Genomic DNA, 924,843 nt, shown 5'->3' with positions numbered 1-924,843 from the left:
GTCAGGGCTTTATCTTTTAGTATTGTGACCTTTTTCTTGAAAGCTAATTTTGACGGGAGGACAAAATATGGCATCTGAAGATCTGCGTGGAGGAAGGCGCTAGAATAATGGGTCAAGGACAGATGAGGTAGAAAATGATATTCTTTTGTAAACAGCAGCAACTGTTTCCCTATTCTTACATAAGTTAGGCATCCAATTAATTGATTGTCCTTAGACTAAGAAAAGTATATTTTTATAAGATAACTATATTTTTTAAAAATGTAGTTATAAAATATAGTTATATTTTTATAGCTATGAACGGTATAGTTTATACTGTATTTTATAGTTATAAACTGTTATATAGTTAACTATATAGTTATCTTATAAAAGATAACTATATTTTTAAAGTACTACTTAAATGACTAGTTTTAAGGATATTGATGAGATAACTATATATTTTTAAAAGTACTCTTCAGATAATTTGAGAAACTTCCCACATTCAAAAACTAAGGGAAATCTTATTTCCCAAATTCTCCTAACATTTCTTATCTTCTCACTTGTAACTTTGGCATTGTGGCCTTTTAAAATTTTGTCCTTGACATTTACATGAATAAGCTTTTCCACCATCTTCATTGCTGCTTTTTGTACGAATTAAGGCTGTTCACGTTACAAATGAGATTTGCTCCCAGTTTCTTAATTCTTAAATAATGGCATCGGCCCTAACCATTTCCAAGGGGACTGAATGTGTTCATCTATAATCATAGAATATTAACAGTTCTGTTCAAAATTTATGTGTACCCACCAAATTTCACCTTGTGAAATGACTCCTTTTCTGTATACTTTACCGCTGCGATTGTGTAATTAAGGAAATGCTGACTCATCCCAATTAAAGGCTGGAACTTTAGGATAAAGGAGACAGGCTTGCGCAAGACCCTTTCATATTCTAATTCCGAAACACACAGATATATCTCTTCCCTGACTGAAGTCAAAAATTTATGGCTCCTGAAGACATTTGAGTGACAAGGGAAAAGAACATTTAACTAGGAGTGCCACAAGTCCAGTTCTGCCTCTAACTAGTGCTGTGGAACCCCAAGAAATTCCCTTGGCCTCTCCAGGCTCCATTATCTCATATGTAAATGGTAGGCTGTCATCATGAAGCCTGTCCACCTTCCTCATCTGATGAAAGCTATGGAATTTCATCCGAAACATTCTCATAGCCATAAAGTTTTCTAGTCAATTTTAGGGATTGATGTACCTAAGGTTAAGAATAACTGCACGGACAGATAAAGATCCTTTTACCTCTTGCTTTCTATGATGTTAAGCCTTGGGAGCTGCTAGTGGAACTGGTTTCTTACATTTTCTTAGTCTATTCACAGGGTTGATGGCTGAGGATGCGAAATGGCATCTTGTATCCATGGCAACTGTGAACACTCTCAACTAGTCTGTGAAGATAATGCTTAAGACATCTACATAAGATAAACATGTGGTTGACAGTGGAAGGATCCAATTACTGGTTCAGTGGATTTACTTAGTTCGACTGCCTTTTGCACTAGATGAAACTTTTCTGGAGCCTGCAATGAGATACTTAATGAGAAAGTCCCTTGGAAACTAGAAAGTGCTTTACAAATGTAAGCAATTGTTTCCTTTTCATTTTTTACGACAGATTTATACGATGAAGAGCATAAAATTTTGCAATAGCAATATCCCTGTATGCCCAACTTTGGCCAAGCTCATTAACTAACCTGCTGGATCTAGGGGAAAATCATCCGCTCTAGCTAAATGTTACCAGGCACTTTTGAAGAAATATAAAATCGGTAACAGTATGACTTCTGTGCTTTTGTCTCACTGTGGACTTTCTTTCCTTGTTTAAACGTTTCTTGACCTCTTGAAATGCCAGATACCACCCTGGGAGCTACAGTACAAAGCAGGGGTCATTTAATTCCCTAGTGCCTGAGTTAGCCTATATTTTGACGTCAAAAAGGTCTAACGTTGGCGATTTCATGTACTTCCACCTGTACGTACACTGTGCCGCCCATTCTACAGAGTCAACCGAGTGCCCAGTTCCTGCCAGTTACTATACCAAATGCACATGGACTTGGTCTTAAAGGAGCTTGTGTGGTTTTGGAGAGAGAGTGGCACACACATTGACAATCACAACAGAGTGTGCTGCCTTCTTCTTCTGCCTGAAAAGATGGGTAGACAAGCAGGCAGGGAGGGCAGGATGGGTCAGCTACCGGGGGTCCATGCGAACCACAGAGAAGTCAGACTCCAGGGCTGCAGGTGTCTTCAAGAGCATATTGTTCAACCTCTTCATTTTACAAATGAGAAAATTGAGTCTCAAAAAGTGAGAGTGATTTGCAAAGGTTGAATAATCAGTTAACACAGGACTAGAACTCAGGGCGCATTACAGCATCCCTTCTCAGCAAGGGCAGTGTTGCCTCAAATGGGGGGGAAATTGGTTCCTGGGGGCAAAAAATTTTTAGATATTACAGTGGTCATCTCCAAAGGGCCATACTACATAAACACATATCTGTGGCATTAAATTTTCATGGGGTGGAGGGATGGTTACAGAAAAATATCTAAAAAGGTTTCTCACAGGGTAGGGGACAATCGTTATTTTTAAAAGTTGACTTCACTGTGGTGGTTTCATGGATATTAAGTCAAAACTCATGAAATTATATATATTAAATAAATGCAGGTTTTAACATATTTACACTTCAGTAAAGCTGTTAGAAAATGTTGAGAAACACTGCCTTACATCCTTTCTACTGTTCTTTCTGCTACGTTGCATCACAAACTGAGAAATAAAGATCCCGCTACATTGAAACCTCATCTTTACTCCTTGGTCCTGGATATTATTTTATTGTCTAGCTTTCTTTCTTTCCATTTATTCTCCATTTTCTCTTTAATTCTTTTTTCCTACCATCCAACCATTACAAGCTATGAAGGCTAACTTGTTGTTAGTGAACTACCTATGTTCAGGCACTATGCACTGTGATAGGGCTTCACTAATACTGCAAAACTGATGTAAATGAACAGATGTAGGAAACACAATCCCTTAACTTTATTCTCTGAAACAAAATCCATATTTAGAAACCAAATTCATAACATCCTAGTTTATTGGAAAAACATTTTATGGTTATACCTATAATAGCAGACATTAATGAGGAATGAACATTCGCTATGTGATTGTTACCTGATTTTTACAAAACAAAGGAATTGAGGTACCAATTACTCAAAGTCACACTCTCATAGTCAGGACCACATATCTAATAAGTGGCAGGTTCAAGATCTGCACCCTGGCAGTCTGGCTCTAGAGTACAATCTTTGCCCTCCATGCTACACTAATGATTATGACCCAAACTTGGAGACAGTCTGGGTAGTTGCACAGTTGAGTTCTTGTTTCCTTGGTAATGTTAATATAGGGGGATTATGAGCCAGTTCCTGAGGTTATCTGTATATGTATTTCCAAGAGCTTGGAAATTTTAAGGAGCTGGAATAGCGATGGGACGGGGTCGGGTGGGGTGATAATGGACCTGACACAAAGGTGGAGTTAAGAGTTCTGAAGAGAACAGACAAAACCATGCTGGGAAGTTGATATATGTGCTTTGGAGGTCATAAGTTAAGAGCAGTAAAGCAACAGAAATTTTCAAGCATGGCTAATGTTGAACTAGCTGTTCACAAGTAACCTTTCAGAGAAGCAGCCATGTGGTCTATGTCCTGGTGAGAAGAAATGCGGGACCACTCAGGACCCCTGTCCAAGGTCCTACTTGTCTCCATTAAAGGTTGCATGTCAGTTAGGGTCCCACGAGAGACAGACACTAAGACACAATCAGACATGCAAGAGGTATATTGAGGGAAACACGTGTGAAGGATGAAGGGCTAGAGAGCAGGTGGAGACAGGGAGCTCCTTCAGCCTGTGATGCAGTCTGCCTCTTGTGCGTGGAGACAGAAAAGGAAAGATGACTGGGTAGAAATAGTCATAGGTTGTTCAGAGCAGCTCTCAGAAAAATCTCAGCCAGGCCAATGGGAATCCGCAGCAGAGTTTGACCTTTAGACGTAAAATGGCACAGCGCTAATGCCCCTGCCGTGTCTTGGCTTGGGAGGAATGGCCTCTATGTAAATGCCACAGCAAACCCAAAGGTGTGGCAGCCAGAGCCCTGGCACACCGACCTCCTCATGGCTCATCTCTTTTTTTTTTTTTTTTTTTTTTTTTTTTGCGGTACGCAGGCCTCTCACTGTTGTGGCCTCTCCCGTTGTGGAGAACAGGCTCCAGAAATGCGCAGGCTCAGCGGCCATGGCTCACGGGCCCAGCCGCTCCGCAGCATGTGGGATCTTCCAGGACCGGGGCACGAACCCGTGTCCCCTGCATCGGCAGGCGGACTCTCAACCACTGCACCACCAGGGAAGCCCACGGCTGCATCTCTTGAAGGGCAGTCTGCATGGTGCATCTCCATGACCACCACAGGCACTTATTCTAGACCATTTTCAAGAACCTCACACAGTAGGTGTCATTATCCCCACTGAAAGATGGAGAAACATGCTCAGAGAGGCTAAGCAAATTTCCAGAAGTCACACAGCTTGTAAATGGTTGAGATAGAACTTGAACCAAAGTCTTTCTGTTTCCGTTCAAACGTATTTTCTTTAGGATATCTAAAGCTTTATTGAGGTCTTAACAAATTCTTAAAAGTAGGCAGGGGGGGCTTCCCTGGTGGCGCAGTGGTTGAGAGTCCGCCTGCCGATGCAGGGGACGCAGGTTCGTGCCCCGATCTGGGAAGATCCCACATGCCGCCGAGCGGCTGGGCCCGTGAGCCATGGCCGCTGAGTCTGCGCGTCCGGAGCCTGTGCTCTGCAATGGGAGAGGCCACAACAGTGAGAGGCCTGTGTACCGCAAAAAAAAACAAAAACAAAACCAAAAAAAAGTAGGCAGGGGAAGCTTTGCATTACCACAGGGCATAAGGGGAGAAGTCTCAGAGCATACAATTTCATGGATAGCATACAGGATGTAAAACAAATTAGCAGAAACTGGATGTGATCAACTTAAACATTCTTGGATTTAAAATTCATGGTTTTAATCATCTGTGAGGTTTAAACAGAAACCTCGTTTGTAACTTGAAAGACTTTCAAATTTGACTGATTCATACAGTTGAATATATTAGGTGTAGGCAAGCTGATGTTACTGAATGATCTACTTAGCTTCTGAGAGATGCTCCTAGCTCACTTAGCAATCTTGTTGTGACTTGGCTTTCTTATGCTGAGTCATCGTCTCATATTCAGAAACCAATTTTCACCTAGTGAGGTGAAACCAATTCTATTTCATTTTGAAAAGTGGCCAGAAGAGAAACTACTGTTAATGCTGATAATGGAAGTGAAATGCCTTAAAAAATCCTTAGCTAAAAATTAAAATTTCTGGATAAACTAGAGTGCAATGTCAAATTTTAGTGTGGTAGGGAGGATGGGAGGGAGGGAGACACAAGAGGGAAGACATATGGGAACATATGTTTATGTATGACTGATTCACTTTGTTATAAAGCAGAAACTAACACACCATTGTAAAGCAATTATACCCCAATAAAGATGTTAAAAAAAAAAAATTTTAGTGTAGAACAGTCACACCCTGAATGGGTACACTTTATGGTCTTACGGAGCAATGAGAAAAGGGCATTTATGACATTTCAAGAGAGTTCTCTGGCCTCGGCCATGTCTGTTCTCAAGCAAGAGAGAGATCTTTAAGGGACCAAAAGGAAGAGGCCACACTACTGTATTTTATGGGAAAAATCATAGGTTATGGTGGTATTTATGAATTTGGAGGATTCCTGGAAGTCCTCTACTTACCTCAGAAAAATGTTACGGTCAAGCATCTGCTACATCAGGGCTTCTTGATTTCTCACTAGAGACCTGCTCCTCCCTCAGTGCTGTCATTTCAGAAAATGGCACCGTGGTCATCCAATTGCCCAGGCTCTAAACTCAGCACCTACCTGCGTGCTCCTGATTTTCTCACATTGCTCATTTCATTCATCGGCAAATTCTTCCGGCTCTAAATTGGACATGGATTCCGTATCACAGTCCTTCTCAACCAAGTCTACCACAGCTAGTCCTTCCCAAACTACCAGCATCTCCTGGAAGATGGTGTTCCAGTTTCTGCAGCCACCCTCCACAGAAAGTACCCCCTGCAGCCTCCTGGGTGACTGTCAGAAAGTATAAGCCAGATCGAGGCAAACAACAAAAAGCCTTCAGGAGCTTTCTACCTGGTTTAGAATAAATCAGTATCCTGTTCACGACCTCTAGAGCCACACGTGATCCAGTTCCGGGCCTCCCCTTTGACTTTCTCTCCTCCCCTGCTCACTCACTCTGGTTGGCTTTTCTAAAAATGACAAACATGATCCTACCCCAGGGCCTTTGCACTTGCCTGCAGGTCTATAAGGCCCCTCTCCTCTCTTTCTTAGGTCTCTATTCAGAGGTCGCCACCACAAAGAGCCCTTCCCCAACACATCTGTGGCCTTTCACCCTGGCAATCTCTACTTTCTTGTCCAGCTTTACTTTTCTCCATGGTATTCATTGCCATAACATTACACTATATATGTGTGTATCTTTCTTCTTGTGTATTTATTCATTATCTATCTCCCAACATGGGAATATAAGCTCCAGGAGAGCAGAGAACTTGCTTTACTTCTGCTGTCCCTCCAACACCTACAACATGTGGCACATAGTAGGTGCTCAATAAATATTTATGGAATAAATGAATGAGTATCTGGATAATGTGTGTCCTGCCTTTCATAGTTATTTAGAATAAGCAGACACTGGAAAGGAGATAGCACAACGTGTGGCACATAGTAGGTGCTCAATAAATATTTATGGAATAAATGAATGGGTACTGGATAATGTGTGTTGTTGCCTTTCATAGTCATTTAGAATAAGCAGACACTAAAAAGGAGGTAGCATCTGTGGAAGAGCCTGGTGGGCTTGGTTAGAGATTCCAGTCCCATTTCTTGTCCTGGGTCAGCCTGAGGCTTCCTTGCCCCTTGGAAGTACAGGACATGGCATGCAGGGCATTAGTCCCAGGACACTGGGATAATCCTGCTGGGGTGATTCATGTGAACGGCTTCAACATGTGAATGAATAAACAAAGTGTGATATAGTCATATAATGGAATACTATTCAATGTTTAAAAAATGAGCCACTAAAACTGTAAAAAGACATGGAGGAATCTTAAATGCATATTGCTAAGTAGAGGAAGCCAATCTGAAAAGGCTACATACTGTATGATTCCAAATATATGACATCCTGGAAAAGGCAAAATGATAGAGACGGTAAAATGATCAGGGCTTGTTGAGGATTTGGGGTGGGGGGGAGGAATGAGTAGGTGGAGCACAGGAGATTTTTCAGGCAGTGAAACTATTCGCGTGACACTGGAATGGGGGGGACATGACATCGTGTATTTGTCAAAACCATAGAATGTACAACACAGAAGTGACCCCTAAGGTAAATGATGAACTTTTGTTAATAATAATGTATCAATATTGGTTTATCAATTGTAACAAATGTTCCAATTTGGAACATTTAAGGCAGGATGTTAATAACAGGGGAATTGCAAGGATGTTAATAACAGGATGTTAATAACAGGGGAATTGTAAGATTTTCCCATCAAACTAAAACCTCTAAAAAGATAAAGTCTATTAATTTTTCTTTGTGTTAAAAAAATGACACAATTATATGCTGTCTCTAATACATTCAGTTCAACCATAACAATATAGATAGGCTAAAGATAAAAGAGTGGAAAAAGATATATCAAGAAAACATGAGTCAGAAGAAAGCAGATAAAGCCGACTTGAGAGCAAAGAGAATGACCAGGTACGGAGAGGGCCATAAGGATAGAAAGATCAACCCACTGGGAAGACCTAGCAGCCACACTCCTGGGCATTTATCCCGGAGAAATGAAGATGGTGGGATATTTCTATATCTCAATTGTAGTGATGGTACATGAAAGTGTACACATGATAAAAATGGCAAAGAACTGTACACACACCTGGTACCAATGCCAGTTTCCTGGGTTTGATATTGGACTGTAGTTACACAAGATGCAGCCATCCAAGGCAACTGAGTGAAAGGTACATGGGACCTCTCTGTATTATCTTTGCAATTTCCTATAAGTCCATAATTATTTCAAAAGCAAAACTTGAAAAAAAAAAAAAAGATGATGGCGGTTGAGAAAGTGATTTTTTATGTAAAGTTCATGTCATCTGAGTTGGTTTCACCTGTAGCCCTGCCAGCTGCTGCTTCATAATCCCTGATGAACTTCCTTATAGCGACCCTCTGTGACCTCTGCCAGATGTGGCTACCGGGCTTCTGTTCAATCTCATTATGGCACTTGCCAGCTGTGTCCCTGTGCGCACCATTAAACATTTTCAAGCAGCCCTTGACAAGTTCTTACAGGTGTAACTTTTCCATCAAAGGCATTTCTTTCATTTTGCCTTTTTGAAGTACCTAAGAGATGTGATTTGCCCTTTACTCAATCATTTTTCAAAGGACCGTAGGCATCTATTTTCTTCATTTTTACTTGGTTAGTACACTTAAATTCTTCAAGGAGAGACAAAAAGGCAGACACTGAAAATTTGTGTATCAGGAAATTGAACAAGCAGGTATTCAGGGTGGCTGGGACCAAAAGTGACAGGAGTGTTAACAGCCCAGAAAACGTCTTGGTAGTCGTGGAACAAGGAAGTAAGCCTCCCAAAATTCCATTTCGATTTAACTGAGTTGATGATGTGGAATCCTGGCTACAGGGAAGGATCACCTTAGGACCCTCAAAACATAGCAACACTCACATCCTACCACAGACCAGGTAAATCAGAATTTCTGAATTAATCTATACCAAAGACACACGAATACTTGTGTGTATGTTGTATATCAGACTTCACGCACTCCTGTGGCACAGATAAGTGCTAGGGAGTAAAGTGAGGTTGAAAGGGGAACAGGAAATGTGTGTGTGTTTGTTGAAGGGGTTGCAGGTTAAAACTGGGTAGTCAGAGAAGCTCTTCTTTGCTCCTTTTATTCTTGCTGTCCTTCCTGAAGTTCTTTCAGTGGAATTACCTAACCTACAAAAGAGGAAGTCTTGTTATATATCAACGTCAACTTGCATTTACTAAGTCAACATTATCAACATAAGGAACTTGTCTTGAGAGTAAATATTTATAAATCCAGATAAATAGGCCTGATGGCTATCTCACAAGTTAAAACACGCAGGAAAGAAAGTGACTCATTGCAGTTACTCTTTGCATTAGGTTCTCTGTACCAATACATGGCACTATGTTCCGTAGTTCAGAATATTACTTCCTTTCCAGACTAATACATCTTGAAGGACCAAAGTTCATTTAGGGTAAACCATTTCCTTTTAAAATATAAAATGGGGCTTCCCTGGTGGCGCAGTGGTTGAGAGTCCGCCTGCCGACGCAGGGGACACGGGTTCGTGCCCTGGTCCGGGAGGATCCCACATGCTGCGGAGCGGCTGGGCCCGTGAGCCATGGCCGCTGAGCCTGTGTGTCCGGGGTCTGTTCTCCGCAACGGGAGAGGCCACAACAGTGAGAGGCCCGCGTACTGCAATAAATAAATAAATAAATAAAATATAAAATGTATTGTCTTTTCTAATTATAGAAATATTTGACTTTTGGACAAAAGAAAAGAAAAAAAATTAACCATGATCTCACTGTTAACATTTTGGTTTATGATCATCTAGTCCTTTTTATCTGTATATACATTTTTTCCTTTTTTCCCTCCCTATTATGTTTTCAAAAATATACTGGGCAAACTATAGTTATAATATATAACTATATTTATATATTATATATAGTGTATATTTATTTATAGTATAATTATAAACCATAGATATAAATTATAAGTAAGACAATTGAAATATTTGGGAAAGTGGGTGTTCTGGAAAATGGAAAGTTCTGGTGCTTTTTCTCCTATATTGCCTCAGCCATACACACGCTTGGTGGTACCCAGACCTGGTCATCATCCAGCTCTGTGCATGTCTGAAGACTCAAATTCCAACATCTACTCTGATGACAACATTGCTATCTTCCCCTTTCATGACTCAGCTTCTCTTGCTATTTTCCTTTTCAATCTCATTGATCTTTCCAGTCTATTGAACTTTTTACTTTCTTCCCACCTGCCCTCTTCTCTCTTCAATTCCTTTTCTATCTTCCCCAGATTCTGGGGAAGATCCACACCTATAACTCCCTTTATCTGCACTTTTTCCTTTGTGTCCCTTGGCCTCTCAATCATGAACCATGTAACTATAAATGTCCACTTTGCCAGTCTAAGAAAACCTGGAGTCTTAACACTGCCAGAGAAAGTCCCCTAAGAGCATAGACTGCTTCCCCCACAGCCTCCTACGGGTCCTCAGCAAGGTCAGAAATTCTGTTTCAGGCTCCTGCTGTAGCGACCTTTCCAACCCTTCTCTTCTGTCCTCAATCTCCTCTCCAACTACTCCCCAGACCCCTCAGCAGATGGCTTGTCTTCCTACTTCACAAAGAAAATGCAGCCTGACACATAGGAACTCCTGGGCTCCCTTCCCGATCTCAGCCGTGCCCTTGCCAACTTCTGAGCCCATCTTTCCTCCCTTTCTCTTTCCCCAACAGAAGAAATGTCCCTCCTGTTGAAGACCAACTCCTCTGCCCTGCCTGAGCGCCGTTCACTCCAGTGGTTATCATTTTTCCTTCGCTCTTTTTTTTTTGGCCACGCCTCTTGGCTTGTGGGATCTTCGTTCCCCGGGCCCCGGCACTGAAAGCACCAAGTCCTAACCACTGGACCACCAGGGAATTCCCATCTTTTTTCTCACTTATATTTTCGCTCTTTCCTTCTCACTTGGGTCCTTCCCTTAGACCAGTGGCTCCAAATATGGCTGCATTGAACTCACCTGCGTTGCTTTCAAGAAAACGGATGCCTCAGCCTCACTTCAGACTAATTAAATCAGAACATCCGTGGGCAGGGTCTAGCCACAGGTATGCATCAAAGCTTCCCAGGTGGCGTTACTTGCTGGCCATGGTTGAGATCTGTTGTCTTAGTCATTTGAACATGCTCAGTTCTTTAATATAGAGAACGTCTCTCATTTCCTCCCATACCCTCCACTTTACAACCAAACTTCTTGGAACAGTTGCTCATACCGGCTCTCTCCTTCACTATCAGTTCATCCCTAATTCAATTTTGCTTTCTGCTTCTAGCATTTTGAATTCCATAAACTCCTTGTTCCTAAAATCAAGGACACACTTCATCCCTGGTTGTACTTGACCTGACCAGGGTATTAGACACTGCGGTTGTTTTTTGTGAAACACTTGATTTCCCTGGCTTCTCAAACCCCCCTGCTCATGGTTTTGCTTTTTCTTCTCGCTGCTCCCCAATTCTTTCAGGGGTTCTTCCTCCCCATCTGCTTTTCGTGGTGGCTTCCTCTACTGTTCCAGCCTCCATCTTCTCTTCCCTCATTCTCATGAATGTCATCTGTTGCCATGGCTCCCACTGTCCTTGGTAAACTGAAGCGTGACCCAAGCATCCCAGAAGCTGCAGACCTGTGGAACCAAATGCCTTCTGAAGATCTGCATTGCCTAATAAGAAAAAAAAAAAAATTGCTTTGCTCTTCCTTTCTATGTGCTCCTAAAATAAGGAAGTATACCCAGTAAGTATTTACATAGAGAAAGTTAAATGTCTCAATACAATGGTAGGCCCTTAAAATTCTACTGGGCCAACACTGATTCTTTTCAAATACCTGTTCTCAGCACCCCCATTCAAAAGGCTCCTTGAAGTTTCCAATCTTATAACAAAAACTCCTGCTGAGTATCCTGGGCTAAGGATCACTGGGGGTTCTCTCCCCTACTTTCCCTGCCCCCTTCTGCTGGCCAGACAACTCCGGGGGGGTTGTTACACTGTGCTTGTGCACAAAAGAATGTGTACACTTTCATTTGGCTGTGTTAAGGAACTAGAGTGGTCAGTCTCTGGTTTCTACAAAGTGCTGATTTCCCTGTATCCCCCAAAAGAGGTCAACCCTGGAGGAATGATGGAAGAAAAACACCACAAAAAAACCTAAGAGACCACAGGTTGGGGCAAAACTGGGGTGGTGTGTGGTGGGGAGAGGCTGGGTGAGCGGTAGCAGACAGTGATGATGCTGATGTGGTATGAGGATAAGATAGGAAGGACGCCGTAGAATTCTGCTTTTGTTCTTCTTGCTATGCCTTGGGCCAGACAGTGCCAGCCCGGCCACCTGCAGAAACCTAGAGCTCTGGTTCAAGGGTCTTTTGGAGGAAAATCAGGGCAGCTTGAATGTCTCATGCTTAAGAATTGAGAAAAACAAGTGGGGACTGACTATGGGCAGTGCTCTCCCCGCTCTCCTCTGTCCCTCCAAAGCCACCAGGTGGGGAATGATCATCTAGAGAGGGTCCCAGGCACCAACTACTGGCAGTGGCTGGAATGCGTGGGGCTAGTAAGGGTGAAGAAGCTGAGCTGAGTTGTTTTGAGGCAGGAGGGCTGATTGGGTGATGTGGGTTCCTGGTTGCGGCCCTCCATGCAGGGCCCAAACCCTCCTCCTCCAAGCTCACGAAGTTCACGTTGTCTGGGATCTTGTCTGATGCACTGCCCTATAGGTTCAGGGCAAACAAGAGCTCATTCAACAACATAACAAGACTATGGAGGATCATTTCAAAGAAAAACATACTGTTACAGTTTCTGTAAGAGGTAGAACTCTCAGAACAGACGGACCAAGAATTTAAATGCAGCCTAATAAGCACGAAAAATGAGATCAGGAAAATTATTAGCAATAAGGAAAAGAAAATGAGAACCAAGCAGAAATATTTGCTGTTTCCACAATTTTACTTTCAATAAAGCACACATCAGTGTGAAGAGTAACAGAATGGATACAGCCAAGGAATGAATTAGTGAATTGGAGCACCAGACTTGGAAAATCTCCCAGAAGAGATGAAAGAGCAAAGAAATAAATATTATAAAATAAAAGTTATGGGATATGGAAGATAGAAGTAGAATATCTAACTAATAGGAGTCCCAGAAAGAGACAAAAATTAAAAATGGAGAGGAAGAAATATTTGAAGAAATAATAAATGAACAAATTCCTTTAAAATTTTTATTTTATTCATGTATTTATAAATAATAAATAAATTTTGCAGAATTAATTTTAAAAAAACAAATAGGCATTAGGTTGTAAAGACACATAGAATACTAAAGAGAAGAGATAAGGAAAAACATCTACAGCTTATAGTAAAATTTAATCACACCAAAGACAAAGGAAATTCTAAAACCCACATATATAATGAGAAGACTGTAGAAGAACAAAAATCAGATGTCTATAGAGAGTGGAGTAGTGTTTTAAAAGCATTGAAGAATTGAGGGAAAAAACTTAGAACATATGAATGTTACATTGACGCAACTGTCATTTAAATCTGAGGGCATGAAATAAACATTCTCAGGCATGTAAAGTAAAGGCTTTGAACACCTCGCCGTGCAAAACTCCTCACTGAGAAGAGTTTTGTGTGAAGTATTTAAAGACAAATCGAGAAGATACTGTTGCAAGAAATAGTGTAAAGAAAAGATGAACAAATATTTTGATGCTGCTTGTCATCTTTACAGATAGCTGTGACCACCCACCAAAGTTGTGCATGGTATGAACCTGATGAGTGCTTGGGGGCAGAATAGGTAGACGGATGTGAGAACACTAAAATTCTTGTCTTTGGGGGCTGATTAAAATGAAGCACAGAAAAAGTGAGGGACAAACTGCAGTAATAGATAAAGGCGGTAGATAGAAATATATGTCAGTTATTACATAAAAGCAAATGAACTAAACATGCCAGTTAAAAAACAAATATTGACAGATGCTGTTTGCAAAAGACACACCTAGGCATATTGGATACAAAGGTTGAAGGTAAAGGATGTTAAAAACCTGTCCGGAAGATACTAACTAAAAGAGAGTGGGTGCTTCGTATTAACAGAGATTAGGATAAAGAGATGAAGACTGTAGTTGCATAATGAGAACATGTTCAAGCCATTAAACACCTAGTAAGACCTTCAAAATATGTGAGGCAAAAACTGACATAACAGTAGGAAGACACTGAGAAATTCACCACCATAATGGGAGATTTCAACTCACCTCTCCTAATGGTTGAAGGCCAAGCAGACGAAAATAAGCAAGTAAACAGAAGAACTAAACAACAGAAATAATAAGTTGGACCTAGTAGCCTTTTCGGAGTTCTGCTTCTAACAAGAATACATGCTATATAAGGAATGGATAAACAGCAAGGTCCTACTGTGTAGCACAGAGAACTAAATTCAGTATCCTATGGTAAACCATAATGGAAAAGAATATGAAATATATATATATGTATATATATAAAACTGAATCACTTTGCTGTACAGCAGAAATTAACACAACATTGTAAATCAACTATATTAAAAAAAAAGAGTATGTGTATTTCCTCTGTAAACATAAAACATAAAAATTGATCATATACTCAGCCATAAAGAAAACCTCAGATTTATGTATATGAAGTAATGTTCCCATGGACCAAGCAGTTGTGAAAGGGATTCAGTTGATGCAGGAAATATGGAAATGTATTTCACAGTAGCACCATAATTCAATAGGAACCCTTTCTTGGAAGACTTCCAGGCTGCAATTTTCTTATTCTGATGGTTGAATGGCCACATTTCCATGGAGCAGGGTAAATTTACAACTTTCAGCTAGGTGACTGGATAGTTTAAAAAAAAAAAAATTAACATAGATAGTGTAGTAAGTGTTTGCTTTAAACAAGAGAAATAAGTGCAATTCATCATCCCATGGGCTGAGTTATTTTCAAATAGCTTGTATGCTAAATAAAATGTTTATTGAAGTCCTAAAAGTAACTGATAAACTAAAAATAGAGCATGGGTAAAATGATGCTGCAACTCACCTGACACCTTAAAAATATCTGGAAATGTTATCTGTCCATCTGGGGCACTGGTCTTAAATATTTTTGACCTTAAACCACAGTAAAAATCCATTTTATGTCTCTATAAATGTACATGTATGTGCATGTCTGTGTATATATGTCTAATGGACTAGATCTATATTTAGCTGTATATCTATATCTATCTAAAGCAAAATTTCAGAAAATAACAGTTCTCCTTACTATATATGATATACTTTAATACAGGGGTCGCCAACTCCCAGGCCGCAGACCCCTACAGGGCCGTGGCCTGTTGGGAACCCGGTTGCACAGCAGGAAGTGAGCGGAGGGCGAGCGAAGCCCCATCGCTCGCATTAACGGCCGAAACATCCTCCTGCACTGCCCGCCCTTCCAAGGAAAAATTGTCTTCCAGGAAACCAGTCTCTGATACTAAAAATGTTGGGGACCACAGTTTTTTTATGTATATTTATTTTTGGCTGTGTTGGGCCTTTGTTTCTGTGCGAGGGCTTTCTCTAGTTGCGAAGAGCGGGGCCCACTCTTCATCGCGGTGTGTGGGATTCTCACTATCACGGCCTCCTTTGTTGCGGAGCACAGGCTCCAGATGCGCAACGGGCCCAGTTGCTCCGCGGCATGTGGGATCTTCCCGGACCAGGGCTCGAACCCGTGTGCCCTGCATTGGCAGGCAGATTCTCAACCACTGCGCCACCAGGGAAGCCCCGGGACCGCTGTTTTAATATTTTCTATCCTATCCTATCCTATCTTATTCTATATTCTATTGAAAGTAATCCTGGTTCCCAGTAGAGTAAATCATTTTTTCTACTCATGAATGGGTCCTCAATTTTGAAAAACAATTATCTAGAGTACTTTACCTTTTCAAACACTTATTCTGATTGCTCACCCTTTATTGTATAATAAAGAATTTATCCAGTCTTTGTCCAACTTCCCAGCATGTAACTTGTAAAACCTTTGGAATTTCTCAAGTAGTAGAAGGGTCTTTGTTATTCACGAGGCCCTTGGATCATGCCTGAGTTTATGCTAATGAGGTAATTCACGGTCGGCCCCTAGATATCTTCAGGATGGGGGCTGGTCACCAAAAAGACCAAGTACAGATGAGAGGGCTGGGACTTCCAGCTGCCTGACCCCTGGGGAAGGGAAGGTGGCTGGAGATTGAGTTCAGTCGTGTGGCCAATGATTTAATCAATCAATGAAATCCCGGTAACTCTGAACCCTGAAGCTCAGTGAAGCTTCCTAGTCGGTGAACACGTGGATGTGCTGGGAAACTGATACACCATGATTTCATAAGAAGGCACAAAGTTTCCTATTTGGGACCTTCCCAGACCTTTGTGATTCATTATTTGGCTGTTTGTGAGTTGTGTCCTTTATAATAAAAGTGTGACGAGAAGTATAACTCTTTCTTGAATTCTGCGAGTCAATCTAGTGAATAATTGAAACTGATGGAGGTTGTAGGAACCTCCGAATTTGTAGCCAGTGGGCCCATTAATTAAAAAAATTAACATCCTAAAAATATCAATGGTTTTTGGATATCTATTTACAGTACTATTTACAGGTGGCTTGGGGACCCCTTGACATTCTGGCTGGTGTCTGAGGTGGGACAGTCACGTGGAGGACCGAGATTTTACCTGGTGGAGTGTGCACTAATTCCAGGCGCTAAGTGCTAGAATTGAACTGCATTATATCAGCTGGGGTGGAAACAGGATACCTTCTTGGTTCTTCTCAGATAATCTTGACACAAACAGTCTCAGGCTGCACATGGACCCTCATAATCCACCGAAAGCCATTTAAAATGGAGTAAAATGCTGTCACTTTTCTAGTTGGGCCCTTGCAGTGTCATCGCGAGGGTTATAACAATATATCAATTACTTCTCTGCATTTTCCCATTTATTTCACTCAAGCCATTTGGACTTGGGGAACTTTATTTCATAACACTTTTCAATTTTTCTAATATATCATTGGTATGTCCTTGTAAATTTTTAAGCATTTTGTTAATTATAGGTATTAAATCTTTATTGTTTATAAAGGTTTATTGTCTATATTAAAATGAGTTTCTTGGTTCTATTTGCGTATCTCTGATCTGCAGAATCAGGGTCCAGTATCTCTGTGCCTGCCTCATGTACTGATCTCTTGATGTCAATGAATCTGACACCAGTCCCTGCCCAGCCTCCGTCTATGTGATCATTACCATTTTTATTTTTAATTTATTTTTTATTTTTAAAAATTTTCTCTAACTCAGGGTCACTGTGTAAAATACAGGACCCTTGATTAAATTTGAATTTCAGAATACAAGAGTTCTGTATTTTTATTTGCTAAGTCTGGCAACCCTACTCTAATTATTCTTCTAATAATAAAAAAGAATAACTGGATTTTAGAAATTTTCAGGTAGGGCATATGGCTTCTGCACACACAAAACATCAGTTATGCTTAATTCCATACGGAATTCAGAGTTACACTGGAAATGCTAGATACAATTTAACACCAAAGAGCAAATTTTAGAGCAGATTTGGAGACATTCAACATTCATCTTTTTATCTAATTGTCTTTAATATTCTGAATTTTGGAAAAAATAAGAAATCTTTTTGTTAAGTTCCCAGAGGATATTTACAAACATTATCAGAAGCAGGTCCTATCTTCACTACTGCCTATCATGTAAAATTTGCCCAAGTTGACACAATTTCCAAGAAGTTTATCTAAGACTGAACTGAAAGTTTCTCTTCCACATGATCAGCTCAGTAGCCACATGCAATGGAAAAATTAGATGCATCTTAGGAATCCACTCACCCCAACCAAATTTGGAGTCATCCTCAGCTGCCCCTTTCCAGGAGATATGTACCTCATGCTGCACCCTGTGGTGGTCTTAACAGCTACTTCTCAGAGGCAGGAAGCGTGTGTAGCCTCCTTTCTTTCTTTCTTTCTTTCTTTCTTTCTTTCTTTCTTTCTTTCTTTCTTTCTTCCTTCCTTCCTTCCTTCCTTCCTTCCTTATTTCCTTCCTCCCTTTCTTTCTTTCTTTCTTTTTTTAACAATCAAGTACTATACAATGTTTTGAGAGGGACCTGGAAGTTTGCCACTTTTTATTTAGCAGATCTAGGAGGGAAAGCAAAGAGGCTGAAGGGTTGTGAACCGGGGAGTGAATTTCCATTTGTGCCCAGAGGGATGGCAAAGAACTCGGGTCAGGGGGAGGTCAGGAAGTGTGGTGTGCTCCTCGGAGCTGACACAGAGGCAGAAACGGCTGCTTATGGTCTGTCAGTTTGTATTAAGTTTCAGAAAGAAAAATAAAGGCTACTTTCATCCCTGACTGGTCATGCATGATAATAGGGCTCAAAATCCTTGCTCTAGTTCAGGGAGACACCAGCTCCCAGATCAAATGGGTCATATGCACAAACAAGAGAGACTATTTCACATGAAATAGTTTAGAACAAAACTACCTATGTTGTACAAATAGCTGAGGAATTACATAAAGATTTTTAGAAAAGCTTTGGTACATTCCAAAGTTCAGATGTATTTAGAAGTGACAATTGAAAGTTAAAATCATTTGACTTAAAATTAGTTGTTAGTATTTCATAAGACCAGCCTGTGTAGTAAGCATTTCAAGGCAATTACTGCATTTAATCTTCACGACAGCACTAAAGGTACCCATTATTATCCTCACTTTATAGCTAGGGTAACTGAAGCTCAGAGATGTCAAGTGATTTGCTCAATGTCACAGAGCTAATAGTAGCAGGTCAGGGTTCAGACCTGCACTTTTAACAATTCTATATTGTCTGTGATGTCTGTTTTTTTTGTTTGTTTTTTTGGGTTTTTTTATTTGTTTGTTTTTTTAGTTAAAGACTATAAGCTACTACAGAATTGGTAATATTGTTTGTTTGTTTGTTTGTTTTCATGACTGGAAATGCCAAATTGATGTTGGTTTTGAGAACTAATCAAATTTGGCTGTTTTGAATATCTCTGCAAGTAAATTTAATCTTAAAATGAGATTGTTTTCTTAACAATGCAATGAGTATAGGAACAAAAGCAAAGTGAACTTTCAAGGAGGTAGGAAACGCTTCTGTTCCGTTGAAAGCTATTGATCCAGCACAGATAATTCACAATAAAAAGCCATTTCAGCTAAGTTTGGTTTGACTTTGGCAGCGGTGGGGAAGTAAGGATGAGGAAAGGCAAGTGAACGTGAGTGAGTAGAGAGAAACAGAAAGGAATTATAACTCATTGCAGAAACAGAAGCAAGAAATTGTGCAAGAAATTGTTATTTATGCATAAATAAAGTACAAATCAAAATACACCCACACTCACATTTGAGCCTCATATTATGTCTAGTTGAGGCAAAGACACAGATTCAGAAAGGCTGACAGAAAGTGAACAGCAAGAGAGGTCAACCAGAAGCTTCTAGTACTTACAGCTCAGCCAGGCCTGCAGTTGGCAAACAAAAACAACAAGAGCAACAATAATTTTTACTAACCTTCCATGACCCCTTGCTATGTGCCAGGACCTCTTCTGTGTTAATTCATTTTTTACTCACAATTCCAGGTGCTAGAAACTACCGCTTACCCCATACAGACAAGGAAACTGAGGCATGAGAGATTACTCTACTTTCCCAAGGCCTCACAGCTGTTAAGGACGGGGTCCCTGTTTTCAAGTCCCAAGTTAGCTTCGGCTAGCATTTTCTCATGCCACACAGAAAACAGGGTGAAGTGGAAATGAGTTTGGTATTAAGTCTCTTTAGGGTTGGTTCCTGCATGGTTACATAATGATATTCTTGGTGCCTTTAAAACCCTTAAATATTAAAGTACTTACTTTTCAATGTACCAGACTCCTCATGTTCATCACCTCATTTAGTCTCACATGCATATAAATAATATTCCCCATTTTAAAATGAAGAGTTTCAGTGAAGTTGCGTGATTCATTTTTGGTCACTGGGTACATTGGAAAGCAGGTCCACAAAATTAAACCCTGCAGGGGAGGAAAAAAAATCTTTTCTTCTATCCATCTAAGCTTCTCTAGCTGAGTTCCTGTAAAGGAGAAAGACCAGAGACAGATTAATAAAAGAAAAAAACAGAAGTTTATTTGCATGAGTTTACACATAGGAATATCCAGATATGAGAAGCTCAAAGGGATGGTTAGAGCTTGGATTTATATATCAGTTAGACCAAAACAAAAGAAAAGGCATTTTGGGCATCTGGGCAGGATAGGTTCTGGGAAGGTGACCAGGAAAAGTATGGGAAACAAGGGTTGTTTAAGCAAAGTTTGTTATGCAGATTTAAGTAGGCGCCATTTTTCCGTTGATAAGAATTGTTTCCCCCTTAGAGCAGTTCCTGTAGCATTTGTTGTAGAGCTGGTTTGGTGGTGCTGAATTCTCTTAGCTTTTGCTTGTCTGTGAAGCTTTTGACTTCTCCATGGAATCTGAATGAATCCCTTGCCGGGTACAGTAATCTTGGTTGTAGGTTCTTCCCTTTCATCACTCTGAGTATATCGTGCCCCTCCCTTCTGGCTTGTAGAGTTTCTGCTGAGAAATCAGCTGTTAACTTTATGGGAGTTCCCTTGTATGTGATTTTTCGTTTTTCCCTTGCTGCTTTCAATAATTTTTCTTTGTCTTTAATTTTTGCCAATTTGATTACTATGTGTCTCGGCGTGTTTCTTCTTGGGTTTATCCTGTATGGGACTCGCTGCGTTTCCTGGACTTGGGTGGCTATTTCCCTTCCCATGTTAGGGAAGTTTTCGACTATAATCTCTCCAAATATTTTCTCTGGTCCTTTCTCTCTCTCTTCTCCTTCTGGGACCCTTACAAAGAGAATGTTGTTGCGTTTAATGTTGTCCCAGAGGTCTCTTAGGCTGTCTTCATTTCTTTTCATTCTTTTTTCTTTATTCTGTTCTGCAGCAGTGAATTCCACCATTCTGCCTTCCAGGTCACTTATCCGTTCTTCTGCCTCAGTTATTCTGCTCTTGATTCCTTGTAGTGAAGAGCGTGGGCAAAGGTACGTTAACCTTACCTTCATTTAACATGAAGTTCCAAGATAGATGTTCTATTTACTTAACAATTAATAAGCTATTTAAATATCACATATGATTTTCTGTGACTTTTTACTCTACTTTTCAGGGAATGATATCTCTTGTTCCACTAAGCAATCTGGTTACATATTTTGAGTCACGTATTTTTGCTGATGTACAGTAGTGCTTTTTAAAGGTGGAATTGACAGCACCCGGAAACAGATTTGATGAAAGTTCAAGGCCACATAAAATTGCTGCTGTGTACTTAGCACATAAAGGAGCATTATAACTCTGCGTCCATGTTTGCTTGGCCTGGTGTGGTTGTCTTAGTCTTGGAATGGACACAGACAATACCATTAAAAGGCACAAAGAAATAAATGGATTTTTCTCTTTTCGTGTCTTCATCAAAAAAAAAAAAAAAAAAAGAATTGTTGAGTTCTCCTCCTCCTAGTAAGGGAGAGGAAGACTTCTCAAATGGAAATTTTCTTTATAAATGTAAATTTACTTTACAAAAGGAAAACTTGCACCCAATTTTTAGAACTTTTCTTGCATCTAATAGTTTTCAGTGGCCTTTAGCTCAAAATAATCCATATACTAAAGAAGCATGCTTTGGGGTGGCGTATCCTGCTATCCCTCAGCTCTATGGAAAAAAATCTAGATGACCTTGAGTATAGTGATGACTTTCTAGATAAAACATCAAAGGCACAATCTATGACAGAAATCATTGATAAGCTGGACTTCATTAAAATTAAAAACTTCTGCTCTTCAAAAGACACTGCTGAAAGATTGAAGATTAGGACAGAAAAAATATTTGCAAATACATATCTGATAAAAGATGGTTTTCTGAAACATGCAGAGAACTCTTAAACCTCAACAATAAGAACACAAACAACCTCATTAAAAAATGGGCCAAAGCAGACACTTCACCAAAGAAAATATACAGATGACAAATAAGCATAAGAAAAGAGGCACAACATTATATGTCATCAGGGAAATGCAAATTGAAACAACAATGAGATATTACTACGCATCTATTAGAATGGCCAAATCCCTAACACTACACAAAGACCAAGTTATTCTTTGAAAGAATAACTAAGAAAGATTCCTTTTCCTCAAGATATTCAAACACTCTGCACTTGTTGCCTTACTCCTGGTCATTTTGAAAAAAAGTTCCTCATGTTTGAAACGAGTTGACTTTCTAAGAATCATCAACTGCTACTTTTTGTTGTGTGTTTTCAAATGATGGCTTTTGGCCATTTCCCGCCTTTGAATACTACGACTTTCATTTATATTTTGCCTCTTCTGAAGGCAACTTCAGTCTAGAAGGTCACGGGGAGGCATCAGCAATGGAAAGATACACAAATACTAATTTCAAGACGAATAAAATGGATGGAGTAGTTTGACAGCTGTGCATTCTGAAACACACAGAAAAGATTTTTAGATGCTTAGGTAATTGAAGCACAAGTATTGATGGTTCGTGTAGTTTTTAAACACATTGAGGAATCTCTCCTGTGAGAACTTAATCCATTCCTACAGAGCTAGTGTTTTCTATATTAACCTAGTGAGAGATTAGAAAATGAGAGCTAGTGGCAAGATGCTTGCCTTGGTTTACGAATTAAATACGAATAATAGAAAAAAATTCTTTTTTCTCTGAGCCAGCTAGCTGATTGGAAGAAGCAGATAGATCACAGTTCATATACCTGTTCCTCCTCTTCCAAGCTCTGTAACTTTAAGTATGTTATTAAATACTTCTCAGCCTCAATTTTCTAATTTGTAGAATGGGATTTCCTATTTTCTCCCATGATTGTTCGGAAGATATATTTAAAAGTGCTTTGTAAATGGCCATATATTTTTCAAAATAACATTTATAGGAAAGTGGCTCAGATTATTGAGGAAAGTTTTCACCAAGGTAGTTTCAATAATATCTAGATGGGAACATTCTTATCTTCTTAAAATAAGTATGGTAGATATGAAATTTAACCCAACTTTTGCTCTGCTAAGGGAAATTTTAGTATTTTAAATATCTTCATAACTGAGATAGTCTGTTCATCGTAGAGTGGAAAAATAAATGAGATCCTTGGTCAGATGCTTAAAAAATATGAAGTGGCTGACTTTATAATTCTGAAAATAATTTTTGGGAAGGTACCCTACAAAGAGCAGACCAAGCATAACTCCCTGGTGATGCCAGGCCAGGAAGGAATGCTTCCAGGGAGTTAGAAGTTTCTTTCTTCCTCATCTTTAAAAGAAAATATGAAGAGGGTGAGTAACCACCAACAAGGACCTACTGTATAGCACCAGGAACTCTACTCAATATTCTGGGATAACCTACATGAGAAAAGAATCTGAAAAGAATGAATATATGTATATGTATAACTGAATCACATTGCTGTACACCTGAAACTAACACAACATTGTAAATCAACTGTAATTCAATAAAATTAAAACACACACACACAAGAAATGTACCTTATGTACCTGAATGTAGTCTGACATGGTCTGGTTTTCATAGTTGGTCCCAATGGGGAGGCTTCCTCCCTCCATCTCTCTTTCCCTTTTTCCCTCCCTCCCCCGCTCCCTTTCTACCTCTTTCCATCCCTGTTTCCTTCCACTGCTATTGATCATCTACTCTGTATAATGCTACTAAAGTCTAGGGACACAATAGGAAAAAAGACAACATAAAAGCATCCTCATGGAACTTACATTCTAACAGAAGGACAGACATTAGCCACTCATCTTACTTGCAGAATCAATAAATACTCTTTTCTTTTGAAGTTTACTATTCCCATGGATGCTATGTTGTGACTACAAAGATTTAGAGATGATCAGAATGAGTCAAAAATGTTCTTTATGGTTCTTCTCTGTCTATATGGTTCAAAAAGCTGATTTATTAGTCAGTTCTCCTGATTGTTGGAGTGGGGTCTACGCCAATGATCAAAGTGTCCTCACTGGATACTGATAACTCTATACCTGCACTGGACAGGCTAAATTCATAAAAGCTTTTATAGACTTCTAGGGTAATTATTTTTTATTTTGAATATTTATAGGAAAGTAAAGTAACCCAAACTGCATATCAAATCAACCACCTGAAGTATTTAAATGCATAATTAATGTAATGCTTATAATTACTTTCCTCCATTAAAAACTGGCATTTGAATATTTGAGTGCATGATTTTAAAAAGCTACATTTTTTTTTTTTTTTTTTTTTTTTGCGGTACGCGGGCCTCTCACTGTTGTGGCCTCTCCTGTTGCGGAGCACAGGTTCTGGACGTGCAGGCTCCGCAGCATGTGGGATCTTCCTGGACCGGGACACGAACCTGCGTCCCCTGCATCGGCAGGCGGACTCTCAACCACTGCACCACCAGGGAAGTCCTAAAAAACTACATTTTAACAAGGTACTTCAGTCCTAATAAATTCAGTGCATATATGTTTCCCTCTATGCAATCATAACTACGGGTTTGTATGCTTCTGAGCTCAGAAATCCATTTTCCCTCTAGTATTTGTTAAATGTTGCTGGAGAATGAATTGAAAGGGTATGGATTTTTGAGATGGGAGTGTACCCCAAGGGGAGCCTTAGGCTCCGTATGAATAAGCAAAGGAAAAGGCTGGAGAAGATACCCAGTAGGCATGTCGGTGTTATTTACCCAGGGGAGTGGAACTGAGGTAGGAAATACTACCTACTCCAAAGAATTTTTTAATTGGTGGGTTTACAATTTTAATTTTTTTTTACTTTTATGTGTGTTGATAATGATTCTTATGAAGTCTGCCCCCCTTCCCATCCCGCAAATAACAGGTCTTTCCTTCACCTTCCCTACATCACTAGCCATCACCAGCGCCAGGCTCTCTGTGGCTTCCACCCTGAGCTCTCTACAGCTGTCTCCCAAGGCTGCTTCTGTAGGCTTCTCTTCCCCCTGAGGCCATCACCTCCACATTTACACCCAACCTTTCTATCCGGATAACCCACAGTTACCAGTTACCTTGAATGTGACCCACCCCGAAGGTCATCATTCTTTCAGTCAGAATTTAGTTTACTTCCACACTTATTATTTGTTTGCTAATAGTGTCACCACCTTTTTATTCATTTGGGCTTGAATCATCAGCATTTTCCAGGTTGTGTCACCTCTGGGTTGCTCTGGTCAGATAACCCAAAGCCAGGTAACACTGGTCCAGTTCTGTTCCTTTTCCCGTAAAACCCATTCAGGCTCTCACTGTCTTCCTCTGGAGGACTTCTCTGTTCTCCTGCTTCCCTTACTCTGCCCAATCCGTCCTCTGCACCATGAGTCATCCTCTGCTTGTGGTTTGAGCATTTCAACCATTCCCCCCTCCTAGCCTCCGGCTCAGAAACTTTGAATGACTCCGCATTATCTATTGAACTTCTAACTTTGTAACCTGACATTCAGGATTTCTAGAACATGACCTTAGCTGTCATTTCATCCACTCTTTTTTTTTCTCCCTCCCCTCCCTCCCCTTCACAAGTGATCAAGTGCTGGGGATGTGTGATGAGGAAGGCAAACAAACTCCCTCCCTGCCTTTCTAGAGTGTGCAGCTAAGAGAGAGACAGACAGATGAGCAATTCTAATCAAGCATGATAAGTGCTCTGATAGGGAAGTATGGGGGTCAAGGGAGGATGCACAGGGAGCCCCCCAACACACACACACACACACACACACACACACACAGTGTTCTTCTCAATAATTCTTAACACTCAGTTCTGTTTTGATTTCCCATCTCAGTAGCATTTCAACATGTTCTACATGTGAAATAAGGTCTTGTTAAAAAAGCTTGTTTCTACCATCTTTGCTTCATTTCTACCAACTAATATGTTCCAGAATGTTTTTTATTACAAAACAAGCTGGAATAAATTCAGAGCATTTACCAAGAAATATTCCTTGATCATGTTTTTCCCTGAGGAGAGTATAAGTGGATTACAGCACTAAAAACAGGAAATACTTTGAAAATTGCGAAAAATCAGTGTGGGGCAATAATAACAGAAAATATTACTCTTTTAAAAATTTTTCTGAAGCTCCTGCTTTAGGGAAGAAAATGATAAAAATATTATTCTTCCTTTAGAGTGGTAAACTTACTCTAATGAATGCAAACTCTTTTCTTCCTTGTGGTAAAAGGAGCAACCAGGCATAATGATACAATTTATGATTAAAGAAAGGTTTTTTTCCCTATTAGACCTGTGCCACATTAGGTATTCGTAATATACAGAATATTACTACTACACACACCTATGGACTCTTCTTTCCTCTTACATCTGGGGAGCTCTAACCTGTGCATGCCTGGGCATGAAATGTTTACCTTGTTCTCTTCACATTTTTCAAAGCAACTGCTCTCCTATCTAGATGCACCAGCAAACAAGTTCTTTTCCCCCAAAGTTAGGCTTTGCAACATTACAAGAATTTGTATAACAAGGTCCTGCAAAATTTGAGAAAGGCCAGAGCCAGTTTCTTGGGGAACCATCGTAAACAGTGTTTCTCCAACATTTACCTAATGTCTTCACCAGCTCATGCACTTAGTAGCTCTGGGGCATGCCTGCGGTCCCTGCGGTGTGTGTCTGGTGGGTAACAAGGTAGCTTCCTCTGTCCTCCTTCTTGTCAGCAATAATGTTGTGATATTAAGTGTTTGATGCTAGGTATATGTTTAGAACACAAGGAAATGCATAAAAATATGTGTATAGCCATTACAACGAAAGAGACATCCCTCCCCTACTAGCTAAACCCCCTCCAGTGCCTACTGTGGTCTTTTTTTTAGCACATTTGGGGAACAACGATATGGTGACAGCATGGCCGGATTCTTCTGCCCTCCCATCCTGAATGGGGCTGTGTTCAGTTCTTTCACCTTCTGAACCACGGCAAGTCTCAGCCCAGGTGCTGTTTTCCTCTCGGTCAGCCCTTCCTTCCCAGACCATCCCTGGTGTGGCTACTGAAGCCACACACACACAGCTTTACTTTTTAACGATGTCCCTTCCCCTCCTATCCTTCCCCTTTCACAGTGGGGTCTCTGTGACTCTCATTCTTTACTCATTTCCTGTCTCTCACACCACCTCTCTTTTTTCCTGGGACACAGGACATTTGGAACATGTGAACATTTAGTGACTCCTTTATCCTATTCTTTGTTTTTTTGTTTTGTTTTGTTTTTGGCTGCATTGGGTCTTCATTGCTGTGTGCAGGCTTTCTCTAGTTACGGCGAGCAGGGGCTACTCTTTATTGCAGTGCACAGGCTTCTCATTGCGGTGGCTTCTCTTGTTGCAGAGCATGGGCTCTAGGCACGCAGGCTCAGTAGTTGTGGCGCACGGGCTTAGTTGCTCCTCGGCATGTGGGATCTTCCGGGACCAGGGATCGAACCAGTGTCCCCCGCATTGGCAGGCGGATTCCTAACCACTGTACCACCAGAGAAGTCCCCATCCTATTCTTAACGTTGATTCAGTGATGCCTTTCCTCCTTCACTTATGAAACTATTTTGCACACATTATTCTAGCTGTTTGAGGAACCCTGGGGCCTAAAGGGCATCTCTGATGGGTCAGAAAAGATAACATGGATTTTCTTGCTTCATCCCATAGGAACAAAATGGGTTTTACCACAGATTCCTTAGCGCAGGCTCTGCTTTCCAAAAACACATTCACCACTGTTGTATACACAATGTAATAAGTACTTTGCTCTGTAGTGATGTGCTGCTTTCTGTTGTATTTATCCAACAGTAACATGTCACAAACAGTTAGGGAGGACCTGCCTCATGCAAGGCATTGCATTCGTGCTGGACGTTGTGCAAAGATGGATAAGAAGCGGTTCCTCTTCTCGCTGGCGACTGCACAGTCAGAAGCGTTCACAACTAGCTGGGAATCGGCTCGCACACCTCCACCCTCATTTTCTGTTCCACGTTGATTTTTGTTGAGGCACTTGCCTTTTGTCATAGTTACTGCAGAAAACATAGCTTTGCAAAGATATGATAGGGTCTACAGAAAGGTGGCACGATCGAATACCGAAAATATGAACGAACTCTAGCTAATAGTTTGCAGGGTGACCGGCAGATTTGAGTAGCGCTGTTTTCCTTGAACATTTAAAATATCCTGCAAAATCTCTGTGAGTTCACTGTGGTACCGTGGGATATCTTAAAGCAACTTTTGGGAGCTATAGGTATTTTATTTCACTTTATTGCATGCATTAGTATTTTTCTTTTCCATATTTTTGGGGATACTTTAAATACAATCAAATTATCATCAATACATGATTTCAAAAGTCTTAAAAAATAATTCATTTTGGTTGGTGCTGCTGTTCAGTAGTCCATAGCAGTTTGCCATGCAATTTAAATGTGATTCCAACTGTGTCCACATGCTTGTGTTTACTTGGACGATACTCATCTCTACCTGCGTGAACCTTGGAGGAAGCCAATTGCTACTGTTGAGTGTTAGGTCAGAAAGATGCACGCTTCCTTTTGTGCAGACAACTGTGAAACAGTAAAGTGGATTTGTTGGTGATCCTTGGTAAAGATGGTCTAGTGCGTTGTTTTTTTGTTTGTTTTTTACCATGACCGATTACTTTTAGATTTCAATTAGACAAATTAAGAGGCATAGGGAGTGAGCATCCGGTAGTGTGAGAGGTGTGCTCTATGTCACACACTCCCTCGCATGCACTGCCCTCCAGACCTCTCCCTTTGCTGTCAGCCTCTGCCAGCGTGACAGAGATGCTGCTCTATCCAGGGTAGGGTCTTGATCTCACAGACATGGGAAAATTTGAGCCATCGCTGCAGAAGAGGATTAAGACACCTGCTCTTCTCCCTTGATACCCTGAGCCATCCATTTCCCTTGAGTGTCTGCAGGTCAGTCTCAGAGTAGGAGTTGCCCTTGCCCCCATGCCCCAGCAGAACTCCTGGTCAGTGAACACGACTCCCAGCACGTGCTTTCTGGCAGTAGCTCTTCAAATCATTATCATATGACCCACGAGGATCCTGTGAAGAATGGGCATTTGTTCCTTTTCTTGCTTTTATGGACACCTGCTCTCTCCAATAAATGTATAAGTAGTGGTAGAATTTAATGATGGCAATATGATTCTTATACTCAATATTAAGTAATTCACCTGTTTATAATCATAATTGGCAGAAGATAGCACATTATTTGGGGGCTGTGTAAAGATGAGCTTCAGGGTTCTACAATACCCTAGACCATATTACTGCCTATGGGCTAATTATCAAGGGTAAGATAAAAATAAGTACCAGTGTGTACATGACATTCTAATGAGTCCTTTAGAGTACCTTATATTAAGAGTTTTCTGTAGGATACAAACAGCATTACATGGAATAATGAAATCTAGAAGCAAACATGTGCTAAGCTAAACAACATCTAACAAGTTTCTCCACGGCAGGAATTCTCAGGGTCTTTAATATGTTCATATGAGTGCCCAAGCTTCAAAAGCAGGTTAAACTGTTCAGTATTTTCTAAGTTTAATTTATTCTGGAAACTTTTACTTACAAAAACAAACCGGATGAGGCTGATGTTCACAGAATACATGTTGGAAGCAGTGTTCTTTTGAATTCAAGCCCTGGTGTTGGAAGCTGGACATTTGGACTTTCTCTGCTTCCCCTGGGCTGTACTGTCTCCTTGGTGAAACGGAGATAATCACACTATTTGTTAAATACTTCAGAGGTCTATTGGGCCAACTGGGTTTACGCAGGTTGTGTTATAATAAACATAAGATCGAACATTATTTTTCAGCAGTACATCTTACACAGAATCCCTTTTTATCCAATCTTAATAAAAGCAAAATGGTAATTTTATAATCTATAAACTTTGCTAGCAGATAAAAGACCAGATTTTCAAGGTGCTGCTTTACGCCTGAAGGAAGTGCAGTGGCAAACATTACATATGCAAATTGTTGGACTGGCAATTCTCTCCCAAGGTCAGCTCAGAACGGCTGCTTGTGTCTAAGTAAAGGAAGACTCTTTAAAAATGATCTCCAGGGGCTTCCCTGGTGGCGCAGTGGTTGAGAGTCTGCCTGCCAATGCAGGGGACACGGGGTCGTGCCCCGGTCCGGGAAGATCCCACGTGCCGCGGAGCGGCTGGGCCCGTGAGCCATGGCCGCTGAGCCTGCGCGTCCGGAGCCTGTGCTCCGCAACGGGAGAGGCCACAACAGTGAGAGGCCCGCGTACCGCTAAAAAAAAAAAAAAAAAGAAAAAGAAAAAAAAAAAATGATCTCCAAATACACAGTCTCTCTTAATCTTTAAAAAAATTGCCGATTAGTCAGATATTAACATTTGGGATGATTTGGGATGTTTCGTTAGAATATCATTTAAACATTTAATGACTCACGGTAGAAGAAAATGATGTGGGTGTTATTACAGAAATCAGACTTAAAACCTTCTTCATGTGAATTTCTAGAAGCTGAAAACAGCCCATTTTACACTTGAATATCCCATCTACAGGCTGCTGAGTAAACTCTGCTTAGGTGTGGAGAAGAGATTGACTTAGGGTTTGAAGATGTCTAAGTGTATAAGAACAATGAGATACAAGTGTGTCATACGTATAAAAAGAAACTTTGAAAGACATGAATCAGGAATCATTTCTACTTAGGTTTTCAAATTGTGGTAAAATACACAAAACATACAATTTACCATTTTTACGATTTTAACATGTATAGTTCAGTGGCATAAAGTACATTCACAATGTTGTGAGACTATCACCACTGTCCAGTTTCAGAATTTCTTGTCACCCCAAATGGAAATCGTTTACCCATTAAGCAGTCAATCTCCATCCCCAGTCCCTCAAGCCCCTGGCAACCACTAAGCTTCTTTCTGTCTTCTTGGATTTGCTTATTCTGAATATTTCAAATACATGTACATGCAACATGTGGTCTTTTGCGTCTAGCTTCTTTCACTTAGCATAATGTTTTCAAGGTTCAGCCATCCATCTCGTAGCACGTATCAATACTTCATTCCTTTTGATGCCTGAATAATATTCTATTGTATGGATACACATTTTGTTTATCTATTCATCCATTGATAGACATTTTGTTTGCTTCCAACTTTTGGCTATTGTAAGTAGTGCCGCTATGAACAATATATAAGTTTTTGTTTGAACACCTATTCTCCATCATTTTGGATACATATGTAGGGGTCTTAGTTCCCTGACCAGGGATCGAACCCAGGCCCCCAGCAGTGAAAGTGCAGAGTCCTAACCACGGGACCACCAGGGAATTCCCTGGAGTGATGCCCTTTGAAAATGCGAGAAGGGGCCACAAGCTAGGGGGCCTCTAGAAGCCAGAGAAGGCAAAAATCCAGATTCTCCCCTAGAGCTACCACAAAAAATTATGGCTTTGCCAACATGCGGATTTTAACCCCGTAAAATTCATTCCTGACCTCTGACCTCCAGAACTATAAGATTATAAATTTGTCTTGTTTTCAGCCACTAACTTTGTGGTAACTTGTTAAAACAGAAATAGGAAACTAATACAGATCCAGTATTTTTGAAGACAGGAGATGTATTTTAAAAGTATAAAAAAAAAGTGAAAGCTTGAGATGAGAATGGCTTCAGTAGACTGCACCCCAAGACAAATAAGTCTGAAGTCCACCGAGCACCTCTAATGGACATATGGTTATCCTGACCCTGCAGACTGCTCTACTAGGGATTTTAATAGAAATGTACTACTTATATGCAATAGTTTGAATAAGCATATATATTTGTGAAGAAATAGTAGCTAGTAGAAAGGAAACCTATTAAGATGAGACTTCTAAGTTTTCTTGTAAAATCGACTTAATGCTCAGTAGAGGTCGGTAATGGAGCATGGCAGAAAAAGATATAAAAACAATAAATATGGATAATTTGGGGACATATTAAAGTTTTTACATCTCAAAATTAAGTTAGAGATATATCTTCGTTTAAAATATATAGATATATGGAATATTGTGCATACCTTTGTTTTGTTTTATTTTTGTCTTTTTGGAGTAGAGATCATCTTTATGGAAGCATAATTTACATTCAATAAAATGTACCCCTTTTAAGTGAATGATTCAGTGAATTTTGACAAATGTTTGCACTCAGGAAGCTACCACTGCAATCAAGATATAGAACACGTTTATCACCCCCGAAATTTCACTTGGGCCCCTCCTCAGTTATTCCCTATACCCATTCCCCAGCCCAGACAACCACTGACCTGCTTGCCAGCAATATAGATCAGATTTAATCTTTCTCGAATTCACGTACATGCAATTGCATTTTACCTTCAATTTTATATCTTAAATAATATTTTAAATGTGATAGGAGCCCCAACTATTAAATTATGGCAAAAATCCTCAGTGAAATGTATAGCAATTTTTTTTTAAAGTATTTATTTATTTATTTTCGGCCGCATTGAGTCTTAGTTGCAGCCCACGGGCTCCACAGCGCATGGGCTGTCTAGTGGCAGCACCTGGGCTTAGTTGCTCTGCAGCACGTGGGATCTTAGTTCCCTGACCAGGGATTGAACCCATGTTCCCTGCTTTGGAAGGTGGATTCTTAACCACTGGACCACCAGGGAAGTCCCTATAGTGATTTTTTGATAGGAATAATTACATCTGAATTCCTACGTTAGGATTCTGTTAAATTGATTTTTTTAAAACTAAATATATTTGTCACTAAAACAGTTCTCTTACTCTAAAGCAGTGTTTTTCTTTTCCATAAGTAAAATGATCTTATAAAAGTTCTATTAATATTTTAATAGGCTTGATGTTTTCCTTCTCATTTTCTCTTTCTGATGAAGAAATCACTTGGGGTTACTTTAGAATCCAAGTTGGTGCTTATTTTCCAGGCGAACAGTCACGGTTGTTTACAGAACAGGTGTGGATTAGAGATGAGCAGAGCATTTTGGAAGGATTCCCAGCCAGGGTACATGAAAAAGATTTTTAAACAAGCTCTGACATTTCCCAAGAGATGTTGCTTCAAAGTCAAATAAAATACTCTAGTACTGGGTCAGATATATGTTATATGGCCTATCTTAGAAGTGTACTACATTGATGAAGAGGTAGAATTTAAAAATTTGTGCACTTCATGTATGCACATATTTCCTCTCTACATCTTCCAGCTTTAATAAATCCAAAATATTGGCTGTTACTGGTTTCAGGAGTGTCTGAACAACTGAATCTCGACAAGGAAGTTGCAATGTGTGTCTCACATTGAGAGTAATTGCAAACTCCTTCTAAATTTCTTTCTCAGCAAAGTTGTTTATCTTTTACCTCTAATTTGTTTGGCTCACCTTAATAAGTGATTACAGAAAAAATATAAAAAGTGTGCATATGGACTATTAGATCTTACCTTATTTGTCACTATTTGCCAAAGTCTGTCATTCAGGGTACAGGATGGAGGGTTTGCAGCTTCCCTAATCTGAGAACTATCAGTGCCAACACAGTTCTAGAAAGTAATCACCAAAACACGTCTAATTGGGCTTCCCTGGTGGCGCAGTGGCTGAGAGTCCGCCTGCCGCTGCAGGGGACAAGGGTTCGTGCCCCGGTCCAGGAAGATCCCAGATGCCGCGGAGCGGCTGGGCCCGTGAGCCACGGCCTCTGAGTCTGCGCGTCCGGAGCCTGTGCTCCGCAACGGGAGAGGCCACAGCAGTGAGAGGCCCGCGTACCGCAAAACAAAACAAAACAACAACAACAAAAAACACGTCTAATTACCAGGCCATAGAGAAGAGTGTTTTTATACGCTCATCAAAGAAACGCAGCTAAATCCTCTGAGCCCTCATTGAGCATCAAAGCCTCTTTCAGTAAGATGACAGTTCTCAAAGGTAATCTGAAAATTCCAGCTTCCAAGAAAACGACCATTTCCAACATTAAATATCAGAACTGCTGAAGCTGAGAAAAGCAATGAAAATGGAAACAGAGTTTGAAACAGACCCCTCAGACACAAAGATGACAGAAATATCGAGTAAAACGTTGGCAACGCCCAAGTAGCTTGAATAAAGGCAGCATAAGGTCAGTGCTCCACCTGCAAACGTGCAGTCATCCAGGTGAGGGGCTGTGGCTAAAGGGCCTCGTTCCCTGAATGGTGGTGCTGTCAGATCAGACCTCCGGGGGGATCATGAGTGTGTGTGTGTGTGTGTGTGTGTATGTCAAAACGTCTCTTTGGGAGTATTTCTTTCCCCTGATGCTCTTTCTAAGCCTCTTCTCTGTTAGCCACCCCGGCTGGAGAGTGGATGACCCACACTTTCTTTTCTCTTTGGAAGCAGGTGAAGTGCCCTTCTGCTCTCAAGTGTAAGTGGCTGAATCCAAGAGGGAGGAGCTTGCTCTGGCTAAACAGTGAAAAACCTTCCAGGCTGCAGAGTCTCCTAACACTGCAACACTTCCATTTCTGTTACTTTAAACTTTTCCTAAGAACTCCATGGCCCTTGATGCTGCTAAGCTTTCCACGAAAGACTTCTCCCTGTGGGGGTCTCTTCGTGAGTGAATTGTCTTCACTATGTCTCCAGATCCCAGGGCTCCGTGAGGGTTTCCTAGCATCCACACACCAGTCAAATCACACCAGCTGGGTTTGTCCATTTTATTTATTAGGCATCTGGGTAATGTTTGGGTAAAAGGTATTTGCAGCTGAAAAAAAAATTGAAAAACATGAATAAAATGGGTTACATGACTGAATTTGAATCCTGACTCTCCCACTGTCTATAGCCACGTGGCCTTGGGTGGTGTAACTCATTTAAGCTTCACAATATCTGTAGAAAAGGGGTAGCAATACCTCATAGGGTCGTTATGAGGATAAGAATTGACAACGAATATAAAACTTTTGCTGCAATAGCTGACATGCAGTCAGCACTCAATATGCAATGGTTGTTGTTAATACCATCGTTATTATTTGAGCTCTAGAAATTTCGGAAGGCTCTGGAATGGCCTTCAGCCTTCTGGGATCACAGTGGTCCTCTAGTGAAGCTTTAGCACAGAGCAGAGTCTGGTCTTTAATGCATGCCTAGCACTAACTGTGGACCCTGTGTATAGAGGCCTGAGGTCCTTGTGACAGCACTGTTGTGAAGAAAGTGGGCTCATGCACAGGTTAGGAGGCAAGAAATGCTTTTCCAAAAAATAGTGGGCTTTGGGGTAACATAATGGTGTAGTTTGCTTTAGATACTTCTCTTTTAATATGCTAAGTTGGGTGAGCAAATATTATAGAAAAATATCCCAGCAGCCTGAAAGAACTAAAAGAAGCTACAGAGAAATCATTAAAGAATGTATTTGAGTTTTGTGAATTATATTTAATGCAAAGTGATTTAGTTCATAAAATCATTTACAGATGCAATAACAGCTACCATATTTCATACTTTACTAACATTTTTATCCTCATTCTCATGACACACTGTAAAGCAACATTGAAATATGAAGAATCCGCCAAAATTCTGAGGGAAGAAAGTAGCAAACCCTAGATTAGGGCCCAGGTCTGTCGGAACCTAAAACTCATCCAATTTTTTCTCTACCACACCCTTGGTTTCCCAGAAAATGTCAAAATCCCAGAGGATGGGAGCCTTTGCACTGGGGACAGATGCTGTGTGTCTACCTGTGTAGGTGGGACTTTTTGCTGCACTTTCTCTGGTGTCTTTTACTTAGCACCTCCTCCTTAGAGGAGGTTGGATCAAATATGGGCATCAGATAGGATACCGGTCGCAGCATCTTCCTTTGGTTCAGTCCTGGGACAGTGAGAGAGAGAGAAACTGTTCCTCTCATTTCTCCCACCGATTCCTCTTGGATGTGGCCCTTATTTAAAACCATCAGAAATACCCTTTATATAAGACGTCAAAATTCTAGAGCCGAGGAATCAGGAAGTTCATACTTGAACCATCCCTATGGTACATCCCTGCTAGCATCTTCCCAAGAACTGCTTTACATTAATATTCCGCTATAAAATGTAAAACTTTACACTGAAAGGGGAGAACTCCCGCCTCAGTCTCTTCCCTCCGCCATTGTTGAGTGGCCAGGGAACCTGAGGGGAAGGTGGCAGGGGCCCTCGACCCCAGCCCCCCAACCCTGCTCAAGGCTGCACCACCTCTGGGGCTAGGGATGCACCCACCTCCAAAGCCAGGTCCGCCCCTGGGGCCGTGCACCAGGAGAGAAGAAAAGGTGGAGTTTTAGAAGACCTTGAGCTCACCTCCTCCCACGAGAACACCAAGTCACAGGTAACTGCTGAACAACCATCAGCAAAAAAGACTGGAACCCACCAGAAAAGATATTCTACGTCCAAAGACAAAGAAGAAATCACAAGGAGTTGGTAGGAGGGGCACAGTCGTGATATAATCAAATCTCATACCCCCTGAGTGGAGGTATTATAATTATATAATTATTCTCCACAAACTGGAGAATAATTATATCGCAGAAGTTCTCCCACAGGAGTGAGAGTTCTGAGTCCCATGTCAGGCTCCCCAGTCTGGAGGTCTGGCCTTGGGTGGAGAAGGCCCCAGAGCATTTGGCTTTGAAGGCCAGTGGGTCTTGATCACAGGGGCTTCACGGGACTTGGGGAAACAGAGACTCAATTCTTGGAGGACACACACAAGGTCTCGTGTGCAGCAGAATCCAGGGTAGAAGCGGTGACGCTGTGGCTGTGGCTCTCTCTGGAGACCTACCAGCTGGTGGCAAACATATCTGGGAGTACTCATCTGAAGAAGGACACCTTATATGGGACATTAGCACCAAGACCTGGTCCCACCCAACAGCCTCTAGGCTCCAGCGCCGGGATACCTCAGGGCAAACAACCAGCGGGGCGTGAACACAGTCCCACCCAACAACAGGCAGCCTGCCTAAAGACTCCCTGAGCTCACAGCCACCTCCAGACACCCCCTGACACAGCCCTGTCCACCATTGTGCCAAGACCCAAATCCACGGCCCTCCCACCAGGAAGCCTCCACAAGTCTCTAGACCAGCCTCACCCACCAGGGGGCAGACGCCAGAAGAAAGAAATACACAGTCCCACAGGATATGGAATTGAGTTCTTAAACACAGGTCAGAATCTACCCTGGGACCAGCTAGTCCCTGGCCTTTGGGTGGCGAAAGGAGAGTGTACTTCTAGGACACACAGGATATCCCCTACAGAGGGCCACTTCTCCAAGGCCGAGAACATAACTAAGCTTCCACATACATAAAAATGCAAATAGAATTTTGGACAAAATGAAACAGCAGAAAAAAATGTTCCAGACCAAGGAATAAGATAAAGCCCCAGAAGAACAACTGAGTCACGTGGTGATGGGGAATCTACCTGAGAAAGAGTACACGGGAGGGGGCATATGCCCTCTGCCAGGTGCATTTAGATTGCGTGGGCACTGAGCCAGGCTCTTTCTCTTGTTGTTGACACAGAGGCATGATGTCTCTATATGAAGATAATTGCCACTGAGTGACTCAATTTTCCTAGGCAAGCTTTCAGCCTCTGTAACTCTTCTGGAGGGTGGCAGTCAATGGGTAAGACTAAATAGAAAGACTACTGCCCAGTTCAGAGCCTATTTCCTTCTTTTTATTTTACTTTTCTTTTATTTATTTTTAAAATTTTTTAAATTAAAAAAAAATTTTTTTTTAATTTTATTTTTTATTTATTTATTTATTTACAAACCCTTGTGTCGAGGGCTGACTTTCAATAGATCGCAGTGAGGGAGCTGCTCTGCTACGTACAACAGAGCCTATTTCCTGATCTCAGTTTGTAAGTGAACATTCAGGAGGGAGCCCATGGCCTGGAGAGAAAGCTGGTGACCAGGGAAGAGCGGAAGAGTGGTTTCCACTGCCACCCGCCATGATGAGCTTCCACCTGCCATGATGAGTTACCACCTGCCATGATGAGCTGTCACTGGCACAGCAGCTGAATGCAGGTGCAGTGATTGCAACCGTGAAAGACTGGAGCAGAAAGACAGCCCTATGTGGGAGCAGCAGCCATGGGGCAGGTTAGTGGTCACACTAATTCTGGAATTTTGGAAGGGTTTTGTTGTCCTTTTCAGCTGGGACCCCAACCAGATAATGAATGTTCCCACTAAAAGCAACTTGAAATTACTATTATTGTCAAAGTATCTAGAGAATTCATGAGACGAATGTCACTATAGAAGAAGACTCTAGACCCAGGTCAAAGGGCATTCACTACAGACCAAGTAAACAGACAAGGTTACTCCCGGGATAATAAATGATAACAAAACCAGTTGGTAAAGAGCTTCCTGAAGTTTACCGGTGAGCATCTGCTGATATAATGGCAAAAACTTAATACAAATAGTAATAAAGGCCTTAATGGAACATAGAGAGAGGGTTTTGTGTTTTTGTTCAAGATAATGTTTTGTGTTCAAGATAATGTTTCATAATTAGTATTTCATTATGTGAGTTACATTTATCCATAGTCTTTTTTTCTTTAAAATATTAACTATTTAATATGAAATATTTTATATTAAAATATAAAAAACTTAAAGCATTGATCTGAAGAACCCCCTCCCTGAAGAAGCTGAGTCCTGGGCATTGTGTGTCCCAGGAATCCGGTCAGGTTCAATGAGCTCTGGGGTCTTCCACGGAACTCAGGTGGGGTGACCCAAGTCGTAGGTTCACAAGGAAAAATTTCAAATGAAAACCAAGCAGACCATTCAACAGATTTATTTGTTGGAGAGAGCGAGATAAGGAGAGAAGCTCCTGGTATGAGGCAAAGGTACAGGATCCTAGGAAAATGGATGAGAGCAAGCGGATTCTGAGCAGGGGCTGGTTGGGGGACCCTGAGGAGTACCCTGAACTCAAGAAAGTAGCTGCAGCCTTGTTACCGAGGACCGTAGGCTCCAGACCCTTGCGGTGGGAGGAGAGGTACTGATGACCCGGACAGCACGGAGGGTTTCAGGGATCTCTTGCTGGGCAGCTGACCCCCAACAAGGCAACAATGACTGATTATTTCTCACGGTCCTACTAGTTTGCAGTCTGGGTGGTTCTTCTGCTGATTGTGGATGGCTCGACAGGGGCCTCACTCAAGCTGGCCTCACTCACGCGTCTGGCAGTTGGCTGTTGACTAGAGCAACTTGGCTCTCCTCCACGTGGCCTCTCACCCCCCAGGAGGCTATACCCAGCCCTTTCAGAATGCACTGGCTTCAGGCTTCCGAGAGAACAAGAGCAGAATCTGCAAAATCTTTTAAGGACTAGGTTTTGTAATGGATAGGATGTACCTTACCTTATGTTCTATGGGTCAATGACACTTACAAAGTCAGTCCAGATTCAAGGAGGGTGGAGAAACAGGCTCTATCTTTTAGTGGGAAGAACAAACACTGAAGAGGAGGGTGGACATTTAATACATGGAGCTTTTGTTTTAATATGGCTTATTTCTTTGGGGGACATACATTATGTTACATAGACAGTCCTGATTCTTTCTCCTTATTTTCTTGATATCATATAGCACTTTCTAAACTTATCCAATAAGCATTTATTACATATCTATTACATTCTGGCATTGTGCTAGTTGCTGGGAACCGATCAGCCACTGTCTTCAAGGAATTTTTTCTTTCTTACCCATAAAATCAGAGAAACAGGATCTGGGTGGGGTAGGATGGGGGAGAACAACAGCAGGACAGAGCTTGAGAGGAAGGATGGCAGTAGAAAGCCAGTGACATGGGAAGGTACAGTAGGTTGGAAGGGAAACAAGATTACATCATCGGATTTTTCCCAAAACTGCCTGTAAGGGAGAATTTTATTCTTCCCTTAAACTTAAATTTTTCTTTATTCTTTTCTTAAACTTAATTTTTCTTTTTCCAGGAATAATCTGACTTCAGAGAAAGGAAAAGTCCGTGCTGGGAGTTCTTGGCACTAGTGGGAAGTAGTTTTATTGTTCTGGAATACCTCCGAGAGAAAGGAAATGTCCAGTGATGACCCAGAACTATGGTAAGTCAAATCGGGGTCCTTCAGGCCATTTCCAGACTCAGGGTCAGTGCCAAGCTTGTCCATTCAAGCAAGCTTTCCTGGAGCAATCTTACTTGTATGTGGAGCCATGGCAGCTCCTGAGCATGGTGGGAAGGAAGAGCCTCCTGCACTGGCAAGTCTCATTGGGGCACACATGCCATCTGTCACTTGTCTGGCCCACAGTTTACCATCCCCCCGCCCAAGTACACCAGTATGGGAGGAAAAACAGAAAACAGAGCCAGCTCTGTTCACTCCTTTGTTCGGCAGAGATGGCTGGCAGGGTGCCACCCACTCAGCTACAAAACACCAGGGCTTAAAACAAGCACCATCTCATTGTCTCTCAAATCTCATGCCTTATGTTGCATAAAGAAGTCTTGGAAAATGTACTGTCAGCTGGCACTATGGAAATTCAAGTGGGTTTATTACTTTCTAAAAATAAGATGAAAACTCTGATTGTAAAAATTTACGTCAACTTCTTCCTCCATAACACTCAATTGTGGAAATATCCAAGTTTAGTGGGCTTCCACGGTAACCCTTGCAATATTTTCCTGAGGCAGATGGAGAACAAATAGCTTCCTTACAGGTGTTCAGATGATGCACTTTACTGAATCATATTGAAAAAAACCTGGTACATTTTTTTCATCTACATGTGCACTCATGTACCCTGCTATTGTATCAGGATGCTCTTAAGTGGGTGCCCATTTCCTATGAAACAGCAACTGCGTCTTCCACAGCCTTTCAGAACATCTGCCACTGCTACCCAAACAAATCCTGGCATAATTAGGCAGTTCTAATGTAAATGTTTAACAGAGGCATGGGATTCTCCTCTGATTACTTTGCTGCTGCAGAGAAATAGGACCTAATTTAACATTAAGCCTGTAATTAGAGAACAGTGCTCTTCTGCTAGGGCAAACTCAATCCCTTGCATTTTGATAATGACATATTCAGAACTGAAATTAAATTAAGCTAGAAAATCATAACTCTACCTTAGGGTAACACACTAAGTCCATCTCATGTGGACTGTTTACAAAAAGTAAATCTAAATCACCAGGTGCCAGAGGTGACTTTATTGGGGGAACTGCAATTTTTTGGTTTGTTTACACTGGGATCTCCCACTCCTTCCGGCTTATTTATTTATTTAGATTCGTTGGTTGGTTTATTTAAATGACACTGTGGGGAATGTGAGTGGATGCTCTACAGTTGATGTATTTCATTTACTTAAGAGCGCAATGATGATACAAATACAAACAGGCACCGATGTTCATCTTCATGTGGGCCTCTCCGTATAGAACAAAAAGACCCTTCATCTTTTATTTTTCAAGTAGGAGAAGCAGGTTTGGCCAGATAAGTGTCTCCAAGTCCCTGGTCATTTATTCCGAGGCATTGCTGTCGGGGCTTTTGTTGATGACCAGGGAAGCTCTCTTCTCATATATGTGGGGCTGCAGGCTGAGCCTGAGCGGGAGCTGCCGTCCTGTTCTACAGCTACTGGTAATGACAGACCTGGGACAGCACCACAGGAGGGAGAGGCTGAGGTTCAGGGAGTGGGCGAGATCATTGTAGAGAAGAGATCAAGACACCGAGAGTGACGTGTACGCACGGTTATATCTAAAATGGATATCCAGGGCTTCCCTGGTGGCGCAGTGGTTGAGAGTCCGCCTGCCGATGCAGGGGACACGGGTTCGCGCCCCGGTCTGGGAAGATCCCACATGCCGCGGAGCGGCTGGGCCCGTGAGCCATGGCCGCTGAGCATGCGCGTCTGGAGCCTGTACTCCGCAACGGGAGGGGCCACAACAGTGAGAGGCCCGCGTACCAAAAAAAAAAAAAATAATAATAATAATAATAAAATGAATAACCAACAAGGACCTACTGTAGAGCACAGGGAACTCTGCTCAGTATTATGTAACAACCTAAATGGGAAAAGAATTTGAAAAAGAATAGATACATGTATATGTATAAGTGAATCACTTTGTTGTACCCCTGTAACTAACACAACATTGCTAATCAACTCTACTCCAAGATAAAATTAAAAGTTAAGAAAAAAAAAGACACTGAGAGATCAGGCTGCTATAAATCGCAATTTCCAAGAATTTTCAGAAGGGAATTTCAATCTTGCAGGAGAATGATAGTGAGCTAAAGTGAGCTAAAGTCATCAAGAAATGTAGGATAATGATCTGGGGATCCATGAGGACTTACAAGCAGTATTCTTTTTATCACATGATCTTCAAAGCCGGAAAGTTTTGGAGTAAAGGGAAGGAGAATAAGAGTGGGAAGGAGGAAGAAGAAGGATATCTACTCTGCCTTTCAGTGGAACCATACAAGGACGGTGGGAGAAAAAGAGCCATTTCTTGAGAGGATTACAGGGAAGGTGGTGTCTTTGGGGGAGAGCCAGGCTTTTGTTCGATAAAGAAGGTGAAAGGAACATTTAGGGACAAGGTTGAAAATACGGAGCATCTTGCTGATGGTGGGTGGTGAGTTCTGAAGGGCACAGTGGAAGGGTTTCTGGAATTAGAGATGGAGAGAGGTGAGAGAAGGAGAAAGAAAAGGAACCGTGCAGAGTCTCTCAGGGATTGGGGACCACTGGGGGATGGATGAGGGATGGCTGGAGTCTCAGGCTTCTAGTTGTAACTGTCAAGGAGGAAAAAAAGGCATAATGAGTTTAGTTCCTTGGCTAATCAAGGCATAGTGTGGTGCTGGGGAGTAGAAAAGTACGTATTTTAGGATTTCAGGAGCTTCCTCTTTATCCCTGAAGCATTAGGATAGTTTATTGCTGAAATTCACTGGACATTGTATATTCCGGAAATTAGACTCCAGCCTTACCATCACTTTTTGTCATTGCTCTTTGTTTAGTGACTTTTCCGAGCTAATTATGTAAAATCCATAACCTTTGTCATATGGAACCACTGAAATCTCTGCTTGGTTAACTTACTGGTCAGCTAAGGACTGGCCAGAAATTTCCTTAAATGCTTTGAATCACTGTTGCCTATCTTTGCCAAGGGAATCTGCATGTGTGTTAAGGCACGCCTTAAATGGCAGTTTACAACTGTGCCTTAGCTTTTGCTCCTGCTTTCAAATAACCTCAAGGTCAGCCAGAGGGGAAATATTAGGGTTTCCTCGTGTCTTTCCTCGACATGTCCACAGACTTACACATGCATGTGGCTTTCTAGATTTCCATGAATATGTCAGAGCTTTTCAAAGACTGTAGACATTTCATTCTCAAGACTTCTTTTATAGTTTTTGGAGCACTTCTTTTTAATCTTACTTTTTAAAGCTATGATTTAAAAATAATTTTTCTATAATAAAAAATAATATTTTTTGATTTTTTCCCAGACAGAAGCTATTCAAATAATGTGCTGTTGTTTTTATAGACACATTTAATCAAACTTTGTATGTATAGATGATTAAATCATATAAATATTAGCCTTTTACTTGTTTGTCTTAAGAGGCAGGCACCATATCTTGTTTACCATTCTGTCTACAGTAAGCTAGTACAGTGGCTGACACATAGTAATCACTCAGTAAATACACAGAGGCAAATTTGAGGACAGAATATTTCTTTAAGGATGTCTGATGAATGATTGCCTCTTTAAGAAAGGTCTAAACATTTTAATGCTTTCACCGTTGGTGGTAACTGCAATGAGAGAATCACAGTTTTTGTCATTCCTATATTTAAAAAATCAAAGCTAAAATATACAGGAGTGTATGTGATACTCCAAACCACTACTGACATGTCCCACGTCAGTTCTTATATTTTAGCATCCATTGTTTTCACGCGATATTTCTGCTCCTTTTGGAAGAAATTGCTTTCTGGCCAGCTTTGACTATCTCAGCTGATAAATTGGGACTCTTCAACTGTCAGAGAATTAAAATGTTAATGGAGCTAATCTGTTGTACAAAAATTCTCTTGTTGCTTTTACCAAGGACATGTATCGTGCTTTCAGATGTAAATGTTTTGAAATTTACATTTTATGCTTTGCCGTTATTCAAATAGAAAAATCCTTGTGTGGAAAATAACAATATACTTTTATTACAGTACATAGTGCATGTTTAATGATGCTCTTCAAGTGAAATGAATGGATTTTTCAGATAATCTTCCTTTTTAATCCCCAAATTTACTTTCTTTCTAATTCAAAATTGGCATCTGTATTACATTCATGTTGGATAGAAAAGAACTTACACATTAGCCTGTGAATCAACCTCAGAAAAGTGTGAGGTGAGGTTTTATACTTTTCTTTTTATCAAGCGACTGCTTTAACGTTAAGGGGAATCTAACCTGGAATTTTCATAAGAGGCCTTTGTCACTGTGGAAGACTCTGGGAAGACATAGTTTCTTTGGTGCTGATATATTTGAATGCTGTTTTTGAGTCTAGTTGTTGAATTGATGGGAAATGAACACACCAATATATACAATATCAAAAGCTAAACATCTCATTTAGATCAGTGGCAAATCAATCCTATTTCAGTGGAAATATCGTGAAAAAATCTGAATTCTGGAAATGTTCTCCCTCAAAGTCTTCCAGACTTAAAAATTCCATAGGATTTCTGTAGTATGACCACAATGCAGCATCATTTATATTAAATGTATAAGAGGGTGTGTAGTGCTTGGATCCAGAGAGACATAAAATAAGAGAAGAAATTCAGCCACGACTGGCACCTTGCTTCATCAGAAAGAAAGCATGATATCAGCAGCCTCATATTAGCATTTCTTTTTGGATCAGGCTTTAGGCCACAGCTTGCTAGCACTCAAAATAGGTGGTTACTTAAGCAAGAAAAATAAATAGTTGTCTGACCTCATTAAAAATGCCAATTGGTTTGTGATTTATTTTTTCTTTAGTTTTTCAGTTGATTATTTTTCAGTTGATTATTATGACATTAGATAAACCTGGCATGATTAGCAAATGCCGCCAGGAAAATTTTCTAGGAAAGAAAAAGAAGTTAATGCTCAATGCCTTAAGTTATTGAATGATATGACAAATTTGTGGGAAAAAGGCTTAGTTAGAACACGGATGTACTTCTCTTTTTCTAGCTGCCTCATTCAATGGCTTCTGGGAGCCACCCTACCTGGGTTGAAAACCCAGCTTGGCTATGAAGTAGCTGTGTAACGCTGGCAAGTCACTCATCTGCTTCATTAGTTTCTTCATCTGCAAAATGGCGATAATAGTGATGACCTCATAGGGTTGGTATGAAGGTTAATTGAAATAATATATGTCAAACACTTTGAACAGTACCTGACATAAAATGCGCTATATGTGTCTGCCAATACTAGTACTAGTAACTCATTTTATAGGACACAAGATATTAGCAATTTTAAGAATAAGTTATTAGTTATTATCACTAAAGAATATCCTTATATATTGCTTTTACTCAATGATCTCTTCACCATTAATTTAGAAAATAAATACCTTTTTTTTTTTTTAACTCTGAGCCTTTTGCAGAATCGGAGCATTGGGGATATGTTCACTAAATTGCTCATCGGAAGATTCATTACCATTAGTTGAAGTAATGGCTACTTGCATCATTAGCTTAAATCAACCAATGGGCAGCAGTGATTTCCTCAGCTTTTCCTTATGAATGACTTTTCCCTTGCTTGGACGCTTGTTTCGGTTTAATTCTAGGTGAGTCACTGAGGATTTCTTTCTCAACTTACATATTTTTAAAATCTTGACAAATACTCATATATTTCCATCGTTAGATTCAGTGCGTATCTTTTTTTTTTTTTTTGCGGTACGCGGGCCTCTCACTGTTGTGGCCTCTCCCGTTGCGGAGCACAGGCTCCGGACGCGCATGCTCAGCGGCCATGGCTCACGGGCCCAGCTGCAGCGCGGCGTGTGGAATCTTCCCGGACCGGGGCACGAACCCGTGTCCCCTGCATCGGCAGGGGGACTCTCAACCACCGCGCCACCAGGGAGGCCCCCCTCAGTGCATATCTTTTTTTTTTTTTTGCGGTACGCGGGCCTCTTACCGCTGTGGCCCCTCCCATTGGGAAGCACAGGCTCCGGACGCGCAGGCCCAGCGGCCATGGCTCACGGGCCCAGCCGCTCCGCGGCATGTGGGATTCTCCTGGACCGGGCCACCAACCCGTGTCCCCTGCATCGGCAGGCGGACTCCCAACCACTGCGCCACCAGGGAAGCCCCAGTGCATATCTTTTAAAAGCCTAAAAGCCACTCCTCAAAGAACAGAAGGAGGAAAACCAAACCACTGGAAGCCTGAGGAGTACTTCTCTGATTGTGGTAAAGTACTAGCTTTTGTTTTGTTTTTAAATTTGCTGCTGACCAATACTTCTATAAAATACAGTAAAATGGAACTTCTATGAAAAGTGATCATGTAGCTGGATGACATGGCAGTCTCAAACTGCTCTAAAAGTTCCTAAGCCCCTGCTTGTAAATCCTGTATGTCTTTTGAAATGGAGCGGTAGCAAACACTGTGGGCTGGCACCTTGAGTAGCAACACTAATACAGTGCATACTCACTCAGATGGGCGTGTTTATGAAGGTTATTTTAGGATATCAGTCTTGGTTCCTTAAATGAGTGGTAACAAATGTCCACTGTCCTTCACAGAGCTGGCCTTATGCAATTACTTATTTCTCATTCAGTATTTAAATTCTAATTTTAAATACAATGTGTTAGTAACAGAAAACAGATCTGTGTTTTCCTGAGGCCTGGGATAGGAGGGTAGTGACTGCAAAGTGTCACAAGAAACTTTCTGGGGTGCTGGAAATGTTTTATATCTTGTTTATACTGGTTGATAAATAGACATAGGCATTTTTCTAAACTGTCTGAATTGTACATGTATTATGAGTGCATTTTATTGAATGTGAATTATATCTCAATAAAGTTGGTTATAAATTTTAGAAAATATGTTTAGATTTTAGAAAGTACATTTTTGATCTGTGAAGAAATTGTAGAATAGACCTAATGCTCCCCTGACCTTTTCAAGATCAGGTATTGTGGACACACATCTTTTTTACTGTGTTCCACACCATAATCTGGTAACCCACCCTACACCGTGTTGCACTGCTCGTTGACAGAACCTTGTGGTGTTGGAAGCTGCTTCACATGATAAAGGTGGACTTTGTACTCATTGCCTCATTGGCTTGGAAAGTCCTTTTTCATTTTCACAGAAGCCATTTCTTTAAAATAAGAAGACCCCAAATTCTTTCACAAGAACCTTTGGATTCCTTTTAGAATTTGTGTTATTGTTCAAAGGTGAAATAAGCTTGGGTTTCTCAGAGTAATTTTAAATTAAAAATTTAAAACATTCAAAGAAGATTTTAGCAAGTTATACAATACGTAAATATTTTGGGTGAAGGAGTAACCATGCATGGACATATGTACACGTGAAACTGATCTAAACTACAAAGTCACAGAATAAATATGAAAGTCCCTTCCCAGTCTTCATAGTACAGATGCACTCATGATTTAATTACTAGCAATAAAACTCTTCTGTATTCAAGATGAGAATAATGATTGGTTACTCAGGGAAGGCTAGGAATAAGTTTTTCCTCTGCCATAATTACAAAGCAGGTAATTTCTTAGTAAATGGGCAGAAAGAGTCTTTAAACTAACAAACCAATATATTATGGTCCTACAGACGAAGTAGGACCCTTCTGGGCTGCTTATGTGTATGTTGGGTCCAGGAAATCCTCAGCTGACCATCATCAGTATTGCTGTGCTCAGCCCAGGTGGTTACCATATGGCTCCCTGCTCTTTACTAGAATGGCCACGCCCACTTCACTTCTTTTACTTCAATGGCTGCTACTTGACTTTTGACAGTCTGAAGTTCTAACATTTTTCATGCTCTCTTCAGGTCGGCAGCACCCAAAGCCTTTCTCTCAAAAGAACTTGATTTGGGGAAACTGTAGTTTTTGCAGCCACTTCAGGAAGTTCTACATTCCCCTGTGGGTTTATTGGGAATTTCACTGCCTTCTGCCTTATATTTAGACAGATGACTAGTTCCAGATTTCCCCCTATTTCTTTGAGAACCTGTTTTCTACAACTCACTCTTTAAAAATAATTTCTGTATCAGGTAGGGTTTTTGGATGTAATCAATAGAATTCTCTCTGAACAAAAAGAGGGATGTATCAGAATTCCATTGGAGGAGCTCATACAAATGATGCGGGACTGGACCACAGGCTGAGATCAGGAAACCCAGAAAGGCTGGGCAAGAGAGGTGACAGTGGTGCTGAGACAGGGACGGAGATGTCAGGGTCCAGTATGGTGTATGGTTAAGAAGTAGGTCTCCTCTTAGACATGATTACTCCTAGCATCTATTTACTGCTTTTGATCCTGACAGACTTCCAAACACAGGAAACAAACTTAAATGTACATATATCCTGCAAAGTATTTGAAGGGTTTTAGTAAAAGTAGTTTCCATTATTTCTAAAAAGACTTTTTCTATTCCAAATATTCAGGCTAGTACAGACGTAAGAGAGCAGAGATTAATAATTATCCTATCTTCAAGCGTGACCTTCTTTGAGCCACTTAGCAATATTCCCAATGAAAGAACTGAGTGTAATTGGGCCACTAGCTATGTACACTTCTACTAAACTACCAATCTGAAAGGTCATGTCTTGTTGAAAGTATCTTAAAACACCTGAGAGACAATTTCCTGGTTTAGAATTAGAGAAATTAATTAGGACAAATATTCTTATTAATTTGGAAACAAAGTTGAGTTATTTGAAGATCTAAAACTAGACACACACCTTTGGGAAAACATCTATGAACAGGCTGAGTTCAGCATCCCGTGAAGAGGAGGAATATTTGGATAAAGTATGTTTTAAGAAAGCAGATGTGCGGAATTAAATTGAGGATGGTATGAAGGGGCAAAGAGACCAAAACTTATGGATGCTGCATGTCATTTGGGAAAAAAATCCAAGAAAGAACCACAAACAAACAAGCAAAAGCAACGGAACATGTGCTCCCTTTCTGTTTTTGAAGCCATGGAGGAAAATATAAGCCACTGGTTGGTAATTTCACGTAGTGTGACATTCCATGCAAATCATTAGAAGGCTTCCAACTACAGGAAGAGATTATCCACAAGCAGAGAAAATGGCAAAGAAAACAATTGGTTGAATTGTAAGAAGCTCTACCTCAAAAAGGAGGGCCATATAAATCGCGGTTGGAGTGGACCATTACTAGGCAATTACTTCAGTTCGACATAAGGAAAGCAGAAAATTGTGCACTAGGGTTGGGCTAAGATAGATGGAATTCTGTGCCCATCTCTGTCTTTCACTTTGCTTGAGTACCATCTGTTTGTCCTCACGGCCTCAGGCAGGAGCCAGCACTGGTTTCTCGGGAAGGGGAGTGGTCCTTGTGTATGTCATCGCTTGTCCTGGGGATGATGGTGATGCTGTTCAAGGTGCAGATTAGGTGGTGATGGGAAGCTTTGAAAACCCACAGATTATCTTTCTGCTCTTGTAGAACAGATTAGAGACAAGTGGAGTGAGGGAGAAAGAAGTGGGGCCCTGAAAACCAATTCAAACTGTGCTCATGACCCTGAAAAGTGTCTTTCTCAGATTTCCTGTCTATCAGATGCAAAGGCTGAATTTGAAAATATCTAAGGTTCCTTGTATGTTTATGTTTCTGTGCTTAGTATATAGTTTTGTGAAGGTGAATTATTATTCTGGAACCCTTTTCAAATTCTTGTTCTGAATGAAACAAAACACCATTTTTTAAAAGTAACTGTCAAATTTTCCCTTTGGTATTTTCTGACGCTACACTTACTTGTGGCAAACAGTAGGGGTCAGACAAAGAATAGCTGTATTTTTTCCAGTCGAGTCCAAACTTCTGTTGCCATTGCCTTACCTTGTGTAAAGATTCTAAAATCAGCCAAATTATATGTACTGTGGATATTTAGATATGAGTTTTTTTAGTGAAGTCTTTTGACTTCGTTTAACTTAAATCAATGAGAATATCACACAATTTTGAAAAATAAAGTGACCTGTTTACTGTGAAAAAACTCCACTAGACCAGAGCAAAAGTTATTCTTGTTCAGTTGTAAATTTCTAGCATCAAGTGGGAAATTTAACAGCAGAAATATTGGATTAGGGAGCTGGGAACAGCTGATGGTTGGACATTAGGTCCTACAGGCAGGGTCCTTTTTTTTTGTCATTTAGCACAAACACACTGTATTGTTTCAACAGTGTGGTGAGAAGTGTTCTAAACGGCACAGTCTGGGAGCAGAGTGTGGGAACCATCACTCTCACAGGCCAGGAAAACCAGTGTGGGCCTCCAAGTGAATTACTGCCACCAACTCGAAGACTGGGAGAATTTTTAAAAAATAATTATCTTGTTGTCAATAGCAACACAATGAAGATATTTACCTTTTAAGCTTTTCTAATAGGCTTTCAGACACAGGATAAAACTTAACTCAATGAGCATTTTATTAAAAAGAAGATGCAGTTTCATCATAATGTTTTCAAAATGGGCGGAGTTGCATCATCAATAGAAATTCTTTAAAATATTTAAAAGATGATGCGTGAATATAAGGAGAAGTCTTTATAATGGAAGGAAGGGAAGGAAGATTAATTGTGCATTCGGGGGAATTGGTGGCTGTGTTTGGAAAGCCGACCAGCACGGAAGAACTCTGCCAGCTCAGCTGTGTCACCGTCAGCTTGACCCTCCACGCCCAGCCGGGGACCATTTCTGGGCATTGATGATGGGAGCAGCAAGAACGCATTCTGATGAGTCTCTGCCCCTCAGAGCATGTCAGGAGGTTTGACACAGGGAAGATCATTCCAAGTACACATTTAGCATGTCACAGGTGTGCTCCCCTTTTGCAATCAACGTGTAAAATTCACTTCATTTCCTCAGAGAATATACATAGTCTGTAACTGCAATTTTCAAATAAAACTGAGCTGTGGAGTTTGGACCAAGCCCTATAGACCAGGGTGCTACCTCTTACAGTGCAGAGGTCAAAGTGGATAATGTACACACTGTCATCAAAGAAAAATAGAGTGTTTTCTGTAACAAGAGGAAACGTTTCCTCTTGATTATGGACTACCAGAGCCTCATAAACCCGTGAAGCATTTGGATAAAAACACAGTACATGATGGTCTCTAAGCGGAAGATGGGACAACCATTTTTTTCAATTTTATAACACATGTTTCTTTTCATTAAAAAGGTTTTTATTGTTAAAAATCTCAAGCAAATACTAAAGCAGAAAGAATAGGAAAATGAAGTCCCATGTACCTATCACCCAGTTCCAACAGCTACCAGCTCATGGCCAATCTTGTGTCATTTATAACACCACCTGGATTATTTTGAAATAATCACCAGACATTATTTCATTTCATCAGTGAATGTGAAACATGTTTAAGAAATTCCTTTCCAGATGTTAAGTCTCCCAGGTGAACCACTAATATCACTGAACTTTCAAAGTGAGCCAAGAATCCCAGAATGCAGGATCTGGGTCATATTGTACGGTGTAGTCCTCCTATATTGTAAATGCTTATATAAATGAAATTGTATTAAACATAAATGAAATTGTATTAAATACAAATGAAGGGGCGTCTAAAAGTGGAAAAGAAGCCAGAAACATGTAAATACAGACTGGAAGATCTTTGCAAGGTGTTTGTGGTTGATTGTGTGTGTCTCTGTGAGTGGGTGTGTATGTCTGCATGTATTTATGTATTTGTCTTATCTATCCGTCCATCCATCCATTATCTAGCTAGCTAGCTAGCTACCTACCTAGCTACCTATCATCAATCTATCCAAAATTAGAATTTTCTTTCTGTGCTAATGAAGAATACATCTCCTTTTCCTGAACTTACCATATTCCTCGGCACTCTTTCTAACTCAACAGGGCATGTGCATCCGAGCAAACCTCTGGGTCAAGGTTGAAATGTGGCTGATGTACAAGAGATGTGGCGTTGACCTAAAGTCCAAGAGGAACACATGATCAGTTCTGTTGCCTCAATCTTCCTAGAGCTCTTGGTTATTTGCTGGTGTTTGTGGGCTTACTAATACCTCGTGCAAAGTCATGTGGCTTCGTGTCTGCACGCTTCGTTCTCTCCATCCCCTCTCCCAGGAAGCTCTGTCCTTGATTCTTCCCACAGGCAACTGCTATAACTCAGATCAGTTGGAATTTATTATTGTGTATAGTGTGAGTTAAGAATCCGATTTTATCTTCTTTCAAATGGCTTTTAAAACTTTTTTGCCCTTGTGATTTGAGATAGTCTTTATCATGTATTAATTTTCCATTTGTTCTGGGTCAGTTTTCAGATTGTGTTCTATTCCACTGGTCCATCTGTTTATTCAGGGGCCAAGACCACACTGTTTTAACTATAGGGGCTTCTAAGTATGTCTTCATGTGGGATATACTTCATCATAGTTTTTCTTTTTCAGTGCCATCATAGCTATCCTTGCATTTTATTTTTCATTATGAACTTTGGTATTGGCTTGTGTAGCTCCAAAAAATGCCTGTTATGTATTTATTTTTTGATCACCTTAATTTTATAAATCAATTGAGGAAGAAATAACATTTTAACCATGTATTAAGTTATCCTATCTCAAGAGCAAATGATGCTTTTCTGTTTGCTCAGGTCTCCTTTTGTCTACTTTAGGGATGTTTTAAAGTTTGCCTTACATAGGTTTTGCAAGTTTCTTGTTCAGTTTATTCCTAAGTATGTTATACTTTATTTTGCTATTGGAAATGGGACTTTTTCCAATATTACATCTTCTAACGGGTTATGATTTCTGTATCAGAGGCTGTTGATTCCTTTATATTAGTTTGACATTCTGCCCTATCACTGAATTATTTTGAGTATAATTTAATTATGTTCAAAACCCGTATGCCATGATATTTGCCAGTCTATTTATATATTCATGCTCTTTTATAGTATTTTAACTCTACGCCCTTGAATGATTTTTTAACTATAGTTTTTCTGTTAACCAAGGATGTAATTAGGATTACACTTGGAATTTACTATGATTTCCTTTAAGGAAAAACTTTTCCCATCTTTGCCACATTTAATGTTATACTAAATGCTCCGTGTATTAAACTTTTTTCCAAGTGTGCTGCATTTCTGCAATCTTTGCAATCAAAGAACCTGGGTACATTTCTTTCTTTGCGAAGGAAGCAACACTTGCTTAGTGCATGATAAATGCTAATCTAGAATACTGCAGATTTTTCTTCACAACTGGTAAGATGTAATTTTTCCTCAACTTAGCATATTGATTTTATGGTCCCTATCATAAAATCGCAGGCCTGGGAAGTGCCTTGAGAAGCAGTTCCCCTGGCTCCACAGAGAACCAAAGAACTTGGCATGGAGATATCCTACAATTTTCTTCAGAAGCCCATTTTAGTGTTTAATAATCCATAAGATTCTCAGAAAATTTTTCTTATATCCATATTAAATTACCAATGGTGCATAGATTTTTAGTTGCAATCCTGAATAACTGGAATAAATGACCTTTTCAAGCAAAACAGATATCCACGTAGGATCTGAAGAAGGGCAGTCTATGTGAAATAAACTGAAAATATAGCCTTCCTGGGCAGGAGCAAGAGATTTTCAATCAAGTGTGCCCAACTCCACAAAGTGTTTGTGCTGCAGTAAGCTGGACAGTTGTCATCAAATGATCGGAGATGTAACCCTCTTGGACTCTCATGAGTAATACCAGCACCAGGACCGAAACTGACAGCACAAGATGAACTATGACCCAGAGTCAGACAAATTGTAGTTGTGCTGTCACGGTGATGGGTCAGGCACACAGACAGGCATTCCAAGGCGATCTTAGCAGGCACTCTGTCTGAGAAGACAAGCCCGGCCTGAGCCTGGCTCCCCGAACTACTGTGAGTCATTGCAGGGCAAGACCTCCTTTCGTTTTTCTTGTTCTCTAGATGCTGGTTTGCCTGATGTTTGACCTTGACATATCTGATGATTTCTGATTGTAGAATCAGAAACAGTAGAATAGTCCTGCGTTTACAGAATAGTCAGAAACTCTAATGACTGGGTAGCCTGGTGGTTCAGGGAAGGATGTCATTCATCCCCACTCCATCAAAGATGGAGAATAAGATGGGATCAAGAATGATGGACAATACATGGGACAGTGGCCAAGAGAACCTCCCAAACACGCAGCAGACTACTTGTGAACAGTAAACAAACTTTTATTGTCTCAAACCATTGAGATGTTTAGGTTGTTTTTTACTGCTGTGCGATTAGCCTCTCCTGACCAACACAATTTTGAATCACAATTTGAAAGTGTGGCATTCTGCTTTTCTAACTTAACATTATGTCATTAGTATTTTCTCCATTTTGCAATATTTAAAAATAATCGTCCTTTTAAAAATGAAGTAATATGAGATAATAATCCCTCAAGGAGATGTATCATCATTTATTTAACTAATTCCTTATGGTCAATCATTTACACCTTTACACGTCTCCCCTGCTTTTATATAGATAATATTAAAAATGGGTTGATCCATAGAATTTCTTCAGATTGATTTCCAGGAGTGGTTTACTGATTTCTTTACTAAATTATAAATTAATGTATTTCTTCATGGTCTCAATAATAATACACTGAGCCTTACAGATGAACTTGACAATGGCTGTAAGCGTGTGCTTGAAGATAACTGGGAGATAAGTCTATACTATGCTCGAATCCGTAGGTGCGCCACCCTGAACTAAGGCATGAGCTTTGCTTTCTGGGCGGAGAGGTCCCTGCAGTGGCCAGTCCTGCTGTCAGGGGCGTGGCCTCCTTGTCACTGGGGCAGCCATCGCCCTGCAGACCCAGGTGTGTTCTGGGGCAGCTTCTCCTAACCCAGCGGCACTCACGCTCTAAAGGGCCCTGACGGTGCTTTATCTCTCGGCTCTTCCACTGGAGCATCCCTGACGCTGCGGAGGCTGGAGGCTCTGAAGGATCTGATTGGACAGGAGGTGCAGAGAAGTTACCGCTCCCCAGGAGAGCTCGACCAATAGGAGATGGAAGAAGCGGATAATTCCTCTAACATCCTCTTGAATACAATTTGAAAACGGCGTAGTTTCGTACAGTCTCTCTGAGGACAAGAGTAAACAATCCCCTTGTCACCAAGCCTCGTCATTCAGTACTGTGCCCTCTGTGTTCACCCTCCTTCCTCCGTGGGCTTACTCCAGTGAACTCTGCTTCCCTGAGATTGAGGTCCTCTCAAAACATGTTCGCGTATGAAGTTGTGTTTCAGGCTTTGTTTTCTAGGGAACCTAGGCCACGAAGATTACTGTTGCTTGAAAAGCACTGGAAACAACGACGGAAAAACGTTAACTCACTCTTCTTCATGTTAGCATTCTGATACTACTCTTACTATCTTAACATGGTTAAACATGCTGCAAAGGAGACGAAGTTCCTAATTCAAACTCATGTTAACTGATATCACCATAAAGCTTTGGGTTTGTACGGCTAGGCTAACAAAGTCTTTGTAACTTTCCATAGCACTAGGGATCTGTTTTGTGCGTGTGACCAGGACACCTTGAACCATAGCAACAAGGAGAGAACTATAACCTTCCAGGAGACAAGCAAGCAAGCAAGCAAGCAAGCAAGAAAGAAAGGAAGGAAGGAAGGAAGGAAGGGAGGGAGGGAGGGAGGGAAAAGAAAGGAAAGAAAGAAAGAAGAAAAGAAAAAGAAAGAAGAAAAGAAAGAAAGAAAGAAAGAAAGAAAGAAAAAGAAAAACCAAATATGTTAGATGATGTTTATGTGGTAGGGTAAACTTTCTTGCATCTAGAATTTTTTTTCTTTTAATTCTAGATCTAGCAAGATATGTAATTATAAGTAGAAAGTGTAGGTAGTACATTTCATGTTTAACTAATAAAGAAAACATGTTAAATATAAAATGCACAAATGTAACACATTTTGCTAAGAGCTTTTTTTTCCCCTGAACAGGTAGTTTGTTTATTTAGGGTTTATGGTTGAAAAGTAAACCCGGGAGGAAAGGAAAATCCTTTATAGCGCTTTGTCCAGCACACGTAAACCTTTAAAATCACGATCACGTGTCCAACTCGAGTTGCAGGCAGAGTGTTTATGTCACGCCCTTTCAGAGTTCTTGCTCACCAACCATTTAAATACAGTGCTTTTTTTTTTCTTTTGCGGTACGCGGGCCTCTCACTGTTGTGGCCTCTCCCGTTGCGGAGCACAGGCTCCGGACGCGCAGGCTCAGTGGCCATGGCTCACGGGCCCAGCCGCTCCGCGGCATGTGGGATCTTCCCAGACCGGGGCACAAACCTGCGTCCCCTGCATCGGCAGGCGGACTCTCAACCACTGCGCCACCAGGGAAGCCCTAAATCCAGTGCTTTTAGCCTGAATCACCGTCATGACAGATTAGGAGGAGGATGTGCAACACACTCACCCAAGGGGGCCGGCGGCGAACATGCCTCACAGTGACGTCGTGAGGAGCTGAGTATTTATCCCCCAACTGTCCATCTGTCATTGAACACTGTTTCCAGAGTCATTAATTCTCTTGATCTGCATGCGGGCACAGAGAGTTCCCACACCCAGCAATAAGTTGTGTAACAGATGCCCAAGTTCCTCAAAGCCCGCTATCCCATCCTTCTGGTGTGCTCTGTCCTGCTTCTGAGGACTTTTTCAGGAGCCCCTGAGGGCTGGGCTCCCTGAATAAACACAGCAGAATGGAAGTGCCAGGAAACGAATACCGCCAGATTCTCCTTGTCTCTGTATAACCAGTAACCCTCCGGAGCTGCAGGTAAATACCCAGCTCTCTCTCTCCTTTGGTGGGAGAATTCTAAAATGCTGAGGTGTTTGTTTATACCAGCGCTACTCAAACTATGCACTGCTGTATGGTGCAAAAACTGTATAGTGCTGGGCTTCCCTGGTGGCGCAGTGGTTGGGAGTCCGCCTGCCGATGCAGGGAACACGGGTTCGTGCCCCGGTCCGGGAGGATCCCACATGCCGCGGAGCGGCTGGGCCCGTGAGCCATGACCGCTGAGCCTGCGTGTCCGGAGCCTGTGCTCCGCAACGGGAGAGGCCACAACAGTGAGAGGCCTGCGTACTGCAAAAACAAAAAAAGAAAAACTGTAGAGTGCTGATCAGATCTCACAGTTCACACCTCCTTCCTGCTAGGTCAGAAAGGAAGGCAATAGCTTAGAGAAGCGCAATTCTCTCTTAAAATCTTACATAAAACTGTTAAAATTCCATTTCAAAATGTGGCTAAGTAGAGGATATTTTAAAGTTCTAATTTTCAAATGTCTTTTAATGTATATAGAGCATTCTTCCCACTTGTATATAGCACTTTGAAATAACTTGTGGTTTGAGCACTCTTGAGATAACAGTAATTTTAAATTGAGACAGTAGAAAATATAGTGCCTAATACATGGTACAGATCACTTGCCCTTTATATCAGCTGTTCTAAATATCAGCTATGGAGATTGGAGTAGTTGGCATTTAGTGTCCCTTTCAGCTCACATGTTTTATTAAATTGGTGTTTAGAGTCCATCAAGACACAATTCAAGCAACATGTTGGTTGCCCCCCAAGCTTCTCCTCCAGGCTCTCTGCTGAATGTCGGTGTGCATAAACTCTGCACAATCTGCTTCTTAAGAGTCCAAAGGCAACTTTATGTCACGATGCAATGCCCTTTCCAGTTAGCTTTTACGTTCTACGTGCTGAAATAATTTCTTAATATTAATCACATGAAATTAAAAAGGAAGCAACATTTGGTTTCTAACTATACATCTGTAGTGCTGACATTCATCTCTAAGAAACTGAGGACGTGGTCTCTCTACTCCAGTGATTTCTCATCCACTGTCAAAACACCACTTCCTCAAAAATCAGATCTTAAATGTTGGGTGATTGGGAGAATGTTCAGTATGACAACTGAACATTAAAAGCAGCTTTGTCATATATGACAGAAATTAATGTTTTGGTTAGAAAATCATTGTTACCCTAATAAAATAAGGTAATTGATGAGAAAATAATGTTAGTTGCTTACATAAACCTGACTATATGCCAGATTCTCTCTTAAACATTTTACATAGTTTACTCATTTAATTCTTAAAACAAACCTATGAAGTACATACTATTATTATACCGACTTCACAGATGAGGAAACTGAGGTGAGGTAAAATTGATTTACCCACAATTATGCAAGTAGTATGTCATAGAACCAGGCTTTTCCCTTAGACTGACTCTATGGATTCTTAATCGATACATCATACCACAGAGCCATTTTCTCAAAGATTGTTAACTAATACGTACTTATTGCTGCTTAGTTATTAGAATAACAATAATCAATAGGAATGTTATTTGGAATGACTAGAAAACTAAAGTAACATTTCATGCTAGCATTTTCCATTTTTTTAGGTTTTTCTCATCAGATATGTTTCCTACACATACAATGAGTTTCTTCCCGGATGTATGTTATTGGAATTATTGGCAGTTATGTTAAAGAATGTCCAGAGACTTCTTTCTAACAACTACCAAAACCCTTGTTGTATTATTTTCTTTTTAATTTTAATGTACTTGTTCTTTGGGGTTTCTTTTAAATAGCTTTATTGTAACATAATTCACGCAGCATAAAGTTCACCCATGTAAAGTATGTAACTCACTAGACTTCATTATAGTCACAGAGTTGTGCAACCATCGCCACAATCTAATTTTAGAACATTTTCATGACCCCCAAAGGAAAGCCCATATCCACAAGCAGTCGCTCTCCCTCCCCGCTCTCCCCCTACAAAAGCACTCATCTACTTTCTGACTCTATAGACTTGCTTATTCTGGACATTTCCTATAAATGAACTCATAAAATATGTAGTCTTTTGTACCTGGCTTCTTTCACTTAGCATTAATAATTTTAAGATTTATCCGTGTTATAGTAGGTATTATTAGTACTTCCTTGCTTTGTAAGTTTTGAATAATATTTTACTGCATGGATACGCCACATTTTCTTTATCCATTCATCCACTCATGGACATTTGGCTTGTTTCCAGTTTTCAGCTGTTATAAGCAGTGCTGCTTTGAGTGTTCATGTACAAGTTTTTGTGTGGATATATGTTTTTATTATGCTTGGACATATATCTAGGAGTAGAATTACGAAGCCATGTAGTGGCTGAACCATCTGACATTTCCAGCAGCGATGTTTAAGGGTTCAAATTTCTCCACCATGGTAACACTTGTTATTGTCTGTCTTTTTTATTTTAGCCATTTTAGAGAATCAGAGGCAGTATCTTGTGATTTCTATATGAATTTCCATGATGGCTAATGGTTTGACCTCTTTTTATGTGCTTATTGAACCTTTGTATATCTTATTTGAGAAAATGTCTATTAAAATCCTTCACCCATCTTTTAATTAGGTTGCTTGCATTTTTCTTATGAGTTGTAAGAGGTCATATATTCTGAAATAAAACCCTTACCAGGTACACGATTTGAAAATACTTTTTCCCATTCTGTGTGTTACTTTTTCATTATTTGAGAGCATTGTTCGTGCGACAAACGTTTGTAGTTTTATGTAGTGAAAATTCATTTTTTTCTTCTGTTACTTTTGTTTTTCCCGTCATATCTAAGAAACTGTTACCTAACCTAAGATCATAAATATACACACCTATGCTTTATTCTAAGAGTTGTATAGTTTTAACTCTTATGTTTTAATCTACCATCCATTTTGATTTAACTTTTGGTATGATATAAGGAAGATACTTGTGGTAAACAGAATAATAGCCACTGTAAGGATGCCTACAACCTAATCCCTGAAACCTGTGAATATCTTATTTTACATGGCAAAGGTTTCAGGGAATTAAAGTTTTAAATGGAGTTAAGGTTGCTAATCAGATGACTTTAAAGTAGTGAGATTATACTGGATTATCCAAGTGGGCCCAATGTAATCACAAGGGTCCTTAAAAATAGAAGAAGGAGGCAGAAGAGGAAAGAGAGAAGAAAGTGTGAAATACAGAAAAATAGAGAAAGTGATGCAACATTATGGGCTTTGAAGACGGGGAAAGGGGTACAGGAGCCAAGGGATACAGGCGGTCTCTAGCAGCTGGAAAAGCCAAGAAAACTTATTTTTCCTAGAGCCTCTAGAAAGAAATGCAGCTCTGCCAGCACCTTGATTTTTGTACAGTAAGCCCACCTGACTTCTAATTTAAAGAACCATAAGATAATAAATTTTTTGTTATTTAAGCCACTGTGTTTGTGGTAATTTGTTATGGCAACGCTAGGACATCAATACAGAGCCCAGCTTCGTTCTTCTGCATGTGGAGATTCATTTGTCACAGCAGATTTTGTTGAAAAGCTATTCTTCTCCCACTGAATTGTCTTGGTACCCTTGCCAGAAGTCACTTGGCCATGAATATAGTTGTTTCGGGACTCTCAATTCTATTTTTTTGATCTGAATGTCTATCTGTATGCCAGTACTATGTTGTCTTTATTATTGTGACTTTTTAATAAGTTTTGAAATTGAGAAGTATAAGTCCTCCAACTTTGTTTTTCTTTTCAAGATCCTTTTGGATCCCTAGCATTTCCATATGAATTTTAGGATCAGTTTGTCTATTTCTGCATAAAGCATCTGGGAGTTTGATAGGGATTCTTCAGTTAATTAAAGGATCTAATTAATTAATTTAAAGTTAATCTGTAGATAAGAGTGGATCATGACTGAAAACTCTGAGGCTTGAGCGGTGCTTTCAGGAGTCACCCGTTGACCTCATTCCATGTTTCAGGACGCCACGATTCCCTGCAAGGTCCTTTACCAAATGACAGAGCATGTATCTCTGGAGCTCTGCAGTTGATTCTGTTAGATCTGCTTGTTGCTTATCTCTGTTTGGGATCACAGCCTCTGTAGGCTGTCAAAGAGAACTTCAGGCTGTCACACTTTAATCAACAGCCCCCAGTTTCTCATGATTCCTCTGCAAGGCACAGAGTTGGCAAGAGACAGGAGCCTTTATTTGAACAATCTCTGTTTATTTAAGCCTAAAGTCCATATGCCTCCTGTCACGTCACGATGACTCAATACAAGGACTAACTTTCTGAGCATTCTGACTGTTCTAGAATCCATTCTCTCACAGGTAACTGCAGTGATGGAAACATCACTGAAATAATGGACCCAGACTAACCATTTGTCAGGGATGTATCATAGAGAAGCGGGCAAAGGAAATTGCATTAGAACATTTATTTTCTTGCCACATGATGAAGTGGCAGACATAGTTTTGAAATGCTAAACCATGTCATTTTTTTTTATCCTTGTTTTCCCCCCTTTTTCTTTCTTCTTTAAAGCCAATACTTGCTATTGTGCTTTTCTCATAAGAGGGAGATAAAAGATCCAAATGTAGAAAAGAGCCTGCTAGCTTCTGGTTCTGATCTCTTTCCTACAGTCTGCCTGGACATTAGCATATCTGATATATGTCCTTGCCCAGTCCTGGTTGGTCAGAATGGCTTCTGAACGTATGGTCCCCATCCTGGGATCTCCCAAAATGCCTTTCGGGAAGGTCTCTTTCTCTGATGTCTCCCTGCTTTCTCAAGCTACACTTTAGTTTCTATGGTTCTGGCCCCAGTCTCCCATCCATTACCACTATTACTAAGCAGAATTTTGACACATTTATTAAATAAACTTTAAGCAAATATTTGTATATTATGATATATGATAATACAAACTCAATTATTTTCCAAATTTCTCGTGTCTGAATGAATGGGAAAACAAAAGCATACACCATTTGAGTCAACTAATTATAAAATAGTTTTTGAATAAATAGTTGAATTACTTTGCAGTTACACTAATAATTACTGGTAACATGTCAGAAATGAGTGGGCTACAAAATAGTCGGTCTAGTTACTTAGGTGATTTTAATAAATGAGCTGGGTCAACAGTGTACTCATTTAATCAGCCATTTGGTGACTGGTTATAATGTTGAAATGAAAGCGTTCAGAAGACACTGCTAAAAGTTTCTTAAAAGATGATGTGAAGTATTATGTGACTTTCTTCAATTTACAAATATTTGTAATGTATCCATGGCATAAAATCACTGCACTGCAAGAGAACAGACATGGATTCTGCCTTCACAAGTTTCCAGTCTGTTTCAGAGATTGACAGGCCAGCTGCCTACTTTTATGAATAAAGTTTTATTGGAACATGGCTACACTGATTTATTTATGTACTGTCTATGGCTTCTTTCATGCTACTAGGACAGAATCCAGTAGTTGTGGCAGAGACTATATGACCTACAAAGTCTCAAATATTTTAGTTATAGCTCACCATTTAGAAAAAGATTACTGACACATGGGCTATTATAATGTCACAGAAATAACAGCAATATCACAGGTAAATCATAAAGAAATTGAGAAGAAAATAAGAGACATTTCAGGCATTAAGAAAGATGCCTTTTCTAGATTAGACACTTAAATATTGTTGGGTATATTGAAGCCATCAGTCAATTTGAAACTTGAAATATTTGACCTTGGGAGAGGGAATTTATACTGACCATCTAGTCAAGTGGAACAATGCAAATAAAATTTCAGGATATTTCCTCTGTGGTTCTGCTACATCCCCCCCAATCTCCAGTCACTCCCTACAGTCCATCCAACAAGACTGCCTGCCCTTCTCAACACTTCTCTTCTGTCACTGGGCTCACACTCATTGATGTTACTGAATCTCTTCTCATCCTCTTATCATTATCTACCTATGGAATCCTACACATACTTCAAGATTCACATGCAAGGCTCTTTTATTCCCATAAAGCTTCCTTTCCTTGTTCTCATTTTTGGAAGCAATTTCTCTGACATTTGTCCTCTCTCAACCTTATCCACAATTGTCTCATGGGACACTTTACACCCATAAATTATTCTTAAATTGTTCATAAATTGCTTATACTCTAGTAAACTGCTAGAATATAAGCTTTTAGGGGACAAAGTTTATGTTTTACCTGTGTTAGTTCTTCATGATAGTTAATAAAAGTCAGTAAGGGTGTAATAAGTGATAGCTGCCATCTGGTTCCCTCTCTGTTTTAACTCTGCAGAACATTTATTGTTTATCTTGTATTTTCTCATTGATTGTTTTGTTGAATGGCTGTGTCCCTCCATCAGAAGGTAGACATCATTTGAGTAGGAATTTTGTCTGTCTTTTTCACTGCTGTGTCCCAACTGCCTAGCACATCCCAAGTGCTCAAACAAAATGTGTTAAGTGAATTGATAATTGAGTGAATGAAAGAAATCCTAAACCTGTAATTTCAGGAAGTAATGGTTAGTGCCTTCATACACTAGAACAATCTTATTCGATGTTTAATAAGAACTTTGATAAATGAGTTTCCCAAATTATCTGTGAGCGGGCATTCTTATATTTACAAGTTCCTAAATAATTACATGGGGAATAGTATGCAAATTCAAAGCCATTAATTCTTCAAATATAAATATCAGTTTATCTGTAAGAAGGTATAACATTCTTCAAGATTAATAATTATAAAATACGGGAATTTTTAAAGACTTTGTACTGATGCTGAATTTCAGGAGATTAGAGAATTCGATAATTATCTACTAATGCCTCCTACTGCCTGATAAATTCTAACAGAGTAATTACCAATATGCTCCATTATTGTTCCTAAGGGCAAGACATGATGAACAAGAAATTTCTAGGCAATTATTCTTCTCTGGTCTGGTTAGAAGATACTAGGCAGATAAAGGGACCATTTAATCATGCAGGAAAAGCACCCATTCACTGAAAAAGGGCTGCTAGACTTTTTCAGGACTCTTAATATACAAAAAGACACTTTTAAATGGAGGAATGCAGACAATTGGCATTGTACACAACTGACACGGCTTCAGAGATGACAAAGTGAAGATATTTCTGGTCACTTGTTATAAAAGCTCAGAAATACAAAAAGTCCTGCTTAAAATTTCCCCTTTATTGCTTGTTTATTTTCTTCAACTTGCTAAATTCACACTTAAATCATATCCACATGTTCTCAGTTTAAACCACAACCATATATATATATTTTTTATTTTTGCGGTACGCAGGCCTCTCACTGTTGTGGCCTCTCCCGTTGCGGAGCACAGGCTCCGGACATGCAGGCTCATCGGCCATGGCTCACGGGCCCAGCCGCTCCGCGGCATGTGGGATCTTCCCGGACCGGGGCACGAACCCGTGTCCCCTGCAATCGGCAGGCGGACTTTCAACTACTGCGCCAGCAGGGAAACCCCACAACCGTATTTTTAACCACAACCATTTCGAAGCTAGAAAGATGACTCCACATCACTTTCAGTTCCTCTTTTTATATTCATGTTTGATAAAGAGTTCATACAATTAGAGTCTGTGCTGAGCAGAAATGGCTTAAAGGGCACATGTCACAGTTACTTTCCACTGGCAGCTGGAAGTGACGGAGCTTCAGACTTTTCAGACTGTAGTCAGGCAGGCCTGGACTGGAATCCTGGCTCAAACAACAGTAAGTGTGTGCACTTGAACAAGCTATTGCAACCCTGGTCTACAGCTGGGGGTAACGATAGCACCCATTTTACAGAATTGTGTTGGGGAAGAAATGAGATCACGATGGAGGTACCAACAGCTCGTGCCACACGGACTGCTGAGCGTTTTCAATGTTTTATCCCACGTTATCCTCACAACAGCCCTAGCAGATCAAAACTACTATTATCCCTACTCTCAGAAGCAGAAACTGAGGCACAGATGATTGAGTGAGACATAGTGAGATCTTAATGTGTATTATTATTTGTGTTGGTATACATGGAGGACTTCTATGTTTTACTTGACTAAAAATATACTAACACTAAGAATCAACCAACGTTACATTGACCCTGGAACTAGGCTGAATGCTTTACATGATTTTCTGAATTAATTCTCACATCTTTCCTTGGCCATACCACAGTAACCCCAATTTTGCAAATGAGCAAATTGAGGTTTAAAGAGGTTGAGTTATACGTCTGAGGTATAAGAGCTAGAAAGCAAAAAAGGCCAAGATGCCAACCCAGCAGCCTGATTTCAAAGACTGCAGAAGTAACCTGTGCTACTCTACACTAACCCGGGTTTATTACCTCATACCCGGGTTGTTAAATAAGCAAGAGGAAGTGGATTTGACAAAGAGGTAGGTTGTGGAGTAAGAACAAGAGCGTCCAGAGTAACTGGAATTCGATTTGGCACACACATATTATCGTCTAGTAATACTGTGTCAAGCACTTGGGGCAGAGAAAGTAATATGATAGTGAATTGACTCTAAGGTGCCACTTTTTTGTTTGTTTGTTTTTTTATACAGCAGGTTCTTATTAGTCATCAGTTTTATACACATCAGTGTATACATGTCAATCCCAATCGCCCAATTCAGCATACCATAAGGTGCCACTGTTTGTGATGTGGATTATTATTTTATTTTCAATTAAGGAAAAGAGTACCAAGAGTAGTAGGAGATCCTGCATTAAGTTGAGACAAGGGTTATACACTTGGTATAAGAGTAAACAAAAAATGAGCCTGACAGGCAGAAAAGGACAGGGGAAGTTACATGTCTCAGTCTCAGCCCTGGGCAAGGGAGGAAAACAGATCTCACTTGAAAATGTGAAGCTGGTATTCACTCATCTTTGTGGTCTGAAAATACACTACAGGTTTAATCTAAAGTGGTTTCAGATTAGTAATTTCTGACAGAAGCAAACTCAAATACTCTCTACGAGAACACACAGCAATTCAAGCCTAAGATGATTTTAATTGCCATTGATTGTAAAATGCATTCTGATTTCAGAGTTTTTGAAATGTGGGGAAAAAAACTCAGAATAGATGCAAGAGGGTATGAGATGTACTTCTTGCCTTAAAAGAGCTTAGAAACAACTGATTGCATTATGATTAACAACATAAAACACAAACAGCACAAGTTATTATATCAGAGTGCAAAATGAGTGTTGCCGATGGTAGGAAAATGAGAATTTAAAATACACAAACTTCTGGCGAGAGCAGTGAGTTGGAAAGTCTTCATGAGTAGGTGGGACTCAACCTGGATCTTGATACCTGGATTGGATTTGGATGGGGAGGGAAGGAGGGAGGCCATGAAAGAAGGTGTGGAGTGAGATTAAATTACAATATTTTTAGATTGGAGGAAATGAGGAGACCAGTCCAGCTGGAATGAGGAACTTGTAGTGGGCAGGTAAGTTTTGAGAGTCCTATTGAGAAGATATCATAGAAGGCTTATAAGAGGAGACCTAAGTTAAGAATTAGGACTGGAAATGAAATCATTCATTCATGTATTCTGTTAGCCACTTGATCAAAAAACTACCCAATCAACAAGCATTAAGCAGACTGCTTCATGCCAGGTACTGTTCTGGGAGCTAAGCATAAAATGATGGATCATACAGTATCTTGTCCTGTAAGTTACAGTTGTTTAGCAAAAGAGCCAAGTAAACAATTGGGCTTATACCACAGTATGTCCTATCATAATAGCTGCAATTTATCTAACAACAATTGTTTCCGAGGTCCTAAGTAGATAATTTATATGTTATATATTATATTTTAAAAACAAAAAATAGTTATTTTAAAGTCAGTTTCTTATGGTAGCAAAAAAATCCAACACATTCTGTCTGATCAGTTCTACTTCCTTCATCCCTCAGGGGTGTTAATTCTGAAAGCACTTCCCAATCAACTTCTTGCAGCAGATCTCTGCCTCAGCATCTTGTTTCCATGGGACATGCATGACCTATGACACTAACAAATCTTTGACTCATGTTTTTCTACTTGAAATATCAAGCTCATGCTCACTGAATCACTGGTGGTATTGAAACGGAGCAGGACCCTGTGGTCCTTGCCCCCCATGTCCTCTGCCTGCCTTTTGTCTGCGGAAAAACTTTAGCCAAAGAATAAGTTTAATCAGAGAAGTGAGAAAATGCAGAAGCAAAGGAAAACAGTCCAATAAGACTAAATAATAACAGTTTAGTCATTAAGCAAAGTCAAGGACCCTTAATTCCTCCTCAAGGGCTATAGATAAGATTCTGAGCCGTATCCTGTGAACTGTCTTATGGATATTGAAACCCTCCCCGGGTAGAAGAAGTTAACTACGTGATGAGCAGACTGTAGCCATGACACAAGCTGCCACAATTCTGAGAACTGGCCTCAAGGAAATGGAAACAAACCGACCCTGGAACTGAAGATTAACTGTACCTAAAACAATCAAGATGACGCTGATCAGACCACCACGTGACCGATTTCAAGAAGACTGTCAGAGCTGCCTGTGCTGTTTCTGCATGGAGCCCCCTCCCTCTGTCTATAAAAGCTCTTGCCCCCTGATTGGCAGTGGAGGGAGTCGGCCTTTGGACAGGAGTCCGCCCTTCCCCTGGTTGCCGGCATCCAAATTAAAGCAAACTTTCCTTTCCACCAACCTTGCCTCTTTATTGGCTTTTGAGCGATGAGCGGCTAGACCCCACTTTTAATTACAGTATTGCTGATAAGATCAACTCAAGGGCATGAGATCGTGCAGCTTTATTTACAAAATTTATAGCTTGGATCGACAGGTCAGCCTTTGTGGGACCATGGCCAAGAATGTGATGGGACAGGAGGAGGCTGGCGTATAGTGAGTCAGGGAAATCAAAGACCCAGTGCAGCTGTCAGGGAGACCCAGGCAAGCACTATGGGCCCTTCTGTTGGGGAGAAGCTCTACAGCAGGTTTTAGGAACTCAGTCCCGAAGTCTGGTAGGCAGAAGATTAAGAACCAAAGGGCCCGGGTGGTAAGTACTGAGGCTAACATGCAAGAGGCAATTAATAAATGCAAACTCCCTATTTCTGTCCCCATGTGGATATCTGAGAAACTCCTCTCTTGCACGGGATTCTTTCTCAGAGTATAGTTTCCCCTGAGCAGCAGGAAAAAGTGCTTTTTGTGTGTGGGTACTTTAAAGCAAATAAAGCTGTTATTCAAGGCGAAAGGAAAAAAAGGCAAACAAATTGTCTCCTCTCTCATTTAAAAACAAAACCAGAATAACAAGGCCCAGACGTACATCTGAATGTAACTACAGGGAAAATAAAATGTGCTCGGCGTTACCACCTGTCAAGGCAATACACGGTGTACAGTGGAAAAGGGGATAAAAGCTACCATTAGTGTCACTGAGTCAGCACGGGGGACCTGTGAGACACGGGAAATGCATTAGCCACAAAATGGGCTCATTTGAGCACTTTTCTTAAGATGGTAGGAGGCTTTTTCACATCAGTCAGTGTTGAGGCTCACAGCTCTGAGCATCTTGAACAGAGTTACCCGATACCAAACGGACTACAGCGAAAGCCTAATTACCTCCATCCATGTTGTGAATTCATCTCAACACTTGAATTATCCCAGCCTCTGGGAGCAGGAGAGTGGCTGTGACATTACCTCAAAGAGGTCCAGAGAAAGAGATAAACACTGGGCTTTCCCTCTCTGTGCTGTCTGTCTAAAGCATTGCTCGCCCTCTGTGGTGTATCATACTTGTGGTGTACGTGACCATTACCTGACAGACTGAAAACCACCTTTACATGAGGGTCTGAGTTTGATGACTTTATTGTTCAAAATTTAATTTCCTGTGCCATCTTGCACAGCAAATATCTACTGAGTGAAAGATAACCACCTAAGAGGAACGGCAGTTTGGGTAATTGCTAAAAGGCATAGTTGGCCTGACTGTGGTCGCTAACTGATGCCAGGTGGATTTGATGAGCCTGAGATGACAAGGTTCCCTGCGTCCACCAGGAACTTCCTACCAGGCCACCTGCCTGGTCATGACCTGCCCCACCAGCACACCTATGCCTGGTGGTCCTGAGAGGGGACCTGGCAACCCTCGATGAACAAGAGAGGGGAGGGGACAATAGCTGCTGGCTCAGGTTCCCTTGCTTTCTAGCCCAGTGAAGCTTCAGGATCTCTGACCTTGACGTTTGGGAACAGAGATGTTACAGGCATCTGGTCCATCGCTGGTGAGCATGGCCTCAACCTGGCTGCTTGTACTTGATTTCTCCTGGTGCCTGCACAAATCAGGCCACAATGATTTGGGATGAATTTTTTTAATGCTTTTTACCTAATATGATTAAACACTGCACACCAGTCCCACTAGAATAGAAGAGTCTTAGCAAAATGTTTAGAACTATGGTGTACTATAAAAACTCAACTTAGTTGTTAATATTTTTACTAGTTAGCTGGGTTTGGCATAGCAAAACATCATGCACTGGGTGGCTTAAAACAATGGAAATTTAGTTTCTCAAAGTCTGGAGGCTGGAAAGTCTAAGATCAAGGTTCTGGCAGGGTTGGCTTCTGGTAAGGCTGCTCTTCCTGGCGAGACACACACACACACACACACAGAGAGAGAGAGAGAGAGAGAGAGAGAGAGAGAGAGCGCGCGCGCGAGAGCGAGAGAGCTCTGCATTGTTTCTTCTTATAAGGACTCTTCTGAATTAGTGCCCCATCCTTATGGCCTCATTTAATCTTGTTTTTTTTTTAAATTTCTGTTGGAGTATAGTTGCTTTACAATGTTGTGTTGGTTTCGCATGTACAGCAAAGTGAATCAGCCAAGGGGGAGGTGATAAATTAGGAGACTGGGATTAACATATACACATGACTATCTATAAAATAGATAACTAATAAGGACTTACTGTAGAGCACAGGGAACTCTACTCAATATTCTGTGATAACCTACATGGAAAAGAATCTGAAAAAGAATGGAGATATATATATATATATATAACCTCATTTAATCTTAATCACTTCTTTAGAGACCCCCATGTCCAAATATAGCTACACTGGGGGTTAGGGCTTCAATGTACGAATTTTGGGGGGACACAAACATTCATTCCATAACGTCCATCACATTGATATGGAAATATTGATTTATTGATAATTAAAAAGAATGCAGAATTCTGAATAATTTGTAATGCACAGAATTTCAATTACTAGTGGTGACCCTTAGGCTATTGTTACAGATAGCCAAAAAAAAAATCACTTCACATCTTATTGTGCTTTTCAGTTTACAGAGATCTTCCTTATGTATTAAGGACCACAACTATCCAATAAATGTTTTTAATTTTGCTTCATTGATCAAATAATTTAAGACACTAAAGAATAACATGAAGAAAAAATATCCCCAGACAACAGGTAACATATCATGTCATATAAACTGAGAGTCACAGTAAAAGTTACAGCAAAATGGTACATCCTTACGTTTTACTGAATAATTATTGTCATGCTTATCTTCATGATTTCTTTCCTTCTGTTTATGTTAGGTATAATTGACTTCTTTTTTCCTCTAGCTTCTTAAAGTGGACTACTGACTTGAGGTACTTCTTCTATTCCAATATAGGCACTGAATACTCTCAATTTCCTTCGAGCATTGCTTTACCTACTTTTCACAAATTGTGGTATGTTGTGTTTTCATTTTCATTAATTTAAAAATATTTATTTCTCTTCTGATTTCTTCTTTGACTCATAATATTTAGGATATTGTCGAATTTCCAAATACTTGGGATTTTTCAGATAAACTTCTGTTACTGATTTCTAGTTTATTTCTCTTTTGTGTAGAAAACATACTTGGCATGATTTTTTTTTTTTTTCCTCGCGGTACGCAGGCCTCTCACTGTCATGGCCTCTCCCGTTGCGGAGCACAGGTTCCGGACACGCAGGCTCAGCGGCCATGGCTCACGGGCCCAGCCGCTTCGTGGCATGTGGGATCTTCCCGGACCGGGGCACGAACCCATGTCCCCTGCATCGGCAGGCGGACTCTCAACCACTGCGCCACCAGGGAAGCCCTGACTTTTACCTTCTTAAACTTGCTGAGACTTCTTTGAATGTCCAGAATAGAATCTCTCAGTGAATATTCTACATGAACTTGAAAAGAAAGTAGCTGGGTGGAGTGTACCGTGAAGTCATGATCTACATATACTTAAACTTGGTCTTAAAGAGAGCACTTTTTATTTAGGCTAAGATTTTTTTCTTAGAACTTATAAGGACATGACTTCAACATTTCTGAGCGATTTATATTTTAAAAGCTGATCTTAACTACTGCATATTTCATCTTTCATAGGCAGGAAAATACTCTAGTACTGGTTGGCAAGGAAGGATAGCATCACGATGGGTAAGATGGTGGCTCATGTGTGTTTGTGTTTGAGTCAATGCATGAGCATGTGTATTCTTATGTCCCTTTAGATGCTGACTTATTTGAGTCTGGAATTTTTGAAATAGGTAAACCCTATATTTCTATTTCTTGAGGTCATCTCAAGAAACCCTTGTGATGATATAAAATATTTGGGGGATAGCTATGTCACAGATTGAGAAATGGGTACTAGAGATAAGTTAATTATTAATAGAATTGAAAACTTGGCATTCCCAATCACAATTCCCCAGCCCCAAACAATTTTATTTTTATCTAAAGAGGAAAACAATTAGTGATACCTTTGATTATTAGTTTTATTTCCCTTCTTTACCCTTTTTGACCAGAAAAACTCTTCATTCTTCAATCATTCATTCACTCTCTTATTTGACAACTATTTATTGACCCCTACCACTGAGCTCAGGTTGTATGGACAGAGATGAAAGCAGCAGTCCCTGTTCCCAAGGAACTCACGGCTGGTTCGAATTGTTCAAAGGCAGAGGGCAGATGGAAAACAGCAAAGCTAGAGATGATGCAAGTGGCCACTTAATTTTCATTGATGACAAGGAATTCAAGCATTGCTGTTTTTCCCATTGCAAGAAATATGAGACTTCACAGAAAAGTCAGGACTATGGATGTAGATTCGATGTTTTTACACTTGGAACCCCCATCCAAAAATGTGAGGTTTTCAAAATAGAAGTCTAGCGTTGATTAGGGCATTCATTTCCCTGGAATGATGAGAAATGAAAGTGGTCATAGAAACAAAGAATAAATAATCAAAGAGACAATTACATGGCGAATAGGAAGAGTAGGAATGTATATACTCAGAAATGATTTTATTTTTAATTTCTCAAATATTGTAAAACAAGAACAACAAAGATTTGCTATATAATAAACTTTATCCCTCGAAGAGCGGTGCCCACAGTAATCCTGTGAGGTTTGAACTAATTTTTACAGAAGCAGAAACTGAAGCTCAGGGAAGTTAGGTAACTTGCTCAGACACCCAGCTATTAGGTGGCAGAATGACAATTTGAAATTAGGAGAGGAAGGCTCACAGGCCACGCATTTTGCAGCCTTGGTGCATACCATCTAAGAATCCTTCAGGAGCTGCCCTGCTCTGCTCCTGTGGCTGAGGGCCATTCTGCCTCAGGTCCTGGGCCTCCCACTGCAGGATGAGAAAGAAATGAAACATTTCCCCTCGGATAGGAAGAAACTGACAAGGATGTGTTTTAATTAAATTTTAGTAGAATTTACATCCCAATAAGGGTGTGAATTTATTCTCTCTGTCGTAATCTTTCCGGGCCATTTAAATCCTATTTCCTAATTAAGAATTTCGTACCAAAACTGTATTCGTGCGTACTTGCCTCTTCAAATTCTGTTTCAATCTAATAGAATATATTTTCAGACTTACAGAACTGAAAAGAATAAAGCAGTTTAAAATTCACTTTAGTGTACTCAAAAGGAAGCTGGGTGTCATTTTAGGCCCTGGCTCAGCACTTTACAATGGATTTTGCGGGAACACACATGTTTCCTAAAGTTCATCAGTAATAGGAATTTCATTAGAAAAAAAGGCTAATAATATATTAAACTGTACACACACGTGCACAAACATACATATATATAAAATGTGAAGACTAAATGTTCTAAAATGTACATTTAAAAATTTTATATGATGGCTTGTTTTTAAGATGAAGGGTATTGCGTCTGAGAAAAGGAGCATTATCTGAAAGACCATCTGATGAAGAACCTCAGTCCCCTGGGCGTGAAATATAAGTAGCTTTTCCAATATGTTCTAAGAATGACACTGTGCTTGTCTTTTTCGTGTTCTATGCTTCTATACCCATGATTGTATAACCATGTTATACATTTGGCATATAACTTTAAGATGGGATTCTGACTTTATTAGATGTCCTCTCTGTGCCAACCACTTGATATGTCCCAAGATTATAAAGACCAATAGGACATTGAATCTACCTGCAGAGGCAGAGCAGCTGGTCAGAGGCAGTGAGCCAACCTTTGCCAAAGCATAGCATAATCAGATTCAACATACAGGTAGGCACAGGTAAAGTGATGCGTAAGTAGGATTTGGAAGGTTAAGAAATTAGGCATGGAAGAGGCTCAGGTTGTCTCTAAATAAGCCAACACTACCCCTCTGAAATAACTTTTTTTTTTTTACATTATGGCTACTCTAAATTTTTAAGGAAAGTATACACAATAAAAGTATATGATTTAACCAGTTAGTCTCCAAAATAAGGTATGTATACAGAATTTTAGAATACTTTTCTATTTGTAATAATTTTGAATATATTTGCTATTGTAAGGGACTAAAAAAACTTAAGGGAATGGAAATGTAAGCTTTGTTAGCTATCATTGTAGATGCTTGGTATTATATTATTAAGTTAAAGGGAAAAATTGAATGAAATTGCCAATTGCCATTCCAAAATCATGGTGAGTTCTTACCTAATGTAAGAGTATGTCAGTAATGTAAAATCTGAATTCTGTCATGATAAGCCTTACAGGACAAAATAAAAATGACAGCTGAGGTAGTTTAGAGCTGAATTTGTCAGTCTTCAAAATAGTATTTTAAAAGTAGACCAAAAATCCCCAGTCCATTCATATTCGTTTTGTCTGTCCACTTACCTTGTACAGTGTAATGTCAACTCTGCTGATTTGTTTTCAACAAATAACTGTCTTTTGCAATCACAAATTAAAAAACCTGACTAGTCTCAGGATAATTGCTGAATAATAATTTCTATTCACAAATTACTTCAGTGTTTAACTTCTACCATCAAATCTAACCATTTTACATTTAACTCTGAAAATTGAGATCAAAGATAAAAAAGTAATTTTTTAAACAGTCTTCTTTCTTTTCCCGTTGGAGAAAAAATTCAGAGGAAAAGAAGGATGGAAGCAAAGTATCAGAGTTGAATGATAAAAGGTATAATACAGCAGAAGTTGTAAGTGTCAATGTTCAGATATAGTTTGCTACTAAACAAGAAGGACATGTTGGCTTGTTTCTCGTATGGAAAACAAAACTTCAGCTTGTATTTTAAATGTGAATTGGCATATGCAATTTCAGCGTAGGAATTATAATAAGCACCCTGGTTTACAAGGTTTAAACTTCCTAGGAAATATTGAAGAATTTAATAAATTAATGTAAACCCTGAGAATAAATTTAGAAATGTATACTAAATTTATTTTATTCTAAAGCACAGAGAAATGATCAAAACCAGGTTGTACTCCCAATTGCATTTGAATTATGAAATCTTTGTCCCATAAATGCTCTTTGAGTAGCCAGCACCTTCAGGACATCTTGTAGTTTACAGTTTCTACTGGCAATGTAGCTTCTTTAAAATTCAAGGAAAACTTTAATATCAATAAGAAACAGATCAAAATAGTTCATGCTAATAAAAAACGAGATCAGAAGTTTACTCTAGTTTGCAGCTGTATTAGTTTCCTAATGAAACAAAGTACCACAAACTGGATGCTTTAAAACAATAAAAAAGTCTCACAATTCTGGAGGCTGGAAAGTCCAAAATCAAGGTGTCTGCAGAGCTATGCTCCCGCTGAAACCTGTGAGGAAAAAGAAACTTCCTTGCAGCTTCCTAGCTTCCTGTGGAGGTCAGTAGTCCTCATGTCCCTTGGCTTGAAACTGCGGCACTCTCATCTCTGCCCCCGTCCCTTGCGTGTGTATGTCTGTGTGCCTTCTTAAAAGGACACTAGTCCCATTAAATAAGGCCCCACCCTACTTCACTATAACCCCATCTTAACTGATCACATATGTAAGGATCCTATTTCCAATAAGGTTACATTCTGAGGCATTGAGTGTTAGGACTTATCTTTTGGGGAACTTAGTGCCACGTATAAAGTCCATTGACCATTTTCTTCTTTTTATTTTTTTTTTCACTTTTTGTACTGAAATAGTTTTAGATACAGAGCAAGTTTCAAAGGTTTTACAGAGGATTCTCATATACCTTCACTCAGTTTCTACTGATGTTAACAACTTTCATAAGTATGATACCTTTATCAAGCTAAAATAATATTGGTAAAATTCTATTAACAAAGCCAGAGACTTTATTTGTATTGAACCAATTTTTCCACTAATACCTGTTTAAATGTTTTTGGTTCCAGGATCCAACCTAAGATACCAAGTTTTATTTAGTTAACTTAGTTGCACCTCCAATCTGGGACAGTTGTTTTAATCTTTACTTGATATTTTATGAATGTGGCATAGAGACTTTTGAAGAACATTGGATATTTTGTAGAATGTCCTTCATTTGGGTTTTTCTGATGTTTCCTCGTAATTAGACTAGGATTATGAATTTGGGGGAAGGATATCACAGAGGTGAAGTGCCCTGCTCATCACATCATATCAGGAGGTACATTATACCAACATGGCTTGTCTTTGGTGACACTAACCTGAGTCATTTGGTTAAGGTTCTGTCTGATAAGATTTCTCCACTGTAAAGTTACCATTTCCCCCTTTTCATGTTCTGTTCTTTGGAAGCACGTCATTAAATCCAGTCCATACTGATAGGAAGGAAAATTGACTTTCACCTCCTGGAGTGGAGGGGAATATAAAGAAATTTGTGGACATAGGTTAAAACCTACAAAGTAATTAGTAAATGTTTGGGGGTAGACACTTTGAGGCTATGCAGGTAACCTGTTTGTCCTTAAAGGTTTGCCCATTAATTTTATCATACATCAGTGGATCTTACCTGCAGCAATTATTACTGTGGTGTCCAGGGGGTAATTTTCTACTTTGCTCATACCATATTCTTTTGAAAACAACTAAAAAAAAAATAAGAATTCTGGTGCAGGATTAAAGTAGTTATATCTATTGAGATAGCTTAAACTAAATAAAATGCATTAATAGTGTTTTCTTTGAAACAGTATCAGCTCTAAGAAACAAACCCATCACCATGCTTTCTAGGGGACAAGTGCATTAGAGCACTGAGTGATGCGAAGGTGCTTAATGGTCCCAGAGCAGGTGACTCACCCTCTCTGACAGCGCTCATTTGCAGGAGGTGTGCATTCAGGAGTCCCCCAGGGCAGAAATATAGACATTCTCAGGTAAAAGCAGTTCTTCATAAACGTTATAACCTCATTCCAACGCCAGTTGTCAGTGAACAGCTTTCCAGATTGACAGCTTAAATCAAGAAAATGTCACACATATACAGTAACTGGCCTAATCTTTTCTGTAAATTGCTGCCTGTGGTTTTCAAAAACGTAGTAAATTGCTGGCAATTGACAATGTGTCTCCCTGCATGGCTAACTTCAGTTCTGCCCAGTTAACAAATCAGTCTTAAATTATTCATCAGATCACCCAGTGTCTGTGTTCTGATTGACAGTCATTGATTTTAGGGACCTGGAATTCTATCTTTTATACGGAGGTGACATTTTCCACCCGATGGTTTCTATTGTCTTCAAATGTAAAATTAAAACCATAAGCAGGAAAAATAACTACACCTCCTGTTTCAGTATCTCAGTTCATGTTGAGCACAAGACACTACTCAGGGCTTTTGCTGTCCTATGCTGCTCGGAAGTAGAGCAGGCTGTTTTCTCAGACTAACAGTGCCTCCTAATGTTTCAAACACAGAGGAGTTTGTTCTCCATTAATTGTATCATTATAGGGCAAAAATAAAATGATGAATTATATGTACAACCTAAAACATCAGATGGCCCATTAGGAAATTGTGCTATTATACCATTGCACATTGTTCTAGGAACAGGGCTAGATTAGCTCAAATAGCTCAAATAGAATTTTGTTCCTAAAATAAGTTTAGGGATGTAGTACTTTGTTCTGAAAAGACATCTTAACACTATTTTTTCTAGCAGTATACTTTTTTAAGGGGATTTTTCCAGAAGCATATTTGCCCTTCCTTGAAACGTGCTTTTGATCAATACTGGCTCTAAGCTAAATAATACAGAGGGGCTATAAAGGAGTCTTATAGTTGAAAAGCACATTTATCTATATTTGCTCAACAAGATTAACTGCAGGGCACCTTAGAAGGATCCCCCGCAAGAAGCATGTCACAGTTGCCCTGGTCTATAACATCGTAGCTCTGCAGTTTTGTTTAGAGCATTTCTCTTCAAGACCACCTTGGAAGGACAGTGATCCGCATTCTGATTCATGATCGTATGCAGTCACAAGTATAACTACAGGTAAAAGAAGAATCTGGAAAAAGTGGAGGATGGAGATGGACAGATCAACACAAATCCATCACAAGGGATAGGAAAAAACTGCTTTTCCTACATGTGGTTGGTCATAAACGTTGTCCTCATATGTGAATATCAGCATTAACTATGAATTATTAAGGCTGTATTCTCTTGGTTCTTTTTTTAAAATAAATTTATTTATTTTTGCCTGCATTGGGTCTTCGTTGCTGCGCCCAGGCCTTCTCTAGTTGCCGAGACTGGGGATGTGCGTGGGCTTCTCATTGCGGTGGCTTCTCTTCTTGTGGAGCACGGGCTCTAGGCACGTGGGCTCAGTAGTTGTGGCTCACAGGCTCTAGAGCGCAGGTTCAGTAGTTGTGGCACACGGACTTAGTTGCTCCGCGGCATGTGGGATCATGCCTGACCAAGGCTCAAACCCATGTCCCCTGTGTTGGCAGGCGGATTCTTAACCACTGTGCCACCAGGGAAGCCCTCTCTTGGTTCTTAAACACAGCAACTTATAAACTCATCATGTTTTCCTCTGGGAGACCTTTGCTCATCTTTGGTTTTAACACTCCTGCTTTATGTACTCAGAAGTCCAAGAGAATTCCCTTATTATAACACTTTCACATTCTATCGTTATTATTTACTAAATTGTCTATGCTTTCCATTCTATAGAAATGCACCACAGAAAAGCCCCAAAACCATGGCTTACAAGACATTCTCTCATATACAAGAAATCCAATAGCGAGTCAGTCTGGATACGATGTCACAGCTTCACAGAGACAGAAGGTCCCAGGCTCTCCTGCTATCTTTCTGTTCTGTTATCCTAACCAATGACTTGTCTGCTCCAGGTTACCTTATGGTCCAAGCTGGCTGCTCAGGCTTCAGCCAATCCTTTTTTCCATCCTCCCCAACATAATTGGTTTGATTTCCTCATCATTCTGCTTCCCCTGCATTCTCAGCCTTTCTCCTTCAGTGTGAGAGACCTAGTCTCTTGTGGGTGTTCTGAGACTGCCACACCAGTCAAACCACAAATCAAATACACAGGTACCCTGGTGCCTCTCCTGGTCAAGGCCACTCTAAAGCCTTTACCCACAATTTCTCATGTATCAATAGCAAACTGTCTCTGTGCAAAGAGAAATTTTTTAGATCTGCCTATAAGTGATTCTTGTCAAATGAGTTACGGAGGCAAATTTGTATAGCAATTCAGTGACTCTCCTTTTTCCTTTGTAATATTTCAGAAAGTAGAGTTGCATTCTTGTATTGTAAGCTCTGTTCCTACAAGGCTCTTTGGCTAACTGTTCATCAGTTATCATTTAATTTTGTGGTGGTATTCTTTACTATTGTATCAAACTACTTGAAGGCATAAATAGCCTTGTGTTAAGAAAAACAATGTGGCATGCAAATCAACATGTTTATTATGTTCCCTTTTGTAATCTTATGAGACATTGCAGATGTCGCCTAAAAGTCTTCATTTGGATTTTCCTTTTAATTGAAATTTCTCAACTATAAGAGTAGGAGTGTATCCATTAAATACATGAATTAACATCACAGCAAGAGAATCCACAATCTTAAAGGCATTTACTGGTGTTCTATTTGTTCTACACATTGTTCTTTTAGAATGACCTTATATTATATAAGCTCCATCAAGAATTCCACCTGTATGAATTGCCTTTCGAAAGGCACAGGAACACATCGCACTGGACACTAGGAAAGTGGTTTTCTCTGGAGCACAGCATGGCCTTCACTTGATGTTTAGCAGCCATAGCCTACTCTCAATGGTTTAACTTCTGCAAACAGTGACCTAACTGTCATAGATTGAAATAATTATAGGTTTATTAAGAAAGAAATGTTGTTTTTATTGATGCATGTGAGCAAAGTGCATAAATTTGGAGACCATCATATCAGAAGAGCCCCAGGGACACCAGGGAACCTGAGTGCTAGCAGGATCACCTCCCAAGCTCCCTCCAACTTCAGTCTGGCTCAGATGAGCACCCACTGCTCCATCCTGTCCCCTGCCCAGCTGGCAGAGTCTGGGGGAGGAAGTTATGGGTAGGCGAGGAAACCCTCAAGCCACAAGCCACAAGTGTGGTTTGCTTGGCCAGGGAGCAGACATGAGACAAGTATTTAACCACCAAGTTTTAACGGCTAAAGTTGGTACAGAATATGCATGATGTACTAAGAAACTGAGACAGGGAATCTAACACAGAAGAGTTAGGAAAGGAGATATCGGAGAAAATATAATCATTTCATATTTATACTCCTGAATTGAAACTATGCAGCAAACTAATTACACAGATAAAGCATTTTATTTAAAAAGTTGCTTATTCCAAAATGTTGATTGGAGGGAGAATGTAGTATGACATAAAAATGGCAGAGAAAATATATTTTAGTGTAGTTATCCAATTATATTTGTAAAGACCTGTTCAGTACAGTTCAATTATAAATATGAAATCAAAGAGATGCTGAAAGAGGGCAACTAAAATGGTGACAGAGGAAAAAATGACCAATGATAAATTCCCATGATCAAGGTCAAAGATCATGATGTCTAATGTTTGGGTCAAATTCTCATTCATAATGCGCTATCCTGCCCTCTTTTATCTCAAGTCTTCAGTAAGTGTCTGCTATGCCCAATGGTCCTGTGTTTGTGGTGTCTGATACAACAAAGGAAGTGACTGGAAGAGGGACAACATCTCAGGGAAATGGGAGTGACCATGAGGAACTTAATCCTAGCAGAAAAACAGGCTGCATGCTGCCAATTCCACAGGATGTACCTTCTCTAGTCTAAGTTACAATCTATCTCAAATTAGGTTACGTAGAAGGAAATAAAGCAAATTCAAATTACGAGATGCAAAATGGATTGAAATAAGCAGAAAACAGTGTACATAATGATTTTATTTGTAAAGTTCAAATTATTTTATAATATGCATATGATAGAAGACTGGGGCAATTAATAAAATAACAACACATTATAAAAGAGAAATTTAGTTTACAGGTATTGAACTTAGTGTAGGAAACGCACTGTATGGTCCATAGATATATCCATTGATGGGAAATGTGGTGACAGGTTCTAACTATACAGTGATTATAATGTAGAACAAACAGAAACTACCTCTGAGGGTTTTAGAGGAAATCCTCTGGGGATATCTTACTGCTTAACTGAATCAACGCCTTTTTTACAAAATGGGCCTCACTGGAGTTTTTGTTAGAGTTATTCTATAAGAATCTGTGCTGGTCAAGGCAGATTTTCTAAGATCTAAACCATAAGGTATTCAGAAATCTTCGAGAGTGACTTAAAGCAACAGCATGCATTTGAAGACTATAGTTGGAAGTAAATTTAAAACAGATATGGCTTTTTATTTAATCATACCGTTTAGGTTCGTTACAATGACAAGTTATACTGTGTACAAGAAAATACTTAAATCACTTAAATCAAAATTCAGCACAAGCTGCTCTTATATCTGGAAGGCAATCAAACCCTGCTTCTGCAGGAGTCATGAGAAGCTTGTACTTCGCTGACATTTGAACTGGATAGGCTGACAATAACAGTTGTGAAAGGATTACTGACCCTCCCGAGTCGCTCCTTCTGCCCAGTAGCGTTTGGGCCAATAGAACAAGACCGAATTTTGTTCTGAAGCAAAGTTTTATTCTTTGATCAGAGAATGGAGAGATGCCAGCTCGGCTCTAGAGCGTCCCGCTGCCCCTCCTCCAGGCTGGGGAGGTGCTGCTTTATAAGAATCTCATGGTGGGGGGAGTTCTCATGGGGTGCAGCCTCTCTGGACACGGCCTGCCGCCATCTTTTTTTTTAATAAATAAATAAATTTATTTATTTATTTTTGACTGTGTTGGGTCTTCGTTACTGCGCACCGGCTTTCTCTAGTTGCGGCGAGCGGGGGCTGCTCTTCATTGCGGTGCGCTGGCTTCTCATTGCGGTGGCTTCTCTTGCTGCGGAGCACGGGCTCTAGGCGCGCAGGCTCAGTAGCTGTGGCTCACGGGCTTCCCGTGCGCAGGCTCAGTAGCTGTGCCTCGCGGGCTTTCCGTGCGCAGGCTCAGTAGCTGTGCCTCGCGGGCTTTCCGTGCGCAGGCTCAGTAGCTGTGCCTCGCGGGCTTAGTTGCTCTGGCCGCCGCCATCTTGAATCGTGGTGTTTCTTCAGCGCTTTTGCAGGTGCCCGCGGAGCTGAGGTGTCGGGGCTGCCGTTTTGCACCAGGAACTCTGGTCTGAAGGGCCGGGTGTGAGGCCTCTGCACGCGGCACCCTCTGAGCAAGGGAAAGTAGACAAAGCACAAAGGAGAAAGAAAAAGGTTAGACTTGATTTTACTGCCCACTTTCTGTTTTTATTTCCTGGGAATTGTTCATGGGTTAGGCTGGTGACGTGTCGCTCCAATGCCTTTTGGCCTGCTCTTCATTCCTGAGGGGCAGTGAGGGTGCAGGTCCGTCTTCTGTGACTGCTTCTTGCTGATTTCAGGCATTGTTGGAACCCTGAGTGGAGGTGCAGAACTTCTCCCAGCCGCCTTTAGGGGTGTCTGGTTGTCACCAGGACTCGGCCCTGACTCTTCATCTCCCTGAGCAACCACCAGTTACTTGTCTTTGGAGACAAGGGACCCGGGACAATGTAGGAGGCATGGCCCAAATGTCAACAAGACAATAGTGGTCACGTGTCAAACTTTTCCTAAAAATGCAGGTCTCTAGGTCTTCGGCCTGTAGGCGAGTGTGCCCTGATGTGGTCTGAGTGTGCCCTGCTCACACTCTGGTGGTTTTTCAGAAGAGAAGCTTCAGGTCAGAGGGAGCAGTCATGGGGGCTGTTGGCCCCAAGTTGTCTCACCGGAGGTTGGGGCTCGGGGTGGGGGGGCCTCTTCCCTCAAGTGTGAAGCACCCATGGAGTGAGCCCCGCGGCTTCAGAGCGGAACGGGTGGTTAGGATCACTGGGTGGGGTCCGCCCCACTTAGGAGGGAGCGGGGCCTGCGGGCTGTGGGTTTTCCAGGTTGTTAGGTGCACCCAGTCTCCTGGCTGGAGGGGCTCAGGGCCGGGTTGATGGGTGTGGGCAGACCTGGTTACCCTATGCAGTGAGGGCTTTCGTGATTTCTCCTACCTGGAGGGCGACTTGAGTTGCTCCATCTCAAAGGGGTTAAGATGTCCCTTTGCTCAGGCTTGGGGAGTGGGCGTACCGTACAGGAGTTCAAATGCACTTCACTTTAACTTATCCCTTGGGGTAACCGCATGCAGCGCAGGGCATTCAGAGCTAACTTAATCCAGTTGTCTTGAGTTTTCTGACATAGCTCAGCTAAGGCCCATTTCAGGGTCTGATTGGACCTCTCTACTTTCCCCAATGATTGGGGTCTCCAGGCGGAGTGCAAGTTCCATTTTATGCCCGGGGCACGCACTCATTATCTCCCTTCCCACTTGATTACCACTTGAGACACAAATGCTGGACTATTATCGCTTTCTAGGGATCCTGGGAGCCCAAACCTGGGGGTTGTTTCTTTTAGTAATGCCTTAGCCACTTCACCTGCCATTTCAGTTCTAGCAGGAAATGCTTCTGTCCACCCAGAAAATGTGTACTGCTCAGCATGACAGTGAAATCAGTCTGCCAGTCTGCCCCAGGATATGTCCCTCTGGTTTGAATGGACCTTATCTGGGGACCCCTGGAGGGTCTGGTGTTGCGGTGGTTCATTGTGCAGATGCAGCGTCATCCCTCAACTGTCCAACTGATTATACTTTTCATGCCAGGAGTTGCCGTGACCTCAACTGACCAACTACATAGGGTTTCCCTTCCGTAGTGAGTTCCTTGATGAGCCTCCCGGATGGCTGGACAAGCTGCAGTTTGGGAAAAGAAGTATCGCCCACGTTCATGAAATAGTCACCCGTGGCTTCCTAAATCTCTGTTGAAGCCCAGTTTTCAGGCTCTGCCTAATGCTTCCTTTGTATAGATTGGGGAATGATTGCAGGGTTCTGGCCGGCAAGGTTTGAGGGGTGGTTACCAAGTTACTGGTTCTAGGGCCGGCCCTTTTGGCGGTTGCGTCCCCTTTGTTGTTTCTCTTTATTACCTCTGCACCTCCCTTTTGGCGACCTTTACAGGGAATTGCTGCCACCTTTTCTGGAAGCTGCACTGCTTCTAAGGGCTTCAATATGCTTAGCCGTGCTTCGCGTGTTTGTTCCCCGTAGTAAGCATCCCTCTTTCCTTCCAGATAGCCGCGTGTACCTCTAGGACAGCGTATGCACACCAGAGTCTGTGTAAACATTTAAGATCTTCCCTGTCCTGAGCTTTAAGGCTCGGGTGAGGGCTATCGGCTGGGACTTCTGGGCAGAAGTCCCTGGGGGGGGAATCTTCTTGCTTCTGTGAGTTGGGTCTGGGAGGTTACTGCTTATCCCACCAGCCCTTTTCCCTGTCTCATAAAACTGCTCCTGTCCGTGAACCTTCCTCTTCGGTGTTTGGGAGAGGCTCACTTCCTAGGTTTGGGCAACTGGAATAGGTGGTGTGTATGGTTTCTATACAGTCGTGCTCCGGGGGGCCCCGTTTCTGTGTGTAGCAGGGTGGCAGGATTTAGCATGCTTTTTAGCATTAGGTTTTTATAGTAGCCATTGTGTTGTCTAAAAGCATAGCCTGAAATTGAACTGCCCTTCGGGGGATAACCATTCTCTTCCCTTGGAACATACTAAAGCCTAAACCCTGTGTGAGGTCCATGTAGGGACTGGCTGACCAGATGTTAACGTTTCAGGCTCTTTTGGGGTGGGGGGTAGCTGCTACTGCCCACAGGCAAGGAGGCCACCCCCTAGCTGTTTGATCTAATTATTTAGAGAAATAAGCAGCCGCCCCAGTAAGGGGCCCTAGTTTTTGAGCTAATACCCAAGGGCGATTTCCCTTCTTTCATGAATGTGAAGATCAAAGAGTTTAGCCAAATCTGGGAGGGCAAGGGCAGGAGCCTGAAGTAATTCTTTCATTCTTGGACGGCTCCTTTGCATTCGGAATTCCATTCAAAAGTACTATCATCCTTTCCTTTCAACTTCTCATACGGAGGTCTAACTATTTAGTTATGCCTCCAGATGTGGCAAAACCCGGCCCTCCCCAGGAAACACCTAAGCTGTCTTCTCGTTTGAGGAGGGGCAAGGCTGCAGATGGCTTCTTTCCTTTCCCGGGGTAGCCTTTTCTGACCTTCTGTGAGAATGAAGCCTAGGTAGGTAGCACTCTCCAAAAGGCCTTTGGGGTGAGGGTTACTTTCTACGGCTCTTGTCAGTGGGGAGGGGGACAGAGTTCTTGCGGGTCCAGTACAGATGTGCTGCTCACAGCACTCCGGATCCAAGTGTTGGGTGCAGCATCTTTGCACGTGGTCCTCCTAGTTGAGGTGTTGGGTGCAGCCATTTCATACTAGGAACTCTGGTCCTAAGCACCAGGTGCAGGGCCATGCATGTGGCGCCCTATGAGCAAGTGAAACCAGACTGAGCACAAAGGAGAAAAAAGGAGAGCTTAGACTTTATTGTATTAGATTCTGTTTTTATTTCCCAGGAATTGTTAATGGACTTTACCAGTGACATAAGGGTCAGACTCTGGGCGACTGTCTGCTATCTGATCAGGAATTCAAAATATGAATCACCACAATAAAACATTCAGTTATTTATAAATAAGTCTTCCACTTAGACATGCAGAGATGCCATCCTTTGTGATATATATACTTTTCAGGATTTATTCAAACTGTGAAACCGATTTGCTCTGTATGTTGTTGCATTAACATGCTTAGTCAACCCCTTTTCTGCTTTTACAACAAGAATGTTTAAAACAATGTTTCACTTAATCATTTGGAGTTGTGTTCATGCTGATGTTACTTATCTAAAAATGTACATGAAGATACACTGGAAGCCAAGTCCCACTTCAGCGTGAAAAACAAAAACATAAGGCTGTTGTTTTGAAGTTTTGTTATGTTTACATATTTCCAAAGTCATTATTTACTATTTAAATCAGCATTTCCTTTAAAATATTATCTTGATTGTTACATTAACAATAATGTGTGTCATAATAATTTGTAAGTGTACTTTTTCATACCAGTAGTATGATAAACAGCATAATAAACTTGCCGTAGAGAGACTACATACTTCCCGATCAAAATAGATAATAACATTCCTGGTGACTGTACACAAGACAAAAATAACATTAAAAGAGAGAAGAAAAATGTGGGGATGGAAGGCATATATACAAAATAGGTCAATAACGAAAGTGTCAGTAAGTTTAAATCTTCTGGGAAGAAAGACAAGGAACACTCAGAAAACCATGGTCTTTAAAGGTCCACTAAGATATTTCAAATTTCAGAGTCCAGTAGTTTCTACCACTTTCAGTACCTGCCAGTAAAATTAATTTTTAAATTGTCTTGCTGGCCTGAAAATATAACGTTATCCTTAATGATGACTTCATTACTGTTTTCTAAGTATTCTCATTTCGTAACAAATAACATGCAAATTTTTTGCAAGGCCACCCATAATATTACAATAAATTACACTAATAAATTGTCAGGACTAGAGACAGTGACAGCTCTTTCAGAGTCCTGATAGAAAGCTAGTTCTAAAAACAGATATTCAGACTTAAGTAAGTAAAGGTTATTTTCTCAATCCATTTTTATGAAAGTAGAAAATATACTTTCTGTGGATCATATGGTGAAAATATTAACTAAAAAAATGCCATGAAACTTTAATGAATAGGATGAGAATGAATAAATTAATGACAGATTTCCATAATGAAGGAAAGCCTTCCAATCAAACCTGTAAATCTGTTGTGACCCATTAATTGGTTTTTATTAATGGCTCTTTTTATATTAGAGAATATCTTAATTACTAGAGAGCATTGGTTATCTTTAACTTAACTGGCTAGTGCGAGATGGAGATCTAACCAGCCACTTTCTAGATTCAGATAAAGAAACTATGCCCTAGAGAACTTCGTCATAGAACAGCTTGAGTGAATAAGAATGATGATTTCCTTGGGGAAAAGTCACCACGCACCAAAAACAATAGTTTTCCCATTCATTTTACTTTATCAGAAAAGCCCACGAATAGTTCCTTTCCTTAATTTTCATTATATAGGCAACTAGTGATAGTTTTCTATCAGTTAAGATAATGAATGACTTAAGTGATCTAAAATTATGAAGAATGTTATATTTGTTTTATTATATTATTTCTTGTTATTTTATACTCCATCCCTTATTAGAACTATGCATTTTCAGCAGTGTCAGTGAATAGTTAAGTCTTCTCAGAGGCTTATCATAGCCACGAAATTTAATTTACATTCTCTCTGCTTTTTGTTTTTGATTTTTTTAAAAAAGTGTAGTATTTCCCAAATTGGTTAAGTTTGATATCCTACCACTCATTTTGTCTTTGAGGTGGAGGTTTTCCTAGTGTAACTTATTTTTAAAGGACCATAAAACTGTAAAGATGACCTAGGCTCTTGACTCTGGAGATTTGGAGAAGTTGGATAATGTAAATAGTTAAAAATACATTGAGAAAAATTCCCAGTTAAGCTTTCACAGTACAACAGAAAAAGCTGAACAAACTGAATATTAAGACTTTCATTGGACCAATAAGAGAACTGAGATTTCAGGGAAAACTGCTCCCCTGAAATTTGGGGGGACAGGCACATCCAGAGAGAGAGCTGAGATCCGCCTGGAGCAGCAGATGCTGGCACCATAAACTGGCAGCAGCACTTAAATGGTGATTTTGATGAACTGTTGGAGGCTGAGCGTGGACCAGCATGACAGAGGGAAACTCCACAGTGCCAGAGTTTCGGTGGGCTCCCACACTTCCATGGACTTTTCCCCCAGGAACCCCACCAGGTTTTCCTGTGAAGATCTGAGAATGGTCCCCTTAGGGCTTCATCAGGGAGTAGGGAGTGGGGAAGCGGAAGCGCTGTGAACTATGCCTTCGGTCTTCTCTGTAACAAGCCTGCTCTGGGGAAAAGGACTTCACCAGAGCCTTATCCCTGCTTAGGGAAGAGGATTCCTCCTCTCTAGACTTCAGATCTCAACAGAGGGGGGAAACATAGTCAGCAGGGGTCAGGGCTTCACAAAAACAAACTGGAAATCAGAGAAGGGAGTGGGCAATAGGGGGACATGGTGTGGGAGCTATACAACTGGACAGATACTTTGTGAGGTCCCAGTCCTGAGACACAGGCTCACTGAAAGACTGAGGCTCAGTTGGACAACTGTACAAGCCCCCCCCCCCCACTTCCCACCTTACCATCACACCGTTAGCTCTCCAGGAGATTAACAGTGGATTACAGCCGAATGAGCTGCAAGACACAGGCTCTCAGACATGAATTATAAAGCGGACCTGAAGTTGAGAGAGGAGACACAAGCATACTGAAGGAATTTGAAGTCTTTGGTAACTATAAGCTACAAGTGTTAAACACAGCTCAACTGCTAGCCAGATTAATATAAATCTTCAAATGAGAGGTTTATTTACCTCAGTTTCTATTAGCTGATAGCACCATGTCTGGCTTCCAAAAAAAAAACAAACAAAACACAAGGCATGCAACAGCCAAGAAAAGTACCCCCTAAAGAGACGCAGCAAGCATCAGAATCAGACTCAGATATGACATAGATGCAGGCATTGGCAAACAGATAATTTAAAATAGCGTAGTTAATGTGTTCAGGGCTACAATAGTAAAAGTAGCATACAAGAACAGATGTGTAATGTTGACAGAAAGATGCAAACTTAAAGAAGGAATCAAAAGGAAATGCTAGAAAAAGCAACACTGTGACAGAAATGAAGAATGCCTTCAATGAATTCATCAGGGAGCTTGAAACAGCTGAAAAAGAATTAATCTAGGTCAATAGAAACTTCCTACAATGAAATTCAAAGAGAAAAGAAAATGGAAAACTAAAACACAACCAAAAATAAGAACAGAATATCCAGAAACTGTGGGACACTGTGGAAAGGTATAGCATAAATGTAACTGGAATAAGTGGAGAAGAGAACAGAGCATAAGATACATTTGAAATAAAGATGGCTAAGAACTTCCCAAATTAAAGACAGACAGAAAATCACAAACCCAGGAAACTCAGAGAACACCAATAGGATAAAAATGCATACACACACAGACACACAAACACACAAATACCTACTCATATCACATTCAAACTGCAGAAAATTAATTAAAGACAAAATCTTGAAAGAAGCCAGAGAAGGAAAAAAAAAAGAAAACGATGTTTCCTATAGAAAACAAATGTTTCTCATCAGGACACATGGAAGAAAAGGAGAGAGACACGAAATGTTTAAAGTGTTGAAGGAGAAAGCACTAAACTTGAATTCTGTAGCCAGCAAAATTATCTTTGGAAAATGAAGGATAAATACTTTCTCAGATAAACAAAAACTGAGGGAAATCACTGGTGACAGATATGACCCACCAGAAATGCTAAACTTCTTTAGGCAGGAGGGGAATATATAGGTCAGAAACCTGGATTTACATAAAGAAAGGAAAGATTTACATAAAGAGAAAAAATACATGAAGGTAAGAATATCTCACTGTTTTAAGCAATAATAACAACAAAGTAATTCGTATATGGAGAAGTAAAATGAATATCAGCAGTATCACAAGGGACAGGAAGGAGAAATTGGGAAGATTTTGTTATTAAGTGAAATGTGAAGGTGTATAGTTGTAGTTCAGGGTGGAATTATACTAATTAAAAATGTATATTTTAAACTAGGGAAACCAATAAAATATTTTAAAAATAAATACAGTTGATATGCTAACAGAAGATAAAATGGCATCATTAAAAATGATCAGTTAAAACAATGAAAGGCAGTAAATAAGGAGAAAAAAGAAAAACACAATTTTGGGATTTATATATACACACTACTATATTTAAAATAGATAATCAACAAGGACCTACTGTATATCACAGGAAACTCTACTCAATATTCTGTAATAACCTAAATGGGAAAAAAATTTGAAAAAGAATAGGTATATGTATAGCTGAATCACTTTGCTGAAATTAATACAACATTGTAAATCAACTATACTCCAATATAAAGTAAAAATTTAAAAAGAAGAGAAAGGGAGACATAACAAAAAGACAAATGCAATAAATAGAAAGCAGTTACAAACATGGTAGCTATTAATCTAGCTGTATCAACAACTATTTTCAATCTGAATGGTTTAAATAACAATTAAAAGACAAAGATTTTCAGAGTGGATAGTAAGACCCAACAATGTTTTCTAAAAGAAACTCATTTTAAATATAAAGACAGGTTTCATGTGAAAGGATTGAGAAATATATACCATGGTAATACTAATCAAAAGAAAGCTGGAGTAACTGCATTAATTTCAGACAAAGCAGACTTCAAAACAAGGAGATCGGGCTTCCCTGGTGGCGCAGTGGTTGAGAGTCCGCCTGCCGATGCAGGGCACGCGGGTTCGTGCCCCGGTCCGGGAAGATCCCACATGCCGCGGAGCGGCTAGGCCCGTAAGCCATGGCCGCTGAGCCTGTGCGTCGGAGCCTGTGCTCCGCAACGGGAGAGGCCACAGCAGTGAGAGGCCTGCGTACCGCAAAAAAAAAAAAAAAAAAAGAACAAAACAAGGAGATCATCGGGATTAAAGATGGCCACTATATAAGGACAAAGGGGTAAATTCTCCAGGAACACACTACAATGCTAAATGTGTATGCGAACAACAGAAGAACCCCAAAATTCATAAGGCAAAAACTGATAGAACTGAAGGGAGAAATGCACAATTATATTTTATTGTTGGATATTTTAACACCTGTCAGTAATTGATATATCAAGAGGCTGAAAATGTGTAAAGATATAGATGACCTGAACAGTATCCTCAAATCAACTTGGTCTAATGAACATTTCTAGAATACTCTGTCCAGCAGTAGGAGAATATACATTTTCCCCAAGCTTGCATAGAACATTCACCAAAATAGTCCATATTCTGGACCATGAAATACACTTAACAAATTTAAATGAACAAAAAATCATACTTAGTGTATTTTTAAACCACAATGGAATTACTCTAGAAATCAGTAATAGAAAGGTAGCGATTAACCAACCCCCCACCAATATTTGGAAATTAAGCAACTCTTAAAAGATAAACTGAGGCACATTAAAATTTCCAAGAGTTTATTTGAGCATACATTGATTCCAATTGGGCAGTGTCAAGCCCAAAGTTTTTAGGAGCCCTCCACCCACAGAACTAGAGGAGATATTTTTATAGAGAAGACAAGGAAGCAAAGCAAGGAAAATTTTGATTGGCTGTAGCGTAAGACATTTCTTTATTTGGGAAAGCCTGGTTGGCTGTTTATGATTGTTCTTAAGTTTCATTTTCTCAGATCCTAGTGCATTGACTGTGGCTTATGTAGCTACCAAGGCATAAGAGCCACCTTGGCTTATGTAGCTACCAAGGCATAAGAGCCACCTTGGTCTAATGGCCTCCTCGTTTAATGAACACAACACACTTCTAAATAACACATAGGTTGAGACACAGTCTCAAGAAAAAATTTAAACATTTTAAACACACGAAAATTTTTTTTAAAATATCAAAATTTGTGGGGTACAGGAAAAGCAGTGCTTAGAAGGAAGTTTATAGCATTAAATGCATATATTGGAAAAGAAGAAAGATCTAAAACCAATCATCTAATCTTTCCCCTTAGGAAACCAGAGAAAGAAGAGCGAACACTCAGTAATTCCATAACCAAACTGAGTACCGTATGGTTAAATAGTTCATTGAGAATTTATTTACATTTACCTATAGCGCTTGCTATTTTGTACATTTTTTTGCGCAAGTGATTATAAAAACTGTCTTTATAGAAAATGAAATTAAGTATGGTAAATAACTTATTAGATTGTGGTTTCTAGTACACAGCCTTTATATTGGCCCAGAGTAGGGTAATATATCAATCATATTTGGAAGAGTTAGAATACAGAGTTTTTGTGTTTTCTTTTTTTCTCCCCAAATTAACTTAATGATTTGGAGAAATATCCAATAATGTATAGGATGAAATTTTTTCTGGATGTGTCAAAAATAAATTCAATATACATGTTTGTAATTTACTAAATTAATTATAATTTGAATTACATTGTTCTTTTCAATCTTCAAACAGGAATTTTGAAGATTTTAAATAGGTTTTTAGGGTTTTCACACTTATAATTTACATTCTCATCATCACCATGTTCATTTCTTCTTGCATGGCCAAAATCTGTCCTCTGATTCTGGCCAGACTCCATTTTAAATTCCCTGGGCAAACCTTGAACTCAGATGTGGTGTGAGATCAACTGTGGCATTATATGCTTGGCGTTCTGTGTTTTGTTCTCACTGTGAATTATTCAATGTGTGCAAGCCCTTGTTATCCTCCTTGCAGACAGTCCTTTTTCAATATAATTTAATACTTGAGTTCTAGAACAGTAATCTGAAGATATCAAAGTGAATAACAGTTTTTTCCTTTCATCTTCCTGTAACAATTTAGCAGTGTTTTTATAAAAAGACATGGTAAATCTAAGACACTTCCAGTCACAATGTGTTAAGAACTATTCTGACTATTCTAAACAAACCCATGCAGTGACTATTATATGTAGAAAATTACCAGTAATAGGAGCCCAGTGGAAGTCAAGGAAATCAAAGATATGCCCCTTAAAGAGGCTGAAAGTTTTACAAAAAACCCACAACAATCTAGTAGTGTTTAATTTATGTACACTCACACTATTTTGATATTTCTTTCATGGTTAAAGTGGCAGATTACAGTTTCCAAAAATGATCACAGAGTATTGCTTGTCCCATATCTTTTTCCAGAACCTTGCCGCCCCCCATCAAGAGGTGGCTTCAGATTCCCCTCCCCTTGAAATTAGAGCTATGGCTGCCTCGACAAGGAGAAAATGACAGAATTCAGGAACTAGAGGCTAGGTCACAGCTGGTCACATAACTTGCACCTGGCTCCTCCCGGTCGTCGGATGTTTTCCCGTGGGCCCACCACAATGTTGTGAAGAAACCAGGCCACACAGGGGGACTTACACGAGTTCTGATTGACAGCACCAGCTAAGGTCTCGGCCAGCAGCCTGCATCAGCTGGCAGATGTACGTGTAAGTGAGCCTTCGGAAGCCCTGTTTTCCGGGCCTTTGCGTCTTCCAGCTGAGACCCCAGACATCGCAGAGCAGAGAGGAGAGCCGTCTCCACAGGGCCCTGACTGAATGTCTTACAGCCAAATTCGTGAGCATAATAAATGGTTGCTTAAGCCCCTACAGTTCCCAATCATAATAACTGTAGCAGCTAGTGAGGTCTGAATGTTCAGTTTCATATTATGGCACCATATTAATAGATGTTTGTTACCAAATTCATAAACAGTTTTATGCAGCTTCTCTCAGGATGTGCCGAGGATCTTGTGAGGATTATGATTTCAAGTGTTAAATAGATGTTAGAGCTATGTGGAGAAATATATATGTAAGTTGTCCACACTAGCAGAATCTGGGAAGACTTATGATATAAATTTCCTACCATGCTTGATAAAATGATTGGCTTATACTTTCTGCACAACAATTTCAGGCTTACAGTAACAGAGCTAAGGCTATGTGGAGGAAATTGTTGCACGTTATCACCTCCCTGTGCGCAAATATACATTTCTTTTTTTCTCAAAACAATGGCAGTTTTGATGAGAGCTAACCACTTGTTAAAAACAAAGCTTCCTGTTACAGTGGAGGATTACCGGACTGAATGTCAGTATTATGACATAGTGTGAGTGTGTTTCGTGTTTGGTAATTGCACTCATTTTTGCTTTTGTTGTGGTCATCCATTTACAATGCTTGGTGTCAGTTTATTTCTCTCTTGTAAAAATAAAATACAGTGTGTGCATGTGAAAAAAACAAAACTACAAAGCTTCCTTATTATTTACTATGTCCTCAAACTATGGTTCAAACTGGAGGAAAGTAATCCCTTTGAAATACATTTTGTGGAGACCTAACCTTTACAAGGTACTTTCTCTCTTTTTTAAAAAAAAAAAATTTGTGGAGTGTAGTTGATTTATAATATTGTGTAGTTTCAGGTGTACAGCAAATTGAATCAGTTACACATATACATATATCCACTCTTTTTTAAGATTCTTTTCCCATATAGGGCATTCCAGAGTGTTGAGTAGAGTTCCGTGTTCTATTCAGTAGGTCCTAATTTCTCTTAAAAAGTAAAAAACTATTTTGGAATAGTCAAATGCAAATTACGGAGCCATGAGAGTTTTGGCTGTATTGTCAGTATTAGTCCATTTTTGCTATATATATAACATTGTTAAGTAATTTTAAGATGTACTAAAATATGCATATATATAATTTACGATGATGCAACTGAATTTCATGAATTTCAGTGACTACCAGGATCATTATTATGTATAAGTTTTATATTCTTTATCTGTATAATTTTTATAGTTTTTTATAGTGCCACCTGCTATATTAGGATACTATCTGATATATTTCAGGCATTTCCCCCCTTCCTAGATTTCCTAGATTATTTGTTGAAATAATAATTCCAACAAAGTAAGGCAATGATTAGTTATACTGATAACAGTAGAAGCAACAGATTAGAAATAAAAACGGCACCTGAAGGATATCACCAGATATTCATGGCAGCTGTTTGGATTGGTTAGCTTTAATCTCCACTGACAAAAAGAAATGTCCATCCAGGAAGCCGAATCTCTCTTGGTTAAGGTGCACCTTCAGTAAGCTGTGGAGGAGAAAAGAAAAGAGCAAGTGCCTGAAGACAACCACAGCAGAGCCACATTCATTTCATGGGTATCTCTCCTAATTATTAAGTGACTTGTCACAGTCTCCTGCATCCACATATTGAAAGATACATAGAAATGGCCAAAAAGCAAAATGATCAGAGTAATATAAATAAATGGGCAGCCTTCCATTTCCCTATTTATCTCTGACCCTAATTAGTTGCCATGAACAGCCCACTAAAAATGCAGCCATTTACTCTTGATACATGTGTAGCCTGAAGGTACTAACACAAGTGCTGTGCTCAGAAAAATAGATCCCAGAAGGGCAGTTACAGGTAATACAGTATGAAAGCAACATTATTTTAAAGTCTGAAAGCAACATTATTTTAAAGCTGTCATGTAGGACAAAAGAGTCAAGGTAAAATTTTCAAACAAGTAAGAACAATTTCCTGTTCTGTTAGAAAATGTGTGGGTAACATTCCATTTTAGAATATTAGACCAAAAGTACATAGTGAAAAAGACTCTAAATAATGAAACCTATTAGGAGATCTGTATTCTTTACCGAGGAAATATCTCTCTCTCTCTCATCTATCATCCAAAAATCTATTCCATAAATACCTCAAAGATACATTTGATGTGAATTGAAATAAAAACAAAAATAAAAGGTCACCTAAAATAATTCATGCATAATAAAAGACAAAACAATAAGATAAATGAAGAGAGCAGTCTTGGTGTGGGTTTCTTTGGATTCCTCTTGATACTTTTTGGACTTCCTGGATCTGATGGCTGTTTCTTTCCCCAGGTTAAGGAAGTTTTCAGCCATTATTTCTCTGAAAAATCTTTCTGTTCCTATCTCTTTCTCTTCTCTTTTTGGGACACCTAAAATATGTTTATTGTTCCATTCGATGGGGTCCCATAAGTCCCTTAAACTATCTTCACTGTTTTCTTTCTTTCTTTCTCTTCTTTCTTTCTTTCTTTCTTTTTTTTTCTTTCTTTCTTCCTTCCTTCCTTTTTTCCTCATCTGATTAGATGATTTCTACTGGCCTGTATTCAAGTTCACTGATCCTGTCTTCTGCTGTTCTAGTCTACTGTTGAATATCTCTATTGAATTTTTAATTTTATTTTTCAGCTCTATAATTTCTACTTGGGACTTTTTTTTTAATTGGGATGTAGTTGTTTTATAATGTTGTGTTAGTTTCTACTGTACGGCGAGGTGAAGTAGAGTTCCCTGTACTATACAGCAAGTTTTTATTTGCTATCTATTTTATACATATTAGTTACTGTTTATATGTCAATCCCAGTCTCCCAATTCATCCCACCCTTTCCCCCCCATGGTGTCCATACATTTGTTCTCTGCGTCTGTGTCTCTATTTCTGCCTTGCAAACAGGTTCATCTGTACCATTTTTCTAGATTCCACATATATACGCTGATGTGTGCTATTTGTTTTCTGACTTACTTCACTCTGTATGACAGTCTCTAGGTCCATCCATGTCTCTACAAATAACCCAGTTTTGTTCCTTTTTATGGCTGAGTAATATTCCATTGTATATATGTACCACATCTTCTTTAACCATACATCTGTCAGTGGGCATCTAGGTTGCTTCCATGACCTGACTATTGTAAATAGTGCTGCAGTGAACATTGGGGTGCATGTGTCTTTTTGAGTTATGGTTTTCTCTGGGTATATGACCAGTAGTGGGATTGCTGAGTCATATGGTAATTCTATTTTAGCTTTTTAAGGAACGTCCATACTGTTCTCCACAGTGGCTGTATCAATTTACATTCCCACCAACAGTGCAAGAGTGTTTCCTTTTGTCCACTCCCTCTCCAGCATTTATTGTTTGTAGATTTTTTGATGATGGCCATTCTGACTGGTGTATTCTCACTTTGTTCATGCCTTGCTACCCTGACCTTAGCAAGCATCTTTATGACTATTGTTTTAAATTCTCTATCAGGTAAATCACATCTCCACTTCATTATTGTCAGTTTCTGAAGATTTATCTTGTTCTTTTCTTTGGAACATATTCCCCATGTTTATTCATATTCCTTGACTCTTTGGGTTGGTTTATCTGCATTAGATCAAAGAGTTACCTCTCTCAGTATTGACAGACTGGCCTCCTGTATGAGATGAACCTTGTCAATCAGCCTGGCCCAAACTCCTGGTTGCCCCTCAAACCTTGGTGGTTTTGAAAGCAGCTATCTTTGTTTTTAGTGGCTCCCAATAATTGAGAGTGTGCCAGAACCCATAGGTGTTCCAGTGGTACATTGCCCATATGCCTCTTCTGGCTCCTGAAAGATTAATACTTGCCTTCCCCTTCAGCTCCCCAGTGCAGGCTAATTCAAGTCCAATCTTCAGGTAACAGCTGGCAAAGTCAGGAGGTTAGCTAAGCAGCCTAGCCCCTATCAGGGAGAAACCTAGGTGCTGCGTATTTCTGCCCACTTAATCTGCGCTGATCCAGCAGGTATAGTTGCTGGGACCACTTTTACATCCAACTAGAATTGCCTTTTTTTTCATGTGGTCTCAGGGGACACATCAGTGCTGAGCCTTGTCAGAACCAAGAGCTCGGTGACAGTTGCTCAGCTGGCAGCCATTATACTTAGGGTGCTAGATGTGTGGACAAGCTCTTTCTAGGGAGAAGCTGGAGACTTGGTCTTATTGTTGGAGCAAGCAAGAGGGAGACAGTTGAGGAAGTGCCCACTGGCTCTTCTGGGCTCCAGGCAGGATCCCAGTCAGCTTTAAATTGCAGGCTGATTATAAGCTGGATCCTCAGACAGCAGCTGGGAAAGCATGCAGTCACCAGCTTTATTTAGATATAATTCACATATCATACAAATCATCTGTTTTAAAGTATACAGGTCAATTTTTTTTATAGTCACAGAAGTGTGCAACAATCACCACATCAATGCATTTCTATCATCTCAAAAAGAAACCTGCAATCTTTAGCTGTTACTCTCCTATCCTTCTATCTTTCCACACCTAAGCAACCACTAATCTACTTTTTGTTTCTATAGATTTGCCTATTCTGAATATTTTATATAAATAAATTATAAAATTTTCATGTTTTGTGACTGGCTTCTTTCACCAAGCGTGATGATTTCAGGATTCATCCATATAAGCAAAGAATGTTCCATGATATTAATATACCACATTTTGTTTATTCATTACTCAGTTGATGGACATTTGGATTATTCCACCTTTTGGCTATCATGAATAATAATGCTGCTATAAATATTCATGCACAAGTTCTTGTGTGGACATACGTTTTCATTACTCTAGGTATATTGCTAGGAGTGGAATTGCTGGATCATATTTAATTCCATGTTTGCAATTTGAAAAATGGCCAGGCTCTTTTTCAAAATGGCTGCACCATTTTATATTCTGACCAACAGTGTATGACAGTTCTGATTTCTCCACCTCCTCACCAAAATCTGTAATTATCTCTTCTGGATTATAGCCATTTTAGTGGTTGTGATGTCATACCTCATTGTAATTTTGATTTGCATTTGTAAGAGTTCTTTATATATTCAAGAAATAAATTCCTCATTAGATATATAATGATTTGCAAGTATTTTTTATTATTGGTTGGCATTTCATTTGTTGGATCATGTCCTTTGAAGCACAAAAGTTTTAAATTTTGATGAAGTCTAATTTGTCTATTTTTTCTTTGTTGTTTATGCTTTAGCATCGTGTCTAAGAATCTATTGCTAAATCTGATGTTATGCAGATTTAGTCCTTTGCTTTCTTCTGAGAGTTTTATAGTTTTATCCATTGCATTTAGATATTTAATCAATTTTAAGTTAATTTTTGTATATGTTGTGAGATAAGGGTCCAATTTCATTATTTTATATGTGGATATCCATCATTTCGGCATCATTATCATCTATAATAGTAATAGATACGATTTGCTAACATTTCATCATGGAATTTTGCATCTACATTCTTGAAAGATACTGTCTATAGTTGTTGTGTTTTTTTCTTGTAATGCCTCAATGCTTTGATATCAGGATAATGCTACTCTCTTAAAATGAGTAGGAAAGAGTTTTTCTACTTTTTTTGAAAGGTTTTATGTATTATTGGTATTCTTTCTTCTTTCTTGGGAACGTTCACCAAGAAACCTCTCTGGTCTGGAAATTTTCTGTATGGGACTGTTTACAATTATGAATCATTATTTAGTAGACATTTGGCTACTCATATTTCTTTATTTCCTCATTAATGAGCTTGAAAACTTGTATCTTTCTAAAATGTATTTCATTTGAGTTGTTGAATTTAATAAAATATCATTTAGTTCATAGTACTCGTTTATTATCCTTTTGATATTTAGGATCCATAATAACGTTCTCTTTTATTTCTGTGGTTAATAATTTTTATCTTCTTTCTAGGTGACCTAATTTTAAGAAGACCTATGTGAGGAGGAGTGGCTTCATTGCCTGTGCATTTTTAAAGAGTTTTTGTTTTATTTTATTTTGTTTTCTGTGCCTCGTGGAGATTTGGGAACTAGATTAAGGTAAGCAGCTAGACAATCAGTTGTTTATGCTGTCACTGAGTTCCAAAATTGAAATCTGTCTTTCCTAGTGGAACTTTAACAGGAGCACAATCCTTGTGATCGGATGGCTTTGTGCACAGCACAGTCTCACAGTTCTGAAATGCACCTCCACCAGCAAAACGCTTCCTCTGAAATTAGACGTGTTAGCATCTGTTAAACTATAAAAATATGACGATCTATAATGAATTGGACTAATGGCTTCAGTCCTGTCCTAGGACTGAATTCATTAGAACCTTTCCTGAGAGGAGGTTTGTGCAGAGGAATAATGGGGCAAAGAGATAGTGGCTGGGCAAAAGGCATAGATGGGGCAGGAGCAAGCCTGGGTAAAGGAAAGAAAAAGATCTCAGACACGAGCAGAGAAACCTCATCTACAGCACAATTTTCCTAAGACTGCTTCTGCCAGAAGAATTTATTTCTACTTAGGGTAAAACGAACATATTATCTGTGGTTGGCTGAATAATAGCTGCCTGAAGATGTTCAAGTGCTAATCTCTACACCCTGCGAATATGTTATGTATGATGAAGGGGAATTAAGGTTGTTCATGAGCTGACCTTAAGAAGGAGATATTATCTTTGATTGTACAGTTCGGCCCAGTATAATCACAGGGATCTTTTAAAGTGAAAAAAGAAAGTGGAGGAGGAGGTCAGACTGGTGTGACGTGATAAGAACTCAACTCACTGTTGCTGATTTTATTTTATTTTATTTTTGAATTAGTGTTTTTATTTTCTTTTTTTAAATTAATTTTTAAAATTGGAGTATAGTTGATTTACAATGTTGTGTTAGTTTCTACTGTACAGCAAAATGAGTCACTTATACATATACATATATCCACTCTTTTTTAGGTTCTATTCCCGTATAGGTCATTACAGAGTATTAAATAGAGTTCCCTGTGCTATACAGTAGGTTCTTATTAGTTATCTATTTTATATATAGTAGTGTGTATATGTCAGTCCCAGTCTCCCAATTTATCCATCCCCCGCCTTCCCCCTTGGTAACCATAAGGTTGTTTTCTACAACTGTGACTCAATTTATTTTTTGTAAATAGGTTCATTTGTACCATTTTTTAAGATTCCACATATAAGTCGTAATATATGATATTTTGTCTTTCTCTGTCTGACATACTTCACTCAGTATGATGATCTCTATGTCCATCCATGTTGCTGTAAATGGCATTATTTTGTTATTTTTTATGGCTGAGTAATATTCCATTGTACATATGTACACCTTCTTTATCCATTCTTCTGTTGATGGACATTTAGGTTGCTTCCATGTCCTGGCTACTGTAAATAGTGCTGCAATGTTGCTGATTTTAAAAATGGCAGAAGGGGATCATAAGCCAAGGAGAGGAGGCATCCCCTAGAAGTTGGAAAGGGCGAGAAGACAGATTAAGAAACACACCCCTGCTGACTCCTTGATTTTAGTTCAGTAAGACCCATTTTGGACTTCTGATGTACAGAACTGTTAGATAGAAAATTTGTGGGTTTTTAACCACTAATTTTGCGATACTTTGTTAGAGCAGCACTAGGAAACGAAAACACTACCCAAACAGTTTAAAGTATTTCCCTACATTTAAATAAGTGGTTGTTATTGTATTCATCCTCATTGCAATAATGAACTATGTAAAAACACAGAAAACAATATTCTATTACAGAGATTATTTTAACCCAACAACTTGCTGAATTTCACTTTTCTCTCTAAGATATGTTATCGAATACCTGCATTGTGTGTGTGTGTGTGTAATTTAAAATAGAATTCTATCTGTTAATATAGTAGTAAATATTTTAATTTTACTTGTTTATTTTATCCTAATCATGTATTTCTATCCCAAGGCATCTCTTACATGAAAGACAGACTGTATTACACAATTAAGGGGAAAATTTTATTCAGGCTATTGCATTAGGAAATATATTTCTTAATGTAGAATGCCTCGAGGAAGGAGAAAACTTGGGGTCTTACAGAGGCAACTAAGCAAGGTGATCATGAAGAAGGCTGGCCAGTGAGTCTTATGGGAGTCACAAGGCGGGTTGGAGATGGGTGTTACCTCTGAGTAAAGGAGAGCAGAGTGCTTCTTTGTGGTTAGTTGTTTCAAGGGACATAAAGAGGTAGAGAGATTTCTTAGCCATCTGTTTTGCAGGAGGACAAGCCTCAGGCAATGTACAATATTTCAGACACAAAGTGGAATAACTCAGAGAACAAAGGCTGGTAGTACGGTCAATAAATAATTAGCAAAGAGCGATAAACAACACAATTGATCAGTATGTTAGCATAAGAGTAGTACAAATGATAATCACTAATACTGCCAGACCTCCTGTTTCTATTTTACCTTAATACACTCAATACAAATATTAGTGCACAATTAAAGATCACTCAAGTTATTGTTCTCAGTGAATTAAAATTTACCAGTCGATCAATACTAAGCATTTTAATTAATTAAAAATTTATTAAATCCCTATTTGGTGCCTAGGCATATAAGATACACAGGTACTCACCCTTCAAGAGCTTGTATTTTAATGGATGTACTCTGCAAACAACTTAATCTGTTAATACAGGTGGATCTATGAGACAGGATAGAATGTAAGTTATTAGTTTAATTGGGTAACGTGGCTCTACCCAGTCTCATTATACAAATAAATTGAGTAATCTCTGGAGCAAACTATACGTACCTTTAGCTAAAGTCTAATAGAGAAAAGGCAGTACCTTAAAAATACAGAATAGAGGGCTTCCCTGGTGGCGCAGTGGTTGAGAGTCCGCCTGCCGATGCAGGGGACACGGGTTCGTGCCCCGGTCCGGGAAGATCCCACATGCCGCGGAGCAGCTGGGCCCGTGAGCCATGGCCGCTGAGCCTGCGTGTCCGGAGCCTCTGCTCCGCAACGGGAGACGCCACAACAGTGAGAGGCCCGCATACCGGAAAAAAAAAAAAAAATACAGAATAGAGAAGTTCAAATGGATGTACACCACATCTTATACCCACAAGTGCACTAAAAATAATTCATTTTAAATGTAAATATAGTTGTTTCCTTCCTCTGGTAAGTTTGATGCTATGTGAGCTGATGTGATAGAATGTAATTTTGTAGAAGTGTTAAAGAAATCTGGAATACAATTGGTTGCAATAAATTACCTATTTTTCTCTTGGGGAGAAAGATAAGTTGTCTCTAAAAGAATGGCTACAGCGAAAAAATAATATCAGATAGCACAGAGGAGGAGAATCAACATGAGAATATAAGAGAACATCTTGAAAGGAATGTCACTTGAACTATAGCCTGAATGAGAATTAATTTACCACACAAAAATGCGAAGGAACATAGTATACCAGGTAGAGGCAATGTGAGTGAAAGCAGAAGGTGTAAAACGGATTGGAGGGACCCCAAAGTCAAAAATAAATACAGGGACTTCCCTGGTGGTCCAGCAGTTGGAACTCTGAGCAAGGGGGGCCCAGATTTGATCCCTGGTCGGGGAACTAGATCCCGCATGCCGCAGCTAAGAGCCCACAGGATGCAACGAAAAGATCCCGCATGCCGCAATGAAGATCTTGCATGCGGCAACTAAGACCTGGCGCAGCCAAATAAATAAATAAACAAAGTTAACAATCTCTCTCTTAAAAAAAAATAAGTATAAAAGCTGGAAGAACAGTTTGAGGCTTGTGCTAGAGATTTAGAAGCAATATAGCAGCAAACATATATAAGATGGCATATGAATTTCATTTGGAATAGTGAGAAGAGGCAAGGACCTGGGAGAGAAACCAGGAACCTTGACATTTCTGTGAGGAGCAGAAGAGCACCAGCAAAGTACATTGAGAAGGAGCAACTAAAGAGGAAGAAGGGAAACAATGGGAAAAGGGGGTGACACGAGAGCTTAAGAAGGAAGGAGAGTTAAAAGGGTCAAATGTCAAAAGAGGTCAGGTGAGTGGAGGGGTGAACTGTGACCACTGGACTGAACAATATGGATTGGTCTCAAAGCACAATTCCTAAGTTTTCACCCAGTGTATCCCTGTAAACATTGAAAACCCAAAGTGAAGCCAAAGCAAGTCTGGCAGACACTGCCAGCTGCTTATCAGATTACCTGTCCACCACCATGGCCTCTTTTATTTTTCCAACTCCGTCTTTTTCTGGGGAAACAACAGTCCTTCAGAGAAGGAATCAGAATGGCATTTGTCATTTCTACTCCTTCCTCCCCATGGTCTAGACGTGGACGTGCAGTTTAATTCTAAAAAATGAGATAAAGGGGGAAGTTCAAGGATGAAGGCTAACATGGTAATGATGCAAGAATGGAAGGATGGAAATGGTCTGGGTCTTTCAGGATATGCCTGAATCAAGAAACTTATCTTGAGCTGTTCTGTCTTAAGGCTCTCTATAAGTACTCTACAAATATTCTTATGTTTAAATCACTGTTTAGAAAGGTTTCCTGTTTCTTATAGCTAAAAGTATTTCTATCTTGTAATCTATTTACTGTTCCCTCTATGAACTCCATTGTAAGTCCATCTTTCCCTTTATTCATACTGTTTTGTGTGCCCAAAGTGTTCTTTTCCTTAAACTTCAGTATCCAAGTTCAAAGCAACATTAGAACGCCTATTTTAAATGTCAGTCCCATTATGAAGTTTTTCCTTCATCCAATCCAAAAGAATCTATTCGTTTTCTGAATATCCGTATCTCTTCTTCGTAAATCTTTTGCATACTTAAAACAAAGGCATTTATGTAAATGTCCTGACTCCTATTGTTAGACAGTAAGACAAATGAAGGCAGAATCCATGTATAAATTATGTGCATATTTCCAGTGTCTAACATACTGCTTTCCCCATTGCAGTTGCTCCATAAATACTGATTTAGTTAACAAATGATTAAAATGCCCAAGATGATATGGCTCGAAATGTCTCTATATGAAAAGGCTAGTAATAGAGGAAAAATAGATAATATGATATTCAGGAAAATTACAATAAGGAAGAAATTACTATAAAAGAAACCCAAATTAGAAGACCCAGGTCAAGGTACATGACATGTCTTTGCAATTGTGGCCTGTGCCTCATGGCAGCCTGGTGATTATATTATGTCTCTGTTCCTTGGATGCTTAAACTGCTTCGGTATGAAACTGCAACGATTGCTGCATTTCACTAAGAGCCCATAGATCAAAAATACCAAACACACAACTATTTTTGTGCAGTCAGGGACACACAGTATAGACCATAAAGGAAGAGAGCATATGGAACACAGCAGTAGTCAAAGTGACAGATAAAAGGACCAGAAGAATAAGGGCCACAAATCTCACTGAATGGAAACATTCTCCTGGACAGATGGTGTGATACATACTCAAGGTTACCTTAGTGAAGTGAAGCAGAACTTGAGGCATAAGCGACAATGTACTTATGAAAACTCTCAATGGATGTCTTTCTTCTAATTTCAATGTTATGGCCAAACCTCCTTAAATCTTCCCATTCCATTCCATCTCCTATTGTCTTTGATCAAAGTTTTATTCCCTACATACACGGTTTGTCATGTACAGAACGATCTTACACACATATATTTATTCCCTGTAGTTGCCTTTTACTTGTTTCTTGTTTTAATTATCCTTATCATTAAGATTTCAGACCAACTAGGGGTAGGAACTTCATCATTGTGTAGAAAGTCCCATTCTTTTAAAACCTAATGTAGACTCTGCATACTATCAGTAAACAGTACAAGGGTTTTGAGCGATAAATTGAATGAATTATAAAGACATCCTTTTCAAAAGTCTTATTTGATTACCTGATTCAGCTTTGACATAATATGGTCTTGATGGGACCATCTTGACCCAACAAGGTGGCATAGACTTATTTCTTCTTGATCTTCCTTGGTAAGTACAGCTACAAACGCTGGAAAGAGTACAAGAGACAAAAAAAAGAGACCCTGAAAGGTGATAAGAGGAAGAACTGGTTTGGGATCATGGGACTGAAGGAAGAAAGCAGCAGTAGGGCATCTTATGATGGCCCACCCATCAGAAAAACATGACCCAGGCACAGCATTTTTGCACTCCAGCCTAGCAACAGAAGGCAGTCCAGGTAGGCTCACTCTTACCTCAGATTGAGCAGAAGTCTCTCCTACAACATCACAAGAGCCCAGCATCACCAGAAAGGGGGACCATTGGAGCCCTGTTAATAATAAGCATCAGGAAATGTACTCCACTCCCTTCCCCAAGGAGAGAGAGGGGAATGGGGCAGGCAACAGTGTCAAGAGGATTTCACCCCAACAAGGGCTCAGACCAGGGAAGCTTCTTGGTTCCTGTGGGCCAAGCCTGAGGCTGGAGACTCCTCTACCCCACTGAGAGATACTAGGCTGTCTGGCCCAGAAAATCCCCTCCTGTCTCACGAGGCAGTATCGGCAGGACCAGTAGTATCCCCAGCAACACCAGATAATTCAAGTAGGCCAAAATAACATCACAAAGCTTTGAAAATTTAAATTGCCATTGGAACTGCAATCCACAAAAGTAGTTCTAGACCCACATATAAAGTCTAAACCGGTGACTTCTAGCTAAAATAAAAGATTAAAATAAAACTCTGAATCTCCTGGCATAACAGACAGAATGCCCAAGATAAAATAGAAGAGCATACATCATACTAAGAATCAGGAAAATTAAATTTGAATGAGATAAGACAGCTGACACCAACACCTAGAGGAATCATATGCTGGAATTGTCTGACATGAGTTTTAAAGCAAACCATCATCAAAATGCTTCAACAATCAATTACAAATTTTCTTGAAAGAAATGAAAAATGGAAAATCTTGGCAAAGAAATAAAAGTCATGAAAAGAGCCAAATGGAAATTATAGAATTAAAAAATATAATAACTGAAATGAAAACAAACTTGTGGGGTGGACTCATTAGAAGAGTGGAGATGACAGAGGATAGAACCAGTGAATTTTAGATTGAATTAATAGAATTTACTCAGTCTGAAAAGCACACACCTAAAAACCAGCCCTCTCCCCTAATGTTAACTAAAGATCTAATATTCTTATTATCGCTATCCCATGAAAGAGGAAAAAGTGAACTGGTGAGGCTGGAAGAGTATTCAAAGAAATAATCACTGAAAACGTCCAAACTTGGCAAAAGACACAAACCTACAGATTCAAGAAATTGAGTGATCCCCAAAACGGATAAGCCCAAAGAAATCTATGCCAAGAGACAGTGTAATTAAACTTTTGAAAACAAAAGACAAAAAATCCTGAATGTCACCAGAGTGAAATGGCACACTACCCATAGGGGAACGCCAATGAAACGATTCAATGATAGTGGATTTCTTTTATGAAACCATGGAGACCAGATGGAAGTGACGTATTTTTCAATAACTGAGAAAAAAACAGTCAACAGTGAATTCTATACACAGGAAACTATCCTCAAGGAATGAAAGGGTTATAAAGACTTTCTCAGACCAAGAAAAATTAAGGTTTAGTCACTACAGACCTACTCTCAATACTGGCCACAGAAATTATTAAAACAGAAGGAGTCTTCCAAAGGAAAGAATCTTGGAGCATAAGGAATGTAGAAGAACAGTGGAAGGAGCAGATTGAGTACATACAGTAGACTATCCTTTAACTCATGAGTTTTATAAATCTTATAATTGCAACACAAATTCTAACTTCATCTGTTATTAAGATAATTATATTTACATAATTATATTTAAATGTGAGGACAGTAAAGGGGCCTAAATGAAAATAAGGTTTCCACATTGAACTGTAAATGGTAAAATATTGGTACTAGTATGATGTGATATCACATATAATACTATAATATCAGTGTAACCAATTTAAAAGAGACACACTCAAAACATCGTAAATAAATCAAAATAGAATCCTAAAAATATTTTCAAGTAATTCACAGGAAGTCAAAAAAGAAAGGAAACAGGAGTAAGAACAAGAAGAAAGCAACACAAAAATAATGAAATGGAAGACTTAAATTTAGAAATATCAATAATTATCTTAAATATGATTGATGGATGTAAAAAGACTGAGATTGAAAGAGTGGATAAAAACACAACATTGTTTACAAAAACTCATTGCAAACTCAATAGCGTAGGTAATTGAAAGAGTGAAAAAAGATATGCCATGCAAATATTATATATTACATATAAAAATAAATATAATGTATGCATTATATATGCCAATTACATAAGCCATACTATTAAATATATATGTGTGTATATATATATATATATACACACACATATTTCTCATTCAGAAAAATATCTAGTATGCTATATTCTGTAGAACAATAACTGATGTTTTAGTGTGAGCATTACCTCCAGAGATGGCATTTTATGACTAGTGACACATGTTATCATCAGCATCAATTATTTGTATCTGATTTTAAGTTCTACGTGACTTGGCAAGAATATAAAGATTACTAGGGAAAAGAAGAGTGAAAAATGCTTCTATTACTGATATATTCAGCATTTATTGAATTCCTGCTGTGTTCCCAAACCTAGAGGGTGCTTGCCTGGGTTTTAAATAAGTCCCAGTGAGTAACTCATAACCTAGAAGAAGCGTATTATGCTTTGATCACATTCAAGACTCAAATCGAAAATCTTCATGCATCTGGATTTTTATCCACACTATCCAAGGTTGTTAAAATTTTGTAAAGTGAAACCAGTAGACTCGTCGTAGGAATGTGTCTTCTAACCATTCTTATGCGTTGGTAAACAATGGAAAATTACTCACACAGTGCAAAATCATCTTTTTTTTGGCAGATCACATAAGCAGGCATGTTCACAACTAAAAACATCTTACCGTAAGAATAAAAAATCAGTTGTTTAAGAGCTAACCACTGTCTATAGATATTATTTTATTGTTTCACTTTGCTTCAGTTGAAGAAATAGAATAGATGGTTTCAACCCATTGTTCATTATGTATTAGGTGAGGAAATGCAGAAAACTAGAAAGCGTGGCGAAGGGAGTGGAAATAATCCCTGAGAAGGAAACAGAACCTTGACAGACAGGCAGGGGAGAAACCTGCAAGCTCATACCAGCTTACTGTGTTCTGATTCCAAAGACTAACATCACAAGTCAGAGAAAATTGCAGGACCTACATTAAAGATACACACACACATACATACACATGCAATTATTTATGAACTTAAGGGAAAGTAAGATTTATTTGTTTCAAGAGGTGGGTGCAGATTTATTTCATACAGTTTGCTTATTTGAATAGTTAATTAGTGTCTATAGTCACAATTTACACAATAAATTGGGAAATGCCAGTAATAAGGACTGTCAGTTAAGGATTACTTACTGCTAAATGTAAAATAAATGCATAGAACGAATTTAACTACTGTGTCAATGATGCTGTTATCAATGAATTTGGCTATGTTTAATGAAAATACCAAAAATACTTTGATGAACAGAGGCACTAGTACTTTTGGATATTACATCTAATGTAGTGATACAAATTGCTTTTTAACAGTCATATGGATATTCGCTTCTATATCTTTGTGAGAGAATAGTTGAGGCTCCTGTTCATTTTTTCAATGACTTCCTCATAAGATCCCAATCATTTCTCAAACATTAGTACTAAAAGAAAGTTTGCTTCTTGCAAAGCATGTTGTCTCTTTTTCTTGGAAAATTTGAGATATGTAACTTGCCATTTAAAGTTCCCTGTGAAGTTTGCATTTCTATCCCAAGAATTTAGCACAGTGCAAGACTTAAGGAAGGCATTCAAATTATATTTGGGAAATGAATTATTGAATTCAGAAGTTCAGTGTACTCAGAAATTCAGAGCACAGTTTGGTAATAATCACAGCAGTTGTCTTGGGCTATAATATTGGTCTGCTTTATTTTTTTCAGTCCTGTTTTTCTACTTTCCTTTCTATTTTACTGGCTTTATTGTATTGTAATTTCTCCTTCTAATGGGCTCAACTTGTGGTGAAGAAAGACACCCACGTACCTAATACCAATATAAGAGAGAAAGGAAGAAATAAAACACTTAATAGAGATACAAGCAACATACTACATGAAGCCTGAGGCAGAAGCTGCTGTGTCTAACTGGAATTTATTAAGGAAAGAGAGACCTTGCAAAGATTGGAAATGTATTGAGCATGCTTTATTGAGCTTCCTTGAAGAACAGTTAGTTATTCAATCTGGCTAGAGCAAAGAACTCATAAAGAGTAGTAGGAGGAGATAAAACTGAAAAGGCAACTAAAAATCAGACTGAGAAGGACTGTGAATGCTTAGTTAAGAAGTTTTCTCATTATACTCCAGGCAATTAGGAGCCACTGAAGCAATCTGAGGGAAAATGTAAAGGCATTATTGCTGTTCCTTAGGAAAACAACTTAGATGGCAGTATGAAGGATGATTTGGAGGAATAAGATACTGAACGCAGCAAAACAATTGGAAAGTTTTGCAATGATCTAAGTTATAGATAATAAGAGCCTATACAGAGAAAGTTAGGTATAGATGCAAGGAAAAGTGAAAAGAAAAACAAAATCAACATGACTTGGCCACTAATGGGATATGAAGATAGAGAGTGAGAAGAAATTGCTATGGATTGAAATGATGCTATTAAAGGATAGAGTTCCAATAAGAGAAAGAGACATTGAAGAGAAGATAATAACACAGAACATCTCCCGGGTAGTGAGTCCACCATATTTCAGGCAGTGTGTTAGATATTTAATCCTCACAGTAACTCTGTAAAGTTGGGTGTTTTACCCCAAATTATAACTGTATATACCATTAAAGTATCTTTTCCATAGGCACACAGTGGATAAGTGACCAAGACAAAAGTTTAAGCCAGATTAGTCTGAGTCCAAAGACCAAAGAAGAAGCTGTCCAGTAGTAGAATGAGAATGAGGAGATTAAAAAGAAGCCAAGAGGGAGCCCAACAAGGAGGAATCAGTGATCAGTAATGTCAAGTACTGCAGAAAATTACATGAGGGTGAAGTCTAGAAGAGGCACGTGGATTTTGCAAGTGGGGATTCATCATAGACTCTGGAAGAGCAGCATCATTTAGGTATCATAGATTGTTAAACTGAAATATAGGTCTTCAGAGTATTGAGGGACGAAGATGATAAGTAACTGAAGCCTTTTTACTTGTAATTTTTGGCAGTGATCAAAGAACAGAGATAGAAAAAGGACTGGGGGCAAGGCACAACCAAAGGAGGTTTTTTCATTGTTACTGATTGTTTTGGTTTTTGTTTTCCCTTTTTATTGACTATAATGAAGACTTATTACAGTGCAAGGAGGCAGTGGTGAGAAAGACATCAAAAACAGGAGAAAGAGAGGAAGTGAGGGAAGACGTGCTACCCCCTGTGCTCTAGCTGTGGTCTCTGACATGGTGGGCTGCTGGCAGAACTGTGTGGCAGCTCGACAGCGAACCCAGCAAATTGAAACAACGTTAACCCTCTTTTACTTAAACATCACATCTAATTAAGTTTCCTGGCATGTGAAATGCGTCCACTGTGAGAAATGATGTATGTCAGGCATAACTCACCATTTAGCATATTTATATCATGAGGAGATATTAAAGATGTTTCCTCAAGTAGAGGATTCTATTATGCACACATATAACAGCACTTATTTGGATATCAATGAGTGGAGACCCATAGCTTATGTTTGCTACAGAAATCTCTATATTTCACCTTTTAAATCAGTGCAAATGTATTAGGGTGATAAAAGAATTAAGGACCATGATCATAAGAAGACTATCTGTAAGGGTCACAGGCTTTTGTCTAGTTGATGGCAAGTAATACACACAAGAGTAACTCACATTTTGCATAGTGACAGAGAGAACAGAGAGAATAGAATATAGTTTGACTTTGGAAGATCTATAAGGATAGCTTTGTAATCGGCATCTTTGAAATCATGAGAAATGAGGAGAACAGAAAAAAAAGTGAGTAAATAGAAAGCCTAGTAATTTGGGGGGAATTGAAAAGAAAGTAAAAGATAGCAAAACAAACATGGCGTCCCTAAAGAGAAGCCCCAAAGGAAAAGAAAACACCGTTGCATCCTAGACAAAAGATGCAAAGGATTCCTAGAAATGGGATTGCTGTTTCTTATGGTACGTGTTTTACTTCATAAGAAATCACAAACTGTTTTCCAAAGTGGCTGACCACTTTTGTATTCCCACCAGCAATGCAGGAGAGTTCCATTTACTCTGCATCCTCACCAGTTTTGGAATATTTAGGATTTATAAAATTTAGCCATTCTAATATGTGTTAAGTGGATTCAGTGGGTTTTTTTGTTTTTGTTTTTTTTTTTTGGTACGTGGACCTCTCACCGCTGTGGCCTCTCCCGTTGTGGAGCACAGGCTCCGGACCCGCAGGCTCAGCGGCCATGGCTCACGGGCCCAGCCGCTCTGCGGCACGCGGGATCCTCCCGGACTGGGGCATGAACCCACGTCCCCTGCATCGGCAGGCGGACTCTCAACCACCGCGCCACCAGGGAAGCCCCTAATTCAGTGTTTTTAATATTGTATTTACAACACAACACTGGGTGATTTAGAGATAATGAAAGATAAAGCAGAAATGATTGACTCTGTACAATCTCACAATTATAATCTAGGTTTTCAAAGAAAACCCATGGCATTTGTTCATTTGTATTAATTAGTAACATAAAAGAACAACTGATTTTTATTTAGGTTACTGTTCATTCTTGATTTTTCTCAAAATTTATTGCAGTGCTCACCTTCCCCTTTACTGCATCATTAGTTTAGGCGTAGCAAACCATAATTCCTCCCTTGTGATCACATCTGAGTCAAATCCAGGATGCACATTCTGCATGTTATATTCTCTGAACTCATTTTTGTTTATAACTGCAACTCTAAGTACTAGGAGATGACAGAGGACAAAAAATACAGGCTGGGAACATGAAAAGACACGAATTGTCTCATCACAGTGATAGATTGAGTTTTGGACCACATTCTTCATCCCTCTCTGTATCCACCCTTTACCGTGTAACTTTGCAGTTCTGTCCATAAATATCAGAAAATACTTTCCCATCTCTTCAACTTTGGCGTGGCCGTGTGACTTTCTTTGGGCAATGTGTTGATTGCAGTTGTGATAAGCAGGAACTTGAAATGAGCTCACACAGTGGGGCTTGTCCTCTTATACTTTGGCCATTTTTATGAGAGAAATATGTCAGCTGGCCTGATGGCCCCAGGGCCAGGATAAGAGCCAGGTGGAAATGACCCACTCCAGTGACTGCAGCTTGAAGGTCAGTCCCTGCTGCCAACCCACTACCTCAGGAGGGAAACACCAATGCTCATTGTTGTATGCTACTGAAATTTCAAGGTTATTTGTTACGTGGCAGGAACTGACAGATTCCACATGTATGTAATAAGGAATAGATTAACTGTGAAAACTGATGAGATATTTAAGAGAAGGAATATAACGAAGTTGAAGCATTTTGACACCGCATGTGTGTGCATGGGTGTGTTGGAGAGTAAGGGGTGGGGCAAGAGCAGAGCAACTGAGAATACAAGGCTGCAAAGTTTATATTTCATTGGGGAAGTCTGTGGAGAAAAGAATGAAATGACAGAAACATTGTGTTTAAAATGGAGCTGTGTAAGATGAGGTCAGAAGCTAGAGGCTGCAGAAGTAAAATATTTTTTAAAGAATACTGCAATACTTGAGAAGAAGGACTGTAACTCACTATCTCTCTTTGGCAAAACCCAACGGTCCTGTATTATGGCATGTATTCCCTGTATTATTCCGGAAATGACCCTGGCTAAATGTTACTCTCATTCAATTGAATCCACAAGTCTAATGACAGCCCAGCATCCCTTAATAGTGATGATAGTTACAATCATCATCAATATGTATTTGTTAAGTAGCACAGTTAGTGTCTGGCACCATTCTAAAAACTAAATAAAAGTAACCAAAAAACAATAGAGAATTTGAACTGACTGCACCAAGTAAAAGGCACTAGCCATTTATCATGTTAATCACACAACCAGCTGCTTCAAGAAGTGTGTGCCAAAGAGTTAGCAAGGTTAATATTAAGCCTTTTGTAGATAATAAGCCCACGTGGGCTGAGAACCTGGACAGAAGTCCAAGGACATAAGGATTAAGTCCCAAGTCTGCTGTGGAGAACAGCTAGACTTTAGCTCACATTCAAATGCATCTCTCAGATATTTTGATAGGAATGACATTTGGCCTGGACTAGATATTTAGGATCCTCTACAAATTAGAAAAGTTCTCTTAGAGTAGAATAGAAAAACAATTCCTGGAGACAGGACTCTCCATTGAAACAGGTCCAGTACTACACAGGGTCTTGGAGGCAAGAAGTAAGTTTAGGATTAGCAGAACAGATTTTTCCCATAGTGAGAGTCTATTCTAATCGGGCCGCTTGGAGACAGACCTCAGCAATCTCTATGAGGTGCTTGAGAAGAAAACTCAGAGTACACTCATGGAAATTGTCCAAGTACCAAGCATCCTACTGAGAATAATTTTAAAATGATTGCTTCAGTTCTCTTTATCTCTCAAACAGAAAATATATATAATAAGCTTTTTCATGATTACTAATCTTCTAGCATATACTGAAAACAGAATTCCTATGTGTATTTGTTCATTCTTTAAAAATTGTGACTTTTTTCTTTCTCGTTATATTTTATTAATAATTAAAAAGATGATTATATATATTAACACATACCTATATACAATATAACATATATCACATATCATAGTAGATATAGATAGTATACTATATATAGAATAGTACATATAGATAGCTTATAAGTGGCAAAATTCAATATGTGAAATGGCTATTTGACAACCCAGACAAACCGCCATATATGTATGTGTGTATAGATATAGATTACTTATCTGTATCATATATTTTATGTTATGCTGTATTTATTTTATCTAGGTATATACACACACGTGCACACGCATACACACACATATAGTAGTTTTCTGTGATGGTAATCAAATAGCATTTCTCATTTTATATTATCTCAAGGTCAGGAAGAAATAGGAATAAATTAATGCCCTAAATTAGAAGAAAAGACTACTTGGATTACTAAATCAGATGGCTATGTTATAATTAGAAAAATGACTTTTTAAAAATAAGACTTTGAACTTCAGTACCTTCTTAATTGTGTAACTTGTTAAGTGTCCAGAAATAACATTGTTCTCTAAAGCTCACGCCCATTAAGCAGAGCATGGCCACTCCATTGTAGTTACTAAGATTCTAGAAAACACTCTCCTGAGAAAAGAGGCAGGTACACGAGAGACTGTTGAACAAACATAAAACATTTCTGGCTAGGAAACTAATTACATAAAATGATACAGAAAAATGAAGCTTCTACCTCTAGAAAGAGGAGGAGCTCAAATTAGTCTCATCTACTCTGATTATATTATCCAGCGTATTTTAACTCTGCTTCTTTGAAAGGGGATCTTTAGAACTCTTCCCATATTTCCTGCCATAATTGCAACCTACCTATCATATGAACTCAATCATGATGACACATTGAATAAATGCATGCGTCAGTGAATTAATGAATTGTCCTCGCTTTGAACATGGAACGCTAGAGAGGCTTCCTGCTGAACTCAATGCAGATATTTAATGTATTAACCAGAATCCGTGGGTAGGATGACAGCTAACGGCTGGCATTCTTTCCTGCACAGTTCTGGCTCTTTTGCAGGAGCCCTGTGTGTCTCTCATGACCTCAGAAGGGCAAGCTGTGCTCTCAGCATCATTTGGACAGAAAGAAAAAATGGTATCATTGGAGTTACTAACCATGATATCACGTGCTTCCTCCCTAGACAATCTGGTGATGCTACATTAGGAATGTTGGCTGTTTTTCATTCTGATTAGAATGAACTTCGTGGTCTAGCTTACAATAGTTTATTTCATCAGGTACAGTTTCATGATTTTCGGCCTTTTCATTTAAGTTTACGTTTGTAAACAGGAAGCATACTTGTAAAAGCTGTTAGATGAATCGGGCGTGATGATAATCAGACACCACACCCTGCACATAAAAGCCACCTAAACTTCTCTGCCCAATACCTGGGTTGATTCCCCACTTAGGCTGTTTCACAAGCCCAGGCACTGGCCGCTGGTGCTGTGGAGTGAGCACTCAGCTGGGAGTCAACAGAGGTCAGTCCCATAGCTAATGAGAAGCACAGCTGTGTGACCTTGGACAAGTTACATAACTTTGCTGAATTTCGGTTCCCTGATCCTTAAATTGGGGCTCTTATTTCGTAGAATTGTTGGGTCCATTAAATAAGATAATGTGTGTAAATAATTTAAGACAACACAGAATAAGTGGTTAACATGCTATTAAAATAGTATGGGTTAAAATAGTACCTTTGCATACTTCAGTCTTTTCATTTATAAAATGAACACGTTAGACTGAAAAATAAATTTAGGTCCTTTTAATCCTATGAGTCTATAAATTTGATATACTGCCTACTATATTGTACACCAAGAGTAGAGACAGTTTCTGCCTTTGTATTCTCACCAGGGATAGTGTTGACCGAATGACTTTGTAGCAAGCAAAAATATACAGCCAAGAATGTCAGTTGTTCACTGTCAGGAACGTGTGCCTGAGTGACTCATAACTCTCAGAACCAAATCTTATGAATTCCAAGGTAGCGGTATTTTTAATGTAGCTCTTACTGTGCTGTTGCTCATTTTTCTAAATCTCAGCTATAGACATCCTTTACTTTTGTGGGAATCATGTCCACGTTGTTGTTGTTTATAGTAAGCACTCTCTAGTGCTCATATTGTAGTAATTGCCTTTCCTCATTTAATCTATTTTTAATTATTAATTCAAAAAACACTTAATGAAGATCCCCATATCTTAGACGTAAGTGGGCACCAGTGAAAAAGCAAAATCCCAGTGCAGCATCAAGCAGACAATTTTAGTTACAGCTGCTCTTGCTGGGGGGGATTCTCTACAGAGATAAACATAAAATAAGATAGAGTGTGGGATTTCTGAGCAATGGAGACGAGAAAAGATGTTTTTCTCTTACCTGCAAAACTGCTAACAAAAAAGTCACTGAAAAGTATTCTTTTGAAGTACAACTTCAAAAGACATAATACAAATTGGTAGAATATTGTATTTAGGATATTTCCAGCGATTTGCAAAATCAGAATATTTGCAAATCTAGAGCAATATAGTTATAGTTGGTGTGTATTTATTGCGCCACATGACCAAGCTTAGCTGGCACCGTTGCTACAGAGGTGAGCTGTCCAGCTAAGCCCTGATCAAATTGCCATTCTACAGAATCGCAATGTCTTGTGAGACCTGGGGCGAAGCAGGCATCTTGAGACCAAGGAAGGACTACGCTAAAAAAGATGAATCTGTGAAAGCAGAGATAAGTCAGAAAGATTCTGGGTCTTTAGTGGCATAACTGAGTCACTGGATTTACCGAACCCGGGTACTGACAGTTAGATGAATTGGCTCCAGTTGTTTTCTTTTTCCTGTATTAGCGTTATTTTACTCATGTTTCCAGATCACAAGAGACAGAGTTCAGTTGGTTTGCTTTAGGCTTCATGTTCATGCCTAGGCTTGTGAAAGGCAGGCCAGCTCAACTGACACGCCCGCCACACTGCATTACTTTTCAGTCTCTACGAAAAATAATTCTTCAAAAGGAAAATGGCAATGGAGATGCTCTAGCACAAGACAGGAGTAAAGATGCTTAGTAGTCACAAAACTACTAAGTGTTTGCTATAGGAAGAGGAAACTCTACTTTGTCCCCAGGTTATAGCTTTATATAAACAAAGCATTCTTCATTAACCCTCATAAATTTAATTTTAAATTAAATAAAAATTACATTTTTATGCCAAGACTTTATGTATACAAAATAGTAAACCCTGAAAATTACTTAGGTTCTTCCTAGATTTTTTTTAATATATGTGATTATTTTTTCACAAATCTCAATTTGAAAATATGAGTGTGTTTTTCACAAGTTATATAAATTGAGTAGAACTCTGCCATTCAAGTTAAAGGATGGTGTTTTTTTAATGGTATTCCTAATATTATCATAAATACATTTCAATACATGCCAAGAAAGTAAGCCCACAGTGTACCCTGCTAAGAATATAGAACAGCAGAGTTTTCAGATTTGAAGTGGCTAGTTTGAGAGAAAAAGGCAGGGAAGGCTCCCTTTCTTCCATTATTTTCAAAACACTTTGCTAATAGGAGATAGTAACTGAAAAGTGGTGAAAGATACAAGCAATAATGATGATGTCTACATGGTCAGGGATTAGGTCAATAGATTTATATTTATTTATTTATTTATTTTTAGTTTTTGCGGTATGCGGGCCTCTCACTGCTGTGGCCTCTCCTGTTGCGGACCACAGGCTCCGGATGCGCAGGCTCAGCGGCCATGGCTCACGGGCCCAGCAGCTCCGCGGCATGTGGGATCTTCCCGGACCGGGGCACGAACCCGTGTCCCCTGCATCAGCAGGCGGATTCTCAACCACTGCGCCACCAGGGAAGCCCAGTCAATGGATTTATAATACATTGTCCTACCAATTTGAAGAAGTTAATCCTCTTAAATTCTCAGACGTTTAACATATCTCCTCTTCTTGTGAGAAAATAGACAGGGAATATGTGACTGATAATAAATGAAAATGCTGAGCTCTGCTAAAGAAGCTTGGTGATCTGTACAGTTTCCTGTAAGAAGTACAGACCATGAGGAAAAGGATAGGGCGTGGAGAATACCCAGTTCCAAGGGATTAACCACTAGCTTTGTTTAGAGAGTGCTTAGTGTAGGTTAATCACTAAACATGCATTGTCTCCTTTGGTTCTCACAACCTCCCATAAGATAAATATTATTATCCTCAATTTACTTAAAAAGATATTGAGAATTAGCAACGACAGACGGATAGTATTGATAGTGATTTACCAAAGCAGGATTCCTAGCCAGCCCTGCCTGCCTTCAAGCTCTTGCTCTTTCCATGCCTGGACAATGACACCAGCCTTGTGACTTGGTTGGCAGACGGAGCCTTCCTCCAGCTTCTAGGGTCATTTCATAAACATTTATGAGTGTCTCTTCTTTAGTGATTAGGCCCAGCACCACGTGACTAAACTATGGAATGTTGCTCATGTTTATTATCTTCTATTACATCCCTCTCACTGTAACTTCTCAGGGAGTTTCAGTTAGCTATTCATAACCCTTTATCTCATCCTGTTTGCATCTGGGTTTTTCCATCATTACTTTCTCTACAAAGAAGACAGATGTGTTCAATTCTGTTATTACTCTTTTCAATCTTTTTTTTTTAATAGCAGATTGAGTTTTAATTTTTATTTGCCACAAAGCATAAGATTTCCATAAGAATTAAATACACGCCATTTTTACAGGCAACATTTAATGGATGGATCACTGTTACGATTTCAGCAGTTGATTCTGTTGGTGTAAGTACAATATAATCCTAGAGCCACTGTTAAGGTTCACACAAAATCACTTTTGCAATTCAAGTACAGGACACAAGCAGTAATTGGGTAATTAACATGGTAAAAGCAAATGCTTATGCTAGACAGAAATTAAATACTTTTCAAATTGACTATTTCATGAACAATGGAGTCCTTCTAGTATTATATATAATGGTTAAGCCCCAATAGGCCCATTTGAAAGATTATCATAACGATGAGTAAACCAATGCAGTAAACCTCAAAATTCAAATAAATGCAATGATATCTATTCACCAAAGAACAAAGAGGAAATATTGCCTCAAGTAGCACTGTTATATTTTCTTGTCATAAATTGTTTTCTAAATCTTATGTTTTAAAAAGTCAGTATAAATAGTTTGCTTATTTTCTCACTTTTTAATGTATTTTATTTTTAAAATCAACTTTTTCAAGCAAGTTTAGATCTACAACAAAATTGAAAGGGAGGTACAGAGATTTCCCATATACCCCTGCACACATCCCCCTTATTGACGTCGCTCACCACAGTGCTGCATTTTTTACCAAAGACGAACCTACATTGACACATCATGATCACCCAAAGTCCATAGTTCACCGTAGGGTTCACTCAGCGTTGTGCATTCTGTGGGTTTGGACAAATGTATAATAACATATACTCTTTGTTATAATATCATACAGAGTATTTTCACTGCCCTAAAATACCTCTGTGCTCTGCCTTATCTTGCTTATTTTTTAACTTAACGTTTAGATAGATATGCAACTGAATTTTGTTTCTGTTTTACTTATTTATTTATTGTTGGCTGTGTTGCATCTTCGTTGCTGTACATGGGCTTTCTCTAGTTGCGAGAGGAGGCTACTCTTTGTCATGGTGTGTGGGCTTCTCATTGCGGTGGCTTCTCTTGTTGCGGACCACGGGCTCTAGAGCGCAGGTTCAGTAGTTGTGGCGCACGAGCTTAGTTGCTCCGTGGCATGTGGGATCTTCCCGGACCAGGGCTCGAACCCGTGTCCCCTGCATTGGCAGGTGGATTCTTAACCACTGCGCCACCAGCGAAGTCCCGCAACCTAATTTTGAAGATAACATCTACATGTATTGCTACTTAATTGACTTTTTTATCATTGGATTATTTCTTCCTCTGAGTATGTTGATTGGTGCTATTATTGCTAATTTCAACAAACATAAAGATAAGTATAAAATATAAAATATTCTTTGTTCACCAATGCCTGAGGGAAAAAAAAGTCCTGCTTCAAATAATTGGTTTTGGATTCCACTTAATATCATTTTTATTTGGTACTTATCTTTAGAAAAATGATTGATGCTCTTGCAGATTGATGAATATTGCTAAAATGTTCACCTTTACATTGTTTTATATATTCAAATAGGATGGAAAATAAAAGGAATAATAATAATAGCTACAATTTAGCATGTAGCATGTGCCAGGCACTTGGACAAGCACTTCATATGATATTTACCTTAGTAACCACCCCCTGCTATGGTCAGAATGTTTCTGTCCTCTATCCCTCTTCCCCCACCAAATTCACATGCTGGAATCCTAACACCTAATGTGATGGTGTTAGAAGGTGGGGCCTTTGGGAAGTGATTGGTCGTGAGGATGGAGTCCTCATGAATGGGATTAGTGTTCTTAAAAAAGTGACCCCAAAGAGCTCCCTAGCCCTTTCTGCCACTAGGATACATGAAGTCTGTGGCCTGGAGGAGAGTCATCACCCAGCCATGACAGCATCCTGGTCTCAGTCTTCCTGCCTCCAGACCTGTGAGAAATAAATTTGTGTTGTTCATAAGCCACCCAATCTGTGATATCTTATTACAGCAGCCCAAATGGACTAAGACAGCCCTCAGATAGTTTTACAGGAGAAGAAACTGAGACATAGGTTAGAACCTCACTCTGCTGCTAAGTGGAAAAGCCTCAGTTTAAACAAAGAATTCAGTTGACTCCAGGACCAATGTTCTTAGCTTTACTGGCCATACTCCCTCTTTGACTAACTTTCCTTACATATACTTCTTTTAAAAACTCAAGTTGTACAAAGATTCTCTTTTGCTCGTGGTAGCCCAATATTCTTGCATTGCTACTACTAGCAATCCTTGCCGCTCTTCATGCACTTTTTATCTACTCAACTTCCTCTATGTTAAGATAGGTCTATATTCTAAGAACTTCTCCCAAAGACTCTTCATGAAATTTCAAAAAGAACAGAACTCCCAGTAAATAGCATTCTTAAGTCATTAACTCGCATATTCATTATTGACTTAATGTGCCATAGTCACGCAGACGCTGGGGACACGAAGATGAATTATAAGGAAACTCTACTCTCAAAGAGCTTGATGTCTGGTTACTGTGCTGGGGAGCAGACGATTATGTAAACCAATAAACAAGTGTTGTAATAAAGGCATCCATACATGATATGGGAGATTAGAGGCAGGTGCTACAGAATAATAATGCTGGAGGGAATCTAGAAAGGCTTCTTTCCTGGGTGGGTGTTAGTTGAGCTTATCTGTGAAGGATGGAATAGAATTAGACGGAATAATAAAGGTATAACTTCAAAGCACATCAAAAAGTATGTGTTCTGACCAGTAGATGCTCTCTATATATTAATGAAAGAAAGACAGCAGTACATGATGACGTTTTTGGATGACTTAGAGATGATGTCTGACTCTGGAGAGTTTGGACTTACGCCTGGATGGGTTATTGCCAAATAATGACATCATTGTATTCTAGTGCAGCTAAAATGTTTTAAATTTTATGAAGTCCCAATTTAAAGATACAATGCTCTGTCACAAAAACAACTGAAAATTATCATAAAACATTGCTAAGAATGGAATGGACCAACAAATCCCTCAGTGAGCCAGCTGTCTTCCTAGAAACGTAATAAGTTACAAAAGTTAATTTCTCACATTTTTTAATGTTACCAAGACCCTAAGAGATTTATTGCTGTTAGGTTACTTTGTCATTCTCCTGGTTGACCCCCCAGTTCTACTCTCATGGGTAGTCTATGGCTGGTGATCAAGAACTACATATGGGTTAAGTGCAACTTTTATAGAGAGTGATGTGCTGTACGTATCAAGAGAAAGTGATTGTTCTATGAGACATATGGTAATAATAAGACTGAGAATGATATACACATTAACAGCTATAGAATAAGCCACATCTCGCTAGCTCTTTGTCAGTCAGTGAGTTATAAATGTATTTGTTTGTCATCGCCTTTGAAAATGCAGATATCTCATCTTCTTGGGAAAAAGTCAACTTTAATGAGGTTAACAGCAAAACCTTAAAGTAATAATGTAGTCGTTAAGCCATGTGGAAATTTTCCCATGATTCTTCATATTTGCGACACTATTTTTCACAAAACAGAAAATACTGTTGTATCCTCTGAAAGTATATACCATCTTAAACATTTTTTAAAAGATGAATTTGCCTATAGAAATGTCCCTTAAAGAAATGGATGGGACAACTGTACATCAGATACGTTGCCTCAATGTGCAACACCTCATCAGGCCTTCTCCACCCTGTCATCTCTAAGTGACCCAATACCGTCCTTTCTTTCCTGGACTGACCCCCGTAATTCTGAGTTTGTGCTGTTTAAAAAAGAACGCCTAGGCCTTTTCAATTCCTTAGCACATCCTGTGTCACCTTGGAAACCAAATGTGTGTATCAGAAATCCCACTCTCCCATCTCAAGCTCATCAAATGCTACAGCCCTGCCCCAAGTAGAGCGCCCAATGCCGAGTGCTTGTCAGAAATGCAGGTGGGTCCTCAGTGTAACGAAGATAATTGTTACCTTTTAAGACATTTTAAATAGTTAGGCTCTTATTATAATTCATTACAGAGAATTCTCTTACGTGGCAGGGCTGGGGAATGGAGTATCCTGGTTAGTGGTTCAACTGGAAGAGGAAACAGAAGACGTTAGTGCTCCTGAGACTCAGTCTGGGTCTGTGCGAGGGGACTGGCTTTTTCCAGCGTGTCCTATCATCTAAGAGAGTATCACTGCACACCCTCAGATACCTAAATAACAGCAGAATAACTTTCAGAATTACCAACTCTGGGTAAATGCTCCCTCCAGTTCTTTCCCTCTTCCAGTGCACAGCCTTTCCTCAGGGAAGGCTGTGGGATGGAGTTGCGGCCCATCCCCGTGTTCCGAGCCTTGACAGCAAGGGGAGCAGGGACAGGAAGAGCCGCGGAATCGCCCGTGAAGGTGGACAGCGTCTCTCTCACTTTTCCGTTTATGTGGTCCGGGAAGCTTTCTCTTTGTGCGTCTGTCAAGCTGTAATGAATATTTCTTTTCCTCACTAGTATAGGTCAGGGATACCATGTCAGAAATCTAATGAAAGTCATCAAGATGCCCCATTCTGGTTAGTAGTGGAAGAAGTAAAACTTGCTCCTGAGTTTACTTTGAAAATATTTCAGGTGGCCCTGGTACCCTGTTCCAAATATTTGATATACTGTTTGAGCATCATTTTTACATTAAATTATCTACAAGAGTTTTTTTTAATGTAGTTTAAGAAACATTTTGACCCTGAGTTAAGAGTGCAATGACTCACCTTCCTTACGTGACTGCATCATTAGCCAGGTGCCAGCTCAGGGAAGCCTGCTTTCCTTTTGACCCTGTCCACCACCTCCATTTCCTGAGACCCCTCCCCTAGCCTCCACTGCACCTCTCACCTGCTTGTCCACCTGTCTGGCTTTCTCAACCTCCTTTGCTTACTCGTTTTCTTTATCTTGCCTCTTAAATAGCGTTTGTCCCTACGACTTTGTCCTCAGCTCTTTTCTGTTTCTCTTCTGCTCTCAACTTGTGTGACATACTCCTTTCATATAGCTTTGGTTATGCATCAGAAAGTTCTCAAATCTAATTTGATCTCCATTTCTGACCTCTCACTGTAGCGAGAGTCCCAAACGCAATCACATACTTTAGCTAAATAGCATAGATATGGGGTTATTGCCGCCCTCAACCCTTCATTCCTCCTTATATTTCATAAATCAATTAATGCATTATAATCACCTGGTCATTCAATTTAGAAAACTTTTCCATATACATCAAAATTGATTTGTTACTAATCAGTTGTCAGATTGTCCTCCAAAATGTATTTCAAACCCCATTCCCTGTCTTGCTTTCCAGTGATCATCGTCCAGGCTTAGGTTTTGGTTTCTTCACCCTGAGTTTATTCTGAAAGCCAAAAGCTAAGGCATATACTGACCTCACTGACTCCCATCTCTTTCCTGCCCATTCTAAATGCTGCTTCCAGGATCATCTTTATGATATATTACTGTGTCTGTTCCCTGAGATATTGGCTCCCTAGTCTCAGAATAAAGTCCAAATTTTTGGTGCAATATGAAGTCCTTAAAAATTTGAGACTAATATACACACCTAATATTTATCTCTCCTATGGTAAAAGCGAAGTACAAGAGCTTAACCCATTTGACATTAAATCCTTTCCATAGACTCCATGCAGTTTTCCAGTACCTCCTAAAATATAAACTTGAAAACATTGTGGTTTAGAGTTAATTATTGGGACCTCTCTCCCACTGTTACCAACACCTTTCTCTAAGGTTTCTGTCATCACCCCAAACTTGTGACAACAGTTGGGTTGTTTCTACCTTTGACTATAATGAATAGTGTTGTTCTATAAATATTTGTATACAAGGTTTCATGTGGACGTGTGTTTTCATTTCTCTTGGGTACGTACCTAGGAATGGAATAATTGGATCAAATGGTAACACTATGTTTATTCTTTTGAAAAATGGCCAAACTTTTTTCTTAAATGACTGCACCATTTTATATTCTACCAGCAATGTACAAGGGTTCCAATTTTCCACATCCTCGCCAACACTTGGTATTATCTATTTGATTCTAGCCATCCTAGTGGGTGTCAAATAGTATCTCATTGTGATTTTGGTTTATATTTCCCTGAAGACTTATGACACTGAGAATATTTCCGTGTGTTTATTGCTCTTTTTATACCTTCCTTGGAGAAATGTTTATTCTATGAATTTTTAAATTAGTATCATTTATTATTCTGCTCTTAGACTGCCCTTTCACTTACTACCTCTAACGTGAGTTCATTTTTGCTTAATTTTCCCCCAAAAGATGTAGCATGTACACACATTTTGTAAGCTGTTCCTTCCCAAATCTTGTTTCCTGTGCAGCAATTTCTCTTGCAGGTCACAAGAGAATCTCAGATATAATAATATATATATATATATATATATATATATATATATATATATTTTTTTTTTTTTTTTTGCGGTACGTGGGCCTCTCACTGCTGTGGCCTCTCCCGTTGCGGAGCACAGGCTCCGGATGCGCAGGCCCAGCGGCCATGGCTCACGGGCCCAGCCGCTCCGCAGCATGCAGGATCCTCGCGGACCGGGGCACGAACACGAGTCCCCTGCATCTGCAGGTGGACTCCCAACCACTGCGCTGCCAGGAAAGCCCTATAATAATATTTTATATCCACTAAAGCCAGATTATTCTCCATCTTTTGTCATATTATATTACACATAAGCTACAGTGAAACATAGACTCCCGCCTTTTACCAATTATTCTTGTTAGTGTTCATATTCCGTCAGTGTGGCGCAGTGCATACCACTGGTATTTTATAGTGTTCCTCTTTAGACCTTTCTGTTAAAATAAAAATGAATCATATTTTTCTTTTTAGTTCATAAATGCTAGTTCATCCCCCTAGATTGGATTCATGTTCAATGACTAAAACAAACAGCTTTTCTTTAGTGGTTGCTCAATCCCTGATTTACTAGAGAGATATTCTCCTTCCCCAGTTCCCATAAGCCATTTCTCTTATTCCCCAGTTTTTGAATTACCCACAGTTGGTTTTATAACTTCCCCCCCCATATCAGGTGTCACAACTATTCTTCTTGCTTCTCCACTAAGTTCCTGCATTGCATTCACTCATCTCCAACTTCCCAGCACCTTCTGCTTCTCTGTGGTGCTTCCTGAAACCTGCAAGAACACTTCCAAGATGCCCTTCTGCAGCTCTCATGGTTACCTGTGAAGCCTACACCCCTCTCTGTGTGTAATGCTGTTTCTAATACCCAACATACTAGAGTTTTGGGAGTGTGAAAACGATAGCCTTAAATTACCATCCACATGGAAATTGCTTCCTTGGTTCACAGCCAGTATCTGAGCAACAGCGAACAAAGAATCAGTCCAAGTGCTGATAGCAGGACCCGGGCTGAGTTTCCTCACCCTCAGAGGTCATGAGCAGGAGAGTCACAGTACGTGCCGCGATGGGGCAAAAAGAGGGCTCAGGGCAAATCCATCAGAGCCTGACTTATGGGAACCTTGAAAACAACAGCTTCTGCTGCTCCTTCCCTCAGTTGCCCCTGTGGTGATCTGCACAGAGACAGATCATTTATCCCATTCACCAAGTTCACATTTTTTTCACTGCCAGGGGAGCATAGGTGTGCTGTTGGCCCTGTCCCTGTCAGAGGACACTTAAAAAGTGTGTGTGTTCTTGTGCATGTGTGCCTGCATGCCTGGGTGGGTGGATGTGAGTGTGTAAATCTCTGTGCATCGTTGCCTTCATTCCAGCCCTGGCAAGGAGCTTAGCTCAGCTCCTGTGTATTTCCCCACATGATGGACACTCTAACTTTTTAACCAGCTGTTTCCTCCCCACCTCTCTGAAGGCACACTTCTCCCACTGACTTTTCCCTCTGCCCAGGAGGTCTGTAAGTTGTCTCTGATTGTTCTTGGAGCTTTCCCATGTTTCACCTCAATCAAAGCTGCCTCTACATTTGCAGTCAAACCACATATCTGTCCATCCTAAAGTCACAGGGTATTCCCTTGCCTCTCATTTTCTCCTTTATAGCTATATCAATTTAGTTTAAAGTCCCCATGACCCCTTTAGAATGACAGAAAAAAGCTGTATATTATTTTTGAAAGAGGTGAAAGAAGACAGGGACAAAGAGAGGAAAGTAACATATAAATTACCAAAAAGAAAAAATGGGGGAAATGAGAGAAGTATTTCATGTCCTTGTAGAGCTACTAGAGAAACATTCACCTACTATGAAAATGTGCACACACTTAACAGTGTTTGCACAATAAAAATATAGGAGTCATTCACTACTTCCACCACATAAGTCTTCAGATGTGCAGACTTCTCTGGCCTAAATCCCATCTGAAAGAAAAAGTAAGTTACTCTCTTATGTTTCCGTATGTTTTCATACATATATTTCTCAGGGGCCCAATACTCATACGAAATAAGTATCATTGTACTGGCTCTAATAAGTTAAGCCTTCTCATTTGATCCTGGAACAGAGCAGCAGAATGCTTTAAGCTGATACTAGGGTAAATCTAATTGGCAAATTCATAACTGTAACCTACAATGATAATAATAACAAATGTTTATGGAGGGCTTACCATGTATCAGGCACACTTCTAAACACATCACCTGCTTTGTTCCCCTGAAGTCTTCTTTCAGCTTTGTATGTCTTATTACAGTTGAGCGAACTGAGGCACAGAGAGTCTGAGCGATTTGTCCGAGGTCTTCAGTAAGACACTTGACATAACCGTGATTTACCTGCAGGGACTCAAACCACAGAGCTATTGCTCTTGACCACACTTTTATGCAGCTCTTTAATAAACTGCACCATCTGTTGACATTTTCTGTCTGAATCAACCTGAGTTTACACGGGGCAAAAGCATTGTACCAAAATAGAGGACACCACACCTCAATGCCATGTGAATGATGGGCCTAGGAGGTGGATGGCAGTAGCATCTTCAGCACGTCATGAAATTTCCATGTTCTTGTCATCATACTTCTGAATGGCTAGTCTAATAAACAAGTAAAAGGAAATGAAATTCTGGTCAGAAGAGAAGAATTAATGCAATGCTTCTCCAACTCTAGTCAAACATGCAGGTTGCTGAGGGCAACACGCAGTGTTCACGGTTGGTGGGAAGACTAACAAGTATTTACGGTACTATTGACACAGGCAGTCCCCTGAACGGACAAGCAATGCTGTGGTTTGTCGGGGAGGGAACAGGAGAGGAAAGTGCTGTTATTTCCCTCTCCTCTGTCTGCTCCATTGCTATCAACCTTAAGGATGTGCTCTGTTTCCTGTTTTCCACACTTGCTCTCCCACAGCCACTGGTGCTGCATTACCAGCAGAAAGTAAATCAACAGCTTCATCTCCAGCAACTTCGCTGCCAACCAGCCTCCATATTTGTAGCTCAGGTGGGCTCCACAGATTATAGTTTCCTTGATGTTTTGGCTTGAGTCACATCCCAGGACTGGGCTATGGTGTTAATACCCTCTTAGCCAGCATTTTTTAGATTATTCTGCTCTTACTACTTTTGGGCTATGACTTGAATTCCAGCCTACACTGTACCCTGACCAGTGGCTGATGTAGTTGAGGTTCTTGGTTCCTGATACCCTCCTCCCCATCTGTTGCAGGAGGCCTCCCTGACCAGGACAGTTCCTGTTGATTCTCTTACTTCGATCCTTCACCCAATATGTCAGGCCCACTAACCCTCTGGACACCAGCTCTCCCTCTGATCACTGTGCCTTGACCTGGCTTCTCTGGAAGGTGGCCATACTCAGAGTTAGTATCTCTGCCTCCCAATGTGACTAGAAGACACTTAGACGACACAGAGAACTAAAATATGATTTTATTTTCGATTCCAATTTGTCACATTTTTCTATGGAAAATTGAGTTGGACTACCTACGGTTAGATGGAAGGTCCAAGAAAATATTAAAGACACTGTTTTTTAGAAAAGGTCTTCTGACTTTACAGAGAAAGGTGGGTTTGGGAACAACAGGATTGTTTCCTTATTCATGAAAATAAAACATCACATTCCGAAGACAAGAAGACATGATTTCTAGTCCCAGAATATGCTGATAAGGCTCCTGAGGATATAACACTAAACTTGCTTGAAAATAAGAGGTGACAAGTGACAAGTAGAGATGCTATGCATCAGAGGACTTCAGAGGATTTTAAAAAAACAGTGGTAAGTCCAGAAAGGGTCAGAAAGGAGACAAAAATTGAGTTGAGCTGTAAAGGATGAAAATAACTTGGAAAAAACCCGAATATCCTATTTCATGGTCATTTAATGCATACATAGGAAAGTAGGGGGAAAATTATCAGAGAAATCCACCTGCCAAGTTCAAAAACTATTGAAGCTCTTGACTGTCAGTATAAATATTAAAATAATGAACTTTATTTTACTGTCAAAAGACAGTAAGAAGGCTTTTTCAGTAAATTCTTCAAATTTGACCACTTTGCAGGTATAAGTAGCAGTAAGAATAAATTTTAGGCTATAGGCCTTCCTTAGAGATAGAGACGTACAGAGAGAAAGGACATACAGAGAGATTTATTTTAAGGAATTGGCTTATGAAATTGTAGAAGCTAGCAAGTCCAGGATTTTCAGCAGGAAAGTCCAGCAGGATGGAGACCCAAGAAAGGGTTAATCTTACAGTTCAGGTCTGAAGCCAGGTGTAGGCAGAATTCCTTATTTTTCAAGGGGTAGCAATCTTTTCTTTTTTCGGGCCTTCAACCGACTGGATGAGGTCTATCCACGACATGCTTTAGTTTGTATGTCAATCTCCTCTTAAAAATACCTTTAGAAATATATAGAGTATGTTTGACCAAATATCTGAGTATTGTGGCCTAGCCAAGTTGACACACAAAATTAACCGTAAAACTGTTGACTGAAAAAAAAGCACAAACTGAAAGTTGCCAGTTATGTTTTATCCGGGGCCCTTACTGAGAACTATAGCTAGGGAGACAGCCTCTTAGATAGCTCTGAGGAACTGTCCCAAAGAGGCAAGGGAGGCGCCAGGCTACTTAGGAGTTTCTGCTGAAAAAAGCAACCAACCAACAAACAAAAAAGTAGTGGGACATCAAAAGATTACTGCTAATCACAAAAAACAGACATCTCAAGTTAATACTTTTAGTGCTTTTCTGTGTGTGGGAAGATGTAAGCGTCTGGGCTCATTGAAATTATTCCTTAGATATGCATCTTAACTATCTAGGGCCAGTATCCCTTTTCCCTCCATCCTGAATTCCCTTCAGGGTGCACTGCATCTGTCTGGGGCGGCTGCAGTGGCTGATAACTTGATGGTGGGCACGTTCTCTGTTTACTGAAATGTCAGGCAACATTTTTTTGTCCACAGTATCTTCTGAGAGAGAGCTTCAGATAATGGCTTGGGACAGGTCCATCTCATCTGCAATTTTATTGTCTTTTCTAGCTGAGGAGGAACGTAGATTTTATTGTGGTGCCAAGATCTTTACATGTTATTTCATTGAACTCCCATGAGAGTATATTTGAGATAAAGACTCTGTGTCCCAAGAAAACTTCAAAGCCAGGTCAGGCAACTCCAACACAACTGCATCGGCGTTCCACCTCATGACACAGCTTCCTAGAACTGTGTTTCTTGCCAGATCTGCTCTGATTTTCTTTGTGTCTCATCCCTGGCTCATTTATGATTTCATAATGGCTCATAATTTTGTAGATTATGAAATATTTCAGGCATAGAGAAAAATATGGGAAACAATAAACAGACACATAACTATCACCTTGACTAATCAACGTTATCACTTTTTCTTGTTTTTGTTTAGTTTTAAGGAAGAAAATGTAAAGATACAACTACACCTAACCTCCATCCCTTTTAACCTTCATTCCCCAAAGGAAACTACCTTCCTGAAGTGAGAATAAATTATTCCCGTGAACTTTTGTGCCTTTCTTTAATAAAAACTGTAACTATAAAAAAATCAGTGTTAAAAAATTTATGTCACTTGTGCCCTACCATGCCCATTCTTTTGCAATATTTTTTCCTGATTCTTCCTTGGTGTCCACCCTAGAGAAATTAGTTGTGCATAATATCTGTATAAAAATTTATACCACAGTCCTGTCTGTAAGAGTGGAAAAATTTGTAAACAAGCTAATCATCCCACGGTGGGGTTAATATAAATGAAAAATGTTTTATCAGTTAAATGGAATACTGCCTCGCAGCTAAAATAGATGGATAAGATGTTCCGAATTTAGGGTTGAAAAAGAAAACTTAAACCAAAAGGGTGATGTATATAAAATGATATCTTAAAATTCTCTTTTTAAAATATCACTTCCTTGATAATATAAAATTTGAATAACTTTATTCAAAAACACTCTTGGTGTTATCACTATTTTCTCTTTCTGAATATATGCATATCCTGTAGTTTATGTGTTGGATCTTGTGTTTAAGTCAGCTGAAGGGTGCCGGATTTTGACATTTTAATAGGTCAACATATTAGCCAGACCTCATTCAGCTCTTGTTATTGACGTTACCAAGAAAAGTAAAGATAAAAGAACTTTTGGGGGTTGGTAGATGTAAACTATTACATTTGGAATGGATAAACAACAAGGTCCTAACATATAGCACAGGGAACTGTACACAATATCCTGTGATAAACCATAATGGAAAAGGATATAAAAAAAGAACGTATATATGTGTATAACTGGGTCACTTTGCTGTACAGCAGTAATTAACACAACACTAAATCAACTATACCTCAGTTTTAAAAATACACTTTAAAACAAAAAACTTTTTTAAATTTCCAAGAACAGTTCCCATATGCTACACACTCAATAAAACAATATTGCTCAGTATTTCAACAGAGCAGAGATCTGATAAGGTAATGGTAACTTGACGTATGTTAATGAATAGATATTCAGATAAACCTCACATGGGAAGCAAATACCTGTGTGAGCACAGCAGTCATTCTCAGACCTGCTGGCACAGGCCAGGTCTGCCTCACTCTGTGCTATACTCTTGCTTGATAGAGCTCATCACAACAGCAATTGCGTAGTTTAAATAATTTATACAATTAAGGTTCTTTTCTCACCTGCTGGACACTCAGCTGCATGGGGTCAGGGATCATGCTCAGGATTTCCAAGATACCAGAAGAGGGAAGGAGAGGAATACATTTACTAAAATAATTCACACCAGTGTTGTCAATCAATATGCACAACAGATCAGACAGTTTTTTCATGATTTGCAAAGAGTTTGCACTGCACAGTGAGAAATTATGCAAAAACAGTGAAGACACTTGAGTCACTGACAACCATAATCTTGTCCAGAAATGACCAATACATGGCACAACTGCTGCTACTTCCCAGTGCTGCGACTTTGGCAGACATCGCCAAGTGAGCTGGGCATTCTGCCTTGGTGAGCACGTAGATGAGATGCCCTCAGGAAGATCTTCATCACTCTGCAGCAGCCTCGTCCAACCAGTCGGGTTTGGCATATAAGAAAGGACCACTTGCATTCCTGATCTAAATCTACCACTCTGTGTTTACACAAGAAAAACAAGACTTCAACAAACAAAACCTCTCCCCCTAAAATCTCAGAGTCCACTCTCGTACTTCTCCCAGTTAGTATATTCCCCTGCTCTTTTTGTGAATCTCATCTCTATTTCTACGCTTATTCAATTAACTTTGTTGTTAGAAGCTATCTCAAATGTCAGTAAGAAAAATGTTAGTGTAAAACAGTGGAAAAAAATAACAATTTTCCTGAAGTCACATAACTAATTATTAGTAAGTCAAGACCCTAGTCAAACACTAAGCAGCTGTACTTGTGATTTTGAATTAGTTACCTATATAAGCAAGTATAAGAAAGAAATTTTGGGGTTAGTTTTGTTTTCAAAAATGCTTCTCAGTGGAAGAAGCACAACATTTGAGGAACTTCATTATCTTTTGTTGATGCAAGAAAGTTACTGAAAAATAGACAAGTAGAATCCATCATTAGCAGCTTTTTAGAGAGAGATGGACATTCCAAATCATTTTTGCCAAACTCTTGTGAATCTGAAGCAACAAAATAATAAGACAATTAGCATTAAGTGCTGATTTTAGCTTCCTACTTGAATTTGGATCAGATTTATTATGGAGAAAATGTATTTTTTTTTTTTTTGCGGTACGTGGGCCTCTCACTGCTGTGGCCTCTCCCGTTGCGGAGCACAGGCTCCGGACGCGCAGGCTCAGCGGCCATGGCTCACGGGCCCAGCCGCTCCGCGGCATGTGGGATCTTCCCGGACTGGGGCAGGAACCCGTGTCCCCTACATCGGCAGGCGGACTTTCAATCACTGCGCCACCAGGGAAGCCCGAAAAAATGTATTTTTATATCAGGTGCTTAATTAATACATTGATTCAACAAGGAGTTGCAACTTCGTACTGTTTCATTATACATTTAAATGCTTATAGGGGTTTATGGTAGATATATCCTTGCTAAACTTTTTATTCATAATTGATTTACTTGCTGTGAAATTCTTGGTCATAGCTGCCTCAGTTATTTTCCTGTGAAAAAATATCTATTTGTGATGTGGCGTCTAGATGTATATGGAAGTTGTACAGAGAAAGTGTTTTCTATGTCTCTGACCTGAGTGGGGCTCGGGGATGGAGGAGCAAGAGGCAGCCTTCCAGGCAGAGGGAAGAAAGCAAGGGCAAAGGTCCTGAGGCAAGAGAGAGTTTGACATCTTTTGGAATGAACAATTTTGCCCTGGCAGTAGCAGAGGACGAGGAAAGTTGGTACAGTCAGAGAGCTACAGAAGGTTGTCCAGGCCAAGGCTAGGAATTTGGATTTTAATATAAATATGTTGGGAAGCCATGGTTGAGTTTTAAGTGGTGAAGTGACATAACCTGACATCTTTTAAAATGATCATCTCCCTTTTAACTTTGAATTACTGCTATTTTGGTAAATAACTTCCTTGCAAACTGGCCAGTAAGCAGCTCAAGGTTAGGAGCAAGTTTTTTTATTAATCGAAGTGCAATATTATATTGGTTTTAAGTGTACAACATAAGTCATTCTGTATTTTTATAGATTACACTCCATACAAAGTTATTATAAAATATTGACTGTATTCCTTGTGTTCCATATTACATTCTTGTAACTTATTTATTTTATACCTAGTAGTTTGTACCACTTAATCCCTTCACTTAATTTCCCCTCCCCCTGCTGGTAGCCACTAGTTTGTTCTCTGTATCCGTGAGTCCTTTTCTGCTTTGTTATATGTGATCATTTGCTTTATTTTTTAGATTCCACATACAAGTGAAAATATACAGTATTTGTCTTCCTTTGCCTGACTTACTTTACTAAGCATAATACCCTCCAGGTCCATCCATGTTGTCACAAGTGGCAAAATTTCGTTCTTCTTTGTGGCTGAGTAATATTCCATTGTATATATACTAAAATTTTCTTATCCATTCACCTGTTGATGGACACTTGGGGTGCTTCCATATCTTGGCTACTGTGAATAATGCTTCCATATCTTGGCTACTGTGAACATTGGAGTGCATATATCTTTTTGAATTAGTGTTTTCTTCAGTAATACCCAGGAGTGGAATTGCTGGATCATATGGTATTTCTATTTTTAATTTTTTTGAGGCACCTCCATACTGTTTTCTATAGTGACTCTACCAATTTACATTTTCCCCAATAGTGCACGAGGGCTCCCTTTTTCTTCACATCTTTGCCAACACTTGTTGTTTCTTGTCATTTTGGCAATAGTCATTCCAACAGGTGGGAGGTGATATCTCATTCTGGTTTTGATTTACATTCCCTGATGATTAGCAACATTGAGCGCCTTTCATGTGCCTATTCCTGTCTGTATATCTTCTTTGGAAAGATGCCTATTCAGGTCCTCTGCCCATTTTTTTAGTTGGATTTTTTTGTTTTTTTGATAATGAGTTATGTGAGCTCCTTATATATTTTGGGTATAAACTTACTTTGGTTGTGTCTCTTATCTTTTCCTAATCTCATTTCTCCAGGACAAGGACAGGATCTCTCTCTCTCTCTCTCTCTCTCTCTTTTTCTCTCTGATTTTTGCATAGTATCTGACAACTAACTGTGTTTTAAACATAAGGATGTTTGATAAGTCATTTGATAGCAATTATCAAACCTGTGTCTACAGTTGACATATGTAGACATATGTAAAAATATGTCTACAGTTGATTAAGTGGGTTAACACAAATAACACACAGCTGCTTTTGAGATCAAATATAAAACTGGAAAGGAAAAAAAAAAAAAAAAAAAAACTGGAAAGGCAAGTGTAAAAAGAATCCTTTGACGGGATGTGGATATCTTCAACTGGTAGCATGGCAAAGAGATACTGGGATGGCAATCTCTGCCTGACAAAAACACAATGGAGCAACTATGAAAAAAGTAAACTAAAAGCAAATGACAGGAACAGGTGTTGATTAATTGCCTTCTCTTCTACTCATAACTACTTGTTAATTTTATGTGTCAACTTGACTTGGCTATAGGGTGCCCCGATATTTGCCTAAACATTATTTCTAGGTGTGTTTGTGAGGGTGTTTCTGGATGAGGTTAACATATGAATTGGTGAACTGCTAATGCAGATTTTCTTCCCAACATGTGTGGGCCTCATTCAATCCATTGAAGGCCAGAATGGACTAGGCTCTCTCTAACTGTCTTTGAGCTGAGACATTAATTTTCTCCTGCCTTGGACTCGGACTAGAACTGAAACTTTACCATTGGCTCTTCTAGGTGTGGACTTCTCAGCCACCATAATCCAATGAGCCAATAATATATACACACACACCCATATTCTATTGGTTCCGTTTCTCTGGAGAACCCTAATACACTACTCATAATAGAATTATGACCAGGAGTGAATGTTTGTCAAATACACAAAAGAATGAAAAAGGAATGCATTTCTGAATAAATAATCGAACATGAGAAAAGAAGTATTAATATGGATAGGATTAAAGACACATATTGGACCAATTCTGGCCACATCTAAAATCTGAATGGAAAGGAATAAGTCTTCACATTAATATGCATTTATGATTTATTGTTGAAAATGTAATTAGTCCCTGAAATTATCCTTCTCCAGAAGTTTGTTCATTCTCTATTTCTTGGTGGTAATTTTCTTATTAAACTTAAGTAATCTCTTGCTGATTAGCATGCATTTAAATTGCAAGGACAATTTATTAAATTACATCTTTATAGAGAGGTTAAATTATTTTAATTACATGTTTGTAACATACAATTATAAGATAAATATGATGATGTTAAATGTGTAACAATAGATGGGATAGTGACAATTTAATAAGGTATTATAAATTTGGAATGTTAAGTACTATTGATTTGAGCTCAACTGTTCTCAAAAATAAAAGCTGTAGAGTAATAATTTCTCACTTAACTCTTTGAATATACTATATTTTTTTGTTTTTCAAATGGGTACAGTGTAATTTTAAAAATTAAAATAGAAGCCAAAAATTCCCTTTAAATGATGAAATCAGTATGCTAAAACATTCTCATTGCATTTTCAAATGAGAATGATTGCCTCAGATATTTATGCAAATTTTGATTTTCACTGTTCAGTAGTGTTGTGATAGATAATTCACAAATTTATCTCTATTACCATGTGGCAATGATTAATTTGTATATTTAGGCGTGTAAACTGTAGTTGAGTGCATTTTCCAAAGGTGGCTTCACCCCATGTGCTCTTCTGCATGTGGCCTGGCCACTCCCCATCAAGAGGTGGAATCTATTCCTCTTTCTCCTTGAACCTGGGCAGGCCTGTGATTGCTTGAACCAATAAGAATATGGTGCAAGTGTTGCTGTGCATCAGGAAAGGGCATTGGCCTTTTCTAGCCTGGCAATTGCTACTTCCTGCTTTTTGGAATGCTCAATCTTGGAATCTACTGTCTTACTTTGAATTATTTCCTCCACATAGCATTTATGATTACCTTACAGATTACATATTTAATCAATTATATATTCGTTTAATATTTGGCTCCCTCCAAAAAAATGTAATCTGCTTTTCAATGCCGAATCCCTGGTACACGGCAGGTAGTCGGTACATATTTGTTGAATCAGTGAAATTATGCCTGGAAGGGAAAAATTCCACCTGGGGTTTCATGAAATCACAGTCTGCCTAGTCTGAAGAACCAGAGTCAGTGCAGCCTCCAGGACTGGGTTGAGCCACTGGTTTCCTGAAGCATCGCCCTCTGATAATAGGTGAGGCTGAGACTCTCAAAGACCAGCTAACTTTCCAAGGATGGAGTCAGTTGAACCCAACTTCTTTCCCTTTTACATTCAATAGAGAAATGAGTTGAGCCTCAGAAGGAGGGATTTATTTTTCTCTTCATCCTGATATGCATGAAATCCTGACAGATATAAGTGATGTAACATTAAGTAGAGGTATGAATTGGCCAGTTTCTACAAAAACGTAATTGCTAACTTAACAATAAGTTCACCAACATTAAGGAAACGAGCTCTACTTTTTAACAGGGGATACAACATAAAAATATTTTGTATATACAACAGGAAAGCCAACTTCCACTTTGGCCATGACGAGGTAACTGGGATCAGACTTACCTCATCATTGGACAGCAGGCAGTACAGGACTACGAATTGTGAGAGAAGGGAAACCCATGAGGTGAGTGTGACATCTGCCTTGGCTTTCTGCCTGGGAGTGCTGTATATAAATCCCAGTGTAGATGGATAAAAACTCTCGAGAAAAATGGTGGAGCTGATGGGACAGAAATTGGAGTTTAGGGCTGCCCAGGAGGCTGTAATGTAGGCATTAGGGTTGGGGAGGGGAGAGTTGTATCCTTTTTATGACCTAGCGTGGGAGTCACTTGTGTCATTTCTGCCACAGTCAGAGGCCCACCCAGATCCTGGGAGAAGGAACCGAGGACCCGCTACCTGGTGAGGAAAATGTTAATGGCACGTTGTAGGAAAAGCTTGTGAGATGGGGAACTCGTTGTAGCCTTATGGAAAATACAATTTGCCATAATGTTAGAAATTACATGGAAAGGGACTAAGCATTTTGTCTTAGGTCTGGTTCCCCAGGAAATTTTACATAAAAATCGAAGAACACTTAATAAACATTTGCTGTATTGGGGACACTGATTTCACCCTTAGAGTTCATAGAGTTCATTGAGAGACACAGAAAATAGTAGAAGGAGTGGAATTTCTTTCCGTGCTCCAGGCTGCCCCTTGTGAGTGGGGCTGACAGTACCCCCTCGACCTGTGTGAGAGGCAATGCAGCTTCATCTAAATTGACAAGGGCTGGCCTTTCTCTGCTCACTTTCCAGCAGCTGCATAAATCAAACTCCTGTGTTGCCAAATGAAACTGTGAGAAGCCAATGTTGCCACTAACCCCAGTACCGCCTCAGCTGGCTTTTCCTTATTTTATAACCGTTCATTTCTGTGACGTTCATATTTTTATCAAGAAGTTGGCCCTGCTTTATTCAAGAGGATTAGATTCTCTACTGTATACTTTGCCTTTGGACACAAACATTACCCGAAAGACATGATTCTTTCCTGCCTTAGGCTTATCACTTCTCTTTAATCATTATACTTAACCTTCAATGACAGTCCTCTTTAATAATGACACTTAATCTTCAGAGAGTACTTTTCATGTACTTGGAGGAAAAACATGTGAAAGGGAAAGTGCCAGCACTACTTAAGTCCCAAAAGGCTTTGGTAATTCACTTGTGCACACCTTCCAATTTAATTTACATTTTCCTGGATATTAACCTTTAAAGGCCAGAAATTATAGATATTATAAATACCAGAAAGCTTTAGTTTAATATTTAAATGGTAACGTAATATACGAAGAGGACAAAAGCAGAGGACATAATATTTGGATTTTAGCTTGGCACCTACAGCTATTAGAATCTGTGCAGGGTACAGCATTTCCCTGAGATGCCAACTACTTGTATATAAAGTACATGTGTCAGAGCAGATCGTTTCTAATTACAAGCTATAGAATACCCTATTTCTTTCAGTGCTGTATCAGCCAGTTTGAATTTTATATGACTTCAAAGACTGTTTTTTAAAAAATGCACATAAATTTTTTTCCATCTGCAAATAGATTTTCAATTTATATGATTTTCCATGAGTGTCCATAAAAATAAAACTTTTGTTCTGTTTGTCACAAATTTGACTTAACTGTCGTTTATCAAGAACGCACTAATATATCGATACAGAGTGGCATTCTGTGGGCTCGATCCAGGCTGCTTTCTCTCTTGGTCCGTGAAGTTTTATTGGCACACAGGCGCACGTGTCAGTTTATGTATAGTCTATGACTGCTCTTGCACTGCAGTGGCAGGGGTGAGTGGTTGAGACAGAAATCTTAGCACTACAAAACCTCAAATATTTACTTTCTGGCTTTCTACCAAAAAAAAAAAAAAGTTCGCATATCCCTATTTTAGAACAAAGGAAGTCAAACCCAAAAATGAAAGTAAAAATCTTCAGAAATTCTTATCCTTAGATTGAAATACCTCTGGTTGAATCTAGGTACCTCAAGAAGTTTCTCAAATCCTTAATCAGTTTTCAAAAGTAAATTTACATTAATAAATGTCTTTAAAGTATGTCACTGTGGTGGGGAGGAGTATGGAGCCCTGGGATACAGATTAAGTTTGTCCCTAACTTTAAATGACACTTCTGGTGACTTATTGAAGTTATCCAGACAATTTGTCTTTATCACATCATTTTTCTCATGCCTGTCCTAATCTATGCACTACTCTTCATAAGGTGTGAAAACTATCTAGGTCTTTCCATGAGCACCAAAACCATCAGTGGGTCAAATTAATCACAGTAACAACAACAAAAGAACTCTCTTCAAACTGAGGACAGTAATGCATAAAAATACGAAACTTTCCTGGTTTCTGTGATTCATTAAGAAAGAGATTTTACAGAGTAAATAAAATTGTAAGGTACAAATTACTACATTATCCTCATATCATTTTATAGCTTTAGTTTTTGATTTGAAAGACCATGACGTTCTCTACGAATTACCAAATTGTACTGGGGCTCTGGGGCAGAAGAGTGGTGATGGTGATACGTAACTGTAAACGAAAGACGGAAAAATATAGATCCCCAAAGTAGGATATAATTGCCACATGAAAAACCACATAGACAAAAACTCACCAGAAATCTAAACTCAAAGAATATTGAAGTAAAAATTACATTAACTTGGATCTCCCAGAGATCCTGTTTTAAGAGACTCATACCCATTCATTTCCTTTTTCAGATGCACTTAGCCAGTCATGTGAATGCATCATTGACATGGGGCAGCCCCAGCATGCAAGGACCGTATGGATAGTGCTGATAATTTTACTTGTGGTCCATGCAGAAACTGATTAACCTTAATGTGGCTCATTAGAAATGTGAATCAACACAAGTTTACTTCACTCTGATCTCACAGCAAGACACAGCATCAGCAAGAATTAAATGGGCTTGGAGGTGGGGAGGTAGTGTGAAGGAAATTTTCTACTTCAATAGAAATGTACTTTTTAGGTGTTTTTAATACTTAAAAATTACTCCTGCAGTCAGGACCTCTAGACAGCTTACCATCCAAAAAGAAAGGTGGGGAAGAAAACCCAGGCAGCTGGTGCTAAAGGGTGTGGAAAAAAAAAAAATTACTCCTGCAGAGAACATAATCTGCCACTATAAATCACTTGCACATGACCTGAAGGATAGGAAATAAAAGGAACTTTAATACGTGTAAAAGTTTATTGTTACTTTTATGATATAACTAAATGAATATAAGCTGTAGCTACAGCTAACATAAATGGGCAGTTCTGACCTAAAAGCCATAGCGTAGGTCTGTTTGTGCGAAACATATCATTCTGACTGTCCTAAGTGCTCCATGAGCTTTAAATAGTTTATACCTTCCCTACCTGTGAATGTTTCCAGTCAAACACAGACACAATTGGAATATAGCAGGTTGCCTGGAACAGTAGTTCAGGAAATCAGGCCTGTATTTAATGGACTGTGGGTAAAGCAAGCTTAGTATCTAGCCTTGGTTTTTTATAGAGTCTTTTTAAAAAAATTTTTGGCCACATTGGGTCTTCGTTGCTGCGCGCAGGCTTTCTCTAGCTGCGGCGAGCAGGGGCTACTCTTTGTTGCAGTGTGCGGGCTTCTCATTGTGGTGGCTTCTCATTGCGGTGGCTTCTCTTGTTGTGGAGCATGGGCTCTAGGCATGCAGGCCTCAGTAGTTGTGGCACCCGGGCTCAGCAGTTGTGGCACGTGGGCTTCAGTAGTTGTGGCGCACATGCTTAGTTGCTTCATGACGTGGGATCTTCCCGGACCATGGGATTGAATGAACCCATGTCCCCTGCTTAACCACCGTGCCACCAGGGAAGTCCCTCTAGCCTTGGTTTTTATTCATCTATTTAAAAAATGTTGATGCCTTTATTATTTTATTCAAAATCTATCCTCATTGTAGAAATATAAAATACATAAGGTGGAAAGTGTAAGATCCCTTTGATTATCCACCCCTCTCTGCCAACCAGAACAACAGTTGCTAACAGTTTGGTGTGTAGTGTTATAGACTTTTTACAGGCATATACTAATACAAATATAAGCATAAGTAAGTATGTATACACATACAAACAAATTAGTGTATATATGTATACATATATGTAATTTGTGTGAAAATAGACTTTATTTTTTAGAGCAGTTTTAGGTTCACAGAAAATTCAGCAGAAAGTACAGAGAGTTCCCATGTCCTCCCAGCCTCACACATGCACAGCCTCTCCCATCATCAGCCTCCACCCGATAGTACATTTGTTTCCATCCATGAACCTACATTGACACATTACTATCACCCAGAGTCCATACTTTACATTAGGGTTCACTCTTGGTGTTGTACTTTCTATGGATTTCTACAAATGTATGACATGTACCCACCACAGAAGTATCTTACAGAATTGATTCACTGCCCTAAAAAATTCCCTGTTCATCTCTCCCTCCTTCCTAGCCTTTAACAACCACTGATATTTTTATTCTCCACGGTTTTGCCTTTTCCAGAACATTATATAGTTGGAATACGATGTATTTCCAACTCTGGAAACTATCTGCTATCTATACCTATAGTTCTGCCTTTTCCAGAATATCATATAAATGGAATTATATAACATGTAGCCTTCTAGGCCTGACTTTTTTCACTTAGCAAAATGCATTTAAGATTAATCTATATTGTTGCATGAATCAACAGTCTACTTTTTATTGCTGAATAATGTTCCATTGAATGGATATGCCACAATTTGTTTATCCATTCACCTACTGAAGGAAGTAATAGGATTATTTCCTTTTTTTTGCTGACTATAAATAAAGGTGCTATACAAATAATGGAGTACAGGCTTTTGTGTGAACCGAAATTTTCAATTAACTTGGGTAAATATGTAGGAGTAGAATTGTTAGATTATATGATAAGACAATGTTTACTTTTTTTCAGAAACTATCAAAGTGTCTCCCAAAAGAGCTATACTATTTTGTATTCCCACCAGCAATGAGTGAGAGTTCCTGTTGCCTTACAACCTCCCCAGTAGTTTGCACTGTTTTTTATTTTCTTATTACTTTTATCAGTCCTCATAGGCCCATGATGATATTTCATTGAAGTTTTAATTTGCATTTCCCTAATGATAAATGATGTTGAGTATTTATTAACTTATTTGATTAGTTTATTAACAAATTTAATATTAACTAATAAATGTATTAACTTATTTAATTATTTAGTGACGTGTCTGTTTATATAGTTTGTACTTTGTTCATTTAATATTTTTGAATTTTAAAGAGTTCTTTATGTATTCTATGTACAGATCCATCATCACAGACATGTGATGTACATGTATTTTCTCCTATTCTGTGGCTTGTTTTTTAAAAAATTTCTTAACAATGTCTTTCAAAAAGCAAAAGTTCTTAATTTGGATAAAGTGCAATTTAGCAATATTTTCTTTTATTGGTAGAACTTTTATTGTATCCAAGAACTCATTGCCAAACTCCAAGTCAGGCAGATGTTTTTCCTATGCCATCTTCAAGAAATTTCGTAGTTTTACGTTTTGCATTTAGGTCTGTGATCAGTTTTGAGTGAATTTTTGTACGAGGTGTGAGATACATGTCAATGTTTATACTTTTGCACGTGGATATCCAATGGTTCCAGCACCATTTTTTGAAATGACTATAATTTCTTCATTGAATTGTCTTTACATCTTTGTCAGTATCTGTATTGGTCTGTTTTGGGATTTTCCATTCTGTTCCATTGATTTACATGTCTGTTTTTTTGCCAGTATCACACTATCTTGATTACTGTAGATTTATGGTAAGTTTTGAAACTGTGTAGTATAGGTACTCTAATTTTATTCTTGCTTTTCATATTTATCTCAGCTATTCTAGTTTCTTTGCCTTTCCACATAATTTTAGATTCAAAATATCTCCAAAAATTTTGTGGGAATTTTTACTGAGATTGTGGTAGGAATATAGATCAAATTGTGGAAAACTGACATCCTAACAATATTGAGTCTTCCAATTCATGAACATGGAATATCTCTCCAATTATTTAAGTTTTTGAATTCTTTTATAATTGTTTTGTACTTTTGAGCATACAGATCTTGCATATATTTTGTTATAATCATACAGAAGTGCCACATTATGTTTTGGTACCAGTTTATACAGTATTGTTTTTTAAATAAAGAACCATTTTTTATGTTTGGTATGTAAGAGTAAAATTGATTTTTGTTTATTTGTGGGTTTTTGACATCAAAAAGGTTGAACATATTTAATAATGTATACAACCTGATGAGTTTGAAGGTGGGTATACACCCATTAAACTATCACCACAATCATGAGTCACAAACTTATCCTTCAATTGCAAAATTTCCTTCTGCTCTGTTTGTTGATTTGTATTTTTAGTATTTCTTTTTGGGTGTCATAGGAGCACTTAACATAAGAGCTATCCTCTTAGCAAATTTTTAAGTGTACAGTACAGTATTATTAGCTATAAGCTGTATGTTGTACAATAAATCTACAAAACTTAAACATCTTGCATAATTCTCATCCATTATGTTTTAGATAATTCTTCTGAAATTTTTATTAATTTTCTGTTATTAGTACAATATTTTTCTTAGTTTCTTTAACATACTGTAGTTATTTCAGTGTTCTTTCTTGTTAAAACCGGTGCTTTCTATTCTTTGTAACAATTTTTTCCTTTTTTTTGGTCATAGTTTTCTGAAGTTTGATTTATTTTCACACATCATATAATGTCTTATTGTATATTGAATCTTCTATATAAAATAAAGTAGTAGTCAGGAAATCAATAGTACTTAATTTCAGAACAGGAGATACCCCTTCCTCTGTGAGACCTGATCTAAGCTCTTATTGTAAATGGATCTGTTACGGGTTGAAGCTGTTGTTCACTTGAGTTCACTCTTGTCTCCCTCCTCTCCAGTACTCTGTCCTTAAAATTTTGGCTGCTAGGGCCTCATCAAAATGCGATGTCTGTCTCTTAATTCATCAGAATCTCCATGGTCTGCTCTTATAAGCTGATTTTGAAGGTGCCTCCATGAAGAATCTTGATGCAACACATAAGCTTCTTTGTTAATTTTAATTTTCCAAGGATCACAGCCCTGCACTGCCTGTGTACAGTTAACTGTTTCATGTATTGTGTCGAATTGTTTTCCTGGTTGTTTACGCCAGGAGGCAAATTCTGATACTGGTTCCTCCAACACAGTTTCCTGTGATTTTACAGCTTCTCTGGCTTGTTCTCATTATTACAATCAGAACCTGTGAGTGTTTTTTGCCTTCTAGCTAGATGTAGAAATCAGGACTACAATATTTGTTAAACTCTTGCAAATATAAAAGGTTCTGTGGAATTGTAAATTAAGTATTATTCCACTTGGCGTTGTACCACTCTGCTGTAAGAGTGGTAAGTGGTCTCTTGCATGTCTTTGAGTGAGAGGGATTTAATTCCCCAGTTCAACATGGACCAAGTCATCAAATGAGACTTGAGGCCTAGAGTAGTGGTTAGTACTGAGCCCTGATGAAGTATGAAAGCATGGTGGGCATGTGAGTGCTGAGGAAGTCTGAAATGCAGTGTAGTCTTCTAGATAGCAACATCAAGGGCCATCAATACACCATTTCTTAGATCATTGCTGCATGCTGATGTTGAGATGTAATCTAATCTTTGATGATGATATAAACTCCATATTCAAATCACATGGTCTAGGAAAAGCAGGTAATTTTAAAAATGCAGTACACTTCAGTTAGGCTATTCCCCATGAAAAGATCAGAGACAACAGGACAAAATATACTGTAATAAGGCATAAAATGTTTGCTAATGTATGGTGTCTTTTCCAGGTTACTTTGAAGGTTAGGCCCTTCCTTAATTCACATCAGTGTCATGGAGAGTATTTTGGGTGACAACCCTTTCATCTTACGTAGTAGTTCACTAAAATAATTCTATAGTAATGGGTAATTTTTTAAAATACTCCCAAATTTCTTGTTTAAGGACCTCAAGATGATTGAAGAGGACCTTGGCTGAGTTCTTCTTCTACCCAGAAGGTAAGACTGAGTTGGGAAATGAAATAAAATGTCTAGAGGGATACATACCCAGCAGGTTGTGAAGACTTCAGACTTGCAAATAACTTTCATAATGATTCTGTTTTCCCTGAACATCTTTGCAAGGTCAGAGACCATTTCTGTGCATTCCTGTGGATTATTTTGGGTCCTTTGGCCATCTTCTAAGGAGGAATAACTTAAGGGGAAAATAAAGAGAAATTATCAAACTAGAAGACATACCTTTTAAGGGAACCAGGTTGAGTAAGATAACTGGTTCTAAAATGTTTTTTATTGCTTATTCTTATTCTTGCATAAACTATCTATCATAAACAACCTATGGTAAGTTAACAATATTTATACTTTAATTGGATGTGTATAGTCCTTAGGACAAGTTAATTAACTTTTGTTTTTATATGCCTCTCTTTCATTTGTTCTCAGAGGATCTCAAAAAAGATAATTAAGCATTCTCTAAGGCACTTTCACAGTCCTTATTACCACTGATTGCTAATAAGACAGCAGAAAGTAATTTAATCTTTTCAGGTTAATAGAATAGTTTTGAAAATCTGTTATTTTTGAGTATGAAAAAATCAATTACTATAGCAAGAATGCTTTCAGACACAAGCTGGAATTAGAGCAAACACAAAGATGCCACTTGTTTTAATTTGTTCTAAGTCTGTCAATCAGCTTACATACATGAAATTAAGAGTGTTTCACTTACGAGTTTAAACAAAATATTGATTACTGTAAATTTTATGTCTCAATAAATTCAGCACAAATTAGTTTGGCCCGAGCTCCAGACATAGAAAAGAATATGGTTGCCACAGAAAAAAAGTGTTTATTAATATTTTTATTTTGAATTATGTACAAGCTGCATTTAACTACAGGAGTGGACTATTTGATGCATTTATATTAATTCATGATCTTACTTCTAGTGAGCATTCTAGCTGATTGAATAAAAATGTCAGCATATTTAGAAGAAATTTTTATAATCGGGAATACGAAAACATTTAAACAAAGTAGGAATGTCTCTTTAGCTGTCTCTAAACCAGATCAAGAACAGACTTTTTAATTCCCCATTTTTCTTCTTTCTTATTTAACCTGGCAATCCCTACACTTGAATGCAACCGTTTATTCGTTCAACAGACACTTGTCACTTGTCTAGAGTAATCTGTCCCTCACTGGGAAATTTTGATTTAAAAAAGTGACACATGGTGGATGATGCCTGTGCCCCAGCCTTTAAAATCTAGGCACGGGAAGCAGAAGGTGCGCCTGAAGAAGAGAAGTGAAGCCGACAGCTAGAGAACTATTCACAGTCAGTGTCCTGGCACTGGCTGTTCGGTGGGAGCACATGCTGCTTCACACCTTCATGCCTTTGCCCAACTGTTCCTCCGCTTGGCGGGTCTTTGTCAGTCTCTCTGCACCACATCACCTCTGCCTCGTAAGCACATTCACTGTTCAAGCTCACCTCATTCATTAAGTCCTCCCTGAGCATCCCTCATCTCAGGCCATTCTATTGTTGTTGTTGTTTGATCTGCATGGTGAGAGCATGGCATATGTCTTTGACTAGTCAAATAAATTCATATATTTTCTATTTATATAAATATACACATCAGAGGAAAGGTAAATTCCCACTCATCACCACTCTTTTCTCCAGCCATGTTACATACCAGTGAAGAGTGGACGTTCTGGGTTGGACCAGCTTCATTTAAATCTCAGTTTCATCAGTTACTAGTTGCAGAACATATGAGTTATAATTTATTTAACGTTGCTGTGCCTCAGTTTTCTCATTTAGAAATTGGGGATAATAGCTATTTTGGAAATTGGGGATATAGTAGTTAACGTTATAAGGTAACTGTAAACATTAAGTTTTAGATAAGAATAAAGCACAGTGTATGCATTCACTACACATCAGCTATTAAGTAAAGAAATTCTGCATAGCCATATCCACAGGTGAATTTAGAGAGAGGAAAAGGCACCCGTGGAGAGAAACCCTTTGGGGAGCTCTTTTATTTGCTCCAGAAAATTAACTCTGCCTCAGAGTATATGGGGCAGTGTTACCCAAATGCCTTTACTTTTCCAAAGAGCAAAGTCATGGGCTATCAGTTTCTTTCATGGCACCTTTGTATGAGTCCTTTGGAGTAGGAGTCAAAGATTCTAAGGGAGTTATCCCTACAAGAATTACCTCACCTTTTGCAAATACTGATCTGGCCAGGTAGATACCAGATGAGTTTCCATAGGCACAAACAAATTGACAATGGCCTGCCTGGGATCAGGGAGCTGGTAGCAAAGTTCCTGTTTAGAGGAAAGATGATTCTTGGCTACCTGTATGCTTTGAGTTATGACCTCTGACTCTCTGTGGTAGGTTTGCTAGCCATATAGACAGCGAGTATGTCTGAACATGCTAAGTGGATCATTCACTATGTTTTAATGCTTCGGCCCACAGTCAAAAGTGAATTGTTTAAAAAAATATTTAACTGTGAGTATAAACTAAAGAGAATATCAGCATTTTTTTTCTAGCATCAGGACAAAGGGAAAACTTCCTATTCTGAAAAGTTTCACATCTATAAAATTCTGCAGATAAATAAGACCCAACATATTCATCTAATGAAGTGATAAAATTTGCCCTTTGATTTTTATGCTATAGTCTCTAATCTCTGTAGGACAAAAAAAAGGTCACTCACAAGATAACACCATGGCATATTTTTATTAAAGACTTCACAGTAAATTATAAAAATTATAATATAAAAATCCAAATGATGAATATAGCATTAACTATCCTTTATTGCCTGTCTACTTGGGTCAGGTGCTTTATGTGATATACATGCATCTATTCTACAGGTGTATATTGAGCATCTTCTGAGGGGAGGCCATTAACAATGCAAAAATGACCACTGCTCTCATAACCAGACTAAAAAGAGGACAGACATTAAGCACTCATCACCATTAATCAATTTCCATTGTGGTCAAAACCATAAAGGATAAATTCAAGTGACATGGGAGGACTTTGCTGAAGGAGTGATATTAAAACTGGGAATGACAGGATGCTAGCTGAAGTAGTGATGAGGGACAGAGACACCTTCCAAGTAAAGAATACAGCCTATGATAATTGAAAGTCGGGTGTTATACCCATTCTACAGGGAAAAACAGAGCAATGTTAGAAAATACTCATTTTGACAAAATTAAATAAAATTCTGGAACTTGGCTATTAAAATTACACTTTTATAGAAAAATACTCATTTAGGAAATAGAAGTCATAGCTTTGGACCCAATTATAAATTGATATTCACACTGGGAGTTGATGACACTTTTATAATTATTCACTGTGTAAGAATTCAATCTGCAAATATTAAAGATTCAGTTCTACTCATATGCAAAGCCTGTTCTTTGATTACGGTGTTCAGTTTTTCCAACATTTGGAGAAACAGGTTTATTGTTTCTAATATTCCTATTGTCTAAACCTTTGCATTTCTTTCTCTCTATTTTTGCTAGGAAAGTTTTGAATCTCAACATCTTTAGAGGTAGACCATGCTTGAGTCCAAGTTTTAGTCATATAATCACCTAAGCTTTCAAATTCACTCACTAACACAGTAAATCCGAAAGTTCTAGTAAGTGCACGCACATCAGTCATTTTGGTCTGACCCCATGTTATATTGTATTCTCCTTTGTCTAGTACCCTAGAATCAACTCCCAGGCATAGTTATCTATGTGTTTGCAATGCCATTGTTGTATTACCTATTTTCCTGTTCTCCTGAGACATCCTGACGTGGACACCAGCATCAGCCCACATGATCCTCTCCTCGGTCATTAGGGTCCCAGAACACAGGTTCCCTCCTCCAAGCTCAAAAACACCAGAACTAGCCAAAGAGAATCAAATCCCTTCTCTGGGGTCTGCGTTTCAGCTTGATGGAGCTCATTTTCCAAGCTTCTGAATGTTAATAATCTCAACTTCTCCCCCAGCTTACCTTTCCCCATGATAATGTTGTAGATATTTCCTCTATATATAGGTTGAGGTATACAATATACCTAATATAAAATATATTGCCATGATACCTTAATGTGGATTTTTTTTTGCATTGTTACCTAGTTTACAATTCTGTACAAATTAACGATTCTTGGTATTAAATTCTCCGTTAAAATAACTACCGCAGTTTGTCTCCTGAGTAGGCAATAGACTGACATAGAAGTTTTTATCAGGAGTCGTCCCAGGAAATAGTACCTGAAAGTCGGGATTTGGGAGTTGGCTGGCTCATGTCTCAGAGCTTGAACACAATCCCAGGCTCCTTGCCAATGGGAAATGAGATGCTAATTAGTCCTAGGATACTGCAGAATTATGAGTAATCACCTTTGGTTGATTTTGATGAAGTGCCTTCTCAAGAAATTGTCTTGGGGACCATGAGGTTTCTGCACTGAATTTTACAGTACTGTTGACTACAGCAACAGTGACATGGAATTAGTACTGCGCTGGTAAATGTTTAATAACTGATTCCAAAAAAAAATTATCTGTCATCACGGTCAGTTTCCTAGGTGTAAATATTCCCACCATGCCCAATATCGACCCTCAAATGTGGTGCCACTGAACACAGAGCTGGGAAGAGATACACACGTCATGCTGGCTGATATAAGCCATTTCCAGCATGTGTTGGCATGGGATGGATTTTTCTGACTGCACTGGGGTTCTTACAAAAACACTTACAAACTCAATTCTGTAAACTCTCAGGTCAAGTCATGATCAGAGAACAAAGAGCTTCTATAGTGGCCCTAGAAGAACCTCTTACTTATGAAGCCATCGGAAAAAATTTTCTGAAAAACTAACAAAGGCTTTAGTTGTGAAGTTGGCAGAACTACAACATAGAATGGATTCACAGTCTCGTCAAGTTTTTCATGTGAAATTGAGGATTGTCATTGGGAAAGTGTGGGACCCTGAGGCTCAGCAGCTTGTTTCATGTTTAACATCCTCTCTAGGAGATGCTGATGCTGCTAAAGTTTGAGAACCACTGCTTAAATTCGGCCTTGAGCAACTTACGTCTTTATTTCCTAGATTGGGGGGAAAATATTCAGCATCAATTCAATGTTATGTTTTTTAAAAAGTTATACAGAGCTCTTCTTCCTAAGAACTCACATAACATACACATTTTATATATTACAGGCGAATGCAATCTTTAGTGAAGGGTATCATTCTTTTATGTTATAAAAAAATAAGTAATGAAGTTATTTACATATTTGCCATATCAAATCAACAAGTATTTATTGGATACCTTGTATGTACCCATTCAAGTCTTAGGCACTAAGGGACAGAGTAAGGATAACTATATCTTTCCTAAAAATGACATGAGAAAGGCATTTTCTTTATCATCTGTGATAATTAAGATAAACTTTCTTTAGTTATACTCCAGCAGGCTCCATTGATTGAAGATCTCACGATCTTATTGAGGAAATGAGGCTCATAAAGTAAAAACAATTAGTAATTAGTACATAATAATTTTCAGTCAAGTGACATCTTGTATAGTGCTATAAATTATTAATGCTTCATTTGTTAGACTAGAGGAATTACTGTGAATTTTAAAAATAGGAAGTCTTCAGTGGAAATACTTGAAATGAGCCTTCAACATGAGCAAAACTGTGTTTGGTACAAAGGAGAGGGTGAAGGGTTCTGCTAAGGAAGAGCGTGTAAGAACAATGGTTTGAAGGTGGAGATTACCATATGCGCAAGGCAACAAGATGGATATTTAGAGTAGTTGAGGAAATAGTTTAATTAAATCAGAGTTTAATTATATTAAATATGAATATAAGTGCACTTATATTTGCACTTTAACCTGTATTAACACTGGGTAGCTCATATAACCTGTATTAACACTGGGTAGCTCATAAATCATGGAGGACTTGAAAATGTGACTTGAAATGAATGGACATATCCTAATTTACCTGAGGCTGGTGAAGGGCAGTGGAGTCTGGCAAGGAAAATGGAACAAGACAAGATAAAGTATTGGGATCATAGTGGACAGATGTACTGTTTGATCCTTTTACAGTACTGTTGACTACAGAAACAGTGACATGGAATTAGTACTGGGCTGGTAAATAACTGATTCTCAAAAAAAATTATCTGTCGTCATGGTCAGTTTCCTAGGTGTAAATATTCCCACCATGCCCAATATCGACCCTCAGATGTGGTGCCACTGAACACAGAGCTGGGAAGAGATGCACACGTCATGCTGGCAATGTCTGGAGACTTTGTTGGTTATCAAAATCAAGGGTTGCTACTGTCTTCTGGGATGTTGCTAAACATCCTACAAAGTGCTGGAAAGTTCCCCACAGCAAAGAATTATCCAGGTCAAAATATCGGTAGTGCTGAGGTTGAAAAAACATGATGTGCTCTAAAACTCTTCTTTCTGCATTATTCTTAAAATGAAATAAGAGGATTAATTTCAATAAGTATTTAACTGATTTCTCTCTTCTACCTTCGGCATTTAAATTATCAGATGCTTCAAAACTCTATTTCTCAGATTAGATCCTGAATCTTGCCAATTATTCCTCTAAACCTTAGGTCAAGCCATCATCACGTCTGCTTCCATTCTTGTTCCTCCTACATTTCATTAGTAGCAGTGTAATTTTTCTAAAGCCTGTGAGAACATGGCCCTCCTCTGCTCCACAGCCTCCAGTGGCTTCTTTTATGATTTAAAATCAAGTCCAACCTGCACACCAGGACCTGCGGTGTGCCACAGGACTTGGAGGCTGTCTAAGGCGCTTGTTACCCATGATGCTTCATTTTCCACTCTTTTCCAGGCACTGCTCTTTCCATTCCCCACAAGTATGCCAAGCTCATCCCCTCTCAGGGCTCTGCACTACATTTCCTCTGACTAGAATGTTCTTTTTCCTGAGTTTGATGTGGCTTTTCTTTTTTAAAATTTAAGACCCCGCTCAAATGAAACTTTCTCCAAGAGACCCTATCCCTGACCCATGATTGATTTTCCTCATAGTATTTATGACTTTCTGAAATGTTCTTCTGTTTTCATGTCTCAGTTGTCTATATTAATGACAAGAACCTGAGCCTCAGGAAGAAGGAACTTGGTCCTACATTGCTATTGCATCCCTCATGTCTAGAACAATGCCTGCCATGTATCAGATGATCAGTAAATATTTATCGAATAATGAGTGAATGATTGAAAGGATGATTGATATCTAAAGGCTAGTAATTTGCTTAATGCTGTGGATTCAACAAGGTAGACACAGTATGTATTCTCTAATCTTAGGATAAGGTCATTTTCTCCTGAGGGAAGTAAAGTGTAAGATGCCACTCCAAGGTCAGGAATGGACTGGCTGCTCTGAAGAGCCATCTTTGCATTGTTCTCGCGTCTGGCTACCCGCATGCCGCAGTCACCTCCGCCGGATGCCGGCAGCTTTACCGCCAGCGTCGTCGAACTCCTGCTTTCTTTCTTTCTTTTTTTTTTAAACATCTTTATTGGAGTATAATTGCTTTACAATGGTGTGTTAGTTTCTGCTTTATAACAAAGTGAATCAGTTACGCATATACATATGTTCCCATATCTCCTCCCTCTTGCGTCTCCCTCCCACCCTCCCTATCCCACCCCTCTAGATGGTCACAAAGCACCGAGCTGATCTCCCTCTGCTATGCGGCTGCTTCCCACTAGCTATCTACCTTACGTTTGGTAGTGTATATATGTCCATGCCTCTCTCGCGCTTTGTCACAGCTTACCCTCCCCCCTCCCCATATCCTCAAGTCCATGCTCTAGTAGGTCTGTGTCTTCATTCCCATCCTGCCCCTAGGTTCTTCATGACCTTTTTTTCTGTAGATTCCACATATATGTGTTAGCATACGGCATTTGTTTTTCTCTTTCTGACTTACTTCACTCCTGCTTTCTTCTTAACCCGCTGCGTCGGATCACCGGCCTGCCCCATCATGTCAGATGCGGCCGCAGACACCGGCTCCGAAATCACCACTAAGGACTTAAGAAGGAAGTTGTGGAGGAGGCGGAGAGTGGGGAGAGGCACCTGCTCGTGGGAATGCTAGCGAGGGACATGGGGAGCAGGAGGCCGACAACGAGGTAGATGGCAGGGGGAGGGTGACGGTGCGGAGGAGGATGGACGTGACGATGAGGCGGATGACGATGTTGACACCAAGAAGCAGGAGACCGATGAGGAGGACTGGACAGCAAAAAGGAAAAGTTAAACTTAGAGGCCACCGTGACCTAGTCACCCTCCACTTCCCGTCTCAGGATCTAAACGTGGTCCCCTCCGAGGAGGGTCCCGCCTGCCCGCCCGCCCATGCGGGCAGCGCCACCCGCAGGTGACACGCGGTCCCTGCCACCCAGCTAGAACCAACGCAAACTTGCAACAGGGGAGGAAAAGAGAACCACAACTTCCAAGGCCCTGCTTTTTTTTCTTAAAGTACTTTAAAGAGGAAATTTTGTTTGTATTTTTAATTTGCATTTTATATTTTTGAACATATTGTTAGGGGGTCAGGCATTTTTAATGATCTCGGATGACCAAACCAGCCTTCGGAGCGTTCTCAGTCCTACATCTGACTTGACTTGTGGTGTGACCATGTTCATTATAATCTCAAAGGATGAAAAAAAACTTGTAAAAAAAGCAAAAACAACAACCAAAAAGCAATCTTACTCTGAGCATTCCAGTAACTTTTTTTGTGTATGTACTTAGCTGTACGATAAGCAGTTGGTTTGTATGAGATGGTTAAAAAGGCAAAAGATAAAACGTTTCTTTTTTTTCCTTTTTTTGACTATGAAGTTGCTGTTTATTTATTTATTTGTCCTGTTTGATGTATGTGTGAAACAATGGTGTCCAACAATAAACCAGAATTTCATTTTGCTGAGTTGTTCTAACAACAGAAAGAAAAGAGCAGGAATGTGTTATCCAGGTGGAGAATGAGAAGAGCTTTCCTTGTAAATGGACTATGAAACACTGAGGCGCAGAGCTAAGAGGGGGGCTGAGCCTGTGAAGGAACTGAAAGAGGAGCTGCATGGCTGTTCTGGAGACAGGCACAGAGGAAGCAGAGCTGAGGCTGGAGGATAGGAAGGCAGATCACAAGGGCCATATAGACATTGTGAGTGTGGACTTTATCATGGGGCACTGGAGGGCTCTAGAAGGGTTTTTAAAATAGTAGATAATAGTATCATATTACACAGTAATCAGAGCACAGGACCTGAGTTTATCAAGGCTTCAACTAAACTACATTTGCATAAGCACCAAGATCAGAATTTGGCTACATAGGAGAGTCGGTGGTGAATGTTCCTGAGAATGTTTATAATCCAACACTCAGGACTCACGCCAGGTGAATGACAGAATGGCTCAGTGCCAGTCAAATCCTGGTTCAAATGACACCCTCTCCTGCAATATATTAAATATTTCACAAATTGCAGAAGACATGTTTTTTGACTAGTGAGATTATTTCAGTTGTGAGCTCTTCCAGAATTTTCCATTTTAAATAAATTGATTTAATTTTCCTCTTCTATTCATATGCAGATCTGCTAAATTATGTTTCACAGAAAGAAAAATGGTCAGATTTAATCAGACCATTCATACCAGCCAGGGCTCTCAGTAATTACTTTTTATATGAGATAATTTCAATTTGCCTTACATTTACATAATGGAATTATTTTGTATCACTTCCCAAGGTCTCAGGAGGAATATGTTAAAATATCAGCATTCGGTAGTCATTAAGTATTTCGTTTGTTTAACAGTATTGATACACGTCCTACTGTGGGTAAGGTGCTGTTGCTCTAGGCACATGAAGCAGAAGGATCATTGTGATTGTTTAGAAAACACAAAGCTAAACAGTAATTTGGATGTCTATGAAAAATATGTCAGGGCCCAATGTGAATTTTGGGGGGAATGTGCAATCAGGGATGACCACCTTCACAAAAATATTTATACATAATTTTATTCTTATTTTTAATTTGTAGACCAAAATTTAGGAAAAATTATTTGTGCGTGTTTTAGAAAGTGGTTTAAACTTAGTCCATGAGTTCCTGTAACTGTAATTTCTTTGTAATCAGAAACTGAATCTCACTTACCTTTGTAATCTCTGTATCTAGCACAGAGCTGGACACACAGTAGATGCAAAATATTTTTTGTTGCATAAAAAATAGCGTGGGAAAAATTGTCTTTTTTTTTTTTTCCCTGCAAATCATTTGGCTGTTAAATCTGACTAGTGGGCAATTTTTCAAATTGTCTGTGAAATCTCATATTGAAAATTAATTATGTCATCACTTCAGCTGGCAACATTTGGTACTTCCAAAATCAAGCTTACTGTCATTTTTCCCCTTGCATATGTATCCTTTTCAGTCATTTTTATCATACGGGTACCTGTGGTTCCCCAAAGATTAGCTTCTGTAAAAACATGAATGATTTGTTTGTACATGAACAATATACATTCACATCTTCTTCCACCTATCAATTTTACTAAAATTTACTGAAATATGGACACTTTAAGGCATATCATTATTAATGTTAAAATAATGTGAAACTAAGAAGTTTGTTTTGCATTAATGAAGCTCTTATGCAAACTGTTCTTCCATTGTCAAATGAATGTGGAAATATAAATATCATTCTCCAAGGATTCAACTTGAACATATGATAAGGTCAGGATTTTAATAGTTTATAAAAAAACTTTTGCTGCGACTACATACTTAACAAATTTTAAACATTGAAGTAAGGTTTAGATTTTAGATTAAGCAGATGTGAAAAATAAATCAGTCATATTGAAAGAGAAGAAAATAAAGTGAAACTTTCCAAAATTCCAAACTCAACAAAATGCTTATGCATTTTCTTCATTTATTTCTCCAAATAATTGAATGAGAAATAACTTATTTGAAGCTGTGTTTAAAGAGTTATATCATGGTGATATTAACAAGACAACAGCTATGATACCTATTTAAGATTTATTGGATTTATTATGCTATAATGTATATGATAGTATATAATATAGTATATTATGTATTGCTCAGGATTGATGTTGAGTTTCATAAAGAGATTTACAAAAAAAATGAATTGTGAAGTCTGATTTGTCTCAGCACCCAAAGTACATGCAAAAAATAATATAGGGCTTCCCTGGTGGCACAGTGGTTGAGAGTCCGCCTGCCGATGTAGGGGATACGGGTTCGTGCCCCGGTCTGGGAGGATCCCACATGCCGCGGAGCGGCTGGGCCCGTGAGCCATGGCCGCTGAGCCTGTGCGTCCGGAGCCTGTGCTCCGCAACGGGAGAGGCCACAGCAGTGAGACGCCCGCGTACCGTAAAAAAAAAAAAAAAAAAAAAAAAAAAATATATATATATATATATATATATATATATATATATATATAAAAATGCACATAGGTAGTGACATCTCAGATTTTTAGATGTTCTTTCTAATTTGGTGGTAAAATGTTAGATCCTTAATAATATTCCTGTTGTGGTTTTTTTTTTGGCGGTACACGGGCCTCTCACTGCTGTGGCCTCTCCCGTCGCGGAGCACAGGCTCCGGAAGCGCAGGCTCAGCGGCCATGGCTCACGGACCCAGCCACTCCGCGGCATGTGGGATCCTCCCAGACCGGGGCACGAACCCGTATCCCCTGCATCGGCAGGCGGACTCTCAACCACTACACCACCAGGGAAGCCCTCCTGTTGTATTTTTTAAAATTTCATTTATAAAGGGAAAAGGGGAACTAAAGTGGGGAATTGTACCTCAAAGTTAGTAGTTTCTTTCTTTTTATAAATTATTTTTCCATGTCTCTTTAGAAATCCTACTTTCACATGTATTTTTCTTTCTTATCCAGAGGATTTCATAACTTTTGCTTTTACTCCATGGTCAATGTTTCCTCTTCCTCCTTCATTATGTTCAGATAAATTTTCTTCACATTGAAGTTCCTCCTTCCTATGCTTATTGCTTTGTTCTCACTTTCACCTGTTCTCCGATTCCAGGTATCATCTTAATTTTGCCTTCTCTCTGTGATTCTTATTTCACAGCCTGGATTATATCCCTATTTCTATCACCAAGTTAGTGATTTCATTTAACTCCTTTCATAAGAACTATGTAAATGAACGATCCCTTTGTCCACTAATATCTTCAGCTAATATACCTTTAACAGTCAGAGTGTAAAGAACATCCATCCAAATGGCCTCCCCATAACTTTCCAGGAAAGTATCACGATGCCAGGGCTCTCAATGCCTTTCCTAGAGGTGGCAGCAATGATTCTCCTTGTCTGCTCCCAAAAGCAAAAGGTATATGGAACTGGGCAGATAACTATTGCTCCTAGGTGTTTATCCCTACAGGGGTTATAAAGGCAATTGCTCTTCTTAGATGGAACTGAATATCCATTTTATTCATAGAAAAAGCATTTGAAAAATAACATTAATTCTCCAAGATAGTGCACTTTTGTGTTGCTTTAAGTGATCCCCAACGGGCCTGAACACTTAATTGGATTCCATGCAATTATGAAATGGTATCAGGAAACAACTTAATAAGCAAGGTATTTTGCTCTTTGGAAGAGCAAAGACATTGAATAATTTTCTTCTGTTATGCATCCCTGTGTCCATTCAAGGAATGCAGGTATAGAAAAGCATTTCTAATTTACCTCTTAATAAAAATGTTTATTCATGAAATATTAAGTCAAGGGATGGGTTACTTTTTCACCAACATCGAGCCCTTCCTGTATCCTAAAGTGAATAATGTGTGATTTCTCATGCGGGTGGCAGAGGTTATCCAAATTAAGATGCTGTTTGAGAGTAAGCTTGGAAAGGGTAGGGAAACCATTGCCTTGCTTTTCTCATTTTCTACCCAGCTGACAAAAGTTAGTTTCAGATAGAGGAAACTTCCATCTTTATTTTCTATTCTTATGCGTTCTCACAGGACAGTTCAATCTTACACTTACTGTTAAGAGTTGTGAGCGTCGAGCATTCTCTGGGCCATGTTTCTCTGATGAGTGGAGTTAAGGCATGAAGGCAGTCATGTCATGGCATGTCGTGACAGTGTGGTTTTGTTTCCCTGTGGCCCCAACTGGCTTCAGGTTCCATGACTTTGTGTTTACACTCTCCAGGGAGAAAGCCCTCTTCCCCCAGCTGGGACCCTCTCAGAGGACAGGTCAGCCATGCCACAGCTTTTCCACCAGCATCTAAGTGGATCAGTTCACTTCAGGCTTGTCTTAGAAGGTCTACGGAAGCCTTTTTTCTGGCTTTATCAAAGAGCCACATACTTTGTGGGTTTAGGGAATTTCTGTGGCCCGTTAGTAAAACTGAGAAGCTGGCTTCTCACTTGGCCGCAGAATTCTTTGCTAGTAAGTGACTGGACCATGTTAAGTCCAGTATAGTCATGTGGCAGGTAAAGCTCATGTACTTCAGGTACAGACAGAACTGGGTTGAATCCCAATTCAGAGACTACATAACTGAGAAATTTATTTAAGTTCACTGAGTCCTGGGTTCTTAATTTTAAGTTAGGGCAACTTAACTGTAGCAGTTGTTTGAAAGTTATACATAATAAAGTGTAAAGTGCTTAGAATAACACTTTATGAGCAATATATAGATTGAGGGTTTGGTAAGGGCAGCTGATTAGGTGTGAATAAAAATTAGTCTTCTTCAATGGTCCACATCGAAAAATCTTTAAAGAGAACTCCAATCCCAAGATGTTGGGACTGAATAAAATAATAATATGTTAAATATGGGGGAAAAAAATTGGTCTTCTAGTTTGGCTTGTTTGTGATCATTTACCATACTCATTAGGACTTGAATAGCCAGGGAAGAAGTCTTAAGAACAAAAATTTACTTGGAAAAAGAAAATAAAATGTCCAAATCATGAAATAAACCCTGGTTCCAAAGGAAATCTCCAACTATTAAAGATGGAGATGGTATGAAGGTTTAAAAAGTTACAGCTTTTATATATCAAAGATAAAAAGATAAAAATTATTATTCTGAAAAGTCACTTTCAATGTTCCAAAGTAACTCATAGGAAAAAACTTTAGCATTCCATTTGGAAAAATTGTTGTAGCAAATAGACATCACATTTTTTTTTCTAGAACTAAGCCAGTACAAAAACTCTACATAGTTCTTAGAAAATACGTAGGGAAAACGAATTAACATTTCAGAATTCTGTGCTAACAGGTTATAATTTTCTCTGTTAAGTAATAGGATGCATGAGTTAAATATACCAATGAACAGTGTAGCCTTTGGGAATATTTTTGAAAAGTGATTTTCATTTTTATAAAAGAAATTGTTTCCACTATCTACTTACCTAGGCAACAGAAACCTTAAGTAGAGCAATTTAGTTTTTCTTCACAAAAAACATTTTCAGTTGAGTTCAGAAAGCAGCCCTCACTGGCTCAGGCTCACCTGGAATTCCAGGCATCCTCAGTATCCCAGCAGATACAGCCTTGAGATAGCAATGCTTTGTGAGATCATGTGGACAGTGTATGTGACTGACCCATTAAGGCCTCTCTATAAACTCTTAAGATTCTGCGGGGTAAGGATGGAGATTACTAACCTTGCGGCCACCTGTCGTAGACAAGCCTCGTATGTAAGTTCCCTTACTTATTATAACTGCCTCCTACAAATCTGGAGTTCTCTGTCTCTTTCTTCTGTTTCTGCTTGCCCTCCGTGTACAGTGACCAGTTTTGAATTTCACCTGGGGAAGCTCCCAAGATTGCAAATCAACACATATTTTATTGTATTTAATCCTCACATACACATTAGGATTTTGGTTATATTGCTGCCCCATTGCATAGACAAGAGACTTGGAGCTTAGAGAGGTGAGCTTATGTGCCCAGGGTGACAGGGCTGATGCAGCAGAGCCAGGATGCAGACCCAGATCAGTCTGCCTCTGGAGCCCCCATTCTTGGCCACGTGGACAGGTGCCATCTCCCTCACTGAGGACCTTGGGTCACTGGGACACTGCCTTCCACGCCAACTGAATGACTGGTCTCAACTTCTTGACCAAAAGATTGCACAGGTGGTTTTCATGAGGATATTTGAAATGAAAGTTTAGATCATTGATTTAATGTTCTAGTTTTTTCTAATATAAACTTTACTATGACATCTCCCTCTGTAAGTGCTTATTTAGTTGCATCTCATAAATTTTGAAGCGTTGTGTTTCCATTTTCAATAAAAAATATTTTATAATTTGCTTTTCTGAATGTACATCCAGTTGTTCAAAAAGCCTGTTTTGAAAATTCTTTCCTTTCTTCATGAGATTGTTTTGGTGTCATAGAAAATTGGCAAGCTGTATAGGTGTGGGTGTATTTCTGAGAACTCTATTATGTTTCATTGATCTATTCTTTATCTTTATTCTGGTATTCTGGTATTTTTACTTTATCTTTATTCTTTATTTTGTATTTATAGTCGGCTTGAAATCTGAGAGTGTAGGTCCTCCACCATTTTTGTTTCTAAAGAAAAATTTATTTAGAATATTCTAGGTTATTTGCATTTCTTTATAAATTTAAAGCACAGTTTGGGTTATTTCTTTCTTAAATATTTGATAGAATTCACTGACAAAAGTATCTGAGCTTGGGGTTATCATTGTGAGTACGGTTTGATCATGATTTCAATTTATCATCTGTGTAAATATATTCATATTATTATTATTTTTATTTCATTTTGTCATTTGAAAATGACACCATTTTATGACTCTAGCATTACCCTGATACCAAAGCCAGATAAGGACACTGCAAGAAAACTACAAGCTAGCATCCCTGATGAATAGAAAGGAAAAATTTCTCAACAAGATAACAAATAAAATTGAAAGCCCTTTGAAAGGATCATACACCACAATCAAGTGGGATTTATCCATGGGATGCAAGGATGGTCCAACATACACAAATCAATCAAAGTGATACACCACAGTAATAGGATGAAAGATAAAAATCATAATCATCTCAATAGGTGCAAAAAAGCCTTTGGCAAAATTAAACATACTTTCATGATAAAAACTCTCAACAAATGCTATATAAAAGGAATGTAACTCAATGTAGTAAATGCCAATTGTGACAAGCCCACAGCTAACATCATACTAAACAGTGAAATGTTGAAAGTTTTTCCCCTAAGATCAGGAATGAGACAAGGGTACCCACTCTCACCTCTCCTATACAATATATTATTGAAAGCCATACTAGGTACTGAACACAATTACTGGAGCAGTTAGGCAATAAAATGCACCCAGATTGGAAAGATAGAAGTAAAATTGTCTTTTTGCATATGATATGATTTTATATATAGGGAAAATTCCAAAAACTCCACAAAAAAAACTAGAAAACAAATTAGAACTAGTAAAAAAATTCAGTAAAGTTGCAGGATATAATACCTGCATACAGAAATCAGTGTGTTTCTATACGCTAACAACAAAAGATCTGAAAAAGAAATTTTAAAATCCCATTTACAATAGCATCAAAAACAATGAAATACTATTATGTCAATTATATCTCAATAAAATTGGGAGAAAAAACAATAAAATACTTAGGAATAAATTTAACCAAGGAGGTGAAAGATCTCTACATTAAAACTATAAGACTTTGATGAAAGAAACTGAAGAAGACACAAATATATGAAACGATCATGTGCAAAGATTGGAAGAACTTAAACTTTGAAAATGTCCTTACTACATAAAGCTATCTATAGACTCAATGCAATCTCTGTCAAAATTATAACAGCACTTTTCACAGAAATAGAAAAGCTACCTTAAAATTTGTGTGGAACCACAGATGACCCCAAATAGCCAAAGCAATTCTGAGAAAGAAGAACAAAGCTGGAGATATCACACCTCTTTATATCAAATTATATTACAAAGCTATAGTAATCAAAACAGTATGTTAGTGGCATGAAAACAGACATATAGTCCAATGGAACAGAACTGAAAGTCTAAAAATAAACCTTCACATATACCATGAATTAATACATGACAAGGGAGCCAAGAATACTCAGTGGGGAAAGGCAAATCTCTTCAATAAATGGTGTTGGGAAAACTAGATAATCATATGTAAAAGAATGAAATTCAATCCCTATCTTAGGCCAGTTACAAAAATTAATTCAAGATAAATTAAAGACTTAAACATAAGACCTGAAACCATAAAATTCCCAGAAGAAAACATAAGGAAAAAGCTCCTCGACATAGGTTTGGCTACAATTTTTTGGATATGACACCAGTAGCACAAGCAACCAAAGCAAAAATCAACTTCTCCTCCCAAAAGAATTGACTAGGCTACCAGGCATAGAACATACTTGGGGAAAGCAGAAGTTAGGAAGGAAAGCACTGGGGTTCAGAATGAGAGGTTCCACATTTCCCTGCTCAGTATGTTTTCTGGACCCTGCTTTCCCATTGGGAAATGGAAGTAATTACAGCCATTTATTAGCTTGTCTAGAGGCCTGTTTAAATTTAAAGTACTTCTTTTCATTTGTGTACTTTAAAAAATCATAGATTTCAACTAAAGCCAGTGAGAACAATTTTGTGTGTCCAACAAAAAGGAAGAATACTTAAAATGCACTCAAAATATCTAGTCTCTGGAAATATTTTAAAAATAATTGTATAGGGCTTCCCTGGTGGCGCAGTGGTTGAGAGTTTGCCTGCCGATGCAGGGGACGCGGGTTCGTGCCCTGGTCCAGGAGGATTCCACATGCCGCGGAGCGGCTGGGCCCGTGAGCCATGGCCGCTGAGCCTGCGCGTCCGGAGCCTGTGCTCCGCAACGGGAGAGGCCACAACAGTGAGAGGCCCGTGTACCACAAAAAAAAAAAAATAATAATAATAATAATCATCGTATAGTTGTTTATATTCCTAGTGGTTGGAGAAGTGTCCTCAGAGTGCTATTTAAACATTTAATAACACAGCCAAGAAAATAATCTGAGATACAGTCAGCCCTCTGAACCCCCAGTTTCCTCATCTGTGAATTCAACCAACTGAGGATTGAAAATATTCAGAGAAAATTTTTTTTAGAAAGTTGCAAAAAGCAAAACTCGAATTTGCCATGCTCCAGCAACTATTTAAATAGCACTTACATTGTATTAGGTATTATAAGTAATCTAGAGATGATTTAAAATATATGGAAGGATGTCTGTAGGCTATATGCAGATACTATGCCATTTTATATAAGGGACTTGAGCATCCCCTGACTTTGGGCCAGGAACCAGTCTCCAGGGGACAACTGTATTATCACAGGAATCAAACTTTGAAGCCCAATGCATGCCAAGGTCTAAAGGCAGAAAGCAATCCATTTATAATTGAATATCTCACTTACTGTTTGCTCAGTGGACTCTACCTGTGCGTGGAGAAAAGGTTGACAGAGGGTTTAAATAATCTCAGGGTCATAACAATAAGAGAACATATGTAGGCGTAAATGTTATCAGGTAGCAAATTTAAAATGACTAATTAACAAATGCTTCCATTTGGGTGCTTTAAGAAACTCCTTTACTGGCAAATGTTTTGGAATCAAAGGTTTTCTTGGAAGAAAAGAAACATATTTTTTAAGTTAAATTAAAAGCTCGAGGTGTTAAGGGAGTAGAGAACGATGTCAATTGACCTGCTTCCAAAGCAAATAGATTGTTTTCTGCATAATATATGCAGAAATATATTTAGATTAACATAAATCTAAAACATCGGTGTGTATCCACCACAGAAGACCTACATCATGGGGAATTTTGTCATCCTGATACTGCAATTTTCCTGATTATTCTTGTCATTCTGATGGCCATTCTATGAGGGTGAATCGTATGAGAATGCTAATACTCAATAATAGAAATATAGTTGTAAATACAAATAAAATGATATAAATACCATGTCTCATTTTCAATATTGAATACAGATGGCTTAAACAATAAGTATAGTCCTGAAAAATAATGTGAATCTTTAATTTTTATAACCTAGAAGTATTTTTTATATCATAAAAAGCTATATAAAATACAGTATAAACCTTAAGTAAAGCTGTTACACTTTCAGATATTAATAATTCTTTCTGAACTAAGCATTGGGAATTTGGGTTTAATAATTCTTTTTTCATAAAAAGCAAGTATATTTAAATTGCATTAAAATAACCTTCTGAGTTAAAATAAAATTTTCCACATGAGTAAAAGAATAATTAAAAAGGCCTAAGAACACTTTAACCAGGCTTGCAATTTTGCATCATGTTGTAACATTTTCTCATAAAAAAATCATTTAGTTACTTTAGAATCCATGTTGGTGCTTATTTTTCAAGAAAGCAGCCATGATTGTTTACAGAGCAGATGTGGATTATAAAAAAGTAGAGCAGAACATTTTGGAATAATTCCCACTCAAGGTACATGAAAATGATATTTAAGCAACTCCTGATATTTCCTAAGAGATTTAGGTTAAAAGTTTAAAATTAATCAAGTAACTGCAGCTCTAAAGCTGTTAAAACACAGACGTTTTTACTATGCACAGTTGGCAGATATTTCCCTCTGTCTCCTCCAGCTTTAACACATCTTCACTGTGCTTCATGTGGCTGTTATCAGCATCAGCAATGTTTGGACAGCTGAATCCCAGGAAGGGGTTCCAAGCTGTGTCTCATATGGATTATAATTTTGACTCATTTCTTAGTTACATTCTCAGCCACGTTTGCACAGTTTTTTTTAACCTCTGGTCTACTTATATCACTTTAAATTAAACCAATTACAGAGAAAAAGATGAATGTGCATCTGAATTGTTCACATCATTTGACATTCTCTGCCAAATAGTGACATTCAGGATGGAAGTTCAGAGTTTTGATTACAAGTACCAACACAGTTCTAGAAAGTAATCACTGAAACAGCTATAATTATCAGATGTCAAAGAAGGACCTCTTTATGTAATCACCGAAGGAACAGTACTGGATCATCTTGGCCTTCACCAAGAATCAGAGGACTGGATGCCTTGAATGTAGCTGCTTCCAATTCTCAAAGGATAATCAGTAAATTCCACGTTGATAAAAAGGCTGTTTCATCAAATGTTAGCAAAGCTGAAGTTGAGTAAAAGAAGTGAAAATGAAAATCAAGTGAAATGAAATGAAATCTAGTGAAAAAATGAAAAACAAGTGAAATGAAAATGAAATAGATTTCTAAGAAGCAACACAGTGAGGAGAAAAACTGTACAAAAAGTGAGAAATACCGAAGTAGGTCCTGCTAAGTAACATCAGTCTAAGGACTTTGCTGCATAGGGTGCATTAGTACAGACAACTGGAAATCTGCAGTAATCCATCTGTTGATTGGTGCCCTGGGTGGGGAACTCCTTCTGGGCAGTGTCTGCGTTGCCTCAAATTATTTGTGGAATTCTCAGTGCATGTGGGTGTAGTGACGTGATTAAGAGAACGGAGCCTAACATTTTTAAAGAAGGCTTTGAAAACTCTCCTCTGCATTCTGCTTCTTCCAGTCTCTCTGCTGTTAGCTCATCAGGTTGGATAATGAGTGATCCCCGTTGCCTTTTTCTGTGGAAGCTGGGAGAAGAGGGTGCCTGCTGTCATTGGAAATGGCACCATTATCTTGTCTAAACTGTCTAAACTCAAGAGTGGGAGAAGTGTCCGGGCTACTGGGCACCCTGACAGGGCAGTGCTGCCGTTTCCCTTGCGTTAAATGTCACATGTATGTAGCCTGTTTATATTTCTCAAGTAGTTTATACTTCTCAAAGAAGTTTCTGAGAAGCAGCTTGCACTAAAGTGAGTGCTTTCCATTTTCTGTAGGCCCTAGAGTTCTGGGCTTGAACCACACCAGCTAGATTTGTCTGTTCTATTTATTAGGGATCTAGGTAATATTATGAGAAATGAAATTGGGAAACATTTTGATAAAAAGAGCATGGATAGTATTTTGATAAAAAGGGATGTTCTGGCTAAAAAACATTTTAGAGCAACTAATGTAGTAATTAAAAGCCAGAGTGAACTGGATTAGAATCATGGCTCTACCACTTTCGACTGGACTGTATGTGAGCAACCTAATCTAACTCAGCTTCAAATCAGTCATCTAAAAATTGGGATAATGATATTTCATGAGCTTGTTATGAGAACAAAAGAGGATAATGAACTTAAAACTTACGCTAATGCCTGACACACAGTCTGCGCCCAGCGGCAGTAGTTACTGTCACTAGTCTTTTATAAATAGGAAAATCCAGAAAGGGCTGGAATGGTTCTCAGTCTTCTAGAGTTAATCACAACCCTCGTATGTGGCTTCAGCACAGAGCAGAGACTAATCTCCCTGGCCACGAAACCAGGTCCCCTGCATAGAGGCCTAGAGAAAATCATTTCAGCAAAGCTGTCGATCATCGTTAATTGATACATTTTCTTTTGTGCATTATAAATATTTTGAACTCTCTATGGTCACTATAATAGCAATTTCTGGGTAATTTATATATATTTATTTCCCAAACCATATAGAAACCTTTTAAGGCAGACATTATTAACTACATTTCAAACTTTAAGACACAAAAGACCAGAATGATTAGGGAGCATTTCCAAAATCAGAAGTCAGCAGAGCTCAGATTAGAACCCAGATCTGTCTGCCTCTAAAATGCTGCTCTTTTATTCTCCCCTGACATTGGGTTCTCAGCGAATCCTGAACACCATACTTGGATGGGAGCTCCAGTGTTTGCGGCAGTCACACTCCTGACTATTTCCTGCAGTTTCTGTGGTGCTCTGTCCCCCAGCGCTGCCTCCCTGAGATCAGTCCAGGGAGGCTGCATCAGTGACCACAGATTGCTACAGCATTTGCTGTGGCCCAGCTTTGGGATTAGGGAGAAGGAAAGTGTATTAGTTCCCCAGGGCTGCCATAACAAGTACTTCAAACTGGTTCATTTAAAACAAGGGAAATTGTGTCACAGTTCTGGAGGCTAGAAGCCTGACATCAAATTGTTTTCTGAAACCTACAGGGGAATCCTTCCTTGCCTCTTCCTGGCATCTAGTGGTTTGCTGTCAACTTCGGCATTCCTTGGCTTGCAGCTGCCTCCCTCTAATCTCTTTCTTCATCATCACAAGGCATTCTCCCTGTGTCTCTGTCTTCACGTGGCCATCGTCTTATAAGAACATCAGTCATATGGGATTAGGGCCCCACCCTGCTCCCGCATGACTGCATGTTAACTTACCTAATTACATCTGCAATCATCCTATTTCCAAATAAGGTTACATGCTGAAGTAAAGAGAATTAGGATGTCAACATATCATTTTTTATGGGACATCATTCAACTCGTAACAGAGAGAAACTTGCTTCTCTTATTTTTCTCTTCCATACTTCCTAAAACTCAGTTTAATCTATAGTCATGACCCTTGTTTAGAACTTGATAAGAAATACTGTCTTCATAGAACACAACAGAATTCCAGAGTCAGGAAAATATAATGTTTATATTTAAGCCATGTTTACTGAATATGTCTGTTGGCTTCTTCCTGAGAATCATTGCATATATTGGTAAAAGGATGGGAAATTAATACAAAATTAAGAGTGCCTGATATACGTGTGCATAGTGGAAATTAAGCCACATCCCTTCCATGTCTCTCCTCTGTCAGTGGCGTGGAGGGGTGGTTTCTTGACAGTTAAGTTAGATCGTTGCCACATTCATTTTCTTCAGGAAAGCATCTCAGCCCTTAGTAGAGAAACAGTCAGTCACTGAGGTCACGTGAAAATGTGAGACGGTGGGGGCCGGTGTCAGAACTTGCATTAAAATCTCCTTTTATGATTGAACATTCAGGAGAGAACACATGGCTCAGAGGGAATGCAGATGACCAGAGAAGGGCAGGTGGAATGAACGAGTGGCCACAGGTGTCACAGCTCAGTGTGCATCTGTAGATGAGACAGTTGTGAAATGGACCAGGCAGGAATCCACTTCAGCTACAGCTGCCCTGAGGGAGTTGATTGTGGTGACTCTGGGACTTAGATCCCAAACAGAAAACTGTTCTTCTTGCTAAAAAGAACTTGAAGTGGTTGTTAATTCCACACCATCTAGAAAATTAGTGGGAGCAGAAAAATACCATCCAGAAAAACATGTGTAGCTCTCAAAGAGCTCTCTGATTATAAAGATGATGACAGAACCAAGCAAACACAGGAGGCCGTTCATAGGATGATAAATTAAGACAACAACAACAAAAATCAACGGTAAGGATTTTCCTTGATGTCCTCTCTGAGTACTTTCAGATGGAAAGGCTAAGAATGAATTCTGCAGATTGTAGGAAACACCCTAATGGGGCTTAGAGAAGAAAAGGAACTTTCTGCTCAAAGCAATGCTGCATACTGTTAGTCCAACTAACGACTTATTGGCGACCAACTTTTTGCCTCCACATGTCCCACATTAAAATATTTCTACAAATAAATATTATCTGAACCCCCTTCCTGAGAATGCAGGGCTCTGTGTGCTGTGTGTCCCGGGAATGTGGCCAGATTCAATGGGAAGTGGGGGCATGTCGAGGGGGTCAGTGGTCCGTGAGCTGCACTGTGTGGAACCCGGGGTTCATGGGGAGTAGGTTCATGGGGAAGAATTTCAAATGAAAATCAGGCAGACCATCCAACCAATTTGTCAGAGAGTTAGACAGAGAGGGAAGATCCAGGTTTGAGCAAACTCTTAGGAAAATGGATGAGAACAAGCATATTCTGAGCAGAGGAAGTTCAGAGAGCCTGAGGGAATGTCCCCAACCTGAGAAAGGAGCTTATTATAGAGGAATCTTGGGCCTCAAGCAGGGGGGCAGGAGAAGACATGGAGTAAACCTGGATCCAGAGCTTATTTCTTTGTGCATGAACCGTGTCACCTGCACAGTCCTGATTCTTTCCTCTTTGGCTTCTCTGACCCACGATTAGCCCTTCGAGCATTGTATCATGAGATGAAATAGAGGAAGCAGAGCCAGCTGCACTTCTTCTTGAGGGCAGTGACTGACTTAGTGCCTTCTATTCAACTGTGAACCACCAGGGCTTATACCAGTAAAATCTCATAGCATTACAGATATCACGTATAAGTGAAGATAAAAAGGGCTTAGGAAATGTGTGGCCAGTTGGCACAAAAGTAGCCTATGTGGATTTTTTTTCAACATTAAAATTCTGATTACAATAATTTAAATAGCTTTCTGTTTCTACAACATTGAATTTTGAAATGCTTCAAGTTTTCTGGGCTTCTTTTTGTGAATTATTGCAATATTTTCCTGAGGCAGATGACAACAAATACCTTCATTACAGGTGCTCAGATGATCTATTGTAATGAGTTATATTGAGAAACATCCAGTACATTTCTTGATTTCATACACTCACATATCCTGCTCTGATGTCAAGTTGGTCATAAGTTGATGCCCAACTCCTATGAAACAGTGACTGTGTTTTCCTCAGCCTTTCAGAACATCTGCCACTGCTACCCAAACAAATCCTGGTGTAATTAGGCAGTTCTAATATAAATGTTTAATAGAGGCATGGGATTCTCCTCTGATTACTTTGCTGCTACAGAGAAATAGGACCTAATTTAACATTAAGCCTGTACTTAGAAAATAGAACTCTTTTGCTAGGGTAAACTAAATCCCTTGCATTTTGACAATAACTTGCATTTGAAATTTGAATTTGAACAACCTAGATAATCATAGCCCTAATCTGAACACACTAACCTGGTCAATCTCATTTAAGTTGCTTTCAAAGGGTAAATTCAAATCACTATTTCCATGAGTGGATTTAACTTAGAGCTATTATTTTGTGTGCTTTATTTATTTATTTTTTAATTTTTGGTGACATGGGAGTCTTCTACTCCTTCCGTCACCCTTTTTCTCTTTTCTTTTCTTTTTTTCAGTGCTTGCAGATTGTATTAGAACAGTTATGGCTTTTATAGTTTAGTGTTAAAACAGCACAGGTGTAAATCGTACAAATAGTCTTAATACACATCTTTGTTTGGTTCCTTCTATCAAGAACAAGAGATGCCAAGTAGCTCCATGTTTTATGTTTCAGCAGGGGGAGGAGTTTGGGCCAGTCTGAATCCTCAGTGTCTCAGGACAATTAGCCCTGTCTGTTGTTGAGCAGGGCACCTGATTGTCCTTTTATTTAGTGTCACAGATTAGGATCTGAACAGAGGTTGCCATTTTGTTGTATTGTTATTGGTAATGATGAGATCTTGGGTGTGACCATGAGAGTGCCTGAGAACAGTAGACACATAAAGTCATTGTGGAAAGGAGATCAAGTAACTGAGAGGCCAGAGTGTGGGAAGGATTAATATATGTACCCCAAAATTGCCAAGAATTAAAACAGGAGAAAGTCCATGATTTGAGCTAGGGTCTAGAATCAATAGAAATGAATGGAAATAAGAAAGCAAACCAGGACTTCTCTGGTGGTACAGTGGGTGAAACTCAGTGCTCCCAATGCAGGGGGCCTGGGTTCATTCCCTGGTTGGGGAACTAGATCCCACATGCATGCAGCAACTAAGGAGCTGGCGAGCCGCAGCTAAGGAGCACGCCTGTTGCAACTAAGACCTGGTACAACCAAATAAATAAATAAATAAAAGAAAACAAACCAAAAAAGTTATAAAAATAAGTATCTGATTTATGAAATTCAAAGCTTGAGAGGTCTTTAGAAGGAAGGGAAGGAGAATAGTTTGAAAATAACAAGTAAGAAGAGCAATTCAACTTCCTGCCCCACCCTCTAGCACAACATACAAGGTAGAAGGAAATACAGCCACCATTTGAGGGGGTTGAGAGGAGATAAGGTTCTCAGGAGAGAGTCAGGTTTTGTTATATCAAGAACATGAAAGGACAGACTTCCCTGGTGGCGCAGTGGTTAAGAATCCGCCTGCCAATGCAGGGGACACGGGTTCGAGCCCTGGTCCGGGAAGATCCCACATGCCGCGGAGCAACTAAGCCCGTGCACCACATCTACTGAGCCTGTGCTCTAGAGCCCACATGCCACAACTGCTGAAGCCCTGCTGAAGCCTGCGCGCCTAGAGCCTGTGCTCCGCAACAAGAGAAGCCACCGCAATGAGAAGCCCGCGCACCGCAACCAAGAGTAGCCCCCGCTCGCCACAACTAGAGAAAGCCCACGCACAGCAACAAAGACCCAATGCAGCCAAGAATAAATAAATTTAATAAATTCCTTAAAAAAACAAAACATGAAAGGAGCATTTAGAGAAAAGGTTAAGAATGCAGGGAGATGTGCTGATGATCGAAGGTGAGGTACAGAGGGCACAGGAGGTTGTTCAGAAGTTAGAGGTGGAAAAAAGGGGAGAGAAAAGAGGCCATCAGAGACTGGAGAGTGACTGATGTCCTCGGTCTGGAACTTCTTACGGTGACTGAAGACAGAAGAATCAAGCAGAACGAAGTTAGTTTCTGTTGTTTCAAAGTAGGTGGTGGTGGAAGCGCTGAGTGTGGGCAGTGGAGAGGAGTGGTCCTGGGGCTCTCTCTTCACCCCTGATAAGAGTGTAAAAGCTCTAGGGGTATCATGCTGTTAGTCCCAGTGTGCCACTCGATTCCAGCTGGGGGAGCAGGAAATGCTCTTGGAGCATGTGTGCTTTGGTTGCACCCTCCTTGATGAAACTGAGACTTTTGAAGACACCTACCACCAAACAAGTAGGCCCAGTTTTTACTTCTGATGACAAAGGTATAAGTAGGCATGACCCAGTGCCCTGGTCCACTCCAGATACTGTGACACTACTCAATACTGCCTTAATTCTCCAGAATATGGGGAATTCCTTCAATGGTCTCTCCTTAAATTCATTAATAGAGGTGTAAGGGACCTAAGAAATATTCAAGTTCAACCCTTTTCATTCTACAAATGAGAAAATTGAGACTGAAAAGGATTAAGTATCTTGGATAATGTCTTGCTAAAAGTTAATGGACAAGTCAGAATTATAACTCAGATATCTTAATTCTTAATCTTTTTTTTTTAGGTTTTTTTTTAGGTTTCTGTTGGCTTCTAAATTATTATGGCTTTAATCACTTTAAACATAGTTTTAGACCAGAAAATATGCAGATTATTTATCTCATGAACTAAAACTTTTAAATCCATAGTGTTTTGAGACTTAGAATATAGAATTTATCCATATTTCAAGCATTTTTTCACAAAATACTTAACAGTACTACATGAACAATATTAACATGTGGTTAAGGTGTTATTTGGGGGGACTTAACGGCTGACTAAGGAATGTGAAATAGGGTTACTGTAGGAACTGTACTTGAAGCAAGTTTTCTGAATTCTCTCTTTCAGTCTCCCTAGCAGTGAGATGCACATTAGAGAATCGCACTCCTGCAGTAGAGATTGCATCTCTTTAGACCAGCGGTCCCAACTTTTTGGCACCAGGGACCAGTTTCATGGAAGACAATTTTTCCACGGACGCGAGCGAGGTGGTGGAGGGGGGATGGTCAGGCAGTAATGGGAGCCATGGGGAGCGGCAGGTGAAGCTTGTCTCGAAGCTTGTCTCGCTCACCCACCACTCACCTCTTGCTGTGAGGCCCTGTTCCTAACAGGCCGCAGATTGGTAGCGGTCCATGGCCCGGGGGTTGGGGACCTCTGCATTAGACAGTAGGGTTTTTTTGTTTTGTTTCGTTTTTGTTTTTGTTTTTTTTGTGGTACACGGGCCTCTCACTGTTGTAGCCTCTCGTGTTGCGGAGCACAGGCTCCGGATGCACAGGCTCAGCGGCCATGGCTCACGGGCCCAGCTGCTCCACGGCGTGTGGGATCCTCCCGGACCGGGGTGCGAGCCCGTGTCCCCTGCATCGGCAGGCAGACTCTCAACCACTGCGCCACCAGGGAAACCCCTGGACAGTAGGTTTTGAACTTCGCTTATGAAGGATTTTTCTCAGGGTGACATTGGACACTAATCTGTATGTTTAAAATGATGCACATAAAGCCCTGACTGCTGTGTTATATGCCTGAGGCCTCAAGGTAACTGCATTGCTGAAGTTCACAATTCCTTGTGGTTCCCTTTTTGCAGAAATTCCATGTTTCCTGTGATAGGATATGTTGCTTAAAATATTATAATTTTTACTGGTCTTTCTTTGCTGGCAGAATTCAAACATAGAATGTAAACTGCGTATAATTTGGAAGAGAATTATGAATTAGAGGAAATAAGTTATGTTTATTATATTAATGACCTGTGATTTTTCATTTTTCTACAATACAAAACAAAAGGTACTATTTAGGTTGAATTTTATCCCCAAATACACAACTTTCGAGAGACAGTAGTGTGCAAATTCAATCCAGTTTACCTTTATAGATGATTAAAAGCATGGATATACCAGTTTCTGATATTACTATGTCCCCTGGACCTTCTGAGTGATTTTTAAGCAGTTAAAAGTCGAGATAGCAATATAAAAATCAATAAAAGATATCTGACTCACCAGATTATTACATTCTAAACCTGTAGTATTAAAGTAGTTTTTCTGTATTATTAATTTGCTCTAAAGAATCTCAGTTTCTAGAAAAGCTGTTTTTAGAAATTGCTATTCTGAATCAGTTGTTTGATAACTTCATATAAATATTTAGCTGATCAGTTAGGAATGATAAAAGTCCACTTTTCTGTGTTCTGCTTCTTTTGCCTTTATATTCTCAATTCTCTGTAAGTTTAAGTAGGGGAGGAAAGCTAAATTAAATATAAACAACTTATGTATCAACTGCCAATATTTTCTTTGCATTCTGAACACATCTTTTAATCTATAGAGATATCCTGATTAATATTTCAAATACTGATGGAATTAATGTTTCTTTGGGATCTGTTATCCAAATTCTTTTATCCTGTTTCAAAAGAAAGTACAGTGTGACATATCAAACATTGTTTGTTTGTTTGTTTATTTTTTTTCAAGCATTGTTTTTTTAACAGCTCAGGAAAACACTGCTTACCCCATGAAAATCACTGTCATTCAAATACTGAGTTTCTTGGTCCAAAAGATCAACATATTTTCAGTGGCATCACAGTTAATTACAGAGAAATCTGACTCCTAATCCAATGCTTAGAAGACATGGGTAGCACAGGGTCATCACACTGAAAATTAAAACTACATAGCTAATCAGAAATTCCTGGAGGCATCTGATCTATCCCGGACAAGAGAAAAATATTAAAAGCTAAATCATTTCAGAGTTCAGGGAACTGAGATTCCAGTGTTACTATCCAGTTTTTTCTTACCAGTTTCTTACAGCACCATTTGCTGTTTCCTTCTCCTGCAGATGAATCGGTCAGGTCTCTGAGTGATGTGGGGCTTTCTTCACACTATTTACATTAAAATTATTTAGTTATAATAGAGGCTGTATTTTCTTTCTGAATTACAGCCAGTTTGTGTGTGTGGGAATATAAATTATAGCAAATAGGACAAAAATAATAGTTTAGGGGAAAACAAACTTATTATATTCACTTAAAAATTTCACAGGAAATTAAGAATGAGAAATGTTAAATTGAAGTTAAGAAAGGACCCGATAAACTCCAGTTTCCTTAAATATTTCTCTTTATAGTCACCTTGCTTCATATTCTTCATATTTTACAAACAAAATTGAGAAAAAAATACCTCTTCTCCGTCTTTTCTCAAAATTCTTGAAGATTTTCACTCCAACATAGTACCTGAGAAGTTTTGTTTTACAGTAAAGCAGAAGAGTCTTTTGGACAACACACACATAAGAGGAAACTATAGAAGATGAACAAGAGTTTTTTCAATCCTTTGAATGTATTTAGGAGCTATCAAGTCTATGGAGAACTAAGGGAGTGATATCTAAGAAAACAAAAATACTCCCAAGAGGTAATTCTGGCTTTTAGGAGGGAACAATTTCCTCCTAGATCCTGAAAGCCTAAGAGGTTGAAAAAAATTCTTCAATCAGTTCACAGACTGCTGGGACAAAAGTTGAAATTCAAGATCCATAAAGGTGCCTGGCAAGTGCCGAGAACTCTGAAAGTCTACACCTCAAAATAAAGCTACACTGAAAATAGATCAGCAGTGTTTTGAGTTCCCAGGAATTAGCTCTGAGACAGTGCCTGATAACCCTTGAAAGATTCGGTATTTCCATTCCATTAAAGAATTACCCTGGTAAGTCGCTTTAGGACCGTTTGATTATGGTTAGGACCAGTTTCACAGGGTATACATAAAGGATACATTGCAAGGTTCATTTTGAAGTCCCTCCTGCCTTCTTTTTTTTTTTTTTTTTTTTTGCGGTACGCGGGCCTGTCACTGTTGTGGTCTCTCCCGTTGCGGAGCACAGGCTCCGGACGCGCAGGCTTAGCGGCCATGGCTCACGGGCCCAGCCGCTCCGCGGCATGTGGGATCCTCCCGGACCGGGGCACAAACCTGTGTCCCCTGCATCGGCAGGCAGACTCTCAACCACTGCACCACCAGGGAAGCCCCATGTCCCTCCTGCCTTCTTTTATGCATGTTGTCTGTGAACTCTTTCAGGCCTGGGAGTCAAGAGAGGACCAGCTCTATTTATTACGGTGGCCCAAGACAGACTTTTGTCCCAGAACTCAATTTTTATTTTGATTTTTGATTTTCTTCCAGGAAATTCATGTTCAGTTGACCTTGGTAACATTGTGAATCGAATGGGTTTATTGTTCCAGTCCTGCTGCTGCTTATGATAAACATGTTTTCCTCAGAGAGTGCTCTGGCCTGGCATTTGTGACCCTAGGGTCTACAATATCTCTTATTTTTCATGGCAGAAGCAGTGCAAATCTCCCGAAGTAGTCTTGCTATAATATAGATAGGAATTAGATCTCGGATGAGCAGAGGTGTCTTATGTATACATATATATATTCATATGAATTTGATTTGGATGAGCACAGTGGCAATGCAATTAACTGATCTAGCCACTTCATTCCATAGGGCGCTACGTTCCTCTCTGGGTTTATGGATAGGAACTGTCATTGCTACCAGCCTTATTTTGCCTGGAACTAAATTCAGCTTTTGCTTGTTAACCCGTAATGTTGCTAACCTGGATTAATTTTGGATACAAGCAACAGAAACCAATGTTGAAAATCAAAGGAGATTTATCAGAATGCTAGTGGAGGAGCTCATAGAATGGTTAGGATGCTGGGCCCCATATTTGGAAATCAGACAGGAATCAAGAAGCTCTGGAGGGGTGGGTAAAGGGACAGCAGTTAAGCTGATTCAGGGACGGGGGATTCTAATCACCATTGTTTACATCGGAGAGTTAGTATTCACTCAAATGTTATCTTTATCATGTATGTTTCTTCTTTAATCTTGGCAAACTTTCTAAACACTGCAAACATTCAGATGTATACACAGCACTCATCATTGGCAACTGCTCCATCAAAAATTTTGCAAAGTTTTATTGCAAGTTTATTTTAACAATATCTCCCAAAATGCTTTTTTTATTCAAATGTTTCCATCAGTACCCTTAGAGACGAGAATTAACAGTTCAGACAATGAGAATTGTGTCATTTTAAGACCAATAATAATTAAGCAACCTCTAAGCATGACTTTCTTTAATCATCTTATAAATATTCCCAAGGTAGGAAATTGAGTGTTAACTAGAACATTAGCTGCTCAGACTTGTGCTGAAAAATTAACTTGATAGGTTACATCTTGTCAAAAGTATCTTAGAATACCCTGGTGACAATCTCCTGGTTTAGGAAGCAAATGTCTTCATTAGTTTGGATATAGGAAACAAAGTTGACTTATCCAACATCGAAAGCTAACCAGTCATCATTGGGAAACTTTTATAATTTGACTGAATTCAGGATCCAAAGAAGTGGAAAATTAATGAATTTTAAAAAATGCAGATTTGGGGGTATATACAGTATATAAAAGCACAAAGGAGATCAGAAGAGCTGGATGTTCAGATCTTAAGGAAAATAAGCAATTTTCACAATTCACAATTCTCCTCTTCTTTATCTGCCAAGAACATGATCACCTGAAGTCATGGATGAAAACTTCAGAGGGCTTCTGTTGTAAGAAGAGATTTCTTCCTACCAGAGAAAAGAGGGAGTTGGGTGAATTAAGGAGCTGTATTTGGGAATGTCTTGTAAATAAGTGGATAATTACTAAGATTGTCTCTGTTGCCTGGAGAAAAGTCATACAACTCTAAACTCAGAACTGGATTAATAAAGAATTAATTCTTTCTCTGGCCCTTTCTGCTGTGCCCTTGGACTAACTTGAACTTGCCTACCAACTTCCAGTCAGGCAAGGAGTGAGTGTACCTGCATCTTAGCCATGGCAGGGCTCAGGAAGCAGGGAAGACAGGGATTAAAAGCCAATGATTGTTTTTCCATGGTTGTAAAATAGATTTATGGCCAGTGGAGTGGGTGCAAAGATTGAAATGCAACTGCATAAACTGATTTAGACTAATTCTGTGATCCTAAAAATTGTCAGGCTCGGTTTTCTCTTCTATCAAATGAAGGTGTTGATCTCTGAGCTTCTTCTGGGTTGATGCTTCTGTGCTTGGTATTTACTCACTAAGGATGAACTGTTTTATAATGAAAAAAACTATGGGTAGGTGTTTCTTTTGAAACAAATTCTTTTGTTTAATATTGTCGGAATCCACACTTATTTGCTCTTAACACTAGGGGTCAGGCTAAGAATAGTCCTGTTTTCTATGCCGTCATGAGCCATGTCAGATATTGTAGATACCCAAGATATTTAGATTTTTGTTATGTCTTCTGAATTTCCATTATGTATTGTTAGATTACTCATTCACACTTTTTCAACAATAAATATAATAAACTAAATAAGAGGTATTCCCTACAAACTAAACAATTAAGGAAGTAAAAGTATGCTTCTAATGTTTCCAATGCCAATATTACAATCAAAATCCAACAGGTGTTTCAAAAGTAAATCTTACAAGCACGTGCATAACAGTTAGCAATCTACATCATCTTTTCCTAAATATACCATTGTTATGTCCATTTTCCTAACTCTCCCGATTTCTTTCTCCTTTTCTTTTTCTCCCCTGTGGAATTACAGGTACTTTGACAAAAGCAACAACTTGCCACAGACCCAGAGTAACATTGAAAATCAAACAAATGCAATCACAAAGATGGGAAATTAATAGCATCCACTTTAAAGTTAGTTTTAACGGACTTTAACGTCATTTTGACATTTTTAAGGTTCTAGTTTTTTATGTTTAACTTACTGAGTATAGATGCACCTTAAACACAACTGGTCTCACACACAAGTGCAGAAATAGATGCAATGTGATTTTACATAGAATTAGTGAACTATTTCACCTCATGTGGGTAATCCAAAGTAGAGCAAGGAAGGGAATGAAGATGTGGTTAGAGCTCAAAAGAGAAGGTCGGCACATATTAGCTAGGGCTTCATGGGCTGTACAAGTAGAAGTGGTCTCTAAGAAAATATAAACAGATAAATTGCATTCCATGAAAAGAACCTCTCCTCTGCAGAAAGAAAAAAAAAAAAAAGGCTCGTGTGTGTCTGTATGTGTGTGTGTGCGTATCACTTTCATTCATTTAGCTCCTACGTGCCAGGAAAGTAGCAACTGTCTTTTGATTTTAGCCAGTGTAAGCTGGTGCCTGTGAATCTTAAAGACATTTGTATCCACTAACAGAGCATGTGCTTCAAGAAACTATTCTTTTTTCAAAGAACCAATGGAATCAAACATTCTCCATGTGCCAGCTTTTACCTGAAGAATGATTTGATAAAAAAGTGAAGACACTGTGCAGAGCGCAGGAAAGCTTTTCGTAAGTGAGGGTCTTTGGTTGAGACAAATCACTGTGCTCAAGGAAGAAGGACCGTTTTCCTGTCAGTGCCCTGACCCAGTGTGCTTTGTAAGGGTCTCCTCGCCCTGCCAACGAGGAGGGGTCAGCAAGCTCTGGCTGCTAGACTGTGGATCCATTGACCTTTTATGTTTCCACTGCCCTTTAAATTCCACATCAATGTTTTGTTTTCTCCAGGGCATCTTTTCAGGCCGAGATAAGTAGGATGCCTCTTCGTGTACAGAAAATGATGCCTCCTCACAGATGGAGCTTGGAGGTGAAGGGCTAAGAACAAAGCAGACATCCCCTCCCTCTTTCTGAGGCTGCTGATTCTTTTCTTTTTTCAACATCTTTATTGGAGTATAATTGCTTTACAATGGTGTGTTAGTTTCTGCTGTATAACAAAGTGAATCAGCTATACGTATACATGTATCCCCATATCTCCTCCCTCTTGCGTCTCCCTCCCTCCCTCCCTATCCCACCCCTCTAGGTGGTCACACATCACCGAGCTGATCTCCCTGTGCTATGCAGCTGTTTCCCACTAGCTATCTACCTTACATTTTGTAGTGTATATATATCCATGCCACTCTCTCACTTGGTCACAGCTTACCCTTCCCCCTCCCCATATGCTCAATTCCATTCTCTAGTAGATCTGTGTCTTTATTCCCGTCTTGCCCCTAGGTTCTTCATGAACTTTTTCTTTTTCTTAGATTCCATATATATGCGTTAGCATACGGTATTTGTTTTTCTCTTTCCGACTGACTTCACTCTGTATCACAGAAGTTCACACATTTTTTTTCTCTTTGGTTAGCTCCCTTTTCCTCATTGATTTGTAGATATTGTTTCCACAGTCTGGATATGAGTGCTTTACTGGTTGAAGGTTATTTTAAGATATGAAAAATGTTAAAGTATGTTTGAATATTGATAGGAATTATTTATCGATTCAAGATACAGAAGGAAAAATGTAGGAGAGAAACCCTTGCATGAGCAGTAGAGGGTAGGACCCATCCAGTGGGAGGAGCTGCCCATTGTGACTATATTGGAGGCAACTTAAACCTTTACCTAAGTGTTTCTGTTATCTTATTATTATAAATGTGATGAATATTTTAATTAAATAAAATTGTATTTCTATATCGGATCATTTTCCAAAAATGGAAACTCTTAATTAAAAAAATAAGAAAATAAATGCTTTTTGCACATATATAAAGGTAAAGTATTTTGTGCTGTGTTAACTGGCTTTCTGTTATAAGGACATATGCCACTGTGTCATGGTATTAAATCTTAGAATATTATTATTGCATCATTTAACTTTTTTTGTTCCATTTATTTTTCTTCTTTAGTCTTTTGAATAATATTAATTTTGCATTATTTTTATCTAATTATATTGTCTTCTTTTAAACAGCACTTTTGTTAAATGTTCTAATGTATATTTTCAATTACTCACTTGAAATTGTCTTGGTTTGTTTCTTGTTTTTTTTATACTTTATTTATTGTGTATTTTAGCAAGTTTTAGGTTCTTCTGAATTTTTAAAATTTCTCTTACCTTGTTTATTTTTATTATTGTCTTTAATTTCTTTCATATATTTATTTTTGCTAAATTTATTTTTAGCTTTTCTTAATTTGACTAGTAGAAAACACAAAATAGATAACTAAAAAGGACCTACTGTATAGCACGGGGAACTCTACTCAATACTCTTTTTTAGCTTCTTTTCTAAAAAAGAGTGGATATACGTATATGTATAACTGATTCACTTTGCTGTACGGCAAAAACTAACACAACATTATAAATCAACTAAACGCTAATAAAATTTTTTTAAAAAGCTAAAAAAAAGAAAATATATTAGCAGCAGGTATTTAAATAATTCCCACCCTAGTTTGAACACTTTTATTCCTTCATTCAGTCTTCAATGGATTTTTGGCTCTTTGCAGTCCTTTTTGTAGCAAAATATGTAATAAAAATCCATGGCCTTTGCTTGTGCAATCACGAGTCATACAACAAGTTGTGCAACAGTTTTAACAGAAGAGAGAAGTCAGCTGGTCGTTCTATTTCAGGAAAGTGCCTCCCTTCTGGGTTAGTTTCATCAAACACTAAGTGTTCATGAGATTTGGGGGATTTCTCTGACACTGCTATATGCCAATTAGGGAGAGGTTGGCTAGGGCCAAGAATTTTCCTTATATAATTTCGGAATGAAGACAGTTTCTTCTTTGTGGGATCACCTAACAGACAAAAAGCATCCCCCCCAAAGTCAACATGACTTTGATATTTCAGAGCAAGAAGAATTCTTGCCTCATCTTTTACTTTAACCCTCAGCTGTCTTAAAAGTATACTTCTTAATAGATATGCTTGTGACTTTAGAAAGAACTATTTTCTTACAAGACTTTTCTGTCTTTGCAAAGCTAAGTGGAAAGGTTGCAGGACACAGGTCTCAGTGACCTAGCATGGATAACTGACCATTTTATCATCTGATTCTGGGTCCCGCTCTAAGGGAACACTTTTCCTTCAGTCAATTCCACCCAGCCTCCTTCCTCATTACAGGGTGGTATTTTCCACTCTCCCTCACAGTGTAACTGCCCCTCCAAACCCCCTCTCCTGCAGCATTATAGGTCCTTACAGTTACCTGCATTGTTCATTATCCACATTCCCCAAATGTGAGAGCTGTATATGGTCATTCTTCTCAGCTGACTTCTCAGTTTGCCGTGAACCTCCACATAAAATAGAATCTAGAAACTGGAGGACTTTTCCAGATCTGAAACTTAAGACCAGATCTGAGAGTTACTTGTTACTATGGCCAGAAAACAGTCAGTCTTTTTCCAGGGAAATTAAAATGTTTTGTTCTCATGAGATCGAATTAAACCGATTAGAGAATTGGTTAAACATGATACATCTTATCTGTATTAGGCCGGCCATATCCAGTGCATGGTGATGTCTATCAAGTCACATGCTGGGCTGGCCAAAAAGTTCATTTAGGTTTTGCTATAAGATGTTACGGAAAAACGCAAACGAACTTTTTGGCCAGCCCTACTCTCTCTTTCCAGATATCTCTAGAGCACAGATAGGTTTTGTTGTTGTTGTTGTTTGGTTGGTTGGTTGGTTGAGTGTTTTTGGCCATGCTGCTCCACATGTGGGATCTTAAGCACGGAGTTCTAACCACTGGATTGCCAGGGAATTCCCGTTATTTTTATACTAGAAAGATTCCCGGACTATACTTCCCAGTGGTTAACATTATAATTACAATAGTTCATATCTTTTAACTTTCCTCTTTAATATTCTTCCTTCCTTAGATGCCTAGATTTTAAAAACATGAATCCCCATTCGTTAGGAATTTTGACTCTTTCTTCTCTGGCTGTACAGGAAAAAAATATATAGTAGAGATAAGAGGTCTAGCTATCCTGATTCTAATTAATGGCAGGTGGGAGTGTGGCAGATTATCACCCACCTCACAGGCTCAGGTAAACATTTTATACTTTCCCCATTTTGACTCTGACATTCCGTAGTGAGAGACGGCATGCCCTATCACTTATAGCCCTCCTGCCAAAATTGTCTGTGATCTTGCTTTTACAAAGAAAGCTCTGTCCGTGGTACCATCTATATCCTGATGACTGGCATAATTATTTCCCAAGATCAGAGCACCATACTTGGTAATGGCATTATCAAAGACTTATGATTAGTGAGTCTAGACTGGGAAGGTTGTTTCCATGGGATGCTCAGTTTCTGATAGCCTGTGACTCCAGGGAAAACACACCAACCAAAGATAATGATTGAGTTTTACCAGGGATGTCAAAGAAGAAAATCATCACTCAAAATCTGAAACAGAAAGGTGAATTTGTTGTTTATTAGACAAAGAAAAATTGTGCTTGCAAGATGCAATCTCTCTGAATAAAGCAATTGCTGATCTCACATAGGATTTGGAGAAGCATGGGGTTCAGGAGTGATGATGTACAGAAGCAAAATCTTTTAGGGATGCATTAATCTCTAGCTGTGAATAGTTGGTTCTTGGAGCGTAGCTATTGCTGATACTTTCAGGAGTATGGGACTGTCCCAAAATGCCTGGCATCCAGAAGTGTGACTACTGATTCAAAGTTATCTTTGATCAATTGGGATTTTTTAATACCAGGTCTGAGAGTTACTTGTTACCATGGCCAAAGAGCAACCAGTCTTTTTTCAAGGGAAATTAAAATGTTTTTGTTTTTGTGGAATGTTTTTACATTCTGCTTTGTACTAGAGTTACACATGCCAATGTTTCATCTACTTGACTCTATTTAAGCTCCTTGAGGAACCTTGTCTTATAGAATTTACCCCCATTTCCCACAGCACTCTGCATAGTCCTCACTGGGTTGAGAGATGCTCCATGACCAACCTCTTCAGGAACTTAGCAGTAGTTCCACCAGAGAAAAGAGGCAGAGCATCTTTTTAATGAGTTCAAAGAAACGTGAATGGAGAAAAGTTTTAAATTTCAGACAGAGATGGCTATAATTGCATCAGGCAACAAATTCCCTAGTATACAACAAGGAAAGGGGAAGCTAGGATAGAAGACAAAAGCAGAACGAAAAGGCATTTTATACAGGCACTTCTTTGCTTCTCTGGCTCCTCAAATCTGCCTCCATCTATCTATCGTCTCACCTGCAAGTCTAGGTCTGACCTGGACATTTTTCCCTGCCCCACTTTTTCCCAGCCCAGCAGTGCTTCAGCACAGTTAAGACCTAAAACCTAGCTGAGATGTGATTTTTTCCAGAACATAGGGTTCTCTTTTCCTTTCCACTGGTCGCACAGGGTTGAGCGCCATGCACTCATACTTGTAGCCCTTGAGTCCAGCATACCTTGTCCACCCGCTAATGCTAATTTAAAAGGTCAGGTATCTGCCAGGGCTCCAGGTCTACCTGGAGTCCAGAGATTCATATTAAGATTATATACTCTAGATTCTTAGACTAGAGGCTCACCTTCAGCTTCAGAAATAGTGCTGGAATTATTTAGTCCCCTTGAATATCCAAGAATACCCTAGTCTATTCAGGAACTGAGATATTGCCTCTTAAACTTAGGGAGCTCCTTGACTAGGTTCCCAAATTCTCTGGTCAGTCAACCCTGTCTTATGCTAGCAATCATTACTTTCTTTGCTGCATTAGAGTTATTTCAGTCCTTGTCTGATCCTTTTTACCCTATTTTTAGTCCCTCAAGCACAAGGACAGAATCTCCTTCTTTGTATCCCTAACAGAACCTTGCACGGAACTTGCACAGGAAGGTAGTATAACAAATATTGCTGAGTGAATGGATATAATTAATTAAGTAAGAACTTTTAGCAAGTGTCAGAAAACCTCTGAGAGAAGTCTGAATCTCAGGGAAAAGGTCACCCTTTAGGATCTGAGCTTCCGAAGACCCACCTAGTCCATCCCTCAAATTCATCCAGGAACATGGCCACTTCAAAGTTCTTAAAAGGATGGATACACTCATAATTTATATGCAACAATATTCATTACTCCTATGGTCCACTTGAGACCTAAGTCGTCATCCATTTGTTTATGTGGATTATAAATCTATAAATATACCCTCCGCTCAGACTTCTCAGTTCTTCCTAACTCAGTTTCTTGGGGGCTGTACTGCAAAACTACTTCAGAATATAGTAGCTTGAAACAAAAAACATTTCATAGGAACTAATGGTTTCATGGATCAGAGATTGGGCAGACTTGGCTGGGTAGTTCTTCTCTATTTGACATGGAGTGGCATCTCACAGTGATATTCAGCTGAAATGTTCTGGAAGGTCCATATAGCTTCATTCACATGCCTGTGCCAGTTGAAGGAGGATGTCTGGAAAGCTGACCTCAGCTGGGCTCCTCACCTTGCCCATGTAGCCTTAGGTCTTCTCCATGTGGTATCTCTACCTGAGAAATCAGTTTTGAATGGCAGCTCAGAACTTTAAGAGATCAAAGCAGAAGCTTACAGTCCTCACTAGGCCTGGGACAGGCATAGTGTCATTCCACTCCTTCATGCCATAATGCTCAAGGGAATCTCAGTCCAGTGTAGATTCAGTGGGAAGGGAAATAGATCCAACCTCTCAAAGAGATAAAAGCCAAAGACTCTGCTACCATCTCTCCTACAGCCCAAACCAAAACCTTATTTGTGGTTCTCCAAAATGCAAACTAGATCCACTTCTTGCAAGATGCCCAAAGTCTCATCCCATTATAACATCATCTCAAAGTCCAGAACCTTATAATTTATATCAGGACCAGCCTTGGCTGAGGCTCCTCAAGAGCGGTTCCTTGAGTATTGTTCCTTTTGATCTGAAGGTCTGTGAACTAAAGAGACAAGCAATCTGCACACCAACACACTCAATATACAATACGAGACAGGGTTAGGGCAACCACAATAGACACCTGTCTTCAAAACGCGGGAAAATTCTAGGCACATAAATGATTCGTAACAATTCTGCAACTGGACGGGTACATGTTGCTGGTTTCTTGGGTAGGACTCTGTCCTAATTCCTGGAACACATTCTCAGTGGTATTTGGATGCACCCTTCATGGATTTGAGTCACTGTTCCTTTTCCATAAAAAACGTACCAGGTTTGCAGCTGTGTAGTCTTCTCAGCCAACTTCCTGTCTATAAATTGTTAGGAGACCAAATACCAAAGTTTTCTTCTTTTTCATTTTGTGCTGTCTTTGTATGTTTTAATTAACAGTCTTTCAGCCAGTACATATCTCCTAAAGTTTTGTAGTTGTTTAATACATCAGATTTATATTTCACATCATTAGACAAAAGCCACTTACCACCTTCAGCAATCTGTGAGGTTTTGGAAAAAAAATTTTTAATTCTTAAAATTTTTAAAAATGCTATTTCTTAACAAAGAGGATCTGTAAGGCACACCCTTATATCTTTATGGAGTATTAAGAAAGGAGTCTTTCAGCCTCATCCTGACTTCAGTCTTTCTCAGAGACCTAGTCTTTCCATCTGGGATTTGACTTTTGCCCTATGGCCATTTCTTACTTTGAGAATTTTTTCCTGGCTAGAAAGACTGTCCTGGGTACTCTATATGTTCTCTAAATTCTGATTAAAAACTGAACAACTTCCACTTCTCTTTTTATGTTTTATAATATACTAGACTATTTTATCATAGTGAGGATAGTCAGCGTTTCAGCATTCTGCCTGGAAATCCCCTTAGCTAAATCAATGAGTTCATTACTTAGCTACATTGCTTATCTTCTACATTCCTGCAGCTCTTAAGTGTTGCCAAACTTTCTGATACTAAGTAACTAGGCTTCCTTTTTCTTGTCACTGTATCTCTTCTAGTGAATTGTAAAACGCATGAAGCCAGAACCTCATCTTTTCTATCGCTATTATATGCCAGTAACCAGCACAGTGCCTGATACATATTTGCTTAATAAATAAATGGAAATAGGAATACCATCAAAGTGAAATGAAAAATTAGTAATAATGATACACTTATCCACAGGAAATAAAAAAGAGTAAAAAATGTTAATGAAATTACAAATGGTACTTAGTGTCATACCAAGTACCAAAGCCTATGAAAACGCCCAGAAATTCTTTGCAGTATTTCTACATAAATGTCTTTCTGCCTCCTTCAGTTCAAATATTCAAGATGATTAATGGAATGCAAAGCATCTATTTCCCATTCATTCATTTTTTATTAAGATTAAAGCAACATTACCAGTATTCATTGGGCTAAATATCTTCTGGAAGCTAAACAGGCAAATAAATAAATCAATGTTGTTGATCAAGAAAAATGCATTCTCAAGAGACAAAGAAGGACACTATATAATGATCAAGGGATCGATCCAAGAAGAAGATATAACAATTGTAAATATTTATGGACCCAACATAGAAGCATCTCAATGCATAAGGCAAATACTAACAGCCATAAAAGGGGAAATCGACAGTAACACAATCATAGTAGGGGACTTTAACACCCCACTTTCACCAATGGACAGATCATCCAAAATGAAAATAAATAAGGAAACACAAGCTTTAAATGATACATTAAACAAGATGGACTTAATTGATATTTATAGGACATTCCATCCAAAAACAACAGAATACACATTCTTCTCAAGTGCTCATGGAACATTCTTCAGGATAGATCATATCTTGGGTCACAAATCAAGCCTTGGTAAATATCAGAAAATTGAAATCGTATCAAGTATCTTTTCTGACCACAATGCTGTTGGGACTAGATATCAATTACAGGAAAAAATCTGTAAAAAATACAAACACATGGAGGCTAAACAATACATTACTTAACAACTAAGAGATCACTGAGGAAATCAAAGAGGAAATAAAAAAATACCTAGAAACAAATGACAATGAAAGCACGACGACCCAAAACCTATGGGATGCAGCAAAAGCAGTTCTAAGAGGGAAGTTTATAGCAATACAATCCTACCTTAAGAAATAAGAAACATCACAAATAAACAACCTAACCTTACACCTAAAGCAATTAGAGAAAGAAGAACAAAAAACCCCCAAAGTTAGCAGAAGGAAAGAAATCGTAAAGATCGGATCAGAAATAAATGAAAAAGAAATGAAGGAAATGATAGCAAAGATCAGTAAAACTAAAAGCTGGTTCTTTGAGAAGATAAACAAAATTGATAAACCATTAGCCAGACTCATCAAGAAAAAAAGGGAGAAGACTCAAATCAATAGAATTAGAAATGTAAAAGGAGAAGTAACAACAGATCCTGCAGAAATACAAAAGATCATGAGAGATTACTACAAGCAACTCTGTGCCAATGAAATGGACAATCTGGAAGAAATGGACAAATTCTTAGAAATGTACAACCTGCCAAGACTGAATCAGGAAGAAACAGAAAATACGAACAGACCAATCAGAAGCACTGAAATTGACACTGTGATTAAAAATCTTCCAACAAACAAAAGCCCAGGCCCAGATGGCTTCACAGGCGAATTCTATCAAACATTTAGAGAAGAGCTAACACCTATCCTTCTCAAACTCTTCCAGAATATAGCAGAGGGAGGAACACTCCCAAACTCATTCTATGAGGCCACCATCACCCTGATACCAAAACCAGACAAGGATGTCACAAAGAAAGAAAACGACAGGCCAATATCACTGATGAACATAGATGCAAAAATCCTCAACAAAATACTAGCAAACAGAACCCAACAGCACGTTAAAAGGATCATACACCATGATCAAGTGGGGTTTATTCCAGGAATGCAAGGATTCTTCAATATACGCAAATCTATCAATGTGATAAACCATATTAACAAATTGAAGGAGAAAAACCATATGATCTTCTCAATAGATGCAGAGAATGCTTTCGACCAAATTCAACACCCATTTATGATAAAAACCCTGCAGAAAGTAGGCATAGAGGGAACTATCCTCAACATAATAAAGGCCATATATGACAAACCCACAGCCAACATCATCCTCAATGGTGAAAAGCTGAAAGCATTTCCACTAAGATCAGGAACAAGACAAGGTTGCCCACTTTCACCACTCTTATTCAATATAGTTTTGGAAGTTTTAGCCACAGGAATCAGAGAAGAAAAGGAAATAAAAGGAATCCAAATCAGAAAAGAAGAAGTAAAGCTGTCACTGTTTGCAGATGACATGACACTATACATAGAGAATCCTAAAGATGCTACCAGAAAACTACTAGAGCTAATCAATGAATTTGGTAAAGTTGCAGGATACAAAAGTAATGCACAGAAATCTCTTGCATTCCTATACACTAATGATGAAAAATCTGAAAGTGAAATCAAGAAAACACTCCTATTTACCACTGCAACAAAAAGAATAAAATATCTAGGAATAAACCTACCTGAGGAGACAAAAGACCTGTATGCAGAAAACTATAAGACACTGATGAAAGAAAATAAAGATGATACAAACAGATGGAGAGATATACCATGTTCTTGGATTGGAAGAATCAACATTGTGAAAATGACTCTACTACCCAAAGCAATCTACAGATTCAATGCAATCCCTATGAAACTACCACTGGCATTTTTCACAGAACTAGAACAAAAAAGTTCACAATTTGTATGGAAACACAAAAGACCCCGAATAGCCAAAGCAATCTTGAGAAAGAAAAACGGAGCTGGAGGAATCAGGCTCCCTGACTTCAGACTATACTACAAAGCTACAGTAATCAAGACAGTATGGTACTGGCACAAAAACAGAAATATAGATCAATGGAACAGGATAGAAAGCCCATAGATAAACACGCACATATGGTCACCTTATCTTTGATAAATGAGGCAAGAATATACAGTGGAGAAAAGACAGTCTCTTCAATATGTGGTGCTGGGAAAACTGAACAGGTACATGTAAAGATATGAAATTAGAGCACACCCTAACACCATACACAAAAATAAACTCAAAATGGATTAAAGACCTAAATGTAAGGCCGGACATTATCAAACTCTTAGAGGAAAACATAGGCAGAACACTCTATGACATACATCACAGCAAGGTCCTTTTGACTCACCTCCTACAGAAATGGAACTAAAAACAAAAATAAACAAATGGGACCTAATGAAACTTAAAGGCTTTTGCACAGCAAAGGAAACCATAAACAAGACGTAAAGACAACCCTCAGAATGGGAGAAAGTATTTGCAAATGGAGCAACTGACAAAGGATTAATCTCCAGAATTTACAAGCAGCTCATGCAGCTCAATATCAGAAAAGCAAACAACCCAATCCAAAAATGGGCAGAAGACCTAAATAGACATTTCTTCAAAGAAGATACACAGACTGCCAACAAACACATGAAAGAATGCTCAACATCATTCATCATTAGAGAAACGCAAATCAAAACTCCAGTGAGATATCATCTCACACCAGTCAGAATGGCCATCATCAAAAAATCTAGAAACAATAAATGCTGGAGAGGGTGTGGAGAAAAGGGAACCCTCTTGCACTGGTGGTGGGAATGTGAATTGGTTCAGCCACAATGGAGAACATTATGACGGTTCCTTAAAAAACTAAAAATAGAACTTCCATACGACCTAGCAATCCCACTACTGGGCATATACCCTGAGAAAACCATAATTCAAAAAGAGTCATGCACCAAAATGTTCATTGCAGCTCTGTTTACAATAGCCAGGACATGGAAGCAACCTAAATGTTCATTGACAGATGAATGGATAAAGAAGATGTGGCACATATATACAATGGAATATTACTCAGCCATAAAAAGAAATGAAACTGAGTTACTTGCAATGAGGTGGATGGAGCTAGAGTTTATCATACAGAGTGAAATAAGTCAGAAAGAGAAAAACTAATACCATATGCTAACAAATATATATGGAATCTAAGAAAAAAACAAAAAGGTCATGAAGTACCTTGGGGTGAGACGGGAATAAAGACACAGACCTACTAGAGCATGGACTTGAGGATATGGGGAGGGGGAAGGGTAAGCTGTGACCAAGTGAGAGAGTGGCATGGACATATATACACTACCAAACGTAAAATAGCTAGCTAGTGGGAAGCAGCCGCATAGCACAGGGAGATCAGCTCGGTGCTTTGTGACCACCTAGAGGGGTGGGATAGGGAGGGTGGAAAGGAGGGAGATGCAAGAGGGAAGGGATGTGTGGACATATGTTATGTATAACTGATTCACTTTGTTATAAAGCAGAAACTAACACACCATTGTAAAGCAATTATACTCCAATAAAGATGTTAAAAAAAAGAAAAAAAGTAAAATGCCTTCTCATTTCTCAAAGCATGAAAATTTGCGGCACAACCAAGCTAAATGGAGAACTGCCTAAATAATCTATGAGTATAGAAAAATAAATAGGTTATATGCCATTTAAAAATAGCATGGTACAGGGATTTCCCTGGTGGCACAGTGGTTAAGAATCAGCCTGCCAATGCAGGGGCCATGGGTTTGAGCCTTGGTCTGGGAAAATCCCACATGCCGCGGAGCAACTAAGCCCGTGCGCCACAACTAGTGAGCCTGCGCTCTAAAGCCCGCGGGGCACAGCTACTGAAGCCCATGCACCTAGAGCCCGTGCTCTGCAACAAGAGAAGCCACCGTAATGAGAAGCCTGTGCACCACAACGAAGAGTAGCCCCTGCTCACCGTAAGTAGAGAAGGCCCGCACACAGCAATGAAGACCCAATGCAGCCAAAAAATTAATTATTTTTAAAAAAGAGTAACTTTAAAAAAAATAGCATGGTACAATCTTTGAGAGCCATTTATATCTTTAGTTTCTTTTATAATATGAATGCAGGGACAGCATTTTGGAAGGTTTCTAACCTCTCTCCTGTTTATTGAATGTAGACAGTAAATAAATGTATTTTTGAAAGAGTTTCTGCATTCTCAGTGCATGAGTTTTAAGTGCTACATTAAAAACTGTAGGTTTCCCTCCCAAGATTATAGTATCACTGGCATGTTTGCAATCAGTCAAACTTGGTAAATATCTTGTAAGGCAGCAGTATTGGTTTAGTGCACTATAAATGCTTATCATTCCCTCTAGAATATTTTATGTTTGCTTTCTTTACATACTGATAAGATATAATTTTCCTCAACACAGATCATTTATTTTAAAGCATGAATCATAGAATGCCAGCCCTGTAAATTACCTTGAGAAGCCGTCTATTCCACAGCCTTGCTTTCATATGGGTCCTCCCTAGCCCACACTGGATAATGTTCATTGATTCCATTGTTAAAGCCCTTTGAAGGAAGAGGGTCCTTCAATTTTCTTCTGTAGCACATGTCAGTGTTTAATAACCCATAAGACTCTCAGGAAATTCTTCCTTATATCCATCCTAAATTACCAATGGCACATGGATTCAGAGTTCAGTCTTAAGTAACTGGAATAAATTACCTGTGCTATGGAAACAGACTTTCACTCTGAATTTGAAAAAGTGTTGTCTGAGTAAAATAGACTGAAAATATTACTTCTCAGGGATGGAGAGGAGATTTTCAATCAAGTGCCCCCAACTCCACAAAATGCTTGTGCTTCAGTAAGCTGGGTGATCGTCATCAAATAGTGTTGGCAAAGCCCTTCAGGACACTTTCGAGTAGTCTAAGCACCATGGCCAAAATTGAAAGCAAAAGATGAACCATGACAAGAAGTCAGACAAATTGTGGTCAGGCTTTATGGGTGATAGGTTATGTACACAGACAGGCATTCCAAGCTGATCTCAGCAGACACACTATGCCTGAGCAGATGATGACAGGTTGAGCCTAAGTTCCTGTGCGCGTTGGTGTCTTGAGAACAAAAGGGGACATCACCAACAGAGACTGTCTTTTCAGGAGGTTTTTTTAAAATCATAATACCACTGTATTATCTGTGATTACACAATTTGGGTATTCCTAGGTGAAGACCTTCCTTTTTTGGCTTGTCCTCTGGGTTCTTTTGTTTAATGTTTGACCTTGGCATTTCTGATAGGTTCTGATGGTGGAAGGTCAGGAGTTTATGTGAACAAGCAGCATAGTTTATGGATTGGAGAAGATGGTGGTTAAAAAATAAGCTCCTGGAGTTGGCTGAGTATGGATCCGAGTCCTTAATATTTGTGTAACTTTGAGTAAATTATTTAACTTTTTTAAAGCTAAGGTTTTTTCAACAGTAAAATAAAAATAACGGTATATACATCACACATTTGCATGAAGATTAAGTGATATAATTCATGAGAAAAGCTTAGTACTTTTAGCTGTTATCTCTGTCAATTAATAAATACAAGCATGAGCAAGCTAACATTAAAATAACTTCACTTATTTTTAATTCAGCAAACATTTGCCTATCATCTGCATGAGTAAAACACACTGGTTCAGACCCTTTGATGGAATCAAGAGTGAATTAGAGAAAGTTCCCAATTTCAGTCATTTTAAGAAGAGATGTAAGGCCCGTTGAGCACAATGTAGGTACTCAATAAATATTTTCCAATCCATATTTATCAAAACATTTTAAGGGGCTTCCCTGGTGGCGCAGTGGTTGAGAGTCCGCCTGCTGATGCAGGGGATACGCGTTTGTGCCCCGGTCCGGGAAGGTCCCACATGCCGTGGAGCGGCTGGGTCCATGAGCCATGGCCGCTGAGCCTGCGCTTCCGGAGCCTGTGCTCCGCAACGGGAGAGGCCACAACAGTGAGAGGCCCGCGTACCGCAAAACAAAACAAAACAGAACAAATTTTAAAAGTCGTTATCATGCAACATATATAGAGATTGAGAAAAGTAGAGATAAAGGGTCATATACATAGTTTAGGGGGCAGAAGGGAGAAATAGAAAATTTTTAGATAATGAAGGTGAAAAAGGTAGGATAAAAGGAATATTGAAAGTTTGTCTGGTTTTTGGACTAGCACAAATACCATTTGCCTCATTTATCTTCTGAATATCACATATTATTAGCACTTCTCAATATCCTTTTTGCTGGTTCAGCTGTCCACCTTAAAGGAGAGTGACACCAAGCCTTACTCTGTACTATGTTTAAGCATCTCTACAGATGAGTTATAGAATCATCGATCTCTAATGAGGAGGGTTTCACTCTTCCTTTCAAGTATATTCCTTTCACGCATGCTCAAGATTCTGTTTATGATGGTTTTTTTTGGGTTTTTTGTTTGTTTTTTTTTTGCGGTACGCAGGCCTCTCACTGTTGTGGCCTCTCCCGTTGCGGAGCACAGGCTCCGGACGCGCAGGCTCAGCGGCCATGGCTCACGGGCCCAGCCGCTCTGCGGCATGTGGGATCTTCCCGGACCGGGGCACGAACCCGTGTCCCCTGCATCGGCAGGCGGACTCTCAACCACTGCGCCACCAGGGAAGCCCCAGTTCATGATGTTTTAAGTATTTGTTATAGCAGCACCCCACTTCTGGCACCAAAATATGTATTAGTTTCCTATTGCTGCCATAACAAATTACCACAAACTTAATGGCTTAACACATATTTATTCTTCTGCATTTGTGGAAGTCAGAGGATCAAGTCAGTTTCACTGGACTAAACTCAAGGAATCGTTGGAGATAGTGCCTTCTGCAGGCTCTAGGGGAGAATCAGTTCCTCGCTTCTACCAGCTTCCAGAAGCTGTGGCATCTCTTGGCTCCTGGATGATTTACACTCGTTTCTGCCACCATCATCACATTGCCTTATGATTGTGAAGTCAGTCCAACGTTAGCGTATATTTGTATGCTTTTATCCTGATCTCTCTTTGCTGGGCAGCCTAAGAAAAAGCAACCACTGTTACTTGAAAGCTACAGGACAAATAAAAGAAGAAGAAGAAAACAAAAACCTTGAGTTGTTATTCTTTGTATGTTTCATCATTCTTCTCTCAGATTTCAGGTCATCAAAGAAGTGGTGTTAAAAAGGCTGAGCTTTCTAAGGCAAAGTCAAGTTAGCAAGGGTAATTGACATTGCTATTGAGTTTGTGTTATCCTAAAATTCAGCTAATTATCTAAGGTTTTGACTTAAAACATAGATATAGGAAAAACCTCTGTAGGGAATGTCCTACCAGCTTAACCTTCTCTAACATGTGAAAAATTACAGTACCAGTATCTTTACTCCATAAACTTAGATTGTTCATGCTTGGCCATTTAAATATTGTGGCCTTAACAATATTTCTTCAAAATGGTATATATCGAAATAGGCATTAGAAAATAGGAAAGCAAATTGAAGACTGCTTGTCGGCAAGCTGGGACATAGACTAAGAAACATGACTAAATTTGTGGGAGGTAGGGAAATGGGGGAAGGGAGACATTTGTTTGGTGGAGTGTACCTCAGATTGTAGTGGAGATTATAGTAAGTTGTATAATAGTCACAGTATAAGACACGTGAGGGGATAAGAACAGAAATGTCTGAAAAGGAGAAGAAGTCAAAATCTGAAGAGGCGATAACAAGAGAATGGAGACCTTTCTTGTGCGATAAGTTATTTCCATATTACCAAGACAAACTGGGAGAATATAGGCATGAGAATTTAGAGTTGGAAGAGCACAAAATAATAACAGATTACATACGTTTTTGTACTAACAGATACGCATTCAGATGAATTTCAGGAGGAGGAGGGTAGGACAATGGGGAAGAGAAGGAGGAAAAAGGGAAGGAGAAGCAGAAAGAGAAGAACAGCTGCAGTAGCAGCAATGGCAGTGACAACAAAAAGGAAGCCCTGATAACAAGCTGAGCTGCCTTAATTGCAGGGCCCTGGAGAAACCGAATGCATATCAGCTTCTAAGGCAGCAGACTGAGCAGCACAGTTAAGACCATGGCAGAAACGGAGAAGTAGCAGCTTGGGACAAGGGCCCTCCCTGGTGGCAAGCATCCTTCCAGTAATGGTTAACACTTGGAGAAGCTTAGTCTCTGCTAGGAAGTGTACTAGGCCTTATGAATTCATTAAATCTTTTAATAATTATAACAGTATTATGAGATAGGTACAATTACTATCCTTATTTTATCAGTGAGGAAATTGAAGAATAAAGAGATTAAGTAAACTTGCTCCAGCTAGTAAGTACTAGAGCTGGGATTTAAAATGAGGCAGTCATATGCCAGAACCCACTCTCTTAACTACTGTGTTTTACTGCCTGTCATACTAAATTAGAATAGGGAGCAATTTTTTAATGAAAGTCCCAATTAGTATCCGCTCAAGTCACTGGCCTCTGGCCAGCTGGACAGGGTGGTGACAGATCAATGCATTTCATTTATAAGTACCAGCCGTCAGTGCTGATCAAATTCAATGGAAAATACATAACAAAAGGAATCTCTAAGAGTCATTTTTAATCTTATAAAAAACAAATGATAACGTCTTGTGTTAGTTTTGCAGTATATGACATCTCAGTTTTCGCAGACAGGCTGGCATCAAGTAGGAATTATGACACTTGTTTTTAAGGTGAAAAATATAAGCTAGTGAGGTTGGAATTTGCTCAGGGATGTTATTTCTAAAAAGGAAAAGTTCTCAACAACAGGTCTTTCATCAAGTCATGTTCTCTTTCAGTTATGCCATGCTGAAAATTAACATCTGTTGAAAAAAAAATTGTGTATGGAATTTCCTACATCTGAGGTAAATCTATTGAATATAACTACAAAAGCCACTGATAAGGGATCATGGTGGACACTCTTTCCCAGGGTCACTCTTCCCTGGCTGTCCCTCTTGTGGACTGTTATCCTTCTTGGAGCAGTAGAGACTTAGGGTCACAGATAATTTCATTGGCTTTCTGCTTACCTAAACTCTGATCTATTAAAGTTAAAAATGAAAGGAAGTGGACCTCCATAGTTCCCCCAACCTCTCCTCATTCTGCCAAAATCCTGGAAGAAATTCAGTATCCTGTGATTTCAGGAATGGTGTTCAAAATTGTGAGCAAGAGGTGTGGCTCAGGCACCTACCAACCACCGAGGCTGGCTGTGGAGTTACCCCTTCAGTTATTGGGTTATGGTAGGTGCAAGGAAGGTACCAGGTCCAGGAGATGGATGGGTTGGAGGGAAGAGTCCTTGAATGGCTTGGGACAATGGCCACTTAATAACTGGAAAAAACTTTTCAATATTTTAATTTCAGTATAAGCCTACGAGTACGAACTAGCTAAATATTAACATTTGTTGGCTTCCTTGAGGGCAGAAACTATGTTCTAGTTTTCATTAAACACCACAGGTCCGCAAGCCTTTACAACTCTAAAATCCAAAAAAGCTCTAAAAGATAAAAATCGTCTCTGTAACTCATTTGGCTGCAGAACCTTGTCTGCCTTGATGTGAGACCTTTTATAAACTTCATTATTCCTAAGTGAATAGTCATGATTTTCACTGCTGACACATTAATGTGTTTGATTATAGGATACTATTTAGGGATCCCCTGGGAGTATTTTGTAACAGAAGATGCATGAACTGTTTCACTTTCCTAAAACTTGAAAAATTCTTCATTCAGAAGCATATCTAGTCCTAAGAGTCTGAATAAAACGGCTGTGTACAGATACCATCTAGCATGGTATATACTCTGGGACAGAGTAGCTTTCAACAGCAGATTCTACATTGTTGAATGAATGTGCCTATGTGGCTTTCAAAATTATGCTTGATGAGAAAAAAGGGTTAAGGGAGTAGAAAAGCCAGTTTCTGCTCAGACTTGGTTTTGTACCCTTAGTTTATGTAAAGTCAGAACCAAAATTATATCTTTGGATTTATATCACCCCATTGTTTTCTCCACAAAGGGCAGGACTGATCCGTCATATATGGACAATTTACAAATGTAGATACTCAACAACAGGACTGTATGACTAAGTCAGCACTTACATAACTTGTCGTGGTTTTATGTAGAACCCCACATATGGAAGATATTCACAACCCTTTACATTACTAATAACCTTAAAAGGAAGATCAATATCAATTTAGGGAACGATGGGCTTTACTTTGCCCAGAAATGTTTCCAGTGTCCCAGCAATACTCTGACAATATGTTATGAATAGTTAAATTGCCTTTTATATGCTTAAAGTGATTAAAGATATATAAAATGCTAGCCTTTAAAAGTACCAGAAATTGTCTCATTGGAATACTGTGAAAGAAATACCATCAAACACTAAAGAAAGAGAGATGAGAAATCCCAGTATTTTTAAACAGATTCGTATAAATATTTCTGCAAGATGAATTCGCTTGAACCCAGTGGAAACTCATCAAGTTTTATCAGTGAAAGGCTCTCATCAAATCACAATCACATAATTTGGACAATAAACAACATAAAGCCCAGAATAATGGGAAAGACAAAAGAAGCCAAACCCAGATGGCCTGAAAATCTAAGGAGACCGAAAGCAGAATGGGGGGCAGAGGATATTCCCTATGGTGGGGTAGAGACGGTCAACAACCGAAAAGGCTTGGAACCCTGGGCAGTGAGAAAGCAGATTGCAGACCTGAAGTGCTACCTGGAGCACGTGAAGAATAGATTGAAATACAAGACATGAGAAGCAGGCAAACTGGCTGGAAGACCATTGCACATCAGTCCGCTTAGGCATAAGAAAATGAACCAGAGTTATAGTGAGGATGGAAAAGTATGAGAAGGAAATATAGAATATATTAAATTTTTATGTTGCCTTTTCTACTTACGTAGTAGAGTCATGCTAATGGGTTAATAACTCTGGGCTGATGGGCTAAAGGCTGATAGACTTTGCCTCTTTTAGCATATTTCTACCTTTTTACAAAGGAGAGAAACTGAAGATTAATGAGTATATGCATTGCAATGGTTAGAAATGTTTTGTGAATATTTCATGAGGAACTGAAGACATATAGCAGTCCTTGCACAATTGTCATAATCTGATGTATTGTACCATTGCTCTGTCATGTTTATGGGGAAAAGAGTAAGAGGAAGATGTGCAGTCCTGTCCTTGGTGAGGTCTGACTGCAGCAGCAATGATACTCCTTTTCTAATCAAAACATCATTATTCTTCATGATAAACTCAGAGAGTAATGGAAGCTGCATTGAGGAAGGGAGACTACAATTATCTGAAGTCCCTTTTTGCTGTGCTGAAAACAAGTAAAAGATAGTACTTCATAGAAATCACTTGCGCTGTACCACAATCCATCAGGCTATTAAACATGTCTTTGAGGATAAGATTCTAAGGTTATTAATCTATATAAAACCAAGTTTTCCAGCCCTGAGGAAAGCTGAGAAAATTTCCCAAGGGAATTTCTACTCTAAGGCTAAAGAAAAGAACCAATTCAGATTTTTATCAATAAACTTTAAATAATATAATGTATATTATTTTTTAAAAGAAATACCCCTTCAGTTAGGTTTCCTTGTTTATTCCATCTCTGGGGGGAAGCACTTATTAAAGCTTTTGTGACGAATAATTTAGTGAAATATAGAGAACTGAATATATACCTGTCTATGCATCCACTTAAAATTTCTCTTATTATCTGCTGTAATGTATTGATACCGAGAGGTGTTGCTCCATTACATTTTATAGTGAGCTTATAAATACATTAATATAGCTAAATTGTTTACTCTTATTGATGGGGTAAAAATAAAAACTATTATTTCTTGATCTATATTTTGTCAAAAATGAGTTTGACTGTTGGGTGAGTTTATTGCCTGCAGTAGTATGGAAACCACCTTGTTCTGTGACTTTGGGAGCTTCTCTTTATAGCTAGGCATCAGTTTTTTTTATTTTTTTCTAATTGAAGTATAGTTAATTTACAATGTTGTGTTAGTTTCAGGTGTATAGCAACGTGATTCACTTATATATATACACATATATATACACACACACACACACACATATATATATATATATATATATATATATATATGTTCTTTTTCAGACTCTTTTCCATTGTGGGCCCTGTGCTATGCAGTAAATCCTTGTTGCTTACCTATTTTCTATATAGTAGTCTGATCTATTAATCTTAAACTCCTAATTTATCCCTCCTCCCCTTTCCCCTTTGGTAACTATAAGTTTATCAAAGGGGAATGTCTTTGTAAATCTATTTCTATTTTGTAAATCAGAATCTATTTTTATTTTGTAAATCAGTTCACTTGTACCATGTTTTTAGATTCCACATATAAGTGATATTTGTCTTTGTCTGACTTCCTTCACTTTGTATGATAATATCTAGGTCCATCCATGTTGCTGCAAATGGCAGAATTTCATTCTTTTTTATGGCTGAGTAATATTCCATTGTGTAGATATATCACATCTTCTTTATCCATTCATCTGTCAGTGGTCATCTAGGTTGCTTCCATATCTTGGCTATTGTAAATAGTGCTGCTATGAACATTGAGGTGCATGTATCTTTTCTAATTAGGGTTTTTCTCTTTTCTGGATATATACCCAAGAGTGGAATTCCTGGGTCATATGGTAACTCTATTTTTAGTTTTTTAAGGAACCTCCATAGTGGCTTAGGCATCAGTTCTTATATCAGTAAAATTAAGAACAAATAACATGTATACAACATGTATTCTGGACAAATTCATATTTTCCACCACAGTTAAAACATCAATAATAAAACCTATTGTTAGGAATACTTATGCATTCATTTGTGATATATTAATAAATATATTTTAAAGAGTAGAGTATTATTTTATTAATTTTTCTGGGGGGGGGGGTTACCCCCAATAAACTGCCCTATGTACTGTTACTTAAATCCTCCAGGACAAAGACAATGAAGAAAACCTAAGGACACAACATCACAACTGTGATATCTTTTATAATCGAAAAATCCAGCATCACAGGTATATATATTTGCTAATAAACTAACAAGTGATTGTGGATGGTGGAATTTAAGTCAGTCATTAAAATGCCTCCTTTAATATCTACTCTTAATATTTTATGATAAAAGAAACTTATGAGGTATGTGTATGAACAGATCTACTGCACTGTACTTGTTTCAGTTTCAACTTAAAGAAATCACTGATTTGCTGAGCCTTCTCTGATATGTCTTTTCTAACTCTAATCTTCATCGCCACTGGGATTTCTTTGAAAACTGCAGGGAAGTAACTTCAGTTTGCCTACCCTTTCTTATTCCTTCAGTGGTTATTGAGCTATACATATATTGTCTTGTCGTATAAGCTCCGCTTATCTAAAAGACACTTATTTGCCCTTACATGTTTGAGGCTCCCACTTCATGCTTCCTAAAGCATATCAGATTTTTTAGAACTTAAACATCTTTCTGGGGTCCCTGAGTCTTACAACTTTTTGCCTTTTTCAAGCAATAGTATTCTCCTTTTGATGTAGGACTGCCTTTATTCTGGGTTAGTAACCTGTTCAATTCAACATTTATTTAGTGAGCATCTTCTCTAAATCCAATATTGTGGTAGGGTCTGTATGAGACCAAAAAAGAGGAAAAAACCTAGGAATCCTCACATGTCTGAGTTTGGGGTATATTCCCTCTGCAGCTTCCTTTCACTCACCTGAGTTCAAAAAACTCCTCCCTCTGCATCTTCTCTTCTGCCCCAATCTCAAGCCAAATTACACATTTGCAGCAAGAATATTAATAACTACAAAAGTAACCTAAGCTTACTATTAAACCATGTACCCCAAAGGTCAGATTCAGTAGTCCGCCCACAATGGCTGGGTTCCCACACACTGCACCAAATATAGATCACTACTAAGTAGAGGCAAGAATTGGAGCAGTGACACCACATACTTCTGTGGTCTTTGAATCTAGATGCCATCTCCTTCCCAGGCTAACTAATTTCACTCTGTGATTAGCCTTAGTCTGTTCTGTAAACTACTGAGTAAATTAATTGTCTTGTATAATGATTCCCCTTGCCCTTACCACTTTGTGGTACAGCTTCTGCTAGAAAAGCTCTCATTGTCTGTATTTCTTTCAGTTTGGATGGTTTCTCTATTTTCCATATCCAGTGCAAGTAACATTCCCCTGACTTCAACAACCAATCTGTCTGACCTGTTACACTGAGTCGAGTCACAGAAATTATTATTTTATCTTGTTCCTGGGATTGTAGCTTCTGTTCTCAATGATCCCTGGAATCAGACTCCTTGAATACTGCACATTGAACCATCTGCTGGTCTTAAGGTGGATTATTAACTTTAGACTTGGCTTTAACATAGGGAGAAAAATTATTTTTTAAAGCTGAAATCATACCCACCCCAGAGCTAATTCCTGAAATGGTAATGTGAGGGCGTGAGTTCCTTATCTTTCAAACACCATCTTTGTTTACAGATCACTCTGCCCTCCCCCCAAATGTCACATTTTAATAACATCATCCTTCTTCCAGTCACCTAGACTCCAAATTTCAAAGTCATCTTTGGCTCATCTTATTCTTTCCTGTCTTGTATCTACTTCATTTCCAAGATCTATTTTTCTATGCTTGTCATTTCCACTGCATGACTATTGTGTAGCTCACCTTATATGTCATATATCATTCTTTTAATTGTTCATCAAAAGTCCATTTCCCGTTACAATCCATCTAGCATACTACAGTCAATCTTTATTATGTAATATTTTAATAATATCAGTTTCTGTTCAAAAGTTTCCAATGGTTTCATTTTTCCCTATATAATTAAGATTAACCTAGTTTTAGATACTGTGACCTTGCTGATCATGGCCTCACTCTACTTTTTCTATCTTATTTCTCACTTATTCAGGCTCCTTATTCCAGTCCAGCTGCCCTTCTCACTGTCCAAGTACATGCTGGACTCATTCTCCTGAGTCTTTAGTCACTGCGTTAGGGTCTCTGCATGAAATGGATGGCAAAGTAACACTGGATGACTTGAGAGACTTTAATATAGGAATACTAACAAAACTATGCACAAGAGGGATGGAAACCACCAAAGATAGCATGATTCCCTAGAGCTAGTATGAGTGGGAATTATTGTTATTTCTAGATAAAAAGGGATCAGAGGAAAAAGTAAATGCTGGAAAGTGCAAGGGGAGATTCACGTTGACAGGATGACTAGAGGAGTCCTGAGGATTGGTGGAGGACCCCGCAGGGAAGGAGCCAGGAGAATCGATGTATCTGTACCCTAGCATCAGCTTCCTCCCGCCTCTGATCCCATGATGGCGGCTCCATGTGGCCACACCCACCAAAACACTGATGGTGAGGGGACATGTTGGTGTAGCCTAAAAAGGTCAGCCTGCTGGCACACAGAGAACCTTGAAGAAGGTGTTAGAATGATTTGGTTGCAAAAACAGAAGACATCCAACATGTTTATTTTCTTTTCCTTGTGCTTGTTTTTACCTTTACTCCTTCCTGCTTCCTACCCACTTTATTTTTATTTTTTATATTTACATACAATGAATACACTTTTTGGTGTGTGGTGTTATGAGTCTTGACAAGTGCTTACATAGACTTGTGCAACTCCTATCACAATCAAGATACAAACCATTCCATCACCCCCCCAGGAGCCCTCACTCAGCTCTATGCAGTCAACCCTTCTCCCGTCTCCTATCCTGGCCACCAATGAAACACTCTCCTTTCTTATAGTTTTATCTCTCCCAGAGTATCATACAAATGGAATCGTACAGTATATAACCTTTTAAGTCTGGCTTCTTTTGCTTACCAAAGTCTTTTTGGGATTCATCCATGTTGTTGTGTGTCTCAGTAGTTCATTTGTTTTGAATTGCTGGGAAGTATTTCATTGTATTAATGTACCACCTTTTATAAAATCTACTCACTTGTTGAAGGACATGAGGGGTAGTTCTAGTTTGGGATGGTTATGAATAAGTGGCTATAAACTTTTATGTACAGGTGTTTTGTTTTGTTTTGTTTTGTTTTTTTTGCGGTACGCGGGCCTCTCACTGTTGTGGCCTCTCCCGTTGCGGAGCACAGGCTCCAGACGCGCAGGCTCAGCGGCCATGGCTCACGGGCCCAGCCGCTCTGTGGCGTGTGGGATCTTCCCGGACCGGGGCACGAACCCGTGTCCCTTGCATCGGCAGGCGGACTCTCAACCACTGCACCACCAGGGAAGCCCTATGTACAGGTTTTGTGTGAATCTCACCTGGGAGTGAGATTCTGGGTCGTATAGTAAGTGATGGTTTACTTTACAAAGTGACTGTGACATTTTGCATTCATATGAGCAATATTTGAGCTTAGCTTGCTTCAAGTCCTTACCAGAGTTTTTAATTTTTGTTTTGTTTTGTTTTTTTGTCTGTCCATTCTAGTATCTGTAAAGTGGTATCTCACTGTGATTTAAATCTGCAATTCTTGATGACTAATTGATGTTGAGCATCTTTTCATGTGCTTATTTGCCATTCACGTATCTTCTTTGTGGACCTGTCCAAAATTACTGTCCTTTTTTTTTTTTCCCCTTTACTGGACTGCTTGTTTTATTATTATTTTGACATTTTATATTTGGAAAAAGTTCCCTTGTCATATATGTTACTTACAAATGTTTCTCCTAGTCTGAAGCTTGCGTTTTGAATCTCTTAGTAGTGCTTTTTAAAGAGCAGAGGTTTATAATATTGAGATACTAAAAAGGGAATTAACTATAAAATAGAGAAAGCATTTGAAATCACAAGAAACAGTGTTTTCTAAAGCTGTCTGAATACCTTTGAAATACTAGATGAAATGCATGATCTTCTAGGAAAAATGCAGTTCACTAAAATTGACCTCAGTAGAGGTCAGGACAATTACCAAAGTAGAAATACTGATAGAAGATGTAGATTACAAAAGTAGCACCTGATCCAGATGATTCTGAGGAGGAATTTTGACAAACTTTGAAAGATTTGATAATCTGAACGCTACTTAAACTATTTGAGAGCATAGAAAGAAAAAGGAAGTTTTCCAGTTTCATTTTATGATTTGCTTCAAAATAATGCAGGGAAGCAAGGGGGTGGTTAGAAATACAGATAAAACTGGTCTTGACTGGAGAAGTATTAAACTTAGGTGATAGGTATGTGAGGGTTAATTATACTCTTCTCTGTAGTTTCAGATTGTATGAAATGTTGCATAATGGTAGTTTATAATAAATAAGGCCATAATTTTGCAGTGAATATATAAAGCATTTATGAATAGAAATGAAAAAATAACTTAGAAATTACTTTTATAAAACTATACGAAATAAACTTAAAAAACAGTATCCCACCAGTGATAAGAGATTTGAACAAAATATTGGCAAGCTAAGACAAGTAATTGGAATGAAAAATTAACAGGGTAAAGATACATAGGCTCCAACATGTAAAAATAGGATAAATATTTTAAAAGAATAATGTAAGTAATATTTTCCGATCATGTTATATTAAACTAGAAGTATATATATATACTTTTTATATACTTTTTCATATTCTTTTCCATTACAGTTTATCACAGGATATTGAATAAAGTTCCCTGTGCTGTACAGTAGGAACTTGTTTTTTATCCTTCCTATATGTAATAGTTTGCGTTTGCTAACCCTAAACTCCCAATACCTCCCTCGCCAACTCCCTCTCCCCTTTGGCAACCACAAGTCTGTTCTCTATGTCTGTGAGTCTGTTTCTGTTTCATAAATATGTTCATTTGTGTTGTATTTTAGATTCCACATATAAGTGATATCATATGGTATTTATCTTTCTCTTTCTGATTTACTTCGTTAGTATGATAATCTCTAGGTCCATCCATGTTGCTGCAAATGGCATTATTTCATTCTTTTTAATGGCTGGGTAATATTCCATCGTGTGTGTGTGTGTGTGTGTGTGTGTGTGTGTGTATCACATCTTCTTTATCCATACAATTTTATTTCTAAATACCATGCCAAAACAGTATACCCCCAAGTGATGTAAAAAGGCAAATGACAAACTGGGATAAAATACTTGCAACTGATATCACAGTTAGAGACGTCAATTCTGTAATGTGTTAACAGGTCTAAAGAAATCAAGAAAAGAAATGACTTCCAGAACAGTAGTGTAAGAAACTCCACAGACTGGTTCCCCAGCAACACAACCATAACTGGCAAATATTAATTTTAAAAAGAGGTAAAGTCTCTGGAAACTGTGCTAAGGTTATACAAAAAAATGAAGAAATATTTTTTTTATAAAAAAAGTCTACTAAATGTTGGTTAGAACAGAGTTGGCATCACTTGACCATGACCTGCTCCCTCTCTCCCCACTCAACTCTGCAGGAAGGAAGCTCCACTCCCCAGAAGGATGTGGTAAGAAAATAGAGCTCCCTTTCCTCACAGTCCCTAGTCCAGGGCTATGGTATCTTTCCGGGAGGCATAGGCTGCCAGGATTTCTAATTATCTCCCAGCTCCATGTTGCACAGGCTAAATTCCAAGTGAGCCTAAGATGTTAGGACTCTTCCTCCCCTGGCCCCCACTTACAGGGCAGAACCTCTACTGTAGGCATGGCAGGTCCTAATCACCTTCCCCCTGGATCGCTCATTCCTGGGGGTTCAAAGCTGAGAGAGCATCCCGGTCATAAATCAGGAGTGTCACTCAGAAAGAAGGGGGTCACTGCCCCACCTCCGGCTGGAGAAGAGTGGCTCGGAGAGTTTGCTCAGCTAGAGAGGCGGGTCAGAGCTCCGAGGCGCCTCGCCCCACACACTGGCTTTACTTAGAACTGAATGTGGGTGTGTTCAAGCCTGAGATTGCTTTCAACGCCAATGGAGATTTTTATGGAAAGCTGTTAAGAGGAGATGGGTAGCTCCATGAAAACAGCAGGCTAGCTTGAAGGCCGGCTACACTACCAGAGAAAGAAAAAAGTCCTCCTGAGGTCAGAACAAAACTCAGATACTGACTTCAAGAAATATCCCTGCAAAGGATATCAGACCTTGGAGAAATTTATGCTCCAGTTTGTTATTGAAAACAATAGAGCGATTAGTCAGCTATTAGCGCAGCCTAAAAGCTACAGATGATACAATGAGAGGCAGACAGCTTAACAGATTTATTAGAGATAGAGACATTCAAAGAGAACCCTGATAATACAGCTGTCATCCCCAGATGACTGTGTGCGTGCCCGAGGCTGCAGCCTCTGAGGGGCCACAACACGGGTTTAAGTGTGAGCTGAGCAGTAGTTCCTGGTGTTGGGGGACAGTTATGAGGAAGGGGCCCAGAGGGTCTGCAGACACTGGCCCTGGCATCACGGCACTGTTGGAATGAAGCCAGCAGGCACCTATGTGCGGACTTGTTGGTACGTGAGAAAAAGCCCAACGCGAGTATGCTTTTATAACTCAGACTTCATGTAACTTGCTGCTTTCCAAACATGGAGATCCAGAGTGCAGTGTGCAGGGTTCTGCTTCTCCAAACTTCCTAGGACTCAGTCATGTGTGGTGCAGGGGAAAGTGGGAGTGGAGTTTGTTTGGAAGTTTACATACCTGAACTCTACCCTAGAACACTCTGATTTGGTGGTCCTGGATGAGGTCCAGAAACCTGCCTTTTTAATAAGCATTCCAGAGACTTTTAAGAAAATGGCATATAGATGTCAGTGTTTAGTTGTGAACATTTTGATAATTTATATTAGTGTAATTCTTTCCTTCTAAACTCTTCAGTTCTCATTAGATTTATCTCTGTTGAAAAAACGGTTACTTTTCCTGGGATGTAGCTATGCCCAGAATTTCAGAAATTATGTGAAAAGATAAATGAAAATAATTTAATTAATGTATTCATTTTTGTTGGAGGATGGAGGAAACGAAAAGTACCCATCAAACCGAGAAGTTACCTTGAGACTGAAAACTGAGGAGGGCAGCTGCATATAATCGATGGATCAGTTTATTATAGGATGAGTTACTCACAGGGTGGGATCGGATCTGGTGGACAACCATTCAGAAGCATTCACAGCTGCACTGCTGAGGGGCCATTGGGATAAAGTTTAGAGTTAACCTACGGTATGGGGGTGCGTGCTTGGAAACAGGGTGTGCATTCCTAAGTCAAGATTTATGAATGGGAACCTAGTCTTGTGGGCACTGGGACTACGGTCCTCTTCATTGTTTGGGGACCCACAGAGCATAGAGGCCATGTGGTCCTAATGATTATTAAACAATATCCATTACCTACAAAGCCCCTGAAGACAGAGAAGTGATTTGCCATTCAGTACAGTCCTGGGCAGTGTCAGCGTAAGGACAGGAGGAACTCTGGGCGCCCAAGATGGTGTCACGTATGCTAACAACCATACAATTTTAGTCATCTTGCAAAGGAAATTTTGTAATATAGAACAAAGGAATTCCTTTTGCTCACATTCCGCAATGAGCACTCTGAATGGAAAGCTAGTCAACTCAGCAGAGTAAAGGAATGGCGCCCTAGTTTTGGATTACTCGTGGGCAAACAACAAGTCGTATCAATCCGCACCTTCTACTCCACACCTCCGCTTTCGTCTATTTGAGATAAGTAAGGATTAGTAAATATTCTTTCACTGTCTTCAACAATGGTTTTTGAATTCTCCGGAACCTCCATGGCCTGTTGAGTGCAACAAAACATCCTTCACTCTCAAGAGCTTGAAGCCTAAGCTTCCCATTCAAAGAGCTGTTGACATCACTTGCTTCTGGAACACAGTAGGAAATAGCACAATAGAAAAAAAAAATACAATATCAGTCTGGTTTGAATTCTTCAAGCTTATACAACCAAAGGAGATAATTCTGAATTTAGGAACTACTGAATTACAATTTTTGCCCACTATACTGTTAAATAAGTCACTTTTAACCTATTTTCCTCTATTTAGAATAAGGAGTGTAATATCACATATTTCAAAGGCATGGCGATGGAATATCCCAGATTTCAGTAAATAATTTGCGACTGGAAGCCACTAAATGCTAAGTGTTATTTTAACTGCTGTGCCTTGGAGAGCATCCATCAGCGTTGCTCAGGGTTGCACTCGGGGTCTGGGAGCTTGAAGGTGAGCCACCCCGTTTAGCTTCTTCATGACTCATTGATCTAAGCCCTTAGCCTATGCTTGAACTGCATGTTTCTTAGAGAGTGGCTGGAGCTAGTAGCTGACTGCTCGCTGGGGACGACTTGGAATGACCCAAAGCAGTATCAATGATAGCTTGAACTGGGTGCGTAAGGGAATCTGAAAGGTGAAAACTGATGGGCTTGTAACGTATATTCCCTCCAATGCCTCCAAGTTTGCTCTGCGGTAGATTTTCTCTAAAAATATGTTATCTGAGCAACTTAAAACTTCCAGTAGCAATAACTCATCTGGCTGGACTGTGAGTTTTAAGGTGAAGATTCTGCAAAGCAGTAGAAATCTGAAGTCTGGCACATACCCCAGACTCATACTGCTGTTGGGCTCTAAATAATAAATACTCCTTATCCAGTATTCAGCGCAGCTACACCTCCAGCCGGAGTGAACACATTTGTCATAAAGCAGAAAACGTGACGATTTTGGAGACATTTTGTGTGTTTTAGTTTGGTTTCCTCTAAAAGTAGAGCTTGAAAGGGGGTTTTAGGACAGGTAATTTGTCTGACAGATGAACTCAAGAAGCAGAGGAAAGGAAGGGAGGGAGACAAAAAGACACAGAAGGAGGAAAGCCAATATAAGCGTGCCTTATTGTTGCCACTGCTAAAGGCGATTGGGCGATTCGTTCAGAACCTCTGGGAAATGAACAGAACATTTCTCAGAAATGTCCTTGCGAAAGTCGGGAGGCTGCAGTCTTTATCCACTGACACTCATCACCCATTGGTTTAAGGTCACCGCCAAGGGTATTGGCTTCAGGCTGTGCCTGTGGCTGGTCAAAAGAGCTCTGTTGGCATCTCAGAAAGCCCTGGAGTATGATGCACTGATCCAGGCTGTGCGTGTCTGAGGTACAGCCAGGTGAGTCAGAGCTCAGGTGCCACGCTGCAGGTGAGGCTAAAACTGAGATGAGCCACGTGGAATGTGTTACAGTCCAGCCTGCTGCACTCTTCAGATTGTGTCATGTCCCTCACTAAGTCCACTCTGCCACCACATTTTCAAGGTGGGAACTGGCTACAATTTCTATCAAAAAGTTTTATACAGGCAGGTTTAGTAGAACAAGCTACGGTCCTCCCTGCTGCAAGTGGTATCCAGACGACAGTTGGAATTTATCATTTCCCTCTGCATCCATGCCTTCTAGGTATCGCTCACCCGCATCCGGCACTCTGGTAGAACTACGTTGCTCACCTGGTACAGAGCCGCAGACCTTCATCCCAGAGGGGTCTGCATTCTTGATTGCCTTGCCTTTTTGTGGCAGTGTTTGTTCCAATTGTCTGTTCAGTAAGCATCAGGCATAGAAGTGCCAGAGAACCCCCGGGGGTCCCCAGCTCGCAGCCATATTCCCCCTTTAGCTCCTGATGGCAGAGTGGATTACGCTAAAAACTACAAGCCTTCCTGTGCTGAAACTAGGAGTCTAAAATGCCCAATAAGTTTCAGGGTAAACTGTCCCTTACTGTCCCTTGGTGGAATGTTTGCTGTTTCTTTTTCCCCTGGACTGCTAATTCTGTGGGATATACGACCTGTACAGCACACATCCTGCAGGAGTGTTGCTGGAGGTGATGGGGGGCGAGGCAATTCCACTTGTACCTTGGTTTGATGCAGACATAGAACAGTCCCCAACCCAGGCCTCAAGATGCCGTTATTTCCAATGTGGCCCTTATTTTAGCAGAGGATACCTCTTCAGATGATACATTCAGTTTCCGTTGAGTTCTCACCCTTTTAAGCTAATTCTGGGCTGCATGTTTAGCACATTTTACTGTATATCTGGAGGAGGCATCTAAGTGTTGCCATGAGACCTTTTGGCTGTCGCCAGCTGCCTGCACTGGGTTGATAGCTGACTAAGCTGAGCCCGATTCTCTTTTTTGCTCAAGCCTTCTCGGGCAGGTAGGGAAAGCCAGCCCACTCCATCACCACCATATTTACCATTGCCCCGTGCTGTTCCTTTGCTAGAGCGACTGAAGGACCCAGTGCTGGCTTACCTTTCTCTCCTCTCCCTCATCCCAGTCACCTCACAGATGGCTCAGTAACTGTGCTGCTAAACACGCCAGGGATTATTGCCCCCTCCTCGAATCGCCAGAAATGGGCTCTAGGATCTCATTCTGAGTACTTTCTAGAATCACTTCTTATACCAACTGCCTTGGCTTAAGTTCCCCTGACAGGACAGCCTGTGGCAAGGATTAGAGCACCTCTATGTTTTGAGAGGTGATCATAGGGGAATGAGGAAGCAGGGTTATTGAGACAAGGAAAGGTGAAAAGCCAATATAAGCATGCATTATCCAGGATGCTACTGTAATCAACAGTAGCTCAATTTTGCCATGACTGCTCAGAGCAGAGAGAATGCTCCCAGAATTAGCCAATGGCTCCCTTTCCCTAATGGAGCTGCTAACTTTCTGTATCTCTAGGCTGCGTACAAGCCTAGGCTGAAACGAGAGCCTGCTAAGTTGGATAAGATCTCACGAGATAATGGCAAAAGACGCAGGTGTTTGATTCGTCGGGGTGCTGGCAGCACAGCAGCAGGCTGAGCCTCAGTGGAACTGTCCACCACAATTAAAAGTCAATTCAGGAGTGGGCCAAGTTGCTGGGAAGGGAACATGGGACACGTGTGCTGCGATGTGGCACTACGAAGGAGTAATCTCATCGCCTGACCTAACCCACACCCTCCCCAAGCCCAACCGTGTCCTGTTAGCCACTCTGCCCAGATTCCACCCCATCAAAGAGGCATCTGTATGTGTACCTGGAGAGCAGCCAGAGACCCAGAGCACACTCTCCTGCACTTTCACCTACTGCCCTGCAGATGATGCTGGTTGCATGTTAAAAAAGGCCCAGAAGGTTTTTTTGGTTTTTGTTTTTGTTTTTTTCTTTGCAAACTGTGACCTTGCATTGTTTAGAGGGGACCCTTCTCTCCCACCATAGTGTTTATCACAGTGCATATCAAAGTCTGGCCACACTGAACTTGAAATCCTTCCCCAGAGACAGGAGGCAGGGGTTGTGGTTAGCACCGGGCTTAAGGGTGACAGTCCAGGTTTAGTTCCTGTTTCTTAACCAACGATGCATTCTTTGTCAAGTTAAACCAGTTTCCCATGCTCTTCATCCTTTAACAAGACGAAATCATCTCTTTCATGGGCTCATCAAAAGGATGACATTTGGGTTTTCTGTGTTTGTATACACAGTATGCATTTTGTTTTATACACTGTAAATGTGTATAAATGCACTGTAAATGTTCTGGAAGTATCCCAGTGCGTGGCAGCTGTTAGCCTGCTGGGTCTTTGCGTGGTCTTCTCCATCTTCCCCGAGTGCACCTCTCCCACACACCGCATCCTTTACAGCCTTCCCTCTGAAGTGTCCTGGACGAGTGCAGTCAGGGTCAGTCATAGCACGGCGTTCGTAGACCAAATGTAGTCATAAGTGAGCCATCGCCAGATGCCTTGTGAAAATACAAATGTCTTCTGTACTTCCCCCCATGTGTCACTCTAGTAACCCTACTGAGAAAGAAAATCATTTAAATCTCACACGACTTGTACGAAATCCATGCTGTGCTTTTCTAATGCTAAACAAACATCTTGATAAATCACTCTCCTCTCTTCCGTGAGTGGAATCTATGCAGACCAGGCAGGGTTAGACACACAGGCAATTTACTGAGGAAGTGCCCTGAAGGATAAAGAGGGAGGGGAATAGGAATAGGAGAAAGGAGTCTTTAGACTTAAACTGTCCTGCAGGGGCGGTGGCTCCTGTGACAGCAGAGGGGAAAGGAAGGACTGAGAAAAAGGAGCCTCAGACCACTGTGCGGTTCTGGGATGGGCTCACCAAGCTGATAGGAAGTCCCCAAGCCAGGGTGGCTTGTGAGAGGAGCCCCATGTCTGGCACATGCAGACTCAGCCCCAGCTGCCCCGCCGTCCTCAGCCATTGATGGGAGGCAGCAGGGGGAAGCGGGGCCTCAGCACGGGCACCTGAGAGCGCTCGGAAGCAGCAGCTGGGGGCTGTGAGTCTTCCACAGAAAGTTCTCTTGATGAGAGGTATTAGCGAAGCATCTCCACAGTTCTCACAAAGATTTTTCTCTTCCAGCGGCACTATCCTGTTGACTCTTTGGGCATATATGATTTCTGGCCCAGATTCTCTCAAGAGCTTGGAGTAAATTTGTCCAGACCAGCAGACTCGGACTCAGTCAGAGCTAAGCGTGTTAAGCCAGCGCATCTAGATCCCATGCAAAACGCCAAGTCCTCTGAACGAGGCTTCATCTGCAAGGGCGTGTTGCATGTGGCAGGAAGAGATGGTCGATCTATTCAGCACTCGTTATCTCTCTCATGAATGACATTTGCCTCAGCCCAGTCCCTCTTGCCCTGCCCCAGATGTGTAGGATTTTAAATAAATAGTTAGCTAAGTTTTAGGTCTGCTGAATGTTGATCTCTTCTGAGCAGTTGATTGCAGACTTTTTTGCTGCATCATTGGGCTTTGGCATATAACTAACTCCAGGTGTTTCAGGAAATGCCTTTAATGGTCTGGAGCTTTCTGTCTCATTCAGTGAATCACTCCTTCATTTTCCCACCCCCTGCACATTTCTTGTTAAGAGATGTTCATGTTAGCTGCAGTTGGCAGGTTGAGTAGAGAGCCTCAGACTGTGCTCTTAACAGAGAGCTTTGTCGCTGGCCTGTGGTCTATCAGCCTCACTGGCACTGTGATGAGTTTGCCAGGCTCATCTTTTGTCTCTATTGATGAGCATTGGGCTGCAATTTTTTTTTCCAGGAGGGAGTCTTTCTCTGTCTACAGATCAATTTGGACTTGACGTTTAAAGCTAAGACTTCCTTCTATTTCTGAGCAGTTTTGTTGATATCACTTTCTATACTCTATCAGTTCCAATGCTCTTTAGTATCTTTTCTAATTTAACGTTAAGAGCATTGAAGAAAATATAAACACCCTGGCGGTTTTGAGACCTCTGACACTATTGTATTAGTGAGTTGCACTTTATCTGTTTTTTCTTTCTGGTAACCAAGGAGCCAGATAGGTTTTATTTCTTCAACATCCTATCCCATGGCTACAAATTAAATCCCATGCGTTTTCTTCTTCCAGGTGGAGTGATAGAGTTACCTAATTTTCAATTTTTGGTGTGAGGCTGCACAAATGACCCTTGACTTTGTCTCCCAAAAGAGACCTGAGTGGTGGCTTTGATCTGATAGAGAGATCAAGTACACAGTGACTGACAGTTACGGTGGACAACTCTTCGCTGCTTCTCAAGAGATGAGGTCCAGGTATCAGAATAGCGTCCCAGCCTAAGCAGCCAAAGTCTCAGAGATGATGTCACTGGATAAAACCTGTTCCGCTCTGAAAAGAATATTTCCTCCTTCGACCCTCATCTGCCTTCCTATTACAGTCATTATTTAAAGATATAAGTGCTTCACAAACAGTAGTTCATTATTCCTCAAATCAGTTTATGAGGTAGAAAAGGAAATGGGAGCGTCAAGGCTTAATCTCTCATAAGGTCTGAGACGGTGATTTAAAGCAATCATTGGGACCCTTCTACTTCCACCAAAGCAGTGTGATCATTCTACTAATATTTGTTTTCACCTTTCTTTTTATACACTCTCTTATTTTTAATTGGGTAACAATTGTCTGACATACGGAGTCAAAGAGAAGTGTATCACTGATGAAAATACATGAATAATGTTACACATTATAGAGTGTCTTCCACTGTGTGTACACTTTTCTTTTCCTGGCTACTTTATTCTATTTATTTATAGCAAGTGAAAAGAACTTTTTTTCCTTTTCATTTAGATACATTTGTTATTTGTTCTATTGAATGTTCTGTCTGCTTTTCCTGGCAACAATGTCTGCTGTTTTATATTTTTGTTTCTTGTCTTCCATCAGTGTGGCCACTTAGCACACTGCCACGTTTCAGGACTGGAGGGAACACAAAGGCGGTCTTTCTCCTCTCTCTGACCTTGAGGTCTGATATTTAAGGGGGCTTCTTGCACTGTGTCCCCACATGACAATAAGAATGCTATAAATGCCTTGGAACCACTTTCAGTTCAATTCCATTAAGTGAAAATTTATGGAAAGTAGTTCCATGGAGTTATAGGGACGCACCTTTTATGATTATTATTATTGATTGCAATAGGTTTCAGTCCCATTCTAATCCTGGTATTCGGGGTCCATGCGAGGGTGGAGAAGGTACCTGCGACCTTGGACTTGGCTGTTCGTTTTCCCACCATTTGTCCTTGAAGTATGAGCTGCAGGAAGTTTGTTCGACTCAGAGCCTGCCCTCCTCTGTGGGCCCCTGCACCCCAGGAGGCAATGAGTCCCTGCCTCAATTATCCCAGGGCCAGGTACCAGGCAACTCGGGACCATCCCATAGCTAGGCTCCTGCTGAATGTATTCACACTAGCCAGTCCTTAACTGTTCACCTTAACCTGCCTTGCCTTTGCCGGGAAGCCCCCGGAAAGGTCTAGCCCAGGCTTTCCCCTCACTCCTGCTTTCTGCCTACTCATCACCCGAGGCTTCCCCACGTGGGCCTGCGTCGTGTGCTGGGACCTGTGAGTATAATAAACCTTGTTTTCCCAAATCTCTCCTGTGTTTCCTCTTGTGGCCGCACCTGACTGGCCATTACATGAAAAAACAAAATAAAACAAAACACAGAACAGTATGGAATGTTTTAAATGTGCTCTCGGCTATTCAGAAATATCCAGAGATTCAGTGGCAAGGGACATAAAAGTGGATTTTATTTTAATAGAAAGATTCTTCAACTATCCTTTTCACTTTATTAAACTCAGATACCAGGCACTGTCCTTGGCCCTGGGAGATACAGGGATGGAGAAGTTGTGACTCTGTTTCTCAAGGAGCACACAGTCAACTGGACAAGATACAGAAAAACAAATAAATGCCTTTTGTGTATTTGGTGCCCCATGAGAGGTGGAGAACTTGGGGGAGGGGAGACAAGAAGGGAGGGTTTGCATCTCCTTGAGCATCACAGAAGATTGTCTGGAAGAAGGGATGCTTATTTAGTCGCCAAATATGTTACTTTTTTTAACCAGTTGTATTGATGTATATTGACAGATGTCCAAGATAAGAGGCTATATGTATGGCTTTCCAGGAAAAGTCAAGCATTTTGAAGAAGTTTCTTGAAGAAACAATTTCTCAAACTAAAGGATTTCAGAACGGATGGTGCTTGGGTGGTAAACCTGAGTGCTGAATAAAAGGCTTAAAAAATCCTGTACAGTTGACCTGTGAACAACATGGGTTTGAACTGCATGCATCCAGTAATATGCGATATTTTCCAGTAGTAAATACTACAGCAGTACAAGATCCCGTGTTGTTTGAATCCACAGATGTGGAATCCAGGATATAGAGGAACCTCGGGATAGGAGGAGCCTCAGGATGTGGACGGCTGACTATAAGTTATACTCGGATTTTTGACTCTGTGGAGGGTCGCGGGGTCCCTAACCCTCATGTTGTTCAAGGGTCAATTGTATTCTTGTTGGATGTAAAGCTTAAGACATTTCAAGTCTTTAATTATAGGTCATTTCTTTAGGTTTGACTCTACTCCTATAGAAAATATTCAACTTAATGAAGAAAAAATTATTATCCTCATCTCTATACAATAATTTCATTCACTTTATATTATAAATTCTTATTAATGTCTGTCCGGTTAAAAAGAGAAAGAGGGAGAAAGAACCAGGAATTGCCAACATATTATAATGAAAAGTATTAGTAAATACACTCTTTTTTTTTTACATCTTTATTAGAGTATAATAATAGAGTATAATAAAGTATAATAACACAACTAAATTGTGTTAGTTTCTGCTTTATAACAAAGTGAATCAGCTATACGTATACATATATCCCCATATCTCCTCCCTCTTGCGTCTCCCTCCCACCCTCCCTATCCCACCCCTCTAGGTGGTCACAAAGCACCGAGCTGATCTCCCTGTGCTATGTGGTTGCTTCCCACTATCTATTTTACACTCTTGATTATTGAGTGCCTGGTAGTGTCAAAGGCAACTATTACTAATCTTGTTGTTTTTAGAACATATAATACATACAGAATATAAGACGTCTTTATTCTGTGATTCATGAAATTTAGGTTTTTTGTTTTATGATCCCCTCACATACAAAAAGAGGAAGGTGGTGAGTCTTTTTTGAACTCCGTCTCTTAGGGAAGTGCTTTGTGAGCTGCACGGACTGCGTGAGGAGGTTCTCAGCCATGCTTAGTCAGGTTGCAAAGAGCGCAGGATATGTGTGCCATCCGGATCTAGAGACGGTGCACAGCCTGGCTAAACAACTCCTTCATTCAATTCCCTTGCCTTCTCATCTGTCTGTAACACAATAAAGGAAATTAAAATCAGTGATTGATTGTGTTTCAGTGCATTATCATCAAGACCAAACACATAAACAGTGCACCAAATGAGAAGCTATTTAACCACATTCTTTTTTTTCTGTCAATCTAACTTGGTGTGTCATGGGCCAAGTAATTGACATTTATTTTATTCAAAAGAGGAAAGGAAAATCATTTATTCCATTTGAGTGTTTCTCCTGTGTTAACAGAACATTCTGTTTTCCTTGAAGAATTTATATTTAGGAAAATATACAAAAATCTTTATTAAATGGAAATCGTTATCATATAACCCATTTGATAGCACTACTATTTCAGTTTTTTCCCTTAACTGTTTCTTATTAGTTTATTTATTTTAGTTCATGGAAATCTTAAGTGTGAATTCTGACATTTCAAATAGGCTAGGAAATTAATTTTCTTCATTAGAAAGGGTATAAGGCTGCTGTTCCTTTTATTGAACCATATTATCTTAGTGCATTAGATTTTATTTGGGAATCAGTTTGATACTCTTAAAATAGAAAAAAAAAAGTAATGCAAAACCTTTTATTATCAAATTTCCTTCCAAGGATAAGGTTATGCCCTGGAATAATTGGCTCGTATATTGCCTTTTATTTGGTTAATTACTCATGTGGTCATAAAGACATTTCGTATTTCTAAATGGGTTATGGTACCAGCGGTGAATAAAACAAGCTGGTGTTATACAGAAGTTAGACATACAAAATGCAAGATGAATCTGGAGGAAATTTTGAGATTGTTTTAAAAAATGGTCTTTTCTCCCCTCTGTTAAAGTATTTGCGACTTGATGATAGAAATAACTTTCCTTTATTTATATGATGATAATAGAAACGACATTCCTTTGTTTAGTTAACAAGTATTTATAGTGATCAGTTTTAGGGAAGGGAGCATTCCAGCCTCTCAGTGTTTACAATCTTTCTAAGGTGGGTTATGGTCATTCATGACAGACAGTGCCGTACTGATGCAGCAGCATGTCCCAGGGGCCATACAAAGTGTCACTTTTCTAACCATCTACCTAACAGCTTTGTTTGAAAAGGGGTCCTGGGATAGGGCTAGCATTGTGGATTTTGGTCAGTACTCAAGTACTTGTACATGTGTATGGATTTCTCTAGGGAGATTTCTCTAGGAAGAAGATTTACCTGGTGGAATTTCTGTTTGTAAATATATATATATATATATATATATATATATATATATATACACACACACACACACACAAATATATATAACAATATATAATATATATACTTTTTTTCAATGTTACCATATATTGTCAAATTACTTTCCAAAGTGACAGATTTAAATTCCTCTTATCAGTATATGAGTTCCTGCCACGGTTTTATATTTTCAAACTGGCAACGATCGGTCTTATAGTTGTTAAATTGTACCTTGCTGTTTTAAATTATATTTCCATAACAACCCACTATTCCTTTTTATCATCTTTTGTGAATATTGTGTCAGAATCTTTAACCATTCTTTTCTATTGAATTACTTACCTCATTGATTTGTAGGGATCCTTGATATACAGTGGATATTATATTCTGCAGTTACATGTTTTGTAAATACCTAATTCCGTTTTCTGGCTGGTATTTAACCTTTATTTAGGATGCCTAGAATTTAAAATTTTCATATACTCTAATTTATCAGTCTTTTCTTTGGCTCTTCCTATATTCTGGTATTTGTTTAATAAACCCTTTCTTACACCAAAGTTGTTAATTTTCTATATATACTTTTAAATATTTTAAAGATGTGCTTTTCTTATTTAAGTCTTTAACCCAAGTAGATTTTCATAATATGATACAAAATACAGATTTTATTTATATGTGGATAGTCCATTATTCCAGCATCATTTATTAAATAGTATGACTTTTCCACTGATTTGTCGTACCTCAACTTTCATTACTAGTCCAAAATATTCAGTATATCCATTGATCTATTTTTTGATGCTACGCAGTTTTCCCCATTGGTTTATTAGTGTATCGTTAAGCCAAAGAAAGCTATTTTAATTATAATTTTATTAAGTTTTAATATTTGATAGAATATTATACATAATCTTGGCTTGTTCTTTCCATTGATTTTTCAATATGACTTTTAAGATAAAGTTCTAAGAAAAATACTAGTGGAGTATTTATTGGAATAACTGTAAATTTATAGATTGCCATCTTTATGATTCTGTGCCTTCCCAACCATGAACATGGTATACTTATGTTTTTTTGTTTGTTTGTTTTTAGGTATATATAGGTATTTATGTCACTCGATAAAATTAAGTGAAAGGTCTTACATGTGTTCTCTGGATTAATTCTTAGGTACATTAATGTTTAATATAAATGGTATATTTAAAAAATAATATTTTCTAATTAGTTGCTGCTGTTTTATAACAATTTCAGTGATTTTTTTTTACCTTGACTTTATACCTAAAAACCTTGTTGATTTGAATACTGTTAACTACAGATTTTCTTGGGTTTTTATATGGGTAATTTAAACATCTCCAAACAATGACAATTGATGTCTTTTTCTGTTCCTGATTATATAACATTTCTTCATCCTGTCTGACTGTACTGGCCAGGAACTCTAGAACAATAATAAATATAAGGACTGTCAGCAGACATCTCTTTCCTTTTCTTAGTGTTTATAGAAAATATTGATTGTTTCAACATTAAATATGATAATGTTGATGGTTTTGTTATAGGTAAACACATCAGGTTAAGAAAGTTGTCTTCTATTCCTAGGTTGGTAAAAAGCTTGTAATATAAATAGGTATTGGATTTTATCATCATGTTATTTTCTCACATCTTCTGAGACAATCCTATGGTTTTCCGCCTTCGATCTGTTAATGTGACAAATGACATTAAAAGAATTTCTATTGTTCAAGCATTCCTGCATTACTAGATAAAACCAATGCCATTATTCTGTATTACTGATGGATTTTTTATATGTATGGTCAACCTAGTTTTCTAATATTTTCAGGAGAATTTTGCACCCTTAAAGAAATTGGCATATCATTTCTATGTCATCTGCCAGTGGGTGGACCTGACAGAAAGTCATACTGGTGGATGAGGGGAGAAGTTACTCTCTACCTGCTTCCTCTAAAGCTGCCCTCAGTGGTAGCTGCAGTGATATTAATGCTGCAGTGGCAACAGATCTGGAAGTCGTGACAACACTGATTTCAGCAGCGGTAGCAGCACTGAGGGATCCCCATGATGGAGGCTACAGGGAGGGAATGGGAATAATTCAGGAAGTAATGACAATATTAGCTACACCTGTAGCAGCTGACATGCGAGTCCTCATGGTGGCAGCTTCAAAAACAACAGTAATGGCCCAGCCCCAGAAACGCAACCTCCTAGGCTCCTGCTTAAGAAGCTGAACTTGGACATCTGAATGTTTGAAGTATCTGCCACTGACCTTCAGGCAACATTTTCACTCCTGCAACTTAGAAGAAACAGAGATTTCTTGTAGTGACTAATTTTCAAGCAACCCTACCTTTTCATCTTTTGCTCCACACACCCTCACAACTGATTTTTCTATGCAATATAATAAATATGACTCTTGTTTTGTTAGCCCACACAATGTTTTAATTTCTTAATTAACTGCAATTGTGGAAAAACTTGACAGTCGTTAGAGCAGGCAATGCTGTTTCTTCTCCCTGCAAGATAGCAGTTCGCTGATGCCGAGTCATGGCTTCCCCTTTAAACAAGTTCATCACATTTTCCATCCATGCTACTTCCATTACTACAACTCCTGCCTGGCCCTACACACACTGATATTTGCCGCGCCCACTGTAAATGGTAAACAAACATTGCAGGATTTCAGGAATAGCATCCATTTTCTTCACTTACCGAAGCAAGATGCATTTCAAAAGGTACATAAAGATAATTGCCTTAAACTTCAGTAGTAATGTTTAGAGCCACCTGTAGCTATTAAATGACAAGTAAATAGGCTAATCACATATAGTTTCAAAGTTAATTGTTTGGAAACAGCAGGGTTTTGGGTTTTCTTGGTTTTCTTTTGCTTGTTATTTTAAGCCTTAAGTAAAAAATGACATTATTTGCTCCACATTCTCAACTCTTTGTAGCTTTGCATTTTTTTTCTTCCATGCATATGAATCCTTTGAAGTCAACCAGGGCTGACTACAGAGGACTGTTTGTGCAATCCAATCAGGCTAATTTCAATTTCAAGTGCAGCAGACAGGCATGCTTTTCATCGCCTCCTTTGTGAAGCTATGATGGATTGACTACTGTTGAGTTAGTGAGATTTCCAGGAAAGGACAGTACAAGTGCTGTCCTAAGCAGCCTGTTAATAAATAGACCTCAAGTCTTGAAATCTTCCACTTGCTATTTTATGTTAAGAGTGGAGTAAACGCCACTAAAGCACAGAATACATTTCACTTTGCAGTTTCAGCTGAAGAGCTACCGTTATTTACATTCTCATGTGTTTCTAATAAGAAGTACAAGGAAGAAAGCCCTGTATAAAAGAACATACAGGGGCTTCCCTGGTGGCGCAGTGGTTGAGAGTCCGCCTGCCGATGCAGGGGAGACGGGTTCGTACCCCGGCCCGGGAAGATCCCACATGCCGCAGAGCGGCTGGGCCCGTGAACCACGGCCGCTGAGCCTGCGCGTCCGGAGCGTGTGCTCCGCAACGGGAGAGGCCACAACAGTGAGAGGCCCGCGTACTGCAAAAAAAAAAAAAAAAAACCAAACATACAGACTTGTAAGAGCAAGAACTGGTAAGAAAAAGAAGTAGAGTTTCATGCTGTCTAAACATATTCTTATTTGCTTTACCCATTTAAAAATACTTTAGTGCAATCTCTTTCAAATATTATGGGTAGAATATGAAATAAGCACCTAAATAACCCTTTAAAATTACTTCTAAATGATTATGATGCGTGTGTTTGTGTTCTTAAGCATAAAAAATCATAATTTGAAAAGATGCATGAGCTATATTAAGCTCAGGAAAAATTAAAGTGTTTCCTAATGATTTTCTTTAATTTACTTTTTATTGCTTGAATTCTTCCAAAAGAAAGAGAAAAACAGAAATATCAAATAATGAACAAAGCAAAGGAAAAACAAAATACATTATGTAACCAAATCCAACATCAGTTCTCAATTAAAGTCAAGAGAATTTTAAACATTGTACTGATCGAAATAATACCTACCTCTTACTGCGTATTCACCATGGGTCTGGAGCAGTTCCAACAGCTTTATATTACTTCGCTCATTTAAGTCTCATAGCACTTCTCTGTTAAGAACCTGTATCATGGTCCTCACGTTACAGAGAAGGGAAGAGAAGTAATGTAAGTTTCTCAAGGCCGTGGAGCTGCTTGCGCAAGACTTGAGCACAGGCAATTGGGCTCCGGAGGTTTCACAACACGTCACTGGCTCTCGTCTCCCAGATACATATGTTTACGTGTTGATTTACAGTCAAACTTTGCTAATGCTTCTTCCATTAGACATGAACATTAATCATGTTTTTAGGGGTCTCAGGGCACACCATGTCTGTCTAATTCGGTCCAATTCTGCCCCTCCAGGTCACCTTCAGTTTGGTTGAAGACTTGAAGGAGGAATTTGGTGAAGCTTGGGGAGAAGAGGGGCAGGTGAGTAAGACTTCACAGAGCAATGGACTTTTTAGCTGATGCCTGAATTTGATGAAGAGTTCCCCAGGGAGAGGTGACGAGGCCACACGCATGGTGCCCGTCTGGAGCTTGGTAGTGGAAAGGGAAACCTTGTTGGACATTTAGTCGCCCCAGGGAGAAACAGTGGGAGAAACAGTAGGAGATGCAGATGGATGATAAAGAGCTTTGTAAACCATCCTTAGGACCTCACCCACACCTGGACCGCAGCTCAGCAAGCAATAGTGGAAAGAAATCTTCCCCCAGGCTATGGGACACTTAGTGTGCCACGAAGAGGGAAGTTCTGCATCGACCCTGATAACACCTGAGACCTGCTCCAATTCTAGCATTAAGATAATGTTCATTATAACGTTCATATCAAATTTAGGAACCTTTTCTGGCTAGTAAATTCCTTCCCTTCTTCTCATCTTGGTAATCATGGGACCCAAGCCAAAAGTCAGGCCTCTCTGGCCACTTTTCACGGCTCTACTCTTCCACCCTCGGATGCTTCCTCAAACACTGCTTGCTCTTTATCTTCGCCCCTTAGACGGTGCCCAGTGGAATCCAAGATTACTGTGAACAAGTTCTTCTACATTTTCGTTATCTTCTTAGTATTCTCCTAGCACATCCTAACACTTCCATGAGGAGAAAGATTTCCTGGAAGCGGGGAGCTGCTCTCCGACCTCACCAGGTTCCTGCCCATTTCTGAACCTAGAGCAATCTACCCTAAGTCTTTCCCAAGAATAACTGCTCCATTCTTAAATAAAGATGTACCAAAGCCCATGGCATCAGGTTACAACACCACCTGTCTGCCCGCTCGATATGACCTCCAGTCTCTGGGTCACACAGTCTTCTGTATTTAGGGAGAACTGTAGTGCTTCGTTCATGGATTCTTTTTTCCACCCCAATTCCTGCCATTTTTAGGGAGACATAGTTCTTTGACTACTTGATGTCTATTTTCACTTCCAATCAGTTTTTTTCCCCACTTCCTCCCATGATTGTGAGCTGGACCTTTATATCAGCCAGCATTCCTTCATCTTTGAAATCTCCAACTCCTACAGGTCGTCTTCTGAATGCAGCCCTCAACAGAAATAGACCTTGTTTGGGATGCTCTCTAGTTTTCCTTAAACTGAAATACTGCCCTTTCTGTCTCATTTTGTTTTTTGCTGCCACCATGTCCCTGCTTTCTGAGTCTCCTCCTGTGGTCTCTCTGACTCCATTTGTGGAGGATGGTAGTGTCTCATTTCCTATGTGGACTCCAGCAGACAGTGATGGGGTTTCATAATGCAATCACTAATAGACATTGCATACCAGAGGATAAATACCTAAGAAAATTGCCAATAGGAAAATGGCTTAGGACAGTGGCTTTGTAAAGCATGTATTATGGAAGTAACAACTGGTGAAATTCCAGGGTCCTGCACCGATTAACCTTTACAAAAGTTATTCAAAGACATGCTTATTTGGGCTTGATAGTCAACCAAACATGAAAAAATATTTGAATTGTTTACATCAGCTCATTATAATCTGTCCTTGTGTGCCCAGCTGAAAAAAATTTTTCCTGATAAAACAAGGTTTTGTTTTCTCTGTATTTCTCTTTAAAGAGACTTTATTTCATGTATATTGTTGATCCATTAACCTTTAACTCACAGTCAACAGCACCATAACTCAGGCCTGAACAAAGCTTATCTAACACACATATTTGGCCTGGATACAGCCTCTTAAAGGGCTTGGAGCCTAAAGGGTGTGCTGAAGACAATGTAACATCTAATTTCCTGTAGAAAAGGTAAAATTCAACTAGGCCTGCTCTCGTGAAACTTATATCCCTGGGCTGAGAACCATCTGACAACTTCAGACCAGGGCGAAAAACCCAGGCCCTCTTTAGCCAAACACTTTAGAAATAAGACTGTATTCTGGGCAGAGCTGCTGGACATCATTAGCCAGGTTTTTGCCCCAGGTATTAAAAAAATACGTATAGGGTTTCCCTGGTGGCACAGTGGTTGAGAATCCGCCTGCCAATGCAGGGGACACAGGTTTGAGCCCTGGTCCACAAAGATCCCACGTGCCGCGGAGCAACTAAGCCCATGCACCACAACTACAGAGCCTGCGCTCTAGAGCCTGTGAGCCACAACTACTGAGCCCACGTGCCACAACTACTGAAGCCCGCGCGCCTAGAGCCCGAGCTCCGCAACAAGAGAAGCCACCGCAATGAGGAGCCCGCGTACCGCAACGAAGAGTAGCCCCCGCTCGCTGCAACTAGAGAAAGCCCACGCGCAGCAACAAAGGCCCAACGCAGCCAAAAGTAAATAAATAAATAAACTTATTAAAAAGAAATACATATAGTGATTTACTTTGCTGTATAGTATAAACTAATGCAATATTGTAAAGCAATTATACTCCAATAAAAAAAATAAGGAACATTAAGATTGAGGCCAGACTTATGGTTAGAACCTTGCTCGGAGTGCCCAGAGCTTTCCTTTCTCATTCAAGATCAAAGTTAGCATTATCATGTGCTTTTTAATATGCGGACTAATCCATCTGCATTTCCTTTTTAAAATTGTCTAATGATGTCTATGCTTAAAATTACAAATGACGGTGAAGTGTTATAGGGTATTTGTTGTATTTACCTTTATTTCCACCCTTAGACTCAGTAGTAATGACAGGAAATTTTGCCTGAATTTCTGTGCCTTAGACCAAGTAATAATGAGAGAAAAAATTGCCTGCCTTCTTCAAGTTAAGCTCAGAGGATCCACTCCTACTTTCTGCAGGATAAGTTAAGTTTACATCCATTAATAGCAGGTTCATATGTTGGTTATGATAAGAAGGCTGTGCTTTTTCCTGCAGTATGCTTTTGCAGAGCGTTTAGATAAAACTCATCCTCTCAATTCGCTTATAAATACTTAGTAACTTAGTCATTTTACATAAACTGCTTCAATTTCAATGAAGAATGTTTTTTCTTAGCATGAGATATAAGCATACATGAATTTAAAAGCAGATCATCTTTATGTCTGTTTCTTCAAGGATATATTGAAAATAGGATTTGCTGAAAACACCAACGATCCTATAAAATATTCAATGGCATCCATAAAAAGGTAAGAGCAGACAAAAATATTCTGCAGCACTTGGATCAGAAATAGGGTCCGCCAGCTTTTGAGGAAGTGGCAGGCTAATCTAGAAGACTTGTCTGCATGGGCATCTCAAGAAGCCCCCAGCAGATGGTGCTAGCATGAGACCCTCCTTGGACAGGGATGAAGGGCAAAAGTTTCTGGTAGCAAATGTTTGTTTCACCACATGCATGCCTTTTTGGATTAGCATCATCAGTGATTCCCATTTGGGCTCAGAAGAAATCTCCCCTCCCCACCACCGTCCACTTGCCCATCCATTCATTCAACAAACTTTTTTTTTTTTTTTTTTGCGGTATGCGGACCTCTCACTGTTGTGGCCTCTCCCATTGCGGAGCACAGGCTCCAGACGCGCAGACTCAGCGGCCATGGCTCACGGGCCCAGCCGCTCAGTGGCATGTGGGATCTTCCCAGACCGGGGCACGAACCCGTGTCCCCTGCATCGGCAGGCAGACTCTCAACCACTGCGCCATCAGGAAAGCCCTCAACAAACATTTTTAAAGTTAGGAACTAGGCTAGGAACAGGGCAAGCACAAAAAATGAGCCAGGACTGCTGCCTGTGACAAACTAGAGGAGTCCCGGAGGATTCTGACACGATATGCCTGTGCTTTGGGATTATAACTCTGTATTTGAAATGAAGGTTACTGTCAACTCTTTTTTCTAAAGTACTCTAATCTCCCTACCTATTGTGATTCACGGATGTGAGAAATTTCTCAGTGTTCTTATGACTATCTCCTCTTCCTTTACTACCATGATAGGAGAAAATAAGATATAGCATTTAAAGAGTTGAATAAATTTCTTCTCCCTACATTTTCCCTCCTCTGCTAAAGAAACAGCAAAAGTCAAATTCCTTTGTCACTTATTGAATTATAGCATGTAAGAACAGCTATCGTGGAGCCAGGTTCTTCTGCGCCTATTGCAAATCCTCAGTTCATGAGCAGAGAATGTGTATCACAGGAGAAATCACGTGTAGTCATATTATATGGCTGAAAAGAGCCATAACAAAATCACTGAAGCGTCTTTTTAAAAATGGCCAACAATAGCATACTACATGCCAGGTATGTAGGGAAAAAAGTCCTTGCAAACACATATGAAATAGTAATTATGCTGTTTAGTGTTAAACACATCTCTTATTGCTAGACCATAAGCATAATGTAATTATTTTACCTTTAAATTATATTACCTAATGACTTAGAATAAACTGATCGTTTAAGATTTGGTAATCTGGCCCACTTTAATACACTATGTTGAAACAATGAATTCAAGTTGAAAGAAGGAAATTATACCAACCTATGTCCTATATAGGCTCATATAGCACTACTGCCCACACTGAGGCTGGCAGGGTCCAGCAGTGCTCATCTCCAGGCTGCTTCTGCTTCCCAAATCCCCCACTGCAGCAGGGTCCACGTTCCCCATGCCCTGAGAACAGCTGGGAGTCTAACCGAAGTCATGTTCCCTGGCAAGTGGTTGGGGAAATGGCTGACAATAAAGTCTTAAGAGATGACCTGCTTCATGGGCTTAATATTAGGTTTTTCTGCTGTTAAGTAGGAGACTAGTGTGTACAATAGTTTCAAACATGGCTGGCTGAGCACCTTGGGGGCTTTTAAAATACAGATTTCTAGGCACCACCCTGATCCATTATTAAAAAACGATCAGGGTGAGAGAGTTACCATTTGCTTTTGTAATGCTGTACAACAAACACTGCTAAAAAGCTCAGAGGCTTACACTGCTTTCTTGCTTACAGTTGTGTGAGTGGGTTGTGGGTCAGCTGTTGTGAACAGACTCACCTTCACTTCTGCCCACATTCCATTGGCCAGAGCAAGTCACATGACCAAGTCATGCGGTGCCTCAAGTCATGAGTGAGCTTGATATATACTCTGCCCAAGGGAGCAGGGCGGGGGGAGGAGCATTTGAGGGTTGGTGCTGAGGGACTAGGTGTGACAAACGTTACAGGTGACCCTTATGAAGTCAGCGCTGTATGTGTTGGAGGATTGCTATTCTGGTGCCACTAGAGAATATAAGGGAAATAATGGGCTCCATTCTTTCAGTAACTCAGCAAGTATGTATTGTCACTAATACACACTGTCCAAAGACAGAAGAGGAAATAGAGCTCATGTAATTCAGTAATAATGGATAATTAAGATGGAAAGGGAACAAGAAAAGGGGTACCGTATACAAATTGAGCATGGGCACGAGCCCATCAGGGAAGGATTCTCAGAGGAGGCAACATCTGAGCTCAGCGACCGTGACGGGTGAACGTTTTCTAGAGAAGGGAAGTGCACGAAGGGGAGGGAGTACTCTAGTGAAGGAGGTTACAGGACAAAATGAGGAACTTAGAAGCAGCATATTATATCTGGCTATGTGTTCTCCATAATCTTACTTCTTTCTCCTCGTGGTCCCAGAGCTAGATTACCTTTGCCAGCCTCCCTTGAACTTGGATATGGCCATGTGGCTGAGTACTGGCCAAAGAATAAGCCCAGAAATGCTGTGTATTCCTTTCCAGGTCTGGTCCTTAAAAACCTTCCACAAGCAAACCTCCCCTCTCTCACTCTTTCCCCTTCAATCAGCTGAACGGGAGGAGGGTGAAGCCAAAAGATGGAAGAAGCTGACTCACTGGACAATCACATGGAAAGTCTTCCGCATTGACTAGCGGCACCGTGGTTAAGAATCCGCCTGCCAATGCAGGGGACGTGGGTTCGAGCCCTGGTCTAGGAAGATTCCACATGCCGTGGAGCAACTGAGCTCGTGCGCCACAGCTACTGAGCCTGTGCTCCAGAGCCTGCGAGCCACAACTACTGAGGCCCGCATGCCTGGAGCCTGTGCTCTGCAGCAGGAGAGGCCACCGTAACGAGAAGCCCACGCACCGCAGCGAAGAGTAGCCCTCGCTCGCCGCAGCTAGAGGGACCCCGTGCACAGCAACAAAGACCCAACGCAGCTAAAAATAAATAAATAAATATATTAAAAACAACAACAACATTTTGTGTGAGGGAGAGAGAAAGTTTTATTGTCTAAAGCCACCAAGATTTAGGATTTGTTTGTTACAGCGGCTAACACTACTTGCTTTAACTAACAGAGATAATGTGTTTTACTGATGGTAAACGATGGCTACGAGGCAGAAAAAGAGGTTAACAGTCACTGACTCGCTGTGTTACTTGCTTATTCTAGATACGTCTGTGGTTAGTTTGAGAACCAAATGCATTAAAAGATATAACAGCACTTTAGCACTATAAATCTGGGCAAAGCGTTAATGTTAACATGCAGTGATGCCCAGTTGAAGGGTTGGTTCACGCTACAGAGACTGTCTGCTCAGAGCAATCATTAATAGGATGCATTTATGGCAGAAGAAGCATGACAGTGTGTTCTTCTGATAGCTTTTTTATTTCTAATGGGCTTTGACGTGTATTCCCAAAGGTTCAAGCTTAACTGTCGCTGAGATGGGCCTCTTTCTCCATCTTTCAACCTTGGATATGCCTTTTCTCCAACGAGACTTAAGAAACAAAACCCAACTCATTAATCAGTGTGTCATCACATGACTGGAATTAAACAGTAAAGCAGTAAAACCTCTGAGCTAAAGCGACAGCAAGTATCACAGGTGTATTTTTCTGCTTCCATTTCAGAGTATGACACGATCTGGAAGTTGTTCTTTCTGCCAAAAGGAGTAGAAACATAAAGGCTCACCTTTCCTCTTCGAAATGAGGGCTCACAGAGAACTGAGCTTTGCCAAATGGAGAAAGGAGGAGGTGTAAGGGACCGATGAGAGGCACCCAGCAGTAACCCTTGCCAGAAGTGACTTTTTCTAAATGTGAGAGTTGGTAACTTTGTACTGAAAACAGATGTTGAGCTGCACACAGGCAGAGACTGAGAATAATTAGCATATAATTAGAATAAGAGTTTTGTTGCGAGGGCAAGATTACTTCATTGGAGATCATCATTATACAGGGTATCTAGAAGTAGCTGGGCAGAACCCATCAATGTTGGAAGAGAAATACAGGCATGAGCAAAACAGAGTGAGTTCTTTTTCTCACCTCTTGCTAAGAGTGACTCAGATCCTTAGTGAGGAAGAAATGGGAAATTCATGTCAGCATCCCACTGTGTAAAATTTCTTGTACGTAGTATATTGTGATGTTTTGGGTTAGCGATCATGAACTATATGCATCTCACTTATGCTGTGGGATAAGTCATTACCTGCTCATCTCTTTATGATTTTTATAAAATTGATTTAAAGAATCACTTTAAGTCGTTTTCATGTATAAAATCCAGGTTGCATCCTACTGATTACTTAGTCAAGGTACCGGTGCCAAGAATGGGACACCAGGTGAGTGTAACCATGTCTTACTTTGGGCTTTTATGGAAACAGACCCTTAGATGAAAATTCAAATGCAAGCAGTTTGTTTGCGAGATGATCCCTGGAAACCACGGAAGCGGAGTGTGGACATGAAACCGAGAAGGGGAAGAGCCAATAAAAGGTATTGGGTTGGCCAAAACGTTCGTCTGGGTTTTTCCATAGGATGTTACAGAAAAACCCAAACGAGTATTTTGGCCAACCCAGTAAATTATGAAACAAATTACCCCTGAGGGCCACGGAAGCTGGGGAAATGATACAGAACATGCACCTTTGACTTATCTTTGCCAAGTGTCGAGGCAGCTGAAGTATTTCTCTTCCAACTTCTATCAGTCAGGAGGTGGAAATTCTCTGGAGCCGCAGCCTGCCCTGCATGTGAAATCCAGGCACTGCCGGGAGGAACTGGACCCGTGTGCACCGAAATGGTAAGGACAGAGGGATGCGGTGGGACAGCCAGAGCATCTACTACGAACCGCTGTTGGATGCCATCTTAACAAGGCTTTTTCTAGACTGGATGTGCTTCTCGGGAAAATTACTTTTGTGCATTTCCCACTCTGTCCCAGCACCACTGATTTGCCTACACACCTGGGGACCTGTTTGCAGGTACTCAGGATTGACTAAAACCAAGAATAGATTTCTGTGCCTTAATTAATTTTTATTTTAATCAACTTATTTTTATACATAACATATTCAAAACTGAGCTATATTTACAACTGTATTCAAAATCTATCAGTTCCTTACCACTGCTCTGTTAAGCCCACTATGGAAAACATACCAGGCAAACCTAAGAGGTCAAAGGACACTATTTAATACAATGTATAATGTAGCGAGTTGTAACTCTTTCAGGTGAGACCGTAGCCTTACTGAGGGCACTTAGGGATCTAGTAAATGCAAAGGGAATCTATGCCATTTGGCCCGGAATGCCACTTCAAAATTTCAAGACTGCCTCGGAATATCACAGTGATTTTACAAAGGACTACTCATTTTCTCTACTATCAATTTCATTTTCTTATTTTCCCATTCAAAAATATAAAGGGAAATTATACGATTGTATTGTCTTTAATGGTTTTTAAAAATTCTCTAGATTTCTTGAATAAAAATGCATGGGAAAAAAAAAATGCATGGGAATAAGCAGCAGCAGATTCATTGTGATTTGAAATAATTGAATCACTGATTTTAAAATGAAAACAAATGTATATTTGTGCACATTGGTATATTTTGGGGGGACCATATATGCATATTATAATACCATGGACAAAGTAAAAAATCCATCATTTATATATACCTAAAACATAGTTTGCTTGGGCTTCCCTGGTGGCGCAGTGGTTGAGAGTCTACCTGCCGATGCAGGGGACGCGGGTTCGTGCCCCGGTCCGGGAAGATCCCACATGCCGCGGAGCGGCTGGGCCCGTGAGCCACGGCCGCTGAGCCTGCACGTCCAGAGCCTGTGCTCCGCAACGGGAGAGGCCACAACAGTGAGAAGGCCGCATACCGCAAAAAAAAAAAAAAAAAAAAAAAGTTTGCTTCATATTAGCCTGAGCTAATGCACTTTATATTAGGTTTTACGTTTCTGATGGGCTACTGTTCAGTATTGCATATGCCTGCTGTTACATGTGTAGCATATTTTATATGATTGTTTCTTACTTTTAACTACTTATTTTTAAGTATTATTAGACTTACCAAAAAAAGGTGTTAAAGTAAATTATAGAGATTCCATATACCTTCCTTAATGTTACCATCTCAGATAAACATTATATAATAATATAGGACCGATTCTGGAACCAGAGAGATGTGAGCAAATCTGCTGCAAAGGTTCATCATCTTGTAGAGATATTCTCTCCACATATGGTGCTGAAATGGATAAAAATTTTAACATCCTTGGTTTAAAAACGAGAGAAAAAAGAAAAAAAGATCTTTGCTTTCCTTTGAACACAATGTAATCCAACAGACAGACAGATAGATAGATAGATAGGTATCAAAAGATAGATAATACATACACACATACATACAAAACCGAGTTGGGTGGCATCAGGATTCACTGACTTTGTATTAATGTTCTCTTTTTTGCTTTCAGTCATGCCACCTTCTCTCGTTCTTTGTTGGATGTCTAGCTAAGCCACCATGCAGAGGAGTCTAATCTGATCTTCTGAAATCTTGAGAAAAGCAGAGGGCAGGGGAGCAGATTTTAATGGTAGTAAAAGAAGTGTTTGTGTCTCTGATATGAGGGCTCTGACATAGTAGGCGTGTAGTAGCGTTTGTTGCATAGAAATCCCCAATGGTCGCCAGTGTTTGGCAATAAACTACTGAGTGAGAAATGCTTGAACTCCTGGTGTCAGTAGTGGTGGCTCAGTTCATGATATTAGAAACACTCTACATGCATGTCATTGCAATATTAATTATGATAATAGTAGCCACAAGATCAGTGCTGTTAGACCACTAAAGTGTGTGCTAGGTAAATATTAATTGAGGCTTAGTTTTGAACCCAAACAGAAATTTAAAAAGATGGTGCTTGGTTATCCCTTTCAGATTTTAAAACTAGCTATTACTAATAATTCTTGAAGCAAAATATTCCAAAGAAATTTCCTCGCTTTCTCCTTTTGTAATTCTCGAATCTTCCAGGCTTTCTGGTGTCCTTAAAAACACTCTTACATCCCCTATCCATCTTCCACTTCTTTCTCACCTTACCTCCTAATAAAACAGCCCTTGGTGGGGGGGGTCACTTTTAAATACTATGATGTAAAGTGCTTGTAATAGCAAGAAGTATCTCTCTCCCGTGTCCCCAACACTCTGGGACATTCATCGCTATGCATAACAAGTGAATCAGTTCAACTAGAATTGACTGTGGCCTCAGCAGACATTGGACAGCACAGTGATGTACCACAGCCTTTACCGCCATGCTTCACACACTCCACTTGTAGGTCTCCACATTTTGCTCCAGGGTGAACCTTATCTTTGCTCCAACTGAGCAGCCATCCTGTCATTACAATGTCTGTCAGATATTCATGAAGTTAAGCTAGTTGTGGAGGATTTAAATTTTCTTGCTTAAAAAAGGTGCCAAGAAGGGCCCCCCATCAAGCAGGCACCAGGGCAAAAAGCACACATTTAGGGGCACGTTTGGGAACTTTTCTCAATGGAGATAGAAGAACACTTGATCAAACTGCACACTATTTCATTCAAACAAAAATGCAGACCTGGAAGTCTTCAAAAAAATTTGTTTTAAAAAGCAGTGAAATAATTAAGGAGGAACTTTAATTCCTTCAAGCTGGTGTCTCAAATCTTAGTATTTGAAGTCCTGTGAAATCTAGACATCTGCACTTCTGAGTCTGGTCTCTAGGGACACTCTCTTAACTCAGTTATCTCACTCTTCCTGTGCATAGGTATCTTGCTTCTCTCTCAACTTTAAGGGGGACAGGACTGGAGTTTCTCAAAAGGAATTTTACCAAGAAACTGAGAAATAAAAAGAAGAAAGAAAAAAACCCATAGACTCTGATGTCATTAGGGTATGTCTGCCTGTGTATACGTATATGTTTCATACTTACTGTATTCTACATACATGCGTGTATATGTATATAGTCAATACTGTGCGCAAAGTGTTATGCTAAAAATGTGCACATGTTATCTTTTTTAATTCAGCAAATGTTGAGTTTAACTATTGTTATAAGCACTAGAGAAACAGCATTGTTTTGAGTGGGGGAGATGGGAAATTATAAACAAAGCAATGTTTTGATTGAAAATGCAATAGACTGACTGGGGTGTTAAATCAGATGGCGTGGTCAGCAAAGGCCTCTATGGATGTGACATGAGGTGAGGGAGCAAGACACATGTAGGTGGAGGATGAAGAAGAACTGTCAGGCTTATTCCCATGGGGCAAGTCGTATATCACGCCCACTTTACACAGGAAAATGAGGCCTCGAAGGGAAGCGAAGTGACTTGTCTGAGATTCTACAGTGAGGAATGACACAACCAACCATACATTGGATTAGTTGATCCTTAGATTATTATTTCTTCATTAATAACTTTTCCAAAATCCTCCCTGGGCCCCACTGTTTCCATTGCTCAGTCACTGTCTACTCTCTTCTCCTCTCCTCTCCCCTCCCCTTAGTGACAGCACTCGGTGACAGCACTCAGTGCCAAGTGGGCCCCGCTCCATTGACCTTCTGCTTTCCCTTCCCACCTCCAAGCCTTCGGGGGAGGAGAGGTAGTATATCACTCAGCTCTGCAAACTTGGCCTTTGCCAAGGCAAAGCTAGCATAGCCTTTGACATAATAAGCAATTACGAAGAGAAGAAAGAAGTATTTGAGGGCAGCACTGAGGAAGAAAGGAAACAAAGAAGGAAGGGAGGACGATTTTTAGTTCATGATGGAATTCAATTTAGAAAAGGAATGAGAGACCGAAGAGAAAAACAGAGGTAGTTTCACACACTTTCTAGACTTATTACTAGCACTGTGCCATCTCTGAGTCTTTCCTCTTCCTCTCTTTCAAAGCCAAATGTATTTTTCAACTGTCTTTAACTGTACAAGGAAGAAACGCCGATCTGGGTCTATCAGTAGAGAGGGCAGTGGGAAAGGGAAAGGTATAGGAGGACCCTCCTGGTTCCCTGGAATCACACCATGTGAGTGGCACTGACTCTGAAGATGGGGTAAATGCAAATTACTACGCCTGCTTCCCAGTGGGGAGCAGTTAGTGCCAGTGCAGGTGTCACTCGCATCCTAAGATTTAAAGGCACTATGGTAAACACGTACATCAAGGCGCTCTTGAGTCACATGACCTGGCTTTGAGTTCCTCTTGGTCCATTCAGTAGCCGTGGGATGCCCTGTTCCCATTTCCACATCTTTGCACTGGGGATGCTCATAGCAGCCATTTCGTAGGCTGTTCTGAGGGCTTAATAAATGAATACACATAAAATACTCAGCCTGGTGCCTGGCAAGGACGCTGCAAATTTGGTACTTCCTAAAAAATAAATAAAACGATGAAAAAAGGATACTGGGGTAAACATATGTAAATGTGGAGGGAAAGAAGGGCCATTATGTTTAGTATCATCATTCATCACAATCCCTGATCGTGAAGAGGCTGTGATCATTTCTGGACGTTGTAGGTAGACTAGTTCATGTTCTCTCCCTCTTCAGCTGCCTCCTACAGCTTTCAGAGGGGTCAGTGGCCTGGAACTTTCTGTGTTGTCCTTTTCTATATTCTAAATTATCTATTTGTCAGGGTCTATTTTTTCCTGTTGTTTTCATTCATCATGAATGGTGACGGTTATGTTTATTGTGCATAAAAGAAGCATGCCCTCATGATCTCTGATGTCTTAAAGGTTGGGTTTAAAAAAAAAAAGGAAAAAAGGCTTCTGCCTCTATTAGTCCCCTTCTCCCAGACAATGGACAGAGGTGGAATCTAACAACTCGTGTTCTTGACCCCTTCATTGACCCAGATCTTCAGACTATTCCGTGTGTCCCTACTAGCATTTCAAAGACATCATGCAACCATTTTCCTGGGAGCTCTGTTTTAAGTTATAAACCTCAGTCCTGAAGGAACGGTTTAGAAAGAGCCAGTTAATTTCAAAACAAATAAAAACCAAACTCCCGGTAATGTGTGAAGGATTGCCTTGAGCAGAGTTTCCCTGAACGGAGTGAATTTTTAAAAACACAGAGATCTCTCTCCTTTTCTCACTAACCTACCACTAAGGACCCAAGAGGGCCGCAGTGGGTTAGAACGGGGTTTCAGTGCCAAGATCCGCAGAAAACCTCTTGAGACAACTGGCCGGGAGGCTTGTTCCTGCCCTTCCAGGTACGCGAGCCCCGTGCGTTGTTCCACCAGGTACAGCAAACGTGCCCATGAAATCTGACACCGAGCCTGAAGAAACTGAATCCTCCGCAGAACTCCTCCGCTCTAATCTAGTAGGTGAGAGAGAGCAAGAGAGCCTCCTTGGGGTTCATGGAGAGTTTGTCCTGGATCTTAACCATCCGGGATTTCCAAGCCCCTTCCAAACAATTTCATTCTCTCTAGGGAGAAATCATATTTATCCTCACCCAGGAAACATTCTCCATTCCTAGAAAAAGCCACGCGTCCTCTCCTTTCACGCCTGGTGATAATCTCTACAGCATTTTAGTGGAGAAAACCTACGCCAGGTCTCGCGGCGTCCCGCTCCATCCCCGCGCTCCCGGCCGGCGCACCTCCTCGCCGCAGCATCGCCCGCCTCTCGCCCATCCAACTCGGTCAACTTTCCCCCTGAGACTCCGGCAGGGGCGCCCTCCGGACAGCCGGCCGCAGCGGCAGGGGCGACCCTGGCCCCGAGATCCGGGAGCCGCGCGCCCAGCGCCGGCCGAGCGGACGCGCCCGCGCTCACAGCCCGCCGTCTCGGAGCTCGGCCCGCGCTCCGCCGCGCTCGCCCGCCCTCGGCTTCTCGCCTCCGGGCCCGTCTCCCACGGGCACCACGCCGTCTCCACTCCCACCCTCTCCACCTCCGGGGCACCTCAGCCGAACCCGGTTCCCTCCTTCGCACCCGCCTTGACCACCTTCCCGACACCCAGCACAGCCCCCAGCGAGAAAGCCCCGCCCGGGTCTCCCCAGTTCCACCCGCTGCCGAGGGTCTCCAGCACCCGCAGTCGCCCCTGTTCACGCTCATTCATATTCATTCGCATTCTCATTCTTTCCTCCTCGTCCTCCCTCTCCAGACTCCAAACAAGACAGGCCGACCCTCCCCCCGGCACTCCCTTCCATTCATCCCTTCCCGCCACACGCACACGCACACGCACACACACGCACGCACACACGCGGCCCTCTCCACTTTTCAGACGCCCACCTCCTACACACTCCCCTCCCCTAAACAGACTTCCACCCACTCACCATCTGTAGCCTGCCTTCCGCCCCCGCCCCGCCCGCCCGGCCCGCCCCCCTCCCCAAGAAGCAGACCTGCACAGCGGGCGGCAGGGACCCCCGCCAGACGCTCGGGTCGTGCTCGCCGTCCTGACCTCTGCCCGCCCGGGAAACTAACAAAGGCGGCGCGCGAGCCCGGCCCCGAGAGCTGCGAGCGGCGGCCGCGGGGCGGTGGAGCCTGGGCCGGGCCGGGCGAGCGCCGGGCGGGGGCTGCTCAGGAGTTCGGAGGCAGCGGCGCCGGACGACGCGGACCTCTGGCGGCGCGCGCCGCTCGGACAACGCGGGCACCATGGGCTGCTGCACCGGGCGCTGTGCGCTCATCGGCCTCTGCGCGCTGCAGCTGGTGAGTTCCTGCCCCGGGACCGGCCTCGCCGGCTCCCTCCGCGGAGCCGCAGCGCCGGGCGGGCGGGCGGGCGGCCGAGCCCTGCGCTCCCGCCGGCTCCCACCCTCCCCGCCGCTCCCCTCGCACTGCCCTCCCCGCCGCGGGCACTCACCGGGTCGCCCTGCGGGAGGGCGCTGTCTCCCCGCGGCCCCGGGAACGGGGGTTCACGCGCCCCCGCCGGGCGTCGCCACGAGGTCCAGGGGCTGCTGCCCGGGCGCCGGGGGAGTGAGCGACTTCCCAGCCCCTGGGTTGGCCGGCTGGCTTTAGCACCTCCGCACTCCCGCTGAAGTTTCACAGGGGCTTGTGGGCTCTCTCTTCTCGGGATGGTTTCCAGTAACGTTGTGTAACAAGGTGCGTGGGAATGCCCAGGTCCGAGGAGACGGGGCGAGCTCCAAGTCTTAGTTAAGAGGCGGTTCTTCCCTCCTGCGGTTGAAAGGGGGTGATTGAGGAGTCTTGGATCTCCAGGAAGGAGGTCGCGCTGTGTGTTTTTAAACAGAGTGTTTCAGCCCCTGCCCTTCCAGTTTCTCTTTAGGTTTTGTAGAAATGTTGCGTGTTCAGACAGCGACAGACTGACAGCTGTCATCAGGGAGAGAAGGCGCAGTGGCTTGTCAGGAAGTGCATGGAATGGGAAGAGTGGAGATCGATAGGGCTTTCAGTGGGGAGCGAATGCTTATCTTGACATATGTCCTATTGGGACCTAGACTGGGCCTGTGGTCTATTTCATAGTCGCTTGAGGTCAAGGCCACAGACCTTACGTGTGAGACTTGTGTGTGAGAGATTAATAGACATCGCTCTTTTATTACACTTAATACAGACTCAGTAGATGCTCTGTCAAGCTTTCTTCCAAGTGTTGTTTTTTAAAGTCATAAACATTAGCTAGCATATTTTGACTAGCAAGAGGAAAAAGGTTTTCGGTGAGTTTGACCAAGTCATGTCAACCCTTGCAAGACTCATTAACTGAGGGATAAAATAATGCTCTTTATTTAATAGTTAGTCCTTGTACCCACGAATGTTTTAAAAGGCTTCACTTTTCTCCTCCGTGTTTTACTCTCCCATTAAACCTGCACTTTCGAGGTGCTCTTCATTGTTGACATAATGTGTGCATAATTTATATATTTATAGATCCGGAATCAGTGACTACTTTTCTTTAAACCTGTGGAACAGTCCCTTTTGTCCTATTGAACAATAGGATGTATTTTATAGAGTTTCCTTGAAAAATAATTTGAAAATTCACTGGAACATGAATTTTTTTCATTAAGGAGAGAAGGTCAGAGGATAATTTACACTTTGGTTATCAGAAGTGGACGTGGCTTATAAGCTGGGAAAACAATAAATATTTAGTCAACTTTGAATATGCAGAATTGTAGATGGGCACACTGGAGTGTGTAATCTATAGTAGCAGAATCCTTTCTGTTTTCTGTGGAAGTAACATGGAAGGGTTTTTGATGCAGCGGATTTATCAATGCAGTTATGATTTCCTTAGCTGAGGTTGTGATACTTGTGATGGTGATGTGTTTGGTGTTTCGTGTGTCAGCCTCGAATGCCTGCATTTTCCACATACACCTTCTCAACTGATAGAAATGCAACTTACTCTTCAAAGCTCATCTCAGAATTCCACCTTCTCTATGGAGTCTTCCTTGGTGCTCCAGGTAAAGACCAATCCCTTCTTTTCCTTTAATTGCACGGTAGGTTGCTTTTTCCTCTGTTAGAACGCATTTCATCCTCTTACATTATTTTAGTGATTTCCACATTACTAGACCGTAAGCAGCCTGAGCATAAGGATCAAACACTGTTCATCTTTGTAAACCCTGCGAGTCCTTAGGAGAGCTCGTATTAGGAGAGAAAACATACAGCTGAATGGATGACGGTAATTAACATTTGCCATCCATACCGGGTTTTTGCATGAACGTTATTTTATGTTACCCCTAAAATTATTCTCTGAGGAAGGCACCCATTTCACAAGCTTGCAGATGAGGCAGCTGATGCTTGTAGAGTTAAACACCTTCTTCAGATCAATAGGTTTTGGATGGTAGAGACAGCCGCGTGATGGTAAACGCTTAATAATTGGATCTCGGACAAAACAAAACATATATGTATATTTTAGGTTGTTACATAATACATTATAAATCTTACATATATATAAGGATGTGTAGCAGTCACTTTGACAAATAATAATAATAAAACACGCAGTACTCTTTATTGTAAATTCTACATAACCGATTAATTCTGGCAGGATCTCTTTAGTTTGATGAACTTGATGGACTCTTGGTTCTGTAGTTCTGACATAAATGCTGGTTAATATTTTTATTTCCTTTGAGGAGGAATAGGAAAGTGAAACCAGGAAGTTGGTATTGTGACTTCACTCCATCGATGACGTGATATTGGTTTGAACCCAGGTGGAATTCTAGACTGCCCCTCCCCCCCATAGCCCGAGGCCAAGGAGGGGCAGAAGAGGCAGGCAACTCCTGATTGGTAGGCGGCAGGTTTAATTTGCAAGAGAATTTACAACACTTGTCTTGGAAGGGCTGCAAGCTGAGTTGCTCTCCGCCCCCACCCACAGCAGCCAGAATCTTCAGTTTATTTAGAGGCCTTTTTGGGTTCAGTCATGTCTACCGTCCAGATGGTCTCAACAACACATTGCTCTGTACAGGCTGCATCCTTGAAACAAGCCCGACTGAGGGAATGGTGGGCAGGACATATATTCGAAGACTGGGAGGGAGTGGGGAGCCTCTCATTGCCCGGGTCCAGCTCGAGGGTCAACTGGAGGTCAGGTCCTCTCCATGACCTCCTCCAACATATGAGCAGATTCTTTGCGGAATTGGGTAATAGTTTTCAAGTACTGGAAAATTATTTCCTCAATTGTTTTTTTTTTTTAGTTTAACTATAGGTGATTTACAGTACTGTGCTAGCTTCAGGTGTACAGCTTCAGATTCTTTTCCATTATAGGTTATTACAAGGTATTGAATATAGTTCCCTGTGCTGTACAGTAAATCCTTGCTGTTTATCTATTTTATATATAGTAGTGTGTATCTGTTCATCCCAAACTCCTCTAATTTATCCCTCCTCCTCCCCCGCCCCCTTTGGTAACCATAAGTTTGTTTTCTATGTCTGTCTGTTTCTGTTTTGTAAATAAGTTGATTTGTATTATTTTTTTAGATTCTACGTATAAGTGATATCATATAATATTTGTCTGACTGACTTCACTTAGTGTGACGATCTCTAGGTCCATCCGTGTTGCTGCAAATGGCAATATTTTCTTCTTTTTTATGGCTGAGTAATATTCCATTGTATATATGGACCACATCTTCTTTACCCATTCATCTGTTGATGGACACTTGGGATGCTTCCATGTCTTGGCTATTGTAAATAGGACTGCTGTGAACATTGGGGTGCGTGTATCTTTTCGAATTAGAGTTTTCATTTTTTCTGGATATATGCCCACCAATGGGATTGATGGATCATATGGTAAATCTATTATTATTTTTTTAAGGAACCTCCATACTGTTCTCCATAGCGGCTGTACCAATTTACATTCCCACCAACAGTGTAGCAGGATCCCTTTTCTCCACACCCTTTCCAGCTTTTATTATTTGTAGACTTTTTGATGATGGCCTTTCTGAACCATGTGAGGTGATACTTTGTTGTGGTTTTGATTTGCATTTCTCTGATAATTAGCGATGTAGAGCAGCTTTTCATGTGCCTATTGGCCATCTATATGTCTTCTTTAGAAAAATGTCTATTTAGGTCTTCTGTCCATTTTTTGGGGTTGCCTCAATTCTTTTGTGCTATTGGCAATATAATGACATGACACATTTTAGGTTGAATACACATTACTAGAAAAAAGTTTTCCATCACTTTTTTAAGTCTAGACGATCAACAAAACAATGTTACACCCTGATTTTTAGCATTTGCCAATTTCTTTGGTGTAAGTACTCCCACCTTGGCCAGTTTGAACTACAACATTACATAGCATTTCCATCATACAGATAAAATAAGCATAAATAACCTCAGAAGCATAGAAAAAGGAAGACAGTAAAATAATGAGGAAAGGATGTGTTTTAAATATTTAGTTTCTCTGTTTTTAATACAATTTAAAGTTTTTATTATTTATTTTAAAATAATGATTGTGTTTTACAACTGGCTCATAAAATCCTAAAGGTCTAACTTTCTGATCTGCTGTAAGCCTCCTCCAGCATGCCACTGGGTAGGACTCCCAGATCTCTTGTTGTTTCCACTGAAACCAGCTGTTATTATTTTCCCTTTCGTGTTTTTTTCTGCTCTCACCAACTGTTGGAAGATGGGGGTTATGAAGCAACAAATAAGTGCGGGTGTTGAGGGCGCATGGTATTCGGAGGACACATTTGCTGAAGAGAATCTACGTGCTGATGACTGAGTCACTGTGCGGACCATTAAAAGATGGTCCATTAATTCCTTCTTAAAGTTAAAGAAACAAATGAAAGGTTTTTATCATCTCATTCACACTTCATCCGACCTCCCTCCTCCCCAGATTGGGGATATCATTAGGGAGAATTTACCATTTTGAGGCTAGTGTATTTGGATGCTCTTTGGTTTGCAAAATCTCACTGTTCTTTCTACTTCCTTCACTGCACCGCTCTGGCCACCTCCCATGTTACTGTGCTTCTACCCTCGAGCACATTTGTGTGTTTGCCTCAGATGCCACATTCACGTTCTTAATTCTGCTAAATGAGCTTGGAGAGAATGTGAAAAGCATGAGCGCACGCCTGTAGAAAACTGTGCAAAGTAAATCTTTTCTGAAAAAGCAGTTCATCACCAGGTAACAGATTCATCAAGTCATCCAAGAACTTTAGACACATTTTTGTGAGGCTACTTTTGATTTTTCTTGTTTCAGAAGAATGTGTATTCTATTATTATATACGTGTGAAACACTTGATCGTATGCTTTTATTAAATTGTTTTTGGTTGCCACATTTAAATGAGTCTTAACGGCATGTTTTTCAGTCTAAAATTTCTTCCACGTGCATTTCTGAGCCACTTTCTCAGAATGGCCTCAGTGAAATGTTGAACTTAGCTTGGCAGGGGTTGCCCCCACAGAGCTTCAGATGTCTTCTCAACATCACAGGGGCAACTTTGTCCCCGGATATGGTTATTACCAGGGGAGATTCATTGCACCTTGCATCACTTTATGGACAGGTTACCACCATATTCCTATGAGGCCTAAAAATCCCAAACTCTTACTTTACATATCCACAGTAACAGAAATCTTTAGAGGATTTGTAGAAAGCAAGCAGCTCTTAACACCTAGATGGACTCTGTTTTTATTTTAAAGAACATCCTGTCAAATGAAATAAAACCAGTAATTTTTTTCTCCCGGTGAAAATCAGTTAACTGTCTCTCCACTTCACATTCAAACCGTCTTGTGATCACCTGTGACACTACGATGCGGAGATAAAATGTGTTGAGAGGGGTCTGAATGATGGTGGTGTAGTTGTGGTAACATGTTTTTAAGCAAAGTTTTATGAAGGGTACCCCTCACTTATAGGTATCTGGCGGTAGCTGCAGATACATTTATTTTACTATGTAGATGTACTGATGCTTTTGTTTTAAGATGTTTTTAATTTTAATAGCTTTTTCTCTTCTCCTGAAAAATATAATTTGTAATCATTTAGTTTCTATTCTTTTTCTATATTTAAATACTCTGGTTCATCTTATGAAACTTAGAAAAAGAGAAATTAAAATTTCGGCTAATAATGAGCCTTTAGTTATGACGTGATTGGTGTTGAAACCATTACAATATTCTGCATGAGCCAATTTTCTACAAATCCATTTACAGCTCTCTTGTTATTTAAGTGTACAGAGTATTGGATTTGCTTAAGAAATGTTATATTCTTATAGTCTTATGGGTTGAATTGTGTTCCCCCCAAATTCTTGTGTTGAAGTCCTAAGCCCCAATAACTCAGAACCTGACCTTCTGTGGAAAAAGGACAATTGCAGGTGTAATTAGTTGAGTATCCTTATATAAAAGGGAAATGTGGACACAGGCATGCACACGTGAAGAATGCCATGTGACAGGAAGAACAGGTGATACTTGTGCAAGCCCAGAAAAGCCAGAGGTTGCCAGCGAACCACCAGAAGCTGGGCGAGAGGAATGGAACAGGTTCTCTCTCAAAGCCCTCAGAAGGAAACAACCTTGCCAACACCTTCATGTTAAACTTCTAGCCTCCAGAACTGTAATACAATAGAATTTCTGTGTTTTAAGCCACTCAGTCTGTGCTCCTTGTTTACAGCAGCCCTTAGCAAACTTTCTTTGTGTTTATCTCTTTGTGTCCATGCTGTTTCTTTTACTGGATTTCAAGTCCACAAATGGCAGAGACTGATTTACTCACAGAATTTTACACTACACCCTGCAGAGGGTAAGCACTCAGTAAATACTTGGAGAATAAATTCATGCATAAATGAATAGCTAAACTTCATTGAGTTTTTTTTTTTTTTTCCCCTGTGCCGGGCATTGCTGTAGATACTTTTGAAATCATGTAGTTCTCACAACCATTCATTTTGGAGATTTAGAAATTGAGGTAGAGAGTTTCAGTGACATGCCCAAGACTGTCCAGCTGGTAGACTGGAACCGGGGTTCAGATTTGAATCTGCACTCGCTCTACTGTGTTCTTTGCTTCCTGGACTTGAAATAATCGACACCATTCAACCATTATTCATAGAGTCCCAAGCACTGGGTATACAGGTGTGAGCTATTCAGATGTAGGCCTGCTCTTTTGGAGTTTGTATCTGAGGGCAGCAGGGCTGCCAATAACTCTGTAAACAAAGATTACCTAATTACAAGTATGAAGTACCATGAAGGAGATGAAAGTGTAATATACACAGAGAAGTAGGGCGGGGTCGTCTTCGCTGGGGTGCTCAGGAAGACTTCTCAGTCCTGCAGAGGGAGGGGAACCATTCTAAGGAGAGGAAACCAAATGTGCAAAGCCTCCAGTTCTGAAGGAGCCTTGAACGTTTCTAGATGTGACCGGAGTCTGGTGTGGCGAGGGCACAGCATGAGATGGGGTGCACGCGGTGAGATGGCATTGGACACCTGCGGTGGCACCGGACTTCATTCAAAGAGCAATGGGGATCCACTGGAGCATCTTAAACAGAGTCCTGGCGTCCAGTGCCTTGTGTTTCAAAACACTCTCATTGCTGAGTAGAGAATAGACTAGAGAGAAACAAGAGAAGAAACGGCAGCCGGGATCTTCTTCTGTTATTCTGAGCAAGGGAGAATTTGAATCAGACACATGCGGGAATTCGAATCAGGACAGATGGGGGAAGGGATGGACTTGGGACATGATTTAGGAGTAAAAGCCTAGGACTTGCTGAGGGGTCAACCCGCACGTTTTGTGTAACAGACTTGAATTGAAGTGCTTTTTACTGAAAGTGGGAAAATTTGGTGTTGTGGGTGTGAAGGTGGAGCCAGGAGTGTTTGGAGACACAAGGGTTCTGTTTGAGACACTTTAAGATTCTGACACCTAAGGCCAAGTAGCTGTCAGGTATCTGAGCTTGAAACTCAGAGGACAACTTTGGACCAAATATTCAGACTTGGGCACCATGTCCAATACTGGTATTTAAAGCCTTGGAGGAGATCAGTCAAGAGAGAGAGCATACAGGGAGATCAGCTCGGTGCTTTGTGACCACCTAGAGGGGTGGGATAGGGAGGGTGGGAGGAAGACGCAAGAGGGAGGAGATATGGGGACATATGTACATGTGTAGCTGATTCACTTTGTTATACAGCAGAAACTAACACAACATTGTAAAGCAGTAATACTCCAGTAAAGATGTTAAAAAAAAAAAAAAGAATAAGAGAGAGAGCATAAAAATAGATGAGAACAGGGTGGAAACCAGGACTCAAAGCGGTAAAACTGAGAAAATGGAAATGCACAAAGTTCACTGAAATGGGAGTATTTATATATACTTGTGTTATTTTATTCTTTTTTTTTTTTTTTTGCGGTACGCGGGCCTCTCACTGCTGTGGCCTCTCCCGCCGCAGAGCACAGGCTCCGGACGCGCAGGCTCAGCGGCCATGGCTCACGGGCCCAGCCGCTCCGCGGCATGTGGGATCTTCCCGGACCGGGGCACGAACCTGTGTCCCCTGCATTGGCAGGAGGACTCTCAACCACTGCGCCACCAGGGAAGCCCGTGTTATTTTATTCTTCGTAAAATATCAAGTGCTATTGATTTTTTTAAAAAACGGTCCCTAGTTTTAATAAAATCATTTTCATTCTGGTCACTTCCATGTGGATTTTTGTTTTGCCTAGTTTGTTTTCCCTCTAAGAGGATAATCCTGATCATAAGGTGTTGAAAAATAAATTGCTTTCTCTCCCCAGAACTTCGATAGGACTTTCTATTTTAAAAAATGAGCTGCTCTGTCCATATTTTTTCACCTTTCTCTCACCAATTTTACAACGTATACTTTAGGTCTCCGGGAAACATTTGAACAGTTATCCAGATTATATAAAGGAAGAATTTCAAATGTAAGCCTAAGAAATTTTGAGTTAATATTACTTAAGATTTTGGCATTAGAGACATATTAATATAAACTTTGCAGTTTCTTTGCAAACGTTTGTATATGTGAGCAGAAAATAAAGCAGATATATTTGTGTATATTTTGACAGTTTTCCTAAGCGTATGTTTTCATCAGGTGAAGTACATTTTGCATCAAAGGCAGGATTTCAAGTGCTTAACAAAAATTACTCATTAAAGATAAAAATCAGAACAGAAAACAGCAAATTTGAGGGCTTTCACCACAAGATGCCAAACCACAGAAGCATCTACCTTCCCTTCTTCCCAAGGTCCCAGCGAATGAAGCCCCAATAGTGCTGGGAAGAAAAATGGAACAAACAGATGACCAGCCCAATGGAGGGACCTGGGAAGATAAGAAGCAGAGCGTATTTGATCAGAGCATTAATATAAGCTGTGTGTGGCACCCAGGTGTGGTGTGTTAGGCAGAGATCCAACACTTGATCCGCTTGCTGGGAGGGGCACCCTGGCACGGGACTGGAGACTTGGGTGCCTTGTAGTGTTGCATTTTGAAAGTTAGGTGTCTAGTATCATTGTGGAGATACTATGGAATAGGAGAATAAATGTTATCAGTCATTCTGAAGGTGAGGCTGATTCATAGGCAAGTTAACATTTATAGTAATTTAGACAAAAAATGAGAAGGTTAAAAAGAAAACCACAAATGATTATCTTTTTAATTGCTTGTTTTGATTTTCTTGTAAAACTTACGTTACACTGCAAAGAAATTTTAACATTAATTTTGGAAAAAGATTTTTCAAACAATTTTGAAGACATTTCGAATGTCAATTTTAGGGAGACTATTTGACAAATACTTGATAAGGTTAAGCGGACCTTCTTTCTTAGGTGCATCAAAAATTCATGCTTTTAGTCCCCATTAACACTAATTGATGTTAATGTGTGTGAATCTTCATGCATTTACAACAGAATGAAACATTAGGCTAAAAGATGACACTTTGTCTGTCAATGATCGGTATTCAAAATGCCAGTTAAATGGTAGAACAAGCAAATAGCACAAACTATCTGATTTACATTTTTAATTTGATATATTTGGCAGATACTAAAATAAAATAGGCGATAGGCCCTAAATATCCTTTAATGGAACATTCCTTTTTTATTATTAATTTTTATTGGAGTATAGTTGCTTTACAATGTTGTATTAGTTTCTGCTGTACAGCAAAGTGAATCAGTTACACATATACATATATCCACTCTTTTTTAGATTCTACATAGGTCTAGGTAGAGGATTGGAGAATAGATATTTTAAGATGGGCATAGTAAAAAAAAAAATCTGGGGAAATCCTTGAGTCTTGCTTAGTCACGGAGTTAGGGAAGGTGAAATCCTTGAACTAGCAGATTGCTATTCTGTTGGACTCTTGTAAGAGCATCCCCAGTTCCTAGATTTGGAGGAGAAGCATCTGTCTATTGGGACGGGAGATGAGGCTGAAGGCCGCTGGGCAGCCGGGCTGGGGGCAAGGGCTCTGATTGCAAGAATTAGATGGTCCTTTGTTAAATGAAGGGAGGGCAAGATCGTGCCAATGTTAACGATCTTGTTCTGTTTTTCTAGGTTTCTTTCTTTTTTTTTTTTTTCTTTTCTGCCTAGAGGACCACTCCTTAGAATGGCTTTGCTGATTAATTATATTCCTGAATCATTAAGTAGGATTAAATGTTTGAGTTTCTTCTCTCCACTCTGTCCACAGGTACTCGTGTTAAGAATGGTTTCATACAGAGGCCTAGCTCCTTTATTAACAAGCGGTATTGGAATAGGTTTGTAGCAGTCAGATTCTCGTAAGAGATGAGAGCTCAATGGATGTGATGATAAGTCATAAATATATTTCTGACAGTTTCTCTCTATTGCAGTCATTAGAGACCGTGGTTATACTTTGGTATTGATTCACGTGTAGTATAATAAGTGCTTGCATGTGGGAAGCGCCAGGCTACAGAGGTTGATTGGTTAAATCTGTTAATTAAAGTACAAAGTGGAATGCTCTGCTCTCCAGTTGCGTTTCCTGTACTGATAACTAGCTGTGACGGATCATAATTAAGATAATGGGAAATACAAAATTCTCGTTAATGGTGACTCGTTATCAATTTGTATTTAAAATACAAATTCTTGATGAGGGAGCTCTTTCAAATGATAATTTATGAAACGTATCATATCTTAGATTTGAGAGGTCTTTAAGAAATGATCTAGACCCGTCTTTAGCACTACAGCAGGTCAAAGCATGAATCTTCAATACCGAAGACCCTGCTGTCGATTCTTAAATATCTCCGAGAATGGACACTTTCACCAGTAGCCAAGTCCTCCTTATATTTTAATTGAATTTCTTGTGCTTCGATTTCTGTTCTCTCTTCTGTACATTTGCCTTTTATCTGCAGATGAAGGCAGTGATGTACTAGGGCCAGCTCGTACCAACCGGGGAGAATTTACTGCTATGTTTCCAGAAATTCTGTGAGCCGCATGTTAAATACAGCCTTTATTAAGCATTCGTTACATACATTTTAAATTATATTAAAATCCAAAGTAATAAATATCCCAGTCTCAGCCCTTCCTAGTTATTTTCACTGCATTGCACTGTTATTGGTGCTCCAGGGGTGATTTTTACATCTATGGTGTCTGTGGGGTAGAAATTCTATGTAACAGTACGCTGCTCAGCATCGCCTTCCAACTCTGCATCCAGTGGCATCATATTGGTAGCTAAAAATCTATCATGGTGGAAGTGTTCATGTCATAAAGATACGCAAACTCCAGTCAGGCCTTCCTCTCGCTCCTCAGAGCGAGTCACTCGTGATTTACCAGCCGCCACTGGGGTGGGCCTTTCATCAGAAGAAAGCAGGTTTTCTTCCTTGGACATACAGGAGCCGATTTATAAAGCCCTTAATGTAACTAATTAATGCGTGAATAGAAAGTGTATTTCCTAACCTAAATGTTTTATTTATTGCTTTTGAGTGCATCTGCAAAATTGTATAAACATAATGGAGAAGTTTTTATTTTCAAAAATTCCAGTATTAACTCCCTTTGTATAATAGCTTTCGGACCTCCCTAAACATTGGAGTTGATAACTGATTTGTGACTAAATGATCCAGAGTTGATCATCGTTTCACTTCTAGGTGACTGACTAGACTCTAGAATCCCACACTGAGAGGAAAGTCCTTTCTGCCTAATGGGTGTTGCTTGATTCCTGTGAGGGAAGAAGGACTTAGGCCCAGGCCCAGCTGCCCCACTTGCCTACTTGTTGGTCCTCAAAGCTCCTTCCACGGGGATGTCAAGTAATCAGTGGCAGGAAGACCAACATACCCTCTTACACCATGTCTGGTTCTTCCAGGCTTGGCATGAGCTTCAGTTTTTCCATTGTCCCCACATTGAAATATTGAATGTTCAGTCTTGCAGGAGGCTGTGAGAAGATGATTTATTTGAGAGCACACTAAAAGATATTTGGCTCATAAAATTTATTTTCTGAATTTTAAAAAGTTCCCTTGTTACAATATGGAATAAAATCCTATTGCCCCCTCAGTTCCCTTGTTTCATTCTTCCAGATATTAATATTTTTCCTAATTACAGATGAGAAAACTGAAATGTGGAGACATTATGCTGTGTATTGAAATCATGTTAGGATATGGCTTAAGCCATCAGAAATGTAGAAAAGTGGATAACAAATTTTTGCGTGTGTTATCTTAAGACCGGATTAAAAGAGAGAGTTGTTTCTCTGGGCTCAGGCCAAACCTGTTGGAAAGAGTAGTTATTTAAGCAGGTGGTTTCTTTATATATAAAATGTGATTTTAAACTACGATCCAAGTGACTTAAGTAATAAGAAGTGGCAATGTAACTCTTTGAAGCAGCCTTCTTTATTCTTCCATTTCTGTTTGTAGAAGGTAGCTTTCCTCATGATGGATATGTATTTTTAGAGTCTCTCAGGAGGCACCCCAATTTATCCTGCAACAAAAGAATGAAAGGTAAGGTTTATGCAGACCAAATATTCTACAGTTGGTGCATGCTCTACTTTCTTCAACAGATGAACCACTTCTGACAATGCTTTCACTGTCCAGATAGAATCTTCTGATACCATCGGACCTCAACTAACAACTGTCCTCTCTCTCTCCATAAGACTTGAAGCCATGAATCCTTTTTGCTCTCTGATGGGAAACTCTTCCCTGGCCTGGGGGTGTGTGATTGTCAAAGATCTAAATACTGCATCATTGACTGAGTGTCTTGAATGCAGGGCCAATGAGGGGAGAGCACTAGATGAAGCCACTGAACCATTAGGAAGCCTGTGAAGGTTCCCTTACAGCCTTTTCATCTAAAACAGAACTGTGCTTGGCAATACAGACGGAGTTGTCCTCAGGGATCTGTCCTTCGCACGCGGGGTTCTGTTGAAGCGTTTCACAAGAAGGAGACAACGCTTTGTAACGTTTCACAGACTACATCATACAGAGGAGCACTGGTCATCTATTATTAATATGTTAGTTTGACTAGTCCTAAAGTGTCTTTGTACATACTTTTTTACTCCTTCACCACGGATGATACTTTTATTGGAGGGCAGAGGTTTTGGGGAATTTAAGATATAAATAATAGCTCGATTTTCTTTCAAGACAACACAAGTACAAAATATTGATTTTCTTAGTATATTTTTCTTTATTAATGACAAAGTAGTTTGGTAGTTAAAAAGAGGCATGGATTCGAATTCAAGATGCTTTACCTTTGTCCCATTATATTGAAGAAATAATATTATTTGCATATTTTAGAGGACTGTACCTAAGCTGAAGAGATAATTATATTTAAACATTTTCAGACATCTAAAGTTTATATTTCTTATATTTTTAGTCACTATAAAATTTAATTTGATTTTGCAATGTTGATTACTAATACCAATGAAAGGTTTAAAATGCCCTTTGGAGAATGGTAGTTAAAAGCTCTTTTTTATGAATAGAAATACACTTCTTTAGTCAATATGTATTTTCCATTGTATTTAATTGGGAGGTAATCTGAAATTTAGATTTGGGTCCTACTTCACCTGCAATACCTATGTGCTTTCCGTGACCCAAAGTGAAAGGCAAAGCAACAGAGAACCCTTATCCCACAGGCATCACAATTACTGGTTAGCTGCGGTGTAGCCGCGATTTTCTCCAAGGTGCTCAAATGAGTACAGGAGGCTCACCTTATGGGGGGGCGGGTCACAACCGGATGCAGGATTAGTGCTATAAGGACAACATTTAATGTGATATAACTGAACTCAAGATAGCAGCAGAAAGTTAGATGACATTAGAGATAGGTTGTCCAGACTGAAGTACGTGTGAGTGGAAAGATAGCGCAGCAAATCATGGCAATTTCATAAGCTTTATCTCTAAGCCTGAGGAATAAAATCCTTAGACATTTCTGGGAGTTCCTGGTATTTGAACTTATTTTTTTTCTATCACATTCCAGTATAGGGGAAATGGTGTTTTTGACAGGATTAAACTACACACTCCTGTATAAACTCCATTATGTGCAATAATAACAATTTGCAAGAAAGTCCTGGAGATAAAGATGTGAACAGTAATAAACGACAGACAGAAGACGAATCCGCAGTGCAATATTCTTTGAGCAGTGAATACTGAAATGCGTAAATGTAAGCATGATATGTAGCAATCCCGTCTTGTCAGCTTTGATCAGATATGTTTAAGCCAAAGGATGTGATAGTTTCATATTTCTCAGTGAAATATTTTGAGAAATGTACAGTCCAGCTTAAAGGGAATGCTGATTTGGAAATAATTCAGAAGGAAAAATGAAGGAATTTGGACTGTTTAGCCTAATGGTAGGTTATTAGCATCACAAGGAACTGTTCCAGAATGTTGAACGGAAAGTCCCCTCCTCCCCCCAACCTCCTCCTGCTTCAGTCTGTGTTTCCTTCCTCCCTGGAATCACTGTCCTACTCTGCCTATTCTGACCCACCTCAGTTACTGAGCCAGTGTTGACAGTTAGAATAGTACGTATATCATCTTCAGCTCTTCAGTTCGTTGCCATTAAGTCTTTAAATCACATACATAAAACTCTTCTCAGAAGCACAAAGAATGAAAGATAATAATACAGCAAGATGACTGATTAGAGAAACTTGGACACCTTAGAAGAGTTGTTCCTCGTTCGTCCTTATCCACTTGATTCTCAAGCTTTCTTGGTGCTTCCCAAGATCTGACAACTGCTAACTCGTGCTTCTAGCCTATATAATTGCACGGGGCCTGTCCATATAATAAGACGCAGTTGATGTTAACTTACACCATATTTAGTTACATCTGTTACTTGTGCTTCCTGCATCAGTCTCTTACTACAGAGAAAGATGCAGACAGTGAGGCTGACATACCGACTTGCATCCCGGAGACCCTCCCTCTGCAGACCCCAGCTGCAGCTCTATCTGTTCAGCTGTCAGTTGTGACGGTAAAATTACAACTTACTGGTGTCTGTGCCGCTGCTCCTGTGACCACCATCTGCCTGTGTCATGCCGTGAATTCTCTCCTCAGTTGTATTTTTGTGAGTGTGACATGCTCACGGAGGCTCTCAGAGGCCACCTGGAGCAGTGTTTTATGATCTGGCCTTTCCCACCCATGTAGCTGAGAAAGGAGCCGTGTGAAATTTCCAAAACGGCCACTTCCTTGACGTGTGAGAAAGGTGCTGTCAGAAGCTTGCACCTCATGGCAGCAAACAGTGGATAAAACAGGTGCATAAAAGGTGCTATTACAGAAAATGAGTTTGACATTAATTTAGGTGTGCAAGTGATCAATTCTTAACTGCCTACTTCCCAAATCATTGTTTACAGTTACTACCTGGAGCTTGAGAGTAGCTGCGTGTTTCTTTCTACCACTCCATTCGCTTTTCTCTCCATAGTAAAACCATGGCGGTGACTATATAATTATTCTCTTCTACCAAGTGGCAGGCGTGATCAAATTCTGTAAACACTTTTGTCTGAACAAGATGTGTTATGAAGTTTCCTGGAAGAAGATTTTGGAAATTGTTTCTATGATGATTTAAGGAATAGAATAGATTGGTGCTGCTTTTGTCTGAAAGGATAGATTCAGCCTGTATTAGTCAGTGTTCTCCAGAGAAGTAGAACCACGATGATATGTAGACGTATATCCTATTATATGTGTATATGAGGAGATTTATTATAGGAATTGATTTATGTGATCATGGAGGCTGAGAAGTCCCCGCCTGCTGTCTGCAAGCTGGAAAACCAGGAGGGCTGATGTCCACGGGCGGGAGAAGATAGATGTTCCAGCTCAGACGGTGAGAGCAGATTCTCCCTCCCTCAGCCCTTTTGTGCTGTTCAGGTCAACCACAGATTGGATGGTGCCCACCAGCATTCCTGAGGGCGAGCTTCTTTAGTCAGTCAGCTGATCCAGATGCCGATCTCTTGTTAGAGACACCCTCTTGGGCATGCCTAGAAATAAGGCTTTTTTCCAGTTTTACTGAGGATTAAATGACATACGTTACTGTCTAAGTTTAAGGTGTACAGCCTGGTGGTTTAATTGACATATATTGTGAAGCGATTGTAGCAGAAGGTTCAGCTAAATAGTCATCAGGTCATATAGATACAACATAAAGAAAAGAAAAAAAGAAAAGGAAAAAGATGTTCTTCTTGTGATGGGAACTCTTAGGATTGACTGTCTAAACAACTTTCCTGTATATCATACAGCGGTGTTCACTGTAGCCATCATGTTGTACTTTACACCCCTAGTACTTATCTGCCTTATAACTGGAAGTTTGCCTTTTGACCACCTTCCTCCGACCCCCCTCAACCCTCCTCCACCTCTGGTAATCCCACATTTGACCTCTTTTTCTATCAGTTTGTTCGTTTTTTAGATTCCACACATAAGTGAGATCATACAGTATGTCTTTCTCTGTCTGACTTGTTTCACTTAACATAATACCCTCCAGGTCTGTCCATGTTGTTGCCAATGGTAAGATTTCCTCATTTCTTATGGATGGAATATGTGTGTGTATATATATTAAAAAAACATGTAATATTATTATATGTAATATGTATTATATAATATATAGAGTATATTTTGTGAGATATCTATAAAAACTTCTTTATTCATTCATCATTCATCCATCAGTGGACCCTTGGGTTGTTTCCATGTCTTAGCTATTGTTAATAATGCTGCTGTGAACATTGTGAACATGGGGGTGCAGATATCCTTTTGAGTTTATGTTTTTGTTTCCTTTTAGATATATTCCCAGAAGTAGAATTGCTGGATCATGTGGTAGTTCTATTTTTAATTTTGGGGGGTACCACCATATTGTTTTCCATAGTGGCTATACTAGTTTACGATCCCACCAACAGTGCGTGACGGTTCCTTTTTCTCCACATCCATACCAGTGTTTGTTATCTCTTGTCTTTTTGATGATGACCATTTTAACAGGTGTGAGGTGATATCTCAGTGTGGTTTTAATTTGCATTTCCCTAATGACTAGTGATGTTGAGCATCTGTTGGCCTTTTGTATATCTTCTTTGGAAAAATGTCTATTCAAGTCCTTAGCTTATTTTTTAATTGGGTTAGTTGGGTTTTTTTTTTGTTGTTTTTGGCTGTTGAAGTGTATGTGTTTTTTTAATATGTTTTGGATATTCATTCCTTATCAGATATATGGTTTGTAAAATTTTTTTCCATTTCGTAGATTGTCTTTTCACTTTGTTGATATTTCTTTTGCTGTGCAGAAGCTTTTTATTGATAGTTTGATACAGCTGCACTTGATTATTTTTGATTTTTTTGCTTGTGCTTTAGATGTTATAACCAAAAAGTCATTGCCAAGACCCATTTCAAGGAGTTTCATGGTTTCAGGTCTTACATTTAAGTCTTTAATGGATTTGGAGTTAATTTTTGTGAATGCTGTAAGATAGGAGTCAAGTTTTATTCTTTTACATGTAAATATCTAGTTTTCCCAGCACCATTTATTGAAGAGATTGTATTTTCTCCATTGAGTATTCTTGGCTCCGTTGTCAAATATGAGTTGACTCTATATGCCTGTGTTTACTTCTGGGCTCTTCATTTTGTTGCGTTGATTCGTTTGTCTGGTATTATGCTTGTACCATACAGTTTTGTTTACTGTAGCTATATAGTATAGCTTGAAATCAGGAAGTGTAATGCCTCCTGCTTTGTTCTTCCTTAGGATTTCTTTGACTATTCAAGGTCTTTTGTGGTTCCATATAAATTTTAGGAGTTTTTTTTTTCTATGCCTGTAGAAAATGCCTTTGGAATCTTGATAGGGATTGTATTGAATCTATACATGGCTTTGGTAGTATTGACATTTGAAGAATATTAATTCTTCCAATCCATGAATGTGGGATGTCTTTCCGTTTATTTGTGTCTTCTTTGATTTTTTTGAAAAATTTGTAGTTTTCAGAGTAGAGGTCTTTCACCTACTTGGTTAAATTTATTCCCAAGTATTTTATTATCTTTGATACTATTGTAAATGCTTTCTTTCTTTTTCACAAAATCCATTGTTAGTGTATAGAAATAGTATGGATTTTTGCATGTTAATTTTGTATCTTGCAACTTTAGTGAATTCATTGATTAGATCTAACAGTTTTTTAGTTGAGTCTTTAAGATTTTTTCTATATAAGATTATGTCATCTGCAAATAGAGACCATTTTACTTCTTCTTTTTCAATTCTCAGCCTTTTATTTCTTTTTCTTGTCTGATTGCACAGCTAGGACTTCCAATACTGTGATGAATAGGAGCAGTGAGAGGGGGCACCCTGTTTTGTTCCTGATTTTACAGGAAAAGCTTTCAATTTTTCATGATTGAGTATGATGTTAGCTGTGGGCTTGTTATATATGGCCTTTATTGTGTTGAGATATGTTCCTTCTGCGCCTTATTTTGTTAAGAGTTTTTTTTTTTTTTATCCTGAATGGATGTTGAATTTTGTCAAATCCTTTTTCTGTGTTTGCTGAGATGATTGTATGATTCTTTTCTTTTATTCCATTAATGTGGTTTATCACATTGATTTGCATATGTTGAACCATCCTTGTGTCCCAAAGATAAATCCCATTTTATCATGGTGAATGGTCCTTTTAATGTGCTGCTGAATTTGGTTTGCAAGTATTTTATTGAGCATTTTTGCATTTGTATTCATCAGGGATATTGGCATGTAGTAGAAGTAATATTTTATCAACTCTCTGGGCATCCCTTAGTATAGTCAAATGAACACATAAAATAAACCATCACACCTCAATTGTTGGAAGCAGAAAAATAAACCATGCAGCTTTCAGTAAACATTGATAGACACACAATAGGTACCTGATACTTGCAAAGCAAATATTTGTCACATTTGTTTATTTTTATAATTGTACATTTGAAGTAGTCATTTCATTTAAGTATGATGCAGAACGTTTTTAATATTTTAATCATGCCTTTGAGCCAGTTCCCTTCTCTTATTCACACTTAAACTTGTAACTCTCGAAATTAGAGTCTTTGGGAAGCTCTACATTGACTAAACTTTTCTGGTTGCATCAGGTGGCTTCAGATTTGAAGGCACGAGGAAATTTCAAACAAGTCTGAACTCAATATTGGATGATGCCCTCTCAGTTTGGCTTGAGATTTTAAGGATCTGAAACTTAGTGGGTTCAAATATGTGATGTAATTCCTGCATTTATCATTTGTGATTGCACTGAAAATAAACATCACCCCAAGGACATATTTCTCAGGATATTCCATGCCCCACAGAACTGATTTAGAATGAGTTCTTCTCTATTTGAAAGGGACCTTATTCTTTCTTTCTCTCCCTTCTCCCTCTCTCCCTTCATTCTTTGTTAACTCTTCTCTCTCTTTCATTCTGCCTTTCCTATCTTAATTTGTTTTCTACCTTCTATTAACTTTGTGTAGAGAAAAGTGAGTTTGAAAGGTTAATAATATGTTGCATAATAGCACATATTTTTCCTGAGTGCTAATTTTGAACATTATTATTCCCATTTGATAATGCTTGTAGCACTTAAAATTAATTCACTTCCACCAACATGATTATTTGTGGGGCTTTTTGGAGCCTCATCTATGGAATCACAGCAGGGAATTGTGACTAGATAGAACTGAACTAAATTTCAGAAACCATTATATTCATTCATTCATTCATTCATTCATTCACCATCCATCCATTCGTTTGTTCGTGAATTTCTGCAAGGGTATTTAGTGAGGGCTAACCATGTATCCTGCATAGTGCCAGATACTGACTCAATAGGGCACACATAGTCCTCCCTCAGTGGAGTGTGGCATGTATGATAACAAAACATAGTTTAGTCACAGTAAATGTCTGAAGCACAGAGGATTATCACATGAGTAACTGTTATAATATATGTGGGAGATTTTTTGACTAATGCTTGTGGTAGGAGTGTGGTTAATAGTAACATTACCTATCCAAACGTTTGAAATCATTTTTCTTTACTACTGTCCAAACTGTATTTATGACTATCTATGAGATGAATTGAAAAATCAACCTTGGGGCTTCCCTGGTGGCACAGTGGTTGAGAGTCCGCCTGCCGATGCAGGGGACACGGGTTTGTGCCCTGGTCCGGGAAGATCCCACATGCCGTGGAGCGGCTGGGCCCGTGAGCCATGGCCGCTGAGCCTGTGCGTCCGGAGCCTGTGCTCCGCAACAGGAGAGGCCACAAAAGTGAGAGGCCCGCGTACTGCAAAAAACAAAAAAACAAACAAAAATCAACCTTGTTCTGAGAAGTTTATAGTCTTGTGACCAAAGACAATTAAGTAAATAGATAATGTCAACGTAATGTGCTGTGATACAGAACTCAGCCCTAGAAGCTCCGGGGTCCTGAGTGGGCATCTAACCCAGCCCGAGAGGGGACTCAGGGACACTTTCTGGAACCGCGATATCGGCACAAAGTGTGAAGGATGGTGGCCTAGTGTCAACGAATTTGGATAAGGTTAACTGATATAATCATGAGTAAGTAATTTATGCTCAGTTTTATTGTAGACAAAGTAGAAGGTCAAACCACGTGGCACATTAGCAGTATCTAAAATAATGAGAACTATTAATAAAAATGGAGTTTTCTGGTGACAAAACAATCCACCTCACCTTCTTCAAGAGAGGGAATAACAAGATGTGCACATTAAAAAGCACGCCATTGCACCAGTGTGTCCCTGTCACACAGATGCTAAGGTTTGCTAAGGAGTTGCAGAGTCCCAGGAAGTGTCGCTAGGATCCTCAGAGGTGAGAAAGCAGGAAATACCAAGCAAGGGGCCCTGGACTCCAATCCTGATCTTCTGTAGGAAAGGGAGGCTCGTAGCATTTTAAGCAGAACAGTTAAGATTGTTTTATAAAACTCTAAAGTCTAAATAAGACTTATTTGGGAAAGTGTTACTGAATTGGTTGACCGGACCAGCTTTGGAGTCATCAGATTCCCACAGTCATTAAGGAAACTGATGCTGAGACTGGAACAGCACAAGCTTTATTCAACAGCCAAAGGATGGAGAAGCAGGAACCGAGTTTGCAAATGAACTTCTCAATCCAGTTCAGGTGGAGGCACCAAATATATAGTAGAGTCGAGGTAAAATGGAGGGAAGTGGACAGAGTCGGAGGAATATTTATGCGTTATCCAGTAACATGGGTGTGGTTTGGACCCAGAACTGATGCAGCTCTCCTTTTTAGTCTTTGTATGGGCTTTTCCAGCTGTTGTCATGGCAATTGTAAACTGTCATGGCGCTGGTGGGTGTGTCACTTAGTCTTACAATGAGCTTATCATGAGGCTCAAGGTCTGCCGGAAGTCAAATCTGCTCTCTTGGGCCTAGTTGGTTCTAAACAGTTCCTGTTTTTTTCTCTTTGCAGATTCCTCCTGAAACTTAGATAAGAGTAACTGGTTTCCATTAGAGGGAGAGGCAGGGGTATGATTCTGGGGCAATAGCCTTGGTAACAAGAGAGTTTCTACTATTGAAACAAATCTTAAAACTGCAGTTTAGAAAGTGTGAAGTGGTTCTAGATTTATTAAAATCTAGATTTTTAATTTATTTTTATTTATTAAAATTGTTAAATTTCTGTTTATTAAAATTCTTGCTAGGGATTTTCCAATTTAAAAATTAAGATGCTTCACTTCACATGCGTACCTTCTTGCTAAGTGATGGCAAATTCCTCTAGAAATATACACACATATGAAATAAAAATGGTAATTTTAAATAGATGTTATCACAACTTCAAACACGTTCAAAGAGAAACATAGCATGAAAGAGTTAATCTTACATGCTGTGTCTTTTAAGGGGACACTTGAGGATTGTAGTACACATCCCACTTAAGAGTTGAAGTATCCAACTGCATCTATCATTGCCCTTGTACACAAACTATGTTTAAAGGAAGCATATTTTAACTATACTGTATTATTTTCAGAAGTATAACAACTCTGGTTTTTGAATTATAACAAATAATAAATACAACGTGCTAATTGTGTTCCACAGTTGAAACCTTGGTTCATGTAGATATGACTCCAAATTGTAGCAATAGAGCAAATCACTCAATTCGATTTTCCTACATAGCGTTTTTCTATATATGGAAAAATTACCCACTTTTTAAAAATAGATTCCTGAATCAGTAAACCCCGGTGAAGTTTTAGTGTTTTTAGATCAAATATTGGCAGTTTTGTATGTTTCTCCCCAGTTATTTGTCCTGATTCTGTTGGCAGATACTATGCTACATTCACATGAACATGCTTTATATTTGAAGATGGTTATCTTCTCTGAATTACTACTCTGGGCCAATATCCTGTATTGCTATCATTCTTTGGTTTATTTTTTATTATTTGTGTATATTTCCCCCTTTGTAGGAATGGAAAGGTTCGTGCCATCCTTGTTTTTTTTTTGTTTTTTTTTTCGGTACGCGGGCCTCTCACTGTCGTGGCCTCTCCCGCTGCGGAGCACAGGCTCCGGACGCGCAGGCTCAGCGGCCATGGCTCACAGGCCATGGCTCACATGCTCCTCGGCATGTGGGATCTTCCCAGACCGGGACACGAACCCACGTCCCCTGCATCGGCAGGCGGACTCCCAACCACTGCGCCACCAGGGAAGCCCTCCTTTTTTTTTTTTTAATGATGTTTTAGAGCTCATCTACCACAATCCCTTTCTTCTGAGAAGAGAGAACTGATTTCAGCTCTCCCGTTTCTTCAGAGGGCGACCTGGGATGCTGAGCTCCTGTGGCAGTCAGCTCTCTCCTCCCCCAAACTTAGGGAGAGTCCACAAGGCTGTGCGGGGAGCCCAAGGCCAGCTTGCCTCCCCACCGTGGTTGGAGGTTAGGGTAGTTACTTGCACAGCTCAGCCGAGCAGTGCACAGAAAGGTATGGCTAACAGCAGAGGCAGGGACTGGTGGTTAAAGGCTAGAAAAGAGCCTGCCCTCCAGCCAGCCTCGGGCGGAACAATGGGATCCTAGTGTTCAGATGGAAGAAGTGCTCCGTGAATGTTTTTGGTAAAAGTGAATAAAGGAGGGATTGAATGGATAGACTTCTGGAGGGGAAGGTGACCCTAGAGTCCGGTCATTCAAGCATTTTCCTTGGGAATTCCCACAGCATGCCATGTTATGTGGTTCTTCACCCAGGCCAGTATCGCACCCTTCCACTCGCTTGGGGCATTTGGACCTGTGTGATGACGTTTTGGTTGTCACAGTGATGGGAGCCGTAGGGTGGCTGAGGTGCTACTGGCACTCAGGTTCCCAAAGAGCAGAGATGAGCCTTCAGCGAACAGGAAGTCCTGCCCGATGAGAAAGTGTTGCCTGAAGTAGTAAGTAGCAGCCCACTGAGAAGCACTGAGTCCCCATCTGAGTTCTTGGAAAGGAGGGTTAAAGACACGAAAGTCGTCACTCCCTCAAGTACCCAGATATCTTGTCGGACATGTAGCATTCAGGATAAGATTTCCTTATGTTTAGCCGAAACCTTGAAAATTCCTTCAAAGGAATGGAGAGACCTGCCAGCTTCCTCTGATGTTATTCCTACGACACATTTACTGACCTTCCCCATCCTGGTGACTTTCCTCAGGGTGTGACCCTGAGGACAGTTTTCTTTGTCCTTGTTAAGGTGCGGCATTTGGAACTTGACCCCGTCTTCCGTCTATGGCTTGACCATGCGGTGTGAAGAGCACCTGTAGCATTAGTGACGGCGACTAACTTAGGACTTGGTTACAGCTGTTACCGTTATTTCTATTAATGTAACCTAAGATTGCATTTGTCTGTTTTTGATTTTTATCAGCTGATTGTCCATTAACAATTCAAATCTTCACAGCAGCCATTGAGAATCAGAATTTCCATCATTCTGTACCAGGGAGTAGCATACTATATGGTAAAGAACCAGATAATAAATACTTCAGGCTTCTCAGCCCAGCTGATCTCTGTGGCAACTACTGGACTCTGCCTTTGTAGCCGGAAAGCAGTCGTGGACATGACATAGATCCACGGGTGTGGTTGTGTTTCAGTTACATTTTATTTACAAAAACAGGTGGTGGGATAGTTCTGGCTCCTGAGCCACAGTTTGCCAATCCCTGCTCTGTACGTAAAGAATAATTTGATTAAAATCCAAATGTGGTACTTTTTTATTACGTCTGTTCATATCATTGTATTGATTTCAGCCATTCATTCCAATCAGCTGAGAACCTCTTGAATTCTCCTTATTCAAGTTCTCTTATCCAGTAAAAATTAGATTCTTTTATACTCTGTATCACCTAATACATCACTTTTTTGCTTTTATCTAGTTACTCTTCAGACCAAAACAGACACCTTGCACGGAATAAAGCCAAAAAGAGACCCTAACCACATAACTAGTTTTAGCTCAAGATGATTAGTGGTCTAAGTGATAAACATTTGATTACCATAGTTTAATCATCAACTAATTCATGAAAACACACCAAAATTCTGGTATGCAGCACAATTACTTCTTTTCTTTGTAAGAATCATGAGGGGGTTGTGTGTATTTTCTTCCTGAAATCAAGATGTATGTCTGTTTCTGTCTCACCCCTAGGTTCTTCATGACTTTTTTTTTTCTTAAATTCCATATATATGTGTTAGCATACGGTATTTGTCTTTCTTTCTGATTGACTTCACTCTGTATGACAGACTCTAGGTATAAAGACCTACTAGAGAATGGACTTGAGGAAATGGGGAGGGGGAAGGGTAAGCTGTGACAAAGCGAGAGAGTGGCATGGACATATATACACTACCAAGTGTAAGGTAGATAGCTAGTGGGAAGCAGCCGCATAGCACAGGGAAATCAGCTCGGTGCTTTGTGACAGCCTGGAGGGGTGGGATAGGGAGGGTGGGAGGGAGGGAGACGCAAGAGGGAAGAGATATGGGAACATATGTATATGTATAACTGATTCACTTTGTTATAAAGCAGAAACTAACACACCATTGTAAAGCAATTATACTCCAATAAAGATGTAAAAAAAAAAAAAAGATGTATGTCTGTTACAGGTTCTCGCCATGCCACTGCATTAATGCCAACAAAACTAATATTGCTCATATAAAACTGGCTTTTAGTAAATCATCTGTTTACTCATATATTCTTACAGTTTGCTGGGAAGAGATGAAATCTTATCAGACCCACCCCTGTACCCGCTCCTTTTGAGAAATTTGCCCAATGGGGTTTTCACGCCATTGTAGCATGACGGCACAGACTTCTGACTGTGGTTCTGAGGTCCCAGTTAAGGGTCTGTTAGAACCCTCTGTGGGAAGGAAAGAGTTAACAGTGGTCTTGGGGCCCTTTTCCTCCTTCTCAAGGACACCCTGGGCCACTGCTGACCTCCACGAGTCATCCTGCAGACATTCCAAGGAGATTTAGTAACAGAAAGATAATCTGAGAAGCTCATATCTAAGATTGTCTTTAATAGAGTATTCTCTTTCTGTCTTGATTACTTCTTATAAATAAACAAACCTGGATTTTATGTGATACAGGTGGCCAGAGAGTGGAAGTTAGTCATGTGAGTTTTTCAGCCACACAAGGAATGAAATATAAAAACTAAGAGGGCCCTCAACTCTTTTTTCTGAGATAACTTGCATTAGACACGTAGTGACACGCATCTGTTACTCTGAAGCTGAACTGCATCCCTTTTGGGGAAAAGAATGTTTTGAAGCTGTGATAGTTCAGGCTTTCTTCATGATTGCAAGCGTGTCTGCTGTTACTTGGACTGTTAAACAAGCCCCGCGCTAGTTAAAGCAGTAAGGACAGATTTCAATTGGGGATATGCTATTGCAGTAGGGAAATGAGTCCAGGGGAACTGAGTTTAACTTGGATTTGTAAAGAGGTGATGGGGGATTTTAAAGGGAGAATGAGGATACAGGGAGGGGGTGAATGGGGGCTCTGTAGAGTTAGGGAAGCGAAAAGTTACAAAAAGTGGGAAGGGATGGTTGGTCCATGTGAAGAGTTTGTTAACTGGTGCTTGTGACTTGACTCCTACCCTCCCACAGACCCTGGAGACAGGGGCCCTATTTTCAGGTGTTGGCTGGAACAAACACCAAACTCTTTGGGCAGCCTTGAGTTTTCTCAGGCAGGCACTTTAAGGGGAGTTAGGGTCGTCCTTGGGATGCAGCCTTGAGCTGTTAGAAACTGTGTTAGTGTTTGCTCAATCCTTGTAGGCCAAGGTTGACGGGGCTATTCAAGAAGCAGGCTCAGAGGAGTCTGGCTAGAATTTTCAAAGAGAATCTTTAGTATCCTTCACTAATCATTAGTGAAGTTGGGTGCTCTCTGTGATCTGTGATTGCTGTGAATCAGCTGTGATAATACAACACGTTGGGATTCTGCACTGTGGTAATATATCAGTTGGGCCTGAGACTTGAGGCTGTGTGTGTGTGTGTGTGTGTGTGTGTGTGTGTGTTTGGGGGGAGTCTCTGGCTACTTTACGTTATTTCTTGAGTTTAATTTTCTTTTAAGGTGTTTGGTATGTTATTTCATTTTCCATCTTGATTCAAAAAGAGTAGAAGTAAGAGAGTATGTAATTCTGAGTTTTTTCTGCCATTTTCCTCAAGTTGTTAAACCCATTAATTCCATAGTCATAGACTTACTTCAGTTTCTTTTTTAAAATTACATGAATCCTGCCTTTTCCAGTTTAAAGACCAGTTTTGATGAAGAATAGAGTAAATCTAAGTGCTGTAAAAGTCAAATATTATTTATGTTAAAGGAGTAGGAGAACCTTTTATAATTTATATTTAAAGTATTATTTAGTATAATTTAGGGAATCACAATGTACAATTTTTGTAGTATTATAATGTTTCTAATATAATTCTATTATCAGAAAACTAGTTCTATGATTATTACCATGATGTGAGCCTTTTAATTATTTTAGTGTTGAATATATATTGAACAATATACATTGAACAATATTCACTCTGCTGAATTTGAAGCTTACTAATCATTTTCTTCTTGGATTTTCCATGACTTTTTAGATGCTGAAGAAAGATAAACTATTTGAGGCTATAACTTAGCTGTGTATAAAATCAGGGTGTCTTTTTCTTGGGTTTAAGTAAGATCCAATACGTTGGAAATGTAGGGAAGAAATTCACATTTGAGAGAATGGTAGGTTACTAGTAGGTAGGTCTATTATGTCAGTTCTGATTTTTATTTTTTAAATTAGTAATTAAAGAGAAGTATTTTTGAGTGGTGACAAGGCTCTGCATTGCTAGGCAACATCGCTGGACTTAAGAAGGAAAACTAGAAATGGAGCAATTATTGTACTTCTAATTACCTCAAGCTCTATCCTAATGACCAGTTGTAAAAATGAGAGATGGTGTGCTATAAAGTATGTATATGCTTCAGATTAATTTTATATTTACCTGCATATTCGGTTTTGCTATTAAAATTACTTTTTTTTGGTATTAGGTTGGCAAATTTCCCAATTTATTAGTTCGTCTGTTTCTTTCAGGCAGTATTTAATAGACTGCTGAGGAAAGTTAAAATTAAAAGGCCAGGAATTTATCATTACTCGCAGTCATGCTCAAATTAATGAGAATGGTAATTTTCAATGCTTTTTTCATTAGGAATAGTTTCAATTTGTTCAAGTCAATCATCACAATAAATAATTGTTTTGACTGTCTTTTTAGAATTCAGCTAATATTTCTATGCTTTAGAATTCAATGAATATTTCTATGCAATAGTAAATAAAATGCATATTTTCTCATTACTTTTCTGAATTTTCTTTTTCCTAATGCTCCATACTTTTACCACAAAAGATTCTATTCCTATGATCTTTGACTTTTTTATTTTTTCTTTTGATCTGTATAATTTAATTAATTGCTAATGATAGCTAAATTTTATTGAACAGTGAATTTCAGTTTTAATAATGATGTATAAAATGCCCTTTTCAGAAAATGCCCCCAAACAAACTACTTTTGAAATCAAGGCTAGATACTCTTGAATATAATATAAATTTGTTATTAAAAAACATGTGTGTTTCAGCTAAGTTTTTAACGAACCTGTCAACAGTTATTGGATAGAATATTATATAAACAAGATACCTTTTCCTTAGGATATTTTCTGAATCTGTGTAGTACTTTCTAGTTTGTAGGTGAACAGAAAGAGATTTGTATTTTTGAACATCTGGTTTACTCCAGATTTAAACTTGGACCTGGGCAGGTTTGTGGCGATGTATAGGCATGTGAGTGGACAGGAGTTATTGATGACCACTAGTGTCTGTCACTCACACACTGAGCTTTCTGGGCTGCCCCGTGTTGCAGGCACTCCCTCTGTGGGTCTGTGGGCTGTGGGTAGTGACTGACCTCCTATTGGAAAGGAAGATGAGTCATTATCCTTTATGTGATGTAGCTCGTGTGGTATAAAAATGTATCGACTTCTCTGGACCCTTTTCATATATAGTCATCTTTAAAGTTCAGATGAAATGTACTATACAGGGCTGTTTTCCCAATTAGAAATCCAAAACAAAGGGATTAATTTTGTTTGTTTTATAGGAAGGATTAAGGTAAGTTAACATGGATTTAGGATATATCCTTAAATAAAGTTCACTTATTTATTTTTAAAATCCTCCTTTAATTATCTGTAGACTTTTGCTTCTGGTAGATGGAGTAAGTGGTACTGAATTTTCTCTTTTGATGTAAACAACTGTAATGCCGGACAGAAGAGATGAGGCAGTTTCTCAGGCATTGGACAGCAGGCAGTGCAGGGCCATGGCCTTGGGAAAAGGGAGACTCTACAAGGTACTTTCTGAATGAGAAGCAGGGTCTGGAACCCACCCAGACAGCAGGGGTGTTGCTGATACGAGGACGCAGGTATTGGAGCTCAGGGCTGAAATTTGTGGAGCAGGTAACAGAGACAGGAAGATGCACAGTGGGAAATGAGGAGTTGATGAAATTACGACTCAAGACATTGGCTGTGGGCTGGGCCACAAATAGCGAAGAATAGCATCAGAAATTATAAAGAGTTGGATAAATATTTTTCCTTTATTTCTTTCAAAGGCAACGAAAATAAAAGTAATGGGATTGTATTATGAATATTACATCACATATGGATATAAGACATGTGAAAAAGAGATGGCATAAATAAATGGAGTTGTATTGCTGTAAAACTCTTATATTTTACAGCAAGTGTTACAATATTAATTTCTAAGTAGTCTGTGATAAGTAAAGGATGCATATTGTAATTCCTACAGAAAACATAAAAGATAGTTGTAGCTTGGAAGCCAGCAGAGATGATAAAATTAGAAATAATTATGATAATGACCCTAGAAAAAGCAAGAGAGGAAGAACAATAATATAAAAATCCTAACTGACAAATTAGCAGATATACTATATTATACAATGGAAAATCCCAAACAAATCAATAATTGCCTCAAATATAAATTGATTAAACATTCCAAATAAAAGCTGTGTATTATCAGACTGGATTTAAAAAAATCAAAATCCTGATATATGCAATTAAAGATCAAAGATGGGGGGAATTCCCTGGAGGTCCAGTGGTTAGGACTCCACATTTCCACTGCAGGGACCCTGGGTTCGATCCCTGGTCGGGGAGCTAAGATCCCGTGTCTGGCAAGCCACATGGTGCAGACAAAAAAAAAAAAAAAAATCAAAGATGGGGATAGATGTACTTTGCCAACAACAAGCATCAAAAAGTTAGTGTGCTTTATGAATATTAAGCAAAATGGAAATCAGAAAAAGAGTATTGCCAATCACAAAGGAGAACATTTAAAAAATAAATATAAAAGGGTCAATTAAAAAAATCCTAATATACAATCAAATGTTAACAGAATTTCAAAATATATTAAGCAAAACCAACAGAACTCTAGGGGAATATAGATAAATTCATAATCAGCAATTTCAGCAACTCTCAGTAATCAACTGACACGACCGATATTTATAAGACAGTACACTCAAAAACTGCATAATATAGAGTCAATATAATGCCAATCAAAAATCTTAATTATTTTTAAACAAATTGACAAGCTCTTTCTGAAATGTAAATGGAATGTAAAGCATCGAGATATCCAGAGCAGTCATGGTAAAGAACAAGGTTGGAGGACTTCTGCTACTTGATTTCAAGATGTATTGTAAACCTCCAATAATCGATACAGTGTGGCTTGACATAAAGGCAGACACATGGAGTACAGGAATGTAAGGAGTGCACAGCAGACCTACGTGTAATTAAGTTTCGACAAAGGCAGCAAGACAATTCAAGGGAGTAAAGAAAATCTTTTCAACAGATGGTGCTGAATACTGGATAGACATATGGAAAAATACGAATTTTGACCCCTATTTAATTCCATTCCCAGAAATTAATTTGAGATGGTTCATCGACATAAACATAAAAGCTGAACTCCTAACTTTCTAGAAGAAAATGTGAGAGAATAGCATTGCAACCTTGGAATAGGCAAAGACATTATAGAAAAGAAAAAAGAAAAGAGCTGATACATTGTACTGCATCAGATGAAAAACTTCCGTTCATCCCAAGACAAACTTTGCAAATGAAAAGACAAGACACACATTGTAGAAAATATGTGCATTACACCTTCCTGACAAGGGACTTGCGTTTAGAATATTTTAAGAACTAATACAAAACAATAATTAAAAGACAAAAAGACGAATTTATGGACAAAGAGGTTGAAGAGACAAGCACACAGGGACAGATATAAATGACAGTAAGTATATGAAAAATATTCTCCCAGTTATTGTTCATCAGGAAAATGCAAGTTAAAATCACAACCAAATACTATTTCTTACCCATTAAAAGAGTGACAACACAGGGCTTCCCTGGTGGCGCAGTGGTTGCGAGTCCGCCTGCCGATGCAGGGGGCACGGGTTCGTGCCCCGGTCCGGGAAGATCCCACATGCCGCGGAGCGGCTGGCCCGTGAGCCATGGCCGCTGAGCCTGCGCATCCGGAGCCTGTGCTCCGCAACGGAGAGGCCACAGCAGTGAGAGACCCGCGTACAGCAAAAAAAAAAAAAAAAAGAGTGACAACACAAATGGTGGTGAGGATGTGACGCACCTGGAACACTCTGACATCGTTAGCAGAATGTAAAATGGGAAACTGGCAGTTTCTCAGAAACGTAAACATATCCTTACTGCACTCCAGAATTCCACTTCGAGATATTTACACGGGAGAAATATGTGTCGGGACAAAAGCTTGTACACAGTTGTTATAGTAGCTTTATTCATAATGTCCGCAAACTGCAAACAACCCAAATATCCCGAAGTTTCTGAATGAACTACCGATGCACTCAGTAACGTAAATGAGTTTCAAAAATACTGTTAATGTGAGAAAGGAGACAGACATAATCTTCTACAAGAAAACATGGAAGTTCCTACTGTATAATATATTTAAGTTCAAGAACTTTTATAGTGATAGAAAGGATGGTGGTTCCTTAAGGGTGGGGGAGGAGTGACTGGAACGTGGCAGTTGGGAACTTTCTGGAATGGTGAAAATTTCTGTATCTCCATTGGGTCGTTCGCTAAAGGGGTGTCCACATTTGTCAAAATTCATTGAAGTGTATAAATAAGATCTTTGCATTTCACTGGGTATAAATGTTTCTTCAATCAAAAATATGTTTACGTGTTCAGTTGTAGATACCCTCTTAATACTTTAAAGGTCTGAATTTTGTGTGTTTTTCTCATTTAATAAAAATTATCTTTACGTGTTGCAGGTACCTGCTAATTAGCTTTCCTAGTGCCTCATTTTCATGACTGTAGACATTACACTGTCAGTAGCCTTAAGTCAGCTCTGCATTTTGACCTTTCATTAGAAGGCATGTTCGTGCGGAGACCATTTCTTCCATCTTGCTATGTGCATTCTCTGTAATGACCAGTTATCACTAATAAATTTCTCTTGGACTCCTGAAAAACAGGTGATTAGACTATTTTCTTTTCAAGGTCTGACTTTCCTTTTGTTCTGAGGGTTTCTGGCTGTAGGGAATATGCACACATACCCCCCCTTAGAGTTTCAAAACTTCATTAGGCAAGTCGTTGGACAGAATATATATACATGGACATAGACCTGCTTAAGGAAGATGCCTGGGGTGCCTTAATGGCTTTGCAGCTTGCTAAGAAAGGGAAGCGAACTGACGATAGGGCTCAAACCAGAGCTGCTGAAGCCACACCAAATAGAAGCCGCGCTCATTAAATACCTTCCTAAAGCCAGTCATCAGCAATGCTTTTGTTTCCTGAATTTTCAAATTAACTGATGGTATTTATGCTTACACTTGCAGTTTTAGTTAAAGATTGGAAAGTGCTTAATTGCAAGCCTGACTTATAATAGTCTCCATTTTTTGTGATATGTGGGCAAATATTTTTTTAAAAAATGTTGTATTTATGTACTTTTGAAATAAAAAGAACAGGCCCATGAAACTCTTTGATGCCTTTGGAGATACATTTATCTATTTTTATTTTTTATTTTATTTATTTATTTATCTTTTACATTGATCTGTTTTTAATAGTGTGTTGATTTAAAGAGAAACTGTACAACAGGCAGCACAAAAGTAGCGAGAATTATGAAGATGACATAGAAAATTAAAGTTTGAAAATACTGTTCTTATAAGCGGAGAAACTGCGATGCCACCTGCCTCCTCGACTTCTGGGTGTGTTTCATACCGGAAAAGATGGTCCCTGAAAGGGTATAAAAAGGGAGTCTCTGCTGGGGTGGAGTGAACCAACATGGCACTGGTGCTCGCTGGCTCAGAAAGTTATGTTTGTGGGACTCTAGGAAGTTGTCTAATCTTTTGGTCATTGTAACCCATGTGAATAGGACTTAGGGGAAGACAGTGGTGGCAGTGAGGGACATTCAGTCTTTTTCTGCTTTCTTTGGTGCTGTCCTTGCTGTTCTGGTTAAGGTGGCAGATGTGTGGCGCTTAGTTTCAGAGAGTATGGCTTATTCAAGACCCAGAGGTAATGATGCACCGTGGGTAGAATTTCAACAAGAGGAAAAAGGTAAACCATGAATGTGGTATAAGTGAGATGCAAAAATAAACTCTGAAACTGGAACATCCCACATATGTAATTATTTAAATGTAAGCCAATAAGAATTCCTAGATAAGTTTGGTACAAATGGCTTCAGTGACATCCGAGTTCAGTGGTTTAGACGTGCATCTGTGAGCGACCTGGCGGAGAAACTGCCCTTTAGTTTTCAGATTCTTTTTAGTAAAAAGTAGCAACACAGTAATTTAAAGCCTTGGTCCGGGAATGCACTAGAATGACTCTATAATTTCAAGTATATTACTATTTCTGGAACATAAAGAGACACTGTCCTAGGACCCTTCAATACATGTCATAAAACTTCTCCTTTAATCTTTCTCCTGATATATCCCAGGCTTCACAAATGCTACAGCCACTGAAATATACATATTCATTGGAGAAGAGTCACTGTAAAATCGAGACTGTATGCCTTCCAAGCCATTGATCTGAAGTTGCTGGCGGTGAAATCTTGGCAAAATAATGTTTCTGCTGAGTTGTATATTCTGTGATATGGAGGAAAGTTGAGAGAATACACAAATGTATGTTGCGCTCACCTACAAACACAGCATCTGCTTCTTTTTGGAAATGTTGGCTTTGGGGTATCCCATTATCAGGAGCTGTGGCGTTCTTTGAAGGTGTCCCTGGAATGAGAATTAGAGTTTAAGAGGCTGACCCTAAACCAGCCGAGGCTGGAGCACATTATGGGGAGCAGTTCATCAGAGGTTCCCTGAGCTCCATCCTGGTTTCTCCTCTCCTGTCCCCGGCCAGGCTCTGCAGTAGGATTTGGGGTTCCCCTCCAAGTGGCTTTTAGAGCTCTCTGTGGCACCACTGTTATTGACCCCATTGCCCGCTTTTGATACCGCCTCCTGAATTGTGGGTGAAACTTGACATCTGAGGGCCTTCAGATTCCATCCCTGTTGAGTCCCTTTTCCTCTGGAGTTGATAGACGAGGGTAACACGCAGTCCTAATGGAAATATCTGGACCAGGAAGCCTGAAAGCAATTGTAGTTTTTCTTCACTTAGGATTTTACATGATTTATCAATTCAATTTTCTGTACTTGTATATTGAAAAAAAAAAGAAAGGCTAAATTACACACAACTTTTCTCCTAGAAGATTGAATCTGTATATTCTACATGTGGGCGTATTTATTTATGATGCACATTCCTCCATTACAGGACTTGGGGTAGCTTACATATTTTTTCAGTGCAAGATAAGATACTTATTTATATCTGCATCCCAAAGGTCTACCCAAGTTCTTGGTATATTGTAGATACTCCATAGATGTTTATTAAATCAAATTGAATCTAAAATAAAGCAAAGATTTTTAAAAAATAGATTTGAAAAATTTTTAATTTTATATTGGAGTATAGTTGATTTACAATGTTGTGTTAGTTTCAGGTGTACAGCAAAGTGATTCAGTTATACACATACATATATCTATTCTTTTTCAGATTCTTTTCCCATATAGGTTATTGCAGAATATTGAGTAGAGTTCTCTGTGCTATACAGTAAGTCCTTGTTGATTACCTATTTTATATATAGTAGTGTGTGTATGGTAATCCCAAACTCCTAATTTATCTCCCCTCCTCCCCCACTGAGCAAAGAAGGTTTGGGGAAAGGAAGTGATCACACCAGATATCTGCAACAGAATGTTATCGTTAGACCTTTAATTTGACTCTGAGCTTCCTAAATTCAGCACACCATTCCCTTTGTGATAAATTGTTCAAGATTTCGTTTCTGACAAAACAGCACATAACCCTTACCTTGAAAGTAAAAAGAATATAAAATTTATCTAAGCAAGCTTCATGTAAAGAAGTGATGAAATATAATGGTCAGTATCCTTGACTTTGTTTTCTTTCTATTTGTCTGAAAGATGATACAGAAATATTTTTAAATGAACAGTTCTCATATACCCTCTCTCAAAGGTAGAAGGCACAATACAGCACCGTATTTTAATGAAGGGATTCTCTGTGGACCAGAGATAATGCTGTCTAGGAATCCTCTATTTATATTACAATTTAATATGATAGAACTTGTACAATTTAAGTGAATGGATTCCTATTAAAGTGTCATTTTCAAATATCAGTATTCTTGGCAAGTTCCCAGCACCACTCAGTCCGTGATTCTCTAACAAGTACCTACAACCCAGCTAGTCGTTGTTTTTGACTAAAGAAACAATCCTGACATGAAGAGGCAAAGCTGGCCTTCAGTGGTGGGTGGGTTAGGAGCCTGATTTATGTTCTTAACTGGACAGAAACCAGTTCGTTTCAGTACAAGATTAAGACACTTGGGAGCTTTCATAGGGGAACTATGGAAACATATCAATAGCGTTTATCTGCACTTGGGCTATAGATACTTGGAAATACGTTAGGTTTCATTTTAGAAAGTTTACTGGGGAACATTTTGAAATTTCCTGCAGATCTCTTTTCAGAAAACATCCTACACGAAGGACTGAAAGAGTAGCTTCAGTGTATTCCAGTGGGACAGAAATTCCTAGTTATTCCCTCATAACCCATCTATTAAAAGCCTTTTGGTGGGTTTCCACTGCCCAAAAAACAGGTACAAATTCTTAGCATCCTTCCATAGTCAGATTCTAACTGCTTGCTGTTCTCTACCACCCTTGAACACCACCCACCCAACACCGTCTTACTGCCCACTTCCTGCCGTGAAGGACATACACCACGTGCCTGCTGTTTGTGCTCCAGCTGACCACGCTGGCTTGCTCAGCCTGGGCATGACCTGTGCGTCCTAGTTTTCATCTGTTTCCTCACCTAATGACCTCTTTCTCTGCTTCCCATCCTCACCCATCAATAGCTTATCAAGACGATATAACTGTTCTTCAACCACACCTTCTCAAATCCTCCTACTAAAATCAATCTTTCTGCTTCCTTCATGCTTCCACAGTGCCTTGGGTGGTGTCATATTTCTGCCTTGAGGTGTATATTCCTGTCCACACACTAGATTGTCAGCTCCCTGAGAACAGTAATTTAATCAGCTTTCATCCTACATAGTTCAGTTAACATCATCAAAAGAGCAAGAAAGGACAAGATTTGTTTCAAGTGATTGAAAACTTGAATTTTCACACTTTGGCGCTAGAATTGTAAATTTACAAGACTGACTGTGTGGGACCTGTACATTTGCAAATCTGCATTGAGAGGAGAGAAAATAAATATGTTCCTTTGGTGTCCCTTTGCTATAGAAAGGCCATTTCATCAATTAGGGGAACTAGACTGTATCTAAATACATGTGACTTACTACAGTAGCTTCATATTTTTAAAAATAAGATGCCTTTCACCTACCTTTTTGTCTTTCTAGATTGAATTTGTACTTTAATGACATCGAGACTCCTAATCAACATTTTGAAGTACAATGACTATAATGGATTTACTCCTGTTCAATCATAAGATTTCTCCCTCCAGATTCCATTACAATAAAATGGTTAACCTCCCCACCCACTAATCTTTCCCTTAGTTCAAACACTATTCGATGTAACAAAATTTAATACTATTTACCACTATAATTTAGTGGAACAAAATAATTACAGAATCCTTTGAGGTTTATTAAAGTAGCTCCCTGAAGATATTCTTGGATTAAAAAAATAAGCTAATAATCAACAATTTATAATTTCAACATTGTCCATCTTTATATTCATAAGAATAATCCCAACAAGAGTGTGTTATAAGTTTTAATATGCTTGTTAGGAGAATATATTTTTCCAGCATTATAAGTGTTCCTTACCTAGACAGAAAAATATTTAATCTCTTCTCTCTTCTGTTGAAAATGTGGAAGTGTTTAGAATATGGCACAGGTCCGCAGGTAATAAATAAAACTTTTTTTTTCATTGTTCTCACTCTCCAAATCTTTAGGATTATTAATCTTTATAAACTTTCTTTAGTTTGAAAAACACTTTCTGAAAAACCATATATGTCCTAAGAGCACATTTTGCTAGAAGATGCCTGATGTTACCTGTCAGAATTCAGTAACTTTATAGGCATAGTTTTCAAATACCAGGGAGGACAGGGTTACATTTTGTTACAACCAGTGAGTTTTATCTTCTTCCTTGTAAAAGTGGGGTTTTTTTGCTTTTGTTTTTATTTTCTGAGGGGGTGGGAATAAACCAAAATTCGAAGATAAGAAATATTCAGTTATGTTGCTTTGTTTAGATAGTCATTACCACTTTAGTCAAAATTTCATGAATGGAGAGTTTTCTTTGATGTGGGGAGAAGCTGATATTGATGAGGAAGATTTATTAGGAACATTGAAGATACTTTTGAAGGTCATATTTGCTCAAAATATATTTAGAGAGTTAATTAAGGAAACTTTTTTCTTGCTTTCTTTTAACTAACTCTGGCTCTATGTAAACTAGAACAGAGCACTATGAAATTAACCCAGAGAACCAGTATGCTCAGGCCGAGAGAACAGAAGTTGGTTTAATTGTGGGTAATCGAGTTGGCCAGCCTAGATCATGGATCAAGTAGAAAGCAGATCTCAGGAACATTTCTAGTGAACTTTGCAAATAGCTTTTCTGTGGTTATTAATTCACCTGTGCCTAGTGAATACAGGAAAAATATAAACTAACACTTGTTGGGTGCACTGTACATTGCAGTCTTTTTCTCATCCAGTTTTTAAATCAGTTCTACAAGGAAGGTACTGATATTTACCACATCTTGTAGAGGAGATAACTAAGTCTTCTGGGGAATATGGAGCTTGTCCAAGCCAGGAAGTGGCTTAACCACTGCTCTGCCTTGGTTGTTTCCTTATTGTTATGTGCATATAGGGAAGGGAAAAGACCCACATTACCCGTGTCTGTCCAGATGTGCAGAAATACACGGACTGCAGATTTCGTGAGCTCAGGACCTGGAATTGTTTGCCTTTGAATCCTTAGGGGCTGGCGCCCTGTGAAGCTCATTGTAAGCACTCAGAAAACAGGAGTGTTGCACAAGTTAAATCATGTCTCTACCTGTCTACCTGAGCTTTAGTTTTTGAACCATCTTGTTGAGTTACTGATTCCCAATTTTACTAATTTTCTATAACATTCACTCAAAATTCTCATGTTGTTCAAGTGAGACCCTTAACATAGATACTCATAGATACTCATAAACTCATAGATGCTGAGTTTATAAATAAAGGAAATCACCTGGATATTCTGAAATTCATTAGTATCTTCTCTCTTTTTCTTTTTCTTTGCTAGTAAGAGAGGTTGTCAGACTGAGTGGAGGCCTGAGCACATTTACAAATTCTGGGATTTTAAAAGTGTGGTTGAGAAGCGGTCTAATCCTGTCCTCTTGTTTTAGAGATTAGGAAAGTGAAGGTCAAGGAAGTTACCCAAGATCAGACAGCCAGTTAGTATCAGAGACCAAAGCTAGCGCTCTATTTATCATAGCACAGCCTTACTTAATCAGTGATTATATCTATATATACTAATCTCTCATTAAATTCTGTATTTATGCATCAGTGATTTCATGAACACGGTATCTTTCAGGTACTTCGCTGGGAGGTGGCTTCATGGGTGTGTAACTCGTGCAGTTGCTCAGGGCCCCGTGCTTAGGGTCCCACACTTACTGTAACGCCAGACAATTACCATTTTAAAATTCTTAACTGTTTTTTAACAAGGGGCCCACATTTTCATTTTGCACCGGGCCCTGAAAACTGTGTCATTGGTCCTTTCTGCTGGACCTTGGTGACACAGAGGCAAACAGACACTGTCTTCCTTTGAGAGACTCACAGTCTAACGGGGAGCTGGACATCGAAGTGCCAGGACTGCAGATGAGGGAGTAAATTAGCTTTGCCTGAAAGGAGAAAAGGAATTCCAGGAAAAAACAAAGCGTAAACAAAGGGCCATGGGAATGAGCCAATGCTGCAGTGAGCAGTGCCAGTGGGTGTGGTGAGCAAAGCAGTGGGATCGTGGAAAGAGGTCAAGAGAAGAGACCCTGGAGGATGGAAACCTGCAAGTGACAGCAGTTTTCTTTCCAGGCGATGATGAGGACTGAATAAGGTCAATGGCCAGGGGGACCAAGGGAGCGGGGGAGGGGTCTGGAGTTGGAATGTGCAGGGTTGATGCGCAGTTTGGAAGTACATGCAGAGGGAGGGTCAAGGGTGACCGCAAACATTCATGCCCAAGCGCCTGGGTAGGTTAGAAATGCTTTAATTTAGAGAATAAATAGAGGGGAATTCTGGAAACTGGGGATATTGGCGCTGCTATAAATTATTGCGGATTTCCACTGGGTCTTCAACTTTCTCTGACTTTCCAAACTGCAGTGACTTCCGCACATTTCTCCACCTTCTTCAAGCTTTCTGGGCTGTTATATCTCGTCCTCTGCCCCACCTCTCTCTGTCACTAGTCCCACACTCTGACCGGGTGAGAAAACAGGAGCCGTCAGGTAGGCTTTCCCTCATCTCCCCGCCGTCCATCAATCACTGTTCTCTCCTCTCCACCCATTAGCCCACCTTCCTAAGGCTGCCTCATCTACTCTTTTATTTTTTTAATTAAAAAAATTTTTTTATTGGCATACAGTTGATTTACAACGTTGTGTTAGATTCAGGTGTACAGCAAAGTGAATCAGTTATACATACACATATATCCACTCTTTTTTAGATTCTATTCCAATATAGGCCATTACAGGGTATTGAGTAGAGTTCCCTGTGCTCTACAGTAGGTCCTTATTAGTTATCTATTTTATATATAGTAGGGTGTGTATGTCAATCCCAATCTCCCAATTTATCCCTCCCCTACCGTTCCCCCCTGGTGACCATAAGTTTGTTTTCTACATCTGTGGCTCTATTTCTGTTTGTAACTCTTGACTCGTGGCTTCTTACGTGGGCCCGTTCCCTCTCCCTTGAATTGTCTCTTTTCTACTGCGTCGTTCCTCCTAATGAACACATCTGCCTTTTATCTCCCATCTTAAAAAAAAAAAAAGCACAGAGTCCTATGTTCTACCTTATAAGAATACTTTTCAGATACTCTTATACACAAGCTATTTCTACATATATTTATACCTTATCTTCACTTTATTCCAGTTTACTCTTCAACCCACACCAATACGTTTCCACCCGCGATTTTCTACTGAAATGGCTCTTGCATAGGGCTTCCTTATTGCTAAACCTAATATTTACCTTTTATTCTTCAGCTCTCTTCACCCTTCAGTAGCATTTGCTGCACCGGACCATTTTCCTTAAACACCCTGTTTTATTCACTTCTCTAGGGCTAATTTTCGCTTCCTTTCCTTGCAAGATTGCTACACGTAGTGTCCACATGCTAACCCCGTGGTAGGGATCCTAGGTGGCAGCCGTCTCTATTTATCTCTTGCCCAGGGCAGTTTTCACCCACTCTCCCCTCTTTACATGGCTTCTACACACCAACAGATCCTCAGTTCATTTCTCTAGGCCGGATCTCTGTGCTCCAAATCCTCATGGCCCGTTGCCGTCTACCTCACTGGCTGCCCTGATATAAGAATTCCAAAGCATAGCCCTGGGTGCCCTCCTCCTTTGACCATTTTTCCACCTCTGGCCCCTGTTTCCATCCAGCTGCTTATTACAGAGACCTGAGGGCCTCACACTTGCCCTCACCTCTCATACCTGATGCACTTCCAAGTCTTTTAGGTTCTGTCCCCAAATAGCTCTTGACTGTATTTGCTTTTCTCCATCACCAAGACCACCAGTGGGTAATGTGCTACCTCCTCTTCTTGGACCACTGTAGTCACCTGCTGAGTAGACTGCTGTGCCTCCCCTCATTCTCCACTTGGCAGCCACGGGGATCTTTTAAGCAATAGCTCAGATCCGATTCTGACCCACCTCCGTATCAATTCTGCCAACCACTTCCCACCACCGTTAAGATGGTGAGCCCCAGTCTACAGCCCAGGCTGTCTGACCCCTGCCTCCCTCTCGAGCCTGACCTCCTGCTGCCCTCACCTCCCTCTGTCTGCTTTGCTGCAGTCACACTGGCTTTTTTTCTGTCCCCCAAAGTCCCATGCCCTTTCTACCCAGTGCCATCCCACTTGCTCCTAAGTTAACTATGCAGGTGACCATCCCTTTTCTTTTAGGAATCGGTGTAAAGTCACTTTTTCTAAAGACACCTTCTCTTACTTTCCAACCTGAATCTGTTCCTCCAGTTATAACTGTTATTTTTGTCCTTCATGACATTTATCATAACTTGCAGCTAGATATTTACTGAGTGTGTTGCCTGTACCTCCAAGACCTTGAGAAATCCATGTGCAAAGGGGACCATCTCTGCTTTCTCATGGCTATCTCCCTATCACTCCGAGTCTCTGACACAGAGTAGGTACTCAGTAGCTTTTTGTCAAGTGAATGAATGAATGAGAAGAAGTCTAGAGATAGAAAGATAACATTTTCCCTGTATTTCTAAGACATAGCTTCCCCGCGTAAAGGAGTTAAGCCACCCACGCTCTCTGATACAGCTAAGCAACCAGTGTCTGGGTACTGACGTTCTGTTGCTAACAAGGTTGAATATGTGTTTTGGTTTGGTCGGTTCTCTCTTGTTATTAAAATATTTTTACATTGTGAAAAATGTTTTGCTATTCTATCATTGTTCACTTTTTTATGCATTTGGTTTTTTGTTTGTTTGTTTCTGGAATTAGTGAGAAAACTATGAGTAAAGAGAAAACCTCTCTTCTCTCCCACCATGGCTTTCAGAACCTCCGTGATTCTGTGGATCAGAGGTTTTAGTGTGATGGGGGCTCAGACGCGAGCACTGTCGTAGGCCTATTTTACAGTAAATGGAGCCTCGACTGTGTGGTTCAGTGGCCCATGCCAGAAAGACAGCCCTGACCACAGGCTTCAAAACGCTCTTCCACTGTTGACACATCTGCTTCCCAGGGAGACTGTGTTCTGTCCTCTTGCTGGAATAAAGGCTCCTCAGATGGAGAGCTCAGGATTGAAGTTCAGTTCCCTTGAACATTTCCCCCCTTCACAGAAAGGTTTAACTTAAATGAAATTTATTTTATCATTACACTTTTTCATGTATGGATAGGATCTGTGTTCAAGATAATTAGAGAGAAACACTTTGTGAATTTAGGAGTTGATGGTCATTCAAAAGGAAAGCCTCTCTGTGTATTACCCCAAGTCTTTTTGCTTCCTTTATTTAACAGCCTTTTATGGCTGTGTCCATGTTTGGTGTAGTAAAATATTTTTTTTTTAATTACTCTTGGAAATATAACACCAATTGAACAATATGTCGATGGAGAAGGCCTTGATTTTATTGCCTTTGCCACAATTCTCCTCATTTAGAAAGAAACACTGTATTTTGTTATCAATGTTGTGGTATATTTTTAGCTAAAAATGTGCAACTTTGAATTTTAATATTGATCTAGGAGTTTTCAATTAGAAATCTGGGGAATGGGGGTGCTATCTGTGTCCAAAATCATAATCAGAAGGAAAATCGTTTCCCTGTCGTTGGTAGGATCTGAGTGGCTAAGTGATTTTCTCATCGTGTGGCGGCTGTGACATGTTATTGCTGTTCACTGGAGGCTTCGTTTCTATCATCCAGTCAGACCTGAGTTTGCATGCGTGTCGCGGGAGGGTGGTGTCTGTGTGTCTGTCAGTCGGCAGGGGTGGAGAGAATCTCTCCTGAGAGGTGGCCATGCAATAAGCATGAAAAAAAATGTTTATAAGAACATGAAACATAATTGTATTATTTTAATTCGAAATAGACAAGAAGAACCCTTTTTTGGAACAGATGTATTAACAAAATTAAATTGAAGGAGAAGCAACAAATGAAATTATAATCCTACTGATATGTCACTTATCTGTGTCTGGGGAACATAATTTGATAAAGGTAGGTATGGATTGCAATGAGATTATCCAGTCAAATGGAAATGCAAAGACAGACTTCAGTCAAAAGTTTAATTTCTAATTATAAAAAATAAAAATCATGGTCAATTTTAACTTAATTGCCATGTTTAAAATATATAGTTCTAGTAATTAAAAAGAAATCAGTCATGAAACAAAAATATTACAGATGGGATAAATAAAAGGAGCTTAAGAAGTATCCTTTTCAGCTAAAATAAGTTTTTAGTGTGATTTTTAGAGTTTATCTTAAATTTTAATTTTTAACATCAGATGGGAAAAATGGCAAAACATATTTTTCATATAAATAATTTAAAAGGTTTAGAGAATTCACAGTCAGCTAGCAAGGAACGTGTTTGGTGGAGCAGAGAGGTTGCAGTGGGTCAGAAAGCTGGGCATTTTTGGTTCACTGAATTGTTACATATTCCTTAAGTGTGTACTTCCGCTTTTTCTCACTTAGATTTTGAAGTTCCCTTAATATACTAACCATTATCAAGTGCAAATTATAATGAGAAGAAGAGCATATTATAAGCAAATAAAATGTACCTATGATAGTAAACTTAATAGATATTGTGTAGGCCGACGAACAGAAGACCACCAAACCTCATGAAGAATAAAGATTTTAGTACACGAAGAGACAGGTCATTGCTTTATTTAAAAAATATTCAATGTGTAAAAGTATGAATTCTCTGCAGTCTAATTCATATGTTTAATGAAATTAAAAATCTAAAGAGGAAACTGTAAATTCAAAGAAATTATTCTAAAGTTCATCTGAAGAAAACAGTAAACATTTTTTTAAAAATTTAAATGTGGGCTTCCCTGGTGGCGCAGTGGTTGAGAGTCCGCCTGCCGATGCAGGGGACGCGGGTTCGTGCCCCGGTCCGGGAAGATCCCACGTGCCGCGGAGGGCTGGGCCCGTGAGCCATGGCCGCTGAGCCTGCGTGTCCGGAGCCTGTGCTCCACCGCGGGAGAGGCCTCAACAGTGAGAGGCCCGCGTACCGCAAAAAAAAAAAAAATTTAAATGTTATTTAAGAGGAACATCTCTATAACTAGTATAGACATGCTCAAAGCAAATTTATTTATAGAGTTTTCTGGTTTGGGCACAAAAAATAGACTTATGAAACAAAACAGTTTTCCCAGAAATATTTCTTCATACTTTAGAAGTTAATGGTTATTGAAGAAAACATTACAAAACAATGAAGATAAGGAGAATTACTTAGTAAGTGGTATTGCAATAACTGATTAGAAATTTAGGGAAGGATGAACATAAAACCTCACCTTAAGTTGTCAGTTTCTTTAGGAGTATAATTCTCTATTTTTTAAGATTGGGAAATCACAAAGAAAAGGATCTATGATTACATGAAGGGTAAAAACTGAGTGACAAAAACTGAAAAGGCAAGCAAAAGATTAAGGAAATATTTGCAACAATATAATGAAGGTTTTTTTAAAAAAATGAGTTCATAAAATTAAAAATAGAATTGTTAAAACCCAATAAAGTAGTGCTTAAAGCTGTCCACCGTGGCATTCCTTAAAACCTGCAAATAAGACAACTGTCAATCAAGGGGATACTCAAATTGTAGAATATCTTCATGATGGAAAAACAGGCAGTCTTTTAAAATAACTATAAAGAAAATTAGGTAGCCACATAGAAAAATGCTAGATGTACAGTGATAAGTGAAAATGCAAGGCACAAATTGCACGTGCTGTTATCATAACGAGGTAAAAAGATGTCTAAAAAGACAAGAAGGGAATATACACACGTTATAAAAGTTGTGTAAAGACAATGGGATGCTTTATTTTTACTCTGTTTGAAAAAGAATTTTGTTGTCATTTTATAGTTTCTAAAATTAAGAATAAGCTTAGAAAGTTTAAAAGAAGAATTTGAAGATGTTCATGTATTCCAAAAGTAATAAGGAAAGAAAAAATCATAAAGTTTTAAAAATTATTTTTGTGTATTCTAAAAGATTTTACTGTACACAGAAATCTAATATTTCCCACTGGAATATCATGGTAAGTATCATTTTGGAATAGATAGTTCGTTATGCAAGAAAATACAAGCGATATCTTAGGAATGGGTGATGTAAGTTGTGAAATACACTTTTAGCACTGACGATAATTATTTTCATTTGAACTAATATTCTATGATATCATATGGATTATTTTATTTAGGATTTTCTTGGAGAGTGCCATCCAGCGTATAATCTCATCATTGTAAGTGTCCCTATTAGTCCTTCTTTTTACATACGTAGCATCCTCTTCTCAGTGCCAGCTACCATGTAATACGCCTGTCTAATTATGCTCCTGTGTGAAGACCAACCCCACAATCTGCTTTTTATTTTTTTTGGTCAACCGTCCTATATCTTCAGTGTTGTTCAGCTTGTCTGAATAGAAGAAAATGGTAGAAATGAACTCTAGCTCCATCTACTGTGTATCTCTTTCCGCCTCGTCATGTTTCCCACAGGTCATGGGATCCTTCTGGGTGCTGGGCGACGGGGTGAGTGGCGTCTGTGGATCAAGGAGCTGGGCTGAGCTCTTTTTTGGAATACAACTTAATCCAGAAACTAAGTATGCGAGCCTAGGCCTAAATGCCAGAGTGGAGAGTCAGGGAGAGGTGAAATCCAGGAGGGAATTTGGGTAGCAGAAAGGAAGACTGAATTCAGATTAGCGAGCTTGGAGATAAGGTTATACAGAATCAAAGGGGAGGAGGAAAGGGCTAGAGGGCTCAGTCGGCAAAATAAAGAGTGAAGAAACTTCACTCATGTTTTTATTCACTTCGCAAGTGTTTTTGCTGCTTGCCTGCTCTGGGCACACCCGCGACAGGGCTGGGGTTAGAGTGATGGTACTTGAGCAGTAGCGTGTGAGAGGCGGAGAAGGGTTTCTGCTTTGAATGGACAAGCAGTTAAGTGATGTACTTTAGATGTGATGTGTGCACGTGGTCAATGGCTTTCCCTTTCGAGAAAACTTAAGACAGCACTGAAAATATACATCATGGCTTCAGGAATGGGGAAAAAGACTTCTTTACATAAATAGTAATCTGGATCTTGTAGTGCCTTGGGAGCTATATGTTGAGAATCTATATACTTTACTGACAAAATTATCATTATTTTCTGAAAATGTTCAAAATAGGAGAATGTGCACATTTATATATACATTATTGTGAATAGACCTTTTCAGCTGCTGACTTTCAAGGAATTGCTTTCCCATCTCTTTCAATAGACGTTTCCAGAAAAGAAGTGGTGTGTGTCAAATGCGTAGCATGTTTTGCAATGAGAAATGCCAGTCAAATAGGGAGGTGGGTGGTGATTCATGATTCTTGGGCTTGGTTACATCTGTGACCAGTGACATTATCCAAAAAAATACAGGTTGAAAGGGAAAACTTGAAATCTCAGTCTCACACGGAAATACTAGATTAAAGAGGGGAACTGGGTATTGAAATGGATAAAAGCTTTGATGTTCCACGTTAATTAGGATTTTGAGTCCTAAGGAACATGAAACTAGGCTGCTACTCTTCTTCACCTCTGGTGAGTCAGGTATTTAAAATACTCCCTGGTGCACTTGGCGGATCCTGTAATTAAGAATTATGGCTTCTGGGCGTCCCTGGTGGCGCAGTGGTTGAGAGTCCGCCTGCTGATGCAGGGGACACGGGTTCGTGCCCCGGTCCGGGAAGATCTCACATGCCACGGAGCGGCTGGGCCCGTGAGCCATGGCCGCTGAGCCTGCGCGTCCGGAGCCTGTGCTCCGCAACAGGAGAGGCCACAACAGTGAGAGGCCCGCGTACCACAAAAAAAAAAAAAAAAAAAAAAAAGAATTATGGCTTCTAAAAGTGCTGCCCACTTTGATACTGTTCTACTGCACATCTGTGTAAGTTAGTCCAAGCTCTCTCTCTCACTGTGGTCAAGATTTCTGGTTTTTCTTTTACATGTGTTAGCTATTACTCTAGGCTCTGAGTAACAGTGATGACAGTGATGATGGTGACGACAGTGACTATAGCCAGATTTCTGGACAGCTTATTTCTCCAGCAGGAACACTTCAGCTTTAGCCCCACTGAGAGTGGGGGCAGGACAGATGGCCAAAGACTTGCACTTCGGGAAAGTGTGTAAACTGCAGAAGAAATGAGTTTGTATTGCTCAACATAGATTTGATAAAATTAGAGCTTATCTACCATGTCTTCCAGGAAGTAGAAGTCACAAGTACCCTTTATTGTAAAGATTATACTTTATGAAGGTATTTTAATGGGAGATAATATAAATTAGCAATAACGTAGTGCACATATAACAATAAAGCCTTCTATGTGCTTTAGAATTCATCTTATTGAGTTGATTCTCACAAGTCATGTGGAGTAGATCTGAAAGGCTTAACCACATTTTAGGTGAGGGAACCAAGGTGTAGGGAGTCTCAATGACTTGCTTGGAGCAGGGAACGAGACAGGAAGATCTCCATGTAGGGGGAACCAAGCTGGCATGCTGAAATCATACTAAAAAATAAAATGAAGGAAAAAGAAAAAAAGAGTATCCAGTTTTCTTTTTTTTGAATTTATTTATTTATTTAATTTATTTATTTTTTCACTGCCTTGGGTCTTCGTTGCTCGCCTGGGCTTTCTCTAGGTGTGGCGAGAGGGGGCTACTCTTTGTTGTGGTGCGTGGGCTTCTCATTGTGGTGGCTTCTCTTGTTGTGGAGCATGGGCTCTAGGCGTGCGGGCTTCAGTAGTTGTGGCACGCGGGCTCAGTAGTTGCAGCTCGCGGGTTCTAGAGCACAGGCTCAGTAGTTGTGGCGCATGGGCTTAGTTGCTCCACGGCATGTGGTATCTTCCCAGACCAGGGCTCAAACACATGTCCCCTGCATTGGCAGCTGGATTCTTAACCACTGTGCAACAAGGGAAGCCCGAGTATCCAGTTTTCATGTTACTCTATCAGTTTCCCTTTTGTCTCACTAAGTCGTTAATAGAGTCTTACTATTTCAGAATTGGTCTCAACAGCCAGACATAATTAACTTAAGTGTCTTCACTTGGTCCAGAGATGTGAAGGAAAACGAGTTTAGAGGCAGTGTGGCAGCAGATGTCACTCGGAGAACCTACAGGGGAACACGTGTCAGCGCCACCAGGGCTGACTGCCCTGGTCCGCACCACAGTTCTCTTTGTTGGAAACCCTGGGAGGCTTGAGTTCTTACTTTATGAAGGATGGCAAAGATATCCGTCTCCAGGGACTAACTCCACTGCTGACGGTCATCCTGGGTCTTAATCACATCCTGAGTGTTGCCAGGAACTGCCCAGGCTCTAAAGTCTTATGTTCTGTTCCCTCAACCCCAACTCCCACCACCCCTGCTTCTCAACCTCATCGAGATATCCGTGTCACATCCCTCATCGCCTTCTTTCTCTCCCAATTTATTTACTCATTTTGGAAGGTTTTCCATTTCTACATTTCCTGTGAATCCAGAGTTCAGCTCTTCCTTCATCCGTCACTTCAGTGCCCTTTGTCAATCTGCTATAGCTACCCTACACATCATTAACCCTGAATCAGTCTAGCCTTCCACTTGCACTCCGGTTTTGAATGATATGAAGAAAATAACCCTGTTGTATAGTTTGTTGCTGATACACACTTGGACTCTGCAATTTAGCTAGACCCAAACAACTTTCAGGGGAATTGTTTTCTTGTTCTGAAGAGTATGCATTCTCATTTCTCAAAGTGGTGGTTCTGATTCCTAATGAATCACTTCAAGTCGTGTGTCACTAACAGCTTCTCACATACTGAATAAAAGTCAGGCCTGAACTATAGTAACAGCTCACTCTCTAACCTCCGGGTCCATCTCCATCCATAGTCCTTCTCACCTCCTCTCCTGTAGGGTTGTAGTGCTGTCTCACTGTGGTTTTCAACAGCTGCTACCACAGGCTATCCTAGAAACAGCCTGAATACCACTCCTTCCTGAGTCTGAGCGTTCTCGCTTGCCTAATTAGCCTACAAGGCTTCCATGATGAATAAAAACATGTTCAAGAACTGCCCCTTGCCATGCTCCGAATTCTCAAACGAAGCTATTCATGGCGGCCTAACTTGGCGGTGTTTCTATGTCAGGTTTGCCAAGTGGGGAAACCGAGGGCATTCATGTGGGTCACCTATTCATTAGGAAGAAAGCAGTTTCTATCCTTTGCACTAGTCTCTTCTACTCCCCTAAACCACATGGATAAAAGCAACCTTTCTTCTTACCTCAGCTGGGTTCCCAACTTCTTTTGCAGTCCTTTTTATCAAAGTGGAATCTACAGGTCGTATTTCAAAGACTAGGCATTATTTCTAGGTGCTAAGCAGAAAAGTAATTAAAGTCCATTACACAAAAGCTCTGTTTCTCTTTTGCTTCTCTTTAGAAGCTGGATCAATAACAAGGAAAACATAAACATGGATTTTAAAATACCATGTTAACCAACGGTATGCTCTGTTAGAGTAACAGAGTAGCCCAAGTTGGAGACCCTCAGGGATGTCAGTATGTCCACTGGAGGTTTGATGACGATTTCTGGCTTTTGTCCTAGTGCCAGGTGCACAGAAAGTACTCAGTGAATATTCGCTGCCTGAAGATGTGAGTCCTGTCCTCTGCATTGTTTCAGGGGTGAGAAAAGCCAGAGGTCTCCAGAGAACATGTCACGCAGTTTATTTTCTTCTTAGTAAACAAATGCAGTAGGAGAAAATAATGATGGTCTGGTTTAATCTGATCATAATAAAGTACTATTTGGGCATCTTTGTCAGAAGATTCTGTTTTGTGTTGCTCACCATCTCTGGGGCTTCTTTTTACAACAGTGATATTACAAAGAGGTGTGGGCTGTTAACCCCTCCCACTTGTACCTCTGAAGAAGCAGTGGCGTTGTGACAAGTTCATGTTGCAAATCACTTGAGCTGCCTGCCTGAACTCGAGTGGGTTGAGGGAGCGTGCAGTGCGGAAGTTTTGTGCCCTGGTCATGGTTTTGGACTCCTCAGGACTATTAAAAACAAGGCATAGAATTCAAACAGGTCAATGACAGTTGGGGAAATGTGTTCACCAGTGGTTGGTTTACTGTTTCTTTTGAAAACAGCTGTGCTCTTTGGTCAGGGATTCTGTGACAATTAAAATGAAATGTGTGAAAATGTTGAATGATCCCTGGATGAGACTAGTGACCTTGGAAACGCACCACCGTGACCATGGCTCCCTGTTCCAATTTGCTGAAGTGGCCACAGGACTCTTGAAAACCAGCCAGTGACTGAGGATCCAATTTTTAGTCCACTCATTTTTTTATGAGGTTCTCCCCCCGCAAAAAAAAGAAAGTGTTTGCTAACACCTAACTACACTTCCAGGGACCCAAGTGAGCTTTATCCGGACCAGATAATGCTTATTGCAGAATAGATCGCCTTAAAATGAGGACCCTTTTGGAAATTGTAGCTTAATGTGGTGAAGGGACTTGCATACACAATTTGGAGGCTATGAGAAAATATAGTTGACTTATCAAAGAATAGCCTTGACAGGCACTCCCCGTGACTGCTCTCTCTCAAATCGGATATAATACATCTTAGGTTGGAATCAACTTATTTTTCAAAAGTTTTAACTTGAAAAGTAAGATAATTTCAAATTCCAAATTGTTGGGATTGCAGAATCTTTTAAAGTACATATTGAAAATATTGCCTGATTAGTAAAAGAAACACAGCATGTAAAACACAAAACTTAATGTTTTAATTTTAGTTACAGGATTATAAATTTATAGAATAAAAATAACCAACATATGGGCTTCCCTGGTGGCGCAGTGGTTGAGAGTCCGCCTGCCGGTGCAGGGGACACGGGTTCATGCCCCGGTCCGGGAAGATCCCACATGCCGCGGAGCAGCTGGGCCCGTGAGCCATGGCCGCTGAGCCTGCGCGTCCGGAGCCTGTTGCTCCGTAACGGGAGAGGCCACGACAGCGAGAGGCCTACGTACCGCAAAAAAAAAAATAAAAAGAAAATAACCAACATAGAATTGCAAAAGTTGTTACAGTTTTAGAGGTTTAATTTTCAAGGGAGTATCTAATAATCTTTTTCTAATTTCCTATTTTTCAATAAGATTTGATTAGAGCTATCTTTTTAAGAAGCTGCCAGGAGCAGGGAAGTAGAAAATGGAACAGACTTCATCTTGTCCCCAACCAGCCGTGGGATCCTGGGCAAGTCACTGTTTTCCTATTTAAATTAGAATAGGACAAGCATAGTCATCTACAGAAATACATCCTAGGGGATGACGTGAAAACGCATGGCTGAGGAGTTGTGTATGTGTCCAAATCCATCTGCTTAAGCATGTAATCCAGCAGGAAGGAAACCAATGCAAGAAGTTATCAGCGCTCTGCCAGTTCCCACCAGGGGACAGAGGAGGCCGTGTAGCTTGATAGAGGTCCAGATCACTTTGTTTTAATACCGTGCCAGAGAAGTTATTTTCTAATGCATAACTGAGTCTTCAAAGCTGATTCACCTAGCACAGGTGGACACTTACCACGTACTTGCTGAACTGGAACTATGCAAAGAGAATGAAGGAAGAACAAGGAATTGAGAGCCAGCAGGTATAGGAGACTAAGTCTCACTGTTGCTAAAGGACCTGGGCCCTGGGCTGATGACATAACCACTCTGGGACTAAGATGCTGGGTTTAATCGTTTCACATGCGAGGAGTTGAAGCGCCACTGGGTGCCGTAGGAAAGCATCTGCCTCTGTTCTGACTTGCCTAGAGTCACAGCACCCTGCTTTGATTGCATCCTTGGCATACAGATGTCCGGTAGGTCAGCAGAAGCTACTTATAAATCACAAGAACATCCATTCTTCCGTGGCCCGAACCTTGCTTTGGGAAGTCTCAGTTATAGTGAAAGAGCGAAATATGGGAAGGAAATGCGGTTAAATCTCAAGTTCTAAGCCTCGTTTGCCCTGTGACTTTGGGTCAGTAAAGTGAAAAAATTATGGAGTATTTCAAGGACCAGACCCTTTTCAGGGTCTGTAAAGGAGATAGCACATTGCCTGGCGCAGAACAGTTTTTCTGTAAACAGACTGTTCTTAGAATCGTATTTACCATATTTACCATATCATTCACCCTTGATTATACGAAATTTAAAGTATTTTTTTTATCTTTCAACCCTCAGAGTTCCAAATACATCTTTATTGCTGTTTTAATTGTTGATAACTCTTGAACACAGATATTTCTATTAAATATGACTTTAAAGCTTTAATGGTTACAGATCATTTGGCAGAAATTGGGTTTTAAAGGAGAAAATAGAATTTGAGTTAGGGCATTCCATAATGTATGCAGATATAATTTTGACAAGAGGACATTGCAAAAATTGCAACTACCTTAAAAAAACTCATCTCAGTGCAGAATACAGTTATTAATTAGCATAAACATGTACCAGTACAGCTTACAGAGTGCCCACTGACTTTGTTGTTTCCTATTGACAAATTTATTCCTAGACACCACTAGTTTTTTAAGGGCAAGTTTTGACTTTCTTTCTAGAGACAATGGAAGCCAGTCCTCTTTCTCTGCATGTCCCTCAAAAATGTCTGTTGAACATCCTGTGATTCTCCCCAAGGTCTAAGCATGATGGTGTCTCCAGGCCCACCTTCTCGGGTCCGTGGGCACTAACCTGTGCATGAAAAAGAATGAAAGGCTGTTCTCCACCCACCGTCTCCATCTGGGTTCCCAAACTTTGTGGTGCTTGGATATCTTATTAGGTTTGAGGACCTTGATTCATTCTCATCCGTTGCATTGGTGAATGGGGAATTTGGCCTCTGAGCCCTGAGATCTCCCTACTCTGCTATCTAACATCCCAGCCATTTCCCTGGGTTCTGGGGAAGCAGGTTGGAAAGTGCTCAGAGTAAGGCATCAGAGCAGAGCAGGGGATGGTGACCCTAACCCTAACCCTGCACTTTCAGTATATTCTTCTTCCCTGAACTATTACTATCTCTCTTGGAATTTTGATTTGTAGTCAGATACTTTGATTGAACTTTCTTTTCCTTTATTAGTTTTAAACTGTTACATTGTTAAAAGATTTAGTTTATATCTGCCGTTGATTCAGTTCTGCCTGTACTTTTCCTTTGCATTTGTTAAATGTCTTACTGTTTTAAGTGCTGATAATTGTTTTCTTACTATGTGTATTACTGAATTTTAGTAGTTGGGGAGAGAACTAAATTTTATAATTTTTTGTCAAGTTCTTTTTTTAAAATGAGCGACAATTGACGTATAACACATTAGTCTCAGGTGTACAACCTAATGATTCAGTATACGTATATATTGTGAAAAGATCACTGCAATAGGTCTAGCTAACATCCATCACCACACAGTTACCATTTTTCAAGATCTACTCTCTTAGCAACTTTAAAATATACAATATTTTTTAAAATAAATTTACGTATTTTATTTATTTTGGGGGGCGAAGGGTCTTCTTGGCTGTGTGTGGGCTTTCTCTGGCTGTGGCGAGCGGGGGCTACTCTTCGCTGCGGTGCGCGGGCTTCTCATTGCGGTGGCTTCTCTTGTTGCAGAGCATGAGTGCTAGGCGCGCAGGCTTCAGTAGTTGTGGCTCGCGGGCTCAGTAGTTGTGGCTCGCGGGCTCTAGAGCGCAGGCTCAGTAGTTGTGGCGCATGGGCTTAGCTGCTTCGCAGCAAGTGGGATCTTCCCGGACCAGAGCCCGAACCTGCGTCCCCTGCGTTGGCAGGCAGACGCCCAACCACTGCGCCACCAGGGAAGCCCTACACTACAATATTGTTAACTGCAATCACCATGCTGTATATTACATCCTCAAGACTTACTTATTTTCTAAGTGGAAGTTTGTACCTTTCGACCACCTTCAAACATCGTGAAGGAGTTTTTGAAAGGAGGACTGTTTTACTACCTCTTGCTGCACATGGCAGTGGGTAATAATTGGGTATCTCCCAGGAATTTAGAATTAATAGCAATAAAACAGCTCTGATAGTTGAACTATTAAAGCAGAATGCAATAAGAAAGAGCAGAGCTGTGAAAACCTTAATGAGATAGTTTTTCCCAGCCAGAGAAATACCTGACTGAACATATTCATACAAGGTAAAGAAAGGGGGTATCTGTGTCAATCATCAGAAGGAAGTGTGTTTATGGGGGGAGGGGAGTGGAGAGACGTATTGGTCAGCAATAGAACATAGAAAAAGAAGAGTCAGAGTGTCAGAATTTTGACACTGATCAGTCAGTAGCTGATGGTTTTAGTGGAGTGATACTTTTGGCCAAAGAGCAAGGTAATAGAATTTCATGTTCAGGATGAATGACCACCGAGCTGACAGACACTGCAAACCATCCTAGGCTAATGCTATCACCCTTTCAAATCCTGTAACGAACTTGCCTGCTTCTGATCCTAGCACTCACCAAGAAATATTAACCTTAACGTTGGACACTCCATGCAGGTGTGTCCACAGGGAGAGCGTGTGCTGGTCATGACCTCATCAGTTCTGCCACAGTTTTATTTCTCGGTGTACATTAGAAGAGTCAAGTTGCATCCTAATTCTACCACTTTGATTTTCATGAGCTTGGTGGTTTGAATACCCTCCTGAGACGTGGTTTGCGTCGCTGAGCCTCTCGACCTGAGGGCCTGTCCTTGTCAATCTGCTGTCCCCACCCCCAGTCGCACGAGACCTTGGGTAGCTGAACAGCTGCTTCTCCTGGTGACACACTGGCCAGCCGCATGCCAGTCCATTTTAAATGCTCTCTTACCTAATCATTTTAAAAGAAACAGCTTTTTTCCGTTATGTTTTACTTCACTCTATTCTATTAAAAATGCTGCACAAAAAGCTTTATTTTCCTGAAATTCAGTGAGATCAACAAGCCAAAATTTCATGTAGAAACATGTTCTCTCGCTCTGTTTCCTCTTTATCTCCTTTATCCCCTCCCTTTCTCCCTCCCTCCCTCCCTTCCTTCCTTCCATCCTTCCATCTCTTTATCTCCCCTTCTTCCCTTCCTTATTTATTTTTCTTCTCTCCTCCCTTCCACATGCAGTTTTCTCTGAGCACCCCTGTGTGCCCGACACTACTAAGTACTCGGGGAGAAAAGCCCTTATAATCTTGTAGGAAAAAGAGGCACATAATCAAATATGCAGTTAAATATATTTTTCATTTATGACACAAATTCCATTTAACTGCACAAGTCTGTATTAGGCTCCTCTTGCGTGAAGCACCATTTGGGGTTTTGTAGAAGAAGCAAAAAACGTTAAGTCCTGGCCTCAAGTTGTTGTGCTATTAAACATGTAGAAAAAAAAAAACAAGAAAAAATAACTCTAGGCAGAACGTGAGCAATGTTACGTGAATTGTACGAAGTGTTTTTATAGGTGAGAAGAGAGCACTTCCAGCCGGAGTATTCTGGGATAAGGTGTGTGGTGTTAGGTTGTGCAGTAAGACTGCATCAACTGAATTTAAATGGATGGAGAGGGGCATCAGGACAGCCAGGTTAAGGCAGGGCTGTGGGGAAGACAGAGTAAGGCACACAGAGCTGGTCAGAACTGATCGAGGTGCTCAAGCTTAGGGATAAGTGTAACAAGTCAGGAGAACCTAGCGCTCAGTTAGGAGCTGTGGTCCTGAATGAACAGATGGGGCAGGTTTGGCTGGATAGTTAAGTTGACACCAGAGCCAAAGCTCGTCTCCACAGTTAGCTGTGGGAGAAGCTAGCTGTTCTGAAAATTATTTAAAGAAAAGTATACTTTTTTGATATTTAATTTTTTTTCTGGAGATGACTCCGAGTGGTGTCTTCAGCTGTACCTCAAAGGCTTGTTCACCTGACAGACCTCTCACCCCCCAGCTTTCCTCGGTCTCCATGTCTGAGGACAATATGGTAACTTCAGACCTGGTGTTCGTGAGGAATGATTTGTACTTCCTTCTAAGTGGGGCACAGGGTAAGTGTGGTTGTGAAGACGGCTGAGTCACGGACTAGGGAGAGCCTTAATTTTTTTTAAATACTTGAAAATCTATCTGAGAGTCTGTTTAGATTTATGATTTTTCTCATTTACAGCGTTTACATACACATATAAAGTGACAGCATTTTTAAAAATTAATTAATTAATTAATTTTGGCTGTGTTGGGTCTTCGTTTCTGTGCGAGGGCTTTCTCTAGTTGTGGCGAGCGGGAGCCACTCTTCATCGCAGTGCGCGGGCCTCTCCCTATCGCGGCCTCTCTTGTTGCGGAGCACAGGCTCCAGACGCGCAGGCTCAGTAGTTGTGGCTCACGGGCCTAGTTGCTCTGCGGCATGTGCGATCTTCCCAGACCAGGGCCCGAACCCGTGTCCCCGGCATTGGCAGGCAGATTCTCAACCACTGCGCCACCAGGGAAGCCCGGAGAGCCTTAATTTTGAGTTAAGGAATTGAAAGTTAAATTCACATGGCAACGTGAAGAGTTTGAAGGTGTGTCAGAGAAGGCCGTAATCAAGAGCTGTATTCTAGGAAGATTATTCTGCCAAAAGCAAATCTGGACGCAGGACACTTACGGGTATATTGCAACATCTTTGGAAGAGATGTGAGAATGGTCAACTAGAGTAATTGTACTCTGCATGAAAGGTCATCCTCATGGCTTGTGGTGGAAAGAAAATCAATAGAACTTGGCCGTCAGTTGACTATAGGCAGCAAATGAGAAGCAAGAGTCTTGTAATTCAAAGAGCTTGAGCCTAGGTGATAAGCCAACTTCTGTAAAAAGGAAGGTCCCATTAGCAGAAGTAGGGAAATAAGCAAGTGCGTGGGAGATTTGGAAACAGAAACTGCAGATCTGCTGAGAAGTCTTGCATTTCACAGCTGAAAGTCTGCCTGTATAGCCCATTGACAAATGGCAGGAGGTGCTTGTTTACCTTCATAATAAAATAGATATTATTTTTCCTCCCTCGTGGAAAAGTGAATCTATCATCTAATACATCGTATATTGAAATTTACAAGGGCATCGTCATTTGCTCCAGGTTATCTTGAAAGTTAGTATGACTCAGACTGGTTGGAAAACATTTTGGTGTTTTATCTAAAGAAAAACTGTTATCATTTTAAAACCCCAAATATCCATCCATTATGAAGCTGTGCTCAAGCCATATACCAAAAGTTGCTTTGCTTTATAAAAATGGTGTTCATTTAAATTTGAATTTTAAAAATAATAGTATTTGCACATCTGTGTCCAAATTGAAACAAATCTATTTAAGCATGATTCAAGAGGTTGCAAGGGTAACATTTAAAAGCGAAAAGATTTAAATTGCTGAAAAAATTTTATTTGAGTTTCTAAATCATATATGCCTTGAAAAGCATCTTATGTTTATTAAGAAGGAAAACTGCTCTGCCTAAATACTTCCTGTTTTGATAATGTGGATACAAGTCACTTTCAGAAGTGTTTGAAAGCCAGGAGCTGCAAGTCTACTTAATTCTAATTCATGGCAGAGGATGAAACCATCACCCACTGGAGTCAGGGCATGCTTTATGAAGTTGCTAGTTAACAGGTTCTAAGTCCTACTCCAAGACAAAAATCCTAGACTTGTTTGTAATATGAATGCTAGTCCTAGACCTGTAATCTCCCAAATCCTAGAGTCTGTTACCTCCAGAGAATCCAACCGTGGGGCTTTAAATCCTTCAAGTTGTGTATTTGTATGATTTTTCAGTTACATGGAGATAAGTATGATCATTCAGATTGTTTGTATTGTCTGAAACAGAAATATGTCCTGCCTCACAATTTAGCAGGAAGGTCAAGAAGTACTCTTAGTTCTTTGAAGCAGCCTCGACTGTTTATAATGAAACTTTGGACGTATTAGTAGATCCCCCCAAATTCCAAGCAGTGCTTAAGCTACAACTCTACAACAGAATGGCTATCCCCGAAACTTGTCTGTATCCCACAGTTCTGCTTGGTACTATATATCTTGCATTATACCTCAATTGTCAATTAATTTCATAAACCCTGATACATGAAGAAAAATTCTAAAGGTGATATTTCTATAAAATGGAAAATAATCATTGGTGCAGTGTCAGTCTGGTGACTTAGTGTAACTTGTTTGCTGTGTTTGTAAAATAAAATCGGCTCTACTTTTTTTCAGGTTACTTTCTTTATATGGTCTTACACAATGCCTTTGTGTAAGACAAAGGCATTGTGTAAGACCATATAAAGGGGGAAGGAAACTTGAAGTGAATGTTAAACTTAAAAAAAAATGTACTTAAAGACTTAAAGAAGAGAGTAGATGGGGTTGGATTCAATTCCATATAACTGAAAGCAAAATGTTGGCTATTTTCAATAGTATTTAAATTCCACATGACCTTTCAAAGCCATTTGGTTAGGAAGAGAGCTAAAGGACAGGGAAGACACCTGTATTTAAAACATCACAAAGCACATTATAGATATTAATTCTAAAATTGGGGAAAGGAACAACTTTATATGAGGTTTAGTGTGTTTAGAAAGTATTTAGAAAGTATTTCTGTAACGTAAATATTCCTACTCTGTGGTAGGTGCTAGAGTACTTGGGACTTTCTCCTTATTTTTATTATTATTTTTTATTTATTAGTTTGTAAGCTGATTAGTCTATAAGATGCTGAGGATAAAGTAGAAGTGGGTATTGCCATTACTTGGAGTATTTGATCAAACGCTGAATAAGCACAGGAGCTGGTTCTGTGTGCCTGTTCTTAAGGCTTGTGTAATCAGATCCACACAGACCTGGAGCTGGCTCTCGTCTGAAATGGAACTAAGCTGTATGTACGAGACTCGGCGTCAACCAGGTATGACCCTTCTGCTGCAGACCTTGCTCAGGAGCTGGGGGTGGGTGTAGGCAATGATGGTGACCCTAGGATCACTCGGAAGATTAGGTCTGTTCCCCTCAAGGCCCCGAGGACTTCAGTGGTCAATCCAGATCATAGTCAAGGCCACCCAACACCTGGACTGAGTCAGGAACGACCACTACAGTACAGTTTCTGGGCAATGGAGAGGCTCTTTCTTGCCTCAAATTCATCTCCCTGCAGGGCTGTACTCGAAATCTCAGCCCTTGAAGAATTATTGCTTAGATGTAGGTTTTGATAACTAATTTTAAAAACGTAACCAAGCCAAATAAAAATGAAACAAAACATGTAAACATGTAGAAAGTGCAGCATTTGTTTCCTGCCATTTTATATCCTAACTTTAAGGCAGAACTGACTAAAATGTGTATATTTTGGTTAGGAGCTGGGAGATGAGCAGATAAGGATGCTGAATAACAGCCTGTGGGGGAGGGCAGAAAGGGGCAACGCAAACAGGTGTGTTGTGTGCACTGTGCTCAGTACTTCAAAAAGGTATTGCCTCGTTTAATCCTCACAAAAGTCAGGTATTACTAGCTTCATTTATAAGGTGAGGAAACTAGGGCCCAGAGATTTAATTAGCTTGACTAAGTTCATTCTGATAACAGGTGGCAGATCTGTGCTTTCATCTCATGTCTGTCTGACTCCCAACACCATGATCATTTCAGTACCTGAGACCCCATTCGAGTGGGAGGCCAAGAAGTGGGAGAGGAGCCCCCTCCTCCAGGAGGCCGTCTGCATGACCTGCGGGCTGATGGGGCAAGGAGGCATAAATGTGGGAGCCAGAATGCCTTCTGTCCAGGGCATTTTCCAGACTGGTTCAAACCCAAGCGAGGTTCTTGGTGTCAGTGAGCTCTTAGTTTGGTGGTTTTTTCCAGACAAGGATGTGCGTGCCAACCAGGGCACATGGCACTCGACGACTTTCAGGAGGTTCAGTTTCCAGATCCTCAACTTCCATTCAATCTTCCATAAAACTGATCGGCCTGAAATATGCCTGTGGTTGGAATGGGCTCCCTTTCCCACATCCCTCTTCTCAAATTCCATTCTCCCACTCTGCAAAATACAGGCTTACCTCTTAGCCATCCCTAATTTCAGTGTTGTGTGTGGTTCCAAGAAGTAAAAACCAGTGGCGGGCCAAAGAAAGGAACATTCAAATACTGATGTGAGTATTGACAGAAAGAACGGTAGTGACAGAAAATAAAAGTCTTAATTATAGACAGATTTTTGCAAAGAAGTAAAGTAGTTTGGAAGTTTTAAGAAAAAATGTTTATACATGAGAATGAAATTCTTTGGGGGATGTGAAATGTCATTTTGAGTTCAAAGAGAGAAAGAAGCTACGTAAAATTTCTGACTCTTAAAGACATGATTGTACTTATGTGTCATAGTATATGCTGGTGGATTCACTGTAGTATTTAGATTTAAGGATATATTTAAAAGACTAATGTAGCAGTTTTATTTTAAAATGTAATGAATTATAGTATGGTGAAAATTACATCTTTGCAATTATTCAATCTTTTTAGATGTTAGATACATAGAAATTTGTGAGGGTTTGAAGGAAAAAAAATTAGGGTTATATAAACAATAAACATTGATGATCACTATAGATTCTGAGTGTCTGTGGATTGAATGAGCCATCCCCCTGAAATTTTCTTAATCATCCAGCAGGATAGAATCAACTTTGGGAAAGAAAGAGGAGGTAAATTATGCAAGGATCCCACCCTCCCCACCTGCTTCGCCACATTCCTTTTGCACACGCACTTGAAAAGGTGGGAGATGGGAGATGTTCTGGGTTTATAAGTGCAAGAACTGTGATCTCCAAGAAACTTCTAGAAGAAATCGAGGATTTGAAGCTGAATATTCAAATCTTCCAAATGAATTGTCTCATATTATTCTGTCTCTGATTTTCAGGAGGAGTGAATGGTTGCTAGTCGGTATAAGGAGGGATGTATGAAACTGGGTCTCTAGTGAGTAAAGAGCTGACCTGGGAACCTATTGCCTTCAAATCAGCTCCTACTGTCCCCCATCCTGTTAGCAACTATGTTTCCAGCAAAGAGACAAGAACCACTTACTTTTCCTCTGTCGCTATGCTAAGCTAATTATGGATGTGGGCTTTAATCCGTGAAATTGTTGTGAAACACTAACATGGGTAAACTCGCTCAAGTTTTTCCTATCATTGATTAAACAGATAATGGGGACTCTCCTTCAGGAAATCAGTTCTACAGATTGAATGAAGTTAACTCATGGGTCCAAGTCATTTAAATAATGAGAGTTGTGTCTTTGAAATAACAATACTTTTTTTGTAGATATTTATTTAGCCTTCAGATTTTTCTTCCCTTTATTCTGGAAGCTGGAGGAAAATGACAGTGCAGGTGTTGATGCATAACTGGCACATATAAACTTCCCTGTGATGTAAGTCAGAATGTTTCTTTGGAAGCTCAAGTGCTCAGGGCATAAATGTCAGCAGTTTTGAAAAAGCTGGTATTAATTATAAGGAGCTCAAGGGGGAATAGTAGATATTACTGATGGGATTGATAGACACAATGGGCTGAATTCATGAAAAGGTTTTTCTATTTGGGGGAATTTCAACCTGTTTCACTCACAGGTTCCTAAAAGCATAAAAGTTTGTCCTTTCAGAAACTGTGCTATAAGAATTCTGGCACCTTTTGTAAAAGGATATAGACATTAGCACAACTGTTCACAGTGCTGTAAGCCCACACGCAGACCACATATCAAGCTACTTATGGTTCTGAATTTCCATACTCTTTTGTTCACTTATTTATTCATTCGTAAAACGTTTGTAGGGGATACTGTGACCAAAGCCCTGGAGATACTGCTGCCAATAAGAGAAACCCCGTCTGTGGCACAGAAGAGAGACACAACAGTGTTTCCAGTTAAAAAGACCTACAATAGGGGCTTCCCTGGTGGCGCAGTGGTTGAGAGTCCGCCTGCTGATGCAGGGGACGCGGGTTCGTGCCCTGGTCCGGGAAGATCCCACATGCCGCGGAGCGGCTGGGCCCGTGAGCCATGGCCACTGAGCCTGTGCGTCCGGAGCCTGTGCTCCGCAACGGGAGAGGCCACAACAGTGAGAGGCCTGCGTACCACAAAAAAAAAAACCCAAAAAGACCTGCAATAAAATGTATGCATGCGTTTTTATCAGAATTGCTTCTGCTAATTGTCACTTGAGGTAAGACTGATTTTTAAGCACCCTTTAGTGGGTAAATCCACCTTCTGAAAAACTCTCTCTCAAGTTCCTATACAGGCATTCAGAACAAGGCCATGAATTAAGGGAAGATTTAAAATAGTCTGCATGTAATACAACACTGAATCAAGTATATACGGCAAAAGTGGATGAAAAATTTTAATTTCTCAATTACCAGGCAAATTTTAGATGTTTCAGTATTCAATAGCACCCCAGAAAAATGCTCCTGCTATGTTAAATTATTCTGCTGACCTAATCCAGTGTCACGGTCTGGCCCTGGTGGTGGTCAGTGTTGCTTGAGGGTGCCATTTTCCAGGCCTTCCGTTGGGTCTTATTGTTGAACAAGTGAAAAGGCCTCCTTTTTGCTATAATGAGAGGCCCCAAGACTTGTGAAGTGACCAGACTCCTGTCCTTGACTTTAGATTAGTGGTTCCCTGGCAACAGCCTTAACTCTATTGATAGGAAGGCACTGCTTTCTTGTGAAAGGGATCCTCCGGTCAATGGTCATTACCTGGCTCCAACTGCAATGCCAGCCTGTACCATATACTTCTTCCTCTTCGGCAGGAGTAGGATCTAAGCATTACCCCAGCCCCCAACTTGTGTTACATTAGAATCTGGAACTTTCTTTGATAGACGGTCTTTAGTCACAAAGACCCCTGTCCATTCAAGGTGCCCTGTGATGGTTATGTCTTTGCCAAATAACATAGTTGCCAATAATCAAAACACTGCTTCCTTTGCAGCAGATATTTTTAATACGCATTTTACACTGTATTAATGCTAGCAAACTCTTATGTGACAAGGATCTGTAGTCATGAACACTGAACCCAAAATTCTCTCGTGAAGACAACAATCTTTGTTTCAGGAGGTTAAATCTTGAGAGCCCTAGCTCATGTAAGCTGCAGGTAAGATGATTCTCCCAGCTTGCTTTGTTTTCTCTAGCTGTCCTCAGCTTGTAGGACCTTGCTGGGGACAGACTAGCCTGGTGTTTCGTGTAAATAGATCACAGAGGAAGACAATAGATTTTTAAGACACGGGCACCGTTTAGGACACGTCCCTTTTTTCTGACAAGGAGAGTAGATCTGTTTATCTGTTTTAGCACATGTTCTCTAAGTAACAACCCCTGCGTAACTGTTCCAACTGTTTTAAAAAGACACTAGGAGGGAAAACACTGTGGAAAATGGAATTCATAGAAAGCTTTTACATAGTCAGTTTTCCAGAGTGCTACACACGCAAATTGTGATGTGAATGTAATGGCCTGAGTAGTAGTATTTCAGACATTTCTGTTACACTCATTCAGAAGACTCTCTGCCCAGGACTCATCTATTAAATGTTTGACCTCAATTTCCAGGGTAGCCTCAGGGATTCTTCAGGATTTGTCGCAAATGCTAAGAGATGAATGATCATGAACTTTGTTGGAGTGACCCGACTATACGTAATACTTCATTGGGGTTGATTTAGCAAAGGAAGTCCTTTTTTTTTTTTTGCGGTACGCGGGCCTCTCACTGTTGTGGCTTCTCCCATTGCGGAGCACAGGCTCCGGACACAGGCTCAGCGGCCATGGCTCACGGGCCCAGCCGCTCCGCGGCATGTGGGATCTTCCCGGACCGGGGCACGAACCTTTTCACTTTCTATACGAAGAACCAGGAAACTAAGTCACACCTGCTCCTCCTTTAGTACAGCGGTCTCAGGTGATAGATACCACTGACGATCCAGTTGCTCAAGATGGAAATCTGGAAATCATTGGAAACAGTTCCTTTTTCCTTATTAGCAGCCAGATTTCATTTGTTTCTAATGCCCGAAATATTCCTTTTTAGTGTGCCCCTCCCCGGTTTACCCACTAGCGTTACGTCAGTGTTTTAGCACCTCTTCCCTCGGTCAGGCTACTGTGATGGCTTCCTAGCCGTTCTGCTCCCAGCCAGACCTTCTTTAATTCTCTGTACTCCTGCTATTCACACACACACACACACACACACACACACACACACACACTCACTCACACACACACACACACACACACACACACACACACACACTCCAGGAGCATCCTCCCAGCTGCTCAGACACGTGCCACTGCTTCCCTGTATCACTCAGGTCACAGTCCAAACTCCGGTTGGACACAAATCTCTTTGCTCCCTTCTCCAGCCTCCTCTGTCCCACTCTCTCTTCCCCTTCCAAAGCCCTCTGCACAGCTCTGTTAAAGTACTGGGGTGCTTTGTGCCCCTTCACACCTGCTCTCTCCTTGGACTCCCTTCCCTCCCCTCCCCAGCTAACTCCTACATGTCCAAGAAGACCCACCTCTTCTTGGACACACAAGCTGGTATCTCTGACTCCCATCTATGCCAGGTCCCACCCCCCTCTACGATAATTTGTGATTCACATGACAGTCTCTCCTACTGGTTGGTGAAATTGAAGGCAGGCGCTGTCCCTCATGTGCTTGGTACAGTCTACACGGGATCTGGCATAGAATAGACAATAAAGGAGTGTGAAATGGCTGAATGGCTAGAAAGGGCACTGCATTCAGACATTTCATTTCTTTTTCTGAAAGATGTCATTACCATCCAAAGAAGGAAGCACTGAGCATAGGAAGCCTGTGTTCTGCTTTAAGAGTTGGGAAAGCTTGAATAATTCTTTCTTATCAGCTCTAGGAAGGAGTTTGATTTTCATCCTGGATGAGCTGGAAGGTGAGTTAATGAGCATTAGGGGCAAATATCTCCCAACTGGACTTTTAACAACTAGTTTATAGCTCCAGGACCCATAGGTTATTGTGTATCTTTGTCTTTGTTTGTGAAAGACCCATTAAACAGTGCTTTGGAAGAGTTCTTTTAGAATGATAAAAAGTCCTTTTATTTTCATGTTTAACTCTGTCTTCAGATATGATTCAGCTGATGTGTTCCCTCAGAGGAGATTTCTTTGAAGTCAGGGGAACTCCCCAGCTGGATGACCTGGGCAGAAACATGCTCTGACTGATCATGATATGAATTTGAAGGGAACAATTAAGGAGTTATTTCCATTTTGATTCTAATAGGAAGCCTTTTTACTTGTATGCCTTTCAACCTGTCTACATTCCTTCTGAAACTTCAGTGGAGCCTCATGTCAGAGCTGTTAAAAAGACTTTGAAAAGGGAATGTGTGAAATCATAAACGCTTCAGAAATAAAATGTTTCCCAGTCCATTACATTCTTAAACCCTTGTTTCTGCCTAACAGACTTTATTAAAGGTCAGTAAGAATGTTTTAACAGCATATTGCTTTAGACCTCCAGGAGAACTTAGTATTTCTCTTATACATATCCATTGTTAATAAGTGATGGGTTTGGTGTTTTCTGAGTTTATATTTTGAGTAAAAACAAAAACTCATCATCAGAAAGAATTAAACATAAACTAAATTGGAACTGAAATTTCAAAGTGTTAAGTTAAAGAGAATATACATGAATGTAATTTGGGGTGACTTTCTCAACTAGACATGAATAACATAACATCTGCATAATGGCTTGCAATTTACAAGGAAAATTTCCATACACTTTCCTCATTTTTCTTCATAATGATTTAGTGACATAGGCAGTAATATCCTTTCCTTCTGTATACAAGGAGACTGAAGCCTGAGAAGATGTGGTGACTTAAGGACCCCTGCTAAGCTATGAATGAGCTGCACTGTCTACCTAGGTCTGTAGTCACAAACCTCTGCTTCATCTATTTGCCATGAAGCGATGTTTCTGTTTTGGTTTTTGTTTATTAGTTTCTTTATAAAAAGTTTTTCTGGTACAATTTACAAGATGGTTTTTGAAAATGCACAAGCTAATACCCCTAAAAATATTTTCAGGTTTCCCATTACACTAGTATAGAAATATGACATTTTACTATCAACTTATCTCCTAAGAAATTAATTTTTTTATTGTATAAAAAAACTAGTTACCTGTCCCTAAAGGATATTTCCTTCAAGTACTCACTGGCATTTTTGAATTTGTGGTTAGTTTCACCTTTTTATGACTCTACAAATTAAATGATCCTTGGCCGTACATCAAAAGATTATCACGTAGTTGTTATTTATTTTTATAGCTCAGGTGAATCTGGCACTAATTCATTATAGTGCAGGTCCCATTGGCCAAATGAATACAATCTGGAAATATGACATGCATTTTAATAATAATAAAGCAATAATTCCGCATTCTGCATAGGCGTACTGGGGGCTACTTAAGGGAAGTTTAATGTCATTTAAGAAATACTGTGGATGCCCTTACTGAAATCCTGTGATAGTCACATTTATTTGGTCTTTTCCTGAAGCCAGGTGTAAACAACCACTTTGGAAGAGCACTTACTAAGCATTAACTTGATAGATTATTTTTCTTAGCTATATGTATTATCATTCAGTAAAAACAAGCAGCAGAAACTTTCCTCCTGTTCTTAGGGTGATAGGAGTTTTGAAGTCTTGATAGAGACACAAAGGTACATCATTAAATGCTTTACCTATGGCTTTGGGCTCAAGTATCATTATTTGAAAGTATTTAGAATGAATCAGTAAAAGCCATCGAACATTTCCAAATCCCATTTTAGAGAATAATTACAGTTATCCATCACCACACTGCTGGCAAGTAACGGCATTGCCTCCTTGGGTATTTTTTAATCCCTTTTTATGGCTCTGTCTCTTCCTTAGGCGTAAGGTCTATAAGCCATTAAGTGGTTTTTGAAAGACCAGGAGACCTGGAGGCCTGGGTGACTATGTCAATCCTATGACTTCAAGAATCAATATATAAAGAAGAGCACTGGCACAATATGGAAAATTAGCCTAAATATTTGGAATTTATATGTGCCGGGCCACGTGAAGATTATGACCCCATACCGATCATATTCCAGAAGATGTGTTGTATGTTACTGGTGGTATTTGGAACAGACATGTAAATTGTACTCTATACCACCTGCCAGAGGAGGCTATATTAGTCCCCCAGGGCTGGAGTAACAAAGTGGCACAAATCAGGTATCTTAAAATAATGGAAATGCATTCTCTCCCAGCTCTGGAAGCTACAAGTCCAGAGTCAATGTTGGCAAGGCCATGACCCCTCTGAAGGCTCTAAGGGAGGATTCCACCTTTTGGTGGCTGCTGGTAATCCTTGGCATTCCTTGACTTAAGGAGGCATCACTTCAATTTCTACCTCCATCTTCCCATAGCCTTTTCCCCTGTATGTCTGTGCTCAATCCTCCCTCTTCTTCCAAGGACACCAGTAGAGCCCACCTTAATCCAGGAGGACTTCATCTAAATTTGATTACATCTGCAAAGACCCTATTTGAAATAAGGTCAGATTCACAAGTTCTGGGAGTTAAGATTTCCACATATGTTTTGGGGAGAGACGATTCAACCCCAAACAGATACCATAGATTTCCAAACTCAGTGAGTTTGAAGGTTGAGGATGTTGAAATTATAACTGTATTTTTAGTACCAATATGAAACGTAGGTTTATTTTCTATTTCTGTATCACAGATCACCTCAAACCTGAGTGCTGTAAAACAACACCCATTTCATTATATTTCAGGATTTTGTGGTCAGAACTTAGGCAGGGTTTGGCTGGGCCGTTCTCCATGTGGCATCCGTGGTGCTCCACAGCTAGTGTCTCTGCTGGAGGGTCAAAGATGGCTTCATTCAAGCCAGAAAGCTGTGGGTTCAGGACCTTTTCACATGTTTTCTTGAGCAGAGTAGTTGGAGGTCTTACATGGTATTTTGGGGCTTCAAGAGTAAGTAACCCCAGAGACAGGAACAAGAAACTTTCAGTTTCTTAAGCGCCAGGCCCCCAGATTGGCACCGTATAGCTTCCACCATATACTATTGGTCTGTATAGTTACAGGGCGTCCTCAGCTTTAAGGGGAAAGGGGTGACTTTCTATGGAAGGACTGTTGTCCAGCTTCTGGCCATAGATTATTTATGATGCAAAGAAGCCTTTTTATCTAGTTGAAAGAGTTTATCAAGCACATCCTTAGGTTCACAGAAGCCTTCTTTCCTGGCAGAGAGGGTCTAAGATGTGTATAGCCTTTAATGTTATTAGAAGCCCTATTAGACTTGCCCTCAGATTCTTTGAACAAAGAAACACCCATGAGCTTATTTACCCCCTGTCAAGTTTTATAGGCAGTAGCCTGGTTTTAACCTTTGTCCTGAGGCTATTTCTGAGTTTGCGAGTCTATTGCTGGGCGAGACTGGGATGAGAAACAGTTTTATTTTCATACCCAGGCAGCCCTGGCTCCGTTATTCCTGTAAATCCCCCTCACAAACTCAACAATTCCTCCTTTAGTTCATCTCTCTTCTCATATCTTACCCTCGGCAGCTAAAAGCCTGTTGGCACTTTCTCTGTTCTGCCTGTTAATCTTCTCTGCCTGGTTCACAAATTCAGTTCCTTTTCTGTTTTCTTCATTATCACATGCGACACGGATGCTGACCTTTCTGCCCATACAGTAGAAGAGTTCTGTGTTCTCCAGCCTCCAATAGCGTCTTTTCATTGTCCCTCAAGGCTTCGCCAGTAGTCTTTTCAAGGCTCTTGCAGCTTTTACTAACACTCTCTTTAAAAGTCTTTCTTTCCGCTAACATTCTCCTTGAAGCCCTTCCAGCTTCTGTCCACTGCCTGATTCCAAAGCCATGTCATAGGTTTTATACAATAACATCACACTTCCAGGTAATGAAGTATGTTCCAACTTTCTATTATTGCATTAAAAATTTGTCCTAAAACAAGTGGCTTAAGACAACCACCATTTTATTATACTCCATCATTTTTGTAGATTAGAAATACAGGCAGCTTGGCTGAGAGATTCTTCTGCTCTAGATGGTGTCATCCGTGGTCATTTGGAGGTGTCTGGGATGGTCTAGAATAGGGGTGAACAAACATTTTTTGTGAAGGGCCAAACAGTAAATATTTTAGGCTTTGTGGGACATATTTGATATGACAGCTACTCAACCCTGCTGCTGAAATGTGGAAGAAACTACAGGCATTATGAAAATAAATGACTGTGGTCATGTTCTAATAACATTTAATTTACAAATCAGGCATCTGCGCTGTGGGCCATAGTTTGACAACACCTGGTGTGTAATATCCAAGGAGGCTCCCTACACGGGCCTTTTATTTTCATGAAGATGGCTTGAAGGGAGGGCTCAGGAGGGCTTCTCCCCATCTCTCGGTAGGTGTAAGGCCTTTCTCCATGGTTTCTCCAGCAAGGGAGTCCAACTTCTCACGTGGAAGCTCAGCTCCTAGAGAGCGTTCCAGAGACAGGAAGTGGGAGCTTCCAGCCTCCTGAGGTTTAGGTCCAGGAAATGGGCGCCACGTCCTCATTTCTGCCACTTTCACTGGTCAGTACAATCACAGACCTCCCTTCCCAGGTTGAAGGGAAAAGACACGACCCTTAATGGATGGACAGTCTTAATAGGAAAGGGTGTCAGGTATCTTGTGGCCGTCTTTTTTATTAATGGAAGTATAGTTGATTTACAGTGTTGTGTTCGTTTCAGGTGTACAGCAACGTGACTTGGAAAGATGTATGTGTGTGTATATACATACACGTAATAATTTTTCAGATTCTTTTCCATCATAAGTTATTTTTTTATTATAGATTATTAGAAGATCTCGAATATAGTTCCATGTGTTATACAGTAAATCCTTGTTGTTTATTTTATATACGGTGTTGTGTATCTGTTAATCCCATACTCCTAATTTATCCCTCTCTCCCTCCTTCCCCTTTGGTAACTGTAAGTTTGTTTTCTGTGTCTGTGAGTCTGTTTTTGCTTTGAAAGTAGGTTCGTTTGTATTGTTTTTGAGAGCCCACATATAAGTGATATCATATAATATTTGTCTTTCTCTGTCTGACTTACTTAGTATGATAACCTCTAGGTCCATCCATGTTGCTGCAAATGACAATATTTCACTTCTTTTTTTATGGCTAATATACCATTGTATATATATGCTACATCTTCTTTACCCATTCATCTGCTGATGGACACTTAGGTTGCTTCCATGTCTTGGCTATTGTAAATAGTGCTGCTTTTTTGGGTGCATGAATCTTTTTTGGGGTGCATGAGCTTTGGGGTGCATGAATCTTTTCAAATTAGAGTTTTTGTCTTTTCTGGATATATGCCCAGGTGAGTTGCCCACACAGCAACAAACATGAAGATGCTTGTTGTCTAAACATGATCTATTGCTGTGATTTCTCTGAAGTTTATATTAAGTTGTTCAAATTCATTTGCAGGATTTTGGGGAAAAGGGCAGCCCTTGTTCATAGTATTCCAAGTCAAAAGAGAGAAAATTGGAAACATTAGGTTGGAGAGTTTTAGCCATATTATTTGAGGAAACTAGAAGAATTCAGGATTCAATCCAGTTACAGGAAAATAACAAAACCTCAAAAACAATGAACAGGACTAGAATGTGACGTACGTGAAGGTGTTTTATGGTTTCTGCTGAAACATAATTTTTCTCTCTAAAACCATTTCTATCAAAGATAATTACACTAATTTGTTGGCAAACTAAGTCTAGTTTCAATAAAGTTGGCCTGATCATTTATATAAATGCAGCAAGAATAATGATTGATCATTGGGTTTTTTTAAATCTCCTTTGCCAGAACTTTTCATAAAGAATCTTAGATTGGGACTCGTAAAAGCGTTGAAGCCAGGAAGCCAAGTCAAGGCCTCAGACTTAAACTTCACTTGCAATAACCTTAGATTTGGGTAAAATCCTCTCTTCTCAAGGTTCCCCAAATATACTGAGGTTTCTGAGTCTGCCAGGAAGTGACCTTCCTTACTCACATGATGAGGCTGCTGTGACCCTTGTGAGCAAGGTACCAAGCTGTTCTTCCAAGGGACTTTGTTGGGTCTGATTTCGGATGCAGATGGCAGTAAATGGCAGCTTGCGACAAGCAGCAATGAGCAATAGCTGGAAGCAAAATCTTAGCTCCCTGACCAAGAATCGAACCCAGGTCGCTTGGATGGAAACCAGTATCTTAACCACTAGACCATGGGGCCAGCAGTCAGAATCCACGTCCCCAGTCCTTTGTGTACCTTGAAAGGAAGAATCTGACTAGGGGACGGAAGGTATAGAAGGAAATAAAGTGTTTCTTAGAAAAGCAGAGTACGTGCAGAAAGACACAGGGGCGAACTCAAGCAAGAGAGTCACTAGAGACGCACCTTTGGGAAGTTTAAATCCTTTTGAAGGGGCTGTCTTCCGGGTCTTTCTCTTCTTCTTGGCCAATAGTATTGTTTTGACCCCATGGCTAATTTGCCTCTGGACCATCCCCTGGGTGCGCACGCACCTCACAGTCAAGATGGGTTTCATTGCCAAGGCCTCTGGGAGGAAGATAGCAAGACTTACTATGGTCTGGCATCCCCTGCCTTTTTGACCCTGTGAAGGCTTTTCCGTATGTGTAGTGTCTCCCTTGCCCCAATGATGGGAAATAGATGATTTCCTTGATCTTTTAACAGGGTTTAGCCCCTCTCTGTCTCTGCCATAAAAGTGCCCAATGTCTGGTCATGTACCCTATTCCTGCTGCTGTTTCTTATATCTCCTGTCTAAAATTATAGACAGGAGTCCGCTCATAAATATGTATTCCTGGAGCCTGTCTCTTGCCTCAGGAAATGCAAACAAGGGGCTGGTAATGAACGTCTGGCCTGGGGCCTGGAGCTCATCTTCTTCTCACCCCAGGAGGTATGAACAGGAGGCCAGTTGTAAATGCTTAACCTGGAGCCCATCTGTCTCCTGCCTCAGGTCCATAAAGCTAATCTTAGTTCCTTAGAGCTGTCTGATTATATCTGAGTCTATGCATATCATTCTCAATTATGACATTCCCATGGAAGCCATAGAAACATAAACAATGTTTCCAATTGTGTCCTGTTATAAGAACAGATTCTTATTTACCACGGTAATAGGAATACTCACTCACTGAGAGTTTCCAAATTCTGGACGGATCAAGTAGGGAGAAAAGTTGTTTCATCATTGTTCACAAGGATATACTATACCAGATTTCTGTAAGTCATAGAGAGAGAGATTAAAAGAACAGATTTCCTTAAATCTGGAAAAACAAAGCATTAAAGAAGCAGCAGTTTTTCAAACAAAAAAATATCATAAAAATTATAGTCATTCTCATGAATTTGTTCAATCCCATGTAATTAATTCTTCTTGATCTTAATCTTGTTAGTAATTTTATGAATCCAGTTTTTCCTTTGAGTTCTGTAAATTCTTACCCAGTTTAATGGTATGATCTTAAAGTATCAGAAACCTGTACTTGTCAGAGTCCTTTCCATGAATCTCTGAAGATGAAACACATTTGCAAAAGAGCAGAGTAAAACAATAACTTCTGTAAATGACAAAAAGACTTAAAAATGGCCATCGTTAGAGGTCTCATGAGAGTTCATTATAGTGCTACTGACAAGGAAATTTGCTTATTTCTGTAACATATGACATTTTAAGTTAATAACTAGAATTACAAGTGATAACATTATACCAGGACATATCAGATTTCTAGTAATGTTATATAATTTCTGGAGCACTAGCATACAAATACAACATAAGGAAGGCTTGGTATTATTTCTTGTTTACCAATACTTCCAATGTAATTTGACATATCAAATAAGCCTGATTAGTTTAGCATCTCTCCTTTATAAGGAGAGAGAACAAATCTTTTGAGATGTTCCAGGCACCTTCTGGAAAATCCCAAAGTTAGTTCAAGGTAAAAAAAGACTTCATTTAGAATTTGGGGAAGTTTATCAAAAATATCAAAGATTTTGGACACTTGCCCAAATAGGATCACTGATTATTATGAAGCAATACTTAGTTATCTGTTTAACCAAAGTGACAAAAGATTTTAAAGGTAAATACAGGAAGTTACATAACTGTGAGCAAAAATTAGCTTTTTTAATATTGAGAAGACTCAGTTTTTTTTTAAGTAATCAAACACCTCATAAAGACAACATGAAGCACAGGAAATTATTTTGGTAAGACACAAAATCTTTGCATCCTAGGCAGATGACTTAAGAAATAAAGAAAAATCCTTCATAATTGCTTATCAGGAGTAGACTAATAGTCCAATAAAACTTTGTCTTTTTAGCAGATGAAAGAAAATTATAATAACCATTCAATTTTAGCCAGTTTAATTACACAAATAGTTTCTCCTGCTAAGCTAATTTGGAAAGGAAGAGACAAGGTGAAATCTTTACCTTCCTCTCTGAAGGGACATGAGCCGAGTCCTTAAATTACATCTGCAGCTAAAGACAAAAGAAGATGTTGGTTGGGAGAGGGGAGGATGCTAGGTATGGAACGTTACCCGGAAAAGCACAGTAAATAATGGTAAGATTGTTATGCAGTTTTAAGTCATTGCTTTCTCCATTGAGAGTTTATCGAAATTTCCTTCTCTTCTTGGTACAGAGAAGGAGACAGGCTTACAGATGGAGATTCCCCTTATAAGTGTGAATGTCTCTTAAAAAAGAGTAACCTCTACTCAGTTTTCAGAACTTCTGTGTCTGCTGTTTCTTAAAAATAACCAGCTCAAAATAATCAATATGCCAAAGAGGCATATTTTGGGGTGGCATATTTGGGTCACCTTCACTGTCCATTAAAGTATTATTTTTTTATTTTTAATTACTTTTTTAACTTTTAACTACTTTCTTATTTATCTAGAAATTGCAGCATGTATTTTGGTGCTATTAGATTACCCTTGGACCTAGTATCGGCTACAGCACGATTTCTGTGTTGTTTATTTTAGAATTCACAGGACATGCAGACAGTTCACTTGTTATCCATTAATCTGAACCTTTTAAAGACAAAGTATAAAAGTGGCAGTTGGAACTTTGAAATATTTGTGTTCACTTATTAATTCAACAGGCATTATTTTTCAAGTACTATGGGAGACCCTGTCTCTTAAAGCACATAATTTGATTTCAAATATGTTTGTAATGTTAATTTTATGACAAAAAGAAGATGATGCGAATTCCTATACCATGGCCTTCTGGGTTTGGATGGCATGTTAACAATAATGGCAAGTCTAAATGAAATTAATCCTAGAAATAATAGAACTAGTAAGTTAATCTAATCAGAATCCCTGATTTATTGACTAAGAAGCAGAAGAGGTCCTGGAGCTATCTGGTCACTCCTTCCATCAAGGTAGAGCATCCAAAGCAATTGATTTGACCTCCAGTGGATTAACTCTCTGCAAAATTACCTTCACTCAAGTACAGTTTAAGAAAATACCTTTAACCTTTACCCAGAGCTTTTGCATTTTCTAAAGAATCTAACTTGATGCCTTTTTATATAAAGATACACAAGAAAAAATTCTTTCTAAAATTTAGGACCAGGAAACAAAACAAAACAAAAACCAGAAACAGCTTCCGTTGTCAAGAATTGGTGGGCTTTCCTTTAGCGATAGTGACCTATGAGATTCATCATGTTTTCCTTTTCACTTCGTGCCCAGGACCGTCAGTTAGATGCAACAGGTTAAGGAAATTTTCTCCCTTTATACTCTATGTCGTTTACTGATTGCCTGTTTAACCCTTTTTTTGGCATGCAAGTTTTTATTAAAAGCTATTAAACTGTAAGTTATTTAGAAATAAATGTTTGAAGTCAAGACTACTATTCAGGTCTTCCAACTCTCAATCCAAATTTTAATCCATTCTTTCATTTTGGGGAAACCATTCATATCTGTATTTTTCCCCCCTAGAGAAAAATAGTTGTTTTCAATATTTGTGTAAAAGGAGGATACAAAGCAAAAGAGGTATCTGCCTCTCTACCTCCTTCTATTACTGTGGCTTGAATTTCAAAATTTCAAAACTTAATAAATATCACTCCTCACAATCTCTCAACTCTGAAGCAAAAAAAAAAAAAAAAACAAAAAACGGAAGAAAGAAAGAAAAGAAAAAAATATTTTTTGTTTGTTTTGGAAAAGTGGAAATATATTCTTTTATTGGCGCTCAGAACTGTTCGCCATCTTATATAAATGCCTATATATTCATAATAAAGTTTGGAACATATTTGGTTTTCTTCTGAATACAGATTATATTGACAAAGACCAATGCAGTAAAAACCTTTTAAATCAAGCTTTTCCTCTGTGACAAAAATACTTGGTTTCTTGCTTCCTGAATCCATTAATGTATTTTGACTATCACCTGGTCACATACTGCTGGACACCAGGTTGCCTTCCCTATGGGGAAGGCTGAGACTTCTACATAAAGGAGCTCTCAGAGCTCTTGATGTTTCTCTTCTGGTGACTCGGAATAACAGGGCTGCTTTTTCATTGATGTACTGAATGTAAGAGAGTTATCACAGCAGCCACAGCCAGCGTGGCACAGCTGCCCACACTCTTTATAATGTTCTCTGAAAATATATTAATAATGTCAAAAGTTGGGTTAGGCCATCAGTCACAGAAAGAACTGCCCTTGAGAGGTTACGATTTGCTTTCTTAGAATCCAGGGGGAGTCATGGTAGATGTTAGAAAAATGGAGCAAGGCAGACTTTAATGTAACTGCTAATGTTCCAGTAAGAGACCCGTGGAGGAGAAACTGAGAATATACTTGTAGAAAGCAAATCTGATGAGAAGAACTTGGAGTGGAAAATACAATTGCAGAATGTTATTTTTGATTTTATAGCTGCTATATATTCTATTTCCTTTATTATCATTATTATCTCAGAGTACAAATAGCATTAGTTATTATTCTTAATCTTTTAGAAAATCATTTGGCAACCTGCACAAGGGTACCTAGTCCAAAGACCAACTGACTACATGCAAATTCTAGTTTTGTGACTTAACTCCTGGACTACCCTGGGCAACTTAACCTCACTTTGCCTCACCTCTTCATCTGCAAAACGGTGATAATAATAGTGCCTACTGTTTAAGATTGTTGTGAGGATTAATGGAGCTAATATTTGTAAATCACGCAGAACACTGCCAGGCATAGAGATAGCATTATTTGAATAGTTATTATTTTTGCATAACATCCTGTTTACTCAGGTGACTAATTGTTTTCCTGATAAAACATTACTCTCTCATTTATATATGTAAACCTACTATCATCATTTTTTTTTTTTTCTGGGACCCAAGTTTTTCCAGCTCCATCTTCTGCCCTGCAAGCCAGGGCAAGTACTTGGACCCTAGCACCTCCTAGAGGATCCTCTCTCTTTTCTCCTTGACCAAAACCCAGGCAGTCCCTATACCTGTATTAGTGCTGGGTCCTTGAGCCTCTTCATACTAATACCCTACCCTCACTTTTCCACCCTATGCTATTTTCTAGAACATTGGCTTTCTATCTGCCTTAAGTTTTACTCTTTCTTTTCTTTTTTTTTTAATTGAGATGCATATATCCCCATATATGAAAAAAAGTGAGATATATTTGACATATAGCACTGTGTAAGTTTAAAGTGTAAAATGTGTTGATGTGATACACTTATATATTGCAGTATGATTATTACCATAGCTTTACTTAACACCTGCATCATGTCACATGATTATCATTTTCTTTTGTGGTGAGAACATTTAAGATCTAGTCTTTAGCAACCTTCAGGTATATAATACAGTATGGGTAACTTGTCACAATGCTGTGCATTAGATTCACAGAATTTATTCATTTTCAAACTGCTCTTTGACTAACATCTCCACAATTTCCCCATCCCTCCAGCCCCTGGTAACCACCATTCTACTCTCTCTTTATACAAGTTCATTTTTTTTTTTAGATTACACATACAAGTGATATCATACAGGATTTATCTTTCTCCATCTGACCTATCTCGCTCAGCATAATGCCCTCAAGGTCCATCCATGTTGTTGCAAATGGCAAGATTTCCTTCTTTCTCATGGCTGAGTAATATTCCATTGTACCACTGATGGATATTTAAGTTATGTCCATATCTTGAATATTGTGAATGATGTTGTCATAAATATGGGAGTGCAGATACTCTTCAATATTCTGTTTTCAGTTCCTTTGGATACATACCCAGAATTTGGATTGCTAGATCATATGGTACTTCTATTTTTAACTTTTCTGAGGAACCTCTATACTGTTTTCCATAGTGGTTGCACTAATTTACATTCACCCTGACAAAGCACAAGGGCTTCATTTTCTCCACATCCTCGCTGACACCTACCTCTTGTTTTCTTAATCACAGTTATTCTAACAGGTGTGAGGTGACATTTCATTGTGGTTTTGATTTGCATTTCTCTTATAATTAGTGATGTTGAACATCTTTTCATGTACCTGTTGACCATTTGTATGTCTTGTTTTGAAAAATGTCTATTTGGTTCCTCTGCCCATTTTTTCATTGATTTTTTTTTATTATTGAGTTGTATGAGTTCTTTATGTGTTTTGGATTTGAACATTCCCTCAGATATATGGTTTACAAATATGTGGTTAGCAAATATTTTTTCCCATTTTGTAGGTTGCTTTTTCATTTTGTTGATTGTTTCATTTCTTGGGCAGAAGCTTTTTAGTTTGTTAGTCACACTTGTTGATTATTGCTTTTGTTGATTGTGCTTTTGGTGTCATATTCAAAAAATTATTGCCAAGACCAATGTTAAGGAGATTTTTCCCTGTTTTACTTCTAGGAGTTTTATGGTTTCAGGTCTTATATTTATGTCTTTAATCTATTTTGAGTTGATTTGTGTAACTGGTGTAAGATATGGATCCAGTTTTATTGTTTTGCATGTGATTATCTAGTTTTCCCAACACCATTTATTGAAGACAGTAGCCTTTCCTTGTTGAATACTTTTGGCTTCCTTGTCAAAATATTAGTTTATATATGTGAGGGCTTATTTCTGACCTCTTGGTCCTATTCCATTGGTTTACATGTCTGTTTTTAATACCATACTGGCTGGATTATTATAGTTATTAAACTATAATAATATAGTTTGATATTAAGAAGTTTGATGCCTCAAGCTTTATTCTTTTTTCTCAGGATTACTTTGGCTATACAGATTTTAGGAAAGTTTTTCTATTTCTGTGAAAAATGCCATTCAAACTTTGAGAGGGATTGCACTGAATTTGTAGACAACTTTGTGTAGTATGGATATTTTAAAAAACTAAGTCTTTCAACCCATGAAAGTGAGATGTCTTTACATGTGTTTGTGTCTTCTTCAATATTTTTCATCAAAGTCTTATAGTTTTCAATGTACATATCTTTTATCTCCTTGGTTAAATTCATTCTTAAGTATTTTATTGTTTTCTTTCTTTTAGTTTTATTGAGATACAGTTGACATATAACAACATTCAATATTTATGATGCTACTGTAAAAGGGTTTATTTTCTTTATTTCTTTTTCAGATATTTTATTGTTAGTGTCTAGAAACACAACTGACTTCTGTATGTTAACTTTATGTCCTGCAATGTTACTGAATTTGTTTACTAGTTCTAATAGATTTTTAGTGGAGTCTTTAGGATTTTCTGTATATAAGATCATATCATATGCAAACAGACAATTTTACTTCTTCCTTTACAAACTGGATACCCTTTATTTCTTTTTCTTGCCTAATTGCTCTGACTAGGACTTCCAATACTATGTTGAATAAAAATGGTGAGAGTGGACACCCTTCCCTTGTTCCCTATCTTAGAGGAAAAGCTCTGAACCTTTCACTGTTGAGTACGATGTACCCTTGTCATATCTAGCCTTTATTATGTTGGGATATGTTCCTTCTATATGAAACTTGTTGAGAGCTTTTATCATGATAGTATGTTTAATTTTGTCAAATGCCTTTTATGCATCTATTGAGACGATTGTGATTTTCATCTTTTATTCTATTAATGTGGGGTATCACGTTGATAGATTTTTGCATGCTGGAACATCCTTGCATCCCAGGAATAAACTTCACTTGATCATGGTGTATGATTCTTTTAACGTGCTATTGAATTTGATTTGCTAGTATATTTTTAGAATTTTTGCCTCTCTGTTTATCAGGGATATTGCCTGTGGTTTTCTTTTCTTGTAGTGTCCTTATCTGGCTTTGGTATTGGCATGATGCTGGCCTCATAAAATGAATTTAGGAATGTTCCTTCCTTTTCAGTCTCTTAAAGGAATTTGAAAAGGATTGGCATTCTTCTTTAAATGCTTGGTTAAATTCACCTGTGAAACCATCTGGACCAGGTTTTTTTGTTGTTGTTGTTGGAAGGTTTTTGATTACTGATTCAATCTCCTTACTTGGTATTGGACTGTTGGGATTTCTGTTTCTTCATGATTCAGTCTTGGAAGGTTGCATGTGTTCGAGAATTTCTCCATTTCTTCTAGGTCATCCAATTTGTTGGCAAATAATTTTTCATAGTATTCTGTTTTGATCCTTTGTTATTTCTGTGGTATCAGTTGTTATGTCTCCTCTTTCATTTTATTTATTTGAGTCTTTTCTTAGCTAGTCTAACTAAATGTTTGTCAATTTTATTTATTAAAAAAAAAAGCAACCAGCCCTTAGTTTTGTTGATCTTTTCTATTGTTTTACTGAATTTTATTTCATTTATTTCCACTCTGATCTATATTATTTCCTCCCTTCTGCTAATTTTGGGCTTAGTGGTTGTTTTTTTTTCTGGTTCCTTGGGATATAAAATAGGGTTGTTTATTTGAGATCTTTCTTTTTAATTAATATATGCATTTATTGCTATAAACTTCCCTCTAAAAACTGCTTTTGCAACATCCCATAGGTTTTGGTTTGTTGTGTTTCTAGTTTTATTCTTTTCAAGAAATACATTGATTTTCTTTTTTTTTTGCGGTACGCGGGCCTCTCACCGCTGTGGCCTCTCCCGTTGCGGAGCACAGGCTTCAGACGCGCAGGCTCAGCGGCCATGGCTCACGGGCCCAGCCGCTCCGCAGCATGTGGGATCTTCCCGGACCGGGGCACGAACCCGTGTCCCCTGCGTCGGCAGGCGGACTCTCAACCACTGTGCCACCAGGGAAGCCCCACTGATTTTCTTTTTGATTACTTCTTGACCCATTGATTTTCAGGAGTGTATTGTTTAGTTTCCACATATGCCTATGTTTTCCAGCTTTCCTCTGGTTAATTTTTAGTTTCATACCAGTGTGGCTGGAAATGATACTTGGTATGATTTCGGCCTTCTTATTTTTGCCAAGACTTGTTTGGTGGCCTATTGTATGATCTATTTTAGAGAATGTTCCTTGTGGACTTGAGAAGATTGTGTGTTCTGTTGCCGGTGGTTTGAATGTTCTGTAGGTCTGTTAGGTCGATTTTGTCTAAAGTATGGTTCAAGTCCAACATTGTCTTGCTGGTTTTCTGTCTGGATGATCTATCCAATGCTGAAAGGGGTATTGAAGTCCGTTTCTATTATTGTGGTGCTGTCTCTTTGTCCCTTCAGCTCTGTTAGTATATGCTTACCATATTTAAGTCCTCCAACCTGAGTGTTTATATATTTACAATTGTTATATCTTCTTAATGACTTGACCCCTTTATCATTCCATAATGACCTTCTTTTCTTGTGTTACCATTTTTGACTTAAAGTCTTTTTTTGTCTGATATAAGTATAGCTATCCCTGTTTTTTTGGTTTCCATTTGCATGGAGTACCTTTTTCCATCCATCTACTTTGAGCCTCAGTGTTTCCTTAAAGCTGAAGTGAGTCTCTTGTAGGCAACATATACTCGGGTCTGGTTGTTTTTTTTGTTTTGTTTTGAATCTATCCAGCCACTCTGTGACTTTTGATGGGAAAATTCATTCCATTTACATTTAGAGTAATTATTGATATGTAAGGACTTACTAATGCCATCTTCTTAGTTGCTTTCTGGCTGCTTTGTAGTTTCATTCTTTCTTTCTTTCTTGCTGCATACCTTTGTGGATTGGTGATTTTTCGTGATTGCACGCTCTGATTCTCTTTCCTTTATCTTTTCACAAAACTTCTGTTATTAGTCTGTTGTCACATAAGACAGTTCCTTGTTTAACAAATGTTTAAAAACCTATACTTAGTGTACTGAGTGTAGAAACTAGCCTTTTGAAAGTGAATGCAAAATTGCTGTAGTAGAGTTCACATTTTGATTTTTATAGATGAGCACAGGAGTCATTATGGACAATGTATAATTAGTACCCAAGTGTTGCTTAATATATTTAAAGTCAATGTTACTAACATTAGGTAATTTTATCAAAAAGTTGAAGATAAGAAAAATCTTGAAAAGGTTTTTCATCTTGACATGAAAGTATGGATTGATTGTTGTGATTCAGAAATAAATTTGACAGCCAGGCTGTGTGTCGTAATGGCTTTTGGGGTGTTGTAGTCCTTGAGTTGGATCTTGATGGACTCCCCTAAAAACCAAGTAAAGCACTTTTTGAGATGAATTTATAAGCACATTAAATATCAAGGAGACCAATCTCTTTGACTTCTACTTAGAACAGTTGATGTAAATGGCAAATTTATTGTACATAAGCACATGATGTACTTATGAACATTATGTACATATATTATACATAAGTGCATAAGTGTGCACGATCTTTCTAGATGTCTATATTTTGAATTATTGTTATCACAACAATGCTCATGCTTGTGGTATTTTTAAGTTCTCTACACAAGGTGGAAGAACCATCAAAAGGCATTTTGAAATGAGAACATTAGATCACTCTCTGTGTCGGAATTATTTTCAGCTAGAAAGTTTAACATTTATATGTAGGCTTTTAATAGAGAATGGTGCATTGTATTTTCTCTTCTCTATACTTTGCTTTTCTTTTGAGTTAGCAGTGGGTGAACTGTATCATCTAATAAGTACTTTGTAGTTCTAATTGCTGTATTTTTTTTATCCTGCAACTCAGTTGCCTGTATGTGTTGACTAAGGTCAGTTTTCCAGTTTGCTAAACAGGTAGTAAGCTGTTAAAACTAAAAAATTTGGAATTGCGTAGTGTACCATATGAGGCAATAAAATAAGAAATTTCAGTGATTTTTAAACCTTATTCAGCTCTTAAACTAACTTTCAAACTAATTTGCAATAAAATGACCTTGGATATATTTAATCACATGTACATTCCAAAGGCTTTAAAATTATATACATACAGAATAAGTGAGTGCGTCTTGTGAAGTGTGATTAGTTCTCTTATTTTGAAGGTCGAAAATTAACCCCCAAAGCTTTAGAAGGTAAGGAAATGGCAAAACCTGACTATGGCTGAGTCTGCCAGAGGCTTCTACTTTGCTGTAACAGGAGCTATGCTCTACATGTCCCCAGAAAGGTGGATGTGAGTCATGTTATGCTATGTTAGCAGATCACTGCAGAATCATCAGGGCCCTTGTAGACCATAAGACTTAGACTGGGTTTTCCATGATTCAGGGAAATCATGGGGTATAATAGTTCAATGACCATTTACTCAGTATTTTTAATGGGCACAATAACTGTACAAGTAGCCTTATTCTAGGAATAAACGAATGATATCACACCCCCAGTTTACCTTTCATTTATTATGGTCAAGCTAAGAAAACAAATGATGAGTGATAATCAGGAGAACTGAGGACCTTTAGAGAAGTGAATGAGTGGATGATAGCATCCAGTCCTGAAGAACCAGCACAGATATCTGCCATGGACAGATATAGTTACATGTGATGCTTTCCAATATAAACGCTAAGCTAGTTCTGGAGAGTAGAGTAGTAATGGAGGATTTTAAATATGAAGATTTCTCCTGTAAATTCAGTTCACTAAAAGCAGAGTACTTGGCTTGTCTATGTCCTGCATAACTTAAAATTGCATTTCTATGAAAGAAGATAGGAGCTTTTGTTGAATTAATTCTATCCAAAGAGGAAAATGTATTGGAGCTTTAGATCTTGTGGGAACTTCAGGAGCCCATGATGCTATTAACTTAGAAGTCACAGTGGAGAGAAATATAAATGTTGGACATCTCCAGATCTGAAGCCTACCTTTTCTAAAAAAGATAGCAGAAAAGTTTAGAAAAAGAGATTCATTCCCACGTTCAAAGATTCTAAAAAGACAGATTATCTGGGAATGGTAAGAGACTTTCAAAATACAAATCCTGACTGTACACTTATAGGTGATCCTAAAGAAGATCAAAGAGTAAAAATTTCAGCGGAAATATAACTAGATCCCTGTTAAATAAACTTTTTGAAAGGAGATGCACACAAAAAAGTATCAAAGGAGAGGTGCATAAATAACTAAATTCGGATTCTGAAAAAAAAAGAGGAATACACATGTAAATATAATGGCAGATGATCTAAAGCCTACAATGGTGGGATGTTTTGAAAAATGTTCAAAAACTTAAGAAGTATTTTTGCAAAGCTTGTTGGAACAAGAATAACAAGAAGGATGTGATAGGTCCCTTTCTGGGTAGATAAGTATGAGGCTACAGAGTGACACCGAGAAAGCAAGAAGCACTTACTCTTCATTTCTTCCTGTTGTCCAAGTAAGAGAATGAACTTTAAATTGGAAGAAAGAGACTTCATCATTCCCATAGAGGATCAGACGGTGAGAAAGCGTTTGGTGGTTTAAGTCAAATCTCAAACAGAAGAATTGTTCGTTCTTAAAAGGGTTTGAAGATATGATTTTAGATTCACTGTCAGTATTTTCTTTTAGAAATTTTTGACTACAAACATACTAGGCTGCCAGGGATAGACAATTTTGATCCTAATTTCCAAAACTGAGGAAAAGATAAATTCAAGCAACTGTGGATTATTATACTATTAATCTCCAACTCAGGGCTAATGTCATGGAACAGAAGACGACTACTTTTAAAAGAACGTAGTAATCACTAGGACACCTCATGGGTTCACTAAAACCAAGTCATCCCACTTAAACTATTTTCTCTTTTTTGTAAGGCTGCTCGTCCCAGAAAGCATGCTTATCATATTTGAAGATGACACAGTCTTTTAGGCATTGCAGATAAATTTAGTGACATTACTAAAATTGAAAAGTATTTCTGTTGGCTTGCATGATGGAAAGAAACAGGCAAGATAATATACATATATAAATCAACCGCCCGAGCATAGCATGGGGGAATATATATTTAACAACATTAATGTGCAAATAGAGGTTTCAGTTGCTCACAGTTGCTCAGTTTGTATGGGAACCAGTTGTGTCTCTGGCTTCTAAAAATAGGTAACACAATCTTTGATTGCTCTACAGGCATGCAGTGCTGAGATTAACAAAACTCTCCTCTGAGCATTACTCATCTGCAGGATCCAGCTTTTAAGATAAGCCCTAATAAACTAGAATGTCCTCACTTGAGGATACGGAAAACCATGTTGTATGACAGACTTTTGAAGTAGTTGGAGATATTAGTCTGGAAACCATTAAGCATGATGATTGTATTCAAGTACATGAAAAATAAATGTATTTACTCATTGCTCATCCAAGAAGTAGAACTGACCAAGAAATATGAGCTACATCCCATGCATCCCATTCAACAGGGACAAGAAGTGTCCCTGTTACATCTGGCTTTTAGATAAGTCCCTTCTGTTGTCAGATTTTTCAGTTTTAGTCTAGCAGGAGTGATGGCTACGTAATCCTTGAACAAGCTATTACAGAAACACACCTGAACTAGAATAGGTAATTCTAGTAGTAATCACTTTATATGTAACTCTGTATGGACAAAGAAAGAGTCTGAGTATTCCCCGAGCCTCATAAGATTTCTCAAAATTTCTCATTTTATTTCTTAAATTACGTCATTGTATTTTTTGCCATGCTTTTATGTGCAAATGAAGGTACGTGCACAAGGTGGTGTCTCCAAATTACCTGGAGGGTCCAGGTGTCTTCGTGTGGAGGTGCAGCAATGGAATTTTTAAATCCTTGATACCACTAGGAAGTGTTGGAGCAAAGCACCTCTGCTTTAGAGAGGCAAGGAGTTGAGACTGCTGACTTTGGGGCAGGAAATGAATTCAGTGAAGTTAAAGCCTAGGTTTGGGCAAAAACCTAACTAGACAGAAAAGATTAGAACTGGGTATGGATGTTAGAGAAGACAGACTGCAGTTTGTTCAATTGGTAGAAAGCAGGATATGCTTAGTGGATAAAGCTGGCTCTAAACATAAGACTTAGGTAAAGTTGGGGAAGAGATAAAGCTTTAGGAAAAGTGTGATTGGAGAAGCAGAGATTGAAACTTGATGTGGGTACGAACACTGAAGCCACATATGTGATTGCGACAGTCCTGGGTCCCAGGAGGATCAAATACATGAGAAAACTAGCAGGATGTATCTTGGAGAAGAAGCAGGTCCAGGTCAGCTACCAGCTTATGGAAGTCCCTGCATGAGATGTGAATGTCTCCTTGAAGGCAAGTTCCATCCAGAAGACAATTGTTCAATTCACCCTAGTTCCAAAGAGTCAACCTACATATATCAGGATCTTCTCTGGCTAGATCCCTGTCCCATACCCACCTCCCACTTCTCCCAGGATCTGAAGATACACTCACCCTCAACGTTCTTACTCCTTTGAGGTTTGGAGTTGTGTGCTGGCAAGGGGTCCACTTTTCCGGACAAATTATTATTTACATTTAATTTTGGTGGTCCAGAATATGTCGCCTTATGGAACTCTTGTACCTGGCTGGTAGGAATGTGAAATGGTTTAGCAGCTGAGGAAAGCAATATGTTGGTTACTCAGAAAAATTAAACATAGAATCGCCATATAGCAATTCCAAAAGGATTGAAGGAATTGAAAGTGAGGTCTCCAAGACATACTTGCACACCTATGTTCATGGCAGCATTATTCATGATAGCCAAGAAGTAGAAACAATCCATATGTCCTCTGACAGAGGGATGGATAAACAAAATGTGGCATATACATACAATGGGAAATTACTAAATTTTCCTTAAAAAGGAATAAAATTCTGACACAGGCTGCAAAATGGATGAACCTGACAACCTGCATAATGGATGAAATTAGCCGTGCACGAAAGGACAAATGCTATATGATGCGACATATATGAGGTACCTAGAACAGTCAAATTCACAGAGACAGAAAGCAAAATGGGGGTTTGCAGAGGCAGGGGGAGAGAGGAGAATGGGAAGTTATTGTTTACTGGGGGCAGAGTTTCAGTTTGGGAAGTTGAAAAAGTTCTAGAGATGGACAGTGGTGATAGTTGCATAACAGTGTGAATGTACTTAATACCACTGGTCTGCACACTTAAAAATGGTTCAAATGGTAAATTTTATGTCGTATACATTTTGTTTGTTTTTTCTAAAGACTTTATTTCTTTTAGAGCAGTTTTAGATTTACAACAAAATTGTAATGTTGTAAATCTAAAGTTGCTCTGAAAGACCAACACCCACACATTCATAGCCTCACCCACTATCAACATGACTCACCAGAACGGTATGTTTTTTACCAAGGATAAACTTACACTAACACATCATACTCACTCGAAGTCTGTGGTTTACTTTAGGGTTCACTCTTGGTACATTCTGTGGGTTTGGACAAATGTATAATGGCCTGTATCTACCATTTTAATATCATACAGAGTGTTTATGCCCTAAAATTCCTCTGTGCTCTGCCTGTTCATCTCTTCCCCCACCGGCCCAGCAACCACTGATGTTTTTATTGTCTCCATAGTTCTAATTTTTCCAGAATGTCATAGAGTGAGAAGCATATGTATATACCTTATCAGATTGGGTTTTTCACTTAATAATTTGCATTTAAAGTTCCTCCATGTCTTCTCAGGGTTTGATAGCTCATTTATTTTTAGCACTGAATATGTCATTATATTTTAATCATCATAAAAATATCAAAATATGTTACCGTAGAGAGTAATAAGCTTTTTCATCACTGAAGGTGATCACGCAGAGGCATTGGAGAAGTATCGTAGAGCTAGAGAGACTGGAGGTGGAACCCTGACTCAGTGACACTTACTAGCTGTGTCACTTTGGGCAAATTATCACTTCCCCGTCCTCAGGTGTCTGATTTATAGAATGTAAATCATAGTTCTTAAATCGAAGAGATGTTAGAACAACCAAGTAATATGAAAAATATGAAATTGCCCAGCACAGTTTTTGTGGTTTACCAAATGCCCATTACAAGTCAATTTCTGTTGAAAAGTACCTTTCAACCCTTTAGAATTTATGATTCCGAGAGGAAGTATCATCACCGAAAAGTAATTTATTTTGTAATAAACTTATATAAAGTGATTTATGTAAAGATATATTTATTTTGAGATACTATGCAGGAGTCCTGGGCAACCATGGAAGAAGCAGGGTTGTAGAAGTCTCATTCCGGGATGGAGACAGAGAACTCCCTCCCAGGCTGGGTCAGTACAAGTTACGGATGAATCAATAGGGATGAAGCTGCTGGGTTGGTCAAAGACCAGGTATGAAGGCTGGTAACGCTTACCAGGCAGGGAGATTGATGGAAACCAAAGTTTCAGGAAGAGTGGGAGAGAGGACATCTTGGGAGCACAGAATTATGCTGTTGGAACAAGTCAGACTTCTGCAGAGCAGGGATTTTTAGAGAAGTCAGGTAAAGGTGGGGCCGTAGGTGCTGAGGGGCCTCGATTTCAACCCTCATGCGGCTGAACTTCACCTCTTCTTTCTCGTCTGCCTGCCTGGGCGGTGAGCATCTGCTCTTCTCTCACTGCTCTCATCAAGATGTCCGCTAAAGCTTTTCCAACAACCCCTGATAGAAATGACAACTGGCTTCTGGATCCTACACACATTCGTCCCATAGCACATGGAACATTTCATTCACCTACACTGATTCCGACCTATTAAGCTTAAAGGCCTTGTAGGGCAGTGTCTCCCCTGCCTCCCCAGGAGTTATGGAGTAAATGGATGCGGTACCAAAGACGAGCAGAAAAGGAGGCTGAAAAATGGGCGAGCCAGTCAGATGCTCTGGAGGAGTCTTGAGGGAAAAGCATTAAGCTGAACAGCATCCTCTTAAATGGCCTTACTTCTCCCAACATTAAAGATAACTGACATTTGATCTAGATCTTGAAGAAGCAGATAGAAAACAGTTGCTTCTTGTTTCTGGAGACGACTTTACACCCTCTGCGCCTCAACTGAGCACCCGACCGCCACAAGGACATGGCTTGTCACGTTCACGGTGATCCCTGCCTCTCTCCCTCCTGCACTACAGATCCCTCGGGTCCACGAAGACACCATTCATCTTTGTAACCCTCCGCTACTTTCCTTCCTAGGCACTGGTTCCCAAGACATAGGCACCACATGAATAATTGTGGAGTGAATAAATTAATGATCAAAATCTCAACGATCCAGCCTTTACAAACACCCCCTGCATAATAATAACCCTATTCCAGCTTCGGAGACCCAGACTTACCCTTCTCAGTACAGTCAGGCAGGTTGATGACTTAGGGGTCTGTCCCAACAGGAAGAATGAGCTCATCTGCCTTCTTATTGCTTGATCAGCAGTCAGATCAGATCAACAGCCTGATCCCCGGATGTAGTGTCGTCTGTGCCTTTAAGAGTGAAGCCTCCGAAGCCTCAGTGTGCAGTTCAACCGCGGGTAGGCCTGTGGCATCAGTTTAGGAATCGGTGACAAGGGCTAATTGTGTCTCAGGCGCACCTTTGCCCGCTTTACAAAAGTTAAAAAAAAAAAAGAAAAGTCTTCCCTAAGACAGGGTTAGTTTAAGTCTAGTTTAATAGTTTCTATGTGCATTCTTAGTACGAAATATTAGCTCAGGGATTTTAATGCAATTAGAATTTAAATTCTACTTGCTGCAAAGAAATGAGTTTTCATTAACACTCCTGATCTGAAATGGGTTCAGAAATCCCTAGGCTGCCAAAGCATGTGTTTGAGGCATAGCCTGGATTCTCCTCAGTTTGCATACTTGTATTTCTTCATTCAGGACCCATGTATTCATTCATTCAGCTGTTATTCAGAAAATTTTAACGTATGAATGGTGTATTATCTCTTTTCTAAGGACATGGAAGCTATAAGAGATCTCACCAGATTATAGACTCTTCTGTGTTACTGGACGCTTTATGGCAGTAATCATATTTTGTTAATTTTTATATCATAAAATCTATTTCAGAGCCTGGCACATAGTAGGAACTCAATAATCATTTATTAATGCATGAACAAATTTCCTGCTCTTACAGAGAAATTTTTGTCAGACATGAATGAATACTTTTTCTTATCAAATGTGGAGAATAACATTTTCTTGTGGCTAACATCACTGGAATTAAAACAGCCACAAATACAAACTTTATGTATAAAATAGACCAACTGGTTTAAGATGTCAGAGGTACGATGTTAATAGACATTTTCAGCTGCTGGGAGAACCTTCAAAACTAAAGCTGTATTTGAATGGCTTCTGAAAGGAAGTGAGTGTGCATGAGGGGTCTGAGAAGAGATTGATCACAGTTCAATCAGAGATGTTTAAGGGCTGAAGTTTTAACTGATAAGATCAGGTTGTGTTTTGAAAAGTAAATGGAAAGCCTGCCGGTCACTTTTGTTTGTTTGTTTGTTTGTTTTTGTTTTGCTTTGTTTTAAGGAAAGAGGAAACGTATAAAACTCAAAGCATCAGATGTGGAATTCTTTTGGAAAAACAACCTCAAGAATTATTAAACAACGAAAACAGAAGCACCATTGTTGCCAAAGCTACTTCTGTTCTTAATATAAATCATATGTACTCATTGAGCTGGAAAGGGAACCAAAGATCATCTAGCCCAAGCTGTTTTTATTCTAGGCAAGTAAAGGAAGGAATGTGTAGAATTTCGAGAACTGTGAAGTGTCTGAGCTTTCACTCTACTCGCAAACTAGCAAGTTAGCTTGTCACAGTTACATGGATGCTGGTAGGAGACCCAAGACTCCTGGGTCAGAGGTGGAAGACAGGTTGTTACACACAGGGGTGACCATAGACAGTGTGTCAGCATCTGTGCACCAATCCCTTGGTCCCTGGTCCCACAGAGGGACGTGGCCGTGTCCATCTGACACACGCACACGCAGTGGGTCACGTTCAAGGAGGAGAGCCCTGAGCTTAGGGACTCTGAATCTTTTCAAGTGGGCAGAAAGCATGTCTGCCCTTCCCTCTACAAGGAGATTTATCATTATTATACAGGGGAATAAATCTGCCTGCCCTTTTCTCTGGAGGGAGATACTGTCTCCACCCTCCAAGGCTACTTGCTAGCCAAACACCTGTGAAAATACAGTCCAGAAAAAAGGGCAGTCAGTCTCTCACTGTCAAGATGTGCAGAAATGCAAGAGATCCGTGGAGATTTGTCTCCTAACAGAAATGAGTCACAGGTAGAAGACCACAAGGCTGTTTTCAAGCCTAGGGCTTTTTTCAATCCTAGGGCTTTCTTCACACCACCATTATTTCCCCATAAACACCCCAAGTCACAGCACATACATTCTTTCATTTTCTGGAAGCCTTGTTTCTCCCAATTTCAGAAGCAAACTTTGAAATCTTTGTGACACAGTTTAGAAGGTCAGTACCCTATATGTCACTCCTAATTCCACATTACTTTACGGCCTCTCTTGCTTTCAAGGTCAGCATTGGCTTCCCAATTTCAGCTTTGATAGGATTAATCAGGCATCTCTTGAGTCAATGGAACAGGGTGGTAGTGGAGAGTGGACAGGATCCAAATGTCAAAGAAGCCTGAATAAAAGGCGACTCAGTACAAAAGATGATTCTCCCACTTTCTCAATAAGAGGAACTAGTATTTTTGGCCAGTCTGAATGTCTGACTCTTAGAGATGTAGGTGAAAGTCTATGGCTGATTTTTAATTCTAAATTTATAATTTTAATTAATCATATATACTTAAAGCCACATATGCAATTATATAGTGTATTAGTAAAGCTGCTTGTTTTCTCTCATTTCCTAACAATGTCATTCAGATTCTTCACATGTATTTCAACATTTAGAGCCACTTTGGGGTCATCTAATGCAGTATTTTATGTCCATCGTTTCTACATTCATATGTTTTTAAAAATTCAATAGGTTTGTTTCTGTGTATGATGTTGCCACTATATTTTATCTCAAGCTATAAATATATTAGGAAAGTTCTTTTCACATCCATGCTGTAGGTATGTATGTATGTAGGTATGTCATGATCTCTAAAATGTAGCAACACCATATGACTTTTCAAAGCGATATTTAAAAACTTTGACTACAGTAACTGCCAACAGTGGCAGGTGTGAGGACATAATCCTAAGCATTAATCCTAAATCCAGGTTATAGTTCTTGGCTCTCCCTGTTTATCAGCTTATTCAGCTGAGCTCCAGAAGCATCTCAGCCAGAATTGGTGGAGAACATTTCAGGCTAATGCAGTTTCTTCAAAACACAGTTATATAGAGCCCTGAACCATCAGAGATGGAATATAGAAACATTTTCTCTTTACTGAGAGATGATTTAAGGGGTGGAGGGGAATCCTCGCCTTGTTATACGTGTGTTTTTAGCTTAGCTTTGTAGAGTAATTTGAAATTCTGATCCCATTTTCCTCATCATTAAAATACAAAAAAACTGTGTACGCTGCTTATGTCCTAGAGCTGTTCTGAGTGTTGGACAAAGTAATGAGTGTGAAAGAAGTTTGTGAACCATAATTTACACGTGCTTGTGCATTTGCTCATGCTCTTCTTTCTCTATTATTCTCCATCTGTTAATAGATTGTTGGCACTGTATTCACCCAGGCATCGAAACTTCAAAATCGGGAAACATCTTTCATCTACCCCCTTATCAAACAAATTGCCAAGTCCTGCCAATTTTTTTCTCTTAGGTAGATCCTAGTCTGTATGCTTCTCTCTTCCTAAGTACTGCTGCCTTCATTCCGATCTTGTCTTGACAGGCTCCATGACCACCTTGCAGCCTCTTTTCACACAGCTGGTCGGAGCACTCTTATCTTTAAAGCACATCAAACCGTGTCACTCCTAGGATTAAAATCTCTAAATGTCTCCCATTTGCCTGAAGTCATACTTCAAGTGCGTTTTGTGATACCAAGTTCTATAAAGAAGTGTCCTCTTAAAAAAGAATTCGATGGTAAAAAGAAAATTAGAAATTCTATAGAGTATATTTAAAATTCTTGTTGCTGAAAAATTGCTCCTTTGCGTATAAAAGGCTCTTAGAAGTCCTGGGATAAAGGCATCTCTTTGTTTCCCCAAATAACCTTATATTCCCAGATTATTTGGTAATTAAATTCTTTCGTTTGGCAAAACATCTGTTACTGCTCTAAGAAAGGCAAACCTGAAAACTAATGCCCAAACTCCTAAATATGTTTCAGGAAATGCTCTACTCTCTCCATCCTCACCTCTCTCCTCTCCTGGACATTGCCCCCCAATTCTAGTTAACTCAGCAGAGTTTACAAGAAAAAGAGAGGGGTTTGAGTTCCTCAGAAATTCAGGGATAGTCTACACTCTTAAAATGCTAATAAGTTGTATTATTTGTGAGTTCTATTGGGCTGGCCAAAAAGTTCGTTCGGGGTTTTCACAGCGTCTTACAGAGAACTCGAACGAACTTTTCGGCCAGCCCAATGCTCTGTATTTAAAATTGTTCTTAGATGATAACGTATGACCCACTCTTTTTCTTTGACACATATGAAGGTCATCAAGCTATTTGCTCTTTGAGGTAGCCCATGGACTAATTAAACACTAGGTTTCTAACTCTGGTTGACACTTTAAGAGGAAACAGTGGAGTACATTACAGATTCATACTATGAGGATAACAGATGGAAAAGTCTATCTAACTTATCAAGCCTAGGTGTTGTTAATATCTCAGGCACACATGTGGAGGAAAGGCTGGAATTGTGTCACTGACAGTTTCCCCAAGAAGTACATAAGTTTATAAGATTGAGAGTTGAAGCTAATTAATGTTCTTTGACTTTTTTTTTTTAATACTCAAAGGACCTGAAGATAGTAGTTTGATAATTAGACTGTTCTTCATTTTCAGACTGAAATTAGACATGATTAGGAATGCTGAAGTACTGGACAGGTCAATTGTGCATCATTATTAGAGCCATTTAATGCATTTGAATGGTGGTTGATAAGGTACAAAATGCTAAGTAAGCCGAAAGGAGAAGTTTTATTCCATTAGATCTAAGTATAGATATGAATAAGCTCACATTTGCATTTTTATGCCTTAGTTCAAAAAATTAAACGTGTTCCCTTAGATGTGAGTGGTAGAATATGTAATTTTTGAGAGAGGAGCACTGCTGAAGCCGGCATCTCTTCACACAGTGCATCTCGGGGTCCTCAGACACCAATTGTCCTTTAACAGTGAATTAAAGAAAAGGTGTCTTCAGCATTTGTGCTGCTAAGAGCCATGCCTTAAGTGATAACGTCGATTGCTTGTGTTACTAGCTAATCCCACTTATTTTCTCAGATTTACCAATAAATGTAAAGTAATAACTTACACGTTATTGTATTATTTTCTTCAGGCTTACAGAGTTCATTGGTTTATATAGGTACAAAACTAAGCAAACAAACAAACAACAGCAACAAAAAGTGCAAGGACAATTTCTAGGGGGATTTTCCTTTTTCTTAGCTACACTTTTAAAGTCTTTTACGAATTCCCATGTACTTTAGCTAAGATTCTTACATTTAAACATTATTTTCCTTAAAGAACTAAGGGTTGGGATTTCAGAGAAGATCCGTAAATATCATCCTTTCTATTCTTTCTATTTATCTGGTTTGGAAACAATTGAGACATAGACACAGAGAGAGATCAAAGGATCACTTTTTGGTTTTTACCTGATAAACGGCTATTGGACTGCATAGTTTATATCTGTCAGCAAGCGAAGTGGACATACTAACCCTTCCTGATCTCCAGGCTGGTCGGTGGACCACTGGATCAGAAGGGAGATTTGGATCTGCAGAGCAGAGCCGCTTCCCCAGGGTTGCTGCCTCTCTTTGGTCCAGAGGGGAAGGACAGATAGAGAATAAGTTCGCCAAGCTCCACCCCGTCAAGAGATCCCGTGGCTGTCATCCACTGACTGGGGTCCCCATAGTTCTACAAGTTGCAGAGTAGCAGGATGAGGCCTGTCTTCTCTTAGAAAGCAGAGGGGCAGCGAGCATCCTTTTCACTTATAGACTCTCACGGATGCTCCTGCTTGGGTAACACACGTAGTTTGTGGGAGGAAGACACCCCCGCACACTTTGCTCTGAAGGTGCCACTGCCCTGTGTTGTCGTAGGGGCAGTGACGGGAAAGCCACGTATGCCTTCATTCTGTTCCTAGTGTAAAGGTTAAATGGAGCTTGGTGGTAGTGTTCCTGGTTGAGGGGACAGAGGCTGATTCCAAAGGTCTTACGACACAAATGGCAAAGGAGGAGCAGCCCTGATGTCAAGGTCTTCGAACGTCGCTGTGACAGGTCTGTGAGGTGAGCTGCTCTTCAGAGGCACCCACACCTGAAAGCTCACCTGGGCACAGTGCAAGCCTCACTGCAGATGCACTTGTCCTGGAGCCCTTTCCAGCAACTCCGGTGGGGATGCAGCCAGGAAGGAGGGGAGGATGTGTCTCTCCAGATTATGCAGTCTCGGGGCAACTATCGCACTGAGCAGCTGTGGTCCATTGTGTGAATGACTGAGCATCTGCCTGTGGGATCGACACGTGGACAGGCTGATTACTGGTGGAGGTTCCCAAGCAGCTTGTGCTTAGCCCCTGACTATTTAATCTCAAAGAAAATTGCTATCTGGACATAACCAGGTAGGCTTGTCTAAAAAGAAACCAGCTTTTTACCATTTGGAGCAGTAAAGAGCTCTTTTGTGATAGCTATCAAGAGCACGGAAGGCAGAAATAGTTCATAAACCTCGTGGTGGTTCTGAACAGCAAGGGTCTTCACTGTTCTCTTAATGGATTATAATGCAGGGAGCTAGCAGGCCAGGCATTGCTCTAAGAGCTTAACATGAGTTAACTCATATTCAGCCTCAAAACAGCCCAACACGTTTGTACTAACATTATTATAATTTGTATCTTCATAGTATTAAAAAAGGAATGAGATTCATACAAGGTTAAGTAACCTGAATTTCATCCAGTTAGAAAATGCCAGAATGAGGATTACAGCTGGTCTCTAAATTAGCCAGAGCACGTAACCCCCGCAAGCTGCTACTCCTCACCAGTCTCCTATGATTGGCCGCTATCCCTGATACACGGAGTCCACCTCTAGAAAGTGAATCTGACTTGTGGTTATTTAGAACGTTGTAAAGGAAATACAACAAACGCCATCTGTTAGAAAGAATTCTTAGTGCTGGTTTGCTTTCAGCAGCATTTCCAGGAAATGAACTTTTTTATGTCACTTCATCGTAGCTTTATGGATCATTTGCACTGATGTTTATATTTGAAGTGCTTCGTGATGTATTTAGCTATTTACTGGGTTTAGAGTTGGTCTTTTCTTCCCTCTACTAGCATAGTAAGCATGTTGAGAGAAGTGCTTAGCAATAGTAGGAACTCATTAAGTATTTGTACAATGATTAAATGAATGAATGAAGTTAAGGAAGTTATTTATTTAGTCTATAGTGGCCCATTTTCTTTTTCACTATAGTTTTAAACAGAGAATAACTGTTACTGACTCAACATTTTTAGGGAGTTGAGACAAATGAATTATTGAAAGTCCTTCCAGGTCCGTGATTTTATTAAATGTTGTACCTAATGACTCATATTCTTAATACAAATATGTGCTTAATGATTCATATTCTTTTTTTTAAATTTAATATGTTTATTTCTGGCTGTGTTGGGTCTTCGTTCCTTCACATGGGCTTTCTCTAGTTGCGTGAGCAGGGCCTACTCTCGTTGCGGTGCGCGGGCTTCTCCTTGCGGTGGCTTCTCTTGCTGCGGGGCGCGGGCTCTAGGCGCACGGGCTTCAGTAGTTGTGGCTCACGGGCTCAGTAGTTGTGGCACACAGGCTCAGTAGTTGTGGCTCGCAGGCTCTAGAGCGCAGGCTCAGTAGTTGTGGCACATGGGCTTAGTTACTCCGCGGCATGTGGGATCTTCCCGGGCCAGGGCTCGAACCCGTGTTCCCGGCATTGGCAGGCGGATTCTTAACCACTGCGCCACCAGGGAAGCCCATGATTCATATTCTTAACGTTCGTATGTACTTGTTTATTTTAAATGGATGTAATGTGAAGTTAGCAGTGAAGAGTTAAGTGTTTACAGATAAGATTTCCTCTGCCATTCCCAGCAACGAGCAGTCTTGTGAATGTTCCTTTTTGCCTCTGGGCTTGGTGCGTGTGCTCTCCTCTGCCTGTACTGCTCACTTCCTCCTATTAGCCTTGAAAACTCCTGTTCTTCCTTTAGGTCTTCGCTTCCATGTCTCTTCTTCCAGGAGGCATTCCTAGGCCCTCCAAGATGGGCCAAATGCACATTCCGTACTACCCGCCCAGGCCCCTTTTGCAATGCACTGTAGCTTAGTCATCTTTTGGTCTGTTTCTCCCACTGGACCATATAGTCCTTGATGACTGAGATTCGCTCCAGCACCTAGTACAAGCTGTGCGGCAGCAGAGGATTTCGGTGTATATTGAGTGAGCGAATGAATGAGCACCAAGGGCTAAGCAAGGGGGTATGTTATAAGAATCACTCTCAAGTAATAGGACATAATTTAGAAGACAATAGGAACAGGGGGCAGGAATTTGAGGGACGCATTCATAATGGTTTCTGGTTTTTAAAGAGCTGGGCATCTATCTATCAACTCATGCCAGATAGTTTCCGGATCTTCGATGTCGATTCCAGAAGCCAGGAGAATGGAACATAGCACCAAACAACGAGCACAGACGACGCTTGATGAGGGAGCAGCAGCTGCAGAAAGAAGCTGTGTGTCAAACTCAGGGACAGTTTCCCAGCTGGGTGGAGAAACCCATGAGGCTTTGGAAACTGCATGAATAACAGGCAGGAGAAACTGCAGAGCAGAAGAAAAAAGCAGAGAGTACAAAAACAAAGTGGAAAAACACTGTAAGTTACATTCAGATAAAGGAATAGTGTAGGAGGGCAGGAATGAAAGAGTATGAATAAAGATATATGGAGAGGGAGGTAAAGCTCTGAAAGACGCAGTAATAACTGAGTTCTGTTCTGAAGAAGAACTTCTGACGGCGACGGCAAAGTGCCCTAGAGCACATGCCTGGTGATGCTGTTCCCATTCATCTCTTGGGACTGCCTCTGTGCACACCTAAGGTATCCTCCAGAACTTTTGTTTCTCTTGACAGTGAGTCAGCGTGATGAGGAGATCACTTTCGAGAACGTGTCTTCCTCTAGCTTTTTTCATCTACGGTTCCAATTCTGTCTTGCCTGAGCCCTCGTGCTGGGACCAGTGGATGCTACCTAACTGTCTGGGACGATGAGTATTCAGTCTGCCTCCTTAGCACACTGGACTTTGTTTGATGTTGTCCTTGTAGCTGTTCTTCTCTTTGAAGATTTGGGTGAAGCTGTAGGACTGCCCCATCAAATGAATGTGTCATCAGCCATGAGACAGTGTATTCCAAAAGTGCTACTCAAATGCTACTGATTGTCCTTAGGGTAGATAAAATACATTATTCAAAAATTATAATACGAAACTATATGTTTCAAGTGCCTTAAACTGTCAGAGAAAGGAGATATCATTTCTGCCTGGAGTCATCAAACAGATATGCCAGGGATTAGAGGAAAGTTGTTCTGCGTCTGGTCCACCAGCTAACTTCTGGGCAAGCCAACATTTATCATAAAGTCTATTGGAGAATCTACTATCTCAACAACTAGTTCTATTTGAAAGACATAGTTTTCTTTTTTTCAAGCAGAAGAAATGAATTGCTAGTCTGAAATTAGAAAGGTGTCTAATTAGTGCTTAGTATCTATTTTTCAATACAGATTAGAAATTTAAAAAAAAAAACGTATGTAGAATGGTGCAGTGTACCATAATAATGGGGAACAGTTACCCAGAGGATATTTCTCATTTGATTTTCCTTCTCTAGAGGTTTATGTGAGTTTAAAATTTTTTACGTATCTTTTTCTTTAAAACCCATTGGAGTATAAGGAAAAGTGAATGTTTATTGGGCATGTTAATGAGTGAATGAATAGTTTTCTGTATGTGCTCTGCTGTAGTTCCATTAAATGAAAGCACTAAAGCAAATTAGGGCATTACTTAATGTGTATATTAATAGATTCAGGCCTATTAACATACAAAAAGTCAATTAGCAAATCAAGACTTAGAGCAATGCCTTAAAGATAATTATAAAACTTCTGTAAAAGTTTTTTTTTTCCCCCAAATCATTTAACTTCTATAACTTGGAAATTTTATAGGAGCGGTCTCAAGATGACAGTGTAGACAGATCTCGAACTCACCTCTTGCCATGGACACAACAGATCTACAACTACATATGGAATAATTCCCTCAGAAAGGGATTTGAAAAGTGATGCACAGGGCCTCCACAACAGAGGGTAAAAAGGCAGCATCCAGACAGGTAGGAGAGGCAGAGGGACAGTCTCACCGAGGAAAAAAACACATCCCAGCCACGGTAACCCACAAGCAGAAAGGATCACAAAAATACAGATCTTTTCCAGGGATTCTAGCTCCCCCAGGCACTCCAGCCCAGAAATCCTGCACAGGAGAGGTGAGCCTCTAAACACCTGGCCTTGGAAACCAACGGGGGGGTATGTCCCGGAAAATCACTGGACTGCGGTGGATGAAAAACTCCCTCTTAAAGGGCCCACACCCAGACTGACTTGACCCCAAAACCGGTGCAAAAACACCAGATTGAAAAGCACATGGACGGTAGGTGAAGGGGATCCACTTATACTAATCTTGGAGCATCTGCTGGAGAGGCAGGAACCAGTTGGGATCTTCCCCAGGGACAGAGCCACAGGCAGGAGCCATTTCTGTGGTCTCAGGCTGCCTTACTCACACCGATGCTGCTGGGCGTCATTTTCAGATTCTCCCTCTAGCCTGTTAGTGCCAGTGGGTACAACCCGCTGAGAGCCCTGTCCACCCCTGTGCCCTGGCTGAGCCTTACAGCCAGCCGAGCGATAGATCCACCCACCAACACATGCAGCAGTCTCAGGCAGACCCCACAGCCAGTCCAGGGGCCAGCGCTGTCCACCAGGGTGTTGCAGCAGTAGCAGTGGCCCGACCGTATCAGGAAAGCACATGCAGCCCACATAAGGAACATCCCTGGCTTTGAGCACCTGGCTTTGACAGCTGGGTGGGACTGTGCCTCTGAACCTTACAGGCATCTCCTAAAGAAGGTCACTCTTCGACACTGGGAGAGGTAGCTGATTTATCTAATACACAGAAACAAACACAGAGAATTAGGCAAAATGAGGAGACAGAGGAATATGTTCCAAATGGAAGAACAAGACAAAACCTCAGAAAAAGAACTAAATGAGACAGAGCTAGGCAGTCTATCCGATGGAGAGTTTAAAGTAATGGTCAGAAACATGCTCGCTGAACTCAGAAGAGTGGATGAACACAGGGAGAACTTCAACGAAGAGACAGAAGATGTAAGTACCAATAGAACTTAGAACTGAACAGAACTGAACTAGAGGGGCTCATCAGCAGATAGGATAGGCAGAAGAATGAGTCATGAAGCTGGAAGAGAAAAAAAACGGAACTCAGAGCAGCAAAAGGAAAAAAAATTAAAAAGGTAAAGACAGCTTAAGGAACTGTCAGGACAACATCAAGTGGAAAAACTTCATATTACAGGGCCCTCAGAAAGAGAAGAAAGCGAAAGGGTCACAAAAATTATTTGAAGAAATAGTGGCTGAAAACTTTCCTAATCTGGGGAAGGAAACAGACTTCCACATCCAGGAAGCCTAGAGATCTAAAAATAAAATGAACCGAAGGAGAACCACACCAAGACACATTATAATTAAAATGTTGCAACTTAAAAGAGGGACTTCCCTGACAGTCCAGTGGTTAAGACTCTGTGCTTCCACTGCAGATGGCACATGTTCGATCCCTGGTCTGGGAACTAAGATCCCACATGCTGTGTGGCACAGCCAAAAAATTAAAAATAAATTAAAAATAAATTAAAAAAAAAGGCACAGAACAATTTTTAAAAAAGTTAAAGAGAAAATCCTAGAAACAGAAAAAGGAAAAAAAAAAAGACTTGTTACATATAAGGGTAACCCCAAAAGGCTATCCACAGATTTTTCAGCAGGAAGTGTGCACGCCAGAATGGACGGGCATGACATATTCAAAGCGTTGAAAGGAAAAACGAAAACAAAAACAAACCTTTCAACCAAGAATTCTCCACCCAGCAAGGTTATCGTTCAGAACTGAAGGTGAGATCAAGAATTTCCTACATAAGTAAAAGCTAGAGTTCATCACCACTAGACCAGCCCTACAAGAAATGTTAAAGGGACTATTTTAAGCTGAAAAGAAATGGCCTAACTTATAATAAGAAAACATATGAAAGCAAAAATCTCACTAGAAAAGGTAAATATATAATAAAGGTAGTGAATCGATCACTTATAAAGCAAGCATGAAGGTTGAAAGAGAAAAGTAGTAAAATTAACTAAAATTACCATAATTAGGGATGCATGAAATAAAAAGATGTAAAATGTGTCGTGGAAAGTATAAACTTTGGGAGTGGGGGTAAAAGAATCAAGTTTTGGAATATGTTCAGGTTTACGTTGCTACCAACTTAAAACAGGCTGCTATTTATGTAGGATGTTATATGTGAACCTCACAGTAACCACAAGGAAATAACTTACAGTAAATACACAAAAGAAAATGAGAAAGGAACCTGAATACAACACTAAAGAAAACCACCAAAACACAGGGGAAGAGAGAAAAAGAAGAAAGGAACAGGGAGGAACTACAAAGACAGCCAGAAGTTTAATTAGGTCCCGTTTGTTTATTTTTGCTTTTATTTCCTTTACTTTAGGAGATGGATCCAAAAAAACATTGCTGCAATTTATGCCATAGAGTATTCTGCCTGTGTTCTCCTCTAGGAATCTAGAGTTTGGATTTTATTTATTTATTTATTTTTATTTTTAAAATTTATTTATTTTTGCTTACGTTGGGTCTTCATTGGTGCGCATGGGCTTTCTCTAGCTGCGGCGAGGGGGGGCTACTGTTTGTTGCGGTGCACGGGCTTCTCATTGCGGTGGCTTCTCTTGTTGCAGAGCACGGGCTCTAGGCACGCGGGCTCAGCAGTTGTGGACTCGCGGGCTCTAGAGTGCAGGCTCAGTAGTTGTTGCTACACGGGCTTAGTTGCTCGGCAGCATGTGGGATCTTCCCAGACCAGGTCTCAAACCTGCGTCCCCTGCATTGGGAGGTGGATTCTTAACCACTGTGCCACCAGGGAAGTCCCTGGATTTTATTTATTTTTAAGGGTAGCAGCTTGCATGATAGACTTCATCATTTCCGTACAGCGGTTTCTTTCCTCTATGGAGTTTCAAAATCATTACAGGAAATTTTACTCTTCTATTCTTCCCATCCTGATTAGTTTTATTATCTATGGGATATTTCAATTCCATAGTTCACTGGAGTTATTCTTGCTTCAATTAATTAAAATGTACACGTGTTCAAAACCTTGGTTTGCAGAGCCATTGTCCAAGCTGCCCTTCCAGACAAAGCACTAGAGCTTAAAGGGGATTTGTTGTCAGAAGAGCAGATCTAACAGAGAACTCGTGTGCAACTCTCTAAAGATATCAGAGGCTGGAGAATCAAAATAGATGGCATCTAAAAATCAGTCAAGTCTAGATACCTTGTTTTTCAAATCATTTTTCTTTCTTTTATAATTGAGAGGGTTGTTTAAAAAGGTTTGATCTTTTTATAGTGCATTATTATTATTTTGATATTTTTTCAAGCACACAGAAAAATATAGAGAAAAAAATGAAACACCTGTGTACTTCTTGCTCTACCCATTCTCTCCCATCCTCCACATGGCGGCATTTGGCGTTTATTTTTCTCGGTAATCTTTTCATGCTTTATATTTATGGACCCATAAATAATATGGTATTGTTTTGCATATTTAAGCTTTATTTAAATATTAGTATGTAAAATTTAATTATGTGCCGTATAACACTACTATCACTTTTTCTTCTGAACCTAATGTTTTTGAGATTTATACATATCGACACATGAAGCTCTAGTTTGCTTATTTTAATTTCTATGTGGTATTCTATAGAGAAGAATGGACATCTATTGTTTCTAGTTTTCATTCTTACAAACTCTGTTGAAATAAACCATTCGACATATATTTCCGTGTACACACGCTACAAGAATTTCTCTAAGCTTATAGGAATGAAGCAGACAGATCACATAAGCACAAAACTTCAAATTTACCAAGTTCTAAGGTTGCAATTTGCGACTTCTCCCTGCAGGATCACACAGTGCTTATTGCTATACCATCACTCAGTGCTTTCTGATGATAAATTTGTGTTTATCTTTTGAGTATGAAGTGGTATCTCATTGTTGATTTAATTTGCATTTATCTGAGTAGCGTGAGCTTGAGCATTTACATATTTGCTTTACATATTTTTAAAAAATATTCAATAAAAGTGTACTCATTAAAAAAGAGGATAAAGAAACGCAGGAAGAAAAATATTGCCTGTAGCTTTTTTATTTATGGGAGACTACAATTAGCTTTTTACATTTTAAGGCATTTCCTTACTATCCTGTTTTTCTTTGAATGTCATTACTCATGGTTATGACTATACATCATATATTGATTTTAAACAGAATTCAGGAACATTCACATATTTTCGATTGAGGATACAAAAATATTTGTTATTGGGTGAATTATTAGTCTTCAGTGTAAAGAAAAATTGACATATGTCATTCAACAGTTTTGTAAAAAAATATACATATTCCTTATGTTGATTTCTGTAACAACTTGACTTTTATGAAAGGAAAATAGAGCCTTTTTGACTAATAATTCTCCTAGCACCATGTTCAATATTGTTAGCTAAGGAATATTACGAAGAATGGAACCAACACTACCTATTGTAATAAATAATCATTAAAATTACAAAACATTTTATTTGAACCACGGACAAGAATGTGGTTTCAGAGACTCATTTGTTTGTGACTCGTAGTGCAACAGATTCAGAAGAAAAGCTGCAGAGGTTTTGCAGAGTCCAGCTGTCCCAGGCTGCCCAAAGCACCTTGGAATTATTTCCTTTGAGACTTAAACCTGGTTAAGGTAGACTCAGCAATCGAGTCTTATCTGAGGTCTGAGTTGTAGATTTGTTATTTTTCAAGATTGCCTGTAGTAAATCTTTTTTTTTTTTTTTTTTTTTGCGGTACGCGGGCCTCTCGCTGCCGTGGCCTCTCCCGCTGCGGAGCACGGGCTCCGGACGCGCAGGCTCAGCGGCCATGGCTCACGGGCCCAGCCGCTCCGCGGCATGTGGGATCCTCCCGGACCGGGGCGCGAACCCGTGTCCCATGCATCGGCAGGTGGACTCTCAACCACTGCGCCACCAGGGAAGCCCTGTAGTAAATCTTAAAGAACATTTGTAAACAGGAGCATGTAAATGTGATATGTCCTGAGCCATAATATAATGTGGTTGTGTCTTGGCAGCAAATGTTGTTAAATAGTAATATTATTTGTAAAGGAGTTTGGTGACTAGTATGTTAACATGGTTTAAAAACATGACAAAACGTTTTTGTTGGAAATGGCTTAGGTAGACTTCTGACTGAAGAATGAAAAACAGACAACGTAGCCTTCAATTCGAGCTAGGATGTCATGAGAAGATTTTTAAATTAATAAATAGTTTTCACTTTCACAAGCTAAATGAACTCACTCGCGTGCCTCTGTACGACAACTGAGGCAACCACTTGGACCTCTTGACTTTCGCTTTTGCCGTAAGTGCAGTTGTTTCTCTTAGTTACCACTTTTGATGATGCGGTTTTCCATCTCTTTCTTCTGCCAGATGATAATGGGAATATGGGCGAGAACATCTTAGGGCTCTCACATCTTCTGGTTGATCGACAACCCAGGAGGTGGATGCCCCCCTTGCCAGCACTGGTCATTAGCACCCAAGGCCCTCACACCCCCAGCTGGTGAGTCGGGGCTTCGACAATGGTGGCCGTGGACAAGGCTGGTAGCTCCGGTGCTGGTCTCAGCAGAGCCTTGTCAGGAGAAACGGGTAGGGGAGGCAGTCTCAACTTTGGGAGATAAGCAGGCTTCCATTATCAACAACTCGAGTTTCCAAACTTGAGTAATTTCTGTTTAACATTCAAGTGAGATAAAGTGAGAGCGGAACAAAGGAAAAGCTCCCTCAATTATTTTAAAACATTATAGTAAAAGCCTTGGTTTCAGCAATCTACAGCTGCTCCTGAAATGTGGGCACTTAAAGCAGATCACAACAGGTGAGCTCAATCAAACGTTCATGTGTGAACTATAAGCTCAGTTGTAAGCCGTTCCGAAGAACTATTAGGCCAATAAAAAGCAAATGGTAATGGATTTTTTTTTCCTGTGAGGCACAAATGGGGACTTTATAATTTACTTCTTATGGGGCCTATTGAAAAAAGCCCACTGTGAACTACTTTTGAGTATCCCTGTTTTTTTAAAATATCAATTACTTGGTTTTGCAACTAAAATGTAAATTGTGCTTTATTCCATGTTACATTTTCTAGAATCATAAAGGTGAATAAAGTACTGTTTCCATACTTTCTTTACAAGACCCTTTATCATTTCTGAATGTTTGAAACTTCAGTTTGCTTTTTCTTCCCCTTGGCATTGACAATTTTTCCTGTAGTTAAATCTTTTACTTACTTTTTCTTTGTAGGAGAACCTTTAAGAATGCTGAAATCCATTTTCTCCCCATTCAGCAAGACATTTTTATCTTGCCAATCACACTCACGCTGAAATTTACTCTCTCTGCCTAAAGCTTCAAGCACGCATGAAACCACTTTATACAAGGATGCCCTTCTACCATTTCCTTCACAACCCCCAGGAGTCAAATATCTAATCCTTTAGGTTTACAAAATATTGTTTGACTAGGATGGTGCTTTATTTATATTAAGGGAAAAATACTTTGTCAATTAAATAGAACAAGGAAATGAGATGTTGTTTGACAATAGAAAGGTACATCGTTTCTCCATGCCTGCCCCAAAGTAGGTGACATGGCCGGTTATATAAAGAGTTAAATTAAATGGACTCACTCCAGTCTAGGTCTCTGATGGATGGAAGGGAGAGATTTCATCTGCAGCACTACTAGAGCCCAGTCTCCTAGCTTAGTGTTCTTTTCAAGGTATGATAGTTGGTTAGTATCAATGAATACATACATAGTCATGAGTTCTCCCCTAGACATGAATATTTTAATACTATTTTTACCGATCTGCATGTGCAGATTGATCATTCCCTCTTCTAACTTCCAGTTAAACTCCATCAGTATTAAGCTGAGAAGTTCCTTTGTTAGGGAGGACCGGGGAGCTGGAGACCCCTCCTGGCCCCAGTGGTGAAGGATTATCCTTTATCTCTTGGGACTGTAATGCATTCAGGTGTGAGCTAGGGCCATGTTTAGTATTTTGAACATCAATCATCCAAAGATTCAGTGACTTTAGATGATTTTCTTGATTTTAAGGATTTAATGTAGGTAAAGGTACCAAAAATAATATAAACAGCTTTCACTGAAAAGTCATAGTCATAGGTGCAAAGGCTCCAGAATTCTGCAAAGCTTTGGGACTCGGAGCCTGCAGACCCCAAAGGATGACCTCAGAGGTAACAAGTAGGGTTACAGAGGGACTTCCTGTATCAAGGATAAGCCCAAGTTCTATAGATATCTTATAAGATATCATTGTATGTTGTAAGAGACCTTTTAGAAATTATAAATGCAATTACTACATAGAACACATGTTCGACAGTGTTTTGTATGTAGTAAGTGCCTAATATACATCTGCTGAATTCATTCATCCTGGAAGCTTCCATTTGTTGAAAGTCTCATTAGCAGTGGGATGCAGGATCTTTCAGGAGGACATATTGACACAATCTATATTTAGAATCAGAACTCTGAGAATCCTACTAGTTTGCTAGAGGCATAAATTCTTCCGAATAGTGTTCCTCTAATGGAGACCATCGTTTCCATCATCATTATCATCATCGTGAACATCTACACCATCTTCATTTCCCTTTATTGAGTACTTGCTTTGTGCCAGGCCTTCTACAGACATTATCTCACTTAACTCTCAGCCGTAACTCTGCAGAGTATTAGTTGCTTCATTTCACAGATGAAGCATGGAAACCTAAAATGGGTATTATTATTTCCATTTACATATTCTAAACTGAGGGTCGGAAATATTATGTTATTTATTTAAATCATTCAGATAGTAAAACCCAGATCCAGAATATAAATAATCCAGGTCCTTCTAAACTTCAACTCCCTCAGTTCTGCACAATTGCACAGTTAACACTGAGAAGAGAGAGTATTTTTAAAATTATTTTTTAGTCTACATGCAGTAAAATTCAGTCTTTTTGATTACAGTTCCATGAGTTGTGACAGGTGTTTAGTGTCATATAGCCACAACTACAGTCAAAATACAGAATTGTTCCATTCCCCCACAAAATTCCCTTGTGTTGTCCCTTTGTAGTCAGACCTTCTCCTACACCTAACCTCTGGTGACAACTGACATGTCCTCTGTCTCTAACCTTTGTCACTTCCAGAATGGCATATAAATGGAGTCTACAGTATGCATCCTTTTTTGGTCTGGTTCTTTCACTTAGCATAATGCATTTGAGATTCATACAGGTTTCTGTGTGAATCGACATGGATGAAATGGATTGTATATATATGCCATCGTTTGTTTATCCATTCAGTAGTGCAGGATGGCCTCATCCTAGGACTAGTAATCGCCAGGCTATTGGCCAGGGAGCTGCAGTTCTCCTCCACGAGATGTCTCCTAACAGTAGCTTGGGTCCCCCTCGTGGAGGTCTCAGTATACCAAAGGCAGTGGATGGAATTGTGCTTGTGCACTGGGACTTCCTTTCTCTTGCTTGCATAAGCATTGTTTTTCATCCTCTGCTGATATCTAATTTGCTGCTATTCTATGAACCAAAGAAAGTCACTTGGCCAAGCCCCAGTTACGGTGTGGAGAAAAAGACTCCACGTTTTGAAAGGACACCTGACAAAGTCACATGGCAAGTTTCATACATCAGGTAACTTGCTTATTACTTGCTCCAAATTTCAATTTATTCATGTATAAAGTAGTTATAATAATTCCCACCTCATAAGATTGTTTTGAAAATTTAAACTTTTTAAAAATAGAAAGCTCCTAATAAAAGCACTGTCACTGATAAGCGGTAGCTACAGTTATCCTTGGGGTATCTGGAAACGTTACTGTTAGGCAAAAAAAAAAAAAAAAGCTAGGATATAAAGGACATGATCTCTCCCAAAAAGGAATGCTAGTTTCTGATTATTCTGTCACATTAATGCATGATTTTAGGTTAATTATTTATGTCTAATTTTAAATAAATGACAAGTATGAACAATAAAAATAACAAACGAATGAATTTATAATACGATAACTCTTACTTTCTGACCTAACATTGTTATAAGGGGAAGAAGTTAGCATTATTAAAGTATACTGGGTTATTGGAATGATGGACATGGTAAAGAACATGATACAGTGGAGAGCCTGCTGGTCTTACAAGACCAGAGTTTGAGCACCACGTAAAATAGTGAACTTGGAAACTCCAAATCAGTACATGAGAAGGAGTGTAAGAAAGGCAATAAATCAGACATCCCAGGTACGTGATAACAGCCTATACTTCTCCAAGATTTGGGATGTACATGAAAGGTCGTACTACTTCTAGTAAAGTTTTGTATCAGTTTGTATGATCATCTTCACAGACGGTCATAAGTACCCACCCAGGCCAGGCAGGTAACATAATTGAATTGAGCGTCACACAACAGGACGTGGTGGATTGTGTAGTAAATGGGGGAGTTCTTGTCCCATCAAAAGCAGGCAATCATCATCCACTACTTAGTGCTAGACAAATGTTGCCACGTGGGACTGTGGGCCACATGGTATAAGGGCCCATGTGATTTTTCAATAAAGCCAGAATACTAGATTTATTATTTTTTGCTGAGATTTTTGTCCCAAACATGGAGTGGATGAAATAAAAATATGCTCGTGGTAGAGTTACCATGCGGGCTGCCTTTTTTTTTTTTTTTAATAAATTTATTTATTTATTTTTGGCTGTGTTGGGTCTTCATTTCTGTGCGAGGGCTTTCTCCAGTTGTGGCGAGCGGGGGCCACTCTTCATCGCGGTGCGCGGGCCTCTCACTGTCATGGCCTCTCCTGTTGCGGAGCATGGGCTCCAGACGCGCAGGCTCAGTAGTTGTGGCTCACGGGCTTAGTTGCTCCGCGGCATGTGGGATCTTCCCAGACCAGGGCTCGAACCCGTGTCGCCTGTTTTGGCAGGAAGATTCTCAACCACTGCGCCACCAGGGAAGCCCCAGGCTGCCATTTTTGATCTCTGAATGAATCACTGTCAGCTTACGTCTGCAGCCTTCATTAAACTACCGTGTATAGTAAGTGAAGGGGTTCATCTTACCTTCAGCATTGGTGCTTACATTCAGAAAGGACCCGTTATTTTATGGAGGACACAGATGAATAAATAGATCACATTTGCTCGTCATCACCTTTATTCCTCTTCAGTATGATCCTACCCCAATTAGGAGGAGAAAAATGCAAAAACCTGTCTGTTGTGATACTGTTCCCCAGTTTGGCATTTATTTGGGTGCGGCTGTGGTACCCTGGGAAAGTCACTTCACCACTCTCCGTATCTGTAAAATGGAGGCATTGGGCTCAATTAAAGCTGCAGTGATTTTCATTCTAAAATTCCATGTGGCTCTAGTAAGGTGGGTAGTAGTTATAATTTTAAGCACACCGTTTGTTCCATGTGCTTTCCTGTCTTATCCTGAGAAAGGAGAAGCAATAACTCTGCTTATGGTTTCTTGTTGCCCAGGTAAATATCTGGCAACAAAAAGATTTCTCTTTTATATAAATAAAAAATTGCTTTCCAAATATTCTTCCATCAGGCATGGTATATTTAGCCTGGGTAAATGTAACTCAGATGCCTTGATATTTAATGACATTCTGGGGTATCAGAATAAATTATTACCTCTTATCACAGAACACTAACTTTTAAAAATACCTAATAATTTCCCAAAGTGTTTGCTTTTAAATCGTTATAGACCTTAACTTACTAACGTGGGCCTAGAACAGTGTGTAACATCAGCTTCTGTGAATCAGCAGCTACCTTATAAGCATTATTGTGAAGGTTTTAGATATTGAATAAAATGCCTTTGTTTTTATAAGTGTACTTTGGGCCCCTGACGTTTCTTTGTTTTTTTTTTCAAATTGAATAATTGATATCGATCATTCCTAATATATAAAACCTGCCAGATTGCTTTATCTTTGTTCATTATAAATATAGCCACTTCCAGTTGAACATTGTGTATGGGGCATGGATTTATTCCATGATTTTGAAAAAAATTGAAGAAAAAAATATAATGCTTAGCTATTTTCACTTCAGGCCCAACGAAGTAATATGTGGCAACCAAAAACCCAAGCGTTTGAGGCAGATCTTCGAGCGTGAGTGGACTAATTGCAGTTCACACCTAATTAGCTACTTTTATGAAATCCTGGCCATTGTCTTGCACACCAAGTTCTACTTCAGGCACTTGACAGTCATTCTCGGAATTAATTTTTAAAACAGCCATCGAGGTTGCATTATCCTAATATTAAAATAAAGACACCAGAGCTCAATGAGTTTGCACAGCTTTCCCACGTATCTTGTCTCCAAGTTGAGATTTAAGCCACATTGACCAGCTGTCCGTTATGCTGAGCATGCTGTAGGGCAGAAGGCACGCCTCCCCTTGCCATGGTCTGCCCCTTCCAGTTGTAAGGAAATCTCTAGTTGACCAAAACCTCCGTGACCAAGGGAGCAATTGGGTTATCAGCTTGCTTAATGGGCCAGACTAGTGCCTTATCCCTCTCAAATAGACTTCTCCGGGAGAACTGGGAACAAAACTAGAGCAGGCCCTGCAGGTACAGCCCACATTGGCCTCCCCTGCTTAGCCGCGGGTAGAGAAACCGCCCAGGGCAGATAGTCTGCCTGGAGGGATTCTAGCTGGCAGGGCTGGAGGGTTGCTACGTGGAAACTGGCCACACAAAACCCCACAACCAGAGCTCAGTTTCATCCACGGATGAATCAGATCCACAGTCTCACGACAGGCCTGAGTCCTGCACGTCAACACCTTACCTCCGCCTGGTAAAGAAACCCGGCCCCCAGAATGCAGGCTCTCACCTGGCGTTTGATTCGTTTTCCTGTGCAGAGGAGAAACAGGGAGAAATAAAGGTAGAGGTGCCCCTCCCAGCACTTCACTGAGGGAAAAGAGGTGCTGGTAGAGATAACTTCCATAGCAAGGCCAAGGCAGAAAGGAGAGGGCCTGGTGGTGACACCCTGTCTAGCCATCCCGGGGCAGCCGCAGCCGTGCCAAGCTGAGGGATGCTCTGGGCTGCCCTCTTTTTAGGGAATAGAAAGGGCTTAATACCCCTGAATAGTTATCTCATTCCTCTTCCTGATTTCTTACAATAACCATATTTGCAGACAAGGGAACTGAGTAAATTTGTGTAGCACATCTGGACCTAGAAATATGTACAGGTGGATATCAAGGAAAAGAGATGCAAAGAAAGCAGAATAACTGTTTATTAAATGGTTCCTGATATAGTTTAGTAGTTGAGGGGAATGCAGTTAAGTTTCTAGGCCGCTTGAGTATCATTTATTGCACAGTAGCAGTAATGACTTCTCTTAGATAATGTTATTTTGCCTAGTTTTGTTTTTTTGTGTGTGAATAATGGAATTCAGTTCAGTCTAAGGGGAGCCTGATTTGCCTTTATAGCCGCTGCGGGGGTAGCCAGTCTGGAAACAACAGTTGTCTGTGCAGGTGCGTGCATCGTTTTCTCCTGGCACCATTGGAACTTTCCTGGGCTGCTCTGGGGAGGCCAGGTCTCTGTCGCAGCCTTAAGGGTCAAAGAGGTGGCTTTGTTTAAAACATTCCTTGAGAAGGGACTTGCAGGAAATGAAGTGAACTTGGTTGATGGAAATAATGATCAAATTCAGTATGTGGAATAAGGTCAAAACCAGGTGACAACATTAAATAAAAAGGATGACCATGAAAGATGAGAACGAAAGAAAAGGGGAGTCAGCCTTTGATATGCAGAAAGGTAATTTGGACACAGTGAAGGGAGAAAAGATACGCTGAAATGGAGCAAAGTAGGAAAATCAGGAAATCTTATGGATAAGAAGTGAAATGTGTATAAATGTGACTTTAAAATAGGCTTTAGTGAAAATAAAGCAATGATAAAAATAAGAGCAAGTGCCAATCTTTGAGATTTAATTTGCAGATTACAACGGGAAGTATGGCTATAGGCAAGTTTTTAATGCCACACATTGTTCAATGCAGTATGAAGATGAGTTTGTGTGTGTGTGTGTGTGTGTGTGTGTGTGTGTGTGTGTGTGTGTGTGTGTGAAATACTGGATTCATTTGGGGAAAATACATAGTGTCAAAAAAATCACAAACATTTTCTCATGTTTTGTGGAGTGAAATTGTTCTCTGGCTTGTTCTGGCCCGAGATAATTTCTTTTTAGCATATTAATCTCTGACCCTATCTTAGTAACAACAAAAATCATAAAAAATCACTTGACAACTTGAGAAAGTTCTAATTCAAACACTAAAATATATTTAGTAGAAAAAAAATTAACACTGATAAAATATCAGAACTGCCAAATAGTTCAAAATTCTGATAGAATAAACCTATGAGGAAATTTGTAGGACAACTCTGTACTTTTTGGGTTTGTTTCCGGTACGCGGGCCTCTCACTGTTGCGGCCTCTCCCGTTGCAGAGCACAGGCTCCGGACGCGCAGGCTCAGCGGCCATGGCTCACGGGCCCAACCGCTCCGCGGCATGTGGGATCTTCCCAGACCAGGGCACAAACCCGTGTCTCCTGCATCGGCAGGCGGACTCTCAACCACTGCGCCACCAGGGAAGCCCACAACTCTATACTTTTGAAAGTAGTTACTACTGAATATTTTTACTCTGCACAGTAGTTAAGTTTATTGGCAATTACCTGATGCCAGAGTAATTCAAAACTAAATAAACATGTAACATAGAGAAATAAATTTTTTCGCACAATCGTAAAGAGCATTTTGCTAACACAGCTTTTAAAAAATGTATATAATTTGGTGGATATTTTTGTAGTCACGTGAAGCTCGCTTTTAGAGCTAGTTTTCAGACTTAAGGATAGAATTTAGATAAGTTTTACAATTATAATGGGAAGTTGAAATATTTGAATTATCTTGAGCTACATAACTTCAAAAAATTGTCTTGCTTACTTGGCCACTTCATTATGCAAAGAAAAGCACAAATGTATTATATTCATTGAACCATTAAATGGGAGTCCAGCAAACCATTAAAATTAATAGGTCATCCAGGAACAGGACAGATATAGCAGGAAAAAAAAAACCCCTAGGTTGATTAGCTGTCAAAATGTTGCATCTGTTTGGTAAGATGAACAGAGGAGCAGCTATTTTTGGTAATTGTCTTTCCATTTTCTTCATCATAATTCGTATGTGTTGTTATTTAAAACCTGCAGACTAGATTTAAATAAAAACATTCTCACTACATTCTTCAAAAATACTAGAAATAAAGAATTTGACTTGGAGATAAGAAAGCTTGATTTCATATTCAGCACCAGCTTCCTCAACTGCAGCAGCAGCATGAATCTTCATGTTGACCACGTGCAAAGATGCTGAATTTTGGCAGAAAACGTTTAGTAAAAGGTAAAGAAAGGTTATTACAGTGCAGAACCCTATATTCTGTTTCAGTAGAATCTGAGTTCATAGTTCATAGAAAATGTATCTTAAGCATTGTTACCTAGGAAGTGACACCAGAGTCATGCACACTTACTATTTTCTTGAAGGAACCAGAGGGTTTTCTTTTGTAGTATCACGTGATATTCCATTGTGGGCATTTGAGGAAACCCTTGCCTCACTGGGAATTGTTTCAATACAGTGTCATTTGGTCTTACACATACTTCTGGGGTGAGAAAAACATCCTTGGGAATGAAATATTGCTATTTGTGGTAACTGTCTTTCCATTTTTTAACAATGATAAGCAATTTAAGGATTCACACTTTACTGGTATCCTAGACGCTTGTAAAAAAAAAAAAAGATGCTATAAAAGTTACTGTTTATGGAAGGGCATAAAAACATTAACAGTTACCTTACTGATGCGTATATGCTACAATCACAGCTAGACAAGCAACACAGGCCTTAGTCTATGTGGGAGAGCACACACACGTGCCAACACACACACACACGCTTGCACACACATCCTAACAACATAATGGACCAGCATAATCTTTAATTTCTTATAATTTTTATAAAATAATGTAAAACCATTAAAAGTACGTAGAAGTTACGGAATATTACTCCAGAAGAGTGGGAAAATATCAACAAAATATATTGGTAATACTTTACTAAAGCTGCCAAAATTATCCTCTTGTTCACCATGTATGAAAAGATGCTATTTCCCAGATCTTATAAAAGTCATAGACAAATATGTAATAGGGCAGGGATAAACAATTCACAGACTAGAGATAAAGGCAGTCTATGTGCAATAGTCACACATTCAAGTGACCAAGGAATGCAACATTATTTTTTATAAATGTTAAGCTTCAGAATCCAAGTCCCTATTCCTTTTGCTATCACTTCTGCATGAGACTGGCAAATGTGGTAATTTTTAATCAATTCAGGGTTTAAACTCAACCAGTTCTGAGTTCTCATCCCCCTTCCCTACCTCCCCCACACTCCCACTTCTCCCCCTGGTGGCATCTAAATTCCAGGGTGGAGCTGGGAGGCTTAGGACTGTGGTTCATGGCCTTTGGGGAGAAGGTCATCGGTCTGTGGTTATCCTGCAGCCTCTTCTGACATTCAGAATGGTATTTTGGAGCTGCCGATCTTTGCTAACCCATCCCAATCTTTATTGCATCCACTGCTGGAGAATTTCGATGATCCAGACCACATCTACCCACCTGTTGGAGTTGTGGGCACCTCCCTACCTCCGCTGAGGCTATAGAAAGTTCAGAAGATTGTTTTAAGTCCTCTCAGTATGGACATGTCTGGCCATCTTTTCCTTCAGGCTGATGCTTCACTATTCTGCTTTTGGAGTCTTTCCTAGGAAGCTTACTGTTTTAGTCTTCACCCACAAATCCAACATAGGTCTCATCACCAATCAGTTACCTCTTCTCCAAAAGGACAATCTATATAGGGCTTCCTTGATTCTCATCCACACCACACACTGGGCCTCTTCCTAGAGGAGTGGTAAGATAAGAGATGCCTTCTCAGAAACCTCTGCCATTAGCTAAGTCTCTTGCCTGCCTATACTCAGCTGCCTGCTTGTATCAGTTATCTATTGCTGTGTAACAAACCATCCCAAACTAGTGGCTTAAAACAACAATCACTTATTTGCCCATGATTCAGCAATCTGGGCTGGTTTTCTGCTGGTCTTTCCTGAGGTCCTTTACATGACTATGGTCATCTGGAGCCTCAAGTCAGGCTGACTGACCCAATAAAATTGTATTCACATCTCTGCTGTCAGTGGGGGTGGCTGGAACAGCTGAGGCCTGGCTGGACCTCTCTCTCACACAGACTCCCCATCAGTGTAGCCCAACTGCTTTATCTGACCGCTCAGGTATCCAAAAGAGTGACAACTGAAGCTACCAGGCCTTCTTCATGTTGACCATGTGTTTGTAGCAATCCATCGTCAAAGCAAAGCCATCCAACTAGTTTAGATTCAGAGGAAGGGAAGATAGCATCCACCTCTGGGCGTGAGGAGGAGAATGTACAGGGATGGGAAAAACTGACCCGGACTATCTACCTCTCTGCTGGCAGAATTCATCTCCTGAGCAGGAAAAGGGTTTCTTCTGCCAACGTGAATTCTCACCTCCTCTAAGTCCTTTATGTTCTTAATACTTTGGAAATTCAGAAAAACTTAATTATTACAATTTAATGCATTAGCTTTACCTTTTGTTTGCTATGGGTCTTGAGGCTTATTGTAGGTCAAAAGTGAACACTTGATTGTATTTGCATTCTCTCTTTCTCTGAGGAGCTACCCCTCAGCTTCAAGGTCTACTTTGAAGAGTGGAAAGGCCATGAGAATCGGAGGCGACAAATTTTAGAAACACATTTAAATAAATTACCTGTTTATATTTTAAAATGCTAGTCCACTGACATATTTCTGTTTAGTTCCTTTATGATGTGGCACATTTATCATCTTCCTCTTCTTACTAAAATGTTTACTTTAAAAAAAGAAAGATGTGTTCATTGGAACATCGCTAGAATTTTACTCGTCACTGCAAGAGTCACCACTGAAACCTCAGATTATAGGAGAAGTCAAGTGTGTAATGATACTCCAGGAGTGGATCTCTGGTTACCAGAAGGCCCACTCAGGTGGGTTCAATCCCACCTTCCCTCTGGCTCCTGCTGTGGGCTTCAGGTTGGATGAAGAGCCTGAGGCAGCCCAAGGCAGTAGGTGATAGATATGAATGAAATCACAGCGACTCTAGTGTCGTTCCACTCTCCACGTTAGACTACAAGTATTTCGAATTGGGCAACGAACACATCCACACATAATCTGGAGTATTACTACAGATTAAGCTAATCTATCTGCTGTCTCCTTTCTTTCTAAAGGATGAGAGTGATTGGAACTAAATTTGTATGTAATAGAGAACAAATAGTGTGATGCGTGATCAGGAGAAGAAATACGCTTTTATGGAAAAAGATAAGACTCTGGGGGCTAAGTCTGTACGGTCCCCTGTAGTAGCCACAAGCCACATGTGGCCACAGAGCACTTGGATTATGACTAGTAAGACTGAGGGACTGAATTTTTAGTTGATCTTAATTAAAATTTGAAAACAATCAAATTTTTCCATTTAACCTAACTTTGTTAAATTTTTCCATTTAACCTAACTTTGTACCATTTTGGTAGGGCTGTATTTCACTTTAATGAGTGAAATTTTAATATCCAACTTGAGATAAAATCTATATCAGATTTCAAAGACTTAGTGTGAAAAAGAATGGAAACTGTCTCATTAACACTTTTTATGTTGATTCCATGTTGAAATGATAATATTTTGGATATATTGAGTTAAATAGAATATGTTAATAAAATTAACTTCACCTATTTCTTTTTACTTTTTTAATATTCCTACGAGGACATTTAAAATTACATACGTGGTTCACATTACATTTCTGTGGAATGGGACTGCAGTAGACTCTTCAAGTTAAAAGTTTAGCATCATTTATTTGTCCTGGATATAAACTATTCTTTAACAATATAAATCTCACCTTTTTTTAATTCTCTTAAGGGTATAAATTGTATTTTGATTTATGATATTAGCAAGAATTTAGTGAGAACCTACTTTATTTTGTTTATTTTTTTAGAACCTACTTTAAGTCCTCCATGTTTAGCGGCACTTTATCTGTTCTACAAGAAATTAAGCCAAATTAGTTTGCACTGTACTCCCAGAACAAGCCCTTCATTTATTTTGCCCCTATGACTGTTCTTGTGTTGGTTACCATCCGGAAAATGTCCCCATCTACCACTCAGAGAACCTTCCTAATGTGACTTTGTTTCCTGGGCAGCAGGTTAGGATGATTTCCTTCTGCATTTTCTATGCTGATGGACTGTGATATTTCCACTGCTTTAACCTCAGCTTATTCAGGGAGAGAGGATGGAGCCCTTGAACAGGCAGTAATATATTTACAGTTTCTGGCAATCTGATGGAGTGCACAACAGATGCCCACTAAATATTACTTTGAGTATTGGGATATTTGAGGTACTCTTTGGAGTTTTCTAGAGGATTCGTCTTAAAACTCCCAGCTCAGAAGTGGCATTTCTATTATCAGTGGCGTCCTTCACAATCTTTACGATTTTAGAGTCTCATAAGGATGCCATTGCCCTTGTTGCTCCAAAGATACTGATCCTTGCTACCATCCTGACGTTTCATTAGAGGAGAAAATAAAACTTAGCATCCCATCTGTGCCTTTAATTACCTATTTCCTTAAAAAAAACCAAAGCTTCTAAAAGTCACCTTTTGTTGTTTTGCAGAGCGAGGTTATGAGGGTACTGGGGTTATTTTGTTTAAATTAAAGCATTTATATATTGAAGTATGTACCTTTTTTTTCCTCAGGAGCACAAAGAACTCTACAGGCAATAACTCATTTAGATCTTCAAATTCTGTGGAGGGTTGGAGGTGATAAGTAGTATATCGAATTTACAGGGAGCACAGTTGAAATAGAGTGATATGGTGAATTGCTCTGAGTCGCAGAGCACAGCTATCACGGAGCTCAGAGTGGAACCAGGTCGCTTGACTCCCAATTAGTTCTCTGTCCACTAGATCACAGTACCTGCCCCCTTTAGTCCTTGGAAAATGGATGATAAATTTTATATAAAGCTAACGCTCAGTACCTACGTTTATAATGGGCATCTACAATTCCCGGCTTATAGTCATATCCTAGGTCTCTAATCTGTTATGGGGTGTCTGCCAGCATCCTTCAGCTCAGCCGTGTCCTTGCTGATGTGGCAAAGGCAGGAAGAAAGGCAAACAGGAAGACGGCGATGGAAGGAAAAAGCTCTTACGTGTGTGGGAAACACACAACCCAGAAAGTTCTGGGAAACAGTGATAGTTGCAGAGTTAGTTGGTGAGGAGTATACTGCCCTCTATTTGTGCAGATGGATGTAAACTGAAATGGCATTCCATCCTTATTTATTATTTTCCACATATAAACCTCGACATTAAGTAAGCATAAGGGCAAATTAAACCAAAACATCAACATAAGCAAGCAGTGTTTGAAGCTAGAACTTTCACAGTTCTGCAAGGTCACTGCCCTTCCAAACCTCAGGCGGATTTTGTGCGAGCTGTTGAATCTCTGGTATCGATGGAATGACAGAAGTGAAGGTATAGGATAGTAATTTAAAGATTTCCAGATGGAAATGGTAACAATTAAAACAAAAAATGTCCCAAGGTTCAATAGAAAGATTATTTCAAGTTCTTCAGTTTCACATAAGTAGTCGTTTGCTCCTGGCACCTTAGAGAAATAAGCTGACGCGTGCTCTCTGTTAGCAGCAAGAGCTGCCACTGTGCTGTTTTATTTATTAGTATCTTTATTTTGATTTCTCAGCGATTTCTAATGTATCTTCTTGAAGGTCAGAATTGGTTATGCTGTTTAACATAAGAAATTATAGTCACAGGAATCCCCTGGTGGTCCAGTGGTTAGGACTCTGAGAGCTCACTGCCGAGGGCCTGGGTTCAATCCCTGGTTGGGGAGCTAAGATCCCACAAGCCGATCGGCGTGGCCAAAAAACAAAAAGAAAAAAGAAATAAACTATAGTCACAATTTATATGGGATAAAGCTACTCTATTTTTTGTTCCTATTGCCTTGGGAGTGTTTAAATTATTTTTTTCAGAAGATAAGATGAACTTATTACATGAAATATGTATTTATTTCTGAGATTTATTTAGACAGGTGTAATTGTATAAAAAAGGGAGAATGGAGAGTATAGTAAGCCTGGAAGAAAATGTAAATGAATTATGTTATCTCTGAAAGAGGCTTCCCATAAGCTTCTGGAGACTGGGAAGGTGTGTATCTCATTAGCGGCTCTATTCCAGCACCTAGAACAGTGCCTCCTGCGTAGTCAGCTCTCAGACAGTATCTGTCGACTGTCTAAATGAATGATTATCCAGAAAATCCAGATTTCAGTGACTTGCAGCATGGAAGGGACGTGAAGATATGGAGAAAGTACGCACAAAAATATCATTTAAGGTGCTTCAAGTACAGAGGAAATACGAACAGTCTCAAATGTGAGAGATTTTTTTTTAACATTATTAAAAGCTGAGGAAAAGGTCTCATATAGTGGAGCGAGTGGATGATAGAGGAGAGGGAAGGATAATAAATAAGACAGGGTTCCTGAACAGCCAGGAGAGGATGGGACCCCAGGCAGAAGTAGCTGGGCCATCTCAGATGAGCAAGGTTCCTTCTGTTCATTCAGGAGTGAAGGGAAAAGGTGCGATCATAATGAAGGCGGGTCCGTTGAGAGAGTTCCTGTATGGTGGATGCTGTCTTTTCTACGAATCGGCTCTTCTTTGGAGAATGACTAGAAGTATCAGCTGTAGATACAGAGAAAGGATGGGGAGCCAGAGCATGATGGAGTCCCTGTAAAGAGGTGGAACAGGACCCCATGACAGCACAGTCAGCAGAGCTGTGGGCTTCCCAACAGCCCAAGGTGGAGAAGGAGGTCAAGGGGTTGGTCCAGAGATGGTCCATGGAACCACCACATCAAGCGGGCCATTCCACAGTCTCTGAAATTACCCAGATGACGGCAGCACTTGGGTGGAGTGGAAGACTAGGGGCCAGTAGTAGAGTCTTCAGTAAACGAGGGAAAAGGCAGGGAGGGTGGACCACACAGATAAGGAGAATGGCAGGGTCATGTGACTTGAATTGCACGCAGACTCAAACAAGTTAAATATTCAGACAAGATCAAATCGTAAACCAACAAAAACATTGACTTAACTAACAGCTGTAATAAACCTGGCTTTATATTGTCTTGATCGCAAATATTTGTCTTTTTAGTCTACTTCTCCTTGTATAAGGTTAAGGGTATGAGAAGAAATTACCACAGGAGTATTTCTAAGTGTGTAACAGTTTGCTCAGAAATTACAAAGGGGATCTAAGCTATAGTTATTTGCACAAATCCAAAATTAAAATGTTGAAAAGTATAGACTGATTAATGTAAGTACCAGTGACATTTCTGTTTATGGGCCATTTATACAAATACATTATTTTACACATGAACCCTGAATGTTTTAGCAGAATCCACATTTCATTATTTATCTAAAGCCCTTTGTGAAATGCAATAACAAATCTCAATATTAAAAGTTATTTGGGTTACTCTCTTTTTAATAACCCTATGATATTATCTTTGTAAATATAGCTTCAAGTTGGTTATTTCTTTTCCGTTTATTTAGGGAAGTAAATGAAGAAAAAATTATAGACATTTCCTACGTTTTCAAGTGTGATTTAATTAATTTTCACAGCTGCTAGACCAGAAATAGAATGATTACTTCAAGTTTATAAATCTGCTAGGTCAGTATATTCAACTAAAGTTTTACAGCAGCCCCAGAAATACTTACATTCCAGTGAACTCGAGTTCTTGCATCCTTGGAGAACCGAATTTACGTTTCTGCATAGCTGATTTTGATAATGTGAAAATATTTTGCATTGATAAGGCCTTTTATTAATGCAAAGCGGACTTCTGTCCTAGTTTAACACAGCTTTGCTATTAATAACAATATGCCTGACATTATGCCACATTTCAATATCAATAAAATTGGTGGGTGGAGCAAAATGTGAATAAATTATTCACATACAAACAAGAACATTCTTGTTTTCAAAAGCTGGTCATTGGGGAATCACAGGTATAAGTGAGATAAAAACAAACTCAATAAGATACAGCTGTAAAAGAGAAAGGACGCAGGGACTTCCCTGGTGGTCCAGGGGCTGAGACTCCTCACTCCCAAAGCAGAGGGCCCAGGTTCGATCCCTGGTCAGGGAACTAGATCCCGCATGCCACAACTAAAGAGCAACTGAGACCGGCGCAGTCAATTAAAGAGCAACTAAGCCCCAGTTCATATATTAAAAGAAAACCAGATCATCTTTCTCTTAAAAAAAAAAAAAAAAAGGGAAGGAACACAAAAGTTAATTTTGTAAGTATTGCACATTGCTAACTTGTATGTGGGCATTATTAATATGGAATCGGTTTGCAATGGTAAATTTCACAGACATTTAAATAAATAAGTTACAAATAGTAAAGTCTAAGAGCCAAATATCAATTTTCTCCTACTCTGTTCTATTCAGTAAATATTTGCTCAGTGCCTACTTTGTGCCGGGCACCGTGCAAACAGTTGGTGATACAAACAAGTGAGGCCCCAGCTGCTGGCTACAAGTGGGTGACTTCTATTCCCCAACTATACACACGTATATTTCAGTAAATTTGGTTTATATAACTGAATACAAAGAAAAGAATCAAATTATTTCATTCATATACTTGTAAAGATGGGGAAAACGATTACAGACACATTCCCCAAAATGTGAGTGATCTGGATCAATTGTTTATAGAGTCTCAGATCTTAGTTTTGATCTTATTTTGAAATAATCATGATTTCCCTACTGGATATGCCTTCGCCCACAACACCTTGTACATAATAGTATTTCTATGAATATTTTTTTAAAAGAATAGGGCAAAAAGTAAAGAATGGACAGACATTATGTATTTCTATTCTAAAATGTTTATCTCAGAGAAATACATGTATTATGCAAAAAGAAGACAAGTAAAAATACCTAAATAAAGTAAAATATCGAAGGATAAAATGTAACTCCTGAAAACCCTGGCTAGAAAGAAAGAGTAGTCTGACAGACCACACGAGTGTTCTCTTTTGAAATATAGGTTAGCATGTGTGAATTACATGCTGTCCAAACAAAAGGGGAAAAATAGTACTGAGCCCTTTCTGTGGAGGCAAAATATAAAAATTGGGACTAATTCATAACCGAAATACTAGTCCTACTAGCAAAAATTTAAAAAAACGTGCTTCTGAGTTTTGTGAAAAGAAGCTAAAGAAAAAAAATATATGTAAAGAAAGATTTCCATTTGACCAGCCATTTATCTCTCTGACTAGCACTGAGCCATTACATCATTCATTCAGGGGAGTGCTATATGGTGAGTCTTGAACATACAATTATGCACATTCGTAAGAACTCCCCTCCCCTCACTCACCATTAAACTGCCCTACCCTTACCCATTCATAGCACCCATCAAGGCCAGCAAGGGAGAGAATGTGCTAAGACAGAAGTCACAGTCTTGTGGGTCTTAACCACAGAATTGGTATCCCATCACCTTTGCCTTATCCTGTTAATGAGAAGCATCACTAGTCTAGCCTGTAGTCAAGGGGAGGAGATGACACAAAGATGTGAGTCCCAGCAGGCTGGGATCTTTGGGGGCCATCTGAGTCTGACTGCTACTGTTAATCATTTTCGTTTGGTCACAGAAGTACAAGAATCTTCCAACCTCTTTTTTTTTTTTTTGCATTCCTAAAGCTACTCTGAAACCTTAGTTGTGGCTTCCTTTGTTTATTACACGTGGCATGTGTGTCTGCTATGGCCTCAGTTATTTCCCTCAGTCAGTTTTATTTCCTTGGCCAGGTTGTTTGCTGATTTTTCCCACCTCGGGTTAATTGCCTCATGGCTGCTTCTAGGCCGCATTTGCATGTTCCCTCATGGCTCTAAAGTATAATACAGATCACATCACTAATATGTATTGGGTTGGCCAAAAAGTTCATTTGGTTTTAAGTAAAAATAAAAGACACATTTTTCGTTTTCACCAAGAATTTTATTGAACACCGTGTTCACTAACTGAATGAAGTTTTTGGCCATCCCAATATCGGGCTAAAACATGCTAATAAAATAATATATTTCACTCCTATTACAGCTCTTTCATCTGTTGCTCATGGAGCACCCAAGTTTACCTTCCACATATCCTGGCCACACCCCCCCACGCCCCCTCCCCAAGCCCACCTCTGTCTTAATGCATTTCTCTTGTGCTCTTCCCAGCTGTACCCTTCCTCCCTACCTTAACCTTGTTCATATTTTAAGTCTAAATTCACGTACTCTTGATGAGCCTTTCTTCCTTTACAAGCTCACTCATTTCTCCCTTCTCTTAACTAACAAAGTATTAGTAATTTATACCATACAAGTTATTACTTGCCTGTAAGTTATTTTGAACCCGTATCCAGTTCGAAATTTATGAGTCTCCTTTCTCCAATAAGTTCTTCAATCAATATTGCTCACTACAGTAAGAGGATAATTTATCTTAGTCACCACAAATGTTTAGTGAAATATTGTCCCAACATCTTTCTTAGGGAAGCCAGGCTTATATTTAGTCTGTCTCCTCAATACCCAACACATGGCTAAGTGCACACAATGTATTCATTAAATGCTTGTTGACTTGATATGGGCAACAAATAAATATATAAGGCTTGTAACTAATTTCATTGAATATATTTTCAACATCTTGAAGCGAGAAGGGCTGTGCCTCACTAGAATTAGTGTCTGCTATATGAACCGTGTGTGAGCTTTTCAGAGGGACCCTCTGTAAATTTAAGAACTACATTAAAATTTATATGATGTCTAAGATTTGTTTTCAAAACCTAGGAAAATAAGACTATAAGTTGCTAAGATATAAAGTATAAGGCTAAAACGTTCTTTCCCATAAAAAAATAAGTCAGATACTACTCGCTCCTACTTTAAAAATTTTTTTTTGGTATTTCTCTTATGTCTTTTTTTAACCTTTTTTAAAAATTGAAGTATAGTTAATTTACAATATTGTGTTAGTTTCAGGTGTACAGCAAAGTGACTCAGTTTCATATGTATATATTCTTTTTCAGATTCTTTTCCATTATAGGTCATTACAAGATACTGAGTAGAGTTCCCTGTGCTGTACAGTAGGTCCTTGTTGTTTATCTATTTTATATATAGTAGTGTGTGTCTGTTAATCGCAAACTCCTAATTTTAATTTACATTATAAGGCTGTTGTTTCCTAATTTCTGGGCTATAAAATTTGCTCAAACACAGGACCTGTGATAGAACCTGGGATTATAATTTTAAAGTATTATATTAAAAAATGTCATATTTACACACTGAGATACCATTTACACCATTTTTTAGATCTAAAAGTAGTTTTAATGAATTTCCACTGATCTAAACAAAAATCTTTAAGCACAACAAGTATTTAAGAATTTTCTTCTTCCTGCTAATTAGAGACTGCTAATTCCTGTCTCTGATCCTACATTTGAAAAGAGGAACCATATTTTTCACAAATTTGTATGTAATCATGCAAATAGATTAGACAACTTTGTTGCTTCATATGTGTTTTTCTGGGAAAACTTTAATGAAAAATAAATTTCAAGTGAACTTTCAATATTTTTACTTGTAAATATGGTACATATTCCTTTATTGTAATTTAGTTGTTGACCAAATTGCTGTTGCTGTAATCCCTGACTGTCTTAGTCTATTCAGGCTACTATAGCAAAAATACCACAAACTGGGTAGCTTATATACAGCAGAAATTTATTTCTCACAGTTCTGGAGGCTGGGAGTCCAGAATCAAGGTGCCCTCAGATTCCCAAAGGCCCCACACCTTAATACTGCCACCTTGGGGGTTAAGGATTTCAACATATGAATTGGGGGAGAAGTTGATCATTCCTCTTACTTAATGTTCCATGGTAAGCAGAGGAGGTCCCTTCCTGTCTGATGGGTGGGTTCTTCAGAAGGTTTTCCAAAGACCCTTGCTGCTGTTACCGTGTTTCTCCATCACAGTGTTTTGCTCCCATCCACTTGGTGTGAGATCGTATTGGCACGTCACCACGACCACCATGTTCCAAACAGCAAGATGGAGGAAAGTGAAAAGGATACAATGTAGAGTTTGCTTATAAAACTTCTGTACCTATCCCATTAATGAGAACGTGGACACCTGGCCAAACCTTGCTAGAGAAATTGGAAGATACGGTGTTTATTTCGGTCAGTTCTAAACCCAGTTAGAAACTAGGAATTAACTGAGGGAAAATAGAACAGATTTGAAGAACTACCTGTCTCTGCCATACCGAGAATCTTAAATTTGCAACGTGTTACTGGTGAGGTTGACATTTTTTTCATACATTTATATAGTTTCTCCTGTGAATCACACATTAGTGCCCTCTGCTAATGTTTTCATTGGATTAATTTTTGTAAGATTTTTGTTAAAAACTATTAATTATTGACTACCACATTCATTCAAGTATTTTATCATTTTTTTTTTATTGGAACTTTACAAGCTATGTCGTCAAACATCTATGATAACATTTTCATTCCTCTTCGAAAGTTTTCCCCAACTCAAGATCAGTTATAATATTCATCAATATTTATTTCTAGGATTTACCTTAGTTTATTTTATTTTTTTTATTTATTTTTGGCAGCATTGGGTCTTTGTTGCTGCGCACAGGCTTTTCTCTGGTTGCGGTGCACGGGCTTCTCATTGCGGTGGGTTCTCTTGTTGTGGAGCACAGGCTCTAGGTGCGTGGGCTTCAGCAGTTGTGGCATGCGGGCTCAGTAGTTGCGGCTCGCGGGCTCTAGAGCGCAGGCTCAGTAGTTGTGGCACACGGGCTTAGTTGCTCCTTGGCGTGTGGGATCTTCCCAGACTAGGGCTCGAACCCGTGTCCCCTACATTGACAGGCGGATTCTTAACCACTGCACCACCAGGGAAGTCCCTAGGATTTATTTTAAATTTTAACTTTCACTTATAATTCTTTTTTTTTTTTTTTTTTTGCGGGCCTCTCACTGTTGTGGCCTCTCCCATTGCGGAGCACAGGCTCTGGACGCACAGGCTCTGGACGCGCAGGCTCAGCGGCCATGGCTCACAGGCCCAGCTGCTCCACGGCATGTGGGATCTTCCCGGACCGGGGCACGAACCCGTGTCCCCTGCATCAGCAGGCGGACTCTCAACCACTGCGCCACCAGGGAAGCCCCTCACTTATAATTCTTTTAAAAAATTTTGTAATGAGTTAATGTTTTTAATTATTTTTATTTTTTATTGAATACAATTTTAATTAAATATTTCAAATTTTTACAATATTATATTAGTTTCAGGTGTACAGCATAGTGATTCAATATTTTTGTAGATTATGCTCCAAAGTTATTATAATGTTATTGACTGTATCCTCTGTGCTGTACATTACATCCCTGTGACTCATTTATTTTATAACTGGTAGGTTATACCTCTTAATCCCCTTCACCTACTTCACCCATCCCTCCAACCCCTTCCCTCTAGCAACAACTAATTTGTTCTCTGTGAGTCTATTGCTGTTTTGTTATATTAGCATAATACCCTCCGGGTCCATCCCTATTGTAGCAAATGACAAGATTTTATTCTTTTTTATGGCCAAGCAATATTCCATTACACACACATACACACACACACACACACACACACACAGAGCACATCTTCTTTATTCATTCATCTGTTGGGGGACACTCAAGATGCTTACATATCTTGGCTATTGTAAATAATGCTGCTATGCACATTAGGGGTGCATATATCTTTTCAAATTAGTGTTTTCATTGTCTTTGGATAAATAGCCAGGAGTGGAATTGCTAGATGGTATTGCAGTTCTATTTTTAATTTTTTGAGGAACCTCCATACTGTTTTTCCATAGTGGCTGCATCAATTTATATGCCCACCAACAGTGCACCAGGATTCCGCCTGCCGATGCAGGGCACACGGGTTCATGCCCCGGTCCGGGAAGATCCCACATGCCGCAGAGTAGCTGGGCCCGTGAGCCGTGGCCGCTGAGCCTGCGCATCCGGAGCCTGTGCTCCGCAATGGGAGAGGCCACAGCAGTGAGAGGCCCGCGTACCGGGGGAAAAAAAAAATATATATATATATATATATATATATATATATATATATATATATATAAAAAGGTCCTAGACCTCTCCAGATTGTTACAAGGCTCTGCTATAAACCAGTAGAAGAGTAGCGGAAAGGCAACATGGCCGACAGGCAAAGGTCCCTGAGATTCTGAAGTGGACTCCTATCCTCACTCCCTTGCTTGGCTGGGAAAAGTCCCTTGTTGTCTGTCAGCTTCAATTTCCACATCTGAAGTGCAGATAATAATAGTTTAAAGAGTTTTCTGAAGAAGAATTGAGGTGATATGTATCCTGACACTGGTAATTACTAGGTACAAGGTAACTACTGCTAACAATGTCATTAATACAGAGATGATGTTTCGGTAGATTTTTCTATGCACAGAGAATGTCTCTGCTTGCTGCCCTTGGTTCTGCCTCCCAGAGAAATATTTTCCATGTGTTTGCTCAGAAGAACCCATTCATTGTGGAGAATGTACCTTGGGCTACCTTTGTTTGTTAATGCACTCCTGTGGAGCCGAAGGCATCAGGCTTTCACAGTGGTGTAGCCATCACGGCCAGCACACTCCAGCGTGTGCGCTACAGCTGCGCTGGTAAGCGAGCCATTCTTTTTTGTTTGTTTTATATCCACTCTATTTTTCAATTCTTTTCCCATATAGGGCATTGCAGAGTATTGAGTAGAGTTCCCTGTGCTGTACGGTAGGTCCTTATTAGTTATCTATTTTATATATAGTCGTGTGTATATGCCAGTCCCAATCTCCCAATTTATCCCTTCCCCCACACCACTCTCTTCACTGGTAACCAGAATGGATAAAGAAGATGTGGTACATATATATACAATGGAATATTTCTCAGCCATAAAAAAGAAGAAAATAATGCCATTTGCAGCAACATGGATGGACCTAGAGATTGTCATACTGAGTGAAGTCAGACAAAGACAAATATCACATGATATCACTTATATGTGGAATCTAAAAATGGTACAAATGAACTTATTTACAAACAGAAATGGAGTCACAGATGTAGAAGACTGATCCATTCTTAAACATGTCCATAAAAGAAGTCAAAATGGAAACTGTGCTTTTGAGAGTGGATGTATTTCTGAAGTAAGAGGGTAGATTGAAGAAACTGTCTCAAATTAAAATATAGCAATAGAGTTATAAATATTTGTTTGGAGAGGGGCAGCTGGGAAAGAATCATGGAAGGGATGGAAGTCTGTGTGGATATTGGATAGTTAGTAGGGTACTTGTAGACCCAGCACAGGCAGAGGGCACAGAATGAGTCCACATGGCGTGAACCTGGTTTACTGAGAAATGGCACAGAAATATGATTCAGGGGAAAGTTGGTGTTAGAAAGAAAGGGAGATAAAGCACTCTTAACATTTTACAAACTTGTTTATGACTTTGCATTGTATATTAATATTCCTTGGAAAGCACTCTTTCTTTCATTAGGTTAGTTTTCTTACATCATATCCAAAGACAATCTGAGTCAAAGAGTGATTCCTGGTTGGGTTACTCTAATTCTCACCTTTAATCAGGCTGTATTCCTTGAAAGTGGATGTTCTGAAAACATGAAAACTAACTCTCTAAATGTATTTTACGAAGAACATAAAGAATTAAGGTGCATCTCTGTTTTTTTCACTTGTATCTCCACTCTCTTAGTTAAATATACCTTATATTCAAAATAAACATATTAATAGCATTTTATTTCTGTTAACTATATTCTATAATTTGCTCCAAACTCTGACTGAACTGATTTATGTTAAATTGACTAAGATATGTGACCAAAAACAAACTAATATTGTACTTGAAGTTGTGAATTCGGAGAGGTGAATAGTGGGGAAACAATCATAATTTTAGGTAAAAGGGTCTTTTAACAAATAGATTAAACTATCACGAAATGAAACAAATAACATCTTTGTGTTTGTTCTTAGTCAAGGCTTGTATCTGACAAGCCTTATTGCTGTAGCAATTGATTTTCTTGTATTCTAAAATAACAAAGGATTTTAAAAAATGTTTTCAGGAAGCCTAAAAAAAAAGGTGATTTATTTTCTGCTAAGTCTTGTTAGCAATCGATGGTAGCAAGGACTGTAAAAGTGCCTTAGACAATGCTTAATTATCTGCTTGAGATGCTCTAAAAACCACCAAAAGAAAAGCATATGAAAAGGAAAAAGTTAATTAACTGGCTGTAAGAACTATATCCACCCAATTTAACTATAACTGACATGTAGTTATCCCGTGTCAAAGCCCTTTAGATATTTATGTATACGAGAGAGAATAATTTTTAGCAAAAGAAATAAGTAGTAGAAAACTAATGGAGAACCAAATAGCTGACTACATGGTTTTATCCTCAAAAAGATTCTAATTTGCTCATTTCCCTTTATAGTCTCCTCAATTTGCTTGTCCCCGCAAGATAGCCAAATCACGGAAAATAATTCATAAAAAATACTCAAAGAAGGTCTCTGATGTTGTAAGAATACTAAAGGAAAATGGGATCATTATGATGGTTCCACACAAGTCTGAAATTATCAGAGACTAGAAATCCCTGCAGGAGGATTTTGTTTAATTTCCCCGCTGAGTACTGCCTTTCCAGTCAAAGGAAAACTTAGCCTAAGAGCTCTTTCGTCACTTGGAGGAACGTCAAGAAACAGGGAAATTATTTCCTTACAACTAGACAATCATTTTAATGAACTAATTCTATGTTAGAAGAGAGGACTGAGGAGTGGTTTAGATTTGTAACCTAGAAACCCCCTGTGATACTGATGTGACTTAAGGGCTTATGCATCAAGTCAATCTGTGACAGAAACTGTACATTAGCATGATATTTGATGTCTGTCAATATCGCACACATATTTTTTCATGCTGTCTTTGATCTTTCCTGAGGGCTGTGTCAAAAGGGAAATAGCCTCTCCAAAGTATAATGCGTTATCAGAGAGAGAATACATCCAAGTTTAAGGTCCTTAGCCTGGACCATGTGAATTGAATTTTGAATGTCGATTTCATATTTGCTCCAAACATTTGCTTCTCATGCACTTCAACATACAGTAATGAGTCTGAGAACAGGAGACTGTGTTGTCCCTTGGAATGCGACTTGTCATTTAGAAGATCACCATGCCTTCCACACTACCTCAATCCTACTGATCCCAAAATAGTGCTTTCATATTTGATCAGTGCTCAGCAGTATCCATTACACCCACGCCCTGATGTTTTCTCTAGTGACTTGGTACCTTCTGAACCAGTGAAATGAATCTGTCTCATTTCTGAATGTGACGGCCCACTAACCACTGAGTGGTTTGTTGCCTTCTTAATTCCAACGTAATTAATGAAATCCTCAATTAATTACTTTGACAGAACATCTTATGTTTGTGAAAGTTTAATAAATGTTCTGGCCCTTTTAAGAGTAATTTGACTATTTGGGGGACTTCTGTATTCAAATAAAATCTTATTGATTTCAGCTCAATACAACTGAAAATGTAGTCATTAAAGGGCATTTCTTGCGAAATTTTAGATCACAGGTGTGTGGGCCATCTCTGAGTAGAAGCATCAATTTCTAATAAATATTTGGTTTATTAGCTCAGGTTATTGACAGTCTCTTGGTAGGAGGTGGGGAACAGGAATGATGAGCTCATAGAATTGGGTTAAGAAGGGGGAAAAAACAATAGGTTCATGAGTTGTAAAAAATGCACCATTCTGTAGTGGATGTCAATAATGTAGGCGGCTATGCACGTATAAGGGCAAAAAGTATATGGGAAATCTCTATACCTTCTCAGTTTTGCTGCTCTAAAACAATAAGGCTTTAAAAAATGCAGATGGCAAAGTAGCTATAGATATTAGTAAAATAAAAATATAATTCTAAGTATCCACCTCTTAAATTACTAGAAAAATAAGTGAGCAAAGTTAACAGTAAATACAGTCTTCACAGATTTGGGTAACTTTATTTGCATTGTACAGTGATTTCTTAAGCCCCACTGCAATGAAACCATTTTAAAAAGTGCTATTAGAAATGGACAATTCGATATCTATTATACTTTTTCTTTATAAGATGACAGGGATTTTTCTCTAAGCAAGTCCCAAATTTGGGGGTTATTACTTTAAATTTCATTTGACATTAAATTTAATTGACAAAATTAATTGGATTAAGAGGAGTTAAAATTCCCCTTGATGGAAATATCGATAGCTTCTCCCTTTTGTGGTTTTTGAAACTAAGTCTTTAATGAACATAGAAGTCAAGCAAGGGCATGGAATCCGTCCCCTAACATCCTGTCATCCTTCTGTGCCTTTGGTTTTTAATCTTTGATTCACTCATGCATCATATCTTTTTTGAGTATTTACCGAATACAAGAGTCTATGCTGAGTCCTGGTGACACAAATACAAGCAAGACAGATACGCCCTCTGTCCTCATGGAGCTTATAGTCTGTGTGAGCTTGATGCAGACCACACCAACATGAATAGGATAAGATCCAGTGAGGGAAATGCACATAAAATACTTAATAATTACACCCTGGGATAAGTCTTCTGCTAGAGATTTGTATTGACATTATAGCAGACCTCTATTCTTCTTAAGAAAGTCAGAAATGGTGTCCTTAGGGAGCTGACACTTGAGCTGAGTCTCAAAATAGAGCAGGATTTAGACCCTGTTGTTACCATTGAGTCACGAATGTCTCAACTTTATTTCTTTCATTTTTTTTTCATTCAACAATACTTAAGTGGAATCCGAGATGCAAAAGGCATTTTGCAGGATGCTACCGAGGTAAGTCAGTCAAGGACTCTGCTCTCAGATTTCACAAGGTGAGAGAGAGAACAGGGAAACAAGGAAGAAAGGGATGGGCAAATGCAGGATGAGAATGCAAAAGATGGGGCTCTACTCCCATGGGGAGCAGTCAGGGAACGATTCCTGGATGCAGTGACATTGGAAGTAGCTGGAAATGCGGCCCTGAGCTTTTCAGCCCTGAGTAGGTCCTGCTCAGGGGTAGGAGCGTTCTGCTTTATCAGAACCAGGGTTTATCTTAAGATAAAGACCCAGAGATGCATATTTGAGGAAAATTTTAGGAAAGGACCATTTCTCCTCCAAGTCTCTGTCCCTGCACTTGATACAGGTAAAGAAACAAATTGCATCATGATCAAGTCATTCCTTTCCATAAAGGCTCCAAACTCTACCTAAAAGGAAATATCACTGGATTTAGGCTTAGGAATTTCAAAAATGTCTTTTGGAAAGCCTGAGTCCTGAATGTGTTTTTTGATTAAAACAGTTACATAATGATTAAATTTGGGAAGCATTCAGTCTATAGACCTTTCTTGAAAATTAACTATACACATGTGTATTAAGGAACTTAGAAATCCGGTGGTTAAAAAATAAATGAGGAGATATGGGGATATATGGATATGTATAGCTGATTCACTTCGTTATAAAGCAGAAATTAACACACCATTGTAAAGCAATTATACTCCAATAAAGATGTTAAAAATAAATAAATATATAAATAAATAAATAAGCAAGTCAACCATTAAATACCTCTCGTTTCCCCGATTTTTCATAGAACACATATTAACACTGAAGGAGCTTTGATATACGTCAGTTGTCCTTACACGTCAAGATACTCTCTTTCCCAATAGCAAGCATTAGCTAGGAGAGTGCCTGAAGACACTGGGCTCTGAGGGGCAGGTGGACGATGGAGGACGGGGAAAGGGAGGAAGAAGGGAGGAGAAGAAAAGGGGAGATTTCTGATAAATTGACAATTTTCGGTCATCTCTAATACCTCTAGCTGCTGAAGTATGACAGTTCAGGCTTTGAAATTCTACCTTAGGGTGTGTGCTGTCTTTTATGTCCACCTTCAGCTACTGGAAGTGTCGGGACTTTACTGGCCACCAGGGCTAGGCTTCCTGATGGTTAAAGGCAGTTTCTCCTGGGAGCCTAATAACCAGTTTCTGGTTCACAGCAGCATCAGATTCTGACAACTGAAGGTGGTAGACACAATAAACTCTCCAGCACAGCTTCCTTTATTTTCACCTTTACCAAAAACCACATGCTGACAGTGTTATGACGTGAGGGGACTGAATTGCTGGACAAATGGATCATATAAAAAATAAAAATAGTCAAGTAGGCATGTGAAGTCAAAAAATAATTTTAATCCCTTACGAACTCCATTGAAAGGGAGTTATTGCTAAAAGTAACTATGCTAAATTTTAATTAGATGTGTCCATATAGAAGTACATGTAAGTGGCCCAAAGATAAAGTTCACTTTTTAATTTAATTTAATTTAATTTTATTTTATTTTAAGTCTAGAGAGTAACCGACCCAGACAGAGCAAAAGCATGAAGTTAATTTTTTTATTTTTATTTTTTATTTTTTGACCAAGCCACACAGCATATGGGATCTTAGTTCCCTGACCAGGGATTGAACCCTCACCCCCTGCATTGGAAGCATGGAGCCTTAACCACTAGGCTGCCAGGGAAGTCCCTTTAGTGTTTTAATATTGTAAAGAAACACTGGGATAAATATTCTTAGATGTAAATCTTTTTGCTTGCTTTGATTTTTTTTCTTCAAGATAAATTCCTAAGGAGAAATTGCTGCGTCAGAGCATATGAACATTTTTAAACTATAATGTAGCAGATCATCAAATTGCCCTTCAGATATTACGTATCTCACAGGTCCACCAGAGGGTATGTGGAAGAGACAGTATCTCCCCATCCTCACTGATAAATGGAGATTTTTAAAGTACCAAAATAGTTCTTTAAAAGTCTTTCACTCAATTTACCCCAAGCCTTACTAGCTTTATTCATATTAAGGCAGTCAGGTGAAGTTTCTTTTTCACTCTTGAGTAGAGCTGAATTCAGGGCTGTGAATTTTACATAAAGGTATTTTCTGAGAAGAGTCTAAACTATACAAACATCTTTTATTTATTAAAATAGTATTTAATATGGAGACTTCAAATGAGACAGAATAAAGCCATTACATTACTTTTGTCATATTAAGTGGTTATAAAACAGCTGTGAGCACCAGCTTTTTGTTTTTTCTACACATATAAGGGTTTTATTTTTTTTTCTTTTGGAATTTTATTTTATTTTATATACAGCAGGTTCTTATTAGTTATCTATTTTATACATATTAGTATGTCAATTCCAATCTCCCAGTATATATGTCAATTCCAATCTCCCAGTTCATCCCACCTCCACCCTCGCTCCACGCATTCCCCCCTTGGTGTCCATATGTTTGTTCTCTACATCTGTGTCTCTATTTCTGCCTTGCAAACCAGTTCATCTGTACCATTTTTCTTGATTCCATATATATGCATTAATAAACAATACTTGTTTTTCTCTTTCTGATTTAGTTTACTCTGTATGACACTCTCTAGGTCCATCCACGTCTCTAAAAATGACCCAACTTGATCATAAAATGACCCATTTTATGGCTGAGTAATATTCCATTGTATATATGTACCACATCTTCTTTATTCATTCGTCTGTCGATGGGTACTTAGGTTGCTTCTATGACCTGGCTATTGTAAATAGTGCTGCAATGAACATTGGGGTGCATGTGTCTTTTTGCATTATGGTTTCCCTGGGTATATGCGGAGTAGTGGGATTGCTGAGTCATATGGTAATTCTATTTTTAGCTTTTTAAGGAACCTCCATACTGTACTCCATAGTGGCTGTTATCAACTTACATTCCCACCAACAGTGCAACAGGGTTCCCTTTTCTCCACACCCTCTCCAGCATTTGCTGTTTGTAGATTTCCTGATGATGCCCATTTTAACTGTGTCAGGTGATACCTCATGGTAGTTTTGATTTGCATTTCTCTAATAATTAGTGATGTTGAGCAGCTTTTCATGTGCCTCTTGGCCATCTGTATGTCTTCTTTGGAGAAATGTCTACTTAGGTCTTCTGCACATTTTTTGATTGGGTTTGTTTGTTTTTTTGATATAGAGCTGCATGAGGTGTTTATATATTTTGGAGATTAATTACTCTGATTCATTTATCCACTGATTCATTTGCAAATATTTTCTTCCATTGTGAGGGTTGTCTTTTTGTCTTGTTTATAGTTTACTTTGCTGTGCCAAAGCTTTTAAGATTCACTAGGTCCCATTTGTTTATTTTTGTTTTTATTTCCATTTCTCTAGGAGGTGGGTCAGAAAGAATCTTGCTGTGATTTATGTCACAGTGTTCTGCCTATGTTTTCCTCTAAGAGTTTTATAGTGTCTGGCCTTACATTTAGGTCTTTAATCCATTTCAAGTTTATTTTTGTGTATGGTGTTAGGGAGTGTTCTAATTTCATTCTTTTACGTGTAACTGTCCAGTTTTCCCAGCACGCCTTATTGAAGAGGCTGTCTTTTCTCCATTGTATATTTTTGCCTCCTTTATCAAAGATAAGGTGACCATATGTGCATGGGTTTATCTCTGGGCTTTCTATCCTGTTCCATTGATCTATATTTCTGTTTTTGTGCCAGTACCATACTGTCTTGATTACTGTAGCTTTGTAGTATAGTCTGAAGTCGAGGAACCTGTTTCCTCCAGCTCTGTTTTTCTTACTCAAGATTGCTTTGGATATTCAGGGTCCTTTGTGTTTCCATACAATTTGTGAAATTCTTTGTTCTAGTTCTGTGAAAAATGCCATTGGTAGTTTGATAGGGATTGCACTGAATCTGTAGATTGCTTTGGATAGTAGAGTCATTTTCACAATGTTGATTCTTCCAACCCAAGAACATGATATATCTCTCCATCTGTTTGTATCATCTTTATTTTCTTTCATCAGTGTCTTATAGTTTTCTGCATACAGGTCTTTTGTCTCCTTAAGTAGGTTTATTCCTAGGTATTTTATTCTTTTTGTTGCAGTGGTAAATGGGAGTGTTTCCTTAATTTCTCTTTCAGATTTTTCATCATTAATGTATAGGAATGCAACAGATTTCTGTATGCAGAAATGCATACAGATGCAACAGATTAATGTATAGGAATGAAACAGATTTCATTAATTTTGTATCCTGCAACTTTACCAAATTCATTGATTAGCTCTAGTAGTTTTCTGGTAGCATCTTTAGGATTCTCTATGTATAGTATCTTGTCATCTGCAGACAGTGGTTTCAGTTTTTCACCATTGAGGACGATGTTGGCTGTGGGTTTGTCATATATGGCCTTTATTTTGTTGAGGTAAGTTCCCTCTATGCCTACTTTCTGGAGGGTTTTTATCATAAATTCGTGTTGAATTTTGTCAAAAGCTTTTTCTGCATCTATTGAGATGATCATATGGTCTTTATTCTTCAATTTGTTAATATGGTGTATCACATTGATTGATTTGCGTATATTGAAGAATCCTTACATTCCTGGGATAAACCTCACTTGATCATGGTGTTTGATCCTTTTAATGTGCCATTGGATTCTGTTTGCTAGTATTTTGTTGAGGATTTTCGCATCTATTTTCATCAGTGATATTGGTCTGTAGTTTTCTCTTTTTGTGATATCTTTGTCTAGTTTTGGTATCAGGGTGATGGTGGCCTCATAGAATGAGTGTGGGAGTGTTCCTCCCTCTGCTATATTTTGGAAGAGTTTGAGAAGGATGGGTGTTAGCTCTCCTCTAAATGTTTGATAGAATTCGCCTGTGAAGCCATCTGGTCCTGGGCTTTTGTTTGTTGGAAGATTTTTAATCACAATTTCAATTTCAGTGCTCGTGATTGGTCTGTTTATATTTTCTATTTCTTCTTGGTTCAGTCTCGGGAGCTTGTGCTTTTCTAAGTATTTGTCCATTTCTTCCAGGTTGTCCATTTTATTGGCATAGAGTTGCTTGTAGTAATCTCTCATGATCCTTTGTATTTCTGCAGGGTCAGTTGTTACTTCTCCTTTTTCATTTCTAATTCTGTTGATTTGAGTCTTCCCCTTTTTTTTCTTGATGAGTCTGGCTAATGGTTTATCAATTTTGTTTATCTTCTCAAAGAACCAACTTTTAGTTTTACTGATCTTTGCTATTGTTTCCTTCATTTCTATTTCATTTATTTCTGATCTGATCTTTATGATTTATTTCCTTCTGCTAATTTGGGGTTTTTTTTTGTTTTTATTTCTCTAATTGCTTTAGGTGTAAGGTTAGGTTGTTCATTTGAGATTTTTCTTTTTCTTGTGGTAGGATTATATTGCTATAAACTTCCATCTTAGAACTGCTTTTGCTGCATCCCGTAGGTTTTGGGTTGTTGTGTTTTCATTGTCATTTGTTTCTAGGTATTTTCTGATTTCCTCTTTGCTTTCCTCAGTGATCTCTTGGTTATTTAGTAGTGTATTGTTTAGCCTCCATGTGTTTGTATTTTTTACAGTTTTTTTCCTGTAATTGATATCTAGTTTCATAGTGTTGTGGTCGGAAAAGATACTTGATACAATTTCAGTTTTCTTAAATTTACCAAAGCTTGACTTGTGACCCAAGGTATGCTCTATCCTGGAGAATGTTCCATGAGCACTTGAGAAGAAAGTGTATTCTGTTGTTTTTGGATGGAATGTCCTATAAATATCAATTAAGTCCATCTTGTTTAATGTATCATTTAAAGCTTGTGTTTCCTTATTTATTTTCATTTTGGTTGATAACTCCATTGGTGAAAGTGGCATGTTAAAGTCCCCTGCTATTATTGTGTTACTGTCAATTTCCCCTTTTATGGCTGTTAGCATTTGGCTTATGTATTGAGGCATTCCTATGTTGAGTGCATAAATATTTACAATTGTTATATCTTTTTCTTGGATTGATCCCTTGATCATTATGTAGTGTTTTTCCTTGTCTCTTGTAACATTCTTTCTTTTAAGGTCTATTTTTCTGATATGAGTATAGCTACTCCAGCTTTCTTTTGATTTCCATTTGCATGGAGTATCTTTTTCCATCCCCTCACTTTCAGTCTGTATGTGTCCCTAGGTCTGAAGTGGGTCTTTTGTAGACAGCATGTATATGAGTCTTGGTTTTGTATCCATTCAGCAAGCCTGTGTCTGTTGGTTGGAGCATTTAATCCATTCACATTTAAGGTAATTATCGATATGTATGTTCCCATTACCATTTTCTTAATTGTTATGGGTTGTTATTGTAGGTGTTTTTCTTCTCTTGTGTTTCCCACTTAGAGAAGTTCCTTTAGCATTTGTTACAGAGCTGGTTTGGTGGTGCTGAATTCTCTTAGTTTTTTCTTGTCTGTAAAGCTTTTGATTTCTTTGTTGAATCTGAATGAGATCCTTGCCGGGTAGAGTAATCTTGGTTGTAGGTTCTTCCCTTTCATCACTTTAAATATCTCGTACCACTCCCTTTTGGCTTGTAGAGCTTCTGCCGAGAAATCAACTGTTAACCTTATGGAAGTTCCCTTGTGTGTTATTTGTTGTTTTTCCCTTGTTGCTTTCAATAAGTTTTCTTTGTCTTAATTTTTGTCAGTTTGATTACTATGTGTCTAGGCATGTTTCTCCTTGGGTTTATTCTGTCTGGGACTCTCTGAGCTTCTTGGACTTGGGTGGCTATTTCCTTTCCCATGTTAGGGATATTTTCGACTATAATCTCTTCAGATATTTTCTTGGGTCCTTTCTCTCTCTCTTCTCCTTTTGGGACCCCCTATAATGCGAATGTTTGTGCATTTAATGTTGTCCCAGAGGTCTCTTAGGATGTCTTCATTTCTTTTCATTCTTTTTTCTTTATTCTGTTCCATTGCAGTGAATTCCACTATTCTGTCTTCCAGCTCACTTATCCATTGTTCTGCCTCAGTTATTCTGCTATTGATTCCTTCTAGTGTATTTTTCATTTCAGTTACTGTATTGTTCATCTCTGTTTGTTTGTTCTTTAATTCTTCTACGTGTTTGTTCTTTAATTCTTCTGGGTCTTTGTTAGACATTTCTTGCATCTTCCCCATCTTTGCCTCCATTCTTTTTTTGAGGTCCTGGATCATCTTCACTATCATTATTATGAATTGTTTTTTTGGAAGGTTTCCTGTATACACTTTATTTAGTTGTTTTTCTGGGGTTTTATATTGTTCTTTCATCTGGTACATAGTCCTTTGCATTTTCACTTTGTCTATCTTTCTGTGAATGTGGTTTTCGTTTCACAAGCTGCAGGATTGTAGTTCTTCTTGCTTTTGCTGTCTGCCCTCTGGTGGATGAGGCTATCTAGCACCAGCTTAATGAATGCAGAAACTTTACTTAACCATCGATAGATTCCAGTCTTCATCTTTTTTGTTATTAGTTGTTAAGTACACAATAAAGCAATTATATTAACACATAGAAGTTGGAGACAGTATCCTTTTTCAGAAATCTTAGTTTGGTCGCTTAATTAGGAGTTCTCACATGTTGACCAGTTTCCTAAAATAACAATGATATAAATGTCAAGCAGCTTTTCATAAAAATAGTAAAGCATCAGAAATCTACCTCATTGTATAATGAATAGTGATGTCACAGGCTACTGAACTGGTGCCACTTGACTTGGCAGTTAGCATTTTTCACATTTCTCAAAAGTACCAGATTTGGTGCAAACAGAATTAAGATCCCTGCAAAGTAGAAAAAAATGTAATTTTGATGTGTGGGACACACCAACAAAGAGGGATGGTATTAAAATGAATTAATAATTATATTTAAATCTAAATAAAATGCACCAAAGTAAATGAAAGATTGTTTTAGATTCTTCAATATATTGTTTTTCTAATCACTTTAAGTTTCATTTCACAATGTTACAATAGAGGCAAATGAATTAGAAAGAAGAGATGTATGATTCCAAAATGCTATTATTAGATGTGAAATTTTCAATATTACTAGTATGGACAGAAGTAGAATGGCTCTCTTTTGGCAGAAGATGCTAAAAGCGTATGAAAAACCATTGATCATTAATGACCTATAATATCTCACAGAACAGCCACAAGACAAGAAAATAGGTATGGCTGACTTAGTTGTACTTCCCTCGAGGAATAGTTACAAAATTTCTTCTGAGTGGAAATGAAGCTTTAACACTCTTAGTTAAAGAAAGAAAAGTTTTCTTTGCAAAATAAAGTCCTTCATGCCTACAGATACACACAAATAGCAGAATATTGAGATGTTTTCTCTATACACAGGCTCCATTTTAGCTGTGAACGTGGACATCCTGCAGTGTTGACTGACAACTGGGCAGTGCTTTTCTGTCACTTCTAGCAATGACTTAAAATGACTTATTGATGCTACAGGCTATGTCCTCCTGTCTTCCTATGCAAGGAAGGGTCCCTGAAATTCTAAGTTACGGGAGCTACTGAAAGCAGTAAAGACAACATTTTGGGCGTCCTCAGGTAACTCGTATCCTGTGAACTTAGAAATGTATGATGACTATTTTTATATGTAAAACACTGGAAAGGACTTTAATATCCAAGTAGGGATGTTCTTTCTTCCTGATAGAATAAATATTGCTATTTAAATTGAAGTCTAGGAAGGATGTATGATAGCTTGGGAAACTGCTGTAAAATGAGTAAGCTGTCAACTTTGTTAAAACCTAAAAATAAGTCTAAAAACTACATATGTCAAAAAAGGCTAGAAGAAAATATGGCAGAGGTTTATCATTATTTGGTTTACTGTGCAAGGACCTTGGGTCATTATTTTTTAATCCTCCCATGTTCCTAATTTTCCAAATTTTCTTTAATAAACATATACCAATCGTTGTTGTATATAATGCCCCCTAATTTGAGAATACATTATGGATCCCTTGAGCAGGTGCATGGTGGGCGTAATACAGAGCGTCTTGCAGGAGCGGTGGCCACACCTGGCTCCATGTCCCTCCTTTCTGCTACTCTGTTACCCCTGCTTCCCTCGCTTCCCTTCTTTTCAGCCCCTTCTCTGTGCAGGTTTCACATTTTTCATGTGTATCTTTCCATAGGTAGTGGTCCAATCCTTAGTTGAAGGAATAGATAAAATCAATGTTCATTCTTTTTTTCTTTAGCTATACTTTGTAATGGGAATCAGTGCTCTAAAATCAAAAGTGAGCTGTGTTCACAAATAGGGTGACAGTTACATTTAGGCTCAATTAAAATTGCTGTGAGACCCACTTCCCCTTTGTGACTTACACATACACCAGTGAGTCTAATAGCTGACAGATCAGTCTGTCACCCAGAATCACCTCAGGTCACCTACCATATCATCTCTCTCCGTGGCGCCCACTTATCAAAGATGCCCTTGAGGCCAGTGTCAGGGGCAGTCACCATGAAGATGCCAATATCTGTGCTCAGGATGGCTGAGAGCCCCAAAGTTGCAGATCCTTGGGTGTCAGAGCAGGGAATGAAAGAGGCCAGTGTAGCTGGAGGATGGATGGCAAGCAGTGGTGTCACCCAGGTTTAGACTGGAAAGGTGGGCAAGGCCAGTCATGCAGAACCTTCTAGGCCAAGTTAATTAAGGATATTAGGCTTTGTCCAAGGGTCACTAGGGAGCTCTTGAAAGATTTTAAGCAGGGGAGAGTGATGTGCAAAGTAAATGATCATTCTGGCTGTGGTCCATATTTGCACAGCTGGTGGGTGACGCACCATGATGAGAACCCAGCTCCTCCGGATTATGAAACGCGGACCTTTTCCACACTGCAGAGAAGACTCTGTGAAGGACACTCTCAGTTCACAAATTCTAAGGGAGGTGCCACATCTTAGGAGACAGTTAAGACGAGTACCATGCAGCCTCTACTTCTCTGTTAGTATAAGTTTGATCCCCGCCAGCCCATGCTTTTCAGTGCTTAAAAAGATCAAACTCAGCAGGCGTTTGAGCCTGGAAGCAAGAAAGCAAATGACAAATCCCAGCATCATTTTGGCTAAGGAATAGATTTCCTTCAAGTGTCTCCACACTTCAGCATTCATCCTGAGCGAAAAAATGCATCCAGCACACAGACTGCTCCCCCTCACGTCACTCTCCGTGTCAGACTTGGAAGTCTCAATACTCCACCCAATGTAAGGCAGAATCGTTAACTTTTGTACTTAGCCGCGTGGAATCAAATGCTGAGTGTTCCGAACATTTGCAGGCAGATGTTATCAAAGATGTTCTATTTTCACAGTTTCCTCAGTTCTTTGCATAGAACGACCATTGCCACCAAACATGAGGTGCGGTCAACGGAGAAACATTTTTGTTGTTTGTTTGCTTGCTGTTGAATTATGAACATGTGCTCGTACAAGGGGAAGCATTCTACATTACTGCACGGGATCAGCTATTGTTCCAATCTCAGTTTATGGTAGTTTTTGCGGTTTTACTTACTCTGTTGGGAAGCAGGTATTAATATGAGAAGAAAGGCTTCTTTGCTTGCACTTGGATGTTGATTTTAATGGAAAGCAGTTCAGGACCCACTTTTCATTGAATTCTGCCCCCCACTTTGTAACTGGGATCGGGTGCACTGCCTTTACTGAAATGTGCATTTTGTTTACTCCTTCATGCAAGTCCAAGGTCAGGGCAGTTCCTGAATCAGGAAAACATCATTATCTCCAGTATCGATTTGTTAGTCTTTAATTACCTTCCATACTGTACACCGAAAGGACCCAGAAGGTAAATGCTGGAACAAAATCCGGCCCCCACTAAAGGTGCCCTTCAGGTGTGAATTTTATGACTTCTTTGGTCTCGTTCAGACATTAATGTCAATCAAAGGATCCGTGTCCAACCTTCACTGAAGATGAAAAGCCGGTCAAGATTCAGACAAAGTTTGCAGCTTACAGGACAGCACTTTTGTCAGTAGATATCAGTCAGAAGAATCAGTTGAACCAGTATATTGACAAGAGTGTCACTTTCACTCTGTCTTAGGAAATAAGATTCCCGCCTCCTGTCCTGGGTCATTGTCTCACACTGCTCTCCATCCAGTCCTTTCCATCTCCTTTCGTTGTCACCATGTCTCCTTCATCTGCAGACTTCTTCTGCTACTTTCCCTGCAACCTACATCCATGTCCATGCTCAAATGTATGCATATATATATATCCTTTTTGTATATATATATATATAACAAACTGTATATATAATTGTACATATATAAAGCTATACACATAAAATGTTATATATAACTATATATTAATATAAATATATATAACTATATACAGCTATGACTATAACTATATATATATATACACACACATAAAAATTCCCTTGCTCCTCAATAACTTTCTAGTGACTACACACTCCTTTCTGTTTTCTCATCAAGAGAGAGCTAAGGACTGTGAAATAAAGATGGCCGTGAAATATCTTTTTCGTCAGACATTCTTATTCTCCTGACATGCAGCGTTCCAGGAAGATATATCTGGCCGTGGGGTGCCAGAGGCAAGCAGGTCACTTTGTGGCTATCACAAGAATTTGTTGCGTGTGAGGTGATAAATATTTGCGCAAAACTTCTATTCCAAATATCCTGACTTATTTCAGAGCTCTCATGACCCGTGCGAACTTTGCTCTCAGAATCATCCCTGAGGCTGAGCCCGTCAACTGTTGCCATGTGACCGTCTCCATTTCTGAGGCCTCATCTGGGGATAAGTTGTCAACAATCTCAGCTTGGTTTGTCTGCTTTCTATTCTGTTTCTATTTCTGTTTCCCTCTTGCTTGTCATTAAGTTTTGAATACGATCTAGGTCTCATTGGTTCAAGCAAAGGGCTAAGGTTTTTATTCTTTGCTGAAGAAGTAGCACATAAAGTTACTGATTTTAAGAGATAATTGAGCTCCATACTCTTTCTTTTTTTTTTTGCGGTACGTGGGCCTCTCACTGTTGTGGCCTCTCCCGTTGCGGAGCACAGGCTCCGGACGCGCAGGCTCAGCGGCCATGGCTCACGGGCCCAGCCGCTCCGCGGCGTGTGGGATCTTCCCGGACCGGGGCACGAACCCGCGTCCCCTGCATCGGCAGGCGGACTCTCAACCACTGCGCCACCAGGGAAGCCCTCCATACTCTTTTTACTGCTATAGCTATGGTATTTTATTATATTTTGGTTTTTTTCCTTTTTTGTATGTCTTCATATATTAGATGAGTCACTTCCCCTTTATTTTAAACGTGTGATAAGATTTAACATCTTTACAATGTGAAGTTGTCTCTCAGTGAGCAGAGTGTAACTCTCCATTTATTCAGATCTTTTGTATCTTTTAGTAGAGTTAATAAAGTTTTATAATAAAAAATTTTCTGTACAATGTCTTATGCATTCTTTATACATGATTACAACAATCCCTAGATATTTTATTGTCTTTTTGCCTGTTTGAATAATATCTTATTTTTTATTTAGTTATTCCTTATGTAGAAGAAATTTTGAATGTTGATCTCATATCTGACAACTTTCCAGAACTATCTTATTATTTTTCAGAATTTACCTGTTAATTGTATTGGAGATTCTTTGTAGATGAACATATATTGGGAAATAATGGCACTGGGTCATGATCATCTCTTTAAGCTTCCTGAAAGATCTTATTAAAGTGTTTGACTTTATTAGAGATCCACAGTTCCTCATCCAAAATGCTTAGGGTGAGATGTGTTTCAGAATTCGGAACTTTTCAGGTTTCAGAAATGTGATATGACACATATTCTATAAATTTTGTACAAACCCTGGTGAAGTCTTAGACTCCGTCATCAAACACATTAGTATTTCTGCAGGGGACTGTGTCAGAATTCTCACAAGGAGGATAAAAGCTATACATAGTTTTTTTCTGGGTCAGGTCAGGTCGTGGTGCCAAATGAAGGAGTCCTAAAATTAAGAAAAATGTTGGTTATAAGGGATATGATGTAGTATGGATTTTTTTTTTTAATGCACAGAAAATCCCCAAACTCCATTTAATCAGTTTTTCCACGTTTCTTTCTTCTTTGGTGCTATTGACAATTAGAGCACAGTTCCTAGTTTGACCTTAAAATTGTCCTATCCAATCTCTTTTGAAGGAGCAGATGTTATCTTGGGATTTTTCAAACTGTGTTATCTGTCTTTCTTCTCTTATAGGGTTTATCCTTGCTAACTCAAAAGTTTACCGTGTGAAGATGTTTGTATTGTGATCTTTGTAAGAAACTGAATAAAGTGCACCAGAAATCTCAAAAGTATCTGGGGTTAGACAGCTTCATTTAAGTGAAAAGCAACTGGTCTTTAGAAGCAGTGCTTTAAAAAGTATGGGATCCGCTCTTCTGCATCCTTTTCCAAGTCTTCAAAGGGCTATGTTGACAAATACTTCATGAGATTCTAAGTGCATGAAAGCAAACCTAAGATTAGAAGCCAGGCTTACTCTACCTGTAGTCTATTAAATCTGCGTCCGATTTCCAGAACATCAGTCTGCTGTGTTCCACTCTATATCTGTATTTGACTGGAAGCATTCACAAATGGGGAGGACATAAAATATTTAGAGCCCATGGAGAACTCAGGACTGTCAAAATGATCTATTTCACATACATAGCCCTATGCTGGGGTTTTTAGGGCAGATTTGTCCATTTATGTCAAATATAGCTACAGTCTTTGCTCTCTTAGATTTCATTGAGTTCTGTCATAAAACTAACAGTAAACTTTGACATGCATTTGAGTTCTGTTTCTTTTTTCCTTCTCTTCCAGCCTTTGGGTCATGTATACGTGATTGAGAGAGGTAGAATATGTCTTCAGAATGAGTGAGTTTTAAGTATTGAAATACCATAAGGTTTGTTTATAGTTAGAAAGGGAACAACTGCCAAGGGTCTCCCACCTCCTCCCTTTACTTCTTGATGAGTTTATGCCTTACTGAATTGTCAGAAAAAACTTTTTATTGAAATTTAATAAGGCATAGTAAACCATCACATGGCATAGACCACAAGGAGAGCTGCCCACACGTGCTCCCTTGTTGGGTTTGCTCTCTGTCAATAGTGGATATAAATGGCTCTGACTGAAAGGAATTTTAGCAAGAAGATAAATGGGTATCCACAGTAAGAAGAGCCTCAGGCAAAAGCAAAATAATGTATTTTTAATTTCAATATTCTTTCTATTCAGGTGACTAGTGTGTTTTAATGTTTATTTATAGTTCTTGTAACCTTGATGGGATGGAGGGGATAATTTTGTTGTGCCTTTGATGACTGATGTGTTGCTCTGTTTTTACTTCATTCTTTTCTTTCCCTCCACTTTGCCATCCTTGGTTAATTCATGAAGAATGTTGTAACCTTACAAATGAAAACCTGAGGCTAAAACTTACTTTAGTGTATCAAATTGTACTTTTTTTTTTAATAGGATTTACTCTTTTTTTCCCTTAATTTATTTATTTAGGGCTGTGTTGGGTCTTCGTTTCTGTGCGAGGGCTTTCTCTAGTTGTGGCAAGCGGGGGCCACTCTTCATCGCGGTGCGCGGGCCTCTCGCTGTCGCGGCCTCTCGCTGTCGCGGCCTCTCTTGCTGCGGAGCACAGGCTCCAGACGCGCAGGCTCAGTAGTTGTGGCTCACGGGCCTAGTTGCTCTGCGGCATATGGGATCTTCCCAGGCCAGGGCTCGAACCTGTGTCCCCTGCATTAGCAGGCAGATTCTCAACCACTGCGCCACCAGGGAAGCCCTATCAAATTGTACTTTAAAAACTCCTCTAAATCTGCAAAGTCACCATCTTCATAAATTACATGACCAAGGTGTATTGTTGTTATCAATAGCATTGCAATGTTTAGTTTCAGCAGAGATCTTTTTACTGCCACTAGGACTGCGTGAGTTAATGAAATTCTAGCTCACCTTCACTATTTGCTAGAACTTCATTTAAGGACAGTCAAGAGCACAGGAAAAATGAAAATCTCCTGGATTTATTAAAACCATCTGAATGATGTTTGAAGGGAATGATATTTGAATTATCCTGAATCTTAACCTCCAGCATTCAAAGCAGGTGGCAGCTTTGGTCTTAACATCCACATTGTTTCAAAACTATCCACTTATGTGGACTGAGGATGAGATTTGGTGTGAGGGCACCGGTGAGGTAGGAAAGTAGAAGGGCAAAGAGTATGGCTTTCCCAGACCCAGGAGAATTAGAGGAGTAAGCGCTGTAATCCTGTCTTCAATAACATCTCAAACCTGTGAAAATATTCTGCAACAGGACAAGAGCTGCCTGAGGCTTGCTTCTCTGAAGCAAATGCCACTTAATCAATTTAATGGTAATAATTATTAGGTCTATAGGGGCTTTGCTGTGTGTCAGGCACTGCATTAAGCACTTTAAATAATGACTCATTTAACCTTTAAAATAACCCTGTGAGGAGATGCTGTTATTATACACACTTTACCAGTAAAGAACTGAGGCTCAGAAAGGTTGAGAAGCCTGTTCGGGTCACACAGGGAGTTCACTGCAGAGCTAGGAGATGGAGCCCAGTCAGTGGGGCTCGAGTCTTCGCTCCTAATCTCTGCTGGGGTGCCTTCTCATATATCCACAACGTAATTCAGCATCAGAAACTAGAACCTAGAATCCCTGCAGAAGAAATTTTGATCCAACTCCTAAATAATTACAGCTATTTTGAAGAATGTCATATTATTTTGGTGTTGTATACTTTGAAAGCACATCACTACAACTTTGTATTGGATTGGCCAAAAAGTTCATTCCGGTTTTTTCATAAGATGTTATGGAAAACCAATAAAAGAGTAGGTAGAGATGATTAATCCACCTTGTTGATGAGGAAATACATACAGTGAACAGTGAGAGATATAGTGATATTTCTCCAAAGGTCATATAGATGGTATTTATGCAGTGTGGAGTGTGGGTAAGTTATGTCTTGACATCAATTTTGAAAATATTAAATAGAATTATGATTTTTTTCTTCAAATTAGTTTGGATTACATTGAGCAGAGGCAGCTGTCATTCATGACTATGCTACAGTAATTTAAAATACAGTAAGCTTATCATAAAATACAATTAACTAGAATCCAATCGTTTGCCATTGGATCATCTTCCCTTGAAAACAGTCTGCTTAATTTAAGAATCCAATGGCCATTCCAACATGGATATCAAAGAAAGCAGTGTGATGAGCCTCAAAGGATTCCCCAAATCAATCTGATTATTTACATGATTATCCAAAGCATGCATAATGTATGATTATAGATTTATAGATTAGATAGATAGCTTATGTAGAAATTAGGCCGGAATTCTCAGAAGTATGAATGTTCTTATGAGTTTTTCAGAAGACAAGCAAACCAAAATTTGCTATAAATTTTCTAAATAACGTGTATTGCTACTACGTGAAGGAAATAAATATTTCTAAATAGCATTTGAAAAAGACATTGAGTTCTGTGTGTTTCCCTCACCAATCCCATCCTGAGCACATTTTATTCTCCCTCCCCCTCCCCCTCCCCCTCCCCCTCCCTCTCCCTCTCTCATATACATTTCAAGACCCAGAATGACATTATCAATTCTCTCTTTCTCCAAAGTGGTAGGTATTTCAACTGACCTTTGACTAGTTCGGTCACGACTCATATCTGATAATTTACAAAGAAAAGTAGAAATGAAGCTAGGCAAGAAGGTAAGGTAGAAGTTGTTGAGTTTGCAAAACAAAAATTGGGTTCAAACAGATGTCAAAGTGATGCATGATGAAATCCCAACATCCGTGTCATCTGCCGTGTGTCGGCATTGATTGATGCTCTTCGAACATTTCAAGCAGCAGGTAACTTAGCTAGTTGGGCGACAACTCAGCCAGAAAATGCCAAGTGGTAATAAGCACCATGTGAGCAGTCTGTTTCTAGACTCACGCTATTTGGTGGATGTTTGATGGGAAGATCTATGCTAAAATCTGCCATAAAAACATTTTGTAGAATCCTAAAAACTGAGTGTTTCAAACAGTAGAAATAGATTACTTGACATCATTCACAGTCAAGTATTCTTGAGACTTTAAAAAAAGTATTATTTTTTATATTTTGATTATTCTCCTAATTACCAAAGGGGTTCTTTTCCACACCTTATGGAGATGGTGATAGGAAAGGGTTTTAAACTTAATTAAACAGTATTCAGATTCATAGGACATTACAACTGGAAGCAGTCTAGAAAGCTTCAGAAATGACCTCTCATTTGCTGGGCAGAATATCTGAGGTTGGAGAAGCTAAAGGGGTGTGAAGATGACACTGCTATTTAGTAGGACACTACTTGTTACACATACTTATTGGTTGGCCAAAAAATTCATTTGGGTTTTATGCATAAGATGTGATGGAAAAAACCCAAACGAACTTTTTGGCCAACCCAATATTTCCACATGCACATGCTTACTTTATTTTCCAGGATACCTCAATTACCAGTTAAGAACGTTTGAACACCAATATGGTCCACTCAGTAGAATAATGCAACTCATTCACCACGCTCAGGAAAATACAGCAAACACACACAGAAGATGAGATCTGTATCTAGGCAGGAGGACTTTAAATTAGAATGTTCGCACATGAGCACAGCGAGCTCACTTGCAAAGTATCGAGTTCTCTGATACTGGGTTCAGAGGTGAGAAAATCCACTTGCAGTGATGGGTGTTAGAGCAGAATCTTTCAATCTGTTGGAGGACGGGCTGACTTTGAAGTCTTCTTCAGCTATGATCATGTGACTTTGGGGGGGGATGGAGTAGTTTGTCTAATGTTTCTCTTTTTAAATTTCAGCTTTATTGAGGTATATGAGTGTGTGACTTTAATGTAATTGAGCACACAATGATTTCCACTTGTGGTTTATAATCTTATTTTTCTACTTCTCAAGACCATCATTTCTTTTGAAAATCTATTTTCTTGTTTTCTAGCTGTGAGGTCTTTTTTCTAGGTAGATAATGATTGATCAAAAGCATTGAGTAAAGCATGATTTAGGCACAGTTTACCATTGATTCAAATTTACACCAGTGGCTCTTAGTACATTAAATTAGTCACATGTGGATATAATCTGAAACAATTTGGGTCTGCCATATATTGTAAATTGCTTTTTCTTACCATGGTCATTAGCACCGGCTTATACCCAATTAATTTTTATTCAGGAAGATTTATTCAAGTCTTTCTCAGGTGGGTGAAACAGGCACGTGGCCAAAAGCCGCCACACTGTCAGAGGCTCACTATTGATTACCTACAGATTTTCTGTCTCTTTGGCTTAGATTGTGTCTATAGGTACGTCCCAGAGGGGAATGGTTAATGTAATCTGGTCTTCAAACGCTCTAGTTTTGTTTCTCGTGTAGAAACAAAAATTACAGCACTACAGCGGAAAACTCAAAGCATATTGTCATCTTCCTGTCTGAGTATCTGCAAGTCTATGTCAAGATTAATCTTTCTGTGTTTTTCAGCCGCTCAGTCGAGGCTGCTGTTTCTGAAAGAGCCCGTGTCTTGTATTCAGCCCTTTGACTTGATTGCTCACACCTAGGGCTAGTTCTACAAAAACTTATTTGCCAAACCTAAGGAGTCAGAAAAATTACAGAGAGGAAGTGTGTGTAAAGGATCATGTTAAGTGGAATCATGTTTATCAAAAAGGAATAAGGCTTTTTAAACATACAAACATGTCAAAACATATCTGTCCATGGAAACGAGACTGGAGTGTGATGGGTGGTTGGCCTTGGAGGTCATTGACCCAACCCTTCCACGGTGTGAATAATGGGCTGTTGGTGATTTAGTGCCAGACCCTGAACCAGCTGTCACTGGGAAGGTTGGGAAGAAAGCATGTCCTGTTGGTCGTCTTGATTTGCAAAAGCAGCTGGGGTGGACAGTGTTCCAGGTCTTTGTCTTTGTAGAACAACATGCATTTGTCAGATGGAAGGTCTTTCTGTTGCTTCTAAAACATTGCCCATCCATTTGACAGCTAGCCTCTTCACAGGGCGTAGGCACTCCGTATGGCGGCTTTACAAACCTTGGTTCATGCCTTCTTCTTTTCATACGATGACCTACTCTCATATTACTGAGTGCCCAGAACATTCCAGTCATTCCCAGAATCTAAAGGCTGTTTCTCCCAACCCCATGTGTTCTCAAAGCTCCCACAGGTTTTGGAGGGCTCAAATCTTACAGCACATCTCATATTGTCTCTTATTGAATCTTGTTTGATCTTTCTTTCTGTTTCTTCTTTTAGAATTTTGAGCTCCTTCAAGGGAAAACTGACATTTTAATTCATTTTTGTAATTCTGTTCAGAGCTAATAAATGTTTCTGTATAAGTAGGAACAACCAAATGTGCAATGAAAGTGAGTTTGGTCCATTAAAATTCAGTTTAGTAGAATCCAGCAAATTTAAAATCTGTTTTAGGCATAGTATAAGGTTTATTAGCAATTAACGTTGATGTTACCTTGGAAAATGTTGAAAGTCAATGCAATCCATCTTGCCAAACAGAGCTACTTAGCAGAAACACAGCATTCCTATTGTGGTCTACATTAGAATATCGTAACTTAGTGCTTTTTAAGTCCTGTCATAGAAGCTAGTAGACATATCCTAAAACATGCCACGGCGCTGTTGAAGGAAATTAAAACTCGTGTCTTTGAACTGAATTTTGTGATATGTAAAAACTATGTCATAATATGGAAAACTATATTAACTCTTGGTGATTTGCTCATTCTCCTCTCGCCCCTAGAGCTGATCCTTTGTCCCTAAATGCTTTCATTTATATGTGATCTTTCCCTTGCTTTGTGTGTATTTGTATCTATCTATCTATCTATCCATCTAGCTAGCTACCTATCTATGTCTCCATACCCCAGGACAAAAAGCAAAAAGTAAGAGGTATATGGGAACTCTCTGTACTATTTTTACGACCTTTCTGTTAATCTTCAATTATTCCAAAATAAAGTTTATTCAAAAATAAATCAATGAAAGGTGCAGTATTCAGAACGTATTCTCAAATTAAAACTGGCAAAGCTGGTGCATCCCTTGACGCCTCTTACATCACGAAGTCAGTAGAATTACTCTTGATAATAGCACGTTTTATCAAATAATTATTAATGTATCGTCTCTCTAGGTATAAATGTATATGTGCCTTTGGATTTACACAGAAGAAAGTTAAAAAGAGAGTAATTACTAGTATTTTATTCATAAAATAACATGAAAAAACATCAATCACTGTGTGGGCCTTCCTTTTTTCTTGTCTTTGCTCAAAAACATTCTTTTTATTTGTTTGTTTATTTATTTATTTTTGGCTGCATTGGGTCTTCGTTGCTGCACGCGGGCTTTGTCTAGTTGCGTCAAGTGGGAGCTACTCTTCGTTGCGGTGTGCAGGCTCCTCATTGCGGTGGCTTCTCTTGTCGCAGAGCACGGCCTCTAGGAATGCAGGCTTTAGTAGTTGCGGCACGCAGGCTCGGTAGTTGTGGCTCACGAGCTCTAAAGTGCAGGCTCAGTAGTTGTGGCGCACGGGCTTAGTTGCTCAGCGACATGTGGGATCTCCCCGGACCAGGGCTTGAACCCATGTCCCCTGCACTGACAGGCGGATTCTTAACCACTGTGCCACCAGAGAAGTCCCAAAAACATTTTAGCGCTTGTTGGTGTAATGCGAAAGAGTTTATCTGAAATGCTAGTTAGAATGTTCTATTTAAAGATATTCACAGATCTATCCTGATGGTATTCTAAATCCTGTAATGTAAGAAAAGTCCTCCATGATAGGTCAGGAGGATCTTCAGGTCTAACTATTTTTGGAAAGCAAATAGTTTATTGTCAACTAAACTTTCCAGTTATTCAGTGCTGACTCTGAAAAGTGTCAGAAGTAGAATCTTTCTTGACATCAATGACATTCCACATGCTTAAATATACTTGAAATAAAGATGTACCTGTGAATTATTCATCATAGTGCCTCTTAATAGTGCAACTTAAAATTTGTTTGCAAAACTACCTGGGACTATAGCTCAAATGTGAAGTTAGAATGGCTATTTCAATGTACTGAGTTTAGCATGTAGAAGGACTTTCCATTTTCTAACGTAGTCTTCTAAATAGCTTTCTCCCCACTGGAAAACATTTTAAAGACAGACACAACATAGCATTTTCAACTATAAAATGGGGAGGTATCAATTTACAGCTTGCTTTTTTTTAGAATGTTCAAACTCAAACATTTTTATAGACTCAATAGATTGCTTAAGTCAACAATATCCTGGACTCTTAAGTTAAAATCTTTCTTTTTGGCCGTACGCGGGCCTCTCACTGTTGTGGCCTCTCCCGTTGCGGAGCACAGGCTCCGGACGCGCAGGCTCAGCGGTCATGGTTCACGGGCCCAGCCGCTCCGCGGCATGTGGGATCTTCCCAGACCGGGGCACGAACCCGCGTCCCCTGCATCGGCAGGCAGACCCTCAACCACTGCGCCACCAGGGAAGCCCTAACATCTTTCTTAAATTGCCGTTATCGTATGCACTGCAAGTAATATACCATCATCAGATTTATACTCTAAATTGCAAATGTATAATTACTAGAATTTAACCTTTCCAAATTGATGTAATTCACCCTAATTATCCTGACTACATAAATGCATGCTAATCAGCAAGAACACACTTAAATAAAACAAGAATGTTAACACAACAACTGCAGAATAAACGAACTTTTAAAGAAGGAAAACATTCAGGGACTAATTACATTTTCAACAATAAATCATACATGCGTACTATTTTATTTTATTTTTATTTTTATTTTTTTGCGGTACGCGTGCCTCTCACTGTTGTGGCCTCTCCCATTGCGGAGCACGGGCTCCGGACACGCAGGCTCAGCGGCCATGCTCACGGGCCCAGCCACTCTGCGGCATGTGGGATCTTCCCGGACCGGGGCACGAACCCGTGTCCCCTGCATCGGCAGGCGGACTCTCAACCACTGCGCCACCAGGGAAGCCCCCAGTTTTTAATTGGGTTTTTTTTTTTTGATATTGAGCTGTATGAGCTGTTTGTATATTTTGGAAATTAATCACTTGTTGATCACATCATTTGCAAATATTTTCTCCCATTCCGTAGGTTGTTTTTCATTTTGTTTATGGTTTCCTTTGCTGTGCAAAAGCTTTTAAGTTTAATTAGGTCCCATTTGTTTATTTTTGTTTTTATTTCCATTACTCTTGGAGACAGATTCAAGAAGATACTGCTGAAATTTATGTCAAAGAGTGTTCTGCTTATGTCTCCTCTAGGAATTTTATATTATCTGGTCTTACATTTAGGTCTTTAATCCATTTTGAGTTTATTTTGTATAAGGTGTTAGAGAATGTTCTAATTTCATTCTTTCACATATAGCTGTCCAGTTTTCCCAGCACCGCTTATCGAAGAGACTGTCTTTTCTCCATTCTTGCCTCCTTTGTCATAGATTTTATATATATATATATATATATATATATATATATATATATATATATATATATATATATATTTGCCTCCTTTGTCATAGATTAATTGACCGTAAGTGAGTTGATTTATTTCTGGGCTTTCTACCCTGTTCCATTGATCTATATTTCTTTTTTTGTACCAGTACCATACTATTTTGATGACTGTAGCTTTGTAGTATAGTCTGATATCAGGGAGCCTGATTCCTCCAGCTGTATTTTTCTTTCTCAAGATTGCTTTAGCTATTCAGGGTCTTTTGTGTTTCCATACCCATTTAAAATTTTTTTGTTCTAGTTCTGTGAAGAATGCCATTAGTAATTTGATAGGGATTGCATTGAATCTGTAGATTGCCTTGGGTAGTGTGGTCATTTTAATAAAATTGATTCTTCTAATCCAAGAACACAGTCTGTCTTTCCATCCGATCATCAGTGATTCTTTCTAAGTTTCTTCAATGCACAGTTTCTCATTATGTGGTGAAAACTGTTTACCAAAAGTGAAAAATAATCTAAATCCACTATGGCATACCTTGCTTATTTTTACTGTGCTTCACTTTACTGCACTTTGCAGATATTGAATGTTTTACAAATTGAAGGTTTGTGGCAACCCTGTGTCAAGCAAGTCTATCAGCTCCATTTTACCAACAGTATTCACTCACTTTGTGTCTCTGTTTCACATTTTGGTAATTCTCACAATATTCTAACATTTTGATTATCCTTGTGTTTGTTAGGATGGTACATGATCAGTGATCTTTGGTGTTACTATTGTAATTGTTTTCGGGCTCCACAAACATCATTGTCTTATTTTAAGAAATGGCTGCAGCCACCTCAACCTTTAACAGCCACCACCCTGATCAGTCAGCAGCCGTCAACGTTGAGGCAAGACCCCCCCACCAGCACAAACATTAGGACTCACTGAAGTCTCGTATGATGACTCATATTAAGGTAAATACATATTTTTAGACATACTGCTGTTGCACACTGAAGAGTACAGCATAGTATAAATATAACTTTTATATGCACTGGGAAACCAAAAAAGCAAAAAACTGTGTGACTAACTTAATTGCAATATTTGCTTTATTGTGGTGGTCTGAAACTGCACCTACAATATCTCTGAGGTATGCCTGTGTTTATCCACATTGGTTTCTATTTTGTTATGATCTAATTTCAATAAAAGTATAATAAGTATATGGCCATCAGTCCCCTTTTCCAACATCCTTAAAAGTTCAGTTCTGCTTAATGTCATATTTATGTCTCTAGATAAGCTTTCCTGTAGTAATTGGCACCATCGGAATGAATGTCAGCTCCTGACTTGTTTCCTCTCTCTTTGCCAGCATCTCAAAATTGGATCACTAATTCTGAGTAAGGCAGCCCTAATGCCAGCACCTAGTGGATATCTGTTGGATTTCTGCATTCTTCCCAATAATCAAACTTACTCTCATCCACCTCCATGTTCTGTTGCCTTTTCTCAAGCCTTGGAGGCCTACAACTCCATCATCCTCTCCCAGCCCATCACCTCTCTGTTGGCCTCGACCATAAATCTGGGTTGTTTTCTGAAACATGCGAGTGATTCCATCTGAGACGTCACATCCCGGAGTCTGGAATGCCATCCTAAACCAGTACCAATGGCTGGATGTTGTGTCATGCCCTCCTATTTCCTATCAGCCCTATTCCTTTCAAATGAATTCTAATGTTGAATAATAAATAATAATGGTAATAATAGAATAGTGATGTTTTGAGCAGGTACTATACGCTAAGCAATGCCTGAATTATCTCATCCTTAAAAACAATGTGTGAAACCATTTTCCATTTTAAAGATGGGAAAGTGGAGGCTTACGAAAGCTAAGTAACTCGCTCAAAGTCACACAGCAGGTGAATAATACTGTTGAACATGGACCAAGTGGCCTGAAGCCAGACCTGTGTTCTGAACTCCACTCTGTGGTTCCTCTGGAATTATGACTCACTGGCCCTGCTGGATTGGTCAGAGGTGGGATGGAGACACAGGGGAGACTTGCCTTGTCAAGACTGGTGCCCAATAGGACCTCTAAGTTGGGACTCTCCCCTCTTACCCCTTTAAATGTTCTTATGATTGTATTATTATGTGTTCGAAGAGCTTTGCTTGGCACTGGGAATATGTAACAGACAAGAGAGGCACAGTCCTTTCTATCCAACTAAGCATCTGGCAGGAGAAAGGAACCTTAATCCCATAATTTTACGACAAATTGCAAACCTATTGCTGTGATAAGCTCACTAAGATCGCCATGAACAAGGAAGGCCTACGGCAGGACGACCTGACCTACTCAGGCCGGTCAGAGCGTTGCTGTTTTGCCTCAGCAACTCAATCAGATCGCTCAGTACTTACTATCTGACTCACACCTCTCTTCCCTTCTAGGTTCAACCACAATAAACTTTCCAGTAGAATTCCAGCTCTGAGCTGCACTGGTCCCAGCATGCTTTCCAGATCTCCCAGTTCATAGCAGCCTCGTCTTCACTAATAGAGGTTTTGCTAAATATATTTATTAACATGTTTCAGGCTACCTTTACCTTATCAGACCTCTGCTCTGCTGAAATTTGGAGCAATATTGTTTTATTGATTGGTTACCTACTGACGGTCGCAAGTGCACACATGCATTATTCTCATACCACTGGAGCTTTAATAGTCTGGAGGTAATACAGGAAGTAACTTACTGTCATCTATATACGGCAGTTTGAATGTTGTGGTCAGTCGAGCTGCCAATTTGGAAATTCTGGTCTGCATACAAATAAGTCATCTGAAGTCTTTTCGGAACCAACTTGATAAGACCAGATAGCAAGAAAGACCAAGCCTCTGAACAACATCACTGATCTGATTGCCGTACACAAATACAGTAAAGGGGACCGATTTATTAAGAATGAAAGGTAGACTTCCTTTATGCTGAGTTTTTAGTGGAGTCAGTGATGGGGACTGAATGAGAGTTTGCTAACATGTTGACTTAATTTAGTGTCAAAATCCTGCATCTTTTTGCTGTCTGCCTTGCAGGCATGGACACAGGAGCTGAAGACAGAGCAGAGGTTTAGATAAAGAAAATACTGAAATAGTTTCTTTTTTCTCACCAGTGATAACACTAAGAATTTTTATGTACTAAATCATTCAATATTTTATATTATCAAGGGATCAATCTTAAACAGAAGCAAAAAAAAAACCTACTATTGTAAAAACTCACTTTATATTCAGTGCTTTCCTTGTCCTAAATGCATTTTGAAAAAAAAAAAGAAAGAAAAGTTCTATAGAGATGTGTAGATCTTGTTGATCCATTTTAACTGCTGGATAGCACTGATAGCATCCCATTCCATAAATCACATTTATGTAAACATTGCAAGGAGAGGGACAATTAGGTTGTTTTCATTTTTTGTTTTACTAGCATACAGTGATTAAGTGAAAATCCTTGTACATATCTCCTTGAGCTCATCAAGTTTCCCTTGGATAGACACCCATAAAAGGTGGGAGAAGAACAAGCCATAAAAAATATGTGCAGTTGGATTGCAATTACATAAATCTTTAAAACTCCCACACATATTACTTATTGATGAATTTATTTATATTATAGAAATTCAAAACTGTGCTCGGAAATGATCCACACCAACTTCAGGAGAGTGGATACTTCTAGAGAGGAAGAGGTACAGGATGAAATTAGCATTTTAGCAATGTCTGTAACATTGTATTTCTTTAAAAAAATGATCTAGAGCAAATTGCAATATGTTAACATCTGTTCAGTCTTGGTGATAACTATGTAGATGTTATATTTTTCTTATACTTTTAAATACACTTGGAATGTTTCATTAGTTCTGTTAAAATTAAGTTCCATGAAAAGTTGCAGGATATTATTTAGAAGAGGAAAATCTCTTGTGTATCATAAAACATTAGAGTTACTGGTAAACAAAATCTTTGATGCGTACACTAATCTGCCCCCGTGGAAGGAAGTACATGTGAGTTGGAAAACTAGCTGTGAAAAATGATCAAATCCCTGGGTAGCAGAAGGACTCCTATGGCTATGAACGTAAATAGTACTTTCTGCTCTAAGGCACTGGGGGTTGGGGAAGCGCCTGGAAATCTTGGGCATTTAGGGAGCTGACTCACACATGGCCTGATAAGGACAACTCCACCCCATTTCTGGGATGAGCAGGACTCTGTTACAGACAGGACTCAACCTTTGGGCGGGAAGGAAGTTGTTCTGGGGACCCTTAATGCCACGTGAAATTAGAATGAAATCAGGGATGAGCTACAAAGAGAACTGGAGCTGAAGATTCTAGAAGACAGGCAAGGCTACCTGGTGAACCTGTGTGGTCAGGTGGGAAGCAGATACGGTTGGCGTCAGAGCCCATCTGAGTTTGAATGATGGGCAAGGCAGTAAAGCTCTGAGACTTCGTTTCTTTACCTTGAAAATAGGAATAGTGCCGCCCTCGTGATAGTCTTGTAAGAATTAAGTAGAATAACACATGAAAGTTCTTGGCACCTCAAAAGTTATTTTCCTCTCCACTTGGTAAGGTAAACGTAATAGGGGGTAAAATACGGAAGAGACAGAAACAGCCAGAAGACTTCAGCTGTAGTTGTCTGAACTGCTCTCCCAGAAGGCACCTAAGAAAAACTCCCATCTCTGCTGCCAGTTCTCAGACCTGGAAGGAGGACTGGGTGGAGGGTGAGACTGGACAGTGACTGAAAACAGCTACAAATTAATGACGAGGGCAGTTCCTAGATGATGCATATATGCCACACATCAGTTAGGATGCAGCCGCCACTTGGTTAGGCTACACACGTTAGGGGAAGCTTAGCTTTTCTGACCATGACGCTAAGCACTGGGCATCCTCGTTCATGTTCTGACCCCTGATCAGAAGCAGGAAAAATGCTCAAGGACCAAACATCAATCAGTCCCTGGTGGGAGAGCTGCACCAACACAGTCACTGTCTGCTTCTGTCACGTACTGTCTGCTGTGGAAGGCTGTCTCACGCTTTAAAGCATTCATCCCAATGTAAATTTCCGGGGGACGATTTTAAAACCAAACAAAAATCTTTAATATAGGCATTCTCTATCTGCTGCCGCTCTTGTTCACTGCTGCTTTTTAATTCCCCTTTTATTCAAATTAAATACCTTACCGTCATTCAGAAACTGTGCCTTATGTTGCCGTAACTTCCCACAGTCAGAGCAGTTAATTAGCTCTTGGCCGGGCTGAGATTCTGAAGAGCTTGAAAGGATGATTTGTAATTGTGCATTGAAGTATAGCAAGATGGTTCAGATAAACCTGGTTAAAAGTCCATTGTCTGGCATTTGTCAGTTTCTACAGGATCTAGATTTTCATTTATTTGACAGGAATAGAAAATCTTACTTGTTTCACATCTCTGAAGGTAGAGCCATCATCATTTCTTATAACTGAACAAATGAAGGCTATAAAAACCTAAGGAAAAATGTAAAAAGGAAAATGGGATCTTATTGAAGCAAAAAGCCCTATAAAATTGGAAAAGGGCTTTGCTGTGGAAGACCTATACCATAAAATTGATTCCTATTACTACTGTTACCTTTAAAGAGGTCAAAAATGAGAGACTTACAGAGAATCTTTTCTGTTCATCTTTGCCAGCAAAATTGAGTCCATTCTTCTGAGACTGGCATTCAGAACCCTCCGGGGTTTTGAACCTGACACATCTCTCTGATCATTTCTCCCAGTACTTACCTGCATATACGTTATGTGGCAACTTTTGATCATTTCAGCCCTTCTTAACCACCTGACTCAAGTTTTCCTTGCTTCTGGAGCCTTTTTTCTCCTCTTAGTGGCCCTTCCCTCCTAGGGACAAATTTAGGAAAAATACAAGATGTCTGGTTAAAGTTGAATTTCAGATAAACAAGGGATATTTTTCAATATAATTATAACCCATGCAATACTTGGGATATACTTTTACTAAAAATGTATATCTTGTATATCTGAAATTCAAGTTTAACTGGATGTCCCGTACTGTATCTGGCAACGCTCCTTCCTCCTCTGAACTCTCGGGGGATTGATTATTCTTAGCATTCACTTATCACCTGGCCTTTCCAACCTAGTCCCTGTTGTATGTCTTCAGTCAGATTTTAAGCTCCTTGGAAACAGAGTGGAGTTCCACTTCCAGTTTGGATACAGAAGGATGTGCAAGGTCTTCATTCATGGGATAAAAGCCAGAAATCACGAGGCCAACATACAAACAAAAATAGTCATAATTTTTTTAAGACATTGAAGAATTGTGAGCACAAAAGAATGTTAAAGATATAATACCAGAGAAGCTGATGGATGTGAGACCAGTTTCTGAGGCTGTGAAGGAGGCCACCAGCCAGAGAAGAACTATCTTTGCTGGGACCAGCAGAAACCAGTAACTGCTGGGTGGATCTTTGGGCTGGCATGTTATATTTTAATCTAATGCTAATCCAAAAACTAAGTAATCTTCTCCATCTAGTTATTCCCTCTTTGGGAGTTTTGCTGAGTGAGCAGAGGCTGGGAGCTGGGATGGAAAGTGGAGAAAGACCTCATGATCTTGGAACCAGAAAAAAGAATACCTACAGGGAATAATAATAAATATGACATTGTAAGAAATAATGGAGGCAAAAAAAAATAGAACAAAAGCTTTGAAGTGCTATAACACAAAAACTATATACTGTCAACCTGGAATTCTATATACACTAAAAAAATTTCCAAAATTATGGTTAAATAAAAATATTTTCAGATAAACAAAAGATGAGAGAAATGGTTGTTGGCAGACTCAAACTATCAAAAATGCTAGAGAGAGTTTTTCAGGCTGAAGGGAAATGGTACCACATGGAAATTTATATCTACAATAAGGAATAAAGAACCTTGATAAGGGAAAAAATAAAGGGTAAATATAAAAGATTATTTTCTCTCTTAAATTTTTAAAAAGTCAGTTAAAATATCTTACATTAGAAAGAAAGAAAACATATATGAATTCAGGGTTGATCATGATAAATTAAGAACACATGCTGTAATTCTTAGAGGGATGATTATAAAAATAATGAAAAGAGGCATAGCTAAAAAAAAGCCAGTAGACAAGGTATTAAAACATACTCATTTACTTGAATCCTCTCCAGAAAAAAGTAAAATGGAAAGAAGGAACAAAGAATAGAAAGGACCAAAAAGAGAATAGAGACCATGTTTCCCTTTGGAGATCTCTATCTTTGTCATAAACTACTTTTTTTTTTTTTTTAATCTCAGCTTTGGTTTATTTATTTATTTTTGGCTGCGTTGGATCTTTGTTGCTGTGCGCGGGCTTTCTCTAGTTGCGGCGAGCGGGCGCCACTCTTCGTTGCGGTGCGCAGGCTTCTCATTGCCGTGGCTTCTCTTGTGGAGCACGGGCTCTAGGTGCACAGGCTTCAGTAGTTGTGCCACATGGGCTCAGTATTTGTGGCTCGCGGGCTCTAGAGCGCAGGCTCAGTAGTTGTGGCACACGGGCTTAGTTGCTCCGCGGCATGTGGGATCTTCCCGGACCAGGGCTCAAACCTGTGTCTCCTGCATTGGCAGGCGGATTCTTAACCACTGTGCCACCAGGGAAGCCCTAAACTACTTTTTTAAATTTGAAGTTTAGTTGATTTACAATGTTATGTTAGTTTCAGGTGTACAGCAAAGTGATTCAGTTATACATACATATGTGTGTGTGTGTGAGTGTATATATATATATTCTTTTTCAGATTCTTTTCCCTTATAGGTTATTACAAAATACTGAATATAGTTCCCTGTGCTCTACAGTAAATCCTTGTTATCTATTTTATCTATAGTAGTGTGTATCTGTGAATCCCAAACTCCTAATTTATCCCCCTTCTACCCTTTTGTAACCGTAAGTTTGTTTTCTATGTTTTTCTAAGTTTGTTTTCTAAGTATGTTTTCTGTCTTTGTCATAAACTACTTTACTTATCTGAAGTGAATGAGAAAACCACGCCACTTCCGTCTCGGAGAACCGAGCCATTCTGACTCTGTTCCTTGTGAGCCTCTGTGAGCTGTAGTCAGAGGGACTTGCCTGAAACGCTGTGCCTTTGTGGTCAGTTTTGCCCATAAGTTTTCTTTTCAACAGCTTTATTGAGATACAATTTACGTGCCATAGAGTTCACCCACCTAAAGGATACAATTCAATATTTTTTAGTATTGAATATTTAAAGAGTTTTGCAACCATCATGGTAACCTAATTTTAAAATATTACATGAAAAGATGCTCAACATCACTAATTATTAGAGAAATGCAAATCAAAACTACAATGAGGTATCACCTCACACCTGTCAGAATGGCCATCATCAAAGAGTCTACAAACGATAAACGCTGGAGAGGGTGTGGAGAAAAGGGAACCCTCTTGCGTGGTTGGTGGGAATGTAAATTGCTGCAACCACTATGGAGAATAGTATGGAGGTTCCTTAAAAAACTAAAAATAGAGCTACCATATGATCCAGCAATCCCAGTCCTGGGCATATATCCAGAGAAAACCATAATTCGAAAAGATACATGCACCCCAGTATTCACTGCAGCACTGTTTCCACTAGCCAGGACATGGAAGCAACCTATGAATCCATCAACAGATGAATGAGTAAAGATGTGGTCCATATATATACAATGGAATATTACTCAGCTATAAAAAAGAATGAAATAATGCCATCTGCAGCATGGATGGACCTATAGATTGTCATACTAAGTGAAGTAAGACAGAGAAAGACAAATACCATATGGTATCGCTTATATGTGGAATCTAAAAAAAATGGTACAAATGAACTTATTTACAAAACAGAAATAGAGTCGCAGATGTAGAAAACAAACTATGGTTACCAAGGGGGAAGTGAGGGGAGGGATAAATTGGGAAACTGGGATTGACATATACACATTACTGTATATAAAATAGATAACTAATAAGGACCTACTGTGTAGCACAGGGAGCTCTACTCAGTACTCTCTGTAATGACCTATATGGGAGAAGAATCTAAAAAAGATTGGATATATGTATAACTGATTCACTTTGCTGTACACCTAAAACTAACACAACACTGTAAATCAGCTATGTTCCAACAAAAATTAATTTAAAAATAAATAAATAAAAAATAAAAGTAATTAGGATAGGAAAAAAATATATTTTACCCCAAAGAAACCCTGTACTCCTCAGCTCCTTTCTTCTAGCCACTCTGCTTGTGAAATTTTGGAATCCCAGGCTCTACCTTAAAGACCCTGAAACTACATGGCTGGGGGTAGATGGGGACACGTGTATGTTTAACAAGCTCCCATGGGTGGTTTTGGGGAACACTCACGTTTGACAGCCACATAGGTAATCGTATTCTCTTCTCTCCAGTCCCGTTTCACTTTGCCTCTTCATTAAGTCCTGGAAGTTCACAAAGATCTCATATTCCATGGTGAGAATGAGCTCGCACCCCAGTTCCGGCACTGCCCACCCCCAGAGTCACACCTTCTGGTGCCTTGTTTGTGATGGGCTCCCTGGTTGATGCCATCTGAGGGCCCTATGAAAACTCACGCAGATTTAAAAGAACTAAAATTATTGCTAAAGAACACGAACAAACATTTTAACGAATCAACATAAACCATAGTAGGGAGTAGTGGTTAAGAACAAGAGCGTGAAGTGTGGTCAGGTCAGATCCAAGGGGTCTATCTTTGTGAACTTGAGCAAATCACTCAGACTCACCACAAGTCCTGCTGTGTAATAACACCTTCTTCTTGAGGTTGTGATGAATAAAATGAAACAAAAGAAGTCAGTTATCTGGAAAAATATCTGGGACATGGTACGTACTCAGTAGATGTTTATTATCATTAGAGTTTGTGGCTCACAGTTTCAGGTTCGGCTCGTACTAAGACCAATTGGAAGCATTTTGCTGCTCTATTCCACGATCAGGTTAAGAGGCTTGGAATTTTATAACCATGGCTCTTACTTCATAGGCATGTTGTCACTGAGAAATAGATATGTGAAAACACAGAGGGAAGTGGCAGGGTAGTAAATTGTCTACCTTATTTGGATGGAATGGAGAAAAGTTGAGTCTGCACGTTGTTTGAAACTCTTATCATGGAAGCATAGACTACAGCCATGTATCTTTGCTGTTGAAGGATTGTTGGAATCACGTACGTGTTGTATAGTTAGTGTCTGTTTCTATAATTCAAAAGCCATCGTACCCTCCCCCAAATACAACATTTTAGGTAATTTATTTATTTTTTTTTGCCTTTGTCTGTTTGACCCTGTCTCTTGTTTCAAGAATAATATTCTGCTTTTCTCTGACACTCTAAAGCGATCACAGGAATTCTAAAATGGACAAGACAAAGGGAAAGGAGAAGAGAGGGAGTGTGCTGTGACTATAGGATGGAGAGATTTGTGGTTTGATTGCAAATACAGAGGCGGCTCTGATTGGGGAAAACATAGGAGAGGTACAAGAGCAATGCAAGGAAACGATTACAGATCTCCTGGGCAGAGGGAAAGTCAGTGCAGGAAATGTTCATGTGGGGAGGAAACAGCTGGTGAAAAATGTTGAGTATCCATCATGTGGGGAAATACACACAGAGGTAAGCAGCATGAGAGCGCAGGCTCCTTGCCAGGACTGGGATGAGGGCAGGGATGGGCTTAGATTCACACTCATTTATACACACACACACACAAACACATACACACACACTCCAGCATCTTTTGGAGTCCTTTGCCAAGGACAGTGACAGCCGCACATCCTTTGCCCGGTGATGGGTTGGATGAGGGCTGTGGGCTGTCTCTTTGTGTGGCCACTGCAGAGGCAACTAGGGAAGGAGCATCCCAGGCTGTTATTCTCATTGATTTCATGGCTCTCGAGGACGCTGCGGCTCTCTCATCACGGCCACAGAGCCCAGGAAACAATTCTCGCAACAGGACGGTTCTTAAGCCTCTCCCTTTTTTACTTCCATATATTGAGCTTCCTCGGGGGAGAGAAATCGTATCTCTAGGAGATAAGGGCGCTTTGCTTTATTGTGTGAAGGGGGCTTCTGGGAGGTGTATACTCTAGGACCTAGAGAGTCCCACAGAGAAAGAAAATGGGAAAGAGGGATTCAGCAGTAAAGCAGAAACAATTGTTGTGACTCCCATTGAAGTATAATGCAGCCTGGAAGCTGAGAAAAAGAGGAATGACATTCTGAGGACGAGGGCAGAGAAACAGGCTCACCTACAAAATACAGGAGATTAAGGAAATGTTAGAAAAGATAATACGTATATTAAATAGTTTCCAGAACCTAATTCGTACCTAGGAAACAAACTAACTTCTATGAGCTAAAATCGATACATAAATAACAGGTTATTTTTATAATAGAGCCATCTTAAATAGAAAACACAAAAGAAAAAAAAAACCCTCAGCATAATACTTTTTATTGCACTGACAAAATCTGAAATTGAAAAGCAGAAAGGATAAATGGAGGAATGTTCTGTTTTATTGTACTTTGTGTGTAATATAATAAGAGAAAGGACAGGAAATAACCAGGTTTTTGTGATCATCCTATTTTAGAACTAAGATGCTCCTGAGACCTGAAACAAAAATTGTTCCATAGGAGAAAAGATAGCTCGTAAAATGCATCCACGTACTGTGTGCTTTGGAGAAAGAAAAAAGTGGCTTTGTAAAAAATGAAGCAGAAGAAGGAGAGTAGGTGAAAGTACAGCAAATTGCAGAAGAGTTAACTTACCACCAGGGGAAGAAAATGCCATTTCACATAAAAGATAGAAAAACTCCTGAGATGTTTGAAAAGAGAATTCCAGGTTCGTTAGTGTAAGTAATTCAACTTAAAGTGCAAACAGGTCAAAGCCAGATACTTAAAGTTTTAGAGAGTATCACATACAGGAAAATATCACCACTGAAGGAAACAATGCAAATCAAAGACATCAGTGTTAGAAATGTTGTTTCTGAGTGTGTGCTTTGTATTATCTATGGCATGTATGATACCAAATTCAATAGGGTAAACTCTGCTCAGAGTGTTTTAAATGGGCCTGGGGGAGAGTGATTTTTTTTTCTCATTATAAGCAGCCAATTTTATGGCCCATAAATAATAATTCAGAAATGAAAGTTATATGGAACTAGAAATATGGTTAAATTGTCTAAGATTTCCAGTCAGGACAGATTCTATCTTAATCAAAGGATGCCTCCAACTAAACAAAAGTTGTGTTTGAAATTTAGAAGTAACACAGCCACAGATGTATCCACCCACTCTAAATTGTGTCATTACTGTGAAAATTATGAAATCAAGAGGGGGTAGCTTAATTCTTTAGAGGATTATGAACTCTAAAAGCTCTCATATATGAAAAGATATAAAAGTGTGTTAGAGTAATTAGAAGGACAAGTCAAAAATATAAGGTATTAGTATTCGTACCTAATACTTCCAAAAACAGGTTTCTTTATTTAAAAAGGAGGAAGCTTGGGCCATATTTTTGCTTGTGTTTTATCTCCATTCTTGGGTTGCTCTCCAGTCCAAGACTGTCTGTTTTTAACACTAGCTTCATTCTCACCACTATGGTTAAAAAGTCATTATATGTTTGTCAATTTTTCATTTAGGGATTTGCTCACAATGATTTTACTCTTAAAAGAAAGAAAAATCATACATAGTCCTATTACCCTAATACTTTTTAAAGCTGTGTTTGTTTTTGCTTTATTCTTTCTGTTCTCTGCTCATAAGCTTATGTATTCTGACACAATAATAATTATAGTACAGTTTTTTTTTTTTAATGTGTCCTACCTGCAGCCTAGGGCTCTGAATTTTTAGACTAAATATTGTGTGGGAGTCTTCATACTGTACCCCTGCAGGGGCCTCTTTCCTGCCCAGCAGAACTGATTTCCATCAGCTGCCACTTTTACTCTCCAAATAGTCTCCCTCTCATTTTCAAGTTTAAAGGAAACTTACACTTGTCCTTTTCTCTCTGACTTTATGATAAAATCTTTTCTAGACCATCACCCTGGACTGTATCCTGCTTCCTAAATGTTCCTCAGTTGAACGTTATTGCCATTTGGGGTGGGGCAGCTCTCCCTTGAATGCAACATGAAATTATCATGGTTTTTACCCACTATGTATGAGTAGGGCTTCCCCTTTCCTTCCCCCTTTCCTTGTAAAAATGCCCCCCCCACATTCCTAAATTCTCCTTAGAAGGTAGCACCATCCGCCTCTCCCCAATGAGAATCGCTAACACACATTCACCGTGTGAGCTAAAGATTCAGAATCAAATGGCCACAAATGTAGCGTGATCCTAGAACTGTGGCAAAGAGCTAACCATCCAAAAGTGTCTCCCCAACAGGCCTCCACGATTCCTGAAATTCCCACCGTTGGGCATTGCCCCAGGTATACAATGATAGAAAAAAAAAAAACCCAAAACGTATATAGCTCTTACAATATGCCAGACACTGTTGTAAGCGCTATTCATGTGTAGTAATTTAATGAACTCTGTAAGGTACTATTATTATTGTTATTATTATTATTTCCATTTTATTGATGAGGAAATGAGGAACAGCGAAGTTAAGCAAATGGTAACTAGGAGAGCCAGCTATTCAGTTGGTTAGTGGTAGGGCCAGTATTTGAACCAATGTTATCCAGGCCCAGAGTCCACGCATGCATGCTTTTAACCACCACCCTATGATGCCTTTATACAAAGCCAAGGTCACAAGCTCCAGTGGCCACTGCTAAAATAGCTGTACATTACCCTGGAAGAAAGTAAAGTCATGTGGTACATTAATTTTCAGCTCTACTCTATGGATGGCCATCAAATATAAAATTAACACAAGACACATATGTGGTCCTGGTTAAAAATACAAGCATTGAAGTCACTCAGACCTAACTGCCTATCCTGAATCTACCACCGGCAAGTTGCGTAACCATGCACTTAGCACCATGAGCATCAGGTAGGAAACTTTCAATACGTACCAGTATTAGTGTTATCATGTTTATTATTAATCATCTTTATTATTAATATCAAAGCACTTTTCCACAGTACTTCTCAACCTGGTAGTCCTTTAAAATCAACGGGAAAGGTTTTAAAAAATACCTATTTTCTGGGCCATACACCATATGAAATAAGCCAGAGTGTCAAAGGTGGAGGGGTGTGGTGGGCTCCCTGAATACTTCTAAAGCGCAACAGGATTCAGAACAGTGTCGGTCCGCTAATATTCATACCGCTGCCAGGCAGTGTGCTGGGTGTGGTGGTGTGAGGGGGCCACGGTACTGGATGCCCAGGAGGTTCTCAGAGAACGGAGCACCCTCAGGGAGAGCACACGGAGTGGAGATTTACTTCATGGGCCCTGGGATCTGACAGGTCTGGCTTCAGACAGGGCCCCCCACTGCTTCATCTTCTAATCCTCTGTTTCGTACTGTGCGTCTAGTGTGGTCTGCAGGTGCTGGCCTCTGCGGTCATAAGAGGCCATAAGGTGTCGTGTTGGACTTGAGGTGTTCCTTAGTCTGATTGTTCTCTGAATCTGAGCAGTCTAAGAATGAATTCCTAGATGTGAGTGTTCTCAGAGGAACTGATCTAAATCTTTGTGTATTGATTTTATTATTGCTATTATTAGAACTATAGTTTATGAAGCACCCGTTCCATCCCAGAGTCTACATATATTGTCTCATTTAATCCTCAAAACAACACTGCAAGGTAGGTGATGCCACGCGTTCTACAGGTGAAGAAAGTGATGCAGAGAGAAATCAACTTGCCCAGATTCACACAGAGCCTGTGTGGTGAGGTCTGAATCTGAACCCAGATCCTAGCTCCAAAGTCCCCACTCTCTCCACCGTGTTTGCGTTGTCTTGGATAAGATATCCTGAGTCACCTTTGGGACTGCTCCGAGCGTCTTGTCAAGTCTGGACTCACCCCACATTGTCCTTAGTCTTGAGAATAACAGACCAATTTTGGTTGCTGAGGAGAAGGGAGTGCCAAGTCGTGACTAAGACGGTTCTGGACAAACTGGACGCACTCAACAGGGACCTTATTCAAAAGTGAAGCAAGGGCTTCCCTGGTGGCGCAGTGGTTGAGAGTCTGCCTGCCGATGTAGGGGACACGGGTTCGTGCCCCGGTCCGGGAAGATCCCACGTGCCGCGGAGCGGCTGGGCCCGTGAGCCATGGCCGCTGAGCCTGCGCGTCCGGAGCCTGTGCTCCGCAACAGAAGAGGCCACAGCAGTGAGAGGCCCACGTACCGCAAAAAAAAAAAAAAAAAAAAAAGTGAAGCAAGAGACAAAATGTGTCTGTTGTCTCTCTGATCCTGACTGTGATGACTTAGGAGAAAAGATAAGATAAGGAATATTCTACCCCTCAGGGACCCCGAGTAAACTTTCGGAAGCCAGTCAACCTTAGACATGTTATTTCACAAGCTTCATTTGGTGCAGCGTTGGTCAGCATGTTTCTGTCCCAGTTGCCCCCAGTGGAATTCTAAATAGCAAGGAAACAAGGGAGAAAGGGAAAGGAAAAGGAATGAAGAGAGACAACGAAAAAAATCTTGCCATTTCCCCAGAATATTCTAGAATTTAGCTTGATATTCTTTGAATCAAAGTTTTGTTTTGTTTTTTAAGTAACACTTGGTTTTCATATAACATCTCTCTTCACAGGAATTTAAATGGGAATTCAGTCACTCACGGTTTTCCATGTGATAGTGTTTGTTTTCAAGATGAAGTTGGGGAAGAAGTAATTAAATTTTTTTTCCTGTTTGGATGTAGAAATTAGAGGACAGAGTTGGGATTTCCCGAAGTCCCCCAACGAGAGGAGAAGTCAGCCCGAGACACTTTTAAAATGGTCCCAGAGGATGGATGCCTCAGGGCTTGTTGAGAAAAGCCCTGGGTTTCTATTTGAAGGACAGCTCTGAATTGTACCCAGAAAAACCATTTCTTGAATAACTTTGAGGTTTTCTTTGAAGCTAGACACCAAGGTCATGGACTTCTGGAGTCCCCTGAATACTGATGAGGAATAACGCCCAGGTGCAGGGGGCAGGGGATGCTTCTCAGCTTCTGTAGGGTGCAGAATTTACAGAGACAAAATCGAGGAATGTAGGGCTTCCCTGGTGGCGCAGTGGTTGAGAGTCCGCCTGCCAATGCAGGGGACACGGGTTCGTGCCCCGGTCCGGGAGGATCCCACATGCCGCGGAGTGGCTGGGCCCGTGAGCCATGGCCGCTGAGCCTGCGCGTCCGGAGCCTGTGCTCCACAACGGGAGAGGCCACAACAGTGAGAGGCCCGCAAAAAAAAAAAAAAAAAAAAAAAATTGAGGAATGAGCAGAATGGAATAATTCCCCAGGGACCTGGAAAGAGGCAGGAGAGGGGACCCTGACGGAGAAGTCACTAATCCCAAGAGAACATGAGCAGCCCCACCCTCGTGGACTGACAGTTGCTGTGAGATCTGGATGCCTGGGCGTAATCATTTAAAAACCCAACATCTGTCATGCTTTTCATATTTATAATCATGATATCATTGTCATTTCAATTTATTGAGTGATTTTGTGACAGGTAATGCTAAATTCTTCCTTGATGTAGGTATTCATATTCACCTTTAACTTCTTCTAACCCAATGATGTTAATAATTGTTCACAACATCCTCTCCTGTGTCCCCCTCTCATCCCTGATGCTCCAGCCACACCGAATTGCTTGCAATTCCTTGCATGTACCGTCCCACTTCTGACCTCCATGCTGTCTCCCTTTCCCCCAGCCACCTCTTACTTATCCACTGAGACGCCTCTCAGCTGGCACTCTGTCTAAGAAGGCCCCAGGTTGGGCGATGTATTCATCTCGTATAGTCGTAATTCCAGTGCATGACTCTGTCATTGCACGTAACCCGTGATATACTAACTATCCATCTATTTCTGCCACTCCAGCTAGAACTGTGAGCTGCTTGAGAGCCAAACTTTACATGCCCATCAGCTAGCACAGAGGCAGTTCTGGGGTAGCATTTGGTAAATGTCCATTGCTTTAATAACTGATGGAATAAAAAAGAATGAAAATGTATGGGAGAGCTTTACTAAAGGTCATCTAGAAATCCATAGAAATAACCAAAGCTAAGGGACCTCCAGTCACAAGCAGCTGGACCCAGCCATTGTTTGGGCAGCGTCGGCAGTGGCCTTGGCACCGGGACTGCATTTACGTGTGGACAGGCACTTACTGTGCCACGGACTTAGTGACAACAGCTCCTCCCATCCACCCAGGACAAATAAATCCTGTGCACAACTCTGTCACTGGACTCACCACATTATGCATTAAGATCTATTTCTTTCTTTTGACCCAACAAGAGCTGAATAGTCCCTGGCAGGCAGAGCCCCTGGGCCAGCAGAAGATGTGGCCTTGACGTTCCCAGGGTTGCGTCCTTTGTCATAGTGAATGCACAGCCCGGGCAACTCCTGCTTGCTTGTTCTGTCCCTGCAACATGTGAGTGGGGACAAAAACCCTAGAAAGAAGCACTGGTAATGGTGGGAGTGAGAATCTCTATTCAACTCTGAGAAGTATTTTCTTAAAATCCATTCCTAAGAGGCTTTGGAAACCTATGTGGGGTATATATGTATAATTTCAGGTCAGACACATTAGATTATTTTTATTTGTTTTTACCACATAGAGAGGAAATAACATGTTAAAAATTGAAGTACAGTTGATTTACCATATTGTTTTAGTATCTGGTATACAGCAAAATGAGTCAGCTACACATATATATTTTTTCCAATTCTTTTCCATTATAGGTTATTACAAGGTATTGAGTATAGTTCCCTGTGCCATACAGTAAATCCTTGCTGTTTGTCGATTTTATATACAGTGGTGTGTATCTGTTAATCCCATACTCCTAATTTACCCCTCCCCCTTTCCCCTTTGATAACCATAAGTTTGCTTTCTGTGTCTGTGAGTCTGTTTCTGTTTTGTAAATAAGTTGATTAGTGTTATTTTGTAGTTTCCACATATAAGTCATATCATATAATATTTGTCTTTCTCTAAGTTACTTCACTTAGTATGATAATCTCTAGGTCCATCTACGTAGCTGCCAATGACATTAGTTCATTCTTTTTTATGGCTGAGTAATATTCCGTTGTATATATGTACCATATCTTCTTTATCCATTTGTCTGTAGATGGACACTTAAGTTGCTTCCGTGTCTTGGCTATTGTAAATTGTGCTGCTATAAACATTGGGGTGCATGTATCTTTTCAAATTAGTTTTTGCCTTTTCCAGATATATACACAGGAGTGGGATTGCTGGATCATATGATAACTCTATTTTTAGTTTTTTAAGGAATATCCATGCAGTTTTCCGTAGTGGCGACACCAGTTTACATTCCCACCAAGTGTAGGAGGGGTCTCTTGTCTCCACACCGAGAGGAAATAACATTCTAATAGCACAAATGTATCAAATCCTGTTTAAAACTCATTCATTCATTAGGCAGATGTTTATTATGTGTTCACTCCATTTGTTGTCTGCTAAACTAGAAGGCTGGCAATAGAGGTTAAGTTATACATATCGGGGTCATCTTTTTAAGGACCCTTTTATTCTGTGTCAACAAGTTTGAGCTTTATTCGGGAAAAGTGTGAAGCCAAGAACACAATGGACTGATGGGACTGTCACTCTATGACTTTGTGTCACGTAGAGCAGCGGTACGGAGGATGGCTTGAAAGGACAAGAGTGCGGACCTAGAGAGATCCTTTAAGAGGCTGTAGCATTTGTTCAGGGAAAAGAGACTCAGATCTAAACAAGGCGATGGCCCTGGGAAAAGAGAAGAGAGAATGGATTTGAGAGTGATTCTGGAGGTCGACTTGAGAGATTTAATGACCGATCAGATATGAAGCCTGGAGGAAAGTGTTTTAGCTTGAGTGAGCAGGGGATTGATAATGCATTAACTGACTTCTGAAGTATGGGGAGAGGGCGGGGCTGAGTGATGACAGTAAGTCAATGTTAATTACGAAGTAGTCGTTGGCTTTTTAGCTGAAAATACACAGTACAAATGAGAGTGTCAGCTTAGGAGCAAGACCAGGGATGGAGATGAAAGAAAATTTGGGAAATGGTTGGTATAGAGGCAAAGCTAGGAGAGAGGATTTGATCACACAAGCAAAGCGGAAAGAAAAAATGCTGAGGATAGAGTCCTAGGGGCACCAACATTTAGGGGGCAGAATAAAATAAGCCAGCAAAGGAGACCGAGAGAGTCAGACCAGTGGAGCCTCAACGGAGCCTGATAAAGGATGCTGTGAGAGGAGCGAGTTCCAGGAAAGGGCGGTCGACCTTGGAGCCAAGAAGAAAGGAAACCTCCATAAGTCAGAATCTGTTGATCTCAAAGATGAAAAGTTGTATAAGGAGTTCATTCATGGCGTGCTGAGCTCAGGGTCATAGGGTTTCCTCCTTTCTTTCTTCCTCTTCTTATTCCCATCCTCTTCCTCCTTCCTCCTCCTGCATCTTCTTTTAAATGTTGGGGTGTGTAAATTCTTTCATCTGACTATTTGGTGCTCAGACAGTTAACGTATTAAATATTTGGAACATCCCCTCATGGTAATTTGAAATATCGCTCAAATTAAGCTTGGAAGCACAGCTCAGCACGAGCTGAGTGCGGTGTCTTTCTCGCTTGCATTTGATTTTTGACGTGCTATCTTCGACCTAAGGCCACGTGCAAAAGTAATATCCTTTATTACAGTTTCACAAACACACAGAGAAAAGTGCCAGTGCTCACCATGGATGGGAAAAGTGGGAAAGACATTATTAATCTTCCCAGCGCCGTTCTCGGGCTCTTCTTACTGCTTGTGATTTCTTAAGGCTCAGTAAACGGGGACTGGCAACAGCTTCATCCTGCATCCTCTTTCTGAGGAAAGGCTGCATTGTGGAAGAGTGAAAGGCGTGGGGAGGGGGCCATCGAAAATAGGGTCAGTAATAGTTTTGGAAGTTGCCTTGCTGCTGTTTAGATATCTGATGGTGCAAAGGAAGTGGATGCAGCAGGTTGACAAAATCAGTCATCTCATGTAGACCCAGCCTGAACGTCACAAGCACTAACACCTCTCACACCTTTACTTTCTTTCTTTCAATTGGACCAGTAACTGGGAAACTCAATTCCTAGACCAGGTCAGGCCAAAGAATTCATCATCATCAAAATAAAAGGCAAGGCATTGAAAATATCACAAAAGGTACTAGTTACCCCTACTGGCTTCCCACACAGCTTGGGCCGTCACCAGCTGTGGGGCACTGATGAATGGGAGAGCAAAGCGGGTTTTCTGAGATGCTGAGTTTGGTGGCCAAAATGGCACGTGTGGTGCTAAGAAACCGAAAGAATCTGTGCTTCTCTTGTAATCAAGAACTCAGAATTCCAGGGGTCACTCAGTGGAAAAAGGACAGCCGTGAGCTGCTTATGGATGGCAGAGTTTGGGGAAGTCTAGAGGAAGTTCTATACATGGAAGCAAAGAGACAAGGGGAACGGGCACGTGGACATTTGGGGCATGGAGGCACTGATTTCTAAAATGAAGGTTCACTCTTCTTTTTTTTTTGTATGAATCCTAATGAGATGGTATGTTTTTAGAGGCGGAGGCAGCATGTCCTGTTGTAATTCAAATAATGGTATTATCACAACAAGACACATTGAGTTTCCAGGTTGGCTCAACGGCTACTTTACTGCCTCGTGTTTTAGTGATCCTCTCATTTGAAACTTCATTTTTTTCAAGAGTTTTGAATACCTGCATTTTCACATATGATCACAAAATACACATGACAGTCTAACAGACTGACTCGGTAGAAGAGGATCATCCTGCCGCTGTTAACTGTGGTGTCATCCAATCCCATTATCACCGCACATCTTGTAAACCCATCCCATTCTTTTGAAATGTGACCATTGTCATTTTTCATAACAACTGCATTTAAGCCAGTTCCATTGCCAGCGACTAAATACATGTGGGAATAGAATTTGGAGGCATATACCAGAAAAATGACAAATATCTGTGACTCTCTTGAGGAGTCTTGACGTTGTCGTTAAATGTGAGAGCTTCACTTTGGTAGCTTATTACATTTCTAGGAAGGCAGCTGGAGCACTGCGGAGATTTATCGGTTCATTTCATTGTTGGCAGTGTTTTACCTTAAAATCTAATTTTTAGTTTTATGAGCTTAAGCACTGTATCTTTAAACTGACATTTATAAAGTTAGGTCACTTGGGCTGAATGGAATTCAGTGCTGCAATAAATTTGGCAATAATTACCCAACCAAGTTTTAGCCGGACCTCCTCTTGTCCCAGGGATACCACCGCCTTACCTACTTTGGCCTGTTCACCCACAGAGAACATCTCAGTGTTCTGGAAACATTTCAGACTCTACCTTATCTTGGTGCCACTGCACATACTGTTCTCTGTGCTTTGAAGGTGTTTCTTATTTCTTCTTCCTAATTCTGACCTAGCCTTCAGGGACGGGCTGAGTGTAAACTTCCCTGTGTTTTCATAGCACCTGTATGCTCCTTGGTCATGACACTTGACTCATTGTTTTATATAGTTGTCCCATTGCCCCACCCCAATAGACAACAAATTCTTTGAGAGCAGAAATTTTTTCTTTTCCATCTTTACCGTTGCCTGCCTCAAAGGGTAGCACGTCATCTCAGTAAATACATATCATGAATGAATGAATAAGTGAGGTAAGGACTATTATATGTTGCTATTTACTGGGAATCCTGTTTTCCTTTTCATTTCGTGGGAAAGCTTGTGGTGAAAGTTATCAGTGTGTGGGCTTCTGGTTAGTCTGGAATAATGGGATCGGTGGAGGGCGCTAAGGATACCTGGTAGGGCTGCTGCTAATGGAAGAAAAAGAACAATAGACTACTTACTGTGAGCAAAACAAAATCAGTGTAAGGCCTGAGATTTTGCGGAGTATCTGTGTGTAAGGCTGCATTAAGCAGAGAGGTAGTTAGTTAGGGGGGCTACGAACTGAGGGCCTGGAGTGAGACCTCGGTTCAAACTGTGACACTGCTGCTTAGCAGCTGTGCATCCTTAAGCTCCCTCAAACTGTCCTTGCCACCTAAGTTTGTTGGGAAGGTTAAATGATATTGTATATTATTCTAGCAAAATGGTAGACAGGCTAAGAGTTCAATAAATGCTAGCTATTATTTTTATTTTATTTATTATATGGCAATCATCAGTTTATTTGATTTGAAAATGTAAAAGCTAAACATACATTTATCTAAATCTTGAATTGTGCGTTCATAGCATTAAATTGAAAATTATATCCTGAAATCTTTAAAATGATGTAAACCTTTAAATTATAGATAGAAACATATTAACCTCATCAGTTATCTGTTACATGTTATGTAGGCAGGTGTCTGAGAGCGAATGAACACTTGAAGGGTCTCTGAAGGTCTTTGTAGGTCCCTGTGCCTTGCTTTTAATATCTGAATAATGGAGATTTTTAAAACAATATATTAAAGTCTATGACAGGTAGGTTCTAAGATATAACAAGTTTGGAAAATGAAGACAAAACATTTAGCATATTCAAAAGAGCTGTGAGGGCTTCCCTGGTGGCGCAGTGGTTGAGAGTCCGCCTGCCGATGCGGGGGACACGGGTTCGTGTCCCGGTCCGGGAAGTTCCCACATGCCGCAGAGCGGCTGGGCCTGGGAGCTATGGCCGCTGAGCCTGTGCGTCTGAAGCCTGTGCTCCGCAACGGGAGAGGCCACAGCAGTGAGAGGCCCGCATACTGCAAAAAAAAAAAAAAAGAGCTGTGAGTTTGCATTTTATTTTAATTATGTTCTTTGCTCATCACAAATATCAGTTAGGCAGTCAATAAACCAAGTACAGGATACACTGAATTTAAAATAACTTATCATTGTTGTCTGAGACAGAACATTCCTGCCTTGCAAATTGAAATTCTAGCATCATCCCGTCATTAATATTGCCCGGTGCCTTTGGTGAATAATTGGATCAGTGACCTACATCAGGGTGTGATGGCAAGAGTAACCCATCAACCAACAATCTGGCTTCAGGTCCAACTCCATCATCTCCATGTATGACCCTAGATAAATTCAAGTTATCTGGGCCTCAGTTTTCTTTTTTGTAAATTGGGCACAATAAACCCTAATCTAATTTTCTCAGAGATTTTTGAGGATCAGATGTTAAATAAGCTGAAAATATATAAAGTAGTACGATAAATATTACTTCTTCATATTAAAAGTGGTCATAGCAGCTGTGATAATCTTTTCCATGTGTCAGTTTGGCAAGGAACAGTCCCTAGTTATTCAAACACTAATCTTGGTGTTACTGTGGTGATGTTTTGTAGATGTGATTAAAGTTCATAGTCAGTTGACTTTAAGTAAGAGAGATTATCCTAGATAATCTGGGTAAGCTTTATTTAATCAGTTGAAAGCCCTTAAAAGCAGAGTTAGGTTTCCCCAAGAGAAGAAATTGCACTTGTACCCCTGCCTATCCATGGGTCATAATCTGCCCTTCATGATGGCCTGTCCTCATGATTTCAGATTTGCTGATCTGAGGCTCCCAATTGCCAATTCCCTGCACTAAATCTCTTAATATAGTATCTCCTGCTGGTTCTACTTCTCTGGTTGATACAGTAGCAATTTACATGACTCTCCTCTGAGAGAGAAGCATGATGAGAAATACAGGAGACAATAAGGGATGAAGCAATCACATTATATACTTCAAGGACTCAGAATGATTAATAGAAACCTTCTTCAGAAGATCAGGTGGGAAGGGAAGACCCATGTTCTCTCAGCCCAGCTGCCTGCAGGACGGTGCCTGGGGTGGCAGCTGGGGCAGAGGCCGTTGTAACAACCGCTGGAAGCTGAGGTGACACTCTTCCCACTTTACTGAAGAAACTGGCTAACATTTGCTGGTTGTCACCCAGTTAATATGCTTGTGTTGGATTCTGAACCTTGGTCGCAGGATCTGTGCTTTTTTTTGCCTTGCTAGACTAAGATGGCAGTTCTGAACTTGAACCCAAGTGTAAATAAAGGTCGGTATTCCCTGAAAAAAAGAAATGGGCCTCCTAAACTTCTGCATGAGTACTTATTCTTACTACATAGGAAGTAGTAAGAATAAGTACTCATGCAGAAGTTTAGGAATATGAGAATGTGTTAGCTCACTGAAAAACAAAACTCCATGAATGTTTACATGTGCTTCACACAGTGTAAAGCTGACCCTGGGTGCAAAAGCAATGCCCATCCCGTCAATCAGATCACAGCTGTATGACGGGAGAGGCAGTATATCAAGTCACAGTAGTAAGAACAAGGATGGTGGAGTCAAACAGACTGGAATTAACATCATGCTTTGGTGAGTCATTGTTAGTTACCTGACCTTGGACAAGTTATTCAACCTCTTATATTATTTTTTAATGAAAATATGGGATAACAATAGCTTTCTCTCAGGGTTGTTGTAAGAATCAAGAGATGCATGTGTAGGGCCAGCACAAAATAAACACACAATAAATAGTGACTAATAGTATTATATCGGGACTGTGGATTCTCAACACACTACGCCCTTTCTCATTTTCTGAACTTCTTACTAAGAACCAACATTGATGAACAAGCATCTTGAGAGGGTAACTGAACACTCACATATTCCCTACCTTCCACAAGGAAGGAGAAATAGTAAATATCCAAAGAAAGTCATAAGATCACACTTCCCAAATTGTATAGAAAGGTTTATTATAAGTGTCACAGTAGTCCTAAGAAATGGACTCCTTAGCCTGTCCACTGGCAATGTATCATTACATCATTACCAGACAACTGAAATTATAAGCACAGCACAGATGGATCCTAAAGACCAATGGCCAACTGTTGTTCTAGCCTTTGCCCATGTGGCCTACATTACTTTTGTTTCCTACCTATTCGTAAGTTAGATGTTTTGGAAGTAACTACATACAGGGGCTTCCCTTGCTTTCTCAAACTAACCACCACATCTGAATTGTCTTTTGAAAGACTTATCCTACACGTTTTTCCTCTTTTATTTCTTTTTTTGTGTGTGTGTTACGCAGGCCTCTCACTGTTGTGGCCTCTCCCGTTGCGGAGCACAGGCTCCGGACGCACAGACTCAGCGGCCATGGCTCACGGGCCCAGCCGCTCCGCGGCACGTGGGATCTTCCCGGACCGGGGCACGAACCCGTGTCCCCTGCATTGGCAGGCAGACTCTCAACCACTGCGCCCCCAAGGAAGCCCCTCTTTTTATTTCTTGAAAGAGGCAAAGAGAAATAATGGCCTCTATGGATTTAATGACACCAATATTAGCAGTTTACTGCAGTCTGCATAAAATTTTAAAAGCACTGAAAATCACTTAAATAAAAGGGAAAGAGAGCAGGTGTCATGTGTGGGAGGGAAAGGATGGTGGAGGTAGTTCCACCTTGGATATTAAGTCCTATTTGAGTGAATGTAGAAAATAAAAGTCTAGGCTAATGAGAATTTTCTGAGTATTATCCCCATTTCTTTGATTAGTTAGGAAAAGCACCTAGAGTGGGAAGATAAGGGGACTAAGCATAGAACCCTAGTGAGTACCATATATTAAACTGCAGGAAGAGGAGAAGCTCCTGGAGGAGGCCAAAAGACGAGATAAAAGAATGTGACTCTGTAGGGCTTCCCCGGTGACGCAGTGGTTAAGAATCTGCCTGCCAACTCAGGGGACACGGGTTCGAGCCCTGGTCCGGGAAGATCCCACATGCTGCGGAGCAACTAAGCCCGTGCACCACAACTACTGAGCCTGAGCTCGAGAGCCTGTGAGCCACAACTACTGAGTCCACAAGCCACAACTACTGAAGCCCGCGCACCTGGAGCCCGTGCTCCGCAACAAGAGAAGCCCCCGCTCATCGCAACTAGAGAAAGCCCGCGCGCAGCAACGAAGACCCAATGCAGCCAAAAGTAAATAAATAAATAAACAAAAAGAATGTGACTGTTTTAAAGAGGGTGTAATCAACAATGTCAGTTACTTCTAAAGGGAGAAGACAAAAAATTGGAGACTAAAAACATTCATTAGATTTATTCATTAAGAAAGTCATGAATGATCTTAAAGGGAACAGTTTAACTGGAGTTGTGAATACAGAAGATGCATTGCAGCAGCTTGAGTCAAGAATGGTAGGTGAAGAGAGGACATAGAAAATCATAGAGAACTTTCCCAGGAAGTTCAGCTAAAATGGAAAGAATAAAGACAGGAATATATCAGGGATTTTAGCAGAACTTAGTGGTCCATGATGGCGTTCAACAAAAAATGTGACGAGTTGCTTCTCTCCAGAAGTGGAGTGTAGTATTTGTTTAATAAGTATAATGATGGAATTTGGTACCACTTGGACTTAGCCCTATACCTGAATGACCTGTGAAACTTTGTAAATTTAGATGCCCAAGCTCCACCTCAAATCTATGAACCAGCACCTCAGGGATGGAGTGAGTCTTCTGTGGTCCTCGTTTTCTTTTTGTCTTACTAGGTACTGTATATATGGCCCATGCCCCACCTTATTGAATTGTTTTCTTCTTTATATCAGAGCTAAACATAATAATCTCAAGATGTTACTCAACTCTATCTGCAATTGCTCAAATTTTAGTCTGAACACATACCTTCCAACTATTATTCTATTGTAGTAACTAGTTTAAACGTTCTGACTTGTTACTTTACAAATCTGTGAAAACGTTAGAAGCACCATTTTCTGCCAGTTTTGCAATTATGCTTTCGCAGCTGCATGTGAATAACAGAAAATGCTATCAGGAATTTAATTGGTAGCAATTTTGGAGGGAAAGAGCAACGTCTGGTCTGAGGTCTACGTGGAAATCTCTCCCTCCATTGTCAGAAACCCTTTATTCTGTGGTTACTTCCTATCCCTCACTATCCATTATCCTATTTTGCTATAGCAGCTGGAGTTAAAACGCTCTGCTTGCTGCCCTGCAGTTTTGCTGTAACTGTTTCATGCCCAATTATGTGTAAGCTATGTAAATCTTTATTAAGTGTTTTTGAATCAAAAATTAAGGATAGGTTTGAAAGAAGGATTGAAATTAATAGAAGAGCATTGATATAGAGTCAGAAAAATAGACACTATACCAGCAAAAGGAAAAGAAATCTATGGTTGAGCGCTAGAGATAAATAAACGAGCACAGACTATTAATTAAATGTTAAAAATCAGCAGTATGAGAATTACACAGGTACATCTCTTTAGTGCTAAATTGGCTTTTTTCAATAAATTCATTTGATCAATACTGCAAAAGTTATGGGGGATACAAAAGTAGGGAATAATTAAACAGAGAATATGTAAAAATATATTAAAATATATTCTTGTGGGACAAAAAGGGTTTTAGATTTTTTTAATAAATGGAAAAAACGTTAGCTGAAGCACTCCAAGTATAGATATTCTTACTCTCATTTATTGACTTATCTTGTCCTGTACTAAGCTGTTTGCCCACATTACTTAATATCTCACCAGCTCTATGAACTAAGAGTCCTAACTTGTAGATAAGAGAATTGAGATTCATGAGAATGAGGTAATTCGCCCAAGGTCACACAGCTAATAGGTTAACCCAAGGGCTGACTTCCAAGCCTGGAAGCTCTTTATTTTTTAACATCTTTATTGGAGTATAATTGCTTTACAATGGTGTGTTAGTTTCTGCTGTATAACAAAGTGAATCAGCTATACATACACATATATCCCCATATCTCCTCCCTCTTGCATCTCCCTCCCATCTTCCCTATCCCACCCCTCTAGGGGGACACAAAGCACCGAGCTGATCTCCCTGTGCTATGCGGCTGCTTCCCACTAGCTATCTATTTTACATTTGGTTGTGTATATATGTCCATGCCACTCTCTCACTTCGTCCCAGTTTACCCTTCCCCCTTCTCATGTCCTCAGGTCCATTCTCTACGTCTACGTCTTCATTCCTGTCCTGCCCCTAGGTTCTTCAAAACCGTTTTTGTTTTTGTTTTAGATTCCATATATATGTGTTAGCATACGGTATTTGTTTTTCTCTTTCTGACTTACTTCACTCTGTATGACAGACAGACTCTAGGTCCATCCACCTCACTACAAATAACTCAATTTCGTTTCTTTTTATGGCTGAGTAATATTCCATTGTATATATGCACCACATCTTCTTTATCCATTCACCTGTCAATGGGCAGTTAGGTTGCTTCCATGTCCTGGCTATTGTAAATAGAGCTGCAGTGAACATTGGGGTGCATGTGTCTTTTTGAATTATGGTTTTCTCAGGGTATATGCCCAGTAGTGGGATTGCTGGGTCGTATGGTAGTTCTATCTTTAGTTTTTTAAGGGACCTCCATGCTGTTCTCCGTAGTCAAGCCCGGAAGCTTTTTAGCAATAGAGCCCAGCTGTGCCAACCCCAGCCCAGGGCTCACCCCACAGCACAGTTAAGGCAGAGGTTACCCCATTAAATTGGTCTAAGCAAGGAATTGTCAGTCTACTAACTGAACATTGAGTTTGGGGAACCTCTTCTTTATAAGTATCATTCGTGGTTATATGCTTTTATTAAAATCATTATGCCCTTTTAATTTAACAGCTTTTAATGATGTACTTACTGCTTGTAATCTGTAAACATACAAGAAAAGGCAGACAACTGTAAATACACACAAGAAATAAGCTGTTTTAAATTAGACTAATAATCCTCCTATACTGCCTCCCAAGGGGCATAGAAATCTGATACAGCCAGAATTCTTACCATAGCTTCACCATGTGGGAGAACATCACATGTTTTAATAACTCCAGTGAGCTTCAGCTCTTTACCTCTGTCCTGCCTCAATGATGTTGAAAGTGCTGAGTTTCAGGGCTTGTGCAGAGCCTCCTTGCTGGGTGATCAGAGATGGAGAGAGCTCCAGGGGAAGGAGCAGTGTCGTCGAGAAAGGAATTTCGTAGACTACCATCTTGCCCCCTGGTTCTGGTAGACACACAAAACTGCTGAAACAAGTTTAGTAGAAAGTCTACTTGTGTTGCTTGTTCCAAGCTTGTATTAATCCATTCATTCATTCCTCACGCATATACGTTTATTCATCAGACCTCATGATAGTGATAGGTTTCAGTGGTGTCAGGGAACATGGGAAGAGTTCTGAAAGCCTACTGGAGACCCTCCTTCAAAAAGGCAGAGCTAAAATGGGTTGTACAACATGATTAGACTAGATTGGACTGACTTGAGCTCGTTTCGGGGGAGGCAGAAGTCTCATTCGCTCTGTATTGTTTATGCAATTAGTTTCTTAGTGGGAATGTTTTAATTTCCGTCTGTGGCCTCCTACTTTCTGCTTCCTCACTGGTGCAGTGATTTCCTAGTATCTTAATAACTACAACGGGTATGCTTTACTTAACGGGTATGAGCTTTAGAGAATAATGTCATTTCTGAACACTTAAGGAGTTTTGCAATTAACAAGGCATTGAAGTTCAAGGTCTTAAAAAAAAGACATTTCCCTAATGATACAGCTGCCAACTAAGGAGCTGATAATCTAAAAAAGTTATTTCTTCTGCTTTAGGCTAAAATAACTTCTTTATGTCTTACCGTGACACAATTCAAGGTGTGTGAAGTGCTTTTTGACAGCTATTACAAAAAGAAAAAACTTTCAAAATATGTAATTCCATAGTTTTTAGTTATAAAAGTGTAGAATTTGAGGGAAAGACAGAGAATGACAAATTATAGCAAAATGAACTACTAAACATAGAATGTCTGTCTCAGTTGTAAACTTGAAAACTAATAGTGGAAGATAAGATAGATATTCTATTTTCGCGGTAAAAACAATAATTATTGATGCAAAGTTCTGTGAGATATGTGGGCAGTGACTTCTAGATCTACCCTGAATTTTCCTTTAAGCTCCTAGCAGTGTCTGTTGCCTTGCAGGTAATTTAATTTAGAATAAACTCTTATAATAGGAGCAGAAAATGGTCTACTAATTCTATAATTCACTTCCAACCCCACTAGTCCCTGCTTGGTTCCAGACCTCTTTTCAGTGGAGACACACTAAAGGCTGGCATCCTATTTCCCAGAAGCCAATTCCAATTAAGAGAGGACCCTAAGTATCTAGCATAGGCCCAAAATATCCCTGGTAAAGGCACTGAGAGCCACATTTGAATTTGATGATGAAATCCAGGAGTCTTGTGCTGTGCAGTTGGAGTTTTGATTCCAGTGCCCCTGGACATTTTTGACTCTCTGAGTTCCCAGCCGTAGGGAACTTAGTTTACTGATTTCTTCAGACTGAGTTTCTGGCATTGCCAGATTGAGTTTATTAGCTACAAAAATTTTAGGATTAATATTAGCAAGGCTGCGGGCACCTACTCCTGAAGTGCCTGAGTGGTTAAAGGGAAGGTGGGTAAGCTACCCTACTTGGCATTCATGCATTCAAATCCTCTCATTGCTTAGTTCATTTAATTTGGTTTTTAGAACATTGCCAGGTGTGTGTGTGTGTATGTGTGTGTGTGTGTGTGTGTGTGTGTGTAACATGTACACTGATTATAACTGTAGGCTACCATCACAAGTAAGGAAGGTTGGTAATTATCAAACCTTTGGGCTAGATTGAGAATAATATTTAGCCAGGGTTGTTATGTAACACATTGTAAAACAAGATCCCTGGTTGCTTTGTCAAAAAAAAAAAAAAAGTGACATAAATATAGCAGATTTCAGCACTTGTTATTGGGGAGGGCAGAACTGGTCTGGAGAACGGTTTATTTCTGTCATCTTTAGTTTTGGGTTTATCTTACTCAACTCCATTGTAAAGATTGTATAATGTGATTGCTTTTCTCCTCAGACCTCCTCTTGAAATGTAAACTTTTCAATTTGATTATGAAAACTATCCCTCAACTGCTTCGTCTTCACCTTATTCCTACTTCCAGCTCCACTCTCTCACACATACAGCATCATAACGCCTCCACTTCGTTATATCAGCCTAACTGCCTCTTCAGCTCTCATAATCTTATGCACTGTGCTGCATGTTCCGTGTGGTACCAGCAGAAGCACAGGGGAAAAAGCAAGGACGTTTCAGGCCTCTGCTTAGATCACCTCTGGTGTAATCTCATTGGCCAAAGCAAATCACATGGCTAAGTACAAAGTAAGTGAGTGTGTCTTAGTCAACTCAGGCTGCCATAACAAAATACCATAGACTGGGTGGCTTAAACAGCAGACGTTTATTTTTCACAGGTCTAGAGGCTGGGAAATTCAAGACCAAGGCACAGGCAGATTCAGTTCTTGGTCAGAGCTCTCTTCCTGGCTTGTAGATAGCATCCTTCTCACTGTGTGCTCACGGGGCCTTTCCTCCATGCCTATGCCCGGAAAGAGAGATCTCTGTCTTCTTATAACACCACTAATCCCATCATGAGGGTCCCACCCTCATGACCTGATCTTAATTTAATTACCTCCCCAAAGCCCCATGTCCAGATACCATCACATTGGGGGTTAGGGTGTCAACATATGAATTTGGAGGGAACACAAACATTCAGTCCATAACAGAGTGACGAAGCACAGTCTACCATTTTAGGAGGAACTGAAAACTTATATGGCAAAGGTCTTTAGGATGAATAAAGAACTGGGCCAATAACTCAGTCTACTAAGTGGTACATGTATTTCCCTTCATTCAACTTATATTACACATACTAGGACTTGGGATTATAGCTTGAAGCAAGGTGGAGTCTCAGAGTTGATGAATCTTGTAGCATAGTGGGGACAACTGACATGGAGCAAGCAAAGTACAGATGTGATCATTACTGTGATAGGACTTCCCTTGCCATTCACTATTCTTTTTCTTCTGGAATGTCCTTCCCACTTAATACAATTTATTTGTATCTAATAACAGTTTCAAGACTGAGTCAAATGTCACCTTTTGTAGGAAGTTGATTTCCTCCTATAATCCTTTTTATTCTATGTTCTCCCACTTTTATCAATTCAGGTTCTCTAGTGAACCCCAGGAAAGGGTTCCTTGTTGATACATATTCTGTAGCATATGTCAGACTGTGCCATGTGACTGTCCTAGACACAACTAGGATGGAAGTAATAGTGGCATTTATGTGAAGGACTGCTATAAGTATGAAAAGATATTCCCTGGCCCATGATGAGCCCTTGGTGAAAGTGATGGCAAGTATCACGCTTTTTGAAGACAGAAGCTGGATTTTCTGTTCTTTTTTGCTGCCTCTCAAGACAGAATGTCATTGAATGATTCCCAAATCCAATTTTGCAATACTCACAGTATATCTCAAATTTATTTGAGAGGTGTTTCATTTAATGCACTCAAGCAAAATTAAATTTTATTTATGTTAACTTAATAAAAATAGAAGAAAATGATATTTCGTGTATCACTGGGCCGGCAAATAAAGTGGCAAAGGTTGTAGCATCATGTCTCCCAAGGGGTTGAAAGTCACTATAAAGAGGTGCTTTAATCAAGGTTACTTAATAACAAGAGGAGGACTTACATATTTCTCTTTAATAACAATTTAGGCAGTATATTTTTAAGGATGTAAGCTGGTCATCCCACTAATAAAACCTTGAAACCTGAGATAAACAAGGACTGCAAAAGAATGCGGTGTTCTCTCTGGTCTTTTTTTTTCCCTTTTGTGTCCTTGTCACTGCAAGGATTTTTCAGTTCACCCATGAATCTTCCTTTTATTATGTCTTATCATGGTTGAAGCATCTTCTAAGAACTGATAACAGGAGGGGAGAACTAATGATTTATTTCAAGAGGAAGATCAGACATAACGTTTGAAGGTTGACACGAACGTCAGTGAACACTTCATGGAAGTGTGTCTGGATGGGTCTGAATATGTGTACCGCTTGTCACTGAGCAAGGTCGCAGGGCCTGGGGATTTTGAAGCGCCAGAGAACTCTGTCGTCCTCAACCCTGTATCTTGCAGGTGAGCAATCTGGGCCTCAGCAAGGTTGATGTCCTATTTTAGAGCATGTGGTGAGTTGCTGCCAGAGTCTGGATTTGAACCCAAATATTATGGCTCTAATGCTATGCTCTTTGAATCTTATCAGCTTCCTTGGAGATTTATTTCAGCAGTTGAAAGCTTTAGATAATGACATTTAGCATGTCTTCCTTAACTGAGGACAAATGCTACATGGGTTTCGATCCCAGGAGAAAAATGTCAGGCTATATTCTACAATGTAAGAAATGATCAGAAGAGAATTAGATGTTACCTCTGTGGTACCACGTACCAGTGGGAAGGGGTAAAGAGAAGGACACAGCAGTGGGGAGGATTTGATCGAGGAAACGACCCAGGAGTTGGACCCTGACGAATAGGCTGTGTTTGATGTCAGGGTGGAGGCAGCTGAGTTTGGATGTGGAGGGGAAGGGAGGTCATCAGAGAGAACCAGAGAAGGCAGAAGCCCAGGAAGGGAATGTCCAGATAAGCGTTCATCCTGGAAGCAGCGGATGACTCCCAGGCCGCCACAAGGGAGGAAGTGGGGTTTGCTATACCGAATGTGACTGCTGGACAAAAGGCAAACAACTTCGGTTTTCAGAAAATCTGAGACTATATCCAGTTTTCTTCTGTTATGCCGATTACATACATATAAACAGACTCTTACACATGTTCCTTTTGTCCTAGTTATTCCATTTATGGTATTTTTTTGACTGTTTCCAACTAGAGCTAGACTGAACTGAGAATTTGGGGAAAGGCAAAGATGATTTATAACAGAACTGTATCACTCCCAAGTTTCCTAGTATTTTTTCATGAATACCGGGTAAAAATGTATTGAATATATGAAAGAATGGGATGCAGAGGAAGACATCATACCCTGACTTTCCATGAGTGGTTCTTGGAGGACCCAGCCCTGCCCTCACTCCATCGCCCTACTAAATCCGCCTGAGTCTGTCCTGCGCCTTGTGGGATCTTAATTCCCCCACCAGGGATTGAACCCTGGCCCTCAGCAGTGAAAGCTGAGTCCTAACCACTGGATCACAGGGAATTCCTTCTCTCTTTTTAAAATTGCTCTTCTAGGGACAAAGGAATCTAGGATGCAGCATGGAATGTGCTCCCTTCAGGCTTTCTCTTCAGGGCCGACACGCTTCTTTTGCTAATTTTCATTTGTTTTCTCAACTCCCTCCAAGTGGCGAAGCTTCCTGCTTACTGGTGTCTTTTATGGGTCTCCTCATCTCTCATGTCTGTTGCTGATTCTAAGCCTTTATTGCTCTTGTAGCTCCTCTTGGGGAGTCAGACTGTATTCTACTGTCTCCACCCCTGATGTCTGGCCATTACGCAGAACGTGCGTCCCCGCTGTTGTGCATTCTGTACGCCGGGGCTAGACTTTGGCATTCTTCCCATGGTGCTCTAAATATTTGTTTGATGACTGCTCACTTCAAAGCTGAAATCAATTTCTGTAGCAAACAGAAGCCGCTGGACTTACACTTCCTGTGTGTAAGTATTCAGATCAGTGCTTCTTTCTGTATGCAAAATAAAATCGTAAACTTGAGGGATTATCCTTGGTATTTACTAACGATATAACTATGCTAAGCGATGATTCATGTCTGAGACACAGCGTTTTGCTCAGTGGATGCGTTTTAAATACCGATATAAACTAGTTGGATATCATGTTTAAGTTGAAGAGGGTTTGAATAGTCCTTATTTTCTAGACGTGCCATAGAGCTGCCCAGAGCTCTGTCTGCAGTCTATCCTGTAGCAACCCATGCGGACACAGCAGGTGGCCTTCAGAGGGATGTAGTCAGCATTTAGCATCATCATTCCCACCGCCACCAAATAAGCTCCCAAGGCAGTGAGGAAAACCCGTCTCCTTCTAATATGTTCACAGTCTTCCCTCGCCACTGCCTTGTTATACCCAAGGAAACCTTCCTATAGACAGGAAAACATACACACAAAAAATACCTTATCTTTTTCTTCTTGTTCCTGCATCCTCTGTTCTATCTCAGGTCTTCCTGTCGTTGCTAAATGTCATGAAGAACAGGTTGTATTTCTTCACTACTCCTCAGCACCCAACCCTGGAGTCTTGCTTCTGGGCTGTCCCAGTACCTGATGACGGACGCGATGCTGTGTTTGCAGAGCCCCTGATGGATTCCCCTTTGCAAAATCCAGTGGCCCCTTTCTGTTTCTCACCCTCCTGTAATTTTTCTAGTTTATTCCAGCCGACTACCCACTCCTTATTGACACGCCCCCTCAACTCCTGTGACGCTATGCTCTCCCCATTCATTTCTCACTTATTCTAGTTCTTAGTTTCCCCTTCTGACTTCCTCTTTCTCCAGCTACCCTTTAAGAGTAACATCCTTGGTCTTCTCTGTTCCCATGTGTCCTCCCTAAATTCCCTCAGATGCTTCCCAGCCACCATCTACCTTCAGATGACTTGAAATCTCACGCCCCAGTTATTCTCTTGGGCACCACGGGCACATCTGCAATAGCTTTCTGTGTGTGGACATCCTTTTAGCTTTCAAGTTCAATGTGTCCAAAGTGAACCTAGACTGTAAAGAATAGTATAAAGAGCATGACCTTTGTGCCTGAACAGACCAGGGTTTGATTTCTGGCTCTTAATTTGGTGTCTTGGAGAAGATACCAACACTTTTTGTGCAGCATATATAAAAAGAAGCCTATAGAACCTACTTCGCAGAATAACGGTGAGTATAAAATGTCTAAAACAAAACCTGGCAAATGGTTGTCATTCAATACATAGGAGATGTGCAGCATTATTACCTTCTCTTCAATGCCTCTTTTTCTTCTTGCATTCCTCTTGCTTACAATCAAAATGTCATCATCCCATAGTCATTTTCTCTTCCCCTCTATCCCAATCCTCACTTCCAGTCACTGGTCACGTCATGTTGATTCTACTTCTTTAGTCTCCCTCGAATCTGGTCCCAGCTATCTATGTTTTGGTGCTTACTCTTTGTTTCTTGGATTATTGCAATAAAGTTCAAGTTGATGTCTGTTCCATTTCTCGAAACTATCCATTATATTGTCATCAGAGTTGTGTTTTACTTGGTTTTGTTTTCCTGACACACAGAAATAAACAGGTTAGTCTTCTCAGAACCGTTCAGTAGCTCCTTGCTGCCTATGGTACAGTGCCATAATCCCTTAGCTTAGCTGGCATTGTCCTTTACAGTGTTATTCTACTGTCTTTTCCAGATTCCGCTCCCACTAGCTTATGCTCTTGCAACACCAGATGGCTCAGTGTCCCCCAAATAACTGTCTGTGTTAATGACACTCCTCTGTAAAAGCCAAGTGCCAGTTACTTTTAGCCACTTCTTCCTTTCGGTTCCTGTAACACTTGAGTATCTGTTTAGGTGCTTTTTCATTCTATCGTAGTTAGTATGCAAGTCTTCTTTTTCCCCATAAGCTAAGTCCTTTGAGAGCAGACAAGACAAATATAATGAAGCTAGAAAAAATAAATAAAAAATGGTAAAGGAAGAACCACGAAAAGCAGTTCTGCCGAGAATAAGGTCAATATGGCAATAAAGGCCGTGCACAAAACCTAGTCAAGAGTTAGTCATGAATTCATTCCCTTCACAAGTAATGTTGGGTGAATCCCTTGTACCTAGCACGTATGTACTGAAAAGCAAACAAGAACAAGACAGATCTGGCTCCTACTCACAAAAAAAAATTTGTGGGAATGAGTCATACCCTTGAGATGATCTTAGAAGAATGTACGCAACAGTTCGCTCTGAGGAGCAACATTTCTGCTGGTTCTAAACTCTGAGAGAAATTTCCCACTTGGTGTATTATTTAGGGTCTATTGAGTGAAGTAAAGGGTAAGGCCCTCAACAATGCTTTCATGATAAAAATAGAAGCATAGCCTTATATGACTATTAATTACTATTGAAAAGAAATGAACGTTCCCTACTACATAATAAGGACTTGCTGAATGGTTACTGAAATCACGCCCTTTGACCTGATTTTGTCAGTCTTTTTACCAAATATAGCCAGACCCACCTCCAAGAATATCACTGACATCTTAGTCGAAATGGTTCTGTGCATTTCTTTGAGATATTAGCACCAACAAACCCTTATCTGCCAGCCCACGTGTACCAGCTTTCTATTGCTGTGCTGACAAATTACCCCAAAAGAATGGCTTAAAGTAACCGAATGTATTATCTTAACGGCTCTGTAGGTTCAAAGCCCTATACAGGTCTCACTGGGCTAAAGTCAAGGTGCTGCAGAACTTGGTTGCTTTATGGAGGCTCTAGGGCAGAAGTTTTTTCTTTTAAATAAATTTATTTATTTATTGTTTATTCATTTATTCCTTTATGTATTTATTTTTGGCTGCGTTGCATCTTCGTTGCTGTGTGCGGGCTTTCTCTAGTTGCGGTGAGCGGGGGCTGCTCTTCATTGTGGTGCGCGGGCTTCTCATCGCGGTGGCTTCTCTTGTTGCCGGGCACGGGCTCTAGGCTTCAGTAGTTGTGGCTCACGGGCTCTACAGCACAGGCTCAGTAGTTGTGGCGTGTGGGCTTAGTTGCTCTGCAGCATGTGGGATCTTCCCGGACCAGGGCTCGAACCCATGTGCCCTGCATTGGCAGGCGGATTCTTAACCACTGTGCCACCAGGGAAGTCCCTCTAGGGCAGAATTTGTTCCTTTGCTTTTTCCAGCTTCTAGAGGACACCCGTATTCCTTGGCTGGTGCCCCCCTCTTTAAAGCCTAAGGAGCATCGCATCTCTCCGGTCATTATTACACTGTTACATGTTCCTCTGACTACAGCTGGCAAAGATCCTCTGCTTTTAAGGACCCATGTGATTAGATCGGGCTCACCTGGATAATCCAGGCTAATCTCATTTTAACATCTTTAATCACGTCTGCAAAGTTGTTTTTTTTGTCCTACAAAGTAATACATCCAATAATCATTTGGGGCGGGGGGGCTTTTTTCTGCCTGCCATACCATCTTACAGACATGTGCTGTTTTACAGTGGAGACTGTGACTCCCCCAGCTACCTGTTCAAAGGAGAAAATTGCATGAAGTAATTCTGGACCCTTTCCCTAAAAAAATAAATAAAGCTACATTTCCTTAGAATCCATGGGTAATTGTGTGGGGATATGTGTGCATGTGTGACTTAGGACATACATATTTTCTTCTGCTTTATAAAATTAGAAATTAAAGAGGGTGTCTGGGGTGACCATGTCTGAATCTGTCTCCTTTATAGGGGAAATTGGAGGCCCCTCTCCTCCTCCCTGACCTCTTCCTCATGCTTTGCATTTCCCTTCTCTTCACCTGATGTGGAATTGATAATAGGTTAAAAGCATCTATTCCATTTCTTTGACGGAAGCAAAATGAAGCAATAAAAATATCTACCAACCCAGGGAAGCTCTTGCATAAGTGACTGGTGTTTATTGCGAATGTAAAATGTTTTTGATGTGAACACGCTGCTTCATGTGATCTTCTGAATAAAGATAATTTTGTGCTGTGTGAATAATTTCCAGTTGTTTTCCAAAGTGTGTGAGCAGTTAGAAAAAATATTTCTATTATGTGCTTGTCGGCTTCACTTTACAAAATGGAAACAATCTTGGATATTGTAGATACAACCAGATGGATGAGGATTTCTGATCTGAGTCTGGAATGTGAACAAAGCATAAAATGCTGCTTGTGGACTATGAGTTACTTGCTGGGATTCATCAGAAACCAATGTAGTCAGTACCTCGGCAACTCTCTAGTTCTGCACACAGTAGGCGCTCAATAAATACTTATTCACTGAGAGAATCATGTTTCACTTTTTTTCCTCCAGCCAAGAGTTGTTTGAGGATATTCTTCCAGTCAACCTAATGTGAATCAGGTAGAAATGGCTGACACGCCTGTCAGAATAGTCCCTCCTACCGCCGTGGTCCACCTGATGCCCACTCCCAGGTCCTTACGAGGCTTTCTACTGAAGCCATCACCTTCCCAGAAGTGTTAACATTCTATGCCACTGGTTGAGAATTGCAGAGTTGCCATCATTTCTTTCCTTCTTTGTCTCTTGTTTTAAAAAGTGTCCCAGGATGGATGGAGGAGAAATTATTAACATGACTCTCTCTTCCTTTCTGTTACAAACCTGCTTCCACATCCCCCCAGTTGTAACAAATGATTCAGCTGTTCCATGTGGGGTCTGTAAAGGTAAACATGCCTGCACCCGGCTGCCCACTGCAAGGGCCAGCGAGAGAGGAGGGTGTGCCAAAAGGACACGTAGAAAGAGATGGGGGCTGAGAGTGTATCTGGTGACCTTTGGGGAGATTCTGCTGGTGCATCATTGGTGCCCAAAAGAGCCATGTTTTCTCTCCACAGTGTAAGTGCTGAAACACATCTTGTTGTGTTGTTTTTCAAAGTCAGCTAAAACAGACATCTGTCATAATGCAGTGATGGGGCCTCTATAGGGAAGGTGATACAGTATTGTTTCTAGGAAACAATTCCTTTTATGCCTCTTTCCCTACCTAATCATTGAAAGGTGTGCACTGGGCCAGGGAGAAAGCAGGTCTTGAAAATGTGGGGAGATTTTGATTAGAGAGCAGTGAGGCCTTCCCACAGTGCAAAGCGAAAGCACAAGGAGGAAGGTCATCCTTACAGATAATAAAGCTGAATTGTTCCAGGCCAAGCTCAGTTTTCAGTCCTTTACTTTTCACCCTCTTTTGCCCCTCCTCCCTCCACCTTGGACATCACTTTTGGATTCTTCCTTTGCTTTCTAGCTCCTCCAAGCCGAGGCACGGCCACCGGTTTCCTTTTGCCCCACACACTGGCACGCTGGGCTGTGGCTCTGAAGTATAACGTACATTCAGAAATATATACTGATCCTAAGTGTATAATGAAATGAATTTTCACAGAGTAACCACACTAATGTAACAAACACCCAGAAAGGGAAAGAGAACGTTATCATCATCGGTACTCCAATGCCCCTTTGTGCCTCTGCACAATTCGATAGGTTTTTAAAGAAGGGATTTTTGGGAATTCATTCACTTCTTCTCTCCACAGTCATGCACGGTTCCCTCCAGGAATGCACAGTTCTGTACCGTCTTTAGTAGGGAGATGGCTTTCTTTACAGGGTCTAGCTTAGAGCCTTGCGGGAGGAGCAAAAATACCTGGCCCAAGGGAAGGACAACTAAAGGACTTTGCTAAAATGAGTGCAGGATCAACACGAATGACAGAGCACTGATCAAAGGAAAACGGGAGGGGAGTGCAGCGGGATTTTGTCAAGAAAAGCTTTGTCAAAGGCTGAGAAAAGCATTTAGAGATGCATCTCTTCTTATCCTTCACCTCACTTTATAGTTTGTACCTCAGACCCTGTTTCACTGTCTCAGAATAACTCTGACCACCTGCCGTGCCAGGGTGAAGGGTCCTAGCCGGTGAGATCTGTGGCCCTTGTTCTTTACATCCTTTGTCACTTTCACTTATGTCTGTGCTCCATATGCTTCCTTCCTTTATTGCCAATGTTGCATGTCCCTGGCTTAACAAAAACAGCCTTGGGGTTGGTATTCCTGATCTCTGGGCTATTAGTGAAATGCGGCAGGGGTTGCATTCTTATCTCTAAGCGCCACGAGCATCCAGGTGCCAGAAGTGTGAGATCATGACTACATTGCCATGAGATACGGGTCCACAATTCCAGTAACATGCCATTTGCCGTGACGCTGTGTCTGAAATTGCTATTAACTCTCTCCTCTGACTTTGATTATTCTACTAGGAATTTTCTTTCTTATCATAACTCTCCTAAATATTACATTCTCCGTATATCTCTATTACCAGCTTCATTCATATTGAAACTCAGATATTTTAAGTCACTTCTAAGGACCTTCTCTGGACATACAATGTATCAGGTGTTGGGAAATGAAATTAATTTGGACATGGATCTTGCCCTTGAACAAATTAAGGTCCAGCAAGGGACATAGGACAAGTACATAAATACCTATCTTGTAAATAGTCAGAGATTTACAGGAAGAGAAATAGATGGTTGAGGGATGGGAACAGAGAAGTAATTCCTTACGACTGGGAAGAAGAGAGAAAACCATGTGATGGAAAGTGATACTTAATAGGGCCTTGAAATTTGGGTCGATTTGGGATATATGAAGATTTTAAAGGAGCTCTTGCAAGAGGAGCTAAACTGAATAAAGGGGAAATGGACACAAAATGGAGTTTGTATAAGAAACAACGGTTAGCTATTATGTCTGTTAGAAATGCTTTCAGACATCCGGGGTTTATTCTATGAGAACCTGGAGGTGGTTGGTCCTAGGATTTGCTCAGGTCCAGCTGTGTCCTCAAGGACGTGGTCTTCTCTTCTTTCACGCCATCATCCTCAGGACTTTGGCTCTTTTTGCCACTTTGCCTTGACACCTCCCATCTAGATCAATCGCTGGAAAGACAAATGGATTTGCTGTGATTGTCTTAGACCATTTGCGACTGAACCCCTTACAAAAACAAGGCTTATTAACAAGAAGTGGGGGAGAGGAGGAGGAAGCAGAGAGGAATAATATGAAAAAGAATGAGGAAGAGGGGGCTTCCCTGGTGGCGCAGCGGTTGAGAGTCCGCCTGCCAATGCAGGGGACACGGGTTCGTGCCCCGGTCCGGGAGGATCCCACATGCCGCGGAGCGGCTGGGCCCGTGAGCCATGGCCGCTGAGCCTGCGCGTCCGGAGCCTGTGCTCCTCAACGGGAGAGGCCACGACAGTGAGAGGCCCGTGTAACGCAAAAAAAAAAAAAAAAAACAGAATGAGGAGGAGAGAGAAAATGACCTAAAAGTTGGATTTTAGCAGCACCGTGAGAGAGAAGTTTGGATAACGTGTGGGAGCCATTTTATGGGTTAATCTCGTGTTGCCAAATTCCATAGTCAGTTTTTAGTCTTCCCGCTTGACCCCTTCTTGGCGTTTGCCTCTGTTGACTCACCTTCCTTCTCCACGTCACCCCTTCTCCAGTGTTTTCCTTCTACAACAGTGGCTGCTTCTCGTCAATGTAATTTGCTGGTACGCCAACCCCCCTCCGCCCCCGTTTCCCAGGTAAACGGCCCAGTTTCTTTCCTTGTCTCACCTCTCCTGATGGAACCCACGTAAACTTGCCAGGTTTATACGTACTGCTCGAAAACCTCCAGCACAAACTTTGGAGTGTTCTTTCCACCTTTGGTCTGGCTCGCCACACCCACCTCAGCCTCTGTGTCTCCCCTTTTGCTTTCTGCAAGCCCTGAAATACCACATCCTCCCCTTGCTTTGGGTCAACGCATAACTCTTCACTCGTAACTTCATGTAAGAGGCATTTCTTTCATGATGCTGTCTTGCACTCTAATTCCTGTCACTCCTCTGGGGTCCCAGTTTGCTCACTTCACCTTTTCTAGTGCTTATTTCACTATGTTTAGACACTGATTCAGTGACCAATGATTTCCTAAGTCTCTCCAAGGCCACTGTAACCTGCCCACCCCAGGCCACTATGGGCTCCCACCCAGATCACTGGAGAAGTCTTCTTTTTAATCTCCTTGTATCCTGTGGGCTCTCCAAACTGTGCTTTACGCTGAAGTGAAATGATCTTTTCTAGACAAAAATAGTATGGTGACTGTTCTCTGCCTTAAAGCTTTTCAAAAATTTCCTGTTATTCTCAGGAGATAGACAAAGGTCCTTACACTTCATACGAAGACATGCAAGGGGACCCTTTCCAACCTTGACGCACATTTGCCTCCCTCTTACTCTCTCTATCCAAATCCCACTGGCCTTCTTTCATTTATTCAAAAGGTCCAGGCTATCCTCTCCCTTCACAGAATCTTTAAAACGTTTCTTTCCTTTGCTTGGAATGTTATCTTCTCAATCTCCACCGAACTAACTTCTATTCATCTGTCTGATCACAGCTCAAGAACCACAACCCTGGGGAAGCCTTTCTTAATACTCAGGTCCATGTCTTCAAGAGAGCCTCGTCCCTCTCGTTCATGGTGCTTATCTTCGTTTATGACCAGGGAACTGTTTTTTATGATTCTTTAATTAATATCTCTTTCCCCGTCTAAACAGTCATCTCTGTGAATGTATCACTTGGGTGTCTTTTGCTCGTGCTTATATTCCCAGTGTCTTGCACGGTGCCTGGCAAAGGTGTAATGCTCAGTAGGTATAACTCTCTTAGCGAAAATGAATGGGTGAATCGACTTTCTATTTTATACCATGAAATTCTGGAGAACTGAGACAGTCTTGATTTGACATGATATCCCAGTACCTTGAAGCGTTCTCATCTATGAAAGTTACTAAAATGATTGATGGATGATTGATTTAATGAATGAACTATTGTGACTATCAGGCTGATGAATTTGGAGCTATCAATAGGAGATTTTAGGTTTGGAAGGAGTCTATTGCCCTAGCCAGCTAACCCCAGTACTCCCAACCAGCTCTTCTCACTAATGCTCTTAACTCATTTCTTTTACCCAATCTTCTCTTTTAAATATTTAACAAAACCTGGAAACATGTTCCCATTTCTGCCTCCTGTGATCTGGCCAAAGAAACAGGACCCCTTCAAATATGTGACCATGTTTTCCCTGGTTTTAAAGGATTTGGGGTTTTTAGATCCCTCTGACTTCTTTTTCAACTTTAGAGTCAGTCCTGTTTCAGGTTGATATTCGTTTCTGCTTTTTAATCCTCCAAATCGCCTCCCTTGATCTCAAATTCCAATCTTATACTTGCTTATCCATTCATCTAGAAGCTGCATTGGGGGAATAGGCACTTTGCAGGACTCCCACAGACACAGGTCCTAAAGGGCAGCGTCCACACCGCAGGGACTGGTGCTGGGAAATCTCCTTCATGTGCAGTGAGCAAACTGTTAGTCCTACTGTTTGCATCTGAGCTGCTGCTGCTACAAATAAAACCATGCCTCTCACCTGGGGTGTGTATTTATGTAACCGCGTTTTTAAGCTCAGGTAAATCCTCAGTCTCAGCCTCATCTTGGCTTCCCTTTCCGACCAGGAAAACTTTTATTTATCACGTTTTTCATTTTCTCTGAACAGATGGTACATTACCAGCAAGTGACAAATAACGAGCTTCCCAACAAGTATTTAGAAACAAATAAATTTAACCACACCAAAAAAATATGGCAGCAGGGTGTATGGGAAACACACTAAGTAAAAGAGTTTATAACAGTGTTGGCGTTCCTACTGGCATCATAAGTCCATTTTTGAAAAAACATAATATAAAATGTTGAAAGAAACTGAATTAGACGGCTCAGTTGGCATCATGTACATTTCCTTTGGAACACAATTATTGGGAAGAATAATCTGCTCTTGTCAAAGCATTTACATTCCTGGAAGACAGAAGGAAGCCCTGTCTAGCCTCGCATGTATAAATAGTAGTAATGCATTATGATAAAGAGATGCCTCCTGTTTTGCTAGGAAAAATATTACTAATGCTGTTTACTACAATGAAATATGATGCAAGTTCAGGCGACGCATTTGCAAAGCTGCATTCTGTCACGTCAGCTCACGCTCGCCATCAGACCCTCCACTCAGATTTTCTAGGGGCAAGGCATGAGAATAGCTATGACTCTGATACAACACTACAATGTCCATTTTATTTCTGTATTCTGAATTTTCAAGTATTGCTTTCCTACACCAAATCTCCCTATTGCAATATAGCTAACGCTACACATAGGTTTCTCTATATTTCATCAGAAATTGTGTTTGTGTAGTGAGTTGGGTCTGCTCCATTGGGTTAAGTATAATTTGAATTGCATGCCGGTTCACTGATTTACTAATAATAGTAGCTTACTTTCTTTTTACATAGAGTATCCTTAAATTGGATCCTTGAACATGAATATACCATTGCAATATTGTTTTTATCTGTGCATGTTTTCAAGAAAACAAAATCATGCTAAGTTTAAAGAAAACAAAACCGTGCCAAAGGATCATTCTGATTCCTGACGTTTTTTTTTCGGTTCAACAGAGTTTTTAAAATCTATGCCAGTGCTGTATGTACCTCTAATGATTTTCTAAGTTCCACAGCATAAACCTTGCATATTTTACTTCCCCTCTCCTAAACTGCCCGTATCTCTTCCATGCCAAAATAATACTATGCTGCATATTCTTATGCATATTCCCTTTTGTCAAGATATATGTATGTGTATCTATCCATCATGTATATCTACACCATGTATATACACATAAGTGTATATCTATCCATCCAAGGGTGGATGTAATCACAAGTTACACAGATAATCAATTGCACCAAGTAGTGTCATATTGCTTTCCAGAAAAGTCATATTAATTTATATTCTCACCAAAATTCCTCATGGTCTTCTGTTTCCCCACATCTTCACCGACACTTGATATTATTTGGACTTGCAAATTTTTGTCAGTCCGACGGAAGAGAAGTCATATCTTGTGTTAATTTGCATTTATTAGATTGCTGATGAGGTTGAACGGTTCTGCATATATTTGTTAGCCCTTTGGATTTTACTGTGAATCACCTATTTATGTCATTTGCTTGCATTTTCTTGGGGGGTTGCCTTTCTTCTTCTTGATGTGTAGGAGTTTCCTTATATTTTTGAGACATTGCCCCCTGCTTATTTTAGATCCTGTAACTCTTTCCCAGTCTATGGTGTATCTGTCAACTTCGTCTAAGACACCCTCTGTGGGATGCTCTTCAATTTTTTCGAAATGTAGTTTGTACGCTTCTGAGTCTCAAACTGTTCTATACATTCTTAAATTATAGCTCCACCCTCCGCCATCCATTTCTGATCAAAATCGCCTTTCCACCTCATCTTGTCTGCTTTCTGTGTGGTATAAGGTTAGGATTCGGAGGGTTCTTTCTTTAACGGGTATGCAATTCTTTCCCCAATATCTTCTGCTAAACAGTCTACCTTTTCACAATTAATTACTGGTGCCAGCATGATCATATTTCAAGTTAACATAGTTGTGCAGCATTTTCAGGTTTTCCATCTTGTAGCAGTATCATACCTCTGCTTATTACTTGGAAATGTGTCTTCATGTATGATAAAGTAAGACCCTTGTTTTTGCCTTTTTTGTCAAAACAGCCTACACTTCACATTACTTTTAAGTAAGTTTTCCAAGAGTCTCAAAAAGCTTTTTCTGCCAATTTGGCGTTGTGTCAAACTTACAGATACACTTGAGAAAAATAAAGATTTTTAAAATGTGAAAACATCCATCGATTAACAAAGTATATTTCTTTTTTTATTTACATGCGGTTGATATCCTCTTAACAGAGTTTTAAAATTATACTTTGTACAAATCTTATGGGTTCTTGGTTTCCTGAATTCCTAGATACTGAATAATTTTATTGCTATTATAAATCTGTATCTGGAGTCCAAGTCTTTCTTTTGAGAATCATCTGCAAATGTGTACCAAGCTGCCAATTTTACATTTCCATTTTGGAAGTCTCTTTTATATAAAATTTCATGTCTACCCAACTGAGAATTTGATCTCCATCTCACACCCCAAATGCCTTCCCCTTCAGTCTCCTGCATTTTATTGCTTGGTACCACTTTCAGCTCCATCCAGACATTTCGTCATAAATCCTCTACTGATTTCCTTCCAATACTATCTTCTTTATCACCATCCAATCTAATCCATCATTTTAATGCTAAAATTATTTGTGAGTTTTTTTTTAAATTAGTACCAAAATATTGATTGAATAGATGAGTGAATTATTGTAGCCATTTCTTTCCTCTGATTGCAGAGGTCAGTTATGACTTCTAGATTGCGGCAGTAACATTCTTCTATCTTCAGCATAAAATAAGATGACGCTCCTTCACAAGGACAGTTGTTATTCTAACAAACTTACTTTCAGAAACTGCCATGAGTATTAATTAAGAATAGTCTGAGATGCGTCATACTAACAAATATCCCCAGATTCCGAAGGTTTATTTCTTACTAAGCACAGTCAGCTGCAGATCTAAGCAATTCTCTGGGACAGTGGTTCTGTGTACAGTTGTGAAGTGATACAGACAAGCTGAGTCTTCACCTTTCTGTAGCCGCATAATCCGGAACTCACAGCTTTTCATGGACACTGGAAGGGAAGAGGATGATATACGACTGTATTTCATCAGTAATCAGAAGCTTTGGGTAAAAGTGATACATTTAATTTCTACTCATCAACCGTTGAATACACGGTGTTGTATACACTCTGTTGTGTTGTATACACTCTGTTCTCTCGGGGTCATGGATTTTAAGTTCTCCTGAAATGGATTTTAAGTTCCCCTGTGGTCAACAGTTTGTTTACAATGGGTCTATTTTTAATGTTTGCTTTTCAGAATTTCATTACACAGGAGAACTATCTAGGAGAAATATATCCATGTCTATATCTATACCTATATCTATATTAATATTTCTATCTTCCACGTCAAATGGCATGGAAATCACAGCATGAGTTCACCTCACTGGTCATATTCAGCTACGTGAGTTGACTGTGGGAGCAAACAGGAAGACTCAAGTATAATTCAGCACCTGCAGGTGCCCAGTTGATTTCATCATGGAAACAGGTGACCGTGGACTTTGCACTCTCTAGGTAATGTCTCTGTGTATCAGCTTCCTCGTTGCAAAGTATCAGTAACATCAATGCCTTCCTCCTGGGATGTTGGAAGATTAAATGAGATAATGCATGTGACGTATTTAGCACAGTTTCTGGCACACAGTAGTTGCTGTCTAAGTGATGCTGGGTATTAAAGATATACGATTTCATTGTGTATTAAATATTCGTTTTTATATAACTTCGCATCAAGAACATTAGTAATCAAAAGATTTAAAATTGTTTTTCTTAAAACACAGTAAAAAATTACTTTTTAAAACACGTCTCTTTAAAGTTAAAAGGAGAGACTTTAAAATATTTTTGTCTGTGTATTTGAGTTGCTCTTAAATGTCCACCTAAATTATCTCTGCTGTTGCTAAAACAGCATAAAGAAGCAAATCTTCTTGTGACTTGGATTCTAGCTGCAGTTTGCTGCTAACTAGCTACAGGATTTAGAAGTGACGTTAATGCCTGGGTCCCAGCTTTGTCAGTTCTACCATGAAGGGATTTACTTGGAAATCTCTCAAACTCATTTTAACATGCAAGTTCTAATATTTAATAGCTTTAACAATGTGTAAGGTGGACATATTTTTCCTAAAGGTAAAAAAAAAAAAAAACCACTCCATAATATTTCATACAGAGCTTTGTACCAGGACTTAGGAACCACAAGAGAAGTGGAGGACACAGTCCCTGCCTTCAGGGAACCTCTATTAGTGAGGTGAAATTCCTGGCAGTGTCAGCATATTAAAAACAAATGTAATGAGACTTCCCTGGTAGCTCAGTGGTTAAGAATCTGCCTGCCAATATAGGGGACATGGGTTCGATCCCTGGTCCCGGAAGATCCCACATGCCGCTCAGCAACTAAGCCCGTGCACCACAACTACCGAGCCCGTGTGCCAAAACTACTGAAGTCTGCGCGCCTGGATCCCATGCTCCGCAACAAGCGAAGCCACCACGGTGAGAAGCCCACGCACCACAACGGAGACCCAGCGCAGCCAAAAATAAATAAATAAAAATAAATGTAATAACAAAAGCTAGTATTCAAAATGTCGAGGAAGAGTTGGAGGGGAAAGGTGACTTGCTAAAATTCTTAAGATGGTTCGTTAAAAGATCTGCAAGCAGAAATCTCATGTCTTCTGCTTTCATCCTCCTGGGAGTTTCTTTGTAAGAACAGGCCAGATTCACTTTTCTGCCCCTTGAAATGATCCTGTCATGAATACACATCACATCAAAGAAAAGCTGCTGATCATTACACATTTTACTTTCTTGGAAGATCAGAATACATGAGAACATGTACCATATTAATGCCTACAATCACAGTGGGTACACACAGAACACGTTCTTTTGGTATCATTAAAAGACACCTGAAAGGGGTTCCAAGATGAAATAAAAAGCAGCTTTTAACACAAGGTGATAGAAGTGAACACCGATCCCTCAAAATTCACCATCTGTGGGTATCTCTGCATGGTCGGTCATCTCTCTTCCTAGACAGAGCTGGGTCTGCTGATGGGACCTTTCTCAGCTCTAATCCATGAGGTAATACTTTAAAAAATTGTTTCCAAGTCATAATACTGCTAATATTTTCGTAGCCAGTTGCATTCAAAATAGCTTCCTAAATTTTCAAATTGCCAGGACCTCTTCCCTCTGTGACTTTGGTGTTTGTCTCCAGCCCCGTCCTGTACACACACGTCCCACCACATGTAACCCAGACCAGCGCTCTGCACCCAAGCCATCCAAGGCTTTCCCAGACCAGCGGACGACTGAGGATGTGTAACACTCTCTTGTCAGCTTTTCCCCCGTTTTTGCAGATTCCTGCTTCACATCTATCATACGCAAAATCTGAAACAAGACTGACAAAACCAAAAAAGCTTCAAACGAACTTGTTTGTGTGCATTAGATGTCCTTAGGTTTGTACCTAGCTGGAGCTCTGAGACCACAGAGACAACCTTAAATCCTCTTCCTTTGGCTGCTTCTGTTCATGACTTTGTGGCACAACATCTAAAGTCCTGCCCTTCTGACTTCCTTCCTTTCCTCTCTCAACCTTTTTTTTTTTTTAATTAATTTATTTATTTATTTTTGGCTGCGTTGGGTCTTCGTGTCTTGTGCACAGGCTTTCTCTAGTTGTTGCGAGCGGTGGCTTCTCTTGTCGCGGAGCACGGGCTCTAGGCGCATGGGCTTCAGTAGTTGTGGCACGTAGGCTCAGTAGTTGTGGCTCGCTTGCGGGCTCTAGAGTGCAGGCTTAGTAGTTGTGGTGCATGTGCTTAGTTGCTCTGTGGCATGTGGGATCTTCCCGGCCAGGGCTCGAGCCCGTGTCCCCTGCATTGACAGGCAGATTCTTAACCACTGCGCCACCAGGGAAGTACCTCCTCTCTCAACCTTTTAATCCTACAGATTGATGAAGCTTATGAGGGGAAATATAATAAGAGATAGAACTCTTGTTAAGGAATTATTTTCGGGATTGTGATTGGTTAGGTGAAAAAACAGTAAAAGAAAAAAAAAGATAAAATTAATTTTGATAATATATTTTATTTAACCCAGTGTCTCAGTCAGCTCTGGTTGCCATAACAAAATACCAAGGACTGGCTGGCTTAAACAACAGATATTTATTTCCCATAGCTCTGAAGGCTGGAAGTCTGAGCCAGGTTGGGTCATAGCAAGAGCTCCACCCTTGTGACCTAATTACCTTTCAAAGGCCCTTCCTCCAAATACCGTCACACTGAAGATTAGGGCTTCAACATATAAAAATTTTGGTGGGGGTACACAAATATTCAGTCCATAGCATCCAGTATATACAAAATACTATACTTTCAACATGTAATTAATATAAAAATATTAATGGGATACTTAAATTCCTTTAAAGTCTCCCCAGTCCTCTGTGTATTATACACGGAAAGATATCTCAAAGCAGGTGCTAAATTTTCATCAGCAATACTTGAATGTTATTTATGTCAAAAAATTTACATTTGAAAAAGGAGATTCACAAACCCAAGTTGTCCCACACGTGTCAAGTCTTCCAAACACTGCAGCCAATACCAGTCTTTAGATCTAAATTTAAATCGAGTACACTTAAATAAAATTAAAAATTCCATTTCTCAATCACACTCGCCACATTTCAAGGACACACATGATTAGGGGCAAACATTCTAGGCAGCACAGAGACTTGTTATTTTATTCAGATCTGGTTAGACTTTTACTGGAAAATAATATCTAAGTCTGGACTTAAGGGCTAAGAAGAAATAGAGAAAACTTTGAGAAGCAAGTGAATGTCTCAAAACTATTTTAATATTTTTAAGGTTTTGGGAAAATAGAGTCCTCAAGGAAGGAAGCTATTTCCATTTGTGTGGAAAGAGTGTGTGATATAAAAATTGTTAGAGAGGTCCTTCTCCAACTCAAACAATAGCCAGGCACCATGAATAGACTGCAGCTCTAAAGGAAGAGATTGTTCAGCTGTAAGAAAAGATTTCTCTCTATTCAGAATAGAAAGTTGTAAGAGCTCTGTCCCTGGAGCTCATTAAAATTAGGGCAAATGTACTTCTGTCGGGGATGATTTAGCCACAGTCTTCCTTAAGGACCGAGGGATTGTTCTCTCAAGGTTTCTCCCTGCTCTGATTCCATGATTCTGAGATAACCGGTGGGTAGAGAGGCCACACACCAGCTGTTTTTAAATGTTGTCTTTGGAAGAACGATTAATCTTTGTGATTACATAACTGGTTCTGTAGAATTTTCTAACTTTTTTTTTCTTGCCTGGGAGTGTGTGTATCATTGAGCCAGTGCTTAGCTATGAAAGCAGGAAAGTTCTGGAGTTGTGGAGGAGTCCTTCTATCACCATAAGTATGATTACGGTAAATAGGCAGTAAGTCTCGTGTGTCTCTGAGAGGCACACATACATCCCTTTAAACGGTTTGCAGAAGACGGCTGAGGCCAAGGACGCGTCCATGTTGAATGAATCGCAGAGAGCAAGCCCCTTGACCTCACTTGCAAGTCATCTTGAGTTGCTTTAATTGTTGGCAGTGTAGCTGAATGATTGACAGAATGAGCAGATAGGATCGAGACCTGGATTGCAGCCTCCGATTCTCCACAACATCAGTTCCAATTTATCTCAGAAGACTCATTAACGCAGAGTCCTTAGGGGTTGTCAATTCAAGAAAAAAAGGATTCTAGAAACCGGAAAACATCTTGAGCTGATGTCATCAAAATCTTTATTCCTAGATAAGATTTTAGTTAAGGTTTTCCCTAAATCAGTTTATTTCTTGGTCCGGGAAGTCTGAATTCTTATGTGCCGTAATTGCCGTTTAAACATTTTGAATGTAGGACAAGAAGTTCTCCATGTTTTGGTTGAGATTAGGCAAGTGTTCCCTGGATCAGACAATTGTTAGGAAGCAGTGGTGGCAACGATGTTCAAGTTGCATGGCTACCCTCATCCCCTCGTGGGGCTGAGAGTGAATCGGAAGCAAAGAGCTCAGAAAGGCAATGGTCTAGGATTTGTTCAGCGGTAAGATCTAATCATATTCAGACATGAGACCCGTATTCATCTCCATACTGTGTTTGGCGAGAGAGGGCTGGGGAGTACTGGCCCTTCGATCCCAATAGCACAGCGACCACGCTTCTCAGTATTGACCGTATTCCTCAGTATCCATTAGACTCACCTAAACAGATACAAAGTAAGGCAGTGCGGCGAGAAGGGAACGGCTAGGCAAACGTGTGAGAGAGAGTAATGAAATAACCCACTGGTATTGACTGTTGCGTACCAGAAATCAAAATGTTTAGGATGGGGAGATATTTTCCTGATCCGGGGAAAGGGAAATGGAAAGGCTCACATCCTGGTTGTCACAGCCTTCCCATGAGATCTCTGGGTTATGACAAAGGCACCCCAGGGTTCTGCACCTCGGCAGAGGGTAAGGAAGTAATACACCCCCAGTACTTTGTTTCACACACGTACGTGTACGGTCAGCTGTACTGGAGTGTGCAGTGGGGCAAGGATTCAAAGAAGCAATGTGATGCCAATAACATTACTTCAGAGACCGAGACTTCTCCAAGCCTCACAGAGAGGAGGATGAGTTAGAAATCCAGCTGGCTTGGCCTTACTATTTTATAGTCCATTATTTTATAGAGTCTTAGCATAGCCACAAGGAATTTCTCCTGTATGGCTTTGGTTCTCGAGGATAATAATCTGGCCTTAAAGTAACAATAGTTGCTTTCATATAATATTCTCTATAACGTAGAAATGAGGACAAGATGGTTTAGGTCAATGACATTGATAGATCCTACTGCGCTAGAAGAGTCACTGTGTATGTATATGAAAAACGAGGATAAATGAACAAAAGAAGTATTCGGTTCATCACACCAAACTTCTCAAAAATCTAGCTGATGTATCTTGACCAAGATTTTAAGCCAAGATTCAACTGGTTTTACGACTAACAATCATGCTATGTCTCTGATTTGTCTTAAGACTCACGTTGTCATTTCCAAAGTTTCCACTACAGAGATTTATGCTGTCATTGGATCTAATTATGAATTAGTGATTGATTCATTTAGGGAATAATTCAACCAAATGGCAGTGGATTGAAAACTCAGCAGGCCCTGAAGGGACACGTGGGCAGTGCTAACTAATTCTGTCTGCTGATTGGGAATCAACACAGGTCATTCAGAAAATAGCCCTGAAAGGAACAAATTATTCATCTTCCATCCACAGTGAGTGGCCTTCTCAGCCTTGCACTACTGACATCAATTAACCCCCATGGCGTTCTTCATTTATTGGAAATCTCCAGGCACACCCCCATCCTTCTAAGGTAGCTATCCAGAACTTTTCCAATTGGTTTTGCTTTCTTTGCAAAGGTTTTAGACTGAACAGTTGTGCTATTTTTTCACTCTTCATTCTTAAGAGTACTCTGTCCATCCCGTGCAGGTTACTTGTTTACTCTCATTCCTGAGTATATCTTCAGATTTTATGAAATGAATACAGGCCTTCAGAGAATTGCTGAGATACTCTGGTTTAATAGCTGCATTTGTTTGGTGATGTAAATGGTTGTATTAAAGATGTATTCATTGCACGTAAGGATTGATTTTACCAAAGGGCCCGTCAGAGAGAGCCCACATAGAACCATCTATTGCTCTGTCACTTCATCCTTTACAGAGGCTACTGTGGTGGGGCGGGGGTGGGGCGTGTGTGGAGAGACCCTCAAAGGGTAAATGAATCTATGTAAATTTCTTCGATTAGCAACAGCTGTATAATTCCTGCTGCGCGCCCTCAGCTACACTGACATTAGCTTGCATGGGGAGTTGTGTACCAAGAATTCTGTCGCAGAACCCCTTAATGAGATCTGATTGCATTTTTTTCAAATGCTTACTCAGGGATGCATACTTAAGAGTGAATCGTAACCTTTTCAAAATTGACATTTCAAGGGAAACAAATATTGAGTAGTGGGAGGAGGAGGCAGCAGTAGAAGAAGCAGCAATTTCATAACTAGAGGAAAAGGACAACGTCGGAGGGAGCCCTTGTTCCTGGTAAACCTGCCACGGCATCCCATGGGGGTAACTGCCTCTCCTCTTCTGTTCCGTACACCTGCTTCTTGCTCCTCTTTCAGATGGGATGGGATTTGGTGCTAATCAGAGGGATTTATATCAAAAGTTTCATTGGAAGAGTCCCTCCATCTTTGACCGTATAAATAATTGAAAGTTATATTTAATCTAATGTATCTTCCAGCCCATATTTTCTCCATCGAAAATTAAATTACATTGATTTTACCTCTAAACTTGACTCGAGTGAGTGGTTTCAAGACTCTTTAAGTAAATCTATTTAACTTAGGTCAGGTCTAAATGTTTTCACTGTAGATTAATCGCAGAAGCTAGTTTCCCACAGTAAATACGCTCCTACTGTAGGTGTGACCACAGTGATCATATTTACCAGTCTTCTCTGTTCCTTTCTCAAAAAGGAATCTAGCAGTGTTATTCCTTCTATCTGTCAGGGCTGCCAAAGCAGACTTTGTCAAAGCACATATTATCTATACTGACTTGGGATTCTGGAAGAATCAACGAGCATATTTTACTCCCCCTTGAGAGGAAGGGATGAAGGATGGGTAGATGAAAGAAATAGGCATCCTGCAAGGGGTGGGCTGGGGAAAGGTGGGGGTGACAGGAATCTGAGGCTTCTCCTTCTCTCTGAAGCAGGAAATGCGGTCCTGCTGGGAAATGGAAGTGATGCAGCGTGGCAGAGGCTGCTGTGGGAGCAGGAGAGTTGAACTGGTGCTTGTAAAAGGCTGTACCTTAAGATGGGGAAGTAGAGCTACCTGAAGCAGGAGAGAGATGGCCAAGAGGTATTTGGAGACTATTAACCTGGGAGTAGTGGGCAGAAAGAAGGATGACAAGGCTGGGGCTAAGATTTAGAGAAATAAGTGAGGAAGAAATCACAGTGGTCTAAAAATAAGATGAAAGAACTGTAAACAGTGATGCTTGTGCAAGAATAGAAGAAGGGTCCCACAGGACAAGGCAAAAGAAGGCTCGATTACATTCGGTGACGAAGTACGTAGGGTGAGGGAATGAAAGGGTCAAAGGTGATGCCCAGATTGCTTAAATTTCTTAGGGGACAGGGATTGTGCCCATCTGATTTTGTATTCCTAGCGCGAAGCATAGGGGCCATATCACATCTAGACACTTAAAATGCATGCTAAACAATCTATGATCCATATTTGAAATGAGACTAAGGAAAAGAATCCAATTTCTATATTAAATAATAGTATTTTTTAGTGTTGTAAGGAGATTAATGGAGATTATGGAGGTGGAATCCCCTTTCCCAATATCCTACCATTAATTATAATATACATAATTATTTATATCATAAAAATAATCAAAACACATTTTGATGGGATATCAGAAGGAGGAGACTTTTTTGTGAGGAAAATGATGGGTTTTATTTTAGATTTTTGAGTCAGTTGTAGGTCATTTAACTGGAAAATATCCAGAAGGGAGTTTAAAAAGCAAGATCAGAGCTTCAGGTTGAGATTGTGCTCAAAGCTGGTGGGAGAGATTTATTTACTCACTTTTTCTTTGTTTCATTCACTCGTTTATTCTTTCACTTCATCCAAAGGGATTTGAGGTATCTCCTGAAAATACTAATATTAACACTACATGAAATAAATTTGTTGGAATATTTGGTTGGAGAGAAGACATGAGTAGGAAAAGAAAAACGTGCCAAGCACAAGTTTATTCTGCCATTTTGTTTCGCAGTGTAGCCAATGGCGGGTCACAGGTGTGGCTGTCTGGTCGTAGCTTCCACAGCTTCCACTGGTCAAAGCAAAGAGGAAAATATCAACAGTTAGAAATTTACAGAGTATGGAGGATAAAATGAAGCCAGATGTCAAGAAGTACAATCTCCACCAAGGAATCCCATAGCATCTTCAGAGGAATCGTTATGTAATACAACGGACAACAATTACTAGAGCCTTTGTCCCTAGCTATAGTAGAGAATTTCATAAAACCTTTCCTTATAATGTTCCTCCATGCGCACATTTGACCAAACTATATCTTTACAAAATAATAATGGGGATAAAGCATCCCATTTGAAACAGCGAGGTAAAGTTTTTGAGTGTGTGACCGTTCTGGAAGTTTCCGGAGACACAATCTCTATATATTGTAATTGGCAGATCATTTACTATGTATCTGGGAGTTAATTCACTGAGGCTTGGTTTCCTTTCCTTTATTTCAGATGTGAAGAATGTTTGCTCTTTGGTAAATGCTATGGACGGGTTAAGAACTAATGTTTTAGAAAGTGTATTAGTATGTGTACCTCTCCAATCCAGTCAGGATCCAATGATAAACATTAATCAGAAGCGTTTTTATGTATAATACTGCTCCAGAAATGTCAAGAGTATAATGAATCCTTGGGATTCTTGTGGGTCTGAGATTTGACTTGATGATATCAATATGAAATATGAAGGATTCAATAAAGGGATTTTTGGTGTTGGGGAGTGTGTGTGTGTGTGTGCGCACGCGTGGGGAAAATATATCCGTTCTTTCTTGGCCGTTATATCTATCTGTGTGATTTTATGGAAAGAAGAAAACTACTGAATGAATTCTAAAGAGAAGATAAACACTATCCTTGACTCCCCAGCTTCCAGTCCAAGAGGTGATGGGACTGGGTCACGGTGGGTGGACCCTGATCTATGGCTTCTCTCCCTTCTCTGTAGACTAAAATCTTCTCTCTCTTTTAATATCTCCCGACTCCCTCTCATCTCCTGTCTCTCTTTCTCTGTCTCTACACAGGACACATTTATTTGTATATTTTTTGTAGAATAAATGTAACATAAAGGATTTCCATAAGGACTCTATAATGCCAGCGTTACGGTTGCTGTAGTGGACTTTTGGCTGCCCCCATCCCAGCATCTAATCTATACCTTCACTCTCCCTCTGCATAACGTCCGTATTTGAGTGCCATTCACATAGTGATCTCTCTCTCTCTCTCTCCTTCCCGAAGCTCATCCTCCTGGACCCATCTTGTAATAGGAAGGCACTTAGGCTCTGTTGAAGGCAGAATTGAGGGGTGCCAACTAACAGGCTTCTGGTGACCCTCTGAGCCAACACATAACAACATCCATGAAGCCCGGCCGACATAATTTTTCAATTATGGGGCCAGTACATTCCATGTGGTCTACCCCAGTTTGAGTTGGCCCTTCCGTTATTTGCAACCAAAAACTTCCTAGTTTGTATAGTAATGGTTCAGAACACTTCAGGAATGAAGAGGAAATAAGTCATAGATTGAGTGCCTACGCGTTATATCATTTTATCCCACTGAATGGTAGCTACCGTTTTCCCAATTTTCAGGTAAGAAAACCAAGGTGCAGCGAAGCTAAGTAACTTGACCGAAGTCATAGTGGCAGAGGCAGGATTAGAAACAGGACTGTCTGATAGCAAGGCCCATTTTCATTCTTCTAGCCCAGCAGTTCTAAACTACTTCTCCTTTATCGTACACAGCAGGTAAGGTCCACATACTAAACATACTCCCACGGGCATACCTAGGGTTGAATACTGTTCTTGGCCTCTTCCTGTAATTCAGCCTTTTTCTCTGCTATCCAAGAAGGCAAATCGGGATGCAAGTGAGCGTGGCGTTCTTACATGATAACCTTGAAATTTCGTTAATTTAAAAGGAAAAAAAAATTACCCAAAACTCACTAAGGCCTTCTGTAGTTGGACTTCAAATTATTCTAGACAAATCTTACTGACACGTTGTTCCTTTCTGCCTCCTACTATGAGAATGAAGTAGACACATCCTCTTACACTTTCAGTACAGGCTGGAGGGCTGAGGAGAGTGCTAACCCACGTACAGAACGAGCACTGGAGTCAGAAGTGTCAAGCTGGGCTCTTGATGTTTTCCTATGAAGTGAACAAATCCCACAGTCTTGGTAGTGATGCTAGAAGCTTCTTCTACGAGTTCTAGCACCAGCCAGTCCGGATTTCACTTGGTTTGGCTGGAGCCCTGCTCTGATGACATTGCACTGACTAGTTTGCCTTTATTAAATGCATTGACTCACCACATTCAAAAAGGTTTGAGATGGCTTACAGTAAAGTCATAGAACTTAGGACTGCAAACAAATGGAACAATAACTGAGCAGTGAAATGGGGGGAGGGAATGATTAGGCAAGTTCAAGAGAGTCTGTTACTCCTGGACAGGAAGTGACCCTGAAATGTGACTCAGACGCTGGAACCATTTTCTGTTTCTACCTCTCTGTCCCAAACTCTTTGACAAGTTTCTGTAGTAAATATACTTCTTGCATAACTTCCATTAAATAGGCCAGAGAGTCTAAGCTCAACCAGAAACCAAACTCAAGGAACTTTTAAAGTTAGGTCTTTATCTTATGACCTTAAGAGCTGATATCTTGGCAGATGTCTGATGACCATGTGGATTCAGAGCAGAACGTGATGCTCTTCATTGATGCTGTTGCTGTTGGTTCTTGGATTAGAAAGACTAATTATTAAAACAACTTAGAAAGTTGTTTTCCTCTGCAAATAAACTCCCTTCAGGTGTAAGAAAATGCAAACAGTACTGCGTTCTGCTTTTTTCTCAACTCTCCATTTTCTGGTTTTGAGTTTTGTTTCGATTCAGTCCTTCACCACCTAAGAAATGTCTGTTCACTTCAATAAGGAGCCACACTTCAAGAATCCTGGTTTGCATCCCATTCATATCTTCTGTCTGCCACATCAGCCTTCCTCACTGAGGGTGCAGTTATGAGGACCAGACTCAGGGGGCCAGAGATAGACAGTTTCTGAGCCTAAAACACGTGGTCTGTCTGTGGGATGCAATAACAAACACCCCTAACGAACACCTCCACAGCTCACCAGATACCTGATGTTTCCTCCTGTCCCTTTAGTATGTCACAAACATTAGGTGATTATGAATGTTAAGTGCCTTCTGTCTTTCCATGTCTTTCTATCTTGTTCAGCACACCACACTCTACTAAATCTGCCTAACATGTCTCGTGGGATGGTACTTACCTATCTATCCTTAAAGCATCATATGAATTCTATCCATGTTTCATAAGTTATTTCCTTTCATACTTAGAGAGTCTTCATCGCTCCCTCCTTGCACTCCCAGCCCACTGGGTCTTTTATGTTTATATTTTTTAATCGTAATGGCGGCACTCTCACCGTGCACTGTAAGGATCTAATCACAAGTCAGTTTTCCCAACTCTCCTGGGCTCTTCAAGGACAGGGCTCACGACGTCCTGCATCCCCAGCCCACTCCCTGATGCAGAGTAGGTGGCGTATCATTTTTTCTGAGTAAAGCAATAAAGGAATACAAAGACCCTCCAAGTAGTTTAAGATGCACTGACATAGAGATGGTCTGAAGTGAACGACTAGCTGGTGGTGTTTTTCTCCCAACTCCCTGCTCAGATGGTGCCTGGTCTGATTGGAGAGGAGCAGACAGATTGAAGGGAAATAGCCAGATTCTGAGCGGCTGGGCACGTACCTCACTGCCCACCTTCCTGGCGGGAGTGCTATTCTCAGCTGCACAATCGCGCTTCCTCCTGGAAGTCTGGATCAGCCCTGTGTGCCGTGCATCCTGCCAAGGGTCCTCATGACTGCTCAGTCCCCTCCGATGACAGTGGTGAAGCAGGGACTGAAGACACCTCACCTCCGCGTGTCTGGGGAAACACTGTCATTGAGAATTTACTCGTGAGCCCCAGTGCTCACGTTCTTCTATCTTTGGCATCTGTTCTTTGGTGAACGCACCTGATCTGATGCTCTCTTTTGTGATCATGCCTCAGTCTGGCTCTATTAACTATTGTTTGTCGGTAACATCCTTGAGAAACGAGGTGATCGTCTCGCATGTACCTTGTCATCACGCTGATCATGACCGTTAGCTGAAGGGGAAGTCCAGCCTCGTGGCATCGGGAGGTGACGTCAAGGCCTGGCAGAGAGACAAAGCCACTCACCCATGCCAAGGCCACGGTCAGTTCTGCCAAGCATCCCCTCCCTGCTTAATCCCCCAGACTGAGGCTCTGTGCCTTCGTGATCCTGTCCAAAGTATAACGTCTATATTTGCACTGAAGCCCCAAGGGGAGAAAACTGCATTATAATGAATGTGTGCTTCGCTAGCTACAGCATAATAAACATCATGCTATAATTATCCATGTTTTCATAGAGCTAGGAAGCTAATCTTTTGAAGAATTAGCATCCCTGACAGGCAGGCTCAGCATTTTGCATTGGTTTTGTGATGATACATAGCTTCGTAGTGTGTGCGTTTGTGTCAGCATTTCAGCATCTCTGGATGAACACCATATCGGAAATATTTTGGTAGTGAGTCCAATTAGAAGTCAGTATGGTTGTAATCACTTAGTGGTCTGGCTCTGCCTTTCAGTTCCATTCTGCGAGGAATTTTACTAATGTAGCCTGACTGTGGCAGCTCTCCCCAGCAGTTTCTGGAGTCTCCTCGTTCTAGGTAAAGTGTCCAAATGGATGGAGGTAGTGAGATTTGAGGGCCTGTGTATGAAAACTCCTACTTCACATCCCATATCACCATGGTGTTCAATGCTTTACATTCTAGTGCAGTTGAGTCAGCATTTAGATCTAGGAATTATCACCACCTAGAATATTCATTTATTTATTCTTTCAGCAAATCTTTCAGTGTCTACCCTGTGTCACTCACTCTCCTAGCACTGTGGATACAAGAGTCGACCAAACAAAAATCTCTGACATGCTAGTGGGGGAGACAAAAAATAATTCAAATAAAAACATAAAATGTGTCATTTTGGAGTGATGAAATGTGCTGTAGGAGAAAAGAAACAGGAAATAAAAGAGGAGTTTGGCAAGGGAGCTGCAATTTATAGTTTGTTCAGGAAAGGCTCCACAGCAAATGTAACTTATACCCTGTTAAAGTGTGATTATCTCAAGGGAAAAAAATGTAAAAAGATGGAATTTTAACCTATAATAACTAGAACTGTTAACAACTGTTGGTATGTTATAGCATGGCCCAGCTGCAGTGGAACAAATTGGAAAAATTAGATTGGAATTCCATATGGTGACACCAAAAAGAAAACAAAAAATTCTCCTATTTTCTCATTAGGCTTGGCGTCACCTTAGCCCCCTGAGCTGGGAGAGCCTTATATGGTGGAATCTTCAGATTCCGCCTCCCAAACAAGTGTTTCAGGATGTTTGGATTGGGGGGAGTCATTCTCTGAGGAACATAATTACATTTAGGGGACAGAGTTTCTCCATTTTGAAACCTCAGTAAAATCGCCTCCTTCTCTCCACAGCTTTTTTCCCTTATAGATGATTTTTTGGAGCTTCTTAAACTTTTTAAATTGTTTTCCCTTTTCTTTAAGACCCTGATCATTACTTATATAGAGAGGAAAAGTCCATATGTATAAATCGGTAGTTCACATTATATTCCCACGAATGGTAATTATGACTAGATTTTTAAATTTTTATTTTATCGAATTACAGTTGATTTACAATGTTGTGTTACTTTCTGCTGTACAGCAAAGGGATTCAGTTACACACACACACGTATATATACACATATGTATCTTCTCTTTTCATATTCTTTTCCATGATCGTTTATCACAGGATATTGAATATAGTTCCCTGTGCTATATACAGTAGTACCTTCTTGTTTATCCATTCTATATATAATAGTTTGCATCTGCTAATCCCGAACTCCCACTCCATCCCTCTCCCACCCTCTCTCCCCCTTATGCCTAGATCTTTTAAGTCTTTTCTCTCTGGACTCAGCAAACAGAACTCCTCCACCATGAAACTATGGAGAACAAAGTTAAGATAATAGTTATTCTGTAATATCATCTAAATTTGCAAGGTTTTAGACACGAAGGAAAGACGGCAGATTGAAATTGAGAACGGGAGCGCGCTGGAGAGTGAGGGATCCTCAGAGGGCCCTGCTGGTCCCCCAGCAATGATGGTCTGTGCCCTCAGGGGGCATCATCATCGCCACGGCAACTTCATGAAAATGAGAAAGGTGGGTGGAGCTTGGCCCAGCTCCTGAGTTTCCTGCGGCTGTCTTTATTCTCTGATGACTTTCTTGCCTTGCATCTGCCACTCTATTAAGCACTGTGGTCATGAAATGAAAGCCCTTCCCCCTTAGTAGGCTGATTCCAATATGTGTGTTCAAATGGGTGTGCTCAGGAAGCTCGGCTCCAAGCTAAACAACGACCGTATACGGGAGGAGTTGCTTCCTTTGACGGTTAGTGCGACCCAGGCCAGGTGGGATGGACCAGCGGACCCCTTTGAAGAAAGACCAGCCAACAGGAACACTATAAGTAGAACAGCTCCCCCTCTGTCCGGAGTCCGTAGTGCAGCTCCTCTTTCACAGTGTGGATATTGCTGAGTTATGAAATCACCCCAATCCACACTTCATTTAGTAGTTGGAAATTATGTCACTTTGATCATAATTAAATGTATTTTTTCAACCCCCTAAAACTGACATAGGACGAGTCTCACATGTGAACTGTAAAAATCATCAGCTGTTTCTTATCACTGGTAGCCCAACACAGCCGTGTTCATCCTTTAGCATATAGGATTACCTGGAGGGCTTTTGCCACCACAGGGGGCTGGGCACCACCCAAGAACGGGGCGGGGCCCAGGCGTTTCTATTTCTAACAGAAGTTAGAAGAATTTCCATTTGTTGATGCTCTGGCTCCTGGACCACACTTTGAGAACCACTGGTCTAACAGATACCTCTATTTTTCTACTTCCACGTGGCTGCCTCTCCCTGTCAGGAAAATTCTTCTTTCTTCCTGGCAGAGATGTAATAACATTCCATTTGTTGTTTCTTTCTTTGTATGTTTCCTGATTTTCTGAAAGTACCACAGAATGGTCCCAAAGGAAGTATTCATAAGCAGCTTGTGAAACACAGCTAGACGAACAACATTCCACTCGTTGCAGCTGTATATTGAAATTCAAATTGATTTGATTGTGTGCATGCTTTGTTTATGAGTAGCATTATTTATCATACTTGGAATTGGACTGTCTTTATGGAGTCATTACCACCGTTCAGTTAACACTGAGTGATTCCTCTTTGCATCCAAAATTGATAGAGCTAACAAATGAGCACTGAATTAAATCCATACTACTGCTCATCTTATTGAAGTACTAGTAACATATGTCACGGTGTATGTGCTGCTTCCGTCATATACAAGTCATATGTCATATGTGTATACACAGGTATAGACACACATATCTATGAATCTGTAAATCTCTCTCTCTCTCTCTCTCTCTCTCTCTCTCTATATATATATATATATATATGTATATATATATGTATTAAGTTCTCTTGGACACACATTAATATTTTCAAGAAAATGTCCCTAAGTATTTTGGGAACATTCCTATAAGTGGATCCATTTGGAACATGATAAAGAATGTTTATAACATTTTAAGAGTAAATTTCATTTAAAAATCAATTTATCATTATAACGCCTTCAGAAAGCAAGACTGCAAACACCCATGGTGCCAGGTTTCTAACTGAAGAAGAGAAGGGAAGCATGATTCAGTTGCTTTCCCTACTAGATCTGAAATATATATATATATATTATTTTAAGGTATAAACATACAGAACAGTTATTAAACACTTAGCATGTCGAGTGTAAATTTAACAGTGATGTTAATATATGTCCTGTTATGGAACCTAATCGACTGGATTTACTGAATTGCTTTTGCTGTTAGCATATTCTTGGTAGAAATTGGATAAGGGGACCAGTAGAACAGCAGTGGGTGTTTCCTGGATGTTCTAAGTGGTGGATCCATGGACACATCTGGCCAGGCCTGGAGAAACATGGCAGGAACAGGTTCTTTGACCATGAAACTGTCTCTGGAAGAACCTATAAAACCCTCTTGAAACAGTCGCTACTTTTTCTTGTCTCCTGAATTAAATTCTTTTGACAAATGAAGCAGAGTTTAGAGAGGTAACTTGCTCACATTCTCTTCAGTGATATTGGAATAGTGGCAGTAAACCTCCGTTCATTTCCCCCAAACTGAAATACATTTTATATACAGTCCAAACCATTCTCAGCCTACATTCCAGGAATCTTCCCGATGCTCACAGAGGAAGAAATGTGATTTGTGAACTTAGCTCAGTGTCGCTGAGTTCCGCCTTCCCAGCAGGAGAGAGAAGATCTAAGCCGTAATCATCAGAAGGGGGGCCCGTCTCCTTCGGGAACAAGCGCATGCATACGTGGCAGCACATGCGCAAAAGCTGGGTTTTGCAATAAGCACCACAGCATTTCGGGAAAGAGAAAGAAAAGATGAATCGTTACCTGATGCCTGTACTTTAGAATAAATTCTGGGTAGGGCACATTTCAAATGGAGACAAAATGCTAGTATGTCCAGGGGCTGCTTCAGAATTTTTATATAACTGGGGCCCAGGGATAACAAGCTACTTGGAAGGAAGAGAGAAGGCATTTGTTTTGAAGTTCTATTTGTCAAGTAAATACACTCATTTTACTTAGAGTGTACCGGCAAAGTGTTTTTAAAAGATACCTTTGTTTATATTCTATATGATTTTTCTCCACTTACCTAGTTCTGTGTTTATGTTGGCCAGGAGAGGAAACCAGTAGAAGTTCTTGGGGTTCTAAAGCATCTCAGCCTTGGTGTTGCCACTGCTGTAAAGCGCTCAGCATCTTTCTAAGGCGCCACGAGTCATAAGAAGGCTTCGATTAGAAACAAATTCTTCTCCAGTCTCACTCACCAGGAAGACTCTCTTTTTCTTAGTTTAGCTTCATATACTCCTGGCCACTTCTCCCTAATTGCATCCTATTATATCCAGTAATGCTCTCATCAGTTTCCCTCTTTTATATTTTTCATCCAACAGCTCTCAATCAGCAATTCCTTTGAACATTAGTGTGCAGTTTCATAGAGACTCGATTGACCCTTGAACCACATGAGTTTGAACTGTGCGGGTCATCTTATATGTGGGTCATCTTATATCGATCCCATGGGCAGGGGTCCTGGAACCGATCCCCCTTGGATACTGAGGGACGACTGTAGTTATGGCTTTCTTAGGAACCTCAGAAGATAAATCCTGTTTGAAAACGTGCAAGAGTCTAGTCGCTACGAAGCGAAGCTGGTAACTTTGAGAGTTGACTTCTGCTTTCTGGGGCACCTTTGATCAGGTTGCTTTTGAAAGATCCTTCCACTCAACAATGCATTTGCTGAAGTGCAGGATAATTTTCACTTTTGACACAACCTCAGAGAAGCCAAGTTCAAGGACAGAGCTATGTAGTCTTTGTACCGCACCTCGTAGTGATGGCGACTGTGATTACAGCCCAGCCTCCCTGAGTCCAGGGTCTCCGCCAGGAGCTGCTTCCACTGATGGAAAGCAGGTGTCAGAGCACAGGGACAGGAAAACAGAGCCCTGAGGAACTTGAGAAAATTGTAGGTCTGGCTTGATCACTAAACATGTCATTGGCAGAGGTAGTTCCTATTATGAAGTAACTTTATAGTTGTCTTTTTTTTCCTGTACAATAAATCTTAAAGAGAGTTCCAAAAGAAAGTGGTTTCCGAGTGTGTATTGCCATGAAATTCCTGTCATTTCTGACAACGTAAATGAACTTGAATTCCAATGGCATTGTGAGCTTACATCCTTTGTATATTTATATAATCTTCCCTCCCCCCAAAAAGGAAGAAGAATAGCACCTTCTTTTTCTAGCCAGTGTTCTGAGATGTCATAATGGTATAGCTTGTTAGGGAAATTTTCATCCATTTTGCTGAGCCCTTGATTCGAGAGAAGGATCTCTCATCTGGAAACTTGTTCTTGAGCTCTGAGAAATTTTATTAAATTACTTTGGGTTTTTTGTTGTTGTTTCTTTGGGAATTCTTATTATTTAGGTATTGTATGTCTCATCCTTTTTCTCCTATTGTCCTATTTTTAATTATATTTTCTGAGATATTTTCTCAAATTTTTCTTACCTAGTTTTCTATTACTGCTATGTTTTTAAATTTCGGAAAGTTCTTTTTTATGTTGCTTAGTGCTTCTTCCTTAGTGCATCCTATTCTTGCTTTATAAATGTTATCTTCTTCTCGATCTCTAAGAATATAAATGATAGGTTTGGGTTGTTTCCTATTGTGACTGTGGACTTTGCTTCTCTCTATGCGGTTTCTTTCTTCTGAGTTACTTTTTCAATTTTTTTGAAGTCTTTTATGTTAAAGATGTGTTATGATCCTTGACTGCCTGCTCACCCTTAAGAGCAAACTAACACAAATCTCCATGCGTGTGGGTGGGTCTTACTGCCTGTGGACTTGACTATAAAGTTATCTGGCCAGATGGTTGCCCTGGGGGAAGACACAGATGGCTGCATTGCTGCATCTTTTCTCTTGGTCCGGTCAAATCCCTCAGAGAGACTCTTGCCCAGAGAGTGAAGCCCCAGCTCCCACTGTTCTGAGACCCCACTTGGGAAGAAAACTAGGGAAGTGGTAGTTCGTAATATCAGGTTTGTGGATTTTCAGACCTCTGATTTTCTTTACCGGGAGCCTTGCCGCTGATAAGAATTTGTGTTACCTAGTCTAAATTTTGTCCTCCTCTCCAAAGGATAAATGTTTCATCTTCTACCAGAATTGAGAAAGGACAGTCATTCTGCTGCATGGAGTGAGGGAGGGGATCTGGAGTCTAAGTGCTTTAATTTTCAATGATTTTTGCAATATTCAAAGCACATGGAATTATGTGTAAAAAAAAAGTTATTATATATACCCGTACACCCACTACCACACTTTAGAAAGAACCCTCAATGAACAGTTAAATGTTCTTCAGGCACCTTTACAGTGTTACTTCCTCTGTCCTTTGCTTTCCTGTTTCTTTTCAGTAAGTGTATACACCTAAACATCATGTAATATTTTGCATGTAGTTAAACAGGCAAGTTTTTACTCTCACCATTGGGAGTCTCTGTGAGATGACTCATACTTGCATGGGTGATCTCTTCAGCAAAAACGCACATTAGAAGAAAAGTTTCTGTGTGGCCATCAGCCTGCTTTCTTCTGTAGCAAACCAGCTTGTTACCTGAGATTACCTACTGGTGATGCTGCAGGTTCCACACTCGTGTCGTTTTTCTGAACCAGGGTGTCGCCTGCTGGCTTTTGCTAGCATTCCAGGCCTCTAGCCTTCCTTTGGTCCACCCTGCTCCTTTAATGTCTAGAGAATTTAGAGATCAGTCATTTTCCTTCCATGCCCGTTCCAGAAGGAGCATGTAGGAGAATTCTAGAAACTTCACCCTATGGACTATGCCTTCAGTTTCTATATAAACAGTGGCTCAGAGGTGGCACTGCCTCTGAGGGCCCCATAGGAGACACCGTTGACAACGTTGCAGAGCCCTATTGGGATCAGTAGAATCGCAGATGGGGCTTGAGCACGCATGCCCATAAATGCCCGGAATTGTCTGTCACATTGGTCTAGAATGCAACAGTTCCTGGGCACCATACTTTTAGCACCCAGAGAAAATGCTAATCTTTTATCTGCTTCATATAGGCTCTTTAATTAGATACTTCGGCAAAGTCTTTGCCAATATGTAACACCCTTGATTGGACATCTCAAACTGGTTTCCTGAATTTAATTCTTTTTTCCATTTTGACATTCCTTCCATTTTAGGTGTCTGGTAATGTATAACTGTTTTGGCCGGCATCTCCCAGAGTTTCGAAGGTTTTCATTTAAAATTATCCTGGGTGTCATTAACCGAAGGGAATCACTGTTAATATTTGTGTGCTTTTTTCCAAGTTATTTTTTCTTCTTTACTATGATGAAAGAAACAAAATTGGCATGCTAAATTTAAAAGATTCGTTTTGTGATTATAATGTTATTATGTCTTCACTATAGAAAATTTGGAAAATACAGAAATATATAAGAAATTTAAACCCAGAATCTGAATATTCAGACATAACCACTTTAAAACTTTATACTTTTATATTTCCTTAAGGTGTTATTTTTTATTTTTCATCACAAAAGTATTAAAGGCTCATTTGAAAAATATAGATACATAGAGTTATAGAGCACAAATAATTAAGATTCCTTTTTCAGCCTTATCTTTCCCTGAAATAAGGTTCCTCAAGGTTTAGCTTCTTTAAAGTTGGTTGTATATTTTCCCACACCCCCCACACATTACACTATTTATAACATTTATATAGAGCACATATTTCCTAAGATCCGACGATTAGGCAAACTAAAATAAATAGGTGTATACACCAACCTTTAAAATGTCTTACTTAAATAAAACTATAACACAGATACTATTCCACAACTTACGTTTTAAATTAGGTCATTTGCACTGAGCACATCTTTTAACTAAGTGAATATAATCTATCTTATTCTTTCTAATGACCTTATGGGATTGATATGCAATAATTTATGTAAAAATTTCTCAAATGACAGACACTTTGTTTCCAGTTTTTGTACTATTATACTCAACACTGCTGTGTTTATCTTTATATACGCAAAGCATTTTGCATATGTGAGCAACATGTCTTTTTAGTCAGATTCCTAGAAGTAAAATTATTCAATCAAAGGATATATGAATATTTATCCAATTAGTGGAAGTCCAATTATTTTCCAAAAAGGCAGTATAAATTTTACCAAAAATATATAAACATGCCTGTTTCTCCACACCCTCACCAATACTGAAAATGTCAGCCTTTAAATGTTTTGCCAATCTGCGCAATCCAAATTACTCATTATTATTTTAATGTATATTTCCTTGAGTATAAACACTCATCCAAACCTGATTTTTTGCAAGCAGACAGCCTATTTGCTGCTGGATGGCTGACAATCTATGTAGAAAAACTACATTCCCCAGCATGCACTGCTTCCAGGGCTTGTCCTATTCCTACTTTTGTCTACAGCAGGTTAATGCATTACTCTCATGCCCATATCCATCTCAGAATTAGAGGATAAGGTACAGGAGACCTTCATCAGACCACTCATATTGCAATCCCAGTCGTTTTCTGAGCGTGGTAGTTGGAATGGATGTAGGAAGAAGCACTGATGGTGGCAAAGCTGATGCTTTACATTGTCTCCCTGAGAAAGCAGAAGCTAGTTTCAGAGTTGCTTTGAATCTTGCATTTCGGATCTCAGGAGCACATGGTGAAGATGCTGAGGTGATTGCGACTAGTAGCATCTAGGTATCTGTATCCACAATTGCAGGTTTGCATGGTTTCCAAATAACAAAGCACAAATGGGTACTCGTTGTGCTTTTGGACCCAGCTGTACCAGTGATTATTTCTCCCAGATTCTGTGCTTGCCCCTTTGTCTGTGTTGCACTTCTCTGAATTTTCACTGTTTTGCTGTCTTCATCATAATCACTGTATGAATTCGAAAAGGCCGTGTCATGAGTATGAACCAGACACTATTTTAAATCAGAAGTCTCCGGATTGCCTCTGGGTAAAATATTTTCTATAATTTCATTCTATTTAAACATAAGCTTATAAAACGTTGGAAAAGGTAACAAAAGGAAGTACGGTAGTAGATGTTTAAGTCTTGCCGTTACACGCTATCCTGAGGATTCTGACAGCGGATGTCAGGGGATCCACCACAGCTTTAAATATTGAACGATGGGATCTGTGCCAATGGAGCATATGGTTTTAAATGAACAATGAATATTCTATTATCTCGTGTTTGATGCCTGGGAGGAAAGTGGATTTGTGAAGATCTGGTGCAGCTGAGCCTCCATCAGAGACAGCCCTTTTCATCATTGGTATCTAAGGTCTAAGGATGGATTGAGGGACTCGTTTGAAGAAGTCAGATGAGGGTGAGGTTGTTAATGAGTTACAGTTGTGCCCCACGATGGACCAGCAGCTGCTGTGATCAGATACATTTTGAGTGACTTGCTAGTGTCCCTAATGATCGGAGTTGCCTGAATTTTCTAACACTGGTTGCATGGTGACTTCACCCCTGTCCTTGGAGAGGTCTCTGTTGATTTATCTCCCTCTGGTATCTCCTGGTGGGTTATTTTTTTTTTTTTTCTTGCGGTACACGGGCCTCTCACTGTTGTGGCCTCTCCCGTTGCGGAGCACAGGCTCCGGACGCACAGGCTCAGTGGCCATGGCTCACGGGTCCAGCCGCTCCGCGGCATGTGGGATCCTCCCAGACCGGGGCACGAACCCGCGTCCCCTGCATCGGCAGGCGGACTCTCAGCCACTGCGCACCAGGGAAGCCCTCCTAGTGGGTTATTAACATGGGGCCATATCTCCTTCCCTCCAGGCCTCAGAGGTTCACTTTTCTCCTGTATGTGTTTGCCAAAAGCAAAGGTAACTAAAAGAACGTTGTATCAGGAGGCATTTTATTTGTTTATTTGCTTGTTTATTGTCGCACTGCACGACATGCGGGATCTTAGATCCTTGACCAGGGATTGAACCTGTGGAAGCGTGGAGTCCTAACCACTGGACTGCTGGGGAATTCCCGGGATGCATATCATTAATACTTAGTAAAAATAAGGCCCTGGCTTATGGCAGCCTCAGTTGACAATCAGGGGCTTTTTCCTATTTATTCATTTCTCATCGGAAGGGAAAACTCAGAGGCCACTAGGCTGGTGGTAAGGAGAACAGAAGGCTGCGTTTCATGACTTTAGTGATTACATTTCTATTGTTTGGATTGGCTTTAAAATGCTTGTAGAATTTCAAGGCCCCTGGCCCCCAGCTCAGTGATGGTCTAAACACGTGATAGAACTGCTCCTCTGATCACCCACAAGCAAACCCGGTATGAAGGGTCAGCTATCACTGGGCTTCAGGCTGCAAGGAGAGTCCCGGGTTGACTGTTTCCATGGCCACAGGGATTGGCACACTGCGTGGCAGTCGATCACGAGGAAGGTGGTCTCTAAGGCACGGCTTCTCAGATTTGAAGGTGCACACAAGTCCCCTGGGAATCATGTTAAAATGTGGGTTCAGATTCTGTAGCTCTTGGTGAGGCCTGGGATTCTGCAGTACTCACCAGTACTCACCAGCTCACAGGTGCTGCTGATACTGTGGGTCCACATCCCACACTTCGAATATACGAAGTCTTGGGTTCTAAATCTTTTAATTAAAGATGAAGATAAAAACACAACCTCTGTTGGTTTGTGATCCCTTGGGTTGTACATCTTGTACCAACCATCCACTCCCATGCTCTTACCTGGACCTACGTGAACAGAAATTGAATTTCTGCAGCGACCAAAAGGTGATTCCCGTTTCTCTGATAATCTCTTTATTCCTCATGAGTTTGCAAAGTAAACCTGCTACAGTTAAAGTTGAGCTTTAATAAATGAGCTGAAAATATGTTCAGCCTTTTACTACTTGAAACATAGTTCACATTTTGCTGAACTACAAATGCAGGACTTGGGAACATTTGTTAAGGAAGGTAATGCTGAAGAAATAGCTTTACATTTTCCAATCTGTTACCTCCCTGTCAGGACTCAGTTCAGCCCTTGCCTCCAGCCGGGGGTCACTGCCATCAGAGCACCCTGGTGCCCCTCTGCTTGGGGTCCTCACGCTGCACCAGGACCAGCTCTGCATCCCATTCATCCCTGGGTCCACATGCTTCCCAGAGCAACTGGCGCCCGTGCTCAATGCATGTTAGTGAAAAAAATCCCCATTGGAATAAAAATATAAAGTAAATTACGGCATGTCACCCTGGTGGAATAAAATGTACCTGGGGAAATTATGGTTGCAACAACTCTAACAACATGAAAATTTTATATTATGTTAAGTGAAAAAAACTGGATGTAACCATGCACTTTTGTGTGTTTACAATTTTTAATATACACAAATAATAGACAAATAACAGAAAGGAACGTGGGAAAGAGAACTGTAAGCTAGTCAAGATGTAGCTTATAGATGATTTAACTTCCTCTTAAAAAGTATTCCTTTCTTATGAAACAGTTTCCAACAAATTATAGGAAAACAGAAACCCCAAAAGTAATATTTTACTATTATTAGACGTTATTTGTGCTTCCTTCCACATATTTAATTGCAAACGTCCACTCTACCTAAGACTCCTTTTAGAGATATTAAACAGATTTTGAAAACATTTCATTAACTATAAGAGTGAATAAATTTTTATAGATTACGTTAATGCTCTCATTTTTCTTGTAAACTTTATAGCATTCCCTAAAGTTTGATGAAACGTACAAGGCCCTTAAGGAAGAGCTCACGTCCTCACCCAGACACTCAGTAAAAAAGCTGTTAGGAATTCCCTTTCTCAAATGAGGTGCCGCAAAACTCCCACATCTTTCAATCCAATTCGGTAGTCTGTTCCCCGGTCTGTTCCCCGGTGCCCTCCTTGTCTCTTGGCCTCTGTACTACCTAAGTTGTTTTTTTTTTTTCTAATTTATTTTTTAACATTTTAACATTGGAATCTAATTGCTTTACAATGTTCTGTTAGTTTCTGCTGTATAACAAAGTGAATCAGCTATATGTATACATATATCCCCATATCCCCTCCCTCTTGTGTCTCCCTCCCACCCTCCCTATCCCACCCCTCTAGGTGGTCACAAAGCACCGAGCTGATCTCCCTGTGCTATGCGGCTGCTTCCCACTAGCTATCTATTTTACATTTGGTCGTGTATATATGTCCATGCCACTCTCTCACTTCGTCCCAGCTTACCCTTCCCCCTCCCCGTGTCCTCAAGTCCATTCTCTACGTCTGCGTCTTTATTCCTGTCCTGCCCCTAGGTTCATGAGAACCTTTTTTTTTTTTTTTTTAAGATTCCATATATACGTGTTAACATACAGTATTTGTTTTTTCTTTCTGACTTACTTCACTCTGTATGACAGAGGCTAGGTCCATCTGCCTCATTACAAGTAACTCAATTTCGTTTCTTTTTATGGCTGAGTAATATTCCATTGTATATATGTGCCACACCTTCTTTATCCATTCATCTGTTGATGGACACTTAAGTTTCTTCCATGTCCTGGCTGTTGTAAATAGAGCTGCAATGAACATTGTGGTACATATCTCTTTTTGAATTATGATTTTCTCAGGGTAAAACCCAGGAAAATCATGTCTTTGTTTTCATCTTGCATAAAATCTAGCCTCAGTAACAGGTATGTCCCTTCATCTTTCTGCCTACAACCTTTAAGTTTGAAAATAATGTTACTAGGTAAAACCAGCTAGCAGCTGATACGGTCACTTTAACCTTTTGCATTTTCACCTGAGAAGGAAAAATTTTGTTCAGAAATTTGGCAACATGAGTCTGTGTTGAAATAGTTTGAGTGATGATGAACAAATCCTCTTTTCGTTAGACTAACCTGTTGATTCCTTTCCTTTATCCAGATGGACCCTCTTCTTGTCTCTTTCTCCCAGTTTTCCCCTACCAGTTTCTGTCTCTATCTCTGTATCTCTGACTTTTTCTTCTCCCTTAAATTGATCTGTACTTCTAGATAAATGTCTTCAAATTAATTTTATTCAAATATTTGAGAGATTATATTTACATGTACAAATGCATACATACACTCACATCTGCACGTTTACCTTGTGTCATCCTCATGTTTCTAGAAGTGCAGCATTCATGAGAAGAGTCTCCTTTGGCTCACCTTGTACCTCTAGAGCCTACCATGTCACTTAATATGTTTTCATTGAAAGAATGAACATATGAATTGAAGCAGGAACAAATGCTATTAGTAGTGAGGTAGGAACTAGTGTGGGAAACCAACAAGTTACTAGAAACTCTTACGATTATAGTTTGCATGTCCACATTGATTGCTCTTTTCTCGTATCTCCAATCATGTCACTTTGTTGATAAATATTTCTCATTCTCCTGTGATTCACTATTTGCTGTCAATCCATGGCCTTTAAAAGGTGTTTACCCTTTCATTTTCATACCAATTCCCCCTTTTCCTCTGAAAAATGTGGACAACACTCAAGAAGCTATAATTCCATCTCCTCCTTGAGCTAGGACAGCACTTGGTTTTCACCTCTCTTACATCATTCATCTCATTCTGCTCCATCATTTAGGAACTTGGCTTACGACTCCTACGAGGTTCTAAAGCCCATTTAAGAAAACAATGATTTCTCTCCTTTTGTATTTTAATCTCTGGCATTGCCTAAATTGGTTCCTGGAACATCACTGACATTGGCTGAATTGAATTTAGAATTTGAGACATTCTGTACAGTGCCTTTAAACAATGTTTATCAAGAGATGGAGAGCAGAGGGCTTCCCTGGTGGTGCAGTGGTTGAGAGTCCGCCTGCCGATGCAGGGGACACGGGTTCGTGCCCCGGTCCAGGAGGATCCCACATGCCACGGAGCGGCTGGGCCCGTGAGCCATGGCCGCTGAGCCTGCGCGTCCAGAGCCTGTGCTGAGGCCCGCATACCGCCAAAAAAAAAAAGGAGATGGAGAGCAGAAATAATTTTCAAAGAGTAAGGTTCTCAAGGTAAAAGTCATATTTATTCAACTTCTCTGAGGTAAAAACAAGCATTGCATTTTCCACAAATAAAAAGACTTTGGTGCATTTAATGTGTTCCTATAAAATTGGATGTGCTATACATTGTAAGGGATTTTTACAGATTCTTAGAATAGTATCTCCTTTGTATGGAAGATGGGGAAGAGAGTGAGTTTGCACAAGAACAGGTCAAATGTATCTTCGGCTGGCCAAGCAGAACAATGTAAATTCCTTATTTTATTTATAAATCCTGACGCTGTTGTCCCAGAAGTACTTCGGAGCTACTGAGGACCTGCTGGGAGCCTCCGATACTACCTCTGTCACTCTCATATTTCTCCCCTTCACTGTTCTGCAGTATTTGTGTGGCTGATTTATATGCCAATCTCCTCAACTTGACTGTGGGCTTGGGTGGACTTTGGCCCCATACTTAGTCCTTGACATAGAGTAGAGGACAAACATTTTTAAATTGGGCTGTTTACGCAAAGCCCCGTAGTGAATGATGATTTAAAGAAGAGAAAACTTCTATCGGTGGCTGTCCTGGAATGTGCGAAAATAATTTCATCATCTACTTTAGTATTTTTCAAATGCTGCTCCTCCCTGGTGGATGCGGGCGTGGGACGGAGGAAGGAAAGGCAAAGGATGAGTCTCCAGGGTCCCCAACTTCACTCCAGCTCAGGCTTCTGTAATTTGAACAGAGTGTTATATGGCCATAGGGATTTTGTTTTGTTGTTGTTGAAGCCGCGGACTAGTTAGTTTCCAAATATCAGTGTGGTTGAACCATGACAAAGAAGAAAATCAAAGGAGCTGTGGGAATGATGCCTCTATGTGTGCCTTAGTAATTATTATAAAAGAGAAGAAAAGAGAAGAATCTTAAAAACCAAGAGAAATTAGTATTGCCTTGTTTGAGTGTTTGGTGCTAGAATAGGGCTTGCTTCTGACTTATAAACTTTTAACTCATGCTACAAAGGTCAGAGAGGACAGAAAACTTTTACATTTGAACAGGTGTTTTGAGACCTTTGGAAGTAAGTTTGTCAGTTGAGTTGCCTTCAGAGACAACAGAGGTACATCATTGTAGAAACGAACCCATCACTTTTCCAGTAGTTTCAGCGAGAAGACGTTTGGATGCAGAAGTCAGGTGGGAAATGTTCAGAGTATGTTTATTCTTGAAATGTTGGTAGACAAATCTTGATATCAGAGATGTTGCTTGACGTGTACATTTTATTTGATCCTGCATCTTTGACTTGAGTAACATCTCTCTTGGAAAGACTTGCTATACCTTTACTCTATTTGGGTGGAAAAACTATCTTTTTGATCACATTTCTTTGCAAATGTTTTCAATCAGTTCTGCTACCTGCAAAATACCAAAGTAGTTGAGGAGATGGGTCTTTCCATCGGGTTCCCTATGCCTTGATCCAGGACATCATTCATTTACCCAAAATAAAACTATTGAATTCAACATGTACTAAATATTATAGAGCCATAGACACAACTATTGAGGAAATACAGAGTGAGGACCTTGCTGAACATTGTTTGACCTACATTAACATATCACACTCAGTTCTAATATTTTCTATGTTTTACTTTCTTAATATGTCTTCCTTTTTTTTGCTTATTTGAAGATTTATTCTGATTAATTTAGTACTTATTAGAATAAAGATAATATTCTGATTCCAGATTTCCACTGGAAAAATACCAGTTTGTAATTTTTCCAAGCTGTTCACAGCATGCATCTAATAATCCCCTGATGAAGAGTTTAATGATTTCTTTGCATTGGCGATCTGTCATAATGCAGCGCCTGCGAGCTCTTCTTAGTTAAACCGTAGAGATGAAAGAAAGTCCAACCTTGATGAGCAATTCATTCATTCACATTTCCGTTGTTAAGGATGTCACTGTTCAATGACTAAAGAAGCATCCAAGTCTCATTAAACCGTCACGCCATTCAGGAATGGCACAAGGTGGACCAAATGAAAAAGGAACGTGCTATTTCTGAACTTAACGCCAGCTCTCCTGCTTCTCTTTTGTCTGGTTTGATACGTTGACGTCGACGTCTCTGCTGAGGCTCTTGACAAGTATGTACACTTTTAGTTGCCAGCCAGGTCTTAACTTTCACAAAAGAACGGCTGGAGACCTTCTAGCCCTGAGACAGCTGCTGGGATAAAAGGCACCTTTCACTAAAAAACACTCTTTCCTCTTGTGATATACCCTAAAATGCAGCAGTGCAGCCACTGGAGGGGGACTCTGAAAGCCAAGGTAGAAAAAGAAAATTGCTGGATTCATGGTTGGCAGTACAGAGTTATATGTAGTTGGCCATACAATTGCAATCTTGCTGGTAAATCAAGGTGTGTTGCCATGGCGAGATGGCTATAAGAGGAAAAACAGGTGGTGCTGGTTGTATTGGAGACAAAGAAATAAAAACTCCGTGTCTCCTTCTATGTAAAAGTTATGTAGAATTCAATAATTTAGGGAAGAATAATCAGGCTTGTACTACCATTTTTATCCCATTAATGCAGAAATCCACCATGCAAATGGTTACATTATTCATGTCTGTGTTTCCCAGCTCAGGAGTTACCCCTCTCAGTCCACTTATCAAACCATTTCCCTTATTTCCTCCAACTCAAGTAAATGCCCATTTTATTTATTCAACCTATCATGATTTAAAGCAAGATTTCCCACCAAATATTTTCACTGCAAGTTCTCTCTCTCAAACCAGTCTCTTTTCTTTTTCTGAAGAAAAGAGAATCTTTTTTGACAAATATTTATTGTACAGATACATTATGCAAAACACTGCTATACTCTTTGTATGTATGCTATCTGATACAAATATGAGCTGACCCAGGCCCTGGATTATTAACATATTATATCTTATGCCACAGACTGTTTTGCCCTCTAATATTTACATGACGAGAAAGAGCGTGCAGTATTTTTTCCACTTAACAAAGGCTGATTCATGAGTTTCTAAAAATGCATAATTTAATAATGAAAAATGTAATTTTAATCACTATTATCGAAGAGGATTTCTTCTTTCATTTGTTCCGATGTTTAGCATTAAACAATAATACTGCTTGATGGAGAACTAGATAAGTACAAGTTCCCGCTTTGCCTCAAAATGGGATGACCTATGACAGAGATGACCTATGCCATCAGTTTCCTAATAAAGCAGGTCAGTGGGATTTTGTTTCCTTGAAGTAAGACTTTTCTAAATTCCGTGAGAGGAACATGTAATCGAGGCAATATATTACTTGAGATCAGAAACATCTTTGGAAGATGTATTTCTGGCGGAATGGTAGAATAATTTCCCTGAACATCACTGCTGTTAAAAGCAACTGGAAATGTCAGATTTAAAAGATGTTTTAGTCGCATCAGTGAGTTAACTAAAGACACTAAATTCTTCTAAACTTGAGCTTTATTTTCAAAGCTCAAAGAATGGGGAAGAAGAGACAAATCCCAAAGGACTGCCCAAGCTGGGAGTCTAATAGAAGACCCTGCTCATAAAGCTGGAACCCCACACATCGACAGCTTCAAAGTGAAGGTGAGAGGTAGACCCAGACTCATCCCCTAAGGACAAGCAGAACTGTCTTCCTCCAACCTTGCTACTAGGTGGAAAAAAGTTAAAATGTCTCCTCAGTATTCACAAAAATAGATTAGTCCTCACACAGATTTGTCAGCTAAATTCACATCACTTGAGAAATCCAGAGAATATATAAGTAAAGGATTTAAGTTAAAGTGGTGGTAGGCTATTAGTGTCTCCAGGCACCTGGCAAATACAAATGAAAATCCAAAAGGAAATAAAATTCCTTTTGGAGGTTATCTGCCTTCAAAATAAATCACAAAATTTCTAAAAGATAAAGTTCCAAGGACCTAAATTCACAACCAACAATTCAGAATATCCAAAGAACCAAGGGGCCATACCCATAAAGCGATGAATAATCAAACAGCTGAATCAAACTCACAAAGATATCAGTCAGGCACAGAACATGAGATAAGCATGAATTAATATGCTCAAAGAAATGAAAGAGAGGTTTTAGGTAAGGAAAGAGCACAATGACTAAGCATATTTGAAAAAATCAAATAGAATTAACAGAAAAAAATATATATATATAATATTAATTTTTTAAAACTCAGTGAGTGGGTTTACCAGATTTGGAAGAGTGGAGAAAAATAATGAATGGGAAAATATTTTGTGAGGACGTTATACAGAATACAATTCAGAAAAACAAGAGTTAGAAAATATAGAAGATTAAGAGACAGGAAGATGGAATGAGAAGCTCTACGTGCCTGAATGGAGTTCTGAAAGGGAAAAAAGAGAGGCAGAATAAAACAAGTGTAACTATTTGAAGAGAATTTTAGCTGAAAATTTTCCAGAACCGATGAAAAGCATCAATCATTAGATTCTGGAAGACCAAAATTTACCAAGAAAGATAAATTAAAAACATTCACACAAAGATACATCATAGTCAATCGTCAAAACTTCAAGAACAGGGCTTCCCTGGTGGCGTGGTGGTTACGAATCCACCTGCCAATGCAGGGGACACGGGTTCGAGCCCTGGTCCGGGAAGATCCCCCATGCTGCGCGGAGCAACTAAGCCCGTGCACCACAAATACTGAACCTGCGCGCTAGAGCCCTCAAGCCACAACTACTTAGCCCACGTGCCACTATTGAAGCCCGTACACCTAGAGCCCATGCTCCACAACAAGAGAAGCCACCGCAATGAGAAGCCTGCGCACCACAACGAGGAGTAGCCCCCGCTTGCCCCAACTAGAGAAAACCCGTGTGCATCAACGAAGACCCAACGCAGCCAAAAATAAATAAAATAAAATAAAATAAAAATTTTAAAATACCTATTAAAAAAAACTTCAAGAACATAGAGAGATTTTTAAATCTATGGAGGGATGGGAAGAAGACATTTCCTTCAGAGGAAACATAATGAAACAAGACCCTACTTCTTACTAGCACCATTGGGATCCAGCACATTTTTTATTGTGCAGAAAGTAAAATATATTTAATGAGAAATGTTTTTAAGTGTTTGAGTAAAATAAAGATACTTTCAAGTGAAGACAAATGGAAAGAGTTTGCCACCAGGAGACCCTCAATTTAACAAATTTAAAAGTATATTCTTCAGGAAAAAGAAGTTTTCCCAGAGAGAAGGTCTGAGAAGCAAGAAGAAAGGATGAGCAAGAAGCGGTTGTATATGTGGGTAAATCAGATATAAACATTGACTGAATAAAACAATAACAATAATAATGTCAAGATAGAAAACTATATGCAAAAAATACCTATTTGGGAAATTATAGTGTTCTGAGATTGTATTGTTTGAGAGAAAGGGTAAGATGATGATTAACTTTAGACACTGATAACTTACGCATATATGCTTAACAAGTCTAGGGTGATTATTTAAATAAAAGTAATAAAGCCTTGAAACTAATATACTTGAAACTAATAAGGGGATAAAATGGAATGGGGAAAAACTGATAATTTCAAAAGAAGGGATGAAAGTAGAAATAAAATCTTAGAAATGGCAAGAAAAAGAAATACAAAGCAAGGATAATAGAACAAATACACATATATCTTTAATCACAATAAACATAATTGGACAATAAAAGACAAAGATTCTCAGGCTGAATTGAAAATGATAAGCTGAGTCATTTGCTTATGTCATTTTTTTAATGTGAGTTTCTTATAGATGGCATACAGATAGGTCATGTTTTTTAATCCACTCTTCCCATTTCTATCTTTTAATTGGTGTATTTAGACCATTTACATTTAATGTGATTCCTGATATATTAAGGATTAAAATCTTACATTTTATTTTGTATTTTCTGTTCACACTTTTTTCATTTCCTTATTTTCTTTTCCTGCCTTCCTGTAGATTATTTGAACATTTTTTAGAATTCCATTTTGATTTATCTATAGTGTCAAATAATTTTAACGTCTCTCTCCTCTTGGTAATGACACCTATTGCTTGTCTTTTTTCATTCGGTTTGAGATCTTCCTGGTTCTTGGCCTGGCCTGATAAATATGTTCTTCTGTATCATTAATAGCACTGCCATATGGAACAGTAATTATACTTATTGCACATAAAATTACAGGAAAAAGCATTATCCTTATAAAGAAATTTACAAATATGGATCTTCACTAGAAGCAAGGGAATGAGTGTGTCTGAGATAAAAGCTCAGGATGTTGGCAGTGTATCTCTGTTCGATCAGTGTAGCTCATAAAATTAACACTCATTCAACCCCTGCCACTAGAAGAGGGACCAGAAGACAGGTAATATGACAGGTTCTAATTCATGTAGTTGGTTTATACACTTATAATCTAAAAATACTGGAAACCAAGAGGCTAATCAAGCTTCCTGGTCCTTTGAGAAACATTTTAATGTCCAAAAAGTATAAGCATGGTTGAAAAGTGATTAATTCAGTTTGTCCCCTGAGACTCTGAAGATCATACACCCATATCAAGTTGATGAAGACTGTGTCACCAAATTAGATCATAGCTGTTGGTTAGTGATAACTGTGAAGAAGAAAATAAAATGCACGTTTAACACCAGAAACACCTCAATCATTGTCTAAGGTTTTCACTAGCTCTGCAATTAGAGACATGCTCCACGGTCAGTGGTTTGCTGCCATTGTCAACATCTTTCCCAGGGTCTGGACAGCAACAGGACACCCAAGCAGCTGCTACGTAGTGAACTGAGGGTAGAAAGAGAAAGACAAAGAGAACCATCAAAAGAAAAATAGACAGTTGAAATTCACCTACTTTAACACCATGAACTGATTATTACTTAAATGTCTATTGTACATTCTAATTTTTCAAGTGAGAATGTCTTCTTTATAGCATAAATACTTTGGCATGTTCAGATGTTTTCCATATTAGTTTCCAAAGAAGAAACATTTAATTTCCTTCCCAAATGAAAAATCTAGTTCTTGCTGAAAACGTATACTTTAAAGGAATTCTTTAGAGAAAGAATTTTGCAGGTGGTCTCTACTACAAATAAAAATGTGAAAAGGCCCTTAGAGAAACTTTCGGCCCATAACCTTCTCTCCGTCTTCTCATGCTGGGTTGCCATTTAAGTAAAACCTCCATGGGAGTCTTAAATGCCACAGCAGGCGTGTTCCTGCCAGCTGTTTGTATAGGTCACCCAGCCGAGGGGTTCAACTTTAGTGTTCTTGGATCCGTTATGGCGCCACTGGAGGGTTGAAATTTAATCTTCAAAAACTGTTCTGTAACAAACTGGCACTTTGGGCTTTTGCTGAAATAGTTGCCTTCTTCCTGGCTTGAGCTATTCATGAACTGGAACTGCATATTTTAAGGTCAGCTTCTGCTTGGCAAAGTTGGAGGAGTTTGGCTGCAGGAGAATTTCTGGCAGGGGAAGGATACTTAGAAGCTGAATCAAATGATGTAATCACCCCATTTAGAGATCAAGGGACCTCTTCAAACAAATACTAACAGATTATTCCCTTCTGCCTAATTTTTGTGAAATTCTTACCCAGAGCATTACCGACTTAGTATGAAAAAAGGAAGCAGAGTGCTATCGCCCAGTTTCTTTATGGCATGGTTCGTCTTATGTCTCCTATCCGTGTCTGCAGGGCTAGCAAGTAAGTATGAAAACCCCTCTCTTGACAAGAACCTGTTGGTAAAATGTAAGAATCTTTTTTCAGACTGTGTGCTGCCAAAGGAAATATTTTGAAAGTTTTCTCAATTTTAAGAGCCTCATTTCCCTTAATTAAACCACAGTTTGAAACTTTGTGTATTTAGTTAAGCTCACTGGGTTGATATGAGAACAGTAGTTATTAAAATAATCCCTAACAGTGAGTAACCCAAAAGTTATTGTTAGTGGGCTTTAAGTTTCCTTCTAGGACGCTTTTTGCCCAGTCTTTACCTATTATTTCAGTTATCCTGATTGTACTTGATTTAACCTAAATTGAAAAGCACTTGACCTTTCGTGCACACATCCACAGATAGAGAGGAGACGGCTTCCATACCTGAAAAGAAATCAATGATGATATTCTAATGATTGGATCAAAAGCATTTTAAAACTTTTTTGTTTGCCTCTTTAGTCTTTCCACATTGAATTCATTAATCATTAATAATATATATGTAAGATCTCACTTCCTAAAATGATCTGGTATCATGTGATTTTTTTGCAATGCCTGCCCCTCAAAGCAGACGCTGGGCTCTAGAGAGACCAAAAACTACAAATTCTCTTTCAATTAATTCTTCTTGAAAAAGTCAGAGTATCCTGAACTTGGTTATTGTCAGAGAGTGGCTTGAGAATAAAAACTTCTATATAAGTGCAGAGCATTGCTGTTGATCCTTACGTATCACTAGACGTAGCCCAAGTGATTATTGACACGAAAGCGACTTTATCTAGGCACGAATAAGGACTTACTCATTATCTTTTTATTTCAAATAAGGTATTACTAGGATATATGATATATGCCCTAGTATATATACTGAGAATATTTCTCTTTTTTTCCATTATGCCTTGTTGACAGAGCTTTCTATAGATACTTTTGTGGAGTTAGAGTTCTGTTTATTTACATCAGAATTCTAATACCTGTATCACAATTTTTGAATTATAATGCTACTTCAGTGAATTTTTCTGGAAAGAAATCTTCCTACGGATGCAGGAAGCTTTGAGAGAAGTTCTGGTGACTGTGGTAATGGAGTTGGACATGGCAGGAGCTGGAATCACACTATCTCAGATATGGTTTTCTGGGTCTCACAGAGGGTTAGGGAAAGCTCTGGGCTCTTCCTCGACGGGTCAGGGCCGGGCTGAGATGTGTACACACCTCCACCACACATCAGGGTCCCATCCCTGAGAAAGGTAGCATTGAGAGGGCTGGAAATAACAACTGTGTGGTAGGCGGAATATTGGCCCCCAAAGATGTCCACGTGCTAATCACTGGATCCTATGAGTACATCTCCTTACATAGCAAAAGAGAATTAAGGTCACAGATGGGATTAAGTATTCAGCTGTGGTTAAAATGGAGAGATTTTTCTGAATTATCCAGGAAAGCCCAACGTAATCAATCACAAGAGTCTTTATAAGTGGAAAAGCGAGGTAGACAAGAAGGCACTAGAGGGATGGCAACGTGAGGACTTGACCCATGGTTGCTGGCTTTGAAGATGAAGGAAGAGGGCCAAAGAATGTGGGCAGCTTCTAGCAGCTGGCAAAGTCAAGGGAAAGAAATATCGCTTGGAGACTTCAGACGGACGGTAGCCCTGCCTCCCAAGACCTTGCTTTTAGTGCAACAAAACCCATTTTTGTTTCGGCTTCTGAACTACAGAAGATAGTATACTTCTATAAGTTTGAGTAATTTGTTAGATCCTTCAAAGAGCAGCAGTAAACTAATACACAGCTGTTAGCACTTATTGATCACCATCAAAAGTGCTTGACGTGCATATCCTAATAGTTACCTGTAAGATTACTATTATCTACCTTTGATGAAGACACTGAAGCTTGCCTGAGATAGCACAGAAACTAAGCTTCTGGAAAATGCAGCTCGCCTCTTCTGACAGACAGAGAGAGGGATTGCTCCACTTAGAAATTCAGGGGTAGGAGGAAGAAAGACTACATCATGAAACAGCGCACTATGTTTCCGAAATCATTTCTATCTCTTGTGATGGAGCTTATTCCAGAATTAACCTCATTAAACAGTGTGCATTTTATTGCATGATTTCAGGGTAGTATGGTAGAAATAATATAGGATCAGGACATAAAGATGCTAGTCTGATCTCTGATGCTAATTAGCTGATTGTTCTGAGCTTTTCATATAAAGATAATATTTATCTTGTGTTTTTAGCATCAAATTAGATTAATAAATATGGAAAAATGTAAGTGTTAAATGTCCCATTCATAGTATTACTATTCTCTTGGGCTTTAGAGCACTTTTTAAAATTCGGTAGCTCATTCTCTGACATACTAAGAAGTTGATGAAATAGTTGTCATTCTACCAGTTGATATGACCCAATGCATAAAATACACTAAAGAACTTTCCCGAGTGAATTCGTAGTTCTTAAATGCCCTTCACATGCCTCTTTCAGCTCGTCAGCCTCCATAAATCTGTCCATGTGCAGGGCAATATCTGTTCCTTTTTAAACAGGAAACTTTCCTTGATATGTCACCCACAGCTCCTTATTTCTTCAAAAAATAGTTAGCGTCACAACATGTGACTGTTTTCTGATTTCCAAAAATTGTTTACATGACCAAGTAGCTTCTATCCTCCTGATTGAATTGTAAGGGTAGGAAATGCCCATTCAATTTCCTTGAAATACAGGGACTCAAAATATATAGACAGAATTCAAGAAGCCTTTTCAGATGTTCTGGAGACAATTGCTGAGTAAAGCTAATTCAAGGAACAAACTCCAACAATCGCGCTTGGCATCAAGGAAAATACTCCTCCAAACCCTATGGTTCCACCTTCCCCAGCTACATATGCACTCGTGGTCATTCAGGCCACTGGGGAGGGTCTGTTAGACTTGATCAGTTAGACTTTATTCATTTCACTAAATGATTGGTTACTTGTTTCACTGGAATAATAGACTTTGCCTTCTAACACTGCTACCAAAAATAGTACAAAACCATGCAGAAACTGTGAAGCCCTTAACACAATGGCTATCTTTACTGGATAAACCAAATCATGAACAGGCCATATCTAGAATTCCTGGATCCATCGAAGTCTGTGAACACCCTAAGTCTTGGTTATCTCTGTCTAGGGACAAGAGAAACTTCTCTAAAATAGCACCTGCTTCAATGTAGTGGTAGATCTGCAAGTTATTAGGACTTTTCGTGTCACATCTCTATGACTAGGCTCCTGATACAAATGCTACTGATGCTTCTGTTTATTTTTTTAGAGCCATGAAAACATATTCACGAATTATGGCTTAAAATCCAAGATCGTAATTTGGCCTAGGCTAGGTCTATGAACACAGAAGTTTGGCATCATCAACCGCAAGCTTGAAAAGTCCACTGGGATTGAGTAGCTATGAGATGCTAGAGCAGATGAAGCAAGGATGATGGTGGCAGAGCTGAGGGCTACACGGACTTTCCAGGCATAAAGAAACCTCCTCTAATACCCAACAGTTATTTGAAATGACCTGGGTTGTATCAATTTAGCCAGTAGGAATGTTAGAGCCTTTAAATTCCCTCTTTAAGGAAAGATTCAGTCCTTCATGGTTATAAAATACCTCATGAATTCCTAGAGTACAGGTTACATAGAAGAGAGGAGCAGTCGCACAGTATGCTTTAATTTCCCAGTCTTTTAGGAAACCATGGTTTGATCAAATACTTTCCTACGATTCCACTAACGTGAGTAACCCTGTTTTGATCTTTTTTAATTGTGTCCGATTCTGGTGAGCCGAGAAAAGTCCCAGGGGAATGGAAGGAAAAGGCAGGTCACGGTGAAGTTCAACCTCCAGGAGTACTCACTTCCTAGGAATGAGCATTCTTACCCAGCTTTTGTTTGGACAGAAGCATGTTGTGTAGATCCAACCTAAGTAAATGACCAGGAACATGTTTGGTCACCTAGAGTTTTTATAGCTCTTTAATTAAGTGTAAATAAATTTTCACCATTTGTAATCATTATGAGCTTTTAGGCAAAACACTGTGTGAAGCATTAAACATAATATATGGATCGATAAGAAAGTCACTGCATTTTAAAAGTGCCCCTGTTTGTCTCTATCTATGTTGCTCGGGCATACTAAGGAAATAGGGACACTTCTTGAGCTCTTGGGAGTATGTGTGGTTAATATAGGATGTAGTTAATGAGTCATATATTTATAGGAAATATTTTCACCTTGGAGCCTGATAAAAGGAAATGCCTGACCCTCCAGGAAGAATTTGAGAACACTCCCCTTTTCCCTTGCCATACTCATGAATTTATATAGAACATTCAGTCTCTCCCAAGTTCTGTTAGATATACTTTATATGGTCAGATTATACTTACATTTTGTTCCATAATCATAATGAAGACTTCCAAGCTTTCTACAATTGGATTCTGCAAGTTACAAGCCAATAAGCAACATTCCCATTACAATGAGTGTGGGATAATTTTCATGCAGCCCTAGTATGATCTAGGGTTACATTTCTGTCCTTACAGTTCCAGTGTTGCCAGCCCCATGCCACTCAGGGAGAATGTTTCAGTGGCCTCTTCATATTTACATTCAAAGTCATGCCCAATTTTAATTTTGTTAGTATTTTTTTTGTTAGTATTTTTGAACCATAGTTTCCTTGCATCAATGATTTGGTCTCCTTCCTCCCTCCCTCCCTTCCTTCCTCCCTTCCTCCCTCCCTCCTTCCCTCCCTCCCTCCCTTCCTTCCTTCCTCCCTCCCTCCCTCCTTTCCTCCCTTCCTTCCTCCCTCCCTCCCTTCCCTCCTTCCTTCCTTCCTCCCTCCCTTCCCTCCTTCCTCCCTTCCTTCCTTCCCTCCTTCCTTCCTCCCTCCCTTCCCTCCTTCCTCCCTTCCTTCCTTCCCTCCTTCCTTCCTCCCTCCCTTCCCTCCTTCCTCCCTTCCTTCCTTCCCTCCTTCCTTCCTCCCTCCCTCCCTCCCTTCCTCCCTCCCTCCCTCCCTTCCCTCCTTCCTTCCTTCCTTCCTTCCTTCCTCCCTCCCTCCCTCCCTTCCTTCCTTCCTCCCTTCCTTCCTTCCTTCCTCCCTCCCTCCCTCCCTTCCTTCCTTCCTCCCTCCCTCCTTCCCTTCTTTCCTTCCTTCCTTCCTTCTTCTCCCTTCTACTCTTCCTTTTTATTAAAATTCTGGTTGCCTTCATTTTTTAACTTGTTAGGAAAAGATGCATATTCTTTTCCATCATATTCTTATAACTCCCAGAGTCTTACCTACTTGACCTTTTACTTAGAAATGATCCTATTGTTCTTTAGGCCACTGCTTCCTGTTCTGTTTTAAACTGGTGACAGGTTAATTTTGCTTTCTCTGAGTGTCTCCTTGCCTTTTTGTTTTCTTGAACTCTCTCCCTTTATTTAAACCTCTAGTTCTCCCAATGTCTCCTTCATTCTCTTCTTTGCTATGGCGTCTCCGCAGAGCCCTCCATCCTCTGCTTTCATCTGGACCAGATGTTTCCTTTTCATTCCGCATCACACATTTGATCACTCCGCCTTTCACTGCTCTCCTGAATTAGAAGCACTATTTTCTAGGTGCCGTATTCAGTGGTGTCGAGATAAATATTTTACCATAGGCTCTCATAACAAATAAACAAGACCTTGGTTTTTTTAGCATTTCCTGATGTCCATGTTGTAAATATAATGGCCAATGTCAAGTTCCCAAAACTTGAAGTCACTGACTGTGGAGTTGGTATCCATGCTCCCCGGCTAGCTGCAGCAGCGCGAGCACATCACTGATGAGACCATTTTGACGGAGATGTTTTTAAAATATATTCATCCTTTTTTTTGAGTTAACAAAGCAACCTGGATATTATTTAATTTCATTCTGTGGCTCTAGGTCATCATTATTAATATCAAGCTCTAAGGCAAAAAGTGGTATCGCTAATGATGACATTGAGAGAGAATATATTTGCCTCTAAACTAAATGACTTAATAGCTGAAAATGGAAATTAGATAAAGTAATTAATACCAAATGCAATGGTAATTTGTTTACTTTTCAAGGGCCTTTTGTCATTGTTAGCTGACTTTTTAAAATACAGTACTCAAATCTAGCTTTCATGGTTTGTATAGTTGTTTTAGCTGCCTCTTGCCTGACCCTTGATATGGTCTCTTCCACATCTGTTTGTCGTTTGTTTATGGCCTTTTATTTGTGCTTTTATTTCAAGTCACTATAAATCCATTTTAAGTTATCAGAAAATGAATATCAATAAGTAGAGAGACGGGGTGTCTCCAATAAAGACTGCAGATTTTCTAATCAGTGGTGTTAATTCGGCTTCCCTTTCATCGTGTGTGTTTTCTTTAATATCATAAAGGAGAATGCTATCCATGCATCTTCTGACAGAAAAGAAAATGGGGTTTCCTCTCTTTGAAACGTTCACTTTAAAGGTTTTTGAGATGCACGACAGCTTTAAAATAGGGTTGCTTTTCAGGATGAATTGCCCACAGCTGCTCTTCAGGACGTTTTTGGTTTTTTCTGAGCACATCCATCCTGTTGGACATAAAAAACTGCATATGTACATCACTGATGGACCAGTAAATAAAATGCTGCGTTTTTAGGGAAAGGTTCCTGGGAACTAATTAGAGTCACAAGCAGAGAGAAACAGGGGGTTGAAAACACTGTGCTGCTTCTTACCTTGCTCTGATTATTTTGTGTTTTAGCCCTTTCTGTGCATCTCCCACTTTGTGAGTGCAGGGAATGGTGACAAATCACTTGACGATCAGGAAATACCCATGAAATGAATGTGGTTCGGAGTGGGTGTCTTTAGGTATTTGCTCGTTTCTCTCCTCCTCCACAACTTACTGAAGGTGAATCTAAACCCAGGTAAATTCAGCTTACTGGATAGAGGACATTTCTTTATGTCCAAGGAAATTAAAGCTATTCGGGCCTACACCTGCCACATAACTAGAAAAACACCTAGGGTACCATTTTCATTTCCAATCTGCAGTTTCTTTTGCTGGCAGTATGGTTAATTGTGGGATCATTTTCTTAGAAATACTATTTTATCAAAGTAAATGTAGAAAAATGCTTGAAACGTGTAAGATTTGTGTCCAAATACAGCAGGCAGAATTATAAAATTTTTAGATATAAAATGCAATCAATATCATTTGTACATGGTAATGACAGTGTTGGCATTCACTGGACTATATGACATTCATTTAATATATTATCTCAATAAAATGTGATTCAAAGGAACTATGTAACTCTAGTTTTAGATCAGGACTACAGTCAATAAGTAAGCTCATTTTGAAGAAGGAGTTATTATCATTCATGTAAGTAAGTAAGCCCAGAGTAAATAAATAAAGCTTCATTTTGAAAAAGTGGTTAGTCATTATAATCAATGACAATCTAAAGAAAGGAAAAAAAAAGAACAGAAGATTTGATCATTCATGTTTCACACAGGAAGGCACAGATGCGTAGCTTTTGTTATTGTTTTTGGTTTTTTCCAAAATAATAATAGTCCTAGCATTGCAAGCCTGGAGATACTGTTCTGAGTAGGTTATACTAAGCCAATAATTTACTAAAAATAATGATAAGTTAATAAGATAAAATATGGTATCATAAAATGTTGCCTGGATTTGCTACTATAGAAAATGATTTCAGGAGTATATCTCTAGCTCTCCAAGTCTATGAACACTTGAAGTCATAATACTCAAAGTTATCTTAGTATATTTTCTGAGAGAAGTTGCGTAAAGCAGTACATGAAATGGGCACCACGGTCTTAGTGACAATGGTGTCCGTAACTGTGATTCAAATTGACTGCAGCCTTCTCCAGCTGTGAAACCGAGATTAAAATGGTCTGCTGGTGCTTGGGTTAGATGCTCACGGGCTCTCTCTGCTTTGTTGCAGCTCTCAGCATTAGAGAGGCAGATCTTTGACTTCCTCGGCTTCCAGTGGGCACCCATCCTTGGAAATTTTCTACATATAATAGTCGTCATATTGGGTCTGTTTGGAACCATTCAGTACAGACCTCGCTATATCGTGGTGGTAAGTCTTTTTGTTACCATGTCTTTTCATATAAACACTGCAGAACTGTTAGGAGAAGAAGGAAATAGATCATTTAAGTTGTTCGCTTTGATATAATGTGGCTTGGCCATTCTGGCCTTCATTACTGAATTCTGTTGAGAGATGATTACCTGGGAGAAAGAAGACTCAGTGAATGTTTACAATGAGAGCAAAGCAACGTGACTGTAAGCGGGAGACGCATAGTGAGACTCACAGTGTCATTGAAATCAAGTTTCACAAGGAAATTTAAGATGTGGTTTGGATGGAGTAGGACTGGTTGTGGTCTTGTTGTTAGATGAGATGTAAATGTACATTAACTATCATGTCAATGGCATATGTCACTAACCCTAAAAAGCAAACCGACCTAGCCATAACTGTTTACTAACTGATAGCAATAATACAATTTAATTTTAATGGACATAAGACATTACAAATGCATGTGCATTTATTTAGTACTCACCCTTTAAGATATTGCATACTGTATATTACTGAACATTTCTCCACTTTGGTAAGATAAATTTGAAACATAAATCCATACTCCAAACTATGACATACGTGGCAACACACCCTCCATTGTAGGGAAATTTAATAAGGGATATTCTGTGCTCCGCAACTGACTGGAAGTTATTTCCAGTAATAGATTTCTTCAGTGTAAAAAGAGGGGAATATTTTGGGCTACATGTATAACAAGGTTGTCAGAAATACCAAGCATGTATAAGGAACTGTAATGAGGGGTGACATACTCTAAAATGCTCATTGAGCCTGAAAAAATATACCATGTTCAGTAGAATTAGTAAATATTTTCTTGCAATGCGATGATTGCCTCACTAGAAGAAAACTATAGACTTAAAAATATGCCATCTTTGCATTTTGGTTTAATCCAGTCACACCTATCAAAAAGAAAAAAGTTATACATTTTTCTATAAGTGCCTCAATTCTCTGTTTGCATCTCAAAATTGGCTTTTGGGTATCTTTCATCACATCACACAGAGGTGAAGGTAACCAGCCCACAGCACAGACTCTGCCCTCAAAATTGCTGCTCCAGGCACCCTGGAACATTTCTGTCACTCAGCTGACTGCAGGGGCTAAACAGTCCCTGCTTTCCTCTTCTTCCCTGAAAGATAGCCTCTGCTAAGCCACTGTGTGATCTACTGAAAAGGTGTTTCACAGACGCGGACTTGCAGCTCAAGAGACTTTAATATGCATAATAGCAAACTATTATTGGAGTCTATGTTCTAGTTTGTTGCTTTGAACACAGAGCACTTTGACTTAGTACAGGCTTGTCATTGTGTGATGTTGTTTTCTGCTGAAGCACAAAATGCCAGGTGACTGTGAAGCCAGTGGCGTCTATGGGATGAAGCTGTCTGTGCACGTCAGTGACGTACTAGTCCTAGTGCTTCTACCCTCTCCACATGAGCTCTACACGCTCTTCACGCAGCTCCTGCCTTGGTCGAGGCTTTGCAGTCTCTTTCCTGCACATGGACTTCCTGCTTGCCTTCGGCTTCCTCCCTGTTAACGTGTCCCTTGTACTTTTTCTAAATCGCTGGCTTAAAACCCTTCGCTAACTCGTAGCAGGATAAAATCTAAGAATATTCTGGGCTGCCCCACCTGACCAAACTGGTCTCACAATCCCTACTTCCTTCCTTCCTTTCTCCCCCTCCTTCTTCCCCGATATCTGTTTTTTCTTACCTTTCTTCCTTGCGTTTTTCTTTTACATATTCATTCCTATTTATTGGGTTTCTACACTGTGTGTGGCATTGTGTTCAGTGTGGGGAACAAGGTGAGCAAATACAGACAGACGTGTTTTCTGTCCTCCTGGGTACTTACCTTACAGTCTAGGGAGGGCAAGTGGGTTTTATCAGATAATCATCCACATAAACATTAAATTGCAACTGTCACAAGTGTTAAAAAGGAGCACGTTGTGCCAGTAGATGTATCCTGGAGGGACCCCTCTGAGCCTGCAGGTGTGACTGTGGAGCTGAGATCTGCAGTGTGAGTGTGAGTTCACCAGGGTAGAGGGGACCGAAGCAGGTTCTGGGCAGGAAGCACCACAGGGCACACAGTAGGATGTCGATAGCAGTAGGTCCCATTCCCTTGTTAAGCATTCACTGAGGACCTGCATGCGAACATGCAGTGTCGTAGGTGCTCAATAAATACCTATTGTTTCCCCATCTAGTTCCCTTCCAGTTCCTAGCGTCCTCTTGCGATAGGACTGGGGTCACTTCTTTGTCCGGTATCTTTTCCTCACTTCCTTCTCTCGCTTCTCCCTCCTGCATGTTGAAGGAGGAAGATTTAGGTCTTTCAGAATCTGCAAAGAAAAATGTCTGTAAGACAAACAATCTACGTTTTTGCTCATCTTGATTTTCTCTTGGTGTGTACGCCAACCAAATCCCTATTGTTTTATTTACTCTCTCATTCGAGACCCTCTCCCAGGAAGGGGAGAGAAAGGAAACAATGAATTGCCAGGAAAGCGGTCCATGCCAACATGTCATTTGGTTTCACCTTCACAAGTGTCCTATGGGTGTGTATTAGCATCCCTAATTTTACAGATGAGGCAAGAGTTAAGGAGAGTTTAAGTGACGTATCCAAGGAACCCAGAGAGTAAATGGCAGAGATGGATGCTATCGTTAGGTTTCTGGAGTTGCGTTATCACGATCTAGGCTCTGCTTCCACTATCACATTCCAGATGCTGTGCTGCCACTGTCAATATAAGATTTGACACTGGAAACGATCCTGCCTTACCTCCTTAGCTGATCACAGAATGTTGTTACCTATGTGGGATTCCAGATGAACTCTTATTCTAACATGGGTCTAAAGTATCTATTTGGGAGAAATGCTGAAGAATCGTTAGTCAATACGTATGGGAAATCTGTTCACAGAGGGCGCCTTTAATGGGAAGATTATCGAGGGTGCCTAGTTATGGGGAAAGTGACTACTGCACATCATCTTTATCACACCACGAGTAGCTCATCCCTGAGCTGTTTTCATGAATACTTTGGTTCGAAGCCACAGTTGATGGTCTCCAGGCCACCAATTAATTAATTCCAATTAATTCTGGTATGAAAAAGCCTGGAAATGAATATGGCCTATGTCACACTAATCAAGGGCTGCCTCCAAGGCACCCACTTCTCAACGGCACTGAGCGGAGACCTGGGTCCAAAATCCATACTAACTTCTCACTGAGCGGGAAAGAGATTTCTGACTGTAGGAGGTTTTTCTCTCGAACTTGGCCTCCATTGTTGGCTGAAACAGTCACCAGCAGTGCCAGTTAAACAGAATCCATGTCAAGCTAGCAGACATTTTGGAGCACCAAGACACAGAGGGTAGGGTCCTGCCATTTCTTAAAACAAACAGGGTTTATCACGGCTGAATTTAAAGAATTGATCACCCTTATGAAAATGGTTAAGGTAAAGGGGCACGTAGAGCAAGCTCTCCAGTGTCTACAGGCAAATTTCAGACTCCTTAGGGTGGAAATCAGAGCTTACAAAAACTGCTCGTTACTTCTCTCTCTCGCATCCCCTGCCTTCCCACCTCGTGCCAGACGTGCTGACTGATTCGTGTTTTCCAAAGACCACGTGCTGTTTCTTGCCTCCTTGGTTGATATACACGGCACTTGCTCTCTGGAGCACCCTATTCTCCTTACCCATTTGGAAAAATCTTAATAATTCTTCAACTGAGTAGTCGCCTTTAAGAGCCTTCTCTGGCCATCCCCCCTGCAGGCTAAGTGCCTCTGCCTCTCTGCACCCGTAGATCCTGATAACTCTATCCTATCTGTCTACACGGTTGCCGTCCTTGCTTCCAGGCCCATCTCCTCTCATTCAACAGTGTCCTCCTGTATATGTATACGTATAGCTGATTCACTTTGCTGTACAGTCGAAACTAACACAGCATTGTAAAGCTGCTATACTCCAATAAAAATTTACAAAAAAACAGTGTCCTCCTGGCAGGCAGACGGTGCCTGTCCATGGCTGTATTCTAAGTTAGCCTGATGTGCATGGGCCTTTAGAGATGCTCAATACTTGATTAAACAAATAATAAATTAATTAAAGGTTATTGGATGAAATTATTTTACTGGATGGACTAGACGGTGATTTCTTATCTCAGAACATGGCAACAATAGTTCTGCAAAAGAAGCTGGCCTTATGCCTTGCTTCTTTCAATCTGAACACCAGGATTTATAGGATAATATAAAAATATACATATAAAATATATATAAGATAATATAAAAAATAGTATGTGCCACTCTGCCTGCACCTACCATTAGCTGACTTACTCCTTGACTTATTTTTTTTCTAATAAATATAACATTGTGGGCCCCTGACACTGTCTTGAGGAGGTCCCATTGCAAAGACTGTTAGAAAAATTCACCCAAATCACAAAATGAAAGAGAGAGAATTCCCCTTTGGTTACCATCACTGCTGAGAAGGTACAGTTTACTACTTCTACGTGTATTTTTAGAACATAAAACCAACTTTGTCATAGGGTACTCTTTCGCTGATTAAAATTTATTTTAGCTAAGGTGCAAGGTGGGATATATACATTAGGGATGCCAAGTGTAATCATAGCATTTGAATGCACTTTTGTGTTTCCTTGGCTGTAGACAAAATGAAGCAGAGTGGGGGCTAAGTCATATTTAACAGTCATAAAAAGCACCGTTCTGGAATCAGCTGTTTACTCCTGTCTGCTTTGCTCCTGTGTCAAATATTTTAAAATCTTACTTACGAATTCTAGAAAGAGATTCTGCTCTACAATTATTTAAATCTTTATCATTTCATGGATAATAATTTAATCAAGCGGTTTTACATTCATTTAAATGCAGAAATATTAACTAACTTGACAGTTTTTGAATAAAGATTAACATTGGAATTAAAAGTCACTCAAAGCTTCCTTTAAAAATTAAAAAAGGAAAGCCAAGTAAGTATGCTAGGCCCATATGTTAGTTATTTGGACTTTTATACAAATGTCCACATCCAAAGAACTGCAACTTGCTTTCATTTGAATTGTTATACAGGGAAATATCCCTACTATGTCATCATAAATCTCCCTCCAGAGTTACTGCTCAACATGGCAGTTAAGAGTGTTAGGTTTCCATTCAGTGGTCTCAGATTTATTTCCCCCTGGACATGAATACTAAACTCCAGAAACTATTAGAACAATGGGTGAGCAAGGAAACTACTTTTTTTTTGAGTGAATCTAACATATTGAGTATAATATTGTATCTGATTGATACACATGTGAATGAATGAATGAATGAGTGGCCTTCCTGGTAACTGGAAAACAAACAAGCTCAGGACGTAAAAATAATTTATGTTATGGACTAATTGCTCTATGAGAAAGAAATAGGCTGGGAGACTGCTAAAGTTCATTTCAATTAAAAAATACTTCATAAAACTATGCAATATCCAGGAAGCCACAGAGAACACATAGATGTTTTTCCATATTTATGGGCATTGTCTAATTAAATTAGGATTTAAAATATGTGTACTGAACATAAGCAAAGTAGGACAGATAAATAGGTTGATAGATTATATTTAGATAGATAGATGATGGGTAAACAGATGGATAGATAATTATACAGAGTGATTTTTTTTTTTTTACTTTGAGAAGTTAAGTCTTCTATACTTCAAGTATATCTATGTGGCTGTCTGAGCTTGTAGGCATACTCCATGATAACCAAAAGGTATTTGTTAAAAATGTAGTTTGTCTCTTTTTTTTATCCTAGTTTCAGTTGCATTATAAATAAATTGACCCACGTCAAAAAGAAGAGAGGGAGGATAGCCAGTGTCTTATACCATATGTGGTTCTAATACTTTCTGCTTAGGAAAAATTCCTTTGGATGTGTTATTCGTGTTGCTAGAAATCCTTTCCTCTTACCTCTGCGTGCAGACTTGGGTCTCAGGTGCACATTGAGGTATATGGTTTCCATCTCATAACAATCCAAAATTCACCTGTACAGGTATCCTTTGTTCTCAACAAACCAGTGTATTAGAATAAAGAAAATTACAATATTGCTTTTTAAAAAACTACGTATTTATATAACACAGGACACAATAGCAAAATACAGAAGAAATCATTTCAAAAACATAACCAGTTATAGAATATATATGAATGAATTTTTGGTAAACTGGTAATCTGGTGAATTGGTTGTTTGATAAATTGCAGAATTTGGGGAAGTGTTAACTTGCAAATTAATCTGTAGTCCTTTTCCTAAGATCTTTTAAAATGAAGACTGTCGTGTAAAATGAAGATCTTTTAAAATGCCCAAGCACCCCAGCTCTGGAGTCAAACTGCCCGAGTGCCTATCCCAACTCTGACACTAACTGGGTGATCAGATGATTTCCTCTCTACCTTGGTATTCATGTGAGGGCTAGACGACTTAATCTGTGTAAAGTGCTTATCACAGTACCAGGAATGCAGAAAGCAGCGGAGTAACTCTTGTTAGGAATTTCGGAGCTGAGGGTTGGAATCTACTCAGCCTGATCATTTTATCTTTGAATGTTTGAAAGTGTCATCAACAGGACAACTTGTGAGGGATCAGAATATACTTCAATCACTAAGCTTGTGCTATGATTTTAAGTAGAATTTTTTATTATGTGTTTTTTATAACTATGAGTTGATTTACTTTTCTAAAAGCATACTTATGGGTTTAGGCTTGCAGTCCTAATAATGAAGAATCATGTGGTTTCACAGTTAATTCAGTGCATTTTCTTACTTTAGTCTTGCTTTATTTTATGTCCTTCCCTTAACCTTTATCACTGGCTTTTTCCTCCTGAATGAGTGGTCTGCACTACTCTGTCAATCAAATATACCCATAATTATATTGATTTAGGATGAAAAATATCAGATACTAGATGCCATCTGACTAGCAGCATCTTTAAAATGTGTTGTGGTTATTGTGACTTTATCAGTTTGCAAAAAGTAAACATTGAGAATGTAGATTAGCTATTTTCAATATTCATGGGGATATTTTGTGGTTCAGAGGAATGCATTTGGTGCATTTTTAAGGAAACATCTAAACCCACTCACACTAGAAGGCTTTGCCAGCGGAAGGTATCAGGTCAACAATGTCGGCAACGGCCAAAAGCCTAAATATATATTTTAACTTATGTTAACTTTTTAATATATTTTCCAACTCCTCTAAATTTCCAGTGATTTTGGAGCCTTGACTCATTATTATAAATGTATTATTCTTTTTTTTAATGTATTATTCTTTAAAAAAATCATAAATGACAAAGATACAAAATGTAAATTGAATTTTAGAAAAAGTTGAAAAGCTTCTGATAAGGTTTGTAATAAGATCGTGGCTATTTTATACCGTGTCTAAAATTCATAAGTCTGTTATTTGGCAGAGCATAGAAGAAGCTAATAAATTATTTCAATATTTGTCTTAATTTAACAATAGCTAATAAGTTATTTCAACATTTATCTTAATTTAACAATAGAAAGCAATAATTTAATTAGTATGCCAGTTTAAGAAGTTACGAATTCATAGATTTTTGCAGTACAATAAAATGAATGAGCAAACGGTTGTATTTGATCTGCTCATTGTGTTGCCATGGTAAGTTCCATCCCGAGTCATCCAAGCCGTCCTATATGTCAGCTTTCCAGACCTCAGTGTCTTTGTCTGCCTAAGAAAGTGACCGGATGAATAGAGCCCTAAGACCTCTCTGTTGATGAGTCTTGATCTAAGGCTACCTTAATTCAGTCTGACTAATACTCTTGAGGAAGGCATTTCCTAATACATAATACATTAATAAAACCAATTAATCAATAAGGCTGGCATGTTTAGAGTTTTTTGGTTGTGATTGGAAGGTATTTTCCCATTATGGAAATATGTTGCTTATTGCTCACTCTTAATCCTACTTATTAATAAGTAGGATTTACTTATTAATCCTACCATAATTAGAACTGGTGTGCTTTTAAAAATTATTTTACATAATCACATTATATTCTGTCATGATAGTAGGGGCATACACTCCACTCAATAAAATAGTCCAACAGTTGAAAGGTTGTTAATTTTACTCCATACATCCATTTTCAAACATGATCCTCACTCAGGGATATGGAAGTGAAGCATTTTGACTAACATTCCTAAACCTTTGATGATTTATTGTAACTAAAAGATAGCTAGCTAGCTAGCTAGGTAGATAGCCCCCAGAAAATTTGCATAATTGTGTCCCTTGGAAAAGCTGGTAGTCAGAAAACAAATCAAATCAGCTCTTGGATTTAACTTGCAACTGCAAGCAGGCAAAGCACTGTAAAAATAAATCTAGTTTTATTGGCATCTACTTAAAGCAGTAGAAACTATTGGATTTTTAATTTCTAGAGATCTTAGGGGACCGCATAAGGAGCATTCTTTTCTGAGCGTGCCCTGTTTCTTCCCAGAAGACACACTTATTGACATTTTTATTATCGATTTATTTAGTATGCATGCCTTTCATCTCCACATTTTTCTTCTCTTTCTTCCCCCCACCCTTTCTTTCCAGTATACAGTATGGACTGCCCTCTGGGTCACCTGGAATGTTTTCATTATCTGCTTCTATTTGGAAGTAGGTGGGCTCTCTAAGGTAAGTCCATCATGCTTTTAAAGTACACTTTTAAAAAGAATACACTAATAAATAATCTAAGTAACATTACAAATGGAATACTAATATATATAGGTATATATAAGTATATATAGGTATACAGTAATCTAAGCAACATTAGATACTAATGTTTGATAATAATCAAAACAGAGTTTGGATACCATTAGAAAGAATAACCTTGGGAACATGTTAATACAATGAAACTCTGAAACAATGGCCTTATGATTTAGTTTTTTAAGCTGTCGTGGAACTCAGCTACCAGTGTATCCTCATGTCCAGTTTAAAAAGGCCTAATGTCCCAGTGACCACAGCCCCATATGTTAAGTGAAAAATGGCTTTGAACATTCTTGTGTTTGAAATGGGAAAAGGGATTGACTAAGATGTAAATGTAACAAATATGAATAGCAAATTGCTATCTTTGCTTGAATATTAATTCTGGAAAAATAAAGTTTGTCAGAGAAGGAAATCCTCATTATAGTAAATGGAGCATACGTTTACTGACAACTACATACATCAGTGCAGTGATTCCTATTGTGAAATCCTGATCAGAAAAGAATTGTCTTGATGCAACATGATACAAATATTATTTCTGTCTGTCTAGAACTCATGTCAGCAAAGCACATAATTTTCATTATGACTCTTGCAGAATCATCTTTTGATTACCATCCAAATGGAAGAGCATCTTGAGTTAAGTTTCTAGTTAAGTTTCTAGTTATGTTTCTTAAGCATTTTTCTCATAAACCAGCAGTTCCCACTTGAAATCGTAGAGAAGACACCTAACAGTATAATTCCAAAAAGAATAAGAAAGCTGTAATCTATCTTTTAGATTTCTTGTTATCAACTATATTTGTGCAAACATTCTATTGTTGTATGATAGTCTCAAATTTTCTTTAAGTAGCATTTGTGGTTTAGATCTCAGAAAATTTGCCTTGACCAACACAGAGACTTTTAGAATTGTTAGGCTCCACTGAAGTCCATATGCTAACAAAGAATTTTTGATTTAGCCAAGCAGCAAATATCCCTGAAGCGTTTTCTCCAGAACCTCCAGAGGTGGTTACTCTTTGTTCTACACTCTAATAACTTCATAATTAGAACTTGTCATCATTTTCTCACATTGGCAAATGTATTCAGGAACCAGAAATGACATTTCTGAGTTACATACAAATGCACCAACATCTACCTTTACCTCTACCTAATTTCTAAGACAGAAGAAAGTACTTAAATCAGTGCCCAGTTATCATCTGTAACATGCAGATTATAAAGTAATTTTAAAATGCAATTTTATGAATAAAATAATTATGGATAATAAGTTAAGCATAGCATTTTTCAACCCATAGCATTTTGTAATTCATGATTTGATTGGTCATTTTAAGTCATACTTTTATTTCACTGGATGGAAATCATCTTTTATCTCTTTCTCTATTAATTGGTTTGGAATAAATTAGACCAGAGGAAATTTGTTCCATGGAATTGGCATCATAGTGTGTTGAAAGAGGACTGAATTTCAAATCATAAGTCTTGGATTCAAATCTTGTCTTTAGTGCTTATAAACTATGGGCCCTTAGGCAAAGTACTGAACCCAGAAAGTCTCTGTGAAATATAAAAACAGGACCAGCTTCTCCAGTAAAGATAGTAATCAGGGTTTGTTTGGTGTTTCGCATTGTTACCAAATATGGTAACTCAGGTAAGCTGCAAAATAATCCTGTGATGTGATTTTTTTTAATTTTTAAAAACTATAATAATGGTAGCATTGATTTGTTCCCCCAAAGGCTGATTTCCCTCCACGGCTCAAGCTAACCTTTGTGAACTGTTTCTTGTAACTGCTTTTCTAATATCAATGTGCATGTCAAGGATTTTTTTTTCCTCGTTTCTTTGGGTTCAAGGTTTAAAAAAATGGGTATAGTGGTCCCAGTTACTCATTTTATTACCCGTTCAAATGCCATTAAGCAGTCAACCAAGTATTCTAGACCATAAATAGGATAGATGACTCCAAAAGGAGCATCCTAAAGAGATGCTCTTGGTCTCTATTTACTGTTTCAAAGGCTGGTAACCTCTCCTTGGCTAGCCACAGGGAAGCCTCAGTTCCAGCCTGTAGGGAATCTATGCTGAAAACTAGAGCAGAGTTAAGGACCCTTGATAAACCCAAGCACCTCTGCCATTTTTTCCAGGTTGTACCCCATTTCATAAGATATTCCTCGTCCGTGTGTGCTAGTTTATATACTAACTTTCTAGAGCCCTCTATCTCCTGCTAGTTCATGAAGGCATTTCTTGGAATTACCCACTTGGATAGGTTAATAGAAACCTCCCTCTACTTTGATTTTTGCCCAAAAGGTCCATTCTAAAATGATGAATCTTTCTCAAAAGACCGGATTCAGATTAATTTCCACAACATCTCTATGGATTCGGGTGTTATTCCAATGACAGGCACTACTGAGCCATTCTCGTTAACTAATCGTGTACTCGCCTGGCCGTGAGCAATCATACGTCTGGCCTATTATGGGGACTCTGGATCACACCCTTCAGATTTTTCCCTTTGCTGTTATCTGCCCATCAGCTTGGCATCATACTTTTGTCACTGTGGTCTTGAAGGTCCTGATTCTCCCCAGACTTTCCAGAACTTGAAGGAAATGGGAATGTGTGCATGTATGGGGAGGTTGAGGATGACTGTGGGTAGGTGACCAAAAGTGCCTGCACTTTCATAATCTACTGGAGCCTCAGTTTCCTTTTCTGCAAAGTGAGGAAGACCACAGCACTAGTTTCATTGGATTGTTGAAAGAATTAAGTAAGATGATTCATACAAAGAACTTAGAAAGGATCTTGGCATATTGTGAGGTTTCAGTAAAAAGTGGTTTTTATAATTGCCAATCAACATCATCATCTTTATTGAGAAATGAACAGACATCAGGATCCTCATTCTGCAAACCTGTGGGACCTATATTTATTACTATGCAAGAGCTGTAAAAGGGAAGGAAATGTGGGACTGAGTGACTTGTTTAAAAAGTATGTAACAGTCCCTTGTGATAGGACCTCAGATCTGCATATTAACTTCACAGCTGTAACACGATTAATTAAACCCTTTCCTTCAACATGGAAATAGCATTTTTGAAATGCTTCTGCAGCTAGATTCTCCTGCTGTCCCTCCCGCCCCCCTTGGAAGGACTTTATGAATCTTTGGAGGCACTAAGACTGTTTTTCATGCTGTACTTTAAGATCACCAAGGGTACAATTAATAAGTTATTGCTGCTTCTTTGGAAGTCCCAAGACTTGAAATCATTTTTTTCTTCCTAGGAATCCATTCAAAATGTAAATATGAAAACCCAACTCATTTGCTACATTTAAAGCTACTGAAAGACAAGTTATGTTGAGTACTCAAGTTGTGCTTGTTTTTAATCCCCCCCAAATTAAGCTTATGCCTTATGGCATCTTTTTGATTACTCCAAATTGTACAAACTTTACGCTAATATTTCTTCTAATTGACGTTTCCTGAGAGATGTATGGAACTTACACATTACTGATCCTAGAGAATTTTCAGTGTGTCGCATTTTCCTAGAATTCTGACTGTGTGTAACTGTGCATGAGCGTAATTTAGACATAAAAAATGAATGTATAGAAATTCTCTGTAGACTTGTATTAATCATGAGCTTTGATCAGGGGTTTTCTAAAACTTAGGCAGGAAGCCTGGGGGGGAAAATGGACTAACCCTTCCTGATTTCTCCTCTGTACTGGCGTTCACGTTGCCTTTGCACAAAAGGAAAACTACCTATATTTGTTTCTCTATATCGTGTCTTAATGACTGCACTTTTTTCATAGTACCTGATTTGTGGGTATTTTGATTCTTAAAGAAATTTAATTGATACAGCCACTATGGAGAACAGTATGGAGGTTCCTTAAAAAACTAAAAATAGAACTACCATACAACCCAGCAATCCCACTACTGGGCATATACCCTGAGAAAACCATAATTCAAAAAGACACATGCACCCCAATGTTCACTGCAGCACTATTTACAATAGCCAGGGCATGGAAGCAACCTAAGTGCCCATCAACAGATGAATGGATAAAGAAGATGTGGCACATATATACAATGGAATATTACTCAGCCATAAAAGAAACAAAATTGAGTTATTTGTAGTGAGGTGGATGGACCTAGAGTCTGTCATACAGAGTGAAGTAAGTCAGAAAGAGAAAAACAAATACCGTATGCTAACACATATATATGGAATCTAAAAAAAAAAAAATAAAAGGTTCTGAAGAACCTAGGGGCAGGACAGGAATAAAGATGCAGACGTAGAGAAAGGACTTGAGGACATGGGGAGGGGGAAGGGTAAGCTGGGATGAAGTGAGAGAGTGGCATGGACATATACACACTACCAAATGTAAAATAGCTAGCTAGTGGGAAGCAGCTGCATAGCACGGGGAGATCAGCTGGGTGCTTTGTGACCACCTAGAGGGGTGGGATAGGGAGGGTGGGAGGGAGACGCAGGAGGGAGGGAATATGGAGATATATGTATACTGATTCACTTTGTTGTAGAGCAGAAACTAACAACATTGTAAAGCAACTACACTCCAATAAAGATGTGAAAAAAAAAGAAATTTAAGCCACTTCCCCAATGGCAATGATAGCACTTTCTTATCCTCTTTTGACTTAAATCATCACCATCCACTCGCAAGGGTTCTCTTCTCTTGTGAGACTCTTCAGCTGAATATTTCACCTGAGCAGTCTGGCAGGGTCAATGGGATCATTCTTCTTTTTCAAGGCTCACTCTTGTTATCTAGCCTGAGTTGTTCCTCTGTACTTACTAGGAAAAATCTCTTTCTTGATCACGATTCGTTTTCCTTCAAGGTTGGATTCTTCCACTAACTTTGGCTTGGGGCAGGCACTTTCAAGTAGGAAACGTTTAGGCAATTCAGAGTTCCGTGTAGAAGTTATTGCATAGGAAACAGAACTCCCAATCCCCTTCAGCTGCTTACAATCCGTCCATTATTCGTAATAAACATTCTAAATATTTTTATGTTTCAAAGAATTCTTCTTCTGTGGGCAGTTTCAAACTAAATAAGTGATGCATAGTGTATTTCTTTCTTTACGTAAATACAACTTGCTGAATCTAGCAATGAGTATTAAACCTGCATTTATCCTTTCCTTTTGATGATTTTTTTCCTCAGACATTTTTCAGAAAGAACCTTGAAATATGATGTTTATGGAGGGCTGAAGCTAGGATACAAAATGTCTGTATTTGAGAATAATGTATCAGCAAATGATATAGGAGTAGCATCCAATAAACCCAGCAAAACTATGCCTGCTTTTGAAGCTACAAGAATGACATCCTTTTTACTGTATCATGAGTAATAGCATATCTGTATCAATGAGAATCTTTGGAAAAATGCTTAAACTTTCAGTTCACTGGAATAACAAAATATTTTATGTTCTGAACTAATATATTAGTATATATTTATCCTGCTATCCTGAAAGAATGTTTTTGTCTGTAATATCGACTGGGGGAATGGGAGATTGGAGGTGATGGTGGACATCTATCCAGTTATTAAAGATTTATAAAGGAAGAACCATCACAATCTGCTTCTGGGCATTGAATCGAAATGAGACCCAAAAGCTTGCAAATGTTTATTGTTTCCTACACAGTCCTTTACATAAGTGATGCAATTATGTTCTTTTATTTTAAAAAAAAAAAGTAGCAAAGCTGTGTAAATATAGTTATGCATTCCTTATTCCAAAGGACTTAAACTATACTTTTTCCCTTGGCCTTGGTCTAAGTGAACATAACTTCTGAAAATAGCATCTTCAGTGTTCTTTGTATGGTAAGATAATTGTTTCCCTGTAGCTTCTTTTCCACAGTAAAGAAAATTATAAGCACACTTAAACTCAGTATTATATTTTAATAGATTTCATCAAATACAAACATTTTGAAAACCTTTGCTAAAAAATTCCAATTTGCTGCTACGTTATAGTCCAATGACATACAGAAACCACAATGAACTAAGTAATTGCTGCGGCCTGGGTGGTGTTCGGAGTTTTTAATCACAAGTTTGTGCGATAATCTTAATGTCCTTCTGTAGAGGTTCAAATGGTTTTTTCAAAAGAGCAGATGGATGTATTATTCGATCAACAGTAACTCTATTTATTGCTGCAGAATGAGAGTCATTGAACAAAGCCAATGCAAATGTAATTGAATAAATAAATAAATATATATATATATATATATAATTGAATAACTGGGTTATTGTCTCAACTCAGTGGATTATATTCATGAAATGGTTTTATTTCTTCGAATAAGCTGTCTCCGAACTATTTCATCTCCAACCCTATTCCCATTCATTATTACACTGGGTAACAGATTCTGTGCACAAGTTTGGTCATTAAAAATTAGTCTCCTGGGCTTCCCTGGTGGCGCAGTGGTTGAGAGTCTGCCCGCTGATGCAGGGGACACAGGTTCGTGCCCCGGTCCAGGAAGATCCCACGTGCCACGAAGCGGCTGGGCCCGTGAGCCATGGCCGCTGGGCCTGCACGTCCGGAGCCTGTGCTCCACAATGGGAGAGGCCACAGCGGTGAGAAGCCCGCGTACCGCAAAAAAAAAAAAAAATTAGTCTCCTGTCTGATTCAAACCTGTTCTCCTCTCACCAAAGCTGACCATGCTTACAGCCTTTACATACCTTTCTCTCCTCCCTTCTCTTGATTCCACTCCTCAGGGAGAAAAGACAGGACGTAGTCAACTTCTATAACCAACCTTGAGCTGATGGTGGAGTTTGCAGAGATCCTTGACCTCATGCCAGCCTTAGTCTTTTCCAGCCACTTGTAACAGCTGCTGCTGATGTGACAATCTCCAAATTGGCTAATTCTTCCACTAAGTTTAATAAAACAATATTTTTAATAAATCTATAATTATTCCGATAGATGTAAGTTTGTTAAGCCACTGTTTATATAACATTAAGCCCTTCTGCATGGAAGTTGGCTGCTACGTTTCCATGCAGGCATTGTTTTTTTTTAATTTTGGAATATGCAGAGAAACCACACTTTATAGCTTGTATCTAAATGCTTTGCTGTGTTTTTAAGGCAATTTAAAGATGCTACTGCAAAATTTTTGATGCAGTCAGTTGAACATAAGATCATTTTAGAACAATATGTAGTACGAATAGAACATGAGTAAATGCCGTTAAGATTTTGGATTTTTTGTGATGTTAATTAGTTTGTTCTGAAGACACAATCTCTTTGTTGTGAAACGTCAATTAAGAATACAATCCCGGGGGGGGGGGGGGGGGGGGCTTCCCTGGTGGCGCAGTGGTTGAGTCCGCCTGCCGATGCAGGGGACACGGGTTCGTGCCCCGGTCCGGGAAGATCCCACATGCCGCAGAGTGGCTGGGCCCGTGAGCCATGGTCGCTGAGCCTGCGCTTCCGGAGTCTGTGCTCCGCAACGGGAGAGGCCACAACAGTGAGAGGCCCGCGTACCGCAAACAACAACAACAACAACAACAACAAAAAAAAAGAATACAATCCCGGTGAAGAATTTCAGGTGACATTTGCACAGTTCATAAAATTATAGAGACAGATAAACACATTTAGTTGCATTTATTTACTTTTTTAAACCAGAATAACAGCATATAACACTGCGAAATAAAATAGCACCACACAGTCACATTATAACGGATGAATATTGAGCTGGAGGGTCCTGCAGGAACAGAGGGGCCTAGGATAACAGTTATTCAGCAACTACTCTCAGAGAGAGGCAAACGCAAGTCATTTGAATGCTTCGCATCAAATTTTCATATGTCGTCTGTGAGAGTGGCAGGAGGGAAATCACAGGTAACAATAATCATATCTCAGAAGTTCTCTTTGCCCAGAGAAAGCTTCTCTTTGAGCCACTGGGTGGCTGTGATGGCGTGAGGAATTATGGGCCTGCGGCTTCAGACTGATGGGTTAGAGCCTTGAACACAGACGGCCCTAAAAGTATCTGTGCATCCAGTCTGTGATGTGGCTGGTTACAGCGGCTGCTGGAACCCCAGCGCTGGACCACTGGCTGCCCCAGCACGAGAGTTCTGGATCTCTGGCTCAGAAAGGATAAGCTGGAGAATTCAGGGGGAACTGAAGGATGATGAAATCAGTCAGAGTCGCCGGGAATGATGTGAAAACTGAAAATGATCGGCCAGAAGTTTAGTGTCAAGGATGAGAAGCGGGAATGGAGATGTGTTTTGCTTTCTCTTGACGCAGGGAGGTGCTGATGGAATGACAACTTAGGGGTCCTTGTAAGGAGATGCCGTTTGGTGTGAAGCTCCTTACAAGTCATGTCTGCCCACCAGCTGGGCTGACTGGCGTGGCAGCCAAACATGGACCTGCCCAGGTTAGAGAGGCCGGAAGCAGGAGCCATTCCAGCCCCCCCATGTCCTGTTTGAGGGCCGACAGAGAGGAAAACGGAGGAAAAGTGCCTGGAGCAAAGACTGCCCAGAAGATGAGGCAGAACGGGCTGGTCCCAGCACAGACCACCGAACAGAAGCACAGGGTGATGTAATTAAAGGGGAGAGGGACACAGGAAGTATCTGAGTGTCCAGGATTCAGGGGGAGCCCTCCGCCACCCCTTGGAAGCCCTCAGCGTTGATCCCCCTTTGGCTGTTTTCTGACTTGGGAACAACAGGAGAAGTACAGCAACAATATTCAGTTGTATTTATTAGAATTGTCAGTGTGCTTGCCTGTTAAAATCAGCACATCGAAGCATCCAGCGCTCTAGACTCCTTAAAAATTTGGCTTTTTCCTGGGAACTCTCAGCCTAGTTCAGAAACTAGATGGAATATTTCAGAGTCAGATAAGAAATGAAGCTGAGAAAACAAATGAAGACCTTAAAAAAGTAATTCTACTTTATTCTTGCAGAAGCTGGTATGGTTCAAGGTCTCTGAGAACTTATTTATGGAATCCGAATATCGGTAGTTCTTAATTACCTAAAAGCCTGGGAACTTTAAAAACATATATTTCTAAGATTAAAGTTAGACGGGGAGGGACAAAATTGAGTGAAATTTAGCTAACTTAAAAGAAAAGGAAGACTATCCATTTGCTAAATTAATTTACAAATGGGAGATAGAACTTTCTATGAAAATCATATCACTTTCCTAATTTTGTAGGTGTTCAACTACATCCATCTAATCACTCTTTCATTAAACAAATGATGGCAGAAATTTCTAGCTATCTTCCATTATCTATTCCCCCTCCTTCTGGTCAAGAGTCAGGGAAAATCTACCTGTTTGAGGCGCAAGTGCTAAAACACTATTTCCTTTGCCTTTATACGAACAGGTGTGATCATCTGAGTTCTGGCCGTTAAGATATAAGCAGAAGAATTGTGAAGGCTTCTGAAAAGGCTACTTAAAAGCTAATTCAGTTTAGAAGCAGGCCCAAACTTAGTGACTTGTAGAATACAAATCTTACATTTAAAAGAATACAAATCTTACCCTTCTTCTATAGATCGGAAATCAGACATGAGTCCCAATGGTCTAAAATCAAGGTGTGAGACAGCCACTATGGAAAAGGGTATGGAGGATCCTCAAAAAATTAAAAATAGAACTACCATATGATCTAGCAATTCTACTTCTGGGTATTTACCCAAAGGAAATTAAATCACTTTCTTGAAAAGATATCTGCACCCCCATGTTCATTGCAGCATTATTTGCAGTAGCCGAGACATGGAAACAACCTGTGTCCATCATCAGATTAACGGTTAAGGAAAAAGTGGTATTTTATAGGAATATCACTCAGCCACGAAGAAAAAGGAAATCCTGCCGTTTGAGGGGACGTGGGTGGTCCTTGAGGGCATTATGCTAAGTGAAATAAAGAGAAAGACTAATACTGAGTAATACCACTTATATGTGGAATCTAAAGAAACAAACTCACAGATAGAGAGAACACATTAGTGCATTCCAGAGGCAGGGCGTGAGGGGTTGGAAACATGGATGAAGGTGGTCAGGAGGTACAAACTTCCAATTAAAAGATGAATAAGTCCTGGGGATGTAATGTACATCATGGTGACCATAGTTAACAATATTGTATTGTATATTTGGAAGTTGCTAGGAGAATAGATCTTAAAATATCTAGTCACAAAAAACTTTGTAACTCTGTGAAGGGATGGATGGTAATGAAACTTACCGCGGTAATCACTTTGCAATATATACATATACAATAGTGTGTGTCAATTATAGCTCAATATAACTGGGAAAAATTAAAATAAATTAAAATAAAATCAAGGTGTCCGCAGGGCCGTGTTCCTTTCTGCAGGCTCTGGGGGAGAATCTGTTTTCTTTCATTTTCCAGCTTCTAGAGGCTGCCCACATTCCTCCCTGTCTTCAAAGCCAGAGATGGCAGCCCAAACCTTCTTATGCTGCCGTCTCTCTGATTTTCTGCAACCAGGAAACGTTCTCCACTTTTAAGGACTCCGGTGATTAGATTGGACCCACCTGCATAACAGAGGCTTCTCTCAGCATATCAAGGTCCCTCACTTTAATCACCTCTATAAAGTCCCTTTGCCATGCAGGGTACCGTATTCACAGGTTCTGAGGGTTAGGACATGAACATCTTTGGGGACCGCTATTCTGCTATCACAGCGGTGCCAACCATTTGGGACTATGAAGTAACCTGAAGGATGTCGAGGTTGAGATCTCAACTATGTCCACCAGGAGGATGTCAACCATGAGACTAATTGAGTAAAACGAGAAAAGGATCCTGGGACCCTAACGCTGTGGCGCTTTTGTATCAGCCCTGTGTTGCCCACGCAGATTTCTTTCATATGGGGTGGGGGGGGCGCTCTTGGCGGGGGACTTGAAATATGCAGCTGAAAATAATACCTGACCAATCATATATAATTCTATAGATCATTTTACCTAGCATTTACTTGGTTCAAAGCAATGTGCCAGGTAGTAGGGCTACATCCAGTTCCTGCCTCATAAAATGTTCTATGTCATAGGAAAGACACACATTAAATAGGTAAAAACAAGAAAATGTAACCAGTGTTATGATGATGAAGGAAAGAGGCCTCTGATACCATAGAACAGAGAACATAGCATCACCGGGATCAGGGAGGGTTTCCTAAGGAAGACAGGAAGACACACTCAGTAAAGAATAGCATTATAAGTACCATGCTGACCTTTAAAACACAAATGCTGTTATTGACCTACCGTCCACCAGAAAAGTGCTTTCAGTTGCTACTTTTTTTTTAAATTCCCTATAATGAATTTTCATCAATCCACCCACCTCCATCCCGTATTTTTTCTCCAGACTCTCTTCTGGCCAGCATATATTGGAGAGAGAACTCCATGGGTTTACATGCATCAGAGCCAAGGTCACTACCCTTGGGAGGTGGTCACATAAGGACATGCTCTAAACAAGGGAGCTTTCGAGGTACAGATTATGACTACCAGTGGCCTGGAAATATGTTTAGGAACAGTTGGGAGAAAATGCCAGAATGCTGGAGGTCCTTTTGAGATGGTCTGGAGTTCATTTCCCTGAGCATAAATAGACAAATGTGCTCTTCGAATATACGAGTGTTTCACTGCACAACTGCACTATTTAGCTTAGGGCCAGTAACTGATTCAAAAAGTATTTCAAGGAAGGGCAAACATGCTTCCTGCAAAATCCTCTGTGTGCTACTGAAAGAAAAATGGCCTTGAGTTAAGAAGCCCTTTCAGAACAAGCACTCTATCCCCACACTTATTTTAGCAACAAAAATTCAATTTGGTTGAGCTGTCTGGAGAGTTGATTTGACCCTGTTTCCAGAATAATGTGCGATGGTTTGAAGGCGTCATTTCTACATGGACCATCTATGTTTTAGCTTATACGTATAATTTGTCATTTTGTGCTTGTCCTTAATTCTAGAATTAATAGAGAAAACACTTCCTCTGTGTATTTGAAGTATCGGGGTGCATTAAGACTATTTTAAGTATTAGTGTGAGAAGATGCTCTGTTCTGCTTCTGGGCAGCAGAGAACAGCAGAGGCACTGATTGTGTAGTGAGCTGTGCTCACCCTTAAGTGAGATCCTGAGACAAAGAGTATAATTATTATTTCCTACATACAATTAATCTTATATGCCGAGAACATGGTATGAATTTTACTTTAGTATAAGAGGCAGACAGGCTACTGGTCCCTGAAATCAATGACAGTCAGAAGAGCCTAGACATTGGGTGATCTGATGAATAATTTAAGACTGATTTGTTAACTGGGCAGAAGTGAAGTTAGCCGTGCAGGGAGACACATTGTCAATTGCCAGCAATTTACTACGTTTCTGAAAACCACAGACAGCAATTTACAGAAAAGATTAGGCCAGTTACTGTACATGTGTGACATTTTCTTGATTTAAGATGTCAATCTGGAAAGCTGTTCACTGACAACTGGAGTTTGGAATGAGGTTATAACGTTTATGAAGAACTGCTTTTACCTGAGAATGTCTATATTTCTGCTCTGGGGGACCCCTCAATGCACACCTCCTGCTGGGATTAAATGTGCATATGCAAATGAGCGCTGTCAGAGAGGGTGATGCACCTGCTCTGGGACCATTAAGCACCTTTGCATCAGCCAGTGCCCTAATGCACTTGTCCCTGAGAAAGCATGGTTATTTCTCGGAGAAGAAATCATTGTCTATATTATTTCTTTAGTCCTGTGCCTTCTGGGGGGTATAATCACTTTCATCCTGTACTAGAAGTTTACTTTGCTATTCATAAGAAGCTGATTAAAGGAAAATCCCATTTTTATTAGTGTAATTTCTTTCCACTTCTTTTCCCTATTGCAATTAAGTCAGTAACAATAATTTCTTCCTATTTGAATTTGTAAAAAAGTAAAATGAAGGAAACCTCAGCCCCCGGTGGAATTTGATACCGTAAGGTATCCTGAAGGATAACTTCTGTAGGAAGTTATATACAGCATCATATACAGCATCTCATAATTTAAATACAACAAAGGATAACCTATGATTGATCATTCTTGGAGCACGACCAAAAAATGGGCTTTTGAGATACTTCAAAATTTATACTCAATGTTTACGTTAATCAACTTCTCCAAAGATTCCTGGCAAGCTTAAACATTGCAAATCAGGGTTGTCATTGTAATTCCTCTTCTGAAATCACAGGTGTCAATAGTAACTATATTTTTAAATGAGTTTAGTTTTCCAAATGAGAAGCAAGTCAATGTGTATTGTTGTTAGCAACGAAATCAATCTGAAAACTAAGACAAATACCTTCTCTCCTCTGCTTTGCACCCTTTCTCTGTTGCCCATCTGGCTGGGTCTATAAACTCTTCCAAATTGATGGCAGTGTTTCCTTTAATCATTTGTTCCCACATGTTTTTCCCAAAAGGAGAAAACAAGAAGACCACTTGATAAATTATTTTTTTATCTTCTATATCTAATATTAAAAGCAAAATATAGGATGTTAGAAGTTTACCATAAAAGCCAAGAATCAAACTGTTTAATAGCTAGAGATTAGTATTAGACCACAACTCTGGCTTTACCCAGAGGCTTTTTTTTTAAAAAAATCAGTAAAATTAAAGTCCACATGAGTGGACAACTTTTAAGACATTACACTGAAGACTGACAGAGCTCTTCAGTGGCTCGGCAGACTTAACTGTCTTGACATCTAAGGCAGTAGAAAAACACTCTTGACAAACACGTAAGTTTTTAATTACTTACACAATCTTGGCTTTGGGTGACTCTAACCAATTAAATCATACAGTTTCATTGTTCATTCATTGTCTATAGTTTGTTTTTTGTGTTTTTTTTGCGGTATACAGGCCTCTCACTGTCGTGGCCTCTCCCGTTGCAGAGCACAGGCTCCAGACACGCAGGCTCAGTGGCCATGGCTCACGGGCCCAGCCGCTCCGCGGCATGTGGGATCTTCCCGGACCGGGGCACGAACCCGTGTCCCCTGCATCGGCAGGCGGACTCTCAACCACTGCGCCACCAGGGAAGCCCTGTCTATAGTATTTTTAATGTAAAATATATGTATACTTTCAGAAGGGGAAAAAATGTTGGCTTATTTAGAGCTAGCTTTGTAGACAATAAAATCAATGTTTTATCTGTTTGACTAAAGATTAGACTGGGGTATAATAATGGTGGCAGCTAACAGAATGCCTTGCATGGAGGAGGCTTTCACCATTGTTGAAAACATCAGGAAATGAATTTCCAAGTTCTAAATCGTGATAGGTTTACCCACTAAGGCCCCTTGATGCTTGGATAAGAGTATAATGATTTTTGACTTGATCTATTTCTTTACCTTTAGAAACTCCCCACTTTATTTTTCACTAAATCATCAAAAGCCTCATGTAATTTATTATGAGTACCAAACAGAGAGGTGGTTTATTACATTGCATTTATATTGTGTTTTCCTTCAAGTAACTCAAGGGGCTTTACAAAACATGACAGCAGTCATCAAAACACTTTGTCAGGCATGTGAGGCAAGAAATAATGCTGGTATAAATGCACCACAGGCATAATGCTTACTGGAAAATGTTCATTTTCTACATATTTTTCAAGAGATGATCTGTTTTAGAAATTTTCTTTAAAAGAAGTTCCAACTTTCTTAAAAATTTTCTTTTCTCAGCTTTGGAATCAGACATTTTAATGCAACAAATTCGTTGAGCATCTTCTCTGTGCCAGGTATTATTGTAGGTGCTGAGAATATAACTGGGGGATGAAAAGAACCTGCTCTCACAGAGCTTTTATTGTAGTGAAAGAAACATAATATATAAACAAAAAAATACATGACATGATATCATCTGTTAAGTGCTGTCAAGAGGAAAAAAGGCAGGATAAGGGGATAGAGGGTGACTTCATGGGAAGATGGAGTTAAGAGACCGAAGTGGAAGACAGGAGCAAGTCATCCAAAGATATGGGAGGAGGCCAGGTCCCCAGGATGGAAGGATGCTCAGTGTGTACAACAAATAGCAGAGATGCTGTGTTGTGTCCCTAACTGGCTGTGAGTATGGAGAGCTGATCCTGTAGGAACCTCGTAGGCCATGGTAGGAATTGGGATTTGGCCTCAGTGTAATGGGAACCCAATAGAAGTTTGAGTGTAGAATGACAGGATCAAAAATTGGTGTGACTGTCATATAGGAAACAAGAGTAGAAGCAAGAGGACCCATAGAGAGATGATCCTGGTGGTCCAGGTAAGAAATAAAGGTAGCTTGGACTAGGGTGGTGGCAGTGACAGAGGGGAGAGTAATCAGAACTGACTTACAGTTGGAAATCAGGACTGGCAGAATTTGCTAAAGGATCAGAGGTGGTGTGTGGGAGAGCTTTAAATTCTGTCTCTGCCACGTGTGATACTGTCTGGGAGCTGTAGTTTTCTCACCTGTAAGAGAGCAACAATACACAAATCCCTAGGTAGCCACAAGGAATTGGTTCCAGGACCCCCGCAGATACACAAATCCACAGATGCTCAAGTCGCTTATATAAACGGCATAGTATTTGCATATAACATAGACACATCGTCCTGCGTGCTTTAAACCAGCTCTAGATTATGTATAATACCTAATACAATGTAAGTGCTGTGTAAATAGTTGTAAATACAATGTAAATGCTAAGTACATAGTTGTCATGCAAATTCAAGTTTGCTTTTTGGAACTTTCTGAAATCTTTTCTTCGAATATTTTCCATCCGCAGTTATTTGAGTCAGCAAGTGCCAAAGCCTTGAATACAGAGGGCAGGACTGTAATCGCCTCTGAGCGTAGTGAGGCGGCCGCGGTCTCCTGTGACATGGAGCACGCTTTCCATGCTTTGAAATGTCTGCTCCCTCCCCTTTCCCTACTAGCGCTTTTCTTTCTTACTTTCAGTTCTCTTTAACTTCACACTCCTTACTTTTCTTCCCCTTTTGTTTCCTGTTTCTCCTTCGTTGTACAGTGTATTGTCCTTGCCCTCTGAATGGCTTATTTAAGGATGCCGGGATTTTACCAGCTGGGCTCCTTTGAAAACGAAGGGGTCTTTTCAAGGAAGGGGTCCTGAGCCTAACTTTCTTAGTTTCCTGGTAAATCCACTCTGCATTTTTAGACTCTAATCAAAATCCTCGACTCAATCGTTGATGTACTTCTAATATATATAGTTGAAACCTCCATGGAAAGAGAAAAAAAGCAAGATGTGAAGTATATTTGCTTCTTTCAAACATAGACAGCCTTTAGCATTGAGAGCAAAAGTGGAAAGGGTTTTGAAACTGAAAGTCGGTTAGAAAGTATTTTGTGCTACCAACTTGTATATGTTTACCATGAAATTCTTCTGATTTCAATGAAGATCAGTTCTATTTAAACCCACATTTTGATTTTTTTGAGAAATTCTCACAGTGATTCAGTTCTGACACTAATCAATTCAACACCGACTGGGCGTCCAACTATTCGATCCAGTTCTGAAACTAACAACCCAGCTACCTCAGACTCCACAGGTTAAGGGCTAGGTCCCACAAAGCCTGACCCATTTCACCCACCAGCTGCAGTAGGATACCCAGCTACTCAAACTCCTGCCCAGGCAACTACCAATTCAGGGGTTCCTACAGCCCCCCACTAGAACTCATGAAGGCACTATGAGTACTGGTTTATTGTAAAGGATACGACTCGGGAACAGCTGATTGGAAGAGAAGAAGAGAGCAAGGGATGGGAGTTGGGGCTTCTGCACCCTCTCCAGGTGTGCCGTCCTCCCAGCATCTCGATGTGTTGCTCTGTTCACCAACCCCGAAGCTACTGGAACCACGTTGTTCAAGAGTTTTTAAGGAAGTTTCTTTATGTAGGCATGATTGATTAAATCACTGGTCATTGGTATTTGAGCTCAATTTTCAGTCCCTCTCTCCTCCCCAAAGAGAGTGGGGTGGAAAGTTCCAACCTTCTAACTGTGGTTGCTTCTGGCAACCATCTCTCTCCCTGAAGCTAGCTAGGGCTTTTGTCCTGAAGAGTTACCTCATTAACATAAACTCAGGTAAGGTCAAAAGGGGCTCCTGTGAATAACAAAAGATAGTCCTATCTCAGGAAATCTCAAAGGTTTGAGAAGCTCTGTCCCAGGAACCCACAAATACCAAATATAGATTTTTTTATCACACCACACTATTTAATTACTATCCCATTGAGAAAAGAACTTTCGAAGGACCCTGACACTAGGTGCTAGGTTCATCCAGAATATGAAAGACACTGAGTGCAGAGGGCGGAAAGCAGGGAAAAAGAAACAAAGGAGGACTTGAAGATCTGCTGGGTACCAGGCAAGTTCACAGAGGGAGCTCATTTCACCCTGGCATCAGTCTGCCAAAGAAAGTGCCCTTTCCCCTTAATATATAAGAAAATGCAAGGTTTAGAGAAGGTAAATAATTTACTCCCGGTCAGATAACCCATGTCTGGCAAATACGGTTTTTGATCCTAGGCTGCTGTGTCCGAGACCAAGATCACATCCATTATTGACAGTTGCCTCCCGTATACAGAAGCATCACAAAATGGAAGAAAGAAAAGAAAAACCAGGGCAAACGTAGTACTGTATTCATACGTTCCTCCCCCACCACCAAGGAGCGTTGGGTCTTATCTAAGCAGCCTGAAAGCCTGAGACGTGGGAGGTTTATGAATAACAAAACTCTGCCCAAGTAGCTGACACAAAGGCTACCTACCACAAAGTGATAAGATGACGTAGCACGGTAATCTTGTGTGTTCAATCATCAAAGGCCGCAAATCCACCTTTGTATTTTCAGATTTCAGAAAGGCTTTGGCCCTAAATTATCTGAAAAATTGTATACTCACAGCTCTGTCATTAGGATCTGAAACAGCGGGCACCCCACTTGGTGCCTCACTGGTTATCCTCATCCTGACACCTGCAGTGGAACCTTGCAACTGACAGCAGAGTCAGCCGCATTGCCCCGTGCCCTTCATCCCTTTCTGCAGATGAGGAAATCACGTCTCTGAGAAGTTAAATCTCTGGGGAACACACACTAAATCGGTAGCTAAAGGGAGTCAGACTTAGAATATCAGACCCATGTCCGTGGACGTTGTCAAGGATGTGATTCAGGCTTGGGGTTGGAAGCATAGAAATGACTTACCAGGATCCAGTAGCTGCCTAAGCGGTCAACCCGGCTGTGAGCAGGGCGAGCAGGGTGTATCTTTTTTTTTTTTTTTTTTTTTGCGGTACGCGGGCCTCTCACTGTTGTGGCCTCTCCCGTTGCGGAGCACAGGCTCCGGACGCGCAGGCTCAGTGGCCGTGGCTCACGGGCCCAGCCGCTCCGTGGCATGTGGGATCCTCCCGGACCGGGGCACGAACCCGTGTCCCCCGCATCGGCAGGCGGACTCTCAACCACTGCGCCATCAGGGAAGCCCCGAGGAGGGTGTATCTTAAAGCTACTCCTCCATCCAGCTGTGTCTGAAAACTGGTGCAATTGTTGTGACCGCCTCCCTGGCAGAGGACGATTACTTACAGTGACTTGTCTTTTAAAATTTTTTCCCACTTATTTATTCAGCATTGCTTTTCCCTTCGGTAGAAGAATGATAATCAATAAAATAGATATTCTACACTTTTTTCTACAGTGATGCTGTTGAGTTAATAAACGTTCCGATTTGGTGTTCATGTTGTTTGTTAGACCTCAGCCTCCAACTTGGGGAAACCCTGTACTAATTTAAGCAGGAAACTGTACCCAGTGAAGATGCTGCTGCGGTGGACAGATGTTGCAGTGCCGTCGGGTAGTTGCAAGTATTTATTTACCTTAGCCGAGTTCAACTTGGCAATTCCCATACTGGGTCACTTATATTTTCAAGGGAATGGAAACGGAAACATTCAAGCCTGGAACAGCTGATGCATATGGGCAAAAGGTACTGAAAATACATGGTAATGTTTTTAAGGGTCTTTCTGTTGACAAATTGGTGAAATCATTAACCGAATCGGATCTGACTGCTCCCCGCTTTTAAAAAATCAATACTGGCAGAAGTTGGTAGAAAGGAAAGTTGCTTTTAATCAGAATGCCAGCAGTCTGGGGCGACAGTGGACTCAGTGCTCAGCCATGAAAGTTGTCAAGGGAAGGAGGGAAGTAGTCTCCGTTAACTCTGAGACGGGGGGGTCAGAGTCGCCATCCCCCGCTGCATGCAGGCTTGTGTGCAGGCTTGTTGGGTCTTCGTGATCTTTCTTTAGATGCTATCTTGTTCGCACAGTTTGTTCCTCCTTTTACTGAAGGGGAAGCTAGGGAAGAGGTCTGACCATCTGTTAATTACTTATTCCTCATTTCTACTTCTTTGATCTATGGAAAGAACCAACAGATTAGAGATCAGGCAAGGTATTGTGTGATCAAAAGATTTGAAAGGTGTGCTAGGGCCAGAGATGAGTCGAGCATGGGGGGTGCCTGGTTTAAGGTTAGTGACAGACAAAGGGGCCTCCTGCAGAGAGCTCTTTCCTGCCAAAAGCTGCTTACAAAATGCTTGTTAAGATGTGGAAAAAAAACACAGTAGTTGACAGCATCTTTGAGAAAGAAAGTGAACTAACCTAGGGCTAGCCCTGAAAGGAAAAGCTACAGGGATGCACTGTATACAAATGCATATTAACAAGTCTTTCTGGACCATTTAAGGGATGCCAGGGGTCATTTGGAATATGTTTATTTGATTTTCACCTTCTATGATGACTTTAGACCCAGATCTCACATCAGAAGCCAATGCATTTTGCCTCTAGGTATCGATTCTTAGAAACCTGCTAGCCACCATTTATGCTGTAACTAAATGCAAGAAGAAAGGTAGTGAGGAAGTAACTCCAGTTTTTTTGGAAATAAAAGTAAAGTTTTACTCATCCCCATCCACCGCCGTCCTCCTACCAGTTTTTATGTATCAGACCCTTTTCTCAGCAAAGGAAGATATTAATGATCTTATTAACATATTAAACAATGGCATAGGAAAGGCTGACATTTCCCAAAGCTTTTGGTCAATGATTAAAGCAATGAAAGTTGCCAGTTATTCAGGCCAAGCCTATGGAAGGCCTTCAATTCACTCACTGCCTGAAAGGTCAGGTAAATTAAAGGATAATATAGGGCCAGCCTTGAACATTCTGCGTGCGGTGATCTCGAGTGCTCTTAAAAGTGGCTGAAGCTCGGAGGCCTGGCATTAATTCTAGCCAGCTTCCTGGTATTGATTAAGAAGTAATCGCAAGTGCTCATTTGTGGGCAAAATTAAGAGATAAGTCCTTTTCAGAAGGTCATTTACATGTCTTCTTTTTAATTAATATTACTGACTTGAAGATTTGCAGTTAAATTAGCCCATTAATTATAAAAGTCATCAGTTTGGAGAGTGGGACAGGATAATTTATTTATTTGATATCAGATCCAGATTTTCAATAATTTCCCATTTCTTCTGATACCCTGCTAGGAAAGGGCTGAAGTTTTGAAGTATGAGTTGAACGGGTGGTCATGGCTTATGCTGGTTTGTTCTGTTGTTGCATATAAACATTTTTTAAAAACTGAAAAAGGTACTGAATATAATGAAGAAAAATATCTATCTATCCCCCCTTCTACTAACCATTGCCTTTCCGTATTCCCATTTGTTAAGCTCGGCATAAATGCAGATTTTGTGTTTGTGTGTGTGCATATGTACATAGTATAGACGTAACTCAGCACATATATAAAGAGATACACTCTCTAAATTTGTCATTACTTAAACTATATTTTCATATTTTGCTTTTTCACATGTTATAGTAAGAGCATTTTCCTATGTAATAGTATCCTTGGAAAACCATGTTTTGTTGAATTTTTCTTTGAAGACAATGTAGACGCGATAGAATTGTAAGAAATGATACAGAGAGAGCCTGTATATCCTTTGCCCTATGCCTCCTGTGGTAACATCTTGCAAAAACTATTGGTACAATGTCACAACCAAGATATTCACATTTGTTCATTCACATAAAGAGTATTTCCATCACTACAGGATCCCTCATGGTACCCTTTTATAGACGCACATACTTCCCTCCCGTCGTTCATGTCTGGCAACCACTTATCTGTGCTCTATTTCTTTTGTTTTGTTATTTCAAGAATGTTATATGAATGGAATCACCCAGTATGTAACTTTTCATACAGCATAATTCTCTGGAGATTCATCCAAGTTGTTACATGTATCAATTGTTGATTCTTTTTTATTACTGAGTCTGTATTCCATGATGTGGATGTGCCAGTTTGTTTAACCATTCACATAATGGCAGATATCCGGGTTGTTTCCAACTCTTGGCTATCATGAGTGAAGCTTCTATGAACTTTTGTGTACAGGTGTTTTGTGAATATGTTTTCATTTTTCTGGGATAGATGTCCAGGTGTGTAGTTGCTAGATCATTTGGTAGTTACATCTTTAGTTGCATGTCAAACTGTTTTCTAGCGTGATTACCATTTTACTGCCCACTATCAGTGTATGAATGATCTAGTTTCTCTGCATATTCACCAGCATTTGGTGTTGTCACTGTTACTTATTTTAGTCATTCTGGAAGGTGTATAGTGAGATCTTCCGGTTTTAATTTGCATTTCCTTAATGGCTAATGGTGCTGAATATCTTTTCATGTGCTTATTTGCTGTTGGTGAAATATCTCTCCATGTCTTTTGCCCATTTTCTAATTGGATTTATTGGGTTTTTAAAAATGTTAAGCCTTGAGACTTATTTATATATTCTGGTTACTAGTCCTTTGTCAGATACGTGGTTTGCAAATTTTTTCTCCCAGTCTGTAGCTTTGTCTTATCATCCTCTTAGCGGACTCTGTAACAGAGCAAATGTTTTTAATTTTGATGAGATCCAATTTATCAATTTTTTCTTTTTATGGATAATACTTAGGCTGTCAAGTCTAAGAACTCTTTGCTAGCCCTAGATCCTGAAGATTTTCTTCTTTTTCAAACTGTTGATGAAAAATTAATCAATACATCTAAGAAAGAATTGGAAAATTTTATTCAAGCCAAATTTGAGGATTATAACCTGGGAAGAGCATCTCAGAAAGCACTGAGAACTGTTCTGCCCTTAGAGATCAAAGCACAGTTATATAAGTTTTTTGAGACAGAGAGCTGTACATCAAGTGACGTATTATTGACAGTTTACATAATCCAGATTTAAGTGTCATGTGGGGTGGGTCATGTGACCCATTACAAGAAGGAATGTTGTCTTTTAAGGAGTTGTCTCGCTGATGCTGGGAGAATGTTGCTCTTTATGGTTGAGCAAGTATTCCTGCTGATGGAGGAGGTCTGGTCAACGCATAATGCAAACACACAATGCACAGTGCGGGGAGAGAGGAGTCCAAAGGACAGAGAAGAATTTTTGCGTTTAAATTTTTCTTGTTTTGCCATAAAATAGGACTTTTATTTCACTAAACATTTCACAGTTTTGTGTTTTATTTTATTTATTTATTTATTTATTTATTTGCAGTACGCGGGCCTCTCACTGCTGTGGCCTCTCCTGTTGCGGAGCACAGGCTCTGGACGCGCAGGCTCAGCGGCCATGGCTCACGGGCCCAGCCGCTCCGCGGCATATGGGGTCTTCCCGGACCGGGGCACGAACCCGTGTCCCCTGCATCGGCAGGCAGACTCTCAACCACTGCGCCACCAGGGAAGCCCAAGTTTTGTGTTTTATATTTAAGTCAGCGACCCATTTTGTGTTCATTAATTTAGCTGTAATTTTATTCCTTATGTAAGATTGAGTTAATATATTAACAGTGAGTTAACTTTTTTTTTTTGAGTGTTGAGTCCAGAAATTCATGGATGAAGTGAGGCTAGGAGAAGAAAGGCATAATTGCCTATTAACTGAGGATAAACTACCGTCCAATTGAACCAGTTGAGACAAGGGATCTCAACTGACCCCTCGTCCTGGCCGTCCTTCTCCGAAGGTCTCGTCCAGAATGCGCAGTCATCATTTTACTCCTCTCCCTTTATTCCTACTGCTGAACTCTTGAGGTCTTTCATCTGCTAAACCCACTTGTCTTCCTCTTCCTTCTTTCCACGTGTTATTTCTCTGTCTGTTTACAAAGAATATCGACCTAAACTTTCGAAACTTGTAAAGCACTATAGAATTTAAAGAATCTTTCATTCAATAAAAAATCAATAAAAAATAAAATAATAAAAAATCAAGAAAAGAAAAAATCAAGAAAAGAAAAAAAAAGAATAGCATCTTAGTGCTAATATTAACAGCTGCATTCAAATATTATCAAACAACCTAAAACCAGGAGACTCTTCCCTAGAAATAAAATTTGTATATATAACCACGATGGCATTTTCCTCCCTCAGGAAGTCTTAACTAAAACAGTAGGCATGTATTTGTTTATAATCCAGGTTATTTAACATAGATGTCTAGATTTGAAAGTGGATAATAATCTCTAAGAATGCCATTTAGGTGAGCAGGTTCTGAACCAGGATCAAAAGACTCAATAGAAGACAGAAAGACATCAGATGTAGCACATCCTGGAGAAGAGAAATGAGGAAAATTCACAGATCTGGGCTCACAGTATTTATAAACACACTTGTTTTTTTAACCTCTCTCCCCTTATTGACTTTGTAATTGAAATTATCAATATGCGTTGGGACTGATGGTCTCAGAGTCAATAGTTCCTTTTTTTTTCCTTTTAGTGTTTTAATTTTCTATATATTTTCATTATATAAAATGTTTTGTAAATATTCAACATGTACATTTTTATTATTTTTATGTATTATTCCTTTTTTGTTTTCTTTGTAACTTTTTATTTTATATTGGAGTATAGTTGATTAACAATGTTGTGATAGTTTCAGGTGTACAGCAAAGTGATTCAGTTATACATATACATGTATCTATTCTTTTTCAAATTCTTTTCCCATTTAGGTTGTTACAGAATATTGAGCAGAGTTCCCTGTGCTATACAGTAGGTCCTTGTTGGTTATTCATTTTAGATATAGCAGTGTGTACATGTCAATCCCAAACTCCCAAACTATCCTTTCCCCCTATCCTTCCCACCCCGCCCAATCATAAGTTTGTTTTCTAAGTCTGTGAGTCTGTTTCTGTTTTGTAAATAAGTTCATTTGTATCATTTCTCTTTAGATTCCGCATATAAGTGATATCATACGATATTTCTCTTTCTCTGTCTGACTTCCTTCACTCAGTATGACAATCTCTAGGTCCATCCATGTGGCTGCAAATGGCATTACTTCATTCTTTTTAATGGCTGAGTAATATTCCATTGTGTATATGTACCACATCTTCTTTATCCGTTCCTCTGTCGATGGACACTTAGGTTGCTTCCAAAAGTACATTTCTTGCTCACCACAAGCCCTGATGTAAGTTGGCAGCTGGTCTTCTACATCTGGTGAGTTGGCGATTCCCTTCAACTTGTGAGGTCATCATCTCAACAATTGACTTCCAGACTAGCCCCAGCAAAGGAAGGGAAAGATGAAAGAGATCCATTGACTTTCAAGTGCCTTGGAATAGAAATGGCTCATTACCTGCTCTCACATTCCTATGTGCCAGTTGCAATCATGTGGCCCTGACCCAACAACAGGGGAGTACCGGAGATGCAGGGACCTCATGAATATTCAGTGAACACTACAGGTCTCTACTGACCTTGAATTTTAGGAAACAATGAGGTGTAAATTAAAAGCCAATGCAATATTTTCCGTATTTGGTTGTCCAGACTTCATTACCTATAATACTACAAAGGATTTTGTGGGGAAAATTTTTCATGGTAAAACAAGTTTTGGAAATGCTGTGTACCATATTTAACTCATTGAATTTACAATGTACAATTATTTATTAAAGGTTTTGAAAAGTTCCACATTAAAGAAACTTATTAAATTAGAATAGGTAAGATATCACAGAGAGAGGTCTGTTTATTTATTTATTTGGTCAATATTTTTTGAATATCATTATTTGCCAGGTGTTGAGCTAGACTTCTGGGGGAAATCTAGCTTTCCTTTCTTAAGCAGAAAATATACAACAGGATGATGAAAGAATAGGAAACTGCTGTTGGCTGTAAGCTATGCAAAGGGTCCAAAGGCTCCAGAAGAGAGGAAAAGAAAAAGAGAAAAAAAAAAAGTGTTTCTCTAGAGACAGAGACATAGAAAGGAAAAGAAAGTCCAGTGTCTGAGACCATTAGCTGTAGGGAGAAGCAAATCTCCATATTTCTGTCTGGATAATAGCAGTGGGGTATTCCTCAAAACCACCAATGAGGTAATAAGGGCAATGAGGTAATAAGGGGCCCCTTTTGTCACAGGCCTGGCAGATGATGGAGGATGTTCTCGTTCTCCTATGAGATCAACGATGCCAGAAAAAATTTCACACCACTTTAAATTTATATGGACCATCAACATATGTCAAATGACCGGGTTCTTATTTGAGGAACAATAGTCATAATAAAAATGTTATGGAGTATAAATGGTTGATGGTAGATTTTTCAGTAACATAATGAATAGGTGCTTCTAGATAATGTAAGTGCAAATGGATATTATGATTAGAAAAAATATCATACATTTGTACAGACATTAAGTACCTAGAAACATTAGCCAATCGATACAGCCATTTCTAAAGTTTATAGCTATGTCTAACTTTTATATTTGTATGATTTCTCCTACCTTCATTACTCTATGAATGTCCAGCAGAACATATATTCATATTAAAATAACAACACTAACCATGGTCTGAGCAACTGATAGATAGCATTACTTTGTTGTGATATTTGAGCATAATATTCTCAGCCCGACTTAATCCTTCATGTCTCATTCTTCCATCCATCCATTCGTTCATCAGCACCCATGACATGCTGGACATTGTGTTATAAAGCAATTGAAGTTATAAAGCTAGGATCAATGCTGGACATTGTGTTATAAAGACATTGAAGTTATAAAGCTAGGATCAAGGTCTAGACCTAGTAGATAGTTCTAATAAAAGCTTCAATTAATTAGTTCCTACTGGTCCTTGGCATGTGCTTCTCATTTAATTCTCGCAAGAGTCCCAAGGGGTAGACATCATGATTCACATTTAACAGAAACTAGAGTTTGCTCAAGGTCATATGGCTAAGAAATGGTGAAACCTGGACTCCCGCTTGGATTTTTCTGATTCAAAGCTAATTAGGCACTGTGCTACAGTGAGTTATATAAAACCAATCACTGTATTTCTCTTTTAAATTTTAAAACTATTTTATTTTTAAATTTTATTGAAGTATAGTTGATTTACAATGTTGTGTTAATTTCTGCTATACAACAAAGCAACTCAGTTATACATATATATATTCTTTTTCATATTCTTTTCCATTGTGGTTTATCGCAGGATATTGAATATAGTTCCCTGTCCTATACAGTAGGACCTTGTTATTTATCCATTCTGTATATAATAGTTTGTATCTGCTAAGCCCAGACTCCCAATCCTTCCCTCTTCTACCGCCCTGCCCCTTGGGCAACCACAAGTCTGTTCTCTATGTCTGTGAGTCTGTTTCTGTTTTGTAGATATGTTCCTTTGTGTCATATTTTAGATTCCACGTATAAGTGGTATCATATGGCATTTGTCTTTCCCTTTCTGACTTACTTCGTGTAGTATGATAATCTCTAGGTCCATCCATGTTGCTGCAAATGGCGTTATTTCATTCTTTTTAATGGCTGGGTAATATCCCGTTGTATACATATACCACATCTTCTTTATCCATTCATCTGTCGATGGACATCTAGGTTGTTTCCATGTCTTGGCTACTGTGCTGCTATGAACATAGGGGTATGTGTATCATTTCAAATTGTAGTTTTGTCTGGGCATATGCCCAGGAATGGGATTGCTGGATCATTTGGCAACTCTATTTGTAGTTTTTTGAGGAACCTCCATACTGTTCTCCACAGTGGCTGCACCAATTTTACGTTCCCACCAACAGTATAGGAGGGTTCCCTTTTCTCCACACCCTCTCCAGCATTTATTGTTTGTAGACTTTTTGATGATGTCCATTCTGACTGATGTTAGGTGATACCTCATTGATGTTTTGATTTGCATTTCTCTAATAATTTGCAATAATGAGCATCTTTTCATGTGCCTGTTGGCCATCTGTATGTCTCCCTTGGAGAACTGTCTATTTAGGTCTTCTGCCCATTTTTCAATTGGGTTGTTTGGTTTTTTTGTCATTGAATTTTACGAGCTGTTTGTATATTTTGGAAATTAAGCCCTTATTGGTCGCCCAGTCCCTGTATTTCTGTTCCATGTGAGGAGTCCTGTCTCCACCATGTACAGACTCTGTGACTCAGGCAGATTGCTTAACATCTGACTTCAGTTTCCTCATCGGAAACTGGGGACAGTAATAGTTCCTGCCTCATCAGGTTGTAAGCTTGACAATTACTCTGATGGAGAAATAAACAGCATGTGATTACAGGAGGACGAGCACTTCAGTTGCTTACGGAATTGAGAAAGGCACCTAGGAAGAGGTGACAAAGGACAAGGGAGTTGAAGGGTGAGAAGGAATTGGAAATTGCCATATCGCCCCCCCTTCCTCTTGTGGATCTCTTTTGAGCCATGACCACTATTTTATCTCTCTTTACATTATGTATCCACTTAGGGAAGTCAGCAGCAAAGACAAATCTAAGTTACTGAACATTTTTTACATTAATGTCAAACATTGTTGCAAACATTTTACATGTGTTAATGCAACAGAACCCAGACAGCAACCCTGTGACAAGGAAACTGAGGCACTGAAAATTTAAGTAGTTTGCACAAGGACCATGAGTCCTGTCCTTGTGGTTTGCTTAATTTGGAGGAAGGCTAATTTTCTAGCTCCCTAGCCCTTGAGGTATTTCTGTGTTCATTAGCTCCCAACTCCACCCTCTCCACTGGGGTATGGGCACCGCCCAGAGTTTCCTGCTTGCAACACAATAAGTAGAAGGTGCACCCCATGATTCTATTAGTACATCTCGGCCCTTCAGAGACACTCAACTTCCATTGATTTCCATGGAGAGAAGCCTCATTTGGATGGAAATGCAGAAATGGATTTCTTTGTTCTTAATATAAACTCATATTTTATGCTGGGCTCAATGATTCTGACAAATGGAGAGGTTGAATTCAGATCAATGAAGATTCCAGAGATTGTTCTCACTGAGCAAACACGTCAAGTGGCCTTTGGGGCACAGACGCCGAGAAAGCCTCAGAGGCACTGGGTCATGGTGGAATGTCAGATGTCCTGTCTGCACATAGCTGCTGGTACTCTCGTTTGACACCAGCCTCTGCAGGATTCCCCAGAGAAGGAGGGAGGTCCTGGGAGACCGGGAGTAGGGCATCGAGTCTAAAGGCCAGGGCTCTGAGGACAGACTCCTGAGGTTTGCATGTCACCTCCAGCCACTGGCTCTCTGACAGGTTACCTCACCGTGCCTCAGTGTTCTCATCTATAAAATGCACATAATAATAGCATCTTCCTCTTAGGGTGAACATAAGCATTAAATGACCTACTGTATGTAAAGTGCCGAAAATGGTACCCACCACACATTAAATGAAGCAGTGAAAAAATAATACACTTTGACTGAAAGCATTTTTCCAGAAGTACTCATTTCAGACAGTAAGTCATCCACTCTCACTTCTATGTTGCCAAACGTAGCAATTAACTCTGTTCAGCATGTCAGTGAAATACAGAGCAATAGTTAGCAAGTTTCTGAAGGTTTGCCACATCGCTAACTGAATGATTTGTCCATGCCGTGGATCCAAGGAAAGATGTGCTGGTGGCCAGAACTAGGGGAGAGCCAAGGAGGAAGTTTATCCTTCTCAAAAGAAAGCCAGTGCCCGTGAGCAGCTGTGAGCGATAATGGCCAGGATGTGCAATCATGAATGAGAAGCTCTGCGGTGGTGGCCCTGCCGCTTAGCAGCAGAATGACTCTGTGACAATCACTCTCTTTAAAACTTAGTTTCTCTATTTGAGAAATATGGATAACAGCACCTCACAGAATTAAATATGCTTTAAATGTATTTTTGCCCTGTGCGAATGCTAGCTATTATTGCTTCACTGATTCAGTGATTAAAATGCCTGTGTCCTGGGCGGGTTGGGCTGTTCTAGCAGTTATTGGTAGGCTAGGCTGTTGTGAATTACTTCAAGAGGCGATCAGGCTGCTTTCCCCTTAGGCGTGGCTGGGACCAGGGATGCTGGGTGATGGGGAGCTTTTGCTGAGCTCTGGAAAGGGTGATGGGAAGAGTGTATTTCTTGAAGCATGGAGAACTCGGGAGCTGGGATGGGAAGGGGTCCAGAGAGAAAGATAGTAGAATTCTGCTACTTTCACGTGCTTTGAAGTGAAGCTGATGCAGTCCCTGATATAACAGCTCATCAAGATGATGATGTGCTCGTGATTGCAGTAATTACAACAGCTTGTCTTTTCACAACTCTTTACAAGTTTAAAAATCTCCTTATTTATGAAAAAGTCACAACTCTGGTAAAATAGAGATGGGAAAGGGTGCATCTATTGTCATCCTTAGGATGCTGGTTTCATGGAGGTTTGAAAGAAAGACCCATTTTGTAGGAGGTAACAGGGCCCGGAGGACAGGAAGTAAACTCTGGAGGTAGAAAGGTCGTTCCAGTTTCTGAGCAGCCATGAGCACTTAGACAAGGTCCTGAGTCCCACAGAGACACAGTTTCCTCATCCTTAAGAATAATAGCACCCACTTCACAGGCCATGAAAGGGTGAAATAAGATCGTACGAACGATATGCCTTCTACAGGGCGCTCAATATACAGGGTCCATTATTACCATAGCTTCCCACATCCGTGAAAGCATCCTGCCCTCTAAGCACTGTGGGCATCTCTAAATGCACTGTGAGCTAGGTCATGATCCTGCTTCACAGATGGGGATGTTGAAGGCCACGAAGGTCAAAGGACTTGACGGAGGCTATAAAGCTATCTCACACATCAACTTTAGGAAACGTCTCAGGAGTAGCAGGGCCTGGAGAGGAGACTGGGCCTAAATCTAAGCTCTTGTCAGTGACATGCTAAAATGTCATCATCTCCACGTGGAGTGAAGTGCTCGTATACATGGCTGCACGAGAAGATGCATGATTGATGCACTAATGTTTTCCCCACTGGGTTTGCACGTGGTCCGCATAGCAAATTTTGCACATTTTGTCATCACCTGTATTTGAAAATAGGATGTTTCTGGACAAATTAGCCCATTATCTAACCAATTTTATCACAACCAGTTTTTTTTTTTTCATTTCCCATCTCAATGTTTAATTTTTGGATTGTGGAATTTTTCTTCTTACTGTGCAATGCTAAATCATTTTAAGTGATTCTTCGAGGCTGTTCTGTTATTCTCATCATTAATAAGTAGTCATCCTTTCCTCTGTGTTTTATTTACCTCTAATCTATACATATGCTACGTTCTTAATGTTTTTGCAGAGGTCATGCTTTTAATCACTGTTAGCACTTTAATTTGTGTTCCAGTTGTCAAGGAGTTTTTATAGTTTTCTCATGCGTAAGCCATGGTTTTAGGCAACTTCCCATTCAAGACTGTAAAAAAAAAAAAAAAAAGGCATATATTGTTAACTCATCCCTCCCCAGATGGCAACTTCTACGAGATCAGGGACTGTCCTTTTTGGCTTTCTTCAACATTTTATTCCAAACACCCAGCAGAGGACCTGGGAAGGAGTAATCCTTGATACATGTTTATTGAATGAATGTTGAATATGTGACTTAAATTCATTTTACTTTTATTTAAACAAATGATTCATTAATCTCTCAAAAATATCTACAGTATTTGAAGACATTTTTTCCCTCCAACATGTTTGTGCATAACCCAATTTATGTAAGACACTGGCTCAAGGCTGTCAGTACAGAAAGAGCAAGGCCTTGCCTAGTCATGAGGGGAAGATGCAAAGTAAACGGATAACTCTAGTAACGTTGGCAAATAACCCGGGCAACGTTACTAGCTTCCAGTCCCTGTCCTAACAACTCATATGTATGAATGTATTCCATCCTCACCACTACCCTATTTTAAGTGCTTTTCTTATATCTGCTCATTTAATTTGCTCCAACCTCAGGCTGTAAGGTAAGTTATTTAGCATCGCTAAGGCTCAGTTTCCTCACCTGTCAAACGGAGTTTCATTTATTGAGTAAATATGTTTTGTACACTTACTGTGTGCTATACACTGTTATAGGTGGTAGGGAGATAGCCACAAACACAGTGGAAAACCATCCTCATCCTCCTGATAATAGCACCTACGTCATAAGATGACCAGGAGGGTGACATGAGATGATACTAGTAAAATCACCTAGAACAATGCTGGCACATAGTAGGCACTCAATAAATACTAGACATCATTACTATGCAACAACATACACAGACTAAGTAGTTAAATATATATTTTCCATTGACCAGGAAGGAGGAGATTGAGGGATAACAAAGAGTTCAATATAAATTTATTATCACTCAGTAATATAAAAGAAATTCTAAGTACTGGACTGTGATTGACCCAGGAATTTGGGGGCAACACATATTCTTTTAGACTGGAAAATACTAATTAAAGTATTTCAAATTCACTCCTTTTCATTAGACATACGAGTTTCTGAGATTTATGTATGGGTCTGCACCCAAGAGTTGGATTCTTTAAGAGGTGCATACTAATAACTATAATGTAATTACATTAGATAATTGTTTAAGCAAGAGGTGGAGTCTGAACTGTAGAAACGCACTGTAGGCTGGCCTTTCTTCCCTCTGAATATAAATGATGTTCTGCAGTCAAATGAGGTGTAAGCCATTCGGCAGACAATTATAATGGGATTTAACCTAATTAGTGTTGGAGAACAGAGACTCTTCATTAAAAGTAGCACTTCATAATCATGTAATAATGAAGCTTTCCTGCTCAAAGGCTGATGGAAGACCTGACCCTAAAAAAAAGTATTTTTCTAGATTTTTCCAAATATATTCAGCAAGTCACCAACACTGTGATGAGGTGTATCCAGACATGGTACCTCCTCCATCCCAGTACTTCTGTCTCCCTTACTTTATTCAAGTCTCAAACCCGACCCTCATCACCCCCAGCTCTGCAGGTGTCATTGCTTTTTATTTCAAAGTAGAAATAGAGGCAAAGAGTTGTGACTTTCCTCCACTTACCTTCTCTCTCTCTCTCTGTAATCACTTTTTCTCTCTGACTCAGAAAGAGGTGCTCTTCTGCCTAGCACCTTCTGCTTCCTCTAGAAATCGCATCTTTACTTCATGTGTTTTTACTCTCCCCCCACTGCTGGATCCTTCTTTTTATCATATAAACAAGCCTGAAGCTTCAAGCCTTGTCTCCCATATTAAGAGAAGGGCAACTTTCCTTTACATCCGGGCTCTATCTCTCTTTCACAGCCACGTTTCTAGAAGAACAGATTTGTTTTCACGGTCTCCACTTCCAAACCTCCCACTTAGTCCCCAGAAGGAAGGGACCTGGCATTTCGAATGGCACTGCTCTCCAGTGGTCACCAACGACCTCTCTTTGCCATCTCAAGTCAGCTCCTATTGGGTCCCTTTTTACTGGAATTTTCTGTAGCACTGGAAACTTTTGAACACACTCTCTCCAGCTCTTTTTAAAATCCATGTCCCCAGAGGGACATCTTTCCTGACCTCTGTATGGGGATCTCTGAATGTGTCGGAGCATTTTATCCTCTACACTGCTCTGTGATGTCTTGACTCTGTGTTGCCCTCCCCCATCCTCCTGTTTCTCTGATATCCTGTACCTTGATGAGGGATGCCACCCTACACCTAAAAACTAATCCAGAAACATGAAACACTGCTCTATACCCTCCCCATTCTCTCCTGCGTACAACGTCCTGATAGCAGAATAAGATTCCTAAAGTGAAAATTTGGTCCTGTCACTCCTGTGTTTGTAACCCATCAGTGGTTTCTCGCAGCTTTCAGAAGAAAAATCAAACTATTTGACAAGATACCCAGAGTCCCTCACGAACTGGCCTTGGCCGAATCGTTCATTTTCTCCCCTTGACCTTCCCCCACAGGGAGTTGTCACTGCACGTGTTCCACACGAATTTTCGTCCCCAGAGACTTCTCTGTACTCTCACATCTCTGAACAGCCTTCCTCCCTCTGATGTCCAGCTAACCCCTTATCCTCAAAATCCAGGTTCAGCACCACCTCCCCTGAGAGCCTTTCTGCTAAAAATGTCTTTCCTGTGAGCTCCCAGGGCCCCTCTCCCTTCCGCTAGCTTAACATCTGAGCGTTAAGCTCTCATGGGTGGTTTGACAGTCTCTCTGACTAGGTTTTAAGTCGCCTAAGGGTGAGTACAAGGTCTTATTGACGTTTTAATCACGGGGCTACTTCAGTATCTGGTACAGGTTAAGCATTGGATGTTGTCATATGTTGAAATTATTAACACAACGTCAATGGCCAGGGGAACATTGTAAAGACAAGTACAGCACCATCTGTAAATGAGAGATGCAGCTGATGTGTGACACCCAGGGGGACCGTGGTGCTTGCCTTCATGGGGTGCCCTCTTGATGGCTACCCCCTTTTCTCAGCTACAACACTCTTTCTCCGTACATGTAGATTATCGCATAAGAAGAGCAACAACTTATATTGGTTTGGTAGTTTCTCATGTGTATATATATTTTAATATAAAATTTATGTATTTTTAATATAATCTGCTAATGTGATTTTTTTAATTGAAATATAGTTGATTTACAATATTGTGTTAGTTTCAGGTATAAATTAAAGTTATTCAGTTTTATGTATATATGTATGTATATTCTTTTTCAGATTCTTTTCCATTATAGGTTATTAGAAGTTATTGAATATAGTTCCCTGTGCTCTGCAGTAGGTCCTTCTTGTTTATCTGTTTTATATATAGTGGTGTGTATCTGTTAATCCCATACTCCTAATTTATCCCTCCACCCTCTCTTTCCCCTTCGGTAACCGTAAGTGTGTTTTCTATGTCTGTGACTCTTTCTAGTTTGCAAATAAGTTCATTTGTGTTATTTATTAGATTCCATGTATAAGTAATATCATATAATATTTGTCTATCTTTGACTTACCTCATTTAGTATGATAATCTCTAGGTCCATCCATGTTGCTGCAAATGGCAGTATTTCATTCTTTTTTATGGCTGAGTAATATTCCATTTTATATATGTACATGTATATATGCCACATCTTTATCCATCCATCTGTCGATTGACATTTAGGTGGCTTCTGTGTCTTGACTATTAAAATAGTACTGCTATGAACATTGGGGTGCATATATCATTTTGAATTAGATTTTTCATCTTTTCTGGATATATGCCCAGGAGTGGGATTGCTGGAGCATATGGTAACTCTATATTTAGTTTTTTAAGGAACCTTCTTACTGTTTTCCATAGTGGTTGTACCAATGTACATTCCCACCAACAGTGCAAGGGGGTTCCCTTTTCTCCACACCCTCTCCAGCATTTACTGTTTGTAGACATTTTGATGATGGCCATTCTGACCAGTGTGAGGTGATACCTCATTGTAGTTTTGATTTGCAGTTCTCTAATAATTAGCGATGTTGATCATCTTTTCATGCGCCTGTTGGCCATCTGTATGTCTTCTTTGGAGAAATCTGTATTTAGGTCTTCTATCCATTTTTTGATTGGGTTGTATGTTTTTTTTGATATTGAGTTGCATGAGCTGTTGGTATGTTTTGGAAATTAAGCTCTTGTCGCATAGTATGCAGATATTTTCCCCCAGTCTGTACGTTGTATTTTCGTTATGTTTATGGTGTTCCTTTGCTGTGCAAAAGCTTATAAGTTTGATTGGGTCCCATAGCATGATTTTTAACATTGAAGTACCTGTTGACCCTTGAGGAACATAGCTGAGAAATCCTGGTCCAGAGTTTTAAAATGAAAATACCAAAATACTCTTTACAAATGATAACGTGAACTTTAAATTGTTTCCTTCCTTCAGTTCCGGGCAGGAAATTGTAAGTTTCAGTGGGGTTGAAGTATAGAAAAGGTGTTTGCAGTAGTTAGCTTCAACAACAGTTAATTTACAAATATCTTTAAGTAGGTGTTTAGGTTTAAATGGCCCTGAAGGATTATGGCTTTTACAGATGAGGGTGAATTCATGCCGTGACTACTCAAAGAAATTTAATAAAAATACCCCTCTAACAGATTTTTCCTGCCAAGAGGCAACGTTCCATCTCTATGTCATCTGTAGCGTTTGCCCCAGGAAGAGAGACAGAATGACCCTGGGCTGCAGGGGCAGATGGGGAGGCTCTGCGATCCCTTGTTTGGGTTGCTCGGAGGCTGTGAAGTGTGGGGTGAGAGCGAGAACGTGGGGCTCTGCCTCTCCGGACTCCACGTCATCACTCAGCCTCCTAACAGCTGGGGGCTGAGCCAGTTATCTAACCTTCCCAAGCCTCAGTTTCTGCTGCATCTTGTAAAAAATGGGGGAAAGCTAGCTCAAATCTCACAGGCTGTTCCAAGCATTATTATTTCCGCAGAATTTGAACGTGTGAAAACAGAAGTATTCGTGGGGATGCACCGTCCTCTTCTCCTTATTTTCCACGTGACTGTTCCTTTCATGTCACTGTTGATAACTGCGTGCCCCAGTACAGCAGGGTCCTGAGCTTCCCAACCATTTCAACCCCTAGTACCTCAGTAGTCTCGTCATCACGGGTGAGGGTTCCGTGTCCCCAGCTGTAGTCCTGACTGTGTCTCACGTCCCATGTTTCTTGCAGTGGGGAAGACTCACTGAGAGAGAAAAAGCAGTAGCAGTAACAGTGGTCACTGACTGAGTGTCCGAGTCTTGCCTGTGCTATTTCTAATCCGCGCAAGAGCCCCGCGGGATAGGTGTCACTGTCTGAAGGTAGAGAGAGGCACCACAGACAACAGAGGGATGGAGTGCAGGCAGTGGGAAGCCCAGGAAACGCCTGCAGTGGGCCAGGGTCCTGTGAACAGAAACGCCAAAAGTGCAGCTTGTCTTTGACATACTTTCTGCCATGTGACCCTCAATTTCAGCCATGTGATTAGAGACAGATCTGCCTGGCCCAGGACAGCAGCCAACCAGGGGGCACCGGCGGGAACCCTGCCCAGTAGAAACCCACTCAGACCTGCCCTTACCTAGTCCGAATGTGAGAGGTTATGGTGAAGGTGTGAGCCTCCCGAGAAGAGGCAGCTGTCATTCAAGGTCACCTCCCTTCTCTGTCCCTAAGCATCTTCGAGAGTGCAGCCAGCACTGTGTAGCGCAGTGCAGGCTGTAAGGCCAGGAGGACTGAGTCTTTACTTATGGAGCTGGGACCCTCCCTCCTCTCTCCTCTCTCCACAAAAGAAATTAGGGTGGATTGAGGAATGTATGCTTAACTGAAACCAAGGAATTAGAAATGTAATTACATAGAGAAGTGCTTTTCTTCTCTACAGATATTGCCCAAGGAGAGCAGTGGCTGCACCTGCCAGAGATGGGAAGAGGTGGTCCCTGGTGGGGAGACGCCAGGGAGAGTGGGAGGGAAGGGACAGAGCTTTGAAGGAGCAAGGGTGTGTGAATGGAGTTACTCCATAAACCAAGCGAGAATGGAAGGGCTGCTATAACTGGCCTTAGGACAGCATGATGGACATGTGGGGAGAAACAAGAGCAAGAAAACGGAGAGAGAAAGAGGAAAGAAGAAAGTCGAAGTGCTGTATTAAGTAGAATCTCAGCTCAGAAGCCGAAGATAAAAAGAATTCAGACTGAACAGAGAGAACCTGGGGATTCCAGTTACCTGGTGGGTCGGGTGGCTCTGTCTCAACTGTGAGAGTCTAGCGACAAACAAAACACCTTCTCTAGAGACCTTAGCCATTGAAGGCATCGAGAGATAAAAATAAATAAATAGAGGATACAAACAGTAAAGCAAAAGGAGGAAGCATTTGAAAGCTCTTTTTAAATGTTTAAATACATGACAAGCTACATGAGATTGTCTCTAAGTTACAACCTCTTGCGATCGTATATTTTTTTATTCTGTGATTCCCACAAATTGTAGTATGAAATATTTATGCATATGAAGAAATTCTGAGAATACATTCATTAAAGTTTGAGATAAAAATCCCAAAGTCAGAGCTGGTGGTTCTTGAAGGAAGGTCTCTTTGTCCCCCAGATGGTGACCATGGGGACGTCCCTCTGCACAGCACATGTGGACAGACTTACCTTTGGGAACTACCTCGGAAAGTTGAATCATATTCCCACACCATAATTTCTTAGTGATACTAATCAGTGATGCAATGTCAGCAGAAGCCATACTACCATTTGGGAAAATGCAAGAGAAAATATCTGAGGGCTGACTGTCCTGTCTACACAGAACAGAACCACGTGCAAATGACCCAGGAACGTGAGGTGTGTGTACCACTATCAGCATCGAAGCTGTGGTAATGAACTCGGATCAAAGCGGTGCAAGCTGAGGATGATTCTAGCTGGCAATAAAAAAAAAAAGAAAGAAAACACTTCTGGCCGTTTCATTCCTTCTTACAGATTCAGAAATAGATGGAAATTGAGAACTATGGTTGGAGAGGCCAAATTTCCAGTCCTATCAGTAATGAACTTATTTACAATATTCATCCTCTAATCTGTGGTGCAGCAAACTTTAAAATATTCTATATCATTGTCTCATGATGAATGATTCAAGAAAGAAAAATTGTCATTTTTCACAGCTTCCAAAAACTATAGACACATTTCCAGTGAAGAAACACACACACACACACACACACACACACACACACACACACACAAATCATGTATAGCAATAGCTACTGTTAGAATTTTCCTAATGCACTTTATTCACAGTAATTAGAAATGGACGCTAAAGCAAGTCTCTCCTTGTACCCTCAAACGATGAAATTTACCATAGTAAATTGCACATTTTAAAAAACAAATCTCTGAACAATGTTGAACTTGCAAATTCATGTCCATGGCAGTTCCCAGAAAATAAAAGTCTCATTCTGAACATGAAGTTCTCCACTTTGAGACGAATCATTCATTGTGAATTGCAGCTATGTCTAGGATAGCATTTTGGTGGGCATACTTCCATTGATGAAACTTTTATCTCTATTTAGGGCTTTCCTCATAATTAGAGAACTGAATTAATTATACTGATACCCTAACAGAAGGAACTCATGTCACTGGTATAAATTTTGCTACAAAGAACCTCATTAGAGAACTCAGAAATCCCCATTAATCTTATGTTCATACTCTATAATGATAGTAATTAGTGATGATAAATTGATATTTGAAAAATACACAATAGTCAGCAATGCTCACTCTATCATGCACTCTATCTGCACTATACTCTCCTAATTATAAATGTTTAAAGTTGAATTTTTTGCTCCTTTGTAATGAATTAACTTTCCTCATGTTATATAAAAACATAACTGTTTTTCATTTTATACACATATCAACATCTATCCTCTAAAAAATTTAGGATGTTTTAGAAAAGTATGGTTTCAGGTTCAGGAGTGTAGTACAAAAATTTGTTAAATAACAAAAGCTAAGGCCAGACATAACCGGGCGTAAAACAAATGGTTTCCTCTAATTAATAAAGTTCAGGATTTAACCGAAAGACCTTTTCTTCCTTTTCATCGCCTGGAGTCTTTGAAGAGCAACCCCGAGGCTGCTCAGAGAGTTCACTGCAATATTCCTTTATTATATGGACCCACCAAGGTGTGGAAGAAACACAGCACCTGTGCATGAGGATGTGCATGCAAATGAACTGCCCCTGTCTGCACATCCTGCTGGAGCAGGTGATTTCTGCTCTTCTCCTGCCCCTCAGGAAAACTCCAGTACAAAGGCACTAATCAGATTACTGCCGAGAAATGAGGAGCTCTCTCAGTCTGGAGTTTCCTGCACAGAAACAAAATAAGGACACTAAGCAATTAGGAGGCTTCTCCAGAGAATGTTCTTATCTGCCTTTAGTGTTCCATCTCAAGGAATCCTCAATCCCCTGGAACCACTTATTAGATGAGCCTAAACAGACTTTCAGGCCAACTTTGTCCTTCAAAGGAGAAGTACTGTAAGTCCTGGGCATATTTGTCATTAATTCATTCTAGAGAGTCAAGGTGCGTAATGATGGTGCAAATAGTACTGTGGAAAGAGGCCTTGCAGCAGCTGGCTGGTCGCCTCCAGTGTCAGGGGCCTGGGGGTGAGGTCCTTCTGTCCTGCACAAGGGGAACTGAAGAGTAAGAACACACAGGAAAATGCAAGAACACACAGGTTTCCATGAGGTGAAATACGCCACGCATTTTATGTTGACCCCCTCTGCCTATCACACATTATCAACAGCATGCTGGAAAGGCGTAGAAATGTAATTACGGCAGTTCCTTATCCAGTCCCAAAGGAATAGCCAGTAGATTTGCTAACTCTGGGGGCTTCCATTAACTTTCGAAAGCTAGGACAGCTCACAGGACAGTATACTAATAATATGTTCTATTGCTACTTTGTGGCAATATGTAAGAATCTGAAAATATGGCTTCATCAAAATATGAGTGTCCTTAGAGTGTTTGACTCCTAGTCAAAGACCCTAGAAAATGTAAATGATTGACCCATCCTAATAAGGTCTGCAAGCTCCTTAGGTGAATTTTTATAAAACAGTGATGGTAGGAGAAAGATTCGTTTTGAATAAAAACCCATCTCCAGGGCTTCCCTGGTGGCGCAGTGGGTGAGAGTCCGCCTGCCGATGCAGGGGACGCGGGTTCGTGCCCTGGTCTGGGAAGATCCCACATGCCGCGGAGCGGCTGGGCCCGTGAGCCATGGCCGCTGAGCCTGCACATCCGGAGCCTGTGCTCCGCAGCGGGAGAGGCCACAACAGTGAGAGGCCCGCATACCGCAAAAAAAAAAAAAAAAAAAAAAAAAATCTCCAGTATTTTCCCCACATTTATCATTTTTAAAAAAACACTTTTCTCCATTCTTACTCTTAATCCTTGGCCATGGACCAGCCCTCTACATCTGAAAGTTACATGCTACAAATCAGGGGCTGGTGGCAGGAAGCAGTCATTGGAAATGAGAGACACAGAGAGGCAAACAAAAGCTCATCAACGTGTAACTTATTTCCACCTTTCAAAATCTTCTGTAGCCATATTGGCCATCCTCAAAGCTGCCAAGATGACTTTATGATCTGAAGGTCTCTGTTCCTTGGAGGAATAGATTTAATAGCGGAATAGCTATCACACAGGTACAGAGCTGCAGAGTGTATTTGAGTCTCCTGCACCCCAAATGCCAAAAATGGCAACACCTATTAATATTGCTGACCTGTTTGTTTTTCTCAAGACTTAATTCAATAATCTTTGCTTCTTCCTAATGTTACAGATTCAACCTTGATGTCACAATTGTATACGCTCTTTTCCTTCCCTGAACCCCAATACAGTTTTCATGTCCCCTGACTACCAGAATCCTATAAGCGCAGAGGTGCGTAGTTCATGTAGTTCCAAAAATACAGTGATGGAGGTTGGGTGTTCCATAAGCTCTGGGCTCCTCCCCAAGGGAACTTCTTCTCATAATCATTTGTAGAACTTAAGATGGAATAAGCTGAATGAAACACTTCAGGAAATGTTTCTAGCACCTTCCCTTTGCCCTGTACCTTGTTAACATACATGCTTATATATAAATCATCACTACTTCTCTGCACACTCTCAGCCTGGCCAACACAGGGTCTGCTTAGCCAGTGGAAGCCCTCTGAGCACACCCACGTGGGTCCAAGTCCCACAGCCATTTAGATATGTCCTCTGCTCATCCAACTTGTCTAGAGCCAGAGGGACTTCCAGTGTGAGATGTCTGTTCATAGTTTCTTTCTTTGCAGCTGGAAACCAGGGCCAGTTCCTTTCAGTCACATTGTGGTACTCAAATTCTTTAACCTCAATAATTTCTGACCCTCAGCATTATGGTAGCAGAAGTCACAGGCTATGCCCTAGAAATAGAAGAGAAATGCCTCGTTCGTATTTTTTCACTTCTCAAAGTGTGGTCCTTGCGCCAGTGCATCAGCGTTACCTGACAGCTTATTAGAAATGCAAAGTCTTGGCCTCACCCCAGACCTATTGAACCAGAATCTGCACCTTGACAAGATGCTCAGGTGATTCACATGCCACCAAAGTTTGTTAAGCTCTCTTACACAGGATAAGAGAACCTCCCAAGTCAGGTTAAGTAATTGTGCTAACAGAAGCCTTTGCAAAATAGATGAAAATTTTAATAATTGCTTTAATTTTTATAAATAAAGGCACGTTATATTGCTATATTTCTGGTGGGTAAACACAGACCTAAGGAACAGAAAGGTTTTTGGAAACTTGTCAGGAGAGCTGGACTCTACTTAATACAGGCTGATTCTTCCATGTCAATTGCAGCTAAGAAATTAGACATGAAATATATAATCACAATAACAAAAATGCTCTCAGTAACCCACGCATGCTTTGCAGACATTTGCTCTCTGTAGGCTTTTGATGAGTTGTGGGAAGGACCACTGCCATTCAGGAAATACGCATAGGTGTTTTTCAGAAGTCTAACCCTAATCCGGCTCTAAATTCCTAATCAGAGGGAGATGTTTCTTGGGCAGTAAAATACGACTCAATAAGTTAAATACACCATTGATAAAGCAAGATATAAGTCCAGGAAGGGGTTGCTTATCTGAATCGCTTACTTTTTAACATGTAAATCACAGAATTATTTTCATGAAAATGTGTATGGGGACAGGTAACAGGAAAATTTAGGTAGAGCTTTCTTCTAGGCTACAAATCTTTTAAATTATTATAGTCTTCTCTCTGAGGAGTTATTTCCACTTAATTCTAGAATGCATTTGGCTAAGATAGATTTCAGATATTCTATTTATGTTTTAATCTCATGTGAAAATGAATAGAGGAGGCCCTTGTTGAATGTCCAGAAAAATGGTGAGTCATCAGTTAATATGTTCTGAAAATGTTAGGATGAAACCTGCCAGGAGAGACATAGATGAAACAAATCAGACCAGCGATGATACTGTACTCTGGGGAAAAATGATCCCTTTGTTATTATAAAGGTAATACATGGTGGTTGTTGAAAACTTCGAAACTGTGAAGAAAAATAAAGTATTCATATGCCCATCTACCCTGAGGTAATAACTTTAAATCTAATTATTGAAAGAGAAACCAGTTTGTCACTAGTAAACTTCCAAAATGTGACCATTTTACATAACAGAGCAGACCTGTCATTGACACCTCAGTCAGAATTCTGTTTCTCAACCAAACATATTTCTATAGGACGCTAGTAGGTACAGTTCGTTAGACAAGGATGATATCTTTTTTTACATTTATTATCGTAACAATTCTCAAACCCATAAAGTAGTTATTTTTAAAAATATTGCTTTTTAGGCTTCTAATTTCATTTCAAATTGGATAATGTTGGTGCTGAACCCTGCCTGCCGGGTTCCCAAAGGACAGCTTCATTTTTAGGATGTGACCTCCTCTTTCTTGGTCTATTGGTACAATGCTAAACAATATAACGCACAATGTAAACAAAATAAGTAATGAACTTACACCTCTTTGCTTTTTTCTGGTGAAGCAAATGTATCCCACTGAATTCATACCTTAATAATTATCTTTAAAAAAGTTAATCTCTTTTCTTTAGTAGATTTCCCCTTAGTCACTTTCCTGCAGAGAAAGTAGGAAGTTTATCAAAAGTCATGTTACTTGTAAGTCAAAGAAGAATGAGCTTTCTGTAGGCACATTCCTTCCTCCTTTTCACACCATCCCTACATGAAGCTGATTTAGAAGATCCATATCACCGTTTGCCTTAATTAACTCGATATGTTCATAACGTAAATACAAAGATTTGTCAGGGAATACAGAAGGAGGTGTGCATTTTCTATCATAACAAGGTAGGGTAAAAGTAAAAATTCCTGACATTATCTAAACTTTATACATTATTAAGCAGAGAATGGTCACCTTCGGAAGTGCTGTTCAGGTCGTAGTTTTCAGAGCATTCTTCTGTGTTCCGGACATAAAGACATGAAAGAATGTTTGTGCTGAAAGAACCCTTCGAGATCACCTTATGGAGCCCCTTGTCTTTGTTCATGGTAACTTAGCACGAGAAAAATGAAATAACTTGACCAAATTTATTCAGTTAGAGCTAGTAACTGTGATTTACATGCACAAGACTTTTAAAATTCTGGTACATCCAACACGATTCTGTAAAGCTAAAATATCACTTTAAAACTTTGATGTGGTAGGAACAGAAATCCTATATCAACAGTTAGGAAGTGAACACACAAAAACATTACCTACAGAGGTAAAGCTTAACTTATCCAAGACTGGTTCCCTGCAGGCTGGTCTCCCAGAGGAGTTGCATCCTGCAAGACTCCAAAAAAACTAGCTAGAGCTGCGTGTCCAAGGCAATCAGTCCTTGCAGAAGGGCAATGTGGAGGATTGGGCCAAGGACCCCCGCATCATATGAGCTGCAAGAGTCAAGCTTAGACCCTGCCCCTGACTCTGCTAGGAGAGTTGCTATTGGCTTCCCAATTGTGCATTTTATTAACCCCAAACCCAAGGCCAGGGGCCCCTCCCCAAATCTGACTGCCCTGTGGGTCTCTATGTGCAGTGGGCAGAGAGGGACCTGCACAACTCCCCAGATAAACACTGCTTCAGAAGGCGCGTTGTGTGTGCTATCGGGTATTTGCCTTTGTTGCTCATCCTACACCTAGGGAATCCTTTCATCAGCGCTCCAAACATTACTAGGCATGCCTTTCCACCTGTGGAGAAAGAACTGTTCCTCTCTTTATACGTAAGCTGTTAGATCTCTCATTGTTCTAATGGATTAGTCATAGTGATGCAAAATTTCTTTCAATGCAATGCCATTTACCCTCCATTTGACTTTCCAGTTCCACTTTCTACCCTCTCCTTCCCATAAATACCGAGACTACATTTGTATAGTTTCTAGTAAAGGACTTCCATGCTCTCTGGGTTCCAATTGCTTTTTTGCTAATTGAAGTATAGTTGATTTACAATGTTGTGTTAGTTTCAGGTGTACAGCAAAGTGATTCAGCTATCTATCTACCTATCTATCTATCTATATGCATATATATATATATATATATATATATATATATATATATACACACACACACACACAATCTTTTTCAGATTCTTTTCCATTATAGGTTATTTCAAAATATTGAGTATAGTTCCTTGTTCTATACAGTAAATCCTTGTTGGTTATCTATTTTATATATAGTTGTATGTATATGTTAATCCCAAACTCCTAACTTATCCCTTCCCCCCTTTTTCCCTTTGGTAACCATAGTTTATTTTCTATGTCTGTGGGTCTATCTCTGTTTTGTAAATAAGTTCATTTGTATCATTTTTTTAGATTTCACATATAAGTGATATCATATGGTATTTGTCTTTCTCTGTCTTACTTACTTCACTCAGTATGATAATCTCTATGTCCATCCATGTTGCTACGAATGGCATTATTTTATTCTTTTTTATGGCTGAGTAATATTCCATTGGAACAAATGAAGGGACCCGGTAGACAGTGGAAGGGAGGGAGGAAAGTGAAGTCAGGGATTTTATTCTCCTGGGCTCCACCTTGTGAGACCATCTCAGGCTGTCTTAGGCTGGCAGCGTCCCTTCACTTCACGCCGTTATTGTCCTTGTCTCCATCCCCCTGGCTAGGCTCTCACTTCCCCAGTCTGTTCAGGTCTGAGAGGGTCAACTCCTCCACTGACCCTGCTGGTGCTCGGTTCCTGCACTGTCCTTTGTAGTTCTCATAGACCTTGTCACTGTCTTGTAATTACTCCCTCTGCAAACCCTAGGCCACCTCAAAATATCCTGATGTGAGTGTTTGCCAACTCTTTCCTTTTGGGACCCAGGTTGATGAAATGCAAGCTTTTATACTCTTATCTCTACAAGGAGGCAATACACATCCAGCACAGCACATCCACACATCTTGGTTAAGGAGTACAGCTAGGTTTTTTTGAAAGAAAGCTAGAAGAAAGAAAAAAATTTCAAAGTGACATTTTTAGACTTCCAGAAGAATAAATCCCTATTTAATCTCTCCGTTGATCCTTATATCTTACTATACACCTATCTCCCACATTTCCTAGAAATTCAGAATTACGACTTTTAGGAACCTTTTTAAAATTAAGTGAATCAAATGTTCACATTATGAAGTCTGTGGAAAGGATGATTATAGATCCGTTATTTTGGGTTATGACTGAAAGCTAAGTAATGGCTGCATATTGATTATAAGTATAGATTTTAGCATTTTCTTTCTGAAGAGCTTTTGGTTTTCTAAATGGTTCTTCAGAAATTCATATGCGTTTGGAAGTTCTTTATTCTTTATCACCTGAAGCACATAGCAGAGTGTCAAGCACAAAACAGATGAGTCATAACTGATGACTGATTAATTTGTTTGCATAATTAATTGTTTATGCAGTTATCTGCCTTCAAATCTGTAATTTTGTAGGCGGACACACCACCCGTAGCTGTATTATGTCTGGCACGTGTGAATTTTGTTGCGTTTTTCTCATTAGGTAGGTTAAAGGAACACCCAGAGGGGATTATATAGCAAACATTACTTGTGGGAAATGTCTCTAACTTTGCTTCATTAGCTTGTCATTGACCTAAGGCAAATCATAGCAGTCTCAGGATGGTCTGATTCCAATACCAATTAAGAAGCACGGAGCAGGAGAAGCCAAGGGGTATAATAGAGCTTGGGTGACTTCTTAATAGTGAGCCACTCCTCAGTGGTTTCAGGTCACAGAGCTGGAGAGCGCAAAAATAAGGAGGGTGAAGCTGAACTGCAATTCTTTGATGATACTTCATGTTCATACTCTGGACAAATTTAACCCAAAACCTTCCATTTACCTGAAATTTTTACTCTAATTTTTTTGGGTTTTAAGGAGTAAAAAATCTTACCAGGTAATATAAATATAAATGATACTGTTTATTTATCCTCTTAAATGTAATGAAGACATGCTGTTTTTGGAAAAGGGTAACAGCAGGGACACATTTGGTTTTTCTGAGGTTTTATTTAAGATGAATGAGGATACATATCTCAAAAATAACCAGGATATAAAGAGATTGTCTGCACAACCACAAACGCACCCAATATTTTAAATCCTCCCCCCCGCCCTTTTTTAAATCAAAAATCACACTGGGGACTTCCCTGGTGGCGCAGTGGTTAAGAATCCTCCGCCTGCCAATGCAGGGGACACGGGTTCAAGCCCTGGTCCAGGAAGATGCCACATGCCGCGGAGCAACTAAGCCCGTGCACCACAACTACTGAGCCTGTGCACCACAACTACTGAGCCTGTGCTCTAGAGCCCACACGCCGCAACTACTGAGCCCGTGTGCCACAACTACAGAAGCCCGTGCGCCTAGAGCCTGTGCTCCGCAACAAGAGAAGCCCCCGCGATGAGAACCCACGCACCGCAACGAAGAGTAGCCCCCGCTCGCCGCAACTAGAGAAAGCCCACGCGCAGCAACCAAGACCCAACGCAGCCATAAATAAATAAATAAATTTTTTTTTTTTAAAAATCACACTGGATTGAAGATAAAAGAATTAACCAAATTTATACGAAGTGATGGGTTCTCTGAAAGTTCAAAGACCCACGTTTCTTAAATAGCATTTTTCTGGGTTATTAAGTAAAGGGCATCATTACTGCGGAGCGCCAGCTCTGCTTCAGACAACTAAAGATATTCTGGGGTTTCTATTCTCAACTACCGCTCTTGCCAGGAGTGCAACTTTGTGATGCAAATCATCTGAGGCTCAAGTTATCTCAACTGTTTAGCCCCTAAAACAATTTTCGGAAGTATTTCCTAGTTAATCTGAGGACCCATTTACATGAAATTAATATTCTACTTTCCATAAGTATTACTGTTCTCAAAAGTGGTTTTCTGCTTTATAATTAAATCTTGAAACATTACTTTGAAATACATACCAAAAACTCTGGGGATGAAGCATATTATATATATAGAATACACACAGACACTCTCACATATGTCAGTTGCAGTGGCTTAAAAATCAAAGGGCATTTTTCTCATTCTGTTAGGAAATTAGATGCAGGTATGTTGACTAACTGGGGATAGTTGGTCTTTCTTTTTTTTTGTAGGGAAGAATGCAAGAAATAAATGTTTTAATCACAGGTTGTAGTGACAGCCTCCAGAGCATCTGCTGTGAGTTTCGATACTTATATCTGAACGGTAGAAATGGGACACGGCTCTGTTTCCCTGTCAAGTCCTCAGAGGAAGCCCTTACTAACTGAAGAGTAGGGTGAAGCCTTCCACCCCAGGTCAGAGGGATCCACATCCTTAAATAATAATGAGATTCTAGATGTGGGTGGGGTGGCGTGCCTAAGAGGGAGGCAAACTGCCAGCTGTTGCTCTTCTCTGCAAAAAGGTCTCTGGTGTGAGGCACTCATATCTGGAAACATCCGGAAGACCTGGTCTGGCCGGGGCTCCTCGGGAGTCTGCATCATGCGGCCAGCACCGCAGCTCTTCCCAGCCTCTTCCACAGCTTTAACCTCCCAACCCCCATGCTCAACTCAGTTCAAAGGTTTAATCAAATGAGGCTTAGAAGGTGATTTTTTTAGAGACCTAATTCACTCCTACTAATCATGTATTTTTATACTTCTATATGAAACTGAAAAACAGTGCACTGTGTTAGGTTTTGAATCTGTGCTTATGAAGCCTTTTCATTCATTCACCCAGCTCCAAAAAAGTCATTTAAGATACTAAAGAAAACTAATGTAGGAGATAATATGCTTAGACATAAAAATGCTCTGACTGATCCTATAAGAGCTTGTTCTGACCATAAAATGTGGAGGTTAATTTATATGTTCCTAATGTGTATAATAAGCCATTGTATGTATCCATTTTGAACAGGCTTAGCTTTTACATAAAGTTGATTTCTTTGGAAATCTATTCCATTTAAAAATTCCCATTTATGATATGAGCCCAATTTTATAGCCCTAAAATTTACCATCAGCAACTTCTGTTCAACAGTTAATAAACTGGAAACAGAGCAAAAATATAATGCATGTGATCACATAAAGTAGTGGGGAGTAAAATAACACACACAAGCAAAAATTATAATAATGAAAAAAATGTTATTAAAGGTACAATAGGTTAGGTCAATCACAAAGTAAAAACTCCAAGATTGAGAGCCACGGGGGGGAAATAGCCATGAATGTCAGCTCAAAGAGGCATAAGTGAATAAAAAGGTGTCTTGTAGCCCTAGTTCCCTGTATGTAGTCCCTGGCAAGCAATGCTGATGAGTGTTTAATTTACTCATTTGCTGTGAAATCAATTCTTTAAGACTGGTTTTTTTTTAATTTTATTGACGTATAGCTGGTTTACAATGTTGTGTTAATTTCTGCTGTACAGCAAAGTGATACAGTTATACATATATATACATTTTTTAATATTCTTTTCCACTATGGTTTACCACAGGATATTGAATATAGTTCTCTGTGCTGTACAGTAGGACCTTGTTGTTTATCCATCCTATATATAAAAGTTTGCATCTGCTAATCAAGACTGGGTTTTTTAATCTGTAAGACAGAAAGGAGACAAACTTTGCAATATATAATAACAGACGCATTCATGTCTATGTGGTGTTATTTCTTAGAACTAGTCAATAATATATTCTACCTTGGAACATATGTATTTAAAATCATGTTAAGACCATCAATTATGATCTGTAAGGAAAGCTGTTGAAAAAGTTTACATAGGCAAGACTGCACTCAACAGTTGTCTGTAATTCTGAGGAGAAAACACTGGCTGTTCTGGGACTTGACACAAAATGCAAGGTAGCAAAACTACTTATAAAGGTGCTTATACATGAGGAGTATTTTTAAACCAGCCACTGGACCAGGTTCTGAGGAAAGCAATTATCAGCAAAGTAAATAGAGGGCCTGCCTCTTTTTAGAGAGACAAGAATTAAAGGGTATGTCTGATTCAGCACCATAAGTGCTGGGAGAGCAAATGTGTAGGTGTGGTAGGCGCTGACCTGGACTGGGGAAAGGGTAGAAAGAAAGGAGGGCTTCCAGGAGGAAGTGACGCTTAGGCTGAGATCTGAAGGATGAGTAGAAGTTTGCTAGATGAAGAAGCAGTGAAAACAGTTTATGTGCAGACTTAGAGGTCAGAGAGGGTGTGGAGCCATGAGAAAATAAAACTTCAAAGGGGCTGAAGCCTAAGCTCCTAGATTGCTGAGAGGCAAGAAATGAACCTGAAGATGAAGGTAGGGCATAAGGCATCAAGGTCAGAGGAAGCCTCATTAAGGACTTTTTACCTGAAATAACAGACAGCCTTTTTTTTATTGAAGTACATATTAGTTTTATATTGCTACTGCAACAAATTACCGCAAACTTAGCAGCTTAAAACAACAGAAATTTATTATCGCACAGCTTCCGTTGATCAGGAGTCTGGGTATGAGAAAGGCTTCGAGGTCAGTGTTTTAAAGGATCTCAAAATCTGCTCTTATTCTTGCTCTGACTGGAAGTTTGTGCTCTTTGACCCATATCTCCCCATTTCCCCCATCTCACAGCACCCACCTGGTAATCATTTTGCAGTATATAAGTGTGTCAAATCAACACGTTGTACACAGTAAAGTTACACAATGTTATAGGTCAACTGTGTGTCAATACAGTTTGGAAAAAATTAAAATAAACAAAGGGACAGCTCTCTATAGAAAATGAACTGGAGGAATGCAGGCAAGGTAGGAGGGTGGCTGGGAGAGGTTATGGAGTAGAGATGGAATGAAGTCGTTGCGGCTGAAGTGTATTTAAAAGATAGAATTGTCAGGGCCTGATGGGAGAACAGATGTGAGTAGTGAGGGGTAAGAGGGAGTGCGGTATCACGGTGACTAAAGGTTTCTGATTTAGGCGTCTGGTGGTCTCATTCACTAGGAAAGGAAATGTCAAGGGAAGAGCAGTTTAGGTTTGGCACGGGGATAAGTTTGGGGTGTGTTGAGTTGGAAACACCTGTAAACCTTCCAAGGAGAAGTGTCCAGTAAGAGCTGGCTCCATGGAGCTGGAGCTCAGGATGGAGATGGAGACCTGAGAGTCATCAGACTATAGTTGGTGATTGAAATCACGGGAGTGGGTGCTGTCTCCCCAGAAGCATGTATGTTGTGAGAAATGAAGTGGCCTAGGAGATACCCTATACCATAAATGTGCCTTGATCAGAGGAAGACGGTCTTGTGTCCTAACCCAGGTGTCCAAAGAAGCAAAGCCCAAAGTAAAGCTACATGCTAACCTTTTACTGGGGGGAGAGGATGCCATAGCAGGATGGTAAGAATAAGAGAAAATAGGAGTGAAGTAGAAAAATCAGGAAAGCAAACACACAGCGGTGCATCACGTCGTTAGCTTCATAGGAGACACAGCCAGGGGCTTTGTCATGGGACACATCTCCTGAGAGATCCTGTGGACCTACTCCCCTGGCTGTCAGTCTGTAAGGCTGCAAAAGAGCCCCTCAGTCCTTCTGGGGACTTCTTGGGGAAGCCAGAGCGTCCATGGGGTTAGTCCAGTCAAGCCTCAGTGCTGGAGCTTCCAGTTCCCGTAGTAATGGACGTGATGGAGGCTTTTCCGCACCTCGGTCAGTACCCCCGGGAGAGGCTGGACAGAGGATGGTGTTAGACGTGAAGCAATGGCATTAGCAGGTGGAATTTTGTAAATGATAGAATAGGGTGAGTCTAAATGGATTTCCTTCAGGGAGGAATCAGAGCAAGTAACTGATGTCCTGGACAGTTTGGGATGGGACTGGGCCAGGCATGTTCTGTGGAGGAGCCAGAGAAGGTGTAGCAGAAGTGGGTAAAGCAAACAATGTCAAAGCCAGCAGGAAAGGCCATATTACCGGAGGGGTCATCAGTGTCAGATATTCTGTCCACTCAAATACAGTGAACACTGAAGTGGGGATGTGCGGATTCCCTGTGCTTCCAGTTGTGTACTTTGGTTTTCCTGTGGGAACCATGCCTCCCTTACTCTTGGCTCACTTGGTTTGGGTTGAGTGAACCCCACCGTCTGGTTTCCAGGGTTAGTATATGGGCCAGGTGCAAACAATAAGCATGTGATCTCCCTGAGCGGCAGGGATGGCCTGTGAGCCAACCAGGCCAATGGGACTCCATGCCAGGAATTTCACTGCAACAACCAGTAAAGAGCCTGGGATTTTTACAGTTTGTGAGCAATAAATGCCCTTTTATTTTTCTGAAGTCAGTTTGAATTGTTTTCTGTCAATTGTTTTGGTAACCAAAAGACACCTGATTACTACAGAAGCAGAAGAGGATCCATTAGATTTAATGGATTTGATGACAAAGATTATCGGTAACTTCAGTGAGGATGGTTTCAGTGGAGCGGCGCTGGCAGAAGTCGGGACCTTCTCACTGCCTCTTCATCCTCTTTCCTCAACCTTTGAGACACAGTTTCATCTACTTGAGAAAGGATGGAGAAAGTCAAGCTAAATGTTTAGAGAACCCAAAAATGACACCACAAAAAATCTTGGGGTTTAGAGCCATGCTGCTCTGGATCTCCTGGAGGGAACAGGTGTGCTGCCTCACGTATCTTTTGTAGGATCTTAATTAAACCTTTCAAATTGTTTAAAAAATCCAGAGAGGGCTTCCCTGGTGGCGCAGTGGTTGAGAGTCCGCCTGCCGATGCAGGGGACGCGGGTTCGTGCCCCGGTCCGGGAGGATCCCACATGCCATGGAGCAGCTGGGCCCGTGGGCCATGGCTGCTGAGCCTGCGCGTCCGGAGCCTGTGCTCCGCAACGGGAGAGGCCGCAACAGTGAGAGGCCCGCGTACCGCAAAAAAAAAAAAAAAAAAAAAAAAAAAAAAATCCAGAGAATGCCAAAAGTTGTGTATTTTCTAATAAACCTTCATTTGAATTAATTCTGATTTCCCACCAGTACCTGCAAAAAGAAAAACATCTTTTTTGAAAGGAAAAGAGAATACATTTGCAAGATTATTCCTCCTTGAGAAAAGTGGATTTTTTTTCAGAATAACGCTGATACATGTTCTTTTTCTTCAACTTTTAATTTATAATTTAATGTTTATTCACACTTTATATTCATATTTGCATGATAAAAAAGGTTCCACATCTTCTTTAAAATGCCTTTTTATGGTTTGAATTGCTAAAGAGAGACACGCAAGGAATTAAAGAGGAATAACAATTTCCAAGTCTCATATTGGAACGATTTGCATAACTGTCTAGTATTCACCTCATTAAGTGTCATTGGCAGAGGATTGTTGCCCTTGTGGAAGGTTTAGGAGGAATATTACTTGGCAAATTTCATGGCAGCTCCGTAATGTCATTCAGTACTTTATATGGAATTATCTCCATCTAGAACTTTTGGCCTTTGATGTTAAACTAACAGTCTAAACTGTCTCTTAAGAGAAGTTGGAATTTAGACCGGTACCATATGATATCACTTACATGTGAAATCTAAATTAGGACACAAAGGAACCTATCTATGAAACAGAAACAGATTCACAGACATAGAGAACAGACTTGTGGTTGCCAAAGGGGAAGGGGGGTGGGGGAGGGATGGAGCAGGAGTTTGGGTTTAGCAGATGCAAACTATTGTATATAGAATGGATGGACAACAAGGTCCTACTGTATAGCACAGGGAACTATATTCAATATCTGGTGATAAACCATAGTGGAAAAAAATATAAAAAAGAATGTGTATACATATATATATATATATATGTATAACTGAGTCACCTTCCTGTACAGCAGTAATTAACACAACATTGTAAATCAACTATACTTCAATTTAAAGAAAAAAGAATTTAGACTGGTCGGTTAACACCACCTAAAGGCTCTCCTCCTACTAGCTCTCCTGCAGCTTCGCTGAAGCACTGCCAGACAGATGGACTGAACCATTTGTTCTCAGAAGAAATATAACCTTTTTCAGAAGAATAAGAACAGCTTCTCATTCGCAGAACATTAGGATTAAAAAGAAAGCATGAAAAATGTCTAGTCTCCTTTTCAGTCAGACAATTAACAAGAATGTTTCTGAGGAGATTTTTAAGAAGGCAGATTATTTGGGATAAACCAGGTTTAAATAGTCTACTATATGCTGATTCTCTGGTTGTTGGTTAGAATGCCCCTGGTGTAATGGTATGGGTAGGTGGGAGCTACAACTACCATTTTTGAGACAATAATTTCTGCCAGAGCTTTTCTAAGCACTCTACCTTCCATTTGCCAAACAACCCTCTGAGGTAGATACACTCATTGCTCCTCTTTTACAGGGAAGGAAACAACCACAGATAAATTGCTCATGGTCTGCCACTAGTAAGTGTCAGAGCCAGGCCAAAACTCGGGTCTGATACGCAAACCATGCTCTGAACTACTACCCATTTATAAAAAGAGACTGAAAGAACAGAACTCAGGAAAGCAGGAATGTGATATTCTTCATTTTGGCACACTGAACCAAATTCCCTATTGTCATTATGAATTTGTGTCCAGAGCAATAGTCCCACCTTGGTTTATCCAGGATTGTTATGAATTTTTTTCTGGGTTAGATACTGTATTAGTCAACTTAGGCTGCCTTAACAAGATACCATAGACTGGGTGGCTTAAACAACAGAAATTTGTTTTCTCACAGTTCTGGAGGCTAAAATGTCCACAGTCAGTGTGTCAGCATGGTCAAGTTCTGATGAGTTCCTCTTCCTGGCTTTTAGATAGTCACCTTCTTGGTGTATCCTCAGATAACAGAGAGAGAGAGAGAGAGAGAGAGAGAGAGAGAGCAAGATCTCTGGCATCTATTCTTATAAGGGCACTAATTCCATCATGAGGGCCCCATCCCATGACCTCATGTAAACCTAATTATTTCCCAAAGGCCCCATCTCCAAATACTATCACATTAAGGTTTAGGCCATTAATGTATGAATTTTAGGATGGGACACAATTCAGTCCATAGCAGGTACTGATCCAGGTATTGGGGTTTAAAAGTTGAAAAGACCTAGATTTCACTTCAAGGAAATAAAATTTTAAGGGGATACATAAGGAAGTTATTACAAAAATTACAGGTCCCAAAATAAAGAACTATACAAGGTATCCTGAAAGCACCAAGGAAGATGCAATTAATTTTGTCTGGGTCTGTGGGGCAGGGTGAAATTAGAGCAGGTTTTACAGAGGAAGAGACTTGGCACTGAATCTGGAAGTGTAAGTGGTTGGCCAGTAGCACATGGGGCTCCACCAGCCCTGCTGTTCCATTGGGGTAGGATGGAGTTTGATTTGTTGTTTGTATGATCAAGACATACACTTAGTTCATATTCTTTTACAAGAAAAGAACATTATTATGTTATTAGCTGGGGACATATACAAACTGAATCACCACAAAGAAGCTCAAAATTGACAAGTCCTTCCTATGGATTCAGTGGTTCTAATCATTGTTTTAATCCCTCACTCTTAATCATGAACAGACAGCCTAAGGATGACAGATACCTAAAGAAACCCTTTAAAGTGAAGGATAGTGACAAAAACAAAGCAGAAATAAAATAAACTTCTAGAAGCATAGACTGTGCAAAAAAAAAAAAAAAGCAATAAACAAAGTTAAACACAGTGGAGAAAAAAACACTATCTTAATATTCTAAATGAAATAAAAGATTTTGCAACACCAGAACAATAACAAGGTGCTTAAAAAGTGCAGAAAACAAAGCTGAGTTCTTGGAAATCAAAAACATTATAGAAGAAATAAAGAATCCAGTAAGAAAAAAAAAAAAAAGAACCCAGTAAGAGTCAAAATTTCTTCTCCATATATTTTCATTCCAAATATTGGGTATGGGAAGTTAGGAACAATGAAACAATTGCTATCTTGGAAAGATTGTGTTGGAAATAAAATAAGCCCCCTTTCCTTTGAATCTGCAAGTAAAATGAAACAAAAGTCACCTTCTCTGGCCAAGCCCCATGGCTCTGTCTGCCCAAGGGACCAGAGGGATGGCTCCAGGCGGAGGGTCTCAGGGAGCAGCTGGCAGCTGAGAGCCGACCTGACAGAGGCTGCTTCCTATGAGCAGTGGCCTTGCCGCCGTGCAAAGCAGCAGGACCCATCTGGAGCTGGTTTTGAACCACGGCTACAATTGATTCTCCATTACACTCCCTGTTTTCCAATTTAAAAATCTGATTCAGCAACTTGTTCCGATCTCAGCCTTGAAAATCAGGACATAGATTTGTGAGCCTGAGAATACTTATATGGCTTGCAGAATTTCAGCAGCTCTTCTTTCGTATATCAAGAAACATTTAGCTGGCTGAAGACACAAAGTAAGTGAGGGTCATAGAATTATAAAATCCTATGTTTGAGGTTCTTCTGTGACTCAGGGCAACCAGCCTCATAAATTAGAACCTCACTTTGTAAATGACATTTATATTTAAATATTACCCTTCCCCAAAGAATGTTATTTCAGGCTATGAATTTGTGAATTGGCATAAGAGTGTTTTTCAGGTTACTCTAAAATGTCTAGCCCAGCCACTCCCCAAATTAAATATAGTTCTCATTCTTCCTAACAGCTCTTTTTTAAACATAGCCCTCATCAATTTTTTCTTATTTTAAAGAGAAGCTTGAAACAGAGCTCTGTATTTCTGAGGTTGCCTCCAGCTAGGACTGTTCAGGGCAGATAAAGAAACTTACAAGTAAGGAAAGACAATGGAAGCCGCTAGTAAATGAACATATTACCAAATAATTGACAATTTTATTAAAAATCTGTTTGTGTAAATGAAACCTTTTTTTTTAAAAAAAAGGGGGGTATACTTTGTGTTTTCTAAACTCAAGCATTAGAAAGGTCAGTTTCCAGTATATGAAGCTATATTGCAGTTTATTGTGTTTATAACTTTCATGTTCCAGCTATTTTGTTCAGGCTAGAAACAGTACCTGAAGTATTTCAACTCTCACACTGTTTTAAAGGTCTGCCTACATATGGAATTCTATCTTCCAAAATAGCTATCTAAGCATGTCTGAAATTTGCTATTATTTATCAACGGCTCAGAACAATTTTGTAAATATTTCAAAGGTGTACAGTGAAACCTCTTAAGATGTCAGAATCCATTTTAGAAACTGAAATAATGTAGTATAGCATGTATTCAATAATATTCACTTTAATAGACTGGTGGTCAATACTCTACATTTAATTATATTCATTTGAATCCATTTTACGTATGCATTATAAAAGAAGCAAAGCACATCTTGTGTGCCCGCAGTTAATTCTCAGTAACAGGAAACTGGGACTCCCACAAATCAGCAAGTAATCCTCCTTTTATCCTCTTTTACATTCCAAGCCCATTCCCTGATTGTTCATTTCTCCTATGGGTCGAAAGCTGAAAGAAGTAAAAGAAGAAACCTCTATGGTTTACATGTTGCTTTATCAACCCGTTCGTATCATGGAGGCGGGATCTTTATGCAGCTCATCATTCTGTCCACAGTACCTAAAACATAAAATAGTTTCCTGCATGTAATGAGTTCTCAGTAAATACTTGTTGAATGAATGAATGGTACCCACTGTTGGCGCCTTCTGTGAAATATACCATGGAGATGGTACAGTAGAAACAGCCCTGCAGGAGGACACACAAGTGCTGCCATCTATTCTATCTTCCACCCCTTCTGGCCTGACCTTGGCCAAGTCTGTGTCTCAGAATTTGAGGTTCCTCATTTGAGGAACTGGGATAAAACTATTGACCCCTTGCCTCAGCAGTCATTAAGTGGAACAAATGGAGAAAACTGTAAACATTCAAATAACCAAACGGACAAAAGAAAACAGAATGACAGAAGAGAATGCAGATCTCTTGTTTTATCTCAGCCGTCCATGTGCCTTTCTGTTTATCATCAGCTTTTAATTATTTGCATTAATGAAGGGCAGCCCAGGCATGAATAATCCCAAGCACTTGTGTTTGGCTTTGGAATTAAATTTGAATGTGCTCTGTGTAGCATTCCGAGAGTATATTCTCACAGAAGTGTGATGTAACTGCAAAGATCCAGTTCTCTGGAGCTGGCTTGGGGGTACATTTGGGATGGCCTCTCAATGTTCCCCTGCTTTAAAAGATTCTTATTGGATGCCCAGACCAGTGACAGGCGTGAGGCGAGCATCCTACACAAGACGTACCATCCTCTGGCAGAAACTTAGTTTGGTCTTGAGGATGTAGTGCAAGATTCTTCAGTAAACTTTGGAAACAGTCGTTTCGTTTATTCGTTTGCTTTATCTGGAAAGAAATTGAGTATATCACTGGAGGACTGAGGCAGTAGATGCTCGGAGTTCTAATTTGTCACTGCTTGGCGTATTATATGTAAATGAGCTTATCCATTAGGATAATTTGATGGTTCGCTTGTGAATAAATGGGTATATCATCCCATGAAGATATCGAGTCATATATTAAGTCTTTAAAATAAGTACAGTATTCATAGCTTCCCTTCCATTCAGTGATTTTTCATTGATGAAACATGGGTTTTTGAAGTGCTGTTGAAATCATTTGTTTTCTAGCCTGTGCATTTGTTGATTTGGTTAGTAATTTTCTCCTCCCTCTGCAGCAATTGGCTGATAAACTATTGCTTGGAACTTCAGGAAGTGAAGTATTACCTACTCATTGCTCTCCCTTGTGCCTCCAGGCTGCACTGTAATTCTAACCTGTCCTACTTGGCGGTGGATATGCTTTTAAGTGCCAGAATGTTCTGCATATTTACACTGGAGTGTGTATCTGGAATGCAGGGGTTATTCAAGACTCTTAAAATGGAGCAGTGATGGGGAGGAAGGAGTGATAAAAAGGGAGAGGACCTGAGCCCACCTGAGAGGAATGTTCCTGAAACCCTGCCCCGACACGGAATTCATCCTTTTTCACCCTCCAAGTGTCCATTCAGTCTGAAACCATTCATATGTCCATGGAATCACTTTGACACTGGGCCTGACTATGTCAAGGTCATGACATTAAATTAGTACCATAGCCAAGACGTAACACAGGGACACACATTCCACTCCATCTCCTGGTCCGTGCTGAGCCTGCTTCTGAGACGACTTCCTCGGGTTTGTCTCTCCTTTCCCCGTGAGTGTCAGTGACCTGCTCTGAAGGGCTCACCTTCACGTGCTTCCTGCTCTACCAGTGGAGATGAAGTTAGATCTGAACTCAGGTCCGGCCTCTGGCGCCTACCAGCCGTGTGTTAGGCTGACGGTGTGTACCTCGCGATGTTTCGTAAGGATGAATCTGCATGTTACGTGGGAAATCCCTGAGGGCCTTGCACGTAAAACTCTCCATCTTTAATCGATTAATGGGACTCGTGGGTGCATTGCACCTCTGCTTTTGCTATCGTCATGATGACAAAGCGTTTCTGAGACTGAGGCTTTCCAGCACGCTCTGCTGTGCTGGATGGAGATGGGGCGCTGCTTCTTTGTGGTCCTGGAACCTATTTAGTGATGCTGCTTTCTGGCCTGAGGGTGAGGATAGATTTGGCCCTGCAGTGGGCTGCATGCTCTCTGGCTGGCCGAGCACCTCAGGGGGGGTCCGCCTTCTTAGCTGAACCGGAGCCACTCCATGGTTTGGGGGCAAGAAGGTTTCCTGATGGAGCGCAGAAGCAGGAATCGTGAGACCTGAGCTCTATGCAGGGCCCCAGCGCTAATTTGGTAACTGACCTTGGACAAACAAAAGAATTGATCTTATGGCCACACCTCACAAAGAGGTAGTGAGGATTCACGTAGGCTATCTGGAGCAGATGCGGAAGGAAACACCACAGAACACACCATTAATTTTATAATCTATAATTAAGTATGTGGATAGTGAGGTGTCCACATGCAAATTGTACATTATGCGTTTAACAACCAAACCTTGTTTCTTTCCTTTCTTAGAAAAGTAAAGAAGCTAATTATGCTTGGCCTTACATTAGTAGAGATGATGACCTGGAAAACTTTATTGGAAGGCATTATGGAAGCTTTAATGTATCCGGCGAATGTGACATCAAAACTGCTAGTGAAATGATGAAAGGCATCACGTAGTCCAGGACTAGAGGCAAAAATGATCAATTATACTTTATTCACAAAAGAAAGGAATCTATCAAAGGTGGTTAGAGATGAAAAGTTCAGAGTCTTAACCCAATTCTGGATGTGAGCATGTGTAGTAGATAGACACTCAGCTGCCCTGGAGACCCGTCCCTCGAGGGCTTTCTCCACGCCCTCCGTGTCCACATCCCGCAGCCAGAGGTAGAAGAGGGGAGACCGGGAGACAGAGCTGGCGGGTCAGCTGGCCCAGGTCGGGCTGTGCGTGGGACTTCTCTGGGCAGCTGGGGACTTCCCTCTCCCCACCTGGCTCTGCTAAAGGAACAGCCTCACTGAACACTCCGGAACAGCCTGGCCGACGTGCACAAAGTACTTCTACCCCCTTCTAGTACATTTCCGGATACTCAGCAGAGGCAACATGGGGAAATTAGAGCTCTGAAGTTTAGGATTGTAGCAGAAACCCACTTTCATTATTCAGTTAGTTGACAGTAGACTGGAAGCACGGGCACCCTTCCTCCAGGTCGGTTCGCTTTCCTCCCTGGGTCAGCAGGCTTGTGCTGTGATCTGGACCTTCCACGGTTTTCTCTTCTCCTCCCTTGCCCAGTCAGGCTCGGCAATCCTGAGCCCTTATGACCGTCAAAGACTGTCTGAGCCGCAGGCCACCATTTGGTTTCCGTCTGAAGCTGCTCTTCTCATGGCCCCGGGCCTCCAAGTTGACAGTTCGCAGTGTTAACACACTGGGTTCATAAGAACGAATAAATCGGTACCTTTGATTTTCTCTTGTGATCCTCTCACCAGCCTCCACTTCCCTGGGCGGGGCCGCAGAGGTGGGGCAGGTGCAAACCCAGCAGCCCCTCGGTTTATTTCAGTCAAGATCAGCGCTCCTGGGTAAATGTCCACTGAGGCAGCTTCACCCTGAGGAGGCCTGTTCCTCCCCCAGGTGGTTGCTGACTGAAGGGGAGGCCCCTCGTCCTCTTGATGTCCGGATGGCGGTTTGGGGGAGGGAGGCTGGCCGGTGCGAGGTGCTGGCTGCTCCCCTGCACCAGCCCCTTGGTCCTGGCTGTCCTCTGGCTGGTCTCCGCTGAGATGGGTGCATCCGTCTTAACCGTGGAGTCCCGCCTGTGTTTCTGCTCAGGCCCGGCTGCTGTAACTGCCTGTGTGTTCACTCATCCAGGCCCCGCTCCTGGGGAGCCCAGCATCGCCACTGCTGAGCAGGCCCTTCTCCAGCTCTGACTAGTACAGTTCACCTGCCAAGGTCATTCGTGTGAATCCTGAGGGGCCCATCCGTCAGCCTTTGGATCCAGGGTCGCTCAGCTGGTGCCAGAATGAGCCCATCTGAGGCTCCCAGCTCTCCAGCTGCCCCTCACCCCACAGGAACCTGTCATTTCTGGTGCCTTCTGTGCTACACAGGAGCCCAGGCTGGCCGAGGGGCATTAATCCAGCCCCCTCCCTGCCCGCGTGCTCTGAGCTGCCACATTTACCTGCTGTGGTTTCTATAAATCGCAGCCTTTGCTCCTCGGTCTTTCCAGACAATCCAAAACAGGGGTGGACAAAAGTGTCTCAATTCCGATTTCCTGTCAACATTCTCATCATGCCCGTAACCCTCCCAGCCTGAGATGATGCACAGCCTCTTCCTCAGTTTCTTTCGAACGTGTGCTTCTCTTGGGCATCCCAGTCATTGCCAATCCAGCTGCAACTGACTCCACAATTCTACTGTGGTTTTCTTCCCCTTTTCTTTGGAAGGTATTTTTGTTTTATTGCTTTTCTCACAGGAGTCATCCTTTCCCTTTAACCATCAGATGGACCTGATATACATTGATTCTTAGACTCTTTTAAATCATTCATACAACAAATTTTCATGGAGTTACGCTTTGTCCTTTGTGCTGGGAATAAAAAAGTTAATAAGAAGTTCTGCCCTTGTAACATTTGCAATCTGGTGAATGGCCCAAAGTTGTTTTTATTTCGCTTTTTATGAAATATTTCATAGATTGGTTGGTGCATTCATGCAAAATTCTTTGAACGCCTACTACAGGCAAAGCACTTTGGGAGACAGCGTATGAATGTGCTCAGCTGGTTCAGTGATGAATAAATACTGTCCTTCTCTGCAAGGATTGATAATCGAGTATGGGAAGTAAACATAGACAAGCACGTATCTACCACAGGACGTAAGCAAGTACTGGGATGGCTGTACAAGATAACTTCTATGGGGAAGTAGATGAAAGAGCAATTCATTATGACTTGAAATAATCCGGAAAGCTTTGCCAAGAATATAGAATTTTTGATGAATCCTTGAAATAACTTGCAAGGCCAAGATATGAGTGTGTTATATTTCAGACTTGAAAACTAGAATAGGAGAAGTGAAGGCATAAAAGTGCACGAGAAGGTATAAGAAAGAGCATGTGTGGCTGGTAATTCCATGTGGCTCGAGCAGAGGGTGATTTGATGGATGGGAAAAGAGATGAAGTTGAAACTGTCAGATTTGCAGGCTCCAAATGTCACGTGGAGTTCAGGCTTTCTTTAAATGGCAGTTTGAGGGGGAAGGAGAGTGGCGGTTCTGGCCCGTGATTTTGGAAAAAAGAGCAAGGAGTAGTTTGAAGCCACAGAGAGGCTTCCTGGCTGTCGCAGAAATTTGGGCAGTAAATTCTGAGGGGCTGAGATGCAGAGGTAGGTTTAGAAGTGAAAATGCGGATCAGACACAAGAGATCTTGGTAAAGGTTCAGCCAACAGTAGGGATGGAATGTGTTAGTAAACAGCCGAAGCAAGGGTCAAGGGCATCCAAGAGTTTCCTGACCAGAGCGGCTGGGAGGTAGATGGTGCTGGGGCAGGGGGACATTATGCAACATACGACTACCTCCAAATACCGCACTTTATTATGTCACATACTCCTGACGATTCTAAGACTACCCCCCGTAAAGGAAAGGGGGGATGTTCCCCCAGAGCACCGATCCCAAAATTCGGGCTCCCACATCTTAACCTTAACCGGTGCTTTCTACATGATATTATCTGCCTGTTCTTTTCCAATAAACTTGCAAAACAGCCTCAGTGAACGCAGTTGAACATTAATAGAAAAGGGGGGAAAAAGGCTCTGTGGACAAACCCAGTCAAGCAGGTAAAACAACAGGGCTGGACCCCCCAATGGCCAGTCCTCCTGGAGTGTTTGCTAAATGAATGAATTGAAAGTATGGAGCTGCGTACATGGCTTTAAAGACTATTGCAGAGGGTGGAAGAATGAGGTGTTTGTGAGGATATCTGTCCTCTGCTGGTATTTTCAGTATTTCTTTCCATACATCTGGGCCCTACACCTGCGCCCATATATTCGGCCTCCTCTACTGCTGCATGTTCCATGCTCTCTGAAAGGCCAACTCCTCCATCCTCTATCCCCTCTATCCCATCCTATCTATTCTATCCCCTCTATCCCATCCTATCTATCCTATCCCCTCTGTCCCAGCCTATCTATCCTATCCCCTCTATCCCATCCTATCTATTCTATCCCCTCTATCCCATCCTATCTATCCTATCCCCTCTGTCTCAGCCTATCTATCCTATCCCCTCTATCCCATCCTATCTATTCTATCCCCTCTATCCCATCCTATCTATCCTGTCCCCTCTGTCCCAGCCTATCTATCCTATCCCCTCTATCCCATCCTATCTATCCTATCCCCTCTATCCCATCCTATCTATCCTATCCCCTCTATCCCATCCTATCTATCCTGTCCCCTCTGTCCCAGCCTATCTATCCTATCCCCTCTATGCCATCCTATCTATCCTATCCCCTCTGTCCCATCCTATCTATTCTATCCCCTCTATCCCATCCTATCTATCCTATCCCCTCTGTCCCAGCCTATCTATCCTATCCCCTCTATCCCATCCTATCTATCCTGTCCCCTCTATCCCATCCTATCTATCCTATCCCCTCTATGCCATCCTATCTATTCTATCCCCTCTATCCCATCCTATCTATCCTATCCCCTCTGTCCCAGCCTATCTATCCTATCCCCTCTATCCCATCCTATCTATTCTATCCCCTCTATCCCATCCTATCTATCCTGTCCCCTCTGTCCCAGCCTATCTATCCTATCCCCTCTATCCCATCCTATCTATCCTATCCCCTCTGTCCCAGCCTATCTATCCTATCCCCTCTATCCCATCCTATCTATTCTATCCCCTCTATCCCATCCTATCTATCCTATCCCCTCTGTCTCAGCCTATCTATCCTATCCCCTCTATCCCATCCTATCTATCCTGTCCCCTCTGTCCCAGCCTATCTATCCTATCCCCTCTATCCCATCCTATCTATCCTATCCCCTCTATCCCATCCTATCTATCCTGTTCCCTCTGTCCCAGCCTATCTATCCTATCCCCTCTATCCCATCCTATCTATCCTATCCCCTCTATCCCATCCTATCTATCCTATCCCCTCTATCCCATCCTATCTATCCTGTCCCCTCTGTCCCAGCCTATCTATCCTATCCCCTCTATCCCATCCTATCTATCCTATCCCCTCTATCCCATCCTATCTATTCTATCCCCTCTATCCCATCCTATCTATCCTGTCCCCTCAATCCCATCCTATCTATCCTATCCCCTCTATCCCATCCTATCTATTCTATCCCCTCTATCCCATCCTATCTATCCTGTCCCCTCTATCCTATCCTATCTATCCTATCGCCTCTGTCCTATCCCCTCTATCCTAGGAGAAGCATTTACTCCTAAGATGGTCACTTCTCACTTCAGATGCCTCAACTTTTCCTCTCCTAGACCATTTGGATTAGCCTGACAAAAAAGGCTGTAATAGGTCCCATTTTTTAACAAAAACATCTTCCCTATCCCTTCCCATTTGGGGTCCATCTAGAGCCCATTTCTTCACTCTTTATTTTAAAAAATGAGTGTTTACAGTCACCGTGATACCTTCTTTACATTCCATTCTCTCCTGAACTCTCTCAAATCAAACCTTCTATCTCCCTCTCTCTGAAACTGCTCTTGTCAAGGTCAGCACAGCCTGCTTTGTGGGAGGAGAGGACGATAATCAATGATCTGTTCTCATTTTCTTTGATCTCTTAACAACTTTTCATGTAGTTGATCACTCCTTATTTTTTTATTATTTTATTGTTTTGCAGTACGCGGGCCTCTCACTGTCGTGGCCTCTCCCGTTGCGGAGCACAGGCTCCGGACGCGCAGGCTCAGCGGCCATGGCTCACGGGCCCAGCCGCTCCGCGGCATGTGGGATCTTCCCAGACCGGGGCACGAACCCATGTCCCCTGCATCGGCAGGCGGACTCCCAACCACTGCGCCACCAGGGAAGCCCCTTGAGATATGTATTGCTGGACCCAATGCTTTAGACTTCTGACACAAAGCACAGTTACCATGCTGTCAACTCCTTTGGCATTCTATGTCTATCTGAAGAGGCAGGACTTGGCCTCAGCATCCCTGGATCTATAGACACTGTAGTGAAAACGTGTGCTGCTTTAGCTAGCCAGGAGGTGGTCCCTTCTTAGTCGTGCCTCAATTTTCTTTTGGAAATCGACCTTTCTGCTCTTATGTATCATCCTATCAGGAGGGAACAGTTATAGATTTTTAAATCCCAGTGGTGGGCTTCTAGACAAGTTAAAATATGGAAACTGTGGTTCCTGTTCCCTGATTTGCGTCCCTCTGTAGTTTTCTTGGTTTTCACCTGTTTCTAAGGCTAGTCCCTAGTCTCCCACCATTTCTGGGAAACCCCACATCTGCTAATGCACACAGACATATATCTTGCCAGATAAATCTGTCTTATTAAAGTCCCTAGATTTGCTTTATCTTGCTTATGACAAATCATCTTATGTATCGATGCCATGATTCTGAATGTCATATTTTTTAAAAAAGCAGAAAAGCAAAACCCAAGTAAGTACATGTTTGTCCCAGTCCTCCAGCATTGAACATTTACAATTATTTGTGTGGAGAAAGAGTGGCATGATAGATGTTTTCCTGTAAAAAGGGGAGCTATAGCTAGTGGCTTTCAATAAATTCATATTGTTTTCTTCCAGACTCTCATCTTTTAAAAGCTGTTTTAGTATGCTGTCTTCATGCGCACACACTTGCAACTTTTAAGTTTGTGAGGCGGACACGTCACCCAGGATGAGACCAGATAAGAATGCCTCTTATATCTCTCTTGACGAGTTGAGACTTTTGAAAGCCTGCCTGACAGTTTTTTGCTTTAACCAAATCTACTTATGCCCAAGAGCTTTCTGTTACCTCTTTTAAGTGCTCTTGAAAATAGTTTAAGACTTAGGTGCTTAAAACTGAAAATTGAGTGCCACGATTTTATTGACTTTTGAATACAGACAAGTAAGCACCATAAAAATCTCTTCCGAATAACGTCCGCGAGTTGCTTAAGGGGGGTAGAATCATTTGGAAAGAATGAAAACACTATATTTTTCCGTGAAATATTAACACTAGGAAGCTACGTGGTTTATAATTGTATGTATTCTTTTCAGGGTTTTATTTTAAAAGTTGACAAAAGAAAAATTATTTATGATGTCACACCAGTGCACTTTTCTGTGTCACGGCCCTTTGTTTTGCAAGTAACATAAAACTTAACTGACCTAAGTAAGAAGAAAGAATTCATTGACTTTTATAACTGAGATGTTGCATGTGGGTCAGGCTTCAGGCACAGTTTGATCCTTGGGTCTATAATATTACTGGAGTTCTAACTCTGCTTAGTTTTTCCCCCCTTTCATGGTGTTTTCTTCAGGACGGCTTCCCTCATGGTAGAAAAGAATGGCTACAGCAGTTCATGGTCTGACAGCCATACCCCACATCATCTCAAAGAAAGTAACATGCCTTTGTCTCACAATTCCAAGAAGAAGACCTGAGATTGTCTGACTCAGCTGGATTAGATCACATGGCTATGCAAACCAGTCACCATAGCCAGAGTTATGGAATGTGCTGACTGGCCTCTCTAGCTCATGTGTTCCATCCCAGTGCAATGGTGGGCTCAGCTACTCCAAAGTCACATGAATCCCCAAAAGCAGCTATAGGGAAAGAGGAAAGGGAGAAAAAGACAAAGCATAGGCAACCAACAAGTGTCCAGTCATCCTCCTTCATCTTGCCATTGCAAATTAAGGGCAATGTAGATGTGTGGTACAAAGGTCGTCCACACCATCCATCACTTTGTACCAAGGCCAAGTCTAATGTTACAGAAAAAGACTAATTTTCAAAGAGAGCTAGCAACCTACTCAAGGTCAGACAGCTAGTAAATGATGAAATGGTATCAGCTCCATATTTGTCTGATGCCAACATCAGTGGTCTTTACACATCTAATAGCCATGGGAGAATATTAAGATGAGTCTTATATTTTCTCCAGTTCATTATTAATTTTATTATTAAAACTGTTAAGAAGCAAAATTCTTCACACATAGAGATAATAAAAACTCAATTCATTATTTCAAATTTTATTGGAAATTATTAATTTATTTATACATTATCTATAAATTGTTCATTTATTTTCCGTAGTCTATGCCTGGAGTGGGCAAGTTCTTGTAGAGCAGAATGTATGGTAAAGTATAGTGATGACATCATTTTTATTTGCAATAAGGCCAATTATGCACCAGCATCAATAATGATATGATCTGACAGCATGTTAGATGGTGTTAGATGATGGTTACAGAGAAGATGTTAGAAAATTATAAATGTTTGTTAAAAAGATGCTATGAAATCTACAAGGAGGTTGGAGAATCAAGGGAGGCTTTACGGAAGAGGTGTTGTGTGAGCCAACCCTGGAAGAAAAATGGGAGAGATCTTTGTAAACAGATTAAGGAAATGTCTTCTACTAGGAAAAAGATATGAGCCAAGCCAAAAAAGTAAAGAGAATGTGGAAGGAATAGGAAACAGTACCATTGGACTGAGGTGCAAGAGAGAGAGACTGATTTAATCCTGCCACCGAAGCCTTGGAATTGATTGTTTTTTACAGTGCCAGCGGTGATTTACAGGTGATTTCTAATTTTAAGCAAAAGAGTGACACACTGAGATAACTGGTCCCCCTGTCACTACGGAGTCTTTTTGAGGGTGCAAGATGCTAGGTAGATATACTTTGTCTGTTCCATCTTTTCGGTCCCTTCCTTCTTCATTCTTGGCAAGTCATAGGAAGGGACCAAAAAGATGGAACAGACAAATCTCTTACATGTGTGTGTGTTTGGGAGGGTAATCGGGGGGAGTCTTTGTTATTTATACAAAGTGCTCCCTGTGATTCTCCTGTGTAGCTTGTGAAGCCAGGGCTGATCACTGGTCTACAGAAGACTTCCGCCCCACTTAGCGAACGCATGCAGATTCCTACGATTTGATCCCTACCTGTCTCTCGCCTCATCCAGATGATATGAAAGAACTCAAAACTCCCCAGATGTGCCAGGCTCTTTCAGGCCTGTGCCTCAGCTCGTGCTGACTCTTCAGCTGAAATTTCCCCCCTTTGACGGTCTGCCTAGTGAACAAAGATGCAAGAACCAACTCAGGTGTCCCTCCTTTGGGAAGTCATTGCTTATCTCATCAGAAGCAGGCGTGACTGTTACCTTCTTTATAGTTTCAGTGCCCTTTTGGTAGACATCTCTCTTTCTGTTATTTGTCCATGTGTCAAGCTCCCTTTATTAATGAAGCTTCTTGTACCTAGCCCTGCTCCAATTCGCATTAATGAAGTGAATGTCTCTTAAGTATTGTGCTTGGGGTGAGGGCAACACAAAGGGGTCACAGTCGTCAGAAACACAAAAGATAAAAGATGGCAGGAAGCAAAGAATTAACTATTTGATTGCAGTTAGTCTGGTGTCTTGCTATTAGTTTGCTTAACATATAGAGGGAAAGATTTTGATGGGGATGGTAACTAATTCCATTTGGACGGGATCAGTTTTCAGTACCAGCCAGGCATCCCGGTGGAGATGCCCAACAAGGCAGCTGTAAATGGGAACTGAGTTCAGCTCTGAATAATACCCCAATGAGAGAATACGTGAAGGGAAGAGGCTTGTTATGTTATAACCATGTGAGATTGTTAGAATCTTTAACACTGGTACTCACTTCACAGGGTAGAAGCAGCGAATGTTCTTGCTGTGTCTTTCGTGAGAGTCTGGCCAGTTACAAAACCTCCAGATAAGGAGAATTATAATAAAGTAGGAGGAAAAGCACTTCCAGCATCCAGTTCTCCCGCCCCGAACTCTCCTGCCCGCATCCTAGACTAAGCTGTGAGACACACAGGCTCCACACACAGCTTCCGCACAGGCTTCCTGGAAATTCCAGGCCACAGTGTGGTCTTGTCCGGCTTTTGTCTGAGAATCAGAAGCTCATTTATTTTTCAAGTTAATGTTTCTGAGTTTCAGTCTGTTCATTTGTGAAACAAGGCTAAGAATACATAACCTACCTATCTTAAATGATCATCGTGCACATTAGTATATGCAAAAAAGCTTAGCCAACTTCATGGCACTGCAAAAATGAAAAGTGATTTTTTTCTATCTGTAACGAGATATTTTTTCTTGTGTCAATTCTGTTAAACTTTTCAGAAGCCTTGTGCCAAAGATCACTGAATTCGGCTCTTTTGCATGATCAATATACCCGTATTTCCAAATCACCTCGATAGATATTCACAAAAAATTAATCATTTATTACGAATCAGAGTTAATATTTTTTCTTAAAACCTTTCGATACTGGAAGAGCATATGCATTTTTCTTCTAAGGCTCAAGAAATCCTGCCAAAATTCATGGTGACCTGATTTATGCAGACAATGGGCAGGGTCGCCTTGGAAGAGCAGCCAGGTTGAAACCACCATCACCGGTCCTGTGCCAGACACCTGTGGAAGTTCTGTGTGGACTTTGAGGGTCGGGGATTCTCAGATTTCAACATGGCAGAAAGCAAGTGAACTGGACCAGCAGCTAATCGTCGCCTCCCCAGCTCATCAAAAGCTGCCAGGTGCTCTCAGGACCACCAGGCAAAGCCATGCTTCTGAGATGGGAGCAGGGATGCTGGTGGGGCAGGTGACACTGGCCTGATAGGAGGTTCCCGTGGAGGTGGCAGTGCAGGGGGGGTGGCTCATGCCATCTGAGTCTCGGTTGACCACAGTCAGACCAACAGTGCCTTCTAGTAATAACATACAGACTCTGATTTTGAATTCTTTTTTTAAATTACAAAAGAGAGGATTTCTTTGCCATTGTTCTTCCTATTACTCTGTATGTTAGCTTTATTTATTTAAAGTACCCGCCCACAAAGAATACATTTCCTGCTATTCTATTGAAATAATTCTCAGGAGGAGACACTGCCAGCATGAGAGGAGGTTTTCAGACACCCTCATGGGGACTGGAAGAGGAACTTACACTCAGAAATTGCCTCTTCCGTGCCAGACAGAGCGCCAGGGTTTTGCACGGAAGATACTTAACCTAATGTTCACAACAGTCTCGTGAGGTAGCTCGGTAACCTCCCTCCCCACTTTACAGAAGCTCAGAGACACTAAGTCACTATGCAAGGATGTGTAGTTAGTAATTAGAAGGACAGAATTTATACCCAGAAGTGCCTGACTCCAAAGAACATGCTGTTAGATTAGAAAGGAACAGATACTTAAAGGTCTGCGATCTGGTGGGTCCAATCAAATGAGCAAAGATTTTAAAACTCAAAAGATCTCTAACTTTATGGCTGAGTTGTACACGGTTTACATATCTGTTGTCCAGTGGTGGGGTCGTTCAGGTCAAACAGCCTTTAAATACGGTGCACAGATGAACAAAGCCTGGGGCTTTTGTATTCTTGTTTTCTGGTTTGTTAGTTTGCTTGTTTCTATATTTTTCAAATATTCAATGAGTAAGATTCCCTGGGAAACAGACCCTGAGGTGCGCGTTACCTGCTGAAGGACCACTGAGGTGTGCTCTTGAGACCTGTAGGAGAAAGAAGGAAGAAGGGTTAGTAGAGGGATGCTGAGATGCCATACAGCAGCAGTAGTGGCCTCACACCAGCCCAGGGTGAACTCTGAAGCTGGGATAAGCCTTCAAAGTGTCCCTGGAGGCAAGGAGGCTGAGCCTTTGTACCCCGAAATGGTGCATTGGATATGGGGAGGGGGCATAACCCTGGGTGATGCTACTGCCTTCCAGAGAGGGCGGTTCCTGGAAGAGACTGAACTGAGAGCCGCCTGGCCCACAAGAGTGCCCCGGTCATCCAGGGGGGACCTGGGTGTCCTACTGCAGTATGCACTACAGTCCCCTCCTGTGTGCTTAGGGCCCATGGATTCATGTAAGTTTCCCTGATATGGGACTGGTTCCTCCAGGATTTGGGGCAGTCTCATTTCTTGGGATAATTTATAAAAGAAAGCTTAGTGATGTAAACTGCAGCCCCCGTAGCTGTGCTGGTCTTGATGCCACAATGGAGAGTAATTACCCTCTGTTCTAAACTGCTCTCACCCTCAGCCAGCACTTCTGCTCCTCTAGTTAGAGGGCGCAGATGTGCATCTCTGAGGACTCAGACTCCTCCACGGCCATGGCACTACGCTTAGAGATGGACCACCAACCTTGAGCGTGACCACAAGGCACTAGACCCCCTGAGTATCACCTGGGCTCAAATTCTCAGAGAGTCCTTTTCCTCTCTCCACCCACTGCCAAGATTGAGATAAGCAAGATGCCCTTCTCCTTCCTTCTGTGTGGTGGATTTTTTTTCTGGATTATATCTACACTGAGGGTATAGTTGTTATCTACGTTTTACGTTAGGAGGTCTCCTAAGTAGACTGCTCACGTTGGGTATTTTTCCCATTATTGGTACATAAAATAATAATGGATGTCACCACCAGTGGATTCATGGATTTGATGAAATATTCCCCACTCTAGTGGGCTGAATGGTGTCCCCATAGATCCCAGGTCTAATCCCTGGAAACTTTGAATCTTACCTTATATGATAAAGTCTTTGCAAAAGTGATTAAGGATCTTGAGATGGACATTATTCTGAGTTATCCAGGTGGGTCCTAACGCCATCCCATGTGTCTTTAATAAAAAAAGACAGGCAGAGGAAGATTATACATGCATGGAGGAGAAGGCAATGAGAAGACAGAGCAGAGAGAAAGTTGAAGATTTTGGCCTTGAAGATCAGAGTGAAGCAGCCACAAGCCAAGGAATGTTGGCAGCCACCAGAGCTGGAAGAGACAAGAAGTAGATCGTTCCCTAGGGCCCCTGGAGGGCAAACTTGCCAACATCTTGATTTCACACATCTGACCTCTGGAACTCTGGGAGAATAAATCCTCTTGCTTCAAGCCACCTAATTTATGGTGATTCGTTACAGGGACCATAGGAAACTAACGCACCCATGGTGCTGCTCCTAAGACCCATTTCCTTTTATGTTTTTATATGAAACTTCCAGAGGTATTAGGAGCTGGGCTGGAGGCCATGTAGTAAAGTTAGGGTTACTCATACCTTCTCTGAACTCACACAGACTGGCTTTAACTATTGGCTTTTACCAATTTCTAGCTGTGGGACCTCAGACACATGACAAACTTTTTAAGCCTCAGTTTCCTCATCTGCAAAATGGGAGCAATAGTCACATCACATAGGCATACTGTGATGATTAAATTAGTATGACCCTATAAAGTGTTAAAGTATCAGGTGCAATGTAATGTTCATTAAGCTATTACTATTAGCATACATTTTAATCAGATTATATATGCCAAGAAATATATAATTCGATTAAAATATATGCTAATAGTACACATCCATCAATACAGATAATTAGCAGTATATATTTATTAAGGACTTACTAGGTCTCAGGCAACCCTCTGTGCCTCAGTTTCTCCAACTAAAAAATAAGGATAATAGTACTGACTTTAAAGGGCTATCGTGAGGGTTAAGTGGGGGCAATCCGCATTCAACAGGGAGCCGACTGCAGGACATATAAGAAATATGAGTTGTCACCAGTACCTCTGTGCAATATCTCGCTTAGTCCTCACCACAGCCCCCTGAAACTGGACCACTTTTACTCCCATTTTATAGACAAGAGTTGGAATAAATTGTTCAAGTGCACTCAGCTAGTGTTTGAGCCCGGGTTCAAGCCCAAGTCTGTCTGAGATTACAGTTGGAGAACTCCATTATTTCCAGCTGCCAGTGGAAGGTAACTTTCACCTCTTCAGAGTTTATAGTTTCCATACAGATTCCAAGTATACTCTTTACCATATAGGAGATCTCTAAGTGGTCTCTCTATCATGGAGGAATGTCTTAATTCTTTTTTTTTTTTTCGGAATGTCTTATTCTTGAGAATAAAACAGGAGCATGTTAGCAGTGATCCTGTTAGAATATTTCAGGCAGTAGGAAACATTAGCAGATAATTACCTATCGCTCAAACTTCAGCAGCATCGAGAAACTCTTAGAATGTCCGTGTTTCATAATAATTAACTGTCAATGGTAAATATAACAAGTATTCCAAGCCTGGAAATACAAGAATACTGAGTCTACAAATACTTTGGAAGTGTCTTTCTGGTATATCCAAGTAATTATGAATCACTAAAGAAACTCTTCGCTGGAGAAAAAAGATCCAAGGCAGACTCCCCAAAAGCCAGAGGCCAAGTTCTTTACTACTGCTAGTAAATCTGCAAAACAAGCTCCCTGTACCCCTAAACGGTGGTCCCCAAAGCACAAAGTATCCCTAAAATGACAGGCTCAACCAGCAGGAAACTCATCAGAGCTTGTAAAAAATACCTGGTATTTTGTGTATGAAGACACCACAATTATCTCCTAAATTTTCAGTTTTATTCATTTGTTCATTTACTCAACACTTACTGCCTGAGTGTCTAGGACATGCCAGACATGATCCTGGGCGTTGAAGTTTTAGTAACAAAAAAGACTTAATGAGGTCTCTCCAATAAAGCCTCCTCTCTGGGGTTGGGAGATTGATTTAACCAACCAAGCAACTAGAGAAGATCAAATAGTAAATGAATTTTCTGCAGAGAAATAAAACAGGGAGGAGCCAGGTGGCAGTAATCCATTCATTAAATCGTTACTGATCATTTGTTAGGTAACCATCATGAGGGCATAAAATGAAAAAAAAAAATCACATACTCTTCCCTCAAGGAGCTTGAAGACTAGTTTTAACTGTACTGTGGGACAGTGTGAAAAGTGCAGAAAAAGGTAAATGGATCCAATGTGGACAAAAAGCACTTCTATGTGGTAGGTGAGGAGCTTTCTAGGAGCTAAAATGGTGAATGTTCAAGGATGGGTGAGTTTCTACGTACAGGAAGTGATAGGGAACAGCAATGAGAAAAGGCATCCCCCAAACAGGGAAGAGTGTGAGAGCAGAGCAGGAAAGCAACGCATAGCAAGTAGTCTGGCTAAGCTGGGGTTAGAGGGATTGCGTAGAAAACTAGAGGGAAATATAGGGGGGCTGTGGGTTTAATCAGATCACAGAGCCCTTGAAAGCCAGGGTAAGGACCAGATTGTAGTCAGGCAATATTAAATAGCTTCAATGCTGAGAATGACATGTTTGGAGTTGTACGATGAGGGGTTTAAGTGGCAGCAGGGGTTTTGGAGGAATAAAACACGAAGGACAAGGGCCCAATTTGCAATAGACCAGGCATAAAGGATGGGTGCTCATCTGAGATGATCATGGTGAAAACGGAAAGAAGAAAATGGCCAACATTTTTTGTTTTCTGCTATAGATGGATGAAATTTCCTGAGTCCAAGTGTGCTGGGTGGGGAGGGGAGAGGAGACGGGGGATAAGACTAAGTAACAGAGACCAGGGTGAGAAAGAGAGATGCGGACGACAATGATCCAGTTGACAGAGATATAAACCATAGAGCTAAACACTGTAACTAGAACTTTTATTGTCACTGTGCTTTGGTTTGCGTTTCTCCCTTTGATGGACTGCTGGTTTCATCCTCTTTGAAATATACCAAGATTCAAATCAAATGAGGGGCTCCATGCATTCAGGAACATCTATTAAATGTCTATCCTAAACTAGGTGCTAAGTATTTTTTTTTTATTGGAGTAGAGTTGACTTACAATGTTGTGTTAGTTTCGAGTGTACAGCAAAGTGAATCAGTTATACATATCTCCACTCTTTTTTAGATTCTTTTCCCATATAGGCCATTACAGTGTACTGAGTAGAGTTCCCTGTGCTATACAGTAGGTCCTTATTAGTTATCTGTTTTATAAACAGTAGTGTGTGTATGTTTCTTGATAGTGGAGTCATTTTTTTCTGTTCTCAGTTTCTTTAATGCCTCATCTGCGCCTTTGTTAGGGCTTCATTTCTCTCTACTTTGAATTCCAGGAATTGTGGTACCTGCTACCTCCTCTAAAAGGCTGTAAGTGCCTTGAGGGAAAAATCCAGGTCTGTATTGCCATGAATCGCGCTCAGTAGACATAAAATAAATGTTTGTACTTTGAGCTTATGAAGTCACATCATATTTGAAATACGCTAGTAAGAGATTTGACAGTGACTACTCCATTCCACCCAATACCCAGTTAGCCCCCAGTTGCATAGTAACTAATTACGAAGTAGATTGCTACACTATTAATACAGTTCATTTATTAGAATGACTCAGATTACCAAGATGAATATTTTGCAGCCCAGTCATTTCAGGAGGATTAACAATATCCTCAGTGAACTACATCATCATTCAATAATTTATCAACAGTGTCGAGAAAATAGTTGATCCAGGCTACATAATCTTTTTTTCTATTAACCTAGGTATAGAGATTTGTGAAAAATAATTTTGAGTTTGTGTTGTGATTCATCACATAACACAGGGATACTGGCCTAAACCATAGGTAATAAATGTGTCATATTTCTAGTGAATAAATGCTGGAACAGAGAGAGGACATTTTAGTAACATTCCATACTAAGTGATAGCTCTTTTTCAAAATTTTTATTGAAATATAGTTGATTTACAATGTTGTGTTAGTTTCAGGTATACAGCAAAGTGATTCAGTTATACATATATATATATTTTTCTTTTTTTTACATTCTCTTCCATTATAAGTTATTACAAGATATTGAGTATAGTTCCCTGTGCTATACAGTAAGTCCTTGTTGGTTATCTATTTTATATAAAGCATTGTGTATATCTTAATCACAAATTCCTAATTTATCCCTCCCCCCACCCTTTCCCTTTGGTAACCATAAGTTTGTTTTCTATGTCTGTGAGTCTATTTCTGTTTTGTAAAGTTCATTTGTATAATTTTTTTAGATTCCACATATAAGCGATATCACATGATATTTGTCTTTCTCTGTCTGACTTACTTCACTTAGTATGACAATCTCTAGGTCCACCTGTGTTGCTGCAAGTGGCATTATTTCATTCTTTTTATGGCTGAGTAATATTCTGTTGTGTATATATACCACATCTTCTTTATCCATTCATCTGTCGATGGACATTTAGGTTGCTTCCATGTCTTGGCAATTGTAAACAGTACTGCAGTGAACAATGGGGTGCATGTATCTTTTCAAATTATGGTTTCCTCCAGATATACACCCAGGAGTGGGATTGTAGGATCACATGGTAGCTCTGTTTTTCGCTCTTAATAAATATTTAAAAAAACAAAACAATTTGAACAAACCGAGAGCAACGGTGCCTCATGGTAAGGGATGAGGAGCTCAGGCCAAAACCGGAGAAATTATGGAAAGACTTGAGACCTTCCAGAAAGACGTATTTGGAGATTCCAGATTGGGACAGACAAATCTGGAAGCCATGCTGCCCACCCAGGACAGGGCAGAGGACTGCGAAAATCAGACATTCCAACATCCAGGCAAGTAGCAGGGAAGAGATCATCTGTCAGAACCGAAGGGACAACATAAAGCTGCAGAAGCGTAGGCCCAAGGATTCAGTAGGAATGGGCACCTTGGAAACAGGACATTTCTGAGAAGAATCATTGTATGCTTCCTACACAGAATTAAGCAAAGGCTACGGGACTCATCCAGAGTAAGCAGGTGGAGGTTAGAAGACGCATCTGGCAGAGATGAGACACAACAGGACTGAGCTATGGCCAATTCTTAATAGCAGAATAGCCCTTAAAGATGTTCAGGCCCTAACCCCTGGAACGTGTATATATTACCTTCCATGGCAAAAAGGACTTTGCAGATGTAGTTAAGGTTAAGGATGGTAAAATAGGTGGATTTCCTGGTGGACCTTCGTTAATCACATGAATGCTTAAAAGCAGAGAACTGCCTTCCACTGGGAAAAGAGGTCAGTAAGATGAGGCAGAAGGGAAGGTCAGAGAGATTCAAAGCATGATGCAGACTTGATTCTGAAGATGCAGACCATAAGCCAGGGAACGTAGTAGCCTCTAGAGGCTGAGAACCACTCCCGGCCGACAGCCAGAAAGGGAACTTGGACCTCAGTCCTACAACCACAAGGAACTGCATTCTCTCATCATCCTGAATGAGCTTGGAAGCTCCTCAGAGCCTCCAGTAAGGAATGCTGATTCCTTGATTTCAGTCTTTTGTGTCTCTAAGCCAAGTTCCCAGCCAAGCCCATCTGGTCTTCTGACCCACAGAACTGTGAGATAATAAATTTGTGTTATTTTAAGCCACTCAAATTGTCGTAATTTGTTATGGCAGGCATAGGAAACTAATATAGATATCAAAAATCACCCTGAATTGTCAGGAGACATGATTGGCTTAGAAAGGATTCTGGCTATTGCTTTCTTTCAGTTTCCTTTCCTTCTCTACTTAGGCAAAAAAAGAGGTCAAATTTTCAAGATACTGTGGAATTCAGCATATCCAATACCCACAGTGGGACAAACATACTTTCATTATTTCATTGGGCATATTCTGCAGAACTCTGACGTTTTGTGATAGAATTTTCCAATCTCTTGAACCCTGAAATTCAGTAAAGTAACATATAATATGTGATTTGAGCTAAAACTTTTGATGGCTGGGTTTTTATATGCCTTAGGGTCTCTGCAAAAATGCTTCACCATATTAAATAATTCCAGGTAAATAATTATCCATTTAATTATATAAATTTTCCAGGGTAATTTTCATTCAATTATAACTAATTTTCTAATTATAATTAATATTAAAGTCCCTATAATAATTGGGACTTAAGAAAAAAAGTTAGAAAGACAAGTAAATGTTTTTAATGAGTTGAATAATATCATATATATTGTAGAGATCTCCCAAGCTTTTTTTTGAAACAGTAGCAACTAAACATGAACTTATAAAATATGAAGATAGAACTAGAATGATTTCAATAAAGGAGAAAAGCTTTTTCAGTAATTATTTAGCCCCTTGGTCTTGAATCATGGCATACCACACCTAAATAGTTCTATTTTTGTAAGAATAACCATTCAAGATATTCAATGCAGACACTTTCCCAGTGAGCTGTACTTGCTCTGAATGCCCGTTTTTTTTTAAATGGATAAAATGTGACTAATTTCAAAATTGCATATGTGATTGCAATGGTGCCTCAACTGGATCAGCTGTGTGTTAGGGAGAACTTTGCCATTATTGGATGAGGGATTCTAGCAAATGAACTTTCACATTCCCCTTCCCTTCCTAAGGAAAACGTTTTAGTTTCATGTAATTGGTCTTCCTTCAAGGTTCATGGTCTCTTCTAGGGTGTCCTAGACATAGAGCTGATACTTAGTTAATTTACCTTTTATTCACATAACAGTGGCCTTTCAATTTTCATTTCTTCCACCTTTCCAATAATGGTTTGTCATTAAAACTAGTTTTGAATCGTATAAGGAAAAACACACCATATGGACAATTTTTTGCTTTTCCACTAGAAGTGATGAGGAGAGTTGAAGTTGGGGAAGATGGACTTTCAAAAATAATATTAGAACATGTATGTTTACATATTTTTTCTATAAATAAGTTTACTCATATAAGCTACCAAAGGGAAAATCAAAGATTCTTCTATAGCATTAGAATGTGACTTTAAATCACCTCCTGGGTGACATGCTTAGATCACAGCTGTATGGCTTAATAACGGGATGATCCGGAGAAGTTATTTAAACTTATCTTGGTCTTTATAGAGAGGATTATCAACCCACTTCATAGTTTGTTGTGAGGATGAAATGAAATGAAATAATGCTGATAAAGTACTTAAGAAGAGTGTGTGGAAGAGAGTCAGCTCCCCAAAAAAATATTAGCAATTTTTATTTAAAATGGCAATGAACAAGGAGAAAAAAGCAAACAAAGGTTAGGAATCAACACGAGAAAATGCTGGGCTATGTGTGGGAGGTTGGGAAGAAGAAGGGAGAATTTCTGCCCCTCACTGGGAGTCATGGGGAACCACTAAACAGTAGATGTGATTCCCTGAGGACACCCTAAAGACATGCATAGCGGTGCTTACAAATCTTCTCCCAGTTGCTCTGTTGTGGCTGCAATTTTTTCAACCACTTTTATATGGGAGCAAACCCATGGAGAGTCTTCTTATGTTCAACTGAACATTTTGACTCAAGACCATCATAGACCACACTTGGCACCAGCAATTAGAAGAATCTAGGCAGGAAGCAGAGCTTGTTGATGGTCAATGTCAGGTATTCTTCTTCCTGAGAGTTCTTGAAATAATCCATTCAGCAGGAGTTTTACATCAAACCAGGTCCAGGAGCTGCACTGGCTTAAATGCTTCATGCATCAGGGCATCTCATGTCTTTTGTAGCAACCCCCATAGACGTAACTTCTAGAATCCCCAGTCAGAGCGCGGCACTTACTCGGGAAAGCCAAAAATTCTGGCTTCTCATCAGCATGTATAACACATAATCCCAGTACAGATGTAATTTGTCAATCGTGGGTCCCTTTTTCTCATACTCATTGTGGCTTCGCAATGTCATCGGTACATCTTATCTTTACCAAGTTGCCAGGAGGACAGAGAGAGAGAGTTGCCAAAGGTCAGTTTCTTAAGCAGCGGGAGAATGGGTATTGTTAATCCTTTATCTACAATAAGTAACTGGTTTATTAAGAGAAAGATGTGTTGGGATATAAAAATAAAACTCTTATTTGTCAGTTATTGTTCTGAACATGCTCTGTTGAATCCTAATACAATCATGGTTAGACTCTTTAACTTTTCAGTTTTATTTAGTGATTAAATCAGACACATAGAGTTCTTAAAATTCAGAGTCTTTTCTCCATTTCTGCCCTGCCCTCCATGACGTGGAGTGGTAGGGGTTTTGGTCTGGCTCTCAGGAGACTCTCCCATGTGTATCCCACAGATGATGGATTAGGGAGAAGAGGTACAGACGAGAGGGCTCTCTGTGGACTGCCTGGGGTGACATTGCATTTCCTTTTTGGATAGTCACACTGCTGATGTGGCTTGTACATAGTTTGTGACAAGGATGGATGGCGTGTCTCTAACGAGCCTCACTGATAGGGGTCCCGCTCCTTAGCGGACCCCCTAGGCATGCATCTCCTGACCAGCCCCCACTGGCAGCTTTACCCTAATTCCCCTGAAGTCTGTGTGGTAGTTCCCAATCTCAGCTACCATCCATTGCCAACCTGAACCCCACAGGCAGGTCCAGGATCCATTTCAAGAACTGGGAGCTCAGGGGTGGTCAAGGGAAAAGAGGAGGAAGGTGGTCTGGGACCCAGCTCTGCTGACAGAACCCACCAGGCTATCTCTCCCCTGTGTTCTTCTCCCCAACAAAGAAAGAATTGTCAACCTTCAATTCTTGTAGGCGCATCCATCTTTAAAGAGCTATTTCCTTGGAACTTTCCTTCCTCAGACTTAGGGAAGCAAAGTACCCCTTTCCCCATCCCTTCTGATCTCTGCTCTCCTGAAAAAAGTGGTAATTCTCCATTCCCATTATCTTGTTAACTGGGTGTAAGAGTTGGTGGTAGCAGGAGTATAAAGCGAATTCTGTGGAGCAAGCACCTCCCAGAAAAACTGGACGGGGGGTAGCTCGTTCCCCAGCTGGAAGCTCTGTGAGAGGGGAATGTAGGGTTACCTGTAAATACCTTGTTCTCGGGGGGGTCAGGAAGACAACATCCTGCTCTGCACTTAACATCCTCAAGTTTCAATGTACTGGAAAGACTGGTACCAGTGTGTTAGGTTGCTGTAAAGGCTCTTCCCTCCAGTGAGGGTTTTCCTTCCAGGCAAGCCTAGGTCCATCATTAGTGAGATTTATGACAACAGGTGGGAAAGATTTTAATATCCTCTCCATCTGGGGAATATAGAGCTTACACTTGCCAAAGCTCAAGGGAGCAAAATAGACTCACGAATACTGAGACTTGGGTGAGATTTTCTAGTTAGTCTCTATAATTATGCCATTTGGTTTAGGAAAAAAATCGTGTTAAAAAGTCTTCAATCCTCCCTTTTAGTCACTGACTTACAACGTACCCTCGTTTTTTATTCAGTTTCATTAACTTTCTATTCCTCACAACAGAGGAAATTGAATTTAATAAGCTTTAATTCTTTACTTCTGAAGCACCTCTTTGGTTCACTCACTTTTGAAAATTGATCAATAACAATTACTTTAAATAAATCACTAAGACTTCCCTCATTCTTGCCTTTTAACAAAGCAAGTTCAAAGAACATTAATTTCTCTTTGCTTATCCTTTTAGTCAAATGGGGAAGTTTATTTTTTTCTAAGCTTCACTGCTCTATACCATCACAGTGGCATTCAAACACTTGCCCTGAGAGGTTTAATTGGGCTGCTAATGGAATCTATATAAAGGATATCTGCAAAACTCTATACAGGTTCCCCCGCTATCCAAAAGTAGAGGCTTCCTAGGAAATCTTTCGTAAGCCGAAATGCCGTGAAGTGAAGAAGCAATGACCTTAGGACACATCTTGCCAACAGATGCTCAAAATACATCAAGATAAAGCACAGATGCTCACAGACACGGTTCAAAGCTCTGGCAGCTGGATGCTGAGATGCTAAGTGTGGTTCCCAGGAAGGAGCTTGGCTTGGCGGGGCCCCGCTCACTGCTTGGGGTGCCCGCTGCCTTTACAATGGCTCAGCTCACTGCAAAACAAACACAACTCTATTTTTGCTTTTTTTCCTAAAAGTGAAAATCTTCCTCGGGTATCTTTTGGTTAGTGAAAACAGGTACTAATGTAGGTCTTTCATAAAAAGCAAAATGGCGTAAAATGAACCTTTGAAAAGCAGGGGACACCTATATATGAAGAGGTGAGGTTCTCTAGTGGGGTGAGGGGAAATGAGTCATCCCAACAGCGTGACTGCTGCATCTTCAGGATAACATGTTTTCAGATGCTCAGCTGCTCACGCTTCTCGTCTGTATTACAATCCCATCACCTTTTCGGTTTCCTTTCTCCAGAACTCTCTTCATGAACCTACTACTCCATGTCCAGAGCCACACTATTCTAAGAATTCATTCCATTTAAAAAATGGACAGTGGTGGTTGTGGAAGCTGGGACGGTAAGCCACTCAAATCTCCTTTCAAGAGAAAGTCTGCCTTAAAGAAGCCACTTAGCCGACAGCCTCCAGCTGGCCACACTGTCCCCAGGCTGCTCCCAGCCCGTCTCTAAGCACAGTGGAAGTGCGGGAGCTGGGTCCTTTCTGGCTGACGAAGCCCCGCTCTAACAGACAGGCTCTACAGCCTTATGAGCCTTTGTTCAGAGCTGCACTGCCATCCACGGACCCTCCTGTGCAGCCCTCCTGCTTCCCTTTCTGCTTTCCAAAGGGTCAGGCCTGCGCTGTGGACCGAGCTCCCCTGCCGCTCCCCCTGCCTGGGCACCTCACCTTTCTCAGACATCCCCACTCCGCCCGCGCCCCGTTATATCTCTTGCAGCTTTGGTGTCCATTTCACAAAGGACCCTGACATGACAAATGCTGTACAACCTACAGAAAAGGCATGTTATCAGAGAAAGGAATAGAGACGTGCTGTCCACCACTTCCGCTTCACTAACCAGTATCTGCGGGAAACAGAGGTGTAATTTTTATATAAGTCTCCTAACCTAGATTTTAAGACTAGAGAGCTAATGGAAAATGGATGAAGATAGTCTCTCAAAATAAACAAGTGCATTCCATCACAAGATCACATTTGAATGAGTCCAAACACACACACTCAACTGTTCTCATTGGAGGAATGTGTGTGTTTTCGTTTCAACTAGCTAAAGGCAACAGAAAAACACAGGAATGACAAGTAAGGGATTAAAAAGAAATCTTCAAGCTTTGGTGTGATGAGTCTTTAGGTTTTAGAAGAAATCTTTAAGCCCCCTTTTTCATTCCTCTTGTCCCTGCAGGCTTCCTTCCCTGCCCCAGAGTTGTGTCTGAGCTTAGGTGAGGGAGGGGGTGGGATTCTGAAAAACCAAGGTCCCGCTTGGGGGCATGTCCCTTTCATCCTGGGGTCCCCAGTGCCTTCTCTGGCTACTATGCCTGGACACTCATTCCAGACAACATTTTTCTGGGTTCTTCTATCTGCCCAGCGTTTTACCTGAAAACAGGTGTGGTGTCTTGTATTCTGAAGCCCCTCAAACCCTTTCTGGGGTAATGCTCCTCCACATGGCTCTAAGGAAGCTAAAAGTACCTCTTTCTCTGAGGCATCAAGCAAGTACCTTGCTGATCATGAAACAGTCTACACTTTGTTTATCTAATTCTAATTCACCAATCCAGATTATCTTTTTCAAACCGGTGGGGGAGCTGTCATCTTTTTCTTTCTTTAAATCTTTCTCTGAAATATTTCGTCGGTGCCCCTAAGCTTCCAGCTTCCCCCTGAAGGCTTGGGCTTTTGTAATCGAAAAGCCAAAAGACAGCAGAATTTCTGGTTGTTGTTCTGTACGTCCATCTCCTGGGGCAACAAGCACAATAGCACCATCTGCTTTAAAAGGAAAAGAAAAAGGGAGAAATGCCAAATGGAGGGAAGAACTGTATTATTCTTGCCACTTCAGCATATGGCTAGACAGTAAATTAAAGTTTGAGCGTTGAGAGGAACATTAGAGGTTTTCTAATTCAACTTCCTTTCCCATCTTCTCTATTATATGTTCCTGACAGATGGTCAAGCAGACTCCATAATTCCAGTGACAGAGAATTCGGTTCCTCATAAGAGAGTGCAGCCCAGAATTGTCAGACTTCTTAGAAAGGCCAGCCGTACACTGAGCTGGCACCTGCTCTCATTACGGGCGGTGGCAGAGAATGTCCTTCACTGTCCAAGCAGCAGTGGCCTTGGAGCCAAACAGACAGAGATGGTTCAGATAACCTCAGCAAGCTTCGATTTCTTCATCTGTAGAATGGAGCTGATGATATCTAGCTTTCAGAATCATAGGGAAGATTAAATGAGATAAACATGCATGATTACCTGGTATAGCGTTTGTCACGGTAGATGTTTGATGAATATTATTTCCGTCCAGTAATGGTCAAAACACATTCATTCATTCACTGGTAAAATATTGAGTTAGCATTTCTCTTATTCCGAACCGTGAACGAGACACTGGTAACATAGCAGAGATAAAAGAAATGCATACCTTGTCTTAAGGAGATTAATGTATCCAAAATAAACATCTAGTTAGAAATGTTAAAAGTGCTATGAAAGAAAACACCAGGGTACTTAAGAGAACGCGTATAAAGGGAATCATGAAGAACAAGTGCATTTTCAGTTACACACACACACACAAGCCTAATGTACTATCTTTCCCTAAAAAGTCTTCTTATCTCAAGAATAAACATTTCAGTGTTGTCATCCATTCTTCAGATAGCATGGTTATGAGATGGCTTAGTTTTTCCTATTAAAATATGGAACATTAAAAGATCCTTAAGTTAACTTAAGCCTAATAATAATTCATATTGTTTAAAATTCCTTTTCGTGTTTTTAAGTCCCTTTAAACATATCAGGTAACAATTGCAGACATGCATCCCTTTTATAGTTGGCACATTGTATGTACCACTTTTTATTGGCTATTAGATTTGCTTCTGTAATGTTGAGGAGGAAAATACATTTTAACAGAAACTATAATCAGGTTGCTTGCAGGAACTTATTTTAAAGTTATTTATAAACTATCTAGATAGGGGTTCTAAGTTTCTCCACTTCACTAGACTTGCCGTTCTTGGGAAGTGACCCAAAGTGATGTGTATCATCCCTTCTGTGTAGACACCGGATATCAACGCCTCCAGTCTCATGGAGGTTCTGTCCAGCTGGCTGTGTGCCTTCATCACAGACACAGCGCCCAGAGGGCAGGCCCCTCCCCAAGCACACGCCAGCGTTTAAGCCATCGGCCTGATCGCATCTCACATCTTTCATTTTTCTTCCGGTTTTAAGAAGAATTTACACTTGGGCATTGTCTGTACATTTTGTCTTTTAGGCAGACATGGATTTGACCCCATCAGAAGTTCCCAAACCATTAATTTAGTCCATTTACAAACCCAGAAATGTCCATTCAGCAAACAATGTCATTCCAATACACCTGGTTTTAAAACCTAAGTAGATTATGTGCTTGTTTTTTTAGAGTCTTTCTCTATGAAATAGACCTCCTTGGAGCTCACTATACCTTTATATCAGAAGAGCACATTTTAAAGTACGTTCAGATATTCCTACTCAGCCCACCCAGGTGCCCAGAATTCCTACACACCTACCAGAATTTCTTCTTTTGTGTCTTTGTCTTTTTTGACCCTGAAATTATATACATTTGAATATAAATGTGCGATGTCAGCACAGAGTAGGATGGCTAACCCCGTAAAGAGATTTACAAAGTACCAGCTGGGCCTGTACGGTCCCTTAGGAAAGTTATGATACGTAAATCTCAATTTCCTCCAGTGATATCAAAAGAAGCTCATTGCATCTGGTCACCTGCCTCCACACTGAAAAGCAAAGACAAAAAAGGGAAGACAGATACTACGAGGCGATGAGGTAGAGTGAAAAAGGCTCCTTGGCCTTGGTCCCCCTTGCAGTCCCCTCTGCCCACCCTAAGTACCTGCTCCTTAGGAGCTGGCTGGGCAGTAGCAGCAATCTCAGGGTTTCCCCCAGCGGGGCTCGTGCACCAAGTGGGCCCTTCCTGACCACACACATTCACCAGCAGCTACAACGACGGGGGCAGAGCATGACAAGGCAGGCACTTGTCCCTGAAAGAGGGAAGAACTGTCACCCTCCCTCCGTGAGTAGACGTGGCTGTTCTCACTGTCTCCCTTGAAAGCCTCCTCTGAAATACAAGCTTTCATGCCAAGGCAGATGTACAGTCTGGGAAGTTTTCCAAACGCATCACTGAAAAGCATGAGGTATTCAGCATCCACGCCTCCGCGGAAGTGTCTGTCTCTGTCTCAGGCCGCCTGGCTGGCAGCACTGGTGTGTAGACAGTTGTCCAGAAGCTGGGTGGGGAGGAGCCCAGGCCTGTGACAGAGGCGCTCCCAGCCACTTCTCTTCTCTGTCTGCAGCACCGAGAAGGTTTTCCCTGACAGCTGCACGCATTTCACACGAGCCAAACGTTCCACTGAGGCAGCAGCTGCTTGCGTTTGTCTGAATAAGCTGCACCCTGAAAGGTGCAAAGTCATGAGCTTCAGGGAAATAGCGTCTCTGGCACAGGGACACTAGGTTAATGGCGTCACCCGTTTCCGTTGTGTTTCCTGATACTTGGGATCCTAACTAGAAGCCGTGGACTAAATTATGAAGATAACGATGTGTTCCCTGGCTCTCAGGCAGGAAGGTATCAGACACACAATCCCTGCCCGTCTATCAAAGAGGATAAAGTCATCCAACTTCCAGAGGCCTTCAAAAACTTTCGCGTATCTTAGAGTTCCGTGGTTTCGAGTATGTAGTTCAGTGTTTTTTCATAAGAAGTACTTGAAGCTAAGTAGCTTCTCTACCTGGCTTTACACGTTATCTCCTCCGTCATGGAAGTGTTTTCAGCACAGAGGCAGGTGTTATTGTAAAGAGACCAACTCAAGTGAATCTTGGAGTGTCTTAAGTGCCTCCACTCTGGACGGGAACCCCAGAAAGAGGGTGAGATATGCTCATTCCATTGTCTCTGATTCTAAGCATGTTCCAAATTCAGGAAAACAGGCAGAGTCTGGAGTGGAGGCTGATGCAGTGACGGGGACCCCCACCACGGTGGGTGGGAGTGAAAGGAGACAGAGGGCTCTTGAATGTCTTCAGGGAGATTTCCAATTGTCCCCAGGTTTCAAAACTTCTTAACCTTAAACAGAAGTCTAAGATTTTTTTGTTGGTTGGTTTTGGGGTATTATCCAAAGGAGGAAAGAAAAAAACATTTGGTGTATTTGAGAATGTTAAGTTGTCAAATTCTTAACAAGTCCATCAGGCCCTGCATATTCTGGGTCCTATCTTCCTGTATTGCTTCATTTTAGGCCACTTGCCTCTATCAAAGGAAAGATACCACAGTTGACCCTCGAACAAGGTGAGGGCTGGGGGCGCTGACCCCAGTGCAGACAAAAGTCCACCCTTATCACTTTTAACTCCCCCAAAACTTAATTACTAATAGCCTAGTGCTGACCAGAAGCCTTACTCATAATGTGAATAGTTGATTAACACTATTAATGTTGTATATGTATTGTATACTGTGCCTCTATAATAAAGTAAGCTAGAGAAAAGAAAATGTTACTATGAAAATCATAAGGAAGAGAAAATACATTACAGTACTGTACTGTATGTATTCATAGACAATGCAAAATGACTCATCTGTCTGTCGGTACCTACATGATATTGTCTTATATGACACAAAACGCTGCAGATGTTGTATTACTAACACTAGGCATCAGAAATAAAAAGATAAGGTGAAAATATATTTACAGGTGTAATGATTCATGCATTGATATGAAGAAGTCACAGTATGATTGCTTTATGGTAGCCTGTCTGTACGCTAATGAGAGAATAGTTATAAAATTTTTACAGCACACAGTTCAGTATTACAGTCATATTCGTGATACAGTATTGGAAACATTGTTACTCAAAAAAAAAAAAAAAAAACACCCGTGATGATAGGCTGATACGCAGTTTCTCCAGTTACAAGAGAGAAAGGCATACTGTACAATAATATAATTCTTTGAAAGCAAACTTATAAAACAGTAAAAAAAAACTAACATTATCAATTTTATATTAAATATCATTCACCTTATGCCTGCCTATGTAAGGATAGACTAGTATCTACATGTATTTTATGCATTTATGATATAACCAGATTTTTCTTAATTTTTCCAATATTTCTAGCCTGTGCAGTTCATGTGCAAGGTTTTCCAAATTGTCACAAATCTCCAAAAATGTTTCCAATATATTTATTGAAAAAAATCCATGTACAAGTGGACCCATGCCATTCAAACCTGTGTTGCTCAAGGTTCAACTGTACTTTGCTTTTGTTTTTCACTTTGTTTTCCTAGCATGATTCATCAAGGCAGGGTTCACGGAATCGATGAGACATGAGCTAGGTCACTGTATCAGTCAGCTGTTGCTGCATAACAAGTCATTAAAATAGCGGCATAAAATAATAAACCTTTATTATTGCTCATGAGTCTAAAGGTCAGCCTGCAGGTCTTCTGGCTCAGTTAGAAATATTCATGCATCTGTGATCAGCTCCGTGTCAGGCAGGCAGCTCCACTTATCCTAGCTGAGCTCTCTCACATGTTCCACGACTGCACTGCTGGCAGCTGGCCTGGGATGAGCTTGACTCTCCTTCACATGGTCTGACATCTTCCAGAAGATCATCCTGGGCTTTTTCTCAAGTCACGGCAGGGTTGCAAGGGAGAAAATGAAAACTCTTAAGGCCACTTGAAGCCTAGGCTCAGAACTGGCACGCTTCACATGGCTCATTCTGTTGGCAAGCGTGGGCCCAGAAGCCATCCAGATTTAAGAACCAAGGATCTTCAGAGTCATATTCCAGGAGCTTAGAAACAGGGGCCGTTTTTGCAGTCAAGCCACCACAAACTTCAAGGATCAGTAGGAGTCCAATTGGCAAAGATAATATGTAAGAAGCTTCCAGGTATAAAGAGCAGTATGAGAAAAGCACAAAACATATTTCATAAAGGGCAAAGAGGACTGCTATTAGAACAAAGGTTTTGTGTTTGCAAGCACAGAAGAATACTGGAGGTTTGTGGGAAAAGGGATTAGAAAAGAGATGCGGAAGGGATTTCCATTCCACACTAAGAAGTAGAGCCTTGTTCTATGATCAGTTGAAGGCACAAAGAATTATAGCAGAGGATGCTTGTTTGCAGAATTTAACACTGATCGCCATTTTTTCGTTCTTAAAACTCTCTTTTCCTGTCGGTTTAATGATAATGACTCTTTCCTGGTTTCTTTCTCATTTATCTCATGTTTATTCCTCAGTTTTAGTTATGAGCTCTCTTTCTGTGTCCTCCCTTAATTGGGGCCACCCAGCAATCCATCCTTAGCCTTCTCTTCTCATTTAAAAACGGCCTCTCAGCAATTTCATCCACTTTGTTAATTTCCACTAATGCCGTACTGATGACTCCCAGATCTGGACCCCTCCCAGACTCTCTCTTGAGCTCTGGACTCATTTATCAAACTGCATCCTGGGTGCTGTTCACACATGTCCAGCTCAACTTGTCTCCAACTGAATCTTAACATCTTCCTTTCTATGCTTCTCATTTTCTCGTGTATTCTTTTGGTTAAAGACCACTGTTATCCATTAGATGCACAAGCCAGAAGCTCAGGAAAGACCTGAACATTCTTTCTCCCCCTCATGTCTCACATTTAGTCTTAGGTCCCATCAATTATATTTCCTAATATCAGTTCTAGAATGCTCCATTTATCAGCTGTGGCAGTGGTTCCGTGGGTTCTCCAAGTTATGTAGGAAGGACAGAGATAATTCAGCTCACCTAATTTTAGTGTGAAGAAGATTTTATTGATGTCATAATGGTATCTTTTTTTGTTTGTTTTGTTTTTTGTTTCTTGTTTTGCGGTACGCGGGCCTCTCACTGTTGCGGCCTCTCCCGTTGCGGAGCACAGGCTCTGGACGCACAGGCTCAGTGGCCATGGCTCACGGGCCCAGCCGCTCCGCGGCACGTGGGATCTTACCGGACCGGGGCACAAACCCGTGTCCCCTGCCTCGGCAGGTGGACTCTCAACCACTGCGCCACCAGGGAAGCCCCCCATAATGGTATCTTGATCAAATGATATTTAAGTAAAACACCTTATATCTCTTTGAAGCATTCCATAACCTGCTCCCTGCAACATAAGAATTTGCACCGCATGACAAGAGGCAGGTGTGTTATCTGGAAAGACTGGAAGGAACAAGCTTTCCAATATGACTTGTGACCTTTACATACTCTTGGTCCCAGAAATCTCATCTTCATGTGACCTACAGTCATATGGTATATATAGTATTTCTCTATGGTCACAACAAAGGCTCAGCCCAGCCTTTCTCTACATCTTGGCACGAAACAGTTATTCCTCCAAGTCTGATGTCAGTACTAAACGAATGCTAAAACCGCATAGGCCCTACCCACTCCATTGAGCAAAGTTGTTTAGATAGCTTTCTTCAAACAAAATCTTATGTGGAACTTCACACATAAAACAAATAAAAGCAGAGCTGGCTTTACTGAAGCATGGGGTAGAGGTGCAAGGACTTGGCCTTTGGGTTTCTCACCCGTTCCTTCTAAGCACCTCCTGCAAGACCCCCGAAGGACCTCTAACTAATCTTAAGGCCCTGAAGAACCCAATTTAAAATTCATGGGCCTGCAGGACCACATGGTAGCTCTGTTTTTAGTTTTTTGAATGTGTTCTTCAGTTCTATAAATAAATAAACAAACAAATAAATATTTAAAAAATTTTTTTTAAATCATGGGCCTAGGGGAAACAGGAGGCCAGTGTACTTCAGGTAAAGAGCAAATGTCATTTATACGGACATATGCAATGAGTTCGGCTTATCTAACCAATCCTAGAAAACAAAACTAAAAATTACATTACAGACTGTGTAACAGGGCCTTTTCCCGCCAACCCCCTGCCCTAATCAGCTCTCCCCTGGACTCTGGCAAGAGACTAACTCATCTCCTTGCTGCCAGTTCCTGATCCATCCAGGAAACGAGTAGAACACTTTCCAGAGTCATCTACCTAAAACCAAATATTACCACATCACTTCCAGTATCTGTGAAGCACAAAATAAAGTCTAAATCGCCCATCTGCTACATGAAATCCACTCTAGAAAGGTTCCTGCCCAAACTCTGTTGTCAATTCTTCTCCCTTTCTTAGCTCACATCCCGTAGCCTGGCAAACTGGGAAGAGTTAGAGATTTTCAAACTTGCTGTATTTCCTATCTCCATGCCCCCCGCAAATATTGTTCTCTCTGCTGAGAATTAGCTCTCCCTGTGTCTGCCTGGTGCAAGCCCACTTGTCACTCTGTACACAGATTTCATATTACTTTCTCCTGTCTGACGACTTTCCTAATGCCTCTCACCTTAGGCAGCCTCGACCCCTTCCTCCTGTTGCCGTAGCACATGCTCATGTTTCACTAGTCATACTGTGTTAAAATTGCTTACTGGCATGTCTCTCTGCCAAACTTAACTGCAGTTTCCACAAGTGAAAGGACCAAGTCTTATTTACATCCACATCACCAGCACCTAATACAGTGCATGTCATCTGGTGAAGGTTCAGTGATAACTTGAACAAAAATAAGAGCGAAGCTTTAAGAAAATAAGTACAGAAACAGCATGGAGAATGAATTAGAGAGGAAGCCATATGCGAGGGACCAGTTAGGAGGGCACTGAGATAATCCAGGCTGGTGAGTAATGAGGTGAAGCGGGAAATGGTCAATGGCCATAGAGCAAAGAATATTGGGCATCTCTGAAAATGGAATCCACAGTACTCAGTGAGGGCTTGGGAGGGCGGAAGCAATAATGACAATAAATACAAAACTGAGCCTGGGGCTAAGAATGAATGATTTTAATAACAATTCTTGGGAAAGCAGGAGGGAAGCTGAACTCTATTTCAGATATGGTCAACGTGGACTCCGTGAGGTTCACGATGTTAGCTATTGCTGGCAGCTTGAGAAAAATGGTTCCAAACGAAGGGAGTATTTTTAAATTATATATATTTTTTTAATTGGCAAACTGAGCTACTGAGTTTTAAATTTTAATGGTCATCAAGTAAATTTTCACTCAGTTAAATATCTAATTTTCATCACTGTAACACCTGAAGTATATTTTTTTTAAGGGAGTCTGTGTTAGCTATATTGAACTGTTCTGTTAAGCTTCTTTTAAATTACTGTCAGGGTTTCTTCCTTAAAGGTCACTCATTGTAATAGAGTAAGAATGAATCTAAATCTGGATTAAAAGCTTTTGGTGAATTCAGAGTGGTTTTTTTTTCCCCGGACTCAATTAATGACTCAGTGCTCCCTGAAGATTTCATATCTATAGGCAACATACACCATCTTGCTGAGTTAAAATCCTAGTAAGGGATTGGATTAATTCTCCATTCCTAATGAGAAGAATACCAACAATGATTCTAATTATGTCTTAGCCTTATAGAGCTCATTTCTTCCTAGGAGCTAAAGGAAGGTCTACATCTGTTACTTTATTTATACATAGAAACAAAGTGATCTGACAAAGGTTACATGGTATGCCACTGTGATTAGAATCCTGGTATTAGAAATCTGGATTTTTAATTCTACATTTAGTGTTCTTTGTTTTAAGAAGTTCCCATTTTCAAAGAGAGAGAGAGAAAAAAAATGTAATTTATAGAATGAAGAATTCTTATTTGACATAAGGTAGGAGGCATTTCTGAAAGAGACATCTGTGAAGCTTTGGAGTACGGATTATAAGGCACTGTGAAATTTCTTTTACTAGAAGTATTCTAAGGTAAAACAGATTCATACATGTCTGAAATCATTGACTGGGAGGCTATCTGATTGAGGCAAGGTAGAATAGATTATTTCTCAAGGTTTCTTCCGGTCATATAGTTCAATGATTTCTTTGTGACATGTTCTGTTACATTTTTTCCTAGTAAAATTTTTAAAAAATATACAACCAATGCAAAATGGCACTGTTAAATTGCCTCCATTTTACTTTACTAAGGAATAGATGGAAGAGACTTGGTCTGAATCTCTTTGCACTTGCCCCTCTACAGTCTGCTTTCAAAACTGTAGCCAGAATGATCCTTTTAAACCAGAGGTCCTGGCAGCCCTCTGCTCAGGACTCTGCATGGCTCCTTTCTCCACGTGGAGTAAGAACCAAGTCCTTATGGCAGCCTAAAGGGCCCTGCCTGAGCTTTAGAAACATTCCTCCTGACCTCCTCATGACCTCTCTATCCTCATCCTCTGTCCTACTACTTGCCCACCGCTCCAGTCACACTAGCCTCTTTGTGTTCCCTGGGCTGGGAACCTGCCTGCCTCAGGGCCTTTGCACACGCCGTTTCCTCTGCCTGGTATTTTCTTCCAAGAGTTATTCTCATGTCTCTCTGCCTCCCCTTCCTAAGACTGTCTCAGATACCACTTTCTTAATGAGAAATGTCCTCATCGCCCCTTATTTAAAATTGCAAACTTCCTCCACCCCCAATAAACTTTGTTTTTTCTTTTTTATAGCATTCTTCACTTTCTAACATACTTAATAATTTGCTTATTTATTATTGGTTTTGTTGTTGCTGTTGTCTCTCCCCTCCTCCCAACCTCTAGCACCTCCCAAATGCTGGAACATATAGTCCTCAGGGGCAGAGATCGTTGTCTATTTTGTTCGTTGATTCATCTCAAACACTCAAATAATGTAATAAATTAATTTAACTCTAAATTGGATCTAAAATAACACATTAAATCAATATAAACTGGGAAGTGGAAAGACAATAGAAAGGACAAGGTAAAAATGGTGAAAAAAAGTTCCCACTTTTCACAGGTGGAGTCAATAGAATAGTGTGATTATGCTCATTAGAAGGGAAAAAAAAGGTTCAGTGCTCTTCTTAGACCTCATTTCTAAATATCCAACCCTGAAATATTTGAAGAGAATTTTCATGTTCCACTCAAGTGCTTAGTCTATTCTGACCCAGGATAAACAATGAGCCGTCTCACAATTGACCTAAGTTCGTGTTCGTCTGTCATCTGAGCCCTTCTGTCTCCTCTTACCGAGTGACACCCAGAATTGAGTGCAGCACAGGGCAGAGCACAGCCATCCTCTCACTTCTAGATGTTTTGCTGTTACTAGTTCAGCCTAGGATCATGTTTGGGTTTTGTTTTTTTCTTTTTTCTTGAGGCTATATTAATGACTCATATGGAATTCCTATTGAATCGAATTCCTAAGACTCTTTGGCTACATAATTCCCCTCTGTGTACAGCCAAGTGTAGGACCTTAGATTTTTCCAATTAAACAGGAACTTGGTAGATTTCAGCCCATGGCTACATCATGTGAAGAGAGTTTTGATTCAGCATATTTACTAATCATGAAGTTAACTTCAACTATAAATGGAGTGGGGGGAGTCTGCCCTCCGTCTCTTTACATAAGAAATGTAAGTAATTGGAAAAATGCTGAAGAGGACAGATAAAAAGATGAAACCCTGCAACACTTCCCCAGAAACCTCCCTTGTGATTGACATCAATTTATTAATGAGTGCCACTGAGGGACTGTATGATGTAAGTCGTTTCTAAGCCATTTATCTGTTGTTCAGATTTCTTTCTACCTGAAGAATAAGAATATTGCCTAAGATTTTGCCAGTTTAAGAGCTAGTCCTGAATGACTATTTCCATCTATTCTCCATCTGTGAACCTAATCAGAAATAAATCCAGACGTTCTTGTTGTGAGACACATGCTGGATTCCTTGTGACCTTCCTCAGGATATTTACACACCACTTCTTAATAATTTATCCTAAAATCGTTTTCACAATTTTGCTTCCTACTTTTTGCAAATTAGAAATTTGATGTAACCCCACAAAAGCTGTTGAAAAAAGGTCAAACAAGTTCAAGGAAAATACTAATTTCATTCTTATAAAGCACGTTGCTGGGCTTCTCTATAATTATACTTTTCATTCTAAATCAGTTACATTGAGAATCTCTATTAAACCATGAATGATGCTCAATTAAAAGTCTTTAATTGGCGTTGCCCTTCAAAATGGAATTAGTGCTAATGAAATAAACTGCTTTTGATATTGTGGAACTTCTGATGAAATAATTGCTGCTGTAACTAATTGGGAAGCTTTGCATAGCGAATGCTTCTGAATATCTGCTTCTCTTCCACCTACTTTCCTAGTTTTGTTGGGGGAGGGAGGAACGGTAGGAGATGGAGGGGTCTGTAAGTTGGACTTAAGATCTTCGCCTAACCTTTTCCCACGGTTTATTCAGCCTTGTCCTTTTTTGGTGTTTTTTATTTTTGTTTTTGTGGTACGTGGGCCTCTCACTGTTGTGGCCTCTCCCGTTGCGGAGCACAGGCTCCGGACGTGCAGGCTCAGCGGCCATGGCTCACGGCCCCAGCCGCTCCGCGGCATGTGGGATCTTCCCGGACCGGGGCACGAACCCGTGTCCCCTGCATCGGCAGGCGGACTCTCAACCACTGCGCCACCAGGGAAGCCCCAGCCTTGTCCTTTAATTGGGTATTGTTAAAGGAAGATCTTTAAATTTGCTTGGCTGTTATTAACATACCCAAAATTATGATTAGTTAGTCAGGAACTGGTCTTTGTGGTAGGATACCACAGAAAGGTAAATTCACAGATTTTATGCTACTCGAAGTTAACCACTATGCAGAATGGAAACATGGGTAATCTATGAATTATTACTTAGTATCTTGACATTTTTAGAGCAGATTGTTTTGAAAAAGAAACTTGGTTATTTAATAGCTTGCTGGTGATTTTGAAATTCAGAACGAGTAGATAGCTTAGTCCACTGCTCTATGATGCTGAACAGTCAACTGGAGAAAGTGTGGGGTGGAGGGGAAGGGAGAAGAAATCTCTGAAGTAGTTTATTTTTGGTTTGAACTTACTTTATAATTCAGAGAGGGTGCGCGAGTCTACAGCTTAAATGCTGGTGCTTGGAGTCACGTTGTTACAACCTGCACTGCAGTTCCCTGAGCTAAAAAATGGAGAAATGGTATTTTCCAGAATTGCCTCAGGATAATTTCACTCAAATGTGGAAGTGATTTATGAACTATGAAATACTGTACAGGCTCCCAGAAATATAATCTCTTTCCCCAGTCAGCCCCTAATTCAATCAGAATGGTCAAGTCGGTAGACATGCATTTTTTTAAACCTTGAATCACCTATTAATCAGCACCTTTGGCAAAGAAGATAGAGACGTAAAAATAACAAGTTCTGTGTAAAAAGCTCAAAGACATCTGAAGCACAAGTGTTTACCCGGTATTTTTTTTAAAAAAAATAAACTGACCTCGCCACATTTTTAAGCAATAATCCATTAACTGTTTTGTTGTTGTTTTATGTATTGTTGATTGATTCTTCAACATAGTTTGAAGATGGTAGACTTTCTCTGTCACAGGCAAAATTTTAAAAACTCAGACCATATTTTCCAAACTAAAAAAGTTATATTTTTATACCATTGTCTTCCATCCATTTACTTTATGGACCCTAACTGCTCCGTGGTACTCTTGGCCAGAAACAAATTCATTCTAAAGATTATGTTTGCATTTTGATCCTTTCTCTTAGCCGTAAAATTATACATAGCTAGTCTTTTCTCCTATAAACCCATCTGTGATTGCTGGAAGGTAAATTATTTCATTGAAGGTCAGCATTAAATCCAGCCAGATTTACCTTTCATTAATCCCCGTGTGTTGCTTAGGTTGTAAGCCTTTTATCACTGTAGTGTAACCACTTTTGGGTCCTTTCTCTTATTTTGATTCATAATGCTGCTCTCATGCCATGGATGTGAGGATTTGGCCATCTGGGTGTTTAAAAACATGGCATCAGACCGATGGAGTCGCCGTTTGGTGCTGTGTCTAATGTTCACTTCTTCACTACACATAACCAGCCATTTGTCAAAAATGCCCAGCCTACACTCACCAGGTTACTATGGTCACGTATGCTTTAGTCATGCTTTCTAACTCTCAATTAGAAAAATCTCGAATTTAGTCGTTACATGTTTCATGGGTTGTGGAAACACAGGGGCTCCTTCAAATGGACAGCTGAAAAACTTGCCGGGCAGTTAAATGTGGATCAAGTGAAACTCCCCACAGATGGGCGATTGACTATCCCTCCTGTGCTCCATCTATGTCGAAATAAAAGTAAAATCCTATTTTCAGTATTGAGGAAATAAATGGGGGCACTAAACTGGCAGAGTCCTGTGCAGCAGGGTGCCACGTGGAAAAGATGATGTGACAGGTACATTCACCTCCGCTGCTCAAATGAGCTTTCTTTAAAATGAGTCTCGGATCCCCGTTTCCATCATTGAGAAAAGGGCCAGAGTGAGAAACAGACTGTACTTCCCAGGCTTCTCTACTGATTGAGATGCCACCCATTCTTCCAAAGCCAAATGCCACCTCTTCCAGGAAGGCTCCCTGTGTGTGCCCATTTGGAACTGATGTTGCAGTTCCAAAGCAGTAACTTATGGGGCTGAATGCAATGGTCTCCACTTGCCCCTGTGTTCCCAGGATGCACAGAGCTACAGCCATCCAGAGGTGCATCTTTTTCTTCAAATTCCACGTAAGCACCTATGGGTGAACGGCAGCCATGTATGCTCGTGTGCCCATTGGAGAGCTTTCTCCATTCTGCTGTGTTGGACAGTCGGGTTCTTTACATGCTTGTCTTCATGTCTAGATAAAAAGCATCTTCAGGTCCACACTCCTCTGGGTCATCTCCACAATGTCTTTGCACTTGAAGGCCTGCAACCAAAGAATGTTGAAAGTTGAATGAATGTAGAACATCAAATCCAATGATGCCATTTTCAGTTCTGTCATGGCTGCCTATACTCATTTCAGACTTTGAATATGTCATCTGTGTATTATATGTGACATAAAAATACAACTTCTAAACCAATATTATTGATATCATTCCACTCAGAAATCATTCAGTTTAAGACAGGAGGCCATACAATTACAATGTTCTCCAAAAATGGGGGAGGGGTGTCAAATGCATTGGAAAATATTTTAATCTGAAAATTGTGGACATTTTAGAAGCAAATATTTGGTTATTTTGATCTTGAAAGATTTTTTTTTTTTTTTTTTTGGCCATGCCATTCGGCATGTGGGATCTTAGTTCCCCGACCAGGGATTGAACCCACACCCCCTGCTTTGGAAGTGGGCAGTCTTAACCACTGGACCACCAGGGAAGTCCGAAAGTTAGATTCTTATGCAGATAGTGTGTACAGAAAGACAGAGTGCCTGTGGACAATTTGCTTCCTGATCAAACTAATAATTATTTTATTTGTATTACCGAGGATGAACACCAGTGACTGAGACAAACATGGTTTTTGGAGTTTTCTAGATGATTTACATGTTGCAAGTTAGAGTCAGGGGCCAGCACTTTAAAGACTTGTAAATTGTTGCCTGTGTTCTGTCTTTAGCCACAGATCCATTTTTGAAAATTCTAGGTGGTTTGAGTTTAAATTGGTCTCTTAAATGATTCTGTTGTTGTAGAACCCACTTAGCAACATTTAAAGTTTTGTTTCCAAAATTTTGTTCTTGGAAAGCTTAGCTGGTTGTTTCGTTTTGATTCCTAAGTCAAATTTAAGAACTATTAAGACCTCTGCAAAATATCAATGTAAACTTCATTGAAGCCATATAATAATAGAAGAATTAAAAATAAAAACGACAGGGAGTTATGCTTCACTGAATCACATTGTCAGCATTAATGATTGCCTACATTTGCACCAATATTTCATTCCTTTCATTCCATAGCATCATGGGAATGAGCTCCATTAGGGTAATATATTCCAAAGAAGCTCATTATTTTCTGGGCTGGGGGGATAGGGGTATTGTTCCATGACAGAGCTACTGAATTTAATTTCCTCTACCTTGCAAGCAGTACATACATTCATTACTTTAATTTATTAAAAGTATATTACCTAAAACCGCAGTTAACTAAGTCAGACAATTTGCTTAATCTCATAGTATCTAGCATTTTGGTCATCTTTCACTAGGTATTCTCTGAAGCAAATTCTCATTTTCTTTTTAACAAAATCGTTTTCTAATTTAGATTTTTAAGATCAACAGACCATTTCAGCAAGATAATCATTAAATACAGGTTTTCACATCTACTCTTGCAAATTAGCAAGGTGAATTTTGTTTTGTTTGCTCTTATTATTTTTCTTATTCAGTGTTTATTTTATTATGGCTGTGAAAATGGTATTTGCAGATAAGATGTGGTGAAATACATACACTTTTCCTTTCCTGAACAACTTTTTAAACTTCTTTGGAGTTTCTCTGGAAGAGTTCTTTAACTTTATTGTCTAACATTTCTAAATGAGTTTTTAATTTACACCATAATATTTTAAGTACCCAAAAGGTCGTTGTTTTACAAAATCTTCATCTTACTTCATAGTTATTCATAGTTATGATACTTTTCTCTCTGCTTTCTGTGGATATGAATGATGGTCTTTTATTTCTGGAGAAAGAGAGCCGTCTTTGCCACTAGGGTGTCTGTTTCTTCCAAGCACTTCATTTTCCCCTGTTTGCCGTGGTCTCTGTCCCCTGTCTTCAGGGAGGGGTTGCTCAAAATCTCGACGAATTCCGTGAGTCTTCCTGGTCACCTCCTTCATATTAGGGTGGATTTGGCTTTGCTCTCCAGCTGTCGGATACCCCAGGAGAGAGTCTCCTAGCCTCGCTCCTACAAGGTAAAGCCTGGCTTCATCCTTGAGTACCTGTGTGCTTTTCTTAAAACTCTTAGGACTGTTCTGGTGGCTTAAGGAGGGAACGAAAGTGCATCTATATTTGTTGCAAACCACCATCTTGACCAAGAATTCTCCTTTATTTCTGTGTACTCTTAGCAGCTAGAACATAACTTGCAAAAGTGGAGATTAATTAAATAATCGTTGAGAATAGAAGATAAATGGAAGGAATCTAGGAAGTTAAACAGGGATTATCCTTGCTACTCTTTTTTTTTTTTTTAAATGCTTTGTTTGGGGAAGGTTTTAGTTTGAGTTCAAAGTTAAAGGGTCTGAAAATTCTGAAGAACATATCGTATGGTTCGTTTGTGGCTGAGAACGATGATTTGGTCAAATGGTATGAAAGGCTTTAAGAATTATTCCTTTTTCACTGGCAGCACCTGGCACCATTTGGAACCACAAACACCGTTTTCATAGAAGTTAACAGCCCAGAAGGTATATCACATTTTGATGACGAATGTTCTAAAAAGTTGCATGAATATGACATTATTGACAAATTCCCCCCTCCTATTTATCTTTAAGGGGCTTATTAAATAATATGAGACCGTCCAGGGAGTTTTCTTATATTGCTTTATTATTCTTCAATTAAATTATCACTCAGAGTTCCTGGATTTAGTCTTTCATATTTCAAGGCACTGAGAGTTAAGTTGTGGTCTGGCTCAAGGGATTCTGAGAGGTCTTTAGACCCGGCAATGGATGAGTTCTGGGAAACGTGAGACTCTTCACTAACAAGGCATCTCAGAACATTTAGCAGGCCCTTTCTTTCTAGAAACTTATGACCTCTATTTTGGGGAAATGTTCTTAAATCATGTGTTGCTGATTTTCTCCCCTCCATGCTGTGTGTCCTCCATGTTCTAATGGGAAATTCTATCACTCAAACATTGCGTATTCTGGATCAATCTTCTAGCTTCTTGCCTTTTCTCTATTTTCCATTCATTTGTCTTTTTACTCTACTTTCAGGGAGATTTCTTAAAACTTTATCTTCCAACCCTTCTACTTAATTTCCAGGTGTGCTATTATGTTTCTAATTTCAAATGCTCTTTTTTAAAATTTGGGTGTCCTGCATTAATAGCATCCTATTTGGGGTTTATACATGTTCCTAATTGTTTTGTTTTGTAAATTTTTTTCTCCCTGCATAATCTGTTTTCTCAAAGTTGCTTGCCTTTTTTTTTTTTTTTTTTCTGTCTGTTAGTTTGAGTCTTTATCTTTGAGAGCCTTTCCTCAGATTTTTCTCATCCTCGGCTTTCCGTGCATGATAACGAGTGAGGGCTTTAAAACTTGATTGGCTCTGCTGAGCACATCTTGGGTCTTCTCAGCTATAGCTTGAATGGGCATTTTATCTCCTCCTGTGTTCTTATCTATTCAACAAATATTTGTGGAGAAAGCACAATGTCACTAAGAATTACTGAGATTAATGTTTGCATTTGGTTACATAACATGTCTATTATGAATTGGATATTATTCAATTAGTAGGAATATCCCCTAAATGAAACTTGTTAGGTTAAAATTTGTTAACTCCCAAAGATTGAAGTAAACAGTTCTATGGTTTATATGTGTCAGTAAATAAGACTTTGATATATAGAAGCCCTCATTCTATTACTAAATTTAATAATGCAAATGGAGTTATAGTTTATTGCCTCTATAGAAAGCTTCATCAGTTTCTGAGAGGACTAGAAAGCTAATTGTAATGTATTTGGAATTCTTTTAGAATCAGGTGGTTATTATTAATGTTTATTTCAACCAGAATTAAACCCCGAGATTTTTACAGATCACAGTTTCAGTTTATCCAGATAGTATATTTCCTTCCGGGTATAGTATTAGATATTTAACTTTTATACTTAGATATTTGATCTATACAAGTTTATGGTTCAGCAAGCAATATAATTTGCCAGACATGTCTCCATTTTTCATTTCAGAAATAGACCAATTGCTTGTACAATAGTATGGCATTTTTTATGTAGCAATTTGCACAGACTATAATTTGTTTTCATTTACAAAAAAGTATGAAGTTCGTATTCAGACTGGTTTATTGAAGGAGTAAATCTTTACATAAACGATGACAGTATTATTTTTTAGTGTATATAATTTTTTAAAGAAAACAACATGCTATGATAGCTTTTACTCATGAAATAGAAAGGATTGCTTTTTTTCTTTAAAAGTGTTTAGTAATTGTTTTATCTTTTATATCACATGTATATTATTTTAAGAGAAAAAATTAATTGGAAAGAAAACTACCAAATTTCTTTGAACATTTTCTATATGCCAAATATTCTGCTAAAGTTTACTCTATATGGGTTATGTCATTTAATCCTCATAACAGCCCTACAAGTTTATTGTTATTCACATTTTATGGATTAGAAAAATACCAAGGCTCAATAATAAATATAATAAAATAATGATAATAATAATGTTTAAAGTCACTAATATTCACTAAATATTCGTGAATACGAGCTCTACTTGGGGCACTGTTTTAACTGCTTTATTATATATCATGTCATCTGATCCTTACCACACGTATGAAATAGGTACCAAGATCATTCCCATTTTACAGATGAAAAAGGGAAAGGATACTTTCCCTCAGAGGGAAAAAAAAAATAACTGACCCAAAGTCACAAGGCCAAATTCAAACACAGGTAGCTGCGTCCATAGTCGGATGACTCTTGGATCCCTTGGGACCATTATTATGCTGGGAGTAACAGAAACTCTGACTCAAAGTGCCATAGGCATTAAGGGCATCTAGCATCTCGCATCCCAAAGCCCAGATGTAGAGCAGGTCTCAAGACTGGTTGATGATGAGGTGATGTCATCAAGGACCCAGGGTATTACTATGTCTGTTTTGCCACTTTGGTCTGGCTTCCAAAATTAGGTCTGCTTCTTACTGGCTATCAATTTAAGCAAATTACTTATACCAAGAATGAGCCCAAGTATGTTCAGTTGTAACTGAGAATGACAATGTTGCAGTATTGATTTAGAACTGGAAGCAGGAAGGCTGCAGCTGTTCCAGGCTTCATGACTGGGTACCTATTTCCTTTTTCTCATCTACACGGTCAGCAGAATAACATCACCTACCCCAGGAGCTGTTGTGAGGATTAAGTCAGTTAAAATACATAAAATGCTAAGAACAATGGCTGACACATTGTAAATGCTACGTACGTGTTAACTATTATGGTGGTTGTTTTTCCGGTTATGCTACTGTGAAATGTTCAGAAAAAAGCAATTATAGTGGCTTCCGAGAAATCAAAAAATTTTTAGTCCTGTAGGGGATTTTTTTCCCACATCTGCCTTGTGGGAGTTGGGTTTCAAGCCTTTCCCTTGAACAGCCACCTAATAGGACAACAAGTTTACCGTAGACAACAGTCAGGACGCCCCAGAGCTGAGGGTAGTCACCTTCCCCGAGGCCAGGGCCAGGAAGGGATGGGGCATAAAGAGACAGGCTCAACAACCTTCCTCATTTACTGTGAATATGATGTAGAGGCTGTTAGCATTGGTGCCTCCAAAGAACTTGGCATAAGACGTAACGAAAAAGACAAGGAGCGAGTCAGCAGCCTGAGTTTGCCACCTTCCTCTGCCATGTAACTGCTATCTGGTTGAAACACTGACTCCTCAACCAAAAATCGGAACTAGGTAACCCAGGGTCATTTTGACTGAGTATGTGCACGTCAGTGCCCCCACTGCATCCCTCCAGAAGCTGCACGGACAACCAATGACCTTCCCGATAAGAAGAGATCCCATCCCACAGCTCCTTCTGGTCCATGATACAAAAGATGCTGTGCTTCCCTGCCAGGCCCTTCAAACAAATGAGAATACTAATACACATCCTCCTGACTGGATTTAAGAATCAAATATGATCATATGTAGAAATGCTCTGTGAATCTGTAGGACACAGCAATAAAGAATGGGGGTTAATGTACCCCTACAGGACTTCTGAGCCATCTGCTAGGACGGCAGATTAGTCCTTTCCTGATAATGGATTGATGACAGATGCACAACCTTAGAAGCTATGTTGCCCATTAACCCGTGACACTAGAATCTTAGTTATAAAAGTGAGCAACTTTATAGAACACACATTGGAGACAACATTAACGAAATGATTAAGATTTAATGTTTCCTAATGGGCCGTTATATGCTTTTTTTTCCTTGAAGTAGATTTAAAAATACATGAATCTGTGGCATAGAGATTAGTATCATTCTAAAGAGCTGGCATCAGAACTCTCACAGACACGTGGGGAATTGCTCCCTTTGGCCTGGAAACTGGAATTCTCAGAAAAACGCTTAGAGAATAGCAGCTGTTAGGAATCATCTTTCAAGAAGCCCAACCAAGGAACTTCCCTGCTGGCGCAGTGGTTGAGAACCTGCCTGCCAATGCAGGCGACACAGGTTCAATCCCTGGTCCGGGAGGATCCCACATGCCGCAGAGCAACTAAGCCCGTGAGCCACAACTAGTGAGCCTGTGCTCTAGAGCCCGTGCTCCACGAGAGAAGCCACCGCCATGAGAGGCCCACGCACCACAACGAGTAGCCCCTGCTCGCCACAACTGGAGAGAGCCTGCACACAGCAGCGAAGACCCAATGCAGCCAAAAATAAGTTAATTAATTAATTAATTTAAAAAGAAGCCCAACCAGAATTTACCTAGAAATTAACACCTGCTATTGAAGATATGTCTAATATGCAAAATTAGCAAGGAGGCTATATCCACAGTTTTATTATAGTTTCAGTTCTACTTTAAAATTGCCGTAGCAGAAGAACATTTGATCAGGAGACAGCACTGAGTTTTACTACAAATGAGGGTCTGACTACTACAGCTGAAAATAGTGTCACGCCCAGAAATTTAAATGTGAAGAGGCCACAATTCAGTCAGACATTCTGTGGCTTGAATTGTTAAATGGTCACACTTACCTATAGAAAGAATATTCGTTTTCTAGCTAAAGTATTTATTTTGGAAATACTTCCCTGAGTCATTTTCCTAGAAGTAGGAGCCTATTCCCCATAACACATTAAGCTTCTCAAATTTGAAATGTGATTTTTATGTCTGTCTATGCTTTACTCTTTGCTTCGTCAGTCAGTGATTCCTGCCTAATAAGATTGAAATCGTAGTACAAGAGTCTTTTTTTAAAAAAAACTAAAGCTGTGTTTTGTTTTGTCATATAATTTATTGTAATTAAAGTTGTATTTTTACAATACCAAATGATGAATAACCATTATCCAGCTACTTTGATCAAGAGCTAATTTCAGATTCTGAGTTCATTAAGTTAATTTAAAACTGTCAATAGTTACATATTCAGATTAAGATTCTTATTAAAGAAGTATTTCGTTTTATTACTTTCCTATAAATATGCATTTCTGCGTGAGTATAGAAAATGAGATTTGTAAATAGAACTTCAAACCTTTTAAATTTACTAGACAGTGATTTACCCCCCAGAATCCTCATGATGGTGAATCAGATGGCAAAAATTACAGGTATAAGAATAAAGTTTATGGCTTTTCCAAAACATGACTTTCTATCCATTATCTCTTAGACTCCTTAAACCTACGATTGGGGATTTTTTTTTTTGGTTAGTGTGACACACTACTTGTAAAACAACCTCAGCAAAAAAAGGGCTTGTGGCTAAATAGAAGAACTTTTCTTGTTACATCCTTGTGGAGTGAAAAACTGTACCTATTTTACAAATAAGTAATTCCCTAGTACTTGAAGTCTGGGATCACACCTAACGGACACCAGGCTAGTTGACTAAACTCTGAAAAATATGGTCAAACCAATTATTCTTTGATAAGTTTTTAGAAGACATTTTAAAGCGTCTTGTTTAACTCATGCAGCATTTTTCCTCAACGTATTAAACCAATTTATCTGCATAAACACAGTGTAATTTACATGAATATTATTCCTTTAAACATGTAGTTGAAAATATTCAATTGTGGCAAAACCATTTTTCAAAGTAGCCTAGCATAACACAGGTGCAAGGCAGTCAATTCTTTATTCCAATGCCAATTCTCCTTCTTTTTTTTTTTTTTAATTATTTATTTATTTTAGCTGTGTTGGGTCTTCGTTCCTGTGCGAGGGCTTTCTCTAGTTGTGGCAAGCAGGGGCCACTCTTCATCGCGGTGCGCGGGCCTCTCACTATTGCGGCCTCTCCTATTGTGGAGCACAGGCTCCAGATGTGCAGGCTCAGTCGTTGTGGCTCACGGGCCTAGTTGCTCCGCAGCATGTGGGATCCTCCCATACAAGGGCTCAAACCCGTGTCCCCTGCATTAGCAGGCAGATTCTCAACCACTGTGCCACCAGGGAAGCCCCAATTCTCCTTCTTATTAGCTGCTGTCTAAAGCAAACTTATCATGTCTATTCTACATAATTTTCTTTTTGTTTTCTTCCTTTCCTATTTTTGTTTATATAGTACTTCCTCACCCTAAGATAAATATTCATGTTTTTCTTCTAATTCTTTTATGGTTTATATTTTATGTTTAACTCTTTAATACATTCAGAATTGACCATTTGATTTTAAAGTGTGTGTATTTTTTTTACATTTTCTTTTTTTTATTGAAGTAGAGTCGATTTACAATGTTGTGTTAGTTTCAGATGTGCAGCAAAGTGATTCAGTTATGCATACATATATACCTATTTTTTTCAGATTCTTTTCCCTTACAAGTTATTACAAAATATTGAGTATAGTTCTCTGTGCTATACCGTAGGTCCTTGTTGGTTATCTATTTTATATATAGTAGTGTGTATCATTTATTTTATTTAAGAACAAATAATTCCTTCAATGAACATTTATTACATACTCACTCTGTTTGGCACTGTGTTTACAAAAATGAATCCATGCCAGGTCTTGAGAAACATAAAATCAGAGGGTAAGGTAGGCCATAAAAAGATAAATTAAACTACAATGTGAAAAGGGTCAAAGAGCAGGAAGAAGACACAAAGCTTTGCCAATAGTGGTAGCTTCTCCACTGGCTAGGGCTTTGCTTCTTGGGGCAGGTAGGATGCTGAGTTCGTAGAGTACTCTCATTACAAAGCTGGACTCACATGAGCAGAAAAAAGCAGGTGTACTATTGAATATGAACTGGCTGTGTCCAAGTCTGGACAAAGACAATAGACAAATGTCATTAAGTAGACATTGCTGCTGCCACTCCCACCTCATAAGTCCAGAAAGAGCAGAATATTATGATTGCCTTCCAATAAATATTAGGCATAGGACCGCCCTCGGAATTTTTGCAGTGCTGTGTTTAACCTGTGTATGACGTGGAAGCTTCGGTCAGAGAAGGCTTGTTGGGAATCTATCTTTCCTTCTCCTTTCCTGTATGAGTCGAGCCCCCTACAGTCTCCTGCACATTATTCTGCTTCTCCTAGTGGTGGGACAAGAGGCATGGGTGGCAGAGGGTAGAGTCGGGAGCATGGGTGCGGCAGAAAGGTAGGGAGGATCTGCCATCACGCCCTTAAAAATCTAAGAACCATCAGAAGTAACTTGCATTCTAAAAATGGACCCTATTCTTGTCGCTAAAGTTCTTTAATTATGTTCATTGGCAGCTTTGCATTGACCACGAGCCTGGTTGCATTCTCTGGGGAACTAACATTTGACACTTTCATACATGTGAGAAGCTTTGAAAAGCTCTGGGATGACCAAGTCCTAAGAATCACTGTCCTACAATCAGCTGAGAGCTTGTCTAGTTTTTTTTTGTTTGTTTTGCGGTACGGGGGCCTCTCACTGTTGTGGCCTCTCCCGTTGCGGAGCACAGGCTCCGGACGCGCAGGCTCAGCGGTCGTGGCTCACAGACGCGGCATGTGGGATCTTCCCGGACCGGGGCACGAACCCGTGTCCCCTGCCTCGGCAGGCGGACTCTCAACCACTGCGCCACCAGGGAAGCCCCTCAAAGCATCATTCTTAAAGGAAAACTGTATCGGACTGTGTGAGTCACTTTCTACATAAATGGCTCTGAATTAAAGTAGTTCTAAATACCTTTGTTCTGCATTCACCAATATATTATAATTAATATAGATTGTATACTTTTAGATTACAAGGTGCTAATGAAGAAAATATGACATGTTTGCACTATGATGAATAGAGAACAATGACTATAAATAGCATTTCTGTTAAAGAGATGAGCAAGGAAAAACTGATGCATTCATTCTCAGAGAAGATCTTGTGACCTAATGAGATGTTTAACTTTATAATGATCTATATGTACAGTAGGACTATCTTATTTATAAGGAGGAGACCTACACTGTTTGAAGTCTCCTTGGGCAGAGCATAGACAGGCATTGTTGCCACTTTAGACACTACAAACAATGTAGCTACAATAACTACCCAACATCCATTGAAGATGCCATCTGGTAAATTGCCCCACAGAAATAATCCCAGCTCATGGCAAGAGGGTTGTTTGGTGGCCAGCTGCAGAAATGTCAAAGGGAAGAGGTTTTCTACTTGGGATAATAGTGTGTGTATTCATCTAGGTACTTATGGAAAGTGTAGCTAAGTGTGCTTTTGGACAAGGTTGATATTTTAAGAGTAGTTGCTATCTGTAAGGACAACCAGAAATTAATATGTCTCCCCATGACCTGCAAATTGAAAAGGATTCAAATATTCTTTGGAAAGCTTCAAATTCAACTCTAAGGAAGAGCTAAAAGTGGTCTTTACTTCATTTAGGGGAATTTAAATTACTGGGATTAATCATTGCTAGTAAGAATTCACTTTATAATATGAATTAATTAATAGTTTGGAAGCACCCTGAACTCCTTAGGACACTAGGAAAGAAAACCCCATGACTCAGCCATGGGGTTAAAAAAAAATGACCTTAAATATCATTCCCCCCCTAAAGAATTAATAGTGATAAAATAAACAATGTCCTTTGTGGCCACTGGGCCTTATATACTTGTGGAATATCTGGCTAGTGACACTTAATCTTGTTTAGACGAAAGGCAGAGAGCTAATGCTGACATGAAGCATCTCTATACTTGGTGTGATTACTTATCAGTCATATTAGGGGATCTGTGGAGACATGAAGAGAGACAGTACTCTCAAAACGAATATCGTGGGCAGATGTGGGCTTTTATTCTCAGTTCAGCGCCTGCCCCACAGCAAAGTGAATAGCCCCCCATCCCCCTGAACACGTGTGCACACACCGAGCTGCTACAATAGAAATCCAACTCTGCATTTGAGTCCTTGTCTCTGGAATTTCCAGATCCCAAGAGGCTCCCTCCTGCAAGCCTTCCAAGATGGTTACTCTGAAACTTGAGATTGGCGGTGAGAGATAAGAACCTGCCAGAGAGGTTTTTACCACATCCAAGTTTGCAATTAATCAGACCTCTTTCCAGCCTTCACGATTATTTGAGCAAAGGAAGCAACTGAGAAAAAACAGTGTTCTTTTGCAGAGGGTTTTGAACCACACCAGCAGCTACATACACAGATCAAAAATACCAGTATTATTCTATTTATCCGGCTACCTTTCAAAAAGGGAACAACTAAAAGGATCATATGACTTTTCCTTTTTTAAAAAAAAAAAAATCCTACCAGATTAAAACAAACATCTATTTTTCTCAAACAAGGAATTTTCCAACCAAAATTTTAAAATAAGCAAGGATTTTCTTTTCAGACAGTAAACTTGGCAAAAAACAGATTGAATAGAAACACTTCTGTTGTGCAAATGAAGTAAAGTGTGTGCATACATGCACATGCGGCATGAATTCTGAATACAACAAACTATAAATATAACACATTAGTACAGGCATGAAACACAAAGGTAGCACCATTTTATGGTCTCAAAATCCCAATTAGCATAAAAGGCATAACATTGTAATCAAATAGTTATTGATTAACACAAAGACAGAGAAGCCAGATGTGTTGAGTGGGCTTGGTAATTAGCTAAGTAAACTACAGGTGTTTAAAATTCATCGATTACAGCAACATGTACACTTATTGTTAGAAAATCATCTGTAGGCAAATCTTAGTGTCGTCAGGTGCAGCAATTACATACCATAAATGTCAGTATCTGGGAATGTACATTATACTTTCACAAATAATATTTGAGGCATCACTGGCATGAAATGGTTTTTTCCATTGCATTGAAATGTTGTTGCATTCTATGCACAAATGCTCAGCTTTGAAAGGCTGTCTTTGCAGGGACATACCTGGTTCTGCCCTATGGACCTGATGCACATCAAAAGTGGGGATGAATTAGGAGATTGGGATTGACCTATATGCACTAATATGTATAAAATAGATAGCTAATAAAAACCTGCTTTATAAAAAAAATTCAAAAAATAAAACTTGTAACATGTTTTTTTAAGTGTAATTTACACGTAAAAAACATTTTAATTAAAAAGACACTACTGGGCTTTCCTGGTGGCGCAGTGGTTGAGAGTCTGCCTGCCGATGCAGGGGACACGGGTTCGTGCCCCGGTCCGGGAAGATCCCACATGCCGCGGAGCGGCTGGGCCCGTGAGGCATGGCCGCTGAGCCTGCGCGTCCGGAGCCTGTGCTCCTCAACGGGAGAGGCCACGACAGTGAGAGGCCCGTGTACCGCAAAAAAAAAAAAAAAAAGGCACTACTGTATATATACACAGTAATAAATTCAAACAATACAAAAGACTTAGAACAAAAAGTAAATCTCCTACCCCAAACCTTCAATGCCTCTCCCCCAGAGGAAGCCACTACTAAGTATGTCCTTCTAGAAAAGTGCCGTGCATATGGATTAAAAAAAACTGCACACATATGGATTTTTTTAAAAAAGCAAATCAGCATAAAACAAGACATGGCTAATGAATGGACAACTACAAAGTAAACACGGATAAGAGAAGGGGAGGTTGACATTTAAAAGAAAAACAAAAGTCCTCCTGCAAATTGCAGACTTTTGTAAATTTCTCGCTGTATTTCCCCTACCCCCTTCAAGGTGGCCCTGCAGGAGGTGGGCTTCATTTATATCATTTCCTCTAATGGGACTAGTGATTTCTTTTAAGTCGTTATTGGAAAACTGGGGGTGAGGGGGGGTGGGGGGGTGTTCCTTTGGATCCTTCCACAGCATCCAATGGTTTTGGAAAGAAATTCAGCCTTTCACCATGGTTCTTTTCCTCCTTGTTTTGCACAGTGTCTCAGTTATTTTAATAAACACATGAGAAAGATGGCTGATTCTCTCCGTACTTACCTTTCTTAAGAAATGCATTTGATAATACATTCCTACTCAAGAGTGGGACCACTAGGTCATAAGGCATACATTTATCTAGCGACAGTGGATATACAAAACTTTTTTCAAAGTGGCTGCACAAATTCACACTCCCACTAGCAATAATGGATGTTCAGTGACCTTCTGGGGTTTTTTTAGGTTTTCTCAATTCTTAATTGAGTTTGTGCCTCAAAAAATCCAGTAGCGGGCTTCCCTGGTGGCGCAGTGGTTGAGAGTCCGCCTGCCGATGCAGGGGACACGGGTTCGTGCCCCGGTCCGGGAGGATCCCACATGTCGCGGAGCGGCTGGGCCTGTGAGCCATGGCCGCTGAGCCTGCGTGTCCGGAGCCTGTGCTCCGCAACGGGAGAGGCCACAGGGGTGAGAGGCCCGCGTACCAAAAAAAAAGAAAAAAAAAAAAAAGCCCTATCAATACCTAGTTGTAAGGATAAGAAACAAAATCAAAATGATCAATGGCTGCTCCTCACTCTGCAGACTGTTCTTTATATTCAACACCAGTGGCATGGGCCTAAATAATTATGATGTGCTATGGCTTGCAGGAAGAATTCTCTAAGAAAGCAACAGTAGGGGGCTTCCCTGGCGGCACAGTGGTTAAGCATCCGCCTGCCAATGCATGGGACATGGGTTCGAGCCCTGGCCCAGGAAGATCCCACGTGCTGCGGAGCAACGAAGCCCGTGTGCCACAACTACTGAGCCTGAGCTCTAGAGCCCGCAAGCCACAACCACTGAGCCCACGTGCCACAACTACTGAAGCCTGCACGCCTAGAGCCTGTGCTCCGCAACAAGAGAAGCCACGACAATGAGAAGCCCTCACACTGCAATGAAGAGTAGCCCCCGCTCACCGCAACTAGAGAAAGACCGCGCACAGCAACGAAGACCCAAAACAGCCAAAAGTAGATAAATAAGTAAATTTATTAAAAAAAAAAAAAAAAAGAAAGAAAGCAACAGTAACTGACAAACACTTTCAAATGGAAGCTTGAAAACCTTTTAAGCTTATCCCTAAGAGCTGCTTTTAATATAGGAAAATAACATATAATTGTTGATATATCAGTAATTAAACTGATGCTAAGTCTTTGTATAATGGGCTCCAAACACGTAAACCTCGCTACCAAGCACTGTGTTTGTCCTTTATGATATAGATCTACAGTACTCTCTGAAATGTTTGGTGCTTCAGTGAAAAGAAAATTATTAGAAATGTAAGACATTTGTTTTAATTTTTCTAATTCCTATTCTGAGATAAACAGTATTTCAAAAGAAATTTCAACTGACATGAATTTAATTATATAAATGTAAACCCAAAGCTAACTCTAAAATTGAGCAAAATCTATTTTCTTACATACTTGTGGACATCTCTTCAAAGTCACATTTTCACTTGCAGATGGGCTGGCTTATGACAAAAGACAGTGAAAAGACAGAGTAGATAGCCATACAAAATTGGATTCAATGACCCTTCCAGCCACAACTAAGGAAAAAGGAAAAAAATGATTATTAGTAGTTGGGAGTCCATTTCTAGAAATAAAGAGGATTAGCTAAAATTAAATTAGATACATGCCCAAAAAAGCAGATGATTAAAAGAACAAAGAAGAATAAGAGAAAGACTAGTTCTTTGATTAATGAAAAATTATATAGTGGTCTACTGTAATAGAAAGTGGGTATTGAATTTTTCAGGGTGTGAGCCGATTCCAATACTGTAGCTACACTTACTAGGAATAAAATGTGGGCAGGCATATCCACGTACACAGTTAATGAGCATTTCAAAGAATTCTGGAAATTCTTTTTTTTTTTTTTTACTCAAGTACTTGAAGAAAATGGGAACAAGTTTGAGATTCACACTAATGAGATGAAAGGGCTTTTAAACACTTAGTATTTAGTTGAGTAGATATTCAGGGAAAAGCAGTGTTCTGGAATAATTTTAAGTCATAACTTTGCGAGTGTGAGTGGATGCACGGATTGACTCTTGTCCACCCCATGTTCTTACTACCTGGACTCCCAACTTCATGAAAAACACCGAATCCTCTCTTCTCAATCCCCTCAATTCCTTGAAACGTAGTTTTTCACTCCCAGCACTCTGCCGGCATTGCATTTTGTAAGGTCCCCATTGCCCACCACTCAGCAAATTCAGTGCTGTTTTTTTTGTTGTTTGTTTGTTTTATTTTAGGAGGAGTTTTTGCCTCTGGCATTACCAACTTCCCTGAAATTCTTTCTCCTGTTGGCCTGGACATGCTCTGTCTCTCCAGGCTGTCCTCACACCTCCCAAACCCTTCATGTTTCTTCTCTCTCTCCTTGCTTTCTTCCTCCTTGTTTTACAAACTGTCCCTTGGTAATCACATACACTTGCATAAATACAAATACCGTTATCCATATCTCTTAAATTCTAAGGACAATGGCAAAGACATCAGTTGTCAATTTTCTTAACCATGGTGTGCTTAAATTCTCAGATAATGTTCTAATTCCAAGAAATGGAAAAGAAATGACATTTGAGAGACTCAGTTATTTTGAAGGTTACTTTGTTGACCTATGGTTTAGCACTAACCCGTGTCTTTGAAAACTACACGCTTTGATATGATAGCCAAAATGTCAGCAAAATAAATGAACTTCTGCATTTATTTATTTACTTTTTCTTTATTAAAAGATCGTAGTTTTCTGAGTTGCATTTCCTTTGACGTGCCTGACACAGGAAATTGAGTTTATTATGTGTTAAGGTGTTTTTTAATGTTTGAAATCTAACTACTGAAGGAGATAGAAATCAGACACAAACTTGTGATAAAATTTTATACCAAATTTAAGAGGTCTAAACTTTAAGTATAATTTGATGCTATTGATTTTCTCATTCAAATTTTAATGCAGTCATTGCAAAGAATAGAACAGTTTATAAATATGTTACAGTGCCAACGAATCAAGTGAGAACTGCACTGAGAGAGTTCTGTGAGGGTAACAAATATGTGTCATTAGTTCATAAATTCACTTTTCTTTTATTTGGATAATATAAATTTCAGTCCAAGTCATACTGAAAGGAACTTACAGTCCTGCAACAGAAAAGGCCACTAGGTAAGAATGCGTAAAGAATAGAAATTGCTGTGGATTTTGAGGTCCTACTAGTTTATCCTGAACCTAATGAATTCTATTAAAATTGGAAATAATCGTTTTTCTGTAGTGACCAAGACTAACTATAAGAGATTAAATCTGCTGGCCGGGAAAGGGAGCAGCATGCAGTTTGCCTGTAGGTAAATTGCTTTGTATGAAACTGAATTCACTTGCGAAAGCAATTATATTTTTCTATAATATTTTCCCTCTAGAGGGTAACTGCAAAGGATACATGTAGCCAACCAACAACCAAAAAAAAAAAAAAAGATGATGTAAAATGTTTTATTATCCATAAAATTCTGTAACTGTGAAGGTAACTGAATGATATGTGCAGCAAACCATAACCAAGAAAAACAAACAAAAAAGATAGAAAATGTTTTATTATTGATCTAATCAGAGGCATACTTATAATGGTGCTTGAATTACTTGAGTTGAGGAGAAGCTAAAACTGAAATAACTGCCTACCAGCCTAAACTGGAAATGTTTCTTACCTTGCAGTGTGGGTACCACATACAGCAGGGAGTAACAGCAGGTGAGGGGCTCCCACGCTGGTTTCATTCAGTCCCAGACACCTCGAAGTTCAAGAACTTACATTTCACACCGGCTTCCCCTAAGTTTTCAGAGTTCCCAATTTCTGATACTTAGGAGTGTCCTATGCCACTGAGATGGGGACTTGTCCTCCGAGGGACACTGGGAGGCACAGATGTGCGTTATTTGTGCCGCACCATCGGTGGGCGGCCCCTGGGCGGCTGAGCAAAAGCCACGTGTGGTGTCCACTCAACAGGTCCCCCTGGCACCAGTGACAACACACTCGCGTGGAGTGGGGGCTGGGAAATGGACCTGCTCCTGCGTCCTCGGCTCCCCTGCCGATCCACTGTCCCCGGTCCACGGCCTACAGTCCACAGGCGCCCTTGCCATCTCTCCATCATCACACCTCCTCCTTCCTGCTCCACACGGGCAGCTGTAATCTTTAGCTTATCTGGGAGTCAAGAGTCTGGTTCTTCATCTATTCTTTTCAAACTATTGTTTATGACAAAAATGTTATAGCCTTAGTTCTTCATGGCTGACACTGCAAATACTACGGGGCATCTCTTGAGAATTAAACACCTGCACTGGTGTTTCTCTTTAGAGCTCTGAAAGCCTATTTTGATATGTAAAAGTCAAGGATTGCCTTCTTTGTTCTTTTGCTCAGCTGTAGTGGCATTTTTTGGAAACAACTTGGGAGGAGGGATCTAGCTCCCTTCAGGGTATGAGTAATTGTAAGGGGTTGGGCAGGGGAACATAGTTGGTAATGGGATAACATCACGTCACAGCTAAAAGTACAGATTGCATAGGGTCAAGTCTGGATCTACCACTACATAGGCAGTTCATTTAATTTATTTATTAACGAAGTTGGGCAATTTATTTTGCCTTTCTTTCCTCACCTGTTTTAGTTTTGTTGTTGTTGTTTTATGATCGTTATACAACAAATACTACAAACCTGGTGTCTTAAACAACAGAAATTTATATTCTCATAGCTTATTTTCAGACTTCGGGCCGAAGTCTGAAACTCAGTTTCACTGGGCTGAAATCAAGATGTTGGCAGGGCCGCACTCCTTCTGGAGTTTTAGGGAGAATCCTTTCTTGTCTCTTCCAGCTTTTGGTGGCAGCCAACATTCCTGGACTTGTAGCCACATCACTCCAAGCTCTGCCTCTGTGGTCACACTGTCCTTCTATTCCTCCTTGTGTCTGTCTACTCTCCCTCTGCCTCCCTCTTATAAGGAGACATGTGATTGTCTTTAGGGCCCATCAGATAATCCAGGATAATACCCCCATCTCATGACCCTTAATGCAATCACATCTGCAAAGTTCTTTTCTTGCCATATAAGGTAAAATCCACAGGTTCCAGGGAGTAGGACATAAATGTATTTTGGGGAGACCATTATTCAGCCTACTGTAAGTTAGGATGATGATAGTACGTGCAAGAACACATAGCGTGTGACAAGTGCTCAGAACAATGTCTATCAGGCAAAAAATCTCTCAATAGGGCTTCCCTGGTGGCACAGTGGTTGAGAGTCCGCCTGCCGGTGCAGGGGACGCGGGTTCGTGCCCCGGTCCGGGAAGATCCCACATGCCGCGGAGCGGCTGGGCCCGTGAGCCGTGGCCGCTGAGCCTGCGCATTCAGAGCCTGTGCTCCGCAATGGGAGAGGCCACAACAGTGAGAGGCCCGCGTACCGCAAAAAAAAAAAAAAAAAAAAACTCTCAATAAATGTTAGCATATGATGGTGATGCCAATGGCAATGGAGCAACAAGAAAATACAGAAGAAAATTTCAATGTGGACAATATAATTTTTAAATAAACATAGGAACTTTTAAATAAACATGTCATCTCTGGAATTTTGATGTGTGCTAACCTTGAAATGTTATTATTCAAAGAATTATATCACCACATTGAATAACTATAACCGATGTGAAAAATGAGCTATTTCATTTAGCCATATGATATACATGTCGCCAATGTTAACTTTGTCTTTTGTCACTTTTTACTAGAAATTTAAACCATTTCAACAATTTCATTCATCCTGAATTCTTCCTAAAGTGAAAATCAAAGATGTGATGTGATATGATTGTCTCCTTTTGCTCTCTTGTCTCCTTATATCCTAGGATACAGATCTAATGACATTCAACATCTCTGTACACCGGTCGTGGTGGCGGGAACACGGGCCTGGCTGTGTCCGAAGAGTGCTGCCCCCGTCAGCCCACGGCATGATGGACGATTACACGTATGTCTCCGTCACTGGCTGCATCGTCGACTTCCAGTACCTGGAGGTCATCCACAGTGCCGTCCAAATACTACTCTCTGTAAGTATCACGTTTGTCCGATCAGGACTCTCTTTAATGGCATTTTATATCTAAACTTTCTGTCCATACACCCCCACCGGTAGATAATGCCGTAGATAAGCACACAGAGAACATCCTTTAAACAATGGAAATAGCAGCGATGATGCTAACGGTAGTTATGCTTAATGCCAGGTGACATCTTTTTCCTCTTGGTATCCAGACACTTTGTTTTTAGAACCAGTTAGTTGCTGTAGTTTCTAACTTGAGATACAATCCCCACAATGCAGTGGAATAGTACCACCATCCCCCAGAAGTGGTGCATTGCCCCTTCACTACTGTGGGCTCTTCTCCTAATATACTTCTACTGCTGCAACTACTTCTAATGCATTCTTTTATTAAGTCATGTTAGTTCCAAAGAAAGAAGGATGAAAATACACCCGATGTCTTTCTCAATCTAATAAACCTCATATTTCAAATAATTATTTCTTAAGAAAACAAATTGCTCCAGAGAGTCCTGCACATTTTAGTGCCTGAAATTGGTTGTGAGGATACAATTCCATATAGAGAAACAGAGAGGCAATGGTTTGATTGGACCACAGAAGGCTTATGTGCTAGGAATTCCTTAAAGACATTTTCTTTCCACCAGACTGTCCCAGCCACAGTTTGATCACGCTGTGGAGTGGAATTAATTTAAGATATATACCATCTTCAAGAATGCTGCTTCTTTGAGATCCGACAAGGACTTGGCATTTTGTTTGAGTCAATATGCAATAAAAACGTTCTCACAACACTTTTCACATGAACCAACCATCTCAGTTCTTCTATCCAGCTGGTTAGAGTTAGAGTCAGAATGAGAAAGACAGGCTCAATAATAAATAAATAGATGACAGAAGTACGAGAGGTGTATGTCCATGAAGAATGTACCTTGGAATTATTTCCAGAAAGAACTTTAGGAGTCCCTGCTAACACTTACTGTATCTGTTATCTACTGCTGTGTAACAAACTGCTCCAAACTGTAATTACTTAAAACAGTATCAGTGTGTTGCTTAGAGTTCTGTGGCTCAGGAATTTGGGCAGGGCTCAGTTGGATTGCTCTGTTTCACATGGTACTAGCCAGGTCACTCACGTGAACCTTCCACCAGGAGCTCTGCTGTGGTTAGAATATTCTAGAAGTCCTCACTTATATGTCTGGTGCTGGCTGTTGACCCACATTCTCCTCCACATGGCTTCTCTTTTTGAAGAAAACTTGACAGACTTTCTTGCAGCCAGGCTGCTGGGTTCCAAAAAGAGAAGCCCAACATGCAAGCATTTATCAAGCCTCTACTTGAGAGTAATGTCTACTGTTGTCCCATTGGCTACAGAAAGTCATGTGACCAAGCCCAGTATCATTGTGGGAGGGGCCTCTAGAAAGGTGAGAGTATCAGGAGACATGGCTCATTTGGAGCCATCAATGTAGCAGTCTTACCCGCCTTTACATAATTTATTAACTATTGTTCTTTAACCTGCATATGTCAAGGTTTAAAATAGTGTTTTAGAGCATATTTGAATTATAATTTTCTAGAAAGACTAAAGACTAGAATAAAATACTTCAAAGATCTTTTAGTGTTCTAGTTCAATGAAAGGCAAATTCTACCCTAAATTCAAAGAAGTTGGACCACAATGCTAAGGAATTTTCTTTCAGAAATGTAACAGGGAATCTGATTATTCTTGGTTTCTATATGCTGTCACTTGTCAATATATGTTTATCAATCTTTCCCTATTCTCTGGTCTTTCTTTACTCTCCTGGCAGTTACATATGAAATTGTGGCAAACTGTATATGTTTAAACCTCTGAATTAAAAAAAAAACATGGAGGCAAATTTTCTTTTAAAATGTTTCAGTCTATTTTGAGGTGAAATTGTCCTAGGTTCTAAAAGTTCTTATTAAATTTTGTAACACTGAAACATTTTTCTAGAATCCTTCATGTGTGAACAGATTCCCCTCCTTTAAAAAAATGCATAGAAATGCATAGAAAACCCATTTTGTGGCATGATGGCATGATTTCCAAGTTTTTAGAATGCAGTAGAATGCTGTAGAATCAGAAAGTCATTTCTCCATAGTAACTCCAATTCAAATGAACAGCAAGGTGAAAGTATTTATATGATAAGAAGCTGAACTAACATGAAAAACCTACTTTAGAGAAAAGTACAAAATGAAGTGTATGTTGCCACCTATAAGTACTTGTCACTTATAAATTAATTCCTCAGCACATTTGTTTAGTGAACGTTCAGAGCTGTCCACCTGCATACAGAGTCCTCATTATCTTGTTCAGCCTTCCAGCAGTAAAAATATAAGTTGCTGATCTCTGACTTTTCTTGTATAATATACCTGCCAGACAGGATTTTCAATTTTTTTCTTTTTATGTTAAAATGAAATATATCCTGACTTTGTTTCACAGCGATCAAATTATGTATTATTGTTGTGGTTGATTGCATATAATTTTCTTTTATTTTCCACTTATTTCATACGAATATGTCTACAATGATTAGAACTGTGATTTTTAAAAATCTGATGATATGGGAATACTTCCTGTATCTCAGCGTGTGCTGAGATGCTTAGCATGTGCTGAGATGTCTTATTAGTGGAAAAAGTAACAGTTGCAAGATTTAACAGCCCCTGCATGGGCAACAACGAAGCAAACAGGCAAAGGGCTTTGAGATGAGGCAGGGTCCCAGAGGCCCTGCTGCCCCAGGGGTTACCCCTATAATTGCTGAAGGCCCAGGAATATCTAGAAGGACACAGGGAGGGGCCGGCAAGGGCGCCCAGGATGGCGGAGAGGGGTTTCAGGGCAGCAGTTCTCTGGCAAGTTGAGAGGGAAGTGTTTGAGTGACTTACCCGCGGATACACCTCTGATGGTGGACACCACCTGTATGATTGTCCCGCCTAACAGCAGGGCTTGGAACTGGAAGAAACGAAATCCCAGTCATAAGCATTCAGCAGGAAATGTGTACAAGCTTGATGGAAACAAACAGAGAAAAACAGCAGAGCTCAGAAAGAAGGGATAGGGTCCCACACAGGCTCTGAGAGCATCCGCACCCCACTCAGCTCTCCCCGAGGCCTCCTGCCAATTGTGAGCAACACCAAGTTGAAGATCAAGTGGAATCCCAGGAAAGGCTGTGGACAGTTTGAGGGGAGGGGCACGTTTCATTTAGGAGGGGATGATGCCAACATCTTCAAAGGCAGTAGCCGGGATCAAGGCTGCGGGATCTCCACCTCACCTGAAGCATGGCCAGTGATCTGAGTATCAGTCTCTCCGCCCCAACTCTGCCCCGCCCAGTGTCACGCCTGCACTTTGCTCCTGGAGACATGATGCGAAAGTGCACATGTGATTACTCACTTTCCTTCTGATCACCCTTCGGTGATTCCCGTCACCTTGGAGACGAAATCCTAATTTGCACCTTGTCAGCTGAGGCCCTCATGACCTGCCCCTGCCTAATTCCCACCCTGGTCTCCTGACCCTCCCGGACAGGAGCCCAGCTGCCACCCATGCAGAATGTGACCTGTTGGCAGGCGAGCCTGCAGCCCGGCCTGCAGCACTCTGCTGGGAATGGGTCCTCCCCCACCGACTCTTCATCCACCGGCCACGGTCCACAAGTAGATATCTTTCCTCCAAAAGTTCCAGGATATGTTAATTTAGTTTTTTTAAATAGACAATACATTCACTTAATTCAGAAACATAAAAATGTGTACGGTGAAAATCCTCCCTCCTTCCCTTGTGTCCCCATTTGCCTGGGGCCCCCATCTCTCCTCCGCATCGGGCAACCCACCCCGTTTTGTTTGTTTGTTTAGTGTCATGCGTATGACTCCAAAGTGGCTTTAGGCAAATATAAGAAAATGTGACTCTGTATTCTTAGCTGCACCTCACAAAAAACAGCATACGATATGCATTCTTCTGAGACTTTCCTTTTTTTTCCTTATTATATATTTTGGAGCTGTTTCCATATCAGCGCATCAGTGTTTCACTGTTTATTTTAATGGTCCCCTATTGATTGACATTTGGATTGTTAACTCACCTAAATATAATGATTTTGGATATATATAAGATACAATATATCTAACATAATATATAATATATAGTATAATACAATGTCAACTGTATATTATAGTTATGTATTTTATCATTTATGACACACATGTTATACTAAATAACTGTGCATGTGTCACTGAGAGCATTTCGTAGACCTGTACATCTCATGCACCCCCAGGCTCTACCAGATGGCCTGCCATGTGCACACTGTTTTAGAGTCATTGAGTCTCTGGTCTGTCTACTTTCCAGAAAGAAAGCTCATTGAAGGCTGGTATAGTGTCCTTTTTTCCCCTGTTCATTTCCGTGGTCCCAGTCACTAGCAGAGTGATGGCACTAAATATTTAGTGAATGAATAAATGACGAATGAACACTTCCAACGTCTGAAGTGGGTAAACACAACAGGAAGAATCCATTGATCAAACACTGGCAGGGGTGAATGCACAGACAAAATGCTGGAGCCAGAGAGAAGATTCCCTTCATCTGGCAAAGGAAGGGGATGTAGGCAAAATATTCTGCAGTGCTTGGCACGAAGCACTCAATAGCTCTGTGTTGCTAACGGTGCTGTTGTTACTACAACTGCTCTTTGCCTGTCCCTGCCCTACCCGGGCTGGTCCTTCTTCAAAGACTAGAGGGATACATCCTGGCGATGCTCTATGTATTGAAACCTTAGTTCATTAATCCCGTATCTGACACCTGTTTCCTGCATGAAAAATGTCATTCCTATGATCTTCATGGGACATGAAATCATACATTTCTGTTCTGAGGACTGAACTTTATTTAATATGTATCTATTTTCCTCATTCTGGTTTCCTAGAATTCTTTCCAACCTATGCCTCTCAAGAGCATTTGGCTAACTGAATGTGTTTCAGATTTTTGTGGAAAGTCTCAGAGTCACTACAGTGAAACAAGATTTGAAGTAACCAGTTAAAGGCCAGTTGGAAGCTCCTGAGGGCTCTGATCATAATCCCTTGTTCACCCTGTATCCGTAATACCTAGGGCTGTACCCAGCTCAGAGTAAGCCACTCACTCAGAGTTGTTCAGTAAATTGTCGTATAAATTCTCTGCATTTTAGTTTTACAATCCACAGAATGCATGATTTTTAAACGTGGTACATAATTTAATGTGGCTGTGTCTTGATTTTGTTTCATACCATTTGGTAAAGAGAACCTAAACAGAAAATATGCTTGAAAATTATTTCTGATGCAGATGTTTGGATTGGTGAGGGTACCCAGGTGCAGGGAAAAGGAAAGTCAGTCTGGTCCGAGACCATAACTCTACCTTCGAATTTGTTCTTCCGCATCCATGTGTGCTTTATTTTGAGAGTTTAGCTTATCTTTGTTGCTTTGCTCCCATTAAGGAGAGTATCAAAACAGTTTGTGGTGAAAATTTAAAATTATGTCCACTTAAATTCCAAGCACTGTACTGTACATATTTTCAGATCACTTTGGATTCTCACTCTGGAAATGTAACACCACAGATTTAACGAGGAAACATATACAGTATATGAAATTAAATACTACAGCCCAAAACACAGCATTTCCTTTTTCTACGAGAGAATATGGATAAAATATTTCTGGTTGCAAAAATCTCCATTATCCTTTAATCTCATTCTGCCATACTATACTTTACACATTTAATTACCAAAAATCTGAACATGAAATCTTACAAATTTAAAATAAAACAAGTGGCTAAAAGTCATATTTGCATCACATATGACAGACAAAGGGTCATTATCCATAGACCTTATGAAATCTTTTAAATGAATAATAACATACACATTTAATAATTAAGTCTATGAATAAATGTAATCACATGAGAGAAAATCCAAATTATAAAGGTCTAAAATATGATTATTCTTGATAGTAACTTGATACATGCAAATTAATTTGAAAAATTATTTCACTAACTTAGCAAATTTTTAAAATAATAACATATAGCATTAATAATAAATTGTTACTTGCTTATTGGAAAAAGCATTCTTTACTGCAAGGACCATTAAATGTCCCTACCTTTTGGCCCTGTAACCTCGCTCAATGAAGTTTCTCCCAAGGAAATGATTCAACAGAAACAAAGAGCTTACCTGCACTATGTTTTTTTTTTTTAAACTGTTATTTATGATAGCAAACCTAGCTAGCTATGTCTAAACATATACTATTAAAGACATAGTACAGCAATTTACAATGTACTAACATGATAATTAGGTAGTAACAATCATTATGTTAATTTTAAACACCATATATAAGACATGGAAAGGTATTTATGATTTAAATAATCAGTCAAGGAGGAGAGGTAAGATGCAAAAAAAGATGTAGCATTAAGTGTGTGTTTTCCCCAAAGATGGTTTTACATATGTATCACATTTTCATTAATAATTCATGTGTTTCATCATCGCATGATTTGTGTAGAAGAGTAGAAGAGGTGTTATGATCGTTTTTCTTAGATTATGAAACATTTGCAAATCTCATAATTTTTTATTTAATTATTTGGAGGCACTCTTAAATCTTCGTTATTACTAGATATTCCATTTCAGTGGACTGCCCAGTTCTGAGGTCAATAGGTCAGTAATAATGAATATGCAACTTAAGGCCTTTTTTAATTTTCAGGATTCATTATTTGTGGGTAAACAGACCCATATACTCATGTTAACTATTAAACAAGATATGTGTATTTTAAAGGAACTCATTTTTATAACTAGTAGACAAATTCTAATCTCTAAACCTTTAAAACTCACCTTATCTACATCACTTGAGACTCACCTTATCTACAACTCTTTGGGGCTAATTTTACATATATATAGTCTTGAACCCTCACTGTCAAGATATTTTCATTCATATCTGATAGGTGACAAAGTCTCATTCTTTAATGTCTTTGGAGGCTGTCACCATGGTCAGAGCTGGGCATCAGAGTGCCCTGAGAATTGGTTTTCTGTCATGCCTGTGTTCTTTGCATTGCATCCATCTAGTCCCATCATCAGCATTCATCCCTGTTTTCTGTCTTTCATATCAGACATCTTCAGCTTAAAGATAAATTAAAACTCAATAGAGAAGGGTGAACAGTAATATTAGACCACAAGGTATCCCACGGAATCTTTATCCTCAAAAGACTGTGTGAATATCTATTCCATCTGCTTAGAGTAAATAGCACGGTCACAGGAGCGGATAATACTATTGCTAATTCAGTAACATACACTCACACAGTGTAAGAATGCAAGTCAAGAAGTAAGCTTATGAAATAAGTTCCAATTGCTATCAATTGTACCCCTCCAAAAATGCAAATATAATTAAAAGTGGGTTTCTTTTAGGTCTTATTTCTGAGTTAACATTTCCTTTATTTAACAAACTGTTAGTATGTGCTTGGAGCTGCTCTGAGTGCTTTGCAAATATGAACTCACTTAATGCTCAAAATAACCCAACAAGTAGGTATTATTTTATTCATTTTCAAATGTGAAACTAAGACACACAAAGAGGTTCACTAATTTGCCCAAAGTCACATAGCCTGCGAGTGAGTGAAGCTGGAGCTGACACCCAGGCATGTGGTCTCCAGGGTGCCTGGTCTTGACCACTTCATTGACCGTCCTCATGACATTGGAAAGAGAACCTCCAATTTCCTTCCTGCCCTTAGCTGAGATTACCGGTAACCTCTCTCAGGGCTGAAGGCGGGGAATCTCCTGCTGTGTTGATGGGTTTTACATGGCAGTTTTTAAAGTAATAGAGAGCAATTAATAATTATCTGATAGCTAAAAGATTTGTGGAATGAACAGTTCAAAATGTTTCATTTCACGCTGGAAAACATCTCCTAACCACCTTTTGGTTGTTAAAAAAAAAAAGGAGGATTTCAACACTTATAAAATGCTAAGTATATCAGACTCTTTTATCTTTTTTTTTAGACTCTTTCATCTTGCTTGCTTGCTGGGGCATTCTAGGTGCTAGTTAAGAGGAAGGAAATCATCGTCAACCTCTCCTGCCCTAAATCCTTCCCCCATTCATCCTGTCTCAAATAATCCATTTTTGTAGGAAATGGGTGATTTCTGCTCGCATCAAATTTGGGGCAATTTCTGAGCACTACCAAGAAGGATCGAGTATTTAGATCAGTTACTCCTCTGCACGCACTCTGGTCTCCCTATTCAATTCCAGCCTCAGAAAATGAATCATCGGTTTTTATCTAAAGTTCTGTAAAGGAATCATTTATTGGACCATCAAAATATTGAATAGAGTTTGTGATTGTCGAGGAAGTACTGCCGTGCCAACGATACTAGAAAGGGTTTGGCAGACACCTTTATGTTCAGGAACCAGAGTATATCTGGTTAATAAAATTGTTTGGGTTATGGGGCTTCCCTAGTGGCGCAGTGGTTGAGAGTCCGCCTGCCGATGCAGGGAACACGGGTTCGTGCCCCGGTCCGGGAAGATCCCACATGCCGCGGAGCGGCTGGGCCCGTGAGCCATGGCCTCGGAGCCTGTGCTCCGCAGTGGGAGAGGCCACAACAGTGAGAGGCCTACGTACCACAAAAAAAAAAAAAAAAATTGTTTGGGTTTGAAAGTGTCTGTTTGGTGAACTGTGATTTTAAGTCATTTCTTTCTCAGTATTCATGTCTATGCAGTTTATGTTGTCTTTCTTTCAAATGTGCATACATTTTTGAAGGCTTTATTGAAATACAATTCACATACCATGCAATTCACCCATTTAAAGCATACAATTCAGTAGTTTTCAGTATATTCACAGATCTGTGCAAACATCACCGTAGTCAATTTTAGAAGATATTCATCACCTGAAGAAAAACCTACACCCTTTGACTATCACTACCTATCCCAACCCTAAGCAACAACTAATCTACTTTCTATCTCTTTAGGTGTGCCTATTCTAGACATTCCATATAAATGAAATCATATAATATGTGGGTTTTTTTGTTGTCTGGCTTCTTTTATTTAGCATGTTTTCAAGGTTCGTCCATGTAGCATGTATCAGAATTTCATTTCTTTTTATGGCTGAAAAATATTCTATCATATAGTTACTTTTAATACTTCTATCTGTTATAGATACATGTACAATATTTAGCAAAAATTTCAGATTTACAATTCCTATGTAGAAGGCCCTCACCTGCCCACTGATAAAACCCTAAGAGGAACTTAGGCAATTCACCATCTATTTTGTCTACATATATATCCTTGTTTTGGAAACATCTGGGTTTCAGATCGCAATTCTCAGCGCTTAGATGTTTGGTCTTACATAAATCTAACACAGCACTAACGTTGTCTGTCACTTGTACACGGCGTCTATGGGTTTGAGCAACTTAAAACACAAAAACATTTAAAATTCATATCCTCTTATACCATAACATTCTCCTTAATAGTATGTGTATGACTGGATTTTATTCTGTATGTTAATCAGTCATCACAGACATATATGTTTCCAACCACAGATTTTCAAATGATCATGATTATCCCAGACATGTTTGCAGGTCTTCATAAATTATTACTGCTCTACTAGTTTCAAATAATCTGCCAAACATTGATTATTAAATGCAAAAGTGAGTTATGACATTTGGTAGACTTAAATACGATTTTATCAGAGAAACATAAAGCTTAATTAGAAATCATATCTAGCACAAAACCATTAATACAGGAAATCTGAGTTATGTTTAATAATTAATCAAGGCAAACATTGTGACTGTAGGCTTATCGGGAAATTAGAAACCAGAAAGGTAATTTTAGTAATGCTTTACTTAGGGTAGTTTAATGTCATTCAGATGTTGGCAGAGGTTTCCTCTTTAGCCCTAGGTAGGAATAATTATTGGGTTGAAAAAAAGCAGTTTCCATAACAACAAAAGTTAATTCAAAAACATTTACCCTTTTCCTTTAGAAGATCAAATTGCATATAAATTCGATAAAGAAAATCTTATGTCACTTTTTGTATTCTTTCTACATGAAAACAGGCAGTGTATCGTTCATTCAAAAAAACATACCCAGGAAGCCCCTACATTATACAAAGCACTGTGCTAGGAGCTTTGGGCACGAGAGGAGGGATCTGAATTTCAAGGACATCCGAAATGAGTTACTGGTGGGCTTACAGCAGCTTTCATTCATTCCACCACAGGGAGAATTAAGAATTCTGAAAATTAATTACCTCGAGATACATAAAAACAAAATATTAAAGCATATCACAAAGTGCAAAAATGGAGACGTTCAGGAAAGAAAAAAAAAGCAGTAGGTTGGTTGTCCTAATGAGAAGGTAGAGAAACTCCTTCTGGAGTTCACAATCCCAGGAAACAGAGCTGCCTTGGCCAAAGAGAGGTCCAGACATGCAGGGGTTTTGATTAATTCTTATTACAACTGGTCAAAGGCAAGTTCAGAAGAAACCAAGGTTCAGAGTTCCCATGGCTGCAGCTGAATCCTACAACAGAGAGAACCTTGGGCGACTTCTCACATGTGTTCCAGACAGAAGGAACAGCGTTAAGCAGGGAAATAAAATAAGAAGCCAGGGGAGCGGTGGGTAATTCACTTTGACTTGAGAAAAGAGGATGTGCATGGATGCAGTGGCTTAAGTTGGAAAGAAACTTTGGGGTGAGGAATTTGAATGCCAAGTTAAGGCTTTGGGACTTTACCCTAAGTGAAATCAAGCTATTTTGGGTTTATAGGCAGGTCACGACTTACACACAACTCTGAACTAGGGAGGCTATTCTGATAGTCGTGTGTAGGATGGATCACATCCGCAGAAACACATATCAGGATGGTCCATCATAGTCTGGACCCATATGTCCCAGAGTGTCCTTGGAACACCTGTCCGACAAATTGAACCTTGAGAAAGATTCCATGGTGACATTAGTTTGACTGATGTCATGTTATGTCCACTCCTTGGAGATTCACAGTGAAAATGAGCATATTAAAGTTTAAGAAATCCTGCTGTTTAAAAAAAAAAAAACAATCATGGGGCTTCCCTGGTGGCGCAGTGGTTGAGAATCCGCCTGCCAGTGCAGGGGACACGGGTTCGATCCCTGGTCCTGGAAGATCCCACATGCCGCAGAACAACTGAGCCCCGTGCACTACAACTACTAAGCCTGCGCTCTAGAGCCCACGAGCCACAACTACTGAGGCCATGTGCTGCAACTACTGAAGCCTGCACGCCTGGAGCCCGTGCTCTGCAACAAGAGAAGCCACCGCGGTGAGAAGCCCGCGTACCGCAGTGAAGAGTGGCCCCCGCTCATCACAACTAGAGAAAGCCCATGCAAAGACCCAATGCAGCCAAAAGTAAATAAATAAAATAAATAAATTTATTTTTAAAAAATCATGAAAAACAAAGACTTGAGGGACTCTTCCAGATTAAAGAAGACTGAGGAAACATGACAATGAAATGAAACATGTGATACTAGACCAAAATAAAAAAGATCTTTGTGGGACACTTGGAAATTGAGTAAAGTCTATGGATTAGACAATAGTGTTGGACCAATGTTAAATTTCCTGGTGTTTATCACCATACCATGGCTATGTATTAAGATGCTAACATTTGAAGAATCAGGGTGAAGGGTATACGGCAATTCTTTGGATAATTGTTTTCAATTTTTCTGTAAGTCTGAAATTATTTCAAAATGAAACTAAACATGTTTTTTAATCTAGAAAACTACTGCATTCCCAAACAATTTTCTAAAGGAAACACTTTGGGAAATACTGGCTTAAGGGAAAGTTAGGAAGTGTCAGTAAGAATGGAAATCAAAGGATAGATTTAAAAAACATTACTGAGACTTGGCAGTGACGGGAGGCAAAGGAGATAAACCCCAAGAGGGCAGAGGGGTCTGCATCCACATGGCAGCTGGGGGAAGAGCTGCTTTGACAGAGAGAACAGGCAAGTTTAGATTTGGACACATGCTGAATCCTGACTCTATTCTTGCTTTTAACATTTTTAAGGTACATCTGTATTTTTAAAACCTAATTACCTGTTGCGATAAAGAACTACCCTCTCTGGCTCGTTCAATCAGTATAGCCTCCCCATGGCAATAAGTGACTGGGAATGGAAAATTAGAGAGAAAATTATCCAAAAGAATTCACAAGAATCCCAATATGTATGCATTTTTGAAAACATGGACTTATTTTGTAGCATTCAGGACTAAACAATAGTAGTCATTTTGTTAAGGTTGTCGGCATCCTCCACTTAAAATATGGCCCCTGGAAAGTTCTAAGAAGGCTCCTCAGATTTTAACACTCTAGTATCATTGGTAAATACATGATCATTCACATTCATTTTTCTACAGATTGTAAAACAATACAAGCGTAAGGTGATTTTTTTTTTAACTTATACTCTCTTTACCCAGCAGTCAGAAACATCTCCAAGCCAAATAACAGATGAAAAGTGAAAACAGCACCTTGTGGCCAAAGCACCAATATTATCATCTGAATTTTTAGCTTTCATACGCATGTTTATTTTTGTGAAAACTTATCAATATAACGCCTTGCAAATTTAATTATACAGAACCTTCGGGGAATAGATTGTTCTGAAAATCTAAACACAGGAACTGTTTTTAGTGTTGAAACTTTCTAAATTTTAACGTTTAATTTAGTCAAGGCAGGGACCCATTGAATGCTCTTTGTCAAGGGGGTATCATAATGAGAAATGTGCTTAAGGAAGGTGAATTAGGTTGTAGCCTTGAGTTCAGGAGACACAAAGCTGGGAGGACAGCCGTGCAGGCAGCTGAGAGATAAAGAAGCCTGAGCTAGAATAGAGGGAGGCCAATGACACTGAAGAAACAGAAGGGGTGGGGGAGGGAAGGAGTGGGAGTTTGGGATTAGCAGATGTAAACTATTATATATAGAATGGATAAACAACAAGGTCCTACTGTAGAGCAGAGGGGACTGTATTCAATATCCTGTGATAAACCATAATGGAAAAGAATATTAAAAAAAAAGAATGTCTATATGAATATAACTGAGTCACTTTGCTGCACAGCAGAGATTAGCACAACACTGTAAATCACCTATACTTCAACTTAAAAAATGAAATTATTAAAAAAAAAAAGAAACAGAAGGGAGAGAGATCAAGTAAGGAGAACTTGGTCACTGATTAGATAAGAAAGCAATAGAAAGGGAAATCCCAAAGATAACGCTCAGATTTTGAGCCCAGTTGACAAGTAAAATTGCGATAACATTACAGAAAGAGAGGAATCACGAGTAGAGGCTCATTGGGGGTACATCTAAGTTATTTCATTCAGTATATCACATAATAAAAAATACTATGAGTGTGTTTCATTTTAATTTGAGGAGGAAAGTAAAAGAACGTTTCCTGGCAATCAGAAAATCTGGTCAATGCCGGGAAGCATGAAGCCCTGGGGCCTGGCGATGAGGGGAGGGATGGCTGACTGGAAACGGACCAGGTCAGATAGCATTTAGCGCTTTACGGCTACTGTTTTCTACCGTTGCTCCCTTTCTAGTTTTGTTTTGTTTTCCCTATTTTTCCTAGTAGGTTTGTTCTAGCATAAAAAAGGGAAAACAATTTTTTTTTTTTTGCTTTTTTTTTTTCACCTCAAGAGCTTAGCAACATGCCTTGGACATAACAGGCTCTCAATGTCTTATCGCAAATGACTGGCTTGTAAGACATTCGTACAGGGAAGCAAAGCTAAGCCAGCCGATGGCAGAGACTCGAAAGTCATAGGAAGGAGAAACACGCTGTGCTGTGAAGGGGTGAGTTGGAGTGTGTTGTGCTGTCTGTAATTCACCTTAGCACAGTATAGCATGCGTGCTATGTACGTGTATTAGTGTTACTACACACACTGCGGGCGGGGCTAGAGGCAGTTCTGTCTGGTGGGTTCCCACTTCCAGCACCCTAATCACAGGGTCGACCCTAAACAAAAGCCCACGTATCAGAGGCAGCTTCCAAAAGCCGTCAGCCTCTCTTCTGTAATCAACACCAGACAGGGTTTATTTAGCATACTTGATAATAGAAATGTTGCTTTATTGGTGAAATGAATGGTTCTCAAGTTATGTGCCTTGGCTAGAAATATTCTTCAAGCACTCATGCTGCTTTGCACACACAGAGCATGTGAGTCTAGTGAGTCTACTGGCCCTACACGCTGGGGAACAGGGCTCTAGAGTGTGGGTTCACACCAGCCCTTTGTTCAGATACTTGAGGACTCTGCTGCCTGACTCCAACTGAAAGCAAGGCTGCATCTTGCTGCTAGAATATTGTCGGAAGCAGCTTTTCAGATGCCCCCAAAAACCAGAAAGCTGGGACTTCACTGAGCTTGCAGAACAGGTTTTGTGACTGGTTTTGTGCTATTTGCTAATAAATGTTGCTATGTGTGTGGCAGAGTTTGTACTGAGACTTGCTTGCTTTTAGGTAGTAAGTTTGTGAGAGAGAAAAACTTTGGCCCTTGACTTCCTCTAAATATCTATTCAAAAAAAGGACTTAGTGACTGTAAATGATCAAATTGGTTTATTCAATACTTATCAGAGAAGGCGTATCCTAGGAAGTGGCATTTGAGCAGAGACACCAAAGAAGTCATTTAAAGTGTGGGTCTAGGAATATTCCAGAGGAAACAGGAAGATTCACATGGCTGGAACTTAGACAATACGGGAGAGAGTGATGAAAGATGACATCAGAGAAGTTGGTAGAGGTTAAAGATGGTACAGAATTTGAGTTGGATTATAAAATGCTAGGAAGATATTACTGTGTTTCAATCAGGAGAGTGGCATGATCTATATTTCGAAAAGCAATCTGGAGCTGCTTAGAGAATGGATTGGAGGAGAATAAGTGTGGAAGAAAAGAAACGACTTTGTAGGCTCTTGCAACACATTGCATGGGAGAAGATGATGGCTTGGACTTGGATGGCAGCAATAGAGATAGAAGTGTCTAGATAATGGTTCTTGCAGGAAGAGAAGCAGTGGCTTCTCTTGAGGAAAAGGAAGAAATAAGGATGGAGCTTGGGGTTTGGATTTGAGCCGTGGGGTAGATGATGCTACTAGTTACCGAGATGAGAGAGTCTGGGAATTTTGCTCCACTGGTAAATTTATCTCTTCTCGACATAAGAAATAATGGGAATCAAACATAGATTTTTAAAAATAGTTTTAATAGAGAAATACTTCCAGAAGTATCACAAGACTTAACATAGTCAGCCTAAAAGAAGCATCATCTAGAAGTAGAAGTTATGCCTTCTCAGATTAGAAAATCCTGCCATTCTAATGGTTCACAACTGGTTGTCATTTCATAATGACTTAAAGCAATTAGTGCAGTATTAGCCATTCACATTTGACTACAAGTAAAATTGATAGCAAGAAAGCCACGAGGACGTGGTGTTCTCTATTTAAATTGATTAATGTAAATAGCTCTTTGGTTTAAAATTGGTTTCTATAAAAATCAAGGCAATATTTGCAATCCATAATTATTACTTTGTAGCAAAGATAATCAGGAAGACATGCAGACAATGAAATATGAACAACTAAAATCTTCAGGATACACAACAGCTTTAATTAATCAGTTAAACTCATCCAAATAAATAGAAAACCATGTTGTAAGGCTTGGCTGTAAAGGATTTTAAAGCCAACGATCATAATAAAAGAAATCATAGCTATCATTTACTGGGTGTATACTGTGTGCCTGGCATCGTCCTTTGAAGTATTATCTCGTGTAATCTTTTCAAGAGTAATACAAAGTAGACCTTATTATCTCTAATTTACATATGAACACACCAGGACATGAAATAAATATCTAGTCTAATTTCCTGTGGTCAGTGATTGGGGAGAGGGCATCAAACTCGGTTCTGATATATCCCCAAACTACTGTGTTTATTGAGGATACTTTGTTAATGCATAAAACAAAAGGCAATATTAATAGAAGTGTATTGATATTAAATATAAATGTATCATTTAGTGTATGCTTTGGAAGGATACTAGAGTTCTAAAGAGTCAATTTGCAAATTTTGCTCATCTGTTTTACAATTTCGTGGAAGTCAAAAGCTTCAGATTGTGAGATTTCTGTGTCCGACATCTGTTGGACAGAGGCAAGAAGAGCGGACATCTATTGTCTTGGCTTGCCAGCTCCCACACCCCCAAGCTTTGATAACAGCACCTCAACTGCTCTGTACTTAGAGAGCCACACACCCACTCTTGCCCTCTGCATGGGGAAGGTGGGCTCTGGTAGGGCAGGGCTGACCCCAGACCCTCCAGCTCCAGGGTTGGACGTGAGACCCAGGTATTGTCATCAGTATATTCCTCCCCCTGGACCCAGTGATGGGTTCAGAGATAATCATGTGAGGGAAGCTGATCATTGGAACTCAGTTCAACAATTCTTAACTTTTAAGAAATATCAATTCTTTCCTTCAAGCCTGCTGAATTAGGAGGGCGTGCATTTGCAGATGTAGGCAGCCACCGTATGGAGAGGGACTACCTGAGGCAAAAATAACTGTATGAAAGAGGGACACGTACAGAGACAGAAAGAGACAGGCAGATGTAGTCCTGGATCAAGTCATACCCAAACCAGCCCGACCCTGGCTGGCTATTGGCTACTAGACAATTTAAAATCACATATGCAGCTCGCTCTGTATTTCTACTGGCCAGCGCGAATCTGCGGCATCCCTGATGAATGGTGATGCAGCCTCTGCTTGAACGTGCAGCTCATTACCTGTCCAGGCAGCTCCATCCATTGTTGGACTGCTATAAGCTTTAAAAACGAATTTTTGCCTGTAGAACCACAATCCGTTATGTTGGAACTTGCATCTATTGACACTCGTTCTGCTTCCTGAATATCATAGAGTATCTACTCCCTGTTCACATCCAGCTCTTCTGGTTTGTTACTACAAGATGACTTTCTAACCCATCTCCTACAATCTTTAGGACATCACGGACATTTTTGACGGGTGCTTTGCTGACAGGATCCCGTGTTGGCATCAGCAGTAGTTACAGGTGTGTTAGCCATGATCCTTTACGCCTCATGCAAACTCCTGCTCCACCTCCTCCTTGTGAAGCTACCGGTGAGGTATAGATTTCTGCCTGACACCTAGGAAGCTCTCCGCCCCATGAGGTGTCATCTGGAAAAAAGCAGAAGTTACGGTCATCCAGCAGGGATGCTTTCCCCTCCCCTGAGTTCTATCACGGAAGTGGTCTTGGACTTCCGGCTGAGAAGAGGACAGGTGTCAAAAGGGAGTGACAGCTCTGAGTCCACTTTCAGCCCAAAGCAGAGTCTGTTCCCACAGAATCTGCTCCCACCCAGGCCTTGGGAAGGCAGACTGATTGTGACAGTAGATGTGACGGCTTCTTTGTCATTAGTGTCCGTAAAGAAGTATCAAGAAATTTAATATCCTTTTTATATTAAAAATTTTTTTTAATTAGGGAGAATGCCACAGATTGCTACTTAAGTGTATCATGAAGTTTAGGTTCTTGGTGCCTGTTTTTACAAGCAAATCGAATTCAAATCTTTCAGGATAAAAAGTGGCTTTAAAACATCATTATTGTGTGTGATTTTAACACATTCAAAGTTTTTTCACCGCAAAGTTGCGAACACCTATGATAAATTAGCCTTTTTAGTTGGAATTCCTTTCAGGTCAGGATATTGACACTCTTGAAAATAAAAGCACATCTGTATGTCCAAAACCCACTCTTTTTTTCATTTCTTAATGTTCCAACTTAGATTTCATCACTCACCCTTAGAATCCACTGTTTAGTCCAGTGATCAAATAGAAAATTTTCTTGTCTAGGGAAAGCTTTTTATTGCAAAAAAAATTTTTAATGAAAAAATTAAATAAAACAAGGTCAAAAGTTCATGCCAGGAACTAATTAGAGCATCCAGGTTTTGTGGACACAGTAATATGCCCTGATTATCCAGACAAGTAACCGAAGAAGTAATAAATTTTGTGGTGATGAATCCAATTCAAAGTATCAAGAGATGCTAAGACGTTTCAGTGCCCTTTCAACTCCCATTGTTTCCATTCCTATCAACATGCAAGACTGAAATTCTGTCCACACGATACCCAAAACATTCAGTTAATTCAGTTTATTCAACCCAATTAATTCAATATGAAAAAAAAATCACCAATGAATTGACAAGCTAGTTTTTCCAAAAAAGTTGATCCAAACAGTCCCAGTCCAAGAAGCTTTTATAGAGACCATCTAAAAAGCCAGGGCTTCCATCTCAACTCCTTATTTCCTCAATAAGTCATTGTACTGCCTTCTTCCACGTAAAAAATCACCTTCAGGATCCTATAGTGCCTCTCTTACCCCAGTGCAATGAGCCTTTTCTATGTCATCAAATCCAAAATTTCTAAAATCTCATTGTCTCTAGCCTAGCGAATTAAAAGAGTGCTGGTGATTCCACTAAACAGGTTAGAGATTCAGTCATCCTCTGAAAAGCCTCCTAATTTACATCTTTCCAACCTCCCGCCACAGAGGAAGTGACCACCGAGGTCCCCAGTGACCTTGCTCTGTGTGATAGATGGAGCCTAAGGTGAACCCCAATAATCCTCTCTTTCCATTTATGCCCTTGCATAATCTCCTCCTCTTGCGTGTTTGGACTGAAGTGTATGTTCTAAAATTAGATTGGGGTAATATTTGCACAGCTCTGTGAATATACTAAAACTCACTGAATTGTACACTTTAAATGGGTGATTGGTATGCTATGGGAATTATATCTCAATAAAGCTGTTTTTTAAAAAGTATCATATACTATGACTAAGGGGGGTTTATGCCAGGAGTGCAAAGCTAGTTAACGTATAAACATCCAGTCTTTTCTTATTTTTCTTTCCTGCTAAAATTAATACTGCAATGAATAGAGATGTTATCATATTTTTAGAGAATGTTTTAGATAATACATCACTCCCTTTTTTAAATTTAAAATCAAACAGGAATACAATACAGGAAACAGACAGATAGAAATCTGAATATGAGCTTTATCCCTCATAAATCCAGTTGAAGAGCATGGCTTTAAATAGGGCAACTAAATGGGCTTTCTAATCCTTGCTTCCCAAATTAGGCACCCTCACAGCTGGACAGTCTGGGCTCCCATGGGACCAGGACTGAATTAAGTGACAGAGAGCAGACAATGCCTGCGTCCTGCAGGAAGGCTGGCTCTCTCGTCCCCACCTCTACATGCCTCAAGAAAGAGAAAAGGGCTGAACTCAAGTGCTCCCACATCACGAGAGAAAATTTAGTCCCTCCAAATGTATGCACAGGAATGGAGATAAACACTACAAATTAAAGGAATTTTGCAGAGTTACTTACACTAGACATATGAAAATCACAATTAAAACTTTCTATGTTTGTGGAATGAATAAATGATTAAGAATAATTGCATTTAACATTATAGTACTGAATCGTTTTTATCCCACCTGGAATAATATATTTTTAAGTACCCTCCATTTTTGTGTATTGGGGGAGGGGCAGCTTGGAGGTTATTAAGACACTGTAGTAAAACCCTGCCCCAACCCAGTACTCCTAAGGGATTGCCACCTGTTTCCCAGGGTGGGTGGTATCAAATAGGATCACAGAGATTGGCCAAGTTCTGCCTCATTACTCATCTACTTATATGGAAGGATGCACATTGAATTACTTATTTAAACGTACATAATCTTTGCTACTGGATCCTATGAGAATTAATTCAACCCTCATATCAGTTTTTCATCAGTGGTAGAAAGAAACATACCTGGACTGGAATTCTGTTGCTACCATATCCTGGGTAAACTTTAAGAAGTTCCACTTCTTCATCTGTAAAGATAGTAATGGTGTCTTTTTTATTGGGTAATTGCAAGACTTGGAGATTATACATATAAGGAACCAAGCGCAGTGATTGGCCCATAATATGCATTGAATAAAGTTTAGCTGATAATAATATCACAAGTACCAGCATGCCCATAAAGATGTTAGCCCAAGATTCACAGGACATATGGAACTTCTCTGAGAAAAGTGTTACATAAATGGTAGGTATTTCATATAATATTATTATACATAGATTATCAAAGATGCTGCCTCTTACTGGAAGCAAAGACAATTAATTAGCTATAGATGATTTAAGTAAGATTTGCTGTGGTAGTGAAAAAAATTTTCATATCAGGACATAAACACAATAATGTATATCCCAGTACTTATGGGATAGCCCGCAATAGTGGATGTGTCTAACCTTGTTTACCACGAATGCTTGGGAAAGTTGAAAAACAAAAAACAACACCTACTGAGGGTCCATCATGAGTGATCCAGGGAGCAGTAACAGAAGGGCACAAAAAAGAGAATTGGTCGTGTAATTGCATTCTGTCAAACAGCTAGACAAGCAGCCTGCAGTTTTGCATTAGAATGCGTTTGGTTATCCCATGGACAATGGGCTGGTGATCCTATAAATATTTATTGCTGAACTAAAGAAAGCAGCATAAGCTCTTACCCTCTGCGAAAGGTCCGTAACCTGCACGGTGCCAGTAAAGTATGAAACCCTGATGATTTGGTTACTTCTTAACGTGCTCGGTACATGTGAACAGTCTGGACGCAGTCGTCAGGGGCACGCTCCTGGAGGGCAGTCGTGAGCATATGCTTCAGTGGGTGAGCTCTCAGACCCACAGCTGCTCTCCAACCCGACCCGAAGCAGGACAATGTGGAACCCACGGGTTAGCAGATTTACCTTTATTGGTTGGGAATAAGGATTAACCCTTTATGAAGAGACTGAATGTGAGAACAAAAGGAGAAAGGGGGGGGGAAACATTTTTAAATGTTTTATTGGTTGGGAATAAGGATTAACCCTTTATGAAGAGACTGAATGTAAGAACAAAAGGAGAAAGCGGGGGGGAAACATTTTTAAATGATTCTGTGTCTGTATACATTACATAATGTTATTCCTCCACTGTGCCTTGGAAGATATAAACTAATTCTTTCTTTGAAAGGCATGGCATCACTTAAGCAATGAATATACTCCATTTCCAATTCTATGTGCTATATGTGTTGAACAAACAAAAACCAAAAATATACCACTTCTGGTTTTGCAGATCTTTTCATATCCTGTCTACTCCCAAAAAGATTTAGACTGCTAATAAAAAAGCACAAAACTAAAAAGACCAAAAACAGCTATTGATAAAACAAAGAAAACAATCAAAAATCAGAGAGAGAGGTCAAAATCTGCTGGCAGAGAAAATCTGCTATAACTAAACGTGATAATTATGAACTTCCTTGGCAACCAGAACAAAGAGGAAAACAAATACTGCCATCCTCTTGTTTTAAACAGTTATGATACCTTCTCAAAACTGCACATCAATACACCATTTATTTTTCTTGCTGTGTTGGTATGACAATGAGTGAGTACCAATAGGCAGTGAGCAATGGGCTCCTTGTCTGCATGTGTGTGTGTGAATAGTCCATGAACTTTTTTTTTTTTTGCGGTACGCGGGCCTCTCACTGTTGTGGCCTCTCCCGTGGCGGAGCACAGGCTCCGGACGCGCAGGCTCAGCGGCCTATGGCTCACGGGCCCAGCCGCTCCGCGGCATGTGGGATCCTCCCGGACCGGGGCACGAACCCGTGTCCCCTGCATTGGCAGGCGGACTCTCAACCACTGCGCCACCAGGGAAGCCCCATGAACATTTTTATTAACAGTTGAAGTGGAAGCTCAGAGGCTACTTATGAACTCAAAGATTAGGACCTTTAATGCAGGAATTCTAGAAGGGAAATAATTCTCTCAAACATGTGCTCTATGTCTGGTACGTTTCCAAGCACTGGGGATACACAAAGAATGGGAGGGCATGGTCCTGTTATCGCTACACTTGAGAAAGACATAGTTTTGAATAAGTAATTGCAACTCTGATCAGTGTTACCTATAGTGATAGGTGCATACTCCTCCTGTCACCAGTAGCAAGCAGATTCTGTTCATCCTTGGTTGACCAGAGCCCTTATCTCTGCTAAGTGGGTAGGTTCTGGAGTTAGAATACCTGGGTTTGAATTCTAGGCAGTGATTGGTCTAGATGACCTCAGCCAAGTTACTTACCCTCGCTGTGCTCCAAGTTCTTCATCGTTAAAGTGGGGACAACAGTAGTACCCACCTCTCGAATGTCATTGTGGGGATTAAACGGGTCTTCTTCTCATGGCAGCCACGGGGTTCCAAGAGCATGCTAGCGAAAACTGCAAGGTCTCTTGAGTCCTAGTTTTGGATGTATTAGCTCAAACCTCGCTTCTAAAGTATTCCACTGGCCAAAGGGAGTCACAAAACCAACCCAAATTCAAGGGACGCGGAAAAAGGTTCTACCTCTTAATGGAAGAGTTGCAAAATCATGTGGCCAGTGTTATAATCTTCCACATGGCAGTGGGGATGAAAAGGCCACTAAAAGTGTAGGATGAATAGATCTTAATGCTTGTTTGGACACAGGGAAGAAAGAGGAAAGAAAGGAACCAATAATGACACCACATTTTCTGTCCTGAGCAAGCAGGTGTATAATTTTGCAAATCACTTGGTACTGAATTGAGAATCAGCCCACATTTTAAACTACAATTTTAAATTGTGTTATTATGGAGGGTCTTTCAAAGGTACTTGCCAACAACTCAGGTTCTTTTGAAAATCAAAATTCTTGATGCTATTTAAATATTGTTGAATTTTCTTTGACTCTATACCTCCAGGGCTTAAAAAAAAAAAATTCTTCAGTGTGTAGACTAAGACATATTATTTGTAGTTGGTCCATTAGAACAAATTCAATATACACCTGATTTATACCAGTTATTTTGTTGTTGTTCATGAGCAAAACATGAATATCTGACTTTCTAGAAAATGGATACAACGATGCTACTTCCAAATGAAAGGTTCTTGGTACTATCCATATATCCCTAGTTCCCTAGCTGTTACAGTGGAAAATGTGTTGACATTTTCCTTTAATAGAGAACTCCTAACAGTGTAAATGGCTGTTCCTCATGGTAAGAATTAGCTCATTTTAAGTAGCTGTTTTGACTTTCACTCATTATAAAGATTGAAGTCTTCTCTGTGAGAAAACTATTGTCCTTATTCATAATACAAATTCCAGAAAAAATAACAGCATTACTTTACCAAAAGGCCTTGAAAGTAAATATTGTTGATTATACCTACCTTTGTATATGCACATTTGGTGCTTTACTGTGAATACCTGTAAATATCTCTCCCTGTCTTCCCTTCGCCTTCTGCACAGCCACTGCCTTAATTTAGACTTTGAACAGTTCCTTAATGAGTCTTCCTGCCTGAAGTCTCATTGGGCTATTCTCTACATGTTTCTAAAATGCAAATCTAATCATTAACTTCTCTACTTAAAAAAAGTTACTGTCTCTCCTTTGCCCCCAGAGTCCATTCCAAGCCAATATTTTCAATGGATTTCAGAATAAACAAGTTACTTTAAACTATCCTCAAACTCTTGAAGGAAGGATAGATACATTTGCAAGGAAACTGAGTTATTCCAAAGGGCAGACTACTCATTTTCTTGGCTATAATTCAATCATTATGTTCGACAATTATTTGAGTGGAAATATTGGATATAAGTTGTGTTTAGTGCTTTAAATTTCAAAATAGTGTTGTTTATTTTGATTTTTCCAAGCTTATTTCATTCCACATGTAAGTGGTGGGGTATGATATACGTGATGTTACCACGTGATAAGTGCCTTTTGATTTTTGAATTTTTTACTTGTTTGGGATCATCTTCTAAAATTTCAGTGCTCTTAGGTTAATTAAAAGCACACACTGGGACTTCCCTGGCACTCTGCGCTTCCACTGCAGGGGGCCTGGGCTCGATTCCCGGTCGGGGAACTAAGATGCCACATGCCACATGGTGCGGCCAAAAAAGAAATAAAAGTACACATTTACAGAGTACTGGCTTGTGCCAGAAATGGAAATAAAAAACACGGTCCTTGTTCTCAAGGACCTCATGGCCTTTTAGGTAGCCTTTTAGACAAACTTTTAATGGAGAAGAGTAGTGTAGTGTGGCACATGAGAACTAGGTATTGTGGAAGAGTGGAATGAAGAAAGGATCTATGAAATCTAATGAAATCAGGGCAAGTTTCACAGATAAGCTACCATTTGAAATAAGTCTTGAATAGGAATTTGCAGGTTGAAAAGTTAGGGAATAGTATTCCAGTTAGAGGGAATGACATAAACACTTTTATGAAACAGTATGGTTCAGGGAAGCCTAATGATTTATCTGAGCTTAAGATTCAGTAGGAAAAATGGTAGAAGGTGAGGAACTCAAAGGTGCTGGGCTAAGTGTTCTACGCATGCCCAAGGTGGTACACAAACAACACAGTATCAGGATGAACAGCATGCAACTGACACCTTTGTAGATCAAGGGTTGAATACATTGTGAATCAACTATACTTCAATAAAAATTTTCTTTAAAGCCGAACACAAGTATCCTCTGCTTTTCAAATGTTTGCTTTATGCCACTTCACTGTTTCAAAAGACCTACATTAGCTTTCACTAATTAAAAGGAATCCGAGGAGGATTTTTGCTTTTTCTAAAAAAGGTGAAAATCGAAAATAGCTTTTGTTTTGCAGCAAGCTGTCATAGCGGCAGCGGCGCCGTCAAGCTCCTTCCCCAGGAACCACATTCAGCATCTCAGCAGCTAGCAGCCAGAGCTTTGAAATGTGTCTGTGAGCACCAGTGCTTTATCGCAATTTATTTTGTGCCCCCGTTATCAAGATATGTCCTAAGGTCATTGCTTCTCCGCTTTATGCCTTTTCAGCTTACGAAGGGTTTCCTAGGCATGCTCTCCTTTCAGATAGCAGAGCAACCTATATTGGAATTTCAGAGATTCAGACTTCTCAAACTCAGCTTTGGCATTTCGAAGTGAGTTGGTCTCACTTGACACATTTGCTTATGAGAAAAAGAGGCCCCCTTAATGTTTTTCAGATAAGGATGGTTGACTAAGGAGAAACAGGCGTAGCTCTCCCAGGAGTCCAAGGAGACCTGGACTCGGCTGAACACCGTGGAAAATAAATAGACGTGACCCCGACTCTGACCCGGCCATGGCATCGCCGTCCTTCCTGCTGACCCATCCCACTTTTTCTCCTGTGGCCCTAGACTTCCTCGGCTTACTCATAGTTTCCACTCCTTCATGCCTTCAACTTACTACAGACGTGGCACCCCCAGCCCTACTCCAAATCACAGCCCTCTGGCCTCAGCTCTCTCCAGCGACTGAGAATGTGCACATGTTTTGAAGTTCTAAGAGGATGAATCTCATTGGCTCAGCCCCTCTTTTGGTGCTAGGCTGTAGGTCACAAGCCGGTGTATAGGCTGGCTCTCTGTCTCTCCTTGGGGCCACTCCCCCCCTGCAGGTTACCTGTGACGATGGGAATAGCGTGGCAGTTAGTGGCAGCCAGTGTGGGTGCAGCTGCTCATTTCCTTGGTAAAGTTGGGTGAGTGTCTGGCAGCCGGTTCCAGAGGTCTGAGAGGACCTAACCTCTACCTTTTCATTTTCAGCTCTAGGAATATCTAACCAATGGGTCCTCAGTATCATTACCCAGAATATCTATAATCCTCATCTCACCTGACGTTTTGGGGGTTCAATAATTCCTACCCTTGCTGGAGTTTCAGCCCGAGGGAAGGAAAATATCACCAATTAAGTAGCAACAGCATGATGCCCTGTTTTATCAACTAAATCCTTTTAAGTATCTAAGCAATAGTTGGGAGTCATTCCTTTTACCTACGATTTTAGACATACTTGAATATCTACTTTTTTATTTTTAAAACAAAGAGTCTCTCTTATAAGTCCAATAGCTATCAGGAAAACAAGTGAGCTGCAGTGCTGTCAGTAGCTTCGCTCTTTTTCTCTTATCATCTCTTATGGGGTATTTCTTTTGCCACCATCAGTAGCCTTTGCGCACGTAGAATATTATTTCTCTGCAGGAAGTAAGGTGGCTTGACTGGTAAGAAATGGCCTCATAATGAAGTGATTATTTTTAACTGTGTAGATTCTAGTCTGGCTCCAATAAATATCAAATAGAGCATGAGACAAATGTCATAGAAAATTCCTTTTTCACTTCCGATGTGGTGTATAAGTACAAGAAAAATCCATTCAACTGTCACTGATAAATGCTCTTAATAAATAAAATGTCATCAGGCAAAAACGGAACTCAGTAACAATACTTAGAAAATAGTCCTCAAACCTGAAGCTACTCTCGGGAAAATCTATAGCTCCCCCCCCCCCAACAAATATACCTAAAATACTGGGCTTAAATCTCTGAAAGTGTTTCTTGAGGTGAGTGAAGTGTCAGGAAAGGAAATTGAAAGTTGGTAAGGAGGAGAACTGGAGGTCTCTTCAATGTCAACCCTCCCCTTAGCCTCATTTTCTTTCTTCTTCATCTTCTATAGTTGTTATTTATCTGGGGGAGAGTTGCCAGTAATGTGAGACTTCCAGACAGTTGCCTGTGTCCCTAAGATGCCATAATAATTTGTCTTTCCAGCATTAAGAAAACTCTAACTCTGTGGAAATGCAGAGAAGGTCGCCAACAGAGGGGCTGTGGGAACAGATACCACTTAACTATTGCGATGGAAGTCCATTTTAGTACGGAATTCTATTATAAAATCAGGTCTGTTCCTAAAAGAATTCCCAGTAAACTGAACTGGAAATCAAGACATAGGTCAAGAGACATGCAGTGCTGGGCCACTCTGGGTTTTTCTCCAGCATCAGTTAACGCTGGAGAATTTCAGGAACACCGTACTATCTTTCAGAAATCGCAGAACACTATCTTACTTATTTCCCATTGTCTACATTAAAACAAGCAGACATTAGACAGGGGCCATTGCCTGGGCTCTGAAGAACGGAGGGAATGGGATAGGTAGCAAGCAAAGGGGGCACATGGATTACCTTTCCAAAATCATGACTAGGACTTCCCCACAATGCATATTACTCTTTTACTATTTTATAAATCTAGCATTTTTTTTTACATCTTTATTGGAGTATAATTGCTTTACAATGGTGTGTTAGTTTCTGCTTTATAACAAAGTGAATCAGTTATACATATACATATGTCCCCATATCTCTTCCCTCTTGTATCGCCCTCCCTCCCACCCTCCCTATCCCACCCCTCCAGTCACAAAGCACCGAGGTGATCTCCCTCTGCTATGCGGCTGCTTCCCACTAGCTATCTACCTTACGTTTGGTAGTGTATATATATCCATGCCTCTCTCTTGCTTTGTCACAGCTTACCCTTCCCCCTCCCCATATCCTCAAGTCCATTCTCTAGTAGGTCTGTGTCTTTATTCCTGTCTTACCCCTAGGTTCTTCATGACATTTTTTTTTCTTAAATTCCATATATATGTGTTAGCATACGGTATTTGTCTTTCTCTTTCTGACTTACTTCACTCTGTATGACACACTCTAGGTCTATCCACCTCATTACAAATAGCTCAATTTCGTTTCTTTTTATGGCTGAGTAATATTCCATTGTATATACGTGCCACATCTTCTTTATCCATTCATCTGTTGATGGACACATAGGTTGTTTCCATCTTCGGGCTATTGTAAATAGAGCTGCAATGAACATTTTGGTACATGACTCTTTTTGAATTATGGTTTTCTCAGGGTATATGCCCAGTAGTGGGATTGCTGGGTCATATGGTAGTTCTATTTGTAGTTTTTTAAGGAACCTCCATACTGTTCTCCACAGTGGCTGTATCAATTTACATTCCCACCAGCAGTGCAAGAGGGTTCCCTTTTCTCCACACCCTCTCCAGCATTTATTGTTTCTAGATTTTTTGATGATGGCCATTCTGACTGGTGTGAGATGATATCTCATTGTAATTTTGATTTGCATTTCTCTAATGATGTTGAAGGTTCTTTCATGTGTTTGTTGGCAGACTATATATCTTCTTTGGAGAAATGTCTATTTACGTCTTCTGCCCATTTTTGGATTGGGTGGTTTGTTTTTTTTGTTATTGAGCTGCATGAGCTGCTTATAAATTTTGGAGATTAATCCTTTGTCAGTTGCTTCATTTGCAAATATTTTCTCCCATTCTGAGGGTTGTCTTTTGGTCTTGTTTATGGTTTCCTTTGCTGTGCAAAAGCTTTGAAGTTTCATTAGGTCCCATTTGTTTATTTTTGTTTTTATTTCCATCTGCCTAGCAGGTGGGTCAAAAAGGATCTTGCTGTGATTTATGTCATAGAGGGTTCTGCCTATGTTTTCCTCTAAGAGTTTGATAGTTTCTGGCCTTACATTTAGGTCTTGAATCCGTTTTGAGCTTATTTTTGTGTATGGTGTTAGGGAGTGATCTAATCTCATACTCTTACATGTACCTGTCCAGTTTTCCCAGCACCACTTATTGAAGAGGCTGTCCTTTCTCCACTGTACATTCCTGCCTCCTTTATCAAAGATAAGGTGACCATGTGTGCGTGGGTTTATCTCTGGGCTTTCTATCCTGTTCCATTGATCTATATTTCTGTTTTTGTGCCAGTACCGTACTGTCTTGATTACTGTAGCTTTGTAGTATAGTCTGAAGTCAGAGAGCCTGATTCCTCCAGCTCCGTTTTTCTTTCTCAAGATTGCTTTGGCTATTCGGGGTCTTTTGTGTTTCCATACAAATTGTGAAATTTTTTGTTCTACTTCTGTGAAAAATGCCAGTGGTAGTTTGATAGGGATGGCATTGAATCTATAGATTGCTTTGGGTAGTAGAGTCATTTTCACAATGTTGATTCTTCCAATCCAAGAACATGGTATATCTCTCCATCTATTTGTATCATCTTTAATTTCTTTCATCAGTGTCTTATAATTTTCTGCATACAGGTCTTTTGTCTCCTTAGGTAGGTTTATTCCTAGATATTTTATTCTTTTTGTTGCAATGATAAATGGGAGTGTTTTCTTGATTTCACTTTCAGATTTTTCATCATTGGTGTATAGGAATGCAAGAGATTTCTGTGCATTACTTTTGTATCCTGCAACTTTACCAAATTCATTGATTAGCTCTAGTAGTTTTCTGGTAGCATCTTTAGGATTCTCTATGTATAGTGTCATGTCATCTGCAAACAGTGACAGCTTTACTTCTTCTTTTCTGATTTGGATTCCTTTTATTTCCTTTTCTTCTCTGATTCCTGTGGCTAAAACTTCCAAAACTATATTGAATAAGAGTGGTGAAAGTGGGCAACCTTGTCTTGTTCCTGATCTTAGTGGAAATGCTTTCAGCTTTTCACCATGGAGGATGATGTTGGCTGTGGGTTTGTCATATATGGCCTTTATTATGTTGAGGAAAGTTCCCTCTATGCCTACTTTCTGCAGGGTTTTTATCATAAATGGGTGTTGAATTTGGTCGAAAGCGTTCTCTGCATCTATTGAGAAGATCATATGGTTTTTCTCCTGCAATTTGTTAATATGGTTTATCACATTGATAGATTTGCGTATATTGAAGAATCCTTGCATTCCTGGAATAAACCCCACTTGATCATGGTGTATGATCCTTTTAACGTGCTGTTGGGTTCTGTTTGCTAGTATTTTGTTGAGGATTTTTGCATCTATGTTCATCAGTGATATTGGCCTGTCGTTTTCTTTCTTTGTGACATCCTTGTCTGGTTTTGGTATCAGGGTGATGGTGGCCTCATAGAATGAGTTTGGGAGTGTTCCTCCCTCTGCTATATTCTGGAAGAGTTTGAGAAGGATAGGTGTTAGCTCTTCTCTAAATGTTTGATAGAATTCGCCTGTGAAGCCATCTGGGCCTGGGCTTTTGTTTGTTGGAAGATTTTTAATCACAGTTTCAATTTCAGTGCTTCTGATTGGTCTGTTCGTATTTTCTGTTTCTTCCTGATTCAGTCTTGGCAGGTTGTACATTTCTAAGAATTTGTCCATTTCTTCCAGGTTGTCCATTTCATTGGCACAGAGTTGCTTGTAGTAATCTCTCATGATCTTTTGTATTTCTGCAGTGTCAGTTGTTACTTCTCCTTTCTCATTTCTAATTCTATTTATTTGAGTCTTCTCCCTTTTTTTCTTGATGAGTCTGGCTAATGGTTTATCAATTTGGTTTATCTTCTTAAACAACCAGCTTTTATTTTATTGACCTTTGCTATCGTTTCCTTCATTTCTTTTTCATTTATTTCTGATCTGATTTTTATGATTTCTTTCCTTCTGCTAACTTTGGGGTTTTTTGTTCTTCTTTCTCTAATTGCTTTAGGTGTAAGGTTAGGTTGCTTATTCGAGATGTTTCCTGTTTCTTAAGGTAGGATTGTATTGCTATAAACTTCCCTCTGAGAACTGCTTTTGCTGCATCCCATAGGTTTTGGGTCATCGTTTCTCCATTGTCATTTGTTTCTAGGTATTCTTTTATTTCCTCTTTGATTTCTTCAGTGATCACTTCGTTAAGTAATGTATTGTTTAGCCTCCATGTGTTTGTATTTTTTACAGATCTTTTCCTGTAATTGACATCTAGTCTCATAGCTTTGTGGTCAGAAAAGATACTTGATACAATTTCAATTTTCTTAAATTCACCAAGGCTTGATTTGTGACCCAAGATATGATCTATACTGGAGAATGTTCCATGAGCACTTGAGAAGAATGTGTATTCTGTTGTTTTTGGAAGGAATGTCCTATAAATATCAATTAAGTCCATCTTGTTTAATGTATCATTTAGAGCTTGTGTTTCCTTATTTATTTTCATTTTGAATCATCTGTCCATTGGTGAAAGTGGGGTGTTAAAGTCCCCTACTATGAATGTGTTACTGTCGATTTCCCCTTTTATGGCTGTTAGTATTTGCCTTATGTATTGAGGTGCTCCTATGTTGGGTGCATAAATATTTACAATTGTTATATCTTCTTCTTGGATCGATCCCTTGATCATTATGTAGTGTCTTTCTTTGTCTCTTCTAATAGTCTTTATTTTAAAGTCTATTTTGTCTGATATGAGTACTGCTACTCCAGCTTTCTTTTGGTTTCCATTTGCATGAAATATTTTTCCATTCCCTTACTTTCAGGTAAGTAAGGGAATGTCTCTAGGTCTGAAGTGGGTCTCTTGTAGACAGCAAATATATGGGTCTTGTTTTTGTATCCATTCAGCCAATCTGTGTCTTTTGGTGGGAGCAATTAGTCCATTTACATTTAAGGTAATTATCGATATATATATTCCTATTCCCATTTTCTTAATTGTTTTGGGTTCGTTATTGTAGGTCTTTTCCTTCCCTTGTGTTTCTTGCTTAGAAAAGTTCCTTTAGCATTTGTTGTAAAGCTGATTTGGTGGTGCTGAACTCTCTCAGCTTTTGCTTGTCTGTAAAGGTTTTAATTTCTCCATCAAATCTGAATGAGATCCTTGCTGGGTAGAGTAATCTTGGTTGCAGGTTTTTCTCCTTCATCACTTTAAATATGCCCTGCCAGTCCCTTCTGGCTTGCAGGGTTTCTGCTGAAAGATCAGCTGTTAAACTTATGGGGATTCCCTTGTGTGTTATTTGTTGTTTTTCCCTTGCTGCTTTTTTTTTTTTTTTTTTTTTTTTTTTGCGGAGCACAGGCTCAGCGGCCATGGCTCACGGGCCCAGCCGCTCCGAGGCATATGGGACCCTCCCAGACTGGGGCACGAACCGGTGTCCCCTGCATCCGCAGGCAGACTCTCAACCACCGCGCCACCAGGGAAGCCCTCCCTTGCTGCTTTTAATATGCTTTCTTTGTATTTAATTTTTGACAGTTTGATTAATATGTGTCTTGGCGTATTTCTCCTTGGATTTATCCTGTATGGGACTCTCTCTGCTTCCTGGACTTGATTAACTATTTCCTTTCCATATTAGGGAAGTTTTCAACTATAATCTCTTCAAGTATTTTCTCAGTCCCTTTCTTTTTCTCTTCTTCTTCTGGAACCCCTATAATTCGAATGTTGGTGCGTTTAATGTTGTCCCAGAGGTCTCTGAGACTGTCCTCAGTTCTTTTCATTCTTTTTTCTTTATTCTGCTCTGCAGTAGTTATTTCCACTATTTTATCTTCCAGGTCACTTATCCGTTCTTCTGCCTCAGTTATTCTGCTATTGATCCCATCTAGAGTATTTTTAATTTCATTTATTGTGCTGTTCATCGTTGCTTGTTTCATCTTTATTTCTTCTAGGTCCTTGTTAAATGTTTCTTGCATTTTGTCCATTCTATTTCCAAGATTTTGGATCATCTTTACTATCATTATTCTGAATCCTTTTTCAGGTAGACTGCCTATTTCCTCTTCATTTGTTAGGTCTGGTGGCATTTTATCTTGCTCCTTCATCTGCTGTGTGTTTTTCTGTCTTCTCATTTTGCTTATCTTACTGTGTTTGGGGTCTCCTTTATGCAGGCTGCAGGTTCGTAGTTCCTGTTGTTTTTGGTGTCTGTCCCCAGTGGCTAAGGTTGGTTCAGTGGGTTGTGTAGGCTTCCTGGTGGAGGGGACTAGTGCCTGTGTTCTGGTGGATGAGGCTTGATCTTGTCTTTCTGTTGGGCAGGTCCACGTCTGGTGGTGTGTTTTGGGGTGTCTGTGGACTTTTTATGATTTTAGGCAGCCTTTCTGCTACTGGGTGGGGATGTGTTCCTGTCTTGCTAGTTGTTTGGCATAGGATGTCCAGCACTGTAGCTTGCTGTTCGTTGAGTGAAGCTGGGTGTTGGTGTTGAGATGGAGATCTCTGGGAGATTTTCGCCATTTGATATTATGTGGAGCTGGGAGGTCTCTTGTGGACCAGTGTCCTGAAGTTGGCTCTCCCACCTCAGAGGCACAGCACTGACTCCTGGCTGCAGCACCAAGAGCCTTTCATCCACTCGGCTCAGAATAAAAGGGAGATAAAGTAGAAAGAAAGAATTAGTGGAAGAAAGAAAGAAAGAAAGAAAGAAAGAAAGAAAGAAAGGGAGAAAGAAAGAGGGGAGGGAGGGAGGGAAGGAGGGAGGGAGGGAGGGAGGGAGGAAGGAAGGAGGGAAGGAAGTAAAAAAAGAATAAAGTGAAATAAAATAAAGTAAGATAAAATATAATAAAGTTATTTAAATAAAAAATAATTTTTAAGAGAAAATAAAAGAAAAAAATTTTTTTTAAAAATACAGACAGAACCCTAGGACAAATGGTGGAAGCAAAGCTATACAGACAAAATCTCACACAGAAGCATACACATACACACTCAAAAAAAGAGGAAATGGGGAAAATATCATAAATGTTCCTCTCAGAGTCCACCTCCTCAATTTGGGATGATTCATTGTCTATTCAGGTATTCCACAGATGCAGGTGCATCAAATTGATTGTGGAACTTTAATCCGCTGCTTCTGAGGCTCAGCTGGGAGAGATTTCCCTTTCTCTTCTTTGTTCTCACAGCTCCCGGGGCTCAGCTTTGGATCTGGCCCCGCCTCTGCGTGTAGGTTGCCTGAGGGCGTCTGTTCCTAGCTCAGACAGGACGGGGTTAAAGGAGCCGCTGATTCAGAGGCTCTGGCTCACTCAGGCCGGGGGGGGAGGGAGGGGCCCGGAGTGCGGGGCGGGCCTTCGGCGGCAGAGGCCGGCGTGACGTTGCACCAGCGTGAGGCGCGCCGTGCGTTCTTCCGGGAGAGTTGTCCCTGGATCACGGGACCGTGGCAGTGGCGGGCTGCACAGCCTCCCCGGAAATGGGGTGTGAATAGTGACCTGTGCTCGCACACAGGCTTCTTGGTGGCGGCAGCAGCAGCCTTAGCGTCTCCCGCCCGTCTCTGGGGTCCGCGCTTTTAGCCGCGGCTCGTGCCCTTCTCTGGAGCTCCTTTAAGCAGCGCTCTCAATCCCCGCTCCTCGCGCACCAGGAAACAAAGAGGGAAGAAAAAGTCTCTTGCCTCTTCGGCAGGTCCAGACTTTCCCCCGGACTCCCTCCCGGCCAGCCGTGGCGCACTAACCCCCTGCAGGCTGTGTTCACGCCGCCAACCCCAGTCCTCTCCCGGCGCTCCGACTGAAGCCCGAGCCTCAGCTCCCAGCACCTCCGCCCCGGTAAGTGAGCAGACAAGCCTCTCGGCCTGGTGAGTGCCGGTCGGCCCTGATCCTCTGTGCGGGAATCTCCCCGCTTTGCCCTCCGCACCCCTGTTGCTTTGCTCTCCGCCGCGGCTCCGAAGCTTCCCCCCGCCCCTCCGCCACCCGCAGTCTCCGCCCGCGAAGGAGCTTCTAGTGTGTGGAGCCCTTTCCTCCTTCACAGCTCCCTCCCACTGGTGCAGGTCCCGTCCCTATCCTTTTGTCTCTGTTTATTCTTTTTTCATTTGCCGTACCCACTTACGTGGGGGGTTTCTTGCCTTTTGGGAGGTCTGAGGTCTTCTGCCAGCGTTCAGTAGGTGTTCTGTAGGAGTTGTTCCACGTGTAGATGTATTTCTGGTGTATCTGTGGGGAGGAAAGTGATCTCCGTGTCTTACTCTTCCGCCATCTTCCCCAGCAATTCCTAAATCTAGCATTTAGTTTATTAAACTTTTTTGCAACAAAGGATAGATTTTCTTTTCGTTAATTTGTACACCTATGCCCTTGTGAACATATATAATTTATGGATTATTTTTATTGTCTTATATTTCAAATTAACAGAAAGTAATATAACAGAGACCTTTGTACCCAAATTGAACAAGTATTAACATTTTGCCATTTTTTGTTTCGGATATTTTAAAATAAAACTTTGCAGATATCATCAAAGCACCTTTTTCTCCCACTTACTTCATCAGTAGATGTTGTCCTAAAGTGGATGAGTAATCTTCCTCTCATAGTTTTTATCTAGTTAATCAATAAAGAATTGCAATGTAAAGATTATAGATTTTTAAAATTTCTTGTTTTGTGCCTTCAATTCACCATGCTTTTCCCTTGCTTCTACTCCTTTCCTGCTTTTTTGTGAGATTCAGCCATTTTCTTTATTCCCGTCACTTCCCTTCTGCTAGTTAAGGAGATATGTATATTTTTCTGGTCTTTCAGTAGTTACCCTTAAAGATTCACGTATGTACTTGATTTAAAAATCTAAGTTTATGTTTTTATCTTCCTTTTGAACATAATAAGGACATAAAGTCCTTGACACTTTAATTCCAGACATCCCCCTCTCATTTTCCATATAATTTTGTCTAGTGTTTTAGGTCCACCTTATTTATAAAGGCCACAACTTAGTGACTAATATTTTTATAGCAGCTGCTTATTTTTTTCTTTTTCCCAAGTTTTCCCTTGGGATAAACGATGCTTTTTTTTTTTTTTTTTTTTTTTTTTTGCAGTACGCGGGCCTCTCGGGGTTGTGGCCTCTCCTGTTGCGGAGCATAGGCTCCGGACGCGCAGGCTCAGCGGCCATGGCTCAGGGGCCCAGCCGCTCCATGGCATGTGAGATCTTCCCAGACCAGGGCATGAACCCGTGTCCCCTGCATCGGCAGGCGCACTCTCAACCACTGTGCCACCAGGGAAGCCCAAACGATGCTTATTTTGATATTTGCACCTGCTTATCAATTTCCTTGATCACTACTGCTGCTTGCATATAACCCCTCTTTGTTCTAGGTTCAGTTACCCTTGAAGTAGATGAAGTATATGCCTTAGCAGTTCTTTCATAGAGCTCGGGAACAGTAAACTCTGGTTTCATTGGTCTGAATGGCTTTCAGCTACATTCTGTAATAGTAGTTTAGCTCAACAGTTATCCTAAGTCGACAGTGTTTCCCTCAGCATACCATCTTGTGTTGTCTCTTGTAACTGTCGAATGGTATTAATCACACTGGTTTGATAAGTATTCCCAGAAACGTGTATGTGCAAGGAAATATCTGGCCTGAAATTTTCATGGGGAAACAATCTTATAGGTAATTAAGTAGTTCCAGTACTACTTTATTTAAGTCTTTTCAAAATAATTCAGATTCAGTTTTTTAAAAATGCATTCAATGCCTATCGAAGGCTAGAGGCTTTCCCGTTTCACTGCATCTCACAATCTTAGCAAATTTTAATAGCTCCGAATTTTACAGATGAAGAAACTGAAGTGGCCAAATATTTACTCTTGATCACACAGCTAAGAAATGGCATTCATGGGCTGCAAACCTAGGTCTTGTGATTCCAAACCAGTCTAGTTGCGTCTACAATTAATAAAGTTATTTTGTATCCCTTCACTTGTTTTTATGACAGTGAAAGGAAATAGACTAATTAAAATCCAGAGCCCTTGGTCACTCTCATTTAGTGATCACATCATTTATGGTGTCTTCCTCAGGAAGTCCAAGGTGAAAGTCAGCTCCCTAAGTTCAAGGACTGCAAAGCCCAAACCTGCCCTGAGGGCGGGGGAAGAGACTTCCCTTTAGAAGAGTCAGCTGCTTGCTTGAGTGATTATGTTTGTGAGTTTCAGATTCAGGGGAGGTTCCCACGGTCACATGCTGAGAAACTGAAAAATGGAAAACTGGAAAAATAAATGACCTTTGAAATACAGAAGCGCCTTTACGCCAGAGAAAAATGTAATTTGGTTTTCAGGCATATTTCTCTTCTTTTATGATTTGAGGATATCACCAGGCAGGCCAGCAAGTCTAATGGGAGATACTTGGTGAAGTAGGTCATTTCTGGAATAAAAGTGGTTCTTTTTTTTATTTATAGCATGCGAACATGGGAATTAGGGGGACTGAGTTTCCGTCTGGATCCTGAATCCAATTTGAGAACACACACACAAGTCATTCCGTTTTTTCGCTTAGGAAATGTGAAATCTGAAGGAGATATCTGTCTTTTAATATGTGAGCTAAATGCGTTTCTATTTATTGGACAAAGTTTGATGTTCTTATTTTATGTTTTTATTTACCATACTGTGTGTATATGCATGTAGATAGGTATGTATGTGTCTAGGTAGGTAGGTGTGGATTTTTGCTTTCTTTTTTCCCTTCTCCTGACTTCTGTTAACTTGATAGTTTTAAATACTCCTGGTTCTACTTATGTATGTATCTATATGTTTATTTGCTGCCCACTTGGAAAGTGCATATATGTTTTCTCCCATTAAAGATTATCCTGGGCTTCCCTGGTGGCGCAGTGGTTGAGAGTCCGCCTGCCGATGCAGGACACGGGTTCGTGTCCCGGTCCAGGAAGATCCCACATGCCGCGGAGCGGCTGGGCCCGTGAGCCATGGCCGCTGAGCCTGCGCGTCCGGAGCCTGTGCTCTGCAATGGGAGAGGCCACAACAGTGAAAGGCGCGCGTACCACAAAAAAAAAAAAAAAAAAGATTATCCTTAGTTTCTTCTTTACATTTTTAATTAAACTTTTAAATTTTAAGAGAAGTGTAGATTTACATACAGTCATAAGAAATTATAAAGAAAGAGCCTGTATACCTTTAGCTAGTTTCCCCCAATGGGAACTGTATCTTGCACAACAATATTATCACAACCAGGATATCGATATCGTTACAGTCAAGATACAGAGAATTTTCGTCGCCGCAAGCATCCCTCCTATTGCTCTTTTCTAACGTTCACCCACTTCTCTCCCTCCCTGCCCCTCTTCTCCACCTCAGTACCTGATCTTTGGCAATCACTAATCTGTTCTCCATTTCTACAATATTGTTATTTCAAAAATGTTATCTAAATGAACTCATAAAGAATGTAAAGGTTTGGGATTGGCTTTTTCTCACTGAGCTTAATTCCCTGTCGACTTATCCAAGCAGTTGCATGTATCAATTATTCCTTTCCATTGCTGTCATAGTAGTATTCCTTGCTAAGGATATATCACACTTTGTTTACTCATTTGCCTGTGGAAAGATACCCAGATTGTTGCAGCGTTTGGCGGTTACAAAGAAAGCTGTTGTGCATACTTGTGCACAGGTTTTTGTGTGGCCGTAGTTTTCATGTCTCTGGGATAAATGCTCAAGAGTGTAATTGCTGGGTTGCGTGGTAGTTGGATACATAGTTTTTAATGAAACTACCAAATTGTTTTCCAGAGTGGCTGTACCAGTGTACATTCCTACTGGCAGTGTAGGCCTAATCTAGCTTCTCTGCATCCTCACCAGCATTCTGTGTTGTCACTGTTTTTTATTTTCACCACTCTTATAGGTATATCAGAAAGTCTCATGGTTTTAACTTGCAAGTCCCTGATGGTTACAGCTGTTGAATAATTTTTCATGCACGTATTTGCAATCTGTATATCCTCTTCAGTGAAATGTCTGTTCATGTCTTTTGCCCAGTTTTTAATTGGATTGTTTGCATTTTTTACTACTGAATTTTGACAGCTCTTTATAGATTCCAGATACAGCTTCTTTGTTGAATACGTAACTTGCAAATATTTTCTCTCGGTCCATAGCTTATCTCTTCGTTCCGTTAACTGGGCCTTTCACAGAGCAAAACTTTGACTGTTCACAAGGTCCAGTTTATCAATTTTTTTCTTTTATGGATCACATAATTGGTGTCAAGTCTCAGTCTTTGCATCGCCATAAACTCCAAAGACTTTTTCCTACACTCTTTTCTATAAATTTTATAGTTTTACATTTTACATTAACACCATAATCCCTGTTGAGTTGATTTTTTGAATAAGGTGTGAGATTTAGGTCAAGAATAATTTTTGCCTGTGGTTACTTCCAGCACCATTTGTACAAATGGCCATCTTTCTCCATTAAATTGCTTTTGCACCTTTGTCTAAAATCAGTTGGACATCCTTCTGTGAGTCTATTTCTGGTCTCTGTATTCTGTTCCACTGGTCCATGTATCAGTCTCTTCATCAATATCATACTCTCTTGATTGCTACAACTATACAGGAGGACTTAGTAGTGGATAGAATGCTTCTTCCCACTTTGTTCTTTTATAGGATTGTTTTACCTATCCCAGGGCCTGTGTATTTCTGCATAAATTTTAAAATAAGTTTGTCTATGACTATAGGATAGTTGCTAGAATCTTATTAGGAATCACATTAAATATATACATCAATTTAGGAGGAAATGATATCTTTACTTTGTTCGGTCTGTATGAACATGATATGTCTCTTCACTGTTTAGAGCTCCTTTGATTTCTTTCCTTGGCATTTTGTAATTTGCAGCATACAGATCCCTATACATATTTTGTTAATTTACACATAAGTATTTTATTATCTTTGGAATGATTGTAACTATTTTCAAATAGTTATTTTCAAATAGTTATTTTCCACATATTCATTATTAGTATATACAATGTGAAAAATTTTGTGTAATAAATGGTCTAATTTCTTCAGCAAATAAGTGATATAAACAAAAAGGAAACTAAGTGAATATAGATTAAAAGGCACTTAAGAAACAAATCAGCCAAATGTAATATGTAGTCCTCATTTGAATAAAACAACTGTGAAAAAGATATTTATGGGACAGTTGAAGATATTTGAAAACAGATTGGATGGAATAGTAAGAAATTATTGCTAATAATGATTTAATAATAATATGAATAAGGATATAATATTGTTAATAACAATGGTAGTTAAGGAATTATTGCTAATTTTATTAGGTAATATAATGGTATCGTTAAGATTTTTAAAAATCTTGTATGTTTGAGTTAAAAATTGAAGTGTTCACAAATAAAACAATCACAAATAAAACAATCCCAGATGACCGGGATTTGCATTAAAATAGTCCAGAAAAATAATTGCAGGTGATAAATGACTCATAATTGACCAAAAGTTACTGTTGATGTTGGTTGATATGAATGAGAATTCATTTATACTATTCTCCCTATGCTAATTCTATGTTTGGAAATTTCCATAATAGTAAGATATATTGCTTAATCATCACCACTTTACATAACAGAACATTTAGCACCTAATCTTCATTTTAATTTATTCTGAGTCATAGACAGCATTGATTAATTTTTCAGTCACACTAGTCATATTTCCTTCTTTTGGGTTATGGTGTTCTGTATTTTGTGGCATTGGTAACAGTCATGGCATTGGGGGAAAAATAATTTATTGGAGCAATTTGTACTTCCTCTGTGGACTGGATGAAGATGGAATTTTTTTCAGAGAAATTACTGGGGACAAGATCTCTTTATCTCCATTACTGTTGGACTCATGAAAGATTTTTATAAGCTCTGAAATTGTAGGCCCACACTTTTGACTCTGAGAATAAGCTGATAGGATTTGAAAACTTTCTGTCCAAAAGCTTGCAAAAAATTTTATAAAAAATAAGCTTCAAATAGTCTCAGTAAACAAATTTTATTTTTAAAAAACAAGGAAAAGTATTAAAAGTTCGGGGGAGGACCTGCCTGATGAAGGAAAGGACCAGGCAGGGGAAACAGTATTGATTTTTTAAAAATTATCTTAGGAAAATATTGGCTGGAGTAGGCAGGAAACCAAGGCGAGAGGTTGGGGTTATGAAGCTGAAAGATAGTAACCATATGGCTGAGGGTACTTCCTAACTAACAAACTCTTCCAGACGTACAAATTTGTATTTAATCCTGTACGAAATGGAGGGCCAACGGAGGTTTGAAATGGGGGAATAACAGAGTCGTATTTGTTTTGTAGTTATAAGATAAAGATGTGGAGTGTGGGATAAAGGGGGAGTGATCTGGCAATAGCAACATCAAAAAGGGGAAGCTGTTGGGACTTCCCTGGTGGCACACTGGTTAAGAATCCACCTGCCAATGTAGGCGACATGGGTTCGAGCCCTGGTCCAGGAAGATCCCACATGCCGCGGAGCAACGAAGCCCGTGCGCCATAACTACTGAGCCTGCGCTCTAGAGCCCACGAGCCACAACTACTGAGCCCACCCGCCTAGAGCCCAAGCTCCGCAACAAGAGAAGCCACTGCGATGAGAAGCCCACGCACCACAAAGAAGAGTAGCCCCCGCTTGCCTCAACTAGAGAAAGCCTGTGTGCAGCAAAGAAGACCCAACACAGCCAAAAATAAATAAATAAATTTTTTTTTAAAAAAAAGGAGGAAGCTGTTGAAATGGTCTAGACAAGAGATGATGAGAGCCTGAACGCAGCATTGGGAATGAAAGGAAATGCTTTCGCTGAGACAGATTTAATTAAGATTTGGCGTCTCAGTGGAAGAAAGGGGAGAGAGAAGAATGACTCACCGGATAGTAGCATCATTAAGCAAGGTAGAGGATACAGAACTTAGAACAGGTTGGGGAGGGAGGACATGAGGAGTGCGGGATTAGACACGCTCGCTGTGAAGGTCCACAGGACATCCAGGCAGCGCTGAGGATGACAGCTTAGGATCAGAGGTTAGTTGTCCTCTTTGGCTGAAGTGAAAGGTATTCCATGCCCAGGAAAAATGTGTAGAACAAGAAGACAAGAACAAAGGCAGAACCCTGGTGAACCCACAGACTAAGGTGGGAACGAAGGAGGGGCAGGTTAAAAAGCAACGGCCAGAGGTGAGAGAGAGAATTACAGCAAAATGATATCAATTTCAGGAAAGCTCCCTGGAGTAGGTGAGATCTGAGGAAGTGCTTGACAATGGAAGATGATTATATCGGGGAGTAACAGTCTGTGAAGAAGAAACTCTCAGTAAACAAACATAAACAAGAACGTGCATATTTAGCTAAATAATTTGAAGCAATCTGCGTCTACAGCGCCTTTATTTTTGTTTAATTATCTTTGCAATATGTGTTTCCTGGTAGGTTTTGTTCTCTTAAACCTGTCACAGGCATAATTATAAGCAGGAGTATTTTAATTAATGCTGATTGCATTTTACCTTGATACTCTTGCAAAATTCAAAGCCTAAATTATCTTTTGTAATAATGAGTTACAGAGTTTGAGCTTTTAATTTCTATCAAATGACAGTTGAAGTAAGAATGATACCAACTGTTGCCTAGTAGTATGTGTTTCCCCTCTCTGTTGATAGTAAATGTTTTATTTTATAACTGGCAAAGTCAACTCTCAAATATCTAACTGCCAAGCAGGTGATAATCTGTGGCAAAGTTTTATGCTTCATGATCCATTAGGATGGAGACAGGGCAGTGGTGGATTTTATTTTCTCTTTTCTTTGTGTTTTTATTTCCTCTTTCACTCTGTCGAGATTGAGGTCTTGTCTCCATACCAAAGTTCACATTTAACACTCAAACACTTAAATGTCTTTCTCATCACTGGAAAACGTTTCTGTCCAGAAAGACTGTAACCTTAGAAGGAGAAATAGCAGTTGGATTACTGGAATTTTTTTTTTTTTTTTTTTTTTTTGTGGTACGCGGGCCTCTCACTGTTGTGGCCTCTCCCGTTGCGGAGCACAGGCTCCGGACGCGCAGGCTCAGCGGCCATGGCTCACGGGCCTGCTCCGCGGCATGTGGGATCTTCCTGGACTGGGACACGAACCTGTGTCCCCTGCATGGGCAGGCGGACTCTCAACCACTGCGCCACCAGGGAAGCCCAGGAGGACTTTTTGAACAAGAAACAGAATTGGAGAGATAGTACTGCTGGTAATGCTTCTCATTTTGAAGCACATCATTATTTTTGAAGTGGTCATGAATTTCTAAATTATATATTAAAGTGAAAGACACATACCTCTATGCTGGATCCACATGTTCAGCACATCAATATTAGTGTAGATGATAAAAGATAATGTATTCGGTTGCTGAAAATGTCCTTCTTGAGTTCCCATCTTCATCTCATTTGAAGGACACAACAGGTAGAAGATTCCTAAGAAATCCACACTGCCAGGTCCTTGCATGCATGTGCCCATACATGGATCTTACTAAGTGACACAATGTTATTGAAAGGGGAAACTTGAGATAATAATGAATTTCTTATTTACTGCACATTAGAAAGGGAAACCCACAGAAGCTGTACTTTTTGGTGCAATGTGGCTGTAGCCTTGCAATTGAAAAGCCATTATACAGAGGCTGATGACCAAAGCTACAGATTAGGGCTGGAAAAAAAAATCCCTCCAGGATGCAACTGTGAAAATCCAGTTTCTCGTTACTAGTTTATGATCCTCTGTGAAGTTTAAATTGGGTTGAGGAAGGTGGCCAAATCCTTCTGTTATCAAAATGAAGCGTGTTGTCAAAAGAAAAAGGTACCAACTGATCTATAGTGGTTGTTCTATTGCAGATTTTATCTTCTTGATGGTGGGGCATAATTTATTTCCTCTCACTGGAAGGGGAAAAAATATTTGAAGGATTCTGAGTTAAAGACATCAAAAAATTCCATTGAGAAAAGTACAGAATTAGAAAGCAGTTGATTCTTTAGCACAACAAGATTGTTTCAATGAAAGCATTAACATGAGGTAAATTTTATGTTAATCTATAAAGCATTTTACCTTAATGATCAGACTTGCATGTGTGTAACATACATGCTGGTTTTGTGTGGTTTAGTATTATAAGGAAAGTATCACAGGATAAAATTAACTAATCTAGGGGACTCTAAGAAAGGCTTACATTAGAACCAAATTGGGAAATGATTCTCAACTCTTTTTCTGCACACACATCCCAGAGTACTGCGTCACATTATTCTTGCCGTACTTGGGCTAAGCGTTCAGGTTATTATGATGTCTCGTGTAGCCTGAGAAGTCCCAGGGACCATATTTAGGAGATGCACCCTTCAGCTAAAGATGTTCCCCAGCGAACAAATATACAGATGCACAAGCAATCATAAATCATTTCCCCCTTGGCATTGTAATGCTAAGTACAAATAAATTGCATATAACGCTGAATAGAAAACTCACAAGGATATATTTCAAGAATGTTATGGAGGTGAAGCCTGATAGCAAATTCAAACGTAGCCATCTATGAAAAGAACCATTACTTAAATTTGGTTTAAAAGCCAGCATCATATTGCTACCCTTGAACTTCAGCAAAAATGAGAGTGTAGCATTGAGAAGATAAAAATCCACAAACTGATTAGTAAAACCCTTCATGATCTACCACAAATCTACCTTTCCGCTTCAAGGCTGCCACTTTCCGTCTTAAAGCACCACTCAACTGTGGGAGTGCCTCCCACCTTTATAATCACATAGGTTTGTATATTCAGGGACATTATTTTCTGATAGATGAGTCAGGGCAACTCCTTCTAATTCCCACGAAACCGTCATTTAGGCTCACGCCAGGGTTGTTCTGACCTTATCCTCTGTAGTAGCAAAAATTAAACTCCCACACTGGCTGTCTTAGATTGGATTCCGTGAGCAACAGACTCTGAGGTGGAACTTTGCACCTGGAAGTTTAATGGGGTGTGTTCTGAGGATGCAGACAGGGCGAAGCGAGCAAGTGGGACTGAACAGAGGGGAGAGGTGAACCGCAGTGAAATCTCACAGAGACATCACCTAATCCCCCAGGGAGCTCTGGAGCTGTCAGAGCCCTTCAAAGTTGCTCACTTTGAGGGAAGGAGGCTGAGATTTTTTATTGCTGCATTGACCAGCCATTGGATATGGACCCCTCCCTGACCTGGATGAGACGGCTTTCTTCAGCTGAGAGAAATTTCCCAAAAGCGATTGAGTGAAGAGCCATCAACAACCAACACTCCCAGTCGCTGGGAGAATGAGCGCTCAGCCCCCCGTGGGGACCTGAGTGATGGGCCACGACTCGGACTCCACCAGCCTCACGTCCCTAGCATTCTCGTCGTCTCCTCTATCCATTCGTGTAGCATATTTCATAGGTACTCAATCTACCAGATACATGATATCTTGACAATGTAAAGGTGAATGGAAGATGATCCTGTGGTCTAAGGGAAGAAAAAAACATACAAGAAAAAAAAATCATGGCAAGCACCATAATAATAGTAGTTGCAACATGCTTTGGGAATACAAAAGAGGGAGTTTCACTTCATGGAGAGATTCAGTCGCTCTTTCATTGGGGGATGGAAAGCTTGAGTGCAGTGCTTGTATATTCCAACTTCCCAGCTTCCCACTTGGCCTGGAATGCCCTCACCACTCTTTTTATTTATTTATGTATGTATGTATGTATGTATGTATGTATGTATGGCTGCGTTGGGTCTTTGTTGCTGCGCCCGGGCTTTCTCTAGTTGTGGCGAGCGGGGGCTGCTCTTTGTTGCAGTGCGCAGGCTTCTCATTGCGGTGGCTTGTTGCAGAGCACAGGCTCTAGGCATGCGGGCTTCAGTAGTTGTGGCACGCAGGCTCAGTAGTTGGGGCTCGCGGGCTTAGTTACTCTGCGGCATGTGGGATCTTCGCGGACCAGGGCTCGAACCCAAGTCCCCTGCATTGGCAGGCAGATTCTTAACCACTGCGCCACCAGGGAAGTCCGCCCTCACCACTCTTTTCACCTATTTAAATCCTCTTTTTATGGCCCTGACCCAGTTCTAACTCTACCACAAGGCCTTCCCTCATCAACCTTCCCTACGATCTTAGAGACCTCTGCTCGGCACTAACCAGTGGGCTGCTGATGCTACAGGTCACTTATGATCTCAAGGAGGTGTAATGTCACCTACCTAAACGGTAAACACCAGTAGGACAGAGGACAACACAGTTCTGACAGTTGCTTCATAGATTATTATCATCACAGAATATAGAGCCCAAAGATACTTTAGAGATGATTGACCAAGCAACCCAAATGAAAACAAACAAACAAACAAGAAAGGAGATCGTGACTTTGTCAAGGTCTCCCACGTGGCATAACAAAGATGTAAGATTAGAACCAAGTGCATGGACTCCCATCCCCTCCTTACACTGTCTCCTCCAAAGCATGAAACAGTTCATGAGTCTTCGCAAATTTAAGGTAGTTCTGAAATACACATAAGGAAGTAGATTTTTCCCCCAAATAATCTGCAAACTTTATCAAGCTTAGTGATCTTACTTATAATTCCTATTCAGTTTTACTAGACATATATTTAGGTAGAGATCATAAGGGCCTTTTTTACAGATTCAACAGGGTGTTGAGGCAAGTCCATCGTACAGCATGTACATCCAATTGAGCTACTGTGGAGAAACTGGGAATATTGTTGTCTCTTTAATCTCTACAGTCTGCCTACAAAAGGTGCCCGGATGCTATCATGATATAAAATCCACTAGATCAAGTGATCCACTAGTTTGATTAGTTATAATAATGTGTGTGTGTGTGATCTTTACACATACCTCTATTTGAACCTGTTAAACTGATTGAAACAATGGTCAACAAAACTGCTGATCAGAGTTACCCAGGAGTGTTTTAAAAGATTGTTGAGTCTCTGGGTCTTGCTCTCTGGAGATTTCCCAACTGGGTATGAAATGAGGTCCAGAGAGCTCTGTGTGAAAAGCTCCCAGGTGACCCTCATGTGCAGCCAGCTGTGGAAATCATGTTGTTGTGACGTGTGAGGTGACGGAGCTCCGTCATTCCATGGTACTCCTACAGCGGGTAAAGCCATCATACCCGCTGCCTTATGGCCCCTGACTGCTGGTCAGTTTCAGGCAGCCCCATCGGTCACAGAAACGTAGGGATTGAGAGAATGAAGGGCACAACAGTAGTGACGCCTCAAAAAACAACGGAGAACAAATCTTTTACAGGCATATCAGTAACACTGAGGGTGAGTTATGGCAAGTGCTTCACCTTACATCAAAATGCGTGCTCCTGGTTCAGACCTCCGCCGCCTGGATTATCACTTCAGTGACCTATGTTACTCTAGCCTCATTTCCTAGCTTAAGGGAACAGTGCATCATCGAAAAGACCTCGAAAGTTGAGGCCATAAGGCATGAACAAAATAGGTATTACAGGGCTTCCCCGGTGGCGCAGTGGTTGAGAGTCCGCCTGCCGATGCAGGGGACACGGGTTCGTGCCCCGGTCTGGGAAGATCCCCCATGCCGCGGAGCGGCTGGGCCCGTGAGCCGTGGCCGCTGAGCCTGCGCGTCCGGAGCCTGTGCTCCGCAACCGGAGAGGCCACAACAGTGAGAGGCCCGCATACAGCAAAAAAAAAAAAAATATATATATATATATATATATATATATATATGTATTACAATAAGAGTTTATTCATCTCTAACAAGTATGTGTGTAAATGTGCGTGTGGGTATAAATGTAAAAATCTTGTCTAAGGAACAAAAAGAACAAACTTCTATTCATTTAAACTCTCTTGAGTAGGCAACTCAGTATTGAGTATTTATTACAAAGCAGCAAAGCCATACTCAACATTGTGAGCAGCCTCTCCACTGGCCTCTATATTCTGTTTAACTCAGAATTATGAAGTCCTCTAAGGCAGTACATATTAAAATTTCCTTAGAGCAAGGGTCCTTTTTCTCTTTGTTAAATAAGACTTCCCACGTAGAAGAATTCTATCGGCTCCATAGTAATAAGGTCGCTTTTCAACGTATGAACCCAGAGAAATTGAGTTGCATCCCCTAAGCACTAAATAATTGCCAAATAACAGGAACTGATTTGCTCCAAGACAAAAACCTGATCTCATTAGCACCTGCTGTTTGGGGACAGAGAAGACAATTATATGTGAAGGGTACCATGCTTTTGGAAATGCAAATTAATTATACATTATTTATTGGAAACCCAATGCCCTCCTAGTACCGTGGCTAGGAAAACAGGAAGTAAGTGAGAACTTGACTAGCTGAGACTTGCTGAATTGTAAGGAACTATAGTCATGTGCTTCAAATCTGAGTGCCTTGGCTGGGTTGGCTACAACTCTATCCCTAGTCTCAGTTTTCCCCCTTTATCTTTGATGGATCATCAAAGTCTAAGTGTGGAAGGGAAACAACTGTCATTTGGTAGGTTTTAGCCAAGCTAAGCTGATCTGGATGGTTTAATTTTCCTTTTACAGCAAAAATTACAGGGAAATAATAGATAAATAAATAGCAATAAATAGTATGTAAACAATTTCCCAACCCAAACCAGTGACAATAAAGAAGTCACAGCATGGCATGTGCTGGTTTCCTACAAATTAAGCTCCTTCGCATCAGGGTAGCAGAGTCATACCCCTGCTAGAGTCTATATCCATTGTTTTTCTACTAGTTGCTGGGGTTAGTAACAAAAGGCTAAGAAGAAATAGGATCTCCTCACACACCAGGCAAAGAGAGCGGGGACTTTCAGTTTTCACAAGGCTGCTGATTTGCTTTCTCTGCCGTGCACATGTCTAGTGTGCCAGGAAAAAAAAGAACAAAGATGGAGCAAGAGTTGTGCCACTGACCTCAGTTTGCCCTCATGTGTGGTTTTCTAAGTATCCATCAAGTTGTCCAAATATGTGGTTACCAAATACTAGAATGTGAGAATATATATAGTTACTTGAAATCTTTATGTAATTTGTTAGTTCACCTAAATCGGCTGCATGACACATTGGAAAGAGGCAGAAGACCCGGGTGTCTCTCTGCCATCTGTTCAAGTCCATAATACCCTCAAGGCTCAGCTCTTCACCAATCACATGAGTCCGGTGGGCCAGAGAGAGGTCTGCAAACCTTTTAAAAATTTATATTATGTAAGTTTTAAAACAAAAGAGTTGAAGGTACATGCATCTATCCCCCTGCTTCAACCATTAGCGACACAGTCTGCAGACTTTTTGATCACATATCCTTGCCATTAAGTTAAGGAGAATTTACACACAACTTATATGTATATAAACATGTATTACTGTAACAATACATTATGCCCATTTTTAAACATACCTCACATGTATGTACTTTTTTTTTAAATTAATTAATTTATTTATTTTTGGCTGTGTTGGGTCTTCGTTTCCGTGCGAGGGCTTTCTCTAGTTGTGGCGAGCGGGGCCCACTCTTCATCGTGGTGCGCGGGACTCTCACTATCGCGGCCTCTCTTGTTGCGGAGCACAGGCTCCAGACGCGCAGGCTCAGTAGTTGTGGCTCACGGGCCTAGTCGCTCCGTGGCATGTGGGATCCTCCCAGACCAGGGCTCGAACCCGTGTCCCCTGCATTGGCAGGCGGACTCCCAACCACTGCACCACCAGGAAAGCCCCATGTATGTACTTTTAATGCATGAGTTAAAATATAATGAAGTTCTATACATGAACGTCCATAGCAATTTTGTGAGAGCTGAAAGCTAGAAACAACCTAAATGTCCTTCAACAGGTGAATAGATAAGCCAGCTAGTGTATTGATACAATGCAAGGCTACTCAGTAGTAAAAAGGAACAAACAACCTATACGTGCAACAACTTAGATGATCCTCAGATACATTGTGAGAAGTCAGTTTCAAAAGGTATCACTCTGTTATTCCATTTATTTGACGTTCTCAAAAAGAGGAAACTATTGTCATAGAAAATTAATCAGTGTTTGCCAGGAGTGAGGTAAGGGTGTAACTATAAAGGGATAGCATAAGAGAGAGTTTTAAGATGATAAAACTGTTCTGTATGTTGATTGCAGTGGTGGGTGTACAAATCTATTCATGTATTAAAATTCATATAACTGTATATCAAAAGCAAAAAATACACTGTATTTAGGTATATATGATAATATACCTAAAAATGTAATCAAAATATATAATGAAGTTCTAATATGTTCTCTTTGAGCCCCAGTGGTTCACCATCCACCTTTTACCTCTAAATTCCCTTTTAGTGATCACAGTCTGAAATAATCAAGTTACTATGACAGACTGAAAATAGTCAAAACTTCTTTGACACTTTCCCACCAAGAGGTGGGGTCTTTGTCCCCTCCCCTTAAATCTGAGAGAGCCCTTTCACTGCTATGACAAATAGAATACAGAGGAAATGGTTTTGTGTCAACTTTTGGGGCCAGATCTTAAGAAACTGGAAGCTTCCACTCACTTTTTTTGGGAACACTCACTCTTGGAACCCACACACCATCCTGTGGGGAAGCCCAAGCAGCTGCATGGAGAATCCCACGTGGAAAGAAATCAAGGCTTCTGACTGACATCCAGCAACCACTTGCCAGCCATGTGAGTGAGCCATGCTGGAAGTGGGTATCCAGCTGGAAGCAAACCACTTCAGCTGATACCACAGGGACAGAGACAAGACATTGCCACCCTTCTGCCACCAAATTGCAGATGGGTGAGCAAAATTAATTACTGTGGTTGCTTTAAGCTGTTAAGTGTCGGAGAGATTCGTTATATAGTAATAGATAACAGAGAGTTCCTCAGGAAAACACAGGCCTCACAGTCACGAGTCATTGACTTATTGCAGAGTTTATTAATGTGCCAACCTCGAGAACCTGCGTCAGAATGGTCTGAAGTTTTGTGAAAAAGCAAGTCCCCACCCCTTGCCAAACCTACTGAAAAAGAATCTCTTCAAGTGGGAATCCAGAAACCCACGTCTTTAACAAGCCACCCCTGTGATCCTAGTGCATCCTAATGTTGGACTCCCAGCAATTCAGACACACTGAAAAAATTAATTGGGAATAGCTGGACTGGGGGGCGATGTCCCGTGTCACTACCAGAAAAGATAAGGAAGTTCAATGAGAAAGAAAATTGCTACAAGCAAACCAGGCAGAGAGGTTCCTGAAGTAAGGTTGTTCGAAAGACAAGAGCACAGCAGAGCATAGATTCTAAATGGACGTGAAAACAAGAGGAAATAAGACCAGGTGTATTGCAGGGAATGGGTAGGAACAGTGACGTTTATTAAATGGCCACATCATATTGATAGGGTATTTAAGCCCTATGGTTTTATGGATTTTGACAAATTAATAGTAATGATGATGATAATAAAGAAGAGGAGGAAGAAAGATGGGGGGAGAAGGTGAGGGAGAGGAAGAGGAAGAAGAAGAAGTGGAGAAAGAGGAAGAATGACAATATAGAGGAAAAGTAACAAAGCTAATTTGTTTTTGTTCTTCACAGTTTAGTGATTTCATACATATACATATATATTTAAAAGAAAACCCAGTTAAAAACTATAATCACCTTTCTTTTATAAATACTCATTTTTTGTTCATTAAAGCTATTCCTGCGTAAAGTAGACTCTTGGAAGACGTGCTTCCCATCTTCCATCACAGAATGAAAGATAGAGACTTTTTTTTTAATTTGCCACATCTGCTTCAAAGTGACTTTGAAATGAAGTGGGAAATGAATACATTTAAGAAACCATCATTGTGTTCCAATTACTAAAAGCAAAAACATCGATCAAAGGAGGAGCCAGAATTCTATTATTAGACATAGATTTGAACTTCAAGGTGCTCAGAGTGGGCGCCAGAAGACAGAAATGGAAAGGATCTATGATTAATGACCGAACATAGCAAATTTCTAGATATATGTTCACAAACCAATATTTTTCCTGTCTTTCCTGTTTTTACTTTTGGATTTGGGGCCATAGCTATAAGTCACCTGACACAACATTTTTGAATATTCTTCGATTGGTCTTTTGGTGACGACTTATCAGGAATCTGAGATTCATATTTGATTATCACTTATTTTGCCCACTAAGAAATAAACACATCCAGTTTTTTCCTCTGTATTCAACAAACTGAAGTGTATGTACTAGAATTGAACCTGAGTTTTAATATTAAACTCAAGGGTGGATGTAAACAGTAAATAGCATTAACTAAAGGGTTGAAAATCAAATAGTAAATGTGAACACACTCAATATACATTCCTGAACATAACAAGGGCTTGATTAATATAATTTTCCATACATCCTTCTGAAGGTAAATTAGTCCCTTTCCTTCTTAGAGTCTCCATTATCAATTTTTTTCTGAATTTTTTAATGTATGTTCACCATCATGGCTGGATACAACCATAAAAATACTGATATATCCAACTATAAAAGCAGTTGTATTACTGAAAATACTGTGCTAGAAAATGAAACATATAATTCCCACTATGTCTAAAATAAATGTTTTAATATAACATATCCTTCTGTTACAGATTTCTAATATAATGTATAGACATCTGTAACAGTAAGATATAAGGAAGACTTAGCAAATTTATTAACTACAGTCCTGTCTTTCATCCACAAGTTTCAATACTGCGTTGCATAATGTCAGCCTGGCCTTCTCTGACCATCCTTGAGATTCCCTTTTAGGTGGCAGGAGGGGGAATTGGAGGAAGGTAGTCAAAAGTTATAAACTCCCAGTTTAAGATAAGTAAGTACTGGGTATGTAATATACAACATGATGGCTATAGTTAATACTACTGTATGATATATAGGGACACTGTTAAGACAATAGATCCTAAGAGGTCTCATCACATGGAGAAAAATTTCTTCCTTTTTTTTTTTTTTTTAACATCTTTATTGGGGTATAATTGCTTTACAATGGTGTGTTAGTTTCTGCTTTATAACAAAGTGAATCAGTTATACATATGTTCCCATATCTCTTGCGTCTCCCTCCCTCCCACCCTCCCTATTCCACTCCTCCAGGTGGTCACAAAGCACCAAGCCGATATCCCTGTGCCATGCGGCTGCTTCCCACTAGCTATCTACCTTACGTTTGTAAGTGTATATATGTCCATGCCTCTCTCTCGCCCTGTCACAGCTCACCCTTCCCCCTCCCCATATCCTCAAGTCCGTTCTCCAGTAGGTCTGTGTCTTTATTCCTGTCTTACCCCTAGGTTCTTCATGACATTTTTTTCCCTTAAATTCCATATATATGTGTTAGTATACAGTATTTGTCTTTCTCTTTCTGACTTACTTCACTCTGTATGACACACTCTAGGTCTATCCACCTCATTACAAATAGCTCAATTTTGTTTCTTTTTATGGCTGAGTAATATTCCATTGTATATATGTGCCACATCTTCTTTATCCATTCATCCGATGATGGGCACTTCGGTTGTTTCCACCTCTGGGCTATTTTGTATAGAGCTGCAATGAACATTTTGGTACATGACACTTTTTGAATTTTGGTTTTCTCAGGGTATAAGCCCAGTAGTGGGATTGCTGGGTCATATGGTAGTTCTATTTGTAGTTTTTTAAGGAACCTCCATACTGTTCTCCATAGTGGCTGAACCAATTCACATTCCCACCAGCAGTGCAAGAGTGTTCCCTTTTCTCCACACCCTCTCCAGAATTTATTGTTTCTAGATTTTTTGATGATGGCCATTCTAACTGGTGTGAGATGATATCTCATTGTAGTTTTGATTTGCATTTCTCTAATGATTAATGATGTTGAGCATTCTTTCATGTGTTTGTTGGCAATCTGTATATCTTCTTTGGAGAAATGTCTATTTAGGTCTTCTGCCCATTTTTAGATTGGGTGGTTTGTTTTTTTCTTATTGAGCTGCATGAGCTGCTTATAAATTTTGGAAATTAATCCTTTGTCAGTTGCTTCATTTGCAAATATTTTCTCCCATTCTGAGGGTTGTCTTTTGGTCTTGTTTATGGTTTCCTTTGCTGTGCAAAAGCTTTGAAGTTTCATTAGGTCCCATTTGTTTATTTTTGTTTTTATTTCCATCTGCCTAGCAGGTGGGTCAAAAAGGATCTTGCTGTGATTTATGTCATAGAGGGTTCTGCCTATGTTTTCCTCTAAGAGTTTGATAGTTTCTGGCCTTACATTTAGGTCTTGAATCCATTTTGAGCTTATTTTTGTGTATGGTGTTAGGGAGTGATCTAATCTCATACTTTTACATGTACCTGTCCAGTTTTCCCAGCACCACTTACTGAAGAGGCTGTCCTTTCTCCACTGTACATTCCTGCCACCTTTACCAAAGATAAGGTGTCCATATGTGCGTGGGTTTATCTCTGGGCTTTCTATCCTATTCCATTGATCTATATTTCTGTTTTTGTGCTAGTACCATACTGTCTTGATTACTGTGGCTTTGTAGTACAGTCTGAAGTCAGGGAGCCTGATTCCTCTAGCTCCGTTTTTCGTTCCCAAGATTGCTTTGGCTATTCGGGGTCTTTTGTGTTTCCATACAAATTGTGAAATTTTTTGTTCTAGTTCTGTGAAAAATGCCAGTGGTAGTTTCATAGGAATTGCATTGAATCTATAGATTGCTTTGGGTAGTAGAGTCATTTTCACAATGTTGATTCTTCCAATCCAAGAACATGGTATATCTCTCTATCTTTTTGTATCATCTTTAATTTCTTTCATCAGTGTCTTATAATTTTCTGCATACAGGTCTTTTGTTTCCTCAGGTAGGTTTATTCCTAGATATTTTATTCTTTTTGTTGCAATGGTAAATAGGAGTGTTTTCTTGATTTCACTTTCAGATTTTTCATCATTAGTATATAGGAATGCCAGAGACTTCTGTGCATTAATTTTGTATCCTGCAACTTTACCAAATTCATTGATTAGCTCTAGTAGTTTTCTGGTAGCATCTTTAGGATTCTCTATGTATAGTATTGTGTCATCTGCAAACAGTGAAAGCTTTACTTCTTCTTTTCCGATTTGGTTTCCTTTAATTTCCTTTTCTTCTCTGATTCCTGTGGCTAAAACTTCCAAAACTATATTGAATAAGAGTGGTGAGAGTGGGCAACCTTGTCTTGTTCCTGATCTTAGTGGAAATGCTTTCAGCTTTTCACCATTGAGGATGATGTTGGCTGTGGGCTTCTCATATATGGCCTTTATTATGTTGAGGAAAGTTCCCTCTATGCCTACTTTCTGGAGGGTTTTTATCATAAATGGGTGTTGAATTTTGTCAAAAGCTTTCTCTGCATCTATTGAGATGATCATATGGTTTTTCTCCTTCAATTTGTTAATATGGTGTATCACATTGATAGATTTGCATATATTGAAGAATCCTTGCATTCCTGGAATAAACCCCACTTGATCATGGTGTATGATCCGTTTAATGTGCTGTTGGATTCTGTTTGCTAGTATTTTGTTGAGGATTTTTGCATCTATGTTCATTAGTGATATTGGCCTGTAGTTTTCTTTCTCTGTGACATCCTTGTCTGGTTTTGCTATCAAGGTAATGGTGGCCTCATAGAATGAGTTTGGGACTGTTCCTCCCTCTGCTATATTTTGGAAGAGTTTGAGAAGGATAGTTGTTAGCTCTTCTCTAAATGTTTGATAGAATTCGCCTGTGAAGCCATCTGGGCCTGGGCTTTTGTTTGTTGGAAGATTTTTAATCACAGTTTCAATTTCTGTGCTTGTGATTGGTCTGTTCATATTTTCTATTTCTTCCTGATTCAGTCTTGGCAGGTTGTGCATTTCTAAGAATTTGTCCATCTTCCAGATTGTCCATTTTATTGGCATAGAGTTGCTTGTAGTAATCTCTCATGATCTTTTTTATTTCTGCAGTGTCAGTTGTTACTTCTCCTTTTTCATGTCTAATTCTATTGATGTGAGTCTTCTCCCTTTTTTTTTTTGATGAGTTTGGCTAATGGTTTATCTATTTTATCTTCTCAAAGAACCAGCTTTTCGTTTTATTGATCTTTGCTATTGTTTCCTTCATTTCTTTTTCATTTATTTCTGATCTGATCTTTATGATTTCTTTCCTTCTGCTAACTTTGGGGTTTTCTTGTTCTTCTTTCTCTAATTGCTTGAGATGCAAGGTTAGGTTGTTTATTCGAGATGTTTCCTGCTTCTTAAGGTGGGCTTGTGTTGCTATAAACTTCTCTCTTAGAACTGCTTTTGCTGCATCCCATGGGTTTTGGGTCGTCGTGTCTCCATTGTCATTTGTTTCTAGGTATTTTTTTATTTCCTCTTTGATTTCTTCAGTGATCACTTCATTATTAAGTAGTGTATTGTTTAGCCTCCATGTGTTTGTATTTTTTACAGATCTTTTCCTGTAATGGACATCTAGTCTCACGGCGTTGTGGTCAGAAAAGATACTTGATACAATTTCAATTTTCTTAAATTTACCAAGGCTTGATTTGTGACCCAAGATATGATCTATCCTGGAGAATGTTCCATGAGCACTTGAGAAAAATGTGTATTCTGTTGTTTTCGGATGGAGTGTCCTATAAATATCAATTAAGTCCATCTTGTTTAATGTATCATTTAAACCTTGTGTTTCCTTATTTATTTTCATTTTGGATGATGTGTCCATTGGTGAAAGTGGGGTGTTAAAGTCCCCTACTATGATTGTGTTACTGTCGATTTCCCCTTTTATGGCTGTTAGTATTTGCCTCATGTATTGAGGTGCTTCAGTGCTGGGTCCATAAATATTTACAATTGTTATATCTTCTTCTTGGATCGATCCCTTGATCATTATGTAGTGTCCTTCTTTGTCTCTTCTAATAGTCTTTATTTTAAAGTCTATTTTGTCTGATATGAGTACTGCTACTCCAGCTTTCTTTTGGTTTCCATTTGCATGAAATATCTTTTTCCATCCTCTTACTTTCAGTCTGTATGTGTCTCTAGGTCTGAAGTGGGTCTCTTGTAGACAGCAAATATATGGGTCTTGTTTTTGTATCCATTCAGCCAATCTGTGTCTTTTGGTGGGAGCAATTAGTCCATTTACATTTAAGGTAATTATCGATATGTATGTTCCTCTTACCATTTTCTAAATTGTTTTGGGTTCGTTATTATAGGTCCTTTCCTTCTCTTGTGTTTCTTGTCTAGAGAAGTTCCTTTAGCATTTGTTGTAAAGCTGGTTTGGTGGTGCTGAACTCTCTCAGCTTTTGCTTGTCTGTAAAGGTTTTAATTTCTCCATCAAATCTGAATGAGATCCTTGCTGGGTAGAGTGATCTTGGTTGTAGGTTTTTCCCTTTCATCACTTTAAATATGTCCTGCCAGTCCCTTCTGGCTTGCAGGGTTTCTGCTGAAAGATCAGCTGTTAACCTTAAGGGGATTCCCTTGTGTGTTATTTGTTGCTTTTCCCTTGCTGCTTTTAATATGCTTTCTTTGTATTTAATATTTGACAGTTTGATTAATATGTGTCTTGGCATATTTCTCCTTGGATTTATCCTGTATGGGACTCTCTCTGCTTCCTGGACTTGATTAACTATTTCCTTTCCCATATTTGGGAAGTTTTCAACTATAATCTCTTCAAATATTTTCTCAGTCCCTTTCTTTTTCTCTTCTTCTTCTGGAACCCCTATAATTCGAATGTTGGTGCGTTTAATGTTGTCCCAGAGGTCTCTGAGACTGTCCTCAGTTCTTTTCATTCTTTTTTCTTTATTCTGCTCTGCAGTAGTTATTTCCACTATTTTATCTTCCAGGTCACTTATCCGTTCTTCTGCCTCAGTTATTCTGCTATTGATCCCATCTAGAGTATTTTTAATTTCATTTATTGTGCTGTTCATCGTTGCTTGTTTCATCTTTATTTCTTCTAGGTCCTTGTTAAATGTTTCTTGCATTTTGTCCATTCTATTTCCAAGATTTTGGCTCATCTTTACTATCATTATTCTGAATCCTTTTTCAGGTAGACTGCCTATTTCCTCTTCATTTGTTAGGTCTGGTGCATTTTTTTCTTGCTCCTTCATCTGCTGTGTGTTTTTCTGTCTTCTCATTTTGCTTATCTTACTGTGTTTGGGGTCTCCTTTTTGCAGGCTGCAGGTTCGTAGTTCCCATTGTTTTTGATGTCTGTCTCCAGTGGCTAAGGTTGGTTCAGTGGGTTGTGTAGGCTTCCTGGTGGAGGGGACTAGTGCCTGTGTTGTGGTGGATGAGGCTGGATCTTGTCTCTGTAGTGGGCAAGTCCACGTCTGGTGGTGTGTTTTGGGGTGTCTGTGGACTTATTATGATTATAGGCAGCCTCTCTGCTAATGGGTGGGGTTGTGTTCCTGTTTTGCTAGTTGTTTGGCATAGGTTGTCCAGCACTGTAGCTTGCTGGTCGTTGAGTGAAGCTGGGTGCTGGTGTTGAGATGGAGATCTCTGGGAGATTTTTGCCATTTGATATTATGTGGAGCTGGGAGGTCTCTTGTTGACCAGTGTCCTGAAGTTGGCTCTCCCACCTCAGAGGCAGAGCCCTGACTCCTGGCTGGAGCACCAAGAGCCTTTCATCCACACGGCTCAGAATAAAAGGGAGAAGAAGTAGAGAGAATTAGCAGAAGTAGGAAGAAAGAAAGAAAGGAGGGAAGGAAGGAAGAAAGAAAGAAAGAAGAAAAGAAGGAAAGAAGGCAAGAAGGAAAGAAAGGAGGGAGGGAGGGAGTGAGGAAAGAAGGAAGGAAGGAAGGAAAAAAGACAAAGAAGATACAGTAAAATAAAATAAAGTATAATAAAGTTATTGAATTAAAAAATAATTATTTAGAGAAAGAAGGGACGGATAGAACCTTAGGACAAATGGTGGAAGCAAAGCTATACAGACATAATCTTACACAGAAGCATACACATACACCCTCACAAAAAGACGAAAAGGGGGAAAAAATCATAAATCTTGCTCTCAAAGTCCACCTCCTCAATTTGGGACGATTCGTCGTCTATTCATGTATTCCACAGATGCAGGTACATCAAGTTGATTGTGGAACTTTAATCTGCTGCTTCTGAGGCTCCTGGGAGAGATTTCCCTTTCTCCTCTTTGTTCTCACAGCTCCCGGGGCTCAGCTTTGGATCTGGCCCCGCCTCTGCGTGTAGGTCGCTGGAGGGCGTCTGTTCTCTGCTCAGACAGGACGGGGTTAAAGGAGCCGCTGATTCGGTGGCTCTGGCTCACTCATGCCGGGGGGGGGGGGGGGGGGGGGGGGGGGGGGGGGGTGATGGAGTGCGGGGCGGGCCTGCGGCGGCAGAGGCCAGCGTGACGTTGCACCAGCGTGAGGCGCGCCATGCGTTTTCCCGGGGAAGTTGACCCTGGATCCCGTGACCCTGGCAGTGGCGGGCTGCACAGTCTCCCGGAAGAGGGGTGTGAATAGTGACCTGTGCTCGCACACAGGCTTCTTGGTGGCGGCAGCAGCAGCCTTAGCGTCTCCCGCCCGTCTCTGGGGTTCGCGCTTTTAGCCGCGGCTCGCGCCCGTCTCTGGAGCTCCTTTAAGCAGCGTTCTTAAACCCCTCTCCTCGTGCACCAGGAAACAAAGAGGGAAGAAAAAGTCTCTTGCCTCTTCGCAGGTGCAGACTTTCCCCCGGACTCCCTCCCGGCTAGCCGTGGCGCACTAACCCCTGCAGGCTGTGTTCACGCCGCCAACCCCAGTCCTCTCCCGGCGCTCTGACCGAAGCCCGAGCCTCAGCTCCCAGCCCCGCCCGCCCCAGCGGGGGAGCAGACAAGCCTCTCGGGCTGGTGAGTGCCGGTCGGCCCTGATCCTCTGTGCGGGAATCTCTCCGCTTTGCCCTCCGCACCCCTGTTGCTGTGCTCTCCTCTGCGGCCCCGAAGCTCCCCCCTCCACCTCCCGCAGTCTCCGCCCGCAAAGGGGCTTCCTAGTGTGTGGAAACCTTTCCTCCTTCACAGCTCCCTCCCACTGGTGCAGGTGCTGTCCCTATTCTTTTGTCTCTGTTTTTTCTTTTTTTCTTTTGCCCTATCCAGGTACGTGGGGAGTTTCTTGCCTTTTGGGAGGTCTGAGGTCTTCTGCCAGCGTTCAGTAGGTGTTCTGTAGGAGTTGTTCCACGTGTAGATGTATTTCTGGTGTATCTGTGGGGAGGAAGGTGATCTCCACATCTTACTCTTCCGCCATCTTCCCAGCACCCCCCCCATTTCTTTTTATTGTATCTATATGAGTTGATGGTTTTTAACTAAACCTATTGTAGTTATCATTTCACAACACATGTAACTCAAACTATTACGCTGTATACCTTAAACTTATGCAGTGATGTATTACAATTATTTCCAGTAAAAACTGGAGAATTTTTTCTTTAAAAAAAAAAAAAGATTATCTTTTACTAAAATTGGAAGGCAAAGTAGCAGCTGCTGTTGTCAAGCACCTAGAACTGACAGATTTTTTTACATCACAGAGAGCAAAGAACAAAGTCACCTGCATGGATCAGGGGTCGGCACTGGACAGACCCGGCCCGCAGACAGATGGAGTTTGGGCGGGGCCTCTCCCTGTGTCTACCTCGTAGCTTTGGCTCTGATGGCTTCCAGCTCTCTGTGGTGAGGTCCATGGTAAAGAGATGACTCAAATGAAGCAATGTCCAGAGATACTTAAGAAACTGGACCCCATAACCTGCCTAGGAACTTAATCAGTGTTTAGTCAATTCAAGGAGTTAAGGCACTAATATCTGTTTGTTTTGTTTTGTTTTGTTTTGGTACGCGGGCCTCTCACTGTTGTGGCCTCTCCCGTTGCGGAGCGCAGGCTCAGCAGCCATGGCTCACGGGCCCAGCCGCTCCGTGTCATGTGGGATCTTCCCGGACCAGGGCACGAACCCGTGTCCCCTGCATTGGCAGGCGGACTCTCAACCACTACGCCACCAGGGAAGCCCCTAAGGCACTAATATTTGTATGAAGAGTTGAGCAGAGATTGAAAGCGATAAACCTTTTAGTAAACAAAAAACGAGTTTGCCTGGAAAGTTGAAATGCGACAGGTACATTTATCACTAAAGGGAGTAAACGCAATTTCTGTCAAATTCACTCACAGAAAAGTTTAGGCTCACAGTCCTGCCTCCGTTTGACATTCATGCAAGATTCCACTATGTGTTTTCTAAGAAAATATTAGCAAGGAGTAAGCAGCTTCCCCACTGTTAGGACCCTGTAAATGACACTGGGTATAACGAACTGGCATTTGTTTTTAATGAATGATACCTTCTTTCTGTCTTCACAAATTTGCAGTTTATTTAAGATGTTTGAAGTTGATTGATTCTGTGCGTCTTCATGAGATGCAGAACATAACACCGTCTCCATTTAAGATTAAAATAGGGCTTCTCTGGTGGTGCAGTGGTTGAGAGTCCGCCTGCCGATGCAGGGGACGCGGGTTCGTGCCCTGGTCCGGGAAGATCCCACATGACACGGAGCGGCTGGGCCCGTGAGCCATGGCCGCTGAGCCTGCGCGTCCGGAGCCTGTGCTCCGCAACGGGAGACGCCACAACAGTGAGAGGCCCGCGTACCGCAAAAAAAAAAAGAAAGATTAAAACATTACTTCATGATATGTTTGAATCGGCAATTCGTGATTTAATAATGATAACAGTTGCTGAAGTGAGCTGTGGATGTTCATAATATAGATGCATGGGAAAGACCCCCTCAATCGGTATCAGGCAATTTAAAGAATTGCCTCCCCCTGCCTGAAAATTCCAGTAAGATTTTAGAGTTATCTCAAAGTGATTTTTAATTGTTCGGTGGAAAATTTTTATCTGAATATGGAAACAATGTGTACAGCATTGTACTATGGTATGCAAACATCGTGGCATTTTGGTGACCAGAGAACGGTATTTCTGTTTCAAGTTTGTAGCTCAGGATTTTGTATTTTTCCATCTGTCTACTGATTTGTAACAGAACAACTTTTGGAGTAGCTAGATTCGACAAAATGTAATGTACTATCAAATAATATTCACACAATTTTTCTAAATTCAATATGCTTCATGGTTAATGAGAAACAAAAGACACTGAGCTAATTCACTTTGTCTCTTGTGCCAAAAACAACTTGAAATTACAAGAGCAGTTTACCTTAGACATGATCCAATATGCCCTCCTCATCAGAGGGAATCCTGTTGTAGGGAACTGCAGGATGCTTGAGGGGTTGATGTCAAGAGAGACGTCGAACTTAAATTTTTTAAATTGGTTTGGCTGCATAGTCTGTGTCTATTAAATGTCTACTTGGTGCAAAGTACAGCCTAAGAGCTAATGAGAGATAAAAGTAAGGAAAAGCCCTCTTGATGCTTAGAAACTTGCTAGGAAAATAAAAAGTATATGGAGGAAGTAGTTAAATCCTAGGATTTAGAAATGTGTAATGATATCAAAATGGGTGTGAAGGCAACGTTCAGAGTGCTTCTCTAAACACTGAGGAAGACAGATGGGACTTTTAGAAAGAGACTGTGGATTTAGTGGAAACTTAATAAGAATGGAAAATGGAAACAAATAGAATTATGTAGCTAGGTTAACTCTCAAGTTATTCCATAATTGTCTTATTAGACGTGTAAATGTTATTCTGCCCCGAAGTATGGTCTACATAAGTTTTAACCAGAGAAAACCAATCCTTTAGATATAGCAGATGGGGGTACTGGTTGGTAGAGTAGTGATTGACTCTCTCTATATATATGAAAGATTTTGCATTTATAAGATATGATTGCAAATTCTTTTCCCATTTAGATTATTACCGAATACTGAGCAGCGTTCCCTGTGCTACACAGTAGGTCCTTGTTGGTTATCTCTTTTAAATATAGCAGTGTGTACATGTCAATCCCAAACTCCCAAAAGAATAGATACATGTATGTGTATAACTGAATCACTTTGCTGTACACCTGAAACTAACACACCATTGTTAATCAACTATGCTCCTGTATAAAAAAAAAAATTTTTTTAACTTTCTCATAAAAAGACATACTTATTAGGCATAAGAGATAGAAAAACCATCACATATTTAATTTGCACAAAATATTTGCACATATCCAAGGGAATAAACTTTGCATTTGAGACACCAATTTCCAGTCATTTGAGTAAAATGTAACTATACATTGTCCTTCAGCTTGAACCAGACAATATTTGTATTCCTGAGGATAGGTTGTACTCCTCTAAGAAAGAAATGAGTGACAAGAAAATGAGCGACTTGTCATTAACTTTCTTAACTTCGGATAACGGGGGAATTTCAGTATGCGTGGCGGGCTTCCCCTTGCTCCTACGTACAAGGGTTATAGGGACCCGGCTCCACACCTGAGCACTGCAGAAAGCAGATGTTTCTGACATAATTTCATCCCCTTCCAAAATATATCCACTCCCATCTCTCTATCAGGCAGAATCTGACAGTAAGGCCCTTTCTATGTCATGTTGCTTTTGACTTTACATCTTTCCTCCTTCTAAAGGCTTAATAACAAGAATTCTTCATCTATCATTGACTTTAACTCCCTTATTTATGCACTCAGTTGTCTTTTTTTTAACCAATCTAAAATATGCCAAGCCTGACAGACTATTCTAGCTAAAGATCTTAGAGGTTTCTTTGCCTATATTTTAAAAAATAGACTTTACACCACCACAGAGTGATATATATGAGCCTGTTGCCCTATCAGATGGATTTGGCCTTCCTAAAAAGTCTCTTACAAATTAGTAGAAAAAACAAAAGACATTCATATCTGAAATGGTGATGTTTCAGGCTTTTAAAATAATAAATAAAAAGAAATAAGTCTTTTTTAGAGACCTTCCTTTGATGACTTGGAATGGTTCAGATAAATGAAATCAGAAGTGGGTTCCAAGCTGTAGAAAATCAAAGATTTATAAAAGGTCTTCACTGCACCCAGAAACCACATACAAGTTACAGTATTTTCTCCCTAGATTATAAACTAGATAGAGGATAGGATGGATTTTATTTTCAGGCTTATATATTTACATCCACACCCCCCCCACACACACACACAGCACTGCTCTTAGTAGTCATTCAATAAGTATTTTTGAATGAATGAATGGCTTTTGTGAATGTTAGCCAAGCTTACTGTTATCACTAGGGAGGAAAATGTTTCCCACATCCATCTTCCCTGACCTGCATCATTCTTCAGTTGTTAGTTCCACACACAAACAATAGAGCTCTCAAAGACTTAGTGACCTGGTTATATACTTAGAGTTTATCATGCAGATACCATTGTTTAACATAATCTACTCAGTTTCACCACAGACGTCAACGGGGCTTTCTAAGAAATTAATTTTTCATTGTAAAACATGGTTTGAGCTTTCCTCTAGGGCTTGCTCTATTTAAATCTAGAGAATCAGAAAAGAAGCAATAGAAGAGAAAGTGAGATTTTCTTTCCTCTACTTTCCTGTCCTTTTACCCTGCTCTCTACATTCTTTAGTGTTTAAAAAAATGTTTCTATGAAGAGTCCTCCAGAGGACCAGACTGCCTGAGAGTCAGACTGATGGTAACTTTGCTATCCCAATGCTCAATGACCTTCCAGAATGAAAGAAGTTCCACAAATAAACTGAATAATTCTGAGCAAGGCAAATACTACAGGGTGATTTCTCCAATCATTTAAACAGTATTACGTACCTTGTCAGTCCTAGTTTCTGTGTTTAAAAAGCTGGTGACTCAACGCACATAAAGGAAAAATACAACTATGACAAAGGAAAGCAAGAAAACAGTATTGAATCTGTGACTTAGTGAGGATGTCTGAGAAAGAAAAATCACCTGAACAGCATCTCAGCCTCACGGACCTCAGGGCCTGCAGTGATATGCTTGCATGTGTTACAGGCTTGCATGTCCCCCAGGGACTTTCAAACTGAAGAGGCAAGTTAGAGAGTTCTCACATCTACTGCAGCCAGGTATTTCAGAAGGTGGCATCACGGCCCCCTAAAGATGTGCATGTCCTAATCCCAGAACCTGTTAAAATGTTACCTTACATGGCACAAGGGACTTTGCAGATGTGAATACGATTAAGGAGATGAGATGAGTAGATCGTCCTAGATTATACAGATGAACCCAATATAATCACAAAGGTCTTTAGTTGGTTTACAATGCTGTGTTAGTTTCAGGTGTACGGCAAAGTGAATCAGTTATACATATACCTATATCCACTCTTCTTTAGATTCTTTTCCCATATAGGCCATTACAGGGTACTGAGTAGAGTTCCTTGTGCTATACAGTAGGTCCTTATTAGTTATCTATTTTATATATAGTAGTGTGTATATGTCAATCCCAATCTCCCAATTTATCCTTTCCCCCCTTACCGCCTGACAACAGTAAGTTTTTCTACATCTGTAACTCTATTTCTGTTTTGTAGATAAGTTCATTTGTACCTTTTTTTAGATTCCACATGTAAGCGATATCATATGACATTTGCCTTTCTCTGTCTGACTTACTTCACTCAGTATGACAATCTCTAGGTCCACCTATGTTGCTGCAAATGGCATTATTTCATTCTTTTTATGGCTGAGTAATATTCCCTTGTATATATGTACCACGTCTTCTTTATCCATTCCTCTGTCAGGGGACACTTAGGTTGCTTCCATGTCATGGCTATTGTAAATAGTGCTTCAGTGAACATTGTGGTGCATGTATCTTTTTGAACTATGGTTTTCTCTGGGGATATGCCCAGGAATGGGATTGCTGGGTCGTATGGTAGTTCTATTTTTAGTTTTTTAAGGAATCTCCATACTGTTCTCCATAGTGGCTGTATCCATTTACATTCCCACCAACAGTGTAGGAGTGTCTTTAAAAGTGGAAGAGGGGGTCTTCCCTGGTGGCGCAGTGGTTGAGAGTCCGCCTGCCCATGCAGGGGACACGGGTTCCTGCTCTGGTCTGGGAAGATCCCACATGCCGCAGAGCGGCTGGGCCCGTGAGCCATGGCCCCTGAGCCTGCACGTCCGGAGCCCGTGCTCCGCAATGGGAGAGGTCCAACAGTGAGAGGCCCGCGTACGGCAAAAAAAAAAAGTGGAAGAGGGGAGCAGACAAGTGAGGCAGAGAGATGAGAAGTGAAAATTCAACATGCCGTTGCTGCTCTGAAGATGGAAGGGTGGCCCAGCCAAGGAATACATGCAGGGTCTAGAAGCTGGGAAAGGCAGGGAAACGGACTCTCCCCCAGAGCCTTCAGGAAGGACCGAAGCCCTGTCAACACCCTGGTGTTAGCTCGGGAAACTCATCTTGGACTTCTGACTTCCCGAACTGTAAGAAGACAAATTTATGTTGCTGTAAGTGACTAAGTGAGAAAGCTTGAAGACCATCTCATTAGTCGTTTGGGGTCCCAAACTTTATGGGAAAGGCCCTAAAATCTGTAACCAACGAGTACTTTGAGGCACTTTGCAATTTCACAATAAAAGGCTATTTGTATGCTAAATTAATCGTGTGGTAAAGGCAACTGCCAGGGCAAAAGCTGAAATATCAGCTTAAGTGTCTCAAACGTGCAGATCTCTGGCCTCGCTGATCTGACAGGGCATCCTTGGCCTGAGAGGTTTTTTTTGCAGCTCAATTTATTCACATTTCTGCCTTGAGCTTTTAAAAGACATGATTCCATTATTTACGGAAGGCATAATGGAGGAGCTCTCCAGGGTTACTGCACATAAACCTGGAGAGAAAGTGAGTGTATCCACAGAATAAAATAACTCCTTCAAAATGGTCTGTTCTCATGTCCAAGAAGGAAGATTTATTTCTGGGGACGGTAGGGATTTCAGATTCCTTTCAGAAAACTGCAGATTAACTGCGTGCATTTCAGAGACTTACTTGAGCTTTAGGTTAGTGCTGGCAGCAAAATGGGAAATCAAGGTACAAGAAAATGTTCATTTTTACGCCAAGAATGAAGTAGAGGAACTTTCTGTGTCATAAGAAGATTCTCACTGCATTGCCCTCCCCAGATACTATTTTGATTCCCTCTGACTTCAAAATTATCAGGTGTTCACAGCCAGGGTTTAACAAGGACGCTCTCTTTTCTTGTTCTACATTAGTTTTCTCAGTACCGAATGCTGATGTGTTAGGATTGATGTGGTCTTCCTGAAGTTTACGTAAAAGGAAGATTGAGGCAGAGACAAGAGTGAGAAAGACTTACTGGTGAAAGGAGCTTGTTTCTTCTTGGCAACTGTCTGCATTTGGCTTCCCGTGGACTTTGTCACTGCCTGGTCTGCCAAGGGACAGAGGCACTGGGCCTGGGCAATCGATGAATCTCCATGAATTCCACTACCACCCCCCAACAAGGAACTCTGGCCAAGAAGGTCTTAGGGTGTTCCATGCCCTCCGTGCCACTATCTGCATGTCCCACATCCAAAAGGAAATTCGGATGAAATAATTCCTATTTTACCCACCAAGTACATTGTACACAACCGTAAATCGAAGAACAGCTCTCCAGACCTAGAACATATTTGGATACAATTAGAAATAAAAAAGGAATATTTTGCCACGTGCTGGGTTTTTTAGAGATACTGTAAAGGCAGGTGTCCAAAGTTAGGGATGCCTTCAGAGTTTACATATTTTCAATTCTCGTTCCTCCATTGGTTACATGGTTTATAATTCTAATTCTTCTTATTCTAATAATAGATTCATTGACCTGCTGCTAAAGTGATAATCCTGCACCTAACAGAGCTGCCTTCTTGCCCTGTATTTATACCCCCTCCACCGCCCCCGTCACTCCTCCCCCAAACAAGAAGTTCCATAAGAGAGACTCAGGGCTTCCTTAGCTTCCCCCTCCGCCCCACAAGACCTGAATCTAAGTCCTGTTCAGGAGAAGTGCTGGACACAGGCAGAGTGAGTACAGAACCCCAAATGAGGGAAGAAACAGGATCAGGACAAGATTGAAAACTTCCTAAGTAAGTGATGTAGCATTTGTATTCATTATTTTTGCTTATCACAGTTATCCCAGAAGGTGTGAAATAAAATCAGAGAAAAGGAAGTTCTCAGCACACATTCACATAATAGGCCTCACAGATGGGTGTGCTGATCAAGAATACTCTTCCCGCAGGCAGGTCTGGAGGAAGAGGAAACCAGCACTATTTAAGCAAGTATTGGACAGTATGTTAAAAGAAAGAAAAACAGACAGAATCACCCAGACAAAACACAGGTTTCTTTCACTATACCCTGATCTCAGGTGGCCTTGGCCTGCAACGGCTTGAAGCAGGGTTTCAGTTCCCGACCAGTGACTGAGGTTGGGTCGAGGCAGTGAGAGCACCGAATCCCAGCCACTAGACTGGTGGTCAGTGACAAGGCCCTGGTCCTACGGCTTTGCATATGTTATTTTATTTTATCTTCGTTCTTTCTTTCTTTCTTTTTTTTCTCCCTATTATACTGAGCCGTGTGGATGAAAGGCTCTTGGTGCTCCAGCCAGGAGTCAGTGCTGTGCCTCTGAGGTGGGAGAGCCAACTTCAGGACACTGGTCAACAAGAGACCTCCCAGCTCCACGTAATATCAAGTGGCGAAAATCTCCCAGAGATCTCCATCTCAACGCCAAGACCCAGCTTCACTCAACGACCAGCAAGCTACAGTGCTGGACACCCGATGCCAAACAACTAGCAAGACAGGAACACAACCCCACCCATTAGCAGAGAGGCTGCCTAAAATCATAATAAGGCCACAGACACCCCAAAACACACCACCAGACGTGAACCTGCCCACCAGGAAGAAAAGATCCAGCCTCATCCACCAGAACACAGGCACTAGTCCCCTCCACCCGGAAGCCTACACAACCCACTGAACCAACCTTAGCCACTGGAGACAGATACCAAAAACAATGGGAATTACGAACCTGCAGCCTGCAAAAAGGAGACCCCAAACACAGTAAGTTAAGCAAAATAAGAAGACAGAAAAACACACAGCAGATGAAGGAACAAGATAAAAACCCACCACACCTAACAAAGGAAGAGGAAATAGGCAGTCTACCTGAAAAAGAATTCAGAATAATGATAGTAAAGATGATTCAAAATCTTAGAAATAGAATAGAGAAAATACAAGAAACGTTTAACAAGGACCTAGAAGAACTAAAGAGCAAACAAACAGTGATGAACAACACAATAAGTGAAATTTAAAATTCTCGAGAAGAGATCAATAGCAGAAGAACTGAGGCAGAAGAACGGGTAAGTGACCTGGAAGATAAAGTAGTGGAAATATCTACTGCAGAGCAGAATAAAGAAAAAAGAATGAAAAGAATTGAGGTCAGTCCCAGAGACCTCTGGGGCATTAGACTCACCAACATTCAAATTATAGGGGTCCCAGAAGAAGAGAAAAAGAAAGGGACTGAGAAAATATTTGAAGAGATTATAGTTGAAAACTTCCCTAATATGGGAAAGGAAATAGTTAATCAAGTCCAGGAGCACAGAGAGTCCATCACAGGATAAATCCAAGGAGAAACACACCAAGACACATATTAATCAAACTATCAAAAATTAAATACAAAGAAAAAATGTTAAAAGCAGCAAGGGAAAAACAACAACACACAAGGGAATCCCCATAAGGTTAACAGCTGATCTTTCAGCAGAAACTCTGCAAGCCAGGAGGGACTGGCAGGACATATTTAAAGTGATGAAGGAGAAAAACCTACAACCAAGATTACTCTACCCAGCAAGGATCTCATTCAGATATGATGGAGAAATTAAAAACTTTACAGACAAGCAAAAGCTAAGAGAATTCAGCACCACCAAACCAGCTTTACAACAAAAGCTAAAGGAACTTCTCTAGGCAGGAAACACAAGACAAGGGAAAGACCTACAATAACAAACCCAAAACAATTAAGAAAATGGTAATAGGAACATACATATCAGTAATTACCTTAAATGTAAATGGATTAAATGCTCCAACCAAAAGACACAGACTGGCTGAATGGATACAAAAACAAGACCTGTATTTATGCTGTCTACAAGAGACTCACTACAGACCTAGGAACACATACAGACTGAAAGTGAGGGCATGGAAAAAGATATTCCATGCAAATGGAAATCAAAAGAGAGCTGGAGTAGCAATTCTCATATCAGACAAAATAGACTTTAAAATAAAGACTATTAGAAGAGACAAAGAAGGACACTACTTAATGATCAAGGGATTAATCCATGAAGAAGAGATAACAATTGTAAATATTTATGCACCCAACATAGGAGCACCTCAATACATAAGGCGAATACTAACAGCCATAAAAGGGGAAATCGACAGTAACACATAGTGGGGGACTTTAACACCCACTTTCACCAATGGACAGATCATCCAAAATGAAAATAAATAAGGAAACACAAGCTTTAAATGATACATTAAACAAGATGGATTTAATTGATACTTATAGGACATTCCATCCAAAAACAACAGAATACACATTCTTCTCAAGTGCTCATGGAACATTCTCCAGGATAGAGCATATCTTGGATCACAAGTCAAGCCTTGGTAAATTTAAGAAAATTGAAATCATATCAAGTATCTTTTCCGACCACAACGCTATGAGACTAGATATCAATTGCAGGAAAAAATCTGTAAAAAATACAAACACATGGAGGCTAAACAATACACTACTTAATAATGAATTGATCACTGAAGAAATCAAAGAGGAAATCAAAAAATACCTAGAAACAAATGACAATCAAAACACGATGACCCAAAACCTATGGGATGCAGCAAAAGCAGTTCTAAGAGGGAAGTTTATAGCAATACAATCCTACCTTAAGAAACAGGAAACATCTCAAACAAACAACCTAACCTTACACCTAAAGCAATTAGAGAAAGAAGAACAAAAAAAACCAAAGTTAGCAGAAGGAAAGAAATCATAAAGATCAGATCAGAAATAAATGAAAAAGAAATGAAGGAAATGATAGCAAAGATCAGTAAAACTAAAAGCTGCTTCTTTGAGAAGATAAATAAAATTGATAAACCATTAGCCAGACTCATCAAGAAGAAAAGGGAGAAGGCTCAATAGAATTAGAAATGAAAAAGGAGAAGTAACAACTGACACTGCAGAAATACAAAGGATCATGAGAGATTACTACAAGCAACTCTATGCCAATGAAATGGACAACCTGGAAGAAATGGACAAATTCTTAGAAATGTACAACCTGCCGAGACTGAATCAGGAAGATATAGAAAATATGAACAGACCAATCACGAGCACTGAAATTGAAACTGTGATTAAAAATCTTCCAACAAACAAAGCCCAGGCCCAGATGGCTTCACAGGCGAATTCTATCAAACATTTAGAGAAGAGCTAACACCTATCCTTCTCAAACTCTTCCAAAATATAGCAGAGGGAGGAACAGTCCCAAACTCATTCTGTGAGGCCACCATCACCCTGATACCAAAACCAGACAAAGATGTCACAAAGAAAGAAAACTACAGGCCAATATCACTGATGAACATAGATGCAAAAATCCTCAACAAAATACTAGCAAACAGAATCCCACAGCATATTAAAAGGATCATACACCATGATCAAGTGGGGTTTATCCCAGGAATGCAAGGATTCTTCAGTATACGCAAATCAATCAATGTGATACACCATATTAACAAACAGAAGGAGAAAAACCATATGATCATCTCAATAGATGCAGAGAAAGCTTTTGACAAAATTCAACACCCATTTATGATAAAAACCCTCCAGAAAGTAGGCATAGAGGGAACTTTCCTCAACATAATAAAGGCCAAATATGACAAGCCCACAGCCAACATCATCCTCAATGGTGAAAAACTGAAAGCATTTCCACTAAGATCAGGAACAAGACAAGGTTGCCCACTCTCACCACTCTTATTCAATATAGTTTTGGAAGTTTTATCCATAGCAATCAGAGAAGAAAAGGAAATAAAAGGAATCCAAATCGGGAAAGAAGAAGTAAAGCTTTCACTGTTTGCAGATGACACGATACTATACATAGAGAATCCTAAAGATGCTACCAGAAAACTACTAGAGCTAATCAATGAATTTGGTACAGTAGCAGGATACAAAATTAATGCACAGAAATCTCTGGCATTCCTATGCACTAATGATGAAAAATCTGAAATTGAAATTAAGAAAACACTCCCATTTACCATTGCAACAAAAAGAATAAAATATCTAGGAATAAACCTACCTGAGGAGACAAAAGACCTGTATGCAGAAAACTATAAGACACTGATGAAAGAAAATAAAGATGATACAAACAGATGGGTAAGCTGCGACAAAGTGATAGAGTGGCATGGACATATATACACTACCAAATGTAAAATAGCTAGTGGGAAGCAGCCGCATAGCACAGGGAGATCAGCTCAGTGCTTTGTGACCTCCTACAGGGGTGGGATAGGGAGGGTGGGAGGGAGGGAGACGCAAGAGGGAAGAAATATGGGAACATATGTATATGTATAACTGATTCACTTTGTTATAAAGCAGAAACTAACACACCATTGTAAAGCAGTTATACTCCAATAAAGATGTTAAAAAAAAATCCATACATGATCACACAGCTATCAAAGAAGAAGAAAGATCAAAACTGCTAAAGTGGTATATAAAGGGTGAGGAGAGAAAGCCTGTGTGTTTTCATTTCAGTAAATGATGAATGCCTAACAGAGAGGCATAAACTAAAAGCTTTGACAAATGAATTTTCTTAGAAATCAATGACTAGATAACCAGGGCAAGATTTATCAAAAGCATAAGAAGTGTGACAAGTGGGTCAGCTTTTCTGTTTTTACAAATGAAGAGTTGATTTGATTCACATATTTAAATTCCAATTTTAAAGAAGAGCATCATTCTTACGCTACTTTTTTCAGCCCTGGATGGCATGATTTAATTGCGTTGGTGTGCGTAGTTTACTAAGTGATGCCAGTGATGACACGTGAAATGTACATAACGAAGCATCGTTTTCTTGCTGTTTATTTTCTAACTTAAGAGGAAGTTCAGTTCCCTTTTAAAGAGCAAGATTTTCTTATTTCAGTTCACTTTTCCTATACCCTTACTTCAACTAAAATATTACTCAACTGGGAAGAGTCTAGTTAAATTTTACCAAGTTCAAATAAATAAACATATACGTTTAAATTGCTTTAAAGATAATGAGTTTTTATGTTCCTATCCCTGCCCCCTTTCTTTATAAATAATAATACAGAATTTACTAGATCTTTCCCACCAGCCTCCAATACTAAACAAGCTATTTGTGGGTCTCACATTTACAGAGACCCACATTTACGTGTACAGAGACACATTTGCAGTTAGATTCACGTTTACAGAGACAGTGCTGTGTCCCAGGTAGCAGTAGTAGATGTTGCTTCCAATGGTGCTGATTTCAGTAGCACAGAGGATGCAGCCCAGGAAGTGGAAGGGCAGAGGATAAGGAAATTTTTAATAGCTTTGCTCTCTTAGTGCTTTGTCTGAAAGAATTACTGTTATACTTGACATTTGTTGCCATTCTGCTTTTTCATTTTGCGTGAACATCTGTGTGTTGAGGGGAATAGAGGGAAGACCTCAGAAACGTCAGAATTATTGCGAACGGCAGACTCTCAGCAGTCTGCTTAAATGCTGGCTGTAGAGTAGAAACCTGAAACAATAAGAAGCTTTCTAAATTTTGCAAAAAGCAAAACGTGATAGGAGGGGACTTACCTGGTGGTCCAGCGGTTAAGACTCCACCCTTCCATTGCAGGGGGCGCGGGTTCGTTCCCTGGTTTGGGAACTAAGATCCCATGTGCCACGTGGTGCAGCTAAAAAGTAAAATAAAAATGATTTTTTAAAAATATGTGTGTTAGGAAAGCTGTGACTTCTTTCCCAACAGCATAGGTGTATGGTAGGTGATGCCATGAGGAGTGAGGAAGGGCTCTGGCACACTTAAATGTGATCTCACTTCTGCCCCTTCTTACTTGTGACCTCAGGCAGGGTACACAGTCCCTCTAGGCTTCACTCTTCCAACCTGTAAAATGAAATCATACCACCTACCTCATGGGGGTGTTGAGAAGATTAAGAAGATAGTGTACACAAGGTGCCAGGCTCCATCATCGCCAAATTGCTTTTTCTTCCCTTGCTTCTACTTTATTTTAACATTGCAAATAATTTACACTAACAGCCAATCAAGAACTTGAACCAAGGCCCTTTGTAAGGACCTGGCTCAGCCCCCGCAGAGAGAATCTCTAATTCACTGTGATAGGCTCACTCCTGCATCCTCCTGCTGAATAAGTTGCTGGTAAACCCTGGAGATGTTTGAATAGGCACCGGGGATAGTCCATGGTGCTTGCCCACATTTACTTACCTGTTGACTTGAGGTCAGTGGTCTACAGTGCAAAACTGTCAAAAGAATTTCTCTGATGCCCAGTGGGCGAGGCCGAACCCCTTGACCTTGGGTTGCAGCTAACTAGGAGCAGCTGTCCAAGATGACTTGTGTTCTTGCACACGACTCACACCAACACTTAGACAACCTTCAATCCATACACCCAAGACGAGAACCTGATACTTCCACCCAGATGATTTTTCTTCTATAGAGACACTGGAGCTTTCCTGGAACTGAGTCATTAGCCTGGCCTCATTTCAGGACGGGCATTATGCCAAATGCCCACTCAAAGCCTAACATGGGCAGGGCAGATAGGGTTCATCTTGCATGAAAACTCATCTATTGGGAGTGACTTCCTAGACAGCCATGTGTCTAAGAATTCTGAGGCCTCTTCTGACTTCAGCATAAACATAAACATGTGCCTTGGTCAGTGATGGCTTCAGCCGGGGGTCCTGGAGAAAGTTGTTTGGGCACATGGCCAAGTTGGAAGCCTCAGTCGCTGGGGATCTTCAAAGTGCTGCTTTAGTTCAACACGGACATAGACTCTTGTTCAACAGGTGGCCATATTCATACACCCAGTGCGCTGTGTAATGATTGGGTAATTCCTTCAGTTGGGTGACATCACCATGAACCCAATATCCAAAGAATCTCAGTCTCTGGTCAGTGCTACAAGAGATTCCAGACCCACCCATAATTTTAAATATCACCAAGGATATACATTCCTGGATACTACCTGGTCCTTCACAACCTTTTACTTCCAAGGATGCAGGGGCTTATCCAGTATCACTTGAAATCGTTGAAAGCCAAGGCTTGCAGCTGGTGCTTTCCCATCACTTCTAGCAGCCTCCTTCAGCCAGCACGCATACTGGAGTATGAAGAAAACAAAATGTACCAATGCTCACACAGAAATCCCAGGACTCTGAAATATATTTAGACTTTTTAAGCCAAAACCCTGCCTGAATTCTACCCCTCTGCCAGCTGTGGATCTTCTGCCAGGTACATGAATTCATGACCAGTCAAAGATGGCGTCTGTGGAGAATTTAAGGAAAGAAATCTACAGAAGGGACCCATGTGCCCAGCTACTGTCTCTCTTCCTTGTCACGAGGAGACGCAAGGATGCACATCTGTGCAATGAGCACCAGGTATTAAATAAAATCATTATCCAAAATCGATACTTTCCGATTGACTCTTGGCTTGCTGTATCAACACAGGTGAACCACAGTTCATAGCATACAGGGATGCCTGAGAACATATAACTAGTCATAATCATGAAAAAAGATGAAGACCCTAGTTTGAGCTTATTACGTCCATTTTGAATATACAGTTGTCTCTCAGTGTCTGTGGGGTATTGGTTCCAGGGCCCTTCGTGGATGCTCAAGTCCCTTATATAAAATGGAGGAGAATTTGCATATAACCTACACACACCCTCCTGTGTACTTTAAATCATCTCTAGATTACATGTAATACAATGTAAGTGCTATGTAAAGAGTCAGTCGCCAGGGCGTCCCTGGTGGCGCGGTGGTTGGGAGTCCACCTGCCGATGCAGGGGACACGGGTTCGTGCCCCGGTCCGGGAAGATCCCACATGCCGCGGAGCGGCTGGGCCCGTGAGCCATGACCGCTGAGCCTGCGCGTCCGGAGCCTGTGCTCCGCAACGGGAGAGGCCACAACAGTGAGAGGCCCGCGTACCGCAAAAAAAAAAATTAAAAAATAAAGAGTTATGGGTCTTCCCTGGCGGTCCAGTGGTTAAGACTTTGCGCTTCCACTGCAGGGGGCGCGGGTTTGATCCCTGGTCAGGGAACTAAGACCCCACATGTCCCACGGTGTGGCCAAAAAATAAATAAAATAATAAAATAAAGGAGTTAGGCCATGCATAGACCAATTTAACATTAAGTCAACATTAAACAACCCAGACGTGTGACTTGTTTGTCACTGTGGACAGCAAGTCCTGGGAGGGAGCGAAGGAGGGAAAGCTGTGAAGCCCACGGGGAAGACGGTAACGGAACTGTCTCCATCTGAATATCAGCTCTGTGGAGTCTAACTGCATCACGTGGGAGAACGAGCTGTCTTGTATCAAACCCTCACCATCAATTCATGAAATGCTGGTGGCGCTTTCTGGTGGGAGCCAAAAGACCCATTAGCCATTAGCACAGACCAACAGAACCTCAGTGACACACACAAGTCCGCCAAGAGCTGACTTATTTACTGGCCCTCTTCTGCCCTCTCACTGCCAGAGCCAGTACCTTCCCAAGGCACAGAAACAGAAAGACAATATTTTTTATTTTATTTCTTTTTACAGTAGGTCTTTGTTGGTTATTTTAAATACAGCAGTGTGTAGATATCAGTCCCAAACTATCCCTCCCCCCACCCTTCCCCTCTGGTAACTATAAGTTTGTTCTCTAAGTCTGTGAGTCTCTTTCCGTTTTGTAAATAAGTTCATTTGTATTATTATTTTTTAGATTCCGCATATAAGCGATATCACATATTTGAGAAAGACAATTTTAAATCTCTTGGAATTTAATTTCTGAAGGCCCCCAGCTGCCCAGTTGCCTGCAATGCGTGCAGAATTTGTCCATTTTACAGCCCCAGCTAGACTGTCTATGTTCACCTTGGAGCGGCAAAAAGCTAGCCCAGGAGAGCGCTAACTATCAGTGAGGTCTCCACACCTCAAATCATCACCCTCCATCACCTCCACCCTGTGTCTGTCTTGCTTATCAGGCACACTGGTGTCTGTTACATTCTTCACGGTGGTGTTAGGAAAACATCCTCCTTCTGTGGCTACTGAGAAATCTATATTCATGTCATCAAGAAGGATGGACTGGAAGGACTCCTCTATCAGAATCCCAGAATGCAACCGCAGATATCTTTTCTAAACCCTTTATAATCCATCCCAATCACATTAGTGGATAAACCAAATGTCACGTCAATTCTGCTCTGAAGGGGTAGATATGTCCCTAAAAAATTGTATAAGAAAAACCACAGGATTTATGGGGGAGAGGGGTCAGGGGAAAAACAGTTAAAAACTTCATCAATGACATATGAAAAGATATGAAGCTATTAAGATGTTAGCACAGTTTTGCACATATTAAATGGCTAAGAAATAGGTAAATATTACAATAAATATGGTATTTTACCTTGAAAGAAAAAGATCTGCAGTTTGCTTGTGAAAGTGGGTGACAGAAGGGTCCCAGCCTGAGACTTATTGTGAAGAGGTGGAAGAAAACTTACCTGAAATTTGATGGAAAACTGTAACTTCAGAAGCAAATGAGCTTGGTTCATAACGCATGTGGTAAACCCAGGTAGCTGGGAGATGCTGGTGGTGTGTTCGTGTGTGAATTTTGTGGTTTCCTGCACAGCTCAGTTCAGCTGGCTGCAGCTTTCTGTTTGCTTATTTTTCTCACCGACAAAGTCATGCATAAGCAAATGCAAAACTTGCATTACTTTAAAATTGTTCCCAAATACATCAATCACATATTTTCAAAGCAAGCATTATAGCAGAACTGACTGTACTTAGAGCCTCACCTTCAATTTATAGCATCTGTCAGAGAAAATCATGCTGGCCTCTCCCAGCACACCCATCCTCCACCCCCAGAACGTCCCTTGCCGTGTTAATCACCAATTTCATCCTTGTTACTTTTTTTTTTTTTTTTTTTGCGGTACGCGGGCCTCTCACTGTTGCGGCCTCTCCCGTTGCGGAGCACAGTCTCCGGATGCGCAGGCTCAGCGGCCATGCCTCACGGGCCCAGCCGCTCCGCAGCATGTGGGATCTTCCCGGACCGGGGCACGAACCCGCGTCCCCTGCATCGGCAGGCGGACTCTCAACCACTGCGCCACCAGGGAAGCCCCATCCTTGTTACTTTTAAGCACCAACTGCCCTCTGCCACCGGCCCATTCTAAGGCCACGGAGCAAACACACCCAAGGATGCAAACTGACTAACAGTAAACCCCACAGAAGTCCTTGAGACAAGAAACCAGATTCGGTTGCCCATTTCATGCCTACCTTGGTCTAGCTGGCTACAAAGCTGGTAGGAAAACAACTTCATCAAGCTTTTGGGAGCTTTCCAAAATTGTCTGTTCCAGGAATGCAAAATCCAGCTCCCGAGGGCTTCACCAGAGGTTTCCTGCTTTTTCGTTTATGGCACCAAACTGTATATAGAGCTTCCCACTCAGCATCTTCATCCACCTAAACGACACAAGGAAAGCAGGTTATTTGGAGGCATGGCATAGATTGTTATGTTATCCAATGTGACACCTCTCCCCTCCCCCACCACGGGAGGCCTGCATGTGCTAAGACACGACCCAGATGCAGACGCAGACACTGAGACCTCGTGAGAAGATGAGATGGTACCCTGGCGGTGAGGAAGTAGGTCAGCAATGACGGATGGGAGAGCAGGGTGGGCTGGGTCAATCTTTGGGCTGCCTCCAGAGAGAAGAAACCTGCTTTAGGTCTTGTTCTGAGCTTCTCTGTCCCTCAAAGCTTTCTGAGATGCTTACCTGGGCCTCAGCCCTCTTGCATGTTGAGCCTGCCTCCGCTCCTGCACCAAAGCTAGCATCCCAGCTGCTGCTTTGCGGGGGCTTAGTGCTTTGGCGTGTAGTTTGTACCTTTCTCCTTAGCCTTGCCGGGAGCCATGATACACCCACCCCGTCTCCCCACCATGTCTCAGTGACTCTGTCAGAGCTCCACTGTCACAATTATCTGCCGGGATGACAGTTCCCTGTGTCTCCCTATGGACTCTAATCCTTTGGCCTCTACTTCACCTCAGACTGTACCTGCCTAGGGGAGCCAACAGTGACATCCCAGAAAGGGATATTTCCCTTGGCTATGGTCCTACAGGGAGTTCCTGGGGGGTCTGTTAGACCACCATGAAAACAAACTCCTACAAGTTTTCAGTTTGCATCATTTTTAAAATATTGTGAGAATTCATTGTATTGCTTGAAAGGAGTCCACTTAGTGACTGTAAAAGAAATGGCATCTTCATTCTTTCCAAGTGGTACAACTTCAATGCTATTTTGTAATTTCTGATTATACTAGGATATTAGCCTATTTGTTACTAAAAACTATTTTGCTTTTTTCATTAGCAATTTGACATCTAATCAGTGTTTGATACTGTGAATGATTTTAAGATTAAACCATGAAGAGGTTTGAATCAGAAGCCTTCACTTCATATCCTAAAATAAGTTTAAATGAGTGAAAGAATAAAGACAGATTCATCTCAATGTGACATGAAGGAGCTGACATGGAACATTTTTTCATTTATTCTCTGATGTCACTTGTGAAACAGATGAACTCTCTTGATAGCCGTATGATACACTCAGGGCTCCAATTGTTTCCTTGCAGTATGAAGTTGTGCTTGTCCTAACCAAATTTCTACATTTACCGTCTTGTATTTACAACAATCTGTTTGATCCGCGGTTCAGTTTGGCTACAGGTACTATTGCCAAAAAGTGAATATACTGTCAGGAATCAAATTATAAAAACAATATTAATAAAACTAGACAGCTGCCCCTTTGTATTTTAAGGCATTAAAAAATATGATTTGGCTTCCCATTTATAGGACAGAGCCAATGCCTCATGTAAAACATAGTCAAAGGGAAGAAGAAACTTTCCACAAAAGTGACAGGGTGTGAAGCAGTTTGGTTCTAGAAAGAAGATAGTAATTTGCACAAAAACAAAAAAGAAAATATGCTATAGAAGCAATGAATGAGATCATAACAAAGTCACTTAGGAAATCATTCTCTGTAGTTGAGATGAAGTAAAAATTAAAATATTTTAATGTTGAATATTAAAGACATTAAAGAAAACGTGTTTACTGAAAAGAGGATCCGATATTAAAAACTTGAAAGGTTCAAGTGAAAAATAATTTAAGGCATTTTCAGGGAAGAAAGAAAGGAAATATTTAGCATTTGTTATAATATCTGAGTTCCCCTTCTTTCAGGCAAACAGGTGCTGAAAATCATGAAAAAAGTCTTAGTTCTAAATAAAATACAGTCAAGAGTTTTCAAAGGTCCCTGAAAATCATTTTGGAATTGGAGAAGATAACATTGAGGTGATATATAGGTTTTAGGCAAGATAGGACACAAGTCAATGACTTGAAGAAATGGAAAAAATACAGACACAAGAAATAACACAGAGACTGAAAAGAATAAGACTACTCCAAGGAGAAGTCAGATAATACAAGTTTGGGGTCTCAGATCAGGAGGAAAGGTGGCCCAAGTTATTCTTTCCATAAACTCTAAAAAGAGCTTTAAAATGGTTGCTTTACCATCCAAAAATACAGGAGTGAAAAATTCCAGGTTTAAGTGTCCGTGTTGTGCATATGTATGTGTGCATGTGTTTTGTGTAGCTGTATGTGTATCCACATGTGTGCATGTAAGCGTGTTCCTGTGCACGTGTGTGCATGTGTACGTATGTAACCATACTAGAGAATCCAAACCCTTCAATCCTTCACACCAAACATCTCTCAAATTAAGGAAGAGGTAAATCAAAGCAAGTAATTTATTACTCTTTAATTTTATTAAAAAAGACTTTAATGTATAAAAGTTTTCAACATCGTGCCTAGAACTAAGTTATCATCAATGCCTGATAATTACTATAGTCATTATTTTTACTCATAAACATACTAAACACTAAACCAAAATTAGACACACCAGAAAGTTCAGCAAGAAGATAAGAGATAGAGGAGAGAATTGAGAATTGACTGGCCAGCGGATGGCTGTTATTCAAATGGGAACCTCCAGCCTCCACTAATACAGACCCTACGTCCCTGACTGCTATTTTCTGAGTAGCCTGTAGCCCCACAGTCAAGTTAGGCAGGAAAGAGTCCAGGAATAATGAGTCGCCATAATAAATTTCCTACTAAAGTGCACTGCCCAGTAGCAAGAAATGTTAGTTGATAATGACAAATCCGATAGCCTGATGCTGAACTGAGATATTTAAAGCCGCATATTACATCCTTTTAATAACCATGCTCCACTCGCAGTTCAAAAGCAGAGAGTAAAAAGCTTTTCCTTGAGCCATCTCCCCAAATGGAATCGATCCCTTGGTTGTACATGTATGAGTATATTTACACTGAAAATCTGTACATAAATTCACCAACACATGCACAGAGAAATGTAGTACCTCCAGCAGTGAAAGCATAAAATGGTTTTAGGACAGATCAACACATCAACTAAATCATTAAACTGACAGGAGACCCTGTACGCTATTCTCATGTCACTCTGAAAAGAAGATAGTGGATCTGACTAGAATGCATTAAAAGACCAGGCTGGGGACGTCCCTGGTGGTGCAGTGGTTAAGAATCTGCCTGCCAATGCAGGGGACACGGGTTCGATCCCTGGTCCGGGAAGATCCCACATGCCGTGGAGCAGTGAAGCCCATGCACCACAATGACTGAGCCCATGTGCCACAACTTGTGAAGCCCTTGCGCCTAGAGCCCGTGCTCCACAACAAGAGAAGCCACCGCAATAAGAAGCCCGCGCACCACAACGAAGAGTAGCCCCTGCTCGCCGCAACTAGAGAAAGGCCTCGTGCAGCAATGAAGACCCAACGCAGCCTAAATAAATAAATAAATAAATTAAAAAAAAAAAAAAAGACCAGGGTGTCTGGAGATTGAAAAGCATCTTTAAAGGAAAAAAAGAAGAGAAGTGTGACTATTAGAAAAGGAAACAGATGTTCTCGCGAGAAAAAAAGCCAAATTACGAACTCTTGAGCTTTGCAACAGTTTTAAATGATCCTCTGTGGTGCGGCCTAAGAACTTTAAACTTTTAATGAAAGCAAAAATCATTTTATCATACTGATGGCAGAGTATTTTTTCTTTTCGTGTTTCCTTTTCATTCATTCTTGGTTCGTTTTCATTTTTCCCCATGACCCAGTATTTGCTTCCATTACAAGCTAGGACCTTACTAGCAAAGGGAAGTGGACCAAGGAGGCATTTGTCTCAGTCATTCAGGCAGAAACAGTTTATATCGAAATAGCAAGGTGTTTCAGACAAAACAGAAATTTTGCTTGGATTAACCCCACATCTGGTTTGTTTTCAGACATAAAATAAGGTATTGATGATACCACGGCACTGTGACTTTGATCCATCCAGTGCCCTGAGTCCTACCTGTGCTTTGGGACCCTTTTGTGATCACGGCAGTGTTATCATCTGTGTGAAGGCTTCCTTTTGAACACCATTATTCAAGTCTCATATTCTGAAGAACTTAGTAAGGGAAAACTGCATGCCTTCAACACTGATAAACCCTGAGAGGCTCAAGGTCTAAACACGTGAGGGAGTGTTGATAGGACTGTCATCACGTGCTCTGCCTTATGACAACAACGTGGGTAGTGTTTCCATAACCTGTCCATAGACTTCTAGTGATGGATCCACAGCTGGACAAAGCCATCTCCTGAATTAGTATTCAGACCTTTCCCACGGCTGCCCACAGTGGAGATGGGGAGAAAAAGTAAAAAATTGAAGCAAAACGTCAAAAGATCTAAAAGATTAGATTTTTTTCCTCCTTGCCCCTGTAGCTTTCTGACAACAGACTATTGATGGGAATGGAGCATATGAAAGAAATGAGTGAGGACGAGAGAAATATAACCTGATCATGGAAAGGACAGAATGGAAGGGTGGTGTGCCTTGGTCTGCGTGCCCTCGGAAATGGCCTTGGCTAAGAATGTTTTGGAAAAGACATGTCTATTCTAAAGAGAAGCTGTTTTTAACTTTTTACAAAAATACTTTTGAGAAAGAAAAATAAAATTATTGGGTTTTGGTGGCATTTTTTCAATGGGAAAACTAATTTAGAAGGAAGATGAATGACATCGAACCTGAGGAATGAACTTAAGTAGGACCCATCTAGAGAACTGACATCAAGTAGAATTCTTTTAATTTAAAAGGATTAAAAGGCAGAGTAGAAACTCATTTTAAGATAACAAGGTAAGAGAACAAAAAGAAATGAGGCCTCCACATGGAGGCATCCAGGAAGAGCAGAGCTGGGATGGGGGAGCGCTGAGTCCCTGCCTGGAACTCCCTTCAGAGGCGCAGTGCCCAGCCAAGCACTAAGCCTGGGCGGGGGGCGGGGCAGCTTTCCCTGACACCTGGCAGGTAAGGACTTCATCATCGCTTGTGCTTGGGCCTGAAAGAGCACACCTAGGATCCTACCTAGAGTCAGACTCCTCACCCTCTAGTTAAAAACTTTAATGCTAAAATGATCCGTTAGTCCTACCAAAATCAGATACTTATTTTATATTTTATAAAGTAATCAGATACTTTATACTTTTTTCCCAATGAACAAATGGGAGAAGGTTTATTTTTCAGTTAAATGATGGTGTCAACATAAAGAAAGATACAAAGATCTAATAGGAGACTTTGCATTTCAACCAAGGCTCAGATACGTTCAATAATCTGCTTTATATCAACCTTCCCGTTTTTGTTGTTTGTTTTTCTGGTGTTTCAGGATGCTGGGAGGCTCTTTTAGTACGGCAATAAATGGATTAGATGTTTGAAGGGAAGAAGGTATTTGCTTTGTTAGGTTTACATTTCTTTCTGTACAAGAATTCAACCTATAAAATCCCAATGGAGATAATACCTTGGTTAATCAAATAACTCTTTTCTTAGCAGTTAATATGTCCTCCCGGAAAAAGCAAAACCTAACTGTGCAGTTCTCCTTGTCTGACGTGAGAGTCTTGCTGGTGGCAGAGGCATTCAGCACTGAAGCACCTCAGCTTAGCCCCATCCACAGTTACTGCTGCTACTCTTGAGAACTTGACCTCTGCCGTTGCTGCTGTTGACCTAGACATCGACATGGGGCCGCCTACAGAGGGCCCGCGTGAGGGGGCTCTGGGCCGGGCATGGCCCTGTGAATAACCCGTCCAGCTCCCACAGAGCAGAGAAGGCCGTTCCCTGGGAGGTCAGCAGCCTTTCCTGCGGGTCAGTTTGGTGTCAGGTCCATCCCATCGCCCAGAGAACTGTAACCCTGTCCACAGGCAGATGTCACAAAAGCTCCTTAAACTCTGGAGGCTTCCCACAGTCCTAGATCTTCAGGCCCTACTAAGATGCATATGTAACGCTTCCCCTGCACCAGACACTACATGATCCCTTTACTTATAATAATTCAGTTAATCCAAATGGAAATTCCATTCGTGGGCTAGATATTAGTATTATCACCCTCATTTTTAGAGGGGGAAACAGACACAGAGAGAGGAACTTGTCCCTAGCCACACATCCAGAGCGGAAGCTGGGACATGCACCCAGAATTCTGGACATATTGCCACCTCACTGAAGCAACTGAATTCACACAGCTCCTTGAGATCACCCAGTGCTTCCAAGCAGATTGCCCAAGGCATCAAGAGATGGAGAGCCTTTCTGAAAAGCCCTACCATCAACTCCCCGACATAAAGAGTGTTCACTTAAAGTCCAGCATCCCATCCTCTTGCCAGGTCTTGACCCAGAGTTTAGTGTGGAATGAAGGGACTTATATATTTTTATATCAGAGCTTTGGGAGAGAGAAGGTAGAGAAACACAGAGATGTCAGATTTCCTTCAGTAACTGCACGCTTAGATTTAAATAGATTGATCCATTTTTCTTTAAAACAGGAGTTTTTAAAGATTTACTTATGGTTTTATACACACACACACAACCTTCCCCAGGTCCTTCCATTTTACGATAAAGACAAAGCAGGATGTAGGTGGCTCGGGGATTCTCCCCATGGGGCCATCAGCTTGGAGACTCCTATTCCAAGTTACTTTGTCCTACTTGTAAATTGACAGAATCCAAAATCTACTGAACACCAGAAGTGAGGGGCATGGCAAAGGTCCAGGTGCCAGAGCTGGACTGTTAATTTCAAATTCAACTGAAGCGTCGCGTTGAAAATCATTTCTGTATTTGGTTTAATCTGCATATTTAATTAATACATCATATTGACTTTTTAATAGACTTTGTTTGTTTGTTTGTTTTGCGGTACGCGGACCTCTCACTGTTGTGGCCTCTCCCGTTGCGGAGCACAGGCTCCGGACGCGCAGGCTCAGCGGCCATGGCTCACGGGCCCAGCCGCTCCATGGCATGTGGGATCTTCCCGGACCGGGGCACGAACCGGCGTCCCCTGCATCGGCAGGCGGACTCTCAACCACTGCGCCACCAGGGAAGCCCTTTAATAGACTATTTTTTGGTTTCAGTTTTATTGAGATATAACTGACATGCAGCATTGTTTAATTTAAGGTGTACAGCAGAATAACTTGACTCATATATATTGTAAAATGATTACCACAATAAATAATAGTTAACATCCATCATCTCATACAGACACACAAAAAAATGGGTTTTTTATTATGATGAGAACTTTTAGGATCTACTCTCTTAGCCACTTTCAAATACACCATACAGCAGTGTTAACTATTAGTCATCATACGGTACATACATTACATCCCCAGAACTTATTTATCTTTTAACTGCCCATTTGTACCTTTTGACCACCTTCATCCAATTCACTCCCCCGCTCCCCCTTTCTGGTAAACAAAAATCTGATCTGTTTTTCTAAATAAGTTTTTTTTAATAGACCTTATTAGGTTCACAGCAAAACTGAACAGGAGCTACAGAGAGTTCCCATATACCCCCTGCCTCTACCTATGCACAGACCCCCACTATCAAAACCCTATGCCTGTGGTATATGGCAACTCTCTGTCCTTTCTGCTCAGTGTTGCTGTGAACCTAAAAATGTTCTTAAAAAACAGTTTATTAATTAATTTTAAAAAAACACTCACATCGGATTGGTCCATTTGTTACAATTGATGAACCTACATTGACACATAATAATCGTACAAAGTCCACAGTGTACATTAGAGTTCACTCTCGGAGTTGTACATCCTGTGAGTTTTAACAAATGTATGACATGTATCCATCATAAAATATATATATATGTATCATACAGAATAGTTTCACTGCCCTAAAAATCCTCTGTGCTCTATCTGTTCATCCCTCCCTCCCCACTAATCCCTGGCGACCACTGACCCTTTTATTGACTCCATAGTTGTGCATTTTCCAGAATTTCACATAGTTGGAATCATACAACTATGATTGTATGTATGTATTTATTTTGTATGTATGTATGTATGTATTTTCAGATTGTATGTATGTATTTTCAGATTGACGTCCTTCACTTAGGAATTTGCGTTTAAGGTTGCTTCATGTCTTTTCATGGCTTTTACAACCCATTTCTTTTTAGTGCTCAATACTGTTCCGTTGTCTGAGTGTACCACATTCACCTACTAAAGGACATCTTGGTTGCTTCCAAGTTTTGGCAATTATGAATACAGCTGATACAAATATCCACATGCAGGTTTTTTGCGTGGACATGTTTTCACCTCCTCTTAAATACCCAAGGTAGGATGAAATGGTAAGAGTATGTCTGGTTTCATGAGAAATTGCCAAAGTGTTTCCAAAGGGCACCATTTTGCAGTCCCACCAGCAACCGGAATTCCTGTGGCTTCTCATCCTCGCTGTTATTTAGGGCTGTCAGAGTCCTGGATTTGGGCCATTCTAATAGATGTGTCGAGCTATCTCGTTGTTTTAATTTGAAATCCCCTAAGGACATATGCTGTTGACCATCTTTTTATATGCTTATTTGCCAACCATGTATCTTCTTTTCTGAGATGTCTGTTCAGGTCTTTGGCCCATTTTTCAATGGGATTGCTCATTTTCATATTGCTGAGTTTTAAAAGTTTTTTGTATACTTTGATAAAGTAGCCTTTGATAAAGGCTTACAGTCCTTTATCAGATATGTCTTTTGCAAATATTTTCTCCACAAGTCTGAAGAAATATTTTCTTCACAAGTCTATGGTTTGTCTGCTCATTCTCCTGACAGTGTGTTTTACATAACAGAACATTTTAATATTAATGTAGTTCGTCTTACCAATTATTTTTCTAATGGACTGTGCCTTTGATGTTGGATCTACCAAGACATTACCATGTCCAAGGTCACCTAGATTTTCTCCTATGTTATTTTCTAGGAGTTTTATAGTTTTGTGTTTTATACTTAGATATATGACCTATTTTGAGTTAATTTTTGTGAAGAGTATATTCTTTTTTCTTTTCTTTGTTTTTTGCACGTAGATGTCCAATTGTTCCAACATCATCTGTTGAAAACACTCTCTTTGCAGTACCTTCACTCCTTTGTCAAAGATCAGTTGACCAAATTTATGTGGGTCTATTTCTGGGCACTCTGTTCTGTTCCATCGATCTATTTGTCTATTGTTTTGCCAACAAGCAAGTTTTGAATGAACCCTTCTTACTTTTTGTTGCACTCATCCGAGGGGTTCCAGAAAACTATATTCAATTTTTTAGCGTGGATTTATTAGACAAATGTGGTGTGCCGACAATGGACTAGGCACAAAGCTACACAGAAAAATAAGGTAAAGTGACTACAAGATAAAAAATTTAAATCCTGTAGAACATTAGAAGAGGTCCTTCAGGACTTCCCTGGCAGTCCAGTGGTTAAGACTCCCCACTTCCTATAAGATTAGATCACTCCCTAACACCATACACAAAAATAAGCTCAAAATGGATTCAAGACCTAAATGTAAGGCCAGACACTATCAAAATCTTAGAGGAAAACATAGCCAGAACACTCTATGACATAAATCACAGCAAGATCCTTTTTGACCCACCTGCTAGGCAGATGGAAATAAAAACAAAAATAAACAAATGGGACCTAAGGAAACTTCAAAGCTTTTGCACAGCAAAGGAAACCATAAACAAGACCAAAAGACAAGCCTCAGAATGGGAGAAAATATTTGCAAATGAAGCAACTGACAAAGGATTAATTTCCAAAATTTACAAGCAGCTCATGCAGCTCAATAACCAAAAAACAAACAACCCAATCCAAAAATGGGCAGAAGACCTAAATAGACATTTCTCCAAAGAAGATATACAGACTGCCAACAAACACATGAAAGAATGCTCAACATCATTAATCATTAGAGAAATGCAAATCAAAACTACAATGAGATATCATCTCACACCAGTCAGAATGGCCATCATCAAAAAATCTAGAAACAATAAATGCTGGAGAGGGTGTGGAGAAAAGGGAACACTCTTGCACTGTTGGTGGGAATGTTAATTGATATAGCCACTATGGAGAACAGTATGGAGGTTCCTAAAAAAACTAAAAATAGAACTACCATATGACCCAGCAATCCCACTACTGGGCATATACCCTGAGAAAACCATAATTCAAAAAGAGTCATGTACCAAAATGTTCATTGCAGCTCTATTCACAATAGCCCGGAGATGGAAACAACCTAAGTGTCCATCATCAGATGAATGGATAAAGAAGATGTGGCACATATATGCAATGGAATATTACTCAGCCATAAAAAGAAACAAAATTGAGCTATTTGTAATGAGGTGGATAGACCTAGAGTCTGTCATACACAGTGAAGTAAGTCAGAAAGAGAAAGACAAATACCGTATACTAACACATATATATGGAATTTAAGGAAAAAAAAAGTCATGAAGAACCTAGGGGTAAGACAGCAATAAAGACACAGACCTACTAGAGAAAGGACTTGAGGATATGGGGAGGGGGAAGGGTAAACTGGGACGAAGTGAGAGAGAGGCATGGACATATATACACTACCAAACGTAAGGTAGATAGCTAGTGTGAAGCAGCCACATAGCACAGGGAGATCAGCTCGGTGCTTTGTGACTGCCTGGAGGGGTGGGATAGGGAGGGGGGGAAGGAGGGAGACGCTGTGGGAGGGAAGAGATTTGGAAATGTGTGTGTATGTGTGGCTGATTCACTTTGTTGTAGGGCAGAGGCTAACACACCATTGTAAAGCAATTGTACCCCAATAAAGATGTAAAAAAAAAAAGACTCCCCACCTCCAGCACCGGGGTTGTGGGTTCCATCCCTGGTCAGGAAACTAAGATCCCACAAGCCACGCAGCACGGCCAAAAGAAAAAAAAAAAAGGTCCTTCAAAAGACACCAAGATAAGGCAGTATATGAAGGTGATAAATTAGGGATGCAAATAGTAAATCTTATGGTTCTATCTAGGAGAGAGCCATCACTTCCTACTGATAAAATCTAGCCATTATTGAGCTCTGATATGCACTTTTGTACAAATACCTTTTTTAATGGTTTAAAAAGTACCCAAGAAAAAAGGGGGAATTTATTCTGGTTCTTGGAAATTAAGCAGAGCAAATAAAGTGGTATGCCATTTGAGACTGTGATACTGTGATTAATAAGAAATATATATTTGGTCTTCCCCTTTTTTGACAGAGCTCCTGAAACCCTTGGAATTTCCAAAGTGATGAGTGATAAAAGTGTCTTTTATTATGTTACGAGGTGAGCTTTGGACTGCAGCCAAGGATGGGTTGGTTGCCAAGAGAAGCAACCATGTAATTAGAATTAGAATTTCAACCCCTCCCCACCCCCAGACCTCCAGGGTGGGGAGAGGGGCTGGAGCTCGAATCAATCACCAATAGCCAATGATTTAATCAATCATGTCTATGTAATGAAGCGTCCAAAAACCCCAAAAGGATGGGATTCAGAAAGCTTCCAGATTTTTGAACACGTCGTGATTTGGGGAGAGTGGCACACTTGAAGAAAGTATGGAAGTTCCATGCCCTTTCCCCATACCTTACCATATGCATCTTTTCCATCTGGCTATAGCTGAGTTATATCCATTTATAATAAACAGATGGTCTGGTAAGTAAGGTGTTTCTCTGAATTCTGTGAGCAGCTCTAGCAAATTAATCAAACCCAAAGAGAGGGGTCATTGGAACCTCCAATGTATAGCTAGTTGGTCAGAGCACAACTAATGACCTGGACTTGTGATTGGCATCTGACCGGGGTGGGGAAGAGGGGCAGCCTTGTGGGACTGCGCCCTTACTTAACCTGTGGGATTTGATGGTGTCGCCATGTAGATATGTTATAACTGAGTTGAATTGTAGGACACCCAGGTGATGTTGGAGAATTGCGTAGTGGCATGGGGGGAAACCCAGACATTGGAATTGGTACCAGAATTCTTGGAGACTCAGAATAGGCATGATTTGAAATTTCAGGGAAGTCCAAGGTAGAGTCAGGAAGCTTTCATGGCAAACCACTTGGGATCGGCCTTGAGCAGTGACCAGGATTCAGAGGGGAGCGTTTGGGGAGCAAAGGTCTGGCACTGGTATGAGTGTGGGGTGACTTTTAATCAGGTTTGGGTTTGAAAGGAGAAAAATGCATCATTACTATTTCTAGTTTCATCTTGGGAAACCACAATGGAATGGCATAATGAAAACTAAAATAATTTTGTTTCCATCAATAAGATTTTAGCTGAAAACATGTATCAATATGGACTATATATTCACCTTCCCAATTAAAGTGTGGTATGTTTCAGCGGCTGTAAGAATAATTTATTTTAAACATAAATAGATCTTCAGCTTAGCTGACAGTTCTACCTGTTGGAACCCACATTATCCTTCTTGAATCCGTTGATCTGAAGCAGATTAAAATATTTTAATAAGCCCCCTTAGAAAGATGGTAGGCCAACATTACTAAACTTTTAAAAACACTGCCCTTCAAAGGGAATTATTGAAACATGTTTAAGCTCTGACAGCAAATAAGAATACCGACCAACAAACAGATCTCTAGCAAATGAGCATCGATAGCTCTCTGTCTCTGATTTTCCTTTTGTTAGTTAATTTGCACAACGATGAAAGGATATGTCCTGTAGATAGTTTCCTCACTCAAGCCCACTGCCCACACCCAGGATGCGAGTGGAATCCTGCTACTCAGACCACTTCTTCCTTACAACTTCTGTATGTTCCATGAGCTATTTTCCAATTTATTGGAAGGTCGTTTTTCTGCCCACAAGTAGAGTGTTTAATTTCTGCCTGTGCCCCTGAACAACAGTACAGAAGCAGCCCCCCGTTCGGAAAGGTATTCAAGCAGAGACAGTTATCATTCCAACTCGTCTGCTGAGTTTTCTTCTCCTCTAGCTGGAGAGCCCTTCGGGTGTCCACGCTCTCAGCACGTATGTGCTTGCACGCTCGCCAACTAGGGAGACTGGATTTGAGGTTCCCCTCCCAGCAGGGCTGGCCTGCTCACCCAGAAGGGAAGCGCGGGTCACCGTTTTGGAGTGTTCAGTCTGGATCATGTCACCTCCGTCATCACTAGATAAAGCACTTCCCCACGGCCAGGTAATGTGCCATTTTGCAACCTTTATAAGCCCTTTAAGATCATTAGATGGCTTTATCCCTTTAATATTTTATCCTTTGAAGACCACCAGAGGGCTGTGATTTTTCTCTTTAATGCCAACGAGACATCTGGGACTAGGGAGCGGCGTGGAAGAACACGGTGTCGCTGGACCCTTCTGGAAGCCAACGAGCAGAGGGGGGAAGTGGGGGGACAAATAGAGCCAGTTTGATGTCACTGTTAACTATTGAAATACTCTTCCTATTTATTATTTTAAGCAGAGACAAAATTTCATTCTTATTTGGCCGGTTTGCATGGTGACTTTGCTTTTCCTAAAATGCAAAAAAATTCCTAGCAAAGCCCTCTGACATGGTTTCTGTCTTAACGCACATCCCTCTCTCCCTCCCTGCCTCTCTTTCTCTACACCCCACTCTTCCCAGCCTCCTTCCTCTTCCTCCTCTTCTTCCTTCCCTCTCCCTCTCTCCATCTTGACACACATCGATATTATTAATTGAATGAAATAGCAGAGAAAGGATGTCAGGAAAGTCCGGGCTGAAAATTCTTTGAGAATCCATCAGTAAGTGGAGACAGGCTTAAAATCCTTCTATTCGCAGGATCAAAATTGTAGCAAAAGCAAAAATAACAAGACTGGGGCTGGTGAATATGTGTGAGGTAAAGGTTACAACAGATTCCATAGGTGACTTTTATCCATTAAAGTCATTAAATATATTTTAATTAAATATATTAAATATTTTATTATTAAAATTAAATATAATTTTTATAAAATATATAATATATATTTATATATTATATAATATATTATATATTATATATATAAATTTATATTATATATTATATATAAAATATATAATATATATTTTATATATTATATAATATATTATATATTATATATATAAATTTATATTATATATTATATATAAAATATATAATATATATTTTAAATATATTTTAGTAGTTCTTTGTTACACAATCATTTAATTCCTTTTCTGAGAAGAGACATCTCTAGGTATCATGTAAGGTAAAACCTTTCAGAATTAAAAAAAAAAACAACAGAAAAAAGGAAGGAAGCAGTACGGTACTCAAGATAAAAGTATTTCATAGTCACAGCCTTACATAGAAAGGTTAACATTTCAAATGACGTCTGCAAAATCTCCTTCCAAATATGCTTCCTTTCTACTCTTTGATTAACTTCACTTCACATTAGCACCATGGGGGGAAGCAGGCAGACCTTTTAAAACCTATCGCCATACTAACTGATGTGAGAAAATGTCTCTTGATCTAATGACTTGTGAATAAGATTTATCTTCACACTTTCCAGGCCGCAGTTATTAGCCCCCTGGTGAAATGCTCAAATTATATGCTTGAGAACATAGATACAAATATACAAAGCCAGGTGTGCCATTCTAATGCAAGTGACCATAAATTCAAATGTAAAGGAAGGAGATCTTAACGGTTAGGAGAAGATTCTCTCATGTCAAAACCCCAGTTCTTTTGGTAAAAAAAATATTTAGGTACTTATTTATTGATATATATATGGTCTTCTATTAGCTTCCAGAAATAAATAGTAGATGATACCACTCCCTCCAGGAGTCTGTCATTAATTTGGAAAGTTGAGACATACAAGCATAAAATGGTAAAGAAAAGGTAATAAGATGTGTCAGGCAGTGATAAGTAGCTTTGTAGGTCAGTTATCTGACATACAAAATAAAGGGGGGACTTCTAATACTTAATAGACTCCATTCCACTTTTAAAATACACGTTAGTGTAAACAGTTGGCTTAATAAGAAGAAAATAACTTGTGTAATTATTTCACGCAGAAGCAATCAGTGCTGGGCTCTCGTACAAGCAGGACATAGTTCTAAGTGTGCTTGAGGCAGTGGACTCTCTCCAGACAAATGCAGATACTTGCAAATGTTTGCATAGAATTTTTTGCTCCGATCCACTGGCTCAGGTCCCCTCCCCACTCGAGCTTTCATGTCCCCCTTTTAAGGATCACAAGATAAGAGGAAAGACTCAAACGGCTCAGAGGTCAGTCAATAGGGTGTGGGGATACTCTGGAAAATCTGAGACTGCTCAGTTTGAAAGAGCAGTAGCTGTTCAGTTTGAGCAGACTGGTGACACGCAGAACTACAGGTCCAATTCTTTTAAGGAAAACTAGATATTTGAAATGTTTTGTGACATCTTCCAAAATAATATTTTATTTCTGACAACCATCTTAACATTTTAAGAAAATAACACATGAACAAAATGAAGCATATCTGTGGACTGAAGACAAGGTTCCCCTCCCAGCAGGGCTGGCCTGTTGTTTTGTTTTTTTATTTTTATTGGAGTTGATTTACAACATTGTGTTAGTTTCAGGTGTACTGCAAAGTGAATCAGTTATAGATATATAGATATATATATATCCTTTTTTTGGATTCTTTTCCCATATAGGTTATTACAGAATATTGAGTAGATGTTTCCTCTAGTGATTCAGTGTGGCCTGGGGAAGTCAGGGAGAGCTGTGACATTTACTGATGAGTTACTTCCTAAATTGTGTGTGTGTGTGTGTGTGTGTGTGTGTGTGTGTGTGTGTGTGCATGTGTATACATAAAGATATATACAACGGGGAAAGGTTTAAAAAGGAGGCAGCCACCCAGACACTGGAAATGTCCATGATCAACGGGTTGGAATGATGAGAAAGTATGGAACGTTTGGGTAAAAGAGGAGAAATTTTCCCCAACCAGAAGAGAGAAGATTGACTTTGTAGTAGAACAGAGCCTTGGAAGGCAAGTGGAGGTGTCTGTGTAAGCAGAAGATTCTTGACTGATCTTGATTAATTGCATTTTGATCATACATAAAGATTTATGCCTCTAAGATATTTGCCATAAGATGGCATTCCCAAGGAAAATCCAACACTGCGTTAGATGGATTAAATTGTGTCAATACCCAACAAAGACACATACTTTAAAACAGATTTCTTCCTTAGCCATTTATTCACTTGTTATCAATCACAAATATGAATTCAAACTCTTGGAGATCTGATTTCAGTGAGAGAAATGCTGGAGCTTTAATTATTTGGATAGCAATCCTGATGTGAAATTCTGCAGAAGGCAAGTCAGAAAATGAGTTGGGTTGAAAGTCAGTTATGCATGATAACTTCCATTCATGTACAAATATCTGATTAAATCCATATAATGCAGCTGGGTCCACTTTCATCTTTAATGAAAAGAAAATATCACTCAAAGGATGTGAAAACAGAGACTGAAATTCGAAATATGTTTTTCGTGAACACTCACAGAATTCGTTTCTCACATTACTGTTGTTTCTGTTTCACTTGTTTGCTTTTTTGTTTGTGTTTTGTTGTTATGGTTTGTTTATTTTTTGTATTGGAGTAGAAGTGCTTTACAGTGTTGTGTCAGTTTCTGCTGTACAATGAAGTGAATCAGCTCTATGTATGCATATATCCCCTCCCTCTTGGACCTCCCTCCCACACTCCCCACCCCCCCATCCCACCCATCTAGGTCGTCACAGGGCACTGAGCTGAGCTTCCTGTGCTTTATAGCTGCTTCCCACTAGCTGTCTATTTTACGCATGGTCGTGTAGATATGTCCATCCTCATCTCCCAGTTCGTCCCACCCTCCCCTTCCCCCTTTTATTTGCAGTTGTTAGTTGTTGTTATTATCTAAGAATGAAAACTCTAAAAAGGACACAAGGGAATACTGTAAAATTTAAATTTTCCTCCCAGCCCTTAAACCAGGGTGGATCAGTTCCCCTCTCCAGTGGCAACAGCTGATATCAATTCTGTGGATAAGCTTCCAGAAATATTCCGTACATATAATACCAGCCTATAATTGAATTTAGCTGCGTATAAAAGAAAGCCCGAGTATTAGTTATGTAGAAGATAGAGACGTGCTTGACTCTCATCTGAGAGGGATATGGATGCAAGCACAGCAGGCCTACAGTAGTGGCTCCACGGTCACCAGAGAATCAAGCTCTTTTAATATTTCCCTCCTCATCATTCTGATTTCAGATCATTCAGTTTTCTTCCTGAAAATCACCTCGTGATCACAATATGGTGGCTAGGGTGAAATCTATCACGTCAACATTCCAGCCAAGAGGAAGGAATAACAAAAGGGCGTGCCTCCCAGCGGTCAGCTCCCTTCAAAGAGCTTTTGGAAAGCTGCGTATCACATCTAGTTGACTAGCCTTGTCAGAGGAGGTAGATTTTAAGCCAGGCGCTTTGCCACTCCCAAACTTAGGGATTCTAATAATAAAGAACAAAGGAACAATGCGTATTGAATAGGCAACTAGCAACCCACTACAGCATACAAGGGAATACCCATGTGCATTCCCTCCCCCCAATTTTTTTAAACGGTGGCACGCTATCCGTACTCACATTGCTTTGACTCTATCGGCCACATTGGTTAGATTTCAGTAGGACCAAAACCAAAGGACAAAATCAGGGGCTGATTTCTTTCAATGACAGGCTCTGTCCTACCCCAAATGCTCATAACAACAGTTGCTTCCTGCCCTCCTTGCTGTTCAAAGAGCTGCCTATAGACCAGCAACAGCAATACCACCTGGGAGCTTGCTAGAAATGCAGGATCTCAGGCCCCGCCTCAAATCAACTAAATTGGAATTTGCAGATTAACAAGATCCCAGGTAATATGTATGGTCATTTGAGTTTGAGAGGCAGTGCATGCCCTCAGCCCTTGTAAAGTCCCAGCTTAGTGAGATGCAAGCCTAGTAATATATTAGGAGCCCTCTCCCAACTCACTGTTAGGGTCTGGAAGTAATTCCATAGCCTTCAATGAGTAACCAGGGCCAGTGTGAGCATCAGGCTGTATACAGTAGTCCCCCCTTATCCTCGGGGGATAAATTCCAAGACCCCTAGTGGATGCCTGAAACCACAGATAGACCAAAGCCTTTATGTATAGTACTATGTTTTTTCCTATACATACATACCTATGATAATTAATTTATAAATTAGGCACAGTAAAAGATTAGCAACAGCAATAATAAAGCAGAACATTTATAACAATATATTGTAATAAAATTTGTGTGAATGTAGCCTCCCTCTCTCTCAAAGTATCTTATTGTACAAATGTAATGCCTTTTCCATCGTAACTAAGCACTTATCACTCACTGTGGCCATAACTTTGCAGTTTGAGGCACAACAGTGAAACTAGCACGAATTCCTTCCTCCTTCTTCACAATTTCACCAATTTGTTCTTACAATGGATCTTAGCAACCTCAGCATATGGCTTTTTTTTCTTTCCTTAAGTCAAGAACTTTCACCTTTTCACTTAAAGGAAGCACCTCACCACTTGTCTTTGGCATATCCAAACTGCCAACATCACTACTCGTGCATTTGGGGGCCATTACTAAGTAGAATAAGGATTACTTTAACACAAACACTGGTCCTCTGATAACCAAGTCAGCTGCTAAATGACTAACTGGCAGGACATGCTGAACAAGGGGTGATTCACGTCCCGGGCGGGTCAAAGTGGGATGGCATGAGATTCCACCACGCCACTCAAAACAGGGAGCAACTGAAAACTTATGGATTGTTTATTTCTGGAATTTTCCATGTAGTATTTTCAGACTACAGTTGACTGAGGGTAACTGAAACTGCAGAAAGAGAAGCCATGGATGCAGAGGAACTCACGTCCTTCCTGATCTATTCCTAACTGTGCCATCAGCCAGCATGCTTGCTTATTTTGCCCTAATTTCTTGGGCTGGATTCTTTCCTCGAATCCCCACGCTTCCCTCTCCTCAACTGGAAGGAAGGTGGCTTTCAACCCTAGCTGCCTCTGTCCCTGGTTTCTGTATCTCCTTTCATCTGAAGCTGCCTTTGCTTCCAGTCTCCTTCACTCTCCTCAAATGCACTGCACTTGTTTTCCATCCTTAAAACCAAGAGCTCGGCGAATGTATCACTACCCCGAAGCTGGATCCTGGCTCTCTTTCCTCTCTTGAATCGGGACAACCTCCGCTAGGGACTAGAGCCAGGATCCCAGCTGACTCTGACTCTCTCCTGAAGTTTGTTTGGAGCCAGTCCTTCCTCCCCCAGATCCCAGGCAGATCTTTCCTACCCTAAGTTTGTGCCAAGCCTGGATTGTCCCAGCTTGTCCCCTTTGACACAAGGGCCGTTCAACATCACACCCACATAGGACCATGCTGCTGCTGTCAGAAAGGAATTCATTGCTAAGCCCCACCATTGACCTAGCCTTTCGGTCCACTGTCAGCACAGCAAGCATTGCTTCTAGGCGCTGGGGCCGCTGAAGTCCAGAGGCAGGTGGGATAGAGATGGGGAGGCCTGGCAGAATCTAATATTCACAGTCCAGTTGGAGCTTCATGTCGACTGATTCTGTGTGAATTTTGACGGATAAAAAGGCCATTAGATTTGAAAAAGTGTACACTGCTAACCTTTACAAGAGCAATCTCAGCAGAAAAGTAGGGCCAGAAGCCAAATGGCAGTGAATTAAGGAAGGAATGAAAAGCAGAGGAAAGCAGGCAGCTAATAACAACATTCATTTCAGACGTTCATGCGTAGAAGGAAGAAGCTGTGAGACGTGAGAGAATCAAGTGACAGTTTTGTAAGATAAGGGAGAACTAAACATTTTTGAAGGCAGAAGGAAAAGAGTCCATGAAAAGGAGATATTGGAGACAATGTCTCAAAAGAGCAAAAGAAAGATCTTTGAAAAATCAAGATAAGAAAAAACATTAGAGAGACGGGAGTGATCCTTTAAAAAGGAAAGACTCCTTACCCTCAGATGCATTAAGAAAGAATGAAGGAATGCATGGAGAAAGAAAATACAGTAAGGTGTGTCTGTGTATATATTGATCGGTTCACTTTAATAGTCTTACACTCAACAAAGTAATAAGCAAGAATAAGGATTGTGTTGAGTTGGATTCGGGACTTCCATGGGATCAAAAATGTTTATTGTAGGGCTTCCCTGGTGGCGCAGTGGTTGAGAGTCCGCCTGCCGATGCAGGGGACGCGGGTTCGTGCCCCAGTCTGGGAAGATCCCACATGCCGCGGAGCGGCTGGGCCCGTGAGCCATGACCGCTGAGCCTGTGCGTCCGGAGCCTGTGCTCCGCAACGGGAGAGGCCACAACAGTGAGAGGCCCACGTACCGCAAAAAAAAAAAAGAAAGATGTTTATTGTAGGAAAAGTCTATGGGAACAATCTATTAATGTATTCTCCTCATTTGAATAGATGGGAAACTGTGAATGAAAAGATAAACTGATTTGCCAAGATGGGCTCAGAGGGATCTCACAGCTGTCAGGATTTGATGCTATGTAGAGGAATTCCTGAAGATCATGAGCGAGACATTAACGCAGAATTTGCCAGGTTCTGGAAATGAAGCTGAGGTCCAGGCTGAGGCTGGGAGTAAGCTTGAGGAGGAAGATGAAGCCACAGTTGAAACTGAGGAAGCTAAAATTCATTTGTTCTTTTTTTTTTTTTGGTTGTATTGGGTCTTTGCTGCTGCGCACCTGCTTTCTCTAGTTGTGGCGAGCAGGGGCTACTCTTCGTTGTGATGCACGGTGTGCGGGCTTCTCATCACGGTGGCTTCTCTTGCTGAGGAGCACGGGCTCTAGAGCACAGGCTCAGTAGTTGTGGCGCACGGGCTCAGTAGTTGTGGCTCACGGGCTCTAGAGCACAGGCTCAGTAGTTGTGGCGCACGGGCTTAGTTGCTCCACAGCATTTGGGATCTTCCAGGACCAGGGATCGAACCTGTGTCCCCTGCACTGGCAGGCAGATTCTCAATCACTGAGCCACCAGGGAAGTCCCAGTTCATTTGTTATATTTATAAGGCATGAGCACTATAGTTCTGCTCTACTTTGTGACCCAAGAGGAGGAGCAAAGAAAAGAGAAGGAGAAGAAGTGATACAGGGTCGGGCTTGGTTTGGCCCATCAATGAGCAAGAATGGTTGGGAGCCTAGGGCTGTTGGGAGGGCAGCATGAGCCACTTTCCACGCACGGTGCCTTCTCAGTGGAGAAGCTCTAATGAAACCCAAGTCTTCACTGTCTCAGGTCTTGCCCAGTGAATATGGAGACATTCTAAACTATGTCAAATACGTGGACTTTGTAGACTAATGACGTACACTTGATTCCTGATTCCACTACTAACTAGCTACGTAAACTGAAACTAGTTATTCTGATCCTTCATTTCCTCATCCACAAAAAAAAGATACTACTACTCACCTTACAAATACGCTGTGAAAGTTAAATTCTGGAGAACTTAGCACTAAGTACCTAGTAAATACTCAAATGTCACCACAAATGGTTGCATAGGTCTCTTCTTCTAATGAAATAGAAACAGGCACCATAAAATATAAGGAGATATCATCTGTCTTGAAGTATCAGATTATCACCTAGCAATAGCTGTGTAATATATGCCTATTCAGATATTCTCTAGAATTCTCTACAGTGAATAAGATCATTCTCGCAGCTCAGCTCCCATCATGTGGAAAAGTAGAAAGCTATCACACCTGGTAGGGAACATATACTTTTTGTCAGTGATGCTGAGGGAGATACCTCGAGAACCCTTTCAAGATGCCATATTTTTAAAGCTCATTGAACACTATTCTCTCCCACTGAGTTTATGTGACACCAAAGCTTCTTCCCACACAATTTCTACTTCTCAGGGCAGAGTAGGGAGACCAGCTTTAACTACCACTGAACCAACCCTTAATGCCTTTCTCCTGGGATGCCCAGACAGCAAAACAGTCTCAGTCCGACAACTGGAACAAGAAACCAACAGTCAGAGCTATTGTCAACTATTCTCATTTTTAAACACCGGAAATAGAAGCAGAGGTACCATTTATTTTCACCCACAGCTACAAAAAAGATCGCCTATTTTTTACTTAGGATTTTTGTGGGTACAGTTTAAAGCATCTAGAAATTTCACTGGTTCTTGAAGTAAAATATTTTAATCCAAAACAGTTGAAAAAACAGTTTTAGAACTACTTTTCTTTCAGTCCGACCCCTCTTACCCAACCCAAATATCCTTTTTGATTAACACTCCAACTCCCAAATTCCCTTTCTGGAATGCGGTTACATGTAAACATTCTGCACTTTGATGGAGGTTGACAATTGGGCCTGAGATATCTACCTTGAAAATGCCAACCGGGACAACAAAGGTTGCCTAGAGCCAGCTTTGGCACCACGGGAACAGCTGCTCCTATGAGAGTCCCACTGACCCCACTGGTAGCACGTGGCTCTGTCTGAGATATTTGGATTGCGACAGCTTTAGTGTGGTTCATACAACCCAGAGCTCATCCCCAGCTTCCATAAATCACGCAACTCACTTTTATCAAAGGTAAAGAACCAAGATTGCTGCTTGTGTGGTTAAGTTTTCCTTCTTGGACCTGGGCAACTGTCTCATTTCTTGAAAGATGAATTTCACAAATTATAAAGAAAACTCCATCCTTCCACCATCCTACAATGGAATAGATTCTTAAACACATTATTTGAGGACTCTTAGGAACAAAAATGATAGAACTCCTAGAGATCAACACAGACTCTCTAAGAGTAGATCATAGTGAATTAACCTTGTTGCATTTTCAGTAATGATTGCTAGACTGTGCTTGGATCGAAATACATGGTGCACCTGAATTTCAACAAAACATTTAGCAATCAATTAAACTCCAATAATAATGAATTTGCCTGGACCCTGACAGGCACTAGAATTTGAAAGGAAATATCACAGCCTTATAGTTCTGGGATCATTCCAAAGCCATTTCATCTTAGGAAAAAGCTCTTAGTTTGGGCAATAAGAAAATGGATAACATTAGTGAAAACCGCCTCCTTTCTAATGATTTCAACATATTATAAGGAATAATGATGACTGTTGCTCATTGTATTGGAAAAGTATCTAGTAAAACGAAAAGTAAAGTCTAAAAACTCCAGATTATTAGACACAAGCATCTTGGAACTGTTTTATGCTTTTGACTCAAATCTTATACTTCTCAGGCTTTTTAAATGCTTTGGAAAGCTTAAATCATCATTTTAAAAGAACAGAGCATGTGGTGAGCAGTGGGGTGCGTGAACACCTGGATAGTACTTAATCCCATGTAAGATTACTATGAAAAAAATCTTGGGACTTCCCTGGTGGCGCAGTGGCTAAGAATCTGCCTGCCAATGCAGGGGACACAGGTTCGATCCCTCGTCCGGGAAGATCCCACATGCTGGGAGCAACTAAGCCCATGCGCCACAACTACTGAGCCTGCGCTCTAGAGCCCGTGCACTGCAACTACTGAAGCCCGCGCGCCCGAGAACCCGTGCTCCACAACAAGAGAAGCCACCACAATGGGAAGCCCACGCACCACAAAAAAGAGTAGCCCCCGCTCACCGCAACTAGAGAAAGCCCCCACACAGCGACGAAGACCCAACACAGCCAAAAATAAATAAATTAATTAATTTTTAAAAAAGAAAAATCTTGAGATTATAGTATAAAGGAGTTTGTAACTGCTTTGCCAAGTAAACACAGCTTTGGATTGTAGAAGAGCTGTATATATAGCAGCAGTAAGGAGAGAGGTCAGCATCATGGGCTACAGAGTCAGAGTGTAACTTCCTACCTAAGTGGTTTGGGGACAAATTGATTAACCTCTGTGCCTCAGTTTTCTCCTTCATGGAATGAAGATGATGATAGAACTTAGGTCTTAAAGATATAAGGGCTTAATGAATCAATGGACCCATAGTGTCTGCTAAGCCCTGTGCTGAGCACTAAACGTCCACTAGCTCAGTAACCCTCACAATAATCAATGAAGTGTTTAATACGATCATTTCCCCATTTTATATATGAGGAAACTGAGGCTCAGAGAGGTCAAATACCTGCCGAAGGTTGCTCAGATAGTAGTGGCAAAGGCAGTATTTGAACTGAGATCTCTCCAACCACAAAGCTGGGCTCTCAACCAGCATAACCATTAACTGTAAGATAAGCACTGGATTCCAGGAGCAAGGCTGAAACCCATCCTGAGAACCGGATACACTGGAGGAACACCAGAAGCAAGAGTTGCCACTTGTGGATTCCTCAAGCGTTAAATGGAACTCCCTGAATGCCTCCAAAGAAGACCATTGGTCCCGGGACGCTGAAGTTGTTCTAGAAGTCATGAGAAAAGAGATACAGAGGCTCAGAACCAAGGAGGGTGCAGGAACAGCACACAGGCGAGGTGGCAGTACTCATCACAGAGACCATCGGGAGAGGTCAGGCGGTCCATGACATGGGATCCTCCCCCGCCCTGGCCCTGAATGGAGGATGGGTGATCTGCTGCAGAACAGTGAAGTCCGGGCAGATCCTAGGCTGCGCCTCTGCTCCCCTCAAAGGTTCATTGGTTACAAAGGCTGGTGCACTGGTCCTGCAGCCAGTTGCTCACAAAGGACACCCTGGGGCCTTCTCAGAACTAGACCACAGTCTCATTCGGTCTCTGTTCAAGAAGGGAATTAGGTGGAATTGACTCCATGTACTAATTCAGCCAAGCGGGTCACAGCTCCTGCCACACGTCACTAGGTGGGACTTTCAAATACATCCCTCAAACAAATTAAGAAACCTGTGAAAACCCCACTTGATTACGGACAAGTAGACTTCCATTTTGCAAAATGTCTCCCCTTAAATTCCACAGATCGTCCAAGCAGAGGAATGCCTGTTTTTCTCTTGGGTTCTCCTAAGACCTGTAAAGTCTATATATCCACATAGAACTCCATCTGCAGCCAGGGGCTGAGAAGTCTACGGAGGTTGCATGACTGTCCCTGGATGGCGGGAGCAGTGTCCACAATCGACAGGGCTCCAGACATTGCCGTTTGTTAATATCCTCTCAACGACTCCCTTGCTGACTGAGCCAGCTCCTCAGTGGGAAGCGGGTGGCAGTGGACAGACACACAGATCTGTATGCCCTGGGGCAGTGCCTGGCTACCTAAAATGGGGCTCAGAGCACGGCCACTCTGCCATCCACTGTCTTTCAGTGAGTGCTCTGGGGATCTCCATTCTCAATACGTAAGATTTGGAGATGGACGTCCCACTGTCGGGTTGTGTGGTCCAGTGGCAAGCTGGATTTGAGGGCGTATTGGCAGGAATGTCCCTCCTGAGACACTGAGGGTGCCCACCCTTGACCCTGAGAGGCACAAGAAGAGTCAACATGCTCTAGTAAGCCAAAGCACAGATTCAAAATGAGTCATCAGAGCTAGAGGTCTGAGTTGTTAGAGAGTGAAGTCAACAGCTCATGATGGAAACAGGGACAGAAGATGGAACAGACAAGTTGAGGTGTGTCTGAGTGGGCTTCTGCCCAAGCCCAGCTTTTACTCCAGTTCCCTGGACCTGACTCCATGTAGAGGGTCAGGTATGGAGGGGGCAGAGCTCGATGTGACCTGGAGTAAGTTCCCATATATGCTCACCCAACACCCTACCCACCACATTCCGACACCATCACAAGAGCAACTCTTTAGCTCCAAGCTACATTTATGTGCATCTCACACATTTACAAATTGACTTTTAGCTTTATGTTTAAGATTGTAAAATGGGTAAAAACTAGAAGACGTTTTCCTTAATAGAAACATTTTTCTTCACATTACCTCGTAACACTCAGGTACTATGACCCTACCACACTATTTACATGATGCCACTGAAGAATCATCAAGCTTGGCCGTGGACACTTAGAAAGGTCCCAGATGTGAGTTACCTAAATAGGCTTGACTGTCTGTTTGTCCTGTTTGAACAATGCTCTTATTCCTCAATGACCTGACACCAGAAATGCACTGAGAACAAAGCTTTTTGCAAGTCAGAGTAACTCGTGTGTCCTCTGTAGATTGCTGAGCTGGCTTGTGCAGAGCGTCTGCATCATAAAAGCGTGTCATTAAAAAGCTTATCTTCCTTGGTGGAAGCCAGCAAACCATTTGTTTTCCATTTTGACTGTCTACACAAGTGCTTCTCATACACATAAGGACAGTAAATCCCCAAAGCCCAAAGTAATGTGATGCTGTTGCCAGTGTATATTTTTATGGTCATCGTAGAGAAAACAACTTATTTCCATATTCATTGATTCATTTGGAGCCCAGGGTGCCAGTGGGACTCTTAGGAGAGTGAAGCAAATGTCTTCAGATCATTTCAGGCTTCACTTGGCCTAGGACACTTCCATAAACAGACATAACACATTCTGGATTCCTGAAGGGTAAGTATGAGCAGTTTGATTAAAAAACAAATAGGTTAGGAATTACTAGGATTCCGAGGATACTGTCTCTAGAGTCATAATAATAAGAAGCCAGTCCCTCCGGGGACCTCCTCCCCTGAGGATCCTAAGTTCCCAGACTTTTGTTCTGCTGGGCACACAGAAGAAAACAGGTGGACATGGGTGACAGTTGCACGAAGAAGCCCTCCTGGAAGCCACAGAGAAAGAAACGTGTCCACACAGCTCTCTGCGATGAGACTGTCCACCTGCAGCCTTTCTTCAGTCTCAGAGTTTTTTTGTTTTGCTTTGGTTTTGGTTTTTTTGCGGTACGCGGGCCTCTCACTGCTGTGGCCTCTCCCGTTGCGGAGCACAGGCTCCGGACGCGCAGGCTCAGCGGCCATGGCTCACGGGCCCAGCCGCTCCGCGGCATGTGGGATCTTAAATACCTCCCTAGGAAGGAAGGATATGCCTGCTGTCCCATCCAATACAGAGGGTGAGCCATTGCACAAAGCTGAGCCCACACCCCTTCTGAAAGAGGGAGTCAGAAGGTTCCCAAGTTAGTAACCATGTGTCATGTGCCTGGACATTCTGTCGTCTGTCATCCTGACATGACAAGAGGGCAGGCTGCATTCAGACTTGCAGTGAGGGTTGGAGCATTCCTTATGAAAACCACTCACCACTTCAGAAAAGTGGCTAGAAAACTCTTATTCCATCATCTTATTTCTCCTCTCCCCAGGGAAGGAAGCAGCATGTATTCAGGAATGCCTGTGGCTACTTTTAATGTACTTCAAATGTTTGGTTTCATGTAAAATCAACCAATAGTTAATTCATAAGTGGAAATAGACTAAGATCCCTAAAATCCCTTTTCTTTCTACATGTTTACGATACAGCCATCTGTCTAACATGGTACAATCATTGGCTTGTTCTCGTGTTTATTGCATGACCCAGATGGTATCAAAGCAAAACAGCAAAAATCTATGGAACTTATCAAGACGAAAGCTACTGCTGTGGTGAGCAGAGCCGGCTTTTACGTTGGCTGAGTGACCCGGGAACCCTGTGGGAATTTCAGCGTTGCTAACACGCTGGAATTCACCCACCTTATTTCAGCCATACTGGTTTCCCTGCCCCCACTTTGCTTTGCAATACAGCGCTTCTCATCATTTATTCATTCATAAACATTTAATAAGTACCGTCTTTGTACCAGGCAATGTGTCCGAAATGCAAAGTTGAGTTGACAAAAAGTTCTCTCCAGATCCTGGCGGTGGAGACAGACATGCAAACAGATTGTATAATCATGTGAATCGTGCCTCCACCGTGGTACATGAGGCCAAAGTAAGGGAAGGAGCAGATCCTCTTCCTGAAGGGACCAGGTCAGGACTCTCAGAGGATGTGGCCATGCTACCAGCTCTCTCCGAGGGTTCCTGCCTTCAAGGGTCTACTGGGAAGCGCACACATAGCTATGATACAAAGCAATGCTGGGAACCGCCATTGGAGATATAAGAACAAAGTGCTGAGACAGTTCGGACTTAGAGGCGTATCCACTGGAGAGATCAAAGAAAGTGACATTAACATCAGGACTTAGAGGATGAGCGGGTTTGGGCAAGCAGAGAGATGAGAACGGGTCAGGGGTTGGCGGGCACGCAAAGAATGGGGAATGTGTAGGGAGTTGGAGCACAGGCTATGGCAGAGAAGAAGAGTGGGGGATAAGCCTCAGAAGCCAGGTTGAAGCAGGATTATAGAGGGCTTGGAGACCGATAACAAGTGCGTGTGTGCTTGGACAGGCGAGGGATTCTTTGTTCTCCATGACCCCAACTTGTGAATTATGATTTAAAAAAGAGTTTATCCCCATCAGAAAACAAACATGTTGTAGTAATGCCCACTTTTCAAAACAAAAACCAAAATCCCCATCGACCTCCCATCTTTCTCCAGCTGCTGTCCCTTTCTCTACTCTCCTTTTAAGCAAAACTCCTTGAAACAATCGTTGACATCCTATTTCCTCCTGAACCCACTCTGATCAGATTTTTGCCCCACCCTCCATCAAAACCACTTCCATCAGGGTCTCCCATTTCCTCCACTTTACCCAGCCCAGTGCTCCGTAACACAGTGCTGGTTGTCCTTGACCTATCAGAGGCCTTGGATGCCCCCAATAGCCCTGGCTTTCTTGTATCTCTGTATCCCTTGGGTCAGTCCTTTTCTGTCTCCTGCTGGTGAGTTAACTTCTCTCCAACCCCTAAATGTAATATGTTCCAGGGCTTCATCCCTGGATCTCTTCTCTCCCTTCACTCACTTCCTTAGTGATCTAATCCAGTCACATGGCTTTAAATACTATCTATAGATACACTGATGACCTCCAAATTTATCATCACTCTTTGCCTGAACCATTTCTCAGGGTTGTGTTTTCAGCTAGCATCCCTAAGGGATGAGGTAACTTCTCCCCCATCCCACCCCTGACAAAGAGTAGGCTTGCTCCCTCTTGCTAGAAAAGTAACTAAAAAAAAAAAAAAAATCACTATAGAGATTCTTTAAATATTTCTGTGATGGGTTTTTAGAGGTAAAATTACTGGGTGAAAGAGTATAATGCTTTTTACCAACTTTTTCTTCCAAACGTAGTACATGAGACTATCTATCTGACCACCTTTGCTAATACACACCCACAAGAAAAGAAATGTTGCAAATTTGGTCATAACATAGTTTTCTTGTACTCTTAATGTGCATTTAATTTATGACTGATGTATGACATCATTCCACAGTTTATTAGTTTTCTTTCTTTCTGTATAGCTTAGATATTTACGTTCTTTGCTCAGTTTTCTATTGTTTGTCTTTTTTTTTTTACTTAGACGAATGCTTTATATAGGTGGGATTGGGGGAGGGGGAGGCCTAAGAGGGAGGGGCTATATGTATACATATAGCTAATTCACTTCATTGTACAGCAGAAACACAACATTGTAAAGCAATTATACTCCAATTAAAAAAAAAGTAACTCGGGTTTCCATGGTGGCACAGTGGTTGAGAGTCCGCCTGCCGATGCAGGGGACACGGGTTCGTGCCCCGGTCCGGGAAGATCCCACATGCCGCGGAGCGACTGGGCCCGGGAGCCATGGCCGCTGAGCCTGCGCGTCCGGAGCCTGTGTTCCTCAACGGGAGAGGCCACAACAGTGAGAGGCCCGCGTACCAAAAAAAAAAAAAAAATGGTGTTGGAATCTAGTCTTTACATCCATTTAATATACTGAAAAAGGTTGAATTTACGCAGTCAGAATTTACAATATGGAGGAGAAAATCATTCAACTGTTACAACTATAGAGATGGATGTTTTTAATGGAAGAGAAAAGAGGTGTCTTTAAAACGAATGACTCAAAACTTTATTTAAAGCAGAAATAATCAGGATTATTATCCTGATATTATTTATTTTATGTGTCTTCACTATTGGCAAGAATGCATTTTATTCCATTTCTTGGAGATAAGCAGAAAGCCACAGGGACTATTTCAACTCATGTTCTGGGAAACCAAGAACTATACAACAGTCAGCTTCTACAGATAAGTGATTAACATGATGTCTAGACATGTTCTCATGAGAATAACATTATTAATTAAACAGTCATTTGGTTAATCATGATAGCAAAAGTAATTTGGGGAATAAATATTTTATTAGTATGCCAGTCAATAAAGTAAAAGGATATATTTTAATTAATTCATTTGTTATAATATTGAGATTATGTCTGACAAATTCTGTTTGAAGGCCTGGACGATGATCTAATATTTCTAATACGGCATGTCTTTATCTTATTGTTTCTGGTTAATGGTATTGCATATTTCAATTACTTAGCCAAAATTCCTTTCTTTACATCTCTCAAGATATTATTAAGATCCATTAGTAAACAATTGGATATGACAAATTTTCTGTTGCTATGCATTGCTGTGTTCTTTAAAAACTGGGTGTTCTCACATTTCATTAATAAAAAATAATTCACTGAATAGGGAAGGACAGTGTGGTATCACTATAACTAAGAGGCTGATCTTACTTTCTATTTGTCAGAAGACTCATTTGGGGGCTTCCCTGTTGGCGCAGTGGCTGAGAATCTGCCTGCCAATGCGGGGGACACGGGTTCGAGCCCTGGTTCGGGAGGATCCCACATGCCGCAGAGCAACTAGGCCCATGAGCCACAACTACTGAGCCTGCACTCTGTAGCCCACGAGCCACAGCTACTGAGGCCCATGTGCCTAGATCCCGTGCTCTGCAACAAGAGAAGCCACCGCAATGAGAAGCCCACAAACCGCAACGAAGGGTGGCCCCGGCTCACCACAACTAGAGAAAAGCCCGCGCCACAATGAAGACCCAACGCAGCCATAAATAAATAAATTTTTTAAAAAAAAACTCATTTGGAAAAAGAGAAATAAATCTATCGATGAATTATCTTCAGTATATAGACAATCTTTTCAGAAACACAGTTAACCCAATAATTTTAAAATAATCCGTGGTTCTAAAACACAGGGAAGAAATACAAAATAAATAAAACTTAAGTAAAAACTTTTTTTTTTTTTTGCGGTACGCGGGCCTCTCACTGTGTGGCCTCTCCCGTTGCGGAGCACAGGCTCCGGACGTGCAGGCTCAGCGGCCATGGCTCACGGGCCCAGCCGCTCCACGGCATGTGGGATCTTCCCGGACCGGGGCACGAACCCGTGTCCCCTGCATCGGCAGGCGGACCCTCAACCACTGCGCCACCAGGGAAGCCCTAAAAACATTTTTTTGAAAAATTATTCAGTTGAGTTTGCTCCTTTTGCCTTTATAAAAGTACATCTATAATCTTCTTCTTATGCAGTCCTTCTAACTTGCTCAATGTCTCATCCTGACCCCAAACCTCTCCCTAAATTTCAACTGCACTTACTCAAATGATGGAATCAAGACTAAATAACTTGCATTTGTTCTTCAGTGTTAGCCATCTGGTCAACCCCTTTTTGTTTAGCCTGGAAGGAAACTTGTATTAGAATCATTAAAAATTTTTATTTTGTATTAAAAAGAGTCCCTAGAGGTTGCTTCGATTTGTTCCTTTAAATGTATAAATATGTAACGAAGCAATTTATGGAACAGTCATTAGCAGTTACTGCTTTCCAGGTCTCTTGGAAGGCAAACCAGAGAAGGGTGGGGTAGACTTCATTTTCAAGTTAAAATCTCTCTATCAGGATGGGATTTTTTTCAATCCCATCAAATTAACTCTACATATTGGTGTATGAAAAGAGTGTTTTAGCATTGAGTTCACCAGGTTTGCTCTCAAGGACCCTTCTCATCAGTCCTCTGGCCTTCTTCCAGTAAATGCCAATGAACCAACCAGTAAATGCCAATGGACCCAGCGTATCAAATGGAATGAGCTAATGTTAGAAGACACCAACATATGTTCCCTGTCAAAGAGGCTAATAATATGCTAATATACACTTTAGACATCATTGTCATCTCAAAAGGTATCAATGAAGACAAAATAATCATTTATTCTACTTCAAATCAGCATAAAGGTGTAAACAGATTTTTTTTTTGTAGAGATGTATAGTCTATTAGGAAAGTAGAAAAATAATATTCATCGTAGTATTGAGCTATCATGAAGGCCTTGGCTTTATACTAGGAAAGTTCTACAGCACTCAATCAAAACAGTTTGCTTATCTTTCACCTACTTAGATGGAAAAATAATGATTTGTGAGATCTAACTTAGCTGAGTTTGCTGTAGGGGAAAAATTATTGAACTACGTAAGCTATCAAGCACCTGTGGCCTAACTATTCAATAAGCAACGTCCAAGATAAACAATGCAGTATCTAAATGTTGGTCTGTAACAAAAGTAACAAAACTAGTTCAGACATTTTTCTATTGTAACATGATTCATCCATTCTTCTACTACCCTTCTCCTTGCAAAGTGAGTAGAAGAGACCCAAAGTATCCGCCATCCTAGTCACACTGCATACAAAGAAACTCTTAATTTGTTTGGCCGTCACTTGGTCTAGCTCTTTAGGGTTCAAAAGATATCTGATCTGCCTGTTTCTGTCACTAGGACTCATGTCAGCTGAACTCATTGCACTGCTCTTTAAGCAAAAGGGTCATCTTCAAAGTCAATTCTCAGTAGGTCATATTCATCTAATGAGGTCATTAGAGGTCATATTCATCTAATGAGGTCATCTAATGAAGTCAGTAGGTCATATTCATCTAATGAGGTGCATAAAGGAATCCAAAGTAGAACCCATGTATTAAAAGGAATGAACAAGATAATCCATGGGAGCATAAGGAGAAAATGTTACTCCTATTTCTTTCTATCTATCTATTTTCTAAAAACCTAAGAAAAACCAGCCTTTAACAATATCTAACATGTGGCTTGACTCTGGTAGCCTCACCAGGACTGCACGCTAGGACTTCATGTGTTACTAAAGTACTAGCAATATCCCATGAGGCAACAGGAGCCTCCCTGTATGATGTGGCCGCAGAAGAACTCAAAGGAATATTGTTCTCTTGGGTAGGGTCCTGCTCCCGAACTGCACAGCCAGCTCTCTTCAGAAGGCCTTACCCCGGACTATGGGCGCACATACACATCCCTGCCCTTGAAACCAAGCAGGACCCTGTGAGGCCCCCTAGGGTACAAAAGCCTTTTTGTATCCCTGTTTCTTAGTAGGAAAAAGGTTTCAGTCTCTTAAACATTCCCTGAGTGCCGAAGGACAGGCTCAAATAGTTACTAATTAGGGAAGGGAGGGGATGCAGAAACAAAGGGGGAACAGTCAAGTAAGAAGAACAATATATGTGGTGTTGGTGGCTGGCAGTGGATAATTAACAAAACAATTTCGTATTCAAATGGAATTTACATGCTCAGAGCATTTTCCACAATTAAGTAAATGATTGGTATTTAATTTACAATGAACATATTTTGATTCCCTTTGTGGTAATTAAACATTAAAATAGTTGTAGTAATAATGAGAGTTGCTACAAATTGCTCTGCAAATAGTCAAAACTTAGAAATAGATGTTCTGAATAATCTGTGGTGATTTTGCAATATAAGAACTGTAAATCCCAAATCAAAATCTAAGTGAAATATCTGCAGTTTTTTCCCCAGTTCTGTGTACTACTTTAGAAAGCTATTAAACCTAAGTAGAAATGAAAAGGTTCTTTAAAATCACGGCTATTATTTTAAAACATTTAAATAGCATTTAAGATTTTTTTCTATTACAAATTCATAGACGATAATACTGTGTATTCTTTATCTATTGGTTACATAGGCTTTTTAATTATGGACATCTGTCCTAGATTTTTAAGATATTTTTTTCTCCTTTGCAGTTGGTTGGTTTTGTGTATGCCTGTTATGTGATCAGTATTTTCGTGGAAGAAGAGGACACCTGTAAGTATTATTCTACCTACCTGTGGGTTTATTTTATCTGAGATATAGGTTCCAAAACTAATCATTACAGGACCGTGAAATCTTTTATATTTGGAATTTTAAATGATTAAAATCAGCATAGTAAAGTTACAATCAAACATTTACCAACTATACTGCACACACACAAGATGGCGCTAAGTATTGAAACTCTCAATCCAAGTCATGTGGGAGGATGCTCAGAGACAGGGACACCTACAGATAGATGGCTGTTGTTTCATTTTAGTAACTTTTCATCAGAGACCTAAACGTTTCTCTGAGTAGAAAATTGGGGTTGTTTTATCCACCACTAATTGTAAGTATGCTGGCTACAGAATTTTGAAATCTGACTAATAGCGATAACATCAATACAATAACACAGTCTACCAAGAACTACACATACATAAACTACATAAAATACTCTGAGAAAACGAACAATGACAACCTTCAATGCAAGATGTAAAAAAAGAGAGAGAGAGAGATGCTGAAAAAGAATTAATGGAATGATAAAAAGCTAAGTGGTCACATTTTAGCGGAACACTAAAAAAAAAAAAAAAAAAAAAAAAAAGACATATTACCCAAAGTTATGTGGGTAGAGATTTAGCAACGTAGGTTAACGAGTGGCATTTATGGGGTGCCTGCTAATGTCTAAGGCACTCCTTGGCACCACTCCATTATGGGTTCATGTAATACCAAAGAAAAATTTAATTTAAAAATAATAATAAATTATTAGATAAACAAATCATACCCAGCCATCCCAGGGATTTGGTTATACCGCTGCAGATACTCTCTGGGTTGCAAAGTTGACTCTTAACAAAAATGAGGACAAGTGTCTAGCTAGCCATTACAACTTCTTCCTAGAACACAACTCCAAAAGGGTCTGATGAGTGCTTGCCACCAGATAGGTACAGTGCATGGTGTATGAACTGGAATCCAGTTAACAATGAGGATTTATTTAACCAACCGGAAGAGATATTAGACCTTGAGATTAAACTCATTAGGCAGTGAAAACACACAAACGTACCACATCATCTCTTTTGTGCTTGCTTGGGGCTTTGTTTTGTTTGGTTTTGTTTTTTAATGCTAGATGAGCTAGAAAGTTTCTGACATTTCGAAAGTGCTGTTGTAATGACAATACTTTTGACTATGAGGTTAACTTCAAAAAGTACATTTTCAGGTGTTCCATTAGTAGTTCCACAATTTGACAAAGTTAGTGTACAGAAAATCAGCAACATGCTTCCAACTCACAGCTAAGACAGCCTGACAGCCAAAAAACAACCGGTTGAGCAAGGACAATTTCAACTGGAATTGAAAGCTTAAAAAAGTTATTAGAATTGGTGCTGAATAAATACTTCCCCCCAAATGATACACTGATGGATAAATCCCAGCTGAATACCTTATAAAGTACTTTTGAGTAGGTACCAAAATGATCCTGTTTCTTCTCCTCACCGAACTGGGTAGAGGTTCTCAAATGATTCTAATGCTTCATCCCCACCTTATTGTGTGAGGACAGGTAGATTAATCAATAATCTTCTTTTATCTAGTAGAATAAATATATAAAGGGCTTTTCCTTGAAGCTTGTGATTTCAAGCAAAACTTGGAAATGCAAAATGTCATGCAAAATAAAAGGCTCATCTAAATTGGGTAAAAGATTTTTGACCTTCTAGCAGCCTTTTTGAGAGAAATAATGTCAGTGTATCAGATTCCTCCTGGCAGATATCGTAGTTTTAGTGATTTTAGAGTCTTTAGTTTAAGTTTCTCTATAGAAACCTCTGAATCAGCTATTTTAATGCCCATCAAACCAGCCTTGAAGCACCTGCTAGCAGCCTATTCTATTAATGGTTTAATTGTACTGTTTGTTATTAGGGCCCTACATTAAGTTACCAAGAGACATCTGTATAAAGTAGTTATATTACCATCAATTCAAATAATACTTAGAGCCAAAAGGGTTTGGGGTGCTCAAAACAAAGTAAACATGCCGTAGACCAACGTGACATGATAATCGGCGGGGAGCAAGTCGACAGTAGAAAGCAATCACAAACCTTTTAGTCTGAGAGTTCTCAAGTGAGGGTAATTTCATATTTTCTATTGAAAGCAGTAGGAATCAAAGTGCAATTTTAATTAAATTGTCCTAGAGTCTTCAGAAGGCAGATGTGAGCAAAAAGAAATGTCTGAAACCAATTGCAATGATCTCATAGTCTAGTACAATTTGTGCCAACACTTAGGTTTCGGGTGCAACAATGAACTGCCCTTACCAACCCCCAGTCGAGAAGACGTGTCCTTTGAATTGTGTTTCCAGAATTTAAACATAAAATAAGAAAATAATACTGGTAGCCTTCCTATTTATCTAAGTATGCTTCTGGAAAGCTTCTTCTGAAAGGTAACTGCAAGTAGATAATGTAATGTCACAGTATTTTGGCAGACAATATATCATTTATCATTTCGATTTCTCTTCTAACTAATGAAAATCTCTGCCGTATTCAAAATGCAAAGTTAAGCCTTTCTTGGACTGAAAGCTGTCGGCCAGCCTTAAAAATTAATAACTACCCGCTTCTCTCCTCTGCACTGCTTAAGTGGTTCTATGGGCGTAACATTTCAGCTGATGGACATTTCTGAAGGGTAATAAATGCTTGAGGAAACATTTATTTCCAGCCACCCATCTTCTTAGCTACCTTTCAGCCTCTTTAGCCATTTCCTATAAAGACTGTGATTTCAGGTCAAAGACAATGAAATAAAAAGCTCACAAAAGCAAGAGTACTGCTAGGTAGGGTCAATACTTTTCATCATTCATTCTAATGAAAAAGCCTATTTATATATGTTTCATTTATTTCCTTTTTTAAAATCTATCAATCTCTGTGAACACTTTTGTGAGACCAGGATATTTGGAACATGTAATCGTAAAAACATGTCAACATAGAGATCGGACTTGAGGACACGGGGAGGGGGAAGGGTAAGCTGGGACAAAATGAGAGGGTGGCATGGACATATATACACTACCAAACGTAAAATAGATAGCTAGTGGGAAGCAGCCGCATAGCACAGGGAGATCAGCTCAGAGTTTTGTGACCACCTAGAGGGTTGGGATAGGAAGGGTGGGAGGGAGACACAAGAGGGAGGAGATATGGGGATATGTGTATACATATAGCTGATTCACTTTGTTATACACCAGAAACTAACACACCATTGTAAAGCAATTATACTCCAATAAAGATGTTAAAAAAATAAAATAAAAAATAACCATAAAAAAAAAGTCAACATCTTGTGTGTGAACCATCTACTGCTGAAATGAACTTGTGGGCTTGTTAGTACCTTGTCAGATTTACTAAAAAGAACGTTTTTAATTCAAGGAAGTGTGGAGGGGAGGCAAAAAGTACTGAAAAATAGTATCAACGTGTATAAATATTGCCAGGCTTTTTCAGAGGAGCTGTTGCTAGCACTACTTCTTCTGATACTAGGGTGCAAACTGCAAATGGGATGTCTGTCGGGCTCACAAAGGCCAGCCTGGGCTGTATATGTTGATTGGCAGGAGAAATGTACATCGAAAATCCTAAGCATTAGTTTTTGAAAAGAAAATGAACTCCCCAGATGTGGGTTCAGCATTTTACATGGAAAATCTCAAAATAGCTCTTTATACAACCATTTGACCCCTTGAGGCCCAGGCTCAAGACAGAAGAAAGAGCCCAGAGTCAGCAACAGAGACATCAATGGTTTAATGAATGGGGGATCTTCCACGTCTGAAGCAGAAAGGGACCTGGAGCGACACCCCACTATCAGGTTGACTCATTGGTTACCAGGGAAAACAGCAGAAAAGCACGCCCCTCACCACCCCTTTGACAAACTAACATAGTGGAGACATTCTGATATAAAGATTAGAACAATTACTACCAGGGGTCGGGGGCAAGTACACAGGCATTTACTGATTAGGCTCTATGATTAAGAGGGAAGGTCAGTCGTGTGGGTAAGGTGTAGGTGAAGCAGGGACTGGTCCAGCAGGGGATGTACAGAGAGCAAGAGAACAGCCATCTTGGGTGGCCTGACCATACAAGGGTGGAGGGACAGGAGAAATTTGTGAGAGTCAAGGATGGAGAAATACATGAGACCCAAGTAACGATGATCCCGTGGTCACAGTCAATATTTCAAAGGAGTCATAGGACTGGTCCAATAAGCCATGAAGAATCTACTGGTTCTCAGAGAGTATAAATTTCTTTTGGCAACAATCTGGTGAGTTGCAGCTATCCTCACCACAGCTTAGATTTAGGGCCTGAAGCATGTCCCCATAACTCTGCCAAATAGCTACAAACTTACTACCTAACCTTTCTACTAGAATACAAAATCTCTGCAGTCAGAATCTCTATGTTCCCAGATATAACGCTAGAGCCTAGAAAATGCCTTGCACATAGCAGCTAATATAAAAAGTGATTGTTGAGGGAACTCCCTGGCTGTCCAGTGGTTAGGACTCAGTGCCTTCACTGCCAGGGGCCCAGGTTTGATCCCCGGTTGGGGAACTAAGATCCTGCAAGCCGTGCCTCGTGGCCAAAAATAAAATAATAGAAATATTTTTTAAATGATTGCTGAGTTTATTTATTAAGTCAATTCCCTTGGCCCAGCAACTCATTTTTCAAAATGGATTTCAAAACTACAAGCTTCTCAAATTTGATGAAGTGTTAGGATTATGTTCAGAATTTAGTGAGATGCTTGGTACATTTACAATGTTTTTCTTCCAGTTTTATTGAGATATAATTGACATGCAGTACTGTATAAGTTTAAGGTGTGCAGCATGATGACTTGACTTACATACATCATGAAATGATTACCAGAATAAGTTTAGTGAACATCCATCATCGCATGTAGAAACAAAAGAAAAGAAAAAAATAGTTTTCCTTGTGATGAGAACCCTTAGAATTTATTCTCTTAACTTTCATATAAAACATACAGCAGTGTTAATTATATTAATCATGTTGTTATTATACCCTTAGTATTTATTATATTTATCTTATAACTAGAAGTTTGTACCTTTTGACCACCTTCATCCAACTTACAAATATTTATGTTTAACAAATGGAGGTCCTGCATCTCTTTAGCATAATCAGATGGATTTTTAGTAATTTTGAAGGTCAAGATATAGGGAGATGGGGACTTCCCTGGCAGTCCAGTGGTTAGGACTTCGCCTTCCAATGCAGGGGGTGTGGGTTAGATCCCTGATCGGGGAGCTAGGATCCCACATGCCTCGGGGCCAAAAAGCCAAGACGTAAAGCAGATGCAATATTGTAACAAATTCAATAAAGGCTTTAAAAATGGTCCACATCAAAAAATCTTTAAAAAGAATAAAAGATATAGGGAGATGGAGTAAACCTCCACTATACCACATTAGAGCAAGAGCTTGAGTTTATGGACTCCTGGACAAGCCATCAGGGAGGCCACAGAGACTTGGAAGATAGATGCACCATAGAGTGAACGCAAATGCAAAATACGGCCAAGGGGACAGACGTACGGTCAAAAAGTTGGGTCCAACAGGGTGGAGACCTAAGCCAGCCCCACACATGGGAAGGTCAGGCCGCACAGAATAGGGTTCTAGCTACAGTGCTCTGGTTCGGAGAGGATTCCAGTCCTTGGGCAGGTTAACAAGACAGTCTCCGTAATGAATGTGTTAATAACTCCATGGTGGGCATCCTTTCACGATGTATACATATATCAAATCATCACGTTGTAAACTTTAAGTATATTACAGTTTTGTCATTTATACCTCATCAAATCTGAAAAGAAGACAGTATCTCTCAAGAAGAATGTCATAAACACCAAAGTACCAAACCAGTGACTCAAGAGGGGAACTTTCCATGGAGACTAGAGAAGCCGTTTTACTAGAACAAGCTCCAAAGTCAGCACTAACCTCATGGTGAAGTGGAACCCAGACGGTCGTGTCTCTCCAACCCAGAACCCCTATATTTCAACCTAACTAGGGACTATCTACAGCCGTTATTTTCTTCCCCTCTCACTTCCTCATCCCCAGCTACATCCGTTTTCCTACATTCACCAAGCCCTTTCCTCCCTCTGTTGACTCACTAACTTAGATACACCCTTCCGATCTCAGCTTAACTGTCTCTCTCCAATTTAGCCACTTCCCTGTCACCCTCCCCAGGCTAGTTGAGGGCACCCAGGATATACTCTTATATGGTCTCATTGCACACTGCATTTTCCTTGGAAACATTGAACACAACTGTAATTTTTAAAAGTCATGCTATCCCCAGGGCCTCGCCCATTTCCTGACATAATGGGCACTCTGTACAATCGATAATGAGTGAGTATTGCGTGAAGAACTGTGCAAGCAAATGGACTCGGAAGGTTGGTTAGGAGTTCCATTGGCAGAGAGGGGGGAGAATTCTTCCGTTTCTATTCTCTGTCTCCATTTCTATGCATGACCATTCTTCACACAAGCTAGAACCTTGGGCACATTCCTTGACTCTTCCTCACCTCCCACATCTGTTCAGTCACCAGATGAGACACGGTCACCTCCCTTCAAGTACGTGTTCTTCAACATTCTTCCCCAGGACGCCCTCTTCCCCGTGCCTCAGTAGACCCTCTGAACCTGTGCTCAATTTATTTTTTAATTAACTGTGTTCCCCACTTGTAGAGCACGGGGATCGTACCCTGCCCACCCTGGGATCCAAGGACCTGGTTCAGTATCTGGAACATCATAAGAAATCAGTAAATATTTGTCATACAAATATGATGTGAAATTCTGTGCAAATATGTACAAAACACATAGCAAGGAAAATGCCCTCATGTCGTTACATTATCTCTCATATCACTGTCCTCACACCTTATGAAAATTTAAATTTCCCATTCCTTGCACTATAGAAAAAAAATCTGACTAATTTGCAATAAGTTATATAAATGGTTTGTACACTTATATTTCGTGGAAGTTTTCACTGGCTACTAATCGTGGCCTGTTTTGACAGAAAGTTGACACCAACAAGCAGAGAACACCAATACTCCAGAGGGGGTTTAATTTTCTGTGTTCCCACTTGAAACTGTACGTTAGAAATTATTTAAATGAAGGTGGTCGTCACTCTGCCAATATCTAGCTCTGCGCCCATTAACAAAAGGAATCACCCCTTGGGGGATCCCCAAGGCACTCAGCTCTAACACCACACCCCTGCCGATGATGCCCAGAGCGGGGGTTATCTCAAGGTACCATCAAGTGCATCACGTTCTCTTCATTCATTTACAAATGGTAAATTATCAGGCAGCTATTCAGAACATCTCGAGCTGTCTGATCCACATTAGCAGCCCAGGGAGTGTGAAGCATCAGCCTCACCCCTTAAAGCAAGCGCTCTCCACAGATGCCTGTTAGCTTGAAGGAGACATAATCTGACCTCCCTCCATCCCTGGTCAGATAGGTCGGAGCTCTCAGGTTCTCTTGGTTACCAACAGCCCCAAGCTGTGTGGTATGGCCTTTCCTCAAGAAGGAAGACGGAAGGATCTATCCTCCAGATGGTACAGAATGGAAGATGAGGGATTTGGGAACCAGTTGTGATTACGAGGCAGTAACAACAACAACAACAACAATCACATCCTCACGGCACCCTAAATGCAGCGACAAAAAAAAAAGGGGGCTGTGAGGATTTTATGTGGCTCCTGGGCAATGGTTTTATTGTGGGTTATTAGTGGGAAAATTTAGGAGCCCAAGAGAGATAGCAGCTACCAGCGTTCCGACAGGGTCCTGTGTTTCCATTTTAATTCTAAATTCAATATCCCTATCCCAACGCCCGCCACACACACCCTTCTCAATCCAAACACTGAGCTGTTCTGCCCGCCCCACCGCGGGTAGGCTGAGCCCTCACCTCTCCAGCCGGCCCTGAGCTGCAGAGAAGAACGTGCTGCACCAACAAGCCTTGATGCAGCCCCATGACGTCACACGTGCGCATGTGCGCCGGCCACCTCTCCTTCCTCCTCTCACCCATTCTGAGTCTGCGCCTTCTCCCTTAAAACCGCGGTATTAGTGCTCCCTACCCTGAGACTTTGGAGTCCTTACTCTCACTTTAGGAATGAGGACGTGAAGCCCAGAGAGGTGACGTGATCCTTGCACCCTTGTCTTCTGCCCGCTCAGCGCTGAGACTCTCCCGCTAAGACTCTACAGCAAAGAAAAGGAAAGCCAGTAGGCATGGGTGCCCACAAGCTCCTAGGGTCTCTCTCCCATCGGAACTGTCCATACTCATCCATGATGTTCTCCTTCCCGACATAGAAGAGGAGAGGAGGCCTTCACTCTGTCCCCAGGCTTCTGTGGCTTTTCTGTCCATCCTTCCCACGTATTCAGGTGCCTGCTTCATTCATGATTCTCTTTCCGCCTCCCTAACTTTATATCTCTTTTCCCCTTCTCTCTCCCAGGTTCTTCCTCTCATTGGACCTTTTTCCTCAGTTTATGAATAAAGCCACATAAGTTTAAAAACAAAACAAAAGAAATTACCCCGGCTCCCCACCCGGTATACACTGAGCTTCCCTGTCTCTCATACTTCTTCCCTCCACATCTAGACTTTTCTACAAAATAGTCCAGACTTACAGTGTAACTTTCTCACCTCCTATCCGCTGTCAGGCCGCGGCTGTTGGGCTTTCTGTCCTATATTATCACTGAAAACACTCTCTCGAAGGCCAGCAATGACCTCCTAATTGTCAAGTTCACTTAGATCTTACCGGGCTTCCTTGTAATGGGTGACTTAGGTCACTGCTGACTGCTCCCTTCTGGCTTCCAAGCAACCCCATCTCTTGAGTTTTCCCAGGCAGTCCCATCTCTTGAACAGCACTTATTTTTAAAATATATATATTTATTTTGTTGCACGAGGTCTTAGTTGCGGCACGTGGGCTCCTTAGTTGTGGCATGCCAACTCTTAGCTGTGGCATGCCTGTGGGATCTAGTTCCCTGACCAGGGATCGAATCTGGGCCCCCTGTATTGGGAACACGGGGTTAACCACTGCAACACCAGGGAAGTCCCAAACAGCACTTATTTTACCAATTAAAATTTTTTTCTATTATCCTCACGCAAATTAAGCAGATTTCTAATGCAAACATAGGTAACACATTTTGAAGTACTGGCCCTGGCTGCTTCTGGAGTGATGTTTTATCATTAAGTCCTAAAATGTTAACTTGCCATCCCCAGTATATAGCTTATACTCTCACTGTTACACTAAAGCATTTTACGTAAGATCAGACAATGACACAGAGGCATTTTAAAGTAAGAACAAACAATGAAACAGGTGTTCATCCCTCTTAGATAGCAAAATGGCACACAATATTCTCAAGAGCTATACTCTTGGACCAAGTATTTAATGGGAGTCAGATTTTATAATTCCTTTGAAGAAATGTCATGCAAGTAACCAACACTAAGAGGAATATTTAGAACACTCATCTTCGTGTGCTGTATTTTTTTTAAAGATCTATTATTATTTTTTTTAATTCATTTTTGGCTGTGTCAGGTCTTGGTTACGGCACGTAGGATCTTCGTTGAGGCATGCAGCCTCTTCATTTTGGTGCACGGGCTTCTCTCTAGTTGTGGCGTGCAGGTCTTCTCTTCTCTAGTTGTGGCGCTAGGGCTCCAGGGCGCGTAGACTCTGTAGTTTGCGGCACACGGGCTCTAGTTGAGGCGCGCGAACTCAGTAGTTGTGGTGCACGGGCTTAGTTGCCCCGCGGCATGTGGGATCTTAGTTCCCTGACCAGGGATCGAACCTGCATTCCCTTGCATTGGAAGGCGGATTCTTTACCACTGGACCACCAGGGAAGTCCCTTCATGTGCTTTATACTAAGCATTTTATTGACTAAAAAAGAATAATTTAGTGTTCTTTCTGGGAGCAATATTTGAAACTGGTCTAAGTGAGGTATTTGGGAGTACCAATAACTTGGATGCCAACGTGAAGATAAAGTAGGGGAGAAGTAAAGGCATTTGTCTCTCCTTCTAAGTTGTACGAGGCACAAAGTAAATTAATTCTAAATTTTATACCTAACTAGCCTTTCAGTTTTGTCCACATTTTTCCTCAGAGGAGGAAACAGGTGCTCGCTCTCTCACTCACTTTCTCTCTTTTTTCTCTCCTCTCTTTTGTTTGTCCTTGCTCTCTCTCTTTGATTATAAGAACAAAAAGTCTAGAGTTGAGTTAATGGTGTACTCAGAGAACCGCTTTCTTTGCTATGTACAGTTCAGTCAAGTGCAAAGCTTGAATGTACATGGTTGTGTCAGAGATTGGCCAGATCTTTGCCATCTGTGTGTTCTTTTTCCGACACACAGCTGGGCTGCATCTCCCAGGCTCCCTGCAGTTAGGTGTCCCATGACACTGAACTCCAGATGGACTGTGAGCAGAGGGACATGGCCATTTCCAGGCCTAGCGCCCACGTCACTTCCACACGTGGTTCTCCACGCCCTTCCCGCTTCTGCCTGGTGGATACAGACCAGCGCAGGAGCTTTGGAAGCCACATGTTTAAGATGATGGAGCCACAATGTTGAAATAAATACTGAAATGTATTTCTCCAACAAATAGGCATCTCAAGCAATTTGAGTTTGCTGTATGTTAAGGGATTTTCAGCTGGGAAGCAGGACCTCAGTTCCAAGGGGATTCTCACTTTCCACAAATGGATTTTCAGAGCTTTTTGAAATAGTTGGTGGAATAAGAGGAGAACTCATTCCATACCCTTCAACTGTGATTAATTCCGCCGCCCACAGCATCAGGACTCAGATGACGTTAGATTTGAGTAGACGCAAGACTTTACTCCGATTAAGAGTCTCTTTCTGGTTGGTTTTATACTCACTAATGCTTTAAAACATTTTAATGTCTTCCCACATGACTCAGATGCTTTGCTGACATTACACTGACTCCTTTCAACCATAGCTCCTGATGGAATTCTGTGTTCTTTCTATATTCTAGGTAGCTTGCCAATTCTTGTAGACATTTAAATGCTTGATTGGATTCAGCATTTCTCCCACATCTCTTCTTGTCTGAGGTCATTAACCCATCCAGATCCAAAAGTAGAGTCCAGTTCCAGCATATTATTGATTAATTTTAGGACTTTAAACAAGTTTAAATAGCTAATCCTCTATTGATTTGATTCATTCATTCAAGAAACAGTTATTGAAAGACTTCTGTATACTAGACCCACAAGGATACAGAAATGAATAAGACGTGGTCCCTTTCCCAGGAGATCTTACATTCTAATAAGTGAGCAAGGCGTGTAAATAATTATGGAGGAGTAAAGTGTAGATAATGGTCTGTATAAAGTGAATCAGAAGCACAAAAAAAATAAGCAGAGGCTAACTGTGTGTCAGGGCACCAAGCATGGCTGCTCAGAGCATGAGGACATGGTCTTATATGAAGAATATTACATCATGAGGAAGGGAACAAAGGAAATGCATTTTAAATACTGGCAAAAGTATGTCAACAAAGCTTGGGAAAACCATGGGATACTCAGGAAGTGATGAGGAGTGAGGTATGTTCAGTTCACTAAGTGAACAGCGGGGTCAGTCTTTGAGGGACCTTGGATTCTGTCTTAACACCAGTGAGTCCCAACCTATTTTATATCTTGGCACTTATAGAGAAAGTTAACATGTATAAGGCACCCTGTGATAAATACATTACTTTTTCCGAGCAATAAATGACCACCCCAAAGGGCTAGCCACCCCAAGTCTTACTCAGCAAGTGTGTACGTGCACACCTACACCCTACTCAGGTCTCTCCTGCCGGGATACTCTGCTAGATGACATGCAATCAATGAATGGATTTAATCTTGGGAAGAATATGATCAGATTCAATTTTCTTTGAACAGTAATTCATAGAAAGAGAAAAGAATTTATAAAACGATCTCAGAAGAAATGGCATTTTGGGGAGGGAGTCTGCCCTAGAAATGGGAAAACCAAAAGTAATAATAGAGGCTATTTTTTAAAAAGAAAAAAGAATATTCAAAGAGGAAATGTTCAAAATTGTAGAAGCAGACAGTAAAAATGAATTATAGAGAGACTTCAAAGTCAACAAGTATTTGTCACTTGATTTATTGAGCAAAGTAGAACATTAGCCAGATTTAAATGAGAATGATAAAAATATATTGGGAAAAACTTGGATAACTGAGAAAAAATGTATTACTTAAGGGAAAAATTATATCTGTTTAGACAGCTTCTTAGAACTGTTTTTAGCCCTTACCTTTTTAAGCAATATTTTTCCTCTCAGCCATTCTATTCTGCTTTATTGACCCCAAAGAGATTTTAAAAATTCATTATGCCATTATTTAAATATTATCTACTCTTAGAAAATTTTAAAGTGGGAAGAAACTGTCAGCACTGATTATGGGAACATCTGCTTCCAGAGATCTGGACCCATGAGAGAAACAAAAGCTGGAAATTCAGCCAAATAAAAATGAAAAGGGAGCTCCAAAAATAGAAAAGGGAGGTGTTTTCAGAATTTTTAAAAATCTTGTTTTCTCTAGAATAAAATGTTCCTCTGAATGAGCCCAGCAGTAGTGACACAAAGCCTCCAGTGATTCGGAGCAGACAGTAACTGAAAACTTACAAAAACTTTGAAAGAGACTTCAGGAAAGCCAAACTGTAGTTGATAAGAGTAAACAGCCATTCCACCAAATTAGTGATGAAGATTAACCAAAGGGTTAAGAGTATGTCTACAATAGGAAAATAGCACAATTTGTGTCGCTTTAAAAAAGCTGAGTAACTTTAAAGGGAATAGAAAATACACTGTTAAAGATGAAAACACAAATAAGAAAGAAAGAAAAAAAAAAAGAGAACCTAGCTCCTTTCTTTCTGAATATGAGAAAATCAAAACAAAAAAAGTGGGGCTTCCCTGGTGGCGCAGTGGTTGAGAGTCCGCCTGCCAATGCAGGGGACGCGGGTTCGTGCCCTGGTCCGGGAAGATCCCACATGCCGCGGAGCGGCTGGGCCCGTGAGCCATGGCCGCTGAGCCTGCGCGTCCGGAGCCTGTGCTCCGCAACGGGAGAGGCCACAGCAGTGAGAGGCCCGCGTACCGCAAAAAAAAAAAAAAAAAAAAAAAAAGTGTATGTGTGTATTGAGGAAGTAGGATGGTGGGAGCTGGTATGTCAGAGGCATCTTTATAAAGGTGATACAACTCTAGCAACTAAGAGTGAGGAAAGAAGCCACGGTGGTAGATACTTTCTTATCAAAGGACCCTGTAAGGACACCATAACCAGGTTCCCCCTTGCAAGAATCAAAGACAAAATTCTAGAGACGGTCCATGGGATCCTTACAGAATAACTAGAATAAGTGCATCCCTGCATCTAAACACTGAAAGCATTAGGAAAAAGTCACTCTGGGGCTTCCCTGGTGGCGCAGTGGGTGAGAGTCCGCCTGCCGATGCAGGGGACGCGGGTTCGTGCCCCGGTCCGGGAGGATCCCACATGCCACAGGAGCGGCTGGGCCTGTGAGCCATGGCTGCTGAGCCTGCGCGTCCGGAGCCTGTGCTCCGCAACGGGAGAGGCCACAACAGCCAGAGGCCCGCATACCGGAAAAAAAAAAAAAAAAAGTCACTCTGTGCACTTTGCATAAAAGGGATATATTACCTACAAAGAATCCCACGGAGTGACTTGAAATACCAAGAAAAAAAGAGAGAGATGTTCCCTCAGTATTTGTGCTACTGTGGGGGGAAAGGACTAGAGAATAAAAACAATGCCAGTTAAAAGCTAAAAAAAATGGTGATCAAGTTTGTCACGTGTGCAGACTTCCCTGGTGGTGCAGTGGTTAAGAATCCACCTGCCAGTGCAGGGGACACGGGTTCAAGTCCTCGTCCGGGAAGATCCCACATGCCGCGGGGTAACCAAGTCCGTGCGCCACAACTACTGAGTCTGCGCTCTAGAGCCCGTGCTCCGCAACAAGAGAAGCCACCACAATGAGAAGCCCGCGCACCGCAAGGAAGAGTAGCCCCCGCTCGCCGTAACTAGAGAAAGACCGCGCGCGGCAACAAAGACCCAACGCAGCCAAAAAAAAAAGGTGTGCACTCAGGCGGATCACGGGTGCACTGGGCGGGTCACATGGGCTGGGCACGTGCTCAGGGAGTGCCCAGCACCAGCCCTGGACAGAGGGAGAGCCACAATCCCACGTGACACTGAACTCCGAAAATTCTGCCTCCCTTGAGCTTTACTTTCTTCCTTGCCACGTCCTTATACGGGGAAGCTTAATTTTCCACAATAAGAAACACTCAGAGATGGTGAAACCTCAGCCTTCAAAACGTGATGGACTAATCAATCCTCCCTCCTCCAGACTAGCTACTCTTTCCAAATATGAGAAAATCAGACTAGACGCAAGCTCAATACAGGTTCCCCAAGGACAGATGCTCTTCTGGGGAAGGGGGAATAGAATGCTGGAATTCTCACAAACCATTGTTATCCTAAGCTAAACAAAGGTTTTGAAATTTTGGAAATCAGTAGTTGATGGGAATGTGTCATCGGAATAAGATAAATGTGTGAATAAATCAACAGCAGCCCGCGGTCTGCTGCACAGTCCACGGCTTTTATCTCACCGAGGGCGTCCACAGCCTGGCAGGCATTGTACAGACGAGTACACTGAGAGCTGAGTCTTCCCAGCTCGCAGCCTGCAAGAAGTGGAACTAATATTTGATCCAGATATTTCAGGGACCAAAATCCGTGTGCTTTCAAACACCCAGCTGTGCCAACAAGGATAACAATGAAATTCTTCATAAATCGGTAAAGAAAGATACATCGGGCACTCACTAGATTAAAACTAAAGCATTCATGTTTAAATATTGATTAAGAATATAAATTACTTGCACGATGTAAGAAAAATAACGGGCTAGCCCAGTAAAATTTAATTGGATGTGGGGAGGCATAGGTAACACACCCGGCTGTCTTCCTGCAAGTCAAATGTCTTGTCAGCAAGTACTCAATATGTGAAGATTATCATGAGAATAACAGAATTTTAGGATGGGATTCAAATACTACACAACTGTGAAAACAATGCCCCCCCCAAAAAGACTGTTGACCTTTAATAGCTGTTCTGTATGGGTATACGATGAAATTTTAATTATTAATCTGCCATGATTAAAGTCTGGTTCAATAAAATGTAACAGAATATGATTTGGCAAAGGTTGTGGGTATGATCTTTAAGAAGCAAAAATGTACCTTCCCTTATTTTCCCAAAACGAGATTTAGCATTTCTTCTCATGGTGGTCACTTCCACAAAGATATTCCATTCCAAGTAACATCATTTCTTCCAAGTGGAAGTTGGCACAGGAAGTACGTTTGAAAGGACTACAAACAATGCGGTTTCCTGGCTGCAGGCTCTCCCTGCGGGATCTTTTATAGTAACACCTCAGTTTCCGAGAACAGGTGAAGGGGGCAATGCTCTGCATAACGCTTTTCTGCATCAGCTGATGCCGGGTGTTAATTGTGCTAAGTTTTTTGTTCTACGTTTTAAGACTTTAATAACCAGAGTATATTGAATTCAACTCAATTATCCTGCAGGTCACCCACCAAGCTGTGCCCGGCCCCTCCTTCTGTCTTCCCCGCCTCTTCCAAGGCACTCTTCTTGCAAAGACCCTTTGTGGTGTTCTCACTGTAATGACTGCAGATTCCGTGGATGCTTCCTTTCTAAACCTCCTTTTCTAATACTTCTGAAAACCATCCGTGCCTCTTCTGCTACTTCCCAGGTTTCATTGAAATTCATCTCCTTATTTCTACTGGAGAAACTCCTTCAATTCAGCATCTTCTTCTCACATCTTTCTCATTACAGTGACTTTTAGAACGCACAGTTGCTTCACTTTCTTAACAATGGGATATAACTACCTTTCTGCAAACGTAAAAGCTGAAGGTCTTTCCTACTGAGTTGTTTTCAAGTATTTTGTTAAGTCATCTTAAAAAAAAAAACTTCATTTTTTAAAGCATCATTTTAAAAACACTTTCAGAGTCTATAAACTTGCCCTCCATTTGCATTTCAATTTACCTCTTTACTCCAACTACCTTCCTACTCTGGTGTGTGCATAAAAAACTATTTTTCTAATATGGAAACACCAGGCTTCTCTTGTCAAGAGGCCACACTGCTGTGTTCCATCCATAAACGATTCTTGATGTTTTCACTTTCTTAATTACCTACTTTTCAATGATTCCTCCTTAATACTTACTCTTTTGGTAGTCTTGTCTAGTTCCCAAAATTTATATATATACACACACACACATTAGGGTAAATAAACTACAATACTTTTTCCACCTTTTGGATATTATGAATAACGCTGTTATAAACATTTGTGTACAAATTTTTGTGTGGACGTATGTTTCCATTTCTCTCGGGTATATAGCTAGGAGTGGAACTACTGGGTCATACGGTAACTAGATTTACCCTTTTAAGAACTGCCTAACTGTCTTCCAAAGTGGTTGCACCATTTTACCTTTCCACCAGCAGTGCATGGTGTCCAGTTTCTCCACATCCTTACCAACATTTGTTATTATCTGATTTTTTTTTTATTATAGCTATTTTAGTGGGTATAAAGTAGTATCTCACTGTGGTTTTGGTTTGCATTTCCCTGAGAATATTTTTGTAATGAGGTTGATGTTGAAAACGAACAAACAAACAAACAAAAACCACTTCAGGATGACAGAATACATTTTCTCTCTTTGCTTCTCTTCATCTGTCAGAGGTAGGGTTATTTCAGCCTTTAAAGAACTGCTTTATAAGTTAATCTAAGTTCTCTACAATGACTGTGACCACTTCATAAATGAGTCTTCTACATTTTAACTGCCCTGCATTCAAGATCAGTTAAAGAATTTAAATAAAATTATTAAATCAAGTTATTAAATCAAACGAAGCACCCCCAAATCATCTTTTGAAGCTTTTAGTAAATGGCAATAAATGAAAGCTTATAAAAAAGGAAAACACTGAAATTTATGCTCACAAAAGCAAGCAAACTGGACAAATTAGCATTTAAATGTTATACAGAACTAACAGTGCCGGGGAGGTATTTGGGCTAAACTATACTGCACCTGTCCTCTCTTTAGCAAACTTGCTTGGCATTTAGCAGCGCCTATACGGAAGATATTTCCACAGTGAAAATAGTTAATGCTACATAGGAAGTTATTAGGTCAACTAAAAAATTGGCATATGGTTGTTCGCTTGGATAAAAATATTGTATCAGTATTAATTTTCCTGAAGTTGAAAACTCTACTGTGTAAATGTAAGAGAATATTATTATTTAGAGGAAATGCTCACTGAAATATTTGGGCGTGAAGGGCTTTATGCAAGTAACTTACTCTTGAATCATTCAGAAAAATGTTATTGTATATATATTATTTCTGTGTGTACGTGTCAATACATGTCAATCTAGATGTATATGGAAGAGAAACAGCAAACAATAAAGCAAATAGAGTAAAAAAAAATACTGTGATTTACAGTCAATTAAGGTATCAACAATTTCACATTTACTAATCATAAAAAGAAATTTTGAATAAGATTGTAAATAAATTTATGAAAATAATAAAACCATACTGAAAAAGCTATATATTATATATATTTTTTTCCCCAAAATATCAGTGGTTTGGTATGTTAGAGACGAGATGGGCTAAGGAGCAGATTCATGGCAGTACATGAATATATACCAAAAATAATCATTCTGTTAATGTTCCATTTTAACGTTCAAATGAGAAATGTAAAGAAGTTTTCTTTTTATTTTGCTTTAATGAATACAGGTATTCATTTTTAATCTTTATTTTTATAAATAATTTTATTTTGAATATAATTTTTCAATTTGTGAATAATTTTATTCACAAATGTATATATTTGTACTTTTGTTTAACACCCCCTTTAACTTCCAAAATGCCCTATAAATTATAGGATCATTCAACTTTTAGTCAATGATCTTAATTGATCAAGTGATCTTTCTTCTAAATTCCCGCCCATTGGTCAACAAGGTAAGGGAGTTGATATTTGATTAAATATCTAATCTAATAAAAACTTAATCCAGTCTGACTAAATGGCCCCTTTAGGCACTGCTCATTCTCTCTGGGAAAATCTTTTTAGTGTCTCACATTGACTCCCCTCTCACTGCTTCTCTCCTTGAGGTTGTATCCAGGTAACCTATGGGACTTGGTAGGGAAAGGATGGGCCTCAGCCTCCTCTGGTCTCCAGGGGTATTACCTGGAGATGGTCCCTTGTCACCTGGTTGTTGTGAGCCCCAGAGGACTCCAAAGCTCATGTCTACACAGTGATCTGGTGAAGCTCCGCCTCACCTCCTTCAGTGGAGATGGAAGGATAGAGCTAGTCAGATTAGGTCAAGACTTCACTAGAACTTCTAGGCTAATTCATCTCTCTCTAAATCACAGTTCACTAGTATGCCTGTCTTGAGCGGAGGATATAATATAATATTCACAGCTGTGTACCTAAACACACTGACACAGAGTTCAGTGTTCCTATATGCCCACATATCTGTTAATGTTAGAGTGCTGTAGTATAACCAGAGCTTGGTATGACCTAATTAATATTTTTAATGGACTATGAAAAAAAAAAATCAGGAGAAATGAACTAAGATTAGCTGTAGACATTAGGTTTGGAAAAGAAAGATTGAGGCTTTGATCAAAACAGAAAGAAATTAGAAAGAATATTACCAAAAATAGTGAGTCTATACAGACTGTGAGGCAAGTACCACACCACCAGAGAGAAGTCGACACCTCCTCTGCAAAATGCAGGTGCTTAGGGACTTCCCTGGCGGCCCAGTGGTTGACTCCGCGCTCCTAATGCTGGTGGCATGGGTTCGATCCCTGGTCGGAAAACTAAGAGCCCGCATGGCATGGCCAAAAAGGGAAAGAAAATTAGGGGACCCAACAGAATGCAGGTGCTTATTTGTCAGGGACAGCTTGAGGACAGAAGGCAAGGACATAGATTTTGTGACTTCTCAAAGGTCTTTCTAATGATGCAATAAATATTCTTAAGGAAAAAAACGGATTCTGGCAACAAGAAGAAAAGGTATATCTTTTGATATATAGGGGGAAAGGGCATATCTGTATGCCTAAGGACAAACACATTATTTAAAATCTAATGTTATTTAATGTTACTTCATTTTTCACTAAAGCCAGTAACAACTGTGATTTTTCAGTCACTAAGATCCCAAGTTCTATGTGTGTTTCTTAAAACTTCCCCATTTTTTGACAACTGATAATATTTTGAACAGTCTTTATCTTAAATACACATTCTTCCATTTTTGTGATAGGCAGATACTTTTGTTAATATTATTTCTATGTGTTCTTTTTAAATCACCTAGTACTATGTGAGTTTGCACATTTATTCATATCGGGCTATGTTGTATTTTCAGTTGATTTCATAGGTGGACTTGATGCACACTCCTACTACCAGGATCATGTTGAGTTAAAGCCTGTTCATCTGTAAGTAAAGGTGTGATGAGATGGAAAATATTAATCCTTCTAACTTGGCCAAAACTAACCAAACCTGAAATAATTTGGACCTACCACTACTAATCATTGGTTTAATTTTCCACTCATATTTGAAACACACCTTTCACATGTAACCCAACATTATCATTATTATTTTTCATTCCAAAAAGGATTTGAAGTCGGTACCGTGGTTTATGTTTCTAAAATGATAGTTTTATTTTATTTTTTTTAATCAGTAGTTGATTGCCAAATTGAAGGGAAAAAAGGATGATTTAGTCTACAAAACAGAAACTTAATATGTGTCTTGGGGGCAACATAGCAGAGGGAAAAGGGAAGAAAGACTAGGTTGGGATCCATGCTCTATCTGTGCGGCCCCAGGGGCCTCCCTTGAAGTCTCTGAGACTTGGTTCTGTCACCTGGACTCAGTTTCATAGGTGGAGGAGGGAGGATGGATTCAATGGGATAAGGTATGTAGAGCATCTGTAAAGTTGCCCATGACTGTGCCTAGTACTCAAATATTTGACTAACCGGAAGGAAGTCAACAACTACAACAAAAACACCTCAAACTGGACAGATTTCAGTTGAGTATAAGGAAGGAATCATGGTCACTTGATTGATAAAATACTAGAAAACAAGAAAATAGATACCATGACTCCATTCCTAGAAAACTCTAAGTAGCAAATAGACAACTGTATAAAATAATAGATATCATGTGCACTTTGCGTATATTATCTAACTTCATCCTCATGAAACTACTGTAATGTACTAATTAGTAGTCCATTCTATAAATAGACTACTACATCTATGAGGTTCATCGATGATAGACAACCTTCCCAAAGTCTCTCAAGTAGTCAGTGATGGAGCTGGGGTCTTTCCCTCAACATGACATTGTGGACCTGCTCGGACGACCTTCCGATTCTTTTGGCTCAGTGCTCTGTAATTTCATGGAGACAGAGGAAATTTGGACAGCAGTCACTGGTGTAAGAAACACGCATGAAAGTCTTCATCAGCTGCCTCTTTGCCACAGTGGTTCCTGCCCAAATCTGTACCCCCTTCCCCAGCTTCTTTGGGGCGGAAGCCCTGAGAAACCTGCACTGGTTACTCCACCTCCCCATGTGGAATTAACTCGATTCCAGCAGAATGAGCTGAAGGAAACATAGTTCACAGGCTACACAAATCAGCACTGTGCCTGTCACATGAGAGATGTTTAAATATATGTTGGTTTCTTAAAGCCAACCTAATCTGGAAAAACATTCACCCTGTATAACGTTCCAGGACCAAGCAGCCGTCACCTCATTACTCATGCTACTGAGTGCTCATAAATGATCAACTCCAGAAGTGGGTATCTGTGGATGTGGGGAACTTGGCAGGGATTGTGACAATAACAAAGATGATCAGAGCAATGGAAGTGAGAAAAGAACTGAAACAATGCCTAGCGGTGACTTAGAGAGTCTTCTGTATATTTGTTATGTGAAAAGAGGATGATGGATGATGTCTTTCATCTCCACGGTGAAAAATATAACTCAGCAGAGAAACTGCAGTATGAAAGATGTCGGTCAGATGTCAGAAAGATCTTACTATTAGGGGAGGTTATTAAAAAATGCCAATTGATTACTGATGGTAATGGAATCTCCTTTCTTAAATGACACTCGTGTATCCATGTGCCTGAAAAGGGTGTCCTGTGGCATGGCCCAGAGGCAAAGTGACTTCTGTCTCTGTTTCCTAAAGTCCCTTCAATCTCTGTGAATCCAGAACACATGAAACGTCCCGGTAAGTTTACCTAAAAGGCTTTGATCAACTCCACTCCCTCCTCAAAGGGCTTTCTCTTTTTTTTTTTTTTTTTTTTTGAAGTATAATTTACAATGTTGTATCAATCTCTGCTGTACAGCAAAGTGACTCAGTTATACCCATATATGCATTCTTTTTTAATATTCTTTTCCATTATGGTTTATCACAGGAGATTGGATATAGTTCCCTGTGCTCTACAGTAGGACCTTGTTGTTTATCCATTCTAAATGTAATAGTTTGCATCTACCAACCCCCAACTCCCAGTCCCTCCCTCCCCCACCCCCCTCCCCCTTGGCAACCACAAGTCTGTTCTCTATGTCTATGAGTCTGTTTCTGTTTCGTAGATAGGTTCATTTGTGTTATATTTTAGATTCCACATATAAGTGATATCAGATGGTATTTATCTTTCTCTTTCCGACTTACTTCACTTAGTATGATAATCTCTAGTTGCACCAAAGGGCTTTCTCAACTCCCCTGTTCACTGCTGACCTCCCACACCTTTTCAGCTGAATGTGGCTTCAACTACAGGCTGCAGAAAGCAAGAGAACAAGTTTCTACTTTGATAGATGATGCATATCATTATGTTAGATGAATATGGAATGCCTTTCAACCATGGAGGGAGCAGGAATCGGCAAGATCAAACTAAACCCAAATTAAAATCATTGTGCATGAAACAATTTAAGAGGTCAGTGGGTGCCCCCCTCAGGTATGCAAATATGGCAGAGTTTATCCAGTTGGCATCAACCAGCCTGCTTGATTTCTTTTAATAAAAGCCTTTGTATTGGATTCCATTGTAACCAGCTCAGGGATGCCACATCCATTGTACCAGCAAGACTGGAGGAAAAGCCAATCTTCTGAACTAAATCGTTAGAGAGGGCAGGAACCCTGGCTCTTAACCTTCGTTAAGGCTCTAAGTTCCATAGAGTACAAAGCCAGGTTTATGAAGAAGCCTCTTTATGAAGGAGATCGGGAGAATCTTTATCATATTCCTGGGAACATGGATATAGACGGGTAACTTTCAACTCCAGATGGGTGGTTACATTCACTGCAGACTTGTACAGGGAGCTCTCACTCTTGTGTTTGATTGTGTCACTGCTCACAATCATAAAGTGCACTTTTCCAGGGCCCACAGTCCAACTGGGTGTGAGGATGTGCACCGGGGTGATGTGATGTGAGGCAGTTCACACGTGGATTTGGTCTTTCATGCTTTGTCTCTCTTTAAAGTACCAGCATCAACGAATGAACTTATTTACAAAACAGAAACAGACTCAGACACAGAAAACAAACTTATGGTTACCAAAGGGGAAAGGGGGGGAGGGGTAAATTAGGAGTTTGGGATTAACAGATACACACCACTATATATAAAACAGATAAGCAATAAGGACCTACTGTATAACACAGGGAACCATATTCAATATCTTGTAATAACGTATAATGGAAAAGAATCTGAAAAGGGGTATATACGTATGTGTGTGTGCACGCGTGTGTGTATATCTGAATCACTTTGCTATATGCCGAAAACTAACACAACATTGTAAATCAACTATATTTAAATTAAAAAAAAAAAGTAATGGCACCAAGCTATCAAAACCCACTGGTTACATAAATTGGTTTACTTCCATTTACAACTGTTTGTTGGTCACTCACAACATGTGTACCAGGCCCTGGGCTGGAGATACAAAGATGAGTAATACTTGGGCTTGACCTCCAGCCGTGAATGATCTAGTAGAGGAGACCTACATAGAAATAAGTAGATACAAAACAATGTCCCCAAGGCAATTTTTTGCAGAAGAGGGAACGTTTACTTCTCACTTGGGGAGAGAAGGCACCACTGGGAGATGATGCCTGAGCTGATGTTGGAAAGACGATGAAGAGTTTATCAAAAGCAGAAGAAGAAAACGAATGTCCCCTGCATGGAGGCCACGCTGCAGAGCATAAAGTTGAAAGTTGTGCATATCTAATCTGGCCTTCACCACCGTTCTCACATAAAGTCAGCAACCTACTAGGAAGCAGATGTTTAAGCCGCGAAGGAACCTTGGCTCCTGGTGGGGATGCTCTGAGGCCCACAGCAGCCATTGCTGCACCATCTAAACAATGGCATCCTTTATGCCTAAGGCCATGGCGATGCTTCCGGTGATTGTTGTCTGGGTCTGGCTTGGGGATACGTGACACACGGGTCAAGGGGAGCCTGTTCTGGGGACCATTGTCTTGCCATGGCGGCGAATGAGGGAGCTGTAACTCTCAACATAAGTACATCCTGCTTCTCTGCCAGCGTCTCCTCCATTGCTGCTCCTACACCACCTTTCACAATGGGGAAACAGTCAGGACAAGGGTTGCTCACCTGGTCATCAGTGGCTTTGAAGAGGACACCGCCGCAGCAGCTCATGGTGGAAGCAGCAGCTACCCCAAAGGGAGGGGGCTCACAGAAGCAGATTTACCTCTCAGGAAGAAGCAGAGCTTGGCATAAATCCACGCAGCTCTGAAAGAGATACAGATATTCAGGGAATGATGTCAGAGTGAGCAACTGAATTACTTTAAGTTTTGTCAAAATCATCATAATGGTTAGCAACTGGGTGGTGGGGCAATTAAGCGGCATGTGGCAGTAACTCTTCACATAAAAATAATTAGACCAAGGCAGTTTATCAAAGAAAGACAGCAGTGGAATCTCAGAACTGAGTTTCACAAGAGAAGTAGAGAGATCTGATGATGCTAGAAATTTCCATGAGGAGAAATTTCCATGAGGAAGACACCCTGTGACTGCAGTTAAGAAAGACGTGATGAAAAAAGCTTCTCCTGTTACTTTTAGCCAATCTTTTTCTAAGGTTTCCAAATGAGAACTTGACTTTTCTCTGGTATCTTGACTTGTCTGATTGCCTTTGCAGGAGGCTAATTTTTCTTCACAAAAATTGTTACATGCTCTGTGGTCACCGCTGACAGACTGTCTGCTATTGCAACCAAGTACCGGAACACAGACGCAGCTGCCCCCCATTTCAGGCTGGCACTGCCGTCAGCTCCACTGTACCTCCACCCCTCACAGCCCAGACTCAGAGGGCATCCGCCTCTGACGATCGGGCTGCTGGACGGAACCAGACATGGTCACATCCATCTCCGCTCTTTCCTGAGAACGGGTGTTTTGTATCAGTATCCTTACAAGTTGGTGCCAGGCCATTCTGCATGTACAAAATCTACATTAAAAACCAGCCAGGAGGACAAATCAAAGGGATGTGTGTGGGTGTGTGTGGGAGATGCGGAGGTGAGAATGATGTGCTTTCAAACCCTGATTTAACAGCCAATAAACACCGATGGGGAACCATCATTTACCCCATCCCTCCTCCATGTCTTGACCAGCCGCCTGAAGACTAATAAAATGATAGCTCTCTGGCTATATCCTGTTTTCATTTGCCCTTGATTGGCTTTCACACCTTCCTATCCATCTATCTATGTGTCTGTCCCTGTGGCACGCAGAGCCAGGTGTCTGTGACCTGCTCATGGGATGGCGGCTCACTTTTCCCATTACTGAGTGTGCAGTTCTGTTGCCTGAGGGCAACCGTCAGTCCCTGGAAAGATGGGCGCTTACAGAGGCATTAACTCTCCGGGACGCCTCAAGCATGCAGAGCACTGCAGCTGTACAGCACTCCGTGCCCTCTTAGTGGTCGCAAAGGAGAGGCAGCTTCCCTGCCTGCCTGCCTTACTTAGCTCAAACGGGGCGGCACTTAGGGCTCACCGCTCCCCCTGGCTTTGGGGAGCCTTCCCTTTGTCACTGGCATTCATGACTTTTTGATCCATCCTAGGAAATGATTATACTATTTTAGGGACAATGTAAGAACACACCTAACGTGTAGCTATTTGACCAAGTAGCAGTGAGATGGCTGTGTTTATATGGTTCCCGCAGTTCTGACTCATCCCTACACTGGCCAGTTCATGCACCATTGTCCTTGCTAGGATGGAACGAGGCCACCAACCGTGCAGCCGGCCACACGCGAGAGGGCCTCCACCACTGATGGTCAGTCATCCTCACTGGGGACACAAAGACCCTCTCGTTTGACACATGGCCTCGCGCACTGCCCCCAGAGCCTCGAGGAGCCCGGTCCTCATGCTGCCTTGTGAAGCAATAAAGCCTTTTCCAAAATGAGAAAGCTCGTATCTGAACGGTGCTCCCCCCAGGGAAGCTGTCAATTCCTGTCTCTCCCAGGATCTCAGGACTCTTCTCAGTACTTGTCATTGATGTCAATGGGAAGAAAGTAGATTTCTGTAGTGGTGTGGAGATACGGAGCACCTCCCCCCGAAAAAAACTCATCAGCATAAGTAAAAGTAACTTCATTCACACCTGTTCCCAAGAGAAAGTACACACTGATTTTAAAATTAAAGGTAATGAAGATAAACCAAATTTTATATTTAATGTATATTTTTCATTTTATAGTTACATCAAAAATATATATAATCCCCATGTTATGACAGGTTCTGGGAAGAAACAAGACATAATAAAGAATGTACAAAACAGAGTCAAGCGCACACACACACACACACACACACACCGGAAGTGACAGAGAGACTTAAAAAAGCAATAGAAAAAGAGACAATGACAGGCCTATCAGGAGACACACTTTGAAATAACAACACTGTCTTATCATTTGATTTCATTCTGCCTCGAGGGTAGGTACCCTCAGGTAACTGCCAACATATCTACAAAATCTGCCCAAAAAAATGATCTTAAGGATCCCAGAACTCAAACTCTTCTACCCAGACTAATGGATCCATCATTAAAAGAGTGATAACTAGACATTCTATGTCTCCAGAGGTGATGCAAGACACAGCACCATCTATGAGATCTCTTGGGCTGACTGATCTTGGACTGAAAGTGTAGAAAATACAAGAATAACACAGTAAGTTAAATCTCACCACAAGGAAGCAATCAGCCACTCTAGAATGTGGGAAATAGTACAGGGCAAATGAAAACAACGCGGAGGGGGGACTTACATTTTAAAAGGGATTTAAGAGACATACGAGTCCAATACAGTGTGTTTACCTTGTTTGGATTCTGGTTTCAACAAACCAACTGTAATGAGATGCTTTTAGACAATTGGGGAAATGCAAATATGGACTGGATAGTAAATGATACTAAGGAATTGTTGCCTATTTTGATAGATATGCTAATAAATAGGTTTTAACAAAAGAAGAAAAAATTTTTATTACTTGAGCAGAGTTTCTGAACCTCAGCACTGTTAACTCTGGACCCAAATAATTCTTTGTAGTAGGGGCTGTCCTGTGCATTTTGGGATATTTAGCAACATCCTTGGCCTCTGCCCACTAGACACCAGTAGCGGGCGCGCGCGCGCGCACACACACACACACACACACACACACACACGGCCAAACTGTGGCAAACAACTGGTAAATGTCCCTGGCTAGGAAGAATCACCGAGTTAGGGAATCATCACTGAGCTGTGCCAATGAGTGACACACAAGACATGACGTCTAGGATTTGCTTTTAATACTCTAGCCAAAAAATAAATAATAAAGTTGTGGTGACTACATGAAACTTAATTAAATAATTTTTATTTTAGTTGAAGCTGGATAGTGAGAACATAGGGATTCATAATACCATTCTCTTTACTTCTGTGTGTGTATGTTTGACTTTTAAAAATCCATCTGTTAATAAAACCTAAGGCAGAGTGGTCAATAGGCTTTCCTTTCCATGCCTCCTCTCACAGTTGCTTCATTGTCTTATTAGAAAACTCCTTGCAGACGTATTTCCCAATGCCTGAAGTAACCCTCCAGCATTCCTACCTGGCATCATAGGGACAGGCTCAGCCTACTTCGCAGCTTTTCCAATCCACGTTGCTAAAGCCCCAAAGCAGAAAATAGTAACTATAAGTAGAGGTGACGTGAAAGATAAATGTAGTGGGTACCTAGACGTTCCCCCGATGCCCACCAATACTATCACTAACAAAGAAAGAAAACGCCTTCCCCTGCTGCCTTATCCCATTCTAGAAGAGTCACCTGTTGGACGGATGAATAAACTTCCACAACTGGAATCTTCCTTCAGACTAAAAGGTTATATAAAACTATAAAAATCCCACCATTAAAATCTCATCCCTTTATCTTTCCATTTAAATCCTTGTTCAACTCAGTGGGGTCAACGGGCTAGATATTTGGGCTACATCTTTCAGAATGTAGAGAAATAGGAGAGCAGAGAAAGTGTGATAAGTGATAAGGAGAGAACTGCAGGGCTCCCGCCCCTGAGGGGTGAGGAGGGAACAGAATGTACAGAGAGAAGAGTGGCTTCCAAAAAGTGAAACTGGGAAGTTGAACATTTTTTTCAGCTATTTCAAAGTATGATGAAAAAGTCCATTCCAAGCCATAGAGTCACTGAACTGAGTTAATGGAAGAGAATATCTGGATGGGGATATAAAATAAGTATGAAACACCGTCTCCACTGGCACCCTGCTTATAATTTAGTTGGCAGGAAAAAACTTACATACCTGAGTGAAACAATCAGTGCACAATTAGTTGTGAAGCTGAAAGCCCTTCGCTACACATGGGGTCCAGCTGATAGCGTAAGAGTTGCCATTAGCAGGATGAGAAAACACCACGGCTGAGGTAGAAGTGGAATCTTCATGGAGGAGAAGAGATTTCAACTGAACCTCAGAGATGAATAGGTTTGGATCAGCTAAGACTTTTCACAAGAGAGAAACAAAAGTATCCAACAAATATTTATTGGGTGCCAACAGTATAGCAGACACTGTGTCGAGGCTGATACTGTACGAAGATGCTAGAGCACAGCCCTCACCTTCCAAAGGCTTACCACCTGGCATGGAGTCAGGAAGATGCACAGAGTCTTCGTCAAATGTGTGGAGACAAGAATGATTGGAGATGAGAGTGTGTATTCCAGAGAAACAGAACCGATAGGGTGTGTGTCTGGAGAGAGAGAGATTTTAAGAAATCCGCTCATGTGATCACGGGGCAGGCAAGTCCATATCTGCAGGGTAGGCAGGTAGACTAGAGACCCAGGAAGAGGTGACATTGCATCCGGAGTCCAAAGGCAGTCTGGAGGCAGAATTCCTTCTTCCTCCGGGGACCTCGGTCTTTTCTCTTAATGCCTTCCAACGGATTGAACATGACCCACCCACATTATGGAGGGAGTCTACTTTACTCAGTCTATTGATTTAAACGTTAATCTCTTCTAAAAAAAAAAAAAAAAAGGAAAGATACCTTCACAGTGACTTTTAGACTGGTGTTTGACCAAATATCTGGGTACTATGGCCTGGCCAAATTGACACATAAAATTAACCATCACAGGGCTTCCCCGGTGGCGCAGTGGTTGAGAGTCCGCCTGCCCATGCAGGGGACACGGGTTCGTGCCCCGGTCCGGGAAGATCCCACATGCCGCGGAGCGGCTGGGCCCGTGAGCCATGGCCGCTGAGCCTGCGCGTCCGGAGCCTGTGCTCCGCAACGGGAGAGGCCACAGCAGTGAGAGGCCCGCGTACCAAAAAAAAAAAAAAAAAAAAAAAAAAATTAACCATCACAGGGTGGGATGTATGTAAGGGCCATAGGTGGTATGAAAGCCAGACCTGGATGGTTCTTCAGCAGTCAGCCAATGGAAGGCTCTAGGAAGGTTAGGCTAGGGCTGTAGCTAGCAGTTCACAGATATAATACTGCCCTGTCAGCTATACCCCAGGGCCACCAAAGGCAATACCTTTACATCACTCCCCATTTGCTATGTGGCTGACACGTCTTTCCCAGGAAACCGCAAGTCCTCCCCTCCGACATTTACGCCTGCTTGCCCCGCCCTGATCTGAAAAGCAGGGAGCCCAGGTGTTTTGCTTGCTTATTGCTACAGCCACAGGCACAGACAGCAGAAGGCACATTTTGCCTTTTGAAAAGCCTGGATGAATAAAAAGGAAATTTAGTTTTCAATTTTGAAGTCTTTTAAAGCACTTCATCCTTTCTGTTTCAGGTCGAAATAAGTAATGACGCTGACTCTGAAAATGCGGCTGCTGAACTTGACTTAGGAAGCAAAGCACCAATGACAGCACCTCTCTGCATTGACACGTCTCACTTTCTTCCAGAGGATGGACTGCACCTCCCCACTTTCCCACGAATCACAGAGTTCTCCAGGCACGGCCTAAGTGTTATTAGCATTGTTCGCTAGATGAGTTGTAGGTGCTTGGGTGGGTGTTTTTTTAGTCATTTCCTTCTTACATGAATACTTGTAAATTGTACCCCAAAATTGGTTTTTAATCTTTTAACAATATTTAATGTGAGGCATGCAAAATGAAAAACATTCTGTGAAAGCTTTCCACAGTCAATTCTAAGAGAAATGTGGCTTTGTGTAGTTGAGATGTCAAGTCCCCATTGCTGACTGCGGTGATCTCGGGCCTGACGGGAGTTCTCATAGAGGATGTTACCCGGGGTTCCTCGGCAGGAAGTTAGATGCGGTGACAGATGATAAATGGGTACAGATAGTGGATGGGGCTTTCAGACTGAGTACAGATCATTTTTTCAACACCACAGACAAAATAGAGAGTCCTCCTTTGTTCTCGACTTTCGAAAACCCAGAATCATATTATGGCAATCTCAATGTTCAGATGCTTGCATGGTATCTCGTTCTTCCTATGTTCTGAAAAAATACATATCACGGGCGTATGAAAGAGTGAAATGACCAGTAGAACACCTTTCCCATTTGGAGGGTATCTCTGAGGTTCAGATTTTCTACCCTTTCTCCCAGTTCGGACACTGGCGTCAGACCTAAATATACAGCTTATAGGTTTATGGGACAGAAATCACAACCATAAATCTGTGATCAGGAATGTTGCTCTTAAGATATTCCAAAAAGTATTAAAATAGTGTGGAATTCTCTATAATACTTCTAAAGAAGATGTTTATATTTGTTCTGAATCAACTTTTCTTTCTCCTACCCCATCCCAAGAACCAAGAAAGTAATATGGGAAACAATATTCCACGGGAAAAGGACTGTTGAAAACATATCACAGTTTTTTCCTTCATATCTTTCAATTATTATTTCCCATATCAAAATAAGCTTTGCTCACTTTGTGTAACAACTAAGATGAGGCCTCCTATAGGGCCCAAAATTGTGTCTACGTGCAGTATTTAATCCAGAAGTTAACTTGGCCCGTACATCTCTAAGTCGGTCTACAAACCATCTTAAATTGTGTCCAATTTTTTGTATGTGTGTAGAGGTTTTTATTTTCCTTCTTCTCCTTTGAAGCCCATATATTTTATAAGATTCTGTTAAGAATCAGAATTTATGCAATAAAGTTGGCCCTGGTTCCTTCCAGTTCATGAGAGACACCATGGGCTTTCCGGAGGTCTGTTGTACTCACAGCCTCTGGGCTGTGCCCTGTCAGTCAGCTGACACTCACTGAATCCCATCACTTTTCATTCCACTGAATAAACCCAGATTCAAAATGAAGAGGAGATAGCAGGGACTGGGGAGAAGGGCCAGTCCAAGCCGACTTGTACAGTTGGGGGCTGGAGCCTAGGGGATTTGGTGATTTCTCCGAAGCCCTGCTGTATACAGAGGGCACAGGCTATGACCGGAGGAAGGAGAAGCCGGAGGGCAAAAGGGGGGGAAGGTTGGGTCCCCAGCCCACCACTGTGGTCTTGGGCAGTGTTAGACATCTCGGTCCTGGAGATTTCCTCATCTGTAAAGTAGAACAACAATCCCTACCTCCCAAGGGTAAGGTGAGGATTAGCTGAAAATATAAAAACTACTGTGTAAACTGTGAAGCATGCCACAATTGAAAGAGGCAGTTGCCACTGTCATGTCAGAACAAGACGTTGGATCCTGTCCGGAGCTCTTGTTACCCATTCAAGTGCTGTGCAAAGCCCATGCAAACCCCAAACTCTTCCAAGTTTTCTAAAAAGTAGCTTGAAAAACTTGCCCATATTTAAGAGATGAGAAATAGTATACACTAAACACTGCATTTCTTAATTTTAAAATAACTTTTACATTCAAATTCCAAGACGAATACATATTATTATGGAGAAAACTAATAGCATATAAAAAATGTAGAAAATGAGTAAGACGGAAGAGTAAAAATAACATTTAAATATTTTAAACTGTCATTTCATCACACACACACACACACACGCACAAACAAAACACAGTAACCTTCACGAAACAGTACCACACTCACTAGTGTTGCTGTTTCACCTTCGTATAAATCTGAACATACTTCTACAATGCACTGCAGAGTCCTAGATCTTGTCTAGCTGCAGATTTGAGGAGGAAATCCTCACATCAGTGATCTTTCTATGGATATTCAATATAGGCAACTACTTAATATGGTACGTGTGTTTTTAGTTTTTAATCTTTCTTCATTTAAGTTATAACTGTTTCAATCCCCAATCCCAGCAATCCATAATGGTAATTCTAAAGTTCCAGAAAATTTGCCACTCATCAGAAACAAGTCAGATAGATCTCCCATCTCCCCTCCCTCCCACTGGGCCCCTCCCTGCCTCTCCTCTTCCCGGCCAGTCTTTAGAGGTTCTGCTTACTTAAGACCAAGGGATGAAAAGCAGCACAGGCTTGTGCGGTAACACTCAGTAGCCACCCCTTGATCCGGGTAATTCCACCACAGCACCGTCCAGCTTGCTGCCTCTTAGCAGCGAGCGTTTCCAGGTTTTGCAGCTTTTGCCTCCCGTTTTAGGGAATGTACGCTGCACCGTGCATCACGCAGCAGGGTTTTCGACAAAAACGTGTTCACTCTATCTACACTCTTGCTGAATCTTGGCTTCCCTGTATGCAAAGTGTGTGTCTGGTCAGAGCGCCGCGTCTATTTAGCCTGTATTCCTGTGCTACCATCCCCTCATCCTAAAAGATGGTCCAACTCCAGGTTCCAGCGCTCTCCGCAGAAGTTGTCTCGATTTACCTGGAGATGCGTCCCCCAGTGCCCATGAGCCCCTAGTGCTGACTGGAATGGAGACGCGAACGTTAAAACCACAGGTTTTTTCCTCTTTGAACCATCCTGGCATCCTGCCTCGTGAACCCTGCCCAACCCTGCCCCAGGCCGTGTCTTCTATCTTGGTCAATGACTTTTCTTAAAGATAAGAGAAGTGTGTGAAGTCACAGGCAGCTGGGATTTACCTTCAAAGCAGCACAGGTTAATCGATGGAATGACAGTGGTTCAGAGGGTTAGTTAGAGAATTCCCAAGGGACAGAAGACACACTGGGGTGTGGAACTGCCTAGATCAGAGAAATCCAGAACGTCTCTTAGGAAAAGCTCTAAGCTAGTACATCCACAAGTATCTTAGCCTTCCACCCGCCATAGAGTGTGAGGGTGTGTGTCCCTGAAACAAAAACTTATGTCCATATCACTCCGACCTGAAGGGCTATCGCCTCACTTGTTTTGAAGATAACTTGACATTCTGCCTAGCATCCTGCCTAGCATCCTTCTTTCTTTTTTCCTCCAGAAAAAATAAGCCTTGCTATTTCCTATAGACCTAAATAAGGGGAGCAGCCGGCTTCAAGAGGCTGATCTAACAAAATAGGGCAGGGCTGCCATCTGTCTCACTTAATGGATGGTACGCTCGCTCGTGATTGAGAGGAATTCGTCTTCATCAACATCAGCTGAAACTTACGATGCAAATCTGGAGAGGACCATCGTGACTGCTAAACTGAGAAGCAAGTGAAAACCAAAATTGCTCTTTTCAATCTTTGCAAATTAGAAAGGAATCTTGCCAAGAATAAACAGATCTTCATTTCATACCTAATTTTAAAATGTATAGTGTCCCAAAATGTGGATTCACTACTATGGTGTAAACATTCTGGCTAATTATTTCTCGAAGGAAATACTTGCTTATCATTTCTGAGTTGCTGTAGTAGGTAACTAGGAGAACGTTTACAGTTGATTAGAATTCAAAGGTTCTGACTTGACCTTTTAGCCCAAGGTGGTAGTTGCTTTAAATGGATAACTGAATTAAGTAGGAAACAATACCAATAATTGATCTTTTCAAACTTCGAAACCTTGAATGTCTGTTTTTCTTGTTTCCTCCCATTTAAGAGTCATCGGTAATCTCTGATTGACAGATAGTCTATCTATGAACGCTGCTCAAATATTCGTGATAAATAGGCCATAACTCAAGGATATTATGCCCCAAAGTTAAGCTAATACAGGGAATCACTACTCACGTAACTAAATAGTGTGCAGCGCAGAAAGGGAGCAGATATATCTTAAATATTAGAAGAATGTATTTATTAATAAAGAATTCTTCCAAAAACAGAATTCCCCAAAAATTCACAATTTGTGGGCAGCATTTCCCTTTTCATTCTGAAGAAGCTTAATTTCTTTATTGAGAGCTAAGGAAAAAATGCCATTTCTAGAAGGTAGGAAAAGCTTCTTAAATATTGATATTTGTAGAAAAGTTTGGTGTCAGGTGATAAATGAATCATCTTCCTTAGACTTGCAAGCATATGAAGAGCAAGTAGCACATGAAATACTAAACATTTTTAATGAAATATCTGAAGAATCCAGAATATACCTTGGCTTGAACCTGAGAACTAAATTAAGGAAAAAGAAGAAGGAGAAATAAGAGAGGAAGGAAAGAAAGGAGGGAGGAAAGGAGAAAAGAAAGAGAAAGAAGAGGAGGGAGGGAGGAAGGAGGGAAGAATTCAAATTTGAAATTCTACCCAATTTGGATTTGGACATATCAATCCTTAACTTGGTGTTATTGTTCTTGTTTCTTTGAGGAACTGAAAACATTGGACCATTTTCCATTTAGGGCATGCTTTTCCTTTGCTCTCCAGAGTTAAGTTTTTAGAAACAGTTTGAAGAAACCAATAATCTATCTAGTTATTCTCATAGAATTGCTTTGGCAGACAACGTTGTCAGTCTACATTCGTTAGGATTAGAGTTACCTACAAGTGACAGAACAGAAAAATAACAGTGGCTTAAATAAGATACAGGTCTATGTCTCTTCATATTTCAAAATTCTGGAGATAGCAAAGAGGTGGATTTGGGTTCCCTAGAGACAGGGACCCAGGCTCCTTCTGTCTTGCTCCACTATGTGTCCTGCCATTCTCGAGATCATGATTCAAGATGCCTGCCAAAGTTCCAGCCATTGCTTTTGTATTCCAGCTAAAAAGGAGGAAAAAGGGACAGAGAAGGGTGCTTCTTCCATTTAAGGATGTGTCTCACAAGTTGCACACACTACTTGGTTCACCCCCAATTTAGTTGCAAGGAAAGCTGGAAATTGTAGTCCTTATTCATGGTGGCCTTGTACCCATCTAAAATTTAGGGGCTTCATTTCTTAGTAAGAAAGGGAAATGCATATTGAAGAATGCTTAGCAGTCTCTGCCACAAGGTTCAAACTAGGGGGCATGATATTTTGGAATAATGTTTTTATTTACTTTAATTATAATACATTATAGAAAAATACATATATTCTTCAATACTGTGAGGAATTGATTATCACCTCTGTGAAATGAGAATTTCTACCTCATCTTTCTGCCTTTCTTTTTAGAAAGAAAAATGTAAATCTATGACACAAGATACTTCAATGTTTCCCATAATTCTGCAGAGTATATTTTAACTTTCCTTCTCTGAAAATTGAACTGAAAATTCAAGAACCAATCTAATGTATTGCTTGGTTCTCACTGTTCTGCTACAAAAGTACATTAATTCTTCTGTGGTCATAACTCTTCAACTCTTTCTTCTGAATTTATCAGTAGTGTCATTATTTTCTTTTCATTCAATTCAACAAATATGTATGGACATCAGTGCTTAGGGAGGTGGGGAAGGACTTCCAAGTGAACAGTATATGGTCCTTTTCTGTTATTTTCTCTCAGTAAAAGTTAGACTTGTGTTTCCTTTCACCTGTTTTTCTTTAAGAACATAATATTGGCTAGAGACAACGAGTACAGTCGTCCCTTTGTATCCGTGAGAAATTGGTTCTGGGAGCCCTCAGGGAAACCAAAATCCTCCATGCCCAAGTCCCTTAAATAAAGCGGCACAAACAATGAAAACAGTCACCTCCCCCCACCAACACCCCAGATCCGTGGATGTGGAAGCCCGTGGATACGGAGGGGAGGGTGTATTTTAAACTACTTGATAGTACGTTTCTCTAAGAAAACATACAATTGAAGGAAATCGTAACCTGCTTTTGTAATTAGATTTTATCGTATATTCCTCCTAGGCTCTGTGAGTGTGTGTGTGTGGTGTGTGTGTGTGTTTGTGTGTGTGTGAGTGAAAGGGAGACAGCCAGAGCAACAGACATAGAAACCTTCCAGGTATTACTCATTAAACAATACCCCCATGAAGCGATCTTCATCACTCAAAAGTGCTGGTTATATTCTCCTCGCACCTTGTGCCTGCAAATCTGGCAGCTGGCCCTGATCACTGAGATAAGATTGGGTGGCTTATCCATGCTGTACACACACATCTACACACAAACTTCACTAAGTACATCCTTTTCTAAAATCACATTGTTAAAATGCACCATTGTGGCCCATTTCCCTGAAGGATAAATAGTGTCACATTATTTTTCGGAGCGAGAATTAAAAGAAGGAAGATGCCTGGGACAATGTGTTCCTTCTCTGCAAAACTGTAGTGTTGAAAGGATCTCAACAATTGGTTCGCTTGGTTCAGAGATGAGGAGGGAGGCTGGTAGCTGCAAAGGCTTCTCCCTCGTCCCGTCGGTCTGCTGGCCAAGCCTTCGGTCCAGCCTTCTTTTCTCTACATTTGGTGGCCAACAGCTGTCACGCGTCTGGACTGACCCATCCCTTGGCTGTTGACTGCAATCTTATGACTGTTTTCCCCTGGGTTCCTGCTGGTGGCTCCTCCCTTTCCCCCTTCCCTCCTCCTGGATCTGAGTATCAGAAAGTCCTGTCCAGTGGGCTTGCCTCTTGCCACTTTGTCTTCTCAGGACAAAAAACCATCGCAGACCTCAGATCACTGCGCTTTGCTTCCTAAAAGTCAGAACAGCTCCGTCCTTCCTGCCTTCTCCTTTCTTGACTCGTGATTTAAACATACTTCTATCTGCTCCAGTCGAGCCTTCTCATGCTTTTTTGTCAGCCAGCAGATAGTTTACTATTAATTACCAGATAATCAGTCTCTTCTCAAGACTTTTGTTCCTGAGGAAGTGATTTTGTAAATTGCTTCAAGTCATCTTTTAACTGCCTCACATAATTTCATTTCTTTTAAACCTCTTTTTTTTTTTAAAGGGAATTGCTCTCTTGCACTTCTGTTATCTTAAATCTCTTTTAAACCTAAAACAGCACTCATTGAATGCACTTTTACAAAATAGTTTTCTTGGGTCTCCTATGTAAAGTGAAATCAACAGCCTCACCGTTGCAACACTCCTACTGCACTCCGATCATGACGGTACAACTAGAGTGTTCTATGTGTGAATGGTAATTAGCTTTCTGGTTCCCTCATCATAACTTGCACTGTGTTGTGCAGACTCCTCTTTGCATTGTCCAGGGTGTTCATTATTCTAAACTGTCCCATTTAACCCATTTATTCAACCAATACCTGTAAATAATTATTTACATCCTTCTATAGCTTTTCATTTTTGCCATCACTCGAAATAAGAAAATCAGTTTCCTGTGCTAAACATTTTAAAGCAAAATATAATCTACAGAGCACCAAGTTAAGTAATTTTAGAGAATGGAATTTGGGGCAACTCACGTGGCATGCTTAACTTGTTTTTTAATAGGGCAAGCAAAGCTCGTCAATTCCATTTTATTTATTATTTTTAAACCACTTGTTTAGTGTGGTGAATTAAGAGAAAAATCACCGGACTGATCTTTGGATTTTTTTTAACATCACAGAGAAAAGCCATTCATTACTCAAATATCTCAAGTTCCCCCAGAAATCAAAATTGCTTGACCCTTTGGAAAGTTCTGTTTGTGCTCTAGGCCTGCAAAGACTTGGCTCTAAAGTTCTGAGCTTGAGTCACATTGGTCCCATTAATCTTTGTCGAGAGGATGTTTTGGGGGAGGGTCGAGAAGAAGGACTTCTGATCCTGTTTTATTCTTTCCTCTTTTGTTTCAGGGCCCATGGCCGTCAACCCTCCTTGACTTTAGTCCACCTGATCTTCACATTTCCATATCTGTAAATATGGGGCTGCACGCTAATTAAAACCTCTTAAGAAAGTGGAGCGTTTTCACTGAAGTTTCCCTGCAAATCTAAGATGCCGTATGATGGATGCTAACAGCACAGAGTATTATTAGTATCGCTGACAGCTGTAATAAGGCTAGGTCTCGTTTTCTCATAAAAACATAGATATTCCAATTTCCTCCTATATAACTCAAAGGGAATTTGGGTGTTAGCACTTCAAAATACTTCTAAGTCCTTAGGGGATCATCTGAAGTGGACAGTATTAATTTTCTAAATGCATGTTTTATTCTCTTTCCAAATAATAAAGTTACTTCTCATCCCATGGTAGAAATGTATAGGTGAGAACTCCCCCCGAGACCTTCCCAATCTGAAAACACTAAGGAATTTCTGCCATTGTAGGTAGAAAGACAAGAAAACATTGTCTTCTCAGTTGTGCTTACCTTTCAAACTTTTCTGAGACTCCCTTATATGTGACAAGAACTCTGCTTCCTGGCAACCTCTACCCACAACAGAACTGAGAACCGAGGAACACACAGAAAAGGTCTTTGACTATCCCAATAGATGTTATAAAGTCCACACTCTGAAACTCCTGAGTTTTTCCCATAGAAAAGTTCTTCAACCCTCTGTTTCAATCCTATTAACTCTTTTTTTTTTTTTTTTTTTTTTTTTTTTTTTTTTTTTGCGGTACGCGGGCCTCTCACTGTTGTGGCCTCTCCCGTTGCGGAGCACAGGCTCCGGACGCGCAGGCTCAGCGGCCATGGCTCACGGGCCCAGCCGCTCCGCGGCATGTGGGATCTTCCTGGACCCGGGCACGAACCCGTGTCCCCTGCATCGGCAGGCGGACTCTCAACCACTGTGCCACCAGGGAAGCCCAATCCTATTAACTCTTAATTTGCGCACAATTCTTATGATCTTAATGATATTATTGTCAATCACATGACAGACTAAAGAGCAGAGAATTAGAAAGGAATACTTTCAACATGCAGGAACACTTGCAATAATTTAACATACTCTCCCTAACTAAAAGAACAGGGAAAGAAAACTAATAAAAATCTATAGCACAGTTGTCTGGAGACATTTAAGGGGAGAATGAATACACTTAGTAGAGCCTGTGGGTAACTGTATTGCTTCAAAGGACAGCATTTTACTCATATGGTGATAAATCCAGATTATCAATAAAAACATTTACTGTAAATTAGGAACAGGAACCCCTTAATCAAGATACGGTCCTTTCATTTGTCCTAAAATTAAATGATCGATTTTTATTTAAATTAGACACTTCAGCATCTATGGGAAAAAGTTTCAAATAACCATCCAGATCTTCAATGTCTGTCATTCGAATGGAAACACTTTAAATGTGGCATTGCTGTGCCCTGTATCACCTGCACAACTTTATACATTGGCCCTGTGGTGAATAAGCTCTTCTTAAATAATTGGGTACATAAAATTGATTCTGGAAACCTAACCATCCAAAATGATTAAAATAAAGACGCTGAGGTATTTTAAAAGTTAAAGTATCAGTAATAGCAAAGACATTCCCTGAATATTCTAAATAGAAGTCATGTTCTAGTGAGATGCTCTCTCGGGGGAAAAAATGAATAGATTTTCAAGACTGGTTTTTGGTATTAGTTCTCTGGAATTTTCCCCTTCGATAAATTTTTCTCCATCTTGTAGTTGTCAAATTATCTCTTCTAGTAGAATGCTCTGATCTTTTTCAGTTGCAAAGATATCAAAGTCCTGGTATGTTTCACAGACAAGGGAAGCCTTTGCAGCAAGCATGAGTGCAGCATGCTTTTTCCACGGGAGGTGTTACCCTACTCCTCTGTTTGCGAAAACAAACTTCTTCCTGGCGCATTCTTGGCCTATCAGCGCTCTATGAAAAGAAATCTCTTCTTTCCTGATAATAGCAGCTTACAGCAAACTAGAATGTGTAGTTACTTCTGCAGTCATGGGTAAGTCTGATTTGCACTTTGATGTGTAAAACTGACAATACCCAGAAGATACTACTGGTCTTGAAGTCTCTGTGCAGGTGGTGACCACACTAGCGTTTGGTACACCAGCTCCTCCAGGGAGACAGGATTAAATGACCGTCTTGAAGCCACACTGTGTGCCAGCATCCCCCCAACCCGGTGTCTAGCTACGGCTGCTGCTGCTTCCTTTCAAAACACCCTGCTCAGCGCCTGCTGTGTGTGAGGGGCTGGGCAGGCACTAGAGATATAAGGAGTTTGCCCACAAGGAGCTCACAGTCAGTTGTGAAAAGGAGTATTAACCTCATCACCCTGAACCTGTTGCTCTGTACAAGCCAGGTCCTGAAGGGAGAGGCTAGGGCCTTCCTTCCTCCAGATTCTGGGCCCCAGCAACCCCAGGAGGAGAAAGCAGAGCCCATTCACAACCTCCCTCTCTCTCCCAGTGATTCAGCAAACAGTGAGCATCTACTTTGTGCCAGAAGCTGGGGGAGTGACGGAAACAAATCACACCTTTGCCCTGAGAAGTTTACAGGAGAAATCTTAGTAGCTTTCAGGTGGTCAATAAGTTGCTTTCCTTGGGTTCAGCCTCTAGAAATGACATCCGTTCACTCTATGATACCCAGGTCTCGCTAGGCCAGAGGCTGCCCCGTCCATCTGGCCAAACCTGTACCATCTTTTCTGTTGTGACTCTGGCCGAAAGGGCAAATGGACAAAATGAGCCCCCTACCGCTCAGGATCTGAATAACAAATGCCAGAACTGCAGTCACCCATCCCAGACAAGCCAAAGCAAGTCTGCAGGGCCTCTGAACTCCCATTCACAGCTCCTCGCAATCAAAAGCAATCGTGGCCACTACTCACTCACGCGATTATCAACAGACATTTTCTCCTTCCACCTCTATGACCCGAGGGTGGTGCACAGGGTCTAGTCCAGAGGTCCTCAACCTTTTTGGCACCGCAGACCGGTTTCGTGGAAGACAGTTTTTCCACGGATGGGTCGTGGGTGGAGTTGGGGGGAGAGGGCTCAGGCGCTAATGCGAGCAATGGGGAGCGGCAGCTGAAGCTTCGCTCACTCGCCTGCCCGCTCCCCTCCTGCTATGTGGCCCGGTTCTGAACGGGCCGCGGACCAGTACCAGTCCGCAGCCTGGGGGGTGGGGACCCCTGGTCTAATTTCATGGATCACTTTTAAATAAAACCCAGAGCAGACAAGTAAGGGGACTCAGTAAAGGAGCAGTGCGATGATGAAGGCAATCCCTATGCAAGATGGCAGAAGTTGCCGGGATTACACGACGTGTAATTATTTCTTTGGTATTGTTTCTAACAAACTCAATATTGTTATTATTATTTATTGAAAGCGGAGTAGCAGTATTTAAACGGTGAGAATGCCTCTAGGTCTTTTTGTCACTGTGACCAACAGAATGAAAGTTTAGTTTGCTCTCACATTTGTAATATCAACTCTGCCATCTTATGGAAAATACTGGAAGTACCTAAAGCATTTCACTCTACAAAGGCAAGGATCTACTGGTAAGAGGACAGAAGGACACGGCCTGTGTATTTCTACATGTTTTTAACCTTTAACGTTTTTACTAACAAATGTCATTTTAAACAAAACTTTCCATCTTGAACGATTCTTAGATTACTTGCCAACCAAGATGTGTCTCAATCTCAACACTACAACTTCATGTAAAAACCTTGAATAATATTTTGTACCAGTATGAATTTCTACTGCCCCCAACACTGTGCAGTGACTTCATTGTATATGAACTTCTTTTCTTACACATATTTGAGCTACCAGGTGAATCAACTGAAAAAGTCGAATTCTGTTAGGAACTATCCTATATGATGTTGGTAGCCTGTGAAAAAGGAATGTCTTTTTTCTTATACAAACTGGTAACAAGACTCGTTTTCACAGTTCCTTTTTACATTTTCTGTGCATATAATATCTGTATATTATACTCATATTCTAAAGTGACCAGAAAGTGTTATTTAATAGAAACTGCATACATTTTTTTATGCCTCTATGGACCTTTTACTTTAGGTACACTTACAATAAATTAGCAGTATAATATTCTTTTCAATTACGAATAAAAATGTACATTGAAGTAAAAGATGACTACTGTTTTTAATGTTTTTTCCCCATTCCAATGTGTATTTATTAAAGTTAGAAAAGCCCTCTATTTCATACACAAATAAAAGTTACATCTGGGGCTTCCCTGGTGGCGCAGTGGTTGAGAGTCCGCCTGCCGATGCAGGGGACACGGGTTCGTGCCCCGGTCTGGGAACATCCCACATGCCGCGGAGCGGCTGGGCCCGTGAGCCATGGCCGCTGAGCCTGCGCGCGTCAAGCTCCCGTAGAATAATAATGACTATCTTAATCTGAATCTTTCTACATTCCTAAAATACTGTGCAGGTCAACAATGACGTCATCCACAGCATACTCCAGGGACACCATCGGGCCTCCCTCTCCTGTCAGTAGAGAAAGCTCTCCCCCTCGTCCCTTCCCCCTTTTCAACCTCCCAGGACCCTTTGGTCTCCTCAAGGTTTTTGCTACGTACCCACTGCTCGTGCTCAGCCTTGGGCATCAGGCCTAGTTGGGCAAGATGCTGATGTTGGGAGGATAGAGATGGGAAAAATACTGTGCTTTCTATTCCCTGAGTTGTATTACCTGAGGCGTCTTGTGTTACCTTCTGGCTCAGAGAAGCTGAAGGATGTGAGGTAGGTGAGGGAGTACAGAAAGTCCCCTACCTCACTGAGAGGTTCTGCTCTGGACAAGCAAAGTTAAAAGTCAGCAAGGATTGCTCTAATGGATCACTAAGTATAGAAGAGTGAAGGAATTGCCTGGTGGTCCAGTGGTTAGGACTCTGTGCTTCCACTGCAGGGGGCCCTGGTCGGGGAACTAAGATGCTGCAAGCCACGCGGTGTAGCCGAAAAAAATGAAAATAAAGAAAAAAAAATAAAGAAGAGTGAGCCACAGCTCCTAAACCATGCTATCTAAAATCAGGTCACTGGGTTTATCTCCTTACATTACCCCCCAGCCTTTTGTAAAATCTTGTTGAATGCATACATTACTTGTGTGTGTTGGGGAGGAGTGTAAATTAAAATATCATTAGCGTAAATTTGGCACTAGATACTAACATTAAAGATGCACCTATTCTTTGACCCAGCAATTTCTAGAAAGTTGTCCTGCAGATGCCACATATGTGCAAAAAAGTTCTCCACTGTTTCTATTGAAGCTTTTTGGTACAGGAAAAGACCGGAAACAACCCAAGCGCCTACTGGTAGGAAACTGCATAAATCAGTTATGGTGGAACCACGCAATGGGTTATTACGTGGCCGTCAGAAAAGAAAGAGGAACTCTTGTGTGTTGGAGGATTTCCAAGACACAGCAAGGGACAGAGCCACTTGTGGCAGCGTGCGGAGTGTTCTATCATGTTGGTGACGGGGGAAGAGAGGAATCCTATCATGTATTTGACTCAGCATAGAGGATATAGAGAAATCAGTTACACTGGTCGTCTGGGGAGAGAGGGCTGGGTGGCTGGGGACATAGACCAACAAAGAAGACTTTGTAGACTTTCCTTTTATAATCTGTTCAGGAAAATTCAAGTTGGTAATAAATAAACAAAATGTTTTGATCTTAAACCAGCCATGCCATGGGCTACTGGGAGAAGAGGCCCTAGCTCTTCCTCTGAGTGAGAACGTTCGAGGGCAGGACTTGTCCTTGAAGACAGTGTGACTCAGGCATCACGTGGGGAAGAGCAGAGGAGCCGTGGGGTCTGCATTTCCTTCTGCCCCAAGTGTAGAGTCCCTCCCTAAGGTACCAACCTAGAAGAAGCCAGGTTTTCTTTTTACTGAGGAAGGTGGCATTTTCTTTCACGGGCAATCGGACTCTGTTTTCATAGTTTCTTTAGTTTGGCTGAAGCTCAGCAAAGTAAACAGCAAAAACAGGTGAACCATAATATTAAACCCACGTCACTGGGGTGTTAACTGAGGCCATTAAATCTTTCATTTGGGATCTAAGTATTAGAGTAGGACTTTGACGACACTGTGAAATCGTACCAAAAGTAGACTAATCCACAATAATAATACAGCAAACAGCATGACTGAAAAATCTGAGAAACGACTCAAGCTTTCCACTTGGTATTTACATTAACACCTACCCATTTTAATGACATAAAGAGAAATAGTGTTATTATACATAAAGAGAAATAGTGATGCTTAATGCATCAGGGCTCAGTGAACGTGGAGGAAAAGCAGATGGCTTATGTAGATTTGAGAGTATTTTAATATTAAACAAATGAACCACAAATAGATGGGCATGGCAAAGGCACAGCCTGTTGCATGCTTAATCGTGGGCAGTAGGTCTTTCAGATGTTTGTGCTCCGTGCTCTTCGGGAGTTCATTCAAATGGCGCAGGCTGCAGGGCAAGAGCCAGGGGCACTGAACTCAGCTAAGAAGGAGAGAGAATTCACTGTGCTACCAGCGATGGAGGAGCTCAGCCTGTGTCTGAGAGAGGAAAACCCTCCTTCCCACTTCTCACCCTTTGTTGTGCTCAGTGTGGAAGCAGGTTGTTGTCAAGAAAACCAAGAAAAGCTACATTGATCTACATTAGTCATGACTGATCTACAAATGTCATGAGACACATGGAAGAAAGAAGACTGGGGACAGGACGGGTGACCGAGGAGGAAGAGGGCAAGGTCCGGGAGAGCTTGCAGGAGCAGAAATGGAAGGAAATCGGAGTAACTAAGGAGCTTTAATGATGCACGGTGTCTACAGAGAGTGGTAGGAAATGTTAGTGTGTTTGTGACCACGCAATCGCCCCCTCCTCCGTAGCCTCATAAAAAAATAAAATGAGGGCTTCCCTGGTAGCGCAGTGGTTGAGAGTCCGCCTGCCGTTGCAGGGGACGCGGGTTCGTGCCCCGGTCCGGGAGGATCCCACATGCCGTGGAGCGGCTGGGCCCGTGAGCCATGGCCGCTGAGCCTGCGCGTCCAGAGCCTGTGCTCCGCAATGGGAGAGGCCACGGCAGTGAGAGGCCCAAGTACCGCAAAAAAAAAAAAAAAAGAAAGAAAGAAAAAGAAAATAAAATGAAAACTCCACCTGAAGACCTACTACTCCTCAGGGCTTTATGGAGTCAGATTTACGTTCCTTTCTGTGTATGCTGCTGGGCTGACAAGGGTTTTGAGTTGGAAGCAAGAAAGCCTCGTGTTTTGAACAAACGTATGGACGCCAAGGGGGGAAAGTAGGGGGGCGGTGGTGGTGGGATGAATTGGGAGATTGGGATTGACGTGTATACACTAATATGTATAAAATAGATAACTAATAAGAACCTGCTGTGTAAAAAAATAAATAAAATAAAATTCAAAAATTCAAAAAAAAAAAGAAAGCCTCATGTTCTGGGGGTTGAATTATTAAAATTGAAACTATGAGCCTAGTACATTTTTTAAGTATATTGGATGCTTGAGGCCCTTAACACCAGCACGTACTTACTAATTGTCGTCAGAGGCTTTGAAGACCTTTGGGTTGCCAGGTTTTTGTTATTTATTTTATGAAAGAGGCCACACAGCCATGGTCTTCTATAGTGGAGTCAACTCTTACTCAGGGGATGAAGTGGTAAAGTGAGTGCATCAAGCAAAAGTTGAGCATAGTCAACATTTCCATTTAAAAAACTGTAATTCACCCCTGAAGTCCAGTACTTGTGAACTGTACACCCGAGTTCAGCCCCGTCAGGAGTGTTTCAGCATTGAACGCACAGCTCTTCACTGGTTATTTAATCGGCACCAACCACACGCAGACAGTGATGAAGGATAAAATAGTCCTCACCGTCACGTCAGTTCTAGGTGATGTTCTAGGTGATAAGGCGGAGAATAATGACGTGATCAAGTAAATAAAACTACATCAGATCGTTTTCTGTGCTGTGGAAACAAAGAAAGCAGGGAAAGCGAGGAGGCAGCGCCAGGACGAGAGTTTTACGTAGAGTGATCGGGAAAGGCTAGTTCAGATGGTGACATTTACGCAGAGACTGGAAGGGAGGAAGGAAGGTAGGGCATGAGCCAGCAGCTCTGCCGGGAAGGGCATTTCAGACCGGGAGCCCAAGGGCAAAGGTCAGGTATGGAAGCGGCTGGGAGGCGGGGAGACCCAGGAAGGAGGCTGGCACAGCTGGCGGCAGGAGTGAGGAAGGGTGGGAAGGATGGAGATGATGCCAGGTCCCTGAGACCTCAGAGGCCAGTGCACAAGGTCAGCCGTTACTCTGAGTGATTTAGGAAGTAGCCAAAGAGTTCAGAGCAGAAAAGTAATAGGATGGAACCCAGGTTTCTGAAGAATCACTCTGGACAGAGGGATGGATAAAGAAGATGTGGGACATATATACAGTGGCATACCACTCAGCCATAAAAAAGAAGGAAATAATGCCATCTGCAGCAACATGGATGCGCCTGGAGATGATCGTACCAAGTGAAGTACGCCAGACAGAGAAAGACAGATATATGATATCACTTACATGCGGACTCTAAAAAAAAAAAATGATACAAAAGAATCACCCTGGCTCCTTTGTTGAGAAAAGACAATTGGGAGAGCAGAAGCAGAAACAAGTGACAGGTGAGGAGACTGTTGGAATATTCCAGGTGAGAGGTGGGAGTGGCTTTGACCACAGAAGTGATGGCAACCATGGTCAGGGGTGGTTGGATTCTGTGGGCACCTGTCAGATGAGTTAGTTGTTGGAGGTCTTTACAGAGGAGGGATTGAGCTGTCACCCTGCGATTTTTTCATCATTACAGTTTTTTTGTGTTTGGTTGGGTTTTTTTGTTTTTGTTTTTTGCTGATTATGTGTAGTTGAATTTGAAAAATTAAACATTCATATGATGACATCCACCAAATTTCCCTTTTACTTGGCGACTTGTTCACCTTTCTAAGGATTGTGGTTCTATGCCTACATTCAGTGTTACTCTCAACATTATCTTACTTATGAGCAGGTTACAATCTCTGAGTAACTGTTTCCTCATTTGCAAAATGTGGGTAGTAGCAATAATAATAATAATTTATGCTACATGATGGATGTGCTAATTAAATGAAATATATATCAGCTACCCAGTCCAGGGACTTTGCAGGTGCCCAGCAAATGTCAATTCCCTCCCCATGTTTCTGCCCTTGTACACTGACTTCTTTTTTTTTTTTTTTTTTTTTTTTTGCGGTACGCAGGCCTCTCACTGTTGTGGCCTCTCCCATTGCGGAGCACAGGCTCCGGACACGCAGGCTTAGCGGCCATGGCTCACGGGCCCAGCTGCTCCGTGGCATGTGGGATCCTCCCGGACCGGGGCACGAACGCATGTCCCCTGCATCGGCAGGCGGACTCTTAACCACTGCGCCACCAGGGAAGCCCGACACTGACTTCTTTTATCATAATTAGAAGGTAAATGTCTTCAGGTTACATCTGGGAAAATTAAGATGACAAGAACTCAATTGCAAATTAAAGGTCATGCCTTTGGAATTAGTTGAAGATTTAGGATTTTTAGGATTAAAGAAAGCTTCCACAAAACAACTCGCCTACAGTCTTCACAAATTCAAGGTCATGAAAGTCAAAGACTGAGGAACAGATTAAAGGAGACTAAGAAGACATGACAACTGCATGCAGCATGTGATTCTGGATTAGATCCCAGACCCCCCCGTTTTTTTTTTTTCATTTGCTATAGAGAACAATAGCAGGGCAACTGGCAACATTTTAATAAAGTCTGTTGATGTTGATAATTATACATTATTATGTAAAAAAAAATTCCTGTTTTTAGGAACTATACATTGAAGTATTTAGGGGTAAAAGGCAACACACCTGCTATTTAATCTCATTTAGTTAAAAAGGAATGTGTGTGTGGGTGTATACACACACACACACACACACACAAAGCAGAGAGAGAGAGGATGATGATGCAGATGTGTAAAATGTTAACAACTGGGTAATCTGTCTGAAGGATATACAGGAATTCTTTGTACAATAATTGCAAGTTTTCTGTTAAGACAAATTATTTCAAAATAAAAAGTTTCTAAAACAGAAATTTTCTATTATGAAGGGGAAAGTAAATGACTTTTATGCCATAACTATTCAGGAACTCCTACAGAGGGAAAAAAAAAATCAAAATTAGCAGCCAGACTTTGGAATGGAAACACGTTAAAATGACCCAAGGTAGAGACTGGCAAGGTTCATAGAATTCTCGAGGCCTTAATGAGAAGTGATGAGACCTGAGCTGTAGTATCTTGACACAAGTTCACGAGCACAGCATCAGTTCTTTCTTTAACTTACAGTTCAACACAAGGGCATCATTTGTGTGGATTCCAAGAGGCCCTGAGGGCACTACATAGTTTGTCAGACCTTCTTTAACTTACAGTTCAACACAAGGGCATCATTTGTGTGGATTCCAAGAGGCCCTGAGGGCACTACATAGTTTGTCAGACCTTTCTGTTTGAAAGCGAAGAAAAGATAAAAGCTTAATTGTAGTACCAGAGCAGCAATAATCCACACACGTCTGATCCTACCTCTAAATAGCTGGTTTGGGATGATGCCAGAAAACTACATACTGTGATCACTCCATCACTTCTAATGCTTTTATGCATGCTTTTATTTATGTAAAGTAGGAGTCTGTAAACCTTAACCATGCTACTTTAATTGCACTATTTAAATATCCAAATGGTTCAGCCCTCCTTACTTTAACATGCACATTCCAGTCTTTATTTCTAGGAAAGAATCATCACATAGAATGTGGAAAATGCATATATGTATAAAAAGAAAATGTGGGGGCTGCCCTGGTGGCACAATGGTTGAGAGTCCGCCTGCCGATGCAGGGGACGCGGGTTCGTGCCCCGGTCCGGGAAGATCCCACATGCCGCGGATCAGCTGGGCCCGGGAGCCATGGCCGCTGAACCTGTGCGTCCGGAGCCTGTGCTCCGCAACGGGAGAGGCCACAACAGTGAGAGGCCCGCGTACCGCAAAAAAAAAAAAAAAAAAAAAAAAGATATGAACTGTGACATAAGAAAACATAAAATGTGAGGAGGGGGAGTGGAAAAATGTAGAGATTTTGTATGTGTTCAAAGTTAAGTTATCAGCTTAAAAGAGACTTACAAATATAAGATGTTCTGTGTACGCCTCATGGTAACTACAAAGCAAAAACCTACAGCAGATACATAGAAGATACAGAGAAGGGGATCAAAGCATACCTCGGAAGAAAATTATCAGGTCAGTTCTATCTCAATGTTTTAAAAGGGCCACTGCGGCCAACTGGCCCAGCACTTAGACAAAGACAGTTCACAGATGCAGAATTGAATTAACCCCCTCTCAATGCATTCAGTGCCTCACAGGCTTGCTTCAGAAGGACCTGGGTCTCAGGCAGGGCAGCTGGGTGTTAACTCACTACCTGCCCAGCCCAAAGGACTGCCCAGCAGACCCACAGAATCATGAGCTACATAAAATCTACTATTCTAACTATTACATTTAGAATGGATAAAAAACAAGGTCCTACTGTAGAGCACAGGGAACTATACTCAATATCCTGTGATAAACCATAAGGGAAAAGAATACGAAAAATAAAGAATGGGTATATGTGTATAACTGAGTCACTTTGCTGCACAGCAGAGATTAGCACAACACTGTAAATCAACTACACTTCAATTAATAAAAAAAGAAAAAGAAATAAAATCTACTATCCTAAACGGTTGAACGGAACGTAAACACAACCTGGTAAGCATCAGGGCAGCTGATTCTCTCCTGACATCTAGTGTTCCTGATTCATTACTGCAAAATAGTTCCATTTAATTTTAAACTATGAGAATGAAAATGTTATATGGAATAAAAACTTTGTTCATTTTAGAAGGAAATTTGTTAAGTCCAATAAAACTACAAGCTAGGGCTTCCCTGGTGGCACAGTGGTTGAGAGTCCACCTGCCGATGCAGGGGACACGGGATCGTGCCCCGGTCTGGGAGGATCCCACATGCCGCGGAGCGGCTGGGCTCGTGATCCATGGCCGCTGAGCCTGCGCGTCCGGAGCCTGTGCTCCGCAGCAGGTGAGGCCACAACAGCAAGAGGCCCGCGTACCGCAAAAAAAAAAAAACAAAAACCCTACAAGTTCAATAATAACAAGGTTTCTGTTTCTAAGGAGCAAAAGATTTTTTCTCCTAATTCTTCCCATATGAGAAAGATTTCCTTGCTATTCTGGTAGCAAGGTAGAGGCTCCCAGCATATACATAGGGCTGTCCCATTATTGCAGAGGAGGGAGGGGCACTTACTGAAGGCCTACTATGTGCCGGGTACTGGGCCTAAATACTTTAGTGCGAGTTATCACTGTGCTTTTAGAAGCTACAGGACCGTCCTAACCAGGGTCGCTCACCCTGACGAGGTGCTGAGGGCTTTCCCACTCTGCAGCTGGAAAGGGAGACAGTCAACACCCCTTCTTGAAACATCGCGTGCCAGGCTACAAGTTACACAACTTGTGGGCAGTCAGAAAGAGCTGGCCTATGCAAATAGAAATGAGGGACTGGGCCTGTCCTTCGAATCCCACATTCCTGTTCCATTGGAGATGTTCCACGAGGGAAAAGAAATGGAAATGCTGGAAGAACTTTGACAGCTGTTGGGAGCACATTAGGCGTCTCTTACTTGTATAAAGGAAGCCCCAGATTTACCCGCTCCTGCCTCCTTTTGTTTCCTTCTCCTAATCCACACACGTTCCCGCACCCACACTTTGTCAGCCTCTGCTCCTCTCCTGCGTCCAGGTCTGGATCCTTGATACTCCAAGCGGGACTCAATGGCTGGTAGCATCATCGTCACCTGGGCGGTGGTTAGAAGTGCAGATCTTCAGGCTCAACCCCAGACCTATTGAGTCACAAGCTGCATTTTAACAAGATCCCGAGATCTTGGTGATTCTGATGCACATAAGTTTGGAAAGCACTGCTCGACACCAGGAGTGGTAACAAATGAGCTTCAGCGGACAAGCCACCTCCAGGAACAGGGGGAGCTGACTGGAACCATGAACTGGCTCAAGGCAAGAGTGCCGGCACAGTAAGGGATGTTTTCTTCGAGCGCGGTAGGCCGTGTGGCATCCATACTTTGTGCTCAGAAACAAACCTTCTAGTACTTCTTACTGTTTACCCTCTCAGCTGCAGCTGTCACTGGGCCTGCCCTGAGCTAGGCAGTATCACCCTTAGACTCGGGCAAGTGGAACCCCTGCTCAGACCTGGCCCATCAGGGGTCTCCACGCTGTGGAGTACCTTCCTCCAAGCTGCCTAAGCCCCTTTCCAGTGTCTGAGACTGGTCAAGGGCAGAAGTGCTCTCTGGGCTGGGTACCCCACGCCTGGAGCTGGTCCCATGCGGGTCCCGGTCCCAGGAGGCACGCACCTCAGCGTTTCATAACCACTGCCCCAGCCGCCGGCGGGGACGAGCCAGCCAGGGCAGGGCCACGCGGGCAGGCCACTCCGAGCCTGGCCTGAGCTGCACGGGTCCTGCCTCCCACTTCTCCCCGTTCCAGGTGCTGCCCAGCATCCTCGGGCTCAGCAGGATGCCCCGAGCAGCTCTGGGATTCATGCCGACGGGACAGCTCCAGGAGGGCCGCCTGGCGAGAACGGTGCTGTTGACATGCTGATTCTTTTTCATTTTGGGGGGCCATACCACGCGGCATGCGGAATCTTAGTTTCCTGACCAGGGATCGAACCTGCACCCCCTGCATTGGAAACGCCGAGTGTTAACCATTGGAGCACCATGTCCCTTGACATGCTGATGCTAAGTGACTCTCATGATGGGCACAGGACAAGCTCAGGGATCTGGGCAACGGGAGATCTGCTAACCCTTGGGCTTGAGCCGCACGTGGGCCCGCGTATAGGCTCTACTCCTCCAGCTAGTGTCACCGCCGGTTTACCCACGCAAAGGCGGTGGGGTGGCAACACCCATCTCTCGGCCTTCAGGCTTCCGGCCGCTGGCGCCGTTCTCCCAGGCCCCCCCACACGTCAGGCGGTCTTCTGGCAGTGGTCGCCCGTCTCCTCCCAGGACTTCCTGACTTTCTCCGTAATATCAACAGGCACTTCTAATGCACGTCCTCACTTGGCTCCGCTGATGTAGTGACGTCCGGCTGCCCTGGGTCAGTCTCCAGCCAAGCTGACCAGGGACAGACACGCCTTGCCCGAATGGGAAGCTCTCCTCGCTGGCCCTCGGGCCAACTGCTGAGCCTCTGCATGGTGGCGTGGGGAAGGCAGGGGTGTTGCCAACTTTGCAAGAGATTCCATTCTTGGAATAAAGTGCTTCCAGCGTAAAGACTTCAAAAAATACACATGGCTGGCAAAAATGGAAAACTTAGCATGAGTGAAGAAGAAAAAAGATGGTTCACGTTTTCTTGCATTTGTGGCCATCATCGGTGGAGCACGGTCAGAATCTCTGGGAGCAATGAGAAGCCAGCATTCACAGGCAGGAAGATGGATGATTCAGCACTGTGAGTAATGATACAGTCGGGATTCAGGGCTACTAGGGAACTTCAGAGACAAGCAGATCTACAACATTGCAACAGACGGGCTGGGAAGAGCCCGGGCAGTGTAAGAACAGTGTCACTACCTTTTCCTATTGGTGAAAGACATGAAATTAGCTAGAAACGGCACATCTGTCAAGACTTAACAAGGAATCTTCGTGCTCATGGACATAATGAAATCTGCCACACTCCCGTTAAGGTCTTTTCAACTGATTAAATGTGTTAACCCCCTTTGATTTCTATGTTCTGTGCGGCCTTACTGCCCAAAGTGTACAGTTTATATCAGTGTCTTCAAATTATTGCTCCTATCTTTCTGTACATAAAATCGTTCCTAATCTCCTCCAGCATCTTGCCCAATCAGTCTCTCTGCTTCCCATGTTCCCTTCTCCAGCAGCATCTCTGGAAGAATAAGGACAGCAGATACCTACATGGTGTCAGAAACAGCTCAAAAAATCCTCTCTTCTGTTTGGTTGTCCTCAAGGAAAGCCTAAATTTCAGTGTTTGTGAGGGTATATGGGATGGTGAGGGGTGGAAGAGGGAAACACAGATTGAGAAATATATTAAAATATACCCAGGCAAATATATGACAGCATTTAAATTATTTTCCATGGAAAAAAATACATTCACAAATGATCACAAATATTAAGGACCTACTGTGCTGAACATTGTGGGAGATAAAAACACACACTCTGCTTTCAAGAGGAGTGCACTTTAACTGCAGAGCTGCAACAGCAGAAACAGAAATATGTGTGTGTACGCGCATGCGCACACACACACGCGCGCACACACCACACTACTCCAGAGACTCAGAGGAGGAATACATCACAGTGAACTAGGGATAGGATTTCAAGTGTCTTCAGACACACAGCTAGCCAACAGGCACATGAAAAGATGCTCAACATCACTCATCACCAGGGAAACGCAAATTAAAACCAAGTGAGATACCACCGCACACCTGTCAAAATGGCTGTTATCAAAAAGACAAGAAAGGGAAGATGGCGGAAGAGTAAGACGCGGAGATCACCTTCCTCCCCACAGATACACCAGAAATACATCTACACGTGGAACAACTCCTACAGAACACCTACTGAACGCTGGCAGAAGACCTCAGACCTCCCAAAAGGCAAGAAACTCCCCACGTACCTGGGTAGGGCAAAAGAAAAAAAGAGAAAACAGAGACAAAAGAATAGGGACGGGACCTGCACTAGTGCGAGGGAGCCGTGAAGGAGAAAAGGTTTCTACACACTAGGAGCCCCTTCGCGGGCGGAGACTGCGGGTGGCGGAGGGGGAAAGCTTCGGAGCCGCGGCGGAGAGCACAGCAACAGGGGTTAGGAGGGCAAAGCGGAGAGATTCCCGCACAGAGGATCGGTGCCGACCGGCACTCACCAACCCGAGGCTTGTCTGCTCACCCGCCGGGGCGGGCGGGGCTGGGAGCTGAGGCTCGGACTTCAGTCGGAGCCGGGAGAGGACTGGGGTTGGCGGCGTGAACACAGCCTGCAGGGGGTTAGTGCGCCACGGCTGGCCGGGAGGGAGTCCGGGGAAAAGTCTGGAGCTGCCGAAGAGGCAAGAGACTTTTTCTTCCCTCTTTGTTTCCTGGTGCGCGAGGAGAGGGGATTAATAACGCTGCTTAAAGGAACTCCAGAGACGGGCGCGAGCCGCGGCTAAAAGCGCGGACGCCAGAGACGGGCAGGAGACGCTAAGGCTGCTGCTGCCGCCGCCAAAAAGCCTGTGTGCGAGCACAGGTCACCCTCCACACCCCCCTTCCGGGGAGCCTGTGCAGCCCGCCACTGCCAGGGTCCCGGGATCCAGGGACAACTTACCCGGGAGAACGCGCGGCGCGCCTCAGGCTGGTGCAACGTCATGCCGGTCTCTGCCGCCGCAGGCTCGCCCCGCACTCCGTGCCTCTCCCTCCCCCCCAGCCTGAGTGAGCCAGAGCCCCCAAATCAGCGGCTACTTTTACCCCGTCCTGTCTGCGCGGAGAACAGACGCCCTCCAGCGACCTACACGCAGAGGCGGGGCCAAATCCAAAGCTGAGCCCCTGGGAGCTGTGAGAACAAATAAGAGAAAGGGAAATCTCTCCCAGCTGAGCCTCAGAAGCAGCAGATTAAAGTTCCACAATCAACTTGGTGTACCTGCATCTGTGGAATACATGAATAGACAATGAATCATCCCAAATTGAGGAGGTGGACTTTGAGAGCAAGATTTATGATTTTTTCCCCTTTTCCTCTTTTTGTGAGTGTGTATGTGTATGCTTCTGTGTGAGATTTTGTCTGTATAGCTTTGCTTCCACCATTTTTCCTAGGGTTCTATCCGTCCGTTTTTTTTGTTGTCGTTTGTTTGTTTGTTTTTTAATTTTTTCTTCTTAATATTTTTTTATTTTAATAACTTTATTATATTTTATCTTACTTTATTTTATTTTACTTTATATTCTTTCTTTTTTCCTTCCTTCCTCCCTCCCTTCCTCCCTCCCTCCCTCCCTCCTTTCTTTCTTTCTTTCTTTCTACTTCTACTAATTCTTTCTTTCTACTTTTTCTCCCTTTTATTCTGAGCCGTGTGGATGAAAGGCTCTTTGTGCTGCAGCCAGGAGTCAGTGCTGTGCCTCTGAGGTGGGAGAGCCAACTTCAGGACACTGGTCCACAAGAGGCCTCCCAACTCCACATAATATCAAACGGCGAAAATCTCCCAGAGATCTCCATCTCAACACCAACACCCAGCTTCACTCAACGAACAGCAAGCTACAGTGCTGGACATCCTATGCCAAACAACTAGCAAGACAGGAACACAACCCCACCCATTAGCAGAGAGGCTGCCTAAAATCATAATAAGTCCACAGACACCCCAAAACACACCACCAGACGTGGACCTGCCCACCAGAAAGACAAGATCCAGCCTCATCCACAAGAACACAGGGACTAGTCCCGTCCACTAGGAAGCCTACACAACCCACTGAACCAACCTTAGCCACTGGGGACAGACACCAAAAACAACAGGAACTACGAACCTGCAGCCTGCAAAAAGGAGACCCCAAACACAGTAAGATAAGCAAAATGAGAAGACAGAAAAACACACAGCAGATGAAGGAGCAAGATAAAAACCCACAAGACCTAACAAATGAAGACGAAATAGGCAGTCTACCTGAAAAAGAATTCAGAATAATGATAGTAAAGATGATCCAAAATCCTGGAAACAGAATAGACAAAATGCAAGAAACATTTAACAAGGACCTAGAAGAACTAAAGATGAAACAAACAACGATGAACAACACAATAAATGAAATTAAAAATACTCTAGATGGGATCAATAGCAGAATAACTGAGGCAGAAGAATGGATAAGTGACCTGGAAGATAAAATAGTGGAAATAACTACTGCAGAGCAGAATAAAGAAAAAAGAATGAAAAGAACTGAAGACAGTCTCAGAGACCTCTGGGACAGCATTAAATGCACCAACATTCGAATTATAGGGGTTCCAGAAGAAGAAGAGAAAAAGAAAGGGACTGAGAAAATATTTGTAGAGATTATAGTTGAAAACTTCCCTAATATGGGAAAGGAAATAGTTAATCAAGTCCAGGAAGCACAGAGAGTCCCATACAGGATAAATCCAAGGAGAAATATGCCAAGACACATATTAATCAAACTGTCAAATTTTAAATACAAAGAAAACATATTAAAAGCAGCAAGGGAAAAACAACAAATAACACACAAGGGAATCCCCATAAGGTTAACAGCTGATCTTTCAGCAGAAACCCTGCAAGCCAGAAGGGACTGGCAGGACATATTAAAAATGATGAAGGAGAAAAACCTGCAACCAAGATTACTCTTCCCAGCAAGGATCTCATTCAGATTTGATGGAGAAATTAAAACTTTTACAGACAAGCAAAAGCTGGGAGAGTTCAGCACCACCAAACCACCTCTACAACAACTGCTAAAGGAACTTCTCTAGGCAAAAAACACAAGAGAAGGAAAAGACCTACAATAACGAACCCAAAACAGTTAAGAAAATGGGAATAGGAACATACATATCAATAATTACCTTAAATGTAAATGGACTAATTGCTCCCACCAAAAGACAGATTGGCTGAATGGATATAAAAACAAGACCCATATATTTGCTGTCTACAAGAGACCCACTTCAGACCTAGATACACATACAGACTGAAAGTAAGGGGATGGAAAAATATTTCATGCAAATGTAAACCAAAAGAAAGCTGGAGTAGCAATTCTCATATCAGACAAAATAGACTTTAAAGACTATTAGAAGAGACAAAGAAGGACACTACATAATGATCAAGGGATCGATCCAAGAAGAAGATATAACAATTGTAAATATTTATGCACCCAACATAGGAGCACCTCAATACATAAGGCAAATACTAACAGCCATAAAAGGGGAAATCGACAGTAACACATTCATAGTAGGGGACCTTAACACCCCACTTTCACCAATGGACAGATCATCCAAAATGAAAATAAATAAGGAAACACAAGCTTTAAATGGTACATTAAACAAGATGGACTTAATTGATATTTATAGGACATTCCATCCAAAAACAACAGAATACACATTCTTCTCAAGTGCTCATGGAACATTCTCCAGGATAGATCATATCTTGGGTCACAAATCAAGCCTTGGTAAATTTAAGAAAAATGAAATTGTATCAAGTATCTTTTCCGACCACAACCCCATAAGACTAGATATCAATTAGAGGAAAAAATCTGTAAAAAATACAAACACATGGAGCCTAAACAATACAGCAATTAATAACGAAATGACCACTGAAGAAATCAAAGAAGAAATAAAAAAATACCTAGAAACAAATGACAATGGAGACACAACGACCCAAAACTTGTGGGATGCAGCAAAAGCAGTTCTAAGGGGGAAGTTTATAGCAATACAAGCCCACCTTAAGAAGCAGGAAACATCTAGAATAAACAACCTAACCTTGCACCTCAAGCAATTAGAGAAAGAAGAACAAAAAAACCCCAAAGCTAGCAGAAGGAAAGAAGTCATAAAAATCAGATCAGAAATAAATGAAAAAGAAATGAAGGAAACAATAGCAAAGATCAATAAAACTAAAAGCTGGTTCTTTGAGAAGATAAACAAAATAGATAAACCATTAGCCAGACTCATCAAGAAAAAAAGGGAGAAGACTCAAATCAATAGAATTAGAAATGAAAAAGGAGAAGTAACAACTGACAATGCAGAAATAAAAAAGCTCATGAGAGATTACTACAAGCAACTCTATGCCAATAAAATGGACAACCTGGAAGAAATGGACAAATTCTTAGAAATGCACAACCTGCCAAAACTGAATCAAGAAGAAATAGAAAATATGAACAGACCAATCACAAGCACTGAAATTGAAACTGTGATTAAAAATCTTCCAACAAACAAAAGCCCAGGACCAGATGGCTTCACAGGCGAATTCTATCAAACATTTAGAGAAGAGCTAACATCTATCCTTCTCAAACTCTTCCAAAATATAGCAGAGGGAGGAACACTCCCAAATTCATTCTATGAGGCCACCATCACCTTGATACCAAAACCAGACAAGGATGTCACAAAGAAAGAAAACTACAGGCCAATATCACTGATGAACATAGATGCAAAAATCCTCAACAAAATACGAGCAAACAGAATCCAACAGCACATTAAAAGGATCATACACCATGATCAAGTGGGGTTTATTCCAGGAATGCAAGGATTCTTCAATATACGCAAATCAATCAATGTGATAAACCATATTAACAAATTGAAGGAGAAAAACGATATGATCATCTCAACAGATGCAGAGAAAGCTTTTGACAAAATTCAACACCCATTTATGATAAAAACCCTGCACAAAGAAGGCAGAGAGGGAACTTTCCTCAACATAACAAAGGCCATATATGACAAACCCACAGCCAACATCATCCTCAATGGTGAAAAACTGAAAGCATTTCCACTAAGATCAGGAACAAGACAAGGTTGCCCACTCTCACCACTCTTATTCAACATAGTTTTGGAAGTTTTAGCCACAGGAATCAGAGAAGAAAAGGAAATAAAAGGAATCCAAATTGGAAAAGAAGAAGTAAAGCTGTCACTGTTTGCAGATGACATGATACTATACATAGAGAATCCTAAAGATGCTACCAGAAAACTACTAGAGCTAATCAATGAATTTGGTAAAGTTGCAGGATACAAAATTAATGCACAGAAATCTCTTGCATTCCTATACACTAATGATGAAAAATCTGAAAGTGAAATCAAGAAAACACTCCCATTTACCATTGCAACAAAAAGAATAAAATATCTAAGAATAAACCTACCTAAGGAGACAAAAGACCTGTATGCAGAAAATTATAAGACACTGATGAAAGAAATTAAAGATGATACAAATAGATGGAGAGATATACCATGTTCTTGGATTGGAAGAATCAACATTGTGAAAATGACTCTACTACCCAAAGCAATCTACGGATTCAATGCAATCCCTATCAAACTACCACTGGCATTTTTCACAGAACTGGAACAAAAAATTTCACAATTTGTATGGAAACACAAAAGACCCCGAATAGCCAAAGCAATCTTGAGAATGAAAAACGGAGCTGGAGGAATCAGGCTCCCTGACTTCAGACTATACTACAAAGCTACAGTAATCAAGACAGTATGGTACTGGCATAAAACCAGAAAGATCAATGGAACAGGATAGAAAGACCAGAGATAAACCCACACACATATGGTCACCTTATCTTTGATAAAGGAGGCAGGAATTTACAGTGGAGAAAGGGCATCCTCTTCAATAAGTGGTGCTGGGAAAACTGGACAGGTACATATAAAAGTATGAGATTAGATCACTCCCTAACACCATGCACAAAAATAAGCTCAAAATGGATTAAAGACCTAAATGTAAGGCCAGAAACTATCAAACTCTTAGAGGAAAACATAGGCAGGACACTCTATGACATAAATCACAGCAAGATCCTTTTTGACCCACCTCCTAGAGAAATGGATAAAAACAAAAATAATTTTGGGACCTATGAAACTTCAAAGCTTTTGCACAGCAAAGGAAACCATAAACAAGACCAAAAGACAACCCTCAGAATGGGAGAAAATATTTGCAAGTGAAGCATCCGACAAAGGATTAATCTCCAAAATTTACAAGCAGCTCATGCAGCTCAATAACAAGAAAACAAACAACCCAATCCAAAAATGGGCAGAAGACCTAAATAGACATTTCTCCAAAGAAGATATACAGACTGCCAACAAACACATGAAAGAATGCTCAACATCATTAATCATTAGAAAAATGCAAATCAAAACTACAATGAGATATCATCTCACACCAGTCAGAATGGCCATCATCAAAAAATCTAGAAACAGTAAATGCTGGAGAGAGTGTGGAGAAAAGGGAACACTCTTGCACTGCTGGTGGGAATGTGAATTGGTTCAGCCACTATGGAGAACAGTATGGAGGTTCCTTAAAAAACTACAAATAGAACTACCATATGACCCAGCAATCCCACTACTGGGCATATACCCTGAGAAAACCAAAATTCAAAAAGAGTCATGTACCAAAATGTTCATTGCAGCTCTATTTACAATAGCCCGGAGATAGAAACAACCTAAGTGCCCATCATCGGATGAATGGATAAAGAAGATGTGGCACATATATACAATGGAATATTACTCAGCCATAAAAAGAAACGAAATTGAGCTATTTGTAATGAGGTGGATAGACCTAGAGCTGTCATACAGAGTGAAGTAAGTCAGAAAGAAAAAGACAAATACCGTATGCTAACACATATATATGGAATTTAAGAAAAAAAATGTCACGAAGAACCTAGGGGTAAAGCAGGAATAAAGATGCAGACCTACTAGAGAATGGACTTGAGGTTATGGGGAGGGGGAAGGTTGAGCTGTGACGGGGCGAGAGAGAGTCATGGGCATATACACACTAACAAACGTAGTAAGGTAGATAGCTAGTGGGAAGCAGCCGCATGGCACAGGGATATTGGCTCGGTGCTTTGTGACAGCCTGGAGGGGTGGGATAGGGAGGGTGGGAGGGAGGGAGACGCAGGAGGGAAGACATATGGGAACATATGTTTATGTATGACTGATTCACTTTGTTATGGGGCAGAAACTAGCACAGCATTGTAAAGCAATTATACCCCAATAAAGATGTTAAAAAAAAAAAAGAATGGATGATGCTCAGGAATTACAAAGACAAGAGATAAAATAAAATAAAATAAAAATTTAAAAAAAAAGATGTGGCACATATATACAATGAAATATTACTCAGCCATAAAAAGAAATGAAATTGAGCTATTTGTAATGAGGTGGATAGACATAGAGTCTGTCATACAGAGTGAAGTAAGTCAGAAAGAGAGAGACAAATACCGTATGCTAACACATATGTATGGAATTTAAGAAAAAAAAATATCTTGAAGAACCTAGGGGTAAGACAGGAATAAAGACACAGACCTACTAGAGAATGGACTTGAGGATATGGGGAGGGGGAAGGGTAAGCTGTGACAAAGCGCAAGAGAGGCATGGACATATATACACTACTAAACATAAGGTAGATAGCTAGTGGGAAGCAGCCGCATAGCACAGGGAGATCAGCTCGGTGCTTTGTGACCACCTGCAGGGGTGGCATAGGGAGGGTGGGAGGGAGGGAGATGCAAGAGGGAAGAGATATGAGAACATATGTATATATATAACTGATTCATTTTGTTGTAAAGCAGAAACTAACACACCATTGTAAAGCAATTATACTCCAATAAAGACGTTAAAAAAAAAAAAAAGACAAGAAAGAACAAGTGTTGGTGAGGATGTGCAGGAAAAAGAACCCTCATGCACTGTTGGTGGGAATGTAAACTGGTGTAGCCACTATGGAAAACAGGATGGAGCTTCCTCGAAAAACTAAAATTAGAACCACCATATGATCCAGCAGTTCCACTCCTGGGTATTTATCTGAAGAAAACAAAGGCCAGTAATTTGAAAAGATTTATGTACCCATGTTCACTGCAGCATTATTTACAATAGCCAAGATACAGAAGCCACCTAAGTGTCTATGGATAGACACTTCACAATGAGTGAAGATGCAGTATATATATACATACATACATACATACATACATATACTGGGGTTGGCCGAAATGTTCGTCTGGTTTTCTGCCTACGATGGCTCTAGTAGCACTTAGTTGTCTTTAACTTCATTCAAAACAATTTTATTAGATTGTTAACGTGACAGCTGTCATATCAAAGAGCATTAAAAAAAATTAGCAAAATTGGTAAATTTTTGTATGGCCATTTTAATATCGAATATGGAAGAAAAAAACATTTCGGCATATCATGCTTTACTATTTCAAGAAAGGTAAAAATGCAACTGAAACGCAAAAAAAGGATTTGTGCCACGTATGGAGAAGGTGCTGTGACTGATCGAACGTGTCAAAAGCGGTTTGCGAAGGTTTGTGCCGGAGATTTCTCACTGGATGATGCTCCACGGTCAGGTAGACCAGTTGAAGTTGATAGCGATCAAGTCGAGACATTAACTGAGAACAATCAACGTTATACCACGTGGGAGATAGCCGACATTCTCAAAATAACCAAATCAAGCGCTGAAAATCATTTGCACCCACTTGGTTACGTTGTTTTGATGTCTGAGTTCCACTTAAGTTAAACGGAAAAAAACCTTCACATATTTCCGCATGTGATTCTCTACTTAATCGTTAACAAAAATGTTCCGTTTTTAAAACAAATTGTGGTGGGCGATGAAAAGTGGATACTGCACAACAATGTGGAACGGAAGAGATCATGGGGCAAGTGAAATAAACCACCACCCACCACACCAAAGGCTGGTCTCCATCCGAAGAAGGTGATGTTGTATATATGGTGCGATTGGAAGGGAGTCCTCTATTACGAGCTCCTTCTGGAAAACCAAACGATTAACTCCAACACGTACTGTTCCCAATTAGACCAACTGAAAGCAGCACTCAACAAAAAACACCTGGAATTAGTCAACAGAAAACGTGTAATCTTCCATCAGGATACTGCAAGACCGCATGTTTCTTTGATGACCAGGCAAAAACTGTTACAGCTTGGCTGGGAAGTTCTGATTCATCTGCCGTATTCACGGGGCATTGCACCTTCGGATTTCCATTTATTTAGGTCTTCACAAAATTCTCTTAATGGAAAAAATTTTAATTCCCCGGAAGACTGTAAAAGGTACCTGGTACAGTTCTTTGCTCAAAAAGGTAAAATGTTCTGGGAAGATGGAATTATGAAGTTGCCTGAAAAATGGCAGAAGGTAGTGGAATAAAAGGGTGAATATGTTTTTCAATAAAGTTCTTGGTGAAAATGAAAAATGTGTCTTTTATTTTTACTTGAAAACTGAAGGCACTTTTTGGCCAACCCAATAAATATACATATATACAAACATATATACATATGTATACATACACATATGTATGTATATATATTCCATATATATGTATACATATATATACATTCCATTATGTATACACACACACACACACACTGGAATATTATTCAGCTATAAAAAAGAATGAAATCTTGCCATTTGTGGCAACATAGATGGATCCGGAGGGTATTATTCTAAGTGAAATAAGTCAGACAGAGAAAGACAAATACTGAATGATTTTAGTTATATATGTGATCTAAAAAATAAAACAAATGAACAAACACATCTAAACAGAAACAGTCATAGATACAGAGAATGAACAGGTAGTCACCAGAGGGGAGAAAGGCAGGGGGTAGGGCAGAGTAGGTAAAGGGGATTAAGAGATATAAACTTCCAGTTACAAAATAAGTTAAGTCCTGAAGATGTAATATACACAGAGAAAATACAGTCAATGATACTGTAACAATCTCCTATGGTGACATTAACTGGACTTATTGTGATGATCATTTTATAATGTATACAAATATCAAATCACTATGTTGCACACCTAAAACTCATATAATGTTGTACGTTAATTATAACTCAATAAAAATTAATAAAAGAATAAAGAGTCTTCAGCAAGGATGAGGTAGGTGGATGGGTAGGGAGTGGTATGTATTTCCAGAATCAATCAATTAGAAAAAATGAAATATCTGTATTTTCAATAAATTTATTTTTTTCTAATCTTCAGATAAAAGAAAGCTTTTCCATGAAAAACACTCAGATTATGTATCTGTCTCACTGACTGATTATCAAATGTGATATAAATAGTCAAATATACTGAATGAAGAATCAGAGCCAGTAACATCATAGAAAAGGAATCTCTGTGGCCTTCTATTATCGTCATGAGTAACAAGTTATTACAACAGTTTAATCATGGAGTTAATCAAAATTTCTCTGTTAACACATTGAAGGCTTTCAATCAAATATATAACTTTGCTGAAACGAAGAAATGTTCCCAGTATAAACTGGACGGTACTGATAAATTAGTGCTTTGCCCTCTTCAACATCAGATTCAAAATGGTGATTGTTTTTCCGAGCTGCAAGAAAAAGAAAGCGTTAATTTTTAAAAAGATAGGATACAATTTTCAAAAGGCTACTTTAAAATATTTCTTCCTATAATCAGCATTATTAAGTGGGATAATACCAGCAAAAAGGAAAAACGTCTTACCAAATTCCCCCAAATAAAGCAGCACCTGATTTGGAGTAGAGCCTTCCTGACAGCAGCCGTGCTAACCCTGCACCAGACCCCACGTGGCGCTCACTCCCCTTTCATTCAAACGCCTACCACACGCCTACTGTGTGCATAGCTTGATGTAGGGCCTGGGGATGGCGACATCCACAAGGCAAGGTCCTAACGCTCAAGAAGTCTTGTCTAGTCACCACACAGAAGTTTTTATAGACTAATCAGGAGGACGCTTCAAGAGGATGGAGAAACTGGCAAAGCTGAGGCAGGGGAGAAGGGAGGCATCTCCCCCAGGTAAGGCAGAAATTTGAAAAGCAAGGAGGCACAAAGAAGTCGCATGGCGAAACTTTAGGTGTGAGGGGGTGAGGGCTCAGACTTTACCCTAAAGTCAAAATAAAGTAAATACAGGCCTCCGTGGCATTTTTAGAAAGAGGGATGTTGGAAAATGAAGGCCATGTAGCCGTTCCTGTGATACTGCTGCAGGGAGCCTTGCTCTGCTCTCTGCTGTTCTCATCACTCCTATACGAACGACATGAAAATGTTTCTTGGGACTAATACTACACCTGGGAGAACTTTTTTTTAATTTGGGGTTTTTGTAATGAAATGACCCGTTCACCGGAGCACAATTCTAAACCACAGTGAACTCAGGAGGAAGCACTTTACCTGCGAGTGTGGACGGAGGGTTGATAAAACCTCAGGGCAAGCGTGAAGGGAGGATGCAAACAAAGTTCATGGAAATCTTCCCGGGGCCGCGACTTGCCAGAGCGACGCCCTAATCCCTTGCAAGTTGTGTTCGTAGCTCTGTCTTACACCCATATCACTCAACTAAAACCCAAGCATCTATAGCCAAATTCTCAATTTACCCACAAACATAACCTAGCATGACTATGCCTGTGTTTTCATCATGAAAAAGCAGGCAAAGCGTATTAACTTTCTCCACTGTGCCAATACCTACAGATAGGCAGCCTTAAAACCACAGACTGATGAGTATAGAGTCAATTTACATAATTGTCTTGGAAAAGTAAGATCTAATCCTCAGAGAATGTCATAATTAAATCATTATCCCTAAAAAGAGTAATTGGAGGGGAATCTAAAGAAAAAAGGACTCAAGAAAACAAAACAAAACAATCTTTATGCTGTTGTTCAGGAAATCAGCCCACTTAAGACTGTACAGTACCGTTAACTGAAAGAACTGTCCTGGTTTGATCTGAATGACTAATATCTCCATTTCAGGGCTTTCACATGAATTAATTTTTTTAAAAGTTAAACCTACAAAACATTTACAGAGTAAAAGTACACAGAAGTTCAGATGAGGGCGATTTCCTTCAAAACCACACTAGAGAGACAAAATTATAACCCCTGCCCCATATTACCTTCAGCCACAAAGAACTCTGCTAAATAAAATGCAGCCCTCACAGCATTAGGCGCATGGGAAATGCCTTTTAATTTGCCCCACTCATAAGGAGCTTTCTCTGGGTGCCACTGGACACCATACACCGGATACTGGTATCCTGCACAAAGAACATAGACTGGTGAGTATTAAGTAGTAACAATGGTCTGGGATATTACTTAACAATTAAATTATGTTTTACATGCTGTGTAAAACATTATTTTTATAACACCCAATGTCAGACAAAATTAAACTGTGCACATTCTCTCAGACACAAACAATTTCAGTTCACAGTCAATGTGAAAGTTCACAATACAATATTTCACTGACTTACAACCTTTTATAATTTGAAATACGATTCCGTTTACTAGGTGATCAGAGTAGAGTGAAATAACTGAGCCTTTGAATATATCCCAGCTCAATAGTAAACCGCACATCTGATTAGTCACAAGTTTCTTCTACAACTCTCTTCCCCCCACTTCATACCACATTTTCATCCCCTTCTATAATGACATTCACATGAGCATGAACTGCGCCAGCATCTTTAGTGCCCTTTTATATAAGTCTCATGCTCAACTGTGTCTCTGTCTCAGTCTATGGAAAGGTTCATGGTTTCATGCTGACAATTTTTAAATAGATTTTCAAAGTTTAAATTTGGTGTGAAAGATTTTTGGTAATGTACTTCACTTATTTTTAGAATTCTTAAATATCTTTATATACAAAAATGATACGATCCCTAGGATTTACTCCAAAAACTAAGCTGGTATGAGGAGAAAATAGATATGAAACAACAATGGCCATATCAATGTGATAGTTGTTGAAGCTTAGAGGAAGGGACCCGGGGGATCATTACATTACTCTCTCTGCTTCTAAATATGGCTTTAAAATTCCATAATTTTTTAAAAAATATGTGTAATATTTACCTTCTGAGAAATATCTATACTCATCTCTTTTTTCTTCACATATGCCTTTCCTCATTTTAATTGAAAAAAAAATCCTCCCTCTATTATTCTTGCTTTGAAATTATAACCCTGACTACCACGGGAAATACTTAGAGAAATGAATTATCCAAAAGTAGAGATATCTAGGGAAAAGGGTACTGTCCGCATATCCCATGAGACTCTGCTAAGAGAGATCATGTCAGAAGAAGGAAACCTATTTTATCCTAGCCTTCTTCAGTCTAGATTCACAAGAGAAAAGAACCTACCAGCAAGCAGCTCCGGTCACTCTACTCCATCCCTCCCCACTGCGCCCTCCCCCCCCCCTCCTTCTTTGTGACATACTCTCTTTCTCTGTCTTGAACCACATGTGATGCCACCAGCAGGAGACCCATGGGCTGGATGACCAGGAAATTAACTGTTACACATAGGTAACTGAAAGGCAGATCTTCTAATATATTTCTTTGAGATATGAAAAGTATTATTTAGAACAAGAAATACCCTAAGTGGTGGTGCAGTGGTTAAGAATCCGCCTGCCAATGCAGGGGACACAGGTTCAAGCCCTGGTCTGGGAAGATCCCACATGCCGCGGATCAATGAAGCCCATGCACCACAACTACTGAGCCTGCGCTCTAGAGCCCAAGAGGCACGACTACTGAGCCCACGCACCACAACTACTGAAGCCCACGCGCCTACAGCTCGTGCTCTGCAACAAGAGAAGCCACCGCAATGAGAAGCCCGTGCACCTCAAAGAAGAGTAGCCCCCGCTCGCTGCAACCAGAGAAAGCCTGCGTGCAGCAACAAAGACCCAACACACCCATAAATTAATTAATTAATTAATTAATTAAATTTATTTAAAAAAAGAAATACCCTAAGTGATAAATTGTAATAAAGATTTTTCAGATAGATGAATGGATAGGACAGAGACACACACTGACATTCAGAAGCAAGTTGAGATTTACTCATTTTTTGTAAACTGCGTCAATAAAAGATCAATGCAGGTTCCTGACAACTCTAGGAATCACGCCCTGGCTCACTAATTTAGAACAAAATATCAAGAACAGGAAGGAAATGCGCATATAGGAGCATCTCAAGTGTTTCTATCTAGTAGGTGTCAGAAAACTTTCAGAAGATAAAAATTTCAAATGAGCCTGGTATGATGACATAGCCAGGAACAGAACCAACATGAAGTCCTATTCCCTAATTTCCAAGCCAATACTCTTTCATTTAAATAATTACTCATCTATTCAACATCTACTGAGATTTCCATAAAGTCCTGGAAACACAAAGAATGACAGAGTCCCAGCTCTCAATGAGCTCTTAGCCTAGGAGGAAAGACAGAACATGAGCAAATAAGTGCAAAGAGACATTCCTAGGAAGTGCAGAGCAAGTATAAAGGAGGAGCACTGAGGATGTGGCAAGAAAGGATAACGGGCAGGGATGGCCTCCAGGAGCTGACCACTGCCCTGAGTTCTTAAAGCTAGCTAAGAGGCCATCAGCAGAAGGGAATGGGGAGGAAGGAAAGCTTTTCAGAGGAGAGGAAAGAGCATAAGGAAAAGCACGGGGGCAAGAAGTGCTGCTCTGTGGAGGGCTGTGTGTACTGAACAGGGTGCATGGAATCCAGGCTAGCGAGGGCTGCGGGGGAGACCTTGAGTAAATGACTGGGAAATCCAGACTCCATCCTCCAAGTGCTGAAGAGCCACTGAGGAGCTTTCTCCCCAAGCAATGTGGTCAGACTGGAATCTCGGGGGATTGCTGGTGACCGGCTGGAAGGCAGGTTTGTGGAACGGTTAAGAGCTCCTGCGGCAACACAGGTGGCAGGTGGTTTATGCTGCAGTCGGACAGGAGGAATAGAGAGATCTGGGAAGAAGAATTCCCAAGAAGGATGTGGGAAGTAGCAAGTGGCACGGACTTCTCAGATGTGGAGGATGAGGGCCGGAAGTCAAGGGCAGCCAACACTAGATGATGCGGTGAATGGCAACGCTGTCAACTAAAGTAAGAAATACAGGAGGGGAAACAGGGTTAGAGAGAGAAGTTCAGAGTGGTTCACTTCAGACTGCATTCATCAGCCTTCCCAGAATTCCGGGGAGGTCGTTTCTGAACCTTCAGACATCTGACCTCCCCCAACAAGGGAGCCAGTGACATGGCCACAACCTGCGAATAGCATGAACTACTTCTGCCTCGTCCCAGTTGACTCCAGTCCAGTGCTCGGGCCTCGCCAGTAGCACCAATCAGTCTCGCCAGCTGACAGACCACCTACTGCTTCTGCAAGCTCTCATTCATGGTACTTTGCTTCCTTGTGCACTTGTGATGTTTTGGCTGTGAACCAATCACTTTCCTTAAAACCTCATATGGAAACTTCTTAAAAGTCCCGGAAAAATGCAGGTTCCTCCAGAGAGCACTACTGACGTTTGTTTCTGACACACACGTTGAGGCACTATCAGTCCGGGATAGCTTCAAACACACTTTTTGACTTAAGATGTGCCGAACTTCCCAGTTAGTATAGCGCGGGCCACGCTAGACCGGCCTGTCATGAAAACACTCGGGGCTTTACTGATTTACCAGCCCACCCGCTTAGCGCTACGGTTCAGGATGGCAAACTCTCCCTGCAGTTGTGCAGGCAGGATTCACGGAGGGTCCAGCCTTCCGCGTCCTGCTCCACGGGGGTACTCTCCAGGGAGGGGGGGTCCTGAGCTTCATCTCAAGCTCCCATGACTCAATAATAAGGCTGGTTTAAATACTCCACTTACCTCCTGTAATTTGGGATCTGAATACCCTTACTGTCACTTCATCAATGTATTTACTTAGGAAGATGTTTTTCTGTATGTCAGTCACATTTTTTGCTGTTGTCTGCAGCACGTACTTAAGCTGCAGTATTGCTAGAAACAGAAATCACTTTCTCCATTTATTTCTTCATCCACTCTCCCCTTACTCTTCACTTCCCCTTTTCATCACCCTATCATAGAGGGTGACCCAGGTGAACCACAACTGATTTGGAACATGGGCAAAACAGGCCTCCTGTCTCCAAAAATGCCCTAACTTCTAACTTCAGTCCCCAAAGTAACATGATCTTATTCATAAGAGAACTATAAAATCAAAATTAATAAATATAATAAGTAAAATAAAGTGTACATCTGCAGTGATACATACCTTCCATTGTTGAAATAAACTCAATAGAGCCATCTGTATTTGTAGTTAATATATTGAAAAACGCCTTTAACTTTTCATTCATTGTAAAATTCTAAAGTGCAAAAATAAAAACAAAATAATTACTTCTGTAGTAAATCTAAATGCATTAATTTCATTGTGTTATTAATGTGATACCTTCACAGAGAGGCTCCACTTGTGGAAATTTGCAGTCAGAGGTTCTATTGCTAATGACAGCAACAAGTCAGCAGGAAAATTCTTGAACATTCTGCTCTGCAATGGACCTGAAATAATTCAAGCATAAAAAGAAATAATTTAAACACAGAAAAAATAAAATCCATTGAAGTCAACTGATCTTCAGCCAGAGAGAGGCCATTGTTAAGACATAATCAAGATGACTAAATGATATGCAAACACATCGTTTCCACAGAAGTATTCTAGTCAAGCACAAAATAAGTTTAACACACAATTCCAAATATGTTCCATACTTAATTACTTTTCTTGTAGAACTGTAACATAAATAACTAAAATTCTTCAGATGTGATAACGAGCAGGCTAGCCAGAGAGTAAGCAGAGGATTTCAAAATGAGTTCTCTAGACAGCGCTGAAAAATAGGTGAAATTTTCCACATGTGTATATATTTGTTTTCTCAGGAAAGGACCCAGAACTTTTAACACATTTTCAAAGGTATCTGGGACTTAAACGGGTAAAAATACCAACAACGTAGGAAAAAACATTAACCAGGCCAAGATAATTCTACTCACTAAATAGATCAAAAGAAGCAATGGGATTCCCTGGTGGCGCAGTGGTTGAGAGTCTGCCTGCCGGTGCAGGGGACAAGGGTTCGTGCCCCGGTCCGGGAAGATCCCACATGCCGTGGAGCGGCTGGGCCCGTGAGCCATGGCCGCTGAGCCTGCGCGTCCGGAGCCTGTGCTCCGTCCACAACGGGAGAGGCCACAACAATGAGAGGCCCGCGTACCGCAAAAAAAAAAAAGAAGCAATTTACCTCAATGAAGGCTCTGGAGTCTGACACAGACATATGCCAGCAAAGGGATAAGAAAATCCTGACGGTGTTCAAGGCCCTAACGCCAGCTGTCCCTCAATGAATCCCTCATTCAGGATGCTAATGGCTTCCATTAGAATCCCAGAGCCCTACATAATAAAAATCCGCTGATACCTTACTTCAGCAGATTTCATTCCTTTTTTTGTATAAACTCGGTTTTAACCACATACAACCAAAAGAGACTGACCTGATACATACACTTCCCACAGGATTCTTGCAGTAATTAAGTGAGATAATATGAGAAAGAGCTTTGAAAAGTATAGAGCATTTTATAGATTCTATGTATAACAACTACTACTTTCTATCCAAAATCCTTTTGAGAACAGGAATGGTTGGTAGCATTCAACATTCAATTCTGATGATTCAGAAATCAAGTAACCTCCAAGAATCATGATCTATTTACACAGATTGGTAAATAAAGCATTTGTCTGGTCTTTGTCCTGGGTTCCTGACTGGGAGCTTTTAAACCCTTGGAATTTCCGGACTGATAGGTGTGTCTTTGTAATGCTAATGAGGTGACACAAGGTGGCCCCTGGACAGCTTCAGGATGAGGCTGGTTATCAGAAAAACTAACCACGTGATTATAGCAGGTCTGACTTTACCTGGCTATGTAGTGCAATGGACATGCATTGGACTTCTAGAGCAGGTCTGACTTTGAGCTAGCCTCATCTCCAGGGATGAGACAGGGACTGGAGATTGAGTTCAATAACACGGCCAATGATTTAATCAACCATGCCTTCATAATAAAGTCCCGATAAAAACTCTGAGCACCAAAGTTCACCGGAGCTACAGGGCTGGTGAACATATTGATGTGCCAGGAGGGTGACGTGCCCTGACTCAACAGGGAGAGGGCAAGAAGTTCTATATTCCCTCACAGACCTTGCCCCATGTGTATCCTTTACAGTAAAACTCTTTATTGCAAACATAGCACTTTCCTGAGTTCTGAGAGTCATTCCAGTTCATTATTAAACCCGAGGGGGATTGTGGGAATCCCAAGATTCATGGCCATCTGATCAGATGTATGGGTGGCCTCGGGGTATGACTCGTGGCTGGTATCCGACAGAAGGGCAGTCTAGTCACGGAGATAACCTTTAACTGGAGTCTGTGCTAACTCCAGGTCGTTAGTACTAGAATGGAATTGCAGTGCACCCTATCTGGGATCCAAACAGAGTACACAGCCAAGGGAAAAATGCTGACTATAATAATAAGAGCTAACACTTATTAGAGTAATATTTAAAGTGCTTATCAGAGTACCTGGAAAACATTATCTTATTTAATCCTCACAAAAAAATCCTAAGAGGTAAACGCTTTTACAAATCGGGAAATTAAAGCTAAGAGAGGGTAAATGATTCCCCAAGGCAGCAGTGACAACGCTAGGGCTCAACACCAAGTCTGACTTTAGAGTTTTTAATCATGCACTGTCCTGACGTCACTAGAAGCAATAAGTTATCAACATTCAAAATTCCTTAAGCCAGCTTTATAACTCAGTACAAAAAGTGACCATTCACATCTTCAGCCTGTGCAAATAATTTGAAAATTAACAAATGTTATGAACATATTTTTACTCTGATATTTGCAACTTATTAATCCTGCCCAGTTAATATTTTTTTCAGGATCAAAAGAGAATTCTTACCTCTAGTGAAGTTCAGTGGCATTTTAATTCCAACAGTATCTGTGAGGGTTAATAAGCTCTCTCCGCTGACCAGGTACGTAAGCTCTTCAAATCCCAGGCAGGTCCCCCACGTGGGAAAATAGTCTCCATTACCAAAACCCTGTGCAGAATAAAGAGAAAACTAAGCTTACTCAAACCTTTCAAAATAAAAATTATACATTTGATTTGTCGTACAAGATTGGCACCTGAGGTATACATGGATTTCTAAGGAGTTTTCCAGGATCAATAGTAGTAGGCGATCACTTACTCTCTCTTCTATCAGTAGGATATCACTTAATTTCTCTTTAGATCAAGCTCCCACATAATAGTTCAGGTTTAATTAACCAAACTACCCAAACTCAGTTGTGCTGGGAAAGATACAGACATTTGCCAGTCAACTACCGAACAACACATGTAACATTCAGGGACTGTAAATATCAAGGATGATGCTAGATAAATGCCTATTTACATATTTTCTACAAATCTTGTTGCTTTAAATGACTGTCCAGTTTTGAACGTACTCTGAATGGAAGTCTTTCCTCCATTATCTCAGAATTTATAGTAACAGCTGCATTATACCACCTTCAGCTAATCAGATTTAAATCAGGTGAAAGCCATGATCTGGAAGGAAAGGAACAGTCGGCAAGCAAAAGTAAAATAAAATTTCAGAGAGTAAAAGCTGTCAACTAAAAAAGTACAAATGTACTGGGTTTCTTCAGGGGAAGTCACAACAACCAGTGTGACTGGGGGAGAAGCATTCCAGCAACTGAATTTTCTGATTAACCAAAGATTAAACCCAAGTGTGCTGATAGTTACAAAACTGGGTTTTGTAACTTTTCTAAAAGCAGTGGTTTTCCTGCATAGACTGTAAAATATAACCTAACAGGGCTTCCCTGGTGGCGCAGTGGTTGAGAGTCCACCTGCCGATGCAGAGGACGCAGGTTCGTGCCCCGGTCCGGGAAGATCCCACGTGCCGCGGAGCGGCTGGGCCCATGAGCCATGGCCGCTGAGCCTGCTCGTCCGGAGCCTGTGCTCCACAATGGGAGAGGCCACAACAGTGAGAGGCCCACGTACCGCAAAAAAAAAAATTAATTAATTAAAAAAAAAATATATATATATATATATATATTTATAACCTAACGGTAACTCATTTTAAATGAGGAAATTGTTAGGGAGTTTTTTTCTGTTCTTCAATGAGAAAAATATAGAACAGCATTAATTCCTATACTTCCTATCTCAAGATAGGATTTTAATACTTTTATATGCAAGTCTGGAAAATTTTATTTTTAGAAGTTAGAATTGTATACGTTATGTTGAAGGGTCTTACTGCATCCACTTACAATAAACACAAAAGAGGGCTGAACTGTTCTGTTTCCATATGCACACCAAACTTGATTTCTGAACTAAATGTTAAACCCCCATTTGCTGGGACCACATCTTTTGTTTGTTGTGATCAGCAGAGCAAAGGACACAGAGTGAAACCGAATAGATCTCACAGAAATCACTTCTCAGGGCTTCTTCATCAGGGCCTGTGGACCCCAGTGGCTACAGCTAAATGGAAGTTCAAGGTTGCTAAGCTTTTTTCTTTGCTTTGAAATCTTCAAGTAGCTAATTACATTTTTTAAAATTTATTTATTTTTATTTATTTATTATTTTTGGCTGTGTTGGGTCTTCATTGCTGCGCACAGGCTTTCTCTAGTTACGGCGAGCAGGGGCTACTCTTTGTTGCGGTGTGCGGGCTTCTCATTGCAGAGCACGGGCTCTAAGCGCGCGGGCTTCAGTAGCTGTGGCACGCGGGCTCTAGAGCACAGGCTCAGTAGTTGTGGTGCACGGGCTTAGTTGCTCCGCGGCATGTGGGATCTTCCTGGACCAGGGCTCGAACCCGTGTCCCTTGCACTGGCAGGTGGATTCTTAACCACTGTGCCACCAGAGAAGCCCTAATTATATTTTTTTAAATAGGCCTTTGGGTCTTACGGGTTAGGTGGCTCCTTTTTTTTTAAATTGAACAAGCCAGTTACATGAGTCTCTATATGCAAAGGAAGAGTGGCTTTATAATGTTCATATATATGCTTTCCAAATGCATTTTAAATCACTCATGTTATAAAATCTCAATTTTGTTCCCTAGTTTTTCCAAAAAATATCCACTGAGCATGTACTAAGTACATGGAACCATATGATATGAAATGAGGAATGCCTCAAAGGGTGTCAGAGCCATGCAATCTGATGAGACATGAACAGCTAACTTCAAGATATTCTGTCTCTGGGCTTCCCTGAAGAGCTGGCTAAGGCACAAATTAGGGACGGGGTAGAAAGGAACAGCCTAAGCAGATCTGAAAGTAGGAGGACACAGAGTATGTGCTGGAAATACCAGCCTGGCTGCAATTACCTGCACAAGCAAAGTCTGGAAAAGGTGAGCTGTGGACACACTGTATATCTTGACTCAAAGACTATAAAAGGCTACATACAGGTCATCAAGCCAAGCCATTAAGTTTTCAAACAAGCATCTCATATGTTAAAAGCAGTTTCTTAGGGAAATATTTAAGGTTGGGGGAGATAGTAGGACCAGCAAGATTAATTAGAAAATTGCTGTTAACAGTTCAGGGGAGAAATAGCCAGGGTCTGAGCTATGGTGCAAAGGCAGGAGCAGTCTTTTTAGGAGACTAAAAAGGAATCGAGAGGCTCTGCAAGTCACGGAGAGGAGATGAGAATTAACAACACATGAACAGGGACTTCCCTGGTGGCACAGTGGTTAAGAATACGCCTGCCAATGCAGGGGACACAGTTCGAGCCCTGGTCCGGGACGATCCCACATGCCGCGGAGCAACTAAGCCCGTGCGCCACAACTACTGAGGCTGCGTTCTAGAGCCCATGAGCCACAACTACTGAGCCCGCATGCCACAGCTACTGAAGCCCACATGCCTAGAGCCCGTGCTCCGTAACAACAGAAGCTACCGCAATGAGAAGCCCACGCACAGCAATGAAGAGTAGCTCCGCTCACCGTGACTAGAGAAAGCCCGCATGCAACAACAAAGACCCAACGCAGCCAAAAACATAATTAAAAAAAAAAAAAACACAACACATGAACAACGCCCAGTACATAATGAAGCCAGCTTACTTGGCCACCATGAGGGCCTGGTTCACATTAATGAGCCCAAACAGAGAGGGCCGGCCAGCAGGGCCCTGAGGCTCCCTGGAGCCCAGAATTAAATGAAGCGCAGAGAAAATGGCCAAGAGCTGCCACTGGCTGGAAAAGAACAGGCACCCCAACAGCTAAAGGTGTGACGAGACTAGGGTAATTGTGCAGAAAGTATTACCACGTGCTTAAAAAAGGAATTATCCTCGTGGAAAATTACAAAAGCTCACCTGGAATAATAAGAAATAACTGAGGTTTACCTGTATGGCCAACTTGTAAAATATTTTGGCCACGTGGGCGTAACCTGAATTTATGAGGTCAACACTTCCTCCAGGGAAAAGGATCCTGAAACAACATCAAACAGCGTGCATTTCAACCCCTCCCCACTCCCAGAAAATAAACAATCATTTTATTTTAAAACAACTTTTCCTTACTACATAAGCAGCAAGATCATTAGAGAAAATGAGAAAAATTAGGCAAAAAGAAAATACAAAATATTTACAATCCCACCCATTTGTAAACTATTGCAGTTAACAATGAATTTGTGCATATTCTACCAAACCTCTTGGATAAACAAGTTTATTTTTGAAATAGAGTGTGGATAAATTAAAGTAAAATAAATGGGGGGAGGGGAGGAGAATACACACAGCTAGAAATCAAGTAGAAATAAAATTCCAAGTATAGCTAGGTTTAAATTAAGATGATCAGAGATGCCAATATCAACTGCAGGTCCATAATCATGCGTCAGGCTTAGCTCACAAAAAAAATCTGTTTTAACAATAAAGAACAAACTAGTCATAAAAATATAGTAGGCTAGAATTAAATATCTATGGAATTTAAAATTTATTATTATTACCCTGAAATCTCTTCAGAAATAAGAATGGTGTTAGAAAATTTTGAAAAAGAACACAATTACCATTCTAAAAAATTCTAGGAGAAAAAGGGGAGTCACAAGCATTTGACTTTATTTTACCCTACACATAAAGGAGAGAGAGAGAAAAATATTTATGTTTTCACATCAACTTTGTAAACTAACTCTAAAAAGCTCTTAAAGTAACTAAGGATATTCAAAAGAGATTACAAAGGTTGAATTAAATATATTAAAATTTTTGAAAATACTTAAATATGAATTTGAGACATGTGAAATATCACCTTTGAGACTGTGTTCATTCAGTAATAGGTATTAGCCCACAGAGACAAAGATGGGTAATTTTTGCTGTTAGTAGGATCGTGGTCTAGTAGGAAATATATAAACTATAAGGCAGAACATCTGCCACAAAACCAAGCAGAAAACCCTACAGTTTAAAGTGGCTTAATGAAGACTCATTAGCAGTTCTCCCTTTTCATTGACTCAGTATTTAAAAAGCTGCCTCTGAACAAACTTGGTATGTTTAATCTCAAAGTCCATTCATAAAGTAAAACTTGACTGTCCCTCTCGGTTGACAAACTCCTTCAAAGCAAGGCTCTGCCTTTTCATCTCTGCAAGCCCCGCCCCCCCCCAAAAATAAAAACTTCATACAAGGCTCAGTAAAGGTGTTTCGGAAGTGGCATTAGAGTCCTGCTCATTGCCTGCTGTATATTTTTGAGGTTCTACCATATACTCTCTCCGGGACTTATTTATCTTTGTCCATGCCAAAGTACACTGCATATAACAGGCATTGTAAATGTTTCACTAAATTGAACTAACTTTACTGTAAATATTTACTGATCCAAACTGAGGTGAATACAAACGACTGTTTTGAACATAGCTTTTTAAAAAAATATATTAATAAATGAACAGTTTACTAAAATTTTTAAAAAGTTCTTTTTATAAAAGTTTTACAGTAAAATAGACTCCCTCCATCCCACTCCTGATTAGAAATAACCACCATTATGGGGCTTCCCTGGTGGCGCAGTGGTTAAGAATCTGCCTTCCAATGCAGGGAACGTGTGTTTGATCCCTGGTCAGGAAACTAGATCCCACATGCATGCTGCAACTAAGAGTTCGAATGCCACAATTAAGGAGCCTACAAAGCCACAACTAAGGAGCCCACCTGCTGCAACTAAGACTCACTGCAACAAAAACTAATTAATTTTTTTAAAAAGATGGGTGTTCTTTAAAAAAAAAAAAGTAAAAATAAATAACCACCATTAAAATTTGTTATGTTGACCTCATATATGCTATACATATCTCCTCACCCCAACTTTAAAAACAAAAGTAAATGGTAGTATACTATACACACCACTATGTGCCTTGCTTCTTATCACATGGTTCACAGAACAATAGTGATTCAGGGCAACATCTATAGATAGCCTCATGTTTAACCTGTGCATAATATTCTATTATATGCATATAGTCTATTTTTTTATCCAATTCCCAACTGATGGACCGTTGGATGGGTTCTAAATCAGAAGTATTTCAAACAATTCTACAATGCATATGTTTGGGCCTAAGTCTTCACATAAGGGGGGATTATATTTTTCTTTCTGTTTTATTATTTTCTTTTTACTGAAGTATAGTTGATTTACAATGTTGTGTTAGTTTCAGGTATACAGCAAAGTGATTCATTTTTTTATACATATATGTATGTATATGTATGTATGTATATATATTCTTTTTCAGATTACTTTCCCTTATAGGTTATTATAAAATATTGAGTATGTTCCCTGTGCTATATAGTAGGTCCCTGTTGGTTATCTATTTTATATATAGTAGTGTGTATATGTTAAAAGGGCTGATTATATTTGTAAAAGAAAATTCCTCTGAAGGGTTTCCTGGGTCGTATGGTATGTGCATTTTTAATTTCAATAGATACTGTAAAACTGCCCCCAAGGGCTTCCCTGGTGGCGCAGTGGTTGAGAGTCCACCTGCCGATGCAGGGGACATGGGTTCGTGCCCCGGTCCGGGAAGATCCCACATGCCATGGAGCGGCTGGGCCCGTGAGCCATGGCTGCTGAGCCTGCGCGTCCGCAGCCTGTGCTCCGCAAAGGGAGAGGCCACAACAGCGAGAGGCCCGTGTACCGCAAAAATAAAAAACAAAAAAACCTGCCCCCAAAAGACTATGTAACTCACCCTGATGGAAGAAATGTTCACCTGTTGAGGTATGGGGACATCATCCTGGCTTACACATGATTTGGCTTGAACTTTACGCTAACTAGAACAGCCTATCTTATGGCGCATCAAACAAGTGCTGTACAACTGCTTTAACCACTAAGAAAATAATACGTTATCCAGAAGTTTCAAAAAAAGTTCACTTTGAAGACGGGGATAAATGTCTCCCCTTCCTATGACGTCCATGCTAGTAGTCCTTCAAAGATAAGGTTCCCTTCCCAGACACCAAGGTCATGCTGACTCGCTGTATATGTGCTAATCTGTCTGTCAAAACCCTGAAGGAATGTACCCTTGTGTTTGATGTACGTTCTTTGCTCTGTCAAGATATAAAATCGTGTTTTTCCAGAGCACTTTCTTCCTGGGCTATAGTCCTCCATTTGGCTCGAATAAACTCTCTTCTGTTCCTTAATAATTGTTTATTGATTATTTGGATCAACAACTCCCATAAGTAAAGGATAAGAACACTGTTTCCTCACACCCTCACCACAGAGTACTAGCACATTTTCTGCTCTTTGCTAACTTGATGGTTTTTAATTGCTATAATTAGCTTTCCTCTAATTGTGAGTAATGTTGCACATTTTTTCATATGATTAAGAGGGTTGCTTTTTTTTCTGCGAGCTAAGCAATCATATCTTTTGCGGAGAAGCTAGAGGATATAAAACTTTTTTTCCAAGTTCTATCCAAGTCACCTTCGGAAAAATAACGGATTAATATTCTCATTCTTAAGACTTATACATCCCCTAAGCAAGCAGTATGCCACGGCCTCCAAAGTGGCTTCAAAACATTTAAGACAAGCATTAAAAGAATAAAGACTATGTCGCACATTAAAAAAAAATTGTATGTTGTCTACTGTGTAACATTTATTTCTTAACCTGCCTTCTCTCTGCAGGACTTCTGCACCTCTCAACTCAGAAAACTAATATTACACCACTGTAAGACAGCTACATAGAAACATGTATTCAATTTATATGTACTTCTTTGCATTGCTTAGACCTCCTACACTATATTAAACCAATGTTGGCAACTTACCCATTAATAGACTTGAAAAGCTTTTCATACTCTTCATCTTTAAGATCAAGCCTGAAAACAATAAAAATAATTACAAAACATCCATTTCCAAAACTTAAGAAGAAAAGTAAGCCTCTAAATGAAGTCACCACATTAATTTTTAAAAGCCGGGTGAAAAATAATTCTTAAATACTGGATTATATCACCTCTCTGCCTTCCTAGAAACATTTTTTTCAAACTACATGAAAGCCACATACTCATATCCTTGTTTTGCTAATCAGACAAGTAAACATGTTTTCCTCTGGTCTAATGTAATTTGATATTGTGAGGTACATGTTAATATGCAAAACATTAAAGACCATGAGATTTGGGTACCAGTAATTTCTCTGCTAGCCAAGATTAAAAAAAAAAAAAGTAAGGATATTCAGTAGTTTTAAGTAAAGACTAAGAGATTTATTAGCATACCCATCTTAACTACAGGAAGCTTCGGCAAAAAATATAAATGCCAAGTCCCTGCTTCAACCCACCCCTACCGCCAACCGCAAAGGTCATAGAACTACTGTGTATTCACAAGTCAGAAGAGTTCAGATCTAGGTGGTACAGACTACATGCAGGTCCCTGTAGATGGGCCTAATTTGCCCAGGTAATTATTCTGAAGTTCCCTTCATCAAACATCTGGTAAGGTTTTCCTAACAATCACCACGTTATTGATGATCTTATTCCCTTCTCCAGAGAAAACCCACGGGATTAGTCTGTGACAACTGGCTACAACCTTGACTTATGTCACAGTAAGACAGGTTACTCTTCCAGAAGTTCGACGGCATGAAAGGACAAGGGAAAAGAGCATCCTATTTATGAATTCCTGCAAGAACTGTGCTACGTTCAGAGTCTTCTGGTTGTATAAGAGAATAAAAAGGCATAATGCCTTCTCAGATATCAACTACAGTCCATTTCTGCCGCACAGGAAAGTTCTAGAGGCATTAGGACACTTCTCCCATTATTAAGGAGATACCCATGATGCCCGGACGTAGCTGTGCTTTGCCAGAAAACCCCTCTAGGCTCTCCTCTAAGCCCAAATGAGCTGTGCTGTTCAGAAATTCATAATAATCCTCCTCTGGCAGAGAGCCACAGAGCAGTGGGTGACACTGCAGTGGTGCTTACCACTATCTTAAATGGAGGATAGATGGGCAGGTGGCTGTGACTTGGGAAGTGATAGGAAGATGAAATGTGAGTCCCAGTATTCTGCCAGTTCAATCTCCCCAGATTGTGTCAACAAAGAAGGAACCAGCAGGGACCCAGAATCTTCCCCATGGATATTTAAACCAGATGGGCAACTACCACCACGAGGAGCCAGAACGGATTCAGATCACTCAGCTGCGCTCCAGGGACTCCTACCAGCTAGCCATGCAGCCTGTTTCCAGTCACTTCAGTCATTTTAAGTAAATGGCTCCCCCATTGTCCATGACTGAATTTTCGGGCCCTGTTTATCACTATTAAGGGGCTTAACTGTTGGTTGGGGGCAGGGGGTGTCACAAACTCAAGCGCCTCAGAGGCCTTGCAGGCAAAATAGACCAGGTCACATTCTCTGAACACAGACGGTGCTTCCATGTTATCAGACTTTCTTGAAACAAAAGACCCTCTCAATAAGTTCTTTTTAAAGAAAACAGCGAAAGTCTGGTAATGATGGCAAATGACACAGCTTCAGCAACGTGAAAAGGAGTGACAGGCGCTGTTGCCAATGGAGAGCACGTGCTCCGTTTAAAATGAGCTCCAGAAAACTGCCTTCAAAAAAAAGGAAGCCAAGAATCCAGACTTTTACAAAGTCTTCTGACTTGTACATATTTTAAGCACTGCGTGAATGAAGCACATGTTTAAACCAAGAGCAGCCTGTGGGCAGCCACGTGCCAGCTCTCAGGTGGGGGACACTCGGTGGGTCTCCCTAGTCCTGTGGCGGAAGATCATTATAACCTGAGTGCAGCGGCCACCTGAGGGCGAAGGCAGCAGACAGAAGGCGGAAGGACACCAAAGACAAACTTCTTCAGCTGCTCCAGGATTAGGTCTCCCATCCTCCTCCTTTTCCTTCTAAACTGCAGAAGTTGGTCCCCAGCACCCGAAATTCAGAAATGAATCCAATGTTACCAGTGTGATCACTTGTCTCGTTCTACATTAGGCAATCCTCTGCAGGTTCCTCTGGGAATTAAGCTGTCATGCATTACATTGTTTTTACAGGATCACGTGATTCTAATTCTGAGCAATATACCTTCAAGTGAACTTTGGGAACCCAAGCTGGAAATTAACCTGAATGCTGACAGTCACGGTTTCAGTATCTCAGGCTTAAGTCCCAGTATTCTACAAATCATCAGTTTCAAAACTTCCCTGGTTTCAAAATTTCCCATTTCAAAACTTCTGTCATTCTCATCTATTCCTCCCTGTGCCCTTTCATTCTATTACTCATCAGGTCTTACTGATTTTTTTTTAAAGAATATTTACCCATAGATCCTACAACCACTGCTCTAAGACAAGCCCTTCTCGCTTCACACCTCGCCTACTCACACCTAGCAGCCATCTCTGCACTGGCCTCCCTGCCTTTTCACTCTCCACCTCCCACCTGTGTTATCAGCACTATGTCCTAAAAGAAGAGCTTGCGGAAAAAGCTTCCAGGATCAAAACTTTGCAACACTGTCCTAAGGACTGTCCAGAGCCTCTGCCTCAGCTCTAAAATGCTGCTGTTACCTGGGTTCCAAATCAGATTTCATTTGAAAAATTAGATCTGCTACTATAAAATTGAAGACTAATGTCAAAAGCGAACGTTCATCTTGGAGTAGAGACAGTTAAATGTAAAAGATCAAGCAAAAAGACAATCCTTATGAATCTAAACATAAAACCATTTGGTGGTACCGTTCTCAAAATTGTAATATTTGCATTTTTAGTATTAATGTTCTTTTTGAGCAGTAATTTTCTTTGTTACAATTGTTTAATGCGAAATTATTTACAAAAACAAGTTGCCCAGAGCAAACAGTTGTGTTTTGTGTGTGAAATCACTTATAATGGATTAGGTGAGGGTGCTGGAAGACCCCCAAATATAACCAATTTTGGATGATAAGATAATATCAATACTTACAAGGTTTCTGTTAAAAAATTCAACTCTTTCCAAATCAAAATGACATGCATCATTTATTATCACGTCATGTCATGAATACGACATGAATCATTTTCTTATTCTAGGTCATTATATCACAAAAATAATGTACCTCCTTTAAAATTGCAATACCTGTCATTTATACTGAAGCAACACTGCTGTAGTAGTAATTTCCAAACTTCTATAAATTTATTTATTTATTTTTGCTGTGTTGGGTCTTTGTTTCTGTGTGAGGGCTTTCTCTAGTTGCGGCGAGCGGGAGCCACTCTTCATCGCGGTGCGCGGGCCTCTCACTATCGTGGCCTCTCTTGCTGTGGAGCATAGACTCCAGACGCGCAGGCTCAGTAGTTGTGGCTTATGGGCTCAGTTGCTCCGCGGCATGTGGGATCTTCCCAGACCAGGGCTCGAACCCGTGTCCCCTGCGTTGGCAGGCAGATTCTCAACCACTGTGCCACCAGGGAAGCCCCCAAACTTTTAGAGTAGAGCGCAAAGGTGTTTTAAAAGTCCTCTTCTAGAACACTCCTTGATTCCGTAAGTGTTTCCTTACCCTAATATTACGGGATGAAGTGCCGCTGCAGATGCCTTCACTCCATTACTTTCACGCTGTCTGATGAGGATCACCTTTTCTGGGGGAAAGGTGACTCATCTCATTCTCCGTCTAATACATATGCCTCATGTCTAATGATATCACAGATGCACAGAGCTTCACACCTTAAACGACTTAATGAGAGACTCCTAAGCATTAGATGTGTGACAAAAATCAGGTGTGATGTGAACACACTTGAATGACGTGATCACAGGAGAGAAAGCATTCATTTTAGAGATAAAAGATAATTTTAGAGATAAAACAGCAGTTGCAGCTTGTATTACTCAGAGTAAACACTATCGAATCATACCTTATGGGTACAACTCTTGCACCTGCGGATTCCAGATACTTTACATAGGATGCAGCAATATAGTATTTTCCCAGGATTTTCATGTTCTCACTATGGCACGTTTGCATTAATATTCCTAAATTACAAAAAAAAGAAGTTTCACTTTCAAGCAATTTCCTTTTTTCCTGCTCAGAAACTGAAACACATCATCCTAGAAATGTCACTACTCTACTCATTTAATTCACAGAATTAAATATGAAACTTCTCCTGAAAGCACGTCTATAGAATTTGGGAAAGGAGTAGTGGAGGCTGATGTGAGTTTTAAGTAGCCTTCTCTCTTGCCTCATTAGGGAGGCCAAATAAGCCCCCCAAGTAGGTCTACAATAGCACCAGCCTTTTTCACAAAAGCTAGAATCAACTTCAGAGTACAGATCCTTCAATCTAGAAGGAGGCCTCTCCCTTCCCACACACACACACACACTCTAAGGCACATCGTTTCCTTGACAACAAAGTAAAGGAGTGAAAATATCTTCTATCCATATCTCTCCAACATCATCACCACCACCTTAATCCAAGCAACTAATATCTTGCGTCCCCCCGACCCCAGACTATTATAATAGCCCCTTAAAAGGTCTCTCTGCATCCTTTCTTAAGCAACTGCCTTCCAACTCCATCCAGTTCTCCACATGGAAAGAAATCCGATGACATCACCATTCACTGTTTTGGCATATATTACTGAATCATACTATATACCAGGCACTGAACTAGGTGCTGGGGACACATGAGTGAACTGAACAAACCAAATCCCTGCTTTGTGGGCTTTAATTCCAGTGTGCGGAAGGGAGAGAAGAGAGGAAACACAGTAAACAAGATCAAAAGGGTAAACAATAGTGTGATGGCTGGTGGTAAGAGCCGAGAAGAAAAGTAAAGCAGCAGAAGAAGGTGTGTGTTTGGGGAAGGAAGGATTGGGTAAGTTCCAATCTACAGGAAAGAAGAAAGTCTCTTAAATGCGGTGGCCAGGCAAGTCCTCTCTCAGAAGGTAGAACATGACACTGTCGGCAGGACTTCAGAGAGGTGAGGGAGTCAGCCACATGCGGGTATCTGGAGGAAGACGGTTCCAGGATGAGGGAATAGCAAGTGCAAAGGCCCCGAGTCGGCTCTGTGCCTGTCCCGCTGCAAGGAGTGCCTGTGACTAGAGTCCTGTGTTGGCAAGGAGACAAAGTGACAGCAAAGGAAATCAGAGAGAGAAGAGAGAGAGATCAAAGCAGCAGGGGGTACCTCCTTGCTTGAGCACTTCGATGGGTTCCTAAACTTTCACAAACTCTACAGACCCTGATGCTCGGGCCCACCTACCGCTCTGGCTGCCTCTTAGCCCTGAAACCTCAGCCCCAGCACAGCACTGGCATCCAGGACACATCAAAACACATCTCTCCGGAGAGGATACCTGTGCCTGTATCGCTCACTACTTCACCATTTGGAACACCTTCAGTGTCTCTGCAGGCCAGTGTCTCTGCAGGCCCTGACAGGCAGGGCCGTCCTTATCAGTCAGTCACCTGCATCCCCAGCTTCTTACAATAACTGGTATTCATCAGGCACTCAGTTAACATATATGCCACATGCCAAACTTTGTTCAGTAAGACTGCTTTTCTCCTCATGGAGCGGGAAGATCGCCCTTATTAAGGACAATAACAGTTAGCAGGGAAATAATTAGGGAGTGTCATAGGAAATGGAGTGGTTACAGGACAGGCAAGGATGAGGTGCCACAAAGGCGGGCTGGGGACATGTGGACACAAGGTACTAGAAAGGAGGAAAGTACATTAGAGTAGGTAAGTTCCACCAACTTCTCCCCCGCCCCCTCTCCATCCTGGGACAAGAGCTCGGCTATATTCCCCGCCCCTCAAAATGGGACCAAAATTCTACCCATACTTTGAGGCCATCTCATGAATTTCGCGGCTTCTTTTCGTTGATCCTTTGCACTCCTAACTCAGTGCCTTGCACACAGGTATTCAGTTAACTATTTTGTCTTAACGGATCAGGGTAAACCAAAAGCTTACTTACTTTTTCTATACTTGACCCTGGACTTGTTTCCTAGAAACCACTGTTTCTAGCAAAGGGAAAACAATCACTCCTCTTCTTCCCTTTTTCCCTCCCCTCTGCACCCACAATTCCCAGCACACTACATGAGATTATACTTTGAGTTAGTTCCCCTGGGAGATTCTAACCACTATTTTAAGTAGCTTATAAAATAAGGCATTCCGGGTTCCAAATACTGATACACAACACATTTGAAAACTGGGCACTACCAATATACACGAAAAAATGCTCATCTACTTTCTGTTTAGTCACACAATACAGTGCCCATCTTCGGGGTGGGGGGAACACACAAAAAACAATATGAAAGGCATAACACTACAGCTAAAATGAGACCATTTTACCTGTCCACACACAAGTTACTTTCTGCAAATTTAAAATCCGGGCCGATTTCTCCTGGGTTGCTTTCCCCTGCCCAGTATCAAATGTCTATTCTGGCAATGCAAATTGATTTTACTCTCTTTTTAAAACATACATTTGTCGAAAACGAAAAATGACATGCTTCACTTTAACACCGAACAGAACTGCCATTAGGATCACACCAGCCGCTGCTGCCCTCCTCTGCTGGAGATGACTAAGACCAAGGTATACCATTATTTCTTGATTATCTAGCCAATTCGATTTTTATACGTTATAATGCATCGTTCCTCGAAATGCGCCCTCAGCCGGTGAAATTTTAATAAAGATAATGCATGTATAGAATTCGTTTAATCAGTAGAAATTCCTAGCTAAGTACAAACAATTAAACCATCCGCAGGATTCTTCACAGTGCACCTTCCTCCCTTCCAATTTTAAGAGCCTTGGAGTTGAGGAAATCAACGAGGCATTAATTAGCTATATTTCAGCACGATCCAAATGATGGCTTGGCCCCTGTGCTACACAGGAAGGCACACATCCTAACCCTGAACTTGGGTCTTCTAGGACAGGACGCAGCCGCCGGAGCGCAGCTGCTGGAAGCGCCCACCGCGGTCCCGGCCCCCGGCCCCCGGCCCCCGCCGCCTCCTCACCGATGATGGGCTTCTTGGAGGTGGGGGCGGGAGAAGCGGACAGCCCAAGGCTCGCCGCCCCGCAAAGGACCAGGCCCAGCACTCTCAGCAGAAGACCCAAGCTCGCCATCGCGCTCGCCACCTCCCGCCGCCTTTCAAAGGCACGGCCGGCGCGCAGCCAAGTGACTCAACCCCGGCCTCCCGGCCGATCCAGGGCTTAAGGCGAGGGCGGTGCTCCGCCGCAGGGGCCTATGGGAAAAGCTGTCCCGGCGCGTGCGCGCGGCTGCCGCGGGGCGGGGCCGGGGCCGGGGCGGGGCCGGGGCGGGGCCGGGGCGGGGCCGGGGCGGGGCCGGGGCCGGGCGGCTCCTGGGTACCAGAGACCCTGCTCGCCCCGTCACGGCGCCGCCGCCGCGCCCCCGCCCCCGCCGCGCCCCGCCGCGCCTGCGGAGACTCGGGAAAGTGCCGGGTGGGCACGGGGCGGTCTCCGCGTCTTCGAATCTGCCCTTTCAGTTGTTTTCTCGACGTGACCTTAAGTCACCCAGAGCTAACTGGGGCGCCCGGTCCAGCGGTCGAAGGGGAACCGCAGGGTCTCTGCCTGACCGAAATGGTAACCTGGCAGCAGGGGAAGCTGGCGAGAGGTTCTAGAAGTCGCCTGAGAACTTTGCGCCATCGGCAGCCCCTGCCTAAAATCGTCGGGAGCTGCTAAAATCGTCTTTAGGAAGGCTGGCAGCCAAGTTTGACACCCCAGCGTTCCATACAAGGATGTACGGTGACTTAGGAGGTAATTTCCACATCTTGCCATTTGTGTTCAGGGTCGAGGCTTATGGACTATACGAAGGGAAGACAAGGGAAGGACGATGGATGCGAACACGTCCACGGACGCACCGCCCCAGCCCGAGCTGGGTCGGCCCACCGCTGGCATCGCGGCAAAGGGGCAAGGCCAGGCCAGGCCCGCAGACGGTGCCTCCTAACTTCAATGTTGACCCCAAGCACAGAGTGTCCTACAAACGGGGCAGAAAGGATGACTTGGGTTCCTAGTCATTAGAAGTTTTTTGAGGTTTCTGTTTAAAATTTTAAAAGAGCTTTAGAAACACTAGGCATATTTTGGTGGGAAAGTAGATGAAAGACAGAGTGAAAACCAAAATATAAAGATTTGGCTTATACTAGGTGAGCGTTCCCACCTATAAGGGTCAAATTCAGAATAAAATTGAAGAGTGTTTGAAAATCAACTCAATGGCAAGTATGGAGGATGCAAAGACGAATTGGACAAAGTCTGTTTTCATAAGTTTACAATTTAGTAAGGAAAAAAGAGAACAGGACTTGTGGAGAGAACGTATTTCAAGAAGAGTGAATGCAATATGTAGTCTGGTTTGGCAAGAAAATAATGCTGCTGTAGAAGGGCATGATGAGTGATAAGCTCCATGGGTGCGGTAAAAGATGTTGTGAAAGGCCTCACATTCTCAGCTGGTTTTGAACACAATTGAACAGAACCCTTGTAAGTGTGAATTTGTGGTACTGGAGAAATTGACTCTCCACATAGGAAAAAATTAAAGTATTACCTGGCAAAAATACAAAAATAAACTCCAGGTGAGTAAAGATGTAAATGTAAAAGGCAAAATATTATACTTCGATAAGAAAATATAGGAGTGTATGTTCATGACTTTGGTGGTCAGCAGGATTTCATACAACATTATATTTTAAAAAAGACATCTTAGTGGAAAAAAACGTAGATTTAATGATGTTATAATTTGAAAACTTCTGTGTAACTAAGTAAATTAAAGATAAGGCACAAACTTGGAAGGTATATTTACAAAATAAAGAATTTCAAAAGTGTTCATTTCTAGCACATACTGAAGAACTAAAATCAACAAGGAAGAAAAACAACCTAATAGAAAAATTGGAAAAGAATATGAAAAGACAAATCAGACCTTCACTAGTCATCAGGGAAATGCAGATTAAAGACAAGATAATATGTCACATCCATCAGTATGACAAAAATGTGAACCTAAGTCAAGGGTGTAGAGAAATAAGAATTCTCTTAACACTGCTGGTAGAACTGTAAAGTATTACAACTGTTTTTGAGAGCAATTAGGCAATATCTGGTAACGGTGAAGATGCACATATTCTGTAACACAAACACTTTTTAGACTTAGGTATGTACCCTAGAAAAAGGCTTGCATGTGTGAATAAATATATACAAGTATGTTCTTTGTAGCATTTTTTTGTAATAGTGAATTATTACATGCAACTTACATCATTATCAATAAAAGAATGAATAAATTGTATAATAGATAATTATGATGCATGAAAATTAATAAGTTGGAGCTGCTTATGAACAGAGTTAAATTTCTTTTAATAAGAAATAACAGGGACTTCCCTGGTGGTGCAGTGGTTAAGAATCCACCTGCCAATGCAGGGGACACAGGTTCGACCCCTGGTCCTGGAAGATCCCACATGTCACGGAGCAGCTAAGCCCGTGTGCCACAACTACTGAGCCTGTGCTCTAGAGCTGGTGAGCCACAACTACCGAAGCCCACGCGCCTAGAGCCCATGCTCTGCAACAATAGAAGCCACCGCAATGAGAAGCCCACGCACTGCAACAAAGAGTAGCCCCTGCTCTCCGCAATTAGGGGAAGCCTGTGCACAGCAACGAAGACCCAATGCAACCAAAAATTAATTAATCAATCAATTAATTAATTAACTTTAAAGAAATGAAACAACAGATAAGTTATGCTGGGGTCCAGAGGATGTCAACGGCCTGAACCAGAATCTGTCCACACATCTTAATAAAAAAACCCATGAGGTGTACAAAGAGTACAAATAAAGTTACACATGATTCATGCGATACTAGGAGTTGGAGGGTATCACAAACATCAAATTACCAGAAAATTTGGTAAGGAGCAAACTCCAGCAGGAGCAAGCTTCCTCCACTGCTGCAAGACTCTAGATGCTGAGAGTAGAAGATGCAGGGCTTCAGAGAATCTTGGAAAAAGAGGAAAGAGTAGTGGATGATATAGACATAGCATAGGCAAAATCATACCCTGAGAGAAAATGTCAAACATTAAGTGCCAAAAGACTGAACACAGCCTGGGTCTTGGAAGGTTATAATACTGGCTCTCAGGAAGGAGCCAGAGGTGGCAGCTTCAGATAAACATTGCTTCTGAGGGGGACGCAACTGCATTGACAAGGGGGTAGTGTCCTTTAAAGGCACGACGATGAAGGGAAAGGAGGAGGTAAGGGGAAAAATGAAGAGAAGTCATGCCAGCAGCCCCACCTCACCTCCACATACACACAGCTGCCACCACGAAAAGCGTCTGTTAGAGGAATTGCACTTCACTGTACTGGCACAATAAAACACTTGCAACTAGGAAGGGTCTACAGAAGGCCTTGTTTTTGTTTTTTGGCCGCACCATGCGGTTTGTGGGATCTTAGTTTCCCGACCAGGGATCGAACCTGGGCCCACAGCAGTGAAAGCACAGAGTAGTAACCACTGGACTGCCAGGGAATTCCCCAAAAGGCCTATTTTAAAAAGAATCAAACCAACACAAAACTACTCAGAAGAAAACAGAGAAGGTGAATGGTAACATTTCACCTAATGAAAATTCTCCCCCAAGGAAACAGACAAACAAGCAAACAAAACCATAAGACCAAGCTCCAAATTAAAATTAAATATCCTTAAGCAAGTGTTAGATAATACTGTGTACATATCAAATCTAGACCAGAAGTTTACAGCCCAAGAACAGAAATGGACAAAAATGGGATATAAGTGGTAAATATCTATACATATACACATAGGTAAGATAGAAATACAGAGATATATCTTAACCCAAACAGAGATACTACTTAGCCCAAAAGAAAAATCAGTGGAACTGTTTGCAGTTGTGTAGAACTGGGAAAAATATTGGAAAATATAAAGTACATGCTCATAGCTCAGCACACGTGACATGTGCCGAGTTCTGGAATGGTACCAGAGACTAGAAAGGCTGAGTAGGAAAGGGAGTGAAACATTGAGTTGTCTTGCAGAGCATTGGAGATAAAGTCCCATCGGAGGGGGAGGGAGCCTGAAACAAACATACAGCAGAACTCCACTTCCAGACACTTGCCATATTTTGAATCTGCAAAGGGTAGGAACTAAGTTTAGATTTGCAAAAGGCAGAATTTTCAAGGCTAAGAAAAAAGAAAATATCCAGGGTACCAATCAAAAACCCAAGTGGACCAATCCTGAAGAATGGGAATGAACCAGAGATGGACTGAATCCTCCTAAGTCTGCAGCCCAGCTCAAGACCTGATTGGATTCTTGCCTTTCATGCTATCTGACAAAAGAAAGGAAGAGTCATCACTTGATGGGAGGTATTACCTGGAGCCTCTATTAGTTAAACACAATGACCAACATAAAATGTTACTAAAAATACGAAGAAGCAGAAATGTGTAATAATAATCTAAAAAGAAGGGTGAAATAGGAGACCCATAGATGGGAGTTAGAAGAAAAGACTTCTATTTTAATTTTGTATTGAAATATAGTTGATATACAATATTATGTTAGTTTTAGCTGTGCTACATAGTTATTTGATATTTGCATACATTATAAAATGTTCACCACAGTAAGTCTAATAACCATCTGTCTCCCTACAAAGTTATTGCAATATTATTACTTATGCTGTATATGACATCTGCATGGCTTATTTCTTTTCTTTTTTTTTTCCTCCCTCCCTCCCTCCTTATTTCTTATTTAAGTGGAGGTTTGTCCCTCTTAACCCTCTTCACCTATTTTGCCCTTCCACCACCCTCCCCTCTGAACAACCATTGGCTTGTTTTCTGTATCTGAGTCTGTTTTCATTTTGTTTGTTTTGTATTTTAGATTCCACATATAAGTGAGCTCATACAGTATTTGGCTTTCTCTGTCTGACTTATTTCACTTAGCATAATACTCTCTAGATCCATCCATGTTGTCACAAATTGCAATATTTCTTTTTTTTTATGGCTGAGTAATATTCCATTGTATATGTATACCACATCTTCTTTATCCATTCATCTGTCAGAGGACACTTAGGTTGCTTGCACGTGTTGGGTATTGTAAATAATGCTACAGTGAACATTGGGGTGCACATATCTTTTTGAAGAGTATTTTTGTTTTATTTGGAGAAATGCCTAGAAGTAAAATTGTTGGATCACATGGTAATTCTACTTTAAATTTTTGAGGACTCTCCATACATTTTTCCATAGTAGCGGTGCCAATTTACATTCTACCAACAGCGCATGAGAGTTCCCTTTTCTCCACATCCTTGCCAACACTTGTTATTTGTCATTGCTTTGATGATAGCCATTCTGACAGGTGTGAGGTGATATCCCATTGTGGTTTTGATTTGCATTTCCCTGATAATTAGTGATGTTGAGAATCTTTTCATGCATCTGTTGGCCATTAGAATATCTTCTTCATTGGTGCTGTACTGTGTGTATATGTGTGTTGGGTGTGCAGGAGTAAAGTTAGTCTGACACAGTGATTGAGTGAGGTCAGAGTCCGCCAAGGGAGGCCCAGACACATCAGTTCTGTGTAACATTCCCGCGGCCATGGGCTGAGTCCAGCTGAGGTAAAACAGTTGCTCACAACCTTCCCCAGAACTTCTCTGTTGACTCCAGACGGGGCACCTGCCTACCTGTCAGGGAATATTGGGAGGCTTCTATCAACAACAAAAACTGGACAAGTAAAGAGGTTGATTATTCTGGCTGTTGCAATATAGACAGCTCCCCGGATCTGACTATCAGGGTGTTTCACTCACGAGGTTTTGCCTCAGACCTTCATGGAAAGGGGTGAACAGTGGCTTCTGGGGGTTGTTCTGCAAGCAGAAGTCTCAGTCAGGTATCCGAACGGAAATGCTTTTCTCCTCAGTCAACAAGTTTCAGGAGGACAAAGAGTTGTAACCTTGCCTAACCAGTCACGACAAGTGGTTCTAATCATAGCTAATTACTCAAGAGCCGTAGAGCAGGAAACTGGAGACCTTGTGAGCAGGTTTGGGCAGAAGAGAAAGGTCTGTGTTTGCTGATCTCGTCAAACAAACATAATTTGTCTCCGAACAATGTAGGGATTAGAGTAATTTCTGAGGAATTTTGGCCAGGATACAAAATACACACACTTCATCTCCCTTGCCCCTTCCCCCTCCTCCTCCCCCTTGCTGCTGATTCTGAGAGGTCTTGTGTAGAAAGGGTGATATTTTTGGAAAAGGTTGGTGTGCCTAGAAATAGAGACACAGATGTAGAGAACAGCCGGACACCAAGGGGGGAAGGGAATGGTGGGATGAACTGGGATATTGGGATTGACATATATACACTGATATGTATAAAATAGATAACTAATGAGAACCTACTGTATAACAGAGGGAACTCCACTGTACAGTAGAAACACAACACTGTAAAACAATTATACTCCAATTAAAAAAAAAAAAAGGTTGGTGTGCCTAGCGTATACGTGAGGTTAGGAGTCCTGCGATATAAGGATGGAAAAACAGATTGGGCCTCATCGTTAAGGGCCTCAGGTGCCAATTAGTAATTTACCCGCGTGCAGTGTTTCTCTGGCGAAAGTTCAGAGAATGAAATCTTGCAGAAAAATAACTGCAGCAGTGGAGGGGTATATAAAGGCAGAACCAGTGAGAAGCTGGTAGTCCAACAAGAGAGGCTATGACAGCAGGTAGGATGAGAGATGATTAGCCTTAGAAATGGGTCATGGTCAGATATTTTCAGGTAGGACTGATAGAACCTGGTGGCCATTGAGCCCTGTGGCCTGTGGAATTGGGTCTATTAGGAGCATGGTGGTGTTGCAGAGAGCGTGGACTTTACAGCTAGGCCGGCCGAGTTCAGTATGATTCTGGCATTTACTAGCCCTGTGATTCTGAGCAAGGAATGGACACTTTCAGAGTTGAGTTCTCTTCTGTAAAAACAGGCATAATGCCACTTACTTCTTTTTTTCCGCAAAGATTGAGTGACACATGTATGTGAATCTAAAATAGGGCCTGGCACAAAATAAGCAGTTCATACATTTGAGAGCCCTTCAGCTGACATTCAAGGCTTCCCATATTTTTTTTCCCAAGCATCCTTCTAGGCAGAAGGCCCACGCTCCCGTAGCATTGCCCTCCCTCCAGAAATATAGGCCTACGTACGACTTCTCAGACGTGACCTACTCCTTCTGGTCTCTGAGTCTCTGCTCATGCTATTCCTTTGCCTGGACTAGCCTCCCTCTCCTCACTTCTGATTGCTCTCTGGGGGAGTCCATTCTTCTTACAGGCTGTGCTTCAAATAGTACCTCCGCTAAAAACACATCCTCTAGATCCCTGGGTGGAAATGATCTTTCCTTCTGTGAAACTCCTAAAGCACTTTATTGCAACCACTCTAAAGGTTCTTACACTATACAGGTATCCGCTGCTTTTCGAAAGGCTGCTTTACACCACTTCACTTTTGCAAAAACCTACATTAGTACCTGTTTTCACTAACCGAAAGAAATCCCTCAAGGATTTTTGCTTTTACAAAAAAAGGCTAAAGGCCAAAATAGCACTCAGTGTTTGTTTTGCCATGAGCCATTATAAAGGCAGCGCCACCCAGAGCAGTGAGAGTGACACTGCCAAGCTCCTTCCTGGAACCACACTTAGCATCTCAGCATCCAGCATCCATAGCTTTGAACTGTGTCTATGAGCACCTGTGCTTTCTATTTATTTTGTGCATCCGTTAGTGTTACCCCATTTTGGCTTAAGCAAGGTTTGGTAGGAAAGCTCTACTCTCAGATACCAGGAGAAACCTGTACTGCACTTTACCTGGCTATTTTGGTTTTTTTCCCTTAAATATCCATTTATTTTTTAATTAATTAATTTTTGGCTGCGTTGGGTCTTCCTTGCTGCACACGGGCTTTCTCTAGTTGCAGCGAGCAGGGGCTACTCTTCGTTGTGGTGCGCGGGCTTCTCATTGTGGTGGCTTCTCTTGTTGCGGAGCACAGGCTCTAGGCATGCGGGCTTCAGTAGTTGTGGCATACGGGCTCAGTAGTTGTGACTCGCGGGCTCTAGAGCGCAGCCTCAGTAGTTGTGGCGCACGGGCTTAGCTGCTCCGCGGCATGTGGGATCTTCCCAGACCAGAGCTCGAACCCATGTCCCCTGCATTGGCAGGCGGATTCTTAACCACTGTGCCACCCGGGAAGTCCTACCTGGCTATTTTGGATAAGTATTTTCTCTCTTCTAGTTAGCATCCAATTAGTTTTTCTATTCACTATAGTACTTAATTCAATGTACAGTGTTATCAAAAGTAGATATTTAATAGACTGATATGATTGACTTGGATAGAGAAGAGGCGAGCAGTCAATCAAGTGCTAGCTCTGGGGGAGGGAGAAGGATGGGATGTGCCCTTGCCAACCAGAACATTAGTGGGGAGGCACTGCTGCCAATCCTTATTTTACTGCCATCATTCTAGTTCAATCTTTGTAACTCCTAATTCCTCCACAGCATCTAGGTGGGGCAAAATTCAACACACAGGCCAGGAAGGAGTGTTTCAGACAACACCGCCTTACTAGTTTGTTGAGTTTTGGGCTTGTCTGTATGTCTGACCTGTTTCGTGAGCTACTGGCTTAATTTAGGTGGGAGACAAGATATTCTTTGCTCTAGAACGTGTTATTTCTGTAAGAAAAACATAATTTGACAAATGAAATCGTGATCTGGGCTCATAGCAGTTTCAGAATCCAATTATCTGATTTAGTGACACACTCTGGCTTTTCTCACTTAGAAGTTTTAACTTCTGAAGTATGCATGGCTTAGTTTTATGAAATTAACTTTGGGTCCCTTTCAGCACAAGAAGACAGGGGAAGATGGTATTGAACTGAGCAGCAGGAAAGCCAGTCTGCAATTGAAACATTTAAAGAAAACACTGGCATTTTTGTCATGGACAGCTAGATGCGATACTTTTTTCTTAACCTCTTCTGTAAGGAAAAGCAGTTTTTGAAAAAGAATGCCTAATATTCATACTTAAAAATGAAAAACAAACAGCTATAGTTTACGTGAAAGATCTTTATTTTGTTTTGAACAATATTAAAACAAATAAATTATCGGGCAGTTCAGTAACACAATGAGCACACGTTAGAGTTAATCTTTTAAAAGGCACCTCTGGTGCAATTACAGTAAAGTAATAGAGACAATTCAATAGCTATTTATCTTGCCACCTTATAAAACTGCCCGTTCATTTTACATTGTTCTTTGAATGTTCTTCAGTGAATCGCTGCATTTCATAAAATATTCAAAGTCCTATAATGAAATGTACTTCTACTGATTGACTTATTTTAATTCTATTTACTGTCAGTAACATCACCAATGAATCATATTTAAAAGACATTTTAAAATACTATCCTTTATTCTTGTGCTAAAGTAATCATTCCTTCACAGAGTCAGAAGAAAGTGTTTTAAGCACCCAAATGTGAATGAAGTGGAACTTTGTGATGTAAATCTTCTAGGAATAAAAGTTGGGTAAACTAGAACTTTTTGTTGTTGCTATTATTTATACTTTTTAAATAGTTTTATTCTGCTGTCATTTTTAATTATACAATTTTAAATTGTATGATTTTGTAAAGAAGATTTTGACATTTTTTAGAAAACAGGCATGATCTAATATTTTAAATTAAATTTATAATATAAAGTTACCTTCCCAATGCTAAATCAAAATCAAACACGTTCTCTAAAGAACATTCACAATCACTCTCAATTTTTCACAGATATACGTACAGAGAATCATAAGTATCAGCTCATCTGATTAGAATAATTTTCTTATAAAGAAAAACACCCTTTACATATTCTTTCACAAAGATACTATTGTATGATTAATGTTGAAACCCAACTAAGCTAAAAAATGTTTAACAAATTTTGTATACTGTGTTCTTTCATTTTTAAGTTTAAAATAAAATTTAAAAATTATAAAATACTATAAAAATTGTCATAAGTTGAAAGCTATACTGACATGTCTTTCTCAATAAATGAAATATGCTTTAACATAGCTACAGTACAAACAGCACATTTTAACTCCTGATTTTTTTTAAGTAAATATGAATTGTAGGATTTGGCTAGAATGTTCTGATAATACAGTAAAACCCAAATTTCTTCATGCATAATCTGAAAAGTTCCAGATGTAGTTGACAGTGATTTTAAAATGTAAACATTTCCTCTCCCTTGTGTAGTTGTGTTACTGTTCAATTAAAAAATAGAGTCCACGTATACGGCAACCAAATATTATTCCACCTCTGAATCTCTATGTAGTTAACTGTATCAACATGAATAATTTCATAGAGACCTATTGATGCTACATATAAGAGTTTATGGCGTACAGACTCTTCAATCAAAAGTTTCTATTGTGCAAATATGGTAAAATAGAATTTCCCTGAGGTGAACTACCTTGCTGGCCCACAGAAATAACTATATAAAACTGTATTCAGATTTTAATCTGAATTATAGTCTATCTGACACGCACCCAAAATGAGTGTGAATAGATTTTTATAATCAGTTGATTTGTGCTAATATTTCTTTTCAGTGAATATTTATTCATTTATAATCAAACCAGTGTGACCAGAAAAGTTGTTTAAAATAAAACTTTTGAGAAACACACCGAAGTGCGCGTGAAAAGATACTTCAGAGATAACTTTCTTCGAAGTGCAAAAATCAGGAACCTCTTCTATGCTTTTAAGGTATAATAATATTTAATTACTTTAAAGGTAAAGAAAAGATATTTAAAAAGTAAAGAAATTTCCCAAATATCCATGTTGCTCAAGTTAGAAGATTTTTACATTGAAAAAAATCAATCGGAAAAGCATTAGTTTAATGATTCTTTTTCTTTCATTCATATAACCAGGTAGGATCTTACTCATGTATTTTTAATTAGGAAGTCTCTCACATTAAATAACTTCTTCTCCTTTAGCGGTCTGTGAAATGCTGCTGAGATAATTTTCAGACTTCATTATAAAATTTGTCCACTCCTGACAAATGTCCTCCATGGAGTATTCTTTACCACCGTATTCCACTGGAAGAATGTCTGGGAAATGCTGAAGTAACCTTTGTTTGTAATTGTCCCCATGCATATGAATCTGAAAGAGCCAAAATGTTTTAGAAGGTATGCCCTCTGCCTCTCAGTATATCAGATGCATTTCCAATGGAAAATCAACACTGTAAGATAAGATGCTCTCATCACTTCTAAGATAGGAGCACATGTATAGATACTACCGATACATCCTTTATTCCTCTGCTTATGAAGCTAATAACTATACTTATGTTTAGATTGTGCTGCTTCTGAATCTGATCAATTTACTGTTCTCTTATATTTGCATCCTTGTAACTATACAATATTTACAAAAAGCCATTCTTTTTTCTTTCAAAAGTAGATTTTTAAAACTCTAAATAAAATCATTTTATACATTCTATTCCCTAATGTACAGGTGATTCTTAGCAAAAGATTGAATATCCTGGGATGGTTCTGTAGATGATAAAAATGTTCTTCCTTTTATTAGTTCATATTAAATAAAAGCATATATCTGAGCACACAATCAGGTACGCAGGGAATAATTTATGTGGTACAGTTGACAGATAGTCTTGGCTAATAAAAAATTAAGAGAAATTATGATAGTTGTTGTGTTGAGAACTTTAAATTTTTCAACATTTTAAACTATAAAAATTGATCCTATAATGTCCTGAAGTTAAAATAAAGACTTGGAACCTTTGATTAAAAGCACATCTTATTAAAAATAAATACATAAATACCTTTATTCATCTGCTATGATTCATCTGTACATTCAACAATCATTTAATAAGCACCTACTATGTGCTTAGGATATGAAGACTGAAAGATGAATGAAACAAGTTTTTTGCACTCAGGAACCTTACAGTCCCAATCCTTGATTTTTTTCTGAAATGTTTGAAATATTACCAGCTAATTGAAAAGAAATTCAACCATCTCTTCAGGAAGGGAGAAATAAAATCATTCATAGAGTACTGCCAAAATGTTTAAAGGGAGAAAGTGGCTAGATTTGGTCCTCCCTGCCTTTCCCATTTTGGCAAGTCTGTTTCACGTCAATTAACTTTCATTGAAATGCTTCACTTCTCAATTTAAAATTTCTCTTCTCTTCTTGCTCATGTTCTCCTGTTTATTAGGTTCAGTTTATTGTTGTATTCGTTTTTTTGCTCCAGAATATAACCCAAAATAGAAATACTTATTTTTATGTCTGTCAGCGTTCAACAGAAGATGGCCAGCTATTGTCAAGCTATACTGAAGAGAGGAAAAAAAGAATAAACAAAAAAACCCCGGCTTTTATAAGAATAAAAGAATCTTCCGTAGGGGCAGTTCTTCTTGAAGACAGACAGAAATACCTACTGGAAAACCTCAAAAGAAGCTCTAGGGTCGTCATTTTCTGACCAGATGCAAGATGTTACATTTTCTTAGAATGAAAGAATATACTTTGTAACATTCCAAATATGCTATTATCACTCACATTACCAGTATTTCTATTTAAATAGTTTTTGAGATTTAAATTGTCAACACCTTTAAAACCTGTTTGTGTTCATGCATTAGATGTTGCCAACGTTTGTCTAAATAAATGCTCTAAAAATTATCCTCTACAGATTCATGCAGAAGACTGGTTGCCAGTTTGGGAACTCACACTCTATTGTCAACACTTGAAAAATCCCAAGTAATATTGATATTCACCTGAGATAAGACTCTGCAAGATAGGTAAAAAACATCAAATCGGGCTTCCCTGGTGGCGCAGTGGTTGAGAATCTGCCTGCCAATTCAGGGGACACGGGTTCGATCCCTGGTCTGGGAAGATCCCACATGCTGCGGAGCAACTAAGCCCGTGCGCCACAATTGCTGAGCCTGTGCTCTAGAGCCAGCGAGCTACAACTACTGAGCCTGCAAGCCACAACTACTGAGCCCGCATGACACAACTACTGAAGCCCACATGCCTAGAGCCCGTGCTCTGCAACAAGAGAAGCCACTACAATGAGAAGCCCACTCACCGCAACGAAGACCCAATGCAGCCAAAAATAAATCAATAAAATAAATAAATTAATTTTAAAAAAACATCAGATCTATTTGCTTTAACTAACGACATTAAGTCACATACCTTGGGTACTATGGTTTTCAGTTACACGTGTCTAATTTAAGCATGTTTATTATTTACATAGGTAATACATTCACACGGCTAGAAATCAAAACAAGATAAAAGGTCCACAGTGAGCTGTCTTGCTCCCAAGACAGCTACCCCATCCATACCTCTCTTTTGTTCCTCAGCTACCCCATCCATACCTCTCTTTTGTTCCATATAGGTAACCACTTCGGTTGTTTCTTTGCATATCCTTTAAAAATAACTTTTATGCCAATATAACTATAGATTCTGATTTCTTCCCTTTTTATACAAAAGATAGTATAAACACGATTCTGCATGTTCTTATTTCCCTTCACAATACATCCTGCAAATCTTACTGTGTTCCATTGTGTAGGTGCATCACAGTTTATTTAACCAGTTCCCTCATGATGAAAACTGGGTGGTTTCCAATATTTTGCTACAATGAACCCCCTTGTATATGTAATTTTGTTTATGAGCATGTATATCTGTAGGATAAAAATCCCAGAAATGTGAAGGCTGTGATTTTGATAACTATGACCACACTGCCCCCTACAGGGAATATATCATTTTGCAGTTTCACCAGCCGTGTGTTAGAGGTCCAGTTTTTCCACAGCCTCACTAACTTGATTTTTCAAAACCAAAAAGAAATTTTATAAAAGTCTTTGGGTTGTTAGATAAATATTCAAAACACTGGGACAATGCTGTGTGTGTTGGGGGGAGGGGCGGAAATAAGAGAGCAATTTTTAAATAACAAAGGAGTGGAACATTTGGTACAGAAGAATAGTGACTTGAATACGTTTTACTTACCCGTTCCTTAATTTTTTCAGTCAGAAATGGTTTAATCATGGAAAAGACAGCATGGAAAATTATTGGCTCGTTTATCAAATGGATACCACGAACTTTTAATGGAAAGGAATCCTTTGAAAATAAAGAAAATGTCTTGTTAATAACAAAGCATAAATCAATACGTAATCGTATCGACAAGCCCCTTCTTTGAACACTTGCTAAACTTACAGCAATACCTAAAGTGTGATTTTATTTTCAAAATTATTCCATCAACACAATAGCCTGCTTTATAGTTCACTGTCCCTAGATTAAGAAAAGGTCTCTAAAAAGGTTGCACCTTGTAGTTTAGGCCAAGTATTTTAAGAAATACCTACATCTTTCATAAGCAGGACACAGAAAATGTCTTCCCCAATCACATATAAATGTGCTTTTGAAAAATCAATGAGTCATTTGGATACTTAACCTTTTCCCCTCAAATTTTTATTTTGAGGAAGAAAAATCAAACTTTCATAAAAGTTGAAAGAATAGTACAATAAACACACACTTTTAAACTTTTGACACGGGTATAAGTCTTTCACATCAAAGTAATATCGGCTTTTTTTTAAGGTTTAAAATGTTAAGGATGCAAAGAACAACCCCATCAGTATTTTCCCTACCCAAGGATGTGTTGTTAATATAGAGATTTTTCCTGCCAAGTTTCTTTCATGCAAAACTCTTTTTTTTTTTCTGCACATAGCTTTTAGAGATGTGTTATCAATTGTGATTTTTCCTTTCAGGTTCTTTCTATGAATAATTTTATTTTAAACATAATTGCTAATATGCTCTCTAAATAATTTGCACCCCGTTTTGTTTCACTGACATAATACAATTTTTGTAAACATTGTGAGCTTTAATATTGATGCTATAATTCATCAAATGGATGTACCATTATTTAAGTAACGCTTTTCCTATTTCTAGACAAATAAGCTGTTTCTAATTTTTTTCTATAAAAATTGATGCTATAGGGGGCTTCCCTGGTGGTGCAGTGGCTGAGAATCCACCTGCCAATGCAGGGGACATGGGTTCGATCCCTGGTCCGGGAAGATCCCACATGCCGCGGAGCAACTAAGCCCGTGCACCACAACTACTGAGCCCGTGCACCGACAGCCCGTGCACCACAACGAGAGAAGCCACCGCAAAGAGAAGCCCGCGCACCGCAACGAAGAGTAGCCCCCGCTCGCCGCAACTAGAGAAAGCCCGCGCGCAGCAACGAAGACCCAACACAGCCAAAAATAAATAAATTAAATAAGTAAATTTATTTTAAAAAATTGATGCTATAGTAACTATCTTTATGCATAGAAGCAATGGTGGTTCTAAGTACAGCTTTTATCTTCAGATATCCTGGATTGGAATCCCTGTTTCACTGCTGACAAAATGTGTACACTTGGGCATTGCTATGTCACCTCTCTGACACAGTAAAATAATTTGTAAGATGGAAAAATTAATAGTCATATGTCATAAGCTTTGGTGTAGCCATTAAGTGGTAATGCACTTGAAACACTTAGCAAAGTACCTGGCACACAGTAAGCTATTATTATTATACACAAAGTCTTTGCTATATTTAAGATTATTCCTTGGCTAGGTTTCCAAAAGCAGGATTACTGGGTCAAAGATGATGGCCATTTTTAAAACTTTTTTTTTTCCCCCCGGGAAGAACTGTATCAATCTATCAACCTGTATATCAACTGTATCAATCTGTATCAACCAAAACCTACATGACATTTTGTTGTATGATTGCTATAAATATTATTTTTTGAGTCAATTTTTAATTTAGGAAGAAAATTTTAGTGACTGAAAGATAAAATCACCACATTATTGTTTAAATATATGAATTCTGTGGTTAGAAATTTTGAACATATTTTCACAGTTTGTTGCAACATTCTTTCTTTTTTTTTTTTTTTTTTTTTTGTGGTACGCGGGCCTCTCACTGTTGTGGCCTCTCCCGTTGTGGAGCACAGGCTCCGGACGCGCAGGCTCAGCGGCCATGGCTCACGGGCACAGCCGCTCCGCGGCATGTGGGATCTTCCCGGACCGGGGCACGAACCCGTGTCCCCTGCATCGGCAGACGGACTCTCAACCACTGCGCCACCAGGGAAGCCCCATTCTTTCTTTTTGAACTAATAACACTTTACTTTCTCTTACCGTTATTGATTCTATGTATCATTTTTAAAATTGTATTTAATTTTCTAATAAATGTACTCTCCCTTCTCTTTAACATATAACTAAGTATTGTACCGAACAGTTAAAATACACACTTACTGTAAGAACAGCAGCAATCTTCTTGGCTACAGATGGAGTCATCTGAAAAGCATGAGAAAACTGCCAGCCTTCCAAATCAAAGACAGCCTTGATTCCATTCCGTTGTGTTTCTACCTCCTGTACAATAAGCTCGGACGTGATTAGACTTACACGAAACACATCATAAGCTGTGAAAACTTTTGGGTCCCAGTGTGCTAAAAAAAAAAAAAATGTAAAAAATCATATCTCGGCACTGTGTAAAGAATCAGAAAGATTTACAAAAGGAAACGAATTCTTTTTAGACTTAAAGGATCTATAGAAATAAAACACGTACAAAGATCATGAATTGAGTAACAGATCAAATTGGTGGTCCAAGAACACGTGCCTGTTTCTCCCTCCCTCCCTCCCTCCCTCCAATCCCTAGCAAAGAACAGATTCTTAAGAGCACGGAGAAAATAAGAGAATAAATGCAGCCTGGATTTGATGGCCAGATGAAGCTACAGCCCAAACTACAGCAGGATGGAACTGCAGCTGAAGGTTGGAATGCCTCTGGGTATGCTCCACGCTCGAAGGTATTGAAAATGGGAAAAGCAAGGCTCTGAATTATGAAGAATAACTAGGGCCCCATTGTAACCACAGAGGTTGCTGCTAAGGGAAATGTGCGAGGAGCAGACAAGCAGGTGGGTCTCTCTGACACCCTCTGTGACGAGCAGCGTGTAGGAGAGGCACGTCCATATAGGCTAGAAAAGTAGTGTGCGCTCGGAAGGGTAGCCAGCTCCCCACACCCAGGAAAAACAAGGAATACCTGTGCTAAGAAGAGGAGCTACTGAGTTCTTGTCCTCTCCCCTCCCCCACCAGTCCTGGGGCAGGCCACGTCATGCAAAATTGACAGTAATGGATAGGCAAGCAGGTGATCTTTAAAAAAGATATGCAACCACTAAGAATTTTAATAGTTTTAAAGACACAGACACACAAAGAAGAGAGGATCCAAACTCAATAGACAAAGGCACTAAAACTGAAGGAAACAGCTAATAAAGCAAAAGAAACATTAAAAGAAACAAAATTGTTTCACTGAGGAAAAAAAGATACCATAGGCTATTGTCATGAGAACAGGCTATTATGAAAAAGAATCAGTTGAGATGTTGGAAATTAAAAGATGACAATCCAAGCAAATCTCAGTTGATGGGATAAATGTCAGAAGAGACACAGCCAACGATGGAATAATGGTTTGGAACATCAAGCTGAGGAAGTCTCAATCTCAACACAGAAGACCCAGGAGTCAATATGTATGAATAAAAAGTTAACAGACATGCAGCTAGATCCAGAAGTTTCAAAATCCAACTAATTAGAGTTCTGGAAGGCAATAATACAGAGAATAGGGAACAGAGGAGAAAGGAATAGTAACAGAAGAGAAAATTTTTCCAAAGCTGGAAAAAGATGCAAATCTTCAGATTACAAGGTTCATGCAATACCTAACAAGATGAAGGGTTAAGGAAAAAAAAAGATTCATGACTAAGGAATGGTAAAATTCTAAAAATACCAAAGTTTCTGGCTTGAACAACTGGGTAGAATGGTGGTACCATTTGTTGAGATAGGAAACACTGGAAGAAAAGTGTTGAGGAAGGAAGGATCATAGGCAGTTTTGAACACGTTAGAATGGTGACTGTGAGATGTCCAGTTGGATACAGCTGAGATCAGGAACTGGTCGTATGGGGCTTTGGGAACAAAGGGATAATGGGGGTGAAGATACAAATCTCAGAGTTTCTGTGCTTATAGGTCTATATAGCAGGGAGTACCATGGACTTACGTTTCTCTTTGTTATGGTAGAGAGGTAAGTAGCTTAAGAAGAGGAGGCTAAGGCCAATGTCCTAAGGAATTTCGGAATTTACAGTAGAATACGTAGTGCCAGCAAAGGAGACTAAGAAGAAACAGTCAGTTTAAGTTGGAGGAAAACACCAGGAGTATGTGGCATCAGAGAAGGGAGGCAAATACCTCAAAAAAGAGGAAGAGGTTTGCTATGTAAAGAGGTCAAGTGAAATAGCACTAAACACATCCACTAGATTTGGTGAAAAGGTCACCGATGATTTGCTAAGGTCATTTCACCAGAGAGGTGGCAGTGAAACCAGACCGGGGGGCGTTGAGAGGACCTGTGAGAAAATGTGGATGGTGAACATAGCTAACTCTAAAAATGTGGCTGAGAATGAGGTGTGGGGAGACGGCTAGGGTGGAGGCTGGAGGGTCTTACGGGATTAAGGAGCTTTTGGATGGCTGATCCTAACAGATTTAAATGTTAATGGATAGTGTGTAATAGCAAGGAAAAATCTAGAGATGAAGAGAGAGAAGGGATAATTAGAGGTATTCCTAGAAAGGTACAATGGAATTGCCCTTTATTTTTAAAAGCCTCAGATTCCTGGTAGGAATCTGAATAATCAATCCATGGATAAACCAGTTCACGTGTACTGTACGACTTCAGACACTGGCTGAAAGCTATAATGGTGCAAAATATGAACAGAATGACTGAAAGTCTGCAGTTCAGAAAATAGTGACTGACTTAAATTTCTGAGCCCACCAACATAGTTGTCTAGACCTGTGCTGTCCAAATAGTAGCCATTAGCCATATGTGGCTATGTAAATTTAAATTAATTAACATTTAAAATAATTACAGTAAATAAAATAAAAATTCAGCTTCTTAGTTGCGATAGCCACATTTCAAGTGCTCAACAGCTACGTGTGGCTAGTAGCCACTGAGAACAATTTCACCATCATAGAAAGTTCTATCGGACATTGCTGGTTTAGACTCTAAGCTCCCTTAAAGCAAAAGAAAAAATTGCCGTACATTTTTAGTTCCTTCTCCAGCAACTATCTAACATTTATTGAGTGCTTAGTACATACCAGGTAATTTTCTAATTATATTTTATATATACTATATTGCAAGATTTAATGCTCACAGAAACCCTATGAGGAAAGTTTCTGCTATGCCCATTTGACAGATGAGAAGATGGAATTATAGCTGCACAGCTTTCCATGTAGCTAGACATAGCAGAGCTGGGATTCCGACCCAGGCAGCATGCCCTAGAACCTGTGTTCCTGAGAACCAAGCCAGTCAAAACTTAATGCTCGCTGCTAAATTTTACTTTTGCTGCTGTAGTACAGTAGTGAGTCTCAAAAGGCATAAAATTATATCCTTTGGCTTATAGGCCAATAATGGCAAAATTTTAGTTTCCCCTTGGGTTGTCCTGCTGGACTGGAGGAAAAGGTTCTGTGCATTTTCTCACTGCTTACACTGCACAGAGATGGTACCAGGGAAGGAGTTATGCTAACGTTCTACCCAAAAAGCTCTACCACAGATTTCCTTTTTTTAGTTCCTCCCATTAATTCAATTAAATTTAGAAAATGTATAAATATAAATGTATCCTGTTCTTTCATTTTACTCATAAAACTCTTCTGAGTTTCTCCTTTCGCCCTGGAGTAACATGTTATTCTACATAACACTCAGAAGATTTGCCGCATACTCTCCTGTCTGACCATCACTAAATTGATATGTTTTCTTGATCTTAAAATCTCTTTGAGTTAAACAGTACACTTATAAATTAATAACTGCAAGAGGCTACAGGGAGATCAGCCCGGTGCTTTGTGACCACCTAGAGGGGTGGGATAGGGAGGGTGGGAGGGAGACGCAAGAGGGAGGAGATATGGGGATGTGTGTATATGTATAGCTGATTCACTTTGTTATAAAGCAGAAACTAACACACCATTGTAAAGCAATTATACTCCAATAAAGATGTTAAAAAAAAAAGAGGCCCTCGCTAAACAATAGAAGACTGTTGACTTCTATTAGTTAAGGTGTTTCTGATCAAAGTAGCACATTTGCTTTTTCACTATTAAGGTCTCATTTTTACTTCTTAACATGAGGAGACCCCAAAAAACCTCAAGCCAGGCATGCAGAGCCAGGATACTCGCAGAAGGAATCACCTGTAGGTTTCCATCTTGTGCTCCTGGGACCTCTGAGTAGGGTTGCTAGATAAAATATAAGAAGCCCAATTAAAGCTGAATTTCAGATAAACTGGATATACTTTTTTAGTCTAAGTATGCCCCATGCATACTAAAAAAAATTATTCATTGTTTACCTGAAATTCAAATGTAACTGGACACTGTAGCTTTCATAAAACAGTTTGACTTGCTACATAAAACACAGATACTTCGCTAAATCTGGCAACTCTAACCCTCAGGAACTCGGGGAACCTCATGCAACTTCCTATAACACCGGTGAGGCAACGACAGGACAGAAGAGCACCTGTAATGTCTGGCTTAAGACAACGACTTCACGATTAACCCAGCTGTATTTGACACAGAAGCTGGAGCAGAAAAACAGAATCATTCTACTTAGTCTTCGGCTACCTTTTCAAGAACTGAATGCAGGATCTTCTTGCAAGACAGCCAAGTGCTGAGTTATAGGCAGGTATCTTATCTATAAGCAGGCAGGAAAAGCAAATCTATAAATATCTTTAAGTTCCCTAGAATATTTACAGATGTGAAAGTTTCCGTAAGTGGATAATTCATAAGATTCTGCTCATGAAATGTTGGTTATCTTTGTCATTCCAACCGGGCCAGGAAAGGATGCTGGGGACAGTGTGAACCCTCCGTTTCGTGCCATTTTTAATCACACACAGGTCGAAGGGAAGGGCAGAAGTTATAGGTTTCCAGCCTCCAGGAAACACTAGGAAGACCTAGGGGTGAAAAGAGGAAGCAGTGGAAAGAAAGAGCGGGGGCTTCCCTGGTGGCGCAGTGGTTGAGAGTCCGCCTGCCGATGCGCTGGGCCCGTGAGCCATGGCCGCTGAGCCTGCGCGTCCGGAGCCTGTGCTCCGCAACGGGAGAGGCCGCAGCAGCGAGAGGCCCGCTTACCACAACCAACCAACCAAACAAACAAACAAACAAAAAGAGGGGAACGTGGAACGGGGGTTCTTTAACACTTGCCTGGGTGCTGCTTCCCACGGCCCCTTCCTCCCCTTCCTCCACCTGGAGAATGAGCTCCTCGCTCCGCAGCCTGGACCCAACCACCGTTCACTCTGTCACTCACTCCAAAAATATCTCATAAATACCTACCATGTGCCACGCCCTGGTTTCGGTGCTTGGGAAACATCAGCGAACAGAACACAGACAAAATCTATGCTCTCGTGGAGCTTGTATTATTATAGTTCAGAATTCTTATTTGAATTTTTGAAACACTTTACCTTGATCTTTTTTACCTTTTCCACCTATTTCTCTTCTCTGTTTTCTTTTCCTCTTACTTTATATAGTTAACTGTGTGGAAGAATGGAAGTAGGATTTTCATTGGTTTTGGATAATTTTCTCACAACGGCCAGTTTTATTCTATTTGGGGGACCTTAAAGACTAAATGAGGGATGTCCCTGGCAGTCCAGTGGTTAAGACTCCAGGTTTCCAATGCAAGGGGCGCGGGTTCGATCCCTGGTTGGGGGACTAAGATTCCACATGCCACACAGCGCAGCCAAGAAAATATAAAAAATAAAAATTAAAAAAAAAATTTTATAAAAGACTAAATGAAACCCAAGTTAAAACCTAAAAAGCTAAATTCTTAAATATGAACTCATGGAAGCTTCCGATATGGCAGTCAAGAAAAATAAAAAAGAGGAAGTGCTGTGTGTGACCTACCAATTCTGTAAATCAGAACTTTGCTGCCAGTGGGGTCTCGGGCTCTCAGGACGCCGACGTAGCCGGCCTTCAGAAGGCCAAGAACGCTTCTAGGATGGAGATCTGCACTTATTTCTGGACATTCTGCTCTCCACTTATAGTAGTTTTCCAGTAACTGGAAAATAAAATAAAACTTATCTACAGATAGCATACATGGTAAGCATTTTGTAAGAGCGATAGGAAAGTCTTGGCATTATGTAGGGCCCTTGCCACGTATTATGTCAGGATTCTAACCTGGGGTATCTTTTTAGCTGTAAAAGCTAAAAGCACACTTCATGCAGGATCTCAGGTGATAGGAGTTAGTCACAAATTCAAAGTTGAGGAATTTTTATTTGTCTCCTGTGGTAAAGAGTCTCCCAAAGATAGCTGTCAACAATGCCTCCCCTCCTGGTGTGCACATGTCATTCCTTCCACCAGCAGGTGGAGTCCATTTGATTCCTTCCTCTTGAAGCTGAGCTGGCCTCCTGTCTCGCTTTGATGGAAGTGACACCGTGCTTGGTTAAGAAGCCTGAGACCTTCTCTTTTTGCTTTTTGGGATCCAGAGACCATGTAGGATTATTAAATAATGAATCTCTGCAGAGAGAGGCCCTGGACGATGAGAGGCCATCTCAGATAGCCTGACCTCAGCCATGGTCCCATCTCATGCAACGTGGAGCACAGACGAACCATCCCCGCTGAGCCCTGCCCAAAGTGGCGCATTACAATAAACAGCCGTGGTTTAAGCCGTTAAATTCGGGGTTGGTTTGTTACTTAGCAATAGAAGGCTGAAACATCCACCTTTTAGTCTTTGTGAATAAGGAAGAAAAGAAATCAAGCAGATGAATTAACTCTACAAATGTTTTTGAGCATCTGCAATGTTCCACACACTTAGTGAGGCACTTGAGGTATAGCAGTGGGCAGAATAAAATCCCTGCTCTCTTTGGACCTCACCGGTTGGTGACAACTGGATCATACAGGCCATGCTATGTAGTGAAGAGCTTGATTCGCAGGCTGCTGCTGCTTCAGGAAAACCTTGACTCCACCACCTACTATCCACTCGGTCTTGGCATGTATTTAACTGCTCTGAGGTCATGTTTTCTCAACATGCGTCTTGCAGGGTGCTGGGTAAAGCATACATGGGCATAACGAGTGGTAGTCAGCCTTGCTGCTCTCTTAATAGGGAAAGTTATTTAGATTAATTGCTCATCCAAGCTTTTAGTGCAGGTTTATATTAAAGATAACTAAAAATTTTTGGTTTTTATTTTCTCTCCTAGAAAAAAGATACAAAGGAACATTTCTATACTGTACTAACAGAAAACAACAAAAATTGACCTTGTTAACGGTGGTATACACTCGGATAGCCTGTGGAACAGTCTGCCTGGATATTAGGTCTTGGCAAAATATGGTTTGAAAGCACCGCATTTTCTTTTTTTTCCCAAAATAACCACCAATAATGGTTACTCTGCATTTACAAATAATACAAACATTGCCAGTGTATTGTGGAGAATACTGACATCAAATTACAGTTAAAATTTATTATGTTTCAATTTACCTTTCCATGATTTTCAGCATTCTCAGTTTTTCTAAAACGACAGTATATTTGTTTTGAGTTTAAAGAGATCTATTAGCAATGTGGAATCAAAGTTCAGATGAAAGGAAAGGACAAATTTTGCATTTGAGAGTCACTGGAATGAACATGAGAACTGTAATCACGAAGTAGTCATGATCTGGAGGAGAAACTGCAAAAACAAGTTTAAAAAACCAAGTAAAGGGTGAAATTCCAAGCCTTGGGGGATGTCAACGGCTGGGAGTGGCTGGAGGAAGAGAGGATCTGGTTGGACCACAGGAGATCTGGCACCACAATGTACAGAAGGGAGGGAAAGGCATCTGTGTTGCTCTACTCCCCACTTCTTTCTCTCTGATACTGTTTCCCTCTCTTTCTCTTCCTTTCTCCCTGTCATTTCTGCATTTAAGAAACTTTCCCTAACTGTTTAAAAAAAAGAGAATGTTACTAAGAGTTAAATGCAACAGAGAGGTTAGAAAGAAAAAAAGTCAGTAAATTTGCCAACAAAGAAATAATTGGTGACCTAAATAGCAGATTCCAAAAGGAGTAAGAAAAAAAGACACCTTGTAGATCCTGATATATTCATTCTCTTCTATAAGATGAATTTCTCTTCCTTCTCCTTTCTTAGGGGGCATCAGAATAAGTGTTACTAGCATTTTTAATGTTCATTACTTTTTTCATAGTTCCCTCAGATGGAAAATGAGTCCTTTTAATTCTAATTCAAGCAAAACACCAGAAGCAGCATAGGAGCTCCAATACAGAAATAACAATTTTATTTTCCCGTGGAATAATAAAAGTTATAGCTTCATTAACAGGGATCTTTTGGGGGCTTCCCTGGTGGTGCAGTGGTTAAGAATCCATCTACCAATGCAGGGAACACGGGTTCAAGCCCTGGTCTGGGAAGATCCCACATGTCATGAAGCAACTAAGCCTGTGCGCCACAACTACTGAGCCTGTGCTCCAGCGCCCATGAGCCACAACTACTGAGCCCATGCGCCACAACTCCTGAAGCCTGCACACCTAGAGCCCGTGCTCCACAACAAGAGAAGCCACCGCAATGAGAAGCCCACACACCGCAACAAAGAGTAGCCCCCGCTCGCCGCAACTAAAAGAAAGCCCGCACAGCAACGAGGACCCAACGCAGCCAAAAATAAATAAATTTATTTTTTTTTAAAAAAGGGATCTTTTAGGGAATAGAGGCAGGTTCCTCAGCTTATTGATCTCTGCAGAGTGCTGGGCACTTAGGAGACAGGTACATGTGTTGAACGAAAGAATAAATTAATACATGATTAAACCAGCTGGATCCACATGCTTGAAAAAAATGACTTTCATAAAGATGCACAAATTGCCCTCATACTTTTGCAAACTGAAGGCTCTACACCCGGATCTTTGGTTATTACTTTTCCACTGATAAATACATTCAAAAGTCTGGTTGACATAAATAAATTATGTAAATGACGTAAACTGCTACCGAGCAATTCTCCAACAAACCACATAAAGTCCACGGCAGAAATAAAACTGCCTGCGGGTGAATATTCATTACCGAAAGGCACCTGTTTTGTACCACCACTAGCAATAAATAAATATAAAAAGTTACAGCTTATTTTAACTCTGCTTTGTAACAGAGTAGGTTTCTCCTTATATTTTTCGTGTACTTTCCAACAAAATTACAACCATATTTGTGCCACTTTTCTGGGGTTTAATGGCATCATTTCAATTCCCGCTCTCGAACATTCTAAGAGGTAACTATTGTTACCCCATTTTATTGGTAAGAAAACTAAACTGGAAGAAATTACACATTTGTTTCAGGGTAGTAGCTACCAGGAGCAGAGCGGAGTCTGAAACTGACACTTGATTCAGTGAATTTTACAAAAGAAGCTGCATTTAGTGGGAAATGAGCAGGGAGCGTCAGTGGAATTTTGAAAACATTGAAGTATTTAGGAAAACTATAAAAATAATTAAAGAATAAAAAACGTATCACATAGAGCAAAAATATAAGGAGGAATATTCACATGTGAAAGATAAGATTCTATATATTCACAAGAATATATAGAATAGACAGAGGTTAACAGTTGTTTTAAACAGATGGGGCAAGTAGAGTTCACTTGAGAGTGCAGGCTCCCCTGAGCTCCGCTCAAGTTCAAATTCTTGCTCTACCCCTTCATAACTGCGATTTAGGATAGTTACTTACTCGTTACATCTCAGTTTCTTCTAAAATGAGAAAATAGTGAGATAATCCACGTAAACACTACTTACCAAAGTAGCTGGTACTCCCAAAGTTATTAGAATTCACAAAAGTCACTAATTTGTTATAATTTCAAATACAAAAACTAGAATAATGAGAAACTTCATTAAAACTGAGGGACTGGGCTTCCCTGGTGGCACAGTGGTTGAGAGTCCGCCTGCCGATGCAGGGGACATGGGTTCGTGCTCCGGTCCGGGAAGATCCCACGTGCCGCGGAGCGGCTGGGCCCATGAGCCATGGCCGCTAAGCCTGCGCGTCCGGAGCCTGTGCTCCGCAACGGGAGAGGCCGCAACAGTGAGAGGCCCGCGTACCGCAAAAAAAAAAAAAAAACTGAGGGACTTATCAAGGTTTCTTCATACACTAAAACTATAGGGCTTTCATATTTTAAATAAAGGAGTGTAACTGAATTCACTGCCTCTGTGGAGGAAAATGAAAAAACAGTTTCATACTCTTAACTCTCCCTTTTTCCTTTCAAGTTGGCAGAAAAATAGGGCAAAGAGTTCACAGAAACTTGATTCCCATCCCGTAGATTTGGACACAGTCCTTAGTCAGCTCCTCAAGGACATGATGCAATGAAAACAATTCAGGAAAACAAATAATACAGGAAAAAAATATACAATACAGAGGCTGGAGGTCAATTTTATTTTATCTTCTATTTAGACATGCTCCGGACGCGCAGGCTCAGCGGCCATGGCTCACGGGCCCAGCTGCTCCGCGGCATGTGGGATCTTCCCGGACCGGGGCACGAACCCGTGTCCCCTGCATCGGCAGGCGGACTCCCAACCACTGTGTCACCAGGGAAGCCCTAGACGTTACTTTTTTTAATTGGAGTAGAGTTGCTTTACAATGTTGTGTTAGTTTCTACTGTACAGCAAAGTGAATCAATTATACATATACATATATCTATTATTTTTTAGATTTTCTTCCCATTTAGGCCACCACAGATAACAGTAGAGTTTCCTGTGCTATACAGTAGGTTCTCATTAGCTATCTATTTTATACATAGTAGACATTATTTTAAAAAAGTAACCAAAATGGGGACTTCCCTGGTGGCACAGTGGTTAAGAATCCGCTTGCCAATGCAGGGCACATGGGTTCGAGCCCTGGTCTGGGAAGATCCCACATGTCGCGGAGCAACTAAGCCCATGCGCCACAACTACTGAGCCTGCGCTCTAGAGCCCGTTGAGCCACAACTACTGAGCCCGTGTGCCACAACGAGAGAAGCCACCACAATGAGAAGCCCGCGCACCGCAACTAGAGAAAAGCCCGCGCGCAGCAACGAAGACCCAACGCAGCCAAAAATAAAATAAACTTAAAAAAATTTTTTTTTAAAAAGTAACCAAAATGAAATCTGTAAATCATACACTTTTAGTTGTTAGTTACCTATAAATGTTTAATACCCCGTTAGAGCTACACTTTTCATTGGACCTGAGATTGTGTCTTCATATCTAGTAGCTGCTGAGTAAGTATGAGGAGAGCTTAGTAGCCATCTGATAAAAGAAAAGAAATAGGTAGTCTCCTATTTCATTCCTAATGTCAAAATGAAGTGCAGTAGATCGACAACTCCAACATAAAAAAGAGAAGTCATAAATTACTAGAGAAAATTTTGCAGAAGGGAAGAGCTTATGAAACTAGAAGCAATCACAGAACAATCAAATCAATACATTTGATTACATAAAAACTTTAAAATTCTTCACAGAAAGAAAATAGCATTAACGATGTCAAAAGACGAACTGCAAACTAGGACAACAGCCTATTTTCTTTAATACACGAAGATATGAATAAAATGTTTTATATTTTATGTAAACAACGTGGAAGAAAATAGCAAAACAAGCAGTTAATTAGAAAGGAATTTAAAAATGTTAAATATATGAAAGATGATTAACCTCACTTGTAATTAAATAAATGCATATTATAATAATAATGAGAACCAGTTCCTCATTATTATTATAGTAATGAGAACCAGTTCCTAGCAGGTTGACACACAGATCATAAATTTGGTGACACAGCATGGGTGATAATATGGGGAAAGACACCATTATGTACTGATAATATAGAAGTGATAAAATAAGTGCAAACACTTTGGAGGACAGTTGGTCTATTCATCAACACTGAAAATGCACATTGCACTTCATCCAGCAATTGTGCAAGTTCAACTTATCCTATAAGGATTTTCCTATTTTTGTATTGATACAATGAAAAAGACATACTAGAATACCCAGTTGGTGTGGAAGAAACCCTATTTGTTTTGGTTTCTGTGTTTTGTGAACTGTCAAGCAAATTGTAGAAATTCAAAAAATAATCGTTGAATGAAGGAATGAACAGCATGCACGGCAGCATTGCCAATGTCTGATGACAACTCCTATGTCCAATACAGGAGACTGGTTAATACATTTTAATATAATAAATTGAGACAATGCAACAGTACACAGCCCCCAAAAGAATAAGACACATGCTGAAACAGATTCATCTCTATGATAAATTATGTTAAAAAGGCAAAATGTAAAACACATACATATGCTTGTGCGACTGTAGATTACACCTGGAAAGGTAAGAGACAGGTAACAGTAACTGCCACTGGGTAGGAGGCTGGCAAGCTAAGGTCTGGGGTGAGGAATTTTTTCCCTTAGAAAGTTACTTTTAGGAACTTGCTTTGCATTCTTTACTATTTATGGGTTTGTTTTTTTTTTTACCGTCTGTACTTCTTACTTTTTCAATTAAAAATTAGTTACCAACAACAAAAATCCTCATACTGAGACAGCTGGGACTCTGCACTCTAATACTTCCTCTGCCTCCTAGCTCGCCGTGTGACACTGAGCGAGCCACTTGGAGAAAGGGCTAGATGAAGTTCAACTGCTGAGCACTTCCTACGTGCCAGGCTCTGTGCTGGGTAGGTCCTGTTCCGTTAAACTGGTTAATGTTCAGTCCTGGAAACCAGTCATCGCGGGAGGCCCTTTCACCGTTATTTAACAGGTGAGGATGCTGAGTCCAAAGTGCCAGAACTCAAGGTCGTACCCCTCTTTCTGATTCCTGTCTTCCCACCACCCTGCTCTCAACCAGCTGTCATAACACACCTGGAGCCACAAAAGAAGTGCCGGGCTTCCCTGGTGGCGCAGTGGTTGAGAGTCCGCCTGCCGATGCAGGGGACACGGGTTCGTGCCCCGGTCCGGGAGGATCCCACGTGCCCCGGAGCGGCTGGGCCCGTGAGCCATGGCCGCTCAGCCTGCGCGTCCAGAGCCTGTGCTCCGCAACAGTGAGAGGCCCGCGTACCGCAAAAAAAAAAAAAAAAAAAAAAAAAAGAAGCGCCTCATCTGCATCCCCCCCACTCAGAACACTCTGGACTGCTTTACCGTCTTGACACTTAAGTGTTACTATTAATAATACTCTTTTGCTAGGATTTGGCTTTAGATCTTCAGTTTTACTGGCAATTTCATTTCCCCCACCAAACGTCGAGTTACCTGCTAAGATGGAATAACTCTAGGCTTCCCACTTTTCAGCTGTCATTTTCTATCTCACCCGCTCTGCCGCGGAGAGTGAAGCATTTCCCCCAAACATTATAGGTTCGGGAGACTCGTGCAGGGCAGAGTTCCAGTGCTTGGGGTCAAATGGGCCCTCTCCCTAGAAGGTTCCAGCTTTTTTCGAGATTTCCCGTTTCCACGACCCAGAGAAACTCCAAGGACCAGCGCGGGAATCCTCAGAGCTCCCGCTTCCGCCGCGCGGTGCGCTCGGGCCGCGTCCCCGCCGAGGTCCGGCCGGCGAGCCGGGCGTCGGCGAGGGTCCGGGCCCAGCCGTGGCTTACCGGCCCGTCTCCCGGGTGCGGCCCGGCGGGGAGAACCCCTTACCCGCCAGGCCAGGTCCAGATCGAAGTCCCGGGCGCGCAGGAACCGCAGCAGGAAGGCGTCGCTGAGCGGCCGCCGCGCCAGCCGAGCGCCTGCTACCCCAGCCCGGCGCCGCAGCTCGGCCAGGCTGGGCTGCAGCAGCGGCGAGTGGTCTGGCAGCCCGTTGAGCTGCGCCCCCGCCGCCGGCCCCGGCCGCGCCTCCGCCATGCCCGCCGCCCCGCTCCCGCCGCAGCCCGGGCGCCGGAGAGAGCTCGGGCACGCCTCCGCCCCTCCTCCGCGGGCAGCCCGCGCACGCCCCCCGCCCGCCCCGCCTGCAGGGGTGAGCCCGGCCGCTCCTTACGCGGAACCATGTGGCAGACCCGACGTGCTCAGCGTTCTGGAAGCTCCAGGTCGGAACCCCAGCCTTCCCAGTAAGGAAGGCACTGATGTTCGACGTCAAGGGGAAGATGACAAAGTTTGTTTGCCTTAGTTGATTGTAATTGGTTGGGATGTGTTTTTTGTTTTTTGTTTTGCGGTACGCGGGCCTCTCACTGTTGCGACCTCTCCCGTTGCGGAGCACAGGCTCCGGACGCGCAGGCTCAGCGGCCATGGCTCACGGGCCTAGCCGCTCCACGGCATATGGGATCTTCCCGGACCGGGGCACGAACCCGTGTGCCCTGTATCGGCAGGCGGACTCTCAACCACTGCGCCACCAGGGAAGCCCTTTTTAGGTTTTTTTTTTTGGGGGGGGGGGATGTTTTAAGAATAGTCTGCTAGCGTACTTTGCTTTTTCCCCTCCCGCCCTTCCTTCCTTCCTCCCTCCCTCCTCCCTTCCTTCCTTCCTCCCTCCCTTCCTTCCTTCCTCCCTTCCTCCCTCCCTCCCTTTCTTCCTTCCCTCCTTGTCCTGGAGATGGAAGGAGCCTTAGAACCACCACTTCACGTCTTGGTGGCGGGCTCGCCGCGGAGCCCTTCTCCTTACCCCTTCCGCTAAACACCGACTCCTGACCTCAAACTGTGTTACAACAGTGGTTTCCAAAATACACATCCCAAAATGGCACCTTCACCGACTCACTGCTTTTCCCCTTCCTCCCAATCCAGGCAAAGTCTTCTCAGTTCTTGGCACTTTACTCTGTTAGTGACATATACCAATAAATGACTAGTAAGTGCCAAAACAAATCTTTCTAAACACTCTATACTTCCTCTGTTATGCTTCACCACCATGTCTAGTCCCTCAACAGAGAGTCCAGAATCCTTATGTGACCTCATCTAAGTGATCCTGGCTAATGAAGACGGAGCAGGAAAGTGATGTGGAAGCCAGAAAGGTCGTTAAATTGGTCTTTTTCTTGATCTCTGCCCTATCCCAGAGTTGACCTGTTTCCCCAAGGGGGAACCCATGAGACGAATTATTATTGAATATATAGCATGCGACAGGTAAATACTAGAATCGCACAAATAAAACCAAATCTTTGCCTTTAAGATGTCCAGTGGCAGGTGAGAGAGACTGCCATTTCATTCATGAAAAGAATAGTTATTAAGCAGCTTCTGTGTCCAGAACTTGTTCCAGGTACCGAGGGTCCACCAGCAAACAAAACAGACAAAACCCTCGTCTTGGGGGCTTTGATTCTTGTGGAGGGAGATAGACGAGGAATGAGATAAACAAGCAATAAAAGAGAATATGAGAGGTGGTGATAAGTGCTCTGGGAAAACATAAAGCTGTGAAGAAGGATAGCACCTACAGTGATGTTTGAATCAACACCTGCAAGGGGTGAGTAGGCTGGACCAGGGATAGCCTGGACTAGGGATGGGGGGCGGGGTGGGGGGGACGGGTGGAGCAGGCTTGGGAAGCCAGCGGAATAAATCATCAGAATCCAATAAATAAGCTGTGGTACTTACTTAAATGAGGGCTAGAGATTCCAAGCTTTGATTTTTACTTGGAGTGAGATGGAAAGCTATTGGAGTAAAGGCTTACAATTCAACATGAAAACTGTCATGAAAGAGGCAGAGAGAAAGTGCTGTAGAGAACACAGAGGAAGCCTTCCTGACTCTGCCTAGGAGATCTGGGAAGGCTTCATAAAGAGGGGACATTTGCTTGGGCTTAGTGGACGCATTGGGAAAGTATGCCAGGTGAGGGCGAGAGGGGGAGATCAGGAAGAAAGTACTAGCCAAAAGGTGTAGACTGTGCAAAGCCTTACTTGGAGCTCTGACTAATGAAAACTACAAGGGAAGCCAGTCTTTTCTAGTAGAAGAAAGAGTATACATAGCATATTTTCTTCTCTTTCAATTTTTTTAACACATTTTTCTACTTGTTCTTAGTAATTAGCATCTGCTATTTTGAAATAGGGCAGGAAGTTTAGTGAGAGGGACTTCCCTGGCAGTCCAGTGGTTAAGACTCCATGCTCCCAATGAAGCGGGCGTGGGTTCGATCCCTGGTCGGGGAACTAAGATCTTGCAAGCCATTCAGCGTGGCCAAAAAAAAAAAAAAAAATGTTCAGTGAGAGGTCATGGACATAGCTATAGTATCATGGCTATAACATCCTTTTTTGGAAGTGAGCTATATGGGGTATGGAGTCCAATTTGTTTAGGTCTGCACTGGTAAAACTCTTATAAGATAAGCACAAAAGAAGGTTTATTGATTGATTTAGATTGATAAACATTAAACTCAGTGAAAATGGAACCAACATGGAGCCCAGATGGCTGTGAGAGACGGCTCCTAATAGCCAAGAGGTACAGTGGTAGCGGGGCATATCTGTGACCAAAATGTGAAGCAGTTCCAGTGCCTACAGTTAGTACCATTGAAGAAAGAGGAAAAGAGAAAGAAAAATAGATGGAGAAGTGGTAGAGTAGACTCCTACAGGAAATCTTGATTACTTTCTTTTTATAGATCTTTATTGGAGTATAATTGCTTCACAGTACTGTGTTAGTTTCTGTTGTACAACACTGTGAATCAGCCATATGCATATGTATATCCCCATATCCCCTCCTTCTTTCGTCTCCCTCCCACCCTCCCTATCCCACCCCTCTAGGTGGTCACAAAGCACCAAGTGGATATCCCTGTGCTATGCTGCTTCTTCCCACTAGCTATCTATTTTACATTTGATAGTGTATGTATGTTGCTGCTACTCTCACTTCACCCCAGCTTCCCCCACCCCCCTCCGTGTCCTCAAGTCCATTCTCTATGTCTACATCTTTATTCCTGCCCTGCCACTAGGTTCATCAGTACCATTTTTTTTTTTTAGATTCCATATATATGTGTTAGCATACGGTATTTGTTTTTCTCTTTCTGACTTACTTCACTCTGTATACAAATAACTCAATTTCGTTTCTTTTTATGGATGAGTAATATTCCATTGTATATATGTGCCACATCTTCTTTATCCATTCATCTGTCAATGGACATTTAGGTTGCTTCCATGTCCTGGCTATTGTAAATAGTGCTGCAATGAACATTGGGGTGCACGTGTCTTTTTGAATTATGGTTTTCTCAGGGTATATGCCCAGTAGTGGGACTGCTGGGTCATATGGTTGTTCTATTTTTAGGTTTTTAAGGAACCTCCATACTGTTCTCCAAAGTGGTTGTATCAACTTACATTCCCACCAATAGTGCAAGAGGGTTCCCTTTTCACCACACCCTTTCCAGCATTTGTTTTTTCTAGATTTTTTGATAATGACCACTCTGACTGGTGTGAGGTGATACCTCATTGTAGTTTTGATTTGCAGTTTTCTAATAATTAGTGATGTTGAGCATCTTTTCATGTGCCTCTTGGCCATCTGTATGTCTTCTTTGGTGAAATGTCTATTGCAATCTTGAGAAAGAAAAACGGAGCTGGAGGAATCAGGCTCCCTGACTTCAAACTATACCACAAAGCTACAGTAATCAAGACAGTATGGTACTGGCACAAAAACAGAAATATAGATCAATGGTATAAGATAGAAAGCCCAGAGATAGACCCACACACATATGGTCACCTAATTTACGACAAAAGAGGCAAGAACATACAATGGAGAAAAGACAGCCTCTTCAATAAGTGGTGCTGGGAAAACTGGACAGCTACATGTAAAAGAATGAAATTAGAACACTATCTAACACCATACACAAAAATAAACTCCGAATGGATTAAAGACCTAAATGTAAGACCAGACACTATAAAACTCTTAGAGGAAAACATAGGCAGAACACTCTATGACATAAATCACAGCAAGATCTTTTTTGACCCACCTCCTAGAGTAATGAAAATAAAAACAAAAATAAACAAATGGGACCTAATTAAACTTAAAACCTTTTGCACAGCAAAGGAAACCATAAACAAGACGAAAAGACAGCCCTCAGAATGGGAGAAAATATTTACAAATGAAACAACAGACAAAGGATTAATCTCCAAAATATACAAACAGCTCAAGGAGCTCAATATCAAAAAAACAAACAATCCAATCCAAAAATGGGCAGAAGACCTAAACAGACAGTTTTGCTAAGTAATGCAGACCATCCTTCTGTCTTTCAACAATGTATCTTAGATCTGAAAAAGCATTTTAGAATTCCTGGCATGAGTTTTCTGGAGATGTTACTCACTCTTTGTTTTGAAGTGTCTTCGCTCATATGTTGCTCTGGCAAGCTCACCTGCTTCCTGCACATACATCCAGGCCTCTGATACAAAGATTCCAGAGGGGTTTCTGGAACTAGTGGCATAAGGAAATGAAAACAAAAAATGGAAAGAAAATTAGTTAATATTTGTACAACTAACTTACAGTTTACTCTGAAATTATTTAGCAACTATTTATTAACATGTAATAATTCATAAGTATACCAATTATTTTACTTTCAGCTTCATAAGAAAGACATAAATACTATTTATTATCATTAAGAGATAACTTCCAAAAACGTACAATTATGACTCTCATACAGATATAAAAATGAACGTGTGTTAAGGATTTTTTATTTAACTTGTAAGCAGGGAACCAGGCAGATGTTATGAGGCTCAAAGGAGAAATCAAAATAGCACACATTTACATGGAATAAAGGATGTTGAAATGAATGTGCAAATGGAGACAAAACTAACTTCTTCCACCGTGAAGGAAGGAGGCCAATTGAAACTCTACCAGGTAGGTCAGAATTTGCATGCTTTTAGGTAGCTGTCATTGCCATCAGTGAGCTATAATTTATGGTGTTGTGAAATAGAATCAGATAATTCAGAGGGAGTGCTCTGGAGTCCATACAGTGCACAGCTTTCCCCTGAAGCACAATTTTATCCTACATCACTTGGAATGATGTAAATTTATTTAAAAAATTTTAAAGTAATGTTTATGGTGGAAAATTTTAAACAGAAAGAGAATACTAGTGAACACTAATGAACAGGCTGCTGCAGCAATCAACGAGATTTTGCCAGTCTTGTTTTATCGGTCTCCTCTGCTTTTGTTTATTTATTGATTGATATTTTTGGTTGCATTGGGTCTTTGTTGCTGCACGCGGGCTTTCTCTAGTTGTGGCGAGCAGGGGCTGAGCAGCCTCAGTAGTTGTGGCGCACAGGATTAGTTGCTTCACGGCATGTGGGATCTTCCCGGACCAGGGCTCGAATCCGTGTCCCTTGCATTGGCAGGTGGGTTCTTAATCATTGCACCACCAGGGCAGCCCTCCTCTGCTTTTTTAATAAACTGTAACATTTTAAAGGATCATTTTCCTGGTAAATACTTAAATGTGCATTTTTTTTCTATTATATTATCAAAATACCATTTTTCACACCTAAAAAGATTAGCAACAATTCCCCAATATCATCTAATACCCGGTCTATATTCAAATTCCCCTGCTTGTCTCAAAAATATCCCTTTTAATCTATTCAAATTAGGATACACCTAAATGCACACACTTCATTTGGTTGGTTGGCCTAAGTGTAAAAAGTAGCTCTCCTCTTTTTTTAAAAAAAATTAAATACTTCGTTGGAGTAACCAGGTCAATATTCCTTAGGATTTACCACATTCTAGATGTGGTGGGTTGCTTTTTTGTGGTATCATTGGATTGTTCCTCTTTCCCCTGCATTTCTTATGATAAGTGTTAGGTGAGTCCATGCGGGTTGTGAAAGAATTCACAGAAGTATTAACAAGGGAAGAAAAGAAAGTTTGTATTCACTTTCCAAGGGAGGAAAGGGGCCAGACGCACAGAGTGGCGTTGACCCCAAATGGTGGGGCTTTGAGTCTTTTATTGGGTTTCAGAGAGCAAGGTGCAGCAAGGAGGGGTGGTTCACATCTGTTCTGGTCCACAGCTGTATCTGCGCTGGCTGTGCTTCTACAGGATGTGCTGAGAATCTGTAACTTTCTGTCTTCAGTAATTTTCCAGTCCTTAGATGTCTGAAAGAGACTTGATAGTGGCCCTTGACAGACGCTACTCTATTCTGAACAGTGTTAGATGGGTTTACAATAAGTAGATCTAGATGTTTGATTAGATTTAGGTAGTCTTACTCCGGGAAGACTATTCATGAGGTGACTCTTCCTTGGATCCTTGCGTCTTCTTTGCGTAATATCCGCGTGGTCCATTTGGCTTACGGTGCTGCTTGATTAGCTGGTTTACATGCTGTCACCCCAATCCATCCATTTGAAAGTTTTCCATTTCCCTTTTACCCAGTGGTTTTGCATTTGCTGATGACAATCTGTGCTTAGGCCCATTACTTTATTAGGGATTGCAAAATGGTCATTTTCTATCTTACCATTCTCTCCTAATTTATTAGAAAGAATCTTTCTGGGAATAGGAGCTTGCCGTTTTCAACTATTTCGTTAACTTGAAATTTAGTTTTTATGGGAAAGGTAAGATAAATGCTTGACTGTTCTCATTAACTGGTTGGCAATATTTACTAAAGCTGAAAATATTCATGCCTTATGACCAGCACTTTCACTCTATGTATATGCACATATATTCATATGTATAACATGGGTGTAACAAAATGTGTCTATATATGTAGAATACATATATTCAACAAAGAGTACCATATGTTCAACAAAAAAAAATGTAAAAAAAATGTTTGTAGGAGCTCTATTTGTTGTATCCCAAGTTGGAAGCAATGAAACTGTGGACTTAAAAAATTATTCACAACCTAAAATTTGAGAGTTATATTTCATTTGGAGGGAATTTTTAGGACAGCAAGCCCAGGAGGCAGCATCTCAAGTAACCCGGAGAAAACTCTCCAAGGAGACAAGGCGACTGGGGAGTCAGGTTATACAGAAGTTTTGCAACAAAGGGCAGGTCGTTGGGAACATCAAAAGATTGTTGTAAATTAAAGAAAACCAGATATCCCAAGTTTAGGAATTTAGCGCTTTTCTATGTATGGGAAGACGCAAGAGTCTGGCCTCACTGAAATTCTTCCTTTGATATGCACCTCAGCTATCTGGGGTCAGTATCCTGTATTTTCACATCCTAGGTTTCCTCAGGGCTCGCCGTAGGGAGTGGCTGCAGTCTGATGGCTGCTAGATGGCAGGTATTCTTTCCTTCCGGAGTTTCCTCAGAGCTCACAGACTCACGCTGGAGGGCTGCAATTGCTGATGACTGTGAAATCCTTTACTTATTGATACGGCAGGAAATATTCCATTTCTCGAAACTGTCCATCAACAATAGGGGGGATGAATAAATTTTGGTATATTCAGACACTCAAGCACTCTATATAATGAGAATGAACAAACCAACCACACACAGCGTGGATGCATCTCACAAACATAGGTAGAGTTAGAGAAGGCAGGCACTAAAGAGTTCATGCTGGATTGTTGCATCGATAACAAGCATAAAACCTGGCAGAACTACTGTGTATTAGAAACGTGGGTCCCCATGGGGGGCAGATGGTGATTGGACAGGCACAAAGGCGCTCGCATTCTTGCTCATTTCTACTGGAGTGTCTTGGTTTCTAGGTGTCTTTAGTGAACAGAAGCAGAAAGTGCATTGTTTTAAAGCAGAAGATGCTTCATGAGTCCAGACCTATTTTTCCCAAACTGAAGCTTGCCATGGTGTTACTGACCTTTGATTTTATATTTGTAACCCTGTTCCCTTACACTGGATATCTTACCCCTTACTGATATTGACATACTTAGATGTTTTAATCATATAATTTACATGTAAAAGTTTAAAATTAGCAGTATCAATAATACTGTTAAGAAATAAGATCACTGAATGCTGTTAAAGATTTCCTTGTGGTCCTTTTTGTCCTTAGGATATGTCTGTGGGGAAATTAAACTTGCCTGGATTGCTTAGTGTTTCTATAAAAAGACCTAGGCTCACAGAAACATCTTTACATACCATGAGGATTAGATTATGTAGCAGTGTGTCTAGTTAATTGCTCTGACCTGAAAGGATAGGAAGACTTCTCTAATCTCCTGGAGAAAGCCAGATGACCACATCTCAGTCCCTAGGTTAAGTCCCCACAGTGCCAGGAAGACTGGAATGGCTATCCCAGAATGAGGAGACAGCTCTAAATAGTAGAAGCTGAGAATCAAAGGGAGTAGATCTCTTTGGCTCCTGGGGAGATTTTATATACATACCAAAGGTCTGGAGGTCTAAGGAGGAGACCCTTTTAGGAGGGGTGGAGGACAGCCTCCTTTTATGCAAAGATAAATCATTTTTCCTCAACACTCCTTAGTAGGGGTGTTTGGCCAGTCATGTAGGAAAATTATCCTTTAGTATTCATCAAGTTGCCCTGAGGTCAAGGAATGGGACAAGGGGAACCAACCCACTTAATTTACTGTAAATATTTAGTAAGAACTCTGTTTCTGACCCAAAACACCTTGTGTGTACAGGATAAAATGAATAAAGATGAATAATAAAAACCTTTTTTTATTTTTCCAACTATATCTTATTAGGGATATACAGTCAAAATACTTGCGTTTAAATTCACTTAAGAAATGCTGTTTTCTGTGGGGTTATGCGACCAATTTAATACAGGAGTTTATTTGTCCGCTCCTCCTATTTCCAAATAAGGTCACGGTCTGAGTTCTGGGAAGGACGTGAATTTTGGGTGGACACTAAACCAGTACCAAACCTGAGGGTGGTAATGACTTTGTTTTCCACCTCTTCACTGTTGTACATAGTCCCTTTATTAAACTATATCCTAAATTATCCAATTTGAGTGTGCCATCTGTTTCTGGTCAGAACCCTGTCTGACCAACCAGTGTGGCATATTAAGACAATCAAGGTGTCTGGATGAAGTAAGAAAGCAAGAGAGTTTGCACAGCCCCGGGTAAGATCTGGATCCCAGCTGCCTAAAGGCAACTTGCTTCTGATTATCTTCACTGATAGGGGCTTGGAGAGCCCTTTTTCTTAGGTCAATAGCACAATGTTTATTTGCTCCTGTCAAGAAACCACATCTTGGAACCTCAGCTATAACTGGCATCACCACCGGCTCACGTTTGTAATAATTCAGAGTCACCTTCTAAGAACCATTTGGCTTTTGCTAACTGAAGGAGCAAGTTAAATAGCCCCAATTTCTGCAGTTACCTAGGGATGTGGTCCTGCTTCTGGGTTACTACCTTGGAGATAATATGGGAGATTGGCATTGGGGGTGGGTGGAGAGAGAGAGCAAGGTGGTCCGTTTTGAGGGATTCTTTTTGGCTCTTTCTACTAAAATAGCACGTACTCCATGGGTCATGACCGATATGACCAGATACCAAATATGCTTATTCCCATTATCTGTTCTGCGAGTGAGGAAATGACCATAGGATGAGTCTTCTATCCCATCAGATTCACTAAAATAAACTCAGGTCAAGACTTCATCTATCACTTATCTCCATAAGCCTCATTCTGATGGAAACCATAGAGGTATTTTGGGGCTCTGGGGATTAGCTTCATAGTATCTGGGAACCCTTAGAAGCTCAACGTGGTCCTTTTTCTCCATTGCTCTGTTACTCTGATAGATAGCTTCAGGTCCCTCTGCACTTGATCTGGGGGAAAGATTTGTATTATACACCTGTTGCAGAACAGGGAATGTCCCAGAAGGACCTAGCTTCCCCCTCAATCAAGTAGCCCCACGTCTGTGGACTGTGGACTGAGGATGTAAACTGGGTACTTACTGGTCCATTCCTGTGGTGAGGGAAAAGGACCTGGGCTTTGGAGTCAGAAAGCCAGAGTTGGACCCTGATTCTGTTTGGCAGCAGACGTGACCCTGAGGAAGCGCCTGGCTCCTCTCTGAAAGGGGTTCCTTTGACTACCTCATTGGGATGTTGCAACGGTCAAGTCAAATGAAATAATATAGGTGAAAGTGTGTTGTAGTAACTACAGATGCAGGGTATCAAAAGAGCATCCTTATGTTTGTCCAAGATCTGTTCATTGTCAGGTTCATTACGTGTATCACATATATTTAATATATACTTATGTAGATTATATGTCATTATTATTAAGTTTTTTGCTTCAACGTGCCAAAATGCTCACACACGTTCTTTGCTTTGTGACTCTGGCACTGAGCTCTAACTGAACTGATTACTAATTTAAATCAGCTAATTTTGTGTCTGCTACTTTGCTACCCACGTCGCCAAGTGAATTTATCTCAGGATCACATGTAGTCTCTTCTGATTACTGTCCTAGTGACCTTAAATACCGACACCTAATTCTAGCCCAAGTCCCTGACCCTCATTTCATTCCTTCTGAGGCACACATTTTTCCACATTTTTCATCTCTGAATTTGGGATACATGTAAATGGCTTCTTACAATTGCTATTGTCCAGACCACGGTTGTGACACAGTAGATGTTGCCTGCACACCGCAAAAAGGCAAGCATGAAGACTTACAGAGGGAGTGTGCATGACGTGGAAGCAATCTGAAGATAAAATAGTGGTGCAAACTTTTTTGTGTGTGGAAAAATATACATAAGAAAATATGTATCAGTTCAGTCATTCATAAGTGTGCGATTAGGAGGCATTAAATACACTCACAAGGTATTCACCACTACCTCTTCTTCAAACTTTTTCATTACCCTCAACCAAAACTCTGTACTCAGTAAACAATAACTCTTCTCCCTGCCAGCCCATGTAACATAATGTTTTCAAGGTCCATTCATGTTGTAGCAAATATCAAAATTGCATTTCTTTTTATGGCTGAATAGTGTTTCATTGTATGTATCTACTACATTTTCTTTATCCATTCTTCACTTGATGGGCACTTGGGTTGCTTCTGTCTTTTGGCTATTGTGAATGATGTTGCTATGAGCTTTGCTGTACAAGTATTTGTTTGAGTCTCTACTTTCAAGTCTTCTGGATATATACCTAGGAGTGGACCTTCTGCACTGTATTGTAGTCCTATGATTAATCTTTTGAGAAACCACCAAAATGTTTTCCACAAAGGCTGCAGTCGGTGCAATCTTTTATCCTCTGTCAACCAAAAGATCAGGGGTACAAACCAAAAGGTCATGGGCAGGAGATGGGGGCATTGGTGAATCACATGTAATTATCAACATTCCTAATGTCAAAATAAAGTAGTTCTACTAAATTGTACACCTGGCTTAGAGTCCGGAACAAACGAGGCTTAGTTCTTTCGAAGACTCTTTTTTTTTTGCGGTACGCGGGCCTACCACTGCCGTGGCCTCTCCCGTGGTGGAGCACAGGCTCCGGCCGCGCAGGCTCAGCGGCCACGGCTCACGGGCCCAGCCGCTCCGCGGCATGTGGGATCCTCCCGGACCGGGGCACGAACCCGCGTCCCCCGCATCGGCAGGCGGACCCCCAGCCACTGCGCCACCAGGGAAGCCCTCGAGGACTCTTTTAACAAATGTTGCATTTTAATGCCAGAGGGGAATAATAATTGTATAGAAAACCATGGACATGGATGACTGTCAGTTAAAGAGTGATACAAAAGAGATCGTCCCTGGGTGTGAAGATGTTTTAGGAATGCATTAATCGAAGTATTTTGTTCACATCATCTTTCATTGAAGCTACGGTGCCATGTATTGTAAGACTACATTTCTTATATATGTTATAAAAGTAAAGAGACATTGAACTACGATTCATTGCTGTGGCAACACTGATTACAATATACTCACTGATTTCTGCAATGTAAAAATATTTTTAAAACGTCTTAGACTCACTGAAATGCAGTATTTTGCTTTTTTTTAATTATTTTATTTTATTTTTAGCTGCGTTGAGCGTTTGCGGCTGCACGCAGGCTTTCTCTAGTTGAGGCGAGCGGGGGCTACTCTTCCTTGTGGTGCGCGGGCCTCTCATTGCGCTGGCTTCTCTTGTTGTGGAGCAACGGGCTCTAGGTGTGCGGGCTTCAGTAGTTGTGGCTCACGGGCTTAGCTGCTCTGCGGCATGTGGGATCTTCCCAGACCAGGGATCGAACCCGTGTCCCCTGCGTTGGCAGGCGGATTCTTAACCACTGTGCCACCAGGGAAGTCCCAGTATTCTACTTTTTAATGTATTTACAAGAGTTATTGAGTGGTATATGATAATAATATTTATCTAAGTCTAAAATAGTTCTTTCTATAAATATAAAATATTTGGGTGATAAGAAAGCAGTGTATCATAATGTTTTTCTAAGTAATACACAAAATAATGCTGCCATTTACAATCAATGGCATCTTAGGTTTCATAAATAAAATATCAGCTTTATCTGTGCTTTTGATTCTGTTCACTCCCTTCTTCTAGACTTGAATTATGACTCCTGCTTACCAGGAATATCCATCCCTGTTTTGAGCTTTCATTTAAGAGGTACAGGGCTTCCCTGGTGGCGCAGTGGTTGAGAGTCCGCCTGTCCTACAGTTATTATTTAACATCAGATTAAGAATAGGAAAAGAAAAAAAAGCTAATTTGTCTTTTTTCATAGATAAATGTTAATACATAATATTCCTGTTACATGAAAATTATTTATATAGGTGGCCTCATTCTGGAAACAGGAATAAATGTCTGTATGTGAAGTTTTTAGAAGGAACGAGGCAATCAGGCACCCACAGTCAGTTTACTTAATGGTGGCCTTTAGTCCACTACCCAGCATTGTAAATAACCAAAAACCAACTCCAGAGAGTGTTTACCTAGCCTTGCCCTGTGAGTTAGTTCTGGAAATCAGTTATGCAAATTAACCAAGTTCAAATAGTGCTTCAAATAGTATTTGCTTCAGTTTGTACTACATGAAATTGGAATTTTCATAATTCAAATGTTTCCAAAATGTATTTCTATAAAACTTGATATTCATGCATCTCTAAGAAGCTTGCGTAAACTGTAATTTAAAAAAAAGATGAAGGGAATTGATTAAAAAGGAAGATGTAATGATTGCTGATAAAAGCATTAGGAAATCAACCTAAGTTTCTGGTGGGAGGGTAAACTGGCACAACCTCTCCAGATCGTTTGGCAATCCACATTCCTGAAAAAAAAATGTCCCGAAAAATGCCCTGGGGAAAAAAAGAAAAAAAAAAAAAAAAAGAGGACATGTAGTTCAACCCAGAGACTTATTCTGAGGAAATAATTGCTTAAGAGTACAAAGATCTACATAAAAGAATGTTCATTTGGGGGGTGGTGAACTCCAAGATTTCTCACTAAATATTTAAAAGTTAAAGCCCCAAGGCTCTGCTGTGGGGTCCCTCTAACTGGACGTAACAAATGGGAGAGGAGGCATCCTCCTGGCTCCGGCCCCAGGCGGGCGGGCCGTGCTGTGCTATCCATGAGAGGCTGGGACCATGGCAACGAGAATGTGCCCAGAGCACACCTGGCGGGGTGGGTACCAGACGCTCAGGCAGAGTGCTTGAAGCAGCGATTGTCTGGTTGAGCCAGTAGAGAGACAGTGAGGGCAGCCGCCCCTGATCTGTGAGTGTGTGCATACCTGCCTGGGCCTCTCTGAAATACCTAGTTGGAGGGAGGACTTTTTGCGGGAAGGGAAGATTCAGGTATTAATACGATATGACCTAATTTTTATCTAAAAACAGGGCAGAGCTGGAGACATGGGAGTTGCATGCTTTAGAGTTTTAAGTATACAACTAGCAATCACAGATTTAACATTTTTGGATTCGACTGTCTCTCATTCAGTAAACAGTTGAGCACCTACTATGTGCCGGAAATTCTTCTAGACTCTAGGGCCACAAATGTTGGGGATCTGTCATTCTCCTTTTAGAAACTGACTCTAAATTAATAGTATATTAAACTGCTTTTTGTTGTAGATAGATCACATTACCCAGACATGGAAGTTGAAAAAAACTTTTAAGCTAAAAGAAATAGTAACAGTTTGAAAATTCCAAATCCTGCTATTGACCAATATTATTCTTGAAAAAATATATGTAAATATAATATCATTTATTCAAGTTTTGAATATTTTATTTTTCCTATGGACACAGGTAGTACATGCCTTGAACATTAGAAAATAATCTAAGAATTCAAATTTATTGCCCCCAAAATTGATATTTTGAAAATGAAAATACTTATGATCAGAACTGAGCAGAAGATTTATGAACATATTATCACAGCTTCAAATTATGATTCTTGTATATTCTAATATTTACTATATGATGATCAATGTGATGAATGACGCTTGTGTTTCATTTCAGGACAAACCTTATCTAGGCTGTTGAATATACTTTAAAAACTGCAATTCGGGCTTCCCTGGTGGCGCAGTGGTTGAGAGTCCGCCTGCCAATGCAGGGGACACGGGTTCGTGCCCCGGTCCGGGAAGATCCCACGTGCCGCGGAGCGGCTGGGCCCGTGAGCCATGGCCGCTGAGCCTGCGCGTCCAGAGCCTGTGCTCTGCAATGGGAGAGCCCACAACAGTGAGAGGCCCGCGTACCGCAAAAACAAAACAAAACAAAACAAAACTGCAATCCCATACGTTTCTTTATAGGCCTTAAATTTTTTTCAGTATATTTTTTTTTTGGCCACGCTGCATGGCTTGTGGGATCTCAGTTTCCTGACGAAGGATTGAACTCGGGCCACGGCAGTGAAAGCCCAGAATCCTAACCACTAGGCAACCAGGGAGCTCCCTTTATAGGCCTTCATTTTGAGGAAATTTAGAGCTACACTCAATGTCCAATTCAAAAATAAGCTCATTTCAGGTCTTTTGTTATATATACCTAGATTTTCTTTAGACAATTACACCTCTTTTGGTTTTTTTAAAATGTCCTGTCTAGTTTTTGCATCATAGTTATCTTACTCTGTGCCTCACTAGGCAATGTGGGAAAGACCACTGGTACCAGCTGGTAGCAGGACCACCTTGATCCATGTTCTCTTTGGACATGGGAGCAGTTAGACCACATCTCCCAGGACACCTCCTCTTGAGTTGGGTGAAACATGACTGAATTCTGGCCAGTGGAATTTAAGCAGGTGTGATGGGTGATGTCAGGGACCAGTTAGGAAAACGGACATTACTCTAGGCATTTCAAATATAGGCAACTTAATGCAGATTACTCCTTGCACGACTGTTGGAAAAACTGAGAGAGTAAGAACAAGAATGAAGTAACATAACGTACAGTATGATGACTATGGTTAACACTGCTGTGTGGTGTATTTGAAAGTTGCCAAGAGAACAGATCCTAAGAGTTCTCATCACAAGGGAAAAAATAGTTCCTTTTTTCATTTGTGTCTATATGAGATGTTTAAACCTATTGTGGTAATTGTTACATAACATATGTAAGTCAAGTCATTATGCTGTACACTTTAAACTTATACAGTGCCGTATGTCAATCATATCTCAATAAATCTAGGAAAAAAATTTACGTAGAAAAGAAATCCAGAAATTAGTAACTGAAGGAAGCACCTACCACCCCTAAAACTGGAGGAATAAAGGGACTAGGTGGTGTCACCACAGACCAGAACTATGGGGACATGCCACCTCGGCTGTTCTCAGAGGAGGGGTCCTCTCCCTGGTGCTGTATCCACTGAGGAGCTGAGGTGTTGCCACGTGCACTGCTGGAATCATAGGGAAGGGGCCCTTCGCAGGTGTTAGGGCCGTGGACTGGGGTTTCAGGGCTGAGGCTAAGACTGAAGAGGAGGCTTTGCCCAGTGGGTGATGGTGCCACTAAAGACACTCTTCCACAGCCGACTGCTGCTGCTGCAGGGATACTGATACGATGGAGAACAAGGGAGTCTCTCTTCCTCTACCCCCATCTGCCTGTTTTTCAGTAGTATCTCTTTGGTAGAAGCCACTAGAAGCCAGCTGCCGAGGGAGTCTAGGAAGTAAAGGTTGCAAGGTCTCCACCGCACAAGTACCTGTCAGAACACGGAAGGAGCAGACGGACTCAGGGCTAAGAGGCTGGTGACAGGCCTGGAATGTCCCACGAAGGAATTTGGACTTTGTTTCTGAGGCAATGAGAAGCTCTCTGAAAAAGAAGAAATAGATTAAAATTTCTGGAAGTCTGTGCAGTGCATTGTAAAAATATTTAAATTAAAAGAGGAAGAGAATGTGAATATGAATCAACTTTGCACATTTTGTTTTCATAGGACATTTTTTTCTATTAAAAACCAATACACGCTTATAGTAGAAAATTTGAGGAAAACAAAAAATTATAAAAAAGAATTCTGCCATCTAGAGATTGTCACAAATAATATTCAATTATAATTCCTTCTACTCTTTTGTCTAGAAATATATATTTTCAATATTAATGTTAATATTATAGGGTAAAAACAGACTTTACAGCCTCTTCTTCAATCACCATTATGTTGTGAGCATTTCTTCAAAGGGCAATATTCTTAATGGTTACTTAATACTGTACTTGATGAAATACACTATAAATTGTTACACTACAAATGGTTACACTATAAATGGTTACTTAATACTGTACCTGATGAAATACACTATAAATTACCATTTGCAACATTGTTAAATGTGGAACAGAGGGATAAAGTGGAAGTTTACTAGATCCTAAGGTACTCAGATGTCAGATACCAAAATGAATTGTAAGACAAACTGCTCTGTCAGAATACGAAAGTCATTGTCTGAAAACTGGCTCCTAACTCCTGAATGCTTTATCCTCATCTAGGGTATAAAAGGGTCAAAAGTGGAGATGACTTTATCCTTAAGCAAGTTCAGTGAGGTCCTCTGAGAGCTAGTATGATTGGCGCCCCTGTGGTTAGGGCAACCTAGTAGACGCGTATCTGATTCTTGACTGGAAAACACAGGGCAGAGACCTGTGGGCAGCTGCCCTCAGGGTAAGAAGAGAGGAGAGTGGCTGGGCATTCCCATTCTGAGTTTGTGAGGGTAAAAGATGCCAGCTGCGTCCCAAGGACAAGATCTGGGCTGCACCTGTGAGAAAGAGCTGGCCTGGGACTGCTTTACATTCTGTCCAAGAGGGGCTACCTGGGGACACTGGTCACCAAAGAAGTATGTGTGAAGTAGACCATGTCATGTGCTGAACTGTGTCTAAACAGCCCATTAAGAACAAAAACAGGAGCTGGGAGGCAGAGTTCAGCTGGAGGACGATGCATCATCTGTATCAGTATCTCTCAACCGGGGATGTTTTTGTACCCTGGGGACATTCGGCAATGTCTGAAGATTTTTTGGTGGTAACAGCTGGGAGTGAGTGGTGTGTTACGGGTATTGTGCACAGAGGCCAGGTGTGCTGCTAAGCATCCTATGATGCATGGGACAACAGGTGATGATTTGGCCCAAAGGTTAAATGCTACGTTTGGAAGCCCCTGGTGTACATGATGCAGAAAAAAGGAAAGAGTCAGTATGAAACATCTGCCAAAAAATTGCTAGTGGGGCAGTCTCACAACTCTGTGAATATACTTAACATACTGAAAACTTTCAATAGATGAATTATCTTATATGTAAATTATCTCTCTGTAAAGCTGTTATAAAACATTTTATGTAAATCATCTCTCTATAAAGCTGTTATAAAACAATGGGTGGGAGTTCCCTGTTGGCCTAGTGGTTAGGATTCCAGGCTTTCACTGCTGTGGCCTGGGTTCAGCCCTTGGTGGGGAAACTGAGATCCTGCAAGACAACATTATAGAAATAAATTTATAATAGAAAAAAATTAAAAAATATGTAAACAATGCCTTGAATAAGCAGGGCTCAAGGAAGTTAATCGGAAGGAAACTTTATATCTGTGTCCCACAGTGACTTTACAATATGCCCATTCGAAATTTTTCCTCTGCTCCTGGAAGATTTTTTTGATCATTTCCAGTTAATAAAATTTCTGTGATCACTTAATGTCACCAAAGTAGTCTCGATTTAGAAATTAGAATGTTTAGTCTACACAATCAAAACTTTGAATGGTATTTTACATTAATTGATTTTCTAATGTTAAACCAAGCCTGCGTTCCTTGGATAAGGTCCACTTAGTCACGTGGTATAATCCTTTTTATATTTTGCTACATTTGGTGTGTTAGTATTTTTGTGACGATTTTTGCATCTCTATTCATAATGGGATATTGGTCATTAGTTTTCTTGTGATGTCTGTGTGGTTTTCATGTCAGGGTAATATGGGCCTCAAAGAATGAATTGGGGAGTGTTCCCTCCAATTGTATTTTTTAGTAGAGTTTGTGAAGATTTGGTATTCATTCTTTAAATTTTGGATAGAATTTAACAATGAAACCATCAAGGCCTGAGCTTTTTCTTTGTTGGATGTTTTCTGACTACTAATTCAATCTTTTTACTTGATCTAGACCTATTCAGATTTTCTATGTCTTCTTGATTCAGTTTTGATTCAGTTTGTGTCTTTCTAGGAATTTATCCATTCATCTAGATTATCTAATTTGTTAGCATACAGTTGTTCACAGTATTCACTTATAATCCTTTTATTTCTGTAAGATATATATTAATGTTCCTTCTTTCATTCCTGGTTTTAGTAATGTGAGTCTTCTCTCTTTTATTTCTTAGCCTAGGTAAACTTTTGTCAATTTCGCTGATCCTTGCAAAGAACCAACTTTTAGTTTCGTTGATTGTTTCCACTGTATTTCTTCTTCTTTTTTTTTTTTTTTTGATAAATTTATTTATTTATTTATGGCTGTGTTGGGTCTTCGTTTCTGTGCGAGGGCTTTCTCTAGTTGCGGCGAGCGGGGGCCACTCTTCATCGCGGTGCGCGGGCCTCTCACTATCGCGGCGTCTCTTGTTGCAGAGCACAGGCTCCAGACGCGCAGGCTCAGTAGTTGTGGCTCACGGGCCCAGTTGCTCCGCGGCATGTGCGATATTCCCAGACCAGGCTCGAACCCGTGTCCCCCACATTGGCAGGCAGACTCTCAACCACTGTGCCAACAGGGAAGCCCTACTGTTTTTCTATTTTATTTATCTTCACTCTAATCTTTATAATTTCCTTCCTTCTGCTACCTTTGAGTTTAGTTTGCTGGGTTTTTTTTTCCTAGAACAGCAGTTCCTTAGAATGACAGTTCCTTATGGTGGAAAGTTAGATTATTGATTTTAGATCTTTGTGCTTTTCTTAATGTAAGCATTTATAGCTCTAAATTTCCCTCTGAACACTGCTTTCAAGGCATTCCATACATTTTGGAATGTTGTGTTTTAGTTTTCATTCATCTCGAAGTATTTTCTAATTCCTTTCATGGTTTCTCCTTTGACCCATTGGTTGTTTAGGAGTGTGTTGTTTAATTGCTACAGATTTGTAAAATTTTCAGTTTTCTCTTTGTTATTGATTTCTATTTTGGTTCCATTATGGTTAGAGAAGTTACTTGCTATGATTTCAATATTCTTAATTTATTGATACCTGTTTTGTGGACTAACATGTGGTCTATCCAGGAGAATATTCCATGTGTACTTGAGAAGAATGTATATTCTGCTGTTGTTGGGTGGAGTGTTTTATTGATGTCTATTTGAGCTATAATATATTCAAGTCTTCTACTTCTTGTCAACCTTCTGCCACACTATTTTATTCATTACTGAAAGCAGGGTATTTATTTTGTTTGTTTTTTCTCTTAATATCTCCTCTAATATTGGTTATATTCTTACAATGCCCACTCTTGTATAAAATCTATGTAATTATGGTTATTTTCTCAGATATCTAGCATTATTGGGTCAAAGGGTATGAACATTTAAAAATATCTTGATCCATGTTGCTAAACCTTCTTCCAGAAAAATTGAACTAGTTAATAAATCCATGAGAAGTAGCACGTATTTTTGCAATGTATTACAATGTTTATATTACAATAATATAGGCAGGTTAGGATTTCAAAATAGATGCAACAATGCTATATTAATAGGGGTAGGTAACTGAGCAAGAATCAGATATACAAGTATCAGTATTTTAATTTCCTATCACCGTTATAACAAACTGCCACAAACTTAATGGCCTAAAACAACGCAAATTTATTTTCTTACATTTCTGGAGGCCAGAAGTCCAAAATCAGTTTTACTGAGCTAAAGTCAGGGTGTTTGCAGAGCTGCATTATTTTGGAGGTTCTTAAAAGAGAATTCACTTCCTTGCATTTTTCGGCTTCTAGCCTGTATTCTTTGGCTTGTGGCCCCTTCCTTCATCTTCAAAGCACATCACTCCAATCTCTGCTTCCATAGTCACGTGGCCTTCTCCCCTGCCATTGACTCCTCCTGTGTCCCTCTTATAAGGACTTGTAATTACATCAAGCCCACCTAGAAAATCCAGGATATTCTCCGCGTCTCAATATCCTTAATTTAATCACAACTGCAAAGTCCCTTTTGCCATATAAAATAACATTCACAGATTCCAGGGATTAGGATGTGGACGTTTGGAGGTCATTATTTAGTTTTACCACATCAACCTTTTATAGACACTATGTGTTAGATTATAGAAAGAAATATATGTATGTCTCTGTCCCGGGTTCCTGGCACAGAGCTCCCCAAACCCTTGTAATTTCTTAAGTGATAAGAATACTAGGAGCACCTATTGTTCTAATATTTGTCTTTGACCCCATCCCTGGCGCAAAACTCCTAAAATGTTTGAAACTTCGTAACTGATAAGGGCACTAGAAACACCTTTTGCTCTGTGGAGGTGAGTCTGAGTGGGCTCCCGGTGAGAAGTTCGGAATTTCAGCCCCATCCATCATCCTCCAGAGAGGGGAGAGGGCTGGAAATGGAGTTAATAATTGACCATGCCTATGTGAGGAAGCCTCCATAAAATCCCAATGGGAGGGGCTTCGGAGAGCTTCCAGGTGGAGGAACACATCCACACCGGGAGGGTGATGCACCCCAACTCCATGAAGATAGAAGCTCCTGGGCTTGGGACCCTCCCAGACCTCACCCTGTCTATCTCTTCGTCTGGCTGTTCACCTGTATCCTTTATCATATCCTCTAATAAAATGGTAAATGTAAGTAAGTGTTTCCCTGAGTTCTGTGAGCTGCTCTAGCAAATTAATGGAAGCTGACGAGGGGGCTGAACGGACGTCTGATTAATATCCAGTTTGGTCAGGAGCACGGGTGATAACCTGGGCTTGTGACTGCCATCTGAAGTGTGTGACTGTGAGTGTGTGTTGAGGGGAGTCTTATGGGATTGAGCCCTTAACCTGTGGGATCTGACTTACCTCCAGGTCGATAGGATCAGAATTTAGTTAAATCGTAGGACACCCAGCTGGCATCCCAAAGACTTGCTCTTTGTTATTGGGGAAAAGACCCACATTTCGTGACCAGAAGTGTCAGGTGTGAAGTGTTTGATGAGAGTGGGAAAGGAGACACACAGGAGAGAAACACACAGTAGGGAAGAACTGGGTTTTTCCCTACACAGGAAAAAATAAATTGGGGTTTTTCTTTTTACTACATAAATTTATTTATAAGTAACGAATTGTGACATATTTTTGCTAAATCTTTCTAATGGCACAGTATTACAACTCATGACATTTATTGACAAAATTACCAGGAAAAAAAGCTAAAGAGCATATATTATTAGAATGAGAAAATTTTGTGATGTCTGAAGCCATGAGCCAGAAAGATCGCTGGGGGACAAATGTGCAGCAAAAGGAGAAATGTACTGAGCCTCATCAATAAAGGCCCTCTGGGCCAGAACACTTCTGACCTCTGCACGGACCGCTCTAAATGCCATACACAATAGCATGCCTTTGATCATCAGTGTGCCATTATTTTGGATTCCTGTAGCTCAAGATCCGAAACTTGAGAATGACTGGTAATTGCAAAATTAACAATCCAAATTTCTTAACGTACTGTATTGTAAATTAGTGGTTCACAAAATATGGTACAGATACCTCCAGTTATCTCCAAGGACTCATGATTATCAAGGTTGGATATATGTCTGTTTAATGTTTACAACAGACCATTGCTTATATTATCATTCAGCATAAATCAATGGATTTTCTATCATATTTAATAGATGTCACCTCCTAAATATCACATTAAACCAGCACTAGAGGTGCAGTGAGGTGATCTGTTTTTGTTAATTGGTAATGGCACCATGAAGAGATTGACTGGGGGAAATGAATAGTGCCTGGAATTCCAAAGCAGGATCTAAAGTTTGAGAACTAGTGGATTAAAGAAAAGAAAAGGGAAAAAAAAAAAAAAAGCCATGATTAATTCCACCGTAGCACCACCTAGTGGAACTTTAGAAGAAATCAATTGGTTTTTCTACTTGGAAACGAGGAAAAATGTAAAGTGACGCAGGATTCATTAAAAGTAAGCTCAACACAAATTGCACATCCTCAAGTTATCTGGGAGACTGATATGCTCTCTTTAAAAATAAGAAGCAGCTTTATATTTATAACTAAAAATCAAATTTTTCTAGTTATAAATTCGACATACTCATTTTATGCATATTACAAAACTAAGAAAAAGTATACTAGGATAAGGGTCATTCATAATTCCACCATTCAAGAATGTATATCATTTTAACATTTTTTTCTATGTCTGTATATATATTTATATTTTTAAATAGAGTTTATATATTTGTACTGGTTTCATTTAACGCTTCTTTGGTTACATCAAGCTATTAAATATTTATCTATATAATAATTCTGGTCACCAATTCTATGTGTGGGTTTTTTTCCCTCCACCAAAAAGCAATCTTGGGGCTTCCCTGGTGGCCCAGTGGTTGGGAGTCCGCCTGCCAATGCAGGGGACACGGGTTCGTGCCCCGGTCTGGGAAGATCCCACATGCCGCGGAGCGGTTGGGCCCGTGAGCCATGGCCGCCGACCCTGCGCGTCCGGAGCCTGTGCTCCGCAACGGGAGAGGCCACAACAGTGAGAGGGCCACGTACCGAAAAAAAAAAAAGAAAAAAAAGCAATGTTGGACACCACGGGCCTAGCTGCTGCGCGGCATGTGGGATCTTCCCAGACCGGGGCACGAACCCATGTCCCCTGAATCAGCAGGCAGACTCTCAACCACTGCGCCACCAGGGAAGCTCGAAAAGTCTTTCTTTAAAACTCATGGCCGCTCCCAAAGAATTGATACAAGGGAAAACAGAAAAGAATTATTATATGCTATTTAACAAATATTTATTAAATAACTATGTCAGGCAATTGAGACAAAAGTTTGAATAAAATATAATCTCTGCCCTAAAGGGGTTTATAATCTAGTTCTAAGAATGAGATAACATATATTTGTACAATGCTTTTTAGTTTAAAATGTACTGTCACACAGTACAAATTCTCTGCTCTGTTCCCTTTCCATAACCAGAATATAGAGGCCATCAACCAAAAAAGGGCTCTACAGAGATTCAAAGGGAAGCGATTCCTTGCAGTTGCGTGGTAAGGGTGGGCTGGGAAGAGAAGACTTCACGGAGGAGGAAGCAGCTCAGGTGAGCTCTGAAAGGTGGACATACTTCAATAGACAATGATTGGCGGCTTTCATTATAATAATAACTTGTGCCTAGCATAACTTGTGCATAGCATAGCTTGCAAAGTCAAGAGGACATTAGCGACAAGTTTAGGGGAAGCACGAGGACCATAATTTGGCTGCAACACAGGAGAAGAGAATAAATCTGGAAATAAACATGTACTTAATTTGTCCAGATTTGGGGCTAGCAAAATTAAATGAATAAACTGTACTTTAATCTGAGGTAGGAAGATAGGTTTAGCTACTTCAAAAGAATTCCTCATTTATTTCAAGCGATCCCTTGTATTCCCACCAAATTAATTTGATTTTCTGTGCTTCCCTCCAAAAGTCCAATCAAGACGACCCTTTTCCTAATCTGTCCCTAATCGACTCATATACGTCTCCCCTCCCCCCATCCTCTCCCACCTAACAGCTGTCTCTAGGACAGTGACATTTTGACTGTTTCTTAATTTATTTCTTTATTTGTGGTTTCCGATTTTCTGTAAAGAGCAGGAAGTGTTTTAATAATACAAACCTATTTTTGTAATAAAATGTTTATTAATACCTTAGAATATATCCTCCAAGATTCTTTTACATAGAGCCTATGTATTTTTTCTACAATCTAATATCATGCATACTCTTTGCAATTTACCTATTTTTAAACATCTAGGTTGTACCAAATTTTTGAAATGACTAATAGTGGAGAGCAGTTAAAATTAGATGAAAATAAATTAGTATAAAAAAGTACAATCATGTTCCTGGGGGGGGAAAGCAAATGGGCAACAATTCTTAAAGATGCATAAAACATTACAAGCCCCCCACCATGACCAAAACGACATGTCGTCCAGCTTGCTTTCCACCAAACTACCGTTGACAAACTATTTTCAGCTGAATAGTAACGTTGCTCTATGTACTGAGTCCTGTGCTAGGCAATGATAACATGAAGATGAAATCCCCGATCCTTATCCTCAAGGAGCTTAATGACTAGTAAGGGACACAGCCTACATAAAGGATGCTCAGGTTGCTATGGGAACACAGAGAAAGGTATCTGATCCTGTCTGAGAGGATCCAGGAAGGTATCCTTGAAGATAGTCAAGCAAATGAGTCCTGAACCATGGGTATGAATTAGGCAAAGAACGGCTGGGGGGAGTGGGAGTGTGAAAGAATTTCCAAGCAGAAGCAACAACCTGTGCAAAGATACAGTCAAGAGTGACTATGGGAATTCCCTGGCGGCTCAGTGGTTAGGACTCCCCGTTTCCATTGCAGGGGCACGGGTTCAATCCCTGGTGGGGGAACTAAAATGCCGATGCCGCACCACCAAAAAAAAAAAAAAAAGAGTGACTGTGGTAGGTGAGAGAATTCTAAGCGATACACTGTAGCTCAAAGGTACAGTATATGTGAGTCTGTGGGAGTTCAAGGGAGTATAGGAAAAACTGTAACTTTTATGTATTTGCAGTTCAGTTTATATTTAAAATTGTTCTTCTTGTGATGCAATTTATATTAGACCTAATATTAATATAATAAACACATGTTATAAAAAATAAATTTGGCCTTATTGGGTTTGCATGCTCCTCATTGTTTTTCCGGTTAAGGGTACGAGTTCACTGAGATTTGGAGACAGCTGCTTTGGGTGAAGGGAAACAGTGATGGGTTTTAAGGAGGAAAGATTGGCAACAAGATGGAAAACTTTGGCAGCAGGATGGAGGGTTGTTGATGGGAGAGAGCATGCAGGCAATTTGGAGGCATTAGTCAAAGTGAGAAAGGCTAAGAGCCTGAACCAGGAAGCAGCACGGGAATTGTGGGAAAGGGACATTCAGAAGGTAATGTAGACAGGGCTTGGTAGACTGACATTGTGTGCACTGCAGAGGAAAAAAGGATAGAAATAACAGAAACAAAAAGAAGGGGATGGATGCTTTGTAAGGTAACCACAAGTGGGCCAAATCAAAAGTCAAATGCAGAATAAATTAATTCAGCAATACTACAGGATGCATATCCTCGTTGAAGCCACCGTTCATGATAGTAGTTTAATGCAAGAATGCATTTTAAGTTGTAAATTTCCAGCCCACACAGATGTAACACAAGAAATGTGTTGTTGGAGACTGCCAACCCAGAAGTGAAATAAATGATCAGATTCTGATCAAAAGAACATGTGAAATGTACTGAGTTTCAATGGAAGTGGTATAAAGTTCTGAATTCAGTTACGCTTGTAAACACCATAACATGTTGGGAAGATAGTGACATAGTTACAAAAGCATACAGTCTTTACGACCTTAAGAGAACCCCCATCTGGACACAGTTATGAAACTACAGATAATGTCTAGAAATAGGTATAGGGTGTAGGAGTGAAAATATATTTACTCTAGATCAGTCATTTCAAGTGAATTTGGGGCATTATCATAGAATGCTACTTTAAATAATGGCTAGACTTTCCCCCTGGTTTTAGACCTAAATATGCTGCATTATCTGATTTTCCAGCCAACTTACCTAGCAAAGAAATAATATCCTAAAAATCTAAGAACTTTTTTGAGCCGAAGCACTAATATCCTTCCCTCTGCCCTCTATGCCCCAACCGTGCCGCCTGTCACTCGCAGTTCTGAAACTGCCTCTCCCTTTTTCCCCTCTACCACTCTTCTCCTGATCACATTTCACCTTGGGCGTATTCCTTCTAATTTCTCATGTTTCAGCTTAAGCATAATTTTCTCAAGGAGGCATTTACCATACCGCTATATAGTCTAAATTCTTCTGCTATGTGATTCCATGAACTTCCCTTTTGGTAACATTTATTTGACTTGCAATTACTTTTTAGTACCCACCACCCCAACTGGACAGTAAACATCATGTGGGCTAGAACACTGCCTGCCACATGGCAGGCACTCAATAAACACTGATTGGATTAAATTGAGCTTTACAGTTCAAACAGATAAATCAGGTATATTAGGCCAGAATCTCCATCTACAAACTCATATGTGCATGAAATGTACACATAGAAATTGTAGAATTACTACAATTCAACTTCTATTCCAAGGCATCGTTTTACCAGGCTGGCAAAAATTTTGTCTTGGTCAATTCAGTATCTTCCCCTCTTTTCCCCTAATATTTGCATAAAGGCAAGATATTGAGATGAAGCTCATTTCCATGTCATCTGGACCCTCGATCACTTGAGATATCAATTCCCCACCTGGACCTTTTGGATTAGGCCAAGCAGGTTGCCCTGGAGACTGTCTTTTTCCTATCCCACGATTCCTTTGAGTTAGGATTGCTCTTCTCTGCCTCCGTCCTTGGGTCTCATTCCCAAGGATGAGTGGGACTCATTCCGCTGCTTGGTGCTCCAGGCAGCCGCTCCCTCTGGGTCCCGCTAACGCCCAGGGGTCTCCCCCAGAGCTGAAGCTTGGAGCTGCTGGCTCTGGGACCTCCACCCTACCTGGGATGCGCTATCTCTTCACTTGGCAGGGAGAGTGCTCTTCTCTGGGACCCTCCCAGGCTCCTCTCATTTGGACACTCAGGACCCCTCTGAGCCCTGGGGATTCTTGTTTGAGGCTGTCGAGAGACTGTGGAAGAAGGAGGGGAAGCTGTAATCGTTTTGATGCTCCCTCCTCAGCCTTTTGTCTATTAATCCATTAGTTTTTATCCTTAAAACTCAAAGGCCAGCACGCCTCCCCCCCCCCCCCCCACCCCAGCCCCATAGCTACATTCCTTCCCTGAGTACAAACAGAAGTGCCTAGGTGCTGCTTTAAAATGGATAAAGGACCAAGAAGACAAAAGGAAATGTTGAGACTGGACAATTTATAACAAGGGTCTACTTGGGAGTATTAACCTTTCTGAAATCATGACATCTGATTCCAGATGTTAAAGCCTTCTTGAAGTACTTCTTGAATTCTGCTTCTTTACCCCTACAATGGCTTCTCTCAAATGAAAACACAGTTGTTTTTAATTGTTCAGATAAAGGCCTCAATGCTATTTTAGGCTGTATGTGTTCTAGTTGTACCCTAAATATATGTGTATTTGTTACATATATTCATGTGAATGTGTAAATATATACACATATACATATCACAATACCATGTCATATAGTCCCATATTATTGTTCAAATAAGTTGCATATTGTACAATATAAATGACCTGCTTCTATCAGATGTGTAAGCTGTTTCCAGTTTTTTAATTACAAATGAAGATGTGATTAAATTCCTTTTACTTGAAAAAGAAAAAAAAGGAAATGTTGAGAAAGAGGAGAGAGGCTTGGATGAATACGGACAGACACTGTAAAATCAGTGTTCTGCTTCATATTCACAAGTAAAAATCTGACTCCTGAATGGAATATTTGTGATGAGTTACTAAAGGGGAATGTAGCGATTATTTACATATTCTTAATCTGAGATTGTAGTAAATTACAATCACCAGGCTGTTGGACAGAACATCCCCTGGCATCTACTCAGAATTACCATGTGCCAGAGTCCCTGCTTGGTCCCAGGTGCTGGAAAAACGCTTCTCAACAACCCTGGGACATAGGCATCATGATTCCTTTTTTTTTTTTTTTTTTTTTTTTTGCGGTATGCGGGCCTCTCACTGTTGTGGCCTCTCCCGTTGCGGAGCACAGGCTTCGGACGCGCAGGCTCAGTGGCCATGGCTCACAGGCCCAGCCGCTCCGCGGCATGTGGGATCTTCCCGGACTGGGGCACGAACCCGTATCCCCTGCATCGGCAGGCGGACTCTCAACCACTGCGCCACCAGGGAAGCCCGATTCCATTTTTTAAATGAGGAAACTGAGCACGTTTTAACTAAAGTTCACACAGCTATTAGGTGGCTTGGCAAGAATTTGAAGCCAGGCACATGTGACTGAAAAACCCACGTGTTCTTAGTATTTTCGTTGCCTCTCACAGATTTTTGGACTCATGAATAGTATTGGTCTAAGATAGTATTTTATTCTTTTCCACTTTATGGTTCTTTAATTCTCCAAAATAACTCTCTTATTTTTTAAAAATTAAGATTATCGAACATTCTTGAAAGAGATTCATAAGGTATTATATTGGCTTCCTAGGCCTGCTGTAACAAAGTACCACAATCTGGGCGGCTTAAAACAACAGAATTCTTTTGTCTCACAGTTCTGGAGGCTGGAAGTCCAAAAACGAGGTGTCCGTGGGGCTGTGCTCCTTCTGAAACCCATAAGGGAGAATCCCTCCTGCCTCTCCCTAGTTTCTGGCGGTCTACTGACAATCCTTACCAGTCCTTGGGTTGAAGCTGCATCACTTCTGCCTCTGCCCCCTGCATCACGCACGGGGCCTTCTCTCCAGGTCTCCTCTTATAAGAGACACCAATTGTATTGGATTGTGGGCCCACTCTACTCCTACCTCATCCTAACTAATTATATCTACAATGGCCCTACTTCCAAGTAAGGTCACATTCTGAGGTACTAGCAGTTAGGACTTATCTTTCAGGGGACATAATTCAACCTACAATAAGAATGTTCTAAGTACTTTAAACAGCAGAGACACTATTTTGTATACAGTGAACTAACAACTGGTCATCAACATCTCATAGTGAGAAGAACAAAGATACTAGTAAATATCTCATATTTTTCATCATTAGCCACATACTTTTGGATTTAGTAACGTTTTTAAACCTCAGTGTGCAAGCAGTGTATAAAATGCTGCAAAATATTTAAAGATTAGCTCATAATAAATACTATTGATACAACATATTTGTGAAGCACTTGATAGTTTCACCAAGTATTCTTGGGTGTGATTTCTCACTTAGCTCTCAAAAGAACCCCAATATATTTTTCTCATTTTGAAAATTAAGAAATTAGAATGGAGAATGTTAAATACTTGTTTAAGACAGCCTTTCTAAAGAGGCAGACTTGGGACATGAATCCAGATGTTCTTAGTAAAATTCTGGAGCTCTTGCCACACATCTTGGTACCTTTTGACATTTAATAATAATGATGATGATGATAATGATAACTGCTAATGTTTATTGAATGTTTACTATCTGCCAGGGACAGTGCCAAGCACTCCACAGAATTCTCTCTCATTTAATTTTTCCAAGAACCCTAAGAGGCAAGCATAACACCAAAGCACAGAGCCAGTGAGGAATTAGCCACAGGCCACAGAGCTAGTAAATGCGAAAGCCGAGATGCACACTCAGGGGGGCCTTCTCCAGAGCCTGCCCTCTTAACTACTTGTATATGCCTAGCTGACCTTAGGAAGCCTTCCTTGGCAGTCTCTATTCCAGAGTCCTCGTCACCCGAGTTCTTGTTGCACCATTATTAACCAGCGTGACGGTGTTTATTGGCATCTTACAAACCAATATATGATTAGCCAATTACTTTAAGCAAGTGACTTAATATTTCCACTGCCAGCTGTCTCATGTGCCACATGGAGATATACTGCAGTGAGGGCTAAGTTATATAACACATGTAAATGACCCAGCACACATCAGCCAGGTAATGGGCACTCAATTAATTGTACTTATGAGTCAGGCTGATAATGATAATTTATTGTTTAAAAAGTACTCTGGGGGTTGGAGGAGGGGACAATTAATCTTGACGGGTGGGACTGGAGATGTTATGGGGAAAAGTAACTGTAGGGCCTTGAAGAATAGAAAAATGTTAACAGGTGAAGGGCATGCTGTGGTCTGAATGTTTGGGTCCCCCCAAAGTTCGTATGTTGAATTCCTAATGCCTGATGTGGTGGTATTAGGAAGTGTGGGCCTTTGAGAGGAGACTAGTGTTCTGATAAAAGAGACCCCACATAGATCCCTGCCCCTATTGCCACGTGGAGACACGGCGAAGCTGCAGGCCATGCACCAGAAAGAGGGCCCTGGCTGGAATGCAACTGTGCCAGCACTTCCAGCCTCCAGAACTGTGAGAAATACATTTCGCTCCTGTACACGTGTATAGGCTACCAGTCTGTGGTACTTTGTTACAGCGGCCCAAACAAACAGGGCATTGTACGCAGAGAATCCTGCACAAATGAAATGACGGTTCCAACAAGTGCGCCCTGCCTGTAAGAACAGTAGGGAATCACAATACTGAGCACCCCCGTACGGAATTAGGAACTGTGACCCCAACTGCCTGTGCTGTGGGTACTTAAGGAAACCATCCCCTCTGCAGCCATCGAGTCTGTAATTCTCATTCACGTGTGCGGACCACTGCCATCACCCACGTATCACCGCGCCCTTTACCGACGGAGGGCCACGCTTGCAGTGGCAGGAAGAGCTGGTTTCTGCACTGGCCCTCTGGCCTCCACATCCTGCGTCTGAGGCACCTGATCCTCTTCTTCCCTAAGGACTGTCCTGCCTGCCGCCTGAGACAGTGGCCACCACATCTACAATAGAGAAGAGCACTCCCTCGGGTTTGGAGTTGGTGGGGAGGGCAGTTACTTATTTCCACGTCCACCCTGGGCTGAAGCCCGCGGTAACTCATCTCTCACCAGCCATTATCCAGGGACCCCGGGACAGCACTCTCTGGTCTAGTCCCGTGGCACTATTGGGAGTGGGGAAGGGAGAGGGTGAGAGTAAGTGGAGTTTTCCATCAGAGTCCTAAGGTGGCCTGGGAATCAGCCCTTCTTCACAAGTCAGCACAGCCAGGATTCTCGCCCCTCCTCCCCCATCACCTGATGCCACCGCTGAGTTCCAGCTTCCAAGCTCTGCTCACTGCTTTCCCGCTACCTAGACTTTTCTTCACTGCCCGTGTAAACGCCATCCACTCTGCAACCTCTGTTGATCTCGTAACACTCCTATGGCACTTGGCACATGAATTTTACTCTTTTGGAAAAAGCGGAGACCTTCCTAAAAAAATTGCCTAAAACTTGATTAGAAGACTGGCCTAACCACCTGAAAGGTCTATGTTCTAATTCCAGCTCTATCATTACGTACTGTTACAACCTAAGTCTAACTTTCTTCTCTTATGAATGGATTACATCCTAACTGTCCTGCCTCAGAGGATTGAGACGTGCTCATTTAACAACAGATGTAAACCATTCCTGAAAATTGTAAACCACTATCCAACTGAGGTGATAAGGGCAGGTTTTATCTTCAAAACTAGGAGAGTTCTTTAGAGGATAAGGGCAATGTCTGATTTGCATCCCCCCAAAATGCCTCAGAAAGTGCATCAATTACAGAAGGCATTCAGTATTTGTTGATTAATGGGAAACAATATTTTTAGCAAAAAAGAGGTCTTTTAGTGTAAAGTTTCAGCTTTATACACTTAGTTTTAGTAAACAAGATCTAATGAACATATTTAGCATTTTAAAGATCCAGTGATTTTTCTGACTTCTGAATGACATTTACAAGCATTTACATTTACAAGAATACGAAAAGATTTTCGTATTCTTTTACAACCTAAATCTAATTTCATTACGCTAGATTTATCAGAAACATCAATATTTTCCATTTGAAGCTCCTGATTAAAAAAATCACTTTGGAAAAACCAGAATAAAACTGGAATTCTTCAACATTTTCACGTTAAAATGAATAGTTTTCCTTTTAAAGTATTTTACTTGATGCACTTGTGAAATTCAGGGAAGCACAAATCTCATTTAATAGCATGTAGTGAGTCTTCCAGCTTATGGTGGGTTTAGTATTGACAAAAATGTTGTAACTTTATTTATTTTGGCCGCACTTCATGGCTTGTGGGATCTCAGTTCCCTGACAAGGGATTGAACCCAGACCACGGCAGTGAAGGGGCCGAATCCTAACCACTAGACCACCAGGGAACTCCCCAAAATGTTGTAATTTTCAAACGTTTAAGTTAAATCTAATTTTCTCATGGGCTGGGAGGTTATGTCCAACTTTCTATAACCCCACCACCACTTATAACCAACTACAGATGACATTTGTTTCATCTGCACATTACTTTCTAATGTATTTAACTCACTAACGTAACTCACTTACATGAGAACCACAGTACTCGTATCAAATTTTATTGAATAATTCAGCATCTTCGTCTGTACCTACAAAAAGAGAAAGGAACACTTAATTATCACTTATATTGCGTCAATCATTATACTTGTCACTTGAACTTGTTGACGCTTATTATGCCTGAATTCTGTATTTGTAGATATGCCTACTTAAAATGTGGGGGAAAGCGGCGGGGGTTGGAGGTGGTGGGATCAATCGGGCGATTCGGATTGACATGTATACACTGATGTGTATAAAATGGATGACTAATAAGAACCTGCTGTATAAATAAATAAATAAAATTAAATTAAAAAAATTTATTTGTAACCCTCAGATCAATATTCCAGCAGTTTTGAGATGGTGGACATACACATGGGCAGATTGGGGGAATCTGATTTGCTAAGGGAAGCACACGCTCCCCGCTGAGGTCTGACACGGCTGCACACTCTCTTCTTGTTTCAGCTCGCATACTGTATACATACATCATTTTTGTAGTCTATTAAGTGCTGATTATCACATTTTTGTGCTTTTGGTTGCTGATCTTGCTGTTTAAAATGGCCCCCACCTGTAGCGCTCAATGCTATCTAGTGTCCCTAAGTGCAAGAAGGCTGTGATGTGCCCTAAGGAGAAAATACGCACATAAGATAACTCTGTTCAGGCATGAGTTCAGTGCTGTTGGCCCTGAGTTCAATGTTAATGAATCAACAGTATATATGAAACATAAATAAAACAAGGTTAGGGACTTCCCTGGTGTCACAGTGGTTAAGAATCCTCCTGCCAATGCAGGGGACACGGGTTCGAGCCCTGGTCCGGGAAGATCCCACATGCCGCGGAGCAACTAAGCCTGTGCACTGCAACTACTGAGCCTGTGCTCTAGAGCCCACGAGCCACAACTACTGAGCCCACGTGCCACAACTACTGAGCCTGCGCGCCTAGAGCCCGTGCTCCACAACAAGAGAAGCCACTGCAATGAGAAGCCCGCGCACCGCAAGGAAGAGTAGCCCCTGCTCGCCGCAACCAGAGAAAGCCCGCGCGCAGCAACGAAGACCCAACGCAGCCAAAAATAAATAAATATATTTTTAATAAATAAATAAAAATAAAACAAGGTTATGTTCTGATTGGCTGACAAAAATGTCATGATTAGAGGCTTGCAGGAACCTAACCCTGTGATTCCCTGGGAGCAACGGCTCATTGTTTGCTAATTCAGTTTCCCTGAGACTTTATAGAACCTAACTACCAAGAATAATGAGAATCGACTGTACATTTGCTTGTATTTAATGAACAACAACAACAAAAATAAGGTAACTCTTCTTTTAAAATTTTATTACGGAAAACTAAAAGAGGGAGAATAGTAAACGGACCCCCAGGTACCTAGGACCCAGACTCAACAACAGCCAGTGTCGTTTCCTCCTCCTCTCTCTCTAGCTGGATTATCTGGACACAAATCCCAGACATATACCATTTCATCCATAACTATCTTATAGGTAAATTCTTGTTAACTCTTTAAAACTGTAAGAGTAAAAAATCTGGAAAACCAAGTTACAAAGAAGGAACTGACCACATAAATTGATAGAGTTAACATTTTGATTGATTTCTTCTCAGTCTTTTTACCCATAAACAGAAAGATTGGAACCATATTGATTAGCTCCTCCCTTTTCATTTAACATTAAGCCAGTTTTCCATATCTTCAGTCTTCAAAAATAAAATGTAATAATCCTTTGTACATCATCTCATTTAATAAGAGGCATGTCATTTTTTCCTGTCTGCTTCATTTTTGTCTTGAGATAATTGTACACTCACATACGCTGTAAGAAATCATCCAGAAGACACAGTATACTCTCTACCCCACAATGGGAACATCTTGCAGAGCTATAGAGCAATGTCACAACCAGGAGAACGATGTCCATACAGTCAGGATAGAACTTTCCATCACCAGGAGGATCCCTCCCGTTGCCTTTTTACAACCATACCCACTTCTCTTTTGCCCCCAAATCTTCCTTAACCCCCTGGGAACCACTAATCTGTCCCTTCTTCTATAATTTTGTCATTTCAAGAATGTTATATAAATGGAATCACATAGTATGTAAAGTTTCAGGACTGGCTTTTTTCACTCAGTGTGAGACTCAAGTTGTTTCGTCCGTCAGCAGTTCCTTCCCTTTTATTACTGACTAGTATTACAGGTGTGGACATAGCACAGAATGTTTAACCATTCACCCACTGAAGGACACCTAGGTTGTTTCCAGTTTTGGGCTATTATGAATAAAGCTGCTATAAAAATGTGCGTACAGGATTTTGTGCCACAAAAGTGCATTACTTTCCTATTGTGGCTGTAACATATTACCACACACCTAATTTAAAAACCTCAAATTTACTATCGTGCTGTTGTGGAGATCAGAAGCCTGAGTTCCAGGCTTCCCTGGTGGTCTAGTGGTTAAGACTTGGAGCTTCCAATGCAGGGGGCAAGGGTTTGATCCCTGGTCAAGGAAGTTCCTCATGCCATGGGGTATGGCCAAAAAAAAAAAAAAAAAGTCTGAGTTCCTTCTGGAAACTCTAGGGGCGAATCTGATCCCGGCCTTTTCTTTCCAGAGTTGGCTGGCGTTCCTTGGCTCATGGCGGCATACCAAGTGTTGCTTAAAACATCACAAGATCTTCTGACTTTGGCCCTTCTGCCTCCCTCTTATAAAGGCCCTTCTGATTATATTGGGCCCACTTGAACCATCCAAAATAATCTCTCTATGTCAAGATCTTTAACTTAATCACAACTGCAAAGACCCTTTTGCCATATAAGGTACCATACTCACAAATTCTACGGATTAGGATGTGGGCCTCACGGCAAAGCCATTACGTAGCCAACCACAAGTTTTCCTTTCTTTGGGGTAAGTGCTCAAGAATCCAACTATCATTGGTGGTTGCATGCTTACTTTTATAGGAAACAAACTGTTTTCCATAAGTCCCACCTGTGGTGTAAGGGTGATGCAGTTTCTCTACAACCTTGCAAGCATTCTGTCACTTCATTTTAGTCATTCTGATAGGTGTGTAGTGATGCGTCACTGTGATTTTGTGTTTCTCTAATGGCAAAAGACATCGAACATCTTTTCACGTGCTCATTTGCCATCTGTATACCCTCTTTGGTGAAATATCTGTCCATACCTTGTCTGCTTTATTTTTAATGCAAATAACCAGAAGTTTTTCAGAAACTGTTTCACCAAGGCTAGTAACAGAATTTATGGGTTCTTTGAGTAGGTTTTTGACCTGGATCTTTGGGGAAACTTAGGTGCAGTGGTTCTAAAACTTTAGTGTGCCTCAGAATCACCTGTTGAGCTTGATAAAATATAGCTTGTTGGGACCCAAGCCCAGAGTTTCTGATTTTGTAACTATGGGGTGGAGCCCTGGGGAATTTGCATTTCTAACAAACTCCCAGGTAGCAATGATGCTGTTATCCCAGGACGATACTTTGAGATGCTTTAGGGAGACCTTAGGGCTACTTGATGTTTTCTGTTGCCTTTTCCTTGTCATTGTAAATGTCCCTGTAGTAAACATTAGAATGAATCAAATAGTTGTTGTGCTCCAAAGTGAAGTGCTTGGGGGAAAAAAAAAAAAAAAGAACAGGGGTATGGCAAAAATCAATCTGATCTCCCAGTGGCCAAAGCTTGGAACAATCTGAGCAACTAAATAAATTACGACAGTACTGGATTATAACCCAAAGAATAAATATCCATGAGTCCATAGTGATAAAAATAAATATGGAAGAAAGGACAAACCTTCCCTGCACAAGAATTCTAAATACTCCAGGAGGTGGAGCTTTAATCCCCTTCTCCTTGCGTGTGGGCTGGATTTCCTGACTCACCTCCCAAGACTATAATATGGAAAGTGGAAAACCTGGCAGACATCCCTTTAACCAAATGACCAAGATTAACATGATCGGTGGTAAGTCATATCGATGTCACATGCCCCCTGTTATGATGTGATAAGAAAGGCATCTCACCTTTGGTATTGTTCCCCTAAATCCACGAGCCCCACCTAGTTGTGAGGAAGGAAACATCAGAAAAACTCAATTTGAGGTTCGTTCTAAAAATATCTGCCCGGTACTCTTCAAAAGTGTCAAGGCCATGAGACAAGAAAAGACGAAGAATCTCAAAAACTGGGGGAAACAAAGTAAAAGAACGTTAGTGAAAAAACTGGAAATCCGGATAGCCTGTAGGTAATCATACTGCAACAATGTCAATTTCCTAGTTTTGCTAAATATACCTGGTTAAGTAATTTATGAACGTTAGGGAAAGCTGGGTGAAGGATACAAAGGAATTCTCTGTACTATCTTTGCAACATTTCTGTTAATCTACAATGATTTCAAAATAAAGAAGTTCCCCACCCAGTTTCTGATTCGGTAAATGCAGTGGGTCCTGAACATTTGCATTTGTATTAAGTTCCCCAGAGATGCTGTTACTAGGGAAACGCTCTGGAAAACACCGGTTTACGGAAACCTTAGGGCTACTTGATGTTTTCTGTTTCTTCCTGTCATTGTAAATTTCTCTGTAGTATACACAAGAATGAAAAAAAGTTGTTGACTTTTCTCTTTCAAAGCAGGTGTACTTTTCTTTTTGATGGGAGGAGGGGTTTATTCACTGTTCTGCTCAGCTCTCAGTTTTACCTTAAGCATGATATTTAAGGATTCCTTCCTTCTAAAGATGCATCAATCAACCCTCACATTGAATTTTCCGTGCTTGGTTCACTTATACTGTTACTTAATGATAACAAAAAGCCTTAGAAATTGTCTTAAATATTGGCAAAAATTCAAAGAGAAGTTTAAATGCTGCTAGGTAAGGAAGTGAATCTGGGTAATTACTATGCACACAGTTTATTATAATTTGTCTCTCACTATCCACTGTCACCTTCTTCCTTAATAGTAAACTTTGATTTTTAACTGAGCACATGGCCAACCAGAATACATCAAAATATATCCTCCAAGTTTCCTTAAGTTGGTATTTTCGTAAGACTGTGCCCTAGTTAGGAGACAGGCAGAAGTGCAATTTCTACAAAACGTCCTTAAAGGGGAGAAAGGTGCCTTTCTTCACCTTGCTTTCTGCTGGTAGGAATGACTATGATGGCTGGAAGTTGAACAGTCATCTTGGACCCCAGGTGGAAGTGTTATCACGAGGATGGTGGCAAAACAGGCTGTAAGAAGCCCAATACCTGACTCTGTGACAGCAGCCCAAGCCCGGGACTGACTACCTCCAGACCAATTTTTTAAAAAAATTTATTTTATTTATTTTTGGCTGCGTTGGGTCTTCGTTGCTGCACGCAGGGTTTCTCTAGTTGCGGTGAGCGGGGGCTACTCTTCGTTGCGGTGCGCAGGCTTCTCATTGCAGTGGCTTCTCTTGTTGTGGAGCATGCGCTCTAGGCGTGCGGGCTTCGGTAGTTGCAGCACGCGGGATCAGTAGTTGTGGCTCGTGGGCTCTAGAGCGCAGGCTCAGTAGTTGTGGCACACGAGCTTAGTCGCTCCGTGGCATGTGGGATCTTCTCAGACCAGGGATTGAACCCGTGTCCCCTGCATTGGCAGGCGGATTCTTAACCACTGCGCCACCAGGGAAGCCCCTCCAAACCTCTTTTGTATGAAAGAAAAACTGACCTGTCTTAAGTTCCCGTTATCTTGGACTTGCTATCACCTGCAGCTGAACCTAACTGGAACGGATACCAAGGGTCATGCAGAAGTGCAGGGCCCACGTTTGCCACTGTGCAGAGTGGAAGCTCACTGGATAAAGGCAGCAAGGTGGCTGAGGAGTGAAAGGGGGCTGAACTCCAGCCTGCCCTCTCCTTTCCAAGCTGTGACCAGAGTGGGTATTCACTAGGAGGCTGAGATGCCTGCGGCCCTGTGCAAGAGTGAAGCACTGTCTAGAATCTAGACTCTACAGCTAGTCTGCACACTTCTGGAGGCAGTGGGGAGGATCTGAGATAGTTCCCACAGGTACTTAAAACATATTTAATATTAAATGGGCCACATCTCATGGTAGGTAGTGCTGCCTTCTGCAATTTCAGACCTCCAGGCTAGTTAGGATAATATGGAAGGAAGGAGTTTGTTGGGGGACAGAAAGAGAACAGAAACTCACCAGAACATGTCATTAGGCAGCATTATATGGTGGCTACAGTACAAGCTCTGGAGCCAAACTGCCTGTGTTCCAATCCTGGCTCTCACAGTGATCAGCTGTGTTATTTCAGGCACTTTTCTTAACCTCATTGTGTGTCAGTTTTTGTCAACAGCACTTAACGCCCAACGATGCACTGAGGATTTTAGTGATTATTACAGTGCCTGACATGTAGTGATGAATAAATGTAAGCTATTACCACCATTCTGGGAATTCTTTAGCAAAGGAACCAGAAATTAGCCCTGTATAGCCACTGCTTCTTGAGGGCTTAAGCTCTGCCAGGAATTATCCATATCTGACCTTATTTTACTCATGGGGAAACTAAGGCTTAGAAAGGTTCAGTGACTTTCCCAAGGTTATACAACTAATGTATCTAGCCCAGCTGTAATTCAAACTCAGATTGGTTTGGATCCCAAAGCCATGCTTTTTAACTAAGATAATTAAGGTTGGAAGGCAAAGCCTGTAAGGTTTCACATGCTTCCTCTTGTATACCCTCCGTTTGTTTCCCCACTCATAACAGGTACTGTAGTAGCAAACTCTTTCAGGCTAAGGTCTGTAAGGCGGGAGGATGGACAGACTGGAGAGATCAAGAGCAGCAATTGGAAGGGTGGGGTAGGGTGGAGCAGGGCGGTCTTGGGAAATTGCAAAAGCATTCAGCCTGAGCTGAGAATCAGGCAGAGTCCCACTTGGGACTTGTGGCAAAATGGGAGAGACTGGGGAGCTAAGCAGACCTGCAAAATGCCTCTTGGTGATGTATATGAAACACTGGACTCTCGAGATAAGATTCACTTCTCTTCATTGCTTCTAAAATATTGTTGCATTGTTAAACACAAAGTCAATCCTATAACTTAGCAATTTTATATTTTATAAACTATCACTTATCCGATGTCTTTTAAGTAAAGTAAGGATTTGGCCATTTAAGTAATTTCTTTACATTGAGTCTAAGAAATCTTTGCCTTTATTGCAAAGACGTTGTTTCAACCAACCATTCAAAATGTTGTAAATCAGCTCCTTTGGTTTTGCCAATTTGCAGAAAAGTAACTTTACCAGTTTCTCTTGAACTTTTAAACTTCTGTCCTTTTAGGACTGAAAAAACGTCCTGCAACTGTGCTTACCTTTCCCAAGGTAACTTTATTCATTCATCAAAATCCACGTCAGGGGAGGGTAAAGTCTGACTTCAGAGGTGACGGTTAATGTGAGTTATTCCTACCATGCTCCTGGGGTTTGGAGAGAACAAACACTTGCCGGGGCACCTCCTCTGTGCTTTTAAGTGTTGGCGCCCAGAGCCGCAACCCAGCTACTTTCGCTGCACGTGCTGGCTCGCGGTTCGCCCAGCAACTCCGTACCGAGGGCCTCCGACTCATCCCGCCGCCCACGTGGCCTTGGACGGCCTCGGGCGGCCGCGGTGGAGGCCGCCCCGGCTCGTTCACCTAGGGGCGGCCGCGGCTACTGCCGCGGAGTTCCTACCCACCAACGTTCACTCCGTCACCGGGAGGGCGCCGGGAGGGCGCCGCCGGCCGGGCTCTACAATCCCGGGCAGCGCCCGTCTGCCGCCCACGCCCACTTCCCGCCCAGAATGAGACAAGACTCCGGCTCCTGCCCGGCTCCCCGCTGCTGCCGCCGCCGCCGCCGCCTACCGACGCGCGCCCTGCCACCTCCGAGCGCGACAGAAGAAAGGCACCGAGTCGTCTCAGAAAGCCGGCGCTCGCAGCCGCACAACCGCCCTCCGTACGCGGCGCATGCGCCGAGGGGTCGGCCGCGCGGGCCCATCTCAGATCACGTGAGGGTGCGGAGGCGGAGCCAAGGCCTGTGGCGGGAGGGTGGGGGAGGAAGAGCGAGGTGAGCGCGGACGTCAGAGTGGAGAGCGGAAGGTCAGGGAGGCTCAGAGCGGAAGTGAGACTAGGGAGCCTGTCCGCCATTGTGGACCCGAGAAGCGGAGAGAGAGAGGGGAGGAGAGTGTGCAAGCGGAAGAGACGGGCGCCTTCCACCGACTCCCGAGCGCGAGGCCCTCTTTCTGGCTTCTTAGCGAGCGGCGGCGGCTGGAAGAGTCTCTCGGCCGAGGGCGGCAGCCAACTGCTGTGAGTGCACGGGGAGAGGCCCAGGCGGCGGCGGCGGCGGCGGTAGCAGCAGCAGCTCTCGGGTTGCGGTGAAGAATGTCAGCCACTAGCGTGGATCAGGTGAGGGAGCAGAGGCCGCAGGCTCAGCGAAGGCCCGAGCCCCGGAGCTCCACCCTCGCGTGGGGCTCCGGCTCCTCCCCGTCGCCGCCGCCGCCGGGCTCGTAACGGTGCCCCGGGCACGACTGGTTGCGGTCCCGCCGCCCGAGCCGGGGCGTGTGCCCGGGCCGCGGAGCCTGCGGTCCAGGCGGGCGGTCGCGGGGGCCGCGGAGGGTGGAGGCAGGACTGCGCTCCGGGGCCTTCGGACGCGTCCTGAGGGCGGCAGAAGTGGGGCTGACCCCGGGCGAGCGCTGGGAGACGGCTCCCGAGTGGCGGGTCGGAGGGCTAAGCCCCGGCATGGGTGGGCGGTCGGTGGCGATGGAGGATGTGGTGGGTTTCACTCCTACGCGGATTGTTTAAAATAACTTGTCTCGGATAACGTCTCTGATTAACACGCTTTTCCTCTCTTCCTTTTTTTTTTTTTAATTTTTCCTTATTACCACATCTTTCATCTTGCTACACAGAGACCTAAAGGGCAAGGAAATAAAGGTGAGTTCGGATATTTTTTTACCTTTATTTCTCATTGTTGGTTTGATGTTACTTTTAAACTATGTGAAGGCCTTTTTGGTTTTGATATTTTGTTTTTGTTTTGTTTTGTTTTTGTTTTTTTGAAATGTAGGATTAGAGAAACAGTTTGTCTCGGCTAAGGCAGCCAAATGCTGTCCGAAAGTTTGGTAGGTCCTTGGTAGGTCTTTATAGAAACCAAAGTGATACGAGAAACCGTTTTATTAGCTTGTATTTCACTTAAGGAGGTATTGTTATGAATGTAGTGACATTTCTTTAATTTTACAGCCTGTATTATGTGACTTCTGCCACAGATTCTCCCAGTGTATGTAGATAAGTGGACATTTTCTTCCTGTCTGGTTTACGTTGGAACGCGCAGCCCACATAGAATTTTGTGTTCCAGTAGTGGAAATTGTACTGTTAGTCACTGGTTCCGTTGAAGTCGGTCCCATTGAGGCAGTAGCCAGTTAGAGATCTGGACGGAACAGGCATGTCATCTTGCTCTGTAGTCTTGCAAGGTTTGACTCAATATGGTACTTCAGAAAGGATTGGGAAGGAAATAATTTGTGAGGTTCCTTCCAGGATTATATGATTTACTCTTTAGCTAAAAGAAAAAAAAAGTACTGCTGAAAGTCAAGCATTTTTAAAAAATTAGTGTGATTTGTGTTTATTAATATGGAACCATACAGTCAGCTGACTGAAACATGACATTAATCATGTGACATTAGTAAGGGTAGAACAATAACTGCTTTCTTGGGACGGTGCCAATTAAATAACATTACAGTGAACTATGTATTTATTACATTTTGTAATAGGGCTTGAAATTAGACTAAATAGAATTATGCTTCGTGTTTCTTATTTCTGTAGTGAAGTATTAACCTACAAAGTAAGATCTACAGTCGCCTTTTAGATGTAAAGTTTAATGTTTTTTATTGGTGCTCCTCACGTTCTTAGGGTTTTTATTAGCTATTGCACATTTGAAAGGAATGGGTTCTGTATGCACAGCTTAATTTTCTTTTGAGTTGTAGTACAATATTTTTGAGAATTTTTACATACTAGTTATATGGCACTGTATTAGGTAACAAATTCATTGCTTTATTTTGATTAAAGATGTATATAAACGGCAATTTTAAATTTTAGAATTTAATTTTAGAATTATCTTTTGTGGTGTAAGCACAAAGCTCAGAATTTGATATTGTTGATTTATTTAAAGTGAGTTTTAAAAAATTTATTTGTAAATCTAAAAAGAATGATCCATTAATTTCTTTTTTTGTTAGTCTGCCCATTAGGAAGTATATAGACTTGGACATATGTGCAATCTGTGGTCATTATTGCCTAGCATAAATTATTTTATCCTAGATCTGTGGGGAGGTGGCACTTTGCAAGGCTATTTGAAATGCTAAGTGTTTTGTGTTACCTGCTTTAAGGTAAGTGCAAGTTCTATGAAGTACTTAACTTGTTTGACAAAACAAAATAGAGCATCTACAGCATTGTAAGCCATTACTGTATTACTGTAAGTTTGATTTATGACAGTTATTTCACTTAGGTATGTCCTCATGACATCTTTGATATAAGAGATATAAATTTTCTATAAACAAAATTGTTTATCAACTACAAATAAATATTTACTGGTTAGTAAAATTTTATTAATCCGTTTGTATCACCTCTGTTAGATGTATTTAGACACACATACAAAGTATTTATTTGGATAGTTGTTTATTCCAAGAGATTTTTCTTGCTTTCCCCCATACTCTTCAGTTCATAATTTCATCCATGGATAGAACAATGGACTAGGATTCCTAGGAGACCTGTGTTCTCATACTGCTGACTTGCCAAGTGAGCTTGAACACATCGTACCTTTCCGTCAGAATTTCCCCTCTCTCTGTAAAATAAAAGTAACAATTCTAGCCATAAATCCTATTGTATGTTACGAGGGTTGTAGTTAAAGTAGTCCATTGCTCCAGTAGCCATGATAATTGCTGCCTCACCTCATCTATTTATTGTTAAGGTGCAGGAAGACAATTGCCTAAGACCTGGCAGGAGGGAAAAATTCTATTGGCCTAAAAGTATTGGTAATCATTTAAGCTGCTTTAAATTGGTAGATACTACAAGTGTACAAATACACATACACATTACTTGTATTTTTATGCCTCTGAGAATTACAAGGAAAAGGCAGCAGTTCCAGTGAACTGATACAAGTAGCTATATGTGTGTTTAAGAAAAACTACTCTGCCTTAGTTGACTTGGTTTTCAAGCTAGTAAAATTGTTTTATAATTTTTCTGTTTACTTTTATGAAGCAGAAAGCAAAGTTATTTTTCTTGAACTACAGTCCCGGTGTTCTAAGAATATGAGTATTAAACTTGAATTCAGAACTTATCAACCTCATGAAAAATGCATGTCCCTGAGGAATTACCAGAATTCTGAAAGCAGAATCCTTTTTAGTTGACTTAATATGATTTCAGGGACTGTGTATTTCCTTTCTTAATAGTCTTCAGTTGACAGCATTAGCCCAACACCTGGCTTCAGTGTCTTTGATTTTCTACTAAGTATTTTTCTGTATGTCCTTAAATACACTAAAGGAGCAAAAATTTAAAAGGAATTCTATATCAATCTCTTTGTAAGGCAAAAATGCTTTTGTAGTATAAGTATACTTCTAGGTTTACTTGTTTATAAGTTTGAATTCTTTTTAATAGATTGTCCCTATGTTAAATATTAGAACTCTTTTATCCTTGGCCAGGGTAGTACTGAAGGATAGTAGAAATTTAAGGATAGTTATGTACCTATTGGCCCATAATTTAAAACTGACTTCATATCACTTTTATTTATTTAACAAGTGGAATTTTTGCTTGCTGGAATAAAAGTACCATTCCTTTCCCTGCAGGCACCACAGATAAAAGTGTCAGATCCCATGCTTCTAGTAGCCTCAGGCCTTGCTGCCTGCTACCTCCTATCCCTTAAGTTTATAAATAGGCAAATATATGGAAAGGAAATATCTTTTCCCTCCTCTCCTCACCTGCCCCTCCCAACAGAGGGACATAGTCATTGTTTGGTACTGCAGTTTAAAAGAATTAGGCTGAATTTGGCTATCTTTTAGTGTTTCGGAAAAGTAGTGGAAAATGCCTTGTATTTTGGCAATATCTTTTGTATCCTCTCTCCACCCTACCCCTAACCCCTCGGGAAATGACTGCAAAGCACTTTACTGTTATTTTAGGCTTCATTTTATTAATCCTCAAAACATTCCTATAAGGAGATAGAGGGTATATGGTATTGTCGCTGTTTTTGTAGGTGGGAAAACATGATGCACAGATCTGTTGACTTTCCTAACTTGATGTAGTCAGGACCAGAGCAAAGAATCACCTGGCTCCTAAGGCCCATGTTCTATCTTGATTTGACTCTGCTTCATAGAGCAGAGGAAACAGGCGAAGAATCATGTAAGTCATCTGTTCTTTTTTCCCTGAAGAACTTGTACAGACTATGGGACTAGCTTGGATTTCATTACTATTTAATGGCTTTCAGTCTCCAAGACATTAGATTGTCATTAAGTAATGTTCAAAACCTGAAGTCTTTAAGACAATTGAATTTCTTTAAGAAAGGTATGCTTCTGAAACTCTAGGGCTAGCTTCTTATTCAGATTCTAATTTGATGCAAATTGCTTATCAGTATGCGTGAAATACTTAAAACAAAATAAAATACTTTTTCCTTAGATTGCCATAGTCCTTGAATGATCTTTTAGGACTTAGACATTTTAATGCATCATTATAAATGACTATAGACTATTTACTTAGTGTATGAGATTATTTTCTTAGTCTCAGCCTCTTAGAATTAGAAGAAAAGATAGAGCAGATGAGTAAGAAGATCAATATAATATATATTTGGATAAATTTTAAGTAGGTACTTTTTTACTGTTTTAGCAGTGTGGACTAAACTTATGATAATCTAATGAATACAAGAGATAATAGTTGTAATTTTGAGATGGGTAGCTGTTTCAGATACTGTTAAACATGAACGTAACAGTGACAAATATGTACCAGTCCAGGCACGTAGTGAAGAATTCTTTTTCAGGAGGTAATAGACCAGGCATAACTATCCTTGATAGAGGAGTGGTAAAGGAGAACAGATATGTTAGAATCTCTTGGGCTGAAATGATTAGCCCACCTGAAATAACCTAAGGTACCCTCCGCTTTAATTTTGTTTCTAGTGGCTGTTACATATTTAAATTCTGGGGAGCACATTTAGCTCAACTCTGGCATTGATGCATTCCTTATCAAATGCAGTTAAGCCACCTCAGTGGAGCCAGGATCACGGTGACCTTGAGGTTTCTTTTGTAGTCTCTGAGGGGCAGTGTAGAATCATGAGAGGTCTACTTTGAAGACTTCACAGAGTAGTATTTTTTTGAGTGATCATTGCTACTCAGTGGGTGGCAAAGAACTAAGGGATTTTACCTATTTTTGCTCCCATGACTCTGTCAACTTGTATATTTCATTTATGTCTCTGAACTCATTGGAATGATTAGGGAAAATAAAGATGTTATGATATTATAGAAGAACACACAACGTAAATCCATTGCTCCTAACCTTAATTTATAATATTTTATATTTAAGTATTGTATTTAAAAATGCTGTATTTTTAAGCAACAAATTTTCAGGTATTGAGGGGCTTTTTTTTGTTTCCAAGAGATTAGTCGATTAGTCATAAGCTTGTTTATGTGGTCCTAAAGTAATTTTTAGTCCTGTTTGGATCTTGTAATATTTTATGTGATAATAATATCCAAGATTATTAAATACTGTCATTGAATACTCAGATGAGATGAGGTAGGTGCTATTAATAACCTCCTTGAATAGAGAAGTAGTCAGAGTTAGACAGGCTAAGTTACTAACTAGAGATTCCCCCAACTTCTCCGTGTTGGACTTGGGATTCAAACCCAGGATCTTTTTACCTTGAGTCTGTGCTCAGAGGCACTGAGACAGTGTCCAGAACAACAGCTTGATATAGAGCATTTATGGAAGTGATCTCTGAACAAATATGGCATTATAAATCACTCTGACTGGTTTTCTCGTATGTTGCAAGAGTAATCATGGTTATCTTTAGTGTCTTAGTTTTATTTATACTTTCTTGTGAAAGTCTTCATGGTTTTTTGTTTAGAGTAAAGGCCCTTTTTATTTAGATTTTTTTATGATAATATTTATTTATTGTGATATTGCTTCAAGTGAATTTTAGCCACTTTCTTTGACTGGAGACACTTAAGATATTTATTTTAACGTCGGTTACCAAACAAGGTTACTTATTTACCTTTATTGGACTGAGTAGTAAAGTGATTTAACAAAGGTAGAGAACGTTCAGAAATCTATCTTGTCAATAACACTGCTTAAAGTGGTTATTTTAGATTCAAACATAGCATTAGCAAACCCTTCCAACATTTTAATTTAACTGCTTACTACAGTGTTGAAATTGGGATATTTACGTTATGCTTTTAGTAATGAGAAGTGTATATATACTTTGTATTTATGTAATCTTGGGCCTATATATACAAGATTTGTAAGTTTTTGGTGGCACATAAATATTTATATCCAAAATTAAGTTAATCCTAAAGGGGGTTTTTAAATGAAAAGAACAAAGAACGCAGGATAAGTTTCCGATTTGATTTGAAAAATATTGAAAATATTAGGTTATTTTGTGAGTTTCATAAAGATAATTACAGTACATCTAATACAAACATATTTTTTAGTTTCAGTACAAAACGGTTCGATTCATCAAAAAGATGCTGTAAATGATGATGATTTTGAGCCATACTTGAGTAGCCAGACAAATCAGGTAAGTGTGACAGTCACATATTTAGGAAATTAAACTTACGTTAGTATTAATTGATTTTTTAAAGTAGGTATTTTAGTTGAATGAGGCGAACCCTAACATGAATTAACCCAGTGTGCCTACATAATAGTGAATAGCAGCTGCAGGCTTTTGGCACAAGAGGGTTCTTTGGAAATTGGAGATGGCTGAAACTAGATTATGAAATACAGGGATATGTATGTATTGTAGTTAGATTTTTTTTTTGACTGTTGAATTTAATCTTCTAATGCTGCCGCCATATCTTCATAGCTAAAACACATTATAAGGTTTAATTAGCTAGAAGTTTGTGGGAGAAGACTAGTTTGTGCCTGAAATTTTTGGTTAGTATAATTAAAGTTTTAATATAACCTGGTATGTAATCTGGTAGCATAGGAAATAGAATTAAAGATATTATAAACACACTTGCTTATATATTGTAGGCATGGAGAATTTCATCAAATCAAATAACTGGTCGCTTTTGAGGTTCTTCTGTGTTTGAATTTTTCACAAATAATCTTGTGATTTTTGTATATAGGAATAATTTATATTTAAACATTGACCAAAAGAATGGTATTTCTTAGTCTCTGTATGCCAATTCTGCATCTCTTTCTGTTTGTTAATAAAAATGTCACTACTAGAAATAAATTTAAAAAAAAACTTTCATTATTAACCAGTTTCTTCAGAGAGAACATTCTGGAATGAAACTGCTTTGTTGTTTTGCTTATAAAAAGACATATGAAAAATGTACCTTGAAATCTTAACCTAGATTTTTTTAGCTTATAAAAGAATAAGGAACCAAATATTGTTACAGAACTTTGCAGTTGCAGAGAAAATTTGAAAAAAAAGTAGTTTCCAATTTGTGGAATGTACAGTTATTTTTAGGACTTTGGAGAGCCATGGTTATGTTCAACCTGATCTACATTTATTTCTCTTTAACCACCCCCTTCTATCTGTTGATCTACATCCCTAGCGTATGTTGGGAGGGAATAAATAAATAAGAAAAAATAAAAATGGGTGATAAAAATCTATGAAAGTTTGGCTACTTTAAAAAAAATGAAAAAGTTCATTTCATTCTTATGTAATCTACCTTTATGATCTCAATAACAAATTTACTTTACACCTAAAGGTTGGGAAAGAATATATCACTGGAAAATAGGGCAAGATCATTTGTTGTGAAGTGTAGTGCAAGTTTTAAAAGAAATATATTCTGTTCTATTTGGTCCCATACAGTAATCTCAGTTAACATCCTTATGGCAGTGTTTCCAACTTTTTTGAGAAATTCTGATATAATGAGGTGTAGTAGATATTCTCCTAAAAAGATCTCCATGATCAGATAAGTTTGGGAAATTTATTTGGTTTACATAATTGTTTTTTGCTACTTGATTTTATACTTTTTGTATTTTAATGTAAAATGATTTTTTAAGACAAGGGTATGGTATGAATATTCTCTGACTGACTTGTTCAAACTCTATTTTCAAGAAATTTTAATGGATTATAAATGTTTGAGAATTGCTACCTGTGAGAATCTTCTCGTTTTATTTGGTAACAGATGTTTCATAATTTATTTGTCACAGGGGCTTAGAAGATTGGTTTTTTGGCATTCCACAGAGATGCTTCAGGTCTGCCTAGGGGAGACCTGGGGAGGGTAACCTGGATCCTACCCGTGCAGCAGCCAGAGCTGTGCTTTGCTTTTCATGTGTTTTTATATGTTGGAATTCTGCATAAGATTTCACATAAAGTGTTGGAAAGTCATTATTTTTTAAGACTATAAGGGCATTTACCTTAGTGAACCCAGTTTTTAAATTGAATCATAAAAGTTTCCCTATGTTGGGGCAAAAACATCTATAAAAGGTTTGTTTTAATGTGATGTTTAAATGGAAGGTCTTACACTTTATATTAATTAAATCACTTACTGATGTTAGCATCAATGTAATGTGTTCTTTAAAGAGAAGTCTTAAAGTTTAATACCAGTACGGCTATATTTTGCCTCCCTCTCCTTGCCAGTGCTGATGAATAGGTTTTCAGCAATTATCTTTCTGTAATAACTAAAAATAATTGTCTAACCAGGATACATATTTACCTTTTAAAGAATACTAACACTATAGAATATTGAAAACTGGGTTTATTGGAGAGCAGAATTGAAAATTATCTGAAATCTTAAAGGTAAGCTGTACAGAATTTAAATTTATCGTAGTTACTTAGCTAAAATAGAAAAGTTTTTACAAATTGACCTTTTAAAGTACACTATTGAAAAGTGGATTTATTGATGAAATATCTAAAGTAATTATTTTCAGATGTAAAGTTATGCAAGTATTTGTTGTACTGACCTAGCTGAAATAATTGGCTAATTAAAAAATTTTTCAACTAAATATACAGGATGTCTTTAAAATTAAATCCCTTCTTCTGATTTTAATATTACAAATAATAAAAATGATATTCTTTAGTCTAGAAAAGTTTTTAATGTTTGTTTTATATGCTTAGATCTAAATCAAATCAAACCCAGGGATGCTTTAAAAACAGGTTGTTGGCCTTTTACTTCTGTGGCAGCTTATTCTATTTTCTCATGCTCAAGTTCTCAGGGAATAATTTTCATAGTAATTTTAAAAGTAAACGTATGTCCTTCAGGACTTAAAATTAGTTCTCTGTAGTTCCTCGGAATAATCTGACGATTAAGTTGATTAAAAATTCAGGTTTAATTGGTACTGTTCAAGATGCTGTGTAGTTTGTGCATATACATTTGAAGAATAAATTGAAAAAAATGAAGTTTGAATTGGTCTGCCTGTATATATGGGGAAATAAATTCCTAGCCATGCTTATCAGAGAAGAGGTATAGAGAACTAAGACAGTAACAGATTTTTTCTGTCCGTGTTATTACTGCCCTTAGGTAAGGTTTTCATTATCTCTGCTGTTGGAATGATTTCTTAACTGGTAATTCCATATTGCCACTCAGCAGTCCTCTTAAAGTCCAAGTCTGTTGCCGTCATCATGTTAAAGACTTACCAAAGCTTCACCACAGTGGATATATTCACTATATGAGAGCCCTTAAAAGGGCTCCACTTCCCTCCCTGCCTCATCTTTGGTCAACTTTATCCATGTAACTTATTTAGGGAATAGGACTTCTTATTTTCTGAAAATATAAGTATTTTCTGAATATTTTCTTTCATGATCTCAAGCTTTCCATTTATATATATGATGTACACACACAGACTGTCATGTTTGTCACTTCATGAAGTCTTCTGATTTTCCAGTTACTTGCCCCCTCCTCTTTGTACTAGAGTTTTTGTTTTGCTTTCTTCTTATTTCTGTAACAATACCTATCAAATTGCAGGGTAAATATGTCTTCCCTACTAGACCTGTGAAGCGTTCCAGGTCAGAGACCATGTCCTTTATCTTATTTTCTAGGTTATCCAATGTACTCAAGGATTCTAGGTTGATTCTAGGTAGACTGGCACTGTATCTGGCATGTAGTAGGCATTCATTAAGCATTTATTGAATAAGTAGATTAGGTTAACTGCTAGAATTAGGGAATGAAGAAGTATGCTTGATGAAATATTCAGATTAATTGAGTATAATGTATGATACATTTTTTCTTATGACGTCTATGTGATTAAATATGCATCTTTTTTACTTTTTGAGAAGTACAATAATATTTTTAAAATAACAGAAGAAAATGTACATAAACATTAAAAGTATATTAAATTTCACTTAACTTTTTGTTAATCTAGTAGTTAGTTCTGGGGTTTGAAGTACCTCAGGTTCTTAATGGAAAACAGTTTCCGTTTTTCTATGCAGATGTGCTGTTTTTGGTGAATAATACCTCAACTGTTTTTTATTGAACTTCTAGGACATTGTACAATGTTCTTTCTTGGAAGTTTGGATATTTATGAAGTAAAAGTAGGTATTAAGTTACTATAACTGAAAGACTCAGTTATAATTGAGTTGTATTAAAGTGTCCTCAGGTCAGAACAGTAATCATGAATTTTTTCTTAGTATTGTTCAAGTTTTCTTTGAGATAATAGAAAAACAATTGACCTGACTCACAAGGCTAAGAAATGATAATTATAAATGATTTTGAAATTCAAAGGAAGAGTTTTTCATCTTTTCTATATTTTAGTTTTCAAATTAAAACAAGATTAACTCCTATACTTCAGTATAGCACTTTGCAGTTAACAACTAGATTTTTAAAGATATGTAATTGATTACAGCATTTTACCGACGAAGAAGCAGGGTTAGAGAAATTAAATGATCTGATGATCACTGACATAGAAACTGCAAAAGTAGGGAATAACTACTGTTGATTGAATATTTAGTGTGTCCTAGGTACATTATCTTTATTTCTTTTTAATATTCGAGAAAACTCAAGTTTTAAGTAACTTGATATTGGCTTCACACAGCTGGTAAGTACTGGGTTGGGATTAGAATTTAGTTACCTCGTGGCTTCACATCCACCTTCAGGTTGCGTTTCTAAGTTTATGCTCTAGGTAAAGGGTTTGTGGATCTGTTACTTTACAAGTATGTTTCATTATATCCATTGATTATAATATATCATTTTTTATGTGTACATATTGTTATTTTCCCCTTTTCAATTAGTCTTTTGAGTAAGAGGGAAGTGCCAGACATTTCATATCACTTTCTTAAAGGTTATATATCTTTAAACAACAAAGTAAAATTTCACTATTACTGACCAATTTCAGAATTATGAATAAACTATTTTAAAGTGATTATTTGGACATAAACTGTTAAATTGATTATACCTCGTTGTACCAGGTTTGAAGTAAAAGGTGAAAGAAAGTTTTGAGTTTCTGTTTTCCATCATCAGTAGGTGGAAATTTTGTTCCCCTTCATTCCACTTAGCTAGCAATTAAAAATCTATCTTACATTTAGCAGAACGTTTAAAAATATTTCCAATTATAATTGAAGCTCTGCTAATACAAAATGTGTTGACCATATCTTACTTTTAAACGTTAGTAGTTTCCTACAGCTTTGTTCTTACTAGAACCCAAACCAAAACCCTTGCCTTTTGGAAGGAAACTGCTTAAGTTACTTTCGTAAAGCTGAGGAAAAAACATCTCATTCAGCTAAAACTACTGAAAGAATTAGGAAATAAATAGCATTGTTTGATAAACAGGAGAAAGCAGGCCATTTATCCAATGTACTCAAGGATTCTAGGTTGTCCACTGTACTCAAGGATTCTAGGTTGGTAGCATAGAAGCACTGTGGATAGCTCTGTAGTCAGGTAGGGACAGCAGTTGCATCTCTGCTCATTAGCTTGAGCTGACTGTTTGACAAGGCCCTTGTGATTAATGGAGCACATTTTAAAGTAATTTAAACTTACCGTTTTGACAAAATTAGTAGTTTAGGGGTGAAGTAGTAAAACCCATGATTTAAAAAATAATTGAAAAGATATTTAATAAAAGGCCCCACAACAAAAGGGTGTGGACCTGCTCCAGCCCCAGAAGTGGCAGAATTGGTGAAAATTTGTTACCCATTTAATCTAATAATATAGCTTGGGGGGACTTTTTTTTTTTTTTAATAGGAATCAGTATATATTAGATAATGTGTTAAAACCGGGTTGACAGACTGACCCAGGGACCAAAACTTGTTTTCTTTGAGGAAACCCTTGAGCTAGCAGCTTTCTAAAGGGTTGTTAAAAGAAGATGAATATGGGACTGCAACCAGATGCTGTATTGGGCTTTTGCAGAGCTTAAAATATTTGCCTTTTGGCTCTTTAGTTTGCTGATTCCTGAGTCATGTGATGGATATAGACAAATTAGGAACCTGATGTGTAACTGTTGCGCAAAATTCAGCATTTGTGAGGGTGAAGTAAGAATATTCAACGTAAGTTACGAGTATAATTTTGCAAACACTTTATCATGATGAATGAACTTAAAAATTTTCCACTTTGTCTGTTTTTCCACTCCCACATCCAGGTAAAGACTTACTAAGTCCAGATTTCAACGCCAACATTCTAAATTAAAACTTTGAAACTGAAACTGATTACCTCCATATTCAACTCAGCTTCCTTATTCTTCCCTCATGTGGAATATATTCACTTCCCTGTGCAATGTGTCTTTAACTGTAGGTTTTCTTTTAGAATGAATATTTTATATCAGTATTTTTCACAATGTACGCATTCAGTAAGTGTTTGGTTAAAAAAGTAATAAAGGGAAACCTTTAATAACTCCAAAAAAACTTAAAAGTTAAAAAAATCTTGATTGTGTATGTTCATTAATATTGGCTAAATTTTGGGGCTTTCTCAACAGTGACTTCAGTATGAAGTACTATGAATACTTTTACTTTCAATAAATAATTTGGTGATTGAATTATAAACAGGTGTGTGTGTGTATATCCATGGCTACTGAAGCTTACTCATTATTAATTTCTTCAAGAATTTTTTTTTTTTTCTTCGAAAACCACTGTTGGTGACTTTGAGCTTCCCTCAGGCTTCATTTCCTTCATACTAATATTGTGAGCATTCTTTGAATATATTTTCAAATATGGTTAACAGTTATCCAATATAGTTAAAGAATATGTTCAACTAAATTAGTAAATGATTGACACATATATTTCCAGTTTTGAATACAGTGGAATATACTTAATATCAAATGTGTTTAAAGTCTTTTTTTTCTTTAAATAATGCTGACATAGTTGTTTTTTGTTTTTAAGTTCAGGTTTTACTGAAAACACTCAGTAAATCTATGTCTTAATTATTAACTTAAATGCAGCCTTTATTTGATTCTCTTGTCATTTTTATTTAATTATATGAGAGTCATTTGAAAAGGCAAAATATGAAATTAGCTTTCTTATGGACAGTGGACAGTTTTAATAGTTGTAAGGTATGTCACAAGTAACTTAATAGTAATAGTAAAGCATTTTAGTTTTCAATAATAGGCCTTTAAAAAATAAAATGAATTCCAGGTAGTATCTATGATGTAATTGTCACATATGTATATTGATATACTTTCTTGAGTGGGAAAGCAGTGGCAGAATAATCCCAAGAGAGTAACAGCCAAAAAAAACCAGAATGGATTTGCTCCATTTTGCACTTTGCTCCATTGCATTCTCCACTTTGCTCCAGGGAACTTAGAATGTCTATGTAAATAAAGTGAATAATCAGCCTTCAAAATGGTATTGACCCTTGGGAGGGGAATACAAATGGTCTTGACTAGATATTAGCTTAGTTTTTTCATCTTGCTTAATTTTACAAATTCTGAAGCTCTGTCCAAGGCTTTAAAAATCACACCTAAATCATAGAGTGAAAATCTATTACAGTTGTCCCTTGGTGTCCCTAGGGGATTGGTTTCAGGACCCCAGCTGATACCAAAATCCACAGATGTTCAAGTCCCGTATATAAAATGGCGTAGTATTTGCATATAACATGCACATCCCCCTGTATACTTCAGATCACCTCTAGATTACTTATAATACCAAGTACAATGTAAGTGCTATGTAAGTAGTTGCCCGTGTGGCATATTCAAGTTTTGCTTTTTGGAACTTTATGGAAATTTTTTTCCTGAATATTTTCGCTCCATGGATGCAGAACCTGTGGATTGGAGGGCTGGCTGTATCAGACATATTTTTGGCATAAGAAATGTACTTTCAAAAGAAATCTGTAGAATATTTTATTTTTTACATTGGCTAGTAACAAATTTGACTGAGTTTTTTCTTTAATAAGCTTTGATTTTTGGCAAATCACTAAATGGATGATTAATTTTATTCAAAATAAAGGTCAATTTAATTACAGTAATTCTGGAAAAAATGATAGGAACTTAACTATTTCTAAATTAAAATTCTGATTAGGAAGGTGATAAATTTGTTACGTAAAATTTAGAAAATAGGCACCTGTAACCAACCATTAAGAAACCATTAGGATTTTGTTTTCTTTTTCAAAATGAGCAAGGCAAAACAAAACAAATATGGATCATGCTCTAAGTATGATCTTGAATCTTTTTTTGTTTTTCCTCTCAGAGTGTGAACATTTCTCTATTCTAGTTTTTCTTTATGAAAGTACAAAATTTAATTGCTGAACTGGATTCCATCATAGAGATAAACTGTAATTCCTCTATTATTGGGCATAGTTTCCATGTTTGTTTAATCCTTGCACATAAATTTTTTGTTCATCAGTTGCTAAAAATAAAGCTAACAATCAGTGTCTCTGCAAACTTTATAAATCAGTTTTGTAGAAATTAGAGTATTTTTAAATCGTGCACAGAGGATCTGGCTCTTAAACAAAAATAATCCCTACCATATCCCCCCACCCACCTACCCCCGCAAAAAAATACCCTGTAATTTCATTACAGATAAAATAAAAAGTCATCAGTAAAGTTTTTCCTTGATAAAACGATTTGAAATTTTAACTTTATCTGGAACAAGTGCATCTGTTTTCCATTTATTTAAAACTATTTGATTTTACTCTTTCAGATGTTTCTCTGCCCCCTAATCTTATTTCTGTCCTGATTGTGGTCTTTTGTTTTCCAGAATAACAGCTATCCACCAATGTCAGATCCATACATGCCTAGTTACTATGCTCCATCCATTGGATTTCCATATTCTCTTGGGGAAGCAGCATGGTCCACAGCTGGAGACCAACCTATGCCATATCTGACAACCTATGGACAAATGAGTAATGGAGAACATCATTATATACCAGATGGTGTGTTTAGTCAACCTGGGGCATTAGGAAATACCCCTCCATTTCTTGGTCAACATGGATTTAACTTTTTTCCTGGTAATGCTGATTTCTCTACATGGGGGACAAGTGGATCTCAGGGACAATCAACACAAAGTTCTGCTTATAGTAGCAGTTACGGCTATCCACCTAGTTCTCTTGGGAGAGCTATTACTGATGGACAGGCTGGATTTGGCAATGATACTTTGAGTAAGGTGCCTGGCATTAGCAGTATTGAGCAAGGCATGACTGGACTGAAAATTGGTGGTGACCTGACAGCCGCAGTGACAAAAACTGTAGGAACAGCTTTGAGCAGCAGTGGTATGACTAGCATTGCAGCCAATAGTGTGCCGCCCGTTAGCAGTGCAGCGCCTAAGCCAACCTCCTGGGCTGCCATTGCCAGAAAACCTGCCAAACCTCAACCGAAACTCAAACCCAAGGGCAGCGTGGGGATCGGGGGCTCCGCCGTGCCACCACCTCCTATAAAACACAACATGAATATTGGAACTTGGGATGAAAAGGGGTCAGTGGTAAAGGCTCCAGCAGCCCAACCAGTTCTGCCTCCTCAGACTCTAGTCCAGCAGCCTCAGCCGTTAATTCAGCCGCCACCATTGGTGCAAGGCCAGCTGCCCCCGCCGCAGCCGCAGCCACAGGCGGGAGCGCAGCCGCAGGCCCAGCCTCACCAAGCACAGCCGCAGCCACAGCCGCAGCCGCTGCAGAATCGCTGGCTCGCTCCTCGGAACAGGGGGGCGGGCTTCCACCAGAACAGTGGAGGGGGAGGTGAAAACTTTGGTTTAGGTGTTGTTCCTGCCAGTGCTTCACCTTCAAGTGTAGAAGTGCATCCAGTGCTGGAAAAGCTAAAGGCCATAAACAACTACAATCCCAAAGACTTTGACTGGAACCTGAAGAACGGACGGGTGTTTATAATTAAAAGCTATTCTGAGGATGACATTCACCGTTCCATTAAGTACTCTATCTGGTGTAGTACTGAGCATGGTAATAAGCGTTTGGATGCCGCTTACCGTTCCCTGAATGGGAAGGGCCCACTCTATTTGCTCTTCAGCGTGAATGGCAGTGGACATTTTTGTGGAGTGGCTGAAATGAAGTCTGTTGTGGACTATAACGCGTATGCCGGTGTCTGGTCTCAGGATAAGTGGAAGGGCAAATTTGAAGTTAAATGGATCTTTGTCAAAGATGTTCCCAATAACCAGTTACGGCATATTCGCTTAGAAAATAATGACAACAAACCAGTTACCAATTCAAGGGACACCCAAGAGGTACCCCTAGAAAAAGCTAAGCAAGTGCTTAAAATAATTGCTACTTTCAAGCACACCACCTCAATCTTTGATGACTTTGCACATTATGAAAAGCGTCAAGAAGAGGAGGAAGCCATGCGTAGGGTAAGAGTACAGTGATTTTTGTGTGTAGGGTCTTTTTATTGGGGTGGTGTGTATGGATTGTAATCTTTAATGCCTTTTAATATTACATTCTGAGTTTAAGAACTTTACTCTGAAGGCAACCAACCACTTAGCTTAAGAAACAGAACTCTGCAGACCCCGGTGAAGGCCTCGGATGCCTTTCCAAGGGTAACCCTTACTCTGAATTTGCTTCCTGCGTGTTCATACTCCTCAGGTGATAAAGGTCTTTATTCTTTATCAGAGTCCTGAGTTGTGCATTTGTAATTAAGCAGACTTAAGAACTGGCTAGGGATTCTAGTCGCTAATCTTAAACTTTAATTTTACGGGAAAATGTATTTGGAGTTTGAGACAAACAGCTTTTAAAGTACTACATATTTTGTATTTATGATAAATAGATATTTTCCCCCAAGATTCCTGAGGCTTGTTCATAACTTGTACACTTAAAGCACTTGTACAAAATATAGTAAGGATTTGACTTTATAGGAAGGCAGCTTAGAATTGAGAAGTGGACTTAAACTCTGCAGAATTTGATTTCTAATTCTGTTATTTGCCCACTGTGAGACTCTTAAGGGAGATGTATCCTGAAGTTACACACTGTTTATTACTTGCGTCAGGTTGGCTGGGATTTGATCACAGAGCCCATAGAGCAGGACAGGCTGAGGAATATTTTCTGTTCCAAGCTACAAAAGTAAATTGCAGAGTCCTATTTATAGGAGGGAAAGAGAATGGATGGAATAGGCAACTAGCAGATTTTTCCATAGACAATACATTTAAATTTCAAATGAAGCAGGGCTTAAGTTAGAATCTTCTCCAGTAAATTATGTTGGTTACTATGGAAAGCTTCTATGTAGAAATTAAGATAAAGCACGAACTTCAACTTTATCTGTATGTAAAACATCAGTGATTCGTTTCTGTTGTTTCTGTTTGTGTGCGCCTGAGTATCCTGTGGCTTTTTAGTCTGTACAGAAGAGGGAATTGTTCAAATAACAATCCTCACCGCTGAATAATGTTGAAATAATGATCCTGCCAAACCTTATGGCATATAAATATCAATTAGGGTGCTCCCTGAAAATGCAGCTTCTTGAGACCCACTCAAGAAAAATCTGATATATTTGATAAGGGACCTGGTATTGTTACAGGCACCTCAGGTGATTCTGGTGCTAGTGATTGCTGTACTGAATTGTTAGAAATTTTGCTTTGGAATAATACGTATGACTCTTAAAGGCCCTGCTCAACCTTTCCAGTGAATTGCTGAATATAATTGAGTTTTCTCCAGGTTAAATGTGGGAAGTGAGGGAAAAAGGAGGATCAAGAGTAGCTTCTGAGTTTTTGAGCTCAGCAGTTGAGTAGATTGTCCCACTGTAAGTGCCTTTACAAATAGTGAATCAGGAGAAATGATTCAACTTTTCTTTTCTTCCATCACCCAGGACAGGTCACCTTGTACGTCTTCCCACACTTCTCCTCTACCCAGTCTGAAAATTTATCTTAGTTTTATTTTTTTATTATATAATTGTCTCAGGAATTATTTATGTTTTATAATCATATATACAACAATGATTTAAACTTTATTTTTTTATTTTTTTTTTGTGGTACGCGGGCCTCTCTTGTTGCGGAGCACAGGCTCCGGATGTGCAGGCTCAGTGGCCATGGCTTACGGGCCCAGCTGCTCTGCAGCATGTGGGATCTTCCCGGACCAGGACACGAACCCGTGTCGGCAGGAGGACTCTCAACCACTGCGCCACCAGGGAAGCCCTAAACTTTATATTTTTAAACTTAAAAATTTTACATTTAAATTGTTTCATGGCTTACTGCCAGTCTTTTTATAATGTGTCTGAACCCACCTTTGACATTTTAATTTGGAGCCTAGCTTGTTTTATTACCATCATCTTTTTTTTTTTTTAGGAAGAGTAATTTGATGTAATATATTTATTAAGCGCTTCTAAATCCCGAAAATGCCTTTCTTTGGCCATGATATGTGAACAACAGTTTTATTGGATATAGAAATCTTGGGTCACAGTCTTTTCATTCAGGCTTTGTTTTATAGTTTTCTATTTATAGTCTATTATTTATAGTTTTATATTATGGAGAAGTCTGGGGCCAGCCTAAATTTTCTTTCTTTGGAAATAACTATTTCTGTCTGTGTGCACAAAATTTATTCTTGCTATGTGAACATGTATATGGAATGTGCACAGTATGGGTCTCTTACAGTTTTCCTTATTCCTTCATCTGTAGGCCAAATTTGTTTCTTTTTCTTTTTCCTAGTAATGTCAAAAAATATATTGAATCTTTGTCCTTGAATGCCATTGGTTCTTATCTTCATTATTTTTCTTTGCGTTTGGAGAGTTTCTCAAAATTGAATTTCCATGTCATTGATTTGATTTACTTTGTGTTGGTTCAGTGATTTGTGAGGTTTTGTATTTTTCAATGACTGTTAGTTTGCTTACATTACCACACCTAGATCTCCCTTCACACCTGTTGTTTTCTTACCTGAATCCCTTGTTCCAGAGTCCACTTTGATTTTTTTTTTTCCCCCTTCTTGGCCATTCTTATCTTGATTTTATTGAGCACAAAGATGACTGTTGAAAGCTTATTTCTGCTTCCTGTAATTATCATTTTTAAATTCCTTCGTCTTACATATCTTTAATTTTTTTTAATTAACACACAGTAAAATTGTAAATTATCTTTTGCTGCCTCTTTCTAATCAAGTGCTCCCCTCCACTAGTAAGTAATTCACTGATCTGTTCTCTCTCTCTATAAGGCGTTTTCCATAATTTCACATGAATGAAATTACAATGTGTAATCTTTTAACACTGGAGTCTTGTACTCAGCACGATGTCCTTGCAGTTTATGTTGCTTTGTGTATCAGTTCTTTGTTCCTTTTAATTCTGTCTTTCCATTGTATGGATTTACCAGTTTGTTAACCATTCATTCTTTGAAGGACATCTGGTTGCTTTCAGATTTGAAGAATGTAAATAAAGGTCCTATAAATATTTGTGTATATATCCTTAAAAAATTTTTTTTAAATCATACGGTGAAAGTCACTGTTTTGGGCTGTACAGTTTTATGAATTGTAACACATTTGTAGATTTGTGTAACCACCACTATCAGGGTACAGTATTCCCCCCAAACTATCTTTTCTTTCCCCCTTTGTATTTTATCTTTCCCCAGTGTCTATCTGAACTCATTATAGTTTTGTTAGTATCCTTTTTTTCTGAAAAAGTATTTTAAGACTCTTTGCTTTTTTTTTTTTTTTTCTGTCATCATTAAACCAGGCAGAGAATCATCCGGATCAGGTATTTGCCCCCAGATAGGTTTGTTTTTGTGTGTGTGTGCTTTAATGCTTGGTGTTAGTTGCATATTCTCTTTCCATTGCAAACGTGGAGATGGGAGAGCCATGATGTATGTTGACTTTACCAGTTAAGTGATTCATCAACCTGTGAAGAGTAAGAAGGGAGAGCCAGTGCAATGGATATGCTAGTAGTTGAAATTTGACTTTCCTTTGAGTTTGAAACCACCATGTCAGGAAACCTTTTCCCTTGCTTATTAACTGTTTGGCATGTGGGATATCAAGTGTTCTTGCCGTTTTCTTTCTGGAGCTGTTAAAGTCCTTGTCCAGGCAGAAATTGTAGATACTCATTTGTAGATTTCCTCTTAGGTACGCTTGTGTTTGCACTTTGGCTTTCCAGCAAAACTACTTTCAAATACTCTTGGCATCCCAGTGATGAAGGATGTGCCTCCTGTCTATTCTAGGTCCTCCTTGGCTCCATCAAAAAGGACAAATTAGTGATGTTTTGCTAGGATTTCCTTCACTGGTTATGCCTTTTTTCTTTTTTAAGTAAAAGGAGTTGCAAGTTATTATTTATGTTCTCTTTTAATGTGACCCCATCTGTCTTGTGTTCAGCTGAAATTCCTCAAAGCTTCTGATATGTCGAGGTCACATTTTCCCAGGTGCACATCCTTCAGAGACCTTGGGTAAAGTAGGGGTTCTTAAGCAAGACAAAAAATGGCACTACTTATAAAAGAAAAGATTGATAAAAATTTGCCTAGATTAAAATCTGTTCATCAAAAGATGCTTTAAAGAAAGTAAAAAGACATGTTAGGAACTGGGAGGAATTTGAACATAACTGACCGGAGACAGTTGTCGAGAGCATTTAAAGAACTCCTGTGCATCAGTTTAAGAAAAAAATAATCCACTACAAAGATGGGCAAAAGATATGGATAATCCTTTCATGAGAGAGGAAATAAATGTGGGTAATAAGTGTAAAAAGATATTCAGTCTTAATAATAATTCAGGAAGTGCAGATCAAGACTATAATGAGAAAATATTTTATATCCACTCATTTGGCAAAATTAAGAAATTTGATAATAGCAAGTATTGGAGAGACTGTATAACAACAAAAGGTCTTATACAGTTGCAGGTGGGAGCATTGAATTGATATAGCCATGTGGGTGGGTAGTTCTGCATTTTCTTACAAAGCTGAATGTTTCAGTACCTTGTAATTCAGCAGTTGTCCTCCAGGATATATATCTATACCTAAGAGAAACTTCACGCATACCCCAGAATACATATAAGAATGTTCTTAGGTGTACAGTTGATACTAGTAAATAACAGGGAACAACTCAAATGCAATCAGCAGGAAAAATGCTTGCTTTATGGTTTTTTTTTTTTTTTTTTTTTTTTTTTTTTGCGTTATGTGGGCCTCTCACTGTCGTGGCCTCTCTCGTTGCGGAGCACAGGCTCCGGACATGCTGGCTCAGCGGCCATGGCTTATGGGCCTAGCCGCTCTGCGGCATGTGGGATCTTCCTGGACCAGGGCACGAACCCGTGTCCCCTGCATCGGCAGGTGGACTCTCAACCACTGCGCCACCAGGGAAGCCCGCTTTATGGTTTTTTTTGAGCAATTTGAGAGTGCGTTTCATACGTCATGGCTCTTTACCCCAAAAAAGTATCATATATATTTCCTAAGAATAAGGATATTCTCTCATGTAACCGTGATATTCTGTCAGTTGGTCCAGAGTGTCCTTTAAGCCTTTTTTTTTTTTTAATCTTTTTTTGTAGTATAAGATCCAGGCTAAGATTAGAATAACCAAAACAGTTTTGAATAAGAACTATTTTAGAAGGCTTATACTAACCTGACTTCAAATCTTTGCCTTCCCCAAGTGTGGAAAAATTTTTTTGTATATTTTTTAATAGAAGTTTTGTAGTTTAAAATTTTACATTTAGTTTTGTGGTTACTGTAGCTTTCTTTCATTTCTCTTCTTACTGTTTCATTTTTCTCTTTAAGTTCTTCAGCCTATTTGTGATAGCAGAAAAGAAGTTTAAAAAAAAACGAATTCCATCTTGTCATTGCTGGGTCTTTTTCATTGACTGTTTTCTTGTCCCTTTTCTGGTTATTTTAGCAGAGGAGGAATTCCCCAGCTTGCTTTGCCAGTACAGCAGCCTATGGAGGAGCTGACCAGACATACCCTGTCTGTTCATATAAAACTTGGAAAGTCAGATTCTCTATCTTAGACTGAGGGGTAGTCGTGAAACTTAAAACTGCAGGAAAAATCCATGCCAGTTATTGCAGTGTTTGTATAGTTCTTCATTCTTAGATTTGAACACATAACTTTGATATATTTGATTAAAATCAAGCTTGATGAAAAAACCAAGACAAATCCTCTAAAAGAAATAGGTACTCGGAGAGCAGAAGGTAATTTATACAACAAGATTTGATTTGTTAGGGTTCACATGGAAAAAGAAAAGAAAACCAGAAAATGTTCTTGGAAATGAGAAACAGGATTGTCAGCAGTTTTTAAAAATGTTTCTTTTTAAGCAAGTGGATTAATAAAATGTTAATGTTTTAGATCCAGTTAATCATCTGGAATTTCAAATCAGAAATTTCCAAATGTGGAATAATAGAGATGAAAAATATAAGGTGTGAAAGATGTGGTGGAAAGGAGGTCCAGTATATCTAAAGGAGTCTTTAAAAAGAGTACAGGAAGAAACAGTTGGAGGGAAGAACGACTAAAGAAAAATTTCCAGAGCCAAAAGATACATGTTTTCAGAATGATGGGCTCACTGAGTAACCAGCAGGATTATTTAAAATTGTAAAAGATAAAAAAGATAAGATAAAGAGAAAAGCTTTCGGAGCAAAAGGCCTGTAAGAAAGCTACACAGGAAGGAGAGTCAGACTGTTACCAGAATTCTGTCATCTACAACTCTGGACACATATAAAATCATATTTTGTAGTATAGGGGAATGGGGCATAGAATTATGTTCTTAAAGATGAGTGTCGAATAATATCTGTGAGGGAGGAGTGCAAAATAAAGATTTCAGGTGTACAAGAGCTTAGCTACATACCCTTCATAAGAAACTTGAAGAGGTATTTCAGCAGAATGAAAAAGGAATTTAAGAAGGATAACACCTGGTAGCTGGTTATACTAGAACCATCAATAGGGACTCCGTATGCATTTTGAGTCAGAAGGTTCTCATTGTATACAGTGGACCTCAGGGCTGTAAGCCTCCGTCTGTTAAATGGCATTGTGGTCTTAGACAAACGACAGGAGCCCTCAGTTGGGAAGCACTGACCTTGGAGATGCTCTTTGAGAGCAGGACTTGCTTTGTTCTTTGCTGAATCCTTAGCACCTAATGCTTGGCGCATAGTGGGTGAAGTCATAAGGACAGTCACCAGAACTAAAGATAGAGTGAGTTCTATTGTAGGGACGGGGAAGAGGAGAATATAACGTTCACTGTGATAAATTGCTCGTCATATAAAATGGGAATTGATAGTGTCTGAATTGACAAGTCAAGAAATGTATATATTAGCATGCCACTTAAAGTCAGTAGTGGTAACCTATCAGAGGAAGTTGAAATAGAAAAGACTAGAGGGGGATAGGGGAGCTTTACTTTTTTACTTTAACTTGCAATTGTATGTATTACTTCTAACGATAAAGCTAGTTTGATTGGAAAATAAAGAAAACAAAAAACTGCTAATGTCTTGAGTATATTATGTCCAGTATAAATTCGAGTAGTCTACATAGCCGTAGAGTCTACTTTTGACTATTTAGATAACCTTTTACTGAAATTTTACCTTCGTTATACTGAATGTGCATCATTTAGCTTCTACTATATTCTTTCATTCTTATAAATCCTTATTGATCAGTAAACAGTCTGAGGTGAGATTTTTAGTTTAATAACTTTTAAAATTCCATATAGGAAAAATTAGTGTTTTCAGGTACCTGTAACTTTGAGATGAACTTAAGGCATAACTGTAATAAAATCCTTATTAGTTTTAATTTCCAGAACCGTCTGTGTATTTTAATCATTTATGCTATTTTGTGTCGCTGAGCCTTTCCAAAGAGTAAAGTTTAGTCCCTGATATAATTTTTTTCAAAATTGGAATAATTTTGATTCTGAGATGAGATGATGTTTAGGTCTGTCTCAAAGTAATCAAGTTTGCGCTAATATACAAGAAATTACTTCAGTTGTAGTTATTTTAGTAGTAGTTACTGTTGTTAGCAGTAAGCATTTTCCTGACAGTTCTGTACTTCTTTTTTCTCAAGTGGAACATTTAGTTTAATGCTTTCCCATTAATCAGATTGCAGTTCTTAGGATCAAGAATGGTTGAAGTCTCTATCTGATGACCTTTCAGTAAACTCTTCTACAATTGTAGTTGTCTATTTGTGAGTTGATTATGATGAACAGAAACAAATTCAGTGTATAAAATCTTGCTTTTCCTTTCATCTTCACTGTAAAATTTAAAGAATATTTCTCTGGAAAACAGTTTTTGGCCCAGGATGTATCACACGTGACAGAATAAACTTACATTACGTATTTAAGTGAGTAATTCTATGATAAGACATTGAGTGATATTTGAATAATCAAGATGATTCTGTTTTTATTGTAGTAATACTCTGTTCTGAGCTTAGTAATAATTCTTTATAAGCCAGAATTGGGAAAAGAGGTACTTCAATTAGCATTTTATAACACTGATTTTTTTTTCCCCATCAGATTTATCTTGGCACCCCATAGGAGAGTTAATAGTGGCTATGTTAAGTTCCAATGTTGATAAAGAAATTTATGAGTTTTTAGGAGATGGATTATTGGGTTAATCATAGATCTTTGGGAGAGATTTGTTTCACATGGATTATGGTGTGAACAGTCATCCTTAAATTGAGTGGTATCTCAGTTGTCTATTTTTCTTTAGCAACAAATGCATGATTACAGTCAGCCCTCCATATCCACAGATGTGAACCTGCAGATAATGGAACCCGTGGATACAGGGGGCCAGCTGTAAGGGCCTTGAGCATCCTCGGATTTTGATATCCACGGGGGCCCTGGAACCAATTCCCTGCAGGATATATAGTATATGTGTGTGTGTGTGTGTGTGTGTATATATATATATATATATGTAGTGTGTATATATATATATATATACACCTAGGATGTAAAAAAGCTACAAGTGGACAGTTCCACTTGTGAACAACAATCTGGAGTATAATAATTTTATTACTTTCATTTTATCATAAAGAGTCCGAAATCTCACTCCAAAATACGGTTGCATATTGATTCCTTCGCTCGGCTTTAAGACCTTGTTACTGGGTTCCAGAGAAGTAGTGTCATCCTGCTCCTCCCACACTCCACGGACAATTCTAGCCTATGTCCTGTGTTCTAGTCAACCTTTATCACCATATATTTAGAGCCTGCGTGTTCTTTTTTTAACTGTTCCCTTATTCATTCAACAGATAAATATTAAAGGTTACCAGTAAGCCACTTAAGATAAATAGCTCTTATTCTTTTTAAAATTTATTTATTTTATTTATTTATTTTTGGTTGCGTTGGGTCTTCATTGCTGCGCGCGGGCTTTCTCTAGTTGCGGCGAACGGGGGCTACTCTTCGTTACGGTGCGTGGGCTTCTTATTGCGGTGGCTTCTCGTGGAGCACGGGCTCTAGGCGCATGGGCTTCAGTAGTTGTGGTGCAAGGCCTCAGTAGTTGTGGCGCACGGGCTTAGTTGCTCCGTGGCACGTGGGAATCTTCCCAGACCAGGGCTCGAACCCATGTCCCCTGCATTGGCAGGCGGATTCTTAACCTCTGTACCACCAGGGAAGCCCCAATAACCCTTTCTTTGTAGAACTCAGAGGTCTTGGAGAGACAGACATAATTTCTCTCAGTAAAATTTTGTAGTTTTCACTGTTGAAAACCACATGGCTCTTACTGAATTTGTTTCTAAGTATTTTATATAATTTTTACTGCTATTGTGAATGTAATTTGTATTTTCAGTCTTCCCAGTTGTTTGCTACAATTTTATATCAATAGAAATGTCCTATATTGTGTGACCTTGCTAAATTCACTTAATAGTTCTAGTAGTTCTAATAGAACATCCTTAGGATTTTCTGCCTAACAGATCATATCATCTGCAAATAGAGACCGTTTTATTTCTTTTTGATCTTTATGCTTTTTTTCTTGTAATTTTATTACTTGTATTACTTAAACATAAAATTAAGTGAAAACTCTAAAACCAAAATAAAACTGCACATAAACAAAAAATTTAGTGTGATGAGTGATGTTATTTTGCCGAAACTAAATCACAGCTCAAAGCATGAATTAGTCTTAAGTTTTAGAACCCTGTTTTTACTCTCATTTGGACCACCTAAACTAACACATGTTATGACTGTCCTCCACCATTTTCACTATTTGACCTCCTTCCTAACTCTTCCATTTTATAGTACACTTTGAGGTTATTTGATCTTTGGTACAGATGAATAGTTTTTTATTATTAGACTGCATCTGCTCTTTTCTTAAACTTGACACACAATAAAGCATCAAATGCAAATGTGGGCACTGGAATCTTTGTAAAGTAGTTCTTTACTATAGTGTGGTCATGCAGAAGGATCAAGAATGTTAGAGTTTTCCTTCTCCCTCTTTGTAGAGGGCACCACTGTCCGCCCTTCCAGTTCAGGCCAACAATACTGGACTAATTCGCAATATTCCTCTTTCACACTCCATATCTAACCAATCTATCAGTAAGTCTTATTGGCTCTGCTTTCAGAATAGATCCAGAATCTAAACACTTTCCACTAGCTCTCCATCCTCCATTATTATTATTATTGTACTGGATGATGATTGTGCTAGCCTCCTTACTGGCCTTCGTGCTTCTACTTTTGCTCCTCTATACACTCCGTTACCATCAGAACAGCCCTTAAGAGGTCCTTCTGACAAGTGAGACTGGACTCAGTTTTCTCCTGCTTTTCTGAAGGTAGTATCAAAGTGTTGCCAACCTCAAGATACATCAGGAAATACTCCTTTTTCTAGTCTCTGGAACAGTTGGTATAAGTACAGAATTCTTGTGAAACCACATGAGCCTGGGAGTTTTTCTTTGGGTTAGCTTTTTAATTGTTGGTTAAAGTTCTTTAGTTATTATAAGTCTTCAAGTTGTCTTTGTATTCTTGAATTTGTTTTGGTAAATTTTATTTTTAGGAAGTTGTTTTAAGCTTTTTTTCGTATTGGCATTAATACTATTTTAATTTTTTTTAGCTGTGTGAGTCTTCACGATATTATTTATGATTCATTTCTTTTTTTTAAATCAGTCTTTCCAGAGATTTTTCTATTGTCAGCTTCTTTTACCCCCCAAACACCAGTTTTTATTTTTGTTCTCCTAGGCTCTCTTTATCTTTGTTTTCTGTTTCATTATTTTCTCCTGCTGTCTTATTTGATTCATTTTACTTTGGGGGACTCAATGCTACTTACTTTCTAACATATTGAGTTGGATGATGAGCTCATTATTTTTCAGTTTTAAAAAAATGTTTTTTTAAATTCTATACATTAAATTTCTAATTTTATTTTTCAGGGCTTATTAGATTTAGTATATTTATATTGTACTGGTGTAAAAAATTTTGAATTTTTGTTATGATTTTTTGGGAGACTTTTAGAAATGTGTTTTAGATTTTCCAAATATGGTAAGATTTTGTTTGTTGTTACCTGTTTTGCTGTTAAAATTGATGTCAGAAAATATGCTATGTATGATACTGACTCTTTGGTATTTAGATTGGTTTTCTGGTCTGGCATATAGTTCCTTTCTGTGGTGGTTCATTGTGGACCCTGTAATGATTTGGCTCCGTTTTCTGTATTCTGTATATTCAGTCTTTATTTTCATTAACTTGTCTGCTTTATCAATTACTAAGAGAAATGTGTTAAATTTTCCTGCTATAATTAGGAACCTGTCAGGTTTTCTTTGTAATTCTGAAAACTTTTAATATATGTAAAGTTGTATTTTTAGTTTAATACTGTTACAGCTTTTTATAAAAAATGTTTCTTACTCAGTATGTAGTGGTTTTTGCCTCAGTGGTTTTTGCATTAGAATCCACTTTATCTGATATTAATATAGTTGACTAAGTCTTCATTTGGCTTGTTTTATGTTTAGGGTAAATTTCTTGTAAATCATGTGTAACTAGATTTCTTTTTTTAATTTTGAGCTCTTTTGTGTTTTTAATGAACCTCCATTTTTTGATTGCTTGATAAAAATGTATAAATAATATAAATGTTTATTTCTGCCATTTTATGTTTTGTGCTTTCTAGTTCACCTAGATCTTTCAAGCTCCCCTCTCCCTCCTTTCCTGTCCTAGCACAGGAAAGGAGTTTTTAAAATTTTTCTCTTTTCCTGTCCACTGAGTTAGAAGTTATGCATTATGTACATAGATTTAATCTGTATATTTTACTGATTCAGTTAAAGGTGCCATAATTGATTACAGTTCAAAATGAAACAGCATCTCTAACTTCTATTTAAATAAAACATGGTCCTCATTCATATACCTAATCATCTCCCTCAGGTTAAACCTCTCTTTGTCTAGCTTATCCTTAAGTAGTATTGCCCTTTTTTTCTGTAGTTTTGGGGTTTTTCATGGAGTTGATGAATTTCTCTAGTTTTGATCAGTCATTTCATGGGGAGGAATAAGCAGTGAGCTGTTACCACTTTTTGCTTCATCTGTAATACAGTGTTTTATATCCAGCTAATTAAAGCAGGCTTCAACATTTCTCATACAAATCTGTTTCCTTCAGCTGAGAAATAAATTTCCTTTATGTTTAGGCTGGTTTTTTAAAAGCTTTAGGGCCTTTGTAAAATTAGACTACAGATTCCTGGTTCCAAATTCTTTTTTTGTCTTTTTTTTCCTTTGTTTATGTTGTTGGATTTTTGTTCTTGTTTATCCTTTGGAAACATGATTAATTAGCTGGCTCTGTGTCTGTTTTCATTTTTGTTTTTTTCTTTAGGAATATCTCACTGATGCTTATGGGTGTATGAAATAATTCATTTGTAGTTATCTTATAGTAGGGCATTTATTTGTTAGCTTTCTGTATTAAACACTGTTATTCTAGTCTAGGAATATATAAAGATGAAAAAGAAAGGACTTTAGTAACAAAGAACTTAAAGTTCTCTTTGGAATTTATTTTTATAAATTGATTGATTGATTGATTGCTGTGTTGGGTCTTTGTTGCTGCGCCCGGGCTTTCTGTAGTTGCAGCGAGCGGGGGATACTCTTCATTGTGGTGGCTTCTCTTGTGTGGAGCACGGGCTCTAGGCGCGCAGGCTTCAGTAGTTGTGGCTCGAGAGCTCTACAGCGCAAGCTCGGTAGTTGTGGTGCACGGGCTTAGTTGCTCCACGGCATGTGAGATCTTCCTGGACCAGGGCTTGAACCCATGTCCCCTGCATTAGCAGGCGGGTTCTTAACAACTGCGCCACCAGGGAAGTGCCCTCTTTGGAATTTAAAATACAGTTTTCTGATGGTGTCACAGGGGATGGGACATTAATTTGACCATTGGCAAAGTATATACATATTTATTATGGAGCATGTGTTACTTATAGAAAAGTGGGAGTAGTGAAGCCACAAATAGAGAGTCTTATAATGTGTTAGACACAGTGGCTTTCAGTGTGGTCCTTGGACCAGCAGTATTAGGATCACCTTGAACTCGTTAGAACTGCAGGCTCACAAGTTCAGCTTCAGACCTTTGCGGCCCAATAGTGAGTGTTTCCACAGCCATTCAGGTGATTCTGATGCTTGCTAAAGTATGAGAACCAGTGATGACACATTAAAGCAGATGGTGGCACAAACAAACTACGTAATGCATCCACTTGACAGGCATGCAGAGTGCTAGTCATCCTTTTTTTCAAGGATAAGTATTACATGTGGATAATTTGGTTAATAAACATCATGAAAACGTCACTCAACTTATGTTCAAGGGGTTTCTGCTTTCTTAAAAGAAATTATAATAATAAGTATTATTAATATTTCTTCATGTGAAAAATTATGCTGAATCTGAGAGTAGGATATGGAGGAAGCTTGTGATTCAGTGTTTTTTTTTTGTTGTTTTTTTTTTAAGTTAATACTGAAAGCTTAATTTAATGCAGTTTAATGCAACTCTTTTCCTTTCCTCCTAACCCTACCTCGGCCAATAGTTTTCAAATTGCTTCAGAGGACTTCTGGTCTGTTTTGATACCTCACCATCAAGAACTCACTGAAAGGGCTAGAAAGACATTATTGTAATAGTCTCACCTAAACAAAATTCTGTGGGAAAACAGAGCTGTGGTGAGGACCTATAATCTCCCGAACTAGGTCTTTGTGTTTGGACTTCTTTATTTTAAAATGGTTTGTGGTAATCACACTGAGGTGTGTATAGGTAATAGTAAATCGTTTTTAGCTAATTACTTGAAAATTAGTATTTGAAGAACTTCTTATGGAGATGGTTTACATTATAAATGCATATAGTTTAAATCATTAAATAATGATGGTGTTTTGTTAAAGGTCTTTGTGCTTTTCTTTCAGGAGAGAAATAGAAACAAACAATAACCATATGAAGATGTCCTGTTAGAATTATACAACACTAATGATGTAGACTCTGGAAATGCCTAATAAGTCAAAGAAGACGTTATTAAAGCTTTTTTCTGCTTAAGGTGACATCTTTGAACTCTAACACAGAACTGACTCTCCTTGTAATGGTTTTCATCAGCGCGTCTGCCCTTATACTCTCACCAAACACACTTGAGAACTGTAACTTCGTCAAGCACTTTCTGTCCTGAAGCTTTTACCAGTATCTGCTGTCTTTTGTAATTATGCATCCTAGCTAAGGCACAGAAGACTGAATGAATGCAAGGATTCATTAACTCTTTGAATTTGTTAAATACTAACAGTTAACCATTAGAAGTGGTTCAATGATGTAAGAGTCACACTGCTTCAACTTTTTCTTTGTTGTAGTTTTTAAATTGTCAATTTTTAGCTATTTGACAGATTAAAAGCAAAATAATCATGCCATATTTAGTCCTGGAGTTCAAGTCTAAATGTTTATGTGAAAATTATTGTAGTAAACTTTTAATATGGCAAAGCAACCTTATGCTCTATTTTAGCCAAATGAAACATAATCTGAGATTATATTAGAACATTTCCCTTGTCTTCAAACTGTTTGGTGTAACAGAATATTGATATGCAGCTTGGTGGATTTCACCAGTTAATGCACATTCTTCTCCCCTCCTTCCCCCAGTAATATGTATACTGAAAAATGTGCATTTGTCTGAGGAATTATTTTGTTTGCTACCACTTAATGAATCTCAAAATTTTGAGTAATGTACCTCAGTCTAATCAGACTTTTTATGACCTTTATAACTACATTTAAAACCCTTAATTCCTATTTCTGGGTGTTTGCGAGCCTGATTGCTATCATGAAGTAAAAAATTTATTACTCTAGGTATTCACTAGCTAAATAAACATAGTTCTTGTTTAGCAAGCATATATTGTTCCTCAACTCCTTTCTCCAGCTTTTGCAGTGTCCTGGCATCCTTAAAATATTTGAAAATATGGCCTTGATCCATGGATTAAATCAGTATCTAAGTGAATGTGTTGATGTTTTATTGATCAGATCTATATAAATGGGAATACAGCATATATCTGGGTATTCTTATAGTTATCTTTTTAACATCTTATTTTTTTCGTTAATTACATATCAACATTAATTTTGTATCTTGAAACAAATTGATTTTGTATAATTATGTGTCAGACATCTGTATTAACTGATCTGATGGCACATGGTTATGAAATAATGTACTGCCCCTTATATTACTGTTCCAAAAGGAGAAAGCTATGTAGAAAGATATGTTAAGGATGAAAATAGCAATACAGTAGATTTGAGTACCTTGATGTTTTGCATTTACTCCACTTATGTTTACATCATGTTTAGAAATGTTTTCATTTACTATGGTCTTTGGTCACTTCGATTCAAAATTTAGTGACAGATATTTCTTTGAGGCTTTCATTTGTGTGATTTTTTTTTTTTGTACAATGTTTTCTTAAAATGTACAAATACTGTATTCAAGCGAAAACCAATACAGTATTTGTAGCTAAATTGTAGCTACTTCACAGTGCTTTGGTAGTCCCAGGATAGTTACCAGTGTTTACTGAAGGGAACATCAAAATGTTAATAGTATATTACAAAATAAAGACTTTCTTAAAGGAAAATTGCACCTATTTTACCTTTTTTAAGAGTAAGCCATGAAATCTTGTAGTAACATGTCTCGTAACTATTTGTAATGAAAATTGGCATTTGGGTATAGTCACCACAGCAGCGTTCTGCATCCCTAGGATTATATAGGTAGGACATGTCAGAGAGGGGACACTGTCACTCGGGAGGTCCTGTTAGAGAAAACTGTACAGGGGTGACCTTGTGGAAAGGATCTGAGTCTTCTCTCTGAGGTTCTCTTCTTCTTGGTGCTTTATTAGCAACTCTGAATATTTTTATAAAACTAGTTACATTATACACGGATTGAAACTTGTTTAATTTATATTAGGTTTCTGTGTAAGAGATGTCACGGAAACACTCAGCAAGCAGGCTGATTGCAATAGCAGACTCAGAAATGTCAAATGTAACTCAGCAGTCTACTCATGGTGAGGAGTACATCCCAGTGCCTTTAACCTGGATTTCTAATATTAAGTGAAATGGGTGCAGCATTCCTTTGGGGAAAAAGCCAAGACAAAACAAAACTTTTCAATTGGTCAGTTTTTTTCCTCATTTAAATTTTCTTCCGAGTGCCTCTTCTCTCTCCCTCCTTGGTCTGTCAGTGTACAGCAAAATGTTTTTCCTCTAAGTGAGATGATCAGAAGTTGTCTCAGTAGCACAACTAATGGAAGGTTTCTTAGCTGTGGGGACCAAGAGGGAGAGAAACTGGGCTCTAGAGCAGGAGACTGATCCAGTGTTCTGAGTAATCACAAATTAAGACATTATTGGCCCAGTAACTTTCTTGCTTAATGTTTTTCCAAGATCTGGTTTGAATGTTTCTTAATTAAAGTTATCTTACGTGGGTGTTTTATTTTGAAAGGTATTATATAGTTTGTATATTTAACAGTAAGGGGGAAAATGTAACCAAAATTAGTATTCTTTCTCTATACATATTGGTACTTGAAGATTCCTTTCAGAAGAAACCCCAGCCTTTTCCTAAGTTCAATCCTCGTTTTAACTTAAGTGATCTTTCTAATTCAAAAGCTGTGTTCTTTTTGAATACCATGCATGGGGGTTAAGCTGATGTTAAAACAGTTTGCAATAAAAGAAGAATCAGCTTAAGTCATTTAATCATTTCAAGTGCATTCTGCATCCTATAAAAATAAGTTTGAGAACTTTAAGAGAATTGTGTTTCATTAAGTTTTGCATATCTTTTGTTATGCCATGTAAATTCCCTTCTTTTTCATATGATTAAAGAAAGGTTATGATAAAATGATTAGTTCATTTACATTCACTTGTAGCAGTTACATGAGAATTTAAATTTTGTCGTGTTTGGGTTTGTTCATTCCTGTGAATGATGGTACAGTTAGGTGAGATTTTCTGTTATGGTACCCAAACTCACCATTTGGTCCTCTTTAATCTTTGAGGGTTTCAATAAAAATTGTTCACTCATATCTGTGTTCTTTCCATTTTATCTTTATAAATACAGATTGCCTTCCAGAAAACGTAACATTCTTGTCAGCTCTGTTACGAATTTCCTGATTGACATACCTTTCAAGTACAAATAGATTATGTCATTCGATTTAGTTGGCCATTTGAAATTAAGTGGGGAAATTAAAGAGAGGAAGGATCACAGTTTATCCTAATCTTTATCCACTCCAGTGAGCTTACTGAATTACATGCTCTTAACGCTAAACTTAGAGCAAAAGAGAAAGAGGCTTACTTAACAGGAGGAAGTCTTGGCACCAGCTGTCTCATAACCCTAATCCCCCATTCTTGGTACCAAGGAATGCTTTTTAATAGTGTGGACGTTTTCCTTTGGGCTGGATAGAGCTTGTGGAGATGGGATCGTGGTGACTCTGAATGGTGCGTTGATAATCATTGCTGGGCTCTCTAAGGCACTCGTTCAGATGGGGGAAACCAGAGTTTTAGTTTTGTGCTGCATACCACACTGTTAGCCTGGGATCAGAGCACAGTTTTACAGCACCCCAGGTGTCCCACATTGCAGCATCATCTCCTAAAGAGGCTTTGCATCTCTTCAGCGTACTTATATTTGAGGCTACTCATTTTTAGTTGGGACCCTAATTCTTACTGGCTTTGCTTTATCTTGCTTAGTGACATTAGATTTAGTAATTGTAGTCTAGGAACTAAAATATTCTTGCAGTTAGAAGTTAACTGAGCAATTCAAGGTCATTTGCTTTCTAATCACAGAACAGTTGATCCGTGAACAACACAGGTTTGAACTACATGGGTCCACTTGTACACAGACTTTTTCCAGTAGTAAATACCACAGTGCTGCACAATCTGAGGCTGACTGAATCTGTGGATGCAGAGGAACCTCGGATGTGGAGGGACCGTGTGTGAGTAGGGCCGACTTTAAGTTGTATGTCGTGGAGGGTCAGCACCCCTAAACCCCTGTGTTTTTCAAGGGTCAGTTGTACTTGTCATTGCGTAATCATGATGTGTATTCTTTCCTCATTTCTCTTGGTGCAGTGATAGTGAGGGGCAGAACTCCCCTGTAGATCACCCACAGGTAGTAGCGGCAGTTTAAATACAGTTTGTTTATAAATTGTGCACTAAGTTCAGAATTTTTCTACTCCATATTTTGAGTTACTTGTATGTATAACATTGGAGCTAAATGTAAATGAAAACTGTCTTTATAAAAGTCAGTGTACAAGGAAGATGTGAGTGCAGAGTTCGAAACACTGGGGGAGTTCCGCATCCCTTCCTGCCACCCTGGGCCGCTTCAAAGAATACCCCTTACACAGAACACACTTAGAGCTTTAAGTAGCTGAACGTCATTTGAAAACATCATTGGCTGTTTCTGACACATCTGTAACCAGAATGGAATTACTGTATAGGGGAAGATCTTAGAATTGGGAGTTGGAAAGACCAGACTTACATAGTTACTTCTAACTGGTAGATGGACACTGAACAAATCACTTCCTTTGTTGTTAGTGCACTTGGTAAATTCAGGAGATTGGCATAGAATGCATCTTAGGTTCTCTGCAGTTCTGAATTTTTATAATTTTATGATTTATATAGCTTTGTAGGCTTATTCTAGCAATAATGAACTTTTAAAAATAAGTTTGGAAACCAGTGAAATTTGTGATAGTCATTCTTTGTTTATTTCAGAATATAAGTACTGAATACCTCCAATTGTATTTTATTCATTGACTCTGATAAAATATAACCATTACTTCCCTTTAGTGAGTTTTGAAGTCTAGTGGTTCAAAATCTTCATCTTTTCCACAGTGTTGGTAAAAAGAATCAAGAGAATGTGTGTCCCAAAGAAATCCAGTCCAAGTTTGTTTGTTTTTTAATTCTACTGCCGTTTTACATTATCCTTTTTTTTTTTCTTCCAAAGAGACTATATTTTAGAACAGTTGTAGAGAAAAATCGGGAAGACAGTACAGAGAGTCCCCATATAGCTCGCATCCAGCTTCTTCTCTTCTTAACATCTCACATTAGTCTGGTACATATGTTGTAATTAATGGACCGATACTGATCCCTTTTTTTTTTTTTCAGATTTTTTTTTTTTTTTTTAACCAAATTGTCCTTATTCTGGTTCAGGACACCATCAAGGGTAGATTCACGTTACTTTTAGTTGTCGTGTCTCCTGAGGTTCCTCTTGGCTGCGATGGTTTCTCAGACTTGGTTTTGTTGATCTTGACAGTATTGAGGAGTAGTGGTCAGGTATTTTGTAGAGTACTCCTCCTTTGGAATTTATCTTATATCTTTCTTATGATTAGATGGGGTTATGAGTTTTTGGGAGGAAGACCACATAGGTAAAGTTGCCATTTCCATCACATCATGTCAAGCATGCATACCACCAACATATGCCTGTTGATGTTGACTGACCACTTGGCTCTGGTAGTGTCACGTTTCTCCATTATGAAGTTACCCTTTTTCCCTCCTTTCCACACTGTACTTTGGAAGGAAGTCACAGTATACACTTGAGTAGGCAATTATGCTCTCCCTTATCCTTGTATTTGTAAAGAGGGATACAGGAATCTGTTTTACTAGAACATAGTCTCATCCTGGCAGGCTTGTGTGTCCTTTTTGCTTTTATCTCTTTAGAACTTCCCTCCCCTCCCACTGTCTTTCCTCATTTCTCAATGGAATAGATGGATTTTGGAGGAATTCTAATAGAGACTCATACCCTCTCCCTGAATGGATTCTAATTGTGTGTGGAGATTTTAGTAAAGGGATTGAAGTTATATCAGTAGAGAAAACTTAGATGATGGCCAAATATCCTGATCTTACGAGTATAGGTAAGAAGAGATAGTCATTCAAATTTGACTGGATTGAAAAACCAAAGGTAGGAGTTAAACAGTGTTTTATGGTTAGAATGATGCATTCCTTTAAAAGGTGATTTAAGTAGCTCTGCCTCTGTTTTTTGATGGAATGCTTTTGAAATACTTCGGAGGCTGCTGCATAATATTCTGGCCGGGAGCATGGACTTTGGAGGCTGATAAACCTGTAATGGAATCTGGGTCCACTAGGCTCCAAGCCTAGATTTCTTCATCAGTTAAAAAAGATGAATGAGAATGGAGCCTGTATGGATTAAATGAAGTAATAGGAAGTGGTGAGCACAAACCCTGAGCCTGTGGCAAGCCTTCCGATTGTTAACTGTTGCTCTCCTCTTTTGTTTCTTATGGAAAATTTAGAATGTATTGTTTACCGTTGAATATTTCTTACGGTAATCTTTACTGCTTAGATGCAGTTTAGAGGTTGTAGAAAGTTGATTACTTTCAGTTCATATTGTTACATGATTGAGATCCTGAGAAAAGGCACTACCTGAATAAAGCTTTGTTAAATTATCATTTATCTTCGTTTTTTGCAACTTTTGATTTCCGGGGTTTTCAGTGACTGTCAGCCATGCTTTTTCAAAGTACGTAAAATCAAATGAGGGGCTTCCCTGGTGGCGCAGTGGTTAAGAATCCACCTGCCAATGCAGGGGACATGGGTTCGAGCCCTGGTCCAGGAAGATCCCACATGCCACGGAGCAACTAAGCCCGTGCGCCACAACTACAAAGCCTGCACTCTAGAGCCCGTGAGCCACAACTACTGAAGCCTGGGTGCCTAGAGCCTGTGCTCTGCAACAAGAGAAGCCACCGCAATGAGAAGCCTGGACACCGTGACCAAGAGTAGCCCCAGCTCGCCGCAACTAGAGAAAGCCCGCTCGCAGCAATGAAGACCCAATGCCGCCAAAAATAAAATAAATACACTTATTAAAAAAAAAAATCAAACGACATAGTTTATCCTGCTAGAGCTGAGCAGATGGCAAAACCAAAGGCAAATTAGACCAAAAGGAAAGCAACTAGGAAGAATAACAAGAAAATCTATGAAAAATAGAAGAAAATTCAGCCAAAGATGAAAATTAGATCAAGAAATTTTTTGCTTTGCTTGTTACAAATGCCTCGATATTAATGCCACTTAAGTGTATTAGTAAATTATAAGAGCACACTGTGAATATTTAGTAACAATTCAAAATGGAAACACTGGATGTGTTACCTCTGTATTTCAACTTTACAAGGAAGAGGTATTTGACAGTAGTTCCAACGATTCGTGATATCGTACAACTTTAGAAGGAAAAGGTATTTGACAGATAGTAGTTCCAACTAGTATATATTCAAGATTATATTTCGAGGTAAAAAGTTTACAAATAAAGCTTCAACATATGTTTGCGTGCTGATATTAAAGCTCCAGTGTGTTAAGCTTGTTCTGCTTGGCTTTTGCGGCAGTCACTGACTGTTTCCTCTGTAAAGCACCCAGTGCTTACAGCACAGTTAGTACTTCATCTCAGAGCTGTTTTCTAGTTTGCCCATGTATGTATGCTTACCAGTGTCATCTGTGGTTCCTTCTAAGCTTGTTTATTCCAGTTGTACTTATTTCTTTTATTATGAGATTTAAATATGTAAACTGATAAAATGTGATTGATAGTTGTTGCTATGAAAACTAAATTGACTTCTTTGGAAATACCTGACAAAAGTGAGTTGTCTAATTAGGTATAGATCAGAAAACAGTAAAAACTTGGCAGGAAAATCATTAAAATGTAGAAGTTTTCGTGCAGTTTGCAAGTGTATTTTCATTTCTTACTCCAGTGGGAAATGTTAGATGGTGCCTTAGAGGTGAGGTATGGTTCACAGAAGAAAGACATGATTCTTATTCAGAGAAGTCTTGGACCTAAATCAAATCCTTGTGGGATACTAATTCCCCAACCAGGATCGAACCCCGGGCTGTCGGCAGTGAAAGCGCAGAGTCCTGACCACTGGACCTCCAGGGAATCCTGAAGTATTTGTGTTTTAAATTAAAATGTGCAAAGTTTGTTTGTATCACTTATGAATCTACTCATTAACTGACATCTTTCATTATTTAACACTTTATTTTAAAGTTTTAACCTAAATTATCCTTTTTAAAGTCCCAAAACTTTTTTCCTTCTGCATTAAACAGCTTAACATGACTGCATGTGTCCATGTGTAATAAGCTGCTAGGATATCTTTGCAAATAAATGTAATAAAGAGAAAGAAGTATTCATACCACTTGGAAACTACAATGTGCCAGCACTTACATATTTATTTCAAGTATCTAAACTATGAGCAATGTTTTCTGTATGAAATGTACCCACTAATAATTTCTTGTATCTAAATTTAAAGCCAACTGAAACGATGTCAAGTCTTGAGTGAAACCATTCCTCTTTTGGAAAGGCACAGAGCTTATGTAAATTGATGGTCCTCCCCACGACCCCTGCCATTACTCCTTTAATAAGGGGAAAAAAGGCCTGAGAAAGAGGAACTTAGATATTCAGTACCTGTCTTAGAGTTATGTAGCCTTGGCATGTTTCTTTGTTTTTGTTCTAACTTTTTTTTTTTTAATTTTTTTTTTCAAATTTCTTCAGCTTTCCAGGCAGTAGTTGAAAGGTCATGTGTTAAAACCAAATGAAAAGCCAAAGGAATGAATATCAGTAGCATATGTGTGTATGTGAGTGTGTGTGTGTGTAGAAATAAACTAGGTATTTGCATCTGTATTTATTTTCAACCAGATTAAAAAGAGATTTCACAGAAGACATTTTAAACAGCTTTCTGACAAAGGTTCAGATATAAAAAAAGACATTAATGCTGAGTTTCTTTCACATATAGACACAGCCTCTTCTTCCCCTTCAGTTCCTGTGTTTAGTTTGGTGAGGAAACATCCATCCACAATGAAGGCGCAACTTTCACTGTTTTAAAGGAAAGCCTCCAGTGTTTCATCATTGTAGATCTATTTTTACATCATTCAGGAGTGTTGCACAGGCCCAATGCTAGACAGATTACTGCCTCACAGTGGTTCCTGGATGGTTTTGATGCTTGGATCTATTGTCCTGGTATCTAGTCTTAATGTAACTCCCCTAATTTATTAATAATAAAATTATCACCAATCAATATCATACTTGTAACATTTCCATCATGTTTATAATACAATAATATATAATATTAATAATCTCAAATTTATTAACAGCTTGGGCAGCAGTTCCCAAACTTTTTAGTCTCAGGACCCTGTTACCCTGAAATGATTGAGTAACCAAAGAGCTTTTGTTCATGTGGGTTTTATCCATATTTACCATACTGGAAACTAAAACTGAAGAAGTTTGAAGCGCTTATTGTTCGATTTAATAGCAGCTGGATTTTCATCTTTCTTGTATATGTAATCCTCTGGAGAACTGGACTGTACACTCAGGAGAGAATGAGTGAAAAGTCCTGGTATGAATCTGAGTATGAACTTGTCACTGCAGACGCCCTCTGGGAACCACGGCTCTGGGGACACTGTTGGTGTGCTGCGTGGTGTTCGCGGTCCCCTGTGTGAATGGCTGTCCTAAGATCTTTTGGGTCCCGTTGGGAAACTCTCCACCATTCACGGGTACACAGCCCCCCACCTTCCTACAGACACACACCAATCTTTTTCCTTCATGATCTACTAACAGAAAGTCCAACACGCATCTCGGTTAACATCTTCATTACAAGGGATCTATTGATTCATAGCTTTTAGTTAACACTGAACTTTTTTCCTGTAACTTCGTATCATTTCCTTACCCTATCCGCTGCTTTATTGCCTACAGAAATAAGAACATGAGTGGTTTAACGCTCAAATTAGTTTTGATTTGTATTTGTAAGGGGTTTGTGTGGGGATATCTGCAGGGGAATGTTTGCTTTTATCCTTGGTCCTCCTTGCCTGACCTGACCCGGCTCAGCATCCTCTGTCTTCCTTTTTCCTCTGCTCTTCTTTCCGTACCGCCGCTCTAACTTACCAAGCTGCAAGCAGAGGCGGTGGTAACAAACGCAGGGACAACGGCAAGCGAGCAGGGGTTCCCCTGCCCCACTTTGCTCAGCTGTGTTTCTCTCCCGTCCAGGTCGGCCGTCCTGCTCATGTCCTTAACCAGCCCGGACTGCCCTCCGGCCTCAGATCCCAGCTCCTTCTTTCTGCCCTGGCCCCGTCCTCCAGCCGCACTGGCTTGCTTGCTTCCCACAAACTTCAGTTTCATTCCCACTTCCGAGTTCTTCCGTCCTCTGCCCGGATCAGATATTTGCTCTCTTCTACGGGGCTCCGCTAGGTTTACTTCCTCAGAGAGGACGTCCCTGGTCACCACAGCTGAATCAGTTACTCTGCCACTCCATTCTCTTACCCTCTACCTTCTTCCTAGCACTCATCCAGAAGTGTTCGTGTATCGCTTTTTTCTTTTTGAAATTAAAAAAAAATTTTTTTAAGGCAATAATTTATTTATTTTTGGCTGTGTTGGGTCTTCGTTGCTGCGCGTGGGTTTTCTCTAGTTGCGGCGAGCGGGGGCTACTCTTCGTTGCGGTGCGCGGGCTTCTCATTGCAGTGGCTTCTCTTGTTGCGGAGCACGGGCTCTAGGTGCACGGGCTTCAGTAGTTGTGGCACGAGGGCTCAGTAGTTGTGGCTCATGGGCTCTAGAGCGCAGGCTCAGTAGTTGTGGCACACGGACTTAGTTGCTTCGCGGCATGTGGGATCTTCCCGGACCAGGGCTTGAACCCGTGTCCCCTGCATTGACAGGCGGATTCTTAACCACTGCGCCACCAGGGAAGCCCCTCACGTATGGCTTTGTAAACTGTGAGATTCGGAGGGAAGGGACTTTGTCTGGCACGGAAGCTGCTCCATAGCTACCGGTTTAATGAGTCATTGACGCCTCCCATCTGCTCCTGGATTGGGATGGATGGAGCCTTTGCTATCGATCTGCGATGGCGGCCTTCGTTGCTTGAGATCCAGAAGTCAGTCTATGAATTGGTGATGCAAAGAGCAGGGAAAAGTTGCTGCTGCTAATTATTGTTTGAGAAAAAGCCATGTGACTTTCATTTTCCTTACCAAGGACCTGCTGACTGCCTGACCATATCTCCATTCCATCTCAAGTATTCTATTTGCCTGCTCTTTTGAAATCCGCCAGCTTCCCTCCCTCCCTCCCTCCCTCCCTCCTTTCTTTCTTTTTTTCCAAAATTGCCTTTGATTGTCATTTACACTGGATTTTGTCTGGGTCAGATAAAGTGGGGGAATAGAGTGTGACTGGCCCTGCGATGGTTAAGAGTGCTGGGAAGCACCGGGGAGGCCATTGACTCACATCTTTCAGTTTACAGAGGAAGAAACAGGCTGGGATGCTATGACTTTCCCAGGGTCCCAGTTAATGACAGGAGGACTTCCAAGCCCAGATTTTCTAGCTCCAACTTCAAAGCCAAATGCTTCTAAGTCTGTGCCCAAACCTTCTCCATAGCTGTTGACCAACCAAACAATTAAACGCCTCTGTTTTCTTGTTTGTAAAGTGAGAAAAATCCTCGCTCAGACTTGTTTGGAGGCTTCAGTGAGAATGCGCGCTGCGGGGCCTGCTGAAGCCTCCGGGGTGTGTCAGCACTGGCTCCCTGCTCTCCGCTCTCCTGCAGTGCTGGCTCCTCGAGTAGAAGAACCTGTTTTTTCCCTAATTGGCCTGGTGTTTGTCTCCTTCTCTGCATTCAAACTGTAGATCTTCCACACCCTTTCCAAAGCCATGGGTGGGCTTTTCAGCTTTCACAGGGCCAACGCTGTCTAGACAAGTGAAGTGTTAAAAGTTTTGTTTTAAAAAATGAGTCTGATTTTTAGAGATTGATGTTTCCTTATTATCGAAACATATATATCACTTTTCACTTCAGAAATGTAGCTACGTCTTTAAGTTACCCTAATACCTCTACCATATAGAAGAATGTTCCACCATAAGAGAATCCGTATTTGTGATACAGGGGTGACGCTTCCAATTTCAGATAAAGGAGTAAGGATCTTATCAACTGGCTTCTGTACTGCCCAGCTTAATGTGGTTTGTAACTGAGCAATTACAAAATTAAACAAAAAATTTTTTTAATTACATAAAACGACAGAAGAGGGAGCTATTGAGGTTTGATTACATTTTCCATTGCCCTGGTTGAGGTTTTTCTTTAAACTATAATATTTTGACTTAGATTTTCTCAATTGTCAACAGACAGGAAAAGTTTGATTATACTGGAGGATGCATATTCACTTCGGAGGATTACAAAAACTGAGTTTATTTTTTTCTATCATCTGGCCCCCTTCCATTCTTTCTCATTCCCCAAACTCCTGTAAAGGTAATTGGTATAAGAAGAGTCACGGTGATTTTGCAGTGGTAATTTTAGAAATGAATCTACTCCTGCAAAGGTAATTGGTATAAGAAAAGTCACGGTGATCTTACAGTGGTAATTTTAGAAATGAATCTACTCCATTAGTGTAAATCCGGGTCATCGGGATCAGCTGTTCTACGAGCCGCTGTCCTAACTTGTGCTTTTGTCTGGCTTCCCGGAAACTTCTACTGGGCCTCAAAGTCTTACAGGGATTTTTGCTTGTATGATATGAGACCTGAAAGTCTTGAAATTCACAGGCACGGTTGACCTAGACAAGACACGCCGTGTGCATGTGCGGGTGGCATGTGCAGTGTGTGGATGGATGGGTGACGGGGAGGGAGGTGGAAAAAGTTTGTTTCGGGCCTTTCTCCACAATCGTCTTTAGGTCACGCCCATGTGTGTGATTTACTCCTGCTCTCCAGGCCCTGCGACCTGCTGGCCCTGTGCCCCCTAACTGGACCCTCAGCTTCCAAGCTCTCCCCACTCCTAGCCCACTCTCCCCACTTCAGCCATCGTCTTCATTTTTTTCAACACAAGTTGGAATTCCTCCTCTGGGAATTTCTCCTTTTGTGCATAAGTGCCTAAAAAAGGGTGTGGGGATGTGGGGATACTCCTTGCAGTGCTGTTTGTAATAGCAAATTAAACCATAGAAACAAGTCTGCTGGTCTAAAGAGTAAATGGTGTAAAGAGTAAATTCCTAACAATGAAACACTGGGTAGCCATTAATGCTGATGTGAGAAGATGGTGATGAATTTTCTTAAATTAAAAAAACTCACGGCACATATGATTTGTACCATGAGTTTTAATTGAAATAAAAGATTCACATATAATTTTAATACATAATTTAAGCAATTTAAAAAGGATTTTATAGCTGAAGTTCTTTGAAATATACGTAGGACATTCATAACAATGGCTACTTCTGAACATGGTGCTAGCCTTTCTGGGTGTGGAGGAGGAAAGAGGAGAGGCTTTGCTTTTTGTCTTATAACTTTCTTTGGTTTGAACTATCTACCGAGAGCTTATACTTGTAATTAAGAACATAATTTAAATGCAGATGAAAGGGGAAGGGTGGGGTGAGGGATTGGGATTTTGGGATTGACATGTACACACCGCTATATTTAAAACAGGCTTCCCTGGTGGTGCAGTGGTTAAGAATCCGCCTGCCAATGCAGGGGACACGGGTTCCAGCCCTGGTCCGTGAAGATCCCACATGCCGTGGAGCAACTAAGCCTGTGCACCACAACTACTGAGCCTGCGCTCTAGAGCCCGTGAGCCACAACTACTGAGCCCGCATGCTACAACTACTGAAGCCCACGCACCTAGAGCCCGTGCTCCGCAACAAGAGAAGCCACCGCAATGAGAAGCCGGCACACCGCAATGAAGAGCAGCCCCCGCTCGCTGCAACTAGAGAAAGCCGGCATGCAGCAACGAAGACCCAACGCAGCCAAAATAAATTTAGTAAAGAAAAAAGAGCATTAAAATAGATAACCAACAAGGACCTACTGTATAGCACAGGGCACTATACTCAATATTCTGTAACAACCTAAATGGGAAAAGAATTTGAAAAAGAATAGATACATGTATATGTATAACTGAATCACTTTGATGTACACCTGAAACTAACACAACATTGTTAATCAACTCTACTCCAAGATAAAATAAAAATTAGAAAACAAACAAATGAATAAATCTACTGACCTTCCCAGATTGAATCACAGCATCAGTGTCTCCCTGAAGCCTTTCATGTACCCCTGGGTCTGCTTTAGATGGTGTTCCTCTGTGGTCACCCAGCTGGAATCCTTCTCTCTGCTTGGGGTAGCTTGTATACTAGAACCAGAAGGGTTCTGATGTCAGGCAGAACTGGGTAAAATCATGACTCAACCTTTACCTGACGTGGACAACATATTTAACCTCCTTTAGCCTGAGTTCCTTCACCATAAACGTGGGAATATTGATGCCATTTTGCAAGATTATTGTGAGGGGCAGAGTGAATTTATGCGAAAGCTCATCTGATGACAGGCAGATATAGGTGTTCAATAAGAGGTAACGGAATTTTTAGAGAATGGAGATTGCTTTCTCCATTCTCATAGCCTTGCTACTTTGTCAAATAAAAGTAGTAATGCTTTTTACACAGGTTTTTCTTCTGTGGCATGACATCATTCTCTAGACTTCTGTATCGAATTTTACCTGTGCTGTCTCTCAGCTATTTGGATGGACAATCTTGATTGTGGCCTAATACCAAAGCCTGCTGCCATGTGTCCAGTGGTCCTTTAGTGGCTTACCTCCAAGGTGAATCCAGTGGTGACATCCAGGCACTCTATTAGGAAGAGCACAGTTATAGGAAACTCAGCCTGAAAATTTGGCATTCTCCAATCAACTGTATAGGTAGTTTCTACTACCAATGGTGTGAGTTTTGTGTGGCCGGCATGGAGCAGAGAAGAGCAGGTAAGCTGAGCTGCTGCATCAGAGATAGTGGGTGGTTTCGCAATTTTAACAGTGTCACCCCCTCTTATGAGTGACCCCTCTTTAAAGGCACTTCGCCCATACTGCTTTTTATGATGCCTTCTTTTGAAATTGTAAGTAGCATTTGTCCTGTGGCAGCGTCTCGTCAATGCAAATTTTTGAATGAATGAATGAATCCATGATTTTTGCCCAAGTTTGATAATCTTCCCAAGCATCTAATTTTATGTCATTTTGTTTAATGAGGTATAATCAAACATTTTCTTTTGCTTCTTGGGAAACATTTAGATGGCAAGAACCACAGATCAACTTGATTGTTCCATAAAGATATAAATGCTACTGGCAGAGTTCACTTATTTAGAAGATGTTTCTGGAACATGGTACTGCATGAATGTGATAAGGTGATGTATCCAGGTGAGTGAAATACATGTCAGAAATATCTCCTACAAAAATTCAGTGCTGTCCGTCTCCTTTAGTTCCTTTCAGCAACAAGCTGGAAGTGTGCTTGGTTTCAGCTTTGTTTCTTTTGACACTTTGCTTTTTATCAGCAACAAGAGATGTGTTGTTTTATCTTCTGTTTTGAATCTGTTTTAAACCGACCTCCCCACCCCCCGATGCCAAGAACAAATTAAAGGGCTCTTTTTCTTGATAGCTAAGATTGTTATCCCAGGAAATGAGTCAGTGAAAATGTGTCTGCATAAAATAGCAGTAGCAAAATCTGTTCTTAATGAAATGCATTGCTCTGGCAAGAGCCCGGAGCTCAGCAAAGAGGTCAGATGATTCTCCCAGATCACCACGGCCAAAACTTTTGCCAGTCAAGTCAAGATGCCAAGTTATATACCTGGGAGGAGATACTTCCGAAAGTACCTCTTCAATAAGCCTATTTGGGATGAAAAAAAATGGCCACAGTTCCTTTGTTATGCCTCTGATTGGGAGTTAGAGTTTATCTTCCCCTGGAATCTGTCCTGTCCTGTGACTGCTTCACCAACAGAAGGCAGCTCAAGTGACACTTGCCTATGTGGATCTAAGCATTAAGGTCTGGAAGCTTCATTCTGGGGAGCCCTAAGTTGCCATATAAAAAATCTGGCCACCCTGGAGAGACCACAAGACACTACACGCAGAGAAAGTACAATCCATCCCAATGTCCAAGGGAAACCTCGAAATAATTTCAGTCTCATTCCCCTCCTGATTACAGTCTGTCACAAAAACTTATGACCTATGGATTTGGCTTTGGGACGGGTAGAACATGGAAGAGACTCAAGGGGATTGTTAGTGAGACCTGGAAGGACAGAGAGAAAATTGTCATTGGAGGTTGGAGAAGAGGTGACCCAAGTTACCTGTGGCTGAAAACTTGGCAGAAAGTTGATAGTGTCGAATGAAAAAAAATGTACGACCTAAAAGTTGAAAATTACGTTTTATTCAGCAGACTTTCTGGAAGACATCCTCTCAGATGGCTCTGAGGGACTCCTCCAAAGAGGTCAGGGAGGAGCCAGGATATGCAGGAGTTTTGGCAGAAAAAAACTAGGCAATCGAAACATCAAAAGATGACTGTTTATTAAAGAAATCCAGGCATCTCAAGTTAATGAGTTAGCGCTTTTCTCTGTATGGGAAGATGCAAGAGTCTGGGCTCACTGAAATCATTCCTTTGATATGCACCTTAACCATCTAGGGCCAATATCCTCTTTCTACCCATCCTGAATCCCTTCAGGGTGCACAGTCAGGGGAGCTACAATGGCTGATGGCTTGATGGCCGCAACATCCTTTGTTTACTGATCTAGCAGGCCGCGTTCTTCACCTGCAAAAGTATGGAAAATAGGGGACTTCTCTGGCGGTCCAGTGGTTAGGACTCTGCACTTCCATTGCAGGGGGGCCCAGGTTTGATCCCTGGTCGGGGTACTAAGATCCCGCAAGCCGTGTGACCAAAAAAAATATATAGAAAATAGAAAATACACCTAATGAACTTGTGGTTAGAGCTTAATGCATACATTCGCTATACCTCTCTCGACATCTTTGCAAGGATGGCGTCAATATCCTTATTACCGAGGTGAGGAAGTTCAAACTACAAGAGATGAAATATCTTTGCCCCATATCCCACAGCTGGTAAGTGGCAGGGTCATGCTTACAACGCATTTTGGGTAAAGGGATTGCCAGGCGGAATAAAAAGTTCCAGTGGGTTTCTTTTAGCTGTAAATGAAAAGGTATCAATGGTGAAAGAGGAACTAAGAAAGAAATTATTGAGTTTTTGAGAGAAGTTAAAGGAGATATTTCTTAGCAGGAAACTCTTAGAAACTCAGCCAGTGTGTCTGACAAGAGAAAAGGAAAGGTTCTATTGTAAGAGGGTGACTGGCAGTAACTAGGCTGTCTCACACGTGGCCAGTGCCTTGAGCCATTATGCAAATGATTTAGTTGGAACAGAATCATGCTCCACAGAAAGGCTTCGGATTTCTGTTTCAGTGACTACATCATGGCCAACACAGGGAGACCTCCTCCAGGCTGATAAATCCGTGGAAATGCCATGGAGTAAGCTCTTCAAAGCACGAGACCTACAGGTTTCCCTGACTAGCTGCACAACGGAAAAAAAAGGCACCTCGAATAACGAGCCCCGTTCCTACAGAATGGCTGATGAGTTCTCAAACTCGGCCCCTCAGTGTGGAGAACTCCACTGGTTTTGTTGCTGGTATTGGAGTCCCCATGCTGGAGGCTGTGATCTCTGCCCAGGACAACGACTGACCTTCCCACCCTCCAAACGAAGCACTGGCTCTGTAATCTGAATCAAAACCCAAGAATGGGACTAAAACCAACCCCCCTTCAAAGGAACCCAGCAATAAGGCAATATGCTGATGGATTAACAGGAGCTTCCCAAGGAGAGACAGAGGGGGTGAGCTTTGGAGAAATTGGGCCCATATGGCAACTGGGGGAAGTGGGTTCCAGGAGGCAGCTGTCCACCTAACTGAAACAGAAAGTGCCTCTTTAGAGCCAGATTCCTCCGTGGTACTTGACCTCCAGCTACTGGAGAGAACTGATCAGGGAGCTGCCTGACCCTGCATTCCTGTGTCCTGCTTTAACAGCCTATAAGGAAAAGGTAGGCTAAGGGTGAGACCAAGAAGGAACCGACCGTAGAAGGAACTCTCTGACCCTAGAAGGAACTGAAGACCTTATACTCCATTGAGGGTACAATGGGATAGAATGGAAGGGCTGGGGCTACAAACTTTGATGGCTCTTTTGTCTATCTTCTCAGGTTCTTTTGTGGGGTGAGTGCCCCTCATTCAATTGGCTGGATTTGACAATAGGAGTGAAATGTGGAAGGGAAGTGACTGTCATTTAATAACACTGTCACTAACTGGATGGGGCTGTCTCGCCCCTGTGAGGCACCATTGTTGCTCTCATTGCTGATAATGCTTATTAAGCATAAGAGGGTTCTCCCAATGGAGGGGAATTGCTTGTAGAAGGATAACATGGGATGGAGGCACTAACCAGGCTTCCAGTTCCATCCATGTTATGCAACAAAAGCGATATAGAAGTACTATCTAGAAATAAACATCTTCAAAGCCATGATTAAGGACTTTAAGACAACAGAGTAATTGAAAGATGTAATTCTTTGTAACAGTTCAGTGTGGCCATTGAAAAGGCTAATGGAGGCTGGACACTTCAGGTGGATTATTGCCACTGAATTCAGTTGTTATAGCCCTGGCTATCCCAGATGTTGTGTATCAAAACTGGTGGCACCTGAAATGTCATCTAGGATATTGCTGATTCCTTTTTTCTTTTTTTTTTATAAATTCGTTTTATTTACTTATTTAGCTGCGTTGGGTCTTCGTTTCTGTGCGAGGGCTTTCTCTGGTTGCGGCGAGCAGGGGCCACCCTTCGTCGGGGTGCGTGGGCCTCTCACTGTTGCGGCCTCTCCTGCTGTGGAGCACAGGCTCCAGATGCGCAGGCTCAGTAGTTGTGGCTCATGGGCCCAGTTGCTCCGCGGCATGTGGGATCTTCCCAGACCAGGGCTCGAACCCGTGTCCCCTGCATTGGCATGCAGATTATCAACCACTGCGCCACCAGGGAAGCCCCCTGATTCCTTTTTTGAAATGCCTTTGGCCTAAGGAGATCAAGATCAATGCCTTTACCTGGCTGGGGCTTCAATAGACATTTATGGTACCACAAGAGGAGTATGTGAGTTCTCAAGTTATTTGCCACCAGTAGGTGACCTGAGACGTGAAGGAACTCTCTCTCCCTTCAGGGGACTGAGTGTCACTGCAATGATGGCATTATGCAGACAGGCCCTACATTAGTTATCTATTTCTGGGTAACAAATTACTACAAACTTGGTAGCTTAAAATAATACATATTTATTATGCATAGTTTCTGGCATGGCTTAGCTGGGTCTTGTGCTTCAGGGTCTCTCATGAAACAGCGGTCAAGGTGTGGGTCAGGGCTGGGCTCTCATCTGGAGGGTCAGCTAGGAAAGAATCTGCTTCCAAGCAGATACCCTTTGCCACAGAGGGTCTTTGTACTTACACTTTTTTCTGCCAGGAACACTTTCTCCAGCTCTTTGGAAGTCTAATTCATTCTCATTCTTTACATCTTTGGTTAAAGATCACCTTCTCAAAAAGGCCTTTCTTGACCACTCTATATAAGCTAACCTCTGTCGGTTATTACATAACCATGTTGATTTCCCTTGTTTATATATTTATCATTTAACTTTCCCATTTCAGAGGAAGTCCTATCAGTGCAGGATGTCTTGGTCCTGCAAGGGTGCTGTGAATATCTAAGAAAGGGCAATATAAGATTCTGTTACCGCTGCCATAGCTATGTTTAGTCACATCAGGGTCAAATCTTCTAGAATGTAAACTGTTAGAATGTAAGACCCTTACATGTGTATATGGACACTGGTGGGCAAAACTGAATGCTTAACAAGTACTCTTTCACTATGATAATTGTGCTTTGTAGTCAGTTATTTGGGGGTAGCTATGAATACAATAAATATAAAATTAGAATGTCGAATTAAACTTTTGAGAAAGAATTTACAAGTGTGTATGACTGCACAATGTATTAATTTAGGGATTAATCTTGAAACATTTCAAAATTGGTTTCAAATGGCTGAACTTGTCTAAATTGAGGGAGATTTTGTGATTGGTAGCCAGCGCATTTTTTTTTTAAATTTTGTGTTCATTTCCTGCATTACCAAAGATCTTTTAAATATGTTATCCCACCAGAGTAACGCAGTTAGATTTCTAATAGGGATTTTAAACAATATAATTTCATGTATTAATTTTACATTCTCAAGGGAAAACAGTGAGAGATGAAAAGCAAAAGGCAATGTGGCAGACAACTTCTGACAGAGCTTGCAATTACCCCACCTCCTGGTATTCCTGTCCTTGTGGGAGCTCCTCCCTTTAGGTGTGAACTGGACTTGATACTTGCTCCTAAGGAGCAGAAAATGGCAAAGGTGGGGAACATCACTTCCTAAATGAGGTTATAATAGATTGTGACTTCTGTCTTGCTTGCACTCTCTTTGGCTCCTCTCATGGGCTTGCTCTGACTAAACAAGCTGGAGAGACCCATGTGGGGAGCAGCTGAGGGTAGCCTCAAGCCCATCACCTTTAAAAAGCTGAGGCCCTCAGTCCAACAGTTGTTGAGGAACAAGTCCTGCCAACAACCACCACAGTGAGTTTGGAAGCAAACCTTCCCCAGTTGAGCCTTCAGATGAGACCGCAGCCCAAGATGACACCTCGATTGAAGCCTTGTGAGAGACTCTGACACAGAGGACCATGTCAGGCTGGGCCCAGATTCCTGATGCACAGAAACTGTGAGCAAATAAGTACATGTTGTTTTAAGCTGCTAATTTTTGGCATAGTTTGAAACACAGCAATAGATAACTCGTATAGCAAACTTTTATAATAATATTAAGGGAATTAGGTAAAAATATTAGTTGAAAGTATATTTTGTGCTACACCTTTATCTGTATTATCTCATTATTCCTCAGCTCCAACCTGTTGTTCACTTTTGACTGGCAATTTCCTGGACTTCAAAAAATTAGCATAAGCAGTTATTGCACTCTGAAATTTCCATTTAGGCTTTGTGCCAGTTATCAATTTATTGCCCGTCAGCTCCAAATTCATCTTTCAATATCTACTCTGTCATAAAGGACAGGCCAACTTTAAACATTTTTCCTTTATAGTGAGCATATTAAGCTTTCTCATAGAGGGCACCGGAAGGAGTCTGCAGAAGGAATGGGCTTTTGTGTTGGTTCTGGTGCCTACCCTGTCTGTCAGCAGTGTGGGTGTGAGAACGTCACTGGTGCTCTGCCCCGGCCATGAATCAGGAACGCATGGTTCTCTGACGATCCTGCATCCCTGGCCTGGACTGATGATCACAGACACTGCACCCTAGGCCCTCTGCCCACACTGGCACCCCACCTCCCTCTGCGTGCCTGCTCCCTCCGTCTCTGGTTTGTCTCCTGAAGCTCTCCTGATGTAAACTTTAGGCACTCCAGACCTCTTACCTGCACTGGTGCCCCTCCCCCCTTGCTCACCCGTGGGCATGCCCACCAGCCACAGCTTGCTTGTGTCACAGAGGCTGCTTCCTGTTTGCCCTGTGATTGTGCGCCCACAAATCTGTCTGCCAACTAGTGGCCTGAAACTCTTCCTTCTCCACTGAGATCTGGACCCCAGCCTGGGGAAGGGGACCACCTCCTATGTTTGTCTTCCCTCGGGTACTCTCTCTTATATAGTTTCACCCTTGAGTCATAGTGTAGTTATGTTAAACTTCATGTTAAACTTCCTCTGCTTAAATTGCTGTGGAGATTCTGTCTCCTGATTGGACCCAGACTGACGTAGGCCTGTTGAGGAGCATTGGCTGACCTGTGGTACCTTGACACTAGCATGTTGTGGCCCCTTTCCCCAGTGATGCAGAGAAGCAGCATGGTAGAGGGACAAGCACAAGCAGCAGGATCAGGGGACCAGGGATCTCTGGTTCTATGACCAACTGACTCTAAAAGTTCATGTAGGCCATTCACTTCTTCAGCATCCAGAGAATCGATTTTGTCCCTGCCATTGCACTAAATGTTGGCGCTTCTGCTATGAATAAAACACCATCATCCCCATTTGCCTTCAAGGAACTCAGTGTCTAGTGGAGATGGGGGAAGACAGATATGGGACAAAGTATTATTATACTTCTATAATTGATGTATGCACAAAGAGAGCTCAGAGGAGGAGAAGGATACCAGTTACTGTTCTGGTAAAAAAAGAAAGGCTTTACAGAGGAGGTGATATTTTGAGGCCTGAAGAATGAATAAGCTGGGGAAGGGCATTTCAAGCAGACAGGGCAGCATGTACAAAGATGTAGTGGTGAGATAAGGAAATAAGAATACTAATAACTTACAGAGAAGTTACTATATAGCACTCACCAGGCTAGAATTGTACATGGAATTTAAGCCCCGTTAATCAATTCTAATGAAGTAATCCTCATATAAACCCTGTGAGGTTGGCTAGAAAGTTCTTAGTATTGTTGAATCTCAGTAAGGATGTGTTGAAGGACCAAAAGGTGAGCTATCCCTGTTTTGAAAACGAGGAAATGGAGGAAGAGAAACATGCAGTCTGTCCATTGCACTTAGCTGCTCTGTTCTAACTGGCATGTGACGGATGGCAGAGGGGCATGGGCTAGGGTTGGAAAGGTAGGCAGGGCTGCGTCACTGAGGAGCTTTTGTAATGTCACCTCTTTGAGCCCAGTTTCCTCAGCTGCAAAGTGAGCATGTTGGCCTGGAGACCTCTGGCTCATAGAGTCTCTGAGTACTCCACAATCCACCATGTTCTCTGGGATAAGATTCTGTAACCTTATTTTAATTACCCATTAGCCTTTAATATTCTTCTTCCCATGAAATTTTCTGAGCTTAGGAGGAGGAAATGTGTATTGTTTTTCCCCAAGAAAAGATAATATGGAGTTGGGTCATGACTAATTCCCTGAGGTCACTTGCCTATAAGTCCTGGGAGTCTGAGATATTGATAGTGGCTGGTGGGGAAAGGGTGGGGTGCCATTCACTGAGGGGCAGATGGACCAAGTGTCCTCCTACTAGATGAGTGTCTAAGGAAGATGAACTGATGGGGTGGGCAGTTACGTCTTCAGATCCATCCCACAGATGTTAACAACCACAATGGCCTTGTACGAATAATACCGAGTCAGTGACTCCAAGCCAGATTATGGCTGTGAATATGGTGGGTTCTCTGTGTTAGGCTGTCTCCAGGACAACCTTGACTTAACAAGAGACACATGACAGTGGAGCAGAAAAAGCACGGGTTTTGAAGCTGGCCATGGCTGTGAATCCCTGCTGTGGCATTTACTAGCTGTTTGACCTTGATCATATTCTCTGTACCTCTCTGAGCGTCAGTCCCCTCATCTTAACATGGTGAAATAAATACCTATTTCACAAACTTGCAATTATGCTTAACTGAGATATGATATGAAGTGTGATTCTATTAGAAGAGGGGCTCAACAAAAAGAAGCTGGGGTTAGTATTAGTCGAGTCCTCTACTCTTGCTAAAGCAGAGAAAAGATGAGGGAGGCAGCTTGAATGAATGATGAGATGAGGGCTGAATATAAAATTTTAATGGACATAGATTATTTGAATGATACTAACCTGAATTCAAGTTAATTTTAGTCTGCAGACTCGATGTCTGTGTTAAAACCTCCTTCCCTGGTATTCGTGTTCCTCAACCATTGTTCTCTAGACCTTTAATACTGTCATCATTCTTAATTCCTCGGTGACGCCTTGTGCTAACCCAAAGCCTCAAAGTACATCCACTGTAATTACTTTCCCAAGATATTTGGTGACAAGTTTGATCTCATTATAAATTGTTGAATGGTTGCTGGAACCAATTTTATTGACCTTGATCTTTTGAGAAACTGATATCCTTCTTTGTTTTCTGCTTGACTTGGTGGTGTGCTAACAATTACTGAGATTTATTAAGGTGCTTCAGAAACTGTTTCTTCTGTGTTGGAAACATAGCCTCTTGTCTTTTATAACTCAGAAGACATGCAAGCTTTTGTTGTTGTTTTGCAGAAGCAAGCTTTTCTTGGAACTGGGTAGTTTTGCTTTTAGGAGAAGCCTCTCATCAATAGATTATCTGAGATTTCATACATACTACAAAAAGCTTAGAATATCAGTCTGTAGGCACATCAGCTTAAAAGATTTCAATGTAGTCAGGTAAGATTCTGAGCCATGTAGGCCATGTTCAACACTGGCAATGGGTTGTTCTTGTTTTTAAAAAAGGAAGAAGTGGAGGAGGGAAGGATAAAGAAAAGAAAAATTACAAAAACTAAAAATGCACTCCCATTTGGGACCAAGTTGTTTAAATATCTGATATTGTTGAAGGCTGTCAAGGTTGAGTCTTGAGTCACTAGTAAGTGAAGTAGTTGATGTAAGTCTGAAAAGGCTGATCACCGAAGCCCATTTCTTCTCTCTCCCCGTCTCTCCCTCTCCTCCCTACCTCCACCCCTCCCATCTTCTCCTCTCTTCCTCCTTCCCTTTCTCACTTTCTAATTTTTTAAATTAAATGTTTTTCTTTATATGTACGCACACATATATATACACGTATATATATAATTGAATGTAACTGCTTAAATGGAATCATATCGTAATCTGGGGAGGCTGTAACATGTTTTTCTCCTTTGTTTGCCTCTTCTTGCTTCTCTCCTTTGCTCCTCCCTAAATCAGGCAGACCTTACCCCTTATGAATGTGTTTTACTCCATGCTCTATAATTATAAACAAGCTACATATAGATACACTTCTGTATGCACATGAATACACACAGAAGGCCATTTTTCAGTTCTTTTTAAAAATGGCATTATATTATTCCTACTTTTATGTGTTTTCTTTTTCTCAAGAAAACTTCAAGGAACTCTCTTCAAGTATGTAGTATCATTCTAACCATTGTTTTAAGTGATGCAAATTATTTCATGGTGTAATTTTATCTTAATATATTCAAGCATCCCCCAGATTGATAGACAGCCGCTTTGCTTGTAGTTTGTGACCATATCGACAGTACTGCAAAAAACATAGCTGTAGATATTTTTAGGTGCCTTTATTTTTATGTGATAGATTACCGGTAGAATTGCTCCCATCCAAGGGGGTAAGTCTGTTAAATTTTATTAGGTGTTGCTAGATTGTTTTCCAGAAGGACTATAAAATTGACCTTTCACCTAGTAGTATGAGTCTCCCTTCCCCCTACATTCTTGTCAGTAGTAGGCATTTCTTGCACTTTAACTTTTGCTGGATGTGATACCTCATTGTTACATTTTAGTTTTGTATTTTTTTGCATTTACTTGACTACTAGTGAATCTGAAATCTTTTTGTGTGTGTGCTGGTCACTCAGATTTGCTTTTCTGTGAACTATTTTTATATCTTTTCCCATGTTATTGCAGATGATAACACTTTGTCAATCTTCACATTACAGATGATAACACTTTGTCAATCTTCAAAGTTGTGACTTCCCCCCCCCCCAAAGCACTGCTTGCCTGTGCTATTTTTTTTTTTTTTTTTTTTTTTTGCGGTACGCGGGCCTCTCACTGCCGTGGCCTCTACCGTTGCGGAGCACAGGCTCCGGACGCGCAGGTTCAGCGGCCATGGCTCACGGGCCCAGCCGCTCCGCAGCATGTGGGATCTTCGCGGACCGGGGCACGAACCCGCGTTCCCTGCATCGGCAGGCGGACTCTCAACCACCGCGCCACCAGGGAAGCCCTGTGCTATCTATTGATTTTGTTTACGACCCTTTCACCCTAATGAAAAAAATTGTATTGTCAAATCTTCTTTTCCTCCCTTCCTCATTCCCTGTCTAGTTTTTTTCTTTCTTTCAGATTTCAGTTTTTCTCACTTGGTTAATAAATTTTCTCCATACCTAGATTACATATGCAGTCTCTTACATTTTCTTCAAACATTTTCATTTATCTTATTTGTTTATACAGATAACTCCTGTATGCACCTGGAGATGACTTTGTATATAGTGTAAATAAAGGCCCGCCCGCTTTTGCA

The 924,843-nt window shown here is 40.2% G+C and overlaps 4 protein-coding genes and 2 long non-coding RNA genes across 16 annotated transcripts; 3 read left to right on the top strand and 3 right to left on the bottom strand.

The window, feature by feature from the left end:
* The first annotated feature begins 81,015 nt into the window (after positions 1-81,015).
* Positions 81,016-228,025, top strand: LOC307175927. 3 transcript variants are annotated; one of them, XR_013824553.1, is made up of 5 exons: positions 81,016-81,179; positions 97,933-98,057; positions 143,685-143,737; positions 220,333-220,398; positions 227,793-228,025. It is a non-coding gene; the product is annotated as an uncharacterized lncRNA (long non-coding RNA). The 3 variants fall into 3 exon arrangements; XR_013824554.1 differs by lacking the exon at positions 227,793-228,025 and adding an exon at positions 227,150-227,719; XR_013824555.1 differs by lacking the exons at positions 220,333-220,398; positions 227,793-228,025 and adding an exon at positions 198,304-199,665.
* A 6,779-nt stretch (positions 228,026-234,804) lies between these two features.
* Positions 234,805-741,818, top strand: NKAIN3 (sodium/potassium transporting ATPase interacting 3; the record flags this gene model as incomplete). Its single annotated transcript, XM_079901639.1, is given in 9 exon segments — positions 234,805-235,090; positions 477,696-477,833; positions 486,338-486,418; positions 601,672-601,869; positions 712,559-712,619; positions 731,940-732,002; positions 732,005-732,009; positions 741,764-741,793; positions 741,795-741,818. Coding segments are annotated over 9 exon segments (654 nt in total). The 5' UTR covers positions 234,805-235,036.
* Positions 674,559-766,251, bottom strand: LOC307175928. Its single transcript, XR_013824556.1, has 4 exons — positions 766,157-766,251; positions 736,148-736,285; positions 678,930-679,112; positions 674,559-675,795 (listed from the first exon to the last, which is right to left on the bottom strand). It is a non-coding gene; the product is annotated as an uncharacterized lncRNA (long non-coding RNA).
* Positions 766,252-775,231: 8,980 nt separating this feature from the next.
* Positions 775,232-798,971, bottom strand: GGH (gamma-glutamyl hydrolase). Its single transcript, XM_079902072.1, has 9 exons — positions 798,499-798,971; positions 795,422-795,536; positions 791,408-791,458; positions 787,548-787,632; positions 784,137-784,275; positions 781,618-781,724; positions 781,444-781,534; positions 777,339-777,476; positions 775,232-775,819 (listed from the first exon to the last, which is right to left on the bottom strand). The coding sequence occupies exons 1-9, from the start codon at positions 798,605-798,607 to the stop codon at positions 775,698-775,700; spliced, it is 957 nt and encodes a 318-aa protein (XP_079758198.1). The 5' UTR covers positions 798,608-798,971; the 3' UTR covers positions 775,232-775,697.
* A 9,488-nt stretch (positions 798,972-808,459) lies between these two features.
* On the bottom strand, positions 808,460-913,078 carry TTPA (alpha tocopherol transfer protein). 7 transcript variants are annotated; one of them, XM_079902204.1, is made up of 12 exons: positions 868,263-868,332; positions 867,741-867,842; positions 864,471-864,626; positions 860,480-860,538; positions 858,770-858,912; positions 855,012-855,138; positions 844,116-844,225; positions 832,549-832,655; positions 820,337-820,490; positions 814,688-814,881; positions 812,411-812,521; positions 808,460-809,569 (listed from the first exon to the last, which is right to left on the bottom strand). In XM_079902204.1, exons 3-12 carry the CDS (start codon positions 864,525-864,527, stop codon positions 809,381-809,383), a joined length of 1,251 nt encoding a protein of 416 aa, XP_079758330.1. In that variant the 5' UTR covers positions 864,528-864,626; positions 867,741-867,842; positions 868,263-868,332; the 3' UTR covers positions 808,460-809,380. The 7 variants fall into 7 exon arrangements, with proteins under 7 accessions (XP_079758330.1, XP_079758332.1, XP_079758331.1 ...); XM_079902206.1 differs by lacking the exons at positions 867,741-867,842; positions 868,263-868,332 and adding an exon at positions 913,064-913,078; XM_079902205.1 differs by lacking the exons at positions 867,741-867,842; positions 868,263-868,332 and having other exon boundaries at positions 864,471-864,928.
* On the top strand, positions 868,542-902,305 carry YTHDF3 (YTH N6-methyladenosine RNA binding protein F3). Of its 3 annotated transcripts, none has more exons than XM_079901344.1 (5): positions 868,542-868,703; positions 869,303-869,327; positions 875,069-875,154; positions 883,648-885,243; positions 899,054-902,305. In XM_079901344.1, the coding sequence occupies exons 4-5, from the start codon at positions 883,666-883,668 to the stop codon at positions 899,075-899,077; spliced, it is 1,602 nt and encodes a 533-aa protein (XP_079757470.1). In that variant the 5' UTR covers positions 868,542-868,703; positions 869,303-869,327; positions 875,069-875,154; positions 883,648-883,665; the 3' UTR covers positions 899,078-902,305. The 3 variants fall into 3 exon arrangements, with proteins under 3 accessions (XP_079757470.1, XP_079757469.1, XP_079757468.1); XM_079901343.1 differs by having other exon boundaries at positions 868,562-868,802; XM_079901342.1 differs by lacking the exons at positions 868,542-868,703; positions 869,303-869,327 and adding an exon at positions 869,492-872,774 and having other exon boundaries at positions 883,648-885,237.
* Positions 913,079-924,843: the final 11,765 nt, after the last annotated feature.

This window comes from Stenella coeruleoalba, assembly GCF_951394435.1.
Source record: "Stenella coeruleoalba genome assembly, chromosome: 17".
NCBI lineage: Eukaryota > Metazoa > Chordata > Mammalia > Artiodactyla > Delphinidae > Stenella > Stenella coeruleoalba.
Note: the sequence above shows the minus strand (reverse complement) of the source record. Positions and strands in the feature narration are given on the sequence as shown.

Bases quoted from the DNA above. Each gene is read 5' to 3' on its own strand.
- GGH (XM_079902072.1), bottom strand. From the start codon at position 798,607: ATGGCGAGCTTGGGTCTTCTGCTGAGAGTGCTGGGCCTGGTCCTTTGC. The intron at 787,633-791,407 runs GTAAGTTGCCAA...ATGTTGTTTCAG, and splicing joins CTTTTCAAGTCTATTAATGG to GATCCTTTTCCCTGGAGGAA. The intron at 777,477-781,443 runs GTATGTATCACT...TTCTTTGTGCAG, and splicing joins GTTTATTTCAACAATGGAAG to GATACCAGTATCCGGTGTAT.
- TTPA (XM_079902206.1), bottom strand. From the start codon at position 864,527: ATGTTTCCTTCCTCACAACTAGGTGGGGCTCGTGGATTTAGGGGAACA. The intron at 844,226-855,011 runs GTAGGGTGGAGG...CTTCTTTTTCAG, and splicing joins GAAGAGATAGCGCATCCCAG to AGAGCTTCTCATTGCCTCAG. The intron at 812,522-814,687 runs GTAAGTGTGTAT...TTATTTTCAAAG, and splicing joins AGATTGCTGCTGTTCTTACA to GATTCCTTTCCATTAAAAGT.
- YTHDF3 (XM_079901342.1), top strand. From the start codon at position 872,717: ATGTTCTATCTTGATTTGACTCTGCTTCATAGAGCAGAGGAAACAGGC. The intron at 872,775-875,068 runs GTAAGTCATCTG...CATATTTTTTAG, and splicing joins GGAAACAGGCGAAGAATCAT to TTTCAGTACAAAACGGTTCG. The intron at 875,155-883,647 runs GTAAGTGTGACA...TTTGTTTTCCAG, and splicing joins TGAGTAGCCAGACAAATCAG to AATAACAGCTATCCACCAAT.